The sequence below is a fragment of the Colossoma macropomum genome, unplaced genomic scaffold, assembly GCF_904425465.1.
Source record: "Colossoma macropomum unplaced genomic scaffold, Colossoma_macropomum, whole genome shotgun sequence".
Taxonomy (NCBI): Eukaryota; Metazoa; Chordata; class Actinopteri; order Characiformes; family Serrasalmidae; genus Colossoma; species Colossoma macropomum.
This window is the reverse complement of record NW_023494805.1, coordinates 13,826,782-14,980,214: the sequence shown is the minus strand read 5'-3', so window position 1 is coordinate 14,980,214 and position 1,153,433 is coordinate 13,826,782. Positions and strand designations below refer to the sequence as shown.

At 38.4% G+C, this 1,153,433-nt stretch overlaps 35 protein-coding genes, 1 long non-coding RNA gene and 1 other non-coding gene across 54 annotated transcripts; 10 read left to right on the top strand and 27 right to left on the bottom strand.

The window, feature by feature from the left end:
* Positions 1 to 128,910: 128,910 nt before the first annotated feature.
* On the bottom strand, positions 128,911 to 160,061 carry dhx15 (DEAH (Asp-Glu-Ala-His) box helicase 15). Its single transcript, XM_036596241.1, has 14 exons — positions 159,896 to 160,061; positions 157,597 to 157,942; positions 154,374 to 154,567; positions 153,181 to 153,340; positions 151,475 to 151,693; positions 144,502 to 144,669; positions 137,505 to 137,591; positions 137,071 to 137,220; positions 136,526 to 136,634; positions 133,162 to 133,353; positions 132,022 to 132,144; positions 131,451 to 131,641; positions 130,210 to 130,379; positions 128,911 to 129,466 (listed from the first exon to the last, which is right to left on the bottom strand). The coding sequence occupies exons 1-14, from the start codon at positions 159,961 to 159,963 to the stop codon at positions 129,349 to 129,351; spliced, it is 2,295 nt and encodes a 764-aa protein (XP_036452134.1). The 5' UTR covers positions 159,964 to 160,061; the 3' UTR covers positions 128,911 to 129,348.
* Positions 160,062 to 164,971: 4,910 nt separating this feature from the next.
* On the top strand, positions 164,972 to 167,937 carry sod3a (superoxide dismutase 3, extracellular a). Its single transcript, XM_036596242.1, has 2 exons — positions 164,972 to 165,110; positions 167,063 to 167,937. Exon 2 carries the CDS (start codon positions 167,080 to 167,082, stop codon positions 167,629 to 167,631), a length of 552 nt encoding a protein of 183 aa, XP_036452135.1. The 5' UTR covers positions 164,972 to 165,110; positions 167,063 to 167,079; the 3' UTR covers positions 167,632 to 167,937.
* A 13,460-nt stretch (positions 167,938 to 181,397) lies between these two features.
* ccdc149a (coiled-coil domain containing 149a) lies at positions 181,398 to 204,158 on the bottom strand. 2 transcript variants are annotated; one of them, XM_036597131.1, is made up of 12 exons: positions 204,012 to 204,158; positions 202,741 to 202,902; positions 201,851 to 201,889; positions 201,523 to 201,630; positions 201,324 to 201,440; positions 199,371 to 199,543; positions 197,983 to 198,055; positions 197,797 to 197,881; positions 197,463 to 197,607; positions 196,094 to 196,170; positions 186,192 to 186,305; positions 181,398 to 183,657 (listed from the first exon to the last, which is right to left on the bottom strand). In XM_036597131.1, the coding sequence occupies exons 1-12, from the start codon at positions 204,060 to 204,062 to the stop codon at positions 183,020 to 183,022; spliced, it is 1,782 nt and encodes a 593-aa protein (XP_036453024.1). In that variant the 5' UTR covers positions 204,063 to 204,158; the 3' UTR covers positions 181,398 to 183,019. The 2 variants fall into 2 exon arrangements, with proteins under 2 accessions (XP_036453024.1, XP_036453025.1); XM_036597132.1 differs by lacking the exon at positions 186,192 to 186,305.
* A 2,319-nt stretch (positions 204,159 to 206,477) lies between these two features.
* On the bottom strand, positions 206,478 to 213,870 carry LOC118826222 (probable serine/threonine-protein kinase irlC). 3 transcript variants are annotated; one of them, XM_036597127.1, is made up of 8 exons: positions 213,574 to 213,870; positions 212,781 to 212,995; positions 210,564 to 212,568; positions 210,284 to 210,447; positions 209,959 to 210,179; positions 209,054 to 209,183; positions 208,637 to 208,737; positions 206,478 to 208,542 (listed from the first exon to the last, which is right to left on the bottom strand). In XM_036597127.1, the coding sequence occupies exons 3-8, from the start codon at positions 212,551 to 212,553 to the stop codon at positions 208,404 to 208,406; spliced, it is 2,745 nt and encodes a 914-aa protein (XP_036453020.1). In that variant the 5' UTR covers positions 212,554 to 212,568; positions 212,781 to 212,995; positions 213,574 to 213,870; the 3' UTR covers positions 206,478 to 208,403. The 3 variants fall into 3 exon arrangements, with proteins under 3 accessions (XP_036453020.1, XP_036453018.1, XP_036453019.1); XM_036597125.1 differs by having other exon boundaries at positions 212,781 to 212,970; XM_036597126.1 differs by lacking the exon at positions 212,781 to 212,995.
* A 2,751-nt stretch (positions 213,871 to 216,621) lies between these two features.
* LOC118826225 (serine/threonine-protein kinase ppk4-like) lies at positions 216,622 to 253,551 on the bottom strand. The gene is made up of 6 exons (XM_036597129.1): positions 253,257 to 253,551; positions 223,057 to 223,220; positions 222,730 to 222,950; positions 218,421 to 218,550; positions 217,529 to 217,629; positions 216,622 to 217,441 (listed from the first exon to the last, which is right to left on the bottom strand). Exons 3-6 carry the CDS (start codon positions 222,939 to 222,941, stop codon positions 217,303 to 217,305), a joined length of 582 nt encoding a protein of 193 aa, XP_036453022.1. The 5' UTR covers positions 222,942 to 222,950; positions 223,057 to 223,220; positions 253,257 to 253,551; the 3' UTR covers positions 216,622 to 217,302.
* Positions 235,181 to 239,985, bottom strand: LOC118826226. The gene is made up of 5 exons (XR_005008728.1): positions 239,878 to 239,985; positions 239,612 to 239,775; positions 239,062 to 239,289; positions 236,527 to 236,592; positions 235,181 to 236,434 (listed from the first exon to the last, which is right to left on the bottom strand). It is a non-coding gene; the product is annotated as an uncharacterized LOC118826226 (long non-coding RNA).
* On the bottom strand, positions 240,182 to 267,152 carry LOC118826224. The gene is made up of 7 exons (XM_036597128.1): positions 267,002 to 267,152; positions 253,006 to 253,169; positions 252,463 to 252,683; positions 250,446 to 250,575; positions 249,501 to 249,601; positions 249,247 to 249,408; positions 240,182 to 241,983 (listed from the first exon to the last, which is right to left on the bottom strand). The coding sequence occupies exon 7, from the start codon at positions 241,611 to 241,613 to the stop codon at positions 240,324 to 240,326; it is 1,290 nt and encodes a 429-aa protein (XP_036453021.1). The 5' UTR covers positions 241,614 to 241,983; positions 249,247 to 249,408; positions 249,501 to 249,601; positions 250,446 to 250,575; positions 252,463 to 252,683; positions 253,006 to 253,169; positions 267,002 to 267,152; the 3' UTR covers positions 240,182 to 240,323.
* An 11,269-nt stretch (positions 267,153 to 278,421) lies between these two features.
* lgi2a (leucine-rich repeat LGI family, member 2a) lies at positions 278,422 to 287,617 on the bottom strand. Its single transcript, XM_036596291.1, has 8 exons — positions 287,185 to 287,617; positions 286,871 to 286,942; positions 284,443 to 284,514; positions 282,805 to 282,876; positions 282,643 to 282,714; positions 281,987 to 282,156; positions 281,179 to 281,343; positions 278,422 to 280,016 (listed from the first exon to the last, which is right to left on the bottom strand). The coding sequence occupies exons 1-8, from the start codon at positions 287,364 to 287,366 to the stop codon at positions 279,199 to 279,201; spliced, it is 1,623 nt and encodes a 540-aa protein (XP_036452184.1). The 5' UTR covers positions 287,367 to 287,617; the 3' UTR covers positions 278,422 to 279,198.
* A 4,356-nt stretch (positions 287,618 to 291,973) lies between these two features.
* sepsecs (Sep (O-phosphoserine) tRNA:Sec (selenocysteine) tRNA synthase) lies at positions 291,974 to 305,226 on the bottom strand. The gene is made up of 11 exons (XM_036596290.1): positions 304,682 to 305,226; positions 302,712 to 302,866; positions 301,898 to 302,016; positions 301,601 to 301,759; positions 300,553 to 300,706; positions 300,107 to 300,209; positions 299,876 to 300,005; positions 297,758 to 297,849; positions 296,506 to 296,599; positions 294,336 to 294,426; positions 291,974 to 292,616 (listed from the first exon to the last, which is right to left on the bottom strand). Exons 1-11 carry the CDS (start codon positions 304,793 to 304,795, stop codon positions 292,370 to 292,372), a joined length of 1,458 nt encoding a protein of 485 aa, XP_036452183.1. The 5' UTR covers positions 304,796 to 305,226; the 3' UTR covers positions 291,974 to 292,369.
* Positions 305,227 to 306,306: 1,080 nt separating this feature from the next.
* Positions 306,307 to 323,576, bottom strand: aco1 (aconitase 1, soluble). The gene is given in 22 exon segments (XM_036597670.1): positions 306,307 to 307,863; positions 308,994 to 309,179; positions 309,731 to 309,853; positions 310,119 to 310,266; positions 310,837 to 310,865; positions 310,867 to 310,980; positions 311,173 to 311,277; positions 311,408 to 311,532; positions 311,935 to 312,091; positions 312,177 to 312,261; positions 313,111 to 313,246; positions 313,453 to 313,612; positions 314,607 to 314,723; positions 316,786 to 316,886; positions 317,440 to 317,611; positions 317,845 to 317,984; positions 318,967 to 319,150; positions 319,248 to 319,317; positions 320,566 to 320,703; positions 321,818 to 321,986; positions 323,171 to 323,279; positions 323,396 to 323,576. Coding segments are annotated over 22 exon segments (2,718 nt in total). The 5' UTR covers positions 323,429 to 323,576; the 3' UTR covers positions 306,307 to 307,746.
* Positions 323,577 to 326,344: 2,768 nt separating this feature from the next.
* Positions 326,345 to 332,046, bottom strand: LOC118826605 (U2 small nuclear ribonucleoprotein A'). The gene is made up of 5 exons (XM_036597617.1): positions 331,979 to 332,046; positions 330,708 to 330,961; positions 328,910 to 329,092; positions 328,707 to 328,784; positions 326,345 to 327,135 (listed from the first exon to the last, which is right to left on the bottom strand). The coding sequence occupies exons 2-5, from the start codon at positions 330,917 to 330,919 to the stop codon at positions 326,991 to 326,993; spliced, it is 618 nt and encodes a 205-aa protein (XP_036453510.1). The 5' UTR covers positions 330,920 to 330,961; positions 331,979 to 332,046; the 3' UTR covers positions 326,345 to 326,990.
* Positions 332,047 to 334,989: 2,943 nt separating this feature from the next.
* On the top strand, positions 334,990 to 338,302 carry ppp1r15a (protein phosphatase 1, regulatory subunit 15A). The gene is made up of 3 exons (XM_036597614.1): positions 334,990 to 335,215; positions 335,893 to 336,787; positions 337,780 to 338,302. Exons 2-3 carry the CDS (start codon positions 335,900 to 335,902, stop codon positions 338,002 to 338,004), a joined length of 1,113 nt encoding a protein of 370 aa, XP_036453507.1. The 5' UTR covers positions 334,990 to 335,215; positions 335,893 to 335,899; the 3' UTR covers positions 338,005 to 338,302.
* A 1,310-nt stretch (positions 338,303 to 339,612) lies between these two features.
* Positions 339,613 to 353,656, bottom strand: acer2 (alkaline ceramidase 2). Of its 2 annotated transcripts, none has more exons than XM_036597616.1 (6): positions 353,212 to 353,656; positions 352,555 to 352,612; positions 349,660 to 349,801; positions 348,625 to 348,762; positions 344,324 to 344,461; positions 339,613 to 342,743 (listed from the first exon to the last, which is right to left on the bottom strand). In XM_036597616.1, exons 1-6 carry the CDS (start codon positions 353,314 to 353,316, stop codon positions 342,557 to 342,559), a joined length of 768 nt encoding a protein of 255 aa, XP_036453509.1. In that variant the 5' UTR covers positions 353,317 to 353,656; the 3' UTR covers positions 339,613 to 342,556. The 2 variants fall into 2 exon arrangements, with proteins under 2 accessions (XP_036453509.1, XP_036453508.1); XM_036597615.1 differs by having other exon boundaries at positions 352,555 to 352,669; positions 353,212 to 353,653.
* A 1,230-nt stretch (positions 353,657 to 354,886) lies between these two features.
* Positions 354,887 to 412,479, bottom strand: dennd4c (DENN/MADD domain containing 4C). Of its 3 annotated transcripts, none has more exons than XM_036596735.1 (34): positions 412,107 to 412,479; positions 390,354 to 390,664; positions 382,211 to 382,463; positions 381,416 to 381,485; positions 378,870 to 379,039; positions 378,247 to 378,488; positions 377,979 to 378,045; positions 377,659 to 377,717; positions 376,737 to 376,881; positions 374,870 to 375,045; positions 374,638 to 374,738; positions 374,139 to 374,360; positions 372,793 to 372,938; positions 372,495 to 372,533; positions 371,658 to 371,788; positions 370,715 to 370,847; positions 367,826 to 368,032; positions 367,424 to 367,552; positions 366,731 to 366,878; positions 365,784 to 365,930; positions 365,470 to 365,607; positions 365,111 to 365,251; positions 362,983 to 364,088; positions 362,369 to 362,558; positions 362,138 to 362,244; positions 361,688 to 361,863; positions 360,353 to 360,544; positions 359,557 to 359,740; positions 359,203 to 359,313; positions 358,936 to 359,073; positions 358,581 to 358,698; positions 358,217 to 358,370; positions 357,716 to 357,780; positions 354,887 to 357,561 (listed from the first exon to the last, which is right to left on the bottom strand). In XM_036596735.1, the coding sequence occupies exons 2-34, from the start codon at positions 390,650 to 390,652 to the stop codon at positions 357,425 to 357,427; spliced, it is 5,841 nt and encodes a 1,946-aa protein (XP_036452628.1). In that variant the 5' UTR covers positions 390,653 to 390,664; positions 412,107 to 412,479; the 3' UTR covers positions 354,887 to 357,424. The 3 variants fall into 3 exon arrangements, with proteins under 3 accessions (XP_036452628.1, XP_036452626.1, XP_036452627.1); XM_036596733.1 differs by having other exon boundaries at positions 365,784 to 365,933; positions 412,107 to 412,478; XM_036596734.1 differs by lacking the exon at positions 412,107 to 412,479 and adding an exon at positions 411,402 to 411,992 and having other exon boundaries at positions 365,784 to 365,933.
* Positions 412,480 to 413,859: 1,380 nt separating this feature from the next.
* haus6 (HAUS augmin-like complex, subunit 6) lies at positions 413,860 to 422,283 on the bottom strand. The gene is made up of 16 exons (XM_036597185.1): positions 421,832 to 422,283; positions 420,939 to 421,034; positions 420,760 to 420,838; positions 420,488 to 420,620; positions 420,202 to 420,346; positions 419,998 to 420,060; positions 418,474 to 418,531; positions 418,047 to 418,220; positions 417,471 to 417,664; positions 416,651 to 416,780; positions 416,312 to 416,414; positions 416,140 to 416,212; positions 415,849 to 416,011; positions 415,463 to 415,561; positions 415,074 to 415,203; positions 413,860 to 414,906 (listed from the first exon to the last, which is right to left on the bottom strand). The coding sequence occupies exons 1-16, from the start codon at positions 421,957 to 421,959 to the stop codon at positions 414,236 to 414,238; spliced, it is 2,439 nt and encodes an 812-aa protein (XP_036453078.1). The 5' UTR covers positions 421,960 to 422,283; the 3' UTR covers positions 413,860 to 414,235.
* Positions 415,272 to 415,402, bottom strand: LOC118826797. Its single transcript, XR_005008799.1, has one exon.
* Positions 422,284 to 425,256: 2,973 nt separating the features above from the next.
* Positions 425,257 to 429,827, bottom strand: plin2 (perilipin 2). The gene is made up of 8 exons (XM_036597378.1): positions 429,690 to 429,827; positions 429,511 to 429,543; positions 428,144 to 428,339; positions 427,787 to 427,869; positions 427,246 to 427,531; positions 426,563 to 426,747; positions 426,103 to 426,234; positions 425,257 to 425,990 (listed from the first exon to the last, which is right to left on the bottom strand). The coding sequence occupies exons 2-8, from the start codon at positions 429,535 to 429,537 to the stop codon at positions 425,613 to 425,615; spliced, it is 1,287 nt and encodes a 428-aa protein (XP_036453271.1). The 5' UTR covers positions 429,538 to 429,543; positions 429,690 to 429,827; the 3' UTR covers positions 425,257 to 425,612.
* A 4,867-nt stretch (positions 429,828 to 434,694) lies between these two features.
* Positions 434,695 to 438,894, top strand: LOC118825358 (stabilizer of axonemal microtubules 2-like). Its single transcript, XM_036595949.1, has 4 exons — positions 434,695 to 434,877; positions 436,848 to 437,027; positions 437,791 to 437,993; positions 438,122 to 438,894. The coding sequence occupies exons 1-4, from the start codon at positions 434,837 to 434,839 to the stop codon at positions 438,892 to 438,894; spliced, it is 1,197 nt and encodes a 398-aa protein (XP_036451842.1). The 5' UTR covers positions 434,695 to 434,836.
* Positions 438,895 to 439,768: 874 nt separating this feature from the next.
* On the bottom strand, positions 439,769 to 447,990 carry larp7 (La ribonucleoprotein 7, transcriptional regulator). Its single transcript, XM_036597134.1, has 13 exons — positions 447,671 to 447,990; positions 446,554 to 446,763; positions 446,231 to 446,331; positions 446,050 to 446,133; positions 445,787 to 445,951; positions 445,446 to 445,551; positions 443,770 to 444,087; positions 442,902 to 443,055; positions 441,721 to 441,860; positions 441,463 to 441,563; positions 441,193 to 441,352; positions 440,901 to 440,992; positions 439,769 to 440,213 (listed from the first exon to the last, which is right to left on the bottom strand). Exons 2-13 carry the CDS (start codon positions 446,759 to 446,761, stop codon positions 440,139 to 440,141), a joined length of 1,704 nt encoding a protein of 567 aa, XP_036453027.1. The 5' UTR covers positions 446,762 to 446,763; positions 447,671 to 447,990; the 3' UTR covers positions 439,769 to 440,138.
* Positions 447,991 to 449,591: 1,601 nt separating this feature from the next.
* Positions 449,592 to 455,697, bottom strand: LOC118826228 (NACHT, LRR and PYD domains-containing protein 3-like). The gene is made up of 6 exons (XM_036597133.1): positions 455,204 to 455,697; positions 453,126 to 454,839; positions 451,486 to 451,569; positions 450,903 to 450,986; positions 450,189 to 450,266; positions 449,592 to 450,031 (listed from the first exon to the last, which is right to left on the bottom strand). Exons 1-6 carry the CDS (start codon positions 455,505 to 455,507, stop codon positions 449,704 to 449,706), a joined length of 2,592 nt encoding a protein of 863 aa, XP_036453026.1. The 5' UTR covers positions 455,508 to 455,697; the 3' UTR covers positions 449,592 to 449,703.
* A 1,771-nt stretch (positions 455,698 to 457,468) lies between these two features.
* On the bottom strand, positions 457,469 to 632,268 carry LOC118825786 (ADAMTS-like protein 1). Its single transcript, XM_036596606.1, is given in 27 exon segments — positions 457,469 to 458,476; positions 459,739 to 459,959; positions 460,581 to 460,690; positions 461,334 to 461,520; positions 463,515 to 463,563; positions 465,339 to 465,466; positions 465,587 to 466,631; positions 467,158 to 467,311; positions 467,942 to 468,121; positions 469,009 to 469,219; positions 471,577 to 471,706; positions 477,376 to 477,668; positions 484,976 to 485,060; positions 487,080 to 487,227; positions 489,289 to 489,493; positions 492,452 to 492,502; positions 493,023 to 493,161; positions 493,440 to 493,551; positions 497,377 to 497,493; positions 497,495 to 497,535; positions 500,629 to 500,703; positions 503,367 to 503,493; positions 504,312 to 504,548; positions 504,706 to 504,751; positions 517,787 to 517,914; positions 568,797 to 568,919; positions 631,709 to 632,268. Coding segments are annotated over 27 exon segments (4,500 nt in total). The 5' UTR covers positions 631,760 to 632,268; the 3' UTR covers positions 457,469 to 458,369.
* A 15,342-nt stretch (positions 632,269 to 647,610) lies between these two features.
* LOC118825735 (collagen alpha-1(XXV) chain) lies at positions 647,611 to 871,060 on the top strand. 8 transcript variants are annotated; one of them, XM_036596535.1, is made up of 38 exons: positions 647,611 to 648,018; positions 648,547 to 648,616; positions 763,369 to 763,413; positions 769,620 to 769,627; positions 791,551 to 791,577; positions 797,313 to 797,339; positions 808,136 to 808,207; positions 810,021 to 810,137; positions 813,068 to 813,103; positions 819,583 to 819,609; positions 822,359 to 822,403; positions 825,491 to 825,535; positions 826,125 to 826,151; positions 828,151 to 828,195; positions 839,419 to 839,451; positions 839,589 to 839,624; positions 841,881 to 841,925; positions 847,951 to 848,013; positions 849,447 to 849,515; positions 850,310 to 850,354; positions 850,685 to 850,729; positions 850,914 to 850,991; positions 852,236 to 852,259; positions 855,907 to 855,951; positions 856,285 to 856,329; positions 856,429 to 856,509; positions 856,649 to 856,711; positions 856,813 to 856,863; positions 857,520 to 857,546; positions 857,830 to 857,910; positions 858,907 to 858,942; positions 859,484 to 859,537; positions 860,217 to 860,270; positions 860,428 to 860,454; positions 860,633 to 860,686; positions 864,534 to 864,611; positions 867,404 to 867,442; positions 868,282 to 871,060. In XM_036596535.1, exons 1-38 carry the CDS (start codon positions 647,728 to 647,730, stop codon positions 868,306 to 868,308), a joined length of 2,082 nt encoding a protein of 693 aa, XP_036452428.1. In that variant the 5' UTR covers positions 647,611 to 647,727; the 3' UTR covers positions 868,309 to 871,060. The 8 variants fall into 8 exon arrangements, with proteins under 8 accessions (XP_036452428.1, XP_036452425.1, XP_036452422.1 ...); XM_036596529.1 differs by lacking the exon at positions 825,491 to 825,535 and having other exon boundaries at positions 647,612 to 648,018; XM_036596527.1 differs by lacking the exons at positions 825,491 to 825,535; positions 864,534 to 864,611 and adding an exon at positions 864,089 to 864,175 and having other exon boundaries at positions 647,612 to 648,018.
* Positions 871,061 to 873,464: 2,404 nt separating this feature from the next.
* etnppl (ethanolamine-phosphate phospho-lyase) lies at positions 873,465 to 888,779 on the top strand. 2 transcript variants are annotated; one of them, XM_036597542.1, is made up of 13 exons: positions 873,465 to 873,614; positions 875,155 to 875,274; positions 877,375 to 877,534; positions 879,685 to 879,759; positions 881,425 to 881,518; positions 882,769 to 882,885; positions 884,630 to 884,712; positions 885,624 to 885,849; positions 886,601 to 886,755; positions 887,282 to 887,371; positions 887,868 to 887,998; positions 888,107 to 888,177; positions 888,404 to 888,779. In XM_036597542.1, the coding sequence occupies exons 2-13, from the start codon at positions 875,220 to 875,222 to the stop codon at positions 888,494 to 888,496; spliced, it is 1,350 nt and encodes a 449-aa protein (XP_036453435.1). In that variant the 5' UTR covers positions 873,465 to 873,614; positions 875,155 to 875,219; the 3' UTR covers positions 888,497 to 888,779. The 2 variants fall into 2 exon arrangements, with proteins under 2 accessions (XP_036453435.1, XP_036453436.1); XM_036597543.1 differs by lacking the exons at positions 873,465 to 873,614; positions 875,155 to 875,274 and adding an exon at positions 875,675 to 875,697.
* A 3,504-nt stretch (positions 888,780 to 892,283) lies between these two features.
* ostc (oligosaccharyltransferase complex subunit) lies at positions 892,284 to 896,069 on the bottom strand. Its single transcript, XM_036597544.1, has 4 exons — positions 895,840 to 896,069; positions 895,239 to 895,332; positions 893,508 to 893,705; positions 892,284 to 892,728 (listed from the first exon to the last, which is right to left on the bottom strand). Exons 1-4 carry the CDS (start codon positions 895,976 to 895,978, stop codon positions 892,710 to 892,712), a joined length of 450 nt encoding a protein of 149 aa, XP_036453437.1. The 5' UTR covers positions 895,979 to 896,069; the 3' UTR covers positions 892,284 to 892,709.
* A 2,309-nt stretch (positions 896,070 to 898,378) lies between these two features.
* On the bottom strand, positions 898,379 to 901,717 carry rpl34 (ribosomal protein L34). The gene is made up of 5 exons (XM_036597404.1): positions 901,654 to 901,717; positions 901,150 to 901,220; positions 900,879 to 900,978; positions 899,556 to 899,659; positions 898,379 to 898,501 (listed from the first exon to the last, which is right to left on the bottom strand). Exons 2-5 carry the CDS (start codon positions 901,212 to 901,214, stop codon positions 898,417 to 898,419), a joined length of 354 nt encoding a protein of 117 aa, XP_036453297.1. The 5' UTR covers positions 901,215 to 901,220; positions 901,654 to 901,717; the 3' UTR covers positions 898,379 to 898,416.
* A 486-nt stretch (positions 901,718 to 902,203) lies between these two features.
* Positions 902,204 to 925,329, top strand: trmt44 (tRNA methyltransferase 44 homolog). The gene is given in 12 exon segments (XM_036597354.1): positions 902,204 to 902,666; positions 902,758 to 902,872; positions 903,556 to 903,683; positions 903,686 to 903,774; positions 905,168 to 905,236; positions 905,650 to 905,757; positions 906,101 to 906,172; positions 910,886 to 910,992; positions 912,242 to 912,425; positions 913,995 to 914,364; positions 923,379 to 923,495; positions 924,915 to 925,329. Coding segments are annotated over 12 exon segments (1,929 nt in total). The 5' UTR covers positions 902,204 to 902,320; the 3' UTR covers positions 925,139 to 925,329.
* Positions 925,330 to 953,467: 28,138 nt separating this feature from the next.
* On the top strand, positions 953,468 to 957,447 carry gpr78b (G protein-coupled receptor 78b). Its single transcript, XM_036596765.1, has 3 exons — positions 953,468 to 954,486; positions 954,627 to 954,740; positions 956,175 to 957,447. Exons 1-3 carry the CDS (start codon positions 953,819 to 953,821, stop codon positions 956,410 to 956,412), a joined length of 1,020 nt encoding a protein of 339 aa, XP_036452658.1. The 5' UTR covers positions 953,468 to 953,818; the 3' UTR covers positions 956,413 to 957,447.
* A 1,472-nt stretch (positions 957,448 to 958,919) lies between these two features.
* LOC118826424 (carboxypeptidase Z-like) lies at positions 958,920 to 968,498 on the top strand. Its single transcript, XM_036597386.1, has 11 exons — positions 958,920 to 959,241; positions 959,525 to 959,557; positions 961,112 to 961,486; positions 963,478 to 963,693; positions 964,043 to 964,272; positions 964,707 to 964,868; positions 965,329 to 965,487; positions 965,675 to 965,810; positions 966,062 to 966,201; positions 966,442 to 966,541; positions 967,434 to 968,498. The coding sequence occupies exons 1-11, from the start codon at positions 959,121 to 959,123 to the stop codon at positions 967,778 to 967,780; spliced, it is 2,019 nt and encodes a 672-aa protein (XP_036453279.1). The 5' UTR covers positions 958,920 to 959,120; the 3' UTR covers positions 967,781 to 968,498.
* A 39,133-nt stretch (positions 968,499 to 1,007,631) lies between these two features.
* Positions 1,007,632 to 1,009,160, bottom strand: LOC118825357 (homeobox protein HMX3-B-like). The gene is made up of 2 exons (XM_036595948.1): positions 1,009,001 to 1,009,160; positions 1,007,632 to 1,008,416 (listed from the first exon to the last, which is right to left on the bottom strand). Exons 1-2 carry the CDS (start codon positions 1,009,158 to 1,009,160, stop codon positions 1,007,860 to 1,007,862), a joined length of 717 nt encoding a protein of 238 aa, XP_036451841.1. The 3' UTR covers positions 1,007,632 to 1,007,859.
* A 9,165-nt stretch (positions 1,009,161 to 1,018,325) lies between these two features.
* LOC118826494 (receptor-type tyrosine-protein phosphatase eta) lies at positions 1,018,326 to 1,025,541 on the bottom strand. Its single transcript, XM_036597479.1, has 5 exons — positions 1,025,409 to 1,025,541; positions 1,023,627 to 1,023,893; positions 1,021,443 to 1,021,730; positions 1,019,796 to 1,019,893; positions 1,018,326 to 1,019,091 (listed from the first exon to the last, which is right to left on the bottom strand). Exons 1-5 carry the CDS (start codon positions 1,025,515 to 1,025,517, stop codon positions 1,019,017 to 1,019,019), a joined length of 837 nt encoding a protein of 278 aa, XP_036453372.1. The 5' UTR covers positions 1,025,518 to 1,025,541; the 3' UTR covers positions 1,018,326 to 1,019,016.
* A 14,266-nt stretch (positions 1,025,542 to 1,039,807) lies between these two features.
* On the bottom strand, positions 1,039,808 to 1,051,052 carry LOC118826251 (cellular tumor antigen p53-like). Its single transcript, XM_036597165.1, has 11 exons — positions 1,050,885 to 1,051,052; positions 1,047,627 to 1,047,731; positions 1,046,861 to 1,046,921; positions 1,045,551 to 1,045,763; positions 1,044,407 to 1,044,593; positions 1,043,838 to 1,043,950; positions 1,043,346 to 1,043,455; positions 1,042,580 to 1,042,704; positions 1,041,264 to 1,041,370; positions 1,040,998 to 1,041,101; positions 1,039,808 to 1,040,622 (listed from the first exon to the last, which is right to left on the bottom strand). The coding sequence occupies exons 2-11, from the start codon at positions 1,047,704 to 1,047,706 to the stop codon at positions 1,040,526 to 1,040,528; spliced, it is 1,197 nt and encodes a 398-aa protein (XP_036453058.1). The 5' UTR covers positions 1,047,707 to 1,047,731; positions 1,050,885 to 1,051,052; the 3' UTR covers positions 1,039,808 to 1,040,525.
* A 4,794-nt stretch (positions 1,051,053 to 1,055,846) lies between these two features.
* LOC118825642 (solute carrier family 2, facilitated glucose transporter member 4-like) lies at positions 1,055,847 to 1,082,881 on the top strand. Its single transcript, XM_036596367.1, has 11 exons — positions 1,055,847 to 1,056,230; positions 1,061,404 to 1,061,499; positions 1,068,693 to 1,068,853; positions 1,072,753 to 1,072,877; positions 1,074,238 to 1,074,353; positions 1,075,709 to 1,075,871; positions 1,077,070 to 1,077,257; positions 1,078,744 to 1,078,848; positions 1,079,559 to 1,079,660; positions 1,080,785 to 1,080,988; positions 1,082,216 to 1,082,881. The coding sequence occupies exons 1-11, from the start codon at positions 1,056,198 to 1,056,200 to the stop codon at positions 1,082,438 to 1,082,440; spliced, it is 1,518 nt and encodes a 505-aa protein (XP_036452260.1). The 5' UTR covers positions 1,055,847 to 1,056,197; the 3' UTR covers positions 1,082,441 to 1,082,881.
* Positions 1,082,882 to 1,083,962: 1,081 nt separating this feature from the next.
* On the bottom strand, positions 1,083,963 to 1,091,909 carry LOC118825643 (Y-box-binding protein 2-A-like). The gene is made up of 10 exons (XM_036596368.1): positions 1,091,712 to 1,091,909; positions 1,089,712 to 1,089,775; positions 1,089,551 to 1,089,584; positions 1,089,124 to 1,089,213; positions 1,088,777 to 1,089,025; positions 1,088,489 to 1,088,574; positions 1,087,960 to 1,088,140; positions 1,087,589 to 1,087,720; positions 1,087,156 to 1,087,219; positions 1,083,963 to 1,084,513 (listed from the first exon to the last, which is right to left on the bottom strand). The coding sequence occupies exons 1-9, from the start codon at positions 1,091,788 to 1,091,790 to the stop codon at positions 1,087,196 to 1,087,198; spliced, it is 939 nt and encodes a 312-aa protein (XP_036452261.1). The 5' UTR covers positions 1,091,791 to 1,091,909; the 3' UTR covers positions 1,083,963 to 1,084,513; positions 1,087,156 to 1,087,195.
* A 5,195-nt stretch (positions 1,091,910 to 1,097,104) lies between these two features.
* On the top strand, positions 1,097,105 to 1,103,061 carry LOC118825503 (eukaryotic translation initiation factor 5A-1). Of its 4 annotated transcripts, none has more exons than XM_036596134.1 (6): positions 1,097,105 to 1,097,475; positions 1,098,922 to 1,099,096; positions 1,099,498 to 1,099,602; positions 1,099,870 to 1,100,001; positions 1,100,121 to 1,100,193; positions 1,101,700 to 1,103,061. In XM_036596134.1, exons 2-5 carry the CDS (start codon positions 1,098,929 to 1,098,931, stop codon positions 1,100,181 to 1,100,183), a joined length of 468 nt encoding a protein of 155 aa, XP_036452027.1. In that variant the 5' UTR covers positions 1,097,105 to 1,097,475; positions 1,098,922 to 1,098,928; the 3' UTR covers positions 1,100,184 to 1,100,193; positions 1,101,700 to 1,103,061. The 4 variants fall into 4 exon arrangements, with proteins under 4 accessions (XP_036452027.1, XP_036452028.1, XP_036452026.1 ...); XM_036596135.1 differs by lacking the exon at positions 1,101,700 to 1,103,061 and adding an exon at positions 1,101,295 to 1,101,586; XM_036596133.1 differs by lacking the exon at positions 1,101,700 to 1,103,061 and having other exon boundaries at positions 1,100,121 to 1,101,169.
* A 1,495-nt stretch (positions 1,103,062 to 1,104,556) lies between these two features.
* Positions 1,104,557 to 1,114,278, bottom strand: LOC118825502 (G protein pathway suppressor 2-like). Its single transcript, XM_036596131.1, has 11 exons — positions 1,114,089 to 1,114,278; positions 1,113,696 to 1,113,813; positions 1,113,467 to 1,113,576; positions 1,111,860 to 1,111,972; positions 1,111,086 to 1,111,165; positions 1,110,795 to 1,110,874; positions 1,110,001 to 1,110,175; positions 1,108,539 to 1,108,622; positions 1,108,272 to 1,108,348; positions 1,106,006 to 1,106,101; positions 1,104,557 to 1,105,368 (listed from the first exon to the last, which is right to left on the bottom strand). Exons 2-11 carry the CDS (start codon positions 1,113,787 to 1,113,789, stop codon positions 1,105,276 to 1,105,278), a joined length of 1,002 nt encoding a protein of 333 aa, XP_036452024.1. The 5' UTR covers positions 1,113,790 to 1,113,813; positions 1,114,089 to 1,114,278; the 3' UTR covers positions 1,104,557 to 1,105,275.
* A 2,150-nt stretch (positions 1,114,279 to 1,116,428) lies between these two features.
* On the bottom strand, positions 1,116,429 to 1,118,473 carry LOC118825755 (histone H2A.Z-like). Its single transcript, XM_036596560.1, has 5 exons — positions 1,118,364 to 1,118,473; positions 1,117,926 to 1,118,003; positions 1,117,554 to 1,117,667; positions 1,116,898 to 1,117,027; positions 1,116,429 to 1,116,692 (listed from the first exon to the last, which is right to left on the bottom strand). The coding sequence occupies exons 1-5, from the start codon at positions 1,118,364 to 1,118,366 to the stop codon at positions 1,116,631 to 1,116,633; spliced, it is 387 nt and encodes a 128-aa protein (XP_036452453.1). The 5' UTR covers positions 1,118,367 to 1,118,473; the 3' UTR covers positions 1,116,429 to 1,116,630.
* Positions 1,118,474 to 1,139,786: 21,313 nt separating this feature from the next.
* Positions 1,139,787 to 1,142,528, bottom strand: LOC118826591 (DNA damage-inducible transcript 4-like protein). Its single transcript, XM_036597598.1, has 3 exons — positions 1,142,435 to 1,142,528; positions 1,141,920 to 1,142,058; positions 1,139,787 to 1,141,106 (listed from the first exon to the last, which is right to left on the bottom strand). Exons 2-3 carry the CDS (start codon positions 1,142,008 to 1,142,010, stop codon positions 1,140,607 to 1,140,609), a joined length of 591 nt encoding a protein of 196 aa, XP_036453491.1. The 5' UTR covers positions 1,142,011 to 1,142,058; positions 1,142,435 to 1,142,528; the 3' UTR covers positions 1,139,787 to 1,140,606.
* Between the last annotated feature and the right edge of the window lie 10,905 nt (positions 1,142,529 to 1,153,433).

Here is a 1,153,433-nt window from a genome sequence, read left to right as displayed (position 1 = left end):
GGAACCTTCACCAGGCTCACTCTTGGGCCTACAAGCTGGGGATGGTTATAAGTTAGGTCTGCATCATTTGGACAAAAGGCTATATTGCAATTATATTGCTAGATTTTGGAATTATGATATACCACACAATATGTTAAAGGGCCTATCGACTACATGTTTTCGCATTACATTTGCTTCCACTTACACCATTTGTGTGTCATAATTAATTTTTATGTATTCCTTAGAATTAAACAAACTGTTTGTGCTACTGTGCCTTTAAGACTGACACATGTAAATGAGCTTTGTTCTGATTGGCAGCCCTATATTGTGCCTCATTCAAAAAGCAGTCCAGGCTGAAAACACTCTTATAAGCTATAACTGCAGCATGAACAGGCGGAGCTAAACTGCTGTAGGCTGAATAGGTTGAATTTGTTGGTTTTTGTGACATCACAAAAACAATGAATTCAAAAAGGGTTGATTTTGCAGTTAGTTTCTATATATGGACTGTATGAACTGAGAAGTATGTTTTGAAATTTTAGTGATGTTTATACGCTACATCAGTTTTCCACAGTATGGGCCCTTTAAAACACAGTGAATTCTTGATGTGACATGGTTGGGATTGACTTGCATTATTTTAACACGATTTTTGTTTGTTGTACCCTCAGAATGTCTCAATTCATCCAGTAACACACAGAGAAAAACTGTTGTAGCTGTCTATGACAGTATTGCAAATGTCAATACTGCCATGTTATATATATATATTTGTACAGCCCTAATATGGGTTATTTCAGAAAGGTTAGCAAAGAAGTGTAGTTTTAAGATCATGCTGTGAGAAGATTAAATTTAAAAAGTAAACAAAGAAGCTTTCCTTTCTCCATTTGGACTAATTTGTCAATTTCAGAGTAACAAACTACAGGTTATTTTGTTAAAAAATCTATCAAACAATATAAAGTGCTTGTACTGATGCCAAAAAAGAGAGGAAAAAGAGGAAAGAGTAAGCTGAGTTCTTTAAAAGCATAGTATCACCTAGCTAATATGGAAAGAGTTCAGGAGGCTATTCTCTCTTGCACAATAGAAAGCATGTATGCTACAAGAGAAAAAATCATTTAGATCTTGCTCTCTCTGAAACCCTAATGGAAGTCTTCCTTAATGCAGGACATGGTGCAGAATATAGAATCAACTGACATTTATTGGCTTTGGTTGCACTTCCAGACCTGACTAGGATGGCAAGCACTGCCTACTTACAGCACTTTAGTTGGATCACACAGGGTAAGCACTCCCTCCTGCACCCAATAGCACACCAACAAGGCCTGTCCTAAACTCCTCTACACAAAGCTTTCGTACAAGGGCCCAACCAATATTATAACTCAACCAACATCAGCTGATCAAACAGCAATATTTAGTGGCTTGTCTTGTAACAGATAAGATACATCGGAACATAACATTTGAATGTAATTTGAACATAAAACTCCATCATGGTGAATATGACAAAAACATGTAATATGAATCCAAACCTAACCTTTAGCATAACAAAAACATGTTACAACACAAAAACTCAAAAAGGCAGTTCTAAAAAGAGCTGACGAAAAACTGAGAACAACAGCAGCTAATAAACTAAAACCAACAAAACTGCAAGGAGTTTTGGGAAAGCTTCGCCCCCACTCGACACATTATCTATGTTATTTAGGAGTTCTTGCTATTTTTGATCCCATAGTTGAGTTTATGAACAGGAAATTCCCACTTTGGTTGCTTCCTGTTATTATTCTGATGAAACTAATCAATAATAAGCCCTTATTGATCTGAATTCTGTTCTGAATGTGTGCACTTGCTCAGCCAGCAACTATCACAGTGCATCCAACAATAAAAGCAGCATGAAGCTTCTTTTATACAGTGATAGAAAACACTGTAGCTCACAGAAAGCTCCAAAATGCTTATACATTTTATTGTATCCAACATGGAAATGCATGCAGTCTAGTGGCAGATTTTAACAGGTTAAAATGGGACAAAGCCAAAGTCAAAGCTCCATAAAATTGATTGCCATATTGGTCAGTACATTTTATGTCGCTACTACCCTACTCCTTATAGCCCCAGCACTTACTGTATATGGCTGTGTGTCATTGATCAGATGTCTTCATACACCATATGACATTCAAAGGAAGAAGCTGCTTCCTCTCCAGGCTTACTCCTCAAGAAAAGCCATGTGGTATGTTAGAAAAAAAGGCAAATGTTGACAGAGGAGCCAGGACATCTGAAGCACAGGTCAAGTGTGATAAGTGAAATCAGCATATGCCAGAGGAAGATAATGACAAAAAATGACAGAGGAACCCTTGAAAAGATGGAGAAAAGAGAGAGGCAGAGTGACATAGAGGGCAGGCCTGCTGAGGGAGATTAATAGTGCAGCCAGATGGAATGGCGAGGGGCTGACCCACGCGTGCACACACACCACACAGGAAAGCTAATGGATGTAGCACATTCACATGCATGGCAAAGAGTGGAGGACTGCACTATACCATCCAACATCATGTACCAACAAGCTACAACCTATGCTAATCTGTTATTTTCTTGTTGGTTGATTGAGTACAGTGGTGATTGCGTTGACGAGGGATGAATGAATAATGATCTTCGTTGCTTTGATATAAGGAGCTTAAGTCTATCATAACATACAGTTTACAGAGGGTGTGGTCTTCATCAGTCATAATCGAAGCATATCATTTTGTTAATTAAGGGATACAAGATAAATGCACTGATGCTGCATGATGTGCATGGCCATGTCACATACACTATATGGACAAAAGTATCGGGACACCTAAGTATTGAGTTAAGGTGTTTCAGCTAAACTCATTGCTAACAGGTGGATAAAATTAAGCACACAGCCTTGCTGTTTTAATAGACAAACAGTGGCAGTAGAAGGGGTCACACTGATAAGCTTAAACATGGCGTTGTCATAAAATGCCACCTCTGCCACAAGTCAGTTTGTGAAATTTCTGCCCTGTTAGATCTGCTCCTGTCAACGGTCAGTGCTATTATTGTAAAAAGGAAGCACCAAGGAGCAACAACAGCTTAGCCATGAAACGGCGGACCATGCAAACTCAGAGTGGGGCTGCTGAGTGCTGAAGCGCAAAGTGCCTATTCTCACTTTAAAGACTCATTAAAGAGTCACGAATTGCCTCTGGAAGCAACGTCAGTAAAAGAACTGTGCATTAGGAGCTTCACGAAATGGGTTTCCATGGCCGAGCAGCTAGTCTTGGTTTGGGGAATGCCAGGAGAAAGTTACCTGCCTGACTGCATCGTGCCAACTGTAAAGTTTGGTTGAGGAGGGATAATGATATGGGGTTGTTTTTTGGGGGCTGGCCTAGGCCCCTTAGCTCCATTAAAGGGAAATCTTGATGCTTTGGCATACCAAGACATTTTTGACAATTGTATGCTTCCAAGTTTGTGGGAACAGTTTGGGAAAGGCCCTTTTCTGTTCCAGCATAACTGTGCCCCAGTGCACAGCAAGGTCCATAAAGTCCTACCTGTAATTATTTGTAATAACAGCATTACAAAAGCACTTATTTTTATCTTTTTTTGACTGGGGAGGGGTGGCATCCCCTTGCATCCCCTTTCAAATCGAGCCTTGATGGCATCACTCCAAAGAGTTGTTTTAGCCAATTTTATTTTTAAGAATGTGCACAGTTGCATTATAAAATACAAAATTCCACATCAACACCACTTCCTCTACACTAGAAACATAAGCATAGCAAGTGACTTTCTTCCCTCTGAAGAGATAGCGCAGTATCTGTAGCTGCAGTGTGTACTCTGGAAGATTGGCAGTGGCAGAGGCGCTGATTTTGTGAAGCGCAGCTCTCTTCCTCTCTTCCTCTCGGAGCGCAGCGACCTCCGCCTCACCTCCCCAGTCACCGAAGCCGAGCGGCCCATCACGCCTGTGTCAATATGGCAATTTGTTTTTCTATTGCCTCCCTTATCAAGGTTAAACGGAATAAATCAATCATCCTCCATGGGGCAAAAGGGAGAGTGAGAAAGGAGGGGGGGGTGGGTGTGGAACTTCCTGTCAAAAACTAAGGGTTATAAATAATACGGCAGCAGAAACCAAACCCTGCCATCGTGAATTTGTGACAAAAAAGGCAATTAACCGGCAGAGGAAACCTGAAACAAATGTCTTTTGAAAGACCTTCTGCCAAAAGTAAAAGGAGGGGACACCCAGCCTCATTTCGGCTGTCTCCGCGTTTAAATTACATGCTCCTGGCCCCTGACGGGTATATATTAATATTTTATGTTGATACATTGCTAGTGAGCTCCACTTTTCATTCATTTTGTTCTTAGGACGAGAGATCTGCAAATAACAACGGCCATTTTTGTATTTTACAGTCTGCCACTGTTTTCTATTCATCTCTTCATTCATACATAAGTGTCATACGCTTCACCAAATGTAGCCAAAGCTTTGATAACGCCATACTTCTTTAAAATGCAACAAAGCATTAGTTAAAGGCCTAAAAAGGATCCATACACTTTCTTTGGCTACAGTGTGGGTTATAACTTGTAAAGTGATTCTACAGCTTTGATCCATCTGATCTCCTGTTGGGAATTATTTATAGGTTTTTTTGGGGGGGTAAGGTGCTTTGTGTCAGTATGCAAGGTCATGGTCAACGACACAGGATGAAAGGGGCCAAAAATAAGTGGGAGGAGTCATTTTTTTTCCAATAGCATGCAAGTATGCATAAGTGCAGGTGGTGTCACATAACCAACGGTAAGTAATAGCAATAAAAGCACTGGGGAGCCACTCGCCAGGAAAATTCTCACGTCGACATGCATACATGACCCTGTAGGGCCTCATGCAGATGAGGCAACACAGCAATGCAGAAGGCATCTGGGAGTCTGATTTTTTGTCCCACTAATCCAACTGATTTACGGAGATGTGCCTTAAACATGGATGTTACGTGCTACTTTGTGTTTTAGCAAATGAGCATTCTTCACAATGACAATTTGCATACAGCTGGCATCACCAGTGCTTCAGCATTTTGCAGCATGAAAATATGCCTGTATGTTTGTTCCAATCAGAATTATGCAAAACATCATCTGCCTTTTTTTTTTTTAGCACCAGCTGCTATGTGACACCACTCCCTAATACTGAAAGAGCATAAGAAACCTCCCTTTTACTGTCTATGTACTTCTAGTCGAACTCCAACCCATAGTAGCAGCCCTGCCCCAGAACAATTTTGTCTGACTTCCTATTCATCATCCACAGGTGGGCACCAAAAAAAAAAAGAAAGAAAGATACATTTTATACATTTTCAATAGCACAATGTCCCACAATGTCTTGACATCAGGCTATAGCCAATTGCTGACCTATTTCAAAGCACCTATACAACAGCAAAACTGTTCACATGAGAACACAGCTTTACATACAGTCATGTACAAGTTTGGCCACCCTTGGTCAAATTTATGTTGTGTTGATTTTTGTAGTGAAAATAAGTTGACATATCCTCTACAGAGAACACACTTCTGCACACTCTAATGTGTAATTACTGTTTATGTACTGATTTTAACATATTGGGGGAAAATAAAACATAAAATGTGGGCTGTGCATAAATTATGGAACATTTTATATTTCATGTTAAACTCAGCAAATAAATTTAAACTGTGCACTAAAATGCCATTAACTTTGTTCTCTGCAGAGGATGTGTAACTTACGTTCACTTTAACAAAACATGTAATATGAGCAGGGTGTTAAACGTTTGCATATGACTGCAAACCCGACCAACACTACAACACTGTCCCTAATGCATGCATCAGCTTATAACAGGCACAACCTATACCTCAGTGTAGCCCACAGCACTGAATTTAAATCAGACAGCTGAGATAAGTAAGTTACACAAAAAAGTCAAGGAAATACACCACCAGCAACTTAAAGACCTAAACCAACACACTTCCTAAGCTAAAGAATACTGCCATGGATGGCATGAAAAATGTTTATGGAAGATTTATATTTTACCTTTGATGACTCGATGAAATATAAAATAAAGCAGGGCTTGCGGGGGGTCTTCTCACATATTTTAGAAATAATGCAGAGAGTGTCATGTTTTTGACTTACCACAATCCAAAAGAAAAACACAGAAAACAAATCAAATGTCTATATTTTAAAAACCAGCATCTGTAATTTAAATATTTAAATTGAAATTAAAACGACTAAAAAGGTTCATATAATAAAGGTCTTTATTAAGGGAGAAAGAAATCCAAACCTACAGGGCCCTGTGTGAAAAAGTGATTGCCCCCTAAACCTAATATCTGGTTAGGCCACCCTTAGCAGCAACAACTGTAATCAAGCGTTTGCGATTACTGGCAGTGAGTCTTTTACAGTGCTGTGGAGGAATTTTGGCCACTCATCTTTGCAGAACTGTTGTAATTCAGCCACATTGGAGGGTTTCCGAGCATGAACCGCCTTTTTAAGGTCATGCCACAGCATCTCAATCGGATTCCGGTCAGGACTTTGACTAGGCCACTCCAAAGTCTTAATTTTGTTTTTCTTACGCCATTCAGAGGTGGACTTGCTGGTGTGTTTTGGATCATTGTCCTGCTGCAGAACCCAAGTGCGCTTCAGCTTGAAGTGAATCACTTTTTCACACAGGGCCCTGTAGGTTTGGAGTTATTTTTCCCTTAATAATAAAGATCTTCATTTATAAACTGCATTTTGTGTTTACTTGATATCTTTGTCTAATATTTAAATTTGTTTGGTGATCTGAAACATTTAAGTGTGACAAACATGCAAAAGAATAAGAAATCAGGAAGGGGCAAACACTTTTTCATACCACTGTATTTTAAGCAATTTATTGCCTTCTCACTCCTGTCCGGCAGGGGTCGAAGCCTGCCCATATCCCCCTTGATGCCAGGCCTGCACAGTATGTGGCTTTTACACTGGTGTCCAAATGCCAAATGTCAGTCCAAATGCCCTCCAATAATGGACACTTCCAAAGTTCTGGATGTGCCTTGAAGCTCACTTCTCTTTCCTAGGCAGGTCCGTAGGGGCCCAGTATTTCTAGCCATGCCCGGTCCAGGTGCTGTGAAAGCCAAGCACCTCACTTTTGTTTTTATATGGCCTTTATTGCACAGCTGTTCCATGGGCTGACACTGCGGTATAATCATCCAGCAAGTGTGGCTACCATAATCATCATGGCCTCCAGAAAGCTGAAGTACAAAGCCAGAGAGGGACATAAACCCCTATACAGCAGGGAAGAACCACAGTGGTCAGGACCCTCTTAAAAACTAAGGTTTGTTATTGGTTCTTTCTTGGAAATTACAGCGGTAATAGTATATATTAACCTGGTGTTTACATTGCGGTGAGGTTCTTTAAAGGGTCTTCACAGTCATCTCCTTTACAGACATGGTTCTTTAAAGGACCACACATTAAAGTTTTTGTTTTAGGAAACCAAAAGCTTTTCTTTTATGTCATTATCCTAGAACCCTATAATTTTAAGAGTATATGATCAGCACTCAAAGTTTGCATCTGGAAATGTTGGAAAGAGCAACTGGCATACATTCCTTAGAACCGCTCACTCCTCCCTTTCTTCCCACATGTCCCACCCCTTCATAGGACAGGAACATTAGCTTAGCTACAAGAGCTCTGGTGCAGTCGCAGTCGAGCAGCAATGCGCTGCGGTGCCACTGTAATCATTGTAATGCATCTCTGTTCTTTTAATTAAGGGATAATGTCCAATTTCATGACGTTTATGAGGTTATAACATTCATTAGTCCTCAACAGATGCTGTGGCTGAATAGCTAACTAGCCTGGAGCAGAGCAGGTCTGGGCCCTCCTCCTGGCCTTAGCCACTCAGCGTCCAGCCCGCTAATGGTCAGGAAGACCCATAAGCGCTGCTTCTTCCGTCTTCCTCTGCTCATCTGCAGAAATGGGACAGATTTAAAGGAGTATAGCGATTGAACTTTAAACAGCTTATTGCCATGGCACATAAAACTGGCATTAAAATTTGTGATTGCAATTAAGGGGAAGTTACTCGCAATGAGAATGTCAAAAGCAGTTCTAATCATTTTTATTGTGGTGCTTAATTATTGTTGCCCGCGCCTTTGCCAGGGCCAAATGTTTTACAGGCGCATAATTTCAACCTTTAGTTCTCCGTTTTGCCCATAGCAAGAGGCGCAGAGTCTCAAAGGTCTACAAATTCTGCCAAATACATTTTTACCCTAAAAGCAAAATTCCCTACATATATTTTGAGCCATTGCCTGCCTCCCTCTCAAGGCTGACCTCAATTTTCTCACATAGCCTACTCCCTGCATGCAAGTGCTGCATGAAGGACAAATATGTTAAAAGTACTAGTTTTGGACACAGTATGATTTCAAAATGAGGCACATTTGTACAATTTACTTTGGTTGACATCATTCATTACCTACTGCACACTCAGTGGTCAAAACAGTAGAAGACATTTAGAGCACACGTGGAACGTTGTCTTAATCCCTAAAAACTCTAAGGACCCTTCAGCAGGTCCAGCCATAAATTCTTCACTCTCGTAACTACATACCTGGCATACTAGTTTAATGGTAGTTACTGTATAATTTGCAGTAGTATTCACTGTCTATGCATTGGCCCTGCTGTTGGAAGATCGCAAGCTCGGTACCTGGACTGGGTTGCACCAGGTTGGTGTAAGTTTATACTTGAGTTTGTGTATTAAGTCTTTACTAAGTCCTTAGTTAACACTAGTTAGTTTCAAAGTATCCTTTAACCAAATTTGGTTGCACCACAAATCCGTATGTCATGTTTTAACTAGTAACAACTAACTAACGTGTACGTCTCTTTAATGTGACGATAACATGTTCAGAACCAATCAGTAAACCTGCTGCCAAGGAAAAATGCAGCACCTCCAGTTGCAGTTGGCTCTGACTTCTCCATGGAAACAATAGCCAGCCTAGAAGAGAACATTGTGTACAAGTTAAATTGAATAAACCTAATTATCTACAGCCTATCTGTCTGTTTATTCTTTAATATTTCCCTTAGACAACCAAATATACAGCTTTTTATATAATGGTTTCTGGCTAACCAACACAACAGCAGATCAGTTTAGCCATCTGGGCAGCTGCTGAGTCTCATTGAGATGGAGCTGTGAGTGTTAGCAGCTTCATGCTTGGAGTTAAAAGCAGCATGATGATTAGAGCTGTAAGTAGAATCACAGCATATAGAGTTTGGAATTGTTGGCTTAGTTAACCAAAAAAGTCACCTTTTTGGCCTTATTTGTGCTTTCTATGTGGTTTCTGATGGTTTCCCCAAAACTTACACCTGCTCAGGGGGGAGGTGTAAATATTCAGTAACTACTAAGCTCAAGGTTAAAACTAGTTTTTGTGGTGCAACTCATTTAGATTTAGTAATGTGTAAACCTGAACTTAGTAAACACTTACGTTACAACATAGCCTACATTTGACTCCAAAAGACTAGCCTCGCTCTTTTTGAGTGGGAATTGGCAGTTAATGTTCTCCTCCAAGAGTGCTGAGCTGTCCAAAGACATTGCTTTAGCAGCAGTAGCTGGCTTCAAGATTCTGGGAGGACATGTGGCTTTTAGTCTACAGGCCTGGTAGCACTGTGCGATATGGGGAGACCTAACTAGCAAGTGGTCTACTGGTCTAAGTTGGGGAAAAATGTGCAAATGTCCCCAAAACATTATTACAAACATGACGTAACATTTCAAAGCATGATAACATTCACAGGCAAAGGTGAGAAAATGTTATAAATTTAAGTATTTTCTGCACCATCACTAAACACATGTGAAGCTGGACATATGGACTATTGCAATTATAATCAAAACTGTTTATTGCAAAACTCAGGATACTCCCTAACTAAATGTGCTCCAGGTTATCCTGCACAGTTTTTCAACAGCTATATAAAGTAACAGATGAATAATAGGTGAAAAAACTAAGCATCTATGAATGAAATTGGGAGAAAATAGATTTTTGGGGTGCGTTGGTAGAAGTGAGTTAATAAGGCTTATTAACAAGTAGTTACAGGATAATAGACCTTATTAAAAATGGAATAATAAGCCTGTAGTTAAGAGGTTGACATTTTCATATAAAACCACATGCTTATGGAGCAGGGCATATGTATTATTTCCAAACCAACCAACTGTTGTTATTGTAAAACTCAACATCATGCCAACTAAATGTGTTTCAGGTGTAGTTTTGCAAGTCAGGTGCACCAAACAAAGTGCTTGTAAAAGAAACTGGGTAAAAAGTTGAGAAACAGCAAATCTGACATGTGGATTTAGGGGGCTAAGGGCCATCTATGGAGGTGTATTTTTGAAGGAGGGCTGGAGGTGGGCTGGTCTTCCCAAGGGTGAGAGGAGAGCTGCTGGGCAGCTGTCTGCTAATTAATCCCCTCCCAGGTGCCTGGCCCCTGGCATCTGTGAGTGCAGCGGAGCCGCTGCACCAGGGTGGCCTGCATCCAACGCTCAGGGACACACATCAATAAGATTCATTACGCTTTATTTAACCACACGCGCACACACTGGCGTCAGTAATGCACAAACACACCCACACAGACACTTAAACTAACATATTGGTCCATTTAGAGCACATTAATGCCAGGTTAATCAACTCGACTTCCATTGGCTGCACTTCGGCTCAGTGCTGATTCATTCAGGAGCGATGAACTAATCTGAGCTACTTAAAGGAAAGTAATATAACAACCTGGCTATGTATAGACTACTTTATGACCATTTAAGTGTCTCATTTCTAATCCATTTAAAAAGACCTGAATAGAAGTATTACTCAGTTAGATAGTTCTAATTAACAAAAGCAAAAAATTTAGCACACACATTCACAAAATCCAAAAGGCTGAAGGGCTCACACAGTGGAAATCAGAATTTTCAGGGTTTTTTTTTTTTTTTGAGTAAAGTTTGTTAAAGATTCAAAATGTACCCTCACTCACAAAGCCATCTAGTCCATTTAGGGAAAATAAGCTGCAAATACAGCCAACACATAGATTTTATGACATCACACATTTATGCATTCATGCAGTGTTCATATGTGTGCATTAGCTAGACAACAACAAACCAGATATTCCGATAATTTCAATATAGCTGGGAAAGAAAATTCAGCACAATTCTGCAAGACACAGTGGTCAGCAGAATGATCCATCAAGAGTTCAAATTTCCCAACTTTTGCCATTGGCCGCAGCGGTGAAATTAACCAGATGTCGATTTTTTTTTGGGAGCCATGAATGCCAAACATCTCATTGTTGAACTGCAGTCGATCCCAGTATTACACAACACAAAACCTCTTTCCATCTTAAATAAACAATCTACACTGATGAAGCTCTCCTCTGATAATCATACATTTTCGCCATTAGACATCATGACAACAATTTCGCGACTTCAAGCCGCTGTCGGCTGCATACCACTATGAGGTGCAGAATGACCGTTTTTTCGATGCAAACGTGAACACAGCATTACAGTAGGCAAGGACAGTATGATATTATTTATATGTCACAATATGTTTTTCTTAGCATATGTTGGGTATCATCAGTACTTAAAGAGCACTGACCAACTGCATGTTTCATTACAAAAAGTGCATAATTAGTCCAGTTTAATTAGTTTTAGTGCAGCACAAAGACAATTATATTCATAGTTGTTGACGGTATTTATAAATGTGGCACTTTTTTGTCTGTTTCAACTTCTCAAACCTCACAAAAACTAAATGTGGAGGTATATGATGTGTTGTGAAAATGTCATGATGTATCATGTTTTTTTCGCCCACCCCTAATTTACTTGTATCGACCTAGTCAGCCTATAGCAGTTTATAGCAGCTCTCCCATTCTTGTTGAAGTTATAAGGAGTGCTTCACCCTGGACTGCTTTTTGAAAGATGCACAATACAAGGCAGCTAATCGGAAAAGAGGTCATTTACATGCATTAATCTTTAAGGCACAGTAATAAAAACAGCCTGGAAGCTGAGTAGCTTATATAAAAGCATTCAGTTTCATAAAGTTGACACTGCTTATTGATAAAGACATCTCAACTAGTCAATCACACCCTTTCTTTTCCTGCTCATGTCTTTTGCCAGTTTTGTTCTGTATTATTTTCTGTTGCTGTGTCTTTACTGCCCCCCCCTCTCTTCCTCTGTCTCTCTGAGTGAGTGACACAGGTGACACAGAGAGAGAGTCTGACTCTGTCCTTGGCTGAAGGGGGTTCCTGAGGAGTTCATGGCAAGCCACTATGACTAATGGGGGAAACCATGACAAAATAAGACAAATGATGTGGACCAACTTCATTATGTTTCTGACAGCTTGACAGCATCATCGCTTAATATGGTATTTTTCATCTGCGACTCATTTGGAAAATAAAAGCGGCTGTGCCAGTTTTCCTTTTCACAATATGAAAATGGACAGGTATCAAATCTTCCTCAGCCAAGACAGACATTAAGAATCTCAGTTTGAATTTCAGAAGTAAAAGTGTAGCTGCAGAAACAGGCTGTGGGAACATTAAAGTTGAGATGATGCCTTTATTGTAAGAGTTTAGTGAAGGATTTCAGGACGAAAACTGTGCTGCTCCACAGCCTGTCCATTACAAGTCCAACTAAATGATGCAATAACAGCTCAGCAAGCTTGTGGATTTCTCCACTTGAAAGAAACAGAAGGAAGAATTACATATAGTTTTTACATTATATAAAAGGTATCAGTAACACTGGGCCTCATTCACCAACCATTTCTTAAAACACACTTACTCAGTTTTCACAGAGATTCTGACATTCACCAAAGTTTTCTTATTTGGGATTTGTTTTTAGGTAAGAACAGAATCTACACACACTCAAGAGCACAAAGGTGCAAACAATTCTGCGGTTTAAGTACACGTCATGAATCTGACCACGACTTTTTCATAGGATCTTTCTCAAGAAAAACTTTAAGAAAAAACTTAAGATATTGGTGAATGAGGCCTAATAATTTTAAACAACTTTAAACTGAAACAAAAACAACATCCAACCCTTGGACTGGAATAAGCCTCTTAACTGAGAATCCAATGATTTTGAATAAAAAAAAATAATAATAATAATAAACTTTTCTTTGGGGACTAAATTGCCTCACAACACCCTGCATGTACACCTTTGGCATGAATATGTTTTAGATATACATTTCTCAGGCTAAAAGTTTATCCCAATACTATCATAAGGAGCTTTAGGAGAAATTGAACTCTTTGGACTTCTGGTTCCTATCACCACCATTGTGAACAATTCTGACTGGCTAAGTATCTCTGGACTGGAGCATTTCACATCAAACCACTCTGGATGACTTTGTTTACATTTTACTCATTTAATTATGCAGATATTTGAAAAACTGCTCTTAACACTGACACTTGCAGAAACATTTAGAAGGAAATCTAAGCACTTTCTACAAAAAACAGTGCTCTGCCCAACAATGAATCTTATGCTAAATTACTACAAACATAACCTAGCATTATAAAGTATTAAAAAGTGTTATAAAGTATAAAAAGTATAAGAGAATTCTGATTTAATGGGTAGCAAACGTTAACGTTCCTAACAATAACTTACACATAACAATATTCTGCTGCTGTCCCTATATTACAAAGTCAAATATCTTCTAAAAGTGTGGAATTCCCTCTCTAGAGCCAAATGTGAACCTAAAGGTAGAAGTCACATGGACTGAAAGATATATTAAGGCAGAGACTTTCTACAGAACACGGGCTTCACATTTGGTGTGAAATGATTTGAATAAAGTCTAAATAAAGCATAAAGTCTGCTCAATATCAGCACTGTAAATTTTTCATGACGTAGGGTCAGCGGGTCCACTGTAATCTCAGGAACAGAGACAGCCCTAAGTGTCAGCTGTCGGTCCGTCTTTGACTGTCACATGCATTATTTAATGCATGAATAGGTGCCTGCTACAAGCCTCTTCTTCATGTGGGGAACCTTGGTTTGTTTTATTTTTCATGGAATTACACAAATTTGTTCCAGGAACACTGACACACATTTAAATAATGCACAAGCTTTCAGAAAACTGAGAACCGTCTCAAACAGCAAAAACCTTTCAAAATTCTAAAATACTTGACTGGAACAAGACTAAAGCACTATACGGATTGGATTAGCTCTTCTTGTCTGTAAGTGGATGTTGTGTAAAATGGCAATAAATTACCACAGGACAAGCGAGTTTCTAGTGGGTTATATTTTCTACAAACCTCAATGTTTGTGTACATTGTGATGGTCATGTGATCTCGATGGTCAAAAAAAATACAAAAAACACTGAATGACATGGAAAACCACAGAGATTTCTTTCCGGATGGGAGTAAAATAATCAGACCATGGCTAAGTTAGGTGAAAAACAGTGGGGAATTCAGCATGTAAAGGGGAGAAGGGACAAAAACACCTACATGGCTGATCTGGATGAAGGTGAAATCAAAAAAACGTAGCACCTGTAAAAAAGGAAGTCACCCCAGGATCCCATGTAATTTAATCATGTCTGAATCATGCTTAGGACGACTTTGAAAAGACTGCATTAAAACACATTAAAACAGAGCGTGGCAAAAAATGTTCATTAGACTGTGCTTCTTGCTGTAAAGAAAGACCAGGATGAGAAATTACAGTAAGCGTGTCATCCTGCAAACCTCTAACTAATCACTGTATCCACTCTCCTTTGTCTTTTCCAGTTTAATTAAGCTACTTGACAGGCTATGTGAGCAATAAAGTTGACATTCTGCCTTTACTGTAAGAGTTTAGTTATGGATTCAAACAACGTACAAACAATATCATCTTGTTTTTCGCCTGAAAACTCTTTTCCTCTACAGCCAGCCCATGTTTCAAGTTCAACTAAATGATGCCAGCTTATGGACTGTTCTATGTAAAGGAAACATATGGAACTCAAACTAACCAATACAACGTTTAACACTGGGACTGGAACAAGCTTCTTACAGAAACTTCCAGTAGACCTGGTTTAGCAATAAGTATAAATAAATAAGCGCTCTGGTCGACTATAAAGTTGCTAAATTATTACATACATAATGCAGCACTAGAAAGTATGACATTTTCTCTTATTGGTAGCAAATGTTATAAATGTACAAAATAAAGGTGCATCAAAAATATGCAGTTTAATATGTTTAATATGGCTATGGGTCCTAGGAGGCTAAATATGGTTAATTAGCAGTGGTCAAACTAATCACTGCCAATCTATCATGAATGTAAACTATAATCTGTTTATTCAATCAAATCAAGTTTAAATGAATCACTATGAAAGCTTTACATGTTTGAAACAAGTTTCCAGTGTGTTAACTGGCAAATGATGCAGGATATAAAAGTTCTCCAGATTGCTTTTCAGATTATTTTGTTTTTGACAAGCATTCTGACAGCGAGGTAGTGAGTGTTGACTGTTGGCAGTTTTGGAGCATTTAAATTCACAGTGGCCCACCCCAGTGTGACAGTAAGCCTAAATGAGGTGGGGAAGGTAAATGAGGTGACACACCCACAGCGTGCCCTCTTGAGCACTTAAGCGGAGGTATCAAAACAGGAACACCTTATTCACGGATGGATAACAAATGGAATATCGCAAGAACACTGATACATAGGGACTCGTAGAGGTCAAGCCTTACAACAAACTCCATAACCTGCATGCCGGGGGGTGGGGAAGGTAAAGTAAGGTGCATCAGTTAGACGAACAGGGTGGGTATAAGAAAATGTGCAAACTGCTCATTTCCTCAACAACATCCGCAAACAGCCATCCAGGACAATTAAGAGAAAGCTTGGATCGCGGCGGGCAAAAATAAATCTTCCTAGGCCCGGTCCTGCTGTATGATTTGGCGTCTGTGTGCGGCTCATTTCTGTGTAAATGTAGCACAGCTCGCGCTGTGTTTAAGCCCAGGAGTGGCTGCCTCCTCCTGAGAGGGAGAATCCATCAAACTCTCCCGGGAATAGCTTAGCTAGAGCAGCTGCTGCCCCTGTGAGGCAGAAAAAGTGTTGTGGTTGCAGATTGTGTGTTATTGTAGAGGCTTTTCTCTTCTTCTGCCTCATTCTTTCCCTCCCTCGCAGTCTCTCGTCTGAACTTACCTATGCGCTATATTTGTCTGCAGTAGCGTTTTTTGTCATTACTGAGAATGGGGCTTGGGTCATTACACAGCTACAATTCAATGCAAATGCTACTGAAATTGCACCGCAACTTCCCCCCCTCCAGCTCGCACTCCAGAACAGAAAGCAATTCCAGGCCTTTCTTATTAGTGGGGGAATCTTTTTAAAATGGGCCTCGGTGCAAGCCTCCCCCAGCAACAGAGATACATGAGTAAAGCAGAGAAATGACATGCGTGAAGAGAACGTTTATCACCTCCTAAAGAGGCTTCCTTTCCTCATGTGCACATTAAAGATGTGTAGCCTGTAAGTGTTGTGAGTGACTGGACTTTTAATTACATGGGATGTGTGTAGACTACAGCACGCTCCACTGGAGTGAAAATTCAGTTACTACAGTAACACCAACTAAAGCACATTAGGGCTGCACAATATATTGTTTGATTGTTTTTGCGATATTGGCCTTTTGCAAAACTGACATCACAGCACTGCAAATCACTGCAAATGGCCTGATGTATTAAGATTTGTGTGCCAGTTTTGCTCATAACCCACGGGCAGAGTGTGTCCGATTTGTGCCTGAAACTGGTGCGAAAGGCTTATTACGTTGGGCCTCTAGTGATTTGTTTCAATATTGCAACAGGCATTGTGAAAAGAAAACATCGTAAAAACAGCTGACAAATGATATACTTTGTAGAACGAGCCTAAATGCACAGTTTATGGGAGGTGTTCATGGAAAAACACATGGGTGGAAGTTTTACATTACATATTTAGATTATGTATTCTGCTCTGGAATATGTAGGGTTTGGGCAACTAGTGGTGGCGGATCTTGGATGGATTTTTCTCCGTCTTCAAAACCATTTGCAGACCAGATATACATGTAGGAGAAGCAGCAGCAGCACAAAACGTGCCTAGGTGCAACTGCAAAAAGCGCACTCGATGTGCGTCAAATTCTGGGTTTTTTTGTTTGTTTGTTTGTTGCTTTTTTTTCTTGAGCAGAATTACACCCATGTAGAATGGCTTGGTGGGAAAGAACTTAATTTATTGGCACCATTATCTTTTCATCACTGAACTGTTGTCAACTCCACTGTTCCACTACACCTTTGAAACCTTACACTGAAATGGAGTTTGAGCTATTAGCTGTGGCCTTAGTAGATTGAATGTTAGCGCATAATGTGGTAACATCAAAAATCACTTTGTGCTAATTTTATGCCTGAACATCTTGACTAATCACAGTTCCAGAAGAGGTTCTGTGGGTGTTTGGGTGAAATTAGGTATTCACATGATTCAAAAACTAAAGCTTTTTGGTCAGCATTATCTTTACCCACATTTCCATATTTGGCAGACACTCAACCACTTACAGTTTAGGGGCATGCAAATGTAGTGTTAGGAGTTTTGTCCCAAGGATGCTTATCGGTGTAGCATGGTGTGTTTGCCTGGGTAGGGAATTGAACCCCAGTCTGCTGTTTAGACAGCAGTGGCATTATTCACTATGCTGCCCCAACCACCAGCATCGTGGATTCACTAATGTGGTTTTAAAGTTTCCCATATCAGGGAAAAATGATGTGGTATATATAAATATTGTCACATTTTCAAAATTAGGCAATTATCTACGAGAGGCCATGCTTACTGTGATTTTATCATGGGAGTAATCTCAGGCACAATGCATAGCAGAGTGCCTATACACCCTTTCCCATGGTAACATCACTGTAACACATGGTCTTTTTTTAAAATATCAACAATAACAAATGTGATAAACTACACAAATTTTCAATAACACATTTAACTTATAATTAATAATAATCACAGTAAACAATTTTTCCACCAACAAATGCATTTACACTATGCTGTAAGATAGCTGAACCTTTGATCACTAGCCAATGTACACTGCAGTCATTTCATGAACTTCTAAAAAATGTAACAACTTCCGTCATATGACAATGAAAATATTATAATATTACATGTTTAATACATAAATGATACGTATCATTTTCTGTATTGTGTTAGCATCAAGCTAAAGGTGCCACACATGGGTTTAAGTTACTTAAGGTATATCTACCAAAACCAGAGACATTGGCAGTGTGTAAGATATATTCCCTACTTTTTGTCAAAGTTTTACAGTACATCACTCAGTAAATATTCAAAGCTTAACAGAAAATTACCTGAGGAGTGCTTTAGCCTGTTGGCTCTCTTTTAGCCCACAGAGGCACTGTGCTTCTCCATAGAATTTGTATAGAGCTGTCACACATATGCGTATCACAGCTATAAGTGATGCTAGGCCTATTAGCATGATAACTGCTGCTAACATGTATTACAAATCTAACAACTCCTTGATAGCATACACTTGTCCTTTTGGCCGCAATATAGGAGAAAAGCAGATCAACTTTCTATAATGGAAATTTAAAAGGAATTATAATGAGGTCAGCTGACCAGAGAGTCTCTAAAAATCCAGCATGTGTTTCACTCAAGCCTGTCCACTCAAACAACAATATCAATAACAATAAGTATCATCTTCCATATTGCCTCTCCCTCTCTTTTTCTGTGGTCTGTTCTCAAAGCCAGCCTGTATACAAGCAAAGCCTTTCTGGAATTAAAGCCTGAACTGAGCGGCCACCTCGTCCTCTTTCAGCCGAGTGAAGTCCAGCCTCTTCTGAAGAGAGGTTCTGCTGCCAGGTCACTGACCATGTGAACTACCAGCTCAGTAAAGCCAGGGAAAGGTGAAAAAAAATGCATTTGAGCAAAGTATTGGAAAAATATTGTTCAGTGTCTGTGTGTAAACATTGTTTCTGGCTTTCTCTCCAGAGACAAAGGAGGTCTCCACCTGGGGCTGAGCAACAGAGGCTCAGAGAAACTGACACAACACAGTGAATGTCTTATGATGCTCAATAAAAGAAAAGTCATAGAATAAAAGACAGTGTATCAAAGCCTTCCTTTGGCATGTCTGATGCTGTTCTTTCAAGGTTTTCCCATTCTAACAGAGAAATGAGATGAGGGAGGAGTGATGAAACAAATGTTTCAACTAAGCTTCCCAATAGGGAGATCAAAAATGAGCTTTTATAAAAAGAAACACTTCATCAAATTTCTCTCATGCTTTCCTGGATTTGATGAAGTAGCCAGTTACAAAGACTACTTGCTTTTTCATCGTGCACAGCTGTACTTTTCCACTAGTTACACCTTGTTGGGGAAAAAAAACAAGCATTTCCTCACAAGCTGTCCTACACATGACAGGAGCTACATCTCGGTACTGTATCAAATTTTTTTTCAATTTTTATTATTTAAGCAGAACAGCTGCCCTTTACATTGTGTGAAAATTTCATGACAATTGGACTGGCAGAAATGCTCCAAAATTGCTTGGAATAATAGTTATTTTTTTTTACATTAATTTACAATTAACGAAAAGAAGGTTTTTGCCTTTGCCTGTAAAGTTACCATTTTGGAGATGCTTCTTTTTTGGCAGTGACGATATGCTTCCTCTTAGAGAGATTAGGTGAAATTTCTAAACGATTTAATTTGCTGAAAAAACTAATTTGCAATAAGTAATTGACTTCATGTGTATATGTGCTTTGAAGTGATCTAAGCATTCACTGCAGCACTTAGGCACAGCTCGAGTTCATGTTTCCTACCACTGAATAAATAACTACACACAAACATCACAATGAGCATCAAAAAATGACTTTGCCTTTTCTTTGAACTTGCCACAGGAATCATAAATATACATAATGCGCACAATCATAAATATACATCATGAACACTATATCGGTAGGATTGTTGCGACTGGGTTATGCTAACTAGCCTTCGCCTTCAAACAATAGTCTGTATGTTCCACACAAACATCGTAAACACTGGGATTGTTTCTGCATGTGATTGATATACTGCCTACTCTATAGAGGCTTTTTCTCTCTAGCTTATACTTTCCTCACACAAATTGCATCTGAAAGGCAGGGGCTCAGACGCCTCTCAAACGAAATCAAAGAGACTTTTTTTCCCCCTGTAATTAGGGCCCATTCTTTGATGGGAACTTAGTAGGAATAAGAAACAGTCCACATCAATAATTAAATGGAAAAACAACAACAAACCCAACAACCACAGAAACAAGAAATTATGCCACATTTTCCAGGAAATGTCGGCTACAAGTACAGCATCGATCCTGAAGTGCCCTCCCCGTGTGTTTTGCCCTGTCAAAAAATCTAGAGCAGCCTCCTCGCACAGCCGTAACGTTCCCTGACCTCGCGTCTACAAGCAGAACTTGACAGCTTTTGATGAGGCCACTGAGACAGCACTGTAAAAATGCTGGATCTGTCCATATGTATTCTAAGCTCTCCCTCTGCCCAATTTCTGTAGAACTCACTATCCACTAGAGGTGGGCAATCTGACAGAAATGCTGCAATACCTAAAAGACATTTTCACACTACACATTATGTATTACCATATTTCATTTTGCTGATGTTTGAGAACAGATTCATAAAACTAAGCGGTTGTGGCTCTGCTGCACACAAAACGTTTGACGTGGTAATTCATTTTTTCATTCATTAAGTTACTGTTATGGTGTGGAGCATGCCCTTCTCTATTCACTGCAGTGGTGTACACATCACCTTGGTAATGCACCTGATCCACAAATCCACAAAATCCACGTTAACGAGCTATTGCATATTAATGACCAATGGCCAGCACAGGTCAAAATGAACAAGCGACAGCAAAGAAAAGCAAAAATCAGAGCTGCAGGTTCTAAGGAAAGAAGTAGAAGTAGCCTATTCTTTGGTAAAACTGCAGCAACACAAATGATAAATACCTGTGGACTATATCAGCATTGCTAGGGATCAAACCGGCAATCTCATTACGATTCACATCCTATGAATCATTACATCCAGTGAATCATTACATCCAGTGAAACAGTGCCAGCTCAAACTCGCAAACTCCTGACAATAAGGTGAAACCTTGATGACAGTTACACCATGTGGGTGCTTTGTCTAAATCTTTTTTTAATGAAACGTTGCAGTTGTTCACTGATTTAGAAGCACTGACAACGCCCACGACAAAAAAGTTTACTGGGATCACGATATCATTTCATCATATCGCCAACTCATCTCGCTACTCTATACCCTCCCCCCACCCTCAGAGAAGAAAATAAAAGCATATATTAGCTAACAAAAACTCCAATCCACATTCAGGAACACAAGCACTACGTTTAGGCAGGGGAATACAAATTAACCTGAGGTGCCATCAGCAATCAAGCCTAATTTCAATAACATTGTGTTTCATATTCGTGTGCATTCCCATTAGCGTAATCAAGCGACAACAAAATGTTTTCCTGCCTGATAATAGCGCCAGCGTCCCATGCGCATGAGGAAATTACAGGGAGACACGAGTCCAGATTGCATTTGGAGACTCCCGTCAACAGCAGATAAACCAACCTGCAGGACCACTGATAGCCCACCTTGATCTGATTTGAGACAAGGGGGACACTGGAGTCGCAAACTCAGCGGTGCCCGTCAAAAACCCTCCAAAGCACAAAATCGATTACTTTTGTCTGGCCACTGCGCCCTAACCACGTTATCTCTCTAATGATGCGGTGGCCACCTTTTGGAGACGCTGCATTAATATTCCCTTTGGCATGCATCATCAACACAGGACACAGAACACGGCGTCCACAGACGATGATAAAAGAAAATGCTGCATCAAGGGAGCTGCCTCAAGAGATAAACTTGGATCACTCATCCAAGGCCAACCTTGTGGCTTGTTAGCTCTTTTCATTTCATCCCACCCAAAATACTTTTTCACTGCTTATAGCCTCAAAACACTGGATTGCTTTTGCTTACGTGGCTCAAAAACAGGGATGAAATGGGCTCCACAATGTAAGTCAATATATATATAGCTACAGATTCTCTGTTTTTCATTAAAACACAAAAAAGTAGTTTAATTAATTGCAGACTTTGGGACTCATTTACTTCAAAACAGTGGGACCTAACTACATCTGACAGGGATGCAGTTTCACTTCCTGCTCTAAAATGCAGGGGTGTGGCTAAAATAAAGCTCCGCCTGTGGACTAACTCCCTGTTTTAATACTGGTTTAACAAGTGCTCATCTACTTGGCCTCATCTTCTCCCCTTGGGGACCCCCCAGCACCTTCTTAAGGGCTGTCACATTTCTTTTTGGCTTAATGAAGGGTGTTAGCTCAGTCCTCGAAGGGGTAAAGAATCAAACACCAATGTTGACTTCAGCAGCAGAACTTGCCCAGAAATTATTGCCACCTGATGCATTTAGAGTTAAACAATAAGCCTAGCCTTTTAAATATAACCTGACCACTTAAAAGCCACATGTATCATAAATAAAAAGTATTACATACATCCAGAATGTCCAGAAACTGATGATGTTATTGGTCTTGCCAATGTGATACAATCCACATAGACGTCTATAACTTTTTCTCTGCAATGAGGAAACAATGAAAAAGGCCAAAGCTGAAATGTGTCTGTTCAGACACAATGCATCAAAGTGTTGCTTGTTTTGCAAGAGAGCGGTGAAGATGTTTTTTCACCTTATTTACAGGGTCAGATTTAGTGATTCTGGAGCTCTGCGCAAAAGACAGGAAAGTAATACGTATAAATAATGTTAACACGTTACTATTTGAGAGAAGAAATTAGTAACACTTTTTCTGAGTAATTACCTCAACACTGAAGTCTATACTGATAATGCTAACACTATATACGGTCTGCAGCACTCTGTTCTGACTAAAAACTGAGGTTAGCTTTGGAAGTGTAGCGACAAACTGTTTTGCTTCCTCTCTCTTTTTCCTTCCATTGCTACACTTGATTTTCCAACTGCAAGAAAATCATTCCAAGGGACCTTCTCTCCACAATATACATTATCACTTAATTGTCTTTTTCTTACTAGCCTGTCTTCACGCAGTTCTGTCATCACATAACAACACAGAATAACCCATTATAACCATGACAGAGGGGAGGTCAGCTTGCTACTTTGAAATTACTAAAAATAATCACTACATCTGCAAAAAACAGCTCTTTAAAAATTATACATACATATATATACAGGCTGATTCAAAAAGATTAATTTGATTTCAAAATGATTTATTTCACGTGTAAATCATTACAGAACAATGCAGTAAATTGTAAATAGTTTAAGTGAGCATAAAGTTTATTATGTAATTTTCCAAGTGCTCAATATGAACCTCCTCCAGCTGCACGGACATAAACACCATAGTCAAATTCATCCCATACTTGATTAAGCATGTCAGGTGTCACTGCACTCACAGCTCTTTCAATGCGATTTCGGAGATCATCCAGTGTTGTGGAACCAATGATGAACGCTCTGAGCTGTTGGAGGAAAATCACGTTGTACAGTTCTGACAGATTCACTTTTATTTAAGTGGACAACGCAAAACGCTTTCTGCTCAGGGGTCCCCATCTCCTCGCAGACTGAAGGGAGCCATCATCCGGTGACAGTCAGAAACTCTATGACCCCCTCTTTCAATTGGTATGTGATTGGTTCCTAGACGCCTCATAGTTGTGAAAATATAGCACTTTGAAATTGGACAAATCTTTTTGAATCACCCTGTATAATATAGGAATAGATTATTTAACATCAACATTTTCATCATATCTAATTTGTACTCTACAAGGCCTTCGGCTCATGTGGGCCCAAAGCAGCTTTCTACCTTTACCAAGTGCAAAGACCACCCCTGCTTATCTAGATTGTTTATGTGGCCATACCAGTTTGGTACATTTACAAGATTTAACTGAATGTATGTAGGAACACTACAACATTGCAATTCTTTGTTAGGAATTAAACAGTTAGATAGAGAATACACACGCTGGTAAATATTTCCACAAAAAAAACACCAAGTGCATTTCCTAAACTGATTATTATGACTTTGACATAAGAATACAAGCAATTCTTCAGCATTATGGGGTATTTACTTGAGGCAGAGACACTCTAAATTAAATGCCAATTTTCAAAGTGATAAGGAAACAATTTAGTGAAGACCCATAACAATAATGCTACACCATCCATAATGTTAACAAGTAAACTGAGTGCAATATAATGACACAGAATGAGTCTTGCACCCGAGAGAGAAATATTCAAATAAGTGGCAATAAAGGATACTATTTTGTCACAGAGATATCTGTGATTAAGAGTAAATGAATTATATTATGGCTTTTAATATCATCATCATCTTGCACTAAGATAAATAGGTTGGCAAAGAAATTAGCTTTTTACATAATGAACCACAGTACAGAGATGCAAGTGAATCAGTATAAAACAGCACCAGACAAAACATGAAATTTGAAAAGGGCAACAGAGGGATGCAAAGTAACGCTGGAAAATCACAGCGGGTCTGTAAAGCCACACATATCTGCTGTCGGAAAAACAAAGAACAATAATTTCACAAGAGAAGGAAAAATATTCTTAGCTGTTAAGTTAATGTTTCAATATATTAATGCAAAAATATACTATAAAATCAATATGATACCACTGACAACTCGAACTTGACATCACTAACAATAGTGATGATAGGAACCAGACGTCCAACGTGTTTAATGGATATAAAAGCTCACCCACAGGATGATATTATATGAAAAGGTTACTAATATGTTGCCTGATGACTAAGAAGGTAAGCGTGGGTTCCCTGGTCATTTTGGACAGTAAATAAATGTATGTAATTGTGATGTAGACATTGTGAGCCCTAGTTCTTATTACCACCACTGTAGTTGATAAGTTTCTCTACAACACACCCTTTCACACAAAACCAGTGCATAAATTTGTTTACATCTCAACAACTGAATTGTGTAGAATATTTTTATTTTTTCCCTTGAGGTCCATTTATAACATCTGGGTGGTTTTATGTCCCAGAAATAGTCATATCTTTGGTACATATTGTTGCTACATAACTATCCCAACCTCTCTTTATCCCTTAGAATTAAACAGACTGTTTTTATTACTATGCCTTGAAGACTCACATGTAAATAAGCTGTGTTTGGATGGGCTGCCCTGTATTGTGCCTCATGGAAAAAGCACTCAGAGCTAAAACACTGTAGAACTTCAATATAAATAGGCAAAGCTAAACTGCTGTAGGCTGAATAGGTGGATATATGTAAATGAGCTAGTTCTCATGACATCACAGAAATAATGAATTAGTTCAAAATGGACTGTTTTTGCAGCATGTTTTCCATATATGGACATTGTAGATTGGAGAGTGAATGGTCTGCTTTAAAACTGGCAATGTTTACATGGCACTCAATCACTGAGATATGAAATTTGGGTTTCCACGATCTGCACCCTTAAAAATCTAATGTTTGACCAAAGAGAGAGAATCCAAAGATTGTTTCTCAGAAAAATAATTTCAGAATCATCAACAAAGACTGTACATCATGGTTCCTTTCTTGTGGCAGTAGATAAGTACTACCTGCTGGCTAATGCAGAATGAGCCATATGTTTCTCTCCTAAGATAAAAGGAAAACTCCCAATTTCGTGCAAGAGAAACAACAAGAGGTTGAGAAACTAATCAGCAGCATTCATACTGACTGCAAAATTGTCTGATCATTAGACATCTTTTGATCGCTTGCTAGGCTCTTGGATAAAGGCTGGGACATGACTGCATTGTTTTGGTGTTTATGTACCTTTACTTGCTTACTAATAAGTCATGTGGAGTTTTTTAAAAAATGCTTTTATTTACTTTTACTTAAAAAAATAAAAGTCCTCAAAGTTAAGTTACCTTGATTGCTATTACAATCTGAGAGGAAGATTTGGTACATGGGGAAATTTCTGTTTAAAAATTTCCCCTTCATTCCTGAAATGTCAGTGCACATTTATGAAATATGAGGTTGTTTGCAGGGACAATTGTAGTAGGCCTTAAATTCTAATGAGCTAATCTGAAAGCAGAATTGCCTTTTGAAATGTTTTGCATCTCTTTATAAAACTTGCCGGGAACAGGTTTGTTTGTAGCTCTCCAGTGGACAGAATGAAGGGTAACAGACTCATCGTCATCATTTTTCAGTGACTCTTCTCCTGGTTTTGTGGAAGCTTGGTGGATAAGAGTATTTCCCAGATAGTTATTTATACATTGCGGTGCAATCTGCAGCCCAACACCTTGGGGAGATGAAATACAGCCCTGACCTATCTCTGGAGGCAGGATAGATTGACCCTACAGAGTGCCGCTGTTCCTCATGCACACATGCACCAGCTATCATTCTGATGCACTCTTCTGCCTCATTTATATGGCAAAGAAGGGAAGGAAAGTCACTGAAATATCACAGAAACATCCATTGCGTTTGGGGCCAAGTTTGCCAAAACTATAGAGCATTTGTCTCATCTCCATTTTTGCAGTTCACTTTTGAAAATAAAGGTCCCTAAATGGTTCTTGGCTTGGACATGGGGTTCTAAGAAAAGTCTTTATTAGGTATAGAACCTTTATATCAGAGTTGTCCTATCTTGCCACTGGAGTAAAGTCTTTGCATGTCTTTTCACATGTGTCTCTGAAGATGACTGAATGAAGAATGAAGGGTTTCTGACGTGATGGGTCAGTCCTTTTTGATTTCCTTAGAATTCATTGGTCAGTTTCACACAAAATGAAGACGGACACACAAACCCACCAACTGCACAAAGTGAGAGGCAGATTATGTGTATTTAAAGCCCTCTTCATAGCCTCATAACTCATAAAGGGCAACTCCACAGATTTTTACAGGAAATGTTTGAACCGTATTTCTGTGCTGCATTATCATAAGGATAGAGAAACACATACTGAAACAGCAAATTTGCTACAAGGGTGAGTTCATGGACCCCTCAGCAATGTATGATTCTTGGAAAAAATATATTGGTAAAAAACCAATAGAACTTCAGAACTGTTACAATATAAAAGCTTCTTATATTTTAAAATGGTTGTTTACACTTAGACATCTAATCTACACAAATAATAATCCATAGAAAGATTCTTTAAGGAAGCTAAAGTGGTGCTTCTATGATATTGCTTCAACAGGTTATTTTTTGCACCTTGATTTTTATTGTAGATGATATGTTTGTACACTGATCAAAGATTCACAAAGTCAATCAAAAATAATTCATTTACAGGTTGCTGCAGGTGTAGCGTTGAGCAGCCCTGCTTTTACATGATGTGGAGGGCACTGACATTAATTTTTCATGTTACATTTCTTGGTGGGATTAAAAATACTGCTTATTTCCACCAGATTTGATTTGATACTTCATTGATGCCACATTAAGGGCAGCCTCCAAACGACACTGCATATCCATATCCATACTCCAGTGACGGAGTACTGCATGCTTAAACTAATCTCAGCCAAAAGGAAGCCCACCAGCGAGAGATTTAAACATAGCGGTTTTATTATTATAAGTACAGTTTTATTATGAGGAATAAATTATATGATGCTATATCATTTATCATTTACACAATTACAAGTGATATTTTTGGAAGTAGTTTGGCTGTCATCGTTTTAAATTATTTTTGGAATAATCTCTGCTGTTATCAGCCTAATATCAGTGGCTCTGATATTATCAGATAAATATAGTCAAAAAAAAACAGGAAATACTTCTTGCAGCTTTTAATGTCACTCAGAAGCTGGTTAGTCTTGTTTCTTTGTCTCCATGTTGTTTCTAGGTCCATATATGTCAAAACTTACTACAGCCACTATATATATATATATATATATATATATATATATATATATATATATATATATATATATATATATATATATATACACACACACACATACACACACGTACTCCCACTTCTCTGCTGATTGACCTTCTTCTATTCAGTAACATGTACTTGTTCAGTAATTCTTACACTTCTGGAGCAAACTTCAGACTGTTAGCTTTCAGGGTTATAAGTGTAGTACAAAGGGTTCAAGAAAAACAACGACTTTAAGGCACTGTGTCTTTTTCAGGATTTGTCAGGAGCTGTGCACGAAGCTAAAATGATTCTCCACAGCTGTGCATTTCATTTAGGAAAAGAGTTCTTTAAAGATTGAAAAGTGGTTGTTCTATGTTATTGCTTTAAAGAACCCTGCACCTTTACATTTAAGAATACAATTGTCTTATATCATTACCCGTCCCAGAGAGCAAACTTTGAAAAATGTGGATTTGATTTTGGGCAAAAACATTAAATTAATATAGATCTCTGATGTTTAATTTGCATTGATCTTGCATTAATGTAAATTAATCCAGAGTAATTACAGTGATAGACAAGTGCAGTGTTTACAGGCTTACTCGAGTACTTTTTTCCTACATTGCAGTGCTACAGATCAAACTTCCAATCTTCTGCATGCAGGGCCATTGGGTTACCTGCTGCACCATCCTTCACACCCCTTTTGAATGGCTATGCATGGCTTGTGTCATTACAAGTTGGCAGAATTTACATAGAAATATAAAAACAGAGGTATGTAGCTGTGAAGGATATTGCACATTTGTTTTGCATATAGAAACTTGAGCTCCATCCAGACAGCACTACCATGTAGGAATAAAAGTCCTCGGAAGTCTTCAAATGCTGCACTCACCTACCTCCGTAAGCTGCTCTGGATTTGAGAGGGTTCCAAATGCCTACAAATATATGCACCATCATTGTATGAAACATGAGGACTAAGACATAAGAACAGCTATTCAACCATCAGCAAGTGCTGCTGAATCAACATTGGATCAATGTTCAACATGGTTGATTTTCTACTGCTGAATCAATGGCCAATACAACAGGCAGGATCAATACAGATTCAACATTAGAGTTTTACATTCATTCAATGGTTTTGCCCAACATCAAATCAACACTATTTAAATCGTAGCTTGCTATCCGGGATATTTATGTATTTATCTATGGTCTGTTTTTACTTTCACACTAAAGTGTAGTTATCACTTGAAGCAGAAGGTTGGGGGCTGGGACTGAGAAGTGGGCTACCTGCCAGAGAAAAGTTTTTTCTGTCAGAAGGAGTGGAGACAGAGAGCGAGGGAGGACGGCAGTGAGAGATGAGATGGGGAGGTTTTCTCCAGAGTGTGCATCAGGCTAAATGTGACAATGCCTTGCAACAAGAGGAGAGTAGGAGGAGAGAGATGAGGAGGTGAGGTGGAGATAAAAAGTGCAGTAACTGGAACAAACCAACAGCCATTCCTTTGTGTGTTGTGAAGGACCACTGGCATATAAATCGGACCCTTGAGCAGCTCCTTTAACACAGTAAAGATGAATCGTATTTAACAAAGCCAAACTACACCATTCCTTTCTAAAAGTGATTCTGTTGTACGACTCAAGGTTCCTCAAAGCAGAAGGGCAAGAACATCAGCCAAGATTTAGATCACATGAATAGTGCAGTAGTGTATTAAAGCGATGGTTTGGCTATTGAAAAAGGGTCTATGCACTATTTACAGAAAAAAAAGCATGTGAAAATCAACACACATAATAAATGCTGGCTTACACTAAAACTGATGGACTGGCTAAAACTTTTCATCAGAGCCAGCTTGATTTTCTAATCTGTATAGCTGCATTAAAATTCAGGCTGACCAATCACAGCTCCACTGTCATGGTTGCAGTCCAAACAAACATGCATCAAGTTGGTTGCAGAACAGGTCGTCTTGCTTATGGCAGCGCACAAAAGCTTAAATATATGCACAACAAGCAACACGTTGACTATAAAAATGCGGAGGTTAAAGAAAATATGGTAGCCCACAGCTAAAAGGCTGGGGAATGATGGTTAGCACAAAATATAGTAACTGTTTATCTATAACCATATTTCCAAAAAAGTTGTGATGCTGTGCAAAATGAGAATAAATCAGAATACAGTAATGTGCAAATCATTTGAACCCTATAAAGACAGTATATCAAATGTTGAAACTGAGAAATTTTATTGTTTTTTGAAAAATATATGCCCATGCCATGTGCACTAATCCACCCCTATGCCATGCCAGATGGTCCCTCTACTCTTTAGCCCAGAGGATGTGGCATTCATGACTTCCAAAAAGAATGTCAAATTTTGATTTGTCAGACCAGAAGGCACTTTTCCACTTCTCCACAGTCCATCTTCAATGAGCTTGGGCCCAGAGAAGGTGGCGGCGTTTCTGGATCCTGTTTATATATGGTTCCTTCTTTGCATGGTAGAGTTTTAACTTGCATTTGTGAATGCAGTGACGAACTGTGTTCATAGACAGTGGTTTTCAGACGTGTTCCTGAGCCCATACATTGATTTCCACAACAGAATTGTGTCTGTTTTTAATGCAGTGCTGCCTGAGGGCCTGAGATCACAGCTAGCCAATATTGGGTTTTAGCCTTGTCCCTTGCATACAGAGCTTTCTCCAGATTCTCTGAATCTTTTAATTATATTATGTGCCATAGATGATGACATCGCCAAGTTCTTTGCTATTTTATGCAGATAAACGTTATTTTTCAAATTTTTGCACTATTTGCCCATGTAGGAGTGGCGAGCCAGCTTCTCTGGGGTGCTCTTTTTATACTCAATCAGTTACTGACCTGTTGCCAATTAACCTAATTGTTTTTTTTTGTTTTTTTTACATTAAACAACTTGATCAGTCTTTTGTTGCCCCTGTCTTAGCTTTTTTAAACATGTTGCTGGCATCAAATATAAAATGAGCATATATTTATAAAAATAATATACACAGCATTGCATTCTGTTTTATTTACACATTTATTTATTTACGGGGCTGTGAAATCCTGAGTTCTTAGAATTTTGTTATAAACAAAAGTTTGAACAGCCCCAGTTAAACAACGTTTTGTTAATTTTCTTAAGACATCTCTACAAAGAACACATCCTCTACAGAGAAGAGAGTTAAATGTGGCCTTTTTGTGCAAATTTCAATGCACAGTTTCTATTTATTCACTGAGTTTAACATATTGAAAAAAAGAACAAATAATAAAATATAAAATGTGCCATTACTTTTGCACAGGCCACATTGTGCAGATGTTTTTTCTCTGTGTTATAGAAAATCAATAAAACATAATTTAACTAGGGGTGTCTAAACTTTTGCATAAGACTGTAAATTCTTGCTAGTTAAGGCAATAAAATAATCTTGAACCTTTGACACAAATGTATGGATGATTTAGGCATGCAGTTTGCACAATGCTAACCTGGTGGCTGTAAGCTTCCATAAGCTACATTAGCCTCGTAGCTCCAATGTAAAACTAAAGATGCCAAATGATGGCTCATCAACTACATTTGATTTTTGCCTGAGCCATTTTTGCTGTAAGTAAGACAAATCCTGGTTTTTCTGTTTTTAAAGCGTATAACTAAACACATCTCTTTAGGAGTGCAGGGTATTGTCCATCTATCAGAAACACCAGCTCCTGCAGCGCTTGTGCTTTAATATTTAGGTTTGTAATCTGGAATATTTCATATAGAAGCAGTTATGTTCAATGCTTTAGTTGTTTAGCTGTGGAAAAAGAAGATGTCCACCGATCTACTGATGTTTTCAGTGAGACGAGCAATTTACTCAACAACACAGGGAACATGAATAAAACATCTGCCTGGCTTCAGAGGACCTAACAGAAAACTGGCAAAAATAGCTAAAACACACTCAGCTTGGACACTGGGATACATTTCTCCTTTCCCCAAGATTATAGAGAATGTGTCGTGCCCAAACTCAGTCCTTATCTTGCCACAGGTGCACTATACCTGCTCATTAAATGCAGTCAGGGATATAAGAGGAAATAAGAACAAGGAGGAACAGTGAATCTCAATTCTTCAGCACAAACAGATATTTTCAGCTCATGATAGTACATGTTATGGTTTCTGCTAAAACTAATTGCTCTAATTGATAACTGATAACTGATATTTTTTCTGACAGAATGTACATACCGTTTTAGAAAGCATACAAACCCAATTTCAAATGAGTTGAGAATTTGAAAGAAAACAGTACAAAGACATGATATATAATGTTGTACTTCACTGTTTTTTGAAAATATCCCCATTCTAAAGTAGATGCCAGCAACATGTTCCTAAAAGGTTGGGACAGTAGTAATTTAAGACCAAGAACATTGTGAAATGTGAAAAAGTAACATCTTAATTCAATATAAAATATCATTGGAAGGTCAAGCTGCAGTCATGCTGTCCATTTTTAGATTTTTATTTAGTTTGTCTTTCTACCTACACTTTTAAACAAGACAGTGCATGAATAGGAATGCAGTGCATACGTCACATAACAGTTCTGTTTTATCGCTACTCTGATTAAACAAAACAATCAGTGCTTACAGATTCAAACTGCACTCTGAATGAGCTTGTGGGTTTACTTGTAAAAAAAATTACGCATTCAATATTAAAGAAAGCCTTGAGCATCTTTTATGCAGTGATAGAAACACAGCAGCTCACACAAAGCTCAAACTGACTGATACCTTTCTTTCAGGCTGACAATGGACATTCATTTACTTCTCTGGCAGAACATTTAAACGAGTTTAAACGGTCATCTTCAAATTCTCAAAATGGATCTCCAGCAAGACACTCAGTTCAATGGGGTTACAATACTTGAGTCAACTTTCTGCCTAGCTGTGGAATGACCAGGGGCCTGTAGAAAGAGGCCAAATACATTTATACAACAATCTGTAAATGTAATAGCATACAAGACTCTTAATAATATGTTGCAAATGCATTTAAAAGTTCAAAAGAGCCAATCTTCAAAAGGGCAAAGTTCTCAAAAGAAAGAAAGAAAGAAGTAATGCTGATCTAAACAACTGGCTCATTGACACTGCTTTATCAGCCACTCATACATTAACAGAAACATGTTGCTGACCTCCTCTATTGTCTAATGAGCGTGTTTAAGAGTGCTGTGGCTTTAAAATCTTGTTAACACACTCACTAAACTTAAGCTCTAATGTTATAAGGAAACTTACCATGAACTGTATGTCTAATAGATCTTTTTAATGCTGCAACTATCAGCCATCCTGGATCCATCACTCCTCAAAACTTACAAATTATGCATTGGTTAAGATAAACCATCTAAAGCATCATGTGAGAAGTGATGGGAATGTACCGAGTAGGGCTGCATGATAAATCATGTTTTTAACACTACTGCAATATACACATCATTAAGGGTTGCAATGACAGATCAGATAAAATTCTCTCACACAAGCAGCATAAAACCTAACATAATGAGATTGGTGGGAACATAGCATTAGAAGCCCAACGAGTGCCTCCCTGTGCCGGGCTTGAACCCTGCTCTCCATGTGGTGAGTGGTTAAATAACTTAATCATTCGTCTAAATAGCCAGTTTCAAAACACACACGTGCAAAGTCTGTATGGTACAATATATGAAAAAGTAATGGCTACTGTCACCACAAATCTGAGTCATCATAAGGAGCTTTTTAAGGTATTGAATATATATACATAAGTTTGTTGCCTGCAAACATGAATCAAAAAAGCTGTTCAGGGAATCTGACTGTTTTTAGACTGAAGCACCTCATGGAACTCACGTTTCGAAGGCTACAAATTCTCCACAAGGGGGCACCATTAACACCCAACTAGTTTTTTTGTGCTTCAGAAGTGTAGTGCTTCACATCAGTAACACAGTGTGTCCTTATTCAACCTTATAGTGCATAAAAACATGCTTGCAGTTCTGATGTAAGCAGCTATTAGTATTAGATTATTTTTATTCTGCACAATAGTCAACAGTGCTTTTGTAATTCTGTTTTTTTTTTACTTGCTTAAAGGAGAGGTTAGTTAGATTTCTGTTTACAGAGCAAAAAAAAGTCTGTACTTGCAGCACATCCTGTCATAGGCACACTATTTTAATAACAGTTTATCGCTTTCTTATATCACCATTGCGATATCATACAGCCTCATCAAACACCACATTTAATGCCCGTATCATGCAACCCTAGTGCCGAGATATGCAATGGCACTGAATATGACCTGGGTATTGTATCATTTTTCAATTCATTCACCTGAGTGCAACAGATAAATAGGTGCAGTTCTGCCACCTGTAATATTTTTCACAAGAACAAGCTGTGAAGCACCCGATGCCTCTGTGGCTGTGGAGACAGTCTAAAAAGAGAGAGGAACAGAATGCAAAGCTATTAAGAGGCAAGGTATTACGTCTGCACGTGGTTCAATTCGCCTCTTATCTGTTCCAAACAACACATCTGTTCAAAACAAGGCGATCAAAAGCGCTCCGTTTGAAGAAACCCAATCAGAAATGTTTAGGTTACTGTGACAGCATGCCTGCCTTCATCTTTAGCTGCACAAACAGAGGCTTTCTTCCACGTCGCAGGAGACAGGGAGGACACTGTTCTGCAAACCCGACAAGGCAACCATGCTTTGTGGAGATCACAATTATTGGCACCCATGTGTGAAAATATTATGTTTGTGGAAAGCTGCAACCAGTGTCTCGGGTAATAAGTTTGGCTGGGGAAGAAAAAGAACCTACTGTTTGAACAGCCTGGCAAAACTTGTCAATGGGAAAAACACAAGAGAAAATGACAGAGACTTGTGGAACAATGAGAACAGTCTTCTAAACTACTTCAGAACCTTCGCTACCGGAGTCTCACTTTGAAGGACGTGAAAACTCCTTGCTTGGTGTTTGGCTAAGAATACTGACGTTTAGTTTAGAAACAGGTTGACAGTGACTCATACGATGCTCTCTGAATAGACAAGAGGAGAAGTGAATGCAGAACCTGATATTCATGTAGAGAACATGTGAGTTTCTGTGGTGCCGGTACAGCAGCATTGCAAGGTTTTACTTAATATTAAGCCAATATATTAAATACACATCTTTAAGGTGTCCAGCTCTTTTCACATGCACAATTTGTGGTAGTCTTCATCAGTGGTCAGTTTCTGTCCATAGGATCACAGGATATTTTTGGTTGGTGGACTATTCTCAACCCAGCAGTGCCATTAGCCAGGGTTCCACCCGGCTATGGAATTAAACTTGAGGAAATAACTGAAATTAACTACAAAATATCAAGCCTGCATTTTCCTCAGCTCTAAAAAGAATAAAATTCTCTGTCACAGTCGTAAAACGCTTCTGAGAAATGGGTCTACAGAGAAACCTTTATTGTTAAACTTTTCATTGCTGCATTGTTAATTTTTTGGCTATATTTTACATCGCAAGAGAGCAGAGGCAGAGCCAAAAGGCTGAGACAACAATGAAAACCTGTTTTATTTCTCCGTTTAAATCTGGAAATAAATACAATTTTAGAATCTTGAACATTTTAAATCCAAGTTAAGTTGACATTTAAAATTAAGAAGAAATATTTGGAATCTTGCACTTTTCAGAGGTCACTATTCAAAATGAGGCAAATTTGTGAAATTGTTAAGGGCTTAGTTAAGGCACTTGAACATGTTAAGGCTGTTTTGTGTAGTCTTATCTTGTCCACATGTTCAGATGGTGGATTTGATCTACTCATCAGAGGCTTTTGCACAAACTTCTGCAGTCCATGCCAGGTCGAGCACACACTGTCTTTAAAGCAAAAGGGGGACATAATACTAAGAAATTCTGAAATTCATATTAACATTCAAAGATTGTACTTTTCACTAAAACAATTATGCTGATAATATTGTTTGTATTGAAAGAAGTTGTTCTAAATTAGAGAGGAATTCAAAACAGAAGCATTTTTACCAGTGGTCTCAGACTTTTTGGCCCCCACTTTAGGCTCAGGAAACATCCATTAATCAGCGGTAAGCAGATGGTCTGTGTACTATTTAATGTCATAATTATGTTTTTTGTTTTCCATTTATAACAAAGGTACAATTTAATTTCTTCATCAGTTCACTAGTATCTGTCAACTTCTGTTAAGTTTCGTAGCTACTGCCAAATAAGTTGTATGACTTTATTCTATTTGCTGTTACATTATTTATTTGGCAAATGGGTTTCCATCATATTTAATCACATTTATTTTTAATCTGCAAATAAATTATTCACCTCAAGCAAGCATGCAAACTTATAAGTGAATTGTGGCATTTTTAATCGATACTTGTTGTTTCATTAAGTCTTCTTTATTCTACATGTCAAAATACTGAAAAAATGTGGTGGAAATCTACAAACTGATATGTTTAAAAAATCCCAGTAATGTCTACTGTGCCTGATATCCCCACACAAACCCAACATACACTACCATGAACTACCATGTCAGTGTCTCTGTTGTGCTGAGAACAGTCCACCACCCAAATAATATCTGGGCAGAGGTGGTCCTGTGGTGGCCTCTATCCATAAATGAATATGATAGAGAAACTGAAAAATTGTGCAGCAATAGACGAGCTAAAGTACTGTAAAAAAATAATGTTTTTGCATTAAAATTAACCTGGCTGCCTCTGACATTTTCAATTTATTAAACATGTAATAATAAATTAACACCATGTAAGACATACTATTGTTTTGTCAACTTGATGTTCAGTTAAATCAAAACCAAATGATTGTTTACAGTGTATTTAGTAGGTGTACCTGAAAAAATGGTCAGTGAGTGTACATACAAGGTAGGCGAACCTAATAAAACGGCAAAAGTGTATGGTCACCCTTCTGGCCACCTCAGTTATGGAAAGTGAGACAGTCAACCATCATTAATAAAGTATGACTTTGGCATTATGGTGAAAATCTGCCATTGGGGATGTTACTAATCAGTTATGAGAGGCTGATAAAGCTGCTTTTAATAATTAGCGTCTCTTGCTGCGACAGGCTAATTTACTCAACAAACAGGCGAGTGAATGTGCACTGGGCCCCTTCAGCAGTGCTGCTCTGTGAGCTACATTATGAAGTAGGCTATGCAATGGTAAGATGAGTTAACTATTAAAAATTAGTTGGCTATAATTGTTTATCATGGTAATTTCATTTTACTGTTAAATACATGCATGTGCTGTAGGTTATACAATGCTGTCTGGCTAGCCTTCTAATCATTAGACTCAAGCTAAATTAATAACTTCTACGGCCTGCCTATATGAAATGTTTTCCTTAAAGTTTGCATTTTGCACTGAAAAAAAGTGATGGATTTTATTTACTTGATTCAAATCCATCATTTCCCCATGAATCACTAAAATACATTAACACATTTCAGTTTACTTTCAGCAACAGTTGTATTGATGTAATATTTTAATTATGTTAAAATGATGGACAGATTTAGTGACAGACGCGAACACTTTTTTTCCTAGTAGTGTGCCCCCCAGTAAACTCTCTGGGTCTTACCTGGCCACCCTATTTTAAAGTTGTAACTATGCCCTTATAAACACTCAAAAGTACAGAAGTTTTAATTGCATCTGTCATCAGGGGGAAACAAAACAGAGTCAAGAACATAACGCCAACATGAGCCCCTAAGATATTCAAGAGCAGATGCATCAGCAAGACTTTTCCAGCAAAATGGGTCATTAGGAAACTTCACCGCTTTGAGAGGAACAAAGTGAAGTCTTTATGAGGTTTCACTAACGCAAGGGCAAGTTTCATGCTAAGTTAGTACTAGCCAATTGTATGACACTTTTGATTAAGGTCAGTGTTCTTCAGGAGAGTGCACTGCATAGATATTTTGATGGCTTATTACGGAGCTCTTTATTCAACCTTCAGCGACTATACACTAGATTGCAGAAAGCCTCTTAGTGTTGAGATGACTCATGTCACATTAGCAGCTTGATCATCAAAGTCTAAGGTAGAGCGACTGTCATTATCTAATTAATTTACAGCAGGCTACATTGGTATAGTATTTCAAAATGTAATTAGATACATATAGCAAAGGCAGCTATACGTTAAGCATTCAGGCATAAATGGATTTGATTTAGGTTGTCCAGTGCAATTATGTGGAGACGAAAAATCAGCAAACAGAATGGCAATTTAGCCTCAACCATCACACCACACTGCACAACACTGATTATCTTCATATTCCCCTAAGAATTCCTGGTGACATTATGAGAGGCAATTTTCACATTCAATCTTGCCTTCATAAAAATGGATATTAATTTAAAATCACATTTCCAAATCTCCATTTTGCGCTACCTTGTGCAGTCACATACATATGTATAATGGGGCTTCCCTGCAGAAATTAAAGTCATGATTGGCCTGGTACTTTCAGTAACCTGGTGAAAACTGCCAGACTGTGGAACAGGTCCAGAATACTTTTAGCCAGTGCAGTTTCTCTCTCTCTGCATCAGACATCCTATATCTAATGCGGTAGACATACACAGTTAATCCTAATGTATTGCAGATTAATGCAGATTAAAGTAACAACACTCACAACACTTTCAACTAGCTGCAAGAACAGGGTGAAAAAGGTGTCAAGATCCAAAGGGCTATGAGTTACAGTCTTTAGAAAAAAAAAGATTCTAAAAATTCTACAAAAGAAGTTCTTCAAAGAACCACTTTTGGTTCTCTCAAGGATCATTCATGCTCCCACCACATATGACTTCTTTCATAGCAACTGTTGCTAAGTTGGACAACCTTGCAGAATGTTGACAAAAAAAAATCACATCTAACTTGATGAGAAACTGTAGTACACAACTAATATACAACTAAATACTTTAGCTTTGGGCAATAACTGAGTTTCCAGTTTAAAATGCAATTTAAAAGCTGGACCGTGTTTTAGCTAATTCTAATGTTCTAATGTTAGCTTGATTACATGATGAAAACACTACATATAATCTATTCTAACAGTGTGATGCACTTACAAAATAAGTATCATCTGACATTAAATGTAAGTATTTTGACTACAGTGTTGGCTTCATAGATTTGCACTACATTTTCTCATTGGGTTGAATGGGATTATTGCCAAAAGTTCTGTAATGCTTATCTAAGAGCTTGCAGCTGTTTCATAATTTACATTTGCAGTTATGGCATTTGGCAGGTGATCTTATTGGGATATGACAGGATAGACAAAATATGAAGGTATACAAAAAGAAAGAATGAAAGAACGCATCTGTAGGCTAAGCACGCATAGGTCAGTTGAGTGGTTTTAACTGAGTGTTTGGGTGCAAAGCACCTTACAGATCTGGCTAGCTGACTGACTGACTGACGTTTAGCAGAATAAAGGCTCTCCCCAAGGGGCTATTAGCTATCAGCACTAAAATAGCTTTGGTCCTGTGTGTCCTTCTGTAAAGAATCTCCAATAAATGGTTCATTGGGAAACCAAAACTCGTTCTTTTATGGCATTGTTCCAAAGACATATATACGTTTGTAAAAACGTGTCTAAGACCGGTCCTCAACCGACACATAGCACAGCCAGATGAAGCTTGCCGTTTGGATTTACTGATTACTCTTTTCTCACATTATCCTTATCTGTGATTAAATAGGCAGACTTGTTCATAACCAGAGAGAGAGAGAGAGAGAGAGAGAGAGAGAGAGAGAGAGAGAGAGAGGGAGAAAGCGAATGCAGATAACCTCCTCCTCTCACCCTTTTCCATCTAATCAAAGTTGCCCATACTGCAGCAGGGAACACGTGTGAGAGAGACATAGCTCTCGATCGCCCACTGTCCCTCCAGCAATTACTGTTCTGACAGCTCCACAATGCCTCTGTAATTATGGCACTCATATTTATCCGCTGAGCCCCCAATCTGGGTACGGTTCACAGCCGCATGTGATACAAGTACATAGCCACAGATGTGAAGGCTAATAAACTGTTAGCATCATTAGCGTGCATGGTTGACATCCGCTTTATTTCACTAAGCAAAGAACTAGTAAATAAATAAAAAAGCTGCCACGGCCTCCCATTAAATTTTGGAAAGTTGAAAGGGGAATATGGAGTTCATTTTGTGTTGAAAGGACTCATACATGAAAGCAACGGTGAAATTGTCATTTTGAACTGCAAATCCATTATCAATTTCTTAATTCTGCAACTGGATTTGAAACACAAATTGCATGTATTCTTAATCTCTTAATCTCTTGATTTTATCATTCTTATTCACATGTTCATAGTTAATATCCAGCATGGAAGTTTTTAATATGTGAACTGTAATTCATACTTGCAACATGAACATTATGAGGAGGCAAGTTATGATTTGTAGTTTTAATATTAGGATTGTACATGCAAAACTCGGGTTACAATCATGCTTGCAGATAAGAATTACAGTCTTGTTGATGCATTCATATATGATTCCTTTTGACAATTATTTGACTAAATATTCCACTTTCCATAATTTTATGTGAGACCATTGCAGCTTTTTTTTTTGCACAGCTAAATAAAGCAGATGTCAACCATGTACACTAATGATGCTAACAGTTTATTAGTCTTTACATCTGTGGATATGTATTTGTGTCACATTTGGCTGTAACAGGACTTTCATTCAGAGCTTTCACCCAATTTTACCAATCGAAGTTCCAGTTTTAGGGGTGATTGTTTGATATGAATTATTTCTTAAAAATGAAGTTTCTAAGCTTTCACCCAGCTCATAGAAGGACCAGGGTAAAGCCTGGGTAAGTAGGCCGGCTGCAATGACCTCATCATGATTTGAGAGCTACCGATTCAAACTTGTTGATGCACGTAAATCAGATATAAATATAATTCATGGATTAATAAAATTGTGGATTTAACTCTCATTCTCAGTCTGTTAAGATACTCTCTGACAGGCTTCTCACATAACGCACTGGGTAATCTGAGTACTTCTATCTAATTTTCAGTTTTTAACATGATTTGAACATTTTGCCCTTTACAGTGTAAATTTCAAGAAGAATGGACCAAAGGAAACAGTCCAAAATGACTTAGAAAAAATTCTGGTTCCATTGACTTACATTAAAAGTAAAGTGGGTTTTTTCGTTCTCCTGTAAAGTCACCATTTTGGAGACACAAGGTTTTCTTCCGACAACAGCACATTAGGTTATTCATTATTCATTATTCATAATTGCAGTCATTTTATTTCAGTTTTCTCATAACTCTTATTGCTCTTACGTGTCATTGTTTTACTATCTGGTGTCGACCAGAGGAGGATGCTTCTGCCTTTTGAATCCTGGTTCCTCTCAGAGTTCCTCCCTCTTGCTTTTAAGGAGCTTTTCCTTGCCACCACCACCCTCGGCTTGCTCACTAGGGGTTTGGCCCCTTTGAATAACTCACTGTGTAATTCAATATTTTTTATGCAACCTCATTTGAATAGTACAACAAAAAAGTAACAACCCAATGTCTAAGCATTAAATCACGGCTGAAGAAAATATTAGTGAGGGAAAGGAAAATCCTGAAAAGTCCACTTGGCAAAGTGACATGGTCAAACTTCCCCATGTTGATTAAATAAATTAGGGTGAGGTTTTGCGTCATTGATCCCCTACCTCGATTCGGGCTGTTATTGAGTCTGCAGGAGTAAAGAGTGCTCACTGCTGAGAATGCCTGATTTTGATGAGCGTGGATGAGCCTGTCTGTGCTGATGAGGGGTCTGAGTCTGAACAGGCACACACACACACTTTTAAAAGCACCTCCAGTGATTGACTGCCCTGATGAGATAGGAGATAAGAGTCTAACAGGAAGCCGAGGCTGGCCTTCCTGGCCCATTCCTCATCTGATGAGATCAAAACCCGGCCATGATGAAACAGCGGGACTGCCGAGCACAAAGTATGGATGTGGGTAAACTTCACAGTGCAGCATCTCAGCAGTCATGATGAAAATCCATTAGGACACTTTTATGTCACTCATTATTTATCACATACTACATGACATAGTTCTTTAGAATGATGTCATAGAAAAAACACTTCTGACTCCCTAAAGAACCTTAAAGTGGATGGTTCTTTAAAGCTACACTATGTAAGTTTTGGGGATTTGGGGACCTCTCTAGTAGAAGCGTGAAATTGCGTGCAACATCCACAAGAACATTTAGTCATGTCAGTTGTGCTTCAGACTCTTTCTATGAGTGGATGAATGTGGTGATTGTGAGCACACTGAAAGTATTCAAAGCAGTCAAAACTTGAAGGATGCATCTTTTGAAGATGTAAGTAAATGATCTACTATAGTTTTCATATCTTTTTCAGTATAATGTTACTTTTGCGTTTGAGATCTAAACATCGAGCTGGACCCTCTTTTTGAGTCTGTGCATGTGATGTTAATACATAAAGATGTATGACATGGTCCGAAAAACCAAACTAGAACCCTTTTTGGTGCTTTACAGTAACATTTGTTAAAATGTTGTTTAAAGAACAATATACAAGACATTCTGCATCATAGAAAAGGACGCTATTAACCAGGCTAAGAATATTTAAGCATTCAAATGATTCTTTGAGTTGTTACAGTTCTATATATAACCATTACCTTTATTAAAGAACTCTTGAGGAACCATTTTTTTTGTTCTATATAGAACCATGTACACTCTAAGAACCCTTTGAATGATTAAAGGGTTCTCTGTATCATATAGACCATTTCTATATAGCATCAAAAGGGTTTTTCTTTTGTTATGATGTCAAGTTTGTAACAATAGAAGAACCCTTTTTGTTGCTGCATAGAACCCTTTTCAAATACATACAACACATTCTACATCAATCTGGCATGAACACTCTTAAGAACCTTTAATCATGCACAGTGTTCTTAGAGTGTTCTATAGTGTAGTAAACTCTTGATATCACTTTACATTGTTAAAAGTAAAGGTGCCAAATAGAACCAAAGAGGGTTCTTTGAAGCAATGCCATTGAATAACCACTTTTGGTTCCATAAAGACCTTTAAATAGATGTTTTTAAACAACCATTTTTGCAAATGTGATATGCCAGTGTGAAGAATCTTTTTACAGCTGAATGAACCTCAACATACTGTAAAGGTTCTATATTACTTACAGGTTTTTCTTTGAACTGTACATCTAAGCCAAGAACCTTTTAGCAGCCTTAAAATTTAAAAGGGTATTTTACATTTTCAAGGAAGAACCAAAGTCCTGTGAAGTGATTTTATGTCCTACAATGAGGGATGCGCTGTTACCAGTGCGCACTCTGACATTTCCATATCTTAGTGAATATGTTCATATCTCTTGGCGCAGCATAATGACTTGCATCCTTGGAGAGTTCCGTGCACTGTCAAAGTCGGGAGTCTGTTGGTTCTGTACATCACCCCAGAGATGTATTCTATCTACATTGATTTTCATTTCATTACTTCTCTTTTTGAAGTCCTGTGAGAGTTGTGCGTTTAAATATCAAGAGCCTAAAGATTTTTTCCACCTCCAGAGGCACTGATAGGCATACCTGCTTTTATGACTTTATAATTGTCTTTCTGTTGATTCTGTTTAATGTAGTAGTCACCTCTGGTGTACAGGGCTGCAACAAATGACTATTCTGATAGTCAAATTATCTATTGATTAAATTTAGCTTGAGGTTGTTTTATGCATTTGCTAACTAAAAACGAAGAAAAAGATGAAAACCTTATTTAAAAATTCACTGTTTTAATGAACTTTCCTACTAATACAAAAAATGGTCTTGTCAAAATTTAAAATTAAGGATGTGCAAAACAGCAGTAATAAAATATAAAACTAAAACTGTTCTCCTTCAATCACACCAACAGGTTCTCTGTGCTTCACCAACCACACGGCCATATCTACACACAAACATCACACAAACATGAGTGTGGATCGCTGCGTTCTCTCCGTTATATAATCCTATCCCACTTTCTGAGGTTAATGTTCTTAAAATAGTGTAAATTTGGAAAGTACCTTTCTTAAACCCCTGCTCTGTAAATGGTACTGAATGTAGTCCAGCAGCGATGTTGACCGCCCCAAAATGGCAGCGCCATTGACATGCTTGGCTGGACCCAACACGACATCTATGTATGTATCCATAAGCAACACCAACTTGCAAGTGATGGCAAATGTTAGAGGAGATCTTGAGGTAAACAGAAAACTGTGCACAACTGTTTAGAAACGTTCTCCTATGTTCGCCAAATTTGAACACACTTGTGATCTCGGCATTAAGACAACGATGCAGTGTTTAAGACTAAACATTGTTTGGAAAGTGAACAGGGTCGTTGTGAATAATAGTTACTTGCTTCTTGGTTACAACTTTATTAACGATTCAAGAGAACGTGCACTTCAAAATAGAAAAATGAAGTAAGACAGCTTTTAACATTAATATTAGCTAACTAGCTTTGCTAGCACAAATATCTTATCTAGATGAACCTTCATCCAATGAGCTGATGTGTTTCCTCTCCACATGTCCAACATGGAGGATGTGCTCCCGTGCCAGCTAACGTCAGCTTTACATATATCACAACTGACAACCTTTTTTTCACAGTTAAGCGTGAAATGCTCCCATACTTTTTGTTCTTGAGGCAGCCATCGCGCTTTTGTTAACTCTCCAGTAAGCGGCAATGTCAAACATTCCTAATCAGCATGAGAAACACACGTGATGACGTCACCAACTACTCAACTATTATTTTTGTTGCCAACTAATTTGGTCATGGATTTTAGTCGACTAAGTTGATTAATCGGTGCACCCCTATTGGCGTATCCCTGCAAATGCAGTGCCGGAGACATCTGATTGGAGGAAAGCTTGATGTGCCGACTTGATGTGCATTTTTGTTTGTTTTCCTGGCTCTGTGTAGATTCTGTATCACCGTATCCGCTTGCTCCTGAGTAGTTGTGAAAGGGTTGCTGCCTGCTTTCCTTTCTAGCAGCTTCAGCGTGCTGTCACTTTGGCTCTGGATCCAGCTCCGCTGACTGCACTCATTAAGAACAAGCCATTAGTTGCCAGTCCAAACCAAGCTTTTGTCTCTTTTACATGTTTTTTTTTATTTGTTTGTTTGTTTGTTTGTTTTTTTGGATGACACACTGCACAACTTCAACTGCAAGTTGTGCAACAGGGACATGCACACTTATAAAAAGTGTAACAGAACAGAAGTATTTTTTAGGTTTAACTAACATATTGCTTTGTTCATTTAAACTATTTGCTTTGCTTTTCATTGTTTTATTTAAAGTATTAATGCTGAATAAATCCAATCATTTTTTAAGCTGAACTGACCAAAACCCATGTTTTACAATGCTGTATGTTTTATAGAGGACATAAAAAAGAGCCAAAAACCCTACAGTTGAGATGTAATGATACCAGGGGAACAAATTATGATTCAATTTGATTATAGTCCTTTAGGAAAAGACTTCATGAATTGTGAAATTTCAAAAGGTTTCACCACTATTTAATCTGATTTGGTATGATTCAGAATTACTTAACCCCTTTAAATCTCAGTCTTATTTCATCCTAGGGATAACTGCTCAGTTACTATGTCCATAAACTACAATGTAAATTGAGTTATTCTTAGATTATAGAAGTACTTTTTAAAAAAAAGAAGAAGCTTGGACCCTGGTGGGCCCTGACCACTTATGGGGTTAAAAATACACTGAACACATGCAACATGGCCATAACAGTAGCAGGAGGTCACAGAGGTCTGGACCGCGGTGGTTTTTATTTCACAAAATCATGAAATTCAATGTGGACACAGCAAGGTGTTGATAATGTGGTAGCCTACTATGCAGAAAAGCTTGCGGTCCAAGACCACCTAATCAGTGACATGACACAAGCTGACCTCAGATGTGGCTGCCCACTGACTTACTGCCCAGTATTTTAGACCCGATATAAGACTCTACACTGTCCACAGTGACTTTGAGATTTTGAGATGTTCAGGTATGCAACACATACTCTCAGCTAACATCTGGCAGAGTTATGATGCAGTGATATAATTGTGGGAGTTTACAAGGGCAGTTTTAACAGATTATGCTTGTAAAGTGAATCCCCATAATTCATTTTGTATTTACATTACTTACCACTTGTAACGTTGCTATCTAAATCAGCCTGCTATTTCCTTGGTCCAGTAGCTGCTTAGTTTAGACTACAAGCTCCACAGTTGGCTACATCAACCATCAAATGAGAATTTAAAGTTAGTTCAAAGTTGCTGTGTGACCTACTCATAAACCAGCATGAAAAAGTTCACTGTTACCCAGTATGTTGATGGTATAGTATCATGTAAAGTAATTAAGAAATCAAGAGGTAGATTAATTTATGTCACCTTTACTGTATGAGTGGGGTAGCAGTTACATTCTGCTACAGCATTTAAGGTCGACCAGAAAATTCGAATAAGAAGCTAACTTCAGCCTTGCCAGAAAGTGTTAATGTGAATCGCCATTAGCTTAGTGCTATAAAAACTGCTAGAACAGAGCTTAACATTAACAACAAGATGGATTTTTACGTCTCATGTTTTGGCCAAGTTTTGACATTTACAGCCTGAATTGAAAGGCCTAGCTTTAATTTTAGGTATTTTGGTTCATTTGTTATACTTTGTTCTTCTGCAGGGACTTTTATTTTGAAGGGTGGGGCTAGGTTTGTGGTGTGTTGCTGTAGTAAACCCCATAGTGTAATGCTTGTACTGCTAGCAAGCTTCAGCAAGACCCCACAAACCTAGCCCCGCCCTTCAAAGTAAAAGTCCGTTGTGCTATTTAGTTTTGAAGAAATATTTACATGTTAATTTTAGGTTATTTGCTTCATTTGTTAGGTTTTGTTCTTCTACAGGGACTTTTACTTTGCGGGGCAGGGCTAGATTTGTAGTGTCTTGCTGTAACAAGCTTCATAGTGTAGTGCTATTAGTATAAGCTAGAAGCTAACAAAGAGACTGCGTTCTTTGTTATGCTTGTATTCTGTTTGGCTGTGCTGAGCTATGATTAAAGCTACATCATGGATGGGAAATTCAAGTTGTCTCCACAATGCTACAATATCATTTTAATAGGTTATGATTAATTATAACATTCCACAATTGTTGAATTGTCACCTACAAACTGCATCTTTTTTGGTACTGCTTGTCTTTGGTTCCATCGTGGCAGAGTGATTCATAGAAAGGGCAAAAAGGACTGTAGTCTGGAGAGATCACACATGACCAGCATGGCTTCAGATGTGCTGGCTTTGACCAGACTGAGGTTCAGAAAGACTAGCAGTTGGAGAGTGCAAAGATAGCCGGCCGCAGCAGGTGAAGTCTGGCCCCATTACATTCTCAGGTATCACCTCAGAAGGCAGGCAGTGCTGGGCAAAAACTCAAAACCTCTGCAGTTCTGGACCAAAGCTTAGCATGTCTCTGGGAGACTTCTTCACCTATTTCAGAGTCACGGTGCACAAATAAAGCTTCAAAAAACGACACAAGGTGTGCTGGTAAATGAGCAGGGGCTGCTGCAGCAAGTTCTGAAGAGAGCACTTCATTTCTGTCGTCTAGCCTTCGTAGTATATAAAGCAGTAAAAATAATGGGGGCAGGAGCCAGACTATAATAATAAATAGGGACACTTTGAGATGATGCAGGAACAGCTAATTAAGGTTTAGACGCGTCAACTGAAATAGCTGTGCTAGAACTGCAATGTTCAGCATCCCTATTTAAGTTACTCATACAGTTACTGAGCTATTTGTATTTGTCAGAGCTCAATGCAACCAACATTGTACCTTTTTGCAAAATGAACAATTTGGTAAAGAATATGGTGCAGTAGATTTTGATAACACTAAGCAGCTACTGTTCATGCTGTACTAGCCTCAATTCATATGGCCGCTGCTGTGACATTAGCCTTCACTGAGGAATGTCCATCATTTTTCTAGAAATCACAGCCACAAAGGGAGTGTTCAAAAACAAGGTCTAAAGTAATTCTCTTTAATATCAAATTTATATCAGAGAAACTACCCAAGCTAGTAAAGTACACAGTACTGTGCAAAGGTCAGAGACCACCCTTCATTTATTTAATTTCCAGTCAAAACAGCCAAAGTACAAACTACATTTTCAGTGTCAAGAAAAAGTAGAAAACACACATTTAACAGGACAATAAGAAGCCTCAACAACTCTCTCTCTCACTCTCTATACATATATATATATATATATATATATATATATATATATATATATTATATATATATATATATATATAAATAAAATACTTAATGTGTCCACACTTTGTCTTTATTACAGCTTCTATTCTTTTTAGGGAGTCTTGCTTTCAGACTTGATTTCAACAGGGATATTTTCCTCCAAAGTTCAGTCTTACAGATCAGTTGTGTTTTCTGCTTCTCGCAATCCAAGTAATCCCAAACACGTTCAGTGATGTTGAGGTCTGGACTCTAGGGTGGTCAATCCATTGTTCTGAGAGCATCAGCAGCAGCTTGTTTTTCTTATTTGTTTCTTTTTCTCAGTAACAGCTTCCTGACAGCTACACATGTCTTCAGACTCATAGTGCTGAGTTGCCTTCTCACAGTAGAAGGATGGACAGAAACACCTGTGGATTTATTTAGATCTGAATAAAGAGTGGACCTTGATTTTCTTCTCTCTGTCAAAGAAGAAAGCTTTAAATACTGTTTATCTGATGGTCACAGTTTTGGTGGTCTACCAGGTCTTACACAGTTGTTAGGAGTCTCAATTTCTCTGTTCACTTTATAATTATATATATAAATTATATAATAAGTCCAGTTTTGGTCATTTATTCACTTGTTTTCCACTGACTTTCTCAAGTAGATTATCTCATCAGAAATATCTCATGAAAAATGATCAACTTGTACGTCTGACTTTTGTGCAGTACTGTATGTCTTAGCTAAAGCTAATGCCATTCAATACTGAGGGACAGACTTTCTGGGCAGTTGGCAGGACTTTCTGCTGAGAAAGTGAAGAAAGATACCACTTTATTCAACTCCCCATTGCCAGACATCCTGGTGGAAATCAAGGCACCTGGTAGCCTCCCCAAAGAAATAAAATCCTAAGGGAAGGGTTGAGAGTTGTACTTTTATTTAGTTGTGTTGGCTCACTAGGCCAAGCAGATTTACATTCTTTTTAGCCTCAGGTTTCCTTCTGTCCACCAGTCATAACAACAGCAGCAGACTGCGGGAGACAATGTTATGATGGTCTTTGAGAAGCTGGTCTTGCCTTTGAAAAAGTCAGTTTCCAGATTCTTCCCTGAAAGATTATGAAATAGAGTCTGACGCCAGAGACAAGCTAAACACCCTGTGCTTCGAAAATGAAATGCTCAGTGAAAAGGGGTGGCTGCTGGTGTAGCCTTAATAATTTGTATCATTCCAGGAGTGGAGTGTTATCATTCCAGCTCAAGTAATTAAAACATCACTCTGCAAAGCGTGCTGGATTCCCCCCACCCCAACTCCCCGTTCCCTGTGCAGGGCTTGGTCTCCAAAGCATCAGCACATAACAAACCAATTTCCCTATATCAGCTTATATTCATATTTGATTCTGTCGCATTGCTGATGGGAGTTGGAACAAGGTCTCAATACACAGAAACCTAAATAACATTATGGCGCCTGGCGCAAACCTCATTTATAATCCAATGCCTCAGCTGAATTTGATTACTTTTTTGTTTTCTTCTGTCTTTACTCAGGGAACATAAGTGAAAACTGCACATAATAAAAGCACATCAACACACGAGGCAGAGAGAATGAGATGCCAGCAAAATGCGTGCAAAGAAACACCCACAAAACTGCAGAGGAGATCATGTTAATCATTAGCATATTGTTGCTGTCATATCAAAAAAGCCTTTTACAACATCTGAAAACACTACCTGCCCTTGACACTGTGTGAATATTTAATGATGAATGGACCAATAGAATGGTCCGAAATTGCTTGGAATTATTTATTTGCACAGTAGCCCCTTTCTGCATGCCCCCTAGTGGCCATTCTGCTGGCAGAACAGAAATCAACTCTGATATTTTAATTTAATATAATCAGATTTTTTCCCGTACCTGAGATATTTTCAGATTACCTAGAACACTGTTGGCTCTCTGTGTGTACAATGTTGTGACTCTGTGTTGAGCTGCTAGAGAGTAATGATGAGTGAAATGGGAGGAGTGAGAACCCCCAGCTGTGAAAACAGTTCACACCTCTCCACAAAGAGATACGTCAAGATAAAACAGCCTAACTGCAGCTTCCTTAACACAGAGCCACAATTAAAATCAGCATTCTCAACATTTAAAAAATATTTGTTTTACAACATTATTGAAGAAGGACCATCAAAATAGGTGAAATTCGTTTCATAGTTACTGTTAAAAAGACAGTATTGTCTTTTTAAGTTTTTCTTTTAAAATGTTTCTTCTGTCGCCTTCATTTTTGGAGATACTAGGCTTTGTTACGACAGCAGCGAAGTACTGTAATAATAATACTATATTATTCCATGAACAATACAGTCCGCAATACATTTTCTCAAACTGTCAAAACGTGTAATCATTGGCTTTTGCATTTGATCATATGCACGACTCAATACACCTGGAACACATCAGTATTCAAATACATAACATGTTCTTAAAGGACTCATCCTGCTTGAAACATTTTTTTCTGTGTTGATTTGTGCAAGTTTTCTTCTTTAAGAACTCCTTTGAAAATGTCAAACATTTTAACAGCTGTGCATGCATATAAAGTGTGGACGATGTAACAAATATACTATCACGATATTTGAAGACATTTTCGCAAGGCACAATATGTATTCTGCTATTTAATTTTTCTGAGATTTGCAAAGTTGGAATGGACCAATTTTAGCAGCAAAACAGTAGTAAAAAGCCTATCAGGTGAAGATTGATGATAGTAGTAAAAATAAATATAACAGGCTAACAGCCAATCAGCTACTTGTTCCTATGCAGTTGTTTCAGTGTGCTAAATGTACTGATGACACCCATGATACACTCAGATGATGATGATGATGATGATGATGATGATGATATCATCCACCCTTACAGCAGATGCAAATATGTAGCTGCACAAAATATAAAGGCAGGCATTTGATAACAGTGGTAGGCTGCTGGGAGTCTCTGGTGGGAACATCTGGGGATGCTCATGGTGGGGGTTGGGTGGCAGCCAGTGGGGGAAAAACTGCAGGTTGGAAGAGACAGATGTGTGGCCAGTCTGAGAGACACAACTGAATCATTAATCAGGCCGGCCCTCCTGAACACAAATCCATAGCAGGCAGTGTGCGAACAGTGATTTATATTGATGACTGACCCTTGACCCCTCACCTTGCCTTTCTAATGGCCTCTTCCTATATCAAATGTATTCCATCGTGTACAGTGCCCAAATAATGTGCCTGAACCTGATGTATTTATTGACAGTTTAATATATATTTTCGTATTTACATCAACACTTCAACTAACTACCAGTGAAACAACACTAGAACATTCTAATTATCTAATCCAGGGGTTCCCAACCTTTTGCAATTTGCATCCCACAAAAGTGATCACAAAAGCAAGATTTAACAGACCCGATAATCTACAATGCAAGTAAACATAACACAATTGATATTTATAATAATTATCACAACAATAAAATTGGGTTAAATGTCTATATATTGCAATACAATTTGAAAAACATTTTACAAATTGGCTGCCAACAGCCCTCTAGCAGTACCGCCGCAGATTGAAAATTACTAATCTAATCTAAAAGACATCAACGTTTAATTAGTTGCTATGAAAAAATTTATATATCATAAACTAGAACACAAAGTGTCACTGACCCAAGGCATCAGCATTTAGCACCCCATTGGTATTTTTTTGTTTGGTTTGTTTTTTGACAGTGTACATTAATCAAGCTAACTTAAGTAAGCTGGGCTAAAACGATGTGAGAAAGTGAAACTCTTCCGAAGCTAAATTCATTCCTGTAATGTCAGATAATATTAATAGCATTTTTATAAAAGTGTTTAAAATATTCAAATGAACATTTGAAATTCCACATAAAAGTATATTTATCCAATAAAAAGTATGTTTTTAACATTCTCTACTGAGCTGTTGAAGAAAAAACAGCTCTGTCTTGTCTTTGTGGGTGTGGCTCTCTTATGATTAGATGAGCTGTGGAAATGTCAAAGTCATACAGGCAGCATCATGGCCAGAGAAAAATTTGGGCCACTGTACCACTGTAACACACACTAACGTGCCACTACTACATCAGTGCTGAGAAAAATCCACCACCCAAATAATACTCCAGGTCCTGTGGGGGTCCCGACAATTGAAGAACAGGGTAAAAGGGGTCTACAAAGTATGCAGAGCACAAGATGGACTACAGTCTGTAATTGTAGAACTACAAAGTGCGCTTATGGTAAGTGGAGCTGACTAAGGGAAGTTCTGTACATCGCCTTGCTGAAACCTACAAAGCCCTCAACTTTTGTCTTAGACCAGTCCTCTACAACCACTGTGACCTCCCCCCACATTGCTACACACTGAAATTTCAGTGGGTCACTAACATGTCCAGATATGTGCACTCCAGTATTCACCCCGGACATGCTGTTTGTCCACAGCAGTCTCCATTCATTTTATATAGTGCTACATTAAAAACAAGTACCAGTAGTGCCCCCTTGTGAACAATCTTGTTAAACATGAGTGAGTGAGTGAATGAGTGAGTGAGTGAGCGAGCGAACGAGCATGTGAGTGAGTGAGTTACAAGTCAGGTCCATGGGAAAAAAAAACTTTTTTCTTGCTGTTGTTGTCTTGTTGGGTAACAATTTATAATAACATGTTCCTATAAATAGCAACCCAATCATTATCTAACATATAAATAATGAAAGGACTAAATATTTTTTATTAATATCTTATTTATATATTTATATAATTTTCAATAATATTTTCTTTACAAATACATCATAAAGTGGCAACTTTATAATAGGCCTCCAATTAATGATTATTAATGTTTTTAAAAATATGTTTTTATATTTATATTAACCCGTTAATGATTAATGAATCATTAAGGAAAATTTTGTGAATCACAAAGCAACAAAATAACTACTAAAACAAGACATAGATAATTAACTCGTAATAATTAGAAAATGTTTTAATGCAAAATAATTAGGAAAGTTTAATATTTCAAGTCTTTTGACATGAGTCTCAGATAAGAAAATACTTATTAAAAAACAATTACTAGATTATTATTATTATTGTTATTATTATTATTATTATTAGATCTCTACAATTTAAAAAGATGAATAATTTATATGTCACTAAGGAGACGGATGAAAATTCAAATGGTACCATTTATTAATACAGATGGCTGGAAAATTATGGTGCAAAAAATGAATTACAGCTGGTTTAAAAAAAAATAAAAAAAAATAAAATAAAACAAACTGGCATAAAATCGCTTAAAGTGGACCTCAAGGAAAAAATGAATAAAACACAAAGAAAACGTAGGATATGGGCCACTAAATCCCTTTAAATATCTACCTTTCACTCACCACTCCTTGTAGTCCTTATATGGAAACTAAGCTGCTAAAACTGCCTGTAATTGACTGTTTTTGTGATTTTACAAAACCAACACATTTGCATACATTCACGTCTTCTGCCTATAGCAGGTTGGTCCCTCACATTCACACAGAAGCTGTAAGGGGAGTGCTTCATCCTGGACTGCTTTTTTTGTATGAGGTACAAATACACTGCAGCCAATCAGAACAGAACTCATTTACTTATATCACTCTTAAAGGCACAGTAACAGAAACAGCTTGTTTAATTTTAAGGTAATTAGAGAGGTTAGAAAATGGCCATGTAAATATGATTTTTTTTATTTATTTTATTTTTTTACAATAACCCACAGAAACATTATAAGTGGACTTAAGGGAAATTAATAACATACAAGAAAACAGTACAATTTGGCCCCCTTTCTTGTAATGATCAACACTAAAGTCAGATGATTACTTGCCCCTTTGGAATGCTGTGCATTGTCAAAGCCCACTGGCATACATGTCTTTGAAAATCATGTCGAAAAGCAATTCTGTCCATTCCCTGTAGACTGTAGACATCTTCGTTATGACAACAGCAGGCAGAAAAACCTAAGGTAGAAAACTGTCCATTATCTTTATAGGCCCCAGTGTTGAGGAGGATAAATGAAACAGTTACCTGTCACCTTGTCTTGGGTAAAAGGGGATTTAATTACTTATAAAGCAGCCTCTCAGTGTCAACAGGCTAAATCTGTTTCATAAATGTGCATGTAACCGTTTTTGACTTCTCACTTCCCGAGGGGAGGAAAATCAATTTTAATCAAAATTCCCGCAATCCTTCCTTTCCATATGTATATTCCGCCACCGTGCACTGCACATCATCTTAGGTAATAAATATTGCTGTCTGCTTGAGAAAAGAAAAATAATTGAAGTTGTTGTTTGCTGATGCTTAGTGAAGCACTTTTTTAACTTTGAGTGTAGCGCTCTATATTTTATTGCCAACTACCCTAATGAGTTTGTCATATAATTGAGAAGCAGTGAAGGCCTAGATGTAGAGGAAAAAGCACTCCTGTGCACAAAAGATCCCCCCATGTTATTGATCAAAGCCATTACTGCATTATATGAGCCCCCCATTCATTCTTCAAGGGGGGAAAAAAATCAGCATTTTAGGCAGAGCACTTGCGCCGATCCCCGTCGGCAATGCTAACAACTGGAGGAAAATACAGATGTTATGCTAATGCTGCGATGCTAATACGCTTCCATTTGTCCAAGGATGGGGTTTTCTTCTCTGTATGTATGTAAAACTAAGCTTGCCTTTAGTTCAAGTCTAGATGCATTTGCCTTTAATCTGCGGGAGGAAGGGGAGGGGGTGCTTAGCAAAAGCACATACACATTAATAGACCATTCGAATTTATTGCTTTCAGTCTAAAAGCTAAAGGGCTGCCTTCCTTTCAGCTGCTATCACGGCACTTGGCAACCAAATCCCAACATATTAGCGCGAGTGACAGGCCCCCATTGCAACATGAGCAGAAACTCATTTGCTTCCTACATTTTGAAAACTAATCTATTTATCACACTTGGGGCGTGTGATGCTAACTTGACCGAATTGCTGTTGGATGGACACAGCATACCAAATCAAGGGTTGTTCCAGGAGAGTTCTTTATTTATTTATTTTGTTTTTTCTCCCCTTTCTGCCATGATGGAAAGTCAAGCATGTTTATACATAAAATGCCCTGAGAATATTTGCTCCGAAGGGTTCCGTCCATGAATCACAATAGCCTTCTTAAAGGGGGGGGTTGGTTCGGGAGGAGAGAGAGAGAGAAGAGGGGATGGACAAATCTGCTTACTTTGGAGCTTATTGAGCAGAATGAATCATGCACAGAGATGAAACGTGACTGCAAAGCAAAAGGCAAGCAGAGATTTCAGTGAGAGAGAGAGACAGAGAGGCAGAGAAAGAGAGAGAGAGACTGAAAGGCCAGATGAAATTAGTTCCATCAGGCCACTCTGATTGTTCTTTTTATAGTGTGGCCGCCACCGGGGGAAACAGTGCCTTCTGGGAGTGTCACAGCGACAGGCTTGCTGACACAGAGAACTCTCAATATCACTGACAAAATTGTCCAAGGTGTCAGTATTGGTAGTGACACAGCTCTTTGAAGAAGCAGGGAGGAGGAGGAGGGGTTGAAGTGGGAGTTTTCACATTTTGTTGATCTTTTTCTCTCCTTTGCTTTCTGTTCCCTCTTTTTTCAGAGGCGCACCAGCAAAATCGTTTTCTTTCTTTTTTTATGTTTTAAACCAGAAGCAGGTCAGTGGAGGGTGGGGGAAGGGGGGTGCGTTTTGCAGGCGAGACACAGGGACAGGTGAGCACCAAGTAAATTGCTATTCAGATCGCGACACCTGAAATAATAAAGTCACTGTGTGTACTGTGCGTGTGGTCAGGGTCATACAACAGAGCAAATTCACCTGGCAAACCTGTACCTTAAAAAAACAAAAAAAAACAAACAGAAGAATGAAGAAGTAGTGCAGTAAAGTGTACACATGTCGTTTTCATTTCTTTACACAATATCAGGATGGGCTGTCATACATACAGTATACCTTTATGACCTATGTAACTAACTACATGTAATAATATTACTATACATTACATATGATCAACTACATACACGTAATAATATAACCCTAACATATTATTTAGTATATATTTAAGTACAATATGTATCTAGACGTGGCAAGTTTGTCATCTGTTGCTGTGGTTCCCCAGGTGGTTGCTAAGGTGTTGCTAGGCCATTCAAATGTTATCCCAGGTGGTTGCTAATATGTGTATTTATACTATGTGCTGTTTCTGCTAGTATGTATGTATGTATGTATGTATGTATGTAATGTCTATGAGAGGCAGTGCAAGAGACGTGATTTGTGGCATCATTTGTCTGTGGAAGTTAGTTCTGAAATTTCTCAACATTCTGGCATTCATTTCCCAGGGGAAAAAAAATTGTGTTTGAACAAACACTGTACGAAAGCTGTACATGCGTTCGGTCCCCAAACGCACAAGTGCACTTTTCCTATACAGGCTCTACAATCATACAAAGTTTCATGGGTCAGGCTTGAAAACTATGACCTCAGAAAATGGTACAAAATAAAAGCGTAGAAAAGTAATAATGAGAAAAAGTTAATGAAGAACAGTAAGTTGGCTTTGCCAAGCCATCTTAACAATCTGTCCCATATGTATCATAAAGATTATTGCTAACACAATAAATTATTAAGGCCACTATTTTGCTTTAACAATGTTAATGCATTTTCATAGTTTGGCCCTTCAAACTATCCTATAATAACTATAGCTAACTTACTAAGCTCGTACAACTTTTAAAGCAATACCTTTCACAATCTGATCAGACTATGCTGGACAGTGTTCACAGAAAACCTACAGATAAATAAATAAGCAACAAACTAACAAAAGCAACAGCACAGTGGAAAGCTCCAGTTACCATTGAGAGCCTTCACTGTAACAGGAATACACAAGCTGTATGAACAACACAAAGAGCTACAATCACAGAGAAGTTGGGACCATTGACTTTATATACAGTAATGTATAAAAGATTATTAATTTCATTTCTCTTTGAATTTTTACCCTTTCGGTGTAAAAAATGTGCCGCCACACACATACACTCATGCACACTCTCTGCTACATTTGTGCTGAACATACCACAGAACATTCATAACAGTGCATCACCCTAACACATCCTATCACATCATGAAATCTCTATTATTATTAAAAAGACTGAACAGCGACAGCTTCAACTGATCTCTACAGTGAATAACATCACCAGAGCATTAATGACTGTGTGACTTGTAATTGTCCACAGGGATCTGAGTTCTGCCACACAAGCACCAAGGCGAGACTCTTTTATGCAGTCGATCAATTATACTGACCTTCCATGGTAAAGAGAAAACAGGAAGACTTCTTATCAACAAAATCACCACTCTTAGCTCTTGTTGTCTTTAATCCCACAAAGCAATGCAGTTATCATATAAAATACTGGGGAAAAAACATCTTGGTTCATAGACAACAAGCTGCTGTAGTTAGTTTTTTTCTTGTCAGGACAATTTTGTTCATTTAGTGACCTCAAAATTAACTTCACCAGATGTAATGTTAATGTTGATGTTTCGCACAACAATAACAGCATCCCTGTTAGTCTTTTATAATGGGTTTGAATGTGGCTGACCCAGTCCATTTTACAAGCAGAATTATAAAACGGACAGTGCCAGTTCTAAAATCTGATTGGCTGAGCCATGCTTGAATACTTGGTATACACAAATATGACTGCAGACATCAGCCGAGTCCTATGGTATAAGTTATTAAAAGCTACTGTTCATACAGTTAATCTTTGAATGTTATGTTGCCTGGTAACCTCTTAACAATTTACAATTTTTGGTAGAAGAATTGTTTACTGCACTCACTATTAACAATAAATTAAATAATTTATTAGTGAAACAATATTGCCATAATTTTATCATATGGTATTTGTTGCTGTTTGATAAAAAGCCTGTATAAAATGACATTTTACAAAAGCCTTATACGGTCAGGGCCATAATTATTGGCACCCTTGGTAAAGACAGGTAAAAAAAGGTCATTAAAAAACCATGTGACTGTAAAATCACTATAAATCAAGGACTTTCATGCCTTATCAATGCATTCAGCTATTTATTGTCTATGGTTTGCCAGTTTTAAAGAAACTTTAAGGTTTAGTGCATGGACAAAACAATAGGTACTGAAATCCTCCTGTAATCCGTCTCTCTGTTTTAGCAGCACAGCACATTATTATGTATGCAGAGTGCTAGCATGATTATGTTAACCATATGTTAAGGCAAACAAAAATTAACCAAAGCACCAGGGCAATGGGAGCACACAGGCAGGTTTCAAACAGCAGAAGATTGGCTTGTCAAGCTATTTAATCTACAAATACCAGTGCCGCGACTCAATCTGTGGCTTTGGGCTACAGCGCCAGGACTGAAGCTGGCCTAAAAACAGATGTTAGGGCTTTTTTCCTTAACACGGATACCTTTTTGCATCCAGACATGCATATTTAACAGCATTATGCTAGCAAGGCATGCGTCCGTCAGAACTCGATGCGATGCAGCATTGTGTGCTCTATCTTTAACAATGCACCTGTCGAAGCTCAAAATGGGGGCTTTTACCTGCTCGGGGGAATTCAGAACCCCCTGCCTACTTTTGCCAAACCTGCTGAGACAGAGCCGCCTGTGACAGGCTTCTCTTGATGAGATGTTCAAGGAAACCACAAACATTGCTTTGATCTGTTGATAGGCGTAATCAGTGAGCTACAGTATTTCATGGTAAATTGGGAACTTTTTTTTTTTTTGGAAAAACTAAACTTTTGAACATATCCTTTAAAAAGTCAAACAAACAACAAATGGTTCCCAGCTGAGAGTGACGTTAACCTCAAATGTACTGATGGATGTGGCTGAAAGATATTCAGTGTGGATTAAAACTCAATTAAAACGACAAATTGCTTGTGTTTCCCTATGTGCTTAGCACATACAAACAGTCCTGTCCTGACGATGTCCTTGCAATACACCAGAGCCCAGGAGTGCACAGCTGACTTACATAACTAGATATAAACACCTGCTTCCCACATATTCTCCAGGAAACTGATGGAAATACACTTAATTAACTAATTGAGGTCACTAAGGTCTAAATAGTGTTGATAATGCTAATTAGAAGAGGCCAATGGATGCACTGATTCCTTCTGACCACAGAAAATTAAACTTATTACTTAAGCTGCGTCCCAATTGTACAGTAACACTAATACGGTAAAGTATATACTGTGTACTAAAAGTATTAGCATAACAATTTGGCAGGTTACTGAACAAAATATATTGACGTCTTGCACCATTTTGTAGTACTAGAAAATGATGCTATGATGCCAATGTATGTCATCGAGCTGCAAATTTGTTGGCTACTTTGGAATCTGAACTGATTAAACCACTGAATTTGATTAAAATTGTCTGGTTATGAACCTATCAGTTTATGTTTTGCTTTTTTAAAAACTGCACTATGTAGTTTGTGGTAAAAACTGAAAGAAGAAACAGTTTGCAGGAGAAAAAAAATGGCGTTCTTGCACTGCCGTGAGTCACCCTGTAAAGCCTGAAATAATTATTTAAATGTTAGAGGCGCTGGTCAGATTATTTGGAAGTTTTTGGACCTAATGTTTAGGTCTCAAATGCAAAATCAACGTTATACTGATGAAAATCTTATGACATCAGTAGGTAATTCACTTACATCTGCAGAAGACATGAGATCTCTTTGAACACTAAACACGCTCGCAATCATCAGATTCATCCACACAGAGAAGGAGTCGTAGCACAATCAGTCTTACAAAATGTTCTTCCACAGGTAACGTGCAGTTACACATTTCCACCAGAGAGGTCTCTAAATCCCTAAAACCTACATAGTGTAGCTTTCACTGCTCTTTTTATTGTACTCCCAAAAAAGCGCTGCTTTATTTACTAATCTTGCATGCGGCTTCAAGCTTGAAGTTGTTAGGTAGCGCACAACTCAGCATCCGCCAGGGTGTCAAACTTTTCCAGCTTTGAGTAGCTCCTCTCTTTCTGATTTGCATTGCACTGTGGGACACTGGTGTCCATCAACATCATACACAAAAATTGACTCACGTTTTTTGACTGTGGCCAGCTAAAGATGTAGCCAGCAAGCATGCTAAGTAAATGTTATCCAGAATGTGCAGAGAAATACTTCAACACTTCCTCAAACAGCACTTCAACACCAGCAGTATATTGAAGACACCCCACTCCACAGCCTAGACTACAGTCTGATTATCCCTCACCTAAAGCGGCCTGGACTTTAATCAATACCTAGGATACCCACAAGAAGGTAATTAATAAGATGGTGATTTATCTCCATATATGTTCCACCGGCGGAAAGACACAAGTGGGACCCTGTCATCTTCCTGTGAGTTAGCTAAAGCTGCCTGTGCATTACATGCTGGAAGTACTTCCCCTATATGATGACACTGATGACTAATACAGAGAGAGAGAGAGAGAGAGAGAGAGAGAGAGAGAGAGAGAGAGAGAGAGAGAGAGCGAGAGAGAGAGAAAGAAAAGAAAAAGAAAGAAAGAAAAAATAAATAAATAAATAAATAAATAAAGAAGGAAAGGACAGAAATTGATAAAAAAGACAAAAGAAAGACAGAGAGAAGTTAAAAAAGAAAAAAGGAAAAAAATTAAGAAAAAAGCAAAGAATAAGTAAAAAAAGAAATTAAGAAACAAAGAAAAACAGAGTGAGAGAGAGAGAGAGTAGTTAGATTAGAAGGCTGGGGGTCAGACTAGGTGTCGTCTTTCTGAATTCTAAAGTACAGTTTATTGTGTGTGAAGCTGTCTTCGTTGTATGTGAGGACAATCTGAGACACACATCTGCTGGTCCACATGCACAGAACAGCTCATAAATGTAATAAAAAGCCTCTTCACGGCTGCTTTATAAATAATACAGCAGCTACCTGTAAGCAATATCAAAACAACTATTCCATCCAGGATTGCTAAGTTTAATATTCAATGATGGATCAGTATTCATCCCATTGTCAACAAAATGCTATTTCCCCCCAAAAGCAGCTGAAGGGCCCTTGAGCACCGTGGCCTCTCTTATTCTCTCACACTGTCTGCCTCCGCCAGACGACGAAGGGCAGAGCAAGTGAAAATGAAATGCACAGTCGCTGCGCCGCAATTTAGCCAGCAAATTGTAAGAAAGTGGGGAGAAAAACAGCTCCCAATTACTGCGGCTGATAGAGATACATCATCATTACGCCATTTCAAAAATCATAAGGTCGAACATCACGCCATGATGAACAGCAGCCAGTGCCAGAGGAGAGAGGCAATCAGAGAGAGAGAGAGAGAGAGAGAGTATGGAGGGCATGAGAAAATCAAAGAGAGAGAGAAAGATGTGAGAGAGAGAAATGAAGTGAGAGAAAGTGAGAGAGAGTAAATGGAGAGCATTAGAAAATCAAAGGGAGAAAGAACTGAGAGAGAGAGAGAGAGAGAGAGAGAGAGAGAAAGAAAGGGTGAAGGAGAGAAAAAGAGGGTGATAGAGAAACGGAGAGAGAGAAACAAAATGAGAGAAAGAGTGGCAGAGAGAAAAAGAAATCGAGAGAGTGGAAGAGAGAAAAGAAAGGGAGAGAGAGTGAGAGAGAGAGAAAGTGAGATAGAGAAACAAAGCGAGAGAAAAAAAGAGAAAAAGTACGAGAGAATGAGAGAGACAGAGAAAGGGAGATAGAGAAACAATGTGAGAGAGAGAGAGCAAATAAAGGGAGAAAGAAATGAAATGAGAGAGAGAGGGAGAGTGAGAGAGAAATAGAGAGAACAAGAAAAAGAGTGAGAGAAAGAAACAGGAACAAAGTAAAGTAGAATGAGAATGAAGAATAAAGAGAGAATGAAGGAGAGAGAGAGGTTAAACAGAGGAGCGAGTGTGAGTGAGAGAGGGAAAAATCGAGGGAGAAAGTGAGACAGTACGGAGACCTGCGTGTGAGATCATGCCTTACTAAGTCGTGGCCCGCGCACTATGCTCTCGTTCCCATGCCTTACTAAGTCGTGGCCATGACTTAATTATCTTGTTCCCATGCCTTACAAAGTCATGGACACGCATTAAGAGAAAAAAGAGAAATAGTAAGAGCGTATAAGTGTAAGACGGAAAAGAGTGGACGGAACGAGGGAGAACAAGAGGAGAAAAAATGGAGAAGAGAGTGTGAGAGAATTTGAAGGATAAAGAAACAGAAGGAGAGAGAGAAAGAGGGGAAAAAAGAGAGAAAGAGTGGAAAGAGTTAAGGAAAGAGAGAGAGAAATGGAGAGAGAGAGAGCGAGCGAGAGAGAGAGAGCGGGATGGCATAAGCGTGTGTGCGTGAAAGCTGTTCAGTTCTTTCCCAAGTCTTCTTCTCAAGTCTTTTTTTCCTCTCGCTTTTCGGAGACCGTCTCTGACAATCAAACACATATTTCAAATTGAACTGTCACATGGAGGCTTAGGCATTGCTCATCTCTGAACTGCGCAAGTAATACATAAACATTCCCCCCGGGTGGAGGGCAGATAAGCTATGGGCGTGCGAGTGGAGCGATAGCAGGGGTCATTTCTCCCTCCATTCAGCTTCCTCTTCTCCCTCGCGCCACTCTTTCATGCTAATTACGAGCTTTGACTGTAATCCCAGGGAAAGCCGTGGATGCTTGTATAGGAAGGCTGAATGAAAGGTTAGCACTACCTCATACATACATTCAGAGCATTTAATGGCTTGCTCTATGCTTTTAACCCCCACTGCGCTACAGGTCAGCAGTCAGTATGGTCAGCGTGTGAAGTCCAGCGGTTGCACGTGTGGGGCGGAGCGCCGCGCTGCTCCATCATCACTGCAGGCAGGTTTAGAGGCCTGCTAGAGCGGTTTATCTCCCAGCAGGACAGGGACCCTTTCTGAAGGTCAAACACATACCCTAGAGAGTGAAGGTAAGTCAGTAAGTCTGTAATGCACTGTGGCTGTAAAACCTGTTTACAGAATACATTCACAATACATTCTTTTAATGAGGCCCAGAGAATAAACACAGGGCTGTCAGGATTTACTGATTAAAACACAATTAAAAAAATAAATATAAAATGTTACCTTGGAGAATCAGCAATGATTCATTATTTGGACTATTTGGATTTTTAGCACATTTTAAATTCACATACTTGTCTCTGTTACTGTAATATATGGTACAGTGCAAAAGTTTTAGACACCCAAGAAGATTATATTTTTGAAAGCTATTTATCAGAACACTAAGTGTTTATTTGTTTAAAACACTAATACTGCAATAAATACAAATAAGAATAATACTGTAAATAGTGATCTTATGTAAAAAACATCCATTTCCAAACCTCTCGTCATGGCAGCCCAATATTATTTGTAGTTATCATCCATCTATATGATGGATAGGACCACTGAGGAGAAGACTGGAACCAAATCTTATAACCAGATCAAAAAGGTATCAAGCACTTTTTTCAAAACAAGAATTTCTTGTTACTTTTTACCCCATTTATGTTTCTTTGTATTTATACTAATGTTAAATTGTATTTTACAATTTCTTTATTTTTAGCACATATTGTCACAATCTGGACTGCTCTTTTTTTTTAATGCTTATACTCAAATTTGATTGGTCTACCTGATTATTTGGTTACTTTAGCACTGCAGTGAAATCGTTTTTGATACGAGCATGGAGGTCTACACTCTGAACTGTTATATTTAGTTTTTCGATGGACTACTTACGTGAAACAACCTTTTTATAAGTTTATAAATTAATACACTATAATCTGATATTGCTGGCTAGAATGTGTTGTATCTGCTAATGCTAGTTTAAAGACAAACTCCACCAATTTTGTCAAGTTAAATGGTTAAGATGTAAACAAAGTCATTCAAAGTGGTTTGATGCGAAATGCACCATTCTAGAGAAATTGTATCAACATTTCATAAAAAAACTTGCATGTAGGTTCACTGGTTGTTTTGGCTAATGAATAAAATATCTATATTTACAATGTAAACATTTGCAAGCCCTAGTTCCTATCACTAGCCCTGTACAGAAATCTAAGAAAGTAAATTTCTCTACAACTAATTATTATTATTATTATTTATTTTTGGGGGGAGGGATTTTAACCCAATTTTTTCCCCAATTTAGTTGTTGCCAATTCCACCCGCTAGTTAGGACTCCCCCAATCACACGATGCTATCAACGCTAGGAGGGTGAAGGCTAACACAGGCTTCCTCCGAGACCTGTGAAGCACCACCGCATCTTTTCGAGCTGCCGCTCACGCAACGTAATTGGACAGCTGAACGCGCTCGGAGGAAAGCGCCAACCACCAGATCTGTTACGTCAGCTAACAGACGCCTGCGCTGACTAGCATCGCGCTGAGTGATGGGGGGAGAAGGAGGGGCCGTCCTACCCACTCAAAGAGAGCAAGACCAATTGTGCTCTCTTGGACTCCCGGCTACGGATGGCTGTAGCATCACCAGGGATCGAACTCGCGATCTCCTGATGATAGGGCCAACGCTTAGACGGTTGCGCCACTCGGGAGCCCCTACAACTAATTATTTGACATCAAAACATTCTACATTACTTTATTTACATCTCAGTCACTCAATTATGCAGACAAATTTCTGGAATTCCTCTTTAAAACCAGAAGTGGCACATGGTGAGGCTGATAAAGCAGAACATATGTGATAGTTTTATGTCCTGGTTGTGTCTTACAAGTGAACAAGGAAACACAGTGTTATTAATGCGAAGCACTGCTCTTATGACGCATCAAAAGCTGTTTGAGTGCTAAGAGCTCCCCCTTGTGGAGAATATTCAGCCTGCTAAACATGGAGTCATTAAGTGAGTTACAACCTGGGTCCATGAGGGGCTCTGCATCTAAAAATGTTGCAGAACGGTATTTTGTATATGCTTCTGTTGGCATTCTGTGTGGCACCTCAAACACGGTCAAAACATTGGTACTACAGATTTTCACGTTTTCATATTCCACTGTGAAATTATTTTATTTGATACCTAATGTAGCAGAAACATTTATGTAGGGCTCTAGTACACTGTCACTGTATCAAGATGTAGCCTTTTAAAGCACTGTTGTACATGTACAGGTTCTGCTAGAGTGAGCAATATCAGATGTTACAAAGTCGTGAAAGATTCATCTGACAACATTTTTTTCATTATGAATCAATGTAGGTAGTGATTAAAAAGCATTTTGAGAAGCACATTCGTCACTGAAAAATAAAAAAGAAAATCAAACTGTATGAGAAGGCTACCAAAAATAAATAAGAGAAAATGGTTTGCTTGTCCTGATGAATACCTAATCACGCATATCGTTAAAATTGCAGCAATAGAGAAAACCATAATTAGTTTAGTACCCTCAGGGAAGTGACTTTATGGCTGTGAAGCAGGGTGCTCCCCTGGTCTCAAACCATAAAATTAACATTTAGCAAAAAACATTTCTCAAGTTTTTTTCTTTTTCTTTTTTAAAAAAGATCATTTTACTTCACATTTGCACTGTGGTACTGTCTCCTGTCTCTATCTCCCCTAAGCCAGACAGAGTGAATTTACTGTTGAAGAAAAAAAGAACACTTACATCTTCTACAAGTACAAAATAGTGTCCCCTTTGGCTTTAATATTGTGCCTCTACTGTATAAAGAATGGCATCATACCCACTTTCCCACAATACACCTGTGATCTGACACAGTTGTGGTTGAGGGGGTTTAGATTGAAGGGGTGATACATACTGAATGACACCCTTTCTGTCTGTCTCTTCGTTTTCAGAGAGGGAGCGAGAGACAGAGACAGAGAGAGAGAGAGAGAGACAGAGACAGAGACAGAGAGAGAGAGAGAGAGAGAGAGAGAGAGAAAGAGAAACAGGAGTGAGAAAATGAAGTCCATGTTTGTGTGGAAGTTTGCCTTTAACTCTTTGATGGGGTCTTTTCGTCCTAAATGTGCATTCTCCCAAAGCCCAGCCACATACATCATCAGCAAGCCAGACAGGCTGCTCAGTAATAACTCTGCAATCTCTAGAGCAAACAAGCAGTCACACTGCATGAGAAGGTATCTTTTTTTAATCATCCCGATGCGTCAAACAATGCACACAGACAAGCGCAATGGAAAGAGCAGCGGCGGCAGCCAAATACCTGGGCCGAATAGAAAGTGGTACATGCATGCAGAGAGAGAATCTCAATGAATCCATTCGAGATCAAAACATAACTGAGAAAAGTGGGTACACTCTTTGTTATATCTAGATGGTTAGATATAGAACCACATCAACTCAAAGAACCACCGAATGCTTAAAAGGGGAATATGCTACATCTTGTTGTCATTTTTTTTTCCATGTTATCCATTTATGACATTTGTCTGGGTTTATGTACCCAAAAAATATATTTTTTTTCATATTTCATTTTTATATGACCATTTTTCAACCACTCTTTAGAACTCAGAATTAAACAGGGTGTTTTTGTTACTGTGCCTTTAAGACTGATATGTAAATGACCTGTATTCTGATTGGCTGCCCTGTATTGTGCCTCGAACATCAAAAGCAGTCTAGGCTAAAAGAGTCATAACTTAAAACTTCATAACTTCAACATGGATGGGCGGAGCTACCCTGCTGTAGGTCATATCGGCGGGCTCATACATGGAAATGCATTTGTTTTTGTATACATACATACATACATACATCATCTAAACCGCTTATCCTTCTGGGTCGCGGTGGGGTGCTGGAGCCTATCCCAGCTGTCATTGGGCGGAAGGCAGGATACACCCTGGACAGGTCGCCAGTCCATCACAGGGCAGACAGACAGACAGACATACACAGTCACACACTCACTCACACCTAGGGGCAATTTTAGCATGTCCAATCAGCCTGACTGCATGTTTTTGGACTGTGGGAGGAAACCGGAGTACCCGGAGGAAACCCACGCAGACACGGGGAGAACAGGCAAACTCCACACAGAAATGACCCTGGTCGCCCGGCCGGGAATCGAACCCAGGCCATTCTTGCTGTGAGGCGACAGCGCTACCCACTGCCCCACCATGTCGCCCCATTTGTTTTTGTGACGTCACAAAATTAATTCAGAACAGGTTGTTTTTACAGCTGAATTTGCATACATGCACTGTATGAACTGGGCTTTGACGTAACTTTCTAACATAATTTGAATAACACACAAAAAAAATTGTAATCGCTGCTGTTGGAACAAAACCTTCCATTTTTGAGTCATTCTATGGAAACAGCCATTTTTGTGTCCATAGCATTTACAGATATATTACACTTGAAAAACATGTTAGGGTTACAATTTATTTATACTTTAAAATAAAACAATACATTATTTTAACAATTACACCTTCTTGAGCCACCAATTTAGCAATATTGGTTTTGTAAATCAATTATCTAGAATTCCAAGCACTGCAGAAGTGTTCGTCCTCACAGTCATGTGTAAAGGCTGAGTGCCATATTTTCAGGTAAAAAACATGTTTTTCTGCAATTTTAACTGCAATAATCTATACATGACTATGGAATATATGATTTAAATAAGGACAAGTGGCAAATAAATATTATACAATATTTAATGAACATTGTCCCCTAGAGTCATGTCACTGTGTTACTGCGTAACAAAAAATCTCTTATTTTGAAATACGAATCATGCTGATGACATCACTTAACCTGCTTTTACCTATTTTTTGAAGATCAATGAAGAAAAGCACATGGTAAGTCCACTGTATCTTATCAGTTATCAGAAATTTTCTCATTTAGCTCATGATTTCATATGAAGCTTTTAGTTGAAGTCACTGGTGTGACCTACTTTATTTTTAGGTAATTGTGAAAAAATGGAATACAAATCGATTAAATTACATATTTTACATATTCCATGACTGACAACATGTGGTTTGATGCTCTGCAGCAGCCATTTTGTAAAATGTGTTTTTCATTAAAACTGTCACCGGTGTTACTGTCTCTGGTGTTACCTTTCTTATGTGCAACACCAGTGACTCCTATGGATAGATAAAAAATCGTATGTTTCTGTAGAATGACCCTTTTGTTGTTTTTCAGTTTGTCATAATTTGAAAATGCCTGTTGTCCTTTACATTGAGTGTAAATTTCATGAGGAATGGACCAATAGAAATGACCTAAAATGACTTGGAAAAAAAATACATGGTTCCATTGACTTACATTAACAGTAAAGTATGTTTTTTCCTTCTCCTGCAAAGTTATCATTTTGGAGATACAAGGTTTTGTTCCGACAGCAGCGATATATAAATTGGTTCTTTTAAAGTGTGTTATTCAAATTATGCTATAAGGTTATGTTGGTTACATATTTTATATATTATTTGTTGTTGCATCATTGCATATAATTATTGTTGTTGTTCATATTATTATTGGTGTATTGTTGTATCCATGATGGAAATCATGTTGTATTGTTCTCTAAATAATACCTTTTAAAAATATTTCCATGTAGCACCAAAAGTGTTCTGTTATTGTTACAACTTACAGAACCTTTTGTTATTGGTACTGTATAGAACTCTTTTTACTAGGAATGTAGAGATATAGAAATTCAGTGCAGAAGACACTCTCATGCTAAGAGTGCTGCCGATTTTGGTACTGTTCCTTTCCATCACTTTCAATTATCAAACACTTCCCTTTAAAATGAGTTATTTCATCACCGCAGAAAGACCAATTGTCCTCCGAGCTGTATTTTACATTAGCCAAAGCCTTTGGAGAAAAAACGACTTTCATTAGGTTTTACAGCTGACTGGCTTCTTCAGCTCCAGTCTCAAGAAACTATTCACAAAGCTCCATGGAGTCACATGACAGGATGCTGAGACAGAAAGGCCAAGATGGATGTGAGGAGAGGATATCAGTTCACATGCACAATGGATACAATTAATCTTCTCTGCTTCCATCAGAAGATTATTTGGGGAAAAATGTGGGTGAGAGTCCATGGAGAAGAGGATGGGGTGGTAAAATGACTATTTGACTGTTTGAGTCCATGAGAGGTCAGTCTTCTCCCAGCAGCGCGAACATCTAAACGGAAGAGAAGCAAGCAGAAGTGAGGATATTTCCCAAACAGATGAGGTTGATGATAGTCCGGATCAGCGTTGACAGCAGCCGCTCAATATTTTGGACGGTTCCAAATTGAGGTGGCTGAGGAGAAATACTTGTTGACAAGGGGACTAATATGTCTTTCTTGCCCTATTTCATCTCCCCTTTCTTCTTTGGCTAAGCTCAAAGGTTACAAGAGGGTTTCCCACTGGAGCTGGCAGCATTCCTCTGGCTCTGGAGCCCGCATTATCCTCAAGAAAATAGAGTTGGGTGTTTGCCTAAAGAACTTCAGTTCTTACAGAATGTAATACCAAACAGTCTTGTCTTTTTCAAACCCTCGTATCGTCATCTTTTCAGTTATAATTTTCATTTGAAAACATTAGCTGCCCTACTCATGTACAATAAAAAGAGCCAACTGCCTTGTTGGTACACCTGGAAACCCCTCCCCTTTGTGGAGATACGCACATGTGCAGTGGCCAGAACAACCCATAAAAAACATTATTTGAGCCAAATGCTACAATACCATTTATGCTTGCGTATGCCAGATTTTACTAGTGACTTTAAATATGTTTTTGAATGTTAACATGGCTTAGTTTCAAGTTTACAGATCTTTTTTATGAGCTCTTGTATGAGTGGAAGTATTTGCCCTCCTTTATAATGTCCTTGGCTTTGCTCAGAGAGCAAACTTTGCTAGCTAACATCTCAAGTCTTAATTTAGCCAGTTAGCAACAAGAAATATTGAAACGTACAGTAAATTTCATTGTGGAACATGAACTGTGACTACATACTCACTCGTGTATCACAGTAATAACATTTTTAATGGATTAGTGAGCTGCAGCCGTTCTCTCACTAAACTTGAAATCATAAAGGTCTCATCATGTTTGGGAAAAGCCCCACCCCCAGCTGTAATGGAGATCTGAATAGTCTATTTGCATATGACGTCACATCACTATGTTGCTGTGGCACAAACTGCAAATGGAGGGCGGGAAGCATTTTTCTACATAGGAAGCACTGTCACAAGCTCTCCCTATGCCTGTGGTTGGCATTCTTTACAGTTGCGCAAATAGATTGAACAAAGAAACCACAAGGATCTTTTATCGAGTACTAAAAGTTGTTGTTCATTAAGGAGAAAAATGAAAGAAATTCACTGAAAAAACGCTGGCAAAAAAATAGCTAGCACTGGTGGCAGATTTAAAACAATAACTACAAGCAACACCACTAACACTTAACCCGGGGTTAAAAGTTACACACAAGACAGGTGAATGTACATAACGTATCCTGCCATGCCAGCTTCTTGTTCAATTTTTTTCAGTTCCACCTTAAATGGTGCAGCAGTTGCAGTCTGGCTTCAGACGTTATAATAGTAACTGCTGCACCATTTAAGGTGGAAGAGGAACTATTAAATAGGAAGCCAACTTCAGCCTCGTCTATGCTTTCATTTGTTTTCTTGAGTAGAAGGATGTCTGGAGGACAAGGTGATTGCTGCCTTGATAGCACACAAGTCTTTTAATACAGCTGATAAATCGCCCCTCTTCTTACCTAAACTAGCACAGTATGGATATGCCTCCATCTTGTCCATTATGCTTTTCAGTTCCTGCCCTCCATCTGGATTTTGTGCGTCATCGGAATCACATGACTGCAAAAAACTTGATTTATAGGTCAGCAGTCCATGTAGTTTAAAGAGAGTGGAGATGTAAGCGCCCTGAATACAATCAAAAAGTAGTGGGGCATCACCCCAGTACTTTGAAAAGTGGTGTTCAAATATCCACTCAGTCATGGCGTCCATGCTCTACCTGGCCTTTTCTTTTAGGTGATCCAGTTTGGAGAACTTTAAGTAGGATGATGATGGCAGTCTTTTGCTTTTGCTTGTTAGTAGCAGTTTTAACTTTATCCTGGTGCCAGCAAAACTTGTCAGCCCATCCGATGACTTGAGCTTCTTCACAGTCTTTTTCCTGTACTTGAGGAACTTTTAAAAATCCTTTAAAGTGTTTTGGGTTGTGAAAAGTTGTACCAGCTAAGATCTCTTTGCAACACGCTGGCAATGGGAAGAATCCCGAGCTTATACGTCACTGGCACAACTTCATTTGGAGCAGCATCAATAGAGAAACAGGGCCAGTTTTGAGTGCAGCTCACCTCAGCTCTGCTTGAATCTAAATCAGTGGATACTGTTGCAGATACTGACTGTCAGTTACAGCATGTGTATACAGAAACAAGAAAGATTTTAACAGTAACAAAGTTATATTTATTAACCGTTAAGTCGATTAGTAAGAAACTAACCAATTTGAGCATGAAGGAATTGAACTACAAACCCCATAAACGAGTACAATGTAAAAACTTTACGGCCAAATCCCATTTGTCCCTATCACTTAGCCCTACCCCTCTGTTTTGCACGTTCACGCCTAGAGGTAGGGTGTCCTAATTTCTGTTGAGAGGGGTAGGACGAAGTGTTAGGGCCACATTGTCCCCACAATGGAGTTTTTTCAGGGGGAACACTTCAGAGAGTTATGAGGAAAAATAGAAAAACCATAAGATGGCTGCGCAAGTGTCCAAAGAAACCCACAAATTTACAATTTTTCTCTGTTAAAAATTACGATAATCATTGTATTATCTTAGTTTAATGTCGTTTCAATGTATTATGGTCCCTTTCTTCATAAAAAGTATAAAAAGGGGTGGGCAATAATAAATAACTGTCTCACCCCCCACTGTTTGAAAGCATATGATGGTCCTCTGATTGGAAGCAACTACAACCGGATGGAAAATGGGTGGAAACATGCAATATGGTTTCTCATGTTTATAGTTTCCAAAATATTTTAGTTTAGTGTGACACAACTTGCATATAGTATGGCTCCCGTCCAGGTCCTTTTCCCTTCAACTTCATAGAAGCCCAAGTGCTTCCATACGCTAGCTTGGGGGTCGGCAATATACGGCTCTTTTACAGCCCTGTTGCGACTCCACAGCAGAATTAGACCCGGAATTAATCCTCCTTTGCAGTAAAACAAAGCTCTGCTCATCATTCTAACACAGTTTTAACAATAAATGGTCTTAAACGCTGCTAATTCACCACCCTATAACCCTGAAGGCTGGCGTGCAGACTGCAGGTCACATTCAGGCAATCTAACGAAAAGCCAAAGAGAGAGATTTAAGATGAACATTTGGAGACAAATAGACTTATTTGCATTTATAAGCACTGCAGTTGGTTTCCTGGTACATTAAATCTGCAACGATAAACTGCCAAACACTAAAAAGTTGCAAAGATGAAGTCAGCTTAACTTTCTAATTTTCCCATTCCACCTTAAATGGTGCCGTATTTACATTTTGGCAGGTAGAATTTAAGGTGGAACAGGAAAATTCGAACAAGAAGCTGGCAAATAAGAAGCTGACTTCAGCCTTGTAAAAAACAGTCGAACGTTGAGAGACGTTTTACAAGAAACTGTTCTACTTTTGAGGAAAAGTTTTCTGGCGGAGATGGGAGGAAAGCAGCTATAGCTAAAGCTTAGAGCAGAGCAAAGTCCATGTTTTCGTTCATATTGTTTTAGCCTATACTAGGACATTATCGCATACTGAGACATACTGGACATTAAATGTTGTGGCTGACAAGGTGGTTTGATTTTTGTTGAAAGGACAAAATGTCTCTTCTTAACATTTGTGTTGTGACTCCTGAGCTAACCTGGCTTTTAATGCAGAGGGAGCCGGTCGGATTTCTCGCTCATCCAGTTGTGTTTTTGTTATGTGCCGCCACAGACTGTCCAGGCGCTGCACTTCCGCACTTCCAAGTTCTGCCTTTCGCGTTCCGTCAACATTATAAATTTAAATTTAGAAAATCGATTCAGTTTGGGGAAAGAAAAATATCTACATTTTTCACATGTTCAAAAAATGTTTAATAGAGGAACAAATAGAAAAAAAAAACTAGAAAGTGCAGAAAGTAAATTGAGTGTAAACTTTGTGTAAATAGAGTGTTAATTCATTATATAATTATATAACTGTATTCAAAAGGAATAGTAAATAACACTCGACTTCCAAAGGTTAAGGCACATGGCATATAGGGGTCAATGATGGACAGCTTGTGGTTTATTGCTCAGGTCCATGCACTGCAGTTAATCTCACATCTGCACATCAACTCAAGTTCAAGGCTAGCTAATACCAACACACTCGCAATCCTGCCACTCCCAAGCGTCTCAGAGCACGACCATGAATATAAGATCAAGTGGCCTGCTCTAATGATATGAGCACTAATACTGATGCCCTGTACTTACAGGGAGGAGGCAAGCCTCTGAAATGTCAACAGTGGCATTTTCTCTGCTTAATGCCATATGGATGCAGTGAGCTGGTAAAAAGCTTTTCCTCCAGCGCCTCCATGCTCAAATGCTAATACCTCACTGTGCGAGTGCTCAGGTCCGCTTCGTTTTCTGCCCCGTTCATCAAGATGGGCAGTAGCGTGCTGCAACGAGCGGTCAGCATGCAGGAAGTGAGCAGCAAGGGGTGGCCGTGACTCAACCTCGACAGATTGGTGTGGCGTAAGAAGGAACTGAAGAGAGAGAGAGAGAGTGGGCTGCAGTCCTTCTTTTTATCCAGTCGTGATCTGCATGAAGACTGTGTTGCCTTCATTCTTTCATTATGAAGCTCTCAGGTGGTCTATAATAGTCAGACATAATTTCCTGGTAATAAGATGTTAATTAAAATGTGTTGGCTTATGTGTATTAAAGAAATCCATGAGAGGCCCTCTGTTAAGGCCCAATCGCACCAGTATCTGCCAACAAAATTTGCGAGTAAAATTACATTCATTTCCACTTTGGTGAACTTTGACGCTCAAATTCAGGTCTTCAATGAATAGCGCTACTGCTTTGGCTGTGTTGATCTCTGAAAGGGGCATCTCTTCAAATAGCCGTGCTGAATATCCAAACTGCTAATTTAACCAGTGTCTAAGCACAGACCTTTTAACATTTCTTCCCCACTGTCTAAAAACAAACATAGAGAGACTTTATGATACACAGTAAGTCAGGAGAGATTTTACTGTTTGTGCTAGACAAGTTAGCCATCTATGTTAGCTTCTTGGCTAAGCACAGGTCACACAAGTCACCCCACAGTCACTGACCACACCAGTTACATACACTTTTTGCTACTGATTAGTGTACAGCACTGTATTGTGATGTGTTTGTAACTATTTTATATAATTATGTTCTTTTTTGTATTGTTAGTGTTTATGGTAGGTGAGTTAGCCAGCTTTCAAATTGCTATGTTAGCTCCTTGGCTAACCTCAGCTGCACACAAGTCAACCCACTGCCGCCAAACGCAGATCAGTGTGCAGCACTATATTGTGGTGGGCATATATTTATCTGATGTAATTTTTCTATTTTCTGTTTTCATTGTTTATAGTCAGTGAGTTAGCCAGATTGCTAACTGCAATGTTAGCTTATGGACTAACTACAGCTGTACACAAGTGACCCCACTGTTGCCAGTCAGTTGCATACACTTTTTTTGCTACAGATCAGTGTGCAGAACTCTATGCTACTAAGTATATAATCATTTCAAATAATTCTGTTCACTTTTGTGTTTTTACTGTGCTTAGTTAGCTAACCATTTTTTTGTCACCAATCTTCTGGACCAGCCTTGGTCACACCCAATTTGCGAGGTGACGCAGTCTGCAAATGTCCAGGTTGACTGCAGTAGAGTGATTTTGCTATGGTTAAGAAGTGTCGAAGAAGCTATAAAATACCTAATGTTTAAAAAATAGTTATTACTAATAATCGTCACAGTTAGCAGCTCTTCCATGAATCAACACAGTTTCTTAACAGTAGGCCTTATTATTGATCATTCCATAAACAACACAATGTTTTTAATTCCTATGTACATTAAAACAGAATTCAACTGATGTGTGTGGTCATATGTGTATGTTATTTTACAACAGCTTTGAATGTGGCTCAGATTTTAGAACTAAAACTGTTTTTTAATAATACATAATTTAGTACAGGGTTTGGTTGTAAGCTTTACAAAAGATACCTACTTCAGATTTAGCTGTTCTACTGATGCTATATCTCAATAGAAATGTGGATACCTTTTTGCTAGTCCACCACTGCCTTAGAATAATAAATGCTAAACTGCATCATTTTGATTTAGCAATGAAATACTCATAAAATGTCCTGCTGATGTATCATTAGAATAGATTAGATTCAACTTTTCATTGTGCAAATGTGTTGATCTGGCACTGTTAGTCAAATGTGCACCACTAATACCTCCCCATACCTGGACTGTTTGTTCATGTGCCTCGGACTCACTTTGAAGCTCCTTCCATTTTCTCAACACATTTTTTTTTTTCTGAAGATAAACGATGCCAGGCTTTGCCTGCATTGGGTCTCCTGCAGGTTTTTGGCACACAGTCTGCAGGATGCTGGGGCTGACTGGCACAGGCGTGCAGGTATTGTGAATTGTCAATGGATTCACAATGCATGCTGCACAATGCACCCTGGAAAATATGGTCATATTTGTAAGAGGCATTCATTCCAACCTGAGATGATATGAAATGATCCTCTGGCTTAACGGCAAGCATTTATGAGTGACATAATATAAAACGAGGAAAACCATGCATAAAGGAGTTCAGACTCATAAGAATGCATTATGTTCTGTGGTTCTCCATTTAGTTGCCTTGAAATGACTGGAATACAGCCACCTCAAAATTACGGGGGCTATAAATATTTCATGATGCTTCAAGTGCAGCACCTCAGACTACCATGTTCATACAAATGCTGCCTTCAAAAACACCATTTCTAATCGAGTTCCTCAACTTCTACCACCACAACTCTCAATAAGTGCTAAATCGTACTGTTACAAAATAACAATTCTTGTACTTAGTACTGTGCAAAAGTCAGAAACCACTCCTCATTTATTTCATTTCCAGCGAAACAGACATTAAGTTACTCATTTTTTGGCAAAGAAAACATTTATTTAACAAATATACAATTTTTTTCCACACCTCCACAGTTCAGTCGCTTTTATCCAGAGCTAGTACAATTTGATCATGTTACAAAGGTATGTGAATGTAGTGTTATTAATCTTGCTCACTACGTTATACCAACCACACATGTCTTTTTGCTTTTTTTCAGTAACAACTTTATTACAGCCATACAAACTTTCAGACTCAGAGTGCTGTCTTCTCACAATGGAAGGATGGACAACACTTTTTTTTCAGAGCTAAAGCAAGAGTGGAGCTGAACTTTCTCCTATTTCTCAAAGATAAAAGCTTCTGTTTTGGTTTTGGTGGTCTACGAGCCCCTTTCTCTCCTACATAATTTTTGGAAACTTGGGTTTTTTGGGGGTTTTATTGTCCTTTTTTCCCTTTGGCTGTCATCTTCCTTATGCAAGTGGATTGTCTTATATCTCAGAAGTATCTTCTGAAAAATGAATAATGTACTTAATAGCCTTTCTGACTGCATATGAAATAAACGAAGGGTGGTCTATTACACATTTTGCACTGTATATTTCATATCTGTATGCTGGAACAGCCTCAAGCTAAACAGAATATAGCAAGTACTGGGAAAGGGTTAATGGTTAATGTGCATGTCTTGTGACCTGGAAGTTTGCAATCTATAATAGTTGAGCATTTCTAAGCTTAAAAAAATAGAAAAAGAGTACAGCTGTGTGAGTCATGTGATATAAGGCTATCGGCTTACAGCCACTCTCTATCAGCACACCTCAAATCCACACCTGCCAGGCAAGCGTTCTTCACACAGCTAACACGCTACTCCATCCAGCACTGACAGGCAGTGGTCATTTTATCAGTCATCGCTGTCACTTTGCTGCACATCATCATAGCTTTGTTCCACTGTCAGGCAGCTTGCCCTCAATCTGTCTGTGTGGGCGTGACGGGGCAGAGGGACGTGAGGGGGCTTTTTTGGAAATAAAAAGAGATGACATTCTTCTTTGGATGCTAGTGGATACATTTACACATGCAAACATGCACATTTAACTAACCTGTCTGTGCTCCTTCCACAAAATGTGTTCTTTCATAGCAGCTGTTGTGAAGTTAGACAAGCTTTACAGAACACAGGTGAAAATTCTTGTCCCACTGAATTTGGATTTGCTACATATAATTAGTTCCAAATGCTGCACTGCTGAGCTGGACTTCAGTTGTATGCAAAAGTTTGGGCAGTCCTGGCCAAATTACATATTTTGTTCATTTTTGAAGTGAGACGAAGCAAACAACTTCTGCCAGAAACTATGTTTGAAAAAATGACATTTTTGCTTTGCTGTGATGCACAGTTACTTTATCTTTGATTAACTGAAAAAAAATATATATATTTTAAAACAACTACAAAGTCAGTAACACCCCCTTTGGTAGATTGCAAAGGGTTTTTATAGCCAGCTAATAGTCTTTGTATTATTTTTAGGGAATTTTCACCCACTCTCTCTTGCAGAATGCTTCCAGTTCTCCAATATTCTTGAGCTGTCTTGCATGCACAGCATGTTTGAGATCAACCCATAGATTTTTAGTGATGTTCAAGTCAAGGGACCATGCCTTTTTCATGCAAAAGACTTCTTTTCCAAAATATCTTCCTCTGAATTGCCATGAAAACACTACATCTGTACATGCACTGCAAAAAACAGTATCTTGTCAAGTGAAATTATCTTAATTCTAGTTGATTTATCTAATATTTCTCATTTTGAGATGGCTGTGCACTTATAAGATTATTCAGCTTATTTCTAGACATTTTTACCTGTTTTAAGTAATTTTATTAAGTAAAATGATCTCACTATACTGGCAGATAATTTAGCTTGTTTCAAGCACATTTCTAAAAACAAGCAACATTACCTGCCAATATAGTGAGATAATTTTACTTAATAAAATTACTTAGAACAGGTAGAAATGTTTGGAAATAAAGTTAAATATTCCTAAATTAATCTTACAACAATCTCAGCAGAAGAAATACAGGACATCTCGACTAGATTTAAGATAATTTTACTTGACAAGATACTATTTTTCGCAGTGTGGGTATATTCATGTATAAGAATCTGTAAAAAAAAACTAAGAATAAGTAGCATTTATTATATATTTGCTATCAAATCACTGTAGCAGTACACATTAGGACTTCACATAAAAGTCCCTATATCCAGTGTGTGGTACCTTGGTGAAAAGATTCTTGTTTTTCCACATTTTCTCCCAAATAAGTCAAAGTACTGATACAGCTGCCACATTAGAGCCCATATAAATGGGTGCCCTGACCATTATCTTCCTTGTTAAGCCCAGCTGAAGGGTTTGTATGTCTGACTATTGTTCAGGCCCCTGATAACAGAGATGAGACTTGCCATTAAGACTCAATAAATGGGGGGAGAGCGGCTAGACTTTCTATGGCAAGGATTTTTAGTCTTACTTTTAATGGCAGAGATGACCTCAAGATGTGCCGGCCTCCATTGTGAACCACATGCCATATTTGTCATTTCAGGAATGCATAGAAATGCAGGCACTAATGTGCATTTCAGATTCTATTGCTGCATTAATTAGAAATGAACTGGTTTCGACCAAATTAATTAAGCCTGAAAGAAAGACAGAGAGAAAGAGAGGGAGAGGCTGCAATAAAAGATTGCCGTTTATTATCTGTATTTCTGCATGCCACTTCAGAATAAGGAATAGAAAAGGCGCGGACCGCTGCCCAGTCCGCTTCCTTGGTCGCCATGGAGATAAACAGCTCCGGTGGGGAAGCGAGGCAGCAGCGATTTGCCAGTAAACACACAGGCGCCTACGAGTGGAGCCTCAGCCGCACGGCACAAAACGAAATCCCCCGTCTCGGCTAATAAATATACACACATGCTGCTATCAATGTGTGCACATGTGGGAAACTAAATATAGAGCGTCTTCAAATGCGCACCTCGTGGTGTGTGTCTGTGTCTGTGTCAGGCAAAAGTAATAGGGAGATGAAACAATCCTGAGCAAATTTGATTTCCTTTTAATAATCTAGCCACTATTTCGCTGGCTCGAGGGAGAACGGAGGGTGCGGATGATCCTAAGGAGGCAGGCAGCATCTGTGGTCAATGAATTAAAAATAGCAGGGGAGCGAAAAAGACAGTGGTTGGTGATCAGAACTATTCTTAGGAGGCACATCATAACCTAGCACACATGGACAGACAAGCAGCTTTTGTTAAGGCGATGGTTCAGCCAAATATCAAATGTACACAATTTGCCGATCACATTTGGTATTCGAGTTTTGCACTGGAGCTATGAGGTCAATGTAGCTAACAAGTAGGCAAACACAGATACAGGAATTGTGTAAGATATTTTCCATTTACATATGTGCCAATGCCGATACATAAATGCTTGTAAGACATACAAATTAGGACTAGATCCACCTGGATTAGCATCAGAAACGTAACACTGCTTTGTAGAGGTTTACAAAAGCAGTAAAATGAATACAATTGTAACACTGAGGGAGACGAAGAGGCAGAACACAAGCGCAAGTCTATGGTTTTATTGTAATCCATAACGAAAGAAGAATCCACCAAAGCAATGAAACAAAGACAGAACACTACAGATCAAAATACTTGAACAGAAAGAAAAACAAAAGACTAAGGGACATGAAGGAAACCAATATACAGCAGGGATAACATAAAACAGGGCCTATGAAACCAAAACACCAAGCAAACACAAGACAAACAGCCAGTGGGATAAATACACAGAAAACAAAGAAAACATCTGGGGCTAATGAGAGGGTGGGGCTACGAACTAGAGACAGGTGAGACAGATAACCATGATGGCAGGACATGGGATGAGACAAGAACAAAACAAAAGCACATGACTAGACAAACGAAAGAGGGTGAACAAAGGCAGACACAGACAGAAACAGAGCAAGGGTATTACAAAAATGCAGACATTTTAGCACTGTAGCCCTGCATCGTCTAAATATTCTGCTCTTCCAGAGTACAATAAAAACATCATCCAATGTCAGTTTGAAATATCGTCAAATTCAAACGTCTAACATTGTATTACCAATGTACTGAGTCATGACCAACTCAACCCACTGGCTAGGTCTCCTCCTACCACATAATGCTACCATGCTGGGAGGGTGAAGGATAGCACATGCTAGTTACTGCAATCTGTTTAAACTGACTGGACGCTCATTGGACGCTCAACGCGCCTGGAGAAGAATGCAAATGTTGTCTTGGTTGTTTCGGTTTTATCCGAAAAAAAACGAGTTTCCCCACCAAGACACACAACCTCCAAGACCCTTTAAAGAGTTGTGACTCAATGCAATAGCAGAGGACAGACGAAAACAGTCCAACAATGGAAAACAATCAGATAAACTGCGAAGAAATAATAAACAGTAATGGTAAAGCAAAGTTTAAAGATGACCAGTTAACTCACATTCTATTTCTGTTCTATTTCTATTTCTGTTGAGATCAACACCAGTAAAATAGGCCAAAGCGGATAGCTGGCAGCTAGATATATTGGTTGGTCATGGTATTGTCAAGGATTACACTTGCAATCTCCTAACGATAGGCCCGACCACTCAGGAGCCCACAAAGGACTTTTATCATGAATTTTTATAGACGGTATGTCATATGTTGTCACATAAATTGTAACTCTAGTGCAAAACCAAAGAAGCAAAGTCTGGACACCAAACATGCCCTGGCTAATTTGCCATAACTTGAGAAAACTGCACAAATTTGAATCATTACTTTAAAACCGCTTCCTGGACCTGACACCCATTTGAGAGATACAAAGTCCCTGTTACATTCAACATCATGTGGCAAACTATTGACCCACATAGCATAGCCTTGACAAAGCTATACAGGTTGGAAACTAAATGATTACACTGGATGAGGGGCAGCTTGGTCTCATGACTGCATGAGGCAAATCAAACTCATCTGCCTAGACTGCGTCCACAAATGCCGGGGAAGGGCACATGGTGTGACTGATCAGTGCAAATGCCACCCTGTCTTGTGGTGTGGCTTTTCATTTGCAAAGTGGACACAATGGCACAGAGCCCACACCACAAGATCCTGGCACAGGCCACTGGAGCCAAAAACACACACACACGCTTCTGCCCCAACTGGCACGGGTCCTCACTGCTACGCCCACGCCCACACCCGGGTTGAAGCAGTGACGTCAGGGAGGGATATATTTGGGATGACGCACGCAAGTTCCCCACAGCTCAGAGCAGAATCGTTTTAGCTGCATGGGTGAGATTCCTTCCTACCCCCGCATTCCACTAAAATGGGAGTTATTTTTGGGGTCGGAATGCTATATGAGGCAAATACCCCTGCTGGACAGACATGATGCCGAGGCAAAAAGGACACATTCCATTCTCTCACACCTTTTGCTGGGTTCTGCTCCCTCACAGTGAAGAAAATGTTCCCAGAGTGTGAAGAAGGTGGTTATAGCAACACATAATCTGGCTCCAAAGCAGGGCTAATTATAACAGTAGCAGACTGACAATAGGGCCAAAACAGTTCCACTATAGGTTATATCTAATAAAAGCACTTAAAAGAATAAAAAATAGTAATAGAAAAGCATTTATTAAAGAAAAAATCTCTTGGTCACAACTATATTTATACACTTGACACTCACTGCAAATACCACTGTTATAAAAAAGGGCCATTTCACACAATTTTCTGTATTTTATTTTGCCTTAAGGTACACTTATGTTTTTATGAGCATATGTATCAGTCATAATAGTCATCATTCACTTTCACATGACCACTGTCAAACCTCTCTGTCCATTAGATTTAAACAGGCTGTATTCAAAACCATCTTCGGATTTCATATCTGTTTAGTCCAAAGAAGGAAGCATAGAAATGCCAGAACAAAATCATAAGTAGGCATTCCAAAAACCATGGTGGGTCTGGGGAGGTGGGGGCACAGCGTATCCACACAGCCAAAAAGAAAAAAGAAAAAAATCAAAGGCAAAAAGGTTAAATATGGGGTAAATGTAAGATAGATATATCCAAAGAAGCCACACATTTAAGAGAAAAGTACAACATACAAAGTAAAATAAATGATAATATGTCTGTTATAGGTTTCAAATTAAAGATGGAATGTCTTTCACAAGCTTCAATTGCTCATGTTTAATCTAAAACATTCATATGAATCAGTGTTACCTTAGCGCTAACATACCACTAGAATCCCAAAGGGCCGCTAGCAGAAAATAGCATTATCATAGAGGTGTTTTTCCTTGTTTTTAACCTTTCTTTGGTTTACATACTACATCAAACTATTATACCTGTAAACAATTCCAAACAGCACTGACTATAAAGCATATTTGTATAGAGATTTCCAAAGAAGGATCTGAGGTGCTGTATTGTTTCCAGCTCACGACCGAACTGTATCTGTATGGCATGTTAATTATGTCTGCATGTTGAGAAGCATCAGATGACATGGATCAGCACTTCTGCTGCCTATTTCTAGCGCATGGTAAAATGGATGCATTACACTCCATTGGCCGTGACATCACTGTGCGGGATCATATGTGTGCAGCAGGCTGATGTGAATAAATATCCTGAGCTGATATCGTTGTCTCTGACAGCGCTAGTTTCCACCTTTCCAGGTTTCCGGTTGCACGGCTTTGTGTGGAGCTTGCAATTTCCCTTCGCCCTGCTCCATGTAAAGTGATCCAGTCATGTGGCTTCATTCCGGAACGACAGGAAGAATCTGTGGCATCACAACAGTGGCAAAGTCCTTTTAGATCCTTGTGTTTTTGACATTTGAAGTATCTACATGTGCAGGGGGTCAGGCAGGTGAATGAGGGCAAACTCCAAGCCAAATCTGTAGATACATACTCACAACGCGCATAGCGATGCATCGTGACATTGTGATGCAAAAATGTGACAATGTGCATCATAGACTACAGGCGTTCTCTTAAATTGTGGCATTAAATGCAATTGCATTGTTTGAGCAACTGAAACAATCATCAACCCTTACCAGCATATTCATTAGTAAGCAGGGGTTAGTCAGTGTTTTAAACATTTGAACTGTAAAATGAGACATATGAACTGTATAATCCAGAAGCACATGCAGATCCTGCTTATGACATTTTGGTCAATAGTTTCTCATCTGTTTAGTCCAAAGAAGGAAGCATAGTAAGACTACTGCAGCTACCCAAGATGCATTGCACCATGTAGAGTCCCTCCACAAATATTGGCATCCCTGGTAACCATAAGCAAAACAGGCTGTAAAAACATTCTTTATTGCTTATCCTTGACATGGGGACCGAGACCATATCCACATGACAAGGGCACTGAGACCATTGCATTTCTGCAGATCCTTCAGATTCCAATGTACACACTATGGGCTCAACTTTTTAGCTCATCCCACAGGTTTTCTATGGGGTTTAGATCAGGGGACTGGAATGGCCAAGACAAAAACTTAATTTTGTGGTCAGTGAACCATTTTTGTGTTGATTTTGAAGCATTCTTTGGATCATTGTCCTGCTGGAAGATCCAAACTATAGCCCAGTTTAAACATTTTTGCTGAAGCAGTCAGTTTTTGATTTTATTTCTGCTGGTACCTGATGGAGTTTGTGATACTGTGTATCTGAATAAACTGTCCAGGGCCTTTGGAAGAAAAACAGCCCCACAGTATCACAGATCCACCACCATACTTCATCTGACCATAAAACACGGCCCCACTGAAAGTTCCAATAACGTTCGGCAAACTGTAGATGCTTGAGTTTGTTGGTCCTTGACAGCAGAGGCCTCCTATTGGCAACCACCCCACAAACAACGTGTTGAACCATCCTCATCACTGTGCACAGGGTCAGTATAGACATACGTCCTCTTCTTGGCAGATTCTTAACATCTCCAGTTGTTTTAAACTTTTACATTATTGACCTGATAGTGGAAATAGGCATTTTTAACTGTTTAGCTATTATTTTGTTGCCATTTCCTGATTTATGCTCAACTACCTTTTGTCTCATATCATTGCTGTTTTCTTTGCTCTTTCTCACAATGATAGATGCCTATACAGACATAGATGCCCTACAACCTTTGTATTATATTTTGTATATAATTAGCCTATTATTATCTGTATTAATGCCTTGGGTATAAATAGATCATAACATATTTGAAAATATCTAGGGTCTGAATACTGTACTTGTTTTTTTAAATAGTGTTTTTTAATGCGGGCGCGCTGTTTGAACCATTTCAGTAGTGTGATCCACCTAATATGTAAAGAGTCCAGTTAATGATGGCTGTCTCATTTGCCACATCTATCAAACTTACATCCCTCAGATCATGGATCAAAGTGGTCATTGTGATGAACATGTTATCATTTCTGTTTCCAACCTGAAACCACATCAGTGTCACCAAATGTTGCCATCTTATCTCTGAGAGAATACAGATAAGCATAGCTGGGGATCTATGTCCTGCAGCACTACAGTTCCTATAACAGAATTTCTTCCATATCATAACTTGTTTTGCAAGATCCTATGATTGATAATGTTGCTATTTGAGCAAAGAAACTTAGCTTTCAGGTTGTGTGTTTACAATTTTTGTATTTAGTATTGTCTGTGTGTTTAATTTACAGATGATTTAGTATTTACTGTACTGGTTATTGCACAGCTGTGGTTTGTGATCCTGAATGGAAATGTGGTCTCCTCCCAAAGCTGATGCTACATTGACCACCCAAGCCTTTATATTTTTCTTTGATTCTTATCTACTTTTCTATACAATCTACTGTTTCCACTCATCTGATCCTTCACTGGGTAACCTGGTACCAAAGGGATTGCTATGACCGAAATGTGAGAGGTAAAGGTTGTGCATAAAGCTCTTGCTAATTGATGTTAGTAAGCCAACATCTTGCATTATGTACAGCTATTTTGTATTTTTTGGTATATCATATCTCTTTTGTTACTTATATTTGGTGCTTTTATTGCTACTGTTTGATCATTTCATACTTGACTAGACAGTAAATTTGGTCATCTGACTGTGCCTTGCTGTTAACGCAAAGGTTGTGAGTGTTAAATTTCAACCCTTAAACTCCAGGATTACTGTTCAGTTATGCATCTTAAGATTTATTATTCAGCAACTTGTATGAATTATTCAGTAACTTCTATGAAACTAATATGTAAGTTAGGTAGAGAGTTAGGATGGGCGATATTAACATATTTATTGTTATTGTGATAAATTACATCACAATGTGTCACAATATGCTTTACTAAACATAACGTGGATATCGTCAGTAAAGAACACTGACCAGCTGATGATGATTCATGATTCATTCATAATTCGTCAGTTTTATTGGAATTAAAGCAGCACAGGATGTGAAATGTTTATTTCAAATCATTGCATTCATAGTTTGACTTTTTTTTTTATACAGTGCTACTGGTTGTTGTTTTTTTTGTCTGTTCCAAGTTAATACATTTCTGAAAAATATATATATGTATGGGCATGTCACAAAAAGTTCTTGAAGTATTGTGATTGCATTTTCACCATATCACCCACCTTTAGCAGAGAGTGAGAAACTGAAGCCTGGAGATGGCACAATTATATTTTGCATATTTATTAGACTATAGCCTTACATGAATGTTGTAACCTAACATTAACACTGTTATGGTAATTTAACTGATGGTAAACCTCACTGTGGCTCTTGTGGTGTGGATTATTGCATAATTGACCTGGGATTGCAGATCTCTGGTCACCACAAACTGCAAGCTCCCTGTTTCAGGTCATGCAGGGACACATAATGGAACAAAACCTCTCCAACAAGACTGAAATCTTTCTAACTTAGGGAGTAGCCAGCAATTCATGTTTTCCAGATGAATTCATGAAATCTACTAATGAATTAAACTTTAAGCTCTTTGTTTCCAGTCACTGACACAAGCAGAGTATGACAGGACTAATGACAAACCCTACAAAAGCACACAATTGCAAGTACATACCCACACTGTTGCTGTATGCTAAAATACCTTCCTAAGAGTATCAGTGCAACAATTTTATACTTGTCTAACTGATTTAACCTCTGTGTAATACATCATGGCCATCAGATTAAGCCTAAGCCTAAACTAAAAAGTTCCAGTGATGATTCACCATTGGCATTTCAATTTAGACCAAATCCAGGACTAATTCATGTCCAGGAAACCAGCCCCATAAGTTTACATCTTTACGTTTGCGATGTTTCAACTGATGTTTGTAAAAAACGACAACTGCAAGGCAAAGAAAATGCCTCAGTAATCTTCAGTAATGGCACAAAAACACCTCTCCGGGCTCAAGGCCACTCAGCACAAAATGTGAAGTGACTCACAGTCTGACTGCTAATACTGAGGGCTCCAATTCCAATAAAATATAAAAGAAAGAACAGAAGAAAAAATAGTGCACCTTGCTAATCAGCCGCTACTCAATAATTAGCTCCCGGTAGACTCGACCAGATAGGGAGCGAGGACTGACAGAGAGAGAGAGAAGGGGGGGTCGGGAGAGAGAGAGAGAGGGAGAGAGAGAAAGAGAGAGTATGTGGTACACAGCTGTGTATCATCTCCGTGACATCTTGCCCATTCAGCAATTAGTGTCCTCTGTGACTAACTAAGCAGAGAAAAAGCAAAAAACAGAGAGAAAGTAAAAAAGGAACGAGTGCATTTCCTTAACAACAGTACACGTGTGTTATCTGAGCCGTTTTTACGATCAGCGAAAGTCAAAGGTTGTGCTGGGGAGAGAAAAAAAAGAAGCAACATTACACCACATGCGCGCCTCTTGCCTAATTGTGGGGAAATACAGACTACTTACAGAAGCAATGAGGGGGGTAATGACAAAGTAATTTTGACTAATTTCGCCTGGCTCGCTCTCCCATTCTGTCTGATTGTGTGAGAGCCTTCTGCATCATTACAGCAACATCTGCAGCGACTAACTGAGCGTATGCCAGCCAGAGAAAAGAGAAGAGAGGGAAGGGGAAAAAGAGAGTGAGAGAAAAGAAAGGAAAGGCTGCACACAGCAGGAAGACACGTTAACATAGCTGCTCAATGTAAACATTGCCTCCTGGTGTCAGTGAGTGAAAGAGTAGGACTGGGACGAAGCTCAAAAAGCAAGCAGAACTGAAACACGTTGAGATGTTTCTCATAACCATACATGACAGCCAGGCCTGCTGATTGCAAGGCATGTCAAAAGCTAAATGGCTAAACTGGTTCCTCCATAATCATGGCCTTGGAGCCTTGCAGGGAGACGAGTAAGCAAATTCGAGCCTGCACAAACAAACAAAAGCACATTAATGATCATTGTCTGTCATTTTAACTGGCACTGCCTTAATCCAATTGGAAAGGCCCTGATCGGCAAAATTCATTATCATTTCATCTCATTTGCCACTGAAGCACCTAAACGCTTAGTCAGACTGTCCACATGTACACACAAAAACAATGTTCTCTAGCCTATAGTATTGGACAAAAATAATGGTAGCATCATATTTCTTACTCTAATAGGAACTAATGTGGACGTAAATACACACTGACTTGAATTCAATGTGTCATATGAATACAAAATTAATATCACTTTAAATTAACTCACTATTAATTGATGTACCCATGCTCTGCCCACAAACGTGTTCTTTCTTAGCAACTGTTGCCAGGTTGAACAAGCTTTACAGAACACCTACATGACACCTATATAAGCTTGTCATGGCAACTGACATAACCATATATAAATGTTTAAAAACGCTTATTCCAATAGGCGACATTCAAAGTTAGCTAAAGCAGCCTTTGTGACAGAGGGCGTCTATTGGAACGAGCTTTTATAAACATTTATATAGGGTTATGTCAGTTGTCATGACAAGCTTATGTAGGTGTCATGTAGCCTTATAAACAGTATCCTATACAGTAAAGTGTTACCGTTTAAATACACCACATAATGTTGAATTTTAGGGTTTAAAATGAGTCATTGATGAACTGAGTTGAACTGAGTCACTGTAGCTAAGCAAAACTAGGTAGCTTGGAAACAACAGTGAAGAAGGCCACCAAGCCACTTTAGCATCAACATTAGTTAGTAAGTAACTAATGTTAGTAACACCACCGACCATAACGGCACTGACAAAATGACTAAAAATATTAGTCCCGCTAAAGTACTAAAGGACTGCCACTTCGGTTCCAAAAATCACACTGCATGTAGTAAACGACAAATCGCTTTTTCATGTTATTTATTTGTATCTTAAAATTACTTCAATTTAGAAATATAAAAAAGAGATTTCACTAACTTTAGCTTTTTTAGGTGACACTGTATGTTTCTGTAACAGCAATGACAAAAAACTTGATATAAGATTTAGAAAATATAACACTACTAAACTACTTACCTGTAATGACTACTTACATTTTTAAAATCATTAAAATATACATAACACAGAGAATTCTGATGCATTTTTATATTCCAAACTGAAAAACAAGCATCAAAATAGCATCTGTGAAGTCACTGCTATGATATGCTGTTTTTCATGTACAACAATATTAAAAAAATCACTGAAATAAAAATTCAAATTGAAGAATTATAACAGTTTTTCTTGGTTTACTTAGGAAAAGAGGTAAGAATACACAGATATCAACTTCTTGAGGTTTATTGTTATTTTGAGCTCATTTTTTGGCCTCAAAGTTATGGGATGTCATTCACCACCGCAAAGGTAAAATGACCCAGCTATGAAAGAACGCATTTGTGGGCGTAACATGGTGAAGAAACACACACACACAAACACACACACACCTGTGTGCACACACACGCACACACACACACCTGTGTGCACACACACGGCACACACACACACACTCACTCGTGGCCGTTCTCCATTCACACTGTCCCTGGAGAGCAAGAAAGTAAATTGGCCAGCTAGTATAAGGCTGTACTTCTATTTGCTTTATCACCTGGTCTATGTCTGTACATTAAACAACCCAGGGTGGTGAACAGCCACTTGAAATGACTGACTCACTGACCTCTTCTATTCGCCAGCCTGTGTAGAGCAAGCATCACGTATTACACTGCACACACGCAATCAAGGTCCGGCCCTGCTGAGAATAAGCTTGTGCGGGACATTTTCTGCTTCCTAGGAGTTTCTGGCTGGACCCCAGTGGTTATATAAGCTTTCTCATCTGGCTGTTTCTTCCATCCAAACACGGCAGAACAGGTGCCCGTGAAATTAAAGTCAGTTTACTCAGACGTGTAGAGGGAAATATAAGGAAAACGTCTAACAGTATTGTACTGTCACTGAGGACTGGGTGCAGGAAGAATGAGCAGGTCAGCGAAACATAAGTCTTGAAAGTGGAAGTAACTGCTGTTTTTACACATGGCTCTCCAGTCAAACTTATTTTTGTACAGACTAGACTAAAACTCAGTTAGCATGCTGGAGTTTTAAAACAGCTACATTAAACTGAAGTGTAATCCCTCAAAAAAGGAAAGACTTAAAAGGGCCTTAAACTGTAAAATAAAATAACTCACTGCAGTTATTTTCATTTCTTTGTGTGGTTAATCTGTTTTCTTCAATTCAGATTTTTCTATGTCATTTGAATGTAGCAGCTGCCCTTTACATTGTGTGGAAAGTTCATGAAAAATAGACCAGCAGAAATGCTCAAAAATGACTTGTAATAAAATCTCTTTACATTAACTTACAATAAGAGTAAAGAACATTTTAGTCTTCTCTGGTAAAGCTACCCTTCTGGAGATTCCTGAGAATTTTTTTTTCGGACAGTAACGATCTAGTTAATTCCCAGTCAAAAGGTTAAAAAAGTTAAGTTACTGAGTAAAGAAAATAGACAAAAAACAAAGAAGCCACTGGTGTTTTCAGAACAATGGTACAGACTTCAGCATCACTGAATGTGTTTGGGATTACTTGAATCATAAGAAGCAGAAAATACAACCAACTTCTAAGACTGAACTTTGGAAAATATCCCTGCAGATTTCTTCGAAAAAGCTGCAATGAAAGGCAAAGAGTGGACACACCAAATACTAAAAAGTGTGAAACTAGATTTAGTTATTGAGGTTTCTGTTATTTTGTGTTTCAGCATTTTTCCAGTCTGCTGAAACACACCTTATAACTTCAGCATGAATGGGTGGAGCTAAATTGATAGGCTGAAGGCTGTTTAGTCAGATATATGTAAATCTGTTGATTTTCATATCACAAACATGTTTAAGAATTTAAAACAGGGGTTTCCATATATGGACTAAAGGAAGTAGGGAGTGAATAGCTTTTAAAATATACTATATCAAACGCTTTATTTCAGACAAAGCAGGGAAAATCAGGTTTTCTGTGATATGGGCCCATTAAATACATAAAAAAATTTAGGGACAAGTAGATGGGCTACACTGATAATGATGTTTATTTACACTTTGCAGCCAATGTATAGTGCTGGACAGCAGATGGGTTTCACATTTGCACAAGAGAGTGGACAAACCAAGCCATTATTTCTCCTGGCCCAGTTTCCCATCTTCAAGTCTCAAAGCAAAGTCAGGCCCCATCAGAGCAGATACATCAGAGTGTGTCACGAATGCTCTGAGCTTGGAGCGTTATCAAGAGATACAGTTGCGTTCCATCGTGGCCGAGCCCAACACTTATTATAGATTCTATTAAGATGGGCCCAAATTGGACCTCTCCATCAGGTCTGGCCTACCTTGTTTGTTTTAGTTCTTGACAGTGAGTCAGAAAGGCTTTATTAAGCTCCACAGAGATAAAGAAGGAATTAAAAGGACAATGAAATAAAAAGGCTATTACTACTATCACTTATTGCTTGTCAGCAAAGAAGTGGCAGAAAAAAAAACAAGGATAAACTGCTGAAATGCAGCAAACTTGTTAAAGTACAGTGCCCTGGAAAAGTACCTGCCCCTGTCTGATTTTGTGCTTTTGTTGCATATTTTTTCCATTTAATTTGTTGTGTTGCCTCTCTGGGTTGCAGCAGTAGGCATAGGCAAAAAGAGACATCAAAGTTTTGAGACACTCATTTGGCGCACAACATAACTAAACATGAAAAATTTGTCCTGTCTAATGAGCCCAACCCAACTGGAATACTTTGGTAAACAATTAGGATTGATTTGGACCAGCCCTGGCTGACTCCAGCCTTTACCATGAGGGTTAGGCTTGCCACAAGAAGCTCTTACCTCCACTAAATGAAGATAGATACACCCAATAAAGAAAAAAAGAATGCAAAGTAATGAGTTACAGGCCCTCGTCTTGAAATTACACAGGCTATGGATAGAACCATGACAGCACTGCACTATGCCTACACAGCAAGACATTCACCACACATGGCTGAAGACACAGCACAATGTCAGTGACTGATTAAAATGATCAGGCTCTGTAACGATGACGCTCAGCTCGCTGCGGAGACTCCCCGTACACAGTTTATTCTGATTTGTAGGCATATATTCTATGACGTTCCCTGCATACTCTCCTGTAATGGATGAATAGGGTCTTAAATTGTTGTGTGGTGGAAGCAGTTCAATTAAGATCACCATAAAACAACTATTTAACTGACACCGATGTTGATGATTGAGCGCATAAGCCGGAGGCGAAGGATGGGGTATATCATAATGCGCTGTACTAAATGTACACCGGCAAATGGAGTACTTTGTCGAAAATGGGCTCTACAGATTGGAGGCCATGAATTGTAAGACCACCAGGCCCAGTGTATGAGGGGTGGGAAGTGAGGAACAAATCACTAACTTCTTAGCAGCGTGACAAAAGACGGCTCATTTAAATATTTATGGCCACGCTTGCTGCTCATAAATGATCATTGGTGATTAGATCACAGGCCGTCAACATGGTGATGAGCTACGGCAATGAAAGGTGGAACAAGCATACAGGCGTAAATAAGGCAAGGCGAGCAGGAGACGGCTGAGCTCATTTCATCGCTCAATTCAGGTACTGTATGTATTGATACACAAGAACATGTCGTTCATTTAAATACAAGCTGCTTCCTTGAGCGAACACATGATCGGCTGACTTCAATTCTCCATCAAATGTCATGGCTACATAAAGTGCCCTCCACGAATGTTGGCACAGCCCTGAGGAAAACAGGCTGTAAAATACATTCTTCATTGCTTATCCTGTTGATCTTTCATTCAAAATATGAACTAAAAACCTATCCTGTATACAGAATACAATGACTGAAAGAGAAAAATCATAATTAAACAAATATTTCCTTTTCAAATCTGTGTGTGACACAATTGTGGCACCTCTAGAAATGCATATAAGTGAAATCTAACTGAACTTTATTCCCATTCATATTTTATGCTTTAAAGTTCACTTGAGTGATTAGGAACACATGAAAGTGGTAAGGCCAAATTCCTGTAGTCATTTATCACAATGAGAAAGACCAGAGAATACAGCAATAATGTTCAACAAAGGGTTTCTGAGACATCAGGAAATGGCAATAAGAAAATATCTAAACAGTTGGAAATGCTCATTTCCACTATGAGGGCAATAATTAAGAAGTTTGAAGCAACTGCAGATGCTGGAAAGAGGATGTATTCTCTACTAAGCCCACACACAGTGAGGAGGATGGTTTAACTCTCCAAAGACCACAGATGGGAAATGGCAGACAATAGTTAGGTCTTGGGGTCAGAACGTCTCTCAAACAACATTCAGAGGCCACCTACATGACCTGAATTTGTTGGGGAGGGTTGCCAGAAGAAAGTGTCTAAAAAATAGTTTATAGAGGAATAGTCTCAGATCCCTTGCCATGTGTTCTCAAGTCTCATTAAGCAATGTAGGAGAAGACTATCTCTGCAAAGGAAGGCTGCACAAAGTACTAAATGAAGGGGTACCAACAATTGTGGCACACATAGATTTGAGAAAAATATTTATTTCATAATATGATTTGTTTTTCTTTCCTTCATCGTACATCAAATAAAGGTTCCGTTTTTGTTAATATTTTGAATGACAGTAAAAGAATAAGCAACAAAAAAATGTTTTTAGCCCATTTTGCTTACATTTATATCAGTTAATATGTCTCAAATTTAGTACTTCCATAGTGTGGGAAGGAAGGAAGATGGTAAGGAAGAAAGAGTGCTACATCTACTGTCCTAAATGGCCACATGTTGCATCCCAATGAAAAGCTCTACTCCACTATACGAGGAAAGCTTGCAGCTACTGCGGGGCAGATGGGAGTTTTTTTCTTAATTTAGACTCTGCCACAATTACGGAGGAGTGTGAGCTTAGTCATGGCTGCCATCCCCAATTGCGCTTTGGGGAAGAGTTTTATTTTGGGTGATGCTGCACGGTCAAGTTGGGAGAAGAGTTTGTTAGGGCTGTCGACTGTGACACCTGCCTGGGACTTTAGTTTCAAATCATTTGACAAAGAAACTAACAATTGACAAGCATGGAAACTTAAAGAAGCGTTTAGGGAATACCTTCAAATCCATTTCACACTGAAATGAAAACACTTGTGTAGTCATTTCCAGGACAAAGAAGATCTGAGTGCAGTTTACTTGTTTCAATCAGCATAAGAACAATCTAATTTGTGGGATCAGAGTCTTATCCTCCATATCAGCTTTAGTGGAGGTATTTATCTGGCTCAGTTCTTAGTTCTTTAGGCATCTTTAACTGATAAACCCAAATTGATCTCTCTCAGACACCCACACACATACATGCTCAGTCCAGACTGACAAGACAAGAGGTGACAGAGTGGGCCACCTGGCTGATGAAATAGTAATGTTCTTACTTTATGCCTCTCTGTAAGAAATGACTGATGCTCCATCCATGGAAATTAATGGCTGCACAAGAGATAACAGCACACACTCTTACAAACTTCAATTCCAAAAAAGTTTGGGCAGTATGTGAAATGCTAATAAAGCCAGAAAGCAGTGATTAGTGCATTGTTTTGCCTGTATTAAATGGAAAAAAGTACAAAAATGCAACATTTTATGTTTAACCGTATGAATTCTGTGAACACATGGACACCTCCCACCGCCCCACCCAAGATTTGATGCCTGCAACACATTACAAAAAGCTGGGACAGGAGCATGTTACCACTGTCTTACTTCACCTTTTCTTAACGCTTAATACTCAATAATCATTTCTGATCATCCTTTTAAAAGCAATTTTTTGGCTTCAGACTTTTTTCTTTAGCTGCACAACCATACAGGGCCCTCATTGTCATATGTTGTGCTTCATAATGTGCCACACTTAGTAGGAGAGTATGGACTGCAAGCAAGGAAACCTAGCGCCCACACTCTCTGATGACGCATTCATGCTATTGTAACATAATGCTCAAAATAAGCATGGACGTCATATAGAATGCAGCATTAGCTGCTCAAAAATGTGTATATATCTTCTAGTATTAACGGTTCTCTTCAGAGCTCTGCAAGTTAGCTTCGCCACACTAATAAACCCCTATAAACTGACAGACCTTGGCATTTGAACTTGGTAACACTGATACACTGCTAACAGTCTGGATGGTCATTTTCTTCTTTGGCCTAAAGAACACTTCAACCATTATTTCAATAAACAAACTGAAAGGTTGACTCATCAGACCACTGCGCATTAATCCATTTCAGATGAGCTTTAGCCCATTAAATACCTCAGCTTTATGCCGCTGTTGTTTAATGCAGGCCAAAGTAGATAATTCACAATTATTTATAAGCAAATCTGACATGTTTATATGCATTACTCTTACGTGTCTATTCAGTGGCACAGCTAAATAGACCCTGTGTTTCAAGTTTCAAGTTTATTTATCATTTGCACAACATTTCAGGACATTTATGCATTGGAATGCTTGTGGTGAGGCTCAGCTAATCACTCTACAGAAAGTAAATAAGTAAAAAACAAAAATACAAGAAAAACAAACTGAAATATATTAAAAATACACAAAATATACACAAAATATAGACACAATATACATTTTAAAGTGACTTAAGAGACTTAGTGTTATTATTCTTTAAAGTTACTTAGTGTTAAAGTATTATTGTCCATAGCAGAGATATGATATAGTAATAATGCTGACAAAGTGACTGAGTGAAATGGTAGTAGAGGAAGGACCCACAGCTTCACAGCTTGTGTGGAGGTTCTTTAAATTTAAAAAAGCTCCTTTAGACAAAAGTATGCTCTAAAGCATTGCTCTAATAAGTTTGAAATCATAATTATTTATAAGTTAGTAGGATACGTTTATATGCATTACTCTATTACGTGTCTATTCAGTGGTACAGTATGCTCCTTAAATAATGCTTCCTAAATGGTTCCTAATTGGTATAAAACCCATACACTGTGTGGAAAGAAGGCCTTTTGACACCTTTATTCTTACAAACCTCAATTAAACGTTGGGACAGTATGTGAAATGCAAATAAACAGAAAGCAATGTATTTGTACGAATAAAGGTGTCGTCAAAAGGCCTTCTTTCCACACAGTGTATGGGATCCATACCAGTTAGGACCCATTTAGGAATCTTTATTGTAAGCAGTATACTGTGACACTGAATAGACACATGAGAGCAATGCATATAAACATATCAGACTTATTTATAAATAATTATCAACGACAGTAATGAGAATAACCATCCTCTATAATTATACTTGTATGTCATTAAATTGATTTCAAACATATGGGGACCTTGTTGCAGTAATGTTTCCTTCGATACATCATGAGCCCTCTGAATTGAAGGCCCTTGGCTGGCAGAACGGATGAGGGAGCCAGATGCAGTGTGCGAATACACACGCTGTAGTATGTGGGAGAGGAGAGGAGAGTCACACACTGCCAGCGGTGGTGATAAGCCACCATACCAAAACCCTTCACTTACTTGCTCCCTGCTTCAGGCTCAATCAATAGCTCAGCTACTCTTGGCTTAAAGGAAAGGAAGAATGTGATTTTGCTCACAAAAATAACTATATATCAAGTGCCAAAAGTTTTGATTGGCATGAAGCTAATTGGAAAGTCTCATTTCCAGTGTTGAGCAACATTAACTTGTTACATTACAACATTACTGCTATTAAGAGAAACCTATTACATGACAATGTTATTTGTAAAGAAAGGTGATGTGTCAGGGTGTAATGATTTCAACGCAGTATCAAATAACTGAAAAAAAAAGAAATGTCAAGTGTCTCATTTGTTGTATTTTGCAGAAACCACTGTTGCTGATGAAAAGTTGCCATCTAGATGCATCCTATCAGAATAAAGTGGGTGGGGTGAGGCAAGGGGTGGGGCTTATGCTCACACACACACACACACACACACACACACACACACACACACAAATGTCTGGGCTCTATTCTTATGTGGCTTATAAATTCAAAGGATTGAGATTTTTGGGGCTTATTTTGTTCTAAGCCTGACTTGAACTGTAAATTATCTTGAACTTAAAATTTGATGTATTACTATCACCCCTTATAACACAATATAGTACTTTTGCATTTCCATAAATGAAAACTTCTTGCTCCTTAGGTTCCCTGGACACATTCTAGATTGGTTGGTGCCATGCCACAGGGGAGATTCAAACCCAGGCTGGGAAGTGGAGACAACTAACACTGGGGAGATAATTACACAAAAGTCCAACAGAAAGTTTCATTTTGGAGTGATTTTTTTTAGCATTACAGTTGCATTTGACTTTTTCTGTAAAATAAAATAATAACATTCTCAACAGAGGGTGAACACAATACAGAAACACATGAATAAGAACTCTGAAGTTACTAAATCACAATTACAAAGGCAACTTCACAGGTGGGTCATGCTAAACTGAATGCCAGTTATCAGCATGTGTCAGCTAGAAAAGAACCTGGACAATGAGTACTTTGATATATGACTTATCAAAGCAATATGAGGCAAATAACAGAGTTCTAAAGAGTTCAAACAGTTGGTGAACGGCGATTAACTGGTCATGCAAATCTCCACATTATTTGATGCATTCATGGAAATAATGTTGAAAAATTACATCTGCAAAGAGGAAGAAGCAACACTGACCACTACTAGAAGGTGACTGGTTGATGAGAAATAGGTTGTTTATTGGATTGGCAATGCTGACTATCGATAGGCTAGACCAAAGAAGTGAGACATTTTCAGTCCGAGCACATCAAGAGTTTTGGAAAACAGCTGCTAACTATTGCAGCACTGGGGGGTAGATCTGTGTGCCATTTGCATGTACGGACTCATGGAAACTGTAATGCTGACGTTTAGCTGTGGAGGGCCTCTTGTTCTGCATTATGCATGTCTCTTCTTGATAGAAATTAAACATGATGTTAATTAAGAGCAGTCTTCAGCTTCTGCTCTGTTCTTTTCACAATGAATGCTGCAATATCAGGAATGAGTTATGCAGCTGCTATAAAGCATTTGGTCTATTAACATGGAATTTTTTTAGCCTAGTAATTTGGGAAACATTAGTGAAAAAAGCCTTTTTGGTCATTGTGAAAACTGTAATTATTCCCTGTTATACAGGAAACACAAGACTAGAGATGACATTTCTCTTCCAATACCAATGTGATGTTTCTTTTTTTCTTTAATTAGCTATTTTAAATTGAAAGGTCTAAAAGTAAGCTATCATGCTTCAGACTACTCAAACTCTCTAGTACCCACAGCAAGAAATACACAGCTAACATCACACACTGTTTCAGGCTAGATTTATTACAAGAACTGGATCAGATTCATTCTAATAACAGGCCTAATAATCTTTAATTTTTGTTTATATTTATGTAATAGAATCATCACGCTTGTTGTATTTAAATTCTTTGAGTATTATACTAATACTTTTATTTCATATTTTTGCAGTGTTTGGAGTACTCATTTCTTTAAACGTCTATTGTCTAATAAGGACTTTTTTCACTTTGGTATCTAGGTAGGTACAACCAAGTGAACTCTACAATTGGTTAGGCTTTCAGGAGCTGTTCTGGAGACCTACTCATCAGAATAACCACCAATATAACTAGCAAAATCATGATTTTCAAGAGGTTGGACCAATTTGAAGGAAAAAAAAACATGACTCTAGGCCTTCTGGAAGTCGAATGGTAGTCAAAACAGGTTTCAACAGATGTTAAAAAGGAAAAGGCAGTTTTAGATTCAAATGTTCATGTTTAATTGAGAATGGCCAAAAATGTTCATGCAAACTGCAGTAAGCTCAGTATTAACATACTACTAGAGTCCCAAAGAGGCGCTAGCAGAAACTAGCATTATTGTAGAGGTGTTTTATCCTCATTTTCCAACTTTTGACATTTACAACTCCAAGTGAAGGCCTAGCACTAATAGTCAGTTCATTGTGGCCTAATACACACTTTTCCCCACATTTTCAAAAAAAAAAAAAAAAAACAAAAAAGAACTCAGAAACCAGTCTACGCAACGGCCCAGGAAAAGCAGACAGCCAGTGCTAGTATGCTCTCCCTCTCTGTCTGTCTGTCTCTCTCTCTTCTCAGGAACATGGAGTACTCTCGTTCCCTAAAGATCCTGTTTGCATTTAAAGTTGCTGATCTCTCTTTTCCTCACTGGCACGTAAAATATTTTGGGGGAAGAAGACATGTCAGTATAATGTTTGTCAGGATACATTCAACTGCAGTGGCTGTTTATTAAACTGGAGCAAATACCATATCATTTTCAATTTTCCCATCTATCCATGCTTTCTAGCAGCCAAGGAAAACTAACGTTAAAAGTACATTTGTGGCTTTTCAAAATTACTGGCCTGAATGTTCAAACCACTATCCTACCTCATAGCACAGGGTAGTGAAGCATTTGCATGTAGGCTATGACTAACTGAAGGCCAATCCTGTTAGGTTTAGCTTAATAAAATAACCAATTTATGTTGTCCTTCAACTGTATGTTTAACATAGGAAAAAATGTTCCAAAGAAACAAACAACAAAAACAAAAGTCCTGGGCAGTCTCAAGTATCCAATTAGCTCAATTTCTAGCCCACTTCTTCAGCTGACTGGTTCTGCTGTCTTGTCCACACAGTAAAGCTGTCTGCTTCTCACAGATCCAAGTCCTTCCCCACCACATACTCCAGGTTTCCACTTAGAGAAAATTATATCTTTTCTGTGGCAGTAAGTGAGAGCGGCTTTATTATTTCATATTGCTTTTGAATGCAAGTCTATGGAAGGCTAATACCCGGAGATAATGTGGCCGAATGGAAGTGCGAAACATGGGTGCCTTTCAAGCCTTGGGGCCTGCTTTGATATTAAAGGCCATATCAAACTTTATTTTAGGCTGAGGTAGAAGATAGATCCAGGAATAGCTGAGATATGTGGCTGAGAAGAGGGTTGTCACACACTTACAATTCTGAGACCAATATAAGTGAGACTGTGCAGATTGTCTAAAACCTATCACATCTGCATTCCCAAAATTCCCTTCATTTTAGTGCTAATGTGTATCAGTTAATGACAGCAAATCACTTAAATGTGCATACATGCTTAGAGAATGAAAAGGTTGTACATCTTTGATGGGGGTAACAAGCCTGTTTGATCAAAGATCATGAAATCTCTGAACTAGGGATGTGCATTCTGACCAAGTTTGACATTCAAGTACCTGTAAGAGAGGATATCTCACTACTTTAAGACATTTTCACAAAAAACAGCATAACACAATATAAATCTGACATTTGATATGTTGGAAAACCCAATGTAATACCACATTTAATAAAATGTTATCAAAAACTATGAATACATTGATGTGTATTCAACATTTCACATAATGCACTGAACTACATTCTGAGCTAATCTGGCTCTCTTTGTAGTGAAACATGAAGCTTTTCAGTGTTTTTAAGTACTGCCAATTCACACAAAATGCTCAGAAAAGTATATTGTGACACTTTGTAATGTAATTTATCAGGATAAATATTGTCATATTGCCCAGTCCTGCCATAAGAATTAACAAACAGATAATCAAGAAAAGAAAAAACAACAGCAAAGAAAATGGACATTGAAAGTAATGCAGAGCTGTAGGCCTACCTTTTCTAGATGAGAGCACTAACAATTGGCAGCATGCAAGTAGCTAACATCAGCTAGAGTACCTTATGCACATCCTTACTCTAAACATTATTTTAGGCCGATGTGGGAGGTCAATCCTGAAATAATGCAACAAATGAGTGCAATTTATTGATTATTTATTATTGGTTCCATTCCATAAATTATTAACAGCCATTTATCCCGATAGAGAAGCTGGAGGTGAGGTTGATATTTTGAAAGCAACGTCTTCACTATTAGAGTACAGCTGTAATGATTAGTCAACATTATCAATGTAAAAAAAATTATGAACGAGAATTTTCATATTCAGCATTCTACTAAAAAAAGATAATCTAGATGGTGGCAGACGCAGCCGCCTCCCTGGGTCACAATAAAGGTGCTAATGTGCTAACTTCTATGTCTTCCAATAACACCTCCACACACACTTTCAGCCTTGCTGCACGAGTATCTACTTTATCTTTTTGTCTGTTGCTTTTGTCTATTTTCTGAAATTATGGTTTGGCATTGTTTATTGCACAGTGTAGTTTATTGTCTGTGTATTTATTGTATTTATTGACTGTTGTACCGTTGTCACCTTATCCGCCTGTCTGCTGCTGTTTTATGTAAGATTTTTCATTGTGCTCCAGACGAACAGTATTGCGCTCCTCTCAACACATGGCTATAGTACGAGGGAAGAAGTGGTCTCACCCGAATAAGGTTTCTGCTGCTGTTTCAAGACAGGAGGCTCACCAGCATACTCTCGTTTATGAAACAGAATAAAAGCAACTGACATGTTAGAAAACATTAGAAATCCATGCAACCTAGCTGCCTAGTATTCTTTACATTTATTTTTAGCACTTCAGAATGCATGTGTAAGAAAAGTCAAAATAAAGAAACCTTACATCTGGTATGTATTTCCATTAACCTCTTATTCTCCAGGGTATATTTTGGTTTTGGTTATATCTGAATTTACATGACAAACCGTAAGGCAAATTATTCAGTAACTACATGAAATAAATGTAAATTTTTATTTTATCTTATTTATTTATTTATTTGTAAAAGCTCCCCTCAAATGAAAAGTATTTTATGATCATACACATATTGCTATATGCTTACAATTTACTGCTGAAAGCCAAAAATCTTAGACGCTCTGAGTATTTTTTTATAAAAATAATTTTTACAGAGTATATCACTGAAGAGACACCATCTGTTTATAGTTTATAGCCCAGATTTGTGGAAAAATGGGTCGACTTTCAGTAGACAAAAAAAAATTGTGAGTTCAGCTTCTTCTATTATAAGGGATTAAAATTACATCTCCCATCTATTTGACAGTTACAGCTCTCATATGGCACCCACCTTTTGAATCTAGCTTATGAAATGTATAAGTTATGACGAATATAACAAAGTGCGTTTTGGAACCACCTGTGGTCTCAAGGAGTTGAAGATTCAATATTACGATTTTTTAATCCTTGATCATAAACATACTGAGGCATTTGATCTGCTGTCTCTTTGCTCAGGATTCCATCACTACCTGTAAGAATTTACATAAATGTAAATGTTACTTACCTCAGACACTTCTTATGGCTGTATCAGCTTCTTTACTTCAAATTTGACCGCTTGTTTATAGCCAATTCATGGTAACTGATGTGTTTTACAAATATAGAGCAATTTACAATATGCAAATATAATAACCAGCAGCATGTAGAAATGTCTTTCAATTATAACAAAAAGAAACTGGTGAAAATTGATTATGTAATAAGGACGTTACGGCCAATCTGAGAACTCTTCATATCTCCATTCATGTGTATTTGTTTACATGTGGCTCTTGATCGCTCCATGGGAAAAAAGTTAATGCCTCAGATTGACAACAACAGACAACGTAGCATCTATGTATTTATATCTATGGTGCAGACTGCCATTATCTGCTAGAAGTTAGCTTATGCTAACCTAATGACTAATTTTACAGCTAGTTAAGCTAGTTTGTGACTAGCTAGCGCTAATATATTAGCATAAAACAGCTTAATTCACTGCCATAGCCACAATCCTGTGTTAAAAACTGTAACACTGAAAATTACTAAAATCATTCAGGGTAGCTTTATTATAAAGCATGTGTAACAGATCCAGTGGTCTTCAAAAATCAAGCAGGCCAGTTAGCAATGAGCCTCTAGCCGTTATGCACTTTCAATGTGTGAAATATGTCTGGACTCATAACACTTAATGGGAAAAAAGTTAATGATTTACAGTGTAATGTTTGAGGTCTATGAGTAAAAGATATTGATTAACACTTAAACGTAATGCATGGAGAAGTAATATGGCCTTTTAAGAGTATTACTAATGAGCAGTTAATCATTGTTCCACATACTGTACATCTCACACATCCACTGAAGCAGTCATTTTATTTCTGTCACGTTCACATTCCTGGTCACTCTGAAATGAGAGTAAAAAGTTCCCCATGCTTTGATTTTCCCTCTGGAAATGAAACGATAATGTTAATTTAAACCTTAAAAGACCCCCTTTAGAATGAAGCTTTTAGGCATTAGCTACACCGACCAGGGTCATAATCAGAGCTTAATTCTTTTTCAGAGAAACTACTTTCTTGATCATTCTGTTTCAGAAGATAGACTGTCCTGATTTGGCAAGCTGGAATTAACAAGACCTACATGGGATAATAGAAGGAAACTTTCAAGTCATGATGGATCTGTTGGAAGCTGTAAAGCTTCTGCATCAATAATTCACACATAGAGGCTGCAGTTTTGATCATGGGGATTTACAGTCCTCTAGTTATTTTGGATTGTGCTAACTTGGAGGTGAACATGGAACACAAAGGGTTAAATACAGCACTTGATAGTTTTGTCACATGGTGAAATATGTTGTATGAATTAAAAGGTATCATTGAATCTTAATTTTCATTTATGAGTTACTTCCAGTTTCACTGTAAACAACACCCAGTGATGACATACTGTCAAACATCATTATTATTATTATTATTATTATTATTATATATGTCTATATATATTCCACAAACAGCTGTAGAATATACTTCATGAGTGCGGGAGCGGAGAGTTCTGGGCAGGTTCTGCTCTAGGCCACAAGGCCTTCTGGCCCCAGGTGTGCGTGTGTGTGGGTATATATATATACACATACATATACACATATATATACACATACACACATACATACACACACACACACACACACACTTGGGGCCAGATGGCCTTGTGGCCTAGAGCAGAACCTGCCCAGAACTCTCTGCTCCCGCACTCATGAAGTATATTCTACAGATGTAAGTGAAATGCATGGTTCAAACTCATAAACTGATTGAATGTTAGCCCGTTATGTTATTATAGCCCATCATGCTATAACAGTGTTTTCTCCTTCTCTTCCTTATTATATGGAATCAAAATGCCTGATGCTATAGTACAGTACAGTATAGTAGTTTTATTATTTCTGTTCCAAAACTTGTTTATCTTCACAAACAGCAAAAAACTAAATATAATGACTGTGTATCATAAAAGATGTCTTCAAGTATCCCACCCCTATTTCATTGTGACCAAAAATGAAGACCAATCGCTGGCTTACAAAAGTGTCAAATTAGTAATCTCTGGTGTGACCTCAAATGAAATTCCAAGAACCAAGTAAAGTGGAATCCACACTCATGAATCACAGTCTTCAGGGACTGATATAGATATCTAACAAACAAAACAACTGTCTTGCTCACAAAGACTGAGTACAAAGCTTGAGCCCCGATTTCATTGACAGGTTTATTCAGTTTCATAGAGTATCAGATTTTAACAAGTGGCATTTGGCATATGGATTAAGTAATGCAGATGCATTGTTTTGTTCAAAAGTGTATGAGGGGACTTGCTAGTCCAAAGTTGCACCCTGTCATTGGAATTCAGCTCCAAATGTGACCTGTGCTCTTGGATTTCCAAAAAGCTATGTGAATGCATGCTCCTTGCCAAAGAATGTACTGTTTATTCAAGTACACCCCCAATTTGTCATGTCTTTTCGGGCTTAACATTCATCAGCCTTTACATGATCTCACTGATTATCTTAGAGAGCAATTTGGTACAGCCTCTCAATACAGCACTTACTGTATTTATTTATTTATTTATTTATCTATTTATTTTGTATTTGCATTTTTCTAAACATACCTACGTACTTTGTATTAATTGTCCTTTACATTTATTATACCTCATGTGGTATAATAAATATCTTACATGGTCTGATTTTAATGTCTTCAAAATGGAATACTCGCTGTCAACAACTAAAGGCAACACAAAGCAAAACCTGAACAATAAATTAATATTTACACTCATCAATCAAAGTGACTCTACATATTAATTTGGAAAAAGCAGATTCTGGTTGGTTAATGTCTGAGACTGGCCTTCTTTTTGGTTTGCTTGAAGTGCCCATTTGCAAAGTGTCACATTTAATTTCTCTCTGACGTTAGGGTAAACAAACACAGCGCTCATGGGCCTGATAGGAGGCTAGTCGCCCTTTGGGAGGGGAGGAGAGGCGCCTTGTTAAGGATCAATTTGTGCGGACAGCTGTACAAATGGCAGCAAGACACAACGTTGTCTTTGGCGCACGCCCGCGTGATTGATGGCTCCACACCTGCACCGTAAATCCTCCTGACAATACGGAGACGGATCTCCTGTGTGCATTCATTCACTTGCTCCCTCCTCCTTCTCCTCCTCCTCCTTTCCTTTCTTCCCTATGCCATACACTTTAATTTTTTTTTTTTTTTGCTTTTTTTAAAAAGAAGATATCCAGAACACATCGGTCACATTTCTCCTCTTTTATGTTTAGCATCGTAATGTGCAAACTCACATGGGCTACACATAAATATGCTTATCAAACACTTTATATGTAAATTTGCAGTGAGCAGTGAGTGGCAGGGAGTTTATATTGTGAGGCTGTTATAAAAATTAAAAAGCCATCCCCAGCGAATACCAGATGAAGTCATTTCCGTACAGCCTCCCCTCTCTTTTCTTTCTAGCTTTTTCTTACCATTTTATTTTCCAAGAGGAGGCCTACAAGATACCACTATTTCCTTATAACGAAGGAGAACAAGAGCTCGGCAGGCAAAGTGTGTAAACCCTAAAGTTAACGGCAGCAGAAGATAAAATAACTTCCCTCGGGGGGCTTTCTTGAGAGAGAGAAAGAGAGGGAGAGGTGGAGAGGGAGGGAGAGAGATAACAGTCTTCCCTGGGGAGTCCAAACCACTGTTTGTTTCTATGGAGGCACCACAGGCATCTTTTAAAAGCTGCCGCCCTAATCAAATATGATCTGTTCACATGTGCCATCCTTCTTCCCCAGGGTGGCCTTCGGTCCCTCTGATAGAGAGGGAAACATTTCCATACCACAGAGAATTTAAGTAGTTAGGCCATTGAGACTGTATGTGGATCAAAGACAATTTTAGGGAAACAAAGCATGGTGGCACAATTTAGATAAGGAGCATAAGCTAATATCACTCTTCTGGAAATACATGAAAATTTTATATTAATCTGTCATTTATTCAGGTCCATGTGACATCTTTACGTTATGTCCGACAGCAGAAATTTGAGCTTGATAACATGATAGCTTTCCTCAGATTTTGTAATAAAGAAGTACATATGCAGTTTTAAAATAAAGGTGCAAAAAAGAGATTTATGGACTTTTGCTTCCCTAAGAACCTTTCAATGGATGGTTCTTCAAAAAACACTCAATTGAAGCCAATCATATAAAGGTTGGTTCTTAGGGTCATCCAAATGGTCCATATTTTTGCTCTTTCTCAGCTACCAACACATAGCAACACACTGCAAAATCTCCACTGGTTTCCTGTAAAATATTGCATACAATTAAATTCTTCTACTCACAAAGCTCTACATAACCTTGTTCCTTCCTACCTGTCTGATCCCCTTATTCCCTACAAACCAACTCTCACTCTCAGGTCCTCATCTGCTGGTTTACTCACTACACCACCCCATCCAACCTACATGGCTATGGCGATCGTGCTTTCTCTAGGTTGGCTCCCCCGACTCTGGAACTCTCTTCCCTGACATGTCCAACAGGCTAATTCTCCACATTTGAATCTAATCTTAAAATCTCTTCTCTCTTGCTTATAATCATCCACAGCCTTAAATCAGCTCTCTACCAAGTCTTGTCTTGTCTCTCAAATCTTGCTTGCGATCTTATGGTTTTGTGTTCTTGTCTCCATGTCTGTCTCTTCTGTTTTGTGTTTTGAAAATTTGTAAGCGTCTTGAAAAGCACTATGTATGTATAATGTATTATTATTATTATTATTATTATTATTATTACTATTATTTTTATTTCAAAGGGACAGAACAATAATGTGGACTGTCTGGGGGCCCCTGAGGACCAATTTAACAACCACTGCTTTAAAATCACTGCCTTAGGGAACCAAAAGTGTTTCTTTTTGGCATTACTCCAAAGAATTTTTGGCACCTTTTAAAGTATACATACACTTCCATAGTGCATGCACAAAATCCAAACCAAGTACAGTTCTGAGCAGAACGCTTACCAAACCCATTTCAAATTTCTTTGCAGGTTTGCTGTATGCCAAAAGGTAAGGCTGCCTGCATGCTTTGTTACCTGTAGCAAAGTAGCTGTTTTATTACCAAGCAGAATGGCTGTCACGCAGTTTAAAATGCACTGACGTTAGTCGTGATTACGCATGGCAAATTAGAGATTCTTCACAACTGTTTAGTCTGTCAATCACTTGCTTCATACATGAACAGTCTGACAACAGGAAAAGGTTTGGTTACATGCTAATTGGCCCATTGTCCATAGCTGTAAAACTTTACACTACTATATAACTATAAAACCAAATCTGATTTGATCATTTTATCTGGAAAACTGCAGTGACTGCAATTTTTTCACAGAATTTGCAAGCTTTGCAAATTCTACAGGGAATGCAATGTTTTTCAATGAATTCTGCAATCACAGAATTGTAACACCCTGGTGGGACTGCATATGTTCGGATGGTCTGTGTGCAAAATTTCTCTGGAGTCCACAGTGTATGGTGTAAATGAGAAACAATTTGGAAATGTATTGCTTGCTTATTGCATGCAAGGTGTCGCAGTGCATCTGCTTGTGTGTGTGTGTGTATGCATGCACGTGGCAGATATCATCTGCTTGGGATTCAGCTCACCTCTGTCTGTTCCCTGACTAACACGACTTGACGGAGAGGGATTTCCGAAAGAATAAAGTCTAAACCTGACACACGATGGGGTGAATATTAGATTTATTCTGTTGTATGCATGTTAGTGCCCTCCTGCTGTAATGGATCGCTATAAATAATTAAGCACCTCACTTCCTCAAATCGCTTTGGAGCAAAATAGGAAGAAAGGGAGACTTAAAAAAAGACAGAGAGGGGAAAGATAGTCATGATCTCAGCACTCATAGGTAGTTCTGCATGCCAGTGATCAGTATCTCTTTCTAGGAATTATTCACTACTTAAAAATCCTTATTTCAAGAATTTGCCACCATTTTTAACATTGGAAAACCAAATATTTCTCTGTTTTATTCATACAGAATTGCTGCCATTTCTACCATGGTTCCACAGAACCTTCCATATTTTCTACCTCTTTAAAGAGCATCATTAATGCTGTGCTCGTTTGAGCTATTTATGCATTTCATGGCATAAATTTGTGGTGCAAAAGGGCACAAATCACACCACTGACAGATGAGGGGCAGCTGTGGTAGCAGCATCCTGTTATTAAATGATGCAAATGCCCAACTGCGGCAGTGGCATCTCATTAGGCGCCAGGGGCCCAGTCACGGTTCCAGATACTGCTCTCTGCAGGTGACTGGCTACTAAAAAAGTGCATAAAAAGGTACAGAGCAGCATATGACAGAAGGAGAAGTGTTACATTCTGGATGAATGTGCATTTCAGCACCTTTCAGTGATTCCCAAAGACTGCTGATAAAGCGGACAAAAGGGGAAAGAAAAACTGAGCAAACAAAAGCATAATGGAATCCGGTATATTTGTGTTACTGCAAACTTTCTAACGTCCAGGACTCTACTGTCCATAAGAGTTTGGCAATTCCTACCAGTAGTCTTTTTAATCTAAACTAAATCTCCACACAATATCTGAAATTAAGCACTAGTCATGCTCTTGACATTATTTTTGAAGTCCAGAAATTGTGTACAATGCACAAATGGAAAGGTGTGTTTTTCTGTACGTTTCACGTTTTAACATACAGTATTTTTATCCATAGGAAAAAAAAACATGAGCAAATGCTTCTTTGAGTGATCCATACTTTAGAAACTTCTTTCCACAAAATATGATAGTATTTATAGTATTTTTACTGACATGTTGATTTGCATGGCACATTTTGTGACATTACTAAAGTATCATTTATGTACTGTAATTAACTATTTACATTAGTTTTATCAAGTTGTCTGCCTTCTGGATATTTATTATAGTCTCAGAAACCGGACTTTATAACTTTTTGATAACTTTATATCAAAAAATTACTTTGATGCCATGAACTTCACCAGTGAATATTTGTTGCTCCAAAAGACTCATGATGACAGGGTTTGCAAACCTGTGTTTCCCATCAGACAGATTAAAACCGGTGCACAGAAGTGTGTAAACAACTGACAAAATCTGGATAGTTGTGACCAGCTTAGCACGCAACAGACCGTAGATGGTCCACAGCTCTGGGGGCGGAGCGTCTGAGGCTAAGAGTTATTTTATTATAAACATCATTTGTGATGCTTTCTCAGTCATTTTAGAATCTTTATAAAACAGCCCAATTTATCATTCTGGACACATCTAAAATATTTTTATTTATCAGTGCCCTGCTAATTATTTGAAACCTGTGAAGTTGCACAAGACTAACATATAAGAATCAACTTATACACGTATCTGCAACCAGATTGGTTTCATATTATTGAAAACATTAATTTCAAACTTTTGAACAGCAGTGTATATGTTATGTTGTCCAATAGAGTCCAGCTGCAGACATGCACTCTCAGCCCCAGTGACGTCACGTGCACATGTACTCACTGGCACAACGGCAGAAGCAGCCCAAGGGCACGTTAACTTTTGGCTGCTTCTGATTAGCATGATCACTTTTCTGTACATAACACACTTAGAGAATTCCATTTAATGTTCTTCCCTGTTGAAAAAAAAAAAAATCATAGAACCCAATAAAAGTTTCTGTTGGTTCCTGTTGGTGTCCAAAATACCTGGTGGTATTTTGTGTTTCCTGAGAGCTTGATATCACAGTGTAAAGGATTCTAATGGCATGGAAACTAGTGATCTCTAATGGTAACCATGAAGTTTGCTTTTCAGCTAATAAACCTGACAATGTCTCATCGTCATGGTAGGTTTCATTTCGCAATTTATTTATACATGTAATTTTATCATTATCGGTATATCAAAGCTAAAATCTATTCAGTGTAACTCTTGTTGCCCAACTGCCCAACATTACAGGGTTCGCTGTTTTTGCTCACCAAACCAACAAAACAGTGGCATATTTTGCACTGACGCCATGAATAGGCTGCCGCTGCACGTCAGGCTAAGGGTGCATGTCTGCAGCCAGACTCTCATGTTGTCCACACATAGGTTAAACCAGGCATTATTATGCATATTCAGGACAGGGGGGCAAACTCATGCACATTCAGAGCAACCATTCCCCAGACTTAAAAAAATGCCTGTGGCACTTTACTCTAATCCAAGGTACACTTTGGTTCTATGCATTTCAAATGGGCCTGAAATACAGACAGAGAGCTCAATTTTCATAATCTACTCAATGATCAGCAATCGAGTTCAACTTATCCACTAAATAATGAGGACTAAAAAGGAAGTGAGAAAAGTGAAGGAGATCAAAGTCAGGCTGTCCTAACAGATGACGAGCAGCTGCAAATGGTGAATCTCTTTTCTCACGCAATTAAAGTGTGCACTTATTGATTTCCGATGGTCCGCTCAGGTGACTCCTTTGCAGCTTCCCACAGTCACAGTGAGCTCTGGGGTAAGGTGACCACTTCCTCTATCTCTCTGGTGTCCTAAGGCAGGTACATATAGGACATGGCATTCCTAAGGAAGTGCCGCTAAAGCAATTTATAGAGTCACCACCACTCCCAAACTCAATCCACTTCATTAGCTAATGTAACCAGGATGAGACCAGGGTACAAGAGAGGTTACAGCTTCCACACACTGTCCAGGAAGCAGTATTCTTATACAGGAGGATTAAGGATTGTCAGTGTTAAGAGACAAAGTCGTTGCATTGTGCATTATCATCCAAAGAAATACATTTATTCTATTTGATTCAATTCAAGCTCCACCCAACTGACAATGCCTACCGAGAATGCCCTTATATCAATTTTAAAAAATGCAGTATTTAAGGAAAACACAAGCAGGGCAGAGCTCGCAAGAACAGAACATTTCCTGCATATAAAACACAAGAGACAAACACACAGGCTCTCACCATAAATAAAGTTGCAGGATTTGGGGATATTTATTCAGGCCCATATGTGCAAAATAGCTGAGCACTACCCATTTCAATAACAAATGCCCTCTCTAACAAATATTTTTCCTGCAAGGCAAAGCATTTATTGAAGTCTCTCAGTTTTAATAGCCTTCCATTACAACATACCAGCAGCATGGCTGTCTGAAGATTTAAACCAAAGACTGCTGTTGTAAACATGACTGCTGTGTAGGCCATTAATGGGTCGCCGTACTGTGGACTCACTGTTGATGTTGCATGCATGTCATATCATCTAGAAGCACTGGCCAAAGAAGCTGCTGACAAGGAGATACACTCATGGTGAAGATTTTCTGCACACAGTTTGTTGGTGGCAGCAGATAAAGAGACATGACTACAATGACATGCTGTCTGGTCATGTACGGTTGCAAACTGAGGTGATGCGAATTAATAAGATGGTGACCATCAGTGACCGCTAAGGGCATGAGAAAAATTAGAAACTTCAAGAAAAAATGACACAAAATTGAAAAAAAAAGAAGGAAAAAGGCAAAGTTTTCCTAACATTGAGGCCCAATCCTATTTCACCCCCTGCCCCTACCACTTAGCCCTTACCCCTCCATTCACGCTTAGAGGTAGGGTGTGTTTTTGTTGAGACAGAAGTGTCAGGTGAAGTGTTAGGGCTTCATGGCCCTCCAAATGGAGGTTTTTCAGGGGCACACTCCAAATGGAGTGTTATAAGGAAAAAAATGGCACGATGGCTGCACAAGTGACTAGAGAAACCCACAAACATAAGTAGTTTCTCCATTAAAATTAATGATGATAACCATTGTATTATCTCAGGTTAATCATCGTTTCAATGTATTATGGTCCTTTTCTTCATAACAAGCATGAAAAAAAAAAATCGCTAGTAGTATGCTGATGTCTCGGTATCTAGCTAGCTAAATTTTCCATTTCACCTTAAATGGTGCAGCAGTTACATTCGCGCTCCTCAGGTGTCAGAACTACTGTACCATTTAAGGTGGAACGGGACAATTCAAACAAGAAACTGGCGAATAGCTGACTTCAACTTCATATCACAGAGGAATTAGGCGTGGCTGGTAATAAATAATTGTTGCATCCCCTCTCTTTGTAGGCATATGATGCCCTAAATTTAATTAAAAACAGGCAGTGAGGTAATATTCTTTTTTTATTTGAGCGTTGTCCCATTTTGCAGGGGAAGATTTCAACCACTACCCCTTGTAACTCCAAGGGCAAGGGGACAATCGAAAACGAGTAGGGGTAAAAATAAGAAATAGGATTGGGCCTTAGGCTAAAGTGGGCAATACAAATGCAGTCAGTTTTCTCCATACCCCAAATGCTTTCATGTCTGAATTTTGCTTCATTGCTTTTGTACTGGAGCTATGAGGCAATGTGGACATTCCTAGGCAATTGTAATGATCTAGGCATGCAGTTTGTACAGAGTGCTGGCTAAAAGCATCCATTATTTGTTAGCTACATTAGCTTTCTAGCTCCAGTGCAAAACTTAAGGAGAAGATTTTGAACACCAAATATGTCTTGGCTGATCTACTGCATTTGGGGTTAGTGTACAATTAAATTTTGGCTGAAGTATGGCTTCATGGGGAAACACACCACTGAAATGAACACTGAGTCTGCCTTTGTGAAACGGTTTCAACTAAGTGTTTGAACACATACCATTACACAGGTATTAACTGCTGAGGATAATTCCCCAGGCTGCAGCTGATTGGTCATCTGAAATAAGTCACATTCAAGCTCATTAGACTCTGCAGCTTTTAGTTGGAAAACAGGCCTCTTGTCTCTCCTTCAACAGCTTGCCATGGCTTTTATGACTGTCCTCTAGAGCTGGGGTACACCACAAACTGGCTTATTACCCTGAAATAGATCACAGTATTATGTCTCCGCTTCCGTGTTTATCTGCAGTACAATAAAGTGCAAAACGCTGGCTGACTGCTTGACTCATTCCATTTTCACTATTTCAGTCATGATATTTGTTTAGAAGAAACATGAAAGATAAGACAGCCAGCATTAGTTGCTTAGCCTGGAAGGCATATAATAATCCATTTTACAGTTTGTTTGTTTTTATTCATCTTACAGTACATTTTTTCCAACAAGCAAGGCAATGTGAGACTGGACTTGACTCTGACTTGGCTGTGCTGCACGTTTATGGAGAGGGGTGAGAGGAAGTGACGTGGGTTTTCTCTGGAGAAAAGCCTCTCTCCCTGCAGGGCCTCCCAGCTCAATTAGCTCACCTCAGCCTGGCTCTTTCTGCTGAAGGGGGGAATCAGCATGTGACAAGAAGGAAGACAGAGAGAGAGAGAGAAAGAGAGAGAGAAAGAGAGAGAGAGGAGAGAGAGATGTGCATGTGCACATGCCTGTGTGTCCTGGTGGCTCAGAGCTGTCCTACTCTTACGGATTGGACCCCCACAGAGTTCAGCTTAACGAGCCTGGACCCGGGCGATACCTGCTGGACTGCTGAATTTCAGTGATGTTAATTGATGGGATAACTTAGGGAAAGAATAAATAAACCCAGTTGAGAAAACAGCAGGTCGGCTTGAAGTGCCCTACACTGGCTGCATGCCTCTTGATTTAAAGGGACTAGATCCTACATTGTCTCGTACATTCTTTTTTTGTTTGTTTTTGTTTATCCCATGTATTACCACATTTATGTGTGGTTTTATGTAACAGTGTCATAATGGTATCATAAAAATTATGTTCTTGTTACTGTACTTTTAAGACTTTAATAGGCTTTTGGAGCTTATAAGAATGTTATGGACTGGGAAATAAACAGTACATTTTTTAAACTTTAATAATGTCTACATACTATATAAAACTCCTTCATTAAAAAAAGCCATGATATGACCCCTTAAAGTAAGCAAATGGAAGCAACAGACATTGCTTTAGAAATCTGGCGCAGAGTTGGGGAGACTCAGCAAGAGTGAGATGAGATCCATTCCACCTACTCCAGTTTAAAAACCATTAACATCTGAATAAGAGGTTGTTTGAACTCCCACACAAAGCAGCAGTCGAGCGAGAGAGCAAAAAAAAAGCAAAGAAGAGCTGGCAACTATCTTACATTAAAACTTTTTTTTTGCTGTCAACATCTTTTGCGAAACATCTTAACAAAGAGCTACGATATGTTGGGAGAAGGTGCAGACATATATATATGCCACTGAGATGGGTAATAGATCTGCCTCCAGGATGTCCTATAAAGGCCAAGGTCAGCATGGGAGGGGGGTGTTTTTTTTTTTGTTTTTTCTTTTTTTTTTAATATATAAAACCCTCCCAGAATTATCACCCCTCCTCCATCACCTAACAGAGGCGTGGTCTCTTGAAGGGCCACATGCAGCACACGCTTCAAAGGCAAAGTCAGGGGGAAAAGCTTTGGAAGGAGAGGAAAAAAAAAGAGGAAGAGAGAATTGAAGAAAGTGCTGGAGCAGCAGATCTCAAGGCCAAAATCTATTTAATCACTGAATAAGGACAGTTCAAGAAGTGGCAACGTAATATTCCCTGCATAAAAATTCCCTCAACCTCTGCTAGTGACCTAGAGACAGTGGAGCTGGCTTGCTTTTATGACACAGAATACATTTAGACAGCAAAAAGCTCACCACCAGAAAACTCATTTCATCCATTCACCGCAAAACTGGCCTCGGAAATTAATATACTCACGATAGCCAAACCAGACCAGGCTTGCCACGAAAACGTGAGGGAAGCCTGTGGAATAATTTGGCTCAGTGCCCTGTGGTGCACATACAAGAAAGAACAAACAAGTGAACTATACTGATAGTGGTAATAATAACAACAACCTTTGCAAAATGAAAGTAGGGAGGTCAGTAATTGCCAAGGAATTTGAGATAGCATTGTGTCACGTTTTCCGTTTGCGGGTAATTTGTGTGGAGGACATCGAGATCCACAGTGAGGCAGTGTAGAGACAGGAATTTACAAACAGTGATGTGCTCTCTCTCTCTCTCTCTGAGGTTTTGGAAAGCAATTAAGGCACTGTTGAGATGATCAAACACAGGCACCATGCATTGGGAAAATGCTGGATCTGACTAAGACCTATTTATGAGCTTAAGGGTGCATCATCATCAAACACAAGCTCTCCACTGACAAACATGTCATTTACAGATACTGCTTTACTCACACAAATAACAAGGGATGCACCAATCTAACTTTTCCTTAGTCCTTTACCCATTTCAAAATCTGAACTCTGCTGATGCTGAGAACTGATCTTTTACCTCTGTTGAGGCAAGTTTTAATTATATTGTTCTTCAAATCTCACTTCCAGAAAAGTTGGGATAGTATGTGAAATGCAAATCAAAACAGAAATCAGTCATTTTATAAATCCACTATTTAGCACCTAAAATAAGATATTTAATATTTTGTCTTATCAACTTATCAACAACTCATTCTGAAACTGATGCTCACAACACATTTCAAAAAAGTTGGCACAGGGCAATTTAACACTAGAAAAATTGTGAAATGTTCAAAAACATTTTAAAACAGGTGATGCAATCATGCTTAGGCATTAAAGGGGCATCCAGGAAAGGCCTAATCCTTTAAGAGCGGAAATCGACTGAGGGTCACCACTTTGCCAAACATCGTGTCCAAGAATAATTCACAGTTTAAGAACATTGTTCCGAAATGAGTAATTATAATGATTAAGTATTTCACCCTCTATGGTGCCTTATAACAGAAGTTTTATGAAATCTGAAATATAAAGTGCAAAGCTGAAAACCACCTCTGAATGTCTGTGATCTTCAATTACCACATGAGCTTGGAAATACTTTAACAAACTTGTAAACAAACATTGTCAGTTGCTGCATCCACAAATGCCAGTAAGACCGTACTACATCCAGCGGAATCCATATGTTAACGACATCCAGAAACACCGCTGACTTCTCTGGGATCTGAACCGACTAGAACACAACCTTAAATCACTCTCTGTTTAACAAGTCACTATCCTAAAGGACGTTTGTTTAATTCAGTTGTTTAATAAAGATATACCCATGGGAAATGTGAACTGTTTTTATTTATCTTCATGACTTGGATGAAGATCAGACCACATTTTAGACCACAACATGTACTGTTGTCAGATGAGTCAACCTTATAATCTTTGGACCAAAGAAGAAAAGAACCATCCAGATTGTTACTGATGTAAAGTTCAAAAGCCAATGTCCCTCATGGTATTGGGGTATAATAGCAACCACGGTATGAGTAACTTGCACATCTGTGAAGACACCATTAATACTTAATGATATACACATGATGTATTATAAAACGCAAAATAAAAGAACAAAAGGCCCTGTACAGCTGCACAGCAGATGAGTTATAACGAAAGAATGGCAAAAAAGTCAACTTTTAAAGGACATTTGGTGTCTTTAGTCCTTGGTATTAGTCCTTAGTATTCAATGCTGTTAAAAGAAAAGGTGTTGTAACACTGGGAAACATGTTGGTATGAGGGTGCATTTATGGAGGGTTATGAAATCCACAGCAAAATGTAAACAACATCAATGAGACAGAATCAGATCTTCATTCATTCTCAAAGAGAGATCCCACCTGTGGGCCCACACAATCCTGGCTTTATCTTGCACCATATTGTAGTGCCATGGACGGATGCCTATCTAATCAGACTTCCTAAGAGTGCTGCTGCAGATTCATAGCTGACCTGTTAAACATCTGCCTTCAGTGCGTGTAGCAGAGGAGCATGAGCAGAGGCTTTTTTACAAGCTATTACTATGATTTTTATTTACCATGCAAAAGCATACACAATCTCCCACCGCAGACATACTGTCTAACCGATTCAGGTGCATTTTAAGGCTGTTTTAAAGGAAATACATAAGAGAAAAGACTGAGCCCTCAATAGAGGGACATTTTAACCTTGTCTGAGTTGATTGGACAGATACAAAAGGCAGAGTTGTGAGAAAAACGGTTGTGCATCTCTTAAAGTCATCTGTAATTCTTTATGAATGGCTCCTACAATGTGGTCTGCTCTTCATCCAAGTCATGAAGATAAATAAAAACAGTCTAACAAACAACAAACACATTTCCCACAGGTATATCTTTATTAACCAACTGGATTAAACAAACATGACCTACAGGATAATGACTTGTTAAACAGAGGGTGATTAAGATTGTGTTCTAGTCAGTTCAGGGGTGGATTTGATCTGCCCTACCACATGAAGAACTCCACAAATTTGATTACAGGCTCTTCAAAACAAAAGTCTCTTCTAGTGTAATACAGCCTGATCAAAACAGATTTTAGAGGGAGCTGTTGAAGCTTATAAGGCAAAGAAGAATTACAAAAGGAGTTCTAGAGACTTGGACCTCCATCGGTAGATAGTTTACAAATGAAAGAAATTCAGCAACACTTCTTCTCTCCCTAGGAGTGGGGATCCTACCAAGATCAGAGCACTTTGTAGGACAAAAGCATGCCGCAGAATCCTCAAACAACTGTCAAAGAACCCTAGCGTGACAGCAAAGAATCTGCAGGCATCTCTAGCATTTGTGTTCATGAGCCTAATAAAAGAAAAACACTGAACAAAAGTGAGTGGTGTTCATGCCCATCTTAAGTTTGCTGAAGACCACCTGGATGTCGCTCAGCACTACTGGAACAATGCTGTGTTAACGAGTCAAAAGCTGAACATTTTGGTAAATGGACATGTGTTAGAACTGGAAAAGCAATGGATATTTATACAGAAATCTCATCCCAACAGTGAAGGCTGATGGAGGGAATGTAATGGTGGAGAGCAGCTTTGCTGCCTCCGATCCTGGGTGCCTGCAATCATTGTGGGACGAATGGATTCCAAGTTGTATTAGGAAATTACACAGCAGAATGTCAGGGCATCTTGATCTCAAAAGAGGCAGGATTGTGCAGCATGATTAATATCCAAAAAAACAGGAGTAACTTAACCACAGATAATTTCTTTTTCAGAAGAGCCAAAATAAACTCTTAGCAATAATTCAACTAAAATGCTTTGTTGTTACCTGAAGCGGGGTGTTAAAGTAGGAAATTCAAAAAACATACCTTCAAAATGCTTATGAGCATCTATACAAAGTGTTTGGTTAAGGTTACTGTCGATAAAGATGGTTCCATTTCCACGAGTTAACACAAGGGTTCACATATAGCACTGTGCAAGAGTCAGAGACCATTCTTGATTAATTTAACACCCAGTCAAAACTGCCAATAAGTAAAAGTTATTCATTTTGCAGATTTTGCAGAAAAAACTGAAGTTCAAAAAATAAAAAATGATCCAGATTTCTTTAAAAAAAAATAAAATAAAAACAAGTCTCCCTAAAAGAATGGAAGCAGTAATAAAGGCAATGGGTGGACAAAACAAAAACATTGAATAATGTAATACTATATTTAGTTGTTGAGGCTTCTGCGTAAAGTTCTGCTTATTTGTACATAACGGCCTTTTGGTCTGGAAATTAAATATATAAAAGGTGGTCTCTGACTTTTGCACAATGCTGCACTTTTTCCATCAATTATCTTGACTGTTTCAATCTTGTGGTTAATAAATATTGGGTAGAGTAAATATATGTAAATAAGACTGTCTTTACTTATGTATGAGAGAAAGATCAAATTCAAGGAGAAATCCAGACAGTTCCAAAGTATTTGAAGATGTTTTAATACGGTATTGGATCAATATCTATAATATATATTCACTTATATTTTAGATTAATATATTCACCTTTATTAAGATGGCAGAAAATGGATTTACATACACTACAACATAACTGGGCCTAAGGTTGTTCAGATGTTACTGCATTTTCTGCTTTAACTAGTCTACACAGTGTTAAAAGTTTTCTTAGTCTAATATAGCACAGTAAAATTAGACGAATATACAAAGAGAAGTTCTTACAATTCACTTAACTCAGGTTAACTCAGGCAAAGAAACATGAGCACCGGATTTACTTTCAGTAAAAGAAAAATTGCACCACAGAGACACCTCTGAGCTGTAAATGAACACAGTCCTCCAAAAGCAGTTTTGAGAGGCTGGTACTGTTACCTGACTCCATTTTGAAGGCTTTGAATGATAGACCTCACCCTGTAGAGGACGCTTGTGCACTTTGTGGAGACAAACTGAAAGCATCACTTTTGAAGAGCGCGAGAGGATAGGCAGTTATTGAGTCTGGAATTTTAAAGCATGCACAAAATACAGAATGAAATTTTCAGCACCATGGACAGCTGCCTCAAGAGAAGCAGCAACTGAAACAGCCGCCTCAGAAGGAGACAGTTCCCACACATACCCACATATGCAGCGTGTTGGCCTGTTTTGCTCTCCTTCATTTTTGCTGTTAGACTGGAGCAGCTCTAGACTACAGAGCATAGAATTAAATGAACCTGTCAGCCTCCTCCTGGCAAAGCCTGAGAGAGTCATGTAGGCTCTTAGCTGAAGAATGTGAGGGAGTTGGAGTTAGACCATAGTGGCCCCTTCAAGCCCCCACCCCCCCACCCCTTAGGGCAGCACCCAATGATTCTCTCCCACAGCCCGGGCCCAGCGTGCTGCGCACAGCCAACTGAATAATATAAAGGCTTTACCCGCTGCTCAAGCATGAGTGGATAATCTGGCCACAAGGACACACTGTGTCAACATTGCACTTAGTTTATTTATTTATTTATTTGGCACCCGCCATCCGAGACAAGGGGAGGAAACAGAAAGCAAAAGCCTACTCTCTCCCTCTCATGCGAGCCTTTTTCCCCTTCTTTTTTCTTTCCACTTTTCTTAAGGAAAGGGGTTTTTAAGAAGCTTTTAGGCTACATCACCCCACACTGGCTTGCATGCACGTGGACCATGGAAGAGCATAAACCTCTCAATACTTTGGAAGAATAATCGGCTGTGCAAGTGCAGGAAATGAGGAGCGCCCCTGGTTTTTAATTATCTGGCTTAATTCTGTTTTCCACCCATTTTTAGCCTGTTTGTGGAGAACTGTGCACCCTGCAGTCTTATTGACTGGGCAATTATAAAGCATTTTACAAAATGACTCTTTTCTGACTCTTGTTTAATGCCTAAAAACTGTAGCAAAAGGGTTTTTTGGAGAATTACCCATTACCTGTCAGGGATACATTTGCATTAATGTGAAATCTTTTGTCAGTTGAAGCTGAGTTTGCTCTGCTCAAGCACATGCATGGTTAAGACTCTTCATCTGAAACAATGACACAGAAAGACAATATAAATATGCCACTGGCATGAGGAGCATCAGTCACAGAGGCTTATGGGTGTTCATTATGCTGTGAAAGCACGTGGAAATTTTAGCTGGGAGCAAACACTTACGTTAGCATGAATATGTAATGAACACTGCTCTATCAGTCTTTCTCCGCGCTTGATGTCTGTAATGACTAGACGAGAGCGAGTCAGTTCTTTGGAGGCTTAGGCTTTGTAGAAGAGGTCATAGCAGGGATGCAGCTACAGGGGCCTGGGGGGGGGGCTAGCCAGGCCCTCCCAGACCAATGAAACTGCTACAAAATGTACAGTCGTCACATGCAAAGGCACTTGTGCCTTTTTTCACTTAAATAAAAGAGACTAACAAAGCTCACTTTAGATCATCATAAATTGTTGGGGGACCCTATCACCTTGGCCACCATCGGTCATGCAAAAAGGCCACTTTTTTAAATATGTAAACACAGTTAACCTGCTCCACTGTTTCTCCTCATGTTGAGAACTTAGCTGAGCTGTGCTAGTTCCATAGCTCCTCGAGTAGTAGTACCTGACCGGTATAAAGAAAACAAAGCTCAGTAAGCTACTTTGAGAAAGCATCGACTATTCACTCTAAACAACATTAAAGATTAACATTTAAGGCACCAGCATGTAACTGCTGCACCATTTAAGGTAAAACAGAAAATTCAAATAAGAAGTTGGCAAATAAGAAGCCAACTTCAACTTAGTCTGTGATATGCTGTCAGTTGTAACTAAAGTAGTCACTAATGTTGGCCAGTTAAATGTGAGGTGAGCAACAGGGTGTTTAATATATAAAAAAAAGTTTCCCTCCTATTATGGTAATGGGGTGTTTTGACCTAGCTACCATGAAACAGGTTAGTTGGTGGTCATCATCTTTCTCCATGGCAATGTCTCTGGGACATAATGTTTGACAGCCTGTGTCCAGTACCCTCCAACCCCCTTCCCTCCTCTTCCCACCCACCTTAAATGAAATGCTATTGGTTCATAGTGCTACGAGTACTCTAATCAAAAATTTACTATCTGTTACTGTCTTACTATGGGATTCAAACTATGAACGCTAAGCGTTAAACTTGTGAACTGTATACCTACATCTCGAAAAGCGTTAAGAAAGCAGCACGATTTCATTGTAAAGAAAAGATCACTGCCTCCTAACAAATCCAATACATTCAAGCAGCCTTGAATACGGGCCTTACACTCAAAAATTCAACATGCCAATACTGCTGAATGTCAGATGTCTTTTCCTACCAACAGACTCATATATCATTTAAAGTTGGTCTCGCACACGCCTCACCTGGTACACGTCAAGTTCAATTTTGCTCCTCCAAAGTCCGCTGGAATGCTGATGTCAGTGTAAATCTTATAGGTCGGTTGCCTGCATTTCTCCAGAACTGCCCAAAACCACACTCCTGTTTGAATCTCTTCAAAGCATGACTATGAACCTCTTTGGTTTTATTTTATTAATGGGATTCCTGGAGTGGATTTACTTATTCCGTCTATTGTGCGTATTAATTATTAACATCAAGTGCATGGCCAGATTAGTTGATCACTTGCAGTGTAATGTAACTTCAGACCTGTACCCTTGTTAAAGGCTGATGTTTGTAAAGCTGCATGTTGCTGCATCTACTGTATCAGCACTTGTAGGCTTCCAAAGAAAAGTTGCACATCTCTAGCAACGATTTTTACATTGTAGGCCTGCTAACAATTAATGAAGTCCGTTTTACAAGTCCTGGTTCAGTATGCCACGCCATTTTTCAGTCACGTGTACTTTCCCCTCCAAGTTTTTTTAAGCATTTCTAAGTAGGGCAACGGCTACAAAAGTCTCTCCAGCATCTGTCTGTACTCCCACTTTAAGAACGCACAGTTTTTGCTGAAACTCTTGGAAGTAAATTCAAGGTTATCAGTGCTGAGGTACCAAAACATCGGCTGGCTCAAAAATCCCTGCCAGCATTAATGTTTAAATTCGTCTTTAACATTGACATTTCGTCGCTGCAGGTAGTTCTGGAAGTCTTTACTCGAAGGTAACGACAGTATCCTCCAGAATTAGCTTGGAACAGTGCGACTGGAGGGTGAAGGCTGACAGCGAGGCTAAAGCGGACAGTGCTGGTCTTACCTCCTCAAACGAATTCTCCCAGGTGAAGTTGTGAAGAGAAGAGGAGAAGAGGTCCTCTTCTGACAGCCCGTAACCTTCCATCGTCTCAGAGGTCAGGAAAGGACAGCGAAAAATGTTTCTTCGGGTGGGGAAAAAATGTCTTCACTCGAGTGTTTGTGTGTGTGTCGGCTCGGTTCTGCTGCGTCCTGTGTAGCCAAACGGCAGCTGTGCTGCTGCTGCTCAGCTGAGTCACGTGGTGTCTTCACCAAAAAGAGGGAATCCTTCAGCGACGCGAGACGCTCAGCGCTTTTACCTCCCTGATTTAGCCGCTGTTAGCTACTCGCAACAGTTAGCGAGCCAGTTTGACCTGATATGTTACAAAAAAGTCTATTTTTGATTATTTTTCACATATACCTGGATCACGAGTTGTGGTCTGCTTTCTAATTCGAGTCAGGCAAGACATTTTCAGTCCTTCAGGGAACAGAAAGCATATATAATATATTATCTTTTCATTTTAAAAGAGACACTCTGGCCAAAATAATGTAACCATGTCACGTCTGTTGTAAACATGCTTATTCTCACATCACACGGCAGTGCTGCAATCTCTAGAGTGACGTTCTGGTTTAAGACCCCCTTTTGATGATGCATCTTCAAGGTGGGAGATACTTTTGAAAAACTACAGCTGCTTCAGGTGGATTTTGTTTTACATTGATTACTTGATTGATTGATTGTTCACTGGTGAATACTAAAGGAACGCAAATATAATGTTACTGCCAGGAAGCTGAATATCTTGTAACAGCCTAAAAAAATTACCCAAATGATGGAAATGACTCGTCAGATGAGGACGACAACAAGCTAAGCTAAATTTAGCAAGGTAGCTGGCTATCTAGACACCTCAATTCAGTTTGGCTGGGTAAAATGTAGTTTAAAAAAACTTTTCTTGGCATACATTTTTTGCTAAATTAAGTTAGAATAACTGTTTTCTGATGAGTGAGGTAAGAGTTACAGCACTGATGCTTAGTCTAATTTATTAGCCTACAGATCAGTGGCTAGGCTGAATTGATTGACACTGCAATGGTTGTAAGATATGTATGCTGGGCACTGTAGTAAGAGAACAGTGAAGACCATAAACATGAAAACATAATATTGCAAATTCTGTAAAATGGTCAAGGCTGGGGGATATAATGCTGAGCTATAGAATACTAATTTCAGGCCGGAATGCCCCTTAAACTTGTTTCAAGATGTCACCTATAAACTGCCAACATTTTGGTGCTCCGGCTACTTCAGGGAGTTGTTTTAATATGTTACATAAATATGGTTATCAGCTCCTAGCACTGCTTTACTTCAGTACTTTGGCAGTAGTGAGTGATGTGATGCTAATGCATACAAATGCTTCTACAGGCACATGACATCGCAACTTAACATCTTGACACGCGAGTTCTCTGCATCTTTTAGGCCAACGCTGGCCTCTTTAAAGTCAGCCTGAAATTAAAATTGACCTCTTGTTAGTTCATGTGCCATGTGTGTTCATATTAAGCATGACTCATCATTTATCATTTAAAAGACAAAATCTTTGATTTCCTGTAGTCTCCCATCAAAACATGATGACTTTTCTCCACCCCTAAAACGTCCTCTGATTTTTGGCTGCATCACTGTGTCATTACATACCACGTTCTAAAACTGCTCACTTAAATGCTGTTTGAACTTATGTATAAACACAAAAGGTGTTAAAAATCTGGAAAAATATCTATAACCTGAGATGAAAGTGGCAGTGCAATAATGGCTGTACAAGGAGGCTTATGTTAATATTAACTAGAGACAATCCACTAAAAATCTTTTTATCTATTTCTAACATACCTAATGTGTTCCTCCCTCCCACTAGATATTATGTTCATCACACAGACGGTAACCTTTTGCATTGTGGTTGAACGGCTCCATGCTGAGGCATGTTCAGTCTTACCGAAATTGTCAAGATTCACTTCAGTGACTAAAGTAATCAGAAGATGAAATTGACATTGTTCTGTGTTTGTTGTGTCCCCAACAAAGTCATGTAGCAAAAAGCCACTGTGATGATGTATCCTTTGTTTGAAATAGCTGATAATATATCTCTACATACTTCACATCTCAAGTGTAATAAATTAATTCGTGAATCAAATAATTTAACACATGAATATTTTTCGTAAAACATTCAAGGTTATCTAAGAATGCAGTGCTCATGGAACGGGCTTTTGATGGTTTGCATGGTTTTATCTACTAATTGCAAAGTTTGGTGCTTGTAAGGAGCCCTCCAATGCCAAAGCTGTGCGTGTCCAAACAGAGATAGTGGAAAATATTTCTTAAAGCAGTGGTGTCTAAAAGCAGGAAAGTGAAACAGACATTGTATCTAAGCACAAAAAACAAGTGATCACAGGCCCAAAATAGATTTGTTAGATAGAGAGGCTGAACTGTTTAAAAAAAAATCGAGGGGGTGGATGAGGTAAGAAGCTATACTTAGGTTTTTCAGCACGGGAAAAAAAGCCATTTTAGGTATCTTATGTGCTTTTACTGTGATTAGACTGCCTGGACAGCAGTAATAAGATTTTTTAAAACCATGGTATTAGAACTCATCTTGAACTGTGAACTGCAACTGAGTGAATAAAACAGCTCCTGACAAACCTACAATTTTGGTTTTCATGGAACTTGTGACATATCATACATCCAAGGCACATTATTATGTAAAATATAAATAGAATTAAATCATCAACAGAAGACATCTTTGGGATATCACATAACATTAATCTAAAGAGGATGGAAAGGTGAGATTCCTTTTGTCTTTGGACCAAGAAGATGATAATCCCTAACATCCCCCCTCAAATTGAGCTCTAGTTGTTCATCATCCTCTTGTATATTATATAACTTCATATAATTGTCCCCATACTGTATGAAAATGTATATATTGTAGCAGTTTGTAGTTCTATCCATGTGTTGATCAGAAACTGTTGTATTACTCTTACTTAGGTAAGTTTCAGTTTCAAATAAGCCCTGCATGGCTATCATGTTCATTAATTAACAATTAAAGGGCAATTCTACTGATTTCTCAATATTCCTGCACAATTAAGTTTGGAGTGGTTTGATGTGAAATGTTCTGTAGTAGAGAAACTTACCAAGCCAGAATTGTTCACAGTGGTGGTGATAGGAAACAAACATCTGAAGAGTTTTATGCCTCTAAAAGCTCCCGCACAGAAAGTTATTGCATGAAATTGTTAAGAATACAGTGGCAAGAAAAAGTATGTGAACCCTTTGGAACTGTCTAGTTTTCTGCATCAATTGCTCATAAAATGTGATCTGTTCTTCATCTCAATCACAAGTATAGACAAACACAATCTGCTAAAACTCACAACACAAAAACAGTTATAAACTTTGTCTTTTCTGTGCACACCAACGAAACATTCACAGTGCTAGTGGAAAATGTAAGTGAACCCATAACTGGTCAAACCTCTTTTGGCAGCATTTACCTCAAGCAAGTGCTTCTGGTAGCTGTGTCCTTCACGAACAATTCAAACTTAGTTCCCATCAGTCCATCGGTTTTACCAGTAGCATTCTGTCAAGGTGCACTTTGGCAAACCTTAGGTGTGCAGTGATGTTTTTTGGAGAGCAGCAGCTTTCTCTGTGCCATGGACACCATGCCTGTTTAATGTTTTCTGTAGGGAAAGTAGACACAGTACTAAATCATCTCCATTTATTTACAGTTTGTCTAACTGTAGGCTTATAAATACCTGACCTCTTTGAGATCACTTCGTAACCCTTTTCAGCTTTGTGCAAATCAACAATTATCGATCATTCTTCTGAGATCACCTTTTTGGTGGGGCAAGCATCACATCGGCAGATGCTTCTTGTGAATAGCAAATCTCCAATCTCATTTCATTTATTGGACTCCAGTTAGCTTTTGTTGAACTCGTTTGCCTAGGGGTTCACATACTTTTTCCAGTGACACTATAAATGTTTAATGTATTTAATATTGAAAAGAACAATACATTATTTTTAGTGTTACTCTTTTAAACAAATTTGGTTTGTTCTTCATTGTAACTTATTTCCAGATCATGCTTGAAGATGACTTTATACATACATGCAGGTCATTCCAAAGGGTTCACATACTTTTTCTTGCCATTCTATGTTGTCTGATTTCTGGTACATTGGTTTGGAATGGTTTTGTAAGAAGGTTTTGGCTTAATACATTTTTTTATAAAGTAGGTTATGGCAGAGAGGTACATGCAGACATTATAAGGCAAAAATAGTCCCCAAACAAACCTTTTTCTTTTTTTTTGATTTACCATTAATTTACCTTCGCAACATGATATATAACACTTAGAGCACACCTGTAGCGTTGCTGATTGTTTTGAATAGTTAATAAAGTAGCTATATTTGCATTGTTGACATCACAATCCTTGGTTCCTGTCACCACCATTGTGAAGACATCTGAGTCAGCAAGTTTCTATACAATGCACCATTTCATAGCAAACCACTTTGAACAACTTTTACATCTTAATAAACTATACAGGCATTTCAATGAATTGGTGGAATTCCTCATTAACGCCTGTTAGTTTAACCATGACCAGCTGTTGTTCCTGTTTTTCCTCTTCATATATTGGGAAACTGCCACTTTTGGACTGATTTCTCAGTGTGTGTGATGTAGACCTATGCACCAGTACTATAACCTGCTTTTAATCTTTACATTTAAATGTTACCACTTTTAACTAACTCTGGGAAACAGTAACACAACACAACACAGGTGCAAATTGTTTATATTTTTTCCCCATTTTGGTGTGTTCATCAGGCCTTATTTATTTAGTAGTCTCTGAGGAAGTTGAGACCAAATTCCTAATTTCTTGCTCTGTTTCAGAATGTGTAACATTTCCCTACACACCATTTCAACTGAGGTGAGATTAATTCCTCGCAGAATTTCACCATTTCCAGAATATCTGAATCACGCAGAACGTGCCTCCTCCCCTGAAGGGCCTATACATCAGCACCAACCCACTGTACATCACACAGGACCCTGTCACACACAGGCTGGTGAGTTCTTGTCAGAGATGCCATGATTGAATTGTTCCACCGTTCAGTCACCAGAGGGGCCATTACTTCAAATTAGCATACAAATTCAAACCAGGACAGATGGATTTGTCACATTCCAGTCGACAGCATCATCTTCGAGATTGGCTTCGCTAGCACTACGTGATGGAGATAAGACACCTGTCGCGGCTTCATTCAGGACAACTGGTGGAAGAAGGTGAGAAAAGGGAAACGCTGAGGTCTCTGCAATAAACGCTGTTCCAAACCTGAATAAACATCCTTAGAACGTCATAGGGGGTCTCACAAGGAGGGGCAAACAGGCTTCAAGTGCTGACCAAGGCTCTGATTGCCGTCTGGCTGATGGAGCAATGTCACAGTCTGTCAGCGAGTTGTGGTTGGTGGAATATAGGCTGATGTGGGCAGTTCTTGAATGGAAGCACATGTATAAATCACAATACTTCTGTCAAAGGAAAACATTAGCAAGTCAAACAAGACGTATCTCTTTGAAACAATTATAGAACACATCACTGAATTAGTTGCACACTCAGATTTTATCAGGGTGAATATAGTGCTGTTTCTGCAAGTCCTGATTAGATGCTTGAACTGAATCTGATTTGACAAAAAATCTAATCTCTTGTAATCTATAGAGAATGCCACTCCAGTAATAATTTCATCAGCTTTTCAAGCCTAAGAAATTCAATACACTGAGAAGGACGTTAATGTTTTAATGCCCATTTCTACCCTCATTTGACAATAAACTGAAATTCAAGTAATAGTGGCTTTTTGCTTTCCACATTTGTGCCACCCATTCTCATAACTAAAATATATATAAATAATGAAATCAAGAATAATGCATCTGGTAATTACAAAGGCGAGGATCAATTGAAAACCCTGAGTATGACAAAAAACCCCCTCTGCCCTCAAGATCAATCTCACATAATTTTCCGATCAACTCCAACTAATGCGTTTTCTATCGGCTTTGGAGAAACTTGCTTTCCAGCCCAGTTTCATAGTTGAGAGTGTAAAGCCTTGTCTTTAAGAACTCAGGGCTCAGAGCTTTCTTCCCAACAGTCACCGAAAGATCAAAACAAACATGCTAATCTCTTGCTTTTGCATATTACACACGCAGTAGCCTTGATGTGCAGCTCCCACCGCAGCAGAAAGGCAATTTTTCTCTGCCTCTCTTCTCCTGTTCACTGAAGACAGACAGAGCTGAGCAGCACTTGCGAGTGGCCTTTCCTCTCTTGGTGACAGGCCTTTGAAACTTCAATTGGGGCCAAATGCTAACTTGAGGTCGCTTTTGAAGCCCCTGCGTCTCCCTCACGTGTCGCCTTGCAGAAAGCTCATCCCTTCTTTCTGCGTGTGATGCCATAGGTGAGGAATGGATTTGGTTTTCATCTACGGCTAATGGATTAACGCGGAGATAGAACAAAAAGAGCCCCTGGGTACCATGATTAAATGTACTTTCTCTCCCAACCGAAGTGCTGTATGAACACAGCGATGAAGCAGCGAATGTTCTCAAAGCTGGGCACTGAGATGGATTAGGCCTGGTGCCTTCTCTAGGATTCTAAGAATACCCCAAATTAAACAGAGACAAGTCAGAAAGCATTTACTAAACACTAAGAATGTAGCACAAGCTATATGGAAGTGCTGCAGTAAGCTGTAGATGCATATTACTCAGAACTCTACATGGAGGAATCAGTTCAGTTCTTTCAACTGTCAGGAGTGGAGTCAACCCGATGCTTTCGTAGAAGTCAGCAAAAAAGAAAAAGAAAAAAAAAATGAATATGCTAAAAGGCTAAAATATAATAATGAATGGGAAGAGCCAAAGGAGCTTTGGTCCACAGGGGGCCCTCCACTCAACATGGCTTGGCCCCAGACCCAAAATCATTGCACTGCTCCAGTGAACCTCAGCTGACCTAAGCCTGGAGGAACAAGTCCTCAAGGACCCTCACTTCAGAGATGTCCCGCTGCCCAATTCCTGGTAGTTTCACGCTCTGGCTAACTCGGTATCCTTCATTTGGGGAGCTGACCCAGAGAATGAAGAGGCTTTTCAAGAACCTTCACAACGGGGTGCCGCCAACTTTCTTGAGCAGACACAATTACATCAAGTCTGCTTTTTCAAGGAGCTTACATGACGAATCAAAAAAGTTGTCTAGTGGCAATTGCAGTAGTCCAACAAAGGAAGGAAAGCAATTCAGGCCTTTGTGAAGGTTCTGCATTGTCTGTCACAGTACTGGGTATGAAAAAAGAAAGTTTAGAATGCACATGAAAGTTGTCCCAAAGCAGCAACTAGAAAAACCAGAACTATTGTCCATGCCAGAGTAGACCACTAGTTTCCTTTTTTTTTTTTTTTCTCCAAGTTAATTAATCTCACCTCTGTCCAATTTAACACATATACTACTAAAAATAATAAAAATACTTTTTTTTTTTTTCTTTTTTTGAAGTTGGACTTTCTTACACCAAAACTTGAGCAGCACTCCTGAAACAGTCTTACATACAAATTGCATTATCATCTTTTATCAGTTAGTAATCAATATTTATTTTATTTTTGCAACTTTATATTTTACATGAAACGGAAACTCGACTAAAATACATTAGGCATTGTAGCACATTCCGTGTATGATTGTTGAATGTTTTATACTACATATTTCCTATTCTTTTTCTATGTCTGACAAAAATGTCAGGAGGCTACTTCACAAGAGCATACTCTGACTGACAAGGCAACCACAGCTGATATCAATAGTTTTTTATTGAATTCAAAGCTTTTTTTAACAGAATAAACAAGGACTTGTCTACTCAGTTACATCAGTAAAAGTTCACAATGTTTATAAGGAATGTCAACATCCACATGAATGATCATGCATAAAGATGGTCGATGACTGTATCCCTGTTGAGCATTCGCTCCCAATTTAACCGATCCTTAGTGCCTACAGTGACCACTTTGCAAAACGCTATCTCAGGTGACCAAAAAAGGAAGGGATGGGAGCAAGAAAAAAAAAATCTTATAAAAATAATCTTAACAATAAACTGAAACAGAAAAGAAAAAAAATATATAAATGGCAACCTAATGTTGAAAAGATGACAATGTACAACTTTCAGAGTTCAGAGAGGAAACCTCATGGAGAGCTGAGGGTTAAATTTCATATTGTCCTTAAGCCAACCAGGGCATTTAATATTGAGAGTATTCCTTGGTTTGGAGTTTAGCGATAATGCGCTCCAGTTGCCTCTTGGCTTCACACTGAGGGAAGTTACTCATCTCATAGTACTGCGGTGCAATTTTGACCAGCCTGAAAGCAACAAAACATAAATGCATGAAAAATAGTCACATCACACAGCTTTTCCATTAGAAACATTTTGCACTTTCCCAACTAATTGTTCAACAATTTCTCTTTCTAAAAGGTGCATGCCTGTACATCCTTATGTAGTTACACTACTTAACAATGGTGATAATGGCTCCCTTACAGGAGTTCTTTTCCTACTTTAGAGCATGTTCACACATTACCACCTCTGCTACAGAAACCAGCAATGTAATTTTAGATTTAAAGTCAGCCTGAAATCAAAACTGATTGGTTACCTTTTTAGTTTTTATCCCTGGTCATATTAAGCACAACTCATTATGTCACCATGAAAAAAAAAGACAATTATGCCTTTAAACTGCTCCCTGATTTTTGATTGTTACCGTGTATCAGCAGGTAGGGAAAAAATACTAACTTGGCACGTGGTGTACATGGTACTGAGCGTAATGCTCAGCTAGCTCAGAGATCGCCTCTAATACTACGTTTCACCCAGAGGTATGTCACAATATGGAACGAAAAATGCATTGTGATTTCTGACTAAGGCTGACTTTAAATCAGACCAACTCCAATACAAGCAAGTATTACTGTTTTTTTTTTTTATTACTGCACTTTTTTTAACTTCTATATTGTGAACTTCCACATAAATTGAATTAACAAAAAACTGCACAGACACACATCCTGCATTTGCATAAAGACATACAAGCACAAAAACCAGATAAAGATTTTTTGCTTACCACTCAGGTTTGATGTCCGTGCAGGTGCGGATGTAATTCTTGGTGGTCAGCACAAACTCATTGTAGAGCACCCACTCAGGTTTGTGGTCCAGCACAGTGGAGGGGTGCAGCTGGACCACCTGGTTGTCCTTCACCGTCAAATAGTGCCCTGTACGCTCCAGGTGGGCCACCTGATAACACCCCAGAAGCAAATTAACAAATAAATCTCACACGCGCAGTCACCCTCCCACACGCACTCTAGTTCTCCAGCCACTTAAACATGCAGCATACGAACATAGAGATTAACCTGGGCAATCAGTCTCAATAAAATCCCACAAGCAAACAGAGACGTCAGCGATAGAGCACCTCTTAATTTGTACACGAAGGTGCAAATTTGTCTCGCCAGTAAAGGTTAATGTTGACAAATATTTTGATATTAATGGAGTAATTCAACTAGTCAGGTCACTTGTTTTGAAGCTGCCTCTTCTGGAAACAAACCTACTAAAAATGTCATTTGTTTTCCTCAGGCAGCCCAAAAATTTACTATTTCTTATTATGTGCTTAAATGGTCAGAGTTTAAAAGAGAGCTATCCATTATAATGGTAAGCATGAGTGATTGTGGGTTTCTATCAATTCGTTATGAGGAAAGAATGTAAAACGTATGGTCATAATTCCAGCCGACAAAAAATATATGGTATAATGCACAAACTATATCATATTTAGAATGTCTGCTAAATAATTATCTTCTCATTAACCCCTAATAAGCTGTCAGCCATGCTCATGTGTGACCAAATTTCTACGACTTGGCAGCTCCATTATATTGTCGCTTTTGGCAAAAGATGTTTACCATTTAGGCTGTTTGCCTATCGTTCTGCTGACTGAAGCCAATACAACTTGATCTTTCAGGATCTCTGATGGGAGCCTTAAGGCCACATCAAAATGGCTCTGTGTTCGTATGTCAACACATTAGTTTTGAGCCTCCAAGATAAAAAAGCACTAATTCCAATATATTAGTCCAAAAAGGAACTTGGATAGCTGCAGGACAAAACTACACATTTCTAACAGCATCAGCATCCTTGGAATGTAAGAGGAGGAATATTCAGTCCTTCAGGGCCCTCAGTACTGTCTGGTATTTGGAACAGAATTTAAAACAGTTACTAATCAGCCATCAGACACAAAGTAACAAAGATAACCCAGCACTGACCCCAACTCCCCATTACACACATGGCTGAGCACACACATACACACGTGCACAAACACACCTGCATAAAGAAGCCAGTGACAAGCGCGCGGCGGATGTTGATGTAGTAATCTCGGCTGGTGAACTCGGTGCTGCGCCGTGGCAGGTTGAAGCGGTCCATGATGCGCGACAGCTGCTGCCGTACGTTATCGGCGGACATCAGCGAGCGGTAGTTCACAAAGTTGTCATAGCACCACTGCACTGACTCATGGTCTAAAACGAAAGGACAGACAAGGTAGTAATAACTATTAGGCGTTCCACAAAGACCTAAAAGACCTGAACTATCTTCACAGGCATCACAAAAATGACATTTTATCTGACAAACTGATCTCGTTTTCGCCATGTCTGATGGATTTGCAATTACTTAAATACAGTTGATGAGATTTAGCAGTTTGGCTAGAGAAGATTAATTAATTCATCAATCTATTAAAATGACAGGAACAAAATTAACATGATTGATTAACATAAGAAAACTACGGAAATTAAATGACTACAGAGCAGATCAAACAGCATGCCATGTAACTATTTACAAAGGGGAATAGTGAAAAGAACAGAGTGAAAACTGCAAGATACAAACTCTGTGCAATACATACTCTGTTTGAAGGCATGGTAGACATTCAGCAGGGTCAGGTGGTCCCCGTCGATGTGGGCGAACCTCATCTTCGACTCATCAGCTGCCTTCTTAGCCTCAGTTGGGCGCACGAAGCACTGTGGGACTAAACAAGGTTGGTATGGGCCCCAACACAGCCGCCCATAGGGATGAGTCAAACGTTCACCCAAACAGGACACAAGGCCTAGTTCAGATGCTAGAGCACGGCACAGGGTATGCTACACCAAGTAGGGGGTGGGAGTAGGCACAAGTGCAGCTTCCGTTTGCCTTAATGTGGGACGTTCCAGAGGTGTTGCACTGTGGCAATAAAGTACATCTTCAGTCAAATATTCTCAGGAACCATCCCAATCAGGGCAAGTTAGCAGGTGAAGACACCAAATTTACCGAAGTCTAGTCGGAATCGTTAAAACTAATTTTCTTCCACTATATTCAGCATGGGTTTTGCCTGAAGCCTTCCTAATTAAGCATAATCTCCAACAAGAATTTTAATTAACAGACAAATCTTAAGTGCTTAATTTGGATCAGGCATTGCATTAAGTTCAGACTGGCATGCTGGGCATAACCAGGATGGGCAACAGGATGGCTTGCAGCGCTAGCCTGGCAGCGGTGTACATCTCACCTAAAGCCTATTGTTCCAGTCTCCCTACTCTCCCCCACCCCTCCACTCAATAAATCCTGAATTCATCTCAACAGGCATGACTGGACACGTTTACCATGCAATTACTGCAGGGGCACATTGAAGCTACAAATTAATTATAGGTTTTTTGTTTTTTTTTACCTTCTTGACAGATAGTAACAGTCTCTGAAGGTAGCTTGTGGATAACAGCATTAGCTACCTCGGAAACTGAATGTATAATAGAGCACCATTCAGTCACTTTTACTATTGCTTTCAGGAGGAAAAAACGTCTCATGAAATGGGAACCTCCAACATAAGTTAGAACAAAAGATGTTGAAAAGGAGATTTTCTAAATCTTTATCAAAACACACGCACATCGACAATTTGTGAATTGTTTAAAATACTAGGGAATAAAACGCAACACATTTATGTTGTAGCCACCAACTCACACATGCCACATTTATGCAAACTGCACCAAATTTGGCAGTGGCATTGAGTGTATATTACCTGATAGCATGGCTGTGATTGAGAGGATCTCATTGGAGCAGTTGAAGTCGCAGCTGGCAATGACCATTTTAGCCAGCTGAGGGTCCAAAGGGAACTCGGCCATCATAGAGCCCAGCTCTGTCAGGTCTCCGTCATCGTTCAGTGCCGCAAGGTAGTTCAGCAGCTCCAGAGCACGCATCAGGGTCTCAGGAGCTGGTGAGGATTTATTGGAAAAAAAGGACCCATATTACAGGTATTCACAATTTAGACGAAAAGTAAAGAAATCAAATAATCAGACATGGAACAGAACATACATCCTCTTGATTATCAAATAACTTTCAAAGCAGGCCATGATGATTTTTCATCCAATCAACAAGCACAACAAAACACGGCCACTAAACACAATTACAGGGAAACCCTGCAGTTAATATATCAACACTAGTCACACACCACCAGAATGAACCCTACCCACGTGCACATGCACCACAAAATTCAATTATTGACCTTTGGCTCTGGAGAGGCAGGGCCTAATGACCAGTTGCATGTTAAGTGAAAATTAGCTTTGCCTTGGGCTTTGAGGAGGCTGCTGAACAGTGGAAAATGCAAAGTTTCTCATTCAATCATTCAGGAAAACTTCATTTCATAAAAGGCAGCCATTAGTTAGTTATTAAGACTTTATATTGATCGGCTGTACCAAGAGTTCTTTTTTTCCCCTGTACCTGGTGAAAGCATGCAGCGTTACATGTGCTGGCTCAAGTCATACTTTGGGCAAAATATCGAAGGTGGAAGCCATGCAGTGAACCCGGGCGGAAAATGTAATCTATATACCGTGCACCCTCATCAGCAACAAACTATTGACTTCTATAGCATGAGGTGTGCTGATATGTTAAACCAAGACCAAATCAATGAAAGAGAAAACTAAAAAGGTACATTAAACTGCAAAGCAGGGAGTGAGCGCTCAGCAAATGTCACCAGGCAAACTGTTTGCTTCAGCTTCATCTAGCACTAGATTCCTCCACATTTTCAACTTCCGTTCATCGGGCAAAAGAATTTGTTGTTCCAGCGCAACGATGAGAGGCTGAAATACTGCCTTTTGATAAAAAGTTGGTCAAATTCAAATATTTACTATCAACTTTTGAGATGGACACAAATACAAATTTGAGCTATTTTAAAAACATACACACTCAGATGTAGCCTCCACATGTTCAGCACTAATTAAGGATATTAATGATTAATAGATTAACATAAATATTCGGCAGTTAAAAAGCGTATTTAATTCTTGATAAACAACTGATATTTGAATAGGCAGGCCAAGTTTTCATTAAACTTGAAGACCGTTTTTGCATTGTGCACAAGAGAAAAGCAACACATTTAAGTAGCCCTACTATGTTATACTCAACTTTGGGTTTTCTAGAGTCTCCACCCTCGACTCCACTTAATTTTAACTAGAGCTGTTGAAAATGGAATACGGCAGAGACTAAACCATCCTATATATAGTTTAAACCACTATATAGCTACATCATATAGTGCTAAGGTATGCCTTAGGTGAGGCAAGTCTTTTTTGTTGGTTTTGTTGCAAATGTGTTTAACTAACAGTTAGCCAATGTAGTTAGGTACAAGTCCTTATAGGAATGTCTGTCCATCTTTGCAACACCCCTGGGCAGTTATTGTCAGTCATACCAGACCAGACTTTCTAACTCTCTGACTGGGTTTTATAGGTCTGTACCCAAACTAAAAGCCAGATTAACATTTCAAAACCATATTCGAAATAACAAAATTTGACAAAAACAGCATAAATAGTTTATACCATATGGCTTAAATATCACACTAAAAACAATTTTTAGCTCATTCTGGCTACTGCGCCTGCATATACCTCCACAATGAGGGGTAGCTGTTTCTACTAGTGGCTTAACCAGCAACCTGACCAGCTCATTTTATTTTTAGGCAGGACTTTCCTTGTAAACAGATGCCATGTTGAGCGTTAAGCGCTATCCAATTTATTTTCCAACCAGTGACCTGCCTTCTCCTTTAGAACATCTCTGGTAATATGACAAAAAAAGCTAAGATGCAAGCATTTGACTATGATAATTCTTGTTTAAACTACACATATGAACTTCCAGCCAGCCCCAGTCATCGCCATACATATTCATTAACTTGGGCCAATGTGTGAAAAGTAAGTAGATTATTTTACATTATTTTCATATCTGTTACTTTAGGTTGTGATTTTGTCATTTTATATATTCATAAATAAAATGCAGTGCTGTGTTTGATGTTTTCATGGGTCATGTCCCTGGTTTTAGGATTGTTATCAATAATTCACCAACTAATATCCAATGGTTATCTGACAAAAGAATCTGTCAAATTTTGCATCCCTAGTACTAATGGCTTCCAGACAAACTTCGTTAGAGGAAGGATCACTGAGTCAAGATAGCTTTACAACAGTAAATAAAGCTATTGTGTATATACACATGATGTCAGAAAGAGGCCAAAAACGATAATTTCTAAAAATTACTGTCAAGATGCATTTAGTATCTTGGCAGGAGATGGGAAAATAATTGTTTATAGGACAAGCAGGATCAGTCTCTCACTGTTTAGAAAGACACTCAAACACACAAAAGGCAGTGTCTCGTTTATCGATAATGGAATAATACAGAAGATCCTGGCATGCTTTCAGCAGACAGACAAGGACAGTAAGAGCCCAGTGAGATAGACTCAGACAAAAATAATCAGTTGCACCAATTCAGTCATTGGCCACATCATGAAGGATTAGCCTATCAGTAGCACCCTTGAGCACTGCCAGCAAAAGTGTGCCAAGAGGCAACTGTCAACCCTCAGTCAAAAAGTCAAATTCTCTCTGAAAGGTATCGCTGTAATATATTTTGGCATGTATATTTGCTCTCATTCAGTGTCATACATTTGCCATCCCTTGCTTTCCGCCACATCTCTACCACATCATGCGGAGCAATAGCAATCCACTACAGAGAAGCACTCTTAGATTACTCAAAAAACAGCAATATATTTCAAAATGTTAGTGTTAGCAAATATATACATCATATAGAAGTTTAACAACTCAAAACTGTAAAAGCTGCGATTTGTTATTTCAGAACAACAAAAGTTAACAGAAAAACAGAGCAACTCAAAATCTCTCTTGACTGGTTCAAAAACACACAATGGGAGAGACAAACACTTTTCACAGCTGCTTTTCATTTTCCTGTACATAAGCAGTTACACACTGTATGTTTAACTTAAAATATCATAGCAACTTTTAATTTTCTAATACCAATAATTCAAAAGGACAGAAGTTCTTAATATGGATCTCAAGTAAGTCTAAACCACTACATAGTTCTATTTAGCAGCCATAGTTGTCTCAGAAAAACTTCCATACCTGGTGGGTCCATGAAGTCAAAGTGCACCAGGTCATCAATACCTAGTTTCTTCAGCTGTAACACCACAGAGCCCAAGTTTGACCTGAGAATCTCTGGGTACGTGTTATCCTGTCAGTACAGAAAGAGAGAGAGCGAGAGAGAGAGAGAGACAGAGAATGAATTAGTCCAGGTTTCCCATCAGAACCTAACACGTCCTCATGTGTCAAGAGAGCCGAGACTGGCGCTTTTGAGGATCTATTTAACATGTTTTCAAATTCACTTTGTCGTCTGTTTAAGCAGAAGGGTGTTTTCACACTGCCATTTGTCAGAATGTCTTATTTTAAATAAGGCTGTTTAAAAGAAAGAAAAAGAATAAGAAATGTTTGAGACATGACTGAACATTTACACAGAGGCAAAGTAATACTAACAAAAACATTAGTGCTCTTTACAGCACATTGATGACCACAGTTACTTCTATGCAAGAAACACACATCGTGTACAGAGGCAGTAATGCACATGGAGACATTGTTCGGAGGTCTGCTAAAAGGCAGCTGCCATCACTCACCTGCATCTCAGTCTTGTAAGCCTTCTCCGTGTAGAGTCGGAAGCACTTCCCTGGACGTGTACGTCCAGCTCGCCCCGCCCTCTGCTGGGCCGACGCTTTGCTGATAGCCGTCACTAGCAGTGACTCCACCCTGATTCGGGGGTTATACACCTGTACGACACAGAAGCAGAAACGAAATTAAATGAATATTCAATGTACAATGCAGCAGAGCCCCGGTACAATATGCTGACGCGACCCCATCACTCAGCTGAGACAGGACTACATGTATGACAGGAGCGGCAAGGCCAGGGAAATGTCAGCAGAATAACTAACTAGCTTTTCCATCTCAAACTGCTGTCAGGGCCCTGCCACTCGGTTTATCAGGGGATTTCAGAAGCAGGAGAAGCAGATGATGGGGTGAGATTAGCTGAGTGCAGTAGAGGAGGAGAGCTAACCTTTTGCTTGGCAAAGCCAGGATCAATTACAAACACCACGCCGTCGATGGTCAGGGACGTCTCAGCGATGTTTGTGGACACCACGACCTGAGGAAGCAGAACAGAGATGAGGTTCAGATTAAGCGGAGAGTATGGCTGCAGAGTGTGCTGACTAGACTGATAAACTCAAGGTGTAGCAGTCGAAAGCTGAAAATATGCACCAAAACACTGCAATATTACCCACCCCACTTATTACTGTAAATAACATTTACAGTTGACAATAATAACAGACTAGAATTAATTAGTTAACACTATACTACACTTACGAACTACTACACATGAATCAGTATTTTTTTTCCCCCATTTTTCTATATCCTTTGAACACAGCAGCTGTCCTTAACACTGAAACTGTTATGATGAATGGACCAACAGACATGCTTCAAAATTCTTGGAATAGAGGAGTCTCTACAATAACTTACAACTCTCTTACAATTCTACCTGTACTGTAATGTTCCTATTTTGGAGAGTTTGTTTTGTTTTTATAGACAGCGATGATAGTGGTGTAACACTGCATTGTGATATGATGGAAAATGTGGAGAATAAATATATTAAATGGTTACTAATTATGCCATCTAATGCAACTGCATTATTTTAACATCAAGTTTTTGAAATCAACAACTCACTCCAGAATGCTCATGTCACATGCTGTGCTCCTCCTGCCTTACTACTCTAATCACATTAAGAAAGTAGATACAATCATTCTAATGGTGTTCAGAATATCACGGGAATATTGAACTGTGAACCCATTATTTTGAATCTAATTATGGCCTGATTATATCGTTACACCCCTGGTGCAGACGCAGCTTTGTGCATATTCAAGTGAAAATTCTATGTAAAAATGTATTCACATATCCAAACAAGCACTGTATTTTGGTGAGATGTAATGGCAAAAATGTAGGGGAATGAAATCCTGAACGACACTCTACTGAGCTGTTGCAGCAGAGAAGCCTAACGCAACCCAACAGGGGAGTACAGCAACAGTTGCTGCAATCAAGTCAAATCGGCCGTGCGCTGGCTGAGCTGGACCGCTCTCCTTCGAGCAGCCCGTCCAGACACATTACTGCTGCTCTTTTTGGAGAGAAGACACATGCCTGAGCACAGCGTGGTGCTTCCTCTCAGAGGGGCAGCCCACCTCCAAAAATCTCCATTATTCATGCCACGTCACTTTCTCCCATTCGCTCAGGCTCTTGGTCTTAGAGTACGGGTGGCCCACGCGTGTGGTTTAGTGACACACTGAGCACACTCAGAGCTGGAGACTGTAGGCGTCTTTGATACGCTGAGACGACAAAGCGTCTGCTCAAGAGGAGAATGAAAGCTCAGAAGAGGTTGGCGGTAGAAGGGATTTGAGCTATAAATCGCCTCAGAGAAAAGCCTGTCACATTGGACAAACATAGTAACACAGAGGTAGATGATTCATACACCCCGAGGTGTTCACAACATGCAAATCATGATGCAGCATAAGAGAGGGCCAAATTAAAATCCATCACACTGACTAACAGAGGGGGAACTCCTGAAGTCCAAAAACAAAGTTAGATTTCTAATTAACTGAAGGTAGGAAGAGGTGATTGTTTTTTGATTAACAGCTTTGAGATGAAAAAGGCTGCACATCTTGAATCAAAGCTAAAATACAGCTTCACGTTTGAAGAGATATAAAAAAAAAGGATTCAAACAGCAAACTGCATCACAGCTTTAGAACCAGGGTGGAGAGTTCAAGGGATCAGTTGTCAGATTTGCACACACTGGATCAAAGCATCAGGGGTGGCTGCAACATTTATTTTTTCCTCAGATTTACCAGAGCACACAAATGCACAGAAAAGAGAGGGAAATGCAAAAAAGGAACCAAGCAGGTGTGTCTGGGAAGGTAGAAGAGATGGGAGCATGCAGAAGCCTATGGAGTTAAGACTCCCCCAGTCCCAGATTCTTTTCTATTACAATTATCCCCTGAAGCAAGACTGTATATGAGAAATGACAGCTGAATCGGAAAAGAGAAATCAAATGAGTCACATCACCCTATGGGTCTCTCTGGCACCGTTTACACAAACGTGAGGAGAAGAGAGAGTCGAACGGGGGTGTGGGGGGGAGGGTGGAGAGCGTAGCAGTTCCTTGCACGCAAGCTTGCCCCGCTGGTGGATGTTCCCATTACATAAAAGTGCCCTTCTGACTGCATGAGGCACTGACGCAATCCAGAATGCACTGGACATTGCTTGGATTCGCTGTCTGAAATTTCATACTTTTAGAGCATTAATAAAACAGCCAGCCGTGCCATTGAACGATTATCTATGTATCTGGAACAATTCACAAAAACACGGCAGTAAAAAAACTTAAACAAGGGGCCATAACTGTGACTGTTTTTGGCCAGAAACACATGCGCTTGAAATGCAGGTTCCTGAATGACTGCTGAATAACAGAGGTCTCGAACATTGTTAGACAGAGAAAAGAAAGTGTCATTCATGACCAGTCTTCAAGTATCAGCCTTAAAATATTAGTGAGAAAGCAGTGAATGCATTACACATCCTGAGCCATACTAACTGATCTGTAAGGTGTAGAGTTTTGCTTGTATGTACAGTTTTAGGAACAATCTTCTATTGGCAGGGAATAGAGAACTGCACTGGGATGAAATCCTGTCACCCGTATCTCTAACCAATCTCTAATCTTAACCATGTCGGTGCAGCTTTCTAGCATGGAACCTTTAGTTGGAAGTTTAAAAAGTTTCTTCATACCCACATTTCATTTTTTAAAAATGGTTCTTTAAAAAAAAAAGTAGGGAAACAAAAGTGGTTTTTCTTTTCTTCTTTCTTGAGTGTTTGCTATATATTGTGAATAAAAAAAAAAATTAAAAAAAAAGTTTAATTCACATTCATGTTGCCCTTTGCTTTCTTGAGCCCCTGCCCCCAAAATATCTGTCCATAAGCCTGTAAAAGTGTATAGCAATATAAAAAGTTTTGCCCCTTAAAGTTTCAGACCCATTTCTGAATTCAAGCCTGAGAAAGATCCTGGCTTCAGTTTCCAATGCACAGAAAAAAATTCTTACACGGCAGGCAAGCTGGCCATTTCGTGTAATTCTGTTTCTTCCATCAAGTGAAGGAATAAGGCAACAAGATGCTTAAATCCTACCTTGAGAGTGGGTTTCTCTCCAGTCAGAGAATGCCTGACTTTAGTTATTAATGCAGCCCCCCATCACTCCCCAAACCAATGTAGCCCTTGACCTCGTGTATTTCAGCCACTGAAAAGAATCATCTGACTATATATTCATGGAGAGGATGGAAGTGCTAGCTCAAAAAAGGCCCATCTGGTGCACGGAGGCAGGGGGCCATGACCTGAGCCAACAGAGCACACTCAAAACAGACTACTAAATGACAGAGGATTCTGGAGCATTCCGTTAGTTTGACAGAAGGAAGGCCTGGTGACATTCATGATCAGTTTACGGTGCTCAAAAAAGGGAAGACCGACAGGAAAATGTCTACCTTAAAATATTCCAGGGAAGGCATGGAAATTATCAGCTCAAATTGCATGGCAAAGGCACTGAATGCATTACACATTCTGAGCCACACTCATTGACCCATAAGGTGTAGAGAAATTGCATCTTTGCGGATTCAATGATCCACACACAAAAAGGTCCGGAACAAATGTGGCTGGCTGAGCACAAGGCCAGGACGGGTGATATATCTCACCTGAGCGAGTCCAATCTAAATTTCCAAAATCCTCTAAAATAGTTCCTCTGCACTATCCTACCCTCCATCAGTCACCTAAAAAGTAGTTTAAGACAAAGTAATCTGGCAACAGCTTACTTCCATTTGCACCCTACAGCAAGGAGCTCAGTTGGCAGTTTGAGAAAATGGCAGTGGCATGCTTCACAAGCAATGGAAGATTACGCAGCCCTTGCCCTGTGTGATCCATGGTGTTACTGTGCACCTAGATAGACTTGTACAAAATTACAAAAAAAAATAATAATAATAATAATAACCTGCAAGAAAAATAGAAAATAATTTTAATAAAGATTAAAAGGAAAGGAAATACACTGAAAACAAATACTTGGACAAGATCAGATAATCCTAATGTTTAGGGCAGTACGAAGAATTCACACAAAAGCCTAAAAATAGTGCAAGTTTTTAGTAGTGTTGCTGTTCTTAAGTCCTCTTCATATTTCCTATGTATGCAGGAGACTACGACCAGCACGCTTATTTTGAAATGTCCTTTTCAAAATGTTTGCATAATAGAAAGCTGATCAATTAAACTGCCCTTAAAAGAACAATCTGAACTGAAGTCTGAACCCAAATTTTCCATTGGTTCACACAGGGTTAACTTCAAACTACAGTGCTAACTGTCTGTACAAGCTAAGGAACTACAAGCGCCAAAAAAAAAAAAAACCCTGTAACATGGGCAAAAGTGGGGAAAAAAAAATTGGGTCATCGTAAAGAGACAAGTCTGGTTTATCACATCCAGTGATTACACTGAAGCTCACCCTACCCCCCACTGAGAGAATAGCCTGCTCATAATCATATATACATGAGGCCTCCCATCAATTGCATTGATTGGTTATACTTATGGAGCCAAGCACAAGCCACAAAACAGTCACGACTGGCTCCAATCAGTCTGTCGCAGTATTGAACTAAACAGCCTTTTCATCAGTAATATCATTAGGGTATCATAGTGCTGTGTTACTTCTGGGTTATTAGACACTATGAGGGCAGAGACTCTGCCTAACTTGAGCCATCCTTCACCAACGTCACCTGGGAAAGTGCCACACTGACAAATTAAACCCGATTTACAACTCAGGCTGTGTGCCTGATTTGGGCTGAAGAACTCTACTGCGACAACCAAAAGTTGAGTGGGGGCTTGGAGGAAACAGATGACTTAACCCTCTTTCACAGCAGCCATAAAACGCAATTTCCTCCTGTTTTTGGAGGTCCCTTCATTTCAACTATGCATTTTTTCCCCTTTTAATAACGTTAATGAAATATATTTTGATGGGAATTTATATGATTTACCAAACCAGAAGCAAACTGGATTTTCATCTTTGTAGGTGAGTAATCAAATCATTTATTTTTTACAGAAGCGTTTTTTATTGTATTTATTTTTTTATTATGCAAGTTATAAATGATTTACTGACATCAAGAAAGTTGTAGTTGGGTTGTCTGTTTTTCTCTCAGTACAGCTGTATTTGTGGTGAGGTGTGAATTATTTTCACAGCAGGGGGTTCTCACGCCTCCCTTTTCACCCCTCATTACTTGCTAGCAGCTCAACACAGTCACAACAACATTTCACACCCAGAGAGCCAGTCCTAGTTAACCTGATAAATTACAGGGCAAAAAATATTTTATTTAATTGTATTAATTCAAAAAATCTGAGCTGATTTCCATTCCACTGGTGGAATGGCCAACAGGGGGCCTGCAGAAAGAGGCAACTGTAAAAATTAGCATGTGTGACAGGCACCCTTGTCTCTGCCCTTTATTTTCCCGTTCACCTTTCTTTGCACTACCATAAGTGACATTTCCCAAACCCCTAGATACATATGATGATCAATGTTTACCTGCCACAACGATGGGCTGCCTTCAACTGATCAAGGCTAAAAGACATGCATTACTGATTAAACTAGTCCCATAAAATCTGCTGTTGTCAGTGCAGGACTGGCAACTGGGCTCCTGCACAGGTGTGCAGTCAATATCCACACCCTGTCTTCTAGTCACACCAAAGAAACCTCATTTGCATTGTGGGTAATGTATGCCAGAGGGTCTGACAAGATGACATTTTAACAAGGTAATTTGAGCTCATCTCTATGCAACTGAAGTCACCCAGGGACAGACAAGGTAGGATGCAGAAAAATAATACCTGAATGCCAGAAGGCTGGTCAGACACCTCTAAGAAATCACCGGGGTGTGGGTGGAACTGCTGTCATTTCAAAGTCTGCGTCTGGGGTTTGGGGGCCGAGTAAGGACCTGATTACAACTGAGCAGACTTCCCACACCGTTAGCACTCCCCTGTTCTGCCCAGCGTTTCATCGTCAGACACTGCTCCTTGTTGCTTCCCCAACCCAGTCAGGAATCTGTGGGTTTGCATCCCAGGAGCTCCACAGTAGCCCCACCAGTGTATCTATGTCGCTGTTTCATGTCAACATCCCTTTGAACAGCCTGAGCAAACACCGGCTGATGTTTGAACTTTTAAAGCAGCCAGAACCCTGGCTTACGGGCAATCAGACCAGCGCAAATTCCTGCACCTCTTTAAACATAGAAGTGGTTGAGGAAGATGAAATGATGACATGAAGCCACAGAGGAGAAGAGCAGAGGGAAGAGAGCGAGGCCGAGATAGCCGTTTGATTCCGTGCGCACATCAAAAAGCAACTGTGGGAGAATGAATTGAAGGGACTGCTAATGCTACAGCTGCTAAAGGATGAAACAGACTGGAAGCACCTACAGCCCAAAACACTGAAAGAGCACAGCTCTATTTTTCCCCAGTATTGTCTAGGACAGAAAATGTCTACAAATTTGTAGGCAATGATTAGACTGGCATTCTGTCAGACTCCCACCAAGCAGTAGGGATGGTCCCTTTGCAGTCGAGAGATAAAAGTGACTCCATCAAGATGTATATGTGCCAATGCAGTGGCGAAAAAGATGGAACACATTTTTGCAAGGGACGAAAACCACTGACTATGATAATATATCTAGTGGCTAAGAGCTCATGAGTAATACTCTGCTTGTGATTTAGAAGAAAGAATCATATGCTGACAAAAGCAGCATATGCTGTGAGTCAGTGCTGCACCAAAGCTTGGGGAGAGTGCGCAAAAAAAAAAAGAAAAAAACAATAATAATAAAAAATACTTCCACAACCTCCTGCCACCACTCACTGTCCTGCCTGTCTCTACTACTTCAGCTCACGTTCTCATTCTTCCGATGTCTCTCTGTCTTGTTCTTAATGAATGATTGAGCAGAGCAGTGCTTGGAAGATGAGAGGTGACGTTTACCTTCCTGCCGATGGCTCCGCTGGGCTTGCGAGGCGGAGGAGGCTCGAAGATCCTCTGCTGCTGTTGGGGCGGGAGTGTGGAGTAGAGTGGGATGATTTTGATGTCTCCTACCTCCGGGCCCAGGTCATCAATTTCCCGTTTGATACGCTTGCAAGCTTCGTCGATTTCCTGAAAAAGAAGCCAGACACAGTAGCGCACAAGATAAACAACTGACCGGTTAAAAAAAAATGTTGACTAGAGATATACCAAACAACTTGCTCATATTTTAAGAGATGGGATATTGACTTTAAAAGAACAGATCCCACACCACTCCCTACAGTTCTCTATTCATACAACTGTGAGAGGTGCCATAGTCAGATATTATGATATAGATTATGATATTGTGGCAGCTTTACTATCTAATATATAATAATAATCATCATCACCATCATCATCATCATCAGATTGTAGTGCTGGACAATCATACCACTATACTGATTATTGTTACTAAACAATATAGCCAGTTTTCATGATATTTAAGCATAAAAACTTTAACTACAGTACATCATTTACTGGGTGCTTCAGATTTTTTTGGAATAAAATACACAAAACAGTAAGCCTCCTTTCTAGAAATGTAGTTTCTGTCTCTAAGGTTCCCTATGGTGTAATTAAGAGAAAACAGCACAACAGTCCACAAGCTATGTCAAGTTTGTAAGACATAAAGCAGCAGTACACCGAAAGCAAGGATTCACTACCTTACACATCAGACACCCTGATATATTTGGAAAATACTGTGATACTGAATTTTATCAATACCAGCACTCACTATCAGTAGATACTCTGATCATGGGCAAAAGCTGGGCTATTCCTAATGTTGGCACTTCCATTCACTGTAATAAAATGTGAACAAATGATGGTGGAAGAGCAAATAACCTTAACAATTACACACTTTACCACCAAAGTAGCATCATCTGCCCTTGTTCATCAAGTTTTGTTAAACTGCATCCTGTTTGTCCCAGTTACTTGAGCCAGCAGCTGGTTTTGGATCAGTTCTCTACTAATCTTGACCCTAGCCTTTCCATACAAATCACATTAACTGTCCCTGGAACAGTTCCCAGGGGCATAAAACACCAACAGTGGTGAGGCTCTGGTGCTTTAGTGCCAGTACACTTCATGTGCCAGTTGTAATGTGGCTGAGGAAAATTAAACTTGGAGTGCATGGTGCTTGGGTGAGCTCCCTGTGGTTCTGCTGTCAAAAGCAGCAGTCACAAGGGCATGTGCACACATACATACAGACAGGCATGGTTCATTATTCCAGATGGCAATGGAGAAGGGCTAACGTGAAATGAGAAAGCTGCACTGATGCATATACCAAAGCAAAATCAAAAAGGATCAGTTAAGTGAGGCTGAACATTACAAACATAGTGGGCTTCGACACAGGGGATCTCTGCTCCTCCAGAAACTTGCAAAAAAGACAGTTGACACACTAAATCAGAGACATAACAGAGCTAACCAGCTTTAAAATGCTTATAACACCTATGAAGCAGCACCGTTAAAAGACACGGTGTTGCTTTTGTTAATATTAGAATGAATTCAGAGTTTAAATATTGCAGTCATTTTTGTGGAAAAACATTTAATTCACTACAAAGTAACATTACACTGCTGTGGCCAGAGCTCCGCTCTGTTCTAAACAAGCAAGTCTTTTAGCCGATTCGTAATCCATCCATTTCAATGAATACTACGTTCGACCAATCAGGAGGGCATTACAACTCAAGTGAAAGTATTGGTTATAGACACAAATGCAGATCCTGCTTTAAAAAAGGCACAAAAATCCTCCTTTTCTTCTTGCTGGAACATGAACATACCAAGATCGCCGCCGCCGGACAAAAACCAAAGCCTATACACTAGCACCATCCTCAGGCTGAAGGGTGCAATGCAGCCAATGCTGGTAGGAAAGAGGGCGATCATGTGCCTGAAATTCCAAAGAGTTTCCTAATACGGCAGATTGTAGGGGCAGTTTAATATATGCCGCAGCAACTCCCAGAAACCTATACTGAAGTATTATGCCAAGATTACCATGCCACACTGAGGACATTCAAATTATGTGAATTTTGACTAATAAAGTAAAAAAAGAGTGGAACTTCTTATTCACTACATTTTGGGTCCATTGTTTAAAACCTATCCTGTATTTGAGCTACCATGACTGTATGAGTAGAGCTTTGTCATATAGACCGTACTTACACAGATCTGTTCCCAGGATACAAAGTGTGCATGCAAAATTGAGCAAGCAGCCACGTGCCTCTTAATCAAAGCCCTGCCACCACAACGCGGGACAGAGTAAATGCGAATGGATTGATCAAATTAGTCAAAGTATTAATAGACCATCAGCCCTCTGGATGCAGCAGCTGTCAGGAGGACTGGTGTCCACACAGCCAAAACACGAGGGAGAGGGATGAGAGGCTGTGTCCAAAGAAGAGTGTCTGCACCTGGGGCAGGACGCCAACACAAGCCCACTCGCTCCACACAGCCGGCTTGATACAATGCTGGATGAACATTCTTGAAATGCTCTTTTTAATCTACATAGTGCAGATGTAAATTAGCTGGAACAGATTCAAAAGGGAAAAATAATCTTCAGCCGTGCCAGTTTGAGGCTAATCTGAACCCACTGCAGTTGTGCAAATAACAGAATTTCATCTGCAGGAGCTTGTTTAAGATACTGCGAATAGATAACTGTGCAACTGGCAAAAAATTCAACAGCATCACACCCTTTCCAGATAAAGAAACAAACTTTAATAAAGAAAAGTCATGAAAAAAGGATTAAAATCTTCAAAATTATTTAGCAACAGAAAAATAAATCTGAAAAAATAAACAATTCCTGAGAACTGCAGCTGAACATTTCTATTTTAACAAATTAAGCACCGTCTCTTTGATTGCAATGGTTATATTCTAAATCTCAATCGATGTAATCTATAGATCTGTTTGCTTAACCAAACCTCTGCTACACTTTTGTGCATAAAGAAAAAAGAAAAAAAAAACCTACAGGTTTAGCAAGCTGTTCTATGAACAGTACCATTTTACACCAACACCTTTAATTTATTTAAGAACATGTTAAACTGTGGGAGAACATACAACATTATCCAGTTGGGGCTGTTTTGCCTCATAATGGATACAAATACAAGATAACTGTTCCAGTAGTGAATGGGTTGTGTTCAAAATTCCAAGTGAACATCAATATTGTGGACAGTGTGTACTGATAAATTGACCTCCACATTACCAGCACATGGAAAACATGCTCTACTAAGTTAAGGTTAGGGTTTTGCTGTTTATTTATTAATGTCTGTATAAAAGTTTGTGCTGAAGAAGTTAGCATTTCAGTCCAATTGAAGTTGATTCATTAGTTTATTGTTTGCTGTTGAGCATGTGAATACAGCACATGAATGAAGCACCTTACCGTTTGTAGAGCTATTTCATGCTGCAGCGCTGTTGAAAACTAAGCAGGTATTACTGTGATGTATGTTACCTACAGTGCGCATCAGTGAACACTGTTGATCACAGATACTTTTACAGACACTGACTCACAACCACTTCCCTATCAGGCCTCTGTGATTAAAAGTGCAGAAAGTTCACTCTTTAGCCTCCGTGTCCAGCACCTCAGAGGGAGCAACATCTATAATACAGTTCTTACAAGATCCCTCAAAATTATTGTTGATCATTTTTCCTGTATTTTTTAAAACTTAAACAGCATTAAACATTAATGAAAATGTTATTTGCATTGCCCACAACCATATGTAGTTCCTGATTAATGCTCTAAATTTTACAAACAAAAAACCTAACCAAAAATGTCTGCTGCACATCTGGTGGCTGTCATTGAATTGTACTATATTGGGGAGCTTGTATGATGATGCATATTGTGAGACATAAGTTACTGACAATACTCAGCCCTACTACTAATTTCCATTCCCATAATCATCTTTCCAAGAACTCTACAGTAACACATTTATGGCATAATGTAAATGTAAGAGGTAAACCTAGAGGTGGGTGATACGGCAAAAATTTAATATTGCAATACTTCCAGAGATGTTCATGTGATACATATTTTATGATTTATTTTTTTCAGACATTTGATAAGTTTGAACTGAGGAAAAAAGAACCAGCAATGCTACATTTTAAAAATTACCTATCACAAACTGTGAATACAATGCTTTTTATTCACTATTTGGCATACAGTGGTGCTCTAAATCCAGTTAATCTGGACTAATTTGTGCTCCCTTTATAATCAACATGCAGCTGATCAGGGTTATACAAGTACTGAAGATATACAACATTCATATTGTATTGCATCAATCTATCATGAGAGTGGCACAGTCATATTGCCCAGCACTAGGTACACCCATCTGAGATCAAGCTGATGTATTTTTCTCTTTATTATGCTTCCATCCCAAAGTGTTCCTCTGTTAAACAGGTTTTTTTTTAATTTACCAAATGTTGTTTTGACACACGTACAGCTTAAGTGACACAGACTACAGCAGTTGACTACAGAAAAAATGTCACACTAAGAATCAACTTTTAATTCATCTCATGAACTACTGATGCAACGACACACCCAGCCAAAAAACAGAGCAGACGACTGACCAATTATGTCTGGAATTGTCCAATTATTTATAGAAAACGTGGGCTGTGGCTCTTTCACTCAATACAGATGTAATTACCCTTGAATTAAGACTGACATTGTGTACTTCAACCTCAGCCATTGATTCTTTTCAAATTCAATAGGCTGGAGTACAGAGCCAAAAACAACAAATTGTGTCACTGTTCAATTACTTACAGACTACACTGTATACAACATACATGCATCTCTCACACCCACACACGAGGATGCTGCTGACCCTTCATCTGTAACCATATTTATCATTTTGGGTGGGAATCTAAACCCCTATTCCAGTTGGGTGGGCACCAGTTGCAAGAAAGGGAAAATAACAAATGACTTAATTTCAGGGCTGAATCTGGGTCACACACTGACATCACACACAGGCTCTTCACCCAAGCACCAAACCCAGGTGAGTCCATAGTCATTATAAATCTTAACGTTGATCTCAGCTCTCTAGGACTGTGTAGAAGGGTATGGAAGTGGATTTGCTAAATTGTTTTAAGAGTATGTGAGGGATGTATTAACTAGGGATGCATCAACATCGATACTGATTTCCGGTATCAGCCTGATACCATGCTCATTTACTCGTACTCAATCTCACAGAAATGTACTGATATTAACATCCGATACCAGCTGATATCATGAGACGTAAGCCTAGTGAGTGTACACTGCAGCACTAATGAACAAATGACTCAAGCTGGCAGTGAACGAGGGTCTGCAAACACAGAGAACTGTTAGCGACTCAGTCACAGTCAGACACAAAGCCGCTGGTCACTTTGAACATTCCACCTTGGCGTATTCCAGGCATACACCGTGATTTTAGCCTGTTTTAAAGCGCACACAATCACAATCACTTCCCCAAGGGGTGGACACATGTACGCTAGCTAAACAGTCTGTATATGCAAACTTCTTTCTATCTGATCGAATGGAATATGAGGTATTAACTTTAATACAGTGATATTTTAAACTGTCTTTGCAAAATCAGCTGTAGAGAGATGGTACTGTCCATGTACGTCAGTTTTAGTAGTCAGCAGCACTGGTTTTAGTAGTCAGAAGCACTGCTGTAGCTCAGTTTCTCAGCATGTTTGCTCAGTACTCAGTGCACAACATTTTATTTTGAACGAAACATTTTATTTCAAATTGTCCATAGACAGAGCTGTCAGTAGAAGATCTATTTCACGTAGCACAGACCAAGCGTTTTCAAACAGTGCGAGTACATAAATCACGGGCTTTGTCCACACACTACGGTCTATTTACTACGATAGATAACGTCCAACGGAAGTCACCAAAAAACAAAATTTCTAAAACTGCAGCTCAACCAGCCAAACGAAAGACTTCAGCAAGACAAAACTCCACAAGGCTTCGGATGAATCAGCCACAGACATGACTCTTTCCGCCACTGCGCTACAGAGACTGTCGTTGAAAGAGACAGATGAGGAGCATGAGAACAAAACTATAGCTGTACAGCAGTGCTTTTCTGACATGGAACAAAACCCACACTTCTCCACTGCAGCACTATTCGATTCAAGGTAACTAACTCACCATACCTAGCTAATGCACTAAATGTAAAACCAGCTAGATTCTAACTCTTAACTGTACAACTGGCTAGAAACAGCATTTTATAGGCTTTGAATACTCTGTTGGTGTTTCTGAACGTCTACTCAGTCATTCAATCTCAAAATCTCCCTTAAAAACAATTTGACATTTCATTATTAACCAAAAAATAAAGCATGTTGTTACTGCACTTTAAAATATACCCAGTAGGCAGCAACAATATGCCGAAGCACAGCTACTCACGAGTAGCATGTTACTAAAGAAGTTGCGAATGCTGGCCTCTCATTTAAATACAGCTTTTTTGAGTCACACGGATGCTATGGGTGTGATGATTTAGAAATAAACACAACCAACACAATTTTAGCTGTAGTTTGTTGCTTTTATTTAATTTATTTGGCTAATTTGCCATTTTGTGTCATGGAAAGCAGCAGTGAGGGAAAACTCAGACACTTCTTCTATGCAACTGTTATCAGCAGCAATAACGTGCTCACTGGACTAGAATTGGGCAAACAGATTGAGGCAAATATTTTACTAATGTTAATCACACTTCGAAATACTCCTACATGCTGCTTATCTTGCACTTTATTTGCTGAAGTTTCAGTCAGTGAATTCAATGACTCACGGTTTGTATGGAGTGCGCAAGCTGTACAGTGCAAAAGGCGATCGTTTTATTTAAATCATTATGTAGCGCCTCTAGCACCTGTTTTTCTGCAGACCAGGTGGACTGTTCTAAAACGCAAACAGCAAACAAGCAGAAGCGCAGCATTCACCACTGGCTGAACAAGGGCTTACCTCCTGTCCTGTGAGGAAAAGCAGAACATCACCCTCGTCTTCCTCACACATGTGGATCTGGATAACCGTTCTGATGGCTGCCTCCAGGTAGTCTCGCTCTGGCTCTGGTGTGTAGAAGATTTCCACAGGATGTGTTCTGCCAGGAATAGTGAGCAGGGGGCAGTTGTCGAAATACACCTGGAACTTTCCAGCATCCAGGGTGGCACTCATGACAATAACCTGAGGCAGAGAGAAAGGCAATGGAGGTAATGACTCTGTATTGGCTTTTAAGTGGCCGCTATGCTACAATAGACTGGACTAACCCTGCTGTGTTTCGCCCAGGTCAGGCTAGACTGGCCATGCTATGTTCTCCCTGGAGCCAATTCTATAAGACACATTAGGACTCTGATGGAAGAAAATGAACCTCTACGCCTTTCAAGTGAGACGTTCCAAGGTCCACCCTGCCACCTTTCCGCACCGTGAGACATCATAATTGCACTTAATCAAGGCAAATTAAACTTCAAATTCGGATGGGGACACAGGGCCAGGGATCATTCGGAGTCACCTAGACCTAATTTAACAGTCTCTGAACACGTGTATAACCTTTGATTTGATCCCGACAACAAGTAGTCATTACCCATCTGCTTTATGAGAACTGGGTCCGGCACATTCCGCCCATAAAAGGCGATGTGCCTCTGCTCCCCTTGGGCTGATTGCCTTAAAATGGGTTGACCCAGGGGCAGGCTCAGCTCTGCTGCAAAACGAACTGGCCTCGCATTGCTGAGCGGAATGGCCGCATTTGTCTGCAAACAAACAGCCACACAGCTGTCAGCCGTTCAAGCAGTGAAGAAGCTTCATCAGTGGTTTCCAGGCAAAAGAAAAAAGGGATCGTTAAAGCGGAGCACAGAATAGGCAGGGTGAAGAATGCGCTCACAAAATTATAAGACTGCAGACACTTTTCAAAAGGTAGTTTTTGGGGCTTAAGCACAAAGTGGATGAAGTTTGTGACCAATCCAATTTTTCTAATGTATCACTAAAGAGCATGTCACTCACTGACCCAGACAAAAGAAGCCCATTTCAGGTCTCCCCAGCTTATTATCTCTAATCTACAAATTGATTCATTTGTTCATTGCTTCTACACCTAATAGCTGAGTTACAGTGAGCTCTCATTATTCATTTTTGGTAATGTTCACTGAGATAAGCATAATTCCTCTTGAATTAATTTGACTCCAGTGTACCCTTTTGCTACTCCAAAAGGATTACTAAATATGTAATCCCCCCTATAAATAAACTGTTTGTTTAAAATAAATAAATAAATGTATAAACAAACAAACCCACAAACGTAAGGCAGTACTCTAGGATTTAATGTTCATGGGTGTGACATCTCATGCCATTTTCCTTTCATGTGGAACACCAGGAGAATCACACATCAGCACTCCCTTGGTCAAAGCAGTTACCAAGGAAATGACTTTTGATGAGGTTAGAGGGTTCAGATGACAAGATCACATTACAGCACCCCATTCGAAACATGGCCAGCGAGCAGTCCCTCACTGTGCCAGAGAAATACAATGTTGCGTTTTCTTCTCTTGTATTTTCCCCTTTTTTCTTCAGCTCAAACTGGAACTGAAATGGATCTGGATTGTACAAATTGACAGCGATGGAATGCTGACATGTCACAGCAGACTAGCACTGATGTGCTTGCAGGGGTATTTTAAAGGCACACGCACCTTTAGGTCCGCCCTTTGGCGAACAACCTCTTTGAGGACACCCATCAGAATATCTGTGGCCAGTGTGCGCTCATGAGCCTCGTCCAGGATAATAACGCCGTATCGCTCAAGGAGGGGGTCGTTCATGGCCTCACGGAGCAACATACCGTCGGTCATGTACCTACAGACAGAACAGCTTATTAGGCATTCTTAAAGCTAAAAACAGTAAGAATGACATCACATCATTAACCCAAAATAAAAACATTTTATACATTCACTAAGAAGTTGCAAACATCCCCCCACAAGAGATGGCACCAATCAATTTGAATATTCAATAGTCAATAATTCTTCAATATTCGATAATTTAAAAAAAAACAAACAAAAAAAAAAAAAAAAAAACACACAACTAAGCAAATATGATATCTGGTATGCAAATGAGCATCTCTCACATGTTTTACATTCTCATACTGAAGAACCTTGAACGTCTGAACTCTATACTCCACCAGAGGGAGACGCAGGAGTTTATCATCTGTTCAGTCCAAAGCAGGAAATACAGAAATTCAAGTACAGCCGGCTAAGCTATTGCAAACCAAAAGTTATGGTAACATCAAAAAAACTTCTCCTCCAGTGTGTGGTAGCCTTTAGCTGGATGGAGTAGAATATCTATGCTTCCTTCTTTAGACTAAACCAGAGGTTACCAAGCCTGCTCCTGAAGATCTACCTTTCTGCAGACTTCAGCTCCAAGCCTGATCAACCCCATCTCTGATTATCCAAATGAAATGTTATCTTCGGGTTGGAATTGGAAAGTGCAGGAAAGTAGATCTGCAGAAGAAGGGCTGGTCACCACTGGACTAAACAGACCTACATTTAGATACTCATTTACAGGGAAGTGCTTACAGAGGGAGGAAAATTCTGAAGCCAGAATATCTGCACCAGACAAGAAAAAGTGGTATTGTGCCATCACTATGTTACTTCCCTCCTTGTATTTCCATTTTCTTAATTTACTGAACAGAAAACTTAAGGGTACACAACCACACACATCCACAAAACCCACTGCACAACACCCATCTTGGATCCTACTTGTAGACTATATTGCTTAACATGCATTTTAAATATTTTTTATATATTTGTTGGAATTTAAATGTTGACACATGTCCCAAGAAAAATTCTTGGATTTAAACTTAAAAACAATCAGATTCACAGTATGGACTCACTTAAGGATGGTTTTTGCTGAGCTACAGTCCTCAAATCTGATGGAGTAACCGACTTCTTGTCCCAGCATGACGTCCATCTCATCCGCCACTCTCTGAGCCACGCTCATGGCTGCCACTCTTCTGGGCTGAGTACAGGCTACACCCCGCTTAGGCCCCGGCAAAGACCGGACCATGTCCACACACCACTGAGGGATCTATCAGTAAAACACAGAGAACCAAGCACAAACTTTAGACAAGCATATCTTTATCACTAATCCTGTTCAGTAGACTGTCAGTGTTTCAACATCCAAACAGCCTGATAGAACATACCTGCAGATCTGTAAAAACAATAAGGATGAAATGTGAATACTTGAACTTCTAACTACTTAGCTGGTAATAAAAGCAGCTTTAATTACCACAGTGATTCAGTAAGGAAACATACTAAAGGGTCTCAAGTTTGTGTTCACTGAGCTTCATTGGTCTTCTGTTAAAATGTGTCTCAATGCAGAGCTCATCTTCTGAAGCAAGTGTTGAAGAATTCTGTACACTGAACATGAAAATAAACCCATGACTGAGGTGGAGGTCATAAGACCTGTGGAAGTACTGTCAACATGTATGTGGAGCCATGATTTACAGACTTATTGACGAATATAAGATGAATAAAAGTATTTAACCTGTCACAACATAGCTGTTTGGGTTTGTCGTTAAAGCAAAACCGAAGCAAACCTCTGAAGCCCTAAAAACTGACAGAAGTGATGCAAACATTTGAAACATGAAACGCATGAAAACTGAGATAGATGGTTACATCAGTCAAATTAAAACCACTTCAGCACTGTCAACTGCATATTATCAGGGCTTCAAAATATACCACTTTTCATTTATTATCCTATTGTTAGTCTTTGCAATACTGGTGTCTCAAAAGGCTTCAATGCGCAAATGAGCTCTCTAACCAAATCACAATGTTTTTCCCTGTGTGCTGCGAGTGTCTTGACCAATTACGTGTTGGCATTTTGACAAATCAAGGTGTACACATAATCAACAAAAGTTAATTATATTGGTCAAAATTAGGCTTGTCACAAACATCAATTTTTTGCTGATGATCAACTTTCATAGAAATAATTGTGATTAACAATGTTTGTTTTTTATCATTATGAAACTACTACAAATACAAGTGCAGCTTTCTCTGCTTTGTAGCTCATACCCCATTGTACTGACATGAAATGGCAATTAGAATAAAATGGTAATGATAACAGACTGCACTGCACACAAACACACCTAAAACAACTATAGTTAACCAGAATCATGGGTAGTCAAGTGAAGCTTACATGTTTCTTATAACTAAAAACAGGAGTGAAAAATACTTTTTCTGCAAGCATACATGCTAACATTACTTAGCTACTCAGCAAACAAATAAAACTGTCCTCTCATCATGTTATAACCACAGTGCAAAGTTAGAATTTTGTTGCTTTCATAAGAGCCATGATGCATCCTGGTAAATGCACAATTTTTTTTTACATTTATTCCTCTCAGCCCATCTGGTGAAAATGCATACGTTTCACAGTCTGCTTGCTGTGATAACAAGAGCAGAAAATAATCACGGCCTGCTGAAATAATTGTGATCACCTCAAATAATCAGGTGATTATGTAATAACTGGGACATGCCCTGTCAAAATAGTGCCTATTTTTAGCCATGTTATTTTATTACTGATTCACCAGAGCATTTATCATACAGTAGTAAGAATGCATCGATGCTGATACTGGTATCATGTGCTCATGAGCGCTGTGCTCATTTATTCTTACTTGTACTCACTAAAATACGCCGGTACTATCCTACACCTGATATGTGGTGTTAAGCGCAGTGTACACTGCAACAGTAGTGAACAAATGACAAAGTGGCAGTAAACGAGGGTCTGCTCGCACAGCGAAGTGTTGCTGAACTGTGGCAGTTGGACTTCTTGTTGTTTGCTTAAAAAAGCAGGATCGAAACTATGAAAAGTGCTTTACTTACAGTTCTACACAGGGTTCTTACACTTTTTAAACAGTGGAATTCCATGACACAAAATGAAATTCCCAAGCCAAACATTTAGCATAGTGCTGGGTGAGGTAACATCTATACTGGTATACTGTGATATCGACACATTACCTGTTTTGGTGATATTTTCAGCAATATATTTGACAGATAAGCACCATTTAATTTTGTGCACTTTACTCATGGTATGCCGTCCTTGTTGGTTTACATTTAACTCATCTGCTTAAAATAAGGAAACTCAGGAAGTTAGAGTTCATTAACTTTTTTAATGTTAAACTTAAATATCTCCTGATAGCATAATACTGCGACATGTTCGAGAATATCTTGGTATTAAATTTTATCAGTAACCGCACAGCACCAATTTAACATATAGACAGCAGTTATGACAGGAAAAAGACCTATGTTACCTAAGTATTAATTTAAGATTTAAATATTACTAGCTAATCAACATGCAGTTTAAACAGAATGACTGCAAGTGAGATTGAAATCTGGCCCATGTACAGGTGTCCAAATCCACAATGTCAGTGACTTTTGATGCAATCTTTTACAGTATTTAGGAGAGGGCGTAACAAGAGTCAGTTCACAACATTCAGTACCTAGAGCATGACAAAGACTGCATAAAATCAAATCAATGAGAGTATCTCAGAAGTTAGTTTGTCATTTCTTAATGAAGCAAGTGATGTTTGTTAGTTGCCACAGTGCTGAGCGAGCGCTGCCATTTACAGTGAAGAAGCTAGTCACGCAGGTCTTGGTGTGAGAAGCAGCAGCTGTGTGTTTTTACTCTTACATTTGGTTTGTTAATTAAAGAATAAAAAATTTGAACAAATCCATTCAGTGGCTGGAGGCATCTGGAAGAAGTCCAAAACCAAACTTGCGCTCTTGTACCTAGCTCAAAAGATTTCAACTACATTTTTGAAAGCAAAGAATACTTGTCATTTTTGTTTTACTGCATTTGTATTTATTCTAATATCATTTTATTGTGTTTTTACAAGCATAACCATTGCAAAGCATATCAGAGTTGCAATACTAATATTTTCTCTATTTTGTGCAGCCTTACCAAACCATTAATAAGCCTTAAAAGCTACATCCTTCTACCTACAGCTACAGAACAAGCTGTGTAGGCTTTGCTTTCTACCAAATCTGGGTCAAATGGATGGCAAAAACAACTGAGCAAACCATGGTTGTTATCACAGTGTCTCGTGAAGGGTAACAAACCTGTGTGGTCTTCCCAGACCCAGTCTCTCCCACCAGCACAAAGCTCTGGTTGCGGGTGAGGATCTCATTGAAGCGCTCTTTGTACTCCCAGACAGGCAGCTGAAGGCGTTTCTTAAGGATCTCGTAGTAGCGCTGTGTGTGCGGCAGGTTGGTAAAGGGGTTGATCTGCTGATGAACAGCCGCCTGCTTGAGGGGAAGCATGCCTCCTCCGGCCGCTAGGCTCGAGTTCAGAGTCATGCTGGGGGCCTTGCTTTCCCTGTCTCTGTCCCTCTCTCGATCCCGGTCCCGATCTCTGTCACGATCGCGGTCCTTCGACCGGTCATCACGATCTCTATCACGATCTTTTCTGTAAAAAGAATAAAAGGGCAATTTGTAATTAGAGATCAATGACCTTTAATATGGGCTAGTTGAGTTCTGTGTGCATTATACATCAGTGCAACACTCCAATCGCAATGGACAACTTTCAATACCATGAGGTGCACAACTGTACTGTAAGTTTGCTTTTTGCCATTAATTCATTAGGTGGGAGACAACTGATTAATCTGTAACATTACAAACTGATTACACAAAATTCCCATATATTAAAACTATATGTTTTCCATGTTTTCCCAGGTTTGCTGTTGGCTTGGCAGGACAGTAGAACAGCCTTTTTGCTTCCCCAGGTATTTAAGTCACTTGCACAACAACGCAAGATTAACAGTCAGACGCTGTGGACGTAATTTACCCCTTTCCCAGTTCGGATTAGTATTTTTTGCTACATGTTTTATTTAAGCCATTCTCCTCTTTATCATCACCATAAGGCAATAAATAATTGACACAATGAATGCGCAAGTATGTCAGCTAAAAAGGGGACACAGTTCCCCCATCACAGTCTCTGGGATCTCTGCACATGTTTGTGTTGTCCTTAACGCAACAGCTGAGCCAACTCATAAATTTAAAAGCATGGCCTTCATAACCAGCCCGCCGTGACAGAGCAGGGAAAGCTTCGTGACTTAAAACATGTGGAAAACAAGACTAACCACTTTCCTTTGCACATGTCGGCTCTGAGCAAGAAATGATACATCTAAGAATTTGCACTTACAGCAGCTGCTTTATCCTGACTGCATGCGCACCAGTTCTACACTTGATTACATAGTTACTATGTTTGGTGTACAGTTAGTTTCATGTCAGCCACGGTTTATATCTATAACGCTGTGATTACTGCTCTCTAACCGCTTCGCCTCTACAATTCATTTGTTTGGGTAAAACACAAAACTTCTGGGGTGGCTGCTATCTCCGAAACAAACTGACAAAAAACATGAAAAACAGAAAAGTCTCCACTAGCTCTAACTTCAAACCAAAAACCCAAAGTGCTTAGCGCGGCTAGCTAGCTAACGTTAGCTGACTAACACAGCCAATGGTCTCAACGTGCGGCGCCAAACATGAATTCGTTAGCTAAGCTAGCAAGCTAGCCCTTGTTGCTAAGCATTTCTATCAAGGTAACAGCCAGAAGCAATGCAGTTCACCTAAAATATCAGCTAAATATACGTGTATGTCAGCCAACAATAACACAAGCTTATAAACCGATCTGGACTGCAACTTTGTGTTCTAAATGTTACTCAAAAGTAAATCTGTAGAGGCCGCATGGAAAAAACAGGTAACTGAACGACGGCTAAGCTAACAAGACCGGTTAACTGGCACGGTATCTGCACGCTCTGCCAGAGAACCGTTTAACATCAGTATAAACATTAGTGTCGCTAAATAAACGATACGTAACTGAATGAGTGAACTACGTATCACATATATACATTGCAGACTGACAGCTGACATGAATTAGCCGAGTCAAATGCCCACGTGCTAACGTTAGCGGAACCAGACTAGCCGGCTGCTCTTAGCCTAACCTTCATTTTCCACATGAAGAGCTGCGCCGAGTTCGGGAATGTAGCAGAACTTCCGTCAAGATGCTAACTTAACTAATGTTGTTTCAGTAACTACATGTGACCGTGTGATGTTTTACGTGTCGCTTCTTGTGTCACTGTACTTTAACTCTATCTGGTCGACACAAACGAGGCTGAAACTGCCTTTTTATTCTAATTTTCCGCTCCACCTTAAATAGCGCGGTAGTTACACTGCACACTTCACTGGCGTCAGAATGTAGCTAACTGCTGCGCTATTTAAGATGGAGCGCAAAATTCGCCGGAGAAGCCAAACTTCAGCCTCAGCTGACACAAAGAGGCCGCGCGGCCGGCCGGACTGCGCTTTGTGCGGCCACACACACAAACACAGCAGCGCTTTCCGAGTCACCCCGATTAAAACCTACCCGTCAGAAGATCTCTTTTTGCTCGATGAGTAATCATCGCCTAAATCCAAGCGATGTCGTTTAGACATCTTGTAAAGGAAAGGTTAACAACTAAAGAATAAAAAGGAGAGAGATCGGCGGATTATTCCAAACAAACCCTCAAACACACACACACTCTCTCTCACACACGCCGCTAAACGACAAGATGGCGACCGGAAGCACTTACCTCATCATTATTATTTCTGAGACTGAGAAAGGGAAAATATTTCTGCGGGGCGAGCGATGAATAAAACCCCTCCTACTGACAGAAAAAAACACTGCATATATTTACGCAGAGAGCACCGTTTAGTTTGGTGAAGAGAGCAGGTTACGGATGCTGTGCAGCGCTGATCCGGGGAGGATGTTGTATGAAGCGCCAAATTACTGTTACTGCTCTCCAGCAGCCTGCAGTACCGACACCCACCGAGCGGGGCACCACTGAGCAAAAGACAACTACAAACCGAATACCGCAGGCCTGCCGTTAGAGCTGGGTGGTGCTGATGGAATGCAACATCACGATATAATTCCCAAACGTACATAGCTTAGGTGTCAGTCCACACGATTTACTCATATACAATACATTTTTACGCATTTTTACTGAGGTACATGGCCATATAAGACTGGAACATGGGAAATGTAGTCTAACACAGGTTCCCTGCAAACGCTGGCCATTAATTGTGTTATTATTAGGTTAGTTTTTATTTTCTATTTCTTTAGATTTACTTGCCCAAAAGTCATCTGATCAGAAGAAGATTCAACATAAGCACATTCATTTATGCAAAATTATTCTGTCGTGCACATGCTGTACACAGACAAAACTGGTGTCTCCTCATGTAAGAAATGGGCCAATCCGAGAGTCAGAATTGTGCTGTAATAATCATATGTTTTTGTGTGAGAGACTGTTTAGCTGCTTACCTGTCAAATAAAGTTTAGATAAATTTCTGATTCTGTATGAGGGATGACACACAATAAAAAAAATAAATAAATAATAAATTGCTGTTGTTGCTGCAGATTTTAATGGTAAAAATGTTCCAGATGTTTATACAGTGTAAAGCTGTGAATGTAAGGTTTACTGTCTGCAGACGTTGACACCCATGAAAAATATCATGGTATCAGATGTCAGCCTGAAATCAAAATTGACCTTATTATCTGCGGTTAGGCAGAGCTGCGAGGTTGCTAGCTAGAATAGGTTAAAAATAACATGTACTGAGACCCAGCAGCTGTCATATTGAGATAAGCATTGCTTATAAGCTGTGAAGAAAAAAAAAATAGGCTCTGAAATATTTAGCCTAGATTATGTTCATGTTTTACAGATGACCAATATGATTAGCCTAAATAATTGCCACACTTAGCGTGTTGCACACAATCATTATTTACCTGATGTCATTATAAAATATTTCCATTTTTTCTCAAATAAATGTCCATTTTATATTTAATGTATGTTTTTAAAAACATTTCAGTTCCCTAAGAATATTTTTCCAAGCTTCCATTGAATTTTAAAGTTCCGCTCCATAGCTCAGCACAGAAAAATGGTTATGACTGTTCAGACGTAATTTGTACACAGTATAAGCGTCCCTCATTAAATGTTTTTTACTTCAGTTTTTCAGGGTGGAACATAACAAAAGCCTCAGAGCTCCTACACAGTACTTGATTTTTCTGCTTAAATAGTCACTGAGCAATGAAAAAGCATGTGTGTCAGATAACCAGAGCTTTTTTGTTTTCTAATTTATTTGATTTTCTTTGTCAGAAACATGCTTTAGAAACCTGTATAAAAGTCTAAATCAGAGTAACCCACTCCCACATTTTTATAAATACTAACAGCACTCTGCCGGCTCTAATATTACATTGTGATGAATCAGCTAGTGCAGAAGGCAATCATTGTCACTGACACTGGTAATTATACCACCTGGGCATTTCTAACAAGCCACAAAACTGCAACTGGCTCATTGCTTGTAACTAGCGACTGATGGAGAAGACAAAGTTAACATTACAACAAAGTCTTTGTAATGCGCTCAGTATCCAAGGCTAATACAAAAATACTCTGCTTTTTTCTTTTTCACTTTCACAGGCAATTAAGTAACAGTTCAATTGTGTGTGAAATAGGTCTGACAACCCACATCACACACACACACACACACACACACAGAGAGAGAAAGGAACCACATGAAACAAGTGAATTGTTGATTATGCTCAGTAACACTGGACCCTTTACTTGAGATAAAAATCTGTGTAAAACAAAGTGCTCATGTTGCAGAACTGATGCAGGGCCCCAGTAGAAAGTTACCAGGTACACTGAAAAATCATAGCATATTATAGCAAGGATAAGCAGCTTAAATGTAGGCACTAATTATGTAATTATTTTGTAAGTATATCATAGAACTATTTTCAGATATTTTTATTTATTTTAAGTAATTTTGGAAGGCTTAGCATTAGCAGATAATTTGCTTTTTTCAAGAAATCATGCTTAAAGGAAGTAAAATTATCTTGCAGTGCTAGTGAGATCATTTCACTTCATAAGACAACTTCGAGTATAAAATCTATAAGAAAACTCTTATAATGTTTTTACATCAGCCTCATAATGTGAAATATTAGACATACTGCCTAAATTTAAAGGACACTTACTGAGTTAAAAGTGGTGGTGATAGGAACCAGACACCAAAAGAGTTTAATGACTCTAAAAACTACCTCATAAAAGCTAATATAGAAAATTGTTGTGAATGTTTTGCCAGGTGCCTGAGACAACATTTGACACTTGTTTTGTAATTTATTTATTTAAAATCCATTCATTGTAGAGAGGTGCTGTAAGCCATATTTACCATTTTTACCACTATTATCAACATAACATTTAAAATGTTTAGCTTACCCAGATAGCCTTTTTTAGTGTAATTTCATTGCAAGGTAAAAAAAGAGAAACATTAAAAAGTTTCCACCAACATGAGTTCCACAGTGGAACTGAGGACAGTGAGTCTGAGCTGAGCAGTAAATCCTGTCTCACCACATCTCCGGTTATTTCGTTCAGAAGATGAAAATGGCTGTGTTGTTTTCAATATGCTCCCTTCCACAAACAGCAGGGCTGATAGCTATGGCTCTGTTTTTGCCACTCATATTGTTACCTAGAAAGTTTAGAAGAACAAGAACCACAATTTTAATGCGATTTACATGTTTATTTTGGGGTATTCTCTGTACAGACTAGCAGAGTAAATGCTGTTCATCAGCCTATTCTGATCGTATGAGACTCATCTAAGCAGTATCCTAGTTACATGATAGTAATACATACATTATTGTAAAAATATCTCACAATTTTTTAGTCATTTATGCATAATGGCTGAAAAATGCTACTGTTTTTGGATTGTTTAATTCTCAAAATTTATTGGAGATGACTGACTTTAGGGCATGGTTGACACACTTACCCTGCATTGAGAAGAGTGTCACATAGGAATGACTGATTAACATCTGCTGATGTTTTTCTACTGCAAACCTGGATCAGAATGATGTGGGTCTGATGGAAGATACACTGTATGTCCAAAAGTGTCCAATTAGTGAGCTCAGCTACATTAAGGTGCACCCATTGCCGACACAGAGGATGGAGTAATACCTCTCCATCCAATACCTTTGGGATGAATTGGAGCGGCGTTTGTGATCCAGAACTAACCATCCACCATCAGTACCTGAACTCACTAATGCTCTTCTGGCTGGATGCAATCAAATCCTCACAGCAATGTTTCATTATCCAGTGTAAAGCCTTTCCAGAAGAGTGAAGGCTGTTACTACAGCAAGGGAGGACAATCTCAATAGATTTCGGAAAAACACTGGATGAGCAGGCGTCTACAAACTTTTGAACATATAGAGTAACAAACTGAAACTTTATAAGTGATACTAGTGCTTGGTAGAACAGCAAGCCCTGTATTATAGCAACAGCATAACAAAGTAACATTCCTAAAGCACTTTTTGAAAAGCAAGTGCTTATTGAAAAAACATCATTTGTCTGTCCTGGTGGCTGCTGGACTCAAGATGACAAAAAGCTAGTTTGTTTAATGGAATTCAGAACTTTCAGTTCAGCTGTGAAATATAAGGATCTTGCAGGTTACTTGGTTAAGGACTGTGGATGCACATATAAACAGGATTTTTCAGCTGCCTTTTTATATGCAATGTTTCAAGAAATTTACTGAACCATTATATATGTCACAGACAAAAGAATATTTGTAAACTGTATCAAGATAAGGTACCAGTCAAAAGTTTGGGCACACAAACTCAGAAGATTTTAGAAATTACCCCCCTGTGCCTTGACGCTGTTGATAATTCTCTTGAGTAGCTTAATGAGGAGCCACCTCAGCTGATCTTCCAACAGGGCTAAAGAAGATACACTGAGACACTGTTGTTGCCAAAACCCACTCAGTGGTGTAATTTTAAAATACAGACATTATTATTTATTATTATTTTTTGACTGCACCATAAAAAGGTCTTAAAAAAGTAAATATGCTACAACAAAAATCTGTCTTATGTTCTCTTAACTTATTTTAAGTTCAGTTAACTCAAAATTTTATTGCAAAACACCAATTTATTATAGTGTACAGCTCTTAACATCATTCTAAAGACATCTAAAATTTCTATGTTGTACTTTTTTTTTTACTAAAAATTAGAAATCCGTAAAGTTGTAAAGTAGTAGCATCATAATAGAATCATTTTGCACATTTATCTGCAGCAATTTTTAAAATTTTATTGAACACAGTGATTTTACTGATAAAGTTATACTAAAACTGAACATCCAGAATGTTTCATTTTTTGTGTTGGGAATAAATTTATACACAGACATTGACTTCACTGTTTGTATTAGTCTTAAGAATTAATTTGTCCTCAAAATGATAAAAAATGTATGCTGTTAGGTCCAAACGTTGGCTTGTTATTGTATATAATGAATATAATTTACCCATTCTTTCTCTCAACATGTTAAAAACAGCCAAAAAGATCAATAAATGTAATTTTCTAACACCACAAACTGGGGAATTTAAACAGCCTCAGTGTTTGCCCTCCTAACACTTTCTCCGCTTCTATGTACGCAAAAGCAATCAATAAAACGAAGGATCACTGCAGTGTGTTGGAGGACAGTGGAGGGGGAGGCGTCTCCCACATTACACACAGGATTTAGTTTAGCAGGAATCTTGCGATGACAGAGTTGGGATCAGACCTCAGAGAAACGGTAAGTATGTATGTTTACTAGAAGTTTTGTTTGGCATTTGAATGGAATCGCCTTGAATCGTCTTTCTCAATAATACTGCACTCACGGAAAAACCTTTTTCAAATATTTGCTGGAATCAATATGTATCTGTTCAAAGTTCATGTAATACACAGAGAAGCTTAGTTCTAGGAATCCTGCAGAGCATTACTCAGTGTAACTTGTATAAAAATATAAACCAAAATCTAAAACATTTTACACATGGAGCTTTATCATTTATGCTTTCATTTGAAGTGCATTACTACATTGCAGTAATAATATAAGAATGTTAACAATGACATAACAAGATAAGCTTATTACAGTTAAGCAGTAAACCTGTTTTAGACAAAACAGGCTATGATTTTTTTTTCATTTTTATAATATGTAAGTGTAAAATGTAGTGATGAACAATATTTTCACTCTAAATCTACAAAAAGTGGAATTAGGCTACTTTTATGACAATGTTAATACCTCAGTACTTGTAAGTACCTTAGTTTTGTTAGTTATCACAGTTTGACATGAAATATTGAGATTTAGATATGTTGCCACAGGTGAATAACTTTTACAATGAAAAATACTGATTTCGTTATTTTGCTTAATACACCTGTTGGAATTTCTGTTTATGTATTATTTCATGCTGCACATTTTATTCCTCTCTAAATCTCCAAATTTAACATTAATTCAATATGTTAGTAAAGTAAATTGCAATATTCTTCTTGTGTTTATTTTCAAATACCTTTATGCCTTGCACTTTTAGAAATGTTCAACAGTACGGTACCACTGAGTGCAGTGGTAATCTACACCAGTTACAGTTTCTATGACACTGTCCTGTTTGTATTACAATTTATACATCTAGTGCAGCAAATTCAGGAAACTCACGAAATCATTTAGACACAACAGCAAAAAAAGAAGAAATATGAATAATAATCCTTGTCTGTGAAGACTTTGCCTTTCAGCAGCACTAACTTTTGATAACAGTGATAAAAAACTAAAGTACAATCTTTGTTACAGCAGAACATACGTTTTGTTTTTAGATATCATTGTTATATACAAGCAAAACTGATGTCAGTGGAGTTATTAGTAAAGCCATAACATCACTGACCACTGTAACATTACTGATGACACTGACAAATATGGCTTTTTCTAAAATATAGTCTGCTACCATTTAGTTTCAGTCACATACTATATACAAACAATATACAGAAATGTTGTATTCATGTTGTTATTTTACTCAAATTTTAAAATAATTTTGCTTAACACCACTGACACAAATATTTGCAACATATGAAACTGTCAGTAGTAAAACCAAAGTTATCAGAAATATGAGAAGAAATCTCATTATCCATGCACTTCTCAGAGTTAATTATACTTCTTTTGAGTTTTCCATGTAAGCGGTAGTTCAAAAAGATCTTCTTGTGTTTTTTTTAAATAACACAATATACTTACCTTTGTAACACCACTGACAAAAACTCTTGGGACAGGATTTATTACCACAATTAAGATTTTACACAGGACAGACAGTAATTGTTAATTTATTTAGAAAAAAAAAAACAAATTTAACAAATAAAAAATGTATTTTTTATATGAAATTTATACTTTAGCATCGTTGAAGTCACTCCAATGACTTGCTGTTTTTCAGGATAAATAAAAATCACAAAAAGAACAATTATTATAGTTTATTTACTGGTTATTTAGCATTAGAATAAAGAAGCATCGATTAGCTTTATGATTATTTTTATAGTTTCAAAGTTGTGAGACTGCACTTGCCATGGCAAAGCTAGAATGATGCAACTAAAGTAGATTCGTAGCATTTTATGGTGTGATATTCCTACCAATTAATCAACTGAGCATGTCATAAACAAATGCTCAATAAAAGCTGGACAAAATGGTTGTAAACAAATATACATTACATAATTTCACTGTCATGTATATTTCAGGACCTGTGGAAGCCCCTATGGAGATGGCAATCTTCAACAGGACTCTTTATGCCACCTGTGAAGTAGCTCCTGACCGTAGTCTACCCATCGGTCAACCTGAAATATATGGACAAGTTCTCTTCAAACAAATCTTTCCAGCAGGCACTGTGCAAGTGATGGTCAATCTTCGTGGCTTGCCCATTGATGATCATCAGAAACGTGCCATTCATTTCCATCAGTATGGAGATATGAGCCAAGGGTGCATTACTACTGGTCCACACTACAACCCCCTCAGTGTTGACCATCCTGCTCACCCTGGAGACCTAGGCAACTTTGTCTCCAGCAATGGAACCATAAGGAGATATATGAAAGTTGATGGGGCTACACTTTTTGGAGGTCAGTCCATTCTGGGACATGCTGTGGTGGTCCATGAGAAGGAGGACGATCTAGGATTAGGGCCGGATGAGGAGAGCAAACGAAGTGGCAATGCAGGAAGAAGGATTGCTGGATGTGTCATTGGCATCTGCTCTCCAAGCCTGTGGCAAAAGAACACGGAACTCACCAAGGATGTGGAGGAGGAGAAACAGTGATGGGCAGAACAAAGAAGTACGAAGAGAGAGAGTCAGTGATGGAGAAAGATGAGGGAGGAAATGTAAGATAAGATAAGGCCACAAGAAGTTTAGAAGATCAAGAACCATGATTTCAATGTGATTGCCAGGCTCTACTGTGGGCGTACACTCTTAAAAAGATGGTGCTTCAAGGGTTCTTCAGTGAAGAAAATGGTTCTATGTAGAACCATGATCACTGAAAGAGCCTTTTTCATTATTAAAAGATGCTTCGCATCATGAAATCATTCTTCAGATTAATGTAGGATGTGCTGCAGGTGATTCTATACAAAACCATTTTGAAAAGGGTTCTATATTGCACCAAAAAGGGTTCTGCTTCTGTTATGATATCATCCTTGTAACAGTAGAAGAACCCTTTTGGTGCCATATAGAACCCTGTCTAAAAGGTTCTATATAGACCCATTTCATGATGTGAGGAATCCTTTAATCATGAAAAGGGTTCTTTGTGTGTTCATGGTTCTGTATAGAACCTTTTTCTTTACCGAAGAACCCTTGAAGAACCATCATTTTTAAGAGTGTACTCTGTTGTCACTTGCAGAATTTGTCCTCTGTCAGCCTTTAGTGATTATAATGAATATTATATTGAATTATTGAATATAAAATGTTTAAAATGTGTCATAGAAAACTCATGCTGTTCAACAAAGCATTAGCCGCATTATATTTTGCTAAATGTTTTATACATACATTGATGACTGTCTTAATCTAAGGTATCAAAATATGTGAACACAAACAAAACCTGATCATTTTTACACATCTCTACCCTATAATCTAACATTTCAAGAGGACTATAAATAAAAGAAACAGATCAGTATTCCAGGAAGAGTTTTTTTTTTTACAACATTATCATTACAGTTTTCTCTAACACTGCACTTGCAAAAGGCCAAATATGATTTGTTTTAAAGATGAGAGACAGACAATTCATGAATCTAAAAAGTTCCTTTTTCTTATGTGCAGACAAGGCAGCAGTAGCAGAACGTTAGCAGAATAAAGATGGCCTGTATAACGAATGTTATGAAACTGAGACATTTATTGAGCAGTGTGCTCCCTCATAAAACACATTTTTAAAATTGACATTTATTTAAGGTGTTATTCAACAAGAAAATGTGAAAAAGTAATTGACCCCTAAATCACTCAAGAAACAAATGAACCAACTTTAAATGACAATGAGATTCAGGTATTAAATTATGTGAACACAAACAAAACCTGATAATTTTTACACATCTCAATATATTACCTCACATTTCAAGAGGACTATAGATAAAAGAAACATCAGTATTTTGGTAAGTGTTTTTTATATAACTTTAGCATTATTGAGTTTCCTCCAAAACTGCACTTGCAAAAGGCCAAGTCTGATGCTGACTGAGCACAGCCCGACTGTTGAACGTAAGCCTCACTCATATTGAAGATTTTACAAGCCCACTTGGCTATGATTAATGGAAAATCCAAAAGAGTTATAAAAAAGGCTGCTGATATCTTTCAGTCTGGAAGGGGTTACAAAACCATTTCTAAGGTTCTAGGACATCACTGAACCACAGTGAGGGCCACTATCTACAAACTGAGAATCCTAGGAATGCTGGTGTATCTTCCAAGAAGCGGACAGCTTTCCAAAATTTCAAATCATTTATGAGGTCATTAAATGTCTCTTGCACAGACATGAAAGTGAATTAAACTTCATTTACAGTATTGCTACCAGACCTATCAAGAAAGATATCTAATGAGTTCCCAAAAACACTCATGTTACCATCCAAACAGGGATTTATACAACAGTTAGTTTCGGATATGCAAGAAGCGTTCTAACCGCGCTGATATTTCGCCATAATATCATGGGTTTTTCACAAACATTGTATCATTCTGCTACGACCCCGTTGCTAAGCAACGAGTTTGACAGCTGTAGGAGACACTCAAGCCATTTGAACGTTTTTACTTCTTACTTCGCGAACAAACAGAAAATGGACACTTGATCAGATTCTGAAGATGAGACCACACTAAATTTCCGAAACTGTCATTACCGCTGATCAAGCTTTTCAGTGGGCAGCTGAGACAGAAGAACACCTAAACAACCTGCCTTCGGCTTGTGTCTGTGACCAAATCACAGCCGTGATGTTATTTCGCAAAAACACACTCCCTCTCGTGTTCTATTACTTAATTGAACAACAAGCTCCAATGTACAAAACTGTGATTATACAGGCTATGCAGCCTAATGGCTTATATAGAGCTTCAACTCTATATAAGAGCTCCAGAATCCAGTAAAAATCCCTGTTTTAACAATAACAAAAACTTAGTTAAACAAATTATTAGCAACCCCATACTGCCGTTTGTTTGGTCGTTGTTCAAAATAACCACATTATACAAAGTGAAACTTCCTTGCAGAGATCGTTTGAGTCAGGTTGAAAGTACTGAGGTGAAATCAGAAGTATTGCATCAGGGGAGGGCGCTCAAGAGTGTTGAGCCAGAGTTGACCCACAAGCTCTATTCTTGGGTTCAAGACTTAGGTAATCGCACTGAAACAGATCTTGAATGATGACCACATAAAACGCAGTTATTCTACATGCTGACCAAGAGGGCACTTCTATACTCTGAGGGCAAAGGGGCAAAGGTTCAAGCGCCCTCTGGGGTCTACCTGTGCATGTGCCTGCCAAAGGTTTCAGGAAAATATCCAAGGAGCTGCAGGTCTCTCCAGCCTCAGCTAAGGTCAGTGTTCAAGACTCCACAGTAAGAAAGGGACTGGGTGAAAGAGGCAGTCATGGAAGAGTAACAACACTGTGAAGCAAACAACACTGCTAACCAAAAGAAACATCAATAATCATCTCACATCTGCAAAAAAGGCATCTTGACAATCTATGAGCCTCTTATGATAATGTAATATGGACAGGCTAGTCTCAAGTGTAACTTTTCGCTCCCTTTATATCTGCCATAAAAGTTCTGCATTTCACATTAGGAATAACATACATTCAACATTCAAACATGGTGGTGGTAGTGGGCAGGTGTGGGGATTATTTGTTGCCTCAGAACTTGGACAACTTGCTATTACTAAAGAAACTATGGATTCTGTTCTTTATAAGAGAATTCCCAAGTAGACTGTTCATCTATCCACAAGCTGAAGCTAACACACAATCAGGTTATGCAGCAAGATGATGGTCCAAAACAGAAAAGCTAGTTCAGATCTGAATGGCTAAAAGGAAACCAAATTAATGTTTTGGCCTTGTCAAAGTCCTGACTTAGACCCACTAAAGACGCTGGGGCAGAGCCTCAAACGAGCAGGTCATGTATGAAAACCTACAAAAATGTCAGATTTAATCCCTTAAAATCCCAGGCTTATTATATACTAAGGCTTATTATTCATCAATTGTAGCGACTTCAATGCAAACTGGTTGAGCTGTTCTTAGGTTATAGGAGTGTGTAATAAACGTTTGGTCCCGCCGGTGTGCCCTGGCCATTTAAGGGGTAAAAGCAGCTGTGCAAAGAAGTGTGGGAGATCAAATTAAAGGAAATGTTAGCTGCAGTTATTGCTGCTAGAGGTCATGAAACAAGTTCTTAATTTCAAGAAGGGCATTACTTTTTGACATGGGTGATTTGCATGTTACTCCTTGAAATAATGGAAATAATAATATTAAAAATGTGCTTTATGTTTGAAAACGTTCTCTTTGCCTAATATTACATTTTATTGAAAGATTTAAAAGCATTCACTGTGGCAAATATGCAGTAACTGAGAATATTTTTACAACACAGTATTATGGCTACATACACATTCTAGGACAACAGGATTCTATATAGTACCAAAAAAGGGTTCTTAGGCTTGTAACAATAGTATAACCCTTTTTGGTGCTAGACCCTTTTCAAAATGATTCTTTAATCAATCTAGAATCATCTACAGCATATTCTCTGTCAATCTGAACAACCCTTTCACAATGCAAAGAACCCTATAATCATGCAAAGGGTTCTTTGAGTGTTCATGATTCTATATGAAACCTTTTTCTTTACTAAAGAACCCTTGAAGAACCATCTTTTTTAAGAATGTAGTTTAACTTTTTAATTTAACTCTTTTCAGCAAAAGAGATTCATCACGGCAGCACTTTCACCCATTGGACAAAATGTCTCACCATTTTCTTATGAAATATATAACAAAGACATGAAAAAAGACATATTTCAACCTCCTGATAGGAATCATCAGTCAAGCCTGTTCCTTCCTTATGAGAAACGGAAAGACTGTTATTGCTACCTTGTTGTGTAAAAATCACTATATGCTATATGTCGTAAAGTTTGCAGACACCTGCTCATCTAACATCTGTTCTGAAATCAAAGGTATTAATAGGGCATTTGGGTCTTTGCTGTTGTAACAGTCTCTGCTTTTCTAGGAAGCCTTTACACTAGAACATTAGAACATTGCTCTGAGAATGTGATTGCATTTAGCTATAAGAGCATTAGTGAGGTCAGGTACTGATGTTGGATGATTAGTTCTGGATAACAAACTCTACTCCAGTTCATTCCTAAGGTATTTGATGGAGCTCCATCAATCCAGAGAATGCAGTTCTACTGCTTCACAGCTCAAAGCTGGGGGGCTTTATACCCCTCTATCTGATGCTTGGCACTGGGCAGGGTGACCTTAGGCTCCTGTGCAGCTGCATATGTAGCTAATTTCTGTAATTAAAAGGGGACTTTTGGACACACTGTATATAATACTTTTGTAAAGCACTATAGTATAATTTAATGAATGGGATTTTTGGTCAGTTCTCTCTTAACATTGTTCTGTAGCATTGTCTTGAGCAACATAAAGAACTTTGTCAGCAAGGACAACATGTGAGCCACCTAAGTTTAGATGAACTCAGCCAATGGCAGAAACCTACTTTAAGATTTATGTATCCCTACAAACACACACACACAAACACACACACACACACACACACACATGCCCACAGCACTTCAGTTCTCAGTCTATAAACAAATCAAATGGGCTATAAATAAAGGCATAAAATGCAATGTCCCGAGCGCTTCTGCGTAAGGCCTCTTCGGGACATTGCCCATGTGGGCAGCACAACAAAAATAAAGCCAATGAAGCCAATAAATAACTTAAGCAAGAGTGCGCGGAGATGAAACTAGTTGTGTGTGCGGCCAGTTGTTTAGGGTCAAGCCGACTGGATTGGGATGATTTGCTGTTTCAATTAATTGTATAATTGTTCATTATTTAAACTTGTCATGGTTGAAATGTCGAGTTCAAAGGCAAGGAATTGGCATTTATACAGTACTGTGCAAAATTCCATTTGAGACTTGCTCTTAGTTTCTCAAATAAATCTTGCAGGCATTTTTCAGCACAGGAAAAAAACTCCAAGTTGATTTATCCCCAAGCCTCTGTTGCCTAAAGTTGCCTAAAATTTGACCCAACCTTTTTTTTATAGCATGGAAAAATATCCCTGCGGAATTTATTTGAAAAACAGAAAGCAGGTTCTGAAGTATGATGGACTTTTCAGTCGACCTAGATTTCGTTTCTTCGCATATTTGCAAAGTTCAGTCTTAGAGATTGGTTGCATTTTCTGCTTCTCACAGTCCAAGTGATCTCAAACACATTCAGTGATGTCTGGTCTCTGGGGTGGTCAGTCCTTTGTTCTGAGAACACCAGCAGCTTCTGTATTTGATTTATACATTTTCTTCATTTTGTCTATTTTCCTTTCTCAGTAACAGCTTCTTGACAGCTACAAATTCTTTCAGACTCGCAGTTTTGAATTTTCTTCTCACAGCGGAAGATTGGACAGAAACACTTGTGGATTTTTTTCAGACCTGAAACCAGAGTAGAGCTTGATATTATATCCTCAAAGATAAAACCAAGTGCTGTTCATCTAATGGTGACAGTTTTGGTGGTCTTCCAGGTCTTGCAGGGTTAAAAAAAATAATTCTCCCAATCTTCGGAGTATCTTCTATCTAATGTCCTAAAAAAAATAAATAACTTTTTCTTAATAGCCATTTTGACTAATAATTAAATTAACAAAGGGTTGTCACTAACTTTCGCACAGTACTCATCTCATCTCATCATCTAAACCGCTTATCCTTCTGGGTCGCGGTGGGGTGCTGGAGCCTATCCCAGCTGTCATCGGGCGGAAGGCAGGATACACCCTGGACAGGTCGCCAGTCCATCGCAGGGCAGACAAACAGACATATACATCCACACACACACTCACACCTAGGGGCAATTTAGCACGTCCAATTGACCTGACTGCATGTTTTTGGACTGTGGGAGGAAACCGGAGTACCCGGAGGAAACCCACGCAGACACGGGGAGAACATGCAAACTCCACACAGAAACGACCCTGGTCACCCAGCCGGGAATCGAACCCAGGCCATTCTTGCTGTGAGGCGACAGCGCTACCCACTGCGCCACCGTGCTGCCCTTCGCACAGTACTATATTATAAATATATTAAACAGTACTTTACTCACATAAAGTGTTGTGAGTGTAGCTAAAGACAGGCTAGTTTTTGGTACTGCAACAACAGAAGCAATGATTTTAAACAATATGTGCCAATGCATGGCTGCAATAACTAAACATATGAAATAAACTAACTAACTAGCTAAGCTTTATGCTTAGCTAGTGTACAGTCTCCTTTGTGAAAGTGTGTGGAAATTAAATGTAGAAAATAGTGAGTGCCTCTAGCACCCTATGCTCTCGGTTGAGAGTATCTCCTGCAGGGGACTGACTGTGTTAGGCTGGTATAAATAAATAAATGTATGAAGTGCATGTCAGTGCGAGTGTAAGTCATTCAGAGGCCTTGTTTCACCTGAAGTAATTAACCCCATGGAGAGAGTAGTGTTGTACGAGAGCAATACCCCTCTGAAAAGCTGCAGGAGTGATAGAGAAATAAACATAAGCCTAAAAAATCAGAAACATCTTCATATTACACTGTTGGCAGAAGTTGCCCCTGATTCTAAGATAAGCACTGACATTCACCAGACATCTTCAGACCTCAGTGCTCTTCGGATTCATTGTGTAGTCTGTTTTATTATTATTTTTAATAATTATCATTATTGTTATTATTTTAATATTATTATCATTTTAGGTATTATTAACAGCATGTAATAATATTACAATAACATTCTTCAGTGGATGTTCTGGAGAATAGCTGTACTCATTAGAACATTGAAGGGCTTGTCTGAAATATTAAAAGGTCCTCTTATTTTAATCCCTTAAACTGCAGGCTTATTATATAGTTATTAATATTAAGGCTTATTATTTAGTGACTATTGTCATTATCAAGTGCTGTCAAGTCAATTCCAACTCTTGTCGAGCATATGGATAGTGTATCTCGAGAATATCCTGACTTCTGTTTGGGTCTTCAGGCTTCTTAATGTCTCGTTTATGATTTTCTCCATCCATTTTCTCGCTGCTCGTCCTCTTCCTCTTTTACCTTCAACTGTTCGAGGCATAACTGTCTTTTCCAATAAATCGGATCTTCTCAAAATATATCCAAAATAAGAGAGCTTCAAAGAAGACCACAGGTTGAACAATTCTGATCTTTATTTGGAGACACACATTATTACATTTGAAGATCTTTTCAAGCTCCTACATCTTTATTGTGTCGAATGCCAACCTGTGTCATACTTCTTGACTGTTGGAATCTTTGTTGTTAATAATTTATCTAAGTAGACAAAAGTATCCACCACTCCACATCTTCTTCTCCTTTAGTAGTACAGTAGATTTTGCTGTTGTCATAACCTTTGTTTTCTTCATATTGAGCTAAAGTCCCATCGTTTCACGCTGTTCTCTCCCCCCTCAACAATCCAGGTTTATTTCATATAAAGGCTTATTATTCAGTAACTACAGGGACTTTAATGCAAACTAATGGAGCTATTCTTAGGTTATAGAAGTGTGTAATAAAACTTTGGGCCAGCCGGTAGGCCCGTGGCTTCTAAACGTTCCTTATAAGGGCCTTCAGATCTGTCAGATTTTCTGCCATGATTGTCATGTGAAGGTTATTGATGTTTCTTCCACCAATCTTGAATCAGTGATCATCTTCCTCCAGTCCTGCTTCTCCCATCACATGTTCAGAATACAGGCTGAACAAGGAAGGTGACAGTTTGCAGCCTTGTCTGGAAAACAATCCTAATGTTTCCAATGTATTTGCTCTCCATGGGCCACATACTGAACTCTGAAACTTTAAGGAGTTAATAAATAAGAGCTCAGGTTTGTAACATTTGATGTGAAATGTCTTTAGTTAGCCAGAACATGCATTACTTTTACTCAACTATAGTAACAAATCAGTATGAGTCCAGACGTCATCTCTGTAATCCCCCTCCCCACCAAACTCATTAAAGAGCCAAAATATGAATATTTTGTGTTTGATGAGTTAGCACCATAAAACTGGCAACCTCAACAAAATACACCACATGAACCAGCAAGCTTTGTCAAGTGTGGTACTTAAGTTGTTTTAGCAGTAGTAGATTACAGTTTGAGTTGCTGCTATTGATATATAGCGGTGTTGAAGTTTAATAGTAGACTTACTTTCACGCGACGTTATTTCATTGGCCAGGAGTGTCAGCTTGCTTTTAGCATAAATGTAGCATTATTTGTATTTTGACTGCTTAACAACTGCATAATTCAGAGAATCCAGTAACCCTCAGGGGGGAAATGTACGCAGGACAAAACAAATCAGGTTGGGAACATTACTGTTTACCATATGGTGGCAATTTTCAGAAACGGTATTCATTTTTCTCATAGAAAAAACAGCTTAGACCTGGAGTTCCTAATATGGGTATGACGCTGACTACAAAATGATGATCATACATTTCAAACATTAACCTACATTTTACACAGCAATAGTGAATAAACAAGCAAAGTATATTGTCTTTTTTTAATTCATTGAAGAGAATTTTCATACAGGGCTCACTGGGCCCATAAACTCTTAGTTACCGCCAAGTACTGGAACTATTCATTGGACCCAATAAATAACTTAAAGGAGAGTAAATGAAACCGTTTGGAAGAGTGTTAAAGAAGTCTGTGTGTAAATGAGATCATTAAGATGCAAAACACTGATATTTCCTATGTCTTTACTTTTCCATTCATTTTACTTTCCACTTCACACGCAGGCAACCACTCGCTTCCTGTTCTCAGAAGCGAAAAAAGACCGTTTGCTCGCTCCAAAATGGTGAATCGAACCATTTTACACTCACACCTTGCTCCATCACTCAGATCTGACGGCATATTCTTATTCTTAAATGAATAATTGAACAGTGTCTGTGTGCATCCTCCTGTACAAATGCACCGTCCCCTGTCTAATAGAAGCAAAGAGCAAGCTAAAGCAGCTGGGAATACGTTCCTTCCTGTGGTGCAGCTGTGGCAGGAGGAGACTGACGAGCTGCCACTGAGATGGTGGGGAGACGGTGAGAAGACGCGGGGGGCGGGGGTGGGGGGCAGAAAGTGGATTGTCGACTTCAGTCGGCATCACATCAAAATCCTTATTTCACCTTGAGCCCAGTGGAGCCCGAGACAACTCAGCTCAGCTGCAGCGGTGGAGAGAGAGCAGTACTCAGATGCAGTGGGCTCCACAGTGTGAGGGGCTTGTCTGTCATGAATAGTGACTGAGATGACAATGTGTGGAGACAATGGTGGGACAGCTCAAAGAAGAGACATAAAAAAAAAGACTCCCTCCGTGCCTGCTAAGAGTTGAATATATAAATTTTCACTTGTGCAAGCATAGATTCCTGCTTGTATGCTCAAGAATAATGCCACAGTTCAATGTTTGATGTTTTTATGTATATGAAATGCGTTTTCAATATTTCAATTAGTTATTAAATGACAGATAATATAGTTTGATTATCAATTTTTTTCATTGCTGTAATAAATTGAAATCTGTAAAATGTTACACAGGACTAGCATATCGTCATCTGTCCAAAGAAAAACATGCATCTCCAAAACAGTAATTTTAAGAGAAGGTGAAAATGTTCTTAACTTTTAATATAAGTTAATGAAAAGGAAAAAAAAGCAAATTTGAAGTATTTCTGTTGGTCCATTCACCATGAATATACACACAATGTATAAAAAAGGGCAGTTGCTGTGCTCAAATGATGTAGAAAAAAAAACAGAAAAAAGAAGATGCATGTCTTTTGTGAGGGGGGTTAGTGACATTGTTAGAATCATTTTACATACATACATTTTCTAAGATGCTTATTCTTCTGGGTCGTGAGGGATGCTGGAGCCTATCCCAGTGGTCATTGGACAGAAGGCAGGAAACACCCTGAACAGGTCGCCAGTCCATCACAGGGCAGACACACAGACATATACATCCACACTCACATTAGGAGCAATTTAGCATGTCCAATTGGCCTGACTGCTTGTTTTTGGACTGTGGGAGAAAACCAGAGAACCCGGAGGAAACCCACATAGACACGGGGAGAACATGTAAACTCCGCTCATAAAGGACCCTGTTTGCCTGGTTGGGGAATCAAACCCAGACCTTTCTTGCTGTGAGGCTATAGCGCTACCCACTGCCCCTTATTTTATACCGTACTGTACAAAAGTCAGAAACCACCCTTCATTCAAGTACAAGAAATTAAATTTTCAGAAGGTATTTCTTTAGATTACAGATTACATTTAAGATAATCCACTGCAATAAGGAAGGGAAAGGTCAAATTAAAATAAGTCAAGTGGGTTTCCAAAACTGGAGTTCAAAAAAGTATTAAAATATATGGAGAAAATGGAACTCCTAACAACTGTACAACACCGGGTAGACCACTAAACTCTCACCATCAGATAAACAGCACTTAAAACTTTCACCTTTGAGAGAGAGGAGACAATCAATCTGAAAAAATCCACAGGTGTTTCTGTCCATCCTTCCACTGTGAGAAGACAACTCAACACTATGAGTCTGAAAGGATGTGTAGCTTTCAGGAAGCTGTTACTGAGAAAAGAAAATAGACAAACAATAAGAAAATTTGCAAATGAGTCAATGATGCTGCTGGTGTTCTCAGAATAGTGGACTGACCACCCCAGAGTCCGGACTTCAACATCACAGAATTTGTTTGGAATTATTTGGATTATGAGAAACAGAAAATACAACCAACCTTTAAACGGAACTTTGGAGGTGTGGAAAATTATCCATGCAGATTTCTTTGAAAAACTAAAAACAAGTCTCCTGAAAAGAACAGAAGCTGTAATAAAGGCAGAGTGGACGTCAGTAAATACTGAAACATTTTATTTATGTATTTATTTAGCTGTTAAGGCTTCTGTGTAATTTTCTGTTACACATATGTTTTCTGCTTTTTTCCCTGATGCTAGAAAATGAATAGCTTGTACTTAATCTCTGTTTTGACTGGAAATTGAACTGCAAATGAAGTGTGGCCTCTGACTTTTGCACAGTACCAAACTGGTTTAACATTCATACAACATGAATTTAAGCTTTATACTCAGTGTGAACTTTTGAACGATACTATATAGTATATGAAGCATTCTTTCTCTCTTAGACATGCATACACACTTTTAAGAAGGAGCAGGCGGTCTCCCAGTGCTCCATGTGGTTAATATTCTCTCTAATCACCGGTGTGCCAGTCTGGCATTGCGGTGGCTCACTTCAGTCCCCAGCGTCAGCTCACTGCACAGCTTCATTAGCACCAAAATCCACCCAGAGCCTGCCAACAGGACACATCAGCTACCTGGCACCACGCCTCACGCTCAGCCTGGCTTCTTCAGAGTTTCCGTGTCTGTGATTGAGTGAAGAGTGTGTTTCAGGCTGGGCGTGTGTGTCCAGGGCAGAGTGAGATTAAAAATAGAAAAACCTTGCCTTCTGCAGAATAAGCAATTCAAGACTTTTTGGCTTTGATGATGCATTTGCTCGCAGGAGCCAGCTGCCAGCTGAGACCAGCTGAGACGGGATATCTGCGTGTATGTGTATGTGTGTGCGCCTGTATATACTACTCAGATCAAACCAGGCAGAGGTAACGAACTCTCGTGACAGAGTCTGCATTTGAATGAATGGGTAACACTTTCTTTGACTGCCCATTAAGTTCTAGGTATTAACCAGGTAAGCATGTGGTACAACCTGGAAAGTTCTAAGTAATTATTTTGATTCCAAGACAGTTTAACTAAATTACACGTAAATGGTCAATAGATTCTAGGTATTAACTGGGTATGTGTGTAGTACACTCTTCACAGTACTGCGCAATTGTCTTGGGTTAAAGTACCAGGTAGTTATTGTAGTAAAAAGACTACACAAAAAAAAAAATACACAGTATTTACACAGTATGAGCCTATTTATTATCTATAAACAAAATTGAATTCTGGGCTGTAAAAGAAAGCATTCTTATTGTGCACTCTTAAAAAAGATGGTTCTTCAAGGGTTCTTTAGTAAAGAAAATGGTTACATATAGAACCATGAACACTCAAAGAACCCTTTGCATGATTATAGGGTTCTTTGTATCGTGAAATGGTTCTTTAGAATGATAGAAAATGTGTTTTATATGGTTCTATATAGAACCTTTTTGAAAAATGTTCTATATAGCACCCAAAAGGGCTATTCTAGTGTTACAAGCTTGAAACCATAACAATAGAAGAACCCTTTTGGGTGCTATATAGAACATTTTTTAAAAAGTGCGAAATCATGCACAGGGTTCTTTGAGTGTTCATGGTTCTATATAGAACCAGTTTCTTTACCAAAGAACCATTGAAGAACCATCTTTTTTTAAGTTTACTGTAGATTATGAAATCCTCAAGTTCTTTGAATCATTATTCTTAAATTATTGCATTCTTTGCCAGCGCAGTCTAAAAGTCTCAGACTTTTAGACCCCACTGTATCGTCTAATCATTTTGTGCCATCAAGTTATACCATATTGGTACTTGAAGGTACTTCTAATTTACTTTCCCATTCAAATGTGTATAGTGAAATTTCAGAGATGTTCATACTCACCTTGTACCTCCAAATTGGTATTTGAGGTATTTTACTTTAATTATGAGGTGTTTATGTCCTTTACCAGTGTAACAGCTAGATTTCAATATAATTTGGTTAGACTGTCTTGGTACTCACCATATTACTCAAAATAAATGCTTACGTAAATGTTAAAATACCTCCCGTTACATGACGTTTTGTTGATTTCTAAGTGAAAATAACACATCCTCTACAGAAAACACACTTAAGTATGACAGTATTCTGCAAATGTTACAGCATAATTTAAATTTATTTAATAAGTTTAACATATTCTCAAAGAATACAATACAAAACATAAAATGTGTCACCTTTTATAAGGGCCATATTTTATGTATTTTCTTTCCAACATGTTAAATAATTAAATTGTAAATGACAGAAATGAAATAAACAGAAAATACATCAGAGTAATTGTGCATTAAAATGCACAGTAGAGGATATGAACTTATTTTCACTAAGACAATCAACATAATGTACTTCGCCCAAACTTTGACTGTTTATATATTTTTGTTGCGTTTTATTCTTCTTTTGTCAAGCGCCTTGAGGTGACGCTGTCATGAAAGTGTGATATATAATACAACTTATTACTAATGTTATTATTACAGGCCACAATACGACCAGTATACAGAGCACAGTGTACTTATTCTTGTGAACGAGGAGTATAATCATGGCTAGAAGAAACATTTTTCATCAAGAACATCTGCGTTTGTCACCACCCTTTGGTCAGTTGTGAGAGTCCATGACAGAATCAGTTGAAGATTAAACAGCACTAAAATTTCTGAAGGATCCAATCAGCAAAAAGCATAAGCTTTGTCCCTCAATTAACTGTGTGCCTGTTACAAACAGAATCCATGCTCTTTCCCTAAGCAGGAGAACAACGACAGTACAAATCAGGTGCTGACAGCTTGAGAAAATATAGATTTGTATTTCATCAAACATGTATACAGTTTCAAGATTATATATACACACAAACACACACACACACACACACATCATAGGCTGGTTCCACACATTCAACCTGTTTCCACTAACAGAGAAAGCACAGTCCACTTTATAGTTTATAAGGCACATGCAGTAGCAAAGCACTGTGTAGTAGCAATCCAGGCTTTCCATTTAAATGAATGTATAATAAGTTAAATAGCAACATTCACACATTTGATAACCCGTGATTTGAGATGTAACAGTGTGTTATTGTACATTGCAATTTAAAGGGGAATTCCATTGATTTTTCAAAATGTGTCAATAATGTAATCATTAAGATGTAAACAAAGCCATTCAGAGTGGTTTGAAGTAAAATGCTGCATTTTAGTTAGAACTACTTGGTTCTAACCAAGTCAGAACTATTCACACTGGTGGTGACAGGAGCCAGACATCTGAAGTGTTTAATGCCTCTAAAAGCTCCCTCAAAAAAGTTATTACACAAAATAGTTTTTGTCCTCTTGTGGAGAACTTCACACGGCATTGTAAGGAAAAATAGTAACATAGTAAACTTTTTTTCAGATTTATCACACTTTTACCATACTCGACATATAAAATGAAGAAGATCACTGTGTTACTTCAGATAGTAAAATGGCTACAGTTTTCATTCTACACATCTCAACACTGGTTCTAATCACCACCACTGTAAATAAATCGGTTTCTCTACAACAAATATTTCATATCAAATCACTCTGAATGATTTTGTTAACATCTTAATGGTTGAATTATGCAGAAAGTTTTAAGAAAAGATGGATTTCCCCTAGCAAAAGAACAAAAGAAAATGGCTGAATTTTTTTAACAATTTTTTTTTCCAAAATCAATTAATCAATTAATTTTCTCTTTTTTTGGATTACTCCGAATATTGAACCCATTAACCCTGAACAATAAGTCTAACTGCAGTAGATGTAACATGTAAACACATGCCAGAAAGTGCGATCACTTCAGTGACACCAACTCCTGGAATCCAGCTTGAAATACTTAAAGTATATGCCTGGATTGGAATAAGTACATATACTTGGAGTAGGAGTGGCAAATATGACGATATTTTATCATTACAGCCAATGACACACATGCAAATAAAAGGCATTTTAGAGTGAGCACAACTCATATCCCTTTTGATGGAAAAGTAGCCACCATTGCTAGTGAATTTTAGTCTGATGCTACTTAATTGGTATTCAGTAGACTATAACTCAACTAGTGAAAAACATACATAGGTGGAGGCAAACAAACAGAATAAAATGAAAGAATGGAACACAGAAATCAATACAATTTTTTAACATTGGCACAATATTTCATGTTCCCACTGTTCTGACTAAGGTCAACAGCTACATATCAAGCGCTTTTGGTCCAAATCAGCCCTAGTGGATCTTGAAGTTCATGAAACGTGCCAGACACTTGTACAAAAAAATGAAGACTTGTGTTTTGAAGACTTCAAAACTCAGGATCCTCTGATAATGGAGAAGAACATGATTAATACTTAAGCCACACTTTCACCATGACAGCCATCATTTTCTCTTGGTTGACGGTCCCGATTCCAACCTTGTGTAAGAGGTGAAGGGCTTGACTGAAGGGACTCTTTGGAAATGGAAGCAGGACTTGAGATATTCTCTTGCAAAATATGTGCAGGGTTAATCGCTACGTTTGACAGCTTTCTGAAGCCATGACAGCTGCAGTCGTCATGCAGACTTTGCTCAATGCCATTGGACGTGTTGTGCGTTGAATTGAGACTTGGAGAAAAATCTGAGATATCAGACAGTGGAGAAGCCAATGACATTGCAGCATCTTCACCTTCCTCTACAGTGAAGCTGCTGTCCCCCTCTACAACCTCCCCCTCCTCTACCACAGGCTCCGCGATAGGGCCCAGCTTTGCAATAGGCCCCAACTCCGCTACAGGCCCCTCTTCTACTTTAGCATTTGGCTGCTCTTCTGTCTGTCTCAGGATTTCAGGCCCACCAGAGACCATCTCTTCCCCACGCTCAGATGTGACAGGTGTCTCCACCTTGTCTCCACCTCCATCTGGACTGGGGCGGGAGCCCGGCCACATGTTCAGGAAGCTGTCATCGGCAGCTGTGTCCTGTTCCCATGATGACAGCCCTCCACTTCCTGTCCTGTCATCTGAACCAGTCAGGGGGACAAAGAAGATTAATGGTCATTGTGTTAGCGCCATGCTAATGGAGAGGTGCCCTGTCCACTAATGTGTGCAATGTGGCAGCGATGGAAGGCCTTCAAAAATTCGTATTCAGGGACCACTTGAAAGGACAGCACAAGTGACACAACCCTTGGCACAGCGGTCTGCAGAAGAGGCAGCTCAAATAAAACCCTGAGTTTTATACATATAAACTGGAATTGAGTTTCATTGCAACTTCAATTAAGGTATTAGTCTTAAGACTTATTGCTCAGTAATTACAATTATTTAATCAGTAACTAGTGCCAAACTAATATGCAAGTTATTCAGCCCTGAGGGCCAGAAACTAAAATAGGGCCCTTATAAGGACCCTTAAAGTGGAATTCCAGCAATTGTTTACATTTTTTAAAACAAAGTCATTCAGAGTGGTTTGATGTGAAATGGTTAACTGCAGAGAAGCAATTTCTTTACAGTTGTGGTGATAGGAACCAGGGGTTGCAATTTCTACAACACAAATGTAGCCATTTTAATTACTATCCAAATTAAATAGTGAACCTACATGCACCTTCTGAGTTTTAGAGATAAAGACAAAATAGTGGCAAATCTGAAAAAATAAGTATTCGTCTGGGACTATTTTTCCTTTAAACACCCTCTGCCATGACCGGGAAAAAAAGATATTTAAGGCCAAAACCTTCAGGCAGCGTGTTTGTAAACACTTCATGTAATATCCTTCCGTGATATAGCCTTTAGGAGCATTAAACTCATCACACGTCAACTTCCCATCAACACCACTGTGAACAATGTTGACTCGGCAAGATTCTCTAGAACAGAGCATTTCACATCAGATCACTCTAAATGACTTTGTTTGCATCTTAATGATTGAATTATGCAGAACTGTTTAAAAATCAGTGGAATTCTTTAAGGCCACCACACTGGATGTGCTGTGCTGCATTGTGCAGCAACCAAAAATTCAAATTTATTTTTTATGAAGATGTACACACTGCCATGCTGGCACTCGCTGACTCCCTGCACTGCTCAGTTTCTCTAAACACCACAGCATGCCACTTCACATTTTCTTATTACTGCAGTAAATTAAACCTAGAACGAGACCACAGAAATCGACGGTGGCTCGAGGTTTACACCAAAAAAGTCCAGATAGGCAGCCAATATAAAATCTTTGAGATGAACAGGCAAATGCTACTGGTCTTTAACCACAATCAACATTACTAGCCTAGTCCTTTTTCGCCTCATATCTTTTGCTCAAAAACGAGTTTTTGAAAAGCTAGTTAGCTGATATTAAATGTGATAAATTCATAAAATAATAAAGTTTTATGTCATTAAATCTATACAAGTGTACTCAAGCTTGATGTTTCAGTGCTCTCAGTGTGATTCATTCTATGTAGTACAGCTGCATTTTCTACTATACATCCACACACAATATATATATATATATATATATATATATATATATATATATATATATATATATATATATATACACACACACACATATACATACACACACACACACACACACACACACACAGGAGCTTTAATAACAAGCGTGATTCATCATCCTACAGAATAGGTTTCCACTGCTTGAAAGTTTAGTGGCCACATTTGATCACACTCACAGTTGATCGTGGAATATCTATGGGGGAAGAAATTTCGCAAACTGACTTGTTGCAATGGTGGCATCCTATTACAGTACCACGCTTGAATTCAGTGAGTTCTTTAGAATGACCCATTCTTTCACAAGTGTTTGCAAAGGCAGACTGCATGCTTAGGTGCTTGATTTTATACACCTGTGGCAACAGGACTGAATGAAACACGTGAATTCAATGAGGTGTGTCCCAAAACTTTTGTCCATACAGTGTATATTTTATAGTGTATACTTTAGGGTTAAGGAGTTTAAAAACGTCTTTGTTTTTCAAATGCATAATTAGCCTACACAAATAACTTGGCTTGCAATGGCGGAAAAAAATATTATCTGAATCATTCACTGCCTGTGCTTCCATGACAGCGTATTAAAAATAGCACTCTAATGTAAAGTCACCCAGGCGGAGAAGAGTGCATGCTGAGGGGGAACCGATTCTGCCTCCATGCCCAAATCCCCAACACCCATTCTGCTGGATTACTGACCCATATTTGGGAGCACGCAAGCAAAAGGTTAAACGCTGCAGCCTTCTTGAGGAAGTGGAGGAAAGAGAAACATAGCTCACAGTATGGTCTGGCATCCATATTTATGGGGCCGTCTCTGTTTAAAAAAAAAAGGCCCCAAAAGTTGGTGAATGTCAGCGGGCAAGAATTCGCTAGCATTTGCAAAATGCCACGGCATTTGAGGAGGATTGGCAGTTTAGCCACCACGACGATGAGAGCGTGCAGGAAAGCAGAGGTGGGCTAGTGGGGAGGCGTGCAGGGTGGGCTACAGCCAGCGATCAAGCTAATTATGGCACTTTAGTGCTGAGCTGAGGGCATGATTAGGGAACGGTGGTTTCGGTTACACACAATTACGCACACTAACCTGTGGGGGGCCACGCATTGGTGGATTCAGTGGGCACAGGTTGCAGGGGAAGGCCGAGCAAGGCGGGCGGGGTGGCGCGCTGACTTTCGCTCAGAGTAATGGCATCCTTACCTCCTGCAGGACACCATGACCAACAGGGAAGAGAGAGTTATCTCACCGTTTCATTAAGACCGCTAACACACTGGCACCATGAAATGGCTTTTAATGACTGAGGGAGACTGGGAAGGGTCACAGTGACAGCAAGATGGGATGGAGAATGTGGAGGATGTGTCTAATACACACAACACACTCAGCATGTGTGTAAGATTCAACACATGGACAGGGAATGTAAAGATACACTGCTGTTTAAAAGTTTGGAAACAATGTTTTCAATTACATGAAACTAATTTGGTTTGCGGATAAATGTATAAAATAATTCTAAAGGCTGATTTGTACCTCTACCAAGACACACGTGAACATATCAGCATCAAGACACAGAGAAGGTGCTTATGGGTAAACGTAGCTCACCTATGTTTGCAAAGGGGTGGTTCCTGGTTCAAATCTGACCTTCAGCATTTTGTCTTTTTGGGTGTCTACTCACAGTAACCATAACACAATATACACTCATATTACTATTATCTATCACATAACTTGTTAAGTGTGAATAGTCACAGCTGTTACTAGAGAAATTTTATAACAATCCCTACTGAGCAGCTCATAGCTGTTGAATTAAGGACTTTTCCGTCTATGACCAAAATAAAATTACTTTTGATAATCAATGCATATTATATACATAACATACATACACACATAACATAATAAAAGCGCATTTCAGTAGACGTTGATGTAGTATGATGTCATCTTTAATTTGGCTATTAAATCATTATTAACACAATAATAAAGAATGGAACTGCGAATATCACACAAACTTTATGAATTGAGGCTACATAGCTCAAGTTAGCCTGAAACTGTTTTGACTGATGTTTGAAACCTGACGCAGTTATGTGACAAAGTCTTTAAAGGTACATATAATATACCGGCAGCTTGCTGCAGGCATGATATCTGCCTGTGTACCATCAAGCATGTTCAACCAGCGCAGCTCAACAGTTCTTATCTATGTTGGGTACAATAAATAGGTTATTAATGTACTCATGTAACATATCAATTCAACCAATAAGTTTGAAACTTCAGTTACGATCAGGGGTGGGAATATAACTGAGTTTTTGAACCAGCAGCAAAGATTTTTTACTTTTAACTGTCAATGGGTGCCATTACCATGGTAACTCTTAACTGTTACCTGGCACAGGGCTACAGTCATATGAAAAGATTTGAACACCTCTGGTAAACTACATGTGTTGATTTTCTAAATAAAAATAAGTTAACATACAATCTATAGTGAACTCACTTAAATATGACATTTTTCTGCAAAGTTTAGTGCACAGTTTCAATTTTAGTTATAATAAAACATAAATTAAACATAAAATCTAAATTGTGCCATATTTTCTGCACAGGCCACATTAATGTTTTACTTGTTTTCCCAAGCTGAGAAATCAATCAAATAAATAGGAATGCTGATGACTTTGACCAGGGGCCCCAAACTTTTGCATATGGTTATATATCATTTAAAAACTTAACAAAAAACTCAAAATAGTGAATAACACATAATATACCTTTTGGTATTTATAATTCTTTACAATACAATCTACATTCTACAACTTGTTATATTATTATACGTTATTATATAAAAAACAACAAAAATGTGGAAAAAAGAAACTGAAAAATCTAACAGGTGATGTTTCCAACAGTTTGTAGCCTAGTGTACGCATAGGCACATACATAGTCAACACACACATACACAAAATTTATATATCAAAAAATCAGAATTTCAATAGTTTCTGAAGTTGCAAGAAAAATAGATGCAAAATCTACGGAAAACTTCCCAAATCCTAAAAGTCACACAGCATTAAGAGGCACACTCATGATCTGGAATAAAACATGCTATTCACACACAAACACGCGCTCGGAGAAAGTGGCTGCAGTTCTCCTCTCATCTGTCTTCATTAGTGCTAGCTGTATGCATCGCAGGCTAAAGCCATATGCTACTCACAGGGGAATGTGCACTATATGCTTGTGCCATCACAAACAGCAGCCGCCACCACTTACAAGTTAACACTGTCTGATCTGTCTGGAATAATCTGTTCCTGGAAGCACCAGAGTGCGAAACAAACAAAAACAACAAAAATCCGAGAAATATATTAGACAAAAAAGGACTGACAGTGTCACATAGTCGCAGCAATGCTGTGCCAAATTACAACTAAACTGTAAAAGGACAGCCAGTGTCACACACAGATGCAAAAACACATTACTGAGTAATGGTCACCGTTTAGACAGCAGGCTGGTGAATCTCATATTCTTAAGAGTTGCAAAGAGGAGAAGTTCTAGCAAGACTGTCCATTTCGGTCATTCTTAATCAACAGTTCAGCCAAAAATCACATTTATATAATCTCCCCTTATCCCATGATATGATCAGCCAAGACATGTTTGGTGTCTGAGATTTACTTCTTTTGGAGCGACAGAGCTACAAGGCTAAAATAGAAGATATAGTCAGCTCCAAAATTAATGGAAGTCTTGGTAAAGAGGTGAAAAAAAGTTATTAAAATGTTAATTAGGTTAAAATTGGGTTAAAAAGTAATTACAAATATTCTTGCTTTTGTGGGTGTCTGACACCGGTTTCTATAATAGTGGACAAAACTCAGGGTTTACAATGGCTACGTATGTTTTAAGCTATATAATATATGTTTTCATTGAATTTCCATTGTGTGTTCATACAATGCATAATGCAAAAACCAATAAAGAGCTAAGCTGGTGGCTGTAAGCATAAATTACTGTTTGAACACTTCAAAATACATGTTTTGTTGATTTTGTAAGTGAAAATAGGTTAACACACATACTTCTGAACTTAACAGCTTGGTAAAAAATAATTAAACATAAAATGTGGCCTGAGCAAAAGTTATGGCACATTCTTTGTGTGTGTTTTTTACCAATATGTTAAGCTCAGCAAATAAATTTGAATGTTACACTATTTTTTTTTACTTAGAAAATCAACAAAACATGCAATTTGACCAGGCTTTCAAACTTTTGCACATAATTGTGTAATAGCCTCATAGCTCCAGTGAAAAAAGTACAGAACATGTCTTGGCTGATCGACTACATTTGGGGTAAGGTGAGAAAACTGAGCAAATCTGAGTTTTGGCTAAACCACCAATTTTACTGACAGCCACTCACACTGTACATGTGGGTATAATTTTAACAGTGTTGAATGAGTGACACTTTAAAAGCACTATGTTCAGCTCTCTTGGTTTGAAAAGGTCATTGACGTGATGCAGAGCCTCGCCTCAGAACCAATTAAAAACTTGGGCTAATTCAGTATGCAGAGCAGGGTGGAGGCTTGGCACAGCCTGCTGTGCAAAGCAGAATGGATGGATGAGTGGCTATACCCACCTGGCAGCTGCCCATCCATCCGTTCTCTCGCACTGTCTCTCTGCGTCTGTCACTCTCTCTCTCATACGCAGACACAAAAAGCAGAATGGACAGAGTATTCTCTCTCACATCCCAGGAATTCAAGTCACAACAGACCGCTATTTGCCACAATTAAAAGCAAGAAGTAAGCACAATCCTTTTCCTCACACTGCAGAACACTATCTGCATGGTTCCATGCAAATGTACACGTGCCTGTCTTTTGTATCCACAGAAAGCAAAAGGCGCAGGGTGAGGAGTAGACACCTGTCTGAGCACACATGCATTCTGACACAACTCCAAGTCTGTCAGACAGTCAGCACGAACACAACCACCTAACACACACTGTCACCCAAAGAGACAGCAAGAAATGAGTGGAAAAACAAACGATACAGCAAGTGATGTTTTACATTTGGACATCTCTCTCTGCTGTTATGGGTCATTGTATTATTACGGTGGCAAATGAGGTATAATTGTTAACACTTAACACTTACTAAATCATAGTCTGTTATACTGAATAAAATCACTGATAAACTGTCAAAGTTTAGTTCACTACCAGATTCAAAGTCACAATATGTGGAGTATTACATATATTGCTTTCTTGTTGTTATTTTATTTCAACTTGTTTCAATCATTTCCTGTTTCATGAGTAACACCACCGACGATACTTTTGCAACACTTTTTGGAATGAAGCTGTCAGTATTTTAGCAAAATAGATCAGACAAATAAAAGGAGATTTCATTACTCATGCAGAAGAAGAAATTTAAAAGGATCTTTGTTTTTTATTTTTTAAAATGACATTTTATGTTTTTGTAACACCACTAACAGAAAATATTAGAACAAGATTAACTTTCAATATATCAGTATATTTATATATTTGAAACTACTTTACCATAGCATAGACTATATTATATATTACTATTACTAATATAATTTGCATTTCTACAAATTAAACTGAAAAACAAGCACTAAAATTGTTGTTACACAAAAAAATTAATACTCTAGCACCTATGATGTCAGTGCTGTTCCTGCACTACATAACTAAAAATCACTAAAATGAAACTTCATAGTGTAGACTTTCTTGCTAGTTAATACCGGAATACAACAGTAAACACACAGACATCAACTTTCTGCGGTTTACTCTGCTCTAATTTTTATGCTTTCAAAGTTATGGGACACCATTTGTCACTGCAATGGTAAGATGACCCATACATGGCTGCTCTTTTTGCACTATGTGCAGGTTTATGTTCACTATAAGCAAGACAACACCAGCTTAATTCATTCTCAGTCAGATGTAAGCAGTTTAAATCACTGGTACACTCCGTGAAATTTGTAAAAATATGCTATGGGTATTGTGCCTGTGGTCACTCTCTTCCTCTGTTCCCTCCCTGGCATTAATGGCTAGTAGCTGTCGGCCTTCACAAGGCCACTCGCCCCCTGCATTTACTTTCATAGAGTGAGTCGTGAGCCCCTCTCTGTCTCGTCTACAAATTCCACTAATAACACCACATTCCCCAAATGTGTTTGTAATGTGGGCAATCATTTTCTGTAATGGATGCTTGTCAGCTTTATGGTGGTAGAATGACAGTCTTACGACAGGCAAGCTTCACTGGGGCTCAGTGCAGCAGAGTTATTTAGCGTGAAAGTGCCACACTGCCCTCTTGTGGACAGAGTGTAGGACTAGTTCTTGTTGTACTGTGGGATTATAAGTAATATAGAAAAACTTCTGTAAATGAATTTTGTGGCTTTATGCATAGAATCAGTTATAGACAAAGGTGAAAGTTCACTCTGGCATATTCTGTAACAGAATGTGTTATAACTGCAATTCCGCAAAATGTCTGCATAATTTCACTGTTAAGTTCAATCGAAATGCACCATTACAGAGTCGTAATTGTTCACAGCGGTGGGGACAGGAACCAGACATCTGAAGAGTTTAATGTCTCTAAACTTAATCTCACTGAAAGTCATTACACTAAATAGTTACAAATATGTTGCCCGGTGCCTGACACATTGTTTTATGAGAGTTTTAAGCTAAAATTTAGGAGTAAAATCTATTTTCTAAAAATTAATTCATGGTGAAAGGATCCATGCAGGGTGTCATAAATAAAAATAACACCCAAAGAATATGGATTTTTTTTCAGATTTATCCCTATTTGACCATCATCAACATGCACCATATTAAACCACTCAAAATGATTGTTTCAGTCCCTGTTTTGACAAACCTGTTAATCATAACAAACCACAGATTCCTCATACACAGAGTGGCTAGTTTATTAGGTACCTACCTTGGCCCTACACTCACTGGTCTCACTGACTCTAGCCCATCTGTTGCTGCACAATTTAGCAGCCCCCCTATATCCTATCGATCAGTGGAAAGCGACCACCACAGGACCGCAACTGACCGGATATTATCTGGGTGGTGGACCATTCTCAACACAGCAGTGGTACAAGCTAGTGGTCAGTAATTGTACTCCTATAAAGTGCACCTACAGTTTGGGCACTACTGGTCAAATTATATGTTTTGTTGATGTTCTAAGTGAAAATAAGTTAACACTTCCACTACACAGCTCAAGTCCTTCTGCACATTTTAATGCACACTTAATATTTAGTTGCTAAATTTAACATATTGGGAAAAACAAAACATAAAATGTGGCCTAACTAGAAATTATGCACTAAAAATCCCATGTTTATGTTTCTTCCCTGTAGAGGACATATTATTTTCAATTAGAAAATCAACAAAATGTCATAAACTGGACAATGCCTAATAAACTAGGAATTCAACTATAATAGATTTTCAATCATCTATGACTGACAGTTTGACCATAATGCGTCATGAATGGCCACCAGGTTATATTTTAAGATGAAGAGATTTTTGTACATTACCTAAAGTTAAAGCTAAACCTACATGAAGTGACCATGATTCTGTACATTTAGTTTCTGCATAAAGTGCATTTCTTAAATAACTGTCCATGCTGTTAAGCTAATATGACTGTCAGATTACATTTATCTTGTCAAAATATTAGTCAACTGAATCGTCAGAGACATAAAGACTGGTTTCATGGTATACTGAAGGCTAAAACCTTATATTTTTTTCTGTCTTGTTCTGCTGAAGAATAGCACATACTTTCACAACTGAAACACAACTCTGTCAGTCGTCTCATATTTTTGGGAGAAGTTGGAGCGCCTGCTGACGTTGACAAATGCAGCATGAATGCATCCATAGAACATCTATTCTTAACACACCGCTGAACGTGTCTCTCTGTGTGCTTTACGACCATCAATGAATCAAAAATAAAGCCCATTTCTTCAGCTGCTTTGCCTGGCTGCCCAGCTAAGACATTGGGCACCCAAAAACAATGAGCTACTCTTAAATCGGCTACACAACTGTGTCATTACATGTAAAGACAAAGCCAGCTGTGACGAGTCTTACTGCTCCATCACGGTGTTTGTATCGCTGGTAACGTGACAAGTAAGGTAAGAGCTCTTTCTATCTGAAGGTGGATTTTCAGCTACGTGGCAGAATCTCTTTGGCAGACTGTATTTTGGTTTAATATTTACACTCACCAACAAGCAATGCAAAATACAGGAAAGCTAACTGCCTTAAATAGTAGTATTTTATTCATCTGATTGTATCCACCAGGTATTCACTTGCTGGCTCATTCAAAACTCACTAATGAAACTTTTTAAATCAAATTTCACTGACGCTAAATACAGATCAGTGGATGTTCACATCCAGAACTTGCTCAAATAGTCAAGGTTCACCACTGCTTCCTAATGAACTGTCATGGCCTTATCAAAATTCATTCATTCCTTCATTCATGCATTCCTTCATACATTCATTCCTTTATTCCTTCCCATCATTTTTAAAAATTGTCAGCTGCCTTCTACATTCTGTGAAAATTTCATGACGAAAACACAAATAGAACTGGTCCATTTTATACCAAATTAATTTGAATAAAGTCTTGTTACATTAACATACATTCAAGTATCAATGTTTTTTCTGTCTCCTGAAAATGTACCATTTTACCAAGGTTTCATTGCAACAGTGATGAAAATATAAAGCTTATTCTGGAAAATACAAATGTTTAAAAAAAAAAACTATGTATCCAGATCAGTATACTCTATAACACTTTGTATGTGAGGTAATAGTTTGGAAAATAGTCAAATGTACACAGTTTTCCCCAGATGTAGCCATATGTATTCACCCAAGACGTTTGGTGCCCAAATTTTGCTTCTTTATTTTAACACTGGAGCAACCAGTCTAATGTTGCTAACAAACACTAGAAGTCAATAGTCACCCAAACCAGCTTGACCATAATGAAGACCTGGAAGCAGTTTAAGAGTTTTAAGGATGTATTTATGAAAAAAGATTTTGGGTGACTACTTAACTTCTAATGTTTGTTAGCAACATAAGCCTTGTAGCTCCAGTGCAAAGCTGAAGAAATAAAATTTGCACACCAATCATGTCTTGGCCCATTAACTACATCTGGGCTAAGTAGAAAAAAGTGGAAAATTTTTGCTATTCCTTTAATTTATAATCTAATTCTTAAACCACAGATGAGTTCAATCAGGCGAGTCAGAGCAGGTCAAACTCTAAACTCAAACTGTCGTGGCCTGGGATTTCTGTCCCATGTTACAATGCACATATGAGTCATGGACACACACACACACATAACACAAGTATGGAGTGTTTATGGGATGAGGTTATGACTGAGAAATGTGGGGCAGTTTTGTGGGCAGCCACTCAAACTCCTGCTGACATTACAGAACGGAGGACATGAAGAAACAGACAGAGGGACATACTCCCTAATCCCAGCGATAGGTTGTAGGTCAGGCCTTCACAAGGCAGCAAGGGAAAGGAGAGAAAACACATTATATATGTCTATATGCTACATCAAGACTATGACATGCAGGCAGTGATGCAACAGGGCTTAATGTAGATGAAAGCATAAAGATAGACATAGATAAAGGTTTTGGAAGTGATTTATAGAAAGTGACCATTTTAATGATGGCAATGAAGATGAAGCCATAGATACCAATGGACACTGCATCATGGCCTAAAGGTCTGTACAGGCATGAAATCGAAGCCCAAATGATCAGTAACCACGAAACTGAGACCCGACCAGGCCCAACCTGCATGCACTAACAAAGATAGATTATCGCAGACACTGTTTTACAGTTGTTGTTTTTTTTGTTACTATGCACTTCAGCTGAAACACTTCTCTGAAAGCTGAACATTTGCTGCAGCTACCCTGACTTAACTGGCGCAAGGGAGTACTCTGACACTGACAATTTCTTCTGAACATTAGCTGCTGTAGAATCACTGCACCTATGGTTAATGTGTCACTGAAGAGACAATGTGGCCATCCTCCTGCTGTCATTGCTATAAATACATAAACCATAAGTTCTACACTGTTCATGACCAGTGTGCTTTTTATTTGACAACTTAGTCATAATGCTTCTACACTGAAAACAACATACTTGAAATTTTAAACTGTTCCTCTTTAGCAAGTATTTTTTTTATGTCATCCATACTGAACAGTTAATAAGACAGGCTTTTCTGAACACATACTAGACCAGTGGGCTACAGGCCTCCATTGGTACTGCATTCATTTTTTTTTATTTATGATTTTTATGCACAAAACTTCATTACAATGTATAGACATCTAATCAAACCAATGATCTTAAATATGATAAATATTAATGTTGTGATAATCATTTGCAAAAGCAATAATACTCAAATATTTAGGTCAAGCTCAGTAACTAGGCTGGCAAAATTGATAACCGACATAGCTAGCTAGATATGTTATTTTCAGTAAGTCATCTATCATGGAAAAATGGCTACAAACAGAAAATTGTAAGATTTTTGAGGTTTATTATGTAGCAAGTGAAACCTCACAGGCTACGTTAATTACTGGGTTATATTTGCTTGCATTTAAAACAATCAGACCAGTTAAATGTTCTTGTGAGTCTTTTGTGGTCGGTTGCCTGGACCGCAAGTTGCAAGAGAGAAAAAGAAATGTGTCTGAGAGCGTGACATTTACATAAGCATATTCCTTCAAATAAAAACAAACCTACTCCAACAACAAACCTAAAAGAAAGTCACTCATTAGAAAACAAACCCAAGTCCAACCCAAACCTGATGCTGTACATAAAAATGGTCCAAACCCGAACCTATTCGGTTGGGCCCTGCGGGACTCGAGTCGGGTAGGAGATCTGTAATGTGGCTCCAGTAAGTACAAGCATGTGAATAAATGTGTTTGAGTGTGATGTTGGATTTGTTGTCTTTTTCAGTTAACAGGTGTAGTATCAAAAACAGTCCTCATGCACAGCAATTTGACAGAAATGCACTTACTTGTGCACCATTTACAGACAATTAGCATACACCTACAGTAGAGAGTACGCACCTGGCAGACTCCAAAGCCCAGATACCTCCAGTGTCTTCAGCTTCCTCTCTAGCTCCTCCACTCGGTTCCCCAAAATCCTGTTAAAGGAACAGAAACACCAGAGTGGCTGTTCAGTCTTCAGACTTTTGTGCCGACCAGAAATCTAACAGCGTAGGGCTGTCATTGAAAAAGTATTTTCTTAGTCAACCAAAAAGACTGATTTTCAACTAAAAATAAAAAAAGACAATAATAAATTAGGTAGATTGGAAAACATGGGAATATAGAAATTAAAACTGGTCTGTATATATTTTACAGAGAAAATTTGATTGTTTTTCAAAGCATGTCTGCCTACCATTTAGCATAACAATGGATCACACACAGACTACATCTACACTACATTTAAGTGTTACATCATATCTACAGGTATACTGTTATTAAAATGGTGCTTGCTAAGTTGACAAATTTTGAAAATGCATGCAAGAAATTTTTGTTTATAACTTTGTTCTCCTGTGTTCTCCCTTTCGTTCTTCTGTATCCAGTGAACTGCACTACTTAAGCCTGAAACAATACATTAAGAAGAATACAACGATGCATAAACGTCTATGGAGATTAGCTGTTTTCTGCAATATTTACTGTTTTAACTATTATTCACTTCAGTGAACCACTTTGTAGATTAATAAACAAAGAAACATATAGACATAAAGGTAAGTTGATTGACAAAATCTTCAACAAAGATCACCGTGACTTACTAGTCAACTAGAGGCACCCCAAATACAGTGTGCAGTGTGGTCATATTATTTCTTCTGTGTACCAGGTGCTGCCTTTGTGTGTTTTTTTTTCTTCTGTGTATGTTGCAGGATGTGCAGATATGTGATTGGCCACATATGAGACCTCTCTGGTATAAAAAAGGTTGACCAGGCACTACCTGGGGAGACTTTCAGCTTCATTTGCTTTGTTTGCTTTGGTAAAAACATGTCATCTTTGTCAGAGTTTGTGTAACTCTTGAAAGCTGTTAGATTTTCTGAGAACGGGCACCATTTGTTTTACTTACCTTTTTCTCCTAGCTTTAAGTAGGGAATTAGGGTAGCTCTTTGTATTTTTGTTTCATTTATTTTTAGGTTCAGTTAGGTTTTAAAACCCTTAGTTGTTTTGTTTATTATTGTGACATTAACTCGTCACGTTACAACATCCAAGCATAGCATCTTGCCATTGAGACTTTTTAAGGAAAATGTAAATAAACCTGAGCTGGTTTACTACTGAAATAGTGTCTGGTGTTTGGTCAAGTATGATATAGTAAGGAAATAAAAAAAAAAAAACAAAGACAGAAACCAAGTGGGAAGAGTTTCATAACAGCAAAAAGAAGGTCAATGGATTAAATAGACACGCACACCTGTTGGTCTGGCGTTGGTGCTGAATAACCATGTTCTTTTCATGAATGGTCTCCAGCAGGGCTGTGGCCAGAGACTTCAGGTCAGAGATAGACTGAGGAGTGGCTGGAAGACTACATCCACTGTCTTCAATCAGCAAATCTTGCACTGCAGTAAAGAGTGTTTTGTGTGTGTTAGTCAGTATAGAACAGAAAAATAGAAAGAGAATGAGCATTTTTATAAAGCTTTTTTCGTTTCAAGTCTGCCTTTTGGTGAGAGTGAGCAATTGAGTAATTTTTAGTATAATAGTCCTGACTTGACAGAAAACTGTTCACTTTTGAGCAACTTCTCAATTACCTTGTCTGGCAGAGAGCACCCCAGTAAGTGCACTACTGTTAGATGTGCCACCCGCTTTAGAGTCCTTTCTCCTATCCAGGGCAGTCTGCAGAGAAAAACACATGGACAGACATCAAAGAAAATTTTAGTAAATAAGAGAGTCAAATGAAAAAGCACAAACTTTAAGGTCAAACTTTTGATCTATACCTTGTATTTCAGTATGTTGGATTTCAAGAGACTGACTTCCTCTTGGACTTGTTTGAGCCTCTCATGCAAATATCTGGAGTTAAATGAAACATGACATTATGAAAAATAATGAGGTTGCTTCACTTAGTAGTCTAATTCACAGTCTTAATACACTTCAAACTTCAAACTCCCTAGAGCACACAGATGCTCAGTGTTTAAAACAGCAAAGCAGAGAGATATCTCAAACAGTACAGCTAACAGACACAGATTAAATGCAGAATTAGCTTTGCTTTTTAATTTAAAGGGACAAAACATAGAAAACAAAATAACTAATAATCTAAAAAAAGGGTAGAATGGTTAATATACACCGTTCAGGCATAACATTATGACCACCTCCTTTTTTCTACGCTCATTGTCCATTTTATCAGGTACACTTTGTAGTTCTACAATTACAGACTGTAGTCCATCTGTTTTTTACTTTGTTAGCCCCCTTTTACCCTGTTCTTCAGTGGTCAGGACCCCCATGGACCCTCACAGAGCAGGTACAATTTGGGTAGTGGATCATTCTCAGCACTGCAGTAACACTGATGTGGTGGTGGTGTGTTAGTGTGTGTTGCGCTGGTCTGAGTGGATCTGACACAGAAGTGCTGCTGGAGTTTTTAAACACATCAGTGTCACTGCTGGACTGAGAATAGTCCACCAACCAAAAACATCCAGCCAACAGCGTCCTGTGACCACTGATAAAGGACTAGAGGATGACCAACACAAACTGTGCAGCAGCAGATGAGCTATCGTCTCTGACTTTACATCTACAAGGTGGACTGACAAGGTAGGAGTGTCTAACAGGGTGGGCAGTGAGTGGACACAGTGTTTAAAAACTCCAGCAGCACTGCTGTGTCTGATCCACTCAGACCAGCGCAACAAACACTAACACACCACCACCACATCAGTGTTACTGCAGTGCTGAGAATGATCCACTACCCAAATAGTACCTGCTCTGTGAGGGTCCATGGGGGTCCTGACCACTGAAGAATAGGGCAAAAGGGGGCTAACAAAGTATGCAGAGAAACAGATGGACTACAGTCTGTAATTGTAGAACTACAAAGTGCACCTATATAGTAAGTGGAGCTGATAAAATGTACAATGAGCGTAGAAACAAGGAGGTGGTCATAATGTTATGCCTGATCAGTGTATGTTTTTTTTTCGTTGGCCCTGTCCCCTGTCTCTAAGCTAGGTCCTATTAAATTCATAAATAGGTTGAACATGCTAGATTCACTTATGGCAATGTGTTTACCAATAACAGGTTAGGACAGAATTCCTAGTCCTTGCATTTTTAATACGTATACAAGACAATCTCCCTTGGTTTGTTGTTAGTAAACTGTGCTGGCATTATTCTAACACTGCCTGACCTATTCTCCATGCAAAGGGCATCCACATCAATGATGCGTTTGCCCCGGCCACCCAGTATGTGGTTGAGCTCCACGTTGAGGCGGTTAGCTTTCTCCTGGAACACAGTCCTTTCAGCCTTCACGTCCTCTAACTCATCACTCACAGCCTTCAAACTGTTCTCCAGCTCCGCTCTCTGAAACAGGCACAAAGGGTGCTAAAGTTAAGTTCTGTCAACAGCCAGTACTGTTACAGTCCAGACTACTACACTGAATACTGCTATGATTCATTTTGATACATAGCAGTGCTACTCAAAAACGTAACACTAAACCATAGGCCTGGCGCAATTGCCCGATTACAATTATTTAAGCTGACACAATTATTTTGTTTAAGATAGTAGTTTATTTTCCACAAAAATCATTTTGTTTATTTGAGCTGGAGCTGTGTTTGTTGTCAGTTGGGAGCTACTAAGTATTGACAGCTAGGAAGCAAAATAGCTATAAGCTAATTTGGCCACATTATGCTTGCAGTTTAATAGTTGAATGAACAAAAAAGACAAATAAATTGTTAACCGTGTTTCAATTATTTAGATGGCAGTTTATTGTCACGATTGTAACAGGTCTACTAACACAGTCTTCTTATAGTTTTGGTCATAAAATCTCTAACATAACATTTTAAAGTGATTTTTTTTGTTGTCATAACTTTCTCGAGTTCATTGTATGTACCTAGATCAAAAGATAAGTGAAATATCCCAGGAGAGTTTCTGATTAATTAAATGTGCTGCATCACATGCATGTCACTTCAGAACATTACAACAGGCTATAGAGTGTGAAAGCTGTTTCAAGTCATTTTATAGCGCTTTAAACAGTCACCTTGGAACTAATATACTTGGCACTGTCAGAAGCTGAACACCTTAAAGGAATAGTTCAACAAACAAATTTAACTTATACAATTTCCCCTTAATTCACATGTGGTGGACCAGCAAAGACATGTTTGCTTCTTCAGTTTTGCACTGGAGCTACAAGGCTAAGTAATGGAAGCTCATACACCTCCAATTACTAGCATGCAATGTAAGCTTACTTTTATCTATACAAATTGCCAAAATGTATGTTGGACAGTTAAAAACAATAGTAGAACTCATCTTAAAGCTAGAGTTGTATACATTGTCCATTTTTAAAGGTAGCAGTATGTCAAAAAGCGTCAGCACTTAAGCAAGTCTGTTGAGGCAAGTGTCAGATCATTTAGGCTTGCAGTTTAGCTATATAAGCCTCCAGTTTTGAACTAAGGAAACAAACTTTTAAGATCAAAACATGTTTTGGGCTGGCTAACTCACATTAAAGGGTAAAGCCAACAGTGTACTTCAAACACAGGGAGCCCATTTTGATAAAAGCAAATAAACAGATGTCCATCAAAGTGATATACTGAAAAAAAGGATTCCTGTGGTATCTAAAGGATAAATCAAGAGTCAGTGACGTATCAAATAAAAAAGCTGCATGGGAAACACTAGTTGGCTGATATAATATCAGCATTGTGCAAAACTACTTAAAGAACTTTTATTTAAATGCATATATGATTAAAAACATGTTCATCCCGAGTTGCTAAGTAGCAAAGCTGTCTAGGGTTTATCTCTTATTTTCAGGAGACTGAGCATTCAAAAACTGGAAAACTAGTCTTTTTTTTACTGAATGTACCAAAGAGTAGTACATGTGTATTGAATTTAAAAAATACAATTGTACTCACAGTTGTTTTTTTTCCCCCCACAGTGTTTTCTAAATCTGGCAATACTAGCGTGCCTAACTTACCATATCCCAGAAAAATGAAATCATGATACTTTTCATGTGTCATAAAAATGATCTTTAAGCACTACAATATTTAGTATTTAGAGATGGGCAATTTGCCTAATAATTACAGCAGATGAGTGTCTGAACAAACAGGCTCTACTGACTCTGTGCTTTTAGACCTCATTGGCTGTTTACCTGCAGCCCCGCCTCCTCCAGCTGCCTAACCAGGTCTTCGCGTTCGTGGGCTGGGAAATGTCGGACTCCAACTTCATCATCTCCTAGTCTCTGTTTAGTGATGGTCATTCTCAAAAGCTGGATAGAGAAGGAAGAGAGAAGTGTAGAAGAGGAACAGGAAACTCAATAAAAGTGCAGGTGCTTGTGGGTATTCTTTTACCTTGTTGTCTCCCTGAGCCTCAGTTAGTCTCTGAGTCAGCTCCTTCACCTCCTCTCCTAACTGCTTACACCTCTCCCGTGAATCCCTCAACAACTGAGCCAGATTCACCTGTGCCATAGAGAAAGAGCGAGTTACACAGAAAGACAAAGCTGATGTACACTGTACAGTAGGAATTGTACGGACCTGTACAGAGTATAACTATTAAAATGGCATGAATAAACAGCAACAAATACAGAAACAACAGCCAGATTAGAATTAGTAAAGCCTGAGCATTAATATTACAGAACTGGTTTTCTGAATGGAACAGGCATAACGATCACAGACCCACCTGATTGCGTTTCTCTGGAGGCAATGTAGGATCTCCATCCTGAAACACAAGTTGCACAAGAGTACACAAGAGTAGTGATGAGAAAAGCAAAAGCAACAGTCTCAAAACAACATTTCCAGTAACATCTTACATTTGTCAAAAGTTAACTCCTTATCCTTATGGTCCATATCCTACATTTTCTTGTATTTTATTGTTTTCCTTTTTCTATGGCTTTACGCTCCAAAAAGTCATAATTCATTTTACATGAACATTTTCCAACTTTTCTTTATCCCTTTGAATTAAACAGCCTGCTTTTTTACTGTGTCTTTAAAAAAGATAAATGTAAGTAAAACAGAGCTGTACATCATTCAAAAACAGTACAGGCTGAAACAAGCCTTAAACTTCAGTGTGAATGGGCAGGCCTAACTGCTGTAGGCCTCATACATAGATGTTTGACATCACAAAAACAATGAATTTGAAAATGAATTTTTACAGCTTAGTTTTCATATATCGACTGTACAGACCTGGGAATGAACAGTATGTTTTAAAATTTTTGCCATATTCATATACTATATCAAGGTCCTTTATTTGAAAAAAAGTTAGGACCCCCAATGCTGTTCCTAGAGACCTTCCTGTATCATTTCACTTTAACCCTTTCGATCACACCTGACCCAACTAATGATTGTCTTCAGATGTCCTTGATTAGTGGAATCAGGTATGTTAGATTTAGGGTTACATATAAATAAATACATATTTAGGGTGAAACCTGCAAGATGGTAGATCTCCAGCAGGAGTGCTGGACTTTTTTAATGTTACATAACTTTCTATTAAATATAATTTGTAGACCAAGCACCACATAAAAATATCACTTAAAAATATCACTTGTATGCTTTATGTTTTAAAAGACCCACAATAAGTTCTCTGTATTTCTTTTTCAGGCCCTGATGTCTCTCACGGAGCTGATTGGCCATCAGCTTGTACTGGTCTCTTTCCTGTTGGCATGTGTCCAGCTCCTTGGACAGAATCAGAAGAGCCTCCTTCTTGCTCTCCAGCTTACGCTTGCATATCAGGAACTGCAGAAAAAAAGAACAAATTCATCTGTTTAAGTCCGTGTTAGCAGTAAATTCTTTCCTTGAATCTGACACTGCTCTCAAGCTCATAAATGAGCCCCTGAAGTCCGTCCTATGAAACACTTGTCACTCTCCCTTATACCTAGCACTGTATAACTAAGAGAATGTTTCGCCCGGGTTTTAATTTTCGGCACTCCTGGAAAAGTAAATATTGAGCTTTGACTGAGGGGTGGAGATCAGACTCAACCTATTTCATGTTTCTTAGTAGAATGGATCTTACTCGAGTAAGGCCTTTCTGGATTATGCAAAGACAGGCTAGGATGATAAAGGCTATGGACAACATCCGTTGTAAAGATTACACAGTTCCACGTGCCAAACTGTTGATCTGTGGGCTCTGCTTTTACCCTTTTAATTCAAATGAGCCAACACATTAATAGATATACAAACAGAACATGCTGTTATCCTCTTTAAAAAGTCTTGAAACACAACATGAAGTTTATTTGTTTTGCTGCAGGTAGTTAATAATTGGAAGTGCTGGCTAGCACTGTCATTGAAAGATCACCATAATATATACTAAGCATTAGGATTATATCTCAGGGGTACACCTGAAACATGCACATAAGGCCACTGAGGCCATTGCATAGCCACAGGGCAATTTCTTAGACAATGTGAATGAACAACGTTGCCTTTATCTGTAATGAATGAAGCTGGGCATTTGGAGAAGCTGTTACACAAAAGTCAAAATGACTACATGAAACTAATTCATGACAGAAGTAATTACTGAGAAGGCCCAAAAATGAGAAAAATGAGCAAGAAAATGGAGACAATTTAAGCAACAAACAATATTTAACACACTTTATATTGTATTATTGTAGATTAAACTTTAAATATACACAAAAACAACCTTGTCGACAGTTAACAAGAGCAACTGTATGTTCATATCTCATATTTTATACTAAATGCTACATGTAGCAAAACATGCTACATGAAGGCAGAGCTGTATAAAAGTTAAGGCATCATTAACAGCTGGTGTTCATCCTGTTCCATATGTTAACGCCACCCAGCGCTACGGGCGTCGAACAAGGGCGACAAGGGCGGCTTTAAACGCTCACCTCGCTCACCAGACCCTGCCAGTCACTTTCGCTCCTTCTAGAAGGATCCATTGTAGCAGCATTTGGCGTCAATGAATTAAAGCATCTTTTCTGTCCAGCTCGTGCGCAGACAGGAGCGGCGCTGCCTTGAAACGACGAGGGAAGCTCAGCTCCGGCTCCTCCTCTCCTGTTTACTGCACGTCACCTGGTGCAGCTTTTTCCCCACCTGTTTTCCGACTTCCCCACCTGAATTCCGCCTCCTCTGCCAGGATTAGCTGGTAGTTCAGACTCACAAGCTGTCCGGCGCAGAAGCACTGCTTGATAAACTGCTGAGTCCATACAAGAGCCTACAGGGTCTTTAGCGCTTTAGCCTGACGCGTAGAAGTGGACTCCAAATAATTCGGCAAATGCAGCTGTGTAAAATATATGTGTAAAATGTTGAAAGATTTGTATGTTTATTTTTTTATAAGCGTGGCCCACCGACCTCTCAGACACTAGATGGCGTCGACAGACAGAAAATGTGAATGTTGCCAGAGCCGGTTTAAGGGGAGCCTGGCTGCTTCCTTTTTCTCCCTTACATCAGAAACATGACTGCGAAACGCCAGAGGGCGCCCACAAGCGAGTCCTCAATGAATGGGGGTGAATGGAGCTAAACGGATAAAAACTAAGAGCCAAAATGGTTTCTAACCACGTCACGATCTGCCTAAAGTAGAAAGATGTATTTCACCAAAGGAGAAAAGAAAGCGTACCTGCATATTTTCTTTTTTTCTACAGCAAACAGGTTTTGGGCAGCAGGACGCCAGCATTACTGCTACTGAGTGCTGATTGGTTAGTATTACTGCTACTGAGTGCTGATTGGTTAGCATTACTGCTACTGAGTGCTAATTGGTTAGTATTACTGCTACTGAGTGTTGACTGGCTGGCATTACTGCTCATTGTTGCTCATTAAGCAGCTCATTAGCTGAGTGAAGGTTCACCCTCACTGATGTTGTGAATGTACATGAAACACTGTTATAAAGTCCTGTAACTGGAGTTCAAAAGCGCACAGAAATATAACAGTGGTGTTAAAATGTTTTGTGCTGTTCTGTGTTCAGGAAACAAACACATTCACATTCTATAAAATGTTTAAACATTTACAAGTGTAATTTTGCTCACTCCACATAAACTCATTCATTTTGGACGCGCTCGGTAGCGCCCTCTAGTGTTTGACATCCCAAAGACACTACTGAGTGGCAATTCTCCGCTCTACTCATTCTCTGGTATTGCTGTGTCTGAAACCACTACTACACTAAATAGTATGTTAAAAATACACCACCATCAGAGGTCCATTCATTATATGTATAGTACAGGGGTCAGCAAAATTGCAGCTCTTTTGATGTCCTGTTGCGGCTCCACAGCAGAATAACATTTTAGGTAAAAAAAATAATCCTCCTTTGCAGTAAAATAAAGCTCTGCTGATCATTCTAACACAGTTTTAATAATAAATAGTTTTAAACGCTGCAGTTAATGTGGCCTATAACTGCTAATTCACCAACCTTTAACCCTGAAGGTTGGTGTGTAGACTGCTGGTCACCATAGCAATGCAGACAAGACTCTCGTCTAGCGAGAAGCTAACGAAAAGTCAAAGAGAAAGATTTAAGGAGAACGTCGATAACTTTGAGGCAAATGGACTTTGCATTTACAAGCACTCTGGCTTTCCTGATATGTTTCTGCAACGAGAATTTGAATTTTCCCGTTCCACCTCAAATGGTGCAGCAGTAACTGGTGCGTCAGGTGAAATGTACAGCTTTAGGGGCTGGCGAAGAGGAAGCTGACTTCAGCCTCGTAAAGAGTCGACTGTTGAGAGACATTTTACAAGAAACTATTCCACTTTTTTTTCCTGCCGGAGATGCAAGAAAACCAGCTATAGCTGAGCTAAAGCTTAAAGCAGAGCAAAGTAAGTCCGCAGTTCCATTTATTTTATATTGTTTATCCTATACTAGTATTAGCACATACTAAAACATATTAACGGCGAAGTTGTTAAATTAGACATAAAATATTGTGGGTCCCGAGGTGGTTTAATTTTTGCTGAAAGGACAAAGTTTGCATTGTTGACCTCTGGTATAGCAGTATGCAGTTTTAGACGCAGCCTTGTCCACAACAGCGTCCAAACCTTTACTTGGGTTTAAATAGAGTAGTTGGTATAATGAAAATGGGCCATTCAATATTTACTCATAAACTTAGCTTGACTCACCATTGTTAAGTGTAATAATATATTAGTGTGTAAAAAGGTCGACAAATTTGGTTCCTTTAATAACTTTAGGCTGCATATTAAACGCTAGGTGGCGTCGACAGACAGAAAATATGAGCATCTATCACCAATCAGTAACCTGCTTTAGTTAAAGTCCAGGTCAAGTAGAAACTCCGAAATGTAGCAAAATGAAAGTAATAAGCATTCAATTGATTTGATTAAAAGCAGAGTTTATTAATTTTTTACATAAAAACCAGCTTTGGAACAAACTTGGAAAAGACTTGGCATTATTTGTTGTTATCATGACAAATTCCATTAGGCTTAAAACCTAATGGTTTTGCTTTCTAATGGGAATTGGATTAATGGTTGTCATTAGAGACCACTTGTTTCCTGTAGAATATCTTTAGATCCCATTAGGAAACCATCTATTGCATTTAGAATCAGCCACTGGTCACCTGTTAAACCATTATGATCCTGTTAAACAAATATGATCCTTTACACTGTGATATCAACCCATCAAAAAAGCCAAAACATATTACAAAACTATCAGGAACCAAATAAAACACTTAATGGTTTCTATTATTTTTTTCAGCAGAATTATGTCTATTCTGTGAAAATATCATGGATATCGTCAGTATTTAAAGAACACTGAACAGCTGCATGTTACATTAAAAAGAGAGCAACATTAGTACTGTTAAACTGGATTTAGTGCAGCGCGGTATGTAAAACGTTAAAAATCAGTTGTACTGAATTTATGATAGTATCTTTTAAAATATGACACTACTGTCTTTTTTGCCTGTTCCAACAAGTTAGATGACAAAAATAGTGTGTATTCAAAAATTGTATTGAAGTATCTTTTTTTTCCATAGCGCCCTTGGCTGCATGCTAATTTATGTAACTTGTGCTTCCGAGAACAACATTCATAAAAAAGGAAGAGAATGATAAAATAAGACACACTGATAGTAACTATAAGGTCTGACAGCAAAGCTTTCATAGGAGAGAACCAAAACCAAGGCATTTCATATTTTGACACTAGGGTGGATTCAGGTACTATGGAACATCAGGCCATCAGGAACATACACAAATTACTGACAAATTAAAGGAATAGCCAACATACAGTTAGTAGGTGTGGACCACCCATAGCAAGCTGCATAAGGGACAATGTAGGGATCATCATTCAGGTCTGTACAGTTCTCTGCGTGTATACTACAAATGCATACATATTTACTGATGATTTTCCCACAGAAGTAAATGCAGATGTTAAAACACTAGTCAGCTGAACAGTCTTTATGACTGAAGCTCCTACCATTTGCATAATGAACCATATTTCAAAATGGCTTGGATCTTTTCCTCCTGTTATCTTGATTGTAAAGTGAGGTCAACTGGGCTTGCTCAGCATTTTATTATGCCATTAGTGTGGTGTTAAAAGCTTATTTGTATCATGCAGTACACCCAGCTGAGAGCATCTACACTCACTGTATTTCTCCAGGCATTTATTCAGGTTTTAACCGTCACCTGTCATAAGCACTGAATAAGAAATAGTTTTTATTTCGTTTCATTCTAAAAGTACTTTTGTAATTTAATTTGACTATTTACAATATTTCCTTTTGCTTATTTAAATAAGTTGCAGCTGAATTGGAACTGGAGTTTCTCATAGTGTCACGTATAACCTGATGGCTCAGAATACGAGAATCCACCTTTTAAATAGAAATAAATTGAGACAGTAGGAAGTTGTGAGACTGCATAATAGTAAGTGTGTAATTCTTAACTTTAAGTTTATGAATAAACTAGATTTTTAACCAAATAATCAGTGGAAACACACTGTGAAAGTAGCCATCCTATACTTCACATTTTGTGAGATTTTAGCTTTAGCTTTAAATTATTAAATTAAATTATTAAACAAAGATTTGCTCTATATGCACTGACACATTTTGCTGATTTTTGTCCTGATATTTCGTAGTTGTGTTCACCCCCTATTTATTCCCATATCCCATTTCCTTTGCAAATCACCTTTTTGTCATCACAAATTTGGAGTAGTCTTTCATAACGTTGATATCATAAAGCTGATGTAAACCAAAACTAATCACACTATTAAACCTATATAGTCCTTGTTGACTGGTTGACAAATCATTGGAATGGACACTGCTGACTGTTGAGAGTTCAATTTAGCTAAATTAACAGAATCAACTGTCATTTGTGATCAGGTACTTCCACTTTAAATTCGGTCGCTCATGCCATCCTCTGTTTTTGGCGAACTTGAAAGCACTTTCAAAAAGGTCAGGGAATAAGGCCATCAAGTTTATTTTGCATGCTTCCGCAGGGCTAAACAAACAGAAAGAAATTAATTGGCTGTGGTCCAACACAAAATCATAAAGTATGTTCTGTATTCGTAAGGTATGTTTTATACACAACTCACTAGTGTTCATGCAGATTTCGAATGAATCGCAGCAGGCCGAGTGTGTTCTCTGGGTAGGCCTTTTTCTTACCATCCAATTTTTGCACAAGCTCAGCAGGCAGCTGTGTGAAAACAAGTGGTATAGTTGCACAAATTCATTAAAAACAAATATTCTTGAACCTAAAAATGAGCATTTCACAGTAAAGTAGATTTAGCCATGATGTTTACATAACTGAATCTCTTTGGGGATCTCCTTGACGTAGACTACTGCAAAGTTTAGAATCTCATATAGGACATACTTGTTTAAAGCCTTAAGCATCTCTACCAGGCACAAGGGCTCAAAATAAAAGCTGTCACCATTAATTCATGTCAGAGAGGCCTAACTTTAGTCAGTGTTAACAGTGAAAGAAAGTCTTGCTGAGTTGTACCCAAACTCACTTTTGTTTTCCACTCTGAGAAGGATTTCCCTACTGTCATTTCCTCTATTGAATGAAGGAGCTCTTCCTCAGGGCTGCGGCAGTTCACTGCCTCATTCTCAATCCCCAGTTTTTTTAAGTAGTCTACTTTCCTAAGAAAATATGAAAAATGGAAAAAGCAGTACATAGTGCAATATGAATAGACTGTATTCACAGTTTAGAATCTATTTAAAAGGGAAAATTTCTACATAATTTAATCACTGAGATGTAACAAAGTCATGCGGAGTGGTCTGACATAAAACGCACCGTTGTGGAGAAATGTACTGAGTCAGAATTGTTCACAGTGGCGGTGATAAGAACCAGATGTCAAAGTGTTTAATAGCTCTAAAAGCTACGTCATAGAAAATTTATTACTGGACACCATTACAAATACATTTCTCGATACCAGAGACATCGTTTTATGATAGTTTTCAGATTTTTACCACAATTTTACCATTATTAGTATTACATATAGAACTTATGATATGAGGTTCACTGGTCATTTTGCACAGTAAACAAAATGGCTATATTTATGCTGTTGACACCGAGACACCTGGTTCCTATCACCACCACTATAGAGAAACCTGAGCCTGTAGGTTTCTCTATAACGTACCATTTCTGAATGATTGTTTGTATCTCAACAATTGAACTAAAAAAACAAAATATGAAAATCTGTCTTATTGTTCAGCAAAGGCAGTATCTACAGATTGTGTTGTGTTTGTGTAGTGAAAGAGTGACCCTTTAAATTTCCCACAACAACAATGTCATACAAATGAGAGTTTTACAGTAACAATCATAGAATAACAGTTTACTTCTTTTCTAGCATATCAACAGTGTGAATCAGAATCAGTTTCCACATTTAAATGATTTCTTAAAGCTATATCTTACTTTTTGTCTGTCCAGAAGAAAGGATGAGCGAGGGCCTCTTTTATTTTAGGTCTCTTCTTTGGATCATGATTGATCATCCACTCCACCAGGTCCTTTGCGAGGTCATCCTTCAGATGTTCCAGCGAGTATTTCCCATAAAGAATGTTAAACTCACAATGGACACCTTTACCAAACGGATGGTGTCCACGAGAGAGGATGTAATATATTAACATTCCAGCAACCTAAAACAGGTGTACCAGTCAACTTCAATTGCAATTTATGTTCTTTTAGGTTTTACAAAACAAAATCCCAACAATCACTCTTTATTTCAGTTTCAGTACATTACCTGAATGTCAGAACTCCTCTTGTATGCACTGTTATTGTCCTCTTCAATGGTCTCCCTGGCTTTCCAGTACTTTGTTCCAGCAGCACTAGTGCGTAGTGTCGTTTGTCCTAAATTCAGCCTCCGGCTTATACCAAAATCAGCTAATCTCGCCTTTCCAGTTATATCTGTTAACAATATAAATTATTCTTACATTGTAAATGGCTCTAAAATGTTTCAGTGGTTGAATCTGTCATTAATTTATATATTTCAGTTGTTTGAGACCAACGAGAATAACTCCTACCAATCAAAACATTCTGGGGTTTGATGTCCCGATGGAGCACTTTGATATCTTCACTGTGAAGAACTTCAAGGCTGCACAGCACCTCCTTCACAATTTTCTTCAGGACAGCAAGCTGCTCACTGCTGTCTTCAGGCAGATGGTCTTGGATGTATTCTTCCAGTGTGTATTCACAAAGTTTAAGGCCAAGATAACCAAAATGTTCATCTTCTGCAAAGTCCACATATTGCACAATAGAAGGATTGTCGAGTTCTGGACGCCGTAAACATGCCTCTTCGTTTTTGAGGTCTTGATAATTGGACTTAAGCATTCGTTTGACAGCTACCTCAGTGCCATCATCCCTCAGACCAAGAAAAACCTCTGTTCCATCACTTCCTTTAGCTATCTGGAACTCTGGGCCAACACCAATTGTAAGACTCCCCAGTCTATAAACTTTACTTGCATCTATATTAGCAAGTTTCTCCATCTGGGGCCTCCAACGTTGGCTGATTTGGAGCCATCTTCTTGGTAATGTTGGATTTCCTGTAGTAGATGTAAATGGCTGCACGCTGGAATTTGACTCCTCAAGTGAGGTCATGGCCGTATCTGAATCTGCACACTCTTTTGTTTCTTGTCCCTCATCTTCTTTTGATGTCATCTCCTGCTGGGCTTCTTTCTTCTTCTTCTTTTTCTTCTTCTTCTTCTTCTTCTTCTTCTTTGACAGCATGTTCTCTGCTCCCTCATATAAACTATCTGAGGCACCTGAACTTTGTGGATGTTTGAGATCTGTGTCCAGTTTGTGCAGCTTCTCCTTAATAACATCATCCATTCTTATCTCTGCAGCATCAAGTACCCTATCAGGCACTGAGAGTAATCCACATGAATGAATATGTTCTGGGATGAACTCATAAAGATCAGCAAACAAGCGGTAAGTAAGAATGCTGACATCGGGTGAATACTTAGGACTAGTGAGAGGTAAAAGACCCCTGCATAAGTTTTGAAGAACAGAAACGTCAAGACCAGCATTGTGCTTTAAGGACTTCTCCATAGTCACACAAAGTATGTTTAGTATCAGCTGATTGAATACTTCTCCCTGAGGGGAGCCAGCAGGTTGTACACTTTTGATCAGAATAGGTACAATCTCGTCAAATACTTGGAGAGATATTTCTTTCATCATGAAAATTACAGCCTGCAAGGTGTTCAGTGCAATTATCTGATACTCATGAGGTATTCTGGGAAAGCGTTGGATGAACCCCTCAATGTAATTGTCACTGTTCTTGGAGTCCTTCAGCCACTTGATGCAACTCAGTTGAAACTGTTCAGCACCTGGACCCATGACATTAAAATAATTTTCAAGTAGGGTAATATGGCTGAATGGATGTTCCTCGAGAAAGTTTTCCTTGAAGAGGTTGAAAACCTCTACCTGGGTTTTCTTAGAAACTAATGTAGTCAAATTAAAAAAGAGCCTGCATTTCTCAAAAGCTTCACTCCCTGAAGGTAACTGATGAATAATAGTCTCTAGTTTCTTATCGATATCTGGGTGTAGTCTGTAATTTCTTTCGATGTAAGCGCCAGCATCTATAAGTGCTTTGACCATGTCCTCTCTGTTATTTTTAACAGCAAACTGTAATGGTGTAAAAATTTGTGTTTGATGGCCATCTGGATTGGCTTTAGCTGCAAGTAATCTTTTCACTATACTGAGTGGAACTCCTTGTGTAAGTGCAGCATAGTGCAGTGGTGCTAGTGCATTTGCTGAAATTTTATTAGGGTCTGCCTGCTCTCTCAGGAGAAAGTTACAAATCTCTTCATTTGCACATACAACTGCAGCCGACAGCAGCGTAAGATCATCATTCCAGAGTGCAGAAGGATAGAGTTCATTAATATCACATCCTCTGAGTAGTCTCTGCAACTTTTTCAGCTTGTTGTCAATGATACATTGAATTAAGGGATGAGTTGTTCTTGGCACAACTGAAGGTGCTCCTGGTAAAAATTTTATTTGGATTGGGAATGCCATCGATTCTTAAATGTTCTGTTGAGGGAAGAAGGGGAGTGGTTAGCTTGGCACTTCATAATCATCCATTTCACATTTTCTTTAGTCAAACAAAGTCTGAGCACTGCTACAAAAGAAAAGCTGAAAAGAGCCAAACTGTGAAAATGATTTCAATAAACAAACGACCATACACACAAAACTAAATAATAACAATAGGCATCACTCATCATCAGTTAATTAAATTAAATCACCTGTTTATTAGACAGTTGAGAGTCAGACTGACACACAGCAGTCTGGGTATCTAGGAGAGAATCCATTAATCCAAGATGTAGCATCTTTGCAGCAGGATATGGGTTCTTGATATTTGGGCCTTATTCCTTTGAACATTGTCATTGTGTGTGGACACTATGAGAAGTGTGTAGGCCCTCTTACATCATTGCACTATAGCCAATGAAAAAATATCACCCTTTAAGAGATTTAGTTTGTTAATCATTAGGTCACACAGTCTAATGTAAATAAAGCAATGCCCATAAAAACTGGACTTTGGCCAGATCTCCTGGCGTCAAATGGATCCATTTACCTTTACTCTCAGACTGGTGATGGAACTACACTCTTAAAAAAGATGTTTCTTTAAAGGGTTCTTTCATAAAGGGAATAGTTCTTTTTAGAACCACGAATTTGTGGTTCTTTGTGTGGTGAAATCGTTCTTCAGATTGATTTAGGATGTATTGTATATGGTTCTAAATAGTACATTTTTAAAAATTGCTCTATATAGCACCAAAAAGATTCCTCTATTGTTACAAGCTTGACATTGTAATAATGGAAGAACTCTTATTGATGCTGTAGAACAATTTTAAAAAAGGTTCTAAAACATTCTCAATCAATCTGAAGAACCATTTTGCCATATAAAAAAGCATTTAAGCATGAAATGTTCTTTATATAATTTATGGTTCTAAATAGAGCCATTCCCTTCACTAAAGGACCCTCTTTTTTAAAAGTAGGCTGGTGAAAAAGCCACTTGTATTGGAGCTTATGAAAACGCACCTGAAAAACTGTCCGGCTTGATGGCTCTGTCCTCTTCCTCGAGCTTCAACTGGTTACTCTCGCTGACCACCAGAGCGAGGCACTCTGAAGGTGCACATCACTTGCTTTGCTCTTTCGTTTCTGTCCTAGTTTTCATTTCTTCAGTCAACCATAAAAACGCTGACTACTGTGTCCCTGACATAAGTGATGGATTAAGATAACTGAGCAGGCAAAAGTGCACAATAATAACTGTACTTTCTTTTGTTGGTATCGTTCTGTTGGAAAACTTTGCCCAAGGGTGTGGAAGTGTGTGGAAAATGAAACTGATTGTCCTTATCTTAGGTTCTGATGGGCGGGACTTACAGGTGACCAACACCCTGGGAACTTTTACCAGAGGACAAGTCTCTGCAAACAGGTGTATACAAGTACAAGTGTGTGACAATGTTTTAAGCATGTATGCATGTTTTACTTTATGTAGTAAAGCCACATAGTGATGTTTTGTAAGAACTGGCTACATCTGTCAGCATTCAGCCAGTGTGCTTCAAAATAGCAACTACAGATAGTGCACTGCTACCTGCTGAATGATGAAGCAGGCTGAAAGAAGAATAAAGTTAGAAGATCAGGGAGAGAGGAGGAGAGGAACAGTAGTTGTCTCTGCTCTGTGCTGGGCCTGTGCTATCCTGTTAAAGTTGTGAAAACTTAATTCCTGGACCAGCTAAGCCTCCGTTTTACACCTCCCACCATATTTACAATTTCTACATCCAAATGAAAAAGAAGTTTTTCTCTCTTTGAGTTTGGAAACACAATACTCCTCAGCAGATCATACTGCCTCACGTTATGATTAACTGATATAAATATATTAAGCATGATGCCATCACCTATTTAAGATGTTTTTTGAACATTTGGTCCTATTGAACAATGAATAACTGAACAATGTTCCTAGTCTTAAACTGCTCCTGTCCCAGCTTTTTTGGAATGTGCTGTATGCATCAATTTTAATATCAATGTTTTTCTTGGGGTGGCACGGTGGCACAGTGGGTAGCGCTGTCGCCTCACAGCAAGAAGGGCCTGGGTTTGATTCCCAGCTGGGAGACCAGGGTCATTTCTGTGTGGAGTTTTTCTTGCCTGTTCTCCCCGTGTCAGCGTGGGTTTCCTCCGGGTACTCCGGTTTCCTCCCACAGTCCAAAAACATGCAGTCAGGCTGATTGGACATGCTGAATTGCCCCTAGGTGTGAGTGTGTGTATGACTGTGTATGTCTGTCTGTCTGCCCTGCGATGGACTGGCGACCTGTCCAGGGTGTATCCTGCCTTCCACCCAATGACAGCTGGGATAGGCTCCAGCACCCCACCGTGACCCAGAAGGATAAGCGGTTTAGATGATGTATGTATGTATGTATGTATGTATTTTTCTTGTTATTATCTTACCTGAAGTTGCTGACCGTGTTTGGTTTGAGTTTTGCAAATAATTGCATACTGTACTGCCATTGTTGTTTGTACAATGTTTGCAAAATAATTATAATAAAAAAAACTCTCTGGATGGCTCCATAGAATAGAACAGAAACCATGGAATGGAATCCATGATTCAGCTCTTTCAGTGGACATGGGACCACACCTACCAGCTAAATGTAGGATGTTGCAATGAGGCAAAACTGCTGGCCACGTTTGGCCCTAAAGCTAAAAAAAAGGGGTAGATTTAGTGATTCTGGGGCTCTAGGCAAAAGACAAGAATGGGGCTCTCTGGATGCACATTTAAAATTAGTTGAGGCTCTTAACAGCGGTCTCCAACTCTCCCTACTGTGCTGCAGAACTTAGTTCCAACCTGTATCTAATTAAGCTGCCACACCCCTTACTTGCATCTGATCCAGCCAGTCAAGGACTTGGGAAGACGCTGAATAGCTGGAGCAGGTGTAGCAGATTGTGGTTGAAACTAGACTCTGCAGGAAGGTAGAGCTCTAGAGCCAAGGTTGGCAACCACTGTTCTAGACTGTTCTCCTCCTATTCGCTCTAGTTCATTTTACTTGTCAGTTATTTTTCTGAATATTCTGATGACAACTGCAAACATTTTCAGTTGAAGTTATAATATTAGATTAAGAAAGATAATTTGGTTTACATGCGTTTGCTCATTTGAAGTTTAGTGAACCCAACATTTGAAGGTAACAGTATTTACCTTTTCAAGTTAAACATTCACAAATTTTTACAGCATGTTTTTTGTGTTTGTCCTGTCGGTGTACAAATAAGAAACACAAAGGACTACAGGACTAATTTCATAAAACAAATCATTTTAACAAATGTAACCCCAGCTGTTAGTCAGCGCTTGGCAGACACATTTCTGCTTACATAACTGTATACAGTTAACAAAAATGCATACTGTTTACATATGTGTTAAATATGGTTAAGATCCATCTCTGACCAACTCAGAATGTGGTTTAAGTGGTCCAATCGTAATTCGCTCACAGGGCCTCTTAAGTGTGTGTCTGGCTTTTCATGCAGTCAAATGAAATCAGAATGTGATCCGATTTAAAAATGCATGTTAATGCAAAGTGAAAACAAGTCTATTGAGTGTCCTCCAGAAACATGCTCGTTGTGTTGACTGCCTCTGCAGAGATTCTCCGTGTGTTTTCTGTATTTGTAGCACGTTTGTAGTGCTGGTTTAGTCATTTTGATAAAAGCATTTACTGAGCTTGCGGAGCGTCTATGAATTTGAGGTGTGTTTAATTAAAAATTGTTATTTGATTTATGGTTTTCTGAGGTGGCATCTCGTTTTTTAATTTCACAGTGTGTTGCGCCTCGTCGGCCACCGAATAATCCACCTTACTTTTAAACAGAAAGAAGTTCAAAAGTAACGGGAAGCACTGATAATACATAAAAGTGATTGGGATTCTTTCCAATGTGTTTCTGAATAGAATGGAATTTTAACCAAATAAGTCACAGGCGGCGCACTGTGAAAATGACCTCTATGTTTGTAATTGTGTGATTTTTACCTTTTTTAGTGTCCTTATAAAAGCACATAAACATTATGTAGAACATAAGTAGACCTCAAGAAAAAAAGGCAATAGGGAAAGAGAGAAATAAAGCTGACAAATTTTACTCATCTTGAGTAAAAGTAGAGTTTATTTAAGATAACAACGTTTTTGGTAAAATAAGGCTAATATAGTGATATTTATCAAAAGTGGTGTTCACCGACAAAAATCTTAAAGCTAAGAGATGTTGAACTGTATTCATGAGAAAATACATTTCCCAAAAAATCTAAAGTGATAAACTGTGACACAGCAGTAAACATCAGCTCTGACAGGAACACTTTCACAGGACAGAAACAAAACCTGTATATTTTTATTTTTCGACATTAGGGTGGATTCAGGTTTTATGGAACATCAGGTCATATAGTTATATTTATGATGCAGGCCCTGATTGATTAAACCATTACCTTGTTTGAGTTCACCTTAGAAATGACTTTTGTCACTTTAATTAATCTGTTTACTGTATTTCTTTTCACATATGTAAAAAGATTAGTTGATGATGCTGATGGTGGAATTGGAACCTCTTAAAGTGTCTCAGATCACCTGATGGCCCAGAACCCCAGAATCCACCTTACTTTTAAGTACAAAAGTATTGGGAAGTGATAAAAATATAAACAAATCGCTTTTTCTTATTACAGATTTGAGTAATTATTTTACAATGCTGATATCATAACAGTGGTGAAAACCAAAAACGGATGAGGTCACATAACGTTTAGGTCATGTTGTTCAGTCATCATAACACCGGTACAGATCTGAGCCATTTTCTCAGACTTGGTGTAGAGTTCCATCCTCTCACTTTGGCAAACTTGAAAGCATTTCCAAAAAGGTCAGGGAATATGGTCATCAGGTTTACTTTTTCTGCATCATCAGAGCTACACACACAGAAAGGAATCAATTATATGTGATCTGACACAAAGAATCACTTTAATAATGTATGTATATCTATAAATGGAACTCACTAGTGTTCATACAGATTCCGTATGAATCGCAACAGGCCAAGTAAGTTCTCTGGGTAGGGCTTTTTCTTACCATCTACTTTGTGCACAATTTCAGCAGGCAACTGTGGAAAAACACATATAAACAAGCATTTATTTAAAAAAAAAAACCATGGTATTATTTCAATACTTTCTTCACAGGCCATCATCAGCTTTGACTCACCACATGGATGTGCATCACCTACATTAGTAAGTGGCCACTCGCAGCACAAGGGGAGGAGGAGATAGTGAGAGGTGGATTTTTCAAAGAGTATGCACTCACCCTCGGCTTAATTAACTTCAGTGGGCCAATCAGCTAGCTATGTAAACTTTACAATGGAAAAAGTTTGAACATAATATATATGAAATTTGCTTTGTCTGTATATGAGCTTTGGTTTAAAACCATGGTGTACTGCCTTTCTGTTTTGTTGTAAAGCAGTTATGTAAAAGATATGTAGTAGTTTGTATCCTAAAGCCCAGCAAAACAAATATTATTGTTTTGAAATGTTATGCATTTTAAAGTAGTTTACTGCTGTAGCTTATAAACAGCTTTGTCCACAAATCTGTTCTGGTTAAAAAAGGAATTGGTCCAGGTTGCAATGATTTCTAGTGCTGAAGTGTGATCTGTTGCCCCTCCAAGGGGTTATCTAAGACACTTAATTTGAGCTAAAAAAAAGTAATGGAACAGAACTTAAGATGGTGTTGGAGATTCCCTCGAGGGGAAATGATGAGACCAAGTCTCTTAATAATATAGCTATTTCCTCCAGACCTTCAGAATGAAAACTGTCTCACTAGAACATGTGTGAGATTTATGTTGCACTGTGCTTATGAGAATGTGAGTCAGTGTTAAAAAGAAACTCTCTCAGGTCAAACCTACTTTTGTTTTCCACTCTGAGAAGGTCTTCCCCATGGCCATTATTTCTATGGCATGAAGGAGCTCCTCATCAGGACTGAGATAGTACTGCACCTCCTTCACATTCCCCAGTTTCTGTAAGTACTCCACTCTCCTAAGAAAATGTGAAAGCAACACAGCAAAATACAATATAGATTTGCTTTTTCCCAGTTCTATGTTTATGGAACTTAGATGTTTACACAAGTTGGATGAAAAGACTAGTCCATTTATAGTCAGCATAATCTCATTGACTTAACTAGAATGCATAACGTCCCCTCTTGTCTGAAAAACATACTGCCAGACACTCTGAAGCTGCTCCATGATGCTACTCCAACTTTAAAGTCTATATACTACATGGACAAAAGTATGTAGACATCCCTCCTAGTTCTTGTGTTTTAGCCACATTCCAGTCATACTGAAGAGCTCAGTGACTTTAAACATGGCACTGTCATAGGATGCCAACTTTCACAATTCAGGTCATGAACTTTCTGCCCTGCTAGATCTTCTCTGGTCAGCTGTAAGTGATATTATTGTGAAATGGAAGCGTCTATGAGCAACAACAGCACAGCCATGATGCAGAAGCCCAAGCAAACTCAAAGAGTGCGCACACTGAGAGCTGAAGGATGTAGGATGTAGTGTAAAAATCTCCTTTCCTCTGTCAGCCCAAGCTGTCTGTTTCTATCATTTTATGCAGTGACGGGCAGCATATTTCAATACTAGCTAGTAAAATGACGTTACATTCATCTACTTTGAAAACTGAAAAAATTGCCTTGACTTATAAGCAGGGTTGGGATAGCTGCTGAAACATTTGTAGTTAGCTACTTTGTAGCTACTTTACCAAAATATGTAGCTAGCTACAATTTAGCTACTTTTCCAGAAAAAGTAGTGGCTACTTTTTAGCTACTTTTTGCAAAGTAGTGCACTACTTTTTAGCTACTTTAATAGCGTGATTGTCAGAATGTTTGTGAATCTCCTCCTGACACACCAAACAAGCCCAAGTGACAGTGTGAACAAGACACTGCATTTAATCATGTGCCAGAAAGAAACATACAAATTAAAAAGCTGCAAATATACAAAAAGATCACCAAAAAGTGAGTTTAAGTGTAACCAACAATCAAACTTACCCAACCAAAGGTGTGATATCCAACAAAAATTTAGACTAAAGGCAAAGTTAATCATTCCAGGTTTTTCCTTACAAAAATCAACAAAAATAACCAAATACAAACCAAACAACGTTATGCAAAGCACTGCCAATATTGGAAATAACACTGCTCCAATGTAAACATTTCAGCCAGATATGTACAGACATGACATTCAGAGTCCTTTGTTAAACTTCAGCAACAATTTAGCTTCAAAGTTCTCATCAGTGACCCTGGCTCTGTTTGGGGTGAGAATCAGGCCTGAATAATCTCTCCACTGCTGCAGAGCTGTCGCGGCTCCACAGCAGAACTAGATTTTTAGGTAAAATAACATAATCCTCCTTTGCTGTAAAATCTTTGTAACACACAGTTTTAGCACCATTTTCACAATAAATGGTCTTAAACGCTGGGGTTAATGTATAACTGCTAATTCACCAACCTTTAACGCTGAAGACCGACTGCTGGTCACACAGCAACGCAGATAACGAAAAGGCAAAGAGAAAGATTTAAGATGAACATCGATAATTTGGAGATGGAGGGACTTATTTGCATTTATAATCACTCAGCTGGTTTCCTGATATGTTTAATCTACAACAACTCACAAACAAAACAGGACAATTCGTATGAGAAGCTGGAGAATGAGAAGCGACTTCAGCTTCATAAAAAGTCGAACATTGAGAGACATGTTACAAGAAACTCGTGGAGAAGTTTCCTGAGATGCGAGAAAAGCGGCTACAGCTGAGCTAAAGGTTAAAGCAGAGCAAAGTAAGTCTGTGTTTGCGTTTATTTAATTTTTAGCCTATAGTAGCACATCAGCACATACTGAGACATACAGCCAAGATGGTAAAACGGACATAAAATGTTGTGCCTCCCAAGGTGGTTTCATTTTTGTTGAAAGGACAAAATGCCTCTTCTTACCATTTCAGTTGCCGACCACTGAGTTAAGCCTACTAGTAAGCGGAGATCAGCGTGTGGGGCAAGCGCATGACCGTTTGCTCGAACTGTCAGTGGGTCAGTCAGGGTTGCACAGTCGCCACCAGCCCAGTTAACGACCTTGTTCTATGGTTCACATTTTGCGCGGACTGCCTAAAGCCTGTAGCGAAAATGTAGTGAAAATTATCACTATAGCTACACAAAAATTTGTATGCACTACAGCTATTAACTACATTTCACAAAACTGTAGCGGCTACGGCTATTAGCTACAAAAAAATGTAGTTAACTACAAAATGTAGCGCTCGCCGAGGGACGCTACCCCCAGGCCTGGCTTCAGGGGTAGGTCCCGGTGACCCTCTCCCGGACAGGGTACACGATCTTCTGTGTCCGTTTTTCATGGATGGTTTTTGGATCGAGTTAGTCTGGGTCTTCACTCAAGACCTGTTCACCCTGGGAGACCCTACCAGGAGCATATTGCTCCCGACGACTTAGCTCTGAAGATCCCTAGACCACACAAGCCTTTCCGCCACGACAAGGCCCCGATCCAGGAAGGGTGTAACAGACATGACAGGTGATTTTTGACTTCGATCAAGGAACATTTCCTAACTTAAGATGCTGTAAGATTCCTAAATTAAGATAAAACTACTGCCCATGGTTTTGCAATGGGATATTCAACAAGCTTATATAGGTGTAATGGTCAGGTGTCCGCATACTTTTGGCCATGTAGTGTAGATGCAGTTGTAATGCAAATGATGATGCCATATAAATCAAAATAAAAAAATTACCTCATTTATCATTTATCTTCACTCAAAACAGCCATTAAGACATATTAAAACAAAAAATGACAAAATCCACAGCAACTACTTTTTTTCAGTATTAGTGTGTTTAAATTTTTCAGTATTTAGTGTGTCCACCTTTTCTCTTCATTACAGCTTCCATTCTTTTTAATGGGATTTACATTCAGTTTTTCAAAGAAACCAGCAGGGATATTTTTCATATATCCAAAGTTCATTTATAGAAGTTGGTTGCATTTCTGCTTTCTCACGATCATGTAATTCCAAACGCATTCAATGATGTTAACTCTGAGTTGATCAGTCAATTGTTTTGAGAACACCAGCAGCAGTTTTGGTGGTCTACTAGGTTTTGCACGGCTGTTAGAAGAAATTTTTTGAATTCCTGTTTTTTTTTTTCTAATTTTCACCTTTCGTTCCCCTTCCTCTGTAAGTGGATTATCTTATATAATCTCTTCAGAAAACGTATTTTAAAAAATACGGTCAAATCTATAAATCCAATGATTTGTATTCAACATTTCACATACAGTGCTAAACTAAAACCAATTATGCAGGATTAATTATTTTATCTTTGTAGTCAAACATGCAGTGGGGAAGTGATGTTAAGTACTGTTGATGTCTATGATATGCTCAGAAAAGCTTACTGTGAAAAAATGTGAAGTAATTTATCACAATAGTGATGAATGTTGCCACATAGCCCGGACCACCAGACTCTAATGTTCAGGTGCTCCAGGACACCTTTATTAATTTGTTCAGGTGTGTTAGATGAGAGTTGAAAGCAAACTCTGCAGAACAATATCACCAGGGTCAGACAACCTGTTCTAAACACCCTGCTCATTACTCTAAGTGAGAAACCTAGAGTAGCAATCAGATAACATTTACAGTGGTTTTTGGTCTTACACCGACCTGTATTTAAAGGACTATAGTGTGTCTACATTGGTAAACTGTTAACATTGAAGTGGGAGAGCTTTTGGAGTCTGTGTTGCATTATATATGTAATTATAGTTATTAACATAGTATAAGCAATGCTGTTGAGTAAGTTAATCTTCATAGATAGATAGATGGATGGATGGATGGATGAATGGATGGATGGATGGATGGATAGATAGAGGGTCTGGTCTTTCCACAGAATCCCCTTTTCTAAGAGATCGTTTCACTCTTTTTGTCCCTCTAACCAAACTCTGAGTTCTTTCCCTCCTTATCATGACCCAACTGTTATTTAAAGCCAAGATTCTGACCATAATTCTGATCAGAAGTGACCATTTGTGGAAAACGTCCCCCAGCCTGAAAGAGTACTACCAAGTTGAATTGTCTATTTGCAGTTGGGGTAGGGCAGCTCCTCCGAATGCATGGTAGAAATCTTTTCTGGCCCTACAATCTACTTAAACATTCAACTTATTTAGGAGATCAAAAGTTTGAATTATGTCTTACTTTTCATCTGTCCAAAAGAAAGGATGAGCGAGGGCCTCCTCTACTTTAGGCCTCTCCTTTACATCTTCATTGATCATCCACTCCACCAGGTCCTTTGCCACGTCATCTTCCAGATGTTCCAGCGAGTATTTTCCATCAAGAATGTTACTTTCACAACGAGCCCCTTTACCAAAAGGATGGTGTCCACGAGAGAGGATGTAATACACTAACATTCCTGCAACCTAAAACAGGTGTAACAGTTACCTGCCAGTGTCACCAGCCTTACCCATAAATAGCAATGGTAGTTTATATTCTCAGTTTTACAAAGCAAAAATCTCAGTACATTACCTGAATGTCAGAACTCCTCTTGTATGCACTGTTATCGTCCTCTTCAATGGTCTCCCTGGCTTTCCAGTACTTTGTTCCAGCAGCGCTAGTGCGCAAAGTTGTTTGTCCTAAATTCAGCCTCCGGCTTATACCAAAATCAGATAATCTCGCCTTTCCAGTTATATCTGTAAAAAAATTAAAATTATTATTACATCAAATCTCAGAACATATTGATTGAGTGGCTGGATTCAAGTGTTTTAATTTTGATAAGCAAATTAAAGAGCAATAAGAAGAACTCCTACCAATCAGAACATTCTGGGGTTTGATATCCCGATGGAGCACTTTGATATCTTCACTGTGAAGAACTCTAAGGCTGCACAGCACCTCCTTCACAATTTTCTTCAGGACAGCAAGCTGCTCACTACTGTCTTCTGGCAGATGGTCTTGGATGTATTCTTCTAGTGTGTATTCACAAAGTTGAAGAACAAGATATCCAAAAATTTTGTCTTCTGCAAAATCCACATATCGCACAATAGAAGGATTGTCGAGTTCTGGAAGCCGTAAAAACTCCTCTTCGTTTTTGAGGGCTTGATAATTGGACTTAAGCATTCGTTTGACAGCTACCTCAGTGCCATCATCCCTCAGACCAAGAAAAACCTCTGTTCCATCACTTCCTTTAGCTATCTGGAACTCTGGGTCAACACCAATTGTAAGACTCCCCAGTCTATAAACTTTACTTGCATCTATGTTAGCAAGTTTCTCCAGCTTTGGCCTCCAACGTTGGCTGTGTTGGCGCCATCTTTTTGGTAAAGTTAAATTGTCTGTAGTAGATGAAAATGGCTGCACGCTGGAATTTGACTCTTCAACTGAAGTCATGGCTGTATCTGAATCTGCCCACTCTTTTGTTTCTTGTCCCTCATCTTCTTTTGATGTCATCTCCTGCTGGGCTTCTTTCTTCTTCTTCTTTTTCTTCTTCTTCTTCTTCTTCTTTGACAGCATGTTCTCTGCTCCCTCACATAAACTATCTGAGGCACCTGAACTTTGTGGATGTTTGAGATCTGTGTCCAGTTTGTGCAGCTTGTCCTTAATGACATCATCCATCCTTATCTCTGCAGCATCAAGTACCCTATCAGGCACTGAGAGTAATCCACATGAATGAATATGTTCTGGGATGAACTCATAAAGATCAGCAAACAAGCGGTAAGTAAGAATGCTGACATCGGGTGAATACTTAGGACTAGTGAGAGGTAAAAGACCCCTGCATAAGTTTTGAAGAACAGAAACGTCAAGACCATCAGCACCAGCGTTGTGCTTTAAGGACTTCTCCATAGTCACACAAAGTATGTTTAGTATCAGCTGATTGAATACTTCTCCCTGAGGGGAGCCAGCAGGTTGTACACTTTTGATCAGAATGGGTACAATCTCGTCAAATACTTGGAGAGATATTTCTTTCATCATGAAAATTACAGCCTGCAAGGTGTTCAGTGCAATTATCTGATACTCATGAGGTATTCTGGGAAAGCGTTGGATGAACCCCTCAATATAAGTGTCAGTATTCTTGGAGTCCTTCAGCCACTTGATGCTACTTTGCCGATATTGTTCAGCACCTTGACCCACAACAGTAAAGTAATTTTCAAGTAGGGTAATATGGCTGAATGGATGCTCCTCAAGAAATTGTTCCTTAAAGAGGTTGAAAACCTCTACCTGGGTTCTCTTGGAAACTGCAATAGTCAATTCAAAAAAGAGCCTGCATTTATCAAAAACTTCACTCCCTGAAGGTAACTGATGAATAATAGTCTCTAGTTTCTTATCCATGTCTGGGTCCACTCCATGATTCCTTTCAATATAAGCACCGGCTTCTATAAGTGCTTTGACCACATCCATTCTGTTATTACCGGCAGCAAACTGTAATGGTGTAAAAAATTGTGTTTGATGACCTTCTGGATTGGCTTTCGCTGCAAGTAATCTTTTCACTATACTGAGTGGAACTCCTTGTGTAAGTGCAGCATAGTGCAGTGGTGCTAGCCCATTTGCTGAAATTTTATTAGGGTCTGCCTGCTCTCTCAGGAGAAAGTTACAAATCTCTTCATTTGCACATACAACTGCAGCCGACAGCAGGGTAAGATCATCATTCCAGAGCGCAGAAGCATAGAGTTCATTAATATCACATCCTCTGAGTAGTCTCTGCAACTTTTTTAGGTTTTTGTCAATAATGCATTGTATTATGGGGCTTGTGGTCCTTGGCGCCGCAACTGGAACTGGAAATGGTACTGAAAATTCTTTCCATTGTATTTGTATTGCCATTGACTGTTTAATGTCAGATAAACTGGAGCATCCAGCTTAGCACTTTATATTCATACGTTTCAGATTTATCAGTTCAAGATCCTGCACACTCCTACAAAAGAAATCCCTGAAAAAGAGAGGGAAAATGTAATTGAAAGATGATATCATGTGCAAAATATAAAACTTATTAGTACAGAGATGACACCATTGGGATACAAGGTCAACTTATACCTTAGCTTATGCCATATGCCATAACTTATAAGCTAATTAATAGTTAATCAGTTGAGCAGCAGTCTGGATATCTGGGGTGAATGCAGTGCTTTGATATCCCCTAGTGATTTTAGCAGTGATCAGCACTCAAACTTTTTAGGTGTTCATTATATTTAAGTGTTTTCACCTTCTCTAGTTAAGTGGAGCAGTGTCTGAGCTCATGTTTCAGTTCATTTTAAGTTAATCTTTTTAAATGTATCAGAAAGGTGTTCATTACTGCATGTTTTTCAAAATGGTACACATTGGTGCACTCTTAACACCTGGTGGACATAAGGACAAACAGCAGCTAAAAGTCTTCTCAAGAGAGGATGCTTTTATACTGTAGGCTTTGGTCTATCTTTTCTAGTGTTTTGACAATATTATTTGTTTCTAAAGCAATGAAGGTAATTAGTAATATGTTTTTGGGCATGTTACACAATGAAAAACTGTATCAGCTTAGTGGCTTCTTGGAGGCTTCAGACAGAGGAAACTTTTAAACACTTCTTGTGCTGCTGATACAATCGAAGTTGAAAACTTGAAAACACAGTCTGTTAAGACAGACAAGTTCTAGCCTGGTTCAGGTCTTACTTGGGTTTAGGTTTTGTCACTATGTTACGTTTTGTCGAACATAGAAGATTTCAATATGGTGTTTCACAAGACTCCTGCTTCCCTTTTTTACAGCCCCTAGGACTCATTTTTTGCCAACACAGTTGGCTATTGCTTTTATGCTGATGCTGAAATAATGAAAAATTGAAGGCATAAGTCTAGAAGAACATGACCTTTCTCCTGCTGTTCAGATGGTGGAGTGTATTCTGCCCAAAACAGCATTATGTCCTAACTATGACATGTAGGCTCCTTTGTTTCGCTGCATATCCTTGTGGTTAAAAAATGTTCAGCTTCCATGGAAAAGTTTTGCTGATCATGCATTGCTTTTCATGAGATAACCAATCAAAAAAATGGGCAGGTAAAACTGAACCAGAGATTTACCACACAGAAAGTGAACGTGGGGCAAAACAATAGGACAGTTTTTCTCACATTCGAAATTTAAAAATATTTCACTGGCATTTGTACCATCCTGTACACTGTTATCAATGAATTTGCTAAAAAAATCTTGAGAAATAGATGAGGAGTACCCCTTAGCCCTGTAGTAGTTCACATTAGAAATATGTTATTTTTTTGCTAGTCGTGGTGTTCAAGGCACTAGCTAACATGAGTTAATTAGAAAGAATTAAACCTGGTGGAACCACAATAAGTGCTAATTTCTTTAATCTCTCCATATTGTGTGATGTATGATGTGGTGTTGAACTTCCTGCCCATTACACTGCCCATAAATATGCGCTCAGCTTCTCCTCCGCTTTGCAAAAGTTGCAGATTCCTTGTGGTTCAGACCATTATAAAACCCTTAAAAATGTCTTTGTGTTTATTTAGCTCAGTCTCACACTGGAAATAGACTATTTAGCCAAAAATATATGAAAACCCCTTCTAATTATTTAGCTCAGGTGTTTCAGCCACACCCATTACTAACAGGTGTATAAAATTAAGCACATAGCCAAGTAATCTTTATAGACAAACATGGGCAGAAGAATGGGTCATACTGAAGTGCTCAGGATATCACCTTTGCCACAAATCTTTTTTGTGAAATTTCTGCCCTGCTAGATCTGCCAACTATTAGCACTTTTATTGTGAAATAGAAGCTTTTGGAGTAGCAGCCGCTCAGCCACGAAGTAGTAGACCACACAAACTCGAAGAGTGGGGCCATAGTGTGTAAAAATCACCTATCCTCTCTTGCATCACTCACTACACTGTTAAAAATAAAGGTACAAGATTCATTAAGGTACAAACAATGTAAATGTTCCCTCAAAGGTACAACAGTGATTCTAAGGTCTAATTGTGCACCTTAAATAAGTTTTTCCCAGGTGAAAAGTATGTATTTGTACCTTTTCATAAACTAATGTTTTAAAATAAAATAAAAAGCCTGGAGACGAGACAGGGTGTGTGGAGTCAACACAACATACAAAATATAATATCAATGGATTATGATACAGTTATGTTCCCTGACTAAAGGTACTGAGATGTACCCTTGAGGATACCACCCCAGTGACAAGAGGGGTATTGCCCCAATGACCGTTTTGTACCTTTTTTGTGAGAGTGTACAGAATTCCAAACGGCCTCTGGAAGAACAACAAAAGAACTGTGTGTAAGGAGTGTCATAAACTGGGTTTCCATAGCCGAGCAGCTAGACTCGTATTGCACTGGAAACGTGTTCTCTGGAGTAATGAATCACACTTCACTATCTGCCAGTCTGATGGATGAATGTGAGTTTGGCAGATACCAGGATAATGCTACCCACTGGAATGCATAGAGCCAACAGTAAAGTTTGTCTGAATGGGCACAGATTTCCACAGACATACTCCAAAATCTTCTGGAAAGCCTTCCCAGAAAAATGGAGGCTGTTATAGCTGCGAAAGAGAGGATAAGTCCATATTAATGCCTACGGTGTGATGGTCAGGTGTCCACATACTTTTGGCCATATAGTGAAAATCTATTGTGTATGAAATCTAACTTTTAATTGAAGTAAATTTTGTCTAAGAAAGAAAAAGCCTTATCAAAAATATATTTTTTTAATTAAACTGTCACAATTATAGGCTTCCCTGCATTTTGTATTTTGTCTTTTTGACAACATAACTCCAATGAGTCTTCTCGTATAACGTTTGATGACATAAATTTCTCTTGATCCTTCAGGATCCTCTCTTATGGAATCTCTTCTTCAGCTCAACCCACGTTTTCAATTGGGTTTAGGTCAGGGGACTGAGATAACCATGCCAAAAGTGTGATTCTGGGGTCACTGAACCATTTTTGTGTGGATTTGGACACGTTTTAGATCAGTGTCCTTCTGGAAGATCTGACCACAACCCAGTTTTAGCTTTTTGGCAGACACAGCCAGATTTGCATTAAACATCTCCTGGTACTTCATCATATATTCTAAGACAGCTCCAGGGCCTTTGGAAAAAAAAACAGCCACAAAACATTACAGATCCTCCACAATACTTAAAAGAGTAGAAGACGTTATTTTCTGTATAACCATCCTTTTTGCACCAAGCCCACCTTCAGTGTTTTCAAAATGCTCTATTTTTGTCTCATTTGACCACAGAGGCCAATTCCAAACAAAGTTCCAATAAGGTCTAGTTAACTCCAGCTGCTTACAATTGTGATTAGACTTTCTTGTAGCATGCCCTCTAAAGAGTCTGCTGGCACAGAGGTGGCATCTTATTGTAGTTTTGGTGACACCAAAATGATACTATCTTCTGCAGATCTCCAACTGTGATTCAATCATGAGTGATTTTTGGCCCTCTAACCAGCCTGCATGGTGACAGTTTTTTTTTTTGCTTTGCTTTTTCTTCTGTTTCATCTGTTCTTCCACCATTTATCATGTGACTTCTCAGTGCTAAATGTGATCTACCAAATTTTACTGGATTTATGTCTCAGATTATCTTTCTGAACAAGAAAACACACAAATAGAAATAAACGCCACTTGTCAGTCACATTTCATCAGACAATGATGAAACATCAGTACGCTCTTTTGGATCTGAATTGGCTGTGCAGTTGTTCAGAAACAATCACAATTCATAAAAGAAGTTTTGAGCATCTTTTACAGTGATTGAAAACATGGTAACTCACAGAAAGTGGCAGTTCCACAGACCAATAACAAAAACATGCAGCGTCATAACTTGGTGCTAAATTAATTTGCTTAATTTTAAGGCCATCACCAAATTTTACAGTGATATGCTTGGTTTGATAGGGTTCATTTCCCAACAGTGGATATTGACATATTCAAGTGTGTAGCTATTTATTTTATAGTCACTGCCTAATTTATGAAGGTCATTTATGTATTCTTTAATCTTCCCCATGGTGATGAATAAATGAAGAATCAGGAAGTAATATAGATAAAGTAGATAAAGTGGATTTGCTTATCAGAGACAACTTGAGCACCCCTAAAAAGGGGCTACGCCTATGACTGGCAGTGTTATTAGCGACCGGTAGGTATAATATGAATAAAAGTTACTGAGTGAAATGTTAATGCACAGAAATAGATGATCAGCATCATTGCTGTACTTTAAATCCACTCCAGCTGTAATATACAAGGGGAAACCACTTTTCTCAGGCTCTGGTTAAAGATGTTCCCCCTGTATTCTCAGTTCTAAAGATAATAAAATATGAATAAAAGTTACTGTAAAGACAGTCACATTAGTACCATAACAGTAAGACTTCAGTCTCAAAGACTACAGGGAAACCAACTTCTTAGGTGCACTGAGATACGTAGTCTAACAATAATAACACAGACTAATTCCTGTGCTGTGTAACTTCATGCAGTTTATTTATTTCAGCAACAAATGTTTCAAATCCATTTACAGAACGTAGCAAGACTGATGAGGATATGGGACATAAATACACCTTAAAATCACTCAAGTCTGAACAACAAAATGTGTCTGCATGTACGGTAATTAAACCAGAAATGGCGCATTAAATCTTTTTTACTCGGAGTAGTTGAAAACGGAGCCAAAGCTAGCATTAGCAAGATAGCCCACGTAGTGTTTGAGCATTAAAACATCTGCTAACAACACATTTTATACTTTAAAACGTGTTTAACTACAAGTCATTTTACAAACAATGTGATAATTCGCTTACCGCGAGGAATAGGACGATATTACGGTACAAAAACAAACGAATTAAGCTTATCTAAGCCCCGCAGAGGAGCGTCGACTGAAGACGTCATGATTTCGATAGGCGCAATGAGGGGGGAATAGGGGCAACTGAACTGACCATAACACCGCACTTCACCGGGTTATTATAGCAACGTAATAATGTTCATAACGCTGCCGGTGAAGTGATGGTGCAGCGACGGTGAAGTGGCTGCTTCCTGCCCTCACAAGAACCGCCACTTCCGCCCGTCACTCGGCATGCAGAAGGTCGGTAAAGTTGGGTTGATATTGGATATTCAGCGGATATTCGCGTTTCGCCCCTCCTATCGCTCACAAACAAAGTCTTAAAAATTCTGAAATAAAATTTTCAAAATCGGGATAAAACAGACAACAAACTACAATCATTATATTACGTCAAAGTACTCGATCTTTCCATTTCACCGAGCACTTATGATGAAAATAGGCAGAATCGCTGGAGTAGGCGCCGAAAACGGTAAGGGACCGTCGGTAAAGTGCGGGTACTGATTAAAAACGTAAAACATTCAAAGACATGAGGAGCCTGTTGGTGTTATTTATAAAGACTTGAAACCTACTGAAATAGAAAGATGATGTGAAAATCAATAACTGAGACTAACAAGTATACATCTGACCTGATCTGACAAACATACTACAACCTTTAGATTGATAAAATTTGCCTTAGTTGGACTGCAGAGATTATTTTTTATATGTAATTAATTGCTACTGTGAGACGTCCATGAGACATACACATCTAAAATGACTTGTAGTGTAGAGGTACCCATCCTGCAAAAACAATACAACTTTTAGTTTGATAACACACTCCTTTTTTTATTTTTTATGACATTTAAATTCCTAGTGTCTCGACTGAATTGTAATGAATTCTTTATAGAATTAAATTACTACTGTGTCACATCCATATGACGTACAGATCTAAAATCACTTGTAGTGTACAGAGACATGCCTGACAAACATACTACAACCTTTAGTTTGGTGAAATATGCCTCGACTGAATTGTAATGAATTCTTTATAGAATTAAATTACTACTGTGTCACATCCATATGACTTACAGATCTAAAATGACTTGTAGTGTAGAGAGACACGCCTGACAAACATACTACAACCTTTAGTTTGAAAAAAACGCCTCAAATGAATTTGAATGAATTTTTTATAGAAATAAATCGCTATTGTGTCACATCCATATGACTTACAGATCTAAAATCACTTGTAGTGTACAGAGACACGCCTGACAAACATACTACAACCTTTAGTTTGGTAAAATATGCCTTGACTGAATTTTAATAAATTTTTTCTAGAAATAAATTACCACTTTGTCACATCCTTATGACATAGAGATCTTGATAGTTGGATTCTGGTGTGGCTGCTGCATTGTTTCACTGATTTTTGTTTTTAAGAGATTTTCAGAAAATTATTATTATGCTGAAATTTTAAAATGTTTGAATCCAAAATTTGCTGGTACTGTTATCACACACTTTCTTCTATTTGGCTATTTATATAACGTGGAACTTGTAAAAGTTGGCTCCATGCAGACTGCTTTGGAATGATACCAGGTGCTGTTCCTGATGAGGAAATAACATGGAAATGTGAAATGTGTGAAACGGATGTGTAAGAAAAGTAGTTCAGGAAGATATATGTACTGCGAAGTAAGTATTTTTAAAATAGAAACATTGCAACAAATAATTTTAATTTTTAATGTATTGTTAGTTTAGTGTTGTGTAAGTTATAGTCAGCTGTTCAGCAATTCATACCCCAGAATTTATTATTTTAATTCTGCGCATCTTTGAATGAAATGATGGCAGTTTGTACTTAATGTAGACTGGATACACTTTTGTCAGTTTTATTTCTTTGTTTTTTAAAGATGAATATAATTTTTTGTCACATGGATGTGCCTTAGCAACACTTCATTCATGAAATAATAATGACAATCAGACTACTGTGTGTTGTTCATGTGCGACAAATTATTTGTTCCAGAAAAAACTAATTCTTCCACAATATGCTAATAAGGTTGTAGTTTGTCTGAGAAAGGTTTTTCAGGAAAATTCTAGTGCATGTACATTGAATATTCTAGTAGGACTGCAAAACATGACAAAGTTAAAATGTATTGCCCAAAATTAAAATGCCCACGGCGCAGCTTTGCATAACATGCTCCTAAAACTCCTTATATATATATTGCATGTTTTCCAAACCAAAGGTTCATGAGATGTGCGTATCCCAGCAGTCATTTGGCGAAAGGCAGAAAACACCCTGGACAGGTCGCAAGTCCATTGCAGGAAATTAAAATCCAATCAAAGAATAAATTTAGTAAACAAAAGGTTGAAATAGGTTTGTGACATGTTCACTGCAAATCAGTGTACACTACAATTGTATCACAGTATCATTTTATTTCAAGAAAATTTAAAATTAAAATTTTAAATTAAAATTCAGTCGAGGCATATTTTACCAAAATAAAGGTTGTAGTATGTTTGTCAGGCGTGTCTCTCTACACTACAAGTGATTTTAGATCTGTAAGTCATATGGATGTGACACAATTGCGATTTATTTCTATAAAAAAATTCATTAAAATTCAGTCGAGGCATATTTCACCAAACTAAAGGTTGTAGTATGTTTGTCAGGCGTGTCTCTGTACACTACAAGTGATTTTAGATCTGTAAGTCATATGGATGTGACACAGTAGTAATTTAATTCTATAAAGAATTCATTACAATTCAGTCGAGGCATATTTCACCAAACTAAAGGTTGTAGTATGTTTGTCAGGCGTGTCTCTGTACATTACAAGTCGTTTTAGATCTGTAAGTCATATGGCTGTGACATTGTGTAATTTATTTCTATAAAAAATTCATTAAAATTCAGCCGAGACACTAGGAATTTAAATGTCATAAAAAATAAAAAAAGGAGTGTGTTATCAAACTAAAGGTTGTATTGTTTTTGCAGGATGGGTACCTCTACACTACAAGTCATTTTAGATGTGTATGTCTCATGGACGTCTCACAGTAGCAATTAATTACATATAAAAAATAATCTCTGCAGTCCAACTAAGGCAAATTTTATCAATCTAAAGGTTGTAGCATGTTTGTCAGATCAGGTCAGATGTATACTTGTTAGTCTCAGTTATTGATTTTCACATCATCTTTCTATTTCAGTAGGTTTCAAGTCTTTATAAATAACACCAACAGGCTCCTCATGTCTTTGAATGTTTTACGTTTTTAATCAGTACCCGCACTTTACCGACGGTCCCTTACCGTTTTCGGCGCCTACTGCAGTGATTCTTCCTATTTTCATCATATCTACTCGGTGAAATGGAAAGATCGAGTACTTTGACGAAATATAAACGCGAGTTTATACGCGAATATCCGCTGAATATCCAATATCAACCCCAAGTTTACCGAGCTGCATGCAGACATCCAACCGCCTCTCGGGGGAGAGAAGAAAGGATAATTCCACATCCACGAGTAGTTTAATGCACCTTAGAACCGTAGCAACTTAAGAATAAAGGTTGTGTATAATGCATATTGTTGTAGTCTTCTTTTTCCGTGGAGGATTTTGGAAAAGTAAATGAACATATTGATAATTCGTTTTGTGGATATTTATCTTACCTCCTTTTGACCGCTATGACCGCGCAACACCACGAGTTAGTACTAAAATATCAGTCTAATTCAGAAAATACTTTAAGAAAAGGTAGGAAAAGCGAAAATGTATTATCCGCCCTATTCGGCTTAAATCTGCACACCTGTCGTTTTAGTATAGATACCCAGTCCGCACAATGTACCTGCGATAAGCCACGATGTAACTGAAAAGTCATGCGTTGTTGTTAAAAATAATAACTGCACTTACAGTTTTGGGTATTTTCGTGTTGGAAAGTTTAGCCCAAGGGTTTGAAGTGCGCGGAAAGCGAAACCGCGTTTCTCTTCCTATTTAGAGCTTAAATACTGGGCGGTACTCTTGTGCTACCCCTCCTCCTGCTGCTTTGGACTATTTTGAACATTTCGCTTTCTATTGTAATTACAGAAAGCTAGATTAATTCTACCAAAGGTCATTATAGTTCAGGTCATAGCCGTGTCTAGCCCTTTCCAAATTGAGTCCCAGTACCCCTAAAAAAGAGTAAAAAGTCGGGTATTTTTTCGTTTGTTTGTTTTTGTTTTGTTTTTTTAATGGAAGTTTGTCTCTGATAAACAAATGTTATGATCCACCTTCTCTCTCCTACTCTTCCCCCGCCCCGCTCTCCCCGAAGCCGTGCAGTAGCTGCGCTTATTGGCGGATTTTGGCGCGCGCGCTTGTGTATGTGTGCGCACGCGCGCCAAAATCCGCCAATAATACACTTAAGGGGATTTATTGTCTAACGCTCATAACTTCAAAGGTGACCAACCAGATGCATGACACCAGGTTCAAATTGGACTTTGGAGTTTCATTTCATATGCAAAAAAATACCAAAACCTTGTAAATTCACTTGTTTTAGGCATTTACCTGATTTGTGAAAACAGAGTTAAGTGTACACATGACTTTAATAGTGATCATGTAAAGATATGAATGCAGGCTCAAAATAACTCATTTGATCTGTAATATATATATATATATATATGTATATATATGTATATATATATATATATGTATATGTGTGTGTATATGTATATATATATATATATATATATGTATATATACACCTACCTTTAATTGCTAATAATGATGTAGCATGATGAAAGCAGGCTTAAATCAACCCACCTGAGCCAGTCCAAGCACAGAAGGCGGGCTGTGTCTGAAGTTCCAAGAACTGCCTTTGAATGATGCACAAATACAGTCAAACAAAATAGAGATTATTTACATATCTCTCCCTTAAAGGCACAAACAAAAACGGCCTGTTTAATAAACAATCATGTAAAAATGAATAATAATTGTTTTGTGGTACATAAGACCTCAGAGAAAAAATAGACAATAGGTAAGAGAGAAATAAAGCTGACAAATTAAAGTTAATTTGCCTTGAGTAAAGAAAAAGTTTATTTGGTAAAATTAGGTGTGTACCAAGAGTGGGGTTCATCGATAAAAATCTTAGATGCTAACTGATGTTGCACTGTGTTCATGAGAACAACATTCCCACATAACATAAACTGATAAATAGGGCTGGGCGATAAAACAATAACAATAATTATCGTGATATAACTTGCCTCCATAGAAATCAATGAAATGTTCGATAAATGTTAGATAAAATAGACCATTTTCACACTTCCACGTTTTAGCAACAGCTCTGGTGGCATTTTCCACTGCAAGAGAAGCGACACTACTACGCTGTCACCACGAGGGGATGCACTTCCAAGTTTTTCGACATGGTTCGATGAGGGAGGGGGCAGGGACTAAAATGGGTCTCCAAATATACTTAGACGTTAACATCTGAAACATAGCTTTATACCTTTCCTGTTTGAGTGGAGCGATTGGTGGTGGTGGTGGTGTTTTCTTGTGACCAAGCGTGAGTGACAAGATAAGTGGCATGTAACTGTACTGGCCCAGAGCAAACTCCTATCCTAGCATCACATATCATAACATCATATCCTAATCATGTGTGCTCCTCACAATTACAGCTGAAGTGGTCTGTGTGTTACAGCGCTCAAACAGTCATATTTTACTATTAGTGCATTCCCAAGTAACAACAGTGAAAGAAAGGAGTTTCCCTTAAAATTACTTCTGTCACTTTAATTAATCTGTTTACATTATTTCTTTTTACATATTTAAAAAGATTAGTTGATGATGCTGATGGTGGAATTGGAAGCTCTTAAAGTGTTTCAGATCACCTGATGGCCCAGAACCCCAGAATCCACTTTACTTTTAAATACAAAAGTATTGGGAAGTGATGAAAATACATAAAAGTGCTTACTTCCACTTCAAATCACTTTATCTCATTACAGATTTGAATAATTGTTTTATAATGCTGATATCATAATGCTGGTGAAAACCAAAAACTGATGAGGTCACATCATTTAACCTTTAATTCATGTTGTTCAGTCATCATATCACCGGTACAGATCTGAGCCATTTTCTCAGACTTGGTGTAGAGTTCCATCCTCTCACTTTGGCAAACTTGAAAGCATTTCCAAAAAGGTCAGGGAATATGGTCATCAGGTTTACTTTTTCTGCATCATCAGAGCTACACACACAGAAAGGAATCAATTATATGTGATCTGACACAACAATTTAATACACTTTAATAATGTATGTATATCTATAAATGGAACTCACTAGTGTTCATACAGATGCTGTATGAATCGCAGTAGGCCAAGCAAGTTCAACAATTTCAGCAGGCAACTGTGGAAAAACATTTATAAACAAGCATTTATTGAAAAACAAATCAGCTAGCTATGTAAACTTTGCAATGCAAAAAAGCTTGAACATAGCTTTGAACATTTTTTTAAAGTTTGAATATAATATATTTTGTCTGTATATGAGCTTTGGTTTAAATTCATGGTGTATTGCCTTGCTTTTTGTTTTTGTTAAGCAGTAATTTATAAACAATGGAGTGGTTTGTATCCTAAAGCCAAACAAATCAAATGTTTTTGTTTTGAAATGTTATGCATTTTAAAGTAGTTTACTGCTGTAGCTTATAAACAGCTTTGTCCACCAATTTGTTCTGGTTAAAAAGGGAATTGGTCCAATGTGCGATGTTTTTTACTGCCGAAGTCAACACTTGTGTACGCTTGATCTGTTGCCCCTCCATGGGCTCATCTAGCACACTTAATTTGAGCTAAAAAGTAATGGAACAGACCTTAAGATGGTGTTGGAGATTCCCTCGAGGGGAAATGTCAAGGCTGAGTGGAGGGCTTGTTAAAACTAGTATTGAAACAGTGAATGAATACTATTGGATCCCATGTTGAACTCTCTTAAAAATATAACTATTTCCTCCAGACCTTCAGAATAAAAACTGTGTTGCTAGGACATGTGTGAGATTTATGTTGCATTGTGTTTATGAGAATGTGAGTTAGTGCTGAAAAGAAACTCTCTCTGGGTTCTGATCAAATCTACTTTTGTTTTCCATTCTGAGAAGGTCTTTCCCATGGCCATTTTTCTATGGCATGAAGGAGCTCCTCATCAGGATTGAGATAGTTCTGTAAGTACTTCACTCTTCTAGGAAAATGTAGAAAACGTAAAAGGCGATATGCCAATATAGATTTTCTATTTGGCAGTTCTATGTTGGTCTAAGAAACCAGTATATGGAAACAAGATGTCTACACAAGTTGGATGAAAAGACTAGTCCATTTATAGTTAACATAGTCTCATAGATTTAACTAGAACACAAAATGCCCCCTCCTGTCTTAAAAGCATACTGCCAGACATTCTGAAGCTCACAAGATGCTACTCCTACTATATACTATACTATATACTATTTGACCATATATACCATATGGACAAAGTATTTAGACACCCCTCCTAAGTATTTACTTCTGGTGTTTCAGCCACACCAATTGCTAAATTCAAGCACAGAGCCATGCAATTTCCATAGACAAACATGAGGATGTCATATTGAAGAGCTCAGTGACTTTAGATGTGGCACTGTCATAGGATGCCAACTTTGTCACAGTTCAGTTTATGAAATTTCATGAAACAGAAAATGACAAAATCCTCAGCAAATAAATATGATGTAATATTTTTCAGTATTTAGTGTGTCCAATTTTGTCTTTATCACAGCTTCCAATCTTTTTGGGAGACTTGCTTTCAGTTTTTCAAAGAAATCTGCAGGGATATTCTTCATGCCTCCAAAGTTCAGTCTTTTGAAATTCTGTTTTGTTTTCTTTTTTGTTTTTTTGTTTTGTTTTGTTTTATTTTGTTTTGTTTACTTATTTTTCACTTCTCGTTTCCCTTCCTATGCAAGTGGATTATCTTATATCTAATCTTGTCAGAAATAGCTCTTGAAAAATGAATAACTTGTACTTTAAGGTTGTTTTGAAAATAAAGTAAATGAATGGTGGTCTCTGACATTAGCACAATACTCTAGGTGCTCAAAAGTGCAGACAAAAAGAAAGATAAAAAAAAAAACAGAGCCAAAATTTCAGTCTACTGGACTTGCAGGTCTTGATGAGCTGACAAGAAACAGCTGAAGCTACCAAGTCATGGCAAGGATCGAAGATATTTTGAACCAGAGGTGCCCAACAGCTGGGCAACATGACAAAAATGTAATATCACAACACTTGATGTTTTACGGATATAGCACACTATTTATTTTTTCTGACATTTGAATATTTGGAACAAAATGGCATCACATTTAAAAAAATACTGTCAAATCTATAAATCCAATGATTTATATTCAGCATATCACTAGGATCAGACACGCCTGTTCCTCTAAACCTAGAGTAAATCAGATAACATCTCACACCAACCTGTATTTAAAGGACTACAAAAAACTTAACATTAAAGTGGGAGAGCTTTTAGAGTCTTGCATTTTATATTTAATTATACTTATTAATATAGCATATTTAATTTAGTTATTAATACAGTATATTAAGCAACGCTGTTCAGTACGTTAATCTTCACAGTGGTTTAAGGTAACACTGATGGGTTTCTTACCAGTACATAATCAACTTATTTAGATGTTACAATTGAGTGAATAATATGATGAGGCTATACAGAAAATATTGTAAAGAAGCCACATTGAGAATACTACCTGAGATTTGATAAGAACTGTCCATTTGGAGTTGGGAGCTCCTCCTAATGCATGGTAGAAAGCTTTTCTGGCCCTACAATCTACTTAAACATTGAAAAGAGATCAAAAGTTTAAATTACATCTTATTTTTCATCTGTCCAAAAGAAGGGATGAGCGAGGGCCTCCTTTACTTTAGGTCTGTCCTTTACATCTTCATTGATCATCCACTCCACCAGGTCCTTTGCCACATCATCTTGCAGATGTTCCAGTGAGTATTTCCCATCAAGAATGTTAATTTCACAACGAGCCCCTTTACCAAAAGGATGGTGTCCACGAGAGAGGATGTAATACACTAACATTCCTGCAACCTAAAACAGGTGTAACAGTTACCTGCCAGTGCGACCAATCTTCTCCACAAAGCACAGGTGTAGCCACACATTTACATTCCAACCAAGCACACCTGATATAACTCATCAGCTGTTTGAACACTGAAACCAACTGATTGAACGAGTGGAGCCAGGTGTACTTCAGCTTCATTCAAAAGAAAACCTTCAGCCACACCAGCCCTTTGTGGATAAGAGTTGTGACCTCTAGTTAACAGCAATGGCAATTTATATTCTTATTATATATATTCTTATATGAGTTTTACATTCAAAAATCTAACTCTCTATTTCAGTTTCAGTACATTACCTGAATGTCAGAACTCCTCTTGTATGCACTGTTATCGTCCTCTTCAATGGTCTCTCTGGCTTTCCAGCACTTTGTTCCAGCAGCACTAGTGTGCAAAGTTGTTTGTCCTAAATTCAGCCTCCGGCTTATACCAAAATCAGCTAATCTCGCCTTACCAGTTATATCTGTAAAAAATGATTATTACATCAAAAATATTGATTGAGTGGCTGAATTCAAGTGTTTTCATTTTGACAAACAAATTAAAGAGCAACAAGAAGAACTCCTACCAATCAGAACATTCTGGGGTTTGATGTCCCAATGGAGCACTTTGATATCTTCACTGTAAAGAACTTCAAGGCTGCATAGCACCTCCTTTGCAGTTTTCTTCAGGACAGCAAGCTGCTCACTGCTGTCTTCTGGCAGATGGTCTTGGATGTATTCTTCTAGTGTGTATTCACAAAGTTGAAGAACAAGATATCCAAAAATTTTGTCTTCTGCAAAATCCACATATCGCACAATAGAAGGATTGTCGAGTTCTGGAAGCCGTAAAAACTCCTCTTCGTTTTTGAGGGCTTGATAATTGGACTTAAGCATTCGTTTGACAGCTACCTCAGTGCCATCATCCCTCAGACCAAGAAAAACCTCTGTTCCATCACTTCCTTTAGCTATCTGGAACTCTGGGCCAACACCAATTGTAAGACTCCCCAGTCTATAAACTTTACTTGCATCTATGTTAGCAAGTTTTTCCAACTGGGGCCTCCAACGTTGGCTGTGTTGGCGCCATCTTTTTGGTAAAGTTAAATTGTCTGTAGTAGATGAAAATGGCTGCACGCTGGAATTTGACTGAAGTCGTGGCTGTATCTGAATTTGCACACTCTTTCATTTCTTGTCCCTCATCTTCTTTTGATGTCATCTCCTGCTGGGCCTCTTTCTTCTTCTTCTTTTTCTTCTTCTTCTTCTTCTTCTTCTTTGACAGCATGTTCTCTGCTCCCTCACATAAACTATCTGAGGCATCTGAACTTTGTGGATGTCTGAGATCTGTGTCCAGTTTGTGCAGCTTCTCCTTAATAACATCATCCATCCTTATCTCTGCAGCATCAAGTACCCTATCAGGCACTGAGAGTAATCCACATGAATGAATATGTTCTGGGATGAACTCATAAAGATCAGCAAACAAGCGGTAAGTAAGAATGCTGACATCGGGTGAATACTTAGGACTAGTGAGAGGTAAAAGACCAGAGCATAAGTTCTGAAGAACAGAAACGTCAAGACCATCAGCACCAGCGTTGTGCTTTGAGGACTTCTCTATAGTCACACAAAGTATGTTTAGTATCAGCTGATTGAATACTTCTCCCTGAGGGGAGCCAGCAGGTTGTACACTTTTGATCAGAATAGGTACAATCTCGTCAAATACTTGGTGAGATATTTCTTTCATCATGAAAATTACAGCCTGCAAGGTGTTCAGTGCAATTATCTGATACTCATGAGGTATTCTGGGAAAGCGTTGGATGAACCCCTCAATATAAGTGTCAGTATTCTTGGAGTCCTTCAGCCACTTGATGCTACTTAATTGATATTGTTCAGCACCTGGACCCATGACATTAAAAGATCTTTCAAACAGTGTAACATGGACATTAGGATGTTCCTCGAGGAAGTGCTCCTTGCAGAAGTTGAAAACTTCTAAGTGAGATTTTGTGGGAACCACAGAAGTGAAATCAAAAAAGATTTTGCGTTTCTTAGCAGTTTCATTCTGTGAAGATAACCGATGCATAATAGTCTCTAGTTTCTTATCGATGTCTGGGCTTACTCCAAAATTCCTTTCAGTATAAGCACCAGCTACTATAAGTGCTTTGACCATGTCATCTCTGTTATTAATAGCAGCCAGTTGCAATGGTGTAAAAAATTGTGTTTGATGGCCGTCTGGATTGGCTTTAGCTGCAAGTAATCTTTTCAATATACTGAGTGGAACTCCTTGTGCACATGCAGCATAGTGCAGTGGTGCTAGCCCATTTGTTGAGAACATATTAGGGTCTGCCTGCTCTCACAGTGGAAAGTTACAAATCTCTTCATTTGCATATACAACTGCAGCCGACAGCAGCGTAACGTCATCTTTTAAGTGTGCAGAAGAATAGAGTCCATTAATATCTCACCCTCTGATTTTTTTCTTTAACTTTTTCAGGTTTTTGTTAATGACGCATTGTATTATGGGGTTTGTGGTCCTTGGCTCTGCAACTGGAACTGGAATTGGTACTGTAACTGCTTTCCATTGTATTTGTATTGCCATTGACTGTTTAATGTCAGATAAACTGGAGCATCCAGCTTAGCACTTTATATTCATATGTTTCAGATTTATCAGTTCAACAAGATCCTGCACACTCCTACAAAAGAAATGGCTGGAAAAGAGAGAGAAAAAATGTAATTGAAAGATGATATCATGTGCAAAATGTAAAACTTCAGTACAGAGATAACACCATCAGGTCACAAGGTCAATTTATACCTTAGTTTATACTATATGCCATAACTTATAAACTTTGAAACTATTAATCAGTTAAGCAACAGCCTGAATATCTTGGGGTCAATGCAATGCTTTGGTATCCTCTAGTGATATCAGCACTCAAACTTTTTAGGTGTTCATTATGTTTAAGTGTCTTCACATGCTTTAGTTAAGTGGAGCAGTGTTTGAGGTCATGTTTTAGTTCATTTTAATTGAATCTTTTCAAATGTATCAGAAAGGTGTTCATCACTCCATGTGTTTTAAAACAGCATTCAGACGGAGTGTATTCTGCCCAAAACAGCATAATGTCTTAAGCATGACATGGATTCTGTGGCCCTTTTTTTCCGCCGCAGATCCTCGTGGATGAGTTAAAAATCTTCAACTTCCATGGTAAAGCTCTGCTCGTCATGTGCCACTTTTCACGAGGTAACTAATCAACAAAGAGGGCAGGAGAGTTAAGTTTTACCACACAGAAAGTAAACGTGGGACAAAACAGTAGGACAGTTTTAAAAAATACTCAGCTCAAAAATAAATACTATTTCACTGGCATCTGTACCATCCTGTACGCTGTTATCACTGAATTTTCAAAAACAATCTTGAGAAATAAATGTGGAGTTCCCCCTCAGCACTGTAGTAGTTCACCTCAGAAATGTTCTCTTTTTGTTAGTTGTGGTGTTCAAGGCAGTGAACTAAAGTGATTCTAGAATTTACCTTACTTGTTTTTAGCTACAATCGAGGACTTCGATGTAACCCTGAATGCTAGGTTATCATATGAGCCCCTAAAACTAATATCTGTAAGACTGCATTTTATAACTTAAAATATATACTGAATATGAAGTTTTCCAAATGAAGTGCTAACCCTACAAAATGCTGAGAAATTAGCTCATAACTTCTAGATTAGACTACTGTAACATGATACTGGCTGGTTGCCCCAGTGTCTCTCAAAAAAGGCTCCGACTAGTTCTGAATGTTGCAGCGTGTGTGCCCACCAGGAAAAAAACAAGCCTGAGCATATTATTCTAATTTATTCATTCTAAATTAGCTTCTTTTTAAACTCTGTATCGATGGCAAAGTTTTGCTTAAGGCATTTGAAACCCTTTAAAAATGTCTTTGTGTTTATTTAGCTCCATCTCACATTGAGAATACACTATATGGCCAAAAATAAGCAGAAACCCCTTCTAAGTGGGGCCGCTGAGGGTCGTAGTGCGTAAAAATCTCCTATCCTCTGTTGCATCACTGACTACAGAATCCAAACAGCCTCTGGAGAAAATTTCAGCACAAGAACTGTGCGTTGGGAGCTTCATGAACTGGGTTTCCATGGCCGAACAGCTGGTCTAGGGAATGATGGAAACGTGTTCTCTGTAGTGATGAATCATACTTGATCATGCTGTGTTTTTGTCTCATTAGTCCATAGAAGTCAAAGTTCCAGTAACGTCTAGTGAACTCCAGCTGCCAACATTTGTGATTAGACTTTCTTCTGGCATACCTTCTGAAAAGTCTGCTGGCACAGAGGTGGCATCTAATTGTAGTTTTGATGACATCAAAATGATACTATCTTCTGCAAATCTCCAACTTTGATCCAATCATGAGTAAAAAAAAAACATGCAGTGCCATAACTTGCCAGATTTAAACAGGTTTAAGGGCCATCACTAATTTCTCAAAAAGGATCACCAGTAATATGCTTGATTTGATAGGGTTAATTCCCTAATAATGCATATGGACATACTCAAGTGTGTAGCTATTTATTTTTTATAGCCTTTCCCTATTTATGAAGGTCAACACAGTTTATCTCATTTTATTTGTGTATTCTCTAATCTTCCCCATGGAAATGAATGAATAAGGGAATTTGGCCTCTACGCACCTCATATTTATACCCAAATGAATCAGAAAGTTATAGATGAGTGCTTAAGAATTTCTGAGCAGTCAGGTGGACTGGTGAAATATAAATATGCCTCAGTTACATTTTGCTCATAATATCTGTGACACATGTTTATGTGTATCTATAATTAATAAGGGCCTATACCACAGAGACGTTTTTCATTACCTTTTACTTATCTACACCAAGGGAACCAATAATTATGAAGCCCACAACTTGAAGTGATTGGTATTGGCTGGAAACAACAGAAACCCAGGTGTGTTCTTTTCAGTCAGTTTCCAAAGTAGTCACATGCTGGGCTGCTTAAGTTTATTTTTGTTTTTAAATTTTTTTAAATCAGTGAATGAATCAAGGATCGATTCACTACAGCAAAACATTGTTTTTTTTAATATTTAAGGCTAATATCCTAAAATGAACAAAACTGAATTTATTATTTTATTCATTTTATTTCAATTATGATTAGTGCATCATTTCAGTATAAATAAAGTGCACATAACGGAAGTATAGACATATTTCTATATCGTAGCCTATAGTTTCATCAGGAGTTATTTAGAAAACCTCAAACTACTGACAGTGGATCAGCTCAAATCAGTCTATCGGTATGAACCTAAAGTTATGAGGTGATTTAAGATTGGTTGCTGCACATTCGTTCTTCTGGAAAACCACCAAAACATCATGAAGCAGTTTCTGTGCATTACATCAATAAAACTATGTTTGGCAAACCTCAGCACTTTTATTATAGATGCTATAACGAAAATTATCCTGAAATATTGTTCCTTGATATTAATTTATTTCTTATGCCATTATCATTGAGGGGAAAAATAGCATGCTAAGTCATTCACCATGCAGGTCTCATCACCAGCCTAAAAAAAGACAATGCTGCATCCACCTTAGCATGCTCAGATTATTCAAATCAGTTGCAACACCTCAAAAAGGGCAACAGTAATGAAATTATTTGCAGCAAAATGGCTATGCAAATATATAGCCATAAGACGTTCCTCCTGATCTGTCCATTTCGTGGTCCAATTTACCTGACTTCACACCTACCCAAAATATTAGTAAATATTCAGCAAAGTCTTTTCTTAAAGCACTGTTTCACCAAAAAAAAAATCAAATTTGCACACTTCTTTCTGCAGTGAATCAACGTTTGGTGTCTGAAGATTCATTTGCTTCCTTAGTTTTGAATTGGAGCTACAAGGCTAATCTTCTGTTATATGAGCCTTGTGACGATAGATAGATAGATAGATAGATAGATAGATAGATAGATAGATAGATAGATAGATCAGATAACTTTGAACATTTCACTATGTTTTGAAATTACAGAAAGCTAAATTATTTCTACTAAATGTTTCTATGGTTGAGCTCTTTCAGTGGTCAGGTTGCCCTTGTTGATGGGTGGATATTCACTGAAGTGAACTGAAACGTGCCTCGAAGCTGCTGGCCGCTTTGGGGTGTGCCTCTAAAATCCTGTTCTGTGCGCCTGTGAAAGGCAGGTAACAACAGGCCTAATGTAATTTCTTAACATTAATAATCCCACCAGTGCATCCATGAATGTTCCTACTGAGCTTTAGAACACGTGTCAACCTCTAGAGTAAACTGTATAACACAGCCTCCAAACTGTATAAGTTCACCGCTAACCATACATCTCTAACGTTTAATGACGACAGCAGTTTATCCAGTTTGCGTTCTGTGATGATCTTACAATGAGGTCGAGGAGCAAACGTATCTAACTTAAAATGTATATTTTAAATAAGTTAAGTAGGTTAAGTTACACTCCAGACGCCACAACTTCAATGTTTTTTTCTACACTCGGAGCGAGCGATGGTCTGATTTTTACACCACAGAACTTTTCATTAATTCAGTTAGAGTGACTTTCTGACTGGCCCGTTTCTCACGTGAGTCGATATCGGTTTTGTCTGTCCACCAGTCTGATCAGAGTAGTTTTAGTCTAGTATGCAAAGTCAGAAAACCCAGAATGTGAAATACAAATTTGAGCGCGACAGAACGGAATTGTATTAGACTAGATTTTCATACAGTACACTTCCAAAACTGTGACAAAACTGTGGGCTACTTGATACGAGTACATTGTATGAAGATACAAGCCACGAGAGGCCGTGCATTACTGTGATTTTATCGCGGGAAGGGTGTTCTTACTCCCTTCCCCATGATAAAATCGCAGTCTAAACTGGCATATTGCTTTTATAAAATGGCAGCCAACATAAACTATGATAAAATACAGTTTTTTCAGAAAATAATCTATTATTAATAATAATCGACATAAACAAGTATTCCGCCAATAAATGTAGTTCCTTTAGAATGGTGATGTTGCCAAGCAACCATTGACCGTTGAAAGAGGAAAAGAAGGTTCCGTCGCCCATCGCTGTATGTTGCAGTCATTTCATGAACTTTTTGTCCTATAACAATGAACACATGATGAAATGACACTGTTTAATGCAAAACCTTTTGCTTTATAAGTACTTTTTGGTCACCAAATTACCACCGAGTGGTGTTTTGCACCAATTCAACGGCACCCCTCTTCTTGTGCTGGGGCTGATAGCTCCCTGCTCCCTACATAATGCACTACTTAGGAAATTAAATACCGGTTCCTCCACCCCACAATGAATGATATATTCAGGGATTCAGCCTGGGTTTCTTCTGACTGAAACATTTTAAGAGTGTATGTCATTGAAGAGACATTCTTTAGTGTTTTATATTGCCTTTCTACAGTGAATCACATCATAAGCACTTTTAATTCAAGTCTGTGATAATAATGATGTTGTTTAGGCTGTTAGCTAGCTGACTATCCTAGTGCTAGTTAATAAAAAAAGGTGCTAGCAGCTCAGTTTAAACAAAAATCGGGTTCATACTTCGTCAGTACCATGGATATACAGACCATGTTGCAGCGGTCAAGATCTGCTTGTGAACAAATTCAATTGTATTGAGAGATGAGTCTCAGGATTAAATCGGCCACAACTTCCTTATTACTCAACTGATTTTCACCAAATTTGTTTTGTTATAATCCTCAGACGTAGATTAATCTAGGTTGCACGGACTGCTCTCGGTAGCTTTTATGTCTTTAATAAACTGATCGTGCTAATTATCCGTGCGGACCAGCAGGAAAGTATTCCGTCTGCACCTGAATTTGAGTTTAGCTCGAGCTCGAGAAAAATGTGTGACTTCTAATCTTTGTATACTTTCTGGTGCCTAAAGCGGCACTATTTAAGGTGGAACGGGAAAATTCGAACAACAAGCTGGCTGATGCACCATTTAAGGTGGAACAGGAAAATTCGAACAACAAGCTGGCAAATAATAACCTAACTTCAGGTTTGTGTAATGATGTGCTAATCTATTATGAATACACGGATTAAGGAGTGTAAGGACTATTAAATGAAATAAGTTTAATATAAAATCAGAGGAAAAACAATCACATCAACAGGTTCTCAGTGCATCACCAACCACACGGCCTTATCTAGACATAAACATCACACAAACAATACCCATCACACAAACATGAGAGTGGATTACTGCGTTCCCTCCGTCATATACTCCTATCCCACTTTCTGAGTGCAGTATTCTTGAAATAGTATAATTCTGGACAGAGTTCAGTCGCTGTGAGGTGGTCATAGGCATGCCTATATCGTGGATTTTACAGCGGCTTCGAACGCGGCTCAGCCAATCAGATTTTAGAACTATCCGTTTTATAAGTTGACACATAATGCTTCTTAATCTTTCCATCACTAATCTCGACTTCCAATGCAGAAATTGCACTTCAGAAAGTGTTCTGTTTTTTCCTAGCGTGTTTTAGGCTAATCAACATTCCAGTCGTTTTATGTGGGTTTCCAATAAATTTGTGATACTTTTGCGTTGGGCTATAGCGTTACATTTTAAGCTTTAGACTAAACAAACTTTGGTTTAAACGCATATAGAGATTCACAGCGCTAATATTACACGAATTACAGTTTATGTGGCTTGGGTAAACTAATGAGTTATGTAGACATATAGCAGTTACCCTTAATATGGGGGCTTTAAAAAACCTTAGTTTTTAAAAGTTTCCCTGCTGAAAAAATCCTTACAAATGATGAAGTGTTTTTTTGGTTTCTGATTTTGTAATGTATTTTGGCTTATGGTTTAACCGGTTAATAGTTGATTCGTATATTGGAAACGGGATCTCTTCCTGAATGGTAATATGCATGGTGACACACACAACTAGCACAAACAGGTGCTGTTTACATTAGAGACATTATAAATAAGGAGAGCAGCCACTGGTTGAAATATGAATGGGAACACTCGTAACGCTCAACTTTCCTATAAGGACTTTGTTTACTCGACCCAATCACTGTGTCCTTCTGCACATGCGTTCCACTGGCCTGAAACCGCTGGAGTGAAACTGTGGGTGTAAATCTGTGGCTCTGAGACCCTTCTCAAATGAAGGACTGCTCCAGACCATGAGCCAATCCAAACCAGCACAGAAGTCAGGATGAGTCTGAAGTTTTTGGCTGGAATTGCCTCCCTTAGTTTAATTCTAAGTGTTGGTAAACGGGAAAATGAATTACAGTAGTTTTAGGTAAATTAAAGCACATAAATGATAAGTGAACCTCAGAGAAAAAATAGACAGGCTAAGAGAGAAATAAAGCTGACAAATCAGCGTTAAATTGCTTTGAGTAAAATGAGAGTTTAGTTAAGATAACAATGTGTTTGTTAAAATAAGGTTAATAGAGTGGTGTTCATTAAAAGTGGTGTTCACCGACAAAAATCTTAGATGCAAACAGATGTTGAACTGTGTTCATGAGAAAAACATTCCCAAAAAATCTAAAGTGATAAAATATGACACATTAGTAAACATCAGCTCTGACAGGAACACAGGACAGAAACAAAGCCTGTATGTTTCAAATTTTGACATTAGGGTGGATTCAGGTTTTATGGAACATGAGATCATGTATGTACTATACTTGCAGGCCCTGATTGATGAAACCATTATTTTGTTCAAGTTCCCCTTGAAAATGACTTTTGTCACTTTAATTAATCTGTTTACTGTATTTCTGTTCACATATTTTAAAAGATTAGTTGATGATGCTGATGGTGGAATTGGAAGCTCTTGAAGTGTCTCAGATCACCTGATGGCCCAGAACCCCAGAATCCACCTTACTTTTATGTACAAAAGTATTGGGAAGTGATAAAATCACATAAAAACCACCTTTTCTTATTACAGATTTGAATAATTGTTTTATAATGCTGATATCATAACAGTGGTGAAAACCAAAAACGGATGAGGTCACATCCTTTAACCTTTAGTTCATGTTGTTCAGTCATCATATCACCGGTACAGATCTGAGCCATTTTCTCAGAATTGGTGTAGAGTTCCATCCTCTCACTTTGGCAAACTTGAAAGCATTTCCAAAAAGGTCAGGGAATATGGTCATCAGGTTTATTTTTTCTGCATCATCAGAGCTACACACACAGAAAGGAATCAATTATATGTGATCTGACACAACAATTTAATACACTTTTATAATGTATGTATATCTATAAATGGAACTCACTAGTGTTCATACAGATTCCGTATGAATCGCAACAGGCCAAGTAAGTTCTCTGGGTAGGGCTTTTTCTTACTATCTACGTTTTGCACAATTTCAGCAGGCAACTGTGGAAAAACACATACAAACAAGAATTTATTTAAAAAACTATGGTATTGTTTCAATACTTTTTTCACAGGCCATCATCAACTTTGACTCACCACACAGATGTGTGTCACCTACATTAGAAGTGGCCACTCACAACAAAAGGGCAAGATTTTTCAAACAGTATGCACTCACCCTTGGCTTAATTAACCTAGCTAGCTATGTAAACTTCGCAATGCAAAAAAGTTTCAACAGAATATATAAGAAATTTGCTTTGTCTCTCTATGAGCTTTGGTTTAAAGTCATGGTGTATTGCTTTTCTTTTTTGTTGTTGTAAAGCAATCATGTATATGAGATAAAGTAGTTTCTATCCTAAAGCCCAGCAAATCGAATGTTATTGTTTTGAAATGTTATGCATTTTAAAGTAGTTTACTGCTATAGCTTATAAACAGCTTTGTCCACCAATTTGTTCTGGTTAAAAAGGGAATTAGTCCAGGTTGCCATGATTTCTACTGCTGAAGTCAACACTTGTGTATGCTTGATCTGTTGCCCCTCCAAGGGCAGATGACCTAAGACACTTAATTTGAGTTAAAAAAAAAAAGAAATGGAACAGAACTTAAGATGATGTTGGAGATTCCCTTGAGGGGAAATGATGAGACCAAGTGGAGGCCTTGTTAAAACTAGTATTGAAACAGGCATGTACTTAGGAATACTATTGGAACCCATGTTGAAATCTCTTAATTTCCTCCAGACCTTCAGAATAAAAACTGTCTCACTAGAACATGTGAGATTTATGTTGCACTGTGCTTATGAGAATGTAAGTCAGTGTTTATAAAGAAACTCTCTCTGGGTTCTGGTCAAACCTACTTTTGTTTTCCACTCTGAGAAGGTCTTCCCCATGGCCATTTCTTCTATGGCATGAAGGAGCTCCTCATCAGGACTGAGATAGTACTGCACCTCCTTCACATTCCCCAGTTTCTGTAAGTACTCCACTCTCCTAAGAAAATGTGAAAGCAACACAGCAAAATACAATATAGATTTGCTTTTTCCCAGTTCTATGTTTATGGAACTTAGATGTTTACACAAGTTGGATGAAAAGACTAGTCCATTTATAGTCAGCATAATCTCATTGACTTAACTAGAATGCATAACGTCCCCTCTTGTCTGAAAAACATACTGCCAGACACTCTGAAGCTGCTCCATGATGCTACTCCAACTTTAAAGTCTATATACTACATGGACAAAAGTATGTAGACATCCCTCCTAGTTCTTGTGTTTTAGCCACATTCCAGTCATACTGAAGAGCTCAGTGACTTTAAACATGGCACTGTCATAGGATGCCAACTTTCACAATTCAGGTCATGAACTTTCTGCCCTGCTAGATCTTCTCTGGTCAGCTGTAAGTGATATTATTGTGAAATGGAAGCGTCTATGAGCAACAACAGCACAGCCATGATGCAGAAGCCCAAGCAAACTCAAAGAGTGCGCACACTGAGAGCTGAAGGATGTAGGATGTAGTGTAAAAATCTCCTTTCCTCTGTCAGCCCAAGCTGTCTGTTTCTATCATTTTATGCAGTGACGGGCAGCATATTTCAATACTAGCTAGTAAAATGACGTTACATTCATCTACTTTGAAAACTGAAAAAATTGCCTTGACTTATAAGCAGGGTTGGGATAGCTGCTGAAACATTTGTAGTTAGCTACTTTGTAGCTACTTTCCCAAAATATGTAGCTAGCTACAATTTAGCTACTTTTCCAGAAAAAGTAGAGGCTACTTTTTAGCTACTTTTTGCAAAGTAGTGCACTACTTTTTAGCTACTTTAATAGCGTGATTGTCAGAATGTTTGTGAATCTCCTCCTAACACACCAACAAGCCCAACTGACAGTGTGAACAAGACACTGCATTTAATCATGTGCCAGAAAGAAACATACAAATTAAAAAGCTGCAAATATACAAAAAGATCACCGAAAAGTGAGTTTAAGTTCTGGCAATCAAACTTACACAACCAAAGGTGTGATATCCAACAAAAAATTAGACTAAAGGCAAAGTTAATCATTCCAGGTTTTTCCTTACAAAAATCAACAAAAATAACCAAATATAAACCAAACAACGTTATGCAAAGCACTGCCAATATTGGAAATAAAACTGCTCCAATGTAAACATTTCAGCCAGATATGTACAGACATGACATTCAGAGTCCTTTGTTAAACTTCAGCAACACTTCAGCCTCAAAATCCTCATCAGTGACCCTGGCTCTGTTTGGGGTGAGAATCAGGCCTGAATAATCTCTCCACTGCTGCAGAGCTGTCGCGGCTCCACAGCAGAACTAGATTTTTAGGTAAAATAACATAATCCTCCTTTGCTGTAAAATCTTTATAACACACAGTTCTAACACAATTTTCACAATAAATGGTCTTAAACGCTGGGGTTAATGTATAACTGCTAATTCACCAACCTTTAACGCTGAAGACCGACTGCTGGTCACACAGCAACGCAGATAACGAAAAGGCAAAGAGAAAGATTTAAGACGAACATCGATAATTTGGAGATGAATGGACTCATTTGCATTTATAATCACTCAGCTGGTTTCCTGATACGTTTACTCTACAACAACTCACGAACAAAACGGGACAATTTGTACGAGAAGCTGGAGAATGAGAAGCGACTTCAGCTTCATAAAACGTCGAACATAATTCTGATCAGAAGCGACCATTTGTGGAAAACGTCCCCCACCCTAAAAGAGTACTACCAAGTTTTGAACTGTCCATTTGGAGTTGGGGTAGGGCAGCTCCTCCCAACGCATGGTAGAAATCTTTTCTGGCCCTACAATCTACTTAAACATTCAACTTATTTAGGAGATCAAAAGTGTGAATTATGTCTTACTTTTCATCTGTCCAAAAGAAGGGATGAGCTAGGGCCTCCTTTACTTTAGGTCTGTCCTTTACATCTTCATTGATCATCCACTCCACCAGGTCCTTTGCCACGTCATCTTCCAGATGTTCCAGTGAGTATTTCCCATCAAGAATGTTACTTTCACAACGAGCCCCTTTACCAAAAGGATGGTGTCCACGAGAGAGGATGTAATACACTAACATTCCTGCAACCTAAAACAGGTGTAACAGTTACCTGCCAGTGCGACCAATCTTCTCCACAAAGCACAGGTGTAGCCACACATTTACATTCCAACCAAGCACACCTGATATAACTCATCAGCTGTTTGAAGACTGAAACCAACTGATTGAACGAGTGCAGCCAGGTGTACTTCAGCTTCATTCAAAAGAAAACCTTCAGCCACACCAGCCCTTTGTGGATAAGAGTTGTGACCTCTAGTTAACAGCAATGGCAATTTATATTCTTATTATATATATTCTTATATGAGTTTTACATTCAAAAATCTAACTCTCTATTTCAGTTTCAGTACATTACCTGAATGTCAGAACTCCTCTTGTATGCACTGTTATCGTCCTCTTCAATGGTCTCTCTGGCTTTCCAGCACTTTGTTCCAGCAGCACTAGTGCACAAAGTTGTTTGTCCTAAATTCAGCCTCCGGCTTATACCAAAATCAGCTAATCTCGCCTTACCAGTTATATCTGTAAAAAATGATTATTACATCAAAAATATTGATTCAGTGGCTGAATTCAAGTGTTTTCATTTTGATAAACAAGAATAACTCCTACCAATCAGAACATTCTGGGGTTTGATGTCCCGATGGAGCACTTTGATATCTTCACTGTGAAGAACTTCAAGGCTGCATAGCACCTCCTTCACAATTTTCTTCAGGACAGCAAGCTGCTCACTGCTGTCTTCAGGCAGATGGTCTTGGATGTATTCTTCTAGTGTGTATTCACAAAGTTTAAGGCCAAGATAACCAAAATGTTCATCTTCTGCAAAGTCCACATATTGCACAATAGATGGATTGTCGAGTTCTGGAAGCCGTAAAAACTCCTCTTCATTTTTAAGGACTTGATAATTTGGACTTTAGCATTCGTTTGACAGCTACCTCAGTGCCATCATCCCTCAGACCAAGAAAAACCTCTGTTCCATCACTTCCTTTAGCTATCTGGAACTCTGGGCCAACACCAATTGTAAGACTCCTCAGTCTGTAAACTTTACTTGCATCTATATTAGCAAGTTTCTCCAGCTTTGGCCTCCAACGTTGACTGTGTTGGTGCCATCTTCTTGGTAATGTTGGATTCTCTGTGGTGGATGTAAATGGCTGCACACTGGAATTTGACTCCTCAACTGTATCTGAATCTGTACCCTCTTTCATTTCTTGTCCCTCATCTTCTTTTGATGTCATCCCCTGCTGGACTTCTTTCTTCTTCTTCTTTTTCTTCTTCTTCTTTTTCCTGTTCTTTGGCAGCATGTCCTCCACTCCTTCACATAAATTATCTAAAGCACTTGAGCTTTGTGGATGTTTGAGATCTGTGTCCAGTTTGTGCAACTTGTCCTTAATGACATCATCCATCCTTATCTCTGCAGCATCAAGTACCCTATCAGGCACTGAGAGTAATCCACATGAATGAATATGTTCTGGGATGAACTCATAAAGATCAGCAAACAAGCGGTAAGTAAGAATGCTGACATCGGGTGAATACTTAGGACTAGTGAGAGGTAAAAGACCCCTGCATAAGTTTTGAAGAACAGAAACGTCAAGACCATCAGCACCAGCGTTGTGCTTTAAGGACTTCTCCATAGTCACACAAAGTATGTTTAGTATCAGCTGATTGAATACTTCTCCCTGAGGGGAGCCAGCAGGTTGTACACTTTTGATCAGAATAGGTACAATCTCGTCAAATACTTGGTGAGATATTTCTTTCATCATGAAAATTACAGCCTGCAAGGTGTTCAGTGCAATTATCTGATACTCATGAGGTATTCTGGGAAAGCGTTGGATGAACCCCTCAATGTAATTGTCACTGTTCTTGGAGTCCTTCAGCCACTTGATGCAACTCAGTTGAAACTGTTCAGCACCTGGACCCATGACATTAAAATAATTTTCAAGTAGGGTAATATGGCTGAATGGATGTTCCTCGAGAAATTTTTCCTTGAAGAGGTTGAAAACCTCTACCTGAGTTTTCTTAGAAACTAATGTAGTCAAATTAAAAAAGAGCCTGCATTTCTCAAAAGCTTCACTCCCCGAAGGTAACTGATGAATAATAGTCTCTAGTTTCTTATCGATATCTGGGTGTAGTCTGTAATTTCTTTCGATGTAAGCGCCAGCATCTATAAGTGCTTTGACCATGTCCTCTCTGTTATTTTTAACAGCAAACTGTAATGGTGTATAAATTTGTGTTTGATGGCCATCTGGATTGGCTTTAGCTGCAAGTAATCTTTTCACTATACTGAGTGGAACTCCTTGTGTAAGTGCAGCATAGTGCAGTGGTGCTAGTGCATTTGCTGAAATTTTATTAGGGTCTGCCTGCTCTCTCAGGAGAAAGTTACAAATCTCTTCATTTGCACATACAACTGCAGCTGACAGCAGCGTAAGATCATCATCACAGAGTGCAGAAGGATAGAGTTCATTAATATCACATCCTCTGAGTAGTCTCTGCAACTTTTTCAGCTTGTTGTCTATGATGCATTGAACTAAGGGATGAGTTGTTCTTGGCACAACTGAAGGTGCTCCTGGTAAAAATTTTATTTGGATTGGGAATGCCATCGATTCTTAAATGTTCTGTGTTTTCTTCGGCTCAACTGATTGGAATTGGTACTGTTTGCCATTTCATGCCAATGCCATCGATTCTTGAATGTTCTGCTGAGAGAAAAAGTGGGGGGTGGAGGAGGAGGTTAGTTTAGCACTTCACATTCATCTATTTTGCATGTTCTTTAGCCAAAGAGAACCTGAACACTACCACAAAAGAAAAAGCTGAAAAGATCCAAACTGTGAAAATTATTACAACATGATCCCATGAGCAAAATGTAAAACTTTTTGGTACTGAGATAACACAATGAGGTCACAAGGTGAATTTATACTATAGTTTATGTCATAACTAATGAGTCATTAATCTGTTAAGCAGCAGTCTGGATGTCTGGGAGTGAATGCAATTCTTTGGTATTTGCTATTGATTTTAAGCACTCAAACTTTTAGGTGTTCATTATGTTTAAGTGTCTTCACCTGCTTTAGTTTAGTGGAGGAGTATTTGAGGTCATGTTTTAGTTCATTTTGCATTAATCTTTTCAAATGTATCAGAAAGGTGTCCCTTACTCCATGTGTTTCAAAACAGTACACAGTAACACTTGGTGGACACAAGGACAAACAGCAGCTAAGCAGGCTCTTTTGTTCCGCCGCGGATCCTTTTGGACAGGTAAAAGATGTTTAACTTCCATGGAAAAGCTCCGCTCATCATGTGACACTTTTCAGCAGGTAACCAATCAAAAAAGACGGCAGTAAATGTGGGGCAAAACAGTAGAACAGTTTTACTTATTTATTTAAAAAATACAAAGATAAATATAAATATAAATATAAAGATAAATATTATTTCACTGGCATTTGTACCATCATGTACACTGTTATCACTGAATTTGCTAAAAAATCTTGAGAAACAGATGAAGAGTACCCCTCAGCACTGTAGTAGTTCACCCTAGAAATATGTTCTCTTTTTGTTAGTTGCGGTGTTTAAGGCACTTGGTAACATCAGTTAATTAGAAAGAATTAAACCTGGTGGAAGCACAATAAGTGCTAACTTCTTTAGTCTATCCTTATAGTGTCATGTATGATGTGGTGTTGAACCACCCCCCCCATTACACCACTCATAAATATCTGCTCTGCTCCTTACTCGCTTTGCAGGAGTTGCAGATTCCTTGTGGTTCATAAATGGATTGTCTGCAGAAATTGCTCTGCTGCTCTGAACACACACAGTCTTAGTCCACTTAAATTAAAGTTGTGGATTTTATATCTGACCTTAATGGTTTTGAACAGTGTGGTAAAGAAAAAGAAAATCTGTAAAGAAAATCTGCTTTATAAGTACTTTTTGGTCACTAAATTACCACCGAGTCGTATTTAGCACCAATCCAGCAGCGCCCTCTTCTCACGCTGGGGTTGACTCTCAAATAGCTCCCTGCTCCCTACATAGTCCACTAGGTAGGAATTTAAATACCGGATCCTTCACCCCAACAGTGAGTGATATAGCTAAAATAGTCATTTGGGATTCAGCAACATCCATACTTGATAAATGATGCATTGTTTGACTGTAGAGGCTAGAATTTCGAAACTTTCATAGCCAGCACACTATTTAGGGACTACAGAGCTATTTGGGATTTAGCCTGGGTTTGACGCTACTTCTAACTGAAACGATAATTGAAGCGTGTAAGCCATTAAAGAGACATTCTTTAGTGTTTTATATTGCCCTTTTACAGTGAATCATATCGTAAGTATAGGGTGTCCCAAAAATGTACATTATTTAAGATGTGAATATCTGAGTAACTACATGTCCTAGGCAAAGGAAATTAAATAGGCTTCATGTTGAACAGTAAAAGATTTATTTATCAAAATTCAAACAAGAAATTCAGAGGGATGTAGATTTTATAACCGATTTCACAAAGCTTCACAAATGTTCAATATGCGCACCGCCTGTGACAGGACACACGTCAAGTCGGTAGTCCAGCTCCTGCCAAACACACTGTAGCATGTCTTGCGTAACAGTCTCCAGTTGGTGCATTTTTATTGAATTTTTTCAAAAATGCACACTGTACACTCTTGTTTAACTGTGTTCAAGCATATTCTAATGCACAAAATGCCTTTTCATTTCTAGTGAACGCCATTCTTCAACCTGAAAAAACATTAAAAATGAAACTAGTTTTTACACATTTTGTTAAAATCTGAGATCATTTGAGGGAGAATTGTCTATGTTATTAGACTACGAAATGATGTCAATTTTTTTGGGACATCCTGTACTTTAATTCAAGCCTGTGAAAATAGCTACTGATGTTGTTTAGGCTGTTAGCTATCTTGTAGCCTGTTACCTAGCTGACCAGCCTAGTGCTAGTGAAGAAAAAAAAAGGAGCAGCTCAGTTTAAACAAAAACGGGTTCTCACTTCTTCAGTGGTCACTGTAGGTCCGTGTACCTTCTGTTCATTTGATTTTTATTTCCAAATCCAGTACTGAAAACAGCAAATGGGTCAATTCTCGTTTTTGATTCTGGTATTGTCAGTGGAAAAACAAGAAATAGCTTAATTTTGCAGTTTCACAAACTAAGGTGGTCGCGGTTAAAAGTGAGGCCAGGAAAGATGGAGCATGAATGTTGAGAAGGTCAGCCTAGATCTGGTATTATATAAGGCTATATAACATTTTATATGTGTTTATCAACTTTGTTCTATTAGCAAAAAACTGCGCTGACATGCGGCACGACTCCCGCCACGTGCTCTGTCCTGTCTTCATAGTGTTCTTCTAATCATGCGGCGGCGGCGCTACCTCAGGTTTTGCAGGGAAAGGAGATTTAGAGGTCTTTGTGTCCAGTTTGCTTCTGGGAGCGTTTTTTTTAAAACGGTCTGAATCAAACGAGGGAATTCAATATTTTTCAGGAGAGATAACGTGAGCACTGAACGATTTTCAGGGGGCCTTCAGCACCCTCCAGCACCACCTGTCAATAATAATAATAAATAAATTGGTGTCAATAAAGAGCACTTCTTGTAGCAGAATGATAGTCTCTCCTGAGTCTTCACCAAGAGGCTACTGTCCTGATCATTATGACTGAAAGACAGAATGTAATCTAATGTCCATATGCGTGCGCGCGCATCATACAGGCATATATGTATGTTCATTTTGTGCCAAAATGTTTGAGAGATGATCCTGATGTTTGAGAGAGGAATGTTCCGGTGTTGTGCCGAATTCGGCACCCCTGCCGCGAGATGCACCCCCTCACGGGAGCGCGCACTCAAAGTCTTTTGCTCGAAAGCGGAGGTCACCCACTTTTACTTTACATAAATCGATTTGACGAACTTGCAAAACATCACCTTCGTCTTGATCAACAGTACAATAAATCGCTGTTCTACAGAATGGAAATAGCCCAGATGTTCTTCTAAAGTACAGTGACTCGTAAATAGTAATACAAAAGTATAACGTAGCCAACATACACCGCTGCTTACTTATTCTACGACATAGCAGTCTGCATTGACTTTGTATGCAGCAAAACTTGGTGCTTGTTGCTATTTGTCAACAAAATATACATATGAATTTCACCTACTTATCGTGTCATGTTTCTCACCAGTCTGGATCAGGTTCTTTAGATTTTACACTCTAAAGGCAGTGACTTGTAAAAAAAAATCTCAGGAGATGCAGCCCAGTATAAATCGGGATACACTCTTATTGCTGCCATGTAACTTGCATGGATACATGCTGTTTGCAAATACATACTGCTAAAATCATTTCATGGTAGACTCAAAAGAAAGAAAATGAAAGGGGAAATGCTTTGTATAGCAGAACACTGGCCAGAAAATGCCAGTTTTTGCTAAATTGGTGTTGCATTCCTGAAAATTTATTGCAGAAAACACATGCTGGCCCTAAGTGTATATTTCTAATATTTTTCATAGTTCTATTCATAAAAAACGTTACAAGAGGATGCTTTTCGAATGAGTCCCCTATCAGGAAAAGAACCCTCTGTTAGATCTGGCTGGGGGGGTTGTTGTGTCTATGATACTTGTATAGGTTTCACATGTTGGTCACAATTATGTGTGATTAAAAACATATCATAGTTGTGTCAACAGAAAGAAAATTATAGGGGGGTGCCTTTTAAAGCAGTCCACCTGCCAGGAAATACACCCTCTCTAAAATCTGGCTACATCATTATTACATCCATGATACTTATACAGGTGTCACATATTGGTCCAACATATGTGTGATTAAAAACATATCATAGTTGTGTCAACAGAAAGAAAGTTATAGGCGGGTGCCTTTTAAGGCAGTCCATCTGCCAGGAAGTGCACCCCCTCTAAAATCTGGTTACATGATACTTATACAGGAGTCACATATTGGCCCCAAATATGCATTACTAAAAATGTTTCATAGTAGTATCAACAAACCTGCTGGGAAATGCACTGCTTCTCACATCTGGCTATATTATTAATACATCTAGGATGCTTATACAGGTCATGCTTATTGGTTCCAAATATGTTGAAGGGATGCAGATTATCTCCTGTAATCAAATTTGAATATTTTGAATTCTTGCTGAAGAATATTTTTCTCAAATCTTTGTCAACAGACATGGCAGTGACCGATGGTAGAGGAGACCAAACTGGGTATTTTAGTCATTGTATATAACTGGATGAAAGGTGACCTTTTGGGAACCTTCAAGGTCTTGGGTCTGAGACTCTTGCTGATAAGATTACGAGACACCATATCTTTGTTGACTGAATCTCACCAATGACTCTGTTCAGTTTTGTTTCTAAGCCTATCTAAGTCTACATTATAATAGTTTTGTTTTGTAATGATGGATCAATAATTATATGTGTAGATTGTCTCATTTACATATAGTATGAAAAAGCTCTAACTGCCTCAATGAAGTCTGTGTTAGATGGAGAAGACACCTGTGAGGGCTCTCACCCCACCACTTTCTGTCTTTCTGTCTTTCTGTCTTTCTGTCTCTGTCTAAGTCTTTCTCTCTCTCTCAAGTCTTTTAGCCTGCTTATTTTCTTTAAGCCTTTGTGCATGTGGTTTAAGTGAACATAATAATCTGTTGAGATTATTTTTCTCTGTTTTTATATTTTCTTTATTGTACATTTCCTTGGTATGTTTGCTATCCTGAAAAACATTTTTCTTGTTTCATTTGGCCATTAAATGATCTATATTTGTGGGAAATGACCACTCACTTGACAAAGTATTCGTACATTTAATGGCCAAATATAAGAAAGGGTGCATCTCGTGAAAGGTGGTGTGCCACAAACAGCATCCCCCTGTAACTTTGTTTGTAATTTACCACTGCATAGTTGATATAAATTTACAAATGTATGAAAAACCCCCTTTCATAATTTATGTGATGCTATATGCCCCAAAAACTAAACCACATACTGAATTTCAAAAGTAGAATAGATTATGAAATTTAACAAGAAAAATGTTTTTCAGGATAACAAACATACCAAGGAAATATACAATAAAGAAAATATAAAAATAGAGAAAAATAATCTCAACAGATTATGTTCACTTAAACCACATGCACAAAGGCTTAAAGAAAATCAGCAGGCTTAAAGACTTGAGAGAGAGAAAAAGGCAGATAGACAGAGACAGAAAGACAGAAAGTGGTGGGGTGAGAGCCCTCACAGGTGTCTTCTCCATCTAACACAGACTTCATCGAGGCAGTTAGAGCTTTTTCATATTATATGTAAATGAGACAATCTACACATATAATTATTGATCCATCATTACAAAACAAAACTATTATATTGTAGACTTAGATAGGCTTAGAAACAAAACTGAACAGAGTCATTGGTGAGATTCAGTCAACAAAGATATGGTGTCTCGTAATCTTATCAGCAAGAGTCTCAGACCCAAGGCCTTGAAGGTTCCCAAAAGGTCACCTTTCATCCAGTTATATACAATGACTAAAATACCCAGTTTGGTCTCCTCTACCATCGGTCACTGCCATGTCTGTTGACAAAGATTTGAGAAAAATATTCTTCAGCAAGAATTCAAAATATTCAAATTTGATTACAGGAGATAATCTGCATCCCTTCAACATATTTGGAACCAATAAGCATGACCTGTATAAGCATCCTAGATGTATTAATAATATAGCCAGATGTGAGAAGCAGTGCATTTCCCAGCAGGTTTGTTGATACTACTATGAAACATTTTTAGTAATGCATATTTGGGGCCAATATGTGACTCCTGTATAAGTATCATGTAGCCAGATTTTAGAGGGGACTGCCTTAAAAGGCACCCGCCTATAACTTTCTTTCTGTTGACACAACTATGATATGTTTTTAATCACACATATTTCGGACCAATATGTGACACCTGTACAAGTATCATAGACACAACAACCCCCCCAGCCAGATCTAACAGAGGGTTCTTTTCCTGATAGGTGGACTCATTCGAAAAGCATCCTCTTGTAACGTTTTTTATGAACAGAACTATGAAATATATTAGAAATATACACTTAGGGCCAGCATGTGTTTTCTGCAATACATTTTCAGGAATGCAACACCAATTTAGCAAAAACTGGCATTTTCTGGCCAGTGTTCTGCTATACAAAGCATTTCCCTGTCATTTCTTTCTTTTGAGTGAAGTATATTTAAAAGGAACATTTTTATAGTAGAAGGCAAAAACACTCTTAACTGCTAGTATAAGTTGAGGTCTGAAGTTCTATGCGTCCTGTGTTTGCAGAGTTGGAATGTTTAAATTAAGGGGTCCCCCTGGTCCAAAGCCCCCTGGTCCAAAGGCCCATAGGGAGTAGGCCTCTCACTTTCTCCCTTCTTCTCTTAGTTCCAAATAGATGAGATCATTTTAATAAGGACCATATGTTCTGTCTCCTGTTTCAACAACAAGAACCATATATAAGCAGCTGGATTATTCTGTTCTGGGGGGGGGCACTTTAGAATTGGCACGTATCCTCTCTCAGGTACTTTACAGTGCTTGATATGATACAGTTTTACTTTGTAATAAACATCTTTTACAATGAAGACAGTGTCAGCGGAGTTTTCCTTCATCATTTTCACATCATCACCACTTAATAAACAACATGAGTCTACCATGAAATGATTTTAGCAGTATGTATTTGCAAACAGCATGTATCCATGCAAGTTACATGGCAGCAATAAGAGTGTATCCCGATTTATACTGGGCTGCATCTCCTGAGATTTTTTTTTACAAGTCACTGCCTTTAGAGTGTAAAATCTAAAGAACCTGATCCAGACTGGTGAGAAACATGACACGATAAGTAGGTGAAATTCATATGTATATTTTGTTGACAAATAGCAACAAGCACCAAGTTTTGCTGCATACAAAGTCAATGCAGACTGCTATGTCGTAGAATAAGTAAGCAGCGGTGTATGTTGGCTACGTTATACTTTTGTATTACTATTTACGAGTCACTGTACTTTAGAAGAACATCTGGGCTATTTCCATTCTGTAGAACAGCGATTTATTGTGTTGTTGATCAAGACGAAGGTGATGTTTTGCAAGTTCGTCAAATCGATATATGTAAAGTAAAAGTGGGTGACCTCCGCTTTCGAGCAAAAGACTTTGAGCGCGCGCTCCCGTGAGGGGGTGCATCTCGCGGCAGGGGTGCCGAATTCGGCACAACACCGGTTTGAGAGGACAGCGGTGCTCTGAGCGCGCAGCTAATGAACTTGAATGCACTTGTCAGCACGAAGTGCGCAGGTACGCGCCTTCGGATTTGCTCAACAAAACACTCGGTTTCATTCAAAACTTGAAAATCTGCACAACAATGTATTTCCCTCTCAGAACTCGAATGTGCAAACGACTGGTTTTCACTCAAAACTGGAAAACCTGCTCAATCGCGCTCTTCACTTTCAAAACTCGCACGTGCGCGTAAATCATTTCCGCTCTCAGCTCCACAGCGCGCGCTCAACTTTCACATCTGCTCAACTATTAAAATGTCTGAAGGTTTGTGTCAAAACTCCAGCCAATCAGAGCTGCCGAGGGGCGGTTCCTGTCAGCGCACCAATCATGGCATCTTTTCTTAAGCAGTTTTATGCCAATTGGTTCGTGGCTGTGGTATTGAGTCGGCTAGTGTGCTTGTAGCTTCGACATTAGATAGATGGTTTATAGATTTTAGTATCAAATTAATAGAAATGATTTATCAGTAATACTCATAAATAGTAACGTATTAATAACGTATTAATCTAACTAACATTGGTAGCTAGGCCATTTTTTTCCTACCAGAGGCTTAACGTTAACTAACTTCAAATACATAATGTCTTTTCCTCTGTTTGGTGTTTACACATCGGTTACTGTAAACCATTGATTAAAAACATCAACCTCTCAAACCGGAACATTCCTCTCTCAAACATCACGATCTTCTCTCAAACATTTTGACACAAGATTAACTCCATACATGTGGCATTAGATTACAATCTGTCTTTCAGGGGAGTTCGGCACAACACCGACAGAATACTTCTTGAACTTGAGCTCATCAGCAGCCCCCGTAGTTCAATATCTTCCCTATATCATTTCTTTTACCAATAGTTTGTACAGGTCAAACATACAAACGCTTATACAAAAAGTAATATAGGCACCAATACACCAGAACCACACGCCTGATTTCTAGGTCGGTAAAGTTAGGTTGATATTCGATATTCAGCGGATATTCGGGTTTCGCCCCTCCTATTGCTCACAAACAACCTCTTAAAAATTCTGAAATAAAATTTTCAAAATCGTGGTAAAACAGACAACAAACTACAATCATTATATTTCGTCAAAGTACTCGATCTTTCCATTTCGCCGAATACCTCTGATGAAAATAGCCGGAATCGCTGCAGTAGACGCCGAAAACGGTAAGGGACCGTCGGTAAAGTGCGGGTACTGCTTAAAAACGTTCAAAGACATGAGGAGCCTGTTGGTGTTATTTATAAAGACTTGAAACCTACTGAAATAGAAAGATGATGTGAAAATCAATAACTGACACTAACAAGTATACATCTGACCTGATCTGACAAACATACTACAACCTTTAGATTGATAAAATTTGCCTTAGTTGAATTGCAGAGATTATTTTTTATACGTAATTAATTACTACTGTGAGACATCCATGAGACATACACATCTAAAGTCACCTGTAGTGTACAGGTACCCATCTTGCAAAATAATACAACCTTTAGTTTGATAACACACTCCTTTTTTTATTTTTTATGACATTTAAATTCCTACTGTGTCACGTACATATAACATACAGATTTAAAATCACTTGTAATGTACAGAGACACACCTGACAAACATACTGCAACCTTTAGTTTGGTAAAACATGCCTCGACTGAATTTTAATGAATTTTCTATAGAAATAAATTGATACTGCGTCACATCCAAAAGATTTACAGATCTAAAATCACTTGTAATGTACAGAGACACGCCTGACAAACATACTACAACCTTTAGCTTGGTAAAATATGCCTCAACCGTCTAAGCGTTGGCCCTATCATCAGGAGATCGCGAGTTCGATCCCTGGTGATGCTACAGCCATCCGTAGCCGGGAGTCCAAGAGAGCACAATTGGCCTCGCTCTCTCTGGGTGGGTAGGATGGCCCCTCCTTCTCCCCCCATCACTTAACGCGATGCTAGTCAGCGCAGGCGTCTGTTAGCTGACATAACAGATCTGGTGGTTGGCGCTTTCCTCCGAGCGCGTTCAGCTGTCCAATTACGTTGCGTGAGCGGCAGTTCGAAAAGATGCGGTGGTGCTTCACAGGTCTCGGAGGAAGCCTGTGTTAGCCTTCACCCTCCTAGCGTTGATAGCATCGTGTGATTGGGGGAGTCCTAATTAGCGGGTGGAATTGGCGACGACTAAATTGGGGAGATAACTGGGTTTAAAAAAAAAAATGCCTCAACTGAATTTTAATGATTTTTTTCTTGAAATAAAATGATACTGTGATACAATTGTAGTGTATATTGATTAGCAGTGAACATGTCACAAACCTATTTCAACCTTTAGTTTACTAAATTTATTCTTTGATTGGATTTTAATTTCCTGCAATGGACTTGCGACCTGTCCAGGGTGTTTTCTGCCTTTCGCCAAATGACTGCTGGGATAGCCCAGAAGGATAAACAGCTTAGAAAATGTGTGTGTGTGTCAATTTTAATTATTCTTCTTAAAAATTCCTGTTCACCTATTTGACATACTGAGCTAAAATCACTTTTAATTTATTAAGACACATCAATTGACCTCAATTGACAATCTGTGCATAGTTCCAGTCTTGATCTCACATACTTTAGAACATACACTTGATCAACGTCTTTAAGAGCATCTGAATACTAGAGTCAGGTGTGGTAGAACTACAACCCTGCTGGGTGGAAGTTTTTTAGGTGTAGAGTTGAGTATTTTTTGAGCACCCCATTTCCAAAAAAGTTGGGAAAAGAATTTCAAATTTCGATTCATTGGACCACAGGACACTTTTCCACTTCTCCTCAGTCCATTTTAAATGAGACTGGGCCCAGAGAAGGTGACAGCCTTTATGGTCCTGTTTATATATGGTTTCTTCTTTGTGTTTTAGAGTTTTAACTTGCATTTGTGGTTGCAGTGATGAACTGTTTTCACAGACAGTGGTTTTCGGAGGTGTTTCTGAGCCCATGCAGTGAGTTCCACTACAGAATCATGTCTGTTTTTAATGCAGTGCTGCCTGAGGGCCCAAAGATCACGGCCAGCAAAGACTGGTTTTTGGCCTTCTCAAAAATATTCATTAAAATTCAGTTGAGGCATATTTTAGTTTGTAGTATGTTTGTCAGGTGTGTCTCAAACCAATATGCTTGTATGTTATTTGTATTATGTTGTTTAATTAAGTACAAGTTATTTTATTTTGCAGTAGGTTTGTTCAGTGTGTCTCAGTTCAATTTGTAGGTCTACTGCATACGCCTTTAGACTGCCTGATTTGTGTATACTTAATGTCAGTTATTGATTTTCACATCATCTTTGTATTTTAGTAGGTTTCAGGTCTTTATAAACAACACCAACAAGCTGCTCATGTATGTGGATGTTTTACGTTTTTAAGCAGTACCCGCACTTTACAGACGGTCCCTTACCGTGTTAGGCGACTATTGCAGCTGTTCCGCCTATTTTCATCATATCTACTTGGCGAAATGGAAAGATCGGGTACTTCGGCGAAATATAAAGATTTCGTTTGTTGTCTGTTTTACCACGATTTAGAAAATGTTATTTCAGAAACTTTAAGAGGTTGTGTGTGAGCAATAGGAGGGGCGAAACGCGAATATCCGCTGAATATCCAATGTCAACCTAACTTTACCGAGCTCTGATTTCTGTGGTTTCTGAGCTTCCACACCTGGGCTCTGCACGTTTATTTCCGTGTATGATTGGAAATTTTAAATTTGGATTAATAAAATACAACGCTTTATTCCATTGTTGTTTGTTTTGTTTTTTTTTACTTTATGATTACTTTGTGAAATTGTAAAACGAAGCTATTACTTGATGTTTTCCACAGACAATCACAGAACTAAAAACGAGAGTAGACCAATTTGCCGTTTTTGAATACTGGTTTTTGAAAAGAAAATCGAATGACCAAAAGATATACGGACCGTGAGTACAAACGGTGTTTTCTGCGAGCAGCATTAGAATCAAAGCTTATTCCATTAACAACATAATGATCTTCGTGCTGTGGCGCAGTAATACAGAGTTCAGTCGCTGTGAGGCGGTCACAGGCGTGCCTCTCGTGGATTTTACAACGGCTCGAACGCGGCTCAGATCAGATTTTAGACCTATCCGTTTTGTAAGCTAATAATAGGTCTTAATCTTTCCATCACTAACCTCGACTTCCAAAGCAGAAATTCTTGACGTTTGGCACCAGTGATGCAGCTTTGTGTCTCCGTTTACTGCATCGCCTGATTCAGCAGAGCTGTTTCACATCTATTTTCCGCCATCAGGAGCCAAATGAAGGACTGCTCCAGACCATGAGCCAATCCAAACACAGAAGGCGGGCTGAGTCTTAAATTACAAGAACAGCTTTTGAATGACGCACAAAAATAGGACAGTCAAACACAACAGAGATTATTTACATCTTTCTCTCTTAAAGGCACAGTAACAAAACGGCCTGTTTAATTCCAGGTGTTGGTAAACGGACATGTAAAAATGAACTACAATTGTTTTTCACATTAAAGAGAGAAAGGCTAAGAGAGAAATACACACACATCTTCTGAACCGCTTATCCTTCAGGGGCGCGGTGGGGTGCTGGAGCCTATCCCAGCTGTCCTAAGAGAGAAATAAAGCTGACGAGTTAACTTGCCTTGAATAAAAGGAAAGTTTATTTAAGATATTTAATCTTTGTTAAAATAAGACTAATAGAGTGGTGTTTATCAAAAGTGGTGTACACCGACAAAAATCTTGCTAACAGATGTTGAACTGTGTTCATGAAAACAGCGTTCCCAAAAAATCTAAAGTGATAAAGTATTACACACCAGTAAACATCAGCTCTGACAGGAACACTTTCACAGGACAGAAACAAAGCCTGTATGTTTCAAATTTTGACATTAGGGTGGATTCAGATTTTATGGAACATCAGGTCATATAGTTATAATTATGTTGCAGGCCCTGATTAATGAAACCATTATTTTGTTCAAGTTCCCCTTGAAAATGACTTTTGTCACTTTAATGAATCTGTTTACTGTATTTCTGCTGATGGTGGAATTGGAAGCTCTCAAAGTGTCTCAGATCACTGGATGGCCCAGAACACCAGAATCCACCTTACTTTTAAGTACAAAACTTTTGGGAAGTGATGAAAATACATAAAAGTGATTACTTTCACTGCAAATTGTTTTATCTTATTACAGATTTGAATAATTGTTTTATAATGCTGATATCATAATGCTGGTGAAAACTAAAAACTGATGAGGTCACATCATTTAACCTTTAGTTCATGTTGTTCAGTCATCATATCACCGGTACAGATCTGAGCCATTTTCTCAGACTTGGTGTAGAGTTCCATCCTCTCACTTTGGCAAACTTGAAAGCATTTCCAAAAAGGTCAGGGAATATGGTCATCAGGTTTACTTTTTCTGCATCATCAGAGCTACACACACAGAAAGGAATCAATTATATGTGATCTGACACAAAGAATCACTTTAATAATGTATGTATATCTATAAATGGAACTCACTAGTGTTCATACAGATTCCGTATGAATCGCAACAGGCCAAGTAAGTTCTCTGGGTAGGGCTTTTTCTTACTATCTACGTTTTGCACAATTTCAGCAGGCAACTGTGGAAAAACACATACAAACAAGCATTTATTTAAAAAACTATGGTATTGTTTCAATACTTTTTTCACAGGCCATCATCAACTTTGACTCACCACATGGATGTGTTTCACCTACATTACAAGTGGCCACTTGCAACAAAAGGGGAGGAGGATTTTTTAAACAGAATGCACTCACCCTTGGCTTAACTAACCTCAGTGTGCCAATCAGCTAACTATGTAAACTTTGCAATGCAAAAAAGTTTGAACATAAGTTTGAACAGTTTGAGCACAGATTTGAAATTTTAAAAAAAAGTTTGAACTTAACACATGAAATTTGCTTTGTCTCTCTATGAGCTTTGGTTTAAAGTCAGGGTGTATTGCTTTTCTTTTTTGTTGTTGTAAAGCAATCATGTAGATGAGATAAAGAAGTTTCTATCTTAAAGCCCAGCAAATCAAATATTATTGTTTTGAAATGTTATGCATTTTAAAGTAGTTTACTGCTATAGCTTATAAACAGCTTTGTCCACCAATTTGTTCTGGTTAAAAAAGGGGAATTAGTCCCGGTTTTCTGATTGATTTCTACTGCTGAAGTCAACACTTGTGTATGCTTGATCCCCTCCATGAGCTCATCTAAAACACTTATTTTGAGATATTAAAATAATAGAACATACCATAAAATGGTGTTGGAGATTCCTACAAGGGGAAATTTCAGTTTTTCAAAGAAATCTGCAGGTATATTTTTATGCATCCAAAGTTCAGTCTTTTGGTTTGGAAGTTGGTTGCGTTTCTGCTTATCATGATCATGTAATCCCAAACACATTCAATGATTTTGAGGTCTGGACTCTGGTTGTCAGTCCATTGTTCTGAAAACAACAGCAACAGTTTTGGATTGTCTACCAGGTGTTACACTGCTGTAGATTAGGGTGGAAAGCAAACTCTGCAGAACAATATCACCAGGATCAGACACCTGTTCTAAACACGCTGCTCGTTACTCGTGGTTTTTGGTCTCACACCTACCTGTATTTAAAGGACCATAGAAAAACTGTTAACACTGAAGTGTCGCCATTGGAAAACTGTTAACGTTGAAGTGGGAGAGCTTTTAGAGTCTGTGTGTATATTTTTAAATACAACTTCATTTCCAAAAAAGTTGGGACACTGTGCAAAATATCAATTAAAATAGAATGCAACTACATGCAAATTATTTAAACCCTATATTTAATTGAAAATTTAACATATCAAAGATAACATATCAAATATGTAAACTGAGAAATTTTATTGTTTTTTGAAAATGATATTCCCATTTTGAGTTTGATGCCTGCAACACGTTTCAAAAAAGTCGGGACAGGGGCAACAAAAAACTGGTGAAGTTGTGTAATACTAAAAAAACCTCTGGCAGCAGGTCAGTAACATTATTGGATATAAAAAGACAAGTAAAGATGGGGAGGGGTTCAAAACTCTGTGAAAGACTGCATGGGCAAATAGTGCAACAATTCAATAATACTGGTTCTTAACATAAAATAGCAAAGAGCTATTTATTTTTACAGTACAATAATATCATTAAAAGATTCAGGGAATCCAGAGAAATCTCTGTATGCAAGGAACAAGGCCGAAAACCTGTATTGGCTGGCCGTGATCTTCAGGCCCTCAGGCAGTACGTCATTAAAAACATACACGATTCTGTAGTGGAAATCATTGCATAGGCTCAGAAACGCTTCCGAAAACAACTGTCTGTGAACACAGTTCATCACAGCATCCATAAAATGCAAGTTCAAACTCTACCATGCAAAAAACAACCATATATAAACAGGACCCAGACACGCTGCCAGTTTCTCTGGGCCCGAGCTCATTTAGGATGGACTGGGCCAAAGTGGAAAAGTGTCCTGTGGTACAAAAAAATCTGAAAAATTTGGAGCTCTTTTTGGAAATCATGGACACTGCATCCTCCAGGCTAAAGACCACCTGGCTTGTTATCAGCGCACAGTTCAAACGTCAGAATCTGTGATGGTATAGAGGTGCATTAGTGCACATGACATGGGTGACTTGCACATCTATGAAGGCATCATTAATGCTGAACAATAAATGCAGATTTTGGAGCAACATATGCTGCCATCCAGATGGCATCTTTTTCAGGGAAGGCCTTGATTACTTCAGCAGGACAATACCAGACCGCATTCTGCATATATTATAACAGCATGGCTCTGTAGTAAAAGAGTTCGGGTTCTAAACTGACCTTCCTGCAGTCCAGACCGGTCACCCAATGAAAACATTTTGCATGTTATGAAACAAAAAAAATATGATAAAGGAAACCCTGAACTATTGAGCAGCTGAAATTCTGTATCATGCAAAAATAGGAAAGCGTTTCACTTCTAAAACTACAGCAGTTGATCTCCTCAGTCCCAAACGCTTACAGAGTGTTGTTAAAAGATCTAAAAATCAAACTCTATTTCAGTTTCAATATATTACCTGAAAGTCCGAACTCCTCTTGTATGCACCGGTATTGTCCTCTTCAATGGTCTCCCTGGCTTTCCAGTACTTTGTTCCAGCAGTGCTAGTGTGCAAAGTCTTTTGTCCTAAATTCAGCCTCCGGCTTATACCAAAATCAGCTAATCTTGCTTTTCCAGTTATATCTGTAAAAAATTGAAAATCATTATTACATTAAAACTGCGATGACTGGCGACCTGTCCTTCTGAACGTCATTGTTTACCATAGCGTGTGATAGAAGCGGCTTTTTGAAAACCTGATTCATTCTTGCCATAAAGAATTCATGCTTAGACCAGAAGTTCTAACAATTTGTCCTACCCATCGAGTGGTCCTACTGAGCATGCACACATCATTATTATCGAGTAGTAACTAGTATTTTTAACTAATGTTAATTCAGCCTTACCTCAAGTCTGTTGTACAGGCTCAGCTTAGATTTAGGCTGTCAAAATGTCCTACCTATACATTTCAATACTAGTAACTAGCATTTTTTGAGAAGGTGATTTAGGCCATCAAAACATTCTACCTACAATTTTATGTAAGGAGCAACCTATAAATATGCGCCACAGAAGTTCTTTTGCACAAGGTAGCACAACTCATCAGAACACTGGAATTCCAAATATGGGCATAATGCCAACTATACAATGAAGTACAACTTTAGGGGTCTATGATCAACTGTGAGTTTGGAAAATTTGTCAATCCTAATGGGAGTGGTCACCAGCCCTGCTCCTGGAGATCTACCTTCCTGTAGAGTTCAGTTCCAGTCCAAATCTAACACCCCTGAGCTAATTAATTGGACTGAAGATCCGGATCAGTGTTCCAGGGTTGGAAGTCAACTCTTCAGGAAGGTGGATCTCCGAGGGGGCGCGGGAGAGGCGAAGAACCGCTCTGTAATGTCTTCCAGGTTTCTCAAACACTAGAGGGTGCTCTTGAGCGAGTCCAAAATAAATGGGTTAAGATGAAGCATTTGAGCAAAATCGTAGTTCATGAATGCCTAAACATTTTGATATAAAAGAATACATTCATTACCTGAACACAGAACAGCATAAAACATTTTAACACAGCTGTTATATTTTTTAAGAGCTTTTGAAATCAAGTTACAGGAGAAAACAGCACCTCATGTATATTGATGAGGTCAGTGAGCGCGAACAGCCAATGAGCTGCCCTGCTCACCAACCAATCAGCACTCAGTAGCAGTAATGCTGGCATCCTGCTGCCCCAAACCCATTCACTGCAGAAAAAAGGAAACATACAGGTATACATTCTTCTACTTTCTAAAATTAAAGGAAAGTTCTGGAAAAGTGATTAGAAGCTATTTTAACTTTGTTTTTAGCCATTTAGCTCTATTCACCCCCATTCATTGACGACTGGCTCACGAACACCCTCTGGCATTTTGCAGCCCTGTTTTTGATATAACAGGGGAAATAGAAAGAGGCCAGGCTCCTCATAAACCGGCTCTGGTACATTAGTCTTCTGTGGAAAAAAAAAAGAATAGTTAGGTTCAAATTGCAGGGAAGTTCGTATTGAATAAATAACATAAAATAATAATCTAACTCTGATAATAGGAATAGCAGGTGCAGCACAACCCTGATGTGTATCCTGCCCTGTGCTCCTGACACCAGCTTCTTCACTCCTCATTTCTTCTTCTCTTCTAGATAAGTCAGCGATAACCATGACAGTGTCATAAAGCAACTTTAACCATACTTACGTTTTCCAGTTTGGCTTTGGGGTTAGAGACTGTTAAGAAGGGTTTTGATGTGCATGAAAAATAAAACTATAAATGAGATTTTCCTCCTCTTCTCTGCTATTGTGAGACCGGGAGGAGCTTTCACTGAGCACACACGTCCTGGTCCACTGAACATCATGTTGAGGTACTGACTCAATTCTGTTTGACTGAATGGAAATGTGTGACATCAACATATTGTGTTCATACAACAATTTATCTTTTGAATGTTGAATAGAACACAAAATGAAACAAATTGAATAGAATGCAGATTAGAGCAGAACAGAATAGAATAGAATGCAGAATAACAATTAGAATAGAATAGATGAAAAATATATAATAGAATGCAAAATAATAGAGTAGGCCAGAACAGAATCCAAAATTATAGATGTCAGTGCACTCTTTGGCAGAATTATAGACCACATTCAAGAATCTTTCAATATATACATTGTTGGGAGTGAGCTTTACTCATACAAGAAATATCAATGTTATATTATGATTGTCACAGTTATTAGAGAAATAAAAAGTTTTCCATTATACACAAACTGTAATTCTTTCCAAAAACCCCTCATATCCAAAATTGTTATGGATATACAGATTATACAGCTTTTTGGAATTAAACTCTTCATATAATCTATTATTATTGTTTTTTTTTAAAAAAAAAAAAAAGTAAAAAGAGTGATTAAAGTCTTTGATTAAAACTTTATCAAAATTATTGAATTTATTATCACTATCAAGAATGATGCTCTTTAAAATGTTTAGATTTTTAGTATATTTGGATAAAAAGACGTCCTCATCCTTGTGCTGTAACTCCATCTCTGGCTTACCAATGAATAATTACTAATGACAAGTAATAATTCAACAAATAGTGCCAGTGCTTTAATTTATACCACATAAATCAGAAGAAAAGCTAAAGCTGAGCAGGACAATCATTTGATAACTCTACAACTGAATGGCCTAAATGAAGAGAGTGCGTTGGAATAGCAGATTCAAAGATCTAAACTCAACCCAAATTTCACCTGGCTAATGAAGATACCTTACTTTTTCCGTCCATGTGATTCTAATATAACAGTGGAGTAAACTAGTTCAATTTTCAGCATTATTAACACGTGCAATGCATATTAACGGCATTCTAATACATAAAGAGAAAGCAAAACAGAAGTTAAAAAGCAGAAAAATTTGTGACTGAACTTTTTTTATTTTGATTCCATTATTATGATGCATCTAAAACTAACCAACAATTATGTGTGGACAGTGTGGGCAGTGAGGGCATTGGCTTATCCAAACAAAACTATTCCAAAATGAGTTTGGTCTGCCCACAAAGGGCCAAAGCTGCAAGGTCCTTGTTACATGGATGAGTGCTTTAAATCCACATTCATACTCAATTTTTTCATTTTCAGATGAGTGAAGGACTTTATTCTTGGGCATATGTGGAGACCACTAGCATCATTTATAAAAATGTAATTTCTTATGCTAAGTTCTTGTCATTTGCATACGAATGATTTAGAAAAACACAGTGTTTGACATTTTAATGCATGTAGCACTCTGGCACTGCAACTACAGCAGGTTGGAAACTTGATCTACGTACATTTTGATGTCAAACTCTTGTTATATAAATCATTATTTTATCAAATATGATTGGTTAATGATCAAATCCACGCATACAAATATTTTATATTTTTCTACTCCACCAGGTGAAACTGACTAGGGTCATAAAAGGTGAGGGTCCACAGTGGTACAAATCTCATGATGTGCTATTAGGCTGTTTTGGCAAGAAAACATTTCTACATGTTAACATCTACAAGGCTGCAGGGCTTACTTATAGAGCAAGTACATGAACATGAAATAATACTGTTAAGCATTTATTTTATATTTCAGTAGTATTCAAAAACATACATGACATTCAAACATAATAGTAGCATTCAACAAATAAGCATATAAACAAATGACCTGAAAAACCTACAACAAAACATAGCTTTCAAATACATTATTAGGCTAAAAGTAGAACTATGAAGTTTTGTTTTGGATTTGCATCGGTAGACTCGAAATTCTTACGACTGAAGATTGTGGCCAGCTTGAATGTGTTGGACGTTCAGAACCGAACAGCATGCTCTTACAATCTGCAATGATATTTTAAAGGTTGAGTCTGTGTTTACATTCCACATTGCAGGTAAAAAATGATTTTGTTTTGGCACACATACTCCAAGCATGTTTGACATTCGACATTTTCTCAGTACACGACAGAAAATTAATGATTTTCACATATTCAGCATGGGCCAGTAATCTTCATCCAAAAAGCATGACAGCATGACAAGGTCGAGGAACTATACATGAAAAAGATCAAGAAATGCAGTGTAGGAGTAAATGTTTAAAGGTTTGTGCTTTTATGCTTTTCCCTGTAATTTGTTTTATTTGCTTTTGACAGAATGTTCTTATTGGATGTTCCAGTAAGTCTCTCCTTAGTCCACACATGATTTTTTTCTACTTGCTCCCTGTAAACTAGCAGATGATCTCTCAGCAGCATACAGTCATATGCAAAAATGAACACCTCTTGTATGGTGAACACGCTTAAATATGCCACTTATCTGCAAATAATAATGCACAGTTTCTGTTCATTTTCTGAGTTTAACACACTGGAAAAAATAAAACAAGAAATAAATGTTCCATAACTTTTGCACAGACCACATCTTATGATTCTATTTTTCCTTATGATTTTGGGCCCATTGGCGAGCCCAAAGTAATAATAATCCTTACTATGTATAAGCCTGGGATTTTAAGGGTTTAAAGTGTGAAGAAATGGGTTCTCTGTACAGGATGTGGTAACTTATTCTCACTTCTAAAAATCTACACTCTCAGAAAAAAACAAAACTATCACTGGGACAGTTCCTCTCTCATCACTGGGGTGGTACCCTCAAGGGTCCATCTCAGTATCTTTAGTAAGAGAACATAATTGAACCATAATCCCTTGAAATTATATTGTCTAAGTTGTATTGACTCCACACCCCGTCTCATCTCCAGGCTTTTTATTTTATTGTTCTGCTTTAAAACATTAGGTTATGAAAAGATACAAATATGTACCTTTCACCTGGAAAAGCTTATTTGAGGTACACAGTTGGGCCTTAAAATCACTGTTGTACCTTTGAGGGAACATTTACACTGATTGTACCTAGATAATTGAAAAATGTACCTGCACAGTACTTTCATTTCTAACAGTGTACAAAACGTAATTCGACCAGGCGCGGCCAAATTTTTGCATACAACTGTAGTGTGAGAATTGAGCCAAAAAGGCAAAAGATGGAGGATGATAAATGCTAATAATAGATAATGCCATGAGAGTCTTCACCATCATCAGATCTACATTTTCCTCTCAGCTATAATCTTGATGTTGTATTGGTTTCTATTCATGGATAGGAATTTGTGCCAAACTGAAAAGCAATCACTGTAGTTAAGAAACGTAAAACGTAATTCATTTCTGAGATTACTTTTCCATAGTGACATGCAGAATGTGTCCAAATGAAAAGCAAACACTCTATTACATTATTTTCATGTTGCTTGACTTCTTTACTGAAAAAACTTACATGAGCATTTGCATTTTAAAAACTAAATGGTGAATTGTATGTATGTCAAAACGGAGTACAATCCACCTTGAAATGAAATCTGTGCATAGCTGTATTGCCTTCCACAAAGCAGTACTTCAAACAGCGTTAAATCAGTGTAATGGATGTTTTACTTTTCATTTTGGTACGTTTTTCACGTGTCACTGCTTAAACGCAATCTTACATGTGCTTTGCTTTTCACTGTTTTCCCTGTTGTGATTGCATTTCAACAAGGCACACAAGTTTGTAGTCTCGCTTGGTGGAAAGCAATATAGCAAAGACTGTATTCAGTTCTGACATGAATTCAGTAAATCATTGTGTATTGTTTTTCAATAAAGAGGTCAAACAACGAGAAAATAATGTAATTATTATTATAAAAATAAAATAAAGTGTTTGCTTATTATTTTGACACATATTCTGCATGTCACTCTACAAAAGTAATTCCACATTCTCCACTGTAGTGACCACATTTCAATTTGGCACAAATTCCTCTCTACAGTATGCTATTTAGGAAGAACCCATTAATGCTGTCCTCTTTGGGATAGACATGGTGCTACAACCAATTTGGAGCTCCATCCAACTACATTTTTCAGTAAAACAGAGGTTCTCAGTCTCAGTCATGAGGATGGTTAAATGTTGCATGTTGTAACAGTGGCATTGTGGGATTTCTACCATAAGGTCAGTCCAAGGTCAGGCATAGTTACAATGACCAAGAGTTTAAAGAAACCTCTAAATACAAAATCGAATGAGTGTGAACAATGGAAAAAAATTTGTACATTCAATGAATATTTACACAAAACTGCTCAAACGATGCACCCCAAACATGTAGATAAAAACTATTTTTCCCCAGTATTTCAAAGATGGCTGTAAGGATCTGCAGTCAGTTTCTCTTGAAACCATTTCAATGGGTTATAGGCACAGATTCTATAAGTAGGTCTGAAGTGTTATTGCGTCTGCATAGTGTCCCATGCTGCAAAAACAGTAAGTTTATGAGAAATCTATGAGATACTGAAATCTTTTTGTATTAACAGTGAACTTTCTGGATACTATATTTAGGTAAAATAGTATCCAGAAAGGTCTCCAGAAGAATTTCAACAAACAAAACATAATAACAGACAGGCATTAAAATGTCCATTTCTTGTTAGAATGAAAGCACAGCAATAGCTGATGCTCCAGTATTAAGGCAGCAATATGCCATATAGGAGATGATGACAACAATGCATTGTTCAATGTACTCTTGGAGGATACAGTGCAGTGTTAAATGATTCACAACAGTGTTAAACAGAAGAAGGTACAGAATGAGGCTTTCTGTCTGTTTTAAGTAGAATGTTCTTTGCACTAAAACTCAACACACTCATAAGGCAATGTAGGCAAGTTAGTACTAAAGGCATGATGCAACAAACCTAGTTTGAGTTTTGTATGTACTACAGTACTGGGCAAACATCAGACAGCAAGCTTTATTTAATATATTTCCAGTCAAAATAGCCACTAAGTACATGTCATTCATTTTTCAGGAGACTTTACTGCTAAAAGGAAATAGACAAAAAGAGAAACATTTGCAAGTCAAACAAAAGAAGCTGCTGGTGTTCTCAGAACAACAGACTGACCACCCCGAAACCCAGACCTCAACATCAACATCAGAAAATGAGACTGAACTTGGGAGGTGTGGGAAAATATACCTGCAGACTTATCTGAAAAGCTGAAAGCATGTCTCCTGAAAAGAATGGAAGCTATAATAAAGACTGGTATATAGTATCAAACTCAACTCAATCCACCATCTCAGACCAGTGTTTACTCTAGCTACTATTACTCCACTTATCTGACTGTCACCTCATTGATCCCTTTCTTTGCTACTATACACCCTTTAACTGCCGCTGCACTCAGCACTTTAACTTTAGACCCATATTTTGCACAATGTAAAGGTTACAGCTATGACTGTGTGTGTGTATGAGTGCGTGATGGTAGGAATGCATGTTTATTTTATTTTTTTGCATTGTGTTTTATTTTATTTTATTGTATTTAATTTTATATTTATTTTATTTTATTTTATATTTATTTTATTCACTACATGTAAATGTCTGTCTGATACTGTGCACTGTGAGCTCCTGTAACCAAAACCAAATTCCTTGTATGAGCAAGCATACCTGGCCAATAAAGCTTGATTCTTATTCTGATTCTGATATGTTTTCTGTCTTTTCTCCCGACACTGAAAAATGAATCACTTGTACTTAATGGCAGTTTTGACTGGAAATTAAGTAAACAAAGGGTGGACTTTGAATTTGCACAGTATTGTATGTAGTTGTAGAGCAAACAGGTCCTACATTCAGCAAATAATTGTAAAAATAGTGCAAGGATATGTAAATGAAATGAACTATCACACATATGGGGGTATTTCATGGTATAGAATTTGACTGCATTTCATCAGTCACCTGTAGGTTGTAAGTTAACATCAGAAGTTTTTCAGCATGCCTGCAATAAATTATTATTTTTTTTATTTTTATTTTTGCAACTCTATCATGCATGGTGCCACAGCATGATTGCTGCATAAATGCCAAGTCCTTCAAGATATTGCTAGTTTTATATATGCAAGTGATTTGGGTATAGCTCCACCCAGCACTATGTGTCCCCAATGAATGTCCTCATTTTATGGGCTGAAGAACATCTCAGCTAAAGGTGTACCAAATAAACAAATAAATCAGTAATTAAATAAATAAAAACATGAACAGACAAATGGCAAGCAACATCCTAAATAAATGTAGAGCTTTATACAAATGCATGAACTACTATGTACTACACCATGAAATTACATTACATACCTGATAAAGCTTCTTGAACAGCATTTCCAACCAACCTTCTCCACATCCAACATTCCCATATACCCTCCCCAAGCAAATTGTAAGGTTTTGAATGGAAGACATTGTCGGATGCTGAAATGCTTCCAGATGGCCTTTTGGACCCTGTGTCCATATAGGATCTCACAGGCTTAGATCGATAATGATGTGCTCAAATATCTGCGTGCTACCCTTGAAGCTGGAAGCGAAGATGAAGTCCCGGCGGTCTGTAGAGACCACGGTAAAAGAGCGTGGGGCTTGGATGTACACTTCCTTAAAACGCTCAAAAATCTTCTTCTCCGCATCCCACAGGTAGATCTGTGAGAAGGTGTAGTCACTACCTAAAGCCAGGTAATACCGATCTTTGAAGGTGAATGGTTGAAGGATCATGGAACCTCTTGAAGGAAGGGCCTGAACCTCAGAGAAATGCTTGGCAGTCCAGTGAAGGACTTTAGAGTCACCAATGTATCGTGTCATAGCCAGGTAAATTTCCTCCTTAATCCAGAAAGCCTTGACAGCCACTACATCCTCCATATTGGGGATTTCACCTTGTAAGACAAACTTCTGTACACTCTTGCTCCACTGGTAAATTACTGGGACTTGAGATCGACTGGCCAGGATGAGGTGAGCCTTGCCATCCAAGTCCACAAACTCTGCATCGGTATCACGGTACCATTCATGCAGGGACTGGTAGGAATAGAAGCCCTTGTCGTTCCACTTATAGAGGGTTGAAAGACCAGCCTTAGAGCTGTCAGCAATAACAAAGAACCAATCATCGCCAATCTGGAAGGCTTCAATGTCATTGGGCTTGGAGATCTTGGACACTTCAATGTCCTGAAACTTGGTGAACTTGCTTTGATCTTCATCAAATTTGTAGATGTGAGAGCCACCAAAAAGCTGAGCAACAATCACAAACACCTGGTTCTGGATGATCACTGACTTGCAGCCAACAATGGACTGACCTGCAATTTGTAAATGAAACAAAGTAATTAATTTGTGACAGACTTATAAGTGCAGAATGGTTCTTAAACCATTATCAACTAATTAACAGAACCTGATTCGGACAGTTTTGTCTTTTATTGAGCCCCAGAATAGTCTGAATAATTGAATATATTGTACACATTTTTATAGCAATGCAACAGCCATTATTTTTACAATATACTCAACTCAAAGCATTGGACTATGACAGAACAGAACAACATAAAAGTGTTTCTGGGAACATGTTTTATGTAGGTAAGGTTACTGGTTTCACTGTTTTTGGGATGGGGTTAAAAGACATTGGTCACATTGTTTATTTGGATGGAGTTAAGTACAGTTTTTGGTCACTTTAATTTTTGGGGTGGAGTTCAGTTGGTCATATTGTTTTTAGGATGCGGTTAGGTAGGATTATAGGGCATATTGCTTTCGGGATGGTGTTAAATAAGGTTACTGGTCATATTGTTTCTGGGATGGAGTTGAGTGGGGTTATTGGTCATACTGTTTCTGGGATAGGGTTGAGTAGGGTTACTGGTTGTATTGATTTTTGGATATGGTCTGAAAAAGGTTATTGCTCATATTGTTTATTGGGATGGGGTCAAGTAGGGGTATTGGTCATATTGTTTTTGGGATATGGTCTGAAAAGGGTTATTGGTCATATTGTTTATTGGGACAGGGCTGAATAGGGTTACAGGTTGTATTGTTTTTGGGATATGGTCTGAAAAGGGTTATTGGTCATATTATTTATTGGGATGGGCTGAGTAGGGTCTCTCTGCTTTTGAGCTGTGGCCTGCTGAGAACAATACTGTTAAGACATTTTGTAGTGTGGAAAAGCAGGGTCTTTAGAGCCAAAGGCTAAAGATCTGAAGCATTGTTCTCCTGCTTCAGTAAACCTTTGCGGCTCATCAATTAATTATCAAGTTAAATCAGGTGTGTTAGAGGTGATAAAACAGACTGTGCTGTTGGGGCACTAGACGTGCAGATAGAAAAACATGCTTTTCAGCTATTGAACTACTATTGAACTACTGAATAATTGTAAATTCAATTACATATGCCTTATTCACAAAATATTTTCCATACATTTGTCTGTTTTACCTTTTAAGTACACAGCAAGGACAACAATTTTGACTAAATTGCTTATCTTCCCACCTGTAATGTTGTCGTAAGTCCTGAAGTTCATTTCAATGTGGTCCCACTGAAGCACCATGCAGCTCTCTATGTTAGGGGCAGCAATGGCCACATACACATCATTCTTGTGAGAGAACGTGTCCACAGATAGAGACTCAGTAGTCACAGAGTGAAGTGGAATGAAATCTGTTGGGGCAGACAATATTAGCTCAGGGTAGCAGATATTAGCTTAAAGAAAGCATGCTAATATGTTAAGATAAACATTTTGAATTGTGGTCTAAGAATACTAAGCATTGTAAAAACAGCTGTAAATTACAATAAACTGTAAGTTAGTGTACAATTATTTTACAGTGCTGTTAAATACAATGGGGCTGTTTTGTAGATATGTACAGTACATTACTGTAAAATGTGGATCATAGGAATAATGTACATTTCTGTACAGTTTGTCATAGTAGTTCTATTTTTATCCCTTTAATTACTGCTACACGTTGTCATTGTAGAAACAATATAATTTCTTAATCTTGTAGAAACACACTTGTCAACCATAGGTAAATAAATAACATGGGAAAAGTGGTAATATTGCAATTTTTATATTATTATGCACTTGTAAGTGATTACAAGGTCACTGTACTGAGAGCCTAGCAAGGTATCGAAGGCAGCAGCTGAATTACACACATACATGCACACAAATAGTTTTCTGGCTTCAGTACTCGTTATTCAATTCATCAGTTAATTATCAAGTTGAATCAGGTGTGTTAGAGGTGAAAAAACTGTGCTGTGGGGGCACTAGAAGTGCAGTTAGACACACACACACACTCAGAGAGACAACCTGTGGAGATGCACTCGTTGTGGAGGCTTGCCATGTCATTGAGCCGCTTGCCCTTCATCTCCTCAGGGCCAGCACAGAGGACATCTGACACGGTGGCATTGGTGTTCTTCAACCACGTCATCAGCCACTTAGCACGACAGTCACACTCTAACACATTACCTCTCAGGTCTCTGCAGGAGGACACACCAGGTTAAAGGACTTCAGAAGGACACGCAAAAGGCTAGAGGTAAGTAGTTAGTTGTAGATATGACTGGAAAAAGGCTTTGAACTGGCACAATCTATAAATTCAGCTGAAAGCAGCTGAAAGGAAAGTGCTAATCAAGGCAGTAAACAACAGTCTGCCTATTAATTTTATAGCAAACAACATGCAAAGTAGACAAAACAATCGCAGGTCGTAATATTATTAACTTTTGTTAAGTGCAAAAATATAAAAAAGACAATGCTACTGACCGAAGAGCCATTTCTGAGCCCACAGAGCTGGATTTTATTGATGAGCTGAGTCAATTTGTATGACTTATTGAAAAGAGCCAGAAGGGTCATCACTAGTGAACACTAAAGTGTCCTAAAGTGTCTCATGAAGTGCACAACTAAACTACGTACGGCACAAGCTCACTTATATTACACAGTGAATGAAGCAGACTGAAATGCAGACTCACAGTTCTATTAGTGAATCCAGATCAACGAAGAGATCTCTTGGCAAGGCTTTGATGTTGTTGTTCGCCAAAGACCTGCAAGGGTACAGATACACTAAAGTGCACCGGAACCAATTTGATGACATAGCTTATAGGGAATTAAGATGAGTTATGATGTAAACTTACAAATGAGTCAGGTCTCTGAGCCCTCTGAAAGAATATTTTGAAGTGGTCTCAATTTTGTTGTTTTCAATGAACCTAGAAGACGAGGAGTAGACCAATCAATCAAACTGAATCAGTACATGGGAGGATGATGCAAAGAATGGAGACTGCAAGACAGGAGATGCAGTACACGATCAGTAACACAATAACGTATCCCTTTTTGAACACATTATAATTTGATAGGCCTCTTATTATATCAGTTGGAAACAGTGCGATATGAAATAGGAGTGAATCAATACTGGCATAGTAGGAACAAACCGTAACAGAAGTATGTATGGATCATTCTACTGAATTAGCTCAAAGTCATCAGACCTTAGATATTTACAGGGATTATGTTATCATCTATTTACACCCAGTGTATTTAAAATAATACATACAAATATAAACAAGATCATGTATATCTCTATTGAGAGGTGACTGTCCCAAACACTAACCCCTAAAGTTCAACTTGTATAATCTTTACTTCTTTGCATTCTTTTAATGTTGCTTTTTAAAAGATATTTTTCATTACTTTTAAAGTGAAGCTGAAAGATGTAGTTTTATTATGAGCTTAAGTTTTTTAAAAAAAAGTGTTATTAATAAATGCCATCCCATGTTTTAATGTCACTACTGAAACACAATAAATTTTAGTTCATAGGCGGAGCCTTATTTTAGCCTCAACCCTGCATTTTAGAGCAGGAAGTGAGACTGCATCCCTGTCCCTCATGGGCACATGGTGAGCAGTTGGATCCCATTGATTTGATGTAAATGTGTTCCAAAGTCTGAAACTCAGTGTGTAACAATAAAAATTGTCACTACCGAAACACATATTTTCTGCAATTTAGTAACGTTGTTGTGTTTTAGTGAAAATTATTGTGATTTTATGTGTGAACAACTGTTCAAAGTTATGTGTGCTAGTCACATACTGGCTAGGGATTTTGAGTTATGCTCAAAATTGGCTAAAATTGTCACTACCGAAACAATTATTACCGATTAGAATTTCTGAAGTATAGTGACAAAATGGAATGTTAATGATTGGTTTTAATGAAATAACTATACTTAAGGCATAAGGTTATTCAAAGCAAAAGCATTTTAGTCTAAAGTGTATACACACACGTATATATATATATATATATATATATATATATATATATATATATATATATATATATATATATATATATATATATATGGAGAGTGATTTTTGGTTGAGAGGAAATTATTGATATAGTAGTTAGAAAAACACAGGTACATTTCAGCTATTAGACAGATTAATTCAATTCCATCAGCAGTGCAATTTCATTTTAATGGAGAATTGATTACAAAAACTAGTTAGACGGTTAGACGGTTAACACTGGGCTTCCTTGAGGAGAGGTTTGGAAATAGTTAAGCTAACACACTGACAGACATAAAACCACAATGTATTGTTTTGCTTGTTTATTTGTACTTTTTCTAATTTGTACTAATTATTTGTACTTATTCTATTCTATTTGTACTTATTCTTTCCAAATTTCTTATATATGTATGTATTCGTCATGTCCTCTTTTTTTTTGCATTTTTCACAGTAAAATCTTTCAGATTGATCAAACGGACTTTACATGACACAAAAGAAATGAAACTTACAAATACTCTAGATGTGGTAGGCCAGCGAACGCATCATCCCTGATTGTAGTAAGTGCATTTGAGTTAAGCAGTCTGTAAAAGCAAACAGAGGACAATGACTTTGTGTAAAACAATGCATGAATCAAACTCAGCAACTTTTGATTATATCACAACAGCAGGCTCTTAGTCTGAGCGATGTATAGCAACGACAACATCCGTTAAACCCCTTCACAGTAACTGTTTTTCAGATGCAGATGTATTTTTAGCTTGTTTACAGTATATCACAGCGCTGACATTATGAACGCCTCCAGTGCCAGGAGAAAGTCAAAGGAGCCACTGTGCTCTATAGAGACACTGTCTTGTTCACTGTGAGACAGTGACAGTCGAGGGCACTGTCAGCTCAAGGGAACTGCTATCGTCGTAAACAACAGCAAGTGATAAATCCGCCCTAAAGTGACCTCTTGCCATTGGACATTAATTCAATGGAGCACATGGATGCTTTCAAGGTTGTACAGAGATATCAGAGACAGTGAAATGCATTTCTGTTAAAATTTAAGTACAGTGCTAGGACAAAGTTAGTCCACAGTTACTCCTACAGTACACACAGCACTGCTCACGTCACCTCAATCCACATTGGCTCGATATGTAAAGAAAACAAAAGATCTAATCAAGAAGTACAACTAATAATAAAATGTTTGCCCTCAAATCACAGTAGATCCTCATTCAAGATTAAAAGCTCTGGTAACAAGAAGACACTTTATATATATGATTAACACTGCCGTATTCTAAAATTATAATCATGAAAAAGAACATCTTGAACACAACGTCCAGAACCATCAAGCTGTCTACTGTTGCTCTTAAGTGTTTCTAATGTTCTACAGAAAAATATATACTTTTTACAGCACATTACTAAAACACAGCTTTCAAAACACACACAAATTAAATCCATAAACACTACTGATTATTAACTGAACAGTAATGAAATCAATTGAAAACAGTTATCAAAGTTGCTAATTAATTTCACAAAGAGAAACAGTATAAATAGTCATGCAAGTAAAATTCTTGAAGGAACAAAAACAAAAAATAAGTCTGCATCCAAATTGTTAACTTATATTTATTGATATAAATAAAATATCAAACCAAATTAGTTTGATGTCAAACATAAGCATCCTGAATTAATCAGACAGAAAGGAAATTGTGTGGATTTATTGTGTTTCAGCATATAGCAGAGCTTTCTAGATGAGAGCAGAAGGCTAACAGTGCTTTGCAGTGAAATTTGTACCTATTGTGCAAAAAAGGAGTTTAGGAACTGTGTGATTAGTGTGTATCAAGACATTATTGCCTAAACCTTTGAAGTTTTCCTTTTGCTAACTGATGAAAGGTTTGAGGTTTAGATTAGCAGGTTCAGGTTTTGTGAGTGAGCAACTGAGCTGTACAGGGGCATTCAGGCCTAAGACTAGCGCTTATGTCATTTGTCATGTTATGTAATATTCTGTAGCGCAGTATTTCTTAAGAAGAAATTTCTTCTTAAAACCCACCTACACAGTTTTAATGAAGATTCTGACATTCGTCAGTGTTTTCTTATTTGGGATTTGTTTTTAGGTAAGAACATACATCTACACATACTCAAGGTGTGAGCACAAAGGTGTGAACAATTCTGCAGTTTAAGAACACATCATGAATCTGTCGTAGACTTTTTTTGAGGACCTTTTTTTAGAACAAATTTAAGAAAAACTTAGGAAGATATTGGTGAATGAGGCCCAATGTTCTCTCACTACAATACCCACGCATGCACACAACCACTGGGATTCCGCTCCAGCATAAAGAAATTCTGATTGCTAGCATTCGGCTTCCAAAAAGTAACGTTACCTGGTTAGAAGGGGGATTTCCAGACTTTAAACCAGAATATATTAACCTAGAGTCTACTGTGGCACCACTGCAGGTATGTTTACAGGTGATGCAGCCATGGTTAAATTTGTCATTCTGGCCAGAGCGTCCCTTTAAGATAAACAGTCCATCATATGTTATTGTTTAAAACAGAATGAACTGGTGGTCAGTTGCAATGACTGTTGTTTTTTATGAAGTTTGTATTTGTTTTATAAAAAATAGGAATAAACCAACTGTAACAGTAACAATTTGTTATAATAATAATAACTTTATTATTATCTTTGTTCTTATTATTATTGGTAAAAATAATACTACTAATAATACTAATACAACTACAACAACTACTATTAATAATTATAATAATAATAAAAATAGTAATAACTGCAATAATAAAAAAGAAATGGCTATTATTATTATTATGATGTTATTTATAATAATAATAATAATAATAATAATAATAACAATAGATGTTGTTATCGTTGTTGTTATTTTTGCTAATGCTGTTCTTATTGTTCAAAGCTGAATCCCCTGAGAGGGAGCAGGTGAGAAGTGGTGGTCTTACAGTAGCTGCAGGGAGGGCATGTGGGCGAACATCGCCTCCTTCACCTCAGAGAAGGTTCCGTTCACGATGCTCCTGAAAAGCACACGAGCATCGCTCATGAGTGACAAACGCAGTGAAGACATTCACTCATTCACACAGTCTTTACAACTAACAGAGCAGAACAGCATTCCAGCCCCTCATTGTGGAAGGACCACCGGCCTCTCCTGCATCAGCCCGCGCTGCGCTCTCTGCGGTGACGCTCTCACACTGAGACGAGCTGAAAAGCCCTCACTGTGGACCTTCTGCGGCTCAGACAAACACGCAGGTGTACTTACAGCGAGCTGACATCGTTGGGGGTCATCCGGGGGACATACGAAGACCCGACGCAGATGATGGACTCCTTGGAACAGCTGCATGATGAAGGGCATTTAAAGACCTTTTTCCCCGAGTGGACGGACGGCATCAACCAGAGCAACATCGCCGATATTACAGCGCACTGTTTGACCGTGGAGAGCATCTTTCCTGGCTGGTTTGCATGTGGGAGTCCGGAGAGGAAAGACCTGAGCTCCACCGAGTCCTGCCTGCAGCCCCAACTGCAGCACTGAAGCTCCTGACATCAGCAGTTCAGCCGCAGCTGAAGCTCCTCGCGCTCAGCTTCATTATTTATTAAAGGCGCCCAACACTGACGACTGCTGGTCAAACCGCCTCTGTGAATGAGCTCGACCGTCAGCAGCGCCGCGCTGCAGGTAGTCAGGACGCTATTAGGAACAGATACATATTAATAATTATTCTAACTTAATTTTTTGTTGTTTACTAAATTGTGAAAATTACTAATACAAATCTACTAATAAAAATCACTTACTATTTCTTCAATAGTCCATAGTTACTGAGGTAAATCTAGTTAAGATCAGTTAGTCACACTGACTAACTTCTCTTACTAACAGTCACACAGGCGGTTTTGTTGGTTTCTGTTAATTAACTCTTATTTTTCTTATTTATTGACAGATTTCTCGTTGCTAAATGTTATTTTTTGTGTCATAGCTTACTCTCATGTTATAGGAGAGGTCTGGATACACTTTACATGTTGTTATTCTCATCATGATGGTGTTTTGTTTTCAGGTTTTCCACTTCAGCCTGGAACCAGAAGTGCTAACAAAATGCTAAATATGCGTTAAGTTGTTGGAGGCTTCAGATAAAGGGTGATTCTAGTTTTATGTAAGCTGTGTATTTGTTCCTGTATGAAATAATCCATTATGTACAATGGAGTTGTTTTAACATGCATATATACTGTTTATAATTATTGGGCAGTTTGAGTTAATTTGCTGCAGAAGTGTGGAACACTGAAAACTAGAAAGTAACTATAACTCATACATAAAGTTATTTAAGCCCAAACCTGTTAAGTAACTTTACCTCAATTTTTCGAGGCAATGAGTTTGCATGATTTTTTTTTTAAGTCAACTAATTTAGGTCTACAGTGTGGATTTTAAGCTTTTAGCCTATTAACTTTGGTCCTTATTTGTTCTGGCTTTCTTTCAAATGGACCGCACCATATGGCTAAAAAGTTTCATTTTTCTCACTTCATTTTTAGTAAACACTTCATGTTTAGTAAATTCAGTCTTTAGGTCGCACTGGACTACTGAAGACTGACTACTGAAAACGATAGAAATTCCAAATTTAACGGAATAAAAGTATGAAATTGACACAGTCAAAACAAATCCATTGTGTACTGTGAGATGTAAATTCAATGTGTGAGCATATCAAATTTCATTTATTTAGACCAACTAGAACAAGTTCCTTAAGTTTTTTCCTTATCATACTGCATAAAGAAACCAAACATGGTTATTCTATGGCAGTGGGTCTCAATCCTGGTTCTGGAGTAGCACTGCACTGCATATTTTAGAGTTTCTTCTGTTTCCAATACACCTGATGGAGCCAGTGAGCCATTTAATAAGCCCTTCCTGAGGTGAACTAGGTGTGTTAGAACAGGAAAACACTACAACATGGTGGGCAGTGCTGCTCCAGAACTAGTGTGTCTGCCTATTCAAAAAAAAAAAAATAAATAAATAAATTAAGTTGAACAACATACTTACCTTTATTAACGTTGAAGACTCCAAGTATGTATAGATAAAGGTACACAGAGTACTCTGACAAAGAGTCAGACTAACAGAAGTATTAGCAGTTCCATAATGAAGCACTGCAGTGATGCTGATCAATATTACGTAATTATCAGCCACATATTTATTTCTGGCTCTGAGCTACTCTGTACTCACACTCTGAGTGCAGAGTCAGCAGCAGACGAGAGAGCAGTACACAGAGTGAGGATGGAAAATGAAGGACTGTAGCCTATAGATGGAGTGAAAATAAAGTTGAGTCAGCACAGAGAGACAGAGAGACAGAGAGAGAGAGAGAGAGAGATGAAGTGAGGAGTGAAACAATACTGGCATAGAGGGGACAAAGAAAACTGAATCAGCAGAATCAGAAAGAGTAAAAATGGCTACAAAAAGTGTGGAGAGAGACACACAGAGACAGAGGACTCTATATCATTGGACTGTGAACCATGCCTGGACCAGTGCTCAACAACAGCCTCCCTCCTCTAACAAGTTTCTCAACAATACTTTGTTATCTTGAGCTCTTCAGCAGCTCTTCCATCATCCGTCTCATTCTCACTACTGCTTGACTTAGGAAAGCTCCTGCTCATCTCGTTTTTTTAGCAAACTTGTATTATGTGCAGTATACTGCTGACAGAAGAATTTTAACTTGGACTTTCCCAACATCCCACCCCGACTAAGGGACTTAAGCTAAGCCTTTCTCTCTCTCTCCAAGCCTCCCAAAAACTAATGAAGAAGTGCACAAAGTGGTGGGCCTGTACTAATCTGCTATTCTTATGCCAATATGACTGCCATTCTATGGTTGGCATACAAGAGAGAGACATGCTAATATAGTGATGGTCAGATAGTGGAAAGGGGACAATACAGCCTCTATTGGTCTCTATTACACTTCTGTACATAGAAGTTTTCACCCATATATACTGGATGTGGGAAAAGCTTCCCTCCACATGTCAACCAGAGTGCAGTTAAAATATCCTGCTAATACAGAAGCATGAGAGAGAGAGAGAGAGAGAGAGAGAGAGAGAGAGAGAGATGGTGAAAAGTGACAGAAAGTCTGAAGCATTTTCTGGAGAACAGTACCGGCTGATCCTCCATGAATTATTAATGTAAATGTTGCCGTGCTGCATATAAAAAGCTTTGTAAACTGGTGGTAGTGCTGACTCAACACCTCTGACTGAGAAACAGTTGCTATGCATTCAATCTAACCAGCAAGTACAAAACTCCTACATTATTGTATCCACACCTCACTTTTCCTTATAAAGAGACTGATGAAAACATAAAGTGTTCACTGTAGCTAATTTAATGCAACATCAGCCTATGCTATGCATGAATATCAGTAGCAAAGCAATGACACTGAACGTGTGCCAAACATATATAGATTATTGATCAGTCAGTGTGCTTCAGTACAACTTACGGCAGTCCATTCAAGTGTAATAAACGTCCCTATTTATCAGACTTATTCTGGAGATAATGGAAGTCTTATAAGGCTTAGAACATGGAGGGAACTCAGGGGGACGTCAGTTTGCTGAGTTTCTATAAAAGACTTCTTTGTTAATTAGTAAAATAATCTTTTTGATTCTGATTTTCCTCTGAAATCTCCTTTTGTTAAAAATGTCTCCTCTTTGGGAAAATCACAGTATTTCCACTTTTGTCAGATACTATTTGACGTAGTCAGCTAGCAACGGTGATGTCACACTTCAGCTGTTGTAACAAAACTGGCCTGGCCATACTCCACTGACAAATCCATCTTTTCATAGTAAATGTTGTAGAAGGTTTACAGAATGCTGTAACGTTTGTTTAGATGCATTATATAATGTTGTTGTAGCTAACTGAAACTAAATGACAACAAATTTACAAGCATGCTAAATGACAAATTTACAAGCATTGGCTCGATTACAAAAAAAAACTGGAAATTAATAACGTGCTCGGACAAAAAACTTTGTGTGCTACAATTCTTGTCAAATCATAATCATCCATCTGTCAACATACTGTAAAATCTGCCCATGGTCAGTTGGACAACACTTCTGACCAAAGATTAGCATCTGTGGGGAGCATGAATAGGTCAATTGCCTACATTGTCAGAAAAAAGGTAGAGTACAGGTACATTTTTGTTCACCAAGGTACAAATAAAAATTGGTATTCAGGGTCAAATTGTGTACCTTGACCGAGTTTTAAAGGTTCCTAGCAGAAAGTTGGATATTTGTACCCCTTTGAAGCTCAACATTTTAAAACAGAAAAATGCATCTTGAAAAACATAATTGCAATAGAATATAGTAAAATTATGTTCCCTAACTGATGGTACTGAAGACATTCCCTTGAGGGTACCACCTCAGTGGCTGTTTAGTACCCATAGTAGTACCTATTGTCACTTACAGGCTTCTTTCCTTATAGGCTTTCCACTGCTCGTTTTAAATGGCTCCTTAAGCTCTGCTCTAACATACTGCTTTATATGCAGTGCTATTGATCCAAACTCATAGGGAGCCTACATTTCACTTCTAGCATTCCTTTGGTATTTCATCCTCTGCAGATACAGATCAGTAACACCAGTGGGATGTATTAGCATTGCTGGGTGCATATCAGTTTTACCAGTAATAAGGATAAAGAATTGCAAAGGCATTAGCTCATGATAAAGTGTTACTGAATCTGCTATAATATTACAACATAAGGCTGTATTGTTTGAAAATGGAGTCATCTGGTTGTAAATTGAATTGTAATAGGCAAACACTCTCCATCAGAGGCCAAATGTGTATTCTTTTATCTCTAATGGAGTTATATACACCACAGTCCTGTATGGTACTTTTGTGTAAAGATTTTCCTCAAATTAGGGCTGTTTTGCAGGCATTATTTCTAATAAAAAAAAAATCTCATGGGGTCCAGTGTAGCTAGTTTATTGACTTGCAAATGTCACCATTAAAGAGCTGCTGTTGAGCACAGCATCACCATGAAGAATGACTTTCCAAATTATAACAGCAATAATGCCAAGACAAAAGGCATGAAATGCCATAGTGGTCACAAAAAATGTGCAACTTTTTATTGTAAAAAAGTAAGTAATCTGGTTAACTTAAGATTTTGAGCTCCCTGGACTTCTAATATCAAGTTAACAGTAGAATCATTTGTGTTTTACATGTGTTAACTTATTATTTGAAGTTCAATGAACTCAAAATTTGAAGTCAAGCAGGTTAAAAAGTTGCAACCTTTTTTTTTCCAGTTAAGGCAGCTTCATTCACATACTCTACCTAGACTTCACTCTTTGGCTTGGCAGAACGACCAACAATCCTCAACTAAAAATTCAGCATTCCCTCTAAAGCTACTGCTCAGTTCCAGTTCACAGTGGAAATATTTATTGAGTCTTTTATCCCCCTCTGCCCCCCAAGAGAAATGCGCAAAACATCTTTTTAAGCTAGCATTTGATTCAGGGCACCGTTTGTTCATCTGATCCTTCAGACGGTGTCCCCAGCTCACTCGTCTCCACGTTTCCGTCTTTCTTAAGGGCTTTGAGGCACTTGTCCAGCCTTTTGATGGAGAGTTCCACATCATTTTTGGTGATGCCAATGGCAGAAGCAGCATTAAGGTATGGACATGGGTAAGCATCCGAATGTGACATGAAACCATGGAATGTGTGCCCACTCACAGTTTGTTTCATCCCTAGTGGGACAACCCTGAAACAAGAGAAAAAAGGACATTGATTCAGGAACAAAGCATAACATTAAATTAATGACACCATGCTGGAAGCATGCTCGGGCGATATATTGTCCAGACTCGTATATCAACAGTAGTGTCTCACAACTATACTGACTTTTAGTTTTACACAATATAGAAGAAAACTTGCAAATCAAACAAAGAAGCTGTTGGTGTTCTGGACTGACCTCCCTAGAGTCCAGACCTAAACTTCACTGAATATGTTTGGGACTGATTGGATAATAAGTAGAAAATGCAACCAACTTCTAATACTGAATCTTCTCTATACAATCCAGAACTAAGCTGGATAGTCATTCTAGCCTCACAGTAAGACTTTATACCCCTTTATGTTTTCTGTTACTTCAGGGCTCTTCTCTTGCTGACCTTTCTGAAAAGCTAAATGCTGCATTAGCCTAACGATAACACACTGCATTAGACACAGGGCTGCGTTACCAGAAGTTTTTTTTTTGAAGTTAGCAGGCTCATTTAAATTACACAGAGGCTCTGTTCAAGGCCACTTAGCATCCCAACAAAATTGCTTACAGAGACAAAATTGTCTCCTCTGAGACAAGCAGTAGTCAGGCCTTAGCATTTTCCATTTCACCCTGAGCCCTTCATCAGACTTATCAAAAAGCCCTATATATTTCCATGTGGGTGGCAGTTACTAAACCTACACAGATTAATGTGGTTATTCAGAATGTTAAAGGTATATGACCTGCCTAAGTGATGTTGAAAAAAGAAATACTAAACAGTAGTTTTCAAAGATCCTCACATACATCAACCACTGTGAGGAGAGCATAACAATTACATATTGCTACACCTCAAAAAATGCATTAGTAGATCCATTTGAAGTCCGGTAAAAGCATGTAAGCGGTGCATCCATCAGGTCAGTGAAGCAGAAAAATCAATAGAAAAGGTCTTGAGTATGTACACTGAAATCCATTACGGGCCTGGAGAGCACTATGGACACGTAATAAAAACTTACTCTGTTTTGCTCTATGGTTTTCAATAGATTCAAAATATCGACCTGAGCCTCACTTTTAATGTCTGACAAAACTCTATTTTCATCCTATGGAAGATGTTTAATGAACATGCATTAATGAACATGCCCACTAATACCTGAAACAAGCAAGGTTTACACCACGTAAAGATACGTCGACCAAGTCAAAGAGCCAAGCATTTCATTAACTAAAGCATTCTCCTTTATTAGTCGATATATGTAAACCTACTAAGTGAGGACCTGCCTAGATAAACATGTGAAAAATAAGCAAGCAAGCACAAATAAAAAGACTGGTATTGTACAAACTGGAAGCAATAACAGAAATTACTTGAATTAGTTATTTATGATTCCTTCTTAAATATTTATGTATCTCCATCACTCACTCCATTCGCAGTAATGAAACTGACAGCAATACGAAATCCTGTCATTAATATTGCAGAATTTTGGTCATTTTCCACAGTGGACTGTGAACATTTCAGTACTCTTACTGTGGGAAAATACACTTCACACTAAATAAAACAAAAGTGCTTTAGAGACAATTTAGTTACTCATTAATAAGCATAAGGACAACAAGCTGTTTTTGCTTAACAAATAATTAAATATTACATTTTAGTCATTCTAAGCAAAGATAGCAGTTGACAACAGTGGGAACAGAAGCATTCAGCATCTTTTTTTTTTTTAAGACAGCAGAATAGCTCACCTGGCTCCAGACACCTGCCTGGTGAACAGCATGGAGCCCAGCTGGGTAATTGCTTTATCACAGCGCGACTGAAGACCATCCAAAGACATAGCTGACAACAGGATAAAATGTATACAAGAAACAGCTTTTAATGTATTCCACTTTACTGAGTGGTTAATTATAGATGTATGCACATGTTTGAAAAAGTCTTATCAAATTACATGTTTTAGGCAATTTTTTTAGGCTAATTTTAGAACACATTTTTACATCATTTACTATACAAAATAAAATTCAGCAAATAAACAGTATGTATTAAATTTGCAAAAGTGGATTCTCTGTAATGGTGTGTAAATTATGCTCACTTAGAAAATCAACAAAATGTAATTTGACCAACTTTAGCACTGTATAGGTCATTATGTATAAAAAGTAATGGGCAATTCTGTATTAATGCACCTAGAAAAATACATTATTTATTTGAACATCAGTGTATTTTATTTATCACAATATCTTGTTGCTGGTTTATAAAAGCATGCTCAACTGACATGCCTAACAACACTCCTTAAACAATGGCAAAATCACTATAATGCACAGCCTCCCACAGCTTATTGCTTTAACCCTATCAAACCTAACACCTCATCAGCTATAAGGGGACTTTCAGAGAGCCTTAATTCAGGCACTACACCCTCAAACTGTACACTATAAACTACAGTCATATGCAAAAGTCTGAACACCCCAAACTTTTGCATATGACTACATGTCTCTCTCTCTAGAGCCTGGATTTTTGTAGGGTAATTTTTTCTCAAATCAAACACTAATGTTTTGCAAATTGAAATGACAAATTAGCATGTGAGACCTCACGTCATAGAATTGCACCTTGATCAACAGTTAGCTTGCACTAGCAAACTAAAGTTAGTTAGTTAACATGTTACCTTAACGTTCAGATACCTTTATAATACTTTGCTGCACAATGCAAAAGGGTATAATGTGCAATTATTGAAGTACATAGAACACGAAGCCCAATTTAATATTTTAAACTGCAGTGGCCTCTCCTGCCTCCTCCCCTTACACCACATTCCAGGGACATAGCCACGTGTAGGCATAGGCCTACCCAGATTGGCCACAGGCATATCCATTTAAAGGGGGAAGAATATTTATTGAGCTGCATTTTTTAAGATAAAGAAATTTAAGAAACTCTGTTATCAGTGGTCTGCACTTACAATGCCCTTTCACTACAAATGCTAATATGGGCTGTGTCAAAACGTGACAAGAAAACATCTACTTCAATGCATCAAAGGTAATCAAAGGTAAGATATAACTGGTCCATAAACATTTTTGATGCCCAACATGGCAGTACACTTCAGCCTACGATGATTGGGTTTAGGTTTTAAGTTTGCAGAGTTGTAAAATTCCACAGTCCAATTTTAACTCCATTATGTTGTCTTCATTGGGCAAAAGTGCCTGTGGTGAGCGGACGCACGCTTTAGAGAAGAGCGTTGCAGTGTTGGTTGGGTTGACGTAAAGTCTGCGTTCTCATTGATGTCTACACAGTCTTGGTAATGTCTTGTATCATCATAGGGTGGAAGCGTTGGAATAAATTAATGCTACTTGCCCTTAAAGTGGTTAGTATACTATGGAAGTATTGAGACACCTGGTTTCTCTTTGACATCTTTATTTGTCAAAATCTGCTGCAAGAGTATATACGAGTGTGAACTTCAGATACAGAAAAATGTATCTATGTGGAATTGAAGCTTTCTGTGTGCTACTGTGTTTTCGATCACTATAAAGAAGTACAATGCTGCCTTTATTGTGGGATGAACTATGATAGTTTCTGAGTGGTTGTGTACAAAGTTTCAGAACGCTATTTAGATTGGCCAGAAATTATTATTAATTTGTTTAACTGATTTAACAATAAAATGTGATTAAACTGTGGAGTGTATTTCTACATTTGTTTATGTGTGATAAACCTAAATCTACAGACTTTTGGCTTTGTTAGATATATCAGATACACTGGCCTTGTTTATATATCACACTGTGGCATCTCTCATATCACACAGTCAATAAAGGGGAAGAGCAGATTAAACATCACAGATAGCTCTGTTTTAGTGTAGGCATTAAAGGGTTCATTCAAAGGAGATGAGAAATGTTTGTATCGGCATAGTGACATGTATGTGTGTGTGTGTGTGTGTCTCACCCAGTGATATGGGGTTATGTGGCGTATGTAGCAGTCTCTCTCCATGCCTTTCAGCCAGTGCCTTTAGTTCCTGAGCCAGGTGGGTGTACAGCTCCTTTAGGCCACACAAAAGCACAGTTATAAATAGCCCCGCTCTGACTAGACTCAGCCTTTTTTTAGCTGCACACTCTGTTTACTGCTCAGGTTGCAATTTTCCATCTGCTGGCCTGCTCCATCCATCTGCGCCTCCATCACTGCTCCCACTCTGCCTCTCTGCCTCTCTGTCTCTCTCTCTCTCTCTCTCTCTCTCTGTCTCTCTCTCTCTCTCTCTCTCTCTCTCTCTCTCTCTCTATTCCCGATTCTATACATGGCTCGCTTAGCACCCCTCCTCTTGCTTTAGTGGCAGCACTGTAGCAGAAACGGCAGTGCTGGCAGCACTGAGATTCAGCACTGGGATCAATTACAATGAGACTATAGCAGAGCAAGAGATAAAGCTGATGCAGCAGCACTGGATAATAATCCCAAGTCCCAAGTGAGCATAGAAAAAAAGGGCTTTCTCATTATCTTGCAGGTTTTTTAATAGTTCTGGAGACACTATCACATCTGTATGCTAAAATGCTATTGTAATCACGTATATAATTCAGTACAGCAGAGGATCATCCACATATTAATTATGCAATGCATCAATTTCCACATTCTAATTCTATTAATATGAAAAGATATAAAGATGTATATTCCTAAACTGAAACTGTTTTTTGGCTAGCTATTGAATGCTAATAATAAAAACACATTCAATATATATATATAATATAAAATATATATAAATTCCTTTTCATATGAGACTGATAAATTTGTCTCCTCTCTGCAACTCACTTTAAAATAATCACTGCAGTTGTTCCTTTGTGACACAAACACTAATGTTTTTACAATATCAAGTAATTGCCTATGCGTATTTTATAAAATAACTTAAAAATAGTGCAAAGCAATTGAGAACATGTGTCTATCTATGAAAAAAGGCTGAAAGTGAGTTGAGAAAGTGTCTGTGCATCTCCAGCCTGCAGTACTACATGGATTAGTGAAAGCACTGCAGTGGGCTGCTGAGTCAATAGCATCACACACAAGTACCACAGCTTTTTTGGAAAAGCCTCAGCTTCTCCACAATCAATATCTCCAAGCAGCTCTTCCCTTGCTAACATTAGAAGCAGCAGCAAGAGTGAGAAATTCCACTGTATTAGGTATTAAATTTATCACAGCAGTGCATCAAACTGCTCACCTTTCTCTCAGAGAGGAGTTTCTTATAGCCGCTGGCCCCCAGGGTGAGCAGAGTGATGAGGACGTCCAGAGACGGGGAGGCTGATGCGCGACCTGTTGGAGAACAGAAAACGGAATTATTAATCAGAATAAATCCAGGCAAGAGCAACGAACACAGATGACAATAATGACAATAGCGTATGAGTGCAGTAGCACAAATAGAGCTGGAATACATGGGGAAAAAAGTCATTTGGAATGAGGGGATAAAGTGTAATTATTCACCTAACAATCCTGGTAATGCTGATAGGAGTCAAACCTCTGTAAATGATTACTTGTTAATTCTGAGGCAAAAAGCAGCCATTTCTGCCTTTTAATTTACTTTTCTCCGTTAAGGGAGACAATAAACAAAACTGCATTTTCTTTGCAAGTTTACATGCACGATACTGATCGCTGTATCTACTGTCCACAAAATTATGAGATTTATAGTCTCTGCCATTTTGTCATATTGTCCTTTTTACTGAGGATCTGCTGCTGATTGTCACAACAATCAAGCATCCCATTCCTCCCTTGAATAAAACACTCTTACTCACTTCCTATGGGCTATGTTCCGTCCTCATCTTGAGTTAACTAACCACATCGCTAAGCTAACAGGCTCCAACAATGTTCAGTCTTTGAGATCATAAATAACTGCAAACAGAAATCTGCAAATAGAAATACTCCCTTTCACATATGTGCAATACCCTCGTGTGCAATACCATAGCTGCTACATTCTTTTATATTCACCCTCTTAATTTTACTTACTTTACTTTTATAATTTTATTTTAAATTATTTTAGTTTAATTTTCTAGTTTTACTTTTCAATAATTTTAAATTACATAGTCTTTCTTTTAATATCTTGCATTTTATATTTTATATTAGCCTATATTTCTTTGCTTTATGCCTAGTTTAATCTTTTTTTGTTTACCATTAGCATTGCTACCCAATTTCGTTCTACCCTGTGCAATGACAGTAAAGAATCTTGAATAAAGAATATGTCACTTGAATATCCATTACGAGCTTTAAATGTTTGTGTTTAATCTGGAGAGCTGCTATAAACTGCAAATATTAACCACCACTAGCTTGGTAATAACAATGAAATCTCCATTACCAAGCTGGCTGAAAATAGCATTATCTTAGCAATGGCAAAACAGGTAAACAAAGGCTAATAACGAAGTGAATTACGAGGGGTCTGCATTAAACACTGCTGTGTAATTATATGCTTGTATAGGCTAGTACATGTTTAAGATTTAGTGACTATGTCTGATTCACAGTGTAAAAAAGTTAAAGCTTAATAAGTCAAACATGCATGGTCTCTGTTTACTGTGCTCTGCTGCAGCCACTGTTTAGCTCTCTAACATGACGCAGGGGCCACACCCCTTACTCCACCCCTCTAATAAGACAGCCAATGAAATATATGATGATTAGGATACAAAATCAACACCACAAAAGCACAAATGACAAGGTAAAAAGCATTATATAATATTGGATTAAGATGTTATTTGTTTTATACTCTTCACAGTTGTCCTTCAACAAGCACAGGGAATTATATTTAATTGGAAAAAGAGTGTCTATGTCTATGCTTATACTAATGTGATTTCTCAGAGCTGTGTCAGTTATGTGTAACCAAAAATGAGTAACTTTTTTATTGTATGGGTCAGAAACTACCATTTGAACAAGCCTAATACGTTGATTAGGAATATACTTAACATTTTAGTCACTTCTAGTTGTTATCCTGAGTGATCACTAATAAGCTCTTAGAGATCTCAATTCCATTCTGAATGTGAGCTCACACTCGCTCAAAAACTATTACAGTGCAATAAATATTAAAGGCAGCATCATACATTTATATAGTGATAGAAAACACAGCAACACACAAAAAGCCCGAGTTCCACAAACTGATAGATTTTACTATATCCAGCATGGGTGTGCATGATTAATAAATACTCTGGGGGCAAACTGCAAGGATCTAAATGGGACAGAAGTTCGGTAAGATAGAGATAAACACGGAAATAACATTCACTGCTATGAAATTAGTCAAACTGATTATCTTGTGTACAAAATGTATTAAAAAAGACATAGAAAACACAAACAGGACACTCACCAGGGTACATTTTACTGATTTCCTTAATGAATTCATCATCAAAGCCAGCAATGATAGCACCTCCAACCGGAACCATGAAGTTTTTGTCCAAGCTTTGAACAAAAGCATCAATTCTCCCCACTCGTGCGCCCTGCAAAGAACCTAAGTTATCTGCCCTGATCAAAGAGCTTAACCTATTGCAGCAACACTACATCCTAAATAAATCACTCAAAGAAAAACAAGCCTGGTTACCTGCTGTATGAGGTGCATGCACTTAGATGACTGTACTCCATAGGCATTGTTGACTATGTGAGGGATATTATATTTGGCACACATAACAGCTAGCTCCTCCAATCTGTACAACAAAAGACATGAAAGTGATATTCTTACTGTACTATTATATTGAGTTACTATGGATTTATGCTCAAAAGTGTTTCACATTTTATAATATTACTAATGAAAATGCACGTTAGGGTGCTGTGCTGCGTGACGGTAGCAAGGTAGCAAACCTCCTGCCGCAGGTTCAACTTGGCTTATTATAGCTGTACCAGTAATTAACCGATGGTGATCTCAAAGCAAAAACAGCTAAAAAACTGCAGAAGACTCTCAGTCACTGTCAGATGAAACTAAATGCACAGACATATTTCATTTCAACTGTAACTGCCCCAATCAGAACTCTAACTGAGCAGGTGACCTGCCTGTCAGGAACACGAGGAGCAAAGCAGGAAGTGGTGGAATGGATACAGAGGATGTTCTCAGCTCCAAGTTCCTCAATCTTCTTCTCAACTGCCTCCAGATCTGTCCTCAGTTCATCTCCTTCTAGAACGTTCTCAATAACCACTGGCTCAAAACCTGCTCATATTTACATCACATGAGAGAGGCATGTTACACATACATATACATACATACATATATATATATACATACAGTACTGGACGCAAGACAACCTCAGTGTAGATCCTTATATATATATATATATATATATATATATATATATATATATATATATATTATATATATATATATATAAGGATCTACACTGAGGTTGTCTTGCGTCCAGTACTGTGCAAAAGTCAGAAACCACCCTTTCATTTATTTAAAGCCCAGTCAAAAAGGCCATTAAGTTCAGCTTAAACTAAACAACTTAATATAAAATTTTTTTTTTCCGTGTTTAGTGCATGCAGACGGCCTATTTTCTCTGTCTCTTGTTATCATTTTTTGAACTCCAGTTTTTTCTAAAAGAGTAAAAGTGCAGCGTAGGGTGAACAAAAGTAAAGAGCGGACAAATTAAATTTTGATACATTTGATGATTTACTGAGTGGTTGAGGCTTTTGTGAAATTTTCTGCTATACAGGCTTTTTGTCTTGATGCTCAAGATAAAGAACTTGTACTTGTAAATGGCTGTTTTGTCTGGAAATGAAGTAACTGAACGGGTTATTTTGACTTTTTGTACAGTGTACTTTTGTACAACACCTCTGCAATTCATGTGTAAACTCAATAAAACTCCATAGCAATCATTGACTTGATATGTATGACAGGACGCAGTGAGTGTTATCTATCTGTACTTATACTACATTATTGATGGTATTTGATAACCTGGATTCTTGTAAAGGAAACCAAGGGTGTGCACAGGAAATCAAATGTTTTTGTTCCCATGGGTAACCAAATATTAAACCATCAACATCAACCCTAAAGGATACAAACACACATCAGCTGACTCATGAGTCAGGACTGTACAAGTCATACCAGCAGTGACCATAGATTTGAAGCAGGACTTCTGATCAATGCGAGGCCAAAGAATGTAGCGTGCTGCTGGTCTCTTGTGTCTCAGGGTGAGGAAACACAGTGTCAAGCTCATTCCAGTCGCCATGGGGACCACAAAGCATGAAGATACACTTCTAACACCTGTGTGAAGAAAATAAGTATCATGCCTCTGTATGACAAACACAGTAAGAGCCTTTATTCAAAAAGCCCCATCAACACAACAAGCAAACACTTTAAGAGTGGCATCTGTTTAGAATATCTTAATCATTTGACATTCACCTGCACATTTAAGAACATCCAGCACTACTGAATTGGTGATCTTGTTGAGGAGACTGGAGCCAGCAGCCTTCGGCTGAACAGCAGCGATATCACCGGAGCGGCCGATGCCGTGGATCAGTCTGATGGAGAGAGGACCACAAAAACTTCCTCTAAATTTGAAGCTGTGTTTAGTTTTGAACATGAATGTAAACTCATGTCAGTAGTTTCCTTGTTCTTTTCATTACAGTTGTTAAATTAAGTTATCTAGTCTTCATGAGGCAGAACAGCGCAGTAAAAATACCAGTTGAAAAGTAGTTCTGTATTTTTATACTTGTGATATGTAACTAGAAGTTACAAAATTCAAATTATACTAAGCATAGTAGAACAGTGGTTCCATGTTAAAGTAAAACTCTAATGTTGCCTCATAAAAAAAAACAAAAAACAAGAAAGCATATTTTGTTTGCTTTAAAACAACGTTTTATATTTGTGAAATGTGTTTTTTCCCATAGGCTTCCATGGGGATTACAATAGCTAGTTCAGGTTCAAAATGATTTAAAAAAAAATAAATAAAAAATAAGAAAAGCTTGTGTTTTGTTTGTTGTTCATGTGTACCTAAGACACTAGGAAATCAACATGACTGAAAGATTTACATTGAACATACTCGAGTACGGTTGTTGATAGTATACTGACAAATGAAAGAATCACCTTGATTTATTACACACAGTTATACATTTTTTTCCCCCAGTTACACTCATTTTTCACAGAGCTGCTCTTGTCTCTTGTTCACCAGAGCGAGCTAATAGCTAGAACATCCTAAATCAAATATAAGACCTACCTGTAATGTCGTCTGGCTACCAGACTGGACGCTACTCTCCCCTCTCTCTCCCCCACACCACAGTTTCCTAAGAAGTTGTTACTGTCCATGACTGCAAGTTCATTCAGAAAGAGCTCTATGGTGCTCTCGCTCCATCCTTCCTCTGGACATTTCCCCTTGAAAGGATGGCAGAGGAAGTAAATGAACACTTCCAGACAATTATGAATATGTGTCTAAGTGTGTATGTGTGTGTGTTTGGGAGGTAGATTTAAATGACAAATATACAGTGCTGTGCAGAAGTCTTAGAAACCTAAGCCAACTTTTTAAAACCATTTGTCTGGGGCAAGAAATATGTTTTTACCAATAAAAGACTATATAACATTAGAATAAATATAAACAGACATTAATGCAGTAAAAAGTAACAAGATTTTTTTGTTTTTTTAAAACAGTATTTGATATAGTGTGAGCTTCTTCAGCTTTTTTTTGAGTAGTAGTAGTAATTTATTTCTGTTCTTGGGTATAATTTTCCAAAATAAATACACACATAGACATAAAATAAGGTTTTGAATTAATAAGACAGATAAACAAAACAAAAAATATTGACTGAAAAGGTGTAATCTGAAGGTGTAGCTCTTCCCTTCTTCAGAGAGATGGGACAAAAATCCTAAAACTGTTCTTGTTGCATCATTATGAAACCAAAAACCCTCATACAGTTAAGACCTGGATAATGCACTCATATCCTGAGCTGCATGTTTACTAGGTACTAATCTTGTGTCCATCATTGGCCACTTCATTAGAAAACCTACCATATGGATGCACTTTTTTTGTATACAATTACTGTCTGTAACCCATCTGTTCCTGCATATTTTATCAGCCACACTGTACCTTATCAACTTGAAAGGGACCACCACTGATTAGATATTCAAAGGATGAATAGGACCTTTCTCAGCACAGCAGTCACGCTGACATGGCTGTAGCATTGTAGAGTGTGTTAGGCTGATATGAGTGCATCAAACACAGCAGTGTTGCTGGGGTTTTTACACACCTCAATGTCTGGGTTGAGAACAGTCCGCTATGCAAAAACACTCGTCAACAACGTCCCGTGGTCAGAAAACTGACCACAGATGAAGAGCTATAGGATGACTAATTCAAATTATGCAAGGTAGGCGTGTTTAACAATGCTACACTGCTGTTACAGTTTAATTATTTAATTTACACGGTGATCTACTCAGGACTGCACTTCACCATTCACATTCTTATATATCTTACTGTCTGTCTCACACAGACAGTAAGATGTTCTGCATATTTATTATATTGTATTAATTGCAGGCCTGGAGCAAAGTTGTGTACTGACTGTACTGTAGTTAATATTGTAAGATGCTGACATGTTTAATTGCCGCACACATAAACTATGTCTTTTTACTTTACATTTACAACGTGGGCCAACAAGGTAGGAGTGTCTAATAGAGTGGACAGTGAGTGGACACTGCTGTGTCTGATCCACTCATATCAGCGCAACACACACTAACACAATAATACACCTATATACAAAACGGACAATGAGTGTAAACACAAGGTTCGTGTGTGTGTGTGTGTATATATACACTAATATATATTAGTGTGTGTGTGTGTGTATATATATATATATATATATATATATATATATATATATATATATATATATATATATATGACACACACATACACACTTAATTATCATACTTTTATTCAGAACTCAACGATTTTTTGTTGTTTTGGTAATAACAGTAGTCCAGTGGCCAAATTACCAGAGTCTATATGATAAATTAAATAATACAACAAATGGCCAAGTGAAAGTTTTCAGATGTGAATATTAATATGTTAAGCTGAAATACTATGCTTTTAAGCATCATTGGCAGCTGCTATAATTCACAGTTAAAGGAAACAGAAGTCTATAATAGTTTAAATGAATGGACGTGAGGCCGTAGTAACAGGTGCCACTGTCTCTTTACCTGCTCCAGCAGAACTCTGACCAGCTGCTCGTGACTCCGCCGAGCCTGCAGACCCTGACGAACATACGAGGGGGACACAATCTTTTCGCTAAGGATGAAGTTTTCGTTGTTCATTCCGGAGAGTAACGTTACAGCTGCTTCACCAGTTAAAGCCTGCAGATTTTTCTAAGTGCGCACATAAATGAGCAGGAGTTGAGAAATCACAGCAGGGTCTGGCTGCGCTGCGCTGTAGCTGACTCTCTGTCTGTAACACCAGCGTTACTCCAGCTGAAACTACAGTGCTGAGAGCTGAGTGACGTCGGACTGTGAGCTGCTGCTGCTGCTGCTCGAGATAATTAAAGTAAATCCGTCATTTCTTCGCACCAACTCAGCCTTTTTGCTCTGGAAAACGAACTTCAGAAACCCTTATTCAGCAGATCAAACTCTACTGCTGTGAGTTAGATAATCATTTCTCAAAACCACCCAGTCAGCATGACTTATTCAGTTAGAAGACGTATTTCCGTATTTACTCCGCCCATCAACATCCCCGCTGTTCCAAAGTAAAAGTCCTGCTTATGCTGTCGCAATAAAATGAGCTCACCTGTTCAGGGAACCTTGGACCTTATTTATCAGAGTTGTGTACAGTCAAATCTGATCGTAAAATCAAGGCACACAAATAAACCGACAGTTTTGTTATTCATTTGTTTCATCTTTGTCGTATCTGTACGATCAAACCGTGTACATTTGAGCGTAATATTTTAACAGCCTGAAAAATGTCGGTTAAATAACGAACATTATTGTCAACAACATCAATAATGAAATAATAGTAACAACAACGTCAATAATAATAATAATAATAATAACAACTAACATCAACAGAGTGAAAATAGAACATAATGATAATAATGATAACTTACACACAGCATTTCTGTGTTAGTTTACTACACGTTCAACTTATAGACTTTCACTTTATACTACTGATAGAGTAAAAGTTTACGATCGTTACAATTTTAACACTATGAAGATGTTTTAGCTGTGGCCAGTAGGGGGAGCAGCGCACCTGCCGCTCAAGCCGACGCTCCTCCTTTGACGACCGTCATCGGCTCGTGAGCTGCTGAACGTGTTTCTTTTGTTGGTTCACTATCGAAACGTCTGTAAATGTTTACGTTTATGTAAACTATAGGGACAGATCCATTCCGAATTAAAATGTAAACAAGATAGCCGTGCGCCTATTTCCACACACTGAGGCTGGTTGATCGGTTGTGCCGCTCAAATTACAGCTTTGTGGTCGTGTTTGGAGTCATTTTTATTTTATTTATTTTTTTAAAGTAACAAAACATAACATCTGATGTATATTAGAAATATATTAATAGTTAATCATTTGCTCGGGGGATATAACTGTATAAAAATATTGAAGTACACGGGCATTTTTTTTTGTTTGTTTTAAAGAGGGTTGAATTTATTCAAGGTTCCGTCTCCTTTTCAAAGGCAACGAAAGTTGTTCTTTGCCAGAGAATTTACACTTGTGAATATAAAACCATGTACATGTGTGCAGATCAGCTTCGTTTGCATGTTCGTTTGTTACCTTTTACTTATTAATAAAGTAAAACATTAATAAAAAATGTATTATTAGTCAAACACTGAAATCAGAGTTCATCAGAAAAACTGTTTTATTTGACTAAAGTTAAAAACGGTTAACAGATCTGAATGCATGATCATGAAGACAGAGAAGCACACAGAGCTACAGCAGAGAGTCATGACAGCTGTGGTTAATCTGAAGGATTTGGTATTTCAAAAAAAAAAAAAAGAGAGAATCGTATCACTGAAACATGTAAACGCTTCATTTATTTTCTATCCTGGTCTCAGTCATGATGTGGAGTATTTAGGTAGCTGCTAACGTCTAAAGCGAGTTGTGCGTTAATGTTATTTAGACACAGCTGTATTAGGACTTCACTCACGGTTTCACGTTCCTCCAAAAGAACAAACAATGTAACTACAGAAACAGTGCAGCTACTGTACAGGAATGGCTCACAGATTTATCAACAACAGACCGGATGGTAAAAGTGCATATATGTGGTCTGGAATGTCTAATGTTGTCTAAGTGCAGAAACACACAGTTTGTTGTAGGCACTTTTATAGATCTATGCATTACAATTACAGATTATCTGATTTCTGTTACAGCATACAGTAGACTCAGCCATCAGCATTTCAGTCTTAGTTGTCTGAATCATTGGTAAACGAACGGTAAAACAGTAGTTGCAACTACCTTGTGTAATACTACTTGACTGGCTAAAAAAGAAAATGAAAGTTGATCAAGCAGAAGTGAGGACTAGATACAGCAAGTACCAAAACGTTATCATTTCATAGTTATTTTGGATGGACAAAGCAAACATTTTCACCAGACTGACACTCGGTTGCATTTGTTAAACATCTTTCACTTTTTGTAAAGAATTCTCATGTAAAAATATAATTTATTTCAGTAATTATCAGTACATAATGTTTAAAGTTATATTAACGCAAAGACACTGGAACAGAGATGAAAGTTATTTTTTGGCAACACTGAGGTAGAGCTACAAGCTAAACTACTGGTGGATGTGAACCCACCTTGATCTGTCACTATAGTAATGAAATCTAATGATTCTCTAAATCTCAGGCTCGATCCTTTAGCCGATGTTTAACTGTGCTGGTGCTCTATAACTAACCTTAATAGGTTCTTTGGATTATGGGCCCCGCATGTTATCACTAAAGCTAGAAGCTTTATTCCCTAGTCTGTTAGTCAGTTGCTGTTTGAATCTCAGTGTGTTATTACAGGATTCATCCAATAACTAGCCTCATCATCACCCTCACTCCACCTGAACCAAATACTGTACAGTATGTAGTGTTTGTTCTATGTAATATGTATTGTATTATTATTTTTTGATTAAGCTCAGACAAACACAAAACTGACCAACACAAAAGTCAATTAAGGCAAAAAGAATACAGGTTTGCTCTTTTAAAAGAAAAGAAAGATGAAGCAAATTCAGTCTATGGACGAGAAATTTTAACTTTCAGCTTGCCAACTGCACTGGAGGAGAACGGGGGGGTCTCTATTTTTCGGACATTTTGTGGATCATGTAATTAAGGATGCCGCCATGGTGGAAGTAGGTGAGCTCAACATCAGTGTCGAAACGCATCCTTGCCTGGAAGGTCTTCCCTGTGTCCAACTGAAGAGAGGGAAAATGTAGATGTTAGATGGTGGCTGTAATGAAAAGGTACAGTGAACAAGCAACTTTTAACTCTTAAACTTATAAAGTTAGTAACCTGGTGAACTTGAAATTTTGCTTTAACTGAACTAATATTAATTTAACAGAAGAATCATCTGTGTTTTCATTTGGTAACGCATTTGAAGATCAATGAACTCAAAAATTCAAGTTAACAAGATTACCTTAAGTTTTTAAAGTTTTCTACAGTGTACAGTTCTACAAATTATTGACCGAAACCAAAATTCTAGACACGCCTGGATGAAAAAGTTTTTTTTTTTGTTTTTTGTTTAAATACAATTTGCCATTGTAAATGTAATGATGCCGATGATGCTTCAAAGGCAATAATCCCAGTGCTAGTGAAAAAGAACTGACTAAGAAATAGAGAGGACTAGTTTACAAAACTGCTGAATAAGATCAAATTTGCACATGGAATGTTGTAGGACATAAGTGGTCCGACAACAGGAGAGTAAATTTTCCACTGTCTCTGCTTCTGTTCCCTGAGTGCGACATACCATCTGAGGAAACTTCTCAGCATAAACATCTCAGCATAAAATTTCATAGTTTGGCACAGGCACCTACAGGCGAGTCCCTTCACATAACGACAGAAAACGTCTAATTTTTGTAATATGTAAGGCATGTGGACATCACTTTGGAACTCCTTGCTCATGGCTAGCTGACTGGCGTTTCTCCAGCACCATTTTAGTCACTTTATTGTGCATACTTTATAGAAAAGAAACAGCCAGAAACCCCAGCAGGAGCAAACGAATGCTTGTGTTTGCAGCATACAGCCAATGGTTTGCAGTTACAACTTTTGAATGCTGAAAAGCATATAAACTAAATACTGCAGCAGACCAAACAAACAAACAAAACAAACAAACAAACAAACAAACAAACAAACAAACAAGTAGGTAAGTCAGTAAGTAAGATGTGCCCCTTTAAAATTTAAACCATCACAATTACTTTGCTTCATCAAGTGTGCCTGATAAAACGACTTCCAAACACTTGACTATTTCACAATAAAGGTGCAAGTTCAGAATAAAGAAGCCCAGGAGGTCTTGAACATCTTAAGTCAGCATAATATCAAGACCTACCTTTATGTCAACAACCATCCTGGGTGTGAGCTGTGGAGGGATGACCACAGTGTAGCGTTCTCGGCCTGTAAGCCCAAGACTATCGGCCGTTTCTCCTGGAAGATATTCCAGTGGAATGACTCCCATACCCACCAGGTTGCTGCGGTGGATCCGCTCATAGCTCTCAGCCAGCACAGCTTTGATTCCCTGATGAGAGACAGCATTGTGAACACGGAGAACACTGATCTTTTTGCTCACGGCTACTATAACTGCAGGGTAACTTTATATGGTCATTACTTGATTAAACAAGATTACATTTTAAAAATTATCAGTCAAACCGTCTCCCAATGCTCATCAGCAGTAACTAGTTGGCTGAAGACAATCCATATTTTAAATTCTTCTTCTGTTTTCTTTTACATTAAAACAAAGCCTTTGCTTTGCATGCATTTCCTTGCTATGTAGTGATTTTATATATTTTCCAAAAAAGTATTTAAGCACTCTTTGTAAGGATGTTCATTGTCTATCCATTTTTATTGTTTGCTCATTTCTTGATTACTTGTCCAAATAATCTCAAGATTGACAGTGACGGCCCTATAAAGGTATCTGCTGCACTTGGTCCTACATTTTTCATTTATTATCATTATCAGGTATCATTATTATACCTCTTCCATGTACTACTTCTGCCAGAAATGTGAGTCATTAATTAGTCATTAATTCAAGTAATTTAATTTGTTCACATATCTGTCCATGTATCTCACCAGTAAGAAAGGTCCTTTGGCAGCCCAGTCTCTGGAGCTACCGGAGCCATACTCTTTCCCAGCCAGCACTAGCAGGGGGTGCCCTTCCTGCTGGTATTTCTCTGCAGCGTCATATACGTCCAGCTGTTGGACAGATCAGTTTACATGACATTTTGTTGCAGGTAATGCATTTTTTTTTCCCCCCTCCATAAAGGAAGATGATGACCCAGAGCAGAGACATTTCAGTCTGAAAGGAGGTTAATACCTTAAACCTAAAATTCTAAAATAAATAAATAAATGAAATTATTTAACTGCAGTCTGGAAAGTTAACCATTAGTATTTTACATTATCTTTTTTTCATCCTTCCAACATTGCACAGTAAACAGAACAAAGCCAGCTCCTCTCCTACCGTGTCTCCGGTGGGCAGGTGGATGGTGCGAGGCGCCTGCTTATTGAGGAACTTGTTGAACAGGCGGATGTTGGCGAATGTTCCACGAGCCATGACAGCATCATTGCCTCGCCGAGAGCCATATGAGTTAAACTCTCGAGGTGTCAATCTACAGAAAAACACATTTATTTACTGCCTTTTCAGAGTCATTCCAGCCTAAAACTACTGTTCACTTATTTGTCGCGCTATGCAGTATTCTGCAACCCGGCATTGTATCCCAGTCTCGTGGGTTTGACACAATTCACGAGTATGTGTCCTTTTTGCCATTTCATCCATCAATGTTCTCTCACTACCCAACATACACAATATTCATTACAGAAAATTGCGCTAATGTAAAGGCTAATAAATACAGATATGATTTTCAGGTTTCTAGCAGTAATGTTAGGTGATGAAGGGAGGGGGGGCAACATTTCAAACGTGTCTGCCCCAAAGTGCTTGTAATTTTTAAAATGTTCCTTCATCCTTCAAGACACACCACCTAAATAGAGGTTTCCTAGAGTTTAACCTAAAACCTCTGACTCTTACTCAATTGTGTAACCAGTGCAGAATGTGACTACAACAGATGCAGTGATGATTCCATTTTTATTTTGACCGAAATGTCCCTTTAATACCTAAATAGTGAGACTGTGAATCCTTCAATATTACAAAAGTTCTGCAAGTGTGCGTTAATGTGTCTCACCCACGGCTGGTCAGGTATCGAGCAGCAGGGGCTGTTACGGGCGATGTTTCCGGCAGGAGAGATGTGGTCGGTGGTCACAGAATCTCCTAAATTGAGCAGCACATATGCATCCACTATAGACTTGGGCTGCTGGAGCTCTTTGGTCTAAAACACACACACGTTTATAAGTAAATCAAGCTCAAAATGCAAGTTGTGCACTGTAATTCCATTAAAGAAAAAAAACAGACAAATCTGTCTGCCTCAATTTAATGACCTCATTCAGTTTGGTTGGGGGGCTATATAAAACTGATTTTCTTATTCAGAAAGTATTGTAGAATTTGTAATGCATTATGGTACCAGTCCTTCGAAGAATGGTGGAGACTTGATGTAGGTGGACTTGGGGTCCCAGCTATAGAGCTTGTCAGAGGGAACAGTGAGCGAGTTCCAACGCTCGTTTACTTTCTAGAAGATAGAGAAAAAACAAAAACCACCATGATCAATTTAATTCTTAACACAATAGCCTATATATACCTCTACAGTCACGCAGAGCTGATTTACTCAGCTCTGTACTACCTAATGCTAGTTCACTAACCTCCACTTTCTCATAGACCTCTTTGAACATTGCAGGGATAACAAACTCTCTCTCCACAGCCTGAATCTCCTCTCGTGTGGGCCAGATGTCCCTCAGGAAAATCTCCTTCCCCTCTGCATTCACCGCTACACCAACACACCAAAGAGGACCTTCAATATTCACGCTCTTCTTACTCGCACTCCATATAATCCAACTAAGACAATTTCTTTAGATATAATTACTTAAACCAAGTGAACTGTTCTAAAAAAACAACCTCTTAACATATTAGACATAGGTCAGATATATTAACTAGATTTAAGATTTTTACTTGCCAAGATCTTTTTTACAGTGTAGAATGTTATGCATTGATAACGTTACGCATAGTTTGTCTTTGTTCAGTTAAATCTATTTTAAACCTAACAGCCTTTTTATTCGACTGCCTGTCAAAATAACCTGCATTCGATTACTAATATTAAAAAAGTAATCAAGAGAAAAGTGCAAAAGGACAACATGGTACAGGTCACATGGCATGGTCAAATCTCACTCACCAATAGGCTCCTTTTCAAAGTCTATCCTCACTGTGCCTGCAATAGCATAAGCAATGACCAGAGGAGGAGAGGCCAGGTAGTTGGCACGTGTGTTCGGGTGAACACGGCCCTCGAAGTTCCTGTTGCCAGACAGAACTCCTGCTGCTACCAGATCGCCCTGAGAAAACGCCCTGTCTTAGCTTGTACAGTATTCCATAAAAATGCTGATTTGATTAACTGCGGTAAAGGAGTTTAGTGTTTACCTGAGTGATGGCCTCTACAACTGGCTCTGGAAGGGGCCCACTGTTCCCTATGCAGGTCATACAGCCATAACCAACCACCTCAAAACTGACAGGGACAAATGCAAACAAGAACGGCATCATCAAACCAGATGAATTTAAATAATATGAGTCAACCATGTCTAATTTTGTGTTACTGTCTGAAGAGAAATTCTAACAATTAAATCCAAGTTTAAAATTTCTGCGTAATTCAGTGGTTGAGATCTAAACAAAGAGATTCAGAGTGATTGATGTGAAATAGTTCATTTGAGAGAAACTTAGTCTGAGATTTCTTTACAATGGTGATGATAGGAACCAGGGGTCGCAATGTCTAAAACGCAAATATAACCGTTATTTACTATCCAAAACAACCAGTGAACCTAAACACCCCTGTGTTTCTGTATGTAATGTTGATAATGGTAAAATAAAGATAACTAGTAAAATAAGTATTCTTTGGGCACTATTTTGCCTTACAACACTCTCCATGTATTTCTCTGACATGAATGCATATTAAAAAGATATCAGGCAAGGTATTCATGACCATTTCGTCTAATAGCATTCTGTGAGGGAGCTTTCATAGTCATTAAATGCTTCAGACATCTGTTCCTATCACCACCACTGTGAACAACTGTGACTCGGTAAGTTTCTCTAAAACAGAGCATTTCACATCAAACCACTCTGAATCATCTCAACCATTTAATTATGCAGAAAATGTTGAAAAACAATTGTAATTGACTTGGCTATATAAAGCTCACAATAGCCCACCCAGCACGTGAATGCTCTAAAGTTACTATAAATAAATGAAACAGACAACAGTAGAGGAATAGTAGTAGTAAACAGGCTTAAAACATTTTAAATTGACAAAAAACATTTGATATGAAGTAATTTTTTTTCTGAGCATGCACAGATGATATCGTACCCTAGTTCCGCAAGGTACTGCATGACCCCACTTTCTCTCAGATAATAGGTGACGACTCCACTACCAGGAGACAGGCTGGTCTTAATGTAAGGCTTTACACTCAAGCCACACTGGATGGCCTTCTTGGCTAGAAGACCTGAGAAGAAAGTGCAGAGTGTAGCCTTCTTAAACATCAGCAATAACTTACGTAAGCAAATTAACATTTAAAAAAAGAAGCTGTTTCATATAGCACATGAGGTATTCTTACTAAATCATGCTTAATCATAGTGCACCCTAAGCATCATGAGTTTTAACACATGCCCTTGGGTTACGAAGTCAACACTTTAATGGTGACGTTCATACCTGCACCCAGCATGACTGAGGGGTTGCTGGTGTTGGTGCAGCTGGTGATGGCAGCAATAACCACAGAGCCATGAGAGATGGAGTAGTCCGCACCGTTATACTGGAATGGTACGCTAACATCATGTCGCTCAGGTGGCACCTGAAACCCCTTAAAACCTTGCTAAAATATAAACAAGCATACAAAAAAGTCACTATAATACACTGCTTGCATATTTGAGGCAATTAAAAAAAGTATGGCTAAACAGTAGCATATGGAACAGATGCTAAGACAGGAGTGTTTAAGTCCAAATTTAGCTTATGGGCTGATCAAGTCCCTTAATTACAGTAAAGCATGAATAATGCAGTGAAAAACACTAAACTTTGTATATCTGTGATCCTGCCTGATTTCTGAAACTTTTATAAAAAACGAACAGACATTTGAGGACAAATGATGAATCAGCAACAGTGTGTGAAATAATTTTCATTTTTTTAGGCAGTGTCAGTGGTATAAAGCTAAAGCACAATGTAATGTGTCTTGGAATATTAAATAATAAGTATTATTGTTATTTTGTATTTTAATTCTGATCAATGGTATAAAAAATCATACTGATTATAGTTTCAATTAGTTAACTGCAAATCAAACTTTTATCCAAAGTTGTTAAACTATTACACTCAAACATACACACACTCCTACCAGACTTGAGTTTCAGATCATACAAATATACCCAAGATGAAACCGATAAATAACAAAGCTGTCCGTAAAATGTGTGCACTCGTTTTACAATCGGATTTGACAGTACGCAACTTTGATGAGTAAGGGCCACTGAGTGTATACACATGGCAACACACAGGAACAGGAAACCAGGTGTTGCTTGATGTGGGAAGCCCCCCATTTTTGACTAAGGTGTGATATATAAGGTGCAAAAATACTGCAACAACATGGAAATGGTCTGTTCTTTTGGATCTTCAGGCACTGTAATCAACTTAGCGAGCTCCACAAATACCATTGCTTTTTGGACCTTATGCCTGCATCACACATCTAAACTTGCTCACATTCATCAAGCAGCTCTTTGGCAGCTTGTTCATGGTAAAAAAGTCAGCATAACATGCCCTATACTAAGCTAACAGTAAAGTATTGCCAAGTGTTCTCTGTGCTGTAGTTGAGTGTGATGTACCTTGGCCACTAAACAAGCCTCAAAGTCCTGCTTCATTTCTGACACGGCCACTCTGTCCTGTGGCCTCTTCGGACCACTGCAGCAAGGGACGACTGTGCTAAGGTCAAGTTCAACAACCTACACAGAGAGGGAAGAAAGAAACAGAAACAAATAAATAACCAGTTATACAAATATCTTTAACATGGAGATGAATTACTGAATAACATTAAATAGAACCATAAATCAAACTAAATCCCACTGACTGCAAACTAATCGATTATTTCTTTACCATTATTTAGAAAAGAATTGTTGACAAATGACAGCTGATCATCCACAGCTCATTCTAGCTCCATTTAAGAGAGTACAAAAAAACACTCTGTTGTAGATTTGTAAGACTGCACATGGCTAATTTTGATTCTAATAGAATTATAATTAATATTAATAACAATGCATGTTCTTATTTAGCTGCCTATTGTGAGTTACACGACTCCTTTTTAAGGTTCAGTAAGTCCTTCAACGATAAATATAAAAAAATAAAAAATAAAAAAAAATAAAAACACAGAACTACCATTCAGTTACACAGTACACAGGACATCTTATCTTTGTTAGGCAACTGCAACAAACCGCGCAATCACAGCTACATGTTGCAAAGGCGCAACTACAAGGCATTTGTAATTGTTGTTAATATATAACTGCAGATACATCCAGAGCCACTGGGAGTAAAAGGTTTGAGTGGAGCAGGAAAAGAAAGGTAGAGGGAGTGAGTATATCCTAGTTATCTTTTTAGATCTTTTAGACAGTTTTGCTGTCAGTTGCTATGGCACATCACAAAAGTGGCAAACTTAGAGAGGCAGCCCCAAAAGAGCTGGGCAATATGACAATATTCATCATTATTGTAGTAAATTGCAGAAAATTTCATCACAATTTTTTCCTGAGCATGTTGTACATATTGTCAGTACTTTCAACAATTGCACAGTTCTTTACAAACAGAGCTTAATTAGTCTTGATTAACTGTATTTAGTACAACCCAGTATGTGAAACGATGAAACTGGGAAAAAAAAATACTGTATTCACAGTTTTGCAATAGTGTAAATGTAGCACTATGAAATGTTCAAAAAAATGTGGAGACTGCAACAAGCACATACATTTAGAAATGCCAAGAAGTTCTCCTTAACATAACGTGGAGACAGGTTGGGAGCAAGTGTGCAATATGGCCAAAAAACAAACCATTCGTATCACAATACTTAGATATTTTCACAATATGTATCACAGACGTTTGACACACACACACACACACCACACACACACACCACACACACCATACACACCCCACACACACACCACACACACAATGCATTAGTAAATAGGATCAATTATGCCTTTTTTTTTTAATTAAATATGCTGTTGGTCAGTGTTCTTTAAACGCAAGTGATATCCATGATATGCTCAGAGAAGCATCCTGTTTATCACTTTATCACTGCAAGGATAAAATATTGTCATATTGCCCACCTTTGCTTAAGCCCAAGCTGGACAGAGAGTGAAGCAAACATGCTTGACTCAAATTTAATAACATCTCAGGGTGACTCAATGTGCTGGTACAATATTCTTTGATCTCCCGCTTTCTGTATGTCTCACTTGCCACACAGTAATGTATAAATTAGAGACAGATCATCAACATCTATGGCTGTTGAGTTCTATCGTAAAGGACAGGATGCGTGTTTGTGTTCAACACTACAAGCAATCTCTGTAATCATTATGATAAATATACTATTCCATGACACTGTAATTTCGGCACATTTCCAGTCTGTATATTGTTTGCGCCCACTAGTAGAATCATCAAATGATCAAATGACTGTGCTGGGTTTGGTACAAAATGTGAAAAACATTTAAAAGATCACGAAGAGACCAGTAAATTGATCAAAATGCACATTCCAAGGTCATGAAGAAATCAATATGCGGTAGCACTGCTTGCATCTGCAAAGATCTGGTTCACTGTGTGACTGTTTAAGCCCTATAGCCTCACACTATACCAAGAATTATATGTAAGATAAATGCACACGAAGACTGAGAAAAGCAAATTAAACAAACAAATGAATGAATGAATTAAATGAATGAATGAATTGAATGAAAAACTGTATTACAGGTAGTGACCCACGACAGCTTTGGAGCTGTGCTGTTGGAGAGTGTGACTGTGCAGTACCATTGTGAAATCTGGATCCTGAGCCTCATTGCTGTAATCTCTAAACATGCCTACTGCTGTCAGATACTGAGATATGTAGCCAAGCTTCTCAGCTTCTCGACCTAATAAAACACAGACATACAAATATAACAGCAGCTCGGGAAAACTGCTTCTGACTTCAAAACAAGAATACTTGTTATAACCAAAAATAAAGTCAGCAAAAATGACCACCTTTCTGATAAAACACCATTAATACGAGTTACTCAATGAAGGATTTATATTTGTAAGCATTCTAAAGAAATTTGTTACCTGTTTGTTACCAGAAATTTGTTACCAGAGGTTTGTTGCCTGTTGGGCAAATACATAATATAATACCAAAGACTGCTAGCAAAAAAATTTAAAATAAAAATAAAGGTAAATTAAACAACAACCCCATTTCCAAAAAAGTTGGGACACTATATTATTATTACACTTGAAAAATGTAAATAAAAACAGACTGCAATGCAAATTCATCAACTGTCATACACATACAACACATGATTAGTACAGCTCCTTCTGTTGGTATCCTAGAAACTTGCAGAGGTGGCTCTTATCAGTGACAGTGCAAAGAACTGCACTGACAGACAGTAGCCAGAACTGGGGTCACACATGATTTGAAAATCAGTGACAGTCTACCTGTCTGTTGGAGATACTGGACACTGACGTGGTCTACAGGAAAGAAAGCAGCCGTGGCTCCATACTCAGGGCACATGTTGGCAATGGTTGCCCGGTCAGCGATGGAGAGTTGGGCCACACCAGGGCCGAAAAATTCCACAAACTTCCCCACCACGCCAACCTGACGCAAATGCTACACAGATACATTAAGACAGAAGCGGCCCTATTAATTACCAAGTTACCCTCTGTAATATAAATTGGTTTAATTCATATCAGGACCAAGAGCAAAACAGTAATCTGATCTTTGTACAACAGAGCTGAAAAAGAATACTGTCTCTAAGCAAACAGTCGTACGGCTCTATTCACTGATCGTACCTACATTAGAGCTCTAAAGATGACCAAAAGAATATATGTGATTGAAGTTACCTTGGTGACCGTAAGGACAATGTCAGTAGAGGTGATGTACTTGTTCGGTGTGCCCTGAAGTTTGTAACCAATGACCTCTGGGAGTACCATGCTGATAGGCTGGCCCAACATGACTGCCTCTGCTTCAATACCTCCCACACCTGCTCACAGAGATGGCAGACAACATTACTAAATGATTATAAAATAAGTTTGACAAACAAAAAAGAAGAACCATCAATCAGAAACTAAATAGCAGAGGTTTCGTTATCTATATTGGGGCAGTCTAACACAAACAACATAACCACAGTCCTACCAAATTCATGGCCTTTTCTGTATAAAAGGCAATTTGCCATGAAAGGCAATGAAACTCAAAACTCAAGCAGCTAGTGCCTTAACTGAACCATGCAGAGTTAAATGCCTAAATTTAAATTCACTCAGCACTGCCATTTCTGGATTCAACAAACACTGTAGGTTGAAAATTAATTAGGTTGAAGTTATTTTCGAACATTTTGCACAACATTGCCAGTGGTAGGTTTTTGAAAGTTGGTTGAGTCAAGGCTCCCACATCTAAACTAGCATGGCTCAATCCCAAACTAAACTTGTGCCTATCAATCCCAACAAATTCTGTGGACACAGACTGTGTCATAACATAAAGAAGTATTTACATCCCTGAGACAGAGCATGAAGTCTAGCAGCACTGCCTGATTTTTAGTGCTTACAATACAACCATTAAGCTACTGGCTAGGCTACTATCTCATGTAAATAACAAGCGCTATTTAATAACTGCTGTGAAATGCAGAATTTTATTGCAACATTCATTAAACCTTTATTTTTAAGAAACAAGGTCTGTGAAATTAAGTAAATTTTCCCATGAATTTAGTAGGGCTTTAACACAAGGGTAATAAATGGCAATGTGCATGTCACACCTCTAATAGTCCACATACCCATATTATTACACTTGTAGCAATGATAGCAGTCATTTATGAAAATATAGAGGAGACAGTTCATCTTAAATCAATTTAACACTTGGGTACACAACCATATTCATAATCACCTGCGTCAAGTATTGTGACAACAAAAAAAACACTAGAAGGGAAAACTGTGCAGGTATGTGCACCATTGGCTTAACAGTAAAACACCCACCCCATCCAAGCACTCCCAGGCCATCGATCATGGTGGTGTGTGAATCGGTTCCCACCAAGCTGTCTGGATAGTAGTAACCATCCTGTTGGAACACAACCCTGGCCAGATACTCCAGGTTGACTTGGTGCACTATTCCTGAACCAGGAGGAATGATGCGCATATTCTGGAATGCTTTAGAACCCCACTGAGGACAAGGAGGCAAAGTTTATCATTCATGGTTACATGTATATGGAGATTTTTGGTTAATCATCTTTTATATAAAACAGCATTAGAGAGGTTACCTTTAAAAACTCAAAACGTTCCTTGTTTCTTTCAAATTCGAGTTCTTGATTTTTTTGAAGGCTATCAGACCTGGAAAACATGAAAAATATGTTTCATGTATACTGACCTTGTAAATGTCAGCTTTGAAAACATTTTGAAAGCAAAAAAGTAAGAACAAGGACAGTCAAAGCAAATATTATGTAAGATTGGATCTGGCATTTAAGGCTGGGTATCAAAATTCTATGTATTTATGGAACTGATTAAATTACTTCAGTACTACTGATTAAGTACCTAAATAATCAGTCTTAGTATCCATGAGCCAATTTGCATGCATGTTCCAAAATCTAGACTGCTGACTAGCTGTCTAAACTATGTTCTGTAAGCATGCTATTAACGTCAGAGCTTATCGATTAGTCTGCAAACAGTTCGTCAGTAAATACACTCCCTTTCAGCACCTCACAGTCAGAGTTTTAAGCCACACCCACTTTTGGTTTGCGATTAATAGGAATGTATCAGAAAAAATATTAAGGAATCGGTATCAAAATTAAGGTACTGATATTAGTATTGGTATATTCAAACTTGTTAGCCATTCCCAGCCCTAATGGTGTTTATTTTAGACTGTAAGGGCTCATAAAAATACGTCATGTAAACTAAATTTACAAATATATCTAACATTCAAATATACACTGTGGCTTCCAGTGATTTACAGCCTACATAGCAACACTTCATACAGCTAAATACAATTTACACAGGAAAGATGTGAAAGCTGTTCTGAACAACACTATGCCAGATGTTGAACATTGAGTAAGTGACACGTGGTCCGTATGGTCAAAGGTAACTTTTTAAAACATGCCCTATTTGGAGACACTTTCTGTATAAAGTTCACCATCTGAGAGTGGTGTGATTATGTGCTTTTCTGAGCTGGACTTGATACAGCAGACTCCATTTAAACCATGATCTCAAGTCCATAATATCAATCTGGAAACAAAGTGTATCAGCGATTACTGATAAATTAGTTGCATTTTGTGTAAACATAATCTGTTCTCTTCCAAGCAGGAGCTCATAGTCCAAATTTAGATGGCTTAGTCTCCCACACACCAACTATATTTTCTTTTCTTGGCATACTACTCTGCTAAGAGCTCATTAAAATGCCATTTTCCCCTGCCCACTCTGTGTTAGCTTTTGGCAAGACAAACCACAGCCCAATTCCTCAAAGTTCACAACATGCTTAAGCTTACTCAAGAAAAGATCAGACTTCAGAAATCTGTGAGTGTCTGTGAGAATACTGATACATTTTTGAAGTGTTTTTCAAATTACTGCAAAAGGAAAAGGACTTACTTCCTGTTGAAGTCGACCTGAATGGAATGGTCAATGACAAGGTCAGCTGGGCACACAGGGTTGATCTTCTCTGGATCTCCACCAAGCTGTTTTACGGCATCACGCATTGCAGCAAAATCCACCACTGCAGGGACTCCCCTGTCAATATGAGAGATAAAAAAAATACAAGATAAACTAGTGCAAGTGGATACATAACAGATTCAATAGAAAGCTTTACAGCACTGACAATCTATACTACCAAATTCCTCAACATTTTAAAGCTGAATCCTTGCTTAAATCTGTCCCCAGGGAAAGGATCTGCATTGTAAGCGTATATAACAGAGATAAAAATATGACTTTAAGGGAAAACAAGGGGCAGAAAATGTACAATATTAAAGCACATAAGATTAGTATATGGAAATGAGCCCTGTTCTAACTGACTGTCCCGTATTGTGTCTCATTCTAAAAGTCTGGACTTAAACACTACTTGTAAGTTCAGCATGAATGGGCAGGACTAAACTGCTACAGGCTGAATAGGCAGATGCATGTAATTTTGATGAGTTTGTAATACATCACAAAAAAAAAAACCTCAAAACAGGCTGGTTTTGCAGCTTAGGTTCCATATATGGACTGTATGGACTGGGGAATGACTGGTATGTTTTAAAACTTCAGCAATGTTTACATATGACATCTTTTATTTAAAAAAATAAAGGAAAATTCAGTTTAGGTCCTTTTTGGTTTACAGAATTAATTAGGAAAATCAGTAATAGATTAAAAGGGAATCTGACAAGGACACTGAAAAGAGCCACTAGTAACAAGAACCTCAAAACAAGGGCTACATGATATGGACAAAGTACTAAAATTGCAATTATATTGCTACATATTGTGATTTCGATCCACCTTGCAATATATTAATAATGCACTGGTGAATAAATAGTGTGACAAAAATTGGCCAGCATCATTTGGAACATAACTGACTGCATTTGCTGCATTTCCTGCATTACATGAATACCTTCATTCACCAAAACACCCATAGGAACACTTATAAAGGAATTGTGAATTGCTCAGGGTGCTCACAGTAACACTGTCATAAATCAGAGGACTTATTTACAGGCTGTAACTATTTGTGATACCACTATGGCAAAAGCCAATATCACCATAATGAATAACCAACAAAATATTGTGCAGCCCAAACTATGCAAAAATTAAGAAGAAGAAACAAGACCCAACAATTACAGATAATTATAAAACTTTAAGTAACCATTAAACCTACGTGAAGTCCTGAAGGATGACGCGGGCTGGTTTGAAGGGCACCTCCACTGTCTGGGTCTGTGTCTGCTTCCAGTTGAGGATGCTCTCCACATCCTCCTTCTTCACCAGGAACTCATCACAGTTCCTCACTGCCGACTCCAGCAGCACACGGATGGAGAAAGGTAGGCGTTCTGTATTGAAGGAGAGAGAACAAGGTGTAAAGGAAAGTGCCATGTGGTTTTGAATGACTTAAACCAACTAGTCAAAACACAAAGCAAAACATACACCAAATACAGAGAGGAAACAATAGAAAAGTTGGCATCAGCTTTAACATTACACACACATTTAACATTAACATTTTCACAGACAGCACACAAAGTAACAGCTTCACATACAGTGGCCCCAAAAAGTATCTGGACATTCAAGTCAAACCAAGTGACATTTTTTGAAAACAGATCATTTCAAAACTGTAATGTTCTTTTTGGCAAAGTCCTTTCAAAAGGTGTCTGGTGAGTTTCAGATTGATATTGCTTTAAGAGCTTTTTTGCAGACTTTTGCAGGTTTGCATCCAAAATGCCTTTGCACACTTCTACGTTCATGACCCCAACAATGAACACTGATATCACTGTAAGAAAAACAGCCACAGACTTTGAAAATTCCTCCTCTGTGCTTTACAGTACTCTTAGTGCAGTCTGGTTGTTGATGCTGTGCTAAAAGTGTTTTCCTCTGAAGCAAATATCATTTTGTGGAACTTCAATAAAGTAACCTAAAAACCTTCATTAAAGTTTACCAATGTTCAAATGGTTAAAGTGTCCAAATACTTTTAGGGAGCGCTGTATCTCTGTGGGTACAATCAAAACACATTTCAAACCAACGATACAGGGTATCAGCAAATTCAATATAACGTTTTTATGACCTTCATAAAGCCACCATGAGATTTTTAATGCTTCTTTAACCAATTTGTTATGCCAGACACTGTAAAAGATAATTTTGCTTGACATTTTACTCAGATTAAGCCAAAAGACGTAGTAAGATTGCATCAATTTAAGCGCCCAGCAGATTCCATCAGAATTCTGAAGTTCTACAAATCAAAATGGTGTTCAGATATGTTCTGTATCTTTTAAAAAAGAAAAAAAAAGTTAAATTCTGAAAACATTACAACCTGTAAAGATCAGATTTCAGACTTGTTGAAGCCATTTAAAGCCTTGTTTTTCACAAAAATTATTTAATTTTTTCATACTCCACAATGACCTGTAGATATCCTGTGATGATCACTGCTAGACCCCTCCAACCAGCCCCAACTCAGAAAAAAATATCATACTCATATATAAAAAAAGAAAGAACTGCAGAGTTCACACTGCAGTCATTCTCTTACCATATCTGGGGTCTCCAAGTTTTGTGAGATTGAAGAATTTATGTTCAGGCTTCTGGGGGTCCAAAGGCTCTATGATGTGTGCGTAAGGGTTACTCATGGCTGACGTTGCCTGAGGAATAAACGAAGGGTACAGTTTGTCTTAGAACAGAAAAGAGCTTTAAAACCTAAACATTAATGACTAAAGTCCTACTCTCAATGTGCTACAGCTAGCTAAAATCCCCCAACCTGGCACTCAGACCTCTCTCTGCAAATGACCATTATGGCTGCTTTTTTGCTCCTATTTATCACCAAAGGCTTGATCCTCTGCCAAACTCCAGGGGTTGGTACGTGACAACCATGATTACACCATTTGAGATAGCATGGGCCACCATCATTGAGTAAAAGAAAGAAAGAGAGACAGAGAGAGAGAGAGAAAGAGAGAGAGAGAGAGAGAGAGAGAAGGGTGTTTATCTGCCCACACTAGTTTATGTAGAGGCAAGGCTATGTGTTTAAATCTAAAGTTTACATCAAAACCTTCATATCTGGTCGATCTGAAGACGATAAACTGAATCATACAGCTAAGATCACAAACTAAGAAGTGTAAACGTGCCTCTCAGCATGCTAATAGAACAGTGACTGATGCTGGATTGTGGTGTTTGGGTTTACCTGTGAATTAAGAGGCTCATTTCAAATACAAGTACAGCTATGCAACAGATAAGAGTAAGAACATATGATGATATCGGTGACAAATCAGCATCAGCCCACAATTTCTATAGTGGTGCATCTCTAGATAAAAGTTGTCTATTGTTATAGTCTGTATGGAAGGTTAGTCACACATGGAAAGAGGTAATACAGCTGATGGTGCCAGAGGATCTGTGACGAAACTATTACTGACAACATCAGGGGTTTTTCTGCCATATGCTCATTTTCAACCCATTTCCTTGTTCATATTCAAATGCAATCAGACTTACTGTTGAACTAACTGCAGTCTAACACTTGAGGAGTAGCTGACAAATTTCAAAGCTCCATAAAATCCATAAAATTTAATTTGAGCCAGCGCTGCAAGAATATTACCAACAATCTCATGATTCAAATAGATTTTTAAAGTTGTGTGGCAGCAAACTGTGTAGTAAAAAGCTGTTCTATGGTGAGGTTTTGGGAGCTTTAACACTTTGCTTCTGGTTCCCCTAGGCTTAAGCAGTTAAGTTAATATTTCTAGGACACAAGTAATGTTATTGTAAACAAGCCCAACACATTGTGTGGCGAAGTGATGTAGATTTTTCTTCAAAAATTGGGCCATGCTTTGAGCAGAGAAAAGCCACCAGTAAACCAGCTACGCAGGGTAATCCACTCCACCCTGCAGGCCAAGTCACCAAACTCTATTAAAACACATAAAATCAGGGAAGTAATTTCCTACAAACAATAGCTGATGTATTGTCTGTAGTGTAGCTGATGCAGGTGAGCTGCACATTACTATGCCAAAGGCAGTAAACAGTATGAAATCCAGTGGAGTGGATGTCTCTATGGACTAGGGACATTAACCTGTTAAACTCATAGACGTGTGTTCACAAATCATATCAGTTAGAGAAAAGCTGATCTAGGATCAGTTTTATGGCTATAACCATCTTAATACGTGAGGAGTCTGATCTGAGATCAGCCCTCTTACTCAGATCTACCTTGTCAACACTGACGTTAACTTCGCTCTGATGGTCCATGCAGCACTTCACTCATACACCTGCTCAAGTCCACCTCTGAGTCAATGGAACTACACATGTATCGGCATGATAACTCGCATTACAACCGTGCTGACATCATACTAATGATCTTTGAAATACATAAATAAACCCTCTTTAATCGTACGGGTCTATTGGCTAGCTATGTTGCTATGTAGCTAGCTAATTCAGTTCAACTAAATGTTAGCTCGCTCGCCCAAGCCTTGGTTCTGTCAACCAGTTAACTGGCTAACGTTAGTTTAGCCTGCAAAATAAACTTCGTATTTCTACACTCGTTTCACAAACAACACACTACCTGTTGCAACAGCTTGCTGTGCTGGCAGCCACAATTTCGACCTTGCGCCCTGTCACGAAGCTGAAGTCGGCTTCGTATTCGCCCAGCTTCATGTTCGAATTTTCCTGTTCCACCTTAAATGGTGCAGCAGTTACATTCTGTCACCTCAGGTGTTGTAATGACTGCCGCACCATTTTAAGGTGGAACGGGCAAATTCGAACCTGAACCTGGCGAATAGGAAGCCGACTTAAGCCTCGTCGACCTGTTAGTGGCCTGTCTGCCACGCCTAACGTTAGCTAGCGTTTTATTAGCTGGCTTTCACAATAGCATGCAGAGAAATCAGTTGTATTAACACAAACAATACGAACATCTATAGTATGTTTCCCAAACTCCACGTACTCCGTTTCTCAGGACTTACCCAGCTATCTCTCACACTTCCCAAAACCTGGAGCTGTGCTGTGCTCCTTGAAGAGCCAGGCAGGCAGCAGAGACCACTGCGTTACCGTAATACACAGCGCACAACAGAACTGCGACTCACACACTCGGTTTCATTTTATTTTCAGTCCTAGCAAAGATCGACTAATTTTTACACATTTGCAGAAATACTAAAATATTATTCGTGTACGGTATGGCTTTTATTCGATAAGAAAGACGATCACGTGTCAAATTATTTTTCATACATTTTATATTACATTTTATACGGTAATGAATCAGCTCTTTATTACAAACCATAACAGCAGAGGTCAAAGTCATTAAGTTTTAGGCTTAATTACCTCTATTTATTCTCATCTTGTAGCTCTACAAAGGTGTTTCATGATATTGAAGAATCATATAAATAGAATAAACTGTATTTCAGCTGTATGGCTGAAATAAAGCTCCACTCCTGGGGTGGTTAAACAGGAGCCAATGAAAAGTGTTTTGCATGTTGCACAATATGCCAGTTTGAACTCACTGGTCCGGATGGAGTTTTAGGAATACACTATTTCACACTGTACCACTGCTGAAACATCAGAAACTGCTGTGCCCTGAAAACAAAACAAAAGTCTTAATTTTTCCTCTTCTCATCACAGTTAGAGAAGCAGGGGGATTATGAGTCTTTAAATGAACAAAACAGGGATACTTACATACATGTTCATAATGTTTATTTCATTTAAGAGAGAAAACAAAGAAGATAAAGTATTTCTGTTGACGGTTATCATGCATGCATCAGGGCTTTAAGGGGCCCATTTAATGAAAAAACATATTTTACTTAATTTATTTTTTTAAATAAAAGAGTCTGCTGTAGTATGTAAACACCGTTAAAGTTTCAGAGTACATACGGTTCATATATGGAAATTAAACTGCTAAACCAGTCTGTTTTCATATCAACCTATTTAACCTACAGTAGTTTAGCTCCACCCATTAACTTGAAGTTATAAGGAGTGTTTCAGCCTGGACTGCTTTTTGAATGAGACGCAATACAGGCTATCCAAATCTGAACAGAGCTCATTTATATATAACAGTCTCATAGACACAGTAACAAAAACAGCTTGTTTGATTCTAAGAGAGATTGGAAAACAGTCACATAAAAACAAACTGTTTTTGGTACACAAAACCACACACACATCATAAGTTAACCTCATGGGAAAAACAAAATACAAGATAAAAATAGCAGATAGGCCCTTTAAGTCAGTTCTAATCACCTTGTGAATGCAAACATGTACTAGTTCACATTCTTCTCTTAAAGCTTATAAAGGCCTGGAATGAGTGGTTGGATTGTTCTGAGATTTAGAGAGTGCAGGTTGGTTTGGCATGCGGCCCGACAGGGTCTGATGAAACGATTAGCCGTTGGCTCTCAGTGATGGAGCTCCTTCCTCTTCTTGCTGCCCTCCCTGATCCTCTGCATCCTGTAGGTCTTCCTGGCCAGCGCTCGCTCTTTCTCTTGCACTTCTGTGTCATCTAGGACCTCCAGGCTGGGAATCTGACTGATAACGTACTGCCTGCAGAGGAGGGAGTGGAGACAAATCGAGCTGAACTCAGAATGAACCTATGTTTCATAAACACACTGAATGAGCTTTGAACTTCTACACTCACAAAAAAAAGGTAACTGTCAGTGAGGCAGTACGCCTCTTGTCACTGGAGTGGAACCCTCAAGGGTACAGCTAAGTGCCTTTAGTCAGGGAACAAAACTGTTCCATAATACACTGAAATTATATTTTAGTTGTATTGACTCCACACACCCCGTCTCGTCTCCGGGATTTTTGTTTTATTGTTCTGTTTTAAACATTAAGTTATGAAAAGGTACAAATCTGTACTTTTCACCTGGAAAAACTTATTTAAGGTACACAATTGGATCTTAAAACCGCTGTTGTATGTTTGAGGGAACATTTACATTGTTTGTACCTCAATGAACGTAAAATGTACATGCACAGAACCTTTATTTCTAACAGTGTAAAAAAACTTAATTTTGTCTAAAATACGGGAAGGAGATCTCATTCTTTTTCATCAATTTATGGAACTTTGGATGTACACTTTGTAGCCCATACATGCTTATTTAATGTAATCTACAAAGTCCTACTGGAACACTGAGCTGTTGTTGCCTTGATCATCACACTGGTTCAAGGGTCAAGTGAGACAAAGAAAAAAGCCACTTAATTTTCAATAATGATGCAAGAAATGACGAAGTTTTCCCTCATATTCACAAACTAGGATCCTTCTTTGTACATGCTAAGTGCTTTATTTACAATCAAAATTGCAGAAAAAGTCCTATCTATTCAGAGCTGCATAAGGAAATATGTAAAGCTGTTGTAAACAAAACGGCATCAAATATCACAGTGGCTTTAGGGACCTTATCAAACATATAGAAAGTGAAAGAAATTAAAAGAAATTGAAATGTTTTTCACTGACAGTTTCTGGTTTTCTTTTTATCATACTTTCTCTTCATTAAGAGACTTTTTACAGGAGCTATTTCAACGCCTGCCATCTTCTTATCCACGTGAAAAACTTTTATAACTTTACTATAACGTTTTTTATAACTTGACCACCAGAGGGCGCAATACACCAGAATTCGTACAAAGGAGAATTCTACAGCGTTTTCAAAATCTTCTGCATAATTCAAACATAAAGAAGTACACATGGCATTCAGAGTGGCTTGATGTGAGATGGTGCGGATTTCTTTACAATGGTGATGACAGGAACCCTGGAGTCACGATATATATATATGCAAATATAGCCATTTTATTTGCGATCCAAAATGACCAGTTTGGTCTTGCATAATCTTTAGACATCTGGTTCCTATCGCCACCACTGTGAACAATTCTGACTCTGTATGTTTTTTTTTTTTCCAGAACAGACCTTTTCACATCAAACCACTGAGAATGACTTTGTTTACATCTTAATGATTGAATTACACAGACATTTTGAAAAACTGGTGCAATTCAATTCAATGCAATGAATAAATATCTTTATAATCACATTACGTGCATTTTTGGTGACCAATCTTGTGACTAATCCTCACTGAGCTCATTTGCAAGTTTTAAATATAGTGAGGATAAAGTGTTACTTTCTTTACCTGTAGTCAATATACTGAGTCAGACTTCCTCCATTAAAATAACTGGGTGCTGCTTCATTGTTCATCATACTAAGTATCCTGTAAACACAGCAAACAATGACATTTATTAGTTTTTCTGAATAAATACAGTCATGTGGTATTAACACTGAGTCTCCTGCTCCTTTATGACTGATCAAACAGAAGAAGAGATGAATGTAGCCCACTTGATATTGGGGAACTTGCAGCGGATCTCCTCCACTATGATGGGCAGGTTGCTGATTTTGTTCTTGTTGATCCACAGGGTGGTGAGGCTGGGCATGTAGGGGAACTTGACATGAGCATTATAGTTGTTGCAGTCCAGGATGAGGGTGCTCAGCTTCTCCAGCTCAACCAGCAAAGCTGGGCTCCGTTACCAGCTGAGTTAAGGACTGCCACCCACTGATAAAGGCACTTTACAAGACCAAAAGCTTCTATTAGTGTATGTAATGCGATGGCACTCTGAAACCTGCAGAACACACCGCAGAACATTTGTGTGCTAGAAGGACTGTGGGTGTGTGTTAATGGGTTATTTGTTCTCTATTTTTTCCTTTTGCACTTACCTGCAGTATTTGCAGTCATGGTTAGTGTTTGGAAAGCTTTTCAGTCTTTTTAGTTTGAATGCAAGGCTGATTGCATAGACTCTCCGGCAAATATTAGATGTAACCCAATAATATAATCAGGATCTTTTGGGCCCACATAAAAATTATATTTAATTAATTAAAAAGACAGTGGAATATTCTTGTTTACTTGTTATGGCCATGTCTCAACCAAATTGGTGGCCTAAGGTTAGCTAACGGTTGAAGTAGAAACAACCCACCCACCATCACCAACACCACCACACTATTGGGCCTTTTGCAACCATCCTGTCTTCAATATTAGCAGTTACACCATTAGGGGACCCTTAACTTCGCATGTTTTTGGTAAATGAGCATATTTTCTTTGTCAGTTTGCAATAACCTAACATATTAAAAACTAACCAGGTTTATTTTGAGGAAAACAATATTTGTGACAGTAAGGCCCTGGGAAAAAGGCAAAATACCACATATTTTATCCCCTTGTTGTGAATATCAGCTCTCATCAGCACTCAAGCTTTCAGCTGTTTAAACTACCTTTGGGCCAAAAGATTTTTGGTATGTGCTTTTAACAACAGTGGAAAAGAAAATTGTCCAATCATGGCAAAACTTGCTCTTCACAGAAGACACTTTGGTGAACAGGAAGCTGATAATAAATGCAAAGTATTAGCAAATTAGCAATAATTGTTAGCATCTTACTTATTAGTAAAAATAACTGAGAGGAATTCAAATTTCAATTTTAGTTCATTTATATTAATTGTGGTTGCAAATTGTCGCTGTTGGGGCAAAATCTGGTATCTACTTTTTTGTCTACTTCTGTTTTTCCAGAATTTGAAAAAACCAGCTGCCTACTACAGTATGTTAAAATTAATCATGAACAGACCAATAGAAGTAGTCCAGATGTTACCAAACTTTTAAAAACCATTAACTTCCATTCAAAGCTAAGACTTTTTTTCCTTCTTCTGTAAAGTTTCAATCAGCAATGAAATATGTATTGATGCACTGAAATGCATCGATATGAAGGATTTAAACGAATCAATTTTTTCGAGTGTTATAATCTTTTAGAACCTATTAAAATAACATTTAATAAAATTTGTGTTTGTCATTTGGCTAAAAATAAAAATCCCAGGCCATTTTCAAACCTAACCACACCTAAAGAGCTTAGTATACTGTTTTAGTTTGTATTGCTACTGCTGTGTAAGTAGCTCCTGCAGTCATTAGTGTATTCAATGTATGTTTAAAAAATTAAATCAAATCGAATCAAATCGTGATGAAGTTAGAATTTTGATGATGTACCGAATCGTTTCCTAAGGAATCGTAAACTAATCAAATCACTGTGTTGTCATGATGTTAATATAAATGTATGTGGCCTTTTCCGCACATATGGAGAAAGGTGCCGTTTAAAGGATACTCATCCAGCAGGTTGTAGCTGAGGTCCAGAACCTCCAGGGTGTCCCGCTGCTCCAGAATGATGTCATAAGGAATCTCTAGAAGGCCCTGATACGCGAAGGAGAGCCTTTTCAAGCCCAGCTCTGTGGTGGGGCTCCCAGGGGCCAGGGCCCCTGCCTCCACTACACTGCTCTCACACTCCTCCATGTGGTCAGATCCCCACCACCACGGCATCAGGACACATAGTGGCCACCACCTGACCAGGCTACAGACACCCTAAAAAACATGTAAAGGTTCTACATTTCGTTGCTGTACTGTACAATGTAACATTCAGTAATTATTCCGTAATTGTTATCATTATATTGTTACTGCAATATTGGACAGTTTGCTCCACAATATGCAATATACAATATGCTGCAACATAACTGCAATATGGTATTTTGTGCAGCCCTGGTTCTGTGTAAATGTCAGCAGTTTACAATCAAAATAGGTAAAATTCCACTGTCATGTAAATACTACACGGAAAGAATGTGGTCACATACGCATACAGAACTTAGACCACTAATCACCAACCTTGGTCATGGGAGCTCTACCTTCCTGCAAAGTTGCAACCACAATCTGCCATACCTGTTCCAGATAATTCACTTCTTCAGAATTCCTTGACTGACTGGATCAGATGCATTCGTGTTAGTATGTTAGCATAGTGCTTGCATGTTAGATGCAGGTTAGACAAAATTCTGCAGGAAAGTAGATCTCCAGGGTGACCACTGGTTTAGACACATGTCTGAGCTCAAGCTAATACCCTTTAAGTTCTAAACATGGGTGCAAATAAAACTGACATCATAGAAAACTGTTAAGGGAGAGCTCTAAACGTATTTTGACTGCTATCCAAATGAGCAGATGACCCCAGTGCACGTCATATCTTATCTGGGTCATGCAACAATCTTGTGATGCAAAACTGCTCTTTTGATCAAAGTTATGTATTTCAAGTATCAAAAAATCATCACCTTTCTATTGCCTCAGACTTGTCACATAGTTTTCTTTCAACAGGAGGAATAGTTTGATGTCATTCAAGCTAAAATGACAAATGCTATCTTCATAACTAAAACATTAAACAGCTACCAACATAGAAAGCACTGAAAACAGTCAGGACTAAAAAAATAATTTCCAAAAACACAGAAAGTGTCATTAGAAATTCATAGTGATGGATAAATCACATTTACATACATATAAAACTACAGTGATCTACATCAGTGGAGTTAACCACATCTCAATAGCTAAAATCATACTCACCAGTGTTAGCTGGGTTAGTAGGGTGTGCTGAGACGGTCTCCGACTGTGTGCAGTGAAGGTCTGCTCTAAACTCATAAAGGCCTTCTTTCATGACTGGAGTCAGGATCACAAGATCTGGATAATCACATTGCCTGTTAACCCCTTCCTTCACCCCATTTAGGCCAGCAGCCAGCAGACTAGAATAGATGGACAGCTGTCTTCAGCTTTAACTCTAGTTTATTGATTATATAGTTTTAACTGTTGTTTTTATGAAGTGCTTTTGTCATATGCTCTGCTTGTTATAAGGTGAAGCTCAATATTAATTTACATGCCTGTTTATATGTTCTGTCCCATGATGGTCAGTGCTTAAAAACGCATATCCTATTCATATCTTCATTTTTTTATGAACTGAACACATCAGCTGCTCTGTGCATTATGTTAAAATTTCATGATGATTGGGCCTTTAGAAATGGGGCAAAATCACTTTTTACGTTAAGAATATTATTCCCTTCTCCTATAAAAGCAATTTTGTGGTAAATATTTTTTTATTGGGACAGTGATGATATTTTAATTATATTTGATTATTTCCCAAAGTCATAAATAATTTTACATGACCATTTTCCAAATGCCTCTTATCTCTTAAAATTAAACAGATTCTGATTGGCTGCAATGTACTGTACACCAATAACAAAGCAGTCAGGCTGAAACACACTTTATAACTTCAACCTGAATGAGCAGACTAAAACTGGTATAGGCTGAATGGGTGAATACAGGGGTGAGTGATCAAATAAAAGAAAAATCAACTTAAAGCATCTTAGTAAGTTGTTGAGCCACCACAAGCCAAAAGAACAGTTTTAAAGCGCCTTGGCGTGGATTCTACAAGTCTCTGAAGCTCTCAAGCCCCCCCCCCACAGCATTGTGATGTATCGATCTAGAGGTGCCAATTCAAATGCATCAATTTTTTTCAAAAGTTATAATCTATTATAATATATTAAAATAATATTCAACAAAGTATGTGGCTACAAATTAAATGTCCAGGGTACTTTCAAACCTGCCTATCCCCCAAAAGCTTAGTGTATTGCTTTTGCTTTTGTTGCTACTACTGTGTAAGTAGCTCCTGAAGCCATTTCTATATTCAATATATGTTTAAAAACGATTCTGGATTGTATGAAAATTATTGAACAAAGTGAAATTTGATGATGTACCAAATTGTGTCCTAAAGAATCATAAACTAATCAGATCATTGTGTTGTCATGATGTTAATATAAATGTATGTGGCCTTTTCTGCACATATGGAAAAAGGTGCAGTTTAAAGGGTACTCATTCAGCTGGTTGTAGTTGAGGTCCAGAACCTCCAGGGTGTCCCGCTGCTCCAGAATGATGTCATATGGAATCTCCAGAAAGACCTGATATGCGGATAATTTGCCACCAGATCTTAACTCTAGGGGATATTTTGCCCTGATGTGTTGCACAGCACTATCCACCACTATCATCAAAACACCAATTAAGGGAAATATCTTTTAGAAGAACGGTTCAATCTTTACAATAGAGATGTAGAGGCTTGTAGAATCTATGCCAAGACACAATTAAACTGTTCTTTTGGCTTGTGGTTGCTCAACACCTTACTAAACCACCATCATCAGCAAAGTAATTTCCCCAGCAGAACAGAAAGGTAGACAGACATAATTACGTTTGTATTGATTTGCAGTGACTCTTTCTCCTAAGGGCACAGGTGGACCAAACCACATCGGCAGAACCGGGCCCTTCCCCACAACTCTACTGGAATATCCCTCTTTATGCAGCTGTGGATGGACTCTTCTAGCTGTCAGTCACCTCAGGAACAATTTCAACTAAATTTACTGATGTGTTTCCCCACAGAGCTAAGTCACTTCAGTCACTTGAGTTTTTGTGACTGAAGCTCCTGCTATCCGTAACCTTCTTTCAAAGCCACTTAGATCTTTTCCCCTTGCCTTCTTGCTTCAAAATCGAGGTCTAATGGCCCTGCTTAGCACTTTTACATATTCCACAGAGCACAGAAGGATATACATACATACATACATACATACATCATCTAAACCGCTTATCCTTCTGGGTCGCGGTGGGGTGCTGGAGCCTATCCCAGCTGTACAGTAGGATACATTTTATCATGCAGTACACCTGTCTGGAAGCATCTGCACTCATTGCGTTTCTCCACTCATTTGTTCAGGGTTTCCCTGTAATGTGTTGCTCATTTGTAAATCATAAAAACCCAAGTATCTGTTTTTTGCCATTTTTAGTTTTCTCCGTAATTTGAGCTGAGCAGTTGTCCTTTTCCTTGTGTGAAAATGTTGATGATTGGACCAACAGAAATGCTCTAAAACTGCTTGAATAAAATCTCTTTACATTAACTTACGTTGAAAGTCAATAATGTTTTTGCCCTCTTTTGTAAAGTTTCTATCTTGGATATACTTGTTTTTCTTTGGGGAGCGACTATATGTAAATTTGGTGACATCAAAAAACAAAAACAAACAAACAATGAATTCTTACGGTCTGGGAAGTGACTATCACGTTTTGAAACTTTAACAATGTGTGCATACTGCACCAAACTTGTGTCAAAAAAGCAAGGACATTTTCGTTATAAGGGCCTTTCACATTCCTTTCAAGGGACTTCTGAAAAAAAGAGCAAAACACAAACCTGTGTATATGTTTATATCTATTTCCTGTATACAAACAGCCTTTTGTTGGTGAAGTCTTCGCATAACAGACACGAGCGTGATTCTAAATCTACTGTGTTTACCCAGAGACAGTCTGTGAAAGACCTTGAAAGTCTCTCCTTTGTGTTTATTTTGATCGTGTTGCGGCACGTAAAGAACGTGGTCTGCCTGGTTTCACTCTCCATATAAGGCTATGATGCAACTCCAGCTCAAGCTGTGGGAGTTTCTCGAAACTTAACGAAATTACGCTCTGCGTGATTTCCCAGATTGCCATTGGAGACGTACAGTAAACCCCTCCCCCCAAATGCTGACGTCTTCACCCAGAATATAAGCGGTGTCCGTCACTCACAGCGTCATTTCTATTTACAGAGAGAAAGGATGAAGCGCATGGAATAGACACTGAGCGAGAGATGTTTACGAACGGAGCGAAAACTGGTCACTTATCCGAGATGGACTCTATTCATTCGCTGTACACAACGACTGTTGTCGAGAATACCAGTGAGTTCAACTTCGCGGCCCGGAATCTTCGCTGGAGTGATTGTCAAGCAACTGGCTGATCTTCAAGGTAACGCCAAGACTTTTTGTTAAGGCTTGTTGTGATTAATGATGTCCTAATCGACCAAAAGCAGGATTTCTTAGCCAACTGGAAACCCAATGGTAGCTGTTTTAGCAGAAAGTTAGGAATAACGTTATCCAGCTGGAGTGTCTTTAACAGTTTCGCCGTCACGAAACTGAAGTCAGTTTCTTACACGCCAGGTTTTTGATCGAATTTCGACGTTCCACCTTAAATGGTGCAGCAGTTATCTACATCCTGAGGCGTCAGAATATTACTGCTGTATCTTTTAAGGTGGAACGGGTAAATTCGAAGAAGTAGCTGGCGAAACAAACCAACTTCATCTTCGCTTCGTCCTTGGACAGGCTTGTCTTTTGGTTTAAGATATTTTGTTAACTGAGACATTCTACTTTGTGAAATGACTCAATAGATATTGATTTTAAGAACCATTTACGACATATGTTAGAAATTACTGTTCAGTTTAACGTACTTCCGCAGCAGCGCAGTTGCTAGGTTACAGCATACGTGAGCGTAAACACGCAGTCACTGTGACTCATCTGCCCTGAACTGGAGCTGACCGGATCTAATGCTACACAGGCTAAGAATGCCCTAAGTACCCAAGAATGGTATCACTGACTTGTGTTCGTGAATCTTTGTAGTAATTTCACACTCATATTGTTTTCTTACAGAGTGATTATGACTGCTATGGCACTATTCACCACAAATCTGCATCATCCATTATATTACTGGTGCCTACCACAGGCAGCCCTGTACATCCCATCTGTGAAGAACCTTGTGCATTCTGCTAACATGACAAGGATGAATAAAAATCTGCCACTAAGTCCATACACTGGAATGCCCGTGCTTACCATGTTGGAGAAAATTGGACTTCATCTGTGGGAAGTCATTCGGCAAGTCATCCGTCGCTTTATGAGCGTTACGGAGCTTCTGAACTCTAAAGTTTTCCTGATGTGTGCTGGAGAAACAGGGGCCATGAGGGGCGAATCAAAGAAAAAGACCGTGGGCTTGGAGGCCCTGGAGGGCCCTGGATGGGAGGCCAGGAACATGGAATTTAGACCAACCACCATGTACAAAAAGACACTGGATCCACAAATGAATATCATGGAGGATCCTGTGACCAAACCTGATAAGCTTGCAGGTGGTGGAGATGAAGTTGTGCTTTCCGATTGGCTAGATTGGGAGTCTGAAGAAGAGGAGGAAGATGGTATGGGTAGTAGTGATGAGGATGAGTCTGGTGATGATAAGGATGAAGAGAAGGATAAAGAGTCTCCTCAGGATGAAGAGGATGAAACGGAATGGAGTGATGAGGATTCAGACTGGTCAGATGAGGAAGGAGATTCTGAAGCATCTAGAGAGAGCACAGAGTTATGGGAGTCCTTCTTCAACAACAGCGACCCCTACAATCCACTCTACTTCTCCTGCCCCACTGGAGTCAAAACAAAGTCTACAGACACCACACAGAACTGCACAACCTCAAGGCCTCCAGTCAATGAGGTTGAGAAGACAACATCTGCAGATGTAGAACACAGTCCTGAGGAGAGCACAAAAGAAGGAACAAAGAAGGTAGAATTGCATTAATAGCTCAGTTCACATTATAGCCAAGTAGAACTGACTAAAATTAGGATTTTTGGGCATAAGGATCTGGAGTGCTTTTAAATATGTTACTTCTGATTAGGCAATGTTTACATTCACTTCACTCTGTATGCCAGTCTCTGTAGTTAAAGACTTTAAAAGTGCTAAAAACTGCAGAATGGACAGGATGGTCTCCAGTGACCGGCATGCTAGGAATGTTTCCTAAATAGAGATCTGTTTAGGAAAACTACTGATGCAGTGCTGTGCAGGTCATGAGAAAGAACAGTTCATGGAAGAATGAGTTTGTCATGACTAGTAGTCATGAGGCTTGTTTTCATGACAACATGATAAAGTATGTGTTGACAACACCCTTGTATGCCACACCCAATGAAAGGCTCAAATATGACTCACCATGTAAGAGATAGGTGTATATTTAGGCATTACTCTTTAGCAGCTAGAAAAGGCCTGTTTTTTTTTAAAGAACAACCAAGCAGTTCTGTCTAGAGAGCAGAGCAGGTGTTTCCAGCATGTTTATGGAGATCTACCAAGCAGAAGTTCATCTCCAGCCAGAATTCAACAAACTTGCTTTGAATTTAAATCATAGAAAAAATAAAATATTTTACTCACCTAGTGAGCTGATGTAGTCTGTAAACATTGTAAGAGTTTCAAGACTTGCTTTTTAAAAGGCCTACATCATCAGTTTTAAAGGTACAGTAACAAAAACAGCATATTTAGTTCTATGAAATTTGAGTTTTGTTTCATGTAAACTTGAATAATGACTGTTTTGGTGCATAAAACCTCAGAAATATCACATGGAATTTGGAAGAAAATGTTAAACACAAGAAAACTGTAGGACACAAGCGCTTTCAGTTCTACTTTGTGCCTTCTTATGTTAACAGGTGTGGCTGGTTGTAACACCATGATTCAACCTCTTTGACATCTTCTGAATTTGTTTCCTGAACTGTAGATGTTTTCATTCTCAGGTACGTTTCAGTGAGGAGGTAACAGTGCACCACCTGGTGGCCTGGAGCTCTGCCAGCGAGGCAGCACGAGATGGATCCTGCTGGTTGGAGCTAGCCAGAGACAGAGAGCGTTTCAGAAGAAGAGTAGAGAGAACTGAAGAGATGCTCAGCCCCTGCCTAACAGCAGAGCATAGAACCAGGGTTTGGGACCGACTTCAGAGAGGAGCTCAGCCAGAGCACTCCTAAAACATTTTACCATTCTACTGATTGTATTTTATACATTTCCTATTTTTACTTCCTGTTTGTTAAGGTTATTTTATACGCACTGTTTCTGTGGTGTTTTATATGCTATTTACCTCTACACATTGAAGTTACTGCACTACAATAAGCACTTTCCATTGATTGTATTAGTGTGACTTTTTTGCACTGTGTATATTGTTACTGTGTATTTCAGTTCATTCATTGATGTTATGTGAATCTTGTATGTAGAACAGGATCTGTTAACTATTTGTTTTTTGTTTCAATAAACATTTTTTTAGATGAACTGGAATGAGACATTGCGTTTCTTTCTCAGGAGGCATTGTCAGTCATCGGATGTGCTCACAGTGAGGAACAGCCTTTCTGTCCTCTGGGACTCGTCACTGAGAGGGGGTCAGTGTGTCCACTGAGGCTCATAGACTCAGAAAGTTACGGACAGATGTCCAAGAACAAACTGTCCCACAGAAAGCCAAACAAGAATGAGACATCTTAACACATTTGTCTGTATCAAGCTCCATTTTGACTAAAACATTGAAGTGATTCATTCTTATCAAGGGCGCACAGTGTCACTGATGCAAAGCACTGCTCTTAAAAAAAATTTGGCTACTAATGGCCCCCCTGTTGTGGAGAACTTTCAGCCTGCTAAACGAAAGATTTAGAAGATGTCCACAAAGCTTCTTAATGTAGGAGTTCTGATTTAGAATCAGATTAATGTCTTGTTTATGCTGATCTTACAGGAACATATACTAGATACGGGCCCAGATCCATGAGGTGGTTTGCATCTAAAAATAAATGTTCCTAAATGGTTCTTAGCTTTGATGTATAGGACAAAAACTTTAATTGGTATAGAACCTTTACAACACTCTGATGTTCTGAAACATTTAAAAATGTTGTTGACACATCTAAAAAATGCTTCTTTAAAAAGACACTGTCCAATAAAAATGTAACTAAAACTGCATTTGTTGTAAACATGCGTACTCACCTTCTACAGTGGAGTCACAGTAGTGTCTATGGTGTGATTTGCTGGTTGAAAGACCAGGAAAGCCCCTTTCTGATGATACTTCTTGAAATTGCAAGGGACTGCAAGCACTTTGGGGGATACACAAGGACAGGCTGTTTTTTTCCCCAACTAGCTAGCTAATACAGAAGGAAGCCGGACAGTTAACATTAAAACTACAAAGCCAAATGTCTGTATTTATAATCTGTATTTATTAGCCTCTACATCAGTGGGTACACTAGCATAAGAATTTCTTTACTGCCATGGGGAGATTCCTAATGGTTGTATGCCATATTTGCATAATGCATGCTGGGTATTGTAGTGAGAGATGGATGAAAACACAATAAAAGAAACAAATTTGTAAAGTTGATGAGGCTGAGGGATGCAATACTGTGTTACAGAATATTACACAATAGTACAAATAACATCTTAAAGACTAGTTTGAGACTAGAGTGCTCCTTTAAACAAGCATTCATTAAAAGGTTCTTTAGGGAACCAAAAGTGGCTCAGTGCTCCGGAGAACACTTTCTGGGCATCACTGTCACAAAGTCATCACCTCAATCTACACTGAACACTGATGACATGAAAACAACACTGCAGTTGGTAATATGAAACTTTTTTATTACATAAAATAAAATGCAAAAATACAGTCATTAAATGTTGTTCCAATTACAAACAGTCATTTGTCAGCAATACCTACAAAAAGATTAGTTACCAACAAGAAAAATAAATAGTCTTTGTATACTTGGTCCCTGTGTCACCTCTGAGTGACGAAACAGCAAAAAACTGATGAAACAGCCCCAAAAAACAGCCCTTCATGGCATTGTTTACCCTCAGTCTTCCAATCATTTTCTCATTTACAAAAGTAGAGGAAGCTGATTTAGTAATAGCTGTACAAAAACAGATTTAGATTTCACTGCTGAAACAGAGCTGATTCAGTCTCAGTAACACTGATGCTATGTTGTGGCACTGTAAATTTAAATTCTTGCAAAGGATGACATCACTTATGTAGAATGATTACTTCGGTCGTACTGCGGTCATCCTCCTCAGTCCATCATCAACCAGCCGCACACAAAATAGCAGAGTGATTTTAGAGCTTTCAGTCTCCATTCAAGTCTTTCAGCAAGAAATATGCTCAGAAACCCCTCATTAAACCCCTCATTGAACCCCTCATGAAGAAGAAATACAACCAACTAGCAAACATTAGATAAACATTCTCAGCAGAACATTCCTTTATATGCATTTCACCAAACAAACTTCCATGCAATCATTTATGAGCAGAGGCAATAGCTAGAATAAGTCCTTCAACAAAGCCTGCAATACAGTTTGCCAAAAGCACAAAATGCCTCCCTTTTTCAAAATCAAAACATCTGTGTTAAGCTCTGTTAAGGTATTAATACATATTAAATGTAACCCTTCATTAAGTGAGATCAAAGTTCATGTGACTTAGCTCAGCCCATAAACACCATTAAACTAAATATTAGTCCACCAAGTTAACAGCCATAGATTATAAAGGTATTAGTATCAATATTAATAAAATTATTATCTAATGTGAGGAAGAGCATTTGGCATAATTAAAGACATTTGCTCTTGGTTTAGATTCAGTCAAATGCAAAAGTTTGGGTGCCCCCAGTCATATAACATGTTTTGTTGATTTTCAAAAAGGAAAGAAATAAGTTAAAGGGGAACTCCACCAGTTTTTCCACAGATTGTCAAAATTTCTACATAATTAAATGGTTAAGATGTAAAATGATAAAGTCATTCAGAGTGGTCTGATGTGAAATGCTTCATTCTAGAGAAAGTTACTGAGTCAAAATTGTTCACAGTGGTAGTGACAGGAACCAGATGTCTGAAGAGTTAATGCTTCTGAAAGCTCCCTCAAACAGTTATTACATGAATGGGTTATGAATATTCTACGATATGAATGCTTTACAATAGCTGTATGATAAAGTCTTAGCCTAAAACATCTTGTTAATCCATTTATTTTAATCCATTTATGATGGAGGGGTACATGCAGGGTGTTGTCAGGCTAAATAGTCCAAAAAGAAAACGTCTTTTTTCAGAGTTTCCACTGTATTATCATCAACATTACATAAGTCAGAAGACACATGTAGATTCACTGGTTGGACAGTAAATCAAATGGCTATATTTGTGTGGTAGACATTGTGGCCCCTGGTTCCCATCAGCACCACTGTAAAGAAATCTAAGGTGGTAAGTTTCTCTACAACAAACTGTTTCACATCAGGCCACTCTGAATGACTTTGTTTACATCACAACAATAATATTATGCAAAAAAATTAAAAACTGGTGGATTTCCCCTTTAACACATGCAAAATAACTGTTTATTTGCAAAATGTAACATATGAATTTAACATAGGGGAAAAAAAACAAAGCATTTTTTGGTTTATTATGTACTTTTGCCAATTTGTAAAACTTGTTCTCTGTTTTCTGTAGAGGATGTGTTGACTTACTTTTACTTAGAAAATCAACAAAAGATGTCATGTGACTGGGGGTGTCCAAACTCTTGCATACAACTGTACTTTGATCCTGTGGATTGTTTTTAGCACATTGTACATGGCTATTTGGTAAAATACATCAACAACCAATTACTATAAACGTGCTCATTCAGTCATTTTTTTTATACATCTTTGCATATCTGTTAAAGATACACTGTAGAAGTGAACTTGGTATATACTTCACCATCAACACTCAGATAAGCAAGAGTAAAAACTTTTGTGCGAACAAACAATTATTTAATCCTCTGTGCTTTTAGAACGTACTTTGCTAAGGATAGTGTTCAGTACCGTGTAAAAGTCTTAGGCACTTGAGAAAACAATTTCGAATGCCGTTTATTCTGGGCAGTATGCATTTACGTGTTAAAAAAAAATCTAGCGTTACAAATGTAAAAAAAGTAAATAATATATTGTGATTTGATATCTGCCATCCAATAACAAGTTTATCTAATCAATCCTTCATTAAATTAAACCTGGTGTGCTGCTGGTGCACAGAGAAGTCAGGAACCAGACCTGTGTTCTTTTATGCCCTTCCAACCCACAAGTTAATAACTATAAGCTTTGTGGAAAAAAATGTTACATTTTACTATATTTATGTTTATTTGTATTTAATCTGAAGTTATACAGTCTTTTTACTGGCAAAGATAAACAGATTTACTGCCAAGATGAACAGTATTAATCAATGTTCTTGGTTGCCTAAGACTTTTGCACACTACTGTGGGTTTTGAAATCCAGTGTCCACACATAACAATAAAGGTTTAATTAGGTGCACTGCTGGTACGTAAAAACATTACAGCTTGAGAGACCGGACCTATTTATGCCACAGTCCAACAGGAGCATCCGAGTTTAGCTGTGCGCTTGTCCTGTGCTGTTAAACACAAATCATTTGTGCTGCCGCATCAGTTCATAACAAAACACGATGAGGTGTAGAGTGTAAATTATTATTAACACTGACAAAAAAAACATTTTTATCCTCAGTCTCCGAAAAAAAGTGCATTGAGAAGGTAGTAAATTAGACAGCACTGGACGGTCACGTGACCTTGATGGAGGGCTTCCGGTGAACGCACAGCAGGGTGACGTAGGGCACCCCAATGAAGGCCCACTTCTCACTGGGCCAGAATTTGACCACAGGACCCTGCTCTGGAGCCTCAGAAGCCGCATCGAAGTAAGCGAAGCACACACAGCCAAGGTAGGAGGCCAGGCAGATCAAAATGTGCCTACAGATTCAAATAACATCGAAAGAACTTGTCAAATATATCACCTAAATCAGAGACCCACATCTGTTCCTATAATTACAGTGTTTTCCAGTACTGCATGACAGCAGCTAGGTTTCCATTCAAATTAAATACCGCTGAAATGATGCAAAAGATTAGAACGCCTTTCCTATCTACATCATTCTGACAAAAACATTTCTGATAAATATGAACCGAGTCTACAGAGAATGCCTTAGATATGGGCAACATCCCACTGCTGTTTTGTTTAACTGTGCAGAAGTATTTTACACTGTAAAGAACATGGATAAGATAAACTTGCATTTTATTTCTTCAGCAGTCCACTGGTAACTGCCAGAGCCAGTTTAGGGGGAGTCTGGTCACTTCCTATTTGTCCCTGTTATATCAAAAAGGACTGCTAAATGCTACGGGGCGCCCACAATCAAGTCCTTAATGAAAAGGGCTGAATGGAGCTAAAAGGCTAAAAATGGAAAAATTTAACGTTTCTAACCATTTATGCAGAAACTTCGTTTAATTTTGGAGGATGTATTCTATTAAAAATTTTGAAGGATGTATTCCACTAAAAAAAAAAAAAACTTTCTGTTCTTCTATAGCAAAAAAGGTCTTGGGTGGCAGGACGCTTGCATTATTACTACTCAGTGCTGATTGAGTGGTAGGCATTTACAGGATAAAAATGATTAAGCATTTACAAACTATGTTTTGCTTGCGAGCACCCTGTATTATCTGACAAACCCGGAAGACATTATTGAGCGACAACTGTCCTCACTAGAAATTCTCTGGTATGTGCCATATCCTGCCATGTTTCGTAGCTACTGCCAAGCAAAAACAGGAAATACATCATTAGTAACATGACTTCATTCTATACAAATTTACGTTATTTATCTGACAAATGCGTTTCCATCATAATTTATCATGTTTCTTTTATTTTCAGCAAATAAGGTATCCACCTCAAGTAAGCATACAAACATTAGGCAGTATTATTCATTTCCATTTAATCCTTTTTATGCAGTATGTTAAAATAAGCATAAAAATACATGGATGGAAACCTAGCTAGTGTTCCACAAATATACTCTTGTAAACATTTACTGATGGACTTCAGTACTTGCCCCTTGGCTTTTGTTTAAAGTGAGTTTTGAGTTACAGGTTTTCAGATCTAAACACTACATTACAGATGCAGCACATACAGCTTAATTTGAAAAATGCTGGTTAAAGCAAGCAAATCACCAGACTGTGCTGGAACTTCAGCCCTCCAGCACCAGACATGAGTACCCTTCATCTAAACAAGCTACATTAAAAACCTGTTATTAAAAAGGTTTTTTTTTTTGTTACCTTGTAAAGAAAAGGCAACTTTATACATTTCTCATTCATATGTCACTACAGTGTGAAAATTACAGTGGGACTGGATGGATAAAGGCTTCCTCCTCTGCTAGTGAATTTTCAAGTGCACTCCATGGAAACGGGCAAGTGCAGTTACTGCAGATACAGTGAAGTGTGCTACTTGGGCTCTCTACATGTAATGTGAATGTGCATTTAAACATGCTGAGCGGATGCAGAAGTGGACTCACCAGGCGCAATGCAGGTAAGGGAAGTTGACTGACGACCACATCTCACAGAAGATACGGTCACTGATCCAGCACATCAGCGCCAGGGTCCACCAGAGGCCAGCCAGCAGACCCAGCTTAAACACGCGCAGGTTCTCACATCTGCCAAACAACACACAAACGCACAGGCATTCGGAAAGGCTCAGAGAACATACAGTTACTATTCAGAGGATATCTGTCAGAAAATATTAGGAATGCAAGTTTGATAGATTTTTTAAAATTTGTTTTAAAAAATTTGCTCCTGCACAGTTTTAATTTCATTTGATTTGCACTATAATGTTTTATATTTCAATGTTTTATCTTTCTGTGTAAAGCACTTTGAGATTCTGGAACTAAAAGAGAACGTGCTATATAAACAGATGGATAGAGAACAATGCTTCTTTACTTGAGTAAAAGTAGATGTACTCTTGGTAAAACTACTGGAGTAAAAGTACAAGTATTTTATCCGTCTATACTCGAGTAACAGTCCAAAAAACTTGCTTGTTAACAAACATCAAAAGTAAAAGTGCTTCACGTTATAGATCTTGTTTAGTATTGTTTAGAAAAACAAGTTCTATTAAGAAGATCTGTGTGACTGCAGATGAGAAAAAACTTTATATTTGTAGGTCTACTTAATCTTTTTCATTAAAATACTTCATCAAATACTTTTACTTGATAATTAAAGTACGTTTACTCAAGTAGTACTTTACCAAAAGTACATCTACTTTACAGTGTTGTTGTTTACAAATTGAATAACTGGCACTGGTGAACAACTCAGCAGTTTAAATGTCATCTTATTGAGCACAGCAGAATACTTTACTCTGATAGACTGAGCTCCTCTGTCTGTTTTCTGTGCATGCACACACAAACAAACCCTGAGCTGACGCCTCTGAATATCCACGTCTCTCAAATTTCACATTAGGCAAAATGGCAGTGACATAACACGTGCGTCAGTGCGAGCTGTTTTGGCTCATTTAGCTGACTGTGTATGCGCTTGTTACTGAGGGCTTTTGTAAATATTCACAGAATTTCTGGGTCACATGAGGTCAGTCATTTTTTACACTTGAAGAAAGTATTGCACAATTCCCTCTCACAAGGAACACAGATAAAGCACTCCACTGTCCCAGTACACCAGTAATACTACAAGAACAACAGCCTTCAGAAAGAGAAGGAGAGAAAGGGAGAGGGAGAGAGGATCAAAAGTAAAAGTACTTTTCTGATACACACACAGATCAACAGAGACAGAGAGAAAAGGGAAAGAGGATAGGCAGAAAGAGAATGAGAGAGGACACAGAGAGATAGAGAAGGACAGAGAAAGAAAAAAAATAGAGCGAACAGAAAAACAGAAAAAGAAGGAGAGAAAGAAAAGAACAGAAACAGAGAGAGAGAGAGTGACAAACAGTGACAGAGAGAGATGAAGAAGGGGAGAGAGAGAGAGAGAGAGAGAGAGAGAGAGAGAGAGAGAGAGAGAGAGAGAGTGTGAGAGGGAGAGAGAACAAAGCTTGTTCTCTTGTGCAGGTGTAACTCTGGTGTTCAGTGAGTGCGCTCCAGTGAGCAGAGTGAACAGTGCTGTAGGTGGTGAAGGATACTGTCAGCACTGTTTAAAGGTTTAGTCAGTGTGTCAGACTGCATCTCACAGCTACTGGGAATGTGCTGATTCAACAGCTTGATAACGGCTGCTAAAAAAACACGTTCAGTTTTAAACACACTGCAAACACATAAAACGCAGTTTCACACATAGCGCTTCTGTCTGCATGCCACTCATTACCCACTACAAAACCGCAGTTGCTCTGTGTTAACAGTGTCCATGAACTCTTAATCCAACTTCTCAATAAAATCAATCAATAACTATATTTATCACGAATTTCTCATTAAGAATATTTCCATTTATACAAGTTTTTCAAGGTGCATTACTCTTCAGAAATTCAGAATCACAAACAAATTACTTGGCTATTCCATCTAAATATCTAAACAGATATGAAAAACATGAACCTGAGAAGAAAAAAAAACAAAAAACTGACTTTTCAATCCAAAAAAGGTTTCATGTTGTCACTGTCCCTGCACAAGATACTACAGCAATCAAACAGGACTGAAAAAAATTCACATTAAATACACAAAAACTCATCTCACATGTCTCAATAATCCGTAATGCTGTGAAGCATGAAGCAGTCCAAGGTTTACTAACAGTCAAGAAAAATGATAAGGACCTTTTGGTAGCATTCCCTTTTGCATCCTTCAACATTCCAGCACATGACCTCTAACAGAATTCCTTAAATTCCTTTAGGAAAACTGGTGGCGCCAGTGTGGTATCTGTTATCAATTGTGTGTTGACCCCAAAAAATCTTGAGACACAGTGCTGACAATAACGGAACACAGACTTTTTGGCCTGCCAAAAGCTCTAGCAGTGAGAGAACAGGAAGATGACATAGGAAGGAACTAAGAGCATGAGAGCCAATGAAAACTTCATCAGCAAGGGTGTGATGCCTAGACAATAAACTGCACAAAAACAACAGAAAGAACAAAAATGAAGGATACTAAAATGCTTGGCACCCTAACTCTTTAATGACAAGGCTAAAAAAGCATCTATTACTTACCAAATTTAAGAACATGATTTCTCAATGCTCTCAATGTTATCATCTATAAGAAACATAGGAAATGACCTTGGTAGTTGATTAGCTAAACTGGCTAAACTGGCACAATTACAGATATGCTTATTATTGTGCATTGTCTAAATCGAATAAACAAACACAAACCTAACAAAGCCAAAATGTAGTACATTTTTTATTTTGTTTGCATCATAAACAACTATTCTTAGAAAGTAAACAAAGGCAAAGGAATATACTTCACACTTTGCATTGTTAATCTGATAAAACAGATCAATAGTAAACCCCTCAGCAATCTGAATTTCACCCTGAACGTGTGAACACACTCATTCAGAAATGATGGATCCAAAAATAGAGGCAGCACAGTGCTTCTTTTATACAGTGATAGAAAACATGGTAGCACACAGATGATAACGTGTCTTAATGCAACATTTTGGCCAAGCATCAAAAGATCCTAATACTCAGTAGTATCATGGTTTATGGAGACATGGAGCTCTTAGAGAAGACAGCTTCTATACAACAAGGTTTATATGGTGCATTACTGTTCAAAAGTTCAGAATCATGTGTCATATTAGCAACTGCTGTTATTTTATTTTGTGATAATTTATACACTGTAGATATGAAATACTATATGAGAGCCAACAGAATACACTGTCATTTATAGTCATCTAGTATAATCTAACACTTTTTTTTTACACCTTACAAATTAGATGAACCTTATAAAGTCATAAATTACAAGAATGTTAATACAATCACGTAATAAATGTACCTGCACCAAACTGGTTTTATATTACCAAAAACCGTGATTCCAAACTTTTGATAGGCAGTGTAGATTTTATAAATAGAAACTGGTGTGCGGGGGTAAACCTAAACATAGACAGGTTTGAGATAACCATGCACACAGCCATGAAAATGTAACATAACCCCTCACATACACTTTCTAACTTGCACATGTGTGACCTTATCACAGGCTTTAGTGCATACTGTGTGCTGCTAAATTGAGAAAAGTGAAGCAGAAGTTGGACTACACTTCCTGTTTTGATGAAAACATCACGTTATATATATAGAGAGAGTCAGCGAACAAACGGGTTAAAACAAATCAGAATTGAAAGTTCTGGTCAAGCCTGAACACTGGACAAAACAATTTAACACAACACAAGCACCAGTAATGCACTACTTAAGTAACATATGACTTATTCTTCTGCATACTGCATTTACTCTAAACGTGAGCCAAGTTTGATCAGTCAGAAATAAATGAGGAGCACCTCAGTACTGTTTATGAGATCTTTAGGGGAGTGTTTCTCCTTCTATACAGGGATGTACATTCACTGCATGCAGGTATAGACAGCACAGAGAGACTGTGTTGCATATGAAGGTATATTCAGCTATGCACTATATAATTGGAGTTTTATATAAAAGTATGAAATGAATGTTCTTAAATTACCTTAACTAATAATGAATTTTCTAACATATTTAAACAAAATAAATCAATTAAAACTAGCCTAGGCATCTGTGAGTCCTGATATCTATGATTCTTGAATAGGTTTTAATAGCGGTTTGACTGATACAAAACATGTCAGTTCATAATTGGACATGCTAAAACATTAAATGTATAATGGAACATAAGAGAAAGCTCCAAGATAATGTAGGAGCCTATATGTGTGCTGTAGCTGGAACACTGACCTCTTAAGCTCTGTGATGAGAAGAGCTGTGCATGGGATTCCCAAGGTCATTAATGAGATTGAGTTAATGGCCGGCTTTATGAAGGCCAGGCCAGTAGTGATCCCTGAAAGAATGCCTACGACCAATTTAAACCTTGACCTGGTGATATAGAGAGAGAGAGAGAGAGAGAGAGAGAGAGAGAGAGAGAGAGAGAGAGAGAGAGAGAGAGAGAGAGAGAGAGAGAGAGAGAAAAAAATGCACCATATCAGCATACAGGTATAAAATGTACATTATAAAAAAGGATTATTTCAGTTCTAAAATCTGATTGGCTGAGACAGGTAACATATAATATAATGAAATATTATAATAACAGTTCTTATGTCCACACTAAAAAAAGATCCTCATTTAGCGGTCCACAGTTGTTTAGCAACTCTAAATAAACTTCACTTCTCAGTTAAAGAACTGTTTAAAGAGATTATTCTTCATAATAAATCACAGTATTACTAGGTTTGTACCAATCATGAATTTTTACGGCTGATTCTGAATCCTTAATAGCCAAATTGGATGATGGATGAATTTTTATTAGCATTTTTTTTTTTGCATGCAGTAGCACTAACATTACTCTTAACTAGAACTAAGGGGCCAAGCACAAACCCTGAAAAACAGCCCCAGACCATTATTCCTCCACCAAACTTTACTGTTGTCACCGTGCATTCAGGCAGGCAGCTTTCTCCTGGCACCTGACGAACCCAGATTCTTCTATCAGACTGCCAGATAATGAAGTGTGATTCACCACTAGAGAGAAGATTTCTACTGCTACAGATATACTGCTTCAAATACAGCGTGAATGATCTTACCAGACATTATTAACATCTAAAACTGCAAGACAGATAAACCAAAATAAAAATAATAAAGTGACTGTTTGCAGATGATGTATTTGGATCAAAAATCTGCTGATTCCCATTTTACCTGATTCAAATTGTGCACCCATAATTATTTCTTGAACATCTGTGTAGTTTATCATATTTTATGTTGTTGGAATATGAGCATCTTCACCTGTCTCTACGGAATATCCTAGGAAGGTATCTCTTGGGGAACCACATGCCAATGGCACACATAAGCACCCACAGTATTGCTAATTCATCCAGCATCTGTCCCAGGAAACTCAGTGTAGCATGGAAGTAAGTGGAGCCAATCCCTGCACAAGAGAAACACAGGATGAATGTTCAGGATGAATTGCAAACATGACACGTCAACCCATCTCTCAAACGAAATGAGTGGGAGCACCGTTCTGACAGTATAAAAGCTATGGCTTGTTCTGTCTGTTTTCATTTGAGACCACCCAACAAATGAAAACTGATGCTTTAGCTGAACCATTTGTGTGGAATCTGTTGCACAACATTTGTTTTATTCTTGCAGCATAGCATTCATTTGTTTCTCTTCTTGCAGCACACTGACCCATTTCTTTTCCTGTTTTTAATTTACATAACTTCTCTCACATACACAATAATACAATACAGGCTTCCCAAATTGTGTTCGATATACATACATTTGAGGTTTTGTTCAGACAGTGACTCACTGAGAGATTGCTAAGTGATAGATAATAACAGTGCACAAGCAATACAACCATCATCTAGTGCTGATTCAGCACTCTTCTGCACAAATGTAGGTCAGTACTGCGTTTTACTCTCATAACCCATGAATAAAAATCACTGCCTTTAAAAAGAGGCTGATCTGACACTGTTTGTTCAGTGCAAATCTGCACTTTCCCAAATGCAGCTATGATTAGTAATCACAGCACATCTAGAATGCTGCCTGTATCAGCACTCCTCATCTCTTTGGCTCTACAAATCAGCCTTGAATAAAACGTTTCCAATCCTGATCCCTTAAATAAACCCTCTATAGATCATGAGGGTGAGAGGGACATTTCTGAGGTAACAAAAGGTCACCAATCCCCACAGAGTTGGTAAAAAAAAAAAAGGTAGATGAATCGAAGTATGTGCACAGAGCCGCGTTTGTGCTGAGTTGGCTAGTTTCCTATGCAGTCACTGTGCTGATGTTTTATGGACTCAGCTGTCATCTGGCTCACAGCACCAATGAGCTACAGTCAACCATTATAAGAAAAAGTGTCAGACTGGTGTCAGGTCAGCAACCGCAAGCAAAACGACTGACGCTGTGCTGATAAAATCTCGCCTAGAATCAGCTCACAAAAGGCGACAATGACACTAACATTAGAGGGAACCTCATTTTGCAAGCTGCAAAATGTGACAGGGCTTCCCTTGTTTCCCCACTGAGCACCAACAAAGACACTGAGAGGTCACTGTTCTCACATGTGGGATATTTTAGTCACCTAAAGATTTAAAGGTTGTTTTTTTTCCACAGCTGACACAGGAAAACGCTTTGTGTGTCTTACCATATACAAGTCAACGAGTGAGAACATCAGCGGAGAAAAGAAATAATTCAGTGAGAGAGCAAGAGAAGCAAGTATGAGCTGGGAGAGATACTGGACCAGCAAATGGAGTTGAATGCATTTCAAATGGACTTTGCACTAAAACTGAACTTCCCATTTTCTCCAACAACACAGACACTTTAATTAGCCCACTAACGTCTATGTGTACATCTATTTTTAGACTTACTTTGGTCCATACAGAATATATTTCTCTCAAGTTTGATAAGCTGGAACAATAAAATAACACCACTAGTGTGACATCAAAACAAACAAACAAACAAAAACAATTATGAAATTGTTTAACATTTCACAACATGCAATGAATCGAAGAGGTTTAATTCTGCGGCTCCCTTTGTAACGAAACATGCAGTTGTTCAGAGTTCTTTAAGCACTAATGCTATCAACAATATGCTCAGAAAGGGGTTTGTGACAATTTATCACAATAACAATAAAATATCATAATATTGCCACCTCTACTAAATGTGCATCAAATCAATCAAACTGTGTGGGTAAAAAGTGACTTTCATTTAGAAATTATTTTTTACTGAAAAAACAAAAAATCCAAATGTAGAGTCAGCCTACTGTTACATGTTTGCCCAACAAAAACATCATCACTGTAGACCCACTAGAACAAGCTGTGGCATTTTTCTTCTCATATTAAATTTAGCTCTTGGACACAAATGGGTTTGCGGAGGAACTCCACCAATTTTGTCAAAATTTCTGCATAATTAAATGGTTAACATGTCAACAAAATCTTTCAGAGTGGTCTGATGTGAAATGCTTTGTTCTAGAGAAACTTACCAAGTCAGAAATGTTCACAGTGGTGGTGATAGGAACCAGACGTCCACCTCTAAAAGACCCCTCACAGAAAGTTATTACATCAAATGGTTATGAATACATTGCTTGGTGACTAAGACAATGTTACATGGTAGTTGTGTGATAAAGTTTTGGTCTAAAAACTATTTTAATCATTTTCTTTTCATCCATTCACAGCAGAAAGATACATGAAGGCAAAATAGTCCCCAAAGACTATTTTTTTTCCCAGGTTGACCATTATTTTACCATCATCAGCATTACAGAATATAAGATCAGAAGAAATCTGAGTTGGCAAGTTTCTCTACAAATGAATTATTTCACATCAAACCACCCTGAATGACTGTATGTATGTATGTATGTATGTATGTATGTATGTATGTATGTATGTATATATATATATATATATATATGTTAACCACTGAATTCTGCAGAGATTATGAAAAAAGTGTGATTCCCCTTTAAGGCATGTTCGCCCATCTTTACAGGACAGAGAGTGATTTGCTAAAGCCTCATCTCCAAGCCTCAATCTTAATTCTCCAGACAGAGAGACAGGCAAGCGCAAAAAGATGAAGGGTCACTCTCTCCTGCTCTGCCTCCCGTTAAAAACACACATGAACTCGGCTGCTCCTGTGCGCGAGCTTCTTCTGAGGGGTTACTGTAGATCACAGAATCTGATCTGAACTTACCGACCACCACCAGCAGTGTCCATATCAGATAAATCCCACTGTTGAAATGAGTTGCATACTGGCGAAAAAGACACATCAAAATAGGTGGCAGAATGAAAAACAGAATGTTGCTTATCTAAAAGGAGAAAGAGAGAGCAAAAAAATCAGCCAAAGCCACTGAGTTTTCAGGTCACAGACGGGCCCTATAGTTAGACTAACACGCTGACGTGAGCCACTTTTGTCTTAACCCTGAACTGTGACAGGCACGTCGACAAACCTGGTCAAAGTTTCACGACTGCACTAACTAAATGACAATAAATAAATAAATAAATAAAATAAATTAAAAACAGGCTAAATTTAGGGCTACAGTTAAAGTCAAATTATGTGAATTATGAAGCAAAGTCAGTCCAAAACCACGTTAATCCTCCAGTCAGACAACAAAGCCGTAGCAGCAGTAGCGCTGAGGAAGCAGCGAGGCTAAAGTTGGCTTCCTACTTGCCAGCTTGTTGATCGAATTTTCCCGTTCGACCTTAAATGGTGAAGCAGCCCGAGGCGCCAGAACGTAACTGCTGCACCATTTAAGGTGGAACGGGAAAATTCGATCAACAAGCTGGCGAATAAGAAGCTGTCTTCTGCTTCTTCGTGAGGAAAAAGGCAGACAGCCTGTTATCGTCGTACCGTGTTATAAAACTCCGCTATTCCAGAATAGATCAGATAATTCCCCTCACACCAGTCCACCTCCGAGCTTCCAGCTTGGAGCTGATTCCAGAAAAGTACATTCATGTTTAATCGCGTCACTCAAAGCCAACAGCAGCTACCACAGCCGCCTACTTGGCCAGATACGCGATCTACAAACTGGTGCAAACGAGATGAGTGTCGACTGAAGCAGGATCAGTTCAGCGCTAAGTTAACGGACGCAGGCTAGGAGTTCTGGATTGACAGCTCGACCTCGACGGGACTTAAAGTGTTTCTGAACCGCGTCTGCGTTTTGCTCAGTGATCTGTGGCTAATCGCTTCGACCGGTCTTGTCATCTTGCTGTCCAGCTGAACTGTGGGGCAGCTCAGAGCAGCCGCTCTCTTCTCATTCCCCTGCACGGCGCTCACAACAACAAAGCAACATGTGATCCGCGCATGCGCACCGCCGGCGACATTCTCTGCTGAAGAACGACTCACCGCACAAACCAGCGAGACAGTCACTGAATCAATTTCAATGAATCGGGCCTCCGATTCGCCAGCCGCTCATGAATTCGCAGATCAACTTTGCTCTCAAATGAAAGAGGGCGCCCTTAATATTTTCAATTGGGCTATGCTTTTTTAGGTTAAGTTTTGATAGATTATTTTTCAGTTTGCTACACGAGTGTAGTACCCGATTCGATTCAGTTGGAACCTATGAATCGGCTCCAATGGTTCAAAGAACGATTCGTTGACGAGGCAGTAATCGGCCAGATTGTCCTACAGGTAGGCGTAACACTAAAATAACTTGCCAGGAATCCTTACATAAACACATTTCAGTAAAAGAGGCATTTTTAGTGTTGCTTCATGAATTTGGCCTATGGACTGACGTTTTGAATAGATTTTAATCAGTTAAGTCTACATTTAAACGAAGAGAACAATGACTACGTTTGGTGTTACTTAGTCAACCGCGAAATATTTCCAAGGTGCAGGTGCTTTCGGCAGGAACAATGCTTATTTTCCAGGAAATACCAAAAGTACAAAACATATATCCAGAGAATGTACCTTTACTCAGGACGGAAACGCCATATAAAGCCAGTAAATATGTTTACTGAGACACTGACGTTGCTGAAGTTCCTGTGAGGAATGAAAAACAAGGTCAACCGGTGCAAGGCCAGTCCTAAAGCATGGCTTCACTTAAGTGCCTATATAGAGGATTAAAAAATAGTGATACATCCATCACATGGTCCTTATATCTACAAATATCCTGTGTTGGGTTTATTTTTATAAAGAAAAAAAAACTGGCAAAATGGCCTTGAGACCAGTTTAAAGTTTGTGGTTTGGGGGACAGGTAGATTAATCCATCTTTACAGATAATGATACACGTTAAACATTACACACTTAAAAAACTGGTTCTTTTCTCTTTACTAAAGAACCCTTGAAGAACCATCTTTTTAAGCGTGTACTTAATGAAAGCTTCTAAGTTACCTGTAACAAACTACTAGTTCAGCAAAACATCTGTGGCAACAGCTGGAAAACAATGATCAAGCTTTGTTCATATGTAAAAAGTGATAATTACTTACTATATTGATGGTAACAATGTTTACTTCTGCTCATTTTTCCCCCCAAATAAATGTCGAATTCAAACGAATAAAGATGCAAAGGATGAAGTGATGCAGCATAAAATCAGGACAAAGCATGTTTATTGCAGGACAACTGAATGTAAAAATTCACACTCATTCCACAGGACGGTAGAGGGCAGATGAACAGGCTTACAGAACGCTCTCCTGCTCAACAGAATCAGATCCTAGCCCAGAAGGTCCTCATTTGTCATGGTTTAACCACCATCCTGGATTTCTCATGGATGCAGGACAATCACTTATCCATTAGTATTTCTGTTCTGACAATACCAGGATTTGATGCTTTTAACAGGAGAGGGTTAGTTTTGCACTGCCTGGAGAAAACCAAATACACTGTACACAGTTAAACAAGCAGGAACTGCTTGGAGTTAAAAAGAATAACTGCAGTTAATGAAGCAATTGTATATCAGCTGTGTAAAGTACAGTTGTTCAAAAAAAAGTCTGTTACATAAATACGTTAGTTGGTTTCCCATCTTTAGCAAATGATTTTCACTGTGATTTACTACAGCGAACACAATGTAATGATATATTTGAGGTTGGAATGTTATTTTCTGCATTTGGGACAGGGGTAGAGCAACTACCTCTCGTTTCAGCATTTATTCTAAAATCCTTATTAAGCCTGATCCTGGATCAGTCTCTCCTTTCCATTTAATCATATTGATTAGGATAAAAACAGATTACCGTGTTGGACGTCAGATCAGCACTGTCTAAAGTGAGTGGTCAATGGAAATCCATCACATTCATTCATTCATTTCACCCTAATACTGGGATTAAGTCACCAAATTGATTACAATGTTACATTGCAAGTGTGTAAACAACATAATGTAGAAACCGTCCAGAGAGATCTTCACTATCCCATTTTCTTTCATGAGTACATTCAGTACATACACACATGCCCTGATTCAGTTCACATAAACTGTGTGGGGGGTGGGTTCTCATAGGGAAAGAACTTGCATTTACTGGGTTCATCATCATGAGAAAAAAAAAATACACATAGATTTATAGATACTCGTGGCTAGAAACAGTGGTTTTTGTATTACAACCAGTTCCCCTTTATACACATCTCGTTGCACAATTTGATTTCTGAATCAATCATATATCCACATTGATTTCATACTTCAAACAAATCTGACTTATTTTACAAAGACAAAGACAGACATGGGACAAGGCTGTATTCACATGAGCTGTCAAAGAACTAAGCGATAAAAGATAAGAAAAGATATGATAAATAAATTAAGGCAGACTGATTGCACTCTATGGTGTTAATTTATTAGTAGTAAAACCTACCTTGACTAACTAACAAGGCACAAGAACTACTAAGATTCAAATGATCATCTTTCTACAGAAGTTTATCAACGTCGTCCATCTCGAAGTCACTTAAACAGAGTGATAGCAAAATGGACATTAAGACTCGAGTATGCATTTGTATGCAGCAATAGCATAAAAGGTTATTAAAAACACCGTTAAAAAATATTGACAGATATTTGAGGGATGCCGTACATTCTCACTAAGGTCCGACCTCACGCTTTCCTTTTCTGTGAAGGAAAATGGTTTATATACAAATATGGAGGGATTATGAGCGTTGTTCAAAATGATCATGACTTTATTCAAGATGATTATGTCTGAATGAGAGAAGGAGAATTCTTCCATTTCAGTAGTTAAACTGCCAAGCTCCCAATGCAATTCATTCTTTTTCCCCCCACAACAGAAGTAAATTTCAATTTAGATTTAAGGTCCAAAGGTGTATAAAATGTAACGTCCAGTGGAAGAACTTCACTGTCTGTTACAGAACCTGAACTCATCACCTTACTGCCTTGTTAACCTCGTTAAGAGTTTCTTTAGCTTCCTGGTATAATGATGTGATTGTCCGTTGCCTCAGTATGTCTTTCCCAATGTATGTTGAACAAATTTACATACATGCACACACTCCCTCTCTCTCGCACACAGAGAATCACACCTTGCGCTGTGACACTGAAGACCCTCACTGATAACACAGGCTTTAAGTTTAAGACCGACTCCATAGAAATCTAGGTAAAGATCCCTCACACTGAAAAAGGCAGCCTAGTCCTGATATCCCATCATAGAAAAATATATACAAACAAGAACAGAGACAGATAAAGCAATCATTTTTCAAAGTGCACATCGTATAAGACCATCGCAACTGATATCTCGAGAGAACACAACTCCATTTCCACTGGACTCCTTCCACAGGTAATGTTGGAGGGAAAGTTGGGGACGCAAGGCAGTGTTTGAGGGACTGAGGGATTTTCCACTCTATTTAGTTCTTAACTTCACTTCCACAGGTCCATGGACATACACAGATCAAGCTTTCATCATCTGAAGACATTTAAAGACTCACGCCAATAAATATCTACCTGCTACATATCTGGTTCTGCTAAACGCTGCAGAAAGCAGGCACTGAACCAAACTCAAACATGTTTTTGGGGGATGACAAAGTACCATCTTTGGGTGATGGTGCAAACAATTCTTCTCAATGCGCTGTCCTGCCCCTCTCACACACTGAGCTTTAGACTGATGGGGAGGATTTAAGAGAGCCCCTTATAGCCACTAAGGCTACGTCAAATGAATGGCGCTCCAAAGCACTTGAGACACCACTGCACACTATTGGAAGGTGGTCTGTCAATGGGTGAGAGAGCTTTCAGCTGTTCGGGGCTCAGCTCGTCAAAGGCTAGACGATACTCCCGATCGAAGGCCTCTGTAAGCAGGAAACACAAAAGGTGGTGCAGAATATTAAGCACTTGAATGCCTGGAGCGATGCCAGGATTTTTTATTCAAGGGTAAAGGAAGCAAAAGGGTCCAAATCTCTCAAAAAAAAATAAACACACTGTTCTAAACCAGCATTTACTCACCAATATCAATGTTTTCTCTCCCCAAGGCCACCAGTGAAAGGAACAAGATCTCCCTGTATACACTCCTAAAGATGAGGAGAAAAATATAAAGGTTTAAACATTCCATTAGCAACAGCCACTTTTCCATTCTTTTAAAATTTTCTGAGAATTTTTTTGTAAGTAATAAACTACTGACGTGCTTTGCATTAAAACATATTTGTAAAGACTAATACCCATCCTCCAAACTAATGCTAAAAGTGGATACTGAAACACTTTTCGCCCACAGTTGAAAGGTTTAAATGACATCAAATTAAGAGAATATTGACATTATTCCCAAAATAGTCCTGTTGTCAGTTGTCCCTTCAGTTTCATAGTTTTTTCAAAGAAAATCTAATATAGCTAAACAGCTTCTATTTAAGAGGTAATTTATTGTTAAATGATAATATGCACAGTTATTAAAAACATTTTGAAAAGATCCCTTTTGGGGTAGTTTAGACGACGTGTCCAACACTGAACTCTCACCTCTGCCGTTTGATATCTGGGCGTCTCTTGATTTCCCTAAGTAATAAGTTGATAGGGCCATAGACGTCATTCGTCTGGATGCTCCTAACAATGCTGTTCAGTAGTGCCCGTATCTCCTGGTGGTCAGTGGGGCCCAAAGACCCCTTCATCTGCACTGGAGGCGAGATAAAGTGAAAAAGATTCAAAAGCCACACAGATAATGTCATCTAGTCAAAGCCAAACTACTGCGATTAAATCTGAGGGTTTTTTTTTTTATCTTATGCAGATACAGATGTATCCATGCTGATTTGTGTGAATGAATCTGAACTGTTAGGGTACATCAATTGGCTCCAAACCATTATTACAGTCACCCCGTGGTACTCACAGAAGGTCCTCCAGAGCTGGTAAAGCGGGTCGGTGGGCTCCTGGTGCAGGTTGACATTGTCCCACAGCAGCTGCACATACACCTGTTTACTGTCCTGAGGCAAGGACGTCTGTGGAAGCTACAGAAGACACAGATAAGAGGTAAATTAGTGTAATTTCATCAGATGTACTACAAAGCGAAGCAGTGCTGGCAATTAAACAAAGGAAAGACTGTAAACACTGAATAGTTAAAACAGAATTCCTTTCTGATGTATTCTGGAGCATGTACTGCAACATAACAGCTAGGAGAGATAAGCCATAGAAAAAAAGCAGAGGTGGTAGGGAAACTTGGACAACAAAGTGAAAAGTACATGAACCTGTACACCGTTGTTGCAGTGTTCAGAGGTCAGTATGAGTCCAGGCAGAATACTGGGTACGTCCAGTCGGCGGAAATACCATACCAGGTTCCAGAAGATGATAGGGTGCTGGCTGAGGAACTTCTGAGTGTAGATCACCTGAATATAAAAATAAGGAGTGAAGGCTACAGACATAAAAAAATGACTGTACAATAAAAAAAAACAATTAAATAACATTAACAAATAATCTAAACAGCTTTAAAGATCTGTTGGTCAAAGAATAAGTACCTGATCTCCTTCATTCTCCAGTAAGGACTCCAGCTCTTTTCTTAACACCAGAGGGCTGAGGTAAGGCACAGACACTGGCTTTGGGTTGGGCCGCTTCTGACCGAATGTGTCCTGAGATATGAGAAAACTTCAACTTAAATAACATGTTTCTATACATGAGATTATGCAGAAACATGCAGTACTGCTACTAAGGGGTTTGCATTAAATTCTGACATTTTATTCAGCCCATAAAAATAGACAGTGTCCCTCAGTTTACATCACCAAGATGTATGTATTTTTAAAAAGGTTAAACATTATTGGATTTTTCCATACCAACTGAAATGTCAAAAACAAAAATTCTGTGGCAGCACTCACCACTACCTCCTGCAGGCTGTTGGGGAGGCTGGTGGTAGAGATTCCGTGATTGGGCCGCTGGGCTGAATCCAGGCTCTGCAGAGGCCCACCTACACTGTTGCTGCGGGTCAAAGAGGTGCCACGCTTCTCTGCCTGTCTCTCCAGCAGACCCAGGGGGTCTGAAAGCACTGGCTCTGGCACAACACTGAGCAAGCACATAGATTCAATAAAAATGGCACTGTGCAGTGAAGAGGAAACAATCTGTTGATGTAAATATACATCAATGGAACCTAGCATTCAACAGTGAGCATAAATCTGTCTTTGTAGAACAGTGAAAACCATAAAATTGTGCCAAAGCATTCGACAACAGAGAATGTGGCACTTTCGCCGTGCAGCCAAGGCCCTGCTAGCCTTAACTTGGCACTGGTTTCTAAATGATGTCTAAAGCTACTTTTGATATTCATGAATAACTGTAATATATTTTAAAATGTGGCAAGTGATAATTATCATCATATACATAATATACACGCAAAAGAATAAATATGTGAATGGTCACTGGCACCATGTGGGTTGTTACGCTGTTCTTTATTTACTCTTCTCAGCTAAAACGTGCCTAATGGATTTATGATATCTTGGTCAGTATGATGCAATGTAACATCAAAAACCAAACATGATGATACATTTGCAACCATAAAAGTGACGTGATCAAGCAGAAGCAAACAGATTCTTTATGTCAGTGTTATGATAGATATATGTACTACACAGTCCTATATGTGCAACATAAATGTAAAATACACATTTGATGTAAATAACATACACTTTCGGTGCTCCACTCTGGTCAGTGAGTGTCTCTTCATGTTCGTCTTTGCCTTCAGGGGGATCTGAGAAGCTGATGAGGTCAGGGGGGTCACTGGGACTGCCCACCTTTACTTCTGATGAGGTGGAGGCTGTAGGCTGTGTGCTACTACTGTGGATACTGTCCCCTGAAGTGCTAGTCTTCAGATAGAACCTGGGTTCACATATACAAAGAACAAGAGTCAACAGACCTCATTATCACTGCTGTAAATGGGACATTTCGAAAATTGTACTGAACTTGACAGAAATTATATAAAAGGAGACACTTAAGAAGACTTGCTAAAAAAATTAAGGTGTCTCAACTAAAGTTTACTAAAGCTAAATATTTGAATATATCTTTGTTACAGTCAATGATCAACTGTAGACCTTACATTCTAAGTTATCATGACAATATAAAGGTCTTTGGACACAGTGAAATTTGTTCAAACGACAACATATCTACTCGAACACATAATAACTGATATCTAGCAAACCAAATGTGATTTTTCACATGATGAAAACGCACAAATATTTTTTTTTTTGCAAATTTTCACTTGTGACATGAACTCAGTCGACCAATTATCGGTGTCTCTAGCAATAACCAAGATAAATCATTGCCTGTGTCCCAACAACAAGAACTTTTTGACAAACAGTGAAAAGTTATAGGTTGTCCTCAGCTTCACCTTGTATTGTTCTAGAATCTCCAAAGGTAACTTAAACTGGGCCACAGGCAACTACTCAAAGTTTCAGCTCCTGAATAAGGCAGTGAAACTCTTCGTTCTCCTTTCACTTTTCCAGTACTATAAGGAGTATTTGTCCTTTTTGTGAGGACAAATCCCAAAAAACTGCAATGTACCTGGACCGCATAGTTTCATTGAGAAAAAATCTTTTCCAAATATGTGCCATTTATTTGTACCAAAAAACCCTACATGATACTTATTTCCTTATTTTACGCTACACGTCCGAACATTTGTAGACACCTGTTCATTTCTTCTGAAATCAAGAGTATTAATAGGGAGTTTGTCTCTCATTGCTGCAAAAACAGCTTCTGCTCTTCTGGAAAGGCTTTACATTAGATGTTGGAACATTTTTGTGAGGGCTGACTGCATTCAGCCACAAGAACATTAGTCCACTCAAGTCCTAATGTTGGATGATTAGTCCTGGAACATTATACACCCATCCTAAAAATACTGAATAGTGCTCATCACTACAGTGAACACAGTTCCAGTGCTCCACAACAGAAGGGGAGTCTGTACACTTTTGGACACAGTTTATGTGGCTACCATTGCTAAGCCCTGATTTGGATTTAACACCTTACCCAGGTGTAGTGCGCAGGTCATGGAACTCCACATGGAGCAGGGGCAGGAAGGCGATCTGGCAGAAAGGACAAGTGGTGTTCAGGTTAGAGTCATCCGCTGTCCAGCCCGCCATGATCTCCTCATCATACACCAGAGCCTCACAGGAGCGACACTGAGAACAGCTGGACATTAGTACCTATGAGAGAAGGCACACAAACATCTTCATGAGACAAAATGTAAGATAAGAGTCATTATATTTTCATGGATGATTACAGGAAAAAAAGAACTGTGTCTTTAAAATGAGAAATGATGAATTGTACATAATATGACCAAGCACATGAAGTAACAAGCCAAAAAAGGTCAATTTTAATTTCAGGTTTTACATGCTGAAAAGTACACTTTCGATTAAAGAGATCACTTTTTGCAATGCAGGAGTATAGAGTTTGATCAGCAGAGGGCACTGTTCTCACCTCTAGAGCACAATTCTGAAAAATGCTTGAGGTGCTGGCATGGTGAGACGAGCTCTGCTCAGACCTCTCAGAGTCTGCGCCTCTCATGGACCTGCCAGGAGTCACAGCTATAGAAAAAGAAGAGAGAAAAAAAAATGTGTTTAATGAGTACAATAGAAACACAAAATACAGTAGGTCAATGGCATGATTACATCTAGAAGCACAAGGTGACTCTTCTTATGTGCGACTCACGTGGCCCGTGCTGTCCCCGACCATTATCACTGCTGCCACTGCTGCCTAGGCTGGTGTTACTGTGAGTAAGGCCATTAGCCGTCAGACTGGACATCAAGCCTCTGGGTATGGTCCTATCCACTTCCTCACTACTGAGAAGCTGTTCCTCCAGGTGAGCTGGGAAGCTGTCCCTGGGCTGGCTTTGCTCCTCCTGTAAATCAGAAAAAAATGTTGGTTGAAGATGACTGTTGCATGGTGTGTTCAGGAAGAGTACTTTTGCTCCTCAATGAAAGGGAGTATGGGAGGGTAAAGCGCTAAACAAGAGAGAAGCATAATAGGCTAAGCAATGTTTTCTTCTGCATTACGTCTGTCCTTCAAAAAAAGACATAAAAAATATGAAAACCAAAGAGAAACACTTTCTGCAACTTAGTGTATAAACTGCTCTATAATTAAAGGCTCATTATCAACATTCATCAGAGAAAGCACCTTTCCAACAAAGGAACACAATGCAAGGTCTGATAGATCAGGGTTGGAATTCATTGATCGTATGGGTCCTTGAGTGTAATGATTTGTCTTCCATTTCCCGTTCCTTCTCCCTAGCCCTCCCTTAGTTCTCCACTGTTAAACCTGCTCACCTCATCATCTGAGTAATAGGCCGAGGCCACTGCTCCCCACACTTTGCTGGCCACATTAGCCGCCTGCTTCATGCCGTGCTTCAACATGTCCACTTTAGGCCCTGAAAGTAAGGCATCCATCTTGATGCCTGAGATGGAGTTGATAACAGACCCCAGCGATCCGCTCTGAGAAGACCTAACCAGTGCAGTCAATGAGGATGACCTTTGTCCTGTAGAACCAGGTGTCTTCGGGGACTTGATGGCGAAGGTCTTTGACCGTGTGACGGCAGGGCTGCGTTTGGGGGTTTCCAGTAAATCGGGGGTTTTTACAGGGCCTGCGGGAAGGCTAGACCTTCGCTCCAAAGACTGCTTGCTGGCAGGAGAGTCCACAAGGTCAGCTTTGCGCAGCTCCAAGTCACGCTGTGGCCCCTGGTGTAGCTCCATGCTTGATGCCTTGGCACCTAATGGACTCTGGAGGTTCATGTACATCTCTATCTCGTCAGCGAGGTTTCGTGAGACCACCGGCGGGACAAGACGTGCAGACTCTTGGCTCTGGATAGAGGCTGCCTCCTCACTTTCTGAGGCCAGCAACGAAAGAGGGTCTGCCCCAATTTCCACATCCTCTCTCTCTACCGCCTTAGAGGAGGAGATGTTTGCACTTTTCTCAGCTCCTTCGCTCTGAGGCGCCACCTCTGCTGGCTTCTTCCCTTTATCCTTACTTTCTTCCCTCAAATGAATTATTTTCATTTTCTCAACCCCTTCTTCATTATCTTCCTCCTTGAGGGCTGAGCTTGTATTAGGCCCAACATCCAGTTCTTTAAAGACTGAGCCCGAGGCTGTAGTGGGTGGTGGAGTTTTGGCTCCAGAAAAAGCAGCTGCTAGGATTTTAGCGTCAGCACCCATGTGATCCACACTCAGCTCCAGACTGTTCTTCTTCAGGAGCATCCCAGCTCGGCTCTCTGCGCTGAAGCTACAGCTGCGCTCAGCAAAGGCTTTGGCTCGCTGCTGCTGGCCAGTTTGGGCTGGGACTGGCTCTGGGTCTGCGGAGCTGTCGTTCTCAGGCAGGGCGATGTCTTCACTCTTACTGCGAGGGGTGAAGAGTTTACCACCACTTGCAGAACCACCACCTGCAAAAGTTACAAAAAGGCATGACAGTTATGGTTATTTGTCATACTATTTATTAATATATCATCAAAACTCTGCTAAGTCCATTGCAAATAAGGTAAAGATAGTGCATGTGAACTAAGGCTATGTTCATATTACAAGCTTTTGTTTAATTCCAATTTTTGTGCCTACCTGATGCATTTCTGCTTTGATGGTTCACATTTGTGTGTTTCTAAGCGATGTATCATTTGAGTGAACACCGATAATGCTATGAAAATTAATAATGCTGCTGATACCAGATAATGATAGCATGTGCAGTGAAGTGTGATGTAAATTGTGATGACATCTCTAATCTCATTGTGCACAATTACATATTGAATATGTCTATGTATGAAAGTGCCTTGAATCTGATTTGAACAGACTAGATTTTTGAGTTCACACAGCTCTGAAAAAATAAGATCTATGCCACTTTTAGGCAAAAGAATCAAATACCACCCTATAATGTGAACACAGCCTGATATGTAGGAGTGCATGATTGTAGTCTGCTATTTTTTGCTCAAAAACATTTGACTGGCAATTGGCCAACTTACATTTTTTATTTTGGCCCATCTATGTTGCAATTTTATGATGAGCCATGTGAGTGCACTCATGCTGCAATTGAATGCTGCTGCAAAAGATATACTGTGGCATATTATACAAATGTTGCAGCATAATTATGCATGAGTCATTGTGGAAAATAACCAGATGTCTCTTACTTTTGATGTAGCAATTTATTTGATCTCATGTTTTCAAAATGACAATCTGGGCCAGTTAAAGAGAAAATAATGTTATTTATGTTGCAACAGTGGAATTGTGTTGGGAGGTTTCCTGTCTTTATTTAGCCCACACAGTGTGGATGATAAAAATCAGTCCCATAAAAACATTAGCCATCGATTTTGTTGTAAAAAAAAAAAAAATTAGATAGACAGAAAGATAGACAGATGGAGTCTATATTGTGCACCTCTACTATTAACCACTATTGCATTGATAATCTGCAGTAAATCACCTGAGTCTCTTCTCCCTGTGGAGTTGTCAAAGCTCCCAGTGGACAGTCTGACTATGCTGGCTACAGGAGGGGTCGGCTCAGCAGGGCTGGGGGGCTCAGACACCGCCACTGCACTGTCAACAGAGCCAGCAATGTCCTTCCCTGGGAAAAAACAAAAAAACAAAACCAATCAACACAATCAAATTAGAACTGGACAAAAACAAACTTTCTTCCAAAACTAATATCACTCAACTGCTAAAATACTAATACTAATACTACACAGTGAATAGCAATTATCTCAAATAATTAATGTTAAAATACATATTCTTGATTTCAAAATTCCATTACATACATTCTATCAATCACCGTAAGTGTAATACCATTTTCTTGGCTCAAGACTGTTTTGCCCTTGCTGGCATGATCACCAGTGGAGAGAGGAAAGACTGTAGCTTTAGAAGCATCTACAGAGTCCTGATGTAGCTCATCCTTAGAGCCATAACCCTGGTCAGATTGGCCCCCTTTAAAACATAAATGAACAATAGTGAGCTCCAATGCAATATACGATAAGAACACCTTTATGTTTTAAATAAAAAAGATAAGCAGAAAAAAAAAACAAGCAAGGTCAAACACGAATGCACAACTTCATGTACTTTGTGGGAAGTCTTTGTGTAAATATGCATTTCTTGGGCAGTACCTGTGCTACAGTGACTCCCATTGGCGTCCTCAACAACAAGGCGGCGTGAGAAAAGCGTGTGTTCATCTCCGTTAGCTTCACTGGAGCTATCGGCACTACAGTGACTGAGTCTGTCTCCATCACCATCTGCTATCGCATCCAGGGACACTACTGCACAGGAATAAGCATCCTCAATACATAACACACAACAAGAACTTCAATGGAAAGTAATGTTTATGAGCATTACTATTTATTCATGACTTCAGACATGATCTGAATAAAAGAAACAATACCAGTGTTTCTGTAAAACCGCACAAATTCAAGTGCTTGTAGGGGTATTTTTAAAGAATTATGCATTATTCAGTCATTAAGATTTTCAAAGTCCTTCAGAATCGGTAACACCTCTACAAATATTTTGCAGAAAGCTATTTAAACATCACACAAATACAGAGGCTGTCTCGTTTTACCGGACATTTTGATAGTTAATAAACAGGCTATATTTGTATTGCCATCCCTGGTTCCTATCACCAACACTGTAAAGAAACTATAAAGTCAGTAGTTTCTCTACAATCAAGCATTTCGCATCAGTCCATTCAATCAATCCATTGTTTACATCTCACTGACTGAGTTATGCAGAAATGTTGTGGAATTCCCCTTTAACCCATGTTCCAATCATGTAACCCTGCACTGCAGTTTTGGAGCATCACAGCTCTGATTCTGCTGATTCTGATAATTAGATAATGACATGACTCAGGTCTGCTAGAGCAGGGAAAACAAAAATAGACATTAGACAGGGGCTTTTAATGGACAAAGAAATTCTGCATGTCATAAGTAAGACAGAAGGTTAAGCAGTACTGTAACTCTGTTGCTGAAAAAAAGTAACATCAACTCAGTGAACTTAAGCAGTCTTAGTGTACTGGGAGAACACCAACATGCACAGCGCTATCCTGGACTTGTGTGCCTCTCACCTGTGGTAATCGGAGGAGGTCTTTTAGATTGAGCTGAGCCTCTCAGAGCCTGCTTAAACTGAGCCACACCTCGTAGCACGTTCCGCACTTTGGTCCACATAAAGCGGCCACTGCGATTCCGGCTCGGCCAAGGGCTCTCCAGGACAGCCTAGAAACACACCCCAAAACACAAACCCACCCACACACACACACACACACACACACACACAGCCAATCAGACACAGAGGTCAGGGTAACCATAACAACCTGCCTTCTCCCATGGAAACACATCCAGGTTTTTAACATTTCTCTTTGGTAAAGCAGAAGCATCCAGACAATTTTACGCTCTGTGCAATTCGTACTGCAGGGAAATACTGATGTATTCATGAGGGGGCACTGAAATGAAGCTATTTGCCTGAGCGGCTTCAGGGGATTCTGAAAGTCAAAATCCTGTAGAAGCTTTGCATTGCTGAACACACAAATGCCATTCATACATGTCAAAATGTCTTTTACTGTGTTTTATTTTTAAATGTTTTAATTCAGCATTATTAAACTTTAACAAGATTAAGGTGGTTCCTCAGTCATTTAGTCATCTTCCCTCTCATGCTAGTTTATTTGTTTATTTGATTAATAGCAAGGTCACATACAGTACACACCTCTTGTAATCAGTGAGTAGAAGCAATTAATGCCAAAGTAATGAATTTAATGCACTACCTTGTTGTAGTATCCGTAAGTGATGGCATTGCCCTCAACTCCAGCCTTCTTCATTTCCATTAAAACTCGCACAGCCATGACTGGCATCCCCCACAGCCCACACAGCTGCATTACCACACGATAACACACCTGCCAGAGAAAAAAAAACATTCATTCATTTATTCACTCACTCTTGTTTAAAGTGAAAAAATACAGGTGAATAGAGCAATTTTTGTAAAATAACATATCACAATTATTCTTTGCCAGTAAAATACTGTTATCTTACACATATTTTGTAACATATGGGGTCTAGCACAAATTCCCAAATGAAACACGCCTGCTAAACCTGGCAAGGACTAAAGCCCTCCCACACTGCAGCTGGGCCCCACATACAAATGCGCAAAATCACACACACACACACACCTCATCAAGCACCTCCACCTCAGCATTCCTCATCTTCACTAGGACATTGAGGGCTTGCTGCATGGCGCGAGGTTTGGACTGGGCTAAACGCACGCCTGCAGGCAGACAAATGAACCACAGGCTGTAGCAGTGGCTAAACAGACACTTAGCCCACTGAGGAGGATTTGAGTAGCAGCGTTTTGCCATCTTGTAGGCCAGCTTGACTTCCTGTGGAGTGAAAGACAAACAGAGTCATTGTTAAATCAGGAGATGAAAATAGGCATGACATTGAAAGTGTGGTGAAATTAGATTTATTTAAATTTTGATTTAATTGAATTACAATCAAACTAGTTACTATAAATGATGACTATAAGCCAAGGGTGACATCTGCTTAAGAAAACTAAAATCCTGAGGCTATACATGAACCACTTGTGAAATGTGCTGAAGGGGAAGTGATTGAGTCCATTCATCAGTTCAGTCTGATTTAGAGAGAGACTCCAAGATCAACACCAAGACATGTCCAAAAGTGCGAATTAAGCTTTAGTATGTGTGCAAGTTCAGCATGTGAATGTGTTCAAACAATGCAAGAACTCAGCCCCTCTGTGAGCACGGTAACAATGGCCTAAAAATAATATTTGACTCAGTTCAGGAATCCTCTCCACGCTGGGACACTCGGTCCTGAAGTAGCTTCCGTGTCCTTCAGTGCACTAATATCCTGCCATTCCATTAAACTACGCCTGTGTCTCTGCATGTCAGTAAGGATCTTTAAATGCACTCTAATAATATCATCATTATCTGATTCGCAGATTGTTCAAGTGGTCATGTTAACAATATAGTACAACATCTTGTACAAGATTTCAAGAAATCCAGTAAATCACCTGGATTTTGTCCCAATCATGAGGTTATTTAGCACATGTACAATGCTAACCTCGTATCACAACAGCTCTAATTTAATACTACACTTGAACCAACATGTCCAAAAAAACAAAAAAAACAAAAAAAAAACCTGCACCAGAGACACTGGACTGCACTGACAGATGGTACACTGTCAGTTATACTATTTTTGGAGACCCAGAATTTTATTATGAGAGAAGTACACACAATTTACAAATTATTGACTAATTTTGCTGTTACTTCTGAGATTTTCTTAATAAATAAAGATTTTAAATATATGACATTATGACAAGTAAAATAAAGACCTTCAAGATTCTGCACTATTCCTTGGTCAATATTCAAATCTGAGCAAATGTCACACTGATCATGTTAAGGCCTTTGTACAAAATGTCTTACGGCCTTTTTATCCCTTCAATTGAAGCTTGTGTGCAGATGACTTTCAGGGGGATTTGATCTACTCATCAGTGGCTTTTACACAAACTTGTGGAGTCCATGCCATCTCCAATGCAAGTTCTCATTAAAGCAAAAAGGGGGACATACTAAATACTAAAATACTAACAAATTCTGAAATTCATGTAAAAATCTCAATGATTTTCAATAATATTATTAATTACAAAGACTTGTAATGAAAAACTTTGTATTGAATTAGTAGAGAATGCAAAACAGAAGCTCTTTTGCAGTGGTCTCAGACTTTTGGACCCCACTGTGCACACTGTTGTAAGTAAGACTATGGCAAAACCTAGAAAGTAAACAATATACGGGAATGGGAAAAGAGATGCATACAAACCAAACGCAGACACTACCCTGCTCCTATGTTTATGCACTCTTTGCCTGTAATAATCTACAAAGACTTAAGCTGTGGGCTTTCAACAGTGGGGAGGATCAAGAGAGTAGAGGAGAAGAAAAACAAACACCCTCACAGGCACAGTCGCCACCCAGACATGTTCGTCCCTCCCTCTTGTCCAGCTCAGCGTGTGTGTGACACGTGTGCATCCCCCTTGAGCCGTCGGCCAGTGTGGAGCGTTAAATGCATGGGTAACATTGGGGAATTCTCAAACAGAGCCAAACCACAAAGCTAAGGGAAGTGCAGCTCTGTTTTCTGTTTGTGTGGCATTTGTGGTCCACAGCCCAGCCCCCCAACCCCTTTTTAGTCATGGTCAGTTTCAAATGAAGCAGCTCTCTTTTCCTTACTGCACAAAAGCACGACCGTTCTGGGAGGGTGAAGGGCATTAGAAGTTGCGACAGGCATTACAAGTAATTTTGTGGCTGAATACTGCTGCGTACAGCAAACAGTTGATCTTTTTATCATGCTAAACGCTAGCTCTTCACTAGTAGCAAGCAGTTGCCTACTCCTCACTCCGTGACAACAATGAGCCTTTTGGAGCAAGATATAGTCACTGGATTAAAAAAACGTGTTTTTGTTTCAAGCAGTTAGCAAGCTCTAACTGGCAAACAAAATATCTTTGTGTGTTTGGTGATGGTCATAACACTGTGTGGGTCTGTTTTTGTTGTGTCACTGTTTTGACAATCATTTCCCCTACACAAACACTGGTTGTTTTGCATGTCCCCTTCCTGTCAAACCAGGCTGTTCTTGCCCACATTAAGTGACAAAACCTACCCAATAGAAAGGAAAGGTTGGATTTTCAAAAAGGTGTCTTTCATGTACAGAGAAGATCCACTGCGGTAGTCAGACCAGCGCCTGACTACAAGGTAAACGGTCACTTGAAGAGTTAAAGGATAACGATTGTTAATTTCTACCCACAGAGTCACAGATTCTATTACTATGTCCAAAATGAACAAAAGAATGACTTTGCATTTTGCTAATACATTAGGTAACTAACCTACTGCACAGGCAAAAATAGAACTGTTTGCAACTGGAAAAAAAATAAATATATAAATACAATGAAAGATAAATAAATCAAAAAACATTGGTTCCACTATTTCCAGTGGTGAAATTCAACAGAACACAATCTGAGTGCATACACTGAAGTTATAGTGAATATATCACAATCACACCTGCTTAGTTCTTTTTGCCAGGAGTGCGGGGCTGCTGGACAGACTGGCACCTGCTGCTCTGGTGCTGAGCGCTGGCTTCAGCTCCCGTGGCCGATCAAACAACTCCAGCCGCAAGCGAGGGAAGCTCTTATAGCTAAAGAACAGAGAGGAGCAGGATGAAGTGCAATTTAATGCAGAAAACAACACTGGAGGGCTAATACTAAAAAAAAGCAGAAAAACAGAAAAACGTTTTAAAAAGCTCTAAAGTACTCAAAAAGGGCAAAACAATAAAAAGATTTTTCCATAAGAGAATACAATGACAGGCTCAACTGCCAATGGACAGAATGGAGATGAACAGAAAAAGGAGAGAGTGAGCGAGCAAGTAAGAGAGACAGAGAGAAACAAAGAGAAAGAATATATAAGTTGGAATATGACCGACTGTGCCAGCAGACAGCAGAGAGCCTGGCACCAGTACCTGCAGCCTTGGCCACTGGGCACAAACTCAAGGCTGGCATGGGAGTAAGTGTCGGGACCTGAATACCAACCGAAGCAAGGGAATAGATGCCACTGGCCTTGTACTCATGGATAAAACCTTCTAGACACTAAATAGCTACTGTAATGTGAGAGGTGTAGGAAGATCAATAGCTAAATAACGGAGTGCTACTACAACAAGACAGGAACAATAAAAAAAACATACTTGAAATCCATTGTGAGCTAATAAGAAACTTAAACTGAAGCTTTTGGAATGGCTCCCTCAGGCCCCAGACTGCAACATAATTACAACAGAACCACCCCCTGTGCTTTACAGCTGAAAAGTTGTTCTTTTCACCAAATGCTGTTTTTTTTTATTATTATTTTAACAAGAAAGTTGTGTTTACTTCCTTTCACTTAAAAAATATACATGTGTAACTTTTAAGAGGTACCCAAACTTTCGCATAAAAGCATATGGATACTAGACACTCACCTGTATTTTGGAGGAGGTTCTGAGCCATCGTCAGGAGGGGGTTCCGGGGGCATGATAAAAACAGTATGCTCACTCTTCTGAGACTCATCCAGCTCCAGCAGCTTTGCATCCTCTGACCACTCACCTTCAACCTGCACAGTCAACATAAATACTATCAATCCTGTTTGTCTACAGACAGCTGTCCATGACTACAGTTTTTGGAACCTGCTTTAAATGTAACGTGTGTCAAAACAAGATTTTCTAACCTAATACCTGACTACATTCATTCATGTCACTGCCTTCATGCATAATGTCCTATTTTAAAAGGATTAGAAAAGGTACTCATGCTTTTAAAAAAGTTGAAAAAGCCTAGCTAAAGCCAAATGTACAGTTTCATTTTCATAATAATGACTTACACGCTGGCTTATAAAATCACTGGTCATAACATTCCCCTTATTTCCAAAAACTTACAGGGACTTTCCACTTCTGTTATGGCTCAACGTGTTTAGATTAACAATGTGTCAATGTACCCAACAGCAGATGGCAGAGTTAATTATTTACTCCATTAAACCGATGGCACTGCATATGAACAGCAACAGCCATCTGTGCTTTATTTTCCTGAATGGCTGATCTAGAGCCTGCTACATTTGTGAGAATCATAAACCTAGACTTTACAGGCCCAGTAAAACTGCTCTCAGTTCAGCTCTGAGGGCATTTTCTATTCTCATCTCCATCTGCGCTCATCAAGGTTTATGCCCCTAGTTTCACCCTAACACTTTTTCCACTGCTGAAATTTAGCATGATCATAATGACAGAGCCGTGCTATGCTGAAAAGGTTCCAGGGAAAATAAGGCTCACCTTTGTGCCCTTGTCTGTTCCTTTATCAGACGGGAAGAGCTGTGAAAGAGGCGAGAAAGGAACAAACTCAATCATAGGAAACTCTGTTTCCTCTGTTCCTCCCAGTGGGAATGAAGTTATGTATTATGGCTCAGGAAAAAAAAACAAGATTATTTTACTACAACCATAAAAGTATCTCAAAACAGTTCAGAGTGGGGAGATGTGTAGATTCATTTTCAAGGTGAAAGTTTCTGGTTTCCTGCCAGAGGCAACAACAGAACTGTTCGTAGCGCTTTATTAGAGAAGTATGTGCGTGTACCTTTTCAATGCAGTAGTCAAAAAAGGCCAGGCCTGTGTCTTTGTCACTGACAAAAGTGCATTCCTCGATGAAGCGAATAAATATCTGGGTTTTGGTGAGCTGGGAGTAGAATTTCTGGTGAGCGCGGTCTCTACTCTTCAAGAAGCCTGCAGGGCACAAAAAGCCACAACACATTTTTCCATTGAGCTCATTTCTTTTTACAAACACTGGTGGGCGAGAGGTAGTATTGTATAACTACTACTACAAGTAAATATTATTTACCTTAATTGGTCACCTTCTAAATACACTGAATTGCCAGTGTTTATTAGATACATTGTACCCTTGAACACACAATGGTTAGTGGTGGTCTGGTGGTCCCTTTACACTAATAGATGGGGCACAGGCTGATCAATTGTGAAGCAACAGATGGGCTACAGTCAGTAACTGTAAAAGTGCCCCTGCAAAGTGTCTCTATATGCTGGGCGTATCTGATAAAATGGCAATTGTGGGTAAATTCAAGGTTCAGTACTATTCACTTCAGCCACCTTACAAACTTTTTTCTAATTTGCATCTGAAACGGCTAAAGGAGATAGTTCCAAGAAGATTAGATATAAGATAATCCATTTGAATAAAGAAGGGGAAAGTAAGTGAACAAACAGACATTTCCAAAGATGCAGGTCAAAAATGAAGATATAGAGAAAATGGGGCTCCTAACAAACATGCAAGACGTTGTAGACCACCAAATCTCATCACCCTCACATAAACAGGACTTAAAGCTTTTATCTTTGCAAGATAGGACAAAATCAAGCTCCACTCTTGCTTCAGATCCTTCTGCTGTGAAAAGACAACTCTGAGTCTGAAAGAATAGAATTTGCACTAGCACACCAAAACTAGGCATTTTAGATGCCAAGTAAGGTTTATGGACTGATGAGTTCAAATTTGTAAATGTGATTACTTGGATCATAGGGAGCAATAAATCCAACCCACTTCTAAAACTAAACTTTGAAGATGTGAAAAAATATCCCTGTATAATTCTTTGAAAAACTGAAAGCAGGTCTCCTAAAAAGAATGGAAGCTGTAATAAAGACAACGTGGGGACACACTAAATACTGACAAATGTAATGTTTAGTGGTTAATGTTTCTATGCACTTCTCTGCTTTGAACAGTAATGTAGGTGTACCTAATAAACTAGCAACCCCATGTTTATGTATGCACTTCTATAAAACAGAGGCATTAACTGTAATAACTACTAAGTTCCGACCGATAAACTAATCACTGATTAACCAAATACCCTCTTGTCTTTTAGGCCAGAGAGGCAGGCCATATGCAAACAGTCAGGCAGATATGGTGTGTTATGGTAGAATTACCCTGCAGGTCATAGAGGGAGTCAGCAGCTGTGGCCTTCTCTGAGGGCGCCTGGGTGATGGGTTTGAGGTAGCTGCGGTAGCCCTTAAGTATTGAGGCCATGAAGCGCAGGAAAGCCTCCTGGACTTCCATCTCCAGCCCAGCCATCTTATTTACCCATGAGAAGTCAGCCTCAATGGGGGTCATCTCTACTGCTCCGGAGTTTTCTGGAGCATTCTGCCGCACTGGGGTCAAGAATGGGCACACACAAGGAGTAATATAAGTCAGTATCAATTGTGCCAATCTGATTAAACAGCTTTGCAGGCTAAAATTTGGAAGTAACACCACAGGCTAAAGCTTGGAAGCGACATTAACTTGACCGGAAAAGTTTCCACACTTTTGGGTCTGTGGGGCAATTGTGACATAAGCGGTATAAACTCAGATAACCACATAAACTAGTTCTTATTCAGTGATATAAATATGTTCAAAGTCCTTCTGGTTGTATTAAGAATACGTTCGTACCAATGGTGAGCTGGTGGTGAAGGTTGACCAGAGCGTTAGTGAGGCTTTTGCAGGGCTTCTTCGGGAGATTCTTCCAGCTACAGTGCCTCTTCTCATCAGACCTACCAGAAGATTAAAGCAACCCAAAATGGTACAGCTCAGGAATAACAGATGCTTTTGGTCATTACAGTAGATTTAAAAAGTATGGCATATATATGAATAAAATGTTTTATGAGGTTTTGTAAGAGCTCACAGGTAGATAGTGTTGGTGTCCAGGTCCACACAAACCACATCTGGTGGGGGGTCATAGAGGTCAAAGTATCTGGAGTCCACGCCCACAATGAAAGGACAGGGGGCATTCAGAACCCCAGCCAGGGACAGAGGACATAGAGGGATATAGGGACACTGCCACTGGAAAGGAAAGATCATCTGAAGGGAGAGAGGCATGAAAGAACATGACTTTCCTCAGTAGACAGTATGGAAAGTTTTATTGCACTATAGTATGGTGATTATCTAAAGATAAATATTGTGATTGCAATATGCCTTGCAATTTATTAAAAACACAGATGTTAATGAAAACTGTGACATAGTTGGATCAGCCTGCATTATTTTGATGAAAATAATTTATTTGATTCATTAAAAACAAACCATAGAAACACTGATCAGTAATCGTAATTGATTGCAAAATTCTGACCTGTCCCACCTCATTTAGTCATTGTTGCTATATTCATTTAAATTTTAGCTGGTAGCACCTGTAGCACTTGAGCTGACAGACTAATACGTTCAGTAGCACACAAAGATAAACAAACACTCAGAGGAGTACATCTGAAATCACTTCATTATGTAGAAATAAACCGGCCTTACAGGATGTTCAAAGCAAAACATAAATGCAGCCCGATTTAAAGCAACAAACAATACATGTAACCATGTTTTCAGTGTAAAGATTTTTGTTACCGTGAGTAGCTACTGGAGTAAAAAATGACTTGACTTCCAAAAGGCATAAATTTAAAGATGACACTGTCCTTCTTAATATTTTAAGCCGAAGAACTTATTTACTTCAATCTATGACAGTTTCAACAAAACAAAAGAGGAAAAGGGCCTAAAGCAAAAGTTTGGGCATCCTGCATGGTCAGTACTTAGTACTCCTTTGGCAAGTATCACAGCTGTAAACACTTTTTGCATCTTTTTGAGTCTGTCAGTTCTTGTTTGAGCAATTTTCACCCATTCTTCCTTGCAAGACTTTTAATTCTGTTAGATTTTTGGACCATCTTGAATGCACTGCTCTTCTGAGGTCTATCCACAGACTTTCGGTGATGTCCAGGTCAGGGGACTGTGCCTCTTGAGGTAGTCAATTGTGGATTTTGAGGTATGTTTAGGATCATCATTCTGTTGTAGAAGCCATCCTGTTTTACTTTTAAGCTTTCTTACATATGGTGTGAAGTTTGTTTCCAGAATTTTTGTGTCACTGACTGCAACACAAGCCCAAAGCATGATCGATCCACCCCATTTTTACATTACTTTACATGTTTAAAATTAACGTTAGACATGTTTTCCCCTGCACTTGGAGCAGAGAACTAGAAATCCACCTGGACAGGTAAATCTGCCTGCATCTAAGTGACACCCCCACTAAGCGGCTGACAGTTAGCAAGGTAAGCATTTCATGTTCACTGCAATGTAAATGCAGTGTGACAGTTTTAATACTAGACATATCAGTGTGCTCTTCCACACAGTTTAATCCAAAACTTTTCCAGCTTCACAAATAAAAAAAACTGCACCACACTCCAGATGATCAAGCCAGGGTGCGTGTGAATTAAATGCTCCCCAGAAATACTTTATCATCTTACAGTAGGTTTGTTCTCAGGAGTTTTTTCTGAATTTTTTCCTTCACTTGAATGAGGTAGGTAGCACTTAAAGATAGCTTTGATTGGCTGAGAGGTATGCTAATTGTTACCTAATGGTCAGTCGGATAAGACACTCACAGCATACCCCATTAAAAACTAGTTAAAGAGCTCACATACGCATATTACAAACCCTCTACAATATTAGTACTGCAATTTCCCAATTGGAATACAGATTAACAAGCAAATAACCCTCACAAAAAATACAAAAAGAAACCTCACCGCCACCACAGCCTCAGCTATCCCAGTCAGTACGTCTGGTCTGAGGGAGTGAAGAAGGATCTTGCTCTCCAGCAGGACAAAGTGCAGCAGCGTGGCGCAGTTTTCTGGGCCCAAGTTCTTCAGCAGAGTGCTATAGTCTGCCCCACTGTGTTGGACAGGAGTGAGAAGAATTGAGATGAAGGCAGAGAGAGGGGTAGTCTGGGAGATTTTAAGCTGCCAAGAAGAAACTACTTTACATGAGGTTAAGAAAACACTTGATATCTTGGGCAATCACCTCTTTCAAGTTATCTAAGACAGACCACAGTATCAAACAATGCTGACAGCACTAAACTAACATCGCCACATATACAAACAGCTGGGAAGTGGATATTTTGTCCCTTGTGTTTCATTATTTAGACACACTGAACAAATTTCTAGAAGAAAAAAATGTGCAGAAACCCCACATCAGCAGTTGCACCCAGCAGAGACCTGGAGCCATCAAAACCCTTCTCTAATCTCTGGCTCTCTCCACCAGGACCACAAAAAAGAAAACATCCAAAATGCTGTACTGTAAACTGATGTTTTTTCACTTCCAATGTTAGATTGACCAGTGTCTGACATGTTATTCATTTCCAGGCACTGATAATTTAAAAAAAAAAAAAAGAAATTTCCAGAGTGGGAGCCGCCGAGCTCATAAAAATGCTCTTAGGCTGACAGATGATTTGATGTGTTTTGCATTAAGCTAGGCCGAAAAAATGGAAAAATTTGGACTTTGGAGTGGGCAGGGGAAATCCAAAGATGTTCACATTTAGACATGCAAGCATTTCCTTTGGAAAAAAGAGACATCCTTATTTTCTATAAAGGAATGTTTGTAGGGTGAACATTTGTATTTCATTTGAAACAGATTTAGAGAAAAGCATCAATAACACCACTGCAAGCTTACCTTAGTGGTAAAGGTGTAGAGACGGGTTGGGACAACATTATGCTTTCATGTGCCGAAGTCTGAGATATGGGGGGAAAAAATAGGCACATTTGAAACATGTTTTCAAAACATAAAACTGACAAATTCTAACTCTATGACATCATTTCCCCACTCTGCATCTACCATCTCAATGAATGGCAAAAAGGCTCAAATCAGTTAATATAAACCCCATGTGGTGTCCACAGTAAGAGGCCTTTAACCTTGAAGTGGAGTAAGACATACACACAACAAGAAATCCATACTGTCAACTATTAGGAATAAAGCGATATTAGTATCCATACCTGGACCATTATTCTGGGCCTCTGTGGTGAAGGGAAGGGCACATTATGCATGAAGTGGGAAATGTGCCTGAAACCGAGGAAAAGGAAAAAAACAAAAACAAAAAACATATAAAGCCTGAATAAGAAGAGGCACAGAAATATTCTCAACTGAAACATGTACCGCAATCAGAATGGCAGTAATTTCACTTGCTGCACAACCTGTTTAACCCAGTTATAAACCCCATACTAAATCAAATCCTAAATCCTGTACACTGCTGTGCTCTCTTACTTCTCAATGGGGAGGGGATTGACACTGTTGGCTGAAAGCCTGTAGAGGAACATGAGAAAATCTTTGAAGGCCTTGAAGAAGGGCCATCGCGACAGCAGACAGATGCATTTGTTGGTGTTGACTGTGCGGTCGAGAATAGGCTTCTTGTCCACGGCAGTGAGGAGTCCAAGCTGGATCTTCTGCTTCTCACTCAGGTTCTCTGTTGGGTAGAGCTCATAGAACTGGACGGCTGCACCATAGACCTAAAGTAGAGGAGAGTAAGTGCACAGTTCAGTGTTCTGAAAGGTTTAAGGAGGTCCTGGTTGAGGCCTCAAATGGTCTTAGAAGTCTTGGTAGAAATTTGGAAAGCTTTGGTTTTGATAGAGATGTAAACTTAAGAACGCAGCTAATACATTTTCCAACATGGATTTTAGCTTCTTGGCTGATAAAAATGCTTCAAGGGAATTTAATTTCCTAGTACAACAATGACTTGACTCAGAAAAATTAAATGCAAATTGCCCAATAAAGCACAGAAAAGAGTTCAAAAAAAGTATGATTGTTCTAGAAGGTGACTGAATGCTAATGAGAAACCTTTTAAACCTTGTTTTATGAGATGGTTTCTTGGGGAGAGACTTTTATTTTACCTTTTCCCCTGAGGAGTTGGTCAGGACAAAAGTAGAGAAGACTGGTAAGGGGTAGCGTGTATTGGGTGCCCAGGACTCGATCTTGGCCCCCATAGGAAGGCAGAATAGAGGCACTGACTCTGAGAGGGGAAAGGACTCATAATCTTCCTCTGGGTAGCGGAAGATTAAACCTGGAGTGGGGAGAAGGGAAAACGGCCTGTCAGAACTGTTTGTATTTTGAATTTGACAGCTATCCTGGCACAGGAACATGTAAACAGTATCACATTCCTCTGAACATATCAATCTTCAAGTGCAGATGATACGTATTTGAGCTTATCATGGGGCAATGGCAGAAACAAGGAGGATACTGAAGATTACTGATGTATGTTTAATGTTAATGTCAGCATCCTGCATATTTCACCTCCTTTTCATGTGGTTAGAACAACACAGTTTTACAGTTCCTATGAACGGGATGGCGTACACACATACACACACACAAATAATGTTGCATTGCTATTGTAGCACTTATTTGATATGTAAATGTGATCCAACTAAGCAATGAACACACGAAGAAGAATATGTCACACTTCAGTCATGTCTTTTCATTATTCTGACAAACCCAGTCGATAATAAGTGCTTACCGATTTGAACTGCGCTCTGAATAAAAAAAACAAAAAAAAAAAAAAAAAAATTATATATATATATATATATATATATATATATATACACACACACACACACATACATACATACACACATATATATACATATATATATATATATATATATATATATATAATTATTCTCCAATAATAGAGAAGACTAGGTTCACTAGTTTCAATATTTCACAAAGTGGACATGCATGCACTGCCGTAACTCTTCTGCTGGCAGATTTGTATTTAAGTTAAAGGGGCTATCATCAAATTCTTAGAATGGATCACTGGCACTTGGCTCGGTTAAAGAAGGAACAGAAGAAAAGAGGGGGGGGAAAAAACAAAAACAAACAAAAACAATCAAACCACTGGTAAAAATACACCGATAAAATGTCATAATGGACTGACATCTATTTAGCTACTTTTTACTATGAAGCGTATGCAGTTATTATAGACTGTTCTCTACAAATGGTCTAAATCTATTTTGTATGATACATGCAGTTGTTCAGTGTTCTAGATCTACTCACAATGCCTACAATACACTCATAAAAGTGTACTGTGATTTTGTTTGACAATGATAACATATCGTCACACTGCCCACTGGACAATATGACGAAAACTCTGAAACAGACTGAATCTGTGTGTGTTTTACATATAGTTTCACTCCCAACAGGCTACAGTCAACTGGTCCAGAAAAAATGCAAGCATTATAAAGAAATAAAATCGTAACACTAGAGTTAGTAACCTTTCTGTATTTCAGTCAAGTAGAACTTGAAGTCTAAGTTTAGGTATCTGACACAGTGTAAGACAAGTGCAAGAGGCAAAGTAAGGCGAGTCAGGAAGTCCTGCCCTTTGACTATTAACAAGTCCAATCACTTGACAGGAAGTGAGGCAGTATGAAGATAAAAGGCCTTAGCTGACTGCTCTAAGAATATTAACCATGTTAAGTTATTGTGAAAGGGCATGACCGTTACACCAGGTCATGTACGCAGAGTCATGTACAGTTGGATAATCAAATGTTTTTTTAAAGCAAAATATCAAATGAGTGGCACTGACTGGGCTACCAGGATAAAGGGCAAGTATAAACATTGATAGCTTTTACACTTTCCGGACTCCATCAGTTGCATGTTACCCTGTAAAGGCATTTTATGAGAGGGATGGAGGTCAACACAAGGTATTCTTTATTGTGTTGAGTTTCAAAATGATGAATGCAGTTCACTGAAGCATTGTGCAAGTCAAGAACACAGCACCTTCAAAAACGTAACCTACACATAAGCCTTAAGGTTCATGTGCTGTACAGACTGCCCACAGCCTTTCTTGCTCTTTACAATATTAAGGTCAGATGTTCCTTTTGGCTAGTGTCTCACAAGGCCAAGCAAAAGCTCAGGGACGCCTGTCCTCACATACTTCTTCAAGAGCGTGTAAAATCTTCCTTTATTTCATCAGTGCGATCCTGCGACTGCCAATTTGCTTTAATAAACAGAAATTCTGCACTGATTCACTATCAGAAAATGAAAGCTTTGCCTTTATGCTAGAGCTTGATTCTCCCTCCTGTCATCCCTAGGCTTAATGAATTTCATCTCTGTCTCTGATCAGCACCTTGATCTTAATTTTCTATGAAGGAGGGGCTGACAGGGTGTCACTTACTGTGCAAACTCATGATAACACAGTTGACATTTAGAGTTCTGTCTTATCTGTCAAGACAGGCTGGGTTATGAGAGTTCAGTGTTGATCACTGGGGATCAGAACAACGAATAGAAAAATAAACGTGTCAATGGGGGAAAAGAGGGAAAGGCGGATTGTATTAGTGAAAGAGAGAGAGAGAGAGAGAGAAAGAGAGAGAGAGAGAGAGAGAGAGAGAGAGAGAGAAAGAGAGAGAGAGAGAGAGAGAGAGAGAGAGAGAGAGAGACTCACCTGCTTTATAGGCAATAGAGTTGGAGGCAGACACTGACTTCTTATAACACAGGAACACACTGGACCCCCACTGTAAATGAACAGAGATACTGAGATGTCACATACTCTGGTAGTCAAAACATGCTATTACATCATTTTCAAACTGATTGTATTTAAAGGTCATATACAGTACTGTGCAAAAGTCAAGAGAGGATTCTTAATTTTTTCATTTCCAGTCAACTCGTCTTAGAATATTTCTGAGGAGATCAGATATAAGATAATCCACTCGCATAAGGAAGAGCAAAGTCAAAGGAAAATAAGCAGCAAAAATAGGAGTTTTCAAATCTGCTGTTCAAAAATTATTTAAAGACATCGAGATGAGAATGAGACTCCTAAGAACTGTAAAAGACATGGTGGACATGGTCTGAAAGGATGTGCAGCTGTCAAGAATCTGTTACTGAAAAAAGGAAACAGAAAAAAAAGAAAATTTGCAGATCAAATAAAGAAGCAACATCACTGAATGCATTTGGGATCGCTTTGTGAGAAGTAGAAAACTTTGGAGGTGTGGAAAAATATCAACACAGATTTCTCTGAAAAACATCAAGTCTCCTGAAGAGACTGGAAGCTGTAATAAAGGCAAAGGGTGGACACAGTATACACTTAAAAAGACTTTGGTGTTATTTTTTTGTTAAAAATGTTTTCTGCTATTTTTTCCTGATGCTGCAAAATGAATATTTTGTGCTTAATGGCTATTTTGACTAGAAATTAAACAAATGAAATGTAGTCTCTGACTTTTGCACAGTACTTTGGACTCACCATGCCACAGTTGAGGTTCTTGTCCACCTTGAGGAAGGTGTGTGGAGGAGTCTCTCCTTTGCTTGTGACTATCACACATATATCTGTGACTGCCAAAGAGTTCTGTGGCTGGACGGGTGGCGAACGGCGGAAGGTGATGAAGATGCGCTGAGACGTGGCTGAACTGTTGTTAACATTAGCGCAGCGGCCATACGGTGTGGCCTGGATAACTTCACAGCCCTGGATCAGCCGGTCCTTCCCCTCATACAGCACTCTGAGAGACAAAGACACAGTGAATATGACACCAGCGGTATTTCATCTTGAAGCAGGTCACTGTTAATGACAAGTTTGGTACACTTATTAAGCTATGACGAAGTCTTAGCATGTTTGCTGCACTTAATTAGTTAGATTGCCACCCGGATCAGTCCCATGATTTAGCTGGCTAATTTAACATAATTTTGTTCTTTAACCAAACAAACAGTATTCTAAACTCTATCTCAGAGGATAAATATGTAACCTATTCCTCTGTGCTGAAGGCTCCTCAAAATCAATATTTATTAGTTTTTGTTTTAGTATGGGCCACTAGTTTCATGGTTATTTTGGAATCAAAACTTAACAGGAATGGTCAGGAGTGGTCCAATCTGCAAATTTTATGATACTTAATCCTAGATTTCATACAAATGCAGACCTCATTACATTTTAGCACCACTAACAGGCCACTGTTTAGTACCACTAAAAATTATCATAGACCAACAGGGGTGTAACAATGCATCATGGTATTGAAACACAAAACTGTCACAATGTGAATCGTAGAGATGTGATGGTATTACACTCCAATAAAGTCTCTCCTACATTATTAATTGCATTAATAATTGTTGCTATAACTGTCAAACTTGTCAATCTGTCAATCAGTAAACGCTAGCTGGTAGCATCCGTAACACCAGTAGACTAAAGTGTTCAGTAAAGGAAAATAGAAGCACACAGAGAAGCACATTGGAAACATTCTTCATTCAAAAATAAACTGGGCCTACAAGACGAAGACTATTACAGTTTTACAGTTTGAGCATTAAATGTTTGCCAACTTTAAAGCGAACAAAAAACTGATTCCGAAAACTATGTTTACATTAATCACATCAGTGAAATCTCAGTGGCTTGACATTTAAGAGGCAGGTTTTCGTGTCTAATGAGGAGGTTTTAGCTAAGGAAGCGGACCCTTCAGATGAGCTAATGCTAAAGCAATCACAAATGTGAGCGTTGTATAGTCCTTTTTAACCTGACTATCAAGCTGTCAACAGCTATGTTAAGCAACTAGTGAGCTAACTGATAACATTTTTTCTGTGAAGTTATTTATAATCAGACATAATATCAAAATTATTTTTAGCAAGTAGAGTAACCCAGATAAATTTGGCTTATCTAAGAGTAAGCATAATACTGTCTGCTTTGACACTGAACTAGTTAGGGCTTCCACATACTTTAATCCAAAACTTTTTCAGCTTCAGGAATGAAATAAAAACAGCCGCATCCTCCAGATGATCATGACAGTGTGTCACACATTATATCAGGCATGTTTATAAAAGCCTTGCTAGCTGAATCAGGCATGCTTAATGAGGCAGCGTGCTGAAGTCTGCAGTGTTTTGGCCTGCAAGGACTGGAGCGTGGCACATGTGACACATGATTTTCTTCAGTAACACTTTTCCACCATTTCTTAGCCTAATAATTCTGGCCAAATTACTGCCAGCCCCATTTTCACAGGTTTGCTTTTAAGAGGTCTTTCAAAGTTTTTTCGAGATGAAGCTTTGAAGTCATTATTTTTCTTTATTCAAGTTTTTTAAAAATAACTTGAGAATATCAAATAATGAACCTAGTACTGTGAATCAAACTGAATTTTGGGTGCATCAATACATCCCTACAGGCAAAGATATTAACCTAATAATTTCTTGAACTATCTTACTGCCATTACTGCCGCAACAGCATGTTTTGATTTGGACATTGATGATCTCGCAGCAATTCTCCTAATGACCGTTTGAAAACAAATGCATAACATTCGTGTGTTTCAATACAGAAGAAGGGAAAGCATGCATGTGCTTGTGCAAAAGGGAAACGGCTAAGGGTGTTGATTAAACAAAGACTTTTCTGAGCCATTCACTCTCTGCCCTTTTACCTGGATTAGGAAAGTTAAAGGAGTAAAAGTCAAAGCTAATTCAGCAAGACGCCTTATAATACAATAAGATAATAGTCCCCATAAAGGTGCTGGCAGGCCGTGACTCATTTTACCCAGGCCACATTACATTACTTCCACATTTTCCTCTCAGTCTGCACAGTACTATGACATTACTGCTAAAGCCTTTCAGCTATTTCAGACGGCAGACTTATTGCCTTGCTTTTTATTACAAGGCATGTCTTCAATTCATATTTTCTGTGGTACAGAATGCTTTCAGTAATCCCATTTTTAGACTATATCAAAGACATATGCACACAATATGATCAAGCTATTTTTCTCAATGCTGAACAATCTTATGTGTTCTCTCAGAGTTGTTTTTAAGTTTATAGAGTCTGGCAACTGCTATTAAAAATTTTATTGTCAACCAAGTAACAGAACTATATTTGTTTAAAAAGGCAGCACACAACAATGGCAAAATCATTAGGTGTCCTTAGAACAAACTTGAGTCAATATTGCCCAGTTACGAAGGCTGTTCAGCATTTTATTCTTGAGGATATCTGAACTGAGGATCAAGGGGTGAGTCAGACAGACCCAACAATTATGTGAAAGCCACAAGAAAAAAAAAACAACTTTTCCAGCTGGAAGCACATTTCTGAAGCCTTAGTCAAACTGCTGGCACTAAGGAAGCTAGAGGAAATTGTCTTATCTTAGCTAAACGGATAAATAACGTTTGGTTACTAAATTCACTTTCATGGAGAACTTGGAAACTGCAGTCCGAGGCAATAAGACACAGAACCAAGTTTTTAATTTCAGCAGGTTCTAATTTTTTAATTTAAATATACTAGTGAAGGCTACATATCTGTGCAGAAATAACTTATTCAGGGACAGAGTCCCTTCATTTTATCAGCACACTCAGATCTTTCAGGTCGTTTCTTACATCACAATGATTTGTTTTAGGACAGTTAGGACAAGTCCTTAGTCAGCTTAGTAAGGTTTGAGAACAGGAAGCATTCAGAATCTTTGAGAACAGAAAGATCAGAATTGCACCCAACATGTGATTGACAAAAACCAAAATACTTCCATATTGGCCAATTTGCATTAAGATTTTATGCCGTAAATAACATAAGTCAGCCAAGTACATGCATGCCCATGCATGAATTAGACTGACACAAGCTACCAGCCTATTTGCTTTATGTCAACGTATTCCTTAATCCCACAAAGTGTAAACCTCAGCTAAAAAGGAAATTTAAAATGCTATTAGCTTTGTAAACATTTATGATCAATGCACCCTTTTTCATTCAACAACTTTAGTATCCTTGCCTCACATGTCCCCAGCAGGTCAGTTCAGGGAAACAATAAATTCTGCCAATGCCAGGCCAAGCCTAATATAAATCTTGGTAGAGGTCATAGGAGCAGACGCCAATCGACTCAAGTAGACACTCAGAGCTCAGCCTAGCCTTTGTATCAGGATCCTTCCTTCATCCCCCGCATTACAAAGAAGTGAAAAAGAACACTGACCAAACAAGCAGCTCAAACCGGCCCTGACTGAAACCCAAAAATAAGCACTAATGAGAAACCAGTCATAAAAGCATGAGGCCCGAATGAGGAAACAGCCTAGTTTTGCCCACTGACACAGACAGTGGAGCGATGAATAATTAACAGACCGTGTTCTTTTAAGTGCCGACTCATAAAGCCACGTTTGATCTGACACGAAGCAGTTGTCAAAATAGATGAGCTCAGAACAGACAAAAAACCTAAATTAATTTGGATTCAAGTATTACATAACAGAGCAATTTACATTCAGAGTTAACCTCTGTCATAAAATAAAATAACTAGGTGACACCATTAACTATTCCCATGAGACTAATTTGAATCTGATTTGTCTATGTTTAAATGAATCAGGACCAACAGCTTCTGCTAATATTTATAGGCCTATGCGATTTCAGTTTACACAAAAGAGATAACCACAGCATTTTTTAACAAGCAATTTTGGATCAGGAAATCTGATGTAAAACTTTGTCCAGACCACTCCATGCATGCTGTTTAACAACTACACTCCATGAACTGCGTTGTGATTACCTCATTCTGTTTTCAGGCTTTAGTAACGGCTCAACAAAGCATTAGTGCAACATAAAACCCACTATCAGTGCAAACAAATCCACAAACCAGCTAAATGCAGGTTCCCACGGGACAGGGTTAATATGTAAAAAGCCTTCTCTGCCAATAATTGTACACAGAAAACATTGGACGTTTCTTTAAAATAAATAAATAAATAAATAAAATAACACACACTATTCCTTGGAAGTCTGTTTTGTTATCCACAAAGTCAATCTCCTGCAGTACCTAGATAACAAAAAAACCTTCTGCCTATATAATGCAGCACAGAGAGCCCTAAAGAAATCTACTGTGTGCTCCTTGCACACACACACACACACACACACACACACACACACACACACACACACACACAGGTTCTGTTAATTTTCTAAGCGAAAATAAGTTAACACATCCACTCAAGAAACAAACAATTTGCACAAAAAAATAAAACATTAAATATAAATTGTGCCATGTTTTAGTTTTTCCCCCAATATGTTAAATTCATTTAAACAGTGACTGTGCATTAAAATGTACTGAAATGTGTTCTCTGTAGATGATATGTTCAGATATTTTCCAAAATCAACAAAACACTTTATTTGTCCTCGGTGTGTAAACATTTTCATATAATTGAATGGAAATAGCTATGGCTAGCTAATCTCTTCAGTCTGACTTTAAGCTCATGTATATCCCATGTCATACCCCTCTTTACTATGGCAGTACACAATCCAACTTCCACTGTAACAGTACTTTGATTAGATTGTGTTCCATTTTTAAACAGATAAAAACAACACGATACTGAATATGCTAATCATCAGAGGTTGACGATCTGACACATTTCGTAACAGTAAAATGATAATATGCTGAGAGTCAGAGGTTAACGATCTGATACATACGGTAACAGTAAAACTGCATGCAAAAGTGAGCGCAAGAGTGAGAGAAAGAGAAAGAGAAAGACATGGAAAGATAAAAAGATGCTTTGAGCGCATAGCATGTGTGAGGGCTTCCATGTGCAGTAAGAGGACTGTTACCAACTTCTCTGAGCATCTGCAACAAGTAAAGCATGACGCAAATAAAGATGATGCAAGCTCACTCCCAAACCAGTCTAGGCTTCCAGACATTACATTGTCTGTTCATTGTCTATTGACAAATGGGGCACTAACTGGTAGCATCGCCAGCTGCTTTGCACTCACCGTACTAATGTATGTCACTGACAGTTGACTGGCCAATGTTCGCTGCAGACCTTTAGCCATGAACAAGATTTCTTAAATAAAATAGCTTTGCTTCAGTATTAAGATTTAGTAAAATCTTTTGTCAATTTGCAGTGGACATAAGCTTTTATATTTCTTTAAGAAAATGTGCTGATTGTGATTAATGTGATCTATCACAGCTGTTATATATTATAATTACTATGCAAGCTTGAATGCAATAAAGTTCAAATAAACATATTCGGCATTAGTACTAGTGGTTACAGACGTGCAAAAAATAACTGCAGGCATCTGTCCAGACATCTGTTTAAACATTAAACATTGATGCAGTAAGCAGCGATAAAATGATAAGCGACTCTCTGTGCATTCACATTAACAAGCTACACAATAACAGCTTCATAAAGTCCTTTTCTATGGAAGTCTGCAACTAGTGCTAGCAAAATTATTCAGAATAACAATGTAGACAATAAAACAAAACCAATATTTCTGATGCTGATTTTCTGTATACACTTTAAACCGACATCCAAACTACAGTGAGTTAATGACTTAACCTAAAGATGGCAGCAGTTTACTTAGTGTCGTACCTATGTGAGCAGATAGCAAAAGAAAAAGCACAATTATTGCTGAAAACTAAAAAAGAAGTTAAGTCTGGGAGCGTTTTCTTAAGATGAGGGAAGAAGTAGTCATCATACTCAAAACATTCAAGTCTGAATCAGCTTTCCACAGAAGCATAACATTATCTTTGAAACCAGAACAGTCAGTAAATGGCAGCTTTCCCTCCATGCCGGTGTTCAGACAAACCAAACTACTCCCTGAGAAAGTTTGCACAAAAGTGATTTGTCACAACTTTAGCCTTACAAAAAGCATTAAAGCTCATCATGTAATATTACTAACATTAGTCAGTGTAATATTCTAAGCCACATCAGTTTCTGTTAATTAGAAGTACTTAGCAAGCTTCTTCATCAAAAACCGACGAAATGTTCAGCAGCTCAACCCTATCACAGCATTACATACATTAGCTAGCTGGCTACATGTTAATTAACTTAAAATTCAACTCATTCTGTAAATAATTTTCAGATAAAAAAAAAAAAGTCATCCACTCATTTTGGAAACCTATTCATTCATAGCTTGTTTAGTGAACTTACAGGTTACATGTTAAACTAGTTAAATGATGCTGCAGCCTTAAAAGCTATAACATTAATCTACGTTGTTGTTGTTGTTGTTGTTGTTGTTAATAATAATAATAATAATAATAATAATAATAATATCATCATCATCATCATTTATTTTAGCTATTCCTTATTACTTACTGCAGGTCAAAATGGCAGGCAGGCTTAAACAAAGCAACGTTTTTTTTTCCTTGGTGGTAACTTGGCTCTTGGTGAACAGTACCTCAGGTCGTCAAAGCATTGGGAAACATGTTATTTTTACAGGTCTTCACATTTACATTTCGATTAAGCCAATTAATTGTTAATCAGTCAGTTAATTCACATGAACAACCAAAAAACAAAATATTCGTTTTTTGCAGCCCTATCTGGAACACAAACCTACTTCTACAACAACGCAACAGTACAAAAAGACAAAGCCATGGGGGTGGTACTGATGCTCAAGTTGCACACATCCTCATGTATTTAGGCACACGATAGAGAAATTAGCATTTCTATTTAAGGTTACATTGATAAACTCTAGGTGAATTCATCATTTAGTAACATGGAATTTACAAACTTGCCTATGCTGGAACATTAATCACTGATAACTCATACCTAATGAATGCAACTCCGAATAGATCATAATGGGACACTCCAAAAATTCAATATACAAGTTCAACAATGAACCTGATGTAAAGCCATCAACCCTATTTAATTAGCAACAATCACAATAAATTGTCTGCGCTGTAATGTAAATGGAAGGTCTTTGTAGATTGGGCCGTGTGCAACCCAAAAGACGTAATAAAAGGTAGGGGTATAAAGGAATGTGTATTCTTATCAAACTGTCACGCTACGGATGTTATGGTTCGGTACATGCAATTGTACAGAGAATATACAGTAGCCTATGTACGAAGAATGATGAACGTAGTGAGGAACCAAATTTCACAAGCACGAGTTCCACACGGAAACCTTAAGCTACAAGCAATTAAAAAGTTACCCACGCTAGAGGCTAGAGATTCTAACTTGGCTCAAACTGATTAGCGTCGGACGGCATGTCTAATTTAAAGGATGGCTGATAACTCCTGACCCCTGATCAGCTGTAAGTTTCATTTTGTGCTCTTTGAACAGTGAGAGAGTTTTTTTAAACACAAGCTAAAATTAAACAAGTGAAATGAGACTTGCAGTATTTTTTGTTTGTGAAGAGCCTTACTATTTTTTTGTTTAATGTTCACTAAATTGTACCTTCCAGATGAATCAGCAGTGATTGGTTAGTAGCCTGCATAAAACATATTTTAAACTTTCCTTCTGGGAAAATCTCTCATACAGTTTGGAGATGCAGATTTCTAAACATACATACATACACACATATACACATATATACACACATACATACATACATACACACACACACACACACACACACACATACATTTGTGTTTAATGTCTAAAAGGTTTCTAATTTATCTTTTCCCTGTATAGTACTGATTGGCAAAATTAGTAATCACTAAATTAGTAAAATAATAATATATAAATTACAGAGTATTCACACTCACCCAATGTCGCTTAGTGGAGGCTTCCCGTGGCCCCTCTTGTAGCACAGGAAGAGCTCTGGGCTCTTGAGGCTGCCATGGTTGAGGTTGGCTGGCTGGCCAGTGTAGGTGCTCTCTATGCACGTAAAGCCTTCAGGCACAGTCTCACCTGCAGACTTGTTGATTACTGCTAGGTCAGTGATGGGGGCTTTGGGTCCACTGGACTTGGTCTCAGACAGATCCTGCTCCAACGGCGTGGACTTGTCTGTCAGTCCAGCCACCACAAAGTAGTCTGTCACACGATGACCCTTGTCTTCAATCATGGCTGGACGTGCCTGTGAGAGACGAGGTAGCGCTTTGAGAAATACAAAGTTCCTTACATTTTGAGGTTTTACAAACAACATAACAGAACCCGTAAGCTATATATACTCTACATATAATTTAAACTTTCCGCTACTGACAGTGGCAGTCAAAGTCACATCTGTGGCCCATATTTGGCTGGTAGTGAATAATTTTATTGGTTGAAAGTAAATACCTGACTAAATAGCATATCGTTGCTTTCTTCAAAATGTTTTTATAAAAAAGGGAAAAACTAATGTATTTTATTCCAAAATCATTTTGTTGTCTTCTTGAAATATTCACACATCAGTTAGTAATTTTCATACAGTGACAGGCCAACTGTATTTTCATACAGTGTAAAAAATTTAAAAGGTCAAAAAAAAACACAACAACAACAACTTACAAGGTTTTGATACAGCAGCTATGATATGTTTTCAGGCCTTTAAAAGTCTAATCAAACAAAAAAAACATATACTTTTCACAACAATTAACACTGAATAACCTATTATTTTAATGATGTAGTCTTTAGTAAGAAGCAACACCAGTAAAACCTTTTTGGAGGCGGCTGTGAGAAGTGAGGCATCACGTTGTGCAGCTGCTGGAGTTCACACATTTGCAGAACTGTTAAGCGTTTGCCAACTACCATGCATACAACAGCCGGCGTCTATCTACTGTTTACAAACCCACTACATCCAATGACTTTAGTACCCTGGACCTTGTAAAGTCTATAGAAAGGAATAACTGTAACATGGCATGAGAGCTTTGCTCTAGACTGAGACAGACAGGAAGCCACGACTACAGCCTTAGAGAACAGAAAGCCAGAGGAATGCACCAAAGCGCCACCATGGATATATATCAAGAGATTAGCAATGTTTCAAAGGATTCCTTTGAAAAGATCTCTGCTCTTTTAAAAGGAACACATAGATACACATGCGCAGACACACAGTCTTTAACCCTATACGAAACTTGCAGAGAGCACTTGTTGGTTGCTGTGCTTCTTTACAATAATCCCTGCTTAAGAGAGAGTGGATAGATCTGAGAGAATACACAACTAATAATTAGCAACACAATATGGTAATTATTAAATCTGTAATTAGCATGGCTGGTGCTAATGAAGTCATGCTCCTCTATTAAGATGACGGTGACAATCATTACAACAGCTGTAAGGGTGTGGCATTAGAGCAACTTCAATTTAGATAGTTTTGTAACTGGAATAGTAATTAGAAGTTCAATGTCCAACAGCGAGAGACAAAACCACTACTGACAATATGAAAAAATAGAAAATGTTTAACTTTTGTCAAATTACACCACAGTTACAAAAGGTCTCGTCAGTTCATGGTTGTTTTCCCCATACAATCATTAATTAGATCATAAACGGCAGAACCTGTCAAATGAGTACACAAAACATACTGAATAAGGATGTGGAAAAGCACCAGGTAAGGTCAAGAATAGCCTTCATTGTGATGAACAGGTCATCAGAATCAAAGAGAATTCTGCTGTATTTAAACATCACTAAAGGGGATTTTCAAAATACCTGCATAATTAAATCATTAAGATGTAAACAAGTCATTCAGAGAAGTTTGATGTGAAATGCGGCATTCTAGAGAAAGCTATCAAGTCAATATTGATCACAGTGGCGGTGATAGGAACCAGACGTCTAAAGTGTATTATATAAAATATATTGTAATACCACGAAAAGCTAGATCACAGGAATCTGAGAAGTGAAATGGTAAGAAATATACTGCCTAATGCCCAACACATTGTTTTACCAAAGTTTAGATAAAGGTATGGCCTAAACTTAAATACAATCACTGCAGTGACACACATGTAGGGCAAGAAAAGGCAAAATATTACTGAATAGTAATAATACCAAATATCAATACTATACATAGACACACAAACGTGTAGGTTTATTGGTCATCTTGGATAGTAAATATAATGGACGTATTTACATAGTTCTCATTGCCACCGCTTGTAAAGAAATCAGAGTTTCAGTTTCCTACAACATACCCTTTCACTCAATTCAACTCTGAATTACTTTGTTTACAATCTCAGCACTTGAATTATGCAGAAATTCTCATTTAATGAGCTTCAGCTATTTGATGGAAGAAAGGAAGACCCCAGCATTACACTGGAGCTGAATGGCATCTATTCACTAAGCTATGTAAAAGCAATATAACTCTGTTACAATTTAAAGACCATAAAGAGTAGATTGAGAAGAAAAGTGAAGCTTTAGAAAGCAAACACTGCTTCTGCCATGAAAGGAGCTCACAAAGAGAAATAGGACATTGATATTTCCAGCCATTAATCAGTTCAGTCAGGCTTGAGGGAGAGGTCTCTGAATGTACAGGATGCATGAGAATACACAAAGCAGCACAAGAGAATTCTTAATCCCTTAAACTGTAAGTAGTTCTGACGTAATCTGTAGTAATTACAGACTATGAAGTCTAACGATTAATTATAGCAATATAACGAGCCTGTAGTTTATAGGGTTAAATAAGCATCTTAACATTTCTTTGCTAGAACCTAAACACAATCAATCACTCTCCATTGGTAAGGTCGAGATAGAAGAAAGGTCATCCACATCAGCTAATCATGGTTATAAAAAGCTACTGACTGAGTTTGAATACATTTAGACTAATACGGAAACAAAATTCAGAAGTGCTGAGCTACAACCTGTAACACGAGTAAAAGCACAAATCATTCATCCATAATGCCTCCTAAACATCAATCTTCAAGCCAATCGATTCAGCTTAAAAGAGAGAACAGGGAATAGGAAGGAGAAGATGGACAGATTGATGGTATGAGATGGAAAGAGAAAGAACATAGACTTTATCCCTCCCATTTATCTTCTCCATCAGTCATTCTGCCAGCCACATGAGTGAGAGATTATAGGGGTTTATCTGCAAGTTCTTGGGCGGGATCGTGATCAGACAAAGTGAAATACCTGAGCTCTCCCTAAATCTGTTACTTTCATGCTGGAAACTGCTGAAGTCAGCTATCAAGCATGGCAAGAAAGACAGCTGTTTACTGCTGAATACTTAAAGCTTGCCTGCTGTTTGTTTAAGCCTTCATGTGTTAAGCCTCACAACATGATGAAAAGCAGAAGAGGCTGCAGTGGACTGCTCATGTCACTAAAAAGAGCATTTGCTCTTCTCCTAAGTAAAGAGCTTGTTTTTACATCTTTGGGGTGCAGTTTTACCCTTTATCATGGATAGAAGGTTATTTGCAGACATTTGCATATGAAAAGTATTGTGTTTTTATCAAAGTTAGTTACAACATAAGGCAGCCCCAAGACATCTCTGAATAGCTTCCTCGCATGTTTCCCATGCCTCTCTTAAATCGCCTGGCATCTAGCATAAAAGCTTGCAGTGTTGACAGTCATATTGATTTGTTGGCATGGGATTGGCTTTGAGCTGTGTTTACAGAATAGCACTAGATTCTAGTCTACATAAGCCAGTTCCTCCCCCCACAAAAAAAACCAAGAGAAACACATAAAAATTCTACACAATGAGCTCCCAATACCTCATCCCTTCAGCCCTTTGAAGCCTGAGACTGACAAGGATGACCGAGGGTAACCGAGGGTGACTGGAAAGGGCACAGGCCTTCCAAAAAATCTCCTGAAGCAACGCTGTGATCTGTATGGGGTGGTACTGGAAGGCTAAGGCCAAGGCAGTTTCACTGCTGTTAACACACAATGGAAATAGTGTCTCAGTCTGGGCTGGACTGTCCAGTGTTACTAAAACTAGCATGCAAGCTTCTGTGGATTTCCATGGTGTGCGGGTGTAAAGTCTTATATCTGACATTTCAAAACAAGTTAAGAGTTTAACAACTTACATATTTTCAGTTGCAATTCTATTTTAATTCAATTCTTGATATTTAGAAATGCCTTGATTCTACAGAACTGTAATAATACACTGCACGGACTGGTTTGGCTCAGAGAAATAGATTTTCAGAATTACAAGTAGAAAGTGCTGAATTTATAAGCAATTTCAGAAAACAAAGCTCAGCCATTTGAGCATGGGTGCATAGCATAAGTTCCTCCCCCATCCCTGTCTTTTATACTCTTGACAGGATGCACCTAAATGCCTAGTTTTGACTGACACTGGTTTCCAAAAAGGCATCAAATGGCCAAGTCATAGATTTAAGTTCCAATACACTGTTCAAACCAATATTTTTAATGCATCATAAGCATGTTAGGTGAATTTTGCAAGACGGGTCTTTTTTCACTAAGCTATGATTTATAACAATAGAGCTATGGTTAGTGTCCCTGGTCAACGGAAAGCTGACCAATTTTCCCCTTACTTTCATTTTGCTTTGCTACATAATGAGCCACACTTGCACCAGGTTTAAAATGGCATCTCAATTACAGATGCAAAATGAGGACACACTTAGGTCTGCTGCTGTGCTGTTGAGTTAGACGAGCGAGCATGACATCATGAAGGCTTTCAGCTCTAAATACTTGGCGTGGAGTACACACACCGGGACATGAATAGCCTAGACCAAATCTCTTATTTGGGTGGTATGTGGGTGTAAAGCCTCTCAGCCTTGAAGGTGTAAAGCCAGAGATCCGTCTCGGAACACGGAGTCCCGTCTGGCCCCAGCTGCTTCTTCAATCCTGCAAACCACCGTTACCTTCTGTAGCCTTAGTCTATGTTCCTGCTTCTACATTTCTGGTTCAATATCTCGGACAGGGAACCTCAAGCGTTTCTTATGCGTGGGCTCCTTTTAATAATGTTGGATCATCTCTCAAGATGCTGATTAATATGTCCAGAAGCATGCTGTCCTTGATCCTCTGCACTATCAGAAATGCATTTTTGTGCATGATGAGTTATTGGACCTGGACAGTACAGAGCAATCAAAAAATGTCTCAATTGCTTTGAGAGCTTCTTTTACTTTACCATATAATAAGCCACACCACAACAGAGCTAGAAATCACATGCATATGCATTGCTGAGGCACTGATTTGATATTATACTTAGTGTAATATTAGTTATGTGTATGTAAACGGTGACCAATATAATATTGCGTTGTTATGTGTCTTAGAGATACAGGATACAATCCTGTATCCCGTATTTCTAAGCCATATAACAACGCAATGGTCTCATTTATCGGCTTTCGGGGAAACCACCGACAGTGATCAAAACTAGGTATCATCCTATCAGAGTGACATGGGAGGTGGGCAGGTCTAACAGAGTGAGGGGTGAAGGGGTGGGGCTTACACTAAAATGACTGAGCCTTTTTCTGAATTTGCTTAAAAGCTCTAGCGGTTGTTATTTTTGTGGTCTATTTTGTTTGCCAAAGTAGCATATAATTACACCTCTATAGAATCAAGACATTTTAAACATAAAATCTAATCTTAACCTCAGAACTGAAAATTGCACTGAACCTGAAAATGTGTTTGTTAGCAAACGAACAACAAAAAAAATGAGAGAAAACTTGGTCACTATACTGCAAAGATCCATTTAAACATTCAAAGAGTTCTTCAAGTTGTCATGGCTATATGTATAATTGCTGACTTTCCTAAAGAACCCTTAAAGACACTAATTTTTAAGGGTGTAGTATTTTAATATTCTTAGTAAAATTCTATTGCAAAAATCTAAATATATACTGTCAATGTCAGAAAAAACCTTCTACCTCCACTGTTGTCCAATCTGAAAATGTCAGTTGCCAGGTTTCATGATGAATGGAATGGTCCAACACAAATGGTCCAAAACGACATAATAAATTCTTGTTATAATAAGACATTTAAAGCATTGCTATATTAATATATTTTAAATTAAGAATGTTTTTTATCCTTCCTCTATAAAGTAACTTTTTTTATATAAAAATATAATATTTATATACAAATAATAAAATATTAAAAAGAACAACAACAACAACAACAACAAAACAAATAATATTATTAGGCATGGATTCCAGGTGGAATTTGGACCAACAAACATAAGACTTGTGATAGACTACTAATCCAAATTACTGAGTCATAATGTACATATTATATTCCTTTACAAACACCATCAAGGCTTGGTTCTTCTAAACTGGAAGCTTTGCTTTAGGCTCTTGGAGGAGTAGGAAACACTGAGTCATGGGACTACAGTGCCTGATTCCCGGCAGAGTGGGTACTTCCATCAGCCAAACATGAGTTCACCCCTGCTGAGATACTGGCTGTGACTGGCCTCACACAACAAACGTAAACACAGCCAGGAGAGCGCGAATCTACATTATTGCCAAATATGCTAAGCCTTAACTATGCAAGAAAAAACCCTGATTATCTCTCTTTGTCAGAGACATGTCACATACCTTCATGCATTGATACCTGACGACAGCTGTATCTAGTAGTAGTAGTAATAACTGTGACTTAGTCTTATTTCCATTTTGTATGGGTTTATTGCAATTTTCCAATTGCTCTTTCTCTCTTATAACAGTGGTGTCCAGTCATATCTGCAAAGGGCCGTCATGGCTGCAGGTTTTCAGGTTTTCAGTCCAAACAAGCAGGAGCACATGATTCTACTCGTTTATTCTATTGGTCTCAGTCTTCAAACAACTGACCACATGTGCTGCTTCTTTGTTGTAATGAAAACCTGCTGCCGTACTCGTCCTTTGCAGATCTGTTTTTTCTGTTACTGTGCCTCTAAGACTGATATATGTAAGTGACCTCTGTTCTGATTGGCTGCCCTGTATTGTGCTTCATTTAAAAGGCAGCCCAGGCTGAAACACTCCTTGTAACTTCAGCATGAACAGGCCAAGCTAAACTGCTGGAGACTGAATAGGGAAGTCTCTCTAAATGTGTTGGTTTTTGTAATATCACAAAATCAATTCATTAAAAGTGAGCTGTTTTACAGCTTAACTTCCTGCCTGGACTGGGAACAGTACATTCTGAAACCTTCAAAATATTTACATACTACATCACACACTTATTTAAAAAGTGAGGAAAAAGTTCTCTATGATATGAGCCTTAAATCATGCTATATATCTTAAAAAAATAAAAAAAACTAATTCAGAATCTGCTTGTGAATCCACAGAGATCCACGCTGATCCCGAAGAGCAACAGAAGAGCCAAATTAGCTCGGAGTTAATTAAACCTGAAGCTCCAACCCAGCACTCTGCTCACCTCTCACACACAGTCATAGTGGCTTAGCCTCGGGCTGTTACCTTGGCAACTACACTCCAAGCTGGCGGCAAAAGACTGTGGAAAAGACTACCTCCTGAACATGTATGTTCTGACATGAAATGCCCCCCCCCCAACTTTCCGAGTTCTCCACTATATCAAAGTGAAGTAGCAACGTAGCTGATCTGAAGAATCGTGAGAACAGGTTCTGTAGCAAGTCAGGAGAGAAAGAGGCCTCTCTGTTGGGATCAACAGGATGTGCGAGAGGTGACTGCCAAACATCTAATCCACCATGTTCAGAGCCTCACTAATTACTGTCTTACTGGCAGGGGATACAGTTCACATTCCACCAGCACTGAAGGAGGGTGGAGGAGAAAAAAAGGAAAAAAAGGAGAAAGAACAAAGGGGGTAGAAATGGATGACTGCCATTTATAACAATTTATCATCTGTCTTTCAGATGTTGATGTTTAGGTGCATCAGCATAACGACTAGTTCATCTTAATTTAGTCTCTTCAGTCTGACCAAGACCTGTCTATTTTGACAGGAAGTGGTCATCTGACCGACATGCAAATTAACCAACTACAGACCGTTATTTTTGTACTGAAATTCATAACGTTGATGCCATCAACCAAATTACTTTAATACTAAATAGTATCAAAACATTTGGCACCGTTTAAATCCAAACGTCAAAACCTAGGTAGTCAGTGAGCCAAAAAAACATGCTTGTTTAAAAATCTAGACCACTGATTAGCTTTCTGAATTACACACCATGTTAAATTCTGCTCCAGTCCTCCTTTAATTACTCTGCGCCTTCTGCTGCAGTGAGGAAAAAACTGATATTTACATTTGGCTACAATGAAAACAGACCTGCATGAAACAAACTGTTACACAATGTCTCAGCAAGAAAACGCTGTACTGATAACAGAAAACAGTTAAAGATGGGATGACATGAACTTCACAAACTTTTTTTCAATCCAAAGACTATAAATGTTCCTCTGAAAGGTTTGTTGTCATCATGGTGCACAGAGCAGGCAACTGCTTGGTGATTAACATCTGATCGTTTTGCAACCTTCCAGACATGATCCTCATTTGACAAGACTAACATCCGTAGAAGCTTAGTCATAAAGAAAAACCTCACCAGCTGTTCAGCATTTAAGATTAAGCAGTAAGGGACTCAACGGTGCACTGTATCGTGAATATAATCACACTTTAAATGAGCAGGTATGCGCAATGGGACACAGCCCGTCAGACAAACACTCGGAAAACAAACAAGATCACCTGGCAGCTTTAGTTCACTAAAGGCCAAATGGTAATGACTGAGAAACAAAAGTGCTGTCATTTATTTTTTATATTAATCTGGACTATATTTTAGTTCTATTTTATATAGGTAACAAGAGGTAACAAGATCACATCTATTTAATTAATTTACCTCTGAAGTTATACCATTCAAGTTTAATACGACACATCAAGCTGGCTGACTGGTGTGTCTAAAGCTTTAGTGGCCAAGAGGACCGTTTTGCTGTTGCGTAATATCAGCATGACTGAGCACAGAGAGCACGTGTTTGATGCACTATGCTCTGCATCATACTCGTGAAAACACTAAATACCAATTACACAAGGCTTCTGGAGCATACCATGGTAGGCTACTGCCAGCTAGCCAATTTGGGAAACCAGATAAACACAAAGCTTACAGGCTTTGTAGTTTAAAAGTAAAGTGGTGATGTCAATCCTGCATAAAGTGGAGTATTTCTGTACTTCTACTCTTTTGATTTAATTTGTTTGGTAGCAGCATGGTGTGCATGTTGCTCACTATATCAGCTGTTTAAGCATGTCTGTGCCTGGCACATACACATGGTGGATTGTGACCCACTTTTACAAGGCATCCAAGCCTGAAAGGGAGTTAATTGCCTGTTCAAATCTAGTCCTTCAAGGTGAGCAACAGCATAGAAACCCAAAAAGGCTGCTCAATGCTAAATTTACTACTTCAGTGGCAGAGCTACTTCCTGCGCATAAATATGACAGACACAACGTTCTAGGCACGGCAGAGCATACACGCACTGCACACCAATCTGCAAACGTTTAAATTGCACTGAGTGAGCAAGGGGGGGCAAAGTCCTCTTTGTCAACACAGTCACCGGTAAACATTGTTGCTGTCATAGCAACTGGCACTATAACCGATATCCACAGTGGCAGGCACATATAATTTTGGCCCAATTCTTGCCCGCACTGACTGACATTCAATCAGAAATAAAATGATGTCAGCTATATAATATGTACATGCACTACTGCACAAAAGTTAGAGACCACCCTTCACTTACTTAATTTCCAGTCAAAACAGCCATTAAGCATAAGCTAATCCTTTTTCAGCATCAGGTATGTATTTAACAGAAAATTATACAGAGGTCTCAACAACTAGACATAATATTTTTTCAGGATTTAGTGCGTCCATCCTTTACCTTTATTACAGCTTTCAGCTCTTCAAAGAAGTCTGCAGGGATACTTTTCAGACCTCAAAAGTTCAATCTTGGAAGTTGCATTTTCTGATTCTCACCATCCAAGTAATCCCAAACACATTCAGCAATGTTGGGGTCTGGACTCTGTGATGGTCAGTCTATTGAGAACTCTAGCAGCATCTTTGCTTGATTTGTTCAAGTTCATACATTTTTAAATTGTCTTCCCACAGTTGAATGACGGACAGAAAAACCTGTAGATTTTTACAGATCTGAAGCAAGAATGGGGCTTCATTTTCTCCTATCAGTCAAAGATGAAAGCTTTAAGTACTGTGTATCTGACGGCGACAGTTTGGGTGGTCTTGCACGGTTGTTAGGAATCCTGTTTTCTCTAGATTTTTTCAGTATTTTTCTTGGATTCCGTATGAGAAACTCTTGCTTTTATCACTTACGCTCCCTTGACTATACCTTTCGTTATGCAAGCGGATTATTTTATATCTAATCTCCTCAAAAACATTTCCTGGAAATAATAATCATTTTTACACATTGTTGTACAAATGACATATTTGACACATTTTAACATTATATGGGGCCACTGTGTGTCCTGTCCATGTTTAAGGGACAAAAAATTGTCAATTTTGGTGCATTTTGCCCTTTTCCTGCCTTAGTATTACCTGTGCAGGTTTGAGCATTGAAAAGTAATTGATCTGCCATGGGTCTTTGAAGAAAACCACACAGAGAGATCTTTTCACACACTCAGAGGCCATAACAGTACCAACAGCATGTTGGCCCAAAGCTACAAAAATCTGTTTACAAACATTAATACTGACGGGTTTGCCAGATGCAAAATAAATAAAACGAACAGTGGATTTACAAAAGCTCTAAATAATACGAAATGATGACGGCAAACATAAAAGATGTTCAGCTAATGGAAAATGTGGTTGTTTCCAGTGCAGATGATTCACAGCAAACTCTGAACACAGGTTTAAGGTGTTAGAGCAGCTGTGGTCAAACCAATGAGCAAATCAGCCCAACTTTGGCAAACAAAGACTTTCTTTCATTAGACATCATCCACTTTGATTTACGACGTCATGAGTGATGTTGCTGTTTGAAGCTAGTAATATACACACAATTTTTGGCATGACTTTTTCTGGTTTAGAGGACTTGGTTCAACACATATCACACCTGTTTAGACACTACTGTATAAAGCCAGTGCAAAAACAATATCCTTCCCCAGTGACTTATTACTGCAGTGACCATTAATGTGCCACATGAAAAGCTCAAGAAGCTTGAAGTCTTAAGAGACAAGTTATAACAAATTAAAAGACAAAGCCACAAGTGCAACATGACTGTTAATAATGCACACAGGGCTGTCACAATTACCTGCCTGAACACGATTACTCGATTGGAAAAGAAATGATTAGATGTAGCCTCAAGAAGTCGGCAATGATTAGCTGGTAATTTGCACGGTGATGACGCATGTTGTGCATGAACACACAGATCTTACAGTCAGTAAAACAGAGCCTCATACACCCATTTATATGTACTTACGGCATAAAGTGTCTTTATATATATATATACACACACACACATATACACACATTATATATATATATATATATATATATATATATATATATATATATATATACACACTGTTAATGATGTCTATTTAAAGGACTCTATTTTTATCCTTTTCTACTGAAATATTCTGGAATTTTCGAAAAGGTACATACAGTTTATTAGTCCACTTCTGTTGTTCGGCCTGTTTGGAAAAACTGATTACTCTACCAATAAAATAATCAGTAGGTTACTCAATGATTAATATAAAGACATTAAGGTTGAACAAAACAAGTCTGTGACTTTTCACCTGGTTCACAACTTTTGTCTCTCTCTTCCTCTCTTTCAGGAAAAGGTGTAATGCAATGCCATGTGACACTCTCTGAAAGGAGCCCTTCCTAATTTGAGAACTGGTTTTGCTCAGGTTTTAGGCACAGCATATCAGGTGTCACAATAGTCTTTGTTTAGCGTAAAGAGTGCAGCTGTGCAAATGGTAGAAGATCTGCCTGTTACTCTATGACCAATCTGTATTCACACGAGGAGCTAAAGCAGCCATCCACCCAAGTCAATCGATAGTATCTTGCTTGGGCCTTATTTCATTAGACTTCTGTGAGGCAGCCATCATCAATTCCATGAGCATAAGCACCGATGACTTAACTGTGCTTAGGCCTGAAAAAAAAAAATTCTTGGTACACACATGCTGAAAGAACAGCCTGTTCTGAATCGCATCAATAATGTACCAACCGAAAAAAGGTAATGTGCGACAAAGATTTTTAGAGCAAAACTACACTGGTCAACTGGTCAGTGGTACAGAACTCAAACAAATTACATTAACCAAACAAGTATCCAAACCAAGCATTAAAAAAAAGCTGCAGTCACAAGCTAGACTACACTTAGGTGGTACTTTAGATCTGAGCGCCTTACGTTTAGTGTTGCTGAGGGCAGGTGCGGAATTTGAGGCTTTGTGAAAGTCTCAATTGTTCATTCCCATTTCTCCTCACAGAGCCTTCCTTTCTCACAGAGGCGTACAAGTGGACAGCCAAGCTCTTTTGTCTCTGTGAAGCTGAGGTCACATTTCTTGGCGGCAACACCGGCCTCAGATTGAAAAAGATGAGATCGTGCAGCACAGTCCCCACAGCCTGCAGGCAGATGACAAGTTAAAGAATTGCCTTGCGGTCTAAAAATGGAATTCTGATCTTCCTCTGCAAGCAGCACATCTTTTACCTGTCAACCTCGACCTTACACATACCGATCAGGACTGTAAAATGACTGAAGACATTTAAAAAAATTTCCCCCTTATCTCAATTTCAGTCAAATAAGCAAGATGTGTTTGTTGTCTGAAGTTTGCTTATTTAATTTTAGACTTGAGCCTATGAGGCTAATGTAGCTCACAAGTGAAGGAAGCTTACAGCCACCAGTCAGCACTGTGTAAATTACTTGCCTAAATCATCACCCGCTTGCCTCAAACAGTGTCCAGTGTGAAATAATCTCAACACAGTTTGAGGCAAATGTGTTATGATTTAGGCTTGGAGTTCACACTGTTCTCACTGGTGGCTATTAGCCTCCTTTACTTGTTAACTACAGTAGCCCTGTAGTTCCTGTGCAGAAGTAAAAAAGCAAACTTCAGACACCAAACGGGACAAATACAACTGAAGTAAGGAAAAAATGTCCATAATTCCTAAATCGCTTTAAAAGGTTAAGTAGAGCGATCACTCATGAGCATTTTGAGCAGAACACCACCCATCACCCAGCCAGCTCCCCCACAGTAACTGATCTCATCCAAGGCACACAATGGACCAAGCACTTTGTAGCAAAGGGACGCTCCGCTGGGCTGGGGCTTGGGCAGGGGGAGGGTTGGGCAGATGGTTGTCCTGCACTGCTTGTCTCAATTCACTCTGTCCAGCCTCTATGAGGCCCCACCACTCAGTCCCATTCAAGATGGCCTTGCCTGAGGGGAATAGCAATGGCGATGTCTGAATATCTCTCACTCTCAGACATGCACGAAAACATTTTCACGAAACAGCTGTGTCCATTAGCGTAGTTGTAATGGGGATACATCTCACGCTTTTTAAGTTTATGTTTGATGACAAAAGAAAGACAAGAGACTTTTGAAGAAGCAAAAGCAAAGACAGAAGCACAGACACGCACAGTAGCACTGTCATGTACGTTTTGGGCATTTTCTGTTTCTCCAACACACCTAAACCAACTAATCAACTAATTAACAAGCCCTTTTTGAGTTACAGTGACTCAATAATGCACAAAAAGCACCAGCATTCTCATAGACCTCTGACATCATGTCATCATTCTGTAGTCAGAATTCTGTATACGTAGAACAAAATGTATCAGGTTTTTTGTTTACTGCAGAGCGTGGCTGCAGTAAAAATGGCTCTCAGCTTTAGAATGTCTGGAAAAATAACAGACCAGACAAATAAACTGGAGAGAATGGGGAGAACAATCTAGAACAGAGGAGAACATTATGGAACAGTGTGAACGGAGAGAACATTCTAAAACAGTATGAATGGAGGAGAACACCTGAACTGTGCATGGAAGAGGACATTCTAGAACAGTGTGAATGCAGAACATTCTAGAACAGTGTGAATGCAGAACATTCTAGAACAGTGTGAATGGAGGGAGAACAATTACAAATACATAGCACATCAACCACATGTCTGGGATTGTTGGTGTTTACACAGCAACAACCGCAGCTCCTACCACACAATCTGATTGGTTGAAAAGCGTTCCACCCGTTTTTACACTTCAGAACAGCGCGTTTTATCAGCATACCAGTATATTCCACTGTCCACTGGCTACTTAGCAATAACAATGGCTGCTTTAAACTGCTAGAACTACTTTTTTGGAGGAAAAAAACTGCCAACATTAAAAAAAAATTGGCTTTACTTTACTCTTTACTTTGCAAAACTGTTGTACAAAAGCAATAAAACAAAAATAGCATCACGACTGTGAGGATCTGTCATTTGTCTTCAGCTCGTGCTTGCGACCAAACTACAGCTGTGATGTTATTGCCGATAACTCACTCCCTCTCATGATTTATTACTTAAGTGAATTTTGGGTCAGTGTGCCATGGCCTTTATAGTAAATAAAGCACGTACATTTACAGGATGGTGGATTTAAGTTAGTGGCCTACAGCTTATCTAATATACTTTTAGCTACTTGCTTGTCGGAGTGTGCCCAAGTGATCTCTCAGCAAGTCTTCAATGGCCTTCCACTAGCGCAAAAACACAGTCCACTACAAGTGACACTTGGAGAGCGTCATCAGCGGCCACCACCGTTGGATATGTAGCACATGCTCTCAGCCACCTGTCAGTACAATGTGGTGTTGGCAGTGAGAATAGCAAGAACAGAGGCGAAAAGGCACACGACCAAGCTTCAGTTTAAGATGAAATCAGAGGAATCACGCAGAATATACATGCAAAAAAGTTTTATACTAAAATAAAAGCAATGCATTAAAGTCATATGGTACAAGCCCTGTGTGTGTGCCAGGTTGGGCTCCTGAGGGGATGCCCTTTGACAAAGAAAAATAAACTTAGTTTTGTGTCTAAGCTGGCTTTCACCTTGACATTTCTGGCAGGTAAGAATGCGACATCCAATCTAAAAAACTAACAATGTCAGAACTGTGAACAAACTTCACTACACATTTGATGTGAAAACAGAAAGACGACTTTCAGAGTTCCACTATCTTGATGTGAATTTGACAACAGCTCAGCTGTAATCTTATCTGAAATCACGGTTGAGCTAAGATTTGCAAGTCATCAAATGCAGCCTCAGGAAATGGGCCTTGCCATACCAGAACATGGAATCCACCCACACTCTTGCTCAGACAGGAAAAATGAGCTACACTACAGTAACAGGCTACACCTTCTTCCTCTCAGGTGAAGAGCTAGGATTTCTAGAAGTCCTGGACAAACTTAAAAAGATGCATGGAATGATGAAAGGAAGATGATATCTTTAACACCACCACTCACTGGTGACAAATACAGCAAGACCAATAATTACACAAAGGTAAAAATGCAGGTTATATGGAAAAAAAAAATTAGCCAACATTTATAGTCAATTTCAACCAAAAAAAATAATGATCTGAAATCAGTGCAAGGAAGACAACATTCTTCATGAGACACCAAGCAGCATGTGGCAGTGCTTTCCTCCAACTCTAAATTGGCAGGTACAGCTGTGGTAGCTGCCTTCAAAAATCAACCAAAAACGAGCACGGCAGCAGTGCGTAATGATCCACAGAGGAGAGGCTCACTGGTCTGTTGATTGCTGATGTAGCCAGACATAGTTACGCAACAGCTTGTGGAAAGCACTCTCTGCATACTAATAGGTAGTTAGTTTTTAAGCTGACAGTAGGGTTTAGGATGAAGAAGCGGCATATTTTGCCTCCAGCTGATGGAAGATGTTTTCAGCCAGACTGCAGTCCAGGTGATGGGTCAGTGTTTCCGCTGCCAAGAGCACTGCTGTTAGGCTGGCACTACCACAGCAGAACCAGCATACAGCATAACACTGCTGTCAGTGCTATGTTAAAGATTTGACTATAATATTCAGACTTACAAAAATTAATGTCCATTAGTAGAAATGTTCGTGTTTGTAACATTAATTCAAAGCACTGAAGAGAATTGGTCGTCACTTAGCTAGTCGTAAAAGGCACTGTGGGGTTCTTCTGCTCTGAACATCTGCAAAAACTGCTTGACGGTTTGCAGAACCAGCATGTTTTGGGTAAGATCTCACAAGGCAGAGGCATTTAGATATAAAGATAAGTCACACAGTTTTACATTAGCTACTGCCGCTCTCTATGACTTGCTTACAAAGTTAGACACAATGTGCTGTCCCATTTCTTGAAAGGTCCATGCACATTTTTGTGGGGTGAAAAGAGGTTTTAATGAAAAGACATTTTGCTAGACAGAACTTGACCTGTACTACAAGAGACCATTTACAGTTGTCAGGACCACATGTAATTAAAATGAAGTAGAGGGCCAGAAACCCTTTTAATTCAGCACAGGCCTCAAGTGAATTAATGGTTTTATAGAACAATCAGAACATTTTTTGCAAGGACACACATTCAGCATAATACTGCTTGGTAAATTATGAACTCAATAATAGCATTATGGGACACAGAATATTTAACAAGATTGTTCTTATCAGGATACTACCAAAGTAAATAGTGACCTCAGAGAAAAGTGACACAAGACCACAGCTTAAACTATATCATAGGCTGCACTGTCCTACTGCCATGTTTACAGACATGACATGGTCACTTATAAAACCCAAATAGGGCTGGGTATCAAAATTCAATATGTTTATGGTAACGACCAAAATTCAATAGCAAACTTCAATACCTAAGTAGTCAGTCTCAACATTCGTGAGGTAATAAGAATGTCATCTCCAAAATCTAGATTGGTGATTGGATGTCTAAATTAGGGGTGGGCAATATGATGATATTTTATCATTATCGTGATAAATTATGATCTGGTTTTGTGAGCATACCATGGATATGGTCAGTATTTAAAAAACACTGCATGTTTCATGACAAACTGAGCATGATAAGGTCTGTTTTATTGGATTTAGTGCAGACTGTAAAACATAAAATGAAAATAAATAAACACTGAAATCACTGTAGCTTTAAGTTGTTTATTATTATTATTAATAATAATAATAATAATAATAATATTATTATAGCATGCATATATAAGGCACTAAAAGTTCTATTTTGTCTGTTCCAACTTATTAAATCCCAGAAAGACTAAATATTGTGATGCATTTCTTGTATCGTGAAAATGTCCTAAAGTATAGTACATATTTTTTTGTCATATCACCACTAGCCTAAATTACATTTTGTATGCAAGCTGGAAAAAGTCAGAGTATAGGTACCGGTAGTGATATCAAAACATTTTGAAGGATACCCGGTTACTGGCACCAACAGGCTCAGGAAAGTGCTTAGCAGCATACAGAATCAAGATAATCCCTCATGTCTAACAATGCAAATGCCATCTGAAGTGGAAATATCAGACTCACAGTCAGTTTTCAGTCTTTAGCCAAAAGCGAGGTCTATACTCCACCACATCACAACATTCCTTGTCTACAGTAGCATGCAATTAAAGATTATATAGTTATATAATTAAACATGATTCAAATAAATGTAAGAGTTGTTTACCACAGGGCTGCAGACTGACTGTATTCATGAGCGCTACAAACCTCAATTCAGTGGTTCTATCAATCAGAAAAATAATACTTGCTGGAGGAACAAACATCATCTGCTTCAGTGTAACATATCACACACCACAGAAGAGGACACTCAAATTACAACATGAAACTTTAACCATTTAGCTCAGACACATGACCTGACACATTTGCCTGCAAACCATTTCATTTACAGATTCTTAAAACTGTTCCAATGTAGTTTCGGGAGCTTTTGAATTTCAATAGCAGTCAATGGGGATTGCTCACAATTTTCTTTTCATGATGCCGGTTGCTATTCAGAGCTTTAAGTCAGTTTTTAAGAAGAACTTGATGCTGTATCTTTTGGCTGAAACACACCATGCTTTACACAGTGACCAACCAGTGAAGTCTGTGGTTTTGTGTGGTAGCCTTTAACATACACGTCAGCTCAAGTGGATATGGCGAGCAAGCAAGCGAGCAAGCGAGAGAGAGAGAGAGAGCCAGAGAGAGCCAGAGAGCAAAAGAAGCAGAAGTAGCTGACGGATCACACCAACCCTGGTACAGCCTAATCCCTCACAAAGGCCTGAGTATATATAAACACACTAGGGTGTGCTTGGATCAGGTACTGAGATATCTCCATTAGAAACCATTAATTATTCATTAATTGTACGTTAAAAGTGCACAAAAATCTTTAAAAGTAGCACATCATTGCTGTCAAAACAAAACACAGTATCATTGAAATGGTAACTTCACAAAAGAAGTAAATAAACTAAGTTTAATGTATATTAATGCATCAATATATTATTTTAAATAATTTTTGAACCATTTCTACTGTTCCACACTCATGTAATGTTCACACCACATAAACGCAGTAGTAATACTACTACTATTACTGCTGCTACTACTACTACTGCTAATAATAATAATAATAATAATAATAATAGCAAACAAATATATAAATAGAGAAAAGTGATCAGTGATGAACAAATTATGACATTTGGAATGGAAAAAGAACCTTGTTGTCATGCTTATCCCCTGGATAATACCTGGTATTTCCAGTACTTTGCCCAGGGCTGAAGGTGAGTTCAGCGAAGCTGTGGTGTCACAGCATGACGGTCAAACAGGAAGCCTAACTGGAAGCAAAACCGGCTCTTCGGGCCCTCTCTGTTAAAATTCTGCACAGTCTAGCATTACAATCCAAGCCACAGCCGGCACCAGAGCCAGTTAGGCAGTAAGCAGCCATAATGAATCATTTCACTAACGGATAAAGGATTAAGAGTGTTGTGAGCTTAACAAGGTTTGACATTTCATATGTCATCCAAACAGCAGAATTCCCTTTTAAGGAATGCTACATAATCTTGATCAGCGTCGGCGTATGAATTCCTTCCCTACTCTTCATTCCAAGCACACAGCACCTGCACTCATCTACCGCACAAAGCCATTTGTTCTTGGGGTGCCAGCATATATCATAACAACAGCCTGGCCTAAACACTGTAGTTCAGAGTACATCTGAATCAACACTGAGGGGAAACAGACATGAAAGACTGCAGCCCCCTTGCACAGCTCACACTTCAACAATTGTCAGCAAGCTAGAGGTGGAAAGGACACACCTACAGCATGACAGTGTCATGTTTCTCTTTCACCGGAGAGAGGCCTGCCTTCCTGCCACATGTCCTGTCTTTTACTGTACTCACAACGCCATTCTTTTATCTTTTCTCTCAATCTTTCCTAAGCCCCTATACCATTTAGCAGGCTTCAATGAGACAGTACAGCTGTGGCAAACATATATATATACCACACGTTTGAACTTTGTGATCCGGGAGCTCATGACTAAATGCAGAGACCTCATTTGGATAATAAATGCTGTAACAAGGTCACGTCAGATAATGCCAAGGTCACTATAACAAGCTGACCATAACCAACCTTACAGTATGAGCCTGCTAAACACATGTAGCCTTTCAACACTTGAGAAACCATCCTCCAAAATCTAAATGCAGAGTGAAGTGACTATGACCATGTTACAATTTTGGCCAGTTTTTACGGCCATTTTCTTGCGGTTTTGGAGCGCAACTGCAGCAGTCATGTAAAGCAAGACATCTGAGAAAGAGGTCCATCAACTCATACTGACATTAAATTCAATCATGTTCAGTTACATTAATGCAGTCTGCAAAAGCACCCTAAAAAGTAGCGGTGCACAGACAATACGACAATTCTGGGCTGATGCCAATATCTTTCATGTGCATATCTGCCAATACATAAACATTTTCAAAATGCAGACATTCAGACTAAACGTTCTTGATAGAATTACAGGGAAACGTAACTTTCATTTATACAGGGCTACAAAGCCATTAAAATGAATAAAATACAGACATTTTAGCATATTAGGCCCAGCAGTAGTTAAACATTCTGCTCAATCATATCAGTTTGAAATTTCAGCGGAATCTAAAAATCTATCCAATGCCAATTCTTCAAAAACAAATTATTGCCAATACTGTTACAAATATGCATCCTTATTAAAAAGGGCCTTCTCTGCAATTTCACCCTTTTAGAGTCCTTAAAACAAAAAAAGCATTTACTAAGTAAAGAAATTACACAAAATGCACAAATTAAATTGCCACTTTGCATCTTTTAGTAGATGAACCTGACCAACAGATAAAGAAATAACAAAAAAGCATCCTTATGAACATTTTAAAGGCTGTAAACACAAACGCTGTCGATTAGAGGTGGGCAATATGGCAAAATGTAATATCAGGAAGTTTTTACGTTCCACGATGTGTCAAGATATTTATTTTTTCCTGGAACCAACAAAGTATTTTTTTTTCTTTAAAAAAATATCAACAACAATGAATCCAATTACTTGTATTGAACACTTCACACAATGTGCTGCACCAAATCCAAATAAACAGGGCTAATTATGCTCTCTTTTTAATTAAACATGCAGTTGGAAAGTGATTTTAAGTACTGGCGACTTCCACGACCTGCTCAGAAAAGCGTAGTGCGACATACTGTATTAGAATTTCTCACGATAACGATAAATATCGTCTTATTGCCCAGCTCTACTCTGGAGCACACCGACTCGTTTGTTTATTACAGAGCACAACCGACTGTTTGGCTAAATTAGCCTAGCCAACTTGAAAGTCTGCGCTTGTGGTTCAACAGAAATGAAGCGCATATCGACTCGTACTTAAGTACCTAACTTTTACAACTCTGAATACAGATAGCCAAACCATGACCGTTGATACGAGGTAATAAAAGACATATGCCGTTACTTAAAAGTGTGCGACGTTTATGATTCCGCCGAATATGAGTCAGTCAATCTGTCTGCTAACCTCTCCGTTAACAGCAACCGCCCTCAACTTCCTCAAGCGGCTTTACATTTGAGACGGGCCGACTTTCTGAAGAGCTGAGTTCACGTTAGTTACGGTGGGCTGTGCTCTAACTTACCTGTGTCGAGCTGAGGGGACTTGTGGTGGACTGTAGTTTACCTGTGCCGACCGACACACCCTGAAACACCTGCAATTCCGCTGCTGCAGCGATAATGGCGCCCACAGAAGACGAAGCTAAAGTTGGCTTCTTGTTCGAATTTTTCCGTTCCACCTTAAATGTTGAAACACTAGCATTTTGGTGGCTGCGTCTGGGGCGCCAGAACGTAACTGCCGCACCATTTAAGGTGGAACGGGAAAATTCGAATAGGAAGCCAGCTTCAACCTCGTCTACCGAAGTGGTCTTTGCGTGCCCAACTGTTGCATCCCCCCTCAAAGCTAGTAAGTAAACTAGGTCAGCTTCACACACTCCGCTGCTCTTACTCCAACACTGTTTACAACCTCCGGGCTTCACTGACGGTGTAACACTAAACCTCACCCACACGGATCGCTAACCTACGTTAGTTAACGCTAGCTGTCCTAAGCTGCTAACTTTCCTCGTCTTTAGCCCAAAGCAACGCCGACCAGCCACACCACTCACTTTAACTGAGCGCTTGCATAAGCCAGCGAGCTAATGCGAGTGAGGCGCCGCCACCGAAAATGCAGTTCTGTCGTTTCGAAGGCGGGTCGCTTCCACGGCTCTAACGTTAGCTACTGCAGTGAACTTGAAATGCAGCATTTTAAGACACAGGAACTTCTCTAACGAAGAGGGAGCGCACATACATACCAGCTGTTTACACGTCTATAAGAAAGAGCGCTGACATGTAGACAACTTCCAGCTTTCACCGTGCTCGTCTCCTGACTGAAACACGTCCGCAGGATGTCCAAACTGAGAGTGGCCTGGTCCTCCCCGGTAACTTTCCCCCACTTTGCTGTCGCTGCTCTCACCGATGCGTGGCGTTGCGAGTGGGCGCCATGTTTGTGTTTTGTTACTTTGGTGAGCTCTTGGCTTTCTCGGACTGACTGACTGACTGACTGCTGGAGGCGGAATGGAGCCGCCCAGAAGAATGACTCGCTCTGCTCTACTTTTTTCCGCCTTCCCCTCAGTTACACAGGTTACTTGTGCCCCCTATCTTGGCGTCTCACTGTAACAGGTGCCTTTTCTGTTCTTTCCCAAACGCAGTTAACCGCACAGCAATACAAAGCACATCGCTACGGTAGGTTAAAACAGTGTGGTTGTTTTCTGAATGACTCATCTAAAGTACTCAACCTGAGTCTTACTTAAAGGGGAATTCCAGTGATTTTTCAAAACGTCTGCATAATTCAGTGGTTGAGATGTAAACAGTCATACAGAGTGGTTCAATCTAAAATGGTTCGTTGTAGAGAAACTTACACTCAGGTTTCTTTACAGTGGTGGTGATAGGAACCAGGGGTCACAATGTGTACAACACAAATATAGCCATTTTATTTATTATCCAAAACCACCACTGAACCTAACTACGTGTCTTCTGAGTTTATACATGTAATGCTGATAATAGCAAAATAAGTCGATATGAAAAAAAAAGTTTTCTTTGGGGACTATTTTGCCTTAGAACACCCTTCACGTATCCTTCCACCATGACGAGATGAAAGTACACTGCAAACAAAGCATCGATTAAAATACTTTTTAGACTAAAACCTTATAGTCAAACAACGTCTCACTCGCCAAATAATGTAATCATAACCATTTTGTGTAACTTTCTGTGAGGGAGCTTTCAGAGTTGGGCGTCTGGTTCCTATCGCAACCTCTATGAACAGTTTTGAGTCAAAGTTTCTCTAGAACGAAGCATTTTACACCGAACCTCTCTGAATGACTTACATCTTAACCATTTGACTATGAAGAATTTTTTGAAAAATCGGTGAACTTCTCTTTTAACCTACATTTGAGATCGTTAAGGAAACCGAGAGGCCAAATAGTGCCAAAATAGAGAAAAAATATTCTTTTAAAAAATAGGTTCAGTACAAATTTAAACATTTGTTTCAAACATACACTTTAACTTCTCAATACATAACTTCTCAATGTCAGTATAACCTATAGAAACTAGCTCACTGTCTTCATCATGAGAGCAACCAAACCTAGCATACCTAATATTTCCACTTATTTAGCCTTCACCAGTTTAGTCCCGCCCATTTACACTGCAACATTCACATTTATGGCATTTGGCTGATGCTCTTATCCAGAATGACTTGCAATTCAGTCACTATACAGAGGTAGGTGAAGGTAGTGTTAGTAGTCTTGCTCCAGGACTCATTGTTACAGTATAGGGAGGCACAGATGTTGGCCAAATACACTACTATACCTATAACATAAGGAGCATTTCTGAGGCCAGGCTGCTGTTTTCAAAGAGGCACATCAGAGGGCAGCTACTCAGAACAGTGCGCACTGAAATTTATCAATCTTAAAACCACAGTAACATTTTAATACTAAAGGATGAATGTAATAAGGATCAAGACCGTTTCTGGTACATAAAACCATAAACATCAAATACATGTACACAATATATAATATAGGAGCCCTTTATTTAGACACAAAGGATGACTGCACAAAGTTACTTTATTACAACATTCACATTTAGCTTGTTACATTTATTAGCCCAATTCATTTAATTTCACAACTGTACAATCTGGTCATGTCACTTCATTATGTAGCAATGAACTTTTACAAAAATAGTACAAATTATCTTAAGACAAAGTAAGGCAAGTGTTAAACTGTTAGGGCTGAAACACTAAAGCACTACAGCTAGGCTGTGGGGACCTTTCCTCCATACATTGTCTCTCAGTTCCCCTTAACCAGCCTGCACTATGGCACTAAATACAGTGATAAAAGGTTGAGGAGGGACTGCTTGTGCCATGAATTGTCTAGACCCCAGACCACACTTAGAATTCATCCATGGGTGAAAATGTTACTAGATTGGGCAGAGTGAGCTCCTCTCGTACAGGAGAGGAAAAACCCTCCAACTGGTCCAAGTCCAGAGAAAACATCTTCCCACCACAACTGTTTAACACTGGGCTCATTCTTCTTGCTGATGTCAAGACATCAGACTCAGTCTCCCTGTGTCCCCCTGTAAAGGGGGACTCGCCCAAAGTAGCCAAGCGTTTCCGAGCCATTTGGAGGGCAGTCTCTGCTTCAGGAGATTGTGAGACAACTGGAGGAAGCACAAGTTCTTCCATCTCTTCCTGGACTTCTTGAAGTTGATCATCACTGCAGTTGAAAGAATCATTTTCCATGTCTGGAAAGGTCTCATGCGCAATGCTGAGCTGTATGATATTGCCGGAGCTTTGGTCAAGAGCCTCCAGCTGAGAGGAGTTCCAGGTGACTGTGGAGTGAAGGGAGGCCCCCTGCTGGGAAGGAGGGGGACTGTATGGTGGCAGGTCAGCACTTGACGCTGTAGAACCATTCAGCGAAAACGGTTCTGGACTGGGGCTTCTCTCTTTGGCCTCAGATATAGGTGTTACGAGAACAAGGAGGCTATCCTGGCCTCTCCCATGCTTTTTCTCAGCCTTCCCTTCTTCTACAGCTTTCCTCCATGAAGCTCGGACATCCATAACTGGAGAGGAAAATAAGGGGAAAAAAATATGGTACACAAGATTCACAATTCAGAAGACAACGCTAGTGTATAGTAAGTGTATTGTTTTTTGAAATACTGTTGCACAGATGATGTCATTGTAAATTGAAGAACTTAAACCTCATTTAAAAACTAGCAGGGAAACTTACTCAAGCTTTCTGGTGTGCGAGGCAGCTGTTTCTTGGTTGTGAAAGGATCAGACAATGTGTTTAGTAACTGCTCAAGCTCCATACCACTTCTCCTACCATCCGCTGGACTCATTGTTACAGCTTCAGCAAACTAAAAAACAAGAAGAGGTACTGAATTCTAAGAAGAATTCTCAAGTTCAAAACACTCAAGAACAGAAGGACTGTCTGCTCCGTATCTGTCCGTAGCGATTTCCCTCAATTCGCCCCGGTCATCAGAAAGCAGGTATGATCTAGGGAGAGCTAGTGATAGGCAGAGCATAGTTCAGAACTGCCCATGTATCAGTCTCCCATACATTTTTGAAAATCTTTACCTCTTGAGATGAGTCAGTTTGAGAATAGAGTGAACATACCTGACTTGCTAGGTTGTCATATTCCAATTCCAGAATCTGAGTCTTTGGCTTTGCAGCAGATGTCTTATTTCGTGAAGTAAAGGGTTTCCTATGGCTGGCCTGTGGATTGTGAAAAATAAAACTTCAAGGTTTTTCCATGCTGGACATGACATTTTTTCACACAAAGCTAATTCTTATATCTGCTTTGTAGATTTTTGTTGCAGTTTCTTTCAAAGTCATGTTAGTGATCAAAAATACGCTACAGCATAAAAATGTGCTGGAAAGCTCTGCAACATGAGCTTTCCGCCACCACAAGTCAGAAAATCATTATTTATTTGAATATAATTCATCAGAGAGCCAGTGTTCAATAACACAAACACCAGGATCTTTGGTAATTCCAACCCTACTTGAACAGAGCTGGGAGTGGGAACAACTGCTGGGGATTCAGCAAGGCCAGCCAGAATTTCAGGACGTGCCATGTGAGGTGCCCTGTGAGCTGACGCACACTGTGGTGAGGTGAAGCAGCTAGAAAAAAGTAAGTCTTCAGTTTTGTCCTCAGTTAGAAGAGAGCTGTTGGAGACAAATTTCCTTGTAATGAGAAACAGTCACTAAAAATAGCCAACAAATAGAGTTAAGACATTTTAAATTCTTGCTAATGTTTTGTTTGAACGAGTAAGGACAGCAGGAAATCACAGCACCTTGAAAAGTCAACTTCCTTTTTGACTTCATCCAACAAACAAGGTTTTTCTTTATGGGCCTGTTCTATCAATTCTGTAAGAAACAAAACACTTTTGGCTTGGTTGTACTGAGAAACATGTAACCAAAAGAAAGCCAAAAAATCTGAATTTAGACTGAAGTCCATAAACTTACCAGGAAGCTTTGCTGGATATTGTGAGAAGATACTAGCCTTAAAGACAGCTTCACAGGCTGGTTCGAATGATAAAGGTGCCATTGGAGAAAGGAAGTCCAAAACCTGTAAAACACACAAAAAGGACAAAGCAAGCCTGTTTATAACTTCTATACACTGGTTTATAACTTCTTGCTTTAGCAAACATAAAGACACAGATGTGCATTTAGCCACAAATTCCCTTTTCAGAAGCCAAAATACAATAAAAAAACAATACAGTGGAAGCACTTCATTTTAGCTGTAGTTTAACCCAGTCAATAAAACATTCTTCAGTCAAGTAAACTAGTTACTCGCATACTTACAGGATCCTCCTTGAGGAAAGAAATCAAGGGAGTGTGCCTCAAACACTCAGCCCACTTCTTTTCCCAGTCCAGCTCCAGCTTCCGAATTGAGCTTTTAGTCTGTGGTACATCCTCCTTGACTACTTTACGCCTAGAAAAACACCACATGAATTTAATGTGTTCACATGGCATTTAAAAAAAAGACCTATACAGGTGAACATAATCAGTTTAGGCACTATGAATCCACTACCCATTATATTAAGGACAGAACTAGCTAAAGCTCAAAATGCATGAAGAAAATAAGAGATGTGTTTTTATCTGTTTTTTCATTCTAGCGTTCTTTCATTCCATCCTCTTCATTCATTCCAACTCCATCTTCCCAAGGCTTTATATTAGAGCAGGGTTATCCAATCTTTTCTACTAAGGGCTGGTGTGGCTGCAGGTTTTCACTTCAAACAAGCTGAAGCAAACCTGAATCCATTGTTAAATCAGTCGTTCTTAGTCTTCAAACATTTCATCAGGTGATCTCCTGCTTTGGTAGTGAAAACCTGCACCCACACCAGCCCTTTGCGGCTAAGACTGGATACCCCTGTATTAGAGCAAACAATTGGTCTTTCCCTGTGGGTGGGGTCACAAATTGCTCTCACCTGAATCTAATAAACAGCTCACTAAAGCAGAAATCAGTCTTACCAGCTGGTGTGGCTGCAGGTTGTCATTTCAATCAAGCAGGAGCACAAACAATACTTATTCTGATAGTTTTAATAATGTGTTATTGCACTCTGTCCAGAAACATAAAAAACATACATGATATGCACCTACTACCATTCTTTCTAATTGATACCTCATGTTTTTCAATGTCTCCTTTGAGCGGTTCATGAGCAAAGCTTGTTCCTGAAGAGTCTGTTGGTTGAGCCGTGAAGTGGGATGTGAAACCTTGGCTCGCTCTTCATTTAGGAGACTCAATCCCACATTCAGAAACTCTAGCAACCGCAGGAGGACAGGTTGGTCTCCCTCATATAAGCTTCCAGTGCTGGCCTAAGAACAGCAAAGGGAGAGAAAGGATGAATGTGACGTATTTATCAGTTTGAGGCAGAAGTCACATTAGTCCAGGGATTTTAGCTGAAACATTCAGCAAAACTACTGTAAGAAATCTTCATTCAAGAAAGTGCAGCTGTCTGTTCCAGTCTGAAATGTGAAACAAAACATTGGTAGTTTGCTAATAGAGGTTAGTTTACATTACACATGTCATACTTGATACCAACCATGATACCCGGCAAGCCTCTTTTTATTGCCAGGAAGATAAAACATCCATTTTCAGCTGCTTGTAAAATAAGAATGCAGCTATTTTGCAAATTGTTGCCAGGAAAATTGTCTGGGATACTAAAGAGAGGATAAAATTCAGCATGCCATGCCTTACCTGATGTGATAATCTTTCCATTCGCTCCAGCAAAACTGCAGGTATCTTCACACTGATATCTCTTCCATCTAGTGCATACTGGTCCACCTTGCCCTGGATCACACTATCCAACACGCTTTGCTCTCCTTCTAGGCTGGACAAGGCTTTATCAATCTCAGCCCATAAGCTTCTAACCTAAAAATCAAAGATGAAAGTCAAGTTCACAGAAATTAGTGCCACTGCAAAAAAAAGATGGGACACCGAAAAATGTATTGCATATAGATAGCAAGACAATAGCAAAATCTTTGTTTGCTTTCATCTTCAAAAGTATGATTAAGTGTGGGTCTAAATAATTATTCAGCCAATGACTTTTCTACACATCTGCATTGCATACAAATATATCAACATTTGATGTACATTACACATCTTTTTTGAAAGTACAACAAACCTTGCATTGAATCTTTGTCAGTTGTTCACTTTCCAAGTCCATGTTGTTCTCATGTTTCCTGTAAGGAGAAGTCATTTCATTACAAGAGAGTCAAATGCTTATAAATAGGATAAATGGCACAAAAATGTTTGTATATAACATAGAATGAGCTTAATAAGTATCAGGCTGTAATAAATATCAGGCTATCAGGCTGAATTCTCAACTGTGACAATTGTTATTAATATTATAGCGTAGCCTACCAGCATTATATACAGTTTAGTTTCCTAAAAAGTTGGGCTGCTGTGCAATAAAAACAGAATGCAGTGATGTGCAAATAATTTGAACTCTATATTTAATTAAAAATAGTACAAAGACAACTTATCAAACTTTAAAAACTGAGAAATTTTATTGTTTCTGAAAAATATATGCTCACATATGCTTCCCTGAAAAAGATGTCATCTGGATGGCAGCATATCTTGCTCTAAAACCTGTACATCATTCAGCATTAATGGTGCCTTCACAGATGTGTAACTCACCTTTGTCATGTGCACTAAAACACCCCTATACTATCATGGATGCTGGCTTTTGAACTGTGCACTGATAATAAGCCAGATGGTCCCTCTCTTCTTTAGCACGGAGGGCATGGCGTCCATTATTTCCAAAAAGAATTTAAATTTTTGATTCCTCGGACCACAGGAACCTTTTCCACTTTGCCTCAGTCATCTTAAATGAGCTCGATCCCAGGAAAGAAGGCAGCGTTTCTGGATCCTGTATATATATGGTTTCCTATTTGCATAATAGTGGTTTAAATTGCATTTGTGGATGCAGCGATGAACTGTGTTCATAGACAATGCTTTTCCAAAGTGTTCCTGAGCCCATGCAGTGACTTTCCCCAAGAATCTTGTTTGTTTTTAACGTAGTGCCACCAGAGGTTCGGAAGTCTACAGCCAGCCAACATTGGTTTTCAGCCTTGTCCCCTGCATACAGAGATTTCTCTGGATTCTCTGAATCTTTTGATATTATGTACTGTAGATGATGAAATCCCCAAGTTCTTTGCTATTTTCTGCTGAGAAACATTACAGTTGAATTGGTGCACTATTTGCTCACTCAGTTTTTCACAGAGTGGTGAACCCCTGCCCATCTTCACTTCTGAAAAACTTTCTGGGATGCTCTTTTTCAAACAAATCATGTTATGTTGTTTACATTTTGCAGTGTCCCAACTTTTTTGGAAACAGGGTTGTAATATTTAAAAACTAGTGTGTTGGAGTGCAGAGCCTAAACATGTCCACTCATTAAATCATCTCTTTGTATATCACAACTTATGTCTAAAATCTCAATGTAAAATATTAGCACTTATAGATGAAAAGCACAAGAGCGGATTTGAAAATTATGCCTTTCAACCTTGACATCTAGTTGCATGAGTTGTCTCTTTTGAACTATATAATTAATGCAAAGTAGATCTGTAATTCAATCTGGTCCTTGAACCAAACTGGCTGTCAGAAATGGTTTGATTCCACTGCACCTGAATTCTGAGTTAAGACTTACTTGAGCAAATCATCATAGTTGACTTCTTCTGCTTTAAGGTCCCTCAAAGACTTCTCCAAACGTCTGCAACAGATAAAGACACTAAATCTCTTAGAATGAGCTCAAGTTTCTCAAAAAAAAATATATATAAATCCCCATGCAGACCATTCATTTTCAGTACAATGTCATATTTATGTTTCTGTAGCAATAATAACTGTTGCTAACCTAGCCCTCTTCTGATAGTCCTGAATAAGACTGTCCTGCTCCACAGACGCTCTCTGAAAAAGTCTCTTCACAACCTGAAAACGCTTCACTGCCAGCTCAGGAGAGCTTGCAGGAACAGCTGCAGCCTCTGGAACCCATGTGCCATCTAAATGTTTGACAGAGCACAAAGTTTGAGAGCAGTACAGTGCATAAAACATGGCACAAAACCTATACTTCTTTTTAGGAGAAATACAAGATTTGTTGAGTGGAAAAACTGCTAGTAAATACATCACCTAAAATACTGTACCTGTGGTGAAAGTCATCATTATTTTTCCCATGACATGTTTGGCCAAGTGAAGCATCAAATTGATGAATCTTGGTCCGGAAGGAGAAAGTAAATGTGACGCAACCACCTTGGGAAAATTGCTCCCTTCTTCATTCTAAGTACAAGATAAAAGACATGCAATTATATTAGCATACACTCTGTACACCTCTGATCAGCCATAATTGTAATTATATAATGATCATGTAAATAATGTACGATAACCTTTTTGTTTTTTTGCCTTAACAACAACATACCGCTATTTCCTGGAGCCATCCAACAGCCACTTTACGAAATACAGCATCTGCCTTGTGATCCAAAACTGGCCAGCAATGTCTATGTGACAAAAATTACTGTTTCAGTCAGATGTCAAACAGTGGAGACCCATAATGGATTACCCATTAGTGCAAGTCTTCCTTTTTCAGTTGTAACCTACCTGAACGCATCCTGCGCACGTGAAGGGTTCAGCTTCTTAAACAAGAAATGGATGACAATGTAGAAAGCCTCTTTGTTTGGTTTATCAAACATGTTCCTAGCAAATAGCAAACAAGATGGTGAGTACAAAGGTACTTGAGAATTTATGGCCAAAGTTATATCACTATGCCACATAATGTTCTAGAATAATCTGAATAACTCATATTTACTATGCATACAGCATGACAAGCACAGGCAAATATGCTCCACTTCTGCAGAAACAAAAGCATGCCTGCCGTGGACAGTACTTTCTAAAAAGTACTTTTATCATTTCTTTGTACATTGAATTGCACTGTGATGGACATTCACATTTTTACCATCTAATGAAAATCAGAACACATAATGAACATTTTCAACTTATTGTACAGTAACAATCAGTTGACATGTGGGTTTTAATGTTAAGATCAGTAGTAATCAGTAACGTTATGTTGATCGCACATCATGTGCATCATGAAGTCCCTGATGTACGGATTTATTTTTGTTCCCTGGTGTTGTACTGCTACAATTTTTAGCTCCTGGTTGCATAAAAACGCCATATTTAATATTGAAGTTTGTTCCATGTAGAAGATCTTGGCTTATTTTTTTACATGGAGAATCAACAAAGTATGTCCTGGGGTATTCAAACCTTTGCACACGACTGTAACGCTATATGTACTGAAATTTCTTAATAGTTCATCTACAGTTAGTGAAAATACTTTTAAAGTTATCCCCTGTGAAATCTCAAGTAACGGATAAACGACAAAACTACAAAGTGCACACTTGGGATAAAAATCACAGAAAAATACTATACGTGCTGCTATTATGTACAGAAATATATTCAGTACGGTTTGCCTTATGTAGGTTAAAGTTACTTACGCTCCGAGATTGAGATGCTTGGTGTTGGTTTTGTTTGCCGTGTTATTGGCAACGTCGAGGTGGAATTCGAGACTCTGAAGAAACCACCACAAGTATTTACCGTTTGATTCCTGAAGATGAGACATCATGGTGGCTACATAAACCAGTTAAACGGATACTTTGTCCGGCGAGTCGGAGAATAATGAGAATCAAAACAACAGCTAACTGCCCGTCTGTGTGACGTTAACGCTGGCTAATGTTAGTAGCTACGGCGCGCTGCACTGTCCGGAGCGTTTCTGAGCGTTAAAAGTCCGATAGAAAACATTTCACTCAAGAATATCTACTGTCCGACATAAATAACTCAGTAAAAACTTCCAATGTATAAATCCTCTTCATTTGTTCAGCGGCCGCCGAACTTCGCTCCGTCCACCATTTCCCACAAACCGCCAAAGAGTTTGAGCCAACTGCGCCACTCCGGAAATCAAATGTAGCTACATCCGGCGAATGAACGTGCTGCACTACTTCGGGCGAGGCCGATCTCCGATCTCTATATCATAAACATTCGGCGTTTAAACAGCGGGTGATTTGGAGATCAGAGAGTCTGTTCTGCCGTTTTAATTTACAGTACTTTCACTTTTAATACAGTTTATTTGTTAAAAAAAGGTTACCTGCGAACATTTTGGGGAAACCCCAAATCCCGTCGAGCACTTTTGGGATGAAAAAGAACGGAGATTGCCAGGCCCTCTCATCCAACAACCTCACAAATACTCTTCTGGATGAATGGGCAAAAAAATCCTCCGACACACTCCAAAGTCTTGTAAAAAGCCTTCCCAAAAGTGTGGAAGCTATCATAGCTGCAGAGAGGGAACTAACTCCATGGTAATGCCTATGGATTTAGAATGGGATGTTATAAAAGCTCCTGTAGGTGTGTGGTGTGTAGGTGTCCCAATAATTTTGTCCATATAATGTATTTTTACTTGAGTGCAGGGGCATTGCTAGGCCAGCTTTAGCTGCACTTTAGCCCCCCCTCCCCCAAAAAATGTGATTTAGCCCCTCTTTCCAAATAAATGTACATTACTAGTTTAAATCATCTGTAGTTTATTCTCATTAAGTCTTTAATATTCGACTGTGCCATGGCATCTCCCAAAGCACAATATGTTGTGATAACAGGGCGCGACCTGGGGGAGGCGCTGCTGCTCAATTGCAACTCTCCCTCTCCTGCGCGACCAGTGATTTACTAACGAAAGGTGAAAAGTGGAGCCTCGGCTTGGATAATCATATCAGACCATGTGAATTGTAAGCCAATCATATCAGACCTGGGGGAGGGTTTCTTGTTTTACTCGCTCCTCAAAGTACAGACAACAGCCAACTTAAAAGAATCTGAAGAAACTTCTCTTTACAGTGAGAGTGTGAACTAGCATCACAGATAGAAATTGTTATTGACAGCTCTTTATATTATTTGTTTTTACATTTCTCTTCAGTATTTTGAAGCACGGACACCAGTATTTGCCATATGTTGTTGTTAATGTCAGTGAAAAGGTCATATAGTGTTGATCATAATGCAATTTTATATCCCTTAACCCCCTTAGCGTCCCAGGCCCATTACTCAGTAAGTACTGGGACTTCCGTGCAAACTGGTTGAGCTATTCTTAGGTCATAGAATTGTGTAACAAAGCTTTGGGCCAGTCAGAGAACCCTGGCCATTTAATCTTAACCTTAAATGGCTGCAGCTCCGTTGAAGGAAAACTGTGACTGTAACCAAGCTAAAGCAGCAAAGTTCTCTGCATGGGGGCAAAGAACATTGGCATCTTAAAATCTACTTACATTTAAATTCACAAAAATGTTGACTAACTAATAAAAACAGTGCTATAATTGTACATTGTAATGGCCTAGATGTTTATGTAACCTTATGTAAGGTTATGGAATAACTTGCTTTGTCGTTTACGTTTATTTGTTTTTGTGTATTTTTACACTATAGAACGCATTAGTGAGAGCAAGGATAGTCAACAATATGGACCAAGTCAAATAGTAGAAAGCAGCTGCCTAAACACTTCTGTTCCAGATTAGAACGTATTAAAGGCATTAACATGCATGCAAAATAATGACCAGGAATCAAATGAGGTATATTTGTAAAGTATTTATTTAGATACTTTGATGAAAGGACAGACTTCATCTGCTCAAAACTCATCCTCAGAGTTATCACAATCCTCAACTGATGACATATCAGGTTCTGAGGCCAGATCTGAGAAGGTAAAGTCAGGCACCTGTGAATGGTATGAAAGAAAGTGGTACTATTATTCAAATTAAAGTAGGTTTTATATATAGACATTTTCGTTTAATTCCCAGTCATTAAGTAGAAGAATTTGTTTTTCATTGTCAGGAAAAAAGCAGAAAACATATTTAAAGCATATTTAACAGAAAACAACCCAGAAGCCTTAACAATTTGTCAGTATTTAGTGTGTCTATCTTTTGCCTTTATTGTAGCTTGAGAGACTTGCTGTCAGTTTTTCAAAGAAATCTGCAGGGATATTTTTCCGCACCTCCAAAGTTCAGTCTTAGAAGCTGATTGCATTTTCTGTTTTTCACCATCACAGTAATACCAATTACAAGTTTAGACTCAACAATCCATAAAATCTCACTTCACATCTCGGATGTCCAATTTCAGTGGTGTTGTGCAAATTTTCTTTGTTTATTTCCTTTTCGCAGTAACAGCTTCTACACAGCTACACATCCTTTCAGACTCATAGTGTTGAGTTGTCTTCTCACAGTGGAAGGATGGACAGAAACACCTGTTGATTTTTTCAGATCTGAAACAAGAGAGGAGCTTGATTTTCTCTCTCAAAGATAAAAGCTTTAAGTACTGTTTATCTGATGGTGACAGTTTTGGTGGTCTACTAGGTCCTGTATGGGTGTTAGGAGTCCCATTTTCTCTATATCTCCTAATAGTTTTTTCGAATTCCAGTCTTTTTTCCCCCACTCATTTTCCTTTGACTTTCCCTTTCCTTATGCAGATAGATTATCTTATACCAAATCTCCTCAGAAGTATCTCCTTTAGCCATTTTAGATAAACATGAGAAAGAAATTTGCGAGGCAGCTAAGGTAAGTTTGGGTAGTTGCTTGTGTGAAGGAACATAATGTCAGTGGGATCTTTGGGAACTGCCTTTGTTAGGAGGACACAGCTTTAACTTGATTTTAAGATTGGAAGATTGGAAGACTTAAAGTGGCAGTAGAGTGTACAAAAGAGTGGCAAATTAAATATGGATACATTTGATTTAATACTTAGTGTTGTAGGCTTTTTGTAATTTTCTGTTAAATGTTTCCTGCTTTTTGTCCTAACACTGAAAAATGAATAATTTGTTTGGACTGAACACTGAATAAGGGAAACGGTGGACATTTGCAAAATACCGTTTATACAATTATTCCAAGGACAACACAATGCAACCAAATTTTATGTTAATGAGTTTATTAGAAATGTAGAAATACTATAACAAGGGAATGCATTACATAAGCAAGCACTTTATGGTTACAACAACTGTGATTACAAAATCACATCAAAATACATTGTTCAATTTTATCTGGGGTGCATCTGTTGCAAACTGTAGAGTTAATTGAGAACATCATGCAAATGTGGCAAACTACTATTTATGTAAAGGATGAAAAAGATGAACATTAGCAGGATGTGATGTAAAGGAATGTGCATTACAATCATCTCCACAAGATAACACAGGCTTAGCTGAAAGTCAGAAAGCATTATGAAAGCCTCAGAGTTAGTGAACCGATGTTTCTTATCAAGCTGCTGCATCTACTGAGACTTGGCACTCCTTGCTTTTTTTGACTGGGGGCTGTTGGAACTTGCGCTTGGCTCCATGCGGGGGTAAAACGGACCTACCAGCCAGTTAAGTGGCGTGTTGTTGACCAAGTAATCCAAGATGTTGTCAATGGAATCTCTCATGCAGTTCAGCTGAACTCGAGTACTGGTGAGGACTGAATCAGACAGGTTACCCAGAGCTGCAGCTTTACTGAATCTGGTGTAGACCTCCATGGCCAAGTGACTGATGGAGACAGCCTGCTCTTGGATGTTCTGTGGAAGCCCCTGGAGGCTGGACACAAATGCCAAACAAGTGGTCTGTAGCTGCTGGCTCAGGTTGCGGGCGATGGTCAAGGTGCGCGATTCAATTTGCTGGAGACCAAAAGAAACGAAAGTGTGAATGTGGTCAGGTACCTATGTTTGTCTTATTGTTATCTATTAGTAAAAGTGTTTATCTGTTCACAAAAAGAAACGGTGTCTGTACCTCTGCCTCACTGTCTGTTTCGCTGTCACTCTCCATGTTACTCTGAGTTGTAGACCTCCAATCCATCAGCGTGCTTAGTTTGTCATGCATCTTCTGGTTGGCACCATCAATGTTCTTTTTCGTGTATTCAATCTGATGAATCAAGACAGACCATTTATGTTCTTTTGTGCTGTCACACTATAATCTTCCTTATCCAGTGGATTTCATGACAATATCTGGTTCCAATTAAATGGTGAGATAAGCATATTAAGTATTTCTGACTTTGCAGATTTTAGTTCAGACGGCCTAGTAAATAAGCCACTTGTTTTGCTTTTGTGTCAAGGACCAAAAAGTTTAGGTACTGCCTAATCCCCTCCATAATTTAATATTCTACATATTTCATACTGTGAAACAAAAATATCTTATTATTCTTTACATTTGCGAACAAACGGCATCTGTCCTGGCTTGTCAGGCTACCTACCAGGTCCATGGCATGGTTCAGCTGGGAGATGGACTCTTGGCTGCGTTTCTTGGCATCATGAACCTTGGTGACAGCTTTCTGGTATGCCCTCTGTCGCAGCTTGGTAGAGAGAGAACCCAGTCGCACGTAGTAGCTGGGTTCATCTGTATCACTATCAAATCCTCTGGTCGAATTTGTCTCACATTCTGCAAGAGGATGAAAAAAAAAAAAAAGAGTATTAAGAAAATGAGGCTAAGCAGATGCTGTTTAAAAGTCTGGGAATTTCCATTGGAGTGATCTAAACAAAAGATTAGCCCTGAAAACAAAAAAACGACTGTTTACATTTGCACTCAAGGGCCTCTTTGAGATGAGCTTGGTCAGATGACCGCTAAATGAATCGGCTTAGAAGCTGTTTTCTGGTGCAAAGAGGAATAATTCTAAGTACTTAGGGCATAGCTAAAAGGCTTGTATAACTGATCCATGCAAAAATGAGGCATGTAATCTTCCAAAACAGAATGCTGACATGAGGAAATACCAGTTTCAAGAGCATGTGACTACAATTAAATTACACAAGAGAAAATATGGGGTATTCAATTTAGTTTCAACAGGACTCTTACAATATAACAGCTCACAATACACAGCAAACATTAGTTTATACAAGCCTATTTACTACAGTTAACCAGAAAGCTCTCTCTCTCTCTCACCTTGCTCAGCCTCAGTTTCAGGCAAGTAGCGCTCTACCAGGCTTTCAGAAGTGCTCAGAGCAGTATCCACACCGCTGCTCACCAGCTTGCCCACACGGCTCTCCATGACCGTGTAGACACCACCACCGACCACCAGTCTAGTTTTCACAACACTCTCCTGCACCGCTCCCCTGGTTCTGCCCACTACCCCACTCAGGGTAAGAGACACAGTGTCCTTGGCCCCATTCATAGTTTCAGATACTGCCTCTTTGGCACCAGTCACTACTTCTTTGGCACTGGCGACGAGCTATAGGATTAAAGAAAAAGTTCAATGTATAGGAGGAAAAAGTGAATCATTAAACTTTCTGAGCCATATGTTGATTATTCAGTTATTCTGTAATACAACTAACATCCATGTTATGTGAAAGTGAGGACCTGAACTGTGGCCATTACAGTTTAAGGGGTTAAATCAGACATGAGCAAAAGGAGGCCATGAAAAAGATTACTGGAAAACTGTCAGACAGAAAACCTTTTGTTGAGTCACTGAGTAATGTTGGCTGACCTGTTCAGAAGGCTGATGAAGAATTGGCAGCGTCTTCTCAATCTTGTCAAGACCCTTACAGGCAAGGTCGTTAGCCAGAGAGACTAAAGAAAGAAGGGATATGAATTAAAGAGAGCTTGTTTTGTGTTCATCACCCTTGTAACTTCTGTGTAGACATGTTCTCATTTTCCTTTTCTGCTGAGTTGCAGTCTTTTTGTTACTTTATCTTCGTTCATATTGTGATTTTTGGTGTCATTTTCTGTTGTTACTACAAGTTCTCTTATGGATTTTGTAAGCGACCTAGAGCAACCTGGCGCTACATAGATAAACCTCATTATTTATTGTCATGACACAAATCAGTCTAGCAACTATACTTACTCTGAGGTTCCAGCTTGCCAATGATTGGTAAAGCACTGGTCAGGGCAGCTGAAGTGAGTGATTTCACCCCCATCTCTGCAGCCTCGAATACGGACTTGAAGTATGGATGGTTGTCTTTGGTGTTGCAGTACACGTTTGACACCATGTCATAGGTGGAGCTGACCAGGGGGAGGTTGGCCACTCGAGTAACCACATTCTAAACATCATGAGAGGTTAATCAGTACAATTTCATAGGTGGGCATCGAATATGGAACAATCTTAGAGCTGTTTGCTAATTCTGCCACGCTAAACACAAAATATGACACCTATTCTATCAGGATCTCACACAAATGTTTCAATAAATGTTTAATAGTTTAGTTATCTGAGTAGGACAGAACATTCTTGAATAAAACCCAGAGCTACTGGAATGAGGATTATGCCTGACAACCAATAGTTTTAAGAGAGGAAACAGAATATATACACAAGAGGAAAGACAAAATGATCTATTGAAGACAAGACAAGATATCCTTTAATTAAAAAAAACTTTTTTGAAATTTTGCCCTTAATGCACGTTGGTCTGTGTTAAAGGGGAATTACACCAATTTTTCAAAATTTCTGCATAATTAAATGGTGAAAACAGTCATTCAGAGTTTTTGATGTGAAATGCTCCATTCTAGAGAAACGTACTGAGTCAAATTAGTTCCAGTGGCAGAAATAGGAACCAGATGTTTAAAGCATTTAATGCCTTTAAATGCTACCTCACTGAAAGCTATTACATGAAATGGCTACAACCATGTTATCTGACAAGTGAGACGTTGTACAATAGTTTTGAGACTTTGGCCTTAAACATATTTTTTAAAACATATTCATGGCAGATAGGTACAAAGACGGCACAGTAAGCCAAAACAGTAAACAAAGAATACTTATTTTTTCAGATTTTACTATTATCATCACATACAAAAACTCAGAAGGTATGTGTGGGTTCATTGGTGGTAAATAGCATGACTATATGTGCTGTAGACGTTGCGACCTCTGGTTCCTATTATCACCATTGTAAAAAAAAAAAAAGCTCTACAATGCACATTTCACACCAAAACTCTCTGAATGACTGTTTACATCTCAACAACTTAATTATGCTGAAATTTTGAAAAGTCGGTGGAATTGTCCTTTCAGCATCCTGATATCAGGAAGCAAGTATGCTGCTGTACAATTAGAGTAGTTTTATCTTCAGCTTTCATCAGTTTTAACAAATACAACGTGATGAGAATAAATGTGTAGCGCATATAGCAGCATTAGGAAAAATGCCATACTGTCAACAAGATTAAGGTTTACTTTTGTTGCGCTGTGTAACATTTTGAGAGAATTTTAAGGCGGTTGTATCTACACACCTGGTTTGTTATTTCCATAGGAGCCATCTTTCACTGTAAAAAGAGGGAAAAAGTCATGTAAACCTTGTTCGAGGCAGTTATATGGACTCTTGTCGCGCTCTGAAACTACCGGAGAGAAGATGAGGAGCAGACAGGAAGAGTGAACGCGTTGATGGGAAAATAAAAGCCTTTAAGCTCACCTGTATAGCTCAGAGTATCGAGTACAGACTACTGGTCGATAGTGAACTTCAGGTGTCCTGTCAGGAGTGTTCAGTGCGCCTGCTGAGTGTCTCTGAGGGTCTCTGCTGCTTTTATACTCTCTCACAAGCGTTTGTGGCAGCTGACCAGCAAAAGAGCAGAAGTAGTACAAAGTAGTACAAAGGTCGCGCTCACGTCACCGCTGCTCTTCTCAGGACTACGGACCAGCGCGCGCGGCCGTTGCGGCGACGTGACGTCAGGCATGAAAACGGCGCTTGACTCCTGAAGTTCATTCAGCTCAGTTTAATGTGAAAACAGAGTTTACAGAGCAACTTCACAGAGGAAATGGCAGAAAAAACTCTAAAAGAACTGAGACCAGAAAAGGAGCTGTGACAGAAGCAGAAGGCTGTATGGTCATTAGTGAGATGATCAGAAAAGTGTCCGTGTATTCACAGCATGGACATCGTCAGGCAGTGTAAAGTGCTAAATTGTCTTTTCATTACAACTTTACAGACATGTGAAGACTTTGTGCAAGCAGTGTGTAATTTTCTGTAACCTGTCTGACTCACCGCTGAGTAATTTCCCTTTGTGAGTGACCCAGACTAAGATGTAGGTAAAAGTTCACACAAGACAGTACACTGACACTTCCGTGCATGTTGTAAACAGTGGTGAGAAGTGATGGAGTATTATCTGCTCTACTATAAGCACCCACTACTGTTTACTATGAAGTTTTACTCCATTCAGTCATTCCAAACCCACAAGTACGGGTATTGGAATGACTGCTTTCAACAATATAAAACCGATTTTGTTACAGATAGATGTAAAAAATTATTCAAATACAATGAAAATATTCTAAAGTTGTAAACAATTTATAGGAAGATGTAAAAATGAAGAATTTTCATTGATGAATGGAGCCGTAGATGATGCAGTAATAACTGAGAAAGCTGTATAGCAGCGAGAATTAGCTTATAATAAAATTAATATGCAAAATGCCTCTTCAAAAAGCACTGAACCAATCTTGCTGATTAAACAGCTATTCATAGTAATTTTATGGGTAATATTTTGATGCTTGATTTATTATTGAATAATATTTACAATTTTTACAGTGTCATAATTCTCATTGTTCTCAAAATACTATAAATTGTGAACAGACCACAGATTTATGCTTGCTTTGGTGGAGTTTGTAACATTTCAATCTACACTGTATAAGTTACTGTATAACAATTATTGTATGACAAGTGATTTTAAACTTTTTTTAACAGTAGTGTATAAACTTTAAAATATGCAGTTATTTGAAATGTGATTGTTTCATAGAATCATTGACACTTGTCTATTTTTACTGGTTGTAACATTAAATTCTCCATTCTTTCACTTTCAAAGTCTCTTTAATTTGACTACAGTGTCCCCATGTTCTACTGTTATGACACTGAAAAGTTGAACATTGAAACCTGGTTTCAACACTGACTAAGAAACAGCGCACCCATTTTGGAGAATATTTTGGGCACATATTTTATATGCACGTCAGTCATTTTCCTCTACTGAGTCAACTAACCACACAGATGGTAGTCAAGCTGTTTTGGAGCACTAGGAGCACTCAAAGAGGATGGTGAATACTAGCAGCCAGATCCCAGTTATACTGTATGCAGTTGGGAGTTGTAACTGTCCTGGAGGCACCGTAGGCCTTGCTCAAGAGTTGAACAGCGGTCATGGACATGACCTACCTCTTCTATTCCACTTCATCACAGCCGCCTTTAGACTATGATCTGATGATATGGCCTAGGATCTATGTCCACTTTTTATTGAATCATGAAAGTGTCACAATCACGAGGAAGAACAGGGCAAAGTGCATCCTGACAGCATTACCATGACATCATGCTTTATAGTATGATTTCATCTAAATTTATTAATGACTTATACAAGTTCAAAGCAAAGCTCTGTCACCTCTGGTTGCTTTGACTGTGTGGTGTTTCGTCGCTGATTTAATTCAGTTATCATCAATAACCTCTGATCACGCTACAGAAACTTTTAAATCTCTGTTAGTGTCCTTGACTAAACTCTGTTCCTCTGTTCTTTAGCGTGAGAAGATTCAAATTCTGACCTTCCTTATTTGCCAACTTACTTTTAGATGCTCTTGTGTCATTAAATCTTTATATAAATATTTGCAGTTTGCAGTTTGGCTAGAATACTTGATAAGCAACAATGACATTTTATTGCTTGCACCACGTAGGCTGTTGCAGCTGCGAGGGTTCAATGTCCTCAAGTGAACTTTCAGCCTTTCTGTTTTAAATCTTCTCTCACAATACAAACAGGAATCAGCTGTCCTGGTTGGAGTGAATGATGATGCTCCATACAATAGTAGTGGAAGCATTTTACATAAAGAAAGCATTATTTTTGAGTCCAACCCCAAAAAAGAGAAAAAAAGAGTAAAGCTCCAGAGGAAAATAGCAAAATGTATTCTAGGCCTAAGTACAGCTTTTTCTCATAGAGTATTAAATGTTAAACAGTACCAGTGCTCTTAGAAAGTTTGTGAACCCTTTAGGATTCTCTAAATTTCTACATAAAATGTGATCAGATCTTCATCTAAGTCGTAATAATTGATAAAGAGGACCCAATAAAACAAACAACACAAACAATTGTATACTTTTTCATTCATTTATTGAACAAAGTTTGTTGGTAAATGTATATGAGTTATCAGTTTGGTATTGGGGATAATTAGGGTCAAGAGGTAGTCAACTGACAATCAAGTGAGAGTGTAGGTGGCCCTGTAAAATATCAACTTGAGCTTTTCACTATTAAAGTCAGGTCTTTCCTACACACATTTGTGAGCACGCACCCTGCCTTGGAAAAAGAAGAGTTCTGAGGATCTCTGAAAATAGGTGGTTGATACCTAACAGGCTTTAAGAGGTTACAAAATGATTTCTGAAGAGTTTGAAATTCTCCACTCCACTGGCAATGTTTAAGGATCTGCAGGCCTCTCTTGCACTGGCTAATGTCAGTGTTCATGAGCCCACCATAGGGGTGTCACAATGCAACTGTTGCAAGACAATATGCACTGTGAACCAAATAAAATTAGATTTCATGCTATAAAATGCAGAAATGAATTCTATAGTTCTGTTTAATGCAGTCCATGATACTCCTAAAACTGAAAACCACAAATGTAAAGAAAACTGTGCAGCTCTCAGAACTGGAAAGTCTACCTAAATTCTACAGAATAATGGCAGGGCACGCATCTGTGAACTGAAGCTTAACGAAAAGTGGATCATATAATAATGGGCTGTTAATGATCTGAATAGTTGGATCAGGTGTGTTGGGAACAGGAAGGACACTACAAAGTGCAGTGCAGTGGGCCTCCAGGACAAGAAAAACACTGATTTAGAGTCTATAGTGCAGAAAGACAACAACCCTTAAGACACCGGTTAGTCTACCAAAGAATAGTTAAAACAGGAGAAAATTTGTGTTTTGGAATGACCAAAAAGTCCAGACTTTAATCCAATATAAGTGTTGTGACAGAATCTGAAGATCTGAAGAGTTCTTTAAGGAAGAATGGGCCAAAATTCCTCCAAGTCAAGTGTGCAAGACTGATCAACAGTTACAGGAAACGTTTGGTTGAAGCCATCGCTGTTCAAGGAGGTCAATTACTGAAAGAAGAAGTTCACATACTTTTAACATTGGATCACTTTATTCAATAAATGATTGAAAGAAATATATAATTGTTTGTTTTATTGTGTTCTCTTTATCTATCATTATGACTATAAAGAACTAATCACATTTTACTTTAGATTTATGTAGAAATTCACAGAATTTAAAGGTTTTAAAAACTTTGGAGCACCACTGTATATAGTATCCTGTATACTGGTTTAAACTATTTGTATTCATGGTAGGGTCATTTATGACATACTGCTGTGCTGCACCCATGCAAATGTCACTAGTTTTTTATAGTTTTTGTTTATTTCTGAAGATATCATGAAAATCGCAAGGGTGAAAATAATTTACTATATTGTTGGTAAATTTGACAATGATAGTAACTGGATTTAAATAACCCTTGATAAAAGAATGAAGCAAAGATCCATTATGGCACTGGAAGGTTTACCTTTTGTGTAATTTTCCATAATTAACACTTTACTAGATCTTTACAGCAGTAAATAGAAAACATCTATGTCGTTTTGTGCTGCTGTCATTGGTCTGATGTTCAACAAAAATTAAACATCAGCATGTGTGGTAAAAAGTCATTGCAGCCTTGCCTCTAGACTGGTAAGGCAAAAGAATTAATAAGCAGCTTTACCCGGAGGATGTAGACCTACTTTTTTCAGCAAAAAAGAAAATATAAGAGAAGCAGTAACAGCTGTCTCCTAATACAGACGTAGTCATGATGAAGAATAAATATTAAATTTAGTCCTAAACTTAACCTTGGAGGGCAGGGCAGTAAAAATTGATGTTTGACAGTCTGCAATATTTAGTTCAGGAGCAGATTGGATATTGTGTTGAAGACCTGAAAGACTTCAGCTTGTTCTGTAGAGATCATTTAGACCAGTGTTTTTCAACCCTAGTCCTGGAGGCCCACAGCCCTGCACATTTTAATGCTTTGTCCTGTTTTAGGTCAGCCAGTTTAATTCAATAATGGGCTGTTAATGAGCTGATTAGGTGGATCAGGTGTGTTGGGAGCAGAAAGAACCCTAAAAAGTGCAGGGCAGTGGGCCTCCAGGACAAGAGAGACACTAGAGAAACATTAATTTAGAGTCTATGGCGTTAGGAATAGCAGGTATAGCACCGTGTTATAATGCTGATACTGCCATCTTGTGGAGAAATAGCAGAGAAACACTTCCTTTACTCGAAGGATTTTAAGTTAGCCCGAGTGTTTCGAGCAGTTTCCGTCACAGTAAAGTCTCTGTGATTATCATTATGGCGCATTTAGGAATCAGAATGTCGTGTGATGAAATAAATAAACACATTCTAAACGAACAGCTAAACGAACAGCTCCCGCTTTCAGAAAGTCTGCAGATGAACACATGTCACACCAGGACACCGTTAAGAGGATTGCACTCGCTTCCTTTTGAACTGCTCCGGGAAGGGATTAGACTTTCACTTGTCGACGAAAAAACGTAGAAAATTAGTGCCTTTCACCGGAGCGGGTCCTGAATACTGGAGACTCATGACAATCCAGCAGTGCATATGCCAGATATGTACCTGTGGGTAAGAACAAAGCTACACGGTGCTCATACACTGAGAACCAGACTGCGCTCAGAGACACAGAGCTTTACTAATCACTGCGCCTTAAGGAGTGAAATAAACACATTACCTTCGCTAGCTTTAGAACCTTAGCATATCAAAATTTCATCTTTACTTTTGAAAACGACTTTAGCACAAGAGAAAAAAATATTTCAAGCTAGTAAATCTGTTCCATCACATTTAATCGCTAGCACCCATGAATTCTTATTAGTGAGAACTGAATTATAAATTATAAATATAATTCCTACTAATAATAGGTTTGTAGAACCCAACATTGTAATCATTTCCCAATAATGTAATAACCCCAACATGTGATAAATATTTGCACTTTATTTGGTCAAAAAAGAAAATAAATAAAACTCAATAACGTAATAACTTGACCAATAAAATAATACAATGTCTTAACTGATAATGTAATAATACTATTTTCAGGTTGACCATATGTAATACCTTCTTACATATTTGGAAATGTATTATATTTGTAAGCTGATCATTTTCCTGAAATATGTTTTCAAAATGGATGCTGTAATACTTTTAGTCTTAAGCAAATCAGATGAAAAGTTATATTTGTGATTGTTATGTCGTCCTCCATTTGGGGAGACTCCATTGGAACATATACTGTCTGGAATGGCTCATTTTAGCTCTTGATCCTTCCTGGCTCCACCCCTCCTCCACTGCACACACCTGCAGCTACTGTATGGACATTTACTCTCCCATATACTCCCTTTTGTGTAGCCCAGTGGTCTCCAAACCTGATCCTGAAGAGCTACCTTCCTGCAGAGCCTGGATCTGACCACAACATGCCACACCTGCTTCAGCTAATCAACCTTTTCCCAAGTGACAAATTAAGTAAGAGGCAGGGCAGCTTACTGGATACAGGCTGGAACTAACTAAAGGTAGCTCTCCAGGACCAGGGTTGGAGACCGCTGGTATAGCCTGTTTGGTTGCAAAGTCTCTGTTCGTTACTAAGCTGTGGTTCTTCAGCTTTCTCTTCCTTGTTTTTAAATATGGATCTGCCTTGGATGTACCTGTGTTTTGACACCTGCATGTTGTGACTGCAATTGTTGGACTGCCTTAAATAAAGTCAGTAAATCAGTTAAGTCTGACCAGAACACAACCAGAGGGCTAACAGTGGTACCTTTTCAACATTATAATAAGGTATTACATATGGTCAAACCAAAAGTGTAATACATTTTCAATAATGTCTTATTACATGATCAATACTAATCTTATTACACTATCAGTTAAGACATTCTATTGCATTACTGGGTTTTACAAGGTTTGTACATGTTATAGTCGCATTTTTCTACATGACAAATTTCATATTCTTACCAGAACTAAAAACATTTTTAATTTGCATTACTGATATTGAAAACAGTGGATTAAAACCTAAAAGCATCCATATCCTTCAGGCTGAGAACATGCAGCCAATCAGTGAGTGCTCGCTGCTCTTTTATGCTCCCTCTCTTTCACAGCTCTAGAGAAGTGAGTGCCACATGGGTTTATTTTTAGCTAACCACCTCCGCTGCCATACTGCTCCAGCTGTACAACCGTACATGCTATCTGTTCAATTATTTAAAGTGTGATGGAAAGGAAGGCTACCATTGAGTGTAGAGCACAGCTGTGAATGCACTTGCAGCTGTACATGTTCTGAAGAGTAGTACATAGTACAAATGGGACAAAGTTGCACTATTGGCACTTTAAACGAGGTAAGGGTGTTTGATTGTGTGGTGTGTGTGTGTGTGTGTGTGTGTGTGTGGAGAAGCACTTACAGCAGGCCATAGACCAGCACACTAAATTCATCCTCTGGTAACTGTCCGGTTTTCCGTCAGCTATTTTATACAAAGAGTGATTTGAAAAATGTAAAGTTTCTCTGTGTACTATGTAAACTTGTTCTTTGCTACCATTTTCTGGACTGTCCTGCTCTTCACAAGGAAACATCACTGCCCACAGCAGCCAAATGTAGAGGAGAATTTAGTCCCCACTGGCTGCCTACTCACTGAGTACCAGGAGAATTTCCTCGCTCACTGTACCACAGCCACCTGTGCTGCTACAAAACCACAGAATGAGTGGAAGCCACTGGAGGGAAAGATGGAAAACACAACCACATTCAGGTAAGTGGGATCACACGCTGTTGGGCAGTGTGGAACTGAGGGCCAGAGTTCTGCATAGTTTGCTGATTTAACTGCTCAAACACACCAACTAAACCTGGGAATTAACCAATGAGTTGAGTTAGGTGGCTTCGAGCAGGAAAATCACCAAACTGTGCAGTTCTCCACCCTGATGAAAGAAATGGTAAATCTGCAAAACTGAATTTTCTTTTTTTTTTATATAAACTTGTTTGATGTAGAAACACTGTTAAGGTTTCGAAATGTACTGTTCACTCCCCAGTCCATATCTGGAAACTAAGATGCAAACAGCATGTTTTAAATTCATTGTTATCATGAAACAATGAAACAGCTTACTAAAGTTTAGCTCCACCCATTCACACTGAAGTTGTAAGGAGTGTTTCAGATTGGACTGCTTTTTGAACGAGGCACAACACAAGGCAACCAATCAAATCAGTACTCGTTTATATATCAATCTTAAAAACACAGTAATAAAACTAGCCGTTTAATTCCAAGATATTAAGAGAAGTTTGAAAATAGTCAAGTTTTGTAAGAATTCTGACTGTTTTGGTACATAAGCCTACACAAACATTATAAATGGAGCTCACGAAAATTAAGACACAAAAGTAGGATACGGATCCTTTAACGTATTTTCAGTTTGTATATGTGATATGTGATGTAGATGTGATACACCCAAGCTTGTGCCTGAACAACCTCTATGAACAGCCAAATTGTTGCACATTGAGCAGAAATGGATTGTGTCTTTCAGACGGGACTATATGCCTCATAAAGTGACCAGAAGGTCTACCAGAGCAGCAAAGCTTTATGTTCCTCCTGATGGTACCATGATGTTGACCAGCACATATTCAGAGGACTACAAAAAACATCCTGTACAGCAGCACATGGTGAACAAGCAAACTAGGGAATACTCCCCTCCAACTACCAAGATGGTGGCTACGTCCCTATACAAAGGTCGGTACTCTCATGATTAGATCCATATGAGATTTCTTGTTTCCATTTAAATGTCATTATTCATTTTAGTTCACTTTCAAGATCAGATTTTACTATTTTAAAATGTATTATGTCCTTTTCAATTACAGAGGAATTTAAGCCATGGTCTTTAGAGAGATGCCAGCCCTTCAGAACCAATGATAACCTGACAGTGAATCAAGACAAGTTTGTGACCACCACCAAGGGCCTTCCCACAGAGGTACCTAAACCCATAAAGGCAAAAGAGGCTTGGGGGGGTAACTGTGCCCCGTTTCAGGCTACCACAGAGTTCCGTGACCAGTACAAACCCTGGTCCCTGCAACTAAAACAGGCACACAAAGTAGAGAATTACAGACCTCCAGTAGGTAGTATGGACTTCCTTTCAACTACACATGCAGACTATGTGCTGCATGAGTACCAACAAGTTCAACATGTTCGGCCACCTATCAGTGCCTGGGAAAAGGACAAGGAACCATTCCAGGGAAAGTCGGTCATGAAAGAAGACTACAGGGCATGGGACATGGTATGTCAACCACACATGAAAGAGACGGTCAAGTCATTAGGAGCCTCTGAAAATACCTCCTTCAGATCCCAGCATAGACGCAAGTCTAATACCTTCATGCATGTGCCTATTCAGAATGCACCAAGTCATAGACCAATGTCAAAGGACTCGTACATAGGGAAGCCACTAGGACTCTGCCCTGCCAGTTTTGCAGAGCCACCAGGTTTTGAGTACACCTGCAGCAAAGCAGGACATAGGCTATATCGCACCATCTCAGTGGGAGATGTTTCATTGGCTCAAGAGATAACAGGCAAAAGCTTGCCGCCTTCCCAGCGGCGAAAGGTCTGTCCAGGTAGGGCCAAAGACAGGAGAGCTCATTAGACTTCCAAGTTCTCATTAACTCACCTTATTTTTCTAAGCACCAAGATTGGAATAAAAGCATTTGATCACATTCTGTTGCAAGATGGAATTATATCTATAGGTTGAGAGCTCTGTCTTTGTATTTAAAGACCTCCAAATCCTCAGCACAAAAAAAAAAGGGCACAAACCGCTTAAACTCCCATGTGACATCTTAAAACACCAGAAAGAAGTATTTAAACATGATGCAGCCCACATGAGAAACCGCACTCTTTTATTGTATGTGCAAATGCCATCCTCACCTCGTGACCACACCAGACAAAACATGCCAGAGCAACAGCAGCAACCAGTTCTCTTTTTGGACTTGATCGAATACATTTGTCAGTTAAAATCACTAAATTTCAAAAGCATGAATGCCTCCAAGAACCCCTTGGTTCTATAATTATAGAATCATTTGAAAATGACTCATTTTGAAGTGTTCAGGTGAGACCCATGGCCACCCATGATGATGAGTTTCTGAAAATCCTAGTTCTACTAAAAACAATTAAAAATACAAATATACAATTTTCCCCATTGCAAAAATTGCACAAAAGTGAAAATTTAAATGGTCTTACTGTCAAAGTCAAAATATAACTAATGTTAACTTTCGTGTCACACCAATCATGACTAACCTAAAAGCCAGACATGTAGTAGATGTAGTGGATATCTCCCATAGTATTAATAATTAGCATGCCATCAGGAATAAAAGTATCAAAAAGGCATGTTATCAATTCTGATTTCATAGTGCTAATACTGAAAAATGATCATTATAATGTACTGTAATGATGTGCTGTACTACAGCGTGTGTGCGCATGTAAAATTACATATTCATGGTAAATTACTTCATTACAAATGCCAGTATTATAAAAAAAAATAATTTATTTTAGAAAAAGGTTGCACCACTACATATTTGCTTTTCATTTGAAAAGCACCTGTGGTAATCTGAACATGTTCAAAGAATTCAATGGAAAACAGAACAAAATTCACCTTAAAATTAATCTATAGCACACTGTCAAATTAGATCTGCAGACAACACAATTAATTTGGGGAAAAAAAGGACTACACAAAATAGTTGTGGGCAGTTTGTTCTGGACATCATCATTTACAATTTTTAACATTAAAACCTAATGTAAATTTAATAACTAAAATAACAATGAAGTACAGTGCTGACAACACATACAAACGGAAAAAAAGGCTTTAAAATCAAGTGGAACCTCATTAAAAAGCCATCAGTCATCAAAGTAGATGTGCTTATTTGCCTCTTTTGCCCGAGCGATGATTATTTTCTCAGCCTTAGAAATAAGCTAGAAAAAGAAGATATGGCATATGTTAATTTCATGAATTCAATACAATTTGGAGAAATGATAAAAACATATAGACCATGTCTCAAAGCCAGGAATGAAGCTTCATTTCTCTGCCATTACATCACTGAAGGCTGTCCTGCTTTTTAGGATCTTTCTAGTGGCTGAGAAATCAAAGGACTCAGCTGTTGAACCCTTCGAGACCTTCAGTCACTACAATTCTCATGCGTAGCTCAAAAACATTCGAAAAATGGTGAAAACAGCCTCGAGTGGCGAGATGCACTACCAGAATGTAGACTGAAGTTATGAAATGTAAATTTTAATTCAGTGTTTTGAAACGTAAGATTTAAACATCACATTACTTACGCCAGTAAGCCGTGACATTTTGACACAGCCTGCTCTGGCCATCTTAAATGTGCACAAGTTTTAGCAAAGTCTCTCCTACCTCTGCTGAAGCTTTCAATTTAAGACACGTCTATAGTCTAAATCATAAGTGTCAAACTGGATTCCATTTCGGTCACAACTCTGCAGAGATCAGCATTTAACCTCTTCTAACACTCCAAGTACAACCCATGAACGCCTTGCTAATTAGCAGGAGTTAAGTCAAGTGTGTTTAATGAGGCAGAACTCTGCAGAGCTGTGGCCTGGAAGGAACCCAGTCAAACACCTCTGGTCTAAAGATTTGCTCACCTTTTCTGTGCCCCGTTTTTTGTCCCTGGAACGATTCAGTTTTGCCTGTCGATCCACCAATATCTTCTGCCAATACCTTTGCTCATGGTCACCTTTACAGCAACAGTAAGGTTATTTTGTTAATATTTCGGAAAGGAAGAACAAAGAATAGTCGCATATTCTATAGCTGCACAGAAGACATGGGTTTGCACTTAGTCTTTTAAATCAAAACAGGATAAAGTCTGAAATGTATTTAAGTAATTGGGATTATCATTACATATGACAAATATGATCATTTCTTTAGCATTCTAACCAGCAAGAATCTCCAGGTTCCAGTTGTGTTTTTTCTGCAGTTCAGAACGAGCTGTAATAACTGCTTTTGCATCCTCAGGTGTATTAAATCGGATGTAACCCTCAGCATCTCCTTCCAGGATATCCACATACTTCACTGCAGACACTTCAGACAGGGTGTCCTACAATTTGAAGAGAACTTGATTTAATTTATCGAGTCGATTCCCTGGAAACTGATGCATCTTTAAACAAAAACATTTTTATAACACCAATCAGTGTCCTAATGCTTTACCTTAACAAGTTTCTTGCTTGGCAAAGGCTGGCTGTGGGTGATTTTGACAATGACTCCACTCTCAAACTGAGGGCCAGAAGTTTTTGGTTTATCCTTTTCCCCTTTAAAAAAAAAAGGAGAGGGGGGAATACAAGTACACAGTTAATATCAAACTTCAGGACCTTCATTAACAGGATAGCTAAAATATGGTACTATTGTTACAATGGAAAAGGAAACATTTCCAATCAAATGATTCGCATTAATCTGTGTGGCACTTACCAGCTTTCTCACTGTTTTCAGTAGTTGGATTGTCACATTCCATACTTTTTTGATTGATGTCATAAATGTTTTTCTTCAGAGTTCCCATGCAGCGCTTCTGAAGTGTTAAATACTCCTCCTTCATGTCCAACCATTCTTTCCTTAGTTAACAAACAAACACAAACCAGGTTGAATAAAGAACTTTAAATTAAATAATAATAATAAGGCAAAGACTTGGGGGTGAGGGCTTTTTAAAATTGACATAAATCAGAAAGAGTATTGAAAAATCTCTGGTCTTTGCATTAGAAGAATTAAAAAAAGAATGCATATACAGTCTTTCTTTGAGCTAGACAAACTTAAAAGCTACAACGCCACAATCACATACTTCCTGCTTTTCACAAATTCTAGTTTTCTGTAATGATCTAACATTCACTCGTAACCACATACAATAGATTTGCATCATCTAATGAATTTGTGGAAAAACGCAGAACGTTTTGGTTTAATCTCTGCAATATACCTTTTTCAACAACTCTGGGCTGTTGGTTAAAATTAAGTGTCAAGGATTCCAGAAAACCTGGATTCGTGCATCACTGAGTAAGACAAATTAAACAAGTTGCGCTCTTGTGTACAATCCAAAACGGTCAAGCTGAATGAAAAACTCACCTATTCAAACATCAATTGTTTATCAGATACTAAATTAACTTTTTAACCAAAAACATTGGTTAAACACTTATTTGTTGGTTTACTGGTTAATCATTAACATCGCTAGTTTAGATGTTAAAGGCATAAAACCAAAAAGCTTAGTGCACAGCCTGACACCCACTATACCTTTCATATACAGCCATTTGCAAAAGTTCAAGCGCTCCCGGTTGTTCACGTTTTTGTTGACTGAAGTGAAAATACATTAACACACCCTCTACAGAGAACACACCTAAATATGGCATTTTTTCACAAATGTTAGGGCACAATTTTTATTTATTTTACTTGTTTTATATTGTTTAAATATAAAATATAATACAACTTTTGCACAGGCCACATTTTATTATTTTCAGTGTGTTCAGTTCAGCAAATAAACAATAATTGTGCCTTAAAATCAACAAAACGTAATTTCACAAGGCGTGTTCTAACTTATGCATAAAGCTTTACTCTGTTGTAAGTTCAGCAATCATGCACTGCAGGAATGTATTTTCAGTGATTCTTACTTTGAGAGCACTCTGAGAGGAATGACCTCTTCCTCAATCTTCAGTCTCTCCTTATGCTTCTTCTTTCTCTTCCTCTTGGCCTTCAGTAAGGAGTCATCCTTCTCATCTTTTTTTCCATCTTCCTCCTGTTTTTCTTTGTTGTTCTCAGATACCTCTGAAACAATTATCAACACTAACAAGTCATGTACAATACTTCAAATCCAGTGCTAATTTTAGTTAAACAAGCACTAAAGAGGTTAAAATAATTAGGGTATGCAATGTCAGTGATAACGCTGATTTTGTACAAGTAAAAGATTTCGTTTTGCCATTTGTTCTGGCTTGTAGTTGGACAACAAAAGTAGTCAATCTGAGGATCAACTTAGGCTTCCTGTCTAAGTTTAAGCTTCACAAAAACTAACAGACAGCTGCTGTTAACTAATTTTATAACAGCAATTAACAATTATAACTGCTAACCAGAATACTCAGGCTGAGATTAATCCTTATTTGCACGCATATGAAAGCACAAAACTTATGACAAACAGCCAATCTCGTGAAACATGAGGAGAAAACATACTACCTAAATGTGTAGAAAGTAAAGCTTTCATAACATTAAAAATAGCAAATCTGCCACCATTGACACCGGGGTTGGATCAAACTCAGTTTAAAGTTAGTTTTGTGAGCAAGAAATACTGAGACAGACCGCTGGATCGAGAATGCTGAGAAGGTTATCTGTAATTTAAACTGTAACCCCAAACGAACATTTAAATCATCAGCAATATACAAATTAAACCATTATAAATGTATGTAATTTAGACTGCTTGTGCTAGTCATTGTATTTAGTTAGCCTCTTATCTTTTCGGCTAGGAGGATGGGGGAGAAGAATTCCTACCCTCTGCACCACCAGCCTCCTCCTCCATTTTCCTCATTTTGGCTGGTTTCTCCTCTTGGCCCTCTACCCCAGACACCTCTGAGCTGTGTGACCGTCGTCTTTTCTTCTCTGCCTTCTTCGCTGAATTAGTGTCAGTGGCACTCTCTGTCTCAGTGCCCTCTGAAGACTGTTTCCTTTTCTTACGGGACACTTCAGCTTCACCAGGATGCTCTTTGTCGGCCACGTTCTCAGTTGCCATTTCTTCAACGGAATCATCTTTCAGTTCGCTCCGGGCTTTCTTTTTTTTCTTCTTCTTTTTCTTTCCATCCTCATCTTCATCTAAGGGAGGAGAAAATAACAGACACTGGATTTAAGTGTTCTGAAAATTCTGATCTAAAAACTGGTGAAGTACAAAAAGTACAGTGTGCCTCAAACCCATGCCTAAACTATATGCACAACAGATTTCATGCAAGGCAGTGTGTTAAAGAAATAATCTTCAGATTTTGCACACATCTCAGTAACAATTAAACCATTTATACACAATATAAGCAACACAGGAAAGAAGAACAATGACAATTCATAACATAAAAGGCAAATATCAGAATTGTGACCAAGGAATTTGCACTGACAGTTTCAGTTTTCATCAATTTCATCTTTCATCTCCTCAAGAACAAATTTCAGAAAAAACTTAGGACAATATTAGTGAAAGAGGCCTAATAATATTAATAATTTGTGAACATGGCTATCCAGTACAAACGTCCAAATGTACTTGTTTTACATGCACACTGGTATAAACAAATGCTGCAACTATTCCAAAGCCCACTTAAGGCATATTACGCAGTGCTTTTTATACTAATGTCCCCAGCCCAAAAATAAAAATACAAAGTTTGGTCATTAGTGCGAGCAGTGCACTCACTGCTTGACCTCAAAACTCCACCTACAAGCACAGCCATTGGCTCATGAGCCACTGAATGCTGTGGTATTTACTGGCTCCCTACAAAACATCTGCATTAATTAGGATGTGCCACATGTAAATAATGTGTAAATGTAGTCCACATATGTACTTTTTACAACTTTGATGAATAAGAGCCTAAGAGAGCATCTAGGCACAGCGCCAATACTGTATATCCAATTTGTACAGCCAACTCTTCATAAATATATAATGAACAGCTGACTAATAAACATGCTGTAGAAAAACAAATGAACTAATGGAACTAAATCGCTGTTTTTTTAACAATCACAATACATTCAGTCACTTCAATGGGTAGTTTTTAGTACTTTAACTATTCTTTAGGCTGTAAAGCCTTAATGATTCTGGCCATTAAAGTTTCTCCGTGTGCACTGTACACCATATGTTTATAGCCAACTTGTTAGCTTTAGAACTTTCTAAGGTATTAGGCAAATCATAACACTAGTCAGGGGGGAAAAAAAAAACAAAAAAACAGCGATGCACCTTTCAAAACGTCAAGGTTCATGGTGTGCTTTTTTTTGTGTGATATTGTCAGGCATTGTACAAATCCTACATGCACTTGGGTATATATGAATCATTTGCAAAGTAAAATAATTACATCTGCACTTACAATTTGCACATAGGGTTATAATGTGTTTTATACAGCTAGTTAAACAAGCAGCTTAATAAGAGAAACAAAAACATGCTGATGAAGGCAAAAAGAAATGTGTTCTGTATGGTAAAGTACCTTGTGTGGCATCCTGGACTATATGAAAAGGGATAAGTTTTCCCTTATGAGTCTTGGGGAAAATGCCTGCTTTCCTTGGCACATCCTCTGGAGGGTTATTCAACATCTATGACATACATGGTAGACATCCAGTGTGTTAATGACAGCAAAAAAGAAAACCCTCTAGGCATGTATGGGTTAAAGGAATAGCTGAATGAAGAGAAAAGGGTAAAAAGGCAAGACTCATATTTTGCTTGTTTAGTATAGCAAAGGAGCAACAAAGGACAGCAGTGCTACTGATGAATTAAATCAAAATCCTAAATGTAATAGAAAAATCAATCCTTTTGTATAGTATCAGATACCTCAATGGCTTTATGTGCTTGCTCTTCCGTCTCAAACTCCACAAAGGCAAAGCCCTTCGGTTGCCCTGAGACCCTGTACCTTGGCAGACTAACGTACACTACATTTCCACACTTGCTAAACACTCTTTCTATCCAAACATGGGTCACATTGTATGGTAGGAGCTCCTGAAAGAAAATAACACCAATTTGAAGCCTTTACAACAAAACATTTAAAAAAAAAAAAATCAACAAATAAAAAAAATCACAAGCACGGGAATATTTACCACATATACTGTGCGGCTGTCCACGTCTTTTGGACTATCCCCAATTGGGTTTTTTCGCCTTACTTGAGTTCCTTCGAGATTAACCTTACAGAAAAACAAAATATTAAACATCAATACAGCCAGAACAGGTATGACCTGCTCTTAAACATAATGACTTTTATAGTGCACAAGTAAATCTTACCTCTACCAATTCAGAATTTTTGAGGGCTCTTGCTATCAATTTGATATCTGTGGTCAACTTTTTCATTCGATTGAATGTTGTTAGGAGAGATATATCAACATCTACAAAGCAAGAGCAAAACATCCAATTAGTCACTTGTGTTCACATTTCTAATTCATCTATAAAAGCTGGGACTGTCTGATTTTGTTACTGCCCCAAGTAACAGATAAAGGCATTATACAGAGTTTGAATGTGATATATTGTAATCAACTTGAAAGAGCATTAGGATCAAATAAAGAAAAAAAAAAAAGAAAAGCTAATGGTTCAGGGTAATCTTTTCATACATCCATCTCTTGACTGTGTAATGACAGTCTTCAGATATTTGTCCTTGTGGAGGTTCACATCATCAAACCAGAATTCCACTTGTTTCTTCACATCTGCCAGCAACTGCTTCACCCGAGACCTCTTCTTTTTCTCATTCTCTTGCTTCTTCTCACTCAGCTCCTTGGTGGACAAGTCGCCGCCAATCGACATATTCTCGGTGTCCGTCATACCTGTAATTTGAAAGGTAACACAAGGTAAAGCCTGTGTAAGTTATGAGTTACACTGCATGCCCATAAGTTTGCAGAAACCTGCTCATCCAATGTTTCTTTTGAATTTAAGAGTAGTAATATAGAGAGTTTGCCCACCCACCCCATGCTGCAGTAACAAACTCTACTCTTCTGAAAAGGCTTTCCACTAGATGTTGGGGCATTACTGTTGGAGCATTCAGCTACAAGAGCATTAGTGATGTCAGATACTGATATTGAATAATTAGTTCTGGATCATTCCAGCTCAGCCCAAAGGTACCGGATAGAGCTCCAACACTCTGGATAACTCAGTTCCACTGATCCACACCTCTAGCTGACACTTTCCATTGGACACGGTGACCTTGTAGTGTATGGCTGCTTTAGACCTGTGCTTTTCAACTCCAGCCCTGGGGACTCACTATCCTGCACGGTTTGATGTACTCTCGGCCTCAACACGCTTGATTCAGTTCGTGAAGAACTTGATAATTACCTGATCAGCTGGATCGGCTGTGCTGAGACAGGGAATTGCTGAAACCTCAACAATGAGTGCATCTTAAAGTAGCTGAATTTGCTAATTAGAAGGGGAGTCTGGATACTTTTGGACATACAGTGGACATTTCTATTCCAACCAAGCGCAAAAGCACACCCCAAATAACAAATAACTAGTCAGCTGTTTGGAAACTGGGACCAAGTGATTAATTAAGTGGAATGAGGGCCGTTTGGAATGAAACCCTACAGCCACACCGATCCTTTGTGAGAATAACACTGGTGAGCCCTGAGTTAAGCTAACGAACAAGCCATTCCTGAGCTGAAGTGGGTTTGTTGGAGCAAAGAACACATTAAGCTGTGTAAGGGAGGGCTTATAGGGCTGAGAAACACTGCTTTAGCTTACCTGCTTGTCGAGGGGAAAGCGCGAAACTCAAACTAGCCTCATATGAGCAGCGAGTGAGAGAGCTGCACACGGTACTTCTGACTGACTGACTGTGGAGAACGTTTCAGCAGCGTCGCAGCTCTTCTAGAATTTCGTACAGCACAAACAGCAGACAACTCCTCTTAAAAACGGCGCTGTCGATACGTGCCTGTTTTGTCGAGTCTTCGGGGCTTAAACCAGAAGCAGCTTTAACTTTTGTTTTAACAAAAACAAAAACAATCTGAAAGTTTTCAGCTGTAAGTTAAGCGTGTAAGACTCTGGGCGCACACCGATGACGTAGCATAGTGTGCGCGCTGGTGTACCCGCTCCTCCTCCACACACACACACACAGTAAACCTACAGCAACATATCACCAATAAAGCTGGTGGGGGTTCATTTAAAATCTTTCACCATATTTTCCTTGTTCATGAAAAGATATTAATGTTTGGGAAGGATATTCTTTTGTCATGAGTTCTCTGCACTGTTGAGACTGAAATCAATTTTCAATGTATTTTTTCATAATTGGAGTAACTTTGAACATCTTCTTAAAGATAACCACAGACAGACAGGCTTACAAAGAAAAAGATACTTTATTGTTTTGTTGTGGAAATATAGATTATTAACTTTGGTACATCGTTAATTAAAAATGTCAATTTTATAAATGCAAATTGGTAAAAACGAAACCTGTGTAAAATATAAATGGATTGTTATATACATACACAGACAAAGCAAAGAAAACTAGAACACTGTAAAATCTCAAATTTTGTAAAAACTCAATCTTTATTTCTTTCTTTCTTTGATTTTAAGTGTACCATAACGTCTTTACACCAGCGTTCTTTATATAGAAGCAGATATATTTTTTGTCTCTCTAGCTGAAGGAGGGATTAAAGATTGTATTGTAAAAGTTATTCATATGTACCAGTGTAAAACAAAGGAAAACACAGGCTATAATCGTTTTAAAATGTATCTTTTATTATTGCACTACATTTTTGCTAATTACTTCAATATGCAATTTAATAACATATAGAATACATTATACATAGTATAAATACACTATATAGTCAAAAGTATGTGGACACCCTCCTCAGTTCAGGTGTTTCAGCCACACCCATTGCTACAGGGGTATAAAATCAAGAACATATCCATGCAATCTCCTTAGACAAATATTGTCAGTAGACTGGTTCATTGTGAAGAGCTCGGTGACTACATGTCAGTTTGTGAAATTTCTGTCCTACTAGATCTGCCCCACTTAACTGTAAGTGCTTTTATTGTGAAATGAAAGTCCACGAGCAACAACAACTTAGCCACAAAACAGTAGATCATGTAAACTCTGCTGAATCACTTACTGCAAAATTCCCAACTGTTTTGGAAAACAACATCAGCAAAAGAACTACAATCTAAATCACTCCATTCAGTTCTGGAGTGAAATTGCTCTAGAACTCAAAATGGCAATAAAAAAACGACAAGATGTTCACTTAACACCACTGGTATGCAACTTTATTATTAAGCCATGCATAGCAGCATACTCTCATCACTGATTAGTAATGACACTGACAGTTAACACTGGGTTCTATGCAGCATCCCATCACTACTTCATTCCTTTAAAGTTAAGGTGTGCAAAACAGACACATTTAACCCCTTACCAAGCCATGAGCCCACTGAGTTTAACTACACACTTCTATAGCCTAAGAAGAGCTCCATTAGTTTGCATTGGAGTCCCTGTAGTTAGTGAATAATAAGCCTTAGTATGTAATAAGCCTGGTATGTTAAGGGGTCAACATAAATGTTTTGTAAATTCAAAATCTAATCACAGAAATAAAATATTACTATAAAATAAATGTAAAAAGACTGTATAATAATATTAATGATAAATAAATAGATAATATGCAAGAAAAAAATACAGTAGCCATTCTGCATTAAGGTTTAATATATAAAACATCATATAAATGAGATCACTCCCATTAGTGATGGCATTAAAAATAGCTTGATAACGTCACCATTATTTCTAAAATATGTTATGAGGTCAAAATCGCCTCAAACTTCTTCAGTTTCCGCTGCACATCCTCTTCCAGGCACTGCTCTATTCGTGTCCTTATCAGACGTGTCAAGCCCACATAGAAGGTCTTGGCCCAGGAGCCTTCTAGAGTGCAGACAGATCTGTCGCACACTTTGTGCAGAAATGTCACCAACTTCTCACTGCTGCTGACCTCACATCTCTGAAGAACCCACTTAGCCCAGTCCTCCCACATACTGTCATCTGTGAAGGACACAGTGAAGCACCGTCCAGGACAGAGGCTGTTGAGCTGTTCTCCTTCATCAACATTTACATTATTCCAGATAACACTGAAAAATAAATAAGAATAATTAAAAAATTAAACAGGCTTGTTGTTCATATTTTCCTTTTCAATGAACTTCTTGTGCTTTCAGATGTTCCAAGAGCCTTATTAATGTCATTGTATTTATACAGAATGGAGCATATAATTAACTGTTCTTCACTTACACGACTCTCTTCAGAGGAGACGGTGTTAAGGCACTTAATGATGACAAGCCTGCAAGGCTGATTCTGTTCCCCTCCAACCTGAGCAAAAAAACTCAGCCTCAGTATTCAATAATGATGCTGTATTTTGCCTCCATACTTTAAGACAATAATGTACTGAATGCATCAAGTGTTATAAGCTTCTAAAACAAGTTTATATGAATCACTCAACCGAGTTCATGCTGTGGTCTCACAGTAAAAAAAAAATTAAACCAATTACAGATTCAGATGTTAGAAATTACATTAGATAACGCATTAATAGAGAAAGTAATGAGCTAAATATATACAAAATCATCATTTATTTACTTTCTTTTTGGGGTGACTGTCCCAAACCCTAGCCCCCACATTTCAAATTGTGAAAATAGTGCTTAAAATGTTTTTTTTCACTGTTGTTTTTTAAAATATCTTTTTCATTTCATAAAGTGTAGTTGTGCCCCAAACTCCACTACTTAACTACAATTGTCACTATCCAAGCAATCTCTAAGAGGGACAAAATGGATTGTTCAATCATTTATTTCAATAAAGTAAACATAATTAAGAAATAGGGTCACTCAAAGCAAAAGGATTTTAAAGTCTAAAGTCCAATTAAGTTAAAAGTCTGAAATGTGTTTTCAGCTCTGACTATTAAACCAGTGCAGTAGAATGATCCATATAAATGGTGTGACTGTATCCACTCACCATAGCTCCATCAGTGTTTGTTTGACCTTGATGGCATTTGTGAGCAGGGAAAGTTCCTCATCACCAATGTCAGTCCATCCTAAACTGTATGTGAAAGATAACCATATAGTGAGCTGTTTCAACATCTGAATATTTTAGATCATAATGCAAAGAGGTTAAAACGGTACTCTGCCCTAAATGTAAAATTACACAATAGTCTTGTGAGTGAGAGTACAGATGACTAAAACCCCCTTCTGATGACACAACTGTCTGAATCAGTTTCTTTTTTTCTGTAAGTTGTAGAATGAAGAAAGAAGACAGCTAGCTATCATCATGACTAGGATGCCAAACATCAAGTCTGTATCATCAGTGAATTTCTTTATGGCCATTGAGAGATTCCCAAAGGTTGTATGACAAATTTCCATAATGCATGCTGGGTATTATAGTGAGACAATATTGCTGGATAAAAACTATCTAAATTCTGTCAAATCAGTGAGGTAGAGGAATGCAACGGTGTGTCACAGAATACTACATAACATGAAAATTTACCTTTGAAGTATTAGTTTATGGTCTAAATAACCCCTATAAAAAGTGAATCACCTACCCTAACTCCTTTAAGATGTCAGATGCTTCCACTACATCAGCAACTACCTTAATTGCTTCCTTGTCCAGACAGTTTTCTCCCAGCCTATGATAGACAGATAGACATTAGAACATGTGCCATAATTCTGACTTGTAGATAACAAGTAATAAAAGCTAATACCTTATTAGTTAGCATCATACAAACTGCATGTCTTAATCACTACTTAGCCCATTGTTTCAGACTGTTTACACCTTGCATCAATATGCGTTTTCAATTATCATATCATGTGCGAATTTCACTTGAATGCATGAAAAGCCAGGTGTACACACCAAGACACATTGTGTTTGGATTACAATTGGATCAGTCAAACCACATTGTGCCTGTTTACACTTTGCATTAACACATGTTTCATGTCCGGATTGTATCTGGTTCAATTTTGGCCTGATTAGATTTACTCTTTCCACTAAAATGCATCCCTAGTATGACCAGATGAAACCTGATTGCACAATTGTGGACAAGTTTGCTTGGACACTTTCACTGGCCTGAAGTGCAAGAAGGATTCTGTTTATATGTGTGTTAAATGCGGCCAAGATCCATCTCTGACCACTTCTGAATGAACCAAGTGACCTGAAGGTGTTTGCATCTGGCTTTTCATTAGGTCAAGTTAAATCAGAACGTGATTGGTCACAATGCAAGGTGTAAACACACCCATTCAGAGGTGTTCAAAGATGGATAATGGCCACACCTAACACGTGTGTAAACAACGAGTGTTTTTGAAATCCGTATACAGTTACATAGCAGAAATGTGTATGCAGAGAACAGAGGATAAACAAAGAAACAAAAGATGAACGATACGCAAGGCCAGAGTAATCCTCAAACCGAGAGCCTTCTTGCACTCTGGGCAGATGACAGCATCCAAGCTAAGCTTATTTACATGTGTGATGTGCTTTTCATGCTGGAAAGTAAAATTAGTGTAATAAAAAGTATAGTAAAAAGTGCAAATGGAATCCGAAAGTGTAAATGGGAGTTTATCCCGATATGATCTGGATACGAAACATCACTGCAAGGTGTAAACAGGCTCATGCTATCTATAAAAATGGACCAAAGTACATTACATAGCTAGAAATGTTCCACAGGTTCAGTGTATGCATGCTTCACTTTGGTTTGCATTGCGTTTGTTTGTGTAACTAGTAAATGAGCTCACTCAGGCCAGTCGATTGCAACAGTGCCCCTATTAAAAAACCTTATATTTTTGCATGACCTCTTGTGACCTCCTAAGAATGAACTTGAAATCCTTTCATGGGTTTTCTGAGTCTGTCATTTTGAGGCCTAATGTTTTACTTAAAGAGCTAAGAGGATGTACAGGCCTGGGAACATAGGAACAGATACACTACTATAGCACTCATCTTGAAGCTTTTGTCTGCACTTTTGTCCATTTTTATAAATAACAGTATGTCATACATTTTTATAAACCACTTTAAGAAGATTATTTGACATTACATAACAATTTAAAGTGGTATGAAACAACTGTAGCAACATTAACCTTATAGCTTCAGTCCAAAAGTAGAGAATCCAACTTCAGGCACCAAGGACGTTTTGTGTAGTATTTGGGTGAAGTGTAAAATTGTTTTTTTATGTTTTTTTTTTTTTAGCAAACTCACCATAGCTTCTCACATCTTAGGAAGTAGGGCTGTAGCTCTCTTAAGGCTTCGGTGGTGATGTTTGTCCCAGTCAGATCCATCTCTGATATAGTGAGCTGGATTTCATTGAGAAAGTGTTTCACAGCATTGTAGTCCATGGTGGAGAGAGTGACGTCACTGAGGTTAATGCGCAGACACTGTGGCTGAAGCTCCTGCATTAGTAGAACATCCTGTTGCTCCAGAAGACAGTGCAAGTGTGTGAGAATGTAAGCTCCATTCTCGCACAAGGCTCGAGTATCTGCTATAAGCCGTGTCCTGAAGGACTGCATTTTATCCTCCTGAGGTCTAAACCCAATATGTCTGGAGAGCAGTGCTTGGTTCCTCTCTGAAAGGAGACCAGAGAGGAATCTGGTAAACAGATCCAGGTTCCCTGGCAAACTTTCAATATTGTATTCAGTGTCAGACGCTAAGGTCTCTGATAAACATACATCTTCCATGGCGGAAAAAAGTGCTGCAAAGAACTCCTGAATTGTGAGATGTGTAAAGGAATAAACGTCCTCCGTGCAGCCTGGCTCCTGAACAGATGTCTTGTCCAGGAAGGTGCTTACCAAGGTGCAGTTTGCTATATCATCATCGTTCCCATAAAACAGAGTTTCTTGATTCATTAGTTTCTGATTTGCTATTCGGCCGAGCTTTAACAGAACTTTCTGTAGATGTTCTTGAGGCTCTGTGCCACTGCTATCCTTCAGAGATTCAACTCGATTCTTCGTGTGTGATTTGACTAGTGCCAGCAGGTACTGCACATAAATGTCTGTCATTGTCCTAGGGCTAGCTGTGGACAGACAGTTATTCTCTTTCAGGATGCTACATACAATGTGGCAGAAGGCTGGAATGTAGCAGAGAGTTAGCATTAGTTCATTAGCCACCAGAATGTCAAACATCTTAGAAGCCACTACCTTATCTTGGTAGAAACGTTGGAAGAAGTCACGGATCTCGATGGTGGAGAATCCAGTGATGACAACAAAGCGATCAATGAATCCAACAGGGATGTGGCTAACAGCCATGGGCCTGCTGGTCACTAACACAGAAGCCTCTGGGAGGAGTTCGCCCAGCATTAAGCTGGACAAGACCTCCACCACCTCACCCTCCTCATCAAGCTCGGTCAAGTAGACATCCACGTCACATCCCTTGTAGTGTTTGAATTCATCAAAGCCGTCCAGAATGATCAAGAGTTTGGTGTCGTTTTGAATAATGGTGTCTAGATGTTTTGTAAGGTGTCCATTCTTACGGAGAATCAGCTCTCGAAGGCTGACCGGCTTGCTGATGAGGTTCAGATCCCTGAAAGTTAGGTGGATGATGAAGTCAAAAGACTGGTGCTCCCTGCCATTGCTGAAATCATAAAGGATCTTCTGAACAAGTATAGTCTTGCCTATACCTGCCACTCCAGTCACTAAGATCTTCTTGGCTGGGTGTGTACCTGCTTCACTAGAGAACAGCTGGGCCGGTTTGATCAGTCTTTGCTCTGTAGCTCTTTGCTGAAGAGAAATACGCTGCTGTCCAAAAGTTAGAAGTTCATGCCTTTTGAGCTCTACACTGTGATGGCCCTTGACGATCAGCAAGTTGACATAGTGTTCAGAAAAATGGATTTTCTCTCCATGCCGTGTGTTATAGTAGAGCATACTCTCACTCCTGCGTTTCAGGATGGATTTATGCTTTGCTATGAGCTTTTGGTATTCTGGAAGACAAGAGAATACAATAGACCTTCAGCCATTATATACTAATACATCTGGAGAGCCCAACCTTGAGACTTACTATTTTCAGGTATAGCAAAGTTATTCAAAACATTTACTGGTTAATTTCTCAGTCTCTGAGGATTTCATTTCCTGAAGTGTGTCCACACTTTGGTTTCTCACTCTCATAACAGCATGACTTGTATATTAGTTTCACAGTAGTTATGGAACAATAGCCTACGTTTTAAGATTAACTGAATTATAAGCCTGAAGTTTAAGGGGTGGACAAAACAGACTCTTTATTTTAAACTTTGGAATAAAGCAAAATATTTGTAAAATGCTTATATTAGCTCTCATTTAGCCACGTACCTGTTGTCTGTTTCACACCCTGATTGTCAGCTTTTACGTTGGGCTCTCTGAGGTCTTTAGTGATAGAAATGAAGATTCTTGCGTCCTCTTCCCCCTTGCACTCCAGTATGTCCAGTACTTTGCGGACCTTTCCACGTGGCCCCTTTTCATACTGTATTTCCTCTCGATCATCTCTGGTCAAGACATTTTTTGTCATCAGTTGATCTACAAGAGAATCTATGTGCCCCTCAAGCTTGTCAACAAGAGAGACACGAAGTTCCCTGAGGGTCCGCAGGCAGGGTTCGGCTGTCACAGGCAGCATCATGACAAAACTATTTCTCCATTTAGACCCTAAAAAATCGTAAGCTGTGCTATGTCAGGAAATGTCATTTAAAAAACAGGCTCATAAATTTTCTTCAGTTATTTTTACCCTGTATGTACGCTGCTTGTCTCCAGTGGTTGCAAAGTAAGATACAGAAGGGTAGCGCATTGCATGACTCTGAAACCACACACGCGCACACACACACACACACACACAACAATCTGCTCAACATGGAAACACCCAGAAAGAGGAAGTCAGCAATTCTGCACTGACAGGGTGACATACAATGACTATACTGTATAATAACTTCATGTGGCACTAAACAAAATACAGGTTGGTAAGATTTGAGGTATACTTTGCTACATTGCTCTTCTGGGGTATTACAGAACAGTTGTTTATTGTTCATTCAAAAAAGGAATTGGAAAAGGAAGACGCTGTGTTCTTCGGTATACATTCTCACCCCGTATGACCACACTAAACAAAAATACAACAGTGAAAGAATATAATGCACTTTATTATTTGACAGGCGACCTGTTACTAACAATGAGAGCTGGCACAGAAAGTCTAGGCTGCATGCACTGATTTTTCTACAATTTGAACAGACCAAAAGAAGAAAAAGTGCATAAACAATATCACAATGTTCATTTACAGACCAATTGCACTTGTACAATGAAACAAAGTAATAAATAGTTCTAGAAGACAGCTAGCAATGTAAAAAAAAAACATAAAAAAATAAAATCACTCGCTCCTCCCAAGAAGTAGTATTTTCAGCAGTATTTTCAGGGGGGTTTGCTTAAAGGGTCCATATCATAGAAAAACAAATTTCTCTCACTTTTTAGTTTGATGTAGTGTGCAAACATTTCAAAGCGTTTCAAAGAGCCCTTTCACATGCATTTGCATCTCCAGTTAATCAGATGTAATATGCTAATCAGCTCATATACAACAGCCAATCACTGGTGTTGATCCTGCCTTTTGCTGTTCCATTTAAAAAAATGCTTGCCACCTCGACAATCACTTTTTTAAGCTGTTATTCATTTCCTTACACTGACTTTACACCAATGTTGACAAGACAATGACTGTTTACAATAATTAGCTTACTATATTAGCCATCACAATCACAAGCCATGTATGTTAAAACGTAAGGTATTTTAATGAGGCGATGAATAACAACAAAGCGAAGTAAAGATTAAACTAACTGCCACTTTATTTTGACTAGCTTGAGCCAAAAAAGGCTACTGAATTAAATTCAGAGACGAATCTCCTCTGAGTCAAGTCAAGTGGCATTAAACTGGACATTTTTTCCTCCATAAGCATAACATCTTGCTAAAATTTGTCACTTCCTGCAGAGCTTTGAGCAATCAGATTTAAATCTGATTTAAATGCATCTTAAATGTGATTATGCCTGCATTTCTACGTGTATAGTCCATATCCGGATACAATCCTGATACACATGAAACGACCAGATATTAACAGGGTTAAAGCGTACCATTAACTGCCCCTTTCATACAGTCTATACACAGAACCTAAGCAAAAACAGCCTGTTTTAATTTAATTTTTTCCAATGCCTTTACATGTATTCTCCCAATCAGACTATAGCGATTTAGCTCTGCCCATTCACGTTGAAGTTATAGGGAGTACTTCAGTCAGAAATTGGTCATGCAAAAATCAATTATGGCTGTCTTTGGTACATAAAACATAAAAAATGAAGATATGGCCCCTTTAAACATTCAAAATTTCAGGTTTCGTTCTACTTATTTTCATTTTGTGTTGTCCATGGCATGAGCTCAGGATTTCCAAGGAATATACTGAAAACACTTCAAGCTGAAATTTAGTATCTTTAATGCAATTGAAAGCCATTGTATCATCTGGGGGTTTCCTGGAAATGAGCGAATTTTTTCCCATATGTGTAGAGGGAAGTCTTTTCATTTCTTCTTTTTAGACTTACATGTTTGGTTACATGTTTGACTTCACATATTATCTAACAGTAATATTTAGTTGGGGAAGAGCAATACTAAGTACTATCTTGATAAGTGGTTAAAAAAATTGAGGACATACAGACAAACCACAACAATCTGTAAAAGAGTGACACAAAAATACAACCAAACAGTAAAAATAATACAAATCAAGCCACATTTGAACATGGACCTGCAAATCTTGAGTGCAAAACTATAAGGGTTTCCATCCACTATTAAGTTTTTAAAATTTTCAATACTTGGACATTTCTTCTCTAATAAGACTACAGCTAAGATGACTGCAAATCTTACCACTGATGTCTTAATGCAGCATAACCTAACCATTAATGCAGGAAATGTAGAGAAAAGTAGTTTCCAATTCAGATACCCACCAAAATCTAGTCGTTTGCTGCAGTATGCTGTACGGTAGCAAATTATGGTAATATCACATTTTTGATAACATTAGAGAAACACGATTATAAAGTCCTAGACTCCAGAAAACCCTTGTGGACATTCCTTTATGACTAGAGGACACTGATTTTAATGGGGATGGAGTGCAATCCAGTGAATTTCAACACATCTCACATCTCTCTGGACCATCAGAAAGGCAGTCAATGCAAAAACAAATAAAGAGGAATACAAAGACATACTTAAATCAAAGCCTTCACTGAAGTCAAATTAAGGTCAATGTTCATTAATAATAATTTGCGTCCAGTCTAGTGCCCATGCGTTCTGGTCATAGGGCTGATTAAAGGATTTAATCACTTGCCAGTCTCTGACATCCTCCAATCTCAGTGACCGTAACCCTTCACAGATCCTGGCTCTTGGAGACAAGTCATGTGTTGGGCTGTGCAGAGGAGTTCTTTAGTCTCTGGATTAGTCTCTGTCTCTGTCCTTTAGTCCTGATAGAGTCTCAGGTGTCTCTGCAGGACCGGCAGCAGCGTGCTTTAAACTGGGGTAGAGGACACAATTCCAGTTGTCTGACTTTCTCGCAGTACCTGGTGCTGTCCCGACATTCACCTGTGAACGCAATGCAAGAACTGTTACACAAAAAGCTCACTTTTTAAAAGCCAGTTATATTAGTTTTATTAGTGCAGCTATTCTGTAGCACAGTGCAGGGATGGCAAATTCCTGTCGGACCACAGCACTGAGTTTAGCATTCTATCAAAACCAGATTCAACTGATCAGCTTATTATCAAGGCCTTCATGAGCTGGTTTCAGAGAGTTAGTATAAAGGAAAAACAGCTGTGCAATGCTGTCGCCTTTCAAGACCTGAGGTTTGATACCACTGGCATAGATAGAAAAAAATCGAAGGTTTGATCCCCTGTCCACTACCAACATGGGTCCTTACTAACTCCTAAGGCCCCCTACCTGCCAACCTGCCATTGTAAGTCACTCAGGATATGAAAGTCTGCAAAATATGTACGCTTGTTGGCATGGAAGTCTGAAAAAACAACTAATTATAGTTTGGCTGGATAGTGGATAACATGATCAACCTTCACACGGACGATTAAAAGTTTACCACAGTGTACCAGTGTAAGCTGATCTGGATAAGTATCCGTTAATTATATGTAAATGGAGTGTTTCATGATGAGGCAGAATATTAGTGGCTCTGATTAGAAACAAAATACAATGAAAGTGGCAGTTTTGCAAATGTGGTTCAAGGATTCTTGATACCTTCATACTGAAGTTTAGATGAGTAACAGATCCTCAGTATTGTTGTTAATTCAGAAAACAGCAGGGCTCGAGTGCGCATAATCTAATTTACAAGTATAAAAGTGTTTGATGCTGTACAGGAAGACATTCATTTCTTTGGTTTAGAAATGTGCAGTACTGTGTAGGCATCTAAGACTATTTATGTAGGCATTTTTTAAAACTAACTTTAGAATATCTACAAATAAACAATACATTGTAATTTTATTTTATCTCCAGTATTTACAGTTACCATCCGATACCTAGTTTTTACTAGCAAAAAAAAACACACTGCGAAAAAAAAAGAATGGTGGTATGTAACTTTTGCACAGTACTGTATTTCTTTATGATGTTTTCAGGGTTTCATTCTAAAATTCTGTGTATCTATTTGTAACAATTTTAGAAATAACGAGTTTTTAAAAAACTATAACTGCCTTTCCTTAATACAGATGGTATTAATCACAATATAGCACTGATATTTTTGTATGTGTAAAGACCACCCCCAACAATGTATACTAGGAGGAAAAAAAAAAAGAAAATTCTTGAAAGTGGTCAATAATGTTTTATTTGGAATGACAGACTGCTCATACCTCTCCCGCAGGACAGAATGTTGCAGCGCTGCCAGCTAGCAGGCCGAGGCCTCCATGCACAGTGGAACTCTCGAGCTGGTTTACCGCTGCGGCGGTGCACACATGTCACATGACGTGACTGGAAACCATGGCGACCACAAGTGGCCGTGCACTGCGTCCATGGGCCGACTCGCCAGTGCAGAGCACAGGCCTCTGAGGTGCAGTTTTGATGAGAGAGAGGCCTGGAAGCCATGAACAAAAACAAATCATTTTCTGGGTGTAGTGAAAGAAACAACATTAATTAACCCTATATATATATATATATATATATATATATATATATAATATATATATATATATATATACACCGATCAGGCATAACATTATGACCACCTCCTTGTTTCTACGCTCATTGTCCATTTTATCAGCTCCACTTACTATATAGGTGCACTTTGTAGTTCTGCAATTACAGACTGTAGTTCATCTGTTTCTCTGCATACTTTCTTAGCCCCCTTTTACCCTGTTCTTCAGGGGTCAGGACCCCCATGGACCCTCACAGAGTAGGTACTATTTGGATGCTTCTCTGACCACTGAAGAACAGGATAAAAGGGGGCTAACAAAGTATGCAGAGAAACAGATGGACTACAGTCTGTAATTATAGAACTACAAAGTGCAGCTATATAGTAAGTGGATATATATATACAGCCTTATGCCCAATGACTGCTGGGATAGGCTCCAGCTCCCCCCGTGACCTGGAAGGATAAGCAGCTTAGAAAACGTGTGTGTGTGTGTGTGTATAAATATATATATATATATATATATATATATATATATATATATATATATATATATATATAGCTTGCCTTGGTTGACTGCTGCACATTCGATGTGCTACTCTGGTGCTGTTCTTGTCCTGGCAGAACACGTGTCTGTGCTGCAGTGCCTGCTTTGGTCCAACACACTGCCCATTACACTGAGTAAAACAGATTATTCATACAAAAATCTTAATAAACACATCATACATCGCACATCACACATCATACATCACTGACAAGATGGTCAGCTATGTTACATTTTCATTTGTTTAAAACAGGAAAAAAAATACCATGTGGTATTTTTAGGTTGCCATTTTTTGGTTGCTTCCTCTTTCACCAAGTGATTTTGAGACACAGTTATATCTCTACTTCCTCAAGAAACCTATGATACATTGAGACATTAGAAAAAAAAATCCCTTTTCAGTAGAGACACCGTAATTTTCTGTTTCTATTCTCAATGTCACCAATTTTCATTAAAAAGGAAAAGAAAAACATTATGCTGTTATCATTTATAGCACAGATGATATGGAGTTGTAAGAACCAAAAAAGTCACACAATGTTTACGTTCATTATGTTAGGTTTATTATTATGTTAAGTTCATTTTGATTTACTAACTCACTTTGTGCTTGTTGTATATAGACCCAATTCAACTGATGTATTGAATTATTCAGTATTATACAATAAAATGATGATAATGGGCAAACCTCTGCAGACATCTCTGTTCAATGGTAGAACATGTGCCTCTTAGTCATCACAAATCAAATGTCTAAATAACACCCACTGTCATGACACTATACTCACAGGGCCCCATGATGTTGTCACCCAGCTGACACACAGCTGAGTGTTACAGGGCCTGGTTTCTGCTGGTCTCCTACCAGCACCCAGACATGCCTCTGCTCCTTCTGCAACACCTAAACAAGTCACACTGCGGCTCTGTATCCCACCACCACAGCTCACAGAGCAGGACGACCAGGATGACACCTGCCATCTGATTTACAGAGAGAGGAATGTAGAAAAGAAGGCAGTTAGACAAATAATGAACGACATCTTCATTAGGAAAAACAGAGTTTTCTTTAAAAGTTATCATATACCACGCATGGAATACGTACACAAAGATTAAATGGAATTTTACTTGTATGAATGTACACAGAAACAGGGACGTCATGGATGAATGAGAACTGGCTATTTGGTTACTGCCATGGGAACGTAATGACTGGTCTGACTAGACAGGAAGCTCATTGGAGGAACAGTGGAAAGTGTAATAAATCTTGACTCCATGAACTCCATCACTGTACAATTCACTGCCCTTCATTCAGTCCTCTCAGACACTTACGATAAACAAGGTACTAGTCTACAACAGTTGAACTGATAATAATAAGTAATTAAAGAATCTAAAGCAGAGGTGTCAAACATACGGCCTGCTTATGGTTCTTATCTGGCCTGCCAGATTAATTTACAATAATCCATGTTATAAATTAAAATCAGCTTGTGGACTGTAAAAAATGCCAAAAAAGCAAGTAATGACTGACATAATGTTCAACCAATCACTGCTTAGGAACCACCTCTAAGCACTACTTCTTCTGACAAGTGAATGAAAAACTCCTCAGAACAAACCTGCAGTGAGAATGACGCCGGCAGTAAATTAGTTAGAATTACTAGGCTGAGAGATGTAAAAAAGGCATCTGCAGGGTGGTGCTGTTTTTATTTCATTCCTGATGCTGAAAATCTTTTGGATCATACTGTGTGGAACACCAAACTCAAAGCTTAGGGTCAAAACTACTAACAAGCAGCTCCGAGGTAAGCTAAACTGAATCTAGGTTGCTATGTTTTGCTAACAATAATTTTATTATGAGGTCTAAAGATAAATAACCTTGCAGAAAATCAGATAGCTAGCTACATTAGCTTTTCTTATCTTAGCTGCTTATGTTGTTGACAGCTTAATAAATTAGTCATATTAAACAGAACTGTGTGGTGCTCTCATTTGTGATAAGAACATTCTGTTTGAAGATAAATAACTCGTATGCATGCATGCATTGCTGTTAAATGATAGTAACTAAAGATAGGTGACAAATTAAAGGAAAAACCTAAATCAAAGAGTGGAGAAACAATCAGTACTTTCAGACAGAGACTTAACATCCTACCATGCTCTGTGTTACGTATAAAAATGCTGAACAGGCCCAGCTGATCTCGATTTTGAACAAAATACCAATTGAAAAAGATCTAAGTGACTTAATAATTGAGGCACAGATAGCAGGAGCTTCAGTCACAGAAACTGCTCAACTGGCCAGTGTTTCAACAGGAAACAGGAATGGAAACTGTGTTCAGAAGTGTACATTCAGTGACTGTGAAGCTTGTGCATTAGTGTGATATGTACGGAAAAAAACAAAAAAAGCAACTGTTGCCCTCAGATGACTGAGAATGTCAAAGCAGGACATGATAAGACTGTGTCAGCAAGAACAGTCTGTACACAACTACATAAAGAGGGTTATTACAGTGGAGTTGTCCCTCATTGCAAATATGAATGCAGATTTGAGAGTTCAGTGGTGTAAAAATTATATATACTGATCTACAGAAATGTGGAAAGAAGTGATTTGGTAGGATGAGTCCTTCACCACAAGTAGCCGAGTGCATGTATGGTGTTCACCAAGAGAACAGTACACACCTGAATGCTTGACCCCTACAGTGAGGGGGTCCAGTGGCTCTGTTATGATGTGGGGGGCATTTTGCTTGCATAGTTTGGGTCCTCGTAAAAAGAAGGGTCATTACAAAGTTATTCTGACACATCACTTTTATCCTATGATGGTACATTCTTATCCTGTCATGTGCTATGGCCTTTGCAGATTTAAACTCAGTTGAACACCTATGGGAGGCTTTGGACTGATGTGTTAGACAGTGGTGGACTTTTTGTAATAGGAAGATGTGAAATAGCCGTACAACCTGGTAACTTCAGATCAACAACACCTTGCAGTACCACGACTGTACCTGTGGCGGCAGTGTTGTCCATGGCAGGAGTGAGATGACTGCAAGTTGTCTGTGCATAAAGAAGAGTTATTTTCGTCAGCACCACTTATGCAGCCACTTCCTGCAAACAAATGAATGCAAAAAAAGTGATCATTTTGTCGTTAAAAAAGTGCTGCAGTCATTAAACATACAAGAACACTATATAAAAAAAAAACATTTTAAAATGCATCACAGTGCTTCATGAAATCTGGATATAATGCCAAAGTGCCCACACACAATCCTTACAAACAACATCTGATTAACTAGTTTCTGTACAGATTTTTAAAAGAGACCCACTTCTCACATCTGTATCAACTACAATAAAAATGCCTGTGCCTTCCAGCCATATAGTATTAAGATAATTAGAACTAAACCAGATACTGTCATCCAAAAACCTTTAGAGCCTTGGGATGTTGTACACGTAAGAAAGTGAATCACGATTCACAAGGACATGTTGAGGTAATCTGGATACCTTTCAACATTTTAAGCCTCTTATCCACTCTGCTCTGATTAAACAAGAAGGTCCACTCCTACTCCTAACTTCCTTTGAAATACCGTCTGGATTTGCTAATTGTTGACGGATGCTGGGAGAAAGTCCAGCGCATCAGGAATGGGCCTTGACAGTGCTTTGTTCTTTATGTCCACAGGGTCAGCAACTAATCACAAGTCGCCATGGCTGCACCCTCACTACATGCCACAGACATTGCTGGAAACTGATGATTTACATAGGACTCCCAGTAGGTTATTTGGTGATATGAGAAGGACATTAGGAAATTCCCCTTCAGTATCACTTTGTGTTTAGCATTAGTAAAAATATAGTGAGAAGTCCTTTAAAGTATATACACCACTGCTCAAAATTTTAGAATCACTTGTCATCTATTTTTTTTTGATATTTCATTTAATAATAACACAGTTTAGATTAAAATAATATAAGCTAATAATACAACAAGGAGTTTTAAGATGTTTTATTCAATGTTTCTATGCTGTGTAACATTATGAGAAGATGAAGTTATTAAAAAGTTCATGCTAATTTTATTATATTTTCATTTTCAATATTATACCACTTTCTCAGTTATTTTTATTATCATTATATCTACAGCTCTGTTCATCATTTTGGACACAGCTTCCTACAAATTAGCTGAAACCTGTAGTTGTAGAGTAAAAGCATCATATTAGAATCCCTTTATACATGTAGGTGCAACAACATTGGTTTTATATTAATGTGTACAGTGATTCCAAATGTTTAAATGGCAGTGTAGTGCCACGTGAACTTGATGTGGACATATATGTGAGCCTAGCATGACCTGGGAGTTCCACAGAGATCCCACCATTTACGCCAAATTATCACTTTAACCACTTAAAATCTAGGCTTATTATTCAGTTATTAATCTTAAACTTTAAGATGAATCTTTACCTTAAAATAACTCACTAAATACTATACATTTTTTCAGGTCTTAGATTATTTAGTGCAAGTCTGTAGAATTTAAGGCTTACAATCAGTACAAAATGACTGACTGTAAGTGCTCTTATTATTTATTGAGGGTAATGTTTTACTGCTGAAGCAGAGAATGTGATTTATTGACTGACCTCAAAAGAAAAATATTTGCCCTTTTTTTTGCATCAGAGTGAATTAAGCTTATTAAGTGTAAACTACAGCTTATCAATTGCGTACAGTCCTTGCACTCAAACATCAGCTCTCAAGCTGACTTATGTAAACCAAGCCCTCCTGTCTAGGCCCGTCTAGGCCAAAATACACTGAACCCTTCTCGGAGTGCTGACAGTTCTAGTGCGCAAGATCTGTTTTACCTGTTATTTGCACTTGAGATGACAGTGAAGTGGAGCCTAGATGATTTGTAGCTCTGCATGTGTAGAGTCCAGAGTCTGTCTCCCTTGGAGCGTCAACGTGCAGGGAGCCGTCTGGCATTAGGCCTACTCTGCCACGACACAGAACATAAAACTACTGAAAGAAACACAAACACTTAGATTGCTTGACAGCACTTTTGCTGACCAAGAGCCAATTTTGTAGCCAGACAGGACAGAAAGTCCACTCCTACCTGCTGCTGTTTGTCAACTCCATGCCATCCTTTGTCCAAATTGTCACTGGTTGTGGGTTGCCTTGTGCTTGGCATCTTAGCTCCAACCTGATGGCCTGCCTTGGGACCAAAACAAGACTACCAACATGTGCCACTATTTCATTAGGGAACTTGTAGCCTCTCAAGGGCCTCTGTATAATGACAGGGCTTCGGAGATGCCCACGCCATTGTCTGGTGGAATGGGATGGCATTCGTAAACCAGTTCTTTGAGAAATGTAACCCTGAGTTGAGAATTCCTGTCTGTCATTGGGTTCCAAGGTGGATTCATTATTCTCCCCGGTGTTCTTTGTTAGTTCCTCTAAAAGTTGAGTAATAAGCTCATCCTTTACAGGGCCCTGGACGCCACCAGACAAATTCCGAGTGACCTCATCAAGTTTTGGCATGTCTGCCACCAGAACCTGCGGGCTCTGAGGATCCAATACTGTATCCTCTTCTAGAATGGACCTATTCTTCTCAGCAGAATCCAGCAGTTCCTTGGAGACATAGCCCTCCAGGGCTAAATTTTTTAGGTCAAGCAAGTGCTGCACCACAGCGTCATAGCGATTGAAAGACAGCACCTCTTTGGCTGTCTCCTCAGATACAGATGACATTTGATGAGTCTTTGGTGAGCTTTTAACACCATCTGTGATCCAGAAGTCAGCTTCTGGAACAGATATCTTCTGCTTGCCGCCAATAAGCTTCAGGACAAAGTTTTCCTGTGCCTGACCCGCAACACAAGTGTACATCCCCACGTCCGAGGCGCGAACCTGCTGAATCTTGATGTAACCCATGTGAGATATGGAAACATGAGGCAAAAGAGCCAATGGCTTTCCATCCTTTAGCCAGCGAACATGGCCCTTACGAAAGTGGCGGGTTGGGCAACGGAGTACAATAGATGTCCATGGCAGTAAGTAGGCATATCCACCCACTACAAAGTGCAGTTTTGGGCCTTTTCTCCACTGAATATAGACTTTCTTCTGAGCCAAGATGGCAGGATCTGGTTTTGCAGCTACCGACTTGAAAGTCTCTGTGAAAGAAATATGTATGTGCTGTTACTGTGAGCCAAAAGATCATCTGATGATTCACTGATTCACCCCTACCAATCAAAATTAAATGAAGAAGCAAATTCTCAAAAGTACTATAGAAACCTGGAGCTTAGAGGCTGTGGTGGAGGTGTTTGACCCTCTGGCAAAAACCATTTGGCACTGCTATTCTGCAGCTCCATTTCCTGTATCAGTTCTTTGGATTGTCCTTAGATTGCTCCCTCACTGCTCTCTCACTACCTATCCCAGCTATCTACTCCCTCACTTTCAAAAAGCTAATGAATAACATATTTATATGTCTTGTAGAGCTGTTTCTGGCTTGTAACATGGATGACAAAATAAACAATTTAAGACATAAAGAAGTGTTAAAGACAATAGAGCAATAAATAACATTACATGTGCCTAAACCTTGGCTTGCGAGGATTCATCACAGTCAGGTTGGAATGTCTTAATGGGTGCTGAGGTTTGCTGTCTGAAAATGTGGCTGGCGTTTAGCCGAGGTTTGCTTACTCTCGCAGGGTCCAGCGGAGCACGATCGAGCAGTAGAAGGCTTTGTGAGTGAAGCACAGGCCTCTGGAACCAGAGTCTGGTACTGCCCATTCTGTTCCTTCCTCCTGCACACCACAAGCAGCCTCTGGGTCCCTTCTCCACAGGTTGCCGAACACTGGACAAGCAACAGATACCCCTACTCATTCACTATGGACAGATGACTACATTCAGTAACTGGGCTGTGGATAGCTTGTGGCCAGGAGCTGTTATGCTAACCCCACCATGAACTGCGCTCTGGTTCACTGAGGACTGTGAGCATTCCTCAAGCGTGATGAACAACTAGGAGTTCACATACATCAGCCATATGAATTTGTCTCAAAGGGAACGGTGAAGAAAGACGCTACTGGCGTTGGATCCTCCACTTAAACAAACTACATCACAACAGTGTTACAGGTGGTAGTGAAAAATATATGTCCTCACATAATATTCAAACACTGGTCCCTTAGTGTGATGGAAAAAGAGAAGGAAAAAGTGGGTCATGTTTAGACAAACCTATGCTTTATATTAATGTTACTTAACTTCGCTTGGGCCAGTGAGGTCATCCTACAGCCAGAACAAATTATTCAACAAAAGACTCGCCAAGAGCTTTTAAGTGTGACAGAGTACACAAAACACACAATAAAACAGCATGAGTTCTATAGCCGCACAAAAAAATTATGAACAGCAATAACAGGGTAGACAAAATTTTGAAACCTGACCAGGACCATGAGTTCAGTTGCAATATGAGAGAATGCATGTTTCTGACCTGTGTCCAATCTGTGAAGACCCACTGGGCAGGGCAGTCTGTCTGGCCACAGACTTGCAGCATGGGCAAGCTTGGAGAGGGACAGAAGGTCTCAGGTAACTCCAGTACACTTCCATCTGCCATTCTCTGCTTACAGACAACCTCCCTCTTCTGTGTGCCACCTCCACATGTATGAGAACACTGTGTGGATGCAAAGCAAAGACATCTAACTGAGCTCACTCTGCCTTGGCTTCCATGGCTATTACCAAGTGAAGAGCCAACATTTTAGCATGAAGTGAACTCAGGGAACTTAAAAGAAATCTGTAGGGATTTCTTTCTAAAATTATTGTTGATATTGCTACAGGGTCAACTGGAGTTTGACCAAAGAAACATATTGTCGCTGTCATAAGGAAACTTTGTAGCTACTTTTTTTGGACTAGAAATTAAAAAAAGTCAAGATTTTTGAGTTACGCTGCCAGATGTTAAGTTAAGAAAATGTTCTTCCTCTCCTATAGAGTTACAAGGTTTTCTTATGACACAGAAACCATGTATCATTTTAACTGTAGACAGATTAAAAGCAATGCTGTGTACATCACTTTTAAACATACTATACATTGTCAGAAAAAAAGAGTGCATTAGTACATTAATTTTAGTTCTCCAAAGTACAAAGTACCCATTAAAGTACGAAATGGTCTTTAAGGTCCAACTGTGTCTAATAAGCATGTTTTTAAGGTGCGCTCATTTATATATACATATATATTTATACAGACATACATAGATGTCCACTAAAGGCAGTAGTTCTCAAACTAGTCCTCAGGGACCCCCAGATGGTCCAGATTTAGTTTTTGCTCCAAACATGTAACACATAGGGACACAGCAAAAATCTGGACCATCTGGGGGTGTCCAAGGGCCCACTTGAGAACCACTGGGTCACCACCTCAATAACAGCATTTATTCCCTGAAAGGTACAGTTTTTTCTGAGAGTGTAAGATGATTTTATCTTGGACTTGCTGAATGAAACAATGGAAAGTATTAAACATTTCCCCAGACTCTTAAAGAACTTGGAAAAACAGTTTTCCATATCTAACCTGACTCCACTCCTTGGTATCCCATGTTGGTGGGCAATCAAAACGATTACAAGCCTGTACAGAGGAGGGCTTGGGCTGCCGACACTTTTCATCTTTGACCTTCTCTGTGTGGTTGCTGTGTGCTTTTCCTTTCAGCACACAGGTAACGGCACGCGTCTGAAGGCCAACCCCACATGTTGCTGAGCAGGAGCTCCAAGCCTCTACCTCCCACCTGAAGAGACACGAATTAATTAAATTAACATCTTAAAATCTGCGGGTATCCATATTCTTTCCATGTAGCAGTTGGCATAGTGTAGTGGTTAACACTGCTTCTGCCTATGCAGCAGACTAGGTTCAATTCCCAAGTCGGGTAAGCACACTTTACTATAAGAGTCCTTGGGCAAGACTCCTAACACTACATTCGCCTACCTCTGTTACATGATTAAATTGTAAGTCACTCTGGAAACGAGTGTCCGCCAAGTGCATAAATAAAAATTTGCTCAGTATCTCCATGGAAAAGAATGCATAATAAGTTATTATTGAGCTCTATGTATGAGGAATGGACCTGCTGAAGGGTCTGAAATTGTTAAGATGTTCATCAATTATATAAAAATAAAGGTACTCAATTTCCTAAAAACCTTTCGGTTCTTTAAAAAAAATTGTAAAAATGCGATCTGCAAGTGTGAAGTTTAAAAACCCTCCACATTACATAAAGATTCCATACCATTTTTTTCTAGAACCATATATCTAAGCCAAGAACCATTTAGAAACCTTTATTTTTTAAGAGTATAGCTGTTCATAAACCGAGTAACAGTTTAAATAAAAATTAATGTATTTTCACACAGCCTCGAGACATAGAGAAAACACTACCACAGCTCATCAAACCACGAGAATGAGGTTTCCAGGGACGTGATCAAATAGCCACATGGTCACAACATTGCGGATATTACAATCCCACTGGTGCCTTTGACCCAAGGGTCACCCCTTCAACTCTGATTGTGGCAGCAGCTGAAGCTGGAGCGGGCCAGCACCTCCAACCTTCCAGGACCACCAGCAGTTAGCCCGAGCTCAGCTGGAGACTCCCGCTGCCTGGCAGCCAGTCTGGGTCTCCCCCAATGATATGACAGTTCAGGCTGGAGCAGAAAGCTTCAGATTCCCTTTACAAGGGAAGCAAACCAAAAAACTGGAGGGGTTTTGAGGCCCAGAGAAGGACTAAGCAGGGGCCAAGGGAAACAAGCAGAACACAAAGTTTGTTGTGCTTGAAAACAAACGTAACACTTGGAAAAACAGGCTGGAGAAAGGCAGAATGCCTCTGGGTTTTTACGTCCGTGGCGAGAGGTGTGGAACACCAGCACAGCGGGGTACATGGTGGGTCTGCGTGTGCATGTGGGGGAGGGGGGGAGTTGATTTTCCAGCCACAGGCCACCGTAATCGCTACTTTACATTCTGCAAATGGTTTGGATATTTTAACATCAGGAAAAAAAATATTTGAATATATATATATATATATATATATATATATATATTATATATATATAAAATGTTGTTTTAAACAAAACTGCAAAATACATGTGACACTAATTCAACACTTAAATAGTGTCTTATTATCCGTTATCTGTGGCTCAGCAAGACATTTTATTCTAGGTCTTAGCAATACACACAGAGATCTCAGTAATAAATATATGCAATATTCACACACATGCACATATGCATTCTCTCTCTCTCCTCACTTTTCTTCATCTTCTCAACTTGCCATTTGGAAACGCAGAATGTGTTGCTAGATTGAGTGGTGGACTCAGAAAACGTGTCTGACAGATGAGCCTCTGAAACTAAGACTTCTCTCTTGCGCTACTCACAATTGCGTGGAGGATGAACGGCCCTGACATCCCAGCAGCCTCTTTAGCGCAGTGAAACTCGACACTGATAGTGTCTGTCCTAGACTACACTGCTACAGCAGGGGGGCAGCGGCCTTCATTTCCTGGCCTTGGAGGGGAGCTCCATTAGTTTCCACAAAGTTAGCATGAGAGTGGTCTTTAGCCACGCACTCCCAAAGATATCAGCACAGGATTCTCATATCTACAAACCATTGCAACAAAGAAACCAACCTTTTCTATCTATAAACTCTAAAGACTCATTGGCCGGGCCATGTAATTGTAAATCTGTAGTAATTACTGAATAATTCGTAATAGATGATGGATAATAAGCTTACGCTAATAAACTAAATAAGCCAAAAGTTGGAGGGCTATCCCCTCAAAATGTGAAGCATACAACATCCTAAGGTTTATCATTCAGTGACTAAATGGTTGACAATGCAAACTGACTGAGTTATTCTTTGGTTATAGTAGTATGTAAAAAAAGTTTGGACCTGCTGGAAGGTCCAGGACGTTTAAATGTATTATGTAAGCACAACTACTTAAGTTTTACTTACTTACTTAAGTAATTACTTTTTGAAGATTTTAAAAGCTTATCTGAGACCAGTTAATTATGACATACACATTGAGATTATTTGTAGACAAAATTGATAACATGAATCAAACTTCTCTCCTAATTACAGCTATTGAACACTTCCTAAATGCTATAGGTCCTTACCGGGGTGGACAGGGGTCAGTGTTGCAGGCCTTTAGGAGCTGAGGAGGTCGTCGTGTGCTCACACACTCACTTTCATCTGTAGCTTCTCTGGTCTGCTTGTTCAGACAGATTACCACTGCCTCCTTCATCCCTGAGGAGCAAATGGTAAAATCAAGTTGAGATTGAAGCTTTCGGTCATAGCACATACCATTAACTTAATGACAATTTAAGAAGGATTACTGAACATACGCATCACACTTCCACTTTTAGAGTCAACACTGCACTGTTGCGATTCAGAGAGTACAGTTTCTTATACAAGGTGAATTGAACAACATACTGGTGGGAAGTTTCATTTTACACTGATAAGAATCTGATGGGGGGGGGGAGTGTGGGAATGCAACCAATGTACAAGAGAATAAAGAAAAAAAGGAGAATCTGGCTTTGAATTGTAATGAGTACTTCTAAAATAAAAAAGGAAATTCTAAATGAAATTATAAGAGTAAAAAGTAAGCTTTCCTCTCTTAGAAATGTAACTAAGTACAGGCACACATATTAAATTTTATTAATACCCAGGTAAAGTATAAAACTTCCAAAATTATACTTTAGTATTATATAAGCACAACTGCTTAAGTTTTACTTATGTCCTTAAGTAATCACTTAACTTTTCCACCCCTGATGGAAAGTACAGACACAGAAACACAGTTTTGTCCATTCGGGCATCTTATTATCACATTATTTCATTGTGCATCACTCCTAGTTGTGGGATAAATCAAAACACACCACATAGCTTAACAAATGCAAATGCTTCAATGCTTTTTTTCTATCATTATTCACATATAATTCTTTAGGAGCTCACCAATCATTATGCCATAAACAAATAAGGTCTTTGGGAGGAGGTGCACTGACCTGGACACTGATTTCTCAGTGAAATCCTAACCTTATGGCCCTAAACACCCATATCGTAAGCTCCAGATTTTAGATCATGCTAAGCAACAGTAAAGTAAAACCAGGTCTCTTGATAAGGTTATTACACAGACAAGAGGGTGATAATGTGTTAAATAGAGGGTTAGCTGAGAGAGAAGGAGGCTGTTATTAAGGGAGGAGGTTATAAATTTATATGGTGAGGTGTTAAGAGAGAAATGGAGACAGGGAAGGAAAGGCCTGACTTTTACAGGACCCAAGATAACAGCAATATATCTATATGTGTCAGAAAAGGAAGACAAAGCACCACAGGGTGCGTTCTCTTCTCAAGTGCTGAGCTGTTAAGGCAGCTGCAGATGTGGACGAGTGTGTGCCATGGTGCAGTCAGGACTGAGCAAGTATATTTGTGTATGTACATTATGGCTGATGTTATTAATTGATTAAACTCGATTACACACTTAAAAAAAACAGGGTCTGGTCTCAAATCTACATGCTGGGTGAACTGATCAGTGATTAGCTGACAGTTTGCACAACAATAATTTAAATTCTCGTACTGCTCTCTCTTACTGTAAATAATTTCGGTATTACTCACTTATTTGTTATAACATAACTCACTTATATGTAATAGGTAGGTTACTTAATTACTGACATAATGTAGGGATAGGTCAGAATTGTATAGTCATGAAAGTGAAGAGAGTGACAATTTGTTAGATCATTATTAATTTATAAAGTAGTAGTAATAATAATTAATTATAGATTATTATTAAAATAGTAAATTAAAATAATTGCTATGCAAATTAGCTTCTCTTTAGTGCTATAGGTTCCCATATTGAAGAACCTGAGCTACCTGAACTTTATGATCCACCAGTGGGCAGTGTAGGACCTGCGTCTTACGTTCAGAATTTCTAAAGCTTTCTAAAAGCTATCGCTCACTGAACGAGAAGATCCGTGCAGCACATGCAGTACGTGCAGTACAAAGCGCAACAACAGCACACAGGAGTTGTCGCAGGGAATTTATTACATTTAGTATCAGCTAATAAACTCTTCAAAAGCCAAAGTTTGTACTTATAATAGGTATAAACTTAAGGTCTGCATTCCTGCAAGACCCATCACAATATCTTGCAGTGTGGGGCTAATTTTCAGTGTGACCTGTTGGAGCTGGCAGTTAACCAGCATACTGTGGGCTGGAGCAGGACAACATGCGTAGACAGATCCCGTAAATTAATGAATAGCCAAAACAAAATGATAGCTATCGCTTAATAATTGTTTAAAAAATATCTAATACCAATATAACAAAAAATAATAAACTCTAAAGAGTTTATTATTCTAAAGAGAAACGCATTCTAAATAAGATATTATAAAGTAGTTCTAAATAGAACTAAAACCTACAAATTCCTTTCTTGTAGGCTACAGAAACAGCTGAGGCTTTACACAGTCAGGCGGCCACAGCTGTGGAGGGAGCTCTTAATAAAGGTGAATATGCAAGAATAAAGCAGACTAAAGGTAAGTCTGACCTACGGTAGTTTTTTTTAGTTGTGACTAACGCAGAGGGAAACCAGTTATAAAGGTCCACAAGCAGGAGTGGGACAAGTTGTTTCGGTTACAGTGGGAGCGGGACAAACAGTGCATTTTCTGCAGGAGCGGGATAAAATCTTGCAGGAGTAGGTGGGAGCAGGACTTAAAGAACTGGACCCATGCAGACCTTTACTACTAACTGAAATAGTAACGTTATCTAGGTAAAAACAGATGATTTGCATTTGTCTGTTTATCATAAAGACTTTAGATTGTTTTTTAAAGCAAACCTCAAGCCATGTGTCACCTTCTATGGATTTGTGGTGTTGGTTTATTATAGTAAGATGTTGAGTGGTGTCACTGTGTGCAGCACATTTTTGACTAATGTCCCATAAATTCTAATATCAACATCAACAACTGAAAAAACCTTCCATAAAACAATCAACTGTGACAGTTTGAACACCCCTTGTCTGCAAATGTTAGTGCACAATTTCTATTTAATTGCATACTGGAAAAAAACATCAAGTATAAAATGTGCCACAACCTTTGCACAAGCCAGATTTTATATAAATAAACAGTACTTGTGCATTAAAATGTGCAGAAGTGTGTTCTCTGTAGAGGATGTTAACTTATTTTCATGTAGAAATCAACAAAATGTAATTTGACCAGAGGCGCCCAAACTTTTGCATACGACCGTACATAAACGTGCACACACATATCGACAATGATCAACACTTTCTTAAGCAAACATGACACATACACACAGACACAGTGAGGAAAGTTCATTAGCAGTGCACAGAAAATGACTCATTGAGCTCCAATCTAAACACCCTCTGATTACACTCAATGAGCCAAATTAACATCAAAACAAGCACATTTCTGTCGCAGTATCTCCAGGCACTACATATACTAGGTTTTACAAACTTCCAAGCCATTACGTGAGCCCTACTCTAATGACTCATAAAGCTCTGAAGCTGTCAGTGGTGTCAGAGTCGATAATGAAGCTGAAAACTGGTGTCTCCCACATCAAAGGGCCTGTTAGTGTTGTACTACACAGGACTCCAGACCAGCGGGGTGAGTGTATGCATGGAATACACGAGAAACAAAAAATGGCCCTTTTAATCACTGTGTAATCAAATATGAGAAAAAACAGTGTCAGGGAGGTATTCACTTTAACAACACCACAAAATGAGTGTTTCAGGGTGTAGGACTAGAGTTGTAGTAATACTGATTCCACACAGTTTTTTGGTTGCTCTGACTTAGTACTCCAGCATATTTGCTTTAAAATGAGTACGAAGTTAAAGAGGAATTCCAATGATATTTCAACGATTCTGAATAATCCCATCTTTAAGATGAAAACAAAGTCATTCAGAGTAGTTATGAAATGTGCCATTCTGGAGAAACCTGAAGAGTCAGAATTTTGGTGATAGGAACCAGATGTCTGAAGAGTTTAATACCATTAAAGCTACTTCACAGAAAGTTATTACACGAGACACTTACAAATATGTTGCCACATGCCTGAAGCAGGCATTTTAGGGTAATTTTATGGTAGTTTTTAAAGTAAGAGTTTGGTCTAAAACATATTTTTAAAATCACATTCATGGTGGAGGTACATGCAGGGCACTAAAAGGCAAAATATACCCAAAGAAAATAAACTGTCGCTGTCTAAACAAAAAAAAGCCCATATTTTTGTTCATTTCTACATCATTTGAACAAGGCAGGTCCCTTTTACATTGTCCAAAAAATTTCGGAGATACATTTTTTTCTCTGGACAACAACAATATGTTTTCAAAATATTTTTACCACTATTTACTGTTATAAACCCAGAAGACATGTCTAGGTTTACTGGTCATTTTGGGTAGTAAATAAAATGCCTACGTTTGTGCATGTATTTTGAAAAATAAGTTCCCTTGTGCAGATTATTAACTGTAATCATGGTTATGTATGACCATATCTGTTGAACTGTGTAGAAATTATAGCTTTTTTTATAGCTTTTTTTTTAAAGTTTGTTGGTCAGTTCTGAGTTGTTGCATCATTACATCATGCCAGAGTTAACAAAAGGCCTGGTGTTGATTCTAGATGTGGTATTTGTATTTGGAATTTGAAGCTGTTGTATGTCAAATCTAACTGTTTGGTACACTGCTGAGCGTGGCAATAGCAAACTATTTGGCAGACCAGGGGCGATTACGGTTATGGTGGAAAAAACTTTGGTTGTAAAGAAAAACTGCTTAATGGATCAAGAAAACCATCAAGGATGCTGGCGTGCCCTAAAAGGACTGACCACATAATCCAAAGCCTAAAAACAGAGAGGCCAGCTTGCTGTAGGTACATAAATAAACTCAGGCAGAGTCCTAATAATGTGACTGTTGTCAGCAGCTGCAGGATGAATCCTGAAATGTATAGAAGCATCTTAACTGCTGAGATCCAACTAAGTGCTTCAAAACTCATTGATCTTGGTGCTGCTACAGCAAGAGTTTTTCAGGGGCCAGACACTGAAATGTTCTTGACTTGAGAAGTCAGTCACTCAAGCCCAGTGAGCACATATTTCACTTACTGAAGACCAAAAGCCACAGAAACAAGCAGGAGATGAAAATGGCTGCGTTACAGGCCTGGCAGGGTGTTAGCAGAGAAGACACTCAGCATCTGGTAAGGAAATTTTATATAGATATTTTTTCTTAATTTCTATATAATTCAATTGTTAAGATGTAAACAAAGTAATTCGAGTGGTTTGATGTTAACTGCTCTGTTCTAGAGAAACACACTAAGTCTGCACTGTTCACAGTGGTAGTGATAGGAACCAGATGTCCAAAGAGTTCAATTCCTCTAAAAGTTTCTATGGTTAAAAATAGTCTGCCTGCGGCCTGAGACAATGCTTTACGATAGTTTTAAGATCAAATTTTGGCCCAAAACATTTTTTGTAGAGCAAAATAGGGCGCAAAGAATTTTTTTTCAGATTTATCACTAGTTTACCATTGTCCAAATTGCATATAAAAACTCAGAATGTGTGTAGATCTACTGGTTATTTTGGATAGTAAATAAAATAGCTATATTTGTGGTGCAGACATGGTGATCCATCTCACACCAAACCACTCTGAATAATTTTGTTTACAACTGAACCACTGATTTACTTGGAAATAAAAAAAAAATCAGTGGAATTCCCATTTAAAAAGCACCATGGCTATGTGACCTAATAGAGACTTTAGATTATGTTAATTTTCCATTTACTTTTGGCAACCACAATGGCAACTATGTATTTTGTGATGTGCTTAATAGTCTAGAATTAATGCTGACACTCTCCACTTAACTGATTCCACTAATAACAGTTTAACAGCCTTCCAAAAGGTGCTGTAGTCAAGAGTTTAGAATGGAACCAAAGAAATCACTCACCTCCACCACACGTCTCAGAGCACTCAGTGAAGCCCTCATACTCCCAGTCATGTAACTCCTCCCTCTCTAGAACCACGCTCCTAACTCTCTCACCCTCCTGCTCAGTATTCACTCCAGGGCAGGGAGAACGGTAACAGGGCTGACTCTCTGCAGGCTTCTGCCCCTCACATTCATCGTCTGGAAGGTCAGCCACTGTCTGAGAGAAGGACAGCAACACCTGACATTTCACTGTGCGCCTCTGTGTTCCAGCACCACATGTCCTGCTGCAGGGCCCCCACGCTCCTCGGATAAACCTGGAAAACAAATGTATGCATAGACACACACAGGTTTGTTTTCATACATTGTAAGCAAAACCTACATGCATTACATCATTGCTGTCAGAACAAAACTGTGTTTCTCCAAAATAGTAACTTTGAAGAAGAATGGGAAAACATTCTAAACTTTAATGTACAGTACAAGTCAGAGACCACTACTCATGTTTTTAAAAATATCTGCCAGAATATTGTTCCACACTTCCAAAGTTCAGTCTTAGAGGTTGGTTGCATTTTTTCATGATCCAAGTAATCCCAAACACATCCCATGATGTTGAGGTCTGGGGTGGTCAGTCAATTATCCTGAGAAGACCAGCAGTTGATTTGCCAACTTTCTTCTTTTTGTCTGTTTTCTTTTCTCAGTAAGAGCTTCTTAGCAGCTACACATCCTTTCAGACTCATAGTGCTGAGTTGTCTTCTCACGGTGGTAGGATGGACAGAAACACCTGTGGATTTTTTCGGATCTGAAGCAAGAGTAAGGCTCGATTTTCTCCTCTCTCTCAAAGATGAAAGCTTAAGTACTGTTTATCTGATGATGATAGTCCAGATAGTCTACCCGGTCTTGCATGGTTGTTAGGTGTCATATTTTCTTGATATCTTGTAATAATGTTTTAACAGTTAGTTTTTGAAACTCCTGTTTTTTTCCACTTATTTTCATTTGACTTTCCCCTTCCATATGCAAGTGCATGATTATATCTTATCTTATATCTATATCTCCTTGAAAATGAATAACTTGTACTTCATGGCTGGTTTGATAGGAAATTAAATAAATGAATGACATTCTCAGATTTTTGCACAGTACCATAGAAAGTACTGTACTGTACTGTAGAATGTTCTAAGTCTCATCCTAAATTGAACTTAAACCTCAAAAACCAAAACAAAATTGTCTTGCCTTTTCAGGTCTAAAAATGTAAAACTTTTTTTTTCTTTTAAGGAATCAACATCAGAGGATTTTCTCTGGTTTTCCTACAAAGTCAAGATATTTTTGCCCGAAATAGTGCACCTCACACACACTGATATATATGAAATCATAATACAAATCAGCACTAATAAAAGCACCTCTTTGAAAAGCTGTGTCGCTTCTGGCACTAGCTTCATCCTCACACATTTTAGTCATTTGCAGCTAAGTTCATAAAGTGCACAAGTATTTCTGAAATCCAGCCTTTCCTGCAGTTCATTCAACAGCTGTGAGACATTAAGGCCCAATGCTCTTGAATAAATTGCTTTGATGCCTCCTTCCTCATAGTTAAGAATGAAGCCAGCAGGAGTGTCCTGATGGTATGAAAAGCAAGCTTTACCTACTGTCAACCTGAGAAGAACTGCCACACGCTCATTAAATGAAAGCTTAAGAGGAGTAACTTAAAGAAGAGAGGGCTAATCTGTTCTGTAACTACCTTTCAAGTTAAAGATAACAGTTAAAAATAATGTCCTTTAATCTGCGCCTTGCTAACCACTAGAAGAGCAATGTGGCAAAAAGACAAATCCAGGCCATAAAGTGACCAGTAATTCAAGTCAGAGGGGAATTGTTGACAGCTTAAGTACAGCCCAAGGTGACATCATCTGCACTCCACCTATCAAACAATGAATGCAGTCCACTGTGTGGCAGTGAAGATGTGAATGGCAATAGTAGTATGCTAATGACAACCACATTCAGCATTGATTTCATGAGCAGATGACTAGCTTGGCCTGGGGTACTTTATTCAATTTCATTGTATTACAACATTGTACAGAAGCCCTGAAGGTTAAGGTGAAACCTCCTGACAACAAAACAGCCTAATTTTTCAAACTTCTGCCCTTAAACACTCCACCCCACCCCTCCTGATTTTCCACATTGATGAGAAGCTGTAAAGGGGAGCAATTGTTTATTTCCTGAACCAAACTACCGTAATTGTTGTCCAAACTTCATTGAGCACCCAAATGTCTTATGTTAAATTAATCAGCCAGTAGTGAGTTAGCCCCTTATCTTTCCTCTCAACAATTAATTTTTTAGAGGGCAGAAATTTGAAAAATAAAGCTGCAAAACATTTTTAAGCCAGTTTATTTACTAAGAGTTGCATACAGCAGAAAACCAACTCAAGAATGTAGTTCTATATTTTTCACCCCAGCTTTCAGAGCTGCCTTATCAACGCGCTATACCACTGTATATTTTAGTTTATGCTGTCATCATTGTCTTTTCTTTTGAACTGATACTATCTGTGCTTACATATTAGTGTATAAATGGTTATTGGCTGTATATTGTCTTCTAATGTTTGCCGATTACAGCATCTCTGAGACTTCCACAGTATTTGGAATTGCAATTGTTTCAGATGACAAAACTTCACTGGGGTTCAGGTGTGATTTCCGTGCTATGTGCTAATGGTGTAGTGATTTTAATACAGTATGAAAAAATCTATACAAAAAAGCATACCAAAATTTAAACCATTACTGCCAACATGCCAACGGCTCTCCTCAGCCTTCAATTGTCTTTTTTTGAAAAACTACTGCCAGTGCTCAAGACCAGGCATTAAGGATATCCTATCTAAATTAAGTGGGCAGGGCTTATGCTCTGCATGCACCCACACTCAAATGACTGTTTTTTTTCAAGGTGCTTATAAACTTAAGAGCTGATTTTGGAGTTTTTATTTTTGGAAGGACAGGTATTAAAAGTCTGTGTTGCTATATAATAACAGCTATGTAGAACTAAGACATTTTAAACACATGAAATACCGAAAACTGATTCAAATCTTCAGAAACAAAAATCGTATGAAAACTGAAAATTTACTTAGGCTATTGGGACAAAATGTAGTATCTCCATTTTTTAAATATATTATTTTTTCAAATGCAATTTGTATACATCAACCACCCTTTACATTGTGTGATAATTTTATAATGAATGAACCAATAGAAATTGTTTAAAATTAAAATCCTTTTACATTAACTTCCACTGTGAGTTAAGAACATTTTTCCTTCTTCTGAAAAGCTATCAAATTGGAGGCACAAGGTTTGTTCCGACAGCAACAAGGTGTATCATTACAGCCCTACTATGTGCTGACCATGGAAAGGAGGCTTTCAGTAGATCACTGGCTTCATTCTGATTAACAGAGGGATGATATTGTCTCTTCCAGTGTACTGGTACAGTTGTTTAACAGGGGAACGTCCTACTAACCTGAGAACTGGCTCAAACTCACCTGAGAAAACCAAAATAAAAGATTACTAAAAACTCCTCTTAGGCTGGATTTTGTAGTTGTTCTGCTGCTGACTCCCTTTGATGTCAACTAAAGCTCTTTCACATTAAAGTCTGAGAACCCTGTCTGGGTTTGTGTCCTGCGGGCCTTGAGTCAGCTGCATCCAAATAAGAATCAGCTCTGTGATATAAAAATACTGTGAGAGGATGATGAGAGCACTTTAACTGTCATCAGCTGCTTAAAGCATATGGCAGTGCCTTGCCATCTGTAGGAAATGTGCGATCCTGTGGAATTATAATAGGGTCAAGAGCTGGACTCTTTTCTGATGCTCTAGTCTATTGCTTTAAGTCACTGCTGTAGCGCTAGCCGTTGGCAGCATGTGAGTGTGATCGTGCCTCTGAGGCTGTGCTGCACATTTTTCTCTGGCTGAACTGTGAAACCACAGCATAAGCATGCCTTCCCTCTTTATGATCCGACACAACAAGAAACCAATAACTAGGCTCGGCTGGCCCTAAACAAGCACCCAAGCAGGCTTTTTACGACATCTCCGCAGATGTGGCCAAAGCTTTGGCTAATGCATCAACATCAAAACAACATATTGATGACTCCCCTTTTAGCAGAAATATATCACGACTTGCATTCCAGCCCGTACGCATGGCTTTATTTGTCATTTCTCCGTATACCCACTTCCTGCAGCTATGATTCATACATTGATATATGTGAGAATCATTTTCTCTTTGATTTCTTTTAAGCGTCAACATCATGGCAACGCCAAGACCTGTTGTTCGGTCACAGGCGTGGTAGTGCATGGTCAAACCTCTAAACTCAGGCAGTATGTTTTCTCCTTGATCTTCGCAAGTAATTGCTACAGTGGTTTTGAATGCATCTGAAGAAACAGCAGGCTTAAATCTTGGCAGCGAAGGTGCAATAAGTCTAACACAGGAATTTCCTTCTCGTTTCTCTTGCATCCGTATGCCTGCGCCCATATGGCAGGCAGATATTGTTGTTGGCTTCTGGGCGACAGCATATTATACGCTTTTATTTATGCACTTTTTGGGAAGACATGCCTTTTGCAAAGAACAAAATCATATGCTTTGGCATTAGTCGGCTCTCTCACACTGCAATTCTCTCCAAAACACTGAAAGAAGTAGGCTAGCAATGCTAAAATATATGGAGTATGGTGTAGCACAGTTACCACAACAAATACGTAATGTGAAGTGTTACAGGCTAACACAGAGGCAAAAAACAATGGCTCCATGTATTTAAAATGTCATTATTTCAAAGAGGGATAATTAATTCCAGGCTTTGAGGGCTGCAGCTCAGCAGAGTTTAAAGACTTTGCTGCTCAAATTCATTTGATTCAACTCCTTAGTTAACACCTTAACCTTCTATGTATTTTCAGGGTTAGGCTTAAAGGGCCCCTATAATGGAAAACTCAATTTCCTTACCTTTTTTTAAGTGTTTGCTATAGCACATAAACATGGTTAAAACCTCAAGCATTCCATTAATATACCATCTCCAATCCATACAGTCCATATATGGAAATCAAGTTGTAAAACAGCCCATTTTGTGTTTTTGTGATTACATAAAAAACAGCACATTTAAATATATCCACAACAGTTCAGCCTACAACAGTTTAGCCCCGCCCATTCCACGCTGAAGTTATTTGAGTTAAGTTAGTTGAGTGTTTCCGACCAGACATATTTTTGAATGGGGCACAATACAAGCCAATGAGAACAGAGCTCATTTACATACATTTACAGTGCATTTCAGTCTTAAAGACACAGTAACAAAAACTGTTAAATGTAGAATATGAGCCTTTAACAGGCCTGAGTAATTTTTTTCACAAACTCATAACAGAAGAAAATCATAATTTAGGAATTTTATCTTATTTTGTAAGTTAGGAAATCCTATACTACTAAATCAACATAGATAATTCATTATTATATCTGTTACCAAAATACATGGACTGTTAAAACATAAAACACTTTATAAAAACACATAAAAGCATAAAAGCATATATGTAAACAAAGTTATAGTTAGCTACACAGAAACCAGAATACAGAATACTGTGGCTGCACCATCCTCCTCACTGTTTAATGTTAAATGTTAATGGTTTAGCTTTCATTTGCCAACACCAAGCTGAAGTAGCCTGCTTGCCTGTGCTTTGTGCTTTTGCTCCACAGGCTTCTGCCTCTTTGTTACTCTCTACCATCACTACAATAATTTTGCCTGCACAATTTTGCTACATGAATAAATGTAACACCATTACACTACTTAAAGATGTGTTACCTGTAACAGCAGCCTAAGAACCATAACATTCTATTTTCAGCTAGAAAAAGTTTATGAATGTAGGGTTCTGTAATAGCTACTGTCCATCAAGATAAGATTTTTCACTTTCAATTTTTTATTACTGAAGCCAATTTTATCTTAATTTAAGAAACATTTTTTATCTTGCAACATCTTATCTCAATTAAGATATGCACACAATTAAAATGTAAACATGTAATCAAAATAACATAAAAACTGTAAGTTGGATAGTTAGACAGCTACCACTGTAAAAAAAAAAAACTAACAAAAAAACATCACAACAAACCTCAAGTGTAATGAACTGCAAGTTTGAAAAATTAAGAATATTGTGACAACGTTTCCTGCTTTTTAATACTGCTCCACAGTTTCAGTTTCCATATCCCAAAGCTTTAGCTGCCTTGCAAGCCACGCTAACATTTTTCCTCCTGATAAACAGCCACGGGGGAAATGTGTCAGTGATAACATTCTCTTTCCAATAGAGCAGCTAGTGGTACAAATGTATGGTTAAAACAGATGTCAGGACACCTTTCGGAGGACAGTATTTAGGAAATTTTGTCTAGTCAGCCACTAGATGCTTCTAGATGTTCTAGTTGTGTAATATTGTTATCTGGAGTTGGATTAAACAATGAAGGAACTGTAATTCTGTAATAGCTTCTGTCCTAAAATCGATCCTAAGTGAAGTTGTCATGCTGATTAACAAGATTTTAGAGTTAGGATGTTTCTGTAACATGACTTCTTGGAGTTTAAGGGGAGTTTAAACATCAAACTGTGATGAGATCTGGTCCTCCAGGACAGAGACTGATAACCCCTAATTAAATACATTGATGACTCATGTAAATCATAGGTAAACAAATAATCATTTGGAATTTACAACTAATTTTACTAGCCTGAACTGATACACACCTGATGTACACCTTTAAGGCAAGGAAAGTGAAGTCTGGCATTAAAATGCACTTAGAATGCAGTGCCAGTGTTTTCTTATGGTTTAAAGAACGTCCTTCAGTCACAGTGGTTACTACATCACTGATCCTTCTCTTTGAAACAAACTGAACTACTTTAATCTTCTAAGAGCTAAATGAATCATTCTTTACCTCAAAATGTCATGAAGTCATACAAAAACAATGGTCACCATCCAATTCTACCATGTCTGCCAAACTCTACAATTCCTGTGGTTTTCACCTTAAACAATGTACATTACGAGCAGCAGATACCTCAGCTTCAGGTCTCAGTGCTATTCTCGACTGATCTCGAAGACGGCTTAGGCTGTGCACTCACCCCTCTATCCCCCAACTCAATGTTAAATCTTAAAAACGGATATTTAGTACTGTAAATCTCCACGTTTGTGTAGTGTGTCTGCAGATGCTGTTGTTGGGCTCCATTCCTCTTCATAAATCATCACCTGACCCAAAAAGCCTGTGATGGTTTCAACAGAACATCTGCGCACAAAAAGGTACGAGCTACCCCTACTCACTCTCCTCTTTCACTTCACACTGTTTCAACCAATCACATCATTTAAGGATCAGCCAGCTCAGGGAGACCCTTTGTGAGAGCAGATTTTCCATCTGAAGGCTGGAGAGCATTCATGAGATTTTTCTTCCTTTAAATCTGTGCTAAGGAAATAACGTAGACCTCTTTAGCTGATGTCAGATTCTTTTAAGGCAATCTTTAAGTCATACGAAGGAAACTATGACCTGAAAATTCTGAAAATTCTTATTCTCCTTTAAGTCAGTGAAAATCCACAGAGACCACTACTGAAGGACCCAAAAACCTCCAGGCCCACAGTTTTACTGTTATTTCAGAGCTAGAAGCACTTACATTGGCTCTTCAGACACAGCAGTATCTTCCTCCAGTTCTATGGCTTGCTTGAACCATGGTGGCTTTGCCTCCACAGGGAGCTTCTCTAATAAAACAGAGAAAGAATAACACAATATTTGTGACCTATTGTAAAGGCTGTGTAACAGGGTGTATTATAAGTAGAGCTGTCACTATTGTTTATGTGATTATATTAGTAATTACTAATAAACTACTCATCTACGGATTTAATTTTACAAAAGATCAACTGAAACAATACTAAATATAGTGTGTTAGTTAGTTAGTTTATAGGTATAGTTTTAGGCAACTGGGAAAATTATTTATTTTTAATATTTAAAAAAGCTTTTTAATTAGGCAATAACTATTTCCAAACCTCTCCTGTTGAAGCCCAATATGTTGTAGCATTAACATTATTTCTCAGTGAAATTAAGGCCTGAGCCCAAACCCTGAAAAACAGCCCCAGACCATTTTCCCTCCTCCACCAAACTTTACTGTTGGCATTATGCATTTCAGTAGGTGGCGTTTTCCTTGCATCTGCCAAATTTAGATTTATTTATCCAACTGCCAGATAGTGAAACATGATTCAACACTCCAGAGAACATGTTTCCAATACGGTCCAGAGTCAGCATACTTTACACCACACCAGTCGACGCTTGGCATTGCACATAGAGATATTAGGCTTGTGAGCAGGTGGTCAGCCTTTGAAACCCATTTTATGAAGCTCTTGATGCACAGTTCTTGTGCTGATCTTGCTTCTGGAACAGTTTGGAACTCTGTAGTGAGTGATGCAACAGAGGATTGGCAATTTATATGCGCTATGCGACTCAGCACGCAGTAGCCCCACTCAGTTTACACAATCTACTGTTTTGTGGCAGATTTTTGTGACAGCTGTTGTTGTTTCTAGACACTTTCATAAACTGACTTGTGGCAAAGGTGGCGTCCTATGACAGTGCCACGTCTAAAGTCACTGAGCTCTTCAGTGTCACCCATTCTACTGACAATATTTGTCTATGGAGATTGCATAGCTGTGCGCTTGATTTTATACCCCTGTTAGTAATGGGTATAGCTAAAACACTTGAGCTCAATTATTAGGAGGGATGTCTACATACTTTTGGACATATAGTGTCTTTGTATCTTTTCATAATCTAATGTTTTAAGACAGAACAATAAAATAGTGTGTGTGAAGAGTGAAAACAGAGTGTGTGAAGTCAATACACCTTAAAACATATAAATGCAATGGAATATAATACATTTGTGTTTCTTAACTAAAGACATACTTTTGAGGGTACCACTCAGTGACAAGAGGAGCACCACCCCAGTGATAGTTTAGTACCTTTTTTCTGAAAGTGTTATTTCGTGTTTTAATGGCAAAATCACATTTACTGCTGAGATAAATGGTCATATCATTATGCAAAGTGTCAATTAATTAATGCTGATCTTGAAGAACGTAAATCATAATATTGTTGCAGTTGATGTGCAATTAGAGTTAACCCTTTAGTGTTGCCATTGTGCTTCCTTTCTTGTCTAACTACAATATAAGAGTAATTAAAAAAAAAACCCTGAAGATTTTATATGCAAAATGGCACACATATACATACATACACACATGCCATATGGCAAGGGGTATGGCAACAGCATGTGATGGTTAAATAGCAATGTGCAATGCACACAATAGGGTTAAGTTAACACAATGCCATTAGATACTGTACACCGCAAATTAAAAAAAATTAAAAAAATATTTTTTTTAACATTCCAAGTTGATGATTTTAACAATGTAACTATTTCATACCTATCTGTGTCTTAAAAATACTTATGCATTAATGATAGTTATGCACATGCTTTATTTCAAGCCTGAATGATTAATGTGCCCAATGGCTGTGTATATGTATACTTCCTCTGTATGCATTGCAGATTTCAGTCACATTAAGTGTATTAATTATGCCATTTCTATTAGACAAATCATGATGGTTTATCATCTGTTTTTCACAATTCATGCAGTAAAGGGTTAATAGTGCAAATAGGTAAAAAATCTGAATGGTCATTTCAATAAAAAGGCATCACACATCAGCTGCTGGGTAAGTACAAGTAAGTCAGACTAAGTGCCTACCTAAGGGCTTGTAACAGGGAACAGGAACCAGGCACTCTTCCTTTATGTGTGGCTTTGTGGTGGGATTGCAGCCTCCAGCATGCAAGCCTCTGTGATCGATGCACAGGACCACTCTGTAACGCAGGCCTTGTCCACAAGTCACTGTGCACTAAATAGAAGATACTTCTATGATATATACAGCAAAAAAATGAACAAATCAGCTAAATAAGCTAACAGGGCAAGCTCCACTAACAAACAGCTACCACTAAAAAAGCAAACAGCTTGCTTCTCATTCTCTTGAAGCAGTGGGCCCAAAAGATTGATTTTTATTAAATGACTGTTTACCCTAAGTTACATCTGTAGATACACAGCCTGCATGCTTAGCTGTAGCTGTTGATTGGACAAGACCAGTTCTTAAAACTGGTGGTTTTGGCTGGATTTAGTCCATATCCATTGTTTGTAGTAAGTGGAGATCCATTGTTTAAAATTTTGTGAAAGTGATAATCAAAGAGATTTTGCCATTTTACATTTTTAAAAACTTAGTCAACTAGTATTTAAAGGAAGATCCCATCAATTTTTCAAAATTTCTGCGCAATTAAATCATTAAGATGCAAACAAAGCCATCCGGTGTTTCAATGTGAAATTCACAATTTTAATGACTCTTAAAGCTACCAAAGCTTAAATTTCATATTTTAGAGAAGGTTTTGCATCATATTCAGAACATAAAGAGTGACATAAGCACAAGGTGTTGCATACCGATCTGCAAAATTTAGTCAGAATGGCCTGAATCTTTACTGACAATGCCTCTCTGGAAGCATTTCAGTCCCACGTCAAAAGAAAAGGAAGAAGACAAAAACTCTGGCTGCCTATAAAGAGCTTTTTCGGTTTGTTCTGCCAATACAAGCATTTAACAGAGGTTTAGAGAGAGGAATGCTGAAGGTAAACAAAGCCCCAGGTTTTCATATTTTTCATAAGGCCACAAATGTGGATTCATTGGTTCTTGGTTACACTTTTCAAAAAGAAAAAGACTTTCCTTTTGAAATTACAATTCACAGGAGACACTACTTTGGGGATAATCAGATGGAAAGAACGAAAGCTCAGCTTCTTCTTCAGAAGTAAGATACTGAATCTAAACATGTTTTTTCACAACTGCTCTTTTTTTTAGTGTAGATTGGCCTTTGGGTGATATAGGATTACAACTGCTTTTTATTTGTTTCTTTTTCAAAGTTTTATGTGTTCTGGAAGTTGTAGTGTTGTCAGAGATGAGAACCCTATCCTGCTACCGGTAATAATATGGGAGTGTAAAGTTTAGTGTCTATTTGTTTTAGTGGAAGCTTCAAGCCCACCATGCCAAGAAATGCCACTTGCGGTGAGGTGAGCTGTTAGAGAAGTCATGCAGCGCCATTCATTCCAGACCCTGAGAAGATTAATCGCCATGTTTTTTTCACCTCCTTTCACTAATTAACACATCGTTAGCAGTGGAAAACTGTGCGGGATCAGAGATAACAGAGATTAACGAGCTACTCACTGATGCATGATTGCGGGTTAAGTGTTAACAGTGAAGAACAAAAACGGGGCACAAAGACATTTCTGGTACAAAGATCTGAGCAGGAATCCTGAGATGTTTCTGAGGCTCAGAGCAATTATGAGTATTTAACAGTGAATAATACAATACCCAAGGGTGAGCAATTAAGTTCTAGGTATACATAGACTCTAAATTAGGATGACTACTTATGTCGAAGACAAAATGCTAAGGCTTGGGCTTATGCCAGCACCATAAAACAACTCCTTGGAAATGCAAACTTCTCAGCTTACTGCAAAAAAGACTGGAGACACAGCACCTCAGGGTTGGACTCCTTACCAGGTATGTTATACATGTTGGCATAGGCATTTGACATGTTGCAAAATGGTTCAGGTATAATTGTGTTAATTGCTTTTAATGGGAGTTCACCACAAGTTCAACTAGGAAACCTACCATTAAATAGGAGCTTGCCATTGAGTTTCTTTCAAATGATTATCCAACAAAAACACTGTTTCTAAGAGTAGCCCTTCTGAAACTGAGAATAAGCTATATATCTGATAACTACATAAGGACAAAGAAAGGCCTTACAAATACGAATAAAATGAAGTCTTGCCTAGAATAACAAACTCACTGAGAACTAAAGTTGGCGTTTAGTGTGCAAGTTATTTTTGAAAAAAAAAAGTATTGAACAAAATGAATCACAATTACCGGTGACCACTCCTGTGCAAGCCATGTTGGGCAGTCAAATGTGTTACATGGCTGTAGGATGGATGTCTTGGATGCATACAGACATTTCCACTCATCTGTGGGAGTGATGTTTCCCTGCATGTCTTCTTCCACACAGGAAACCGAGCGGCTCTGGACCCCTCCGCCGCAGGACGTGGAACAGGCCGTCCACGGGCTGCTCTCCCACCTGGCGATATTGATTTAGACTACGTCAAAGTGCTTCTTTATTTCAGGTTGAAAACAATGTTTCTGATGTTAGTAATAAACACTGCACATTTATCAAAATAGACCCATCCATGCTCCGTCCACAAATGCATTCTTTCATAGCTCCTGCTGCGAGGTTGGACAAGCTTTACACAACACTGGCAAAAATCCCATTCCGCCTTGTGAGAAACTTCAGCGCTCAGTTTTTTATCAAAATACTCACATTTGGAGTTTCATTCATTTCAAAATAAATTTACTTTGCCTTAGTTAGGGTTAGCTAGGATAGCACAGATGTAGTTATTTTAACCTCACCAAAACTTCTGTGGCTGAATCTGGGATCCAAAGATTTCTGACTCTATTTGGGCCAATCGCTGTCAATTGACTTGACTTGCTCGAGGCAACATACTCACACGTTTCCAGTTTTTGGCTCAATTTTAGAATATATATGACACATACATTATATGGACAAAAGTATTGGGTTCACCTACACATTACATCTACAGGAGCTTTTATGACATCCCATTCTAAATCCATTGACATTAATATGGAGTTGGTCCCACCTTTACAGCTATAACAGCTTCCACTCTTCTGGAAAGCTTTCTACAAGATTTTGGAGTGTGTCTCAGGGAATTTTTGCCTATTCATCCAGAAGAGTATTTGTGAGTTCAGACACTGATGTTGGATGAGAGGGCCTGGCTCTCAATCTCTGTTCTAGTTCATCCCAAAGATGTTTGATGTAGTTGAGGTCAGGGCTCTGTGCGGGCCAGTCAAGTGCTTCCACACCAGACTCACCCAGCCATGCTTTTATGGACCTTGCCTTGTGCACCGGTGCTTAGTCATGCTGGAACAGAAAAGGGCCTTTTCCTAACTGTTCCCACAAAGTTCGAAGCATACAATTGTCCGAAATGTCTTGGTATGCTGAGGTATTAAGATTTCCCTTCACTGGAGCTAAGGGGTCTAGGCCAACCCCTGACAAACAACCCCATACCATACTTTACAGTTGGCACAATGCAGTCAGGCAGGTAATGTTATCCTGGCAACCGCCAAACCCAGACTCGTCCATCAGACTGCCAGATAGAGAAGTGTGATTTGTCACTCCACAGAACATGTTTCCACTGCTCCAGAGTCCAGTGGCGGTGTGCTTTACGCCACTCCATCCGATGCTTGCCATTGTGCTTGGCGATGTAAGGCTTGCATGCAGCTGCTCAGCCATGGAAACCCATGCCAAGAAGCTCCCGGCACACAGTTCTTGTGCTGATGTTAACCTCACAGGAGGTTTGGAACTTTGCAGTTATTGAGTCAGCAGAGCTTTTATGCCTCAGCACTCGGCAACCCTGCTCTGTGTAACATTTTGTGGACTGTCACTTTGTGGCTGAGTTGTTGTGGTTCCTAAAACTTCCACTTCTCAATAATACCAATCACAGTTGATTGTTAAATATCTAGGAGGCAAGAAATTTCACAAACTGATTTTTTGTAATGGTGGCATCCATTACAGCACTGTGATCGAATTCAGTGAGCTCTTAACATCAACTCGTTCTTTTACAAATGTTTGTAAAGGCAGACTACACGGCTAGGTGCTTGATTGTCCTGATATATCAGAACAAAGTGTTCTGTGGCAATGTAACTGATTGAAACACCTGAATTCAACTTTTATCCATATAGTGAAGAAAATGTTGTCAGCAAATCCCTCAGAGTAACTTCCACTACTGTACAGTAGCTAGTGCAGCAGGTTATGACATCAACCCTATCAAAATGAGTATCTCACCAGGGATCGATTCTAAGAATTTATTAACGGCCTCTTGTTTAAACCTGCGTCCAGAGAAGAACTGGGTCTTTCTGTATGCTGTGTTTTCTGCACAAGGCTTCTTTTATTGTTGGATGCATTGTGATTTTTTTTCTGAATGAGTTTGTGAGCTCATTTCGAGCTCAGTTCACAAGCACTAACAAAGCTTGCAATGTCAAAGCTGACTAACTTTCTGCTTAGCCTATAAATCAGATGTTTCTCTTTAAGAACTCTGATAACAAGGCAAAATAAATCTATTCAAAAATAAAAAATGTCAGCTTCTTGTTGGGAGATCACAAGTTCGATCCCTGGTGATACCACAGTCACCCGTGTATGGAAGACTTAGAGAGCATGACTGGTCTTGCTCTCCCAGATGATGCTAGCCAACACAGGTGTCGGTTGAGAATTAGCAGTTGCATTCTCCTCTAAGCATGTTAAGCTGTCTATGTTGCGTTTGCAGCAGTTCAGAAAAGATGCAGTGTCTGGCTTCATGTGACTTAAAGGAAGCTTGCGCTCGCCTTCACCCTTTCTGCTATGTAGCACTGTGTGTTATAGGACTAGATCTGTCTATTGGAAATTCAACTGGGGAGAAAATTGGGTAAAAAAAAAGAAAGAAACAGACAGCACACTCTAACTCAGATATTTTGACAAATGCTGAGCTTGGTAGTGCAATTTGTTATAAGGTTGAATGGGATTTTTGCCAGTGTTGTGCAAAACTTGTCCAACCTTGCAACAGTAGCTATTAAAGAATGCATTTGTGAGTGGAGCATGGATTGGCCAATTGTGGTTATTCCTTGGGTATTAAACGCATATAAAATAAGTATTCACAAGAAAAAGCCTAAGCTCCCCAACCAATTCTTTTCTCTCTGCTGTATATGCTGAAAGGCACAGGCCCATTTACTTCTCTAAGCATCTGTACTGACTACCTCATGAGGACTGAAAGCCTTCACTGTCTCAGCCTGGCTCTGGGCCCATCCCGTGCTTCACTGGAATAGAATCTGAAACCGCTGGCTCTCCGCTATTGTGGAAGGGAGCTTGAAATGTTACTCGGCAAAGGCAGTCTCAGGTGGACTGGAAAGCTGGACGGGCCTTGGTGGTTAGCAGCAGGCCAAGGAAAAAGTGCAGCATTAAGTCTAGGAGTGAGGTCGAGGTACATACCGTGGCAGCGGGTGGTAGAGGTCATAGGGCATTATTTGCTTGTAGCCATCACTGTGAATTGGACATTGGGAATATGTTAAGGTTATGATATAGGTTCTGAAAGCCATGACACTTATTAAGTATGATCTACTGTAGAGCACTTTTAACCAAATGCAAGAGAACAGTTTCTAGGAAGAAGCACTTTCACAGTGTATAACAGTTTCAACTCCTTAAGTGAGGCCTGGACGTGGGCCTATACTTCAACTACTCACTCTGAAAAACTGGACAATAGATATAGCTATGGACAAACATCAGGCTTCAGGGTGGTGGCTAATACTGTTTTAGCCATACCGCAGACCATTTAGGTTTTTGTAGATAACAGTATACAGTAGTTTCAGGAGCCAAATACGTATGATCCATTTCAGATTACTTAGCAAGCTGACATAGGCAATGATTTGATGATTCACGTAATAGTTTGCACAGTACTAAACTGATTGCTTACTTGTTAGCTACAATAGTCTCCAGTGCAGAATTAAAAAAGTGAGCTTGGGTAAAAGGAAAACTGTTTAGCTTTAAGGGCTTAACCACCCACCTGGCAGGGCAAGGGTCCATGTTGCACTCCTGCAGTTTGGGTTTGGGTTTGACATTCTCAGGGTAATAATGGCAATACTGGTCCACCACCACACGATCACTGCGCAGGTCAAAGCACTCTGCTGAGGTCAGCTGATATCCTGGGTCCGATAAAAAGAGAAGTCAGAAATTCATGTAATGTGGTCATGTAATGAGAGGTTGTTCACTTTTTTGTTCATGTGTAGTGACCAGAAGAATAAAAAATGCTCCCAGAGAAATAAGAGGTTTTGTTGTTTTATAAGTATAAATGAGTTTCTCTACAGGAAACAAACATAAATATGACATTTGTCTGCAAATTTTACTGCAAAATTTGTATTTATTTGCTGAGTTTAACACATTGGAAAAAAATAAAATATGTTATTATTATTATTTCTTTTACCTCCACCACAGGTTACAGAACAGGGGAAGAAGTCAGTCTCTCTCCAGCGATGGACAATGGGCTGGTAGAAGATAAACTGTACCACGCTGTCCACACCACTGGCATAATGAACCTGATATATCAGAACAAAGCATTCTTTAAAGTAATGGATGGTTTACATTCCACACCATTCTAACTTGTGTTATAGTTTTAGGCATCTTTATCAGAGAATCTCATACAAACAAGCAACAAGTAACAGTAACAAAACAACTTCTGGCTAAAACAAATTCAAATCTTAAATAGTTAATTAACTCTTTATGGGCTCAGAAAGACATTACTACTGGATGACTTCAGTCAGTTGCCAGGAACAGCTAGTGTGTGTCTGTTTTCCATGATGTGCAGCTAACCATACTGAACCCATTTAGCTGTGAAGACCTGAATGCCAGTTCTATAATTGTGTAAACAGAGGATAATGATCAAAGTCCTTTGCTCACCATTCTACCATCAATTAAACTGCTCTGACAGGACCTGTGAGAAACAGCACAACCCTGCTCAGAATCCTGAAGAACTCTTTGTCTCATGAAACAATGTTTGGAAAAAAAACTTGGGACTAATGAGGAAGAGGCTAAGACCCACTTACGGATAAACCACTGTTTATGTTATAGAAGGTAACTGCAGAATATTTTAGGACAATATAGAAGAATGTGAAGAGATTTTATTCCAAGCAATTTTGGAGGACTTTAATCGATTGATTCATAGTGAAATATAATACTATGTGTTTTATAAATGTGTTTAAAACTGGTCATACTTTTGATGGTCCACTATTGCTTATCTGCAAATGCACAAATTGCTAACAAAGTATCTGTTATTTCTCAGCAGGGTTAACTTAGGACCAGGGGTCTGCCTCAATAAGCAAGTTCAACAGGATCACAGACTACCCAGAAAAAGGTTAGACTGAACTAAGCATAAAGTTAGCTGGCTAAGCAAGAACATCTACAACACATTTACAGTAGACAATTAAGGGTCCGCATCTTATATTTTACTTCTATTTTATTTTTCCCTAAGAACCACTTGTGACATTGGTATGTTTTTGTACCAAAAACATAATTAATTTTTACATGACCATTTTCTATCCTCTCTTTATCCCATACAATTAAACAGGCGGTTTTGTTATTGTGCCTTTAAGATCGATATATGTAAACGAGCCCTTTTCTGACTGTCTGCTCTGCATTGTGCTTCATTCAAACAGTACTCGGAGCACAAACACTGGGTAGAACTTCAATATATATGGGTGGCGCTAAACTGCTGCAGGCCGAATAGACAGGTATACATAAGTACTTTGGTTTTTCATGAAATCACAAAAATAAATGAATTCAAAATGGGCTGTTTTGCAGCTCTGCTTCCATGTATAAACAATAAGGACGTAATATTGAATGGTACATTTTGAAACTTTAACTTACTAAATACATACTACATCAAACTCTTTTATTCCAAAGAAGCAAGGAAATTCTGTTTTCCCATAATATGTGTCCTTTAAAATAAAGCCAAAAATTCATATAAAAAGAGTTCCCAGCCGCTTTATGATGAGACATTACAAAAGTAGTATTATCCTGAGACTAGCTGTCGTCAGTCAAAAGAGCAGGCATATCCAGCTATCACTGGAGTTAGTGTGGGGGATTATGGACGTGATGCTGCTTTGACAGACTAATGCCTCATGAAGATTGGGACGGGGCACACAGCCAGCAAGACCACAGCTCTACACAACAATCTCTGCGCACAGTCTGGCCTTACATCACAGCTCTAATGGCAGTGGTTACAATGCCCTTACTCTTAGAGAGCTGCCTGGCATCACTTTAACTTTATAGCTAACAGACATCCAATGAAGACACGGCACACTTGAATCCCATTATCCTCGAAAAACAAAACACAACTGAACTCCGGCTGACCCTTTCACACTCTCGTAGCATCTCTCAAGGTTTGTCCACACCTCTAGCCCACTTCTGAGAGCCGGATAACAGTGCTGCACTGTCCGCTGCAAATGAAGGGTTACGCGTTTCCTCTAGGAGAAACATGACACTTCAAAGAGGCTTCGCAGATCCAGAGATTTTGTTCTCTCTCTTCACAGCTGAGTTTGGATCGAGGCTTTGGGACGAGGCCTTGCCCAAATAAACCTCGGAGACTCGTCGCATTCTTTGGCGGTGACAAAAGTGTTTCATAGTATGGTAAGATATCGCTCCCCATGCGTCCTCACTGAGCCAGGCCTGGAGCGGGGTGAAAACACCCACCACCTCCAGACCTTCATCTACTAATAAAGCCGTTTATTGAAAACACACACTTGCGAAACCTCCCGCTCAAAAACATAAGCTTCCTCTCGGACTCCCTGTTGGTCCCAGATGGATTGTGCGACAACCCGTTTGAGGGGTTTTGGATCCTAATCATTCATCAGGCGAGAAGAATGAAACTCAATCCATCTGAGGGATTCAGAAAGTCGTTTCAATATGAGGCAGAATCGTTCTGAGCCAGATATTATACTGCATGCTGCAGTGCAGATGCGTTCATATCGCTGAAGCATGTTTATATATCGAAAATGACTGGTTATACGATTATACTAATTATTGGCTAAACCTGTTGAAAAAGGGACTTAATGTGTTCTCAGATATCCTGTAAACTGACATGTTTATATAAAACGGATTCCTCAAGGCTGGGTATCTGAACATTGGGCAACCGGTCAGAGGAATTGAACAATTCACACGTTTATTTACAATGGAACAAACGTCCGCCTTGTTTTAATGAGTTTTTCCACATTGCTAAGCCTCTCCAAAAACTGTGATATGAACTGGCCATCTTCCTGGTAGCAGATTAGAAAATTAGTCATTTACTACTTCTCAGATTTCTGTCTCCGACCGTTCCTATTTATTGTGTTATTTGGATGTGTTTTAGGGGGATGAGGGGTTGTTTTTACTGGCATTTTCCATCTGTGGGCTGCTTCTCTTTGAATGGCTATTTCCATTAAATGTATGATGGCCAGCACATTAATCTAGGGAGCTGCTCGATGGATTGAGTAAAAGTAGAGGAGAAATAATTGCTGTGTGGCTTTCAGCCAGGAATCTAATTAACTTTTGGAAGGAGTTCAAGCTGAGATGCTGTACATGCTAGCTGACCTGCATCGAGGCAAATCCACCAGGGGACTCCAGAGTGCTGAGTGAAGCTCATAATTACCCATGGTACTGTATCCCAACCGCCTCCCTGACACCTAGCATGTGCCCCAACCTGGCGCAGTGCATGAGCGTGAGAGGAGAGAAAAGGGTGGACGCAGGGGATTTCCATATACATTACCACACAGCCTAAAATCGTTTACTTTTCTGAGGCAACGTTGATCCTGGTAGTAAATTTTGCATATACTGTGCAGAATCAGTGGAAGCAGCTACACATCTGCACTATAGTAGAACTTTTCCCACTTAATTTGTATGCTTATACAACAGAGGAGCCAATAATTGTTTATGCAAAGAGACAGTGAGAGATTTAAATACGTCATACCGGAGTAAAAATTGCAAGTTATTCTAACACTGAGAAAACTGACCATCAGGTAGTTCTATAACTGACTCAGCTTTAGTAAGAGGCAAGAAGTTTATAGCAAGAAGTACACATACTTTTCTTACTCCAAAACCAGCTTAGAAGAGAAAGCAAAACATTAACTGTATACATTCCAACATGCAGTGAAGCACAGTTACTTTAACCATGATGAAACTGAACAACTGTTCAATCAACAACTGAAGAATGCCTGGAATCAGGAAGATCATTAAAAATCCAAACTAAGAATAAGGTGATCCTGAATCAGATTGGCAACTGGCCTTCAGTAAAATTATTCCCTTATGCTTAGAACAATAGTTTTATAATACATAAAAGGCGGAATTAATTTTTTTCCCTCAATGATCATGTAATGGACACCTTGTCTTACTTTAACAGTAAAGTCAGCTTCTAGTGGTCCGGTGATTCTCAGAACCTCCTTGTCTGAGAGCTTTTGGAAGTCAATGGTTGTGTTTTCCAGAATGTACTGCTTGGTCCCATCCAGAGAAAGTTTCTCCCTTTGCCCCCTGTAAGGTCTTGCTTTCTAGGTCTATAAGGAACAAAACCAACAATCATGTTTTGTTTGACTCACACATTACATGAAAAATCATAAATACATCAATCAGTGTAAAGTGAGGTGGAGAACCCTCAGGGCATTCTAGAAGGATTGATAACTTCCAGGAATTCAAAAATATATGTCTGCAATTAGTGTGTTTTTATTAAATACTATCAACAAGTTTGTTGTCTGCAAGTATTTTAGTAATACTTGTATGTCACTGTAAAGTTTTGGTTGCAAACAAAAGGCTTAAGACATTGAAATGCCCAATGGAAAATAATCCAATCAAAATTTCTTTTCTCTGTGGTATCTAGGTAGATTTCAGCCAGATCTCTCACTGATTAGGACTTCGGAAGCTGAGCTGAAGGCCTTACATGTTAAATTATCTACTAACATTAGACTAATTAGGAACTGGCAGTGAAATCAACCAATCACATTTTCATTTAAAATGGATGGAACTAAATTTGTGAGAAAAAACATCATTCTAGGCTTTTGTAAAGTTGTCACTAAATATGTCACAGACTGCAAGTACTAACGGTAGTCTAATGAGGCTTCAGTCAGATGTTAGAAATGGAAAACAGTGGCAGCTCTGTGCAAGGGCTCTTTACTGAAAAAAACATTGTAAAACTGCTACATACCAGGTAAATGATACGTTATTGTCTGTTATTGGCAAGCTTCAGTAGTGCATTTTAAATTTAAAATGGCCAAAAAATGTTTATGTGAACCAGTGTTGGTTTAGCACTAATATACTATACAAAGAGTTTTGATAATCCTGGCCAACACTGAAGGTATAGCTCAAATAGTCACAATTTACTGCCATAAGGCCTAGTTGACCTTTACAACTCAGGATAAGCATTGGTAACAAGACCATCCACCTCTGGCTTTGTAATGATAATGAGTAATATGAACTGTTGAATACCAGACACACTAAGAAAATCTCCCTTTACTTTTGTTATTTGGAAGACTAAGCTAAAGAAAAAAAAGACAAAGACCAAAAGATTTTGTACTGGATTCTCTCACTTGTGCTTGGCTCTACTGAAAGGATGGGTAATGGCAGAGCACTTGAATTTGTGTTGCCTTACTCTTTCCATAACGTGACCTGGAGTCAACCTTCAACTAATGGGGTCCTGTCTTAATCCAGTGTGGACATTTGCGGAAAAACAAAGGGAGAATGTGAACACATCCAAGAGTGTCAGTCACTGCCAACAGCCAGATGGTTACTATTTGGTTGCCACTGGTAAGAAAATTGCCAAAAAACGTGTCCATGAGAAAAGAAACTACAAGATATCTTCAGGAAAAAAGCTTTAGCTGGCTGCAAGGAGAATAAAAAAGGATGGAACATTTGTCTTAAATTTTACCGCAGATTATGTGAATGGTTGCCAACATCTTGACATCACTGATACTAACCCTGGAAGTCTCTAGATCTGAGCACAACTGCAATGTAAGGGGGTGGGGGGGTATGTCTCTACTAATTTAGTCTCCACTTTCAGGGGTCGGGTATTCAGACTGTTGGCGCACTGCAGAACAAACTTATCATTAATGGTCATTATCGTAAAAACCTTCTGTTGGAAAAATCCCTGCCAAGCACCCCCCCAGGGGGTATCAACAAGAGAAGAGCTAACTCACGAGATGTTCCTCTGCTGGACTGCTTATATGGTAACATTATATAGTAGTACATTCAAATATGCTGATTCAACCGGATCTTGAGCAGCAGGTCTTCAAACCACCAATATGTGCAATGAGATTAGATTCTCCAAGAGTCATCACTTACATATGTCCATTCAATGATTAACCCTTTAATGCAGAGACAAAAAAAAATCCTTTAATAATGTGACTTCCCAATTTTGATGTCGGAATTTTGTTTTTATTACCTAGTACAAAAATGGACAATGAGTGTAGATACAAGATATACACCTAATAAAGTGTCCAGAGAGTTAGTAGTAGTGCTTTGTCATAACTGTTATACCGATACGCCACAAAAAAGTGCAGATAACGCAATGTACAAGCAGTGCAAGCCACGCTAACATTAGCCTGTTCGTTAAGGATGTTTCAGTCATGTTTCAAAATCTCCTGCTGTTTAGTCCACTGTAGCTGAAGTAGTCCGTTTTGTTTTTGAGACAGAGGACAAACAGGAATGGCCAGTCTTTTGGGGTTAGCCATAGCCTAACATGGACACCAGAGCTATTGCCAGCCTTCTGTTTTCTCTCGTACCACTAGAGAACTGCCTAAATTGGTCAGCTGCATCAGAAAAGGCCACAGTCAGGGCCTTGTGTGCAAAACCATAATGAACGTGCATGATTGTAATATTTCTATTAATGGAATTATACATTGCATTAGTGTCTGATGGTCAGAAGCATGAATATATGGGATGTGCATTTGAGACAAATGACTTGAGAAATTCGACAAAGCTGAAGTTGGCTTCTTATTAGAATTTCCCATTCCAGCTTAAATGGTATAGCAGTTACATTCAGTGCAGGTGCCAGAATGTAACTGCTGCTCTATGTAAGGTTTTACAGAAAATCTGAATAAAAAGCTGCTGAATAGGCAGCAAACTTATTAGAAATTCAGACGTGAATTACTATTTTGCACAATGAAATATTTCAAATGTACTTACCAGAATAATAAGACACTGCTAACCTACAAAATAGATTTATTTAAGCATCTAAAATGGTTTTACTTGAAAATATATTGTGATATACCGCAACAGCCCACTTCTACAGTAAGTCTACTTCCATCCAACACTAAACTGCCATGTTTCTTTTGTACAGTGATAGAAAACATAGTAACACACAGAAAGCTCAAGTTCCCCATGCTGCTACATTTTACTATGACATGCACACACAATTCTGGAGCAGATTTTAATGAGTTACAGGGGAAGTCTCTGAACGAACTGCAGACAAGATCTTCGGCAAGATGCTAACAAAACTAGTTTTGAGGATTTCTCCATTCTAAACCTAGATGACATTGGACCCTCTCTTACTATAAACATATATGATAAATGCAATAAACGTATAGTAAAATGAACGGCATAACCACTTGTTATCTTCTCAGTTCTGAATGGAAGCCCCTGGACCTACCAAGACTTACACAAGTGATCCGGGCCTTTCAGAACCAGCCGCACATGCCTGCTTCCATAGGGAATAACAATCACAGTGTCTTCAGCTGGGGAATGAGAGAAAAAGCAGGAGACAATGATTAAAGAGACACCATTATTGAAGTCAGATGTGATCATTAAAGTGATGTAAGCTGTGTAGAAACAAGTGAGTCAAACCAAGAACAATAGAAAACAAAACCCGCACCATGTGCGATGAGTGGAATATGGCTTACTTGGGACATGTTTCGAAGCTTGCTGTTTAATAGGGTCAGCTTGGCTTAGGGATCTGTCCCAAACCTACTCCCTTGGATTTACTAGTCATAGTCATTCAACCCTCATAAAAATGCTAATGACAGACTGCTCTGGCTGCAGCTTTGGCTGTGTTCGGACCATTCGCTATTCCCCCATTGCAACTATCCAACACAAACGGTAGATATGACAACTTCATGGGAGTGAAATTAAAGTGTGAGCTGGAAGCTGACCCACAATACTGAAGCAAACTCTGACATAGCTAAAGCAGCATCGGAAGGTATGGGCATTAATTATGGTGGGTTTTTCACCAGAACTCTACTGGGCTTAAAACTCATTTCCTTTGATGAAGCAGTACGAGGCAGAACTTGCTTTAAGACGGCAGGTGAAGTGTAGCGCAGGTGCATGAGGGTTTAAATTAATCACAGGTGGCTGATGTAGTAACTGAGTGCAGTGCCACTGAGAAAAGCCAGACACTGTCAAACAATTCGTGCAACCAAAGCTGTTATTTAGATGTCTTGACAAGGCCATAAAAACATGCAATGGGAAACGTAACAATTTATACAAGGGCGATTTTGAATTTCTATGGAGTTAATCTTCTTTGCTCTTTCTATATAGCGTTAGAAAGACCAAAGAAGTTGACAGAAGAATTAGTTAAAGTGGACATATTCTACATTTCATTCTATTTATTTTTTCCCCTCAACTTATAGTTATAACATTTACATGGGTTTATGCACCTAAAACAGTCATAATCCATTTTTACAGGACCATTTTCCAACCTCTCTTTATCCTTTAGATTTAAACAAATAGTTTAGGTAACTGTGAATTAAAGGCTGATACGTGTAATGTGTAATATATTGATACATATTTGTATATTCACAGTCCAGGCTAATGTCAACATGAATAGGCAGGGCTTAACTGCTGTAGTTTGAATAGCTGAAATATTTGTAAATGTTCTGGTTTTTATGACTTCACAGAAACATTGCATTCTAAAGCCCTATTTGGACTGGATTAAATTAACATCGGGTCCTGGGGTAATTTCTTCTTTTAACAAATGCTACTCTGGGATTTTAATTCCATCCAGATCAGCCATGGTGTTTTTTTTCTCCCTCATCCTCTGAGAAAATTACCGTCAGAATTATCTAATCTATTGTTTTTAACCAAACTCAGCGGTTGTCTGATAAATTTAGTCCTGTCCAGACACAATCACTGTGATTTTGGTGGATTTTCCAGGTAAATGTCGCACCGCATTAGGAAAAAGATCTTTTTTGATCACTGCTACTCGCCATATTTAGTCTTCTCGCGCACATATCCATATTAAACATTTTCCAAATCATGGAACAGCGGATGCTTTGGAAGTCTTTCAAACATGCACTTGGTCTGGGTGGTGGAACTTCGTCTCCATCCTGTCTATACTGGGTGAGCACTAGCAGGAGGAGAAACAAAAAAGATCTATCAGGGTCTAAGAAGCGAGATCTCACAGGCTGATTAAAGGGGCGATTATAATGGCAGCTACCTATAAAGAATGTATACGTGTAAAGCTGTGTATGAAGGACTTTATACTCACATACAGCTACACAATATCATCAAAGCATTACTTTATATACAGAATGACCATATGACCATGTGTGATGCAAACATCCAGGTTTGTAGAAATTACAGCGTAAAAACTTGCACCTCCTTTAGTAATTTCATTGCCATTTGGATGTGTGAGTTTTATCACTGAGAAGACGTGTAAATTATTCATTTTTTTACCAATGTCCCCCCGACAAGCTGATCTTATTCAAATAGGCCTCAAGACTGTTTTTGTTTTAGTTTCTATATATAGACTGTATGGACTGGAAAGTGAATAGTATGTAACTCTAACTCTTTTATCTCAAAAAAGTTACAGAAATTAGTTTTTTCTGCATTATGGGCCCTTTAATTTCTGACAATTTCTTGAGTCACTATTTGGATCTTAAGTCACCTCTTGTGAAAAGTTGCTGTTATAGGAATGCAGTGTGTTTGTCCAACAGGAATGGGAAAGAAAAGGTTGTTAGGTATCATCATCAGATATTAGCAGTGCTTGCAACATCAGATAAATGTGTATTTAAGCTACACACTATGTGAGACTGTTTTGTTTAAACTGAAAGAAGTAGTACTGCTGAATCAGCCTTTACGTATTAACGTCACACACAGACTCAAAAAGAAGGTCTGGCTCGATGTTTAGGTCTCAAATGCAAAATTAACCTTATACTGCTGAAGACATGATGACAGTCATTCACGTACATCCTCGGAAGACGTGTTCACCAAGTTTTGACTGAATTTTCTTTGAATACTCTCTCATCACACTTGCAATCATCAGATTCGTCCTCTTGTGGGGGTCCGAATGAACCAGCGTTACAAAATATTTTTTCACACGTTGCGTGCAATTACACTTTTCCACCAAATCCCCAAAACTTACATAGTGCAGCTTTACATAAAAACAACATTTTGTCCTTACTTTTCCCACTGGCATGCTGAGATTTGTAGTGCCCTCTCACAAGTCTGCAAGACGAACCGTCTCCATTGCAAACGCCGCAGTTGTCCTCTTTAGCAGTGCTCCCTAACTCATGATCACAGCCAACAATCTGCAAACAGGAAAGAAGAGGTCTCAGAGGCAGGAATTTAACAAGAGCTCTGTTACTCTTTTTACTGCTAAGTTAAGAATCTAATTTCCAGCGACCCAGGCCTGTTTCATAATTCAGCATGGTTCCAATCAGGACAGCATAATCTAAATGAAAATCAGTGGCTTGAGTCACTGTTTGGACCTTAGGTCAGTGAAATGCTAGTAATTCACAGCACTCTTCACACTACATTATGCAGGTTGAACTAAGGAACTGTGAGGCTGTGCTATTGTGTGCTTTTGATTTAGACATGCAACATCTCAAGACTGAGAAAATACATTCAAATCACCACGTTTGTGCTGTATTGGCAAAGACATAGGAACACATTCCAATAGTTTCCAGTAATTGCTCTACTGCAAACAGGCATAAGGCATTGATAAAGAAACCAAAGACTTCTGGAGCTGCTTTCATATGCTCATCAAGTAGTCCTATTTCTAGTGGATGACCAATAGGTGGTTTTCAAGAGCTGACGCTGATGCCAGTATTTAGAGAGCAGCATGCCTGATAACGATATTCAACATTACAACAATACTATATTTATATTTATAGAGATTTATTAAACACTACATTTACTGTGTTTCAGTTTTCTAGTATGCAGAGAAAAAGATGGACCACAATCTGTAATTGTAGAACTGCAAAGTGTTGTTAAAATGGATGTTTTAAAATTTTCATTAATTACATGTTAAAGGGATGATCATCATCATCTTTTAGATTGGGATCTCATATTTACAATAATTCCAACAGCACATTAAAGCAGCATTATTTTCAGATAGCTAGCAAACCTGACAGGCCCCACTGATGCACATATCCAAAGACTCTGTGTAGCAGCGTGTCCCATCCAGAACCTTTGGCGCCAGCTCTACCACCAGGTCGGTGCCTTTAGCTCTGCACTTGAGGGCGCACGGGTTCTCGGGGTCATTGTCCACTGGAAGCCATTCGTAGTAGCTGCCCTGGTAGCGCACATCAGCATGGGCTGAGCACTGTTGAGCACGAAAGTCTCCGGATTCTGGTGGGCAATCCTGAGGAGGGGTTCCACAGCATTAAAGGAAAACAAAACACAGTACACTCTGAACATAAGGGAAGCTGTGATTTTTGTTTCTGCCTACTGATCAGTTGTCTGTGTAAGAGCTGCTTGCTCATATCATTAACACACATAGTCAAAGAATGCATACTTACCACATTACTGCATGTGCGGTATTTGATATTCTGCCCCTCACAAGCCCTGTGTGAAAGGAAACAATCAAATTAAGATGGCCATGTATTTAGTAACACTAAGCGGTCACAGTTAGCAGTAGTGTTAGAAGCATGGATGAATTATTTCTCTCGTAGCTCACTGAAACAAGCAGAGCAATTCTGCTGAAAGTGTGAACTCTAAACTTTTAATCAGTGCCACATTTATGTTTGTAAGAAAAAAGAAAATATTGTCATGTGAACTTGACAAGAAGTTGCTGTTGCGCATGGTAGTTTGAGATGTTTTTGACAAATAGTTGTGCAGAAACAAAGTTGTGCTGACTCAAAATATGCAGACTCAAGGCTGTTGCTGCAGACTGCAAATGTAACTTTTCATGTAAATATGGATTTTCAATGAAATTATCATTTAATGAAATGACAAGATTAACTCTAGACAACTGAAATAAGGCCTCAACAGCAAAATAATAACTTAAAAAACAGTTGCCAAAAGATCTTGTTATGGATGAGTTGTTCACTTCATTAAAGGAAAAAAACAGAGAGGAGACTGCAATGCAGGGATATGTAGGAGCCAAAAAGCCAAAAACATGCAAACATGTCACTGTAACGTTATCTAAAAGGATGCTTTATTCTAAATTATGTGTATAAGTTTGACGTGAACACAACAAGGAACTAAGACACTAAAACTGGAAACTCAAAGGTCAGCTTTTCAGCTAGCTCTGTTTTAATTTAATAAATACAGAAACATTCACTGAAAGGATTACATTGTGAGATCATTCATCTAAACTGCATTGGCTAAATTGTGCAATGTCATCACCATGGTTACATTCTGACAATGTATAATGAACAAAAATATAAACGCAGTACTTTTGGTTTTGCTCAAATTTTGCAGCAGTTTGATAAAAAAAAAAATCCAAGATTTTCTTTAGAAATGTCTCACGCTGCTATATTTGCCTGTATAAAGGCAAATGGTGGTCACACCAGATACTAATGCAGGAATTCTGTTTCATGACAAATTTTTTTTTGCAGGATTTCAGTAAATTCTTTTCAGTAAGAAGTGCTATTTTTTGTTCACTGTATTTATATCCACTTTTCTGTTTTTTGTGTGTACATTAAAAATATTTTAAAAATACTGAAAATATTATTAGTGTTTTTGAAAGAGCTGGCCTCACGCACGTGCTGTTGCTGCTAACATGGCTGATAAATGGGCTGTTTCTGTGCGGCTGATACTATCAGATTTGATAATCATGTTATCACACTGAAATTAACTTAGCTTTGCTTTATCATTAGAAAAGAAATCATTTGTGAATGTATTGTTTTTGCACCTTTCACACTGATTAAAAAGTGCTGTCAAAAGCAATGCAAAGGATTGGCTACTATTACCTTGAAAAAAGAGTTTTTTTTTTTAAATACAGTAGGTGTTTTACGTTTGAAACACTATTTTGCAAAATGAGAAAAAAATGCTTGTACTTTCTTCATTTTTTAAATAAAAGATTGCATACAATGTTATACATTTAATGGTAATTATTGACAAACTAATAACTGCATGTTTTCTTTTTTTCACAGATTAATCGATATCTTAATGGACTCATTCATCGATTATGGAAATAGTTGCAGCTATAAACTGAAGAAAAACTTAATCTGGTGGAAATCAAATCTATATCGCTAATATCACCTGTCCATTGCTAATGGTGCCTTTTGTTCACCATTCTTAAAAACCAACTACTGCTCAACGTCTCCACTTGAACTCCTCTAGCTCAACTACAGACAGCATATCTTTAGCAGGACTCAACACTGAAACATGGCTTATTGCGAGAGATCCCCTAGACATTTTCAATCTCAAAGTAGATGTATGTTCAAACTGGGGTCCCCGTGTGCTTTGAAGCTTGAGAGTGCTAAGTGATAGATGAGGAGCGTAGGCTGTTCCACAGAGGTGCAGAATTTAAACAAAGGCAGTGCTTTCACTTCAGTAACATACGTGAAATTCCAGTGTCATAAGGCCTTAGCTAATCTGGAGTTGTGATTAGAGGTTACATGGCAATATTATGAGTCACAGACTCAGGGATCAAGGTCTTTATGATATTATTTGAGAGAAGACCATGGAGGAGACTATATATATATGAGTCAAGCAGCTTGGCAAAAGCATTAAACCTATGACATATCCAGACCGGCTTCTATGCCAAGTCAAACAGTCGTGGGGCCCTGAGCAACGTTGATGGAGGATGGCTGAGCGACAGACAGCGAGGAGAGAGACTGGCATGCAAAAACAATGCACAGGTGATTTATTCCAAGCTTGTCTTGAGTAACGGTGGAATGATCCACTCAAAGCATGACTCAATTCTCTAATGATTTCATGATTCGATATGGTCATGATATTTTGAACAAAATTTCAATGAGAATGAAGAAAAATCATGACTGTGTTCATGTTGTTACATAACTTATTAATGAGTTTGCATTGAGTTTGACATTTCTAAACCAACCAAATGCTTTTTTAAGGTGGTGTTCAAAGTAGGGGTTATGACTGACACAAGAAATTGTCCAGCGGATATTGCCCAGCAAACAGTATTGCAGTAACATGGTACAAAATAATGTAATTACTTTTATTGACTTATAAGTAATGCAAGTAAATTCTTATTATGTCTTAAACGAAGCAATGTTAATTACATGCAATGTACTTGAAACACACATTTCCTCTATATATATTATCCATGCATGTCCTTTTATCTAACTGCCTGGAACAGTTGACTGTGTGACTCTGATTATGAATATGACTAGCACAGTTAAAGCATGGGAAACACCAGTAATGTAGCAAACAATCTGTCGAAGCATCTAATCAAACTATTATGTAACTAATGGATAAGATTGCTGGGCTAAAGAAGAGAGACTCACAACCTCACCTAAACAGGCCAGACATGATTTCCATTGAGGAACAGCTCTGTAAGCTTTAGATTTCATTCTTAAAGGTTTTATTTTGAGGCCGCTGTTTTTGAGCAGTTTCTACTGAGTGGTTTATAGGTTCTTTAAACAGCTTTTGCCATTTATAATTTTAATCAGTATAACTGGCCGTGTCTTGTTCAAAGTCAGGAACAGTGCCAGACCTTTTGTAAATAACTCTTTACTATGATTGGCTAAGGCTGTTTTCAGGAGGTTTCAGGAGGTTTTTGTGACATTTTTTTTTATTTGGTTTGACTGGTTTCACATTGTAACAGCTAAAGTGAACCGAACTAAAAATTCTTGCTTGTTTATTCAGTGTGTTTAACTTCCTGCCCATCACACCCATATATACTCTTCTCTCTCTTCGCTTCACAAAACACAGGTGGCTTCATCACCATTCAGATGCAGATGTTTGGTGGAATAGGCTCTGCTGTCTGAACGCAGCCTAAGTCTTTCTAAATAAATTACTGAAAAGGCTATTGAATCTTGGTACAGATTTGTATGAGTTTTAAGTTTTAGAGAGCAACTTAGAAGTAATGTTATAAAGTAAAGTAATCCCATTGGTCATTTGTAGTGGATTACTTTGTTTGAGTAACTACCCAAACACTGCCAACAGACAACAAACTTGTTGTTAGTGTCATGGATGTTAGCTAGCATGGCTGAAAAGTCCACAAACAGGACTTGCATGTTGTATGAGACTGAACATGCTGGTGTGGGTTAAGATGATTGTGGCCCTTGGTGTTCAATTGCAATTGCATTAGACAGCACACACAACTACAACTACACACAATAAAGCTTGTCCACAATGCATGCTATGTTTTTGCACTGCAGTGTTTTATGTTGTGATATACTGTTGCATGCCCAGTCCAGAGGAAAAAAGAGAGTCTGCCACAGTTGAGTGTGAGCAGTGTGGATTGAAATGGTCTACTCAGGGAAGGTGAATGCCAATTCGACATGACATCACTGCAGTGAGAGTGAGGCTGTTTTTGATTCCAGTGGCCCCAGGTGGACACAAGACTCCTGAATGGTGACCAACACACACATATGTAGCTACCACAGCTTCGATGCTTCCGGCGCTCTCGTCAAAACGGCCGCTCCGAACAGCAGCGCATAACAAATTTTCTCTCTGACCAAAAGAAAACAGGATCTGACAAAATCATGGATATGTTACAGTTTTGAAAGTAAGCAGTGCTGATCTAAGATCTGTTAAGGCTATAAATGACTCCCTCAAGGGTAATGGCCATGTATGCGTGCACACATGCTCACTTGCGGAAGAAAAAACCCAAACGCGCATTGATGTGGCTAGTCACACGCACTGAATTAATCATCATAATGATAATGATAATACTTGTCATCAATGTGACTCAGATTGCAAATTACAGATTACATGTAATTGTGGAAATTTCATAAACATTGTCAAAATATTGATGTATTTGATATGTACAAGTGCTGTGAAATGCAGCCAATTTGTAATACATGAAATATGTTCACGTTATGAGGTTCTGCTCAGGGAGAGTCAGAGGAAGCTCACAACGGAACCTCTAACCAATAGAAGGTCAGCAAGAGGCTAAATGAGAAGGATCCAAGGCTTTCTGGACCACAATTTGAGCAGAAGAAAAAATAGAGGGTAGGAGAAGAAGAGGAAAGATAACAATAAATGAAATAATAACAATATTAATGATAATCATAATCAGAATTAGAAGAAAGAGACAAAAAAGAGGCGGAGGAGGAGAAGAAGAATGAGATGAAGAAGAATGTGAAAGAAAATAAGAAGAAAAAAGAAGAGGAGAAGAAAGAGGAGGAGGAGGAGAAGAAGAAGAAGGTGGCAGAGAAGAAGAAGAAGATGGAGTTGAAGAAAGTAGAATAGAAGAAGAAGAAGAAGTAGAACAAGAAAAACAAGAAGAAGGAGGAGGAGGAAGAGAAGAAGAATGAGATGAAGAAGAAGGCGGAAGAGAAGAAGAAGATGCAGGAGAAGAAAGCGGAATAGAAAAAGAAGAAGAATGTGGGGGAAAATAAGAAGAAGAAAAAGAAGAAAGAGGAGAAGAATGAGATGACGAAGAAGAAGGTGAAGGAGGAGAAGAAGAAGATGGAGGAGAAAAAAGTAGAATAGAAGAAGAATGTGGAAGAAAATAAGAAGAAAAAGAAGAGAAGAAGAAGGAGAAGAAGTAGAAGAAGATAAAGAAGGAGGAGGAGGAGAAGAAGAAGAATAAGGAGAAGAAGAAGATGGAGGAGAAGAAAGTGAAATAGAAGAAGAATGTGGAAGAAAATAAGAAGAAAAAGAAGAAGAAGAGAAGGAGGAGGAGGAGGAGGAGAAGAATGAGATGATGAAGAAGAAGGAGAAGGAGGAGAAGAAGAAGATGGGAGAGAAGAAAGTGGAATAGAAGAAGAAGAATGTGGAAGAAAATAAGAAGAAGAAGAAGAAGAGAAGAAGAAGGAGAAGAAGAAGATAAAGAAGGAGGAGGAGGAGAAGGAGAATAATAAGATGAAGAAGAAGGTGGAAGAGAAGACGAAGATGGAGGAGAAGAAAGTGAAATTGAAGAAGAATGTGGAAGAAATTAAGAAGAAGAAGCAGATGGAAGAGAAGAATGTGGAATAGAAGAAGAATGTGGAAGAAAATAATAAGAGAAAGAAGAAATGCAAGAAGAAGAAGAACAGGGTGGAAGAAAAGAAGAAATAGGACAATGAAAGGACAAAGAGGCAGCAGAAGACAGGGGAGATCAGTTTTTGGAAGCTGCACTAATAAATTACTTTTCTGTAGCCCTTCTGTTCACACAGTGACAATGACAGAGTTTCTGCCTCTGAGTCTGTTATGAAAACATACATACACACATACATACATACATGCTCCAGCTTTATAACATACACTTAACACAGAAAACACTTCTCTGTATCTAAAACAACATCTGCTCACACACAAACACTGTATTATTAATTATTGGAGGGTGCGACATATATAGTGTTACCATATGCAGAGCCTAGTAAATCTATCATTACTATTCATTCACGTTATGAAACGAACACAGCGCATGTGAGTACATACCGAGTGGGTTTGGTGGAACACTTTCACCCTGAAATCTCAAGTGTGGGATTGTTTTTGGGTCTGTATAAAGAACACACACAGGGTGGTCTGACATAGCATGTGTTGTTAGCATGCCTCATTGAGCTGGCCAATGACTAATTGGCATCATATGACCTTGAATTGCATGACCACTCAACCACAATCTTGGATACCATTCGCTAAAATATTAGTATGTTACTTTACGATTACCGCTGATTAGGGTTTCAGCACTTACTGTAAGTGTTGCATTCAACTTCTAATTCAATTTCTTGGTTTACTGATTGTAAATGCAAGAAATATGTTTTTATTGGAAGATCTGAACTTGGTATAAACACTTTGTCCAAGAGTGGGCTTTGTAAGTTTGGCAAGGACTTGAGGCAAAACCAAAATATACACTTCCAACAAGCAACCACAATGTAGGCCTACTTTTTTCTGTGCTGCACACTACTGGCCTGTCAGGCTTAGTCATTTTCTTAATCTCTCATTTCTCTATTGTTATGCCATCTCATATGTCCATTTGGTTTTTAAACAGAGTTTTTTGTCGCTTTCGGATTTTTACAAACTCTCTGAAACAGAAGAAAGAAGACCTTTCAGTTTACTTGCAAGATAATCATTTTGGCTGACAAGAAGCCTAATGCATGATACCACAAAGGCATAAAAATGTCTAACTGTAAATAAATGGTCTGAGAAATTTACTATGAAGGCAGCAGCAAAATTCTTTGTTGCTTTGAAGAAAAGACAGTAGAGAGTGAAGGGAACCGTTGCTTTTAGGTTTTTGTTTACTGATAATAACGCTATTCTCAGTGGGATTTGCATTACTTTCTAGTCAATGTTTGTTTCTGCGATTATAAAGGAGTGTGTATATAATTAGATGCCTACAAAATAAGCCAGGCCAGTTAGCAGGGGAGAAGGAGGGAGGGCAGGTTGTATAGAAGACTGAGCACAGTGTATAATAACTTCAGTGTGTTTTATGTCCATGTGTATGTGTGCATGTGCATGAGACTGTTAGTGCTGGGTGATATTTCATTTATACCAGTATACTGCTGCCACACAACAATACAGATTTTTAGTTTTGGCAATTTATAGATATTATAGATATAATCGATAGATAATAAAAATTGCAGTGCATGTCATCTGCTTGGTGCTTCAGACTCTTTTCAAGGAACAGTTTCAAATGCATAAAACTAAATAAATAGTAAGTTATCTTTCTGGAAATGTGTTTTGTGTCTGGTTAATGTTTAAGATCCCCTTTGTTGTAAGTCAAGGGCAAAAAAAGAAAAATATTTGCAAATCAAACAAAGAAGCTGTGTTCTCAGACCAATGGACTGACCACCCCAGATTCCAGACCTCAACATAATCATGTTTGGAATTACGTGGAAGGTGAGAAGCAATTAATGCAACCAACTTTTAGGACTGAACTTTGAAGTTGTGGAAAAATACCCCCTGCAGATTTCTGTGAAAACAGAAAGCAAGTCTCCTGAAAAGAATAGAAGCTGTTGTTAAAGGTTGGACACACTAAATACTGAAAATATCAATATTATATTAAGTTGTTGAGGCTTCTTTGATTTTTTCTGCAGTTTCTGATGCTGAAAAATGAATAACTTATACTTAATGGCTGTTTTGATTGGAAATTAAATAAATGAAGGGTGGTCTCTGATACAGTACTGTATGTCAGGTTTGTAAGATGTTCCCTTAGCATAGAGGAAGCATGGATTCACTAACTTTATTATCATTAACTTAAACATCCACAAATCTAGTGCTACTCTGCTATATTTAGAAAATACTATAATACTGAATTTTATCAGTACCACTTAGCACTAGTGACTGTGTGTGTGGTGTGAGGGTGTCAGAATGTTGATTCTGATAATCTGTACTGGTACGTTTGACAGATTCTGACACACATGTGCATGTCTGTATAATTCACTGGCGTTGCAGACCCTTCAGAATGCGTGTGTATATGCGTGTGTATGTATGTTATTCAGCTTCGGGGCTGAGGTGTTGCAGGAATATTTACAGTGCTCCCTCAGTAGCACACAAGGGCCTTGTGTGGTTCTCTTAATAGAGCTTTGATCTGCAACCAAGGCCAGGCTAACTGATCCCCATTCCCATGCGATGACTGCCTGCTTTACCCACATTCCAAACTCCCAACCCCCCCAAGGCCTGTCAGTTCACACAAACACCCCCCTGCACTCAGAAACCCGACCGCAGCTCCTCGTAAAGGCCTGAACCTCAAACAACTCTTAACACAAAATCACAGGGGTCAATTTTACTGCCATTTCAACTTGAGGTTTTTACTCAACCGAGCGGCTCTCACTCACACACTGATGCTTAATGAAAAGTGCTCTGTATAATCAAACCGCAAGGCAGAAATGCTCCTTCATTTTTGAGCGAGGGGTGGTGGGTGTGTGCAATTTGGGCCAAGCAGAACCAGTTTGTAAAGCAGCCATATAAAGAATAACAGATCAGGGCAACGTGCAGTCCAATTCCTACAGAGTGCAGCACTATGATTATCCTTGCACAGGCCATACAGCAAAATCAGAAATGTACAACTTGAGGTACAGGTCTGCGGCAGGGGCATCCCTACCAGACGATCCCACTTGGAAGCCAGGCTCCTCCAGATTTCTGAACAGAAGAGATGTCTTCTGATGCCAGTGACAATGTTGCAAATTTTAAGGTCATCATTTAAAGCCCCAGGGAACCTAAATATGTGTTTTCTTTCTTCTGTAGGTTAATCTTTCTCTTGAGGGTGAACAATACACATACAAAGTATGTCCTATGAATAACTTTCCAATGACCAATGGCTGATGCAATCTGGGGTGTCCTAATCTTGGGTAGTGTGTACCTAAGCAGTGTCCTCACCTTATACAAAGTTGACGTGCATTGCACCCGCCTGCACATCATTAACAAATCTGTGTTCCCAACAGTCTCCATCTCTGTTTGAGTTTTAGAAACTTACTATGAGAAAGCTGACGACAAACAAAAGCTAACCTAGCAAGCATGTCTGAGCTATCAAGAACGTCCATTCATCCATTTGTTTAATCAAGCGGCAAAAGCAGCATTCCCAGAACGCACATTCAGCAGTAAAGTCAATAAGAACCTCACCTTCTTTAAGATGTCGTCATACAAATACAAATAGTTTTCAGTTCTGCTTCAGTGCATAGTAGACTTGGAGCTGTGGACTGAGGGCTGTTAATCACACATGCTCATCAGAATATTAGGACCATGACAGTTTTCAGATGGGTCTAATAAGCTATTTTAAAGACAGGTTTTATTATATTTTGTTTTTATTCAAACTTTGCTGGATGTTTATTATAACAAAGTTTTAGTATCATGCAGACATTTTTATAATTTACACTGTGTTCCCTGGACAGTGTTCTTACTGGTCAAACTGGGCCAACTCTAAAATCCTATTCCTGACAGAAAACACAATGCCCAATTAAACATCCAGATGAATGCACCCAACAGCTTGGGCATCACCATGGTAATGTTTACACGGCTGCATCATTTTCTCCAATGCCAACATTTAACTGTGCTTGACTACTTCTCCAGATTATAGGAACTTTTGGGAACTTTTGGGAAAGTTGCATTAACTCCTGTAGGCTACACACCTAGCTGGCAAACATAGTAGTTGGTTGGGATAAAGAAAAAATAAATAAATAAAAGACTGCAAAACTGTAACCATTTGTACTAGACACCTAACATGCTATAAAAGGTAGGTCTGTGGTTGATTGGCCCATACTTGTAGTGATGTGCCGTCAGTTATTACAGGATTCAAAAACATTTTTCCCTTTGGTTGTGGCATGACTCACTATAGCAATATTTCTGGAACATAATACTTCCTGACTCCCCCAAAATGAAATCAGTGGTCTGCAGTTAGGGCGTGAAATGCATTAATCTGAAGGTGTCAATTCAACAGCATTGCTTTTGAATGTTATAATCGAATATAATTGATTATGATAATACTGACAAAGTATATGCTCATTTTTTGACCAAGATTACATTTTTGAGGCTCTTTCGAACGTAACACCCCTCACCCCAGGATACTCCAAAGTCTCATTTGTGCATTAGATGCATTCTAAAATTTGTATGTATTGAAACAGTGCCTCTAACAAAATGTAACAGTTTATAATATATAACAATATAACATTAACATCTGTAGGTTCTTTAAACTGGTACTACAAAAAACATTCTGTTAAAGTTTTTTAGGGAATCAAAAATGGTTCTTTTATCCATCCAAAGAACCTATTTTGCCCCCCATTTAACCTCAGTGTGGATAAAGGTGATACACTGGCCAATTCTTTGTAGCTCAATCTACTCAAGTGATCTTGTCATGGTGGCAGGACTACACAAGTCTCAAGGCAACAAGGCAACACAGACTTGACCTCTTAATGCAAAGCTGGGTGGATTCTTTTTAAGCTGCATACCACAAAGCATGGATTCCACGAGTACATTGCACAGATATTCCCCAGCCAATAAATGTGACAACGTTTAGAAAGCAGCCTCACATGCCACAGCAATCTCTATAATTGGCTTCCTGATTGTGTGCACAACCCCCTCCTTCTCTTAAATGAATTTCTTGAATCAGCGCAGTACGGAGTGGGTTGTGATTTGTTGGATGTGCTTTATGCGCTGTCGATAATCAAGTCTGCTCGTTTTACCAGCCATGTCATCTGCTGAAATACAGACGTCGGCTGGAGCCCCTTTGCCTGGGAAACACAAGCAACAGAGGGGCTTTCTTGACCCACAAGGAGTCTTTAACAGTCGCATAAAATGTATTTTGAGCACTTCTATTACAGCCCTAGGGAGAAGTGTTCATGCAGAGATTTACTTGCGCCATTACAGGAGCGTCCACATCCATTTTGCGGATGTTAAACCACGCGGTGAGAGAGGACGCACTTCCATCATGGAGGATCTTAATGGGAACCAGTTGAGCACTTTTAGAACTGAAGGATTACACCTGACTCCTTTAAGTGCATACTACAAATAGTCAATGGATGTTTTCATTATGGTGTAATTTTTTGAAGGACTTCAGGGACGTGGTGCAGTTGAGTGTGAATTAATTTCCCAAGTGGCTATTTTTGCACAGTCGAAAGCATTCCTTTCTTATGGACTGAGCACGCAATGTTACTTTCAGTTGGATGACTGCGCATTTAATTTTCCAATAATTCAAGAGCAAGTTTCAACAGGTGGGGACAGCATCTGTACGCCCAAGTAAAATCTTATCCTCTGTCAGTTGTTAGTGTATTTGCTAATAAAGCAATGACCATAGGAGCCACAGTAATTGCAATAAAGCAGAGTATATCATTAACAGTATATGGCTGTTAAACAGCATAATGATCAAAGATTATTTCATTAACAGCACATCTGACTGACAGAAAAATTCAGACAAGTTCCACCTTCTTTAGTTGTTTTAGTATGGGCTAGTTCAGGCTACCTGGTAGCGTTCACCGAACCTGTGCTAACACACAATAAGCTGCACTCATGTCACATTACTCATCATAATAGTTTTATACTTATTATTAGCATTAAAGATATGTCACATTAAGAATACGCCAGTAAGTGGTAATTCAATATGCAAACATGCTGAATTATCAATCTCACTGTTACAAGAGATATAATACTGTGACAGTTGCCACTTGCTCTGTGCTGCAGAACAGGGTTTTAGGTGCGCGGTATGCAAAGTTGTGCCACGCGCTCCATCGCCTGGTTAAAAGAGACATTTGTTATTGCTATCGTTGCTGTTGTTGTTGTTTGCTGGGTTATGGTGTGTATGTGTTTGCTGTGTGGTATTGTGTGGGGCTGTGGATTTAGTTAGTGTGGGTTAAGTGTCTATCATGGAGTGAAGTTACACGGCCAGAAGTGACCTTCTTTGTTATCCCGGCTGTGTTTCAGTGGCCTTTTCTGCCTTGTCCAATAAAAAGAGCTTTTCCTAAGCAGAAATTATGGCCTTCTCAGATTCTTCTAACACATGACACCACAATATATACTGTTTGGTCAAATTTACCAACTGTACCTCCCTGAATCTATGCCTGTGAGGCTGGAGATCCAACAAATTTGAAATAGACTGATTTAAAGCAAACAAAAACAGGATTAGGAAAAACACATTTACATTTATCAGACCACTAATAAGAAGGAGGCTTTATGGACGCTAATCCTTCAGATGAGCTAATCCTAAAGCTAACGCTTCAGGTAGTCAGCACAAACTTAGAAATCGAGGTATCAGTGCTGAGGAGGTCTTTCACATGAGGCCTTTTAGTACATTTTAATAAAACAATACAAAGAATATCATTATGTATATATACATAATGTATATCACTATTTATCTTTATGTACATTTTAATGACAAAAGTGAGTATTGCATTGGTACAGTGATCTTTTTTTCTGTAACACATTTTTTTGTTAGATATCATATTAAAATGCTCTTCTTCAAAGCTAGATAAAGTTTAGCTTACCTTAGAGCCAGTATAAGCCTGTCTGTTAATAGTCCGACTTAGAGCTGTGAGTTTGGACTAGCGTATATTTTATTCCAAAACTTCTCAGCTTCAGGAATGAAATCAAAATGTGTGTCAGGTATCATACTTTCCTCATCACGTTCCATCATGTCTTAGTTTAAAAATGCAGACTTTACTGCCCCACCATTCTCACTTCAGGTTTGTTTAGAGGAGTCAAAGCTTTTTCCTTCACTTGAAAGAAGAGGCTGTGGATTGGCTGAGAGACAAGTAAATTGTTTTTAATAACTCTTATAGAGTATTCAGTTGGTGTACTTTCATATGTGTGCATACTGAGTCTTTTACAGTGAATTCAAACATTGCACAGCCAGTTCTATTTTACAACCATAGCTTTTAATTTCATAAAATATAGTTAACATCTCTTTCTTATGGATGTAGCTACTGTCTTTGCTTTCAGTGCTAAGCCCTTGGAATTATCTCATGTGGCCTAACAAAATTAAAAACAAAAGGCAAATGCAATATATCACCAGACATGGTTGCTCTGCCAAGACGAAACAGAAGTGGTGAAAAGTTGACAGGAAGTGTGAAAGAGGACATGAGATGAGTGTGAACATGGGAATTGACTTACTTGGAGCTAAGACAGCGTCTGAGGGAATATGAAGCTCCTCCTCCGCAGGTGCGTGAACACTCACTCCATGTGCCCCAGGCATCCCACAGCGTCTCCCTGTCCTCCTCTGAGCGTGCGGTCCGAGAGCTCTATGGATCGAGGCAGCAGGGGTGGGAGCATGTTTGTGTTTGTGATGGAGAGGGAGAGAGAGATGAGAGAGAGAGTATATATATCAATGATCCTGCAAAGTGTATGCGGTGAGTGTGCATTACTTCAGTCACCAAAGAATGTGTATGTATTGATTTCTTTGTTGTCTTCCACACATATTCTTACAATTTTTTTTGTCCTTTTTTAATTTTTTCCACAGTAATAGAGAATACACTGAGTTTCACCATACAGTTACTCATTATACTATAGTACTAGAACTTTTGCTGCAGTTTTCTGAAGCTGGTCATTTCGCTTTTACCTGCGTCTTGAAACTGAAACAACTGCTGCTACACTTAGTAACAAACACCCAGAACTACACAATACAATGCAAACTCCCTACCATATGTGTGATACGTGTTTGCTTACTATGTGTATATATATATATGTATATATATATACACACATCGTTGACATAGTTTTCACTCTCTGCTGTGCACAAATGTACTATACATTATGATAACACAGCTAGCAGCAAACTGAAACCAAACTACAAATGTAAACATTAAATGGCAACCAAAATTCTTCTTACTGGCTTGTACTGAAGAGTGGTGTACACGAGTAAAAGCGTAGATACCATTCATAAGATATTAGTTGAGCAGAAGTTCTCTATTTATACTTAATATTTAACAGTTCATATTTAATACATAAATAGTGTTGTTTCAAAATTGTGGTATTTCATCTTGAGAAAGGCTCACTTATCATCAAATGACCTGCAGCTTGGAGGTAAGAATAACTTGTTACAAATGTAATATAAATTGACAGTGATATAGTATAGCACCGCATTTTAGATGTGTTAGTTAATATACTACTTTGCATACACTCAGGCCTGCTTAGCCCTAAACTTGAGCAGGCTGACATGTGCCAACCAACCCCACCCACATCTGGACACATTCTCTATATACTTCATGTTAGCTAGCTAGCTTACTCACGGAGACATGTAATACACTGTCAGAAATAAAGGTTCTGTGCAGGTACATTTTTTTGTTCATCAAGGTACAAGCGATGTAAATGTGCCCTCAAAGGTATAACAATGGTTTTAAGGTTTAGCTGTGTACCTTAAACCTCTGGGGTGCACGAACCTGCCCCTGCGTTAATTTCAATATTTCACGTCATCTGCCTCGAAGCGTTTGTAATTGGTGGGTTTGTGTATCTGTCTACATTTTATGTAAAGCTGACCAATGGACACCCATCACGTCAGAAACCCTTAGTTCTTCATTCAGTCCATCCATCCATCCATCCATCCATCTGTATTAGATAGGTCTACAGGCAATAGTAAATAATCAGTTCAAATCTTGCTGCCTTTGCTTTAGCCTGGCTGGGGCATGCTCCAAAATATCACATTAACGCCAAACTTCTTTTTTTCTGATTTTGTGCTTTGAGCGCTGCCTGGGGCCACAAAACCACATCCCTCTCCTGTATTTGGGCTCAGCAACCCCCTACATTCACCCTGTCAGCACTTTCAGCTCACTCCTTCATTGGCCACAGAAATTCAAGGTGAGGACAGCTGAGATACCAGGAGGGCCAAGGTGATCCACAATAGCTTCCTTCACTGTGCTGTCTAACTCTGCCAGATCCAACCTGGCACTGAAAGGGGCATGGGTATCTGAGGCATCAATCAGAGGTCAAGCGCTTCAACTCACTTCACAATTCTGCTGCCCTAAATTGGCAGACTTAATCTTACCTGATTACAGGCACTCAGCAAGCCAATCTTCTGAAACCAAGCCCTTCATTTCTTCCTTTTGGCCCATTGTTGCTTGGAGCAGCCTTCATACCATTTCATGACATTTCATTAAACTTTATCAGAAGAGCATGTTTGGATGGAGTAAGTAGGACTGCAGTAATGCAGGAATGTTCAAGGAGAGCTTATCTAGGCTCACCGGTGTTACTTGTCCTTGAGAACTGATTGCGAATCAGATTTTTTACCGTGATTGTTCTAAACCAAGGTGATAATTGGCATCTGAAGAAAACTAAACTTAGATCAACACCACAGGGCATGATCAGATGGAATGATGGCAAAAAAGCGTTAACATGGTGGGAGGAGAGATTCCAAGCCAGTGAAAACAGTCGAGTGTCTGTCTAAGAGTGAATGGAAGAATATAAGGTCTGGTAGGAAATGGTCGAAACGCTCATGTTTCCTCCAGCATATTTCTGTCAGATGTCAGAGTCATCCCCTTTCACTGTGAAATGTTACGCCTTTCTTAACAAGCTCCAGCCTATTTCCCCCGCTATAATTGTGCAGCAGAGCATTTTGCTGCGAGGAGATATGAGATAGGAATCTGGTTCCAAGATCAATATTATGAGAACTTGAATTCAGCACTTGCAAGGACAGTGTGCATCTCAGGCATGCCGTGACAACCAATGGAGTGGCAGCCTCAAATCTGGGACAAAGCCAAAGACTACAGATCAAAATCTAATGCTGTTTTCACATGGGACTTATCACTCATAGAATATCTCGCCTCATTTTTTGGTCAGGTGTCCAGCTGGACAGAAAAATAAGAGTCGAGCCATCAGGCTAACAGGTGTAACTTATTCCTATTTATTAAAAAAATATAAATAAATAACAAAAGATGCATTTAACAGTATGTACACTGAGCATTGCTGGCTGCTTTACTAGATCTAAGACTGCTAAAAAAAAATCTATGTTCTTAAATGATTCTTGGCTTAGGAAAATGGCTCTAAGACAGATCTTTAAATGGTATAAGAATCTTTACATTATGTGGAGAGGATAGAGAGGCTATTCACATTAGCATCTCATTTACATAAATGGCAATTGAAAGGTTCTTCAGGAACGTAGTTGTTCTGTGTGATCACGTCAAAGACCCCTGCATGGCACCTTTATTTAAAAAATTTTTTTCAAACAAACTGTTTAATGTAATATGTAAACATAGCAAATGTCCCAAAACCAAAAAAAGATAATTCATTCTCTAATCCATACAGTCTAGATATGGAATTTGAGCTGCAAAAGCTGCTTATTTTGAATTTCCAATAGTTTTTGTTATGTCATGAGAACCAGCACATTTGCATATGTCCACCAGTTCTGCCTACAGCTGTTTACCCTGCCCATTGACTTTGGATTTATAAGGAGCGTTTCAGCCTGGACTGCTTATTGAAAGTAGCACAATACAGGGCAGCCAACCAGAACAGAGGCTATTTACATTGTTCACTGTCAAAACTAAACCTTGTATCTCCAAAAAAGTGACTTTGTAGGAAAAGCAAGAAACCTTCTTAGCTTTCCAAGTAGGTTTATGTAATAATGTTTTATTCTAAGTCATTTTGGTCCATTTCCATTGCTACATACATCATGCAATTTTGACACTGTGTAAACAGCAGCTGGCATTTTCAAATTATGTAGACAAAAACGCAAAGTTGCTGATACACGTTTTTCAAATAGTAATAATGTATCAGTCTTATCAGCATGGTTAAAAAAATTAGAAAGAAGTGGAATATTGTGTTTTTTGTATAAAAACCGACAAAAATGTATCAAAATTGAAGGGCCTTTTGAGAGTGTAGATCTCTATGGCGACAGTTGACGATCATGCTACGTTCTGATTCAGTGAAGACAAAGAAACGCCATCAAACTGTGACTGATTTGAGCCTGTAACGCGCATATAGGTGCTCTGGAGTGTGTAAATGTCCCCAGTGAAGCCATTGTTACTTGCAAGTCCTTACAAGAATAATGGATATTTCAGCATGAGCCAACATCACGAGTGGGGGGTCATTCAAGCACACAAAAGACCAAAGGGAATGCATTTTAGGCAGCTGTCTTTGCTGCCTTCATCCGAGACCCATGCAGGCAGTGTAAGTGGTGGGGTCCATTCCAGTACCTGAGACTCGCAGAGGGCATTCATGAGTTTCGCAGACTACAGAGAGTTCCCGTGAAGAACACCTGCTCTGAAATGCATCCTGCTCACTGAACTGGTAAATGTTTTCTTTAACTAGGCAGCGAAATTAGCAGACCATTTCTATATCAAGGCTAGAACCACTATGCAAAACCTGATGCTGTCTTTGAAAGAAAAATACATCAAAGAACTGGCTTCGATCCAGTAGTATGGCATCCTGTTTACCTTAAGGATAAAGAATGACCCTAGTGAAGAAAGGAGATACAAGGTAATGATACTATTAGCTTATTTTCTTTGGGCACGGTAGCAAAACGGTCCATTATTCATCTGAAGTTCCAGATTATTAAACAGGGACAGCTATAAACAAATCAGACGCTCACAATCTGAACATACGGCCGAGGGGAAATCGCGAGATCTAAACACAGCTGATGGAGCATAGAGAAAATCATATTAGCAAAGGGGTTTGCATCAAGTGACTTTAGCTGGGCCTCATCCGAATAAATAAACCCCCGGCCCTGGCCAACGGTTGCCCAGTTTCCTTTGAAAGCAATCACTGGATTTGCACTCAATTACCGAAAGGCCGCTCACTTGACAAACAAAGGCAACTGCAGGCTTATTCTAGGCCTCATGGAAATGATCACTCTAAAAACGGCTTATTCTTATTGTTCTCTGTCTCAAGAGTCCTCGAAGCAGGGAGAGGAACCAGTCAGGTGGCTCCCTTCCAGTGCTTGATAAAATAATCAAGTCATAGATATCTCTTTGGATAATTTCTACTGCTCTGACATGTAACACCTTGCGTCCTCATCAGTCAGTATCTCTGTTTTCACTGGAGCCTTGGCTGATTTCTAAACGGCAAATTATTCTTGTTAGAAACCATTCCCGCCCCCTTTCCTTTCCTCTTCACGTGAGCTTCTTATTTAGGAATGCACAATCATTTCCATTTCTAACCTCAAAACTCATATAGCCGCATAATAGATCATTTGGGTTCAGTAGGGCAAGGGTGAAATCCCACACGTTTCCGAACCATGGGTGATTACTTGAGACTTGTCTGGACAGGACCTTCTCTCAACAGAGCTGCGAATTTGATTTAGTAGATTTACTCGTGCAAAGAGTGCCCTTTGACAGGCTGAAGACTTCAACACAAAGCTTACTTTCACGGTCCCTGGGTTACATCAATATACATGGTATGGGATTTATTTAATTGGAAAGTCATATGATCACCTCACATCTGTTTAAGCCCTTGTCTCCCTCCAAGTGCCACATACTGTCCACATCTCATAGTGCAGTGGTTTATTATTTTGAATTATTCCTTCACAAAAGTCTCTAAAAACCTTGAATCCATAAAGATTTCACTTCAAACACCAGCAGAAGAGCATCAAAATGCCTTAAATGTCATTAAGCAGGATGCTTCCTCTTATGATAAATCATATCAACCATTCGGGGAAAGATTTATCCATCATGTGAGAGCTTTTACAAATTGACCATCACAGAGCCAGTGACCTTCCAGAGTGCATTCCATTTGTCTAATGCAATCTCTTAATAATGTCCTGGTATGTCCTCACGTCAAAAAAAGGAAATACTCAGAAAATTCCATTAAGGCTGAAACAAATACAAGACCACAACAAAAATGGACCACTAACAAAAGTAACGGATCAATAGCTAAATGCCCCAGATGTGTTCTAATGCTATCGTACCTGGTCAAAAGAGAGAGGAGAAAGAGGAGGAAAGTTAACAGAACTGTACCAGAAGCACAAGAGCAGCCAGCAGCACGGCAGCAGCAGTGGGTTGGTCCATGCCTGGAGGGACGCGGAATGACCAGCACGCGTGTTGGAGTGAGTGTGTGTGAGCTCAGCGCGTGGAGCTCCACTCTCAGTGGCTGTGTGTTGCTGTTCCAACGCTCTTTCTCTCTCCCTCTCTCTCTCTCTGTCTTTCTCTCTGTATCTCTCTCGCTCTGCCTCTCTCTCTCTCTTGCTTCTCTTCCAGAAGAGTCAGAGGGGTACTTCTAGACCCAAGAGCCTCCAGCTTCCAACCAATCAGAAGAAACCCTGCTAAACCAAACACAAGACCTGGGTCAGCTGTACTTTCACTGACTCACACAATGTCTCTCTCTACTCCCTTCACTTCTTCCTTCTCCTTCATATGACTCTCTATCTTGTTTTTCCTCTCTGTCTCTTGGGCTCAGCCACTGTTTTTCATCTCTCTCTCCCCTACCTTTCTCTCTCTTGCTCCCTCTCTCTGCTTTCTGTCTTCTCCCTGCAGCTAATCTTAGTTTTGGCCTGTGCTGCAGTATTCACATCCCTAACGTTTAACACTTACAATGGTCACCTTGGAAAAACTAGTGGATGACTAAATGGCCAAAAATTTCCATATCCAGATCCACCACCGCAGGCATTCTCTCTCTCTCTCTCTCTCTCTCTCTCTCTCTCTCTCTCTCTCTCATTCTTTCTTTCTTTCTCTCTCTGTATTTCTATTCAAGTCCTGACTCTGCAGTTCATATTACGTGACCCATACAAATGAGATGAAACAGTCTCATCAAATGGGGGCAAAAGATCTGGGACCTAAATCGCAGCAATTCAGTTCTTTCTCAGTTTGAAGTAAAGAAAGAAAAAAATCTCTTGGAACTTCAATGAAGTTCATTCAAAACATCTGCTTAGTGAAGGACACTCAGTGAGGGGAGAGAGGGAGACATTCCCATATGTGCCTCTGGAGGACGGTACTTAAGACTTTAAAATGTGATTTACTGAAAAGAGCATGTGCTAAAAATACAATGCATAAAAAACGATAAGATCTAATGATAATCCCTGGTTCTCATCCCCTAGCACTGTCCACAAACACTGTGTAGCCAATTAAGAGTTATTTAAAATATCTAGATTATATGTTATTCATTTAGTTTTATGTGAGTTTTTTGTCCATCCATCCATCCAACTTACCTGTCTATCATCTGTTTGTCCATCCATTCATAGTGTCTACCATCCATCCATCAGTCCATCCATCTAAACTAGCTGTCTATAATCTATCTTTCCATCTATTCATCTATCCATACATGTCTATCATCTCTCTGTCCATCCATCCATCCATCCTGTCTATAATCTGTCCATTCATCCATCCATGCAGGCATCCATAAATTCTTCCATTCACTACACACATATTAAAAAATACTCTATGTTCCCTGAAAAACTTTTCAGTGGACGAATCTTTAAAAAATCATTTTTGTAAATGAGGTGTGAGTGTGAAACATCTTGTTTGAGTTAAAAGCACCTCAGCATAATCTAAAGGTTCTATACCAATTGAAGATTTTCCTAGAACCAATTAGGAACCTTTATGTTTAAGAATGTAGACATTTTCAGGTTGAATACCAATTCATAATGAGAAACATAACAGACCTTAAAGGAGTTACCTGACAATACAATGGTGCATAATGTTCAATTTTCAGTCCCTGATTTTGATGATTCTGATATTTACATTACTGATGCTCTTCTACTTTAGGCTGGTCTTACACTGAATACCCTATAGGTTCAGGTTTCATTCAATTCAGACCATTACCATCTTAGTCTAATAAAGTGATATCATGTCTGAAACAGTGCAGTGGCTGGATCCTGCAGCTTTATAAGACGGTCCTCTGAGGCAGTCCTCACTGAATTTTATTAAAGCGGCATTAGATCTTATTGCTCTCTTGGATATCACTGTCATATTTGATTAGAAAACTGAGAAAAGATTAAAAATAGTATGTAATGAGCAGCATGCTCTGGTATGGGGAGCACTGCCTTCAAATCCATTACAACCATTTACTCCCACAGTACAGCTGCAGTGGGATTACAAAATTTATTGACCCGATAGCTGAGCAACCACATATGTCTACCAAGATCCTTTACTTAAGTGCAAGTGCGATGACATCATGCTCAGGAAAAGATGTCATCAGCGTGTATCAAAGAGAAGCAGCACATGATGAAGAACCACTGGTAACACGTTATTTGAAGGCTAATTACATAGAGATTTAATAACACATGTGTGAACATTGAATGGCATATTTATAAAGCAATGTTTGAACATTTGTGAACAGCTTATGCCAGAAATCACAAAATGGCATAAGATGTTTTAGCACGTAAATGACATGTATGACACTTTTATGATGCCTTATTCCCAAGTAATAGAGCTTATAAGACAGAAGCCTAGCTAAGAGCTCTATATGTCAGCTTTTTACATTTCTACTTGAGTTGAAGTACAAAAGTATACTTTCTATTAAGGAGCTAACTCTACATACGTATCCTTAATAGCAACTGTTCCTAAAAATAACATCATGTAACTGTAATAACTTCCATTACTTCTACTTTCGATAAGTTAAGTACATTTAAAGGCAAGTCAGTTTTTACTTTCATAACTAGGTAGATGGGGGGACTTCAACTTTTACGCAAGTATAGTATTTTTGTACCGGAACATGTATGCATAAGAGAAAATATATTTGAAAATGATCACTTGAACGGCCCTCTACCAATGAAAACTCAATTTTACTTATTGTTTTGAAATAAAAGAGATACAGTCCATTCGATCCATATATGGAAAACTAGCTGCAAAAACAGCCCATATTGAATTCACTCTTTCAGCGATGTCACAAAAACCAGCGCATTTACATATATACACCTATTACTGCTTACGTCAGTTTAGTCCTGCCCATTTACACTGAAGTTGTTAAGTAGGAACTTTCTCAAAGCCACAGTAAAAAAAACTTGTCTAATTCAAACTGTTAAAGAAAGGTATGAAAATGGTGATGTAGAAATAAATTAGAACTGTTTTGGTACAGAAAAAACAAAAAACAAGAAAAATATACTATACAGTGAGTGGATCAGACACAGCAGTGCTACTAGAGTTTTTAAACAGAGTGTCCACTCACTGTCCACTTTATTAGATACTCCTATCTTGTCAGTCCACCTTGTAGATGTAAAGTCAGAGACAATAACTCATCTGTGGCTGCACCGTTCACATTAGTCATCCTCTAGTCTTTCATCAGTGGTCACAGGACGCTGCCCGCAGGACGCTGCCCGCAGGACGCTACCCAAATAATACCTGCTCTTTGATGGTCCTGTGAGGGTCATGATTATTGAAAAACAGGGTAGAAGGGAGCTAAAAAGCAGAGAAACAGATGGACTACAGTCTGTAATTGTAGACCCACAAAGTGCATCTGTATGATAAGTGAAGCTGATAAAATGGACAAAGAGCATAGATTACAATGAGGTGTACTTAATAAAGTGCCATTTGGTATATATGGTATTCTCAACTAGGCCTGTCTTATAAGTCTCATTACTTGGGAATGACACTTTTCAACAGTATCATATATGAAACAAATGTTTTATGCCATCTTGTGATTGCTGACATTAGCTGTTCAAAAATTTTCAAATATTGCTTTTTTCACGTTATTCAACGCTTATGCATGTATTATGAAGTCCTCATGTGGGCAGCCCTCAAATAAGCCAAACCTTACGTTACATAAGGTCATGAGGAAATCAACATTGTAATTGTAATTCCTAATCTTTGATTAGAAATTCCTCACCAAGGGCCAAGTCTGAACCGGTTTTCATAGAGTGGAATCTTAAAACTCTACCATATTGACGGTTCTCCTCATTTGGATGTTCTGATGAGTGCGTAACGATACAAAGAAAGTTCACCCTGTAGCTCTGCATCTTGAAGAAAAAAAACTTTCAGCTACTGAACATACACACAAGTACACAACAGGCAAGAAAAGTGTTACAGCATACTTTTTAAATCAAAGGTCATTATCAAATTAAAACTAGATGGAATGGCAGCTCACTCTAAAACAAATAGTCAGCAACTTTAATCACAGTGGGGAACAAACTCTTTCATCCCAAACATACACATACTCCCTTTGCTATCCAGAGGGCTACTGCATACCTATAAGTACACCAAAATAAACGGTTGGCAAGGGAATGACTTTAAAGGCATCGAGAGGAAATGAACTTTATGATTGGCACCTTCTGTAGACACATCACTGGGTAAACGATAGGCAACCAAAGTTCTGCTTCAATGGCTTTTCCATACCCGCATGCTGTCAGATGTCTACTCATCTCCTAAAGTGGTGCCACAAAAGCATACAGAGTGGGATTTTCCAGTTTAAAGACTAGGAATACCCCCTTCTGATGATGTATCTTGAAGGAGGGAGGATCTTTTCAAAAAGCTACAAGCACTTTGGGGCGAATGCATGAGGGTCTGTTTGAATTTTCTTTCCCCCACCGCTAGATGGCAAAGCCAGTTGGAAGCCAGAAAGCTAACTGTCCAAGAAAGCTAAAGCCAAATGTCATGCCTGTATTTATTAGCCTCTACATTACTGCATTTCTGTATTACTATTATTCTCAATGGTTGTATGATGTATTTGTGAAATGCATGCTGGATATTGTAGTAAGAGAACACTGATTGATGAAAACACAAAAAAGATACAAAATCGTAATTTCAAAACAGTGAGGCAGAGGAAAACAATGATGTATCACAAAATACTATATAACACTACAAATAACACACTAAATGCTAGTTTTAAGCCAGAATATCTATATGAGTATCAGTTCAATGTTTTTCAATGCAGCAGCTTCTTGTATTACGTAGTGGTCCATGTCACCTTAAATGCGCACATTTACGATGTCGGATCAAGATCATCAGGTGGTCCGATACATGAAATATCAGCAGTTTAGTTATTAAGTGATTTAGCTTTAGTGATTAGTGCAATAGTGATGCTTATTCAGTGATTTATTGCATTCAGAAGAGTGTTTTTAGTTATTTTAAGTATATCAGTTCTACAGTTCCACCACCAATTCATTAATCTACTGTGTACTAGATGTCAGCCACAATCGGTGTCAAAAATAAGGCTAAAAGTGCCCCCACATTCAACATTTTTACCTTTTGCTCTGAGTTATTCCTGACACAGACTGTCAGAAACTGATATTCAGAGGGTAAAAACAGTCAAGGAAGAGCAACTCATGACAGGACTCCTTTTGAGTGTTGAGTGTTTTTCATATAACCTGTGTTGCATCAGACTTGCAGTTGGAACATATGCTCATGAGTGAAAACAAGCCCCACGACAAAGACAAGCAGCCTCCAATACACTTTTACAGCATGTACAGAAAGACAAAGTACATATCCATCTTTCATTGCATAAATGTTGCATGGCAATCAAAAACGGAAAGCAGCCACTCCTGGGCCCCATGCTGTGCTGACTTACGCAGGATCCAGTGCTGCTGTCCAAAGTCAAACACAAAATAAAGAATCTTGTGTTGAAAGTGGAAAATGATTGAGCCATTTCAATGGATGAGAAGAGAGGAGAGCCGCGAGATAATGACGATGATGTAGTGAGGTCTACCACAACCCTAGATGCCAAGAGAAAGTTGCTAGTGTAGTCAACCAGACTTTTTCTACCATTTTACAAAGTCCGCTGGGAAAGGAAGGAAGACAAAAAGGAGCAGGCTTGTTTAGGAATAAATCAAATTGTCCCAGCCAGGTTTTAGGCTTTTGGTCTGCTGGTGGCTAGGGTTATGTCTGCAATAAGTGGCCACTTAATATTGTCTGGTGAGATTAAAAAACCTGATCAATGTTCAAGAACTGAAGACAGAGCTGTTGTTTGGTTTCTTGTAGTTGTTTTTTTAAGCCAATTCAAAGTTTTCCCCAATTTAGTCATTGGCAATTGACAATTTTCGAACTACCACTAACCTGACATCTTTGGACAGTTTCTCACGCTTGGAGGAGAACACAAACTGCCAATTCTGTTACATCAGCTAACAGATACCTGTTTTGGCTAGCATCAGGAGGGGAGAGGGGGGCCATCCTTTACACCCAGAAAGATGAAAGCCATGAGATATATGTATGATGTGTGAACTAACTGCTGTATCATTATCCATGAAAGGGTGAGTCTATTTCTATATTCATGTTCACAGGTTTCAGAAATCACAGCAATGCAGCCTTCTCTGGTTGAGGAAACATATTACCATGTGATGTCATGACCTTGGAAACTTTTTTCCTGCGTTTTTCTGCATTTTCCGTGGTTGCCCTCCCCGAAATCCTTTTCCGTTTGGCTAGTTAGATGAGGTGGCTATCATCCTACATTAACAGCATAATCAGATCATACAAATCTTGAACTAACACCAACTCAGGAGAAAGAAACAGAGCTCACATTACAGGATTCCAAAACCTGACATTAAACTCTGCGTCCAAGTCTCCTCTCCCAAGAGAAAGGTAAAATTGTTTGAGTGGGATAAATGGTGCCCCCCCTCAATAAACGACGCATGTGCTCAGGACATGATTTACACTAAAGTCATAATTTAAAAGCTTTCCAGGCCCAGATATAAAATGTTTTACCAGAAAGGAACTTTACAGCCTGCAGATGAAAATCAACCACAAGTCCTAAAAAGCAAGGATTAAAATAAAAACTTAATTCTCTGACGCCGTATCCCATTCGTTTTTTTTTTCAAGGGTTGGGAAGGAGCAAAGTGCACAAATACAGTGTGACAGAACATGGAAAATGAATCCTGTAACAGATACATTGAACCTTCCTTGAGACTACTTTATAAGAGGTGTGCGTATTTCACTGCATAAATACTTTTTATGATGTAACAAAAAACTTTGATGAAGTCATATGAGTGTTTCAAGAAAGCTCAGGCCCCATTTTCGGTCACTGCCGTTCTTCACTCTTATATGGACAATCCTAACTACACTTGTCTCTTTTGTAGGATACTTATGCTCTACATGATCTATTACCATACATTTTAAAAATAAGGGTTCCTAAATGGTTCTTAGTTTGGATATATGGTCCTAGGAATGCTTTTTTATTGGTATAGAAGCTTTACATTATGTGGAGGTTCTTTAAATGTTAAAGAGAGCTTCTTCATACTCTCACATCTCATTTACATACATGGTCCAAGGAAGCACCATCAACTGAAAGGTTCTTTAGAGAACCGTAAGTGGTTATTTTAAGGTATCACTCCAAATAAGTGACTTTTATTTTTAAGAGTGTATGGCACAATGACATCTTAATAATCATCCCTCAATTGCCATCATCATAAACATCAGATATTCATTAGAAATAACCATCACTTTGGTAATGTCGCTCTATCCCAGACACCGCTATTGGTCCATTACAAGGTGAAGACATTTTGAGCGGTCATCGAAATTCAAGGCAAGACATTTTCACTCGCTTGGAGCTTTCTGGTATTCCAGAGATGATAGATTTACTCACTCATAAACAACTCCATGGAGAACTCACTCTGAGTCTGAGTTTCTCAGGCCAATCCATTCTGAGTAAATAAGGTTCACATGGGAGTGACAAATGCTAGAGTGACTGATTGTGGAGTCTGCACACTTCTACTACTCACCTCCTGTCCTTCCCATCATCCACCACTCTACAGGAAGATCTGGGCCTGTACAATATCTTTAACCCCTTAAACTGCAGGGGCCTGCATGTGGACTGACCTCTGTTCCTCACTTTCATAACTACATATTACATAACTTACATATTAGCGTGACAGCAGATACTGAAGGGTTCATAATAGTTGCTGAATAAAAGGTCTTGATAGCATCAATCAGAGATCTATTTTGATTCTGTAGCAAATCTAGCACCGCAGCACAACACAATTTATAGCAAAGTAGGTCACATGATATCAGTAGCCATGTGTAGCCTAATATTAACTTAAGAATGAGTAGTAAGTTAAGTATCACAATGCCTTTATTTTAAGTAGTATAATTCTGCATGCATTTGCATTGGAAGCAATATTCCTATAAAGGCACACTGACCACATCTCTTCAAGTATCACTCTGCCTAAAGTTTCATTACAGTTCTTTATGACCTCACATTGTTATCAACTGAGATCAGGAATAACACTCTAACCACATCTCTTTAAGTATCTCTGTGTAACATAGCAATGTCCACCAGCAGCTAGTAATCAACTAACCAATTACTCATTACATAATCACCCAGTCAACTAGTTAAATACTACTAGAAATGAACACAATGATTTTGTTATTTGAGAATAAACAGAAAAAATCCCAGTATACAGCTCACTTTACAACATTCCAACTGAATCCATAGTGTGACAGCACTTTAATCGCCAGAGATGAACTTTCGCTACTCTATGTGGCCAAGAACCACCTATGTTGATAGGAAGCAGCCATTTGAGTGACATGCAGAATGACCGAATATGAACCCTTGTGTTTGTGTGACCAAAACAGACAAACATAGTATGCAAACTGGCCAAAATGTTTGGATATTACATTTTCAATAACTCTGTATTTTATTTGTAGAGTACTAAGCCACCAAAATGCAACCACTAGACGCCACTGCATCATCAGTAGGCCTACAGAAATGAGGACTTCAGCATCTAGCTTATGACTGCAGCACACCAGTGCCAATATCTCATGTTATAGCTCTCCCTCTTGTGTATTATTGCGTAAGTATTGGAACAGAAAAAGTGGTATCTCGAGCAGGAATAAATAAAGCCTCTCGAGAGGATGAGAGTGTTTTTGTGGGAGAGATTTTAAGGTTTGCTCATTTTTCTATGAAATCATCAGCAGGGGGTGCAACAGCTGAGTGATGCAATCATTCCCAGCCTAATAGTATCCTTGCTCAGCAGGTCAGATCATTTCTCAGACACTGTACACATGGAGTGCCTTCCCACAATCAGAGAGGTATACATTTTGTGAAACGCACAGCATGTGGGAATGATGGTCTGCACAGCAGAGCTTAAGCTGACTGCAGGACTGAGAATAGTGGGAGAAAATGAAATGAAATGTGTTTCATGCCAGGTGAGATGTGCAAACTATTATACTAGCGGACAGCCTCAAGGTTACTTGGTGAAAAGAATAAGACAACCTGCACCTCATTTCCCAAGACAAATGACACACCATTCTCTACCATCAGACTCTAAGGCTTAGAATATTTTCCCTCTATATAAAGCAGGGAGGAAAACCTAAGGTATTTATAACATCCTGTATCTCTGTGCACAGATTCTTTCTCTGCTAACCCTCTCACGCAGATGCTGAGGCACTTTCCGAGATTTCAGAAGAGATTTGGGGCAAACTCCAGAGCACTTCCCCTGGATTAGCACTCGCACCCGCTCCAACTTCACCACCCAAACTGTGACACAGGACTTTAGTGGAGGAAACCCCTCACCTCACTCAGTGGAAGGAGGCATAAATCATAAGTGTTAAGTGGCCTAGGTTTGACTGTGGTGGAGAAAGTGGCAGTAAATGAAATAAGGTCAGCATGAGCTAAGCAAGGGTGGTCTAAATGTACAGATGTATGCAAAAGTTGTGTCGATGCTCAAATGACATGTTTTCATGATTTTCTAGGTGAACAGAAGTTAACACATTCTCTATAGAGAACACACTTCTGCACATTTTGATGCATGATTACTGTTTATTTGCTGAATTTAACATACTAGATAAAAAAATAAAACAGAAAATGTGTTATGTTAAAAGGCTGTGGTATGTTCAATATCTTACATTTTTCCCCAATATATTAAATTCACCAAATAAATGGAAGTTGTGCTCTAACATTCAAAGGTACAACAGTGATGGGCTCCCGAGTGGCACAACTGTCTAAGCCTATCATCAGGAGATCGTGAGTTCGATCCCTGATGATGCTACAGCCATCCGTGGCCAGGAGTCCAAGAGAGCACAATTGGCCTCACTCTCTCTGGGTGGGTAGGATGGCCCTCCCTTCTATCCCCATTACTTGACGCGATTCTAGTCAGCGCAGGCGTCTGTTAGCTGACGTAACAGAACTGCCGGTTGGTGCTTTCCTCCTTCGCAGGTTTTGGAGGAACCCTGTATTTGTACCTTTTCATAACCTAATGTTTCAAAACAGAGCAATAACATAAAAAGCCTAGAGAAGAGACGGGTTGTATGGAGAATGTATATTTATAGAAAATATAATTTCAATGGATTATGGCACAATTATATTCCCTGACTAAAGGTACTGAGATGTATCCTTTGAGGGTACCACCCCAGTGACAAGAGGGGTACTGCCCTAGAGACAGTTTCGTACCTTTATTTTTGAGAGTGTAGAAGAAAAACATTCATAAGCTTTAAGGTACATTACTGTAAACAGATTTTACTCCAAGTCTTTCTGGACCATTTTTATTGGCTTAAATGTTCACAGAATATAAAGAGCTGCTGGTGTACATGTACTCTATGTAGTTTACTCCTAGCACGTAAAGGAGACAAGGGAGGGTTGTAGCACTATTTTTAACTTTCAGCTTCTATAACTTTGTGGTTGTTTGTGTTATACCTTTCAATCTTTTATAAAAGATACCTTTATTTTTCTGTAACAAATAATGATAATGTAGAAATCTACTGTTTACTCAAAAAATGGGCAAGTTTTGCAAGGGTACATACATATCAAAATATCTAATGTAGCAAAAGTATACAGTGAGGAGAACAAACGTTAAGAATGTGAACGTGCTTTTACATCTGGTTAATTTATTCCATATACTCCAAACTATACTGGAACAGCATCATTTTATTTGTTGCTTCAGCTTTTCACTGTAGTTCAGGCTGAAAGTTCTGGGGTTATAGTGGGGGAACATACATACTCTCAATTTAGTTTTTAAAACTATTTTAACATGATTGCCTAAGCATTTTAAGCATCTAGGGACTTATCAACCGTGCTGAGTTGATTAACCATCTTTGCTTCGTTGCTTCTCTGAGAACTCCCAGATGCAAACTTTGGTATATGGCCTGGACCTCAAGGGTGTCTCAAACTCTTTCCTCTGACCCCCTCCTGTCTCCTAACTGATTTGTTCTGGTGCTTTTACTCTGTACTGGGATACACAGAGAATAAGAGAGTTTAGAGTTGCTACCAGAGGGTAAGAACAGCAAGCCAAAGAGCCCGTCCAGGAGATATACTTCCTCTTAGTCATATTCTAATACTCAATTAAGATGTTATGTGAGGAAACCTTATGAAACCTGATTTTGTGTAGCTGCTTACTCACTTGCTTTTAAATCCCTGCCCACAAAAGAAAGCAGCAAATCATCATTAGAAGAGAAGTATGAATTAGACATGTATTCAGTAAAAATGAAAATGTGATCTATTTCTCTTTTCTTTTGTTATGTTGACTCACAAGTGTACAAGTAAATGCTAAAAGCAACAGTTAATTTCTCAGTTAAGCTAATATACAGACCTCCAACACAGACATAATTGCAGTTTGTTTTTAAATAGCACACATAGAATCAGAAACAGCTCTATTCACAGTATTCAATAGGGGTGGGCAATATGGCGATATTTTACCATATATCAGACATCATTACAAAGTAAGCATAAGTAGGCTTGTTTAATTGGATTTAGTGCAGTTTGCAACACATTAAATAAAAATTCACAGAAATGAAAGGTTTATTATTATTATAATTATTATTATCATTATTATTAATTTTTTATTATCATGAAGGGATTTTTATATGTGGCATAACAGGTTCTATTTTCTCTGTCACAACTTAATACATCTCAGAAAAACTAAATATCATGATTCATATCATGGATAGTGAATATGTCTTAAAGCATCGTCATATAAAAATTTTCCCATATCGCCCACCCCTAGCATTAATAGTACTTTCTTTTGCAACACGCAGCTGTGGCCTCAGCATATGCAAACTATTTGTGGGAGGAAAAAAAAATCGCTACAATATAATACTGCAATATTTTGGGTTTAAAAATTGTACCGGTGCATGGAGACCAATATTTCAATGTTTAAATATTTTATTATTTAATAAAGAAATTTTTACATGTATTAAGCCCATTGTCAACTAACAGATTACCAAAATGCACGTCTGAATCCATGAGATTTCATTCTGATGAGACAAAGGTTTCTGTCAGTGGAGTTATGAGGAACAGTTAGATAATGTACTTGTGGATCACACGCTCTTCCCACTGATGAAAGAATCGAGCTGAATCTCGGTTCACATACCATTGTACACTGCTCTGGACAGAAGTATTTGTTCAATTTGTAAGTGATCTGAATGATGCTTTGACTAGTATAAAGCTTTCTGAATGTTGATTTGTCTACTTCACAGTTCTGTTTTGCCTCAATGAAAACACTGAAGTGAGATGTAGACAGAATACATTTATTTAGATAACAGAATTTTTCTTTTGGAGGTATAATTTGCAACATTTGCAATTATGTCATATTGCAACACTGAGCATAACACATTATCTTTGAATATTGCAGCAGAATCAAATCCTTACTCAACTACTGTGACAACATCATATTGTGGGGTCTGCGGCAATACCCAACCCAAATGCAAGCATTGTTGTGCTCTTAACAGAGTCAGTGCAGCAGATATCTTTAACTAGGAAACATCTGTGATTTATTTTAAAGATAAATAATGTAAACTAATGACAGATAATGATAAAAAAGAAGGATGAGGCACTGTACAAACCAGGAGAAAGATATATAGCACTGACACATTAGGTGACATGAGGAAGCCTATGCCAGGTCTTTATTCTTTGTGGAACATCATGGTGAACTCCAGTGTGTGTGTGTCTGTCTGTCTGTGTGTGTGTGTGTGTGTGTGTGTGTGTGTGTTTCTACATGTGCATTTATGACTTAACCTTGTAAGATAATAAACTAGAGGTCAGACCTAAATAGTTGTTGTATCTCAGAGTTTAGGGGGTCTAGCCTTTATAAGGTTGTTGGGGTGGGATGTCATGGCTAAGGGATGGAAACCAAAATATTTTCAGTTGGTTTCAATACATTTTACTTCCTGCCTTTATGTTCCTCCAGCTGACATAATAGTCTTGCAATTGTGAGAAAAACACAAAAACAATACAAGTTTCCATACTGCAACTTTTAACATTGAGTGGTGAGTCTATAAGGAAGATAAGAAATAAGATTAAACCTTATATGCAGGAAATTGCTTTCGCCAACAATAGCTCAATAATAAGTAAACAGAGAAGAAGAACAATTCTTAAAAGGCAGTAAGCATGAGGCACTAGCAATAAGGCACAAGTACTTTATTATATATATTTTATATATTATTTATTATATTTTACAAGAATTTTAAGAATATAAACGTTTAGTTCCCTAAAGAACCTCGCAATATCCCAGTATAAAAAAACATTTTTAAAGATTAAAGAACCTCCATGTAATGTAAAGATTCTAATTAACCATTCATCCTAGAACCAAACGCACAAGCCAAGAAGCATTTAGGAACCTTTATTTTTAACAATGGAGTGTGCCACATAATCATAGTAGCAGTATTGGTAAATGTAGGTATAGGGAGGCAAACAAGACACAACCAAGAGCTGCAGAACTGGAGCTGACAAATAACTGATATTCATGTGACATGTTTGTATTTTTTTCCAAACTTGCTTTCAAGCATTAACAAAATAGCTAGGGATGCACATAAATAACATGAATAATATAAATCAAATAAGGTGCTATACTAAAGTAAGAGGCCACTGGCTGTTTAGCACAATGAGTCTTATGCTATGAAATTTTAATGGAGCAGTAGCATTCAAATACATCAGAGCACTTGCAGAGCGTACTTACCTAGCTTACATTATTTACGTTATAAAACTGCAACACAGATTTGCATAACTAAAAACATTAAATTGGCAGATTGCCGATTTCATGTTTTGAGCAAAAATCTGTCGATTCTGATCTTGGTTGATTCTGATTGTGCACCCCTAAAAATAACATTCGAAACCAGTATGTTGTCTTTTGTAAGCACTGGGCACTGAAATGTTTGCCATCTGGAAATGGACCTTACGTTTCCAGTTTGTTTCGCTTTTTTTTAAATTCTCTGAACTGATTCCATCCTTTGGTTATGATCACTTTATACCTTTTCCCTCAATTTCGAGACTTTTGTGGCAGCTTAAAGGGTTTTTTTCAGTAAATCTGGACGACATGAGGGAGATAACTGTAAACACAGCAAAACTCAATGAAAGTTATGGCTGAGCTGGGAATGAATATGGATTTAGTATAAGATGCAAAGGATAAGGAAGTTATCCCTCCACTGTGAAATCATGTCTGATCTTCTATGCATGGCACACACGTCAGGTTTCAGGTTTTAACCCTAAACCGTGAGCTAACAAGGAGCATGTGCATTTGATTTCTCTACCTTTAGCTATATGTTGACTTTGGCCTGTTAGATCTATGAAGGTGCATGATAAGTGATATGATGGGAGATGGTCAATAAGATGTTTGACTCGAGGGCTCATAGCTCCTTTGGGTCCCCTCGACTATGTGCACGCTGAGAAAACAGCATATTTCCACTGCAAGAATCAGTCAATTGGAGAATATCACATATCAACTACTCTTGCATTGATGGTGAAAGTCAACACGGAATAGTGAGCTAAATTCACTTTGGGAGGCCGTTCTGGAGGCAGCGTTTATGGAAAATACAAACTTTACATGTGGCGGGACAGCAGTGTGTTAAAGGAAGGTGCCTGCTTGGCAGAGAGAAAAGCCTATATGGCTGCTTTCATGCTTTCTCTGTCTTCACGACTAAGAGACCAAGCTGTGGTGGGAAAATGCTGCAGGTGTGTTCACTAAATCATTTATGTGTTATTCCTCAAACTGTGTTTTCAATCAGTTTTTTTAAAAAAGCGATTGAGTGCATGCGTTTACGGTGTTAATATTTCCCTGGACGGTCCCTGCATTCAATTGATGGGTCTGGCGTGTGGCTCTGCTAAAGCTATCTAGTTTTAGCTCCTCTCTCAACAGTGTTATGAACACAAAGCTGCCAATCAGCCCAGGGAACTTAAACAGCTGCAAGACAAATGAGGCCTGTGAGATTGTTTGCTATGGTTTGAAATTCAGTTCAAATCATCCCGGTTCCATGCTTTAACTGATAAAGGAACCAGGCTCAGTTGCTAGCTTGCAAGCTAGTAGGTCTGGCTGCTAGTATCAGTGTTGATTTTAAGACTGTAGGTACAATAAAATACATATACAACCAGTAACTAGTCTTCTTCCTTACATATCATTACATGGCATATGGCATATTCCTAAATTAAAAAATAAAAGACCGTAAAAGGTCGAATAAGATTTATTAAACACATCTTGGGTAATCTTAAATGATAATATTTCAGACGTTGTCTTTGTAGTTGTCTGTACTTGCGTTGTTACTACAACCTGTCTTATCTCATCTTCTAATCGCCTAATTTGTTGTACAATTTAATCAACATTAAGATATTTCTGCCAAGCAATCAAGGAGAAGGCTAGATCTTCAAATTCTTAGCACAGATGCTTGTTTTTTAACTTTTTACATATGATACCAGCCTGCAAGCATTTCTGTACACATCACTATCTTACATGCCAGTGTGGACGTCACTTTTAGCTGGAATAAAAAACGTCATATAAAAATGATAACTGTCTACTTCCTTCTTTATTAGTTCCCCTACATTAGGGCCCCGTTTTAATACTTTCGGACACTTGCGGCAGAAGGGGAGGAACCCATTACTCAAACAGAATGCCCTCGATCTTGGTAGGTCTGTCTCAGGGAGCTAACTGCCTAGCCTGCAAACTTTGCAATGCAAAACATTTTTTGAGAAATTTGAACAAAATGTACATAAATTTGTGAATAATGGCTTTGTCTGTAAACTTTGGGGTAGAGCGGTGATGGTGTTGTTGCTAGCCATGTAACCTTTAGAATGCTAGCTAGAGCGATGAAGTTTTAACAGCAGTCATGTATAAGAACTGGAGTAATTTGCAACCTAAAGCGCAGCAGATAAAATTTATTATTTAAAATGTTAAGCATTTTAAAGTACTGTAGTTTACTGCTATGGCTTATAAACAGCTTTGTTTGCCATTATTTTCAGGTTTGAAAAGGGAATGGCAATGATGTTCTGCTGCTGAAGTCGACACTGCTAGATCGCTAGATCCGCTCTTCTAACTTCTTCTAACTTCTTCTAACCCCCTACACTTGAGCTTCATAAAAGTAATGGAACAGCCCTTAAGATAGCATCTGGGATTCCCACAAGGGGAAACTGCGAGGCCACATGGAAAACCAGCACTGAATCGGAGGGTAGTTCACCTTTCTTCACCCTTTTTACTTGTTTCCACCTTCTCTTCCTCATTTCTTGTTCCAGCAGAAAACTGTGAATAAGTCTGCCTTAAGACTGTAAAGACTTGCAGTCTGTTTATGGTAGGGGTGGACAGTATAGCAAAAATGTCACAACATTTAAAGACATTTTCATAAAAATAGCGTAAGTGGGTTTTAAGAAGAAATTTCTTCTTAAGAACAGTTGGTGAAAGAGACCCATTGTGAGCATGTACACTACAAAATATAGAGCATTCAGTGGAAGCAGAGATTTTCTAACAAAGTAACTGGGCCCTCACAAACACAGTAGGCTTTGACCTGCAGGCCATCAGACCGCCATAATTAAATATTTCACACAGATTCAAAGTCCAATTTTTAATAGAAAATAAAAGTTTAGAAGTGAAAAAAAGCCACTTGGTTACCGTTGTGATTGTTTATGTTGCCATGGCTACACCACCATCTCTGAATTGTCCATACAGTCATGATCAGAAAAAGAAGCTGAGTTGTTCTAGCTCTTCATTCTATTTGAGTTATTTTGTAAATCTGACTTTGGTTAATGACCACAAAGCCACATATATGTAGAATCACTGAGGTATTTGCAGTTGAGTTCTTTTAAAAGAACTGAGTGCAGCACATTCGGTTGCCTCCACAAAGCTAAATTCAATTATAAGCATGGTATCATCCCCCAAAACCCAAGTCTTGAGCCGTATTTCAGACAGAGCTAGATACAGGCATGTAAGTAAATAGGCAAGTCAACAGTGTGATGCCAGCCTTTACAAAAAGCTGCATTTTGCCTGTCCACACTGAAAACACTGAAAGCAGACCTTTCTCCACCCTGGAGAGCACTTCGGTGTCGACGGGAGGCCAAAAAGCAAAGAAAAAATGAAGTTTTCAAAAGTATCTTGATACGAGTAGATGATGTCTACAGCTCAGAGTGGATCATGAAGATCACCATCTGAAGACAGTCCAGTCCCTAAAACATGCAGATCTAAGCGAAACAGCTCTCAATAGCAGGTCAGCTGGGATATATAACCCACAGAAACCATCCAAAGCTTTTTTCACTGAAAACCACGAGGCAACCAACATGCCGCACGGTCATCTCCCTCTCCAAAAGCTTCCGCACAATCCTGGCCAGCAGAAGAGAGAGACCTAGAACTCCACAATGGAAAAGAGAAAAAAACACAAGAAGGAGGAAAAAAAAACGGAAGGAACTGGACTCCAAAGTCTATTTTACAATCTAATGCCAAAGTTCAGGAAGCTCATATCCAAGAAATATGACCACAAGATAATCAGAAAAGAAAATAGCTGACATCATCCTGGACGGAGGTGGAAACTGAGCGAGGCAAAATGAAATTCGCACCCCCTTCTCCTGCCGGTGCACACTGGAGCCGACAAGGTCACCCCCAGTTCGCTGCGTGGTAAGGTCGTGAACGTGACTGCCGAAGCTGTGGGAATTTCTTTAGGGGAGGCTTAACGAGAAGAAGTGTAAATAAACAGTTCCTAATGGGAACGAAGGATATGCGCATCTTAAAAGGATCTTAAGCGGAATTTAAATTTCATTTCACCTTCGATAGGGTTCATATACACAACCAGAAATTTCTAAGCACATGGAACATATTGGCTCAGAAGCACAAGTTCAAGCAAGGGAATACATACTGGCTTAATGCAACAATCTGAGCTTTCAATGCTTCTTATTATTTGAAAAAAATGTGGAATGTACACTGAACAGCTCTATTGCAAAGATCTGCATATAAATTGAATTAAACAACTAGTTTCTTCACTATATTTAAAGGACTCTTATCATGGTAAGGGACATTTTCATGAGTTTGATGAAGCATATACACATTGCAAAAGTTTCACAACAGTTCACTTCCCACTCAATACAGTCCATATATGGAAATAAGAGTGCAAAACAGCCTGTTTTGAATGCACTATTTTTATGACATCACAAAAACCAATAAATTTCCACTTATTCAAACTTCAGCAGCTTAGCTCCACCCATTCATGCTAAAGTTATAGAGTGTCTCAGCCCATACTTCTTTTTAAATGGGTCACAATACAGGGCAGCCAATCAGTACAGAGCTCATTTACATATATCAATTCTAAAGGCACCGTAACAAAACAGCCTATTTGATCTGAGGGATAAAAAAAGGAAAATGGTCATGTCAAAATTATTTATTGCAATTTTATGTACATAAAACTACACAAATGTTATAAGTAAAAAATAAAGAAAAAAATTGAAATGAATAAATGCAAGAAAAGTGTGAGAAATGAGCCATTTAAAATTATTCACCAAAGTATTCATCACTGTATAATCCCAGCTGTTAAGTTTGAAAAAAAAAAAAAATTCTGGAACCTTCTCTATGCTCTATGTAAAACTCATCTCCCTGTATTATTTTGGTCTTTATACAAGCCTCTGTTGACCTGCCTTGCTGGGGTAGTCCACATCTTTTCCTTGCCAAAACCTGAATCTGACATCACCCTTTTAAAATTGGGGTCTGCTTCCGTGCTTGACCAGGAGTCTCCCATAAAAGACCTCGTGCTCTGTGCTTGGTGTTCCACTGTAATGACATCAACTTCAGCCACACAACTGTGTACTAGTCAGAATAATCAAAGTTGGCAAATAAATCAAATTTACACAAAAATTTCCTCTTACTTCAAATATATTCGAGCACCAAGACATGTTTGTCATCTGATGTATGCTTCTCTAGTTTTGCTCTGGAGCTATGAGAATAATGCAGCTAACAGGTAATGGAAGCTTATACCTCACCAATAGGCATCATGCAAGCTGTATGTTTAAATTATCACACATGAGTTGTTGATAACATCAAATAGACTTATATATGGCATATATGGTTTCTGATACTGTATGAGGGACAAAAACTGACAAATGTACATTGCATAGCTGAATACTGTAGTATCTTAAAGCCTCAGGTTTTTTCAGTATTTATGTTAATCTTGGCTGATCAACACTATTTTGGACAAGAGAAAGTTGTTTAAATATGATTTTCATCAAACTATCCTTTTAAACGTTAAAAAAAAAATTGGAGACCTCTCTGGTGGAAATGTGTAACTGCAAGCAACGTGCGAAAGAACATTTCGTAAAGTTGGTTGTACTTCGGACTCTTTCCCCGAGCAGGGAGACGATTCTAAGGGTATTGATAGCGTATGAAAACAACTTTTAAATTTTTTCATGATTTACAAGGCTACTCACAGCTCCGCACACACATCTTATTTTAGTGTGTTTATTCTTCTAATGCTACTTCTTTCAAATTTTACCAAAAAATAACACATATTGCAGATTTAAGGCAGAGGCATATATAAAATACAAATCACCATTTACATTATATTTACAACTGAACTATTGTTCAAAAGTTTGGAATCAGTGTTTTCTTTAATAGAAAACAAATTTGTTAAACATGTACAAAATTATTTTATGATAATATTACACTACAGTGTTTAGGTTTTAACTAATTTGAAGGAATCTGTAGGAACAAAGAAATGTTAGATGTGTCCAGAATGATGAACAGAGCTGCAGATGATTCCTTAATGAATAAGAAAGCACATTCAGAATGAAGTTAAAATAAAAGTAACATCCATATTGCCTCGTATATAAAACATGCGCATCTCAGGTAGATAACTTATTAAGAAATGATTATAAATAGATGATAACAGTATATTATTCATCATTTAATAGTTCTTGATGTTTCCAAACAGCTTCAAATATTAAATAAAACACTGCAATACCTTTTGGTGTCATTGTTTTAGTACTTCTACATTGTTTATGTTTATGTTGTGAATAGAAAACAACAGTTATTAACATGACAGGTGATCTTTCGAACTTTTGAACAGTAGTATGCACTCTCACCAAGGACGTTATTAGAAGCACTATATCAATTCTGGGTAGGGCCTCTCTTTGCTCTCAAAACAGCCTCAACTCTTCGTGGCGAGATTCTGGTCCATGTTGACCTGATTGCATCATGCACATTTTATGTTGTGAACTTCTGTTCTACCACCTCCCAAGTGTTCTATTGGATTCAGATCCGGTGACTGGGAAGGCAACTGAAGAATACTAAACTCATTTTCATATTCATGAAACCAGTTTAAGATAACTTTTGCACTGAGACCTGGTGCATTATCATAGTAGAAGTAGTCATTAGAAGAAGGTAAATTGCAGCCAAGGGATACACATGGTCACCAACAATACTCTGAGGCTGAGGCATTCAAGTGATCATTGATTGGTATTAACGGGCCCAAAATGCGCCAAGAAAACATCCCCCACAACATTACACCACCTCCACCAGCCTGGACTCCAGTCTTTAATTGTCCAGCTTTGGTGAACCTGTGCCAACTGTAGTCAAAGCTTTCTGTTCTTGGCTGAAAGAAATGAAACCCAACTTGATCTTTTGCTGTTGTAGCCCATCCGTTTCAAGGTTCAATGTGCTGTGCATTCTGAGAGTCTTGTTCGAGAGTCTGTCAGCTCGAACCATTCTGGCCATTCTCCATTGACCTCTCCTCCACAGAACTGCCACTCACTGTATGGTTTTTCTTCAATGCAACATTCTGAGTAAACTCTAGAGACTGTTGTGTGTGAAAATCCCAGGAGATCAGTTGTTGAAATACTCAAACCAGCCTGCCTGGCACTATCATGTCGCGATCAAAATGTGAAATCACATCCCCCCATAACCCCCCGATAGTTGCTGTAAACATTACATGAAGCTGCTAGTTCATATCTGCATGATTGTATACAGGGCACTGCTGCCACATGATCAGATCATTAGATCCCTAAATGTATGTGTAGGGTGTACTGGCGATCCTAATAAAGTGCTCAGTGAGTGCCATAGACATGACATACAGTGGAGTCAAAAGCCTAAGACCACGGTGAAAATGGGATTTTTTTTTCATTTAAACCAGAAATAAACAATAGAAAGTTTAACAATATTGAGACATTTAAAACAAAGAAAAGTTATGACTAGAAAAAAGCAGAAAGAACAACACAAGATTCTGCACTATTTCTAAGTCACTATTCAAATTTAAGCAAATCTGTGACACAGTCAAAGCCTTTGTACAAAAAAAAAGGTCAGAATTTTTTTTTCTTCTTTTCTCTTGCATTGAAGCATGTTTACAGAGGACTCTTAGGTGGATCTGATCTACTCAGCTACTCAGAGTATATGCCAGCTTGGGCGCATGCTGTCATTAAAGCAAAAGGGGGACCCACAAAATACTAAGAAATTCAGAAATTCATGTAAATATTTTAAAGATTTGATTTTTCACTTAAATTGTTTCTTTGATAGCATAATTTGAAGTCAAAAACATTGTATTAAATAAAATAAAAAAAATGCAAAATAGAAGCATATTTTTGGACCTCAATGTAAACAGCACTAACAGCAATTAAATGTGAAATTATTGGGTAAATGATAGAGTTATTGGGTAAATGTTAGAGTTAGAGAAAGACAGCCAAACTGGACACAAGAGTGTAATGACAACAGAGGTTCCCCACTCATGCAGATAACGGGAAGCTCAGGAGAAAGTCCACAACTTTTTTGCACATGATCCCGGATCATGTGCAAAAAATTACAAAGCATATCACAAAGCATGAGGCAGTAACCCTTCATCTCCATAGTACTAAGTGATGGTCCAGTATCCTGCACTGTGATACATATTACAGAAGCACGCCATGTCCGAGCCCTTGCACTTTAACGTGCAAGCCAGCAGGACCACCCTGGTGCTGCGAGCGCTAAGAGAGGATTCACAGAGCCAGCGCTGAAACCAGACACGACACATTCAGTGCTACTAACAATGGAGCTTTCACACTTTAACAACCTGGAGAGGACAGCTCACCATCCTTGCAAATAAACGCAGCATAGTTTTGCCTCCACACTGCATTATTCAAACTCAGGAAACCAAATCAGGCCATCAGATATATACTGGGGGAAAAACTAAAGTTAGGAAAAACACTGAATATTTATTTCAGCTTTTTTTTTACAAGCAATTCGATAAACCAGTGAAATATGGTCCATGAGTCCATTTCTAAAGACTGCTGCACACAAAAATGACAGTCTGTCATACAGATCACTGCTAAGAAATGTGTGATTAATTCAAGGCATTGTGATTGTTGCAAGGGATTAGCAAACATTTTTTGCTTGTGATATCCACAGGCTATCTTATTTGATGCTTATGTTTAAATAGCTGTCATACTGTAATGGTAGCAGAATTGAATGTATCCTGTATTTGTGCTCATATGTATGATGTGTTTTAAGCCTTTTTACCCAATATACCCACAATTTATGACTTCAAAGTTATGTACATTTGCTAGGTTCTGCTGGTGTGGGTTCATGCCAGTTTCTTCTCTTTCAGTGATGTACAATAAAACTACTTGAGCGCTAACAGATCCCTCTTGTAGAGAACATTTAGTCTCCTAAACATAAGGCTAAACGTAATAGAACATACTAATGTTGGCAGTTGTTTTAGGGTGTTTTCATATATGGTTCTTTTTAAACCGAACTCAGTTTTGTTAAAATTAACCTGAAAGAGAACCAGCTGCGCATTGACCTCAGTGCTTTTTGTGTTCATAATGTAAGCAAACTTTAAAGAGGACTCCGCTCTCATTCTAGTCCTCTTTAGCAGTGAGGAAATCTCAAACCATTTGTTGTTCATATTTCAACTCCTTTAGAACTCTTACGGAAATTATAGGTAGTGTTGTTCAAATTCATCAGATAAGGGACGTGTATGCTTTATTTCAGCAGGCTCCCCACTTGCTCTTGTTTTATCATGCATACTCAGGTACTTCTGCCTTAACTTCTTTATTTTGAAGAATATTTCATATTCTACAATCTATTCGGATAAGCAATGTTCAAAGCTGTGATAAAACACTCAATATTCACACATATGTCAACACATATCATTTGATTTCTGCATGTGTGCCAAGTCGAGGGCACTTGAGGCAGTGCGTTACAGTGATTTCACCATGTTTAAGAGGGTTTAACTCTAGCCATCCAATGCCAAGCATCACCTTTTAACCACAGTAAACTGTAACACCTGGCCTGTCGTAGCTCAATGCCTCATTGTGCCACCGCTGCTGTCTCTACATGAGACTGCTCAAACCCAAACGCAGTCATTCTCCTGAGAAGTTTATTTTTACCTGTTAAGTGCTGGAAGATTGTGGCTGTGTGGTAAGCCTCAGGGTTCTCTGACCAAAAAATAAAATGCAAAGTGGGCTTGGGCCAGTTTTTTTTCACAATCTTCAATCAATTGGACCACAAAACAAACCATAAGTGAACTGCACTGTGACCATGTCGGGAGGCAATCTGTGTTAGTTTTCATTTGAGGGTCCGTTTAAAGGAGTCTGAGTTCATTTAATGAGTTCACACATGCACAGAGAACCACCACACTGAAACAACTCAAGTGTGAAAACACCCTTGGAATGTTTAGAAAAAGAACTGATAAACCTAATGAACCACTACAAATGAAAGAGAACGCTCTAGAGCAGTGGGAATGGAGGACAACATTCTAGAACAGTGTAAATAAGGCAAGAACATTCTAGAACTGTGTTACTTGAGGAGAACACTCTAGAAGAGTGGAGAATAGAGGAGAACATTTTAGAACAGTCTGAATAAAAAACTCTAAAAAATTCTAGAACATTGTGAATAGAGAACAGCATTCTGAAATGTGTGTAAATGGGGGCATAATACTCAAGAAAAATGTGCATGGGGAGTAATATTCTAGAAAAGTGGCAGTAGGGCAATAACATTCTATAAAGCGTTGACAGAGAGAACTTTCTAGAACCTTGTAAATGGAAGAGATAACATTCTGAATACTAGAGTCTCCCAACAATCACACACACATGTATGGCATACCAAGCCAGTGTTTGTTTGTTGGGTCAGTGTGTTCTGGCCTTAAGGGAACAAAATACCCAAGCCACTGTGATGTAAACAGCACTCAATAACAGAACAGTTGGAATATATGTCTTCCAGGAACCTCCAAACATTAGACAGTAAGCATGTATAATAATATCTAATATTGGTACTGACAGATAATTGCTAAATAAAACTAAAATAGACTGGTAATCAACAGATGTCTACATCTGACCAATGTTCAATATTTAATGACTTATTTATTGTAACCCAGAAGACCAGAATGTTTAAGTGATGCTGGACTACTGCGATAAAATATCTGCATTTTTACCGCGTCTGTAAGCATCAGTATCGGTTATGTACAAGATAATATAATAATACAATAGAAAAATACAGCATATTGGTATTGGCTCACAATGGCCATAATTGATGCATTGCACAATTACAATTCTGTCAGCACAAGCAGAACAGCATCAAGTGAGACACTCACTTGGTGCACAGGATTTTAATCAGTGTGCCTGTCTAGTGTCCGCCCATCAAATAAGTTCAGCTCTTTATATAATCAGCATTCACCAAGATATTGGCAACCAAAAATCATTAAATGTTAATCACTGACTGTGAACAAACAAAAAACACAACAACCAATGTTAATTAAATTCTAGATGAATGAAGATTCTGTCCAAAAAATGCAAAGAAATATATGTGTGTGGTATTGAAACTGAACTAGAACTTTCCACTTTTTTTAACACATTAAGGAGAGTATGATGAGATGTGATGTAAGACTCTGCTAGTCTTTCGCCTCTTGCAGCTCAGTATGAATGTGCCTAAATGAACAGTGACATCTTGTGTTCAGCTTGATGAGCTGCAGGTTGTTTGCAGGCCTGAATGCACATTCACTGTGTTTATCTTTCTCAGGTGTAATTAGAGGACTGAGATAAACTCTGAGTTGGACTAATATCAAAGCATGCAGACACAAGCCACAGCAGAGCTCCTTTAGTAGGCCCTTGTGTCAAATATTACTGCTTACAGCTTTACACAGCAGCTCTATTGGAAGTCTAGACTATAAAACCATTGAGACTCACTAATGAAATATAATCAACCACACAAACATGACAGCCAAGACTACTGTGTCTAACGTTTCACTCATATTAATGACAACTTATTTATGTCCACAAGTGGAAAAAATAATTATAACATCAGCTACAACACCTTTTACATTGTGAGAACATTATAATAGATTGATATCAAAGCAGTTCTTCTGAAATCAAGGGTATTAATAGGGAGTTTGTTCCCCCTTTGCTGCAGTAACAGCCTCTACTCTTCTGGGAGGGCTTTACACTAAATGTTGGAAAATTGCTGAAAGGATCTGATTAGATTTAGCCACAAGTGAGGTCAGGTACATCAGTATGTCGGATGATTAGCTCTTTATCACAAACGTCACTCCAGCTCATCCAAAAGTCAATGGTGCTTTATCAGTGCAGGGAAAGTTCCACTGCACCACAGCACAATGCTGGTGGTCTTCATACCCTTCTAGCCAATGCCTGGCACTGAGCTTATTGATCTTAGGCTCAAGTGTGCCTGCTACAGAGAGTTTCTTTCTATTGCCAATGCTCTTCTATTGGTGTGTACATGTGAATTGTGTGCACTTGTTAATGTGTGCACCTTAAAGTAGCTGAATTCACTAGTTAAATCAGTGTGTCGGACACTTTTAGACACACAGTTAACAACATGTTTTTTTGAAAAACACGTCTTTTGAAAAGGCATTTTGGAGATACAAGTTTTTTTTTCGAGAGCAAGGATATGTTTATTGTTAAGCTTGATGTGTTTAATATGTGGAAAACAGTGTGTTTTATTAGGAGTTAATAATTAAAAACTGTTCACTGTAAGAGACTGTAGTCCACACAGACTGTGAAGGGTAAGCACTGCATAGTACTGCTCCACAAACTAGGGATGTACATGATAAAGCAATTCACTATTAACTGGCAAGTAAACAAATGGCTTGACCAATATTAATTTAATTTTCAATAAACAACAGTTCCTATTTAAAAATTTGTATTTCCTATTTCTCCAGTTGAGAAATGTTTTTGAGTTGTACACATGAGGATGGAACAAGCAGTTGGATCCACTAAACAAGCATAGCAAAAAATAAAGCAAGCAGCTTGAAATAGCAGTGTTAAAACAGCAGTCAGAACTACAACAATGTAGCACATCGAAAGCAAACATCTACAAGCATCAACTATTCCGTTCATGTTCTCTGAGAGAAAGTGTGATGCATGGTGATGCACAGAGTGGGGAACGCATGGATATGCAAAACTATATTGAAGGATGTGGTGGTCAGCACTGGCTTTTGAGAGCTACTGAGGTACACTGAGCCAAATCTAGCTCTGTTCGTTACATATATCTTCGTTTTAACTAGGGCTAGTAATAAGCCATTCTATATTCAAATCTCTTTGTCACATTTTTAGTTTTTGGTCATATAATCACAAACATATTGTTGTTGTAAGTCCCTAAGTTTAAACGTAACAAGGTTCTCCTGTAGTATATGTTTATCAGTCCAGAGAACGCAGTTCTGCTGCACCACAGCCCAATCCTGGGGGCTTTACATCCCTCTATCCGAAGTTGTTTCAGGTTGTTTAGGCTACTTCATTTATCACTTTCGCAGCCCAACATATCAGTACTGTCAACTTCATAGCCCCATCCATTAGTATTACAATCTACAATCCAATCCATTTACTTAGAATTCAGTTTTTATGTGCAATCATAAGTGTGAGAATATCAAGTATTTTATAATAGATTCAAACACAGCTCAGCTAATCAGATTTCAGATGCTGAATATGTTGTTTTAGTTGTTGGCAAACTGACTCACTGGAATTATTTTTTCACCTTTATAAAATGACCGCTTTCCATTCTTTCGGCTTCTAGCGTACATGGTACAGATCTCTCACAGTGTGTGGTGTCGCAGCACGCTGGCTTGCACCCAGACACTCTAACATCCCTCAGACACTGTGGGCCCATCCATTACACAGCCTCAGTGATCCGCTGAGATCATCTTTCATCATGTTTTGCTTTTGGATCCTGTAAACACCCTGCTCTTGGAACGTGATGCTGTAAGCATTGTTAATTATCATATGACACTCGTCCTAGTGTGGTATCAGTGTACAGTGCATGGAGTACAGAAAGAAAATAAACGGCAAAACACACAGTGTCTGTGATGATTATGACAAACTATAACTTTAACATAATGTTATGTGAAAAGAGTGCAAATGTAAAGACCTGCACAGTGTGCTGTTTCCCATGTTTGGTTGACTTTTGATTGATTCAAGCTTACTGTGTAAAGGATGCAAATGTGAATCTAGTAAGGATCATCTTTCATTACTATGCTAGGGGAAGGAGGGGGTCTTACACTTTCATGAAATGTGATGCTTAGTGTGTGCTAAACACTGAAAACTTCATACAGGCTTAGCAACAGGCTCCAGAATTACACTGCCAAAAAGGGTTCTTTGGAGAAATGCCATAGAAGTAGGGCTGAAAGATGAAATGTGCCTTTTATATTAAAATTGCAATACAAAATGCAATTTTAAAATCGCATGAGCTGCAGTTTTGATTTTAGGCTACATTATCAACAAGTTTTAAGCAGTGACATATAACCTAATAACACTGAGCTTGTGAACTGCCTGTAGATGAGTCAGACAAATCAGAAGCAACCAAACAACCATGTGCTGTTCACATACAACATGACCACAACCGACAGTCTGGTACACCACAATCTGCGTTCAAACCTTGAGCCAGAAAAAGTGGATATTCTGGTCTTCTTGACCTAAAAATCAGTACTATTTGTGCAGTGAACAACAAATGAACAAACTAGCAAAACAAACCTTTGCACTAAGATAATTCGCTATGAACAGCTCTCAGCTCATCATTATTAGCCATTGCTTTTGTAGCGATTACTCATGCTAACTTAAAATTAGGCACTGCTGCCAAGTCAACACTGAATGATGGCGCATGTGCAGTAGAAACAAAGCACACAAATAGGGCCAATCTATGAAAGTCACTCAGATCTGATTTTAAAAGAAAACATCTGAAAACATCAGATCTGAGTTGGGTTTGTGCCACTTTAGCCTGGAAATGTGAACGCAGCTCTACTTTATGTCAAGAGAGAGATTTATTCAATAGTTTTATGTTTTCATATTTGCACAGAGGTTTCTATTATTACTTTTCTTAACTATCAGGCACAGAATATGTCACAAAAACAACCAACTTCTTAACGTCTAGACCCTCCATGAAGTTGAATTATGCGGTTCTCTTAATCATATCACTGGCATACCCAAAATAGAATCACCCATGTCTTGAGTCAGTTAATTTGATACGCTTCTAATTATGAAATTGCTAACAATATCATTAGCGTTTACAGGCTCAATCAAGGCCAAATGCTCAGAGCACTGCATCACTCCAAGATACACAAAACCCTGGCTAGTTAGCACTAAATCAAACTGCTTCAGTTCTTATGTCCAACACTTGAAATCTAAACTTCTAAAAAGCCAGCCACATTAACAGCTGAAATCTTGCTGCTAAAACTGCAGCATCAGCAAAGGTCAAAATAAGCCTCTTTACAAAAACATATCAAAAGAACTAGAGTGTGATTAGTTCGTATTGACACAACCCTGTGTTCACCTAGATAAGCTGTATTATTTACAGTTTGGCGCAAGAGAGCAAGCTGCTGAATCTTTCGCCACCAAATGATAGAAATATGCTTGCTTCTCTGATGACCTGAGAACGTGGGAGAGGCAAGTGTGAAACAGAGAAGGAAAACAAGGCGAAAGGGGCATTCATTACAGTGCGAAAGACCAGGCCATCCATTTGTCACAATCTCTGACCTCTTTCCTAATGGTCATTCGTCATGAACTTACATCCCAAAGGGACCGATTCATCAAACATCCTTCAAAGACTCCGAGGCCAGGCACATGCACCAACCTCAACCAGAAGATAAATCTGGGCTTGACCCGCCATCACCTATGTCTACTGTCAAAGAAAGATGATGGAGTAAAGCCCTAAAAGCAGGGTCAGCCTTGGCTGTTCTGCTGAAGTTCAACAGACCTCCTTGATCCACCAGCTCCAACATATATAAAATGAAAACAAAGAACACTTGAAGGACAATTTCAAAAACAAAGGTGCCATTGGTTTACTGGAGCAATGCCAGAAAAAGATTGAAAAATTGATTATTGAGCATTTAGTGATCTAATATCTGAACACAAGAACCTTGAGCTCTACCTACTGCAGTTCTGGTGCTAAAAGGGTTCTTTGGAGTAACACTCGGCTCTTTAAAGAATCCAGATTAAAGGCTGTAAAACACCAAGTGTGACTGAATGTGGTAAAAATGTTTGGCATCAAAACCATGCATGATGCACTCTGGACACGTTGCAACATTTTTAGGGGAATTTTGCCGTGTTGTTAATTCTGAAAAAGACAAATGAGTGGCTTCAAGATATCTTTTGCTTCTCACCAAACAGGGCATTGAGTAAGTTTTTATTTTGGCAAAGTCAAAGTAGCGTGGCGAGCTTCATCGCTTCATTAAGGAGCTCAAACTCTGGATGTCTGTAGCTCAGTTTGAGCCCCATTAGAGGTGGTTTTGGAGATGCTGACAATCTATGACAAAGCATATGCAAACTGATCCTTTGGGCGTTAAGCAGTTTAATTGCTGGGACACAGAATATCGGCTGTTGCCATGCTCCAGTGACTGGTCAAGTGGGTTCATGTGGGTTGCCTGTAAAAGTTTTCCAAAAACAGACAGGCTCAGAATGAGTTTATCCTATTTTCATCTTCCAAAAAAAAATTAAGAGTGGTGTGCAAGTTATCTTCAGTTATACACATGCTTAAGAGCACTTATTTTCATTTATATAAATTGTACAGGTAAATCATGCTTGCAGTGTAAAGGTCTTAAGAAATAATAGGAGCATATCTTAACGTTGATCGTAGAGCGTTGGGTGATCAAAGATGAGCTTTCAAATGCAAAAACAGTATTCATTTAAAAGGTATATACTCATTTACACCTTCAAATGGCTCATTTATAGTTTCAAAATCATTTACTCACCAGTCCATGCAGTCCATATATGGTAACTACACTGCAAAAAACAGGCTGTTTTGAATTCATTGTTCATAAAACATTATGCATATCTACATATATCCCCTTAGTCAGCCTACAGCACTTTAGCTCCACCCATTCACACTGAAGTTATAAGGAGTGATTCAGCTCTGAGTGTTTTTTGAATGAGGTACAATACAGAGCAGCCCATCAGAACAGAGCTCATTTACACGTATTAATCTTAAAGGCTCAGTAATAAAAACACCCTGTTTAAAGAATAAAGGCCCACAAATGGTAAAAATGTAATGTGATCGTGTAAAACGTTATTTGGTAAACAAAACCACACAAGCTTCACAATTAAAAGCGTTCTTTGGAGTGATACCACTGAAGGACCATTTTTGGCTGCAGAGGAATCGTTCAATTTGGTGGTTCTCCCAAACCTCAGTTCAGCTGGACTGACTGTGCCTCTGACAGTTTTTCTCTTTTTTTTCCCTCCTGTATTTTCAGTACAGGATTTCAGGAACACCAGAGTCCTTTGACTTTACATGACTTAGCATGAGGCAAATGTGCACATATTCCACATAGACAAAATATAGTACTATTATCAGCACAATTGCCAAAAATAAGTGCAATGAAAGAAACTTGTTGATGTCATATATTTTATTTGCAAACAAGGTACATATTTAAATCTAATAACTTCTGTAGATTTCTCATTAGAGTTCCTGAAATCTTTCTAGATTATAAAGGATATAGAATCGTCTAAGGTTACACTACATAAATGAGCTGTCTCTGTCAGGAAGGAAAAGAAAAAACATGATTTGCATTTTGGCACAAACTGTTTAATATGGTTCCTGTTCAGATACAAGATGTCCTCATTTGTAACTCCACCACAGTGTGTACTACCTGTCTGAGGTAATAATTTTCAAGCAGTACATTCCTTGATCTACCTGCACATCTGAGAAACCCTCAAAACATCTGAAATCCATAAACAAACCAGTACATAATCCTGCCATGTAGACACAGACTAGAAGGAACATGTTAGAGCTCTGGTTAACCTGAGGGGCAAAATAAAAATGCTAATTGAGATTCAGGAGAAACCCAAGAGTGAGTAAGATCTTGTTTAGGGTTTAATTACATAACCCGTATCTTTGGGCACTGGGCAATGCTTGGAAGCGCGTCAGGTTATTGTTCAATTTTGCGGTCGAGAGAGAAGAAGGTTTACAGAGCAGTGGAACTCACTTGGTAGCGCTTTGTGAGCCGTGCCTAGCCAAATTCTCACCATTCCGCTCGGTGAGTTTGTGTGGCCCGATTATGCACACTCTGCATGGACCTCATTTGTTTCTGTTTATGCTCCGTGCAGACCCTGAATGGTTCCAGTAAATGCTCCCTGCAGAAGCAGAAGAAAAGAAAGGACCACCTTTCCAAAAGGGTGCAATTTGATTCCAGGCACAGTGAGTAACTCTGAAAGCCAGAGCCTGTAACCTAACAACTTCCCGATTGGAAACGAGGCTTTGTATTCAAGTAGCAGACAAGTTCCTCAGGCCGATCTATGGAAATGAATATTGTGAACACCAGAGAAGTGAACTGTGCTGATTGGAACGACTTGGTGGGAAACTCAAGTTAAAGGGTGGAAAAAAGTCCATTCCCATCCCCATCTGCTTTTCTACAACTTGGCTTCTTAGGACCTACTGTGATCAACATCAAGGATCAAAGGTCCTTTCAAATCTGTTGTTACTGTATAGAATTCGTTTTCGTTCCCATCACTGTGTTTCATCTCTGAAAGTTACTGCATGAAAGGGGAAAGCTTTTTACTGGTGACTATTTGGTTGTACAACACTCTGCATGTGCTTCTCCACCATGAATAGATTAAAAAAAATGTTTGCCTCTAAAGTTATATCTTCAGATTCTTCACCACCACTCTGGACAATACTGATTTGCTAAGTTTCAAGGATGAAGCTTTTCACATCAGATCTCTCTGAGTAACTTCATTTACATCTCAACTATTTAATTATGCTGAAATATGTAAATGTTGGTGGATTTTTTTAAGGCGCTACAAAAGAATTCCCAAATGTAATGTATGTTGGCGATGTGGCCCTTTCAGTTCATCTCAGTCTTTGTTATTAACAAAGAAAACTACCCTTCCTAAGGTCAAACGTTCTAAGGGCTCTGTCACTTTGTTCTGTTTAGTGCAACTGTGCCACAATGGCATGTTGAACTAGGCTAACAAGAGCGAAGCCACTTAAAAAAGCAACAGTACTACTGGGACACATGTGACTTAGTACAGTTGCAAAATGCAAACATAAGCAAAAGACTAAGTAGTTTAAATATGGCATTTTTCAGCTAATTTTAGTGCACCATTTTGCTTTTTTTGCTGAGTTTAACCCCTTAAATGGCCAGGGTCCACTCTGATACACACTTCTATAACCTAAGAATAGCTCAACTAGTTTGCACTGACATCCCAGTAGTAACTAGTTAATAATAAGCCTTAGTATGTAATAAGCCTGAGATTTTAAGGGATTTGAAAAAATACAACAAAATATAACACAAAATATAAAATAAACACATAATTTTTGCACAGGCTACATTTTATGTTTTATTTTTCCAATATGTTAAATTCAGCAAATAAACAGTTGAACGGACAAGCCATTTTTACTGTGTATGTACATTCTAACATCCTGTAAGTTTGAGTCTGACCCTATACGTTTTTTAATTGTTTTATGGTCAAGAAATTCTGAAAACAGGGCAAAAATGTCAAGGGCGCTTTTTCTTTCTGCTAAACAAGACTGCACAACTTTTTGACAGATTCAAACCATATCTCCTCTTCTACTTACAATACAATGTGGTACTGATTCAAAATTTTGAATTTGATAGAATTTCTCTGCTTGTTTGAGCTATGAGTGAGAAACATTTAACACAGAACTGCACAATGCTTTTATTTTTGCCAGTGATGACTAAGACTGGCTTTACAAGGTCAAACTTTCTTTTCAGCTTTTTTGTTGTGAGTTGCCTGCAACATCATTTCTGTGTGATTTGACAGTTACACAGAGTAACTCAAAAACAATCAAAGTTGCACCCAACATATTTAGATTACTCCACTAGTTAGCCAAAGTAGCAGCTACTATTTTTGATACACCCTACTGTTCTAGCTACGACCCCATTTCTAAAAAAGTGGTGACACTGTGCAAAATGTAAATAAAAACAGAATGCAATGATATGCAAATCATTTAAACCCTAAATTTAATCAAAAATGGTACAAAGAGAACATATCAAATGTTGAAACTGAGAAATGTTATTGTTTTTTTTTTAAATATGTGCCCATTTTGATTTTGATACCAGCAACATGTTTCAGAAAAGTTAGGATGGGGGCATGTTTACCACTGTTTCATCAGAATCAGAATCAGAATACTTTATTGATCCCAGAGGGAAACTGCACCACCTTTTCTTTTAACAACACTGAGGAGACCAACTGCTGTAGTTTTAAAGTGAAATGTTTTCCCATTCCTGCTTGATATAGGATTTCAGCTGCTCAACAGTTTTGGGTCTTCTTTGTCATATTTTCATTTCATAATGTGCCAAATGTTTTCAACGGTTGACAGGCCTGGACTGCATGCAGGCCAGCTTAGCAGCAAGACTGTTTTACTACAGAGACATGCTGTTGATATACGTGCAGAATGTGGTTTGGTATTGTCTTGCTGAAATAAGCAAGGCCTTCCCTGAAGAAGATGCCATCTGGATGGCAGCAAATGTTGCTCCAAAACCTGTATGTATCATTCAGCATTAATGGTGCCTTCACAGATGTGCAAGTTTCCCATGCCATATATACTAATGCACCCCATACCATCATGAATGCTGGCTTTTGAACTATACGCTGATAACAAGTCGGATGGTCCCTCTCCTCTTTAGCCCAGAGGACGCGGCGTCAATTATTTCCAAAAATAATTTTAAATTTTTATTCGTCGGACGGCCCAGAGAAGGCTGTTCATACATGGTTTCTTCTTTACATGGTAGAGTTTTAACTTTGTGGATACAGTGAGGAACCCTGCTCATAGACAGTGCTTTTCGGTAGCGTCCCTGAGCCCATGCAGTGATTTTCACTGCAGAATAGCATCTATTTTTAATGCAGTGCTGCCTGAGGATCATGGCCAGCCAGTACTGGTATCATAGATGATGAAATCCCCAAGGTCTTTGCTATTTTACATTGAGAAATGTTATTCTTGAACTGTTGCACTCTTTGCAGTCTTTCACAGAGTGGTCAACCCCTCCCCATCTTTACTTCTGAAAGATTCAGCTCTCTGGGATGCTTTTTTTTATACCCAATCATGTTACTGACCTGTTGCCAATTAATCTGATTAGTTGTTCCACCAGGGGGACGTTCAATCTCAAAACGTTGTGCACCATTTTGCTGCGGTTTCTGGGTTGAACAACACGTTTAGTCGAAACAGTGTGAAACGGTGTGCAACAGGCTTTGAGGTACATTTTCTCTCATTTGATGGGTGTGTCAAAGGTGTTACCCAATCAGCAGTTACATGCATATGAACCCTGAGAAATTAATAAGGCAGCGTACACACTGGATTCTTATAAAGTCCTCTAGTAATGTGGCTGCTGCAGCTTGGTGTAGGCAACAACCGAAGACTTTAGAGAACATGTTTGTCATCAGCATTTTGTTGTAAAGTATTTTTAATACAATATACAATAGTTGCAATGTTTGCTTAATACAACAGAGTGTTTAATACACCACCGTTTATGTTTAAATAAAAGATTTTCTACGTTTTGTTGTGGCTGAACGCAGCCCAGGTATTTTGTTTTAGCACTATGCAACCTTACCAGTCTTTTCTTGCCCCGTGCCAACTTTTTTAAAACATGTTGCTGGCATCAAAATCTAAATGGGCATTTATTTTTCAAAAAAACAGTAAAATTTCTCACTTTCAACTTTTAATATGTTATCTTTCTACTACTTTTCAATAAAATATAGGGTTTGATGATACGCACCTCATTGCATTTGGTTTATATTTACATTTTGCAAAGCAAATGTCCAGGTTGATACACTTTTACTGCTCAAGTCTTCAGCCTTTCAAAGCTCAACCGAGTGATTGGAGACGAGATAAACAAAAGTGTCTTTGAGAAACCCAGCTCAGTCCGCAGCCCAGGGCTTCTGCAGAGCATTCCTTGTGTATCTTTTTGGCACTCTGTGAAACTGACATCTGCAACAAATATGACTGAGAGTGTAAATAATTAAAAATCAATCAGCGAAGAGAGCAGTCCATAATTTCTGCGTGCCTTCACACTGTGCACATGAGGAGAAGAAAATGGCTTGGGGGGAGCACAGAGCAGGGTAAAGCAGAAAGAGGAAGCATGTGCCCTAATGAAAAGATGCAGCCGTGACCTGAGAGAGGTCAAGAATTTGTAAATGTCTCTGGGTATGAAGTGCGATGTGATACTTGCACCACTGCAATCCTATGGCTGGGTAAACACATGCTACACCCATTTCCTTCCTGTTTGATTTCCGGGTTACATATTCATACTGGCCAAAGCTGGTCTAAATCTGACTGTTCAGCAAAGTATTCAGTTGATGATGATTATTACTGGTATTTTTCCTTCTACTGATCTTTTCACATCAAGTGCTTGAATTCTTTAGCTAAAAACCTGAGAGATTCACACTTAAAATACATAAACTACACATATATTTCATAATGCATTTTAATAGAATCATGGACTTCCTGGGGTTATATCTATCTATATATATATATACATATATATATATATATATATATATATATATATATATATATATCTGACCTTTCGATTACTTCTTGTTGCAAGATCATACATGACTCACATCCAGAGTTATGAGCCAATGAAGACAAGTTTAGACACATGCCATCTGCCTCTCGCCTGTAATTGCTGGATGTGTGTCCATCTATGTTTTGCATGAAACTGACCAATGGACATTTGGGAAAACACTAAGCACTTACTCATCACATCAGGAACCTTTCATTTTTCATTCAGCCACCTCAGACCCAGATGTGAAATGGTGTGTAAAAGTTTTGCAGCTGCTGAAGTTGCTGCAGTGGTTTTGAAACGTAGCAACAAGGATAACATTTATCTACTATGTTATTTATACATTCCACCACTTGTGCAAACCTAAGACTCTGGTAAATCCATTTCAAGCACCAAAAAACTCGTCCACGTGAATAAAGCTATGTTTTCACAAGAGATATTAAGAATTTCTAAAACCAGACTTCAGTTTTTCAAATTTAGGGATGAATTATTTCTTTACACAGTACTGCAGGTCAAATGGGGCCTCACTATAGAGAGCTGAGAAAGCTCTTAACATTGTGATATATAACGTGTGTATTATGTCATATGCAAGTGCCTTTAAAGGTGCATTTAAGGCTACATGCAAAAATAAAAAAAAATCCCCAGATGGTTAAACAGCAGGTGAAACTAAGTTTTGTACATTTTTTATCTTTCTGTAAAGCACTTTTGTTCTTTCATTTTGCATTTTGCATATTTAAATGCTACATAAATAATGTAATATCAGTGTACTTTATTTGTGATATTAGCATTATTAACACAAAAAGCTCACTTGTGGTGTTTGTATTTAGCAGTGCAATGCACAAAAAAAACAATGTCCCACTGTAAAATACTAATTGGCTTCACTGACCATTGATGCCTGGACCCCTAAAAACACCACTAACGGGCTAAAACAACAAAACAATTTTTGTACTGCACTGAAAACTGTGTTGCTCATGCGCACACATCACTAGTTTGTGGGCACTGATTCTGTAGTCTCCTCCAACAGCTCCCTGCCAACACCCATGGTGCACTTGGGTTAGGACTGCATGCACAAAGAGGGATGGTCTTTGCAAATAGGGCTCCGTACCAAACACACATCACTAACGAAGTGACCACAGAGCATCGTGCCCAGGACGGTGCAGTCCTTCCAGCAACTCACACGGATTCCCAGCACACTCTCCACAGCTTAGCATTCCGGCACAGCTGTGTCACAAAGACCCATTTTGTTGCCATGAACTACATGAGGTCTGACCAAGCTGAACAGTATTCATATCAAACCAAGCATACAAATGCACCTGAACAATCAAGCCATTACAATTTTCAGCTCCAATTTAAAATGAGAGCAGTTATGAACCTTGACTGTGTGGCTACTTCATTCCTTACCCTAAAAATACGTGTGCAAAATGGATCCAAAAACTGTGATTTGGAGCAATGCCATAGAAGAACTACTTTTGGTTTCCTAAAGAACTGTGGTGAACCATGACTGTTAGAGCTAGCCCTTCAGTTTGGGCCTTAAAAAGACTTAAAAATATATGCACCTTCACAGTAATGCTCGCAGTAACCTCTATGGAACCCTGGTGGTACGTTAGCGTTAAGAATTGCTGCCCACTCTAGACATCTAAAGTTTGTTCTTATAATTTATTTGAACCTTATAACATTTCTAATATGTGACTGAAACCTGATTACAATATGGCTTGTATTTACAGTCAGTGACATATCTAGGACTTTCAGAATGCCTAGAGAGATGTTTCTTCTCACAAAAGTTGGTCCCACCCATTATAAATCAATATATGTTTGATTCTGCTGTCAGTTCCTAATTAGGCTACTGGTTTATATGACATTAGGCCTTCAGTCCAACTTCTGAAGTCCTAACCAATGGGAGAGCTTGCTTGGCTGTATCTGCCAACATACCACAGAGAAAAAGAAATCCTAACTGAATAACTTTCTGCTGGGCATTCAAAAAATGTAACCTTTTTGATAAGAGAATTACTAAAATATATGCAGAGTTTAAATATATCAAGCATGATGATAATGTTAGCCACTTAAAATCCCAGGCTTAATACATTCTATGTCTTATTATTCAGTAACTACAGGGAGTTAACTGCAAACTGGCTGAACTATTCTTAGATTACTGAAGTGTGTAATAAAATTTTGGGCCAGCTGGTGGGCCCTGGCCATTTAAGAGGTTAAACATGAACCAAAAAAGATATAGATTTTTTTTTATTTCACACAATTCATTAGGGCCTTGAGGTACCCCTACTGAAGAACCTCCACCTAATGTAATGTACATGTAATGTTTTTCACATTTATTTATTAATTGAACCCTTTTTACTAAAACGTACAGAAAAACCACCCACCAGCTCACTACTCACAACATTTATTTGGTCACTTAGTCTCCCCTTCTGAGCAGTTATCTCTCCATGACAAATTAATGAGTACAGATGTTCAGAAAAGACAAAAGCAATTCCATTTACTCTGCAGGGGCGGCGAATACGGACAGTGGAACAAAGAAGGAGGTCAACCCAAAGCCGAGCCTAAAAACCTGACCTGTGGCTCACGCTGCCAAATCCAACAACTCATTCCCCTCAATTAAGGGCTAAATTAGGCATTTAATTGGGCAGCATTTCTGTGCTGAAGCTTCACCCACAACACAGCTGGCGTGGCTGGGACAAGTACAACACAGATGGTCAAATGTTGCTCTTTGTCATGGCAGGGACATGACAGGCAGGGATGCAGCATATGTATCATAGGCGCCCACAGAATTTGAAAAGAAACACTATTTAGCAGATGTGCAAATGGTGCAAAAAATACTCCCCCACTGTTGTGATTCTGACATAGCGCCTGACCATCCATCCAGAAAGACGTCCAAGGCCAGCGCTCGTCAGCACTGGCAGGCTGAGGGGAGGTGTGTGCAGTGCCAAGGAGGCAGGAGTGGGTTCTGGCCAAGCGTCTGCTCATTACAGCGGAGAGAAAAACAATTAGAGTAATGGTTTGGTGCTTCAGTCTTGCATACCACAGTTATCAGAGCTTCCTGTGCACAAATGCAACTTTATCTACAGGAATAAAAGCTCTTCTGATGGGGGATATCTCAGATATGGAATTTATTCTCAGTGTTACCTGTATACTGTTACCCGCTGCTTAAACAGACAAGCAGCTTGCCATTATACAAGTGACTGGGGCATCTGGCCCTTACCCACATTGGCAGTGAGAAAAAGATGCTGATAAGCAGGAGACCATGTCCTTACGGTGCTTGACTCAGGCATGCTACAGTACTCCATCGTATAAATGTGTATAACCTCATCTCGAGTGCCTCAAAGTTCTATTTTAAAATTGGCATCCAACTGCATACACTTAAAAAAAAATAAAAAAGATTCTCTGGAGTGATGCCACAGGCCATTAACCACTTTTGGTTCCCTAAAAAACTGACAGCTGAAAAGTCTTTAAGGAACCAAAGATGGTTCTTCTATGGTATCACTTCAAAGAAGCTTGTTTTGGCACCTTAATTTTTATAAGTGCAAATAATACTGCTGTTGGTAGAACATAAGGTTCTTGGGTTCAGAAGCTCATCTGAGATCATCCAACATTCAATAATCAGCCCTATCTAAAGTAAATAAATCTGCTCTTGTCATCTCTTAGCCTAGGATTAGCAAAAGCTAGAGTCTGAAAAATAATAGGTATAAGCTGCCTCAGTAAAGTCAACTGAACACAAAATACCAAAACAAGAGCAGCAAAAATGTCTGAAAGAAATCATTGTTCTGTGACTCAAACGACAGCGGTCATGGTATTTAGATCCACTGCAGCTCTAAAGTATGCTTTTTCAAAGCATAAGCAGAAATAATTGTGTGTTTGGTTTAACGTCAGGTAGGGCTGCCATGAATAACTGGACTATTTGAGTACTCGTTTCTTACATGGGTATTTGGTTTTCTATTTAGTATTCAGAAGCTTCATCTTTTTTAAGCCACAAACTTTTTAGCCTAAACTGCAACACATTTAATCAAAGAAGGCTTTAAATAGAACAGTTAGTTATATATACACATATGGAAAATATTAAAAAGAAACAAATTATATCTGGTTTAGTTGAATGCATCATAAATTCATGCCAGCCATTCATGGCACCTCGCCTTAGAGCGCAACAAACAGAATCGTTTTCCACATGGATTTGAAGCTAAAAGAGCACAGAGGCCTGATAAATCATGTGTGTGGGCACTTAAAAATATTTGATGCTAAGAAAAATTCTCAGTGAACAGGTTTTGATAAGAGGTTGGTATACTACTTAGCCATGAGAAGTTTGATGAAATTTCTCAAATATGTTAGTATGGTGATATTTTTTCCAAGTACCGCCATGCATCCAACCACCAAGGCCATGCAACTGCTTCAGGTGGGAATATCAGCTCTTTTCCTCCCTTTTTTCTAAGCTAACAGGTTTATAGCAAGGTTAAAACTTGTCAGGATCTTTTACTGAGATGAAATTACTTTTACTAAGCTTTTACTGCTGTATCACATAAGATTCTGCTTCACTTAGTACAGCACAGGAATTGCTCTGCAACTTCCAATTCAACAAGATAATCACACTATAGCAAATTATTACGCCAACACTTTATTAAAAGTAGCGTTCATGGCTACATGACACCTACATAAGCCTTTCATGACAACTGACAGAAACTTACATAAACATTTATAAAGTGAAAAATCCATGGCACTCTTTATTTGAGTAAAAAGTTATTATTTTAACACGAAAATCTCTCAATGCGTTTTAGCATGAGCCTTCATCAGGGAAAGACACTGTACAGCGCATATATATCACTGCTGTCCAAAAAAAAGTATTGAGCTGCCATTTGAGCTGACTTTGATCTTTTAACGTCATTTGTACACAGCAGCTGTCCCTTACATTGTGTGAAAATTTGAAGATAAATGGATCAACAGACACACAAGTTTGTATATATATATATATACACACACACACACACAAACATGCAAACTCCACACAGAAAGGAACCAGGCCACTCGGCCGGAAATCGAACCGATATATATTTATATATATATATATATATATATATATATATATATATATATATATATATGTATATCTTGCCATTGTCCAAAGAAAACCTTGTATCTCCAAAATGACAACTTTACAGGAGAAGGAAAAAAACTACTTTTCTTTTACTGCAAGTCAATGAAACCAGACTTTTTTCCCATGTAATTTTTGGCCATTTCCTTTGGTCCATTCATCATGAGATGTACACACAAGGTATTTTCAAATTATGTCAAAAACTGAAAAACGACAAAAAAGGAGACACAAGGTTCTCTTCTAATAGTAGTGATATACACACACACACACACACATATATATATATATATATGTGTGTGTGTGTGTGTGTGTGTGTGTGTGTGTGTATAGTTTAGAACAATGTGTAAAGTAGGGGTGATTTGACTTGACCTTCATGAAGTTTATGCTTCAAATGCAAGTGGTATGAAGAACAGATCAGATTGGCTCATGATTTGATGTACTCAAGATGCATGTCCAGCACTGCCTGTTCAGATGGAATGACTAATTAAAATGTAAGCTTATTTGTTCTGTTAGTCAGGGCAACTAAAAAACAGAAACTTCAAAAATGATTGTTTTGAAGGTCAATTTTGACAATGTGTATTCAAGTACTTGTTCGGAAATACCAGCGAGTATTCAAAGCCTGCAAAATGCTGTTTGGGCCAATTCTAATGTCAGGACATTTCACAATCTAAGGTTTAGATTTATACAGAAGTTTAAAGAAAGCAAGCCTGTTGGTGGTTTTTCCTCTCTGGGGAGCCATCCCTCCCATCGTAAACGTTTCAAGAGGATGTCCTCTCTGCTTTGGTGATACAGTGCCACCCACTTCACCATCCAGTATGGTATGGAGGATGTGTGGATTACTCAGATAGCAGCAATGATAGTGTTTTCCATTTGATAATGCTCTTCTTTTAAACTAGAATAACCGTCACAGTGTATATGCATAACATTCCAAAAAGACAGTAAAGAGAGAAAGAAAACAGAAACAGGAGTACACGCTTTATGACTGTAAAAGCTACAGAAGGGTATAGTAGAGCTTGCCTTCAACTAGTGTTTTTTCTTTTTCAAAAGGTCAGCTAAGAGAAGTTCTTTGTCCATTTTTTCCCAACAATCCTCCTGCGGCAACATCATTCCATACCAATGGTCATTAATGTCCAGCTTGACCTAGATAGCCAATGAAAATGTTTTCTCTCCCCAAGATCGCTTCCTCCATGTCATGGCAGTATGACAAGCCAAGGTCGCACCAACATCTAGGCGTCTATATAGTACTACAAATCTGAAAACAAGTTCATGAGTTAAGACAGGGAATACTTCTGGAGCTGAAAACAACGCTCAAGGCAGCATCTAATTGCTCTGGCACTGGGGTAAAACTAATAATTGCATAAGAGTTTGAGGGTCTGAGGCAACACAACTGTACATCAAGTCAAAAGAGGCTGTTCCACAGTAACTGGCCAAGTACATTTCTGCCAACACTATCAGAACTATCAACTAACCCTTCTCCTGCAAGCACTCTGTGCTGCTGAACGTAATAAAAAAAAAACAAGAACAAAGCTCGAATTTCGCATTTTATGAAGCTGTTAATGCTTAGCCATGTAAGAATGTATTCACTGAGGCCATTCAATTGGAATTCACACAAATGAAACTATGGCGTGATGACATTAAAACATAATGAGGGTCACAGCTGGCATCCATTTGCTCCAAGTAGGTGGCACTGAAGTTCATGACATCTGCAGCTTGCACTGAATGGCCTTTTGGAAACTACACGAACTGGGACTTTCTTTGGTATGTGCCTTACAAGCCATGTACATGCAATATGGAAGATTGTGTGGCCTAGGCCTACATATGACCCTAATTATGTTTCAAACACATTTTGATATTGGACACCTTTTTGGTGACATCAGGCATCAAGAGGATCATTAAAAGTTCCAACAAGCTAAATGGATGAAAGGGAAAGGTAGGTCAGATTTATTTTCTGATGAGATACGATGGAAAGCATGCCTTCTATGTAGCAGGAACTACAAAGAACCCCAATTAGGCAAAGCAAATAAATGCAATTACAGACTATTAACTTCCCCTCTTTGATTAACACAAGGAAAGTGTCGTTAGCATGGCGAGAGATCATTTTTCACCCAAAAATTCAAAAGCTAAGGCTATGCCTAAAGCCACACCTACACTATGGTGTATACAGGCTTTATCATGCCACATACAAACTTGAGAAAGAAACTGTAAGGCATAGAAACAAAAAGCTAACCGCTAACTTATTTTCAATAAAAGAGAGACTAAAGGGAGCACTAAAAACTAATGTTGTACATTATGACCATATATAAAAGATGTTTGAAACGTTTAATTGCTCTCCATGGAAAATAAATTGTTTGATCTAAATCGCTTTGATTTAAGACTCTGAAGAGCCATAATCCTTATTGAACTGTTTAAGGGTGAAAGACAGAATGCATGCGTGGCTGTATGTCAAAGGAGAGCTGGATGCTATTATGTCCATGGACACAAGGGACAGATTCTTCGGGATGCTTCTAAAACACAATCTAGATGCTGTGAATGTGGGGTACGTCACGCTAGCATGGGCAACATTGATCTGCATTAGGCAAACAAAAGCACATTGATGGTGATCGGAGTGAACTGATGGCTGCTTAGCACCACGGGCGCTTCTATGCGTCAGCTTTTTGTGATGTAAACGTTAGTGCTAGCCAAGCGGCTAAGCTCGCAATGAGGTATTCACATCCATCACGGCTGTGTGCGACCATGCCCCGATTAGATAAGACAGGAGGCTGACTGACGGGCTTAGGAAGCAGCTGGACTGTGAGCAGTCCACTCCCAGGGCTGTGCAGAAGGGCCAGGTCACAGAGATGTCAAACCCAACCCCTGAATGTGCGTCATGCACTTTTCCTCATCTGTGCTTCTACTCTACATTCATATTCACGCAGGACTCATTCTTATGGCAGTGCCAGCAGTGTAAGACTGTAATGTCTGTTGTCACTGAGTCTCTGATATATGCTGGGCAATGGAACTACGAAGTGCTGCAACCTATGAGGTAATAGAAGGCAATATTTAAATGACAATTTTAAGGTTACGGTCTCAGCTGTTGGTTTGACTACATTAATGCAGCGTAAAGTATAAGGTATCATACATAAGATTGCATTAAGATGATTGGCAAAACTGAACAACTAGTGAAAATGACAATGTTGATAAGACAATCATGAATCATCATTGTTATTTTGAAGGTACAATTGTGTCTAATGAGACAAATTCCTAATACATATTAATGTATCTAGGCCTTGTCATGGCAAAACCTTACAGCTGCATTTTCTTTTCATTTTATTATTTTTTTACACCATATAAAAATGCCAGCTAGTTCTCACATTGTGTGAATACTGCACAATGAATGGGCTGACCCATACTTTGAAATTAATTTTTTATTACATTAACGTCGATTAAAATGAATGTTTTTCGTCAGTGATTCTGAAGTGGTTTTTTTCATTTAATGTGGCCAAGAACTGCCTGCTTTGACAGGAAAGGGCCGTTTGACTGACATGCAAAATAACCAATAATAAACGATTGTTTCAGTGTGACATCATAGAGCAGGTGATTTTCAAAACAAGAATAAATAAACCTCAGTATTCAAATAAACATCAGTATTCATCGTCAACATATAGTTGTATGCAAAAGTTTGAACAACCCTAGTCAAATGAATATCCTCAGCAGGAAACTAACTTAAATATACAATGTCCTGCAAATAAATGGAAATGTACAATTTGAAAGTATTTGCTGAGTTTCATATTGGAAACATATTGCAAAACATAAAATATAAAATGAGCCATAAGTTTTGCACAAGAAAGCTAAGAAAGAAGGAAGCTCTTGAAAAACTTTGCAAGATGTGATGCCAAGAACTTCACAAATGCTTTTCAAACCAGAGACTATATCTCATATAAGACTCAGACACAGCATGCAAAGCTTGCAACTGCTTGCTAAAGTTTGTTTCCTGTTAGACAGATAAAACTCGCAACATGAACGTGCAAAGAGCCAATCAGAATGCAAGTCCACATAGTTTCTACAGATATCAGTCACTGTGTTTACATGTAGGAAGAGTGTTTGAGACTGAGACTACCATTTCAGAGATAGAAAATTTCCACAATAATATGCATTTCACCTTGTTTAACATTCAAACACTTACAGAATCTTCAGATTTGTGGCTTCCAGGACCTTCATTCTGGGAATCGTCAGGGAAGTCGTTGTGGCGGCTCAGGGTGAACTCGCGGATGAAGACAGCTTCTCCATCACTAGCCTCTGCCCACACCTTAGGACAGGATTAAACAGAAACATTAATGTATAACTACTGTTATCCCACCTAATTATGCCATTCTCTCTTGGGTGCTATTTGAATGGATACATAGTTTATCACCAATTTAATATTCCATTTTCTAGACATAGATCAAACAAATGAAGCTGAGGAACATGTGCAGGACTACTTCTCTTAGAAAATGGTGAGAACTAGCTAAATAGAGTTTAAATGGAGAAAGAGCACTGAACATAACTATTATGTGTCTGGGGTTCATTAGGTCTTGTCAAATATTCACCCAGTGGCCTTTATGGACCATGAAAACAATGTGAGTTCTCCATTGGGCTAAAACCATCTCTTCTGTCTATCACTACTCAAATGTACCACAAGAACAGTGTATTTTTTCTAGCATTTCATGCACATTAAAATGGATTTTCAGGCTGTTTGCTTGACTAAACGGTTTACGTTATGTGGTTAGCCCCTGTTGCGCAGGGGTCTCCCGTTTGTGTTTACAAAAGCTCCCCATATTAGAAGTCACACCGGGGGAGAGCTTGGACAGGGCCCATTAACAATAGCAATCATTCTCAAGGATGCACAAACTCATGGGCCCCTGCCTCAGCTGCTCTCCTTGGGCCATAAACGCCCCATAATGAGGGAGGTCAACTGTGGGCCTTGGAGGGTCCGTGCCAAGCAGGAGATGGCGGGAGTTACTGGGGGGCCGAGTGGGAAAAAGACAGATCTGAATTGCTGCTAAGCAACGTCTACAAAATATGGGCCACAGAAGTGTGGGAATGCACCCATGAAGCGATGTGAAAAGTGACAAATCAAATATGTGCTAATACCCAAATCTCAGCACTGTCCACCAAATAATCTGGCTGGCAAGGGATCTGTATCAGTACAACAATACATTAGAATCTAGTGGGATGATCCAGAAAGTACATACTGAAGTTGCCATCCCAGTTTGCCAGCATTTCTTTCAATTCTGCTGTCCAAATTGTAATACTGATGGTTTTACATTACATTCTTATTGCGCTCACCTGCACTTTTATGATAATGAGATTTCTGCGGTAACCTTTTCACCTTGAGTTGGAGGAAAGTAATGGAAAAGTTGGCCGTTTTGCCCATGGTGGTAAATTGCAACCAGCATGACTGACACCGGATATCCCATTCCCATTCTGAAACTAAACCAATCCTCTCATGGGATACCTTCCATATCCCAGCATCCAATTTTTTTAATACCATTTGTTAGTGAGCTGTGCAGTGGAAGCAGAATAACCCACACTGTTTAATGTGACATGCTAACAAGTTTGATTCCATCTGTAAATACAGTTGTTGCAGTGAGTTTTATAACATTTGGGCACTGGTGAGTAATTTGTGGTTGAGCAATGTTAGAGGACAATGTAAAACAGAAATAAGTAAACATGAGGCCCACGAACTGCACAAGTAATCCAGAAAAACATGGGAATGTGAATTAAGTCTGTTTCCCCAGGGATCTATAAGATCCTCCCTCTAGTGTTAGAGATGTACAACAGATCTGTCTTAGCAGATATAGGTCTTAAATAATGCTGAATAATATTTCATGACCACACATGACAGAAGTAATCAAAAATGTCACAATAAGACTAAAACCACGTATAATATCTCTAATGCCTGAAGTGACTTAATATCAAGACTGACAGATCATTTACACTAGATGTTGGAATACTGCTGTAAGCTTTGACTGCATTCAACCACATGAGCATTAGTGAGGTCAAGTGCTGATGTTGGATAATTAGTAATTTATCTCGAAGGTATTGGGTGGTGCTCCATCACTCCAGAGAGCAAAGTTCCACTGCTCTACAGCACAATGCTGGGGAGATTTATAACCCTCTAGACTGAGGCAAATAAAGTACTCATTTTAATACTGCTAATACTGCATGAAGTGTGATAAAATATTAAACAAGCAAGCTGACAAAGAGGACAGACCATACTTTTTAAAAAGCTGCTTTCTCTTTAGCAACTAGGGTAAATCTGTTTAGTGATGCTTTCAGGACAATGGCGACAATGAAGAAACCCTCTAATATGCTTTATAACTTGGTCATCAGATTGCAACAGCATAATACTAATTTCCACTAGTGCATCTAGGAGATATCAAATTATGTTAGCATCAAGCTAGCCATGGAGAACATATTTCAATTTTATACATTTGTAAACAAGAACCATTTTACAGTCTCATCTTTAGTAAAGACTTTAATTTAGGCATAAATTAACTTTGCAAGGCCACGCCTCCCATGCACCTACAGTAGCCCGGCCAGTGGCAGTTTGCCACAATATATATAGACACAGTTTTTGTTATGTCTGTGGAACTGGATGAAGGGACAGAAAAAACAATGCCTGTTTAGAAATCCTATTTACAACAGCTAGAATCTGTCGGCGTGGTCTATCTTTCTCTGTGCACTGGGCATCACCCTTAGGATTCCAAACTCTTGATCAGATTTGACCCTTTCCATTTTTTTCCTGGGCAAAATGAATGCCAGCTTAAAACATTGGCCACATTTCACCAATCCAAAGCTTCAGACACCAGTTTTAGTAAACATGGCCACCATAACATAGCCTGGTAATATGTTTGAGTTGCTAATTTTAAATCCATTTGATAGAGCATAGAAAAATGAAATGTTAAGTGGACATAATTCATGTTTGAATAGCAAATACCACAAATTTTGATGAGTATTCTCTAAAGGTTTTCAGAATTTAGAAAGTAATAGTACTTTCAAGTTACCTCATTTGGTTTTAGGCCTGGATTATTACTGCTGTATGTATTTACCATATTCTGGTTTCAGCTCTGTGGCTAAAGGTCTGTATATACTGGCACGTAATTTTATTAGACTGTCTTACTTTAGAGATTTCATTCATATTTACTATTATTTGAACAGGCTGGCTTTGAAAGGGTTCAGATGGTCTTGTGTTGTTATCTCTAAGTGGATGTGCTTGATGGCAAGTATATACATCGTCCACAAAGTCATATTTCATCATATGCTCAATTCTGTCTGACAATTTGTCATTTTCAATGCACAGCCTCTATAAAACAATGCGCATATACATACATTTGACATTTTGTTTTCATATGCAAGGCACCTTATGAACCTGGCTAGTAATTACACTTAAGTTTAGTAGGTTAAAGGTTATCCACAAGGGGGAGCTACAGACACTTGGGTAGCTTTTCTGAGCATCATTAGAAAGAAAGTACTTGCATAAATAGTATTTATGAACACAATTTACGGTTATGGTATGAGGAATATTCATTTCGTCATCTAAGTTGCGGATGACCATAGGCAAGAAAGCAGCATGAGTGCTATGGAAGAGGGGTACTTAGCATCAGTGACGGTGTGGATAGGGCAAGGCAGCAGCGTCCAGTATAAGACTGGACCCCTCTGTTAGAGCGGTGAAAAATGGCACCGCCCTCCCAGTTGGTCGATAACAGGAAAATAAATGGAAATTCCTAACATGTCCTGACTGCACACTACTCCGTGGAATGGGAAAACGAAGTATAGCTCTTTGAAAATCTTTCTATCTGTCTACATCAAAGAGGGTACGGACGAACACAACAAATGCTTGTCAGATGAATATATATGCAACATCAAAAGCTTCTCATAAGGATTTGTGTGCCAGATAACATTTTTGAAGTCATTCAGTCAACCAACAGCATTGGGTGTGTGTGTTATTCTGGCAAATTATCACATTTCAGCAGCACATAACTCCAACTTGCTGTTGAAGGTACAGGCTACAATTGAACATATTCTTGGCTACATGATCGTGTTTAACAACTTCCAAGTGCTGGTCTACTTTATATACCTCATATAGCCTGAGCCCTCAAGCAATTATTGGATCTTATATGATTTATATCCTATATATTAAGGTACATGTAAGACTGATACCCAATGTTCGAGTACATTTTGGAACGGCCCCTATAAAAGGCAGTGACAGGAGTAGGTATAGACATGGAATACAAGATGAAACATCAAGTTGATCAAATGTCCCTGCCATACAGACATCAATAAAGGGTCGGAATGGAATGTAACCTCAATATGCTGCAGCAGAAAATCTATGAAAGATCTATTTGGTCCAATTTTTGAAGCATTTTCAGACATGTTGACACCCAGCTGACATTTTCAGTTCGTGTACTGTGTATGTTGGGTCACAGTCAACCTTGAAACAGTCTCACAAGCCAAACTTCTGCCAATCGGCATAGTCTGGTGCTTTTCGCTACAAAACATGGCCAAGAACCACCTCCCTTTTCAAGAAGATGCTGTTTAACTGACATACAAAACGACCAATCACAGCCCACTGATTTACTGGAGGCGAATGTAAAAATTCCCATGGATATATCTTCCTCCGAAAAGCTAATTTTTCATCACAATGTCCTGCGCAGGCAACTGTTTGCTATTGCTGACTAGAATTTAGCTGAAAAAACAAAACTTTGATAAACAGGATGAAAAAAGTTAGACTGAAGTGCATACACACAGATGTGTGGATAGCCAATCAGAAAGCAACTGACAGAATCCTGATGGCTGTGGCCAGATTTGTGTGCAAACGATATCAGACGCTCAGTTTCTGTGTGGGAGAAGCGTCTATAGCTGAGATTACCTTGAAATGATTTCATGATGGCTTCTTTAGGGCTATCGACAACATATCCCCCCCACTGTTGAGACAGAAAGAGGTGGCGCTTAGCCTCGTCCTGACGACTCCATGGTGCATCCATATCACACCGTCTTTCAATCAATCAACAAGCCTTTATCCAAAAAGAGGGGCTGCCGAGTGAAACCTGGCTGAACTGAAGCCTAATGGAGCACGGCAGCCAAGTCTTCTCCAGAGTGTTTAAGACAAATTTATCAAATTCCCTTCTTCACGTCTTGCTTAAGAAAACAAGTCGGCTGTTAAAATCAGATGTCATGGGGCCTGTACTCCCACTGGACTCAGACGTTAAGTGCTGGCAAGAATCTCAACACCCCTCTTCTCCTTAGACAACAGTGCTCTCCCTGGAAGACTGTGTTCCCTTGATGTGCTTCTGTTATGGCGTCATTTTAGGCCTTCTGTTAATTAACACTGCAAGACATCACTATGGACACATGCACTGCACCAAGACTTATTAATCTGCGCATCTGTAATAAAAGAAATCTATGCCAGACAACATATTAAGCAGATCCTTTATATAAAGCAGCACTATTTCTTGAATATTTTGAGAAAACAATATTACAAGAAAACACCTACACCAAGAATGGCTCTCAACAGGCCTCAAGTCCTAAGAGGGGCCTAAAGGTAACTAGCTAGTACATGACATCAATGGAATACCAAAGGGATATCCTTGCTTAGAATAAGGTCCCACCTAAAGAGGACCACTGAATATGGCCAACTTAGCGAAGGAACATGACCCTCGACACCAAGTGAGAAGATGATGAGTGGTACATGTGTGTGAAAGCAGGCATGTCACAGACAGGGTGGGCTATGGTGTGCCAGTGGCGCTGATTTTCTTCTCCAGCAGGATTGGATTTCAAAGTGTGAGAGCAGTGCGTGGACAGTGAACGGGAAGTGAACCCAGGGCACGACGGGCCTTCAGAAGAACATAATCAACAGTAATAACACCAACCTGATATTATAATTGGTCTTTCCTGGAGGGAGGTGCCAGCTACCAGGCCTGGAGGGAAATGAGAGCGAGGACTACACCTTCTCAGCGCAAGCCCAATGTGGGCTTCTGTTTCATGCATGGCCTCCTTTGATTAATAAGATCCCTTCCACTGTTTTGATAACGGCGCCCTGCTTTCCACCCTGCTCCTGACCGTATGAAATGAAAGAGGAAGAGGTATTTGGCTAATCTACTTTCAAAGGGATCAGTGCAAGATTTCTCTTAACACATGAGCGATGAGGAATGAAGAAACCCTGAGTGATGTCCACTGATGTTCCATTCTCAATTTCGTTTTGGATACTTCTGCTCTTCTTGAGTTCTCTTACACTGCAGCCCTACTCTTGCCGATGTTGGATATCTATCCATAGACAAAACTACCATCTAACTACACCGCTTTTTATACTCATGCTGCGCAAAGACTCACCACAGCTTCATACCATGATGTATAGGATGATTTTCCACATGCAAGCAGGAATATACAGGCCAACATTACAAAAGCCTACCCTCAATATTTACTTGCTACAGAAAAAACAGCCACGGACACCAACGATTAAAGCAGCGATAAAGGTATACATCTCTGGAAAAATGACAGGGTCTTGGCTGGCTTGAGGCAACATTACACCCTTCAGTGTGAAAGTTCTCCTGGTTACAATTTACACTTCAAGCATCACGCCCGAAGAAGGAGGAGCCGCAGCCCTGAGAGGGACCGCACGAAAAACACAAAGGGAGCTCTTTTCATCACTTTCTCTGATTCTTGACACAATGTTTGGTTATTTTGTATTTTTGCTCTTACCACAGGGCCCTTTGATGATGTACCTACGCTTCTCAAAAAAGTTTTGCCTTGGCTGGAGGAAGAACAGAAATCAAGCAAGTGTGGCAAAGTGAGAAGCATACAGTATGTGGAAGGAAAATTAGAAAGGAAAGATCTGCCACACAGTCTTGGATGAAAAGCTAAAGCTGAATTAAGATTCTGTAGATCTCTACAATCCTCCATCACCGCCTGCTATTTCGTAAGGTCTTAAAATAAGTAATCTGTCTCCCTCTCCAGACTAACTGTCTCTGTTAGGAATCATTAATCTTTTTCGTCCCATACCTTTTATAGCAGGCTTCTCTACCTTATGGCCAAGTCATGTAAAACAAGCCTGTGTATGATCTGAGGATGCCTTGCATGGTGCCAGTCTGTCCTAGGACAAAAGCAACTTGTGACGCCGTTGAATTTTTCGCCTCTTATGGAAAGATGAAGCCATCTCATCTTGACACAGCCTGAGCAGGGAGGTGGGCACTTGAAGCGATGATGACTTGCACTTCTATTGCTCTCCAGACCACGAGCACCTCACAGCTCGTTCGTCTTCCGCTGTTTACTGGTCAGCATTCCTGAAGGGCTTCCGCACTGTAAACTATGTCTGCCCCACAGTTCCTCCTAACACTTGCACTTGAAGTATTTGATTTAGATGGTCATACTGGGCAGTGGCTCTTGCTATGCTTAAAGCTGACATATGTGTACCCCTATTTGTCTTGGTATCGACTTGACCTCAAGTGTGATTTAACATCGTTTACATGTAAATCAGTATTGTGCAAAAACTTAGGGACTATTCCTCAAGTCAAAATGGCCATTAAATACAAGCTACTGATTTTTCAGGAGATACGAGATCAAATATAAGATAATCCACTTGCATAAGGAAGGAGAAAGTCAAAGGAAAATGCATGAAAAAAATGTGACTGTCCAAAACTGGTCCAAAATCTGATAAACAGTACTTTCATCTTTGAGAGAAAATCCAGCTCAGCTCTTGCTTCAAATCTAAAAAAAATCCACAGGTGTTTCTGTCCATCCTTCCACTGTGACAACTCAGAGGTGGGTCGGAAACGGATGTGTAGCTGTCAATTAGATGTTACTGAGAAAAGGAAATAGCCATAAAAGAAGAACCTCTGCAAATCAAAGAAGCTGCTGGTGTTCTCAAAACAATGGACTGGCTGAGTCCAGACCTCAGCATTACTGAATGTGTGATTACTTGAATTGTGAGAAGCAGGAAACGCAACTAACTTTCGAGACTCAACTTTTGAGGAGTGGGGAAAAATATCCTTGTGGATTTCTACATACTGAAAAAACTACATTACATTTAGCTGTTGAGTTTTCTGTGTAACTGTCTGTTAAATCCTGCTTTTTTCCCTAACACTGAAAAATGAATGTACTTGTACTCAATAGCCTTAATAACCTTCCACATACACATATACCACTGTCACTGTGCATGCTCTGATTACATTGCCCGGGATTTTATTAGCAGAGCTATTGTACCTTTAATGCAGAGGTAACATCTACCCTAAAGGCAGTTCCACAGAACCTGGTTAAAATATAACAGCTTGTGGACTCCGTTTTTTCTTTTGCACTGATATTAGCTGATAGGATGTTATATTTTAATGAATTTTGCAAGTCAAAAAGGTCAGAAACGAAAAAATAGGCTATCAGGTCTGAAGACTAAGAGAACACTAAGAGCACTAGAGACAGTGTTACTATCAGATCTTTATCATTCAACAGCAAACCCCCGGATTGTTTATTTTTTTACTAAACACATGATCTAATTTAAGTCCTAAAGAAAAGCACTAGCAAACACTAGGCTATAAATAGGTTAAAATGACCGGTTTGATCAGTTTGCACTTACGCACACCAGTAGCTACAAGGAAGCTGGCACAAATATATTCTAGGGTTGGACTTCAATCACAATAGTGCAATGATACTGATGTCAGTCCACTGAGGCAGAGAGTAGTGTTTTGTGCACTTTCACAGCATTAGATTTGAAGATCTGAGCAATAGACTTAAGTGTCATAGCAGGCAAAGGAAGAAAATGAACGATATAAATTGGAATTCAACAGATCGGGGAAAGAGGAGGAATCCTAAAGATGATACAGAAGAGCCTGAGGAAAGATTGGGTGGCCAGGAAGACCGAAAAGAGCTACAGAATAGAGAGCTTCAGCCACACAAGCAAGTCCAGAGAGAGCCATCAAAAGACTTGCTCGAAGATTTCGGACGAAAGCAAGGTCCCAAACTAAAGCTAGGTAAAAACTCCATTAATGTATTATAGTGAGAGTTCTTTAGCTTTAAGCATACAGTTGGCAAAAGAAGGAAATAGAAAAAATGCTAGGAAAAATGCACAGTAGGTTAGATTTAAAGTCTATCAAGTTCTCAAACATAGCTTATAAACAGAAGGTGCTCTATTTAACATTTTCTCAGTCAGTTGTTAATAAAACAAGCTAAATGTCTAGCGAGAAAATCGGCTATTATCACACTTTCTCATTTGGTCAGTGCACTCTTTGTTCAACAAAAAAGCTAATCTGCCCCGGTGCAATACTGGAGCAAATCCTCTCAAGACAACAAGAACTACAGCAAGTTACTTTAAGGGGCCTTTCAGTAAAAGGAACAAAACACATAATTAAGTCTGTATTAATGAATCTTTCATGCATAGTGGTGGGATGCTTATGCTTCTCTTGTTTATGTGTGTTTTTTTGCTATACCTTTCAGAAATGCTGCGTGATTGAGATTTCTGAAAGAATGGATAACGTTCATGCTGGAAGCTTTGGAAGAGCTTTTTCTTATTCCGCATCTGTCCTACAGCAGACCAACCACTTCAACTTGACTTCATGCATAAATTCAGAGAGTCTGGTCCACAGCTTTACGACAGAAACTGCAATGGAATGGGTCCAAATCATCTTGATTGAATACTGAAAATACATGAAGTCCAAGCAAATTCAATTCATGTTCTGTCTAAACACTGGATTTTACTCTTTGGAACACTCAACAGCTCATACACATGGTGGTAAAAGAAGAAAACTGATGCTTAGAAAGGTACACCTGTACCTGAAGAAAAGGAGGCATGATGTTATGGACTTCTCTGCAAGTGGGAATTTACTCTTGAATGGTATAAATGTTTTAAGAAGAAACTTGTGTCATGAAATTGTGAAACGTTTAATTAGAAATTAACATACAGTTCTTTGGGCTTTGAGGCAAAACTGTGAGTGATATTATGTAGCACTGAGAGATAGTTTAACATAGCACGTGCCAAACAACAAATGTAAGCCAGCCGTTAGCGTGCCGTGATCGCTTCACATCTTTATTTGCTAGCTTTTATGATTATCTAACTGTATCTTTAAAAGAAAGACATGGACATATGGCATTAAATTTGCATAAGACAGTAAACTACTAGAGATGCACGATGATAATGGAATTATATTGGTATTAGCCGATATTTGCTTTAAAAAAAACAGTTATCAGCCAGATGATATTTCAAACCAATTTTGGTTAATGTATTTATTTTACTCCTGAGGAGCAGAATATGTAGGTGATGCTGGGTGGTTGTGCCAAAATGTCTGCATTTTATTTATTTTACTGCATTTAAAACCTTCTGAAAATACATGTATATGCATGTTCTCTGTAACGTTAAACCAGGTGAATTTAGTCCTAATCACTACATTTTTAAATGTTTTGTATTGTTTTCAGCATCGGCAGACATGTATGTGGAAAATATTGGATATCTGCACTGGCCCAGAATTTCCATTATTAGCGCATCCCTATGTAGATTCCAATGTGAGATGTGTAGGCTATGAGCCAGAACTTAATTAATTATTTAAAATGAATGAATTAAAATAAAACACAGCTAATCAGTCCAAATGGTTGCCAATCCACCGGCATCGATCCTGCAGATCCTCAGTTCGAGCTTACTGCCCTCACTTGCTCTGAATCATCTTAACTTTATTTGAAACAAATAATGAATTGGTTTCAAGCATAAGTGAGCCATCTGAGAGAACTATCAGCACTAATATATTATATTATATTAAATGAATCAAAGCTAAACTCCTTTGGGGGATGGCTGAACTGACAGTCTTCTTAGTAGTGGACATGTTCATGAGTGATAAGCTTGGTGGCAAGTTACAAACATACCATGAACTGAAAACCACACAGCTGCCCACTTTATAGTCATATTCACATGATTTTTTTAGTGGGATATGGCAAATTGTTTGCAGTGAGATTATGGAGGCAGCAGTGGACTGAAGCAGGTGATAAGTACCATAATAATGTTGAGAATTTTTATGACTTTATGACATTTACAAAAGTGTTTTTTTTGTCATGAAACATATGAACAGAGGAATTACATGAAGAAAACTGCCAACCAGTAACAGCCAGGAACAGTGTGAATTCAATAAAAATTACAAGTCTATGAGTCTTTTCCCATATGTCTTGTCCTTATTAAGATTGTGAATATTTTGTGAATGTATTTTAAATATGTTACCTTTTTTTAGGAATTGTAATGGAATATGTTACTGAATACAGTTATGACGGTGTATTCAGTATTCAGCAATAAACACGTTTTCAAAGTATTCTGCCCAACACTGTCTATCCATGGACTTTAAAGCCAAACTGCATCACTATATCTGAAGTCAAACTGTATTTCTCTGTTAGCTTCTTAAATATAATGGTGACACTTTATTTTGAGCCGTCCTTTTTAGATGAAACAAACACTCAACAGACTCTCAGTAACATGTCAAAAACATATGAAGGTTAGGATTAGGTTTTGGGTTGAGGTTAAGGTTAGTATTAGGGCCAAATTTAGGGTTAGGTTTTGCGTAATGGAAGTAACATATTAACAATACATCTACTTAATGTAAGTAAAGTATCAACAGTACATCTTCAAGATATTTACTTTAATGTATTCAGATGCTTCACTACTGCTGCTTCACTAATATGTTGTTGATGTATTACTGAAAATCTGTTAAGAGTTTATTAATCATCTGCAAAGGACCCCTCCAAATAAAGTGTTACCAATATAACTACTCAACACTTTTCAGCTTTATAATGAGAATATAACTGTCTAGCCTTCTTCTAAAATTAACAGCTTATGAGAACCTCATTACTTACCACCATAAACTAATCACTCACATCCCCTGACTGTGCAAGTCCATGAACCAAAACAAGAGGGACCCCCTCATCCTACTATGAAGAGATTTATCTATGGAGTTTTGCCAGCCTCTCAGCACCACAGTCTCCTGGGTTAGGTCTGCCTCCCTGATTGCCACGTGTGACTGCACACTTCCTGCGTTTGACAGGAGTGACGGAGCGCAGAGCAGAGGCCGTGTGGCTGCTCCTCCTCTGAGCCACAACGCGTCACGCTTCAGTCAAGTCGACACTAAGATGGAAGCCATAATGCTCAAACTGGTCCCAGTATTCAAACCTCATTGCTATTAGGTTTAATAAGGTCTGTAGGCTTTACTGCACCATCAGAATGTCTCAAGTACTCAACCTATTTATGCAGTGGGAAAGTATGATTAACGTGGCCATAATTTGCTCTTATTAAGTAAAACAGTTTAACATGTTGCCTATTTCAATGAATAAATGAGAAGAAAATCATCATCTGAAATAGCCAAAAATTTGTAGACCTGTGTCCCTAAATATCATCTTGAGCAAGAAAATTGATGTATATGGTTGTATGCAATTATCTGTTGATGTTCTAAGTGAAAATAAGTTAACACATCCTCTACAGAAAACATTTTAATGCCCAAATAACTGTTTATTTAATTTGCATATGCAAAAGTTATGGTACATTTTATATTTTTTGTTTTTTTTTTCCAATATGTTAAACTCAGCCAGATAGTGGATAAATATAGCCTATGTTGTTCAAGCTGTGGTTGATCCTGGCTCCCTTTCCTTTAAAAATGTAGTTTGCATGACCACACAATCCAGTCAAACTTGCTCTTCACACGAAATACCCACCAGCGACCAATTAAGAGGGATTTGTGTAGCACGCATTTGGTGTAGATAGTGTGCTTTCAGCATTTGGGAAAACTGTTGGAAATATGTGCCATTGCAAGTACAAAAATACAAACAAACAAGAACTGAATGCAGTTTTCAATGCAATAAATGAGTCATGAGCCAAAGCTGTATATGAACACATGCACCCATAATTCATGCACCTCTAGCTGAACTTGTAAGCACCTCTCTTTAAGTGGACCATTAATGCACAGTCCATGTCCACTGTTATGAGTGTAACATGCTGTTACGTAACACTTTATCTGAAATTACAGTAGATGTTTACTGGTTCTAAGTAAGTGGGGCTCTGCAGTGAAGGGAGCAACAAATTTCATTTGTTACCAAAATGGAGAAGGTTTGAAAGCCAAGCTGCATGTGAGTCTTACACATCAATCACACTGTTATAAAAGTGTCAATGTCATGGCCACCTCAGAGTGTTACCAAGTGATATCCAGTCCTGTTTCTTTAAAAAGAAAGGAAGTTCTCTTATATGTTTCCCAGCACATAGGTGACTATGCCTTTCGGATTTAATGCTAAATTGCACAGCACTTTACGGATCTCCTGTAAAATCCTTGACTGCCGAATGACCTATGTCCACACTCATTACAGCACTAGCATAATGTAAGAAGTGTACATGACTAAAAACCCTCCACATGGTGCAAAGTATGAAATCCAAGTCTCCAGGTTGACCTCTAAACGTTCTCTGGGGACAAATAAGCACAAATGAGAGCGTGATTCCCGTCAAGTCCCCACTTGTGTGAAATCTCACAATCCAATCCCAAGCGTTGTTCCCAGACAGCACGCAGAGTCATGCTACGATGAAGGTGTTGAGTGGCTGCAACGATCCAAAGAGGCTGAAAGGATCCAGTTTGGCTGCAGTGAAACCTGGACCTCCTGGTGAAATTAAGCAGGCAATCAACTCCAGACAGACAGTGTCATTAAAACTAGTGATTTAGTGCTTTCTCAGATCCGCAGAGAGCCACGAAGCGTGAGTACAGAAGAATAAGCGTGTTTTCTGCCATGTGTGAGGAGAGACTATAATCAGCCACAGGAATGCAAATTGGAGACTGGCTTTGAGTTTGTCATTCAGTCACACAAACATAATCAGCAGAAGAGATTATCTCTTAAATATTCTGTAGCCGTCCCTCATCAGCACCTCATCTATTTGGTTTTCTACCAATCCTCTAGGTTCCAGAAAGAGTGTATGACCTTGTCTGACCCCTGAGGTAGCCAGCGGCTATTCAGCACAGAGAAGGAAATGGTGTCATGCCAAAATGACCTAGATGGTTGCAGTTCCCACGACAGTGTGACAGATCACAGGGCAGAGTGTGCAACATCTGCGCAATTCCCACACAAGGCCTAGCGTCACTTCCTAAGGCTGGGTGTACAATATACAACTTTTAAAATCTTAACAGATTCCTAAGATGGAGAGTATCATAAACTTAACATCAGTTTGTCACAGAATTTCTTGTTTTTTTGTTGTGAGGGCACTCACACTAGACGACAGGGCAAAGAGGGAGTATAACACATATAACGAGTTTGGGTGACGAATAAGAACTCAAACTCCCAGATCTCCTCAGAGATCACATGACACAAATAAAACTAAATGTACTTGACCGGACCTGTGAAAACACAAACTGGGGATTAACATGGGGGTGAGAAGCGCTGATACAGTGAGAGCTGGAGAAATATTTCACTGCAAACATTCAGCTGAGCTGAAATTGTAGAGTGCTTTGACGTCTGGATCCACTCATTATAAACATAATAACAGCTCTGATTTGCCTGTGTTTTACATGCAGCTCCTCTGGCTCCACCCTCTGCTGTTTAGGCGGTGTGCATGCACATCTCTTTGCCCTTTTCTCCACGCTTCTAGCTCTCTGATTGGCTGTTGAATGACTCGTTGAGAAAACCTCTGACCTTCTCAAACTACAGGACTCGTGAATGTTTTGAGTCGTAAATATCAAACATGTTTGATAATATCAGAGGGCCTCCAATCACTTCAGAGTTCAATCGGAAGGCTAAAGATTCACTCGTTGTTCCTCACACTACCAGATCATCCGCACTATCAGTCGCTTCCCATCGAGCTCCCAGCCTGGAAAATCACTTCATAGTGTGAAAATTTGTCGCAAGGGGCAAACTGGGCTTAAAATCAGGCACAAAAACATGTAGCGTAGGCCCAGCTTAAGACATTCCATCTTTTCCTGTATACACTATATATCCAAAAGTATACAGACACTCCTTCTTATTTTGTGAATTCAACTACTTTAAAGTGCACTCGTTGTTGACAATAGAATAGGATGCTCTGGAGCAGTGTCTGCAAGAGGGTTACAGTCCCCCAGCACTGGGATGTTGTGCAGTGGAGCTGTGTTCTCTGGAGTGATGGAGCTCCATCAAATTGAGATGATCTACTAAGGTCCTCCATGCAAATGAACCCAGATGCTTTGTAATTCCACATTAACACCTTTGATTTCAGAAGAAACTTTGGATAAGCAGGTATCTACATATTTTTTGAATGCTCTTGAATCCCAACACAAGTGGTAACAGTTTGATTCATTTTCTCCGGCCTAGAGTCTTGCTAATACCTCACATAAAATATACAGATTACTTATGAATAACTGTCGGTCTACTTTCTTTAAGGATATAATGAAATCTCTTCCTTTCGCTTAGTGTGGAAATGTCCAGACAGGCAAAAACGTTAATGGTTGCAGGCCAGCTCAGCACCCAGACCTCACGATATAAACAACACATTTCAAAATATCACAAACATTGTTTGTCAGAGAGGTATAAACACGTTCAAATATTTCAACAAACCAAAAAAGAAACTGTATCTCCAAGCCATTTCAGTTTCCAGCATGTTCTGTTCAGGGGTTGTGTTCTGGCCTCTCAGGAAGACTGAAAGGACGCGCTGTGTGCTGACATAATCACGCTGCTTTCGATTATCCGCCTAGTTTACATCCTCCATCACACTCACTTAGGGCAAAAATGCCATTTGTCTCTCCAATGGCAGCCGTGACACATGATGAATGGCTGGCTATAGGTTACGTTTAGTGTTTGGGGTTTAAATGCATTGAGACTAAGACCTTTTTTACGCTTACAAATTACATAGCAATGTAATTCCTAAGACCCTCTTACCATCCCAAATCAGTGGTTTCTGCTAAATTTGCTATAGTGGAGGATAGACCCTATGTTTTGAAGGCTCTCCCAGGGCAGTTCAAGCCACCCTGCCTGGTTCCAAGAAAACCTCATGCAAAGGAAAATGTAATTTGGCAGTTAATTGAAGAGGTTTTGTTGGATTTGGTGGTGTTTCCCAAGTGGCAGATGTGGTGGACACCCAAGTACAGAGAGCAGGGCGTATAACACAGAATGGATTAGAGGGCATTCACCCAGCTTACTGCTGAAGGATCTGAGGAGCCAGAGAGCAGATGAGTGATTCCCTGAGAGCCACTCAGTTGGAGCAGTTGCGTGAGTCACACTGAGTAGATGCTAGGTTGACTGAAGCGTCCGCTGAGTCAGCATCAAAAAAACATTTTCTTTGGGTGAGGCAACATATTTCTAAAGATGAGTCAGATGTGTTCACTACCTCTTTAATAGCTGCTTGAAGAGAAGCCTATTTAACTTTTACTCGTTTATTAGGCATAACAGACTTCTTACTGCAGCTGGTCCTTGTTCAGTAGAAGATAGACACAATTGTGAATACAGGTAAATGAGTGGTGGGAATGTTGCTCCTGCTATGAATGCATCATTTACTGCATCTCATTAATACCTTTAGGCTGACTAGCTTATGTATGTACAGACAATAGTAGCAAATAGTTGCATTTACTAAGTTACATGTGCTCAGGTAAATATGTGTGAAATATACACCGATCAGGCATAACACTATGACCACCTCCTTGTTTCTTTGCTCATTGTCTATTTTATCAGCTCCACTTACTATATAGGTGCACTTTGTAGTTCTACAATTACAGACTGTAGCCCACCTGTTTCTCTGCATACTTTGTTAGACCCCTTTTACCCTGTTCTTCAGTGGTCAGGACCCCCATGGACCCTCACAGAGCAGGTACTATTTGGGTGGTGGATCATTCTCAGCCCTGCAGTAACAGTGAGTGGATCAGACACAGCAGTGCTGCTGGAGTTTTTAAACACTGTGTCCACTCACTGTTACTGCAGTGCTGAGAATGATCCACCACCCAAATAGTACCTGCTCTGTGAGGGTCCATGGGGGTCCTGACCACTGAAGAACAGGGTAAAAGGGGTCTAACAAAGTATGCAGAGAAACAGATGGACAACAGTCTGTAATTGTAGAACTAAGTGCACCTATATAGTAAGTGGAGCTGATAAAACGGACAATGAGTGTAGACACATGGAGGTGGTCATAATGTTATGCCTGATCGGTGTATACTTTATTTTCAAATGATAATACTTCTACTAAAGTATAATTGTGAGGAACGTAATCTACTTTTCACTCTGTAAATCATTAACATTTACTGACTAACTCCTTCTTTGTTATTAATTTTAAAAGGACAGTGTTCCAGACTAAGCCTAGGCCTAGACTATATTTGACTTTCAATGTTGAAACACAACTGCCATTAAAATTTAGTCCAATACTAAGCTTAATCCACAACATTTAGTCAAGGACAATGCTTTGTCCATAAAACTAGCCATATGTTTTGCTGGTGGCAGCATCTGTTTTGCTTTGCAGTAGGTCACATCTCTGACTTCTGAGGTTTAGCGGTGTATTTTACACCGTCATTGCATCACATAGAGAAGAATCAAGCCTAATGCCCTCCGGTTCCTGTGCTGAAAGACGCTGGATGTGCTAAGAAGATCCACTGTGGTTCTCCAAGTTATTCAGTACTTGAGTATTGTTTTGACCAACTACTTTTGCATTTTTTTTTTTGGCACCTGTTTTGCAGAAAGGTACATTTACTACTACTTCAGTTGTCATGTCACAGAAGTAAAAATACTTTCACCAGAATATTTAGGCTACTCTACCCACCTCTGTGTATGATTAATACAAAACCAATCATAATGAGTTCCAGCTGTGAACTAAATACTAATCCTGTAAGGTGTATACTATGTTGACAACGTACCATTTTGGTAGGTTATTGTGTAAAATTTTAGCATAGTACACGATTTTCTGCTAACAAAAAGTAATGTTGCTATGCCATAACGTACATCATATCAAAACAAGACCTTGTAAGCTACCCTGGACTTACAACTAAATTAAACTGTTTTGTTACAGACTTATCTTTTGTTTTTGTAGCTATCATAGTAGCACCGACATTTTCAATTTTTTTCAATCATAAACGGTTCCTCCATGCATTGCATTGTGGGAGAATAATGTCTATAAACACTATATTTAAACATTACTTAAAAAATGCATTTGGACTTTTTTTTTAACACTTGCAAACATACTACATAATAGGGATGTGTATGGGTACTCAAACACTCAGAAAGTGAAATAAGTATTGGGTATTTATTCTGCTGAAAGTCAGGGAGTAAAAGGATGTGAAAAAGGCAGAGGTAGTGTGGCTGTAACTATGCTACAAGTTAGCTAGTGTTAACTAGAATAAAAAATATTGAAAATATATACACATACATTGAACAGAACATATGTTCTCAATGTTAACTAAACAAACAAGGAGATATAAGCCTTGAGTAAAATGTCATGAGTATCATCTACTGCCACACCGGTTATCTCTAGTGTTAGTGTTAGCTTATTAGCTCATCCGAAGGAGCACCATCTATTACTTATCTAGACTTTATCCTCCTTAAACTGCAATGACCAAAAGATTTCCCTTGACTATTTTTGAATAATAAAACATGTAATGAAGTACACCTCTACTTGATGCTATTGATTTCTAGCCTTTTAGCATCAGTGTACCAGTTTGCCCTGTTTGTGTATTATAAGTAAGAAATATGATATATTAAGTAAATCAAAAAGTTAAAAAAGGGAATTAGTAATAAGTACACAACTGGGACACAACATATGAACTTTAGCCTGAACTATAAGTTACCAATCACTTGACCAAAAATCTATCATGAGAGCCTCCTTTGACCTTAAGGTTGAAGGTGATCAAGAACAAACCTCAAATCTGTCATTTTCAAGTCAACTTTCTTTGATTCCTATCATCTCTTGCTTTTAAAAGCTATGAAATTTCCACAGAAGAGCCAGGAAATAGAATCGCACACCCAGTCTCTTTACACAAAAACAGAAACACACTGGCATGCTCCTTTCACACAAAACCACAAACACGCTCATTCAATTGCCTGGGCACCAGCATGACAAATACTGCCCTCAGGCAGTGATTATTATGAGCAAATGTCATAAGAACAGTGCCAAGGAAATAACACGGGAGAGGGAGAGAGAGAGGGTGGGTTAAGCAGTGTGAGGCGATAGGGTACATAATGCCAGCTGTCTGACAGCACTCCTTCACAGCTTTTCATCAAAATTCACATTTACCAGAACCACTGATTAGCACAAGGGGAGAACAGCACCTCTGAAAAGTGAGAAAAGAATGCTACATTAGCCCACCCTAAATTACGAACATGCCTGATTATAGCGTGCTTGTGCAGACTTGAACACACTTTCGAATCCAGCATCGTGGCCACAGATTTCATAATTATACGACCTGTCACAAACAGCCTTGCCTGGTCGTCTCGTGCGGAGCTGGGACGGTATGCTGCGGTTTTGAGCCGTGCTCACCGTTGGAGCATTTTAATTAAGGGAGAGTGGGAGCGCATGGTTTTGATTCAGCCCTCCCTCGCTGTCATCTGTCTCACCTCATCATGGACGGTATGAGGAGGATTAGACTTGTCAGCTGGGCACTATAATGGTGCGGAGGCTGGGCAAGAGGTTTGTATTAAGCTTTTAGGGTGCCATGTGTGCACTGGAGCTGACAGTGTAAGAGGAAGCCAGCTATACTGAGCTGTACTGTCTTCAGTTAGCATGTCTCCATGCTACAGTGAACATGCTCCAAAGACATGTAGGGGCAATTAAGGACAGTGTAAACTTGGGATAGATTGCTTCAGTGCCAAAATGACTTTTGAAGTCAGACCAGCAGTGTACCATTATTATATTAAAACCTTCTGAGGGGGCCTACTGAAACATGGCCTGTGGGTCACTGTAGTTCACAAGCAGGTTTAGCAAAGGGCGAGAACCTTTCTTTTAAATGTCATGAGAAATGAGAATTTTTCGTTCACTAACTTCACCTTCTAGTTAAAAAAAGCCAGACTGAGGCAAGTGAAATTATTTTAACTGTCTACAGAATTCTACAGCAAAATAAATGTACACTATCTGAAAAATTAGGCTAGCTAGCAGGCTTAAGAAGCCTGGTTATTGATGACCTAAGCAAATTTTGCAGCTTTGGGCATTTAAAGCTCTGTCACCTGTTGCTTCAGTTCCTACAAAGCAATTGTGTCTGAGTGCATCCCAGTCACTTTTTGGCAACACTCCCACAAAAGCGAGCACTAGGAATACAACTTAATGAGTGTAAAAATTGGCGTGAAGTGAATGAGAGGATCTGAGGCAGAAATAAAGATCCAAGAAATGGAAGTGAATAGCTAAAGCAATATAAGACCAGTGGCACAACCATCTAAGCATTGGCCCTTTGCAGGGAGATTGTAAGTTCAATCTTTGGTGATACCACAGTCATCTATGGTTGAAAGTGCAAGAGAGCATAATCAGCCTCGCTCTTGCAGCACAAAGATAGTCAACGCAGACAGCTGTTAGCTGATATAACAGAATTAATAATTAGCATTTTCTTCTAAGCATGTTTAGCTGTCCAATGATGTCGTTTTAGGGAAAACTGTGTAATACAGATATTCCAAAAAAGATGGGACGCTGTGCAGAATGTAAATAAAAAACGATTGCATTGATGTACAAATTATTATGAACCATATATTTAATTGAAAGTACAAACACAACATATCAAATTTTAAGAAATGTTATAGTTTTTGAAAAATATATTTTGAATTTGATATCAGCAACACTTTTCCAAAAAGTTGGGACGGGGCAACAGGGGACTGATAAAGTTATGTAATGCTAACAAACAGGCTACAGGTCAGTAACACGACTGGCTATAAAAAGAGCATCCCAGAGGGGCTGAGTCTTTCAGAAGTAAAGATGGGAAGGGGTTCACCACTCTATGAAAGACTGCATGGACAAATAGTGCAAATAATAAAGAATAATGCTTGTCAACGTAAAATAGCAAAGAATTTAGGGATTTAATACTCTTCGGTACATAATATCATTAAAAGATCAGATATCTGGAGAAATCTCTGTATGCAAGGGACAAGGCTGAAAACCAATATTGGATGGCCGTGATCTTTGGTCTCTCAGACAGCACTGCATTACAAACAGATACAATTCTGTAGTGGAAATCACTGCATAGGCTCAGGACCTCTTCCGAAAACCACTGTCTCAACAAAGTTTATCGATGCATCCACAAATGCAAGTTAAACCTCTATCATGCAAAGAAGTAACCATATATAAAGAGGATCCAGAAACACCACTGCCTTCTCTGGGCCCAAGCTCATGTGGATGGATGGAGGTGAACTGGAAACATGTCCTGTGGCTTGACAAATCAAAATTTCAAATTCTTTTTGGAAATCAAAAACGCTGCATCCTCCAGGCTAAAGAGGAGAGGGACCACCCGGCTTGTTATTAATGCACAGTTCAAAAGCCATGTAAATGTAAAACTGGTGATTTTTCTGTCTAACTTTACCCAGTCTGGGAGCAGCACATTGTCACTAGCAGGGCAGGTATGCAGGAAGGTGTTTTAAGCTGGGGTGCAAAGTTTTAACACTGGAACACACACTGAGTGGGAGATATAGTGGTTAATAAAAGCAGTTGATAACGTAATGTATTGTCACATTAAATGTCTTTTAGAAACAATTTTAGTCTGCTTTGGGGTTCAGAATTGGCCTGTAACTTTGCATAGACTGCACTTCAACCTGTTTGTGTTCTTCCGGCACGTCCTCAAAACGGCCAAGATTAGTCGAGGAAAGTGATTCGGCATGCTGTAATGAAAATGCAGCAGTGTGAAAATATACAAATAAAACACAAACTCCACTGTAAAATATGCACACACATCACTTAAACTATCATAAAGTTCAGAATTTTTTATTATTATTTTAGCAGTTATAATCCTGAAATCTGGGGGTGCTGCTACTTCCCATGTCACAGCAGCAAGAGGCTAAGTAACCCAAGGGCACAACCATTAACACCCAGTCAGTCCTGAGATTTGCATCAGTGTCTTTCTGGCTTACCTCTCTTACCACTAGGATACCATTAATCAATTTAATACCGAATAATTAATTAAATATACCTAAAAATTACTATTAATTCTTATTAATTCCCAAAGAAATTGACATCCTCCAAAATATTTTTGTATTACATCATTGACTTAAAGGCACTGTTGTATCACTATGGATATATACATACATATATACACATATATACACACACACACACACAAATATATATATATATCTATCTATATATATATGCATGTAGTTCACTGGCTATATTTGCCTGGCTTACTTTGCAGGTTAATTCACTTTATCCACTGTCATTGCACCTTTTTGCACATTCATTTTTGCTCTGTGGAGTCATTTATATATTGCATCAACAGTCTCCATATTTACAGGTCATTGTAGCTTAGGTGTGTGTATTGCTAAATCTTTATAGTGTGTAGTTTAACTGTGTTGTATCTATCTATCTATCTATTGGTTTGTCTATCTATCTATTAGTTTGTCTATCTATCTAGAAAGTGAGACATGGACACATGCTTGTCAATATCACTGTCTCATTCTGCTGAGAGTATTTGGCTAAAACAAATACACACAGGGTAACACAGCTACTTTTATGCATCTCATGTGTGCCTGTTTGCTTGAAGCAAAGAAATCAAATCCAGAAATGTCTACTACACTAGAAAAACAAAGATTGACAGCATGTGAATATCTAGGAGGCCTGTTTCTGCAACTATTCTATTTTCAATCTTGAATCAACTAGTGTGAATGATGGGAGCAGTGTCATTTAACGTTAACAGACTCTTACAACTCTTTAAGTACTCTCCTCTTTATACACTCTGCTCATGTGCCAGTGGTAAAAGTAAGACCTCCCAGAAGCCCCATTCCACAATCACTATTTTCTTTGACAGAGACACAAAACCAATCTGGCAACCAAGCCCTTAAACTGAAGCCACACGACTCCACAGGCAAAAACCAAGCAAGGCCTTAAGTGGCTGATATTGCATTGACTAAAGGCTCGTAATTAGTTGTAGAAGAAAAAAAAAGAGGAGACAACTAATCTTACGTGGAGCCACTCCAGAACATTCCATTATGAGGCCAACATCAAGGGTTTAACAAATGCTCATCAAAAGTCATACATTCCAGCTCCAGCTCATTTATGACAGCGAGCCCCATTTTCTTAAGGGGTGCCTCATGTGAGTTAAACCATGAAAAAAGTGTGTAATTTTTCACAAGCCAGAACATCGAAGCTATTGCGTGAAAGCACCAGCTGTTGCGTGCTGAAGGCTGCTGTAAACATACTTTATTTCTTCGCTTATCTACTCATAATTTTCCAGCAGTTTTCTTGAGTTGCAGCACTCTGGAGAACGTGTGCAATAAGCCTAAGTTAGCTTGGCTTGACAGTGATTAGCATGCTAGCCAGCTAACTTCTCAGAAAGTAGTACACCATGTATCTTTGTGTTTTTAGTAATTTCAGTGTTTCTCTGAAAACTTTAAATTAACAGCACAAGAATGAAACTGTAGCACAAAATCATTCCCTGTTGAAATCTGTTCAAAAACAACAATAGGTTCTGCCTAAATTATGCATTATAAAACAGTGCATTTGATATTAGTATAGGCTAGCCCTACTCTGGGATCATCCATATTAAAACAGTCCTCCTTGTTGTCCTTGTATCAGCTCTGGTGACCTTAGGAACCCTTTCATTGGTCTCCTTAATGTATTATATTGAAGGTTGATGTTTTGTTTAAAGAGCTAAAGGCATGTACACCCTTGAGAACATGGGACCTGGGCACATACGTCTGCTCCCCAGTAGCCCCAATAACTACAAAATGAGCGGTGGCAACTTGATGTTGGCCTCATAATGGAATGTTCTGATATTCTGATCCTATTGAAAAAAAAAAATCAAGCTGTCTGTGCAATTCTGAAACCCTTACAACTGCTTGCTTAATTTTTGGCACATGCCCCTGTGTATCTTTCACGCTCAGGGAAAATTACGGCTGGTGGGGCCACAGTTGCTGTGTGCTCCATAATAGCATCTGTTATTACTAATATCAATGGCATTTCTGCACTGAGAACCAGACAGTCCCTTTAACACTGGCATGCTCTAATCCCATAAATAAGGCTCCTGAATGTTCAGGCTAACATCACATTGAAGCACAGGCAGTGTATGGGTGGCTCTGGATTACAAGGCTCTAAATCATACAAATTCCAAAGGTGGTCTGAAATGATGTAGGAGACTTCTTCAGAATAGGGAGCTCTTTAGCAACATGTATTTAACAACATAATAGGACTTTGGCCTTTGTAACTATATTTTTTCAGACGCATATCAACTCTTAGACCAAACTCTGGCATATCTGCCTATGCTTCTATACCTCTCCCTATATGAGATCCATTAGTCTGTGGTTATGTCAAGCCAGACAGCCCTCTAACAGCCATACTGTAGACGTAATTCAGCAGTGCGTTTGGTTAGAAAAACACTGGTTATGAGAGGAACATGTAAATGCACAGCATGAAGGGCAAGCAACACCATCCATCATAGGCACCCCATCAGCACAGACCAGCTAAGCCCTCTAACTGCTGTGCCAAAATAACTGACGCAACACGATTTTTTTCTGTTCTCTAAAAAAAATCAGAAATGGTTCTTGGCTTGCACACATGGCTCTAGAAAATCTTTAATTGGTTTAGAAGATTATGTGGAGGTGTTTTAAACACCTCAGTGTCACTGCCAGATTGAGAACAGTCCACCAGCCAAAGATATCCTACCAACAGCGTCCTGCGGGCAGCAACCTGTGACCACTGACGAAGGACTAGAGGATGACCAACACAAACTGTGCAGCAACAGCTACACAGGAAGACCAATGTAGTAGGTGTGTCTAATAGAAAGGACAGTAAGTGGATATATTGTTTAAAACTCTAGCAGCACTGCTGTGTCTGATCCCTTCAAACAGCGCAACACACCACCACATCAGTGTCACGGCAGTATTGAGAATGATCCACTACCCAAGTAATACCTGCTCTGTGGTGGTCCTGTGGGGGTCCTGCCCATTAAGAGAACAGGGCGAAATTTTCATTTCATGTATGTCAATCTGTTTAATTAACCTTTCCAAACTGTGACGAAACGCAAAGAATACCTGAATAGTGATTTCACATTTCAAATGCTGGCGATTAACTGACATACCCAAATATCTGTACACCTAGTTGGGAGCACTCATTTTTAAGGGTGCTCTTACTTCCTATTCCAGCAACAATGTTACACAATACCATGTGTTTTTATGTTCAAAATCATGTACTATCCAGCCTAGTATGGCTCCACATATACCAATATTTCAAAGCCCATGTAAATGCACAACGTTTTATGAATGATGATAATAAAATCCCTGGCACACTCAACTGTCCACATTCCGGCTGTTCTAAAAAGACAGCTCCCCGGCACCATTTAAAATCTGTAACACAACAGAGGAGATTTATTGGGCACCATATGTGTAGTGGCTGTTGGTAGGCTGTGTAACACGCTGTAGGTCACTGTCTGTCCCCCCCACCGCGCTGGCTCGTGTGTGCAGTGAAGTTCTCTCAGTAGCAGTGTTTGCTCAGTAGATTTTCAGCGCTGTTACCTTGCCCAAATACTGCCATGCTGAAAGACAGCCCCTGTTTGTTTTCGCTGTTACCAGGATCGCAGAGGGCAGCCGGCTGCCCCAGTTATCTTCAGCGCTAAAAAAGAAACTGAGGTCAAAAGTTAGCCACTGTCTCCTGGGATTTTAAGTCCAACTGGCTGTCTGAATTGTTAGTCTAAGTACATTAACACAAACTGTTTGTGTTAGAAAGTGTACTTTATGTTAGAAAGTGATCACTGTGTTGAAAGATTTTGTTTTCTTTTAGCTCAAGTCATCCATATTGTCTTAGCTTTTTCAAGTGCTATCAAATCTGTGGATGCTTGCTTAGACTGGTGTTCGTCTGTTTACATGCGAGTGTGATCCACTCTTTAGGTCACAAGAGTATGCTGCTGACTTTAACAGCAGCAAAAGAGAGAAAAATGCAGTATGCCATAACAGACACACACACACACACACACACACACTTGTTTTTACACAATGTCAGAACATGTGATCATATAGTATGCCCTTTAGATGTTATATAAATCTGTGGCAAACTGCAACTATTATAGAAAGGCAATAAACATCAGAACTTGGTCAAAAATGAGAAAAAAAAACCACCCCTGCGATAATGCTAATTTCAGACAAGCATCCCTATATGATTCTAAAAGTATGTTAGCATAAAGCTAACAGCGATACACATTAACATTTTTTGGCCTTTCTAAATTAAGCACGGAACTTTTGAAGCTTGCAAAAGACCTTCCATGTTTTCCTGAAGCTTGCAACCGGCAAGCTTATTTTCATATATTTTACCATGGAGGAGTTTTCCAGAGACTCTTTCAGTAAAGAGCCCCAACATGGAGCTGCTGCTGTCGTCCATTTCCAACATGTGACTGAAATGCATTGGTGAGGCCACTACTCATACTTGCAGACAGTGAGTGCGTTTACATGCACTTAATAATCTGATAACTGCAAAAAATCAGACTTCATCAGTATCTCCTTTAACATTGCATTTGCAGTTGGGTGATCAAATATTGGGAAAACTTCTGCTTTCTGCTTTGCAACCAGCCAATAAACTTACAGACTTTAAGTGAATGCATCACTTTTTTTTATAGTGTAACTACCTATACCGACTGGATACTTCATTAAGTACACCTTTCTTGTATCTACACTCTTTGTCCATTTTATTAGCTCCACTTACCATATAAGTGCACATCTGTTTCTCTACATAATTTGTTAGCCCCCTTTCACCCTGTTCTTCAATTGTCAGGACCCCCACAGGACCACCACAGAGCAGGTCTTATTTGGGTGGTGGATCATTTGCAGCACTGCAGTGACACTGGCATGGTGGTGGTGTGTTAGTGTGTGTTGTGCTGGTATGAGTGGATCAGACACAGCAGTGCTGCTGGAGTTTTTCAACACTGTGTCCACTCACAGTCCACTCTATTGGATATACCTACCTTGATGGTCCACCTTGCAGAAGTAAAGTCAGAGAGTAGCTCATTTGTTGCTGCACAGCTTGCTGTGGGGGTCGTGACCATTGAAGAACAGTGTAAAAGGGGGCTAACAAAGTATGCAGAGAAACAGATAGACTACAGTCTGTAATTGTAGAACTACAAAGTGCACCATATGGTAAGTGGAGCTGATAAAATAGACAATGAGTGTAGAAAAAAGGAGGTGCACTTAATAAAGTGGCCATTTGCTGAAACTAAACCTAATTTCAGTAACCAAATAGTAATGTTTTTGCCCTGTCAGTGTTACAAAAATAAAACACGTATGTTAAAAGGCATTTCACAGGTCAGGATCTTTTTGTTGGTCAAAACATTGCAGGCTAGCCCTGTTTTTCTCAGTTTTTCCTGCAAAGTCAGGACACTTTTGTCCTGAAAATGTACAAAAACAAACACATTTACACACGAAGGTAGAGGGGAGTGGGTGTTGAGCAGCTCACATCCGCAGCATGGCCATTAACATGTCAACTGGTGTCTGCAGTCTGTGAAGTCTCCATAGCCTGTCAGGCTGCTGTGAATACGATAGCACCGGCTCCCATTGTTAATCTGCCAGAGATAGCTTTACATACCCGGCCAGCCAGCTTTCTAATGTAACCCAGCCTACCTGCTGAACCCTGTCTACATGAACTGAGGCTAAACAGCTGGCAGCAAATGAAGTCCTGTATCACTGTCTTTATTGGCCTCGCTGTTCAGAAAGAGCCTAATAATAGCAGGTATCAAGAACTACGATTGACAGCAGTTTGCGTGCTATTGCTGTATAATCTTCAATGAAACATTATGTTGATGGACACACAAGGTCAAAGCTGCTACTACAACAAACAGCCTCCTGTATATGCTAGCAATAATAAACACTGAGGGTGCTTGTTTGCCTGTGTTGACTAACGGAGGATGGACTGCCTGTTTGCCGGCAAGTTGACTTTGGTGACTCAAGCAACGAAATATCTCCGCTCAGCTTCTTGGAAGTGTCATTAAAAAGAGAAGAAAATGTGAGAAGACCTCAATGGAGGCTCTGTATGCGTGCTAAGTTGGGTGGTGGGAGCTGTAAATACAGATGCGGAGATCTGAAACAAGCTTCATGAAACATAAAATAAAGGCAAACAGCTCAATTTAGCTGTCCGGCATGTGTGTGCTCAGTGATTTCATTTTGTTTGCACAGCTGAATAAAGGCTATATCTGACTCATTAATGAGCAATGCAGTAAAGACTAGTGAAGATAATGTAGTACCTGAAATTTTTCTTAGAATTTATGTTTTTTTACCCTGAAGTCCGCTTTTAATATTTGTGGGATTATATCAGAGATGCTCACAAGTCACTTCATGTGAGTCCAAATCGAGTCTCTGTGGTGCCAGTGTGAGTGAGAGTTGAACCTTGAGTCTTTAGTACAGAATTTCAGTTTAGTCTTGTTATTAGCTGCAGGCATCGCATTGTATAAAAGTAAACCCCTGCCAAAAACCTGTTTTTGGTTTCCCATTTCAAAATGGCTTCAAATAACCAGGCCAGCATTATGAAAAACTTTCAATCTGAACGACAGAACCAAAGATCTAGTCGCAATAAGTGTGATGTTTAAAGGAAAGAGCCAAAACGACTTGGTTAGTCTGTGGCTAATTGTCAGCAGTGCTAGCTGGCTTGTGAAATAGCTAATCCAAAAAATTTAGTAAAACTTCAGTTAGAATAGCAGACAATTTCATGCAAGCCAGATGTGTCAACTTTTTTAGCCTCATTCTTTTAAACACGGCATTTGCTGCATGTAGCACTTCATTCTGTCCATTAGACGAAAGGTTTTTCTGCAATGAAAGGCTTGTTACTTCAAACCATTGAACCTGACGGGCACTGCAAGCTGCAAGAGGACTGCATTGCAGTAATGACTGACATGCAAAATCAAACATGTAAGAAAGGAAACACAAGATGTTATTTATTTATGACTTTAATTGTGCCTCCTTTAATTTCATCAGTTTTGCTGGTGATTTTTTGTTGGTAATTTTTAAGAGTCTTATATCTCAAGTCTGAGCCGAGTCATTTAACTTGTTTAAGGACAAGTTGGCTGACAAGTCTGAGTTGAGTCGTGATTTAGGTTAACAGGTAAATGGAGTGCGATGTGAGTCCGAGTCCAGATTTTTTTACATGACCACTGTTCATACTTTACATCAGTGGTTCCCAACCCTTGTCCTGGAGTAACCCCTGCCCTGCATCAATTAGTGTTTTCCCTGCTCCCAACACACCTGATTCAACCAATCGGCTTGCTAACCAGCCCTTCATGACTTAAATTGGGTGTGTTGGGGGCCAAGAAAACACCAAAATGTGCAGGACAGGAGGGACTCCAGGAACAGAGCTGGGAACCTGTGCTCTATATTTCCACTCTAGTAACTAAATAAATAGGCAGGATAAGCTTCTGTAGGCTGAATGGATGGTCATATTCTTGTCATACTCAAATCCAAAGTGGGCACTTTTTGCAGCTTAGTTTTCATATAAGGACTGTATGGCCTGGAGAGTGAATGACTTTGAAACTTTAACAATGTTTACACAACAGATCACACTCTTATTTAAAAAAGAAAAGTTCTGTTTCCCATAATACTGGCCTTATAAAAGTATCAAGCTGGTTCCTCTGTTAATAAAGGTCATGACACGTGGTTCCAGGGTCAAAAACTTCACCATGTAGGAGCTTGCCTTCACCACAATGCATTCTCCAGATGTGGAGGAATCTCAGGGAAAACATACAGCAACTGTATCAATTGCCATTTACAGCTACTTTGGCTGGCCTTATGTGCAGCCGGCATCTGGGACAGGAGGTAAATAAAACCAGTTGTCGGGGAGAGTGTCAGGCCGCCTGGAGAGGACAGCATAACTAATGAAGTCTCAAACAGGTGTTTAGCAATTCATACACTGCACTGCATCTGTGCCCAGTGCCACTCACCCGTGGCTTTCTTGGCTCGAAAAATGGGTACTTAGCCCTTTATAGGGGCCTTGTTTGCCTTGGAAAAACACCATGCCACTTGCCTTAGCATTTAAACCACAGACGGTGTCCCCCAGACAAAGGGGCTTTTGGCTGAATCCAGTGGGCACCGCTTGCCTTACGTGTGATCTCTGTCCCAACACCACTTCAAATTAGCCTTGAAACTAGCAATGAAGTCTGTGCAAAGAGTAGAAGTGAGATTAGCTCAAGCATTACTTTGTAAAGACTTAAGTTAAACACAGCTAAAATGTGAGCAAATAAGCCTAAATGTGTCTTTCCATGCTTGCTCCAAAACTCATTTAAAACATTACCGTGTCCAACATCAGTTCTCACTTGTCTTCTGTCACATTTTAATGCATCGCTTGTTTTCTCTCTGCTCCTGATTTGATGGAGCACAGCTGTAAGAGGAGCTTCCTTCATCAGACTGCACAGAAATCCCAGTGGCGTGAAACCCAAGAGGACAGAGGCTTCGTACAGTGTGCCAAGCAGTTGGAAGCCATCTTTCATCAACAACAAATTGACAAGAGTCTTTGTGAGCATTAGTACACTCTTAGTTTGGCATCTTCTTCTTTTCTGAGGAAGGTGATAGTGCTGCATTAACAGGCATGACCTACCCTAAGAGAAAACTACAGTGTTCTGTCAATCAGTTAAAATCAGGGAGTAAGTAAATCATCCACTACTGTCACTATTCTTAAAGGCTCATATCATGGAAAAACTTGCTCCTCACTTTTTTGAGATAAGAGTTTGATGTAGTACAGAAACACTGCAAAAGTTTCAAAACATACCATTCACTACCCCAGTCAACACAGTGTTTGTATGGAAACTAAGCAGCAGAAACAGCCTGTACTGACTGAATCATTTTTGTAATGTCACAAAAAACCAATGCAGTTACTTAAATCTACTTCAGCCTACAGCAGTTTAGCCCCACCCATTCATATTGAAGATATTTGGAGATCAGGACACAGCACAGGGCAGCCAATCAAAACAGAGACCGGTCTTCATTTATATAAAGTTTTTCATTTTTCTGTGTCAGGAAGAAAAAACAGAAATGAAATATTTTACAGAAAATTACACAAAAGCCTCAGCAATTAAATATAAGATCATCTTTGCCTTCATTACAGCTTCCATTCTTCTCAGGAGACTTACTTTCAGTTTTTCAAAGAAATTTGCATGGATATTTTCCCACATCTTCAAAGTTCAGTCTTAGAAGTTGGTTACATTTTCTGCTTCTCACAAAGTAATCCCAAACACACTTGAGTGATGCTGAAGTCTAGACTCTGTGGTGGTCAGTCCATTTGGCCTTCTTTACCAATATCCTCCTAAGTTTCTTCCTAAATTTGTTCTTGAGAAAGGTCCCAAGAGAAAGTCTACATCTGATTCATGACATTCTTAAACTGCAGAACTGTTCTCACCTTTGTGCTCTTGAATGTGTGTAGATTCTGTTCTTACCCAAGAACAAATCCCAAATAAGAAAACACTGATGAATGTCAGAATCTTCATAAAAACTGTGTTTTAAGAAGTAATTTCTTCTTAAGAACAGATGGTGAATGAGGCCCATTGTTCTGACAACATCAGCACCTTCTTTGTCTGAAATTTTCCTTTTTCTTTAATCTCCTTTTCTCAGTAAGAGCTGCATATTCTTTCAGAGTTGCCTTCAAACAGTGGAAGCCCAGACAGAAACCTGTGGATTCTTTCAGATCTGAAGCTTGACTTTCTCCTCTCTCTCAAAGATGAAAGTACAGTTTATCTGATGGGGACAGGTTTGGTGGTCTACCAGGTCTTGTCTGGTTGTTAGGAGTCTCTTTTTCTCTCTATCTTTTATTCCTTTATTAACTTTAAAAACTTTGGAAAATGCTGTTTTCTTGTTCACTTACTTTTCTTTTGACTTTTCCATTCCTAACGCAAGTGGATTATCTAATGTCTAATCTGCTCAAAAAACCTTATGAAAAAATAACTTTTACTTAATGGCCATTTTGACTGGAAATTAAATACAGTGAAGCCTGTTTAATTTTAAGGAATTAAAAGAGGTTGTAAATGGTCACGTAAAAATTAATCATGACTGTTTCTGGTACATAAAAACACACAAATGTCAAAAGCGGAAATGTCAAAACATCATAAATGGTCCCTACGGAAATACGATACTGCAACGCCTCTTGAATTTGGTCTGTGTTCAAAATGTGATTTCCATCAGAAACTGCAATAGACAGTAAGCCTTTGCAATGGAAGAGTGGACATTAGATAATGCATGCATGCCAAATATACTCTAAAGTTAAGAACATAGTCATGGCCACCATACATGCAGTGTAACACTATTCTGATATAAATGTATTTTATTATAGTGATAAGAGCCCTTGTGCAACTTGAACTGAAAGCCAGGACAACGTTTACCTGGTAACAGATCCATTAAACATCACAATCTATTTCAAAGAATTAATAACAGCAGGTCCTCAGGATATCACTATCAATGCAACGTCGCAAGGGTAACAGGAGAGGCGTAGAAGAACACTCGCTTAACATGAATGACCCTCAGGAGACTATGCATTTATATGTCACTGACAGACACGCAAAGATATCCTGTTACTTTTTTTTTCAAGAACACACAAAACACAGTACACCGACTGAGACACCACAGTCCTTTCTGATTGACGCATCAGAAGGCTCCTAGTGCCCATCAGGCCATAAATGAGTTATATTACTTTAAGATGAAAGAAAGAAAATGAAAGGAAGGAAAGAGAAAAAAATACACTTTCCATAAGCTGAAATACCTAAAGGCTACTAAAAAGCTAAAGCAGCTTGTGTTTCAATCTGATAAGTATGTGATTACCTCCCACTGCTCATCGCTTCACCAATCAGACTTCCGAGATCATAGTGCATGTGCTTCAGTGTATGTGCCTCAGAGAACATTCGCCCATTACACTGAGCAATGAAGCAATGCCATTTAGCAAGTCCAGAGTACGTTACACAGTTTTACTCTGTATTAACATGTACTTGAGACAAAAGGTTAAAACCACAAATAGTGCAGATGTCCATGCCAGTAACTCTGGTTTAAGGGTTCTAAAGTTTCCCTTAACATTAAATAGTTTGGGAGAACAAACACATATGCTGTCTGGCCTGGAGAAGGAAAATGCATATGTATGTGTGATAAAAGTTCAGAAACTATACTAAATGTACTTTATAGTTATGAACTACATCGAGGCTGACCAATTTGCTAATTAGCTAACAGGAACATAAGCCCCTCCAGTGATAATACTGGCTTTAAGTTGAATTATTACTGAGAGACAGAAAAAATGCAACATTTAAAAAATAATGTTGAACGTCACTTGCATGCTTCAGATGTCTGTGTTTAAAGTAGAGCTGCCATATGTAGTATAAATCCCAGTGTAGGAAAGTGAATATACACCACAGCCTGGCATGGAGAAACCAGTACAAATCCCACAGCAGCACTTGCGGAAATTTGCATTAGTGTAGCTGTAGTATTTGGATAGACAAAGGCTAAGTGTCAAGTAAAGGTTGCTGCATTAAACACTGCTATATGGATCATTCATTCACAAATTCGGACTTTTAACTGATTGGGTTTGAGACTAAAATCTTTTTGCTTTGAGTGACCCTATACTTTAATTATGCTTATTTCATTAAAACAAATGAACATCCATTTTATCACCATCAATACAATAATAATATCTCAGAAACTTTACCAAATGTTTCAGTAGTGACTGTTTTGGTTGTGACGATTTTAGCCAATATTTTTCATTAAAACACGAAAATCTTTATTTTATTGAAGAAAATAAATAATAAGTTTCCATAGTGACAGTTCAATGTTACACACTAGATTTTCAGACTCTTTCAGATTCTGGACACATTAACTTTAAAACAATGGGATGTAATTGCTTACCACGTGGCTATGTGGCTAGAAATGCAGTCTAACGTCCTCCTCTAAAATGCAGGAGTATGGCTAAAATAGGACTCCGCCTATTGACTACAACTCTTTGGCTGTGTTCAAAATAGCATATTGTGTAGTGCGTACTGTACACTGTATACTTTATCATTATATGCTGCATACTGCGTACTGCTCTTCATCAGTATTACACAGTACTGTAGCCAGTATGTGACACAAAGTGTGCCATACTACAGGGAAAGGGCACAACTTTAGGGACTGAGACTCAAGTCCCATTTTCCTCAGCCTTCCAATCACTGCTAAGCAACTGTTGCTAGCCACTTTTCAGCCTGTAAGGGGGGAAATACATTATATATGTATGATTTGAAAATGCCTGTTGGCCATTACACTGTGTGCAAGTTTCATGATGAATGGACCAAAAGAAATGGCCCAAAATTATTATTATTTGGACAAAAAGTCTGAAAGTCTGGTTCCATTGACTTATATTAAAAGTAAAGTATGTTTTTTTCCTTCTCCTTCTCCTTATATATATATATATATATATATATATAATACACATAAGTACATACATATATATATATATATAATACACATAAATACATACATATATATATATATAATACACATAAAGTACATACATATATATATATATATATAATACATATATAATATATATATATATATATATATATATATATATATATATATATGAACAACCAACAAAATGATCACAAATAGTTAAAATGGAAAAAAATATTGTTACATTAACTTGCATTACAAATTCAGAAAATGTTCTCCTTCTACTGTAAAGTTACTACACGGAGGTTATGAGGCTTTGTTCGAACAGTGAACACATCATCACATGGACAGTCTTTTTTAATTATTTGTCTGTAAGGCTTATTTGATTAATCATAATGACAAATTGTGCATGAGTTTCCATAACCTAAAAGGGGGACAGTGTGCAAAACCGCTATAAGCAAGCTGACAGTACAATTTAGCCTCATTATCACTGTATCTGTTCATTCTTAATGCGCTAGAGGAGCAAGGGGCTACCACCTGGCATGAAAAAACATCCATGGGAAAAAGATGCAGTCATTTGACAACAAAGAAATAACTGGCTTAACTCAGATTCAATAAATCACAGATTTGTGCTTGAGCCGCATTGAACAATCAGGGCTTTATACTGCAGCTTCTTCCACTTAAAGCTAGCTCATCCATAAGCCTCCCTGTTTATCAGGGGACCAGAGAAGGGTCAGCTATCTCCTAGCTGCCCAGCCTGTAAAAGTAATGCCTCTAGCAGGTGTACAGGTAGTGAGCGCTCTGTTAATCTTTAAGAGGGAGATGGGCAGGAAAGAGGGAATTATGGGTCACTGCGAGGGGAAGAGCTGTGCACCAGGCAGGTGCTTGGACAGCACAGTGGGGATAGTGAGCCAAAGGCCAGAAAGAAGACTCTGTACGCTCTTGTTTCGAGAAAGAAGATCCTTTCCTCTCCCTCTCTCTGTCTCTGGCTCAGTTACTTGCTCAAATGTTTGAGACCACCTCTAACACAGGAGATCCATGGCCTGTTGCTTCTGCATTCACAGAGCTGTTCCACGTAGCTTAATATTACTATTAAGTTTCAATTACTACTTAGGAGAAAGAAGGGTCCACTGTGTTTAATCCATAAGCCACACAAATGTTTCAAAATTAACTAGCAAACACTGTATTAATGATGTTGATATTGTTTCAGATTTGCAGCAACTCACTCCTGGACTAAAGGGCTCATATCATGGAAAAATCATTTTTTGCAATAAAAGATTTTCGTAACAGTAACAAGAACAGCCTGTTTAAATTACATTTGTTTATCTTTAAGGCTAGAAGCATACTTCACACATGTGAATGCAAATGCTTCAAGCAATTCAAACATGGTTTTGTGTGTCACTGCATTCTGAAACATCCCACGGTGCACTTCATAATGTGACGTAAGTCACAGCAGGCTAGTCGGCTGATGAGTCTCTTGCAGAACTGGTTCTTATACATAACCATCTCTTCATTCCAAAAGAACAAAAAAAAAGCAAAATACTCTGCAGCTGACATGTTTAGTTATTGTGGCTATCAGACTAACAGTACATCCTGCGCACAGATGCTCTAATTTGTCCTCTGTGGCCCCCTTGAGTGTTTTAACCGCCACAGATGCGTTGACCTGGCATTGTCATTTGCAATCGCGTACTTGCATTGAGTGTGTTTCTGGCCTTTAACTCAGTTTTTCACATCTGCAGCCACACAGTAGATATTAGAAATTGTTCATCAAAATAATACAATGTAATAACTAGAATAGCTAGAATTTCTCACAGCTCTTTTGCCTTTGATACCTAAATACATTTAAAAGCAAATCATTTTGTACTTTAGGTTTAAATATAAATAGAAAAGTTCTACTTTAAAATAACATTTTATAAAGGGTATCTGTACTTTCACTCAAGTACTGTGGTTGTGCAATTTGTCCACTACTGTTGAGTACCTGGTACAGTGCTGGTAGCTGGGATAAAACTTGTGCTGCACTGCACTGAACTAAAACCAGGCGGTAATGTACATGGATCGAGCATTATGGTGTCTCTACACCCTATTTAGACAATTTTAAAAAATAAACATATTAATGTTTACACCTCGCAGTTCTATTCATAAAACATTGACTTTTTTGCCTTTGTTCTTTTTGCCTTTGTTTGCCTTGGCAGAATAAAGTGTTTATTTAGTTTATAGTGACCAACGACTTTGCATCCAACAGACCGGCCTCATTAACGCTTTACTGTGCAAGCAGACCCTCCTTCATTGCCAGCTTGCGTCATTTGTTCAGTAGTGTGGCAGCATACACTCGGCTTATTTCACATGATTCAGATATTGGTGCATTATTTTATGAGTATGTGTATGAGTAAATGATCACGGTATCGAATGGATACTCAACAGCAGTATCAATGCATCTTTAATCTTAAATCTTCCAGTCCTAAATCTTCAAGTAGCTAATTGAGGATTTTCTAATGCAGTGCTTTTTGTTTTCTATGGATTTAAACATTTCGACCTTAGGAGGTTGTGCAAGTATTTAGTTTTCTTATTTAAGCACATGATGCTGGTTGCTTATATTTGTTTGTTTAGTAGTAGAAGCGTCATAGAAGTGTCATAACCTGAAGTAAGTAATAGGATCATGGTTCAGTATTTCCAGCACGCATCTTTCAAAGGCCAGCAATGGAGGGGAGGCACTGCAAGAGTCAAGGTCATTCTTTTAATCAATTGTGGAGGCTGGAAGAGCATAAAAAGAGTTCCTGGCCTTTATAGCGGTCCTTACCTTATCTACAGTGCATGAAACTATACTTCCTGGCTTTTATAGTAGACGGGACTGAAAAAATCATCTACGGTCAGAAAATCAGACATGATATAAAAATGTCTGGAAGAAACTTTTAAAAAGAGAAAAAAAAGCTAATCAGAAGTAAAAGTTGGACAGACAGGACCTTTAAGTCAAGGGACAGAATCATCTAAACTGGAGTAATGCTGGTGATCTTATTCCAAAACTTTTTAGATCCTTTATTTTAGATCATTTTTATATCCCAAGGCCAAATGAACAGTTGCATCCAAGATGCAAACACTCCAGATATATAGTACATACAAAAAAAGCATATTCAAGCTCAATTTCCACCATGCTTGAGGGACTTCTCAAAACGAGCTGTGCCAATTTTCCACTGCTCTCATTGAGGGCAGGAAATCATTATGCCCTCCTTGGCTCTATCCCACATCTGTACACTTCACACACTCACTCAGCATCAGCATGGAGAGAAAAAGATTACCCAATTTTTCTCCTTTCAGAAGAAATACATGCACAGAAGTGAGCACCTTTGGACGAAACCGTGCTCAGGAAGCCTGTAGGTCAAAAAATGGTTAAAAAAAAGGCAAATGTGTAGGGGAAAGATGAAGTAGGCCAAGGACAGGAAAAAGGAATGGCATTAAGGAAGCATGAGGGTGACCAAGCTTGCTGACAGTCAGCACACATGGCAAAGCTGATATGCTATATTTCCATATGAACCGGCTGATTAGGCTGCATTGAATGTAACACTGACTGGTCATATAATTTCAACACCAGAAGAAAAAAAAAATCTCCTATAAGCTCACCTGCACATGACAAGTACCTCCCAGAGGGTAAACATCATCGCTATCCAAAAAAACAAGTATCTCCAAAACTGTAACTTTATAGGAGAGGGCAAAAACCTTCTTTACCTTTAATGTAAGTCAATGTAATGACATGGTTTTCCATTGGTCCATTCATTATGAAATGTTGACACAATGCAAAAATAAGGGCAGCTGCTGTTCTCAAATGATGAAAATAAATAAAAAAAAAAACATTGAGATCTATGTTTTTCTTTTTTTATGGCAACAAAACGCATGTACACATACAACAGTACATTTACTTGACAGAAGAAAAACCCACTTAGATTACTTTCATTCATTATATTATACTATATTAAGCTGATGTGCTATATTGCTATTTGTCCTTTTCTTTGTCCTTGCTACTTGTCCTTCCTCTACTATTCTGGGAAGGCTTTATCCTAGATGTTGAAACATTGCTGTGGAGATTTGATTACATTCAGCCACAAGATAATTTACGAGGTCAGGTACTAATGTTGGATGATTAGTTCTGAGTCACAAACGTCACTCCAGTTCATCCCAAAGGCATTCAAGCTCCATCACTCCAGAGAATGCAGTTCTGAAACTTCATAGTCCAATGCTGGGGGGGCTTTAGTCCCATTGAGCACACACTTGGCATTGAGCATAGTGACCACACACCTGGCTGTTTCACTACTGAACTCTGGATTCAAGTAGAGACATTGTGGAAATAACACAGTGAGCAGATTTAATGAAATTTTTCAGGCGATATAGAAGTCAGGTGAAAGCAAAATAATACAGGAAATGTAATTCACGTAATCGTTCATGTGCAATATTTGATGAGTGATATTTGTCTTGCCATTCTAGTACACAAATGTTGTTCTATTATATTTGTTTTTTAATATAGGTATCAGCTTGGGAAGTCACTATCAGAATTTTCTTCAACGAATGAAACACAATGACAAACTTTGATCTTAGGCTATTGTGTGGCGGCTCCAGAGCATCCCAGTCTTTTGGCAGTGCTTTTTCATGGAGGTTAATGCTGTGTTTGAGTAACTGTGTCAGCAAAGGGTGCGTCTTAAAGTAACTGAATTTATTAATTAAAAGGGGTGTCTGGACGCCTTTGGACAGATGATGTATGTATACAAAAGAAAGAACTGTTTCAGAACCTTTTATCTATGTGCCAGAAGAAGAAAACCTATCTACTTAGTTTCACCAGTATTACATTGATATGCTACACTACCATATGAATTGGCTAACTGATTTTTGAAATTCACTGAATGTAGCACCAGCTGGTCATAAACTTTCCACGTTAAAAGAAAGGTCTTGCTGTAAGCTCACCTGCACATGACCAATACTTCCAATAAGGACAAAATAAATGTACATATACTGCAAAGCACGGTACTGAAAACTATGAACCTGGTTGCAAGCAAAAAGTGCACAGTATGGAACAGATCTTTGTGATTATACTGTTAAATTGCTTACATGGAACATGCTTTAGTTACTTGATTTGGGGCGTCACTCAAGGCAGTCAAAGACATGCAATTGTAGCACATCTGTTGTGTGGGTCTACATGATTTGTGCTCAGCTGCACTCTACAGTGAGTGTCAGAAGGAATGATTTATTTAGATGCAGCATGCACATGCAATGCAGTGTAGTGCCCAGCAGTAAGATAATGATTAACATGTGGTATGCTGTGTCTTCAGTGTATAAACACAAAGCTTTCACTCTTTTTCTCTCCCACAGTATGCACAAGGAGCACTGTTTCTACCTGAGCTGCTACAGGTGGCAATACACACCCACCGTTTCAAAGTTAAAATGGCCTTGGCTGGTAGTAAGTTAGAAATCTGGCAGCCATTAATATACATCCCCACCCTCTCCTCAAGGTAATTTTTGCTTAAGAGCACAAGGCCTAAAAAATAACAAGCTGACTGGAAGTTCAATAGCCAATTCCAGCTTGATAGTCCATGTTTTCCCTTTTGAAAGTAATAAACATGGCTTATGGTGACTGGGGCTATCAGAATTACTCAATTAAAAAAAAGACATAGATTATAATTGACCTTTTCAATGAATCAGTAGTAACTGATCAGTAGTCGACAGTTTTCATGATAATAATGCATATTTGTATGTATATTGATCTACCTTGCAGTAACAAACAGAGCATTGCTTGGCACGGAGTGTTGTTTGTTTAATACATGATGGTGGTGTCTCAATTCGATACATTCTTCAATACATCAAATATAAGGGGTGCCTTAAATGTGCCTTATAGTAATATATTAAAGTCTCCATTTTCACTTTATTAGAGCTCTCAACATTATAAAACACATTATAACGTATTATATTATATTGTACAATATACTATAATATGTGCTAGCCACAAACTAATATATTAGCCCCAAGTTAATTAATGCGTACAAGGAGTGAGCTTTTCCTCGCTGCTCCTGATTTTTTTGTTTCATTATTATTATTTGTCATGCAATATAATAAGTATTAAGCTTCAGCTGCAGTCCTTATTATTCAATACTTACATACTGAATTAAGAGGCTAGTACTGAATGATGCAATACTCTACTGTTACACTTGTATTTTTAATGTAATCCTTTTACAATTTTTGTTTATCTTTCCCATTAACATTCTACTATCTTTGAAAGGCTATGCATGGACTGTTATTGTTTGGTTCAGGTCCATTTATATTGGTTGTTCTTTTTAATCCAATAAATCATCAAAATAATCAGTAGATTACTTGATTAATAAATAATCTATAGGGACTGCCTTAATGGTAACACATGCTTCTGTCCAACTTGATTCCATTCTCCACAAAATGTAGGCCCTGCTACAAGTCTACCTGGCTCAGGTCCAAGGGAAAACATGTATGTGCACCCCTCCATCAACCTAAAGCATGTTTACACCTATCCCCATCACCTCCCCACTACTTTCCCCCTCTGCACCGACATCTCTAGATGGCAGATAGTGTCAGTCAAAATGGCTAAACAAAAAGGGAATATTCTGCCTCTCTTGTACTTGGCTGTAATGTCCTATATCTCTCCGCGCATTTCTCCTTTGCACTAATTTTGCTCCCATGAGGGCATTCTTTTTATCTCTACATTGAGCGGTCTGGGAACATCATACCAAAAAGGACTATGCACAGGGTTGGAATGTATGAAGGTTTATCAGATCACAAACGCTCTGCTCTACCACTTTTCACAATTCCTTACTCATTTTTAACAATAGCATGACATGCCTAAGCTTTGGTATGGTTATTCCTTCACGGAATGACAGAAGACTGTTTGTTTGCAAGCCATTTTTTGAAGCGCCCCATGTTTTGTCTGATTGCTTGAGAATGTATTGACTTATGTCTATGGTACCTCAGTGCTTCTTTTCACGTTTAACTTTAGGAGCATGTTTTAATGTATATTCGGGATGATAGAGATTCAGACTTTCTGTAAATCATCACAGATGTTTAATATGGTTTTACATGTGTCTGTGTTGCACAAACCTTCATGCAGAAAAATTATTAACACTCTTATGTTACATAATATAAATCAGTGGTTTAAAAAATATACAGGGAGATTCACTCGAAAGAGGCCCCAAATATTCTGTAATAGCTCTTGCTAGGACGAAGCAATCTGAACGATGTAATGTGCAATGTACTCCTCAGTATATGGAGCTTTGAACAAGCCGGGACGCCCCTGCGTCAGAGCGATGAGGTAGACGCCGTTGTTCTGGCAAGGAACGTTGTTCAGGCAAGGAAGGAGAGGAGAAGGTGAAACATAATATAATTATCTAATAATATTACTTCTGCCTTCTGGTGAATAGTGACATAAAATCTGCCAAAAAATCTGAAGTTTTAGAAGCAAGCAAAAGTTATTACATTTCAGTGGAAGATCACAGACAAGAACCCTTTTTCACAGTAGCCAAAATATGCCATTTTCTGTTGTGGAATTCTGTCCATTTTTAATAAAGTTGACATATTTTGATGGAAATGTGTTTCCAAAACACATATTCAACTACTGCTCATTGTGGCAGTACATTATTTTTTTTATTTTAAGAAAGCTGCAGCTGTGCAATCCATTTTATCTCAGCACAACTACGTGAAGAGGTGTGGTTTATTTTTTTACAGCAGGGACCCTCCATCATTTTCTTTGCTCACTAGCTTCTCAACACAGAGACTGTGTTCACATTACAAGCCTCACTGCTCAAATCAGATCTCTCTGACAGGATGGTTCACACTCGTTTAGGTAGATGATTCAAATCTGTCATCAATGTGAACGAACCAGCGTTGAGAAATGACCCGCATGTGCACATCCTACTCAGTAACATCACGTGAGTGAATCATGTGCGTCACGTGCATCATCAGCAAACAAACTAACAAGCAGGACGAGCCTTCGCTGCAAAGATAATTAACTCTGAACAGCTCTCAGCAGTTCATTATTAGAGCGAGACAAAGGCGAAAAAGGTGAGATGTGTTGCTTTTCCACCGTTTACAGGCTTTAACTTCTGTTCGGCATTGCTGCCATGGTAACACTGAATGATGGCGCACGCACGGTGGAAAAAAAAACACATGAATTCTGATCTGAGCATTCACATTAAGGTCGTATGGTCACGAATCGGATACGTATCCGATCTAGGACCACATATGAAAGTGGCTCAGGTCGGATGTCCACATCACCCTGAAAACATCAGATCTGAGTCACATTAGGGCAAAAACTCAGATTTGTGCCACTTCAACCTGGTAATGTGAATGTAGCTAGAGTCACAACAATTCACATGTAGAAAGCCAAAAGTGTCCTAGCTAATCTGATAACAGAATTATGGGGAAAATCTGAGTCGTTTTCCATTTCGACACCACTATGGAGCATGTACGAAGGTTAAATGATACGATGAATCATACGTATTATAACCAGGTGTATGAACTATATAGGTAAAAAATCTATTTTGCTTTGCCTTTAGTATTATTATGGGAAAAACACCAAGAAATGTTAATAGCTGCTTGTTTTTTTTATTATTATTCAATAGTTACAACTGTTATGTTTTATTCTACAGTTAAATATTTCTCAGAAATATCTCCTTTAGTGGAGGACCCTAAAGCAAACTAAATCATGAAAAACATTTTTCAATCCATTAAAGTACACTAGAGTAAAATTGACTGCCTACTTGCATGCAATTCTCTTAGAAAAAACTCAAACCAGTAACAACAGACCTAATTTAGGACTCTAAATCCTAATGGAATGTACATAGTTGGAAAAACATGAAGAGGTCAGATTTTTATCATTTGAAATGTTTTTCATGTATTTTACCTGTCAGTGCTGAGGCCAAGTAGGCGAGCCTAGCTACAGTGGTGAAAGAAAATTATGAAGATGAGTCTTGAGATGACAGTTAAAAACAGGCACTGAGCCAGAACACAGCATGATAACGCATGAAATGGTAATTCCATTTACTTCAAAGATTGATGCTCCTGTTTGTGAGGGTGTGGTGAGTGTACAGTGGCGATGGTCTGTGTCCCTTTAATCAGTGTCTTCAAAGCCACTGCATTGTCTCATTGTGACCATGACCGAAGGTCGAATTGGAGCATGTTGACGGAGGATGGATAGACGATGTCAGCCTCTGAGGTACGCTAGGGATGGAAGAGGTGGAGTTTGACCTACCATTTAATGATACCCAAAAACAGACAAGAGCGGCTAATGACTTGTGATCAGGAGAACATGGCACAATGATGGCAGACCTGCAGCTTGCCCAACAACAAAAACAGGTCTACATGTTATTCACTAACATGGCACAGTAATTCAGACAAAGACATATTTGGAGTCTGAGTATTTAATTATTTACTTTTGTGCTGGAGCTACAGGGCAACAGTGAGAAACCAACTACCCTTTCATTTATTTAATTTCCAGTCAAAATGACCATTAAATACAAGTTTTTTCCAGTTAATGAAAAAACTGTTTTTCAGTGTTGAGGAAAAAGCAGAAACCATAATTTTAACAGAAATTTACATAGATGCATCAACAAACAAAAGATCTTTTTAGTATTAAGTGTGTTCACTCTTTCCCTTTATTTGAAGCATTACCCAAAAAGAATTTCAGTTTCTTCTTATAAACACCTCAAAGTTCAGTTTTAGAAGTTGGTTGCATTTTCTGCTTGCCATGATCCGAGCAATCCCATTACAAATTTAGACTTATCAGTCCATAAAGCCTGACTGGTTTGAGCCATTTTTATTCCTTTATGTCTATTTCCTTTCCTCAGTAAGGGCTTCTTGATAGCTAGTCTTCTCACAGTGGAAGGATGGACAGAAACACTTGTTGATTTTTTCACATCTGAAGCAAAATGGGACTTTATTTTCTCTTCTCCCTCAAAGATGAAAGCTGAAAGTGCATTTTATCTGATGGTGACAGTTCTGATGGTCTACCAGGTCTTGCAAGGTTGTTAGGAGTTTCATTTTCTCTATATTTTCAAATAATTTTTGCACTGGAGTTTTGACTTCTCCTTCTTCTTCTTCATACAAGTGGATTATCTTATATCTGATCTTTTTAGAAATATATCTTTAGCCATATTAGATGCACATGACAAAGAAATTTGCAAGAAGGCAGATCAAGCAGATGTCTAAATAAAAAGGGCATATTCTGCCTTTCTTGTACTTACAAGCTGTTGTATGTCATATCTCTCTGTGCATTTCTCCTTTGCACTAATTTTGCTGTCATAAGAACATTGGACCTCATTCGCGTTTTTTCTTGAATTTGTTCTTGACAAAGGTCCGAAGAAAAAGTGTATGTCAGACTCATGACGTGTTCTTAACCCACAGAATTGTTAGCACCTTTATGCTCTTGAGTGTGTGTAGATTCTGTCCATACCCAAGAACAAATCCCAAATAAGAAAACACTGATGAGAGTCTTGGTGAAAACTGCGCAAGTGGGTTTTAAGAAGAGGTTTCTCCTTAAGAACGGTTGGTGAATGAGGCCCATTCTTTTTATCTCTCAACTGAGCGGTCTGGGAACAACACACCAAAGAGGACTACGCATAGACTAGGAATGTATGAAGGTTTATCAGATCACAGAGGCTCTGCTCAGTCACTATTCACTTTTTCTTTAATCATTTATTCATGCCTGTGCTTATCAGTATCAGTGTTCTAGTGGAATTTTATTTTGACTACACTGTTAGAAATAAAGGTGCTGTGCAGGTGCATTTTTTTGTAAATGTACCCTTAAGGCTACAACAGTTTTAAGGTCCAACTGGGTACCTTAAATAAGTTTTTTCCCAGCGGAAAAGCACACATTTGTATCTTTTCATAACCAAATGTTTTAAAAGAGAACAATAAAATAAAAACCCTGGAGATGAGATGGGGTGTGTGGAGACAATATGACTTTGAAAACATAATTTCAGATGATCATGGTGCAAAAAGGTGTTGAGATGTACCATTGAGGGTACCACTCCAGTGACAAGAGAGGCACTTTCCATCCTTTCACTCTTAGTGAAAGGATGGAAAGCAACACCTGTGGATTTTTTCACTCCAGTCAATTTTTGAACTGCAGTTTTGGAAACTCTTGTTTTTTTTTAAGTTATTTTCTTTTGACTTTCCTTTTCCTCATGCAGATGGTTTATCTTAAATCTAATCTCCTCGGAAGTATCTCCTTTAGCCATTTTGGATGGACATGAGAAAGAAATCTGCAAGGCAGCTAAGGTGAGTTTGGGTAGTTGCTTGTGTGAGTGTTTGTGTGTTTGTAGCAAACAATGTCAGTGAGATGTTTGGGAACAGCTTTAGTTAGGAGGACACAGCTGTAACTTGGTTTTAAGATTTCCTGCTTTCATGTGAGAGTGAAACATTAACAGCTTCTACTTAATGGCCATTTTGACTGGAAAATAAATAAACAAAAGGGTGGTCTCTGATTTTTGCACAGTACTGTATGTACACTTATTAGCATTGTGCAAAATACACAAAATCATCAAACGTTGGGGGCAGTTTGAGGTGAACATTTGATGATTTTGTGTATTTCGCACCAAAAAGTCAAGTATGCAACAACAAAATTCAAGTATTCTGGACAAGTGTGAAAACACTCCATAACTCTTTACAGTTTTACAGATAACAGCATGTCATACGGTGATAGAAACCACATAAGTCTAGTTGAGATTACGTAAAAAGAAGACAAAAATGTAGGTGTGTGATGATTTAGGCTAGTAGTTTAGCTTCCACTACTTGTTAGCCTCATTAGCCTCCAGTAGCTCCAGTGCAAAAGAAAAGCACCAAACTTGTCTTGACTGATCACCTACATTTGGGGTGAGAGGAACACCACCATTAAAAATCCAAACAGAAGCTGTCAACCACTGTAAACCCATACCTCCTATAACTATGCAGAAGGTGTGAGCCACTAGTATTTCACACCACATATGAAACACTGTTAACCACACACTGTCCGGAACTCCTGCCTGTTGGAAGCATCAGCTTCAGCATTCAGTAATTCACATGCTCAGTCATGACCTGTTAAAATACTACACTTCAGTTTAAGGCCTTCTCATGAGACTCAGGGCCAGAACCTTCATAAAGCTTCTGCTCACGTTCCCACGGCCAAGCTACCTGACTGCAGGGGACCACACAGGAGCTGAGGCCTCCTCTTAGGCAGGCCAGGACCCATATAACTATGAGGAGAGTGAAGGACCAGAGACCACTGTGAGGCTGAGCATGATTTCTGTGCATATATAATACAAAAACTACATACATACATTTCAAAAATAGCTGAGACGCTGTGCAAAACGTAAATAAAAACAGAACGCAATGATGTGCAAATCATTTAAACCATGTGTTTAATGGACAATAGTACAAACACAACATATCAAATGTTGAAACTGAGAATTTTCTTTCTGTTTTTTGTAAAGTATGCCCATTTTGAATTTGATGCCAAAATGCCCTTTAAAGTAGTTGGTAACAGGTCAGTAACACGATTGGGTATAAAAAGAGCATCTGAGAGAATAAGGTTTTTCAGCATAAAATAATAAAGAACTTTGGGATTTTATCATCTGCAGTACATAATATCACTAAGGATTCAGAGAATCTGGAGAAATCTCTGTATGCAAGGGACAAGGCTGAAAACCTGTACTGGATGGCTATGATCTTCAGGCCCTAAGGTGGCACTACTTTAAAAACAGACATTATTCTGTAGTGTAAATCACTGCATGGGTTCAGGAACAGTTTTGAAAACCACTGTCTGTGAACACAGTTTATCTCAGCATCCACAAACGCAAGTTAAAACTCCACAATGCAAAGCAGAAATCACGTATAAACAGGATCCTGAAACAGTGCTGCCTTCTCTTGGCCAGAGCTCACTTAAGATGGACTAAGGCAAGGTGGTCGAGTGTCCTGTGGTCCTACAAATCAAAATTTGCAATTTCTGGAAAGGGACGCCAAATCCTCCAGGCTAAAGAGAAGAGGGACCATCCAGCTTGTTATTAAGGCACATTTCAAAAGCCACCATTTATAATGGAATAGGGATGCATTAGTACACAGGTGATTTGTGAATCAGTCCAGACCTGTCAACCATTGAAAACATCTGGCACATTATGAAATGAAAAATACCACAGAGGAAACTCTGAACCGTTGAGCAGCTGAAATCCTACATCAAGCAAGAATGAGAAAACATTTAACTATCAAAACTACAGCAACTGGTCTCCTCAGTTCCCAAACACCTACAGAGTGTTGTTAAAAGAAGAGGTGATGCAACACAGTAAAATGTGTTGCTGGCATCAAATTTAAAATAGGCATATATTTTTCAAAAATCAATCAAACTTCTCAGTTTCAACATTTAATATGTTATCTTTGTTCTATTTTCGATTAAATTTAGGGTTTAAATCATTACGTTCTGTTTCATTTACAATTTGCACAGCGGTTTTGGAAACAGGGTTGTATACAATAATACAAAAATAACAAAATATATTTAGTGATTCCTACTTCTGAACAGTAATATATGCATAAATCAGAAAGTAAGAGTCAAAGAAGAAGCAAAGGTAGCCTCAGTTTATAATTCTCTCCCTGGAAACAGCTAGGATGAGACAGGGCTCAGAGGGTCAGTCACACAGCGGTCACACAGTGGTCACAAGACTGCAAGAGTCACATTTACACTCTCAATCATAGTGACAACTAGTGCTGGCTGCAGATGCATTCAGCTATTGGCCTTACACAGTCTGGAGATGTGAAGGATAAGCAGCTACCCACAGCCTGAAAAAGCGCACACAACCAAAACATCCTCAAGCCGGAATGCCACAAATTCCTAAATACATAATTATGAGTGCCCACACACACATATTAACATACCCCTTCAAAGTTAGTCAGGCTCTCCTACAAATCATAAATCACTGTTAATACAAACAGCAGTATTCTGCAGTTCATTTGGCTGCTGCAGGGGAGATGAGGACAGCAGGATATTTCATCATAAAGATCAAAGGTAAAGCATGTGATAGGATACTCTAAGTGGGAGCCAGAGTAGAGCATGCATTTTCTTGCTCATGTTTCAAGCCTTCTGTCGTCTTAAGGCTCAAAGGTTTCAGACAGTTTCTATTTAAGAGCCGCTGCTAATGTTAGCATACAAATTTCAGTAACAAACATTGTACTGTAGACATTTGAAAGGCCTATAGTCTATATTTTTCATGTATAACATTTGTGTGGTTTTATGTACCAAAAAGAATCAGAATTCATTTTATATGGTCATATTAACTAAACACGCTTTTTGGTACTGTGTCTAGTTGCTGTCTTAACACATCTTCTAAAATGGTAAACCTTAGAGAAGAAAAGCATGACATCTTAATTCTGATATACCATAAAGCTTCACTATGTAAGATTTTTGTTGAAAGTAGCTTTACTGAGTCAGCAGAAAAAAATGCTTAAATATGATGTCTGTGTGCTGCTGCAAACCTGAAATAATCATTTAAAAGTCTGAGGTGTTGGGATTTCATTGCTTTTCAGACCTTGTCATGTCTCTTTACATATAACATCACATATACAGGCTCAAAAATGTTCTTCCACACATTGCAATTACATTGCACCAGAGAGGTCTCCAAATCCCCAAAACTCATGGTATGTAGCTTTAATGAAACAAAACTGTATTCCAATTATGACCCATTCATCATAAAATGTAAATACAATATGTATATACAATGTAAAATGTATATACAATGTAAAGAGCATGGTGTTTTCAAATGTAAAAAATAGGTTCTGTCATAACGGAAAGGTTAGATCTCCCCCAAACATGATGCCACCAAGCTGGGAGGGTGAAGGCAAGCACATGTTTCCTCTGAGATATGTGAAGGCAGCCACTGCATCTTTCCAAATTGCCACTAACATGTCATCACTGGACAGCTCAGGAGGAGAACACTAACTGCCAGTTCTCTTACATCAGCTAACAGATGCCTCTACAACTCAGCTAGCATCATCTGAGTGATGAGGGGAGAGGCTGAGCCAATTGAGCCAACTCCTGGCCACAGATGCCTGTGGCATCACCAGGGAGCGAACTCACGATCTTCCGATGACAGGGCCAACACTTAAACAGTTGTGCTACCCAGGAGCAAAATGTTAACAATGTTAACATAGCACATCAAGCTCCTGTATTTTAAAAAGAAAAGCAAATAACATAATATGTTGACAATAGCATACCACACCTTCAATTAGGGCACTTGAGGAATGACTATGAAACCCTAGAAAGGGGAAAAGATTTAGAAATTCTTACTTATGGCCATTATACACCAATTATTCATTTATTTGTGCTATTACTTTGGATGTCAATCAATGTATTCATGTATGTGCATAACTTGGCAACCTAAGAACTTGTTTATCCTCTGCCTTGTCATGTATGCCGAGCAGCTCCAAAAGCAGCTCAAACCAGGCTACAGACATCAAAGCTGCATGAAACAGCACTTACCGTTTCAGCTCCTGAACGAATCGATAAAACTCCCTGATGTATCTATCCAACCACCTAATCAGCAGCGGCATGTATATAAACCATGCTGTATTAAACAGGCACTTTTCAGAAATGAAAAAGTAACCTAATGTCACTATTTGCATGTTTTATGAGAAGCAAAGGATATATTTTTGACACTTAAAGACAGTTTGCCAGACAGTTTTTTTGTGGTTCGAACAACACAGCAAAATTCCTCAAAAAAGTAGAGTGCAAGAGCAACACGTATCAGAAAAGACAGGAGGTGAAAAATAGAGCATGGAAATGAGGACAAACACGCAAGAGATTGATATATTAGCTTTAAAGGAGGTGTTTCAGTTGCGGACAATCTTCTAAACTTCAGGTGTTACATAACTCCATTTAGTCACTTCAAAAGGATAAAGATAAAAAAAACTGTTTAGAGGTTGGAGTTGTTCACTAAAGCTTTTAAAAGTGCGAGGTACAGTGAGTGCTAAAGTTACGTGGTGTGTGCACCGTCTCAAAGGCATTCAAGCACGTACTGCAAGTCCCTGAGAGTCGGCCCCAGAAAGCCCAAGCTCTCTCTTTTCCGCATTGCCATGGAGTTGTGTTTAAACAAAGAACATGTGAAGGGGGAAGCACATGTGCAAACCACAGGAAGCATCATTAGCTCCGCAAACATTCACCCCAGTGAGGCATGGAGACCCTGTCAGAGCACAACTGCCCTTTTCACTACAAACACCACCATACACCATCCCCCTCCGCCTCTCTCTCCTTCTCTCATCTCTGTGCTGGCATCCATCCCTATTTGACTACTCATTCTTGCCACTTCTTCACTGCAAATTCTGCTTTACTTGTCTTCTTTTGATTTTCAGTGTCCTTTTCTGGAACTCTCAGTTATATATGGTGTGCCGGGGGGTTGTTGGTTTCAGTAAAGCAATGGGTGCCCAATCCTGGTCCTGTAGATCTACCATCCTAGAGAGTTCAGATCCAACATACTTGGCTGTAATGTTCAGATGCCTCTGAAGGCCTTCACTACCAGTGGCACATTCAATCTCAAAACATTGTGCACCGTTTAGCTACTGTTTCTGAGTCAAACATGTTTAGTCAAAACGTTGCAAAACCCTGTGTAATGGGCTTTGAGGTACGTTTTCTCTCGTTTGATGGGTGCGTCAGACACATTACCCAATCAGCACTGACATATATATATATATATATATATATATATATATATATATATATATATATATATATACACCCCACCACATTAAAAAGGCAGAGCACACAACGGATTCTATGAAAGTCCTCTACAAATGTGGGCGCTGGTGCTTGATGTATGCAACAACCGAAAATGTTAGAAGACGTGTTTGTTATAAGTATTTTATTGTAAATTGTTTAAACAGAATATGCTAGAAGTACTGCAAGAATGTCCTTCTCAGCTGTCATAGTTGCAATGCTTGCGAAAGAGTGTTGAACGCACCACTGTTTCCTTTTAAATAAACGTTTTATCAGAGCTGAATGCAGCCCAGGTGTCTTTGGTTAAGTTTGGAGCTAAACTCTGCAAGACCTGACCAATCACAGTTACAGATGAGTGTTTCTGTAGGTGTTTGAATGAATAATGGGATTCATGTAGTCCAACAAAAGTAAATTATTTTGGTTATAATATTGCAGGCCAATCTTTAACCATGTTACAGTACTGATTTACCAAATACTGTTTAATATATTGCTATGCATATTGCTATCACTCTATATAGCAACATAGTCACAATATAGGGTTGTGAAATCACATTCAATTGTCTGCTCGCACTGCCACTGACTAATAATGATTACCACTTTCCAAATACAAAAATACCAATCCCAGCACATTTTCTGTATGCATAAGAGAAAGGTGCCACATACAATGCCTGAGTGCGCGCTACTAACCTACAGACTGAGGAGCCTCTTAGTCAACATACTCTACATTCTATAACTTACTAAGTTTTTCTAACACTGTTTGGTATGGATTGGTAAAAAAAAAATTATAGCCTATAAATCACTTGTTAAAATAATAAAATGGCTAAAGCTTTATGTGTTTAGTTTGTTTACAGGCTACAGTTACAGTAGCCAACCTACTGGGGTTGGAAATATGAAAATCTCTTTTAGTTTAACAAATCAGTTAAGCTAACATTCATGTTTCGTGAGGGAAGGCAATCTGTGCGTGCAAGGCTGAAGTGTGGCTTTATCTGTTTAGCAAGCATGGCCACAGTAAAGTGCTGCCCCACACTGCTACAGAATGTTCTGAAGCCAGACAACATATCAAGACTGATATAGGACACCACATGTTAAAACAGATTAAGAGTCATATATGCTTTCCTTTTGACATTTAAATTTTCCAACTGTAAGCGCTTTTCGATAATATTGTCAATTAAGCCAACTGCCTATGTCAAGCCTATGTCAATATTTATTTGCACATATTGTCAGCCCCATCAGAATCATTTGTAAAGCCCCAGAGACTTCTGGGAACTGTAAGTTGGAGTCACTCAGACTTCCCGTACTTTCCCATAGACCTTTTGGATTGTGTGGCATGGTCATTTCTTCTGACTTATAAAGAACAAATATTCAATGTTGTCTGAACATCTCCTTGATTCCACACCCACCTGATGCTACAGTAAACTACACCCTTATAATTGCTACTTGACTATTTACTATCCTTATTTTTGCCTTTGCAATTGAGTAACACAGCTAATAAGTTTTTGTTCAGAGCTTCTCAAGGACAACCTCCTCCTCTTTCCCTCCCCTCCAGGTATGCACTGTTAACCCCACTCTTACTACACAATTTGCTCTGTTAAGCAAAACCCACTCTTCAGTTTAATTGTAAGGTATGAAGCTTGGCCCTTGGCTTTAGCTGCCACCACCCACACATACACAAACATCTTTTTTGATGAGCCCTGAGTTCAGTTCAGGGACGAGGCAATGACTGCAGCTCAAATCTGGGAGCCATATGACACTCTCTCTTTTCCTTTCATTCTCCTCGATTTTTTCATCTCACCACAGCTTTCAGAGTTTGGGACTCTTATCCAGGAAAACACAATAGAGGCATGAAAAAAGGGACAACAAAGCTCCGTCACCCGTATGAAAAGTGCAAGCAAAAAGTCAGTCCCAAGATGTTCCAAAGATCAAGATGTCAGCAGCAAGAACTTTTATGTGAGGCTCTAAATGACACTGACAAATAATCTTCATAACAACCAGGAATCTGAGCAGGAGCTCCATCTGAAAGTGACAGAGGGCAGAAATAAAAGAGAGACGGTTTAAAGGCCACTCAGCAGGCACTAGGCCAAAGCCGTCATGAAGAACCAGCTCCATTGCAAAACCCTGTGTAATGGGCTTTGAGGTACGTTTTCTCTCGTTTGATGGGTGCGTCAGACACATTACCCAATCAGCACTGACATATATATATATATATATATATATATATATATATATATATATATATATATATATATACACCCCACCACATTAAAAAGGCAGAGCACACAACGGATTCTATGAAAGTCCTCTACAAATGTGGGCGCTGGTGCTTGATGTATGCAACAACCGAAAATGTTAGAAGACGTGTTTGTTATAAGTATTTTATTGTAAATTGTTTAAACAGAATATGCTAGAAGTACTGCAAGAATGTCCTTCTCAGCTGTCATAGTTGCAATGCTTGCGAAAGAGTGTTGAACGCACCACTGTTTCCTTTTAAATAAACGTTTTATCAGAGCTGAATGCAGCCCAGGTGTCTTTGGTTAAGTTTGGAGCTAAACTCTGCAAGACCTGACCAATCACAGTTACAGATGAGTGTTTCTGTAGGTGTTTGAATGAATAATGGGATTCATGTAGTCCAACAAAAGTAAATTATTTTGGTTATAATATTGCAGGCCAATCTTTAACCATGTTACAGTACTGATTTACCAAATACTGTTTAATATATTGCTATGCATATTGCTATCACTCTATATAGCAACATAGTCACAATATAGGGTTGTGAAATCACATTCAATTGTCTGCTCGCACTGCCACTGACTAATAATGATTACCACTTTCCAAATACAAAAATACCAATCCCAGCACATTTTCTGTATGCATAAGAGAAAGGTGCCACATACAATGCCTGAGTGCGCGCTACTAACCTACAGACTGAGGAGCCTCTTAGTCAACATACTCTACATTCTATAACTTACTAAGTTTTTCTAACACTGTTTGGTATGGATTGGTAAAAAAAAAATTATAGCCTATAAATCACTTGTTAAAATAATAAAATGGCTAAAGCTTTATGTGTTTAGTTTGTTTACAGGCTACAGTTACAGTAGCCAACCTACTGGGGTTGGAAATATGAAAATCTCTTTTAGTTTAACAAATCAGTTAAGCTAACATTCATGTTTCGTGAGGGAAGGCAATCTGTGCGTGCAAGGCTGAAGTGTGGCTTTATCTGTTTAGCAAGCATGGCCACAGTAAAGTGCTGCCCCACACTGCTACAGAATGTTCTGAAGCCAGACAACATATCAAGACTGATATAGGACACCACATGTTAAAACAGATTAAGAGTCATATATGCTTTCCTTTTGACATTTAAATTTTCCAACTGTAAGCGCTTTTCGATAATATTGTCAATTAAGCCAACTGCCTATGTCAAGCCTATGTCAATATTTATTTGCACATATTGTCAGCCCCATCAGAATCATTTGTAAAGCCCCAGAGACTTCTGGGAACTGTAAGTTGGAGTCACTCAGACTTCCCGTACTTTCCCATAGACCTTTTGGATTGTGTGGCATGGTCATTTCTTCTGACTTATAAAGAACAAATATTCAATGTTGTCTGAACATCTCCTTGATTCCACACCCACCTGATGCTACAGTAAACTACACCCTTATAATTGCTACTTGACTATTTACTATCCTTATTTTTGCCTTTGCAATTGAGTAACACAGCTAATAAGTTTTTGTTCAGAGCTTCTCAAGGACAACCTCCTCCTCTTTCCCTCCCCTCCAGGTATGCACTGTTAACCCCACTCTTACTACACAATTTGCTCTGTTAAGCAAAACCCACTCTTCAGTTTAATTGTAAGGTATGAAGCTTGGCCCTTGGCTTTAGCTGCCACCACCCACACATACACAAACATCTTTTTTGATGAGCCCTGAGTTCAGTTCAGGGACGAGGCAATGACTGCAGCTCAAATCTGGGAGCCATATGACACTCTCTCTTTTCCTTTCATTCTCCTCGATTTTTTCATCTCACCACAGCTTTCAGAGTTTGGGACTCTTATCCAGGAAAACACAATAGAGGCATGAAAAAAGGGACAACAAAGCTCCGTCACCCGTATGAAAAGTGCAAGCAAAAAGTCAGTCCCAAGATGTTCCAAAGATCAAGATGTCAGCAGCAAGAACTTTTATGTGAGGCTCTAAATGACACTGACAAATAATCTTCATAACAACCAGGAATCTGAGCAGGAGCTCCATCTGAAAGTGACAGAGGGCAGAAATAAAAGAGAGACGGTTTAAAGGCCACTCAGCAGGCACTAGGCCAAAGCCGTCATGAAGAACCAGCTCCATTAGAGACTTTGGTCATCATAAATGTACCACAGTAGCTTCTACACTAATAATTATAGAGTTCTATGTCTTCTAAAAAGGCTGATGGATGGATGGATCTTTAGGGGGCAAATGACACAGAAGAATCACTTTTGGTTACTTAAAAAACATTTCACTGGATAGCTCTTTAAAGAAAGATAACCTTTAAACAAAAGGTTCTTTAGGGAAGTAAAACAGTTGTTCTATGGCATCCAAAGAACTTTTTTGGCACCTTTATTTTTAATACTGTAAATCACATTGTGCAGGTGAAGTATAAACATTCAGGTGAACCCCAGGAGGTGAAGGAAGCTTCGCTGTAACGATCTGTTGTTTCAGTGCCCTCTGCTGGTCACTGATGGTCAATGCCGGACTGGCAGGAATCACTGAAGAACTGTGGGAATCACCGAGGGTAAATCAAGGCCTTCATATTTGAACCAAATCACGTTTTGGAAAAAAAAATGCTTTGTAATTCTGCACCACAATTGCTTATGTTTCTCATTGTTGTTCAATATCCTGAAAGGCCGCTTATGAAAACAAGTAGCATACATTTCAATACACTATGGTTCACAAAATCTGTTTTCAATCCCTTATGTTTCACAAGAGGCTGCCCAAAAACATACCACAATCATGCCAATTAATCCACTGTTATGGATTCATATAGCTCAATTGGGATAACTTAGAGCCATAGCATTCTTTGCTCTCTTTCTTATGGCACGTCCCCATGACACGAAATGAAAGTCTGCCAACATCCTCTTCTCTCCTCCTAGGAGCTAATGACAGTGCCCTTCCTGTTGGCTGAGAGATGAAAGAGGCTGCCTAACCAACAGGATGTCCAGCATGGAAGACAGGACATCGTCGACCTATTTGGACAGAAAGGAGCAAAGAAATGCTCAGTTCCACATGCTTACTTCAATAAACAAACTTCTTCACAGTATTCGTCAGGACAACTCTGTATCCTGACCTCTACATCCAAACTGCAGATAAAATAAATGAACCAAAGAGAATACAACAAACATAAACTCTTATTTTTTTTAGATCAGCGACACAATCTCAGGCCTTCCATCTAATATCTAACACCACGTCAGGGCCAGATGGATGCAATAAGATGAGCTTTGTAGGAGCTTTTGCTGTTAAACTGCTGTTAAACACTCTCAAAAGCTGCCCTCTAAAATCAATATAGTGTCACCGAGTACATGGGACCAGGTATATTTTAGGCACTGAAATAATAGATATAATGTATCAATGGCCTGCAGAATGCTTGAAGACTGACTATTGCAGCTTTTAATTGAAAGCTACATATAAGTTTATATATATATATATATATATATATATATATATATATATATACACACACGCATATATATATATACACTTTTTGGCATTTGTACGTTAACCCGTGAGCTTTTGCCCAAAAACCACCATGCATCGAGTTGGGTATGAACTTGCAGGCCAGCTCAAATATACACTACATGAACATCTGAGATTTTCCTTTAGAACCTGGCCTGAAAGTGCAGAATTACCAACACAGTACTTTCCTGTTCAGCTCAATACACCTCATTGTGGTCAGTTCATTTAGCGACTTTTGACCAAAAAAGGTCTTAAAATTCCATTTCCACCTCAAATCATACCCTTTAATACATGACAACAAGTAGGAATAACACATAACCTAATTCATTCCATTATTCAGTGAGATTAGAAGACAAAGATCTGGAAAAACCTTTGTTTTGGGGTTTGCAAGAGCAGAACAAATCTTATATTCAGGCAAAGAACAGCTTGATTTATTCTTCTTGTCATACAAGTCCTGGGAAAGTTGATCATCAAGAGACTTCTTGCTCCAAACATGGAATATTTACAACAGATAATGCCATATATGATTTATTCTCTGTCAATAAGACGGTACACAAGATTCTAGAAGAAATATTTGTATGGCCGAGCATGTAATTAGAGATTACAGAACAACAGTTAATAAGAAACTTCAAAATATTGACTTATTCTTCATCCAGACCTCTTTAGGAGCCAATTACGTGTCAGGAGCTCTTTTATTGTCAGCTTGTTGACCTCAGTCGAGTGGGAGAGTCAAGCTGTGCTCTGAAGGCACAAGCTGTGGTGCCCTAAGCTGCACCAATTTAGCTCTTTAAAGTAGAGGCTTTGGTTAGCTTTGTGGAGGATTCGCTTTGCTGCACCATTCGAAAGAACCTAGGATGGAGGAGGTCAACAAGGCCAGTGGGGATCACTCTGAGCACATCATTATTTGTCTGTGACAAAAGAGCATCTATTCATTCTACAGGGACCATTGCTGGAGAGCAGTGGGTTCTTCAGCATTATATGCAGGTTGTGCAACCACACATGCAGACCACGAGTGGCAACATGGCAAAAATATAATAACACTTGAAGACATTTTATATACCACAAGATTCATTTTTTTCTGAGATTTGTATGAACAGGCAAAATGCACCAACAAAACATTAGCAGCATTTTAAAAAATGCTGTATATTAGTTTGAAAAGAAAAACGGCTGATGTCTAATGCACTTTGCCTAATAATTGTGGTATTAAATGACCCATTTCATGGAAAACTCACTCGCTCAGTCCATGTGATCCATATAGGAAACCAAGTTGCAAAATCAGCCTGTTTGCAATGTCACAAAAACAAACTCATTTACATACAGCCACCTATTTAGTCTACAGGAGTTTAGCTCCACCCATTCACACTGTGAAAGCTTTTTTAACGAGGCACAATAGACAGCAGCCAATCTGAACTTTATCAGTCTTAAAGCCACAGAAACAAAAATAGCCTGTTCAATTCTCAGGGATAAAAAGAGGCTGAAAAATGGTCAAGTAAAAAATTATGACTGTGCTGTGATTGTGCTTACAGCTCTAACCATGAATAACCTCGGTTTTAACTTTCAGCTCTAAACATCCATAGCTCCAATGGAGTGAATGGGGAGAATTTTTTTCTCTTTTTTTTTACATAAACCAACAAAAATGTCATAAGTGGACCTCAGCGAAAAAAATTTAATACAATACAAAACTGTAGGATATGGGCCCTTTAATCATAATATAGCATTCATATTTCTTATATGTGTAAATGCCACTTCCAACAATGTTAAAAAAAAAGGAAAAATGCATGAAAATAAGATTTTATGTGTTTTAGAACAAAACTGTCCATTTTTTTTTATTCACCATTTGCAAAAATAAACTATGTTAGAAACACCATAAAAATAAAAAAAATAAAATAAAATTAGCTAACATCCATCCAGCTATTTATTACTATACAGTTTACACACTTATTCTACACTAGTGATTGTCTTTTTTAACAATACTTTAGTGCTTCTAGAAGAACATCCAAGATTTACTCAGAAAAGCATACTGTGATGGAATTTATCATGATAAGGATCACATATCGTCATATCACCCACCCCTGCAGGCTCAGTGCTCCCCTGGCTGCTGATAGCAGAGTAATGCTTCTTCTCTGCACTCTTTGCTGAGAATGAGGGATGAAAAGAGAGCATCAAAAGGAGAAGCGTGAGCCCACACATCTGAGAAATGTTCCACACAGAGGCAGCTCAGAGAGTGGGAGATGTTGTTTTTGAAGTGGCTGCAGGGAAGAACCGATTAGGTCACTTAGGAGTGAGTGAGTGAGTGAGAGAGTGTGTGTGTGCGTGTGAGTGAGTGAGTGACAGAGAGAAAGACGCAGAAAGGGAGAAAGTGGGAGGAAAGACAAGAAATAGAGACTGACAGAGAGTAAGAGGGGGAGAAAGAATGAGCGAGAGAGAGGAAAAAGATACATGAGATAAAAAAGGACTTAGGGACCCATCTGGACTGAGCTGCACCACCAGTTTTGTGCAAGTCTGTATGAAACACTAGTTTGTTTCAAACTATCCTTTTACTAAACTTTACATTTACTTATTCTTTAAAATTTCCTTGTGACAAGCAGCATCAGTTTAAATGTTTTACAAATGCAAATCATCACTCAGTTGGACCTATGGATGTTTAGAGCTGAAAGTTAAAACCAAGGTTATTCATGATTAGAGCTGTAAGCACAATCACAGCACACAGAATTTTGCATTTTAGCTTAGTTATGTTAAGCCATAAGATTTAAGTTTTGGGGAAATGTGTGATTGCACACAACAGGCTGAAGAACATTCTGTAACATTGGTTGTGCTTTGGAACCCTTCCCCATGTGGTTTAATCTGATAACTGAGCGTGCTGGAAGAGCATTGGTAAAAAAAACCTGGTAAAAGATGTGTCTTCCTAGGTTGTGAGTGAACTATCTACTATTGTCATCATATCTTCACCAGTGTAATGTTGATTTTGCATTACAGACCTAAACATGAAGCCAGCTCTTCTTTTTGAGAATATGTGTGTGCTGTTAAAACATACATATCAATGATTTGATCCTAGAAACTCCCACAAAATCCAACCCAGCACCTCTGACTTTTAAATTATTATTTAATTATTAATTATAGGCTTTACAGGGTGATTTGCAGCAAAACTCGCTACAAAAAGGTCTTACATTGTTTGTGCTTTCAATGTATTTTCTGTTAATTTCACTAACACTTCACTTAGACCTGCTTAGGGGAAGATGCAATTATATAGTAACTACTAAGCTCAACATAAAAACTAGTTTGTATAACTGAATATATGTTCAGTTATAATGAAAAACACTTTCATTATAACTGAACTTATGTACAGCTGGTACAGCTAATCCCAGGTGAACACCTCCAGAGCTGCACTAGGTGTCAAAAGGGTTCTTTGGAGCAATGCCATAAAATAAACTGCTTTTGGTTCCCTAAAGAACCCGTCTTCAATGGTCCTTCAAAGTTTCAGTTTTGTAAATGAGATAATAGTGTAAATGTTCTATACCAATTAAAGATTTTTCTTGTACCAAACATCCAAGCCAAGAACCATTTAGGAACCTTTAATTTTCAGAGTGTAGCCTAAGAGAGGCTGGAAGCAACAAAAATGCAGGCATGAGCGTCTTTGTGTTTGTGTCTTCTTGCGCACTCATTGCAAGCAATATCAGTTCACTTGGTGGGTCATTAGACTGGGCCTCATAAAGTCCTCATGTTAGCTCATCTCCTCTGTAATGCTAGATATCACATTCCTTCTCTCCATTTAATCCACACTACTAAAGGTCTCACTTCTTTTACGACCTGTACTGCGAAAGCCTGTCTCATCTGCTCACATTTTCGTATCTCTCTGAGCGCTTTTATTGAGCACAGCTTGAACAGCCAGGCTTTCCCACACACATCATTCATCATCAGGGGTGCCACCTCGTTCCTGCAAAGAGTTAGAGTCCTACGTTCTTTCAGCGCCAAAAGACATACGGTTTTGCTTGTGGGCACCTTCCTGAACTTCTGTTCTCATCCATCTCCTACAGGATCTGTTCTCTAGAACACAGCAAAAAAAAAAAAAATCTGCAAATCCATAACCATGAAGATAAACAAACCTGATCTGGACTGGGTTGTTAACCACGGCGAGTGCCAACACCAATATAAACTCGGCAAGGAAGGATGTTGCCTTCTCGCTGTGGCAGGTGTGGAGTTGCCAGGACAACAGAGCCCAGATAGGAAGCGGCAGACACACTGTCGTCCAGTTGTCTGAGAGAACATATCATCTTTTAATGAGCCTGACAGACGCACTTGGCCTTCTAACAAAACCGCAAGCCAAACCTTCCCTCCTGTGGCATTTAGCAAGTGCTTATTAGTGGCGGGTGTTCATCAGCGAACTCTCTACAACTTAATCCGCACTAAAAACTTTGTCTAGATATGTGCGGTCTGGAAAAAGGGTTCCTTAGAAGGCAAACTTGTTGCATCATATATGGTCACTCAATGCATACATCCACTCAAGTCAACAGAAAATGTAATGCAGTGAAGAAGACTTACAGAAATTATAAATGAACTAGTGCGACAGGCAAACTCTAGATGGACTGTAAGTCGGTGATCGCCACTATCCTGTGCCGTTTTTCAGCCTGCTTGAATGCATGTTCAGCATTTAAAACATTTAGGAATTGGTTACTAAGGCCAATAAGATGCTTAGCTTTAGACAGTGGATAAATGTGTTTAGGTAAATGTGATGTGTTCAACTGTTCTGTTGCTGCTCCAGCTCTTTTGGCCTCCCTCTGAGACTTCACGACCCCCTCTAAGGATCTTTATTGCAGTCACTCTAGGAAACATCATCCAAGAGAAGCAGCACCAAATGCAAAAACACTGCAGCCCATCTGAAGTACCTGAAAAGTTACTTCATCTCCACTCACACATGCCATTCCCAGTAGGCACTGTAATTCATTGGAGGTTGTGCTAAACACAGTTATCCAGTGACATTAAAGGGGCATTCCGGCCTAAAACTAGGCATCAGTAAGTTATTTGTTGTGTCATGCAATATTGTGTAGCACAGCATTGTGTCCCTCAGCCTCAATGGTTTGACAGAATTCACATTTTTATATCATTTTCACATTCAAACAGCCCGTCCACATCTATCCACCCAAAATTTACTTCCACCTTCAATATACATCATCAGAAGTGAGTTTTCCCAGTCTTTAAAACAGGAAATCTTGCTTTTGGTATCTACTATGGTATCAATGGAGTAGGCATGGTTACAAGACATGGTAGCCATGGTTCATTTTTTTTATTTTGGCTGGGGTGTCTCGTTGTGAACCCATTCGAAATGCTTAAACTCAGTCAAAGAATAACCCTTCCTATACGCTCTACATATAAGTAGACTAAAAAAAGTGAACTGCACAACTTTTATTTTTAAAAACTAGACATTAAAAACTCATGTCTAAACACACAAACACTGTTATCCACTAGCATTAACTAAGCATCTTTGTGAATTTGCATAGAATAACCCATTCCAAACTTTAAATCTAGTAAAAGAATAACCCATTCTGAATGTTCAACATTTATATTTATCCAGGTAGACTAAAAGCATTACATGTACATCTTTATTAAGACACATTGGACATTCTCACACTAAACACACTATAAATAGTTACCCACCAGCATTGAACTAAGCATCCTCCTGAATTACACTTTTAAACTACATAAAGTAAACAGTAGAGTCATGAGTCCTATGCAGAACCATTTCATGCTTGGTTCTTTTCATGGTGAAATGGTTCTTCAGATTTGACGGAGAATGTACTGCATATGGTTTTATGTAAGCCCCAAAAAGAGTTGTGCTACTTTTACAATGCCAAGCTTATAACAATAGAAGAATCCTTTTGGTGCTATATAGAAACACCTACAACACATTCCTCATCAATCTGACGGACCTTCTTACCATGGAAAGAACCATTTAAGAACTCATGGTCCTAAACAGAGTCATTGCCTTTACTGAAGAACCCTTGGAGAACCATTATTCTGTAAGAGTGGTAAAGAAACCCATTCAAAACTTAACTCAGTTAAAGAGCTCTAACAGCTTATGTATTCATTCAAATGTGCTAAAAAGGGTTTTTAAGACAAACTGGACATTCTCCCACCATACCAGCACTGCAGGACGCAAAAATATTATTCGCCAACACCAGCTCTGTTACTGGATAAAGGATAAACACACAGACATCTTACCTTGAAGAAGAGCAAAGCCCACCACATGAAGAGAAGTCCTGTTCGCTTCATTCTAGCTCTGACAGTTCAGTTCTAGGAGAATTCACAGTGCTGAGCCTGGTGGACGCTGGAAAATGCGGTGAATGTGTCTCTTCTCGTAGTTCTCGCCGAGTTTCACCTCACTGGAAAAGTGCTTTCTGACATGACATGTCATATTTGCTTCCAGATTGTTGTGGCCGTGGAGCACGTTGTTGCTAAATTTATGTTAGCGCGTCAGTGAGGGGCTCTCCTCTCCCACCTTACCCTCTTAAAGAAACAGCATCAGCCCGTCCTCAGTGGAGAGACGCTAACGCTCCCGCAGACTAACGGCTTTCCGCGCACTTTCTCCTGTCTGTTTTGGCTCGCTTAGCGTGTTGGTGAAAGAAAACCGACAAGAACTTACATGAACGTGGCGGCCTGGCTAATTAGCGTTGGTGTAAAAGGCGAACCGGCTCTCATCTCTCCTCACTCCTCCTCAAGGCTGTTTATGAGAAGAAGCAGTGGCATTCTTCCCTGTATCAACAGCAGTCTTCCTCCTTTCACCTCAGCCGCTGTGATAAGTGACTACCTCAGGAGCTCATCACATTCCAGCACCGGAGAGAAGGAGGGAGGGGAACAAAGTTAACGTGTATTTGCAAGATCATGTTTGTTCAAGCAAAAAGGCAGGTGAAAAGGAACGTAATGAGCAGCTTAACTTCTCCTAGCAGTTTCCATTAGGTGTGTAATCTCAGTTCCTGGGTGATATCTCTGTAAAATCTAATTTAACTGGATCAATAAGCTCTATTCATCTCACTGTACTCCTCCACACTAGACAATGGTAAGGGGCGACATGCATTTGGTACGGAGCCCCGCTGGTGACATCCTGCATTAATAAAAATACAAGATAATCAAGTCGTGGCGTGGGAATGAGATCCTAATACGTGGCAACAACTTAGTAAGGTGTAGGAACAAGGTCCTAATGCATGGCCATGGCTTAGTATGGCATGATCTTGTTCCCACACCTTATTAAGTCGTGGCCACGACTTAATTATCTCATTCCCACGCCTAACTAAGTCGTTGCCACGCATTAGGATCTTGTTTCCTTGTGTTAATAAGGCGTGGCCACGCATTATTTTTATTTATATGGGATGTCACCAGCAGGGCTCTGTACATTTGTTTTGGTTATAAGTGTGCTATTTAAAAGGCCAATATCCTACATTTTTCTTTGCATTTTATTTTTCGCTCTAAGCTTCATTTATGACATATTATGGTTTTATGTACCAAAAACAGTCATAATTTGTTTTTGTGCGATCATTTCCAAGCCTCTGTCTACATCTTAGAATGAAACATGCTGCTGTTGTACTGTACCTTTAAGACTGACATATGTAAATGATCTCTGTTCTGATTGGCTGCCCTGTTTTGTACCTCATTCAAAAGCAGTCTGGGCTAAAACATGTCGACATGAATGGGCATTAAATTGCTGTAGGCTGAATCGGCATATATTTGTATTTTTTTTTAAGACATCACAGAAACAATGAATTCAAAAACAAACTTTTCGCAGCTTAGTAAGTGTACAGTTGGTATATGGACTGGGTAATGACATAGACGTGGCAGGTTTTGAAACTTTACATACTCAATCAAACTCTTTTATTAGGAAGAAAATGAGCAAGATTTGGTTTTACAAAATATGGGCCCTTTAAGGAGCGCAGGTTCACAGTAATGACAGCGTTTGACTGAAATGGCATCTACATTCTTACCTTTGGTGAAGCTCAAAGGGCCATGCATGATGCACTCTGAGAGGAGCACAATAGAGCAGGCATGTCTGGTATGAGCTACCTGAATTGCTAGCTGACACGCAGCCTTCAGTCCAGCTTAATCTCTATTAACACGCCAAGCACAGGAATTCAAACAGCCACATTTGAACTCTCTTGCGTGTACTCTCCTTACCTGGAGAGGGTAACTGATGCCCTGAGGGGCCATGTGAAGTGCGTTTTTTAGGAACATAATAGTGGTGATTAAAACCCACGTTGGTAGAAGACGTCGTTCAGCAGATCTGAGACCAGTTTTAAATGTTGTTCTTATAATAACTTTGAGGATTTAGGGAAATAGGTTCTTCCCCTTGTACACAATAAAGTAATTAAGTCTTTTAGTCCAAATCATCATATGGGCACAAAGTGCCGGCCATCAAAGAGATTAGAGTTGAAAAAGTAAGGATAGAAAAAAAAACACCAAAGAAAGAAAAAGCCGATGGATCATCATCAGATGATGACAGACACGAGGGTGTGTACAAAATTGACTTAATTCTCTACAATCTTAAAGTCTTAAAGCTCTTGATTAAATTTTAGTCACAGTTAGAGCTTAAAATATTTATCCAAACCTGACGGGACATGACTGCTCATGCCAGGTTCGGACATCATATCCTAGATATGTGGTGTGCTCAGGTAGAGATTTCACGGTCGGGTTTTCATAGGCTGCCTCTCACTTCTCCCCCTGCTTTAGATTTACACAATTCACCTTTACATTTTTCTTCCACTCTACTTTCACTACCTTAAAGGGGACTCAAGCTGATTTTTTTAGATTTCTGTAAAATTCAATCATTAACATGTAAATAAAGTCATTCAGGGTGGTTTGATGTGAAATGCTTTGTTCTAGAGACACTTACTGAGACAGGATGGTTCACAGTGATGGTGATGGGAACCAGATATCTAAAGAGTTTAATGCTGCTAAAAGTTACCTCACAAAAAGTAATTACATGAAATCATTATGAATAATTTGCCTGATGTCTCAGACATTGTTTTATGTCATTTTTGAGAGAAAGGTTTTTTCTTAAAATGCAATTTTTAAAATCCATTCATGGCAGAGAGGTACATGCAGGACGTTGTAAGGGAAACAATAAACAATAGAACTTATTTTTTTAAATTTACCACTATTTTACTGTTATCAACATTATATTACATTATAAAAACTCAGAAGGCACATGTAGATTCACTAGTAGAATGCAGCATTTCACATCAAAATGAATTACTTTTTTACATCTCAAGGGTTATGCAGAAACTTTGAAAGAATTGGTACAATTCCTTTTTTAAACGGCCACTCTTGTTGTTGACAGTTTAGCACTGAGGTCCACGAAGACCTCACGAGGACCATGAAGATGTGCTTCATGTAGGTTTCAAACAAAATTTTGTCAGGCTCAGGTCAAGTGTAGACTTTAAACCTGGTGCTGTTGGTTGTGCCAAGCTTGAATAGAAAGTTCTTAGGCTCTTAAAGAATTAAAACTTAATGGTTTTGCTTTCTAATAGGAATTAGCTTCATGTTTTCCAATAGAGACAGTTTTCTGTTGAACGTCTTTCGATCACATTTATGAAAGCATCAAATGCATTTAGAATTAGCCATTGGTCACCTGTTAAACTATTAGGATCATTTACATTGTGATACCAACCCAGTGAACAAGCTGAAACACATCACAAAACTATCGGGAACCAACAGAATCACATAATGGTTTCTGTTTTTTTCAGCAGGGCTGGTTAATGCTCTCACCATACCTGTGGTACATTCAGTGCAGTGCAACATCAGATATAATTGTGAATACTTTGAATTCATGCTGACTGATGATGCATGGCCAAGAATTCATGCTGTAAGGGTGTTTGCTACTGACAGATTTCAGGGGGGGCGTTAACTTGACTGTGCTACCCTATGTGTTAAAGTACAAATTTCATAACCTTCACAAATAAAATCTAAAAATATAAGATAACATTTAATGTTAAAATCACAGCTATGGCCAATATGATGCGTCTTTCTTGAGTTGTGCATGGCGATGCCTGTATTTGTATATGTGTTGTTGGGTGTAATACTCCCTCTGCTCTTGAACTGTTTGACACCAAAGCAATGCTTTGAGTAAAATTAGCCTGCCATGTGCTGCATGACGTGCTGCTGTGTGGCACTTACAACGTGCATCTCTAAAGAGAAGCTCTATATTAACAGGTCATTAGATTCTTTACTGCATGCTGAGCATGTAACAAAAACTGCTTTGGTAAGTCAAAAAAGAATGTTAACAACAGAGAGGTCTAAGGGTAAAAGGTCAGGTTTGAGAAGGATCAGGGGTTATAGAGGACAGCTCAACGTCCATGTTGTTCTCTGGGGATGCTTCAGTCATGACAGCATAGCATCATTGTCATAACAAACCCTCATATCTCTAAAATCTTTAAAGAAGAAAAAACCTAAACTTTATGTTTGTTAATGTAGCGGGATTTTAGCACAGGTAGTTTTGGTATGTTACAATTGGTCCATTAATCATTAAATTAATTATATTATATCAACAAAGACAGATGATGTTTTCAAATGGTGTAGAAAAAAATCCACTTTGACCTGTATTGAAATAAAAAGAGTACAAGGACAAGATATTTAATGTTCACTTTTACCTTGCCTTTAATAACTTCATTATTTTTTGTCAATATTTTCTTATTCTGAAATTGATAGCTGCTATGTTCTATGTTCTAAAAAGTTGAGAATGGCAATTTAGGACTAGCAGTGTTGTGTTCAAAATGTTCAGCAAACATGTTGAACAGGTGATGCCATCATGCTTGGACATAAAAGGAGCATTCAGGAAAGGCCTATTCCTTAATGAGCGAGGATGGGTTGTGGCTCGCCACTTAGCCAAAAAATGTGTCAGTGAATAATCCAGCAGTGTAAGAACAACATTTCTCAACAAGCAATTGTAAGGATTTTAGATATTTCACCTTCTATTGCGCATAATATCATCAAAGGATTCTGGAAACATAATGGACATTATGTTCTCTGGGATAAAGAAGAAAATCTTATTGTTACCAGCATAAAGTTCAAAAGTCATTGTCTGTCAAGGCACGGGGTGTACTAGTGCTCATAGCACGGCTGACTTCCACATCTGCGAAGGCACCAACACTGAAAATTATATACACATTTTACAGCAACATTGATTGCCTTCTAGACACTGTCTTTTTCAGGGACGTCCATGTAAGACACATTCTGTACATGTTACAGCTGTATGCAAAAATGAAGGCCTCATATGGTTGTACAGCTGTCAACATTCTTACTACCAACATTCCTTACTATCAACATTCTATACATTAAACAATGGTCCAAAGCCATTATATGTTTGTTTTTGTCACATGTTTAACATAAAAGCTCACACTTCATTATCCTTATTATCCAAATAAGATTAAGCGCACACATCCAGTGCACACTCATAAACGCACACTCATATGCACTGGCTGGCACTAACTCACAGAAGCTAAAGTACAGACGCAGTCCACATCCACAAACATACACGCATACCTAAGCCCTATTTCTCAAAACAAACCCGTCCTGACTGCTCTGATGATGAACAGCCTCGCTGGTGGCTCCTCTCATCTGTTTCCGCTCTGATTTACCCCCCTTGGGTATGTAGCTGCTCTCCAGGGTGGTTAGTACGGCGGGGTTGCTGGGGATCTGTAGCTGGAAGGAGAGGAAGTCTCCTGGCCTCGCTGTCCAAAGAATGCTCAGCCTGCAGTGGACGGTTACCTGCCTCTCTGTCAGCAAGTGTCCATATCGGGCTATCCGTGTGTTCCCTCACTGTGCTGTCTGGCCACTCAGGGCAGGGCTCAGTGCCATGGCTGCCTCTAGTTCACATATATCATTTTCAGCCCTGGCTACAAGCTCCAAACATGAAGCCTGATGTCACCAGGGCCCATCACACTGCACCTTCAAGATGGTTCTGGACTAGAAGTGCCCTTTTTAAATAACGGATGCAGTTTCTAATTTATGTTACATAATTGTGTATTTCAAACATTTATTCACAGTCTTCAGAAACTGTCTTTTGACTTCTATTGTAAGTGTGTTGTGTGTTTTGAGTCAATGGGCTTCCAGTTCTTTTCTATGTGCGAATAAAAGTTATAGTCTGTGTTAACTGATCATACACTATAGGTGCGGCAGATAGATTAAATCACTGAGGTATTCCTTTAAGAACCATCCACTGAAAGTTTCTTTATAAGAAACTCTTTTTAAGAGTGTATTTAATAGTGTCTAAAATATAGTATTAATGGTGACAAATTGGTTTTAGACTTAATTTTGATCCAAACCCAAATATCCAGTAAACATTTGTTCGACCTGGTCTGAATCCACAAGTCTAATTAATTGCAGCACCTGAAGCCCACTGGTAACTGAAGTTTTTCAGTATGTAGATTTAGGAATAACAAAGGTCACTGATAATAAGGTAAAGGTTTGGGCACAAATAGGTTAAAGCACCTCGTAACACTAGCCCTGTGTATCTTGGTACCAAAACAAATGCCAAACATTGGCTAGAGGAGTATAAAGCCCGCAAACATTGGTCTGTGGAGCAGTGGAACTGGGTTATCTGGAAAGATGGCGCTCCATCCAGTACCTCTGGGATGTGTTGAGCTGGTGTTTGTAATCCAGATCATCAACATCAGTAACCGACTTCACTAATGCTCTTGTGGCCGAATGCAATCAAATCCTCACAACAACGATTCAACATCTAGTGCAAAGCCTTCTCAGAAGAGTAGAGGCTGTTATTGCAGCAAAACTCCAGGTTAAAACTGTCGATTTCCTAAGAAATGTTGGAGCTGTCAACAAACTTTTGGACATATGCTGTATTTCTAGCTCTAGCATGTACATGTTTGGAGGAAGCAAGATGTATGGGTTAGTTGATTGGTTTAACTCAAAGCCCACAGTGCCATGGGTCACTGAAGCTGAGCTCTGATGCCCAGCGTTTCCAGAAGGCAGCAGTGGAGAACATTTCACTTTCATTCACAGAATTTTGGCAAATCTCTTTTCATTTATCCCCTTACTTTCAAAGGAGCATAAATCATGGTTCACATTGTTGAACCTGTTCACTACTGTCTCAGGAGCAGAGCATCGCATTTATCTCAGAAACTGGAAACAATGCTTCTTCTGACCCCTGGAATTGCCTTGTGTTCTGTAACTCAATCATTCAGCTTGTAGACACTTCCAAAATCCTCCCTGAGGAATATCAGTTCATTACATGGCTTGAGATTCCAAACGCTCAATCAGGGATTAAGTGTCTGAAAAGAGAAATGGTGGGCAGCGAGTGGAAAGCTCTTGGGCTTCCATGCTGACTATTGTTACAGCAAAGCCTCAGGGCAGAGACCTGGAAGAGGATGGAACAATGGCAGTCAATGGAGGACTCACTATTCCCCCGTATCGGTTTCATGTCGGCACATCGCTCAGTAAAGCGCACGGAGCACAGGGAAATAGAGCAGAAAGGAATAGAATCTCACTTCTAGCTGTATCTCTTTCTCGCTTTCTCCAGCCAGTACAGTAAATCATGGCTTCAACTGCTCTGTTTGGATACTTAATTCCTTCATCTGTTCTGCAGTGACATCTGGATTCAGTATGATTTCACTGTGGAATTGAGTGGAGCTCCACTGATTGGTTCGAGCAATACATGTGAAGAAATAAAGCTGTGATTCCCTTCCTATTAAGTCTCTACGCTTATTTGTTTTGGTATTAGAAAATGATTGACTTGTATCTGAAACATCCTGTCCAGTCCCAGATTTCTTTGCAGCACCACAGTCTGGCTGTGGCTAGATAATGCTGTTGCCTGGAAATCAAGCCATTCTCAATTTCTCTTCCTGTCTCTCTGAATCCAAACAGCTCATATGGGGACCACACTTCAGTTCCGCACTCTCATAACTTAAATGGCTTACAGATTACTAGTCACTGAATAATTCAGTGTAGACACTGGATATTATAAAGTGGATAGTTCTGGTTCTAAGATATGGCTGAGATACATTTTAGCAGGACTAAATATACGACATACACACATATGACTGCACACATGACTGAATTCTGCATTGATGTGGCAAGTTATTAAAAACTATTGTGCTCTTTGTGGAATAATTTTTGACCATTATGTTGCTACTATGAACTACTTTGCTTGGCAGAAGACTTACTTAAATGAATGAAACTGAAAGTATAAAGGTAAATTATTTATGGAATATTGTTTTCTATCATGTTGTATTTTGTAGCTGTTTTATAAAAGGGAAATGTCACTTGAGACCACAGATTACAGTCATTTTCTCTTAAGGATTAATGGTTTTTATTCTCATTTTTCTCCTTCTAACATCCCTTACCTGTGGTAAAAATCACTGTTACTCGTGTGACTTACTGCTTTAACTCTTTTAAGATTAAGATTAATAACCGTAATAATAAATCACTCTAGAAATGCTGTAAATCTCTTATATTTCTGACATACATAGTACAAGAATCATGTTAATTACTTTAACTTTTCCCTTTTAACTTTATTTGTTTTGTCTTTGCAAATGGGTACAAAATGACACGCTTTACTCTGTTGGGCTGTCAGGTCTTGCTTTTACAGGCCCCCTTGGCACATTTCTTGACCATATCTGGAGCTTTAAATTCAAAATATTTTCATGAGAAATACTGGTGAGCTACTAAAGAAAGGAAAGTACTTAATTGAAGTAATGGCGAACAGCAATGATTGCTAAGCACCGATTAGCAGGCTAAGAAAAGGCTGGGCTTGTGTTGGACTACTTGACATGTTCAGGAATGACACAAAAATTACGATAATTTTGTCTTGCCGTAGCACACTAAAATTCGCTAATAACAAATCAAACCTGTATGTCTTAAACAAAACAGTTTAAAATAGTATGTTTTAAGCACCTAGCTGTCTCACACCTTTCCACATACCTGGGCGTGTGTGGGAGGGTTTGATGTTTTCTCAGGCCAGGCTAATCCTGCCCACCCCTCTTAACAAGAGTTATCTGGAACCCTCATTTCATTTTCATTTGTACTCTTATCTTTTACTTGGATCTTTCTTCCATGTGAATAAAAGCCAAATGAAGATGAACTCTCCAGCGGGGGTACTAGTGCACATCTCTTCTAATTTTCCTGTCCAAGCCATTTGGTGGCTAGCGATCTTCCCTGCTCTCCATTACATCCTCAGCCCAAATCACTCTGTGAAGGACAAAATTACACGCACATACCGGCAAACATTCATCTTCTATATATGAGATATCCCCTGGTCAGTCAGTCAATGGGCCTTAAATAAGGCTTTGGCCAGTGGGCCCTGCTTTGAGCCAGAGAGACTATAGAGGTAAATCCCACAGAAAAAGCGGAGAGCTAGGGCTCTCTTCCCACGTTGTTTTTGGCATCCGTTCGTCCCCAGACAAACCCCTTACTAACACATCCAAAACAAAGAGATTGTCTGTCTCGGTGCCCAAATAACTGCTGCTTGCTTTTTCACTCTGACTCACATGCAAGTGTATAGATTCTACACACAAGAGCAGGCTTTCCCACACACTTATGTTCACATATAGACACAAAAAGGTTTTCTTAAGGCTTTATATTCAGTTACAACTATGAATTACTTGGTCAACTAAAACTAAAGCACTACTCAGACTATTAGTTTTATTAGGGGAGGTCTTTTAATGTAATGTTTAATGGATTAGATCTGCCAATTCAGACTAGATAAATTATCTGTTTAATGTCCCCAAATTACCACAGATAGTCCAGATAGAGTGGTCATAGGCTGGAGGTGTACGTCAGCATTATGCAACAGGTGCCACACTGAATGACAATAACAACACGGCTATGGCTTTGTCTATTAGCAGGTTTTATCATTACATTAGTGTGAGGTTGATTTGATCCAGAAAAACTATTACTGAGGGAGTTCCAGATTACAGAATGTAATCCACTAAAGAATTATTACTATCAGATTTGTACATTTTTCTCTGTAATCATTTAAATTACATTACCTCCCCTGGTGAAAGTAATAGGAAATAATATGCAGTTATGAGTGTAAGTATGGGTCCACATACAGGCTCTTAGGTTTTATACAGTTAATGCCTTGTAAGTACCTTTTTAAGCATCTGTTTTTGTGAACATCAGTGGTGGACATTGCTCTCATGGTTTTAGAAATTTCTCCTTTATGTCATAATTACTACGTCTCTGAGTGCTTGTCAGCAACACAGCCCTAAAATATAGCTGTGAATAGCTTCTACTTTGCCAGAACAAACACTTGCCTCGCTAATCCCAGCATGGCTCACTGAAAACGGCTCGCCGACCCTCAGTCGGCCTGGCCCTGCTTTGGAACCTTCTCAAAACATAAGGAGCCGAGAAAATACGACGTGAAATGACCTGATGGTGGGCACTGCATAGAGTGTTGTTACTACAGTGAAAAAATAAGACTAAAAGGAATCTGTCAAATCTTCTAGAAACCTTATACATTCAAAGTCAGACAATGAATCTGAAGCTAGACCAAGTTTCCCCTTTCTATTACAACCTGGAATAACATGACTGATGGGCTGTCTCAGTGGGGTTTGTCAGTACGAAGCATAGGATAGCTAAAATAAGCCAACAGAGCCCTTATATAATTGCTCTTGTATTTGAGTAATCCTTTTTAAACCCTTTAATTGTGCTGTGCCATGTTGTGCACAGCTTTTAATCAATTTCCATAATTGATTAATATGGTAGCAGGTGTGTTCAACTCCGGAACACAAGATCAGACATTCCTATCATAAATTATATGCATTCCTGTCCTTTGACACTATCCTTTTCTGTTTGGCTGATGCCATAATAGGATTAACCCCTTAAAATCACACTCTTATTACATCCTAAGGCTTATTGTTCAGTAACAACACGGTCAGCAACAACAATTTGCTGAGTTCTTCTTATCATCATAGTGAGAAATGGAAGCTTGGAGTGACCAACAGGTTTCGGTTAGAAGTCAGCAGTGCATACCTGGTAAAGTTCTCAGGACATGGCAAACTTGCCCCTTATAAAACTCATTATTTAATAAAGGATGAAGTATGAATGGAAGGTTGGCATGGACTTCTCAATAGCTAGATATAGTCATGTCCCTTCTAAATCCAAAATAGGCTGCTAATGATACGATTTCCAGATGGCTTTATCTTTATCTCTGAGCTTTCTCTAAACGATGATTGGTCTTGTCAGTGTATTTCTTCGCTTTCCCTCATTTCTTCCTTACTAAGTGTTCACAGCTAGAAGAGCTGACCCATACTCGGATGCCAGTTTAAACCTAAGACGAAATACAGAGGTCCCATTCTATGCTGCTGAGAAAATTTGCAGTGCTTCGGCCTCTGAGCATAACCAAGCGGTAATTGTCTTGAGAGACAACCTGAATGTCCTGGTAAAAGTTGGGGAAAAGGTTTTTCCAGTGGTAAAATAATATCCAGTTTACTTTGACAGCAGTTTCTCATGACTGGACAGTTTTCATGGGGATAATTTGACTTGGACTTGGAGTCCTAATAAAAAATGAAAAACACTTTCAAAACCTGAGAGCTTTGAACAAACTTAATTTGGAACTTTGAGAAAATTTGATGGAAATTTGAAAATGCTGGCCAGCTTCACCTGCCTCACATTTTCATATGGTTTGTCTTCTTTTAACCTTATACTTATGACATTTTGTATGTATTTAATTTAGATGTCAGTGCTAATAAGCTTGCATTCAGTAGAAAGGGTAATGTAATAAGTGCTCATTATGTGCAGGCAAATCATTCCGATGAAATGTCAACCTCCACTTAGGGAATGACAAATCAGTAGCATTTGCAATGCAATCATTTGATTAGTGAGATATGTACCGCAGCGCTAATCTATTTTTTGTTTCCTCAAAATGGCACAAGTGAGACTTTGTAACAGATTAACATTAGTAGGCCCACTTTTACAGAGCAGTAGGCATTCTCTCTCTCTCTCTTTCTTTTTATTTATTTTTTTTTTTACAGAGAATGTGACTGGTTTCAATCTACATGTTCAGCAGGGTGTGTTCAACTCTTTTTCTTTGCAAGCGTGTAATTTTTTCAGTTGCTGTAAAGGTATCTCTTCTCCAGCAAAGCATGCTGGCACAGTGCCTACAGAGCCTATACAGCAGCTATATTCTTTACACGCACAAACAATTTTGGGTTTATATGCTCAGAGATGTACTTAGCTGGTTTAGGCCTGCCTGCTGACTTTGAGTAAGGCATACAGTGCTGTTCATTTAAAAATAGAATAACTTGCTCCTACAAGATTCAGTACAGATGACTGCAGTTTTATTATTCCAGCTATAAATAAATCTCTTAAATAAGACATTATAACAGAAAAGACCAGTTATCCGCATCACTGAAATGCCACATGCTTTAATCTATGTCTATGGTGCCAGCTAGTGGAGAAAACTAGCAACTACAGCAGTGCCCAGGTTCCCAGTCATGGTGTTGAAGTGCCCCCTTCCCTGGACATTTTTTGTATTTTCCCTGCTAGAAAACTCCTACTTCAACTCAGGAAAGGCTTGCTAATTAACTACTTAGCTGGACTAGGTGTATTGGGAGCAAGGAAGACACTAAAATGTGCAGGGCAGGGGGTACTCCCAAAACAGGGCTGGGAAGCAGTGGCATAACGGTATGAGTGAACTGACAGATTTGAAATGTTACCACATAAATCTGTAAAAGTCCAATATCAATTAATCCAATTTCATAAATGTTCTGCTTAAAAAAATCATTAATCATTCTCCTTTCTATAGAAACTAGAGTCGGAATTGTTCACAGTGGTGGTGATAGGAACAAAATATCTGAAGAGTTCAATGTCTCTAAAAGCTAACTTACAGGAAGTTATTATAGGAAATGATTATGAATGTTACCTGATGCCTGAAAAATCAAGAAAAGTGTTTATTTTTCAAAATCCATTCATGGAGAAGAGATATATGCAGAGCAAGGAAAGGCACAATAGTACCAAGAGAAAACTTTTCCAGATTTATCACTGTTGAACCATTGTCAACATTACCTATCACAAAATTTGCATTGCAGATACTGTGACTTTAGGCTGGTTCCTAACACCAGCCGTGTAAAGAAATCTGGTAAGCTTCTCTGCAAAGCACCATTTCACATCAAACTCCTCTGAATGACTTTTATTTACAGCTCAGTGATTAAATTATGCTGAATTTTTGAAAAAACAGTCAAATTTCCTTTCAGGCAGATTTTTTGTTTAACTGCTAGTGCTTAAGTGATGTGTAAGAACTGAACTTAGCTGTGTATTTGTAACTGCAAAACATAAACCTGCTTGCGGAACTGTGTCAAAGCACAAAATTCTTTAAAAAAAAACAAACAAATAAGCTGAAAATAAATAAAGACTTTTTGTAGTGGTTTTCATTTGTGTTGTGATTTTAGTAGTACTCATTTAGATTCTCTACAGCAGGACAGCCTGGAGTGTGGCTGCGGGCCAAAGCTGGCGTATGAGGACGCCAGAAACTTACCCTAGCCCTATCCCCCTCAACCAATGAGAAAACAGACATATTTTTTACTATCTCCTTATTTGTATTATCTTACTAGCTTATTTTTACTTTTAAACTTAACTTGTTAAATATTTTAGTAGCGAAATATAGTGTAATGTTATAAAATACATTTTTAAAAACTTCATTTGATACTTACTTTCCTCCTTTATTTGTATACTGTTTTATCTTTTTGGCCCTCGGCCTACCACAAACATTTTACCCCCCAAGGCAAAAGGTTTGGGCACCCTTGCTTTACAGTTTTTACACATTGCAGACACTAGAGGGAGCTGTTGGCTTTCCAATAGCCATGCACAGACCCAAAATCCATTCAAGAAGCTGAGCACTTTGCATGTGCATCTACAGTTTTTATTTTGTGATCATGACAAGATATTAAACAACAACCATACTAATGAATTTTGGCAATATTATGCAAAAACATTAAAATGCTGCTGATGAAGAACTCTTCCTGTTTGCCGTCTGCAGTGCAGGCTTAATGACTCCAGTCACACTTCTTTAAATGTTATCCAAATAGTAGACTGAGCGCTTATAACCACCACTTGTTTTGGATGCTATAGTTCTACGCAGTGCTAAATCTGCCCATTACCATCCTTTAAGTTAACACCACTGAGGATGAGACTAGGATTGGAAGACTACTTTAGGTTAAAGAACTCACCTAACCCAAAATATGAAATATGAATCTGACCATTTATGCCAATGCATACAGAATAACTTTAGCCAAATACAATAATCTCGAGCTCTGATTGACTCCATTTTATATTTTCACTACTGTGCACTGCTGAGAGGCTCTCCCATTAGGGTTATCCATGTCCTGCTTCAGACAGGACACTGATATAAAGCCCAAACTGAGTTTTGGGACAGATCTAGAGGTCAGTCTGCTGCCTGGAAGGCATTAAAGCTCAGAAACGTCCACATGGGCAGCAACCATGATCAATGCAGCTCTGCCTCAAAGGGGGATTGCATAGAGTTGTGGCAAAAACTGCAGCCTGCACATCCTCGCTGCCCAGCAGGGAACCCATCATTTGGTCAGAAACCACACCATCATACCCAACATACAGCCTGGGAACAAACAATGCTTGCTATTCATTGCCTTCTTTTGCTCTCCTGCCATACTATACATACCACTCTGTTATGCCACGCAAGTCACAAGTCCAAGAAGAATCTACATTTTTCCAGTTGTTCATTGAAACTACACATACAAAAATAAAGTTTCACTTAATGGCTCTTGGCTTAGACATAGAAACATTCTAGGAAAACCCTTTAAATTACACAGAATGTTTACATTATATGGAACTTCTTTAAACTTGTTCTTGAAAATGTTCTTGTCGTTTCTGTGTGGAGTTTGCATGTTCTCTCCGGGTACTCCGGTTTCCTCCCACAGTCCAAAAACATGCAGTCAGGCTAATTGGACGTGCTAAATTGCCCCTAGGTGTGTGTGTGTGTGTGTGAATGTGTATGTCTGTCCGTCTGCCCTGCGATGGACTGGCGACCTGTCCAGGGTGTATCCTGCCTTCCTCCCAATGACAGCTGGGATAGGCTTCAGCACCCCACCGCGACCCAGAAGGATAAGCGGTTTAGATGATGGATGGATGGATGCTACATTGGTCGAAGAGTACACTTAAAAATAAAAATGCCAATAGATGTGATACCATACACCATTAAAATTTCTTCTTTAAGTGTTCTTTAGGCAGTGGTCACATATATAAAGTGACTGTACTGTGAACACTCAAAGAACTATTTGAATGCAAAAATATAAATAGATAATAAACATAAATAGTCCTGTTGTACAAAAAAACTTTACTTAAAAACAAAAACAAACAAACAAAAAAAGAAACAAACAAGCAAAAACAAACAAACAAAAAAAAACAAACAAGATGTTTCTTTAAAGAACAATCTTTGTAAACGAGACGTAAGAACCTTTTTAAAATAAAAAAAAAACGTTTTGCATAATATAAAAGTTCTATACCAATTTATGTCCTCCTTCCTAGAACCATACGTCCAAACCTAGAACCCTTCAGAAACCTTAACGTATAATAGTTTAGCCTAAATATGATCATACGTAATTACGAACGCCATGGCGATTCAGGCAGGACCCTTTGGGGGGGGCGAGGGTTAACAGCTCTGACCGTCACTCTACACCAGTGGAGCCCAGTGCTGCTCCTGCCCTGCATGTTTTCGTGCTTTTCCTGCTCTTACACTCACAGCCCGTCAGATCTGCTATAATTAAGCCCTTCCTGAGCTGAAGTGGGTGTGTTAAGAGCTGAGAAAACTCTAAAGCGTGCTGCAGGTCCAAGACTGGGACGCAGTGCTGAGAGAGAGAGAGAGAGAGAGAGAGAGAGAGAGAGAGAGAGAGAGAGAGAGCTGGTGCTGCACTGAGAGTGGAAAGCGCCTCCACAGAACGCTCCTCAAATCAGATTCGGAGGCGGTGCTGTTTGAACGGAGCGCGCGGAACGTGCTGCGCTCGCGCCTGTGTTTAGTTTCGCGAGGTTACAGAGTGCGCGCGCCGCGTTTCACATCAGCGCCACAAAGTTCAGCAGAGAGCTGCTGCAGCCGCTGTGGCTTCCAAAGCATCATTGCCAGGTTCCGCGAGCGCGCGCTAATCCTCGTGCTCTCACACGCGGACCGCTGACGTCACACCGTCCGTTGAACGCGAGACGCTGTGGTGGAAGTAACGGACGGCGAACGGCCGAGGTTCGCGCTCATTCTTTTCCCTCACACGGTGACCGTTATGAAGACGCTAGAAGCGAAAGAGGCGCGCGAATGCGCCGCAAATATGGAGAGCGTCTCCGGCGCGAGCAAACGCCGGCGGCACTGCCTCCGCACCGCCGTGAACGGAGCTCCGTTTGTGCTCTCCGCCGTGTCTGTCGCCTTTTGCGTCCTTCTGGGCGTCCAGACCAACGACGTGAAAAACAGAATGACGGATTTGGAGAGCGCGCGCCTGTCCTACCCGTTGGCTGCGTTGTCAACGGAGCAGCTCAATTCAGTAATACGGGAGAGAGTGGACGAGCTGCTGGCACAGGTGAGCGATTCTGGACACTAAAGATTTCTGACCACATTGTGTTTCCTCTCTGCATCTTTATTCAACTTTAGAAGCTAAACTGCTTTATCATGAGACCAAATTACTTTCTGACACGTTTTTTTCCCCTCACATGTGTCTGTATTTTACCTGTTACATTAAAAAGGTGAGAATGTCTCAGTAGGGCTGGGCAATATGACGACATCTCCCGTTATTCTATTAAATTACGTCACATCGCGTCACAATAAGGTTTTCTTAGCACACCGTCAGTGAAGAACACTGAAGCGCTGCGTGTGTCAATACGAGTTAGATTTAGTGCAGTATGTGAAATGTTTTAAAAAATATTAAATTCATAATGTTTGTGAGTGTAATGTAAGTGAGGCACTATTGGTTCCTTTTTTCCACTTCAGCTTATCAAACTTAAGCAAAACTAAATGCCATGATACTTAGCGATAGCGATGTTGCCATATTGCCCACCCCTACATTATCAGCATTATTAATACCTGCTTTCTCTTTTGGCTTCTTTGGTAGCGCGCCTACGAACAGTTTTCCAGGATAAGGACTGCCCGTCAGGCTTCACCTGAGTGCGACTGCCCACCAGGTAGGCTAGTGCCTCACCCTCGTTAGCTACAAAGCACACAGCTACTACTGCACTGCAAAACAAACAGTGTAAATGAACTCTAACAGTGTTCGTTCGTGTCCAGCTGGACTCTAACAAACACTGTAGGTGTTAATTCAACACTCTGGGTGTTAATGCAGCACTGGGGATTTTGGTGTGTGTGGAAAATCTAGTGTTGTGGTGGAGTAGTAGGCTGGAGGGTATGACAGATGCCTGTGAGGCTACACGACGTGAGTGCGTGTTAGCTTATCTCACTGTGTGGCAGCCAAAGGCACTTTGCTCACTCAGAACAGCTTGTTTCTGTGAGCACAGAGTTGAGAATTGGAGCTGCGCTGGGTTTCAGTGTTGCAGTCCAGGCTTTTGGAGGTGATACATGATGCTGTTTTGGCTGCTTCATGTGCAGTGAGTGACCCTGACTGGCATTTAGCCTGAAGCCGCTAACAGAACTTGAGCTTTATTTGTAGGCTAATGTGCTCTTCAGGTTATTTTTCACAGAGCTTGAGAAAGACAGAGAGGCTTGGATGATGCTTTTGGAAACTCTTGACTTGTAGCTATTCATGTTATGCCATTCATGAGCTGGGCCGCCATGTGAGGATAAGCGAGGTGGATTTTGAAGGATGCGGACAGGTGAATGCTCAGCACTACAAACAAAACAAGGGTCATTTACAGGCTATACATAGACACTCTTAGAGGTTTTGTGAGGGGTCTGTCATTAGTCACAGTGTCAAAGAAATTCCAGAGGAATACATTGAGTGTGAATGTTATTTCATAACTTTACAGTAGAGTATCATAATCTGAACTGATGAACCAGTTTGAGTTTTGGAGATTCATATTTAGGCTATATTTACTTAGCCCTGCAATGGACTGGCGACCTGTCCAGAGTGTTTCCTGCCTTCTGCCCAATGACCACTGGGATAGGCTCCAGTACCCCCCGCAACCCAGAAAGATAAGTGGCTTAGATAATGTGTGTGCGTGTGTGTGTATATATTTAGTTATATGCACTCACTGGCCACCTTGGTTGGTCCACCTTGAGACGATAGCTCATCTGTTCCTGTGCACTTGGGTTAGTCATCCTCCAGTCCTTTGTAATTGGCCAGTTTCTGGCCACAGGATGCTGCTGGCTGGACGCTGGTGAACTCTTTGGTCCAGCAGCGACAATGGTTGTTTAAAAACTCCAGCAACACTCGTATGTGTGAATCACTTTGTGCAGCACACACAGAAATATGTCATGACCATGCAGTGCTGAGAATGACCCACCACCTTAATAATATCTGCTCAGTGGTGGTCTTGTGGGGGTCTTGACCATTGATGAACAGGGTAAAGGGGAGCCAACAAATTATATCTATCATTAATATATTTAATTTTCATTTTCAGTGTTTAGTGTGTCCTCCCTTTGCCTTTATTACTTCCTTTCTTTTCAGAAGACTTTCAGTTTTTCAAAGAAATTTGCAAGGATATTTTACCACATCTCCGAAGTTTAGTCTTAGAAGTTGGTTGTGTTTTCTGATTGTCACTCCAGGTAATCCCAAACACATTTGTTATGTTGAGGTCTGGACTCTGGGGTGGTCAGTCCATTGTTCTGAGAACACAAGCAGTTTTTGTTTGATTTGCAAATTTTCTTCGTTTTTGTCTCTGTCCTTTTTTCATTAACAGCTACTCATCCTTTCAGACTCAGGTCTTGTAAAGATAGGAGTCATATCTTTTAATAATGTTATGAGTTCCAGTCTTGGAAAACCCTGTTTTTTGTAATTTTTTTCTCTTTTTTTCCTTTGGCTTTCTGCTTAAAATGTGGAAATTATAATTAATGGTGGATGGTCTTTTACGTTTGCACAGTACTTTTTATGATGGACCTGCTAAAATGGACAGTAAGTCTAGATACAAGTTATGTGTACCTAATAAAGTGGCCGGTAAGTCCACATTAGGGTTACATATTGAGTTAGATTTCGTACATGTTCCTTCAGTGAATGAAAGATTTCCACAGTGCACAGTACACTTTGTGGGATACCTACTGGCAAACTGTAGTGACCACAGGCAGCCTCCTGAAATGAAATGAATGTCTCAGTCCTCCTACGCTGGAGATTCTCGCTTCTACCAGCAGATGGAAACACACTTTCTTAAAGATGAGGCTTAAAGATGAGGTGACGTTTAAGAGATCTCATAGCAAGATAGAATGGCAAGGGATGATGAGTTCCATAAAAATGTGGCTAAATTAAACCACATTACAACTCATATAAATCAGTTTCTTGTAAAATCTTTTACAAAGGCCAAGTTGTGATTATGAAACCAATAAGATCACTTAGAAGCTCAATTAATGGGGGCAAATAGGCACCAGTTAGCTAAGACTATGATCCATCCCATTCACAAATACTCTTTTGATTAGATCCTATTATGTGATGAGATTTTGCAGAACACAATTAGGCACTTTGAGTGCAGTGTAGCAGTTAAATGTAATCCTCTGTATAAAAAATCAGTCAAAATGGATTGGTAGTGTTGAAACATGGCAACCTCAACAAAGGGGTGTGATCCATACTGTGTTTTTCATCTGTTAAATCTGTTGAGTGGAAACTGGGCCTTAACTAACAGGCACTGGTGAGAGTTTAAACTATAATGAGCTGCATGATCCTGACAGCCTCTGTTCTAAATCTGCATCATATGTGCTTCATTCATTTTTTTTTTTACACCTGCCACATGTCTGTTTAGTGCAAAAATAAAACAATGAAAACATTTCACACCAAATGAAGCATGTTAGCACAAAACCAACTTGTCCTACTGAACTTCCTTGACAGTTTGGCAATGGCTTGGGGAGCGAGGAGAAGAGTTTTAGGAGGCTTGGTGGCACAACCCATTATGTGAGCTCTTAGAAAAAGAAGTTTCATTCTGTTGTTCTCAGGTTTGTTGTTCTCAATTCTCAATGCACTTATCCAACTTTTTCAATAAACAGTCAAAATATAACAAACTATGCTTTACATTTTAGTAACCGCTTTATTTTAAATACAGGGCATCAAATCATGCCATACCATGCTAATATGCTTATATGTCACATATACTGTTTTTTCGTTGCAATCAGCTAAGGCATGTTTGATGTCCAAACTTTGTTTCTTTACTTTAGTGCTGGAGCTGTGAAGCTAACATACACTAGACTTCAGTGTTCAGTTTTTTGTCTCCAAAGCTTCTCTTAACCGGCTCAAACCACATCCAGGTCTTTGTTAAGGTCGTGCAGACCTGTCAGTGTGGTTTAGAGCACAGTCTGACTTACTGTAAACTATAAAAATGAACAAAGCTACAAACAGTGTACCTAAACGCAGCAAGCAGCCATTTAGATAAAGGGTGTTGTGCTGAATTCTGACTAGAGTTGGGCTGATAGACAATGCCATCGTCCACTGTTGATGGACAGACACCCGTCCCCCACCCCCCGTTCACACCGACAGTGGGGATGCTTTAGTCAGAGATTCCTTGTTTACAGCTTAAACTTTTTAATTGTGTTTACACTGAAAGTCAGGTACAGGCATAGAACTATAAAGTATCATAGCAATGTCTAATGAAGAACTATCTGTTTTCAAACCAACATTTCAGTAATGCTTGTTGTATTTTCACCATTGTAGCTAGCTATATTAGCATCAGTCTAGCAGGGTTAGCTTGGCACTGTTTGGGATTTTTACAATAGGGCTTTTTCAGTGAGTCATTGTGAAGCCCCAGTCTTGTGTCTGCTGAAGCTCTGAGCTGTTTTTGCTTGTAGCACTGCTGATCTTGCTTTAAGTTCATCTTCAATCAGCTGGGTAAATTGGGTATATTTTTATTCTTGTCAAATCATTCTTTTAAGGAACTGGTTTATAAACATTAATAAACATTAGATGCTAATGTACTTTAGTGGAGTTTGGCGTCACAGGCCAACGTTCATTTTAAGATGTGGCAAATGTTCTTTTACATTGTTGTAGAAGGTTTATAATATTACAGTGTTTGTGACAAACATGTTAGAAACAGTATCAGATGTGAATTGATCAGATCTGACTGATATTTTTTATATTCAGTAGGTTTAGTATCAGGGTCATAGCGAGCTGGTGTACTGGATCAATGCAACACTATTCTAAATGGTGGCTGATTCACCTAGTTTACAGAGAACACAGCCTGTGGCTGATTCTTAGCCTTTTTTACCCCTTTAATGTTTATTTCATCATACTCATTTTCTCTTTCACCAAAGCCAATCAAGCAGAATCTTGAGGAAAAGAGGGGCCAAAAGTAAGAGTGAGAGACAAAGGCAGCTAGAGAGAGAGGGTCAAAGTGAGAGAAGCGCGCTATCAAGGCTTCAAAAGGGCATCCTGAACAGGTGTGCTTCTGTATGGATCCCATACTGTGAGAACAAACCGTTCACATCAGGATCTGTTACCGCTTTCAGTGCTGTGAATGTTTGTCACTAACTCATGTTAACTCTAAATAAGGGTGTCTCTCCACATGGTCTTAATTGTTTCAGCATTTGTGCTGTGTTTGCTTCTCTGTTAGTTTTTCTTGTTCTCCACCCTGAGATCAACATTCCGAACAGGGGCCTGTTGTTTAATGGGACCTTTAATAAAAACTGCAGTCAGCCAGAAGGAGCACCTTCTACTGGTACCCAACCTCCCTCTCTCACGTTTTATCCTTCTTCCCCTTCTCTCCTTTTTTTCTCTTTCTCTATCTCTCTCTCTTTGTTTTTGTTTTTCTATCCCTCCTCCTCTCCTCTCTCTCTGCTTCTTTATCTTTCCTTCCCCTACTTTCCTTTCTCTCTTTCTTTCTCTTTCTCTTTCTTTCTTTCGTTCTTTCTTTCTTTCCCTCTCTCTGTTTCTATCCTCCCCCCCTCTGTTTTTTTATCACTTCTTTTTTCTATCTTCTCTCCCCCCTGCTCCCCACTCTCTCGCTCTCTTCTGCTCTCTCTTGCTCACTCTCGCTCTCTCAGTAACGCTTCAGAAACCTTGGCAGCTAACTGCAGGCCAGACATGCTGGGGGAAAAGGACGAAAAGAATCAAGATGCTGAAAATGGGGTACATACTGTAGTGGAATTTCCCACTATTTGTGTGGTTTTTCCGGAAAGAGGGTGTTGGTCTTTGACGATCGGGAACGTCCTCTGGCAACAGAAAAGTTCACATATTTGTAATCTTTTAGTATTGGCTTAACGTTGTCCAGCTTTTGATCAGCATATTTTTGTCATAGCTCATTTTCTCTTGCACAGAGTGATTGATACCACACAACCTAATGACGAATAATAAAGGATCAGTGACTGGCCGCAAGATAGCCACCATTTTTTCCTGGTTTGTTTTTCCCTCAGCAGGGATGGTGCTTGAAGCTACTGAAAGTCAAAACCCTAATGTCAAACTCAAAAAGAGGATCATTCACTTTCAATTCCCCATGATGGAATTGGATTGCAGAGTTCCATCCCAAAATATCCCTCTCCACTGCCTAAACTGGCCAAACCCCGTCAATCTAACAGTCATATGTTCCCTCCAGACCGCTTCAAACAATTAGACAGGTAATTAATAAGAAGCGTGTGGGCTTGAGCCTGCTGTGTGTGTTTTCTCCCAGTGAGGCAGGCGTGGAATTACCGAGTGCTAGGTAAAGCTATACAGACATCCAGCTAGAGACTGGAGCCAGCTGCTACTGGTTAGCTGCCAGCCAGCCGGTGTACGACAGAGGAGGAAGGACGCCTGCTAGTGCGTGTGAGTGAAATAAGGGAGCGAGTGGGAAAGAGGGAAAGGAACGTATGTCAATTACAGTACAGGGGCCTGTGATCAAAAGAACCCCACAGTGTGTTTTCTGCAGCCTGCTGGTTTAGATCCAGTGGAGCAGTAAACAAATTACACACTGTGATTTTAGCAAATGCTACTATATCACTTGAATGTGTGAAGTTTGGCCACTTGATATGTGAGGTGAGCACTTTAAAGGCATACTCGTTGACTATGGCAGAAGTTAGCTAAAGCTAGCTGTTTTGATGGAATAAGCACAGTTTAGAACTGAATATGCTGAACAGAATATTGTGGGTTTTCCATTCACCTTTTTTGCTAATTTTGAAAATGCACATAAAATTCCTTGATGGAAAAGCCAGAAATTTGTACCAATTCCTAAATATCACAAAAGAAATTTTTAGCTTGGATGAAGTGGAAAAATTGGTTTATCAATAAAGTAGAAAATGTGAAAAACGGTGATGGAAACAGGTTTCATAAGTAAGTGTTAATGTAGTGGAAATGAAAGTCACGTGTCTGGCTGAGCATCCTATCAGAACTGTTTGTGGTTGAGGGATTCTGTTGGTGACAGTGAAGTGGGACAGGGGTTTCAGCCCTCACTGGCCGCTTCTCCTGGCATCTCTGAACTGTTAGGCCTTCTGTCATGTACAGCTGACAGAAGACTGTCAAAACTGCTCTACCAAAGCTAAAAAAGCTTGAATCCCTCCATTGAATATGTCACGCATAGTGAGTGAGAATCACTGTACGTCACACGTGCATCACGTCATCTTAAGGAATTCGCGCCTAACCACAGTTGACGGAAGCACTGATTAATTTGCATTTTCTTTTACAGACTTTTCGGAAATTCGCTAAAACACTGGGAAGTGTTTGAATAGAAACCCAGCTTATGTGAACATTTACAGCCGAAATGTGAGGTAGAATTTGGTCAACCCCCAAGCACTAAAAACCGTCATTAGCATACAATACTAAAAACGACACTGTTCTTCCCTTGATAAAAGCTATTTTCTGTCATGCTTGAGGTGGCAGGCCACATCAGCAGAGTGACTGCCTATGACAAAGTAATTTGCCCACAAAGAAATTCTACTCATAAATGATGTGGGGGGAGGTTTGTTGCCCTCCTTTGCCCCATACATTAGCGTGTCCTCTCCCCTTGGGTGATGGGAATGAAACGAAAAGAGACGGAGGGATAGCATGACACAACAAATGTCACGATGAGAGATCAGCCTGAGGACTAAAGTCATAAAAGACATTCAGCTGAATGAAAGCGAGAGAGAGCGGAAGAAGGTAGAGAAAAGAAAACCTTTCTCAACTGTCAGGCCTCCTGTTTGTCGCTCTGTTGCTCGACTCTTGGCTACATTCCCTGGATAGTAGGCTGGAATCTGAGGGAACGGGGGGAGAAATCTCACCCTCGCTGCTTTACCACAGACGATGCTTCCAGGCACATGCAGCAGTTCTTAAAGCCACAACACATGTGACTACTCCCCAGTTCGCTCAAAGAATGTCCCTCCAGTTTTAAATGTCACAGTGCCGCTGAAAGGTTGCCGTTTGAACTTGTGGTGGAAACGCTATACGGTTGTAAGGTTTTTATATTGTCTGCCTGGTTAATAGACAGCTTTAACAGTAAAAGCCACGTCTCTGAATTGGCGGCTATTTAAGTTAGAGAATGGATATGTTGTCAGTTGTTCAGTCTAACTGTTGTACTTGGTTGTTCAGTCGTTTGAATTATTTTACAGATGGAAATGAGGACGAAACAATCAATGTAAAACCTGATGTATTGAAAACAAAGTGACTCCGGACTGTAATGGACTGAAGACAAGTAAAAGTACACTGAACTTCTAAAATTAAAGGTGCCAAAATGGGCTCTTTGGAGTGATACCACAAAAGAACTACTTTTGGTTTCTTGAAGAACCTTTATATGAAAGGTTCTGTAGAGAACCATTTTTGTAAATGAGATGTAATTTTAATAGCAGATGTTACATGAAGTTGTGTCAGATTAGCTTTGTTTTGCTCACTGTGTGGCCCAGATCTGTGACTCGGTTGCTTCTTCACCCACATAGCTAGGACTATGATGTTATGTGGCCTGTGAAAGACCCCTCTGTTTTCCAGCAGACACAAAACCATCTCTCCTTCTAGCCCCCACTGCTTTTATTTCAAAGGACCTTCCTTGTTACTCATTCCCACAAGAGGTCATCCTCACTGTATAAGTGTCCGTTGGTGGGTGCTGGCTTCTGGGGCATTACAAAAAGGAGACCCTTAACCTCGCAGGGCACATCTGTGGGAAAGTCCAGAAACTGAGCTACAGTGTTCTGGTCACTTCTAATATGAGGCTCTTTTGACATTGAGTCTGAAGGACTTCAAATGACCTGGTGATTTGTGCATCACTAATTTTGGTTCAAAGGCAGCATATTGGAAAAAAGAGATTTGCTTGTTGATGTCACTTTGCTGTGGAGCTTAACCATTGGTTTATTCATTTGGGCCCCATTCATGTTTCCTTTATCTAGATATTAACTACATATATTGAGCATGAATATTGTTTATTAGGGAATCATACACCGATCAGGCATAACATTATGACCACCTCCTTGTTTCTACGCTCATTGTCCATTTTATCAGCTCCACTTACTATATAGGTGCACTTTGTAGTTCTACAGTTACAGACTGTAGCCCATCTATTTCTCTGCATACTTTGTTAGACCCCTTTTACCCTGTTCTTCAGGGGTCAGGACCCCCATAGACCCTCACAGCACTGCAGTAACAGAGGTACTATTTGGGTGGTGGATCATTCTCAGCACTGCAGTAACACTTACGTGGTGGTGGTGTGTTAGTGTGTGTTGTACTGGTACGAGTGGATCAGACACAGCAGTGCTGCTGGAGTTTTTAAACACTGTGTCCACTCACTGTCCTCTCTATTAGACACTCCTACCTTGTCAGTCCACCTTGTAGATGTAAAGTCAGAGACGATATCTCATCTGCTGCTGCACAGTTTGTGTTGGTCGTCCTCTAGTCCTTCATTAGTGGTCACAGGACGCTGCCCATAGGACGCAGCCCACAGGACGCTGTTGGCTGGATATTTTTGGTTTGGTGGACTATTCTCAGTCCAGCAATGACACTGAGGTGTTTAAAAACTCCAGCACTGCTGTCTCATACCAGCACAACACACACTAACACACCACCACGTCAGTGTTACTGCAGTGCTGAGAATGATCCACCACCCAAATAATACCTGCTCTGTGAGGGTCCATGGGGGGTCCTGACCACTGAACAACAGGGTAAAATGGGGCTAACAAAGTATGCAGAGAAACAGATGGACTACAGTCTGTAATTGTAGACCTACAAAGTGCACCTATATAGTAAGTGAAGCTGATAAAATGGACAATGAACGTATGTTAAGCCTGATCGGTGTATAACGTAAATAATGCAGGGATATGACATTATTTGAATGTGGTGGAGACAGGAATCCACTGTCCAGTATTATAAACTTCAGATGATGCAAAAAAAGGTTTTAAGCAATATAAACAGCACATATTTTTAAACAACTTCTGTCAGGAATGCTGCACATATTTTCCCTGCACATTTTCAAGGTGAGTTTTAAATTATTTCCAGTGATAAGCATGTACATATTTAAACATCCGTTACCACTGGTGCCAAATAGGTCCTCATTAGAGCTTATGAAACTGACTGGCTGTGTCCTCCAGCTGTGTTAAATTGAAATTAATTATTTATCCAGCATATTAATGTTCACACAGTGTTCAAGGATTCATTACACTGGGTAATTTTAATGAAAAATGTATTTTTATATATTTTGTGCATTATTAGTTGTAATAGGAATGGTTTTATATACAACGAGGCAGAATTATATTAAAACTCAGGCAAAATGCTTATTTGTGTAAAATGGATAGCTGCTGTGGTTAAGTAAATCTAAAATTTTATTAACTTAACCACATTTGAGGCAATTATTCTTGTGATAATTTTTGTTATTGTTATACACAATATGCATTTTTGGGCATATTGTGGATACCGTCAGTATACTAACTGCATGTTTCATTACAAAGAGAGAATCATTTAGTCCTGTTTAATTGGATTTAGTGCAATGCAGGATGTGAAATGGTAAATATTATTCTATTGGTTGTTTTTGATGGCAGGTTTTTAATGTGACATTTAAAATAGACTATTGAATTGGGTCTGTGTGTCAAAATATTGACACACAGATTGACAAATATACAGACCTATATTACTTGCCCGACGTACCTTTGAGGGCCTCACAACAGTTGGATTATGTATGACAGCAGCTAGTCATTAAAAGCTCTTGTGCTGTTAATGGAATGATCATCAATTGTAACGCTGTTTGCGTAAACCATTGAGTGTACTAATGAAGTAAGAACCTGGTTCTGTTGAAACTGAGGGGCTGACAAGTTATTGTTTAATTAAACTATGCTGATTAGAAAGACAGCTAATAGACTAAAGAACTTCTCCATTAATATAACAGTCTTTGAATTCTGTCTTCTGCACCCAAATGCTGCACTATTTATGCTGCATGTAATTGCATTTATGCTATTCCTGCTTAATTAGATTTAGTGCAGAGCAGTATGTGAAACGCTGAATAACAAGAACACACAGCGTCACTGATATGAAGCACTACTCTTATTAAGCACCAAAAGAAAATGGAGAACTAATAGCACCCCCTTGTGGAGAATCTTCAGCCTGCTAAAGGTGAGTTACAAGACAGGTCCATGAAGTGCTTCTCATCTAAAAATATTTGAAATCATAGTTTTTATTAGTATTTTTTTAAGTAGCACTGTCTAATCCAACTTATTAGACCTCATAAAAACTAATATTGTAATGTATATCGCGAAAGTATGTGCCATATCACCTAATCCTATCTATATCCTTCATCTGTGTCAGAAGAAACCCATGAGAATGAACATGTGTGACTGTTCACTTGCATGTGGGGTATGCTCCATAGTTGTCATTTTCTTGTATGACTAGCACATTACAGTCACTAATGCCTAAGGACACAAGTGTCCCGACACTTCAATCAGCATATCTGTAACTGCATAATCCACCAGGCATGCCCATGTCTTTTGCCTGCCATATGGGAGTGGGTGCGGGGAGTTGGGGGCTCAAGGCCAACAGACAGAAAGGAAACCTCACATCTAATGTTGAGCAGCCTACAAAACACAGGATAGAGTCATGGTTTGATGCAGAATCTTAGTGAACGCTAGCAGTCTATAAGGGCCCAAGAGAGTTTTAGCCAAAGCTCCTTTATGTTCATTTGAGACGCACTTTTGTAATTTCATAAGATGATTTTAACAGGTTTGGATTTAGGTAAGGGGATCTGATATGGATCGTTGTGAAGATGGTGATGGTGATAAACAAAAATGTAGAATTCAGAGTCTTTTAATAAAATTAATTAAAAGTATATTTTTTCCTAATAAATACGCTGGACTGTCAAAACTCCTCTTTTTAAAATGATGTGTTATTATCAGATTGAAAATGTACATTCCATTACTCTTTATGTTAAACATTTACCACCTTAAGAAATCTTTTATATTAGTGTTATGTGTAATATATCTATTCTCTACCTCAGAATTTATAGTGTTTTGTTCATTTATTTATAGATCTGTACTGCTCTTGATGAAATGAGGAATACTTTGAGGTGGTTTTGTGTTTTGGCTTAAAAACCACCAGAAAATTCATTATTTCATCATGTTTCAAAGGTTGAGGTAGTACATGGCATGGTTCACCTGTCACCACCCCCACCTCTCTCTCTGGCTATGAAACATTGAACTTCAACTCAGCCCTGACGTAACTTTCTCAGATGTACTTCTGCAAGTCGGGGTCGGGTATCAAAACAAGCATCATGCTGGGCTGACATCCATCATGTAAGACAGTCGTGTTAGTTTTGGTTTGATCGTTTGTGTTTTGAGCAGTTGTGGCCAGGGTCTGTGTTCACACGAGATGCTTCAAACGGATGATACACGCTAAATGAGAAGTCCAGACATAGCTCAGGATTCTCCTTCAGCTATTTCAAATATTAACTCAAATCACTGCATCTGAAGACATGGTCAACAATTTGACATGAAATTGTGCATTACCAAAGTGCCTGAAAGTGTATTTCTTCCACATTTAACCAACAATAAAGAACGAATCACTCACACATTTAGGTTTCTTTGTGGTTTCAAATGAGCAAAACCAAGATAATGAAGGCCCTCAAACACCCAATCAATCAATCACTTGATGTCAGTCTTCAGATACTCAACATGCAAATCCTCATTTCTTTTCTCAATACAAGTCCAATATTTCATCAAGAGACCTAATAGGCCTAATTGCATTTAGCTGAGAGTGCAGTGTTCTATTCATTATAAGGATCATCAGTGCTATGAGGGATGCAGCTTGGCGGCATCCCCTCATCCACCTAAAGAGACGTGAAGGCTCTAGTACATTCTCATTGATCCACGTACCAGATGATTAAAAACATGGACACAATTAGACCTTCAACTCAGCTCTGCATGATGTGGAAAAGTACTAGTATTGTTATTATATTGCTACATACTGCTGCAGTTTACCCTCAATCTCACTGTTCTAGAGTGTTCTTCCCCATTCACACTGTTCTGGAATGTTCACTCCAACACACAGTTTTGGAATGTTCTTGCCCATTTATACTGTTCTAGAACATTGTCTCTCATTCACACTGTCCTAGAAATTTCTCCAACAGTCACTCTGTTCTAGATTGTTCTCTCATATTCACAGTGATTTATTTGATTTATTAGGTTTTATTTAAATATTTTAAAACAACTGCCGACATGTGCCAGCATGTCAGTGTTTATTGATATTTGATATATCAGTATGCTCTGTCCTTTAGAAGCTAATCGCTTTTACACTGATGGACCCCTAAAGGCCAGGGTACACTGACAAGACAAACACAAATAAATACAAACAAGCACAGATGTTTGGTTGGTGTGGAATACCTGTGATAGATTGTCTGGAAAATCTAGAATATTCTCTCTCCATGCAGTCTGACTCCTTTGGCTTGGCGGTTCTTGTTTTGGATGTTCTAAGGACAACTGCAGACAGAGTTTTTGTATGTGTTCATGTTTGTCCAGATGGTGTACTGTGACCTTTAGGTTGCTCAAGCATGCACACACAATCAGCCATATACACCTTCACACCTCTCACAGACATCACATTTTCATTTGGTGCTGCTGGCCAGTGAACTGTGGGAACTTTGAAGTGGTCCGACATGGTTCTGTGTCTTTGAAACAAGGACACATCAGTTTGGTATTCTGTATTAGTAGAGCTTCCTACCAATAACGTAATGCAAGACTTATTTGGGTTATACATGTTATAGTGGGTTAGAAAAGAAAAACTGCTCAATAATTTTGAATGGCATATTTAAGAGGATGTCATTATTCCTTGAAGCGTTTACATAAAAGCTGATCTAAAATCTAGAATGTGCCTTGCATGACTAAATGCACACCAAGGAATATGGATATGAATAACTCTGTGGCACTGCATCTCTCTTGAAATTGTGCTATCATTGTGGTTTAGGCGTTGAATTGAAACATTGGACTGCACAGGTGTCTTCCAAGAATACCTAAATATAGTTCCATACCTCACGATTGCCTTGTCATGACAGGTTGCTGGAGTAAAGGGTCTTATGATCAGAGACAAAACCTTGTGGCTTGTGGTAGTGCAACGCCTTGCACACTTGCATCTAATGGAGTTCAAGGTGCCAACAGCTATGTAAGCCCAGTTAAGTCCAATGAAACCAGACAACAGAATACAGACTTGGCAACGGCTCCTCTTTAATCCAATTATAAGTGCATGTGATGCAGCTTAAGTCAATTTGAAAGGTGTGAATTAAAGTATAAATGGCTTAAAATTTGAAATTCTCATGTGTCATGTAGTTAAAACGGCACTGACAGCTAACACTGTATCAAATTTACCATAGCTGCTGTTCACATTCTTTAGCAAAAAGAAATTACTTTCAATACAGTGTCCTTTAAAATGTCCTTTCGGCTGGTGTCAAAGTACTTTGTAGTCATATGACTTTTCAACTGACACTTGCCTTGCAATTTAGTAGCACGCATCTTTTGCTGGCACTCCGTTTCAAAGGATCCCTTATCGCATGAGAATTAGAAAGTGACGCTTTGGATATCTTTTTAATTAAAGATATCCCATATGACAAATTGAACCGCCATGGGTAGAGAGCATGCCACGGTAACCTAAAACTGGCATTAATCAAATTTTATCCACTGTAAACCTATGATGGATACTCGTTCATATTCTAACCTTGTCTGTATTTTCTGTTCAACCTGAGGAAGGATTTTGGAGACATTGTTTGCCATGTCGAAATTAACTCAAACAAGCGTTTGGAGTTTTAGTTGAACTCTTTTTGTGGAAGAAATATTTATTATTGAGATGCACAGTAACATCTGTCATTACTCATGTAGTTAATATTTTGATTTATAAAGTAGTGAAATCTTTCTTGGAGAATGTCAAAGAAGTAATGCAAAAGTCAACATAAGCATATCAAAATTCAGTCAGTCCTGGTCTACTGAGCAGAGAGTCATACGTCAGCATAGCACAGTTGTATCAGCTATGCTTTCTTCTGTAGACACCAAGTCTGGGCAGAATGGCCTTTTGTGGTTCTTAAGAGACAGTCTAATCCAGAGATGCCAGCTCCAGTCCTGGATGGCCGGAGTCTAGCGTAAAGCAGGGGAATCATCAAATTGTTGAATTTCAGCCCTTTAGGACTGGAGCTGGGCACTATATTCTAATTCATTAGACTGACTTTGAACTTCAGCAGAAATTATTGTGCTTGCTGAATATGTATATGTGAGCTGATTCAGATAAAGAAAAACATAAAAAGGTACTTAGATAAGCATAACGCAATGCAATATTTTCTGTTTATGAGAACATTGGGTTCATTTTTCATGCCTTACATTATGGCATTTTATAAGAGCTTTGGGACATTTTAGCATTTAGGTAGTAGGTAGTTTAAGATACATTCAGTAGTTTCAGTATAGTGTCGAGTTTTGTGAAAGTATACAAAAAATAACAAAAAAAAGCAGCAAAAATGTGGATGTTTGACATCTCTGGCAGTGAGAGAAAGCTACCTAATTATAAATCGTATGGTGTACATTTCATTTCAACTTAACATGCCAGAATTAATAGCAATTTGAAAGAGGGTTAGGTTTCAGTAAAATGTACATGCTGGACCACACAGTACCACAAAGCTGACTAAAATGCACTAACTAGCCCTTTCCATTTCACCTCAGTTGACTGCCATAGATTCCACATGCACAAACTGCAAAATGATAGGAGTCCTCTTTACATTGCTATTTTTTACTCTTTTCTGCTATACACAGAAGTGCAGTAATCTTGAATACACTATACTTGATTCAATTAACACTGTGATTATATTGCTCACTTGTTTTGTTTACCCCGTAATCAGTCCCTTGTCAGAGGCGATTAGCTCAAACATATTTGAGCATGTTTTTCGCTCAAGGTAATTCCATCTGTCAAGATAATGAAAAAAATATTACACAGAACAAGCTATAGACTAAGCCCTAAGCATGTTGGATTTAACATTTGAGCCTGAATTAACCGTATGCATTAGCTTTTAAGAAGAATTGGGATTCAGCTTGTAACCTTAAAGATTTACAGAACAACTTTAGAATACATATTTTGTAAACAACCTTTTGCATTGACAATATATTTTAACATTGTTACTGGCCTCTTATATCTCCTGTGCCCAAAAAGTGATTGGATATTGCTGACATGACTAAGTTCCTGTTACCTCAAGGTGTTTGTCTGTTATATGGCTGGCTGCTCCTGGGCTGTGATTTTATGGGCTGCAGGCAGCAGGACAATAAGGCCAGTCCGGATATGGAGCTACACCAGAGGGGTGATGTCTGACATGGTGCAGAGTTTGATTAATCTGCTGCTTGATAACAAACTTCTCCTCCCTCTGCTCTCAGTTGTAGTAATGTATGTTCCAGACACTGGTGCTTCTTGCCATATGGATGTAGACAGAACTTAAAAGGAAGAGAAACAGAAAAGGAGTGAGTGTGAATTTAGATGCTCTTTTCTGAACAGTTAGAAACCATTATACTGCAGGTAAATTGTTCCCGTCTGGCCTGCTCTTGCATTTGCACCAGCTAGCCAAAGTAAACAAAAAAGGAAGCCGAGAAAATTCTTTACTCGTTTGCACGGATCCCGCTAATGTCCCAACAGAGCCTCTGTCTAAGTGGCCAATTTACAACACTACATACTTATTACCATGTGAGAACTTATTAGACCTTGAAAAGTGTTATTGGACTGGGTCCTCTCACTTTCTACAAAGGAAACACACAACATATATGGACAGCAATGTTACCCTACAATCAATCCCTCGTCAGAGCTGGTTAGCACATATAAATTTGAGTTTGTCATTCAAGGTAATTCCATCTGTCAAGTTAAGGAAAAAAAAATATTATACAGAAAGTGCTATAGACTAAGCCCTAAGCTTGCTGGCTTTATAATTCAGGGGTGTCCCATGAGGTAGGCTTGCCAGTAATAAAAAAAAAAATGGCTGTAATGAAGTCCGTAGCCCAGTAGCTAAACACTGCTCTCTTCCCCTTGATCCCAGAATTGGGTCACGTTCTGCCCTCTTTCCAAATCAACCATGTTTAATTGCTGTGTACTAAAGACTTTCCCATGTGCACACAAACCAGTCAAGTCTGGCACAGCTTAATAATTGTTCACTTAACTCGTTCCATTGTGCTGCCGTCTGGCTTACAGCTGCCAACTTTTTTGTTTCCAACTCATGTCAAATGTCATGCAGTTCTCCAAAAATGAGTTTGGAAAAATGAACTAATATTTACATAAGTATTAGTTAAAAACAAAGCAAAATCACCAAAACAGACAGGATTTTGTTTCTAAAAAGGGCCCATGCAAAGTCTTTTTAAACCAAAATTGCAGCTACTCACTCTTCTGTCTCCCTTCCTGTCTTACTCTATATCTGGGGTTGCTTTGATTAGTCCTGGGTAATATATTGTACGTGCAGGTACACCGTGATAGTGACATACCATGATATTACTTTCATTTTTAGTGATACTTTATCAACATACAGCATTTGATACATAATGAGCATATCATGCTCACTTTATGCATTCCAGAGGAAAATATTATTCCTCAAATGTTGCTCTTTTGTGGGTCAGGAGGCTTAAAATCATTAGGAGAAATAGTATTAGACAAAATAGAGACATGGGATACAAGAGAGATAAAGAGGAGATAAGAATTTAGTTGCAGGTGAAGATGATGTGATTATCTCAGCAAATCTGAGCACATGTCTGAACAGTTAACTGCAATATATGTAATTATATGTAATTCAGATTTTTTTGTTTTGAAAGAACAGTTAAAGAAATAAAAAACATAAAACTGAACAAAATGGTATGTTTACAGTTCTATATAAGGTTCCCTTTGGTGTAATTTTAAGAGATGAAAAAGGTCCAGTCAAAGCAATCAAAGTAGCAGTACTCAGGAAACCTTCATTAATGTAAAATTAAATATCATCTGATACTATGATACTGTGATATATTCAAAATATATTGTGATATTAATTTTTACAACTGTTGTCCAGAAATGCAGTGACATTGAAAATATTTGGATTGCAACAAGTAGTTTTAATTGACATTAGTTGCTTACTTCTCCACAATACAAGCATTAGCTGCTAAGGGACATACGAGAGCACAAACAGCAAACAAGTGGGGAAAAGACTTCCACACAGGATTTGCACAGCATGGCTGTGCGTCTGTGATATGGATCCTCATGAGGAGGCTAGGTCAGAAAGCTGCTCCACAAGCCTGAAAATGTTTCCTTTTTCTGCTTTCAAACTGCAGAATGAAATGGAATCAACACAGTGCTGTGCTTCCTCAGCCGAGGACATCTAAAAGGACTTTATTGGTTTGTTGCTTTGACTCCAGCACTAAATGACTCATACCTCTGAGAAGGCCCACACTAAATAGATCATCTCAGCTCATTTCCAATCAGGCGAGTGCTTACAGAGCAGGGTGTGTGGAAGGCTTTGATGATATGAGAGAAAGCAAAGTTACAAAATTGAAAGACATCAAAGAAATAACAGATAATAATTCAAATGTTCTCCAATGATAAATAGTGTGCCACCAGAGGATTTCTCAACCAAAATCCTACCAGAATCCCTCCTTAACATTGTGACTAATGCTGTATTCCAGGGTTATTGTGCAATAATATGAATTTATTATGACAAACGCCTGCTTGCCTGAATTACTCTATTATCTACAGTAATTATTGGGGTGCACAATGATATCAGAATCATATCAATATCAGCAGATAATTGCTTTAAAGAAAGTATCAGCATCAGTTAGCTGTTTAGTTTTGACCAATATTTCAAACTCACATTTGACAACAGTAGAGTACAACATTTACTTCACACCTGGCCACTGTGCAAAATATGTGCATATGTTTTTTTTTTAAACTCTCCAGGTGGGTGTAGTCCCAATTTCCACAATTTATAATTTGATATATTATTCAAGTTTGTATCTGCAAATAAAAAAAAAATTCCAATGTTGCAGTTAGCACACGGATGCATCCCTAGTACTTACACTGCTCCTCAAAGACGACTGAGACAATGTCTGGTATAGTAAATTTGTGGGATGAAGCTTTTGATAACATGATGTAGGGGTCAGCGATATGGCCAAAATATCATATCATACAGGTATGATGGTCAGGTGTCCAAATAATTTTGACAGTACAGTGTATGTATAACTCCTGGGTCATTAAAAAAAAGCTTCCAAAGAATAATTCCATTCTATGCACATTTTGTGTGTCTTCCTGACATTTCCAGGCATAAACAAATGCACTGTCCACAGCAGGTGTGTGGAGCAGGGGAAGGTGCTTCCTTCCTGATTCTCCTGAGAGTTGCCCTGGAGAATGTCAGCATTTGCATGTTACATCATAGTCTGTCGTATTCGTACCATCCTACATATATGGTTATGGCAGTTGCTTGAACTTGAAGAACGTATGAGTACACATATATGGTGTCTTGAGCGCTGTCTCTATAGAGCAATGTGGAAAAGCACTTTTGGTTTTCTGCTTTCATTTGATTTCGTGAGCGTGTCTCCTGGGGCTGCCAGACGAGGCCTCTCTCATGTGGGCAGCCGGGGCGACTTCTGCCTGCCCCTCAAAAACTACCCTCTCACGAGTCAGAGGAACGCAGGGATGTCTGGACTTTGTCAGGAGTGCAGTATTGTCTGTGTAGCTCATGACCCAAATTCGATTTGGAAGGGACCATGAAAAGAACAGAGTAAAGGCAAAATTAAGCTTGCAGAGTTTCTGTATATTTTATTGCTTTTTGCAGGTTGGGTAAAAGAAAGGACATAATGTAAGAAACACCTGGCAGCAGTCTGTAGGTGTTTTGCTTGTAGCAATGGGAAAATGCTTTGGCCTTTGATGTAAAATGAACTTAGAACATCAGGTAATATTAGGGGTCTAACTATTTCAGTACATTATTTAAAAGTCAAAATGTAAATGTTTCTGATATATCCCTTGGTCTCTTTGGAGCATCTCTCATTTGCATGTTTTCACTCCTGGAAACCCACTGTCAGTGATTAAAGCTAAGCATCTGATGCATCCTGTCTGAATAAAGTGGGCCGGGAGGGGGAGGGGCTTATGCTGTGCATGCACCTATGCTCAAGGACTGGGCTTTCTTTTCTTAGACACTTATAGTTCTAGGGATTTATAAGTGCTAAGAACTAAAAGTTCTTAGTGACTTATAAATTGTAGGGGTTGCAATTTTTGCCGCTTGTTATATAGACTACATCATCTTTCAGGACCTCATATGGTCATTAAAAAGTATGGGCCCACTGTGGCTTTAGCTAACCGCGAAGGACAAGTGACCTGTAGCCCTTATGTGGTGAAAAGGTTAATGTCAGTAGGGTGCTACTGCCCCTCTTTTCCGTGTCGCTCTGTTTTAGAGGCCTTTTATAGCCTCCTTACAGCCTCTTTCCTTCCTCCTCACACCACACAGTCTTCAGGCAGCACAAACACACTAGGGAGTGAGGAAGTTAGCTAACATGCTTCATTAAATGAATATGGTGCACTACCCATGTCGGTGTGCACAATGGGACCTTTCTTCACATACTGACACTTCATGGGCAAAAAAGGGTTTTATTTATTTTTTGCTTTGAACACTGAGAAAAAGGGCTCGCCAGCTTTCTATATGACATTAGGTTATGCTTCTAAACACAACACCAAGTTACTTGTAGTAACTTGTAGATCGTGGGGTTTTCATAAATAATTAAAAACAGAACACCCTTATAGGAATCTATAGATTCCTATAAAAATTCAGTTACTGCCCATTGTAAAAATGTGTTCCTATCAGCAGTGAACAGACCCAGAGTTTTTGGCAGTATCACTTTTCAGTTTGGTGTGCACCTGAATACAAGTGGTGCGTTCACACATGTCAGAAGGGACCGAACTAAAGAAGATTAATTTGTCCACAAGCAAGGTCAATGTGAAAGTTCCCTTATAGTATTATATTATATATATATATATATTTTTTAAGAGTATTTAACATTATATTTTCTTTATTAAATTCTGTTAATGTGCATTGCTTAATTTGTCACAAGTCTAGCTTATTATACACAAGGGCTATGGTTAGGGTTAGAGATAAAAGCGTTATGGCAAAAATATAACATCACATTTTCACGTCCCTGAAAGCTTACAAATTTGGAATGGGGAAAATGCACCAGCAAAACAGTAGAGCCACATTTAAAAAAGCTTTTTTGCAAACTAAAACTGTTTAAAAGGAACAGGAGAAGAAAAATAGATAAAAATAAATAAAATAAGATAAAAGCATAATGGGTTGACATCCAGTCAACTACTATACAGTTCATGCTGTTACTGTTCACTAATCATTTAAAGGCTCTCTATAATATGATATATGCAATTGTTTAAGTACAGAAGTAGGGGTGGGAATCTTTAGGCACCTCATGATTCGATTCGATTACGATTCAGAGGGCTGCGATGCGATTATAAAACGATTATCGATGCATCTCGATGCATCTTTTTTCTCTATACAGGATTTCTATCTTCCTACTGTCTGAGGACTTGTAATGATCCATAATGTAAATGCATTATGGATCATTACAAACACTTTGCTTTAAATATCTAAAATATCTTTTATTAATAAATCAAATGGAAGTGATGTGGCAAGTGAACTAGAAGGCTCTCATTCAGAGACACTGCTGCCACTCATCTGCGATAAAATGCGCTGTTACCCTGAAATAAGATCCAGTGGTAATGGGTGTCCACGCAGCACGTTACAGCCATCCTTCCCGTGTTCTTTAATGACCTTATAACTTCGGTTTTGGTCTCGTTATAGAGAGTAGGGGGGGGAGGTATTTTCGAGACTGGACGCTGAATCTCGGCTCCAAAGTGTGCAGCATAGCGCGAAAGCCCTGGTTCTCAACGACCGAGAACAGACAGCAGCCAGCAGGTCACGTAGCCCCGAAGTCTGGCCTCGCCAGTAGCGAACGAAAAAACAGAGATTAAGACGAACATTTGGAGGACTTATTTGCATTTATAAGCAGCGCGGTTGGTTAAATCTGCAACGAGAGACTGTCTTTTTCTAAAAAGTTGCGAAAATGAACTCGCTTCTCTTTCGAATTTTCCCGTTCCACCTTAAATGGTGCAGCAGTTACATTCGGCGCCTAAGGCAGAATTTAAGGTGAAACGGGAAAATTAGAACGAGAAGCTGGCGAATGAGAAGCGACTTCAACCTCGTAAAACAGCCGGATGCTGAGACATTTTACAAGAAACTCTTCTAGAAAAACGGCTATAGCTAAAGCTTAAAGTAGAGCGAAGTAAATCTGCGCTCTCGTTTATATTGTTTAGCCTATACTACGACATTAATACACACTGGACATTAAATGTTGTGGTTCCCAAGGTGGTTTGACTTTGTTGAAAGGCAAAATGGATCTTCTTATAATTTGTGTTGTGACTCCTGACCTAACCTGGCATTAAAGCAGAGGGAGCCGGTCGGATTTCTCACTCATCCACTTGTGTTTTTGTTATGTGCCGCCACAGACTGTCCGGGCGCTGCACTTCCGCACTTCCAGTTCCACCCTTTGCGTTCCGTCAACATTACGTTATAAATTAAATATTTAGAAAATCCATTTTTGACATCTGTGAATCGATTATGAATCGTTCGCGTCCGCATCGCGATGCATCTAAGAATCGAGTTTTTCCCGCACCCCTAGTACAGAAGTGTACTGTAAAGGAATTAATTATGATAAGGATGTCAATAATGTCTTTATATTCCCCAGCCCTAGTTAAAGAGACCAGAACTCTCTCAGATATGCCGTCAACACCAAGGCAGTAAAATGAGAATCCTTCTATAAATTCATTCAGGAGGGTGAGAATGTCTGGCATACTAAAACTAGCTGCGCACATCTGAAGGACATGCTGACACCTAAGTAATATTCAGTGGTGGATTAACGTGGTGCTTATAAATGTATGCTGGGTGTTGTCTAAGGCTGTGGATTAGCACATTATTCTAACATCATAACACATCAGATGGACACTTAGATTATTTCATCCTGTACAAAAATGTACGTCTGCCTAAAATTTTACTGAATGACAGCATTTTTGTAGACGGAGCATGTCTCTGAGATCTCAAAGAACTCATCTCAGTATCTCAGAGACATGCGCCATCTATAAAAATGCTGTCATCCGGTACAATTTTAGGCAGACGTACATTGTTGTACAGGATGAAATAACCTCTGATGTGTTATGATGTTAGAATGAAAATTGCACAGTTAGTTCATGGGCTGTCACAATTACTCGATTAAACTCAATTACTTGATTTAAACAGTGATCATTGATCAATTTTCCCACTCCTTCATAATAATAAACTGAGCATATTTTCCACGTAGTATTTTGGAATTTTTGAAAGGATACACTTGTGTATCTGCACTTTATGTAGTCCTGTGTAATATGCTGCTGTTATGCATTGCACCATGGGACCTGAAGAACAGTATTTCATGCCAATGTGTGCAAGTTGAGGTATGACAATAAAAAAACACTTGACTTGAGTTTAAAGTCAATGTGAATTGTAAATCACAACACGTTTCCTTATGTATAACAATGTGTCTCTGAGTATTAAGAAGGTCCTCTGAGCTAACTGAGCGTTTTCTCTCGATGATAGGTAGGAGTGGAAAAAGAAGGAGGTAATTCATAATATAAACCATGAACTAACAAGGTAAAAAGGTCAGTTTTGATCTCACGTTGAATTTTTGTATATTACCATTTATTACTCAATAACTAATATAATAAAATAGTTAACGACCTAAACTTACAGAGTTTTATCATTATCTTAAATTTAAATCCATAGTTAAGGCAAAGATTGTACCTTGATACTTTTATCCTCTGTCGTCTGAAAGGTTTTCACTGCGTTGAGCTAATGGTCTGAGCAGTGGTCCTCTGAGGACGTCATTTTCAGAGTTAATCAGGAAGACTTTCCTGAGTGCTCATAATCCCTGAGCCATGCGTGTAACCTGAGGTGTGTGCACATGTGGCTCAGTTACTGTGCTTGGCGCAGTCAGCCCTGCGAGTTTCGCACTGGGGTTTTGTGAATGAAGACTGTAGGGGGCTGGGGTGGGGGCTGAGGCCTCAGGGATGGCTGAGTCTGCTCCCACATGAGAGTGCTTGCGCTGGGGGAATTAAAGAGATGGAGAGGCCTTAAAGCCTGGCCAGCTGCTAGTGTTCATATTGTGCTTCTGAAGCAGGAACCACATGACAGGCTTGAAGGAAAAAGGCTGAAAAGCCTTTGTATCCTGTCTTCTGTGTGTGAGCCTTATAGTGTTCTTAGCTCGAAGCTGACACCTTGAACTACTTTCACTTAATTGATGTAAAAATATGTTTATTTCTGTACACAATAGTACAGTTTATGTTTATCTGTTTATTTAATTGTACACTAGTGTAATTGGGTGGTTATCCAATGTCAGGATATGTTAGGATTTTTACATATAAGTATTTGAAAGAGGTATGTGCGGTTTGTAATGATAAGATTAAATAAATCACATATTATCATATAATTCTGAAGCGTTTGATTCAAGCAGCTGATAATGCATTCCTTGTAATGCGAAATACTGACATGTAAGCAAGTTGAAGAGTTGAATAAGGAAACATTTTAAACAAGAGCAAATTTGTAGGCCCATAGTGTACGTTTGTCCAACTGTTGTTCTATATGTCCCCTGGTAGTATATTAATTCACCTTAAATCATCACAAGTCAAGTTTTATCATAAGAAATCAACTGAGCAATCAGGTAAAGATCACCTATAATGCCAGCACCCTTAGCAATATAAAGTATTTTTGCAGGGTAATTTGAATTTTATTCATTTCAAAATGCAAATATTTGAACTGAAAAAATGACTAAATGCCCATCACTAGTATACATCCCTGCCTACTGTTGCAAGGGTAAACTCTTAGAAACGTCTGTGAAAGAGGGCAATGAATTTTGAAGTGAAATGAGTTAATTTATGAATGCAATGCATGATGGTAATCCCTTAACCCCAAGACTTTTCACAGTCTTTATCCACCACACCTGGAAGATTATGATATCTTACTTTAAAATCTCTCAGGCAGTGAGATCAATCAGTGGCTCAATATAAAGTGCATTCACAAATCCCTCTAGCATCCTGAGGCATCTGTGCTGTGTGCTCAGAGGTGACTCTGGCAAAGCCTGTGAGGCTCAATTAGAGCCTTGTGGCTGCCTTACTTTCTCATATGTCTAAATGGTAGCCTTACATAATCCTGTGGGTTTATGTGGTGTTTTCCAGATGATTTAATGTGCCATTTTTTGTCTTATCTTGAAGAGTCTGCTTGTCTGGTTTAAAATCATGAAGTCATCATCTTGGGCCTGGTATGTATCTAATAAATTTTGGCAACTCATGTGTGGTCGTTTAGAGAAAGATAAGTATGCAATGGAATAGCTTTTATAAATGACTGTCGACATAATGAACTTCTGAAGCTGTTCTTGTTTTCTGAACATTTTCGCTTGATCGTATTTGGGACTGGGTATCAAAATTCAGTACTTTTAATTTTAAGCTCAGTAGTTTAATTCCATGCTTTTCAATACCTTATTTCAGTACACAAGTAATGAGTCAATAAGTATGATTGGTCCAAAATCTAGACTGGTGATTGGCTGATAAACATTCTATTAACAGTACTAGCAGTCTGCTGAACCTGTTAAAAAAGATAAATACTAATAAATATTTTAACACACATTTAACATGAAAAGGTGGCAAAAACAGCGTTAGAAACACGGACTAGAGTTGTGATCGCACCGAATGAAAGTAGAATTTGTCTGCCAAAAAAGCCTATTTACTTGAATGGGAAGGGATGTGGGAAAGCTTCATGCTGAGTTCATCTAGATGAACTTTAATCTCATGAATTTGCAAACTATGGAAGTGTGGTTCAGTAGAAAACAGGAAGGCAAGCTGTGGAATCTTCTCTGTGGAAAAAAATAAATAAATACATGGAGGAACTCAGGGAACGTAATGTCGCATATCACTCACAGTTTGTGTAATAACACAAACTAGTAAACTAGCTAATGTTAACCATTCACCCAACTATATTTTGCCTACAAAACAACATCACTTTAGGACTGCCCATACTCACCCTTTTTCTCCACCTCAGTGTAGAAGAATGAAAGTTGAAAGTTAGATGTGACCGCAGATTAATAGAATCAAGATCAGACAAAGGCAGAAACAAGAGGGCTACTTAGAAGCCTTGAAACCTTTAAGGAAAGAGGGGTAACAACCCAAGTGAAAGCACTAATGATAAGGCAGCACTTGGGAGGAGTCAGAGGAGAGAAGATCAGGGATGCAAACCTCCCAAGGCACAAAAAATGGACTCCACAGCTAAATTCAGGGTGGGAACCAGGATAGCGTAGGGGGCAGAATAGGGACTGGGACTGTAACCAAGGTTGGCACTAGGACAAGGACAGTGACCAGGACAGGCACAACCTAGGACATGACCAAGGACAGGGACGGGGATGGGAACGAGAACCAACACAGTGACAGGGGCGAGGACAGGAATAGATGTAAAAGGATTGGCCCGCTCCAATGAAAAAAAACTTATTAACCATTCCACCCTTTTTGAAGATTATCAGTTATTTTGTTTTCTGCTTTATTTTGTACAACCTTTTATGTAAAAAAGCCAAACTATGCTTTATTTATGGTTTAGTGACCCCATCATTTTAAATACAGGGCATCAAACAATGCCATACCACGCTAATGTGATTTGTACAAAAAATATCACATATGCTGCTTTTTCATTCCAAGGGCTCAATATGATTTCATTGTGTGCTGTGAATATCCTGGCCAATCACAGATGTTCTTTGGGCATTTAGATGATTTAAGTTATTCACATCATCCAAAAAACTATATATACATATATATATATATATATATATATATATATATATATATATATATATATATATATATATAGTTGGTATATATTCATATATAACATAAAACATATATAGCTATACATGCTTACAAATACAGAATGACTTCCAAGCTACACAATCTCTCATGTGCTCAACCCTCCTTCAAAAGGTGGCCCCTAACGTGTCTGTGAAATGAGTTCCTCTTCAGGTTTTTACTAAAAAATGCTGCATTCTGACACGCCCAGTATGCCAACATGCAGATTCTCAACTGATAGACTGACTGTTTACTTCAGGTATTCAGTGTGACCTACAGGTCAGGGTTAGAGTGGTGTAGTGTCATGCTGACGTCTGCCGCCCATAGTGATGGCAGGCTGTCTTTGTAAAACAATCCGCAAAACTACCCATCACTCATCACCTCTGTAAAGCAGACAGTGGCACTGTGTCAACATGGACAGTGCAGCAGAATGCTGGGAAGTTGTGGCCAGAGTTTATAGTCTGGATCAGCAATAGCAGACATGATCTTTGACTGCAGGCGCCTGCCACTGGAACGTCAAGGTGGTAGCTAAAAACAGAAGTACTTCTGTACATGATGAGATTTATGAATCCCTGTGAAATGATAAACATTTTTTGCCATGTTTTGCATCCTTATTTCAGCATTCATTATGGAATTTCTCAGTTCTATTATATGTATAACGTATAGGGTCTGATCATTATGAAAATTATGTTACTGATCAATTTTAACTGGCAATATTGGTGGATATAATTTATGTGACTTTAATGATGATAGTTTGTTACACAGTACTGTTGAACTATGGGTGCCATTTCTTAATTGCCTGATTTCATGAGCTCAAACAGAAATTCACAAAGTCTTAAATTATTGTATTACAGTAACGTTGTCTCTGATCAATTCATACATATATGGTGTTAATTTGATTCAGTTCATATGTATTCCATCAGTGTTACTGGAGGTAAGATGCATAGTGCAAAAACTATGAACCTTTCAAAACAAGTGTAAATTGCTTTTTTTATCTGCTGTGAGACGGGATTAAATTATTAAGCATTAAATTCTTGATGTATATGCAAGTGTAAAATTAAAAAATGAACTTTCACAATATTGAAATCTAAAAAAATCCCTTAGCGCCTGACATTATGTTTGCTTATTGTTCAAAATAGCATTCCTGAACATTGCTGAAAATATAATGAGACACTGCTGCTTTATTGGCAGGATTTCCACAGACAGTAATACATCCATGGCACCTATATATCGGTTGATAACATTGACCAAGCAATGTATCACTCAGGCCCTTATATAGTATATGTTGTCTTGCTTGTGGAAAAGCTTTATGATTAAAAACCATGTATCATACATCAAAGTAATTATACATCAAAGAACATCACATGGTTGCTGATCAAAAACAAGTTGGAGTTGGCAGAATAAGCTACTTGCCCGTCAAGGCCTTCCCTAAATCTCTGCCACTCCTGACAAAGTAGCAGCATGAATTGAGATTTTTGGGCTCTAATCCCCAGCCATAACCTCTGGAAAGCTCAAAGCTTTGGGACAGTTCAAAGACACATGCACAGAGAAAGCAGCAAGGACATCTGGACCTGGTCTTGCTTTTGCAAGGGGTGAAAAACCGCAGAATAATACGGAAATGCTGAAAATACAACACAACACAAAGAGCCTCTTCAGGAACCTCTCAAGTGTCTAAAGGAACAAAGCAGCCAATAACAGCTTGCTTCGAGCATTTATCTCTGTGAGACATTTGTGTCGTTGACTGTTTAAGGAAATGAAGTGCTATTTAGCCCTTTGCCCAAACCCAAACTTGCGGATTTACCCTCTCGGTGCATATTTTCTTTTGTATGTGTGGTGAGCGCCTGGTCTTGAATACATGAACTAAATCGGGTGGAACCAGGCTAATGTGCTGTGCCTTGGAGCTACTCTGACTCGCTGTCCCCCCCCCACCCCAATCCTTCTCTACTCATTTTTCAGATGTTCTAAAGAATGGATACCTTCAGGCCAAAACACACTTGCGTGAAGGAGGTTGTAGATGCTTATGGTGGCCCATTGTTCTGGGAAAAGCTGCTCTGGATGAGAGCTTGTGGTGGAACGTTTACAACATGGCCAGTATCAGCAATCTTTGGGGAGAAACAAATCAGTACTGTGTAATCAATATGTCTTTTGTTTGCACCACGCCACAACTCCCATGTATATTGCCGATATTATGTCCTGCAGTTTGAGCAGATGCCTGTTTAGAGCTCGTTTGAAAAGGGATAATGGTAGGGTCTCAGTGAGATGTAATTGGTCCTTACTTATGGCTGCTGGCTTTAAACTAGGGTAATACGGTAACACATATATGGCCTCTGCAGTCTCATGTTACCAGAAGTGCTAGGGTGGAGACCAACACTTGGTCAGCAGGGAGATCTTTGCTTATCACTCTGACTTAAATTGCCCAATTAGATTGGCAAGCTCATTTTGGATCCCTGCTTGTTCATAATCAATCTAGAGTAAAGAAGCTGAAGCATGTGTTTTTATAAGCTAATTTTTTGCAAACCATTTCAAACAGTTGTGAAATTGGGACTCTTGTGCAGACAGTCTGAAGCACAATGAAATCTATGGAACCAGGTCAACCATCAGTTTTGGGGTTGTTACTCAAAAAAAGTAATCCATTACAAATGACTACGTACTTCTCTCAAACTGCAATATGATTGCTTATTTCTTCCTGGAAAAAAGTCATCTTACTAGACCTGTTAGTTGCCTAATCATAAATATTTAAGACGATTGTAATTGTTTAGGACTACAGTAATTTTCTACAGTTGTTAGATTTCTGCAACAAACAAAACTTGAATTGGGTGCACTGGGTTGGGGAAAATAAATGTAAATAAATGGAAGCAAAAATGTTCTAACTTCTAACTTGTTGCTTTAACACATACAGAGGGCAACAATTAGTCATTTTGATGTAATTATTAGCTATTTAGCTAATTCTAGTAATTAACAGTATGTCACAGTTTGCTTTCCTTTTCCTATTTATCACGTATCAGAAAAATGATATAACGTGACATATGTGACATGAAAGCTTCTTGAAGTACTGTGCTATTACATTTTTGCCGTATCGCCTACCTATACTTCTGAGTTATTCCCTAAATCTCATAAAAATCTGTACCAACTGGACAGTACAATGGAAAATCCAATAGTGCTTTTCATTAATTCATTTAGAAACAAATTGCCAGTCACAGCAAACATCATTTAAAAGGTCTGCACTGTCCCTGACCTTGAACAAGACACAGCTAGTTATCCTGATTAAAATTCTGAACTATTAATGCTGTGTGAAAAACTAGAAACTAAACAGTAGAATCAGCCCAAAAACAACTCACTGTAAATTAAAGTCTTCTGAAAAAAAGGTTATACAGCTGTTTCTGGATGAAATTTGAAAGTCTGGCTTGTTTAGGTGAGGTTGGAGCGCTCTCTTCTTTATCAGTTTTATATTAGCATGACTAGATTCTTTGTCAGATTGTTTACCAAGTTTATGGATCTTCCCTCACTTGTGGTGCTCACATTCGCAAAGTCGCATAGCCAGCTAGCACACACCTGCCCAACTTATATACATGGTCATACTGTAGATAGCCACGGACACTGTACAGTACTCTGAAAAAGTCTTAGGCAAATAAGCATGTTATTTAAAACCATTTGTCTTGGGAATAAGTGAATTTGTGCTCGTAAAACGTGATATATCATTTGAATAAATATTTACATTAAAAAGTAACAACAATATGTTGTCTTAAAAAAATAGTTGATATTTTGTGAGCTAGTTTGAAGAACAAGTTCCAGATTTCCCCTCAAAGCCCCCAGACACACCATAAATTTGTTAAGTTCACTCAGCAGTATGATTGACCAGGTATTGGATGATAACTCCAAGAAATACAGGACGTGACATTAGGAAAGGTTTAGAAATGGTTAAATGCACACATTGACAAAGTCACTACTTCTTGTATTAATATTATTTATATTTATTGTAATATTAGTGTTTTTCTGAGCAAATCAACTTAGCAGTCATTAAAAATTTATTTTCTCAGGTGCCTAAAACACAGTACTGTATACACATGAAATTTATATTTTAAACATATTGCACATAACTAATATCGTCCTCTTAGAGGCTAGTAACATACAGCCAAATGCAAAGGTTTGAACACACCCAGTCAACAACGTGCTGATTTAAAATAAATTCACACATCCTCTACAGAGAACACACCTAAATATGGCACTTTTCTGCACATTTAATGCAATTTATTTATATTTGCTTATTGAAAAAAACATATTGAAAAAAATATAAATAAAATATTAAATGTAAAATGTGCCATAGCTTTTGCTCAGACCAAATTTTATGTTTTATTTTTTTTTCCCAATATGATAAATTCAGCAAATAAATAGTAAGTGTGCATTAAAATGTGCAGAAGTGTGTTGTCTGTAGAGGATATGTCAACTTAATTTCATTCAAAATGTGTAATTTGACCAGATCGCCCAGACTTTTGTACATGACTGTAAATCTTAGCAGGTCAGTAACTGTAATGTAATTACAAGAATTTAAACTGTAATGCGTTACATTACTTTGTTACATTACTTTGTTACAGGAAGAAGTAATGACACAACCGTAACTCATTATTTTGTACTGCGTCACCCAGACACTGTCACCCACACACCTGTTACTGAGGATCTGAAGATCAGAATGCCACAATAAGCCTTTGCCCTCTCCAGTGTTCAGATATCTCTTGATCCCCGCTTTTTGAAAATATTAATGGATCGCCTTCTACTGTATTTCAAGTCACCTCCTGGCTTGGCAGACATCTCCACTGACCTGTGCACACTAGTGATGAAGTATGTGTTAAGTGTAAGCATACAGTATGTGTTAAGCTTGTACTGTGGAGCTGCTGTCTACAGTTGGGTCTTTGCACCTGTTTCTAACTTGGCACAACTAAAAGTCCATATGTCAACTGTGCTCAAACTCAAAAGAGACTGAAGCCCATTTTACATCACTGCTAGTTTCAATATGAATTTCTGTAAAAGGCACATGAATGAATGCTAATTCTGTTGAAAACATGTTTAATTAACTATCTCTGAGAACAAAAGATGAGACTGCTAAGAAAAGTTAATATTTGGAGAGAACATTTCAAAGGCTTTAGATTAGTGTAAAGCCCTGAGCTGCATGCACATATAAAAAAAATCACTAAATTAATGAAACTAAGAAAAATTGATGTTCACTAATAAGCTTGGTGTGCGTATGCTTCTCCTTTAAGCCTAGCCATCTCTTTACCACTATGAACATGCTCTGGACATAAACAACAGCCAAAGCCCAATTTTATTTCATGTCACATGGCCAACGAGGTCAGCTTGTCAACAGATTTGTCTCACCGAGTGGCCTAAAATAAAAGGCCAACAGTGTGGCAGGAAGCTTGCTGCTGATTGAGCAGAATGAACAGTGTAGTATCGATATCATATTTAACACTGTATTTATCGGCCTTGCTGACATGCGTAAACTTCTGTGGCGTCTACTGTCCATCGGATACTACACTGTTTTTCTCTTCTTCACCCCTCTCTTATTGTGTTGCATTCTTGAGCGATAATAAATAGTGCTTCATAATTGAAGGGGGCTTTTGAAGGGTAATGCTAATGAACACATGCATTGCATAGGTGCCATTTTTCATTATAGCAGTCTGCTTGTTAATCACCTTCATATGATTGACGTTTGCACTTATTGTTCACACACACCTGTAAGCTGTGGGATACCATAACTTTCAAAGGATAGCTGCCAACTGTCTTTATGTGATCTGCATAATATTGCCAAAAGATTTTCTTCATAATTCTGAGTTCCCTGTACTTTGGTGTACATAAAGAGAACATTTGCATATCTTATTCTGTTGTGTTGCTGCTGGGAAATGAACTACATTCAGTGCGCTTACTCTTTCACCTTGTCTGAAATAGAAAATCTATGCATTTCCCTTCATGCAGTGTATAATCAATTTGTTATCAACATGAAGTCAATTTACATAGAAACAGATTGAACTGTATAAGCACAGTGACTGTGACAAATCAACTGTTTACATTAAGAAATGTCAAATTAATTATACACGTTCTGACTTACTGTGACTTTGAATTACAAGAAGACAATTTTTTACACCCAGTAGAACTGCCTGCACCGTGATACACGTATCAGAAAACACAGTACAATAAACAATGTGAAATATTCCTTCAAATTTAGTTTTAACTTTCACAAAGTAAGTTCTCATTTACACAGCGCCTTTCTCATACTCAGGGATGCTTCCGTTATATAACAGCATAGGGGTGTAATGATTCACAAAATTCAAAATTTGTTTCAAAAAACTGCAGTGGTGTCCTGATTAAGAATGGGCAATGTGATGATATTTTATCTTCATTGTGCTCATTCTTGTTATCATGATACAAAATATGGATTTCTGAGCATATCCTAACTATGATGAGTACCTGAAAAACACTGACCAACTTCATGTTTTATTACAAACAGAGTGTAATTAGTCCTGTTTAAGTGTAATTAGTGCTGCACGCTATGGGAAACGTTAAATAATAATCAGTGTATTGATAGTTTTTGATGGCAGTTTTTAAATATGACATTACTAGTGCATTATGTCTGTGTCAAAATATCATGAAATGTATCATGTATAAAGAAAATTTCTTTAAGTATTGAAGTGTACAATTTTTTTCATATCTCCCACTTCTAGTCTTGATTCACGGCATATTTTGATACCTCAAAAATGAGTGGCTGAAAATGCACCTTTTCTTGTTTGAACTTTCAAGCCCCAAGCCAACACTCTAGACATGTTACATGATACAACACGATAGAGTGCGATTCAGCACAATAGAATTTGATACAATATGATACAACACGAACAACAACATGAACAAAGATAACAAGAACTAAGACAAAGTAATATAGACTTAAAAAAATGAAACACATACAGCACTTCAAACAGAATAAAAGAGATTTGTTAAAAATTAGAAAAGAAATGAATGTAATTGGACTATATGGTGTCATACAACTGAATGTCAGAGACTGGTCATGTTTTGTAAGCACTATTTCTAGTAGAGGACTAACAGTATGCAAATTTTTACAATGTGTCATTTTTAAAGTAATTTTTTTGGTTGGTTTGTCATTTGCCAATGTTCATTTTGCTTTTTTAATGATCAGAGTCCTATTGCCAAAACTCTTAGATAAGTACTTAGATAAAGCATAATTAAGTTGTCTCAGAAGACAAATAAATTAAATGCATAAACTGTAAATGACTGGGGTGCAGCACAGGGTTTCTTACTTATAAGTTTTTAGCAATATGTAAACTACTCTAATTCATGTCACAGTATTTCATATCAGTTATTTTGTATAGCATAAATGGGTAACACTTTCTATGAATGTCACCTTTGTAAGCATCTATAAACACATTCATAGCATGTTATAATGCATTCATAAGGCATTATAAACATGGCTATAAATGTTTATAAAAATGCATTATACGTTATAGCCATGCTTATTATGCATTATGAATTGTTAACATAATACATTACAAGTACTGATCATAACAAATTATAAGAGCTCATAAGTCGTATTTGTCCGTTTTAAGTAAAGTGAAGCGTACTGTACTAAAGCCTCCTCTAGTGTTAAGGGTGAGGTTACAAGTTGAAGTATTTACTGAAGGATTTACTGAAACACTAAAACATACACAATAAAGCACATTACAGGCTTCAAATGTCAGATTTTACACTAGTGCTGCCATCAGTGTTTTACCCAACATGGGAAAGTCAATGTACACCACCGTTAGCTTGGTATTTGTCTATACTTTACACTCTCCAAGCTTGGACTGACTTCTTTGGCACTGACAGTATAACATGTTATCGACACTACTTATAATGCATTATATTAACAATTCATAATGTATAATAAACATGGCTATAAAGTGTAATTCATTTTTATAAGTGTTTATAATCATGTTCAGAATGCCATATGAATGCATTATAACGTTATAAATGTGTTTATACATGCTTACAAACATGACATTCATAGAAAGTGTTAACCATAAATGTATAGAATAAATCTGACCCTATTCAATTAACATTTGCAACACCCCTAGAAAAATATTAATATGCATATCATGACATGAAGATCATAGTTTCTATCCTGCCCATAGTATCTAGCAGGTACCAAACCCTGTTTAATGCATTACATACTCGGGTCCCAATTCAGCATCACTATGACATGTACACCATGCTGAGGACATTACCCAACACTACCTGGTAAACACTGGCAGGCCAAACCTGACAAGTCAGTGCTGACACCAGGACACATATGCTGTTTACCTTGGACTGGAAAGTTGCAGCTATGGGTGTGCACAAGAGTCATGGATAAAAAGCGCCCTCTGTTTCATACTCTTATGAGCTGCGGGATAACTCCTGTGAGCTGGTATTTGGAACACTACCTCACACTGTACCTTCATGCCAAAATAATAATCCCAATCCCACATGATAAAGAGCATGCAGTAGGGGAGGAGCCTCTGAGCACAGTTGTTGCTTTTAGCAGGACAGAGATGTACTGTCTAAATACCACTTATTTATAAATTTTTACATATGTGTAGATTTAAATGAAATGCTTAAAGTGAAGAGTGAACCGGATGTAAACATGTAAGTATTTGTAAGCAGTACTGTCATGATTGCTTGATTAAACTCAATTTCTCCATAAAAAATAAAAATAATAGATCACAGTCTACTTTCCCAATGAATCGGCATTGGTTAGTCAACAGTTAGCATGATGACGAACTGTATATAAGCTGTTTACACCCTGCATTACAGTGTTTCCCACAGGTCTAAAACAAACCTGGGAAGGGAGCATGGGTGTCGGAGGAGGTTATTTGAATAAATGGATATCCAGACTCATAGCATTTATTTACTTAATCGAGTGTTGGATAAAGGCATAGAATAAATATGGGAAAATCCCATAGAGGCAGTAGAAGAAGTTATCATCATCGTAATGATGGAAATCAGATAAACAAAGGCTTTTTGAAGTGAAGGTTTAAGTTGTGCAGAAGGTTTAGAGCCACAAGGAAAATGGGTGATAACACTGTATGTTACGTTTATTTATAATAATATGAAATATTTTCTTGCTGAATTTTGTTTAAAAGGGACAAAATGGAGAATGGGGTATCCATATCCTGTCCACTTCTGAATGTGGACTGAATGGGCCGATCGTAATCCAAACACAATGCATCCTGGCTGCGGTCACACCTGGCTTTTCATCCGATCCGCTCCAATCACCAATTACACGTTATACAAGCTACAAACACACTCATCTATATAGCTTTGAAAGGCTATGCATGATTTATTATTATAGCGTTCCAACCCATTTTAATTACTTGGGCTTTTTTAAAGACACTGATTGATTGATTAATCATCAAAACAAACTGGTAGGTTGGGTGGGTTGATTACTAATATAATGAATATGCACAACTCTAAGAATACATTTTTAAAATGCGTTTTTGTTCATTGTGAACAAGCTTCAAAGCCTACTTTATAATGTGCCCTTCGCTTTGACTCAAATGTGTAACCTAATCCATCTGACTGGTGACGTGAATGAGAGAGAGAAAGTTCAATTGTCCTCTGTTCTAGTGTGTGCATGAAAATCAAAAGCCTTGTGAAGTACTTTCATTGATCTGAACTCCAGTTCCTTAATCAGATGTCAAAAGACCCCCCAGCTGTTGTAGTCTGTGCAGAAAGAGAGCAAATGGGAAAACCAATCAAGTCTGATTAAACCTCTTTGAATGAGCTATTGCTGTCTCAGAGAAAAGGTTGAGGTGACCTACTCAACTGAACACTGTAGATGAAAACTGTATTTTATCAGCATCAAAATATACAGAAAAGCTTTTTGTACATGTTTAGGCCTTCAAATCGTGGGCCAAGCAGTGGCTGGTGAAGTCAAGCATTCTGTTCCAGGGCAGTGCAGAGTTTGGCTTTGGCTTAGCAGAAGAGGTAGAGTTACCCCAGCTGCCCACCCAGATTTTTTGGCACGGACCAGTGTCCAAAGTTGGTACCATAGCCAAAGGTGAACTCAAGCCCCGTGGCAAGCATTATAGCCATGACAAATAAAATATCCAGATGCAGCAAAGTGAGAAGAGTCAACAGGCTTGTGTGTGCTCAAGTTTAGAAGTAACTTGTTGCAGATGGTGTGTCAAGGTCATAGCACACAAAGTTTGTCTGTAGCAGCCAGCAACCCACTGGAACTATGTAGCTCAAGGGAGTTTTAAGGGACGATAGACACAATGAAACAGAAGATTACAGAGAAATGTGGCTGTCTGGCTGGAGAGCCAGTGTCTGGCAGTAGCTACAACAACAGCCTATCACTACCATGCTACAGTCTTAAAAATGATGGTTCTATAGTAAAGAAAATGGTTCTGTGTAGAACCGTAAACACTTAAATAACCCTTTGCATGATGAAATTGTTCTTCCAACTGATAGAGAATGTGCTGTAGATTGTTCTAAATAGAACCTTTTTGAAAAGGGTTCTATATAGCACCAAAAAGCATTCTTCTATTGTTACAATGTCAAGCCTGAATCTGTGATGTCATGAAAACCAACAGATTTGCATATATCCAGCTATTTAAGTCTACAACGGTTTTGTTCCACCCATTTAAACTGAAGTTATAAGGTGTGTTTCAGCTTGGACTGCTTTTTGAATGAGGAACAATACAGGACAGCCAGTCAGAACAGAGCTCATTTACATATATCAGTCTTAAAGGCACAATAAGAAAAACAGCATAAAGGGATAACGAGATGTTAGAAAATTAGAGAATGGTCATGCAAATTGAATTATGACTGTTTTTGGTATATAAAACCACATACATGTCATAAGTGGCCCTTGAGGAAAAAATGAAATACAAGACAAATGTAGGATATGGGCCATTTAATTGAAACTCTACCATGCTGTCATTAACTATGCAACACTGCATGTTGTTCCTACAATATTGTCTATCCATCGAGTTTTTTAATTAAAGGCATTTGTGAAGCGTCATCTCATTAGATGTCAGAATATTGGACAATGGCTTCATGATGGCTTGCTGTCATGCATTGCTGAGTTTGTATGTTTTGTATCATAGCAACTGTTGGGTGGCTTTTGAAACCGCCTCGCATTAGATGAATGGCCAATATTATCAGCATCCAAAAGATCTCTTTGTGTGTGGACGCGTCTGACGGCTCCTTGTCATCTTCGTGAGAGCGCAGATTTGTTGACTTGCGGCAGGAGGGCCCTGTGAAAGACTGGCGTTGCTAGCACATGTCATTTTAATGCCAGCTCAACTCAAAGGGGCACCAGTGCAGCACGAAACAGACAGTACTGCTTCCTCTACTGAGCTAGACATGAAATTAATTTCTGATTTTGTAATCTTTAGTGGAAGTTTAAGGTAACTGCAAAATCGCAAGCTTTGTATCTACTTCACTCAGTGATCATTTCTTTAGACAGTCGATGCAAGCATCAGGACTAATTTTGCTCTCTTTATAATGAAACATGCAGTTGGTGAGTTTTCTGCAAGCACTGACGATATTCATGATATGTTAAGGAAAGCGTATTGTATTATATTGTGACATAATCTATTATGATAAAGATGTATACTGTCATATTTACAGCAGCCCTACTGCTGGTGTAAAAGAAGCATTTTTTTCCTTTTAATTTACATAGATATTCCATGACTTAAACTAGGGATGCACCAGCCATCATTTTTATGGCAGATTCCAATTTCTTTACAGAAAAATTGGCTGAAGCTCACTCTATGTGGGCTAAATAAATACATAAATGAAACATGTTAGCACATTTCAAAAACTTTTATTACTGAAAACTTTTATTATTATTATTATTTATTATTTTACTAATAGCCAAAGTCACAATATTAATAACATTAATAACAAGTGCCACATCAAAAAATAAGAGACAACTGGCTATTTAGCACAATAGACATACATTACAACATTTTGGTGTAGGTTAGGGATATACATTGTGATACTGATAGTTAAATATCTGTGAGAGTCCATTGAAATATTATGAATATTATTCAGAAATGCACTCATGTTGAGGCACTCATCCAAACACACAATATGCAATTGTTTATTGTTTTTATTTTGGCTAATTTATGTTGCAGTTTTATAAGACAACTCAGTTAAGTTCACTTGTGCTATGTGAACCATTCCACTGAATTAGTTCAAACAGTGGTGCTGGAGTTTTAGTCCATGGGCGAAGCCTAATTTTAGCTATTCCTCTGTATTATACAGCAGGACTGTTCAAAGCTATATTTGCTAGACATGTACTGTCTAGTGTTTTGTACTAATGTTCACTAATTTTCACTACCGAAATATTTGGCAAAGTTTTGGTAGTGTTCAGTGAATGCCTGTTTTAATAAAGTAAACATAACTATGATATAGCGTCACTCAAAGCAAAAGGATTTAAGTCTAAAGTCCAAGTCAGGTAAAAGTCCTAAATGTGTTTTTAACTCTGACTTTATACTAATTTGGTAGAATGATCTTTATATGAATACTTCTGCCACACATATACAGTAGCATATTATGCAGTTGTTGCAATGTAATTATCCATTACTCATTCTAAATGGCCAGCTGCCTTTACTTTCAATGTAGCACTTTAATGGATTACATATTAAATAGGCAACTGATTTTTTTGTTTAAGAATTTAAAATGCCAGTTTGGCCTGTTAAAGAGCAGATTTTGTTCTGTTTGACTAATGGAAATAACTGGAAATGTGCCTGTGTGTGAGGTTCAGGTTCAAATAGCTAATAAAAGTCAACCATTGGCAAATTCAGTTGTAAAGAACCCAGAATTGGAATTGTTCGTAAAAATGAATGTTAGCTAGAATGCTACAAAAGTCATTCAAGTACTGTATATTATAATTTGTTTGTCTTCAACATAAGTTTTACTGCCATCTTTTAACTACCCTGTCAACAGAGACTTGTTTGTTGTACATTACTGATGTCAACAACCGTGAGGTGTTGTAAGGTAGCATGCTAACAGTGGAGGCTCTCAGCATAACTATGATGGTTTAAATGTGTTCAGACTTATATTTTCCAAGACTAATCAATATACACAGCTTATTCTGAGACCATACATCAGCAGAAATAAGCATCTATGTGTTGTATGTACTTAATTAACTTTGTGTAATAGGTGTAAAGTCCTGTGAGACTCAGACAGGCTGGATTCCTTTAGACTACGCAGCCACCACAAGCTACATATGGAGTGTGCCAGAAACACTCCAGCTTCGCCGTGCTGTCTGTTGGCGTCTGCTGCTTGATCCATGGCACTTGTGGCGTCTCATGTCAAGTGTGAAGAGGGGTGGGTTGGTGTCGTGGTGATGGCTGAGGTGCTAGAGCAGCTGGCAGAGCCAGTCTGTGTGCAATTGAAAAGTCTGGCCTGAGAATCCAGCCCCTTATCCACTCATTATATTAAATGGCACTAGAGCTTGTTCCCTGATAAACTACTTAGACGAGCTTATTCTCAACAAGCACAATTTCATGGAGAATGAATATTTTAACACTGTCCATTTGATTAGTGGACAAATCAGTCTTATTTTGTTGTTTTTGGGCTGTCTAGGGAGGAAAAAATGTTACATGTCCATGACTGAATTTGGCCCAAACCACAGCAACAGACGGCATATAGCGCAGGATGAGCCAGGAATGCTCAGCCTTGTTGACTCTATATATCTTCTCTCTCGCATCATCTCATCAGAGAGGATATTGCAACTGCAACTTGAATATAAAAGAGATATTTATCTTCATCATTGTAACAAGGGCTGAGTAGGCTTTGCAGGAAGCTGTTCTTCCATTGCCAATGGGCCACTTCGATTAATGATAAGGTTATTTCATTTGCTGAGATTGGGCCTTCAGAATTTGCCCAGTGGACCCAGATTTGATTTATACCATGATGAATAAAGATAAAATGGGAGATAACAGTTGTGCCACTGACTGTGTCATCTAAAATCTTTTGTCTGTCTTTTGTGAAACACCTCCAAGACAGTGTTTGCCAGTTTTGTCAAGCCAAATAAGCATTGGTGTTACTCCTGTCTTGCCCCTGTCCTATTTTTCACCAAGCTCCTCTCTCTCAGTACCATTATACTCTTAAAAATAAAGGTTCCTAAATGTAGAGCTAAATGTAAGGTCCCAAATCTGTAGAGCTTGAACCACATATCGATTTACCAAACATTATCAATAATGGCAATAAACTGATAGGTAGAATTTTGTATTGTTTTCTTTCTATTTTGTATGCATGAATGTTCTGCGCTCTGATCCATTATATGAAACTCCAGTCCTGGTTTTACTTCTTTTACACATACAGCAGTGAGTTGTCCTCTGAGCTGTGGTTTGAGTACCTGTCATATTAACATGCTGCTACACAGGAAAAATGCCATCACAACATTCTTACTTACAGTTCAATGTTGTGTCTTTTCACACAGAGTCAGAAAAAGTGGATGCAGTTTTTAACACTTTTTACTTTTGCACTTTTTAAGAAGAAGTGGATTCATTGAGTAGTAACAGTTAAGAAGTTAGCATATTTCTTTAAGCCAGTGTGACTTAATGTTATAGACCCTAGGAAACGAGCAAACCACAAAAGCAACCGTGCCTTCTGGTATGAGATACGGCGTTAGTGTTAATGTGTGACTGATGATTTTCAAATCATGTTCTGGCATGCTTTTTTTCTGCTGCAAGTCAAAACTGTCCTAGATATACTTAACATGTTTGTATGGTAGCTTTAGATTATGTGCAAGGTCTTTAAACTTTAAAAAGCTACTTCACATTTTCACTTCTCATTGACAGAAAAATGTGAAGGATTTTTTGTTAACATTATAAAAAGTGAAAGTACTGAGTAAGAAAAAACCCTAAAACATGGTGCTGTGCACTGCTACAGTGCTCCCTGTAAAAGCCTAAAATAATAATTTAAAATCAGAGGCATCAGGTTGGACTTTGTGGGAGTTTTTCGAACCATGTCATCGGTCTTTACATTTTACGTCTCATGCACAGCCTTAAAAAGAGGATCCATCTCAATGTTTAGGTTTCAAGTGCAAAATCAACATAATAATGATGAGGATATGACAACAATAGCAGATAATTTACTCATATCCTTGGAAGACGCATGCTTCACCAATTTTGACTGAGTTATCCTTTAATATCCTATGATCATAAGATTGATCCGCTCAGGAAAGGGGTCCGAATGACCACCTACGTTAGAAAATGTTCTTCGTCACTTTGCGTGCAATTACACATTTTCACTTCTCCAAATCCACAAAAAGTACAGTGTAGCTTTGAACAGCCATCATTTGAAAGGCTCTTTAGGAAACCAAAAGTGGTCATTCTATTGCATTGCTCCAAATAACCATTTTAGCACCTTTATTTAAAAATGCACTCCAGAAACCTTACCATGCAGAGATACCCAAAACAAGGAAACAGCAGTTAGCATTAGTCCTTTTAACTGCTCTAGATTCCATCATGACAGACATAGAACTGTGAAATGACACCTTACTCTTTTGATAAGCCCTCTAGTATCATTTAACTTGGAATATTGGCTGTAAACTTAATATAAGCATAAATGTCTGTTCTCTTCTGGGGGCTTACCAAGCATTGGCTCTGTGGTTTCACTCTGCATGGCCCAGGGGTCTTGTCCTAGAATGCTTTGGAGTCAGCCCAAGAGCAGGTGTTTCTTTTGGCAGCCAGGCACCAGAAATCAAGTCATTTTACAGCCAGCACCATTGGCTGAATCCACCTCTCAAGCATGCATCGTTCGCTCCTGTCACACTATACATTTGTTGAATGCTTTGCTTGGCAACAGCCTTTACTTGCAACTGTTGATGCAGCCATTATGTAGCATGTCACTGTCTGTCTGTGTGGAAACACATAACTTCAATTTAAAATTAACGGCAGCAAAAGCTTAATCACAATTTAATCGACTCTTACCAAATGATGTGTTTTTTTTTCTCTAAACGTGTATCAAATATAATGAAAGCTAAATAGGCAGAATGATTTGTAGACTTACACGCTGTATGTGTGTTTAGTTGCACACGTCATCTTTAAAGCAGTGCCAGAGTGCACAGTCTGTCCATGCTGCAGACCGCAGTCCCAAGGTGAATGAGGCACCTGTTATTTAGCGGTATTAAATTCACAATCTTCTCCTGGTTTATTACACAACCATCTAAATTAAGCCCTTTGCAGCGGAGTGATCTTGCCATCCGAGGACAAGTGTGAAGCAACACATATTTACTCACTCGAGCAAGCTCACATTCAACTGTACTCCAGATTTCACTTGTCTGATGACCTCAGTTTGGCTCAAGGAAGAGGTAAATAGTGCCAGAGTCATGGCTGATGGACCAAACCAAACAGATCATCCTTTACCAACAGTATGCGCTAGGCTTATTGAAAAGCTTCTTCAATTGATGTCTGTAATGAATTCTTAGCAATAATTGGGAAAACAAAAAACTTAAAAAAAAGAGATAGCTTCACTGTGGTGATAGGAAAATTATTTCCTAAATTATGTTTCAACAGTAAATGAGCAAGCATTATTAAAATCAGAGTAAATTATACATCTTTTGGGAAAAAGGTACTCACTTAAGGGTATATCTTCAGGACACTATGTGCCCAAAAGTTTGCAGACATCTGCTTATTCAGTGTTTCTTCTGAAATCAAGGGTATTTATCAGATGTTTGTCCTTATTCGCTGTAGTAACAGCCTCTACTCTTCTGGGTAAAGGCTTTACACTAGATGTTGGAACATTGCTGTGTTGATCTGACTGCTTTCATCCACAAGAGCATTAGTGAGGTCAGGTACTGATGTTGGATGATTAGTTCTGGATCACAAACGCTGCTCCAGCTCATCTCAAAGTTGCTGGATGGAGCTCCATCACTCCAGAGAACACAATTCCACTGCTCCACAATACAATACTGAGGACTTTATACTCATTTAGTTGATGTTATGAAAGGTACAAATATGCCTATTTCCCTTGGGAACATGAGTGTAGTGTACCTTTAAAATACATTTAAGGTACACAGTTGGACCTTAAGACCACTGGTGCACCTTTGAGGGAAGATTTACACTGTTTGTACCTTGGTGAACAAAAATATACCTGTGCAGCACCCTTTTTTCTGAAGTATAGGCAACTCATAGGCTGCAAACAAAACTGCATACTGCCATACTGCATTCAGCAATGTAGCATTACTACCTACAATAGTAGTATGTGGTTTGGACACAGCCATAGTCTCATGTCATAATTTCAATAGGCACAGGTACAAGTCTTGAGTGTCCTGTTCACCACAGGGCTCAACAGTTCTGGGCAAGGAGAGTAACTGCTCCACCTGTGCCCAACTTGGCATGGCATGCTAACAAACTGTGCTCAGCATGGCTTTCTCAGCATGGTTAGCTAATCGTGTTCAATGCAGCAGAACTGTTGGGGTGGGATGCCTTAATGATGCAGGCATTCACTGATTGTTTTTATGCGTATGCCACTTTTGTGATACCTCAGCCAGTGTTTCCATACCAAAAACAGTCCAAAACAACTCATGCATTTCACAATCCTCAAAATCTCAATCAACAGAATGGGGAACAACAATAACAACTTAATTCCATACATGACTATGTCTGCTATGGGTCGCTGACACACTGTTGCCTCTGCCTTTTTTTATTTCTGTACGTCCTAGTCCTCCTAGATCAGGGGTTCTCATCCTTTTCCACCCCAAGGCCTACCTGTTTATATCAATAAAGCACAGATATAGATATAGATTATAGATTTTTTTTATTAATTGCTCACACTGAAAACCAGTGAATTAGGGCCTGAAAAAGATCAAATCGTCCATTTCAGTTGAGTCACAGAAACCAAAATTTGCAGTTATGTTAAAAAACTTTACATGTTAAAAATTCATATGTTTGCAGAGATGTCAAAAAGGGGGTAAGAAAAAAGATAGATGTACATGTGGACTGTGATTTGGAGCTGCAGTCTATCATGTTTTCACTGAAAATACTTGGCTTTCCCACAGGAGTAACTGTTTGGTCTGGAGATATCTCTGCAGTTTTGATGGTTTTAGCAGCTCATTTGAAATTAACCACACTCCACTCCAGTGGGGTGGGCTTTTGCATTAGTGTCACCACAATCAACAATAATAATCCTTACTTGATATGTGCTTCTTTGTCATTAGTTTTCATCTGTCATTTTTGTCAGTTGCAGCTTGAGCTGCAGGAATGACATGAGAGCAGTGAGAGTCTGTAGAGAGTCAGAGGTTAAAACAGCCAGATTATGCTGACAGTACAGCACTGAAGTGCTGCTAGAAGAAGAAGAAAGTAGGTGATGATGTTTAATTAGCTTGTGACTGTGATGTTTTTATTTATGTGTCTCTGTTAGTATTTATATGGCTTATAATTTGGAAATGTTCGATTCTTCAATTTTTAATTATAAGGCCTAAGTAAATTTTTTCCCCACGTATGTTTTTGTGAGAAAGTGCTGTTACCGGCCCACTACAAAATTTTGCCTCCCCCTGAAAACAGGCGGACCACAGGTGCTTCACAGGTCACTGGTGGTCCAATCCAATTGAGAATCCCTGTCCTAAATTAAACCGTAACTGTTCGCATGAGTCTATGCTGGAACTGCATAAGGCGGCCATAGTAACTGTTCAATCCTACAGTGGAAAAAAGGCATAGTCTCAAACACAGTTTGTCCTGTCTTGGTAGACCATGATCAAGATTCTAGAGTTTTATATACACAGTATACAAAGAAATCTTTAGTCATTATCAATCATTGTTCCCCCATCGATACACTTTTGCAAGATAAGACAATGTTCAACCAACATGGTTATTAAACACAGTGAAGATGCTTTTTTTTGATGAAGCCTCTGCTGTTTTCACTTCAGCACAATGCATATACCAGTGAAGCTCCTTGTGAGGACTGTGACTTTGCACCTTTCCCAAGGGTCCTTTCCATAACAACTGTCTCAACCCCCAAGCCATGTTGTGTACTTCTGAGGCCCTGACACACATAGCACACATGCAACGGCTCAGACGTCTTTATGGCACAGGCGACAGAGTGGGATGTGGGGAACCGCGGAGCGTGTGAGTGAGTGTATGTATGTTTGGGGAGGAGGGCAGGAAGCGGTTTTGACAACCTCACCCATTAGCAACAGCTGCCAGCTGATAGCTCTCGGTTTTAATGTTCCCCAAATCGAGAGGCCCCAGTGCTGATGCTCTAATCTCAGTGCGCAGTGAACAGTATCAGATGCATTCAGACTGCCACTGCTCCTTCTTTGCGGTTTTTGACAAAGCCAACAATGCCATGCTAAAAAAGAAAAATGGTGCAGTTCATCCAGTAGAGGGATGATATGATACTCTGGATGCTATATTTCGTCTTCTAGGCAGACGTGACTGACTTTAAATAGTATTGGAAGCTGTCCTTTCAGGGTGATAAGAGATCAGTTTGCAGTTCCTCTTAATACGGTTAAGATTAGGATTTGGGAAGTAGGACACACCTCTCAAAACACTTTCTACAAACGGTGTGACTTACAAGATAGTGAATGAAACAAGCCTCTTTCTGCAGGCCTCCTAGTGGTCTTTTCACCAGTGGATTGGAAATCAAGTTGGATATTTTTAAATCATAGAATCAAATAAAAAAATTTTCCCTGTAGCTTTGTTATTGGATTACCTCGGACACTGCTGATTCTCTGTGTTGTGACTCTGTGTTTAACTGCTAGAGAGCGATAAGAGGTGAACAATGAGGGTGAGGACCCCCTTCTGCAAAAAACAATTTTACACATCTCCATTAGGACGGGGAGGCCAAAGTGGGGCAGCAGAAGTCCCACTTTCTTAATATAAAAATAATGTACATCTGCCAAAATAAAAACAAACATTCAAACACAACAAAAAACCTTTATAAATGTTGTATTGCATGCTTAACTACAAAGAGGAAATTCAGTTTGCTTTTGACTTTGTAAATAGTTCTTCATCATTTATTCCATTAATGTTATTGAAAAAAAAAATGCATAGTGCATTAACTAAGGGACTGAGAGGCACAAAGTATATTTTATGGATACAGGTGAAGTTTCCCACTGTGACAAGTGACATGAAAACTTGGAGAGGCTGATTGCATCGGCCTTATCGTCAGTGAATGGAGAGTTACAGAAAGAACAGGCCACACTGTTGATACTGTGCTTTAACTTAAAAATAAAAAATAACTAAAAAACAAGAAATACAACAGTCTCTTCTAAATTTTTGCATTTACTTTTTTATATCCTTTCACTTTTGGGACTCAGTTGTGACTACAAGACCTACCTGGTATTTAACAAAGCAGGATTTCTCAGTTAACCATGATTTAAACCCAAACTCAGGACTGTCAAATAGGAGAACAGGCTAGAGGGCATTCCTATTGGGCAACTTTCACTTTTGGCTGAAGTTACACAGTTTTACTGTAAAACCCTGCTTTGTAGAACACCCCCAGGTCTCAAAGCAAACAGTCTGGAATTTTTATAGTGGTGTTTATTATAAATTTACCTCTACTGAGACCACTTCACATCCTCATCAAAACCCCAAGCCTAAAGTACCGTATGAGTCATTTTTCTACCTTCACTTCCTTAACTATTGATGGTAGATGATGCAGACAAAGCTGTCATAGATCAGGTGATCTAATTATAATATTAACAGGAAAAGAAATGTTATGCACAAGTCCTTAAAATTCCTCTCTATGAAGCTGAAACTGTCAAGTGTAGTCAGCAATTTTTTTGGCTTGATGTTTTGCAGCAAAGACTCAGTTTAGTGATGCCATTACACTGTTCCTACTCTTGGCCATCTATACATTTGCAGGATGTCTAGATGCTGATCATTATATTCTGGTTAATTATCAATGCTAAATCACTTAGTCCACCCAAGAATGTTAAAAGAACTTCAAGCACCTTAAAGAAATACTGTGGGCATTTTTGCTGGTATAAATCATACATTTTTATGTATTGTGTGTTTTTGTAGTGTCCCATTATATTTTAATGCAGTTGATTAACATATCCTAGGCTTAGCTAAACTTTCTTATGTAATTATGAGTCATTGTTGTATGATATTCTTAGCCCTTCTTTGAGGCCCATTCAGTTTACTTGCTGTGCGTCCTCTCTCTGAGATGAGGAAATAAAAACAGAACGTGGCTTCCAATTCTAACATAAATATGTACTCACCTCCAGTCATTTCGCTCCATACACAGTGAGAACACATAGTATTATTATTTCCACAGGCCGTTCACTATTTATCATAAAGCAAAGCGTGGTCAAGTTACGTTTTGTTTGGAAAATGAAAGTGTGACTTAATTTCTCTTTTGGAGAAACCTGTGAGCTTGGTGCTTTAAAGTTTCTGAACTATGAACACCTTTGAACTGGGAGTGAAAATGCAGGCTTTTGTTGTGACAATAAATTGTGTTCACACTTCTGCCCATTGATGGGCTCCATAACTTTCAAATCGTAAGAGCTACTTCCAGCTTCAGAATAGCTATGGCCATTTATGGCAGGGGTAATCAAACAGTGTGTATTTCACTGGGCAGTGGCAGTTTTAGGCTTCTCCTTGAGTGCCTGGGTAGAGGGGATCTATGATCTGTCTCGCCTCTCTGCCTTTATTGCTGATTATTTACCATGATGCTTCTTACGGCCTTATGAAGAGTAACTGCCCATACCTCTAAGAGCAAGATGCCCTTGACAAGTTCTGCCAAGTTCTACTTTTCTTCACACTTTTGGCTTTAATAAAGTACACAGAAGGATCATGTATGATTATAAAATGGGAATGAATAAGAAGACCTACGACTTTAATACGACTTTAATGAGATGCCTGTTTTTTGTCAAATACCTACATTAGAGCACATTATAAAATTCAGATTAGTGTCATTTTGTATAGGTGTGAAGGGTCAAACTGTTAGAATAAGGAAATTTTTTTGCTGTTGTGTAGACAAGCTAGTAATAGCATGGTGGCAAATTCTACAACCTTCTTTGTTTCAACCAGCTAAAACAACATAGCCCAACTCAGTAGTGTAGCATTTTAAACTGGAAACTGAACATTATGTAGCAGCTATGTAGCAGCTCTAAATGAAGGCATTTTGACAAAAAAGCAAGTATATGATTAATGTCTTATTAATAGTTGAATAGAATTTTTGACAGTGTTCAGTAAAGCTTGTCCAACATCACAACAGCCACATCCAAAGAACACGGTTTTAGACGAAACATGGATTGGTCTGTTGCTTTCCTCAAGAGTTGAATATGAGACAGTAGCATATGTTTGAATATGAGACTGAACTAAAACAGGCTTTTTGCCAGATGAAATGTGTGAAAATTCGAAATGTTGCTAAGAGGACACTAAAATGTTTCAGTGTCCTTTGAGCTATATTAGCCCTCTTATCATTCTGAATCTACATTACAATGTCAACTGGACTAGAAGATATATATTGGCACTGAAAGGCCCTGTCTCAGGCAGATAAGCCATGCTTCAGCAGTGACTGATGACAGAAAGGAGCGGAGCTGGCATTTGGGTGGCACTTTGCCAGCGGGAACTGATACAGGCTTTAGGTAGACTCATTTGGTATCGCCTGGTCAGACTAACTGCACATTTATGAGACTGTAGGTCATTTAGGGTCTGCTCCTCTCCTGGTCAGCTCAGGTAATTCACACACACCCTCCAACAACAATCAATATCGAAAAAAAAAGCTCCTCCGTGCTTGCCTTTATATAAATCCTCCTAGAGCTCATATTTAATTGAGTAAAGAAGGTAGGGCCTAGTATGGGAAGTTTGAAATCGTTGGACAAAACCTGAGGCTAAGGACATCCAAAACTGAAGCAACTTGCCCCTCGATAAATGAGGTACACAAATCAATATACACTATGGGCAAAAGTATTGGGACACACATCTTAATCATTGATTTCAGGTGTTTCATTTAGTCCCATTGCCACAGGTGTATGATATCAAGCACTTAGTTATGCAGTCTGCCTTTACAAACATTTGTGAAAGAATGGGTCATTCTAAAGAGCTCACTGAATTTAAGCATGGTACTGTAATAGGATGCCACCACTGCAACAAGTCAGTTTGCAAAATTTCTTAGCTCCTTAGCTCAACTGTGAGTGGTATTATTGAAAAGTGGAAGCTTTTAGGAACCACAGCAACTCTGCCATGAAGTGTCAGACCACATAAAGCTACAGAGCGGGGTCGCCGAGTGCTGAGACGCATAGTGCATAAAAGTCACCAACGCTTTGACTCAGTAACTGCGGAGTTCCAGACCTCCTCTGGCATTAACATCAGCACAAAAACTGTGTGTCTGGAGCTTCATAGCATGGGTTTCCATGGCTGAGCAGCTGCATGCAAGCCTTACATCACCAACCACGATGCCAAGCATCAAATGGAGTGATGTAAAGCACACCTCCACTGGACTTTGCGGGGGTGGAAATGTATTCTGTGAAGTGACTGTTACTGAGGGAGCTCAGAGTTCAGCAAATTCTAACAGTTAATTGACGCTAGAATTATTACTTAGCAGACTTGCAAAAACTATGGACGTGGCAGATTTGTACTGGATTAAAATGATGGAACTTTTCAATATTCACACAAATAACAACACCAATTTGGCTCAAATAGGGCTAATGACATTTGTTTCAGGTAGTGGTGGACCTGGCTGTTTTGCTGTTATATTCTTTGCCATTTTTTCTTTGCATTTCCACAAGTCCTATCAGATTTCAGGTTTATAGCCAAAAGGCTGGGTTACAGCTACCCACTGTGTTCTTTTTACACTGGTGAGTAGGTATGCTTCTTTGTCCTGATTGGTGGAGTGCTGGGTGATCCATTTAATTGGAGCTGCCACAGAGAGCAGGTTCTTGCTGTTAAGAATATATGCAATTCTGCAATTATGATGTAGAAAAACTAACCTAGCATAATTTTCTGCACAAAGAATTTGTTTAAGTCACCAAAACATTTATACTCAACCAACATCTGTTTACTGTTCCTCCCTGTCTCTCACATTTGAAGCTTTCAACTATATATTCCTCTAATCCAACTCCTCTGAGCTTTAGTTTTAAAAGTGAATTCCAAGTACTTGCGAACAATAGCGCTGTACCAAAAAAGAATGCTGACAAGCAGCTTCTTTCCTGAAGTGCATTTGTGAATAAAAAGCATGCCCCCTGGTTGATGCTAAAATGCTTTACTTAGAATGCCATCATGTGGGGTTTTAACCTTGACAGAACACTTTACTTTGATGACAAGTTTCAAAGAACCAATGCAGAGGTATTTGTATGCAGGAAAAGCTTTTGAACCAGGCTGTAAGACCAAAACTTAGTGGCAATTTGGCCATATGTAGTGAATCTGCTGACAGTGAATTGAGTATATAGGAATGTGGCCTGAGTACTAAGTTTTCTTAATCACTGTAGGCGTATGTTCTTACATATAAAACTTAATGTATTTCACAGTATTAGGACACATAGTCAGATAAAACACCATAAATGTTTGTCATCTGTATGTGATGAAGTCCCCATTGTCAAAAAAGACCAACAAAATATAAGGGTATTAATTCCATGTTATGATATTCAGTGCTTCTTAATAACCATATACAGTAAGGTAAGATATGCATATATTTATTCGTGATCAGCTGCTACACTGAGACACCTAACGGATTAGACTTGATTCAAATGTGTACGTAGTTTCTACAGGAGCTTGTAGTAAGCAAACATTAAAGACAAAATTGTGTGGGTCATATACTTTTTTTTCCATCTGGAAATTATTGATTAAGCTTAGTCTCTTAAGATCAGTCAGTGTAACATTTTTTCCTGTGTATAATTTCATCAGTAGGGCTTTAATGGATTGATATTTTCATGGTATGATACCCTTGTCAAAAATATCATGGTTTCATGATACCACAATATTAAACAACAATTTAAAAACTGACAAAAGTGATGAAAATTAAAGGAAAAATTGTTATGAAATATAACCATCACCACTCACACATGTATTTACTTTAACAGGGCTGTAAACTTATTTTGTTGATCTGTTTTTGCTCTTAGCTCTGGGCCCCTGCATGAATGTACTATTGACTGCAAAATAACGAGAAATATTGATAATTTGAATTAAGAGATTTTTGCAACCCCCCTGCTGTGAAAACAATTATCACCTCTCCACAAAAGATGGCTTTGCCAATAGAACAGACAACACTACTAAAACGTTCCTAATATTGAAATATCATGTACTACTGCCACAATTTAAAAATGGCGTGTAAGCCTTGCATGTATTACCATTTTTACAGTGAAGCCTCTAGAATGGCTTCTGAAGCACTTGGAAACTTGTATGCTGTAAAATTGGTTAAATAATAATAACAATAATAATAACAATAATAATGATAATAACAATAATAATAATAACAATAATAAACATCTTGAGCTTGAAGTTCACAGAAAAATAGAGAGCAAGTTCGCATCCAGATACTCACCCAGTCTTCATCTACATAAAATGAAATATATCAACCATATTTAATCTCAGGCACCAATTGCAATAGCCCAACTGCTAAGATTTAATTGTCTTACTGTGATCAGTAAAATTAAATGCTACTTGGCCATGGATCTGGTATCTGCTAGTTGAAGTAGAGGCCAGATCTTGGCATGCAGAGCTTATTTCATATGTGCAGCCACTGCTCATTGTAAAACTACCACCTGAAACAATGTAATCTTGTGTGGTAAAATGGACATGTTTTGGCAGGGTAAAAACAAAGAGGTAGTTATGCACTGATGGCTAGAGGACCCAGGGATTGTAATATGTAACACTGCTGCACTGGTGGGGGTCCTTGGCAAAGTTTCCCTAAATAAGCCTAAAATTGCAGTATTTCCTGCCTGTTTCATTTTAAGAAGGAATTCTATCATAGCTGAATCTAATTGAATTCTAAAACAGGAGCATTATATAAACAAGGTATTGGATCACCACTAGCAGCAGGGAGGTGGTGGAAAATGGACCTTAGTTCTAAGATTTCTGTGGTTTGAAATCTTTGTTGGGATCTGTGAAGCAAGGGAAGGTTCCATCACCTTTTACTTTTGACTTTTGGTGGTTGGAATGTGTCTAATTGACCTATTTTGTCTTGATGTTGGCTGAGACCAGATGATCTACAGGTCATTACAGTCTATTGATAAACATTATAATGGGAATGTATTTATGCTCATTAAATGAATGTTCCCAGAAAAATTGAATCAAATTTAAACAAATTTTCTACTTGCTTCAGATGCGGTCAAAAAGTGAAGATGTTTAGTGTCGAAATTTTGCTTCTTTAGTTTAGAGCTGGAGGTAGAAGACTTATGTTACTAACAAACACTAGAATTGAATCCAGGTCTTCATTAAGGTTGCACAGAATTGTAAATCTGGTTTTGGGCACAATATGATTGCCTATGAGCTATAAAAATGAACAGAACCTCACCGTGTAGCCAAAAGCTGCGGTTATCCACTTTAGACAATGGTGTTGTGCTGATTAGGGTTGGGTGTTATAACAGTAATAAGGTACACTCCAGTATTTTAAAAAGATGGCTGTATTTCAAAATTATGAGGTATTTCAAAAATGATGGTGTGTCAAATTTCTATTCCAAGTCTGAATGGCTAAATAAACATCTTCCACTTATTTAGACTTTAGAATGGTTCACTGATCAGTGGTGATGGAGCTCTTCGATCGTTCATGTTCGATTTTGGCTTTTACTCTAAAAGAATATTATACACCGAACAAGATGCAAATAAATGGCATGAAAATGTTAAAAATTCATACACTATTATTATGTAAAACTATACACACAGGGCAGATAGAACACCTATCAAAAGAGCAAACTGTGACATTGTGCAGAACACTTTCTGCTTTGGAAAAGTGAAAGGAGAATGGAAAGTTTCTCTGCCTCATTCAGGAGCAAAAAGTTTATGAGTGCTTTTGAACACAGATGCATACAATTCAGTTTGAGCTGCTTTTGGAGTTGCAGCTCCACAGTAGACGAAGTACAAAACAAATGGGCTGAATGTCTTCAAATGCAAGATCTGCTTTGCTCCTCACAGAGCAAGCAAACCATGACACTGTGCCACCTTGGAAAAGTGAAAGCTGCACGGAGAGTTTTACTGCATCGTCAGCAACTGAAACTGAGTTCTAACACAAAGAACTCAGATGTTTGTAGCCCAATTTGAGCGCAGTTTAAGCTGCTTTTGGAGATTCTAATGCTTGTGATGTTTGCAGAACAGCTGATCTGGCATCTTGGTTGTCACCATGCCAACCAACAGTTTGATATCAGTTGAGTGATGCCTTGAAAATCATGCACTGTGTTCACTTATTAAGAGACCAAGTAAATGAATTAATCTTTTTGATTTTTTCAATCTTGAAATAACACAGAGGACACCGCCCACTGGTCATATCATGTACTGCAGTAATAGTTGGACGTGGTTTTACAGTATTAAAAAGGAGACATTGCCCTAGTAATACCATGTACCACGGTAAAATCTGGAGGTGGTTTTTGCATTTTAAAAATTGGGATATCAACCTACCCTAGTGCCGAATTCCACCTCCCCCGAAGAATACGACAACCCAACCCTTTCGTGTACAGCATGTCATGCAGATGTGTGTACATATATTAGATGTAGAATTTCTATTGTTTCAGTTTTTAAACACATATCGTCTGTTAGAAAATTCAAGATGACAACAACAGAAATCTTTGTAGCCCATTTTCTGCTGCATGACTTGTCAGCCCCCTCTACCCCATGCATTAGTGGAAAGGGACCATCACTGACTAGATATTATTTGGATAGTTCTCAGAAGTTATAGAAGTCTTAGAAGTGATAACCGTATGGTGAAATCTTTCAATGATAGATGGTTACTTTTAAAAGTGAGTGCACAGGGTCTTCCGGTGGACACTGTAGGAGGATGATTCCATCCACAACCAGCTGGTTAACTTGCATCCTCAGCTGTTCCAACTTGTCATTCTGGCCGAATGCTTTAAATTCCCTTGCTGTGGGTTCCTCTCATCCTTAATGTGAGTTCCTGGAGGTTTTATTTGCAATGGGGAGAGATGACCCCAGGGAAACAAGTGCTGCTTTCAGAGAACTTTCAAAGCCAAAGGACATCATCCAAGGCCGAGCATAAATGATACAATCATTAAAATAGCTGCAAGAATGGACAGGGTGAAGTTTTCCCAATTACAGAACCTTACTCTGACTCTCCTTGACTGAGAGGACTGACATATAAATAAAGAGACTCCCAGGCATTTGCCAGTTAACAGATGCTATTCCCAAGTAGGGAAGTAGCTGAAGTAGGTGAGATGGAGAAGAGTGACAGTTAGACGCCACTTGGATGGCCATTCAGCTACAGTATGTCCGCTTAAAGTGACTTAGTTACATCACCATTATCTTTATCGTCTCTTTTTGTATAGCCCCCTTTTTTAATATATAGCCCCTATAATCTCCAAGAACACGTTAAAATTATAGAATAAAATCATAAAGGAACAAAGGAAAACAAATAAGAAATATAGACTGAAAAACATTGGACAGCACTCATAAAATACTGTCTAAGCAAATGTAAATAACTTCAGTTCAGTTTTATGTCTTATCATTCCTTGTTTTATAGCAACTGAAATGGGTCACTTAAAGTACAGAAAAACTTCAGAACATGGAATTCATAAGTGCAGAATTCCTCTGTTGCTTCCTGAGTCAAACCACAATCATCTGGACCATATATTGATGAAATGAATCAAATCCTTGTGGTTTATTTTTCTTTTGAAACTTTTGCTTCATATGCAGAATATAGATAGAACTTCTGTGATCTGTTCTTCTTGTGAAAGTTCCCTGTACAACAATTGAATTAAAACTATTGAAATAAAAATGTCCATAGAACATTAGTTACTAGATGCATGTTGAGCTTGACAAACAAAATCAATAAGCATGAGTTTTTGAGGCACAAACCTGTATTTAGTTAAGTACTGTATTAAAATACAAGACCAGTCAGGATAGTCTCAAGGCTTAAGATGTTTTCTTAACTGCTCCACACTGTGTTAGATTTAAGCTTCAATACCAACTTTTGCCCATCACACTTGCTTTCTGCTGACAAGGGGCTCATTCACATATACACACACACATATATATATCGCTGCTGGAAGAAAACCTTGTATCTCTATTTTTGTATTTTTTTCAGTTTTTGACATCATTTGAAAATACCTGTTGCCCTTTACATTGTGTAAGTTTCATGATGAATGGACCAAAAAAAAGCCTAATATATATATATATATATATATATATACACATTGGTATTTTCTTCTAATGCAGCTTAACTCAAAGCAACTGTTGTTACTTAGCAGCCAGGGATCAGCAGAATGATTAGGTACGGTGGAAGAAACAGGATAATGTTATAACATGTTATCATGTTGTAACGTGTAATCAGACACAACACATATGGAATACTTTGCAAGCAGTCAGATTGTGTGATTGAAACCAATAACTAAATAACTTATAACTAAACTAATAACTTAATAACTAAATATCAACATATTTTGGCCTGTCACAATTATTACATAATTGCCTAATTGCAATTATTTGAGATGATCACAGTTATTTGAAACAATTGCAGTTTTCCACGGTCGTTAGATTTCTGCAACAAGCAAAGTGTGAAATGTGTGTGGTTTAGGCAAATAAATGTAAATGAATGGCTTCTAACTTATAACATTTTTAGAGGGCAACACTGAATAATGTTGGTGTATTTGTTAGCTATGCAGCTAATTCTAACATTTTTAACATGTGCTAACAGAATGAGTGTTTTTTTTAGACATGTGTGTGAGTATTTGTTCATGCACACGTCAGTGTAGAGTATCATTTCGACAGTACAACCAGTGTTAGCCACTGATCCATCATAGCTGGGAAGCATTTTGGCCACTTTAGGCTTATATTGTAATAATTCTATTTAGTGAACAAGGAAAGACAATTAAATTATTAATCTCAGTTATTTATAATACATTTAATCATATTGTAGACATTTTCACAATAAATGATACATATAACTATATTTATTTTTTGTGATGTTTTAATAAGTGAGAGTGACTACTGTCAACAAACTACAAAACTACTCTCAAAAAGATCTAAAAATGCAGTGTATTTTACACTAAATGAAATTAAGCAGGCCTAATTGTGCTCTCTTCTTTAGTGGCATTTTTCATGAATATGATAAAATAACTCTTATCAGAGTATCTCTGACATTCTTGGCTTTCCGTGTGTGAAATGTTTTGACTCTGTGTTGAGGCACTAGTGAGCAATGAGGGGTCAAGGTGGAGGGATGAGAACCCCCTGCTGTGAAAACAATTCACACCTCTCCACAAAGATGCCTGTGCTGGTGTAAAAACAGATAGCACAACTGCAGCTTTCGTCCTAAACAATCATGTGCAGCTGCCAAAATAATAATTTGCAATTAAAGACATTAAAAAAACTTTCATAAATGTTGACTTGCTTGCTCACTGATGCAGATGAAAATCCAGTTTGCTTCCATTTTTATAAGTCATCCAAAGTTCGATTGGGATAGATTCCTACAACATTATTGAAGAAAAAAATGTATTGCATAATAAGACACTTCCAAAATAGGTTGAATTTGTATTTTATGGCTACTGTGAAAAAGGGTTAAGTGCTGATAATATCCACGAAATGCTCAGAAAAGCATATTTTGACATAATATAATGTCATGTAATTTATCATAACAATGATAACATATCATATTGACTACTATTTCTGATCAAAACTAAAAATTGTATAAATCCTAACCTAGTGCTTAAGCCAATAAACTTTTCTGAACTTTACCAATTACATCCTTTCCTACAATCTACAAAATACAACAATTCACGCAGGAATATGTGAAATAATTCACACTAGAACGAACAAATAAAAAGAGGTCTTTGCTAGAGCAATGTCTGCTGAGTTGGTGAGTTAGAATAGTGTGTGTCTTTCAGGTCCAGCCGATGTCAGAACTAATATCATTTACTACTGATCTTTTTACTTGGAGAGTTGAGTGGAAATGGGCTGAATATGGGGTTCTGGTTTGAAGAGTCATATAAAACCTACCTCACATTAGTGTCAGAAATGTCTACAGGCCTAGTTTCTGGACTTCTCACCCAAAGAGAGTTCAGCCAGTTGCTGTCTCGGGGAGACTCAGCCTGTGTCAGAGAACAGAGCTTTAATTTGTGACACAAACACAGAGCTCTCTGCTGTTGTATTATCACAATGTTTCAGACATACGAGCCACTCGGGAGCCTGCAGTGTTTTTCATTGTACTGTGTCTCATTTTGTAACAGTATTTCATTCCTGTTCACTTCAACCAGGGCAAATGAGACTGAATACATTTTGGAAGGGTGGAGGCCCGTCCTCCTCATAAAACAATATTAAAATGGTCTTAAGTGATTAACAGTGTATTACATGGATCAGCATCACCCCCAGTACGTGGAATTTTTACCCTCTCTAGCAAAAACAGAAGATTGAAGATTGAACAGCAATGACTGTCCAGATCAAAGCATTTTCCAGTGAATTAGCTGTGCATGGCTCGCAAATGAATTCTCAGTTTTGTCATTGTGAAATTAACAGCTGAGAATGTGACAAAAAACTACTTCTTCTAGCATCATCCCCTTTTGTTGTAAGGCCAAATCCTCTTGACGATTCAGACGTGCTGAATCCTCAGAAAAACATAACTCTCTTTGGGGAGTGCAAATTGATCGCAAAGATTCATAAGAGAGGCAGTTTAATCCAGTTAGATTTGTTATACATTTGATCACAGAACACTCAAGCCAATGGAAAATTTTGATGGTGCTGGAGAGATGCCCAAATACCTCGATTGCTGTCAGATGAGCAAGGAAGTATGGCAGACATAACATGGGATAAACACTTGGAGACTTTGTTGGAAGTGAAATGCAGAGGCCTATCAATCAGTGATGTTGGCTTGCAAGATATAGTAAACCATTCAACATGTTGAAGGTGCTGAAAGGGGACTGAACAAGGTTCAAATGAGGCTGAGCAAGTGAACCCACCTGTTATGCATTCCATGGACAAAATAAAAACAACACTTTAAAACATTAACTACTTTCAGCGGCAAGCTCTAAAGTAGAATCATAAAAACTACACCACGATGAAAAAGCCACAGAACTGTATGTTATCAAATGGAGACAAATCTGGGAATCATCAGTTTGATGTAGGCTTGTTTTCATTTAAACTGCTGTGTATTTGTACATGCTTCTCCCAACTTCGACATATATACGTACACCCGGGCCGGTGCATTCTAAAAAAGCATCGGAGGGAAGGGGGCAGATGGCGAGAGGCCATGAGTGGGAATGCACACCAAATCAAGAGCACAAGTGTTAGCGTGTCAATCTCACTCTGACTTGCTGCAGACTTGCGGTGTGAAATGAAACCACAGAGATTTTTGTTGGAGAAAGTTTATCACGGCCAGCACAAATAACCAGCATCAGTTGGGGATCTTGCATGACTTTCAGATTGAAAATGTTCAGACAGAACTGCAAGCATTTTTGCAGCAGGAATTGAAAGGAACTTAAAGTATCATATTTATGTTTTCCATATATATATATATATATATATATATATATATATATATTATATATATATATATATATATAAAATCCTTAAAGAACCATTTTTTTTGTAGATGAGATGGGTGAGTGAGTGTAAGAACCCACATAATGTAAAAGTTTTATGACCGTTAAAGATTTTTCCAACCAAGTCAACAACCATTTAGGAACCTTTATTTTTGTGTAAGGGTACAGCTTCACTCTTGCTTCAGATCTGAAAAAATCCATAGGTGTTTGCCCATTCTTCCACTGTGATAAGTCAACTCAACACTATGAGTCTGAAAGGATGTGCGACTGTTTATAAAAGGACAAAAAAAACAAAGAAAATTTGCAAATAAAACAAAGAAGCTGCTGGCGTTTTTAGAAAAATAGACTGACTGCCCCAGAGTCCAGAGGTCAACATTTTTGAATGTGAATTGCTTGGATTGTGAGAAGCAGAAAATGCAACCAACTTCTAAGACTGAACTTTGGAGGTACAGAAAGATATTCCTGCATATTTCTTTGAAAAACAGAAAGCAAGTCTCTAAAAAATGACAGTGAAAGCTGTAATAAAGGCAAAGAGTGGATAAACTAAATACTGAAAAAATGTGTATTTTATTTAGGTGTTGAAGCTTCTTTGTAATTTTCTGTTAAATATGTTTTCTGCTTTTTACTGACACTGAAAAATGAACAACTTGTACTTAATTGCTGTTTTGACTGGAAATTAGTGTATTACACTGTAGGCCATACTGTTTTTTGTTTACATTTTAAGCTGCTCTTGTTACTTTTTCCATTTGTGCAATTTACCCAGTCTATCTCTGTGAGATGCGTCAGCTGATTTAAGATGTTTCCCATAATTGATTTATAATTGGGGTAGTCAGTGTGCCAGTAATACACTTACATTTGGCAAGGTGCTAGTTCACCATAGCTGTACAGTAAATTTACTATAATTATATTTTGCAGTGCGTATGTGGATATTTAAAGAATACAGTTAAGCAGCTTTCTATAAATATTTGTGATCTAAGATCACAACTAAGTTAAACTCACATTTACCTGGTTTAAATTCACTGAAAGGAGAAGCATAAAAAGCTATATAGTTTTGTCTGTGCAACATTAATACAGCATTATGTTACTGTCTATAGATTAGATTCTGGTCAGTAACATACAGAAGTATCAGCTTTTTGTATAGTCATCTAATCCAAATTCTCAACCCTGTCAGAAGGCATACTTTGCAGTTTAGCTCACAAGTAGTAAGTGTTGATTTTGACAGTAATGAAAATATTCTCCTCAGTCCAGGTCAGACGTACCTGGCTTTGTAGATTTGTTTTTCTTTCACCACAAAAAAATAATTTCCTGAGAGTAATGAAAATGCTGACTATGTTTTCTTGTGTTGTCTTTCTCTTTTCCCTTGGCGTTCCTTCCTGGCATTTTTCTCGTCATTATCTTCACTATGGATCAGGTATGTACCATCACTTAAGTCATTTTTACTAGAAATCTAGGAATTCTAAACTTTGACAGAAAATGATAACATGCAGTTCAGCTGTCACCTGTACGTTCTGTGTTAATCACACATGGCCATATTAATACTGTTAATACTGTACAACTCAGTCATACATTTTTTTAAAAACCCACACTAGACTTCAAAACTCACATGAGCATGTGGTAATGTGAATATTATTGTTTGTGCAGTTAAAACAAACCCCAGCTGAGAAAAACTCACCCAACTCAGACATATTAAAGTAAACGGGTGCATAGTGAAAATAAACACTCCAATTCCCATCAAAGGCCACCAAATCCCTGGTGGAAATGGTGCATGGGGCTTTGAAGTATCTGTAACATCACCAGCTTTGCTCGCAGACGTTTCCATGTAGTGAAAGATGGAGGCTTATATTGTACTCTGAGAAGATGAAAGTGAAAAATGAAGAAGGAAAAATGAAAACTTACCACAGAAATGTTTGCTGGAACAGTACTGGAATCCTCCAGGCCTTATGTGTTCTTGATACTTGTAAAGCATGCAATTTGTGCTCTGGCCCTCAAATTAAGTACAAATGAGGTGGGCCTTGACAACAAATTCACATTTCACAGCTCCTGTGGCGCCCAACTGTTTTCTAAGATAATAACTTTGATTTGTACAACAACATGGCAATGGCAAAGGAAATTAGCCTGAGTGAACGAGTGCTTTCTGCTGTGCCACAGATTTCTCTTAAGTATTTGATATTGGAGAAGTACATGGACGGGTGAAATGTTTATAACAGACCACACCAAAAAATTGACAGCTACAAATGTATGAGGGAAAAAGTGACCAGCAGCAAAATAAAGGGTGAAACTTACTATTCTGCATTCACAGTGTTGACTGCAGGTAAAACCTCTGAACACAAAGCAAAAAAAAACAAAACAAACAATAAAAGCAGCTTAAGTATTTAATTTGAAAAGTCAAAGGCGATTACATAACCTGGCCAATTTCACACTCAGTTGAGTCATCTCTGCTGAGCTCAGAGGTTTATTTAATCAGTTGAGCAACTGACAGTTTAGCTTAGAAACCTGGAGAGACAATTTGAAATGAGCAAAGTCAGGAGTTACGCAGTGATTCAAGACCTGCCATAATTGTCTAAAAAGGTCTTTTATCATTCAAGAACACTTCATTGAATTGAGCAAGAGCAGATTATCTGATATCAGAACACTGAAATAATGGCATTACCATCTCAAAACACTGCTGAAATATAATTTCAGCAGAATTTCAAATTCAGTGGATGTCAGTGGAGATTACCCATAACTCTATGTTTCCTTTACAAATGTGAAAGCTCTAGCTCTCTGTTAGCAACTAGATAACTGGATACATGCAGAGTTTGCATTGCATTTTAAAACTTCTCCAAACAGCTGCCTGAGGAAGACCTTTGAGGTTGCCAATGCTGTCAAAGCACAGTGGTGTTCACATAAACAGTACAGATTTCTCTCTTTACAAATTAAGTGCTTCCACTCTAATTTGTTTTAGACTGATTTAATCCAAGATTTAATCCAAGCCATGTCACTGAGATGCACTGCCAACCATTCATGTGGTTCTCTACACACACAAATACCACATAGTCTGGAACTAAGCTCTTCAATCTGCTTGATAAGGTCATTATGAGAGATGGATGTAATTTGCATGATCCTCTATGATCTGACATATCATGGCAGTTTACTGCCATGTGTGGTCTCCACCTTTTTTCATAGCATGTAAATCCAGAGCCATTTAAAATATAACTGATTGATGCCAAAATATATTTAGTAGAAAACAGTGCCTGAACGCCAATAATGTATCATCTGTGTGTCCAAGAGCAAATATGTAGTGTTTTATGCTTAACCAAGCAGCCATGATAACTGTGCTATTGAGATACAATCCAAATAGATAAATCAGCTCATCCCAAGAGCATAATAAGACCTTGGCTCGAACATTTATGTCAATTATGGTTCCAAAAGTAACCTTCAAATACCATGGAGCTGTATTTTCAAGACTTCGATGCTTAGCATCCTTCCCTTAGGCCTTGGCTTGAATTTAACCTTCTGCTTTAGTTAGGGCTTTCTGGCTAGCTGTTAATTGGGCCTAAGAGTTCTCTAAAAGCTCCATCACAGGGCCAGAGTGTTGGTGGAGTGCCAGTAAGCAGCCCCCACGATGTGCCTCAAGGCCCCACTGGCACGAGCACAGCCCTGCTGCCATGATAATGGATGCCACCTGTTGGGCTTGGCCACTTATTGCAGCCCTTAGTGTGCATTAGCCAGCAGGGGCACAGTGAGGCGGGTACGGCCGGTGCCGCCACTATAAAGCAGCCTGGAGAATTGGCGTGGCCCTCACATTTTTCCACCTTGGCACCAAGTGTTCAGGCTCAGGTGGATGCCAGACTGAAGGACTCATAGCCAAATGGGGCAGAGCAAAAGGGTTGTTAAGGTTATTGTAACAACCTATATGTGTGAATTGTGTGCTGTGCAGCTGTGTAGCATAGTCAATATTTGGGATGGGCAATATTGACAATTCATTATATGAGCCAAAACATTATGAGCACCCACAGATGAAGCAAATAACACTGATTATCTCTTAACAACAGCATATGTCAAGGTCTGGAATATACTAGATGGTAAGCGAACAAGTGATTCTTGTAGTTGACTTATTGGATGTGGGAGAAACAGGCAGACATGAAGACCGAAGCGACTTTAACTTTAAGGGCCAAATTGTTATGGCCGGATGACTGGTTCGGAGTATCTCCAAAACAGCAAGTCTTGTGGGATGCTCCTAGTCAGCAATAGTGAGTTCCAACCAACAGTGAACCGAGGAGCGAAAAACCACAAACAGCCAACAGGGTGTTGGGAGCCCAAGGCTCATCGAAGCGCGAGGGCAATAAAACCTATCCCATCTGGTCCGAACCGACAGAAGAGAGCCTTGCTGTTTCAGAGATGCTCTGACCCAGTCATCTGGCCATAACGATTTGGCCCTTGTACTAGTTGCTTAGGTCTTCCTACCTTGGAGCAGTGGAAGAAGGTCACCTGGACCAGTGAGTCCCATTTTCCTTTACGTCACATGGACGGCTGGGTACTTATGCCCCGTTTACTTGAGGAAGTGATGGCACCAGGATGCACTGGGGGAAGAAGACAAGCCATGGGGGGAATGTAATGGTCTTGGCAACGTTCTGCTTGGAAACCCTGGGTCTGGGCATTCATGTGGACATCAGTTTGACACATGCCACCTACCTAAGAATCGCTACCTAACTGTTCAGGTAATGCTGACTGTACTGTAAAAAAACTTTAGGAAGTTAGTGTCTGGGCTATCTTAAAATTTAGTTATTTGAACTTGAAGTTCAAAGGGCATAAAACACAGATTCTTGTTCTGTTAACTTACTATTAAAAATTAAATTAGCTAAAAATGTAAGGCAGTCTGAGCACTCACTTTAAGTTTCACCTCGTGAAGTAGTTTACAGTATGTTTCTCAGCCTTTCAATGCACAAATTGTGCACGCTGTTCTGATGTAAGTAGTTGTTAATAGTTCTTTTTTTTATTGTGCACAATAGTATTTGTGGTGCAACAGCGCTTTTTTAATTTTATATTTTGCTGTTTGCTCAAAGGAGGGGTTAGTTAGGTTTCTGTTTGCACATCCCAAAAATATCTGTACTTTCGTCACCATCCAGTCAGAGACACACTATTTTAATAATTTACTGCTTCTCATATTGTCATCATGACATCTGACAGCTTTATCAAACATCAAATAGCTCCTTGTCCAAACGGTCATGCTGGTTTGAGTTGTTACAAATGACTTTGCCCTCCACATCTAGTGAGAAAGCATCAGTTCACTGAAATAGCAACTGTTCAAGGTCTTTGCTCCTAATACTAGACTAACAGAACATCATTTTTTGCCTCTGTAAAGTGACCTTGAGAATGAGAAAGGCACTATATAAGTTGAACCTACTGTTGTTGTGGTTTGTTGTTATTATTATTATCATCATCATTATTTTACGGAAAACGTTTGACTTCTGTAATTATCACTGAGGCCTACTTCGTTCCTGTCTGTCTTTGTGATTTTGTGCCAGGCTGGGTGATAGATGAAAGTGGCCATGAACTCCAGTCCTTTAACTGCAGTGTCTAGTAATGCAACTGTATGAGTATATAAAGGTACTTAATTTGTCTATGTAACATGTTAAGTGCACTTTTTTTGTCTGATCCAGTGTAGCCTACTTGGCGCTGTTGTACTTGACTGGCATCAGCAATAAGTGAGCTTTCTCAAGGACCAGTAAGTGATATATATAGGTGAAAGATGAGGGAATGGCATAGGTTGCAATAGGAGAGCACATGAAAGCATTGGAAGTGGAAGTGATCTGAAAACCAATGCAAAGGTCAAAGGTCACTGCTCTTGGATCTCTATGGGGTCCACAACAGCCCAGTTCGTCGCCTGGCTTTGAAATGAGAGGTGGATCAGTGTGGCCCACATACCAGTATCTTCAGCCCAAATGCACACGCCTCCTTTCGGGCACAGTTGTCGCGTCAGGTGCTTCCGTGGGATAGGTTATTTTTACCGAAGTTTGTGCGTATTTTTATGTGTGTCTATTCTGTCATCCCTCTGCCATTTGTACCATGAAGTTCAACAGCTTCTAAACACAAACACAACACACACTGGGGTCACACCATCACGCTCTCACTCACACATAAATACTGCACACAGACCACAGCTGCATGCTAACCACAGTCCTATCAGTGCCTCAGAGCTACACTCAGAGCAATGTGTTGTAGTGCTACACAATTTCAGAGACAAACAAAACAATCTAGCTGCGCTGCCTCTTGGGTGGTCTGGTCAAAATAAATTGCATTTAATGGTAAACTCAATGGCCACAGGTCTGTAAGAAGAGTGAGGTCAAAACCAGTAAGCCAAAAATGAGCATAAATATATATAGATGTATGCCAGCAATGTTTCTAATGTTGCCTATGAAGTGTTTCCAGTTTAACCCTTTAAGTCTGATGCAAAAATGTGGCTATTTCTGCCATTTAATCAGATCTTTTCCATTAATATCTGATATCTCATTGCTGTTGTTGCCTTGATTATTTGATTTGATATAAAGAATGTGATCTAACAAAGCCAAAAATGCATCTATTGCCATTTAGTTTGTCTCACAAACCGCCTTTTCTGAACCAGATAACACATGAATAGAAATATTTCACACATCAGCCATGTTTTATGGTGTCTCTGATTAAGCAAATCAAGATATTACAACACTGATAAATCAATAAGGAAACCTTGTGCATCTTTTATACAGTGATAGAAAACACAAACACCCAGAAACTGCAGATTCTATACACTGATATATTTCACTCCATCGAGTGTAATTTTGCACTATTTCTAATAATCAGTTCAGCTTGAAATGGGTTTTCAAATGGTTTAAAAAATCAGTTATGAGTTATAAGATGCTCCTTTTTTTTAAGTATATGGTCTTGTCCAAAAGCTTGCTCATTTTCTTAGTCCATCTTCTAGACAGTGGCCAGCAAAAGACAATACACTCGACAACTATGCACTGTACTCTGTACACTGCTATTGTAAGTTTCTGTTAGTAAAACTGAGCTATGCCACTCAGCTTATTAGAATTTTCATTTTGCCTAAAGTTTGGTGTTGTTCACCCTAAGGCATGCTAGCAATGAAAAACTTGCCATTGTTAGAGGTTTTAAGTAAAAGAGATGTGTTTCAATACAGCTAACTATATTACAAAAGCCTTTTTGTTGTATGTACAGTTTACTCTTCAAATTTTGCTTGCTTCATGTGTGTATTACCAGAGCACAAAGCTGAGCATCTGCTGAGACATAGACAGTCAAGAAGTTAACCCATCTTACATCTCATGATACTTTGGCTTAGTCCCCTTTTACTTATTAAAAGGGGACACAATGGGTATTTACATATCCATACTGGATGTAGTAAACCTTATCAGCATAAAAATTGGAGATTTATGTGTGCTACTGTGTTTTCCATCACTGTATAAAATAAACATAATGCTGCCTTTATACATGTTTAGACACATGTTTAGAACAGAACTCAAATTACTGTGGGCTAATCATTGGTCTGTTTGATCAGAGTAGTAAGAAATGATGTCTGAAGTATGGAGTTTATACATTTATGTGTAATTGCCATATTCAGCTCATTTTAAAATAAATGCAACAGCAGTATTGCCACATCATGTTTTAACAGAGGAGATTAAAAGGCAGGAATAGACACTTTTATGCCTCAGCTTTAAATGGTTAACTGTGTTCTCATATAGTTTGAAAAAACACTATGTGCCCTTTGGAGGAAGCTGTTTTCCAGCCAATCACCCTTCTAGAACTGTAGGAACTGTCACATGACTGGGAGAGTTACAGTACAATGATGAGATGTGGCTGTGACTAACATTTAGAGGAAATGTGGAAAAATATATTGAAATAAATGAAAAAAAGGATCCTGAACCAAAAGTCCTGGATGAAAAGAACACTATAATGGTATGCAGTACACATCCATAAAGCAAACTCTTTACATTACCAACCACATTAACAGCCGATCAGCTTTATAGGTTTTCTTTCCAGCATGGAATTAACTGGTTCACCTTTAATAACTCATGATTTGCCCCCTCCCCCCATCCAATATGTCATGCACTATATTAAGTAAGGAACCTAAGCTGCCACTCTGGAGGAATGATTAACCTTTCTAGTCATCAATCTTTCAATACGGAGCGCTACACACAACACACACCTCCCCCTTCTTCAGCTGAGCACTCTGCCCTTGTAAATAAAGTGTAAATGTGATCATAATTATGCTCTCTCGCCTGCACGTACAAATCCTCTGGGTGTTGTATTCTCTAAAGCATTAGACTGAGTGGATTAATGAATGCCTCAGGCTCGCATTTGCTCATAGATTTATTTAGTGTGAGAGAGAGAAGGGGAGGTGGGTGGGCTAGTGATTGTTTACTGTGGAAGTGAATGTACACATCATGCTGTTTTTGAAATGCATTGCCTCCTGAGCTGCTTGAGCAGAACACCTCATGAACAAACAAATAGTGGCACGGTGGAACACAATTTTTAGGATCAACAGAAATAAATAGTCAACAGTGCTGACACCTTGAATTAACACTGGACATGCATGAGCATATCAACGCTGTCAAATCCTCGTAACTCCTTTACCGTTACTATTTTGGAGACTTTTTATTACAATGGTGATGAAATATTATCACAAGGAGTAAAATGCCATCCATATGATGCTCGATTTACTAACCTTTTCTTGAAATTGGCAATTTAGAGCTCTTCACTACTCCCATTAATTGCAATGACATGACAAGAAACAATTAATTTATTAATTAACAATTAATTAATTCGGGCCATAAAACTAACATATATATATATATATTCATCATAAAATAAGTATTATATTCACCATAATCAATTTAGTCACGCTTTGCTGGTCTGCAAAAAGTCGGCTTGGTTTGTGATGCGTAAGCTATGGGCATGTGTCACCATGATCTAGGTTATCTGATACACCGTGACCAATGGTCAAAATCACAACAAATCTTCTTTATGACATACAGACAGGCAAAGTCCAGAAAGCCTTGTTACACTGTTAGAAAAACAGTTGCTGGCTGTTTTGCTGAGCTCAATGTTTAGTTACTGCTTTTTACAAGTTTTTCAATGTTAGGAGAAGCCTGGAGGCCACAAAGGGTCACTGCCTCACTTGAAGTCAACAAATACTGATGGAGCCAGTAGACAAGCACTGGCTAACATATTATTGCATTTATAGAGACTGCTGTGTTTTACAGAATTAACATATATTGTACATTTATTTCCTGTATGTTAGACCATATGTTCAAATGTATCCACACATCCTTCCTAATGAATTAATTCAGCTACTGTGAGGTGCGCTCATTACTGATGCAGTCGTTCATTTGTGATGACACAGCTTTAATCTCCATAGAAAAGCATTACCAGTAGTTGCTCTGGAGCAGCCGCATATTAGCCTGAAGTCATCATTGCTGAGAATTGGCTACAGGAGTATAACCCAATGGGCTGTTTTCTGGACTGATGGAGCTCCATCCAATACCTTTGGGATGAGCTGGAATGCTGTTTATGATCCAGAACTGATCATCCAATATCAGTACCTGACCTCACTAGTGCTGATGAGGCTGAATGCAATTAAATCCTCACAGCAGTGTTCCAACATCTAAGGGAAAGCCTTTCCAGAAGAGTAAAGGCTGTTACTGCAGCAAAAGGGGAATATAGTTATGAAACAAAGCTTGTACTTCAAGCTTTGGAAAACAGTGTAACTATATATGAGTATCCTAAACATAGGAGAGTTGGATGACATTTACATTGACTTATATACATGTGTTTTCTAAGTTAGAAAATGTAAGTAAGAAGTGATATGTTAATGTGACTCATATTAATATTAGAATCATTTTACTCCATGTATTATTGTAAATAAATCAGTGTGAATGTTTGCATCTAAAATAATAAATGTATCTGCTGGAACTTGTGTCTGTTAGATTATTAAAGCAGTCAAAGTTGTTGAAGCTCATATAAATGAGATACTAGAATGTAATGCATTTCTTACAGCATGGTGCTGTTGACAAAGTTGATTTTATAAAACAACTGATAATTCACCATTTTTTTAATCTTCAAAGGGGTTTCCCGTAATAGAGGAGTAAGGAAGAATGTGTGAATTGAACTGGCGGCCTTGACTGTTTGAACAGCATCCTACAGACAATTAACAGGAGTGTGTGTTAACCAACAGGCTCGGAATGCTCTTGAAGATGGGTGTTGTGCTCATTAGCATGAGCATGGTCAGCTGGGCAGACGCAACCATGCGAAGGGAAGAATGTGGGATCTGCCACAGCTTGTCACCTTTCATCAGTCCTGAGTAGAAAAATGGGAAACAGGCATTTCAAGCCTTAGAATGAACATAATACTAGATTGCCCATGATTGGTCCATTTTGGTCCCTTTGCCACTGTTATTGACCTGTTCTTATTTTTAAGAACTGTCGTAACTGTTATTGTCCACTGATTATTCGTTTTTGCCAGTTTTGCCACTATTATCACCCACTGGTGTACTTATTGGCTAGTTCTCATTTTTGAGAAGAGCTCTCATTATTTGCCACTAAGTAATTTTTATCATTGTTAAGGTGCATTTGTATTGGCCACTTTTCATTTTTGAGAACAGTTCTGACCGGTATTCACCAGCGACTGATTATTTTTGATCCATTTGCAATTGTGTGACTGTTATTGGCCATTGTAGTTCATAAGTTCTCATTGTTAATGGCCTCTGTTTTTTGGCCACCTTTTGGTACTTTTCATCGCTGCTGTGGGCCGTCTTTATAGGCCAGAAGTGGCCTGTTCATTTTTGATAAAAATAAATAGTAGCAAAAAGGGCCAACCACAGCTGAACTCACAATGTTGTTAAATGAGTCACCCTTGTAGGTTATCCTTAAGTAGCCAGAACCCAGATCACTTTTAAATCAGAAGTGTCTAAGACATATCTAAGGACATACTCATTGTTCTACTCATTGCTCTTCATAGGTTTCCCTTAATGCTTGCTTACTATGCATCTCAAATCAACGAATCAACCGTAAATATGAAGTATTCAAACATCAGCCTTGCTTTTGGAGCTATTTACTGTATTTACATTTTATTTGCAAGCACTTTTGGCTGGAACATTACATTGTGTTGTTCTGTACCAAACCTTCTGTTTATCGCCTTTATCGCTCCAAAAATGGAGCTGTCGGCAGAAACCGTGAACACGGCATAAGAGACTTCATTTTTCAGTGTCAGCAAAGCAGGTACTTTGAGAGAAAAACACATACATTTTTAAAACGTCGGTGGCACAGTGGTCGTGTTTGCCAACGTGGGTGGGCTTGCACAGGGATAATTGTTTTCTTTGCAGTAAAAATGGACGTCAGCACTTCTGAACAAACAGTCCCGAGCAGTAATTGGTCGTTGCACCTTACTGCGAGCAACCTGACGGCTCGATGTGCTCTAATTGATTACGGCATGACTAAACAGGAAGAGTGCTACATTAAATATAAGATGTTGCTCCCCTGGGGGCTGATGCTGATGGGAACATCATTGCTTTTTGCATTGAAAAGAAATGCCTATTAGCAGGGTAGCAGGGGAAGGAAGTGCCTCTGCACTTCTGAGTATCGAGATGAGCCCAATAATGATATTAATTACCGAGTGTTGTAAACAACTTGTTGGAAGTGTAGTCGGCAGGCTAATTTGCATCTGCTTTATTGCTGCAGGGGGGAAGGTTCTGTGGAGTGTTTACATGTAATTACTGCATGCAGCTCCTGAATGATAAGAAGGCCCAATCACATAACCACAGTGCTGATACAAGGACTGGCTCTTCTGGGATAGTGGATGGCTTGTTTGTTTATCCAAGCATATGAATTAAGTAGGTGTTTATATGCGCCACACCATGTAATTGCTTTTTTTTGCAAACTTCTCCTATATTTCTTAGAAGAAAAACATTTCTATGATGAACAGTTGGAGAGATGAAGAGCTTATTTGTGTAATAACTCTGCCGTAACAATAAAGCCATATGGTTCTCACTCTCACTGTTCATGTGAAAGGCATAAACAGAACTTTGAGGCAGAGATTAGAACTGGGGTAGGACTGCCACTGGAAAATGATCCTATCATCTTCACTTTTTTGAAAGAATGTTTATGTGAGGTTTATGACACTGAGCTTTTTCCATTATCTTCCATTAAAGGTTGAGATTTTTTTTCTGTCTCCTGTCAAATTTACTTTTTGGAGATACAAGGTTTTGTTCCGTCAGCAACAATATATTGTTCCCTGAAGTTTCTTGAGTTATTTTAACTCAAATTTGAATCCCAGGAAACATCTGAATTAAAGTGCTAAAACATGCATCAAGTCAAATATATGACACAAGTCGCAGGTATAAGTTAAGCAGACTCATGAAATTATTGTTGTGTTGTCTCATGTTTAATTCAAGTAGATTTTAGCAGATGAAAGTTGGGGAAACGTAAGTTGTCCATTGACTTAATGAAATTTTACATAAGGTTATAAGAAATGCAACTCGTGTATTTTAAAACTTGACATGCACAAGTAAAAACAAGAAGGGGGAAAAAAACACTGTAAACAATACACAGCATACACCAAAATTACTGGGCTGCAAACTAGAGGGTTGCTAACAATGTTAGATGTGACTAGCTTGTCACTTTGGCCTTGGCTAAAACACTTCCCCAGTGCTGCTCTGCTTGGCGATACCGCACTGATCCTAGTCTGGCCATTGTTAGGTAGCAAATGATACACTTGTCTTGTAAAATGGATCAATAAAGTACTACTAACATATTTTATCCATAGCTACCACCGACATTTGCAAGAGAATTGGTTTACTGCCTTAAATAGCAGTGAGGTTTTAATGTGATATTCACATAGAAAACACCCATACAGTCGTCTGCTATCATACTGAAACTTAAACTTTGTGTAACTCAGGTCTCCTGCCATGTGGTCTCGGAGCTGTCGGCTGAGTTCCAATATTGTTAAACTCAAGCTGTCAAAATAAAGACAGCATTGGTAGTCCAGTTTTTATTGTTTGAACCTTGCTATACACTCAAAAGATCACAAATATCAGAAACTCATACAGACTCTTAAGCACTCACATCAGCTGTAGCCCTGTTAACAGGCAATACACAGCAATATTTCAACAGGCACTGGGAGCTGTCTATTCATTTTCCTTTGACAAAATACCCAAAGATTTCTTTTCACACTGTGCATGCTGCAGCACACATACAGTCACCAATACATGTAACTGTTTACTGTTGAATTAATCTTCTAAAACCAAGTAAAAAATGGGATAATGTTTGTTTATTCAAAAAAGGTCAGAATTTGAGGCTACATTTGAATAGCATGCTATTGTCTCAAAGTGTAGTCTGCATTCCTTTTCCATTCCATGATTACCCAATGGAATTGGGCAAATTCTCCACATGCCCTTGCTTTTTGATTGTGTTCTGTGTGGTCTGACATTTGTTTCTGAGTCTTTTCCTGACTTGTTTGAAGGCTTTGGCAGTCAAAAGTTCTATTTCACAAGAAATTATTACATTATATGCAAGAGGGTAACATGCCAACCCTTCAAAACTGAATGACAAAAGATTTCAAGCAGTTGCAAGAGTCATATAGATTTTGAACTTTGTAATCCCAGAGTTCATGACACTAAGATCTGCTTTGATATTTGGATCTTATATAAATTGACAGTTTATATAGCTCATGTGTGGTAATCATGTCAAACCAACTTATACAGCCATTCTGTAAATGTGTCAAATCATATTTATAATATCTGTATTTATATAGATTAAGTCTTGACAAAGACAGAGACAAAGATGTCAAGTAGTTTTGCAGCTATGCCTTATGAGGATCCTGATAAACAAACATGACAATGCAGTTTGTTTGATATTCTATATTCAGATATTCAACATGTGCTTAAGAGATCACTACTGATATTGGAAGAAGTATCTGTGCTGAGTGTTACTGTACCAGTGTGAATGTATTACATAAGTGCAGTGGCCTTTAACTTGGCCAGCATGGTCTCAAATTAGGCTTGTGTCTGTAACACATTCCTCTTATTAGGATAGACGAATGGAAAATAACCACAGTAAATGATTAACCCCTTAAAGAGCCCATATCCTACATATTTCTTGTACTTCATTTTTCTCCCTGAGGTCCACTTATGACATATGTGTGTACTTATGTACCAAAAAACAGCATCGTCTTTAATTTTTATATGACCATTTCTCAACCTCTCTTTATCCCTTACAATTAAACACCTGTTTCGTTACTGTGCCTTTTAGACTGACATATGTAAATGATCTCTGTTCTGATTGGCTGACCTGTATTGTGCCTCACTGAAAAAGCAGTCTGGACCAAAACACTCTTTATAACTAACTTCAGCGTGCATGGAAGTGCAAAACTGCTGTAGGCTGAATAGGCAGAGATTTGTAATTGTGTTGGTTTTCACGACATCACAAAAACACAGAATTCAAAACAGGCTGATTTTGCAGCTTAGTTTGTATGTTTGGACTGTATGGACTGGGCTGTAAATGGTATGTTTTGAAACTTGAGCAATGTTTAAATACTGCATCAAACTCTTTTACTTAAAGTGAGGAAAATTCGATTTCCATGTCATGGGCCCTTTAAAATTCCAGGTTTGTTACACCCTAAAGCTTATCATTCAGTAATTACATGGAAAACAGTGCAAACACACTGAGTTATTCCTAAGTTATTGGAGTCTGGGTGGGTAGGATGGCCCCTCCTTCTCCCCCCATCACTCAGCGCGATGCTAGTCAGCGCAGGCGTCTGTTAGCTGACGTAACAGATCTGGCGGTTGGCGCTTTCCTCCGAGCGCGTTCAGCTGTCCAATGACGTTGCGTGAAGAAGCGGTGGTTGGCTTCACAGGTCTCGGAGGAAGCCTGTGTTAGCCTTCACCCTCCTAGCGTTGATAGCATCGTGTGATTGGGGGAGTCCTAACTAGCGGGTGGAATTGGAGACGACTAAATTGGGGAGAAAATCGGGTAAAAAATAAAAAAAAAAGAAATCTGGACCCTGGAGTGGGCCCTGGCTGTTTAAGGGGTAAAACCACTAAGCATTTACACACAAAGAAACAAGCTCATCTATACTAAGTACAATAAATGAAAGTTGTGTTCACATGTGGGAATACTATGTCTTGCTTTGGTTTGCATGACATCAGTTTTATAAAGATCAATGGGTTTTTGTAAACAAGCAGGAAATAAGTTTTTGAGATACGAAAATTGGGATTATCAAACAAAAGAGAAAAACTGCACTCCATTAATGTGTTTCTGGAAGAAAAAGACTACTGAAACTGTTTGTGTAGACATTCTTTTTTCAAGTAGTGCACTTAAATTACATGTATACATTCTAATACATAGAGCAATTGGCTGTATTAAACTATAAATTGATCAGACAACTGATTAATTTGCCAATAGGAAAGTACAGTAAACATTCTTCTGCACTTCGACACACACTGAATCTTTTTTTTCCTTTTAGTTATTTTCTTTGTGCAAAACATCAAAGCTATTTTTGGAACCTGCAAAATTTCATTGAAAAGCCTTCTTGCTCACAGTCAGAAAACCTTCATCTGATCCCATGCCTTCATCTGTCACAGACGCCTAGAATAGCATGATGGGTAAACCTTGCATTACTTTGTTGCATCCTGTTTTGATGCTCACTTGATTTGGTTCCTTCATTATGCAAGGCCATCCTGACCCTTTTGTTCATTATGCTTGTTTGCACGTTGTTACACACTGCCTCAAGTACCTTGATGAAACAGGCCCAGATGTGGGAGCCGCCCATGCCAGAGGTAGACGACGCTGGCTCACATGCTCGCGCCCTGGCTCTGATTCCTGCCCGAATAAATGTAGTCAAGGTTGAGCATGTCAATTATTTTTCCCTTTACAGCCAGAACTAATGGCACACTGTGCTCAAATCCAGCAATTACATATCTCAGAATTAATGTCATTATAACTTCTGACGGGAAAAATGAAAGTGTCTATGTTCTGCTGTGTGGTTTAAATGCAGTCTAATGACTCACACCAGTAGCTACACTGAAAGCTGACGCTCTTACGACAGGAAAAAATATTCGAGCAGACAGCTTAGAGACGAAAATCAGGACTGACAATCATGATTGTGTCACTGCCTCACAGCTTAACTAAATACGCAGATAAAATCAGAAATGGTGTGGAGACTTCAATTTAACACAGAGACTCGGAAAGACATAATACAGAATAGCAGTGAGCGAGTATGGGGAGAATGGTGATAAAGCATTGAGAGGACTGTACAGTTTGTTTGGTTTGGCTTTTCAGCAGATGGTAAGAATTGTGATTTTATTTGTCACATGTGCAGTGTTGAATCTGTAACTGAGAGCAAGTGTGCTTTCCTGTGCCATCCAGAGTGCCAAGTCAAGCAGTGCACCAGGGAGAAGTTAGTTAATGTGAAGAGCAAATCAAGGCCTTTCTGCTGAAAGACTGTAATAACGTTAAACTCTGGAAAATAAAGGTGCTAGAAGGAGTTCTTTGGAGTGATGCCATGAAACCACTTTTGTTTCCTTAAAGAACCTTTCAGTGGATTTTTATTTAGGGAACAGTTTTGTAAATGAGATGTGTGAGATAATGTAAAAGTTCTATACCAACGCTGTCCAATTTTGGCCTTGAAGACGTTTGATTTGGCCCACTAGAAAGTTACGATAACCCAGTGAGAGATAAACATATTTTTATACTATATATGGATCACCCTGCTGTATTTGTTCAGAGTTAAAGTTGAAAACTCAATTCAGACTTTTAGAATTTGAATGACAATATGCCTTAATAATGTTCATTTTATTAAAAGTGCTTGAATGCATTAAAATGAATGCTCGCTTGTCACTACCGAGAATGCTACCAAAACTTTACCCAATGTTTCAGTAGTGACTGTTTCGGGTATGACAATTTCAGCTAACTCTGAGCATAACTCAAACATGTTAGCCAGTACATGACTAGCAAACACAGATTTGAACAGCTGTAAACATGTAAAATCATAATATTTTCGATTTAATTTTCCACTTTATTCTCCACAAAAAAACTTAATTGCAGAACATACGTGTTTTGGTAGTGACAGTTCTTCAGGTTACACACTGATTTTCAGACTTTGGGATACTTTTTCTTAAAATCAATGGGACCATGAGGGACAGAGATGCATTCTCACTTCCTGCTTGAAAATAAGACTCCACCTATGGACTAAAACTCTTTTTGCATTTTCCTGTAAAATTGTATTTCTGAAGGACTTTAGTAACAAAATAAAGTGTAATGGTATGAGATGCTAAAAACTACTAATACATAACCTATCTGTCTTCTTTATTTGTATATTGTTGTGTCATTTTTGGCCCCTGACTGACCACGAACATTCCAACTGGCAAAAAGTTTGGACATCCCTATTCTATAGCAATTGTTTCCCTAGAACTGTACATCAATCAACCATTTAGAGCCTTTATTTTTTAAAGTGTATGAAGCAGGATGCCTCTGCCTGTGTAAACTTCAAACATAACTGTGCAGAAATGTATAATGTAATGCAGATGTGTGTTGCTTCATCTTGTTAGAAACATCAGTAGACAAATTCTTTATCAGTAAGTCTTTGTAATGACCAAAGTCCCACCCAGATGATGCTAGGGGCTTTATATCAAGCATGTGCTAAGGTGGGTCACTCTCTTCTGCTATAAAAAAGGACAAGACAGAAGCAATTAACCATCATGTAGACTGCATGTATTGCCAGTGTCCAAGTTAGGGCAAAAGCGAGGGGAAAGAAGGCCAAGTATCATGAGAGCAGAATGTTTTGGCAGCCTGCAGCACCCGCACGTTGGATAAGGTTTCAGAGTGCCCAGTTTCAGGCTTAGGTTTTAGCCAGAGTGAGAGATGGTTTACTTAACTGTGTATGACTGCCAGCAACTTAAGTTAAATCACTCTGTACATTTTATTTGCATAGAACTAACGAAGCTCTGGAGCAGAATCCACCCAAATTAATCGTATTTCATTCCTAACAGTCCTTTCCCCCCATGAGCACTGCAAGGAAATTATTTGAGCATTCCAGGATTGTAAATGTTGCTATTGTTCAAATTAGGCTAAAGATGAATGTATGATGAGACGCCGAATTGGCTCTTCACTTTCGAGGAACCCAGGGATTTGGAAGGAAAAAAAATCCTTCTAAGCTTCTTTCATAGCTTGTTGCTTATGGTTACCCTGTTTAATTTACTTCTGTCTCCATTAGGTGTAATTCCAAAGAGTGACGCAAACCAAAAACGCTCAGGGCCATGTTGGATGCAAAATGATACCTGTTTTTCACTTTTCTAAACTATAAAAAAGGATGCTAATCTTGTGAAAAGGTACAGCTTGGGTCTCTCGGTGTCTGGCACTGACTGCTGTTCCTCTAGAATAGTACAGCTTTGTAAAACACAGCATCCCTTATAAACAAGCACCCAGTTGGAAATTTCTAGGTGGATCTTGCCTATGCTCTGTGCAACAAATTTTATGCACCAGAGGTTTCATTTATAGAGAGGGACTGGTATGGCAGCCACTTTTTCTGCTAACGTCAAACACATTTCCAAAGGTATCGCTCACCCTTCTAGCTTGCACGCTTTACACAGCTCAGTAGTTTTCCTACCCGCTGTGAAAACGTGAATCCAAATAGGCCTAAAAACATTTTCCAAGCAGCAAACAATATTATGTGTGATTGAAAAAATGTGACTCATACCAAATGGTGATTCAGTCTCAATAAAAGAGTAAGGAACAGTAAGAAAAAGTAAAGCAGGAACTGTAGATGTCTTGTGTGTGTGGGTGTGAGAGTGTGTGTAAGTGAACAGACTGTGAAAAGACCTGAAATAAACACTGTCACTCAACAGTTTAACTGCTTTTTTAAAAAAAGGAATTGGGCAGAAAGAACAGTATTGAGGGAAGTTTTTTTCTCACTTTTAAAGACTAACATTTGAGCTAGGCCACTGTAGAGCGGAATGGCCCATTACTAGACAGAAACAAACAGTACTGCACAAAAGTCAGAGACCACAGTTTATTTAGTTTAATTCCAGTCAAAACACCCTTTATGTTCAAGTTATTCAGCTTTTCTGCATCAGTAAAAAAGTAAATATATTTGACAGAAAATTAATTTTTCAGTATTTAGTGTGTCCTTTATTACAGATTCTGTTGTTTTCCGGCGACTTGCTTTCAGTTTGTAAAAGTAATCTTAAGTGATGTTTTTCCACATCTCCAGCAGTCTTAGAAGTTGGTTAAATTTCCTGCTTCTCACAGACTCTGGACTCTGGGGTGGTCAGTCCATTGTTCTGAGAACACCAGCAGATTCTTTGACTGAAATGTTCTTCTTGTTTGTCTATTTTCTTTTCTCAGTAACAGCTTCTTGGCAGCTACACCTCCTTTTAGACTCATAGTGTTGAGTTGTCTTCTCACAGTGGAAGGATGGACAGAAACACCCATGTTTTTTTCCAGATCTGAAGCAAGAGTGGAGCTTGATTTTCTCTCTCAAAGATGGAAGATCTGAGGTGACAGTTTTGGTGGTCTACCAGGTCTTGTACAGTTGTTAGGAGTCTCATTATCTCTGCATCTTTTTAATTCTTCTTGGAACTCCAGTTTTGGAGACTCCTTTTTTTCCACTTATTTTCCTTTTACTTTCCCCTTTCTTATGCAGGTGGATTATCTTATATCTAATCTCCTCAGAAATACCTCCTGAAACATGCTTAAACGCATACCTAATAGCAGCTTTGACTGGAAATTAAGTATATTAAAAGTCTCTGACGTTTGACGGTACTGTACAAACACACACAAAATCTCTCTAACTGCCAAAATCAAGCCCTAAGTGTCTGCTTGGACATAACTGGTGTGATGTTTTTTGTTACGCTCGTCCATATGGCTGGGGGTCATGGAGGTCACTGCCCAGCACCTCCAGGGTTAGTTATTCGAGCTGGCTGCATGCTGTTTATGTCAATCAGGTTAACAATGGCTCACTCATTGGGTCATTTTAGGAAATGTAAGCCATTAGTGATCAAGTGTTAAAGGTCAGGATCCCAGGAATGTGCAGGTGGTCAGGAGCACAAGCAGGGAATCATTTGACTTTTAGCATAGTGAGAATTTGCATAAAGTGCAGCAAAAAATGATCAAGAATAATAAAGAGTACGAGAATTATTACTGACTTGAATTTTAAAGGTTGAAGAAAGACATGATCTATTAACACTGATGAAATATTAAGAAAAATGAATAGCATTGGTAGATGTGGATATGGGCCGTTAAAGGATGATGAAAAGTGGATGCTCATGGCAATCTGTGAGCTGGAGGAATGCCAGCCTCTTTCATTCTCTCCAATGGTTGAGTTGAACATGCAGGTTAGTTCCAATACTGTGGCGTATCATGTGGCCAGCCATGCGACTAGTAGCAAGCCAGCAATCTCCAACTGCCAAGCAAAACATAAATCCTACTTATTTCTCCATTAACCCATTGAAAGCCAGATAAATCCAGTTCTATCATTTGTCTATCTACTTATATATCTGTAGAGTAGTAATGCTTTATGTAATAATACTGAAAAAAAAATCTGCTGCTGGAGTAGCTGGGACATGTGCATATCCACAATGGACATAGTAAAATGTTTCAGCATGTGAAACTGCATCTTTCGATGTGTTATTGTGTTTTGCATAACTATATAAAAGATGTATGATGCTGCCTTTATTTTTGGATGCCCTGCAATAGTTTCTGAAGAACAATTTGGATGGCTAAAGACTTTTTGATTTTTTTTTTTCAAATAAACTAAGATTGAAGTGTGACATATATTCCAGTTCAAATGTTTGCTTGTTCAAAATGATAGTTTCTAACATAAAGTCAATAATTTTTTTGACTGTTGAATCATGATCTTATCATAAACAGTGTGACAACATCATTGAGAAATCATTTTTAAAAAGTAGATTAAAATGCAGAAGTAACCACTTTTTTGCATCACCATTAAACAGTTAGCATTAACATCATCATTTCCAAAAAAAGCTGTGACACTATTTACTTGAAGTGTTTTCAGTACGTTTTACTTTTTCCTTCAAGAGAATTGCCACACTGCAACCAAGCAAAACAAGGTGCTTTGCAACTGAATACATTCAATTTAACCCCCCTCAAGGCTGTTCACTGTCTCTTAGACACAGCTTCAATTGATTTTGACAACCCTTGGTGGATTCTTTAGCTCTGCCAGTGCACAAAGACGTTTGAAAGCTCTCCACTGTGCAACCCAATCTAACTGTCCATTAATGTATTTAAGTGGAAAGAACAAATGTTTCATATCCCACTGGGCAAAGTGCAGGCAAGTTTTTATAGCTGTTCTAACTGTGATAACTGACAGTTACCTAGCAGCTGGAACACGGGAAAAATTTGTTAGTGAAGAGTTATACGATAATTGAATGAAGGCATTGATATGTGTAATACATATTTCATAATTATTGTTGACACTTCACTCATTCATTAGCCTGCAATGTTTAGACATAAGAGAACATGTATTTGCTCAAAAGAAGGTAAATATCATTAAACTGTGATCAGTGTGATCCAGTCATGGTGTTTGGATCATAATCCAATCAAGACTCAGCAGGTTTACACTTGCCCTTTTCAAATGTAGCTTCTGCATCCAGATATTGATCAATCTAATTTCCAATGCAAAAATATAAAATTTAATTCAAGCTGGTGTAGCACCAAAGCAGAGTAGGCAGAGCTTCCAGAGGCTATGTTGTGTTTAATGCTTTATAAACCATTTAGCAAATATAGAGAAAGTGCTCCAGGCATTTTAAGTTACAGAGAAAAGACAGAAAAGACAGTGAGTTATGTACATTTTGCTTAGCACTCTCAACTGCCACCCACAGTTGGCAAATGGCTTTTCAAATTTTATGTTCATAAGCCAATTTTTAAATGCATATCCAAACCAGGGTTGTGCATGAGCACTCAGTTAACCATTTGAGGTACAAGTCAGCATGTTGCCAGTGACGTGATGTTATTGCTAACTAGGCTAACTCTTCTAGCTGATGCTAATTAGGTCCAGACAAACTAACAGGTTGGCACATCATCCTCTAGGGAAAAAAGATCCTGTGAAAGATGAGTCCTCATTAGCATCCAGTTAGCTGTAGTTTTAGCTCACATCTGAAGTGGCCTATTTATCCAACACAAAAGATGCAGATTTTTCTCAGCTTTTTTTGTATACAAAACTTTTTCAACAGTATTCCTCTGCTTGCTAATACATTTTTGTGCTGCAGATTTTTTAGCATCATAATACAAGAGCTATCACCTAAAATGGTAAGCTTGCAGCCCTAATTTCATTTTTGGCAAAAGTATTTTGTTGCTGTTTTTTGTAACAGTGGTAAACTGGATATCCATTTATTAACTCTTACTATCAAATTGGTCATAATTTACATCCCAAAGTTGACACTCATGACACACAGCAGGATTCTGTGGCTTTGCTTGTTTTTGTTTTTCAGGAAATATGTCCCAATTTTTTCAGTTAAAACTTCAGTGGAAAAGCTCCTCTCATCATGTGTCACTTTTCATGAGATAACCAATCAAATAAGAGGGCCGGTGAACCCATGAGCAAACATGACACTGAACAGTAAGAAAGTTTTGCTCATATTTGTGATTTCAACATTTTTTAGCTTAATGATAAATATCATACCACTTACGTATGTACCATGCTGTAAATAGTTATCACCAAGGTTTACTAAAAAACGAAAAAAAAAAGAAATAGACATTGAGTGCCCTGCAAAACTGTAGCTTGGTGAGTGATTTACCTCAGTGTAGAAATATGATGTGTCTCTTTTCTTGGTTATTGTGGTGTTTCAGTGCACTTTTTTAATGTTGCTAATGTTCACTCACGTTGGATGAGTTGGATAAGAATGGATGAGATTGGATGAGAATGAAACCTTCTGGACTTTTTCTCCCTGTCTTTCTCCTTCAAAAAGAAGCTCAATAAGTGCTAATTTCTTAGGTCTATCCATTTAGTGTGATGTGTGAAGTGTTTTTGAACATCCTGCCCATAACAATCCACTCTGTTTCTTCTTTGCTTTGCAAAACTTGCCACAGGTGTATTCCTCTCAGTTCAGACAGAGCAGAATACGTTCCACTGTCTGAATGTAGCCCAATGCAAGTGCGCTCACACATTCACACAGATAAGATCATAGTAAGTGGTTGACTACTTTGGGATCAAGATAGCTACATTTGAACACATTCCAATCACAAATGTGGTTTCGTGTGGTGTCGTTTTTTAAAAGTGTTGACAGACAACATCCAGATACACTACACATTTTAATCCCAGTGTAAGCAGGGCCAGAGATCATTGAATGAGTCACTAACTATCATTGTAATTCCTAAAGTTCCTGATTATATATATATATATATTTTTTTTTTCAAATAAAATTCTGCTTGCATATAGTATTGCAAATATCATGGATATACTGGCTGGACAGTGACGACGTGAAAATTCTGCATATAGATATATGAATAAGTTAGCTACTGGCTTTTATGCCCTGCTAGCATCCATTCAGTGATACAAATGTTATTGATTTTTCTGGCCAAACCCTTAAGTAAATATACTTTCCTCCAAGGGGATATATATTAGAGAAGTTGGACAGATGGATAAAATATAGACATGTTTGGTGAATTTATCTCTGACAGAATGGTTGTAAACGAATTTTGAAAGTGAAATCATTGCTGGCCTTGTCAAACGTGCTTGCCGCACCCTCAGTGGAAAATGAAGAGCAGCTCAGTGTTAAGACAAATTGTCTGGAAACTCGTCCTCAAATGTCAATGAAACACTAATATTGTAAATTTGTTTATGTACTTACTTAAACGCACCATTTAAGACATGGAATTCAAGCCACACCCGTGGATTTTAGAGCACTCATTGCCGAGGAACACCTCTCGTCCCACAGTGTCCTGGAACTGTGAAGGATACAAGCCATGGAGTCGGTTGGGAGTTGGTGGTAGAAGGGTTGGAAAAGAAAACATGGGAATGGCTCCTCGGGAGCAAAGCAAAAAAGAAGCAGGAAGATGCAACTGGCAAATTAGAGCTTGATGTTTGAATTGGCCGCTTGCGATGGAAATGACGATAATAAGAAGCCTAAGAGAGTCCAGAGAGCTTGCTTTCCTTCCTCAACAAACACGCCTCAATACCTGTCATCCTCACTGCATCCCTGTGTGTCCTTCCTCATCAGTAGCTTCTTCTCATTCCATTCTTTTTCTTCCTGTTTCGTCCGTCTCTCATCTCTTTCCAAAGCTAAAGTGCTCAGTTTACCATGAAAGCGACCCACTATCCTTCAAACGTGGCTTGTTTACCCAACAGCGTTTCTGGAATTAGTGGTAGGGTGGTAATGATTTTACTCCTTTAAGCTCCATCCTTCTCCAGTCTCAAGGCTGCTTTGTTGTGGCCAGAACATTGATGGACTGCTTTAGCTTTTTTTTTATTTCTCACGGTAAGCAAACTAACAATTACTCCAGGCAACTATAAACATGGCTAGCTTAAGGCTGCGTACTCATTCTGATTCTGCTCTTTGGGGAAAATGGAGCTCTTTTAACTGCGTACCTCAAAAAAATGACTGTGAGGCAGTTAATGCAAAGCATGTGCATGGCTTTGAACAAAGACAACAATGTCTTTTACTGTACCGTAAGTCCAATCATCATTTCAGAGGAGACAGCCCATTTCCTTTTATTTGGGCTCATTAGGTTTTTTTGGACCAGGTATTTGGTATTTTTTTATATTTTTGGGACATATGCAGTGTACAACAGTATATTAATGGTTTGTCAGTGCATGGTACGCCAATTGATGCAGTCATATTCTCACAGGGCGTGACATTTACAGACTTTGAGTTAGCTCTGTTAAATTGCAGTGTACTGTACTGTGCATTTGTACAGTCTTACAGTGACTTTATTTGAACCCAAATGATTCCATTTCAGGTGGAAGGCACCTAGTATGCGTAAATACGCAAACACAAACTTCTTGTCGCTGCAGCTTGCGGAGTTGTGTGAGGAGTGCAGGTTTATTTATGAAGGCTACATGTTATGAAAGAACTGAGAACTCTTCACAGGGCAAATAAACAGTAATTATTCAAATGGCAGTTACAAACACTTTAGCCCATTCTGCTAACATCAAGTCCAGTTTCACTCTTTATCTCATAATCATGCAAACTTTTCTGTAATTGTACTTACAACATTTTAGTGGGTTATCACCACGCTCAGCTTAACAGAAGTGGGCGATGAGGACTAAGGGAGAGAGACAGGATTAATTAGTTTTTAAGGAAAGTGGTTTTAATTGCCAAGCACTTCACCCTCTTTAATTGGTGCATCTATAACTACCTGACTGGCACAGAGTCTTAGAACGAATTGGTCTTGCTTCAGGAGCCCACGCATTGTGATTTGCATGTTATTTGGACACAGTCATTCTGAAGGTCAGACAGAGATAGAAGAGTATAAGTTAGAAGTTCTGGCCAGTGGACTTTGGTACTGCATCAGCAGTAAGTGGAAAATTTTAAAGCTTGCTATATGAGTGAATGGGAAGAGGTGAAACCGAAGTGGTAGAACACAATCTAAATTTTGTGTGGATGTGCTTTTTGTATGGCTTTATGCTATTGGAAGGATATTAATCAAAAAGGACATCTGATCACATTAAAGATGTCTTCATATGTTTGCAGATTGATTTTGCTATGATTGTTCGCGTTTAGGGCGGCACGGTGGCGCGGTGGGTAGCACTGTCGCCTCATAGCAAGAATGGCCTGGGTTCGATTTCCGGCTGGGCGACCGGGGTCATTTCTGTGTGGAGTTTGCATGTCCTCCCCGTGTCTGCGTGGGTTTCCTCCGGGTTCTCCGGTTTCCTCCCACAGTCCAAAAACATGCAGTCAGGCCGTGCTAAATTGCCCATAGGTGTGAGTGTGTATGTCTGTCTGTCTGTCTGCCCTGCGATGGACTGGTGACCTGTCCAGGGTGTATCCTGCCTTCTGCCCAATGACAGCTGGGATAGGCTCCAGCACCCCACTGCGACCCAGAAGGATAAGCGGTTTACATGAAGTGTGTGTGTGTGTGTGTGTGTGTTTGCAGGGGGCTAGATTCCTGGCAAAACTTAAAATAATAACCAAAAACTGTAATGTACATTATTTGTTGGGTGCTTTGGATTGTTCTGAATGAACCTATAAAATCTATAAAAACTGCTTACTGTAAATCTGATTACTAGTCTAATCAATATTAAGAATACTATGTAAGGTTACCTTTAGTGTAATTTTAAGAAAAGCAGAACAGGTAACCAGAATAGTCAAAACGAGCTAGATCAGCATAAAGTAGCAGTACACAGAGAGTATGGGTTCATTAGCTTTATTGATGCTAACTTGAATATCATCTGATACAGTGATAGTTTGATATATTTGGAAAATATCATGACATTACATTTTCTACCAGTCAGCATTCCTACATTATCAGTGTAAGAGCTTGTTTAGGAAACGACTTAAATATGCCTTAGTAACAAAATATATAAACTGAGATATCTTTATAGTTTCATTTTTTCATAGTTCCCCAAAGACAGACGGTGTTCTAAAATGTCCTAAATGGCAGAAGTTAGAAATATAGTTTTCTTGTTATTTCCTGATGAGTTCTCAACATAAAATAAACATTTGAGTAGACCACAGCATCCGGTCAGGGTTTACTCACCCAGCAGGCTTACCATCTGCTTATGTCCAGCTTTCAACACCTGCGAATGGTACACAGCTCACAGTGAAAAGCACAGTCAAAACAACTAACTTCCTGAAATATCCAGACCCCCTCGAGTGAACAAGTGCTGGAAACTTAGGGTGACACCTGTCACCCCTAAAAATATATCCACCATCTCTACTGCTGTGGCCTAGGAGCAGGCTCTTAAATACGAACGACAGTGACAGCAACTCGTGGGCAATCAATGTTCATTTTCTCTGCCTGTTATGGTTGGCTAATATAATACTGCAGTCAGAAGTGAAAGAAATTAAAAGAAACTGCGAAGGAAATGTCAGCTATCTAATGACAGAACCTTTCTGAAGTGATGTCAAAATAACTCTATATTTCGAGAATACATTTCACGTCAACACTTTCTGGCAGATATATGCCCTTAAGTGAGGGGGGCAAAACATTTTCTGATAGATTGGAGCTTTCAAAGCTTTCTGGTCTGAATGCTGGTAAACAGTGGTGCATTAACCAGGGTCACACTTGTCACCCCTGATTTATAAATTGGTTGTCCAGTGTTCTTTAAGTTTTACAGATGTATAAAAACTCTCAATCCTTTTGGGAGTAGTGAAATATCTTTATTTCCTTGGACTGATACGCAAAGTGATATAAAGAAAACAAAAGTGTAACAGTATGCTGCCTATAGAGAAACCTTCTACTGTTAGTAAATAAGTGGTGGATATCAGTGCATTGTCTGGTCAAATAATGAAACATAATTCAGAAATCCAGTACATTTTTGGCAAAATAATATTCTGAATTGAACTTGGTTCTTCACCACCCTTTTCCACCCTTTACAGCATAAACTAATATAACTACATATACACTAAAAATATATCTTAGCAAAGTAAAACATTTAGAATATAGCAATTGTATGTAATATTTCTCATTATGAGATTGTTGTAAGAATATTGCCCTGTGATGGACTGGCGAACTGTCCAGGGTGTTTCGTGCCTTCCGCCCAGTGAGCGCTCGGATAGGCTTCAGCATCCCCTGCGGCCTAGGAGGATAAGCGGCTAAGAAAATGTGTGTGTGTGTGTGTGTAAGAATATTGTAAAATTACTGATCTTATTTCTAGACACGTTTTACTTTTGTAGGTCATTTTTACTAATGAAAGTGTCTTGTTCCATTGGCAGATAGTTTGACTTGCTTTAAGCAGTATTTCTTGAAATAAACAATATTATCTGCAATAATTTACAAAACAAGTAAAATGCCAATGGAACAAGACACTTTCTGTAGATAAAAATAATGAAGACAAGTAAAAATATACAGAAACGGGTTGAATAATCTTATACTATTCTTACAACAATCTCATATTGAGAAATATTAGATATATTGACTACATTTAAGATGTTTTCACTTGCTAAGACATTTTTTTCTGTGTATAATTCATAGCATATAGGAATATATTTAATTCCCTGAGGCTGTGAAGTCTCTAATCAAATTATTTATGTTTTTAATTAAACATGTAAAACAAATAAAAAGGAGACCCTGATCCATTTAAAGACCAGCTAGTGTTGCAAAAAGTAATTGACCTATCCATTCTCTGCCCAAAACTATGTTACTTTACAGCAACTGCTGCTAGGCTGGACAGGTTTTACAGAACACACACACACAAAAAAAATGAGAAACTGTAACTCAGTTTTTGTCAAAATGAGGTTTAATATGCATCATTAATTTCAAATGATGTTTTGTTTTGTATACTTGTGAAAGGATAGTGTGATTTTTGTGTTATCGAGCTAACATCAACTTGGTGGCAAATTAGTGTTGTTTCCTGCAAGTTCAGGTCTTTGGCATAGCATTTTATACTGGTAACTCAATGATTATGTAGCAAATCTAAATTCTTACCTAAATTCATTAAGTTGTTATTTAGCCAACAATCTATAAAGCTAATAAAAAGCTATAAAGGGGCCCCTTTGTGGGCACAGCATGGATAAGTCGGTTCCAAACAAAATTAAATTAAAATAGAAATAAAAATGAAATAAATTGAATAAATGAATAAAACAATGCAAAGAGCAGTAAAAAGATGTGAACCACAGGTGGCAAGATGGGACAAAACAGATGACATGTTGCTGTAGACCTTAAAAGACACATTTAAAGACCTAGGAGAATAAGTACGTTTTTAAATTGGATTTTAAAATGCCAATTGCGGGGAATGGGTTTATAAAAAGGGTAAGCTGAGACAAGACTAGATTCCACTGCCATAGTCACTGTCAAGCAAAAGGTTAGGGGTTTACAGTCATATAAAAAATTACCTAATAGCGGCCACAGCCAGCATTAACTAATGGACTATTTGGTTGCATTCTCAGTGGAGTATGACGAGGCAAACCCTTGAGGGATGAATCTGGCTGAAAGTTACATATAGCAAATTTTCTCATCCCCTCCCCACCCATTTTTTCCCTGCATCACGAACCTGGCTCTCCCTTTCCAGTTGTACCATGAGTTTCCTTCATTAATACAGTACTGTGTGCCAATTTCAAAAGCATACATACTGGAACCTGGCCCTGTTTATCTGTGTGACCATGTCGGACTCACCTCAGCATAGACTGCAAAAAGAGGTGCAGTAAACTGACTTGACTTGTAGTTTGAAGAAAATATATTTAATCAACACAGTTATTTGCAGAAGTAAGTAAACTGAAAGACAACATTCCATTGATGTAATAGATTTTGGTCATGTGGAAATTAGGAGCACATTTGAATGTGAATCAAGTCAATTCTGTGCATTACCTTTTTTATTTTATGCTACAAATAACCTGCCACTCCTTCTGTGTATAATTACCAGTTGATGTTAATGTCAAGGCATAGGTGTGGCCAGTGGCAGAGCTTTGCTTTTACCAGTGGCATAGCCAGAATTTCATTTTAGAGGGGCCTGGTTACAGGACGGGAGTGCCAGCGAGTAAGCATTCCCAGAGAGATTGACACCAGCTAACCTAATTCACTGTAGTTACCATAACCAGAGAGAAGAAATTAAATCGAAAACACAACACACAATTATTGACCTCACATTTAAATATTCTTAATTAACAGCATACCACAATGGGCATTAACTAGAGGCTTACCTGTTTAAAGCACTAGATGTAGATCTCTGGAGCGACTGTTTGAGAAACAGTGTGATTTTCTCATCGTTTTCTTCACAGTATTGAACTTTGCTTTCTCATGCATGCTTTACTACCTACCTAGCTTGCTAGCCTCATAAGTCTATGCTAGAAACTAGCAAACTCAGCTAAGTTCCCACAGTGAGGAGAAAAGCAGTGTTTACATTTTGGCATGGAAAAAAAAGTCTTTCCGTGCCTTATATAGATATATAAACACATGCAGCTATGTAACTGTTACCATGGTGACAGTTGCTGCTAGAAATTGATGATATAAGGAGAGCTTTAGTGGCCACTTACTTAGAGTACAAACAGAATAGTTTTTTGTAACATTTCTATTAGTATTAGAGGACATTGTTCAGTAGCTGCACCCCTGGCTCTTATGCATAGGGGGTTGCCTAGCTCAGTAGTGTGCCCTACCAGTGCAATAGATACATACAAACTACTAAAATTTTGCCTCATTTCCCTGACCTATTAAAAAAAAAAAGACCTCTACACTAACAATGTTATTAGCATTATGGCATGCCTGGGTACCTTGTTACGCACTCACATATTCAGTATTAGACCACAAAACTGCTCAGCAAAGATTATGAAGGCTAATTCATTTTTTTTTTCCCTGAGGACCTCCCAACCCCTGGACTCCATCCTCAGTTATACCTATTTGTGCAGACTGTAAGTTTGCAGTTAATGTGAAGAAGACAGAGCCAGTTTGAAGGTTTCAGTTCAGAGTCAGTGTGTATTGGAGTACTGGAAGGAAAGTACTGCACACAGATGTTACATTCATCAGAATTCTCCAGAAACACGACCTAGATTGAGATTGATAGCTGCAATTGAAACCTTCTATCCGCTAACTACAGCGAGAAGCATTACACATTCATTCTAATTACATTGCTTACAATGTACTATAACAATCTCTGCTTTTTACTCTTCTTACCTTCCACTGACTGATTTGGCATTTAAAGACCCTTTTAACAAGCTAATACGGGGGTAACAAGGTGGACGGTGCATGAGGGATTTTACTGTATGGGGTAAGGGGGTCCTGAGGTAAACTTTGGCTTAGCTCTCTGTGGGCCATTTATTAGCCAGGACCTAGGCATTCATAAAGCTTCCTATTTAATCAAAGGTTATATGTAAACCGCTGTTACCCGATTATTGTGGCAGGGTTGTAAAAGAGCATGGTGAGACGAGCTTCAAAGGGACTGCTCCAGCAGCTTTCTGGCGCACGCTGTTCTGAGGAGGCTGGGAGTAATGCTACGAGGGAGCAGGACACAATCTTGTTCCCCCCCAGCCCCCACCCCCCAGTCCCCCAACAACCTTTACTGGAAGCAAAGAAACAGTTTAAACTATGGTGCACAACACAAAATGCAAACATTTACAGTAATTGCCATGTTTCATTTAGCTCCATCATGGCTGTTGTATGGCTTAGTGAGTCATCTTTTAACCTGTCTAATGCTCATTGGACCTCACGTATCTATTAGTGTAAACTTGTTTTAAAATGTAATTTTTAAAGTTCAAGCATCAGTTATTAGTATTGAAATCACACTGTATTATATCAATTATGCTGTGCAAAAGTCAGAGAATCTTTGTTTATTTAATTTCCAGCTTTTTTTTCATAGCTGAAGCAAAAGTGGAGCTTGACTCTCTTCTATCTCTGATGGTGACAGTGTTCAATTTTGGTAGTCTACCAGGTATTGCACTATATGTCTATCTTTTGAAGTCCAGTTTTGGATTTTTTAAAAACATATTTTCCTTTGACTTTTCCCTTCATTATGCAAGCAGATTACCTTATATCCAATGTCCTCAGAAATATCTCCTGAGAAATGAATAACTCATACTTTATGGCCATTTAGCCTGGAAATTAAATGCATAAAGGGTGGTCTCTGACTTGCACAGTACTGGAAAATTTGATTGAAAGCAATACAACTCTCAAGACAATGACAGAGGATAATGAATGAGTGAAATAAAGTGGTACTGAGCACTTCAGAATATTCACTGGGTTTGACCTTTGCAAGATAACTGATCTGGAATAGCACTTTACGCTGTTGACGTAAGAAATGAAGCATCATCAACATGCCACTCTTGCTCAACTAAGCAGCGTGTTTCCACCGTAGGCAGTAGTGTGTAAAGTCGGTATGTAGGTGTGGACTGTAGAGAGCTGGATACATTTTGAGGTACATTAGATTCACGTCTCTTTAAAACACACGGCTTTAAGTATGTAGATATTGCCACTGCGCTTCAGGGTGAATGTTTAAAATTAAGATGTTTGGCTTAAATGACCTACATTGTGGTTTACTTCTGACCATATACAAAGAGGGTTTTGCCCTTATAAATTCTGTGCAGTCTGGATCAAACTTGAAAAGCTGTTTTGGATGGGAGCTTTTTATAAAATTTATAAAGGGCAATGTCCTACTTGTGTCTGCTCCTAGAATTTTCCTCCACTGATCATATTTAAAACAGATTTGGAAGAATTTCAAAAGAGTTTATTGAGCTTCTACTGTACAGTCACTGGCATTGACTTGGACAGGCACAGTTTTAATGAATACAATGCTTTATTGAATATTACTTTTGTTTTTAGAAACGGCAATGTCAACATCTGCATAACCCGAAGTGCCCTTTTTTGTTGAACATTACTCTGCATTTTGGAACCATTTAGAGGTGACTAACCCTGTAAACTTGGAAGTATTTCATGGTTTTAACAAGCCAAAATATGGTTTAATCTTATAATGCAGTTGACCATCCCTATTGTTTACTTCCTAATGTGAAACATGTCAGTAACATGCTTTTGCCATTTATTTGAAGCTTTAAAACTCATAACTCTGTGAAAAAGCCAGATTTGCCTACCAAATTGACAGCTTTTTGTCATTTTAAACTGCGGGTGAAGTTTTATAAAGTGGCACTTGAGCGAAGGCTGGATGCCAGCTTAAGTGTAAAATGGATTGCGGTTGTTGCACATTCATAGTGAAATACAAAAGAGAGAAAAAGAGGGGGAAAACTGATGCTGGGGCAATCTTGGGCACTTGTACATTCTGTGATCCAGTACATAACAAGTGCTGTGAGAACAAGGGATGGAGGAAGGTTTCGATTTGCAAAACATCAAGAAGAACAAAGATACCCACAGCTGAAAGGTCTGGGGTTGTTGACAAGAAACTTTGTCCAATGAGTCTTCACATGCGGTTTTGCAGATAACTTCACTCCTCTTTAAATGTATGGCCACGTGCTGCATGGGCTTTCATCTGCTTACCACAAATACAGCACACTGACAAGTTCTTATGGAATGTGTTCAGTAATAAACAGTATAATATGTGCAGTGGTAATACAGTTATTATGGAGCTTAAGCACTTGAGCCTTTAACAGACTGCAGCCCTGGCAATCAGAAGTGCTTGCATCAAAACACAAGTAGTTTAAACTCAACCTTTGCCGTCCCTTTTAAGGCCAAACTTTTAAATTCCACTTACAGTCTAGACATTCTGGAACATTTTCTTAATGTGACAAATTGATCCACACTTTTCCACTGAAAAGACATTGAATATGTTTTTGCTTCTATTTGTAGGCCAGTATAATTTGCACTTATCACTGGCAGCAACAAAAGGATAGTGTAATTTGATCTTAATTTTTTTCTTACTCATAGTCATTGAAACAAGGAGAAATGTTGTTTATGCCTTGTACAGGTCACACTTTCCATTTTTGCTTTATGCAAGTAATGCAGTCAATGGAAAACACAATATAAAGATTAAGCGGTTAGGGTATATACCAGTGGTGAGGTGGGTGTGTATAAGCACCTATACGTCATACGCTGATTCTTTTGCAGGGTCTGTTTCCATATACTGACTTCTAATGATGAGTTCTTGAGTACACCCACACAACACATTGGAGGTGCCACAGAATGCATTTATTCAGTATTTTAAAATGTTCTCTGTTGAAATATAAGGTATGTGACTTTGGATGAGACAAAAAATGCCCAGATGCGTTTTACATGCCGGTTAACAGCAAGGCACCGCAATAACCCTCAGAGAAGCAACATGTCGAAATAGACACAGGCAGAAAAATAAAATGAACCTCTGTGTAAATAAGCTAGGTCATCATACTATTTATTTAGCTATGCTAGTTACTTGGAGTTCACTAGTAGTTAACGTTACCTACACAGTACAAGTAAACAATGTAATTAAAGTAGTTTGAAACTTTCAATTTGAGATAATCTGGCTTCAACTATCAAAAAGTGGATAAAATCATACAGCATGGCTAGCTACTTACAGGTTGCTGTTGGGGTTGTGATGCTAATAAACTTGGAACTGCCCCTCTTTTCACTGTTAAACACCTGCTCGATATTGTCTGAGGTTTGAGAAACTGTCCAGAGTGAAATATGCAGAACAAACTAACAACTTGCAGTTGTTGCTAACAACTGACAACTGCTGCAGTTACATCCTGGCACCTGTATAAACTGTAGAATTTACAGTGAAACAGAACATTTGTTTAAGAAGCTGGCAAATAGGAAGCCAACTTCAGCCTTGTTCAAAGATAAACAACAGCCATGCCTGTTCATAGTTCAGTTCCTTGAGAAAGGTATGAAAAAAGTGCCGACATCTCCTTCACAGCCCGAAATGGTACATTTCTGCACAGTCTGCCATTTTCCGTTGCTGTTGCTCCCTTGCATTGTTTCATTCTTCACAATACCTGCTGGGCTGGTGTTTGCAAATTTTGGAGGTGTAAATATTTATGTGTCAAGACTGCTACGTAACAATTTAGGATTTTGGAATTGACCTGTTTACTGCTCTTTTTTTACATATGCAGCATTTCCGTTTGAAGGAGGAATCAAAAGTGTTTGAGGGTCACAGTGTGTCAGTTCCATATGCTAAACTCTCCTTATTCAGCTATGCCAATTTAAATATAGTTTTCCATTCTGCCACACCTTTAACTAATCTTAGATAAGGTTTACTAACATCAACTCTGAATCTAGCAGTGTTTCAGCAGTTCAGTGGGCTTTTTGCAGTTTAACAACTACTCTGGTAAAAGACAGACAGTGGCTTCAAAATAAAGCCAAAACATTTGAAAACTTTTATGAACATGAGGGCTACTGATGTCAGAAGATCAATTTCAGGATTTCTGGATTTTTAGGTGTAACCATTCATTTTGCACTTTTTTATACTGAGTCATTCCAGAAATTGATAGAAAACTGAGGAAAGAACAGATAAATAGCTTATGTGGGCTTATATCAATCAGGCTGCCACATGCTTTGTTGTTGTTTTTTGCACTTCATTATGCAGCACATGTTGTGAATAGGAAACAGGCCAGGCAGGTAGCTACTAATACACCCCCAAACCACGACAGACACTGGCTTTTGAACTTTACAATGGTATGCTGGTAACAAGAACACAACTTTAATTACTTCAATAAACAGTCTGAAAGGTTAACTTGTCAGACCACGATACATGTTTCCACTGTGCATCAGTCCATTTCAGATGAGCTCAAGCCCAGAGAAGTCAGCGGTGTTTCTGGCCATTGTTGTTTATATTATATCACCTGTTTCAAAATGTTTTCAATTGCCCCCTGTTTTTTGGAATGTGTTGCAGGCATCAATGAAGTAGAGAAAATATAATATTAAGTATGTTTTCTTTGTATTCCTTTCATTTAAATACAGGTGGATATACAAATAGCGGCTTTTTTATTTGCATCTGTACCCCGAAAAATGTAATTTTTGATGCACATTTTAGTACCAAATATGGGCACTTAATTTGCATACACATTTCTGTGTTTGGTGGTACCGATATAAGATATAAAGATAAAGCATAAAGTTTTATACTTTGCACTAATGTTAAAAAAACTATATGGCTGGTGATGTATAGTGGTTGTTGGCTGCTTCCTGAATTCACTGCTTTGAAGACCTTTTGTGTGAATATGTTTGATGCAATCTTGCCATGACTGGAGCTGGGATTATGGTTGTGGTTGAGTTTATGGGTATGTGTTTAGAGCAAGGCAAAGAGGTAGAGTAGTTATAATTAACCACAAATAATGAGAAATTCTTGGAAAAACATTGGTTAAGACTTTGGCCTCCCTTTCTGTATGGCTTTTTGAAAAGCCCCAGTTTACATTTTTGGCTTGTCGCAGGCCGGCCCAATGGACACACTGCCAAGAAACTGCTTGATTTACTTCACCATACTGAATATTCAAGCTCATTAAACCACTGGATCAAAGCCAAGTGGAATTGTGCTCTTGGGAGAAATCTACACATATAAAATCTATATCTGTTGCAGTATGCATTTCATGTATTATAGAGGAATAAATAAGTGCTTATAGGCCTGTCATTGGAGCATAGTAGACAAAACCTCTTCACAAACATAGCATTATATAAATGCAAAAAACAAATCTGACCAAGTTTGGTATTGAGCAACCTTTGCCCTAATTTCTTTGCTGATCATAACAGTGTACTCAAAACCAAAGCCATGATTGAGGGTTTTTGTGCCTATGTATGTATCTTTCTATTTTAGTAGCTGTAAATTTCTGCAAGTAGTATACATTTGTCATGAGACCAGTGGAGTTCCAAGGGGGTACTGGTTTAAATTTTCCCCTATGAAACGGGACAGCCCTTAAATAATGAAGAACATTCCTTCATTAACAGACTGCTAGCGATGCTCTGTAGGCGACCCTGCCAGTCTGCAGTGATAGCAGAGGAGGGTAAAGTTCAGCAACCTTGCAGCTGGTCTATGCCTTCAAAGAGGGGAGGTGCAACAATTATTTATTGTTGCCCACACCTAATTCCTTTGTGATATGAAGCTGAAGTCAGCTATTTGCCAGCTTCTTGTACGAATTTCCCAGTTACCCACTAAATGGTGCAGCAGTTCTGATGCCTGAGGTGCCAGAATGTAACTGCCGCACCATTTAAGGTGGAACAGAAAATTTAAGCTATCTAGCTAGCTACGGACACATCAGCATACTACTAGTGATTTTCATGCTTGTTTTAAAGAAATAGACCATAATGCATTGAAATGACATTAAACTAAGATAATACAATGGTTATCGTAATGTTTTAACAGAGAAAATACTTACATTTGTGGGTTTCTTTGGTCGCTTGCACAGCCATCGTGCCGGTTTTTCGTTTTTTCCTCATAACACTGTTTAGTGTGCCTTTAAAAAACCTCTGTTTGGAGGGCCATGTAGCCCTAACACTTCGCCCTGCCCCTCTATCTCAGCAAAAATCGGGACACTCTACCCCTAGGCGTGATCGCACAAAATGTAGGGGTAAGTGCTAAGTGGGACGGGCAGTGGGTGAAATGGGATTGGGCCTTAGTGTGTCTACCTTCCATTCTTTTTGGGAGAGTTACTTTAAGTTTTTCAACAAAATCTGCAGGGATATTTTTCCACACCTCCAAAGTTCAGAAGTTGGTTGCATTTTCTGCCTCTCCCAGTCCAAGTAATCCTAAACACATTCAGTGATGTTGCGGTCTGGGCACTGAGGTGGTCAGTGAATTGTTCTGAAAACACCAGTAGATTCTTTTTGTATGAGGGCCCCATTCATATTTTGTGCACATCAGATCCTAGTTACAACACAGGTTGAGACCCTCTTTCCCCATCAGTCATTGCAGACATATACAGGCAATATCTCAAAGCATGTGCCCAGAGATACTTGAGAACTCACCATGTTTGACCTCTGCACCGGTCAGACTGACTCACCACTAAAAACTGAGGCAGCCCTGCTCGTACTGCCAAAAGCTAATGATGGTCTTGTTTCTCTTCCTTTAACAAGGGCTTGCAATAACGATTGTGTTTCAGTACATTATTGCAAGATTTAAAGTCTAAAAAGAAAGCGAGGGGAAAATCCAACATGTTCTCTCTTATGAAGAAGCACAGATTTATAGTTCATTATTTTGCATGTCAAAATTCCAGACAATAAATAAAATACCTGCGTCATGTTAGGGGCTGTTTTACAATTTCTTTGCCCTTTTGATTACCTCTGTAACTCAATTATTCAAATAGCTACTGCTTATTACATAATGCTTTGGTCGCTTAAGTTAGATGAGTGGTGACCACTCCCTTTCTTTGTCTAAGTTTTGAGTATCTGCCGTCAAAATGGAGGTCAGTCGTATTTAAGTGATGATGTATATGGCTGATGACATCTTGGCGCTGTGTTGACAGCCTGTGCTGACTAATGCCCATCTTAAGTAGAATGTAGTGCTAAAAATGACAGCTGTAACATAGATCGTAGTTGAGTTTCCGTAGCCTCTGGGAATGGAACCAGTGCTATGGTCTATGAACTGTTCCAGAGGAAATCGTACTTGGACTCCTACTGTTGCAGTACACACTATGAAACAAATGAAGGGAAAATTTGTCATGCAACATATAGTACCATTACTTTCACTGGAAACAAAGTGTTTTGTGTTCATTCGCATGTGTTCACAAGCCTCTACAGGCACAGCATAAAAACCTTAATTTTACAACCTACACTGCCTTTTCTGATCACTCCAGTCTTTACCTTAGGGTAGGACTGTGTGGGAGCTGTGATTATTACGTGATTGCTCTCTTTATGAATATCCCTCATTTAGGGCAATTAATGGCTTGCAAAGGGAGCTGTAGATCTGCTAGTTTTTGTGAGGAATATAGGAGAAAAGACCATCAGAGGTTAGAAAAATGTGGTCCTTGTTCATTACTTGAATTCTTGGGCTAAGTTTTTTTTTTTTCCTGCTGCTGGATGCCAGTGAGATATCTATATATTTTCCTGAAATACTCTACGAATCTCATGAGTTTTCTCAACTACGTTTGGAGAGGCTGCTGCACTGGTCGCTGTTGAGGGCATTCCCAGGTGTGAGGCAATGAGGGTGATATTAGATATGAGGGGGATACTAGTCAAACAGTTGGCCTCAAGGGTGCCTGTGGAGGGGTTTCCGAGAGAAGGGAAAATAAACGGAGACCTGGCTGACTGTCAGCAAGATCGAGCCTGAGATGCAGCGATGGCACTTTATTTTGTTTTCCACTCACAGGCCACAGAGAAGCCCAGACACTACAGCCTTTCAGCATTCACAAGAAATTCATCCGTTTAATTTCAGAAGAGTGGAGCGGTCAGGGCCTGCAATACTAGTCTAATGGTGTAAGACACCATCAGCTTTTCATGTGGGTGAAGCTCGTAAAACAACTCCTGCAAGCCACTGCAGCAGTATATTAAACGTCCTTACCTTGGAAGAGTGTGGTCAAATACAGTGTCACTTTTGATAATTTGCTGACCAAGTTGAATCAGCTTAGAGTTTGTTACATTGTTATCACTATTACAGAAGTATAATGACACAACAGCTCATTAACCACAGCTTTCTACTGTCCAAACAAATCAAGATGCAAAAATCACCAGGGTCAGTGGGTTTCCTCTGGGTTTATGGTCTGAATACATCATGTTTGACTACACGGCGTACAGAGCTGCATGAGCGTGATGAGTCGGCAGCTTTTATAACCCTCGTGCTGTTTCTGTTAATTACCTAGCATGGGCCCCTCTGTCCTGGTGCTGACCAGGGGCTGGAAAAGGGAGCCGAGACCCATGTGTCAGCTGGACCCTGACAATGAAATTAGCTCTTGGCTGGTTGAGCAGACCATACCATTATTCTGACAGAGACATCAGTCATGTCTGTGGCTGATGGAGGGTTTAATTGGTGGCATTTGGGCAGTGCTGATTGTTCAGAGTGCCACTGCTTTGATCTGCTCATTGTTTAATGCATGAGGAAGGATGGAATGTGTTTACTGCAATCAGATGAGGATTTCCAGGAAATAAACTTTTGAAGTTCAGACTAATTTACCTCACCTTTGATTCAGATTTGGTACTTTGTAAAAAAAAACAGTTTTTGTTCCAAGCTATTTTGTGCCATTTATTAATTCTCCATATTTATTTCCAGTAGCAGACATGCTTTCCCAGTTCTGCGTCTCTTTTGCATTGAATTATTTGCCTGATACATTCCAGAGTGTAAATTATATATTGTGTGGCTTACGCTAGCAGTCATCTAGTTGAGAGGCATGAGTGCAAACCCTCTGCCATCTCCGGCCTGGCCAGCCTACTTGTACAGAGACTGGAGTTGCTTAGTTGGAGTGATATATAAAATGGGATTTTACTTCACTAATAATTGTAAAGTAGATTAAAGCAGTGATATGATGATCAGGCCTAAGGCTAGGGGTGGGAATCTCTAGGCACCTCACAATTCGATTCGATTACGATTCAGAGAGCTGCGATGCGATTATAAAACGATTATCGATGCATTTTCTTTAGTGATTTTATAACTTCGGTTTTGGTCTCGTGGTAGAGAGTTGGGGGGGGGTCGCTTTCTCAGTAAAATATCTTCGAGACGGGGCGTGTGCAACCTAGCGCGGAAGCCCTCTTTCTCAACGACTGAGAATTGGCGTGCAGACTGCAGGTCACATAGCAACGAGGTTTTGCCTGGCTAGTAGCGAACGAAAAAGGAAAAGAGAAAGACAGAAGAACATTTGGAGACGAACGGACTTATTCGCATTTATAAGCAGCGCAGTTGGTTTCCTGATATGTTAAATCTGCAACGAGAGACTGTGAAACACTAAAAAGTTGCGAAAATTAACTCGCTTCTCTTTCTGATTTTCCCGTTCCACCTTAAATTGTGCCGCATTTACCTTCGGTGCATCAGCAAGTTCAGCAAGAAGCTGGCGAATGAGAAGCGACTTCAGCCTCGTACAACAGCCGAAAGCTGAAAGACATTTTACAAGAAACTATTCAACTTTTGAGGAAAAGTTTTCTGGCAGAGATGGAAGAAAAGTGGCTATAGCTAAAGCTTAAAGCAGAGTTGAGTAAGTCAACGTTTTCATTTATATTGTTTAGTCTATACTAGGACATTAACACATACTGAGACATACTGGACATTAAATGTTGTGGCTCCCAAGGTGGTTTGATTTTTGTTGAAAGGACAAAATGGCTCTTCTTAACATTTGGGTTGTGACTCCTGACGTAACCTGGCTTTTAATGCAGAGGGAGCCAGTCGGATTTCTCGCTCATCCAGTAGTGATTTTGTTATGCGCCGCCACAGACTGTCCGGGCGCTGCACTTCCGCACTTCCAGGTTCCGCCCTTTGCATTCCGTCAACATTACGTTATAAATTAAATATTTAGAAAATCGATTTTTGACGTTGAATGAAACGATTCAGAATCGTCCGCATCGCGATGCATCTAAGAATCGATTTTTTCCCCCACCCCTACCTAAGGCCAAATGCCCATTTGCAAGTCACATGTGTACATATGACCATAAGCTAGTGTGAGGATATGCGTTCTTATTCCTAGCAACTGTTGTGAGATTGGACAAGCTTTGTAGAATGCTGGCAAATATATTACATAACCTTACCTTGTAGCACATGAGTCAGTTTTCATTTGAAATGGTATTTATTTTGTATGAGTGTGAAATTTCATACTTTTAGGATTCATCAAATTTAGTTATTAAATAATTATTTATATGGCTGAGCCAATTGACCATAGTATTGGGAAATGCCCAAATTCTATCGAGATGATTTAAATGTCAGAAAATGAGCTGTCCATTAATTTAAAAAGCAAAAAATAAAATAGTTTGTCTTATATCCTAATTTAATTTTTTTCTCGGCTTGCTAAACTCATAAAGCCTTGCTGTAGACTTTCATACACGCAGCCTCTTCTCTCACAAAACTTAAACAGGTGAAGATTAAAATAATTTTGTTACAAGTTTTGTTTACATCAAACTTGTAAAAGCCTTAGTCATATTATTATGAACGATTTCTAGGCGGTTAAAGAGCGATGGTACTTTTTGGAGCAAGAAGTACTAAACCATACCAAGAAGAAAGTTAGTCTGCAAGTTTGTAACCAGAAACAGGAGAACAGGAGGATGTTTATTGTCTCTGGTTTAAGCAAGCTTTTCTGTGGTGTTACCACATTTACCACATCTGTTTTGAAACGGCCTATTAGAGAAAAGCGGCATGAATACTGACTAAAGCTGCTTAAACATTGAACATGGTATGTGCTGCTCTCACACTCACGCAAAGCTTCTTAGCCTATGTGCTGAAAACATCCTCAGACGGAGTTTGAGGTTGGCCATCGTGGGAAAGTGGGTTTTAACAGTAAAGCAGCTTTGGCTGAATGCTCCCCTTACCCCTACTATTCTATCATCCAGCAGCGATGGCAGGGGGATGTGCTTGCATGATAGTATATTGCACACAATACCCTACAACTTCTTCATTACCTACAACAGCACAGCAAGGGCGGGCAGTTTGGCAAAAACATCACAATACTTCAAGATTTTCATAATACACAATATTTATAGTTTCATTTACATGTACATTTATATTTTCTGATGTTTGTGTGGTAAAAATAAATAAAAAAAAAAACAATTGGTACATTGGTCTTTTCATAATTATTTTTTATGGTACATGCAGTTGTTCAGTGTTCTTGAAGTACTATGATGTGTCATGACAATTTATAATGATGACAATATCATTATTTTAGCAACTTGGACAACATAGTCTTTCTTGATAGTGTAGCATTTTAAACTGAACACACTACATTATATAAATACTATAAATTCAGATCACTAAAGGTTCTATTAGATAATTTAGCTTTTTTATAAAACATTCTGTAAAGCTTATCCAACCTGGCAGCTGTTACAATGAAAGAACGCCTTTGTGGACGGAGCATGGTTAAGTAATTTATACTCCTTTAGATGCTTGATGCCTTGTCACACTGTAAAAGCAATCAGAAAAGCACTGGGAAAAGTTTCTTGTGACCCAATCCAACAAAACCCACAGTCACTTTATGTAAACAACCAGTAGATTATCAAATATTTTTAGGCCTTGTTGGTTAGTTTCTCCATTATTGAGGATTATCTTTCCATTGGCCTTCTCTACAGATTAGTGTGTAACAGAGTGTGACACTTTGTCCTGCACCTCAGCTTAGTATCCACAAGCACTAAACACATGCCTAACATGTCCTCACGCACCTTCATACACTTAAAGAGACTGTATAAGGTCAGCCAAAAGTCACAGGACCACTAAGCTAAGGATTAGATATAATATTACCACCAACATCCAACAGGACCACCTGATCTTGCAGAGCCACTAGCACTTCAAACACAGATAAGAAATCTCACTTGGACCGGCATCACTCGATCCGTCTAGTCTGTAGCATTTGGCATGCTTGGTGACAGTGCCATGCAATGCCCATAAGTATTCCAGCAACTGTTTCTCTGGTTGGCCATCTTGCCACTTCAGACTCCTGATCACTACTTCACAGCTGACTACACTGGCTGGTAGACAGATATGTACAGCCTGCCATACATCCAAACACGCTTTGCTCAACTCACTCATACAATCCACAGTGGAATACTCACCAGCTGTTGTTTTATGAAACAGAGACAGCAGCTAGGTCTATAGTAGAGACTGTTAAGAGGTCACTTTTGGCCATCTGTCTGGCTAATTGTCTGTCTAGTCATTTTAGGCGTCACAGGTTAGCATCTGGGTCTCCAGGGGAGTATTATTGTGTAAATAGTGGTAGGTTCATGAGTTCCTTTATCAAGAGTAAGTGCAATATCAGGAACAACAAGATTGCTAATGTTTTTAGTCTTGCAGTATATACAGTATGTACAAAACTCAGAGACTAGTCTTCATTTGATCGATTTCCTGTCAAAATGGCCAATAAGTGCAAGTTATTAAACTTTCTATTATTTGATTTTCTCCTGTCTCTCAAAGATGAAAGTATTAAGTAGTGGTGGTCTGCCAGCTCTTGTATGGTTGTTAAGAGTCCAGTGTTATCTGTTTATTTGAATAATTCATTTAACATTAAATTTTTATTTTCTCCTGCAAAATTAATAACTTGTGCTTTGGTCATTTTTACCTAAAATTAAGTAAATTAATAGTGGTCTCGGATTTTTTCCCCAGCACTGTATCCAAATCAGTCATAAAACTGAAGATAGAATCTAAAGTCCAACTTAACCCTTAGAATTCTAGAGTATAATTACACATTTAATTATATTATGAGGTGCATAATAAATGGCTTTTGTAATTAGTTTACATATGGTACTGGCAAGTTTGAGTCTGCATGTCTGACAATTTTCTGTTTGTTTTTAATGTCAAGGAATTAGAAAATTGTGGCAAAATTGTGAAGGATAGTTTTATTTCCTCAGATCAAATATCTCCTTCTCTACTTATAGACACAAATATGATATAAATTGAAAAGTAAGATTACAGACTTTCACCTACGAGAACTACGAGAAAAATAATTAACATTAGATTAACCTTTTGTTATGGTCTGAGGTAATTGCAGCTCTTAAGTGTTAAAATAAAATAAGCAGTTAACAGTAGAAGTGTTAACAGATTTGGACTATGATAGTATACTTGTTCATTGTTCGGTGCTTTCAGATGGATATCATTCACATGCGAGAAGTATGTCGTGCACAGTGTTGATGGGGATAGTGAAGCTTTTCACCCCAGCCAATTTAACTTAAGCAGTGAAGCAACAGCTTGGCAATCGATCAGCTTATTACTGACCTTCACAAACAGTGAGTCTTCTCTGCTTCCAGTCGGACCACTGTGGGCTCTGTAGGGAGGATAATTACGCTGCGCAGTGCTCGCAGGGTGGGTTTCAAATATCCAGGCCCTTGGCTCAGCCAAAGGAGACGCTCATTGATCTCCAAAGGCGATGAAAGGTCTTCTCATAGTCACAGCTTCGTTGTATAAGGATCTTGATTTCTGTGTGAAAAAGAGATGCAGTTAAGTGATGAGTGATGTAAGTTGTCCATCAGATGAATGACATGCAATTTAATTCATAGGTTCAAAGTTTTTTTTAGCATAAAGATAATGAGAACTTTTATGATTTTGCAGTGATATTTGCGGGAAACAAATTGAAAACGTTTATTGTCAAATGTACCTGGTATTTTTTAAAGGAGCACTCTGAACAAAATGAAAAACTAACCATTGCTACATGCCTACTCGCATCCTGCAGCAGTGCCACAGTACAAATCGAGAGTGAGATTTTCTGGTTTAAAGTCTAGGAAAATACCCTCTTGATGATGTATTTTTAAAGGTGGTAGAGGTGAGAAAGTATATGGCAAAAATATAACAATACTTCGTGACAGTTATATGATACACAGCATGTATCACAGTATTGAACTTTTTTGTGAGGTTTGATAAGTTGGGATAAGACCAGCATGGCCAGCACTCAAATGCAGAATAAATAACATAGCTTACATTACTGCTAGGAAGCTGAATATCATGTCTTTGGTACATGAGTCGATTTCTTTATCGCGGGGGGGGCATATTTGAGCAATGCATGCTGTGTATTGTAGTGACAAAACATTAATGGATGAAAACACAAATAGAACACAAATCAATGACAAATCAGTGAGGATGACGGATGCAGTGCTGCGCTACAGAATATTACAGAACATGACAAATAACTTATTAGATACTAGCTTTAGCCTGTAGTGCCCCTTCAAGGACTGAGCTATGTCTGCCTTTACTTCAGTTCCAAAGTTGAATTGCATTTTAATAGCTAATTTAATTTTTTGCTCTCTCTCTTTCTCTCTCTCTCTCTCTCTCTCTCTCTCTCTCTCTCTCTCTCTCAACTGGGCTGAAATGATGAATACCGGACCGGAAAGTCATCAAAGAAACATATTCACTGGTTAACCTTAAAACAGCAAAGACTCAGACTCCCACAGAGCTAAAGCTCAGCCCTACAGAGAAGTACTTCCACATTTACAGCCTGTCAATCTAAGTAAAAATTAAGAAGCGGTGGAGAACATTAGAGACTGACAGTAGATACACACACTCAGTATGTATCTACTGTCACATGACAAATTAATGCTAATTTTTCTTAGGCTAAGAAAAAATGAAATAAACATTACTTTAATGAAAACAAATGAAACCAAACATGTCTCAGTGATGAATGCTGTCAACAAAACCGTAACAGTAATAGTTTACTTATTTTGATAAATTTCTCTGTTCCAATGTATATTTGCTCCTCAAAACATAAGATTTTACCCAATGTTTCCATTACTACACATGACTGTTTACTAGTTTCAGTGTGTGGCCTAATCAAAAAGTACTGCTGTTCGCCACAATCTGCCATATGCAAATTACTACACAAATCTACAGCCCAGTAATCATAGTTGGCTTAAAAACAAGAATAAACTGTGAGTCATGTGAGTCATCTAGCCATAACAATACATTTATTAACTGCAGAAATAAAGAGACTATTCAGTAAATGTCTGTGTCCTGAAGTTTGAGAACCAAACATAGTAGGAGGAAAGTGAATTCATGTCATTCATAAAAATATTTGCTGAGTGACTCTGACAGAGTGTATGTGTGCAAAAGAGCGCTTGCATTCACTGGTTAAACTGAGTCATGCCTGTGTATTTGTTGGATGAGCCAGCAGACACACCTATGAAACACACAGACACACATTCACCTTTCAAAACTTTACATCTTTCTTTGCTCCCCACATTTGCCTGGACATTTGCAACAATGTTATTGTACATACAGTTCTTACGGAATATTGTAGTGAATTGGCTTTAATAAGGCTTTACATGATTCACAGTCACACTATCAGTCAGAAAACTGTATTAAATCTTCACTTTACTGCAGAACTCATGACAGGACATGACTCGTGGAGCCTTAGAGTCTAGACTAAGGCCCAGCCATTCTGATTCTGAACAATCAGTGGAACACCTCATTCAACCAAGGAGAACACCAGTGTATTCGATTACCAGCACACATCTCTTACAGAAGCCAGTTGGCAGTTGGTCAAAATTATTGTCTGTGGTAATTAACAGTATGATGCATATATGGAAAGGTCCTTAAGTACTCAGTTAACCATTCTAACACTTCCTACAGTTCCAACAGTGGCTTAACGAGTCATCCCTAGGTCCAGGTATGTTGGCTAGGTCCAGAAACAATTAAAACAATATTTCTCTGATAAATTAACGTTGGCACATTGTCCACTGAGGGGAAAATACTTTGAAGTTGACAAGTCCTTATCAGCATCCAGTGTTGTACAGGTTAGCTCTATTGTTAGCTCAATATTCCTTTCTGAAGAAGCCTCTGTTACTCATCCTACTGAGTTTGCTTCACTATTCTTGGTTAATAGTTTTTAAAAGTATTCAGGTGTTTTTTGAATCTGTGTGCTGCTAATTTTTGTGCTACTGAATTGTTTTATCACTGGTGCTGTCACCTGAAAAAGTAAGCCTACAGCTCTTTGTCACCCAAAATAGAAGTTTTTTTTTTGTTTTTGGTCATTGTTTTTTTCTTTACAGTTAACTGACTATCCATTCATTCAACTTTTACACATACTCAAGTAGAAAAATTTGTCAGACAGCTCATTCCTTCTACAGATTGAGATATATTCTCTAGAATATTCACTGAATTTCCTGATGTAGGATGATTAATGCTTAGGATCAAAATATAGAACCCATACATTCTTTTATAGATATCATTGTACAATAATAGTGTAGGCCATGAGAGAATTTTGAGTTTGAGAGCCATGTTTAAGACTAGGTTAGCCCTTTGAGAAACAGTGTAGTTGAAATATTTGTGTGTGTGTCTTTTTGCCTACCACTGATACATACAGCAAAATATGTATGATAATTTTTAATTCATTATTTCAGTTTGAGGACAGCAACATTGCTCATAGAAATCATATGTGGTGTTCTTAACTAGGCCTGTGCCAATACTAGGCAGTAATACTTTAGAGCAATGTAGTTATTATTATATAATTATTATTATGTCAATACAGTGTTCATTAAGTGATAAAACGTCTGCCCTTTTTGCTGAAGTATTGGTTTTTAAAGAAACATTATTCAAGGCTTATGCATGTGTTATAGTATCCCTGTGTAGGTAACCTTCAAATAAAGTGTCACCATATATATACTTCATTTAATTTTGAACAAGAACATAAAACAGTGAGACAAATGTGTTTAATTCTATGAAATGAACATTCAGAAGTTACCTGACAACATCTTTTCTCTCCTCTGGTTTCTGTGGGTCACCCAAGGTTAAGGGATTAGCAACAGTGCAAAGAAAGGTCATGCAAAATTCTACTGGGATTTAGATTCCTCTGCTCACAGGCTCGCTATCTTCACCAGTATCAAGTGTTCTAGAGATAACCTCTGTAAACATGCACACACACCACAGGCAATACTGCAGCTAGACGGGTCACTGATCTGGTCCTGTGATAGACAAAGATTGCAGTTAGTGTTTTTAAAAAGCTCCTCTATGCCAAGAGTCAAGTGTCTTTTGCTAAGTCTCTTGAGAGGCAGTCGTCAAGGAATGCATAGGTCATTCAGAGACCTGTATTTCTTGGAGAAGAGTTGGCGAAGAGTAGCTGTTTTAGTACTTTTTCTAGGTGGCTAATGTTTAGTACGTTGGAAGCCCAAGCCTTCTTGTAATTATAATGCTAATCTAGTCTCTGATTGCAGTTACTGTTTGGTTTTGCTGACCTAAATGAATTGGGCATTCCTAATACATAAAAACTTTAAATAGACACTAAAAACATGTAATGTAGTTTAGTGGTTTTTCAGCAACCTGCCATACCACATAATAACAAGCTTTGAATTATAGTGATGCTATAGTAATGTTATATTGTGCTGTGAAAGATAAAAGTGCAGTGTTTGTCTTTGAGGTGCTGATAATGGTCAAAGTTACTTCAGTAGAATTATGTTCCAGTTCTCTCCTAAATACGAATGTGTACTCCAAAGTTAGATTGTATTTGAAAATGCCAGCTGCCTTTTACATTGTGCGAGCATTTCATGTCAAGTGGACCAATGGAAATGATCCAAATTTACTTGAAAAAAAATCTCATTACAGTAACGTTGAATAAAGTTAATGTTTTCCTGTGAATCTACCATTTTGGAGATACATGTTTCTGTTATGGCAGCAACAATATACCTTTGTATCTTCCACGTTGGAGTAATTATGTTTCCTTGTAAAATCTTGCTTGCATGTAGACATTTGCAAATCCAAGCATTTCCCCATTTCTCAGCCCTGTGTTTCTGAGTTTCCCTGGTGTTCTTTGTAGCCTAGTTTTTGCCTTTTGCCTGATTTTTTGGCTGCAGTTATAGATTTGTTCATGTTTACTCAGCCTGTGTTCCAGCTCCTGCTGTGTGTTTAGATGACAGTTTCTGGATATACCCAAATACAGTTACTCCGCACTTCCATCCTAACACCTCTGACTTCCTTCACTTACAGTCATGCTGTATACAGTCAGGGATGTAATTGGACACTATTAATTGCATTTGTAGAGAATAAAGATATTCTCAGGGTTGATACTATTTTGATTCTAAGGTGGAGATTCAAAGTATTTGACGAAGAGTAATAATTTTATTATACAAGCAACTGATACACTGTTGCTAAAAATGGAAGCATAAACTTTGTTTATAGCACCGACTGTTTATGAAGAATTCAGCTCAAAGCAGAGCAACTACAAATATTACAACTTACTCTATAGGGCTTGTTGTAACTGCCGCTAAATTGATGCACAAAACAGTCAATTCAACACAGTTCTACACTGTTCAAACCAGGCAAGTTTTCCAATCTAAATACATAAAAATATGTTCCTCACAATAAACATGATACATGAATAGATGTTGTGTCAAATGTTCTTATTTTTTGACAACAAAGTAGAAGAGCAAATATCAACACAAAGTTAAATAAAAGTTTTAAAGTTTTATTTGAATGACAACTATGACATTTTGATGAATATGTGCATGAGAGACTTATTACCTATATACCAGAGGATATGCATTGATCTCATTGTTTAATCTGTGAAGCTTGGGAGGTTGTACCACAGTTAAAACTAACCCCATCGTGTGTAGGCTGTACTTTAACCTGGCTCTTACTCACTGTGAGGTAGTTAGATATACTTTAAAATGGTGCTATATTACAGTCATCAAGAGAGTGGTTAAAATAATGTAGGGGTGAAATCTGTGACTCACACACACAACTCAGTAATTGAAAGCACTTAATAAAAAGTGGATCTGGAGAAATATCTCTGACATCAAAATTTGCAGATGTTGCTTTGAGAATATGAGAACATACCTAAAATTACATTGTACTTTAACCTGTTTAACTACATAAAATATACATTTTACATTTTTCTCAGTGTTAGTTTGTTCCCTGCTGTCAACTCCTACACAAATTAGTTTGTAAATAAATATATAATTGAGTATATTACTGAAAAGTGTGCAGAATGAAATTTTATACAACAAGTCTCTATTTTCAACCCCACAAAACAGGAATAACAAGTCATAGAAGCACAATATAAAAAAATATGTGCAAAATCTACACTGAGTCGGACATTACTGTTTAATTTTTTCATGTTTCCACAAAAGATGGTAAATGAATGATGTAGGAGAGAGAAGCAAGTATCAACAATACACAATGTTTTCCTTTCTTAATGTTTTTTAAATTGTTACATCCAAAGTTGATTATAATTGTCAGCTCTTGTTATTAGTATTATCTCTTTTTAAAACAGATCTTACTCTGATACTTCTTTTATGATGTATCTTTTAGCCGAGAGGGTCGTGTACTGAAAGGGTGATGGAGATGCTTTTATAATGAGTCCCATACTATGTGTGGAGAGCTGCCTCCAGCAGAGGCTTATGAAGATATCACTCAGTAAAGTGTAAAACACAGACATGATGTGAAAAACAGGACTATGGTCACAATTTGAAGAGTTGAGCCAAAGGTTCTCAGATGACATAGTTATGAGAGAGACAACCACTGAGAACATTAACTGCAGCACTCATGCTCACGGCCTTTGGACGGCTGGACAGCTGGCCGCTGTACAAGACTGTACAGTAAAACACTGATGAAATCACTGTTCAAAAGTGTCTGCACTATGCTATGCACCTGGAGCTAGCTCAGTTTCATACTGTCTGTCTATCATCTTAACCCTTAGAAGTCAATCAGCGGTGATGATGAAGGCATATTAATTATTTCTCATTCGTAGGTCATTGAAACAAGCAGAGAAGCAGAAATTCTATGGAATGTGCAAATTCTACACTTTCACTTAATACCACATTTATATTTGTAAGCACAGATGGCCAGAAGAGAATACCAGGTTTTCTTTACCATTATCAATACTGACATTGAAACCCTGAGTATCAGTTAATATTGATCCAATATTGTTTAAAAGGCTACTAAATTTTAAAATGACTTTTAAATTGAAGCAATTGATGTAAGAAAAGCATCTCAAAGTCAGCTATCATGCTCAAACTACTTTTTTCCTTCCAGTATCCAAATCAGCATTTCTGCTGATATTGTCCCCATATTAATACCCATTGATACTCATATGCTATCTGTGTAAGTTAGGTACTGTGTAAGAGGACATATTTTGTATGATTTGTATTTGATGAAAAGTTTTTGTTTTAGAGAAGGAAAAAACAAAATTTACGTTTTGCCATGTTTTGACATCAAAACAAACTGAAAAACCTTTCTAAAGCTGTTGATTTAGAAAGTAAATCAAATGTAAATGTAATTATTTACGTAACTAACAACGTTAATTATATATTAAATTATGTCATTTGATTTAAATAGTTTATCAAAACTAAACTCATAATTCTCAGTAATTCTTCTAAGGATTTAAAAAGGAATTTCAAAGTCTAGCCAAGGCTTTGCATGCAAATCATGATGCTCTTTGGCAGTGAGAATAAAAGTGTTGGCAGGCTTTGTCTACAAACAGCCATGCAGCATTATGTATTTATGTGAATCTCTTGTAAACAGTAAGGTCAGTTGGTGTTCTGAAACAGCAGTGGTCAGCAGCAGTAAATGAATGTGACTTCAGAATAAAAATAATCCTGGGAATATACACAATTCTCATGCAACAGTTATGTACTGTATGCACTACCCTGAAAAAAAACATGTGGATAGATACAGACTTGCGTTCTTGTGTGACACTTACATGACAGTTCTTTTCTTTTGACTCATTGTTAGTAACTTAAACAAACCCACAAAATCTTAATTTTTTCAGGCAGATGGCAGAATCACATGAAATGGTATGTTAGTAACAGATTGCGGTCTAAAGCAGATTTGTATTCATAGTGAAAACTGCATATTTTCCCTCATTTATTTTCTGATACTTTAACCTTAGCAAAAAAAAAATACATGGAACCTGTGAAGATGCCAAAATACCACCAACTAAATTAAATTATGACAGTCAAAATACTGTTAATTGTTTATTGAATAACACACTCCCTTTAAACTGGGTTCATATAAGAGGGAATTTCTTTTGAGGACATTTGTTCAAAATGAGTGGTAATTCATTTTTTGTGCATAATATCCAAATTAAAAGTCTTTATGTTAAACAAGTGGTTAGTTTTCATGTTCATCTTCAAAGAATAATTCAAAACAAAAGATGTTTTTGACAGTTGTGGGAATTGTTTAAAGAGAAGGAAGTTTGCAGAAATCTGTCTGTGTGAGAACAGCATGAGACACTACGCCCTGAAATGTGTTGAAGTCCCCACAACACAGAGATCTTAAAATAAAGTGCATAATGTAATTCGTCATGTTTTCATTTTTCAAGAGACTTTTTTAATAGAGCTGCAAAGTTAACCAGTCCTGTAGTTTAACGGAAATGTTTTTGGAAATTGGGGTTTTAGTTGATGGGCATTGACTGTTGGTTTAGAAATATTTTTCTATTATATAAATTGGCTTGGCAGAAATAATCAATCCTTTCTCATGTTAATGTGTAGTGACCAAAGAAATGACCAGTGAGCCTCATAAAAAGCCACAAAGTAGCACTTCAACATGTTACTTTTAAGTGGCAAATACAGAAAGACATGACCTTTAGAAACAAAGAGGAACAGCAAGAGACGCTGAATCAGAATATTTTTAATATTGCATTTATGACTCACTCAATTTACGAGCTTTCACAGCTGGTCCTGCAAAGGAAAAGCAACAAAGACAACAACAACCAAAGACAACAACAACCAAAGGCGACGCGTTTAAGCACTAATTCAGAACATGACACTTTGGCAAATTAGCAGTAGGATTGTTTAGAATTAAGCTTTCTTTGAGCAAAACATTTACTCAGCTGCAGTTTTTTTGTATTCAGTTACTGTCTTTGTGTTTGTAATAATGCATAATAATCTGAATAGTAGTCTTCCTGTATAATTAGGGATTAGGGATGCACAAATGTGAGAATTGTGGGCTGATGCTGATATCACATTATTTTTTCATGTACATATCTACCAGTGCTGTGACATAAATATTTAAAGTATAGAAATTGGGCTTAAAAATTCCCCTGGATTAGCATTAAAGTGAAATAGAACATATTTCTGAAGGGTTACAAATGCAGTGAAGTGAAAAAATGCAGAAAGTTTAGCACAGTAGCCCAGCATCACTTTCTGCTCTTAGAAGTACAATAAGAACATTATCAAATATTGGCTTGACATATCGGGCAAAGCCAGAGGGGAATCTAAAGGACCTTCTAGGCCTTCAGAGAAGGCCTAATGAATTCTGAAAACTAAAAAGAAAATACATCATGTTATTTTTAGTTGATTTTTATTCAATAGAATCACGCTTGTACTTAAACTCTGTATGTGTTACAGTACTACTCTTGTTTCATTGTTCAGTTTGGAATGGAAACAAAAGGGTTAAATTCTTGAAATGCCCAGCAGAAAATGATCTGATGAGGAATTAATTTTCTCCAAAGTATCTAGGTACATATAGTTGTATCTATACATAGCTAAAGGTAGATATAGTGAGCACTCCTATTGGTTAGGATGTCAAAAGCTGAAAAGAAGGCCCAATGTGTTAACTATCAACATAATTTTGAAGTGCCAGAGGAATTACATTTTGATTTCTAATTGGCAGGACCAATTTTGTAAGAAAGAAAAATGTACCTCTAGGCCTTCTGAAAGCCCTAGATACTCAGTGACTGAATACGGGTATCAGCCTAATCAGTGGGCTGTTGAAATGGAAACAGTGAAACAGTGGCGACAGCTTAATAGATTGTATTGTATAGTATTTTATTCACACTTAATGTCGCTGCCATATTGTTGACACATGACTGGTCCATGTGGTAATGACAGAGGTTCTCATAGAGACATAATTTGTACACCGTTAGTTAATAAAGCATCCCATAATAAAATATAGCCATATGTCAGGGCCTCCGGAACTACAGGAGTGAGCGGGCATTTGACCCACCACTTTTTAAAGGTGCCATAGGAAGCATTTATTCAGTATTTTAAATTGTTCTCTGATGTCTACGTAAAAGCTATGTGACTTCGGTTGGGGTGAAAAACGCCCAGACGTGGTTTTACACATTTTGTGTGGGAGAGGGTGAGTACGGGATGAAATCCTGCGGGAGCGGGACTGAAAAAACAGTCTTGTGCAGACCTCTACTCCAAGGTTTGAGAAACTGTCCAGAGTGAAATGTGCAAACTAACAACTTTGAATTAAAGTTGTCTGGGATTCTGTTAAATATATGAGATCTGAAGCTCCCTTTCTATTCGCCAGCTTGTCTTGCAAATTTTCTGTTCCACCTTAAATGGTGCCGCAGTTACATTCTGACACCTGTACAAGCCGCAGCATTTAGGGTGGAACGGAACATTCGATTAAGAAGCTGGTGATTATTAAGCCAGCTTCAGCCTCGTTTAAAGATGAACATCAACCATGCCCGTTGACAGTTCGTTCATTGGAAAGGGTATGAAAAGTGCCGACATCCCATGGAACGGTACATTTCTTGATATCACGGGCAATAACGCATCTGGACTCAACGTTGACTTATCAGTTTGATACGGATCAACACCTCAGATCAAACTGACTTTCTCTTGATAACTTGATTTGGAAGCCATATCTGGCATTGACTGCTCATACACATTATGCTGACAGAATGTCAACAATATGGCCATGAGACACAAATACTATCTATACCAGGCCACCTTGCTGAAGCTGTGAAGCTGCTACAAGGTAAAATATATACTAATATGTCTGTCACTTCAAGCAAAACACAATGTCTTTTACAATCTCCAAATATCTGCTTAATCTAGAACTGCCAAAAAATGTTCATGCTAATCACTGTTAGTCAATGGCAAAAAACTACTAGAATCTTATAGGGATGCTAGCAGAAGTTAGCATTATCATAGAGGTTTTTAAAGCAATTATCTCACGATGCTGATATGAATGCATTATCATTGTGCATCCCTAATCCAAAACAGTGGACTTTCAACATACTGAAGGTATTATCTGGCACTACATATTGATTATACATTCTAAATCAGCAGCCAAATGATGATTAGATGTCATCAGCTGTTCAGTAAATCAGGTAAATTAATAAAACAAATGACAATAATGAATACCAACAAAGAAAAATTTTGGTTAAGATAAATTTTCATTATCTTAATTCAGCATCAATTACAATACCTGTAGTGGAAGTGAGTGTGTTGTTATGAATGTTTTGATTTACATAAACATGACTGGCCATACAGTATATTCTGAGTATACATGGCTTTAACATGCTTTTCTAAAACTTAACAGTGCAATATTAATCGCTGAATGGATTTAGCAGACTCAATACTTTCTCTGTTGTCTTTAATTTACTCCTCTGGGGTGCTTGAGTTTAGCTAAGCCTCTTAAATTAGCGGGGCTCCAGTGGACAATACCTAGGACCTTTAGTTCTTTTTTCAGCATGTTAAACTTGACAGTCCATGTAATTACTTCATTCTTCCGGTTGAGTATAAACAGATAGGTCTTGTTTACGTAAGGCTTGCGAGGAGCAAACTGAAAATGAGTCCTGTAAAAACAAATTAGAAATAAAGTCACCCATGCTGAAAAGAATAACAGTGGAGAAATTGGATAAATGGAACTATAAAGTGCGTATTTGTTGCGAGGCTGAGTGTGCCGTCTTCCCGTTTCAGCTTCTGACCTTTAAAATCTTAATGAACCTTGGGATGGCCTAAAGAAGCATAATGTTTCCAAAGGCAATATTTGGACAAAACCTCTGTCTGAGCACTCCTCTTTGGGTGGTTTTTAAACTTTTAGACTTTTGACAAAGTCTGCAACACATAAAACTCTGCATTTCTGAGTGTTTTATGGTAACTTGAATGGACTAAGAAAATCCTCCTTCCTTTGCATTCTAGGCCCACCGGGGAAGCGAGGAAGAAGAGGGCGCAACGGAGATCCTGGTGAGTAAGCTCATTGAACACATGACTGTTCAGTATCATGTCCATTTTGTCTTACTCAGTGGGCAGTTTTAAGAGAAGTGTCAAGTCATAAAAAACTATTTGTGGAACTTATTCATAGAAGGGTAATGACAGCTACTTTTTCCCCCACATTTTCCGAGTGGAAATGATGGAGACTCAACCTACAAGTGCATGGAAGCATTGAATGCTGTGTCTGCTAAATGACATTCCAAAAGGGGTTTGGGCCGATTACACTGGCCATTACCACTAGTTCCGTTTTTACTGGACCTCCAGTAAGACGTTTATACCTTGGACAGCCCACCAAATCCTGCACGAATTGGCCTGACTTTTTGCTGGAGGACACGTGTCAGTGGTATCCCATTCACAGACCATATGAACTGGATGCTGGATCTGACTGAAATGAAAGAAAATAAAAATCAGTCCCAACTCCAAATTTGCATTGCCACAAGGATAAATAAAAAATACTGGAGGCTAATGATCACACGTGTTGATATGTGTAGGGGCTGAACATTGTCCAAACTGTTGGAGCAAAGGTAGCCACTCCATAAAAAGCTCATTTGAATGAGTGCATATAAATTTGAAAGAGTGCATATAAAAGCTTGTTTTTGTCGGTGAGCTTGACTCTTGTGGTGGTTGGGTCAGAGGAAAGGAAATTAAGGCAGGCCCCTAATAGAAAACGCAGGACATTGGACTCCATTATTGTTAATTCCGATGATGGCTTTCAAGTCGCAGGAATTAAACACAATCAGGATGGAGGCCGCTTTTTATAGTTGGCTTCTGATGTTTGCAGTCAAAGTTCTCTGCTCTTAATTTTGCTAAATTAATTTCAAATCTTGTAAATGGCCTGGAGGCAGTGTTTTCCGTTAGCAAAAGAGCCGAGCAGATGCGAGCGAGGGTGGTGTGGATTTCAGACTGCCATTTACCATGCATTTTCAGGACTGTAACTTCAAAGCCAACAGAGCGACTTCTTGAGCTGTGGTGAGCTTAAAGTTCCCAGTGACGCATTCTGTTGATGTTTTGCATAATGCTGAAAAATTAGATAATTGTATTCTTCTCCATTTTAAGGACTATTCCGATGTCATTTCATGCAACGGTGAAAACTGAAATAACATCCTGTGGATAAATTAACTTGAAAATCAGCCAATAGCAGCAAGCACAACGATTAGCAGTGCCTATTGTGGTAACAACACAGACACATATGGCCACAGTCTCTTCTATTGTGCTGATATAAGAGCCTTATCCTTGTGTTGCTCTAGCAGCATGTTGCAGGCCAGGTCAGACATACCAAAGCTTTTACACTTGGGCCACACCACCGACAGTACCAACAGCCAGGCCAAATACACAGCCTTTACTTCTCCTCCGCGACCACACATACGCACTCGTCCACTTAGAATGTGGTCAGCATACAAGCCAAAACAAATGTAGGTTGATGCTCAAATAATGACTTTCTGAGCCTGTTCCTTTCCTCTCACCTTTACACATCTCACTAAAGGAGCATTTGAAGTAAAACTGGTTGTATATGACCTGTGTTTTCACTCATAAAAGTATGGATTATACTCGAAGAGGTGAAATTTCCTTAGGACCTTATACTCTCGAAAAATGTTTCTGTGGAGCAATGCCACGGAAGAACCACTTTTGGCTCCCTACAGAATCTTTCAGTGGATAGTTTTCCAAAGAATCATTTTTGTACAAGAGATGTGCAGGTTACATGAGCAGCGCTCATGTGACTTAAGCCAACGTCAAGTTAACACTGATCTGTAGCTATTTTCCACTTTCTGTAGCTCATTTGATGGTGTAGTTGATTGTAAAGACAGAATATCTCTGACCCTTCCATAGACTAAATTATTATATAATTCTGATGATTTTTAATCCTTTTGGCTCCTGCAAAATGTAGGCTGATGCATTATTTACCAGGTAATTATAGATGATGTCTGGATATGTTATCATGGGCACGCATCTGGACTCAAAATAACTTATCGATTTGGTACTGATCAACACCTCTGATTAAACTGACTTTTTCTTCATATCTTAATTTGAAGGCCACAGCCGGCATTGACTGCTTATACACATTAAACTGACAGAATGTCAACAAAACGGGACACTCCTTCTGGGTTTCACAAATACTATCTAAACCATGAAGAAAAAGAACCTCCTCATAATTTCGAAGTTCTATGCCAATTAAAGACTGTTCCTTCAATGGTACATCCAAGTTAAGAACCATTTCGGAACCTTTATTTTTAAGAATTAAGTTGTGAAAAATCTTGGTTTTGTTCTCAGACTAACCCACTTGACCCTGACGAGCCTGTTACTGGGCCATAAAAGAAAAAAAGAATGATCCTTGTTTAAATCTGTCCACATTAAAAAAATAATAAAACTTTGGGCCTGCCGATGGGCCCTGGCTATTTAAGGGGTTAATCAGAGTAATAAAGCGTGACTGATGCAGGACTTATATTCCAATTCATGTGTTTTCTTGTTTGGAAAGAATATATAAAAAAAAAAACATTTAGACAAACAAAATAAAAATCCTTTAATTTTCAGCCTTGTTAGATTTATGCAACAGCATCATTCAGAAATTATGTTGTTAATGTAACAGAGTAGGTAAAACATCAGAAATATCCAAGTTTACATGTCAGCCTCACAGGATTAAAGAGGAACCGGTTAAGAATAGTTCCCTGACAGGCCCTATATTCATCACGAGAAACTGGGTAATTGCCTCGTGCTTGGTATAGCGAATGAAGGTCACATTTCTGCATCAATCAGCAGTTGCAAAAGCAAGGGGGAAAATCTTAAGCTATTTCAAGAGAAGATCGTTCAAGCATGCTGTTAAAGAAGAACGAATGCAGGCCGGATCTCCGTGACCCCACATTCATGTTTGCCTGGCCAGCGGGTTTCCAGGGTGAGAAACACCAAACTTGAGGCAAGAGCGGTTGCCCTGTCTGGGTGAATGGAACATCCTTTCATCTGGTTGCACTTTGCCCAGAGTTAACCAGCTAATTGAAGGGGGAAAGCAAACTGGAAAAACACCAAGGTGTTTACCCAAGAACTGAAGCTCAAAATGACACTTCATTGGAGCAGAAGTTAGGCCCAATGAACAAGTTTGAGAACGCCAGGGCGCTTGTTCGGTTGGACTGGCCGGCACAGTCTTGGGTGGGGTTGAGTGCCGTTGAGTGAGGCCGCAGTGGTTGTCTGTGACCGTGCATAACGGGTGGTCAGTGCTTGGATGCGCTCTCTCGTATACACATGGCCTGCTACACACCTCCTTTGTGCAGTCCAGAGGCCTCCCATTGATGGCCAACTGACCACAGGAAAACATCCATCAAAAAAACGTTTCTTCCCTGTAGCTTCTTTTCCACATTAACTAAATTGCTTAACAAAACAATAACACTCAACAGGGAAAACGAGAGCATTCGCTTGATCAGTACAAGTAAGTCTGTGCCAGCAAACTCAGCCGAACAAACTTCCTTCTGTCTTTTTTCTGTCTAAATATATTTTCTTGGCGTAGGGAAACCCTAGCCTTGATTACCAGGTAAACATAGTACCTGGATATCTACCACTGTACTGGAGTCATTCCTTCCATTGTGAATAATGTTTAAAGAAAATGCAATTCAGACAATTCTGTCTATTAAATCAAGTAACCACAGTAGTGCAGTGAGGCAGCATTTAGTTCTTTGAGGCGAGGCTCCAGCTGCCTTGTATGGTGAAAGTAACCAATCAAACTTATGCTGCTCAATTCCACAGAGAAACTATGTAACAGAAGTTTTTTGTTATGCTTTTTATATATTTAATTACATAGTGAATTATGCAGTGAATTACATTTATACAATTGTTTATATTCTGTTTTGACAGGTTTGAGTCAGACTTTTATCTTTTGTTATTCTTTCTGCAAAACAATACTGTATACACAACAGCACATGAATAAATGAGATATGTTAGTGTCAAACACAAGTTCTAGGTTCTACAAAGAACTCCTGAATTGGTATAGAACCTTACTAATTCTTTAAGCCTCTCTCACAAATTTCTGTTTCAACATTGTCCTTTATGGAACCAAAAGTGGTTCTTTTATTTTTAAATGGGTCTAGGCACTCTATGTGTTGGCTGATCTGAAAAGTAGGTATAAAAGCTATATTACCTCAAACATGAACTATGCAGCTGTCACTGTTCCAGAACTTCTTGTCATATCTGTTGGTGATAATGACTTGTCCTTTCATATGATCACACAGTGTACCTTGCCAAAAGTTATCAATCATTAAGTCACAAGTGGGGAAATACTAGAAAAGTCCACAGTGCAGGAGCAGAGAAAGTTTTTTTGTTTTTATGTGATTAAGCTTGAGGAACTGGTTAGACTATTCTGGCTCCCCTGTGTACTATTGTATAGTTCTGTAATTGATTAATTAGTTAGTCTTTTTTGCCATAGGAATGAATGGCGGAACTATGGGGCCAAAAGTTTGTGCACTTCTCTGATGTCACCATGATACAAATGTACTAGCAACATCCTAGCAACCACCTGGAATAAACTAGCAACCACAACAGACACCATAGCAACCACCTAGCAACACGCTAGCAACCACCAGAGATACCATAGCAACTGGGTAGCAAAACCCTAGCAACCACATTGCTGCATTCATCTAGCAATGCTCTAGCAACCACCTGGGATATCATTGCACCACCCTAGCAACCACTCGGAACACCACAGCAACCACCAGAGATACAATAGCAACTACTTAGCAACACCCAGCAACCAACAGGGATATCATTGCGACACCATAGCAACCACTTGGAATGCCATAGCAACACCCTAGCAACCCCCTGGGATATGATAGCAACACCTTAGCAACCACCTAACAATCGCCTTGCAACACCCTAGCAACCACCTACCAAGACTTTTAACAACCACTTAAATACTTTAGTAACCATCTAGCTACACCCTAGCAACCACCTGGGAATATCTAAAGCTTCACAATCACTCAGCATTTTCTTCATAGTTTATAGTTCATTGACTATTGTTCGATTAATCATCTACTCAAGTCCTTTTCCTTTCTTCTGTTTTATCTCACTTTGCTCATCATAGTGTCACCATCATTCAATCATCTATGTCATCTGTGGTGCAACAAAGCAATAGAAGCCATATCGCCCCCTACACTTCCTGCAGTGTACTGCAATCTGCCTAATATTACAGAGTAAATACCACATTGGCCTTTTCCATAATCCTCATCACTGATGACTAACCGACTTAGTTGAAGCCTCATTGAGCACAATTGTCAACTTCTTGATACTCCAACCTGAAGAGTTCTTACAGTATTTTTATATACCTGAAAGAGGGATGCAAAAAAAGTTCTCCTGTCTGGTCTGCTTCCTATTTTGGATGAAAAGCATAAAACAGTAATTACATGTGATCTAATTTGGTTGGTAAATTAATAGCTGTACATTACAAACCAAAAGTACAGTTGCAGAGGTTTGGACAGAGCAGCTGCAGGAGTGATTTGCACTTCACCTTCAATACGAGAAAGCTTTGAGGAAAAAAAGAAAAGAAAACTGCGACTTGTAAAAAAAAAGAAAAAGTCCCTGCCTTCCCCTTTTGGTTTAGCAGCTGTGGTTTCCTAATAGGATCCAAAGAATCAAAATGACTTGTGAGGCTCTTTGATAAAAATCCCTATAGTTGTGCTTCATGGACTTGAGCAATGGGGTAATTGGGTGAAGGGCATGGCTACCACCTCACAAAAACTTAGCAGGGAGAAGGGGAGGGGGATTAGTGACAAGCCCACGGCTCCTGTGTAATGCAATATTACTCCGTAAAGGCATGCGATGGCCCACCCTGTCATTGTTGGCCAACATTTTGGAAACGAGATCCAGGAATTTGCAAGATGCCAGCCTTAAATGCCATGAGTATAAATAAAAGGCACTATTCTGCATGTGTGCGGAAATGAGACACGGGTTTAGCTGTGCCATTGAAATACGAGTAGCCGGAAGTGCAGATATTTTGTCTGTCTTTTTTCCCCCCAGGAGTATACTCTACATCACTGAAATGGTTATTTTAGACCTGTCTGAAGTTGAAACATTATTAGGGGTCATCATGTGAAAGCTGCTGGGTGTCTAGTATCTCATAAATGAGTAACTGATCTCTCATCTGAAACACATTTGCCCAGATTATGACTGTCTTTTTCCCTCTCTTTTTCTGTTTTTCTCCCCAGGACCCCCTGTAAGTACCATGGCAACAAGCTGAATGGTTTGCATGACTGTACATTGTTACAGGTAAAACCACAAATGTGGTATGCATGAGCTGTTCCTGGCAGGAACAACACTTTGCTTTTTGAAAAGAGGAAGAATCATGATTTAAGTTCATTTTTAAATCCATTCTTCTGTGTGTTTTTATTTGAAAGTTCCAGTAAGTCTAGCGTACTAATGATATTGTCAGAGGAACTCATTTTTCAGTCTCCACTATATACAGTAGGCTTAGCTTTTTATACACAGGTCCAATGACAGATCTGATAAATCCAACCTAATGGCAAGGCTTATTGGGTTACCATAAAAGAACCTGTAAGATACCAGTGTAATCTGACTGTATAATTAAAACAATATTTTTATCCATACTGTTCTTTAATGGTAGAACTGTGTTTTCATCTAAAAATGTCCTGGTTTCCTACACCAAAGTTTACCAAACTCTGAGAGGTTGCCAGTTCCTCCACTAAAAAAAAGAGAGTCTCACTTCATTAAGTGCCGAGTGATCACAGGAGCCCTTTACCTCACACAGATGGAAAACGTCTGGCAACCAAGCTAACGAAGACAAACCCATATTTAACCATTAGGGGCTCTGACAAGTCGGGAAGGCGGTGGCGCATTACCCGGGTCAAAGCAGGCCACATGAGTTCGGCCAAAGTAATTTATAGAGTTGGTGTGCGATCGAGTGGGTATAATAGTGCATGTCCGCAGAACTGTAAAAAAGAATGGTAAGCTAATTCGTTCTGCATTTACAGACACCAGCCATAACCTTTGAGTTGGAGGTTAAGTGAAACCAGGTGGTGAAGGTGGCTTTCTAGTGGTATTCCAGACGTTTTCAGCCATCAATCACCCTACTAAGTGCATTGCATCAACCAGCTCTAATACAGGAGTTTAAGACATCACTAAAAAAAGAAAGTAAAGACTTTCTGTAAGAGTAGGAGAAAGGTGACCAATTCATTAACCCTTTAAGGTGAAGGCAAAAACATAACTATTTCTGCTATGTAATCTCCAGTAATGTTTCAGCAGTATTTGCATTTATTTGATATGTAAAGAAAGTGATCAAACAAAGCTGAAAATTCAGACTTTTATTTTGTTTGTGTCACAACTTTTTGAACAACAAATGAAGAGGAATATGTCACATGCTCACCCCTCCAAAAAAAAAAAAACATGCATCCAACAATAAAGGCAACCTTATACATCTTTTATACACAGATAGAAAACATTACAGCAAAGGAGCCTTCACTAATGTCAAAGAGGCCTTTATCATATTCTTAGACTGGATTGCCAGCGAGATGCTTGGTTTGACAGTGTTAATAAACTGTTATCAACCCTTTAAACTGCAGGTTTATTATTTGGTTAGTAATCTAAAGATTTATCAATCAAATAGTAACTAGTAGTAACATAGTAGCAACTAATAGTAACATAAGTTATGAGGAATATGTAGGTCATGAGGAACTGAAGTATGGGTGCAGTTACGATCTTAAAAATGTAGGTTCTGGCTCCCGTGTGGCACAACCGTCTAAGCGTTGGCCCTATCATCAGGAGATCGCGAGTTCGATCCCTGGTGATGCTACAGCCATCCGTAGCTGGGAGTCCAAGAGAGCACAATTGGCCTCGCTCTCTCTGGGTGGGTAGGATGGCCCCCCCTTCTCCCCCCATCACTCAACGCGATGCTAGTCAGCGCAGGTGTCTGTTAGCTGACATAACAGATCTGGTGGTTGGCGCTTTCCTCCGAGCGCGTTCAGCTGTCCAATTACGTTGCGTGAGCGGCAGCTCGAAAAGATGCGGTGGCGCTTCACAGGTCTCGGAGGAAGCCTGTGTTAGCCTTCACCCTCCTAACATTGATAGTATCGTGTGATTGGGGGAGTCCTAACTAGCGGGCGGAATTGGAGACGACTAAGTTGGGGAGAAAATTGGGTAAAAATAAAAAAAAACAAAAAATATAATAAAATAAAAATGTAGGTTCTTAAATGGCTCTTAGGCTGGACGTATGGTTCTAGGAAAAGCCTTTTCTTGGCATAGAACTTTTACATTATGTGGAGGTTCTTCATATTTTAAAAATGTTCTTTACACTCGCACATGTCATTTACAAAACTGGTTCTTTAAAGAATCATCCATTGGAAGGTTCAGTTTTCAATTTTAGGAAACTAAAAGCGGTTCTTCTGTGGCATCGCTCTAAGGAAGCCTTTTAGAACCTTTATTTTTAAGAGTATATGTGCTTTATATGAGGCACCACAGAATCATTTTCAGGCCCCTTACAATCTTTCTGCCAGTAAAGTGATGAAGTGTTGCATTTCTCATTTATAATCATCATTCATGGGAAGAATATCTCCTGCTTGTTAGATGTTCTGGAAAATGAAGTAATTTGTTCTTGTGAATTTAAGTTACATGTGATTATTATCTACACTGTACTGATGAACAGTAGGGATGTATGTGGTTTTCAATGGGCTTTGTCCATTCACAGATCATTTGAAAATGCTCTCTTTCAACAGGCAGTATTAAAAAAAGAAATGCACAGAAGTGGAAAAGCAATTCTTTGTCTCTATTTTTGTTCCATTTCACTCCTCCAGCTAATGTTTTGCAGAGATTGTCATTTAAGTAATGACAGCCTATTATTTAGGAATCCTGAGAATGACAATCCTCTGAACAGCCTCTGAAAGAGATTGGAAAAGCAGTCAGCAGTTAGACCACTGACTAAAAAAATAGGAAAGGAAAGAAAAGATTTGCCTTAATTTGCTTTAATGAGGTTGAATTATTTAAAGAGATTAATGGGTCCGTGCAACAGAAGTATTTGCCAACCACTGTGTGACGCAGTCAGTGAAACAAGTGAATGACATTCTACAATTATCAGCACAGAACGATGCACCAATGCAATGAGTTATGTTTACAATAGCGTAAAGAGATATACAAGATAAGCTTTGGGTTCTAGGGTAGGTGGTAGTTAAAGTAAGCAAACAAATAAGAAAAAATATGTATGCAAGTTAAAGCAGTCAATCTCAGATTAGTTACTTAAACAAACAAAAACCTAAAAATAAAAAGAAGAAATATATAATGGAGAAAAACAACCTGAAAATCTCTATGGCAGTAAAGTGTATGCATACATGCTGAACAAGAAACTATGCTACAAAGACTGACAGTTTAATGCCTTACTTATAGACTAGTAATACACCCTGTTAGGTCCATTAGTTCATGCTAGCACTGTGTGTGTGACTACTTCAATTAGCAACATTTTATACTAGTCCTTAAACAGACTGTAATTTCCATTTAGCATATTGTCTCATGGTCTGTCACTTTGAGTCTCTGAAATGGCACAGATTCTACCATAGTGTGGTATGCACACCACAAGGCCTGCAAAGCTTAGTGAGGCGAGAATCTCAGCCCAGACACTCCTCCCTTTTAGTTTGGCTACTCCACCAAACGCATTCATTCAGAATGCAGAACACTGAGGAATTAGCTTCACAAGCTCATAACTTGTAAAATGCTAAATAATTTATAGGTTTACATGCTCTGTACAGAGCATTTGAACTTTGAAGACTTTTTTGATCCGAGTGCATTGGATGCCATGTATCATTGTATCGCTAATGTTAGAAGACAGGCAAAACATTTCTATGTTAATGTAGCAAGATTATATTCCAATTAACAGATCTCTGAAGTCGTGTTGTCATTTTGTAGTTGACATCACGCTCCATTTAGGTTCTCTGGGCCTAAACTGGTTTTCTCTGTGAAAGGAACGGTATTGTTTAAAATCGCTGCTGTTGTGTCCTGTGGTAAACAAAGTGCTCCAAAGCCAATGAATTTTGCTGTACGTACATTGTTCCTCCAGATGTTGCTGGATCTTCTCAATTATGAAGTCATTAAAGAACCGATATATGAATATCTCTGCATGCAAGCTAACACAGCTGTGCACTGAATTCACATCATTAGACTGGCTACCTCAACAAAATACCCCACAGAATTCCAGTGAGAACTTTGTCAACATGTGCTAGTTAAGTTCCTTTGGCAGCACTACAGTTCGAAAAGCTGATGTAATATATAATTTAAATACAAGAACATAATAGTTGAAGTTTAACCCCTTAAAATCACAGGCATATAACAGACTAAGGCTTACAATTCAGTAACTACAGGCACTTCAGTGCAAAGTGGTAGAGGTTATATAAGTTTGTAACAAAACTTTGGGCCATTTAAGGGGTTAACTAAACAACCACATAATCCAGAGGATCCAGTGACATTCGGGAAAGCGTACATAAAACAAAACACATCAGGTTTGGAATGTTATTGTTTACCACAGGAAGCAATAGCAGGGATATTGGAAAAAAACAGCATTCATTTACTCATTGAGACAATCTGTTCTTTACAATGGAAAGACACTGATGCACGACTTCAGATTTTGTGCAATTTCTATTGTTCCATTCATCATGAAATGTTCACAGAATGTGTAGGGCAGCTGGCATTTTCAAATGGCATCTAGAAAAAAAAAAAGTTTTGATATGACAGTAACGATACACAAACTATTTCTTTCCAGACTCTTAGTTCCCCTTAGCCAGTTTGTGTCTACACAAATACTAAATATTCCTTTATCTGTATCTTCTGTAAAGGAAATGCAGCGCATTGCATTTTTCCAATGTTTTTCCAAGCTTATTTGAAGGAACGGTGTGTCACGGCAAATGAATTATGCAGTAAGCTTGCCTGGGATTAGAAAAACATTGGTGACATCCAGGAGTCCAGCCCTCAGCCTCATCCATAATGCAGCACACCTGTTAATAAAACATCCTCCAGTTGGACTTTGATCAGCTCCACACCTTTCCTCTGCTCAGAGGAGCTTGAGATTTAGGCAACTCCTAACACTAACCTGACACTAATTAGCATGGCAACTTGACAAGCCAGGAGACAGTGTGCTAGCAGAAATGACAGGGAGGTTGCGCCTGTAAGGTTGCCCTTTTGAAATGATCTTGAACCTGTTTTTTTTTCTTCTTAGAATTTAATTTAAATTACCATATGAAACTACACTTCTTGTAAAAGACAATGCTGTGAATGTAACAAAGTTTGTGCTAGAATGCAGTTATAAATATGGATTACATTGCAATACTTACTGTTTGTTGTACATTATATTGTAATTTGGTGAATTGGTTTTAAAATGCTGAAAAATAATTTGATAAATTACTGATTATTGTATAAATTCTAAATGAACAGCCAATAATTAAATGTCAATTTGGATGATAGCAGTGCATATTTCAAAAACACTTATGTTTATATATATATAAAACACATTTGTGTTCCTCTTTTCCCAGAAAAGTATTTTGCAGTATTTTGAAAAGCTAGGCATAGTTTGTTATTGTTTGGTTAACTGCATTTTAATTGTTCTGCCTTTTTTAAACATCTGATTACTCAATTGATTGTCAAAATAATCGGTAGTTTGCACATTTACTAATATAATCAGAAGTGACAGCCCAGGAAGACAGTATTTAGATGAAAAGTCACCTTAATTAGTTGATTGTGACAGATTGCAAGTTAAGTTTAATGGTTTGATTTGGTGAGATTGGTAGAAGTAAAGTTTGCCTAAGGCTATACATTTGCCTTTCCTCTAAGATCCACTTATCACATGCATGTGCATTTATGTCCCAATAATCATAATTCATTTTTACATGACCATTTTGCAACCTTTCTTTGTCCCTTAGAATTAAACTGGCTGTTTGTGTTACTGTGCCTTTAAGATGGATATATGTAAATCAGCTTTGTTATGATTGGCTGCCCTGTTTTGTGCCTAATTCAAAAATCATTCTAGGCTGAAACACTTATAACTTTAGCATGAATGGGTGGGGCTGAAATGCTGTAGGCTAAATTGTGTGGGTATTTGTAAATGTGTTGTTTTTTGTGACACCACAGAAAGTTAATTCATATGTGGACTGTACAGGCTAGGGCATGAACAATATGTTTTGAAACTTTAGCAATGTTTACATGCTACATCAAACTCTTTTATTTGAAGAAAGTGAGAAAAATCTAGTTTTCTATAATACAGGCCTTCTAATACAGCACAAAAAGAAGAACTGTCTGACAGAAAGACTATGTCTACTAACATGTAAGCAAGCAGCTAAACATTATTACTTTTTAATTATTAAGACTAAACTAAACGCTAATACTAAGTGTGGAAAAAGTACAGAGAAACTATACTTAAGTTAAATTATGGATACTTTACATTGGTGAGAGTTAATCCAGGAGATTTACTTTGTAACTTGAAGGTCTAAATGAAAATGTAGGCAGTAGAAAATATAGTAGTTTTTTTTTCTTCAAAATGTAATTGAGCGAAAGCACAAGTGTTAAGTAATACTCAGGTAAAGTCCTTATTCATTAAAATAATAGTATAGTAATGAAGCACAATTTCATATTTTCCACCCCTGATTACCGATCAGTGAGAGACCAGCAGAGGCAAATGCGTTTTTGTTTTTTTTGTTTTTTTTTACTAAGTGGAATTCTGGGACCTTGTGGCAAATACTAGAGACCTAAATGAACAAAGCCCAACGTGAAAAAGAGTGGAAGTGACAGAATGACATCTGTCCCCATCCCATTTGACCAAGCTCATCAATAAGAGATTAGCTCAGTCCTGCCCGAATCAGGACAACACAGGGGACTTTTGGGGAGTCTGGAGCCTGCTAGAATATTCATACTGCACAAAAAGGTATAGACCCACTTTCAGGAATGTTGACAGGCACTTCAAAAGCAGAAACTAACCAAGAACCAAGCCACATAGGTTCAGATCTGGTTTATTGAGCAAGGTCTATTGGTCTGATGAAACCAGAGGAGAGCAGTATATTGTATAACTGTACTGTAGAAACAGAAGGTTTTAACAATAACACCACTGTGAGACTGAAATCACTAAAATATCATATATGACATTTTCTACGCTGTTAGCAAATTTAAAGGTAATATTGGGTTAGCCGTAGGGATTTTTATTAAATGCTGATAGAGATCGTGGAAGGCATTACTGTAAGTTTTGGGTAGATCTGTATTTTCATAGAACTGAATAATTTTTTTTTTTTTTTAAAACTGCAAGTGGTATTCAGAACAAAGGCATCTTTACCACATTTGCAGGATATGGATTATTAAGAAGCCCATTCTTAATGTTTTTATTTGCTAGGAGTTGATCTCTTGTAGTAGATCAAGGTCAGGATATGAGTTTGGGAATACAGTTCTAGATCAGCAGAGAAAGTTAATAATTAGTAAATTGTACATCTTTAGGCATAATGCTTGTTAGTATGAAACACAACATGTGGAGCAGTAACACACTTTGCTCACGTTAAATTCAAATGAACGAGTAAAGGCAGCATTCTGTAAACTTGGAATTTGGAGACCTCTTTGGTGGAAGTGTAATTTCAAGCAATAGGCAGGGGGACACTTTTGTAACCTCAGTTGTGCTGCACACTGCATCCAGTCTATCCAGCCCTTATTTTGAAACTAAGATAACGGCATCTATCCATAATGACATATGAGGTAGACGTAGTTTGAAAAATTATGACTCAATCTCTCTGACTTTTGAATGAACATGTACAGCTAGAGCTGGGCAATATGCCCAAAAACGTTATCACGATAAACAAAATTCATATCGTTCGATATCGATACATATCGCGATAAATGTCAAATCATGATTTCTTTCACGTTTGAAGGCTGATTTTGCTTCTGGGTGGTTAATTGTGGTTTTAAACTATCACTTATGGTCCGATCATGACAAACACTCACCAAACAGTGGAACATTTCACTAATCTGTCATGGAAGAGTGGGAGAAAGTTTCTGAGCTGTTTTTATCAGCTTGAAAAGCACAGCTGCAATTTTTGTAATAGTCATGATTTAAGAAAGAAAACAGATTATTTTACCTGTCTGGTGACGAGCGCTCGGCTACCCCGTTACAAATGCTAAACAAGTGGCCAACAACAGTGCTAAACTCCTTAGTTTCTCAACGATGTCAACTCGGTTCGGTAGGTCACTGCTGTCACTCCTACCACATCCATGTCAGAGCAGATCACAGTATTCAGACACCAGCTAGCGACGACTGGATTTCCCTATGCTACCGTAGTAGTTTAAGGGGTGAACCGCAGTATATCTGACGTTCGCTGTGTAAAAGCATTTTCTGCAGTGTGAATCTCTCACACCAGTCACAGAGTCCTCCTTTTAGGTATGTTTAAACTGAAAGCGGTGATTTTGTGTCTTGTTTGATCTACCGTATCATCAATTCACCGTGTTGTGCCGGAGCACTGCTTTAAGTTAGCCAGCAGCTAAAAACAGCTAGCCTGGAAAGATAGCGCTCTCCCGCTCTCCAATGCCTCGCAGCTTCCTCAGTTTACTTTCGAACATGAACCCACTTCTTTCTTTCACTTTTGTTGCTCGAGAATGCACTAATACTAAAATATGACGGTTTGGCGCTGTAACACGGCGCTGTAGACGTGATTTAACACCGTTGAAGTTGTTAGGATGCACGGAAAGAGGTGAGTTCGCTGTAGGACAGTACAGTTACACCACTGACCTCGTCACTCACACTCGGTCACAGGAGAACAGATCGCCGGTCGCTCCGCTCAAACAGGGACTGTATAACTCCGCATTTCAGACGTTGCTAAAGTATATTTGGCGACCCTTTTTTTACTCGTGGCCTCCTCTCTCTCTAATCAAGTCGAAAAATTCGGAAGTGTGAGAATGGTGTATTATATCGAACATTTATCGAAACTGTCTTATCGCTCTATCGAGGAAAAGTTATATCACGATACTTATTGTTATCGTTTTATCGCATAGCCCTATGTACAGCTTTACAGGGTTTGCAGCAGTGCAAAACACCAAAACCAAATGACAGACAAGACACAATGTTTTAGTGTATTATGTCATGTTTGGTTTATGATAAAAGTATCTATTTTTTGGAGGCAATGATCAAATGATTCTTTGTGAATGCATGAGGTGGTATGCAAAGAGAACACGCACTACCATCCCAGGAATGTATGGCTGAAGCTGAAAGCACTTTGCTTTAAACAAGTAAAACAGTTCCTCCATTAGGTGTACTTCCACTCTGCAGACTAATTAATGCAGAACGGATGTCAGCTGTTAACTGAGTATATGATTCTTAGCAGTACTGTTCTGTACTCAGTCATGTGACAGCATGCACATGTACTTTGTGTTCCTCTCTATGCTTTGTATATAGGCCATGACGAGTGTAACGATAATAATATAAGTACAGTACAGTAATTGAATAAATTAACAATCTTAAAAAAAAGAACCGGTTGCATATCCTTTGCAGTCAATGAGTTCATTAGGTCTGTGAACCACAGACATCAAGATGATGTATATCTTCCTTGTTGATGCTCTTATCAGGTGGCCTTTTTCAGCTGCTTTTAGCCTTTTGTCTTCAGTAAGTGAAATCCATGCTCATCTGGGTTCAGGTTGGATGACTGACTTCGCTGGTCAAGGGCTTTCCACTTTTTGCCACCTGAAAAATTCCAGAATTGCTTAGCTAAATGTTTTGGTATTATCATGCTTCAAGGTGAACATCCACAGAGTTTTGTGCCATTTGGTTGGATGTGAACAGTTATTCTGCTTTTGTACAATTCAGGATTCATCCTGCTGCCATGAGCAGTTACATCAAAGAAATCAAGTGAGTCAGTTGCACAAGCAGCCAAACCTGCCTGTGCCACCATGTTTCACAGATGAGTTGGTGTGCTTTAGATCTCAAGCAGTAGGATGCTTTGAGTGAACACTGATCAGTTCCTTTTTCACATTTCCCTGGGCTATAGGTAATTGGTTGTCTAATCTGTCCATTAGATGTAGTACAAAAGGTCTGCGATGCCTTTGTTGTTTACCCAATATAGATGTAAATACCCTCAAATTGAAACATTCTGCATAATGACTTTGACTGAGTGACTTAGCAAAGACTGTCAGCGCAGTGAGTTTGTCTATGCAATTCTTTTTGAAGGTTCACGAACTGGGAAATAGCCCTTGTCCTAACTCCTCTCAGACCAAGTCAGAGGGGTCTCAGGAATAAGTAAGGTTTGTTCAGTGACAGAGACTTTGCAATTTGAAAGCAAAAAGCCAGTGCTTTTATTTTAGCCATCCTTTTCATTATGCCAGTGCTTTCATTATGCCTGATAAACCTAGATAGATAGGTAGAGAGCAGTACTCAAGAGCATTTATTGAGAAGAGCATTCTTAACTTTATTACGAGTTGCTACAAACTGATCATTTATAATAGTTAAGGTTAGGATATGAGTTTGAGAGTCCAGTTTTTAATTAGCATATAATGTTATGAATCACAGTAAGGTGTATATTTCTATGTCACTCTTAAACAAAATATATGGAGCACTAACATCCTTTGTGTTAGGTTAAAATGAAAAGATGAGTGAAGGCAGCACTAAGTTTGGGAATTTGGAGAACTTTCTGGTGGAAATATGTAAACGCAAGCAATTTGGAGAGGAATGCTTTTGTAACGTCAGTTGTACAGTATACAACATCCACCCCATCCATCCGGACCTTATTTGGATCCTATGATCCAATGATCCTATGCCATCTGTTCCTAAAGATGCATGACGTAGATGAATGACAGTTCAAAAAAACTCCCAACTGCTCTGACTTTTGAATGAATGTTTAAGGCTTTAACAGCAGCGTAAAACCCTGAGAACAAAGATGGTTAGATGTGAAAGCAGAGTTTCAGTGAACAGTGCACCTTTCAGGTAATTAACAGCAGTAGAAGACAGACCACAGTGATGTTCATACAGAAAAAAAAGTTCAGCTAATAAGTTATAAAAATGAAAAAAGGGGTCAGTAATCAGTGGGCTTGTGCTGCTGAGCACGGATAGGTGTAACCACATGTCCCAGTGTTTTAGTATATTCAGTAGAGCTCATCCTAAAGAAGGCCTTAAAATTATTTTGCCAGTGTAACAGCTAGTCACTGTATATTCAAGTGAAACAAAGGCCTTTATGAGTTCGAGCTAGCAATGTCTAAACTCTGTGGTCTGTTTGGCAGAATTCTGATTTGTTCACCCAAGAGCTCTTAGCAAAATACTGTTTTGCAGCCTTCTCTCTAGGATACTGAGTGTATCTACAAGTGCAAGAATGAGTGAGCTCACAGTAGGATGCAGTTCTTAAAAACATAGACACAGCAAGTTTTTCAGATCACTACAGAATAATAATATTCTTCCATTATATTCTCTCATTTGAGCTGCCATGAAAGCTGAGACTGCTGAGTCTGTTTTACTGTTTACAGTGACTATAGGAATGACAAAAAGTCTGGGAATTAATGATTTTTCTCCTGGACTGGGACAGAAGATATATGCACAGAGTTACTGGGGGGGGGTAATAAAGTGCAGCAGAGGGACGCAGTAAAACCTGCGGAAGTGTGGAGCCATGCTGAGCAGTGGCACACTTCAGTCAGTGGCTGTACCTGTGTGAGAGTGCCCAGCTTCATTAGTGCTGCCAGGCCTCCATGACCACACTACCGCAATTAAAAGGTGACCCTGTTAATTAACTCTCCTGGCAACACATTGATCTCCCACAGTTCTTTATAGCATGACCCCTTGGGCTAAAACTACATTTTACCATAAATGGACGCACACACATGCACATATGCATTTGACTTTAAAGCCATTTTGTGCCGGACTAATTGTGATACAATGTGGATATGGGAACCAGATGCCATTCTCCCAAGTCAGTTTTCCAGTGTGGTTTTTCCTATCCCAGCCTAACCTCCAACACTGTGATTTCTCCGATGAGCACCAACCGCTTGTGGTCATCTGTTCTTGCCCGCCTGTTCTGATTACTCACATCCCCGACCTCCATTAGATTTCCCACTCAAAAACATTCCCCAAGGGCCCCTACTCAAGGGGCCTTATTCAGAAATATCCTACTACCCTCCCCTTAACTCTCCCTTCTGCTTCCCAGGTTTTGGGGTCCTGCATGTGGTTTACTGTTCTTTTAGAGGACTTTCCTGCTAATGCTTTAAAGTCTCCTCAGGAAATGCCTTTACAATTACTGCCACTTCCTCCCTTGATATTGTCATGATCTATTGGTTTGTTTATCTGTTCATCCCAAAGCCGACATTGATTTCTTATGTGCATGGCTCACTGAATCTGCTCATAGTATAGCAGATTCATCTCGTTGCTGTCACATCAAAACTTATTGTTTTATTTTTCCATCATTGGAAAACACCAGCTTTCCTTTACGTTGTGAGAATAGTTCATAATGAATGGACCAATAGAAATGGTTCAAAATTATTTGCATACAGTTATGTTAGATTAATGTTATTGTTAAGGACCATTTTCCCTTCTCCTAAAAGGTATAAGCATTGGCCCTATCATCACTAGATTGCGAGTTGGATTCCAAGTGATGCCACAGTTATCCATGGTCGGGAGTCCAAGAGAGCCTCACTCTCTCTGGATGGGAAGGATGGCTCTCCATTTCCTCCATCACTCAGTGTGATGCAAGCCAACGCAGGCATCTGTTAGCTAATTCAACAGAATTGGCAGTTAGCATTCTCCTCAAAGTGCGTTGAGCTGTCCAATGATGTGGTGTTGGTGGCGGTTTTGAAAAGATGTGATGGAGCTTCATGTGTCTCAGATGAAGCAAGTGCCAGGCTTTACCTTTTCAGCTTGGTAGGACTGTGTGATGGGTGTGATCAAACAGGGATTGTGGTAAAACTATGGTGAAAAATTGTGTCAAAATCCCCACAAATTTTTAACACAGTGACAATATGATAACGAGTGCTTTGTGTGCAAGTAAACAATGTTTTGTGAGTTTTTTAGCAAGTTAGCTACAGAGCTAGCTGAACATATCAGAGACCTGGAGCAATCTGCCTTTTCTCATTGGTAACAAATTGATAAAGTCACTAAATCACGCAATGCCATTTTGATGAGCTCAATTGCACTAGCCACAATATGACACACAGAGCATAATTTGGCAGGCGGCTTAACTGTTCAATAGCAGCATTTGCAGCTGCCGATTTTTATCAAACAGCCTGCCATTCAGTTGTACCTCCTCAGTAAGTGGAGGGCAGCTGAAATTACTCTTTTTATGGCCATGTTTTACAACACTTGCCACCCTGGATTTACTGGGGGCTCCTGAGTTATGATTTGCAACCAGAGTTGTACATTTACTTTTTTCACCTAAGTGGGGACCAGCTACCACCCCGTTTAGTGCAGTCTGCGTATAGGCCTCTCTTTGAAGCAGGTATGGGGTTTTAATGAAGCATGCCAGATGCATTGCTCAGTCCAACTAGTTTTCTTTGGAGTTTGGCTTTAGAGGTTCAGTAAAGCCAGGAGGGGGCACACATTGTGTTTGGGCTCCTTAGGATCCTTTCCTTCTGCGGTAGCTTTTCTCTGCTCATTTTTGTGGTGACTTTCCAACCACCCCACAAAATGCTTCACGTTTTGCTGTTGGTTATGATCTATCTGCCTCTTGACTCATAAGTTATTACAGTCTTTGTTAAATGGCTCGGTCACAGTTGTTTGGCTTTACAAGAGACAAATATGTGGTTTTGATGACTTGGTTTCATTTTTAGAGAAGGAGAATTTAAACCAAAATTGGTGATTGTAACCCATTGCTTTATAAAATGTAGGATAAATCAATCTTTGAATTCATTCTAAGGCTGACTTTACTTGATGAAATGTGCAAAAGTCAGAGACCGTCCTTCATTTATATCGTTTCCCAACAAAATGACCATTATTCATTTTTTACTGCAACAACTAAGTTGTAACTATAAGCCTTAACTAAATATAATATCGGTGTTTTTTAGCTCATAGTGAGTCCACTCTCTGCCTTTATTATGTCTGTTTTTTTTCAGATTTTTCAGGAGACTTGCTTTCATTTTTTCCAAAGAAATCTGCATAATACATTTTTCCACACTTATAAAGTTCAGTCTCAGAAGTTGGTGAGCACCAGCAGCTTTTGTTGATTTGCATATTTCCTTTTCTTTGTAAGGGATTCTTGACAGCTACACATTCTTTCAGACTCAGAGTTGAGTTGTCTTCTCATAGTGGAAGGATGGATAGAAACACCTGTGGATTTTTTCAGATCTGATAAGTGGTGATTAATTTTCTCTCAAAGAAGACAGCTTTAAGTACTGTTTATCTGGTGATGACAGTTTTATTGCTCTACCAGGTCTCACATGGTTGTATCATTTTTGAACTCTATTTTTTTTTACTTATTCCTTTTATCTTCCTCTTCCATATGCAAGTGGATTATCATATATCTAATCTTCTTAGAAATATGTATATTGGTATTTAATGTCAGTTTTGACTGGAAATTAAATAGATGAAGGTTGGCCTCTTGACTTTTACACAGTACTACATGTGAATCAGTTCAAGTCAAATGCAAGACATTTTGATTATTCCACTAGTGTACTTTTAGTATATATTTTTAATAGCATATTGTTCCAGGTATATATTCTATGTAATGTTATTTAGCCTAAAATTGCAAATTTGTAGTTTTATGTAAGGAAAGGAGAATGACCTATAAGTAATAACTTAGCATTTAAATTATAATACTTTAGGCTAACAAAACAAAACAAATGCTGGCACAAGCATCCATTCCACAGCTGCCATGTTAACATTAGCTTGAGTTTCATGCACATTTAGTGCGAGTTGCAAAAGGCTTTGTATTATGTGACTCAAGTGAAATTCAGTGTCATGCAAGTTTCAAGCTAAAGTTGTGTGAAAGTTTCACAATGCCAGCCTATAACTGGTTACAGTGAACCATCAAATAAATGCCCATAAAAATGAATAACTATGCCCAAACTCAAAAATCATCAGTCATATTAAAACGGAGCTTGTAACCCAATTTTCAACTCCACCCTCTCTCAAATGCATATATGGCAAGATCATATACCCTGTAATTCAGTGGTGAAGTGACTGACTTTTTCCATGTGAATAGAAGGAAAGTAGTTTTTAAAATGTTACATTCAGTTTTGTGTGCGACATTTTCATGTTCAATATTGCTCTGAAACAGCATAAAAAACGTTTTACAGCAGTTATTTTATAAATACAATATTAAGACATTAACCCTAAAAAAGGGGTTCTTATGGGAAAGAATTTGAATGCTTAAATGGTTCTTTGCATGGTTCAACAATTCTTTATGTTGGAGAACCTGTTGTGTACGGTTCTTTGAAAAACCTTTTCAAAGTCATCGATCTATATACTTTATCCTTTATTGTTACCATTCATAGAACCTTTTTTTTTACCATGTAGAAAACCTTTCTAGTGACACTGAACTCCAAGGGGCTGGTTGTACCAGCTACATGTAAGTTCAAACATAGGCTAATTATAACATAAGTAAAATTAGGTTCATGTGCTACAGTCTCAAAAGGAGGTTCTTCAGGGGCACCAGAGGTTTCAGCTATTGTTATGATGTCAAATTTGTAACAGTAGACTTTTTGGTGCTATATAGAACCATATACAACACATTCTCCATCAATCTCAAGAACCGTGTAAGCATGCAAATGAGTGTTCATGGCTCTATATAGATCCATTGTCTTTACTGAAGAACCATCTTTAAGACCTTGGTTAATCAAAGTGGAAGCTGTATCAAACCATACCAACATGTTTTACATAGAGCTAACTAGCTACTAAATAATTATACCTACCCCTAAGTAGGTCTGAGTGAGGAATGACATTGAAAGCACAAAAAGAAAAACATTACCCAAACAGAAAGGGCTAATTGCTAACGTTACTTTGTTGGCCAAGATAACCCATGGTTTTACTTTCAGCTCCAAACATGATGCTGCTTTAAATTTAACATGAAGCTAACATCCATAGCTCCAGTTCAGTGAGACTCAGCAGGTTTCAAAACATTTAGATTACTGCTCCAGCTGGCTAGAACTGTTGTTTAAAAAAGAATATTTAAATAATAAACAAAGGCCGTAGGTATTCATTTTATTCGTTTTAAAAATATAAAAATATTAATTTGTACACATTGTTCTGATCAATTTACTGTTTCGTTTTTTGTTATGGGATGTAAACACTCCAAGTTGCTCCCGTGGCAGTGTATTTATTGTTTTGTCCTCAATTTGTTATCATTATGATAAACATATTGTTAGGATAAAGCACTTAAGTACTTCAACTGACAGTATCTAGTGTTTGTCACTGTGCACATATTAGTTAGTTGTTACTGGCTACGTGTTTACTCATAAGCTGGCAGTTCAAATTAATTTGGTAAAACGATAGTGTGAAGTACAGTTAAGTACTTATTGCAAACGACTTATGGCAAATACCCTTGCCTTTTTACAATGGATTTGGAAACTTTTAAGGCTTTTTAAAGCTTTAACTCAAAATGTTCTCAAAAGATTTAATATGTGATCAAGTAATAAATATGACCATCGAAAAGCGATAGCTTGGTGAATATCAGCATTCTTGAGATGTGAATATGTTTCTAAAATGATCATATCTGAATGAGGTTGTCTGTCACAGTCATTAACTCACACCTTCTGTTGCCTGCTCTCAACATCCATCAGTTACAGTCTTTCCTAATAGGCTATCAAACATCATCTAAAGACAGGCTTGCAGTGACTGTGCTCAATGACTATTTTATAAATGAGGTCTCATGGCTTTGAGTGACAATGATTGATTCCATGTGGCAATCACTGGCTTAACTGCTCCTTTCAGTGGCACTATTTTTTGTACTCTTGTCAGTTTAAACTCTTTTTGATAGCTTGGTTTCAACACCTTGCATAGAGGAAAACTGTCTCTTACAGAAAATTCATGGGCAAAGGGTGGGTCCCCTATTGCTGGTTGAGTGTGCCTCCACAAACGACAGATGATTTTGGAATCCATACAGTAAAGCTGTACTATTGCCCAACAGTCTAAGCCAAACCCACTAGAGCACTTTCGCTCATGTCAACAATAGTGAAAGTGGTGGAAGCACTCCAACCCTGCGCTTGCAGTGCTGAATACAAACTGTCAAACTAACATCCATCACGTTATGTGAAAATGATTGCTGAAAAGTGGGGTGAAATATGAGTCCACTGTACTGTGACCTTTCTCTGAAAGATCTGGAACGCAAACAAAGGAACCCGTCAGTAAAGCAGAGAATTCAATGCTATCTTTTCCTTTTAATTGAGCGATAATAGCAGGCTCAAGGTTTATACACCAGAGAAGAATTAAATATTCACTTGCTCACTTGAACATGAAGGGAGAAAAAGCTGAGTGAGTCAAATTGACCCCCCGTTTTTGGTCGGAGAGAAAACATCACTCTGTTTTGAATGCATTTCTAGCTGATTGAGCCAAATTGGTTTTGTGGGCAGGAAAATTCCTCACGTCAGGTTGATTTTATGATTTTCCCGGTTTATAGTTTGTCTGAAGCGATTTCTGAGCCAAGCCAAACTGACTAAGCCATAATAAAGTTTTGATAATGCTGTACACCAAAGCTTGGTCTGTGGGGATCAGGTGAGATACTCAAACAAAGTGCATAACAAACTGCAGATTTTGGGTGATAATTTATCATGTTTATACTAATATTAAGTGTACCTACTTTATCAGATGTGCTATGGGGCGGTGTTTCCCAGTCTTCTGTGGTTTTGGCTCTGATTCTGTGGGCCTTTCATTGAGGCCTTGCAATGCCTTTGCTTTCTGCAGTTGTCTGCTCTTGCTGGTCTAGTATTTTAAAAAGTACAGTCAGCTCAAGCCAGTTTAGCAGACCAGTTTTTGTATTAAAGCCATGGCTTTTTGACCTGTTAATGAGCCACTATGACCACTACTTTATATTTGAGTTTTTTTTTTAAATGTCTGTTTTCTTTTTGTTGTACCATTTTCATTAGCCAGTACTGGTATTTGACTGGTATAAACTTGGTAAATTAAAATCCTGCTGGACACAATGTATGGTAAAAATATTCAAGCAAAATCCAAGTCAGATTTTAAGTCAATAAAATCATGTGGCTACATGTTCCAATGCTGTTCTGCATATGGAGAAAATACGTTGTAATGTCTGAAACCTGACTCTGAAATCTGAAGATGTCTTAAAGTGTACACAGTATTGCCATCGCTCTGCAGATCAGTCATTGACACTCTTCAAGTTCAGTTATTTAACTTAGTCCACTGCCAGCCTGTGGGCCAAGGCATTTAGCTGAAATAAAGCTTTATTTTATCCTAATCTCTGCGCCATTTACCACCAAAGAATCCACAACTGTGGTTGGTACTTTGTCAGGAATGTAAGTCTATGCTGAAGGAAATTATATTGTTTGTAAGTGTTTAAAACAACTAGGTCAGGCCATTAAAAGTCAAGTTAGCTCAGATTCCCTCTGTCAAACAGTTAAATGCTGTGCTCAGATGTTGTCTACATAACCTTTATTTGATCATTTATCAGTGCCAGTGCATGTTTATACTGATTTGATGCTCAAAAAAGACTTGCTCATTATCCATTGTGATAAAGCACAGACATACACACTAATACATGCTTTAAGGTTCACAGTTTTAGCCTCAGTCCTCCAGTTTAAAACTGCCTTCAGGACCTTTAAGTCAAAAGAGGAATCAGTTTTTTAGGACAAAAATGAAGAACTGAGAAACTGTAGACAATAATAAAACCAGAGAAAATAAAATGCTGTTAGCAGCCATGCCATAACCATGCCATGCCAAGCCAAATATATTTGGACGTTTGGATTAGCTTATGATGTTTTGTGATAACGTAGCATTAGTTCTGCGCAACATTAGCACCACTAATATATGCCTGGAATTTGACTCATTTATCCGGCAAACTGTATCACTCCTAGTGACCCGCACCAAAAGTTCCTAGCAAAATTCTGTCTTAGACACTGAGGACCTAGCCAGTTAAGAAGTTGACCAATGCGTTTTGCATTTTTTTCCTATCATCTCTGTAGGAAATAGCTAAGCATGTGATCATGAATGCTTTGTTTTCACGAAACTATCTTTTGTTTGAATTGCATTGTTGTACCTAGTTGCCATATGCAAGTAATCGGCAGAAAGCAGCAATGCTCAGATCTTTCCGTTCAAGTGAATCAGTCCTGAGCCACGCAGTATATATTAAATGGCTGAGCTATACATAATGTGTGTGCTTGATTCAAAAATATGATTACTCTAATTGTAATGAATGCAGTTTTTAAACAAAATAGCTTTTAACAATAGCTCAATGAAAATTGAATAAAACATTTTTCATAAAATATTTCATAATGGAAAAATACCTTATAATTGCTTTAACTAAATAGCACAGCCTTCTGGTGGTCTGGAAGAATGACATTCAAAATTTGTGTGTCCACAAATTCCTTGAAAGGAAATATTTGCCGTTGTTTAAACCCATCCATTCATTTTGAGATCGGTGTCCTTACTAATCAACGAACGTCTTTTTTACCATTGACTCTTTATGTCAACACCAAACCTCCATTATTATTCTGTCTGATATGACAGCTTCAACACTGTTGTCTCTCAAAAATAACATGCAACTACTGTCACCATAAACAAAAAATCTGAGTTTAAAATTTAGATGAGAATCACAAATTATTGCTATTTTTTCATCTCAGATTATATCTATGGAACAGGCAGCTGTTACTGGCACCATTTTTAACACATCAACATGACACTCAGATAACAGACTGGTCTCTATGTAGTATCCAGGCCTTGAACAGACACTGTCATGTTCATGAGCAGATATGCCTATCATGGACAAGAAAACTCATCATTCACATTTAGCCAATTGCACTACTGACCCTGACACAGTGCAGGTGAAGATCATGTCTAATCTTCTCACCTCACTGACGCTCCGCAGGGGAGGACTGCTGTTCACTGGAACTCCTCCATCAAATGTCAGGCTCAGGGTGAAAGGGTTTTGATAAGGCTCACACTGAAGATGCAAAGGGCAAACACAGAGAAGCCACACAGCTCAGAGGTTTTTACTTTCTTTCATTTCCAAAGGAAAGGCAATAGGTATAGAAAATGATGCAAGCATGTATACTATCATAATATATGATTTTTTAAAAAATATTATAAGGATGCATCTGCACTATGACAAAGAATGTTATGTGAGGTCATTCTTACCCACAAGTCAAACGTTAGCCTCTATAATGAGTCAACCTACACTCCCCTGGTACTGACCTCCTTCAGTCTGAATAATTCTGCACTGCGTAGCATGGGCAATTCATTCGTTCATGATAGTCTGTCTGTCTGTCTGTCTGTCTGTCCGTCTGGCTATCTATCTGGCTATTTATCTATCTATTTATTTATTGGTCTGTGTCTGTCTAGCTGTGTCTTTTTATTTGGCTATTCATCTATCTATTGATCTATCTACCCACATATCCATATCTGTCTGTCAATCTAGTTATCTCTCTATTTGTCTATCTATCTGCCTTTCTTTCTGTTTATATGTCCATCTGTCTGTATAATTCTCTATCTGTCTGTCGAGTGTGCAAACATAGTAGCATTTAGTGTGATTTGTGCCTGAACAATGAATTATTCAGAGACTCTTACAACAGAGCATCATGTCATGAATGCGGATTTCTAAATTTCTACAGAGATGGTTTACTATCTCTCTCTCTCTCACACACACACTCACACACACACACTTACACAAGATTCAGCTATTGTGAAGAAACCCTGGAGGAGGAAGGCTTCTGGTGCATGCAAGGAAAGCAGGTGTCTAACTGCACCATCACATCCTCTGCACCAAACGTTTTCTTCTGAGTGTTACAGCACACGACCACATGTGTTTGCATTTTAGAACTTCCTTCTCAGTGCTTTCCCACTACAATGTAGAGAAACAAAAAAGAAATGTATCCTTTCCACCTCAGCAACAAAATGCAACACCAGTTGGGCAATTCGCCGTGCAGAACAGCATAGCAGTCATAACTTTAGACAAGAAAAATAGATCCAGTTCAAATTTATTCTGATTTTGTTCCAGTCCATGTGTCCAGGGTTATTAAAAAACAATCTAAGTTTAATGAAATGCAAAGTCATATGAGGTAATTTGGAATTTGGGGTTGGAGCCCAGAGGTTGTTAACTGATTGGTGCAGCAGGCCTGCAAGCGAAACGCTCAGTGAGTGAAAATGAACACCATGCTTTAATGTGCCAGATGAGACTGAGAAACAAGCAGGCAGTAAAGCTGTGATCAGTAGCTGGGTTTCTGAACGGCAGTTCATATGGCTGTGGCGCACAGCTTGCCTATAATCCAGAAAGGTCTAGAGCTCAAGCGTAAAGGTTTTTTTCTCCATCACAAAACTTTGAACATGCCCTAAGTACAGTTTAGAATGTTGACAAAAGTAAAAAAAAAGTCTAGCAAATTACATTAATAAGGAACTACTGTAAATAATTCCAAGTTAACTTGAATAATATTAATCTTCTTAGTGTGTGTTTTGTTGCCCTATCATGTTACCCCATAATGGTTGGATAGAAAGCCACAGCATAATGCAAGGCTTTGAGCATTTACTTTTCTGGAACTGTACATATTTTTGGGCCTAGCATTGTATTGGAACAAAATGCTACTACAACTGAGATCCTGTCTGAGTAATCTACAAATTATCTGCACACATCCAGTTCCTCCAAATGAACTTAATGAACCAGCTGTACCATCATCACATACCCTGGTCTATAATCAAGAAAGGAATTTGACATGAAAGCAACTGCAGATCTATGTTTTTTGTGAAGGATGTGGCAAGTTAGCTAAGACACCACTTTGGTTTGATTACATATTCAGTAAATAAGATACTAAAAAGACTGTACAGACCACAAACTAGTAAAAGCCAGACTGTAGAAAGCCATAGGTGCCAAAAAGATTCAGCTGGGTACAATTACCTCTAAACAAAAGCTTTCAGTTAATAAGAGAAGACTAGATCAGGGACTCATTTGTTGGTGGAAAATTGTGGCTAATGATATTTCATAAGTATAAGATTCATACTGCATGCACAGCAATTCTTTCTAAGAGTAAACAATACCTTATGTTTCTCCCTAACAGGGTCCACCTGGTCCAAAAGGTGATAAGGTAAGCATTCTCCTTACAGCAGTTATCTAACAGGGTGTGTTGTCTAACAAGAATCAAAGCTGAATTTTCTATGTCAGAAATTCAAATTGTCATCAGTTTGTCTTTTTCAAGCCAAGCCATGTTTCTGATGATTCTATCTATTAAGAGAAATTTAATTAAGAAAATTTAATTAATACTCCTTCAGCTGTTTTGGTTTAAAAGATAAATTAATAGATGGTGAAGATTAGAGAGAAGACAGCATGGATAATATATATCCCATGATACACAAACCGTGAACAGAATTTGGCACATTATTTTCAATGACAAATTCTCTTTTATGACACTTACATTTTATTAGCATGTACACCACCACAGTTGCCCTTTCTTGTCCATCCCCTGTGAAATCCATTTTTCCCCATGTTATGCCTTCACCTTGGTCCTAAACAGATTCTGTTCCATAAGGAATGTATTTGGATGACACTTCGTAGCCAATTCCATTGCAATGTGAAGTGGCCCTGACCTCAAGGCTCATTTCGGAATATCTAAATCCCCACATCGTTCACAAATCCACTGTGCGCTACATTATTGCCTTCACACCAGGCCCCAGGCTGAAGTGCTTTAACGCTTCGCCGAGCGCCCCTCTATAAAATGAATGCCGAGCATGAGAAATAACCACACTGTCTCTTTATTAGAGTGTAGACCAGGCGACCAATCGTTAGCAATGAAGCTCCAATGCGGAAAGATTAAAACCATGCATTAAAACCATGCAAATATGTGAGGTTTCCTCAGCTCACACAGCGTGGAAAGATGCCGCTGGAGTTTCTTGACGGACATCGTGAAAAGAGCCACAAACCTTTCACTGACTGGTTGGTAACTGTATCATTTAGGCAAAAATGAGAGGCTTTTATGAGTCACTTGATAAGGCTGGGCATAGCATTGCTAAAGCAAGGCTGAAAGTTACAATTTCCATGATGTACCCTTTCCATCATAACTCTTCCTGTGAACCTGAATATTAGTTTAAAACATGAACGCAACTATAAAGAGACATAAAAAACATCCTTAAGCATTTGGATGAGCAAAAGCCTGGGGAAATTAGGGTTTAAATAACTGTCCACAAGAAGTGGATAATTGACAGTTAGCTAAATTAGATCCACCTGTTGAGAGATTCGGCACTCATCTCAGCCCAGTCACTGCCATTTAGTGTTTGTTGTATCTTTCACCGCAAACCACCGAGTCCAAAACAGACTGTTCTCTGAAGACCTGCCAGCTCAACAGCCATGCCTAACGCAGGTCATCAAGCATGAATTACTCTCAATCTAAAGTCACATGGCCATGTGCTCATGGCATTAAAATATGGGTTGCTGGTACAATATATTAAACCTCTTTCACTTTGACACACTGTATACACAAAAGTATGTTTACCAATTAGCAAGAAGTATTGGCAGTTTCTGGTAAGACATTTGGCTCCTTAAACGGGGCCTACACTGCACAATTTTTAGCCCGATTTTTACCCCAATTTGCCCCTTCCAACAAATTTTCACAATCTGAAGTAATTTTCCAGGTGGGGACTTGAAAGTGTTTGATGGCTCAGAGGATCCGGTAGTGTGATAAGGGAAATTAGTCAATCTTCGAGCTTCAGAGTGATCAGAGGCCCTCCAATATTTTTAAACATGTTTGATTTTCATGACTTAGGAGTCCTATAGTCTGAGATGGTCAGGGATGTAACTGAATGAGTGATTCAAGCAACAGTTTTTCACATAAGAATTTATGTGAAAAACTGGTGGAGTCATGGAGTCAGCTTAAAAAAAATAAAAGTGCAATGGAATGATTATTGCCAAAGAATCAAGACACAGGAATCAATAACATTGCAACAGAAATATTTCAAGATTTTGAAAAAGATTCAGTTAAAGTACTGACCAAATTATGCCAACAAATCTGGAAAACAGCTCAGTGGCTGGAAGATTGGAAGAGATCAGTTTATATCCCAATCCTAAATAAAGGAGAAAAAGAGTGTGCAGACTATGGCACAATTTCCTTAATATCACATGCCAGTAAAATTATGCTTAAAATCATTCAATGCAGACTACAGCCTTAAATCAAAAGAGAACTGTCAGATATGCAAACAGGATTCAGGAAAAGCAGTGGAACAAGAGATATAATAGCAGGTGTATGCTGGATTATTGAAAAATAAGTATAAGTTCAAAAGGAGTTCAAGAAGGAAGTCAGCATGTGTTTTACTGACTACAGCAAAGCCTCTGACTGTGTCGACCACATAAAATTATGGAATGTCCTCAGGAAAATGAATAAGCATTTCAGTCTAATAAAGAATCTCTACACTGATCAACAAGCGACAGCCAGGACAGAAAATGGACAAACAGAATGGTTATACATCGGAAAAGGAGTGACAAGTGGCAAGGCTGCATACTGTCACCATACCTGTTCTTCGTGTATGCAGAACATTTGAGAGAAGAAAATGATCAAGGATTCAGGATTGGTGGAAGAAAAATCTTCGATATGCAGATGTTAGCAAAATACGCTCATAGCAGAAAATCTGAAAGACCTGAAGACTCTTATAGCAAAGGTTAAAGAACAGAGTGAAAAGATGGGACTTCAGCTCAATTTAAAGAAGACTAAGGTTATGACAAGAAAAACTACTTCCATTGATGGAGAAGATGTGGAAAATGGTGGACAGCTTTGGCATCTGTTATGAACAACAGAGGATCCAGCACTCAAGATATGTCACAGACTGGCACTCAGCAGTACAAGAATGAAGATCTTTAAAGCGAGATTTGTTTCTACAAATATCAAAATTATCCAGGCTGTGCCCTTCTCCATTTTTTTTTATATATGTGAAAGGTGGGCAATTAAAAAAAAAAATCAAGACTGGAAAAATATAGATGCCTTTGAACGCTGGTGTTGGTAAAGACAAACAAATGGATCCTTGAACAAATCAAGCCTCTGTCTGAAACCCAGACCAAACTGAAGCTCTCTTATTTTGAACATATTCTGGGAAAAACAATTCATTGGAAAAGACCATTATGCCTGAAAGAATTGAAAGTGAAAGAGGAAGAGGACGACCAGCAATGGATGGATGCAATCAGAGGAATCACGAACTAGCCATTCAGAAGTCTGAAGACCCAAACAGATGACAGGATATTTTGGAGAAACACTGTCCGTATGGTCGCCAGGAGTCAGAAACAACTTGACGGCACTTAACAATAATGTTCTTTAACTACTGAAGATGTCCTCTTCCCAGGAACAGTTTGGCTAGGAACAGTTTTTTTTCTAAGAGTGCAGCTTTAGCTTAAACACAGACATTTGAAGCTTGGTAGGTATTCAATCAATATATTTTTTTTTACAGTTTTCCAGATTACTACCAATTCCTGCTACATAGAGAGTTGTCCCCTTTTCGCACAGACATATTAAGTATGTATGTGTCGGAAAACAGCTGTAGTCTTTGCAGTGTGTTCCAGTGCCAATTTTCAGAGTAGACAAGAGGGTACAACACACATAACCAAGTCAAGTCAGCTTTATTGTCAGTATATGTACAGGACATGCAGAGTATTGAAATTGCGTTACTCTCAGACCCCATGGTGTAGCAATAACATTAAATAGACAGTAAATAGCAAATGTGTGAGTTAAATAGACACTAAATAAACACTAAACACTAACCGTAAAAATAAACAGTAATTGTAGAAAAATAGAAATAAAAAAATAATATAAATATAAGAAGGTCCCTAAAATAACAATAAAGTGACATAAGGCACATACAGATTAAGTTATAAATAGTGCAATTAAAAATAAGCAGCTCCTCTGTGCATGCACATCTCACCTTTTTTCCTTTCTCCTAGCCCTCTTTTTGGCTGCTGCCTGAAATACTTGTTCAATTACATCGCTGACCACATCAAATTCTCTTCAGAGCTCAATCGGAGGGCTAATGATTAGCTCATTCCCCTCTTATGCTGTCAGATCCGTCTCACCCAGTCCAATTGAGCTTGTGACCTGGAACATCCGAAGGGGTTCAGATCAGGCTAAAAATAACGTAGTGTATGGTTGTGAGTCTGCCATCAGCTTTAGAGAAGCAGGAGCTATGGACATGGCTTATAGACATGGGACACAGAATGAGTCTCAGTATTGCTGAAGATGCTTCTTCATGTCTTTGTGAAGCAGTTAGAGATCATAACCTACTGTAACCAGCATTTCTCACTACAGCTCTTGAAGTCATTTCCAAAGTGGTCCCCAGACTGAGCTGATGTAGTTTAATATCATCACATTTGTAAAATTGGAGGAAAACACAAGAAACTAACAGCCGTGTTACGACGCCTACATTACCTTTAGAGAGTTTTTCCCCCTCACCTTTACACCTTTAATAAGCAGAGATGAGATAATCCATCTGCTGCTCTTCTTAAAGCCTATGCCAGTGAGTGTCCAAAATGAGCCTTAGAGAAATGTAGGCTGAGTCATTTTAAATCACACCACTGCTTAGTCACACTGTGCTGCTGGCGCGTACACAGAGAAAGCTTCGGGCAGGCCTGCGTTTGCAGATACAAAAGAAGCCAAAAGACTAAATGATATGGTGGTTGTTCCCCCTTTTCAGCCACAGCAGAATAAGCAAGGAGCCCCTAACACCCCCCAACCCCCAAACACATACACCACAAATATACTCACACTTACTCCCCTCGACCCACACATGAGGCACCCCTCTTCAACCTCCAGCCCCTGTCGACATCAGTGTGTATTATCATAAGTGATTTTACCCTCAGCCGCACTGCATTCTTGAGGCTGTGGGTATTAGCTTACTTCATCAATGTGCTTTGAATTATGTCTTGATGGTGCTTTTCTGTGCATCTAGATTCAAGTCATGTTGACTGACTCGCAACTCGACTCAGACTAGACCTTAAATGACTAGTGACTTGACTTAAGACTTGTGAAATTTCAGCCTATAAAAAACATGAACAAAACTAATTAAATTTGGCCCACCAGTACTTAATGCTATAAATAAATAAAACTTTTAATTTTATGTGTGTACAGTCAGGCACTGTCTTTACAGTAATAATGTTCTCACGCATCAGGTTCGATACAGCTTCAAACGATGAATGTACAAAAAACCTTCAAGCTCTATATCTGTGCTATGTTTAAAGACATACTTTTGTACAGTACAATAGCTGCAGCTAGCAGTGAGATTGAACAAAAATTCTCAGCTGAAGACTCAAGACTTGCATCCCAGAGACCGAGTCTGACTCATACCAGAGAGACTCACGACTCGACTTACACTCGCAGCCCAGAAACTCGACTCTGACTCTACCCGGAGAAACTCAAGACTCAACTTGGACTCACACCCTGGAGACTTGAGACTCAATTCTGACTCGTATCTCAGTGATTTGAGACTCGATTCAGACTCACACTCACACCCCAGGCACTCAAAACTCAACTCAGGCTTGCACCCCAGAAACTCAAGACTCAACTCAGGTTCGCACCCCAGAGACTCAAGACTCGACTCAGACTCGAACCCCAGTGCCTTAAGACTTGACTCGACTTGCACCCCAGTGACTCAAGACTTGACTCAGACTCAAACTCTGGTGACTCAAGAGTCCAAATGGACTTCAACACCAGATACTCGAGACTTGACTGGGCATTAAGGGACTTGCCCATCATCTCTTGCCTGTGAAAACCTTGGGTTTGAAGTGATCATTATCATCTCTGGCATGATATTACAAAATGACTTCTCTCTCTTTTTTTCCTCTTTTCTTTTATAGGGTGATCAAGGCGACCAGGGGCCGCGGGTATGTGGTCTGCACAAGCATGCCCTTTTCTTTTTTGATGTGATGATGAATGTATGTCTCCTGTGTGAAACCATGGACCGAATGTTTGAGATGCATGCGGTTTTGTGAACAGTGCGTATTATTTAAGCTTTCCAAGCATAACAAAGCTCCAATAGAGTGAGTGAATGAGGCACAGGGGGGTTGAACTATAAACACCTGAGGAACCCATTAAGAAAGGTCGGTGCCCTTGGACTGCTTCTGCTGCTTACAAGACCATCTACCTTGGTGGATAGAATGAAAACAAATGTGACTAAGCTCAAGTTTATTGTAATTTGATATAGCTGAGTCTTTTCTACCAAAAAAAATCTAAATCTCACCATTCTATACTTCACAATGACACACGAACACTATACACTGAGAGCTCATTTGAAGAACGTAATTATTTCCAGCTCAGTTGCTTGACATTTTGATAAATTCACACCTCTTGGAGGATGATTATGAAGTGCACGCTTTGCAACAGCTGGCAAATTATGAAATAAATCACTGGCATATCTCATTCCCGTATCTGCTTGCATGCAGGCTGCCTTTAAGTCATCACTCCTCAGTTGGGCTAAATACAAGATCCTCCTGACTGTGAACAACCTGCTGTATTAAGTCTATTTGTCTTTATTGCATTAAGTGCTTGCCCTGCTCTTGCTCTCTCCGTTACTTTGCTGTCTTTTTCTTTATATCTATCATCATCTTGGACAGACTCCAAGGGGGCCACAGTTGCTTAAAGTGTCTCTAATTGATTCCCCCCCCCCACACATGTGGGGAGCATGTTGAGGTTAACTTGTGGTGACAGAACGTAGCCGCTGGCCCAACATCGGACCTCTTAATCACATCTGACGCTGTCGCCCGCATCCTACAGATGCCCACACAGGCTTCTCAAGAGTGGGCCTTCATCAAGGTTCTCAGTGTGGATGCTTTGCTCACTATGAGTTACTACTCAGAGTATTTTGCTGGAAATTGTAAGCTGATAGTGCTTTTTCATTATGTAAGCGAGTTAGTTTTGATAGTGTAGATACAGAGCATTTAGGTCCCACAAACAGAACCTTACCTAACCCAAACCGCTTTAAGGCAGACGCAAAAAACATGGGCATTTCTGCTGCTCAATCTGCACTTCTCTGCAATAATGCAGGTTCTCAGTGTCATTACTGTGTTTTTTGTAAAGAATGTGATCTAACAGCAGATTTTATTCAATTCTGCTCAGATTTTAATTCAGTTTGTCTCACAAACTACCATTTGAACAAGAAAACATGAATAGGTCACACATCAGTCATGTTTTATTGTTAGTCTGATTAAACAAAACAATAAGGGCTTAACAATTGTGTTCTGAATTATCTCATGCGCTCAGATAAAGGAACAATAAAGTAAGCATTGTGCCTCTTTTACATGGTGACAGAAAATGCAGCAGAATAGAAAACTACGGTGGCTGAGAAGACCCAACAAACTGCAAATAAAAATGAGCTGCAAAACGCAGAAAGCACTTTCATCAAAATGACGATACTGATGCTACATTTCACAAATGCACTGCAAAAACAGAAAACGTGCAACTTCAGAAACGCTGCAAGCCAGTCACAACACAACGGAAGTGAGCTACAAAACAACAGAAATGTCTCTGGAAGACTCAAAGGGCTCAAAGGGGATGGAATATCCATGATGGAAAATTACTGATGGAAGCAGATAAGACCGTGGACACTCACATCCCCAGTGCATGGTTAACCTGGCTGCCTAGTTTGCTGTCTGAGATGTCATAGCTGTGCTGTGGTAGTTAATCTGGTATTACTAGTTAAACGTTTAAACTTACACTCTACCGCTAACCCCCATTACGATACAGTGATAGCAGTAATCTACTCAAATAAAAGACAACTTTTACAGGTAAATGTTTGTGCTGCACAGAATTTAAAAGTCTGAATGGCTTCGTCCTCTTTGACTGTCCTCCAGAAACACCTCTGTTGTGTTGTGACTGGCTTTGCAGCGTTTCTCGAGTTGCATGTGTTTTCTGTATTTGTAGCATGGGTCTTCTCGGCCACCATACAAAACACTCTAATTTCACATGCTGATATATTTTGCTATTAGCCAATAAAGATATTTTATAATGTTATAAAGCATAGCACATAGTGTATATAGAGTTTATAATGATTTGGATTTGATTAATAGTTATTATTCCATTTCTTGACATCCAAACAAAAACAAAAGTTAACATGCAGACTTGATCCTTTTGATGCAAAATGTAAATTGCATGTAAATGTAATTCATTGCGTAACTCCCTATGCAATTAAATACAGATCTGCATGATATGTAGTAGTAGACCAAGCACTCCGCCAACTCCCACTCAGCATTCTTCCAGACTAAACTCAGTTGGAATGCTGATCTTTCTCTTAGATAGAATTTCAAGGATTAGTGTATGATCTGTACATTCTAACCAGGGAAATGGAGTCATCCACCGTGAAGGAACTCAATCCCGTGCCACCTAGGAGTGAATGAAAGGGAATCCCCTGGCTTTCCCACTGTGATCCATCTTATAGGACAAATAAACAGCACCAAATTCTTATTACATGCAGGCGGGTATGTTTGTGTAATTAACTTTCCATCATAACTACATGAGCCAATCACACAGAGAGTAGACTATTAAGAGTGAAGAGGTTAGAACTGCTTGTGACCTAATTAAGTTACCCACCAGGGTGACATATTGACTTTGCACATTAAATTAGTGAGGAAATGTAGTGGAACAAAATTAGGGAGATTTTCTTAATGGGCAAACTAGGGAATGTGATATTTGCCCTTGACACTGTTCTGCTGAAAAAGTAAAACCAGATTCAAGAGTAGGTGTTCTGTACTCAAAAGAGAAGATTTTACTACTAGTTTATTACACTGAGCTACTCTTCTTCATAGACTTGGACAGTCTAATAATTATTTTTGTTAATCAGTGCACAGAACAACAAAGTCTAGATATAAAGAAAAACATTGAAAACTATTCTGTTTGAGTTCAGGCTTTCAATTTTGTTCATAGTTCATATACAAGTTCTCAAGTACAACTTTTACAACAAAATAAGCCCTCAAAATCCTTAGAATTCATAAGTGACTTCAAAAAAAATATTTAAGCATCCCATCACACTTTTCAGCCCATGCAAGATGCCTCGTTTTGATAAATGAAAGTAATTAAGTAAGTATCATGAACATGAGTAGTTTCGATATTACTCTCACTGCAACTGCTAATCTAACTGAGCTATGATCATGTAAACAATCTAACTGAGCTATGATCATGTAAACAATAAAGGTCTATTGTCGTGGTCCACCTAATGTTTTAGTTGCCCGTTAATAACATATGGTCCAGGTTATTGGCCTGTCTGGAGATGTAAATGCTTAGATCACTCCTCTGATTCCTCTTTGACATTTTGCTTCTTTTTCTGTACTCTTACACATGCAATGACAGCTTTTTGACACCAAAACAAACACAAATCCCTAAAGTCGAAAGTGCTCACTCCTTAAAAAAATCTATCCAAAAATCCAGTTCCAAAAACTTTGGCACAGGTGTGAAATGCTAATAATAACAGGATGCAGTGATGTGTACATGCTGCTTGAGCTGTATTAAATTGAAAATGGTACAAAAACACAATATTGTATGTTTTACCTAATAAACTTTTTTGTTTTGTGTAAATATGTGCTCATTACAAATTTTATGTCTGCTACACATTCTTAAAAAGTTGGGACAGGAGCATGTTTACCACTGTGTTACATAAGGTTTCTTTTTAAAAACACGTAATTGTTTGGGGACTAAAGACACAAACCAATCCACTTTTGAAAGCAGATTTTTTTGCCATTCTTTTGGCACACAAGTATTCAGCTATGCAACTGTATGAATATTTTGTTGTATTTTGTACATATATTTAGTGGGAGACAGGTCTGGGATGAAGGTGGCCAGCCTAGCTCCTGTAATATCTGATTATGCAGCCATGCTGCTGTAACATGTGCAGAATGTGGTGTGGTCTTGTCATGTTGAAATAAGCATGGACATCCCTGAAACAGACCGTCAGCATATGTTGATCTAAAATGTGTTCTGCATTAATGGTGCCTTTGCAGATGTGCAAGTTACCCACTAATACCCTCAATACCATGACAGATGTTGGCTTTTGAACTTTATGCTGGTAACAATCTGGATGGTTATTTTCTTCTTTGGCCCCGAAAACACAACGTCCATGTCTTCAATAAACAATCTGAAAGGTTGAGTCAGCAGACCATAACACATGTTTCTGCTGTTCATCAGTCCATTTCAGATGAGCTCGAGCCCAGAAGTCGGCAGCGTTTCTGGACGTTGTTCATATATGGCTTCCACTTTGCGTAGTACAGTCTTAACATTTGTGGATGTAGTGACAGATATTGTTTGTTGATAATGGTTTTTCAGAGTATTCCTAACATGCAGGTTTTTAATTCAGGGCCGTCTGAGGGATTAAAGGTTTCAGGCATTCAGTTGATGATATTTTGATGATATTATGTACTGTAGAGGATGAAATGGCTAAAATCCTTCCAACTGCTCACTAAGGAACATTATTATAAAACTGACATTATTTGCTGATATATGTTTTGCAAACCGGTGAGCCTAAATACATCCTTACTCACAACGACAGTGTTTTTTGAATATTTCTCTTTGTACCCAAGCCTGTTGAAGATGTTTTCACAACGTTGCTAGTCTTAAATTGCTGTAGTCCCAACTTTTTGGAATGTGTTGCAGGCATCGATTTCAGAATGAGCATATATTTACAAAAAACAATCAAGTTGTTAAGATAAAACATTAAAGAACTCGTCTTTGTACTGCTTTTGTTTAAATGCAGGTCCAAGTAGATTTGACTGCTTTCTGGTTTTATTTGCATTTTACATACTGTCTCAAATTTTCTGGAATTGGGTTTGTACTACTACCTTAAAAAAAGGGGTTCTTCAAGGGTACTTTAGTAAAGGCATTGGTTATATATAGAATCATGACAATATGATACACCATTCGAATGCTTGATGGTTCTGCACAGTTCAGAAAATGGTTAATGTGCCATTCAAATTATATAACAAGTATGCCTTCATCTTTCTATGATACTTCTAAAAATGATTCTGTATTGCACCCAAAAGGGTTCTGCTGTTGTTTTTGCTGGGAGTGTAGAGTGCGATTTTAAGTGATTAATTACATGTCCTTTTACATGTACTGCTTAGCAACAGTACTGTTCTTTTCTTACGGACTTATAAGAACACAAAGCTCAAATTCTAGCTCTACCAAACTCTTAAATTACCAGAGCAATAATATAAAAGCAAAGCCATTTTTAAAAACATACAAGTTTTGAAGAAAAAAAAACTTTAGAGTCTTCTACTTTACACTCTCACATTACATTTCAAGCAGTATTGGCTGCAAAGATCCCCACATCACCTTTCACTTCTAGATGAACTGATAATCATGGTAGTTGTGGGAAACATCATAAAATACCCATGGGAGGGCTGTTCCACCCACTGTTACGCATATGTCAGGGTCATGACTCTCCACCCTCCAGATTCCTTAGTTAAGGGGACACCAGGTCAAAGTGTGAATAAGCAGCATATAAAACAGAGCCTAGTTACACAAACACAAGTGGTAGCCAACAGTGCATTGTACCCATCAACTTGAATTAATGGCTTAAGTTCGCCATTGTCAAGAGGTGTGTGGTCTGAAAAATTCTCTGATGAATGTTCAGAGCCATGACAAATCTATATGACCTTTACTATTTGAGCTAGAAGGCTAGTCCAGCCATGGAAGTTTTATGTTGTGCGGTTGTGCATGTGTACATATACAACTCAAGTCATGCTGCTTTCATGCAGTGGAGTTGAGATTTGGGATTTACCCAGTATGCAATCTCTCCACAAATGTCAGAGGCATTATTCAATTTCCAAGATCTAAAAAGATATTCTAGGACAATGAGTTTCGCATGCCATGCCTCAGAAACCCAAAATGCCTTTAAAAATAAACTGATTTAAATCACTTTGATGAGTTTTGTAAGATACATGACAGGCCAAGGCTATCAAGCCTTCAGGTTTCAATCAATACACTTCTTTAAATCATTGAATCCATCTGCACTCAAGTACGGATAATCAACTGCACTACATGCAGTATTTCATGGAGACTGCAGGCTAGTCTGTTGGTGCAAGGGAGGACAAAGAATAAGATGAAGATAAGTAAAACAGACTTCTTAAGTTTTGTGCTGGCTCCCGCGTGTAAGCTAAAAGGCCACAGAATACACCAAATCTGAGACGAATGTGATGTTAAACTGGGCAAAAAATAGTGTGCTATTTAATAATTTCTCAAAATTCATGTTCAAGTTCAATTGGCGTGTCCATGTTCTGCCCACAAATGCATTCTTCTGTAGCAATTGTTGCGAGATTGGACAAGGTTTATGTGTGCTGATGAAAATCCCTTTCAATCTAATGAAAAATTCAGACTTGTTTTTGACAAAATATTTTAATTTCTGTATCAGACCACTACAGCAGGATTGAAAATAGAAAAAAACTAGAAAGTCAACCTAAATCAAAACCAACTTTGATAAAATAAAATTCTTGTTTTTTCCCATAATCTTTGATGGAAAAGACTTTTCCTTGCCTTGTTACACTTTATTTCGTTAACATGCACCACTGGACAGGAAAAATAATATTGACCAATAATATCATGTTTTACCTCTTTCTCTCACCATACTTACCTATAACCCTGCATGCAAAAACAATAAGGCAGCTAGAAATCATTATTTTGAATGAGAGCCAGCGACACTTAGCGGCGAACAGCAATGCAACTGTTGGCAACGTTAAACAAGTGATCTAAGTAATGCAAAGACGATAACCCATCAGAAAAGATGTTCTTATATTTCATGTAAAACGCTGCACTGATCTTGGTTCCCGCTGAAGATTTGTTCTGCTGCATGTATGTGAAAATGTAGGGAAAGTGGACTGCAGCGCTGTATGAGTTGACCGTGCTGTATGGAACCTGTGATTCTGAAGTGATATCTCAGCATAGCCTCATTTTAAACTGAGCTTATGCTATAGGCCAAGTTAACTATTTTGTTTAATGGACATTGAAAGACATGTATGATATGTATGACAGCTTCAGGTCACTCGTGATGAAATGTTAACCATAAGCAAAACGCGTTTCTGTTCAGCTGGGGTATAAATTGAAAGAAACATGCTGAGATGTGACATATTATGAATTTGTTATTTTAATTTTGATATCCACTTTCAAATATTTTTTGTCTCATGTGATGCTTGTTAATAAATATAGTCTATACTGGCTAAGCTCTGGATTATATTGGCTCCCATGCTTTGTAGTTTGCATGACCACACAATTCAACTGAACTTCCTGCCTGCTCTCACTTCAAAACACCAACCAGCGACCAACTGAAGGCTGCCTGACTGATGCTGAGTGATGTGCATGCAGGATTATAGAGTGAAATGAGGACTTGTCCCCTTTATTGTATGGAGGAATGAATTTAAACGTTAAAATGTCAATTTGAGTCTGACTCTAAAGGCATTTGTTGAAGTAGATAAAGTGCCACTCAACCCATGTCATCATATCAGCTGCACTGATCTATGTTAGAGAGATCAGAGATCTGTCTGTGCAAATGGTAACGAGGAAAAGGAACTTTTTGAGTGTCGTAGGCAAAGTGAATTAAATATGATGGAAGAGCTGGCATGAGCAGTGCATGCCCTCAGAGTTGAAAAGAAACCTTTGCCACTGTTTTATGGTACAGAAAATGCGTTACAGAGCTACGCTACAGAGCTAGACAATGTTATTGTAACAAACCAAAGCTAGGCAGATTGGAAAAAAGACAATGAATTTCCCACCATGGTAATGTTAGCTTGAAAACATGACAAAAAACAAACCCTTTGCCAGGTCTGTCATAACAGTGTGACCTTTTATGTACATACAAAAATAAATTAATTTGAAATGAATAGTGTTGAATTTTGAAAAGAATACTGTGTTGGCCACTACAATGTCTCTTTAGATTGAATATGATTTTTTCCAGTGTTCTGTAAAGCTGGTCCAACATAGCAACATTTGTTACGAAAGAATGCATTTGTGAGCAGAGTATGGATGGGTCAATTGGCTTCATCTAATAAATGAGGGAAAAACAGCGTGGATCATGACAATAACTTATACTGTCGTTGGATTTAATGTTAAAGGCAATTTAGTATCACTGCATGCTTCAGGCCCAGATGAAGCCATGAAGTCCACAGCAGCACTTAACATCTGGCACAGAGCAAAACAGAACAATTTGCAAATAGTTAGGATTCTCACACAACCACTGTGATATTACCATTCACACCCTGGTCCATGTATGCACCAAAACCGTGAGGACAACATAAACCCACACCTAGTTTGAAACTGTTCTACAGAGACATTGCAGTATGTTCTTTTTCCTTGTCTGAGGGGAAACTAAAGAACTTTCCTTTGGGCGACTTATGTTGGACATATTTTTTGTTTTCCACAACTAGAAGACATTGCTGTAACACATGGAGGGTTGCAGTGAGATTGACTGGTGTAAGACTGTGGCCAAGTTTATGGTACATAAAGCCAGCTTATATTAGCCACAGGCATCTTGTAAAAGGTGGTGGGATCAGTGCTAAATCTCACTGTCTCCAAGCAAATTGATCAAGCCCATCATAAAACTAACAGGATGAAGCAGAAGCAGCATTCTGCCAGCTTTCGTTGGAGTACTGCATAACTCAAGAGGCCTAGACGGAGTGTTCCTCCCATAATCCTCAAGTGCCTGCTCCCCTTTTTTATTTGGAGGATGTTTGCGGTTATTAGTAACTCACTGCACAACACTGGCTCATTATCTTGAGTTATTGTAATCCTGTTTGAAAGTGCATCTTCACTTAAGCACTGAAACAGGAGACAAGCAAAATTTCCCGAGCTTCCATCTATTCAACAAACCGTGCAATTTAAATTACATCCCAAACATGGTGGTGGGATGGAATATCCCATAAAAGTGGTATTTCCTCATGTTTACAACAATTATTAAAAAAAATAATGCTGTTTAGACTAATTCTTTGAATAATCTTTTTAGACTAGATTTTCAGGCTGTATTGGGGTAATGAAGCAAACATTTTACCACACACTCAGAATTACATTTTTACAATTACAGTTTTATGTATTAGGGCAAATTTGAAAAGAATCAGGGAACGCTTCCCCTGACAAATCCTTTTGTTCTTAACTGACAGGTGTTTGGCAAAGCATGAAGACAAAAAAACTTCAAAGTTGAAAAGTCTAATTTATTTGGCACATGAAACAGGAGCCCAAATCCAAACTCATGCCTTGCTGAGATGAAATTGAGTCTCTTATCCAACATTTAACAACACGTTTCTGTTTAAAAGCAGCTCAATCAAACTGCATGGGCAACGTGTCCCGACTGCTGCGCCTCAGTTTGATTCCAAGGGTGATGTGAAGTGCTTGGTGGAACTGTCCAATGCTGTACATGTTGGTTTGCATTTGTCATGTTGTCTGGTTGTATGGTTGTGTTTGTGTTGTGCCGTTTTGTCCTCAGGGACTTCCTGGTCTGCCCACCCTGGCTGCATTGCACAGCAATCAAATCCTGACTGTGAAGGTTTGTTGGAGTGGCCTAGCTGCTCAGGCAGACTCTATGGCACACACACTGAGATGACATACATCCTCCACACATTTGTCCCCTGGACCACTCAATGACAGCGGCACAACTGCGTCTGATTAATCGAGTCTAATCAATTGCTTTTATGCCCCTGAGCTACCAGCAGCCCCAGTAAAAAATGGGGTTCTTTTCTATATACTGTAGAGTGCCAAGGATACAGGAAGACAGACTGAGCAGTGCTGGCAGCTTTGTCAAAAATAAAAAAAGCAAAGCGGTAATGTGCAATTAATTAGAAACAGGATTTAGATTCTAACCCAGATATGGTCTGGACTGCAACCATGTAAGTGGAAAAAATTGAGAAAGGCACATTATGTGATAAAGTGGCAAAATGTTTTTAAAGTAAATGCCCATGGTTCACCACAGATTTACTCCTTTCAACACCCGCATAACATGTTTAAAAATATCCCTCACATGTAATGATTAAGTTATTTTATTTAAATTACAAATCTCTGTGTACTGTACTGTACAAAAGCCAGAGACATCTTTTATTCATTTAATTTCCAATCAAAATGGCCATTTAGTTATTCATGTTTCAGAAGATATAAAGGCAAATGAAAATAAGTGAAAAAATAAGAGTTTCCAATACTGGATTCCAAAGAAAAACTATTAAAAAATATAGAGAAAATGGGATGCCTAACATTCATTAACATGTCTTGACAATTCCCATATCTGTGAGTATTTTTAATAAGGCCAGTTTTTTTATTAAAAGTCACCACCATCGCTTTCAGTGTGTGCAGCTCCTGGGGTCTGGCTTGGCACTAAGCATTACTGTGATGACAGTGCTTTCAATGAGCAGAAATTGACATTTTTCCTTGGGCGAGCAAACTCCATGTGGGTGTCCCAGCACCCCTGAGGTGGTAATTGTGGCCTCTGGCTGCCAAATAGAGGCCACATCCGAAGCAGCCACTGTGGAAAAGTGTGGATTTCTACTCATGCATGAAGGCACTGGATTGGGTCCTTTGACTCAACTACTTGATCTAATCTATTTTTATGCTTTTTTTCCATATATTTCTTCCACTTCCTCCTTCTTCTGGGACCTCATGCAACTATCTCCTCTCCAACCTCTCTCACCTCTGACCTCCGACCTCTTGACCTCACACACCTGCTCAGATGGTCTTCCCTAAGATCAATCATGGCTTTCTTTCTGCTGATCAGCAGCTCATTAAGCGCCGGCTCATTAAGGTAGTGCTTAACCTCACTCTACTCTCTCTTTCTCTCTCTCACTATTCCACAAGGCTTCTCCTCTTGGCCCTCCACTTCCTCTCCATTCTTCAGGCTCTCCTCGCCAACCCTCAGGCTGGCCAACATGAAATAAGCTGCAATGAATAGCAATCATTCTGAGCTCACAGTGGTGTTTTAGCGCTATTAAGAGCTCGTTTGTTTTTGATTTGCGTTAAACTGTCTACTAAACTTATAATAAATAGTGCGATAAGTATTCTGTGTTTTCCTTTAATGTCAAAAAGAGAACTCCTCTCCTGCGGTATATATGAAATAAGAGTTCAGCGAAATTTTTTTGCCTGTGTCTCAAATGAAAAACGAACTAAAATGTGTAAATTACAGGTTCAAAGAAATTGTTCTGCCTGCTGCAGTCAAAGGTCGAAGTACTGAAAATGCCTTCATTTGGGTGCTGCTATGTGCTGCACTTGCAAAGTAAAAACATTAAGAAGAGTAGAAAAGTAAGAGTACATAAGTTGTTTATTAAAAAAAATAACTACCAAAGTAATTACAGTGCTTTGGCTTATTGTAGCCTTTTTCTTTGGGCTCTCTAGTTTTAATAATATTGTCTAATAAAACAGTTTTTCTCAAAGCTCTGTTATCAGATTAACTCGAACACTGTTGGCCCTCTGTGTGTGAAATGTTGTAACTCTGTGTTGAGCTGCTAGCAAGTGGCAAAAACAATCCACACCTCCCCACGATGACAGTCGTGCTGAGATAAAACAGACAGCATTTTATCTTTGCAGCATTTTTGATATAAAAAAGAGACAGTAAAACACTTTTTTAATGCTGACTTGATTGCTCACCTACAAAGATGAAGATCCAGTTTTGCGTCCAGTTTTGTATTTCAAACACACTGAAGTACAGTCCATCAGCATTATTGAAGAAAAAATGCGTAGTGCAAAAACTGAGGGATCTCCAAAACAGAGGGAAATTGCAATTTATGGCTACTATGAAAAAGAGTTAATATTAATCTTCAGAAAGGTTCAAATGCTCAATGTGTCACTAGGTTTACTGGTCACCTAAACTTTAGCTACATTTATTGTTATTAGTTGATTAAATTAGCCAGCTAACAAGCACTCGCACTTCTAAAAACAGAGGTTGTTGTAGTTTTAAACTGACAACATGTACCAAACGTAAGTCAAATTAACACTGTAGCTATTTAGTGTCAATCTTTCCTCAGCTTGTAAGCTGTAAAAAGCAGCTTTTTTCTCTTTGTAAGTTTTTAAAAATTAGAGTAGCTAAGTGTAATGTGTTATTAGAAATACATGAAGTGCTGGCTGAAGTAAAAGTAAAATTGCTGATTTGAAATATTGTTAGAGATAAATGTACTCATGTACTGTAACAAGAGCAATTGTAACTTGTCACTTTTCACCTCTGACTGCAGTCTAACAGGCCATGTGAAAGTTTCTAGCTGTTGAATAATATTGTGTTGTTATATTCAACACAATCATCAATGTCTTCATTGCAGACCCAACTGGATGGAAATCTGGAAATAATTAAAGGCAATTATGCATTGAAATTCCAGCAGGAGTTTTTCGTAGCAGAACTGTACTCCAAGCTCATAAATCAGTGGATTAATACAGAGGGCTAACATCATGTCTGTAGCCTTATAGTGGTGTTGATTTAAACTCTGCTGTGAGACAAAACCCCCCTCCATGTTCTCTATGATAGCTATTTTCATTGCCCTCACTCTTTCGCTAGAGTTTGGTCTGTTCATGCCGAATGCTTTCATACGCTGTGACTTCACACTTATACTTCTGCATCATTTGCTTCTCAGGGTGATCAGGGTCAAGCAGGTCCCCCAGGACCTCCTGGACCTCCAGGCCCCCCTGGCCCTAGGGGACCCCCAGGGGACACAGGGAAGGATGGCCCCAGAGGAGCGCCAGGGCAACCAGTAAGTGACTTGGTGGTAGAAGTACAAAAATATATCTAAAGTACAGGTTTAAATTCTATACTCAATTTAAATAAAAAGTACTCTTAACACTCCTAAATTTACCTACTTCTCCTGCAATGGAGAAATTTGCAAATAAATATATCAAGGCACTACTGGCCTCTGTTGTTGCATCCATTAGAGTTTAGATTTGTTAGGAATTTGAGCTTATCAACTGGTGGAAAATGTCTGAAGTGAAAAATCTGCAGTGATTTCCAGTAGCAGTGAGCAGTACGGCAAAAAAATCATTTTTTATCTCTCAAATAAAACTGTTTTAGACAATTAAGTAAAACTATTTTTGTAAACCTGAAATATGTTATTGTACAAAATAGTAAAAAAAAAAACACACAACTGAACCTGTTTTCATTTTCATTTGAAACAGGTCTGAAACATCCCTGACTCAGCTAAAGCAATAACAATAGCTTGGTTTACACTGTTTGCATGGCGCAATATCTGTGCATATTTGTGGCACACCAGTATAACGGCAATGACAAACCTTATATCTGAGGAAAAACTATTAATGTCCACTCTACTAATTTTCAGATAATTGAGTGTAATGTAGCTTAGTAACAGATCTGTTTTGAAAATACAGTGAGTAGAGAATTTTCTTTTGAAATGTAGTGAGTAAACTTCAAAAGTCTTAAGTGAAAGAAAAAGGCATTTACACTTACTAGAAAGTCATACTTAAATGCAGTAAATAAGTTATTCTGTGTTTCACCTCTTCTGTTTTCGTTTGTCTCACCAGAAAGTGAACAGCCATGAACTCTGGGAAATAACAAGGCAGTGTGATATAAAAATGCTGTAACTCTTAATGTGAAAAAATCAACTGCATATCTCAGAAATGCCCATGCTTCCAAAAATCTGTCTGTACATCGGCGATTGATAACCATTACTTTTGCTTTCCACCAAACATAACTCTTTCCTTGTGCGTAATGCTGTCGGTGGCACAGTGTGTTAATTTATGTATGTTATAACTGTGAAAGATAAAAAGAGGAAAAGAAAAAACAAAAGTGAGTCAATTATGTAGCATCATAAAACCTTCTCAAGGCTTCGAAGAGATCTCTCTTTTTTGCCCTGATTTATGGCAAGCGTGTAAAAATATTAAGTGTTGCTTATCTGTTTCGCTCCAGGCAAGATCATTAAATTGTTTTCAGTCTTTCCAGTTACTCGCTTCAGAAAATGATGTAAGAATGCTGCACTATTTGTTTTCATGCTTGAAATACAATGAGCTGATCACTGTAAAGCTCTTGAATATTCAAACCTCCCTTGTTAAGAAGAAGGACAGTCCACATATTGAGAAGAAAAAGAATAAAAAATGTTATCATCAGTTAGACAGGATTATCAACCTTTCCAAAACACTTCAGTAAGGAACAGGGTAATTACAACATTCAGCGTTTCATGCTTTCTGTTTTTTAGAAGCTTTAAGTGGCATGATCACAAAGAGAGATATTGTTCAAAATGATTCTCACTCTACCTTATTAGAGTAAATGCTGTACTAAGAAGAGTTTGGGAGAATATAGATCCCATTTACCTGGCTTTACACAGAGAAACGTTCATGCAACTGGTTGCATGTTGTGAGTTGCCTGTAAGGTTATTTCCATGCAACATGACAGTCACTACGCAACATTTATATTACTGCATTAGTTACACTTCAATTACTTCACTAGTTAGCCAAAATAGCAGCTGATGTTATTGATACACCATACAATTCTCACTGAAAAGTCATCTGTTAAGTGTAGTTTACATATTTGCAACATTTTTATGATCATCATATGTTTGTGTGGCTGTCATTGCTGTTCTTTTTCTATATCTAGATATCTAACATTAATATATAGAGGGTCCTTTACTATATATTTGAGTTTTTTATCTGTTGTGTATATATTAAGTCTTTGAAAATGAAGGTTTAAGTAGCCACAATAGTCATAGCTTACTTAATGTCTCACTCATCCTGTCCTACAAGCACAACAGCTTCAAAAAGGGGAACCCCGTCTCCCCTTCTGTAATAGTTTTCACACTTTTAATCCCAAATGAATTTGATATCTGTGTAAAATTAATATAATAAGAGATAAAATAAATGGAATGAAATTAATGTAGTGATGTAAAAAAACATCTAACAGCATGGTAAAGAAGAATAAATGTTGGCACAAGCAGGCATTTCAACAGCTGTTGTCATTAGCTGGCTAGTTAACAAAGCTGGTTACAAAAACATTAGCTTTAAGAAACTTCACGTTTCTTGTCATGGCTTAGGAAACTGACAAAATCAAAAACTACCAACCTCAGTCAGTCTGTCAGTCAGTCTGTTGGGGTCTCATTTTCAACCACTGTTTTATTTTCCTGTAGCTGATCTGGTGAAATCAAAGTATGTCATTTGAGGTTGAGACGCTTGCAACTGTTGTGGCTAAGCTTCAAATGAGTTGCTAGACACTTTATACTATGCAACTCAAGTGCAATTTAGTTTCATGTAAGTTTAAACAACTAAAGTTACATGAACATTTCACAGTGTAAAGCCAGCCTTAGAAGTTGCATATATAAAGCATAAGTATGGTGTAATATTAATTAATGGTGTGATATTAATTAGGGCTGGGAAATATGGCAATATTTATTAAGCATATTTATTCCTGTTTAATTGGATTCAGTGAAGTTCAGTATGTGAAACGATGAATAAAAGTCTTTTGTACTCATAGTTTTTTAAAAGTATTTTTAAATATTACACTACTGGGGATCAAGTGTCAGAAAAAATAAATATTATGACATTTGCAATATTATATGCCACATTGAGATTATGACAATAATGACAACATGAGATTTAAGGAGCTGTAGCCCATACTGTAGTTTAAAAATAAAATTATTCAACACTTGTACAATTAAATATGTTGCTGTTTCTTCCATCACAGGGTGACCCTGGAACTCCAGGACTGCTCGGCTCTATGGTAAGTAACTTGTCCAATGCAAAATCCTACCTACAAAGTCACACCACAGGTCCTCTCAATATGCAATGAACATTTGCATATTGAGATGCAAATGTTCATTGCATGTGCAGTTGCTTTTAATATTAATTGCAAATATCACTACTATACCTCATTAATTAAATCAGACTGGTCGATGCACACTGTCAGTTTGTGCGACCCTCGGTGGATGTGCAGTGCTATTAAAGGAAAAGGATGATTCAGCGAACAGACCACCTAATGAAATGTGCTAATTTTGACGTTCCATTAGTAAGTAATTGTACAGGTCAAAAAAAGCATGATGTAGGACTGATGGGCCATTTGAAAAGTCTTGTGTTTAAATCAATTCTGTCCATGAAAACGCATGCATATTAAAAAACAGAATGACTTAATAGGTGCTTCAGCTATTTACCTAAATCACAGTGCCATATGCCGGGAAAAATGCGCATGTCACATTCGTCTTAACTGCCCCATCTTGCCTTATTTAGCAGACTGTTTTGCAATCTAAAATAGCCAAAACCTATTTAATAATCTTTTTCCTGTCCAACAATTATCAATCATCAAGTAAAAGCCCTTTCTGTCAGTAATGCAAAATCATTTCGGAAATGAACTCAATTACTTATGGATGCTGCCTCTCATTTGAAATAACCTAACTTACAGGCAAAAGTTACTGGGATTTAACGCCTGATTTATTTGAAGCAATTTCTGAGTCACAGCAACGTATTTCATGAAGCCTTCTTAAAAATGTTTATTTTCACACATGAAACTTATTACAAGGGCCAAGCTGTTCCAATTAACAGCAACTGGATACTGCTTTTTGTGTTTAGCAAATAAGGCATTTAATGAAAGTTCCCTTATAAAAAGGGTATCAAATATGCCAGGCCAAACCATGTCATCTACTGCCAAGCAAGTGAGGACAGAAAATGAGGCAAACACAGTAGGAGCAATGTAAATTTTCACAAGGGCACAGGGGTGCCAGAGATGTGGGGAGACATGTGATGCACAGCCATATACAGGCTCATTACCACTTCTTGAAGAAGAAATCAGAGTGGGGGTGCAGGTGGGGGATAATCAAGGAGAGATGTCTGTTTCAGCCACTTCGGAGTATGTGTGTTTCGAGGAAAATTACAGTGGGTCATATTTTCATCATGACTTAGTTCTGCCTTGCTGACTTCACTCTTAATGAGGAGAAAGAAAATGAATGTCAAAGTTAACATTGACTAATATGCTATATGTCTTGCGCCAGACTTAAGAAGAGATTGCTCATCTCACTTAGAGACCACAGAAAGCCACTGTAAAAGGAAGAAAATCACCCATGTATTCCATTTAGAATGACCCAAGGCTTTTTATCTTAGAGGTTTGCAGAAAGCATGACACTAATGTGCTTTTAACAAGAATCAATGTCATCATCAGAGGATCCATCTGCACTTAAAACAGCATACAAGAGTACACAAGTATCCCCGTCGTCATAAAAAGACTTAGACTCTCTCTAAGGACAATAAGGTAGACACCACTGGCCAGAATTGTAGGTTTCTTCAAGACGTTTGCAAATTTCTCAATACCATTAGCTGAAAAATCAAATATGCACAATTTTCCACTTACCCTGGATATAGTTGATCAGCCAAGACATGACTGGTGCTCAAATTTGACTTCTCTAGGTGGCTAACAAGGCCAACATTGCTGACAAACACAAGAAGTCAATAATCACCTGAATCTTTTCGGTAAGCAAGTCTGCTTATTAAACTTCTTTCAACCGCCTCAAACCACAAGGTTTTGCATACGTGATGATGCGGTTTAGGACACAGTATGACTTATTGTGAACTATAAAAATGAACCAGATTTCCCCTTCACATGTATGCAGCCATATAGACACTACACATTTTCTTTGTGATTTCTGTTTTTTTTTTTAATATCTAACTGATAATATTGAAATTTGAAACTAAAGAGATATGTTAATAAATTGAAACTATAGAAATCACAGATGTAATTAAGCATCTTTATGTCTGCGTGACATGCATGCAGGTGAAGGGGAGTTGTAATTTGGCTGTTTTCAAAAAAAGCTGACTGCAGCATTTAGCTATGTGATGAAGTTTTATTCCTTTTTTATAGCTCACATTAAGTCCTGTTCTCTCCTAAACCACACTGACACATCTGCGGGACCTTAAAGAAGAGCAGGATGCAGTTTGAGCAGAAATTTTGGATACATTTTTGTGGAGAACGTGTTTGTGACTATTGGCTTCAAGTATTTGTTAGTAATGTTAGCCTCATAGCTCTAGTTTTAAGCTAAAGAGGCAAAATTTGGAGACCAAACACATTGACTACATCTGGGGTAAGTGGAAATTTTCCAAAGTGTCCGTTTAAGCATTCAACAAAGTACACACTCCAGAACTCTTGAAATATACTCTTAAAAATGAAAGGGACAAACAGGGTTCTTAGGAGTAATGCCATAGAACCATGACTGGTTGCCTAAAGAACCTTTCAATGGATTTTGCAACCATTTTTGCAAATGTGAGATGTGAGACCTTCTCAAGATTTTAAAAATCCTCTACAAATATAATGGTTCTATAGCAATTAAATGGTTTCCTTGAACTTCAGAACTTTACATCAAAGCCAATAACCATTCAGGAACTTTTATTTTTAAGAGTGTAAGGAAACACTCAAGTCATGTTAAGATTTATGTGGCCAGCTATGAGATGGTAAACAATGCTTAAGAAAAATAGGTTTTGGGAAAGAAAATGAAGACATAGCCAGGTCATTATTTATGTAATGCACCCCACTGGGGGCCAGTGCCTGTTTAGCACAGTCTAGCACTTATATGGAGATTCTGCCGTCAAATGGGCGAATTCCAGAGTTTTCCAAAGACATCCAAGACATGTGGTGCTGGTTATAAAGATTAAGTTCTCGTGGAGCAGTGAAGAGGAGAAAAGGAGAAATATTTGTAGGATCTATTGGGAATCATCAGTGCCATAAGGTTGCTCTGGGGAAAATTAAGGGTCCCTCTGCTTTCCAGAGGTGGTTTGCAGTCTTGCGCGCAGCTTGCATTTGGGGGCTTGAGGAGGGGGGCACTAAATATGGAACATCAGTGGGATGTATAACTCTGTGGTGATCTTTAAGGGCATTACATGTGTGGGATCATGCAGATGGAAGTTTGTGTAGTGACATTGTTTTTGGGTTTCAGCTAGGGTTTCTGGTAAAAATGTTCTTAATGCTCTGTCCCGGAGCTTCATGTTTATGTTGTATGGCAGTATAGCTTACAACCTTTATTTGTTAAAGAATTAGGAAAATGCACTCTATCACTGTTGTTGGAAGAAAACCTTGAATCTCCATTTTTGTCCATTTTCAGTTTTTGACATAATCTGAAAATGCCTGTTGCCCTTTACATTGTGTGTAAATTCCATGATAAACGGACCAAAAGAAACAGTAGAAAATGACTTGGAAAAAAGTCTGGTTCCATTGACTTACATTAAAAGTATAGCAGGTTTTTTCCTTTTCCTGTAAAGTTACCATTTTGGAAAACAAGGTTTTCTTCCGACAACAGCGATATATAAAATTTATTAGGAAATGAATACAACACACAATATCACTCATAGAAAGTACTTAAAGGTACTTAAAACTTGACTCATGTAGGTTCACTGGTCATTTTGGACAGTGAATAAATGGCTATATTTTATATTTTATAGGAAAAATTAAGTTGTTTCTCAACTAAATTGTACAAAAATTTTTGAAAAATGTGTGAAATTCCCCTTCAAGATAATTGAGGTCAGGAATGACTAGGTATTCCATGCATGCATATGGAACAAACTCTCAAACATTGCCTAGTCTGGCTAGATCCATTGATGGGTCAGAGCCCATCAAGCATTTACTTCTGGCTTGTCCCATTTATTTTTAAAAAAAACTTGTTTATATTTGAAAAAAATAGAAATCAGGCACTAGCCTAGGGGCACTTTTTAAAAGAGGCTTCCTTTTTCAGAGTTTCTCTGTATATATTCAGTGAAACTCAAGTGGGGCTTTTATAGACTTTCTTGATATGGCTGTTGCTAAGAGCTGCTTTGGGTCTGTTTGGTAATGAATATGGCTTTCTCCTCTTTGGTAGTGAATGCAAGTTTCCTCTTTATTCAAGTACTCCCTCCAATGCCTTTGATTCAGGCTAAAGTAGAAGTTCTTTTTTACTGGATTAGTCAGTTTTTCAGACTGAAGTAGGCCACAATGCCCTTTGATTTATCCAGTGTGTTCCATGCAGTCAAAAGAGGTTTGTTATTGGCTTCTAGCCAATCAGCTTATTGTCAATGATGTTGGAGAAGTATTTCCACTCAAGCTGTCATGCAAGGAGAGGACAGGAAGGAAAGGATAGAAGAGGAGAAGAATTGTTTATCGCTTGAATCGATGCCTAATAAACTCATTTCCCATTACTTTCTTTCAATCACTGACTGATCTCCTAAATGCTGAAACAAAGCTTGGTTGGCTTTTGGTTTGGCTTGTTTATTTTGGAATATGGGGCAGGAGAGATGTAATGTCTGTAGGGACAGACCACAGACTTCGTCTGCAGGAATATGCACAGTCTCTGGGCTCTTGGGCTCCTAACGTGGTATTTACTATGAGATCCATCACTCAGGGGAACAGAGAGAGTGCTGAACTTGATACATCAAGTATGGCTTGAACTTGTCCTCAGTACGCACCATGATTCATCACCGCAGTCAGATGCAGGGCCAATGTTAAATTAGACTGCGCAAGCACAGATCTGTCAAGCAGATAACAGTGTTTTTTGCTCAGCGCCATGCGCTGGTCTTGTTCTGGCTGATGGGGATGGGATCAGGGAAATCTCCTGGATCTCACCCAGTGAGGAGGCCTATCTGATGAGTCAAAAGGCATCTCCTCATAGCTAAGCCAGGGCCATGAGGGCTTTTGGCAAAGAGTATGCACCCTGACAGGGAAGTAAGGAGGTTGATGAAGCGCAGCGCTCCATGACGACTCTGGGGCCAAGGATGGTTGAAGACAGGACTGTGATTGCCTTTGTCTCTGAGAACTTTCTTGTCACTCAAGAGTTCGTCTAATGCAGTGCTAAGTCCTCAGACAGTTTCTGGTTACACTGTGGTTCCCTGATCCTGTCTTACCTAAAATAGTGTTTGATATATTCTCAGACAGGGGTGAGCAACATGATGTGTTATCGTTATCATGATCACAATATGCTTTTCTGAGTATATACTGGGTAATTATCCTTGCCCAAATGGAATTAAAAATTCAGGATACACTAAGCCAAAAAAATGAAACTGAAAAAAGGAGACCAGTAAAAAGTTAATAAAATAAAATCTTATTTTATTTAAATTGTTACAGTATGTTGATGCAGGGAAAGGTTAGTCATCCAAGCAGTACATTCGATTATTTTATAGCTGCACAGTGTTAGAAATAAAGGTACTGTGCAGGAACATATTTCCTGTAGTTCCTCAAGGTACAAACCATGTAAATGTTCTCTCAAAGGTACAACAGTGGTTTTAAATTCCAATTGTGTACCTTAAATAAGTTTTTCCCAGGTAAAAAGTAGAGTACCTTTTCATAACCTAATGTTTTAAAACAAAATAATAATAAAATAAAACGCCTGGAGATGAGACAGGGTGTGTGGAGTCAGTACAACTTAGAAAATATAATTTCAATGGATTATGGAACAATTATGATCTCTGACTAAAGGTACTGAGATGTACCCTTGAGGGTACCACCCCAGTGACAAGAGGCGTACTGCCCCAGTGACATTTTTATACATCTTTTTCTGAGAGTGTGTTGTTTTGCTGTATTCTGCATATCAAGTTGCATGTTGTGTTTTCAAATGGAACCAAAAGGTTCTTGAATGTTGTAGCTTGTGATGCACGACTTGAACAGAGATCATAAACTGCTTGTCTAATGTCCCTCGAAGAAACCGAGAAGTAGTTCCACACAGTCGACATGTTTAATTAATGTGAACGTGCCTGACCGATATTCTGACTAGTATTCCAGTGGATGTTCACATAGACCTGGTCATTCAAACGCTCTGGAACATGAGGTCAATAAACAATTTAGCTGAAACTCACAACAGATGTAGTTATTTCTTTTTGCAAATTTATGTGCCTGCTCTTTTTCTGAACTGAACTATATAAATCCAGTTTTCAGCAGGAAAGGATGAGATTGTCACCCCAAAGAGGTAATGAGTACCCAGATTATGGATATTATCAACAATTGGACCTCATTAAACAGTACAATTTGTGGTTCAGCAGAGGGAATGGGCTGAAAGAACAGTACAGTTTTTTTTTTCCCTTTAAAAATGAAAGAAGGCTTTGATTGTAATTCTTGCTTCATCCAAAAGGCCTTTGGGGCTTGCTCTAACTACATGCAAACCTTGCTTGGGCAGGGCAAGTAATCTCTAAGGACTGGCCTGGCAGAGTTAATGGTATTATTTCATACCTTATGACTCTTTCTCTGTCTTCTTCTCTTTCCAGGGACCTGAGGGCCCTCCAGGACCCAAGGTACAGTTTAAGTCATCCTTTACAAGCCAGACTGTTGATCTTACTCCAAAGATTCATAAATCATGGCAACTGGGTGATGTATCACAAAGTTGATTTAACATGAAGCACAAAGATGCATTCAGTCTGAAATCCTGATACATTGTAGCTACTTGGACGTTGTCTTGAGCATGTAATTCAGCTTCATGTGAAGGTTAGTAACTGGAGGTGTTGACTGAACAGTGGATAAGCTTCCAATCAAAAAAATATTTTTGAGTGAACAAACAATAGGCTACAATTGGGCACAGCTGTCAGTGGAGAAGACTAAGAAGTGAAGAGCATGCACAGAGAACTAAGGTCAAAATAAATGCAAGAGAAACAGGGTATTTCACTGAACCTCAAACAATATATGCCATGAAGCAATATTAGATGTCTATATTTTGTGACAGTGAACACTGATGCAAAGAAAATATATAGTGGCAATACCAGTCGACTATTCTTTGTTCTGAACTTCCTTTCAGTTCTCATTTTCATAGATGAGATTTGGACAAGTCTTATTTCCTTTAGAGTTGAAAGATTTGACTATGGATTGGCAAGGCTCATGCTGTTCAGTTTTCATTTTTATCAAATGCTAACCTAACAAATGTTAATGTAAATGTTTTCAGTTCAGTCTGTATTAGTCAGCGGCGAACTGTGCCTGTTAGATCAAGGCCTTCAAAAACGAGGGGAAAAAAAAAAACACCAGAGAATTTAAGTGTATTGCCACTCAGTAATGTATTCCATGTTTATTCCATAGTTTCTCAATGCTTAATTATTTTTATACATAAAAATGCATTTTCACAACACAGAATAAGCCATTCAGCACTCTGAAGCAGTAGTGCAAATTATAAATCAAAACATGATTGTTTCCGCTGTCAATTCCTAATTAGTTATGTTAGTGGTTAATCAGACATGTTAGGCCTTCAGTTCATCAACTGAAGTCCTAACCAATGGGAGAACTATCTTGGCTGTATCGATCTAGGTACCACAGAGAACAGTATTACTACAACATTTGCAGAGTGTAAAACAGAAACAGTATGATGATTGTATTAAATCAAAATAAATAAGAAAATTTTGAGATGCATTTTTTAGCTTACTGAAATCATTAGGCTTCTCTGAAGGGCTAGAAGGCCCTGAGGGTTCCCCACTGCTAATAGTACAAAAGCCTACAATACCCACAACCCCCCTCCATCCAAAAAATGTTAGGAGATGAAAAACATGTTTTAAGATGAAGAGTCACTCTAGTGGCATAGCAAGCTACGGTCAGTGTCTCAGTATAAACACCACAGTGTTGATGTGAATCCAGGTGCAGCCTTGAGAATTAAGGGAAGGCAAGAGAGTGAGTTACATACCATATTTTTTTAATACTCAAACTGATTCACTCAAACACTGTGGATAACAGATGACAATCTAGCAATTAGCTGGGAAGCTGGCAATAATAAAAAAGGCAGAGTTAGAGGACCTATATCTTTAACTTGTATGTCATCGCTGTCCAAAGAAAAACATATATCTCCAAAATAGTAACTTTACAGGAGAAGACAAAAATGTTCTTAACTTTTAATGTAAGTCAATGTAAAGAGGTTTTATTGTAAGCAGTTTTGGAGCATAGATACATACATATGTCTGCACAGACCTGTTGTGTGTTTTAAGACGTCAACAGCAAAAGGACTAAGACTCTGAGATACAAAGCAGAAAGACAGAGCAAGGTTTCAGAGTCGAGAGCTGGGGTACAGGGAGAGCAGCTGGATTCTGTCTTGCTATCAGGTAGCTCCAAGTATTTCCCAAAGTAAGCTTAGTAGACATTTTCTGCCTGAGCTGTCAGTAATCAACAGGCTCTTGCATTACTCAGGGGGGTGATGACACATTGCTGTGTTAATGACTCACAAACCGTTTGTCCCACCTAAGGCCCTCATTTGGGTGTAGCCTAAGGCTGAACTAAGTCCTCAGCACCTCAATGTCAGTAGTTACTGTTAGACATATTCACTCTTGCTGCAGAGAGTTTGAGTCATTCAGAATTATTTGCAAGTGCTTTTCCTTGGCAAATTTTGGATAATACTTTGAAAGAAATGAATAAAAATTGTAGTTCAAGACAAGATCAAAATATTAGCTGAGAACCAAATGAATGAAGAGAAGGTAGTGAACTCTTTATTTTACTGAACGCGTGGCTAATGAAAGTATAAAATCTTCCATACCATCATTAAAGACTGAGATGACAGTGAGGAATATGGTAACTGCCACATAGAGAGCGTTAGCTAAGTGCGGCTCAGTGAACTGTTCCAAACCATTTTTCAAGACAAACTCAAAACCATTACATTGTAGCTTATTTTCATCCTCGTCAGTTAGCAGTACTGCATCTTATAAGGCTCCATAAATGAAAAGATTCATGCTTTGATGACAGCATGTTTCTTGCATGACAGTTTTAACCCCTGAAATGGACAGGGCCCACCAGCGGGCCAAAGTTTTATTACACACCTCTATAACCCAAGAATAGCTCAGCCAGTTTGCATTGAAGTCCCTGTAGTTACTGAATAATAAACCTTAGAATGTAATAGGCCTGGTATTTCAAGGTGTTAATTAGTCATGCCATTCTGTAGCAAGTATTTATTGACCAAATATAAGCACAAGCCCTGAGATGTTTTACCTCGCACAGTTATTTGAATATGAAATGGAAAAGCAAGACCATGTCCAGAGTCCAGAGGGTCTAAATTTAACTGAGTGTGTTTTCAACCCGTAGGGTTCCATTGGGCTGCCTGGCATTCCAGGTATTGATGGATTAAAGGTAAGATTACACATTGCTTTTGGCATATAACAGTAAACCCAAAAGTCTGGAATAGTGATACCAGCTCACTCTGCAAAACAGATTGTATTTGTTATTACTGCTCACCAGCCTTCTGTCTTAAAGCTTCAAAAACAACCCATATCTAACGGGGGTTAAAAAGATTTCCTGTCTAACCTTTTCAGAGTTGGAAAAACCTTGGTAGATTAAGCTTTAGATCGTGGTCTGTTTCTTCAAGCCAGACTGAGCAGAAGCTCAGTATCATCAACATGGTGAAACTCAACGCCATTGTGTGCTTTCAAAGGAAGCCCAAAGGAATCACTTTAAAAGCTCAGGTCAGGAATTGCTGTAACTCACAAGCCTGACTAAAAGAGCCCCAATAAAAAAATACATATGCAAGTATAACTAGTAGGCTGGTAGTAAAGCCAGAGGTAATCCTGGAGTATGATGTTTTGGCAGAAAAAGCATTACATAACATTTCTCCTGGCCTGCATAAATTGCTTCCTTTGTCAACCAGTTTTCTATTTTAGTCATAATATTGTTCTGTAGTTGTTTGATTATTATTTCTCTAGGCTAAATAATAAATGTCAACTATTTGACTCTGTTCCTTCTGGTTAATTGGTACCTGTTTATGTACCAGCTACTGTTTTAGATATTTCTAATGAGATCTTTGTTTTGTTCACCACTGTAACTGTGCACAGTTTTCTAACTCTCTACATGAAAATGGACTAATTCTAGCTCTAAGGATCTTTTTTAAAACATTAATTTGTTAGGCCTTCTTTTACCAAACAGCAGACCACTAACATCAATTTGACTTTAGCAAATTTTGGTATGACTGGTCTAAGTTAGCTAAACCTAGCCAAGACAAAATGCTGCTGAAATGGTTTAAAGGGGCATTCTGGCCTAAAATTAGCATTCAATGGGTTTTTTGTCATGCTATGTAATGTTGTGTAGTTTAGCATAATATTCCTCATCCTCATTGTTTTGACGGAATTCACAGTTTTATATTTGTATTTTCGTTCCATCACTGCACTCCTAGTACAGCACCCATGAATTAAATGCAAATACGTCATACAACCATTGGGAATCCTCCCTAATGTGATAAAGAAATGATGTCCCACTGATATAGAGATTAACAAATAAAGACATGATATTTAACTTCCTAGCAATTACATCTGGCTTCTTTCTGCCTTAATGGTGTCCATCCCAAAGGGCTTGTAGTTTTTCCACAGTTTTTCCCACCTTCAAGATACATCAGAAGAGGGTTTTCCTAGCCTTTAAATTGGAAAATCTTGCTCCGAATGCCCCTTTAATAAAATAAGCACCCTATATGTCACTTACACTGTGCGGCACAATAGAGTGTACCAACAGGATTTAAATCATTCAGATACAATCAGCATTTGATTTTATACATTTGGAGTCAGATTAGGTCATCAAATTCGTACATGCACAAGATATATATATATATATATATATATATATATATATATATATATATATATATATGCTCTTAACATAAAAGTACCAAAAACTTTGATTTTTAAGAGTGGACAACATTACCGGCTAACAAGTAAAAAATAAGGATGAAGCTGCTTTCAAATGGGATGTCAGTGTTTTCTAAACAAAGCCCTTTCATATGAAGATGCTCATTCACATCTGGCTTTGTGAGAGTGACCAAAAAATGAAAGAGAGAGAGAGAGAAAGAACATCTGACACACACCAGCTTTGTAATCTTCACAAGCGTTTAAAAAGATATGAAAAGAGAAGTAGGCTGTGCAGTAATAGGAAACAGAAAAAGACCATTTTCTGGTGGGAGTCATACTCACTTTGGAAACAACAAAAGGCTGAAAATCCTAATTCCGTGCCTGTGTTTGGCCTGTTGGGTGCCAGGCCTCATGAAATGGATCTCTGATGCTATACATTCTTGTTCTACAGCAAAAAAAAATACAGTGCAGAAACTAATACATTTGTACAGGTGTGGTTCAATTAGATTGTTTGAAAGTGAGCATGAAATTAGCATGGCTACAATTACATTTTGATGAGTGACAGACAGTTTACACAGTTTGCACAAGTGTACATAAATCTTTAAGCAAAATGCACACCTACAGAGCTTTTTCACACTAATGTGAAAAGGAAGGGTAGCACACTCAGACTAATGTGCATGAAAAAACTGAAATGAAAACATGCCAACGCTGTAGGTAGGGCTGAATGACTTAAGGAAGATGTCTAATTGTGATTTTCTGATCAATATTACGATTGCAATTTAAATGCAACAGTTTTCTTTAAAAAGGCTCCAGGCCTTTTTTTCGCCAAGACGACCAGCACGTCTTTTTTCTGGCTAGAGTCTTGAATGTTGAATAGTGTGTGCCAGAAAGCCAGTTCACCAGCTGTGTTATGTTAAATTTCCCCACTTAAAACTTGTTGAATAATGTAGAATATAATTGAGTTGCAGCTCTTGCAATGTGAAAAATGTACTTTTTCAAATGAAAATTTTGATATTAGACCGATTAATCATTCAGCCTTGTCTGTAGGTCATTTACATGAATTTCGTTGGATAATTTGGAATTTGCAGACTCTTGATACCTTTGATGATTCAATTGATGTCTGTTTTTACTTTGACATCTTTTCAAAGAAGCTTTTTTGGCACCTTGTTAAGAGTGTAATCAAGTGGAGCAAACATGCTCGTGAGAAGAACTTCATCTTAGCTTAATGACAGTTCTACTAAACTTAAAATGTTTTGTTCTTCTAGCCATGCCTGGCTGCTTCTGATGTAGGTAAAACAGGCCTAAGATCTACAATTTTAGGCTGAAGTTTAAAAATGCTTAACTGAAAACAGTGTAGACTGTATGATGAATAGCTACCATTACTGCGCCATTATAGTTAAACAAACGAAACGAGCAAAGAATTTGAATGCTCAAGAAGAATCAAACTACTTTCTCTTTGTCCTTAAAAAGAATCGACGGACTGTATCCAACCATAAATATGAGCCATCTCAAGTCATTTTAACTCCTGATACTGTTCTTGCATAGTGGTTCATGGCTCCTGTGTATGGGTATTGAATGGGTCACTTATTTGTTCTGTTGTTTGTAGGGGGAGGTGGGTATGCCAGGATTAGATGGAAAACCTGGTGCCAAGGTTTGTGGCCCATTATGTGCCCAATTTCTCTCCAATCATGAGATCCATTCCGTTTCTCTAATTTTTTTTTGTTTTTTTTTGGTCTTTTTATTGGACGTTATGTTGTGTCATCATTTTTTCATATGCAGTGTATTTTTGGGCATCAAACCACCAGAGATTATGTTGACATGCACTAGAATATGCATCAGATAAAATCACATTGTTCTTTTAGAGGATATTGCAAGAATACAGATTGTCATCAACCTCAGTTCACAATATTTTCATTCCACAGGATTTTTATACAGATATTGATTTTGTTCATCAGCGCAAATATTTGTATCTCATTTCAAACACTGGTGACTGCCTTGTCTCTACGCACCGTGTCTTAGTCTTGGTGTCTGGGTGTGAATGTTTATCTTAAACTGAGGCACTGGAGAATTGGTTGTTCATTACTTCTGAGGTAATTGTAGAAGGAGTAGCTGTAACATGAGTTTCTTAATTGAATGCAAACTAAATCCCGGATATGATCTAACTAGACTAGGTGATGTTTTTTCCTTTGCTTCAGCACTTTCTGAACATTCAACATGCGCTGCCTTTTTTCCCCCGACAGGGTGAAAAAGGAGAGCAGGGTGAAAAGGTAATGCCATGTTTCTGCATTTATACTCTTGGCTAGATGTCAAAATCTTCACTAAGAACAATGATGTCAACCTCTCTCTTCTTATTTAACACAATAAGCAATAAGTAGTATTATGGATTAAGATAGCATCACATTAAATAATAATAAAGGTGCAATGGACAGTCAACAAGTGCATAGGTGATTTTTTTTTCTTCTGGAACACTGCAAGAACCATTACATCAAACTGTAATACTGATCAGAGTGCAAGTGTTGTGTAAAATGTGGACTACGGCCACATTTTGTGTGCTGCACTGATATTTGGATATGTTCTAATTTCAGTGTGAAACTAGGATCTAGTCTAAATTATTCTGCAAATGGTGGAACAGCCCTAAATTCTGCCTTACACTGACATAAACCGAGTTGCCAGTTTATTAGGTATATTAGGTAATAATAATATATACCTACAGTACTGTGCAAAAGTTAGAGATCATTGTTTAATATCTACTCAAAACAGCCATTAAGTTGTTCATTTTTCAGAGTCAGGAAAAAGTAAACATTTAACAGAATAATGTGAATATTTACACAGAAGCCTCAATATTAAAATGTAATATCAGATTTTTCAGCATATATTGTGTCCACTCTTTGCTTCCATTCTTCTCAGGAGACTTGCTTTCAGTTTTTCAAAGAAATCTGCAAGGATATTTTTCCACACCTTCAAAGTTCAGCCTTAATACTTGGTTGTGTTTTCTGCTATTCACCATCCAAGTAACCCCAAACACATTCAGTAATGCTGATGGTCAGTCCATTGTTCTGAGAACACCAGCAGCTTCTTTGTTTGATTTGCAAAATTTTTTTTTTGTCTCATATTTTTCAGTAAGTTACACATCCTTTCAGACTCATAGCTTTAAGTTGAAAGCTTTAAGTACTGTTTTTCTGATAATGGCAGGGTGGTGGTCTCCCAGGCCTCGGTTGTTTTAATAATTTTTGAACTCTAGTTCTGGAAAATTGACCATAGTCCATTTTTGTTATACAATTTATCAGTCGTACTCTACGTCATACATCTTTGGAAATGGACCACCACAGTACTACCACTGGCCAGATATTATTTGGATGATGGACCATAGGCTTGTCAATATACCTAATAAACTCGCAACTCTGTATGAAGAAAAAAGTACATATTTCACCCAGAGAGGGTCTAACCACAGACAAACACCTACCCTTCTATAGACTAATGGTTTCATTAGTCTATAGAAGACAACTAATGGTTGTCTGTCTCTGGTTGAAAAGAGAACATGTACAGTGGAGCTGAAGAGGTAGGTAGGGACTCTATGAGTCATTTTTGTTAATGCATTGGCACAGTTGGTCTCAGCAGCAGGACAGGCCACCTCACTACAGATACATCCAAGACTGCACTTTCTGCCCAGCACTCTGCTCAAATTTGAACATTCAAAATGTGGACTGAGGAATAGACTGTTGGCAGTTCACTTTACTCCTGCTGTACTGCTATAGATTTTTTCCAACAGTCAGTGTGCTATATCATAATAAAGGACTGATAGCATAGAACCTACATATTTTCATCATCGCTTTCTCCAGCTTTACCTAGCATCACTGCTTGAAGTACCCATGTATTATAAAGCAATAACAAATGCAGAAATCCAGTCAACAGTATGTTAAATGGCAGAAATATGTTTTAAAATAATGAAGCTGTCACAGAGTAATTGCTGTCTGCCTATTGACTGAATGTCAGACTTATAGAACATGAGCAAAGAAAGCGTAGGCTGCTGCCAGTAGTTTGGCACTGCAACTAAAAACTGACAAAAGCTTGTGTGTTCAGATTCAGATTGTGCTAGCTTTTCATCTACCATCTGAAGTCTGAATGTTGCTCCAACTGCCGTACAGCAATGATAGTGCTCTCAAACCAAACATGGAGGCCCAATAGAGGTTGAAATTGAACTTTGAATACAATATTAAAATGTGGTCCTGAGTGGTTTAATAATGTGAACTTTCCGTTTCCTCACAGGGTGACATGGGAGAAGAAGGCCAGAAAGGTGACATCGGTGAGAAGGTAAGCCCGCAAAAGGATATATCTGTGTAACCAATGAATTTCATACTTTAAAGAAACTACTATGGACATGGTGGACAAAATACTCATCACTCCAGAGCAGTGGTATGTCAAAATAGGCATGGGCAATATGACAATACTTTATTGTATTGTGATATATGTCACAACAACTTTTCTGAGCATATCATGGATATTGATAATAATTTTGATAGTTTTTTTTTTTATTCTGTCTGTTCTAACTTATCAAACCTCAGAAAAACTAAATATTAAGATACATATCGTGTATTGGGGAAATGTCAAGTACTGTGATTTTGAAGGCATTATAAAAGACAATACATCAATTGCCTGTTTCTTTTTTAAACTTTAAAGATGTCAAGACGGAAATGTCAGACAGAACCATTTATAAATGTAAACCAGAATTAAATGAACCAGAATAATGCCAGCAATAAAATACTTTTTAAAATACTAGCAAACTGCTTAATCGCTTATACATACTGAAATCTGTTATGTTACTAGCTAACTATTAAGCAAATTAAGGGCTACAGCTATGAACAAAAAAAGAAGGCGAATGCAACAAGATTCTCAATCTAAAACATAAGCCAAGCTAAAGCCAAATAAAGCAGTTATTCACAAAGCTAATGTGTAATCCTCAGACTTCTCAAAAAAAGTTTCTTTACAAACTCTTTTTAACTAGCTAATGAGCTCACTGAGGTTAGGCTACAGCCAAGAGCAAGTGTGTTCACTTCCAAGCCATGAGATTAAGTCAGTAAGGTCATGTTAAAGAACACTAAAACAGAGATTATGTATACAGATACCTTTTATAATGCCTTTATGATGGCTATCTTGGGCAGTACACAAGTTGAAAAAACTCTTTAGCAGATCAACGTAAATAAGTAATTGAGAAATTTAGTAATGTTAAAGCAGTATTCTGGCCTTTATCTAGCATTTAATGTTATCTGTCATCTTATGTAATATTCTGTATGATTGTATCCCTTAGCCTTGTTAAGTCCATTGAATTTGTATCCTCTCACTTTAGTACCCAGTATGCAGTATATAAATACGTCATACAACAATTAGAACCACCCCATAGCGATAAAGCGATAAAGAAATCCTGACTGCAGAGCCACTGGTGTAGCTTCTATAATAAATACAGATGTTTGGATTCATAGCAAAAGATTATCTGACTTCTTTCTGCGTTAGCCAGCTTGAGAGAAAACATCATTTCAAACAGCTCACTCTCAAATAACCACCCCAAAGCACTTTTTCAAAGGTTCTTTCTGCCTTCTAGATACATCACTAGTAGGGTGTTTTACTAGTCTGAAAAATCTTGCTCTATAGATTTACGGGGCACCACTGCAGGAGGGAAGTATACATGTTTACGACAGATGCAGAGATTGTTACATTTTAATTTTGGTCTCTTTAATGACTCTTTCTTGCTTATGTGTTCTAATATAGTCCTTTACAAAACTCATTTGCCTTTTGACCTAGTTGTAAAATCACAAGCACTGAGAAAGTGAAGATACTTATAAATGGACTGTGTAACTGTGTCCTCAGTGTGTCTCTACCGATTTATTACATGTTGGAATACAACCATTCTGATATGTTTAACTTTATGGGCATTCTTATTCAAAGTGCCTGTGGATACTGCGACCAAGAGAGAGAAGCATTGTAGGAAACAGATGCGGGACCATTTCCATGCATGGAAGATGGCCCAAAAAAGAAAATAGGGCATGATAAAATTTTGTTGCTTCAGAAAGACTTTGATCTCATCTACCTAGCTGTAATAAAGTAATCCAACCAAAGGGGAAGAAATATGAATAAGGAATTTGGTGTCATGGGAAATAAAATGCCTTACAGCTTTTCTCACCACACATGCGAAAGCTCCTACTGTACTCCTGAATCTAGAAAACTGACAGAGAACCTATAAAGTTCCAGACTTTACTCAAGGCATTCATGTCGTACAGCCATATACATGTGAACTGTAACACAGCATTAGTGCCTGATTATTTAAAACAAGACAATTGAAATCAGATGTAGTCTGAGATTCATATGTAAATCATTTCAATTTCATAGAATTCAGTCTGAAAGAAAAGGACACACACCATTTACTATACGTACGTGTCTAAAAAAGAAGAGAGAAAGTCTTCAAGAACAGTGAGATCCTTCCCTTTTCTGCATGTTGATCATTTAATGACCTTGTTCTTAGATGCAACATTGGCATCATGTGCTGAAAGCAGTTCAAATAGATTAGTATAGTCATTTTAAGTGTCATTCACCACTGACTAAGTGCAATGATGCATACGTTCCAAGTCCAGTTTGTACTTTTAAAATGCACTCAGTCATGATTTGGAATTAGAGCCTGAAGTTTTCCATAAAGTTTTGTAAATAGCTCATTGTGAGCTTTCTTACAGTGGATGCAGGTTCTCTTAGCACATGAATCCTGGGGAAGGCTCAGGCTTTTAGACCCAAGAAACAAGAATGCAATCTGGCTTATGAAGGTAACACTCTGACAGCAGGGCAAAGCAGGGATGTAGAGATGTGGGAAATGTTCACGTTTGTTAGGATCCTTCAGAAATGTTATAGAAAACAGAATGACTCAATGAAAAGAATGCTTATCTTGCCTGAGTTTTTGAGATTTTATATATGTTGTAACTGCAAGTGGGTGAAACGGGTGGTATGAAAAAATGTCTTTGTATTTGTTAACACTGAATTGCCACACATGAGCAGTCTTAAAAGAGACGTTCTGGTTAAAAAGGTAACCATCATTAATTTATGTTTCAAACTCACATTCTACAGCGATGCTGCATTAGTCTCTTAAGTGGGCATTTTCAGCTTTAAAAATGAGGAAAACCCCCTTCTGGGGATGTATCGTGAAGGTGGAAGTAACTTTTGAAAACTACAATTGCTGAGATGGATTTTTGATGTCAGGCTATTTTAAAATCCGCTAGCTGGTGAATGCAGAGGAAGGAAGAGAGCTAGCATTACTGCCATGAAGAATATTTTATTGCAGCCCTATAACTGTAGTAACTGTCTTCAAATTATCATTACAATGGAGAGAATGAATTGCTAAAATGACAGAAGTCATTCATCAGATGAGGACAAGAAGTTAGTGAGGTAGCTGGCTAGCTAGATACCTATCCACATCTTGACTTCTGTTCTCTGACTGAAGCGACAAAAAACTTGTCTCAGGAATCATTTGTAATGCTTGTAATTCTTGCTGGGTGTTGTAGTGAGAGAACACTAAAGCATGAAAACAGTATAAAATTGTTACTTAATTATATGACAAGTAACACTTCAAGTTGGAATTCTCTTTTAAGCAATTTCCAGCAAGAAACTTTGCCGGCACAATGACTGAGATAAATTGCTAAACTCAGACATCCTATATGCCATGATAATCCACAGAAAATCTTTCTCCTCATTCTGCTCATAAAACCTGAAATGTTTCCTTATTGCAATGTTTGTGTATCAGTTGCTGGACAGCATGAAAGCATTTCACCCTAGAGGAGATGCATGTTTTTCAGTACTTAAAACAATTACTTTTGAGGCTGATGTGTGTAAATATTTAACTGGGTGTGAAATTAGCTGCGACTTGCAAAACAGCGCCAGCTCTCCTCACACGCTGCGATCTCAGAGGTGAAAAAACCTTGTTTTGGTCAAAACAGTGCACAAGTAAGCTCTCTAATTGCATTGCGAGAAGGTTTCTGAGGGGTGGAGGCTTGGCCAGTGGCACAGTCTCCAGGCAGTGCCTCACAATCTTGAGGTCAGAGCGTACCCAGTCATCTGGCAGCAGCCACTGGTGGTGCCATACTCGCCTCTCAGCCACTGAGAACTTCTACAGCTCTACATTCTCATGTTCTGCTCGCAGCAGTCATTAACGTCAAGCTGGCACAGTTTGAAACAGCAAAGGCACCAAAGTGGCACAGCCTAACTGTAGCAATAACTTTCACACTAACTAGCACTCATCACTGCTGTAGCTGAGCTTTTATGGCAAAAATTAGTCACCTCACTTATTCGATTACATATGGCCAGGCAACTGAGACACTCCAAAGTGCTGGTCGTTTCACCTGGCGCCTGCCTAGCCCAGGAGGAAAATGTAACAGAATGCTTCTTTAATTGACAGTTATACCTTAGTTTGTGTGCAGCTATACAAGTTAGTGCTTTAATCAGGCCTGAAATTTTGATCTGAAGGCACGATTAAAGCATGACAGAAGTATGTTCAAACTCGAACCATCCCACAGCGCCACAGTTTTGAATCCAAACCTGTTCCAAGGCCCAAGGCAAAATTCTGCTGGAACTCATCCCAAACCTGACCACAACTGGAGACAGAATAAAAATCCACATTGCTAATAACAGAGCCTGTTAAGTCACTAAGTTACTGACAGCTGACATCAAATTATTGATAAACAAAATCAAAAGACGAATAGCCCAAAACGAGGTTTAAATTCCATTTTAATAAATCAACGTCAAGTGAGTCAACTTCCCAAATGCTTTTAGTCTGCAGTAATTCACATAGTGACAGTTAACTTTTAGCTGTTCTCATGCAGGCTATGTGAGTGTTAAAAGATCCAACCTGGCCTAGGCCAGCACAAGTGACTCCAGCAAGTCAGATTAAAAATATTAAAGATATTTTATAGGGAGAAAGAATACAGTGGGGAGAAACCTAAAGCAGGGATAAATGCAAGCCAAAATCCAGTAAGGGTGGGACACAAGGTATGTAAAATTGGAACCCACTCCAAGCCTGACACTGTATGTCCAAATGTGCTCATAAAACATGCTCATATTAAAATCACGGGTATTAATAAGGAGTTTTGCTGCAGTAACGGCTTGTACTCTTCTGGGGACAGCTTTGCATTAGATGACTGAGCATTGTTGTGAGGATTTGATTGCATTCAGCCACAAGAGCATTAGTGAAGTCAGGTACGAATGTTGGATGATCTGTTCTGGATCATAAACGCCACTCCAACTTAACCCCCGAGGTATTGGATGGAGCTCCAACACAGATTGGGCATGGTGACCTTAGGTTCATGTGCTGTTGTTCCAGAGCGTCCCATTATATTAGAAATGCTTTTCTATGGAGATTATACAAGCTGTATGTGTGCAGTTGAAGTGTAACATAAAGTAGCTTACTTCACTAAATAGAAGTGCCGTCTGGATACATTTGGACATACAGTGTATCTGAGAAATAATGTCCAAAAGTCATGCCCTGTCGGGTGTGAACAAACATTTCAAGCTCTATTACAGGTTTTGGTGCTGACATTCCAGGATCTGTAATAGAGCTTGAAATGTTTGTCCAATTATGTTGAATTCCTGTATCTTCTGTTTGTGAACATATGCTGAAGTGGTCACCACCAAAACTAAACTCCTTCAGAACATGTAGACCTTCTGTGTATGGCCAGTGGCCAGTGCTTTTGGGGCTGTTTTTCATTTTCTGAGCTGAAGCTCAAGCTTTGGTAAACTGTGAGTCAAGTATGCAATTTCTGATTCTCAGCTTGTCAGTAACTTCTCAGACTTGGCTAATCTTGCCTGGCAACAATATAATGACATGTAGTTTCAAAAGTCAAATCTCGCTGATGGCTGCTGCAGTGCTGCTTTTCAATTGCTTCTGTACCTGCCCCTACCAAGCCTTATTGCTCTCAAATCAAAAGCTTTTATGTTGCAAAGAAAGTGAAATTCAAAAAGCCTATTGACAATTTTCACTTAATTCATTGTTCATGTTTGACATTTGACATGTCATGTTAGACTGCACAGTTTGACATGTTGTTCTGATTTAAAAAAAAAAAAAGAGAATTCCTTTCCACACTAGACTGTTCCGTTTTGCTGAAAAACACCAATGGCAATGAATGTAACTGGTTTTAATATGTCATCAGGCCATCTTGTGCTGGATCTCTGGTGGCCCCTTCCATCAGTGGAAGTTTCCATTTGACAAGAGCGACATTTCAATTAGGTCCAGATGTGATGAATAGTTACCGATATAAATGCTAGCCAAAAATCAACAGGTGCACAACAGAATGCACTTTGATGTATGGTATTTAAAGTTTATACTGCTCAATAAAGCAAAAATGAGACAAGCATTGTCTTAGGGCATGGCACTTTCTTGCCATTCAGAAATAATAAAGACCACTAAGTGCATGAACAAATGAGGCCCAATAAAAATGAGAGAAAAAAAGCTCCTTTTTTGCATGTTTTTACACTTCATTAACCATTTCAGCATCAAATATACATCTAAGACTGTACATTAGGATATCTATATAAAGTTGAAATGGCAAGGCATGAAGGTGGTGGGGTGAACAGGACGAGTTGCTTACTGATATCCAGCTGTAACTACTAATGCAGTTTATGGCTAACTAAAAAATGCGGCAATTAAGTATGCCTTGTGTGCTTCCATAAATGACTCCCATAAAAGCCAGGGCAGGCATTCCTCAGCAACTTCTGAGTGCAGAGCGTATGTGAAGTAGAACCGCAAATTCAGCAGCAGGCACAGAGCCCAGCTTTACCGCTCTTTCTCTCTCCTACACTTTCCCACCAGGACTAATCATCTACTGCCCTGTGCTTCGTTCCCCTTTGCACATCACATCCCCAAGCAGCCCTAAACCCTCTTCCAATTATCCTTATTGGCCACACGTTTTATTTCTGTTGTTCCACTAAAGAAATGATACACCCCACTAAAAATGCCTGCCGCTTCCCTCCCGGGGTGTTTAACACAGGACTGCTGCAGAGGCAAAGCATATGTGTTTATAGGCCAGGAGCCTGTCATACGTCTAAGCAGCAACAGGTTATGGCTATTCCTTTTGCAAGCATATAGAGAAGTTCTGTGCAGTTTCAGAAAAGACCATTAGAATCTAAGCCTAAGTGGCTGGCTGGACATCTCATATTTTTGCCTGTAACTAATTTGTATGTTTAGATTCAGGACAAACTCAGCTTTTCAGTAGTACCAGTTATTAACAAAACTTTGAATTCTTAAACAAATTTTCAATATTTAAGACAAAAAACGTAGGCCAATGTTTAAAAAAAACCTTGAAACTAGAAATTATTTTTAGTACACAGGAGAAAACAATTTTAATAAACAATCCGAGCAATTGACCACTTTAACAACTTTAACAACAAAGTTACTAGAAGAGTTCCATGTTTACTTTTATCAGTCCACAGCACTTGTTTCCAAAATGCCCCTGGCTTGTCTAGATGTTGTTTTGCATATTTCAGACATTTACTTTTGTGATGAGGTCAAAAGTGAGGTTTCCTTATGATGACTCTTCCACGCAGATCATGTTTGTTCAAGCAGTTTTGTACAGTAGAGTGATGCACCACCACCCCTGTGTTGGCTAGTCTTTCCTGCAGGTCCTTTGCTGTCATATGGGGGTTTTGCTTTGCCTTTCCGGCCAGCATACAAGTGGTTCTGTCGGAGAGTTTTTTGGTTTTCCAGATCTTGCTTTGACTTCCACGGTTGCCCTTAACAGCCATTTCTTAATGACATTTTGGACAGTGGAAATTATGAGCTGGAAACCCTTTGGTATCTTTTTATAACCTTCCCTGCTTTGTAGTCATCAGTTCACTTCTTTTTCAGATCCTCAGCGAGCTGCTTAGAGGAGGCCACGGTTGTTATCTGAGGAGTCAAAAATTTATTATGCTCTGGAACTGTCATCAGCTGATGATTCCTAATGACAATTCTTGACCTGCCTAACCAGTCCTAATAAGACAATTAAGGCCTAACAAATTAAGTTCTGAGACTTTGTAACTGGAAACGTATAAACACCACAAATAATATATATTTTTGTTTTAGTTCACATCAAATATAAACTAACTTTGCGTTAACATTTGCTGACTGGCTGTATACAAAAACAACAAAAAGAAAACATTGAAAAAAAATGGCTGTTAAACGCTGATCTGTATACCTTGTAATTGAAAAGGCGGACAATACAGATGACTGCGTGCAGATGTAGCATAGATCAGGCCTGGGTTTTCAGATCGATATTCAACACACAACACGACATATGGCATATTGTCAGAAAGCTCAGCTTATCTGGAGCCTTTTAGTAGACTGATTTTACCGAAGGAGCAATCATAAAGATCAACATTTCTGTGATTTTTGTTTCTTAATTTGATTTACATGGGTTCCTTTTAAGGCAAATGCTTGTGCTTGTTATTTGGCATTCTCTACTAAACTGTTTTCTCTCCTTTCCTCTGAATCCATGCCTGTTATGGGCTGACCCACGTAATGGAAACGTACATACGTAATTATTTTTTTCCCCTGAACAAAGAAACTTCTGCGCTTGAGGTCAGTCCATTATTAAATCAATGATAGCATTACAGAAAGCATAACAGAAGTTGTAGTAACAATTGTCAAGTAAAAGAATGCCAGCAGGCTTCTTTGAGGTAAAGTGCTGTGCAAAAGTCAGAGACCACCCTTCATTTAATTTCATTTCCAGTCAAAACTACAAAAAGAACAATTTTTTTTTTCAGTGTCAGGAAAAAGGCAGAAAACATATTTAACATCCTTAACTAATAAATATAATATCAAATGGTTAATTATTCAGTGTATCCACCCTTTACAATCAGTTTTTCAAAGAAATCTGCAGGGATATTTTCCACACCTCCAAAGTCCAGTCTTAGAGCTTGGATGCATTTTCTGCTTCTCACAATCCAAGTAATCCCAAACATATTCAGTGATGCTGAGGTCTGGACTCTGGGGTGGTCAGTCCCTTGTTTTGAGAGCACCAGCAGCTTCTTTGTTTGATTTGTGATTTTTTTTCTTTTTTGCTTTTGCTCCATTTCCAATCTTCAGTATTGGCTTCTTCACAGCTACACATTCTTTCAGACTCATAGCGTTGAGCCGTCTTCTCAAGTGGAAGGATGGACAGAAACACCTGTGCATTTTTTTTTATCTGAAGCAAGAGTGGAGCTTGATTTTCTCCTCTCTCTTAAAGCGTTAAGTACTGTTTCTGTGATGGTGAGAGTTTTGATGGTCTGCCAAGTATTGAAGGTGTCCCATTGTCTATTTATTGTATTTTTTGAACTTCAGTTTTGGAAACTCAGAGCTAAGCACAACAAACAAAGTACATTGTCATTTTCTGCTTGAATTTAAAAATAACTTTTGAATCTTTAAAGGCTGCATTGATCATATGAGTCAACTGAGCAGCCTTAAATATTTACACACTAAAATTCAGCTTACATTATTAATGACAGTTGGGATTCTAGAAGCAAACAACTGATTACTCCACCTTCATGAGGAGAGACAGAATCAAAGAGAAGATACAGTGTTTTACAAACCTCTAGGGCTCAATTCTACAAAAAATGTGTCTTAACATAATGACTCGGTTTAACTTGGAGGGGCTATAACTACTACAAGCATATAATCGTTTCGCACAACAGCGCTTTTGGGAAAACTCGGTCCCATTAAAAGTACACTAAGTAATGGGTTTCATTTCACTCTTTTCCTTTCTGGCATATGCAAATATTACATGAGCAACAAGAGAAATATAACACTGCATTCTAATATCCAATATTGCCTCAGATAGCTGGATATGAACCATGAAAGATCCTAAAATGATCTGTGAGACAAAAGAGCAAGATAAAATCAAAACAAACCAAACCAAGAGCAAATGCAATCAGACAACAACTGTCAAATAAATTAGCTAGATTTTTAGCTTGTTAATCTAATTTCACTGGGCAATGCTAGTGATGAGCTTAAGACAGGGTAAGTTATTTGATTAGTCAGTACTCTCATGACTTTAATTTTTTGATATTGTCACTGTCATAACAAAACGTCATATTTCTGAAATGGTAACTTTATAGAAGAAGGGAAAAGCTTTCTTTACTTACAACTGATGCATGTAAGTGTAATAGGATTTTATTCCAAGTCATTTTGGATCATTTATGCCTATTCGTAAAGAAACAGTTACATAATGTAAATCATACCTGGTGTTTTCAAATGGCATAAATGAGAACAGCAACAAAAAGATTCTGATACAACAGCAAGGATACAAATGTGTTATTTACACTGCAAAAAATAGTGTAAAATTACAGTAAATTACTGGCTACTAGTTGCATTACTTTACTAAACCACAGGATTATTGTGGTGTAGTTGTATTCTGCCATACGCAATAATAAGCTGTAACTAAAATACAGTAATCTCCTGTATGTTTACATAACAACTGTAAAAGTAATGCAACTCAGTAGCCAGTAATTTACTGCACATTTACATACTCGTAGTTATGGTCATAACCATAATGTGGTGCAGTTCAACTTAGCGTCAACCTCACAGTAATTTGCTGTGATATTACAGAATATGTCTTAAAATGGGTTGATTTCACAATTTATGAATATAGTATTTTAATGTGAGAAATAAGTGTTCAACCTATGAAATCCTGCCAACAATTAACAGAGTAGTGAAGGTTATCCAATTTTTAAATGCTCTCTTTTCTGTCCTCTTGACCACCTGCACATTCTTGAGACACACCTCTACTTATCTCCATGTAATAGTCTATTTCTGCTACCATTAGACAATATTAAATATTTTTCTTTCCTTTGTGAGCTTTTTGTATTTTAAATAATGTGGTCTCACTGGATATTACACTAAGCCTCTTAATGAAGAATAATGTTTATCCGTGCTTTGATGTTTGCAATGCTTTCTCTGACAATATCTCATTTGGACTGAATAGCTACTGTGTGCGGGACTTTGACAGATTTCCTTTCGCACCTGTGCTTCAGCTGCGCCAGCTCGCTTACGCTGATTGAACTCGGCAATCGAAATACACATTGCTCTGGATGTCAGTGATCTGCTTGGTCTTAAAATGCATACGCTTAACCGGACACAGATGCTTTGCAGTGTGCCAGTGCTTTAGCACACCAGATACTTACAGTTTTATACAATATGTTACTTTAAACACATTTTTGTTTGAGTGGATACAAATCCAGATGTGTTTATGCAATAAATCTTGCCGCCTTACAGTTCTTTTCAGTTTAAAATCTGTTCATGCCAAAAGTAGATTTATTACATTTAAATAAGGGCATATTCTTCTTATTCCTCCGCATCAGGCCTGGGATTTTGCAGCAAGATTTTGAGGTGTAGTCCTTCCCTCATACTCAATTATGCAAAAGTCCCATGAAAAGCAAGGGGGAATAAAAGTTTGAAACAGTCCTAAAGACAGTGTTTTCCACAAGACCTCTCATGATTAGAGTTCCACTCTGTAAATGTAAATTTATAATATTGTTTTCATTTTTATCCTACAGGGTGATGCAGGGTCTTCTGCTGCTGGGATTAAGGTAAAAATGCCTAATTCATTATAGTCTTTGAATTTAAGAACTTTTAGAATAATGCTTAGAATTGCTTTTATTCATGTATTCATTAATTTAGCACAACCTTTATTATTGTTGTTGTTTCATGGTTTTAATCAATGCAGGGTGAACCAGGCGAGCCAGGGCGAAGTGGGCAAAAGGTAAAACCACAGCCATAACTTGTATCTCAGTGTGGCTTAAATACATTCCTTTTAAGTTCATTGAACTAGATAAACCGACACTATGCCTGAACCTAACTAATATACAGTGGGGTCAAAAAATTGAAGACCACACTAATAATCTAGGATTGTTTTTCCATTTACACTCAGATATAAACAACAGAATGGTGAAGAGATTTGAAAAATTTAAAACAAAGAAAAGTTATGCCAAGTAAAAGAAGAAACATTCAAGGCTCTGCCCTGTTTCTAGATGTATTTTCAGCCTTAAGCAAATATGTGACATCCACCATGTTAAGGCCATGGGGGACATGGGGGTCAAATTACATATTTTGTTGATTTTCTAAGTTAACACATCTTCTACAGAGAATACACTTAAATATGGCATTTTTCTGAACATTTTAGTGCACCATTTCACTTTATTTACAGAGTCATCGGGGTAAAAAACAGAATTTGCTGTAATTTTTTTTAATATGTTAAATTCAGCACACAAACACGCTTTTTCTAAACTGGCAACCTGTCATGGGTGTATCCTGCCTTCTGCCCGATGACAGCTGGGATAGGCTCCAGCACCCCACCGCGACCCAGAAGGATAAGCGGTTTAGATGATGGATGGATGGATGGCTTATTCTTCTGGGTCACGGGGGGTGCTGGAGCCTATCCTAGTGGTCATTGGGCAGAAGGCAGGATGCACCCTGGACAGGTCACCAGTCCATCGCAGGGCAGACACACAGACATATACATTCACACACACACACACACGTAGGGACAATTTAGCAACCGGAGCACCCAGAGGAAACCTACGCAGACAGTGATACCCAGACAGTGATACCCACTATGCCTAAATTCAGCACATAAACAGTAATTTGCCAAATTTTCATTAAAATATGCAGAAATGTTCTCTGTAAGAGATGTATTAAATTATTTTCTCTTAGAAAATCTACAAAACATGTAATTTGACCAGGGACGCCCAAACTTTTGCATAACTATACCAAATAAAAAGAAAGTCTGAAATTAATGTTAAAATTTCAAAAATTCTACGTTTCACTCAAATTCCTATTCTGATAATATAATTTGAAATGAAAATGTTGTGTTGCATTAGGCATGAATGCAACATAGAAGCATTTTCACTGGTGGTCTCAGGCTTTTGGACCCCAGTGTATGTGACAAAATATTAGGGTATTTACTGGGGTTTAACCATAGAACACAGAGTCATTTAGAATGATTTTTGCTAAATGCTTTAACTTGCTGTCCTGGAGCTGGACAGAGCTCTGACATTAGCACACACAAAGCATTATCATATGAGGATGGTATTGAAGGTTAATGTTAGGATGCTGTTCACATCTTACTGCAGTGAATCCAAGCACAAAGTGGAGAACTTTGTAGGCTGTACCACCACAGTGAAAAACCACCAAATCCAAAATGAAGACTGCATTTTACACCACAACCATCCTGTCTGTTTATTTTATGCCTTTTCACACTGCACCTTATAACTTGTTCCAACTGCCCAATAAACGACTGTTAATCTTCACTGAATAATTCATGCGAGTGAGATTCAGCGACGCTTGGGAGAGTAGCTTTTTGGGGAGAACAGTTCATCATATTTTCAATCATTTAAGGAGATGCAACTGTGGTCAGAGATCTATTTAACATGCTCATTTTGAAAAATGGTCCTACTCACGTTCCATATGTACATTAATTTTAATAGAGCATGAATGCCTAACTAACAATAAAAGTTTCTTTGATGTGAAATTTTAATGCTTTTGAGTATTCAGCTTTCCTTCCTCACTTTCCTCATGATTTACTGAGCATTTTCCAGTGCAATAATCATATATCTGTAACCTAATAAGTCATACCATAATAGTTACTTCAGAACTAAGAATGAGTTCAGAAACATGGTCTAACATCCCCTTATTAAGCCTTTCTTCTTGATAACTTGACATGCATGCTAAACATACTTTAGTATGAACATGCTGGTTGACACAATGACCGACTGCAGTTCCACAAAATGAGCAATCTTTCCTTGGAAAGCACCCAAGTGAAACAGCAGACGCCTAGTGCTACTTAGCTCTCACAACAGAATAGTGATGATTGTCATGTTGGTCATAGACTGAGGACCGATCTACTGATGTAGTGGACAGTGAGGAAACCTTTAGTGGTTGAGCTGGTTTTCCAGGCTCAAGGCCAGGAATGGAGGCTTGGCTTGGTTTGGCTGTAATTTGTTGCACTTTTCCTGTGTAGGGAGAGCCAGGACTTCCAGGGCTGCCTGGACTTCCCGGAATAAAGGTAAATGTTGTTGTGTCTTCATCCATAAAGCTTCCCAATCGGTCACAGTAAAATCACTAGTGATGAACTACACATAGATTAAAAATGAATCATATAAATCTAATTTGATTTTATCAGAGTGAAACCTAGTGATTTAACTGTGCACCAACTGATCCATCCACGCTCTGCCCACATATGCCTTGTTTCATAGCAACTGTTGTGGGGTTGGACAAACTTTACAGAATGTTAGCAAAAATCTCATTCAACCTAACAGGGACCTGTATCACACAACACACTTCTGTCTAAATTTGAAAATTTAGAGTGATATTATTTCAAATGATATTTATTTTGTATAACGTGTCTTAAAAAAAATGGTTCTTCAAGTGTTCTTTAGCAAAGACAGAACCATTTGCCTGCTTAAAGGGTTCTTTGCATAGTGAAATTGTTGTTCAGATTGATGGAGAATGTGCTGTGTATGGTTCTGTAAAGAACTTTTTTGATAAGGCACAAAAAGTGTTTTTCTATTGTTACAAGCTTGACATCATAAACAATAAAAGAACCCTTTTTGGTGCTATATAGAACCCTTTTCAAAAAGGTTCATATACAATACATTCTCCATTGATCTGAAGAACCATTTCACCATGCAAAGAACCCTTTAGGCATGAAACTGGTTCTTCAACCAAATCTTTATGGTTGTCTTTACTAAAGAACCCTTAGAAAATCATCTTAAGAGTGTAGTTTTGTTGTCATGTGAGCTAACATTAGCATAATAAATTCATTCTTTTTTCTAACCTGCCTAGATTCAGTTACTTAAAATAATATAGTCCATCTTAGTAACGTAAACATGTTAAGCTGGAAACCCATTTTACCAGCATTCATTAAAGCTTGTCTAACAGTTGCTATGAAAGATTGCATTTGTTGGTGGAGCATGGATATGTCACTTCCCATTGCCCAGCTACACAGTGCCCAGCCCAGCACTAGTGAAGTGACTAATTCTAGTTCCATTGCAGTTTTTGTGGCAGTGTGTCTATGCATTGATTACACTTCTTTTGACCTGGATAACATTAGCTTTATAGATTGACCTTGCTAATATTCATAATTAGCTACCCAGACATTATTTAGACGTTGACCTGTTGATTATTGAACAGCTAGACTTCTAAAGTACGGATATTAGTGTAGTCTCATAACACCAGACTTGATCTCATAATGAAAAACCTTCGGGCTAAATGTGGGTGGGAATGTAGACTTATCCAAGGCGGAACAAACTGAGTGTGAAATGTCTAAACCAAATACTTTGTTAAGATGAAGCTCAAAGTAGGGGGCGATGATGTGCCAATGGATGTAATGTTTGCATGGCTGAAAAGTCCCCAAATCTTAAAATAAGCACATAGATGTGTGTTTGTTGTGCGGAAAAACAAATTACATGTGACGGATTCTCATTGCATAAGACTAATATTGGCCTAGAAATGTTCTTGATAAACCTCCCATTTTCTAGCCAGTAACCAGGGACAAGTAATCACCAGATATGCCTTTGTCTTATACTGAAATGGGAGGTTTTGTAATGTCGAGTAAAAAAAGACATTGTGCATTTCTCATTCCATCCTTTAATACAGCGGTGCTGTATTACATGCTTAGGGTGCTTTGCCTGAAAGCCTTAACGCGTGAATGCAAGGAATGCTCGTACAGGCATGAGATAATGCTTGTTGCTATTTTGATTTGTTTGGCTGCACCATTTTTTTGTAAGCTTGCAACCTGTTGGTCTTGTAAAAATCCCTGCATTTTATATAACCCTTTTACTCAGAGGCCGACTGCTTTTGGACGCTAACGCTATTTTGCTAATGTGATGCTCACATGTTCTTGAGAAACTGAAGATTCTGGGGCAAATTCCTTGTATAATGTTAAACACCACATGTGGACAAAGTATTGGTTGTTTCCAAGAGAGCTCAACAGAGAACTAAGTAATACAGAGTGCCTGTTATGAGCAATTATTGCTATGAGTTATTTGTTGCATAAAAGATTTAAAAGCACTTGAGTTTAGGAGGCTACACACTTGAGGTGACAAAAACGTTCTTTGGAGCAATGCTTTTGGGGCTCTAAAGAACCTTTTAGCGGATGGTTCTTCGAAGAACACTTGTTTTATCCATAGTCCTCTTCTTTTAAGAATTAATTTCAAAAAGTAACTGGACAGTAATTTCTTAGTTGGCTATGTGTCATTACATGGTGAGATCATGAACGAGAAAGGTAACAAAGGTCCAGAGTTTATCAAGAGTGTTTACATCTAATGTATTTACCTTATTTTATACTTTTTATGGTGGTCTGAAATAAACCCATAAATAATTGAATCAATTAACATAATTGTCCTGTGTTAGTACTTGGTTGAAAATCCATTGTAGTTGACAACTGTCTGAGATCTGCAACCCATCAACAAACACTAGATTTCCTTCCTGGTGATAGTCCATCCTCCCTCTTATTGCAGCTGTTATTTTCAGTTCTTGCTTTGGTGTCTTTTTGTCTTCGATCTACAGTCTTCCGTTAGAGTAGTGCCCACTTAGTGACTGATGTGGTCAGTCAAAAACATTCTACTTTTTGTCCCTGAAAAACCCCACAGCTGCTTTAGTAGTGCACTCTGGGTCATTGTCTTCAGTGGCACTACCCGTGGGTGGCACCCTTAAGGCGTTTGGAGCAGCTATAGTGCTTCTGTACACTTCACAATTCACCTTGCTGCTTCTGTCAGCAGTTACATCATTAATAAATACAAGTGAGTCAGTTCCACTGGCAGCCATACATGCGCACGTCACCATGTTTCACAGATGAGGTGGTATGCTTTGCATCATGAGCATTTGGTTCTTGTCCTCCACTCTTGCATCCTTCAGTCACTCAAGTATAAGCAAATTTTCTTCTCATCTGTCAATAGGATTTTATCACAGAACTCTATAGGCTATAGTACTTTTTAGCAGACTGTAACCTGGTCTTTCTGAGGCTTATTAATGCCTTGTTGAGACATAGCAGTGGTTGGTATCTTGTGGTACACTATTTGAGGTTGTGGCGTATCCAGCTCTTTATGGTAGTTTGTGACATATTTACAGGACTGTGCAAAAGTCAGAGATCTCCCTCATTTACTGAGTAAGTATGGCCATTTTTCAGCATCAAGGGAAAAAAAAACTCTGGTCTTCCAGGTCACTGACAAACTGCTAAGCTCATTAGTATGCTCTAACTTTTTAAAGCTGCAATGTATAATTTGTTTTTGTTAAAAATGAAAGTATTAGTAGAAAAAAACTGGTTGCTGCCAGTCACCCTGTTAAGGAAATAGTAATTTAGAGGTTTTGCAGACCACGTATGTCTTTGCACATTAACGTGAAACACAAAGGCTTAAAAAGAAGGTCCAACTCAAATGTTCAGGTCTCAACTGCAAACTCAACATTACACTGAAGATGCTGACAACAGAAGATAATAATAGATAATTCACTTACGCCCTCTGAGGACATGTCTGTTACCAATTTTAGATCGAGTTCTCTTTGAATATTCTTTTAACACGCTCACAATCATCAGATTCATCCGCTCATGGGGGTCCAAAGCACAACTGACGTTACAAAATGTTCTTCTGCATGTTGCATGCAATTACACATTTCCACCAGAGAGGTGTCCACATCCCAAAATCTCTCAAATTTTGGCTTGTAGTGTAACATAATCACACATTTGTCCTTTGTTATATCAAATTTAAGACACAGCACATATTCCGTACAGAGAAATGATGTCCTCTGAAATGAGTTACAAAGACCTGATTATAGCAGTGAAATTCCAAATTCCTGATTATAGCAGTTTTCTAAATTTGTGCATAATTTAGTTGCAGAGACAAAGTCATTCAGGGTGGTTTGAGGTGAAATCGTGCATTGTAGGCTCAGACTTCTTTACAGTGGTGGTGATAAATCAGGGGTCGCAATGTCTGCAATGCAAATATAGCTATTTTGTTTACAATCCAAAATGAGCAGTGAATCTATACATAGTTTTTGTATGTAATGTTGATGATGGTAAAATGGTAAAAAAAAAAAAGGTAGCTTCCTTTGAAGCCTGCTTTTATAATACACGTATTTGGCATACATAATACCTTCTAAAGACTGCCATAAGCCTGTATAACTACTCAGAAGTAGGTACATCTACGTGCATAACTCAAAAGTCATATATTTTTGCTTTATAAAGTCAGGTGTCATAACAAATTATAATGCCCATTAACAAAAATATTGTACTAATGTTGTAATGCACTATAACTCAGATTCAGGGAGCACCTACTTCCTGTAGTGATGCAACGTGTTAAGGCACATCAGTGTTGTCACTGATAAGTGGCAAGCTTACAGATTTCTTTCAGCTCATGGTTATGATCACCACACTGTTTTTCACAAAAGAAATTTTGTAAACCCAGCCACAGAAGCCTCTATCTTAAGAAATTTCAATGTAGGGTGAAACTGTGACAGTAACCAAGCTAGAATTACACATTATTGAACACAAATACACAAACTACTATAGTCTATGTTCTATTTGTGAATCATCGGTTAGATGTGATTCTCATTTCACTTAAAGTCAATAAAAAGCACTTATAATGTACCGTAAGGTATTTATGTATTACAGTGAAATTTTCTTTACATTAAAAAGGAATAAAAATGGTATAATGCATACCAAAAGATATACCAGTGTTACAGTGCATTATAACATTAGTGTGTACACTAATAAAGCCTGCCTTTATAAAGATATATATCGCTGCTGTCGGATGAAAAAAAGTATGTATGGAACCAGAATTTTTTCCAAGTCATTTTGGGTCATTTCTTTTAGTCCATTGATCATGAAATTTGCACACAATCTAATAGGCAACATGCATTTTCAAATTATGTCAAAAACTGAAAAACGTCAAAAATGGATAGAAGGTTTTCTTCCGACAACAGCAATATTCTTGCTTTATAATAACAATCATAATGTCATCAACAATAGTGGTCATGCATTTAGCTATAAGTATGTATAAGTAACTATACAGGCTTATAGTAGTCATTTTAAGGTATTATGTATGCCATATAATGCATTATAGATGTATTAATACTGCATTTTAAACACAGGATTCATAGGAAGTGTTACTAACATTTTTGGCTACTGTTTAGCCCTCTTGCATGTTCCTCTCCACCATCATTTTTGTACAATTAAGGCACAAAACATCTTAAAATTATCATAAAAACTATGTCTCAGGCATCAGGCAACATTTCCATAACCATTTCATGTAACTTTCTGCAAAGAAGCTTTAAAAGGCATTAAAGACTTTGGACTTATCATTTTAGTTCTTATCAACACTACTGTGAACTATTCTGACTCAGTAGAGGAATTTTGAAAAACTGGTGGAATCTCCTTTAACTGCCTTAGAAATAGGAAAATTACAAAGCATTGCAAAGTGATTTTAGTAATTCCTGTTTTTCACGTTCTTAATACAGATTGCACAGCAACAGATACTGTTCATTCTACATCTCAAAATGGCTTTCCAGGCATGAAAAAACACTGAAAACTGCATTCTTGCCAACAAAATATTGATGACACATCCACTCAAGAGGCACAAACTGCAGAATGTATTTTCCGTATTACACTCCACTGAAACTGATTCGACATCACCCTCGTTGAGACATTATGGTCCTATGTCAGCATTTCTCCTAACCAGCGGAAAGACTTAATTTAAATATGACATAGTCTAAGATAAACAAGCCGTTAATGTAGGTTAAAACAACAGAAAAAAGGTGGATTGAATGTTCTGTAATTGCAAAAACATTGTATTAACCCCTTGAATCCTGAAGACCTATATGTGGCAATTCCTCACTTGTAACTACATAACCTATATAGATTCATAGTCTATTCTGAATCATTTATAGTAGTTACTGAAACAACTTAAAACAAGGCTAGATTTCAAGTGGCCACTTAAGGACTGACATCTGTAGTTATACTTTGTGTTTACTGCAAATTGGCTTTACCCTTTTCGTAGTGTGTTTCTCTTGTCTCAACAACAATTCTCGTACTACAGGGTGAACCTGGTTTCCTCGGGCCTCAGGGTGAGCCAGGCCTACCAGGACTGCCAGGAACAAAGGTGAGTAAATAAAGATGCACATCTTTTCAGGCAGGCGACTCAACATAAACGCTGATACAGTGCAGGTTTTTTTTTTTTACTGAAAAATACATTTAATCTGATCAGCTTCTTTGTGGCCACAGTGGGCAGGCACTGCACATTCCAGTCTGTCTAAATGAAACCACAGAATTCCAGGTCCAATGTCCCCCCCACAGCCAGAATAATCACAATATTACATGTCTTTAGTTGCTGTTTTATATTTAGTGCCAAATAAAAAAACTAACATGATTGATCACTGGATTGTGACAAATCCATACACAGATATTGATTCTGTATGTGCCTACAGAACCTATTAAGAAAAGAAGGTGTGAGGAACAGTAGGGGTCTTTAGAAGAGCAAGCCTGCAAAGAAGCTGTGTACACACACAAAAGTGATTAGAGTTCAAATGTCAAAATGTAAGACAGTCACATGGTTCCATACTGCCCTCTACTGCTCATTCCAAAAACACCACGCACATCAGAAGCAGACCTACAACTAATGCTGTAGTGCGTTTAAAGGGAACCCTGACTGTATAACCCAAATGGAAAGGTTTTGTTTATTACAAAAAAAATGACAAATAGGAAAAATCCATCAACTAGTAGGTTGCCATTGTTGCACTGGATTGCCGTGGAATCAGCTGGAAAACACGACAGAACATTTTTCTATTTGATTATATATTCTCCTCTGGTAGGATATTTTGAGTTAAATTAGATCTTAAGCTTGAGAGCAACCATTTGATGGCACAATAATGGCAACTTACAAGTAGAGGAATTTTGTCTATTTTTAATAATAAATAAAATATTTTGCTTAGTCTATATAACATATTTCAACAGTACTGGACATGAACACCATATTGAGGCTTACAAGTCTTAACAGTCAGGGTTCCCTCAAAAACTTTCAAAACTCTGCAACTACAAGTCAAAGTATAGAAACAGTGTAATTCAGTACAACTTCAGCAAAGCCTAAAAATCAATCTGTATGTGTCAAAAGTGCCTGCCAGACACTTTCAAGCTATATTAAAAATACACTATCTTTTAATAGTTACCAACACATAAGGCATAACTTGTCAAGTTATCTGCCTCGGGGAAGCCTTTTTGAAATACGAGGCATTCTGAACGTTAATTTTATTATAACTTCATTCAATGTCATTCCTCTTTCTAAGTTATTATAGGATAATCTACAGCTCCATTTATCATTCGGGATACTAGATGTTTTGATACTTTTATTACAGATTCCTTTAAACTGGTTAAAACAAAATTGGCTTTATACAAATTAGATAAAAACGAAATTGGATCTGTGTTGTTGAAAACAGTAATTCCAAACTTTTAAACGGTGGTATATGAGTCAGAACCTATAGATTCAGGTAAATCACATCATTATCAGAACAAAAACTCCATCTCCATCTTTTTCCGCAGGGAGAGCGTGGTGAGTCTGGGCCAGCAGGAAAAGGTGAACGTGGAGAGATCGGACCGGCTGGGCAGAAGGTCAGTTTTGTTGGCAATGTGTGGTTGAAGCCACAGAGGTCAATGAAAACAGTGAAAAGAGCCATTCAAGAACACTGATTATCACCATCAAATAAATTTACAATCTCACAATTTACTTGCAAGTTACCATCGAGTGGCAGAAACTGGGCTTTTGTTTTTCCCTAGTGATAATGCCCACTAGGACGAATATGACAGACAGGTCAAATTCATTTGAGCCCAGAGCCAAAAACACTCCAGCTGCTGTATTGACATTGACCATGAAAAGCCCTAACTGTATTTCGGTGTAGGAATAAATGAGTTGGCCAGACATTTCAATGGAAATTACTGGCTTTGAATGAGATTAAGACTTTGATCTGTCTTTTTTCTCTGGTGATCTTTTCAAACAGCAGTGTGCAGTGTGGAATTAATCATTTTTACATAGCAGACAGGCTCTACATGTGGTTTCTTCATCAGTCTGTATAAAGTGGTCTGACATGGTAAAATGAGAATGTCCTTTTCTTACAAGGCATCCCAAAGCAAAACTAGACCCTCCCACCTGTGCAAAAAGCACTCCAGTTTAAATAATCATTACATGTGATTATGTACAAAAATGAAACCAGAGAAGCAACCACAGTACCACATACGTGGAATGGTTTAATGGTTTTTTCCTGTAATTCAGTATGATTAACTATTTTCAAACAATAATAATGTTTGGTGGATAATAAAGATTGGTGGATTTGCGTAGCTGTTTTCATAAACAGCATTTCATAGATGTTGGTGTAATAGTGATGGTTGTATGCTCTAATTACCACCAGGGAGCACAGGGGGAACCTGGAACACCAGGCCTCAAAGGATCCAAGGTTAGTGACAGGACTTTTTCTTATTATTTCTTTAATACAACAATTACACATTTATTATTTTTAAATGTATATGAAAATATCAGATCAGAAACCCTGGTTATATTTGTATATGTGTACGTGATGGCTTAATCTCTTACACCACTTAAGTTTCTTTAATTTAACTACAAAAGTTGCTTAATAGTTTCAGAGTTACTAAATAATAACTCTTAAGATTAACAACTGAATAATAAACTTGCAATTTAAGGGGTTAAACTGGGTCGCTGAGGCCAAAAATGTTCAGAAATACTGTGTTAACTTAATGTTTAGCAACACCTTGTTCTGTTGCTACAGGGGGATACTGGAGACAAAGGGGATGCTGGCCTCATGGGGCCAAGAGTGAGTATCCAATGTGCAGCATATTTCTATTGTTAATCATAAAGTAAACTGAATCTATAAGAATGGTGGATGGGGCAAACAGCCACTGACAAATCCAGTAAATAAGTCAGCTCACACCATTTTTTCATTGACATCAGCAGTGCTGACCAAATAACTACTTTGTTTACTGAACAAATGAACACAGGGTCCACCGGGAGAGAAAGGTGACCAGGGCACAACTGAAATTATTGACTACAATGGAAACATACAGGAAGCACTTCAGGTCAGAACATCTACTTATTGTTTCCATAATGTAGAGGATGGGTTGATATGTTAATTTCTTTCTCTGTTTTGTGTTAGTCTAGCATATTTATTCCTGATACATAAACTGCAGATGCAAATGATTCTGTAGCTTTGATAAAATTGGATAAAAGAATTAATTGTTAAATGTTATGGTTTATTTGTAATTTACCTGACAAAATGTCATTTAGTGCTGGGCGATATCACCTATACAACAATATAGATTTTCATTTTTTTTGAACAAGATAGATAAACAATATATCCACAATAACATTCCATTACATAAAACACCCGTGCCCCAGTTGCCACGCTGGTAGTGTCATTTTAAAATGCAGAACAAAACAATCCAATCAAAACAGGGACCAGCACTCAGGAAGCACTGGGTTCAATAACAACTTAGAGACACTGTGGCCAAAATGAATAACGTAACCATCGCTACTATAAATATGCCCATTTGCCTCCCACAGCAGAGCTGCAATAGTTTCTAGAGTGAGATTTTCTGGGTTAAAGACTAGGAAAACCCACCTTCTGATGATGTATCTTAAAGGTCAGAGCAACCTCTAAAAAACGACAAGCACTTAAGAGTAAATACATGAGGGCAGGCTGTTTAAATGTTGCTGTTCCTAAACTGGAACGTTACTGCTCGGAAGCTGAATGTCACATCTGTATTCATTAGCCTCTATGTTAGTGGCCACGCTAGCAGTCAGGATTTCTTTATTACTGTGGGGGTAATTTCCAATGGTTGTATGATGTAATTGCATAATGCATCTAGGTATTATAGTGTGAGAACACTGATGGATGAAAACATGAAAGGGATAAAAAAAATAATAAAAATCCGGAATTCTGTTGAACCGATATTGCAGAATATACAACATGACAAATAACATATTAAAGGCTACTTCTAGGCCAGAATCTAAATATCATCAGTACCATGATGCATTTGGAAAATACCATGATATTAAATTTTAGCAGTACCGCCCAGCACTACCATCACTGCAAGTTTTTTTGTCTTTTTTTTGTTTTGTTTTTTTTTACATAAAACATGCAGCAAAGTGCACAACAGAAAACAGAAAATAGGTCACTGTTTAGATGTTATTTGCATGTTGGCAACACTTTTCCCTCCAGCAGGAGGGAGGACAGACAGTAAGCATGCTGACACACAGGTTTGTTCAGTGCATAACTAGTAATCTTATCTCTTGCCTTCTCCTGCCTCCTGGCTGCCTACAGAAGATAACCACTATTACAGTGACGGTAATAAATCTGTGTTGTCTGTGTTACATGAGTGTTGTACTTTGCCCTGCATGATCCCAATCCCGTTCCCATGAATGTGCTTCTCTGCTAATGCTGCACTCTCAGTACTTCAGTGCTGAGAAACTGTTGCCTATTTTAACTTCTGACATTTGTTCTACCTGAAAAACTAAAAAGTAGCCTCTGTAAGGGGTTGTTGTGTACATTGTATTAAAGGCTATACTGACACTTTTCAGAATTACATAATCAAGTAATTAAAGCTTCTGATATTCTCTCATAAGGATTTTGTAATATATCAGTTCCAGACACTGCCTTGTAGGACAATGATAAGAAGATAAGAGAGATGTGGGCCCAATTCTTTGTAACTGGCTTGGGTAGCTGTTCCTCATTAAGGGACAATAATATGACAATATGATACACAACTCTAAATAGGAAATACTGCAGCATCAGTGAAGGAAACCAATATGGAGTTTCTTCAGCCTTTGCAGTCTACTTAGTCAAAGCAATTTATGCCTAGGCTAAATAGAAAGAATCACAAGCTGTTTCATTTATTGGGTTCTAAATACTACCTGCTGTTTCAAATCTCCCAAAGAAGTCACACAAAGCTTAAAAGCACTTTCTGCCTGTTAAAATGTTACAGGTGCCACACTGGTGGACATGCTAAAAGCTGTCTTCTCCCTAGCATAGTTTACATGATGGCTGCCAAACAAGCTAAATGCCCATAAAGATAAAACAACAAGTGACCACTTTTCACAAGTTAGAATCAACATCTGATGTTCCTGCTAGAACTGATACAGATACCAGTATATAGATGTTTAGTGTAGAACTTGGGACGAGATTTACCTGGATTAGCATTACACAGAAATGTGACATTGAGTATAGAAATGCAGTAAAGTGAAGAAACTGCACATATTTTAGAACCATAGCCCTTCATTATATTAGCATCCCATATTATCGAGCATCCCTAGTGTTTACCAGTTCAGCTTGTATTGTTGTGACAGAAGTGGGAAGGTGCAGATTGTCAGTTTAGCAATCTCTTTAAAGACAGGCATACGAACAGAAAATCATTGAATTCATCAAACTCTACACTCTCAAAACAGATATGTTAAAACAACTACATGTTGTGTTATTGTTTAACATATCAGTGTGCCTAGTTAAGGGCAACACATTTTGTGCTATTTTTAAACACAACCAGTGTGTTATTTCCATTAACAGAGACCTTTTAACACAAAAGATACAGTTTGGCTCATGCCATTAGAAATTTGAATTTGAATGTTATTATTGTAAATCTCTATGAAATCATCTGAAATTGAATTCTGGCTTGAAATTGAATTTAAAGGTTTGTAAGACAGCAATGTAAAATCATTTTTTCACTGTTTTGTTACCAGTTAGGCTTACGGTTATGTGAGGAATTTTGTTAGCAATTACATTACCCATGCTTAATGAATTAAAGAACTTAGCTACATAGCTAGCACTTTCAAAATGATGCCTTGCTAAATTTAGTTTGCCAGCCTGTAGTTTTTAATGTAGTGTGTTCAACTGAAACTTTGCACACTTTTGCAATTATATTCCAAAATTTTTTTCACTAGCTAATTTAATTTAAAAATGTTAGTTGTGCATTGAGACTTTGCCAAGGACATAACCAGCAGTTTGTAATGTGATTTAACACATGATGTGTTTAACATGTTATGAACAAAATGTGTTAAAACATAATTTTTTTTTAATGTAAATTTGTCATGTTAATGATATTTTTATCATGTAAAACAAGCCTTTAAATATTGGTGTTTATCAGCAGGGTATGTGTCAATACTGGTAGGTTCAAGGAACCTCAGTATTGGCCAATATTCCTGGTCAGCCAATATTACTGGTCAGCTAAAATACCAGTCAGTTTCTTATAGCCAGTAGAAGTAGACTAAAAACACTGCTAACACTGGAAAAAGCTGCACACAACCTTAAACATACTTCCAGTCAGGTTTTAAACCTCATATGGCATCTGTATGCATGGGATGTACAAAATTCAGCTCTCTGACATGGAGACAATGCATAGTCTTGAAAGAAGAAATGCTTTTTCATTTCACTTAATTTCATTAGGTTCAAGCTTCTCTCATCTGTCATCCTTGGTGAGAGTAGATGCTCTGAAGTACATAAGTTCAGTACTGAAGTAGATAAAGCCACAGTACCTGCATTCTGTTTTGCTCAACTCAGTTATATTCCTTTCAAAAAAAGGAACTAAATATTGAAATTAGGTTGTACAAGTTTAAAACAACCTTCTTAGACTCACCCAAGACGGAAAGAATTTTCAGTTTTTTTGTTTTTCTTAGTAAGTAGCACAGCTGTTGTTCTTCCAACGCTCATACTGTAGCATTGGCATAGAAGAAGATGTGGAGAACATTGTTCATGCTAAAGAAAGAACCACTTAAGTGTGTTCAATTATCCAGACTGTGACAAATTACCCAGCCTGCAGATCACAGCTCATTACAAAAGCTATACTGGGATGTGTATTGCACACTAGACCATCACTGTGATGTTACTATGATCTGATGTGGTCTCCCATCCTGGCTCTGCTCTGCTACATTGTAACTCTTCTAGTTCCTGCCCTTTGCAAAGCTGTAGTAAATTGCTGCTGTTCGTAAATGTGCTGTCCAGTGCCAACTTTCAAGGTTTCCTCCTTTTCCTGCATACAGAATCTTGAAAGCAGAATCACCCTGGATGGCCTAACACAGTCACAGCTTGGCACAGCTGTTGCACCAGATGTGTTTAAAGATATGAAAATGATACACTTAGGCACTGTTTACCGTCTGCAACTGAGCAATAGAAAAAGGAAAATTCAGACCTATAACATTCCTGGAATCCTTTTTTAAAATGAAAATTTCATTTAAAAAAAAGGAAAAATTAAAATTGTAATAAATAACAGTGGGTAACTTACCCAGAAAAAATTGCTACATAATGGCATTTTATGTTGGTTTAGCTTGCATGGCATCAAAAATTTCACTAACTGAAATTTTGTTCATTTTTATAGTATCCAGTAAGTCATATGATGTGCTAAACCACATCAACAAGTTTGCATGACTTTAATGAAGACCTGGATTCTGTTTGAGAGGGTTCAGAGATGTTTTGGGGTTGTATTTTACCGAAAAGATTTTGGTGACTATTGACTTGCTAAACTAAAGAAGCTAATAATAATTTTAGCTAATATGTCTTAGCTGATTGACTGCATCTCAGCCAAATGGAAAATTGTGTACATTTGATTGTTCACCAGACCACTCTTAATAAAAACTTGCCTAAATTGAAAAAAAGCTTAATATATATAAACCAGCTACATAGAATGGGGCCCTTGTTTAAACAGTTACATGATGAAGAGGGTTACCATTTATGATGTGAGATGTGAGATTCAATACGCTCAGTCAACCATATTTTTTTATTTATGTTGGAAATCACGCTATGTTACTAATTCAGCGCATTTCATTGTCAGTGGAAAATGATGTGAAGCATGCTTTAAAATTGAATATTTCATGTGAATACTTATTTAACCTAAAGACATAAACCCCAGTATCTATATCAGTGTGCTATTTTGTCTCTTGACTATGATTGGCAGACATTGTGTCACTCTCACAATTTGTATATAATGGTTTTGCCTTTTGTTCACTTAGGGTCCCCCTGGGCCTCCTGGACCAGTTGGACCACAAGGCATCAAGGTACCAGTAACATTCAGCACATTCAGAGTTCACTATTGGCTCATAAACAGATCTAGCCAGAGAGAAGCCAGTGTGATTAGATGTAATGGACCGTCCGTTTTCAATAAAACAAATTCTGAACCACCAAGATAATTAACTAATCTGCATCATGGGGTGTTAGTTATTTATTTAAAACATCATTCTACCTACACAAAGAACAGCTTCTTCAAGTTCAGCTAATAATTTGCAAGCCAGTGCTCAGGCTGTTGTCTATTCAGCTGTTTGCAGTAGGTATCAAGCACAAATTTATAATCAAAATGATCGTAACCTATATACCGTACATCCTTTTCAAAGGGTGATCAAGGTCCTCCAGGTCTTCCAGGCCTTGATGGAGAGAGGGTAGGAAAATATTGATTTTTTTCCATTCCTTCAGGGCAACTTATTGTGTTATGTGTAAAACTTCTGTGGCATATCATAATAACTGTACACTGTTCTCAGGGTTACAAAGGTTCAAAAGGAGACATGGGCATGCCTGGAATAGCTGGTGATAAAGGAGCAGTAGGATTGCCTGGGCTACCAGTAAGGAACAGTCTGATTCACATATGATATGTTTATCAGATTTTATATCAGTTTCAGTAATACCAGGTCCTGAAAAGGGTATAAAGATCTACTGAGTTATTAAAGCACGATCACTCATTTTGTGATTATGTGTATGTAGGGTGTTAATGGTATGAAAGGAGAAAAAGGTGATTCTGGTATGCCTGGACCTCAAGGACCATCTGTAAGTACAGCAAACATCAAAGTGCACAATCACCAGCTGAAAGCATGACTGCATCATCAACAAAATTTGATCATTTGTATATATATTTTTTTAAATAACAGATTATAGGCCCACCTGGAGCACCTGGGCCACATGGCCCACCTGGTCCAATGGTGAGTTTAAATGACAATATTGCCACCTCAATTTATGAAAACATTCATTATTAAATAACATATATTTTCATATTACATTTTTGTTCAATTTGGGTTACCTGATTAATATACAGAGATAAGTCACAGGGAGTAATTACATGGCTTGGTGAAGTTCTGTATCACAGTTTTTAAAAAACAATACTGTTGACATTATAGGAACTTAGGTTGGATTTATTTATTATCACAGATATGGAAATTGATATTGGTATTTGCCGATGCCGATATTATCGTACATCTCTACTTTTCATTATAAAGATCTTATTTGTTGACTGTGCCTGCCAACATAAACTATATCAGGAAGTACTGTAAAAGTCAACTACTGAGAATGTGCAGATTAGATAACAAACTGTATATGATTTCTCATACACAGCAACATGTTTTCTAACTCTCTACAGCAGGGGTGATAAGGGTTTGTCTCGGTCTTAGAGAGCGCTGGTGGGTATACTAGTTTTGGGAGATTTGCTTTAGCAGAAGAACATTAAACTGTGCCTGACACCAGCCCTCAAGAATGGCTGATCCCTGCAATACACTTTATACTGTCATGTCATACAGCCTCAAACCGAAAGACAGATAACGACATACAGAGCATTAATGCATAACTTGTTCATGCTTTTCAGGGCCCACATGGATTCCCTGGACCAAAGGTAAGTCCTTAAGTAAATGTTTAAAATATAAATACCCAGGTCTCCTCTAACCTTATTAATGAACAGTGAATAAATTATAACTGAATTTCCAGAAGTCATCTTTTCCTATGGAATACCAATAAACTGCAATTCTAAGGTTAACCTTACTACAAAGAGCACTACATGACTAATGATAGCACTGTCCACAGACATAATGCTAGTGTGCTAACCACACTGTAGTGCTAGTTCCACAGAGATAGTGCTTCTTCCCCTAAACTAACTGCTGCCGCTCCACTGCATTTAGGGGGAGCCAGGTTTACATGGTCTGAAAGGCGCACGGGGGGAGCCGGGCCACAAGGGTGACCGAGGACCCATGGGTCTCCCTGTAAGTAGCCTAAATCACAGCCATGCGTCTTGGATCTCAGTGCTCAGGTCTAACCCTTGCAACCTTTTAACATCTCTTAGCTCCTTTTTTGTTCCATTTCCTCCCCCAATCATATGGTGTTTCAGTTATAAAGGGATAGTTCATGCAGAAATCAGGTTTACACACCTTTTGTTTTGCACCAGAGCTATGAGGCTAATGTAGCTACCAAGTAACAGTAACTTATCTAGCTAGAAACATGCAAACAGCCTAAATCAACACACTTGCCTCAAAATGTATTGTTTGGCTAATTAGAATAATTTAAAAAACAGCTTCATAAAATAGTATAAGTCCAATATTTAATTATTGAAATATATCAGTGTTTCATCATCTGAATCACTTCTAACTTTCCGTTCTCACCTCCTATCTGTCCTATATTGTCCATATTTGTAGATAACTATTTCATACAGCATTAGCAACTGCATAAACAAATATTTAAGATTACTTAACATCTCCCATGGTTTGAGCCACGTAAATGATGTTTTAGGCATGCAGTTTGCAAAATGCCCAGTGGTGCAAATTAACAGATGTGAAAAGGAATAGTTTGTCCCCTGCCGCGTTACATATGGTGCTGCATCTCTATAAGTATCTCAATCTGGGCGACGGACGTCCAAGCTTTGTCCAAAATTTGTCCTGATTTTTAGTAATAACAGATAATCAGTAATCTGTACTAGAAAGCATTTTTAAAGCAAATTTGCACACATTTAGGACTATAAGGAGAAAGTTTCCTTTTTGGCTGAAGCATCTCTCTAATGATCACATATCCTTAGTTTTCTCTCTTGCCATCCATCCTGCCTGCTGTCCTGTCCCTGCCCACTTTATATGATTGTGTTGTGTCCATTTATTTCTTTTCTGACTCTGTGTTAACAACTCAGTTGGCAGTTTTTTTTGTCCGTCTCACTGTGTTCATCATGTACTAATCCCCCTCTTCATGTCACTCATACTTTCATAAATGCACAGGGAGCGTCTGGCTTGGACGGCAAGCCGGGATTAAGGGTGAGTCTCACATGAACGAGCTTCATCCCCCAGCAGGCATCTCTCCATAGCTTTACGAAAGACAAACTGGGCCATAAAAATGACTTGAGCAACAAAGTATTTTGGTGGGGGACAACAAAAATACAACCATTTCAATGCTATTGTTCAATTAAAGACATTTCTTTTAATAAAAGGCCTTAAGGCCACTCCAGATCGCTGTCTGTCTGCTGATGAGTGTGAAATTAACATAGAATTAACACCCACTCATCTATTAACATATTGCCATTTATCATTATCACTGTTCCTTTGTGACTGACATATGCATGAGTATATTCCTTTGTGGTTGATTTATGCAAATGTGAAGACCATGCGGTCAGGTTTGATCAACAAAGAAAGTGTATAATTACCCTCAGCACGGTTTTGGAAGACAGCAAATTTTGCTGAAGCTCTGTATACTCTCTGGCCAGTGGACTGGGCAGATCCATGGTAGCATCCTTGTTCTCAGTAATTGTGTAAATGATTTAAGCAATTAATACAATGACTTCTGCACTTCTGTTTGTAGGGTATGGATGGCCCAATTGGTGCCCCTGGCCCTGCTGGTCCTAAAGGAGACAGAGTAAGTTTGATAAGCCTTTGTAAAAATGTAAAACAAAGCGCCTCAAGAAAGCATTCCATGAAAGTAATTGTAAACACTGGCCTAAATCTAGACCTTTGCTCAGAATGTGACTTAAGTGTGGAGCTAAAAGATTTATTATACCTGTTATGTCTATCCCTATTGTAACTGTTCCTCTCGCTTTCACAAACATGTGAAACTGCCTGTAGTACGTCAAGCATGAGGAGGAAGATGAGGGACATACAGTGAACAGAAAGCTAGTCAATTTTCACCTCTATCATGAATTCGGGAGATCAAGCTCAGTAGATATCCAGGGCCACATCATATGCCAGTTGTGCCATATTACTCTTCTATATTACTATTTAAGAGAACTGCACACTTTGTTTTCATCTGTAAACATATGTGGGTAAGCAGTAAGGAATACAAAGTAATAACACATAATACATAATAATAAATGTCCTAATATATTTTTTTGGAACTGCATAGTTGTCAATTTGCCAGTTACTAAACATTATGCTTTGTGAAGAGATGGATATTGTGATATTAAATGTGTCCAGCAGAAACAGATTCAGAAAATCACAATTTTTAAATGAGTGGGGGGTGTTTGTGTCTATGTAAAGGGGATTTTTTTTTTAAATAGTAATTTTATTAGTTAGTTTAATGGGAAATGTATCTGTCACAGGGTGAGAAAGGCGCTACAGGTGAGCCTGGGCCAAGAGGACCGTATGGACTACCGGTAAGCAAATTCATTTCATTTGTCAGTAAATACTCCTGCTGTAAAAAGAAACATTATTATGCCATTCATAAAAGTAAAAATCATAGCTTATGTAAGGTAATCTAACAAGCAGGGAATGTTTTGGAAATTTTTAATTTTAACCTATTTTTCCCTGCAGGGTGCTGCTGGGACACCTGGGCTGGATGTGAGTTGAAAAAAATAAAAAATAAAAAATAGCAAATCCGCCTTCTGTTGAGAAGTCATTTACTGTGCCCTGGGTTTCTGCTTGTGTTTTGTAGCAACTCTATTTGTCACTGAAGTTATGCAGCCCTCAGTAGTTAGGTCTGTAGGCATGTGTAATTATCTGAAGTTGTATTTTGCAGGGGTTACCAGGCTTAAGGGGAGAGAAAGGCGACGTGGGGGAAAGAGGAGAAAAGGTGACCATTACATAGGGAACCTTTCCAACAACCTCTTAATTAGATGATCTGGTGTCAATGGACCACGGAAGCTTACCTTAGGGACAGAACCCTATATTGGTCACAAATTTGCATATTAGCACACATTCTACATTATTATTTTTGTGCATTGTGAATTGCGTTTGCAATGCAATGTCTATTTCTGTTATTCTCCACTCAAAGACATTAAAATTAACAACGCAATAACCTTGTTTTCCTATTCACCTTCAAATTTAATTATAACACACTGTCATCATTCAGCATTTTCGTTTGCACTTCATTTTATCACTCCATAACCATTCAATCCAGTTTGAAAAACAAAAAAAAAGATCATCACACATTTGATTTAGTCTTAAACCAACAAGTACTGCAGAGATAGTCCATTGACAGCAGGCAGTTGCTGCTGAAACATGAACCTGCATTTATGTAGTTTCTTCTCCCATGCATGCTGCTATTTCACTGCTGAACTACCTTTAGCTAAGATTCTAATCAACTGTTTAACACTGGACAACTTTACACATTTTAGAATGTCATGGAAATTATTCAGTCTGCCCAGAACAAACAGGAAATCTTACATAAAATTGTGCTTCTCACTGTAATTTCAAATTACATGCTCTAATTAATCAGTTTTATACTGCATGTTTCCTTTTCTGCCAGCTTAAATTTACCAGTATTATTAAATGGACCTTTTATTACATTAATTAAAGCAAGCATCACATTCTTTAAAGCTGACCCTTCTTTGCACTCACGTCAAATTCCATGACAATGTGTAGAGAAGGCCATCTTTAGATTACTGCTGCTTGTGTGTAATCATGCAGTACGCTGCCTGCTTTATGTCCATCCCTTCATTTTCAAGAAAACTGTATCCCTTCCTTTCCTTAGAGACAATTACACACAGTGATCTAAACATCTATGACATCATGTCCCCTTAGAGTTTTTCAAAACTGCCAAAATTTCCACATGCATTTAAGTCATGAGTCAATCAGTCTCCATATTCATCTTTTCTTCATTAAGTTTTGTCATTTAGGCCAAAACAAGTAGAGTCCAGAATAATTACTGTCCCATTATCTATAAATAGGGATACAGAGCAGGTTAGGTTCAATGTTCTCTTTGTATAGTCTTTTGTAATCATGTGGGTTTAGACAGAGATACACCACCCCTCACATGTTGCCAAGGATGTTGAGAAAGGGATACAGTTTTTTACTGTGTGATTTTAGTGGTAGACTGGGTGAAAGTTCTCTTTGGGACTTCTGGGTTTTTTCCTTTCTCTTCCTTTGTGCCCTCTAAGACTCTTATCATTCCTTCTCCCTTCATCTGTTCAAGACTCCATCGTTCCTTCTTGATGATATCCTGTCCCTATCTAACTGATCCTGTCCTACCCTTTACTGGATTAAAGCCCTTCTTTAATTATCCCCTGTTGTCCTAATGTTCCCTTTCAGAGATCAATGTGGACTGATTGTGTGTGACTTCCTTTTTACAAGCTTATCTAAAACCTTTCCATATAGTGAGGGGAAAAATGTATTGACAGTTTTGTTTTTGTTATTTAATATACTTCCAGTACCTATATCCACTTCCAATTTACAGACAAAGAAGGGCTGTGCATATGATCCCAACAACACCATACCTGCAGTGAAGTACAGAGATGGGAGCATCAAAATATGTGGCTACTTCTCTGTAAACAGTACGTGGGCATTACACTTTATCGAAAGAATGGGGCAATGCACCAGAACAAATTAGAGGACAATTTAATCTCAGCATCCAAGAAACTGAATCTGGGGAGAAGATGGACATTTCAACAAGACAGCGAAACCAAACAAAGCCAAAATAACTCAAGACTAGAGACGAACCAATCCCGGGTTTTGGGACCGATACCGATCGCCTTTTAGCACAGTCAGCCGATAGTCGATTCCGATCGAGGGGACCAAGTATGATTTTTTCGGATGAAAAAAATTGATATGATTTTAATATAGTGGGACCTTCACATCAAGTCAGAAAACATTACTTATTAACTGAAGCTGCGTAACGAGCGATTATGCAGGTGAGTGGAGGACTTCATGGCTCTGCTTCTGCTTGTTGCTCCTGATTAAAAAGGAGCAAATGAACTAACGTTACGGTTAAATAAATCCGCTGTAACGTACTCACCATCGTTCATAGCCCTTCAGCTCTCATCCGCTATATATTGTCTTTAATGTCTTCATTTTTAGACAGCATTTGCTGGTACAAGCTTTTGTGATACAGGAGTTCTGCTGCCATCCTGACACACATTTGTTTGGGCTGCAACCATGATAACAGAGCCTTATTTAACGCATCCGTACAGTGCAGAAAATCGAGAAGGCTCCAATTAAAAAGTTACACGCCATCACAGTCCAACAGTTTCAGACTCAGTGCAAAAGACGGCATTAATATATGTGTCTTCATTTTCAAAAGTTGATGTGTGTTTTTTCGTCCATAAAAATCGGACTTGGTGTGAATAGTAATTTAGTCCTGTAGTCAAAAGACAAAAGATCTGTATTTCCATCTAGCGTTTGAACAAGGAACTGCAAGGTTCTTTGAGCAAGCTGCCTTGCGCAGACCTGCAGCAATTTTTAAATATGACTCATATGTTTTACATCACTGATCAGCTCTGAGGATCGGCTATGTTAGAGAAGTATTGGCCGATCGCATATTTGGGCTGAAAATCGGCCGATACCAATACGTAGCTGATCAAATGTTCCATCTCTACTCAACACTTTTGTTTTTTGTCTACTCAACAGTTTTGTTTTTTTTGTTTTTTAAAAAACAAAGGTAAAAGTGCTTGCGTGGCCTAGCCAGTCTCCTGACTTGACACCCATTGAAAATGCATGGAGAATTTTGAAATTACGACTCCATCAGAAAGACCCTCATACTGAAGAATGCCAAGAAGAATGGGCCAAAATTAAAGTACAAAGCTGCAAAAGGCTAATTATTCTTACTGTAGACATCTCAAATCTGTAATGGGCAACAATGGCTTTGCAAAAAAAAAATACTAATATTAATTTGTGGTGTCTGAGTACTTATTTTTCCTATCAATTTCATTTTATACACACTTTTTGTTCATATTTATCAAAAGTCAAAAGGCATTTAGTGTGTAATTATGTAGTCAATATACGCACTGGAAGAGTATTAAATAACAAAAATAAAAGCGCCTGAACACTTGTTTCCCCTCACTGTCAATGTGCTTCATTTACTGTCCATGTACTGTTGTTTGATTCTTCACTTTTCAACAGTAGTCCTTCAGAGAAAAGCAAAGGACAGAATAATTTACATACATGAAAGAACTAGATTGTCACCTTCACTGGTTTAAAAATATGCTCATTTACTGTCATGAAAAAAATTCTCCAGCTGATCACACCATTGTGTCCACAGGGGGAGAAGGGAAAGAAGGGCAAAAAAGGGCCTAAGGGGGAGAAAGGAGAACAGGGTGCCCCAGGATTAGATGCACCTTGCCCATTGGTATGTTCCAGCTGAGGGTTGGAAACCTCCCAGTGACGTAAGACAGAGGATCCCTCAGGGAGGAGTGACCCACTGGACAATCTGGCAACCCAAATCTACCTAACAATTCACCATCTGAAAGCACGGTGTGCTGTAATCCCTGGTGGTGTCTTGCTTTCCATATCGTATACCACAATATTCAGTTAAGCAAAATGCCTTATTCCACATTTGAGATGTAAATGCAGCTGTGGTTGGCGGTTGCCAGTCACCAGCCGGGTCACTCTTCTCTGCCCTGTGCCGTGCCCTCGCAGTGAGAGGCCGGAAGGGCGCCTGCAGCCTCTATCCCAGTAACACTCCCAGTTCCATTTCTATGACACAGGGTTTCCGGGGCTTTAAGGGTGAAAAGGGCGAGCCAGGCCAGCCTGGTCTGGATGGGTTGGATGCCCCGTGCCAATTGGTACAGTATCCTCTTTTCCTATCCTCTCCTGTGCATGTCTCCATCCCCCACCACAGCGTAGCTGCCAAATGCAGTCATGGCACAGTGCCCGGCTGCCAGCCTACACTCAAACATCCATGCATGGCTTATGAATGGGTAAACTGCTCCATTACTCAGCCACCGGACACCTGTCCTGCATATCCAGCTCACCAGATTCAGTGTAATTTTTACCTGCAGCATCTGTTGATTACCATGGACAATAACGACCTGTTCTTAGAAAAGAACAGAAAACCTGTTCTATAACAGTTTCCACAGCTGCCTGTTGAAGGAGGCCATTTTCTGCTCTTTTACTTAGTACAAAGAAACACGTCCAAGTGACCATGGTAATCAATCATACACAACAGATGGGGCAGATAGAGATTAGGTTTTAAAAAGCTGAAGTATTCCTCTAACTTGCTTTCTTACATGTACCCACAAGCTGTCATTTAGTACTATAGCAGAACTCAAGCTGACAGCAGTAATGACCCTTCTACATCCCACTAACTGAATATGCAAACTATACTTGTTATTATCTCGTTAGCTAAACATCAAGATCAACTCCCTAAGAATTAACGTTTTACCTAACTGTGACTCCTTCCTTCAGTCTTCCAAGTGAAAATTCAAGTAAATTAATTTTGCTGGAATGTCTTTCCAGGTTCCATAACCAACACTAACTAACCTGTTTTCCATGCTATGAAGCTATATGTTACAGGTCTCTTAGTGTCTTCCCTTTCACACTTTAGTCTGTCAACCTATTCCTATCCTACTTATTCCCTACCTGTTCCAATTGGGCACTTGATGGCTGAACTGAGAGCATATTCATATTTTGGCTCCTCAGTCATAATTTTTAAGTAGTTTAACTCTTTTTGAGTCAGTACTTGATGTCTCCAGTAATAACTCACTGTCTCTTTAATTAATATGATTAAAGATTTCATCAACACTCTTTATACTGAAGTATCTGTTAAAACAGTTAAGTAGTATGTGCTACTTTTTTACATCCTTATCTTAATATCTTTGTGTAGTTGGTTACATTTTACTGTTAAACATGATTTTTGACTTGGATGCCAAATGTTGATTTTTTGCATTTCTTAAATCTGCATGAATAGAGATGTTCAGAAAATTGAGATATTTTATAAATGAAGAGTTTCATTCCAAAATGGCATTTATCATTTTTTTATAACCAGTTTTTGAAAACAATTACATGTGTAATGAGGTATAGTAGACAACACATTTTTTTTTTTGCTCATAAAGGTGGTATTAATATTAAAATAGCATTGATTTGTCTTGTATATTTAAAGCCCACTCCCAACTATGCAAATCATGAAAATTCATGAAAGTGGACTATAATGCATTTTGGAATGAAACCCTTCAAATATTGTCTATGCATGTCCATTTTCACAATTATATACATTATATCATTAAAATTCTTTATTATTGTATATCTGAGGAAATAAGCTACGTCATATTTTACCATTACAATGGTTTGGTTTGACATGAATGAATTTATCAGTGTATGGTATGTTTTATTTGTAAAACGTGTTCAGTGTCATCGCATGCACCTTTGACTGACTTCATTATCACACTCAGTAACATAACATTTGACATATTTGCAAGTCAGTATTTTGGGGTCTTCTGGGCCTCTTGTAGTTAATAAGTAATGTTTTAAAAAGTACTCTGAAAAGACTAACAGACATAAGGGTTATTCCATACCAGCTTATCGGGCGCTTGGCAGAGCACATCATGGAAAAAAAATCATGCAAAACTTCTCTTTAACTTATGCAACTATGTTACATATTAAAACTGTGCTACAAAAGTTTTTTATTTAGAAATTTGTAAGGTTTGCCTCAAACACTTCTTGAATGTTTAATATATAATTTCATTGAGGATGGAACAGAAAAACAGAATAACACAAGAATAATATTTAATTTAAAATCAACTAGTTTATTATTAACAATAATGTTTCAATTCCCACAATGGGCTAATTTTCTGGAATTTGTACTTTTATGTCAGAGCTTATAATCTTTGTTAATCTTTCAGTCAGTTTTCCAAATTGTTTTTGTAAAATTTAGGGATCATGTATTCCTACACTTGCATCAAGTATTTTTATGACATTTGTTTTTTCATGCAATATTTTAAGCTATAATTTGACTTTATAATGACTTTACAACTGAAATCCATGTTTGAGGACTTTTTTTTACTTTGATGTTCCCAAAAGGGAAAAAATTACAAAAAATTACAGTTTATTTATTTATTTATTTATTTATTCATTTAGTTTTGTTAACATGAGGTATCTGATTAACAATCACAATATGAAGAAATGTATTACTAGTACATACAAAAACACTGGATCCTCAAATTTTGCTTTAAATTCAGCTTTATAATTCTTCTGGGACTGTATATCTCTTTTGACATATAATGTATTCTTGTATTGATATTCATCTTATGCAGAGAATCCCTCATAGTGCTATCCAACAAATAATTTGTATACGTAGGAAATGTAGGAATGCTACATAAAACCTAAACCCAAAAAAAAAAAACTAACCAAAAAAAAACGATTCAGTTTCGACGCTAAAAAATTCCATGCCTGAAAACTGTTTGGAGCACAGTGTTTTCCATGTTTGTGTAAATTTTTTTCTTGGAAATTAACGAGATGCCAGACCAGGCCCATGGTGAAGTGGAATAACCCATAAATGTAGTGGACATCCCCTACTGGTTTAAAATAGTCTGATCAAAGAAGTGCTAACTTTTCTATTTTCACTTGTCCTCCACAACAGGGTCCAGATGGACTACCAATGCCTGGCTGCTGGCAAAAGGTAAGTAAAATTAGATGTTGTCTATGTTAAAATACTGTTTTCAAACACCTCAGAAGCGGTATGATGTCCTGCATGAGGTTTACATTCTACATGCACATCAAGTAACACTGTGTGGTGGCTAATGCTTTATGTTGTGTTAGCTGTGAACCTCTCTGTGTATCCGTATGTTATCTTACAGTACCCCTTTATGTTTCTCTTACAGTGATCAGTCTAACTCAAACCGCATGGAATTTGTAAATAATGCTTCATTTTTGTATTTATAGTTTTTTTTTTTTAATTGTGGAAAAGAATATAAATATAAATGAATATGAATATAAATGTGTGTGTACATTGAAGGAAAAAACACAAATCTCATCAGACTCACACACAGCTGCTTCCACTCACCCTTGTGCGGTCATGGCAGTGTGTGTCACGTTCATACAAGTAATAGTGGAGTTCATAAACTTCACCAGCTAATAAACTCTTGCACATGAGGGCAGCTGTGCATGGTCCTCGGAATAAGAGTGGCTACCGAAATGGACTAAAGGGGTGCGGAGGAGAAGGAGGCGATGAAGAGATGAGGACTGGTTGGCAACATTGGAAGCTAGCTGTAGATATCTGAAAACTCATCACTCATCATCATGCTGTACTACCAAGCTTAAAAGACTAAGGACTGTCTCCATGAGCCAAAATAAGCATGAATGTGTATACATATCACCTGGCGGTGTGGTCAAAACTGGTATGGCTTCTGCAAAACACTAACTGGCTGTCGGTTTTTGTATTTTTCTTTCCCTCACATTGTATTATAACAAATTTTCGTCCCTAAAGTTTTACTTTGCTTTTTTTGTCATCTTCTAAAGGGAGTCACACCTTGGTTGGTGGCCTGAGAAGTGATTTATCTCGAAGTAGAAAAAGCAATTGTTGGTTTGCTTTATTGTAAGGAGGTCAGTTTCTGACCTGGCCTTTGCAGCGCCTCTGTACTTCACTTGGGTGACTCAACTGGTGAATGACCACCAGTGGACTTTGATCATAGAGTGAGCAGAAAAAAGGGGCAGCTGCTGCACTGGTCTTCAGTACAATCATGACTAAAGTGGACAGATCGGCCCAAATGCACTTGCTTGGACCTCACGGTTCCTTGGAGTGGGTGTGACAAGTGGGAAGAGTTTTCTACAACCATCGGAAATGCTACAGGCTGTAGCAAGAGGCTACTGATCTACTGAGAACAACAGGATTACATTTCTTTAAACTTTTTTTTTAACTTTTGTTGATGATTTGATTTATTTTACTATAGCCTTTGGTGCCTCAAGCCTCTTATTATTCATTCCCTTACTGTAAAACTTTACATTTTGTGCTTTGACTTGTGGAAATGTTTCATAATGGAGTACAAAACTGCAACGACTGTAATGCATACTGTTCATACTGCAAGAGCAGTTGAGGGCACTGAAATAGAAGAGTTTCTTTGTTTTTGAAGTGCTATATTCTTTCTAGGGCTTCAAAAAGAAGTCAGAGTTGCTTACAGGGTCGTTTTGCCTCTCAAGGAATGCACACCTCTGTGCTGAAGCTAGCAGTAATGATAATGTCTCTCCAAATTCCATTCAAGAAGGTGCTTCTGGTTCTTTATTATTTGCTTCAAACCATTTTACATTGTGTGCCATGTAGGCTCATGTAAATATTTCCTATCAAACACAAACAGCATAGAAAGCTTCTTTGTCCAAATTAACGTTGTCTACCAGCAACGTTATGTGCAACAGATAACAGTGAGTGCTGTGACATTCCAGAGCCATTTGGAACGACCTGGTCATTTAGTATTAGTCTTTTGGTGACATTTCAGTCGTTTAAACTACATATATCTTTTGAAAAGATGGAGCGAAAGGCGAAAGGAGACTATCGACAGAAACAGATCTCCAGACTCAGTCAACAAACCTGAGAGCTTCATCTCAGCCTAAACTGCCTTTGACTGAGCGGAATCTAAGATTGTTTATTGGAATAGCTTTGTGGGGGCTCTTTCGGGCATTTCATTTTCTGAAGCAGCCATGAGGCAGCTTGGTTGTTTTTGTTTTGTTTGTATATACAGTCTGTATTAACCGAAAAAATCTGCATTTGCTTTTATACTTTTAAGTAATGCAGCGTTAATTTTATACTTAAGCATATTGCTGTCAAAAGAGGCATTCCTTGTATTGTAATTTGGGGTAGCTTTGAAGGTCTTTATACCTTTCAGTATTATACATGTATGGTGGAGTTCTGCACTGAAAAGTAATGCCAGCTAAGGATGAGTATTAAGGATACTTTTTTGTCCAATCTCCACTTTTTAACATTGTTACATTACACCATACTCCACAGTTTACGTTAACATTAGGCCACTTAATCACAGTTAATTGTGTTAGACAGCCGTTCTGGTCACGCTGTTACTCTTCACATCAAAACTGGATTGATAAGCAAGAATATACCACACGCTAGATGTAATATAGCCCTGCCACCTTCATAATCCTTGTTACATTGAATGTAGATTAATATATGTATAGTGGACAATGCGTGTGCAGTTAAATATTTGCTCATTTGACAAAAAGTGCAATTTATACTTCTCTTGTATGTAATGATTTGTGAACCATATTCAGTATACAAATGCGCGTCAATGTCAATTACACACATTTATTGTAAGTTATAATAATATTTTAATCACTTTTACATTGGCACTGGTGATTCCTCTGTTTTTAATAAAGTATGGTATGGGCATGAACGAGGCTCAGAGTTCATACATATAGACTACATAGTTTTGACATTTGTTTTTCAGGCTTTCGTTATCAAGCCATCATTAATTAAATATTTTCTGATATGTATTAAAGTGTGTCTCCATTTATTGTTTTTACACTTACTGAAACGATCCTGTTTCGTCGAGCTGTTACTTAGGTCATTTCATTTCAAGTGCATGAGAGCCAAATGCATCTTTTAAACTAATTTTCTTTCAATAAACTATTTTCTGTACTTTCATCATTGGTGCTGTATGAAGTTACATTTTTTTGTTGTTATTGTTTTGTTTAAAAGTGTCAGAATGTTTTGAAAATTCCACTTTTTCATAAACTATTACTTTTGAATTGTCCAGGACTTTTTGCCTGATCTTTAATTCACTTTTTTATTTGTTTCTTTAGGAAGTTAGTTATCCTGTGTTACAGCATTTCTTTGTTAAACTTAGGTCCTACAACTCCAAAGAGAAAGAAGTAGACTAAAAGCAGTTGTTTAAACCTGAAACAAACACACATTTGCAATGAATTACAGTTTATAGTGATATGTTGATGGTGTTATTGTAAACGATGCATAACACAGTGGTATAGTATGTTATGGATCTGATAATTTAGCAGAATCAAGCTTTATGGATGTGTTCTTATTCCAACATCACTTTCCTCTTTCACTTTTTCTTTCTGACGAAATGTGTTTTTGACAAAACACACTTCACAATCTCTCTCTCTCTCTCTTTATTTACATGGGTTTTACTTTATTTTATATGACTGATTTTTTTTTTTATTCCTTTCCTGGAAAACTGCTTTGCATTGTTATCAAGTGTGGCTCAAGACACTTCATTTCAAACACGTTTTATGTGACAGTAGTGTTGGAGCCAAATAAATTCAGCTGTTTTTCTCCAAATGCTTGCAGCAGTGGTTTTGTTCCTTACCTGAGACGATGAGACGATTCGAAATGGACAGGAATTTGTACTATTAACGGGACGATTAGCAGGTCAAAAAAAAATTTACTACAGCTGCTGCAGTAGTTTTTAGAATGAGACCTTCCTTTCTGGAGTAACTTTCTGAGAAAATACAACTGCTTTAGGATGTAATTTTCTGAAGCACTTGTTTTAAGCTGGTGAGTGCAGAAGGAAGTCAGAGAGCCAGCGTTGCTGAAGCCAAACATCTTACTGCAGCCCTATAACTGTAGCAACTGTCTTCAAATCATCATTACAGTGGATGAACAACCCAGCAAACACACAACGCTGTCATTATGTTGTCTACTTTCTTACAACGTTGCTACAATGTTGTCGAAAGTTACTGCAGTTTACGTTGTCTGAACAAGGTTGTCACAACATTGTCACAACCTCACTATTCAGTAATTTTGTCATACGATATGACTACCTGTAGGCAACTTAGCAAAATTCCATGAAGTTCCATGCACAACATAAAAGAACTTATGAGGATTCTAGGAGGTTGCGGCAACTTACTGACAACGTTGCCACTACGTTGTCACAATGTTGTCAGATAACGTTGTCACAACCTTCTGAGGAATTACATTTCAACTTTGTGACAACGTTGTGGGCACCAAAACAATAGGTCATCTACGTTGTCACAACACTGTCACAACGTCACTGTGTTTGCAGAGTAATAACTCAAACGGCAGAATTAACCTGCCACATGAGGAAGCAAGCTAAAAGCTAATCAGCTAGGTTAGCTACCACACCTAGAGTCAGCTGAAACTCAATGAAACGAGCCAATTAGCTAGCTCGTTAAGTCGCAAGCGTGAACGCGCCCTCTACAGTGTGAAGACTGGCGCATGCTCAGTAGCATCCCTCAAGGGGCGGCGGCAATCCAAGGTGTAAAAGGCGTAAGGGAGAGCCAGGATGGAGACCATGCAGGGTCACCAAGTGGGCGAAGGGGACGCCTGAGGTCACAGTAAAACAAACTGACTGCCCTGCCGTTCATCTTCAGCATGTTTTCTATCACGTTCTATCTATTTTAGCGAGCCACGATTTGTCTAATACAAAAGACAAAGTTTTGTGAGGAGGACCAGCAGATAATTCTTTGACTGTGAGGGTCCATTTATGGCACCAGAGTCTTTATAGCAGGCAGTAACCCAGCAGCGGCTCTAAAAGTTAAGTTACAGCGACGCTACTTTCTAGTTCAAGTATTTATTTATTTATTTATTTTTGACAAAATGGCCGTAGTTTTTAACCATCGGCATTTCAGTGTATAATAGAATAAATGTTAGATGTGTCCAGAATAGCTGTAGACGACTCCTAATGACAGACAAAGCTGTAAAACACTGAGAATGTAGACAAACTTACTAGAACTGCCTTAAATTTGAAATGTGGTAAAACATTACGCAGATAACTCATAGGTAATGAATCTAAACAATTACATAGTATATCTTTAAAAATCAATGTATGTGTGTCTATTTATTTGCGATAACTTGTGATGAGTCTTTTACATTGCAGTGGAGGACTTTTGGCCCACTCTTCTTTGCAGAATTGTATATATATATATATATATATATATATATATATATATATATATGTGTGTGGTGTGTGTGTGTGTGTGTATATATATATATATATATATATATATATATATATATATATATATATATATATGTATAGAGAGAGAGAGAGAGAGAGAGAGAACTGTTATAACATTTGGAAGAACCTCTCTGATGTCAAGATCAGGTGCTTGCCTTACAGCGAAGTTATGCTTTTCCCCAGTGCCAAATAGCAGAGGGTGGCCATTGCTGGGTATTGTAATAAGGAAACATTGGTCCATGAAAGCATGAAAACAATATAAAATCAAAAATTCTGTCAAACCTATGAGGCTGAGATGCAGTGCTGCGCTACAGATTACTGCAAACACAAATAACACATTAAACTCTAGTTTTAAAGTTCAACGAACTCTGTGCTGGCCTGGCACTCAGCCCTCCGCTCTACCCCACAGATATGGACACACACACACAACTTTGTATTACTGTCTTCGTGGGATATTTGTTTTGCTTGTAGGTCTATTACTAACTAGCTTGGTGCTGTACATCCGTCAAACCATAACCTCATCCCCAGGAACCAACATCTATAAATTATTATTTTTCAATAAATCAAAGCTGATTTTTAATATTTCGTATATTTATTTTTTCTTTGTGAGAATCTGACAAATCTGTCAAAAAAGATCGTTTTCCATCATCTTGAGGACACCTGATTCCTCAGACCTGATCTCACATGCGCGCGCGCTTGTTTGTGTGGGGGTGGTGGGAGCGCCCCCTGCTGATTGGCGGTGGAGAAGGAGGAGCGCGCAGCGCCAGTAGAGCTTCGCACAGCCAAAAGAAGCCACAGTGAGTGACAGGAGGACAGACAGAGCTGCTGCGCTCTCCTCAGACTCAGAGCTGCACAAATGGCATCGGAAGTGTTCAGTAAACAGAAAACCATCGATCTGAGAAAGAAGCACATTGGGTAAGAAATATTATTCAGCGTCAGCTCCATTTACTCCTTTTTATTTATTGTTGTGTGTGTTAGCACGACTGTCCTCTGGAGAGGTTAGAGATAGTAAACCTAACCACTTTAAAACTGCTATGATCTGTTCAGAAAGAACACATTCAGTTGTACTAAACTGAACCTCTGTTTCACACAAAACGTACATATTACATCTACATTAAACAGTAAATTTATTTTATGAATTTTTATATAAAACTTTAATGTCTGATCTTCCGGTGTGTAATTTCAAACTTTAAGGCTTTTTAATACTTAAATACTCTAACATTCACAAAACATATGTTTTGTTAAAACACGAGTCTAATTTGACTACACAATTTTCAACTAATTAGTGGGAAGTTGTAAAAATGAAGGAATGTTAGATGTGTTCAGAAGGATGAACAGAACTGTAGATAGTGATGGGGAGTCGATTCCAAAAGAATCGTTTCTTCGACTCCGACACGTCTCAGAGAGTAGGGGTCGACTCTCGGCCAATGACCCTAAGAATCAAAATGCTTGGAGTCGATTGTTCGACTCTATTATTTTTTCAATGTAATTGGCTCGAGGGGCTTTTTGACGGAGGAGTGTGTAACACAGGACAGAGTCTGAGTTGGAGTAGCGTGAATCATCGGCTTTAAACAGCGCTGCTCACCAGCCGCACAAAACCATTCTGATTCGTCCTGCACGGCGACTCCTCGTGTTCTTCATTAGGGTCCAGTCATCAGAGTCGGTACATGGAACAAAAATGGAAAACAAAAACAAACAATATTTTTCACAGAGCGTTGTGGAAAAGAGGATGAAGCTGAGATTTACTCTTTATTTAAATTTACGTTCCACCATAGTTACATTCTGGCGCACCATTCAGGTAAAAGCTGTGCCACTTAAGGTGGACCGGAAAAGTCGAATAAGAAGCTGGCGAATACGAACCAGACTTAAGCATTGTGAATAAAGGAACAAGCTAAACATCCACTTGGTGCCTTTTCCAAGAGTCCTGACTACAGAAATGATTTTCTCAGTACATCATTCTGAGTTTCCCTTCCCGCCTCATTATGTGACATAAGCTTCATTTTCATTACCATAATCTGTAGCTACTCAGAAATGTTAAGGATGGTTTATTCTCTGCTGGACCCCTTTATCAACAAATGCTTTCATGGTTAAAATTAAGGAGTTAAATTAATGAAGTCAAGAAGTCGAATCCGTTTATTCCACTAGTAGGAGTCGAGAGTCGGAGTCGGCTCCGGAAAATCCTGAGTCATGCATCTCTCACTGTAGATGATTCTTTAATGACTGACGAAGCTGTAAAACACTGAATGCAGATAAACTATCCGTCATGCATCAAATTTGAAATGTGGTAAAACATTACGCAGTTAACTCATAAGGAAATGAAGATTAAAAAAAATAATTACACCCTATCATATAATAACTTTGGTGTTCCTAAAAAACTTGAGGTATTTAATAGTGATTTGATACTCCCTCTCCCTCCCTTTCTCTCTCTCTTTCTCTCTCCCTCTCTCATGTGTAGACCCTCCTGCAAGGTCTTCTTTCAGCCATGACCCCATCAAGATTGTTCGAGCTAAAGGCCAGTACATGTACAACGAGAAGGGCGAGCAATACCTGGACTGCATCAATAATGTCGCTCATGGTAAATACAGACATGTTGCCTTGACTGCTGTAATTTCTTTCACTCCTCTCACACCATGAGCTGTAAATCAGCGTCTATTAAAGGCTAGGTTTGTTCCCCAGGCCTGACATTTATTACAGCATTTAAAGTTGCTACTGCACATATTATTAACCGTTTAAGGACTAAGCTAAGTGACTGCCTTGTCACTTGTCTTGTTGTTTTTAACTGTAAAGTTGTGATACAGTACACTGTCTAAAAGTGTTTTATATCATCTGACTCAGCACAAACTCAGCTTTTAAGTAATACATTTCAGTTACTGAACAGAAATATTAAATAATATTAATTCTTTTTCCACATGTTTATTGAAAAACCATCAAAAACATACAGAATGAAAAAATGGATGAATAATCTACAGTGTAAACCACTGTATGAACTATATGAAAGGTCAGTGGAAGTCTTTACTATGTGTATGTATAGACCTGTGACCATTTTTCTCATTACTGTCTGCAGGTGCTTTTAGTTTATGCTCTTACTGGTGATATATATTGCTTGAAATCTTGTTTTGTGGAAGTCTAAATGTTTTGAAGTATTTCAGAAATTGCGCTGGTCCTGCTAGAAAGCTGTAGCACACTAACACTATGTCAGCAGTCCTGTTTTAAACGCGGTGTGGGAGAGTTTCTTAAGCTAAACTCCTGCTTTGACTGGATCTGCTGGATGGTGTATTTTATCTCCTGTTTGCCTACAAACAAAAGAAAACAATGTGTAGGAAAAAATTGGTTGATAAACTTTATTTATGCACTGATGGACATGCAGTACAGAAGACTCTGCAGAGTCTGTAGTGTAGATCTGTTTTTATCTGTAGTTTTGGAAAGTTAACTTAATTTTGTATTTGTATTAATTTTGTAATGAGTGTATTTGTAACACTCATTATTTTAAATGAGTGCGTGTTTTATGTTAGCAAATATTTTGAAAAAAATGTTAAAAATTCAGAAGAATGCAAGGTATCTTCAAACCTTTGGTTGCCAGCATTACTATGGAGTTGCTCCCAATCTTTGCAGCTGTAACAGCCTCCACTCTTTTACAAAGGCTTTCCACAAGATTTTGGAGTGTGTCTGTGGGAATTTGTGCTCTTTCAGTCAAAAAAAAGAGCATTTGTGAGGTCAGACACTGATGTTGGACAAGAAGGGTTGGCTTGCAAACAATGTTCCAGGTCATTCCAAAGGTGTTCAGTGGGGTTAAGGTCAGGACTCTGTGCAGACAACTGAATTCCACACCAGACTCTTTAAACTGTGTCTTCATGGTGCTCACTTTGTGAAATGACCCACAGTCATGCTGGAACAGGAAAGGGCCTTCCTCAAACTTTTGCCACAAAGTTGGAAGCATGTAGCTGTCCAAAATGTGAACACATGCCTCTACTGATCTAGAATCCAGTGGTAGCACGCTTTACACTCACGCTTAGTACTGTGCATAGTGATTTCAGGTCTGTGTGCAAGTGGTCTGTCTCATTTCATGAAGCTCCTGATGCACAGTTATTGTGCTAATGTTGCTTTCAGAGGCAGTTTGGAACTTGGTAGTGAGTGATGCAACAGAGGACAGCACTCGGCGGTCCGCTCTGTGAATTTGTTTTGTCTGTTGCTTCGTGGCTGAGCTGTTGTTGCTCCTCAATGCTCCCATTTCACTTACAGTTGACCAGGGCAGATCTAGCAGGGCAGAAATTTCACACACTGACTTGTGGCAAAGGTGGCATGCCATAACAGTGCAACCTTCAAAGTCACTAAGCTCTTCAGTGTGACCCGTTCTACTGCCAGTGTTTGTCTATGGAGATTGCATGGCTCTGTGCTTGATTCTATACCCCTGTTAGCAATGGGTGTGGCTGAAACACCTGAACTTAATAATTAGGAGGGGTGTCTACATATGTGTGCCCATATAGTGTAATTCTATCAACATAAAATTATGTCAGTGTCTGTCTGATTAGTCAAGTGAAAACAGAAATTAAATTTCTGTGCATAATTCCTCAAGCTGTCTAATTGGCATGTTTCTAGGTGGAGAAGTGATCTCTGATCTCTATGTTCTACTCTTTCAGTATTAAGCTTTTTGACATCTGTTGTTTGCATCTCTCAGTGGGACACAGTCATCCAGAAGTTGTCAGCGCTGGAGCCAAGCAGATGGAGCTCCTGAATACCAACTCACGCTTCTTGCATGACAACCTTGTTCAGTATGCTCAGCGCCTCCAGGCCACCCTGCCTGAAAAACTCTCAGTCTGCTACTTTGTGAACTCTGGGTAGGTCCAGTTACCCAGCATGTGAGTGTGAGAATGCACATATGTTTATGTTATGAGAATGCAAAGCTTCAGCATCTTGAAAATCCATTACCAAGACATAGACTGAGATAGCTGTTCCTAAGAGAGAAAAAACAGACCTTGTTTGCTCAAATGCCCATATAGGACCTGCAGTTTGGTCCTGCAAGTTTTTTTCATTACCACTGCTTCAAAGTATATACATTTACAGAAATAGTTTAACCCCTTGAATGGCCAGGACCCACCGGCAGGTCCAAAGTTTTACTACGTACTTCTGTAACCTAAGAATAACTCAGTTTACATTGAAGTCCATGTAGTTACTGAATAATAACCCATAGTATGTAATAAACCTGGGATTTGAGGGAGTTAAGAACAATTGCATTTTAGATTCATAGCTCACCTTGAACACAGAAATGCTAATCATTTACAATACAAATGCCAGCTCCTAACAAGAACATCTACATGTGCTGAGGGGGATCCAAAGGCCAGACAGATTTTTACAAAATAGATTCACAGTGCAATGAGAGCAAACCGGATTAACTCACAGCCAATGGCTGAGCACCTGCACGTCTCCCACCCATACTTTATGGCTTCCAGCCAACTCCCAGTAGTATGGCCTGGAATGTAAACACGTGCAGGACAGGCAGCTGCTCCTGTCCTCTCTGATGCAAGACTTCACTGGAATCCAGTTATGAGTTTCTTCTACACTCTCCTATACTTCACACCAAAACAGGTTCTCAGACGTATTGTTGTAGAAGAACCACTTTTGGTTCCCTAAAGAATCTTTAGATTCTACAGTTCTTTAAAACCCACTCAATTAAAAGGCTCATTAGAGAATCAACAGTGGTTCCTCTTTGACATATTCTGAACAGCGTAGGCTCAGCTCCAGACATGATTGAGGTCTTCAAAGATGATCTGATATATTTGTTCTGTAGAATTCACTAGAACTGAATGTGCAAAATACAAAATGTGAAATTCCACCTCCTGTTTAGCTCCTTTTACTTTCTATGACTATAAGCATAAATACTATTCGGTGAGGTAAAGTTAGTCACATTCTGAATACACTCATCTGCAGGGGTGCACAGTATGGCAATACTTATTATCATCATGATAAATCACAATAAGCTTTTCTGAACATATCATGGAAATTCCAAGTGTCTGCATAATTCATTCATTCAGAAATTCATTCGGAGAGGTTTGACGTGATTGTCTCCAAAATTTACAAGAGAAGGACATACTTTCTTAATTTTTAATGGAAGTTAAAGAAACGTAATTTTTTCTGAGTCATTTTGGAGCATTTTTGTTCTTCCATTCATCATGAATACAATGGAAAGGGCATATCACCACCACTATGAACAATTCTGAGTAAGTTTCTTTTTAAAAATAAATAAATAAATAAGAATCAGTGGAATTGCCTTTTAAAGAACACCGACCACTTGCATTTTCCCTACAAATAGGGCATCATTCATCTTCTTAAATTTAATACAGTGCAGACTGTTAACTCTTTACATGACCAGAATGGATTCCTTTTGTCTATTCCAACATATCAAACCTCAGAAAAACTAAATATTGTGATACATATTGTTTATTGTGAAAATGACTTGAAATATTGTGATTTTATATTTTGCCATATTGCACACTTCTTCCTATCTGTGACATGCTGGCCTGCTAATGCAAGGGCTATGATGTAAGATAAGTAAGCTAGTTATAGAGTAGCACAAATGCACAGCATCTAAAAGTAGGTAATATAGAAAAAAGAATAAATCAACAGTCACCCTTTTATGTTTTACTGATGCACCTACAGGTGTGAAAGAATGAGCTTTAAGCTCTTTCACCATTGCACCAGAAAATTCTTCCTAAAAAGACAGATGTATATGCATCTTTATCTATAGACTGGACTGCTTTAAAACATCTGGCACAGGACCATGACTGTGTTTCTGTATAAAAATCTTCTTTTGAAGAACTTACAGGTGCATCTCTTGAGTTTAAGTGAAAGATCAGTTCAGGCTCCAAGTCCAGCTGAACTAATGTTGCCCTGTTGAAAGGAAACGGCTATCTTCTGACTGAAAGACGAATATGAACCAGTTTCATGGTGATTCAGTAGCTAAACCTAATTCTTGCCCTTTGACTTTTAGCTCTGAGGCCAACGACCTGGCCTTGAGATTGGCTTGGCAGTACACTGGTCACAAAGACATCATCACGCTGGATAAGTAAGTCAATACCACACTGCGTCTCTGTCTGTTTTCTCTCTACACGTACGCCTAAAGAGTAACCAGGTTCATAGAAGCGCTGAGCTATCAGCTTACACATTAACTCTACCTAGTGTCTTGTGTCTGCTGCTGACTACAGACGAACTCAATCAGATATTTAGTCATACTAACTGATATGAATTGATAGTGTGCAGTATTATGTCCAATAACCACTCTGGAAGGTCAAACACAGTTAAACTCATGGAAGTCGTTGGCAAAAATGAAAGCATGCTGTAATTTTATAGTCATTATTTCTCACTAATGCACAAATTCTGTTGAAAATTTGAACTCTAAGACAGGGGCTATGTGTATTTTTAAGGCAGTATTAAATAAAATAGCTATTTCGAATTTCTGAGTGATTTTGAGGGCAATACAGTCTCCCACAATGCAGTCCTAATTTCTAGTGAACACAGTAGGTCACATCAGCTGAATGTATACCAACCTGCACCACTGATCTTTTATTACTAAGCAACGGACGGAGGAATGTTAGATAGTGTTAACTGCAAGCCACTGAAAATGAAATTTAACAGACTTTCTGGAGAAGCACTATGAAAAAAAGACCCAATTGGGGAGAAACATTGGAAATAATGCCAAAAAATAAACAAATATATAAAACTGCAGGTCTGTACAGTTACAGTCCATGTGTATGCCTACAAATGAGAAGGTAACTTCAGCCTCGCTCAAGCAATGTATGTTGTTTTTTTTATGCAAGTGGTGAATACCAATGCAGGCTGATGATAAGAAAGTGTCCAAATTAAATTTTTTTAATCATGCATTTTTACTGCTTTTTTAGCAAACTAAACAGTTCACCCCCATATAGTGCAATACTATTAAGGACGTAGGGATCTGTTTTGGTCAAAGCCATGGTAAACATCTGCAAAGCATTTGTAGTGGACTTTAAAAGCAGCAGCTGAAAGAAGTACCTTTACTGAGTCAGGAGAAAAAAAGAACATACTAAAATATGGTCTATGTGTGCCGCTGTGAGTCACCCTGTAAAGACTGAAATAGTCATTTATAAGTCAGAGGCACAGAGTTTTTCAGACCAGATAATTCACTCACATCCTCAGAAGACGTCCTTCAACAAGTTTTGACTAAGTTCTCTTTGAATTTTCTTTCAACACACTCGCAAAAGTCAGCTTTATCCACTTGTGGGGTTCCGAAGCACAACCGATGTCACAAAATGTTCTTTCATATATTGTGTGCAATTACACATTTCACCAGAGAGGTCTCCAAATCCCCTAATCTTACATAGTGTTGCTTTAAAATGAAGCGTCACCATATTTTGCTGCATAATTTAAAGGCAACAGAAGTAAAAACTTCTAACTGTTAAGGCCAGAAAATAAATATAATTTATGGCTTTAAATGGATACTAGTCTTCTTGAAGTATATTTTTCCAGGTGTGAAGCAGGTGTGATTATATGCTCATGAGCTGCTTTGATTGAAACAAATAAGATGCAAACTCATCCTTAAATGTAACAGAATGATGGACAATCACAGCATGAAAGACTCCAAGCCCCCTCTGACTTCTGATGTCTCACATGCCTCACACAGTAACTGTTTGTTCCTTTGTTTATTTACAAGTTGGGCATTCAGTGCTTGACAATGTCCATTGTGCTCTTCCTGCAGTGCCTATCATGGCCATGTGTCATCACTAATCGATATCAGCCCCTACAAATTTCACCAGCTGGCACAGTCTGAGCACAGTCAGTACGTGCACGTGGTGAGTACTGAACAACACCCACACCCATTCACTGACTCACTGATCTACTCACCTTTCATTATTCTGCCTCTCTCCCTCCTCTATCTGCCCTCTCTTTCCCTGTTTCTCTCTCTCCTTCTTCTTCTCTCTCCTCCTTCTCTCTCTCCCTCCTCATTCTTTTTCCTTTCTCTCTTCTTATTCTCTCTCCCCCTTTCTTTCTCTGTTTCTGCCTTATCTCTCTCTTTCTCCCCTTTCTTTCTCTCTTTATGCCTTATCTCTCTCTCTCTCTTTTCTGTTTCTCTTTTCTGTCTCATCTGTCTCTCTTCTCTCCTCTGTTTCATCTCTTTCTTCTTTATTTAACTTTCTCCTTCTTCGTTCTTTCTTCTTGTTCTCTCTAGCCCCCTCTTTTTCCTTCATCTCTCTCTCTCTCTCTCTCTCTCCCCCCTCTTTCTGTTTCTGTCTCTCTTTCCTTGTTCTTCCTTGAGAAAGTATTGTTTAGTAATATGTCATCATAAGACCCAGCAGTTCTGTCTAGCTACTGAAATCTAGCACTGTTTCAACTTAACAAGCCAAATCCGCATATGTTACCAGAATGAATATTTAATTGAGACTGACTGTACACTCATACCAAATGTTCCAGCCATGCTAGTTACATCCTTTTAATTTCAGCTGTAACTTTGGAATGTTTAGTATTTAAGTGCATCTCCAGCAGGTTTACAGTGTGGTCATGATAATTACTGTCCTTTTCTGGAGTGCTAAACCACAAACAGCAGTTAGGTTAATCTTAACGCTGTATGTGTTGGGGTTGTCAGATGGTTGGTCTCAGGTTCATCTTGCTCCACTGCTCACTATCTGAATATTGCATGGCCTATACAATTCCCAGTTTCTTAACTTGGGTGATCAAGTGGAACACCACGTTCCTCCCTGTGTCAAAGATGTCTCAGTACTGAAAAAAATAAAAAAAGTGGGTTGTTTGACTAAAAATATATTGATATATTTAATATAATAAATTAATATATTGAATGCAATTATAACTATGCTGAACTAACATATATGCTGACTCTATTTGATTGAATGGACATGGGTAGCATGGTTAAATTAAGCTGAAACAATGATTTAGTTTTCTGAGGTCTGCTTTCCAAAAAGAGCTACAGCACTTTATAATAGTTTTCAAATAATTTATGTGTTTTTAATATGAGGATGTTTTCAGAATTGGGAGTTTAGAAACCTCTGAGCTGATTGTCACATTTAAAATAATATGTGATTCTCAGGCTCCAAGTCCAGATATCTACAGAGGAAAATACAGGGAAGACCATCCAGATCCTGCTACTGCCTATGCAGATGACGTTAAAGGCATCATTGAGAAAGCTCATGCAAAAGGATGTAAGGTATGTTCAACATGCATATTAGAAAATAACTGTTAAATTGACCTATTATGAAAATTATCATAAACAAACCATGTTGAAAACAGTAATACAGAATAGACATCTCTAAATATAATCCATCAGTCAAAGGTCTGGAACCACATGATTAAGTACGTATCTTACCGATATTGTTATCTACAGGGTTTTGCTTAAATGCTTGAGCAGTTGTTACCTAAACAAATAAAAGTTGTTCAGTTCTTGCCTGTGTATGAACGTATTTCTAAACTGGAAATGGTAAATTAATGTTTTCTACTTTCAGCAGATGACAAACTCTGAGCATATATATATATATATATATATATATATAAACTTTTTTAAGCTGCTTGAGAGCGTGTAATGGGCTGCTTTTACAGGAATAGATCAGTAAACAATCAAATTTACATGATTTAGAACAAAATATGTCTTGGATAGTTAATTAGCCAAGATATGTTTGGTTCTAAATTTGACTTCTTTACTTTTGAACTAGAGCTACAAGGCTAATGTTGCTAACAAACAGTGGATGTCAATAGTCTCCCAAACTGTTTCCACAAATACATGCCCAAAACTTCTCTCAACCCACTCAATTCAGGTTGTGAAGACAAGTTGATGTGATTTAGAACATAGTATGACTTTCTGTAGATTTCTTTGTCCTGTTTTTGCAAAATGGAACACAACACTCAATTTTTGTAGGTTTATCGTTATTCAGTATGCAACTTCTAACTCTCGGACAGTAAAAGAGCCTTAAGTATTACTGTGCTAACACTACATGCCTATATAGTGACATTTTAGAAACATGCCCCTATATACCAGTCTCCAGGTTACCGGCCCAGCTTTTTTACGAGGTTACTTAACTTACTGATGTAATTTTAAGTGAGTAAGATTTTGTATGTATTTGTGGAAAAGGTTTTGTTTACTTTCAGCATTTGTTAGCAACATTAGCTTAGCAGCTCCTGTTCTACATTAAAGAAGCAAAACTTAGATACCAAATATGTCTTAGCTGATCGCCTCCATTTTGAGTAAGTGGAAAATCATGTAAATTTGAAATTAGTGTTTTGATTTTTTATGGTCAGTGCATAATGCCATATGATATTTGGTAGTCTGATATCTTCACTGTTATTCTAATCTGAGTATAATTGTAGGCTACAATTAAGGAAAACCGTTCTGTGAGTAGATGTGTCCAAACCCATTTTGGGACTTTTATTCTTAAGAGTGTGCTTTGCAAGGTGCTTCTTCTCAGTGGCTTCCTATGACCTCTTTCCAGTTCATAATCATAAAATTAATTTCATTTTCAACCTGTCCTTTTCTCTATCTGTTTCATTTTTTCTTTTTCCCAGGTTGTACAAAGGTCTCACTGATTTGCAGGGACATCTCTGGATTTTCCAAATGGTTCTAAATCCTGTGTTGCATGAAAATGAATGCTCAGTTTACACTGGCATTTCAGAAAGAAAGTCCTGACTTCTCATGATGCGAGGAAGTTGAATTTGACTGTAGAGCTCATGGATGAAGAGAATTGCATTTGGGCCTTATTTCCTGGACCCTGATATTCTTATGTCTTTTTTCTCTCTCTTCTGCATACAAGTACTCCATCTTCTTTTCTGAATACTGTATATTGTCCTTCCTAGCTGTTGTGCTCAGCCAGATGGCTCTTAATAAGAGCATCACCAGATGGGCCACACAGAGTCCTACACAGCGAGGGTATGGGGGTCTCACACAGTCTTCTTTTGTGTAGATTGCTGCTTTTATTGCCGAGTCACTGCAGAGTTGCGGAGGGCAGGTGATTCCTCCGGTGGGCTACTTCCAGAAAGTGGCACAGTATGTACCAATTCCATTGTGCTTAATTGAACTATGCTTGACATAATAATGCATTCTTTCATTGTTATTGCTGAGAGGTTGGACAAGCCTACATAATGTTGAGTATCCAGTTTGAACGCTATGCTACTGAGCTGGACTATGTTGTTAGCTAATCAAAGCCAGGCAGGTTGGAAGAGACAGTGACAAATTTGATGTGACAGAATCAGAACATGTTATGCTAATGTTATATCAATTATGGAAAAAAGGCAAATCTGATCTGTCCTAACAATGTGACCTTTTATACATGTAGCAAATAAACATTTTATGTAAATAATGCTCTCTACATTCAGATATTTTGACAAGAGTTATGTGTGCAATTTCTCATAAGGTTGTATGACATGTTTACCAGTGTTCTGTAAACCTCGCAACAGGTGCTACATAAAAAAAATGCATTTTGTGGGCAGAACATGGAAAGATCTTTTGACAGCCTGAACAATTCTCTTATCTAATGAGCCACATAAGAAATCACGCAATAGTTGTGTGTTACCTTTTGAAAGTATTTGATTTGTTATCTTTTCTGTCAGTTTTCATTTGCTAGTTATGTTGAGACTATGTGCCATAGCATTTGGTTTATACACCTTTGTAGAATAACCTTTTGGATCTAAGGCCAACTACTATGTGGTAAGTGGTAATGATTTTTTTCATCTTTGCAAAAAAGTTGAATGACGGTTAAAAGTGACCAAGGCTCTATTTGCATTGTAAGCGTGCATGTCATAGTGCATGTTTACATTTGAGTACCTAAAGCACATGAATGTCACAAACATTAAAATGAGAATGTTTGCTAGTTTCTGTTTTTATACACCTGTTATGGAAAAAAATGCACTTGTAGTACATATCCATATTTGTGTTTACCACAACTTTCTTTTTTACAGGCATGTAAGAAAGGCAGGTGGTATCTTTATTGCTGATGAGGTGCAGGTCGGTTTTGGAAGAGTTGGCACCCATTTCTGGGCCTTCCAACTGCAAGGGGAAGACTTCATACCTGACATTGTCACAATGGGCAAACCCATTGGGAATGGACATCCAATGTCCTGTGTGGTAACCACCAAAGAAGTGGCTGAAAGCTTCATGTCATCTGGAATGGAGTATTTTAACACGGTGAGAAAAAGTGTCTACACTTAAATAATTTTCAGTTGACTTGTAAGTCTTAATAGACCATGATTAATACTTAGAATTTATTCTTATTTCAAACATAATTATGTAATTTTATATTTAAATATGTAGTAAGTCATGCAGTATTTTACATTTACATTTAATTTACAGGTTTAAGTCTTTAAGTCTCTTTCTTAGGCTCCTGAGCAGCACAAACAGCATTGGCTCTATCGTTGAGAGATCATAAGTTTGATCATCAGCAATGCCACTGCTGTCTGTGGCCAGGAGTCCAAGACAACATAATTGGCCTGGCTGTCTCTGAGTGGGTGCGCTGGTCCTCCCTCTCTCCCATTACACAGAGCAGTGTTAGTCAATGCAGGCGTCTGTTAGCTGATCTAAAAGAACTGTCAGTTAGCGTTCACCCCTACAGTGACATTGACCTAATTACCTATTATCTTTCCACAAATCAAGACAGTATGCATAGCAATAACTTTGCATGAAATTCAAATCATAATCATATATCTCCTATTCTGCTTACAAATACAAATGTGGTATCGATTGAAACTTTCAACAGAATTTGTGTTTTAATGAGCTAGAGATAATTTATGTATAAATTACAACTTGTTTTTGTATTGCTACTGATAACTGCAGCTTCAAAGGATTGATGGCTGTACAGTAGCATGGCAGTATAAGTGGAGCAGTAAGTCATTTCAACCATGTTAACCTGACTAAAGACTGTCTCTGCATGTATCTCTAGTTTGGTGGGAATCCTGTATCATGTGCTATTGGCCTAGCTGTGTTGGATGTGATTGAGAAGGAAGATCTCCAAGGAAATGCCCTACGAGTAGGAGGATACCTCATTGAGCTGCTGGAGAAGCTGAAAGAGAGACACCCCTTAATTGGAGACATCAGGTCCCATTACAGTACTGTTCTTACAACTGCTTAGTGAGCACTTCTCCTACTATGTATTTTTCCAGTGGGAGTTAACCAGCCTTAGTTTGGGTTTGACATTCTTTGCAATAATTAGCTGTTCGGTACACAACCATCCAGCTCTGTCTTCTTGCCATAAATGCCAACAAATCATCACTGTTGTATTAAAGCCTCATAACTCTTTCTTTCTTTTTCTAGTTTATTTCAACATTTGAAAACACCAGCTGCTCTTTCCACAGTGTGAACATTTCATAATGAATGGACCAAAAGAAATAGTCTAAAAACCCATAACATTTCTCCTTTTATAAAGTTACCATTTCTGAGACACAAGGCTATAGACATAATATTATGTGACCTGCCAATCATTGTTGAATGAGATGGAATGCTGTCTAAAGTTGCAATGTTTCTGAAAATTCTTATCATTCCAGGTTCTTTGAGAGATTCATGACTAAACTGGTTTCAGCCAAATGTCAAATGACTCAAAGATTACCGCTTTTGTGTTTTACAGAGGTCGAGGCCTCTTTGTTGGGGTGGAGCTGGTGAAAGATCGGATTAAAAGAACTCCTGCGACAGCTGAAGCTCAGGATGTCATATATAGGTAAAGACCCTCTTTGAGCAATATAACCTGAAGCCTTAAGTGTCTTTATAGTTAAAGAACATGAATTCATCATATACAAACTTTTGGGTGCCCCAAATGACATATTATGTTGATTTTCTAAGTGAAAATAAGTTAACACATCTTCTGCAGAGAACACATTTCTGTACACTTTAATGCACACTGTGTATTTGCTGAATTGAACATATTGGGGGACAAATACATAAAATGCAGCCTGTGCAAAGGTTTTATATTTAATGTTTTATTTTTTCCAGTATGTTAAACTCAGGAAATAAATAGAAATTGTGCACTAAATTTACCGAAAACTTTTTGTTCCCTGTAGAGGATGTGCTAGCTTAGTTTCACTTAGAAAATCAACAAACATGTAATTTGATCAAGGGCCTTCAAACTTTTGCATATGAATGTCCATCAACACGTAAACATAAACAGTGCACAAAGATTCAAATTCAGAATTTTACTAAACACGTTTTCCCCACAGGCTGAAAGATCAGCGGATTTTAGTAAGTGCTGATGGTCCGCACCGCAACGTCCTGAAGTTCAAACCTCCCATGTGCTTCTCCACAGAGGATGCTGACTTGGCAGTAGAAAAAATTGACCAGATTATTACAGGTAGTCTTTTTAATTTTTTTTTTTTTACAGGTAGCCAAAATTTTGGTTTTATTTTACTTCTCTATACTCTCCTTTTTGATGACATCTGCTTTGTGCTTCTACTTCAAGATCTTGAGAATGCTCTGGGCCTCTGTATGTCTGCAAACAAAGATGCTAACAATGCACACAGCAAGAGAAAGGTAAGGTCAAAGTTGAAGAATCCTAATCCTATATGTTTGGGAGACAAATATTTCTTTTCTTGTATTTATCACTGTCAATCTACAAATGTATAAACAAAGTAAGTTCCACTGTTATCCTATTAGACATAGCAGGCTTAGCAGCACTTCCCTTATTTAAACTGTAATCTAATAACCAATCCCAGTTCAGTACAATCATACCAGTTAAACCAATATTTGTTTTCTCCAGGAGATCTTGGAGGAAAATGGACATGTGTTCCTCTCAAATGGCACCAGTGACATTCATCATACCACAAAAACTAACAAAAGACGAAGAACATAACAGAGTCTTACTTTAAACAGTATACTTTATGCTTACAGATCAAGGCCAGTGTTTTGGTATTCATTTCCATGTTTTAATGGATTCATAATAAGCTTGACAATCCAAACAAACACTATTTAACATGGAGTTACTTTGTGTATAATTTTGATCAAATTGCAAAACAATTTTTAAAAAGATTTTGTTGGTGACTGGACGTAACAGATGTGTATTTTATGTTTCTATGTAATAATTCATCATTAAAATATAATGAACACGTCAACTGAAAATAAAATTCTAAAAATTATGTTTTCACTCTTCTTGACGAGGGTTTTCAGTAGCACTTTTTAGCACTATTTTTCAGGATGGTACCTGGTATTTAATAGGTTAATAGTAGTAATTACATTGCATATTGGTTATAAAAGTATTTAGTAACGTATGTGACTACCAGGTATGCATAGCAGTATTTTGGGCTACAATGTAGTAATAATAATAATTACTCAGAATTTAAGAGGTAATTATGTAGTACTTACAAGTGATAGTATTATTGTAATATTTGCAGCACACTACAAGTTAATTATGGAAGCACATAACAGCTTTATTACATAATTATTACACTGTAGCACCAAGTACTATTGTTTTTCATCAAGTATTGTTGTAAAATGACAAGTGCTGTATTGTAAGTGCTGCCAAATTTTCACTTATAATTTCTGATGCATTAGTGTAGGTATATCTCATTTTCAAATGCCATCAAATGGCTCAAGACACAAACTCCAGCTCAGGTTCTGTAGCGGATTAAGCTCAAATACAAATAAGCAAATACTAATACTAATACTAAATACTAATGTCTAGGCCCTTTATTTAGAGGCCATCCCTAGATCAGCAACAGAGAACAATTAAGAACTGAATATGTAGCTCTGCATGATTAATAAGGGAAAAATGCTGCTTACAGGGAAAAAATGGTAAAAACTAAACCTAATCAAACATTCTTCAAAGTTCACATTATGCAAACATTACAAAAGGCCTGCACATTGATGCATTTTGCAAGAAAAAGGTTTGACAGACCTATATTAACTTTGGCAACAGGTGCTCCTCCACAAGCTGACACTGAACTCAGAATCTGGTCTACAAGCTGTTCACATGTACAGAGACTGACAAAAGTCCACACTCAGCAAGTTTCACCAGTATCTCGTAAGATAACAGCTTGCGACTCACTGGCCTGTTTAACTGTAATGGAGTGGAAAAGGCTTCAAAGTGCTCTGCACTGAGGCCGACTGTAGAAAAACAAATTGAGGGTTGTAGGAGACAAAGAGATGATTTCAGATGAGCTTTATTGGTTTCCTATTCAAGACTTATTACAGTTAGATAAAAATGTTTGCAAAATTCTTTTGCTATTTGTTTAGTTTGTTGCCATTTTGCAATTCTGTGTACTCCTAGTTTTGTCCAAAATAAAAAATAGGGCATTTTTATTATAAACAGCACAGTAACAATACACATTATTGATTTACTTTGTTATTTTGCTGAATATAAGAAATAGTTAATCATAGTAACAGCAGTCACTATTTTAAGTTATTTAACATTTTGTGCAAATTTAGATTTGTGCAAGACCGCTATTGTTGTACAAAGCCAATTCCAAAAAAGTTGGGACAGGATGTGAAAAGATAATACAAATAGAAAATGGTGATTACTAAATTCTGTTACACGTGTATTAATTAAAAATGTAAAATAAACATGATAGTTTATGTTTTACTTTATGAAATTGTTTTTTGTAATTATACACTGATTGTGTGCGAAACGTGAGACAGGAACATGTTTCAATCACCTTTCCTTTTAACAGCGTTTAATAACCATTTGATGACTGAAGACACAAACTGATCCGGTTTTGAAAGGTGAATTTTTTGCAACTATTCTGTTAGCAGTATGGGGTCTTTGCTGTCATATTTTGAGCTTAATAAAATGCAGGCAGGCCCGTCTAGCACCATTCTTATTACACAGTTATGTTGTTGTAACACATACAGAAAGTGGCTTGGTGTTTTCAGGTTGAAATAAGCATTGATGCCCTGTGAAAGACGATGCCTGAACTGCAGCATGTTGCTCCAAAATGTGTTCGGTGTTAACGGTGGTTTTACAGATGTGCAAATTACACACTAATGCCCCCCACCCCCATACGATTACAGACCCTGGCTTTTGAACTTTACACTGGTAACAATCTGGATGCTTCTTTTATTATTCAGCCCAGAGAACACATTAATTCCTTAAACAATCTAAAGGTAGACTTGTCAGCCCACAACACATGTTTCCACTGGGCATCATTCCTTTTCAGATGAAAAAGAATTATGCTCAGTGACAACATTTCTGGATGTTTTTGGCATATGGCTTCCACTGTGCATAGCACAGTCTTAACTTGCATTTGTGAATACAGCAACAGACGGTGTTTATTGACAATAGTTTTCCAAAGTATTCCAGAGCCCATGTGGTGATATCCATAACAGAAACATGGCAGTTTTGCAGTGTTTCTTTTTTTGCCCTTTTCCTTTACACACAAGGATTTCTCTGAATTCCATGAATCTTTTGGTGACATGCAATGTGGGGGGTAAAATACCTAAAATCCTTGCAGTCTCTGGCTGAGAAACAGTATTTTTGGCAATGTGGTGAGCCTTGACCCATCCTTGCTCAAAGACTAGGCCTTTCCTGGGTGTTTCTTTTATACTCAATTATGATTACATCACCTCTTTAAGAAGTTTTATTCAACATTTTGCAATGTTTCTAGTCTTAAATTTCCCATCTCAACTTTTTTGGGACATATTGCCTTGCAGGCATTAACTTTAGAATGAGTGTATATTCACAAGAAGACAACTAAGTTGATACATTAAAACATCAAATATCTTGTCTTTGTACTGTTTTTTGTTTCAATACAGGGCAGAGTGGATTTGTGAATCATTGCTGTTTTTATTTGCAGTTGTCCCAACCTTTTTGGAATTGGGTTTGTTGAAGTAATCTATTACATAATTTGGTTTCTTTGCCCTCAGTGACCGAAAGTGAGCTGCAGTTTTTTTTTTTTACAAAGCACTGTGAGATGTAGAAGGGAGGCTGGCTGGCTTAGAACTAGCATACCTGTTGATTCTAAATTTGATGTCCATGGTCTTTGTGCAATCATTAGCAAATTATTTGTAGAAAATCAAGCAAGGGTGAGTTTAGGTCATTTGGGACACCTCTTTCACAAACCTCAACACATATTTCTGAAATCCTCACAATACTTTCTGGGAAAAAAAACATATGAACATGGAACAGAACATATGTTCATATACAGTGCAGTTGTATGGCAATTTGGGACAACTTTAAAGGATTTATTACAATTCAAGTTGTTTGATAACATAATTTTGCATTTATTTTAGAGATAACAGCGGTGTAGTCTTAACCATGTTGTAAGTGTGGATGTAAGCCATTACTGAAAATGGGCCTATTTTTCCAAATGTGAACTTTAGGTAAAAGGCTATTAGCTATTCCTGTGCAAAAAGCCTAAGTTAAGCAAGTCTTCTTGTCTTCACTTATAATCTCTACACTTATACGGCTCCTTTTATCCTTTCCTCACTCGCGCGAGCCTGCCAGGAAACAAAACCTGCCACCATAGCTGTAATGTAAAATGTCTCCCTCTGGTGTCTGAAGGGGACCATTTTATAAGAGGTGTTACTGTGATTATCAATTGTGTTCTTCGAGGCACATGTTAATACTCTGCCAAAAGAACACACTCTTCTACCCAACTGACATAAGAGTAAATGTGTCTTGGGAGGGGAAAAAAAAACACTCAAAATTGTGGAAACAAGTTTTATTTTGGTTGTATATAGAAAAACACAGCCCATCACACAGCTGCCAGGTTGTGAGGCCTTTTTCTAGATTTGTACAAAACAAGTGCATAAAGAAAGATTCCATACGCGAATGGATTTTGATCACTCAACATATCACTCCCATTCAATGCAAGCCTTCCCTTCCCTATCCATATTTATCAACAGCGGGTACGCAAGTTTTGCAGGATTCAATAAATCTAAACTCTAGTCAGTAACATAGAGCTCTTGGGGACAAGTCATTCACACACAGACACAAAATTAGGAGGTGGGCAGAAACACTGCCCATCACACTGATCCTTGGGGCACTGGAAGGGGGTTTCCTGTTCATCTGCAGTCATTCTTCACTCTCTGTCTGTGGGATGTTTCACACTAAAGGCCTTGTCTGTGCAGCTTTAACCCATGAGATAACCACTGTAAAACAAAACACATTACCACATTTTATATTATACCACACATTATATACATTATATAAGTAAACAAAACTCTCAGTGGTTTGATGTAAAATGGTTCATTTCGGAGAAATATACACACACGTTGACCATATTTTTGTTCATAGTCATTTTTTCAAAACTCATTTTCTCAAAACAATCGTAAAACAATGTCTCAGACATCAGACAGCATATTAATGATGATTATGCAAGAACTTTCTGTGAGGGAGCTTTTACAGGTGTTAAACTCATCAGGCATCCAGTTCCTATCACCACCACTCTAAACAATTCTGACTCCTAAAAATTCTCTAGAACAGAACATTTCATACCAAACCACTCTGAATGACTGTTTCCATCTTAACCCTTTAATTATGCAGAAATTTTCAAATATCAGTGGAATTCCACAGTGACTAACACTTGCTAAATGTAAAATTACAGGAGTGTGTGACTTTTTTATTTTACAGGCAGTTCGTACTGCATCCTTAATTTGATTTTTTACTAATACAAATATTGTTTTAGTTACATGTGTGTAACAAGCAGCAAACAAACCTGCATTGTGCTGTGATTTCAGAAACCTGCAGAACTAAATTCATTCAACAACCACAAATTTTTCAAGAAACGTTGGCATTAAATTCAGTTCAAGACTTTGTGTTAGGAGGTAGGCAACAAGCAAGCAACAGAAGATCAACAGCTTAAGAAACTCTTATTTTCTGCTCTTCTCTGACTCCAGCTAATGTAAATGATAAGGAATCATGGACTTACGGCAGCTTCATCCTCATGAACACTCTGGCCATGAAGAAACTCAGCAGCACGCTCACAAAGCCAATAAAGAGCAGCAAGAAGCGGTTGAGCTTAGGAATGTTGGGGGCATTGGAGCGGTCCAAAATAATGAAGCCAAGGCCGCCCATGGTGAAGAGGAAGCTGGACGCCAGACCTTCCATGATGTACTGCCCATTCACCCTGAGCGTGAGAGAGCAGATGGATGTTTGAGGAAACATTTAAACAACTAAACAAATAAATCATACACTGGTAACATATTCATATTTGCCACACTTGCCTAAAAGCAAAAATAGGGGAACACTGAAGTCATTGCTATGCTTCAGGTACAGCAGTGGGTTGAGTCAAGACTCGAAAAAGGCAAGCTGGGGAGAAGACGACTGCTTCTGTGCTCAAACACAGCTGATTTCACTCATCAACTGCCAGGTTTAAAAGGTGTATAACAGGAAAAACACCAAATTGTGCTAAACTCCAGTACCACAGTTTGAGATGCCATTTTTTTTCCCCACCAACAGAAGCTTCAAGTATGGGCAAGCGTGTTGTGTTTTGTTTGGTTAGTTTGTGGGAGACACTAAGGCACACAGAACAGAGGCAACAATGTGCCCCAACATGAGGGGTAGCTGTATTTTACTCTGAATGAATGTATCAATGTTGGAGGTCAAATACCAGGTAGGGGAGCACAACCTAGTGCATTTTAGTTTTTGCTATGCAATTTTAAAAGTTTCTGAGGAGGACTAATGTCATTGTAAAAAAAAGCCACTCACATGTCTCTGCGACAAATGAAAACATAAACTTTGGTTCCAGCACACACAGTTTATAAACAATTCAGCCAGAAGTGGAGTGATTGAAAACAATACAACTAGCCCCACAGGCAGGGTTAACTGCAACAGATGCAGGGGCTGTTATAACAGTGCCTAAAAAGTGTTGCGTAACACAGTTAATCCAATACAGTTCTATGGTTTTTGAACCAGACAAGCTTTACAACCTTACAAACCTGACCAAAAAGAAGAGCAAATATCAGTATGACTAAATTTAAATATATTTCATCCACATGACATCTATAGTGTGTTTTTAAAGAATTTGTGCATAAAACCTTCCAAAAAAGGAAAAAAAGACTGTTTTGGGTAACTGTGCATTACAGCTAACCCTGCTGTGAATTTATTAACACAAGTCAATGATAAAAATATACACCTATTCAGTCTTTAGGGTGACTCTGGAGAAATATCTGCCAGGTTGCTGTTAAAATTTGCAGATGTTGTTGCCATAGCAATATGAGAATATGACTAAAAGCATGTTCTACTTGAATCAATTTAACTATTTAAAATATCCATGTTACATTTTATCCTGCATCAGTTTGTGCCCCGATCTCCAGTAGCTGTTTTAGAAGGCATGAGCTGTGTCACAGATTTGAGCTTAGAACAGTGAAACAACTCCAACAGCATTCACAGTTTTTCTTAATAATGTGGAACATTTTGTTATATTCAATATTGTTAAACTGTCTCAATGTGAATTATTTTATAATTTGCTCATATCATTTAATCAGGGTTATGGCTTATTTTTTCATCGTATAAAATAAACCTACAACGGGTGCGACACCTCCGGTGGCTTGAGTCTGTATACTGGACATAGCTGCATTCATGAGTGAAATACTGTAATTCTTACTAAGGTCTGTGTTACTGTGTTTAACCTGCAACACAGCTTGATGATAAAACTTACCTGTATGCCAAAAACGCCACTGGGCGCTGGTGACCATGTTCATCAGTCATGGAGCCAACACTGGGCGGTTCAACAATCACATCGTAGATTATACCTGAAGACAGGATTATTTACATTTATAAACAAAACAATTACACAGCTTAGCTGCTTAGCACCAAGCTAGGTTAGCTAACTAGCTACTTAGCAGATATCCCTCAAAAAGAGACTAGCTAGACTTGATGGCTATTTATGCATTTATTTGCCAGTTGTTTACCTATCTAACGGACTATGGAAATACATAAGATGAAGCCTGATATCTTAAAATGTACTAACTTATATGCTTTACTTGCAGTTTAGCACAAGAGCTAGCTAGCGTTAGCTACTGCAGTAACTTACACTGAAACGCAGCAGCCAAAATATCTAGCTAGCTGGCTAGCTTAGCTAATGACAGCACCAAAAATATCAACTTGGTGATTTTAAACAGTAATAAACCCTGGGAAAAACTCGTCAAAACAATGCAAAATTAAGACAAACCAAGTTGAGCTTATTGAATATGTTGCAAATTAGCAGGTTGTCTGACAGGCTAGCCGGTTAGCCGGTTTCACGACTTAACGTTACTCACCCCCAGTGATGAGAAAATAGGACACAATCACGACCGCATACACGGTCATTGCGGAAGGCATGTGGAGCCAGGACGGCTTTTTAAGTTTGATATTTGGACATTCTAACACAGCAAACGGGAGACCAACCAGAGTCTCCATGATTAAACTCCTCTCCAAACGCGAAGCTCCAGCAGCTCAGCGCAGGAGTCTCCACAGCGCTGTAAGACGACGTGTACAGGAAACGGCTCTGCAGGATGTTTAGGGAGCCACCACAATAAAGGACACAGCGCATATAATACAACATACATCAAACTAAACACGAACGGTTATTCTAAAGCAAGTGTAAGTGCGGATATAGTGATTATTTTTTAATAAGGCGTGACCACAAAATAATATACTGAGGCCATCATTTAATTAATGAAGCCACGAATTGATATATAAAGGTCACGTATTACTATATTATGGGCAAGAAATTTAGGAACTTGTGACCTAAATATATTATTTCGTGGCCACGCCTTAACAAATCACCATGTCACCTTAGGGGCTCCGTATAAAGTTACTGTTACTTCACTGAAATAATACCTCCAACACCTTTTCAAAAACAGCTTCGATAAAGTGTGTAAGTGCAGTGTGACTTTTTAGTACCCACCTCTATCAGCAAAGAAAAGTTCTTTATGTTGCTCAAGACAATGCTACAGAACAATGTTAAGAGAGAACTGACCAAAAATCCCATTCATTAAATTATACTATAGTGCTTTACAAAAGTATGATATACAGTGTGTCCAAAAGTCCCCTTCTAATTACAGAAATTAGCTACATATGCAGCCGCACACGAGCCAACTTTGAAACTCAATCATAAAGCTGATCGATACTTCTTTATTCTAATGCTAAATAACCAGTAAATAAACTATAATAATTGTTCTTTTTGTGATTTTTATTTATCTTGAAAAACAGCGTCATTGGAGTGACTTCAATGATGCTAAAGTATAAATTTCATATAAAAAAAGAATTTTTTATTTGTTAAATTGGTTTTTTTTTTCTAAATAAATTAACAATTACTGTCTGTCCTGTGTAAAATCTGAATTGTGGTAATAAATCCTGTCCCAAGAGTTTTTGTCAGTGGTGTTACAAAGGTAAGTATATTGTGTTATTTAAAAAAAACACAAGATGATCTTTTTGAACTACCGCTTACATGGAAAACTCAAAAGAAGTATAATTAACTCTGAGAAGTGCATGGATAATGAGATTTCTTCTCATATTTCTGATAACTTTGGTTTTACTACTGACAGTTTCATATGTTGTAAAATATTTGTGTCAGTGGTGTTAAGCAAAATTATAAAATATAAAATAACATGAATGCATTATTTCTATATAATGTTTGTATATAGTATGTTTGTAGTGGGTAGATTTTATTAGTAAAGTACTTGAGACTTATTAAATTATAATTTTCCTTTTTATGTATAGTGTATACATGTTTGTGCTCTGACTAGGTGAGGGAGTGTGTTGTTAGGCTACACTTTGAACAGCCCTAATTCAGCCTTCTTGGTGCCAAAAAGGTGCCAACTAAACCTGTTAGTAGTTTGCAAACCAGTGCTAAGTACCCATGATGCAGTGCTGTAGATTAGAGCTAAATTAACTATTAAACTATTTCATGAGTAGGAGTACTTTTCAAGGATGTGTTTTTGTGACCATGACTGATCTGTGATCTGTCGTCCTCTCAGTTGCTGTGTTATATTCATGACCCATGTTGGTCAGGTGCGAAATTGAGTAGCGCTGTTTTGTGAGTATTGTTGGGAGCTGGAAGGAGGTAACTGAAAGATCGGCTGTCCTAGCTTGTGTCATTAAACCTAAATCTAGACTATATACTTAATTTTTCCCAAAGGGAACCAGGCTTGTGACCAGAAGGTTCAATCCCCTGAGCTGACAGTACATGACTGAAGTGCCCTTGAGCAAGGCACCTAACCCCCAACTGCTCCCTGGGCGCTGTGGATAGGGCTCCCCACCGCTCTGGACAAGTGTGCTCACTGCCCCCTAGTGTGTGTGCATTTACTAGCGTGTATGTGGTGTTTCACTGCACAGATGGGTTAAATGCAGAGGTGAAATTTCCCTGAGACTAATAAGAGTCACTTAATTACAACCCCCTGCCTCACAGCCCTGGCGTGTGCAATCTCATGCACAAAAGGCCCATATGGCTGCAGGCTTTCATTCCAACAAAGCAGGAGCACAGAAGGCAAAAGAATTCTTTATTGGAGTTAAATCCTGTAGCCACACTTGCCCTTTGCAGGTAACACTGGACATACCTGATATGGCCCCACCTTGATGGTGCAAGTTAGAGACTGTAGTCCATCTGTTGCCTTGTAGTTTATCAAAGCCATCAGTTGTTTCTGAACACAGTACCATTCATACGTTCAATATAAAATGCTGTTTGTAGCACACTGTCTTGCAGAAAAGATGGTGCACTGCATGCACTGCTCATTTTGCCTCTGACCCTCATCACTTTCTAAGCCAAAGCACCACCAAAAACCCTCCATACTTAGGAACATACAAAGACAAATAATAGTTGTTTCCGCAAAGTTTATTTTAAAGTACAAACACGTTTACTTAGATTTCTGACTCTGTGCCTGTGCCTTGAGTACTTTGACAACGATCTTCTGCTCCTCAATAAGGAAAGCACGCTTGATCCTAAAAAAACAAAAAGGGTCATTAGCTTCACAAAATACATTTTCACTCAAGTCTAAAGAAACTTAAAACACTAATAAAATTTATCACACAATGAATAAAGTGTAGAAACCTGATGCCTATAACCTATTTTGCCCCAGTGTTACAAAACTACACAAGCACTGTAACACTAATCAAAGGGACAGTATTCCACTGATCTCACTGACACTCATCTATGCTATTACTACTCACTGAAAACAAGCCAGCAGGCCATCCACTAGATATCTGGACTACAGTAAATTTTCAGTAATGTATCAGCAACACAATCAAATATCTAGTGGTGTCCAGCTGACAGCTCAAATGGATTCCGTTCCAATTCTCTACAACAGATCATGCATAAACTGACCTAATTACATTCACGATCTGCATACATCTAAATTTCTTGAGCTGTCAAGGTATTTACATTGAAGATAGTCACGTTCTTAATTAGTTCAAGCTCCACATGTGGACCAAACTTTCCTAATTGCAAAAATTAGTAATAACCGAAAACATCTTTACTTTCTCCTGTGTCTACAATCACTCCCAGATGTTAGCATTTTTTAATCAACCAAGAACACTAAAAACGAGGCATCCTGCAAGATTTTGTCCAAGTATTGTATCAATTACATTCTGTTATACTGCTCTTCCTCCCCACAACTGTGCATGAACTCTCAATCACTGTACTCTATTTGGAACTGTGGACTAAATATACGTAAAATTGTTCTTTAATGACAAAGTGATTGCTCAACTACAGGCTGACAGAGCTGTATGGAGTCCTGTGGATATTTCACAAAGCAGGATTTTTCAGTTAACCACAATTTTCCACTAGGAGGATAGGTAAAAGAGGATCCTATTGGGACAACCATGTTAGTCTCAAGTTAACCAGCTTTACCATAAAATTCTGCTGTGAAATACCACTGGTCATTGAGCTGAGCAAAAAAAACAAACAAAAAAAAAGTTTGCAGACAAGCTATCAAAACCAAACACTATTCCCAAGAGCAATTCAATCCAACTCTGAACAACGGTTTGAGCCCCTTACCTGTCACGCACACATTTGGCGCACATGGAACCACCATAGGCTCTGCTCACATGCTTCTTGGTCTTTGAGAGCCTCATCAGGACCTGGGGCCTCACAGCACGCATCTAAATCGAAGCACATAAGAACAGGATTAGGACAGAGAGCACAGTATACAGGCAGAAATGGTTGTCTGTCTAGTCAACTACCACTCTGCTCTTCAAAAATTTAACAAGAAAAAGCAAAGTACAGGCTCAACAATTTTAGATTTAAATAATTAAACAGATCACAGGCCTCAGCTCAGATTGGAAAAGGCAACTTTTCAAATGTACTTGAAACACTGTCAAAAGAAGCACTCGCAACTGGGCGAATGTCCATTATGTGCCATATCAAGACTTATACCCTTAAGATAAGACAAAAAAAGGACAAAATTAGCCATATTACCAGATGCTCTTTAAAACACTAGTGTTTCTCCTAGTTTGGTTTTTAAAACAGCCCTGCACTATCCCATTTCAGTGTTTTCCCCTGTTACCAACACACCAGACTCATCAACTACTTATCAAGCAATTTGTGTGTTTAGAACAAGTCACATCAGGGAACAAACAGTGCAGGAACTCTTGAGGAACAGGATTAGAAATATACTGCCACACAACAAGTAACACTAAAGCTTTTAAAAGCTTTCTACACAATGCCTATAAAAACAACAGAATCAGCATCCCAAAATATGCAACCTATGAAAGTTAAAAACCCTAACAATCAGGGATGAACCAACATGAGAAATGCAAGCTGATGCAGACACCCAATACTTATGTACACTGCTGCCCAGATTATACATATAAAATTTGGGACTACATCTGTTCGGATTAGCATTACAGAAAAACGGCATTCATTTCTGTAGTGTTGGTGACTAGCCCAGCATCATCTAACCAACCTGCTCTTCCAGAACACAATAATTACTGAAACATCTGTTTGAAACGTTGGTCAAATCTAAACATCTGTCTGATGTTAATAATGAGCGATTTTCTGTTGATACCGATATCACACATCCCTACTGATGATCCAGCTTATTAGCTATTTATCTAGTTTTTCATAAGTTAGATCAGATGTGCTGATCCAAGATGTCACTGGGTTCTTAGATTCAGAATTAGGAAATGCTGGCCAAAGTATATTCTGAGCATAGCGATATTACTATCCCCAAAGTGCAATCCGTAATGCAATGTTAAATCCATCCATCCCTCAGACGAAAGAGCCCACCCCTAAATGCTTTCACATTTCTAGCACGGGCAAAATACTTTGTGTAACGCTTCAAAACATGTCTTCAATGTTTTAGTACTTAAGTATACTTACACCACGCAGTGTACCAGGGCAGATTCCACATGCTGACTTGGGAGCCTTACCAGTCTTCTTGGTGTAAAGATACACAATACGGTTACCAGGTGTTCGGGACCTAAAAGCGAGGAGAAGAGACAGAACAACTTGTTTAGTAAGTTCTGGGCCAAACCTTACAATAATCAGAAAATATTAACATGCTGACACATTCAGATGAACAGTCACACCAGTGTATGGACCGCAGAAGAGCTGGGCTACAATCAGCACTGCAGCAAGAATCAGTACTCACAGTCTGGTCTTGTTGGACGTGGTGTTGTAGGATAACCTACGGCGGTATGTCAGGCGCTGAACCATCTTGACCTGAGGAGTGATGCGTGCAAATTTAAATCAAACCTACTGCCGCTGGCACAGCGCTGTCTGCAATACTTCAAGTCGTGTTTTCATTTACAGAACGTAAACTGACTTTAGAGTCTAATAAGTCACAAAAAACCTCCCTTACTCAATATCACGTCAAATATTTGTTTACCGAAGTAATATAAAGTAGTGTAAATCTAACATTAAGGCCTCTGAATTACACCGGTTTAGCCAACTAGCTCACATTTCCGTCAGCGACGGGCGATAAACAATATAAGACCCATCAGATGAATAACCGAGCCAATATCACTCGGCTTCAGGTCTTTAGACTATATACAACATATACAGATGAAAACTGCTTGTGCATAACTCGTCAATTCAGAGGATTACAAGCGATAATATTTTCGGTTCACTCGAGAAAGAGCTGAAGCCGCCATACCTGATTTCACCGAAACGGAAGAGGAAGGTTCAGGACTCGGGTGAAAGTTGAAACCTCTTCGACAGAGGAAGTGGTGCCTTTGGTTACTATAAACTAAAAGTTTCTTTACAAGAAACGAAATTAAATCGCCCAGAGTGTTACAATAAGTATTACGTAGTGTTACAATCAGCTTTAAAATTTTACAATGGTATTTTATACCACGCCGCTTTCAGCAGAAGCCTCATTAATGAAATCCCACAAAAAGCTCTATTAATAAGTTAAATTGTGTGTTAGTAAATACCGTGGGTCGAAAATAAATGACAAAAATAAGTAGTCAACGTGAAATTGCTCATTCAAGGAGGCTAAAATAGCTTTGCAAATAGAAAATATGCAAACCGACACATTGCGCAAGCCCTTAGTGTCGGTTCAAACATACCATGTAAAACACAACAGACGAACCAGCTTTTAAATTTTGTTTGTGTGGAATGCAAATGGGGCTAATTTTATTTATTTGTTTTACTGTTTACACTCTGTGTGTCAACCAAGGACTTTTCTTTTGAAACGCAGTAGATGTTGCATCTAGTGTAGCTCGCGAGCTGACTGTAAAACCACTGGAGCAAACAGTGAAAGTTGTGTTAAGTTTAATGAGGATCTTTTAAGGCAATGCTGTGTTTTCTTTTCCGAAATAATGCCCACAGTCTCTGAGCTAAACCTCGAGGTCAGATGTAAAGCAGAGGGGTTTTGGTCGGCCGCTGAGGTCTGGATAAAGAAGCCTCATGTTGTGAATAAGAGGCTGTGTGGAGTGAAGGAGACCGAGTATGAGGCGGTCTGCTCTGAGGACTTAGGCAGCTCTCTGGCTCGATTAACCGGGACACATGACCACGAATTAAGCGAGCTTTTCCCCTTTATTGATGTTTATACTGCGGACAGCGGCCGTAAGACTGAGGAAAGCTGGTGTGTAGGAGTCAGGACCATTATTCCTAAAGTAGGGCTAAACTGCAATGGAAACCTGTACAAAGAGATCATAGTCAAAGGTAAGACCAGTAGCAAGGAGCTGAATCCGCACCTGTATTTTCTCTTCATCATTCTGTACGTTATTTTACCTTACACTGATTTATACTTCAGATTTGATTGGCCAAGCAGTGACATTTCTTCCCATTGAAGAAACCAGAGAGGGTCACATTATTCTCAAGCAAAGTAATATTTATAAGATTCAGCTCGAGGAAAGGACAGATGAATGGTGAGTGCCTTTCCTAAAGTACAATGAGAGTTAGACAGAAACACAATACTTTGAAGTAATACGTGATCATTCATGTTTTAAAGGGTCCATATCCTACATTTGCTTATATTTATTTTTCTCTGAGGTCCACATATAAAGTTTGTGATTTTATATACCAAAAACAGTCATTGTTATTTTTAAATGATCATTTTACAACTTCTCTTTATCCCCCAGAGATAAACTGGCTGTTTTTGTTAGTGTGCCTTTTAAACGGATGTATGTAAATGAGCTCTGTTCTAACTGGTGAACCTGTATTGTACCTCGGTCAAAAAGCAGTCCAGGCTGAAGCGCTCTTTATCACTTCAATTTGAATGAGTGAGGACAAACTGTCACCTGCACAGTCAGATATATGTAAATACATTGGTTTTTGTGACATCACAAAAACAGTAACTTTTAAACTGGTTGCTTTTTTCATTTTCATTTTAGTTTCCATAAATGGATTGTTTGGACTGGATAGTGAAACTTTAATGATAATTATCTACTACTATCAGATTTTTTATTTTAGAAAATTGTGAAAATTCCAGGAAAGTGAACTTTTCCATGATATAGGCCCTTAAAATTCTCTTCATAGTAATCATAAGAGTATAACTGATGATAACAACCTGGTTGTGCGGACAGTTACGGCTCTGTTCTGTCTTGTGTAGTGTGCTGTGTCTTCATGCTCTGAGACCTGATCAGTGGTTCAGTGATGGAGTGGCCTACCCCAAACTCTCTTGGCTGACAGCAGAGCTTCTTCCTAAACTAGCACGCTGGGCGATAGAGAATAAAGCAGTGAGTTCAAGAGTACTCTGTCCCTCATCCCTGTAGAGAAGTACAGCATCCTCTACCAGCAGCTGAAGAACAAGTACAAAGAGATGGTTAAGGTGAGGAAATGCTAATAATGTTTCAGTGCACAGATTCTCGCTCTGTGCAAATTAAAAGTATTACGCAACCAATTTTTGGGTACACTTTAGGGTTCCATGATAATAATCATACCCATAATAATAATAATAATAATTGTATAAATTATAGGTTTATTTATAGAGCACTTTTCGTATTGGTGGCAGCTCAAGGTGCAGTACAAACAGGTGAAGAAGCTTAATGGTAATAGAAGAAATTATGCATATTAAATTAAATCATATAAATAGCAAAAGATATGTAGAATTTTATTAATTAATGTAGTTAATCTCTTTAATTAAATAAGATAATTTAATTAAAGAGATTACATTTTGAGGTTTTTCTTAAAAATGTGCACTGAGCTTGACTGTCTATAAAAGGTGGAATTGAGTTCCACAGTTTGCAAGCATAGTAACCGAAAGAGGCCTTTCCACGATTTCTGTATTTTACGGAAGGTATTTGCAGAAGGCCAGTATCTGCTGATGTAATGGAACATTAACAGACATTCTGTGAGGTATGCAGGTGCTTTAGGGTCATTTACAGCTTTAAAAACAAGTAAGAGAACTTTCAGAAAGGGGTGATATAAGCTCTCTTTTTGTTTTCATTAGGATCCATACGGCGCATTTTGTATGAGCTGTAGAGGATAGATTGTTTTCTATGGAAGCTCAGAAAAAAGAGCATTACAGTAATCAACTCTGCTTGTAACAAATGCATGAACAAGTTTCTCTATGTCAAGATAGAAAAGGCTGAACTTTTTAAATGATTAAAGGCTACTTTAGTGACTGCATTTCCATGAGAGATAAAACAGAGCTCAGATTACACCCAGGTTTCATTCTTCAGGTTTGGTATATGAAAAAAAAGCCTAGCTCCTCATAAAGCACCTTTCTCTGAATGTTACCAAGGATCAGTATATCAGTTTTTTCTTAGTTGTAGAATTTTTTCATCCACTGGGAAATATCTGACACATATATTACATCTGTGCTTTTGGCTGGATATTTTTTGGTTGGTGGACTTTTCTCAGTCCAGCAGTGACACAGAGTTGTTTAAAAACTATATTTCCTATGTATGTAGTTAATTAATGAACTACAAATGGACTCCCAAATGGTGTAAAGTAGTGTTCCAGGTTCTCAGGGCCTTCTTTCTTTCATTAGAAAGAAAAAAGACTAAATTGGGGGGGGGAAGCCCCCACAAAAAGTATTGTGTGTTTAAGGACCCCTAATTGTTCAAAATGTTTCACATTAATATTGCATGCCAGCAGTGGCCAAGAACTCTTTACAGCCCCAGTGATGCAGTTTTTATCTGTTTACTAAGTGAAACATAGCTAAGAGTGCACATGTAAAAATGCTCTTTGGCTATAGAGTTAATAAAGTACTGTTCTAGGTTTGGCCTGAAGTTACTGATCCTGAGAAGTTTGTCTTTGAAGATGTTGCCATTGCTACATATCTCTTGGTAAGTTTACTTTAATTCAGTCCTCGTGTCTTCACTGTGCTGCTTTAGCATGTGTCGTCTTGTAAATAAAGGTTGACATACAGTTTAACGCAGTGTCTTGTGGTTGTGGTTGGCCACATCTATTGTGTCATTCAAAAGAATTCTCCAGTATTTTTCAACATAATGTCCATTTTTCACATCTGTAGCCTATGTTGATAACAGTAGACAATTTGAAACACATTTATAGTAAAAGCCAATGGACATAATGTTTTTTATGTCTTAGTCCATGGAAAAATTTCATAATTGTTTGTGGAAATCAAGCACATGCTACAAATGCAGCAGATACATATTGGGTAGAAAAACAGTGGAGTATTCCGTTAAGCTTTTATGCCCAATTGAAATGTTACAAATGAAACCAAACTGTCACCGCACAGGTTTTGTGGGGTGAAGAGCGTGCTGAAAAAGGAGTGACATTCAGACAGTCTTTTGTGGACCTCGGCTGTGGAAACGGTCTGCTAGTTCATATATTGAATAATGAAGGGGTGAGTTCATTTCAGTTGCTGTGGTATGAAGTTATTACTCCCTCTACTTTAAGTTTGACCTTTGCCATTGAGGTCTTCTAATCTGCTATTATTCATCCACCATTAAAATCAATGACATGCTAGAGGCCAGGTGAAGATGATCAGGAAGCCGTATGGCTTGTTCTCCGCCTTTTTAATCATTTAATAGATTAGAAATTCAACCCTGTCCCCTTCAGCTGCATATACACCCACACTCACAGTGAAATGGAATAATGAACTGTAACCATGATGTACCCAGTGTCCTGGGCTGATTAGAGTGACTGATTTTGTTGGCTAAGGCAGTCACGGGCTCTTTCTTTTACAGCACCCTGGAAAGGGTATTGATGTGCGCAAGCGGAAAATCTGGGATATGTATGGGCCCAACACACATCTAGAGGTAAGCGTCTACAGCCTGTATAGTTGTTTCCTTCTTATGCCTTCTAAGAGGATGGAATAAGGCAGTAACAGATGTCACCAAATACAGACTGAACATGGTCTATCTTAACTGGTCCATAAGAATGTGAAGTATTACTGTAAGCCTAAACGGTCCACCGACAGTATTCTGCAAAATTCAGGTACCACCCTTGATTTATTTTAATTCCAGTCAGAATGGCCTTTAAGCACAAGTTACATATATAAAATAATTCACTTGCGTGAGAAAGGGGAGTCAAAGGAAAATAACTGCAAAACTCCACAGGTGTTTCTGTCCATCCTTCCACTGTTAGAAGACAACACAACACTATAAGTCTGAAAGGATGTGTAGCTGTCAAGAAGCTGTTACTGAAAAAGACAAAAAAAACACAGAAACAAAAGAAACAAGAACATATAAACAAGAATGATGGACTGACCAATTTCAAAGCCCAGACCTTAATATCACTGAATGTGTTTTGGATTTTTTGGATTGTGAGAAGCAGAAAGTGTGAATCTATTTTGAGGCTGATCTGTTTGTCTTGACATTCGCAAAAGGTGGCAGATTTCAAAAAAGGCTTTAACAGTTATCTTCCCAAATTATCCCTTGGCGTGGAGAGTGTGTAATCCAATCTTACCCCTCAAGTCTACTCACAGTCCCGTCTTGATTGGCTCAATTTTGAACATAGTGAGTATTTACGTCTCCACATGCTGTAGTGTTGAGGGCAAGAATTCTCTCATATGATACACAATGTTTACCTTAACATTATACATTTTCTTTCACTTTCATGCTGCTAAATGCACAAATAACTGGCACATTAAAATGTGCCTTGCTGTTCTCTGCCATGTATGTTTTGATCTAAAGTTACATTTGTTCACAAGACATTCTGTGAGATCTCAGGTTCTGAGAGATGGGACAGATCAGGCCACTGATTGATGAGCATAACCTTACAGTGTGAGGTGGTAAATCTTGTAATGTGGGTGTTTGATGACTGAAAGATGACTAAGGATAAAAAAACAACAGTGGAATCTGTCAATGTTGAATCTCCCATGTTTTCAACATTGAGTGTGGACCATGCATAAGACTTTGGACTTTGTGAGGTGTGGAAAATGTCCTTGTCAGTTTCTTTGAAAAACTAACAGCAAGTCTACCAAATAAAATGGAAGCTGTAATAAAGGCAAAGAGTGGACACACTAAGTGTATAAATATGTTAAATATGTTTTCTGTTTTTTCCTGATGCTAAAAATTGAATAACTTGTACTTAATAGCTGTTTTGACTGGAATTAAATAAATAAATAAATAAAGTAAATAAACCTCTGAGTAGGTACTGAAGGCTAAATTGAATTAGATTGAATTGCTCAGGGCCAGAGTACACAGTGAACACTTGTCAATCCAGTCTTCGGGAACGAAGCACTCGTTTTTTTTCTAGTCCAGGTCTGAACACACATGAACCAAGAGGATATTTCATAAAGCAGGATTTCTGAGTTGAACAGATGATTTAAGCCCAGTCCAATAAAGAAAGAGCAAAGGAACATTGCTATTGGACAGTCCTTTTCTTTTAAGTTAACCAGCTGAACTGAGAAATCTTTATGTTATGCTTCATGTAAATAATGACAAATTATTACAAATTGGACCTTGTTGTCATACAAAAAGAAAGGGTAAATTTGCAGTTGCATGCTAATTGAGTGGAACTTGTGAGAAGGATAGGCTGCCATAGCAACAAAGATGTGCACGCTTTGCTGGGATATATTTCAGTGACAAAGAGAGATAAGCTGCTAGTAGATGCTGTGTCTGCCTTCACGTGTTTTAAAGCAAGGCACGTGTTAGCCTTCATCCAAACAGGACTGCTAACACTGTCATGCAGTTGGTAAAGTCCTTGAATGATGCGAACTGGTGATGACTAACCCTTAGAGAAAACATAAAAAATATCTACAAGGCTGAGAAAGAAAAATAGATTTCTAGCTAATGGCCATGGTTTTGTTGTCAGGCTTTTGAAAAGAGGGTTACAGATAAAGATGTCCCCGTTTTCAGAATACTTCTTCTTCTACAGGCTATTTGGCCTTATGCAATTGTTTAATTTTAATGAGCAAAACATTCTGTCCGACAAACTCTCTCATACCAGTGATGCACTATTGTATGTTTCTTGGGAGCAATGAATAGTCCTCCAGATGTCTGTAACAGTGTTACATTGAACTAAGAAACAGCAAAGCAAAGGTCACTGAGTATATATACAAGTAAAGGCAAAGAGTAGAGTGTATCTTCTTTTTTTCAGGTGTGAACATAAATTGTAATTTTTTATATGTATTAAAATAACAGTATGTGTCATATTAAATGGCTTCCTCTGATTTGTGAGTATCTCTGGATTAGTAGTACTAGAACATTCTTGTTCTTGTTCCATCTTGGTCTAAACATGTGGTCACCAACTCTTCCCCTGAGTTATAACCTGTATCTATGCTGCCCCCCCTCCTCCTCCTGGAGTACTCCTGGAGAAGTTAATTAGCTGAGCAGGTGTGGCAGATTGTGGTTGGAGACTCTGTGGTAAGGCATATCTCCAGGACTGGGGTTGGTGACCACTGCTGTAGACAAAGTCTTAATTAATTCTCATCTTAAATCAAGGGCTGCCTCTCTATTTTTGTTTTTCCTGTTTTATTCTTTAACACCAGCTTGAACTGAAGATTGACCTTTTTTACCCTGTTACTTCATGTCCCTGTTCAAATTAAGCATCATACCATACTAGTTGAAAGGTTAAATTCTTGTTTTCCTGTAATCTTTAACAAAAAAGCAATGACTTTTGCCCTCCTTGAAAGTATCTTGAGTTTTGATTACATCACTGTGCCCCAGTGGACAGACAAAATTGATATTAAGAAATAATATCATATTTCTAACACCCCCCACTTATCATTGCAAGAAAGCTCAGCTAACTCAGAGAGCCTGTGTTTCGCTCAGAAATAGAACCTAGTATGGCAGAAAAATGTGCTATTATTTAGATTCATGTTGAATTAAAGGTATAACAATATGATGAAAACAATAGTAAAGCAGTGACACACTGTTGTAGAACAGAAATGTATTTCTTCTGTTCTTCTGATATTACTTCATTTACATTACTGTAAGTACTACCTCAAGTATTGTAACTGATACTGTTACTATTAATGCTGTAACTTCGTCTTCAAAAGGAGGATTGAATTTATGGATTTGTATACTTTTAACTTGCATGAGAATGTTTCTCCACTAAATTGTAATCTTCTTCAGTAATACCGTGAATATCCTTTCGTTGCTTTAATCTCAGTCAATTCTTTTTTCAGCGTACTCTTTTCTCTACAAAACAAGACTCAGAACGTCCCCAGAGCTGTATTATTTATAGTGTTTTGCCGTGAAAGGAGGCGCAGGGGTTATTCAGGGCCGTGCCTGATGAGAATTGCTGTGCTTTTAGGATGGGCAGTCATGTACTGTTGTAGTCCCTGTAGTCATGAAACATCAGTAAAACACATGGTGTGTCCATCTGTACTGATACAGCCTGGGATGTGGTGGGTGGTGGTGGGAAAATGAAATGTCATCTAGCAGTAGTTTTGGTCTTTAGGTTCTCAGATACTCAAAAGTTAACAGTGTGATTAGTAGTAGTTGTGTTCACATGTTCGTGTATATTATTCACTTGAGATTTTTTTTTTATTATTGATTTTTAATCAGTTAATGCATTTGGGTATTTTAGTGATTCCTTTGTGTTGGAAACTGTGATGTGATCTATCCTTGATAGTTTATAGTTTATCTTTCAAGGACAGTCAAAATGACAGTCAGTGGGTTAGTCCATGTTTTCCTCAGCAGTAGATTAGAAGTGTAGAATGTGTTGTATAAGTTTAGCATTGTGGGACCGAGAACTGAAGTTACTGTGCTCATTTTTATTATCTCTTCTAGGGCTGTAGCTATCAGTAGAACATAATATGTAGCATGTGCGACAGTTACAGCACATCTTATATTTTATGTTCCAGTATCTTAAACACAGCCAGTAAACAGAAATTGTGCATTAAATTTTGCAGAAAAATGCCATATTTACATTTCTGTAGGAGGTGTGTTAACTTATTTTCACTAATCAACAAAACATGAATTTTGACCAGGGGTGTTCAGATTCTGTATTATTAATTGAGTCATGAGGTTAAAACAAGATGACCAAATAATAAAATGAATTTAACAAAAACAAACCATAAATAGCTTTGCATATATTCCAAAATACTTTATTTGGAAAAGATACACTGGGAGGAGGTCAAGCTGTTTGTCTAGTATGAGAATTTGAAATATGCAATAGCATTCAGCATATTGCCAACTAATCCTTGCTGATTCATCAAGAAAGTACATTTTAATGGATTTTTCTTTGAGTTTGATTAATCAGTCATTATAGGAAGCTATAAAGGCTTCCTATTAGCATGTATACACATGAGTCAAGCTATGTTTAGTGTTGAAATAGATAACTGATCCTACATATAGAACACAATAACACATCCTGAGGCACATGCTCAGTATGACCACAGCATGACACTTTAATGCAGCATTGTTACTAAAAATTTGTTTGATCCTTCCACCACATGAAACCCTGTTCAAGCAGATCAGCTTGTTCCTTTTCCATTTTCAGACGGAGATGAGTGACTCTCAATGTCATTACACCTTTGGCCGCTGATAATGAAATGCACCGGGTGCTCTTGTCTATTTCAGGAAAAGGCAATCACACCCAGCGCAAGCTTCCTCTTCCCTGAGACGGACTGGCTGATTGGAAATCACTCGGATGAGCTCACGCCATGGATCCCTGTTATAGCAGCCAGGCAAGTCATCAGTGCTTGCAATTTAGTACTAGCGCTGAAGGACCACCTGATCTCCACTAAGTGACTGTGAAGGGGTTTGAGGACTTGGTGTTGCTCTATGCTGGTCCTCGATTACTCGAGGCCTGTGGCTGGGGATGTGCGACTCAGTGTCCTGTCTGCTGAGCTGAAGTTAGTTTAAAGAAAGTCATCGCCATGGAACTCTCATAAATATGCCTGTACCCTGAGGAAACATCTTGAAAATGACCTCAGCATAACTGTTAAAGTCATTATCAATTAATCCACTGTGGCTTGCAGGGAAATAGCAGAGAACGTCTGAGAGATTATGTATAAATTATGAAGCTGGAATGTAGAGTGTTATGTGAAGCTTTCTAGCTGTTTCAGGGTGTGTTTGCATGATAGAAATGTTTATAGTTTCTAAGAATAGCATCGTATAAGCTATGGTATATTGTTTGTTCAGTCTGTCAAGTTTTGGATGCATTAGACACTAGGTGGAGATATTTAGCCTGCCAACTGAATCATGTCTTGGCTCTTGCCATTGTTTGAAACTTGGCAGGGCAGGGAAGCAGACTTGCTCCAAACAGTTTGACTACATCTGTTTCCTCTGACTCCATATGTTGTCCAACCATTATATAAATTATATTTTTTTTCCAGTATAAGTAATATTTGTATACATACATCATCTAAACCGCTTATCCTTCTGGGTCGCAGTGGGGTGCTGGAGCCTATCCCAGCTGTCATTGGGCGGAAGGCAGGATACACCCTGGACAGGTCGCCAGTCCATCGCAGGGCAGACAGACAGACATACACAATCACACACCTAGGGGCAATTTTTAGCACGTCCAATTGGACTGTGGGAGGAAACCGGAGTACCCGGAGGAAACCCACGCAGACACGGGGAGAACAGGCAAACTCCACACAGAAATGACCCTGGTCGCCCGGCCAGGAATCGAACCCAGGCCATTCTTGCTGTGAGGCAACAGCGCTACCCACTGCGCCACTGTGCCGCCCTAATATTTGTATTATTTGACATATTTTAAAATGCATTTCTTGATTGCTCTGAAGTGCAAGTGTGGTCTTGACACCATGGCCTACTATTTTGAGCTAAAAGGTTCAAATATGCAAAACATTTTTTCCAGTAATTGATTAGACAGCTGCAAGTCCTCAGACCAAAGTGCTCGACTAACATTTTCCTAGATGTTAGGTTATTATTGGAATCTTAAGAGTTGTTCCAACCTGCTTGATTCCACAGATCGTCCTACTCTTGCCGCTACTTTGTGCTCCCCTGCTGCTTTTTTGACTTCTGTGGGAAATACCAGCGGCGGCACTGTAAGAAGACTCAGTACAGGGAATACATAGACTTCATCGCTGAGGTCAGTGCAGTGTGTGGCTTCCAAACAGATGAAGACTGTCTGAGAATCCCCTCCACTAAACGGGTAAGCTAGACAATCTTCTGTCATTACTTTTGTCACCAGATGGAAATTAATTAGTTATCTTTAATGTTCTAATCATCACCCACTGTGAGGCTTTGATCATATCAGTGGAAAGAGCCAAATATCATTTAATTGGCAAATCATCTGTTGTTAGATGTCATCTTGCAGACTCTGAGAGGTTTGCCTAGCTGTGTGATGGTAACAGTGTTACTTGACTACTTTAACACTTCTCTGAAATGTCATTAATGTAACATAAAGCTTGCCTACGGTTGATCACAGTATTGATTTGGAAGTAAAATATAGATGTACAAATTCACTTGTGAGAAATGAAAATACTCAGAATGTCTACTTTATGGAAACTCCCTATGTGGTTTTCTGTACCAAGAACAGTCAAACATGTTATTATTTTACATGATTATTTTCCAACTTCTCTTCTCCCATCCCTCAGAATTAAAGAAGCCCTTTGCAGTCATAAGCAAAAATTCTTAGTTGATATCAAATGAAAATATGTTATCACGTTCTCTACAGGGAATAAACTTAAATGTTGCATTTTTCTTTTCGTTTTTTCTTTTTTTAAGTATTGCATTTTTCTAGTGCACATTTTTTATTTATTTGATTTTTTGAGTTTAACATATTGAGAAAGTCATAACTTTTGCACAGGTCACACTGTATGTTTTTTTTTTCACCAAAATGTTCAATTCAGCAAATAAATAGTAATTGTGCACTAAAATGTGCAGATGTTTGTTCCCTGTAGAGGATGTCAACTTATTTTCACTTTCATCAGCAAAACATGTTATTTGACAGGCATACCTAAACTTTTGCACACAACTATATGTTACGCTACCTTTCAGACTGATGTACATTAGCGCTGATCAGATTTTTTGCCCCGTGTTGTGCCTCATTGAGAAAGCAGTCTGGACTGAAACATAACAGGAGCGTCCAATCCTGGTCCTGGAGATCTACCACCCTACAGAGTTTAGCTCCAACCCTAATGTAACACACTTGATCCAGGTTATCAAGGACTTCAGGTGCTCTGACTGTTTGAACCAGGTGTGTTGGATCTGAACTGTCCAGAGTGGTAGATCTCCAGGACCAGGATCTAGCACCCCTGCTCTGTACCTTCAGTGTGAGTGGGTGGAACTAAACTGCTATAGGCTGAATAGGTGGACATTTATAAATGTGATTGTTTTCTTGACATCCTGCAGGTTAGTTTCCATATTTTGGGGGGTATAGTGAATTATACGTTTTGAAACTCTACAGTGTTTAGATGCTACATCAAACTGTATGATTTCAAAAACGTGTGGAAAATTCATTTTTCCATTATATGGACCTTTTAAGGATCTGTGGTATAGTTCTGGAGAACCTGAGTGAATCTTCATTTTAGCTCTGAACTTCTATAGAAAAATGTAGTTATATGCCATCCAAACACTACCAGACAGGCTGTCAGACCAACTTAGACTCCCCTGATGGTGCTTAACATGTTTAAATTGCTGTGGAAAGTGAAGACAAGCAGTGCTTCTCTGAAGCAGAGTCCAAAATCTCAGGACGTTGCATCATGTCTTTTTTTTGCAGGTATGCCTAATTGGGAGGAGTAGGAGTTATGAGGAGCCTGAAGGAGAGCTAGCAGAAGCGAGGAGAACAGACTACATCAGGGGACGGCAGGTCTCGTACACAAGCTCAACTAATGTCACTCAGAAAGACCACAGCGGACATAATCACCATGGAGATGGACAGGAGATCCCTGAACCAGGAAGTGAGTGGGGAAGCGGCTTCCAACCCAGAGAGAAGACGGAGACAGTGAGAAACTGTGCAGCTCTCCCTAGAGATTTGGTAGATGGTGTGGTCCTGAAGGTGGCCAGGGCCTTGCTGGAGCTCACTGCAGAGGCGGGAGAGGAGGAGAACAACTCCTCACTGAAGGATACAAATAACTGGCATGCTGGAGGTGAGAAGAGCGTGACATTGTTTTTGCTGAGAGTTGTGAGTCATAGGCTGTGTTTGGTGATTTTAGGGTGATGTTTACAGAAGTTAAGGAGCAAGCAAAGAGGATTGATTGGAGGACTGGAGAGGCAGAACTTTTTTGAATATCCATTCCACAGATTGCTTATTTGAGGGAGTGAAGTAAATGTGCCATAGAATTCATTTATTCAGTATTTTATTATTATTAGTATTCAGTTCTCTGATGTCTACATAGAAAGTATGTGACTTTGGAGTGAAAAATACCCTGATGCGGTTTTACTCGGCCATTTACAACCCTGTGATTTGGCCCTGGAATGAAACAGGCTGTTTTCATTTTTGGTGGACTCATGAATAATTTGATGAGCTCTACTTCGATTTGCTGGTTCACAGCGAGGCACCACAATAGCTCTCACAGAAGCAACATGTTAAAATAGACACAGGCAGGAAAATAAAATGAACCTCCATGCAAATAAGCTAGGTTGTCATATTATTTAGTTAGCTATTTAGTTAGCTATTATTTAGTTAGTTACTTGGAGCTTGCTGCTAGCTAACGTTACCTATACTAGGTACCTGCTTTCGATCTGGACAACAGCACAAAGTAAATTAAAGTTGTTAGCAATTTACGATGATCATCTTCAGCTGTTTAAAAGTGGTTACAATCATGCAGCATGGAGTAACGACTTACTTACAGGTTGCTGTTTTGGTTGTGATGCCAATAAAGTCTCTTCCCTCTCTTCAGTGTTAAACACTGAGTGAAGCCTGCTCAATATTGTCCAAGATTTGAGAAGCTGTCCTGAGTGAAATCTGCAGAGCGAACTAATAGCTTTGAATTAAAGTTGTCCAGGATCATGTTAAACATGTGGAAGCTGAAACTGGCTCCCTATTCACCAATTTATTCAATTCCACTTTAAATGGTTTTGCAGCCACATTTTGGCTCCTGTCCATTTAAGGTGGAACGGAACATTCGATTCAGAATCTCGCAAATAGGAAGCCAGTTTCAGCGTCATTTAAAGATGACCATCAGCCATGCCTGTTGACAGTTCGGTATTAAACAGTGTATTAAAAAGTGTTTTTGTGTTTTACTTTTTTAAACTTAACGTTTTTTAATTTTTGCTTTTACAATATGTGGAGATTTGGAGATTTAACCAAATATTAATTTAAAGGTGTATAATTATTTGCAAAAATAGAACGTCACATTTAGACCAACCTCATTTATTAGTCTTAGCTTTGTTTACATTTTTCTTTTTCGTTTGTATGGAATTTATCCATCAAGGATAAATGGTTACAAATGGAATATTTTAAAAAGAAGATGTACTTTGCTCCTCACAAAACTAGCAAATGATGACATCGAGTGGGCTTCTTTCCATTTTGGAAAAGTAAAAAGAGCACAGAGAGTTTCACCACTTCATCCAGCAGCTGGAACTTTGAGAGCTTTCACACACAGCTTGGATGTCTGTAACTCAGTTTGTGCCTGTTTTAGCTGCTTTTGGATTCGCGAACACTTTCCGTGATGAAGTAGAGAACAAACAAATTCTGTTACCAATGAAAGTTCACAAAAATATCAAACAGAATGCAAATAATTTCAAAGCATTTTCATCATTTGAAAAATTGGTGTACAGAATATTATCAATTGTACACATGATTGAATTAATTTACTGTAACTGTAAACAGTGCACAGATAATCCTTTCCAGTGTGAAAAGGCCTTGCTTCACATGTCTGAGAACAGAAAATGAGTACCTGCCACTCTGTGCTGTACTCTGTGCTGTACGCTCAGAGTTCTAATTAAATAATGCCGTGAATTGGAGACTAAACAAATATGCATCTAAATCTATTGAACTGAGACAGGCCTCCTTTCGCAACTTGCATTTTTTCAGCTTGTCATCCAGCACTTAGTTGCTGCCAAACAACATCAGCTAACTCACTAGGTCAGTTAGATTTTTGTAGTGTTTATTTTGCACACAGTGCTGCTTGACAGTTTGTGAATTTTTTTGCAATATGTGCATTTCTGGGTGAAGTTGACCTAAAATATGATCACATCTGAGGTCCTCAGAAAAAAATATTTACCCATTAGGATGGAAGAGGTTTCTAAACAATTTCTTAAGAGTGTGGACTTCACTGATCCACTGAGGATCAGTACAAATGGAGAACATTCACTACTATTGTTGCCCTACACTGGAGTGGTCATTTAACTAAAATGTCTCCAGGACTAAAGTGTGTAATACTCTGGGAGATCATGAAGATCCCCAGGGTAACATCTGAGGATCTGCAGACCCCTCTTACACTGGCTAATATCAGTGTTCATGAGTCCACAATCAGAAAAACACTGAACAAGAATAGTATGTATGGTTCTCCAGGAAGAACATTGCTGCCTGTCCTGTTTAAAGTTTTCTAAAGATCACCTGGATGAGCCAGAAGACTGCTGTAATAATGTTCTGTTGACAAATAAGGCAAAAATATATTCTTATGGCTTAAGTGAGAAATGTTATATTTGGCAAAACACTGCATTCCAGCATAAAAACCTTATCCCAATTGTGAACAATAGTGGCAGTATCATGGTTTGGGATTGTATTGCTGTTTTTGGACCAAGACAGTCATTTGATGGAGCTATGAATTCTGGGTTGTATCAAGACATTCTACAGGAGAATGTTAGGGCATCCATCTGTGTAGTGAACCTAAACAGAAAGTGGGTCCTGCAGAAACCAGTTGGTCTACAAAAAATGGTTGAAGCGGAAGAAATGTTGCATTTTGGAATGGCTTAGTCAAAGAACAGACCTTAATCCAATAGAAATGTTGAGTCAGGACATCAGCCATGGCATTTATTAACCATGAAAGCACAGCAGCATAACAGAGTTGAAGCAGTTCTGTAAGAAAGAATGGGCCAAGTCAATGTACAGGGCTGATCAACAGTTACAGGAGCCATTTGGTTGAAGTCATTGCTGCTCAAGTTCGCATAATACTAAAGGATTCACAAACTTTCAAGAAGCACTGTATTATAAAACCAAGCAACATTGACAGACTACATTGATTGTTGTATTATGTTTGTTTGCACTTTAAATGACCTGGTCAGTAAAATCATGTGCCCGGCAGAAGCTTTTGTGGTCGGTTGTGTGGACCACAAGGTTGGGAACCTCTGTCATAGAAAATTGTCAGTTTTCCTGACTGTTTTTTTAATGAGATTTTGGTGTATTGTTTTACCACTTACCATTCAGTCCCATCCATACAGTCCATCTATGGAAATTAAGATAAAAACAGCCCATTTTTAATTCCTTGTTTTTGTGAGGTCAGTAAAATCAGAATCTCTTACATATATCCATCAAGTCAGTCTACAGCAATTAAGGTCCCCTCATTTGTGTTGAAAGTATAAGGAATGTCACACCTTGGACTGACATTTTGAGGGAACTACAATACAGGGCAGTCAATCAGAACAAAGGTCATTTAAATATATCAGTTTTAAAGGCACAGTAACCATGACTGTTGGTAAATTATAAGGTATATAAAGTGGCTGGAGAATGAACAAGAAGACTGACACCTGCCAACTATGCTTTGAACTTTGGGATGTTTTTAAAATCCTAAGTCATTGACATCCTTTCTTACACAGAGCACACAAACACATGCATCCCTCTCTCCTATTTAATTATAGCTTGCACAAAGCAGTTAAACTCAGTGGGCCTCATTCATCAGCCATGTGTGCATTTTTCCGTTCATTATTGCTTTTCTTGCACAAATTTGTTCTTTTTCCGTTTTACAAGTGTTGGAGACCATGCATGCATAGGTGTGCAGTGCAATTGAGTGAGTGTGTGTCTGTGTGAATGCCTGAGCTTGTCTGTGTGGGGGAGAGATCAAAATAGAGATGTCCTCTGTAGAGTTCCTGGATGTAGTTGTGTACATGAATTATGCACCCTCATCATGTTTTATGCATGGTGTGTATTTATGTAGAGGTATTTCAAGAAGTTATTCTAAATGGCATGCTCTTAAGCAAGCTGGAACAGGTGAACTTAGGACAGTTCAAAACTGAGTAATCCTCTAAAATAAATATAGTGTGTTAGAGTGTATAAGGAAGGGATTTATCAATTTATATACTATGAGGACTAATGAGTGCACTACATTTGTGCAATCTTATACTTCAGGTAAAGAAAGGCGTTAGTTCTTAAGGGTAACACATATAGAGCTAGAAGTTTTTATTACTGATTATTAGTGCTGGACAGCATTGATAAAATTCCAAACATGTCACATATAATGGTATCAGATGATATTTAAATTAGCGGTAAAAAAAGAAATGAACACATTTTTCCTCAGTACTGCTACTCTATGCTAAAACAATAGATCTCTGAAGTCATTCATCATTCTGTAGTTGGCATCTGGCCCATATTAGGAACTTCTGGTCTAAGCAGATTTTCTCCATGAGAAAAGTGAATGTTCCTGAGTGCCACTGGATCCTTTGAATTACAAGGTCATTTTATCAGTCAAAATACAAATAAAGCTACATCCCACTGCAAGCGAGCTAGCACTCCTGTGCATTGCAATGACATTGCATAAAATGTCTACTATCAAACTTGAACAACACCAGCTACTCAAACTGTAGTCTGCTACTGCCAAAGTAACTTAACCACCACCCTTGACAGTGCTTGCTGGTTTGCTTGGGCTATTTTGGTGCGGTTGCCAGTGTTATAATGTCCATTCAGTGTGCAGCAGTGTTAGCTTGAATGTAACAATATTTGTATTTTAGCTCCTTAACAACCTTATGATTCAGAAGATCCAGTGTTGTTTGGAAAAATGCCTGTATGGGAAAACGTATTGAATTTGGAACATTTTTGTTGACTACAGGGCACAATAGTAATAGTCCGGCATTCATTTTCTCTTTGAGAAGGCCAGCTTAGAGTTCCTAATATGGGCATGACAGCAACTACTGAATGACAAAGCGACTTCAGAGGTTTTTGACTGTGCCCAAAACCACATACTATTATACTAAACATTTGAGTCATTGATCCAATATAGGATGTTCGTAGGTACTCTAGTATTTGGTTATCCATTGGAGATGCCACTGTTCAAATACTGAAGTCAATATTTGGATACTTGTTCTGTTTCAGCACAGGAAGGCAGAGAAAATACAATTCAATGAAATACTTTGGATACTCAATTAACAAAATTAGTCAGAATGCACATCCCTCATCCAATACTGAGTATTGGACTGTTATCAGCAAAAAGTACTGTGTAATCTTGTGACAATTGTAGCATAAAATAGCACACATTGTGTGATACCATGTTATTAGCTGTTTTTTTCTTGCTCAGGTGAAAAAGATGATGATAAATGATGTTAAAAATGATAATTAGCTAATTTTAAAGCTTAGTAGTTTTCAAAGAAAAAAAAATCAGACCAGTACTTAAGGGTTCAGTACCGGTTCTGGAAAAGAAAAAGGGGTATTGTGCTGTCCCTGGTATACATACTATACAAATGAATGCACTACTAATTGTGGAGTACTGTTTTGACATGTTGTTAAGCATGTTATTATGTGTTTTTTACATAGCCAGTGTTTTACAAATTGATTGGGCTGTTTTGTTTGTTTCTCTTAATGTAATGCCAATGGGAACCTTACAGTATTGTAAATATTAAGCAGACACAGAATTACAGATTTACAGATAAAGTTTTGAATTGATTTTTATGGATTTTGAGCAGTTCAATATGAGGAACAATATGAAGCACTCAATATATGATATGTAGTAGTTAGCTGTAAAGTTCTGGATACCATGAGTAAAATGCATGAAATAGAATTAAAAACTAAAAACAAATCTCCTAGCAACACAGACACTACTGTCTGAGGACCTTATGTCATCTATATATTGTTCATTATCTGTCAAATATATTATTAAAAATAATACTGAAACTGAAAGCCAATATCACTGTGTCTGTCATGTTATGTTAGTATAGACAATATATTACCCAGCACTACCGAATAGTGATAAAAAAAAATAATATTATTTTATATTTCTATTATTTTTTATAAATTATTTCTCCCCACTCATTAAGGTCATGATAGTAAAGTTTAGCAATGAATTAAATCAAAAGCTAGAAGGATGCAGTTTATACCACAGTTAGTGTAACCTGAAGCCATGGTAGAAGGATCAGGGCATCAGGCAGGCATGTGATCACAAACACAAACAGTGAGACACCTTTCAGCTTTTTGCTCCTCTCAGCCATAAATCCCCATTTGTAGCTTCTGCTCTAAAGGGCAGCCCTAAATGGGCTATTGATATTGTATTAGGACTGCAGATAAGCTGGTGTCTGGCGTCATGGATTCTAGGCCATTGTCTGGCCACTTAAATTATGCAATGTATACACCAATCCAGACAGACTTAGTACCTTTCCTTTTCCTCCAGTTAGCTTTGATGTTATGGGAGTATACAGTGTGCTGAAATGTTACAATGGGCACTTAGCATCACATCAACATCATTTTCATCATCATCAGTTTTATTTATGGGCCTTTCTCATGAGCAATGGCACTTTCCGACCATATAACACATCGAACAGGAAGTTGTTCAAGACTAGATAGTCAATAAGCATATACAGTAACATATTCAACAACATATGAGACAACACCACATGAACAGAATAGACACCATAGACAAGCAGGAGGGAGAGTGAAAACATAGGAAAAACAAATTAGTCTTCAGTAATATTTGAATATTAACAGAGAAGAGGCATCCTAAATGAACTGTGAATGGGGAGTGAGTTCCACAATGCAGGGGGTTACCACCTAGGGATTGGAAAAATAAACCCAAATTAATATAACATTTATATTTTCCACTGTTAAGACAATACATACCCCACATACCAAAATTAAATTAATTAAATAAATAAATAATTAATGGATAAGAAGTATTACTGTTACTATTACCACTATACTTCTGCACTAAGATAATATTTCACGGTTAACAAGGGCAGCTAGTTATTTAGTGCTGCACACTGAGGCCTAAATGAATGTACATGCACAGCTGCAGAGCAAATTTTGCGTTGGTTCAACCACATCAGGCCAACAAAGTGCTTGAATTTAACATTTGCTTTACTAAGACTGGAGCTGTGTACAAACTGTGCATAGCCCTGCCCAATAACTGTTGGCTCTTGAGCTGGTTAACAGGAGCAGTGAAAAAAATGGAGCTGTCAACAATCTTGAGACAAAACAAAAAATGAAAGGTCAGTGATGAATAGACAGCAGTATTAATGAATGTGGGTGTTATTTTACTCCAGCTTAGAAAATAAAGTTTGTAAAACAATAACATATTATGGTCTAAAAGTGCAATGAAAATGTAACGTAACATGTTTTCCGCTATCGCAAATAAATAATCTGTGCTAACACTGTAAATCTGGGGTCTCAAACTGCTAGCCTAGAGATGCACATACACTGTATTTTAGGTTAAAATGAGTTAATGTACTTTTTAGCACATTAAGTAATTGTTTTTTAGGTTGAACAGATGAATAATTTTGTAGAGTGTAGGTTGACAATGATGGTAAAAGCAAAACTAATTTAGCTATTATTCTAATTTAGGCTGATAGTTAAATCTGCCTTTGTTGATTAATTCGTCACACAGCGGTAGATACAGTGTGTCAGAATTAAGAAATTAATGCAAACAGATCTACTGAGAGCACAGATTTAATTGGTCTGAACCCCAAAATCTGAAGAAGTCATGCTTCAGAGCTTAAGTCACATATTTAAGAGACAAAAAATATTCTTCAATTTGTTTTCTTTTCAAACATCAGAAATGATGTAAGCCCAATAGGTCTATTGGCCTCCAAGGCCTAGTTTAAGAAGACTTGTTCCTATTGCTTAAGCGTGAGGAGAGCATGCACAATGAGGAGATCCAGTACTTCCTTCATATATTCAGTGAGTCATAATGTATGAACTTGCAGTTCAGGCCATTGGCAATTGGGCAGGCCAACTGCTGTTAGGACGTAAGGGCTTTCTGCAGCACAACAGGTCCCACAGCCCATGAGTCAACTCCTGGTTACTATGGCAACAAGTCATCAGCCCAAAGATTTGAAACCCGCCTTGTTTCTCATGCGTAGCAGAGCCACTAGGAAATCTGTGCTGCTGCTTCTAAGTTTGGATATTAGGGCTGATTACTTGTCGAAAAGAATGGCAGTGGGCGACACTTGAGAGGTTTCTTTTTGCGAGGAGGACTTTTTCAAAATGTAAACACTTGACTGTTAAGTGGTAAATCCACCTACGGCTTGAAGCTGCATCATGCAAATACTCTGGTCTTGCTGTAGTCCACTTGTTGCACAATACTTATTCTTTCAGTGCTTTTTTGCAGGAAATCTTCCCACAATAACATTCATCAGCCACTCTCCATGCCTAAACTTGTATTGCAAGCCATGTCTAAAAAGCGCATAGCTGAGCCACTAAGTAATTTCTCCAACTTCTCATTTCGGGGCATGATGAGGGCTCGTTGGCAGTCTGCATGCATTACTTTGGGTGCTCGAAACGGCTGCACTCATTTGGGTTTGTTCCCTTCGGCTGAGACGGCGTGGCATTGAGGGTCTATCAGGTGGTTGGGGGGTTTGGGTAGCGAAGACTGGCTGCTGCAAAAGTGGCCGCTGGGAAATCTGGCAGGTTAATGCATTCTGGTAAACAGCCTCCGAGTGGATTTGAATAAAGTCCCTTTAGCAGGCCTTGACTGACGTAGAGGCTGTTGGTAGACAGAGCTCATTTTCCTCTTGAGGCTCAGCGGAATGCGTTTGTGTTGTGTGCCAGGCAGAGTTTGTAATTGGAGGTGAAGCGTGCTGCACTATGGCTTGTAGTGACATAATAGGAAAAAAAAGAAAATCTAATGAAATGGATAAAAGGTGTTAAAAGTACACTTGTTTCTCATTTTCTTTTGTTATCCTGATGCTTTTTCTGCACCTTGTCAGTGCAAAGCTGAGGCATTTTATTTTACTAAGAATGACTCACTTTCTCACTGTCCCTCTTCGCTAACTCTCTCTCTTTCTCTCTTTCTCTCTTAAGGCTCTCTCTATATCCGTGAGGTAGCTGAGCTCCTGGACCAGTCCACCCTGCAGACGCTGAAGAAAGAGTGCGGAGGTCTGCAGACTCTGCTGAAAAACAGCCATCAGGTGTTCAGAGGTATGTGGCACCATTCCCATATATCCTTTTGTTATCCAGACATGATTGATGCTTGACAGCCGTTCCTTTTGTTCTATCTTTAAAACTGCATGAAAGTTAGGCATTTTGGCAGAGATAAACTTGGCACTTGGCCTTTTTATAGTAGGCAACATTGGAAAATTTTCTTTTTTTTTAGTGCAGTGCAGAGTTTTAGTAGAGTGCAGGTTTACATGTTAGGTCATAAAATCATTAAAGTCATTATCAAAAACATATGGATCATTCATGGCAGATAATTATCACAAAGAGACTTTAACAACTAGAACTGTGTTTCTTCACCACAGAAGCCATGCCAGCAAACATGTGCTGTGAAATATGACATTTGAGAAGACTAATATAAATCTGTATTACTGTGAAGTGTAGGCACATCTGCAAGATGATAAAAATGGAATTCATCTGTTCAGCTGTAGCATAATGAAAATGTCAGATAAATGATTTATTGAGGAATCAAATGCCCAAAAAAGGTTATATTTATTCTCTTATAGAGAAATATTCTTGCCACTAAAGCAAGCTTGACTAGAACTTAATTCTATTCAAATTGTTATTGTACCAGGTTTTTGGTATTATTGAGGTTTTGAGTTAAGAACTTAAGGGATGTACAGATTATTTGGCTGTTATGTTAATAGCTGATTCTGATTTATTTACAGACAAATTAGCTGACAGTCTTAAAAAAGAAAACGGGCACCAAAGAGAATATAATTTTGTTCGTTCAATCACTCTTTAACTAACTCAACTGGTTCACTCACTGACTGACTCACTCAGTTACTGTCTAATCAATTCAACTGGCTCACCCTCTCACTTACTTCCTTGCTCACTCACTCACTGTCAAACTAAATCAACTGGCTCTCTGACTGACTGACTGACTAATCCAACTTGCTCACTCACTCATTCACTGATTGACACTCTACTGGCTCACTCACTCTTTCCCTGAATGACTATCTCAACTGGCTCACTCACTCAAACACCGACTATCTCAACTGGCTCACTAACTCACTGACCAACTTAGCCGACTCGCTCACTCACATATTGTCAAACTAGCTCAGCTGGCTCACTCACTGACTGACTAACTCAACTGACTCGCTCACTCATTGTCAAAATAGCTCAACTGGCTCACTGACTGACTAACTCAGCTGGCTCGCTCTCTCATTCACTAACTAATTCACTAACCAACTAACTAACTAATTAGACAGGCCCATGTGGTTCTTCACAACTAAAAGTAAATGATTCAGTTGACAAGTCTGTTAGAAGTGATACTGTAATAAATAATAATAATCAATCTGTTATAATAGTAATGCTGGCCAATTCTGATCCTGGCCATTTCCGATCGTGGACCACTGGTTCTCACTGAGAGCACTCTGTGTTTTCCTCCCTCTTCTCAAACAGTGGAGGGTGGAAGAGTACACATTCGGGACTGGCGCAGTGATGGCCCAGTGCGGGTAAACTCGAAGCCTAAATCCCAAACCTCAGGAGCGCTGAAAACCAGACTGTGTTGGTTCCACACCCACCACCCCCATGGATGCCCACTGTCCACTGAAGACTGCCTCTTTGCTCACGGAACAGATGACCTACGACCCTCCACGCGCCCACTGAAAAAGTTGAGGAACTGACCACAATTGATGCAAAGAACCATGAGGTCATGTTTAGTTTGAACTGAAAATCCATGAGACCTTTTTGTTGTGTTTTTTTTTTCCATGGCTATTTTCAGCTTGTTGCTCTGTGTAAATAATCAACACCATTTTTGTCTTGGCCTCTTATTTATCTGCTCTTATTTGTTCATCAGTAAAACAAATAGATTTTCTCCCAGCAAACATATTCCTGGCTTATGACAGAGATAGAACAATAAACAGCTGATACCACGGAAGACCAAATAATGAAATGCATCCCTCGCTTTTTGAAAGGAGTTGCCCCCATTGGAACATGAAAAGGGCTCTTTGTGAGTGTGTGTGTTTGGGATGGCATGTGCTTGGTAAATGTTAAAGGCATAAATAATTCGGAGTGCAATGTGGGGGGCAGGTCTGTTTGTAGGTTATTGTCCCTCTGCTCAAATGTCATAGGACAGGGTGTTCCTGTCTACTCTGTAGGGTCAGCTGAGGTCACTTCTTCATGGGCTCATTTGTAGATAACAAGGAAGTATCAGTTTCATGTGCTTCACTCAAAAAAGCCTAGCCCTGATGACATAGCACTACAGGCCCACTGGGAAACATTAAGAGAATTTCTTATTTACACTGTGTACATTATTTATTTTTAATGGCATACTGTTAATAGGTAAAAAGTATAATTAGAATTCTTAAATTTAATGGAGGCATTTATTTGCCTCTAATGTAGGAGATTAACGCTGAGATGCAAGCTGCTATAGTAAGTATTATTGCCTTCACACTGTGAAACATTCTCCAGGGTTTTGCTGGCAGTGTGACCTACTTATGTCAACCCATGAAAACTGTCCTTGTTTTCATTGTGCACAGTGTATGAAATGAATGATAATTAGTACTTAATTAGTCAGGATTGATTCTGTGCATTTGTTTTTTCTAAGTTTGCTCCAGTTGAGTTATTTTTTGAGGGAAAATTATTGAATATGTTCTGGAAATGTATTCTACTTTGTAACAGAGCCATAGGTAGATGGTTCAATCTGTGCCATGCTGGTGGATAAGTGAACAGGGCAAGCTGCTGTTTGAAAGTCTTGAGGCTTAGGTGGAAGCAGCTTGATTCAACTTTGAGGAATATCCTGTGGGAACCTGTGGATGCTAATGAAGACACACAGCCCTGTGGCAGAAGGTGGTTTCAAACAGCATTATACATTCCTTTGATGCTGAACGAGCGTTTAATATGGGTGCAGCATTACAGCTGTAACTATGGCATAGCAGTGTGTGACCATGCACTGGGTAGCACTGCCTAATGAGGTGAACATACTAGGTCACATTTCATTAATGAGCCTAGATTTCCATGAGAAACTCATTTGACTAATTGAGTCGTCCAGGTCCTACCCACAGTCACAGTGATGTATGAGCTCTCAGCGAGAACATGAAGTAACTAATTGTTTCCATCACAAAGCAGACCTTTTTACCCTATGTTCCTTCATCCAAACACTACTAATCTGCTGTTGGTTGGAGATTTATTGCCACATAGTATGTCGGCGGTAATTGTTTTAGGTGCAGCAGGATGCAGTACAACTCTTACTAGTGTATCATACACGTATTACGTCTGGCCTTGAATTAAATCACAATGTCAGTTGTGATCCACACCAAAAATCCATTTAAGTCCAGACTTACACTCTTAATCTTAATCTACAGTTCTAGGAAAAACCATGAATTGGTACAGAACCTGTTGCATGTTTGAGCAGAAGACAACATTGACGCTCCTATATTCCAGAATGACAACCATAGGGTGCATAGGTCCAAATATGAACGTGATTGATTCAACAGACGTGATGGAACAATAGGAGACTTTGACTAACCGGCAAATTCACCAGACCTCAATCCCATTTCTCAATTTGTAAGAATATGTGAAATGCTGAAATAGGTATGCCTAAACTCTAGATGAAATGTGGACCCAGTTAATGGACAAGTGAGCTAAAAATGAGAGGAAGTGTCTGCATAATCATGACAAGATCTGACAGGATTGGAGCTGTTATTAAAACAAGGGGATGCGTAACCAAATATTAAACAATAAATGATGCATGTGACTACTATTTTGTCAGAGAACCTGAAGTGGAGGTTCTTCAAACTTTCCAGATGTTTTCAAGCTTGCTTATCTGATAATTTAAAGAACCATCCATTTGATTCTTTGGAACCAAAAGTGTTTCCTCTATGGCACTGCACCACTTCAAATTTTTTCTGGCCAATATTGTGACTGTGGTTTAATTGGCTATTATTTTCTATACATTAAGGTCCAGGCCTGATTTGTGGTCATGAAGATCACAATACTGTTTATGGCTTGAGGCTTGAGCACTAAATTTGTGCCAGACTGTCAGTTAGTTGTTGTTGTTTGTGTTTTATGTGAACAGCAGATGGGTTGTTGGTTGCTTTTGATGGGTCTGACTCCACTTTGAGCAGTTATTAGGTTACATTTCTCAACTTAAAATTTGGGCTAACGGTGTTGATAATATAGGCAATAATTTAAATTGCAGCTCTTGTAATTGAAAATTACTCTCCTTCATATTACAATTTCGGTATAAATCGATCAACCATTCATCTACTTCAGAGAACTCTGTTGCACCTAAATTGGTGGTTCACCCCTCTAAATCTGATTGAGTTTAGACTTAGGCTTAATCTTTAAACAGTTAAAAAACGAAGAAATCCTAAATAGCCTATCGCTTCACTCTGACGTTAATGCAACTGAAAAAATGTCACTGCACCAAAACAACAGTAGTGACCTCAGGTGTGGAGGTGTATGTGCCCTGAGCCGGATGTACGGCAGGGCTTGATGTGTTTAGCCACCTGCTTTGAAAAACTCCAGACACGGTCCCCCCAGCCCGAGCAGTGACAGGAGGAGAAATGGCCGGCTGTGGCTGAATCTGGGCCAACGGGGAGGCGGTACAGAGGAGACAAATGATCCTGGTCCTGCCTACGCTGAAAACTGTGCTGTCCTGAGGTCTGTGTTGCATCAGTGCATGGAGCAAGAGTGAGAAACGCTCTGTCCTAATGTTTATCAGATGGAATCCCACTCGTGTCCAATGCGTGTTTGTGTGTGTGTGACAGGCTACACAATGCGATGTCATCCAAGGATGCAATTATGGATTTGTTGATGCTGTGTAAGAATAGCAGTGTGAATTATAGTGTGAAAGGGGGACCAAAACACAGATGAGGGAGTGTAAGTTATAAAACAGTGGAGAAGTTGAGATCATGATTGGCTCAGTGTTTGTGTGTGTGAGTGTGTGAGAGTGAGTGAGTCTGTGAGAAGGAGAAATCAGGTTGGTCAGTGTGAGCTCACTGGCACAATTATTGGACCTGGGTACACACCCCTGTCCTGACTGCACCCACATTAACTGTTTATTGCTGTTAGGAATGTTTGGGATATGCAGAGGATATGCATACTGATTGTTTATTGCTTTGTTTATTCTTAGCTGTAACTGTTGGTTTCTCTCACACTCTTTTACTTCCTCTCTGTCTCTCTCTCTTGCTGTTTGTTTCCCTCTTGACCACTGTGTCTTTCTTTCTTTCTTTCCTTCTTTTTTACCCACTCTCTCTTTCTCTCCTCTCTCTTTCTCTCTTTCTCTTGATGTCTCTCTTTTGCTGTTTTTTTATCTTTCTTTGTACTGATTGTTTTTATTGTTGTTTATTCTTGGGTGAAACTGTCAGTTACTTTTATGTTCTCTCAGCCTTTTTTTATTCCCCCTTCCCCTACAGTCTCCCCCTCCTCCTGGGGTGGAAGAGAGAGAATCTGACAAAGCAGATGTCCTCCGTCAACATCCGTCCTTTCTCCTCCTTTCTACTGAGTAGACTGCTGTAAGCAAAGCAGTGTGGACTGACCTGACGCATGCATGCATATAAATACTACACTCTTATGGTTCTTAAACCATTAACACTCAAAGAACCTATATAACACCAAAAATGTTCTTCTAATGTTATAAGCTCTGCATTTTTTAAAACTTATAGCCTTTTTGGTGATATAGAAACTTTTAAAAAAAATCTTCCATATAGAACCATATACAACACATTGTCCATCCATCCGAAGAACAATTTCACCATGCAAAGAACCATTTAAGCATGTAAATGGTTCTTTGAGTGCTTTGAATGGTTCTTTATAGGACCATTTTTTTACTTATGAATCCTTGAATAACCATCTTTTTTAAGAATATGCTTCATACCCAATGAATCGTACTGAGTACTGTTCCTATAGAAACAGAGGAGATGAAAGAAGATCTACTCTTAATCTGTGCTCTTAAAAAACATAGGTGGTAGAAGGTGAAGGTTTAGGGTTTTACTTAGAACTGTACATCCAAGCCGATAACCACTTAGGAACTTTATTTTTAAGAGTGTACCTGTGGAACCAAATGACATCTCTAAAGCATCATTCTCTCAGCATGCTGTACTTTGACAGTGATGTCGTATCTAAGGTGCACACCACAATATGAGGGAGAAGGAAAAGCACATTGTGGTGCCAGACATGAACCCTACACTTTGTTTTCTCCCTGTTCTGTAGTCTGTATGGTATCATTGTGTGTGCTGTTGTTACAGTGCACTGCCATAGGCTCTGGTCAGCCAAAGACTTTACACTGCCCACGCACATCTGGCGAGCTGTCACCTGAGAGAGAGAGAGAGAGAGAATTCAGTGTGACTCTCTTCTCTTCCCACAGCGGCAGTCGTTGACATTGAGTCTAGCTGACAGCTCTCTGCTCACTTCGTCTGAGGTGGAACTTTGGTTTGAATTTAACTTTGAGCTTTGCCTGGCACAGCACGCTATGTTCAGAATGGGAAACGTATGGCTTTCACTTCTGAGAGAATTCAGAACTCTGGCATTCCAGCAAAGGCTGTGATGGTAAATCTGTTATGCTGACCTATATAAATGAAATGATCTATTCTGGTCAACTGTACTTTGTTTTATTTATTTCTATGACTGCATGTCAATACTAGCTGCTTAAATGTTAATCAATTCAATGAGTCCCTAAGTAAATGTAACATTTGTCAGCAAGCATTATCGCCTCATCATGTAATCCTAAGTGTGTTAGCCGTATAATTATTCCTTATACATTGTTCAAAACCATGAACAAATAACTACCCATTCAGCTTAGATTAACATACTCTTTCATGCTGAAGTGATAAGTAGTGTGGTTACTGCAGACTGTAGCAGAGTCAAAGGAGCAGAAGACGCAGAAGGGAAAGTGATTAAAAGTTATCCTATTCCTGGCTGAAGCAAATGTATCATTGCAGCTTTCCAGACCTCTGAAAGAAGTTGCTGAAATCTATTTTTCCTAAGTCCCTGAGGATTACAGTCTGAACTTTACCACTTTGTTCCGTACATTTCAGCCCAAACTGCTTCTTGAATGAGGCAAAATACAGGGCATCCAAGCAAAGCAAATTTCATTTACATGAAATCATTTACATATATCAGTCTTAAATACACAGTGGCAAAACAGCCTTTTAATTCCAAGAGACAAAAAGAAGCAAATGGTCTTCAAATGGCAAAAGGTCATGGAAAAATTAATTATGACTGTTTTAGTAAATAAAACCACACAAACATTAGAAGTGGACAAAATTAAGGTAAAATATAGAATATGGTCCCTTTGAAACATAGTTTAGTCGAAGTGGCAGACAAGTTGGCCTATAACAAAGCTCCTTTGTGTTATATTCTGAAAATGATAACTAAGTATACAGCCACCCCCACATGCAGTGGGGGAACTTCCTAACGCTGCTAATCACACACTCTGGGCTCTTAAGTGCATCTGTGAGAACTCGCCTACTTCTCTTTGCTTTCTACACATTGCTGTCGTGACAAAAACTCATATCTCTAAAGTGGTGACTTTACAGAAGAATGAAAAAATATGCTTAGCTGTAATGTAAGTTAATGTAAAAAAAGATTTCATATCAAGTAATTTGGATCATTTGTATTGGTCCATTCATCATGTAATGTACACATAATGTAAAGGGCACCTGGCATTTTAAAATAGTTTTGAATGCAGAATTAGTACTGTGCAATAACTAGCCTTCATTTATTTATTTCCAGATTTCCACTCCAAAAAATTTTTGAAGACATTTCTGAGGAGATTATATATAAGAACAAAAAAAAGATTAAGAGAAAAATGGCCCCCTAACAACTATCCAAGAGGTAGAGCACCAAAACTGTCAGCATCAGATAAACAGTACTTAAAGCTTTCATCTTTAAGAGAGAAAAAGAAAGCTCCACTCTGTCCATCCTTCCACTGTGAGAAGACAATTCAACACTATGGGTCTGAAAGGATGTGTAGCTGTCACAAAGCTGTTATTGAGAAAAGGAGATAGACAAAGAAAATTAAACAAAGAAGCTGCTGGTGTTCTCAGCACAATGGACTGACCACCCTGGAGTCCAGACCTCAACATCATTGAATGTGTTTGGGATTATGTGGATCGTGAGAAGCAGAAAAAACAACTTACTTCTCAGACTGAACTTAGGAGATGTGGAAAAATAATACCCCTGCAGATTTCTTAGGAAAATCTGAAAACAAGTCTCCCAAAAAGAATGTAAGCTGTAATAAAGGCAAAGAGTGGACACATTAAACTGAAAAATGTGATATTATGTTTAGTTGTTGAGTTGTTGAAATATATGTTTTCTGCTTTTCCTGGCAATCATGTGTCTTAATGACCATTTTGACTGGAAATGTAGTAAATGAAGGGTGGTCTCTGACTTTCCCACAGTACTGTAAATGAAGTAATGAATTAATGAAGTCTTGAGATTTTCTCTAAGCAGCTACACATTCGAGTATCGTTGTCCAGCCAACAGATTAACTTAAAGAAACCTCTTCTTATCTTACAGTTTATGTGCTAGCAGCTGAACATGTTTATGTGCTAGCAGCTGAACATGTAGTAAAAATGTTAAGAAGTCAGTGGTTTGGTTGGATGAAGACACTGAACAGTTTCTATAAGGAATGCTGGGCTGAGGGAGCTGGAAAGAGGAGCAGTCTGCCAAGTCAAGTCTGTAGTTACAGACGACACAGCTCTGCAGGGTAAATAAAGCTGAGAAACTTCATGCATGCCTCATTTGCAAAAAACTATATGACATCAAAGAAGAAATTACTTTTGCCTTGCAGAGCCAATATGTATACACAAAACAGTTGCGCAACAGATGCCCAAGGGGCCTCTTTCCCCTCCCTGGTGTAAATAAAGGCAGTTTTGCTTGGAGATTCATTTTTTTTCTACCTTTTTTCCTTTTCTGAGGGCAAAGTGTAGCACATGTGCAAAAAGAACTGCTGCAGCATTATGTGGTGCTCTTGAGTTAGCAAATTAAAATGATGAATCGCAATATTACAAGCCCAGTTTGTCTCCATTTCTGCTGAAATGAGACATTTGAGAGATATCCACATTAATCTTGGACAAAATATATATGGACAAGACTGGACAACTTGGAGGATAATAAGAATATCTGAGATGTTACAGTCACAGCCTAATACTGTTTACTGTGCTTTTTCAGCCTGCTAGTTTGGTCTGTACCTGAGAATACTAACAGAACAAAACGTAAGTGGCAAGCATGGCTGCATTATGAGCTATCATAAAGGAGCTAAGCAGGGTAAAGAAAAGCTAAGCATCCTCTCTATTATTTTCCCCTCAGAGCTGCTTTCACATATTCCCCTGGCAGGGTTTTTAATAGAATACAGGTAATGGAAAACAGTGAGTAAGAGCAAAGCTGAGAGATGGCCGCTAAATGGATAGTCTGTGGTCATACGCCTGCTACACGTATGGTGTCTGTTGACCATGAACAGTACGTCTGTGTTTTTAAGGACATTCATAATTCAGTGTGAGGGGGCTATGCATAATATTTAAGGTATTGTACAACAAGCTTTTAAATATCTGATTCTTACATTAGCATGTCTTAATTTTGCATACAGTTCAAATCCTGAGGTGATTTAATGCGTGCACAGATACAATGATATAATGTACAGTACTGTGCAAAAGTCAGAGACCACCCTAATGCTGATATTCTCAGAACAATGGAATGACCACCATTTAGCCCAGATCGCAACATCACTGAATCAAGCATAGTGTTAGTTCAGGCAGGCCTTGCAGTCAAGCTCAGGCTGCAATCACCTGCTGTTATTAGCTAATCTCAATCAGCTGATGGCTCAGCTGATCACCGGCTACGCGTACAACTGGCAGAAATTGGTCAGCACGCATATTTAAGCTGCTTTAGCCTGCCTATCCTTTCCGCTTCCTCCGCAGCCACCTGCACCCCATCTTCACCCCATCCCCTCCCTGCTGTATCTGACTTGTTTCCATGTCATGTTTGTTGGCATTAATGCTTGCTCTGTTCTGTACCCTAGTGAGGGTCTTTCTGCTGCTTCCTTAAGGCAGGGTGGTCTCAGAACAGAACCATACTGCCAAATGTAGCTTACTGCAAATGGAAAAAAAATGTTTGAAGAAGTGGTCCTGACTGAAATGTACCTGGGATTACTTGGATCGTGAGAAGCAGAAAATCCAACATCCAACATCTAAACCTGAACTTTGGAAGTGTGGAAAAATATCCCTGCAGATTTCTTTGAAGAACTGAAAGCAAGTTTCACCGATGAGAGGATGGATAGAAGCTGTCATAAAGACACCTGAAATACTGCAAGATATTGTATTTAGTTGTTATGGCTTCTATGTAGCTTTATTTTACTGAAAATTTGATATCTTGTACTTGAAAGCCATTTTGACTGGAAATTACATAATGAGGGTTGGTCTCTGACTTTTGCACAGTTCTGTCCATGTACTCATTGTCCACTTAGTGAATACTGGCTTTAGAACTGTGCACTGATAACAAGCTCAGTGGTCTTTAGCCCAGAGGTCACAGCAACCATGATTTCCAAAAAGAATTTCAAATGTTGTTTCATCGGACCAGAGGCCATTTTTCCGCTTACGCTCAGTCCATTTTAAATTAGATTGAGCCCAGAGAAGGTGGCAGCATTTCTGGATCCTGTTTATATTAGTTTTTTCTGTGCGTTTTAGAGTTTTAACTTGCACTATATATATATATATATATTATATATATATATACACAAGTTTAATATTTTTTAGCTTTTCATTTTTATTTCTTTCATTTCTTTACCCTCTCCTTCTTAAGAACGTGCACTCAAATGGCCCCCTGCTATTGAACCTGTAATTTCCAGTTATTCATTTGTCATGCCTTCTCTGCTCTTTTACAGCGCACTTGCAGTTATATACATTAATTTCCCTGCTATTTCTCTGATTGGCTAACAAAACTCAAAGTGGCAAGTATAGGCCCTGCCCCCTAGCAAAGCAACTGAATGGAACAAAGGGTGCACTCCCCCCGCACTCCCTATGTAGTGCACTCAAGTGGCCCTCTACTCCCTATGTAGTGCACTCAAATGACCCCCACTCCTCGTTTTGCACTCAAATGACCCTGTACCTCTGATGTTGTGCACTCCAATGGCCCCCTGCTATTAAACATGTAATTTCCAATTACCAATTTCATTCCTTCTCTGCCCTTTTAAAACATATGTGCATTTATATGCATTTACTTTGCTGCCATTTCTCTGATTAGCTAACAAAACTCAAAATGGTAAGTTAAGATCTCACTCCCTAGCACAACAACCAAATGGAAGAAAGGCTGAATCTCAAATGGCCCCCCACTCCCCAAAGTGCCCCCTACTCCCTATGTAGTGCAATATGAAATAATGGCTTCTGCAACCAAATAGTGCTTTGAATGTTGAACTGAAATGCATTTATATTGGCCATTAGTTGCTCAACCCTGTATCTAACATGTACAGCACTATTTGGGTGTAGAAGCCATAGCATCCTATGTGGTGAATTTATAGGGAGCAGGTAGCCATTTGAGATTCAGCCTGTCCTGTCTGCGAAACTTTGGGAGATTATAAAGATGATCATTACGAAAACATATTTAGTTCTGAAATGCATTCTTGACAACATAATGAAGGCCAGTGCCAGCATCACTTTTTGTGCAAGAATAAATTAAACTTTTTCGTCCACCTTGTGCTAAAATTTAGAAAATTAAGAAGTGAAAGCCTATATTTAACAAAAAAAAAAACATGTACATACAGGTTGCATGACAGTTGGGTGGCAAGACCTCTAATTTTTTCAAGAGCTCTGTTTTTAATCCAGTCCTCTGAAAAACATGCTAAGCAAAGGGAAGAGTATCAGACGATGCAGCTATAATGTCACTGTCACAAATGAAGCGCACTTGTTTATGCTGCTGTCTTTTAGTATTTGTGTGGAGGTTCTTGGCTGAGTGACTGCCAGTAGCAGTCATTAAACTGAGTTTTGTCCTCACTAGCCACACACAGGAGCAGTTTTTGGGTCGTATGCATCAACTGAAGGCGGGGATATGCAAATCGCAGCTTACAAATAATTGGCCTATTCTAATGAGGCTCAGATCTAAGTCACAAATGAAGGGATTTCCGCTGTAAAGCAGGTCATGATGTTTCTTCATAACCATAGGGAAATTATGCATTGCATTCATTTTGCATTTTAGTTTTCAGAGCACAAAGAACAGAGAAAATACATTTTGTCTCTTTTTTATTCAAGAAATGACTTTTTTAAAGTTTTTTTAAGCTAGACTGTTTCTTACAGGCTTGCCGCAACTACCTAGTAAGAACTATAAGAAATGCAGCACACTTAAAGGGCCCATATTGTGCAAAAAGCCAAAGAAAAAAATGTAATGGTTTTCATGATGTCACAAAAATCAACCTATTCATATCTACCTTTTTGGCCTACAGCAGTACTGAAGTTATAAAGAGTTTTTCAGTTGGACTGATATTCCAATGAGATACATTACTGGGCAGCCAATCAGAACAGAGGTCTTAAGGCACAGTATCAAACTTTAATTCTGTAGGACAAATGAGAGTTTGGAAAGTAGTCATGTAGAAATTAATTATCACTGTTTTTGGTACATAAAACCACAAAAATGTATAAAAGGAACAATCAATCAATCAATCAATAAACAAACAAATGAAAATAAATAAATAAGTAAGCAAATATGGGATACATCAATACCATTTTTTTCAAACCAAGCACAAGAACATGTTTTAGTACTCGCCAGTACCCATACCATAATAAATAACCTACATAGAACTAAATAATTGTCTTGTTCTTCACACTGTATGTTTGAGTAGTCCGTCATGAATGGACAAAGACTACAATTTATATGCTTACACTGTGCGAAAATACTCTGTCTGATTGCCTGGGTACATGAAATGCAGCTTCTACAGACAGCTCGGTCTACGGACAGTTATCAATAAAGCTCAAGTACTTAGCAAACACATTTAGAAACTAAGTTACAGCAGCTTTGCTAACTTGTGCCCCACAATGCACTGAAACTAAAACCAGGCAGTGATGTGGGATAATGTGGTTTATCTAGAGCCTGTTTTACAGAAGTAATTTAAAAAGTCACTGTATTAATGTTCATATATTTACTCATATACTCACCATTATATTCAGTCCAAGTAAAGTTGGCATTTACGAACTTTAGTACAACAAATTTCAACTTTTTTACCTCTGTTTAGCTAGCCTACAAGTCTCCACCCATGTTGGGTAAATTATTTTGACTGTGTATGTATTTAAAAATGGGCTAAAATCACAAAGTATATGACTGGCTGGATGTTTAAAGTGACCAACAACTTTGTGTCTGACCGCCATAGTCTGTGAGCAGACCATTCGTCACTGCCAGCTTGAATCGTTTGTTCATTAGCATGGCAGTGTACATCACCTGGTAACAGGTGGTACTGGTTGTTGGTATCGGTGCATATTGTAATGCATCCAGACTTTCAGACACATGCGGTTAAAATAGACCTTTACTGGGGTCCAAGAAAGGTGTAATTGAAAAACAGGCCAAGGTCAAAACCAGAAAAAACCCATAACAGAGATAATCCAAGCAAACAATCCAAAAAGGCAAAGACAAATAGAAGAGTTCAAAAATACTGGTTCAGTACACAGATAGAACAAAACAAGAAATAATGCTCATTAGCTCTGTTCAAAGATGCAAAACCTTGCAAGGAACTAAGGTAAAACTATTGTTATTATTTTTGTATTAGTATTAACTAGACAAGTAACAATAATCAGACACAGGTGCTACACATCAACGCTCAGGCGAGGAAGAATGGTGGTTGGCGCTGGTGGTGAGACTGTCTAGTGATCCCCCAGAGGATTATGGGAAATTGAGTCCTTAGTGAGAGCAACGTCAGAGGGATGCGTGACACATATTTTACAAGTATAGTAATTGAGCACAGTATCGATCTGATACCAGTGTTCATATTAATGCATCCCTAAATAAAATACAAAATAAACTTCGCACACCGGTCCTTTAAAACTCAGTCATTTAATTTTTGTTGTCCAAAAGTGTGAGATTATGTAATAATATTATTACTACTACAGCTCCTACAACTACTACTACTATTTTCAGTAATACATTTAATTATTTAGACTGTGATGAACAGAGTGCTGTTTCTCATGACTGCATGCTTGAACAGTCTTTTCAGGTCAAACCTAATCTTCTGCAAGCAATTATCTTGTGCCTCAACAGCGCAGCCCTCAAATACATGTGTCATTTCCACCATAAGTTATCAGACAATGTAACATTTCAAGGGTAAGACTTTAGAAGGCAACAGAATCTGCTGTACGTACGTACAGATCTGTGTGAGAAAAGTCATTAGCATTACTGCTGTGGGGCAACACATTTTTGAAGGGCTTCATCTTTTTCCCCTTTTTTGCCCTCATGGTCTCTGAGTGGGCGACGTTTTCTGAAAATAGCTCCCATGAGGAACAGATGAATCAACTCTGCACCTTATGCTTAATTAAAGATTAACAGGAATTCGGGTGCCGGGCGGAAGTTTCTAGAAGCTTCACTTACGCTACTGATTAGACTTACGTAATGCTGGTTAATACTGCATGCTCTGCTGAAATAGTAATGAGACTGGAAGCTACACAGGAATAATGTTGTTCTGTCGGAAAACGTGAGCTATGACATCCCACTGAATCTCAGATTAAAGAGGCGTCTTTAAATAGTAACAGCAGAATAAAGTCACAATACATTATTACTGTTGTTGACACTCTGCCACAGCGGCTTCCCCTTTACAGCAACTGAGCACCTTTAGCCCACTGTAGACACAGAAAACACTGTACATTATGTGGCAATATCGTCTCTGAGGAAAAAAAAAACATATCCTTAAAAGAGTAACTTTACTGGAGGAACTTTAAATGTAAATTAATATAAAGAGATTTTATTCCGAGTAATTTTGGAGTAATTCATCATGAAATCTTTACACAATGATGTAGAAAAATGGACAGCAATGATATTCTTTATTTTTGTTTTTGGTAAAAATATGCTAAAAATACTTAAAGCCCCTGAAATATTGGTATGGTGGACATAGCTGGTTCCACAGTGTTTGTGTTGGTTTAGTATAGATTACAGTGAGAGATGCTGTGAATGACCTTAAAATTCAACATGTTCTTGAACAGATCAGACATTGATATGGAAATTCTGGTGCCAGTGTCCATACACTGTCAAGTATATATCTGCCAATACCAACACATAATTCTTCATAAAATGCTTTAATGGCAACCAAATGTATCTGGATTAGCACCACAAAAAAAATTTAGATTTATTTCTACAGGGTTATAAATGCAGTAAAATGAATAAAATGCAGACATTTCAGCACATTAGCCTAGTGTTGCCTAAACATTCTGCTGTTATCACATATCAGTTTGAAATATTAATCAAATCTAAAAAACAGTCCGATGGCAGTAATTTTTTAGAGTAATAGCGATCTGATTCCGATTTAATCATGCGTCCCTATAAAAGAGCATAGACTTCCACTGAATCTCCAGAATATTTACTCAGAAAAATAACAGATCAATAAAATAAAAAGCTGTAGACATTACATCATACAGATATACAGTATACTGGGAAAAAAGCACTCAAAAAGACAAAGAAATACAAGTGGATTCCAGAGGTTGCATTAAGTTGAATACAGCTACATGGCTCATCTGTGATGTATGAAGCTTGTTCTGCAGACCTCTTGTTGGACTATGGAACATGACTCATGCATTGTTTCTCTTATGTAACATCCATCCAGGCCTGAGTGTACAGGTCTACAGCCTCAGGAGCAGCCGAGCCCCAGACAGTGATGGATAGCCTGAGTGCCATCCCTTTCAGATACCTCCACAAGATCTTCTGGGCTTTCATTTCACTGTAACTGCTGCATAGGTAACTTTAGGGGCAGTGTTTCCTGTGGGACCTGCACAATGGACTTTTCCTCAGATATTCCTGCCGAATAGATTCCAAGAAGCTCACTGCATTACTGTTACTATATTTGTAGGAATGTTGTGGCCAGAACACCCCAACCCAACGTTCTCCAGCAAACATCAGCAAATAGACACGCTGGGATGGTGGCCTGACCTGTCTGTTATTGTTGGCTGATTATAGAATTCATCATTGTTCTACAATGTTTATCCCAGTTCTCACTGTTCTTGAATGCGCTCCCCAATTCACAATGAGAACAATTCTGTTCTTGAGTGTTTTCCTCAATTCTCATTGTTCTAGAATATCCTCCTCAATTGACACTCTTCTAGAATGTTCTCTCATTTACACTTCTATATTCTCAGCCCATTTGCACTGGTTCATTTGGATTGTTAGTTCTTATTCTAGAATAGTTTAATGTAATTTGCCAACAGTAGAATGTTGGTGTTTGTTGTTTTATACACACACATTTTGTAAACCGCTTATCCTCCTTGGTTGCGCAGGCAGTCATCAGGTGGAAGGCTGGAAACACCCTGGACAGATCCATCGCACGGCAGACAGACAGACATATACAATCACACACACCCTCACACCTAGGGGCAATTTAGCATGTCCAATTGGCCTGACTGCATGTCTTTGGACTGTGGGAGGAAACTGGAGTACCCAAAGGAAGCCCACATAGACACGGGGAGAACAGAAAGGAGCCTGGTCACCCGGCTGGGGAATCGAACCCAGGCCCTTCTTGCTGTGAATAATCTGATTAAAAAATGGGTTATTAAAATGGATAGTTCTAGTTCTAAAATCTGACTGGTTGAGCTGTGTTTGACGCCATAGTAAAATACTCGCATGGACCACCAAGCGTATTGAAAGATGAAGCAAAACCTGGTTTTGTTTAAATGAAGGACAGACAAACTTAACTAGGCAAAAGATAGGAGGGTAAACAGGCTAAAAAGAAGCTAATAGGCAAAACCGCCCTTCCGTTAAGATGGCATGTTGGGCTTTGAATTATTATTAATAAGTATTAGTGAATGACTCGCTGTAATCTGCAATATAATACACAACAATAAAGAAAGTTAATCAGATGTCTTGTACACTTGTCCATGTTTTTGATTAGATTTAGATGGGAAAACGAAGTGTGACACTGTAAGCTTGTTGCGAACACAACACAGAAAATTGCATAAACGCACTAGCAGACATTTATAAAAACATTAAAGAACATTCATAAGTCCGAGATTTCATTTATTTAATTTCCAGTCATTCTAGTCCATTTAGAGTCCACTCTTTGTCTTGATTACAGCTTCAAACATTTAAAAAAAATCTGCAGGGATATTTTTTCTCTCCTCCAAAGTTCAGTCCTAGAAGTTGGTTGCATTTTCTGATTCTCACAATCAAAGTGATCCCAAACACATTCAGTGTTGTTGAGGATTTATGAAATTCTTCTGGAATTCTACTCACACTCCAGTTTTTGACCTTCCACAAACATGCATGTCTCATGTGTTTTTGATTGCTGAATGTGCATGCTTAGTCTAATTTTCTGTTTCACCGCCAGAGCAGAGTCTCAGTATTAGTGTATGAGTGTGTGTATTAGTCACCAGCTGACACCAAGCAGCTGCTTCTTGCTGGCGACAATACAGTGTGTGACTGTTCCCACACCTCTCAGTGTCTCTCTCTCGCCCTCTCTCTCTCTCTCTCTCTCTCTCTCTCTTCCTCTCTCCTTATTATTTTTTAATGATTTAGGACAGTGTGGCTTGCAGTTTGACACATCTGCCTTGTCACATACCATTATAAGCGATCTAAATATGGGAAACTATTATGATGAGGCATGGACACACGTCAGCCATATGCCCTTCATCATGGCTCTAACAGCGGTTAGACAAAGCAGCAGTGATATTTGTACAGACGTATCTCAGTTTATCTGAGATCTTGAACAATATCTTGGTAAGCTAAGACATAATGTATGTGTATTATTTTTTGGTGTACTCTTCATGTACAGCTGCATGTCATACAAACATCAAGACCCTGTTGTTTTCAGCTTAAAGAACTCTTTGATTGTAAAGGGCTCATATCATGGAAAATCAACCTCATCTTTTGAAATGCTAGAATTTAGTGTAGTATGTAAACATTATAGTTTCAAAACATACTTTCCACTTCTCAGTCCATGCTGTCCATACATGGAAACTTTTTTGTGATGTCACAAAAACCACCACATTTACAATCTTTTCTCCATCAGTTTAGCTGTCTATCCCAACCAATCTGTTTTTTTAAGTTAAAGGACTATTTCAGCCTAGGCTTTTTGAATAAGGGAGAATATAGAGCAGCCAGTCAGAACCATTTATATATATCAGTCTTAAGCGCACAATACCAAAAACAGCCTGATAAAAACAGGTTGAAAATGGTCATGTAAAAATGAATTGATGACTGTTATGATACATAAACCTAAACAAACAATGTGAGATATAGACTCTTTAAAATGCTTAATAGGATGTAGCTTACTTTTCATATATTCCATAGGTTTTTGTGTCAGCAAATTCTAAATATGAAATTACATGAGTAAAAAACAAATAAACAAACAAAAAGTTTGTTTTTTTTCTTGTAAAAGTAACATCATTAATGCTGTCAAATCCAACAAAGTGCATCTCCAAACTCTTGTGTGATTACAACACATTACATAACATTCTGCATATTCAGCATCAGGCCAAAAATGTCACATTTTTGAAAAAAGACATCTGAAGTTTAAGAAATAAATGACATATTGTTGCTGCACATGCTGTTGACACAAGCACTACAAGGGTCTATTTAAAGAACAATGTTGGGCTTCGCAGGCTGCCAGCATGGCAGCAAAGGTAACAGCACATATAGAGCCATCACACTTGAACTGTACTGGTGTCTTATCAATTATTTATCACAGATCAGCATTGCAAATGTGACCGTTGCTGTTCAAAATGCTTCTTTGGAGAAAAAATAGAGACTCCCTGTCTCCTCCTGACCTCAACAACTGGGGTCAAAATTATTCCAGTCAAAAATATAGGGGTAGTTGTTTGTCGTATAGATAGAGCAGGTTACATAAAGGACATAAATACAGAAAGTGAGCTGCATTAATAAATCAAGAAAGAGTCTTTTCAAATGTGACCCCTTTGTTGTCATTGGTCGAACAGGCTCCATTCTTTTTTTTCCCCCAACAGTAAGCTGAAAAGGCTTTATTGATGTGAACTCATGGTAACTCTGCCCTACTCTCTGTCCACTCCTTTTGGTCTCTGGATGAAAGAAGCACCCCCAGGACTTAAGCAAAGGTTGACTGTGCCATGGCCAGTGGGCCCCCTGCAGTGGACCAAACCATTCATTCTCTGGGGGAGCCCTATTGAGGAATACTAGGGGCTGCATTTAAAAAGGCCTGAGTTAAAGTCCACAACATTCCCTAGTTGTTCGTTGGAACTCATTCAGAATATACTCATAGGGTGTGCAATTTATTAAGAGCTGATTATATAACCTGTTTATGAAAGCCATGAGAAAACATGCTGACATTATTTCAAATGGTTATTCAGGGAACCTTTTGTTCTTGAAAACATTTCAAATGTTCTACATGTAGCATTCGCTCTTAAAAATTAAGCCTCCAAAAAGGGTTATTTGGAGAGACGCCATAGAGAAACTACTTCTGGAACCTTTCAATGGATGGCTTTTCAAAGAACCACTTCTGTAAATGAGAAGCAAGTGTGAAGAACCTTTTTAAAGTTTAAAGAGCCTCAGCTTAATGTAAAACAGTGGTCACCAACCCTTCTCTTGTAGATCTACCTTCCTGCAGGTCTTGCTTCCAATCTGAATTAGACACATCATTCAGCTAATCGAGGACTTCTACTAATGTTGTGAAGGTGCCATACCAACGTTTTTTTCTAGAGCCATATCTACAAACCAAGAATCATTTAAAGACTTTCTTTTTCAGACAGTTTAAGTCCAGAAGTGACTACAGATGCCCTGTTTCCACAGAGAGATCAGCAAAAATAAAACAATGACACATTTGGAATGAATTGTGACCTTATTAAATAACTGGTCCCAAATCACAGACCCCTATAACATTCCCCATAACAGACACTCTTTGTCCACATTTGAACCATATTGCATAACTGTTATCTGAGCATGTGTGGAACTGCTTTTGGACAGGAATGTGCTGTTTACTTAAAGGGGCGTGGGATGTGTGACTTGGAAAACTTACATGTGAGACAAGAGTTGTGTCATCCAAGCTTGCACACACACATACACCATAACAGGTGCATTAAATTAGGCACATAGCCTTGCAATCTCGATAGACAAACACTGGCAGTAGAATGGGTCGTACTGATGAGCTCAGTGACTTTAAACATGGCACTGTCATAGGATGCCACCTCTGCCTCAAGTCAGTTTGTGAAATTTCTATCCTGCTAGATCTGCCCCTGTCAACTGTAAGTGCTACTACTGTGAAATGGAAGCAGCTAAGAGCAACATCAGCTTAGCCATGAAATAGTAGACCATGCAAACTCAGAGCACGACCACTGAGTGCTGAAGGGCACAGTGGCTGGGTGAGTTTGGTGTTGAAGTTCTTGAAGACTGGCCCACACAGAGCCCTGACCTCAACCCCATCGAACACCTCTGGGATAAACTAGAACATTGATTGCAAGCCAGGCCCTCTCATCCAACAGCGTCTGAGCTCACAAATGCTCTTCTGGATGAATGGGACACACTCCGACATCTTGTAGAAAGCTTCCCTGAAGAGTGGAGCTGTTATTGCTGCAAAGGGGGGACTCCATATTAATGCCTATGGATTTAGAATGGGATGTGTGCTCCTGTGGGTGTAATGTGTAGGTGTCCCTGTAAATTTATATATATATAATTTACAGGGATTTTTTTCCATTGGACAGTGTCTGTATCCAACCCTAATCAAACCCTACCCCTTAAATTTCAACTTGTGAAAATAATACATTATTTATTGTATTTTTTACAATGTTGTTTTATTTAAATGCTGGTTCAATGGTTTTATTCCAAGTGATTCTGGAGCGTTTCTGAAATGTTCATTGTGAAATGTTCACACAATGTAAAGAACAGCTACTGAGCTCAAATGATGAAGAAAAATAAAAATTGAAAAAAAAAGATAGAGAAAATATCTGACACAACTATCTATACTTAATAATAATATGTCCTATATGCATAATATATTTTGCCGCTGCCAAAAAAAATTTTTGGATCATTTGAACAAAGCAGCTGTCCTTTACATTGTGTGACATTTTTCAAGATGAATGGACCAACAAAAATGCCCAAAAATGACTTTACACTAACTTACATTAGGAGTTAAGAATGTTTTGTCTTCTCTTGCAAAGTTACTGTTTTGAAGATATATATATATTTTTGGACAACAACAATATGTACCTACTTACATATGTAACTATATATGGAAAGAATTTTCATTCAAGCTTGACCCTAAATGTAACCCTAACTTTAACATCAATGTTTTTTTGCCCTTTTGTTTTTAGAGAATTTAACATGCGACTTTGGTAAAAAACACTTTACCAAGTCAGTACCATTCTGTTTGCCATCATATTGTATTTCAGCCTTGTTTTCTCTGGTCAAAACATATTTTTCCTGAAAATGTAAAAAAAAAAAGAACACGCACAAATACAGATACAGAGTCTTGCAGGAAACTGCCTTTGTGATTTCTGGCCTTTGTTTTGGTTTACTCTTACTCAGTGATTGTAAAACCACTGAATCATTTCCATTAACAAAATGCGAGAGGAGTGAACAGTGCAGTTAGTGCCGCAATGCTATCCGAGAAGTTATTTTAATCCTCTGCCATTTCATCGAAGGACAATACCTCACAAGACTCAGTGTTTCCATGGCGACATGACTCACAATAACTCTTTGATCGTACCTGCGCCAGCTGGGAGATGTCTCATGGCAGCCATTTCACGCTGTCTGTTTGCCAAACAGAGCTGTGTTTAGTGGCTCCACCGCTTCAGTTCACAACAACACCTCCCGCATAACTTGTCATGAAACACAGGAGGGAACAACTGAGCTATTGTATGCCTTTAACACTCTTAATATAACTCTTCAGGAGAAGAGGGACTTTAATTACTGTCTAAAGATGGAATGTGGAGATCTGTTGTGGAGTTGTGGTGTCAGCGGTTGTTTTTTTGGGAAATGCTCTAATTGTCACAGACTTCTTGTTGCAAGTTTGACATTGATCGGGGGAGTTGTGTGTCAGTTATGTGCTCATGCATGTGTACAAACCCACACACGCAAACACAATTGCCCACTCCTGCACAATGCTTGCGCTTGGTTGCATGAGCTGCTGCTTTGCCACATGTAGTTCAGTGCTCAGCTCAGTATTGTGCTGTCATACAGCTGCGGTGCTCTGCACATGGATACACAGCTCACTGTAAAGAATTTCTGTAGTTTCTATAATAATGTACTGTGTTCAAGTCAATATTCGTAGAAAATGTTTACATTTTTTTTAATATTTACACCAGCCAGAACATTAAAAACACATCCTTGTTTCTACACTAATTGTCCATTTTATCAGCTCCGCTTACTATATAGGTGCACTTTGTAGGTCTACAATTAGAGACTGCAGCCCATCTGTTTCTCTGCATACTTTGTTAGCACTGCAGTGACATTGATGTGGTGGTGGTGTGTTGTGCTTGTACGAGTGGATCAGACACAGCAACAAAAAGAGTTATTTTGTTGTTGTAAGTCATGGAAACTTTTTGGTACTATACAGAACCTTTCTGCACCTTTAGTTTTTAAGTATACATTAGTATAGAAGCAAATGTCAAAGTTTTCAAAAAGAAATAATAAATCATGTTGATTTTAATGAATTTATTGCTGCTGTCAGAACAAAAACCTTGTATCTTCAAAATGATAATTTTACAGGAGAAGGAAAAACCATACCTTACTTGTAATGTAAGTCAAACTAACAGATTTTTTTGTCATTTTGGGTCATTTCTTTTGGTCCATTTATCATGACATTTACACACAATGTAAAGGACAATAGGCATTTTCAAATTTCGTCAAAAACTGAAAAACTACAAAAATGGAGATAATAATGGACGATAATGGACGGTTTTGCTTCGACAGCAACGATACATAAGGTTAAAAAAATGTTCTCTTGCAAAAATTGCACCTGGTGTCATCATAAACAGTGTCACACAGATAATATCAATGATGGTGAATGAGCTTCCATAACTTAACAACATTGTTTAAAAACACTTGAATAGAAAAAGCTACAGAGCCCTAGAAAAGACCTTGAATATCCCTGTCTGCACAAATGGTTCTATAATATGCTAAGTGCAATGTTGACTAAACCACAACTAATTGTCCCTGGAAAAATACACCATGCAAGATTTCACAGCACACTCTTAGACTTCCAATAAAGAAGGTAAGAGAGAAGCCAGCGGTCACTCAAAAAGAGCTGCATTATGACCAGAGAGCTGCAGAAACAACAGGTCCAATAAGCAATGAACTGCACTGCAAACATCTGCAGTTCTATACCCCATGCAAAACTCCTCCTGCTAAAAAGGAAACACAGAAATACATACATACATACATACATAATCTAAACCGCTTATCCTTCTGGGTCGCGGTGGGGTACTGGAGCCTATCCCAGCTAAAAAGGAAACACAGAAATGTGCATCTAAAACTTGTACACAAGCATTTAGGCAATCAGAAACTCTCTTGAAACAATGAACTCTGGCCAGACAAAACTAAATCTTGGCAAAAATTCAGTCCATCATTTTAGAAGAAAGAAGGGATGTGCACATGATCCCAAGAACACCATATCCATGGTACAGTATGGAAGTGGGAGCATCATAATATGTGGCTGCCTTTCTTTGCAAATGGTACTGGGGCAATACACATCACAGAAGAGTAAACACATGAGTAAAGCAATGCACCAGAACATAATTAAGGAGGATTTAATATAGCAGCCAAGAAACTGAATCTGGGGGGGAAACGGGTGTCTCAACAAGACAACAACCCCAACCAAAGCCAAAATAACTCAAGATTGATATCTAAAAAAGAAGGTGAAGGTGTTTCCATGGCTTAGTCAGTCTGCCAGCTTGAATCCTTTTGTATTACATCCATAAGAGGGACCCTCATAAACTTGGGGAATTGAAAATGGTCCAAAATGGTTCTAATAGGCCCAAACTGACCCACAATGCTGCAAAAAGCGAATTACTTCTTACCAATTATACATTGAAGCTGTAATGGCTTTGTAACAAAGAAGTATTGTCTTTAGTTTGTTATGTCTAAATACTTTATTCCTATCAATTAAATTTTTTAATCTATCTTTTTGTTTCATCTATTATCATTATTCATTTATTATCTTTTATGCCTATTAATACATACTTGTTTTGCTTTTATTTACAAAGTCAAAAGACACCATTTGTGTACATTTGAAGTGGATATATGCACTGGGCACATATTAAATGACAAAAACAAAAGTGTCTGAATACTTGTTTCTCCTCACTGTACGTTTAAATGTGTGTGTGTGTTTCTGCATAATACTCCTACTTTAACTGACAAGTGGAGAGCACTGTTATTGTTGCAGTGGAGGAGGAACAATTTTGCATTAAACACTGTGGAACATTGTGCTTAAACACTTGACTCAAGGGTAATACAAGAAGATTTGATGCAGTAATGTTTGTATCAAGTAAATTCTCACTCAGGATTAGCATGTAATTGCCCTGTCTGAAAATTGAAAAATGACTTTTTATTCAATATACTCTTCTCGGCAGGAGCTGCTACAGTAATTAAATCAATTCTGTACACCTGATCCCTCCTGGACTTTCAATTTCAACTTCTGTGCTATAAATAGTTTAAATTATGAGTTATGCTTTATATTGTGTTTATAAACATTGTTTGAATCACGTTGACACACCTGATCCCTCCTAGACTTTCCACTAATAAACTTTAAACAAATATATCACTGCAGTATAGTGCAGCTTACAGTGGAGCTCACAGGTGCAGCTGTCAATGGTGTACTGAAGTAAAGTAAAGCTGTGACCTGACTACCAAACACTCCTTACCTGGTCCCTCTTGGCATCTTAGCCTCTGCATCCTAAAGTGCATTCTGACAATTTATCAAATCTGTTTTTAGATTTTGGTCAGATGCAAGTTAGATAGTCTCATATTTCTGATGGGCAAAACATGACAAATAAAGTGACATCATATCCCCTGAAGACAGATATGTTGTCACCTTCCAAATGGCCTCAATTAGCAATACTGCAGCTGAGTTTGAGGAAGAGGAGCTTGTTTCAAATGCAAATTACTCTCTCCTGGTGAATGGAATTGCGGCACTGAGTTGCAGTTTGCAGCATCTTATTAGTCACTGGTTTATCTCATGAATCTCGCCACTGTTTGATCTGAAAGCTTCTGTTTAATCCCATTTCTTCGACCCCTTCTACTGCAGGCTAATTATGCAGTTGTTAATGTTAAGATTTTAATTCAGTATCTGCTATGAATTGATCTATGTAATAACACAATAACTACAATGAATGATTTAGTAACTAATATACATTAACATAGTAACTACAATGAATTATTCATTAACTAATGTGAATTATACAGGAACTACTAAGCATTATTTTAATTCTAATCCTAATATTTACATTGTGTAGTAAGGTAATAATTACACATCTCATAACTCATTTCATTGCTCTAAAAATGCTACCTAGTGTAACCTAGAGGGTGTGACCCCTCTTTTGACTCCTTGTTCCCCTCAGTGTTTCTTTCTAATGTTCTTAGCACATTTTTCTTCAAAATTCAATACAGGCTCAGACTCAGATTTCTATACATATTCTGTGGCAACGTCCATCATGAAAGAGTGCTGGGCATATGCATTTTGTATTGAATTTTGAATTGAATAACTGAACTGAATAACTTTGCATGCATTGTACATACCTTATCAGACTTGATCTACTCACTTCCATGGTGAATCCATAGGTGATTGAAATGTTGTGTAACAGTCGTAATGGGAAGTTTGAATGTTCTTAACTGGTTCTTTCAAACTATTCAATTGATTCCTTTTTGTTCCTGAGGGTTTAGCTTGTGACATCCTGAAAGACTGTGTAGATTATAGTTTGGACCTGCCTCTACATTAACCTTCAATGTTGCATTTGTGTGATAATAGCAGTCTTGCTAAGACCGTGACCATTCACCATTAATTACTAATGAATAATACACACATCCTCTTTGATTGACAGTCAGGATTCTACAGGTAATGCAACAACAGTGAAAACAGACAAATCATTCCAATTAACTTTCTTAGCTTTAAGTCATTTTTGTCCTGTTTTTGGTGAAACATTAATAAAACAGGGTGCTAACACCTCAGCGCTTTCTCATCTTGCCATTTCACTCACATTCAACTATATGAGGCTATTAAACACTGTAGGACAGAATAATGAACTGTACAGCTACCTTATCCAGACTGTACACATTGTGGATTAAAAAAAGCTTTTGATTTGTTTATGCTCATGAATTGATTCGCCTGACTCACTTAAAAGACTCAATCAAACAGAATGATTCATTCATGTATCGCCCATCAATACTCATCGAGTCCTTCTCACAAGTGCGCTTCAGTATAGATTAGGATACAGAACGACCACACAAAGTCAATTTTGATATAAATATCCAAGTTCAATAAGCACAAAAGTACAGGAAACATCAAATCATACAGCAGCAAAGTTCTCTCAGAGCTTAGCACAACTGTAGACCTCCATAGGCACAGTTCTAGGTAATGGTGAGCTGAAAGAGTTATAAAGGAGGAGACAGCCCGTCACAGTTCTATATATAGGCCCCCAGAAGCGCAGCTGCAGCCTTGCTTGCAGCCAGTGCTCCTTTTTGATTAGCCGTTTGTGATGTAGGTGCCACTGGACGCTGCTTTCCATGGTACTGAACCACACACTGCAGACTGATGCCAAAGAGGGTTCTTTGGAGTGATGACCTAGAGGAACCACTTTTGCTCCCCTAAAGAGCCTTTCAATTGGTGGTTCTTTAAAGCTATTAATGTTCTAAATGATTTTTTTTTCCTAGTACAGTACTGTGCAAAAGTGATTATCTTTCATTTATTTAATTTCGATGGCTGTCAAAACAGACATTAACTCCTTAAAAGGGAAGGGCCCACCGGCAGGCCCAAAGTTTTATTACACACTTCTAAAACCTAAGAATAGCTCAGGTAGTTTGCATTGAAATCCTTGTAGTTAATACAAAATAAGCCTTGGTATGTAATAAGCCTGAGAAAAAGAATAACACATTAAATACTGAAAACCTGGTGCTCTATTTAGTTGTCAAGGCTTCTGTGTAATTTTCAGTTAAATATGTTTTCTGCTTTTTTTGGATACTGAAAATTTGTACTTCAACTGGAAATCAATGAAGGCTGGTCTCTGAATTTCACACAGTACTGTATATCAAAGCAAAGAAGCACTTAGGAGCCTTCACTTTTAAAACATAAACTCTAAATCTGCCATTAAGAGCTGTTATGAGACCACTCATTCAAGTGCTCCAATGAGTGTCATGGCATATATGTCATTGCTGTTATTACCTGAGAGAATGCTAAATAGCAGCTCCAAAGTGGGAGATCAACCAGGACCTATAACTCTGTGCTCTCTGTAGCTCCTTAATTTAGCTCAGACTCTTGCCAGGATTTCTCTGGAGTGGTTGTGAATAATTTACCCTTGAATCAGATTTGTTTACATTTTTCATTTAATGTTCACGCTAACAAGCAGGGACAAGCGCTGATGTTAAGAGACTGAACATCACTCTATTACTCTGAAAATATTACACTGACAATATCTGTGAGTGAACCAGAACTGAAACCAGATTGCACACTAAACATAATGTCTTTCTTAATCACTTTAAAGGGGAATTTCACAAATTTCAAAATTTCTGCATTATTAAATGGTTAAGATGCAAACAAAATCATTCACAGTGGTTTGATGTGAAATGCTCTATCCTAGAGAATCTTGCAGTGTCACAGTGGTGGTGATTAGGAACCAGACGTCTGAAGCATTTTAACACCTCTAAAAGCTACTTCACAAAATATTATCATGTTACAAATGCACTGCCTGATGCCTGAGTTGTTATTTTTACCACTATTTTAACATTATCAGCATTACATATAAACTCCGAATACATGTTTAGGTTCACTTGTGGTTTGGATGGAAAATAAAGCAGTGATATTTGAGACATTGCGACCTCTGTACACTATAAAGACATCTGAGTTAATTTGTGTATCTACAAGAAACCATTTCAAATCAAAGCACTCTGAATAACTGTTTACATCTCAGTGGTCTAATTATGGAAAGAACTGTAAAAATCAGAGGAATTCCACTGTAATGGCCTTTTCTGACTTGCTTTTTTCACAATGAGGGGGAACCAGATTCATTTCTCCAAAGGTTAATAACTAATCTAGTCTTAATGTTGTTGATGTAAATATTATCTACTCCTAAAAATAAAAGTGCAAGAAAGGGTCCTTCATTGCAATTCCATAGAAGAACCATTTTTGGTTCTCTAAAGAACCTTTCATTAGATTATGCTGAACCTTCACACAATGTAAACATTCTTTACCATTTCATGAGTTCTTTCAAAAAACATTTTATTATGTAAAGGTTCTTAAAAGGTTCTACATACACACCTTCTTTCGTAAGTGTGTACATTCCCAAAAACAAAGGTTCCTACATGGTTCTTGGCTTGGACTTATAGCTGTAAAAAAGAGCTTTAATTGGTATAGAACCTTTACAGTATGTAGAGGTTCCTTAAACGTCATGACGGTTTTTCACACCCACACACCTCATCTGCAAAAACAGTTCTTAAAAGAACCATCCATTGAAATGTTGTTGTTTATTTTACAGAGTGCAAATTCCTGAAAACAAGTGTTCCAACATGGTTCTTGGCTCAAACTTATAGCTGTATGAAAGACCTTGAATTGGTTCAGAACCTTTACATTATCTGGAGGTTCCTTAAACTTCATGAAGGGTTTTCACACTTACTCACCTCATTTACTAACCATGGTTTTTCAATGAAACCATCCATTGGAATGTTCTTCAGGGAACCAAAAAGTGGTTCTTCTATGGCATTGCTCAAAGAACACTTTGTGGTATCTTTTTTTAAAGAGTGCACATTCTTGAAAACAAGTTTTCCTACAAGGTTCTTGACTTGAATATATAGCTGTAGGAAAGACCTTGAATTGGTATAGATCCTTTACGTTATCTGGAGGTTCCTAAAACGTCATGAAGGTTTTTCACACCCTCATTTACTAAACATGTTTTTTTAATGGAACCATCCATATAAATGTTTTTTATCTGGAGGTTCCTTAAATTTCGTAAAGATTTTTTCACACCTACACACCTCATGTACAAAAAAAGGTTATTCATTGGAATCATCCACTAAAATGATCGTGAGGAAACCAAAAAGTGGTTCTTATGACATTGCTCAAAGAACCTTTTGTGGCGCCGTTTTTTAAAAGAGTGTAGATTCTTAAAAATAAGTGTTCCTACAATGGTTCTTGACTTGAACTTACAGCTGTAGGAAAGACGTTTAACTGGCATAGAACCTTTATATTATGTGGAGGTTCCTTAAACTTCAATACAGTATATCACACTTACACACCTCATGTACAAAAATGGTTCTTAAAAGAACCATCCATTGAAATCTTATTGTAACAATGTACATTTTTAAAAAACAAGTGTTCCTACATGGTTCTTGGCCTGAACATATAGCTGTAGGAAAGGTCTTCAAGTGATATACATTTGGTATACATTCTGTGGAGGAGGTTCCTTAAACTTCACGAAGATTTTTCACACCTACACTCCTCATGTACAAAAAAATTATTCTTCATCGGAACTATCCATTAAAACATTCTTTAGGGAACCAAACGGTGGTTCCTGTATTACATCTACAAAGAAACCTCTGTGGCAGCTTCTTTTGTGAGAGCGTAACGGGCCCGTTGTCGTTACGTGGCCTCCCACGGTGGGTTTTCTTTGTGCGCATGATCTTTGTACAAAGCGCTCGTGAGCTTGGCTGTGGCAGTGAGTTTGCGCTGAGAGAGGCGCAGGAAGGTAGAGGAACAGTGTTTGGAGGGAGGACCTCGCTCAGCACCAACAACCTGCAACCCGCCAGCCGCAGTCTTTCAGTCAGAAAGGCGATGATGACACGATAATAGCGTCGTTGACTTTAACGAGGGAAGCGCTCGGGGATTAACACGAGGCGTCCGCGCTTCAGCACCCTGGACAGCGCACCAGCCAAGTTGCGCCTTTCGCCACTTCTGGAGTTGAATTCTCTCTACAGGACGAGCACAGCGGCGGACCTTAATGAGGAACCATGCGCGTGCCAACGTGTTCTCCATCCCCTGGCGTAGACTGCGTAGCCCAACGGGACTTCTTCTGAAGTGAGAAATGGACTTGGCAGAAACTCTGCTTGCGCTGTTCATCGTCGTGGTCGCGATCGTCTCTTTGCTGTCCAACTTGCTGGTGCTGCTATGCTTCGTCCACAGCAGCGAGATCCGCAAACAGGTGCCGGGCATTTTCACCATGAACCTGTCCTTCTGCAACATCCTGATCGCCACGCTCAATATGCCGTCCACTCTGGTGGGCATCGTGAAGAACCAGCAGCCTTTCGGGGATCGCCTGTGCCGCGCGGTCAGCTTTCTCGAGACTTTTCTGACCGCCAACACCATGCTGAGCATGGCAGCGCTGAGCATCGACCGCTGGGTCGCGGTGGTCTTCCCACTCAGCTACTCTAGTAAGATGCGCTACCGGGACGCGCTCGTGCTCGTGTGCTACTCGTGGCTCCACTCTCTCACCTTCTCGCTGGTGGCGCTGCTCTTCTCCTGGGTGGACTACAGCCAGGTCTACGCCTCGTGCACGCTGAAGCTGACCGAGGAGAGCGCGCGCACCAAGTTCGCCGTCTTCACCGTCGTCTTTCACGCCACCAGCTTCATGCTGTCGCTGCTCATTTTGTGCGTCACCTACTTGAAGGTGCTGAAAGTTGCACGCTTCCACTGCAAGAGGATCGACATCATAACCATGCAGACCCTCTTCTTGCTGGTAGACATACACCCAAGGTATTTCCCCCTTATCATCACTTTCTGCTTATCTCTATGCATCGCACTGTAAGGAGCAGGAGGCTCATAGTTTTTTGCGCCCCCCCACCACAAGTATGTTTCTCATGATGTTTCTGCTGTTCTCATGCCGCTTCTTGCAGTGTTAAGCAACGCTGCCTCGCCGAACAGAAGAGGAGGAAACAGCGCGCGACCAAGAAAATCAGCATTTTTATTGGATCGTTTATCATCTGTTTCGCCCCGTATGTCATAACCAGGTAGGTCAGGTTATGTTGTTCGAAATGAAAGAGCAGGTCAAACTCCAGGCCAAGCTGCATTCCTCCGTTCTCGGCGGTTTAATGCGCTCTGAAATAATGGGATTTCGGAGGAGTCGCTGTAAGTAAGTTTAACTGCTTATTCAGGTGATTCTCAGCGGCGTCATTTAATTGCACGGTGACGTGACGTAAACCGCTTCATAAAAATCTAAGAATAGCTGATGTGCAGCAGACGTGATAACACACAGGCCTACAAATACTTTCGGTTACTCTGGTGATTTGCACCTGATTATGTCTTTAACACCCTCAAACCTTATTGAGCAAGCTTGTGAAATATCTGTTTACCCTTCCCTCCACCCCCCTCCTCATCTCTCTGTACTTCTCTCCCCTGCTCCTGTAATGTCTGCATTTTCTTCTCCTCCCCCACATCATAACAAGCAAGAAAAAACAATATATGCAGAGATAAACAGTTATATATTATATATTATATTATATAAATAACTAAATATATAAATGCATGAATATATATGTATATATATACTCTTGCCAAACGGTTTAACAGATCTAAATAGTTAGATAATAGACATGTAGACTGCTCACTTTTTCTTCTGTTGTAACAATGTCGATCGTGTTCCAATAAAGGAACCCTGGTGCTGTTTGCATAAGAACCATTTCACTATGCAAAGAACCATTTACGCACAAAATAGTTCTATATGTTTCTAAATAGAACCATGCCCTTTACTAAAGAACCCTTGAGGAACCATCTTTAAGTGTGTATTCTATCTATCTAACTCTCTCTCTCTCTCTCTCTGTATATATATATATATATATATATATATATATATATATATATATATATATATATATATATATATATATTTCTGTTCCTACCATATAGAACCATTTTTTAAAGAACCAGATAGAACCATACCCAGTGGTTCTTTCACTTTTCACAGTTATAGATACAAAACTCTTGTCTTTACTAAAGAAACTTTGAAGAAGCCCATTTGTTAAGGATGAAAAACACATACACTATATATTCGATGTAGAACCTTCACAAAATGTGGAGTTTCTTTAAACTTTAAAAAGGCTCTGTGGCGTCACTTTTGGCACCTTTATTTAGCACTTTAGTTATATATATGTACACACACACACACACAGATATTCATATACATGTATATATATATATATATATATATATATATATATATATATATATATGTATATATATTTTAATAGTCATACAATGTACTATACATATTCTCTCTTCTGATTGTCTATTGCAGTGGTTCTGGGTTCTGAATCCTTGTCCTGTGGTGCTGCTCTGCAAGTTGTAGTGTACATTCTGCTTCCCTGCAGGGAAGATGTACTGCAGGACCATGACTGAGAGCCACTGATCCACTGAGTTCTAAATGATTCTCACTCTCTGTGTTCTAGGCTGACGGAGCTTCTTCCCTTTGTGGATATCAATCGGTACTGGGGCATTGTCAGCAAATGCTTAACCTACAGCAAGGCTGCTTCGGATCCCTTTGCGTATTCTCTTTTGCGCCAACAGTACAAAAAAGTCCTGGTAACAGTGGCCAACCGGCTACTGAAACGAGACTTATATCCTTCCTCTGGACATAACAGTTCGCTGGACACAGAAAATGACTATTCTCTCCAAAGAATCAGCTAATGGCAGCTGTAGACACAGGAAAATCCCATTGCCTTGATGTCAAAAGAGGAAGATACAGAGACAGAGAGAGAGAGAGAGAGAAAAGGAGACAGTTATGATGACGATCACCCAGATACAGCTGGTGATGATGACATGATGTACACATGGCCATATGCAGTACAGATTGCAGTGGTAAACATGGACAGTAGCAAAGGATACGTGACTAATTGGCCATGTACTTCTTTTGTGCACAACCAACACACACACACACACATGCACAAACAAGATCACACACACACACACACACACACACACAAACAAGATCACATACACAGATCAGAGACATCAGAACAGGATAACAAGCTCGCCAGATGCCGCCATCCCTTGCAGAGTGAGATAAGCTCTTTTCCAAGATGATATTTTAGTAGAAGCTCTAATATGAAAGTGGAATTTTGGAAAACTACCTTGAACCAAAGCCATCAGTGCACATAATGTGGCAAATGGCATCAGTGGACCTCTTTAAATGGAAAAAAGTGTTATTTTCCATTGATGTTTCTACTTGTAGACAGCCTAGTTATTTTATTTGTTATAAAAGTGGACCTCATCGTTAAACTACTCGTGAATTCATTGTGAATTCACTCATTCACAAGCCTATCAGTCACTGGACAATACTGCACTTTGTTCTAAGTTGATATTTGCTATTAGTTTCAAAATCAGCCAAAGTTGACTATCACGCTGTAGTACAGTATCTATGATTTGTTGTAACTGAATGTACTAGATTCTTGTTACAGCAGCACATTGTGCACGCAAGTCGTGTTTCTAGAGGTTTTGATGTGACTACTTTGCACAGTATAAGAAATTTATAGTGTACAAAAATTTGTTTTAATCAGTGAGGCAGGTGTGTGACGTGAGGAGTGATTAACCAATGAAGTGAGTAATGAAGTGCTTTAAACTGTATTTGTGCCAGATTTGTTGAAAATGTACTGTTTTTGTGAACATGGTGCAATAAATTAGAAGACATATTATCAAGTCATTAAAGCTAAGCTAATATTTTTAGTAAGCTCATTCTTTTTCAGTTCTCTCTGAAAGGACATTTAAACATTCAAACTATTGGCTTTTAAAATTTGATTTTAAAATTAGATTTGGAGATCAAAATCTTGAGTTTCTGAGTTTCGTTTTTACACACACACACACACACACACACACACACACACATATATATATATATATATATATATATGTGTGTGTGTGTGTGTGTGTGTAAACAGGCTACAGAAACAACAGAATTTAAAGGAAAAGGCCTCCATAAAGAATATAACAGCAGACAGCAGTCAGACCTGACAAAGAACAGAATACAAGTCTTATAACTCGCCTGGGACTATTTTACTCTTCCGCCCTCGTTTCAGTGGGCGGTGATACGCTGCAAATCGCTTTACAGTGAAAAATACAGGTAACGGAAGCTAGTGTTGCAAGAATGCTAATAAAGAAAAGTGAGTATGTTGAAATAGCCATTCATGATTCACTCAGTAACCCAAGACCGCAGTGTTACACAATTTTTATGCTTGCGGTCGTACAAGACCATTCTAAACTTGAAACTTGATTCAGGTCTCTGCTCTGTGGAAGCCCATGGGCGGTAATTACTTTAGCAGCACAGATTTCACAAAGAAAACGCCAACATCGTTTAAAAAAAGCTCGAAAATATGTTTTTGAGGGAAAACAGTGGACTGTTCCTTTTTTCCTCACAGCTTGGAGACTTGCCTTTTCAGTGGAAGGACAGAGGTATTTGAACCTACAGGCCAGGGCTTGACATTTAACCTTATTGTTTGAGCACGAGGGCTCTTGAACCCGCTGCTAGTATGCGCGTATTGATTTGAGGCGGTTCACTGTACCGCAGCACACGCTACTTCCCAGAAATCTTTAGCCTTTCATTGTTATTTTTGTTATGTTGCCACGGCTCTTCAGACTGCAGATAACCATAAGAAACCCTGAGGGGAAAAAGGAATTTTTAAAGTTTAATGGTTTCTTCTTGCACACCACAACCCTCAAAACCCATTTCTTTACTGAAGACACATAAACACAGCGCTCAAAACTTTGTGTTTTGCTTTTGGTCTAAGCTGTTTGCTTGATGGCGCCCTGGCTTAATTCAGCTCGAGTACAGCTGTCAGCCATTAGAGCCTTCTAGACGGTCCTCACATTCATGGGAATGATCTAAAGTGTCTTTCTACCACAGGCATTGGATGGTCCTGGCAGTGTGAGAAGGCAGGCAGGGCTACTGTGCACTTTACGAGCTCTCTTTCCAGATGAGCCTTCACTATAAAAGGGGGAAACTGGGACATGAAGGCGTTTCTCACAAAAACTACACTCAAAACGCGTCTACAGTGTAGTTGCAACATATAATGGTACTGTACGCTAATGTAGCCTAGTTCCATAAACAAGAGTGCACTCGCTCTCTGACTAATTACTCACTCTGGTTCATCATCTTGAACTGATCAGTCGGGTGACATTGTTTAGCTCCATCGTCTGGAAGTAGAGCACACACGTAATTGCCCAAGAATGACCACGTTTCTTCAATCATTTAAGAAACTCCGGACAGTGGACCCTGCTGCGCTCTCTTTTCCTCTCCATCTTCTCTCCTGTGTAATCTGAGAGCGCCTTGCTGTGTGAGAGGAGTCAGCAGTGCTCAGACTGTCTCCCTCAGTGAAAACAGGGCGAGCACACTCACTGGCTGCATGCAGACGGAACGGAAAAGGGTCAAAATGAAAGCTTTGTGGACTTTTCTTTTGCTCAACGCGCTGCTGACGGCTGTTCTCAGTGCCTCACCGCGCTGTGGAGCTGGCAACTACTGGCAAGGTTGGTGAGTTTCTGTGTTTGGACTTTCAGTTCAGAGTTGTGCTGCTTCTATAGCTCACTCAGTGCCACAGCTTACACTGGATAGACCACAGCATGAGCCACCTCGTTTTCCAATAACGATGCTTATGTACCCAAACAATAGGTTTTCTACCAAAACTTGCTAAGCTAAATTGATCTTATGCCATCAACAGGTTCTGACAGTCACCTTTAAGCTTACAGTATGAACTCTTTAACGCCATCTAGTGTTGTTACTCCGTCAATAACCTCTCACTTTGTTTCACAGGACAATGCAAAGTTTCAGTGGAGGTCGCGAAACGTAAGTAATTACTTACATTTGTATCTGTGCCATGGGTTAGACCACTGAAAAACAGGCTATAGCTGTTATAACTCCTAGACAAAGCAGCTCACTCATGAATATGCTTGCATTTGTAAGACCCCCGGCCAAGTGTTAACACATCCTCTGCTAATTTCAGTGCAACGTTTCCATTTATTTGATGCAACACATCCTCCACAGCAGGTTTCTACTAATTTCAGTGCACAGTTTCTATTTATTTGATGTATTTGACATAAAGGAAACAATAAAACATAAAATATAAAATGTGCCTTAACGTTTGCACAGGTCACATTTTTTTGTTTTTTTCCAATATGATAAATTTAGCAAATAAACAGTAATTAAGCATTGAAATATGTGTTCTTTGTAGAGGTTGTGGTAACTTATTTTCACCTAGAACATCAACAAAACATGTGGGGTCCCAGACTTTTTCATATGACTGCACTTATTATAATATGGTAAGACTGTGGTGCTGTTTACCACCAACCAGGCGGTTTTAGCTATTAGTAAGTATTCATTTTTGGAAGGAAATAATGCTGCATAGCATGTCCTGTAAGAAGAAGGCCTCTGGTCTGAGAATGGCACTCACAGCAGTTTCACTTTACTTACTGTTCAGACTGGATGGAGGCTATGTGACATGTCAGGTGAAAAAAAAAAAAAGAAACAGTGCCTAGTTTTTAACTTTCTATTCTAAAATGAGGCCTTTCTGAAAGATAAAATGGACACTCCTTTTAGGGATTCACCTCACACAGCTGTCCAAAAGACTGATGGCATTATAAAATATTGATATATTCATTTAAAAGAAAAGATTAAACGTTCAACGAGCTCAAGTTCAGCTCCTGTGTTCAGGTTGGCCTATATGCTACGTCTCCAAAATGCTTGACAGAATACAAATATGTACTTTTCAGAATCTTATTTCTTTGTGTGTACTGTATATCAAAATGTAAGATATTATAGCACATCTCGATATAAAGATAATTATCAGTCTTAGTTATGTAACGAACGCATATTGTACACTAGCTTTCTACCACACAAGATGTTTTGTTGTGTAATTATGCAAAATGCAGTTTAGAAAACAAAGTGACAACCATACAGCAGCTTTCCCTGGATAAGCCATTTCAATTTCCTGCCTACTCCGTTACTCTGAGGCATGACAATGAATGTTGGCAGAAGTACATAACAGAGAGTAGTTAGATAGTAGATTGTTACATTAAGCTATTGTTACTATCTCTGTGCTTAATAAATAATGCACTGAATGTACTTGATTTAAATGTGTACACCATTTTTAAAATTATATTACATCAACACAGTTTTTTTCAGTTTTCTTACTTCAGGCTGTAGTTGTGCTGATGTAATATGTTTTTTTTCATGTAGAAGTAATGTACACAGTTGAATCAAGTGCATTCAATACATCACTTTTTGCCACTGCAGTTTTACTTTAGACTACTGTTACTGAAATATGTAATGAGATAATAACTCCATTTTGACAGTCTGTTATTACAAATATTCTAAACCTGTGTCTGCTTTTTACCTGTTCAGCCAAATGTGCAGACATCACGCTGGCTTACTGTGATGACCTGCCTTATGCCAAGACCATGTACCCTAACATTCTGGATCACAGGAATCGTGAGGAGGTGGAGACAAGCACAGAGTATCTGCTGTTGAGTGTGGTTCACTCCTTGCTGAACGGAGAGTGTACTCCAGACATCCGTATGCTAGGCTGCTCTGTGATTGCGCCGCGTTGCGAGAACCAAAAGATCCTGAAACCCTGTCGCAGCACCTGCGAAGCTGTGCACAAAGTCTGTGACCATGCATTCGAGAGCATTGATATGGCCTGGCCTTACTTCCTAGACTGTGACCGCTTCTTCGTCAGTGAAGAGGAGGGCTGCTATGACCCCCTGGAAGGCCTGAGAGGTAATGGGGAACAAATAGCATGCTTATTGTTCTCTCAAGTGAAGAAATTCTGTTGAAAGCATTAATTCTTTCAATCAACTCCAAATATGTATACGTAACTACAAGACGTAATATTTTATCTTGATTTAAATTTGATTAAAAGCTATTGTTGTGCATACAGTTTTGATTTGTAGAAAAGAAAAAGACAGCAGGTTTATGTTTTTGCCATATTTTTATCATTTTTTGACATTGAAACAAACTTTAAAAAGTTATAATTGCTGACAGGAACCTGTTATACAGAATATAAATTGGATGCAAATGTAATTATTTATGTAACCATCTAATTAATTAATCATGTTTGTTCACACTTCAATTCCTCACTCTTACAAATACATAACTTACACATTAGTTTCATAGTATATACTGAATAATTCATTGTACTTAAGTTATGACATAATATACCTTTAAGATTAATTACTGCATAATAAGCCTATAGTTTAATGGCTTAACAGTGCATCCTTTCTATAAATTCTACACTGATTGAAGTATTAGATACCTCTAAAAGGTAAGTGTCCCTCATAAGCCATGATACTGGACATGACCAGCTATAGTAATATACCTGTTTTGGGCCCACAGTTGTAATCAGACATTGAGTAACTATAGCTTATCTTATACTACTAAGTCTTATAAGCTTGTTCTAAGAATGCAATGTTTGTAATAGCTCAGCAAACATTGTGTACATATACATAAACGCATCTATACATATAATTATGTTTATGAATAAGCTAACATTTGTGAGTAAGCCAATATAAACAATGCACAGCTGCGCAGAGTTCAAAACCTGTAGTCAGTCAGTGAGTATAATCGTGAACATAGAGGAACTAAGTGATAAGTGTTGTAGTTAATTGCCGACAGCATTCATAGGAATAACAGCGACTATTTTATCAATTACTGGATTAATACAGGTAGATTAATTACTATATTTCCTAACTAATTAATTACCATCATTTATAACTCACCTCTGCTAATGCAAACCCTGGCCCATCTCAACTGCCCAGCTGCCTTGCAGCCATGAAATTGTTTTTATCATACTGCAGATTACAGACATTCTATCTAAATCTGTTGATTTGCTCTGTATTTTACAGATCCTTGTCCCTTAAGAAGAGTATTTACTGTTGGACTATAAGCAACAGATTTCCAAAGCAGCCAAAAACATAAGCAGATGTTTGGCACAGCCTCTCAGCTACTTAATTATTCCCACGTTGAAAGTCTTTGATGTTTGATTGAAGTCACAGTTTGAAAGCAGGAAACTTTTTTCTCCTTTGTCTTTGTTCTTGTGTTTTGTCAGTGGCAATTTAGATCCTTATATAGTGCAGCCTAGTTTGTAGTGTCTGCCAGGGGCTGTTACAGACAGTTAGGAATTTCTGTATCGAAAGGTTAATTTGATGATCTTCTTTTTCTTTTAAGTACGCTGTGTGATTTAAAACAAATGACATTTGAAGGGACAGCTAAGGGATGTTTTGCATTGCTTTTAACCACACTTAATCTGTGCCTGTGTTACCATCAAATGCACATGTCTAGTGCATGCAAGTGGTCTTGCATGTGTAGCAGCCCACAGTTAAAAGGCCTATAAACACTCCAGTGTGAACACGACTACTGCACAAACATACTGCTTGAGCTTCATTTCAGAAATTGTTGCATAAGTCCTTCATGGACCCATATCCTACACATGTCTCTTACGGGAATGGGGAGTGAGCAGTAGATTTTGGAACTTCAACACTAAATATATACTGTATTAAATACAATATACTATATATCTTGCAATTATATAAACAATTTGTCAAGGCTATATAGATCTAAATCATCTCCTCCATGACTTACTAATAATGAGCTTGTAGTCAATTACATTTTTCATTATAATGATGACAGTAACTTGAAAAAAAAGATCATCAAGGAATGCAGAATAGTCAGTGTCATCTTATTAACACCCTTATTATCTCTGTCATTTAAAGAGAGGCAGGAGGTGGTGATGGATAGTGTTACAACAGAAGAGCCCTCAACAATAATCCAGTTCACCCATCACTCCAACACACAGATGTTCAACATCCTTAAGAAGACAGCGGCACAATGTTCCCACATTTCTAGAACATACAGCATTGGACAGAGTGTTGAAAAGAGAGATCTGCTGGTAATCGAGTTTTCTAACAACCCTGGAGAACATGAATTATGTAAGTTGGTCCTACAGAAATAGCATTAAGACTGCTGTTAATAAGTAAATAAAAAAGTTACAGTAGAACATGAGTCTGTTAATATAATTTTATTAAACATAGGACATATTTATCTTTTCAGCAAACATCTTGCTCTGCTCTTGCTTCTTTACTTTAAAGAAACTGTTAAAAACAGCCCAGTTAAGTGACAGAAAGCCTTAAATACAAAATTTTTACTGTACTAATACCACAACCACTTTTCAGGAAAGCAGCTACTATTTCAAATATCCAGTGGCTCTCAACTTATTAATATATATTCCCCTTCTTTCCCCACAAAAACTATTTTTACTCTGTTCTGTTGTTTGACAAGTGGAGCCAGAGGTCAAGTACATTGGGAACATGCATGGAAATGAAGCCATGGGCAGAGCGTTGCTGATTTACTTGGCTCAGTACCTGTGCTCCGAGTACCTGCTGGGAAACACCCGGATCCAAACCCTCATCAACACCACACGCATCCACATCCTGCCCTCTATGAACCCTGATGGATACGAATTAGCCTTTTCTGAAATGCAGAGTGGTGCTGACGCAGATTATTATGAGGTAAGAGGCTGTCAACTCTTCTAATGTTCCACAGATGCCAGATTATTAATTTGCTATTGTGTAATGTGATTGTACAAAGAAATGTTTTAATCTCTGTTTGCAGTATTCAAACAGCAAAAAATAACTTTTGCAGTTGGTTCATCATGATCACTATCCAAGGTATCTAGAGTGTCAGCTGTTGGTAAATTTCTTGAGCCACATTTCTACGTTAGTTTGCCACATCTTACCTTGGTTCAAATTATTTTGAAGCTCTATATGGCTTTACAGACGTGTTTAAAATATTACTTGCAAAGCATTTTGAGTTTATGCAGGCTTTGTGTTAAACTTCAAGGTAAGGATGGATTTTACAGAAAATTTCAAATAGAAAAAGAAAAAATGCAAATAGAAGCCACATGTTGTTTCAATCATAGCTACTCCACTCGCTTATTTTACAGGGTGCAGGATATGTTGGGCAACTAGGTGGTCGATACAATGCCCATAACATAGACCTCAACAGAAACTTTCCAGACTTGACTTCTATTGTCTATAATCGGCGTAGGCTCAAGCACTTCCGCAGTGACCATATTCCCATCCCTGACACTTACTGGTTTGGTAAGGTAGGAGTTTTCAGTATGAGTTCTTATGTATAGAAGTTAACCTTTAACAACAGTCACAACAGAAAAAAACATTTTTATACATTTTTTAAAGTAGTTGACCATTCCATGCTCTGCCCACAAATTCATTCTTTCGTAGCAGATGTTATGAGGTTGGACATGCTTTACAGAACTGAAAGAGGAACTGGGGCACATTCTTTTGTTGGAGTTGCTCTATTGGGTTGAACAATGCTGCTGTAAATATGTGAAACTAGGCAGGTTGGAAACAACAAATTTGCCACCATGCTAACGGCAAATTTGGCAAATTTGTTGTCACTTCCAATGTACCCTGTTTCGAATAGCTTCCAATAATGCAGTTCAACAGCTGCTACAAGGCATGCATTTGTAGTCGGAGCATGAATAGGTCACTTGGTTGCAGCACAGTGTGATATATGCAAGTGTTTGTATATGTGTTTTCTTTAAGGTTGCTCCAGAGACATATGCTGTTATGAAGTGGATACGATCTATTCCATTTGTCTTGTCGGCTAGTTTCCATGGAGGAGACCTAGTAGTGTCCTACCCTTACGACCTCTCAAAGCATCCTCAAGAAGTTAACATGTTTTCTCCGACTCCAGATGAGCAGGTGAACCCTGTCAGCTAATAGACAGATTTCATTCATCCCAATGCTGCTGTAACATTACCTTACATGAGTAGGGTAGAATGCATGTATTAACCACACCAAGCCAAGTGATGCAACCATTACCTAAACACCACTACTCAATACACAATACAAGACTACTGTGGTGTTACAAAAAACATTTAAATTGCAGGTTTTCAAGCAGTTAGCCAGAACATATGCAAATGCTCATGCCACAATGTCCAACAAAGACACAGACAGGTGTGGTGCCAACTTTGTTGACAAAGGGGGCATTGTGAATGGGGCTGAATGGTACAGCATAGCGGGAGGTAAGCATGGTGAAAGTAATACCCTGTGGTCTGTTGTCATGTTTTGATTATACATTCTTTGAATAAATTACATTTACTACAGGTATACGCTTACATTACTGTTTGAAAAATGCTGTATTTATGCTGTGTATATATATATATATATATATATATATATATATATATATATATGTAGTTAATGGTGTTACTGTCAGTCAGTGCTGTACCTTAGGTTATTATGAAGCACACCCTGACCTTTTATTTTATGATAGGCATGGCAGACTTCAATTATCTCCACACAAACTGCTTTGAGGTAACAGTCGAGCTGGGATGTGACAAATTCCCCTTCGAGGAGGATCTCTATATAGGCTGGGAGGAAAATAAAGAGGCTCTCCTCAGTTTCATGGAGTCGGTGAGGTTGTCTTTGCATTGAAGTGCATTTTATAATGGCAGATTGTTTAGTTCTGTAGTTATTAGTTATTAGTTATTTTGTACTTTCATTCATTTAGGTCATGTTCTACAATATGTAAAACACATATCATCTCTGTTTCTGTTTTTGTCATTTTATCATAATTTGCACCTACTGTCTTTTACATTGTGTGAATATTTCATAATGAATTATGCAATGTGTTTACATTAATATATATTTCAGGTGCACAAGGGAATAAAAGGTATTGTGAAAGATGAAAATGGAAATGGCATTAAAGGAGCCATTGTGTCAATCAAAGGGATCAGGCATGACATCACAACAGGTACTACAAGATGTTTTTCCATATAACTCCCATATTCATTTAACTTAAAATTTGAGTGCCATATACTTAGGGCAGATTTGTACAGGTTGGACAAGCTTTAGACAACATACACACACAGACTCTTCAGACTGACCATGATGTATAGTCACTCACCTCGCGACCCAGTCAAACTCGGATGCCACGGTAAAGAGTATCCTAGGTTGTGGCTAAGACAAGCTCTGCTACCATGGTGAAAAGTGTTCCAGCTTGCGGCCCAGTAAAACTCTGCTGCCATGGTGAAAAGTGTTCCAGTTTGCGGTCCAGTCAAACTCTGCTACCACGGTGAAAAATGGCCCATTTTTGTGAGCTCACAAGGCAGTCATCCACATGTACTGCAGTGAATTTTCTTCTGGCTCATGGTCCAGTCAGACTCCATTACTGCTGTGAATGAGAAATATTAAATATATTATTTTTTTTTTTTTTATTTTTCAGTGTAAAAAAAATCACAAACAAAAACCTGATGTAAAGCAAGAGCCCCAAATGTGCACAGTGTTCTTACACCAGACACGTACAAAGGCACAGTCAGTTTTCCACCATGCTAACGATAGCTTGATTACATGACAGTAACTACACTCGATCTGTTGTAAAAGTGTGACCTTTCACGCACATACAAAATAATTATCATTTGTAGTTAATAATGCCAAAGTCTTAATTTGGGTATTTTGACAAGAACTGAGGTTCAGTTTCTCATTAGGCTTAATGAGATTTTTTATATTGTGTAAAGCTTGTCCAAATTGGCTACATTAGCTATGAAAGAATGCTTTTGTGCGTGGAGCGTGGATAGGTTAGTTGTCTATACTTACACTCAGTATTGGCTTTTTGTCTAAGTAATTATATCTCTTTGCTCAATCAGCTCAAAATGGGGATTACTGGAGACTGCTGAGCCCTGGCATCTACATTGTGACTGCTTTAGCACCAGGTTATACCAGAGCCATGAAGAGGATCCATCTTCCGTCTCACATGCTGGAGGCTGGAAGAGTGGACTTTGTACTTAAAAAGGCTCCACTTGAGCCAGACGCTGATGACGTTATTATCCCATACTTCAGCAGTTATGACCGATTTGACCCTTATAACCAGCATGCACGCTATAGTATGAGGCAATCTGGGCAGGAAGAGGAGGAGAGGCAGGAGAAGCCCTGGTGGTGGGCCTACTTTGCTCGTTCTAGTAGCCAAAATCCTTCCTGGCTCCTGAGAAATTAGCCCCATCTACTGGTTTGACAGTATCTTCACAGACTTTACAGAATAACACAAATCTACACAGAACAGTTTAGCAATTTTTTGTAGAGAAGCCAAAAATCTAGCCTAGATTATTTAACCTAAATTATTTTACCCAGTTATCCTTAACCCTGTTTGGTCTGTGGTAGATTATTCTCAGTAAAAATCATAATCTTCAGGTTATTACAGTGCAGTTATCTCAGCTGATCAAATTCATACCATAGTAATATTTGAAGTAAAGACAGTCTTCACTGTTTGCAGTGGGCAGTTCATGAGGAAAAGAGTGATATTTTTTCCCCACAGTAGATTTACCTCACACGGCCTAAAATGGACATGCATAGGAAAACGCAGAATATTACTGAATGCTGTCAGTGTATTCCAAAATGTAGATTGAATGTATTGGAATATGTTTTCAACAAATTACGTATTTGTATGAGACATGCACACTTTAGTAATCGCTAGTAAAAGGCCACACTGACATACACCTTGCCATTTGTAAAATTATTTGTTGGATTTTTGTGGGGCACAAATGGAAATGTTATAATAAGCTTCTGTACTACTTGAATATACTTACTAGTATTGTTATACCACTCCAATGTACCTACCAGTATACTCACAGTACTGCTCTACTGTATACTTTCAGTAGGTCACAATGTCAAAATGATTTTATTACATGGTTAAGATAAAGTATGAGTTGATAAACTACCATGTGTATTCATTGACATATTTCTAAAAAAGAAAACACAATAGTGTTAGAGATGTGTGCTTTATAAGTAAAAAAAAAGATTTTCAGCAATTGAGGAACAATACCCAAATAACTTGTAGGTTGCCTGTAACCAAGGAGCAAGTTTCTTATGCAGCTGAGCTAGTAGTGAGTAGGGGCTCATCATTGTTTGTTATTCCTCAGTTCAGTGAGACTAATAACTCAGAGTCCAGTTTGTCCAATGAACTTGGACACTCTAGTACACGTGTTCGGACCTCCACTTGGACAGACATGTTGACTGCTTGGAAACTCTTCATCACAAATAATACAGTTTTTACAAATAACGTTATGATTGCAATTATTGTTGGTTATTATGGTTATTATATAGTGTATCTTTATCAATTATGTCTCACTCAAAGGTCAGTGGAACAATCAGCAAAATTCTATTTGAAGAGCTGATTCTAAACTTTCTCTACAACTTTTGTGTTTGTGAGTATAAGGAAAGATAACATGATTTGAATTTGATTTAATTTGAAAGTATTTGCTATGTTTTAGTTATTTCTTGGCATCGAAACAAATATAACAGTTGCAAGTGCAAATTTGAAGCCGTCATTTAAATCGAATGCAAATATGATTCATTACAGAATGAACTGTGTAATTGAATATGTAATTACATAATTGCATTTGAGTAATATAATACTCTTCTAAGGGTTAGTGATATGAAACTGGGACAGCAACTGTAAACAAAATCATGTTTTGCAAAGGGCTCTGTGTAAGGCATGAAAACATGGTGTTAAATTTGTTCCAGAAATGCTACAAAGCCATCCATCTCTGAGCTAAACAGCCTGTTAGAACCAAAGGGTGACTGCAGGAATCAATGCTTCCCCATGAGGGTCCCCAGTTGTAGGCAAGAGAAGAAAAAAAAACAGTCAGAATGTGTGTAGGCTTCAGGGAGTCCATTAAGGCAGTTGTAATGGACAGTCATGCAGTGCCCATTTATAGCTGACTAAACGTAGCAGATACAGGCCAAACACCTTTTTTGCTTTCCAAATGCCAGGAGGACTGTTTAGATTTCACACATTGTTTCTCGTGGTTGGCTTTAGGCACTGTTTCAAAAGTTACACTACTGAGCTAGACTACCAACCAATCAAAAAGTAGTTGGAAACGGCAACTGATTTGATATCAAATACTAGTGAGACCTGATCTACAGTTCCATCTTAGGTTGAACAGAAATTTTGCCAGTGCCTCCACATAAACTAAATGTTACATCAACTTCAGTAGGTTAAATTAAATACTTACACATGATGATTATGATGTGACATATTTTGTTCATGTTGAGCCAGTGCACACAGTTGAATCATGTACATTCAAAGTAACCATTTTTTCAGTGTATTTGTGGCCTTTGTATGGATAGATTCATTGTTTTCCTTGAATATAGAATTATCTACATTTGGGGAAATGCTGTAGCCTGTTACCGCAGTTCATCTCAGACTATGCTTGTGGTCTAGACATTTAAAAAAAAACAGAATTTTCTGTTATGAGTCAGAAAGTGGAGACACTACTGATTTCACAAACATCAAGAAAACTACCAGCTACAGCTTCTAACAGTGAATATGTCTGGCAAAACCATTTGGCCTAGTAACGCCTCTGGGTATAAGGTAAGACCAGTTGGTCACCACTCCCAGTGAGAAGGTCATAATCAATGCATTTAAAAAGTTCTGATTTCTGGGAATTGTTCTTGTCTTGCCATCATTTCTAAGTGGCCCAGGTCATGAATGGCTTTGCAAGGTGCAATTTAAAACACATGCATTGAAGGTCTTGTTAAGTAGCTGATTATTTAGTTTAGATACATTACAGCAGGGATGTGGAGAAATGGAGGGCTCCAAGACCAGGACTTGGAAATAGCACTAATCTAATAATAGTTTACAGCTGAAATTACATGACTTCTTACAGCTATTACACAGTCCCATATATGAATCATTAACACAGAATGTCACAAAGCAACAACGTGCAAATCCTTAGTTAAGATGTTTAAAAGTAGACTTCATTGTGATGTGATGACGTTTATAACAAAAAGGAATCACTTCGTCTTAAAGATAAACTTTGCAGCTAGACAACAAATTGGTTATGACCGAGTTTCTTTTTGGAAAACATTGCACTCCCTGTTTGACCTATTATTTTGTCCCCAAAAGCTGAATTAACTTATTGATCCTTTAATAACCAGCAGCCAACAGCAGAGGGCGCTGCTGTACAAGATTTAATGTTTTAGTTTTTTACACGCCTCTACGCTTGTGGATGAGAACTTGAGAGTAAAAGCCGCCAACAGGGGGCGATGTTGGTCCATTAACATGTCCATTCCTTAGTTTGAGTACTTTACTTGAGGACTTCGTAAGATTTTATGGGTTTTCTTGTAGAGTAAAATTACAAGAAAAATGTTTTGCTTTCTAATTATTGTTAGACAAGAAATCTAAGAGGAGGAGATGTAAATTTCACACACACCCTAAGGGGGGGCAGTTTTATTTCAGTAGATGTTATCAGACCATGAGGCAGAAGTATTTCACACTTATCTAATCACTCATGACACATAAAAGTGTCGCTCAAACACCGTATTAGTCAGATTAGTCAGGGTAAACATCTGTTCACAGAGTTACAGTCCACCAGATGTGACTTGATGATGGACCTTGCAGGCGCTTATGGTTTTATTCTGTAAAGCAGGGGAGTGTTTTGCTGCTCTTCCCATTTGCATTTTCTGTTTAATAAATGGACGTAATGCTAATAAGAAATTAGAACAACAGATGGTACATTTGCTGAAACATCTATGTGCCACTCTCACAAATTGTCTTTATCTTTTTTTGTCCTCCAGTCTTTTTGTTTTCATTTAGAGTTTTCAGTGTATTTAATGTCTAGCTGCAATGTTTTGGGAGCATCCAGACTGTTAGTATTCAAACTTCAGGATCATCACCTTAAATAGATGTATAATAATCAACTCTTTGCTTGTACAAATATCTTTAGATCATAGAATACAATTTACACATTCAGCTTCTTACTCTTTTGATATTTTGTAGGTCTAAACTGAACTAGTCCTCACTTTTATTAACCTGTTGAAACCATAAACTACTAGTGCAGACATGACTCCAGTCTGTGTATCTTGACCTCTCACTATGCATTTTGAGCTGAGCAGTAATTATTACTGAAGACAGCATAACTACAGTGTGGCTGAGCATGAAAAAGGCGGCTTGATACGGAGGCAGCTGAGGCCTGGTAGGGTAGCAAGCTCAGTGTGGCAGAGATCATTTGTTTGCTTTGCAATTATTTACCATCCGTGGAGACAAATTGAGTCATACAGCGAAACTAGCTGTTGCAGGGAGGCACCAGACGTCCTGAGTAGCAGGTCAGCCAACCACACTTCAGTGAGCTTGCCTCAAGTGTACACTTTTTTTTGTGATGGGGAGGCCACAATTCATCACAGTTATATTGCAGTCAAGCTACTTTAAGTCATCTTAAGTCACCAGAGATGAAAATAAAGATCAGCAGAATGTGTAAGTATGAAGAATGTGATTGCTGTCTTTACAAAACCTCATATCTCTGAAATCGTAACTTTAAAGCAGAAGCAAAAAAGCTCTTACATTTAATGTACTTTAATTACATAATATTTTATTCCAAGTAATTTTGGACCATTTATATTGATCCATTCATCATGAAATGTCCATACACAGTGTAAAGGAGTAGCTAGTGTTTTCAAATGGTGTGAAGAAATAAAAGGTTTCGATACGACAGCAGTGATACAGCATGAAGGAGATGTGAGGATGAAGTATACTATAGAAGTCACATGGTTTGACAGTCATGCAGTGAGTTGACCTGTGTAGTTGTGGGGAGCAGCTCTGTGAGGTGGGCTTTGAGGTCACTAATTACTTAAAGAGGCTGAGAAAGTTGGATTGAGCTGCCCTCTGCTGCCAGGCTGAATCAGTGTCAGCCTGATTGCAGGTAGTTGACTGCTAGCTGCTTTTCTTCTAGTTCACTGATCTAACGCTCACTAAGCTACAAATCATTCATTTCCAAGCAGCAATGTAATATTAAGGATTTTTACTAGTGAGTGTCAGAATTTGACATCTTGTTTGTCAAATATACCATTAATATGTTTATGTAAGAGAAGGTAATAAAATGTGTATTTAGTGGTCAGCTTTTAAAAATACTGAACTAAACTTTTGAGGAGCCACTTTTGCTGTATTTAAATTTCCAGTTTTGAAAGTAATGATTTTTTTCAACTACAGTTACAGTCAAGTCTAATTACCATTTTGAAGTTGTGATTATTATAATGTGATTATTTGGTGTTAGTATGGCTCAGAAATGGGCTTCATTTCAGCCATTTTACAGGCTTTTACCAGCACATCTAGCCCTTGTTTAGCTGGAGCACAAATCCTCTGCCCTGAAATGATCCTCTTGGGGTCATTGTTTAGATTTCTGGCTTCAGAAGCTGTGTGGTTGTGGTCAGATTAACTTTTTATGAGGGCGATTCACAGTGTTCAGCCAAACTAACATAATCGCAAAAACAGCGTTTGATTAACCAATAAGAGCTCAGAGTCATCTCCAATTCAGTCAGCTTGTTCAGTGGCAGCAATTACCGGATTGTACATGTGCAGACAACTACTTCAGTAGGCGATAATAAGCCACTCTCTTTGTTATGGACCTTGAGCAAACCTGAGCAAAACATGTCAAGCAGAGATAATGTAGCAAGTTGAGCATGAAGCCCTACAAAACCAAAAGGATCATTTTTGTCATAAACTCAACAATAACAAAGCAGGATATGCCAAGTTAAAGTAATCTGTCTTTAATAGTGCAGAGATATTTTAATGCAAAGAAATGTGAAAAACAATTACTCAAGTTAACCAAAGCTACTTCTAGAAACACTCGATTCCAACACTTCAGCTAGCCCTTATCGTGTCTGTCAGGGAGGCTTGCTGAGTGTCGATGCTCGTTGCCTGTTATGGTAGCCATGTTTTATTTGATTTTCTCTCCATATGCGTGACGATCACTGGAAGAATAGAAGTGAAGCTTAAGCTCGACCCTGAGACTAATGTGTGTGTTAAGACTTGTCATGGTTCACAGCCTGGTCTTTGTTCACGCACATCTCTCTTTTCCATTTGTTTTCATTTCTGTCTGGTGCACTTTTCCTTCCCTATTAGCAAAGCGGAGAGGCTCAAAGCTCAAAGAAAGTGCCTATCGCTATCACTGACTCTGTCCACAGAGGCCTACAACAGTGTTGCCTTTTCTTTGTTTTTAACATTTGACCAAAATCGTTTTCTATAGAAATCATTTTCATGTGTGGAGTTGGTAAAAGATCAATCAAAGTAGATAATTAAGACTGAATCTTTGGTTTTGTCTATCTGCAAAGCATGTACCAAATCAGGTTTAATTAAATATACTGCATTTTTCTTAAAATGACAAGACTTCCTGGCTCATGTTAAAACCCTAAATGTCCACTATGTAAGATTTAACATGCTTCCATGCTTCAAACATCCAAAACGTCAGGTCAGTCTTATGGAAAAGTTTGAACACTGCTGGTCAAAATACACATTGTGTTGATTTTCTAAGTGAAAAAAGTAAACACATCCTTTACAGGGAACAAACCCAAATATGGCATTGCAAATTCTAGTGCACAAGTTATATTTATTTGTTTAACATACTGGCATGTGCCATAACTTAAGCATAGGCCATATTTTATGTTTTATTTTTCCCCCAATATGTTAAATTAGCAAAGCAATGGTAATTGTGCAATAATATGTTTAGAATTGTGTTCTCTGTAGAGGATGTGTAAACTTTTCACTTAGAAAATCAACAATACATGTAATTTGACCTTGGTGTACAAACTTTTGCAAATGACTGAATCCAATTTTATTTCTCTTATTGAGACACAATGCAATAATTAACCAATAAGATGTTACGCACAACACAAACAGGCAGAAAGGAGTACAATTAAAATACATCAGTGTTCAATAGGTAATTTAAGATTTCTAAGAGTTCTAAGAATAATCATAATAGACAATTGACTGGTTGCAAAATGATGATTGATGATGATCAGCCAATCATAGCTGACTATAAGTGTTACTTCCTCTGTCATGGGAAAGAAAAACTGACACAACTGCTTGGAGCAAACCTTCAGTGAGAATGGAGGTAACAAATTAGTCAGACTGATAAGGCTAAGAGAGAAGATTGTAATTCAGACTTGCATCGTTTCTGTTTAATTTTTCGAGGCTGGAGAAGTTTTGGATTAAACTGTATGGAAGATCAAGCTCACAGTACAATGTCAAAACTAGCAACAGGCAGAAACTGATTTCAAATATTTAGTATTTAATATACTAAATTTAATATATTTAACCCCTTTAAATCCCAGTCTTATTATATACTAAGGCTTATTATTCAGTAACCACAGGGACTGTTAGCACAAGTGTTTCAGATGCTACCAGTTGGCCTGAGCTGAAAGTTTGACAGCTGTAGCTACAGTAACTACGGGAGGCAGGACTCGTCAGAATTTGTAAAACATCTCTCATCAAACAGTGTTGTTAGTTAACAATAGGCTCTGGTTGCCAAGCAACATAACAACAGTAACATAACAATAGCTTTGAACGTGGCATGGCCTATTTTGATTTTAGAACTGGAATAAGCCCCTTTCACATTTCTGGGTTGACACTTCAGACGGTTGCTGAAGGCAGGTAACCGTGTTTCTTCTTTAACCAAAACAAATGCCACAATCAAGTTTCAAGATGTTTTGTTGTGTTCCTCAGCGGCGAAACTCCGAACAAAAACTGCCATACATGGGATTATTCCATTCTTGACTGAGGACACATAACAGTCAGCATGAATTCAGGTGATTTGGAAAGTGTAGGTTTACTAAATAGATTGTGGTTCATCTCTGCAGCATTAATATGAAATTGAATATTATAGAAATATTCAGAGTCCTGTATAGTAATATATCAATGAATGGATTGAACTTGTTTAACTCATGATTGGATGTGAACAATGGTCATGTTACAGCATCTACTATAGTCACAGTTGCAAATGTGAACACAGTGATTTACTTTAAAATTAGGATCCTCTACACTTCAAATTCCCTGGATTCATCTTGAATGTAAAGCATGCTTGGTTGGAAAATTTCTCAAATACAAGGCTTTTGTTATGTTGTTTGCAGTTATGGCTCTGAGGGCTGTAGTAATAAAATGCCTTAAAGCTACATGCTTAGCTTGTATCACACAAGTGTGGATTTGAAAACATGCTTTATTATTCAAATATAGTCTGCCTTGATCATAAAAAAACGAGATTTTTTTAGACAATGTGGGATAAACCGGTGCATTTTTGTGTCTGATGAGGAGGTGAGGGAGGAAAGCTGCTTTCAGGTGAGCTAAAGCTAAGAGTTGGTCAGATTTTTCTCCTCAATTCATTACATGCCAGTATGTCTTGTTGACATGGTGAGGTGTTAATAGAAGCCGTTACAGTTTATCTTCAAACATATTTTGCCCTACTTCCTGTACAGCCTTGCTGACTTTGGTATGTGTTATACTTAGACCAGAAATGCAGTTATCTGCTCCAGAGCCAACAGACGTGGCAACACAGAAATGCAAAAAAGGCTTATATCCATTTTATAAGTTATAAGTTGTTTTAAGATGCTGTGGTTTGTATAGAAATTCAGGCTTTCATAAAATATACAAAAGAGCTCATTTTGTGGTCGTAAAAATTGATTATGGAAATTCTATATAATAATGCTTTGCCTCTTAATGCCACTTTGATGTAGTTCTTCACTTTAGAGAGTTTCTCTCCTTAGAGAGTGAATCTGAAGAAGATTCTTTACTTTGTCATCAGTTGTACTTTTGGCACATACTCTAAACCTCAGAAAGGAGCCTTATTAAAAATGAAATGCCGTGATGTTGAAAGCTTTCAGCATATGTTTACTGGTTTTCTCTCACACACATTGCTATGAATATGAAAAGACAATACCAGGCTCTGGCAAAGAAACAAAGCTTAAATGTAATAGTTCTGCTCTAGGAAGATATAACTTTCTCTGCGCAGTCCGCCAGAAGGAAGTTTTCCTCATGTACTTTTATGCAGACATGCTTCGGGTGGTTCATAATGGATTCCTATTTGCATAAAGCGCTTCCCCTCGTTATGCTGTCTCTCTGCTTCCCTAAATACTTAGTGAAGTAAATTCAATGCAATTAGATACAGCCCTCAGGCCCCTGCTGTTCTTGCCCTGTCCACAGCACAGCTCCTCATGTGCTCTTATGCAACATAAAGCAATAAGTACCTCTGAGTGTTGTACTGAGGTGCACCGTTTAACCTACTTTAATCACTGGATGAGAGGAATAAGAGTGTGCTTGACCACAAATGGGTGCCATTTAGGCCATATGTTGTGAGATGCGTTAAATTGGACTTTACACCAGTAGATAACTTTATTATTTAATTTTGAGGATGAATATTTGAATATTACAGAAAGATTTTGAGCTGCTGTATTTGCTTGGATTGTTCATGGGTATCTAAACCAGTGAAGACATCATGTGCCTCATGTGCAAGTTTTACAATTCACTTTATTTCCTTACTTGGTCAGCCTTTATGACTAATTCTGTGGAATGAGCCTCATCATTTCACCTCTGTCTGCTGTAGGCGCAGTGACAGACCATAAGAACTACAGACAACAAGACCTGGCTCATTCTTTGAATTGACCTATCCATGCTCACAGATGTGTTCCAGCAACTATTACGAGGTTAGACAACCTTTACAGGATGTTGGTAAAAATCATGTTCAACCTAATGAGAAACTGTGGCAATCTTTGTTTAGAATCACCACGTAATGCAGAGTTTTCAGATTAAAATGCTACACTACTGAGCTGGACGTTGTTATTATAGCTAACTGAAACTTGGCAAGTTGGAAACGACAACAACAAATTTACCTCCATTCAAATGTTAGCTCTATTACATGACAAAAAACTACACTTGATCTACAATTCTAGGCAAAAGTTTGAACACTAGTTGTCAAATAATGAAAACAAGTTAACATACAATCTACAGAGAACACACTTCAATAAAACATTTTTCTGCACATTTAAGTGCACAGTTTCTGCTATTTGTTGAGTTTAACAAAAAATGAAACATAAAATGTTCCATAACTTTTGCACAGGCCACATTTTATTTTATTTTTTTTTCAATGTTAAATTCAGCAAGTAAACGGAAACTGTGCATGAAAATGTGTTAAAGTGTGTTCTCTTTAGAGGATTTGTAGACATGCCTAAACTTTTGCATACAACTCTATCCTAACACTGTGAACTTTCACGTACATACTAAATAAATATAGTTAGAAATTATAATGGAGCCTAAATTGAGATTTTTTTGACAAAAGCCCAGCTTCAGTTTCTCATTGTGTAAACCTTGCTTCAAAAATACAGTGTCTGTCCTTCCATTTTTATTGCATAATATTGGAGTGGACTCCAACTCTCCTCCTGGAGATCTACTTCCTGCCTGTTTCACATCCAACTCAAATCTAACACACCTACTTTAGCTGATCAGGGACTTCTGAAGACAGTAATCAGAAGTATCAGGTGGGGTCAATCAGGGTTGGAGCTAAAGTCATGCAGGAGGCTTGATCTACATTACAATAGTACATTTTTATGTGATTGATTTGATGTCACACTAAGCACACTTTAGTGAGTTAATTTAACTTCCATACTTGATATAAAACTGATACACTGTAGGTGTAAAAGGGCATCAAATAAGGCCATCAGATTAAACAAAACTCAATGTTCTTATGGGATTCTTCATTATTTCCTGACATACAGAGAGAGGTAGAACTGAAACACTGGTAATCTTGCTTTCTGCTAAATTATACAAGAGCTTTAAAGCACATTGTCTCCTTATCTCATCTCAATTCTGAGTTAAGTAGCCAAGCCTATTCAAATGTTGCATGATTTAGTTAAAAATAAGCTATGCCTGCATTGACTATTTTAGACAAGCGATGTCTAGACATTGTGAAATTAGCTAGAATTATGCATGAAGTGCAATCTAAATAAGTGTTCTTGATTTTAATGGGCATTACTGCCATGTCCCACAGATAAAACACTTAAAAACAGCCTGGGGGAGGAAAGTTAGGGAAGCCTGAAGCCAGAACATTTCTGTGTTACACTGAGCTACTTTAGCTGTCACAAAGCAAGATCGCGCTGCATAGTTGCACACACAGATGCCCTTCTAACTTGTGCTTACAGCTTGATCTTATAACAACACCCTTGGCAAGTGGGAGGCAGAGAGTTTCTCTGGGTGTTCCATCAAACGCAACTCCATAACTGTATTTGTCACCAAGAGAGCTACAGAAGAAGATGCCTCTCGAAGGCACTGCTCAGCCACTGTTCAAAGACAGAGCGAGAAATGAGATGATGTTGTAGTAAACGAAAGTCAGATCTCATCGCTGCTTTGCAGTGGACAATGCGAGAGACACAAACTGTGTCTCGAGGAGAATGCAACACCATGACATCAAAACAGCGATGCTAAAACCCACCGATGAAATCAACCTGACAATCCAGCCACATACAGCTTTTGGGGAGGCCAGTAGAAGGATTAAGCTGAAATATGAGATTGCATGCGACACATTCCTCCACGACCAAAACAACGTCTGTGTAATAGATGCCTTGATCCAGCTTGTGTCTAGCTATGCATTCTGGGATGTTCCCATGCGGGTGCACTAGCACAGAGCTAAAATACTCGGGGGGTATCCACATTGTCAGAACAAATCATGACTCAGCGCCGCCAACAACTGCAAGTGACAAATTGCCATAGAATAGCAAGTGGCATGGTGATAATTGAAGCTAAAGCTCCAACCACTTGAGTAGAACTTGAGCAATTGGGACAGATAGTTTCCAGGCAATTGTTTTCTGAGTGTGTTTAAATGTATGTGTGTTAGTTATATTGACACTGAGACTAAGGACATTGAGGTTCTTAAATGCAGTTCAAGGAAAAACCTTACTTTTACATATGGAGGTTCTCTAGACTTTAAAAAGGATCTTCACACTCACATCTCATTTAATTCAATTCAAGTTCTTTAGGGGCTTTAAAATCAACAATGGTTCTTCCATGACATGCAATGGGGAACCCTCAGAGCCTTCTAGGCCCTAATGAGGGGCCTGAATTTCTGTGAAATAAAAAAATACATGTATGTAATTTTTAGCTAATTTCTATTTACTATAAAAAATCATGCTTATTGTATTTAAACCCCTGCTATGGACTGGTGATCTGCCCAGGGTGTTTCCTGCCTTCCGCCTGATGAATGCTGGGATAGGCTCCAGCACCCTCCACAACCCAGAAGGATAAGCGGCTTATAAGATGGATGGATGGATAGATGTATGTATTTAAAGCCTGTAAGTATTGTAGTAGTAATCTGATTTCATTCAAACATTTGCTTGTAAACATTCAAGTTTTGGAAATGGAAAATTATCCAACTGGAATTTTTTTCTATGGTATCTTGGTAGATACAGCCAGGCTAGCTCCCTAATTGGTTAGGACTTCAAGGGATGAACTGGGGGCCTAACTTGTTGGATTAAACACGTACATGAACAGGAACTGACAGAGGAATCGACCAATCACATTTTGATTTCCAGTGAGTGGGACCAATTTTGTGTGAAAAACATCACTCTGTGCCACCTGGAAGTCCTTTGTCACTGACCGCAAGTACGAGTGACAAGCTAATCAATGCGCTCCTATCAGATGTTAGAAACAGAAAACAGCAGCAGCTCTGTGTCAGGGCTCTTTACCGAAAAAGTCACTGTAAAACTATTACAAATTAAATAAAAGTTAATGTCTGGAATGTCCATGTTTAAACAGCCAAAAATATTCACAGTGTTCATGCATGTGAGTTATTGCTCTAAGAACATTACAAAACTAAAACCTAGTAATCAGCACTAATTTTATAAGTAATGCCCACAGGCTGCTTCAAATCAATGTACATTTAGTGTTCTAGCCATAATTGCTCTTGTTGTTTCTCTATGGCATTCTGTACTCACATGCAGCTCATTTTAAGGGTTAGTTTTTTCATTTATTTTCATTTCTTTCAAATTCCAACGTATTCTGCACTTCTAACACTGTGTAATATAAAACGAGGAACACAGAACTATGGGCACAAAACAAACCTGCTTAAGAGCTCTGAGCATTTTTTTTCCACCACATGCAGATGTTAATTGAACTTAATCCTCTGCGCATGACCTTTAAGCATGCATTGCACGTCAAAAGCAATATGGCATTCTGGTCCACTGAACTAATAATGCGATGATATATTTCTTATAGTCTTCAGTGATGTTGAAAGCAGTAGATAGCACATGATATGCTAGCTAATGGTTTTAAAGCCCTGTGACGGTGGTTTAGGGCATGGCTACATGTGCAAATGTCAGCCCAGATCAATATATGCTCCCAGGGTCCTTTGGTCCTTTAGTTAAGGCTTTTGTGTGCATTTGACCAGAGGTATGCCTAGTCTCCTCTTCTCTTGTCTTATTTTTTCAAAGGCTTGTTGAACTTAATAGGTAATTACCTTTAAAAACATCATTCACTCTTAATAAGGTTCCTAAGTGGTTTTTGGCTTGGAATTGGTATCAAACCTTTACATTATGTGGAGGTTCTTTGATCACACTCTCACTGACAAAACAGGTTCTTTAAAGAACCGTCCCTTGAAACGTTCATTAGGGAGCCCAAAAATGTTTTTTTTCGAAAACGGTTATTCTAAGAGTTTTATTTTTAATTGTGATGTTCTTTTTTAAAGTGTTAATAGTGATGTTCTTTTTTAAAGTTATCTTAGCACATACTGCTGGTTTCAAGTTTCAAAGTTTTAAAACCTACTATTTACTCCTCAGTACATAAAGTCCATTTGTGGGAACTAAGTTGCAAAAACAGCCTGATTTTAATAGATAGTTTCTGTAATGTCACGAAAACTAAGACATTTACATATATCCTCCTATTCAGCCCACAACTGTTTAGCTCCACCCATTTATGTAGAAGTTACAAGGAGTGCTTCAGCCTGGACTACAGGAGAGCCAATCAGAACAGAGCCTAATCTTAAAGGCAAAGAAACAATAACAGCCTGTTTAAAGGGATAAAGAGACATTGAAAAGTGGTCATGTAAAAATGAATTACAACTTCATTTGGTACAGAAAACAACATAAAGCTTGTAAGTGGACCTCAGTGAGAAAAATGTAAGATAAGGGCCCTTTAAAATAAGTTAGAAAAAAAATGTAACCTGCAAAAGCAGCCTGTTTTAAATTCACTGTTTTTGTGATGTCACAAAAACCAAAGCATTTACATATATCAGCCTATTCAGCTGACAGTAGGTTAGCGCCGCATATTCTCACAGAAGTTATAAAGACTATTTCAGCTTACACAAAATTTTACACAAATGCAAAATATGGACTGTTAATGTATTGATGTTCCGTAATACAGAATCTAGCTTCCCATTCTGAGCTGGGAATGCGTCCTAGAAAGTAGAAAGAGGATCTCTTACAATTTCCCAGAGGCCAGAATGACTGTCTATGCTCTTGTCACATTCATTCAGCTTTTAATAGTCTTGTAAGGACAAAACCCACAGAAAGGGTCCAGAGGTGCTTGGTCCTGATACTTGTCTGCTGATAGAGTAAGCAGGTGAAGAAAGGTTTAAATAGTAGCAATGACTATATAACAACCCCCTTTTCCCTCTTACAGCCCCCGTTCCTTTCCCATTTATTCGTTTTGAAGTGGCTAAACATACAAACATAGTCTGTAGTCCTGTGGATCATAACAGAAGTGTTTAATGCTTGATCTGTGCCCCAGCAACATAGAATTAGCATAATGGAATTAGTGTGCAAGCACAGAGGCCCAGGGCCTTTTACAGCACCCACTTTGCTCCTCTCTTGTACCATGAATTTTTACCATGTAAACACGGTTAGACAAAAATGGAAAAGGAGAAAAGGAAGCTGAATTAAACAAACAGATAAATGAGCAACAATCCCACATCTCTAGACATACAAACACACACACACACACACACTCAAACACAAAACACAGACATTCTCTAAGAAAACAGCCCTGCATTTAACAGCTGATTTCACAGATCCAATTAAGCTGTAATCTTGTATTAACTTAAAATAACAAGAGATAATCCTGCTGTTGTGCTGTCACCCATGAAATTGACAAGGCCTGACATAGTTAGAACTGGAACTTAGAATGCGCCTTTCCAAAGAAAGTGACGAAGCCCTAAAAACAACAAGGAAGCAAATAAAACAGAGCCAGATTATTCTTTTATAGCTAATTTGTCTCAGTTGAAGGATGTACATTTTCATGTGTTATCCAAGAGTTTACATGAACGTAGAACCACTTTTGGTTTTGCCTAATCTCTATGTGCCACATCTGTAGCATATGGTGGATTACCATAGACAATAATTTAGACATTTTGTTCTTGCATGTAGTGAAAAAAAAAATCCATTGACTCAAAACAAAGGCATAATAGAATCCAGTGGGCAGTGTGTTTTTCAACAGATTTGCTGTTCTTTTACTAAATGGAAAAAAATGTCTAAATCTTTGTCCATGGTAATGGACCATAGGCTACAGATTCAGCAGATGGAGATTAAGTTAAAAACTGCTAGAGTGTTTACAGGTACAATACAATCACGCAAAATGATTTGCCATTTTTCCATTTGAATTTGTTGGACAATTTACGTCAAGCAGTAACTATAAAGAGGCCAGAGATGACAAGAGCAAGTGGTGTGGTAATGATGAAGCTAAAGCTTCAACCACTTGAGTCATCATTTTCAGGCAATTGTTTTTGGGTTTAAATTTTTATGTGCATGTTATATTGGCACTGAGACTAAGAACACTGAGATTTGTAAATGGTTCTTAGCTCGGACATGCCAAGGAAAAACCTATATAGATTAGAATATAGCATGGAATAGTATGAAACATTTATATAGTATATGTATTCTTTGAACTTTTAAAAGGTTCTCCACACTCACATTTTACAGAAAATCTGACATGAACAATGACATCATGCAAAATTATTTTTATAATTTATATATAATAATTTAAAAGCAGAATGTGTCATAGATGACAATGTACACATACACTGCTAATGCACATCCTCTCTCTGCGCTCTCGTTCTGGACAAACTTTATGCAAAAAAATAGCTGCGTATCACCCAATCAGATTGTTGATATGTGACAAGGTAACCGATTGTGTCACCACTACACTCTCACAATGAGATTTAACATTGGAGTGCACACAGAATCAAGGCAAGATATAATGATTGACAAAATCATCATTATGTTATGATTTATTAGGTAGATAAAAACATCATTATTTAAAAACAATATTAGGCTGCTCTGAGGCTCAGAAATGGCCTATAACTCTGCATACATGTTCCCAGGGAACTATTTAATTGAAATTGAATTTAAAGAACCAGCCACCGAAAGGTTCTTCAGGCGCTAAAGGTGGTTCTTCTATGGCAGAACACTGTTCTATGGCTCCACCAAACTCTTTTAGCACCTTTGTTTTTAAGCATGTAGAACTTGGGATTGAAAACAGTTGTACCAGTGAGTCTGGAATGAATACATTTCTGTGAAATATTCCACATTTTCACCAGAGGAAACAGATGAGAGAAAATCTCCACTGGTTTAGAGACTGCGCTATGGGCCAGCACACAGAAATGAGAGCCATGTGTAAAGCTTGAACTTCATTTATCTGTCAAAATGGATGAATAACGGGAGTGTATGAAAGGAGACTATGTGGTGAGAGAAGAGTCTTCGCCACAGTGTAACTGCATTTCCTGTAAGTGCTTTTCACTCACTTAAGCCATAAGCCAAATTATTAAAAATGCAAAATTAGCTTTTTAAAGTAGAACACGGTTCTGTACTGCGCTCTGGGGCACTTAAGCTCACACATGCATATAAGATGCATTCAGTCAGTTCAACAGCAAGAGGGAAGATGGGAGAGTGGATACATTAAGTGCAAAAAGATCTGATCATACTATACTTTATTTAGTGAGTTTATTCACGGAGTTCTCTTACACTGATGCCCTGTTAACTGGAAATGAGCTCAGTACAAACGTGAACGCTGGAAAAGCATATTGGAGATTAAGGCTTGACTCATTTGGGTGGCATTCTAGAGTGAGGTTGTAATATAGCACATCATTTTGATGTTTGATTTTCTGCAAACTAAACTATATGTCCAAATGTATTTAGACACCTCTCCTAGTTAGTGTATTCTGCTGCTTTAAGCGTGCAGTTCAATTGCATACATGCAACTTGTACAGTGTCTACAGAAAAGTATTACCAATGGAATGGAACACATGAGCCTAAGATCACCATGCCTAATGCCAAGCATCAGCTAGAGGGATATAAAGCCCCCCAGCACTGGGCTGTGAAGCAGTAGAACTGTTCTCTGGAGGATCTTGTGGCTGAATACAATGAAAGCCTCACAGCAATGTTCCAACATCTAGGGTAAAGCCCTTCCAAAAGAGTACTTCAGCAAAAAGGGACAAACCTCCTATTAATACCCTTGAGTTAAGAAGAAATGTTGGCTGAGCAGGTGTGTACAAAGAAAATACAGTAAATAATGTTACCAAAATGTTCTTTGTTATGATGCCATAGAAGATCCACTTTTGGTTCCCGACAAAACCTTTCAATGGATGCTTATTGCATGAGATGTGTCAGTGTAAAGAATATTTTATTTTAAAGTTTGTAGAAACTCCACATAAGGTTTCCTTCCTAGAAACATCTATATATATGTACATTCGTGTTGTCAGAAGAAAACCTTGTATCTCCAAAGTGATATCTTTACAGGAGAAGGAAAAAACCTGCTTTACTTTTAATGTAAGTAAATAGAACCTTTCTTTTGGTCCATTCACCATAAAATTCACACATGATGTAAAGGGCAACAGGAATTTTCAAATTATGTCAAAAACTAAAAAAACAACAAAAATGGAGATACAAGGTTTTCTTCCAACAGCAACGATATATATATATGTGTGTGTGTACTATATATATATATATATATATACACATATGTGTGTGTGTATATATGTGCATCAGTTCATGAACACTGTACATAAACACTGAACATCATAATTTGTTTATAACTTCATCAACATATTGCCATTATTTGCTTGTTTGTTTGTTTAGCATCATTTCAAACAGTGTTCTTGAATATTATATGGACTAATAGAAATGATCCAAAATTACTATGAATGTAAATATAAAATATTATTACATTAAGGAAAGGAACGTTGTTTTTTAAGACAGTGACAATATGAGGATTTGTCATATCTGAGTGCATGCAATAAACCATGTGAATGAACACGTGGAACAAATGCTCATTCACTGGCTTGCACTGAAAATGAATGTGTGACTATTTCAAGTCCTATTCTGCACTGCATCAATCATAGCATGTTACAACTCCTCACCTTGGATCAATTTGTGCTTTAGAGATCAAACAAAGCTGCTAATGAGACTGTTTCCAGAGCTTTATTTCATGCGAGAGGCTCCACAGGCCAACATTTATACACTTATTTCACATTCGTGACTAAGATGACACAGTCCATTACAGGCTAAAATGACCACTTGCATCCTTAGAAACTTTCCAGAGTTTTCAAACTTAATTAAGAGGCTCATTATTTAACCGTTCCTCTTCCGCTTTGTCATTCTGCACAAGAACGCGGCCTTAGGGGACACTGATGTTAACAAAGTTGGATTTAACATCCCAGTTAACAACAGTCAACAGCAGAAGGTAATAATGAACTACACACTTACTTACAGTGACTAACAAATGAGCAGAGGGATCTTTCTCTCAAACCTTAGGCCTTTAATCTTTGCTCTTGATGTGGAGCTCTGCTTTGTAAACATAAGTTCACGCTGCATTGTGAATGACATGTGAAAGGAGTCCTTGTACTCATCATGTCTGGAGTCTGGAAATCGGCTCTCCATTTTCAAAGCCCTCGCCCACTTAGCAATTAGCGCTAATTGTCACTGCAGGCAGTGTTCTGTGAAAATGGGCCTAGTTTGTGGTCAGTCCAGAGTAAGGGGCTGACATAGGTAAGAAAACTAATATTGTTTATATCTTAGAAGCAAAAAGTAGTTTTGTAAACAATTGAACTGATAAAAGCAACTGATCCCAGATAATTAGCGTCTACTTCATCAGCAGCCACTCAGTCAGTGCAGCAATACTGTACTATGCATTCTTACAAGTAAGGTTCCTAAACAGTTCTTGGCTTGGAGTCATGTCTTTAAATGGTATAGAACCTTTATACTATGTGGAGATTATTTAAACTTCTTCACACTCAGACATCCCTTGTGGAAAAGAAGCACACATTGCTTCATCAATAGTACACTTGAAGTATAAAGTATATATCTATATGCAAAGAATACTAAATAGAAGAATACTAAATACTTAAAGAATACTAAATATAAACAATACATAATGTATACTTTTATTTCATATATTTATGGAAATACACCTAAAACATTTCACTTAAAAAAGGTTCTTCTGTTGTTACAAGCTTGTAACAATGGAAGAACAGTTTTTGGTGCTTTTCAAAAAGGTTTTATATAGAACCATACATAACACTTCCTCCATCAATCTGAAGAATCATTTCACCAAGCAATTCTATTCAACTATTCAAGCATGAAATCGTCTTACATAGAACTCATGGTTCTAAATAGAACCATTGCCTTTACTAAAGAACCCTTGAAGAAGTGTGTGTGCTCTAAGGAAACACAGTTGAATAGATGTATTTCTAAACTGAAGCTGAAGCACACTTAACAAAGGAATATTTAATTGTCATCAACTTGAGTGTATATATGGGATGTATAGTTTTAAAGCAATTACTTTTAAAGTATGTTTTAGTACATTATGTAGGTACAACAAGACTACCCTTATAAATAGTTCATTAATAAGGATTTACAACACATAAATAAAAAGGGTAACAGTGACTTGTCATTTGCCTAACAGTGAACTCAAATTCATTTATACTGTCAAACTTCAGATTTTGATGTTTACTGATCTTAGCAGATAGAGAACTGTCTTTTTCATCTGTTAGCATTGAACTGTCAGCTTCATCACATACTCTTATGATCAGATACAACACCTCGCTTTTGCCCATTTATTAGTGTGTTATAACTGCTTAGTAATGATTAATGAAGTGTTTATGACCAACTTCTAACCATTAACAAATTACTTTTAAACTATTAATAAACACTTTTAAAGGTAGTCTTATTTTAAAGTTGTATCTACATTTGTGTTGCATTGTTTGCTGCATAAGAGATATTGCAATATAACTAGCAATCAAAATCAAAATTGTGTTTAAGTTAACCTTATTAGAACATAAGTTGCTCTAATTTAGATTAGAAAAGCACAGAAGATGCATTTCAACATAATTTAAATATAAATTAAGTGTGGAATTAATACTTAGTCATTTCAAAAAATTTAACTCTAAACTTATGTTGCACACTTAAATACATGTTTTACTTCTCAAATGAATTCAAGTTTATTTAGTGATATTGCAATATAATTTAAAATATAACTAATAAATCAGTACATTCAGTAGTATATTTATAATATATTCAAAACTGAATAACAGCTATGCCCACAAGTTCCATACTTCAATTTACTGAAGTGCAACTTAAATTGTTTAAAACAAGGCACTTAAAAGCAGAACAAAATGCATTTAATGGATATTTAATGATACCTTAATAACATTTTCAATGTACTTTTCATAAGTTGTTTGAAAATCATATACATGGTATGTAATAAAATATGTTTAAATTTAAACATTAAAATATTCGCTTTCCATAATAAATACACATTTGAAAAGTCCACTTAAATGTATTTTTTCTTTCACAAAAGATATAATTTACAGAAACATCAGTCAAAACATTCTTTAGGGAACTAAACGTGGTTCTTCTATGGCATCACTCCAAAGGACTATTCTTGGCATCTTTGTTTTCAGTGGTGTAGGAATTATTCATCAGCCATTCTGAAATCACAATCTTGCTAGAGTAAAAAGTTAAAACAGTGAATTATTGTTATTTTAAAGGTTCTCCAAGAAATGCAACAATAGCGTGGCACATTATGAAACTTAGTTTGGCAGAAATTGAAAGGTTTTGTGCTCCTCTTGGACATATAACTTGGACAATATGTTAGTGGTTAGTGAGAGGTGCTGAAACTTTCTGTAGTCTAAGAAGGACGTCACATTAAACAAATTTGATGTGATTTGAAGTAAGTGTTTTTTGAGGAATGCTAATGCTTTAGAAGCCGTGATCTCTGGCCACAGGCACTTAGGCACCCAGGCCATAATCAAATACAGGCAAGAGAAGAAGAAAACTGAAAGAATGGCACCATGAGAGAAGTTTTAGCATAATAACAGAAACCATCTGACCGTGAACATAATACTCTGATTTTGCTATTGCCTTCATGAGTTTATTCAGTTTACTGATTATCTTTCACATATAAAAGATAGTATTACTTGTTACTCTTTCGGTACTGTGCAAAAGTCAAAGACCTAACCATTCATTTAGTTTCCATTCAAAACAGCTGTTATGTACAAGTTACTCATTTTGCAGGAGATTTCTAAGAAAAAATATATAGTTGCACTTACATATGAAAGAGGAAAGTCAAAAGAAAAAAGTGCTAAAAAACATGATTTTCCAAAGCTGGGATTCAAAAAATGATTAAAACAGAGAAGAATGTGAGGAGACAACTGAACACTATAAGTCTGAAAGGAAGTATAGCTGTCAATAAGCCCATAGTGAGTAAAGGAGAGAAAAAAGAGCACAACTTCGACATCACTGAATGTGTTTGGGGTTACTTGGATCATGAGAAGCAGAAAATGCAACCAGCTTTGGAAGTGTGGAAGAATATTCTTGCACATTTCTTTGAAAAATGGAAAGTCTCCTGAAAAGAAAAGAAACTGTAATAAGACAGAGTGTGGACCTAATAAACACTGAAAAAATTCTATAATGTTTATAGTTGTTGTGGCCAAACAAAAACAAGTATCTCCAAAATGGTAACTTTACAGGAGAGGGCAAAACCGGTCTTTACTTTTAATGTAAGTCAAAGTGAAGATATTTTATTCCAAGTAATTTTAGAGCATTGTTATTGGTCCATTCATTGTGAAATTTTCACACGATGTAAAGGACAGCCATTGTGTTCGAGTGATGCAGAAAACTAAAAATCGACAAAAATGGAGATACATGGTTTTCTTTGGACAGTGTTCTCTTATTTATGATGGAATTGAATGGAAATTAAACAAATGAAGGGTGGTCTCTGACTTTTGCACAGTACTGTAGATTTATATAGACTTTTACTTTTTAAAAAACATAGCTTTGATCCTTACTTTTATTTTGCCTGATGCACATTAGGCCTACCTACTAGCCTTTGAGTTTCATTAACTACATTTGTTTAGCCTGTGAGGGGTGAGCTCTGAGCTCCAGGTAAAGAACAAATAAACACAGTTATTGTCTTTGTTGTTTATTGCTTTCAAAAACAACCGAGCTGCAAAAAAACTGGAATCTGAATCCTAATCTGAATCAGGCAAAAAATCATGATTGCATCACATCTCTTTTTAGTTTGAAGAACCCTGTTTTTCTTGATCTTTCTGAAAATCTAATGCCCTTTTTCATTATTTATCACAGGGGATATTTTGCCATATTCTCCCAAAATTAAGAACAGCAGTGTTTGTCTGCCCTTGTCTACACAATCAGCGTTGGTCTAAAGGCCAGTAGGTTTAACAGCAGAATATTACAGTGAACTGTGTTTCTATCTGTCTTAGCAGAACAGTCATTTAGATACAGACTCAATCCTCCATCTGTTATTTGAACTCAGACTTTGCCCTCTCCTCTGTGCATACGGCTGTGTGGCTGTCACATACAAGTGGCGCTTTGTTCCCCCACTTGAGCGTTTGTGCTATCTGCCCTAAATGGCACCTCCTCTGAGTGAAGTCCTAGCAGTAGAGGCAGGCCTAATTAGCCTTCTCAATAAGCAATAATTCATAGTTGGCTCTTGCAGCTTGTCACTCTGAATGATGTGATTCCTCCTGCCATTTTTGCTCCAGGCTGGCCAGACAGACTCTTTAAATGTGCATTAAGCACAAAAAACAAGCATGTCTTCAGCTCACTCTAATATAGAGCTCTTTAAGTATTTAATGCCCCCTCACAGACATCCCGCTCGGCTTCAGCTAAGAAAATGCCTCCTGAGACTTCAGTATACAGACTGGAATAGTCAGGGATGGGTCTTTCATGCTCTGCGTATTGCTTTTGGAAGTCAAGGAAAAGACAACAATCCCTGTTCTAATTGTGAGCGCTAAAATGTCCCCTTGAGCATGCGAGTGCACTCCCTGCATTCTTCTGCTTTTAAGTCCTGTAAGGTCGACTTGTTACGCAGCTACACTGTGCTGGGATTCTTTCGTGAAAAGAGCTAAGTGAGATGGAGTGGGATGAGGCGAGCCTGATGGTATGTGCTAGTCACAGCATTGCTATTAAATGAACTTTGTCAGAGGTTCATCCTGATATCAACTCCTTAAAGGAATTGATTTGGCAAAAAATAAAATATACACAATTTTCCACTTATCACAGATGTAGTAAATCAGCTAAGCCATGTTTGGTGTCCATATTTTGCTTCTTTGTTTTTGCTCTGGAGCTATAAGGCTGACGTTGCCAACAAAATGCTAAAAATCAATTGTATGCAGACTTGTTGATGTGGTTTAGTGCACAGTATAATTTACTCTTAACTATAAACTTGAACAAACCTACTCCATGCTGATGAATGCAGCCTTTTTAGGCAACATTCTTGTGTCAAATGCTGAAGGTTTTTGTCTGTACGATTGTCATGCAAGTGCATGGATGCTACAGATCATATTCAAGATTTCTGTTGTTTCAATGAATAAATAATTGTTAATCTTGAATATTCAAACTGAAGCAATATGCATAAAGATATAAACAACAGAAATCGCAAGTTTAAGCTAAACTCCACATGGCCACATGAACATGAAGGGGAATCTTATTCTGCAAGGGTGTCAGAATTCAGCATAATATCTACTGTCTAAAATGGCTGCCCCTAGCATTTAGGAGCATGGTGACGTTTTGTTCAATTTTATTCATCAAAGAAAGTCATACTGTCTTCTAAACTACACTGACAAGTCTGTGTGACATTAATGGGGACCTGGATGCTTTTTATGAGGTGTGAGAGAAGTTTAAAGGCTGTATTTACAGAAAAGATTTGGGTGACTATTGACTTGTAGTGTTTGTTAGAAGCGTTAGCCTCATAGCTTCAGAACTAAAGTAAAGAAGTAAAATTTGGACCAAACATATCTTGTCTGAGCAACTATATCTGGGGCACATGCTAACTAAGTTTCCTAAATGTTTCTTGGCTTGAATATATAAATCTAGGAAAAAACTGTTATATAACCTTTACATTATGTGGAACACTTCTACAGACTAGTCTTATCTAGCTCTCTAATAACATCCAGGATGTTCCTCAAAGTGGCTTATGTGAAAATAAACTATATTTCACAAAACGCCTGCATGGGTTTTTAAGATGTTTGCTTATTTTTCCCTAGATACTCTTTCTCTCTTAGAAAAAAAGGCATTTTTCATTCTCCCAACAACAAAACCCTAGCCGCCGGATAACCGGTTACAAATTTGCCAGTGTATATAGCTAATGAAGCTTCAGCATTACTTCCTCTGCTGCCTCCGCTGTCAAGCGAATGCGCTCTCACAGTGTGGCTGTAGTATGCTATCTGGCACAGACGCTGGGCAGCTAGCGGAGAGGGGAAACCTGCAGTCCTCAGCCGCTCCAGTTAATACGGCCTGATGTGAGTGGAGCAGACAGGCGAGAGGAGCGGGCCCTCCGGTCATGCAAAATGCAAAAGGAATACGACTTTATTACAGCCCTCTAATGGTGACATAACAATCTGTTAAAGCACTTCTCCAAATCTTCCTACATGGCCCCAGCTCACACTCAGCTCAGACTGAGAAGGAGAAACACTTCAAATAATCTCTCTTTTTCACATGTGTAAGGGGGTTTAATAGGGTAGAATAGGTAAAATGGTAAGCTGTAAATCACTGAGTGAGACATGCTTAACAATCTGTGGAATTTTATCCATGAAAAATACGACATCACTTTACTCAAGCAGTCAGCTTTAAAATTTGATCATAATAACTAAATTTATTAGAATGTAAATGAAAATGGTGTCGTCGTTTGTCTCATTAGCAGTTTTACTTTTAAGGCATCTAATCACAGATTCTGAACATGCAGAAAGCACAGGGTTTTGTGGTGGTCACACTTTATTAAGATGCCCCATCCATCCATCCATCCATCATCTAAACCGCTTATCCTTCTGGGTCGCGGTGGGGTGCTGGAGCCTATCCCAGCTGTCATCGGGCGGAAGGCAGGATACACCCTGGACAGGTCGCCAGTCCATCGCAGGGCAGACAAACAGACATATACATCCACACACACACTCACACCTAGGGGCAATTTAGCACGTCCAATTGACCTAATTGCATGTTTTTGGACTGTGGGAGGAAACCGGAGTACCCGGAGGAAACCCACGCAGACACGGGGAGAACAGGCAAACTCCTAAGATGCCCCAGCCCCACTTTATTTTCATTTGCACCACTAGTCCTCCATGCTATTATCTCCATTTTTGTATTTTTTTCACTTTTTTCTTAATTTGAAAACTCCACTTGTCCTTCACAATGATTCATGATTAAATGACCAATAGAAATGGCCCAAAATTACTTGGAAAAATATCATGCTACATTTACTTCCCTTATGATTTAAGAATGTTTTTCCTTCTCCTGTTCAGTTACAAGGTTTCTTGTTCCTAGTTCTACATATGTACAGCAAAGACCATATTAATGGTGTCTTTTTAAAAGAACAAACATCCAAAAATACTAACAGAATTTCACCAAGCAAAAAACAATAGGCTTCAATAAAAACAATATTGGTACACTGGTAGTTACGATATACAGGCCACATCTTTTTCATGCTGATTATGTTATGAATGTTATACCGCATATGTCAGCAAGAATGTTCTAGGTATAGTAACAGGCTGTGTTTCATTAAATAGAGATACTGGTTTATGAGACTTCAGCTTGGATAAATCTGTTCACTGTGGATGCACACTGAAAAAGAAAATCCTCAGTTAATCACCTTTAAAACATTTAAATTGGTCAAGTTATCAGTATTATGTCAGATATATATTTAAACTGTTCATTCAGCTCTTTTGCTGATAGACAGATCATATGTTAAGGTTACTGTAATAGGCATCATCCAGCCTTTCATATTTACTGAAAGAGTTGCTTTGAATGTACTTGATTCAAATGTGTACAACAGTTCCATGTTAATAAAATACACCAACACAATTCTTGCCAAAAGTAAAATGAACGACAATAATTGTGTTGATGTAATATATTCATGCATCTTCATATAGATCTAAATATGTGATGCCAAATGTATTTTCTTTCATATATTTTTCGTCGCATTGGGTCCACATTCAATGATTCTTCCTCTAAACCCTTTTACTCTGTGCTCTGTGCTCTCAAGTGAATGAAAAGGTTCAGCATTTGCTGATGGTGCCCGCTAATGTGAACTCTGACCTTTACAAAGATCACTCATCCTTTCAGAGGCCTAATGTTAATAGTCATGTTAATAGCGGCATGAATCGCCCATGACAGATCGCATCGCATCACTCTCTGCAGGGTTTGGTCTGCAGGCTGGAAGCTGCAGTGCTGTGCACAGTGATAGCTAGCAGGAGATGTTCATTTAAACCCCAGGCCCCTGTCACCTCAGTTAGGCCTCACTGGTGAAATGCAGTGTAAGGGGATAGTAGTTCCCCCCGTAAACAAGTGGAGTATGAATTTCATCATTCTTGCTCAGCGTGATTACGTACCAGTGAGACTAATGTCTTGATACCCTGATGATAATTAAATACAAGTTTTTCATTTTTCAGTGTTGGAAAAAAAGCAGAAAACATACACTTCACTGAAAATTACACTTTTTTGTGCTTTCAAAAAACTTGCTTTCAGTTTTTTTGAGAAATCTGCAGGGATATTTTTTGACCCCTCTTGGAAGTTGGTTGAATTTTCTGCTGCTCTCAATCCAAGTAACCTCAAACACATTCATTGATGAGTGTTGAGGTCTGGACTCTGGGGTGGTCCGTCCAGTGTTCTGAGAACACCAGCAGCTTCTTTGTTCGATTTGCAAATTTTGTCTGTTTTCTTTTCTCAGTAACAGCTTCTTGGCAGCTACACATCCTTTCAGACTCATAGTGTTGAGTTGTCTTCACACAGTGGAAGGATGGACAGAAACACTTGTGGATTTTTTCAGATCTGAGGCAAGAGTGGAGCTTGATTTTCTCTCAAAGATGAAAGTGTTGTTTATCTGCTTGTGACAGGTTTGGTGGTCTATCAAGTCTCACACGATTATTCCCCTGTTTTTCTTTAATCATTGAATTTTGGAGCTCCACTTTTGGAAACTTCTGTTTTTTCTTTCCTGGAGGAGCTGCAATGAGACGATGTGTGGACAGCGTAGGAGATGTTATGCACTGAATGATTGAGTGTTTCTGGTAAACTCCATAGTGCATAGGAACCACTTTTGTGTTAATGTTCAACAATGTCAAAGAGTCGCATTTGGTACAAAGGCAAGCAGCAAGCTAATATTTTACAGCACAAAGAACCTTATTCAGTAAGCACACTTAATTTATTATAGCAGTTACTCTTAATCCTGGTCCACTTAATTCATTGAATTTACATGATTACAATAATTATTTCCACATAATTAACATGCATTACACCAAAACAAGTTTGTCTTCCAGTTTATTTACTTTTGGTATTAATTGTGATGATGCAGTGCTGTTTTATTCATGTGGAAATTGTGTCCATATATGAATTTTAGCAAATCCAGTGGATGACTTTCCTTAGTTATGCTCACACAAACTTTAGCTCAGGTGGGGTTTGTTAGTTAGCTGTTAAAGTGTATCAGGTGTGTTATACCGGAGAAAATACTAAGATATAAAGGACACATCTACTCCAGCCCCTCTGGAAGTTACACCACCGATGCAATTGCAGAAAACAAGACAAGAGTTTGGTATTTACAGAGCCATCTGTGATTTAGTAATCCAGCATCTTTTTACATTTAAATGAGCTTCACTGAATGAGTTTTAAATGATAGGAGTGCTCAAAAATGTAGACATGGCCAGTGGTATCAAATGACATACATATTATGACCGAATCTTGCAGAGTGACTAATCTAAATATTGCTCTAAAGAATTTTTCTTGGAAGAGTTTTATGGCAGATCAAGTGTTGTCATGGAACAAATGATAGGATAAAACTATCTATATGGTTTAATAAGCACATGAAGCTGATGATGGCCTTATATCAATGCAGCATATTCCACTGGCACAGAGTGGGGGAGGGTCATATTAGTGTCTGTGAGGTAAATCATCTGGAAGTGGGGGATACTGAACAGGAGGATAAACAACACAGCTGTGAAACAGTTTATTGCTCTCCTTAATGAAGACATTTAACATTGATTTAAAATACATTCTCATTATACAGGAGGCCAAATAATACCTCTTTACACTTTAAGCATCCTCTTAGCGCCCATGTGGTTTTGTCTTATAGGTAGGGGAACCGTTTTACTAAATGTCATGTAGCATTGTGTATGATATTTGTATTTAGCATTTAAGAGGAAATCTCACAAAGTCTAACTCTTTAACTACAACAGATTCATGTGCAAAAAAAAATACAGTATTTTCCCTTCTTACTTAAACTAGTGGCAGGCCTGTGATTAACAACATTCATGAATATTTTACACTGTCCCCCAGCCACCTATTTGGAGTTACACTTTCTTTGATGCTACAACAAACCACAGCCTTCTTTATATTGCATATTCATGACCTGTGATATCACATGACTCCTACTAGTACATTAGAGTTTGCTCAAATATTCTTGTGTGTCTAAACCTGCTGCATTCTGGCCTGTGTTCATCTCTGTATCTCTGTCCAAAGCCTAAAATGATCAAACAAAACATAAAGCATGGAATTTTCCCAAGTTCATGAGTGGTTTATTTATTTTTTCTCATCCAATCAAAAACATATGCCAGTCATGCAGTTTTCATGTCAAAAACTTCACTTTATACATTCTTTACAAAATTACTACAATTAGGATCATGCTAATTTCTACTAGTACCTCAGTAGGATTGGCAGTGTTATGTTGCTAAAGGTGATGTTCATCCAGTGTTTCACAGGTTAAATGCATCTTATGACAGATTTAGGCTTGTGAGACATGTATGTGACATATTTTACTTCATATTTTGTAGTTTTTCAGTGAGTCTGTTAGTAAATAATTAAAGACAAATTCTGAGAGGCCTGTTTGCCTGTTAGCTATTTATCGAGCTGCTTTTTGAACAAAATCACATTTGAACGTAGGGTTTGTTTAGTATGGTTTCAGGATTTTACCTCTGAATTTGGATATCAGTGTATTTAAATAACCAAGCATATTCCTATTTCCTATTGGTGTTCTCTTTGGGCTCATACCTGTAAAAATGTCACAGAGAAGGCTAGTAAGTTGATGAAAACACAATTAGTTCAGTAAAATTCTGAGCTTTGATGGAATGAGCTTTATAACCTAAATACACAAAAATATATGCGTCAAAAAATATGACAAGTGAAAACAGTCTGTGTGAAAAGCTAGCAAAATACAGCCATTCTCTGCATGATAAAACTTTAATTATGTGCTATCTGTAGCATATGTATAGTGATAAATTTAGTAATAAAATTATAAACATTTTTATGACTTTGATGGTTTTGCTATAGCACTTTTTATCATGTGTTAAAACTAACCCTCCTTTTTGGGGGCTGTACTTTAGCTTGATTAGCTCTTGTTGTGATGTAAACACACAGCTTTGTAATCACACTTACGATAAAAAAGCTACTTTTATGGTTCAAAAACAAGGCAAATCTTGAGAAATGTCTGCCTGAAAGGTCTCAGAATTGGCAGATGATGGTACTAGAGGAAAGTAACCACAGGCATGCTATATACAACTCTATATAACTACATAAATATATGTTATATATAGTTTACCTCACATTAGGTTGTGCCCTGCTCTTCCCTACATTAGGTCAACAGAATATTATCTTAGAATATAAATAGTGGTTAAAATACAGATAGAAGACTGTGAAAATTATAGTTACCCTTACCGATTATTAATTACAATTATAGAAATGACCAATACAGAAACAAACAGAATAATACAGATGTAGCCTGCAGGCCTCTGAATGTGTATGGGCTGACTACCATTACTAGTGTCTAATGAAAGAGATCTAACTAATAGACTACACTAATGTGCTGCTGATGATCTATTGATCTGAGGGACAAAGAGGATGTTCAGAGATCTTCGCACACTCATAGAGTCCTCCTGGGCTGCAGACTGACACGTTATAGCCTGAACATCCTGATCAAACCCAGTCGATAGTCATCCATTAAGGGCAGATAGGCTGTCACACTGACCCCTGGCCTTAGCCAGCCACACAAACATGAATTTAACCCCACAACCTTGTCACGACTGAGCCACATCCATTAGTCAGATATCAGTTTCCTCTAGCTCATGTTATTGATTTTCTGCTAATATTTTTTGCCAGGCCATGTACAATGGTCTGAAAACATGAAATCTCTGATGCGCTGGGCAGATTGCTGTCACCAGCATAATGAGAGGTCTCTTTGATCAGATGTTAGCTTGACACTCCTTCTCCATGAGTGGTCCAAGTGCCATGTTGGCATTTAAAACAGATGGGTCTGAAAGTATGAAACTATATAGATCTGAACAACAGACAACTCTTAGGGGACGAAAGGTCATTTCTTTTCATTTTAACTGTGCAGATTCGATTAGCTATATGCCATCATTACAAGCAGTCACATCAGTGTAGATCTTAGTTTAAGCTCTTTTTGGAGAAATAGAAGCTGACTTGACCCCTTAAATGCCCAGAGCCTGCCAGGAGGTCCAGACCTCCATTTTTCACTCCTATAACTTAATGATAACTCAGCTAGTTTGCCTTGTTTTCCATGTAACGACTGAATAAAAGGCTTGGGATAATGTAATAAGTCTGGGATAACCTCTTAAACTCTGAACCTTTTATTCAGTTATTAAGCTTAACTATTCAGTAACCACTATAAATTATTCAGTAACTATGATAACATAAACTGATAGTGTAAATTATTGAACTATGACAGTGAAGAATTAAATTACATTTCCATATATGAGTGTTCTTTTGGTGTTCTAGTGTAACATTTTTTCTTTTTTGTCTGTTTCCTTTTTTCAGTAACAGCTTCTCGACAGCTACACATCCTTTCAGACTCATAGCATTAAGTTGTCTTCTCACAGTGGAGTAGAAGGAGTTTCTCAGATCTAAATCAAGAGTGGAGCTTGATTTTCTCCTCTGTCACTCAAAGATGAAAGCTTTAAGTGCTGTTTTTTGGACGGTGACAGTTTGGTGGTCTACCTAGTTGTTAGGAGTGCTGTTTTATTTTAATAATTTTCTTAATTGGACAAAACTTTGTTATTTTCTTTGACTTTCCTCCTTATATGGGCGGATTATCTTATATCTAATCTCCTCACAAATATCCCCCTTAGCCATTTTAGATGCACATGAGAAAGCAGTTTGCGAGGCAGCTAAGGTGAGTTTGGGTAGCTGCATGTGAGAATGATAATGTCTGTTTGAAGGGAAACAATGTCAGTGAGATCTTTGGGAGCAGCTTCAGTTAAGAGGGAACAGCTGTAGCTTGGTTTTAAGATTGGAAAGATGGATTGATGGAAGAGATGTGACAGTAGGGTGCACAAAATGAATGCTTTAGATTTTATTTATTCAGTTATTGAGGCTTATGTGTAATTTTCTGTTAAATATATATGTCCTGCTTTTATTCTGACACTGAAAAAATGAATATCTTGTCCTTAATAGACATTTAAACTGAAATACAGAAAGGTGGTCTATGAGTTTTGCACAGTAGCCTACTGCTGAATGTTTGATTTATAAACCTACTGGGATGTTGGATTTGCTTCTAATGGTCTGAAGGATTCATTCATGCCAGGCCCTCAGAGCAATCTACAAACCATCAATAAGTCATCTGAATCCTTTTGGGAGGATTAGGCTTACCACAGATCTTCTCTGGTTTCTGAATGTAATGAATGGGATGTTGTTTATAGTGTAAAGTACTGTGTCATCAAGATCCCCCAATAAGACTCTTGCTAAACTCCAGAGCAACATCTAATGAATGGTCCAGTTTTTCTTTGGAAAATATGATTGCACCACTTGTAATGCTTAGTTCCGCAGCTCTAAGGTTTTGAATAAAATTGAGTTAAGTGTTTGCCATTTCTTGTTTTGTTCCCAGTATTTGTTCACTCAAAAACCACAATCACATCACAAATTTCCATGAAATTGTCATGAAAGGATGAGATCATCTTAAAAGGGAAAGAAAGCTTACACAAGCTTAGATTCTACATTTACTATACTGAAATATGCAGTCATCTGAATACAGTCTGCTCACACTGCCCCTCCCCAAAGCGGATAAAGGCCTGAATATGCTGAGTCGATTTTAGTTTGGCATGACAATATGACTGTGGTTTTGAATCTAATTTCACTAGTATTTCAAATTAAATAAAAGAGTTCAACCAACCATTTCTATTTTAAAAGTATCAGATTTTTCACTGTTCTCCAGCTTGAGGACATTGGCAACAAGCTCTGATGCCGAGCTGTAGGCCTCCAGACTTTGGATTTATGCAGTGTGAGCTAGCAGACATTGGACTGTATGGATAATGTATGGCTAATCCATTTAGCCAGGTCTATTTTAAATCTCAGCGATGGTTTCACGCTGCCTTTTCTGGATCATATAGTGACACTAATGGCCATCCGTAGAAACTGCATGCTAGGTGATGGAAGTTTCAAGGCCAAGTCTTAAAATAGAGCCGTCGGATGAATGACCAAGGATCATGTGTGGAGCTGTGGAAGACGCTTTTGAGGATTGAGATTAGAGTCTGGTGGAATTAATATGATTTATGTTCAAATTTACTCAACAGTATTTTTTACAGTATTTTCCATAGTTACTGTATTCTTCTTTTCTTTAATCATCCAGCTTACTATCAAGGACATCACAAGTGGACAAATGTTGAAGATGTGGCTGAGAAAGCATCTACTCCAGCTCAATCTTATCAGGAATTCATAGGAATGGTAATGAGTATGTGTACTCTTATGTAATCTTATCTTTAATCCAAGGACCTTGAGTTTATGACAAAAATAAAATTGACTTCACTGTCTGCACCACTTACAGTACTGTGCAAAAATCAGAGACCACCGCATACAAGACCAGGTGGACCACCAAAACTCACCAGCAGATAAAAAGCACTTTCATTTTCGAGAGAGAGGAGAGAATCAAGCTCTACTCTTGCTTCAGATCTGAAAAAATCTACAGGTGTTTCTGTCCATCCTTCCACTGTGAGAAGACAACTCAACACCATGAGTCTGAAAGTATGTGTAGTGGTCAAGAAGCCCTTACTGAGAAAAGAAAACAGACAAAAAAAAGTTTGCAAATGAAACAAAAAAGCTGCTGATGAACAATAGACTGACCACCCCAGGGTCCAGATCTCCGCATCTTTGAATGCGTTTGGCATTATTTGGATTGTGAGAAGAAGAAAATGCAACCAACTTCTAAGGCTGAACATCCCTGCACATTAAAAAAAAACAAAAAAAACAAAACAAGAAAAGCAAGCCTCCTGAAAAGAATGGATGCTGCAAAATACCGAAAATAATAGAAACATTTATATCAATTATATGCTTTCTGCTTTTTTCCTGATGCTAAAAATGAACAACTTCTTCTTAATAGCTGTTTGGACTGAATAAATAAAGGATGGTATCTGACTTTTACACAGTACTGTAAACATTTTGAAGGGAGCTCATTGCATCAATTCTACACTGTTGTTTTAGCCTTATAAAGTTAGTCAAAGTTAGTTAAAATTCCAGGTTTAATACATACTAAGGCTTATTATTCATTAACTACAGGGACATCAGTGCAAACTGGCTGAGCTATTCTTATAGAACTTATAGGTTATAGTGTCTGATAAACCTTTGAGTCCAGCCCTGGTTATTTAAGAGGTTAACAGAACAACAATGTTATGCCCTCAGCTCATTATTTAAACTCAAAATTTTAAGGCAGCCCAGACATTAACTTTTTTCAGTTAAAACCTTTATTTATTTATTTATTTTTTGCAGTTTATCTTCTAAAGGAAGTTCATATGCAGGTCTATTTCTCCTCAAACCGCCTCTGCACAAAACAATATCATTCCTCCCTGTTTTTTATTACATGGCCAGAACTTCTTTAGAACGAATACTAACACAGTAAGTAATTAGTGTGTAAGCTCTGGCACCACTCTGAGGATCCACCTGGAGATCCACTGTTGGGTAACAGTTTGGACCTGGAAGGTAAAAGATACTGAGAAAGAAAAGAGGCAACAGTGTACCCTCTAAATCTGCCTTCAGTCTGATTGTTGTTTGTTAGATATATTCTCTCTTGGACAATCACTGCCATCTTTGACTTTTGCAGTGTAACAAGTTATTGCTACATCTATTTCATTCCAGGTCATATCATTACAAGATAGATGACCCGAAGGCATATCAACGTATCATTCTTAGCCAATTAAACATTATTGGTCAAATGCGATCTAGTTGTGTTTCATGAGTATCTCTGAAATTATTTGCCAAGAATGGAATTAATGCACAGCTCTAGGGCAGGACTTTTTTCTCTTTGTGAACCATATAATTATGAATTATGTCATTAAGTTTATCCCTCAGGGCCTTGCTTGATATTTATTTTTATTAGCCATCTCCTTCTCAGAGTAATGCATTAGCAGAAGCGTATCAAATGTATAAACAGAATGTTTTATTACTAGTTAAATTGCTGCAGGCCTACATCAAGTTTTGACCTATTCGATTTGGTGAAAAAAATTAGATGAAAAAACATCTCGTGGATGAATAATGGATACGCCATAATTTGTGAGGAACAAACAAATTAAAGCTGACATTGCTTTCTAATTTATTTATTTAATCTACTGCAAGCGATGTGAAAAAAATCCTCTCTCTTTTGAGGCTCAAACTGAATCCGACGAAACTGTGCCACAGTCACCTGAGCAGTAGGCATAGCGTACAGTAGACATATGAAAGCAATATTGTGCTGGGACTAAGTGTTAAATATTATAGCTGAGAGTTTAAGAGTTTAAAGTTTTATCTGAGGTCCACAGATATGACATTGGTAAACATCTAATTGAAGTTCAATAATGAATATTTTACCATGTACCTCAACAGACTCATAACTAAACAGGATGGCAGAATTACCATTACCATACAATTATTCATTGTATGATGGATGAAAACTTTTCAGTATCATTTAGATTTTTCTTTCCTTAGATTATTCACACACAGCAAAAATACATTATTGCTAAATCAGCCAATAAAATGAATATAAAGTACATTGTGTGAAATTCAGAGACCACATTATCTCTCTCTGATTAGATAATCCACATGCATAATGAAGCAGAAAGTCAAAGGAAAATAAGTAAAAAACAGGGGGTTCCAAAACAAGTTCAAAAACTGAAAAATGGGAACATGGGACTCCTGACAACTTTGCAAGACCTTCAGACCTTCACCATCAGAAAAACAGTACTTAAAGCTTTCATCTTTGAGAGAGAGGAGAAAATCAAGCTCCACTCTTGCTTCAGATCTGAAACAAATCCACAGGTGTTTCTGTCCTTTGCAGAAAATGTAACCAACTTCTAAGAGTGAACTATGGAGGTGTGGAAAAATACCTTGCACAAGAACACTGAAACTGGACGTCTGATATGTGCAGTTTTTATGGGCTGATGAGTCTGAATTTGTAACAGGAATTCTTTAATGGTGAGAAGCAGAAAATGCAACCAACTCCTAAGACTGAAAAGCAAGTCTCCCCAAAAGAATGGAAGCTGTAATAAAAGCAAATGGTGGACACACTACTGATAAATCTGCTATTATATTTAGTCCTTGAGGCTTCTGTGCAATTTTCTGTTAAATATATGTTTTCTGCAGTACTGCACATCTTTTTGAAATGGATGTGCATTAGTTGTTAAGAAACAGTCCATTGTTTCAGGCAACCGCAGCATTATTTGCAGAGTGGAGATATTTGATTTCATGTTCTGAAAGAAATGGTGCCAACAGAAAACATGTGCTCAGTGGGTAGTCTCGATCACAACTGAGAGACGTGTTGACAGGTTGAGGCTCTATTTGAATGTGAAGAAAGCAACAGTAACTTCATCAAACCCAAAAGGGATACATGTGTGTATAGATTCAGTTCTGCACAGGAATACTTGGCAGTAAGTCAATATCTTGTATGGAAGTGCTCGTAAGGCGCACCAGTCATCGATATTCCTAAATGAGCGCATATGGTATGCTGGCACTGCGAGTCTTTGATCAGGTGAAGCCTTTAATGGATTTTCCTCCGCCTAATACAAGGCTCCTCACTGCAGAGTGGCTTTACAGCAGGCAACCCAGAAGGTCATGTATACCTCCAGGTTCTAGAGTAAAGAGCAGGGAGGCACAGGATGGCTCATACAACCACCAAGACCTGTCAGAGAGCAGAGCCAGGAAGTCTGCAGAACACACACACACACACACACACACACAGACATCTATCCTACCAATCTATTCATTATTATCCTATTATAATAGAAATATTATATTAGATAATTAGCAGATCTGCATGTTCACTGAATTTGAACCCATTCATGTAAAAACTACCCGGTCATTCATGTTTTGTTGATTATCTAAGTGTAAATAAGTTAACCCACCCTTTATAAGGAAAAAAACATAAACACTTTTTCTGCTAAATTTAGTGCACAATTTCTGCTCATTTGTTGAGTTTAACATATTGGAAAAATAATAAAACATAACATATAAAATATGCCATAACTTTTGCACATGCCACAATTAATGTTGATTTTTTTCCCCAATATGTTACATTCAGTTAATAAACAGTAATTGTGCATTAACGTGCAGAATTGTGTTCCCTGTAGAGGATGTCAACTTATTTTCACTTAAAAAAATAAAAAAAAAAACATGTAATTTGACCAGGGGAGTCCAAACTTTTCAGTAGCCATTTGATTTTTTCATTACACTAACTTCCATACTTTTATTAACAAATCTAAAATTTTTCTACTATTTAACTAAACAAATCAGTAATCAACAAAAAACTAGATTTAAGTAACATAAGTGAAAATTCACTTTTTAGCAACATGGTTTAATGGATCTGAAAAAATGTCTTGTTCATACTGACCAAAGAAAATATAACATTTTACATGTGGACATTAATGTGTTAATAAGGATAATTAACATATGGGCAGTTATGCAGGACCGCAAAATGGAAAACGCTAATATTTTATCTCATAGTACATTTATCTTCACAGCCTTGGACGTTCAGTGTTTTTCACAGTTATGATTTTCCCTTCGAGTAGATAATCTGCCATCTGATAGGTTACAGTGTGATTCGGTGCAGATGACAGTCTGTCTCTGCAGAGGAGCACTCCTGGCTGAATGTGTCAGTGGTGTTATCATACCGTTATTCTTCTCCTGCTGAGCGGCCGCTACTGTATTTACACATAAGAGTAAACAGCTCTGAACAGGAGTAAACCAGGCCAGTGACAGAAAAAGTACTTTAAAGTTTAGTTTCTTGAAAAAACTAAGCTGATTTAATGTACTCTGGAATATGTATGACATTATCTGAACATAAATATATCATAACTGATCATAAACACACTGACAGTTATAAAAAGGCATTGGTTAATTACTTTGTGTTATTGGCTAAATGCTTCTTTTTTATCCACAATATCCAAACAGTCTATGAATTATTTTTCATACTAAGCTTGGGCCAGGACTTGCTTAAATATAACATATTAATATTTCCAGCAAAACATAATTAGAGCATCACTACCACATGGTATAATGCACTGCCAAAAGCAACAGTACGGGGTGCACACTTCTATTAATCTGTCTGAAAGACAGCAAAACAAAAGAGTAAAATGTCACTCCTCTGAGCTTTTTCATCTTAATGCTGAGGTTAATTTAGCTTGATCAGAACTATGGATGGCCTGCAAACAAAGGAGAAAGAGGAATAAAGGTGATGCAGTATATTCAGTTCTTCTTAGGGTTGTACAATTCCAATTTTCACTCTGTTGTACTGAGCATATGTGATAACCATAATGATAATATACATAACACAGATCAGCGTATACAAGACGCATACATAACAACAGAGGTTGAATAAAAAAAAATACAACCTCTTAAAGAAAAAAATATCATTTTGGCATTACTGTCAGACTCATTACTGTGACACAGAATAATTTTTTTCAATATCTTGATAATTCACAACATTCGTATGATATTTCATATGATTCTTTTTTTACTTGTTAAGCCTGCAGTAAATGTAGCAGGCTATAAATTGCAATCGCAGCTCAAACAGCCATGAGTCCGATTAAGTTCAGTTTGGTCTAGTTGAATATTCAAAAAAAGAGGATTATGTTACAGAAATGCAAACAGAGGCAGAGGCAGACTGGGTTACTGGGTTTTAAAGGACAGTCTAACCAACTGACCAACAAGCGCTGTCATGTTTATTAGCATTTACATTATGACCTACCGTTATAGAAAAACAAACTAATTTGTCATATGACCATTTACTATTATTATTATTATTAGTAGTAGTAGTAGTATTAATTACACATAATAATACACACAAAAATATATATAAATAATGGATAGTGAAAGTAACTGGAAAGTGCAGTACCGAGTGGCTCCTCTTTTGTTAGTTTTGAGCTGCTGATCACTGAGAGGAAGTGCAGGACTAGCCATCGGCTCCATGAGAACGATGTGATCATCACTAACGCAAACAAAGGCTTTCCTCAAAGACTAAGTGGTTGAATGCACAGGTTAGCTGCGCCAGGCCCTTAAACCGCTCTGACAGGGAGGAGGCAGAGAAAAGCTCTGCTAGAAAAGGAACAAGTGACCCGGAAAGATCAGGGAACATGTCTAGTACAGCCCTTGAGCAATGTTTCTCCAAACAGCAGCTTTTCCTTTGCCTCGGTATGATTTAAAAAAACACAGGTAAATGGTCTCAGTCAGTGAGTCTGCAACACACAAAGCCACAAATAACCCATTTAACCTACTTATCCATCTGCTGTTTTCTGTTATTATAATATAGAACACAGACCTGAGGGTTGAACAGAGTACCTTAGTTTTGTTTACTGATTTTGGTTTTATGTTAATAGTGCATGGTTCATTGCTTAGACAAGAGCTGATCCGAGCTAAACAGTCTTGAAATCTTGGTCAGATTTCCTGGAGAGTTGCCCATAATGCTGATCTTAAATCATATATGAAACCAAATATTTATTCATTCTCCTCAAAGCCCAGCAGTCTCTGTTTCATTGGTACATAACCAGCAGCATGACGCCTGTATTACTTTTCTGCTGTTTTAATGAAATGGGATAAAACTGTTTAAGAATCAATCACCTCTTGTTTAAAAGAAGAAAAAACAATATCTAAGCTAGCTATCACCACAGGGTTTTATTGTATTATAACAGAGCTTCATGTGTTTCAAAATACAGTCATAGCAAAAGTAAACACCCCCTGGTCAGATTCCATGTTCTGTTGGTTTTCTAATTGAAAATAAGTTAAATATCCTCTACAGAGAACACACTTCTGCACATTTTTATACACAATTGCTGCTTATTTGCTGGGTTTACCATACATACATACATACATCATCTAAATGGGTTTAACATATTAGAAAAAAATAATAAACATAAAATTAATTTTGTTTTCACTTTTGATATTTTTTATATCTCAAACTCAGCAAATAAATAGAAACTATGCTCTAAAATGTGCAGAAAATGCCATATTTCAGTGTGGTCCCTGTGGAGGATATGTCAACTTACTTTACTTGGAAAAATAAAAAACACCTAATCTGACCAGGGGTGTTCAAACTTTTACATATGACAGTATGTGCTTCATGTTTACAGCTGACAAAGTGGCACATGCGTGGAAGAGCCTTAAAAAATAAAAGAAAAAAGGAAAAAAAACAAAGAACGTCGGGGTATTTTAGGGGTATCCCTTATGTACATATTGCATAGGAAACAGCCATTATAAAAATGACTCAGACTATCACAGACTAAACGGTGTCGTTTCAGGCGATACATACTTTCCACAGCTGTGATCCCCAATGTTTTTATAATCGTCCTCCGACCCGGAACAGTCTGCAGAGAGTCACACGTCTCCATCGAAAACGCTGAAATACTTGCTGGCGTTTGAAAAGTACAGGTAAGGCGTCGTGCTTCCGTGGTACATGACCGGGACAGGCATCGGTAACAAGCATCCCCCCAGCACGGAGCCCCCGACACTGTCTTTGTACGGACTCTGCAGCTGCATCACCTTCGCCACCTCGGAGAGATGTTCAGCAGAGCACGGGCCCTCGAAGTCCGTGGAGAGCTGCCGTTTCAGTTTATTCCTGCGGTTCTGAAACCAGATCTTCACCTGCGTCTCTGTGAGCTGCAGGGAGCTGGCCAGACACGCCCGCTCCGCGCTGCTCAGGTAGCGCTTGATGTCGAAGGTGGACTCCAACTGGAAGATCTGCCTCTTGGAGAAAATAGTGCGCGTTTTCTTCTTGGTGAGCGGTCTGCTCTTCTTGTTGCTTTTAACATGAAGTTCATGGCTGTCGTCGTCCTCGCTTTTCGGACACTTGTCGCTCTCCCTCGGCTCGTCCTCTTCGTCCACAGCGAGGCTCAGAGAGTCCGCTTCAGCTTCGGCTCCGGCTCCTCTGGACGCTGTCGAGCAAAAAAAAACCTCCAATCATTACCAGCACGGACCACCTGAGAGGGACCCGCGACGCTGAACTTAGCTTCATGTTGACCACCTTTATATTCTTGTTCGAATTTTCCCGCTCCACCTTAAATGGTGCAGCAGTTACATTCTGGCGCCAGAATGTAACTGCTGCACCATTTAAGGTGGAACGGACAATTTGAAAAATAGGCTGGTGAACACGCTTATCCTGTAGCTGCTGCACCATTTAAGGTGGAACGGACAATTTAAAAAAGAAGCTGGTGAACACGCTTATCCTGTAGCTGCTGCACCATTTAAGGTGGAACGGACAATTTAAAAAAGAAGCTGGTGAACACAGTTATCCTGTCACCGCTGCACCATTTAAGGTGGAACGGGCAATTCGGAAAAAAAGATGCTGGCGAACACATTTAGCTTGTAGCTGCTGCACCATTTCAGGTGGAACGGCCAATTTTGAAATAAAAATAACTTCAGCTTCGAGAAGGGACCCCAGCTTTGTGGCCACCGTGTAGAAAAGTTAACTTTAAGCCTGTCTTCGTAACACCACTCACTCCTCCTGTGGCTGAGTTACCTGTTTGTCCGGAGACGGGCTGCGCAGTCAGCCGTGTCCGCTCTCCACACGGCGAGCAGCGGCTCTCCGCGTCCAGCCGCAGTTTACAGCGAACTCCGTCGAAGTCCCTGTTGAGGATGTTATCAATGGTGAACTTCAGCGACGCGGGCCGGTAGACCATGTCTTCTGTGCTCATACTTCACAGCTCTGCAGCTCTCGGCTGAATTTTCCTCACAGGCTGCGCAGCGCAGAGTAAAGGCGGGAGACCGCGGACCGCACGCGCACCATAATTGAGCTGTTAGCGAAGCTCGAGCTCGCAGACTCGCGCCGCCGACCGGAAGCGCAGGATTATGCAGCTTTTGATTGGCGCTGCTGGAGAAAGAGGCTGCAGGGCGGGAAATGCGCACTGTGTTAAAGGGCCAGAGACCCAGTGCATACAGAGTCCCACAGAATTAATGACCCCACTCTCATAATACAGACTAATGTTTATGCTATTTATCATTAAGAATTACTAAGAATTTCATTTTACAACAAAACTAACTTCTCTGTGTTTATGACTCGCATATGGCTGTCAAAAAAGTATCTACATGTTTTCAGTTTTGCTCTAAAATTGCTTGAAATAAAATCTCAGCACATTCAGTTACATTAAAAGTAAAGAACCGTTTGCCCTCACCTGTAAAACACCATTTTGGAGATTTTTTTTTCTGTTGTTTTTTTAGACAGAAACAATATACACTTTTACCCAGGAATTTAACATAATTAAACAGGAAGGGGTTAAATGTGAATACAAGTTGGAGTGGAAATTCTGATTTAACATGACAATGAGACCTCGTACCATTCACCAGCTCAAGTGTGAACAGAAGCCGATACGCTAACACAAAATACATGATTTCAGTTGGAGTTGGAGTTGGAGTTCTGTGACACTTTTGTTTGTACAGTTGAGTTTTTTAGTTAAGAGTGTAAAACGCCATCGGATGTATTTTGTACATGATTCTGGAGAGAAGCAGCAAAAATCCGCCCTGCTTGTGTGCATGACCGCTGTTGCACAAAGGTGATGCGGCATGGCCAGCAAGGCAAAACACTGACTTCTGATTTCACAGTCAAGTTGTCAGTTTTTGTGAGAGGTACAGTGGCGGCAGTGTATTTTGTACATGTTTGAGAAATGAAGGAGCTGCATTCATGCTGAGGACGTCATATGCTATTTCATGGCAAATATGAATGCATCCCTGTAAGATACTGCTAGAAGGCTGCGAGTGTCAATGATGCAAAGACCCAACACTACTAATGAAAGTGTTCCTTTAATGTTCTGATCTTTGAGTGTGAAAAAGACTTATGAAGAAAGAAAGCATGATGTTGAACTTATTTTATTTTCTGATTGTTTTTTATTTCACTTTTACCCAGGCATGAAAATAATCACAATAAGCAACCACAGGGTGGGAAGGAAACAAACATATAATAATATTCAGGTAAGGTTTTTTGAAAATAAAACAATGTATTTGGACAAATGTCAAGGAACATATGAACACTGAGTGATGCTACTGCTGACAGAGAAACGCACTACATGCTCTGTGTGGAAATCAAATATGTGAAATATTCCAAAAAGTATTTCATAAAACCTGTCACAATGTACAGAGACCACTGTGTCTGCATGCACATCCATCCACTAGATACTCCTCTAACTAAGCTCACCTAATGTCAGCTGGAAATACAGTTGTGGAGGAAATATGGTGTGTGGTTATTTGCAGCCATAATGCAAAGTGGCTTTCAAAACACTTCAAATATTAACGCTGCTTGTGGGAGAGCAGAAAATAGACTAGCTGCATAAAAACAATATGAGTGTCTAAAGATTATAGGCCAACCAAAATGAAGTGTAAATGTGTCTCAGAGTGGTGATACACCTTTTAGTTGTTGGGGATACTTTAGTTTGAGACTAGTTGCTGGAAATTACATAAGAAGTCTCTACTAGCTTGGGGGGTGGGGGGGGGGTGGGGGTCACCAATTGATAACTTTATGGTTTTCCAGTTATTTTGTTATAGCTGATTGTCAAACAACTGTTATTTTTTCCAGTGCAGATAGCCATTAGAGGCCACAATAACAAGAATTAATAGGTTTGTCAGTGTATCAGATATAGAAGCTCTTTCTCTCTCTTTGCAGAATCCTTTTGGTTGAACTGGTGTTAAAATGCTCAGTTGCATGTGGATTGTTATCATCTTCATAGGACAGACTCTGGAAATGGGCACTTACAACTTAAGATAGTTGTGGACCACTGTTTCTGCAAATTCTCCCACTGGTTTAGTTCTTTAGCAGTGCAGTTGTGCACAGCAAACAGATCAGGCTAACTTTTTTATTTCTACAAAACCCCATCACATCAGGGACCACAACCACTAACATGAAATGGCAATGGACCTCATTCACCAATATTTACCAAATAAGCAAACATTGGTGAATGTCAGAATCTCATTGAAAACTGCACAAGTGGGTTTTAAGAAGAACTTTCTTCTTATGCATGCTTGGTGAATGAGGCCCATTCATTCAGCACTATACCATTTTAACAACACAGTCCAAAGGGGGAACGCTCGATGTTTTTAAATAATATCCTTTTATGTTTTAATGTTTAGAAAATGTTAGAAATTTCTCTCTGAACAGTGGTGAGCAATGACAGTTGCTTTTTGTCACTTTGATCTAGTTATAAATGCTTTACAGCTATTACAAGATGAGCTATATTCTGGTTAAATCAGTCATTTCTTACAGCAGTCCATCCTATGCGGATGCAGATGATTTTAAACCTTCAAAAGCTTAAGAAATTCCATTCTGTGGACTCTTATAAGCAAGATCAGCAAGACACTGGAAACAACTCTCACTGAACAGTCAATGAGCCTGTTAAATTATTTATGTTGTTCATTTGTATCGCACATTTTGTAGTAGGCACATCAATCCTCATTTGTCCTGTGTGTTATGAACCACACATATTAAGCAATAACACCTCAACATCACAGTTGTATGTAAAATATAATGAAAGTTTCATATTCAATTTCACAAGTTAACATGAACTAAGCCATCTTTAGTTTGTTAGTTTCCCTTGAAATGCCTTTAATTGGGCCTTGTATAGCTGTAAAATCATAATCCTTACTGTAAAGTGTAATAGCTGCAGTTTGGTTCCAGGCTGTGTTGAAAATAATACATTTACACACCAAGTGATTTAATTTTTTTAATAATGAAAAAGAAACAAGCCATATGGGACAGATCAGAGCTGATCACTTAGTCTAAAAGACATAAAATTATTTCAATATTTCTATTTTTAAAGAAGCATTAAATTCTTTAATGCTTCTTTAAAAATTAAAGCTTAAATTTAACAAGTAGTTTTTTCTGCTTAATTTATTGACACATTTGATATTGTGCCACTCTTTGGACATAAGTTTAAAAGCTTTCATTGCATACAAAAATTTCACAGCACAGAAGAACAACAAATTGAAAAACATAAGAACTAGCAAAGCAGTATAATCAGAAGTGAACACAGTGAAGGCCTGCTGGTAGTCAAACACTACTGCACTACTGTATGTGCACACAACTATTTCCATCTTCAAGAAGGTAAAAGACTATTTAAACGGCTGTATCTGTGAGCAACAAGCGACACAATATTTATTGTCAATTTATCGTTGCGATATTCGAAGGTTGGGTGAGAGTGAGATAAGATGATAAGATGTTCGTAGATTGTTGAACAGCGGATTAATATTTCCTATCTGTTATTATAATATTAAATATGAATAATTATGCGAGTACTTTATTTTTTTGCAAGTAATTAATTTATTCGTTCTATTTTTTCTTCGTCTCTTCGTTTAAAAGAAAGATTGAGCGTCTTTAGGCCATAAACTCTACTGAGTCCCCAGTGATGATGCGATGTAGTAATACTAAGACAGTAATAACGGTTTAATAATAATAACTAACAATAAATCACTATTTCTCTCGAGAAGAAAAAACTAAAGATAACATCGGGCCTCCTTTTGCGCAGTTATCGGCCAGTACTATTAATTAAAGGAGTTTTAACGTGGCGCGTTGAGCTGTTTACCTGTTTGGAATCTTTCTAATGAGAAACTGCAGCATGGGTGCGATATTAGCACTTGCTGGAAAGCTACTGCACTAACCAAGAGATAGATACCAGAAACACCGTATAAACAACATACTGAAGTTACTGATGATATTTGCGTATCTAAAGGGTTTTTTTTCCAATTATTATTATTAAAAAGGTTGGTTGTGTAATAGAACTGTAAACAAACCACAGGCCATTACTGCGAAATGTCGCTCAAGCAATTTAAACGGTCACTGCAAGGCCCCTCTAAACACTGGGGTGGGACCTTCAAGGCTACGTCTTTAGTGCCTTTAGTCAGGGAACGTAATTGTACCATAATCCATTGAAATAATATATTTTTAAAGTTGTACTGACTGACCCTTGACTTCAGCCTTTTTACTTGATTCTGTTTGAAATATTAGGTTATGAAAAGGTACAAATACATACTTTTCCACTAGGAAAAGCAAATTTAAGGTTCACAATTGGATCTTAAAACCACTGTTGTACCTTTGAGGGTACGTTTACATTGTTTGCACCTTGACGAATAAAACAATTTACCTGCGCAGCACCTTTTTCTCTGACAGTGTTCTTAAGGAGCACAAAATAGGTAGGATTTAAACCCTTAACCAGCCTATTACTGTCTCACACTATCAAATGTATTTGAGGTAGTAAAATGCATTCTTATTTTCTTTTTTATTGATATAATTAATTGATTAATCAATCAGTTTTATTTTATTGTGCGCAGAATTTCTCCATACAAGCCTGAACCTAACCAGATCCCTCACTCTGCAGCTCCTCTGGGTCTTGTAGGCACTCAGGACGTTAGAGGTGAGTTTGAGCGCGCGCAGAGACACAGAATATTCTGCTACATTCTTAAAAAGATGGTTCTTCAAGGGTTCTTTAGTAAAGAAATGGTTCTATTGAGAACCATAGAACCATTTTCATGATTAAATGGTTCTTTGCATGGTGAAATAATTCTTCAAATTGATGGAGAATATGTTGTATATGGTTCTTTACAACACCTCGAAGGGTTATACTGTTACGATGTCAAGCATGTTTAATAAAAGAACCCTTTTTGTGCTACACAGAACCATTTTCAAAAAAGGTAACAACACATATACAACACATTCTCCATCATGCTGAAGAACCACCTCACCAAGCAAAGCACCATTTAAGCATAGTTCTATACAGAACTCACGGTCCTAAATAAAACAAATGCCTTTACTAAAGAACCCTTAAAGAACTATCAGAGTGTGAGCTATTTTGGTCAGGAGAGGAAAAACTGGCGGGGTTCTTTCTTAAAACTAGCGCTGCGGTAAAGGCCAGTGTTCTGAAGGTTTCAGGAGTAGTGGAGTGAAAGGTGGTCCTGCTGTAAGAGGTCCAGCGAAACTAATGCGATCTACTGCACAATATACAGATAGTTACAGTATTATATGAATGTTTGTGAAATAAATAAATAAATAAATACTACTACTACTACTACTACTGTTAAAAAAATAATAATAATAAAAAATAACAATAATAATAATAACAGTTTGTACAGTTGTGCAAATAAACGTTTAAGGCTTTTTAAAAATCAGATTTCACCATCAACGCCGACACTTACCAACTGCACTTCAGATACACAATACACAGCTGGTCATGCGTGTCATAAACTCAGAAAAGTCTCTCATTTTGTTCTTCCAGGTTTACTGTCCTCAGTCCGTACAGTGAAGTGTTATAGACGAAGAGAACCTTCATGTCACGCGTTGACCTCATTGTCAGACCGTCGCTTGTGTAACCTCCTTCATTTCCAGTTTCCACCGATTTTAAACATTACAAAATAAATATACAAATAAATAAAATAAGCGATAACAAAGCAAAATCCTACAAAAACTGCTGTGCGAACCCATTCACCTCTCCAAAAGCTCCCTTCGTTATGTCGACCATGAGCACAGATGCTCAGATACTGAACTGAAAGGTGTTTTTTAGCCTGCCAGACAGCGACCCCTACTGGCACTTTCTATTTTTACAACTTGATGTGACTAAAGGGGGTTAAACGCCACTACATGGAAGCATCGACCTCCACTGGGCATCCGAACACCGCAGCCAGTAAAACATCCAGCCATCCAAAAAGACCAGACACAAAATGAGAAGCAGTCTCAGCTCAACCTGCCAGACATAAACTCAGATAAAGAAGCTTGGTGTGTAGTGACCGAGGCCACAGAGGCTAAGAGTCAGTAGAGTGGGGAGAAGGACAGATGTGAGCTCAACTAAATGCAGCTGTAACTGAACCTCTAAAGCCTAAAAGAAGTGTACCTCAATGTGAATCATTACAGGTGCATGCAAATAGTTACTTTTCACCAGGGCCAGGTTAAGATCATTTGGAGCCCCTGGGCAGTGCAGTTGCAGTGAACTGACCCCACAAACTCATTGAGGCATGAGACCAAACACATCCCTAAAATATTGAGCCAAGAACTTAAAACACAAAGAAACAACTTGAGTGTTTGAAAAATATTCAATTTATAATAAGTAGCCCAGTCCACATTTTTAATCCTCCTGGAAGACGGAGGTCTTTACTCAGTTTAACCCAACAAAACAAGATAACTGTGATAGTAAATTAAAAAACTGTCCAGCATAAACAGGATAAGGGTCTCAGCCAATGCACAGCCTTTTTTGTTTTTTCGTCGTGCTCTGTGATATTGCAGGGACTCAAATCCATTTCAGAATGCTTCCTCAAGTCTGCTGCAGGCCTGTTCATTCTTCTACAAATAGGTTTACTGAACTACAGTTAGATTTGTTTATTTTTTATTTTTTTATTTATTAATTTAGAAGAAAACTTTTGGTGCACTCAACAAATCAGCTGCCCACTTTGCCCATATGGCAGATCTGGTCATGCTTTTGGCCATACAGTATCTTTCCAGCAGGACATAAAATTTATTGATGGACTTCACGCTTCAGAATAATGAGGATAAGCACACTGCTGTCCCTGCAAGGTCCCAGAGTAAGACACTTCTCTTGGTTCAAAAGGAAGACAAAAGAACAGCCAGTGTAAATCACAGACCTGATTGTAGAGAAGCATCAGTGGGTCGGTGTGAACCCACTGAGGCCTCCTGGGCTGGTGCTTGAAAGTGAGCAGAATGAACTGTTCATTTTGCTTAAGAAAGCCAGTGAGCATCTGAATACACAGTTTAGAGCAGGCGTGATTACTGTTTGCACAATATCAGATTATAGCCATGTTGATGTAAATGAAAGCTTTAGCAAAAGCATGGTTATGCCAATCATGCCTTCCTTCCATCGACCTGTGCAGAATGAACACATATTGTGCTTTGAAATTCACATCACCACTCTTTTTGCCTGCGCTGGTGCCTTCTCCCTGACTGTTCCTGACATCTGCTGTATCCCTGCCTACCTGTTACACCTGCTTGCGTAACCTGCTCCCAGACAGTCTCAGTGCCGGATCATTTCCCTTGTATATTGACCTCACCTAGCTCATCTTGTTCAAACAACAAAAGTTGTACTGAATGAATTGTATTATGCATTGATTGTTCAAACTTTCTCAGTGAATGTTACAACTGGTTCCTCGAGCAGTTACAGTTAACCCCAGTGTAAATGAATAATCTTGCTTAAATACTTGTTATGGAAAAACTACTGTTGTAGTCAAGACCACTAGAGGCAAGTCAGAGTCAAGATCATAACCAGATTAAGATTTTATCAGATTAAGAAAGGGTAATAAAACTTTTGTTTTTGTTTTTAGCTCATTGTAAATTCATTGTCATTCTTTAAACATGATATGTATAAATACATAATTTTATATTTAATACAAATATTTTTAGCTTAAAAAATATTGTTAATTATTATTATTTTATGGGCCAACTTTGCATTACATTGTTTGGAAGCAGATGATGGTGAGGTTTATTCTCTGTTCTCTAAAGCGTTCTGAATCACCACCTAAAGTCAGCTGAATATGAACCAAACAACGTACATCATGGGAAGATCAATTAGATCCTCACACAGCAGTGAGCAGACGTTATTAAAACATAGAGAAAGGAGAGTTTTCTTCTGTTTGATGGTTTTGATGTTCAACAATGAAAGAAAAAAGTTCAGTTTACTTCAGATGGAGGCATCGCACTCGGCTGGTCTCTAGAACGTTGTCCTAGCCCACCTTACCCCGAGACCGAGATAAGAACATGACTGTTAATGCATGGTCTGGATACTGGACTCAAATACTACAACACTACCACAAACTAAACTGTGTCAGGTTGTGTCCTGCTCCTTGCACAATGTGCTTCATGCTGCCTCTGGTGCTCAGCAGGAACGAAATAGATCCTTTTCTGTAAGTATAGAATCAGTGGTGGACGAAGTACACAAACCATGTACTTGAGTTAAAGTAGAGATACCCAAGGTAAAATATTACTCCAGTAAAAGTAGAAGTTCTCCCTTTAGACTTCCACCTGAGCAAAAGTACAAAAGTATTTGCCTTCAAATGTACTTAAGTATCAAGAGTAAAAGTACTAAAAGATTAATTATGGCTCTAATGTCTAATTTTTGTAACAAAACTCTTGCTTTATCAACTCATTTTAGGTGAAAATACTCTAGTGTCTTGGTAAACCAATCTTTTAATAGAATGTCATTAATTAGTCTGACACTGATGTCTATTAAAATTATCAAAAGTACAAAACACTGAAGGCAAACAGATTCCATCAGGTAGAACCAAGTGGCCATGAAATAACTTTTTGAAAACAAGCAAAAGTTTCAGTTTAAGATTTATTTGCAACTTAGTTACAAGTTTAAGTTTAATAAAAACTTGCTTTAAACACAGGTTCACAAATGAGTTTTCCTTTACTATATTGCATCAGTAGGTCTCTGTTCATAAATGTAAACTAGCCAAAACAAATTTACTATAAAATGAAATAATGTTTGTATAAATTCAGAAAAAAGACACATGCCAGTCTCAACGGCATATGTGTACACATTTCTATATTGTGGTCTATTTACACAAAGTTAGGTTAGTTCCATCGTTTATGTTGGAACAGACACTCCCAAAATTTTACGCTGCTGCACAACCGTATGCTGGCACTGGGTTGGTATGTCCAACAGGTCAAAACAAGCTCAAAACTAAGTGTGCGCTGCGCCCTGATTGGTGTTCTTGCTTTGCACTTCTTTCATTTTGACATGTTCTGTTTTTATACACACATAAGCCAAAAGGAACAACAGATTTTGTGTAATGTAGTGGTATAAAAAGTAAGATATTTGACTTTGAAATGGAGTGGAGTGAAAGTGAAAAGTCATCAAGAAAATACTTCAGTAAAGTACAGATACACAAAAAAACTACTTAAGTACAGTAACGAATTACATTTACTTTGTTACTGTCCACCACTGTATAGAATAATAATAGCTATGATAGCTCTGAATGTAAGAATTATTTAACACTAATATCTAACATTAGACTTTACACCCCAAAAATACACTAAACAACAACGTGAATAAATGTACATGATTTATTGTAAGAAATCAGTTATTCTTTTTCAGCTTGAATAACAAGGGCTTCAAGTGGTTAAACAAAGATTGGATCATAACACACTCTCAGCTGCTGATTTACAAGCTGCATACCTAAAACTACAGAAAGGAAATGAAACAACTAAATCTTACTTATTTCTAAAAGGAATAATGCTTACTACACTAGCTATAAGAGGCCTAACGTATTCAAGCTGTTATGAAGTGCAAAAGTGTATACTATGAAGTACTTTGCTCTGTGTTTAAAGTGTTTAAAGAATGACCAAAAACCTCAAACTAAACCTTTGGAATCCCGTCAGTTTTGCATTTAGCTAAATTCCATTTGATGTAAATTTTCTGTTACTGAGAGCTATACAGGGCTGATCAAACACATATCTACAGACAAAAATCTCAAATTATCACATTTCACATGTCAAGATAAAATGTCCAGACATGCTCAAATAAACGTTGAGAGCTCAGTTTTGCTGTTTTGAAATCATTTTCCTTCCTTCATGTGAACACTCCAAACAATATCTTGATCACCAAATTTGCTTTTCATTTTTTTCTCCAGCTGCAACACAAGAAAATGAACAGAATAAAGGAAATTTAAATAAATAAAAATAAGCAATAATACTAAAATCACTAAATGGCTCTATGTAGCACCAAAAGGGGTTTTCTGTTGTTAGAATGTCAAGCTGTAACAATAGAATAACAATTTTTTGGGGCATTTTAAAAGGTTCTATATAGAATTATATACATCTACACATTCTTCATCAATCTGAAGAACGATTTCATCATAAAGAACTCATGAAGAACAATCTTTTATAAGAGTGCTCTACTGTTCTATATTCAACATTTATTATATTGCCTGTTGTTACTGTCAAGTAAAACCCTTGCATCTCAATTTTTCTTTTCTATTTTTTGCATGACTTAAAAACTGCAGTTACCTTTTGACATGTTAAAGGTTCATAACGAAAGGAAATGGATCAAAACGACTTAGAAATAATCTTGTTAGATTCACTTTGTTAAGAATGCTTGTCCTTCTCCTATAAAGTTTCAATTTTAAAGATAAAAGGTTTTGTTCCAACAGCAACAACATATTGTAAACAAAGCACAACTCAAACACAATTCAAATTGTGGACAAAATTTATAAAATATCATAATGTCATTATCGGAGCTGTAAACACATACAACATGAATAAGCAGAGTAATCAAAGAAGCTAAAATGTAATGTTGAGCTTTCTGCTGAACTCCTGCTTTTTTCAAGCTACTTACCTCTTTGTGGAACAGAGTCTTAGTACTACTTTGCTTGCAGTAAAGGCTGGTAGCAGAAGAGCACTGCATCATGAGGGTTAAATTTTTATAAATGGGGTCTGGACAGAAGAAAGAGAAGGGCAGTAGTTAAATGTGTGCAACAGAAATTGGTTTATTTCTGAATCCAGACCGCTAATGAGGTTCCTGAATTCAGCAACTTGCACGGTGTCAAAGAGTGACTGTTCTGAAATATCGGACTTGTATGGGTATAAAAAAGATATAAATTGGATACGACTTTTCACACCTCATGTTTTAACAACTGTGGGTAAATACCTACTAATTAGTATGTAAATATGTAGTAATTACAGGTAAGTTCTTTTAAAGGGACCACGTCATGGAAAACTGAATTTCCCTCACTTTTTTGATGAAGAAGACTTTGATGTAGTATATAAACATTGCTGTAGTTTCAAAGCATACTGTTCATTCCCCAGTCCATACAGTCCAAATATGGAAACTAAGCTGTTAAAAACTGTTTTGAATTCATGGTCTCTGTCATGTCAGGCAAACCAACACAGATCCACCTATTTGACGGTCTGTTTGATGATACATACATCATAAGTCATCATCATCAAACATCATGGGGAAAAAATGAAGTAGAAGAAAAATGTGGGGCCTTCACGTACTTAAATGAAAACTACCAAGTATGTTCAGCAGTACTTAGTGCTACAAGTCATAATTACAAAGGCAATTCTAACTAATATTTGGTGCATATTTTGCAAGTTGAAGATGTAAGTATAGAATTACTACTAAGAAAAATATCAGGATATCAGGTGTACCTTAGCACTTAATGATGAATAATGGTAATAACAGTAATATGGTATTAACAGAGTAGATACAAAAATAGGTGTAAGTCTACATGCAAACAATGCAACATGCAAAAACCATAGAGTACCTGCAGTAATTAATACCATATTAACTTGTGTGATTACTGGTAAGGTCTCTGTAACACTGCGATAACTGGACTGTAAAATAAAGTTCAACACCTGTGTTCCATACATAAGTTCAGACCAGGTATGGGTTAAGCAACAACTGTATGTTAAATGAATGTTTATATTGTAGTGAATATTGAAATATTGTTGAATGAGGAAAAATACAAATAACATAAAAAGGTCTAACACAGAAAAGAAACTGTATTTGTAAGCTTTAGACTTCAGGTGTGACCCATTTTGGATTTGATGGTTTCAAAAGGGGTTATGATTAGTAAGTGGGTTTGTGTACAAAAATTCAACCGAACCCAAAAATACTTCATGTGGTAAGAAGCAATATAACTGGGTTTATACTTTGATGAAGAAAAGCAATGTTTTACAGGAATTTAATTCTCAAAAATACTGTCCTGTTCCACTTTGTACAGTTGTAAGAATATTTTTACAAATAGTTCAGTGTTGAAAGTCAAGACCCACTGAAATCATGGTGATGAGCACCGTTCATCTAGGTTAGCAACAATTAAGGAGAGCAGGACTCAATAGTGGACTCAATGGGATAAATTCTCATTTGTCATAATTATTAAGTGCATAGAGAGAAAAGCTAAACTACAACAACAGACATTAAAATGTAAACTTTAGATGTACTTCAGAAGTAAAAATGCTTTCCTAAGTATAATTTCCTTACCTGTTTTACAGTCTGTAGAGTCCGGAAGACTCGTCAAATCGCCAGCATAGACACTGACCCTAAAGTTGTACTTTGTCCCAGAGTTTAACCCTGAAATGTTTTTAGTGTTAACTGATTGGTTAGTTACAGTTTCATTCCATATTTTAGAGTCGCCCCAAAAATAGGATATGTACGTCACATTGTATACCATGCTCTGGGCCACATCAGCATCTTTCGGGGCCTTCCACTTCAGCTGTATAGTACTATCGCTCAGGGCCACAGCGCTTATAATAGCAGGGCGCTCAGGTCCTAGGAACATAAAAAAGAAAATAACAGATGAGTCAAATTTTAAATTATCTGCAACAGTGATTCTCAGTCCTGGTCCCGGAATGCTGGCGCTACACTGCAGAATTGAGTATTTTCCCTGCTCTGACACACAGAGGGCTTGTTAATTACAAACCTAATTCCAAAAAAGGTGGGACAGTGTGTGAAATCAAACAGTTAACATTAAAATCCAAATAAAAACAGACATAGTGATTTGTAAATCCACTTTGACCTGTATTTAAACAAAAGCAGCACAAAGACAAGATATTTAATGTTTTATCTTATCAACTTCATTGTTTTCTGTAAATCTAAGTGTATTTGCGCTAAGCAAAATTGATGCCTGGGACACATTCCAAAAAAGCTGGGGCTGGGGCAATTTAAGACTGGGAACATTATTTAATGTTTAAAAAGATTGTAAAAGAGCTGATGTTTGGGTATTAAAGGGGAATCCAGGAAAGGTCTAGTCCATTATGAGCAAAGATGGGTCAAGGCTTGCTACTTTGCAGAAATTGCATCAGCAAAAAATCCAAGAGTTTAAAAACCTTTTTTAACTGAACATTTGCAAGTATTTGATGTTTTTCACCCTTCACAGTGCATAATATTATTGAAATATGCAATCCTGGAATCCAGAAAAATCTAGAAAAATCTCTGCGATGCCAAAAACTGCAAGACACCGCATTAAAAACTAATGTTTCTGTGATGGATGTAACTACATGGGCTCTGAAATACTTTGACAAACCATGTGGACAAATTATTAGCATTATTGTTATTTTCTGCTTTTATTCTTGTTATTGCTATTACAAATGATAGTAATAATAGTTTTGGTTAGTCACCTACTATCAACCATATTTTTCAGTTTGTTAAAAGTTTGTGCTTAATTTTACTCACTCTTCTACCAAGCAGGAGTTTGACCATACAAATGCGCCAAATTGTGAAGTTTTGCATGCACTCATTTTATGATCAGATTTGACTGTACACAACTTTGATAAATAAGGGCCATTGTCTTTTTTCAGGGCATCCATGCTTGTTTCAACATGACAACACCAAGTAACATTCTGCACGTGTCACAACAGCATGTTGGTGTAATCAGAGAGTACGGGTGCTAGACTGTCCTGTCTGTCTCCTAGTGAAAATATGTGGCACATTATGAAATGCAAAATACCACAACAAAGGCCCCATATGGGTGCGCACCCGAAGACTTGTATAACTAAAGAAAGGCAAAATTTCTGCTTTCAAAACTGAATCAGTTTGGGTCTTCAGTCCCTGGATTATTAACGTTTTTGGAATGTATCTCATTTGGAATGAGCACATATTTACAGAAACTATACAGATCATAAGATAAAATATCAAATATCATGTTTTTATAATGTTTTCAATTTTATACAGGTGAATAACAGTAACCATTGCTTTCTGTTTTCATTGGTCTTTCACATACTGCCCCAATTTCTAGAAGAGCTGAAGTGTGTGAGCAGGAAAAACGTTAAATTGTACCATACGGTTTGATGATATTCTGGCTCTTAACACATCAACTAAACCTGGTGATGAACTGCTGAATCACGTATGTTTAAGTAGAAAAATCACTAAACTGTGACTCAGGCCCTCCAGGACTGGCTGCTGTAAAAATAATGTAAAATGATTAACACACACACATATGTATATTCTGTGTCAGAAGACACTCTTTGAAGGGGAATTCACATATAGCATGTACCTTATTCAACATTAGCTAGCAATGAGTAACATACTGAGCTGTGGCTATAAATGTTGTATAGTTATATTTTTGGCACAAGCTTTTCAGAAACATGTGGTCACTCAGGAAAAGTGACATTTTTGTTTTGCAGGGGGAGTGTGAACATAACGGATTTAAGAAGGAAAAACACTCACGGGTATAAATGAATGCATCAGCTGCTTTGCTTGGATGCTCGTCTATCTCCACGTGTGTGATGACACTAACTTTATACAGTGTTGTTGATCTCAAATTAGTGAAATTGTAGTACAGGTCAGTTGTACTGTCATTATTTATTGAGGTGGCTAAAGAGTTTAAATAGAGCGTCACACTAAATCTGAAGAAACTTCCATTCGGATGGTTCCAAGTAGCATAAATGCTTTGTTCTGTGCTGGTTAGAGTAAGACCATCCACAGTCTGTGGTGCTACATGTGGAGACAAAGAAAAGGGATGATGCATTAAAATATGTGCGGACAAATCCTGGCATGACGACCAGCTCTTGGCTACATTCACATTACCAAGTTGAAGTACAGAGATATCTGTAAAAACTGATCAGGCACATCTCACATGTGCCCATGTGCCCATGTGACCTTGATGAGAAAGGTTAGCGGTGAATTTTGATCAATTTAAGCATACAGTGAACAAAATAAAGAAGGATGTGAAAAAATCAATTCTGTGAAAGTTTCCTGTAGGACCTAATTGTATGATGGCCCGGAGAGTCAAAACTCAACAGCATTTAGCAAGCGAAGAAAAGATGAGAACACAAAAACATTAAGGGAGAACGCAGGCAGAGCATGAAAACATTACAGGACACACAACATTTTTACCGTACAGCTGTTAGCCTGCTAGCTAAGCTAATAAACCTTTGTGAATTTGGACCACAAATCCAAACTAAACTTGAGACAGAAGAGAGAAACTCTGAAAAATTTGGGCAGGAGTTCTGGGTTTTGCTGTGGTTGAGCCTTTTTGAATGTACTGTATATTTTGCACAATTTCACACTTTTGTTTATCTGTACCCTATGTAGCCCTGTGTAATGTGCTACTGCTGTGTGTTGCACTATGGGCCTGAAGAACAGCATTTCATTCCAATGTATACAAGTTATATTGAGAAATTACAACAAAGTGTAAGGTGTTGTGAGGCAAAACAGTACCTTAAGAAATCTTATCTTTCAGATATATCACACACACACACACACACACATCATCTAAACCGCTTATCCTTCTGGGTCACGGTGGGGTGCTGGAGCCTATCCCAGCTGTCACTGGGCGGAAGGCAGGATACACCCTGGACAGGTCGCCAGTCCATCGCAGGGCAGGCACCTAGGGGCAATTTAGCAAGTCCAATTGGCCTGACTCCCTGTTTTTTTGGACTGTGGGAGGAAACCGAAGTACCCGGAGGAAACCCACGCAGACATGGGGAGAACATGCAAACTCCACACACAAATGACCCTGGTCACCCGGCCAGGAATCGAACCCAGGCCATTCTTGCTGTGAGGCGACAGCGCTACCCACTGAATAATAAATAAAATGGCTGTATTTGTGTTGTTGACATTGTGACCCCTGGTTCCTATCACCACCACTATAAAGAAGTCTGAGTTGGTAAAGTTTCTCTAGAATGAAGCATTTCACAGCATTTCACCACTCTAAATGACTTTGTTTACATCTCAAAGATTGAATTGTGCAGAAATTAAAAACAAACAAACAAACAAAAACCCAGTGGAATTCCCCTTTACGGTTTGCAATGTGAACATAGTCCTACAGTCAATAACAGTTTTTAGATTTGAGTAATTCATTAGTGCATGTGGTGTCTGACAGAAGGACCTGTAGTGAAAGCCTATAACATTTGATACAAAGGTTGTATTGAAAATGTGATTTGTAAGAGAAGGCCTGAGAGAATGATATAGTAAAAAGAAAAAGAAAGGGGGAAGACTGTGACTCACTGGTGTAGGCATCGATGGTACGTGCTTCTCCATTAACTGTGCCATTCACTTGGGCTAACACTGTCAGGCTGTATTTAGTACCTGCCATGAGGAGCTGTGGTATTTTCATTTTTGAGGAAACTGAGCAGCCATTATATACTGTTATGTTGCTCTCTTTTAAAACAACATAATAGCGATAATCTGATGCCGTGGGATCAGAGGAATTCCATGAGGCAAATATCCAGGTACTCTCATTATTTTCAGAACGAAGATTCTCTACCCGAGAAGGCTCTGGAAAAACAACAATGGACAGGTCAGTGACATGGTTAAATGCCATCATGCTTTAATACTGACAAAAATATTTATGATGTTTCTATAACTGATAACTGATGCTGATATTTATTATATAATATAAAATATTATATATTATTATGATGCTGAGATTTTCAAACATGGATGATCCTAAATAATATTAAAACAACTCCATCTCTGACGACCTCACCTTCAGTGCTTTTTTAAGACATTCTTACTCTGTAGAAACAGAACGTTAGCTAAATAATGCATCATCATATCCTGAACCAAGACTGACATAACAATATTACCAACACTGTCATTCTTAATGCATTCTCAGGGAATCTCAAGTTTGAGCCAAAGAAAATGTTCCCTGTGCTAATAAAATCACCATGGATAGGCAAGTTTTCTTTTTCAGGATAAGTGCAGAATGCTACTTTGAGTTTGAAGACTTTACTCACTGGTGTAGACACTAATCCTGCCTGGTTCTCCAAAAATGGTTTTGTTGACCACAGCACAAACTGCAAAACTGTATAATTGTCCTGGAATTAGACCAGTAATGTTGTATTGCTCAGTTGTACTTAAACTGCCTTTTTCAGTACAGAGTGTTTTGTTGTCTCCTTTCAGCCAATTTACTGAATAACTGTCACGTCCTCCAATTGGAGCACTCCAGTTGAGGAGAACTGTATTACTGTCCACACTCACTATGCTCACATTGGTGATGTCCATTGGCACTAGAAGAAAGAGAATGAAAGTGACCTTTAGGCTGCAATCTGATCATAAGCACACAACGGTCAGAAGAATGAAATGCATGATACAAACATTAAGGTACACTTTGTACTCCTCAAAAGGTTTGATGTCAATGTGAAGATATTTCATGTTAAGGGATTTTGAATAGTTTCTATTGGTCCAATGTTCCTGATATTTTTCACATAATGTAAACTGCAACTGTTGTGCTCAAAATTTTGAAAAAAAAATTGTAAAAATGAAGATATATATGTATCTCCAATGGACATTCTTGTGCCCAGGCACCTGACCTGAGGAGCAGCCAATGTGAAACAAGAGGAGGGTTGCCAAAGAAGGTAAAGAAATCATACAACTAAAATGCACTGTATGGCCAAAAGTATGTGGACATGTGACCATGACACTTATATGAGCTTGTTGGACATCCCATTTGGAAAACAATGGGCCTGAATATGAATTTGGCCTCCTTTTGTGACTATAACAGCCTCCACTCCTCTGGCAAGGCTTTTCACAAGACTTTGGAGTGTGTCTGTGGGAATCTGTACCCATTCAGTCCAAAGAGCACTTGTGAGGTCAGACAATGATGTTGGACAAGAAGGCCTGGCTCACAGTTCTGATTCATCCCAGAGGTGTTCAGTGGGGTTGAGGTTAGGACTCTGTGCAGACCACTGGAAATGCTTAGGAGATTATTTGAGCCCTTGCAGCAAAAAACAGTGTGTATATATTTCTTACAAAAATCATATAAACATAGCATGGCATTGTTTGATGCTGTGTATTTAAAACACAGAACATACTTTGGCTTTTTTATGTAATCCGAAAAAGGGTGTAATGGTTAATCTATGCTTTTTTGTAATTTAAATTTTATCTTATTAAAACCAAAAATAAGCATCCAGTCAGCAGCAATACACACATTAGTCAGTTCAAAAAGTTCTAGCGTTAGTAGCTAGCCTCTAAGAGAGAGAGAGAGAGAGAGAGAGAGAGAGAGAGAGAGAGAGAGAGAGAGAAAGAAAGGGAAAGGGATAGGGATATATATATACACACACAAAAAAAATGCCCATTTCAGCATCATAATCTCCACATGTCCTGTTACGCACTTTTAATCCCACAGCAGGAATTCATTTTACCAAGCTGAAGTAAAACTATGTGTCTATTTACATTACAAAATCTAACATGCAAAGTTTGTATTTAATGAAAAGAAATAATGAACCAGTCCTTCCTCAGAAGGATATTTAATCTCAGAGAAATTGTTCAATAGAGAATTTGCTATAAAGGGAACACTTTCCTTCACTGAGCAAACAGATTTGGAAATGCTGAACTGATCTTCAGTAGAATACTTCTTATATCCTAGCTCAATAAAACAGTAGCATTTGCATTTATCTTTACTCACAAGTAGAGAAGGAGATGTTCTGAGGGTTGAGGTCTCTGTCACACTTCACAGGGATCACCTTGATATTATACTGGGTTCCTGGCACCAGGTCTTGGAGCGTTATGTTCAGACCTGTCACCGTCATGATTTCGGTATTCGGTGGGTTCACTCTGTTCTGCTCTACTCTGTAGTGTTTGATATTCCCTGGTGCCTGGCTCCAGCTCAGAAAACCTCCATCATGCGTCACATTGGAGATACTCACCTCCCCAAAAAATCGATCTGCAGAGAAATGTGTGCACCAAATAAACGAGACAAGGCTGGCTTGAGACAAACTGGCTTAAGAAAAACAGAATTTCAAAAAACACCACCACAGAAACAAATTACATTAAGCTAAATTACTTGGAATTTTTGGAAATTAAGAAGTTCACCACCTCTGCACGGAATAACTTAAATATGACATGTTTCTGCAAATTAGAATGCACAATTATTATTTATTCACTGAATATAACATATTGGAAAAGAAAAAAAACATAAAATGTGGCATGTGCACCCTTTCAGTCAGTATTCAGTAAAACCCCCTTTGGCTGAAATCACAGAATCCAAATGTTTGTTGTAGCCAGCTAACAGCCTTTCTATTTGTGATTTTTCCTTGCAGAACGCTTCTAGTTCAGAAACAGTCATAGGTCGTCTTGCACACACATCATGTTTAAAAGGTACCCACAGATTTTCAATAATCTCCAAGCCATTTTAAAACTTTAATCTTTCATTTCTTGAAGTAGGTCATGGTTGATTTTAATGTATGTTTTGGATCATTGTCTTCTTGTAATATCTGACCTCTTCAGTTTTATCACTCACTGTGGGACATTAGTTTCCAGAATGTGTTATTTTATTACCATTCTTTTTTTACCCTATCCCTACCACATGTCCTGTGCTACTGGCTAGCCCACAACACTAAAATATAATAGATCCACACTCATGGTTACAGTTGGAAAGATGTCATTTTATTGAAGTGCTTCTCATTTTTTTCTCTAAACATACATTTGGTGATCGTAGCCAAGTAGTTAAATTCTTGTTTCATTAGACCACAGCACTTTTTTCTGAAATGCCTCTGGTTTATATTGATGTTCTTCTGCATTCTTCAGATTTTATTTACAAATTTAATTTTGAGAAGAACTCAAAAATGAGCCAGTACATGACTAGAAAACACAGCACACAAAATCTTAATATTTTACATAAAAACACAAAAAACTTGCTTAATGGCAGAAAAATGTGTTTTAGGGCCTGAGGCACACCTCGGGGCCGAAGTGGGCTACCCTCTCAGGGTTGGCTGAGGGGATCAACCCCATAAATTGTATTTATTTATAAATTATTTATAAATGAAACTCATTTATTTATTATTTACAAATTAAACTCATGATAAATCTTTTAACATCACTTTAAAATAAATCAAAAAGATCTTTTAAAGACATCAATGAAAAAAAAAATGAATGTATTATTTTCAAAAATTTGGGGTTGGGGTTTAGGACAGGCTCCTTCCAATAAAAATTCCCCATAAATTATGATATATTGTATATTTTTAGCCTAATTGCTATTTCAATTAATCCCTTGCATTTAAATAGATCATAATATATTGCTTTTAAATATCTATGGTCTGAATCAGGGGTGCACAACTCTGGTACTGGAGGGCTGATGTACTGCACAGTGATATACCTGCTCAAACATGCCTGATTGCACTATTAATTGCCAGATGGGTGTGTTTGAGCAGGGACACTAAACTGCACTGGACACCGGCCCTCCAGGACCAGAGTTGCGCACCTCTGGTCTGAATACTTAATCATTTATTTATTTATTTATTTATTTATTTATTTATTCATATCTTTATTTTTACTGTGGGACCGCAGTTTGAACTAATTGGGCATAAAGATGTCAAAAGCATAAGCAAGTGATGATGTAATAAGCTTGCATTGGCTTAGGTCTCTAAACAATAACTGACAACAGCAGGTGGCAGTATAGAACCAAAACTTCCCACTGCTTTAGGCAGCATATACTCAAAAAACACCTACATCCATTTTCCTGTCTCAGAAAACAAAGCCAATATAAACTAATAAAATAGCTCTACTTATAAACACATTGAAGCCGTCTACACTCATACAGTCCACACAGGGTGATACTGTGCGAATCAGACTCATGATAGAACTTTCCCCAATGTTCCTGCTGTCATTTGTAGGATATTACAAGACCGTAAGGCAGGATCATTTGTGCAAGGCCAAATCAACACAAGTCCATTCTAGCAGAAACTGAAATCTGTAGCTCATCACCTACTGATACTAGCTTTCTGTAACTTTCCCCGCCTGTCTCTGAGGACGAGCAGCTCACATTTATTTTGTATTCCAGCTCCCAACACAGCACACAAGATCCAGTGAACTGAGGGCTAAAAAACGTGGATTATCTGCTTAGAAGCTGTATGATGTCCTGTTATGTGAAATCACTGTAAATGTAGTCAATTTATTGAATACACAGTGCCTTGCAAAAGTATGCAACCCCCTTAAATCATCAAATTCTTATGCATTTCAAAAGGCGCTACACAGATTGTTTTAATTGGATACCTCTGTGCTCTTTAAGTATATTTTCAAAGTCAAATATCATTTGTCAACAGATCTTTAAAAAAATAAAAACTGAAAAATGTTGAGACTCTCTTCAGACTAGTACTCAGTAGAACCACTTTTTGCTGCTGCAACAGCTTTAAGTTTGTTGGGGTAGGTCCCTACAAGCTTTGTACACTGTTTGGGAGTGTTTTTCATCCATTCTTCCTGGCAGATTTGCTCTGGGTTGTTCAGGTTGGTTGGATGACACTTGTGGACTGCAATTTTCACATAGTGCCACAGATTCTCGATTGGATTGAGATCTGGACTTTGGCTTGGAAACTGTAGAGCATTTATCTTGTTGTTCAACCACTCTTGTGTTGCTTTGGCCTTGTGCTTGGGATCATTGTGAAGTCCCTCTCAAGCATTAGTTTTTCACAAAACTGAAGCAGGTTCATCCTTCATTTTTAACAGGATGCACTGTCCCCACTAAAGAAAAGCATCCCGACAACATGATACTGCCACCCCTATACTTCACCATTGGGATGGTGTTTATGGGATATAGATATATAGCTTCTTGAATTTTGGCCAAAAAGCTTTATGTTTGTCTCATCTGACCACAAAACTTTATCTCACATTTTAGCTGGGTCTAGACCAGGGTTAGGTAACACTTTATTTGGAGTGGTCCTTGTAGATGATTAATAAACTCTTAACAGAGTATCAGTAACACGTCAACAACATATTAGTGAAGTAGCAGTAGTGAAGCATCTGAATACAACGAAGTAAATATCTTGTTGATGTGCTGTTGATACTGTTTTGTTTTTATTTTCTGAAAAGCAATAGTTTTAGTTTCATTTTTATTGAGTTTCAGCTTTAGTTTTAGGTATTATGATGAACACTGTGAATGTAAATATTTTATAAGTGTAGAATAAATTTAACTCAACAGTCTTTTATCCAGAAAATATATATTTTTTAATTGTTTACAGAATGAGGATGATTGGAAGCCAATTATGTCCTCATCAAAACTACAGCTTTCATTTGTGTGTGTGTGTGTATATATTACTGTTTATTTGCTGAATTTAACATATTGAAAAAAAAGGTATACAAAGGTAACAGCAATTGAATATTTTGTTTTATTTTATTTTTCCCCAATATGTCAAACTCAGCAAATAATAGAAATTGTGCTCTGACCTATGCAGAAAAATGCCACATGTGTTCTCTGTAGAGGATGTGTTAACTTACTTTCACATCAATAGAACATCATTAGTCCGCCACTGACTGCTCAAACTTTTGCATACGATTGTACTCTAATAACATTATGATGAATTTGTACTTTCCTGAGTACTTTCAATTCACAATACTTTTATTTCTACTGAATTACATTTGTGATGAAAACTTCTTACTCAGTTACATTTTAGTAATTATTTGTTCAATTTTATGTTACACTGGTGGCTATTGTACTTTGTGATTGGTCACTCTTCTGAATTTAGAGGTTTTCCTTTAATTTCAGATGAGGAGTGAATCAAAACAGGAATAACACTGAACAAACTTCAGTTCCTGTAGATGCTGGATGTATTAAGAATTTCCACAGCAGTTTTAGTAATAATGAACTCAGCAGTTAAGTCATTTTTAAGCTGGTATTTTTGTGCTTCTACTCAAGCAGTTTTTTTGGATTTTTTTTTTTTTGCTTTTAATGTACATAGTCATTATAATAATGAAAATATAATGCTTATACTTGAGTGTAGGCTGCTCAGCCCATTTCTACTGGTATACCCACACACACATCTTCTAAGCTGGAGCCTATCCCAGCAGTCATTGGGTGGAAGGCAGGATACACCCTGGACAGGTGACCAGTCCATTGCAGGACAGACTTACACATACATTCACCCACACACTCCAATTGGACTGACTGCATGTCTTTGGACTGTGGGAGGAAACCCATGCAGACACAGGGAGTACATACAAACTCCACACAGAAAGGACCCTGGTCACCCAGCCGGGGAATCAAACCTAGGCCATTCTTGCTATGAGACGACAGCGCTACCCACTGCACCACTGTGCCACCCTCAAATAGGTCAAACAATCTAAGGACACTTTTATGGCAATATATATAATATCTTAAAATCTATCGTATACATTTAGTATAGGATAGATTTTAAGTATAATATAGTATAATGCCATAATACAGCATATAAATTCAAATACACAGAAATAAATGCAACATTGGGCCTCACTCACCAATCCTTTTTAAGAAGAAAGTTCTTCTTAAAATCCACTTAAGCACTTTTTACAAAGATTCTGACATTCAGCAGTGTTTTCTTATTTAGGATTTGTTCTTGAACAAGAACAGAATCTACACACACTCAAGAGCACAAAGGTGTGAACAGCTCTGCGGTTTAAGAACACGTCATGAATCTGACATAGTCTTTTTCTTAGGACCTAGGAAGTATTGGTGAATGAGGCCCAATGTTTCCTCTTGGCTAATTTTCATTATATGTCAAATTAGAACTGTTAATCCAGATAGGAGCTAACTTTAGAACAGATCTGGTGTATCTGGGCCAAATCAGGGCCGGATCCATTCCAGAGTTGGCTGTTATCTGGGTAAAAGAATGATAATCTTACCATCATAGCAGATGAAGGGCAGGAGTTCATAGCAGTGCTTTTCCCGCCACATGCCAAAGTTGAGCAAGGCCACACATGAATCCTCAATATAGTCAAAGTCTGTTTCTTTAACCACAGTAATTGTAGTCATATGGGGAGAGGTGATGAGACTTGTAGAGGTACTGCTGACAAGAGGTGTACTAGAATAGGTGCTGGGATTTGTAGAGGTACCGCTGACAAGGAGTGTACTAGAATAGGTGCTGGCAGACGTGCTGAGCAATACAGGGGTACTGGTACTAAACTGTGTACTAATCCTAGTGGTACTTAAACTGGTGGTAGATGTATTAGGTGTGACTGAGTAGTTAGTACTAGCATTATAACTGGTGTTATGTGTAATAGGAGTGACAAGGTAACCAGATCCATTTAGACAGTCAATGACTTTCTTCAAGACTGGACACTGCACCAGCTCATTAAATAGGTTACTTGTAGTGCCAGTTGTACCAGTAGTACCAGTTGTACCAGTTGTACCAGTAGTACCAGTTGTACCAGTAGTACGAGTAGTACCAGCAGTGCTAGTGGTACCAGCAGTGGTACCAGCAGTGCTAGTAGTTGGGGGTGGAGATGTAGGCATTGACACATCCATTTTCTTTAAATAGGGCGACCGGGATACCAATTTTGGTAGATAACAGGTGCACCATTAGACCACTGAGACCAAAATAAGGATCCACTGAAGTTCTGGCGGAGTCCAATCCAGTAGGCAGAAGAACGGTTCTGAGTGATGAGGTTCTGATCGGTGAAGTTCTGATCGGTGAAGTTCTGAGTGGTGAGGTTCTGAGCGGTGAAGTTCTGAGTGGTGGGGATCTGAATGATGAGGTTCTGAATGAGCTGGACATTTCCTGGTGTAATGGTGGTCAGGTCTTTGTAACACATCTGACAGTAGTTTCTGGCATTATCCCATGTGTGATTAGAGGACACAAGATAATACTGCTCCTCTGCCCAGATGACAGAGGCTGCTAAAGAGGTAGCAGGCCAGAAGAAATAAAGGTTTTAGAAAAAGCAAGCATAATAACAGATACACATTACAGCTGATTAAGTCCATCAGAGTTCATGGTAAAACTGTTTATAATAGATGATGTGCGTAGTTAATGAGTGTGCAACAGATGCAAATTCTTTTGAGGTTCGTGCGTATTATTTTGGCCTTTTGTTTATGCAAATATAGCTTGAAAAAAAGTATTCCAGGAAGTATACAAGAGATGGACAGGAAGGTCTGCTGGACTCTGATGGTGTACTCTAACACATTCAACTTGAAACTGCATAATAACTACTGAGGTTATAATTTCAGTTTTAATTTAGCACTGATGTATCAAATGTCTGACTAAAGTTTAGTGTGGTTTGATGTGAAATGCACCATTCTAAAGAAATATTTATACTGTCAGAATTATGGCATCAAAATGAAACTTTGTTTAATGATAGTTCTGCAAAGGTGTTAGTCTAAAACATTTTTTTTTTAAATGGTGGAGTGATACATGCAAAATAGTACCTAAAGAGAAACTATTCTTGAGAATTTATCACAATTTTATCATGAACAACATTACATATATAACCTGAGAACAAACATGCAGGTTCACTGGTCATTTTATATGGTAAATAAAATGGACATGTTTGCTTTGTAGATCTTGTGACCCCTGGCTCCTATCACTGTAAAGACCTCAGAGTTGATTTCTCTACAAAGAACCTTTATATACAAAACCACTCTGAATGACTGATCTGAAATATGAGCAACTGATTTATGCAGAATCCAATAAAAGGAATATTGGACCATATTGATTGATAATTAAAGCTTTACAGCTTTAAAACATTTAAATGAAATGAAACCTGTCACTTTTAGATTCTAAAAATGATCTGACTAAATATTTATTAATGCTAAAAAAACAACACTGAGTGGGAAAACATTAAAGCACAAATTGTATTTAAGGCAGGCTTCAGTTATTATTGCTGCTTGATTTGTATATTTATGTACATTTGTTCTTTCTTGAATATTTTCAATTCACAATACTTTTTTTCCACAATGTCTGACTCGTTTTTTTCTTTCTAATCCAATGAAAGATGTTTCATTTTGGGGAAGAAATGTGGACATGTAAGCAGAAACCAGGGGTAAATATATTACAATTACTAATCATTTATTTTATGTAACCCTTTAGTGGAAGTTAAATAGCAGCAGCGGTCCACTGTTTCGCTGTATATGATGAAGAGACCGCAGTTGAACCCAGAGCATCAGCTGAGGTTCAGTTTTGGCAGATAGATTCTCCCTCTGTTCACCGTTACTCTAATAAACAGCATCATTTTATGCTTTAAGAGCATTATGGACGACTATAGAGAACTTCATTACTGGCAGAAAAGTCCAATAGCAGAGAGAGTGCTTCTCATACATTTTAGCCAACCTTGAAAAATCAATATATAACAAAGATAAAGAATATGATTATATTACACTACTGTCGCCTCTTCTGAATATTGTAACATTATGAGCGAATCATCTTGCGGATAATGAGGAAATCTATTAATTCTACTCTGCTGGGAAAAAAATAGCTCAGACCGGCATTAATTCTGTGCCAGTCTGGTGCTGCTTACCAGCATACAAAACACATTATGTTGGTTTCGGCTAACGCTCTTATTCAGTGTGTACTTCTTTTTTTCTCTTTTAAAATAAAGATAGGCAAAGGCAATGTTAGGAGTCTTGCCCAAGGACTACAGTGTTACAGTGTAGAGTGTTTGCTCAGGTGGGGGGGACTGAAGTTAACACCAGTTAACAGCATGGAGGGCAAAGATGTTACTCACTATACTAAAACAACCATCTTAATAATTATAGTGAGATTATTAAGTGAAAATAAAATTCTAATTTAAAACAATAGATTGCAAAATTAAGTCAGATAAACCTCACACTGCAGTGCTGTTTTTGCCCGCAGTAGATCAACATACCTAACTACAGTTGAGTCAGACTAGAGTAAGAAGCACCAGGTCAAACAGTAGATTCTTCTGGTGGTCTTAGTGTCCCTACATGTGTAAAATACTGTTTTCCAGATGGTTTATGCAGTATCACTGCAGCTTGTATCCAGTTTTGTGCTAGGATTTAGATTTGTGTAGCCGGTAACCCAATACCACCTCCTTTTTGTGGGAAAGTAATTTTAGTTTAGTTTTAAAGTAACAATACTTTTCTTGAGTATTGGTTTAGCCAACTCCATCAACTTCTGCTAATAATTGTGAACAAAGTACATTTTTACTTGTGTGTTTCCGACTAATATCTTTTTCTTTGTATTTACAAACACTTAAACGTACACTCTAAAAAGAAATGTTATCCATAGGGAGGCTTACTAGACATGAAATAAAGCATTACTAATGTTTTCTACAGACCTGCATTTTCTCAGATACATAAAACACAAAGAGAATTTACCAGCTCAACAAACCCAACAGCAACTCACCTGCTAAGAACAAAGGCCCCAGCAGCAACATCATCTGCAGTCGTTACTCAGTGGATGACTGTCACAAGGTTTAGCTTTAAAAACAGGTAAACTATAGTTTTAGTAAAGCTATAAAAGAAAACAGACACCCAAGAATTACATGTACCTCACCCGTGAAACGTTCTGCGTGTATGCTCTTGTCGAGTATGACGCCCGCACTAAGAGCAGAGGGAAATACGTTCCAGATATGTATTTGCATTTAGTCAACAACATGGAAAAGCATAAAAGGTCGAACAATCAGCCTATTTAGAAAGTAGTGGGGGTAGCGACACAAAAAGAGAGCTGTCTCAGTTTAGTGCTCTCTAAACATGATCATAGGTCATTGGCTGATTTGCAAGTACCACAAAGGGTCCTTTGAGCGATGCCATAAAAGAACCACTTTTGGCTCTTAAGTACCTTTTAAAGGTTAAAAACATTCACAGGATGTACAGGTTCTCCATCAATTTCATGGTTCTTCACCCAACGTTTACATTATATAGATGTTCTTCTCACTTACATCTCATTTACAAAAATGGTTTTCTAAAGAACCATCCACTGAAAGGCTGATTAGGGAAACCAAAAGTGGTTTTTCTATGGCACTGTGCAAAGAAACCTTATTGGCCTTTAGTTTTAGGAATGAAGGACGTAGATCGAGGGATCGAGTCCAACATTTCAGACTGCTGGAATAGGCTCCAGCAACCCCTGCGGCCCAAGAAGATAAGCGGCTTAGATGTGTGTGTGAGTTCAACATTTCATTTCTTGTTTTGTCTGGTCCTTAATAAACAGTAAAGTGAAGAGAAAGTCCAATTAGTTAGCAAGTCCAGTGATGACAACCAGTATGGTAATTAGGGCTGTATGACAAAATACCATATAGCAATTATATTTTGACATTTACTAAAACACACTGGTGTTGGTTAAAGATGGTTCAAGGTTGGCCTGCATCATCTTAACAGTAATTATTTGTTTGCTGGATCAAGTGAATGCCTTGATTTATTCAAACACCCAGAGCATCTGTGACTGGTTAGATGCTCATAGCACTTTAAAAGGCTTATGTGAAAATGAGACATTTGCAACATAAGCAAAGATGACAATGATTAGCAAAAGACATTGTGCAGCCACAAAACTATGCTGACATTGCTTAACTCGTTTTGTCTGGATCAAGTTCTTAATAGGGAATTCCACTTGTAACGCTGCAAAGTTCAGTTGTTGAAATGTAAACGGTCATTCAGAGTGGTCTGATGTGAGAAAAAGTTGACTGAATTTTACAGTGATGGTGACAAGAACCAGGGGTCACACAATGCAAATATAGCCATTCTATTTACTATCTAAAATGACCAATAAACCTACATGTTAGTTATATATCACATAGGGGTTATTTTGAATAAAAGTTTTCTTTCAGAAGTATTTTGTCTTATATCACCCTGCATATCCACGGTTTTCCTAGACAACATTTACCATTACGCTTTGCGCGTCTTTGGACCGAAGAATGGGCACGACTCCCCGTATGCGTTTGTTATAGACAACCGATAGCGTACAGATTAGCTTCAAGGCTAAAGAGGTTTATCATTAGCCAGTTATTAAACTGTGTAGCTAGCTAGGTTTCGCTTTTTGAATACAAGAAGATGGCAGTTGTGTGGCGGTGGCATCATGGACAAGCAAGCAAAGTTTTACAACAGGTGTTGTCACAAAGCAGCTTTACAGAAAAATCCGGGTCCAAAGCCCCCATGAGCGTCGCCAATGGCGACAGTGGCAAGGAAAAACTCCCTAAGAGCAAGAAGAAGAAACCTTGGGAGGAACCAAGACTCAAAAAGGGGAACCCATCCTCCTCTGGTCGACACCGGATATCAAACAGCATTAGTATAAGGACAAGGTTTAAGAAGTACTGTACATGGTGTCACCCAGTCTGTTCTTCATCCGTTGAACCTCTCCCAAGTCTGGTTTGACGATATAATACTCTGGCCAGATGTCACGTATGATGACATTATCAACTACCTTGTTTTCCTGAAGGTGTAGACGATGAGGAGCTGAGAAATTATGAAAGCACAGAAGCTTATAATTATCTACACAGCAATAAAATTGGAAGAGTTCTCTGTTACAACTGCGAACAGTTCATATTTCTCGAAGTTGAGGTACAGCCAGGCCAGCCCGTCGGGAAACCTAACAGCTCAGCATGGGTTACGGTTCAAAACGGTGTGGTAGAGACAGCACGATGGTCTTGCATCGCTGGTCCGGGCAGATCTTGTAGCCACGTCGCTGCTGTTTTGTCGAAGGTAGGTTAGGGATTTTAAATGAAACTTGAATACATAGCCAGCTAAGATGCATTTACTCTGAGAAACATTATAATTGGTTATGTTGCCACAGAAGCCGTAATGGTTTATTAGTTTAAAACTGCAGCAGCAAAGTATTTCGCAGGCCGACTAAAATACCATCAGGTGTGCATTTTTCATTCGCTTTGTTCATCAGAATGTAACGTTATTTCTGATGCATTTATTATGTTTTATCACAAAATGGGGGATTTTTTAAATTCAGGCCGCTAGCCATGCTCTTTAGGCCTTGTCTTCCTCGGACACTGACATTCTGATCTGTGCTTTTGCCTTTCTGTTCGTAGTATTCATTTCCCAACATAGTTTTAAGCTTTCGAGAGCTGCCGTGACCCCCTCTGACCCCACATAACGTCCCTGTGCTTTTGAGACAGTTGGATGGCGTCGTAATTACTCTCGGTGAAAAGCGTTACACGCAAGTTTAGCCCATCCTAGAGGAACTGGTGTGACGTCATGGCAACTGCCGTTGAGCATAGAAGAAAACCATGGACAGCCGTTCGACACGGATGATTTTTGTAAACACATTTTAGGCCACAACTTCTCTCAAAACAATCATAAAGTTCAAATACATCAGACAACATATATTTAACACTGTGATGTAACTTTGAGAAGTGTTAAGCTCTTCAGACGCCTGGTTCCCATCACCACCACTGTGAACAGCTGACTCACTAAGTTTCTCTAGAACAATGTATTTTCCCTCAAAACCACTCTGAATGAATTCTGTCAACATTATTGATTGCATTACACTACGATGTGAAAAAACTGCTGGAATTCCAGTTTAAGTCAGTTCTCAGTTTTGGTCCTGAGAAACCCCGTCCTGCACACTTTCATCTTTTACTGCTCCCAAAAAACGTTTACTCAGCTAATCAGCTATAATTAACAAGTGCTCCTCGAGTTGAAGTGGATGAGTTACAGCAGGAAAATACTAGTGTGCTTAACAGTGCTACACCAGGACCAGGATGGAGAACCACTGTTTAAAAGGTAACTTACAGCAACTTAGAAAAGTAAGCTGAGACACCAGTAAGAGTTAAAAGTAGGTTTTATCAAAAGACTGTTGTTTGAGCTTCTTATAGATAATACAGCATGTCTTAACTGCATTCGTCTTCATGCTACTTCCCAAGTGAACCTGGCATGAAGTCCAAACTTAAATGAAACTGTGTGGCAAATGCATACAAGAGAGTCTAAAAGAGTACAAAAGTATAAGTGCAAAAAATGTTTTTATGTCATCTCCTTAATAGGAGTTAAAATGTTAATCCCCTTAATCTACACATCACACAAGTCAGAGCAAGCAACAAGAGTTCCATGAGATGCTCAACGTCTAAAAGAAACAAACATCATTAGGATTACAAAAATACTTTCCATATAAAAAGTGATCTGGAATGACAAAAGTAGAAAAAAGACATGGAGAAATACTAACATCAAAATGATCATAAACTGACCTGAGAATGAATTTACAACAGTTAACACATGATCATCAATGCCACATTACCTGCAATTCCATTTCAATGAAATTTTATGGGCCATTATCAAATCACAAAGAAAATTCACAGGGTTTGTATAAGAATGATGCGCAAAGCCGTGGCACTTCCAAATGGAAAACTGGATATACTAAGCTCCAAGCATATGTATCAAAAGGGCAGTGAGCTAGCTGAACAGCAAACAATAAAATTGGTCAATACAAAACAAACTTTAGCCTACAGTGAGCCAAAATGCTGACCAACAGGAAAGCAAGCTTGTTTTCAGTCAGTGTCTGTCTTATCGTCCCTCAGAAGAAGCCTCTTCCCAGGGTTTGGCTGTATGAGGTCCTGCTCATGTTTGGTCAAGCCTTTAGATGCACTAGAGGGGGACAAACACAGGAACTCTAATTTGCTTTAACAAAAGAATATACACATAGGAGACAAATGACTTGAGGAATTCAGATATGAAACATGTAAAGAATCACATATGTGGTTCCTTTATTAAAAGATCGACATTATTATTATTATTATTTATTATGATTTATTATTTTTATTATTATTATTAATATTATGCTTCTGCTTTTACCAAAATAAAATATTCAAACATGTAAGTGTATAAATATCAGAATTCAAAAGCCAGTCATGTTAGTGTTAGTATTCACTATCGGCAGATGCTTAAGGATCAGATATCAGTAGAGAAAAAGTGCTAATCATAACTGGAAAGCACAAAAATTCACCAAGAGAAGCTTTTTACCGTTTCTGTTTGTACTTGTCCTTTTCTGCAGCTGTCATTGCATCCATCAACTCCAAACTGTCATTTATCTTCTTCAGCATATTATACCTGTCTTTACCTCGGACCTAGCAAACGTAGATGAACAAACAAGAAGTTTTAATGTGTTTATGTATAAATTGTTTAAAAATTTTAACTTTTACACTAACACCAGGTCCACAACTGTAAACTGGGGGAAGGGGGGGGTGATTTCACAGTCTAGGAAAAGCTGTTAAGGATGCTCCACTCACATGCAAAACAAAGATCTCCTCCTCTCCACTGGAATCCATCTTTATCTTTTTACTGCTGGACGATTCTGCATTCAGGGTGGTGGATATCAAGTCCAGAACCGAAGATTCTGAAGTGAGAAAGGGTGGAAATTAAATAAATAAAATTTAACGTTGTTTAGATGAAGACTACAGTTTCTGGCCTAGTTAGTAGAAATTGCATTTCTGCCATCTTGATGGGCTGACTAATCAACTGTTTTAATACACTAATTCTTTAACAAATAACTCTACAGAAGTGCTAAACTTTGAGTGCTTCAAAAGGAAGGGAATCTACTTATAGTAAGCCAAGGAAATAGAATGTGTGTATTATTGAAGAGGTTTGGCCATTCACGATTAAATGTGTGTGCAATTTATATCGTTTGGGGGGCTGGAGCACACAATTGCCTCAAAATGTGTTAAGCTGTTAAGTAATCTCAAATAGACTGCTTATGTTTTTTCTGACAGTGTATGACTGTCATCTATAAAAACGGGCTAAAGAAACAAAAACAGGCTTCTGGAAGGCTCCCAACATTCACCAATATCTTCCAAAGTTCTTTCTTAAATTTGTAGATCCTAGTTAAAAGTCTACGTCAGATTCATGACGGGTTGTTCACTGTGAAATTTTTCACACCTTTGTGCTCGAGTGTGTGTAGATTCTGTTCTTACCTAAAAACAAACCCCAAATAAGAAAACATTGGGAAATCTCAGAATCTTCGCAAAAACTGCGCAAGTGGGTTTTATAAAGAAATTTCAGAAAGAGCAGTTGGTGAATGAGGCCCATTGTTTATAACTACATAATGTACTTTTGTCCAATTTTAAGGACAAAACTTTAGACACCAAACATGTTTAGGCTTCTCGACTTTATTTCGGGGTAAAGAAAAACTTTTCATCTACTTCTTTGTCACTTATAGTCAATGGCTCCTGGTGTCAAGTAAAAATGGTACAACGGCACTGTAATTAACTGAGGCAAGTAGTCTCCACTCATCTCTCTTAAGGGATGACTGCTCCAGCTTTGCAGAGACTGCTTCTTTTTTGCCTCATTAGAGCCAACTGTGTTCTCTACATGAAATGTAAACATTGTTGTCCTTGAAGGAGTTTCCTCTTGTACTTTAGGTGTAGGTACATTGCAGAGTCTTTATCTTAATAGTTAGTACATATATTATAAATTCCAGTGAAAGTAACCATATGATACACGAAAAAGACAAAAATTAAATATCCTGGGAGTATCATCAGCTTAACTATATCCATTCTTGGTCATGTTCAGTTACGTAGTTGACTTCTTGCCCCTTATTGTCTCTTACTTCTTTTAGCTCCTGTGGCAGTCTTCACAGTATTTTTACCAAGATTTTCTTCTTCCGTTTTACGGTCTCGCCCAGGGCAGGCACAAACACGGACTTCAAAACAGCAGCGACCTAAAACCTGCCCACTGACAAAAATGAACACACATTCAAGACTTTTGGTGAAAAGGTGCAATCTGAGAGATACAGAAAGAGAAGGTCAAAGTGATGTAAACTAGGTTATGCCATTTGCACACTACATGATTTCAGTTTCGATTTTCTTGTGTAAGGCAATGTTTTTGGACTTCCCCTTGCTCAGTGACAAATCGCTCGCCATGCGCCCATCGTGAGCACTTGTGTAATGTGGGCAGTTCAGAAGCACGATTTTCCTCAGTCTGTGAGCTGCCGCGGACCCTCCATGATATTTTAAAACGTGTCAAACTCAGTGAGAACAAGTAATAAGAACAGCAAGTTTGGATATATTTTGCTTTTTATTTAAACCATGGCGGTTTTAGATTCTAACATACCAGTTTAGCCTCTACTGCTGTAATATAGTTAAACAGAAGATGACTTATGGGTTTCGTAAGTGAAACAGCCATCTATGGTTCTGCCCTCTCATTGGGATCCACAAAACAGCAGGTCGCAAGCACTGTATGGTCGAACAGCGCAGCAATTCTAGGACACTGGAACTCATTTAGTGTCTACTAGGCATCACAAACAGAAGGAAAGAGGAGAAATAAGGAAGGGGAGAGAAGGGGATCAGTGAAGCATAGGAAGAAATGACACTCACTCGTGTGTCTCCAAAGTCATGATGGTAAGAATGGGTCTGCGGTTCATTCCCCCCATACAGCTGCTGTTGCACATATAGTTCAGCAGTACAGTGGTGCCCTCTGATCCCAGCTGCAGGTAGAGGGAGAGCAGGAGAAAGAATGGATAAAAATAACATAACATCCGTAGAAACAACATATCAAAGTTGGAAAAACCCACAACTGTAACTATTCTTTGTGTTTGGAATATACAGCAACCCCAAAAAATATCTGGACACTTTAACTTTGATGAACTACATCGTTTACTATGTAAAAATGTTTAACAAAATTTAAAAAAAAAATGTGTAGAAAACGATTTTTTAAAAGCACAATGTTAAACTGACGGTAAGTTTTTGTATGAAGAAGAATTTCAGCCAGACTGTGTAATGTGCAGCACAGAGATGAAAAAGTCTGGGGTTGTTTATTTTACAGTGGTGACCTAGCTTGACACTAGAGATGCTGGAATAATGAACTACCTGAGGGGACTCATAAGGCACTGCAACACTCTGCCTCTTGGTACTAGGGTCCTCTAAATACTGAGCCCTCTGGCTGCCTTCCACACGGATTAGATGACTGCGATGAGCAACACCTGTGAAAGTAAGAGAAATTTACTTCAGAGAATTGTATCATAAAACCATTTTAAAATTCTTGATTTTGATATTTCAAATTGAGTCAGAGCTGCAAAACTTTACTCGGCATTCAGCGGTGTAAAGTAAGTACAATTTATTTGTCGTACATCCAGTCTACAATGAATATATATAACCTAGTTATAAGCAAGTTGAGAGAAAAAAAACGAAAATCCTCAAAAGCAAATATCTAATATCTGGTACTTGTTATTCAAGATGAGAATCAAAATAATTAATATGGTTCTAAAAAGTGTTCCATGGATAAAAACTACCTTCTAGTTGTCTAGGTCATGACCCACACAAAAATAAATGCACCTAGATGTCTAGTTCTGAACAAAAACCATGACTAAAAGATTGAAGAGTGTATCGGCGACAGTGTTTTAACAACACTGAATTGAAATTCTTTACACTCCTACTACCTTCGTTATTTTCTGCAATGTTCTGGTGATGAGGGCAGCGCAGCACAACCTCAGAGACATGTTCAGGTTTCTTGTAGATAGCCGTGGCCCTCAGGACAGCTCCCTGAGGAGGTTCTTTCTCCACCAATACCTCAACTGGACAAGTCTTAGCCAGCTGGCAGTACAGTTTGTTCAGCTGAGTAGAATACTGTAGGGTGGGACAAGTGAAAGAGGAAGTTGATTAGTGAGTAGCTGTGGTGAAAACTACATTGTGATACAACTTATCTCTCATTAAAGGGGACTAAACAGGACTTTTGTTGAAGGTTTCAAATGAATCAAGTTTACTTAATGAAGTTAATCGTAAATTCCAATTTCCTTCCCAGATTTCTCACTTTGAAGTTTTATATGTCTGATGATACAACCCACTATGAACAGGAGACCTGTGGACTTTTTGTCACTGATAACTGTTTGGTAGACCAGTCTTTAGTTTTTCAAGCTGGTCCAAACTGTTAATTTTGATAAGCCCAGTTTCAGTGCTGTAGTTTTGATCTGAACTCTTTTCATTCAGCAGCCAAAGTTCTACCACACAAAACAGCAACAGTTTAAATTCTTTAAGTGCTTTTTTTAAATGAAAGAGTTTAAAATGAAAGATGTACCATGTAAACATTGCTACAGTTTCAATACATGCAGTTCACTCCCCAGTCCATATTCAGAAACTACACTGTAAAAACAGCCTGTTTTGAATTTACTGTTTGTGACGTCACAAGAACCAACTCATTTACATGCATATGCCTCCAGCAGACTATCAGCAGTTTATAAGGAGTGTTTCAGTCTTGACTGCTTTTTGAACGATGCACAATACAGTACAGCTAATCAGATCATATACATATATGTCTTAAAGGCACTGTGACAGACAATCTGAGTCATAATTCAAGGTAGGCTGGAAAATGGTAATGAAATTAATAATGACTGTTTCTGGTACACAAGGCCAACGAAATGTTATAAAAGGATGAAAATATTAAAGGGGAAAATATTAAAATATACGTAAAATGTAAGATATGGGCCCTTTAATTTATGTGCTTTTTAATGCTTCAAGTCTTTTCACCTTTAATACAGACTTTAGCACTGAAGTTGGCATAATCTTATTTATTTTTTCCTAACTTACTGTAGAAATAGCAGATTTGGCTGTGCTGGACTGGTTGAAGCGGAGCTGGAAGCCATACTCTCCAGGATAGTCGTTGGTGGATGGCACCACCGCCGCTGTAGGGGGCATACTGTCCGGAGATGGCAAAATCTCAGCAGATAAAGCAGCACTCTCAGTGACTTCTGCAAGCTCCAGCTCATCAAAGTTCTCAGTGAAGGTGCCATTGGGCAAAGCCTAATAAGATGGGTGGACAGTTAGTATCCAACATAGAAATTTAGAGACAGAAAGGAATACTTTGCCGATACAGACACAGATTTCGATTTTCTTTTTCTTCAATATTAACATTATTATTGTTATTGTTTTTCAGGTATGTATTTAATGTATTTTCTGGACGGCAGATTATACCTCGGCTCCAACAGGCCACAAAATCTGTGACTGGTCACAAGTATAATGAAGTTGAGCAACTTCTCTGTAATTCCTTTATCCTTCGGGTTCTCAGCTGGAAGTTTCTCACGTTTCTAGAATGCATCAGTGAGAGTTGCCGCCTGGTGGTGTCTTCCTGTCCGTTAGCTAGCATGAACTCCTGGTACACTTTCAAGTAAAACCTCTGCAGGTGCTTGATTAAACTAGCTGGAATGTATGACGCAATCATACTTCATCATACTCGGCACTCGGCACACTGGCTTTACATACTTTACAAGTAGCTGGCTTGCTTTTCGGCTTTTCCAGTCCAAAATATCTCCAAACAAACGACATTTTAGTCAAACCAACAGCTAATGTTATTTGCTCAGTCAGTTACAGACTGACGTTGCTGCGGTTCATGGTAAGATGTGGAATGGAATATGGATTGGTGACGTGTCTAATGTTATATTACGAGGGTTTATGGTCCAGTGAAAGCGGCGGACTGGAATCTGGAACAGTAAGTGGATCAGCCCTGTCTGTCCGATATCTGATGAGTGAATAACGTCAATAGGGGATACCGTTAAAGGATCGGACCCATCTCTAATCTTAAAAACAATCCGTGTAACATGGAAGGATAGTGGCAGAAGCTCACATTTAAACAACTATTTTGACACCAAAATCAAAAAATCAATGAGGAAGAAATTGGGTGAATGTTAATATACTAGTATGTATGAAATATACTCAAATGTGCTTCCATTACCAAACTGGACCAATGTAGTGCAACATACTGACATTTGGTATTTAGGGACAATTTTTTCATTAATTGGTAGTACTGAAGTAATTTGGTCAGTACCATAAAAGCATTAAATTTTGATAGCCAGACCTACATACAATACAGCATTATTATAAATAGGTTGAAGACAACTCACAGCAGTGAGCCAGGCATCACTGTCAGCTCTCGGCAGTTCTGCGATTAGGTGATTGAATCCCCTGAATGGAAACACAGATAAACATTTATACACTACTGTGCTTGGACATTTCAGTCAGATTATAATGTTAAGTTACAAGAGTACGTGTAAGAGACTTTTGGCGCACAAGTTCCCAAACATTTCCACCCACACTAATACCCAGAAAATCAATCACTGGCAAACACACCCATCCATGAGCAATTACATATTATTCTAGAAAAAGCAGAATCCGTGAAGCTATCAGGCTCAACAAAGTCTAAGTTCAAGAAGAGATGAGCTCAGCTCTGTTGATGCACATCCAGGTTTTAATGTTTGCACGGCATGAGTTAATCACGATATATATGTTGCTGCTGACATAAACATGCAAAATCTCACCCTATTTATAGTAAGAAAGATAACGATTTGTCTTGATCCTGTATCATCGACTTCGTCAAAACAACCTACTTGCCATTTTCGCTGCACTTTACTTAATCTTGAAATAAATAAACCTTGTTTTGTTGGAAACATTCAAGATAATTTAGCAACGATTAGCAACCCATTCTGCCATATATGTAAGAGAAAAATTACAAAGTTTGGCACTAATTTAATCTGCATGTACTGTTTCAGTGCTATGGTTCTAACTTGAAAATGATAAGGCATAGAAAAACCTTGAGCTGAAGTGCTGTACTGTTCTTTCAGTCTTTCCACCATTTTTAACATTACATTACATCTCGGCATTTTAACTCACATGTCTGAGCCTATGTCACACCACAGCTGCTCAAAGGTGCCCTGGCTCATGGGCAGCCCCGAACTCCCCAGGTCACTCATGGCTGCCAGCCAGCGGGTTCAGCACCTGCACAGTGAAAACAGGCAGGCGATGGGGACGGGGGAGGGGAGGCATTGCAGATCATTAGAAAAGCATGTAAGGAACAAATATAGTGAATAAAGTACAAATTGACTGCCTACAAGTGTAAAGAAAAGGTATTTGGTTTGCTAGGAGGCACACTTTACCAGTTAGACCTCTATGAAGACAACCAGGAAAAATACTAGACTGGAAAATAGACTGGAATTATTTCACTCTCGCCTGTGAATAAGATCTAATGTTAGTTGCAAAAATGAGAGCTTCACCTTTGCTTTATTATTTTCCAGTCAAAACAGTCAGTACATACAAGCTATTCATTTTTCAGCATTAAGAAAAAAGTGCCCAGTGTCTACCCTTTGCCTTTATTACAGCTTCTATTTTTTTAGGAAATCTGCAGGGATATTTTTCTACACCTCCAAAGTTCAGTCTTAGAAGTTTGTTGCACTTTCAGCTTCTCATGATCCAAGTAATCCCAAACATATTCAGTGATGCTGAGGTCTGGGGTGGTAAAATGAGAGTTTAGGCAGTCTAACAGGTCTTTTGTTAAGTTCCATTTTCTCTTTATATTTTACTAGGTTTTTGAACTCCAGTTTCCATTTGCAAGTGGGTAATCGGATATTTAAGCTCCTCAGAAATATCACCTTAAAAAAAATAACTTGTATTTCTTGGCTGTGAAGTTACAGGGTGGTCGCTGTCTTTTGCACAGTACTGTACAAGCACCAATTCCTTAGTTTCAAACCCCAGTCCTCATATTATGCACATTTTTCTGCTGTGTGATGTGTTTATTGCATTTTTGAAAGAGACATTTAAACCTGACATTTCTGTGTGTTGGAATGCATCTCCAGTACAACACAGGCAGATAAGTGTGACTGCAAACAGAGTTGCCATATCCACAGCAGTAACAGATACAGTGGTTCTGTAAGGCACCTTGGAAGATATACCACCTATACCTGTATATTGCGATTCTGACAAACACTGATATTGATTTTCTGTGTTAAAGGTACTAATAGATAACGAGCATTACATCTATAAAAACACTGTCTTTAATAAAAGCTGTTACTGTTGCAAAGCGGTTTGTTTTTAGTGTTTTAAATGTATTTTGTGCATTCTACTCATGATATCCAGAACCATCCATCTGTTTCTTTGCCCAATCTGCCAGCCTTCCTTTACCTCAATCATCAACAGTCAGGACCACCAGAGAGCAGGTATTATTTGGGTGGTGGATAGTTCTCAGCACTGCAGGGACACTGACACGATAATGACGTGCTAGTGTGTGTGCTGCACAGAGTGGATCACACACAGCCGTGATAAAAAAAAATGGCAAAAAGCATGCAGGGAAACAGATTAACTACAATCTGTAACTGCAAAGCTGCTAAGTGCACCTATATAGTACGCGGACCTGATAAACTGAACAATGAGTAGATACAACACAGGTGTACCTCATAAAGTTAGCTCCATTAACTCCTCTCTCATTTTCCATGCATGGAGTTCTCAGTGCATTTGACTTGGTTATCAGTTCTGTCATCCTCTAGTCGTTCATCAGTAGTCAGTTTTTGAATACACGGTCGCTGTCGACTGGATACTGCTGTTTGATGGACCATTCTAAAAAAATAACTAATCCGAGATATACAGCATGTTTCTCTTTGACCCAGTCTTATTCCAGAGAATTTTCAAATGTCTGCATAATTCAGGCCTTAAGATGTAAATTCAGAGTAATTTGATGTTAAATCATGCATCACAAAGAAACTTGAAACCTTACAGATTTCCTTAACATAGAGGTGATAGGAACCAGGGGTCTTGTGAGTTTTAAGGATCCTATTATCTTTAGGGTCAATCTGACACCATTTAACATGTCTAAACAAATTATTGACCTCCATTTTTTGCTTCATATTTAATGTTTTTTTTTCTTCTAAATTAATGGGGACAACTGGGTAAACATAAAATTAACATATGTTGTCAAAGTCCTGTACACATTTTGTACACATCAATGTTCTCTGGGGTCAGTTTGACCTCAGGCTGTTTTAGCTGTATAAAACAGAGATTTAAACATTTTAAACACATTTGTTTTGGTTGCTTTGGATGACACTGAGGTCACTGTAACATGCAATTGTATAATCCATAAAAACACTTTGCTCTGCTTTAAGGCCCTAACTTAACTTACCATACCTGTAGTGGTGCTATAACCACTGATAGTTCACACAACATGGGGGAGAGGAAAACAATTTCCACCAGATCTCTGATATTTACTTGGTTTTAATTGCTGGGGTCAAACGGACCCCAAGGATAAAAGATGCTAGTAAATCTGAAGATTACAGGAGGGTTAAGTGTAATTTTGGTATTGGTAAAAAAACGAAAAAATAAGTTGTATTTGTGGACTATTCTGCCTGGTAATGCCTGCATGTATCTCTCCACCATGAATGTGTTTTTAAAAAATGCATTTCCGGTCAAAATCATCTTAAAACTATCAGAGAACAACGCCTCAGGCGTCAGGAAACATATCGGTAAGTTATTCATGTAATAGTTTTATACGATGGAGCTTTTAGAGCCATTAAACTCTCCAGACGTCTGGTTCCCATCACCACCACTTATGAACAACTCTGACTCGGCACGTTTCTCTTGAACTGAGCATTTCACTTCAAACCACTCTGAATAAGTTTGTTTGCATGTTAACTGTTGTAAATTGTGCAGTAATGTGGTGGAATTCCCCTTTAACTGGGACCGCATGAACCTAGCAGTATTACTCCGAAAACACAAGCTGATTAACGTTATCAGTGCAAAACTGAACATAATCTAAAACTGTGAAACCACGATATGTTCAGAAAACATCGTGATTTTTAATCAGTGCGGCGCAGCGCTGCAGCTCCATGTGTTTTCTCCTTTGTTTACGGTCACAGGCCCAGGCTGACTGTGTTGCAGGCCGCTCGGTAACAAAGCCGACTCAGTCACCTCAGCTGTCCGGTAGATTGACTGATAAACAGCTACATTTTGAACTCTGTCCACATGTAAAACAACAAAACGTTTGTTTGCTCATTTGCCTGTGATTTTCCAAACTGCACGCCAACTTTCCTTTCCTCTCCACTTCCTACTTAGCCGAGTGAACGTTAGCTGGTAGCGTTTTCAAATGAATGCAGACTGTTAAGTTACCTCGCCTCCCGCTGAGCTCTGTTCTCCAGCAGTCAAAACCTTCAGCTCAGCCTTCTGTGTTCAGCTAAAATAAACTCTGAGAAACTTTATTTTAGTGAGAATTTCAGAGGTGGATTAGCATTAAATCCTCCACCACGGCGTGCTGAGGTGATTCCCGCGGTGGGCGGAGCTTCATTAGGCGGGATTTAAGAGGACCAATCAGCGGCCTCGCTCCGACAACTGTGAGTTGTGAATGGACAAACTCAGGATTCTTCTGTTTCTCTCTGCTTGGTCTTCTCTTCTGTCTTAAGGCGTCACCAGTGATTTGGTGAGACGACGTTCAGTTTGGTTAACAAGTTTATGTCCAACAACTAAAGGTATTATTATTGGGTAAATCATGATCTGATTCATCAAAAGTGATTAATTGTGTGTATTTGTGTATATTAAATGAACATCTAACAGCACCCATTACATTTTTTACTGACATTTTTCAAATAATGTGTCGTTTTCATACTTTCTATTCACAAACAAATTTGGATTTCTTACAAAAAACTAGCAGTGCCATGTGACAAAAAGACCAGATTTAATATGATACATTTTATGTTAAATGATAAAAACGTCTCATCGCGGTTTGACAGGTCTGAAAATGTATTCAGATTTGTATTAAATTTGCAAGCTCAGTTTACTGAGTAATTGAATGTCAAGAATCAAAGAAATGATTTTGGAACAATGAGCAACTATTTTGTAATACTTAATCTGTATTTTCATCGGAATAATCGGTTATTTTAACAGAAGTTGTTTTGACACATTTGAGAGACAGCATATAACAAAATAAATAAATAAATAAATAAATAAATAAATAAGAATGAAACTCACTATTTTGAGATACTAAGTCAAATTTCAACATACTGCTGCCAGAAACAGAGGGTGAGAAAAATCTGTTGCTGAAAGTTTGGCCACCTCTGCTTAAATGACACATTCTGTTGATTTATTTTTTTCTGTTGAAGTGAAAAGAAGTTCTGCATGGACCAAACTTAAATATGACATATTTCAGGAAATTTGAATGTACAATTTTTATTTATTTGCTAAATTTAACATAATTAAAAAAAAAGCAAATGTGTGTAAGTTTGGGCACCCTTTCAGTCAGTGCTTAGTAAGACCACCTTTGGCTGAAATCACAGATTCTTGTAGCCAATGAACAGTCTTTCTGTTCTTGATTTAATATTCCAGTCTGGGGCGATGAAGACTGTTTCAAAACTTCAATCTCAGTCTTAACCTTAATTGTTTCTGAGGTAGTCCATTAGGGCCATAATATTGATTGGTCAAGTCAACTTCGTTTTCACCGGCACAGTGGCACTGGTCAATTCAGCTGTGCTCTCCTCCATACAACATGAGGTTAGGCACAGTGAGGGATGTTGCTATTTCTACTCACTAATGGATTCAGAATTAGAATTGCTTAAACGTAACAAGCAAAGACAGCTAGCCAGCTACAGAGAGACAGAATGTATAAGCACATCTAAATATTGTCCTTAATATGTTACAGTGAGATACTTTATGACTTTATGAGGTGAAACTGAACTACACGCAAATTTTATTACTATTATCCAGCCTATAAGACAGACAAACACTGCATTGGAGATGCTTTAAAGCAGTCTGAATCAGGTGGGCAAATGAATCAGATTAGTAGATGATTCTAATTCAAAAGAAGATCTAATTCAAAAGAACAATCCGTTCACGACTCAGACATGGTTAAATGGATTTTAATTGCAGAGGCACAGTTTGTTGAATACAGAGTGAATCTAATGAATACACAACTACCTTATACTGTAGGTCTACTCTATTAATGTATGATGAACTCATGGGCTGTAGGAAAATGTATATATAGGCCTTTATATTATAGCTCCTGTTGCAGGGATTTTTGAAGCAGCAGTGTAGCTCTGTGTAAATGTATACATACATTTTTGTGCATTCAGTGTTGTAGAGCATTGTTTGTAATGCCAGATTACATCGACTGAGAAAATGACTACAGCATTAAAATGTCAATAACTTTCGTGGTCAAAGAGAAAAATAACAGGAGCTGTTATCACTGAGCAATTACTATACCTTTCAATGTTGCTACAGTGTTTATTGAGTGAGTGTTTACAATTAGGCTACACAGGCCTCCTGGCTTACTTTTTCAGTCATCACAAAACCAAGCCGTAATACAGTATATACCACCAACAGGCTATAAACACTTATGTGGACATATAGTGAGAGTAAGCATTGACCTAGTGCAAGTATCAGAGCTTCTCTAGGCAACTTCGAATACAACTAAATAGTTTTCCAGGACTTAAAATTGAGAACTGAGCTCCGGTCCAAGCAGGCTGAGCCACGTCAACAACCACAAACCAGACATCATGACATGAATATCCCACATGGAAGCTCTTTAATGAACCCAGTATACTACAGCATAATGTGCGGGAAGGTCAGCTATGGAAGAGGATCAGAAATTTACATTTACTGCCACAGGAGGTCAGACTGTTTCCTCATGCAGAGAGCAGCTGTCGGGAACAGGGCTATTTCCTCTTGTACCAGAGTTCTCCAGTAAGTCACACAAAAAATGAACAGACTAACAGAATTCCCCTCAGAGATAAAGAAATCCACTGATGTATCAGTGATGAAGAGGCTAAAAATACAGATGTGATATTCAGCTTCCTTGCAGTTATATTAGCTATCTGGGTTTCATTCTGCATTAGCCTGCTAGAGGGGGGAAATGTATTTATCATGTATCTACCCCAAAGTGTAGCTTTGGGGTAGATACACGAGCTAGTAAGCTAGTAATTTTTCATGAGTTCCTCCCACATTCAAGATGCGTCATCAGAAGGGGGAGCTTCCTAGGCTTTAAACAGAAAAAACATTTTCAAAGCTATTGTGACGCCACCATAGGAGGTGAAAAGGCATGTTTACAACAGATATGATGATGGTTACATTTTTCATGTTGTCCAGAGTGCTCCTTTAATAGTGTATTTAGATCTAATGTCCACTATGTTGATGACTTGCTTAATCTTAGTGTTATAATTCTTTGCACTGTATTATGCAAAGTAATGTATAAGTACTCAGGTACCATAAATAAGTTTTAAACAGACTTTGTGTATAAAGTGACCATTGAATGTGATGTCCTCTCTGACTTAATATCTATGAAAGTATTTCCATCACCTGACCAAAGCTGTCAGCTGTTTGACCAGCAGTCACATGCCCTCCCTGATTGTGTGCGAGTGGGTGTGTGACTGAGAGTGTAAATGAATAAGGAGTGAGATTTTGTCTCCTCGACCTTTTGACCTTGTCTAACTTTCAGATTTGTACTACAGTGGCATAATGTGTTGGTGAAAGATTTGTGACTGCAGTGTTTGCTATGCTTTATTTATCTTCAGCATTTCTTAGATCATTTTTTGGCCAGAGTTCCCCATTACTAACGTGGCTAAGCAGCAGTAAGCCCATGGGCGGCATTGAGTTTCTCTGGGTTTAGTGCGTGAAGCACACATGACGCTGGCTGGGGCCTCACTTCAGCTGACTGGTGTCAGGTTCATCAGACACATCACAGGATCAGAGAGGGAGGGGGACAGGGACAAGGGACAGAGAAAAAGAAGACTGACAGAAAAAAAGAGTGGCATGAGAGGGGGGTGTGTGGTGGGTGGTAACGGGGGTGACATTGACAGGACTAGCCCAGACATTTTAACACTGTATTTCTGGTGAACCTCCAGCACCCACATTACTGATCTAATCTCCCTAGACCACCCCCATGTTCTCAGGCGCAGTGGTACGATCCACAATTGAGGAGCACCTGTTGTGTGGGAAGGATTAATTAATTCTTTTTATGTGGAAATGGGGTGAGTTGTAAGGGGGTTGGGGGCTGGCTCAGTGTATGACCCCTTTGGCATGTGTTCTAAAATAGTAAGGGATTTATGAGTGATGAAAAGATGGACAATAGCAAGCAGATCAGCACAGTCAAACCCCATTGGCTCCAAGTCCTAACTAAATGGGATGGTGGGGGGCAGTATTGGCACTCTTAACCTCTCATGCGGTTTGACCCTAACTTTTGAACCTAGCACACTTTTCTATTTTAGAACACATAGAACAACTGTACCGAACCAAGTGTTTCCTATGAAATCTTACAACAGCGCTTTATCTTCAGGCAATTTGAGCTGCCTACATTTTTCTTTAAAGATGTATTAATATATGCACTAAATATATAGAGATTTTTTTGTTGGTGTTTGTTGTTTTTATATAAATTGAAATATATATATATATATATATATATATATATATATATATATATATATATCACTGTTATCAGAAGAAAACCTTGTGTCTCCAAAATGGTAACTTTACAGGAGAAGGAAAAAACCTACTTTACTTTTAATGCTAGTCAATGGAACCAGACGTTTTTCTAAGCCATTTTGGGCTGATTCTTTTGGTCCATTCATCATGAAATTTACAAACAATGTAAAGGGTAACAAACATTTTCACATTATGTCAAAAACACAAAAACATGTGTGTGTGTGTATATATGCTTCCTGCCATCGGTATTGGATTATATATATATATATATATATATATATATATATATATATATATATATAGCTTGCCATATAAATAAGTTTGCCTTGGCTTAAAAGTATCCACAGACTTTAAGATCGAATTTCTACATCGTTCAGAGTGTTCAGCTCTTCTGCTCCGCTCAAATCCTCACTGTTGGAGCTCGAGCTCTTTCTGCATGTGCACTCAGTGCACCTTCACTCCCGCAGCCAATGACGCTTAAGGGTCAGCACAGATTCGTCAGAAACGAGCTCGAACAAGGTCTGGAGAGTGGTGCCACTGCCAGCGTTTGCCACAGGATGCGCCCCCAACCCCTCCTACCATACTCACAACCCCTCCTACCATACTACAACCCCCTACCATACTCACCCCCCCCCGCCCCGCCCCTTGCTCATTGCCACGCGAGGAGCGCGAGTGCGCGCGCTGGTGCTGTCGCTCCGTCCGGTGTGGACGGACGTTAGACGTTACTCTTTCACTCACGTGCCAGCGTGTTGATTTTGCACCTGAGGAACTCCGCCGTGAGCCGGAATCCGCTCTCTCTGCATTTAAGCTGGAGACTTTATTTATAAGTGACATACTGATATCACTGATAAATCCGTGTGGAGTAACTTTTATTTTCCACTGACCCAAGTGGACTGTGAGTGTGTGTGTGTGAGTGTGCGCGCGCGTCTGTGTGCGTGAGTGTGTGTGGAGAAGTGACCTCCAGAGAGCAAGAAAGAAAGCAAGCAGGACTGAACCGAGTCTCTTGGCGTCCAAATCATGCCGGCTGGTTTTCAGCAACTTGGAGGAGAGGTAATGTATATCACACTGCTAGTCTGTTTTACAGTAAACCTAACATACACATTACACTGCTAATCTGTATTTAGTGGATGATATACATATTACACTACTAGCCTGCCTTAAAGGTACTGAAGATATTTCAGTGCTTGTATCTCGCTGAGGAGTTGTAATTATTAAATATAGATTTTGTGTGAAAGTAATATAGGTTCTCAAAGAAAAGGTAATACAGATATTACACTGCCAGCGTGACTTTAGTGGAGAGTTAATAAAGATATTCTGTTGCTAATGTTTTGTTCTGTTTTAGAGTAAAAATAATGTAAACATTACACTGCTACTTTGTCCTTGTAGCAGTTAATGTAAATATTTATTGCACTGCTTTTCAGTCTTTTATGAAGAGGTAATATTCATTTTACTTTACTGGCCTGGCTTAGAGACAAGGTGATGTTGATATTTCAGTGGCAGTATATAGTTGAGGAGAGGTATAGTAGATATTGCTTCGCTAGTCAGGCTTTGTGGAGAGCTAGATATTACAACGCTAGCCTGTTTTAGAGGGAAGTTAATGTAGTTAACACTGCTGCTTTGTCCTTGAAGAAGTAGTGAAGGTATTGCATTTCTAGTCTGTCTTTGGTGGAGAGTTAATACAGATATTACAGTGCTAGCCTGTCTTAAAGTGAAGGTAATTACACTACCAGGTGGTCTGAGTGAAAATAATGTACTGCTATTTTGTCTTTGGAGAGTTAATTTCTTTAGACTGCTAGGCTGTGTGGAGAGAAAGTAACATCGATAATGTGGACACTGTAGGTCTAATAGAAGAGTTAATGTATATGTTCCACTGCTAGTTTGACATAGCAGTGGGTGCTGTCAGTCTGTGAGAATAGTCACAACGTGTCCTGTTGTTTCTGTTGCCCATTGGCTCATTGCCTTGTTAGGAGGTGTGTCCACTGCAGACCAGTAGGAGTACTTTCCAGACAGCTCAGTACAATTAGGATGCATGGCATTATTGTCATGTAATAAGCCATTTTTACTCCGTTCAAGCAAAGCAAGCAGATTAAGTGGTTCTTTACTTTCCATTTTATGTATTCAGCATAGACAGTACCAGTGGAACCTGTAGTGTTGAGAGTGTGCTAGCATAGAAAAACTGTGCTGCAACAATCCTACGCTCTCTACAATGCAGGTAGTTGAAGCCCTGCCCACCTCGGTTACACTTGTTTTAGTGTTACAATTACAGCCTGTAAAACTTCACTGAAATTTAAATCACTACTTACATTGTGGTTTAGGTTGTTGAGAAGTGGTGAAGTTGTTGAATTGCACTTAGTGTGATTTGTGTAAAACTAGCAGCTCTTGGTGTGGAACATGTCAGGCCCGTGCTTGCACTGAAGAGTGACCTTCACAAGGGGAGCAAACTTACAAGACTGGTCAGGGTTGTTTGGAATTTCATTTAGTAGGTTACTGACCTGCGCAGTTCTGTCTTATCTGCATGCCTGCAACACAGTCAAGTGTGGCCAGTGTACACATTACTTTTATGTATGATAGTTATAAAAACGATAGTTTTTTCAAAAGCGTGCTATGGCAATAGTGAACAGTGGCACTAAGTGCATGGAGGGAAAACTTGCTAAATTTGACAGCACACTTATACAAATCAGCTAATAGGTCAATGAGGTCAATGTGAAGCCTGAAACCACCGTCAGTTTCCTTGTTAAATGGCACAGTGGCCAGTGGACATTGCAGCTAAGCGGGCGTTAATGATGTCATGTTCAGAACTCAGTCACATGGGCTAAGCTCAGACACTCTTTAAACATGACGGAGAGATATTTTGTTAAATGTGACAGACAGAAACAGTCTTTGGCAAATTAAGCCGATCAACATCTAGTTGTGAAGAACGTCAAACATTACCTAAAGACTTTTAGACTTCAGGTAATGTTTCTCCCTAAATCTAAAATGCTTATTTTAACTGAAGTAGTAAGTATGATAGTATGGACTAGAGATGGGACTGATCTGACACAAGGTATCAGTATCCGGCTGATGTTCTTAGGTGTGTATTTCTTTCTGTGGGCTAAGAGAATGTTTGAGTAGTTTGAGTATGATAACCCATTTTCAGATGGTCATATTAAGTGAAGATCTTTAAATAAAAATAGCTGATTTTAAAGCTTAGTACTTTAGAGTTTAGAGTATATTGGTATCATGCCATCTCTATTTTAGACTTATACAGTACTATACAAAATCAGAGACCATTTAGTTTAAATTAAAATGGCCATTAAGTACAAGTTATTTATTTTTTAGGAGATATTTCTGAGGAGATTTAGTATAAAATAATCCACTTTCATAAGGAAGGGACAGTCAAATGAACATAAGTGGAAAAATCTGGTAGACCATCAAAACAGCACTTAAAGCTTTCATCTTTGAGAGAGAGGAGAAAATCAAGCTCCACTTTTGCTGAAAAAATCCACAAGTGTTTCTGTCCATCCTTCCACTGTGAGAAGACAGCTCAACACTATGAGTCTGAAAGGATGTGAAGCTGTCAAGAAGCTGTTACTGGGAAAAGGAAACAAACAAAAAAGAAGAAAATTTGCTAATCAAAGAAGGAAGCTGTTGGTGTTCTCAGAACAATGGACTGACCACCCAAGGGTCCGGATCTCAACATCACTGAACGTGTTTGAGATTACTTTGTGAGATTACAAAGTGTAACCATATTCTAAGACTGAACTTCAGAGGTGTCTAAAAATATCCCTGGAGATTTCTATGAAAAACTGAAAGCAAGTTTCCTAAAAAAAATGGAAGCTGTAATAAAGGCAAACCAGGACTGTCCAGTCTTCTCTGCCAAGGGCCAGTGTGGCTGCAGCTTTTCGTTCCAACAAAGCAAGAGCACACTTGATCAGCTGTTTGAAGACTGAGACCAACTGATTTAACAAGTAGAGTCAGGTGCGCTCCTGCTTGCATGGTATGAAATCCAGCAGCCACAACGGCACTTTGCAGAGAAGACTGGACAGCACTGCACTAATTACTAGATACATTTATAGTATATTTAATTGTTGAGTTTTCTGGGTAATTTTCTGTTGCATATGTTGTTTGCTGTTTTATCTGATGCAGAAAAATGAACAACTTGTGCTTAACAGTGGTTTGACTGTGGTCTCTGACTTTTGCACAGTATGTGGTTTCCAAGTAATTTGCTGCGTCACTGTTTTGAGGTATAATTCCAAAACATAACTAATCCAAGACTCAACAAAGCAAGGTCATATCATAGAAACACACACCCAGTTTAGCCACTAGCAAGCTGGTGTTTTAATAGTCCAGATTCATTCTTACTCATTATTTTTAAATGGTCTCTATAATCTGTTACGCCTCTGTATGAAGAAGATTATTATTAAAGCCTGATGTCATAACTTTTGCTTGCTTGTAATAGATAAGTCTGTGCAAGCAGACACAGATGTCCTGAAGAACTGATTGATTGGTCAGACCTTTGGAGAAGCTGAGTAGTGTTGCCAGTCCAAAATCTGCATTTTAAGAGCCACAGTGTTGCGTAGCAACAAGGTCTGTTCCCACACTGCCTTCACTCAGTGGAAGGACAAGTGTGGAAGCTCTACTTCAAACTGAGATTCAGTTGTAAACATCGGCTACCCTTTGGAGCAATGCTCCACCAAAACTTCTCTAATTAAGATATGTTTTTGTTTGTTTATTTAAATGGCAGGACATTTGCATTCAAATTTGAGCAAATATTAAATTGAAATAATATACGGACCAACATTTTTCAATCTCCATCTTTTTACTATCTTTACTTACATCTGAGCATTTAAAAAGAAATGTTTCAACATTAAACAGATGCTTCCCTCAGCTGAAACAAGGCGACAGCTTTATTATGTGGCAAGTTAAACCTGTAAAGGACAAACCAACAGAAACAGAGGAGAAAGTGCATTTTTAAAGCCAACCAGCAATACACAGTTCTACTCTGCTACTGTATACATACTAGAGTGTGTAGTTTGGCTAAGATAGTGCTGATAACTCAATTTTGGTGCACAAATCCATTGCAGACAAAACAGATACTAGCCATTCTGTATGGATTTATTTAATAAAAACTCCATAAACATTCACTGTAAACTAAAGAAAGTTGGAAATGTAACTATCTATGAGTACACTGAGCATAGTCCTGACACAGGCTGGAAAGAGATTCAGAGATTCACCCATGTTTAGGACACAAGAATTAAAATCATTTCACCAATATTAGCTAGCTAACATTAGACAGCTAACTAACTTAGCTAGTTGAGGTTATTAGCAACGTCAACTTTCCACAGCCTTTGAACTGCAGTTGGCTGTGTTGGGTAAAAGATGAAGTCCATGTTCCTTCTTCTCAAAATGAACATGGCTTGTTTAGGACCTGTAGTGACATTGACATTATTAAATGTTATCTATATCAAACCCACATCCATATACCATAAATTCACTCATCATCGAAGCCACTTATCCTCCTCGATTGCAGTGTCTGCTGGAGCCTATCCAGGCGCTCACTAGGCAGAAGGCGGGAAACACCCTGGGTAGGTCGCCAGCCCGTCGCAGGGAATACAATAAATTATTCATGGTTAATTTTAAGAGAGAATTAGTTCTTTGTAGACATTATATGTGACTTTTCCATGGTCACAGGTGTAAGATTAATAAACCTATAGAAACCAAAATAAATCTTTATTAGTCCCAAATCTTTATTAGTATTAATTTTAGAACACATATTATTTTTAACTATTCTAAACAGATTTTTTCTAAAATAATATGTTGCTAGATTTCACTCAAACGATGAACCAAATAATGTTGGTGTTAATTGCAATTGCATTTTATGTTGCAATAAAGGATGTATATGCCGTCTCTGACTAAGTGGAAATGTGTGGCATCAAGTTCACGCGACAATTTCTTTTTATTTGAGAGTAAGTATGTGTGTTGTAAATTTCCTGTTAATAACTCACAGGTTTGTATAAGCATTTGTTCACAGTTTCTAGGTCAAAATAAACTTCTAAAATAGTCCAGCCACGTTCTTTACGTATAATCGGCTATGTACTATAGCCAATCTCAAACACAGTGTGTGTTCAGGAGTGTTCAGAGCTGCACACACAAGATTGCAAAATTCCCAAACACTTCAAATTTCCTCTTATTCTCCTCATATAACGTCCTAACATCTCTTTCAAATAATGTGTTTGTTCTACAGAGAATAACTGGAACTCTTGCACTATCAGTGTTCACAGCGGTGCTGGGCTCCCTTCAGTTTGGATACAATATTGGAGTCATCAATGCCCCACAAAAGGTAAAGTAACTGATTTACTGATTTAGTAGAAATGTGCATGTCCAGCATTTCTTTTATATGTGATTTTTTTTTTTATTATTTTAAGGAAAAAAAATATCCAAAACAATGAGATCAGATACAATAACAAAAATAGAACAACTGCCCACCCCCTTTACTGCTGTTGCTAGTCAGCATTCATTCATGACCAGCAAACACTTTTGGCATCCATTCACTGGGTCTGAAAATGGCCTGTTACATAGTTTTTGAAACACACATATAGCTGGTTAGCAATAAACAGCAGCATCAAATAACAGGCTAGCAAAGTCCTGAACTGTAACAGACAATGGAGAATGTTATAAGCCTCACTATATTGGCTATATTGGTAAACTGGTGTGATTCAATCGTAAAAAGTATTTAGCAATGTTTTACAGAAAGAAAAAAAAAATGTTTGCAACAAATTTGTTTAAATGCTGACATGGGTTCATGTTGGACATTGTTAAAAGTGTAAGCTGAATGTTTTTAAAGCTGCATTCATAAGCAGAAGTTTGGGTGCCCCTGGTATATGATTTGTTGATTTTTTAAGTGAAAATAAGTTACACATCCTCTCAAGAGTACTCGCTTGCTGCGTTTAACATATAGGAGAAAAAATAAAACATAAAATTTGGCCTGTGTGATTGTTAAAGCCCATTTTATGTTTTATGTGTTTCCAATATGTTAAATTCAGCAAATAAACAGAAATTGTGCTTCTAAATTGTGCTAATACCAATTTTAAGGTGGCTCGCTATAGTGGATGTGTTATCTTATTTTCACTTAGAAAATCAATAAAACATATAATCTGACTGGGCATGTTGATATGTTTGTATATGACAATATCTTATCTGCTACAAGAAATGTACTCTACCATTCTGATCCACGTTTAATGTAAGCAATAAAAAAAGAATTGCACACATCTATTGAATTCTGTATTAATGCATTATTAAAACTATTGTGCTGTTCATAGAATAATCTTTGACCATTATGTTGCTTGGCAACCAGAGCTATGGTTATTCTCAATAATAAATTAATTGATTTATTGAACATTATTATATTTTGTTTAAGTGCCATTTTATAAAAGTTCCACTTCATGTTGTGCCTCCTGTGTCCAACCTTTAAACCATGATCAATCACTGAATGCAGGCCCTCCTGTGCCTTATTGTGTTAAACCTTAATGCTGGAAAAATCTCATGCAGTACACCCCACATGTGTTTTGTTTTGGAGTATATTTTAGCATCACATGTGATAACCTAAGAATTAGCCATGACATTTCCCCAGATGCCTCCACCATTACACACAGCTAATCCACCTAGTATTATTCTATCATCCAAGCTCATGAGCTTCGCTCTTGTGCCAGAACTTCACTACAATCTACTGAGTTCATAAAACTGAAGAAGTTCAATCATTAAGCTTTTAATTCTACTAAAATGTTTTTGAGATAAAGACAGACAAAAGGATGAAAGCAGATGGATGCAAAGAAACAGAAAAGAAAAATGAAACATGAGCTTGTAAGTAATGTCAACATTACAGAAGGTATGTGTGGAACATCCATCGTGACACATGCAGCTTTAACAGCTTCAAATATCTACACACACACACACACACACACACACATGCGTTTTGAGCTCGAGTGTCTCTGCACCAAACAGCCACAGTGGCAGTGAAATATTAAAAGGCTCATATCATGGAAAGCTCAATTGTCCTCACTTATTTGAATTAAGAGTTTAATGTAGTATATGTAGTATATTATTTGAGTTTCAGAACATACTGCCCCCCCCCCAGCTCCATACATGGAAAATAAACTGCAAAACCAGACAATTTAAAATGTTTTTTTGTGATGTCACAAAATCCAACATGTTTACCTATATCCACCTGTTCAGCCTACAGCAGTTTAACCCCACTCACAATACAGGACAGCTATTCGGAATCAGCCTTACAGACACAGTAAAAAACATAGCCAATTTAATTGTAAAGGCCTTTACATACCAAGTCTCATTTATTTATGCAATTTTTTCCCGCAGTTTCATGAGTCAATGAATTTATTTGAACACGTGTGTAACTCCATCCTGCTCAACAGTAGGCCTTATGACCGAAACATAAAACGCAGGTTCCACACTGCCCCCTGATGGCATATAGAGTTCAAACAGCACATGGTTTTATGAGAATAGAGTCAAGCTCATTTGCATATTGACGTCCCAATTTATTATTTGATTTATTACATTTTCACATCTATTGGAATATTCAAACAGTGTGACTCATCCCTAGTGATAACTGATATGACAGATCAGCTGCAACACAACAGCTGGTAGTTTTTGACTAGAAAAGGATTAGTTTGTGTTCTGGTTCATCATAGGTGGCGCTAGCATCTTTAAAGCAGCTCAAACTGAGCTATAGACAGCTGAGCTATGTGCCAAAGCTCACATAAACTTTCAGCTGCTGAATGCGGTGATGAAACTCTTCCCTCTCCTCTTAATTTTCCAAAATGCAAAGTAGCAGGCTAAATGGTGCCGGTTGCCCAATTTGTGAGGCGCTTGTTTGTTCAGTCGCATCAGAATGTTTAGCATATTCTTGTTGTTTACTCGTGTCATGCTTAGTGTGTCATTTTCAGTGTGCCTTGAGCAGGGCTGTCTAATCTTGTCCACACAGAGCGTGTTGCAGGTTTTCATTCCAGCAATTCACAAATTGTTTGAAGACTGCAACCACGGCTGTGTTCACACTTGGTATTAACATCCATCTTAAGGGACAGCTAGATATACGGCTGTTTACACTCGCATTTCCATTTGTCTCCAAAGCGTCTCCAGTGACTATATGTGATCGGATTTTGTGACTGAAAGAAGGGTACCACGCTCATTTACTATGCCAGTTTTTCACTGTGTTTGTTGTCAGACAAAAATGTCATTGTTCGCGTCAGTGTTACTAATGTTTAGACCGCATGGACTGCTAATGCAGCCTATGCTAATGTTCACACTGCAGACATAATGTGGTCAAAAGCATCCTGAAGCACCTCCTATGGTGGTTTGAGTGTTCATTGTACCCCATTCACATCTACACTTAGTATTGCTCACTTATGATCACCCAGGGTGCAAGATAATGCCAGGTATAAACAGGGCCCAACAGATTATACAAGTAGAATCATGTGTGTTCCAGCTTGTTTGGAATGAAAAGCTGCAGCCACACCAGCCTTTTGTGGATAAGATTAGGGGACACCCCTGGCTTTGATGAAATGTTAGAAAATAATGCAAAAATGAAATATTGATGCTGTTGGTCAACACCATAAGTGGACCTCAGAGGAAAAATGTAAAATGTAGGAAATTAGCCCTTTAAGATGTATATTCCTTATTAGCAAATTAGCTCAGTATGTATGGAGGCCAATCATTAGGTGTAGACTTTAAAAACAGATCATTAGAGTTTGTATTGCATTTTGCTATCTATTCAGTAGCTAGTTACATTTTTTTTACATTTTAATTAATTTTTTATTTTTTTTTCCAAGTTGTTTTCAAATGTTTTTTTTGATATAGGAAAACATTTTCCATGTATTCTAAGTATATAGATTTTAGTTATGTAACATACTGTATTATGTCGAATTGTACTGCAGCATATTGCATTGTATCGTATTGCTATATCGTGACTAGCATGTTAGCTTGTGGCTAACATATTAGCTAGTAGTTAGACCGTTAGATTGAGAATGTTTGTTTCCAATATTGTATGTTTACAGTGTTGAATAATATAAACAGAAAACAGAAGCATTAACATATTAAGGCACATTTTCAGCCACACCTTATTTTTGCTGTATCAAAACTATCAAATTGAGACACCACTGAATCATATTGAATCAAATTATGTATTTTATGAATTGTTACACCACTGATGGAGTGGGAGGGGAGGGGATACATCTTGTTTATGTTGTTAACTTATTAAGTTATGTAATCCAATATTAAGTAACTGTGTCCTCAAGGGAAGAATTGAAAATCAGTTGATGCTTCCAGTCTACTTTCTACAGGTCACAAAGTTCAGTGCCTGCCTTTGCCTTAACCGCTGCAACTGCGATAAGCACCTAGCAAACTCATGCTGTATGTTTATCTTACCACACCCAAGTCTACAATGAATGCTACTTATAAAAACTAATGTAATCCACTCTTTTTTAACGCAGTATCTCATAAATATTGAGTGACCTTAACTTATGAACAAAGTTTGGTCTACTGTGACAGTACTGTGTCAAACTGTGAAGGTATTTGAGAGTTTAAAGGATGCAACCCATCCACCAGCAATGAGCACACATGCAAATCCATATACAGTACCACTATGCAAATATTGTACACTGCATTAAAATTATGACACAGACTCATTTTTATTTCTCTGAAAGGCTGAAAAGCATATTTCTTTAAAGGCTGGGTTTCTGGACATGAGTCAGGCCTACACTTTTTAAAATAAATAAAAGATGTCAAAAGGATTTTTTGGAGTAATGGCTTAGAAGAATTACTTTTTTGATTCTTTAAAAGATAATTATGTAAATGAGATGTATGAGTATGAAGAACCTTTTTTAAGAACCTCTAGATAATGTAAAAGCTCTATACCAATTAAATGTTTTCTCTATAACTAAGAACCATTTAGAAAGATGTATTTGCAGAAGTGAAGAGCAAAGCACCTCATAGTCTCTTATAATTCACTCACTCACTCACTCATGTATAGCAGGCTGAAAATTCTCCACAAGGGGGCTGTTATCATAAGAACAGTGCTTTGAATCAGCAACACTGTGGGCCTGATGTATTTAGCCCTTACACCAGTTTCAAGTACAAATCACAAGATGGTGGCGTACAGTAGAGCAGCGGCTTCTCTGGCTTCCGGTTATGGAGTAAAGTACAACCCCATTTCCAAAAAAGTTGGGATGCTGTGCAGAATATAAACAAAAATACAGTGCAATGATATGCAAATTATGTAAACCATATTTTTAAAGGAAAATACTACAAAGAACAATATATCAAATGTCGAAACTGGGAAATTCTATTGTTTTTTGAAAAATATATGCACATTTTGAATTTAATGCCAACAAATGCCAACAACCAAAAAAGTTGGGACGGGGGTGTGTTTACCTCTGTGTTTCATCACCTCTTCTTTTAACAACATTCTGTAAGTGTTTGGGAATTGAGGAGAGCAACTGCTGTAGTTTTGAAAGTGAAATGTTTTCCCATTCTAGTTTGACATAGGATTTCAGCTGCTTAACAGGTCTGGTTCTCCTTTGTCATATTTTTCATTTCATAATGCACCAAATGTTATCAGTGGGTGACAGATCTGGACTGCAGGCAGGCCAGTTCAGCGCCCGGACTCTTTTAATATGGAGCCATGCTGCTGTAATATATGCAGAATGTGGTTTGACATTGTCGTGCTAAAATAATCAAGGCCTTCTCTGAAAAAGACGTCATTTGCATGGCAGCATATGTTGCCAAAACATCTATATATCGTTCAGCCTTAATGGTGCCTTCACAGATGTGCACAACACCTATGCCATGTGTGCTAACGCACCTCTATACCATCATGAATACTGATTCAAATTTTGATTTGTCGGACCACAGGACACTTTTCCACTTCCCCTCAGTCCATTTTAAATGAGCTCAGGCCCAGAGAAAGTTGTAGCATTTCTGGATCCTGTTTACATACAGTTTCTTCTTTGCGTTTTAGAGTTTTAACTTGCATTTGTGGATGCAGCGATGAACTGTGTTCACAGACAGTGGTTTTCAGAAGTGTTTCTGAGCCCATGCAGTGAGTTCCACTACAGAATCATGTCTATTTTTAATGCAGTGCTGCCTGAGGGCCCAAAGATTATGGCCAGCAAATACTGGTTTTTGGCCTTGCATATAGAGATTTCTCCAGATTCTCTGAATCTTTTAATGATATTATGTAGTGTAGATGATGAAAAACAAAAGTTTTTTGCTATTTTACTTTGAGAAACGTTATTCTTGAATGCAATTTGATTGTGCAGTCTTTCACAGAGTGGTGAACCCCTCCCCATCTTTACTTCTAAAAGACTCATTCTCTCTGGGATGCTGTTTTTATGCCCAGTCATGTTACTGACCTGTTGCCTATCAACCACCAGGTGTTTTTTAGCATTACACAACTTTACCAGCCTTTTGTTGCCCCTGTCTCAACTTTTTTGGAACGTGTTGTTGGGATCAAATTCAAAATGGGCATATATTTTTCAAAAAAACAATACAATTTCTTAGGTTCAACTTTTGATATGTTGTCTTTGTATTGTTTTCAATTATAGGATTTAAATGATTTGCACATCATTGTATTGTTTTTATTTACATTTTGGACAGCATCCCAACTTTTTTGGAAATGGGGTTGTAGATGTGTCTGTTTTGTGTCTGTTTTCCTGCACCTTTTAAAAGCAGGTGTAAATAAGCTTTAGAGTCTCAAAAGACATGTTGCTGAGAGACTTTCTTTAACTTTGGCAGCAGCCATAGTAATTAGATGAAGTAATGACCCTCGAACACATGATGTAAGAATGTTTACCATCAGAATAACACTGTTTAAACACTCTGGCCCAGATGTACATATCTAAGAAGATGTGACACAAAATAGGCCATGATGCAACCGCATAATGCGTGCAGTCCATGTTATCACTTTACAAACTTTATTTTCCAAGCTGGAGTAAAATAGCACCCCTCTAGAATATTTTGGTTATATATTTGGTTTTCATTTATGAACACCACATCTCTTCATCACTGTAATTTTATTTTCTGTTTTGTCATGAGATTGTTGAGGGCTCCATCATTTCACTGTGTCTTTCAAACCTTGCTCCTCAGGAGTGAGCAGTAAGTGGGCTTCATGCAGTCTGAGTGATAACCTGCAGTCTTAGTAAATCGAGTCTTAAAATCAGGCACATATTATGGTGGCATCCAGGCACATTTTGTGCTGCGACTGAACTTGTACATACATCTGGCCCTGTGTATCCTTGTTAAGATTTAGTCTTTATTTAATCTTGGATTTATTTGCAATGGCAATGGTGATTCACCATTGAAAATCATCTTTATTATACATTTAGGCTTAATCTGGGACTGGGAAACACTGTGCTTCTTTTTCTCCTCTAAGAATGATCATCATTCTAGTTTTTGCATTATGTCTAATTTACTGTTCCTCCATTTCTTTCCATCTTTGCATGGCATCCAACTCTCGCACCTCAGATTATTGAAGCAGAGTATAACTCAACATGGACACATCGCTATTCAGAGCCCATTCCCGAGGCCACACTCACCTCTCTCTGGTCTCTCTCGGTGGCCATCTTCTCCATTGGAGGCATGCTCTCCTCTTTCTGTGTGGGAATCATCTCAGAATGGCTTGGCAGGTGAGAGGACAGATGACTACCTGGGATATGACTATGTGTTAATGACTGAATATGTTTTCAATATCATAGAATACATGTTTTCATAAACAGAAGAAGACATTGTTTTGGGGAAAGTATGTGAAACAGTATAATGCTTTATTCAAGCAGTACCAGTTAGTAACTTATAAAATAATGCCTACTTAATGTACATCCATCCATTAATATTTGGCATAAATATTAACAAAAACAAATCTAAATAAAATACAAATAAAAACAGAAAGCAGTGACTTTTAAATCCACTTTGACATGTACTTGAAGAAAAACAGTGCAAAGACAAGATATGTAATATTTGACTAATTTCACAGTTTTTTGTAAATATCTGTTCATTCTGAAATTACTGCCTGCAACATGTTCCAAAAAAGTTAGGACAGGGACAATTTAAGATGAATGCCTGTGATCATCGATCCCTCAGATGTCACAGCTTTAAAAAACGGCATGTTTCTGTGATAGATATCACCACATGGGCTCAGGAATAATTAAAAAAAACATTATCAATAAACACAATCTGTTGCTGCATCAGCACTTGGAGGTTCAAACTGTACTATGCACAGCAGAAGCCATATGTCAACAGCATCCAGAAACGCCACCGACTTCGCTGAGCTTTCAACTGAAATGAAAATTCCCTGCTGATTTCTTTGAAAAACTTAAATCAAGTCTCCGGAAAAGAATGGAAGCTGTAATAAAGACAAACATTATATATATATATAATTTGGTTGTTGAGGCTTCTGTGTGATTTCCTTTTAAATATATGTTTTCTGTTTTTGCTACCTGACACAAAAAATGAATATGTTGTAATTAATGGCTGTTTGACAGGAAATTAATTAATTGGATGAATTACTTTTTTCATTGTAGCTATGCAAACTGTGCTAAACGTTCTTTTCCACCTTCCAAAGGCTTCTGTATCTTGTTGGAACCACAGTCAGGAACATTGATTAATTTAAAGGGAATTCTATAAGAGGAGGGAGAAGGAAAGGAGAGAGAGGGAAAGAAGAGGACAGAGAAAGAGAAGAGAGGGGGATTAGATTTAGCTATTTAGCCTCATGCGTCTGGGTTGGACTAGAAAGAAGGTCAAGGTCACACCCGTTTTGTACTGACCTGTGTCACTGAGCCCACGAATCTGCACCCTCTGTACTCCTCCACACACACGCTCTTTGTCTAAGGTTTCAGTTAGCTTACATAATGTAGCACATTCTCTGGCATTTGAACTAAAGCACCTGTCCATTTCTATAAACCTGAAAAGCTGTCATTGGATCAGGCGAACAAAAATAAAAATCTAATAAATATAATGTGGGCTTTAAATCAGAGCAATGTTGTATACAATGACAGCAAACTATTCTCGGTAGGCCAAAAGCAAGTGTTTCAGAACTGCAAGGCGATTTGGGCATTCTGTTAACATAATGTCTGTTCTGAGCAGACTCCTTCATCTGTAGCCATCTAGTGAAACATGACTGGTACTACACAGCTGTGCCAGAATTACTAGAGCCTGCGCACAGATCGTTCACAGACATTGATTTATATCACATTTCTCAAAGGTATTAACAGTGTTGGGCAAAATACTTTGAAAGAGTAGTGATGGCTAAATTCAGAATACACAGTCCTAAATGTATTGAGTAAAATATTCCATTACAAAACATAAAAAGAAACATATTTAGAATACATTTAAAATACATTTACAATGCATATACATTACAAAATGTGAGAAAAACTTAATTTAAATTTAATTCATGTTATTCCTCAAATAATTAAATTAAAATTCAACTATTCAAATGAATACAAAATGATTACAAAATTCTCAACATTTTTTTTCTCTCATAGCCCACTTCAGTCCACTGCTGCTCCCATAATTATGTTACCTAAGCCAACAATTTTCCATATCCCAATAACACATTTTGCTAATTTGACTGTAAAGTGAGTGGCTATGTGATTTTCCGTTAATAAAGTCAGTCCGGTACAATACCAAAGCTGACCTTATCATTCATGAACATGTCCACAACTGAGGAGACTGTTCGCTTCAGTCATCCCTCAAAGAAGTTTATTAACACTGAGATTAATAACTGACTCATCACAGTGATTTATCACTCTACTCAGGCTTTAGCAGGAACTTCAGTGTTTGCATAAGACATTCTTGGATTTCTTCTTTAAAGTGCTTCTTTACACACTGTGTTGATTTTAAAATAGCTAATAAACAATATTGATGGTGTGTCCTTTAAAGATGGTATATATTTCTTAACTTAGCTGGTAAGTATTCTAAAAGTATTCTCCTTAAGATGTGAAAGGTAACTGTATGCTGAATACTGCCTTTACAAAACATAACTTGGACTGAATACAGATAACAGAATTCATATTCCAAATAGTTATATTCCATTACAACCCAACCCTGGGTTTTCATTAATATTATAATATCTGAGACATTTTATTTTGAGCAGAGGCAAAATGATATCAATTTGCAAGTGTAAGCAAGGCCATGTCTCTTAGCTGTATCAACTATATAACATATAGTATAACATTCTGGGCCAGTTTCCTGGGCATGGATTAAAGATGTTTTTCAAAATTTCTGCATAGTTAAAAAACTGAGATGTAAACAAAGTTGGTCAGAGTGTTTTGATGTAAAATGGTTAATTGTAGAGAAAGTTACAATGTCCACATTGCAAACATAGTCATTTTATTTACTATCCAAAACCACCAGTGAACCTACACATCTGCTGAGTTGTTATATATAATGTTAATAACCCTAAACAAATTTTCCACTTCAATTTAGCCACTATTTTGCCCTACAACACACTGCATGTACCTCTTTGCTAAGAATAACAATTTCGGATAAAATCTTAAAAAAAATATTGTAAACATTATATTAGGCATCGGGCAGCATATTCATAATCATTAAATGTAATAACTTTCAGTAATGTAGCTTTTAGAGGTATTAAACGCTTCAGACATCTGGTTCCTATCAACCCCACCACTGTGAACAATTCTGACTCAACAGGTTTCTTTAGAACAGCACATTTCACACAACTCTGAATGACTTTGTTTACATCTGAACAGTTCAGGAATGCAGATTAAAAAAATCAGTGGAATTCACCTTTAAGCCTAATACTGGACTAAACTTCAGTGCCAAAGGAGTTTCACCATTACAGATCTCTTTTAGTCTACACTCTAAAAAAAAGAGAGTTCTTTAAGGGTTCTTTAGTAAAGAAAATGGTTCTATATAGAACCATGAACACTCAAAGAACGCTTTGCATGTTTAAAGGGTTCTCTGCATCATGAAATGGTTCTTCAGATTGCTCGACAGTGTGCTGTAGATGGTCTTTTTTGGAAAGGGTTCTATATAGCACCACAAAGCTATTTTTTTACAATGTGAAACTTTGTACTAATAAAAGAACGCTTTTTGGTGCTTTGATTATACTGTAATAACTTATCCAGTTTGCAGTGTAGTCCATGTAGTTACTGAGTAATAAGCCTTGGTGTAACGATGTAGTGAGCCTTAGATTTTAAGTGTTAAATCTGACCAGATAAAGGGAAAAAAAGCTTTGAGCTTTATAGGTTACATGACAGTCAGACAGTCAGAGGTACAGCAGTTAGGGTTTATGATTCAATTTACAAAATGACTGACAATTAGCTGAGCTGAATCAGGTTTGTTAAAGCTGGGATCACACCCAATTCTGCAGGTTGACACCCCTCTGCAGGCCCAAATACTGTGGAGGAAGGAGCAACTTCTCTATATTGTCTCTAATAGTACCAATGATCACTACACTATATGTCTAAAGGTATCCAGAAACCTATTAGTGAATTCAGCTACTTTAAGGTGCCCCTCACTGTACAGTATGGTCATCTTTGTAACATCAATGCATCTGTTTTGACAGGAGGAAAGCAATGCTCATCAATAATCTCCTGGCGTTCATTGGAGGAGGTTTGATGGGGATGTCTAAAATCAGCCAATCGTTCGAGATGATGATTTTAGGACGCTTCACTATCGGGGCCTATTGTGGTAAGTCCTGCTTTTTAAATGCTAATACTGTCAAAGAAAGCTATTTAATATCATACATACCAACTCAGAGCTAAAAGGTTTGTGAGAAAAATGCTTTTCTTACGGTCTCTATTAATCATTACTTCACTGAAAATTGTGGAGATTGAACACTTTGCTATTAATATGTCTGCAAGCTTCATGGAAGATTTAATAAAATAAGATCAGGCAATGTAAAGCAACTGGTAGTCACAGCCAGTAAAACATGATTAAGATCACATGTTTACATAAAACACTGTGTGTTTAAGTCCCCTGACTATCTTATTTTTCTTATGACATACATTGAACATCTGGTCGCTGTTGAACCAAAACCTTGTATCTCCAAAATGGCAACTTTCAATATAAGCTAATGTAAGGAGATTTTATTTCAAACATTTCTATTGGTCCATTCATTATGACACATTAGGTAAAAAACAAAGAAAGAAAAACTGGACAAAAAAGGAGATACAAGGTTTTTTCCACCATGTAGCTAAAAGCAAATTTTCCCAGTTCAGTAAAAACTCCAGGTACCTGACAGGTGATCCAGTCACTAGAGCAGCTCTTATAATTACTGTTATTTATAGAGATCGTAGACAAGACAAGATTTTTAAATAAAAATAAGGCAGTGTTTCCTGTCATGCTGCTAGTGAGGACCAACCAACTTTATCATACAGTTAGCAGGGGTGAGTATATCAGTATTGACTTACTGATTTCCTCTCTACACTTCTGCTTGTGGTCTAACAAGTTAATATTTACAGGAGCAGTTATTTTTTTCTTGAAAATATGATAAGAAACAAAAATGAGAGAATTCTATTTATCTCGTTCTGTTTCTTTTTTTTACATTTTCATTTGAGCTGGTAATCGCATAATAGTCCAAGTGATTTTACCAAATGAGATGTTTACAGTGGAAGGTAAAGCAAATGCAGAGAAAGCTCACAGCTTTGAGTAATTTTCACCTTAAAGAAACAACAAGTGAAACCATATCTTACACCTACAACATCTGAGAATATAGTGTAAGCCCAGGCTTTTCCTAAGGCATCTAAGAACAGTTTTAATAAATTGTTCATCTGGGTAAGTATGACCCATAGATGGGTCCCACTGTTTTGTTGTCCAGAATTAACAGATATGATTTAATTCTTCTTTTTCAGAAATAACAACATTCTGATCCACAAAGAAAATAGAATTTCCAAATTTGGTATTAGTGCTGTTTACATATTGCTGTCTACTGGACATAAATTCATCTACATGGTTGAGTTGACAGGACTCAAATATTCAGGAATCAAGATTTACATGTATGTTTGACATCTGATATAAACCAAAGCATCTCTAAATGATCTTTTCTTAGGGTTGGCATCAGGGCTGGTGCCCATGTATGTGGGGGAGATTTCACCCACCAATCTGAGAGGAGCTTTGGGCACACTGCACCAGCTAGCCATCGTCACTGGAATACTGATTGCTCAGGTACACTGACACTGCCCTAACTCTTTCTGCCTAAACAGATTTCATACATCACTCTCAAGAAGCATTTTTGTAAAAAAAAATAATAATAATAACTTTTTAAGATAATATAATGTAAAGGTTCTATCCCCATTAAATTTTTTATAACAGTGAACCACTTAGGAACCTTAATTTTTTAGGGGGTAATTGTACAACCCCATTTCCAAAAAAACAGTTGAGACGCTGTGCAAAATGTAAATAAAAACAGAATGTGATCATATGCAATCATTTAAACCCTATATTTAACTGAAAACAGTACAAAGACAACATATCTGAAAAACTGAGACTTTTGTATATTTTTTGAAAAATATATGCCCATTTTGAATTTCATGACAGCAGGACATTAAACAAGTTGGGACAGGGGCAACAAAAGACTGGTAAAGTTGGGTTATGCTAAAAAATGCACTGTGGTTCATCTCACAGCTAATTAGGTTAAATTGTCAACTGGTCAGTAACATGATTGGGTATAAAAAGAGCATCTCAGAGAGGCTGAGCCTTTCAGAAGGAAAGGTGGGGAGGGGTTCAGCACTCTGTGAAAGAGTGTGGGGGCAAATAGTACAACAGTTCAAGAGTAACATTTATCAACATAAAATAGCAAAGAACTCATCATCTACGGTACATAATATCATTCCAGTATCAGAATATAATTCCGGCCATGATCTTCAAGCCCTCAGACGGCACTGCATTAAAATTAGACATGATTCTATAGTGGAAATGGGAACACAACATTACCACAGCATGTCTCTGTACTAAAACAGTCTGGATACTAACCTGCCCTGCCTGCAGTCCAGACCTGTCAATCATCGAAGACTTTATGTGAATTATAAAATGAAAATACAACAAAGGAGACCCCAAACTGTTGAGCAGCTGAAATCCTATAAAAGGAAGGAATGGGAAAACACTTGACTTTTAAAACTGGAGAAATTGGTCTCCTCAGTACCCAAACACCTACAGAGTGCTGTTACAAGAACAGATGATGCAACACAGTGGTAAACATGCCCCCGTCCCAACTCTTTTTTAAATGTGTTGCTGGCATTACATTTTAAATGAGCATGTTTAAATGTATTTTTCAAAAACCAAAACCAATTCTCAGTTTCAACAGTTGATATGTTGCCTTTTTACTAATTTCAGTTCAACGTGAGTTTAAATGATTTGTATGACATTGCATTCTGTTTTTTACATTTTGCACAGCGTCCCAGCGACTTGTAAACTGATTGTTAGTGACATGTAATGCTATGCTACATAGCTTTAATGACTTTAGGCAGTCATAATGCCTAATTCAGTTAAAAAGTCATTATCAGTAATTTCTTCCTCTACAGATTTTAGGCCTTGAGTCTTTGCTGGGCAGTGAGGAGTTATGGCCTGTGTTGATGGGCATTACAGTGATCCCTACGGTCCTCCAGATGGCGTTGTTGCCCTTCTGTCCAGAAAGCCCACGTTTCCTTTACATCATACGCTGCCAGGAGCACCATGCCAAGAGTGGTGAGGTGACACACCAAATAAATCACACTGTGCTAAAAAGGAGTTTGGAAGCCTCACCAAATAAAGCCTCAGTACAAAATACACTCATCCACACAGCGACTTCTCAAAAAAATGAAGACTACATTTTTTGCAGCATTTGTTTCTATTATCATTTCTGGGGCTCAGCTGTAAAAATGAAGACACTGTTGATGATGGGCAGAGCTGCAGATGATTCCATAATAAATGAGAATGCTATATAGCATTAAGAGTGAATTTATAATAAAATGAATTTACAGATCAAATCGCTATTCATAGTTTTTATGTCAGAAAATGACAACTTCTTGTTGTTGCCAAAATACTACAAACTGTGATTAAATCATTGGTTTGTGTTTTGGTATATAGTTATGGCATTTCGATCTACAGTTACTATTGAATAACAATTATTAATATGATGGTATAAAGTGGTTCCATACTCTTTAACGGCAGTGTAGGTCTTTTACTCTAGACTACTCTTGACTCGGCTTATTAACAATTACTTGAAGTTCGAGAGTTTGGTTGTATTAGTCATGGGAGGTACGATGGAAATCCCACTTCTTCATTTTTAAGCCAGATGGAAGCAGGAGGTTTTTGAAACTTCTTTGCAATTATATCTGTATTCTGGTCTCACTGAAGATTCCCCTCCCTCCTCCACCTGCTCATGCATAGAGCTGTCAAACTCAATGGTCTGTTGCTTATGAATCCAATATTTTTAAATTTCTTATTTAAAAAATGGAGCATTTGAATACTGAATATTTAATAGCCTATTTCTACATTTTGTTCATGCAGTGAACACCTGATTTACAGTCTAGAAGTAACTCAGGTTTTGGTTCTGATTCAGCAGTATAACCAGTGCCGTGTCTAATAAGAACTGTTTGGACAAAATGTATGAACAAAAAGGCTATTTAAATGCAGTCCTATTAACATTAGTTGCTTTCGGTTTGTGAAGTACTACCAATGCCCTTGTGGATATTCCAATGGTTTTCCTGCTGTAACACACCCACTTTAACTCAAATAGAGTTTGTAAATTATAGCTGTATAGTCAGATCATATGTGTTACAGCAGGGAAAACACCAAAATAAGCAGAGCTACTCTGGGACCATGAATTGGGTACTGTTGCCTTAGTGACATCTAAATATCAATATACATTGAACACACATGTATTCTGCTATGTCCCACTCAGGCCTGAGACGGCTTACGGGGCGGTTGGACGTGAGTGAGGACTTGGCAGAAATGAAGGAGGAGAAGAGGAGGATGGACATGGAGAGGAAGGTGTCGATTGCCGAGCTTTTCCGCTCTCCGCTCTACAGGCAGCCCATGATCATAGCCATTCTACTGCAGCTCTCTCAACAGCTGTCAGGAATCAATGCTGTGAGTAATGAGTGCAACTGTTTCTATATGAGCAAGGAGTCAGCTGGAACACCAAAACTCAGTGATATTTGGTTGTGGCTCAGGAGTGGGGAGTATAATATATCATCAATTCCATCAAATCCATCAAAATACAGTGTTGTGCAAAATTCAGCAACAACCCTTTAGTTAAAATCCAGTCAGAACAGCCATTATGTACAAGTTATTCGGCCTCCAGGGAGATTAGGTAGCTGATAATCCACTTACATGAGTCAAGGTCAAAGATAGGAGTTTCCAAAACTGAGTTTTTATGAATGATTAAAAGATATAGAAAAAATGGGAGTCTTAACAACTATGCAAGATATGGTAAACCACCAAAACTGTCACCATCAGATAAACAGTACTTAAAGCTTTCATCTTTGAGAGGGAGGAGAAAATCAAGCTCCACTCGTACTTCAGATCTGAAACAAATCCACAGGTGTTTCTGTCCATCCTCCCACTGTAAGAAAATAACTTATTACTATGAGTCTGAAAGGATGTGTAGCTGTCAAGAAGCTGTTACTGAGACAATGATAGCTGCTGCTGCTGGTGTTCTCAGAACAGTAGACTGACCATCCCAGAGTCCAGACCTCATTATCATTGAATGTTTTTGGGATTACTTTGTGAGAGGCAGAAAGTGCAACAAAATTTGACTGGAATTTTAAAAACTTTGGAGGTGTGGAAAAATATCCCTGCAGATTTTTTTCAAGAACTGAAAGCAAGTCTCCCTAAGAAAATGGAAGCTGTATTAAAGGCAAAGGGGGATCCATATACAAAAAAAATATATATATTATATTCAGTTGATGCTTCTGTGTAAATTTTGGTAAAATATATGTTTTCTGCTTTCTGCTTGGAAAAATGAATTATTTGTACCTAAAGGCTGTTTTGACTAGAAATTAAATGAAGGATGGTCTCTGACTTTTGCACAGTATTGTACATTTTTTGGAGTATGTCATAGGTATCATCAGAACTTCTATAACAACAAACTGCATGTATCATAAGTTAACCCAATTATAGGGAGCCTGTAAACAGCAACAGCCAGTGTTCATAGCCTTTTTTAAATGTGGTGCTCCTGCTTTGCTGGTGCATTTTGTACGATCCAGCTGTTCACAAACATAAAATAAATTAAATACTTAAATCATGATACATATTGTGTACCATGGAAATGTCTTCATGTGTCATGATGGTATATTTCTGACGTATTGTCCACTGTTAAATACAGATAAATGGCCTACAGTGGGTTGGTGCTCTGCTATTTGAAAATGAACGCTTCACTACAATAATCAAGATGTTGAGTATTTGTGATATTAAATTCAATCTACTGAAACAGCTATTTTTGTGATATAGAGAGGTCTGAGGAACACCAGTGAGAATGTTATGCCCTACTCAACTGTCACCTCCAATAACTGTAAATTATGGACATTTATAAACTTTATTACTAAAACACTTCTGTAATTTTGCCCCCCCCCAGATTTTCTACTATTCCACCAGCATATTCCAGAAGGCTGGAGTGGAGAGTCCAGTCTTTGCCACCATAGGTGCTGGAGTTGTCAACTGTGCTTTCACTGTGGTCTCGGTACTGCTTGCAAACCTATGTCCCATTACTCTTTAACGTGTTTTATCTAAGAACAAACAAGATAAGAGGGCAAAATTGCTACCTCGTTACTAGGTCATGGCATTTTAATGTCATTAGGCATGGAAAAAGTAGAGAAGGCAATGTTAAATGATCTTCATTAATGAACTAAACTAAAAAAAGTATTCATAACCCACTTATGATGACATTTGAGAAATTACAAAATGAGAGTATAGGCATTTTTAAACATGTTATTATTTGAAACAATGTTCAAATGGATGATTTCCAAGGGCAAAATAAATAGCAGTAAACTTTAGCAAAATAATAATACTAATAATAAATAGATTTATAATAAAAATAAATCTACTGGCATTTCTACTGAACCATTGTGAGCTTTTCAACTGAATTCATGTTTGCAGTAATGATTGGTTTCGGTTCTTAGGCTCACATTTGTTTGGGTGGTACTTTTTATAAAATCTGAATATCATATCTAAATAGCTTTTGCTTTATTTAAAAATTGTAACCATTTGCTGTATGTAAGAATGCAAATCATTGGTGTCAAGTTATGTTATATTCCACTAGGAGACAGTTTCATGTAATAGAGCCTCTTAAAGCTACCTAACTGGTTAGCCAACAAAAAATACAAAACACAGGTAAATATCTTCACTGTTAATTCTAGATCACTTTGCTAATGAACGCTATCTGCTCAACAGCTTTTCCTGGTGGAGAGGATGGGTCGACGGACACTGCACATGCTCGGACTGGCTGGAATGTGTGTGTGTGCAATTGTCATGACAATTGCTCTCAACTTATTGGTAAGTCCTTCACTTAAATATAAACTGAAATCCTTTTGATATCTGGGGTATCAAGACTAGTTTCCAAACATATTGTTCGCTCCCCAGTCCTTACAGCCCATACATGGAAACTAAACTGCAAAAAATTTGAATTGATTGTTTTTTTGTGATGTCATACATCTGCCTGTTTAACCTACAGAACTTTAGCCCCACCCATTCACACTGAAGTTATAAGGAGTGTTTTAGCCTGGAGGTGCAATACTAGCCAGCCAATCAAATCTGTTGTATCACTTACATCTGTCTTAAAGGCACAGTAAAGAAAACAGCTTGTTAACCCTCTGGGGTCCACAAACTCACCCACACATCAAATTCAATGTTTCTATATATGTTTCTGTATTTTCATGATAATACAGCAGAGAAATACAGTTCAAACATTTTCTAAATCTATATAGTCACCCTTTCCATTCCCTCTTATCGCAAGATCGTATGTGACACACATTTGAAGTTATGAGGCTGTGAAGAGGGGTTGAGATACACGTCATCTGCCTCTGACCTTGTGTAATTGGTGGATTTGTGTGTCGTCTACATTTAGTGTGAAACTGACCAATGGACAGGAAATCACTAAGGACTTACCCACCATGTCCGAAATCCTTCATTCTACATTGTCAACATCTGAGACATCTGTGATATGGCTTAGAAAGAGTTTACAGCTGCTGAAGCTGCTGCAGCAGTTTGGAAAGTAGTGACAAAGATAATGGAGCATTTTGATATGAAACATATGAAAATCATGTTATATGCAAGTGCCTTTAAAGGTGACTTTAAGAAGATATGCAAAAATCAAGAAAATGCCTCTTGGAAAGTGGACATATCACACAAACAGCAAAAGTCGTCCTCAAGGAAAAGTACAAAATACAAGAAAACTATAGACTATTTTTTTATAGACTGTTTTAATCCATTCACCATGATATTTTTACACAATGTAAAGAGCAACTGGTGTTTTTTCGAATTATGTTAGAAAAATGGCAAAAATGGATACACTAGGTTTTTAGATTTGTAATCTTTTGAATCACTTTTAGGTGTCTGTTTCTTGTTTCTGAGACTCACCTTTATCTTTTTTCCCTTTGTAATGGTTGGCTGTTAACTAGGAAGGTGTGCCATGGATGAGCTACATCAGCATGCTGGCCATCTTCGGCTTTGTGGCTTTCTTTGAGGTGGGACCAGGACCCATTCCCTGGTTTTTTGTGGCTGAGCTCTTTTCTCAAGGGCCCAGGCCTGCAGCTATGGCAGTGGCTGGATGCTCCAACTGGACTGCAAACTTCATCATTGGCATGGGTTTCCAGTACATTGCTGTAATTACAAATACAATTACATTTTTACTGAATATGTGGCAGAATAGATGTTTTTCAGCAATGATAACTGTTAACAGTTTAAGATGATACTTGGTCATTGTCTGTTTGGAATTAATTGTGGTAATTGTTATTGCAATATTGTCTTGGGATCAGTAAATGTTTTATTGTGTGCTATGTGCATCTTGACCAGTTCTCACACATTACATACGAGTTTCTGTGGGTGAATCAGGGCTTCTACATCATCCAGCAAAGGGAAATCATAAGGTCAAAATAGTGCAGGCCAGCCTTTAAGCAGGTCACATTACTGGTTAATCAATATGGTTTTAATATACTGCAAGGCAGGCTTGCACACAGGCATTTTGGGGGGAAGGGGCTCAAATGAAAAAGGGCAATCTGAATTATTTTTTTTTTTTTTTGACATCATATGACAGAAATTCTTATCCAGACAAACACTGATGTTTCAGAGAAAAGCAAAGCTAGTGTTAGCAGTCTTTCCCAACTTTCACCTTACTGCCTGAGTGGGGAATTAAACCCCAGTCTCCAGCATACTTTGTGTCTACTATGCTACATAACTACAGGGAGATTCACTCGAAAGAGGCCCCAAATATTCTGTTGTAACTCCCATTAGGATGAAGCAGTCTGAACCAAAAAATTACGCTACATACTTTGACGTGCTGCTCAATACTGTATACCACCATCCTGATAAGAAGTCAAGTGACTGAGTGTAGGGGTACGGGGGTATGCACCCAACCAGGTTAAATGTTGCGACGGCTGTGTGGCACCTACCTCATCGCTCCGACGCAGGGGCATACCGGCCTGTTTGAAGCTCCATATACTGAGGAGCACGTTGCATATCGTTTCGTTCAGGTTGCTTTGTCCTAGTGAGAGTTATTTACAGAATATTCAGGGCCTCTTTCGAGTGAATCTTCACAGGGGGAGATGTAGAGGGAGATGCCTAAGAGAGACTAAGTTCGTTGAACCTGAGCTCACCCACAAGCTTCATTCATGGTGCAAAGCTGAGCAAATTGTGCCTATTATACATGCTAACCAAATGGGCAGTAGCATACTATGAAGGCACAAGGGTAGGCTCCCCTAGTGGCCTTTCTGTGCACATGCCTGTAGCAAGGCATACCACAGTTTAATGTGCTGCAACACAATGTCTATATCCTAAAGCCATACTGTACTACTTAAGTCATTGAACCTTTATTGTCTCTCTTTATGCTATAGAACCTCTGTGGCCCATATGTCTTCCTCATCTTTGCTGCACTCCTCTTGTGCTTCTTGCTGTTCACCTTCTTCCGAGTTCCCGAGACACGAGGAAAGACCTTCGACCAGATTTCTGCCAACTTCCACCGCCACCCGCAAACCATGATGGACATGGATCTGGACATGGAATTAGACAAGCCCAGTACAGAGTTGGAATACCTAGGAGCAGACGGGACAGAACACTGAGGCCCAGGAGGTGGAAGGAGACCTGTCAAAGAGAATACAGTCAGATGGCCTTGGGTAGGGGGCTTTAAGGGGAACTAAATGTACATTACAAATAAGACACAGGTAGTACTTCTGTACTTCTATAGGACAGGGTGTAGAGGTGTTTCAGAGAAAAAGACTTTGGAGACTTGGATTCCTGCACTTTATCTGCACATTGTTTTGAGTGTTGAGATGAAAAGCCAGTTATGTTTGTATATTTATACTTACACTGATAATTCTATGTAGATGCTTACTGCTGGTTCATATTCATGATGCATATTTAGCTTTAAGCTTTTCAACAAAATGTGTTTCTGAAGTTGTAACAAACTAGACTAATGCTTAACACCAAGCTTTTGTAATCTGATGCATGATACTACACATAATTGCTAATTTTGCATCATAGAATAAAAAACCTGTTCCGAGTGCCTAATGTTTAGAGCAGTGGTTCTCAAACCAGTCCTCAAGGCCCCCCAGACCGTCCCACATTTTGCTTGATCCCAATTCCTAGGCATAGGCAAACATGGACCATCTTGGGGGCTCCTGAAACTGGTTTGCGAACCACTTTTTTTTTTTTTTTTTTTAGAGTGATGTTTTTATTTTTGAAACTGGTAGGGGGAAGAAATAAGATGAGCTTAGCACCTCTGTGACATTACAGAAAAAATGAGCATGTTACTTATGTTGTCAAGCAATCCAGCCTTGGACAGAGATTTATACAGATATTATAGAAGGAGGGGGAAAAAAAGGACCTTTAATTTTGCTATTTGGTTCTGTATTGTGTTTGTAAGGCTTGTCTCAGTGATGTGAATGTTAAAGCTTTTATGTTGTGGAATTAAGACTGTTATTTCATGCAAGTTATATATAGAAGTCCTAATTTAACAATAGCAAGAGAACTGTGTGAACAGGTGCCTAAAATAAATAGCATTAGCAATGAGTAACCCATAGTACACTGGTGGAGCCACATTTTATATCGCTTATGTCACTAACCTGAAATTCTATTATGCTGGGTAGGGCAAATTCAGATAATAAGAATCACTTCCAGTTCTGAAGCAAGTGTCTTGTTTTCCCAAACACCTTGTGCAATTGCACACTAAGGACAGACATAAGAAGAGATCAGAACAAACCTGTTTCTGGCTGGCAGAAGCTTTCTGTATCACTGACATTAGTGATAAATTGTTTTGTACAGCAGTAATAGCAGCAGTTTCACTTTCACTCAGTGTCAAATACCATGACTGTCATTGTAGCTGTACCAGGATGTCAGCATCGTGGTCATATTCTTTTAAATAGTCTACACCAAACTGCCGCTTCTAGAATACATATCAAAGTGGAAGATGGGTAAACAGTGAAATCAGCCTCATTCTATGCCTGTTCATGCAGCTTTTGCAGGCATATGGCTGTACACACAGTATAATAAATGTAGAACTCCTAAAACATGTCCTAATCAACCTGTCTAACAAAAACTGGTAAAGACAATAAGACCATAAGATGTCAACACAAGAGTCAGAACTGTTTTGCAAACTTTTTTTAATAGATACTTCACTTTGACATTGCACATAATCCCCTCCAAAGAAAAACACATAAAAAGACCAACAAAAGAAAAAAGAAAGAAAAAAAATATATCAACCAGTTTTTATCTTTTATGAATGCCTGTAGTAATTCTCATCTTGTCACTGATAAGGGAAGTGGAGGCATACAGTACCCCTCTTACACTTTCATATAGTATCCCCCTACCAATTGTCAAACTTAAAGGGCCAAACTGGTTCTCATTTCAACTGCTCACACCCATATCACTGAACTACAGGGGAGATGATGCAAATATGTTGGGCATTTTGAGCAAGTCTATACATTTGTGATCCCCTAAAGATTTTAAAGTCCAAAAGTTACTAATCACCCCTCCTCCCCCCTCCCTCTCTCCATCCTGCCATCTCGCACAAATGAAGGGTCCAGACTAAAGGGCACAGAGAAGAGGTGTGGGGGGGGAGGGAAGAGTTGTGTGCACATCAGTTCTGTGTTTGAGACAGGCGAGGTCCAACCACCCCAGCTAACCCACCCGGGGACCTACAGAGCAACACAAAAACAAGAGAAACAGTAGGACCAGTAGGGTGGAGACAGCAGAGATCAACAAAGCAAAGGAGAACAAAAAGTTTAAAGCAGTCTGAAAACAAAGTGTGACAACTGAAAAGGTTGTCCATGTTTATAAACTGCACACACTAATCTATCGCTGTTGAGGATTGAGGTGCCCTTATTTCACTCTGAATTCCTCAAAAGGTATTTTATGTTTTTCTTTCCCCTCATTTTCAGATCTCCATTTACAAACCCAATTCCAAAAAAAGTCAGGACAGTAGCAGTGATCTGTAAATCCACTTTTACCTGTATTTAAAAAAAAAACAAAGATTTAATATTCTCATCAACTTTATTTTTTGTAAAATTTAACCCAAAAAGTTGGGACAGGGGCAATTTAAGACTATGCATGTTGTTAAAGGGGACAGATTATACTCTTGGTTTTTCCCCCTTTCCATTAGTGTGTTAGATATAACTGTGTGCATGTAAATGGTCTGCACAAATCCCAAAGTACACACCAGAGGGAGTAACTCTCCCCCAGAAACTACTTTTCTCAGCTGCCTGAAACACCTTGTTGGAATTCCAGCCCTTTTCCTTTGTTACACAATGACGCAATCTTGTAACAATCCTTACTGCCCATCTACTGGCCAGCTTGGCATTCACTTTCAAGAGCTACAAAGTAAAAACTTGCCACTCTAAAACATCCGGCTCCAGTCTAGCTTGTGAAAGTGGATTCTGTGTACCAACTAGTCAAAAACCACAACTGAATGCCCACAACATCAGCATGCTTCTGTTCGTCGCTGCATCCACACACGCAAGTTACTGTACTATGCACAGTGGAAACCATCAACATCTAGAAACACTTCTCTGTACTACAGTTCCTCTGAAACACACTGATGTACAGTGGAAACGTGTTGTGGTCAAGTTCTACACCCTTTAAGATTGTTTATGGAAATAATGGACATTACTTCTTTAGCTCAGAGAACACAAAGTACTACACAGATTGTTAGCAGCATACATAAGTTTGAAAGCCAGGGTGTCATGCTATGGGGAGGAGGAATTAATGGGCAACTCGAACATCTGTGAAAGCACCATTAACACTGAAAGACACATTCTGGAGCAACATATGCTGCCTTTTAGCTCAAGTCTTTTCAGTGACATTCATATGTATCTCAACATGGCAATTCCAAGAAACATTCTGCACGTGTTACAGCACTGCTGTGTAGAGTGTGGGTGCTAGACAGGCTTGCCAGTCATCTATTGGAAATGTGACACATTAAGCCATATGACAAAGCCATGTATGGTTTGTACAGCTGAAAACTTGTTATATATATATATATAAAAAACTGGATCAATAGGTGTCCTTCAGTCCCCAAACATATATTAAGTGCTGTTAAAAGGAAAGGTGATGTAACAGTGGTAAAACTGCTCCTGTCCCAACTTTTTTTTGGATGTTATATTTGGAATACACACACACACACACACACACACACACACACACACACACACACACACACACACTCTATATTAAAACAAAGTTCAAAAAGTAAAAATTTAAATGTGTTTCTGTACCGATTTCAATTTTACATGTAAAACTAAAATTTACAAATCACTGTTTTTACTGGCACTTCACATACTATCCCAACTTTTTTGGAATTGGGTTAATAAAACTTTAGACTAATTACCTTTAAATCATTTTCAAAACGAGAATTTTAAAAACCTGAAGTAAAGTGAACTATGATGACGTCCCCCATATTAATATGCATTTTCACTGTAGTTTATCCACCGCATTTCAGCTACAACAGTAAACGTACACTGCAGTTCTATAATTTGTAGTTTTGCTAGTCGTGACCTCATTACAAGCACACCTGGAGACAACCATGAGAAATTTAGGGCAAAATGTGAATGAGAGCATGAAGGGCATAGCAAAAGTGGAAATAAATTGAGTTTGAAATTTCAAAACCACCAACATGTTGTGGAGGTGGACCTCAAACTATGGTCAGGCACTCAACAAGCCTGTCGCTAGCCCTTGTAGATGTAACACGAGTCAACATGGCTGAAAAGTCCTCCAAAAACCTCCACTGAAGCATGCAGATGTGTATCACGTGCAGACAGCACATCACATGTAGTAAAAATAAGCAAGGGTAACACTTCCATTAGCTGATAGCATTTTACTAGATAACTTGTTTTGCTACTTTTTTTGGTTTTTAATAACTCTGGATGTTAAGAAAACAGACAAGTAGAATCTGAGGGCATGTTTTAGAGGGGGACTGACCCCACCCCAATCCGGCACCAAAGGTTTAAGATGACATGTATTGCTTTTACAAGATAACATCTAGCACATATGGGCTTATACGAGACTGGCTGAGCCTCGCCTTGGACAGAAATCATGACTGTGGTTTGCAAGGGGGAGCAGAGAAGAGAGCTGTCAAGCTGGACACAGCACCCCACATGTACTTAATATTTGAATTTCCCACTACACATTTTAATAGACTACAGGCTGCACTCACTACTTTGCGTCTACCTGGTTGGCAGAAATGCTTCTAGTCAATGAGCTCTAGCCGGGCAATGACCGATTAGTGCGGCGCCAAAAAGCCTTAACTTCTTGAAAATACAGCACCGATTATCTGTGTCCCTACCTCTTCCCGGGGTCAGAAGATTCCTTCCAGATCACAGAAGTCATTCCACAGGGGCAGCAGGCGTCTGAGGAGACAGTTTCCATAGTGTCAGATGCACCAAGAATCCAGTGTGATGTACCACTTGAGTTGGTAAATGTGATCACTTATGCTTATAGTCTTTCCTGCCAAGGTAAGTTTCAGCACTGACAGATATATAAGCTTCATAATAGTAATAATAATTAAAGCTGCAAATACCCAAGAAGTCATGTCAAGTATTATCAATGTAATGGGTACTGCAGCATTACCCAACAAACAAATGCTGCCTCATGTCTCTATGGGGCAGCTAATGTCACAAAATGCCACATGACTCAAATGAAACATAAGAAATGGAGGATTCCTCCCACTAAAATGTAAAACCCCAAGTGAAAGCATTCATTTAAATCAAATCAATCACCTCAGTCGATTTTGGAGAAGCTGGTTTCTGGGACTGCTTGGGGGAGCTTTTTGGGGAGGCTTTGACATCAGCTGGCTTAGAAGACTGAGAAGAGGAAGAAGGCTCCGCTTTTTCAGGCTTATCTGCACCGTCCTGTCAAGACAGATGGGCATTAAACATTTCTAGGCATGAACAGAGTGACAGTCTAGTTTTCTTTAACAAGCAGCAATAGCAGCCTAAAAACCTCTACTTAAAGCAGCAAATATAGGACAAAAGATCAAGACTAAAAATACTTACATGATCCAGAACCATCCACAAGCTAAACAAACTTCAGTACAACCGCTGTTCTTGTTATGACAAAGTGGTTTTCATTACTAGCACTGGTACTTTACTTTAGAGGTAGTGGAGTCAGAGTTCCTTTGTCTGCGGCGGCTGAACTGCCGGCGAGGTTTCTGGGCCTGCCCATCCATCTGCTCCTCATTGCTCTGGCCCTCTTTAGGAGCTTCCTTCTGGCTCTCAGCTGGCATGGCCACTTGCTGACCCTCTCCAGGGGGTGGACGTGGACGGAAAGGCCTGAGGATCACAAAAGAGGTTTCCAAAGTTGTTTCAATAACATTTGTTTATAATTCTATGGGAGCATACTAGCATCCTTTTTTAGTGAAAGTGATAGTAATTTAGATTTTCATCGGTTACAGAGCTAGGCAACGAAGAAGACAATGAGACTGGATTCTTTCCCACAGGAACCCTTATACTCCCTACAAACTCTGATCAGAGGATGTCAGTTAAGAGAACTCAGCTGATTAAGTCTTTCATTCCGAGTGCCTTGCAATATTAAACAAGATATCACAATCCCATAGAGATACGCCCTTAGTCCACTTTGCAGAGAAGTATTAGGTGATTAGAATCTACCCCAAGACTCACCTGCGGTATCTAGGTCTGAACCGACGTGGTGGAGGCCTCTGCTGGACACCATCCACTACCTCGTTCTTCGGCTCCCCTGACTCTCCCTAAACATAAAACATAAGAATAAGAATACAGGTTTAAGCATATAATCAAACTAATTAAACAGCCTTAATTGAAAACTCAATTAAAAGGAAAACTGTAGCAAATGCCAAAATGTTAATCCGGCAAAGCACTATGAAGAAAAACTCTATACACAGCTACTGTTTTCCTTTACCCTACTCCTTCCCTTGAGGAATCATGTCTGACCTCGCCTTGTTGTGCAACTGGTCTCCTGCGTGGGCGGCGGTGGCGTGCCCCTGGCTGGGTGGCTCCATTTTCTCCACCACCTTCTCCCTCAGAAGAGGGAACTGCAGTGTCCCCAGTCTTTCCCTCGACTGGGGCAGGCCGCACATTTCGAGGGAAGAAGCGTCTACGGAACCTACGCTTGTTGGGGGCATAGCGGCTTCCTTTGACAGGTATTCCACCAGGACCGGTCACGTTGGCAGCTTCTGAGCCCTAAGTTAAATAGGACTTTTTAAACAGGAGCTTTAAAACATTACCACAATGTAAAATAGAAACAGGTAAGCAGAAACATCTGGTATAACATCACTTACTTTGGCTGCCTCAACAACATCAAACTCCACAATCTCTCCATCCCCAACGCTCCTGAGGAACTTTCTGGGGTTGTTTTTCTTAATGGCAGTCTAAATGAAAGTTAATCTTTTTAAAAGCAGAGAAAATATTTTGCCCATATTTTTCTTCATTACACCCCTTACTCTTTTACTGCACACAGTCTATAATAAACATTAGTCAAAAGCTGGTCGGGTTATATGGTAGACATAAGTGATATAGGAGTATTTGTGGAGCCACACCCTGATTTTCTTCCTTTATTAACATAAAAAGAAGCAAAATTTACCAAAAAGTGGCCTGTTGTCTTGGCCCATCTTTTATGAAGCAAACAAAGCATTCTGAAACTTGAGAACAACCACTCACTCCTTACATTTATCATATAGGTGCAGTTTTACCTGGATTTCTCCTTACCTGGTGGACGAACACATCCTCTTTGGTGTCATTTCTAGGAAACAAGGTAATGAAAGTGTATATAGCCAACTTTTACAACTGTTTAATGAATAGCAAACATTTTTAAAGAACCTTAAAAAAAAGGATGTACAGTTTTAGAACAGCAAACATGTTTCACACACCTGTTGATAAAGCCATATCCATTGCGCACATTGAACCATTTCACAGTTCCTTGCACCAGAGTAGCTGCAACAGCAGAAATGTGAAGCGTTAACCCTCATTTATGTTTGGGATCCTATAGACCCCAGACCCTCTTTAAAAAGATACACACTTAAAACTTATTAGCCTTTTACTTAGAAAGTTTCCGTTTTGGAACAACACCTAGAAATATGCGGTACTGTGCAAAAGTTTTAGTCGCCTGTTTATCGAGGCAGCAAGCATTTATTCACCCAGAGTTACACTAAACATTAAGACAATAAGCAGTGACTACATATGTCAATGTGTTTAACCATTTCCAAACCTCACCTCACTGTAACCCAGTATTACTTGTAGTCAACATCCAATACTTACTTCGCCAGTCTTTCCTTACAGTAAATCAGGTGTGCTAATGATTGATGAATTTAACAAACCCATGTGATTACTGGGGGTGTGGAGGAGAAAATAAGAACCTCTGATCTTCAAACTAGCCCACAAGATATGAACTGTTGTGATTTTTTTTTTTTTTACTGTATTTAGACTCATTTGTATTCACTCCAGTAGTATATAGGAGTTTTACAAGCACATTTATTGTGAAGATAAACGGTTATAAATGCTGTGCTTAGGTGTCGTTTGCCTCGCAAAACAAGGGCTTACGACATCATTAAATAATCTGTTGTCTTCTAGGCTTTATTAGATCGAAGGAAGAATAAATCTATGCATATATACGTTTTCACTCTCACATCACTGGGGAACCTGGAACCCCAAACAACGAGCAACGAGGAAGTAAAGTCAACCTCGACATGACATGAGTTAATCACACTGAGCAGCACGTGAAGGCGCGGTGATTGACACCGAGCCAACGACACCCACAAACGCATTATGTCGAGATTTATCAGCCAAAGTGTGACCGACGGTGTTGAGGAACGAAGGCCCTGTGTGTAAATGATTAACCCGAGGCTCTCAGTGTGAGGTCAGGTGGAACAGGCTGTACGGTTACGCTCCTTTGGTGAGACGCCGTCCGCCTGGCATTCAACTACTACACTCCACACACATTTCCCAATCAGCGGAAAACACTGTTTGACCTATTTATGGCCTGTAGACTCATACAGAAGATTACATGGCCACTTCATAGACAGGCTAAGATCACAAATGACGAGTTATGGCTGTTCAGTCAGCTAACGAGAGCCTAAACACCTGCACGAGAAGGGAAAAAAATCCCTGTAGGTGACAGTCGACAGGCCTCGGGATTATGTGGGTCACGTCGAAAAGCAACACTCAACAAATAACAACAGCCTCTGTGGGGACAAGTATGATTAGTTAACAGCTTCTCTACATCCACGACTTAGGATTTTTTTTTCTTTCCTCATGTGAAGGGAAAATGAGCGTGTTTGAGAAACACAGGTCTCAGGTTCGAGTTAAAAATAAAGAAGTTGATGAGCATTAAAAAAAAACACCAGTGAAGAAGCAAAGAGTACGTTTGTCACCTTTACAGACACGTCTCCGTGATAACCGCACTCAATATCGCCCACGAAGCTACAGTCAGCTTCTTGTTCGAGTTTTCCCGTTCCACCTTACAATGAATGTAACTGCTGAACCATTTAAGGTGGAACAGGAAAATTCTGACTAAAATATGGCGAATAATAAGCCAACTTCAGCCTCGTATGCCGTTCGGTCGTGAGTGAAGCTACAAACACGTGGAAGGCGGCTATTCCTGAAATGTGGCTGAGCGTGGTGGCACACTTCAGAGCGAAACTCACAAACACGCTGGAGAAGCTGAGGAAGACCTCGTCAGACAGAGAGAGAGAGAGACAGAGAGAGCTGACGGTCTAAAACACTTTACTTCGGACTAATAAAACAGAACGGCACAGTTCAGAGCCTGATCAGCGCCAATAAGCTCGGTGTGTACAAACTCTCACATATCGAGAGCGGAGTTTCGGTGCGCGGTGCTCCAGAGCTGAACTCTGTAAAGTTATTGAACTCCTACCAATCACTTTTCTCTCCGGCGGAGTCTGCTCGGTCGCCGCTGCTGACGGAGGAGCGCCTTGCACTTCTGTGTCGGTCATATTCTGTGTGTCTCTCTCGCGGTAAATCGTTAAGCAAGGTTTTCTCCCCCTCCCTCCAACTCGCCAAACTTCGCTCCAGCCGCCACCTCAAACTTTTTATCCCGAGTCCATGACGGGAATGACCGCCTGAGCTCCACTCTGATTGGCCCACGGCCGACCAATCAGCGAGCGGCAGCTGCGCGTTCGGCGTTTCAATTGGCGGTCGGTCTGTCTCGCGCGAAACCGAGTTTTCACATCAGACGTAAGCACTGTTTAATACACCAACATTAAATGAATGAAATTTGTTCTTTATATGATTCCACGCTGAAATACATTGGCTTATGATGTATGATAGACTTCACATTAAAATATCTCTAGAAATGACTGACCTATAGTGGATTTCACATTAAAATATCTGTAGAAATGACTGACCTATAGTGGATTTCACATTAAAATATCTGTAGAAATGACTGGCATACAGTAGACTTCACATTCAATTTCTCTAGAAATGACTGAATTATGGTAGACTTCACATTAAAATATCTCTAGAAATTATGGAGCTATGGTAGACTTCACATTGGAATATCTCTAGAAATGACTGAATTATGGTAGACTTTACATTAAAATATCTGTAGAAATGTTTGATCTATGATAGACTTCACATTAAAATCTCTCTAGGAATTACTGACACATTAAAATATCTCTAGAAATGATTGAGCTATAGTAGACTTCACATTAAAATATCTCTAGAAATGACTGAATTATGGTAGGCTTCACATTAAAATATCTGTAGAAATGAGTGATCTATGATAGACTTCACGTTAAAATATCTCTAGAAATGATTGATCTATGATGGACTTCACATCAAAATATCTCTAGAAATTATTGACCTATGGTAGACATCATATTGCAATATCTCTAGAAATTACTGACCTATAGTAGACTTCGAATTAAAATATATCTAGAAGTAACTGAGTTATGGTAGACTTCACATTGGAATATCTCTAGAAATGATTGACCTATAGTAGACTTCACATTGGAATATCTCTAGAAATGATTGATCTATGATAGACTTCACATTAAAATATCTCTAGAAATTATTGAGCTATAGTAGACTTCGAATTAAAATATCTCTAGAAATGACTGACCTATGGTAGACGTCACATTAAAATATCTCCAGAAATGATTGGCTTACGGTAGACTTCACATTAAAATATCTCTAGAAATGACTGAATTATGGTAGACCTTACATTAAAATATCTGTAGAAATGTTTGATCTATGATAGACTTCACATTGAAATCTCTAGGAATTACTGACACATTAAAATATCTCTAGAAATGACTGAATTATAGTAGACTTCACATTAAAATATCTGTAGAAATTATTGATCTATGGTAGACTTCACATTGAAATATCTCTAGAAATAACTGAGTTATGGTAGACTTAACGTTGGAATATCTCTAGAAATGATTGACCTATAGTAGACTTCACATTAAAATATCTCTAGTAATGATTGACCTCTAGAAGACTTCACATTAAAATATCTCTAGAAATGATTGGCTTATGGTAGACTTCACATTGGAATATCTCTAGAAATTATTGATCTATCATAGACTTCACATTAAAATATCTCTAGATATTATTGACCTATGATAGACATCATATTGAAATATCTCTAGAAATGATTGATGTATAGCAGACTTAGAATTAAAATATCTCTAGAAATAACAGCTATGGTAGACATCACATTGGAATATCTCTAGAAATGTTTGATCTATAGTAGACTTCACATCAAAATATCTCTAGAAATTATTGGCTTACGGTAGACTTAGAATTAAAATATCTCTAGAAATAACTGAGCTATGGTAGACTTCACATTGGAATATCTCTAGAAATGATTGACCTATGGTTGACTTCACATCAAAATATCTCTAGAAATGACTGAATTATGGTAGACTCCACATTAAAATATCTCTAGAAATGATTGACCCATGATAGACTTCACATTAAAATATCTCTAGAAATGACTGACCTATGATAGACTTCACATTGAAATATCTGTAGAAATTATCAACCTATGGTTGACATCATATTGCAATATCTCTAGAAATGATTGACCTATAGTAGACTTCGAATTAAAATATCTCTAGAAATAACTGAGTTATAGTAGACTTCACGTTGGAATATCTCTAGAAATGATTGAGCTATGGTAGACTTCACATTAAAATATCTCTAGAAATGATTGAGCTATAGTAGACTTCACATTAAAATATCTCTAAAAATGATTGACCTATAGTAGACTTCACATTAAAATATCTCTAGAAATGATTGGCTTATGGTAGACTTCACACTGGAATATCTTTAGAAATTATTGATCTATCATAGACTTCAGATTAAAATATCTCTAGAAATTATTGACCTATGATAGACATCATATTGAAATATCTCTAGAAATGATTGATGTATAGCAGACTTCGAATTAAAATATCTCTAGAAATAACTGAGCTATGGTAGACTTCACATTGGAATATCTCTAGAAATGATTGACCTATAGTAGACTTCACATCAAAATATCTCTAGAAATGATTGATCTGTAGTAGACTTCACATCAAAATATCTCTAGAAATGATTGACCTATGGTAGAATTTACATTGAAATATCTCTAGAAATTATTGACATGGTAGACTTTACATTAAAATATCTCTAGAAATGATTGACCTATGGTAGACTTCACATTGGAATATCTCTAGAAATGATTGACTTATGGTAGACTTCACATTGAAATATCAATGATTGACATATGGTGGACTTCACACTGAAATATGTGTAGAAATTACATTTACATTTACACATTTAGCAGACACTCTTATCCAGAGCAATATGTGTAGAAATTACATTTAGATTTACATTTACGCATTTGGCAGACATTCTTATCCAGAGCAACTTACAGTTTATTCATGTTACAGATGGTCTTAGCCGAGGACTCTTATTGGTATAGTGTTGCATGCTATTCTAAGTGCTTGGACTATGGTCCATTTGACTCTGAAATATCTCTAAAAATGAATGGCCAATGAAATATCTTTAGAAATTACTGGCCTACGGTACATTTCACAGTGAATATTACTACAAATTACTGGCTTATGGTACATTTCTCATTAAATTATCTCTAAAAAAATGACTGGCCTATGGTACATTTTACATTAAAATATCTCCAGAAATGATTGGCCTGCAGTACATTTTACGCTGAAATATCTCTAAAAATTACATTTTCACATTTGGCAGATGCTCTTTTATTCAGAGAAGTTTTCAGTTTAATCAAGTTACAAAGGGAGGTAAATGTAGAGTCAGGAGTCTTGCTCAAGGACTCTTATTGGTATAGCATGATGTGTTATATCAATATAACAACAAAATAAGACACAGCAGTGCTGCTGGAGTTTTTAAACTGTGTGTCCACTCACCGTCCACTCTATTGGACACTCTTACCTTGTAGGTCCACCTTGTAGATGTAAAGTCAGCGACTGTAGCTCAGCTGTTGCTGCACAGTTTGTGTTGGTCATCCTCTAGTCCTTCATCAGTGGTCACAGGATGCTGCCCACAGGACACTGTTGGCTGGATATTTTTGGTTGGAGGACTATTCTCAGTCCAGCAGTGACACTGAGGTGTTTAAAAACTCCAAGCGCCACTGCTATGTCTGATCCACTCAGACACACACTAACACACCACCACCACATCAGTGTAACTGCAGTGCTGAGAATGATCCACCAACCAAATAATACTTGCTCTGTGGTGGTCCTAAACACTGAAGAACAGGGTGAAAGGGGGCTAAAAAGTATGCAGAGAATCACATGGACTACAGTCTGGTAAATGGAGCTGATAAAATGAATGATGAATGTAGAAACAGGTGGTCTTAATGTGATGGCTGATCGGTGTAAATCCTTCCAATATGGGAGATTTCATGTTGGCTTATCAGAAGAAATGATTGACCCATGGTCTTTTCACACTGAAACATCTCTAGAAATTACATTTATACTTTGGCAGACACTCTTTTCCAGAGCAACTTATGATTTAATCATGCTACAGAGGGATGCAAATGTAGTTAGGGGTCTTTACTAAGTAATCTCATAGTGTGGCAGGCTATACCATTACAAATCCTTGGGCTATGGTACATTTCACATTGAAATATCTTTTAAAAATGATTGGCCTATGATGCATTTCATATTGAACTATCATCAAAAATGATTCTCTTAGAACAAATTTCACTCTGCACTATTCTCAGTCTTTCATACAAACATCTTGACAGGGTATTTTAGATGGACACATGCTTGATTTAAAAATATGGCCCGATATTGCCCAATGCCCTACTATTGTTAAGTTTAAAAACATGGCTTGCAGATATTTCGTAACATGGCCCTCGCTGTGCCCTCTCCACCGGGCCTGCACCTGTCATCTGTTACGGATATATCAGCTCGTGCAGCCGTCAGTGATAAATTAGACACATAGATTGCTGGCCAAAATCAGTGAGAGCAAACGAAGTCAGTCCTGCTGGGCTGGTGGATGAAAAAAACGCCCTGTTTCGTGCCCCTGTGTTGTTAGGCCCTACTGCCTCGCCCTCGCCCCCCACATCCCACTCTGCCCATAGGTCAGCAGATTCATGTTTCACACGGCTATATTTATCCAAACGACTACACTGACTGAGATGGGCCTGTCTAATAGCCTGTGCAGTGGCCATGTCTTATAGCCTACAGTTATTCTCCAGTCCGGTCTGTAAAACCTGTTATAAATAACATATAAATACAATTCTGTGGCCCTTCTTTGAGATACAGAGGGAAGAACTAAAGAACTAATGTAAGAACTAAAACACACTGTTGTGAAAAAAGCCAAGTCTAATTTACATACAATTTGTCATATAATTTCAAACGAATTAGCACTTTTCAACGTGCCTGCTGCGTCAAATAGTGCGTAAGAAGTTATGCGCGACTTTCAAAGGGGGGAAACCGTGGCGTGGGCAGAGTTGCGTGGGCTCTTGATGAATAGCACTTTACGCCCTTAAACTAGCGGAATCCTTAATTGCAGAATGAATGGGAGGAGTCATAAAAGACCTTTTCAGAAAAACAATTCGACATGATTTGCCTTAAATGGACGCAGCTAACAGTCACACTGCTTTCTGATGTGTTTATTTATTATTCACCGTTGCAGAAGTCACAGCAAAGCAGAGGTCCCGCCATCTACGCAAACGTGGCTCTGCGAGACACGAGGGGCCGTGCACGCTCCCGGTGACTCTGCGCGCCCCCGCGCCGCCCTAGAATTTAAAGAGCGAAGAGCGGGTGCGCATGCGCAGTAAAGAGAAAATTGCTGAGGCTCGTTTTGGTGGGTATGTGTGGCTGAGTCGGTGCGGATGAGAGAGTGAGTGTGAGAGAGGGAGACAGACAGAGAGAGAGAGAGTGAGAGTTTGGGGTTCACACTTTTGTCGGCCGCTGACCTGCGCGTGTGCCCTCGGAAAAAAACGGAGAGCAGAAGAAAAAGAGAGGGGGAAAGTGAAAGGCCTGGAATGACGGGAGCGCCTGGAGAGCTGATTTAAGTGAATAGGCACAAAAGCAGGGGCGCCGCGCAGCCAGAGAGCAGAGATCACACATCCAGCGGGACTACAGGCTCAGTCGTCGGATCGCCCCATAGCATCTCGGGTGGGAAAGAAAGCTCGTAACTAGGTAAGTTAGCGCAGTAAACCTCCCCTATAGCGGGCGTGATCGCGCCCTACAGCTGCCTCCTCCTCCTCCTCCTCCTCTCTTTTTTACATTACTGTAACCAATGTTGCTCTAAAGCAGTGATAACTTTAGACTGAGTGAGTTAGCTCTTTTTGAAGTAAGCGACGATTTAAATCGTGTGGTTGTGGTAAACTTGGGATGATGACGACGACGACATGAAACGATATGTCCTCGGGGCCTTTACGGAGTCAACTTTACGGAACCGGGCGGCACAAAGGAGAAGGGTCTGGGTCGGTGGGGCCGAGTCTAAACGTGGTCGCCAGAGAGAGATCAGATAACCGGAATCATAACTCAGCGCCGCCGCTGAATTAGCGCACTGAGGCAGACCTCGTGTTAGTTCCCCATTAGCGGGCTGAAGGCGGTTAACGCCTCCACTCGCGGCAACAGAGACGTTAGCGCTAGTTATATGTAGACCTCGCGCTGTCGTGTTCAGCCGTTAGCCGCCGTTAGCCCTCCGCTCACTGAGAGGCCTCTCGTGGCCGGTCAGGCTGCGCGGCTGCAGCAGGCCGCACCACGTCTAACACGGGCGGAGGAGCGAGTGTGTCTTCACGGAATGTGTCCCAAACTTGTTAAAACCGCCCAGTTTGTGATCGGTTAAAATGTTTAATGCTGAAGATGGACGTTTCGTAGAGCGCCGCAGTACAGGCGGCCTCATTGAGCACGGCTATACCGTTAGCGTTAGCATGGCAGCGCCGGTGGATTAACGGCGCTGTGCGTGTTGTGTAGCTAAAGCGGAGTCTGTGGTCGGTCGGCAGGGCTGAGGACACACAAAAAGCTGCCCGACTGTCATTCTTAACATCCATTCTGAGGGCTACTGGGAGTAAGTGACCCGTCCGGTGGTGCAGGTCTGTTACAACGGGCTGCGTGTCGATGAATTTCTCGCATGGAGGCAGCATGACTTGACGTTTGGGCCTTTGCACGTGAACGCGTGCGCACAACCATGCAACCATAGCACGAATAAAAGGGCCTGTCATACCACTAGCTTTCCATAATTCACAAATTGCATACCTGAACATATCGCTAATAACCGTTTTACAGCAACTGTGGCATTTATACTTGTTAGACGTCTATAGCAGTGGTCTGAAAAACAGGTGCCATGTTCCTGTTACCTAATTTAGCTCTCCTTTACAAGCTAGCGGAGTGCCCTACCTTTTATGCCCTGAAGAGATTTTCGTTAAAATTCTTTAAAGCTGTCTTGCCTTAAAGATTATCATTTTAATGCTACATAAATGATCAAAATTCTCCACACCCTCTCTGCATGCTTTTTATTTTTCTGTATGCTACCAACACCCCAACATTAGTTGACATTAGTAAGCTACATATTTCAGCCCCGTTACAGATCATGTCATGCATTCAATTTTATGCCCAATGCTGGTCTCCCCCCCCCAGGACAAAGATGGCAGATGCAGATTTGGACTTCACAACAGGTGATGCTGGGGCTTCCGCCACCTATCCCATGCAATGCTCTGCCCTGCGCAAGAACGGCTTCGTGGTGCTGAAGGGCCGACCATGCAAGATTGTGGAGATGTCCACTTCCAAAACTGGCAAACACGGACACGCAAAGGTGAGTGTATACGTACTGTGTACATGAACGTGTGATTAAAAGAGCATGATGAGACTGTTTAAATAATTTAGATCTGCTGTTCAACTGATTAGAAATGGGTAAAGAAATATGTGGGCTCTGCATCCAGGTCCAAATCTCATTTAGACAATGGCAAAGTACTAGGTGCCTTTTGTTTGGTATTCAGAATCAAACTAAAGTAGATATGTCTTTGTTGTACACAACTAGAGCTTCTGGAATCTGTACCATATGGGTCTCTGAATGTGTTGTAGATGATGTGGACATCATTCAGCTCGGAACAATACTATATAAAAGCACTATACAATAGGAGATGACTGGGAAGGTTCAGAATGAACAACTTTTGAATAGCAGGATAAACAGCTTTACTCTGTGTTGGCTGACAGGTCCACATGGTTGGCATTGACATCTTTACTGGCAAAAAGTATGAGGATATCTGTCCCTCAACTCACAATATGGACGTTCCTAACATCAAGAGAATGGACTATCAGGTATGAATGTCAGTTGGTATGGCTCTCTCAAGGACACACAGTTTATGTTCACAATGATGAGGAATTACTAACTCCGCATGTTTCAAGGCAGTGAATGAAATTAATTACTCTTAATATCCTTCTACATTCTCAAGAACAAGAAGTCCAGATTGAGAGTTTAGTTAGTCAAGTAAATGTGTTAAGAAGGCTTTCTAAGCCATCTTGAATTGGGATTATTTTTCTCAAATAAATCTAATTTCCTTTCTCTTAACCTACTTCTTTCTACAGTTGATTGGCATCCAGGATGGCTACCTGTCTCTGCTTCAGGACAGTGGTGAGGTCAGAGAAGACTTAAAAATGCCTGAGGGAGACCTGGGAAAAGAGATTGAGAGCAAGTTTGATGCTGGAGAGGAGATTCTGGTAAGTGCCTTTTACAGTGTCTACCTATAGCTAGAACCACTCTTAATAACTTAGTAATATTATTAATAATAGTGTTCATACCTGGCAGTACTAATTTTGCCGTCCTTTTCTTCCTTCAGATCACTGTCCTGTCTGCAATGAATGAGGAGTCTGCAGTGGCCATCAAAGCCATGGCTAAATAAAACACAGCAGGTATACAGAGCTCTCACTCGTGTGTGCCGCTCACCTGCTAGCTGAGAGTGACTGTGCGACGCTAGTGTGCCAACAGCAAAGCACTAATCCAAGTGTTTACATTATATTCAAAAGATTCAAAACACCTTAACAATATTATTTCCAGTCATAACTATCCATGTGATTTGCAATGATGTTTCAATAAAATACCTTTTTTGGTTCAAGAAACTGTTAAAACCACTTTTTGACTCTCAGATGTAAGTCCGAAGCACAGAACACAGATGTAATAAGTTTTATTTTAAATTATTTTAACAGTTTGTTCACGCATAACCCTTGGGTGGGGCTTGGCGGTATGGCAGAGATGTCACGATACATAAGTATTACAATATTTAATTTTGCTGAGTTTTTACAAGTTGGAACTGATAAAGCAGTAAATCCAATTAAGCAGGAATATTTATGCTGTCTTCGAAAAGAAGCATTCGGTTGGCTAGTGTTTAAGATTTGATGATAACCACGTTATGCTCAGAAAAGCATATTGTGACGCAGTTCATCTAATGATAGTCTCGTCATGTCCACCTCTAACCTTGCGAAGCTGCTGCTATCCTCTCAGCTACAAAAGCAAGTCTCAAAAAACAGAAATGGAAAGTGATTCTTACACAAATAAAAGCTCTTCACTATGTCCAAATATTTCTTAATTATGTACTGACTTTTTTTCTTCAAAATATACAGATGTATGGATTTGAGGCTATTAAAACATGAACTGAAAAAGTTTGCTGTTTGCACACTGGCAACTGCACCAAACAACAGAAACACAAATAGATACAGCCTTCGTATTCATATTGTTCTGTACATGATAAATGACTTCATGTATGAATGAAGTGTACATAGGATTTCCTGTTAAAATTTATATTGTATTTTGTACTACCTGCAGTTACGTTTTGTCCTGTTAATAATAACAATGGGGCTAAACTGTAAAACAATAAACACATAAAACTGATGTCTATTCCCAGATGTTAGTGTCCCCCAAAATGGATATATTAATGTAGAGACGGCAAGTGAGGGTGTCATACTAGTTGACTTACTGGCTTTTGTTTGATTTAATCATTTGATTACTGCTTGCAGACGTGGGCCTTTACAGAAATCTATATTCCCAGGTAACTGTCCCCATACAGTTCTTTTAGACTTTAAGTTTAGTCTTAGCACCTGCTCTATTTATCAGCAGTGATGACTCTGTAATATGTGATGCGTAGCTAGTTTGCACTTGGAAGTCTGGCCTTTAGTGCTCACTGTAGACTGCTTAGACAATTTAAGTTTGACACTGGTCAATTATACAGTTACTCACTCTGTCCACGTCTTCCTTTCCCCTTCTCATTTTTTTTTCTTTGATTACATCAAAATACACGTTTCTCTCCTTTTTCGTCTCTTCCCACTTTTCCTTTGGTTCTGAATTGCATTCTACCCTGTTCCCTCATTCTCACCTACTCCCACCTATCCTTCCTCTGGTACCATTTTCTCCCTTTCTCTCAGGTATTGGCAAGATGCACTGGACCTGGAAAGAAGGAGAGAATTACACCTCAGCAATGCTATTCTCCCTCTTTTTTCTCTTTATTTTTCATTCTTTGTTATCTCTCCCTCTCTTTATGTACTTTATAGCCCATCTTTGGGTTGGAAAACTAGAAAAAAAAGAATAAATAATTGGAAATTGTTGCAAATGGACAAAAAAATCTGTAAATATACTGAATATACATTAATCAACACTATTTTGAATGTATATAATAGAGAAGAAAGAACGACAAATGTGCCACGGCTATCTGTTCAGCCTTGGGCACTGTAATAGCAGCGGGGTTTTGCCCCTGCAAAGACACCTCATATGTATGATACTAACATGAGTGTGTCTTCTCATTTAGTTTTTTTAAAAAAAAATTCCATCTGTCCCAGTTACCACCCTTTATACATTCTTTGCCACTTTCAATTGGGATCTCAAGTACATAGCTACAGCTGTGTCAAGTGGCTGTAATTTCAGATCAAAGCAAAAGCCACATTCTACGGTAAAAGACAGAAACAAAGGTCATGTGTAGTAGGATGTGGTGTAGTTCCTTCACTGGAGGACTAAGTCACCCACTTTTACCTCACAGTAGCCAAAATACAAAAGATATAGAGGGTGCCATCTTGACACAAACAGATATTTAGTCACCGGTCACAGATGCTCATAATGTCCCATTTACAGTGTAAAGATACAGTTTTCATGTAGAATTATGGTTTAAGCAGGACTTCAGAATTACACACTAAGAGTGTAATATATGAGGAGATGGAGTTAGCAAAAAAATCAATAGGAGTATAGTAAGCCATGGTTTGGCCTCAGTATGTTTTTGGGCTTGTAATGATGCCATGACATCACATCACTGTCGTACATTTACATCCCACCAGCTAAGTAGATTATCCTGCAGATAAGACTGTACTGATCGACTTTTTTTTAATTTGGTGAACTTGTCTGTATGGTTCAAGGTTGTTGTTTCTTTTTATTTTTTGTAGGCTCACATTGAGGGTGGTGTCAAAACCATCTCTTCAATTTCATATTACATGAGCAAAACTTTTTGTTCCTTGACTGTGATAAACAATTTATATTAAACCAAGAGAATCCCTCAACCTAATATTAAAAAGGAGCACATGAACTTTGCCTTTTTTTGTTTGTGTCTGAAGGGCATTGCTGCAACACAGCTAAGTACTGTCATTGTCCAGAAATATTGGAACCCTTGATGAAAACAAGCAAAAAAATTCTGTATTCAATTAAACAAGAGCTGTATTTAAAACTCATTTACTTTTATGTGTAATGATTTTTTTAAATTAACAAATGTAGGTATGGCATCCCTAAATAAACCCAAGCAGTTACATCTGTTCAATTTCCAAGAATGTTATTGAACTAAGCTTGAACTTAGTGGACTTCCTCTAGTTTTTTGTGGTAGGATGTTTTAACTTTTTCATTCTGTGGGGAAAGTAAAATAACTGTCTATTGAAACAGGTGGTAGTTGAACTAATCAGGATATGAGTTATAAGATGTGCTAAAAATGATTTAACATACTATGAAGGTCCAGTAGGGCGAGGGGTGGGTGATATGGCAAAAATATCGCAATGCTTCAAACTGAGTACAAATCATGTTTCTTTAACATTTCACATACATCTCCAGTTAAACAGGACTAATTATGCTCTCTTTGTAATGAAACATGCAGTTGGTCAGTGTTCTGGCAGTACTGATGATATCCACAATATGCTAAGAGAAGCATATTTTGATATACTTTGATGCCATTTATCACAAAACAATATTGTCATATCACCCAGCCCTAATCAGGGTAGCAATGAAGTTTCCAAAATTTGGTACAACTGCAGATTAGCCTAAAAGATGTTGTATGTTCTCTCCTTGCACAGTGAGGGTGATGATGGTGTCAAAATACCTCCCCAGTTAAAGAACTGCAAAAAATTTGTTGCGTCATGTGGCACCTCTAAATCAGCCCTTAGATCACATCTACATCAGGGGTTTCTAATCTTAACCACAAAGGGTCAGTGTGGCTGCATGTTTTCATTCTAACATAGCAGAAGCCTGCATGATTAACTGTTGAAGACTGAGACCAACCGACTGAAGAAGTAGAATCAAGTGCTCTCCTGCTTGTTTAGAATGAAAACCTAAAGCCACAGCTGCCCTTTGTGGATGAGATTGGACACCCCTGATAAACATACCGGTTGGCAATTGGTAGGGGTTGCAGGAAAAAGACTCAACAGTCAACAAAAATCAAACGTCTGGTGCAGTTCTCCCCAGACATGGTTTAAGAAATGTACATGAAAAAGAATGTGGTGAAGAAAGCTACTTCATACTTAATGTCAGATATGGAAAAGAGCAAAAATGCCGTGGGCCAAGTACTGGAACTTTAAAGCCAAAACTTGAATGCTTGTGTCTTGATTGTAGGTGAGCATAAGTTTTAAAAGGTGTTATTAATCTAAACATACCTCAGAATCAATGTAATTCAGAAAAATCAAAAGCAATGGTTTGCTGGATTCATTTGAAGTATTATTCTCAAATTCACCAACATCTTATTCTTGGGGTCAGTTTGACCCCAGCAATTAAAACCACCTTGGAAATATCAAAATTCTGGTGAGATTTATGTTTATGGGATTATGTTGACAAAGTCTACTTTCTTCAGAAAGAAAAAGTTAGTGGTTGATTTTACTGCATGATTAATATATATTTTTCTAAATATGGAATATCAATTTTATTTTTTTCCCCATCAAGGGTGCCAATAATTCTGGACCCGATTATAGACCAAGCAATAATTAGCCAACTGACACCTAAATTTACATGGACATAGTGAAGAAAAATATAAAGAAAATACAGTGTTATCAAAATTATTTTAATATAAAATCAACTGGAATGAGGCCATGAACATCCTCTGCAGGAGCAATAAAAAGCTACTTATCTAAAATGTAAAATTCCTTCCTACATATATTGCAGGGGTCAATATTAACTAGTATAAAACGTATATACAAAACCACTGCCACTCTTCAGACCTGTAATTTTTTGTTCAGTTTAAAGTAAACTGATAAAGGCAATATCTTTAAAATGTTCACAGTTAAACAAATCACTTAAGTCACTGGTCTTTATCCAATCATAGTTAAACAAATATACCTAATTATAGGAGATGCTAATGGCACAGAGCAGTGGAAAAAAAGACAGTGATTAATGTTTCCCCAAATCAAACATTATCTACACCTGTTTCTTCAGTTTTGCGCCCTGACCTCTGGGCTAGTACACATTAGTATATTTTTAGTCCTTTTCAAGAGAAGTATAACCATGTTCACTGATTACACTTATTTTAATGCCACAAAAGTATCCATATTAAATTTTAATTTACAGTATGTGAGACGGCAACCAAATCAAAACTGTTTTACAGTAGGTATGTTTAACAGTGGGTTGGATTATTGTTACTGTCATCAATACTGAATGGGTCAGTTATAACCCAAGATGATAAATCTTCCAAGTTGTTGTAACTTTGGTTACTTGCTATATTTACAGCACCTTTACATAGTTGTCATAACCTTGGTTGTCAAACTTGGTTACTTGCTATGGTGATAGAATCTCTGTCCGGCTTGAGGGTGGGAGAGGAAGGCATGACGAGGAGCTGACTGAGGAGAGCTCTGAAAAGGGGCCTGTTAAAACACACACAAATAACTGAAGTTCTGCATGGAAAGCTTTTCAAAACATACAGTACTGTGCAAAAGTCTTTCAGCAAGTGGTTTAAAACAGACAGAAGAATTTCTCTTGGCAGTAAGTGTGTTTTGCTTAATGTAAAAACAGTATAAAATCAGAATGCAAACCAACACAGTAAAGAGTAACAAGAATTTCTTATTTTCAGAAAAGTAGCTCTTATTAGCTGGTTAGAATCAAAATCACCACCAGCACACTTGATTTAATTTAAAGGAGCACTGATTAGGCTGCTAGGTATTGCACGATTATTATAATTAATACTTTGTTGCCGCGAGTAGAGGTTCAGACATGGTTAAGCAAAAACATTGACGTAATAAAATCACTATTTATTGTATTTGTGCTAACAGTCTTTCTAAGTAAATTAATACTTACTTTTCAGAAAAATAACTTTTTAAACAGTTTTCCAAGGCGCCTAAGATTTTGCACAGTACTGTATGTATAAGCAAGTGTTTTTACATGTGGACAAAGACAAAAACTGGACTTGACTATAAGGTACAGGAACTACAGAAAAGAGAATTTTAACATACAAATTAAATAACACATATTTTGGGGCGTAAAAGCATGGGTCAGTGACCTCACCTTTGCTGTAGGAATCTGAACTGCCATTGAAGGTGTAGGCAGAAGTCCTGTAGCACTTACATGTAGAGCCTGTGGGTGCATGGGCCTCAGAGTACCCTGTAATACACATACATGTTTTTACATACATTTCCAAGTGTAAATAAGTCAACACATCCTCTACAGAGAACAATCTTAAATATTTTTCTGGAAATTCAAAAAAATTGTGCACTTGAATTATTAAGTTCAGGTGTTTCAGCCACACCCATTGCTAACAGGTGTATAAAATCAAGCACCTAGCCTTGCAATTTCCATAGATAAATATGAACAGGTCATACTGAAGAGCTCACTGACTAAACGTGGCACTTTCATAGGACACCACCTCTACCACAAGTCAGTTTGTGAAATCCACCCTGGTCAAATGTAAGTGTTATTACTGAAAAATGGAAGCATTTAGGAGCAAAAACAGCTGAGCCAAAAACAGCCTCGTTTTACAGTAGACCAAGCAAACTCGTTCAGAATGCTACCCTCCATAATGCAAAGTGCCATCAGTAAAGTTTGGTGGAGGAAGGATAATGGGCTGGGGCTGATTTTCAGGGTTTGAGCTCAGCCCCTTAATTCCAGTTTGAGGAAAGCCCTTTCCTGTTCCAGTCTGACTGTGCCTTTGTGCACTAAGTGAGCTCTATAAAGACATGGTTTGATGGGTCTGGTGTGAAGGAACTCCAGTGGTCTGCACAGAGCCCACTTCAATTCTACAGAATACCTTTGGGATGAATTGGAATGTCGACTGCGAGCCAACATCTCATCCAACATCAAGGCCTGACCTCACAAATGCTCTTTTGACTGAATGGGCACAAATTCCCACAGACACACTCCAAAATCTTGTGGAAAGTTATAGCTGTAAGGTCCATGTATCTTTTGGTCATTCGATTTTCATTTCAAATCCAGCACTGAAAAATGGATCAGTTCTCGTTTTTGGTGCCGTTATTGTCAGTGGAAAAAATCAAGAAATACCTTCGTTTTACAGTTTCACAAACTAATCCTGAAGTCAAATAAGCAAACAAAATGAAATAAAGGGTCATATTTTATTTACCCAAATATAAATAATTCTATCGCCTTAACCAGAAATAGACGTGCAGAGTACACGAATGGTCTCAGAAGCTCGGAAATAACAGAAATCAGGCCTATTTGTCGGGTTTGTGCAGAACTGACTCCTCGCAGGTAAGTGGATACTACAGATTACACTTGCGATTTAATTTGTTGCGCATCTCTGCATAACTCGCCTCTAAAGCTCCTTTCCCAAAACCAGAGCCAGTTGCAGCTGCCACAGTATTATAAGAACAACACAGTACAGCACACAGCTTTAATTCTTAAGTCTAGAGCAGTAACAGTAACAGTTTACATCTGACAACATCATTACAGTATTAATTTTTCTTATTATTGGGCAGCGTGACTTTCATTCCTCTTCGATTTCGCTGTTAAATGGCGGGAGTCCTGAGGAGTCTCTTGCCCATATCGCTTCAGTTTTTTGTTGATAGAATGGCTACATCAGATAGACAAACACTTATAAAAAAGTCATATCCCAGAAATGCCAGGACTCGGTCTGTCAACATTCATGCCCGATCTTGCCTGTCTATCATTTTTTACCGCCTGATTTCTGAGCTTCTGTGACCATACGTGCCCTCTACACGTTTATTTCCGGTTCAAATGATAGAAAATTTAAAATTTGGATAAATATGATCCTTTATTCTTCTTGTGTTTTTTGACTTCATTATTTTGTGAAACTGTAAAATGAAGCTATTTCTTGATTTTTCCACAAAAATAAGAATGAACCCATTTTCCCATTTTTCAATATTGGATTTAAAATAATCGAATGACCAAAAGATACATGGACCTTGCAAAAGGGAGCCAACTCCATAGTAATGCCCGTGGTTCTGAAATGGGATATCCAACAAGCTTGTATATATGTGAGGGTCAGATATCCACACACTTTTTATCCATACAGCATATGCAGGGTCAAAATTTAAAGTAATCCGAGCATTTTGGAACTCAGTACGCTGTCGGCAAAAACCTCTCTTAAAATGATGTTATTACTGCAATAACTACATACCCACAACACAGCTGCCCAAAAACTGCTCATAGTGATGCAGGGCACAGTTTTTTTAAATAATTATCAAGACTTTTTCCACTTCTCTCTCACTGTAGTAGACAAAGACTTATTTCTTGTAAGTTTATTCCTGATAATTTGTGAAACAAAATCAATGAACACCCACTAATCAAATGGGTTTACCGAGTCAGTGAAGCCAGACTGCTGATTAGCATGCTCCAACTGCTTCTGAAGAGGAATGCTGGCACTGGGGATGAATCCTATGAAGATCAGCAAAAAATAAATAAATAAATCGACATAAATTAGAGCTTTAGCCAGATTTTACCTTTCAACACAAGACACTGAATTTGCACTGACAAGCCAATAATGCATAAAAAGATAAGTACATAGACAGGATAATAAGGTCAGTAATAAAAGTTAACGCAGAATGTTAACTACATGTGTGCTTACCTGGCTGGGAAGTGAAATGGCTGTGGACAGCGTAGCCCTGCGGCTGATGGGGCAGGTATGGCATGGTCTGAAAAGCTGATGCACCTACAGATAGAGTAACACAGCCAAACATAATGTGAAACGGCTCACAACATTCATTCACTATGATTCTTCATATGAATTACATTGCAGATGAAGTTGAATGAAATATCCAGCACGAGGTAACTACTCCGTTTAAAATGTTCAAACGGGCATTTCAGATTCATGAAGCATTTCAGAATTAATAACAAAAATCACATTTCCCTCTGTAGAGTACATTTTTCTCCTCTTAATTTTCTGCCAGTAGCAGCCAGTTTCCACTCCTGTAAATGTCAGTGCACTTCAAGTTGCAGGTCGTTTCTGTCTGTTTGTTACAACGTTCACCCTCCACTGTAACTATATCAGAACTCACTATTTTACATAATTTTCATCTTTTTGTTTCCGTGATCTCTCACTACAATACCCTGCCTTCCTTAGGCATGTATAAATCATTCAACCACTGAGAATCCCTGTGGTGTCACCCAATCCTGACTGCTAGCCTAGCTACTGATCTATAGGCTAATAAATACAGCCAAGCTGGCATTAGTTTAACCTTGGTGTTGAGCAAAACCATAAAGAACAGGCGATCTGTATTTAGCACAAAATGGACAGTTGAGAAGTTTTTTTTGCCCTTTCAGTCTGAGAAAAGTAGTCAAACTGAGGTAAAGTATCCAGATAACCAGCTACCTTGCTAACTTTAGCTTTTATTTTGTTGTGAACTCCATCTGAAGAGTCATTTCTAATGGTTTGAGTAATCAGTTCTCTCCACTGAAATGATTTAAAGACAGCCGTCATCGTTATAAGGCTACAATAAGATAATCAACTTCCTATCAGTAATGTTAACTATCTGCATTCCTTCTGCATTCACCAGCTAAAAAATCCATTCAAAACAGACTTTTACTTTTTCAAAAGTTCCTCCAACCTTCCAGGCACATCATCAGAAGGAGGTTTTCCTTGTCTTTAAACTGGAAAATCACTCTAGAGACTACAGCAGCACTGCTGTAGGATGTGAGTAAGCATGTTTACAACAGATGGAGCAATGGATAAATCTGTTATTATGGTCAGTGTGTCCATTTTAATCTTGCTGACAGAGCATTGCAGCTTATATTATTTACCATAGGCTATTTCACAAATACATGAGGCATTTCACAAAACCATTTACAGTCTTTTTACAGTCCAGTTGATAATTCTTCTCTAATTTTGACACTGTCAGAATCTTATTCAACACAGTGGTGATGACTTTATTTTATTTAACTTGAATGTAAAAAACCTTTATATAACTGTTCCTGCTACTAGTTAGATTTGTGGCATTTAATTTTCAGCGTGGAGGAAGTGAGGGCAATTATTCACAAAACATCTAACAATAGCAGTCCTGATTTGCATGTACAAGAACATGTACTAATACCTCTAATCTGGGAGCTGCTGGAAAAGCTGATGGGAACTGATGCACCTGGGCCATAGGTGGAGGGGTGCTGGGCCTGTGAGACAGCATATGATTCGTGTACTGCAGGGCTGCCGGAAAACTGCCCATGCTCAGAAGAACCTGGAGTGAAACCAGGCTGGCCAGGGAAGTGACGGCCCTAATCAACACAAACATTGTCAGTTCACAAGCTGAACAAGCACATGAAATGGCAAGGTGTTAGTCTGTCCTCCAGTTGGACAGGACCTTCATTTTTTAAAGCTCTACTTGATATTTATATTTGGCATATTACTGTTAAGGTATTGTTTAAAACAGGTTAAAAAGTTTACTTATAAAATGGACAGTTTTGATTCTCAAATCTGATTGGCTGAACCACATTTAAAGCCACAGTAAAACGCTTGAAATACATGCAGATATTCCCTGATATCTGTATTAATGCACCAGGATATTATGTTGCTTGGTAACAATAGCCTACTGTTAAAACTATACTGCTTGGTAATAATCACAAGAACTGCTTCTTGTGATTATTACTAATAAATTAAATTATTCATTGAAAATTAATGTACTGTGTTTTGTTGCCATTCACCGTTTTAATCAGTGGTAACTGAGGTCACTTACATATGGCCTCTCCTGACTTATTGCTTTATTATAACATATAACAAAAGGGTAATATGTACAGCAAACATGCTAATGCTGAAATATAACTATTTACACATTGTGAGTTCCAAACAAATATATGTGCAAAGGATGTGAAAGGCAAAAATAGAGCTTTGGCTCACAGGGATGCCAGGTGTCTGAAACAACTGTTTACCACGCTCTGCCAACAGACCTCCAGGCCTGCTGTGACTCACTGGACTGCCTGAAAGACAAACACAAGCAAAACCTCAATATTAACACTGTTCAAGCGATGAAGGAATCCACCACTACACATGAACCACATCCATCAAAAGCTTTCCTTTAGTTTCAGTTTTATCAGAGCATAGCAGGGATTGCTTATAAAGTGGAATATTCTTTAAAAGCAAGTCTTCCAATAACAGATTCAAAACAGAGAATAAAATAACAAAACTGACCTTGCAGGCTGAGCAGGTGCTGCCCTGAGTGGAGGGGTATACTGGACTGGTAACTGGCTGAGGTTAATGTTGTAATATCACTGTTGAACACAGCATATAAAGAGGGTGATATGCAGTCAATTTATTACTGAAAATGATTGAACATACAGTTGTAAGCAAAGGTTTATGCACCCCTAGTCAACTAATGTTTTGTTGATTTTTATAAGTGAAAATAAATTAACACATCCTCATCAGCGAACATACTTCTGCACATTTGAATGCACAATTACTGTTTATCTGCTAAATTTAACATACTGGGGAACGGAAAACATAAAATACAGCCTGTGAAAAAGGTATGGCACTTTATGTTTTATTTTTTCCAATATGTTAAACCTAAATTATGCTTTAAAAAAATGCAGTATTTGCCTTTTGTCCTTTGTAGAAGATGTTTTAACTTATTTACACTTAGAAAAATACATGAATGAGTGTTCAAACTTACATGACTACAGCTGTCATAACAAAACTTTTTACCTTTAAAATGGTAAGTAAACAGAAGACGTCTTTAACATGCATTAATATAACAATATTGGTCCACCATTCATCATAACATAAAGGGCAGCTGTTGTTCTTAAATTGTGTACAAAATAAATAAAAAAGAAAAAATGAAAGAGGTTATATATGACAGCAACAATGTACCAATAGCCAACAGAAGGAATAAAACATGCCAACAGCATAGAAATTTAATGTGCAAATCTCTTACTGCCAAATCTACACAAAACAAGTTTCATCATCCACCTTTGCTCCTTTCTTCGTCTCTTCTCCTCTTCATGGAGAACTTTTTTAAGTTGTAGGAATAGCTGGTGTTTCTCCTCCTGCAAGCCCTGCAATTTCTCCCCCATCTTCTGAACCTAAAACACAGTGCTGGAATGTTCTGATGTTCCATACTAAAGTAGCGCATACATACAGACATACATACACACACATTCAGTACACAAAGCAGTATAGGTATCGGTGATGGAGACACCGACACCTGTGACTGACACCACGAAACAATTTCTGATGCGTACATACGCTCCAGTAGACAGAACTTAACAACACGTCGGCAGAGTGGGACAACAAGCAGCAGTAAAAATCCTCATGGCAGAATCTGTAATGGCACTTTTGATGTTAAGAACACACCAACGGAGCCGCTTTGCTGAACAACTGAGCTGCTTCTTTTAGTAATCACTCGTCTGCTGCTGTGCGGTCACTTGCAGTCTGAGTTAATGTTACTGAGAGAGCCAAAGGAACCACTCTTGCCGTAATGATAGCCTTTAGTTTTGATTTGGCCTTTAGCACAGCAGCCTGCTGGCTGGGCTTAAGTGTCCACTAGCCCCGCTTGCGGTGCACCTCTGTCAGTCAGCTATATCAGTCAGCAGCGGGGTCTCGCGGCCCATCGCTTCAACCAAGCCAGAAAAAGCACTGAAAGCCGCTAATACTGACAGCTTAAACGACAGTGATATTTACTGAACTGACATTCAGAGATGCAGCATGAGTGAACAAGATGCACCTATGAGACAAATGACTTGAGAAATTTGGATGTGAAACAACATTCAGCTCTGTTTTTGAGCCAGAGAAGCTGCTGTGTGCTGATGTGTAAACACCACAGGTTTATCTGTAAACTGCTTTGCAAAATAAAGATATTTTACATTTACTTACGTTGTTAAACATGGCTCTTATTACTATGTATATAAATGGTAAATACTAAATATATACAGTAAAAACAAAAAATAAGTTTTCTTAAGCCTCCAATAAATATAATCCAACAAGTAAATGCCACCTAGCCGAGCTGAGTGTGTTTTCCTTGTGACGCAGATCAGAGATTTGACCAAAATATATATATTTTTAAATTTAATTGTATAAATATCAGGACTTAAACGTGAGTTAGGTTAGATAGAGTAAGTATCAGGATCGGTACCGGCCAATACTATAGGACCAGGTATCAGAAGGAAAAAGTTGTATCAATGCATCTCTAGTTGTAGTTATTTGCAAACTTGAAATTCCGCCACCTAATGCCACTCAAACTCTTTCCTGCATTACACATGTGTACGTCACAATGTCCTTCGAGCCAATGAGGGTTTAAAAACAACAACTACAACAACAAGGGTTTGACAGAGAGCCTGTTACTGACAGTGTAGATGCACAGCAGCAGCTAAAAGTAAGCTTCTCATGTTGATATTTTGCAATGCTTGTAAACTTACCATAGCTTTCTTTATTTGAACAGTCACAGAATCTGTCACTAAAATACATTCTTTATTAATCAAACTCTGCTTAGAACCATAAGCACTTCACTGCTTAAAACACTGAATCTGATACATACATATACATATATATACATATATATATATATCAGATTCCCCTACCTGCTCTTTAGTTTCCTCCAAGGACATTCTTTCCTCCATCTCTTTTGTTCGTTTCCTCTCTTCTTCCTCTTTCATCTTCTGCTCCATCATCTTGTCCACTTCTTCCTCTTCTAAAACGAGGCAAAGAAACAGGCGGACCACAATAAGTTCTTCAGAGGAGACAGATTTAATGATACAGGCTAAAGCCCCTGTGCTTACACTGTTGTGGTCAGTTCGTTAACTAACTTACCTTGTCTTTTTCTCTCCCTCTCTCTCATGATGTGTTTGTGCAGAGCTCTGGCCATCGCGTTGGACAGTTTGGGTCTCTCCAGCAGAGCAGGCATGGTGACGGGCAGTGGGGGTGCCAGCTGCGGACGAAAGGATTTCATTACACAAATCATTTCCCACCAAGACCACATCTCTGTTAGCTCGTTTATTGCCTCGGTCAGTTAGCTATCAGCGTGTGTTTAGCCACCGTTAATACAGAAAGTGTCTCCGAGACTGACTGGTGTACATCAGAGAAGGTAAGCTAGCTAACTAAAGAGAAGAGGGCTAGCTCGTTAGCTAAACACAGCTACGATTCCCTCCCTGAGCTTTAGTTAGCTTCACCAGCTACATCAGTTCACCACGGATACAAACTCACTTTCGTTGTCTTATGAGCTCCAAGAAAAAACTTCGAAATGTCTTTTATCTCCTCCTTCGATCACACAGAACAAACTGAGCTCTTTTAGCTTTCTCTTTAACTTGAGGTTTGTTTTAGAGCGTCTTTAATCGCTTCCCGTATTAAACCCTTTTTCCCCGGTCCGGTACAGTCCCGACAAAATAAAAGACCTTACGACCGTTATGGCTGCGTCCCAAACCATACACTTGTACACTTTACACACTACACTAGTGAATGCACTTCTAGCGATAGTGCACTATATTTACACACTATTTAGTCCTGTAGTGCGCGGTTTGGGACGCAACCTGTGCTTCAGCCAAACAAAGGCGGTTTGAATACGCGAATTAGATATTTAAAGCCCAGAAAATAAGCAAATGTTTTATAATTTGATGCATAAATTTTGAGAACAAATACACTCATTTTAATGAAGCTTTCAGAGATTAAACTTTTGTGGCAAGGAGCCAGTGAAGAAATGAATTAGACGAAACGCACACATTAATAATACTCAAGCCGCTTTGAACCCCGAGTCGGAGGATGCTGACCGTCCACGGTCCTGAGGGGTTTATGATCACGTAAAAAATTTAAACCCCCTTAAAGACTCGGCCCTAAAATTCACATCCTACCAAAAATATGAGGATACCTTCTCTAATTGTCTGACTAATATATATATATATATATATATATATATATATATATATATATATATAATATATATATATATACTAATACCAACAACTTTCAAAAGAAAAGACAAGAAAAGAAAAATAATTTGAACGTTTACAAGAGAGCAAATTTATGACAGCAAATGGAAACGTTTTCCCAAGAAGTTTGTCCTTCCTTCACATCCTAATGGGGAAAAAGGGAAAAAACACAGAAAGGAGATATGTCACTGAGCCTTGAAAATGTATGACCGTTTTTTAGTCATTTTTTCCACCTTTTGGAGACGAAAAACTTCTTCAAAGCCTCAGTGTGCTGTGCTCCCCAGCATTCAATCAGCAACAGTGTCCTCTTTGAAACATACAGTAAACACACTGAACATGCTCTGTGTGCTCAGAATCTCAGGGCCTTACAGTCTTACTACAGTCACTAGTACAAGTATCCTCAACACGAACAAGCATTTCATGCAGCATGAGAATCTTAAAGAACTTGAGCTTTAAAGGGCCCAATAAATATGGATGTGGACAACTATCTGATCTACATTGATGTTTGTATTTTATTTCCTATGTTAAGTTGGATGTAAATATTTAATTGATCTTATCTCTCCTGCCTGCAACATGTTTTTGGAACAGTATTTGCTGCAAAATAAAACACATGCATAAATTTAACCAGCATGTATTGCCATAACACATGCAGTTTTGTGTATATCAACTTCAGCATACACAAATATGTTTACATCACTTCTCTCACCACTATTTCACAACTCCTGCAACTGGTCAAGTTCATTTGATGGAGAAAAATAAGTTTTGTAATATTAAACCAGCTGATTTGAATTTGACTTTTGGCTTAAAAGCCTACAAGAAACTTCTTGCTAACTATTCAATGTATGAGTCTATAAAATTACATTAAGACCAGGAATTAACAAGAATTATGGAGTTAAATGAGGTAGCATCACTAGCCTTCATAGTAAGTTTCAAATTTCTACATGATGTGTAGAAATAAGTCAGTACCTTAAAGTGATCAAGAACAAACATGAAAGTTTGTTTTAAAGTGGAGCCTGATAATCCTACAAATCTGATAGTTTTATTCCATGAAATAGGATGAAGTTTATGTGAACAACGAAAACAAAAACTAAAACGTTCAACTAAATAGTGCAAGACAATTAGATCCTTAATGAGCCAAAACAATCATGTTTACAGGCCACTCCTGGTATCAATGCTGTAGTTTCCTGTTCTACTTTAAGTGATGACCCATTTCTTCATGCTATATAATAACAGGTCATTAGTATTACAAAATACAGTAGTGAGAAATAAATATTGGTGCTGGGGCTGCAGTACCTACCACCAACTCTGGAGTCTCGCATACCATCAACATGAAGTCTGTTTCCTGACGTATGAGCCAGGTTCTCACATACACTGAAAACCATTTCTCCCTCATGACTTTGCTTATATTTTAAGACACTTGACATTATACAAGTTCAAGTAAGTAAAATATTTCTGACTGCAATTGAGTCATTACTGTAGACACAGAGAATGAACCATTAGGAAGCCACTAAACAGCGTTATTAATAAACTGACAGGGAAGGGTAATGCAGTGCACTAAGCTTTATTTGAATAAAACCCTCAGACTTGACAAGTTCAAAGCGTATAACCAAACCTGCAGATTAAAATCAAAGTACACTACAGTTTAAACCCAACAAAATAAAAATTGGCTTCTCTGAAGCCATGTTTTTAAAAAATACCCCAGAAATGAGTAAATGCAAAGCTGAACACAAGGTAATGAAACTATACCAATCTACATGAAAACACATTGGAATCTTTCCAGAGCACGTCCTGAGATGACCCCCACACATTATTCACCCAACAGGTTAAACGGTCTTCTGCTGTCCCTTCTTCCCAATCAGAGATTTGTGAATGTGGGGAATGACACCTAAAAAAGGAAGCAAGAAAAGGAAGATAAATGAAACCACTCAAAAATACAAGTATCCAAACTTAATCACCCGCACTGTCTAGATTCGAATCCAAGTTATGGAGGGACACTGAATGGACTACAGGTTCTAGCAAAACTAAAAGTTTGTACACACTTTACTTAAACACCATTTCAAAACAGAACACCAAGCATATGCACAACTTACCACCACCAGCAATGGTTGCTTTGATGAGAGAGTCCAGCTCCTCATCACCTCTGATGGCGAGCTGCAGATGGCGTGGAGTGATACGCTTCACCTTCAAATCCTTGGAAGCATTTCCTGCCAGCTCAAGAACCTTATTGCAGGGAGGGAAAATAAAGCTAATGAGTAGGGCAATACAGCACAGCTAGACAAAATTAAGACTTGACTCCAAATATGCAGTTTACCTTTCATTTGGCATACTGTTCATGTCTAATCTGCAGCAAACACAACCTACTTAACTAACTTTCATAACTAAAGCCTTGAAAAAAAAATGGCAATCTATTAATTCCAAACAGGAGTAATGCATGTAGCCCTAAGCTCAGTCAATATGCGGTGAGAAGAATATACTGCAGAACAAAACTGCTTAAATTAAATCAACTTAGTATTATTTGACTTATGGCAATCACAATTATTAGTCTGCTTTCTGCAACTGTAAACTGGCATACATTGCATGCAGATTTCTGGAAATTGAGATCTGGCACTTACTGAAAGTACAAAGCCCATGTTAAAAGCAGTTATGGTTAATCGGTTTAATCCGATTCATTCTTGTACATATTATGCCTCGCTACATAAATCAACAAAGTACATTTATCTGGGCTGATCTGAATATCTAACTCTACCTCAGCAGTCAGATACTCCAGAATAGCGGCGCTGTAAACAGCTGCAGTGGCTCCAACGCGCCCATGACTTGTAGTTCTGGACTTCAGATGTCTGTGAATACGTCCTACAGGGAACTGTGAACCATGCAAAACAATGGAAAAAAAATAAACACAGAATTATTTATCCATTTATTCTATCCCGTAGAAAGGCGGCTGCTTAAATTACGAGCTTCTTGAACAAACAAGAATGCTCATGCAATTAAAAAAGACAAAAAATTACTAAAGTTTAGAAGATTTTAAAACACTATTTTAGAACAATCCGAGCTTCTTCGAAGCTACGTGAAAAGCTTTAGTAGTTAGCCCGCCTGCTAACGTTACCGCCGCGGCACAAACCTGCAGTCCTGCCCTCTGGGAGCGCGAAACAGCCTTCGCTTTCGCCTTTCCTGAATCTTTTCCAGCTTTTCCTCCAGCCTAAAAAAAGAACAACATTCAAAAATTGTTAACACACGATAGCTGGTTATGTTTCTGGTGTTTAACCGGGGAAACAGTCTGAAGAAAACACAGCTGTCTGACCGACGTCCTTGGCTCACAATTCAAAAGCGGAGAACAAGTGAGCCAGCTTAAGCTAAGCTAACGTTAGGTGGCGAGGCAGCTGAGAGACTACAAAACGTTAGCTTGCTAGCTAGCTGGCTAAAGCTAGCCACAGACACAATGGAGAGTAGACTAAAACCGGACGACAGAGAATGTGTTATTACATTAATAGTATCGCCTAAAACTACGTTAAAGGCAAGAATACGACGAGAGCAGCAAAAACAAAGACATTATCGTTACCATTGTGTGAGCGTAACCGCCGCGAACCACCAGACAATTTCAGAACGTCTCGTTTGAAACCGAGTTACGCGCCTTCAGATCGCTATATATTACACAAGGCAGTACATCCGGGACACGGCGCTCCTGAAGCAGCCAATTAGCTTCGCTATGCTGGAATACGGCGCATAATAAACCAATGACATAACTCTGATCCCAGTGAAGGAGGCGGGTCGTTCGTGTCTGCCAAACCTGACGGGTAATGTAGTTCAGAATTAGAATCAGTCGCCAATTGTATATTTGGAATGAGCGATACATCTGTTTTTGATACCAGTCAGAACAACGCCTTATATTATGATGCCAACACTTTTAAAGGTCATACTGAGCACGTAAAAATGATATTGCAGTGTGATTTTTATAGGAAAAACCACTAAAATGTGGTCAAAATTACACATGAAGCCTTGCAGCAGCATTAAATAAATTACCACATAAAATTACAGTGAAATCGCTGTCTCATGTAACCGTCTGTGTGTTTTTTTGAGACATATATTACAGTATTTGTTTACAATATATTGCAGGGCGATATGACTAGTTGTACACTGGTAGGGCAATAAATGTTAATACAGTATTATTAATTGTGTTGAATAAAAAGTTAGGCCCCAGTAAAAGGGTTTACAAGTTTTAGTGTAAAGTGAAAGATGCCCACTGCAGTTAATCAGGGCCACAGAAACGACTTGCTGGCTTGTGCTAGCTTTAACGGTCACTGGAAGTTTCAATCAAGAATGCATTATTTAAATTTGCTTGCCTTTAATCGGTGTAAAATTATTGTTCAGATCTGTGAGACAATATTTTGTTCAAAGTGAGAAAAAAATGAGGGTTTTTCTCAGGAGTTGAATTTTAGAAACAGGATAAAATTGCTTAAATCTATCTATTCAGATAGAATTTATAAGTATCATGAGATTAAGAGGAGATCTTATTTCGAATATTTCCTTCCTCTTCTGAAGGTGTGTGAAGGCCTGCAAATGTCTGATAAAAGCTGGGCTATACAAGTTGTACTGTTCGTGTGTGGATGGATTTAATATTTAATTTGCTCAATAGTTAAAAAATACTTTGAATGGTTTGGGCGTTGTATAGATGTGTGTGTTTTAAGGGAAAGGCAAAGGAAAAAACTGCACATAACTTCCTAAAGCTAGATGCACAGCAGGATGTCATTCCAGTGAATAAACAGTACAGACAATTATATAATAATGTGTCAGACTAGAAGGAGACACCAAAAGTGGCCAATTGAAAGAATGACAGTGATGCAGAAGGTCATTTCACACCCTGTTATTCTGCCCTTTAGCTGCCTCAATAGCTCATTCATGTGAAGTGGAGGCCCAATTGCATAACAGAGTACATAAATCTGAATTACAATAGCACCGTCTCACAGTTTCAGTCATAATCAAGTGTCTCAGGGCCCAGTATCAATTCAATAATACTTGTTAGTTCTGGGCACAATTGGCAAAATTAACAATATGACAACATTTTTCAAATACATCACAATATCAGATGATATTTAAATGTAAATGTATAAAGCCACTGAACTCATTCTTCACACTAAAATGACATCTTTTACACATAATAAGCTCGTTTTCATTACATCACATCACACAGTGTTGTAAATGTTAACCAGACACAAACCACATCTTTAGAAACTTTGTATTTATTTAGTTGTTATTAATTGCATTTAACGTTCATTACATTACAAACAATCAGAACTGAGACTTCATGAGTGAAATGTACAAAATAGAATAAAAAACATGAAAAGCTAAAAAGAAACGATTTGACAAGATCATATCATATCATGCATATAATACTTTTTATTTATAACTGAAAACATTAGTAAAACTGAAAAGCAATATCACGGTGCATCCGTATCACAGTATAGGTCAGATATCACTGGTGCAGTCTTTGCACTAGGCAAAGGTAAGCAGCTGCCTTGGTTCCCCATGAGCCAAAGGCTCCATGAAATTACAAAGTAGATATGCTGTATGATATGATGTTAATTAACATATTCTGAAACATATATACACACATGTTAACAATAGCTATTATTTGTCATGGTGTTATTATTATTATTATTATTATTATTATTATTATTATTATTATTAGTAGTAGTAGTAGTAGTAGTAGTATTTTAATAACTGAAATGATCTCACTGGCAGATAATTTTGCTTTGTTTCAAGCAATTTCTTAAAAGAAGTAAAATTATCTGCTAATATAGTGAAATCATTTCATGTAATAAAATGACTAAAATCAAGTAAAAATGTCCAGAATTAAGTTAAAAGACCCATAATGTGGAAAACAATTTTCTTTGTCTTTTTGAAATAAATGTAGTAAACATTGTTTAAGTCTCAAAACAAACCGTTCACTCTATGTCCATACAGTCCATTTATAGAAACTAAACTGCAAAACATCCCTTTTTTGATTTCAGCGCATATATGATGTCATGTAAGACAAAAACTGTTTTGCCGCCCCCATTCAAACTGAAGTTATAAGGAGTATTTAAGCATGAACTGCTTTTTGAAGAAAAAACAGCAAAAAACAAGGTACAATAACAAAACAGTAGCAAAAACAGCCTGTTTAATTCTAAGGGGTCATGTAAAAATGAATTATGACTTTTTCGGTGCCTAAACCCACACAAATGTCATAAATAGAACTAAAGGATACAATTAAAATACTAGAAAGTTGTAGGATAGACCATTTAAATAAGCTTACAAGATTCTTACAACAAAATGAGAAATATTAGGTATAAAATATTGGATTTAAGATAGTTTCACTTGCCAATGTGTCATTATTTACAGAGTAGATGGTTACACCACCTGGGAGCCCATTCATTTAAAATGTGCATTCAGGGGTTCCTTTCCTGTGTTTTGCCTTGAGCCCCAGAATCACTAAATCTGCTCCTGATATCGCCCTGCATTTATGCATATAAGTGGCAGACCACCACAGTTTTACATTTTTGCCTTTAGATAAATCAAAAACTGATTGTTCTCCCAATGCCATTTTAGTTTTGAGATCGAAATAAGCACTTCAATATTTCGTAAGAACTAAACCTGAAGTGAGTGAATTCTATATTTACTGCTCTCCAGAAAGATTGCTGTTTTGCTTATAGGGGTTTCGGCAACTAGATGCAGGCCTAGCAGAATATAATTGCATGTGGTATTAGACTATGTTATAAGCTATGTTTTACTCTGCACTGTTCTGGAATGTACCTACCAATTAGCTATTTTGGCTATTTATTCCTATAATTCCCCCTTCATTCTATACTGCCAGCCATTTGTACTGTTTGGTGGCCTTGCTATTATTTATTGTTACTTGTCTGGTGTTGTCAGGCATAATATGTGCAATACACTCTTCTCACATCTAACCCCCTCCAACTTCCCTTGCTTTTTGCTTCCCTACCAATGCAAATGATGTTTCTGTTTGTAGTATTCTGCCAGTATCAGAATTGAAGTACACACTAGAGAATGACCTCTTTTGCAAATTTAACCAATCTCAAAATAAGTGGCTGATTTTTACACATAAAACACATAACACATAAAAAAGATTAAAACATATTTCTTTCTTTTGATTTGATACTCAGTACAATCATATGCCCACAAGGTGGCTGTATGCACACTTGAATGTAGACTACTCTGCACTGACCCAACTGAGAAGAACACATGGCTAAAACATCAGTTGGTAGTAACTAAAGACGATTTTGGCTTGATGGTCTTTCTGATATAACAGACTTTATTATCATTTGGAATAGTGTCAGACAAAATGACATTCATGTGTCATTTCTCAAATGCTTTAGAGTGCATCTATAAATAAAGTCAGCATGACAGATTACACTCTGTCTCTCACATAACAACATCTGTTATAATGTGATGCGTTTGAGAAGTGCCGGCAGTCCTCACATCCCAATATTGCTTCAATGTTGCGTCAGACAGCAGATGATGGCAGTTAGTGTTATCCGTGATGTTTATCTAATGACAGCAGTTTCATTCTCTGTGGAAAATGAGATTCAGTTTGCTCTTTTTAAAAAAGCTTGTGGAGGAATTTATCTCTGTGTTCAATTTTAATTCAGTAAAGTTTACTGCAATGCAGTTATATTGTCTGCATCAGTGGCATAACTACCAGCAATGCAGGCACGGTAGTCATACATAGGCCCATAGGGCAGGGGGGCTCATAGCAAACGGACCTCTAATGTCATTACTTGAGAAATTTTACACTCATGACTCATGGGTAGCCATAAACATAATGTACTTCAATATTTCAGACTACAAAAGAGCTAAAACATGATTGAGATAGAGCAATAGCAAATAAACAAGCAAGTAAACAATGGTGCCTGAAACGCAAATTACAATTTATTATTTTTTTATTATTTGAAAGAGATTTTATTATGAGCAGGTCCTTTATGTATTTGTTGTTTTTTTGCACTAGTGCCCATTCAATCCTAGTTATACCACTGGTTTATCAACAGTATTGCAAAATCCAAAATCCGTTTAAAGTTTATTTAATTTCCAGTCAAAACGGCTATTAAGTACGTTATTTATTGTTCAGGAGATATTTCTGAGGAGATCAGGTATCAGATAATCCACTTGCTTAAGGATGGGAAAAGTCAAAGGAAAATAGTAAATTCCAAAACTGCAACTGTTCAAAAAAAATATTTAAATACATAGAAAAAATGGAACATACAAGACCGGGTAGACACTAAAACTGTCACCGTCAGATAAGTAGCACTTAAAGCTTCCTTCTTCGAGAGAGGGGAGAAAATCAAGCTCCATTTTTGTTTCAGATCTGAAAAAATCCACAGGTGTTTCTGTCCATCCTTCCACTGTTAGATGACAGCTCAACACTGTAAGTGTGAAATTGTTCACGATTACAGAGTCCAGAGCTCAACATCATTGAATGTGTTTGGATTACTTGGATTGTGAAAAGCAGAAAATACAACCAGCTTCTAAGACTGAACTTTGGAGGTGTAGAAAAATAGTCCTGCAGTTTTCTTTGAAAAACAGAAAGCAAGTGTCCTGAAAAGAATGGAAGCAAAGAGTGGATGCATTAAATACTGAAAAAACCCTGTTATTATATTTAGCTGTTGAGGCTTCTCTATGGAGTGGACTGTGTGGACTGGAAATGAAATAAATGAATGGTTTATCTGACTCTTATAGGACTGTATACATAGTTAAAACTATTAATCAAATGAGATCATGCTGCCTAGTCCCTCTGGCTTTCGTCTGCTTTTAAGAAGGGATTTTGAAAGAATTGCTCATTTAAAGTCCTCAGACTCTTTCAGTAATCTCATGCGACTTTGTGCAGCATTAACATAATTCAGAAGTAGTACTCTTTCTCTAAACCTCTCCCCAATTAGCAAAGCCTGGACTAGTACAGTTTCAGACTGTTTATCTGCTGTCATTAGTATATATGGCTGTTACATTTGTCAACAATGTGATTTCAGTTCAGTGTCCATGGGACTGAAACATTGGATACAGTAAGCTTAACTGCATACCACACAGTGCAAGAGGTGAAATCTGCTACTGCCAAATCTCTGGCATAAAATTACAGGCATAGTTGAAGTGGTGTGGGCTGCACAGCGCTTCGAAAGATGTTTAGCCATCCATTACTGATCCTGCTGACCATACAGTGCGTGTCTCACTAATCATCACCCCACTCTCTCTAAAACACACACACACATTGCCCACTAGAAGTAGGAGGAACCTGAGACCTTAATCCTACATTTCACACACATCTGCTCGTGGTTCAGTGTGCTTCTCAGAATGGGCTGACCCATTTCTACTTCTGTCTCCTCAGCACAGAGCCACAGAGGACAAACCGAGCACATGACCTGAGGAAATGATTAGACATAAAATCCTTCAGCTGTAAGACTAGTTAAATATCATGAGATAAGAACTGTCTGAGGCGGACAAAATAACACAAACCTGAAAAGAAGACATATAATCAAGTACTTATTAAACATTAGGGCCAATCTTTACCTTCAAAACAGTTTTTTTAGGTCTTCTTAGAATGCTCTCATTTAATCTCAATTCCAAATAGGCTGGAACTGTAGGAAAAAGAAATGTTTGAGAACTGAGGACATCAATTGTAATTGTTAAAGTGGAATTTTTCCCATTCTTTCTTGATATAAGCAAGTCTCCATTGTCATACGTTGTACTTCACAATGTGCCACATGTTTTCAAACAGAGACAGATCTGGACTGGCCAGTCTAGCACCTGCACTCTGTTACTTTAAAGCCTTGCTGTTGTAGCACATGCAGAATGTGGCCTGGCATTGTCTTGGTGAAACAAGCAGGGGCGTCCCTGAAAAAGACATCATCTAGATGGCAGCATATGTTGTGATAAAATGTGTATGTGCCCTTCAGCAGTAATGGCGCCTTCACAAATGTACAATGTCATTCACACTAACAAACCACCCTAACCATGACAGACGTTGGCTTTTGAACGTTGTTGGTACTAGTCGGGAATCCTTTTACTCTTTGGCCCGGAGAACACCATGTCCATTAAATCCAAAAACAACTTGTTTAATGTGGTACCATCTGATGGATTGAAGCTCACTGGCATTCAGTGCTGGTTTTCATCCTTGCCATTACAAACACAGATTCCTCCGGATTTGCTGAATCTTTACAAATGTTATGGACTGTAGATATTAAAATCCTTAAATCTCTTGCAATTGTGCATTGAGAAACATTGTTCTTAATCTGTTGGACTATTCACTCATGCAGCTTTTTGCAAAGTGGTGACTGAGCCTTTCGTGAATTCTCCTTCTATACTCAATCATGATATCATCACTAGTTACCTATTTACCTGTTTACCTGTGTGAAGTGCCAAAACAGGTGGTTTTGATCACAACTTCCCAGTCTAACATTACTCCTGTACCAACTTTTTTGGATTATGTTGCAGGCATCATATTTGGAATTAGCGTATATTTACAAAAATCAATAAATTTGAAAAGATAAAATATTAAATAACATTTCTTGTTGCTGTTTTCAATTAAATGCCCATAAAAGACTGTTTACAATCACTGCTTTCTGCTTTTACTTGCATTTTACCTACTGCCCCAGTTTTTTTTCTTTTTGGAAATCACACTGAAGTGTGTATGGTGGGACAGTACACCATTCTTAAAGAAGAAAACTGACCTTTTCTTTGAAATGGAAATCTACGTCACTGTCTGCGCTCCACAGCTTCCCATAAAGCTGCCCTGATGTTTAGATCTGTTCACTGGGGAGGCCATGACAACTATTTGATACTCCATGAAACCACTTTTCAGTTGCAGTGTGTATAGGACCATTATCACCTCATGATAGTGGACAAACAATAGAGAAAAGGCTTTGCAGTATGGGATGTCCTGTAAAATGGCTTTGTATTTGCATGGCAGTTATACAACCATGCACAGCAATTATCAGACCTGATGACTCCCACAGGATGGCTGCCAGTACAGTTCACTGTGGGTTAAAAGCATCTTTGGCTCTCTCCAGACGTAAACAAACTCAAATGCCGGAAAAAAGAATGAAAGATGACACGTTAGCTCATATTGCTTTTTCCCCTTTGGAGCAATTAATCAGTTGAGTTGTGCATTGGCCCTGGATACAAGCCATTTCCAAATAACAACTCTGACATAAATTCCAGCTTTGTAAAGCTGAGGACTGGTTTTAAGGAGACTGGGTCACAGATGTGCTAGTTCAAATTGTGGTCATTTTGTAGAGGTTATTTGTGAGAGATTATTTTAAACACATTCTACTTAAATGCAGCTCTTGATTTTCTTTTCAAAGACCTTTTAAACAGCTGTCTGTCTCTGTTTCCAGACTCAGTTTAGAAAATGAATATGGAAAATTAGTCTAGAACATGGGTTCTTGAACTTTTTCACAGTGTGACCCTGATAAAAATATTTCCTGACCTCAGCCTCCCTCCTCCTCCCAGCAGGCCACTCCACACACCAGTATACACATGACAGAAACTACAGAATAAAAATAAAATAGTAAGCCTGTGCACTTAATGGGACAGCTGAGCCTGCATTCCTTAGCTAGCACTTCACCACAAACCCCAAATCTAAAAAAGTTCTTCAAGTTTAGAAGTCAATGTGAAATGAATGCACCCAATGGAATCCCTAATCAAATTAACCTGTGGCCTGTAGGTGGAGCCATTCAGCAGAGCTTGCATGCATTCAGCAATTTATTTTCTCTGTGTTTGTAGTGCTACTCTTGTGACACCACTAAGATCATGTTGAAACCCTGAAGGAGGTTGCAACAGAAGCCCTGGTCTAGAAAATACACCATATGTCCAAAGGTATTCAGACACTCCTTAGAATTAGTGAATTCAGCTACTTTAAGGTGCATCTATTGCTGACATAGGAGTTCAGTGATCATTTAGGATGTTCTTAAGCAGTCACACATAAGCCTAACGTCAACATGCCCAATGCAAAGTGTCGGCTAGAGAGGTATAAAGCCCTCCAGTACTGGGCTGTGGAGCAGCGAAACTGTGTTCTCTGGGGAGATTTAGCTCCTCTGAATACCTCTGTGATGAGTTTGAGTGGCGTTTGTGATCCAGAGCTGATCATCCAACATCAGTAGCTGACCTTACTACTGCTCTTGTGGCTGCAATCAAATCCTCACAATGATGTTATAATATCTAGTGCAAAGCCTTCCTAGAAAAGTAGAGGCTGTTACTGCAGCAAAAGGGGACAAACTCCCTATTACCACCTTTGATTTCAGAAGAAACACTAGATGAACAGAAGTCTGCAGACTCTTGGACGTGTAGTAAACCTGGGATTGGTTGTAGTTTAGAACCGGTGGTCTGTGTTAATGTACTCATACTTTGCAAAATTTCCCATTCCCTGGTATTCAGTTTCTCCTTCTATTGTAACCTCTAAATCCAGAAAAAGTGAGATTCATGATATTAATGATATTAATGAAATAGTCATCGATGGAATTATCAAAACATGACATAATGTGTGTCTCTCTGCACTGGTTACCAGAGTTTTAAATCAGTTTTAAAATATGGTATCACATGTTGAACTAACATGATGAGGACTGAATTTCTGAATGATTGTCTGCCTATAGTAATGTGAGGACTCTTAGGCCATCTAATCAGGGACTGTTAGTTGTCCCCAGTGCATCTTTTATGTTGTTTTATGTCTATGGTTTGAGGTTGCATTTTATTTGTATTTTGTACATGTTGTAAAGCACTTTGTAACTATAAGATTAGTAACACTTTCTTTTACAATCCCTTAAGATGTAGGTAAATGAGGTACAAACTCCAAAGTACTATATAATTATTTTGGGTAGCATGATGGTACTTCAGTACAGTTTATCCCATTTAAGATCACTGGCAACTTAAGTTGCCACAGTGTATGCAGATGTAATAAACCACTTTGAACTGTCACATGTAAAAGAGTACAAATGTATAAATAGGTGGTATATATTTAGGGGGGAAATCAATGTTAATTGTTTGAATGGTTCACTGGAAGTAAGTAAATGAGTGTAAAATCACACAGACAGTTTGGACACAGACAGGTTAACTAAATTACACTGAAAGGGTTCTAGACACTAACTGAGTAATATAAGTGCTGTATACCAAGCACCAAGACAGTCTAACTGAGATTACTAACTTTCCAGCTATTAAGCTAATAGTAAAAAAACTCTTATTTATTTGGAGTAATAAGAAAATTACTTATAAGGTGGCAAACATGGTATTACAAGATGGTGAGCAGGAATATACTCACACTAAATGTCAAACACAGGAAAGTAAACTAGAAACACGTCAATGTTCCTGGTAAGCAATATAGCGTGTAATACGGCATAAAGTACAAAAGTAGTTTTCTGCAGTAAACAGCAAAGAAAGAGGTAAAATCACTGTAGGAATCACGGCGCTCTTTTACAGCCCAGATTCAGTTTAGTTTATAGATAGGAGACAGGGACACACTGTGCAGGACTCTTTGTAATTTATTAGTGTAAAATTTTTTATGTCATGTGAGTACCCAGTTCTTTTTTATGATTTAACAGTGCTATAGAGTTCATTCCACACACTTACCCAGTTACGTGCCTAAAAAATACCTAGAACCTTTTAGACATTTCAATGTAATTTATGCTGCATTCACATGTTTGTGGTAGATGGACGACGGCAAACTGGATATTCCATTGTTTTCAATTGAGCTGCTTCGGGAAATTCTGTCACAGCCAGTGGCAACAGCACAGACCGCAGTGACAAGCGGAACAATCCCAACTGAAATTGAATGTCGATTTTTTGGGGAGCCATGAAGGCCAAACATCTCATTGAATTCCAGACAAACTCAATATTGTACAACAAAAACAGAAAAGCAGACAGTGTCACAAACATGTGAAGGCAGCATAGACTGCCCTGGAACTAACCATCACATTATTCAAAATAATTATGTAATTTTCGTACTTTACATACAAAAGCGTTACCTAAAGATATTCTTATTCACTTACTTACTTGCTAGGTTGGCAGATCACACTCATTCCATGAATATGCCTAACTTCAGTGGTTCTTAAAGATCCCAGTTCGAACTACCATATCTGAGAGAAAGCACTTTAAAAGCCTGAAAGTTGCTGCAAAAAACACAAAGACACAATGTGACAAAATTTAAAATGACAAATGTGCACAAAGAACATACTGTCCTCTCGCTGGTCTTGGACTGGTTGTTCCTGCTAACTAACAGGTTGCTTCTCCTGTCAGGAGGTCAAGGGCAAAGCTTCTGGTGTTTATGGTCATTGTGAGTACTGCACAGCACAGCAACCAAGCAATCCACAAATTTAAGCCACAAATTTAGCACAAAGCAGAACCATCTAATTTCAAGCTTGAAGACTTTTTAACACTTTACAGAATGGAAGTCTGTTTAAAATGGTTTAAAATTAAATAAATTCGACTTTATAACATAAATGTAAAAGTGTACATGTTGCATAAATGCACCACTCAAAGCTTTGCCCTTTATAAAGCATGGCAGAGGCTCTATTACTGTCTGAGAATTTTGCTCACTGGCAAAGACTGATGATTAAGAGACAGGAGAAAAATGAAACATTAAATTATATATAAAACACTGTAAATAATTACAAAATAACCCAGAGTATGTTTAGAAATGCATTCTCTATGTCAATCTGATGGATGATCTCAAGTATGGGGTCAAACAGTTAACAGATTAATACAGTGCATTTTTATTACTGTATTATTATTATTGTATTACTGTATTGTTGCTGTTTATTATTGTTACAAGAAAACATTCCATGAGTGACTAAAAATGTCTATACTAAGGCAATGCACAACCAGCAAATAATACATTATTTAATAATAATACACTTTGTGCCATTTTCTTCATGACTTAAGAATGAAATTTCTGTATCTTTCTCAGCATGACTTTACACTTTGGAATATGACATTGGAGGCTTGTCATTATCTTTTTGGACTGATGACGGTTGTGCAAGAACACTTTGATATTTTTAGTTATCTTGGAATACCAAAAGCCTGGATTGCATGGAAGGGTACAATCAAGCATGTCACAACAGGCCAACGCCAGGCCAGCGCCCACTCCATGACCATAGCCAGATAAAGGCAGCACTGTGCCAAATATTTAGCTCCTCAAACATCACGCTGATTTATGGCTTCATTCTGAACAGGACAGCAAACAGGACAGAGAAGGTCAAGTGGCACAGTAAAGGGTTTCTGCACACTGAGGCAGATAACCTGCCTGTCTGTAACACCAAATTGGTCATTCTTGCTCTTCTAGAGGAGTGTTTTTACATTTATGATATTTGTGGGAGGGCAGTGTCAATCTGGTCACCAAAACAGCTAGAAAAATACAGTATATCCTTTATTCTTCATTCCTTCATTATTTACTGAAAGGCATTGTTTATTTAGTTTATGCTGCTTGTACAATTACCCCCATCACAGTAACACTCATTTCTGCTAGCACACCTCTGAGATTTGGCTAATGCTTCAGTACACTGAGACATTATGATGGTCTTCTAATGTTCATAGGAAGCCTTAACACGGCAGTAATTGGTAATTAATTGGCTGTTTATTCCTACATTATTAAGCAGTAACTAGGGTAAATTAAGCATTGATGAGTGCTTATAATGCTTTTATTAAGCCTTCACTTATGGAAGAAAAATATATGTGGGGGGCATGTGGGGGGTGCATAACAAAAAATGAGAAAAAATGAAAAAATTCTGGGTTTTATTAAATCACCAACAATTTGGAACACTAAAGAGAAGAACACTAAAGAACAGGGTAAACAGCCTTGCCCTAACATTAAATGGAATAATAATTTTGTGATTTATATGTTAAAGTGTTACTTGTTTAATGAGTTCTGTTACATTAGTAATGTAATGAGAGCTCAACAGACTGCACCAGCAGTACCGTGATTCTGGAAGGTGAACAAGATGGTCTTGTCCACGTACGTTTATATCATGTTTTTGGTCTCGGTTTCAGAATTGCTACACCCCTACAGTCTCAGAAATAAAGGTCTGAAACTGTCACTGAGGCAGTACCCCTCTCGTCACTGGGGTGGTACCCTCAAGGGTACATCTCAGTACCTGTAGTCAGGGAACATAACTGTACCATAATCCACTGAAACTATATTTTCTAAGCTGTATTGACTCCACACACCCCATCTCATCTCCAGGCTTTTTATTTTACTGTACTGTTTTAAAACTTTAGGTTATGAAAAGATCTAAATATGTACTTTTCACCTGGAAAAACGTATTTAAGGTACACAATTGAACTTTAAAACCACTGTTGTACCTTTGAGGGAACATTTACATTGTTTGTACCTTGATGAACAAGAAATGCACCTGTGCAGAACCTTTATTTCTAACAGTGTAATATGAACATATATTTGCTCAAAAAGCATCTAGGAGCAATAACAGCTGGGCCACAAAGTGGTAGACCATGCAAACCCACAGAACAGTGGAGTGCTGAAGCATGTAGTGTGTAAAAATGGCCTGTCTAGCAACATTAGCACAAAAACTGTGTGCCGGGAGCTTCAGGAAATGAATTTCCATGACCAAACAGCTGTACACAAGCCTAAGATCACAACATGCAATGGTGTGGAAAGGCATTCCAAAGGAGTAGAAGCTGTCATAGCCACAAAGGGGGGCCAATGGGATGTCCAGCAAGTTCATATAGGTGTGTTGGTCAAGTGTCCACATGCTTTTGGCTACATAGTGTATATGCACATATGCAGATCAAATATAGTAAAATTCTAATATTTACTTTTGTCAAAGATATATGAAAATATATTACAAATAAAACTAGAAAAATGTATGGAAATATATTCTCTTTGCAAGTTGGTTATCAAGCCGGGAGTTAATTAAGGTAAGTTAAGGTAATTAACTGGCTGCTTATTACTACATTATTAAGCAGTATCTAGGGTGAATTAAGCATTTTTATGGACGCTTGTAATGCTTTTATTAACCCTTACTGTGACTGAGTAAAGACCGAGACCAGGAGTGGGCAAGGCCAGAGATCAATAAAGATTTGTGTTTTAATTCAACTGTGCATTTTCACAGAAGCAAATGATGGCTAATTACCAATAATGGGTAATAACTATTAACAGGTATTAGAAGTGTCTTAAAAAAGGCTTAATTCACCCTAGTTAATGCATAATAATGTAGTAAAAAGCAGTTACTTACTTATGAACTACTTAAGGCTTAATAAGTGCATTATAGTGGAATTATAACTCTCCAATACTGAAATGGTATGGAGATTTGCAATGTTAGGTTAGCGACAAGCTAACCAAGTTGTATATGATTAAGCTAAATGAAATTGGTTTGCCTGTATTTATTTTAACAAGTAGTTTGAATGTCCTTCACTGAACACTCATGATCCAGCTAGGAGTTCAACACAGTTCCCAGAATGCAAAGCACACTGGAGGTGCCAAACATCAGTATCCATTTCAGTGCAGGAGTCAACTTTAATAGCATGAGAGAACAGAACAGGCTGTGTGGAAGATCCTGCTCAAATATAGTGTTGCAGGTCATTTTCGGGTTGGTTAAAATCAGTTACATGGGCAGACGAGGAGCCTCACTTCATTTAAACATTCTTCAAGTCAAAGGAGAAGTGAGATGCGAGATGGTGAGAGATGTGTGATGACACTCTGACCTGTGCTATGTTTGTCAGGGCTGTGGTTTAGTGTCTTTTCTTCTGTATTTTCAGAATCAGCTGTGCGCAAATATAACCTACGAGACAGGACAGAAACAAAGGTGAAGACATCTAGAGAAGCAAGTGCCATGCTATGGACTCTAAAACTGATATTTGCTATTTTATGTTGCATAGCACAGTGTAGAAACAGAACAGACTGGACAGGATGAATATTCTCCTCATCACTGACTTCTCTGTGGTTCAGCAGAGGCCTGTAGCCAGTGTGCAGAAAAGTTGTTCATTAAGACTATTTTGTTGGATTACTTTATTCAAAAACCTGCAAAATACCTAGCAAGCAGTGTTTAGTGCGCCTGTGTAAAAGAGACAGAGAGAGAGAGAGAAAGAGAGAGAGAGAGAAAGAGACAGAGTGTCTCTCTTTCACCCTCGTGTGGAGTGCTGGCAGACACACTGCAAAATCAGCAGCTCTCTCACACAGCAGCTGCAGAACACACACACACACGCACACACACCCACACACCCACACACGCACACACACACACACACACACACACACACACACACACATTCATGCCAAATTCCAAGGTCAGAGTGTGTATGTGTGTTGATGTGCAGTCATTGTGATTAAGCACTACATTCTGAATATAGGATCCACAGTTTACATCAAAGCTTACTGCACTGGTGTTCAAAAATGAGGCTATTCTCTGTGTCATTCATGAGTGCCATTTGCTCTCTTTGTTCTTTTCCGTTTCTGTCCTTGTGCACTCATTCTCAGCTCTCTCTCACAGCTGACCACCAACATCGATTCAACACTCTCACTTGGCTAAAACAGCAACAGTGCATGACATCTTCATTTCTCACTCATCTATTATTCATTTACATGCTACACTGAGATAACCCCTGTGGCTAGCTAGTGATGAAATAAAATACCTCAGTGTCACTGCTGGACTGAGAACAGTCCTCTCACCAAAAATATCAAGCCAACAGCATCCTGTGGGCAGCATCTTGTGACTGCTGATGAAGGATGACCAACACAAACTGTGCAGCAACAGATGAGCTACAGTCTCTGACTTTCCATCTACAAGGTGGAGCAACAAGGTAGGAGTGTTTTATAGAGTGGACAATGAGTGGACACCGTGTTTGAAAAACTCCAGCAGCACTGCTGCAGCTGATCCACTTGTACCAGTGCAACATACTAACACACCACCACCATGTCAGTGTTACTGCAGGACTGAGAATGATCCACCACCCTAACAATACCTGCTCTGTGAGCACTGAAGAACAGGGTGAAATGGGGCTAACAAAGTATACAGAGAAATAGATGGACTACAGTCTGTAATTGTAGAACTACAAAGTGCACATATATGGAAAATAGAGCTGATAAAATAGACAATAAGTGTAGAAACAAGGAGGAGTACTTGATGAAGTGGTTGGTTGGTGCATATGCATGAGTCTCTACATTAGCTCACAGTAACAGGCCCAAAATGCTACTGGCCCACCGTGAATTCTCCCGACTCTCCTGATTACTCACTCTGGCACTGCTTGACAAAAAGTTGCAGAATACATTAAAAAGAGCTTTTGAAAATTCCAGGAGAATCAAGTAAGTTTCAACACTGTCTCTTATTAACATCTCTCCCACAACACATAAGAGGACTGGAATTAAACATTACCATCTTCCCTGTTCATATGCTAGCCTATCAGACAAAGTTTTTACAGTTTTCTTAAGCAGCTCTATAGCTGTGATTCCTATATGCTTCATCCAGTATAGATGCAAACAGCCTGAGATAAAGCTGACACTCAGCACTTCAACCTTATAATCTCACTTCCTTTCGAATACAAAGTCTGGGCATAGAGCCAACAACAAAAATCGTGTCACTGTCCAAACACTAGGCTGCACTGTACATAGCGGTTATAAAACCTTGTTTAACATTTGGCAGTAATATGCACACAGAAAACTTGGCCTACATGCAAATAACTAAACCTCAAGCTAATTTGCTGTAGAAAACTTCGGCAGTGGCTCAGTAACAGGCATTTTCCTTTCATTTTGTCAGACACTCTGTTATACTAAAAAAATATTAAATGTGCCATCACTTTTGCATAGGCCCAAACTTTTGCATACGACTGTGTGCTGACTCTGTCATGCAAGATTTTTTGTTAACCATGGAGCATAAATAAAGTTAGGTGGAGATGAAAAAAGAGAGAGCTCAAACAACTAATCATTAATTACGTGTCTCTCTTGCTGTTCACCGTCCTGTGCCAGTGCTCAGCTCTGCTCTGCTGGACGCCAGGTCAGCTGAAGCTGTTTAACTTCACTGCAGCACATTTCTCACTGACTGTCTAAGGAGATCAGGGCACAGAGGCCACTAGGCCAAGACGCCTCCTGCAGCCTGGTGACATAACAGTACAGAACTGTTTGTAGAGCGCTTTTTACTTAATCAGCTCTTCCTGCTCTTTCCAGCAGTGAAACTAAACAATTAGAACAATGCTGTCGGCAACATCAATCAGGTTCCAATCTCTGACCTGCATGTTTACCTTCTGCACAAAAGTAACACTAAACATAAAAGAGATTTATTTAGCGTATAGTCACTGTTACACTGAAAGGCCTGTTGTCATTTGTACTTCAATAATCAAATTGTAATTATTTATTTTCCTCATCACTTAATCCAGGCTAGTTGTTTATACTGTCTGTTTGAAAATTCAAGTGTACTTGATTTAGTGAGAAGAACAAACTCAAAAAGACAAGCAAGAAGAGAGTATGGGAATGGAGTGAACTATTGGTCCAATTGCTGTTTTTAAATTACACTGAAAAAAATAATGGAAACAGTGACAATATTTATAGAATGACAAATGCTTCATGCATCCACACTCTTAAAAATAAAAGATGCAAAATCTTTTCTTTGCGTGATGCCATAAAAGAACCCTTTTTGTTTTCTTAAAGAACCTTTCAAACCGTTTAATTTAAAATAGCAAGCAAGCAAAGTTTATTTACATAGCGCTTTTAACAACAGGCGTTGTCACAAAGCAGCTTTACAGAAAAATCCGGGTCCAAAGCCCCCATTAACGTCGCTAATGGCGACAGTGGCAAGGAAAAACTCCCTAAGAGCAAGAAGAAGAAACCTTGAAAGGAACCAAGACTCAAAAAGGGGAACCCATCCTCTTCTGTTCGACACCGGATAGCAAACAGCATTAGTATAAAGTATTATAGTACAAAACGGGGAAAACAGGTGAAGCAATGGTTAAGTGGATTAGTTTTAGTTTATGCAGCAGCAGTAGCAGCATATACAGCATAAAATATCGTGTTCTGTGGCATCACTGAAAGAACTCTCTGTGTCACCTTTATTTTTAAGAGTGCAGAAAGGTTTGTATAACTAAAATAAATTGATATGAGACATCATTTCACAGTAGTTCATTAGTTTAGCCCTAAAATGATTTCTTGTGATGGTTAAGGTCAATCATTATTCTTAATTTTGCGTTAGATAAATAGTACAGCAACTCATCAAAATGATCACAAGCAACAGCACAATTTCTTTAAAATGACTAAAACTAAATCTTTCAACTTCTGCAGAAGAATCTAGAGGATGATCCTGGGTAATTTTATTAAGAATCAGTAATTGAGACACTTTATTACAGTCTTAGATAGATAAATAGATAGATAGATGGATGGATGGATGGACTAGCTACCTAACTGATATTATACACATGGATATATAACGAAAACACCAGTAAGTATTTGTGGAACATTATGAATGTATTATGTAAGCCCCTTGCTTGTACCTCTGCATGGTGACACAAATAAACGTTTCAAAACACCCTGTAGAAGTTCTTCAAAATAATTACCTCTACATTCATACAGTGGCTCAAGTCAGGTTTCATCTGAGGAGAAGTATGTACCTCTTTGCGTCAACTTACAGGCCTTCTCATTAAATAACCCAGCTGAAATGTCACACACACTCAGTAGGTTATTAGTGTAGAGTCATATGATGTACTCACACTCACTGCAGTCACACTATTTACACACGTATCTGCCAGAGGGACATCCTGGACTCCATTTCAACCCTGATTAATGTTGCCTCTATATTCTGTATGAACCTGCACAGATTCATCTTTAGGCTTTATTTGCATTGTATATTTTCCATATATTTCTTGAGGCCTAAACAGCATAAAATAAGCAAATTATCAGCAACCAGCAAAAAAACACATAATTTAGATAATGTTCAAAATGATAAAATGATATAATGCCATAAAAAGTAACACTTTTATTAACTGGACTTTTCCTGAGCATGTATGAAATTACATCTGCTCTATTAAAATGATATATTTTCCATCTGCAACATCCCAGACACTTTTTTTAACCAAACTTGGCCTGGATTACTATAATGCTAGACGTGAGAGTGTTTACAAAGAAGCCTGATACTTTCAGTCTGGAAAAAGCAGTCTAAAATAATTTGGCTGTGAGTGGCTTTCTGGGCCTAGTGATAGTTACTAAAACTGTGTTCTGTGATGGGTTGCTCACTCTTGTTGGCAGGAGACTTTTTCCCAAGCAATTTCAATCAGTAAGATGTAAGAAAATGGTCAGTATCAGGTGTAGAATATTGAATACCCAGAATATGCTAAAATGCCCACAGTGTGCCCAATATATTCAGTGTGAAATCAACTTAATCTTACATTGTGCTCTTTAGAGTTTCACATTTGGAACACATTTGCATGCTTCTCAGGTAACAATCCCAAACTGGTGTGGTAGCTTGTCTCACTCTGATCAGGTCGTGAAAAAAGAGCACAGAGAATAAATCTGAGCTCTTTTTTAGGCATTGAGTCATGTAAGATCATAGACTAGCTTGTGGTCACGTCTTGAAGACTTTCAGCTCTCATGAAACTAAGCAATAAGCTTTGCAAGCTCAAGAAAACATTGGAGTATTAAATATAAACAATAAATAACAATAAAGCTAAATCAGGTACCAGCAGACATATAGAAGAAAGACAAAATAACGGTAACACTACAAGAAAAAGACCAGCCAGACAATTAAAATTATTAAGGCAACTACACAGGTTCAATAAATGAGGCTGAGAGGTTGTTAGCTTGATCTGAACAGCTGTTCAAGTTCAAGGTTTTGGTTAGAACTGCTGACTGAAATGCGCTGGTCAGGCCACCACTGGTACTCGCTGACAGTGACTGAGGACTTGTAGAATGGTCCCACCCACTGTAAATCACAGTCTGATTAGTTGATTCTACTGTCAGTTCCTAATTATGTTAGTGCTGAATCTGACACATTGGAACTGCAGTTTGAATCTTGGGCCTGTATTCACAAAGCTTCTTAGAGCAGAACTGCTGATGTAGGATCAGATTCCTCTCTTATTTACTTGGACTTTACTGACTGGAACTTATCCTAGATCAGCACTCCTACTCCGAGATACTTTGTGAATATGGGCCCTGAAGTCCTAACCAATCAGGTTGTGAAAAAAATGGGAGCTTGCCTGCGTGTGTCTCAGATAACACAGAAAAAAAATCCTAAATTTTTTGTTGGGCATTTCAAAAATGTAGTCTTTGTAGAAATGAATGAAACAACAGAATTACAATACGTACAGAGTTTAAATACAACAAACACAGTAATTCTATTTCATAAAAAAGAACTAAAAATTAGAGACATGTAAACTCCCACACAAAAAAAATAACAAATCATTACAAAAAAGGTAAACTTTTTATATGGAATAGCTTTTGCTTTGATTTCTGTAAATGCTGAAGTCTTGTTGGTAAACTTGCAGACTATCTTTTACAGAAAGAAGTGTCAGTATTTTTCCACTCAGCATTGATGGCTTCAAACAGTTGAAAAACACCACCAAGCTAGACTGTGTTTAATGTGAGATCTAATATTCTCTATAGGGTTAAAATCTGGACTCTGACCAGCCTAAACTATCAGTTAAAACCATTATATTAGGGAATGTGGAAGATGTTTGTCATGCTGGGTAGCAGACCCTGACCACTCTAGCTAGCCCTGCAACCTTTATTCAGATCTGTTAAGGTGCTCAGACCAATGACACACTTAAATAACTATTCAAACACCAAATGAACTTTTTTATTGTCAGTTGTGTGTATCATTATGTAACAGTGTTTAACATAGAGCCTAACGTAACCTAGTTTTGCTACTGTTCAGTTACAGTTTACTAAGTTCAGTTACTGCATTTTAAAGTGTCCACGATAACAATATCGTGTCCCTATATCACAGTACACTGAAATACAGAACACTGGCATATGTTTCTATAAGATTCCCAAAAAACTAGAATTCACAGCAGGGCTGTCAAGCAGATACCACTTGTAACCATAGCCAACACTCAACAATCAATGTATAACCTGGACCTTGAGAAAGAGATTAAAAATAACCTAGTTATTTTTCACACTACCAAATGCCTAATGTTTTGAGAAAGCCTTAAGATGCCTTCTCACAATGCCAGGTGCAAACTGCTAAGAAAATATAAGCAGCCATCCTGTGAGAGACATGAGTTCCAGTGTTTTCCCTGCATGGTTGTACAACAGCCAAAGAATATTACAGGATCCAATTCACCCTACAATGCAATGTTCCCTCACTATTCTAAGACTGTAATGGTCCTGCACAGAGCTAAAATAAATTTAAAAGTGGTTTCACAGATTTAAAACTTGATTTTAATAGGCTGCCTAGTCAGCAGATCCAAACATCACTTCAGCTTTATGTGAAAGAGTGAAAGAATTTTACCTTTTTGTCCCTCACACTAGACACAGTTCATTTCTATGACAGAACTGCAAGAAGGATGCAAACTATTCTGAAGGTTTCAGCAACAAGCATTTTACATTAACATGCTGTTGGTAATTAACACATTGAATTTACATTGGATTTATACATAAACAAATTGTAAAACTTCCAGCTTCATTGATCTGAATGAAGGCTTGCTTATTTAAGATACTGGTGAGAGTCAGCGTGCTGATCTAAAACCATTATTTTCCATTACAATTCAATTGAATGTAGTAATTCATCTTTATGGCAGCTTTACCACAATTCAGTCGTTGTTGACAATGCTGAGAGCAAAACAAAGCAAACTGGGGAGACTTAAAATTAAGATATTTGGAAAATAGTTTATTGTCAAATAGACAAGGATTTCCACTTCCTGTAACAGGAACTTCTTAAAACAATAGATTCAGTTGCTGGAACAGCACTGCAGCCAAAAGTGATAGACAGAACATGTCTTAGAAACATTAAAAACCCTTCTACAGTCAAGCACTAAACAAGCACTTAACCAGTTATGCCTACTAGAAAAAGGAACCCATCAATTTTAAACAATTGTGGCACATTTGGCAGAGGGGGTCTGATGTTATCCCTCAGCAGTATGTTTTTAGAAGCAAATACTATGATAGAAACAGTACATTCAGAAATATGACATACATTCTACTGACAGTAATGGCCCCCTTCAAAAAGGTAACATATGACCAAAGGTATTTACAGTTTTATTACAAGTTGGGTTTTAATGCTGTGTACCAAGAAAAACACTGGTCAACAATGAAGGGTGTAAACAAGAAAAATTGCATACTAGAAAAATCTGGAAATACCCAATACACAATTTAAGTGAGATGGCACAAAATTATAGGCACAGCTGCTCAAAAGAAACTGCAGTAATGCTTTACAAAAAAGTAAACTTCCATCACCATATCAAATTTTCCATTGTTATCTCAGCTACACATCCCCAAATTTAACATGTACTCGACACTGAACTAGTTCACATTAACAGTATAAAAAAGTGCAGGAAAAAAGGAGTTGCTCCAAAGGCAGACCCTTACATTCACAAGAAGTGTTGAAGTGCATTGTACCCTTAGAGCCAGAGCACACCAACGCAACAAAAACACTGGGGTGGTGTATCGCACCCATGTGAGATTGTTGGGAGATTCTCAGGAGATTTTCGAATGTTTATCCATTCACACGGTTACAGAAATATTCTTCCCTCATTCACATGACTATAGAATGTTCTCTTCCATTCACACTGGTTCATTTAGTTTCTCACTTTTTCTAAACATTCTAAAGTCAACTACCAACACCAGAACGTTAGTGTTTGCTGGGTCAGTGTGCTCTGGCCTTTAAACCCCACCACCCATCAGCTCAGCACTCTTCCACCACTGGACCGGCCGCTGAAGAGTACAGCTTCTTCTTAACAAGTCTAAAGCCAGGCCGGAGTTTGAGGGCACGGCGGAAGCCGGGAGGGAAGCATGTGCCAATACGCAGGAAGTCCCTCAGACTGGGCCAGCCACCCCCGTCCTGCTTGAAGACAAGCGTCAGCTCGAAGGTGGGCACCACACTGGCGTCGCACACCAGCCGCTCCAGCCTCTCACAGCGGCGCTGCTGCTCCTCCAGCTCCAGGCGCACGTCCAGCACACAGCCGCGGAGCCCACACGGCTCGCTTGCCGCCAGTCGCAGCATGTCCCGCGCCACCCGCCGTGTCAGCGTCTCCGGTACCAGGACCTGAGCGCACCGTAGCGTGCTGGCCTTGGCCCGCGCCAGGCAGCCCTCGAGCAGCCGTGCCAGCTGCTGGCAAGCCCGCTCCTCACATACTTCCACGCTCAGGTATGGCTCAGCCAGGGATCGCTCCCAAAAGTCCAGCTCTGAAAAAAACAGGGAGGGAAGAAAGTGAGATCATAAAGTCAAACCTTTAGTAGCATCTAGCTCTGCTGGATTGATCTGGTAAACACAACCATTTCAGGCACTACAGTCACCACGGTGTGGCGAGTAGATTTTTATTGCATATGCTGCTTCTTCCTGCTTCACAATATTTTCAAATTTTGATATATTTCAATATTCATTTGGAAAATGACACCAGGTGCAATCAAGAAAGAAAATCAGGCTACATATTTGGTAGGAATCGTTCCCACATCACAATTAGACCATTTTTTGTCTTGTTAGGGACAGTGTCTATTAATAAACCATATTAACAAAAGCCCATTTTCATATGTTGGCTGTGTCTAGATGTTTAAATGTCAGCTGATAAAGGGCTGCTAATAGTAAAAGTTTCTTTCTTCCTTCAGAAATCAAAAGCATACAGCAAGCACAAGTTACATAGCATAAAAGAACAAAATGATAGAACTTTGCCCGTGTAAAGAAAAAAGCCAAATGCCCTTTAAATCTAGCCTTTTGCAAAATACCTACAGAAGGCTGCTGACCGGTCTTAAGCCCCCCTCATTGTTCTATCCTCAGCTCTTACCAAGCAAAACTGGGCTAAGAGAGGAGCTCTGCTGGCTAATGGAATGACTTCATCTTTTTGCTGACATCATTCGTGCATCCCTCCGCTCTTTCTGCCCTGCAGCTCTGCATCAACATCCCTGCAAACCGCCTGCATTGTTCACAGCAGCCGCACAGTCCCAGCATACATAGTAATAAAAACACTGCTTTAAACGGTCAGAAACGTGCAGATGTCTTACCGTTATCGATGCATGATGGGTCATATCCCCGGTCGATAAATTCCGAGATGCATTCTGAGTTTTTGCTCGTCAGTGTGCTTGTTGCAACCATGGTGAATAACGTCACCCCTTCAGATTAATGTCTCGTCCTTATAAAGTGCTGAAATAGAAAACAGCAGGCAGAACAGTTAACCACCGAAACCGATCAACCTGATAGCTAAAACACAGAGCGCACTCTATTTAACCACAAATCCCCCTCGCTAAACATTAGCCTTTCAATGCAGAGTGAAATAAACAAACATAGGATGGCAACCAAGCTAAAAGTTGCCGGCTAGCAAAGAGGTTAGCAGTAAAAATGTGTTCGGCCAAATTCCGATTCATTTGCTAAACAAAAGGAGAAAGTCCGAGCAAAAGTTCGAGCCCTATAAAGCTACATCTACCTACCCAGGCAAACAAAGGCAGCCAGCTAACTAGCTGCGCTACAGCACTATTACAGCATGAGAGAGAAAGGTGTATAAAGAGCAGGAAGAGCTTACCGTAATAAAATATGATATAATTTAAAATAAATTAGTCACAAAAGGTTTTATATATTTATGCACGCATACACCCTCCAGACACACACCCACAAACATGCAAACCAAATAAAATACTGTGCAAGAGTTCTGCTCTTATTTATAGCCTTCCGTGGCCAACCGCATCGCGGCCGACCAATCAGAGCGCAGTTCACATTCCCCAACTCACCGAATTCTACCAGGCAACCAGGAGACGGCTGAGCCGAGTGATCTGATTGGTCAGGGGGAGTACACGCCTCCAGCCAATAGATGTAGAGTATTTCTTTGTTGCTGCCTCCAGCAGGCAATCAGACTTTTATTGTATTATAAAAGAAATGCTGAACTAAAATTTCATCAACATACATTTAAGAAAGTCGATTAAAAGAGGGAAAATGATAGCATAAATAAGTTAAACATCCTAATCAATAACAAATTAGATCGGTATAAGTTTTAAACACTTCAAAAACATAGTAATGTTTAAGCAAATCTCACATTTCTGCATTATTATGTTGTATTGTAAGCAGGAAACTGAACTGGCATAATTTGGCATAAATTCTGCATAAGAGCATCAAATTAATAAAGTAAATGAAAGAAAGTCCATTATAAAGGCCTATTTAGTCTCTTTCTTGGATTCACTGACAGTATAAAGGGGGGCATTGTTCATGTACAGCCACTGACTGAAACTTGGCCAAGAGGTGGACATTTCACAGGGTTGCCTGGGATCACTATTAATAGCTGTGGGTATACTGTAGCTATTTATTTTTTACATGCATAAATGATAAATGGGATATTCATTTTTAAAAAGAACAATGGATTCTATAAGATGACACTGCATGGAAGACTGTCAACATTTTAGATTAGAGAACAGTCAAACAGTGAGCCCTCATGTAAAAAAGTTAAAAAATAAAATGAAAACACAATCAATTTTACAAATATTTACAAACAAGTAATTATTATTAAAAGATAGCAACAATGTATCCTGAAGAAATCAGCCTTTCAGTCATTCCTAGCTATTTGAGGCGAGGAATATTGCTGGACAGCATTCATTGCTGTACAGTTTGGCCATTTCAGACTAAGCAAATTATGAAAACTGCTTTTTGCATTAGAATCATACTTTTTAAAATGATTTATTTAGTTATTTATTTTACTTTATGTTTTGGTAACAGCCTTGTAAGTGCAGAATGTGCTCCAATTGTTTCAGACAGAAGCATGTGTTTGTTGGCCCATGAAGTAATAACAGTTTACCACACAGTCCTTCACGCTGCAATCCAGTGGTCGAAGCCTCAGAAAGAGGAAGTTTGAGATGTGGATATAGATGAACCAAAACACCAGTAGATAATGCATATACAGCATATTGCCGAAGGTGTTTTGTACATGCAGGAGATACTTAGAAACCACACAGAGCAAAACATGCTCATTACACCCTGCTCTCAAAAGTTGTTTTTCTCCATGCAATATGACTCTCTTTGCTTACTACTTCTGACGTACATACAGATCAACACTCTCTTAGAAACACATATCCACCCACACACACATTCACAGCCAAACTGGTAATAGAATCCATAAGGCCACATGGGACGAACAAGATACTGGTAGGAAAAACAGAGTCACGTGTATTTTCCTACATGGAGCATCCCTGAAAGACGCATTAGCAAATGAGCTGACCCAGAGAGAGAGAGAGTGAGAGAAGAATGCACAACTACTACTACTGTACCATGTGTACTATACTAATGAATGCACTACTAATGATGCCATACTATATAGGACATACTATTTAGTATGGTAGGGGGTTGCTCTGGTGTTGATTTTAATCAATTCTCTTCTGTTGACGTAACTTAACAAAAGCATAGAAGTCAATGAAACTGAGTCAGTTGTGTTGTTTCAATAAAATAAAGTGAATTGTCAGTTTTATTTCATAAATGTTTGTTTGGCCAATATTGGCTCCTGGCATCATCTTTTTGCATACTGTTTTACTTTTTTTACTTACCTGCTTGGTGAAGTCTTACCCCGAGCCTACCTTCCCCTCTGTGTGCATCTTACTTATACTCTATGGTTAACTGCCTAGGGCAAGTTACAATGAATTTACTGCTGAGTGTAATTCTTTGACAGCTCAGTAGCACCATTATAAAATGATGTAAATCTAACTTTAACCTAACCTTTATGCAGTGTGTGAAATTCCCCCTGGTATTCAGGAGGTCTCATGTTGGCTGGCTGTTTCAGCATTCACCATAGCGGCAATGATGCCAGCTTCAATGGCAACAAAACGTTTGGTTTAACAATTCTTCTTTTGGAAATGCTCTGCTCTAGTTTTGTAATGCGGTCCTCAGCACATTATTGAGAATTTACAAATCTCTTCTCATGGACTTAGCTAGAGGTTTTAGAATGGTGTAGCCAGGTATGACCCAGAGATTTTATTGGGGTGACTTCGAAAAAAATAATCATAAAATAACATTGTATTAAAAGGACATATACATAGATGTATTGGCTTCTCTCTGTATATAACTAAATCTGTTAACCATTTCCACTTGAATAAAATATTACATCAATGCAACTATTGCTGAAAGTAAACTGAAAAACTTATGTTACAGTTTAGTCATTCATGAGAAAATGTTGTATTTGAATCAAGTAATTAAAAAGAAAAGCATCACTTTTTTCAGTGCAGAGTGTTTACGTTAAGAGAGACAGACAAGCCAGACAAGCCAGACAGGTTATTCATTTAGGCTGCTCTCTCTACAGGTTACACATAAGAATAATGATTAGAAAGCTTGCCAGACAGCACTGTTTAAGGGAACATTCAACATATGCATGTATTTAAAAAGTAAAATGAAATTAACATGATAAATGATTATAGCTGACTAATTTTTGATAGGGAACTCATCTTACCATGGTATAGCCAACCTCATAATGTAGCTCACAGAGCAGCACTGCTGAAGGACCATTTATTAATGATGGCTGATTGATGACTGACTGTCTTACTGTCCATAACTGGGGCGGCCAGATGGGTGGCCATGCTTCATCCCAGGCTGGCACTGGCCACTCCAGGCCATCCTTTCACTATGCATCTCTTCCTCTTTTGTCAACGGTTTGAGAGAGGAGTAACAGTTCACGCTATCAACGAAACTCTTCTGGTAAGTTTTCAGATTTACAGATACACTACAGCATATTGTAAAGTTTGTCAGAGGTATCTTGGGCATAGTTACAGTTGCCAGGCCATTAAGAACTGGGTGAACCAACTTGTTACAGTGCCACCCTGAGGCAGACCAGTGCTGCATCTGTAGTTACTTAAAAATACAGATAGCAGTTTGCTGATTGTGGGTGATGCAGCTAAACAATGACCTGAATCAATATTTAAGTGTCTATTTTTGTCTAATCGACAGCATAACATAATACATTTATTTTCAGGGACCCTCCAGAATGTTGATTTTGATATATTCCGGGGGTCCAAGGGGTTAATTAGGGGGTTCCGAACCCCCCAGGACCCCCTGTATTTGGTACCTTGCTCTTTTTCTATTTTATTTAACCAAACATGACCATAGCAAGGTTACTACATATTATTCAACTGACCATCAGAAAAGCTACTTAACACAGTGGTGCAGAATCACTCGGCATAACTTTTTTAAGCAAATTCAACACTTCATTTTTGGGTAATGCAACCCATCCAAAGACCATGCAAAGAATGCACTCTAAAACAATGCAACTCTAAAAACTTATTTCCCCATGTAAAGCAGTCTGTCTTACTGAGGAACAATAACCATAAGCATGTTGCTTGATCTATGGGTCTGAGGTTACTGTACCTGTCTCTTAAATCTGGCTGATACCTGCGTCACCATATAAATTGCTTTAAGCGTTCTCCAGCTGCCTTTTATCTATACACCACCAACTGAGAAAAAAGAGCCGAGCATGTTTTAAATGTCCACATATTCTTTTCTCATGCACACTTAAGAAGAATAACGAGGTAAGGGAAACGTGAGTGAGCCCCAATCAGTGGAACTGGGGCTGAGTGCTGTGACTCATAGCCAGGATTTGAAGTTTTTCTGAAAAGCTAAAATCTAAAGGCTAGAAACCACAACTACCAAGCAGACATTTTATGATAATTATTCATATGTGTGTGTGTATTTTGCTGTGTGAATGTGTTCCAGTTCCTTCAGCGCTCCAGCATATGGTAATGATGAGGTTGAGCGCAGTGATGTGATGAGAAGAGCAGCGAGCTTGGCCTCGTGTTTTCTTTCTCTCCCTCGCTCATTTGGCCTACCATCAGTGCTTGTATAGAAAAGGGCATTTTGTTCTTTGTTTTTTTCCTCCTCTGCTGAATCATGGCTCATTAGCTTCCCTCATATGAACAGCTATGCAATCACTCTGATTTTCTTAGAAAATGTTCTGTGATTCTTCACTCAAGAAGAGTTCTAATGCATTTATTCTGCTTGTGTTGACTACAAAGGTGTAAACACCTTCTTGAGGCTTATATTATGTAGAAGACGTTTAATGTACAGGAATGCCTTCTGCTGCCCTTCGAGAATATTTGCTTCTGTGGCCAAAGCTAGCTTATGGCACTTTCCATGAATAGAGTTTGATGTCCCATTACATTTTTACCTTTTTAAAAGCAATTGTGCTTTGACTTAAAATAAAAAGATTAAAATTAGCATTTAAATAATCACAAAAACACATAAAATGTCTGTAACCACCTTTAATATGGTGATTTTGGGCTGTCCCATCTCACTGACATTGAACTTCTCTATATATTATATATTTATTAAAATCTTCAGTTCCAAACAACATAATCTTAAAATAATTATTTTCCCCTAACAATTTACTTAATTTAACAAAGAAGGCATTTTAATCTGTGTCTGACATTTTATGCACAGCCCTGTTACCCAAACCTGTTGTACCTGTAAAAAAATGGAACTTCCCATTTATTCCACAAGAATTAGCACCATCTTGTTTTCTGCAGAACGACCATCACACAAGTAAGTATTCTCATTCTATTTTCTCAATTTACTCATGAAACTTTCACAAGCATGGGTAAAGCTTGACCAATGCACCCTGTTATTTAAATAAGTGTTAGAAAAGAGAATATATATTTATATTTATAATTTATGTAAACTATATGGTTATTAGTAGTTTGCATGTAGCATGTGCACCCTGTCAACTACTCCTGAATGCTGCTTTGTTAGGCTAAGTTCACAACCCTGCTACCCGGTTTTTAACCTTCAAATATTTATATAAGTTATGTTACCAGACCTGTCAGTTTGGTAATGTGTGTCATCAGTTAACATTACTATCACAAGAAAAATGTCACTATTCTTTTGTTTAGAAAGAAAAACTCTAAAGGCTTTCAGGTATATATTTACAAAACATAGAAAACAAAAGAAAATTATGGAGTTTTGTTATTTATTTGAAAAGTTTATAAAGCATTTAGCTAGAAAATAATGAAATTCAATGATGGAAATAATGAATTCCATTTGGACATCTCCCTAAAAATGATAACAGGGTTGCAAAAGATGCTGTACATTAAAAAAATGGCTCAAATAGTGTCTGATTTGACAGCTTGAGGTGAAAAAAATACCATTTACTTTACAAAGTAAGCATTTACTTTGATTAATACTTTGTCAAAAAAACACATAAACATGAAACAGAAATGACGTCTATTACTTACGTTGTTTGCTACTGCTGCTGCTAGCTACTATGTGGCCTCAGTGGTAGATTGTTTTCATGTGCGCTAAGCTAGCACTATGCTAGTCTGCAGGAGACTTTAGCCATGTTGTTTCACCAAATGTTTGCCTGATAAGATTGAACTAAATCAGTGTCCTCAGAAATATGTAAAAAAGAAATTAGTACTAAAATTAATCCTCCACCCACTGAGCACTAGGTCATACGATGATATCAAACATACACTGAACTGCTTTCTCAGGAATGGAGATGTGAGCCAGGCTTTGGCAAAGAGAGAGCGCCACAGCTGCGGGTGAATATCAGTATCCTGAGTGTAGAATCACTCAAACATTTGCACAGCATAGTCTGAGGTGGAGCTGGCAGAGGGCTCATGTATGCTGACCTTGGACCTGCTCTTAACTATTCTGAGCCAATTATCCTGGTCAGGAGCTCTGGGTGCAGTTGGAGTGGCAAAGGTTGCCAGGCAAAATTCTCTGTACTGTGGGTGCAGATCCAACTCTGGGCTTCATGGGACCCACAGTAGGATCTGCACCCACATGGGACTCATGGGGGAGACCACTGGCGCCCCATAGTCTGCCAGGCACTAATTCAGGTAACTAAATGAAGCCCTGGCAAGGTGGGATTAACTGCTTGTTCCTTCGTGTGTGATATGGGAGTAATGTCAGTATTTGACCACATATGATACTTGCTTTGTGCAGGCCACATGATGACTGAGACTTGATTGACGGTTTGTATAAATGGTTAAGTATGTAGGCCCACCAGAGCCTTGCTGTGGAATATTAACACTATGTATTTATGTGTTCATTTGTTCATTTATTAATTCACTCTAAGGCCTAATGTTATTAACCCATGAGCCCAGTGCCACTTAACCTCTTTTTCAAGCATTGCATTTCAGTTTTCCGGTATTTTATTTTCCCTCTTGACATGCACTTGACAATTGTGTGGATTTATGTAGCAAAAAACCACAACTCATTTTAATATAGTCATTTTTCCAGCCTTGCTTTATATATTGGAATTTACTTTTTTCCCCTGTCCTTAAGTATGTTATTTGTAAATGACCTCTATTCTGATTGGCCTTGAAAAGCAGTCCAGACAGACACATTCCTTAAAACTTAAACAGAGAAGGCTGATATACAGTATATTGCCAAAAGTATTCACTCACCAATCCAAATCATTGAATTCAGGCGTTCCAATCACTTCCATGGCCACAGGTGTATAAAACCAAGCACCTAGGCATGCAGACTGCTTCTACAAACATTTGTGAAAGAATGAGTCGCTCTCAGGAGCTCAGTGAATTCCAGCATGGTACCATGATTGGATGCCACCTGTCCAGTCGTGAAATTTCCTCGCTACTAAATATTCCACAGTCAACTGACAGTGGTATTATAACAAAGTGGAAGCGATTGGGAATGACAGCAACTCAGCCACGAAGTGGTAGGCCACGTAAAATGACAGAGTGGGGTCAGCGGATGCTGAGGCGCATAGTGCGCAGAGGTCGCCAACCTTCTGCAGAGTCAATCGCTATGGACCTTCAGAGAGCTTCATGGAATGGGTTTCCATGGCCGAGCAGCTGCATCCAAGCCTTACATCACCAAGCGCAATGCAAAGTGGCGAATGCAGTGGTGTAAAGCGCCGCCACTGGACTCTAGAGCAGTGGAGATGTGTTCTCTGGAGTGACGAATCAGCTTCTCCGTCTGGCAACCCGATGGACGAGTCTGGGTTTGGCGGTTGTCAGGAGAACGGTACTTGTCTGACTGCATTGTGCCAAGTGTAAGGTTTGGTGGAGGGGGGATTATGGTGTGGGGTTGTTTTTCAGGAGTTGGGCTCGGCCCCTTAGTTCCAGTGAAAGGAACTCTTAATGCTTTAGTATACCAAGAGATTTTGGACAATTTCATACTCCCAACTTTGTGGGAACAGTTTGGGGACGGCCCTTTCCTGTTCCAACATGACTGTGCACCAGTGCACAAAACAAGGTCCATAAAGGCATGGGTGAGCGAGTTTGGTGTGAAAGAACTTGACTGGCCTGCACAGAATCCTGACCTCAACCCAATAGAACATCTTTGGGATGAATTAGAGTGGAGACTGCGAGCCAGGCCTTCTCGTCCAACATCAGTGTCTGACCTCACAAATCCTCAAAAATTCCCATAAACACACTCCTAAACCTTGTAGAAAGCCTTCCCAGAAGAGTTGAAGCTGTTATAGCTGCAAAGGGTGGGCCGACATCATATTAAACCCTATGGATTAAGAACGGGATGTCACTCAAGTTCATATGCGTGTGAAGGCAGACGCGCAAATAGTTTTGGCAATATAGTGTATGTGAATGCATTTTGTATTTTGCGAAAAATTATGAATTTAAAATGAGCTATTTTTGCAACTTAATTTTCCATGCATGGACTGTGTGGCCTGAGAAGTGAACAGGGTATTTCAAAAGTTTAACCATGTTTACAAATGCATTTCAAAAAAGCAAGGATAATTGCTTTTCCATGATATGGACCCTTTAATGCATATCAGTTTCATTGTTCAGTGGCCTAAACTGTATTTCCTACATCAGGCTATGCAGACTGCACACCTACAGTGCAGAAGCATGTTTGGGATATAAGATTTTGTGTGGATGTCCCCTGCCTGGCACAGTGCCAGTAATGCGAGCCTCTCGCCACCGAGCTGAACTGGAGTTATGCATGTGCACAGCTGGCCACCGTTCCCTTTTTAGCTGCCTCTTTTACATGGCAGTCTTGTGTAGGCAGCTCTTGGGAAATTCTGTTTAAAAGTCTGGCCGGGAGCCAGCGCGTCCCGATGATTTGATTGGCTCGCAGCTGAATTCAAAACAAACAAACAATCCAAATACACATTTCATTGCTACATCTGAAAAATGGCTTGTCAGAATCATTTTATCATAATTTGCTGAGACAGACCGCAGCCTGTGAAGATGTATCGCTTGCACAAAACAGAGAAATAGAGAAATGATGGCATGTATTTTGTGAGCGTATGTTAAAAGGCTTACATAAAATACAGCAGCAGTGAAAGAGGTGGCGTTGCTTAGGGAACAGATATGACATCTGACCACCAAAGACAACACTCTGCAAATGACAGGTCAGATGCACATGAGTGCTTTCATTTTTCTGTTCAATGATAATGAAGCAACTTAGCTCAAACAGATACCTCAAAACAGATTTAGCCATCTGTAACTATGCTATTTAACCAAAACTAGGCAAAGTTGTACTGGTAACAGGAGCATGGAACCAAGTCTACTTACATGGAAATGTGCTTAAATCTGATAAATAGCTACTCTCATGCACTCTAAAAAAGGATGGTTCTTCAAAGGTAATTGTTCTATTTAGAACTGTAAGTTCTGTATAGAACCATTTCATGCTTAAATGGTTCTTTGCATGGTGAAATAGTTCTTCAGATTGATGGAGGGTGTGCTGGATATGGTGCTATATAGAACCTTTTTCGAAACCATACACAACACACTCTTTATCAATCTGAAGAACCATTTCACCATTCAAAGAACCATTTAAGCATGAAATGGTGCTATATAGAACTTACGGTTCTAAAGAACCCTTAAAGAATCATTGTTTTTAAGAGCGTGTCACATCCATTAGGCCTTAAATTCTTTCTAAAGTATTATGCTAGGCAAAACGTCATCTTTTGCTGGATATTTGTTTCACCTTTTATTATTATTAAGTACTGGCAAGTCAGTTCTGACTCCTGGTGACCACACTGTTTGGGTCTTTAGGCTTCTTAATGTCTCGTTTATGATATCTCTGACTGTCTCTGTTCATCTTGCTGCTGGTACTAAACAGGTTCAGGCTTAAATACACTATGAGACCTAAACTATGTGGACACCTGATCATCACACCTATATTTGCTCACATCCCATTCCAAATGGGCATTAAAATGGATGCTATAACACTATTCCAGCTGATGCTTGGCATTGCACATAGTGAGCTTAAGCTTAAGTGTGCAGCTGCTTGGCCACGGAAACCCATTTCATGAAGCTCCTGACAGACAGTTTTTGTGCTGATGCTGCTTCCAAGGGCAGTTTGGAACTCTGTAGTGAGTGATACAACAGACGCTAAGTGATTTTTTAAGCACTAGGCACTCCAACACTCAGCAGCCTCACTCTGTGAGTTTGCATGGTCTACCGCATCATGGTTGAGCTGTTGCTGCATGTAGAGCAGATCTAGCGGAACAAAAATGTCACACACTGACTTAAATCCCATGATAGTGGCACATTGAGAGTCACTGAGCTCTTCAGTGTGACCCATTCTACTGCAGATATTTGTCTAGGGAGACTGCAAGGCTATGTGCTTGATTTTATACCCCTGTTAGCAATGAGAGTGACTAAAACACCTGAATTCCATAATTGAGAGGAGTATCAGCACACATTTATCCATATAGTGTAACTTTATTTCTGAGTTATATTTACTTTATATTTTTAGCACAGCAAGTAGGTTAACTCAGACAGCCCAGTCATTTTAAATAGTTTCAACTGAGCTGGCAGTACTGTACTTTTTCAAGTTCTGTTTACTCTCAATTTAGCTAGGTTAACGTCCCATTTAAGCATGCTTTGCTACAAATATTCATCTGTTTCCTGTCCTGCTTTTTATTGGCCAGCTTTCAGAGCTATAAAAACCAAGGAGAACACTCTTTGGATATCCTGAACTTTGTTTGTAGAGGCAAATCATTACATTTGAAGATCATTTTAAGCTCCCTCGTCCTTGTTCTGCTGAGCGCCAATCTGTGTTGTATTACATGATCACTGGATCCTTTTTTTTTTTTATATAAATAATTGATTCAGGTACACCAAAGCTGTTCACCGCTTCTACACCTTCAACATCAGTGGTAAAGTTAGTCATCTTTCCTGCTGTCATAACCTTTGTTTTTTTCATATCGAGCTGAAGTCCCATCTTCCACTATGTGGCGTTATCCGTCTGCTTCTCTCGTTATCTGTTCTGCATACAGGTTGAACAGGTATGGTGACAGTGTGCTACCCTGTCTTACTCCTTTGCTGATGTGGATCCACTCCGTCTGTGACTGTAACTTGTTGATGAGTGCATAGGTTCCTCATTAAAACAATGAGACGCTCTGATATACTAATGTTCCTGAGGTCATTCCATACTTTTATGTGGTTGACAGAGTCAAAAGCTTTGCTGTAGTCAATGAAACACACGTTGATATGACAACATGAATAAACTATCCATTTTGCCCATAAATGTGTGGGCAAAAATCCCATTCCATCTAATGAGAAACTCTACAAGCTTACAAAGTATGTGTTTTGTAGGCGTGTGGAGTGTGGTTTATTTGTCATGTGATC

Bases quoted from the DNA above. Each gene is read 5' to 3' on its own strand.
- dhx15 (XM_036596241.1), bottom strand. From the start codon at position 159,963: ATGTCTAAACGACATCGCTTGGATTTAGGCGATGATTACTCATCGAGC. The intron at 154,568-157,596 runs GTTTGTTACCCT...TTTTACTGATAG, and splicing joins GGTCTGGGAAGACCACACAG to ATCCCTCAGTGGTGTGTGGA. The intron at 132,145-133,161 runs GTAATATACACT...AACCTTGTTTAG, and splicing joins AATCACAGCCATGCTATCAG to TCCCACAGTGCTTCGTGCGC.
- sod3a (XM_036596242.1), top strand. From the start codon at position 167,080: ATGGAGATGGCAATCTTCAACAGGACTCTTTATGCCACCTGTGAAGTA.
- ccdc149a (XM_036597131.1), bottom strand. From the start codon at position 204,062: ATGGATCCTTCTAGAAGGAGCGAAAGTGACTGGCAGGGTCTGGTGAGC. The intron at 201,631-201,850 runs GTGGGTCTGTGA...TCTATGGCACAG, and splicing joins CTCCAGAGAAACGCAATCAG to GTGAATCTGGCTCAGTTGTT. The intron at 186,306-196,093 runs GTGCGTACTCTC...GGTGTCCTGCAG, and splicing joins TGGGCTTTGGAGTCTGCCAG to GAGGTAAGGATGCCATTACT.
- LOC118826222 (XM_036597127.1), bottom strand. From the start codon at position 212,553: ATGGCATTCCCAATCCAAATAAAATTTTTACCAGGAGCACCTTCAGTT. The intron at 209,184-209,958 runs GTAAGATATAGC...ATATTTTCTTAG, and splicing joins TTCTTCTGGACAGACAAAAA to GAAAGTAGACTACTTAAAAA. The intron at 208,738-209,053 runs GTGAGTTTGGGT...GTTTTCACACAG, and splicing joins TCTCAGAGTGGAAAACAAAA to CTGCCTGCTGAGCTTGTGCA.
- LOC118826225 (XM_036597129.1), bottom strand. From the start codon at position 222,941: ATGTTAGTGTATTACATCCTCTCTCGTGGACACCATCCTTTTGGTAAA. The intron at 218,551-222,729 runs GTAAGACATAAT...ACATTTTCTTAG, and splicing joins TTCTTTTGGACAGATGAAAA to GAGAGTGGAGTACTTACAGA. The intron at 217,442-217,528 runs GTGAGTTCCATT...CTGTGTGTGTAG, and splicing joins CGGAATCTGTATGAACACTA to CTCTGATGATGCAGAAAAAG.
- LOC118826224 (XM_036597128.1), bottom strand. From the start codon at position 241,613: ATGTTCTCAACAAATGGGCTAGCACCACTGCACTATGCTGCATGTGCA.
- lgi2a (XM_036596291.1), bottom strand. From the start codon at position 287,366: ATGCTCTCCACGGTCAAACAGTGCGCTGTAATATCGGCGATGTTGCTC. The intron at 286,943-287,184 runs GTAAGTACACCT...TGTGCTTTTCAG, and splicing joins CCCAACGATGTCAGCTCGCT to GAGCATCGTGAACGGAACCT. The intron at 282,157-282,642 runs GTGAGTCTGCAT...GTCCTCCTGCAG, and splicing joins CTGGATTCACTAATAGAACT to AGACCTGAGAGGTAATGTGT.
- sepsecs (XM_036596290.1), bottom strand. From the start codon at position 304,795: ATGAACAACGAAAACTTCATCCTTAGCGAAAAGATTGTGTCCCCCTCG. The intron at 302,017-302,711 runs GTAGGTCTTATA...TCTCTCCATCAG, and splicing joins GTAGCCAGACGACATTACAG to ACTGATCCACGGCATCGGCC. The intron at 294,427-296,505 runs GTGAGACACACA...TCCTGTTGTCAG, and splicing joins ACATAACCCCATATCACTGG to CTATGTCTTTGGATGGTCTT.
- LOC118826605 (XM_036597617.1), bottom strand. From the start codon at position 330,919: ATGCCGTGGTGGTGGGGATCTGACCACATGGAGGAGTGTGAGAGCAGT. The intron at 329,093-330,707 runs GTATCCTTTAAA...CAGCTGGTAACG, and splicing joins AGCTACAACCTGCTGGATGA to GAGCCCAGCTTTGCTGGTTG. The intron at 328,785-328,909 runs GTGGGCTACATT...CTGTGTTTACAG, and splicing joins TGCAAGTTCCCCAATATCAA to GATACTTAGTATGATGAACA.
- ppp1r15a (XM_036597614.1), top strand. From the start codon at position 335,900: ATGACTGCTATGGCACTATTCACCACAAATCTGCATCATCCATTATAT. The intron at 336,788-337,779 runs GTAGAATTGCAT...TTTCATTCTCAG, and splicing joins CAAAAGAAGGAACAAAGAAG to GTACGTTTCAGTGAGGAGGT.
- acer2 (XM_036597615.1), bottom strand. From the start codon at position 353,316: ATGAATGTACTTTTCTGGAATCAGCTCCAAGCTGGAAGCTCGGAGGTG. The intron at 348,763-349,659 runs GTGAAGATGCTC...CTATATCACCAG, and splicing joins AGGATATTCCGTAGAGACAG to GTCAAGGTTTAAATTGGTCG. The intron at 342,744-344,323 runs GTGAGTCCACTT...TTGAATCTGTAG, and splicing joins CCTTACCTGCATTGCGCCTG to GCACATTTTGATCTGCCTGG.
- dennd4c (XM_036596733.1), bottom strand. From the start codon at position 390,652: ATGATTGAAGACAAGGGTCATCGTGTGACAGACTACTTTGTGGTGGCT. The intron at 374,361-374,637 runs GTACGAACGTAT...TCTTGACCCCAG, and splicing joins TCACCACCAGCTCACCATTG to TGCGGCAGAATGCTCCAGAA. The intron at 361,864-362,137 runs GTGAGAACAGTG...CTTCTCTCATAG, and splicing joins TTCAGAATTGTGCTCTAGAG to GTACTAATGTCCAGCTGTTC.
- haus6 (XM_036597185.1), bottom strand. From the start codon at position 421,959: ATGATGTCTCATCTTCAGGAATCAAACGGTAAATACTTGTGGTGGTTT. The intron at 417,665-418,046 runs GTAAGGCATGGC...TGCTGTTCTTAG, and splicing joins TGGAAAGATTATCACATCAG to GCCAGCACTGGAAGCTTATA. The intron at 414,907-415,073 runs GTAAGTTTCCCT...TTTCCTCTCCAG, and splicing joins TCGCACACCAGAAAGCTTGA to TTATGGATGTCCGAGCTTCA.
- plin2 (XM_036597378.1), bottom strand. From the start codon at position 429,537: ATGGCTCCTATGGAAATAACAAACCAG. The intron at 426,748-427,245 runs GTGAGAGAGAGA...ATCCTCTTGCAG, and splicing joins TGAAACTGAGGCTGAGCAAG to AATGTGAGACAAATTCGACC. The intron at 425,991-426,102 runs GTACAGACACCG...TTTGGTCTCCAG, and splicing joins AAACAGACAGTGAGGCAGAG to CAAATTGAATCGCGCACCTT.
- LOC118825358 (XM_036595949.1), top strand. From the start codon at position 434,837: ATGACAATCCAGCAGTGCATATGCCAGATATGTACCTGTGG. The intron at 437,028-437,790 runs GTAAGTGGGATC...TGTGTCTTTCAG, and splicing joins GAAAACACAACCACATTCAG to ACGGGACTATATGCCTCATA. The intron at 437,994-438,121 runs GTCGGTACTCTC...TTTCAATTACAG, and splicing joins GGCTACGTCCCTATACAAAG to AGGAATTTAAGCCATGGTCT.
- larp7 (XM_036597134.1), bottom strand. From the start codon at position 446,761: ATGACGGACACCGAGAATATGTCGATTGGCGGCGACTTGTCCACCAAG. The intron at 441,353-441,462 runs GTAAAGCATTAG...TTCAAATTGTAG, and splicing joins CAAGCAAGAAACTTGTTAAG to GACACCCTGTCTGAAGTGTC. The intron at 440,993-441,192 runs GTTAGAATGCTA...GTTGCTGTAAAG, and splicing joins GAACCTGGAGATTCTTGCTG to GTGACCATGAGCAAAGGTAT.
- LOC118826228 (XM_036597133.1), bottom strand. From the start codon at position 455,507: ATGATGCTGCCTGTGACAGCCGAACCCTGCCTGCGGACCCTCAGGGAA. The intron at 450,987-451,485 runs GTAGGTGATTCA...TTTCACATACAG, and splicing joins GACATCTTAAAGGAGTTAGG to TTTAGGATGGACTGACATTG. The intron at 450,032-450,188 runs GTAAGTGAAGAA...TTTATTTTTCAG, and splicing joins TCTCCTCTGAAGAGAGTCGT to TGTTATCTGGAATAATGTAA.
- LOC118825735 (XM_036596535.1), top strand. From the start codon at position 647,728: ATGAAGACGCTAGAAGCGAAAGAGGCGCGCGAATGCGCCGCAAATATG. The intron at 856,712-856,812 runs GTAAGTACAGCA...TTTAAATAACAG, and splicing joins CTGGACCTCAAGGACCATCT to ATTATAGGCCCACCTGGAGC. The intron at 857,911-858,906 runs GTAAGTAGCCTA...ATAAATGCACAG, and splicing joins GAGGACCCATGGGTCTCCCT to GGAGCGTCTGGCTTGGACGG.
- etnppl (XM_036597542.1), top strand. From the start codon at position 875,220: ATGTACAACGAGAAGGGCGAGCAATACCTGGACTGCATCAATAATGTC. The intron at 879,760-881,424 runs GTAAGTCAATAC...CTCTTCCTGCAG, and splicing joins GACATCATCACGCTGGATAA to TGCCTATCATGGCCATGTGT. The intron at 887,999-888,106 runs GTAGTCTTTTTA...TTCTACTTCAAG, and splicing joins AATTGACCAGATTATTACAG to ATCTTGAGAATGCTCTGGGC.
- ostc (XM_036597544.1), bottom strand. From the start codon at position 895,978: ATGGAGACTCTGGTTGGTCTCCCGTTTGCTGTGTTAGAATGTCCAAAT. The intron at 895,333-895,839 runs GTGAGTAACGTT...TCCTGTCTTCAG, and splicing joins CTATTTTCTCATCACTGGGG to GTATAATCTACGATGTGATT. The intron at 893,706-895,238 runs GTAAGTTTTATC...TCTCACGCTCAG, and splicing joins GTGGCGTTTTTGGCATACAG to GGTGAATGGGCAGTACATCA.
- rpl34 (XM_036597404.1), bottom strand. From the start codon at position 901,214: ATGGTTCAGCGCCTGACATACCGCCGTAGGTTATCCTACAACACCACG. The intron at 899,660-900,878 runs GTAAGTATACTT...GCTTCGATTTAG, and splicing joins GCCCTGGTACACTGCGTGGT to ATGCGTGCTGTGAGGCCCCA. The intron at 898,502-899,555 runs GTAAGGGGCTCA...TTGTTTTTTTAG, and splicing joins GCCAAATGTGTGCGTGACAG to GATCAAGCGTGCTTTCCTTA.
- gpr78b (XM_036596765.1), top strand. From the start codon at position 953,819: ATGGACTTGGCAGAAACTCTGCTTGCGCTGTTCATCGTCGTGGTCGCG. The intron at 954,487-954,626 runs GTATTTCCCCCT...CGCTTCTTGCAG, and splicing joins CTGGTAGACATACACCCAAG to TGTTAAGCAACGCTGCCTCG. The intron at 954,741-956,174 runs GTAGGTCAGGTT...TCTGTGTTCTAG, and splicing joins GCCCCGTATGTCATAACCAG to GCTGACGGAGCTTCTTCCCT.
- LOC118826424 (XM_036597386.1), top strand. From the start codon at position 959,121: ATGCAGACGGAACGGAAAAGGGTCAAAATGAAAGCTTTGTGGACTTTT. The intron at 963,694-964,042 runs GTAAGTTGGTCC...TTGTTTGACAAG, and splicing joins CCCTGGAGAACATGAATTAT to TGGAGCCAGAGGTCAAGTAC. The intron at 964,869-965,328 runs GTAGGAGTTTTC...GTTTTCTTTAAG, and splicing joins ACACTTACTGGTTTGGTAAG to GTTGCTCCAGAGACATATGC.
- LOC118825357 (XM_036595948.1), bottom strand. From the start codon at position 1,009,160: ATGGTCTACCGGCCCGCGTCGCTGAAGTTCACCATTGATAACATCCTC. The intron at 1,008,417-1,009,000 runs GTAACTCAGCCA...TTTGCTCGACAG, and splicing joins GCCCGTCTCCGGACAAACAG to CGTCCAGAGGAGCCGGAGCC.
- LOC118826494 (XM_036597479.1), bottom strand. From the start codon at position 1,025,517: ATGAAAATACCACAGCTCCTCATGGCAGGTACTAAATACAGCCTGACA. The intron at 1,023,894-1,025,408 runs GTGAGTCACAGT...CTCCACATGTAG, and splicing joins TACCATCGATGCCTACACCA to CACCACAGACTGTGGATGGT. The intron at 1,019,894-1,021,442 runs GTAAGGAAATTA...TCTTCTGTCCAG, and splicing joins CTCTACAGACTGTAAAACAG to ACCCCATTTATAAAAATTTA.
- LOC118826251 (XM_036597165.1), bottom strand. From the start codon at position 1,047,706: ATGAGTGACCTGGGGAGTTCGGGGCTGCCCATGAGCCAGGGCACCTTT. The intron at 1,041,102-1,041,263 runs GTGAGTGGAGCA...TACGTTTGCTAG, and splicing joins AGGAGATCTTTGTTTTGCAT to GTCCGAGGTAAAGACAGGTA. The intron at 1,040,623-1,040,997 runs GTAAAAAGCTTC...GTCCCCCTCTAG, and splicing joins GACAAGTACAAACAGAAACG to TGCATCTAAAGGCTTGACCA.
- LOC118825642 (XM_036596367.1), top strand. From the start codon at position 1,056,198: ATGCCGGCTGGTTTTCAGCAACTTGGAGGAGAG. The intron at 1,078,849-1,079,558 runs GTACTGCTTGCA...TCTGCTCAACAG, and splicing joins GTGCTTTCACTGTGGTCTCG to CTTTTCCTGGTGGAGAGGAT. The intron at 1,079,661-1,080,784 runs GTAAGTCCTTCA...GCTGTTAACTAG, and splicing joins CAATTGCTCTCAACTTATTG to GAAGGTGTGCCATGGATGAG.
- LOC118825643 (XM_036596368.1), bottom strand. From the start codon at position 1,091,790: ATGACCGACACAGAAGTGCAAGGCGCTCCTCCGTCAGCAGCGGCGACC. The intron at 1,088,575-1,088,776 runs GTCAGACATGAT...TTTTATGTTTAG, and splicing joins CAGTTGCACAACAAGGCGAG to GGAGAGTCAGGGGAGCCGAA. The intron at 1,087,721-1,087,959 runs GTAAAGTACCAG...CTGTCTTGACAG, and splicing joins CTGACTCCACTACCTCTAAA to GACGGTGCAGATAAGCCTGA.
- LOC118825503 (XM_036596134.1), top strand. From the start codon at position 1,098,929: ATGGCAGATGCAGATTTGGACTTCACAACAGGTGATGCTGGGGCTTCC. The intron at 1,099,603-1,099,869 runs GTATGAATGTCA...TTCTTTCTACAG, and splicing joins TCAAGAGAATGGACTATCAG to TTGATTGGCATCCAGGATGG. The intron at 1,100,002-1,100,120 runs GTAAGTGCCTTT...TTCTTCCTTCAG, and splicing joins ATGCTGGAGAGGAGATTCTG to ATCACTGTCCTGTCTGCAAT.
- LOC118825502 (XM_036596131.1), bottom strand. From the start codon at position 1,113,789: ATGCCTGCTCTGCTGGAGAGACCCAAACTGTCCAACGCGATGGCCAGA. The intron at 1,111,973-1,113,466 runs GTAGGGGAATCT...ACTGTGTTTTAG, and splicing joins TGGAGGAAACTAAAGAGCAG to GTTCAGAAGATGGGGGAGAA. The intron at 1,110,176-1,110,794 runs GTGAGCCAAAGC...TGTGTTGATTAG, and splicing joins TTCAGACACCTGGCATCCCT to GGCCGTCACTTCCCTGGCCA.
- LOC118825755 (XM_036596560.1), bottom strand. The intron at 1,117,028-1,117,553 runs GTAGAGTTAGAT...CCCTGCAATAAG, and splicing joins TGGAGTATCTGACTGCTGAG to GTTCTTGAGCTGGCAGGAAA. The intron at 1,116,693-1,116,897 runs GTAAGTTGTGCA...TTCCTTTTTTAG, and splicing joins AGCAACCATTGCTGGTGGTG to GTGTCATTCCCCACATTCAC.
- LOC118826591 (XM_036597598.1), bottom strand. From the start codon at position 1,142,010: ATGGTTGCAACAAGCACACTGACGAGCAAAAACTCAGAATGCATCTCG. The intron at 1,141,107-1,141,919 runs GTAAGACATCTG...TGTTTTTTTCAG, and splicing joins CCCATCATGCATCGATAACG to AGCTGGACTTTTGGGAGCGA.